At 37.5% G+C, this 986,803-nt stretch overlaps 217 protein-coding genes across 217 annotated transcripts; 99 read left to right on the top strand and 118 right to left on the bottom strand.

Moving 5' to 3' along the window:
- Positions 1 to 19,070: 19,070 nt before the first annotated feature.
- Positions 19,071 to 20,345, bottom strand: HO133_001923 (uncharacterized protein; the record flags this gene model as incomplete). The annotated part of the gene is made up of 1 exon (XM_037292851.1): positions 19,071 to 20,345. The coding sequence occupies one exon, from the start codon at positions 20,343 to 20,345 to the stop codon at positions 19,071 to 19,073; it is 1,275 nt and encodes a 424-aa protein (XP_037151390.1).
- Positions 20,346 to 21,702: 1,357 nt separating this feature from the next.
- HO133_001922 (uncharacterized protein) lies at positions 21,703 to 22,237 on the bottom strand (the record flags this gene model as incomplete). The annotated part of the gene is made up of 3 exons (XM_037292850.1): positions 21,703 to 21,705; positions 21,772 to 22,176; positions 22,235 to 22,237. The coding sequence occupies 3 exons, from the start codon at positions 22,235 to 22,237 to the stop codon at positions 21,703 to 21,705; spliced, it is 411 nt and encodes a 136-aa protein (XP_037151389.1).
- A 327-nt stretch (positions 22,238 to 22,564) lies between these two features.
- HO133_001921 (uncharacterized protein) lies at positions 22,565 to 24,302 on the top strand (the record flags this gene model as incomplete). The annotated part of the gene is made up of 3 exons (XM_037292849.1): positions 22,565 to 22,577; positions 22,648 to 23,864; positions 23,913 to 24,302. 3 exons carry the CDS (start codon positions 22,565 to 22,567, stop codon positions 24,300 to 24,302), a joined length of 1,620 nt encoding a protein of 539 aa, XP_037151388.1.
- An 894-nt stretch (positions 24,303 to 25,196) lies between these two features.
- HO133_001920 (uncharacterized protein) lies at positions 25,197 to 25,795 on the top strand (the record flags this gene model as incomplete). Its single annotated transcript, XM_037292848.1, has 3 exons — positions 25,197 to 25,276; positions 25,327 to 25,680; positions 25,771 to 25,795. 3 exons carry the CDS (start codon positions 25,197 to 25,199, stop codon positions 25,793 to 25,795), a joined length of 459 nt encoding a protein of 152 aa, XP_037151387.1.
- A 3,907-nt stretch (positions 25,796 to 29,702) lies between these two features.
- Positions 29,703 to 31,361, top strand: HO133_001919 (uncharacterized protein; the record flags this gene model as incomplete). Its single annotated transcript, XM_037292847.1, has 2 exons — positions 29,703 to 30,933; positions 31,039 to 31,361. 2 exons carry the CDS (start codon positions 29,703 to 29,705, stop codon positions 31,359 to 31,361), a joined length of 1,554 nt encoding a protein of 517 aa, XP_037151386.1.
- A 693-nt stretch (positions 31,362 to 32,054) lies between these two features.
- Positions 32,055 to 33,850, top strand: HO133_001918 (uncharacterized protein; the record flags this gene model as incomplete). The annotated part of the gene is made up of 3 exons (XM_037292846.1): positions 32,055 to 32,148; positions 32,211 to 33,152; positions 33,204 to 33,850. The coding sequence occupies 3 exons, from the start codon at positions 32,055 to 32,057 to the stop codon at positions 33,848 to 33,850; spliced, it is 1,683 nt and encodes a 560-aa protein (XP_037151385.1).
- Positions 33,851 to 34,000: 150 nt separating this feature from the next.
- Positions 34,001 to 34,962, bottom strand: HO133_001917 (uncharacterized protein; the record flags this gene model as incomplete). The annotated part of the gene is made up of 2 exons (XM_037292845.1): positions 34,001 to 34,426; positions 34,486 to 34,962. The coding sequence occupies 2 exons, from the start codon at positions 34,960 to 34,962 to the stop codon at positions 34,001 to 34,003; spliced, it is 903 nt and encodes a 300-aa protein (XP_037151384.1).
- A 293-nt stretch (positions 34,963 to 35,255) lies between these two features.
- HO133_001916 (uncharacterized protein) lies at positions 35,256 to 37,841 on the top strand (the record flags this gene model as incomplete). Its single annotated transcript, XM_037292844.1, has 1 exon — positions 35,256 to 37,841. The coding sequence occupies one exon, from the start codon at positions 35,256 to 35,258 to the stop codon at positions 37,839 to 37,841; it is 2,586 nt and encodes an 861-aa protein (XP_037151383.1).
- Positions 37,842 to 38,800: 959 nt separating this feature from the next.
- Positions 38,801 to 40,012, top strand: HO133_001915 (uncharacterized protein; the record flags this gene model as incomplete). Its single annotated transcript, XM_037292843.1, has 3 exons — positions 38,801 to 38,849; positions 38,926 to 39,851; positions 39,965 to 40,012. The coding sequence occupies 3 exons, from the start codon at positions 38,801 to 38,803 to the stop codon at positions 40,010 to 40,012; spliced, it is 1,023 nt and encodes a 340-aa protein (XP_037151382.1).
- Positions 40,013 to 41,083: 1,071 nt separating this feature from the next.
- HO133_001914 (uncharacterized protein) lies at positions 41,084 to 42,677 on the bottom strand (the record flags this gene model as incomplete). The annotated part of the gene is made up of 4 exons (XM_037292842.1): positions 41,084 to 41,464; positions 41,614 to 41,949; positions 42,037 to 42,270; positions 42,393 to 42,677. 4 exons carry the CDS (start codon positions 42,675 to 42,677, stop codon positions 41,084 to 41,086), a joined length of 1,236 nt encoding a protein of 411 aa, XP_037151381.1.
- A 2,347-nt stretch (positions 42,678 to 45,024) lies between these two features.
- HO133_001913 (uncharacterized protein) lies at positions 45,025 to 45,972 on the top strand (the record flags this gene model as incomplete). The annotated part of the gene is made up of 1 exon (XM_037292841.1): positions 45,025 to 45,972. One exon carries the CDS (start codon positions 45,025 to 45,027, stop codon positions 45,970 to 45,972), a length of 948 nt encoding a protein of 315 aa, XP_037151380.1.
- A 595-nt stretch (positions 45,973 to 46,567) lies between these two features.
- Positions 46,568 to 47,709, bottom strand: HO133_001912 (uncharacterized protein; the record flags this gene model as incomplete). Its single annotated transcript, XM_037292840.1, has 2 exons — positions 46,568 to 47,518; positions 47,548 to 47,709. 2 exons carry the CDS (start codon positions 47,707 to 47,709, stop codon positions 46,568 to 46,570), a joined length of 1,113 nt encoding a protein of 370 aa, XP_037151379.1.
- Positions 47,710 to 58,723: 11,014 nt separating this feature from the next.
- HO133_001911 (uncharacterized protein) lies at positions 58,724 to 62,734 on the top strand (the record flags this gene model as incomplete). The annotated part of the gene is made up of 1 exon (XM_037292839.1): positions 58,724 to 62,734. One exon carries the CDS (start codon positions 58,724 to 58,726, stop codon positions 62,732 to 62,734), a length of 4,011 nt encoding a protein of 1,336 aa, XP_037151378.1.
- A 1,867-nt stretch (positions 62,735 to 64,601) lies between these two features.
- On the bottom strand, positions 64,602 to 67,991 carry HO133_001910 (uncharacterized protein; the record flags this gene model as incomplete). Its single annotated transcript, XM_037292838.1, has 5 exons — positions 64,602 to 64,729; positions 64,787 to 65,502; positions 65,557 to 65,858; positions 65,910 to 66,615; positions 66,667 to 67,991. The coding sequence occupies 5 exons, from the start codon at positions 67,989 to 67,991 to the stop codon at positions 64,602 to 64,604; spliced, it is 3,177 nt and encodes a 1,058-aa protein (XP_037151377.1).
- A 1,244-nt stretch (positions 67,992 to 69,235) lies between these two features.
- On the bottom strand, positions 69,236 to 70,165 carry HO133_001909 (uncharacterized protein; the record flags this gene model as incomplete). Its single annotated transcript, XM_037292837.1, has 3 exons — positions 69,236 to 69,559; positions 69,659 to 70,016; positions 70,107 to 70,165. 3 exons carry the CDS (start codon positions 70,163 to 70,165, stop codon positions 69,236 to 69,238), a joined length of 741 nt encoding a protein of 246 aa, XP_037151376.1.
- A 1,313-nt stretch (positions 70,166 to 71,478) lies between these two features.
- On the bottom strand, positions 71,479 to 73,524 carry HO133_001908 (uncharacterized protein; the record flags this gene model as incomplete). Its single annotated transcript, XM_037292836.1, has 4 exons — positions 71,479 to 72,667; positions 72,722 to 73,052; positions 73,111 to 73,244; positions 73,292 to 73,524. The coding sequence occupies 4 exons, from the start codon at positions 73,522 to 73,524 to the stop codon at positions 71,479 to 71,481; spliced, it is 1,887 nt and encodes a 628-aa protein (XP_037151375.1).
- A 1,178-nt stretch (positions 73,525 to 74,702) lies between these two features.
- Positions 74,703 to 75,484, bottom strand: HO133_001907 (uncharacterized protein; the record flags this gene model as incomplete). The annotated part of the gene is made up of 2 exons (XM_037292835.1): positions 74,703 to 75,076; positions 75,349 to 75,484. 2 exons carry the CDS (start codon positions 75,482 to 75,484, stop codon positions 74,703 to 74,705), a joined length of 510 nt encoding a protein of 169 aa, XP_037151374.1.
- Positions 75,485 to 76,583: 1,099 nt separating this feature from the next.
- Positions 76,584 to 79,030, bottom strand: HO133_001906 (uncharacterized protein; the record flags this gene model as incomplete). The annotated part of the gene is made up of 4 exons (XM_037292834.1): positions 76,584 to 76,724; positions 77,042 to 77,417; positions 77,567 to 78,025; positions 78,270 to 79,030. 4 exons carry the CDS (start codon positions 79,028 to 79,030, stop codon positions 76,584 to 76,586), a joined length of 1,737 nt encoding a protein of 578 aa, XP_037151373.1.
- Positions 79,031 to 88,767: 9,737 nt separating this feature from the next.
- On the bottom strand, positions 88,768 to 89,979 carry HO133_001905 (uncharacterized protein; the record flags this gene model as incomplete). Its single annotated transcript, XM_037292833.1, has 3 exons — positions 88,768 to 88,826; positions 88,882 to 89,755; positions 89,824 to 89,979. The coding sequence occupies 3 exons, from the start codon at positions 89,977 to 89,979 to the stop codon at positions 88,768 to 88,770; spliced, it is 1,089 nt and encodes a 362-aa protein (XP_037151372.1).
- Positions 89,980 to 98,363: 8,384 nt separating this feature from the next.
- On the top strand, positions 98,364 to 99,442 carry HO133_001904 (uncharacterized protein; the record flags this gene model as incomplete). The annotated part of the gene is made up of 2 exons (XM_037292832.1): positions 98,364 to 98,490; positions 98,583 to 99,442. 2 exons carry the CDS (start codon positions 98,364 to 98,366, stop codon positions 99,440 to 99,442), a joined length of 987 nt encoding a protein of 328 aa, XP_037151371.1.
- A 552-nt stretch (positions 99,443 to 99,994) lies between these two features.
- Positions 99,995 to 102,017, top strand: HO133_001903 (uncharacterized protein; the record flags this gene model as incomplete). Its single annotated transcript, XM_037292831.1, has 2 exons — positions 99,995 to 100,991; positions 101,653 to 102,017. 2 exons carry the CDS (start codon positions 99,995 to 99,997, stop codon positions 102,015 to 102,017), a joined length of 1,362 nt encoding a protein of 453 aa, XP_037151370.1.
- Positions 102,018 to 102,026: 9 nt separating this feature from the next.
- HO133_001902 (uncharacterized protein) lies at positions 102,027 to 103,328 on the top strand (the record flags this gene model as incomplete). The annotated part of the gene is made up of 4 exons (XM_037292830.1): positions 102,027 to 102,197; positions 102,364 to 102,537; positions 102,654 to 102,974; positions 103,287 to 103,328. The coding sequence occupies 4 exons, from the start codon at positions 102,027 to 102,029 to the stop codon at positions 103,326 to 103,328; spliced, it is 708 nt and encodes a 235-aa protein (XP_037151369.1).
- A 1,065-nt stretch (positions 103,329 to 104,393) lies between these two features.
- Positions 104,394 to 105,490, top strand: HO133_001901 (uncharacterized protein; the record flags this gene model as incomplete). The annotated part of the gene is made up of 2 exons (XM_037292829.1): positions 104,394 to 104,501; positions 104,540 to 105,490. The coding sequence occupies 2 exons, from the start codon at positions 104,394 to 104,396 to the stop codon at positions 105,488 to 105,490; spliced, it is 1,059 nt and encodes a 352-aa protein (XP_037151368.1).
- Positions 105,491 to 107,085: 1,595 nt separating this feature from the next.
- HO133_001900 (uncharacterized protein) lies at positions 107,086 to 107,806 on the bottom strand (the record flags this gene model as incomplete). The annotated part of the gene is made up of 2 exons (XM_037292828.1): positions 107,086 to 107,537; positions 107,596 to 107,806. The coding sequence occupies 2 exons, from the start codon at positions 107,804 to 107,806 to the stop codon at positions 107,086 to 107,088; spliced, it is 663 nt and encodes a 220-aa protein (XP_037151367.1).
- Positions 107,807 to 140,166: 32,360 nt separating this feature from the next.
- On the top strand, positions 140,167 to 141,312 carry HO133_001899 (uncharacterized protein; the record flags this gene model as incomplete). Its single annotated transcript, XM_037292827.1, has 2 exons — positions 140,167 to 140,350; positions 140,864 to 141,312. 2 exons carry the CDS (start codon positions 140,167 to 140,169, stop codon positions 141,310 to 141,312), a joined length of 633 nt encoding a protein of 210 aa, XP_037151366.1.
- A 3,019-nt stretch (positions 141,313 to 144,331) lies between these two features.
- On the top strand, positions 144,332 to 146,146 carry HO133_001898 (uncharacterized protein; the record flags this gene model as incomplete). Its single annotated transcript, XM_037292826.1, has 1 exon — positions 144,332 to 146,146. One exon carries the CDS (start codon positions 144,332 to 144,334, stop codon positions 146,144 to 146,146), a length of 1,815 nt encoding a protein of 604 aa, XP_037151365.1.
- Positions 146,147 to 146,640: 494 nt separating this feature from the next.
- Positions 146,641 to 147,753, top strand: HO133_001897 (uncharacterized protein; the record flags this gene model as incomplete). Its single annotated transcript, XM_037292825.1, has 2 exons — positions 146,641 to 147,210; positions 147,400 to 147,753. 2 exons carry the CDS (start codon positions 146,641 to 146,643, stop codon positions 147,751 to 147,753), a joined length of 924 nt encoding a protein of 307 aa, XP_037151364.1.
- Positions 147,754 to 149,934: 2,181 nt separating this feature from the next.
- On the bottom strand, positions 149,935 to 151,457 carry HO133_001896 (uncharacterized protein; the record flags this gene model as incomplete). The annotated part of the gene is made up of 2 exons (XM_037292824.1): positions 149,935 to 150,565; positions 150,700 to 151,457. 2 exons carry the CDS (start codon positions 151,455 to 151,457, stop codon positions 149,935 to 149,937), a joined length of 1,389 nt encoding a protein of 462 aa, XP_037151363.1.
- Positions 151,458 to 153,318: 1,861 nt separating this feature from the next.
- Positions 153,319 to 155,984, bottom strand: HO133_001895 (uncharacterized protein; the record flags this gene model as incomplete). The annotated part of the gene is made up of 2 exons (XM_037292823.1): positions 153,319 to 154,364; positions 154,574 to 155,984. The coding sequence occupies 2 exons, from the start codon at positions 155,982 to 155,984 to the stop codon at positions 153,319 to 153,321; spliced, it is 2,457 nt and encodes an 818-aa protein (XP_037151362.1).
- Positions 155,985 to 157,486: 1,502 nt separating this feature from the next.
- HO133_001894 (uncharacterized protein) lies at positions 157,487 to 158,058 on the top strand (the record flags this gene model as incomplete). The annotated part of the gene is made up of 2 exons (XM_037292822.1): positions 157,487 to 157,592; positions 157,655 to 158,058. The coding sequence occupies 2 exons, from the start codon at positions 157,487 to 157,489 to the stop codon at positions 158,056 to 158,058; spliced, it is 510 nt and encodes a 169-aa protein (XP_037151361.1).
- A 99-nt stretch (positions 158,059 to 158,157) lies between these two features.
- On the bottom strand, positions 158,158 to 159,657 carry HO133_001893 (uncharacterized protein; the record flags this gene model as incomplete). The annotated part of the gene is made up of 3 exons (XM_037292821.1): positions 158,158 to 158,902; positions 158,954 to 159,269; positions 159,330 to 159,657. 3 exons carry the CDS (start codon positions 159,655 to 159,657, stop codon positions 158,158 to 158,160), a joined length of 1,389 nt encoding a protein of 462 aa, XP_037151360.1.
- A 2,646-nt stretch (positions 159,658 to 162,303) lies between these two features.
- HO133_001892 (uncharacterized protein) lies at positions 162,304 to 164,766 on the top strand (the record flags this gene model as incomplete). The annotated part of the gene is made up of 6 exons (XM_037292820.1): positions 162,304 to 162,673; positions 162,724 to 162,852; positions 162,904 to 163,365; positions 163,416 to 163,635; positions 163,701 to 163,960; positions 164,369 to 164,766. 6 exons carry the CDS (start codon positions 162,304 to 162,306, stop codon positions 164,764 to 164,766), a joined length of 1,839 nt encoding a protein of 612 aa, XP_037151359.1.
- Positions 164,767 to 165,586: 820 nt separating this feature from the next.
- On the bottom strand, positions 165,587 to 166,307 carry HO133_001891 (uncharacterized protein; the record flags this gene model as incomplete). Its single annotated transcript, XM_037292819.1, has 2 exons — positions 165,587 to 165,739; positions 165,789 to 166,307. 2 exons carry the CDS (start codon positions 166,305 to 166,307, stop codon positions 165,587 to 165,589), a joined length of 672 nt encoding a protein of 223 aa, XP_037151358.1.
- Positions 166,308 to 166,713: 406 nt separating this feature from the next.
- On the top strand, positions 166,714 to 167,041 carry HO133_001890 (uncharacterized protein; the record flags this gene model as incomplete). The annotated part of the gene is made up of 2 exons (XM_037292818.1): positions 166,714 to 166,737; positions 166,826 to 167,041. The coding sequence occupies 2 exons, from the start codon at positions 166,714 to 166,716 to the stop codon at positions 167,039 to 167,041; spliced, it is 240 nt and encodes a 79-aa protein (XP_037151357.1).
- Positions 167,042 to 167,088: 47 nt separating this feature from the next.
- Positions 167,089 to 167,729, top strand: HO133_001889 (uncharacterized protein; the record flags this gene model as incomplete). The annotated part of the gene is made up of 2 exons (XM_037292817.1): positions 167,089 to 167,114; positions 167,273 to 167,729. 2 exons carry the CDS (start codon positions 167,089 to 167,091, stop codon positions 167,727 to 167,729), a joined length of 483 nt encoding a protein of 160 aa, XP_037151356.1.
- Positions 167,730 to 174,712: 6,983 nt separating this feature from the next.
- HO133_001888 (uncharacterized protein) lies at positions 174,713 to 175,519 on the top strand (the record flags this gene model as incomplete). The annotated part of the gene is made up of 1 exon (XM_037292816.1): positions 174,713 to 175,519. One exon carries the CDS (start codon positions 174,713 to 174,715, stop codon positions 175,517 to 175,519), a length of 807 nt encoding a protein of 268 aa, XP_037151355.1.
- A 479-nt stretch (positions 175,520 to 175,998) lies between these two features.
- Positions 175,999 to 177,938, bottom strand: HO133_001887 (uncharacterized protein; the record flags this gene model as incomplete). The annotated part of the gene is made up of 6 exons (XM_037292815.1): positions 175,999 to 176,334; positions 176,388 to 176,537; positions 177,120 to 177,159; positions 177,213 to 177,325; positions 177,399 to 177,818; positions 177,906 to 177,938. The coding sequence occupies 6 exons, from the start codon at positions 177,936 to 177,938 to the stop codon at positions 175,999 to 176,001; spliced, it is 1,092 nt and encodes a 363-aa protein (XP_037151354.1).
- A 436-nt stretch (positions 177,939 to 178,374) lies between these two features.
- On the top strand, positions 178,375 to 178,866 carry HO133_001886 (uncharacterized protein; the record flags this gene model as incomplete). The annotated part of the gene is made up of 5 exons (XM_037292814.1): positions 178,375 to 178,388; positions 178,471 to 178,541; positions 178,599 to 178,693; positions 178,763 to 178,788; positions 178,842 to 178,866. The coding sequence occupies 5 exons, from the start codon at positions 178,375 to 178,377 to the stop codon at positions 178,864 to 178,866; spliced, it is 231 nt and encodes a 76-aa protein (XP_037151353.1).
- A 1,327-nt stretch (positions 178,867 to 180,193) lies between these two features.
- On the bottom strand, positions 180,194 to 181,523 carry HO133_001885 (uncharacterized protein; the record flags this gene model as incomplete). The annotated part of the gene is made up of 3 exons (XM_037292813.1): positions 180,194 to 180,389; positions 180,446 to 181,350; positions 181,461 to 181,523. The coding sequence occupies 3 exons, from the start codon at positions 181,521 to 181,523 to the stop codon at positions 180,194 to 180,196; spliced, it is 1,164 nt and encodes a 387-aa protein (XP_037151352.1).
- Positions 181,524 to 184,830: 3,307 nt separating this feature from the next.
- HO133_001884 (uncharacterized protein) lies at positions 184,831 to 185,210 on the top strand (the record flags this gene model as incomplete). Its single annotated transcript, XM_037292812.1, has 2 exons — positions 184,831 to 184,872; positions 184,923 to 185,210. 2 exons carry the CDS (start codon positions 184,831 to 184,833, stop codon positions 185,208 to 185,210), a joined length of 330 nt encoding a protein of 109 aa, XP_037151351.1.
- A 668-nt stretch (positions 185,211 to 185,878) lies between these two features.
- Positions 185,879 to 186,123, top strand: HO133_001883 (uncharacterized protein; the record flags this gene model as incomplete). The annotated part of the gene is made up of 2 exons (XM_037292811.1): positions 185,879 to 185,911; positions 185,962 to 186,123. The coding sequence occupies 2 exons, from the start codon at positions 185,879 to 185,881 to the stop codon at positions 186,121 to 186,123; spliced, it is 195 nt and encodes a 64-aa protein (XP_037151350.1).
- A 1,465-nt stretch (positions 186,124 to 187,588) lies between these two features.
- Positions 187,589 to 188,752, top strand: HO133_001882 (uncharacterized protein; the record flags this gene model as incomplete). Its single annotated transcript, XM_037292810.1, has 2 exons — positions 187,589 to 187,930; positions 188,471 to 188,752. The coding sequence occupies 2 exons, from the start codon at positions 187,589 to 187,591 to the stop codon at positions 188,750 to 188,752; spliced, it is 624 nt and encodes a 207-aa protein (XP_037151349.1).
- Positions 188,753 to 189,246: 494 nt separating this feature from the next.
- Positions 189,247 to 189,678, top strand: HO133_001881 (uncharacterized protein; the record flags this gene model as incomplete). Its single annotated transcript, XM_037292809.1, has 1 exon — positions 189,247 to 189,678. One exon carries the CDS (start codon positions 189,247 to 189,249, stop codon positions 189,676 to 189,678), a length of 432 nt encoding a protein of 143 aa, XP_037151348.1.
- Positions 189,679 to 190,449: 771 nt separating this feature from the next.
- HO133_001880 (uncharacterized protein) lies at positions 190,450 to 190,656 on the top strand (the record flags this gene model as incomplete). Its single annotated transcript, XM_037292808.1, has 1 exon — positions 190,450 to 190,656. The coding sequence occupies one exon, from the start codon at positions 190,450 to 190,452 to the stop codon at positions 190,654 to 190,656; it is 207 nt and encodes a 68-aa protein (XP_037151347.1).
- Positions 190,657 to 191,271: 615 nt separating this feature from the next.
- On the top strand, positions 191,272 to 191,868 carry HO133_001879 (uncharacterized protein; the record flags this gene model as incomplete). Its single annotated transcript, XM_037292807.1, has 2 exons — positions 191,272 to 191,662; positions 191,852 to 191,868. 2 exons carry the CDS (start codon positions 191,272 to 191,274, stop codon positions 191,866 to 191,868), a joined length of 408 nt encoding a protein of 135 aa, XP_037151346.1.
- A 51-nt stretch (positions 191,869 to 191,919) lies between these two features.
- Positions 191,920 to 192,663, top strand: HO133_001878 (uncharacterized protein; the record flags this gene model as incomplete). Its single annotated transcript, XM_037292806.1, has 1 exon — positions 191,920 to 192,663. One exon carries the CDS (start codon positions 191,920 to 191,922, stop codon positions 192,661 to 192,663), a length of 744 nt encoding a protein of 247 aa, XP_037151345.1.
- Positions 192,664 to 194,166: 1,503 nt separating this feature from the next.
- HO133_001877 (uncharacterized protein) lies at positions 194,167 to 194,679 on the bottom strand (the record flags this gene model as incomplete). The annotated part of the gene is made up of 3 exons (XM_037292805.1): positions 194,167 to 194,202; positions 194,239 to 194,592; positions 194,668 to 194,679. The coding sequence occupies 3 exons, from the start codon at positions 194,677 to 194,679 to the stop codon at positions 194,167 to 194,169; spliced, it is 402 nt and encodes a 133-aa protein (XP_037151344.1).
- A 2,302-nt stretch (positions 194,680 to 196,981) lies between these two features.
- On the bottom strand, positions 196,982 to 198,230 carry HO133_001876 (uncharacterized protein; the record flags this gene model as incomplete). The annotated part of the gene is made up of 4 exons (XM_037292804.1): positions 196,982 to 197,026; positions 197,278 to 197,441; positions 197,581 to 197,736; positions 197,897 to 198,230. 4 exons carry the CDS (start codon positions 198,228 to 198,230, stop codon positions 196,982 to 196,984), a joined length of 699 nt encoding a protein of 232 aa, XP_037151343.1.
- Positions 198,231 to 199,981: 1,751 nt separating this feature from the next.
- Positions 199,982 to 200,344, bottom strand: HO133_001875 (uncharacterized protein; the record flags this gene model as incomplete). Its single annotated transcript, XM_037292803.1, is given in 2 exon segments — positions 199,982 to 200,108; positions 200,127 to 200,344. The coding sequence occupies 2 exon segments, from the start codon at positions 200,342 to 200,344 to the stop codon at positions 199,982 to 199,984; spliced, it is 345 nt and encodes a 114-aa protein (XP_037151342.1).
- A 1,685-nt stretch (positions 200,345 to 202,029) lies between these two features.
- HO133_001874 (uncharacterized protein) lies at positions 202,030 to 204,113 on the bottom strand (the record flags this gene model as incomplete). The annotated part of the gene is made up of 2 exons (XM_037292802.1): positions 202,030 to 203,313; positions 203,409 to 204,113. The coding sequence occupies 2 exons, from the start codon at positions 204,111 to 204,113 to the stop codon at positions 202,030 to 202,032; spliced, it is 1,989 nt and encodes a 662-aa protein (XP_037151341.1).
- A 1,934-nt stretch (positions 204,114 to 206,047) lies between these two features.
- Positions 206,048 to 207,071, top strand: HO133_001873 (uncharacterized protein; the record flags this gene model as incomplete). The annotated part of the gene is made up of 2 exons (XM_037292801.1): positions 206,048 to 206,373; positions 206,546 to 207,071. The coding sequence occupies 2 exons, from the start codon at positions 206,048 to 206,050 to the stop codon at positions 207,069 to 207,071; spliced, it is 852 nt and encodes a 283-aa protein (XP_037151340.1).
- Positions 207,072 to 210,326: 3,255 nt separating this feature from the next.
- Positions 210,327 to 211,583, top strand: HO133_001872 (uncharacterized protein; the record flags this gene model as incomplete). Its single annotated transcript, XM_037292800.1, has 1 exon — positions 210,327 to 211,583. The coding sequence occupies one exon, from the start codon at positions 210,327 to 210,329 to the stop codon at positions 211,581 to 211,583; it is 1,257 nt and encodes a 418-aa protein (XP_037151339.1).
- Positions 211,584 to 213,482: 1,899 nt separating this feature from the next.
- HO133_001871 (uncharacterized protein) lies at positions 213,483 to 215,280 on the bottom strand (the record flags this gene model as incomplete). The annotated part of the gene is made up of 3 exons (XM_037292799.1): positions 213,483 to 214,002; positions 214,056 to 215,014; positions 215,062 to 215,280. 3 exons carry the CDS (start codon positions 215,278 to 215,280, stop codon positions 213,483 to 213,485), a joined length of 1,698 nt encoding a protein of 565 aa, XP_037151338.1.
- A 484-nt stretch (positions 215,281 to 215,764) lies between these two features.
- On the bottom strand, positions 215,765 to 217,759 carry HO133_001870 (uncharacterized protein; the record flags this gene model as incomplete). The annotated part of the gene is made up of 4 exons (XM_037292798.1): positions 215,765 to 217,095; positions 217,146 to 217,294; positions 217,347 to 217,584; positions 217,639 to 217,759. 4 exons carry the CDS (start codon positions 217,757 to 217,759, stop codon positions 215,765 to 215,767), a joined length of 1,839 nt encoding a protein of 612 aa, XP_037151337.1.
- A 2,372-nt stretch (positions 217,760 to 220,131) lies between these two features.
- On the bottom strand, positions 220,132 to 220,968 carry HO133_001869 (uncharacterized protein; the record flags this gene model as incomplete). The annotated part of the gene is made up of 1 exon (XM_037292797.1): positions 220,132 to 220,968. The coding sequence occupies one exon, from the start codon at positions 220,966 to 220,968 to the stop codon at positions 220,132 to 220,134; it is 837 nt and encodes a 278-aa protein (XP_037151336.1).
- Positions 220,969 to 221,495: 527 nt separating this feature from the next.
- HO133_001868 (uncharacterized protein) lies at positions 221,496 to 224,888 on the top strand (the record flags this gene model as incomplete). Its single annotated transcript, XM_037292796.1, has 3 exons — positions 221,496 to 222,155; positions 222,214 to 223,081; positions 223,132 to 224,888. The coding sequence occupies 3 exons, from the start codon at positions 221,496 to 221,498 to the stop codon at positions 224,886 to 224,888; spliced, it is 3,285 nt and encodes a 1,094-aa protein (XP_037151335.1).
- Positions 224,889 to 225,353: 465 nt separating this feature from the next.
- On the bottom strand, positions 225,354 to 227,129 carry HO133_001867 (uncharacterized protein; the record flags this gene model as incomplete). Its single annotated transcript, XM_037292795.1, has 2 exons — positions 225,354 to 226,586; positions 226,860 to 227,129. 2 exons carry the CDS (start codon positions 227,127 to 227,129, stop codon positions 225,354 to 225,356), a joined length of 1,503 nt encoding a protein of 500 aa, XP_037151334.1.
- Positions 227,130 to 227,820: 691 nt separating this feature from the next.
- On the bottom strand, positions 227,821 to 230,116 carry HO133_001866 (uncharacterized protein; the record flags this gene model as incomplete). The annotated part of the gene is made up of 5 exons (XM_037292794.1): positions 227,821 to 227,901; positions 228,060 to 228,706; positions 228,867 to 229,369; positions 229,429 to 229,506; positions 229,554 to 230,116. 5 exons carry the CDS (start codon positions 230,114 to 230,116, stop codon positions 227,821 to 227,823), a joined length of 1,872 nt encoding a protein of 623 aa, XP_037151333.1.
- A 421-nt stretch (positions 230,117 to 230,537) lies between these two features.
- Positions 230,538 to 231,390, bottom strand: HO133_001865 (uncharacterized protein; the record flags this gene model as incomplete). The annotated part of the gene is made up of 2 exons (XM_037292793.1): positions 230,538 to 231,290; positions 231,349 to 231,390. The coding sequence occupies 2 exons, from the start codon at positions 231,388 to 231,390 to the stop codon at positions 230,538 to 230,540; spliced, it is 795 nt and encodes a 264-aa protein (XP_037151332.1).
- A 6,050-nt stretch (positions 231,391 to 237,440) lies between these two features.
- On the top strand, positions 237,441 to 240,460 carry HO133_001864 (uncharacterized protein; the record flags this gene model as incomplete). Its single annotated transcript, XM_037292792.1, has 4 exons — positions 237,441 to 237,883; positions 237,931 to 238,265; positions 238,320 to 240,283; positions 240,335 to 240,460. 4 exons carry the CDS (start codon positions 237,441 to 237,443, stop codon positions 240,458 to 240,460), a joined length of 2,868 nt encoding a protein of 955 aa, XP_037151331.1.
- Positions 240,461 to 240,494: 34 nt separating this feature from the next.
- Positions 240,495 to 241,893, top strand: HO133_001863 (uncharacterized protein; the record flags this gene model as incomplete). The annotated part of the gene is made up of 5 exons (XM_037292791.1): positions 240,495 to 240,512; positions 240,566 to 240,589; positions 241,149 to 241,162; positions 241,220 to 241,355; positions 241,426 to 241,893. 5 exons carry the CDS (start codon positions 240,495 to 240,497, stop codon positions 241,891 to 241,893), a joined length of 660 nt encoding a protein of 219 aa, XP_037151330.1.
- Positions 241,894 to 244,806: 2,913 nt separating this feature from the next.
- HO133_001862 (uncharacterized protein) lies at positions 244,807 to 247,773 on the bottom strand (the record flags this gene model as incomplete). The annotated part of the gene is made up of 2 exons (XM_037292790.1): positions 244,807 to 247,228; positions 247,352 to 247,773. 2 exons carry the CDS (start codon positions 247,771 to 247,773, stop codon positions 244,807 to 244,809), a joined length of 2,844 nt encoding a protein of 947 aa, XP_037151329.1.
- Positions 247,774 to 248,980: 1,207 nt separating this feature from the next.
- On the bottom strand, positions 248,981 to 251,154 carry HO133_001861 (uncharacterized protein; the record flags this gene model as incomplete). Its single annotated transcript, XM_037292789.1, has 3 exons — positions 248,981 to 249,656; positions 249,709 to 250,471; positions 250,683 to 251,154. The coding sequence occupies 3 exons, from the start codon at positions 251,152 to 251,154 to the stop codon at positions 248,981 to 248,983; spliced, it is 1,911 nt and encodes a 636-aa protein (XP_037151328.1).
- A 3,562-nt stretch (positions 251,155 to 254,716) lies between these two features.
- Positions 254,717 to 255,635, bottom strand: HO133_001860 (uncharacterized protein; the record flags this gene model as incomplete). The annotated part of the gene is made up of 3 exons (XM_037292788.1): positions 254,717 to 255,315; positions 255,370 to 255,404; positions 255,544 to 255,635. 3 exons carry the CDS (start codon positions 255,633 to 255,635, stop codon positions 254,717 to 254,719), a joined length of 726 nt encoding a protein of 241 aa, XP_037151327.1.
- Positions 255,636 to 257,916: 2,281 nt separating this feature from the next.
- HO133_001859 (uncharacterized protein) lies at positions 257,917 to 259,140 on the bottom strand (the record flags this gene model as incomplete). The annotated part of the gene is made up of 3 exons (XM_037292787.1): positions 257,917 to 258,345; positions 258,407 to 258,772; positions 258,832 to 259,140. The coding sequence occupies 3 exons, from the start codon at positions 259,138 to 259,140 to the stop codon at positions 257,917 to 257,919; spliced, it is 1,104 nt and encodes a 367-aa protein (XP_037151326.1).
- A 326-nt stretch (positions 259,141 to 259,466) lies between these two features.
- HO133_001858 (uncharacterized protein) lies at positions 259,467 to 260,873 on the top strand (the record flags this gene model as incomplete). The annotated part of the gene is made up of 5 exons (XM_037292786.1): positions 259,467 to 259,763; positions 259,827 to 260,174; positions 260,443 to 260,551; positions 260,606 to 260,698; positions 260,779 to 260,873. The coding sequence occupies 5 exons, from the start codon at positions 259,467 to 259,469 to the stop codon at positions 260,871 to 260,873; spliced, it is 942 nt and encodes a 313-aa protein (XP_037151325.1).
- Positions 260,874 to 262,927: 2,054 nt separating this feature from the next.
- Positions 262,928 to 264,236, top strand: HO133_001857 (uncharacterized protein; the record flags this gene model as incomplete). Its single annotated transcript, XM_037292785.1, has 5 exons — positions 262,928 to 263,212; positions 263,270 to 263,617; positions 263,676 to 263,834; positions 263,891 to 263,969; positions 264,025 to 264,236. 5 exons carry the CDS (start codon positions 262,928 to 262,930, stop codon positions 264,234 to 264,236), a joined length of 1,083 nt encoding a protein of 360 aa, XP_037151324.1.
- A 1,156-nt stretch (positions 264,237 to 265,392) lies between these two features.
- On the bottom strand, positions 265,393 to 266,598 carry HO133_001856 (uncharacterized protein; the record flags this gene model as incomplete). Its single annotated transcript, XM_037292784.1, has 1 exon — positions 265,393 to 266,598. One exon carries the CDS (start codon positions 266,596 to 266,598, stop codon positions 265,393 to 265,395), a length of 1,206 nt encoding a protein of 401 aa, XP_037151323.1.
- A 2,244-nt stretch (positions 266,599 to 268,842) lies between these two features.
- Positions 268,843 to 270,995, bottom strand: HO133_001855 (uncharacterized protein; the record flags this gene model as incomplete). Its single annotated transcript, XM_037292783.1, has 4 exons — positions 268,843 to 270,080; positions 270,136 to 270,264; positions 270,313 to 270,432; positions 270,485 to 270,995. The coding sequence occupies 4 exons, from the start codon at positions 270,993 to 270,995 to the stop codon at positions 268,843 to 268,845; spliced, it is 1,998 nt and encodes a 665-aa protein (XP_037151322.1).
- A 587-nt stretch (positions 270,996 to 271,582) lies between these two features.
- HO133_001854 (uncharacterized protein) lies at positions 271,583 to 271,987 on the top strand (the record flags this gene model as incomplete). The annotated part of the gene is made up of 3 exons (XM_037292782.1): positions 271,583 to 271,630; positions 271,695 to 271,763; positions 271,826 to 271,987. The coding sequence occupies 3 exons, from the start codon at positions 271,583 to 271,585 to the stop codon at positions 271,985 to 271,987; spliced, it is 279 nt and encodes a 92-aa protein (XP_037151321.1).
- A 370-nt stretch (positions 271,988 to 272,357) lies between these two features.
- HO133_001853 (uncharacterized protein) lies at positions 272,358 to 273,104 on the bottom strand (the record flags this gene model as incomplete). Its single annotated transcript, XM_037292781.1, has 1 exon — positions 272,358 to 273,104. One exon carries the CDS (start codon positions 273,102 to 273,104, stop codon positions 272,358 to 272,360), a length of 747 nt encoding a protein of 248 aa, XP_037151320.1.
- Positions 273,105 to 273,304: 200 nt separating this feature from the next.
- HO133_001852 (uncharacterized protein) lies at positions 273,305 to 276,304 on the bottom strand (the record flags this gene model as incomplete). The annotated part of the gene is made up of 1 exon (XM_037292780.1): positions 273,305 to 276,304. The coding sequence occupies one exon, from the start codon at positions 276,302 to 276,304 to the stop codon at positions 273,305 to 273,307; it is 3,000 nt and encodes a 999-aa protein (XP_037151319.1).
- Positions 276,305 to 277,329: 1,025 nt separating this feature from the next.
- On the top strand, positions 277,330 to 279,164 carry HO133_001851 (uncharacterized protein; the record flags this gene model as incomplete). Its single annotated transcript, XM_037292779.1, has 5 exons — positions 277,330 to 277,441; positions 277,529 to 278,044; positions 278,156 to 278,343; positions 278,390 to 278,628; positions 278,747 to 279,164. The coding sequence occupies 5 exons, from the start codon at positions 277,330 to 277,332 to the stop codon at positions 279,162 to 279,164; spliced, it is 1,473 nt and encodes a 490-aa protein (XP_037151318.1).
- A 971-nt stretch (positions 279,165 to 280,135) lies between these two features.
- HO133_001850 (uncharacterized protein) lies at positions 280,136 to 281,647 on the top strand (the record flags this gene model as incomplete). Its single annotated transcript, XM_037292778.1, has 1 exon — positions 280,136 to 281,647. One exon carries the CDS (start codon positions 280,136 to 280,138, stop codon positions 281,645 to 281,647), a length of 1,512 nt encoding a protein of 503 aa, XP_037151317.1.
- Positions 281,648 to 282,127: 480 nt separating this feature from the next.
- On the top strand, positions 282,128 to 283,103 carry HO133_001849 (uncharacterized protein; the record flags this gene model as incomplete). The annotated part of the gene is made up of 5 exons (XM_037292777.1): positions 282,128 to 282,130; positions 282,230 to 282,263; positions 282,319 to 282,365; positions 282,446 to 282,604; positions 282,684 to 283,103. 5 exons carry the CDS (start codon positions 282,128 to 282,130, stop codon positions 283,101 to 283,103), a joined length of 663 nt encoding a protein of 220 aa, XP_037151316.1.
- Positions 283,104 to 287,113: 4,010 nt separating this feature from the next.
- Positions 287,114 to 287,466, bottom strand: HO133_001848 (uncharacterized protein; the record flags this gene model as incomplete). The annotated part of the gene is made up of 2 exons (XM_037292776.1): positions 287,114 to 287,150; positions 287,213 to 287,466. The coding sequence occupies 2 exons, from the start codon at positions 287,464 to 287,466 to the stop codon at positions 287,114 to 287,116; spliced, it is 291 nt and encodes a 96-aa protein (XP_037151315.1).
- A 4,671-nt stretch (positions 287,467 to 292,137) lies between these two features.
- On the bottom strand, positions 292,138 to 292,645 carry HO133_001847 (uncharacterized protein; the record flags this gene model as incomplete). The annotated part of the gene is made up of 3 exons (XM_037292775.1): positions 292,138 to 292,201; positions 292,266 to 292,429; positions 292,484 to 292,645. The coding sequence occupies 3 exons, from the start codon at positions 292,643 to 292,645 to the stop codon at positions 292,138 to 292,140; spliced, it is 390 nt and encodes a 129-aa protein (XP_037151314.1).
- Positions 292,646 to 293,955: 1,310 nt separating this feature from the next.
- HO133_001846 (uncharacterized protein) lies at positions 293,956 to 294,508 on the bottom strand (the record flags this gene model as incomplete). The annotated part of the gene is made up of 3 exons (XM_037292774.1): positions 293,956 to 293,996; positions 294,026 to 294,111; positions 294,177 to 294,508. The coding sequence occupies 3 exons, from the start codon at positions 294,506 to 294,508 to the stop codon at positions 293,956 to 293,958; spliced, it is 459 nt and encodes a 152-aa protein (XP_037151313.1).
- Positions 294,509 to 296,311: 1,803 nt separating this feature from the next.
- HO133_001845 (uncharacterized protein) lies at positions 296,312 to 299,528 on the bottom strand (the record flags this gene model as incomplete). The annotated part of the gene is made up of 3 exons (XM_037292773.1): positions 296,312 to 296,435; positions 296,507 to 296,907; positions 297,684 to 299,528. The coding sequence occupies 3 exons, from the start codon at positions 299,526 to 299,528 to the stop codon at positions 296,312 to 296,314; spliced, it is 2,370 nt and encodes a 789-aa protein (XP_037151312.1).
- Positions 299,529 to 299,986: 458 nt separating this feature from the next.
- Positions 299,987 to 301,003, top strand: HO133_001844 (uncharacterized protein; the record flags this gene model as incomplete). The annotated part of the gene is made up of 3 exons (XM_037292772.1): positions 299,987 to 300,365; positions 300,523 to 300,884; positions 300,938 to 301,003. 3 exons carry the CDS (start codon positions 299,987 to 299,989, stop codon positions 301,001 to 301,003), a joined length of 807 nt encoding a protein of 268 aa, XP_037151311.1.
- Positions 301,004 to 301,338: 335 nt separating this feature from the next.
- HO133_001843 (uncharacterized protein) lies at positions 301,339 to 302,424 on the bottom strand (the record flags this gene model as incomplete). The annotated part of the gene is made up of 1 exon (XM_037292771.1): positions 301,339 to 302,424. One exon carries the CDS (start codon positions 302,422 to 302,424, stop codon positions 301,339 to 301,341), a length of 1,086 nt encoding a protein of 361 aa, XP_037151310.1.
- Positions 302,425 to 302,689: 265 nt separating this feature from the next.
- HO133_001842 (uncharacterized protein) lies at positions 302,690 to 304,253 on the top strand (the record flags this gene model as incomplete). The annotated part of the gene is made up of 5 exons (XM_037292770.1): positions 302,690 to 303,001; positions 303,053 to 303,176; positions 303,231 to 303,939; positions 303,990 to 304,052; positions 304,109 to 304,253. The coding sequence occupies 5 exons, from the start codon at positions 302,690 to 302,692 to the stop codon at positions 304,251 to 304,253; spliced, it is 1,353 nt and encodes a 450-aa protein (XP_037151309.1).
- A 452-nt stretch (positions 304,254 to 304,705) lies between these two features.
- Positions 304,706 to 306,109, top strand: HO133_001841 (uncharacterized protein; the record flags this gene model as incomplete). The annotated part of the gene is made up of 2 exons (XM_037292769.1): positions 304,706 to 305,644; positions 305,711 to 306,109. 2 exons carry the CDS (start codon positions 304,706 to 304,708, stop codon positions 306,107 to 306,109), a joined length of 1,338 nt encoding a protein of 445 aa, XP_037151308.1.
- Positions 306,110 to 308,732: 2,623 nt separating this feature from the next.
- Positions 308,733 to 313,010, bottom strand: HO133_001840 (uncharacterized protein; the record flags this gene model as incomplete). Its single annotated transcript, XM_037292768.1, has 9 exons — positions 308,733 to 309,471; positions 309,524 to 309,688; positions 309,739 to 309,798; positions 309,849 to 309,995; positions 310,246 to 310,417; positions 310,964 to 310,973; positions 311,030 to 311,799; positions 311,858 to 312,694; positions 312,788 to 313,010. 9 exons carry the CDS (start codon positions 313,008 to 313,010, stop codon positions 308,733 to 308,735), a joined length of 3,123 nt encoding a protein of 1,040 aa, XP_037151307.1.
- A 684-nt stretch (positions 313,011 to 313,694) lies between these two features.
- Positions 313,695 to 314,457, bottom strand: HO133_001839 (uncharacterized protein; the record flags this gene model as incomplete). Its single annotated transcript, XM_037292767.1, has 3 exons — positions 313,695 to 313,890; positions 314,195 to 314,253; positions 314,320 to 314,457. 3 exons carry the CDS (start codon positions 314,455 to 314,457, stop codon positions 313,695 to 313,697), a joined length of 393 nt encoding a protein of 130 aa, XP_037151306.1.
- A 1,638-nt stretch (positions 314,458 to 316,095) lies between these two features.
- Positions 316,096 to 316,983, top strand: HO133_001838 (uncharacterized protein; the record flags this gene model as incomplete). The annotated part of the gene is made up of 2 exons (XM_037292766.1): positions 316,096 to 316,309; positions 316,469 to 316,983. 2 exons carry the CDS (start codon positions 316,096 to 316,098, stop codon positions 316,981 to 316,983), a joined length of 729 nt encoding a protein of 242 aa, XP_037151305.1.
- A 297-nt stretch (positions 316,984 to 317,280) lies between these two features.
- Positions 317,281 to 319,795, top strand: HO133_001837 (uncharacterized protein; the record flags this gene model as incomplete). The annotated part of the gene is made up of 5 exons (XM_037292765.1): positions 317,281 to 317,527; positions 317,592 to 317,803; positions 317,864 to 317,989; positions 318,058 to 318,719; positions 319,168 to 319,795. The coding sequence occupies 5 exons, from the start codon at positions 317,281 to 317,283 to the stop codon at positions 319,793 to 319,795; spliced, it is 1,875 nt and encodes a 624-aa protein (XP_037151304.1).
- A 639-nt stretch (positions 319,796 to 320,434) lies between these two features.
- On the bottom strand, positions 320,435 to 322,259 carry HO133_001836 (uncharacterized protein; the record flags this gene model as incomplete). Its single annotated transcript, XM_037292764.1, has 6 exons — positions 320,435 to 320,956; positions 321,019 to 321,093; positions 321,297 to 321,374; positions 321,432 to 321,557; positions 321,621 to 321,983; positions 322,053 to 322,259. 6 exons carry the CDS (start codon positions 322,257 to 322,259, stop codon positions 320,435 to 320,437), a joined length of 1,371 nt encoding a protein of 456 aa, XP_037151303.1.
- Positions 322,260 to 326,448: 4,189 nt separating this feature from the next.
- HO133_001835 (uncharacterized protein) lies at positions 326,449 to 327,680 on the bottom strand (the record flags this gene model as incomplete). The annotated part of the gene is made up of 3 exons (XM_037292763.1): positions 326,449 to 326,813; positions 326,867 to 327,032; positions 327,090 to 327,680. The coding sequence occupies 3 exons, from the start codon at positions 327,678 to 327,680 to the stop codon at positions 326,449 to 326,451; spliced, it is 1,122 nt and encodes a 373-aa protein (XP_037151302.1).
- Positions 327,681 to 334,879: 7,199 nt separating this feature from the next.
- HO133_001834 (uncharacterized protein) lies at positions 334,880 to 335,593 on the top strand (the record flags this gene model as incomplete). Its single annotated transcript, XM_037292762.1, has 4 exons — positions 334,880 to 335,053; positions 335,108 to 335,230; positions 335,296 to 335,415; positions 335,477 to 335,593. The coding sequence occupies 4 exons, from the start codon at positions 334,880 to 334,882 to the stop codon at positions 335,591 to 335,593; spliced, it is 534 nt and encodes a 177-aa protein (XP_037151301.1).
- Positions 335,594 to 336,593: 1,000 nt separating this feature from the next.
- Positions 336,594 to 337,609, top strand: HO133_001833 (uncharacterized protein; the record flags this gene model as incomplete). The annotated part of the gene is given in 2 exon segments (XM_037292761.1): positions 336,594 to 337,179; positions 337,191 to 337,609. 2 exon segments carry the CDS (start codon positions 336,594 to 336,596, stop codon positions 337,607 to 337,609), a joined length of 1,005 nt encoding a protein of 334 aa, XP_037151300.1.
- A 433-nt stretch (positions 337,610 to 338,042) lies between these two features.
- HO133_001832 (uncharacterized protein) lies at positions 338,043 to 339,520 on the top strand (the record flags this gene model as incomplete). Its single annotated transcript, XM_037292760.1, has 4 exons — positions 338,043 to 338,306; positions 338,347 to 338,724; positions 338,779 to 338,965; positions 339,018 to 339,520. The coding sequence occupies 4 exons, from the start codon at positions 338,043 to 338,045 to the stop codon at positions 339,518 to 339,520; spliced, it is 1,332 nt and encodes a 443-aa protein (XP_037151299.1).
- A 569-nt stretch (positions 339,521 to 340,089) lies between these two features.
- HO133_001831 (uncharacterized protein) lies at positions 340,090 to 340,705 on the bottom strand (the record flags this gene model as incomplete). The annotated part of the gene is made up of 2 exons (XM_037292759.1): positions 340,090 to 340,374; positions 340,511 to 340,705. The coding sequence occupies 2 exons, from the start codon at positions 340,703 to 340,705 to the stop codon at positions 340,090 to 340,092; spliced, it is 480 nt and encodes a 159-aa protein (XP_037151298.1).
- A 504-nt stretch (positions 340,706 to 341,209) lies between these two features.
- Positions 341,210 to 342,530, bottom strand: HO133_001830 (uncharacterized protein; the record flags this gene model as incomplete). Its single annotated transcript, XM_037292758.1, has 2 exons — positions 341,210 to 341,230; positions 341,376 to 342,530. The coding sequence occupies 2 exons, from the start codon at positions 342,528 to 342,530 to the stop codon at positions 341,210 to 341,212; spliced, it is 1,176 nt and encodes a 391-aa protein (XP_037151297.1).
- Positions 342,531 to 343,316: 786 nt separating this feature from the next.
- Positions 343,317 to 344,225, top strand: HO133_001829 (uncharacterized protein; the record flags this gene model as incomplete). The annotated part of the gene is made up of 1 exon (XM_037292757.1): positions 343,317 to 344,225. The coding sequence occupies one exon, from the start codon at positions 343,317 to 343,319 to the stop codon at positions 344,223 to 344,225; it is 909 nt and encodes a 302-aa protein (XP_037151296.1).
- A 3,975-nt stretch (positions 344,226 to 348,200) lies between these two features.
- HO133_001828 (uncharacterized protein) lies at positions 348,201 to 349,237 on the bottom strand (the record flags this gene model as incomplete). The annotated part of the gene is made up of 2 exons (XM_037292756.1): positions 348,201 to 349,032; positions 349,113 to 349,237. 2 exons carry the CDS (start codon positions 349,235 to 349,237, stop codon positions 348,201 to 348,203), a joined length of 957 nt encoding a protein of 318 aa, XP_037151295.1.
- Positions 349,238 to 349,599: 362 nt separating this feature from the next.
- On the bottom strand, positions 349,600 to 351,827 carry HO133_001827 (uncharacterized protein; the record flags this gene model as incomplete). Its single annotated transcript, XM_037292755.1, has 5 exons — positions 349,600 to 350,072; positions 350,123 to 350,394; positions 350,448 to 351,038; positions 351,088 to 351,724; positions 351,791 to 351,827. 5 exons carry the CDS (start codon positions 351,825 to 351,827, stop codon positions 349,600 to 349,602), a joined length of 2,010 nt encoding a protein of 669 aa, XP_037151294.1.
- Positions 351,828 to 351,909: 82 nt separating this feature from the next.
- HO133_001826 (uncharacterized protein) lies at positions 351,910 to 353,656 on the top strand (the record flags this gene model as incomplete). The annotated part of the gene is made up of 5 exons (XM_037292754.1): positions 351,910 to 351,974; positions 352,045 to 352,076; positions 352,140 to 352,204; positions 352,554 to 353,311; positions 353,380 to 353,656. The coding sequence occupies 5 exons, from the start codon at positions 351,910 to 351,912 to the stop codon at positions 353,654 to 353,656; spliced, it is 1,197 nt and encodes a 398-aa protein (XP_037151293.1).
- A 439-nt stretch (positions 353,657 to 354,095) lies between these two features.
- HO133_001825 (uncharacterized protein) lies at positions 354,096 to 356,249 on the top strand (the record flags this gene model as incomplete). The annotated part of the gene is made up of 4 exons (XM_037292753.1): positions 354,096 to 354,160; positions 354,835 to 354,979; positions 355,253 to 355,335; positions 355,382 to 356,249. The coding sequence occupies 4 exons, from the start codon at positions 354,096 to 354,098 to the stop codon at positions 356,247 to 356,249; spliced, it is 1,161 nt and encodes a 386-aa protein (XP_037151292.1).
- A 909-nt stretch (positions 356,250 to 357,158) lies between these two features.
- Positions 357,159 to 358,212, top strand: HO133_001824 (uncharacterized protein; the record flags this gene model as incomplete). Its single annotated transcript, XM_037292752.1, has 2 exons — positions 357,159 to 357,247; positions 357,297 to 358,212. The coding sequence occupies 2 exons, from the start codon at positions 357,159 to 357,161 to the stop codon at positions 358,210 to 358,212; spliced, it is 1,005 nt and encodes a 334-aa protein (XP_037151291.1).
- A 385-nt stretch (positions 358,213 to 358,597) lies between these two features.
- Positions 358,598 to 359,566, top strand: HO133_001823 (uncharacterized protein; the record flags this gene model as incomplete). The annotated part of the gene is made up of 1 exon (XM_037292751.1): positions 358,598 to 359,566. The coding sequence occupies one exon, from the start codon at positions 358,598 to 358,600 to the stop codon at positions 359,564 to 359,566; it is 969 nt and encodes a 322-aa protein (XP_037151290.1).
- Positions 359,567 to 359,763: 197 nt separating this feature from the next.
- HO133_001822 (uncharacterized protein) lies at positions 359,764 to 360,163 on the bottom strand (the record flags this gene model as incomplete). The annotated part of the gene is made up of 3 exons (XM_037292750.1): positions 359,764 to 359,830; positions 359,888 to 360,104; positions 360,160 to 360,163. The coding sequence occupies 3 exons, from the start codon at positions 360,161 to 360,163 to the stop codon at positions 359,764 to 359,766; spliced, it is 288 nt and encodes a 95-aa protein (XP_037151289.1).
- Positions 360,164 to 360,938: 775 nt separating this feature from the next.
- Positions 360,939 to 362,489, top strand: HO133_001821 (uncharacterized protein; the record flags this gene model as incomplete). Its single annotated transcript, XM_037292749.1, has 4 exons — positions 360,939 to 361,062; positions 361,113 to 361,200; positions 361,246 to 361,693; positions 361,761 to 362,489. The coding sequence occupies 4 exons, from the start codon at positions 360,939 to 360,941 to the stop codon at positions 362,487 to 362,489; spliced, it is 1,389 nt and encodes a 462-aa protein (XP_037151288.1).
- A 567-nt stretch (positions 362,490 to 363,056) lies between these two features.
- Positions 363,057 to 364,733, bottom strand: HO133_001820 (uncharacterized protein; the record flags this gene model as incomplete). Its single annotated transcript, XM_037292748.1, has 1 exon — positions 363,057 to 364,733. One exon carries the CDS (start codon positions 364,731 to 364,733, stop codon positions 363,057 to 363,059), a length of 1,677 nt encoding a protein of 558 aa, XP_037151287.1.
- A 172-nt stretch (positions 364,734 to 364,905) lies between these two features.
- On the top strand, positions 364,906 to 365,844 carry HO133_001819 (uncharacterized protein; the record flags this gene model as incomplete). Its single annotated transcript, XM_037292747.1, has 1 exon — positions 364,906 to 365,844. The coding sequence occupies one exon, from the start codon at positions 364,906 to 364,908 to the stop codon at positions 365,842 to 365,844; it is 939 nt and encodes a 312-aa protein (XP_037151286.1).
- A 408-nt stretch (positions 365,845 to 366,252) lies between these two features.
- HO133_001818 (uncharacterized protein) lies at positions 366,253 to 366,928 on the top strand (the record flags this gene model as incomplete). The annotated part of the gene is made up of 2 exons (XM_037292746.1): positions 366,253 to 366,865; positions 366,912 to 366,928. 2 exons carry the CDS (start codon positions 366,253 to 366,255, stop codon positions 366,926 to 366,928), a joined length of 630 nt encoding a protein of 209 aa, XP_037151285.1.
- A 212-nt stretch (positions 366,929 to 367,140) lies between these two features.
- On the bottom strand, positions 367,141 to 370,800 carry HO133_001817 (uncharacterized protein; the record flags this gene model as incomplete). The annotated part of the gene is made up of 2 exons (XM_037292745.1): positions 367,141 to 370,677; positions 370,726 to 370,800. 2 exons carry the CDS (start codon positions 370,798 to 370,800, stop codon positions 367,141 to 367,143), a joined length of 3,612 nt encoding a protein of 1,203 aa, XP_037151284.1.
- Positions 370,801 to 371,040: 240 nt separating this feature from the next.
- On the top strand, positions 371,041 to 374,425 carry HO133_001816 (uncharacterized protein; the record flags this gene model as incomplete). Its single annotated transcript, XM_037292744.1, has 8 exons — positions 371,041 to 371,178; positions 371,244 to 371,343; positions 371,399 to 372,096; positions 372,341 to 372,582; positions 372,666 to 373,096; positions 373,196 to 373,218; positions 373,274 to 374,165; positions 374,217 to 374,425. The coding sequence occupies 8 exons, from the start codon at positions 371,041 to 371,043 to the stop codon at positions 374,423 to 374,425; spliced, it is 2,733 nt and encodes a 910-aa protein (XP_037151283.1).
- A 1,460-nt stretch (positions 374,426 to 375,885) lies between these two features.
- Positions 375,886 to 376,729, bottom strand: HO133_001815 (uncharacterized protein; the record flags this gene model as incomplete). Its single annotated transcript, XM_037292743.1, has 2 exons — positions 375,886 to 376,591; positions 376,650 to 376,729. The coding sequence occupies 2 exons, from the start codon at positions 376,727 to 376,729 to the stop codon at positions 375,886 to 375,888; spliced, it is 786 nt and encodes a 261-aa protein (XP_037151282.1).
- A 12,452-nt stretch (positions 376,730 to 389,181) lies between these two features.
- HO133_001814 (uncharacterized protein) lies at positions 389,182 to 393,746 on the bottom strand (the record flags this gene model as incomplete). The annotated part of the gene is made up of 7 exons (XM_037292742.1): positions 389,182 to 389,624; positions 389,683 to 391,306; positions 391,359 to 392,013; positions 392,068 to 392,890; positions 392,938 to 393,318; positions 393,374 to 393,474; positions 393,523 to 393,746. 7 exons carry the CDS (start codon positions 393,744 to 393,746, stop codon positions 389,182 to 389,184), a joined length of 4,251 nt encoding a protein of 1,416 aa, XP_037151281.1.
- Positions 393,747 to 394,105: 359 nt separating this feature from the next.
- HO133_001813 (uncharacterized protein) lies at positions 394,106 to 396,280 on the top strand (the record flags this gene model as incomplete). The annotated part of the gene is made up of 6 exons (XM_037292741.1): positions 394,106 to 394,327; positions 394,377 to 394,455; positions 394,507 to 395,300; positions 395,354 to 395,503; positions 395,557 to 395,870; positions 395,920 to 396,280. The coding sequence occupies 6 exons, from the start codon at positions 394,106 to 394,108 to the stop codon at positions 396,278 to 396,280; spliced, it is 1,920 nt and encodes a 639-aa protein (XP_037151280.1).
- Positions 396,281 to 399,604: 3,324 nt separating this feature from the next.
- Positions 399,605 to 401,567, top strand: HO133_001812 (uncharacterized protein; the record flags this gene model as incomplete). The annotated part of the gene is made up of 3 exons (XM_037292740.1): positions 399,605 to 400,188; positions 400,240 to 400,377; positions 400,442 to 401,567. The coding sequence occupies 3 exons, from the start codon at positions 399,605 to 399,607 to the stop codon at positions 401,565 to 401,567; spliced, it is 1,848 nt and encodes a 615-aa protein (XP_037151279.1).
- Positions 401,568 to 406,710: 5,143 nt separating this feature from the next.
- Positions 406,711 to 407,392, top strand: HO133_001811 (uncharacterized protein; the record flags this gene model as incomplete). Its single annotated transcript, XM_037292739.1, has 2 exons — positions 406,711 to 406,974; positions 407,141 to 407,392. 2 exons carry the CDS (start codon positions 406,711 to 406,713, stop codon positions 407,390 to 407,392), a joined length of 516 nt encoding a protein of 171 aa, XP_037151278.1.
- A 1,107-nt stretch (positions 407,393 to 408,499) lies between these two features.
- Positions 408,500 to 410,629, bottom strand: HO133_001810 (uncharacterized protein; the record flags this gene model as incomplete). Its single annotated transcript, XM_037292738.1, has 6 exons — positions 408,500 to 409,640; positions 409,693 to 409,992; positions 410,045 to 410,104; positions 410,157 to 410,267; positions 410,331 to 410,386; positions 410,435 to 410,629. 6 exons carry the CDS (start codon positions 410,627 to 410,629, stop codon positions 408,500 to 408,502), a joined length of 1,863 nt encoding a protein of 620 aa, XP_037151277.1.
- A 1,250-nt stretch (positions 410,630 to 411,879) lies between these two features.
- On the bottom strand, positions 411,880 to 413,962 carry HO133_001809 (uncharacterized protein; the record flags this gene model as incomplete). Its single annotated transcript, XM_037292737.1, has 7 exons — positions 411,880 to 412,059; positions 412,407 to 412,554; positions 412,614 to 412,687; positions 412,794 to 412,875; positions 412,942 to 413,675; positions 413,733 to 413,807; positions 413,873 to 413,962. 7 exons carry the CDS (start codon positions 413,960 to 413,962, stop codon positions 411,880 to 411,882), a joined length of 1,383 nt encoding a protein of 460 aa, XP_037151276.1.
- A 3,158-nt stretch (positions 413,963 to 417,120) lies between these two features.
- On the bottom strand, positions 417,121 to 418,851 carry HO133_001808 (uncharacterized protein; the record flags this gene model as incomplete). Its single annotated transcript, XM_037292736.1, has 2 exons — positions 417,121 to 418,649; positions 418,698 to 418,851. 2 exons carry the CDS (start codon positions 418,849 to 418,851, stop codon positions 417,121 to 417,123), a joined length of 1,683 nt encoding a protein of 560 aa, XP_037151275.1.
- A 1,249-nt stretch (positions 418,852 to 420,100) lies between these two features.
- HO133_001807 (uncharacterized protein) lies at positions 420,101 to 421,841 on the bottom strand (the record flags this gene model as incomplete). Its single annotated transcript, XM_037292735.1, has 4 exons — positions 420,101 to 421,311; positions 421,361 to 421,547; positions 421,631 to 421,747; positions 421,812 to 421,841. 4 exons carry the CDS (start codon positions 421,839 to 421,841, stop codon positions 420,101 to 420,103), a joined length of 1,545 nt encoding a protein of 514 aa, XP_037151274.1.
- Positions 421,842 to 422,117: 276 nt separating this feature from the next.
- Positions 422,118 to 423,013, top strand: HO133_001806 (uncharacterized protein; the record flags this gene model as incomplete). Its single annotated transcript, XM_037292734.1, has 2 exons — positions 422,118 to 422,144; positions 422,198 to 423,013. The coding sequence occupies 2 exons, from the start codon at positions 422,118 to 422,120 to the stop codon at positions 423,011 to 423,013; spliced, it is 843 nt and encodes a 280-aa protein (XP_037151273.1).
- A 3,407-nt stretch (positions 423,014 to 426,420) lies between these two features.
- On the bottom strand, positions 426,421 to 428,085 carry HO133_001805 (uncharacterized protein; the record flags this gene model as incomplete). Its single annotated transcript, XM_037292733.1, has 4 exons — positions 426,421 to 426,616; positions 426,669 to 427,144; positions 427,644 to 427,864; positions 427,914 to 428,085. 4 exons carry the CDS (start codon positions 428,083 to 428,085, stop codon positions 426,421 to 426,423), a joined length of 1,065 nt encoding a protein of 354 aa, XP_037151272.1.
- A 468-nt stretch (positions 428,086 to 428,553) lies between these two features.
- HO133_001804 (uncharacterized protein) lies at positions 428,554 to 431,286 on the top strand (the record flags this gene model as incomplete). The annotated part of the gene is made up of 4 exons (XM_037292732.1): positions 428,554 to 429,183; positions 429,234 to 429,698; positions 429,773 to 430,756; positions 430,813 to 431,286. The coding sequence occupies 4 exons, from the start codon at positions 428,554 to 428,556 to the stop codon at positions 431,284 to 431,286; spliced, it is 2,553 nt and encodes an 850-aa protein (XP_037151271.1).
- A 945-nt stretch (positions 431,287 to 432,231) lies between these two features.
- Positions 432,232 to 434,598, top strand: HO133_001803 (uncharacterized protein; the record flags this gene model as incomplete). The annotated part of the gene is made up of 1 exon (XM_037292731.1): positions 432,232 to 434,598. One exon carries the CDS (start codon positions 432,232 to 432,234, stop codon positions 434,596 to 434,598), a length of 2,367 nt encoding a protein of 788 aa, XP_037151270.1.
- Positions 434,599 to 435,012: 414 nt separating this feature from the next.
- Positions 435,013 to 436,078, bottom strand: HO133_001802 (uncharacterized protein; the record flags this gene model as incomplete). Its single annotated transcript, XM_037292730.1, has 2 exons — positions 435,013 to 435,612; positions 435,749 to 436,078. 2 exons carry the CDS (start codon positions 436,076 to 436,078, stop codon positions 435,013 to 435,015), a joined length of 930 nt encoding a protein of 309 aa, XP_037151269.1.
- A 605-nt stretch (positions 436,079 to 436,683) lies between these two features.
- On the bottom strand, positions 436,684 to 438,621 carry HO133_001801 (uncharacterized protein; the record flags this gene model as incomplete). The annotated part of the gene is made up of 1 exon (XM_037292729.1): positions 436,684 to 438,621. One exon carries the CDS (start codon positions 438,619 to 438,621, stop codon positions 436,684 to 436,686), a length of 1,938 nt encoding a protein of 645 aa, XP_037151268.1.
- A 1,016-nt stretch (positions 438,622 to 439,637) lies between these two features.
- On the bottom strand, positions 439,638 to 441,032 carry HO133_001800 (uncharacterized protein; the record flags this gene model as incomplete). Its single annotated transcript, XM_037292728.1, has 2 exons — positions 439,638 to 440,395; positions 440,726 to 441,032. 2 exons carry the CDS (start codon positions 441,030 to 441,032, stop codon positions 439,638 to 439,640), a joined length of 1,065 nt encoding a protein of 354 aa, XP_037151267.1.
- A 922-nt stretch (positions 441,033 to 441,954) lies between these two features.
- Positions 441,955 to 442,556, top strand: HO133_001799 (uncharacterized protein; the record flags this gene model as incomplete). Its single annotated transcript, XM_037292727.1, has 2 exons — positions 441,955 to 442,382; positions 442,508 to 442,556. 2 exons carry the CDS (start codon positions 441,955 to 441,957, stop codon positions 442,554 to 442,556), a joined length of 477 nt encoding a protein of 158 aa, XP_037151266.1.
- Positions 442,557 to 445,626: 3,070 nt separating this feature from the next.
- On the top strand, positions 445,627 to 450,148 carry HO133_001798 (uncharacterized protein; the record flags this gene model as incomplete). Its single annotated transcript, XM_037292726.1, has 3 exons — positions 445,627 to 445,641; positions 445,702 to 446,337; positions 446,384 to 450,148. 3 exons carry the CDS (start codon positions 445,627 to 445,629, stop codon positions 450,146 to 450,148), a joined length of 4,416 nt encoding a protein of 1,471 aa, XP_037151265.1.
- A 295-nt stretch (positions 450,149 to 450,443) lies between these two features.
- Positions 450,444 to 452,613, bottom strand: HO133_001797 (uncharacterized protein; the record flags this gene model as incomplete). Its single annotated transcript, XM_037292725.1, has 3 exons — positions 450,444 to 450,630; positions 450,693 to 452,029; positions 452,086 to 452,613. 3 exons carry the CDS (start codon positions 452,611 to 452,613, stop codon positions 450,444 to 450,446), a joined length of 2,052 nt encoding a protein of 683 aa, XP_037151264.1.
- Positions 452,614 to 452,891: 278 nt separating this feature from the next.
- Positions 452,892 to 453,933, top strand: HO133_001796 (uncharacterized protein; the record flags this gene model as incomplete). The annotated part of the gene is made up of 3 exons (XM_037292724.1): positions 452,892 to 452,975; positions 453,025 to 453,626; positions 453,678 to 453,933. 3 exons carry the CDS (start codon positions 452,892 to 452,894, stop codon positions 453,931 to 453,933), a joined length of 942 nt encoding a protein of 313 aa, XP_037151263.1.
- A 1,550-nt stretch (positions 453,934 to 455,483) lies between these two features.
- Positions 455,484 to 457,392, bottom strand: HO133_001795 (uncharacterized protein; the record flags this gene model as incomplete). Its single annotated transcript, XM_037292723.1, has 7 exons — positions 455,484 to 455,855; positions 455,918 to 456,081; positions 456,134 to 456,181; positions 456,259 to 456,501; positions 456,553 to 456,682; positions 456,735 to 457,148; positions 457,198 to 457,392. The coding sequence occupies 7 exons, from the start codon at positions 457,390 to 457,392 to the stop codon at positions 455,484 to 455,486; spliced, it is 1,566 nt and encodes a 521-aa protein (XP_037151262.1).
- A 1,671-nt stretch (positions 457,393 to 459,063) lies between these two features.
- HO133_001794 (uncharacterized protein) lies at positions 459,064 to 460,130 on the bottom strand (the record flags this gene model as incomplete). The annotated part of the gene is made up of 2 exons (XM_037292722.1): positions 459,064 to 459,669; positions 459,723 to 460,130. The coding sequence occupies 2 exons, from the start codon at positions 460,128 to 460,130 to the stop codon at positions 459,064 to 459,066; spliced, it is 1,014 nt and encodes a 337-aa protein (XP_037151261.1).
- Positions 460,131 to 460,849: 719 nt separating this feature from the next.
- On the bottom strand, positions 460,850 to 461,835 carry HO133_001793 (uncharacterized protein; the record flags this gene model as incomplete). Its single annotated transcript, XM_037292721.1, has 2 exons — positions 460,850 to 461,736; positions 461,781 to 461,835. 2 exons carry the CDS (start codon positions 461,833 to 461,835, stop codon positions 460,850 to 460,852), a joined length of 942 nt encoding a protein of 313 aa, XP_037151260.1.
- A 672-nt stretch (positions 461,836 to 462,507) lies between these two features.
- Positions 462,508 to 463,952, bottom strand: HO133_001792 (uncharacterized protein; the record flags this gene model as incomplete). Its single annotated transcript, XM_037292720.1, has 3 exons — positions 462,508 to 463,264; positions 463,319 to 463,610; positions 463,664 to 463,952. The coding sequence occupies 3 exons, from the start codon at positions 463,950 to 463,952 to the stop codon at positions 462,508 to 462,510; spliced, it is 1,338 nt and encodes a 445-aa protein (XP_037151259.1).
- Positions 463,953 to 465,744: 1,792 nt separating this feature from the next.
- On the top strand, positions 465,745 to 466,361 carry HO133_001791 (uncharacterized protein; the record flags this gene model as incomplete). The annotated part of the gene is made up of 3 exons (XM_037292719.1): positions 465,745 to 466,150; positions 466,198 to 466,217; positions 466,278 to 466,361. 3 exons carry the CDS (start codon positions 465,745 to 465,747, stop codon positions 466,359 to 466,361), a joined length of 510 nt encoding a protein of 169 aa, XP_037151258.1.
- Positions 466,362 to 466,778: 417 nt separating this feature from the next.
- Positions 466,779 to 467,925, bottom strand: HO133_001790 (uncharacterized protein; the record flags this gene model as incomplete). Its single annotated transcript, XM_037292718.1, has 3 exons — positions 466,779 to 467,568; positions 467,625 to 467,774; positions 467,891 to 467,925. 3 exons carry the CDS (start codon positions 467,923 to 467,925, stop codon positions 466,779 to 466,781), a joined length of 975 nt encoding a protein of 324 aa, XP_037151257.1.
- Positions 467,926 to 469,338: 1,413 nt separating this feature from the next.
- HO133_001789 (uncharacterized protein) lies at positions 469,339 to 470,357 on the top strand (the record flags this gene model as incomplete). Its single annotated transcript, XM_037292717.1, has 2 exons — positions 469,339 to 469,404; positions 469,452 to 470,357. 2 exons carry the CDS (start codon positions 469,339 to 469,341, stop codon positions 470,355 to 470,357), a joined length of 972 nt encoding a protein of 323 aa, XP_037151256.1.
- A 2,778-nt stretch (positions 470,358 to 473,135) lies between these two features.
- HO133_001788 (uncharacterized protein) lies at positions 473,136 to 474,566 on the bottom strand (the record flags this gene model as incomplete). The annotated part of the gene is made up of 5 exons (XM_037292716.1): positions 473,136 to 473,549; positions 473,665 to 473,706; positions 473,761 to 473,928; positions 473,981 to 474,394; positions 474,459 to 474,566. The coding sequence occupies 5 exons, from the start codon at positions 474,564 to 474,566 to the stop codon at positions 473,136 to 473,138; spliced, it is 1,146 nt and encodes a 381-aa protein (XP_037151255.1).
- Positions 474,567 to 477,293: 2,727 nt separating this feature from the next.
- HO133_001787 (uncharacterized protein) lies at positions 477,294 to 481,043 on the bottom strand (the record flags this gene model as incomplete). Its single annotated transcript, XM_037292715.1, has 1 exon — positions 477,294 to 481,043. One exon carries the CDS (start codon positions 481,041 to 481,043, stop codon positions 477,294 to 477,296), a length of 3,750 nt encoding a protein of 1,249 aa, XP_037151254.1.
- A 3,343-nt stretch (positions 481,044 to 484,386) lies between these two features.
- HO133_001786 (uncharacterized protein) lies at positions 484,387 to 486,436 on the bottom strand (the record flags this gene model as incomplete). The annotated part of the gene is made up of 6 exons (XM_037292714.1): positions 484,387 to 484,879; positions 484,923 to 485,253; positions 485,443 to 485,669; positions 485,867 to 485,943; positions 485,998 to 486,225; positions 486,281 to 486,436. 6 exons carry the CDS (start codon positions 486,434 to 486,436, stop codon positions 484,387 to 484,389), a joined length of 1,512 nt encoding a protein of 503 aa, XP_037151253.1.
- Positions 486,437 to 487,381: 945 nt separating this feature from the next.
- Positions 487,382 to 488,755, top strand: HO133_001785 (uncharacterized protein; the record flags this gene model as incomplete). The annotated part of the gene is made up of 4 exons (XM_037292713.1): positions 487,382 to 487,430; positions 487,482 to 487,660; positions 487,720 to 488,133; positions 488,186 to 488,755. The coding sequence occupies 4 exons, from the start codon at positions 487,382 to 487,384 to the stop codon at positions 488,753 to 488,755; spliced, it is 1,212 nt and encodes a 403-aa protein (XP_037151252.1).
- Positions 488,756 to 490,659: 1,904 nt separating this feature from the next.
- On the bottom strand, positions 490,660 to 495,590 carry HO133_001784 (uncharacterized protein; the record flags this gene model as incomplete). The annotated part of the gene is made up of 5 exons (XM_037292712.1): positions 490,660 to 490,819; positions 490,875 to 491,290; positions 491,341 to 494,196; positions 494,362 to 494,829; positions 494,883 to 495,590. The coding sequence occupies 5 exons, from the start codon at positions 495,588 to 495,590 to the stop codon at positions 490,660 to 490,662; spliced, it is 4,608 nt and encodes a 1,535-aa protein (XP_037151251.1).
- Positions 495,591 to 496,882: 1,292 nt separating this feature from the next.
- HO133_001783 (uncharacterized protein) lies at positions 496,883 to 498,842 on the bottom strand (the record flags this gene model as incomplete). Its single annotated transcript, XM_037292711.1, has 2 exons — positions 496,883 to 498,023; positions 498,073 to 498,842. The coding sequence occupies 2 exons, from the start codon at positions 498,840 to 498,842 to the stop codon at positions 496,883 to 496,885; spliced, it is 1,911 nt and encodes a 636-aa protein (XP_037151250.1).
- A 1,349-nt stretch (positions 498,843 to 500,191) lies between these two features.
- Positions 500,192 to 504,798, top strand: HO133_001782 (uncharacterized protein; the record flags this gene model as incomplete). Its single annotated transcript, XM_037292710.1, has 5 exons — positions 500,192 to 500,471; positions 500,527 to 500,630; positions 500,681 to 502,948; positions 503,005 to 503,736; positions 503,800 to 504,798. The coding sequence occupies 5 exons, from the start codon at positions 500,192 to 500,194 to the stop codon at positions 504,796 to 504,798; spliced, it is 4,383 nt and encodes a 1,460-aa protein (XP_037151249.1).
- Positions 504,799 to 505,047: 249 nt separating this feature from the next.
- HO133_001781 (uncharacterized protein) lies at positions 505,048 to 506,634 on the bottom strand (the record flags this gene model as incomplete). Its single annotated transcript, XM_037292709.1, has 4 exons — positions 505,048 to 505,507; positions 505,576 to 505,742; positions 505,948 to 506,059; positions 506,600 to 506,634. The coding sequence occupies 4 exons, from the start codon at positions 506,632 to 506,634 to the stop codon at positions 505,048 to 505,050; spliced, it is 774 nt and encodes a 257-aa protein (XP_037151248.1).
- A 247-nt stretch (positions 506,635 to 506,881) lies between these two features.
- Positions 506,882 to 507,744, top strand: HO133_001780 (uncharacterized protein; the record flags this gene model as incomplete). The annotated part of the gene is made up of 2 exons (XM_037292708.1): positions 506,882 to 507,351; positions 507,432 to 507,744. 2 exons carry the CDS (start codon positions 506,882 to 506,884, stop codon positions 507,742 to 507,744), a joined length of 783 nt encoding a protein of 260 aa, XP_037151247.1.
- Positions 507,745 to 507,911: 167 nt separating this feature from the next.
- HO133_001779 (uncharacterized protein) lies at positions 507,912 to 510,599 on the bottom strand (the record flags this gene model as incomplete). Its single annotated transcript, XM_037292707.1, has 3 exons — positions 507,912 to 509,171; positions 509,224 to 510,200; positions 510,260 to 510,599. The coding sequence occupies 3 exons, from the start codon at positions 510,597 to 510,599 to the stop codon at positions 507,912 to 507,914; spliced, it is 2,577 nt and encodes an 858-aa protein (XP_037151246.1).
- Positions 510,600 to 510,860: 261 nt separating this feature from the next.
- HO133_001778 (uncharacterized protein) lies at positions 510,861 to 512,384 on the bottom strand (the record flags this gene model as incomplete). The annotated part of the gene is made up of 1 exon (XM_037292706.1): positions 510,861 to 512,384. The coding sequence occupies one exon, from the start codon at positions 512,382 to 512,384 to the stop codon at positions 510,861 to 510,863; it is 1,524 nt and encodes a 507-aa protein (XP_037151245.1).
- A 3,955-nt stretch (positions 512,385 to 516,339) lies between these two features.
- Positions 516,340 to 519,332, bottom strand: HO133_001777 (uncharacterized protein; the record flags this gene model as incomplete). Its single annotated transcript, XM_037292705.1, has 6 exons — positions 516,340 to 517,157; positions 517,204 to 517,942; positions 517,994 to 518,153; positions 518,211 to 518,410; positions 518,466 to 518,746; positions 518,819 to 519,332. The coding sequence occupies 6 exons, from the start codon at positions 519,330 to 519,332 to the stop codon at positions 516,340 to 516,342; spliced, it is 2,712 nt and encodes a 903-aa protein (XP_037151244.1).
- An 829-nt stretch (positions 519,333 to 520,161) lies between these two features.
- On the top strand, positions 520,162 to 523,878 carry HO133_001776 (uncharacterized protein; the record flags this gene model as incomplete). The annotated part of the gene is made up of 1 exon (XM_037292704.1): positions 520,162 to 523,878. One exon carries the CDS (start codon positions 520,162 to 520,164, stop codon positions 523,876 to 523,878), a length of 3,717 nt encoding a protein of 1,238 aa, XP_037151243.1.
- Positions 523,879 to 524,510: 632 nt separating this feature from the next.
- On the top strand, positions 524,511 to 525,526 carry HO133_001775 (uncharacterized protein; the record flags this gene model as incomplete). The annotated part of the gene is made up of 3 exons (XM_037292703.1): positions 524,511 to 524,649; positions 524,713 to 525,342; positions 525,402 to 525,526. 3 exons carry the CDS (start codon positions 524,511 to 524,513, stop codon positions 525,524 to 525,526), a joined length of 894 nt encoding a protein of 297 aa, XP_037151242.1.
- A 1,513-nt stretch (positions 525,527 to 527,039) lies between these two features.
- Positions 527,040 to 528,546, bottom strand: HO133_001774 (uncharacterized protein; the record flags this gene model as incomplete). The annotated part of the gene is made up of 2 exons (XM_037292702.1): positions 527,040 to 528,158; positions 528,214 to 528,546. The coding sequence occupies 2 exons, from the start codon at positions 528,544 to 528,546 to the stop codon at positions 527,040 to 527,042; spliced, it is 1,452 nt and encodes a 483-aa protein (XP_037151241.1).
- A 201-nt stretch (positions 528,547 to 528,747) lies between these two features.
- HO133_001773 (uncharacterized protein) lies at positions 528,748 to 530,240 on the top strand (the record flags this gene model as incomplete). Its single annotated transcript, XM_037292701.1, has 6 exons — positions 528,748 to 528,792; positions 528,855 to 529,183; positions 529,267 to 529,310; positions 529,465 to 529,592; positions 529,739 to 529,850; positions 529,996 to 530,240. 6 exons carry the CDS (start codon positions 528,748 to 528,750, stop codon positions 530,238 to 530,240), a joined length of 903 nt encoding a protein of 300 aa, XP_037151240.1.
- A 483-nt stretch (positions 530,241 to 530,723) lies between these two features.
- On the bottom strand, positions 530,724 to 533,838 carry HO133_001772 (uncharacterized protein; the record flags this gene model as incomplete). Its single annotated transcript, XM_037292700.1, has 11 exons — positions 530,724 to 531,187; positions 531,325 to 531,391; positions 531,448 to 531,993; positions 532,044 to 532,096; positions 532,186 to 532,207; positions 532,263 to 532,340; positions 532,808 to 532,820; positions 532,872 to 533,242; positions 533,306 to 533,398; positions 533,565 to 533,704; positions 533,802 to 533,838. The coding sequence occupies 11 exons, from the start codon at positions 533,836 to 533,838 to the stop codon at positions 530,724 to 530,726; spliced, it is 1,884 nt and encodes a 627-aa protein (XP_037151239.1).
- A 1,078-nt stretch (positions 533,839 to 534,916) lies between these two features.
- On the bottom strand, positions 534,917 to 536,717 carry HO133_001771 (uncharacterized protein; the record flags this gene model as incomplete). The annotated part of the gene is made up of 5 exons (XM_037292699.1): positions 534,917 to 535,192; positions 535,254 to 535,993; positions 536,043 to 536,154; positions 536,208 to 536,268; positions 536,635 to 536,717. 5 exons carry the CDS (start codon positions 536,715 to 536,717, stop codon positions 534,917 to 534,919), a joined length of 1,272 nt encoding a protein of 423 aa, XP_037151238.1.
- A 337-nt stretch (positions 536,718 to 537,054) lies between these two features.
- HO133_001770 (uncharacterized protein) lies at positions 537,055 to 537,832 on the top strand (the record flags this gene model as incomplete). Its single annotated transcript, XM_037292698.1, has 5 exons — positions 537,055 to 537,124; positions 537,178 to 537,234; positions 537,383 to 537,398; positions 537,463 to 537,623; positions 537,681 to 537,832. The coding sequence occupies 5 exons, from the start codon at positions 537,055 to 537,057 to the stop codon at positions 537,830 to 537,832; spliced, it is 456 nt and encodes a 151-aa protein (XP_037151237.1).
- A 154-nt stretch (positions 537,833 to 537,986) lies between these two features.
- Positions 537,987 to 539,489, bottom strand: HO133_001769 (uncharacterized protein; the record flags this gene model as incomplete). The annotated part of the gene is made up of 3 exons (XM_037292697.1): positions 537,987 to 538,552; positions 538,679 to 538,884; positions 539,089 to 539,489. 3 exons carry the CDS (start codon positions 539,487 to 539,489, stop codon positions 537,987 to 537,989), a joined length of 1,173 nt encoding a protein of 390 aa, XP_037151236.1.
- A 537-nt stretch (positions 539,490 to 540,026) lies between these two features.
- HO133_001768 (uncharacterized protein) lies at positions 540,027 to 540,931 on the bottom strand (the record flags this gene model as incomplete). Its single annotated transcript, XM_037292696.1, has 2 exons — positions 540,027 to 540,663; positions 540,822 to 540,931. The coding sequence occupies 2 exons, from the start codon at positions 540,929 to 540,931 to the stop codon at positions 540,027 to 540,029; spliced, it is 747 nt and encodes a 248-aa protein (XP_037151235.1).
- Positions 540,932 to 542,070: 1,139 nt separating this feature from the next.
- HO133_001767 (uncharacterized protein) lies at positions 542,071 to 542,679 on the bottom strand (the record flags this gene model as incomplete). Its single annotated transcript, XM_037292695.1, has 4 exons — positions 542,071 to 542,361; positions 542,424 to 542,495; positions 542,556 to 542,578; positions 542,634 to 542,679. The coding sequence occupies 4 exons, from the start codon at positions 542,677 to 542,679 to the stop codon at positions 542,071 to 542,073; spliced, it is 432 nt and encodes a 143-aa protein (XP_037151234.1).
- Positions 542,680 to 542,873: 194 nt separating this feature from the next.
- HO133_001766 (uncharacterized protein) lies at positions 542,874 to 543,941 on the top strand (the record flags this gene model as incomplete). Its single annotated transcript, XM_037292694.1, has 1 exon — positions 542,874 to 543,941. One exon carries the CDS (start codon positions 542,874 to 542,876, stop codon positions 543,939 to 543,941), a length of 1,068 nt encoding a protein of 355 aa, XP_037151233.1.
- Positions 543,942 to 544,426: 485 nt separating this feature from the next.
- On the bottom strand, positions 544,427 to 546,106 carry HO133_001765 (uncharacterized protein; the record flags this gene model as incomplete). Its single annotated transcript, XM_037292693.1, has 7 exons — positions 544,427 to 544,450; positions 544,501 to 544,617; positions 544,665 to 545,239; positions 545,300 to 545,515; positions 545,571 to 545,709; positions 545,761 to 545,922; positions 545,993 to 546,106. 7 exons carry the CDS (start codon positions 546,104 to 546,106, stop codon positions 544,427 to 544,429), a joined length of 1,347 nt encoding a protein of 448 aa, XP_037151232.1.
- A 182-nt stretch (positions 546,107 to 546,288) lies between these two features.
- HO133_001764 (uncharacterized protein) lies at positions 546,289 to 548,273 on the top strand (the record flags this gene model as incomplete). Its single annotated transcript, XM_037292692.1, has 7 exons — positions 546,289 to 546,425; positions 546,482 to 546,736; positions 546,789 to 546,904; positions 546,955 to 546,999; positions 547,053 to 547,197; positions 547,248 to 548,176; positions 548,236 to 548,273. The coding sequence occupies 7 exons, from the start codon at positions 546,289 to 546,291 to the stop codon at positions 548,271 to 548,273; spliced, it is 1,665 nt and encodes a 554-aa protein (XP_037151231.1).
- A 438-nt stretch (positions 548,274 to 548,711) lies between these two features.
- On the top strand, positions 548,712 to 549,940 carry HO133_001763 (uncharacterized protein; the record flags this gene model as incomplete). Its single annotated transcript, XM_037292691.1, has 3 exons — positions 548,712 to 548,764; positions 548,817 to 549,466; positions 549,690 to 549,940. 3 exons carry the CDS (start codon positions 548,712 to 548,714, stop codon positions 549,938 to 549,940), a joined length of 954 nt encoding a protein of 317 aa, XP_037151230.1.
- A 216-nt stretch (positions 549,941 to 550,156) lies between these two features.
- On the bottom strand, positions 550,157 to 552,049 carry HO133_001762 (uncharacterized protein; the record flags this gene model as incomplete). The annotated part of the gene is made up of 4 exons (XM_037292690.1): positions 550,157 to 551,383; positions 551,433 to 551,768; positions 551,826 to 551,975; positions 552,035 to 552,049. 4 exons carry the CDS (start codon positions 552,047 to 552,049, stop codon positions 550,157 to 550,159), a joined length of 1,728 nt encoding a protein of 575 aa, XP_037151229.1.
- Positions 552,050 to 554,348: 2,299 nt separating this feature from the next.
- HO133_001761 (uncharacterized protein) lies at positions 554,349 to 556,008 on the bottom strand (the record flags this gene model as incomplete). The annotated part of the gene is made up of 4 exons (XM_037292689.1): positions 554,349 to 554,860; positions 554,951 to 555,434; positions 555,494 to 555,843; positions 555,891 to 556,008. 4 exons carry the CDS (start codon positions 556,006 to 556,008, stop codon positions 554,349 to 554,351), a joined length of 1,464 nt encoding a protein of 487 aa, XP_037151228.1.
- Positions 556,009 to 556,320: 312 nt separating this feature from the next.
- Positions 556,321 to 557,063, top strand: HO133_001760 (uncharacterized protein; the record flags this gene model as incomplete). The annotated part of the gene is made up of 2 exons (XM_037292688.1): positions 556,321 to 556,683; positions 556,743 to 557,063. The coding sequence occupies 2 exons, from the start codon at positions 556,321 to 556,323 to the stop codon at positions 557,061 to 557,063; spliced, it is 684 nt and encodes a 227-aa protein (XP_037151227.1).
- An 876-nt stretch (positions 557,064 to 557,939) lies between these two features.
- HO133_001759 (uncharacterized protein) lies at positions 557,940 to 560,496 on the top strand (the record flags this gene model as incomplete). Its single annotated transcript, XM_037292687.1, has 7 exons — positions 557,940 to 558,082; positions 558,242 to 558,432; positions 558,481 to 559,449; positions 559,503 to 559,610; positions 560,060 to 560,188; positions 560,244 to 560,254; positions 560,311 to 560,496. 7 exons carry the CDS (start codon positions 557,940 to 557,942, stop codon positions 560,494 to 560,496), a joined length of 1,737 nt encoding a protein of 578 aa, XP_037151226.1.
- A 4,736-nt stretch (positions 560,497 to 565,232) lies between these two features.
- On the top strand, positions 565,233 to 566,356 carry HO133_001758 (uncharacterized protein; the record flags this gene model as incomplete). The annotated part of the gene is made up of 3 exons (XM_037292686.1): positions 565,233 to 565,556; positions 565,611 to 565,812; positions 566,025 to 566,356. The coding sequence occupies 3 exons, from the start codon at positions 565,233 to 565,235 to the stop codon at positions 566,354 to 566,356; spliced, it is 858 nt and encodes a 285-aa protein (XP_037151225.1).
- Positions 566,357 to 567,519: 1,163 nt separating this feature from the next.
- HO133_001757 (uncharacterized protein) lies at positions 567,520 to 570,148 on the top strand (the record flags this gene model as incomplete). Its single annotated transcript, XM_037292685.1, has 3 exons — positions 567,520 to 567,557; positions 567,890 to 568,292; positions 568,349 to 570,148. The coding sequence occupies 3 exons, from the start codon at positions 567,520 to 567,522 to the stop codon at positions 570,146 to 570,148; spliced, it is 2,241 nt and encodes a 746-aa protein (XP_037151224.1).
- Positions 570,149 to 572,220: 2,072 nt separating this feature from the next.
- Positions 572,221 to 575,078, bottom strand: HO133_001756 (uncharacterized protein; the record flags this gene model as incomplete). Its single annotated transcript, XM_037292684.1, has 3 exons — positions 572,221 to 572,325; positions 573,361 to 573,463; positions 573,544 to 575,078. 3 exons carry the CDS (start codon positions 575,076 to 575,078, stop codon positions 572,221 to 572,223), a joined length of 1,743 nt encoding a protein of 580 aa, XP_037151223.1.
- Positions 575,079 to 576,708: 1,630 nt separating this feature from the next.
- HO133_001755 (uncharacterized protein) lies at positions 576,709 to 580,806 on the bottom strand (the record flags this gene model as incomplete). The annotated part of the gene is made up of 4 exons (XM_037292683.1): positions 576,709 to 577,620; positions 577,667 to 577,745; positions 577,794 to 579,028; positions 579,082 to 580,806. The coding sequence occupies 4 exons, from the start codon at positions 580,804 to 580,806 to the stop codon at positions 576,709 to 576,711; spliced, it is 3,951 nt and encodes a 1,316-aa protein (XP_037151222.1).
- Positions 580,807 to 581,717: 911 nt separating this feature from the next.
- HO133_001754 (uncharacterized protein) lies at positions 581,718 to 582,705 on the top strand (the record flags this gene model as incomplete). The annotated part of the gene is made up of 3 exons (XM_037292682.1): positions 581,718 to 581,854; positions 581,903 to 582,549; positions 582,602 to 582,705. 3 exons carry the CDS (start codon positions 581,718 to 581,720, stop codon positions 582,703 to 582,705), a joined length of 888 nt encoding a protein of 295 aa, XP_037151221.1.
- Positions 582,706 to 582,895: 190 nt separating this feature from the next.
- Positions 582,896 to 583,517, bottom strand: HO133_001753 (uncharacterized protein; the record flags this gene model as incomplete). Its single annotated transcript, XM_037292681.1, has 3 exons — positions 582,896 to 583,008; positions 583,081 to 583,444; positions 583,497 to 583,517. The coding sequence occupies 3 exons, from the start codon at positions 583,515 to 583,517 to the stop codon at positions 582,896 to 582,898; spliced, it is 498 nt and encodes a 165-aa protein (XP_037151220.1).
- Positions 583,518 to 583,863: 346 nt separating this feature from the next.
- HO133_001752 (uncharacterized protein) lies at positions 583,864 to 584,703 on the top strand (the record flags this gene model as incomplete). The annotated part of the gene is made up of 1 exon (XM_037292680.1): positions 583,864 to 584,703. The coding sequence occupies one exon, from the start codon at positions 583,864 to 583,866 to the stop codon at positions 584,701 to 584,703; it is 840 nt and encodes a 279-aa protein (XP_037151219.1).
- Positions 584,704 to 585,124: 421 nt separating this feature from the next.
- On the bottom strand, positions 585,125 to 586,708 carry HO133_001751 (uncharacterized protein; the record flags this gene model as incomplete). Its single annotated transcript, XM_037292679.1, has 1 exon — positions 585,125 to 586,708. The coding sequence occupies one exon, from the start codon at positions 586,706 to 586,708 to the stop codon at positions 585,125 to 585,127; it is 1,584 nt and encodes a 527-aa protein (XP_037151218.1).
- A 1,027-nt stretch (positions 586,709 to 587,735) lies between these two features.
- Positions 587,736 to 589,426, bottom strand: HO133_001750 (uncharacterized protein; the record flags this gene model as incomplete). Its single annotated transcript, XM_037292678.1, has 2 exons — positions 587,736 to 589,043; positions 589,091 to 589,426. The coding sequence occupies 2 exons, from the start codon at positions 589,424 to 589,426 to the stop codon at positions 587,736 to 587,738; spliced, it is 1,644 nt and encodes a 547-aa protein (XP_037151217.1).
- Positions 589,427 to 590,350: 924 nt separating this feature from the next.
- On the bottom strand, positions 590,351 to 591,709 carry HO133_001749 (uncharacterized protein; the record flags this gene model as incomplete). The annotated part of the gene is made up of 3 exons (XM_037292677.1): positions 590,351 to 590,983; positions 591,042 to 591,295; positions 591,451 to 591,709. 3 exons carry the CDS (start codon positions 591,707 to 591,709, stop codon positions 590,351 to 590,353), a joined length of 1,146 nt encoding a protein of 381 aa, XP_037151216.1.
- Positions 591,710 to 593,297: 1,588 nt separating this feature from the next.
- Positions 593,298 to 594,177, bottom strand: HO133_001748 (uncharacterized protein; the record flags this gene model as incomplete). The annotated part of the gene is made up of 2 exons (XM_037292676.1): positions 593,298 to 593,329; positions 593,376 to 594,177. 2 exons carry the CDS (start codon positions 594,175 to 594,177, stop codon positions 593,298 to 593,300), a joined length of 834 nt encoding a protein of 277 aa, XP_037151215.1.
- A 2,581-nt stretch (positions 594,178 to 596,758) lies between these two features.
- On the bottom strand, positions 596,759 to 598,436 carry HO133_001747 (uncharacterized protein; the record flags this gene model as incomplete). Its single annotated transcript, XM_037292675.1, has 4 exons — positions 596,759 to 597,648; positions 597,706 to 597,907; positions 597,963 to 598,229; positions 598,281 to 598,436. 4 exons carry the CDS (start codon positions 598,434 to 598,436, stop codon positions 596,759 to 596,761), a joined length of 1,515 nt encoding a protein of 504 aa, XP_037151214.1.
- A 118-nt stretch (positions 598,437 to 598,554) lies between these two features.
- On the top strand, positions 598,555 to 600,065 carry HO133_001746 (uncharacterized protein; the record flags this gene model as incomplete). Its single annotated transcript, XM_037292674.1, has 3 exons — positions 598,555 to 599,105; positions 599,164 to 599,578; positions 599,628 to 600,065. 3 exons carry the CDS (start codon positions 598,555 to 598,557, stop codon positions 600,063 to 600,065), a joined length of 1,404 nt encoding a protein of 467 aa, XP_037151213.1.
- Positions 600,066 to 601,591: 1,526 nt separating this feature from the next.
- On the bottom strand, positions 601,592 to 604,528 carry HO133_001745 (uncharacterized protein; the record flags this gene model as incomplete). Its single annotated transcript, XM_037292673.1, has 4 exons — positions 601,592 to 602,328; positions 602,486 to 602,890; positions 603,268 to 604,067; positions 604,128 to 604,528. 4 exons carry the CDS (start codon positions 604,526 to 604,528, stop codon positions 601,592 to 601,594), a joined length of 2,343 nt encoding a protein of 780 aa, XP_037151212.1.
- Positions 604,529 to 604,959: 431 nt separating this feature from the next.
- HO133_001744 (uncharacterized protein) lies at positions 604,960 to 606,450 on the top strand (the record flags this gene model as incomplete). Its single annotated transcript, XM_037292672.1, has 1 exon — positions 604,960 to 606,450. One exon carries the CDS (start codon positions 604,960 to 604,962, stop codon positions 606,448 to 606,450), a length of 1,491 nt encoding a protein of 496 aa, XP_037151211.1.
- Positions 606,451 to 607,586: 1,136 nt separating this feature from the next.
- On the bottom strand, positions 607,587 to 608,079 carry HO133_001743 (uncharacterized protein; the record flags this gene model as incomplete). Its single annotated transcript, XM_037292671.1, has 3 exons — positions 607,587 to 607,756; positions 607,821 to 607,892; positions 608,064 to 608,079. 3 exons carry the CDS (start codon positions 608,077 to 608,079, stop codon positions 607,587 to 607,589), a joined length of 258 nt encoding a protein of 85 aa, XP_037151210.1.
- A 1,493-nt stretch (positions 608,080 to 609,572) lies between these two features.
- Positions 609,573 to 611,293, bottom strand: HO133_001742 (uncharacterized protein; the record flags this gene model as incomplete). The annotated part of the gene is made up of 5 exons (XM_037292670.1): positions 609,573 to 609,743; positions 610,135 to 610,301; positions 610,364 to 610,402; positions 610,548 to 611,201; positions 611,251 to 611,293. The coding sequence occupies 5 exons, from the start codon at positions 611,291 to 611,293 to the stop codon at positions 609,573 to 609,575; spliced, it is 1,074 nt and encodes a 357-aa protein (XP_037151209.1).
- Positions 611,294 to 612,208: 915 nt separating this feature from the next.
- On the bottom strand, positions 612,209 to 612,977 carry HO133_001741 (uncharacterized protein; the record flags this gene model as incomplete). Its single annotated transcript, XM_037292669.1, has 4 exons — positions 612,209 to 612,298; positions 612,374 to 612,726; positions 612,792 to 612,868; positions 612,961 to 612,977. The coding sequence occupies 4 exons, from the start codon at positions 612,975 to 612,977 to the stop codon at positions 612,209 to 612,211; spliced, it is 537 nt and encodes a 178-aa protein (XP_037151208.1).
- A 2,879-nt stretch (positions 612,978 to 615,856) lies between these two features.
- Positions 615,857 to 617,195, bottom strand: HO133_001740 (uncharacterized protein; the record flags this gene model as incomplete). Its single annotated transcript, XM_037292668.1, has 2 exons — positions 615,857 to 616,482; positions 616,535 to 617,195. The coding sequence occupies 2 exons, from the start codon at positions 617,193 to 617,195 to the stop codon at positions 615,857 to 615,859; spliced, it is 1,287 nt and encodes a 428-aa protein (XP_037151207.1).
- An 84-nt stretch (positions 617,196 to 617,279) lies between these two features.
- Positions 617,280 to 617,542, top strand: HO133_001739 (uncharacterized protein; the record flags this gene model as incomplete). Its single annotated transcript, XM_037292667.1, has 2 exons — positions 617,280 to 617,393; positions 617,450 to 617,542. 2 exons carry the CDS (start codon positions 617,280 to 617,282, stop codon positions 617,540 to 617,542), a joined length of 207 nt encoding a protein of 68 aa, XP_037151206.1.
- A 2,246-nt stretch (positions 617,543 to 619,788) lies between these two features.
- HO133_001738 (uncharacterized protein) lies at positions 619,789 to 621,062 on the bottom strand (the record flags this gene model as incomplete). The annotated part of the gene is made up of 4 exons (XM_037292666.1): positions 619,789 to 620,171; positions 620,258 to 620,470; positions 620,521 to 620,590; positions 620,652 to 621,062. 4 exons carry the CDS (start codon positions 621,060 to 621,062, stop codon positions 619,789 to 619,791), a joined length of 1,077 nt encoding a protein of 358 aa, XP_037151205.1.
- A 1,833-nt stretch (positions 621,063 to 622,895) lies between these two features.
- HO133_001737 (uncharacterized protein) lies at positions 622,896 to 624,172 on the top strand (the record flags this gene model as incomplete). Its single annotated transcript, XM_037292665.1, has 4 exons — positions 622,896 to 623,027; positions 623,087 to 623,222; positions 623,281 to 623,512; positions 623,578 to 624,172. The coding sequence occupies 4 exons, from the start codon at positions 622,896 to 622,898 to the stop codon at positions 624,170 to 624,172; spliced, it is 1,095 nt and encodes a 364-aa protein (XP_037151204.1).
- Positions 624,173 to 624,814: 642 nt separating this feature from the next.
- On the top strand, positions 624,815 to 626,998 carry HO133_001736 (uncharacterized protein; the record flags this gene model as incomplete). Its single annotated transcript, XM_037292664.1, has 3 exons — positions 624,815 to 625,228; positions 625,291 to 625,691; positions 625,747 to 626,998. The coding sequence occupies 3 exons, from the start codon at positions 624,815 to 624,817 to the stop codon at positions 626,996 to 626,998; spliced, it is 2,067 nt and encodes a 688-aa protein (XP_037151203.1).
- A 10,738-nt stretch (positions 626,999 to 637,736) lies between these two features.
- Positions 637,737 to 638,846, bottom strand: HO133_001735 (uncharacterized protein; the record flags this gene model as incomplete). Its single annotated transcript, XM_037292663.1, has 1 exon — positions 637,737 to 638,846. The coding sequence occupies one exon, from the start codon at positions 638,844 to 638,846 to the stop codon at positions 637,737 to 637,739; it is 1,110 nt and encodes a 369-aa protein (XP_037151202.1).
- A 1,531-nt stretch (positions 638,847 to 640,377) lies between these two features.
- On the top strand, positions 640,378 to 642,344 carry HO133_001734 (uncharacterized protein; the record flags this gene model as incomplete). Its single annotated transcript, XM_037292662.1, has 3 exons — positions 640,378 to 640,903; positions 641,039 to 642,034; positions 642,184 to 642,344. The coding sequence occupies 3 exons, from the start codon at positions 640,378 to 640,380 to the stop codon at positions 642,342 to 642,344; spliced, it is 1,683 nt and encodes a 560-aa protein (XP_037151201.1).
- Positions 642,345 to 643,106: 762 nt separating this feature from the next.
- Positions 643,107 to 645,323, bottom strand: HO133_001733 (uncharacterized protein; the record flags this gene model as incomplete). Its single annotated transcript, XM_037292661.1, has 2 exons — positions 643,107 to 645,069; positions 645,148 to 645,323. The coding sequence occupies 2 exons, from the start codon at positions 645,321 to 645,323 to the stop codon at positions 643,107 to 643,109; spliced, it is 2,139 nt and encodes a 712-aa protein (XP_037151200.1).
- A 13,679-nt stretch (positions 645,324 to 659,002) lies between these two features.
- Positions 659,003 to 660,229, top strand: HO133_001732 (uncharacterized protein; the record flags this gene model as incomplete). The annotated part of the gene is made up of 1 exon (XM_037292660.1): positions 659,003 to 660,229. One exon carries the CDS (start codon positions 659,003 to 659,005, stop codon positions 660,227 to 660,229), a length of 1,227 nt encoding a protein of 408 aa, XP_037151199.1.
- A 6,481-nt stretch (positions 660,230 to 666,710) lies between these two features.
- On the bottom strand, positions 666,711 to 667,794 carry HO133_001731 (uncharacterized protein; the record flags this gene model as incomplete). Its single annotated transcript, XM_037292659.1, has 4 exons — positions 666,711 to 666,760; positions 666,822 to 667,364; positions 667,430 to 667,567; positions 667,647 to 667,794. 4 exons carry the CDS (start codon positions 667,792 to 667,794, stop codon positions 666,711 to 666,713), a joined length of 879 nt encoding a protein of 292 aa, XP_037151198.1.
- A 254-nt stretch (positions 667,795 to 668,048) lies between these two features.
- HO133_001730 (uncharacterized protein) lies at positions 668,049 to 668,810 on the top strand (the record flags this gene model as incomplete). The annotated part of the gene is made up of 4 exons (XM_037292658.1): positions 668,049 to 668,114; positions 668,175 to 668,292; positions 668,360 to 668,662; positions 668,722 to 668,810. 4 exons carry the CDS (start codon positions 668,049 to 668,051, stop codon positions 668,808 to 668,810), a joined length of 576 nt encoding a protein of 191 aa, XP_037151197.1.
- Positions 668,811 to 669,510: 700 nt separating this feature from the next.
- On the bottom strand, positions 669,511 to 671,297 carry HO133_001729 (uncharacterized protein; the record flags this gene model as incomplete). The annotated part of the gene is made up of 4 exons (XM_037292657.1): positions 669,511 to 670,522; positions 670,571 to 670,830; positions 670,882 to 671,054; positions 671,213 to 671,297. 4 exons carry the CDS (start codon positions 671,295 to 671,297, stop codon positions 669,511 to 669,513), a joined length of 1,530 nt encoding a protein of 509 aa, XP_037151196.1.
- A 1,419-nt stretch (positions 671,298 to 672,716) lies between these two features.
- On the bottom strand, positions 672,717 to 674,393 carry HO133_001728 (uncharacterized protein; the record flags this gene model as incomplete). Its single annotated transcript, XM_037292656.1, has 1 exon — positions 672,717 to 674,393. The coding sequence occupies one exon, from the start codon at positions 674,391 to 674,393 to the stop codon at positions 672,717 to 672,719; it is 1,677 nt and encodes a 558-aa protein (XP_037151195.1).
- Positions 674,394 to 674,942: 549 nt separating this feature from the next.
- Positions 674,943 to 676,360, bottom strand: HO133_001727 (uncharacterized protein; the record flags this gene model as incomplete). The annotated part of the gene is made up of 2 exons (XM_037292655.1): positions 674,943 to 676,036; positions 676,096 to 676,360. 2 exons carry the CDS (start codon positions 676,358 to 676,360, stop codon positions 674,943 to 674,945), a joined length of 1,359 nt encoding a protein of 452 aa, XP_037151194.1.
- Positions 676,361 to 677,020: 660 nt separating this feature from the next.
- HO133_001726 (uncharacterized protein) lies at positions 677,021 to 679,425 on the bottom strand (the record flags this gene model as incomplete). The annotated part of the gene is made up of 4 exons (XM_037292654.1): positions 677,021 to 678,625; positions 678,675 to 679,092; positions 679,235 to 679,313; positions 679,383 to 679,425. The coding sequence occupies 4 exons, from the start codon at positions 679,423 to 679,425 to the stop codon at positions 677,021 to 677,023; spliced, it is 2,145 nt and encodes a 714-aa protein (XP_037151193.1).
- Positions 679,426 to 700,801: 21,376 nt separating this feature from the next.
- On the top strand, positions 700,802 to 701,572 carry HO133_001725 (uncharacterized protein; the record flags this gene model as incomplete). Its single annotated transcript, XM_037292653.1, has 5 exons — positions 700,802 to 700,876; positions 700,926 to 700,964; positions 701,023 to 701,106; positions 701,166 to 701,489; positions 701,549 to 701,572. 5 exons carry the CDS (start codon positions 700,802 to 700,804, stop codon positions 701,570 to 701,572), a joined length of 546 nt encoding a protein of 181 aa, XP_037151192.1.
- Positions 701,573 to 703,354: 1,782 nt separating this feature from the next.
- Positions 703,355 to 704,957, top strand: HO133_001724 (uncharacterized protein; the record flags this gene model as incomplete). Its single annotated transcript, XM_037292652.1, has 2 exons — positions 703,355 to 704,041; positions 704,106 to 704,957. The coding sequence occupies 2 exons, from the start codon at positions 703,355 to 703,357 to the stop codon at positions 704,955 to 704,957; spliced, it is 1,539 nt and encodes a 512-aa protein (XP_037151191.1).
- Positions 704,958 to 705,332: 375 nt separating this feature from the next.
- HO133_001723 (uncharacterized protein) lies at positions 705,333 to 706,759 on the bottom strand (the record flags this gene model as incomplete). The annotated part of the gene is made up of 4 exons (XM_037292651.1): positions 705,333 to 705,593; positions 705,656 to 706,578; positions 706,640 to 706,678; positions 706,735 to 706,759. The coding sequence occupies 4 exons, from the start codon at positions 706,757 to 706,759 to the stop codon at positions 705,333 to 705,335; spliced, it is 1,248 nt and encodes a 415-aa protein (XP_037151190.1).
- Positions 706,760 to 707,225: 466 nt separating this feature from the next.
- Positions 707,226 to 707,808, bottom strand: HO133_001722 (uncharacterized protein; the record flags this gene model as incomplete). The annotated part of the gene is made up of 2 exons (XM_037292650.1): positions 707,226 to 707,598; positions 707,654 to 707,808. The coding sequence occupies 2 exons, from the start codon at positions 707,806 to 707,808 to the stop codon at positions 707,226 to 707,228; spliced, it is 528 nt and encodes a 175-aa protein (XP_037151189.1).
- A 1,064-nt stretch (positions 707,809 to 708,872) lies between these two features.
- On the bottom strand, positions 708,873 to 709,625 carry HO133_001721 (uncharacterized protein; the record flags this gene model as incomplete). Its single annotated transcript, XM_037292649.1, has 4 exons — positions 708,873 to 709,200; positions 709,255 to 709,374; positions 709,428 to 709,440; positions 709,511 to 709,625. The coding sequence occupies 4 exons, from the start codon at positions 709,623 to 709,625 to the stop codon at positions 708,873 to 708,875; spliced, it is 576 nt and encodes a 191-aa protein (XP_037151188.1).
- A 190-nt stretch (positions 709,626 to 709,815) lies between these two features.
- On the top strand, positions 709,816 to 710,841 carry HO133_001720 (uncharacterized protein; the record flags this gene model as incomplete). Its single annotated transcript, XM_037292648.1, has 2 exons — positions 709,816 to 709,996; positions 710,060 to 710,841. The coding sequence occupies 2 exons, from the start codon at positions 709,816 to 709,818 to the stop codon at positions 710,839 to 710,841; spliced, it is 963 nt and encodes a 320-aa protein (XP_037151187.1).
- Positions 710,842 to 711,139: 298 nt separating this feature from the next.
- Positions 711,140 to 713,479, bottom strand: HO133_001719 (uncharacterized protein; the record flags this gene model as incomplete). The annotated part of the gene is made up of 4 exons (XM_037292647.1): positions 711,140 to 712,354; positions 712,407 to 713,139; positions 713,189 to 713,345; positions 713,404 to 713,479. The coding sequence occupies 4 exons, from the start codon at positions 713,477 to 713,479 to the stop codon at positions 711,140 to 711,142; spliced, it is 2,181 nt and encodes a 726-aa protein (XP_037151186.1).
- Positions 713,480 to 714,888: 1,409 nt separating this feature from the next.
- HO133_001718 (uncharacterized protein) lies at positions 714,889 to 717,161 on the bottom strand (the record flags this gene model as incomplete). Its single annotated transcript, XM_037292646.1, has 9 exons — positions 714,889 to 715,034; positions 715,201 to 715,241; positions 715,393 to 715,889; positions 716,046 to 716,290; positions 716,350 to 716,491; positions 716,539 to 716,755; positions 716,815 to 716,887; positions 716,943 to 717,010; positions 717,073 to 717,161. The coding sequence occupies 9 exons, from the start codon at positions 717,159 to 717,161 to the stop codon at positions 714,889 to 714,891; spliced, it is 1,518 nt and encodes a 505-aa protein (XP_037151185.1).
- An 885-nt stretch (positions 717,162 to 718,046) lies between these two features.
- On the top strand, positions 718,047 to 719,226 carry HO133_001717 (uncharacterized protein; the record flags this gene model as incomplete). The annotated part of the gene is made up of 4 exons (XM_037292645.1): positions 718,047 to 718,092; positions 718,154 to 718,288; positions 718,444 to 718,782; positions 718,922 to 719,226. 4 exons carry the CDS (start codon positions 718,047 to 718,049, stop codon positions 719,224 to 719,226), a joined length of 825 nt encoding a protein of 274 aa, XP_037151184.1.
- Positions 719,227 to 740,382: 21,156 nt separating this feature from the next.
- HO133_001716 (uncharacterized protein) lies at positions 740,383 to 742,100 on the top strand (the record flags this gene model as incomplete). Its single annotated transcript, XM_037292644.1, has 2 exons — positions 740,383 to 740,620; positions 740,671 to 742,100. The coding sequence occupies 2 exons, from the start codon at positions 740,383 to 740,385 to the stop codon at positions 742,098 to 742,100; spliced, it is 1,668 nt and encodes a 555-aa protein (XP_037151183.1).
- Positions 742,101 to 742,857: 757 nt separating this feature from the next.
- HO133_001715 (uncharacterized protein) lies at positions 742,858 to 743,707 on the bottom strand (the record flags this gene model as incomplete). The annotated part of the gene is made up of 5 exons (XM_037292643.1): positions 742,858 to 742,898; positions 742,964 to 743,296; positions 743,400 to 743,482; positions 743,544 to 743,626; positions 743,687 to 743,707. 5 exons carry the CDS (start codon positions 743,705 to 743,707, stop codon positions 742,858 to 742,860), a joined length of 561 nt encoding a protein of 186 aa, XP_037151182.1.
- A 367-nt stretch (positions 743,708 to 744,074) lies between these two features.
- On the top strand, positions 744,075 to 750,349 carry HO133_001714 (uncharacterized protein; the record flags this gene model as incomplete). Its single annotated transcript, XM_037292642.1, has 3 exons — positions 744,075 to 744,465; positions 744,518 to 749,191; positions 749,475 to 750,349. The coding sequence occupies 3 exons, from the start codon at positions 744,075 to 744,077 to the stop codon at positions 750,347 to 750,349; spliced, it is 5,940 nt and encodes a 1,979-aa protein (XP_037151181.1).
- Positions 750,350 to 750,656: 307 nt separating this feature from the next.
- HO133_001713 (uncharacterized protein) lies at positions 750,657 to 752,251 on the bottom strand (the record flags this gene model as incomplete). Its single annotated transcript, XM_037292641.1, has 2 exons — positions 750,657 to 751,361; positions 751,415 to 752,251. The coding sequence occupies 2 exons, from the start codon at positions 752,249 to 752,251 to the stop codon at positions 750,657 to 750,659; spliced, it is 1,542 nt and encodes a 513-aa protein (XP_037151180.1).
- A 1,136-nt stretch (positions 752,252 to 753,387) lies between these two features.
- Positions 753,388 to 754,082, top strand: HO133_001712 (uncharacterized protein; the record flags this gene model as incomplete). Its single annotated transcript, XM_037292640.1, has 5 exons — positions 753,388 to 753,400; positions 753,456 to 753,471; positions 753,530 to 753,614; positions 753,745 to 753,888; positions 753,948 to 754,082. 5 exons carry the CDS (start codon positions 753,388 to 753,390, stop codon positions 754,080 to 754,082), a joined length of 393 nt encoding a protein of 130 aa, XP_037151179.1.
- Positions 754,083 to 754,385: 303 nt separating this feature from the next.
- On the bottom strand, positions 754,386 to 755,066 carry HO133_001711 (uncharacterized protein; the record flags this gene model as incomplete). The annotated part of the gene is made up of 5 exons (XM_037292639.1): positions 754,386 to 754,682; positions 754,733 to 754,748; positions 754,802 to 754,850; positions 754,910 to 754,936; positions 755,036 to 755,066. The coding sequence occupies 5 exons, from the start codon at positions 755,064 to 755,066 to the stop codon at positions 754,386 to 754,388; spliced, it is 420 nt and encodes a 139-aa protein (XP_037151178.1).
- A 772-nt stretch (positions 755,067 to 755,838) lies between these two features.
- Positions 755,839 to 756,411, bottom strand: HO133_001710 (uncharacterized protein; the record flags this gene model as incomplete). The annotated part of the gene is made up of 2 exons (XM_037292638.1): positions 755,839 to 756,030; positions 756,097 to 756,411. 2 exons carry the CDS (start codon positions 756,409 to 756,411, stop codon positions 755,839 to 755,841), a joined length of 507 nt encoding a protein of 168 aa, XP_037151177.1.
- A 977-nt stretch (positions 756,412 to 757,388) lies between these two features.
- Positions 757,389 to 760,189, top strand: HO133_001709 (uncharacterized protein; the record flags this gene model as incomplete). Its single annotated transcript, XM_037292637.1, has 5 exons — positions 757,389 to 757,575; positions 757,630 to 757,950; positions 758,004 to 758,944; positions 759,007 to 759,786; positions 760,037 to 760,189. The coding sequence occupies 5 exons, from the start codon at positions 757,389 to 757,391 to the stop codon at positions 760,187 to 760,189; spliced, it is 2,382 nt and encodes a 793-aa protein (XP_037151176.1).
- Positions 760,190 to 760,273: 84 nt separating this feature from the next.
- Positions 760,274 to 761,285, bottom strand: HO133_001708 (uncharacterized protein; the record flags this gene model as incomplete). The annotated part of the gene is made up of 4 exons (XM_037292636.1): positions 760,274 to 760,714; positions 760,846 to 761,090; positions 761,162 to 761,180; positions 761,235 to 761,285. 4 exons carry the CDS (start codon positions 761,283 to 761,285, stop codon positions 760,274 to 760,276), a joined length of 756 nt encoding a protein of 251 aa, XP_037151175.1.
- Positions 761,286 to 837,352: 76,067 nt separating this feature from the next.
- Positions 837,353 to 841,070, bottom strand: HO133_001707 (uncharacterized protein; the record flags this gene model as incomplete). The annotated part of the gene is made up of 5 exons (XM_037292635.1): positions 837,353 to 837,574; positions 837,660 to 838,746; positions 838,902 to 839,050; positions 839,120 to 840,545; positions 840,826 to 841,070. 5 exons carry the CDS (start codon positions 841,068 to 841,070, stop codon positions 837,353 to 837,355), a joined length of 3,129 nt encoding a protein of 1,042 aa, XP_037151174.1.
- Between the last annotated feature and the right edge of the window lie 145,733 nt (positions 841,071 to 986,803).

Here is a 986,803-nt window from a genome sequence, read left to right as displayed (position 1 = left end):
ATTTAAAAAATTATTAGATAGAAAAGATTCTATCGTCTCCTATATTATCTTAATAATAAAACTTTATTATTAATATTTAATAGTATTTCTAAGTTTATCTCTTATAATTATTAAAATTTTTTAAATAAATTTTTAAAATAAAGCTTTTAAAATTAATAGCGTAGTTAATTTCTAAAAGTATTTAATTTCGCGAAAGACGATAGCTAATAGATTATAATTAGAAAGATAATTAAAAGTATATATAAAGCTAAACTTACTATTTAAATAAAATCTATATAATTTTTTTATTTTAAATATATAATTAGCGACGCTTTTTCTCTTATTTATATTTTTTTTATTTATAATAAATTTTTTAGAAGTCTTATTACTCGACTTTCTAGCTACTTTTATTATTAATAATATTTAAGATACTCTTTTATCTATTATAATCGTTATAAAAAGTATAGTAAATTTTCTCTTTCTAAGTTTCTTATTATATTTATTCTTTTTTAATAATTTACTTATAGATAGATATTCTTTAACTATTATAATTTTAATATTTTTACTATATATATTATTAAAATTTTTATTTTTATAAATAATATCTTAAGATTAAGAGTTAGTTTAATTTTAAAATAAAGTATTATTATTATTATTAGATATATCGTTATCGAATATATATATTAACTCTTTATTCTTATTAATATATTTCTAAGTTTATCTAATTTAAAAAATTAGATAATTAGAATAATAATTAGAAAAGAGAAGACTTTATTTAAACTCTTTTTTATTATAATAATTAGAATTATAAGAGTTATTTCTTCTTCTTCTAGTCGTATTAATTATTTATATATTAAAATTAATAAACTTATATAAATTTGTTATAAAATTTATCGCTAGATTATAATATTACTATTCTTATTATATATTAAAAATTTTTAATCTTAAACTTCTTTTATAGTAAAGTTTATCTCTTCTTTTTTTAATATAATTAAATTTATTAGCGAATTACTATCTAAATTTATTAATTAATTACTTTTAGAACTTTATAATTAATTACTTCTAGAATTTTCTAGCTAAGTATCTTTAGAACTTTCTAATTAATTACTTTAAAAAATTTTTAATTTATTACTTTTAGAACCTTCTAGCTAATTCGATATTTTTTTAGAATTAAAAAATTAATTAGCTAGTTAAAAGTTTATTAGTAAAGATTTTTAATTAAAAGTATTTATATTTATTATTATATTTTTTTAAATATAAGTATAAAATAAGTAGTATTCTAAAAGTAAGCGATTTAATTAATATTTTAATTATCTTTTTAATAATTCTTTAAAAGAGAAAATGCGTATAATAAATCGAAAGTGTAAAATAAAATCTTAAAAAAGATAAATTTATTTTATAAGATTTTTAGATCTAGATTCTTAGAAGCTTAAAATAGATATTTATTATTATATAAAAGCTATAAAAAGTTTATTATTAATAATAATTCTTAACTATTCTAGTTAGATTATTAAATTTAAAAAAATTTAATTAAAATTCGACTTTATAATATTAAAAATTAGTATTAAATATTTTTATAAATAAGATTTTAAAAAAACGCGAAAACGCGCTAGTAAACTAGCCTATTTTTTTATTAACGTATTCTTAAATTTTCTTATATTTTAATTTTTTCTAATACTTTTTCTAATTATATTATCTTCTATAATAATATAATTCTATTTAAATTTTTTTATTATTTCTATTATAATGCTAATATACTCTTTATAATATATTCTTTAATATCTTATAATAAGCTTCTTATATAAAAATTATTATTATAATTATTTTAAGTAAGAATTTAATTAAATAAGTAAATTTATATATTTTTTATTATTTTTTAATATTATAAAAGCTAATATTATTAATAAAGATAATAGCTCTAATTCGCTCTATTATATTATCTCTAAAAAAATAAGAATATTTTAAAAACTTAAATAATAGTAAGATGCGAAAAATAGTAAATAAATATTTTAAAAATAAGAATATAGTAAAGTCGCGCTAGTATTTAATAAGTTTAAATATATATAAATTATTAAGAGTAATTTTAAGAAAATAAAATAATATAAATATAATAGCGAAATTTATAATTAAGAAAAGACTTTTAGCTTTCTTTTAATATTAAATAATTATTTTTAAGAAAAAGAAGAAAATAAAAGAGAGGATTATTAAATATATTATATATAATTAATATATTTATTATAAATTCTAATTATTATTATAATTATTTTAATATCTTTCTAATATTATAATTAATATTTACGTATAATATTTTATATATTATATTAAAAATAATAAATTCTATAAATAATTAAATTCGTTAAATATAATTTTAATTCTAGATTTTATTAAGAATATTAATATAAAGCGCGATAAATAGCTCGATATAAAGAAAGAAGATAAAGATATAATTATTAATATATAATTAAATATTATTAATTAAAAGATTAAGCGATTCGAAAATTCTTAACTTCTTTTAAAAAATATAAATTTTTTAATAATATTAATAAAAAAGATATAAATATAAAAAGTTAAAATATTTATTAATATCTTCTTATTATAGTAATAAATATAATAAATTATAATTAAATCTATTAGAAAGAAGATTAAATATCTAGAAATTTTTAAAGATATAATAAACTTTTAAAAGAATATTTATTCTTATTATATGAAAGTTTTATATAACTTATAAAAATTTTCTTAAAAAAGAATTATTAAAATAATATTTATTAATATAAGTTTTTTTCTATATTAATTTTAATTTTAATATTTTAATCTATATTTAAATAGACTTATTATTTATATATAAATTTTATCTATATTAAACTTATTTATTAATTATCTTTAATTATAAAATCTAAAAAAGTTTATTATTTTTCTTTTTTATATATATTTTTTATTAGAATAAAATATATAGTTCTTAGAAATTATATAATATAGACGCTTAAGAATAAAAAAGAATAAATATCGCTATTAGAATCGATTAGATAATAATCTAAGAATTATAATATAATAAGATATAAATTTATACTTAATAAGACGAGTAAAGAGATATAAGAGGCTTTTAAACTTATTAGTATTAAATTAATATATAAAAATATTATTAATATATTTAAGCGATCTAAGTATTTTTATAAAGATATAGATTATTTAAATCTAAAATTTTAATAAGTTAATTATATAATTCTAATTCTAGATTAGAGATAAGAATATAAGTATTTTTCGCTATTATAATTATCTTTAAATAACGATAATTAGAAAGATAATTAGAATTCTCTATCGCTATAAAAATATATATCGCGATTTATAATTCTTTATATAATAAATTCTTTTCTTAATTAGATTATATTTAAAAGTCTTAAATAATAAGATATTATTTAATATATAATTAAATATTATAGTTAATAAATATTTAGATATAAATCTTCTAATATTTCTCGCTAAGCGTTTAACGCTTAAAAGAAGAATATTAATCTTTAATTATACTTATATAAATCTTTTAAAAAAAATAATATATTAATAGAAAGTCTTAATTTATATTAATTATAATTATAAAAATAAAAATAAAAATAATTTTAAATATAATTAAATATTTAAGTTATAAGATTTATTACTAGCTAGTAAATAAAAAATTTAATTCTATTAATTATTTTATTTAATATTTTATTTATTATAAGAATATAAAGTTATTTTTTAAAAGCGAATCTTTAAAGATAATAATTAAATAATATAATATATATATAATATAAAATCTTATAAATTACGTATTAAAAGAGAAATTTTAAAATTATAAGATTAATTAAAATTTAATAGTAATAAATCTCGTATAAAGCTTAAGCTATAACTCGCGTTAATTATATATAATAAGAATAATAATAATTAAAAAAATATACTATTTAATTTTTATTAATATTTTAATATTATTAAAGTAAAGGCGATATCTATTAAAGTAATAGCGATATTTATTAAAATAATAGCGATATTTATTAAAATAGCGATAATATTTAATAAACGCTTTACTATAACGCTTTTAAATAAATTATTATCTCGCGTAATTTAAAATAATATTAGCTTTTTCGAAGAGCTATTAATAATAAATTAAATATATATAAGTTAAGCTCTTTACGCGATCTATTTATATATTAATTTAAAATTATTAATAAATAAAAAATAAATATATAATTTAACGTTTATATTATACTTTAAATATCGCTATAATAATATTAAATTATTTAAATAGAAGTTTAATATATAAAGAAGATAGTCTTATAATAAGAAGAGTTAATATAAAAAAGAAAGTCTTAGAGAGAAGAGAAAGCTTAGATATCTATCGCGTATATTAAATATTTAGATTACTTTATATTATTTAACTTAATTTAAATATTAATAAATAACACGCTTTCTCTTTAATTTTGAAAATTTAAATTTAAGCGAATTATATTTATTAAATATTATTATCTAATATAATTTTATCTATTTTTATAATATTTATAATTATTATTATAACTCGTATAAATTAAAAGATAAAATATTTAAAAGAGCGAGTTAATAAATAATTATCTTTATCTAATTTAATTAAAATAAAATTATTATAACTTATTAAAATTTTCGCGTATTTCGTTTTTATTTTCTTTTTTTTATATAAATAATTATTCTTTTAACTTAAACTCTATAATTAAAATAGTATATAATATATATTCTTTTTATTTCTAACTTCGATACTTATTAAAATTAATATACTTTTTAATAAAATAAGTATTAATTAAAATTAAGTATAGTTTAATATTTATAGATATTTATATAAACTTTTTAATTTCTTTATATATATTTATTAACTTATCTTTTTATAATAATTAAAGTAAAAAATATTAAGTCTAATAATTTATTATAATAAATATTAAATATTAATAATAATAATAATATTAAAGAGTTTTAATATAAATTAATTAAATAACGATTAGACTCTTAACTAAAATAAAAAGCGAAGAATAAATTTAATAAAAATAAAAATATTAAGAGATCGCGATAGCGAATAAATACGTTTATATATAAGAAGAAATTAATTAAGAAAGTAAAAAAAGTTAATATTTTAATTATTAATTACGCTATAGCTTATAATAAGCGTAAAGTTAGATATATTAATATATCGCAATTAAAATAAAAGTAAGCTTTTAAGAAAATTAGATAAAATATAATAGATAAATAATAAATAATTTTTAATTCTAATTATTATTCTAGTAAATTTATATTTTAATAATATTATATAAAAAAAAATATAAGCGTAATTTAGAGAAAGTCTAGAATTTTACTTTTTATATAAATTATTATATATATAAATAAAGATAAGAGTTTAGATTATAAGAATATAGATAATATTAAAGCTAAATAAGATATAAAGTATTAAAAATAATTTTATTATATATATTAATAATTAAGTAGACTTTATCTTTTAAACTACTTAAAAGCGCGATATAGAATTTAATAATAAGCTTTATTATAGTTTAAATATAATAGTATTAACGCGTTAGCTAATAAATATTAAACTATTATAGAAATCTTAAGATATTAAATATAATTATATCTAAAAGATAAAATTATAAATCTTTATTAATATATAATTAATCTAATATATAATAATAAAAAGTTTATTATAAAAATTACGCTATTTAAATTAATACTTTAATCTTAGTTATTATTTTTACTATTATATAAGTAATATAAAGCTATCTTTTATTTAAATATATCTAATTTTTAATTCTAATTATTATTATAAATATTATTAATTTATTCTAAAATTATTAAATATACTTTTATATACTTTCTATATCTTATCTTTTTTTTAATTAGATAACGATTAAACTCTAAATTAAAATAAATACTTAGAAAAGAAAAGTTTATAAATACTTAATTATATAATTTTATTTCTTTTATACTTTTTATAATTATTAGAATAATTAATAATATATAATAATTAATTAATTTAATAACTAAATTATATAAAAATAAATATACTCTTATTTTTAATCTAAACGACTTAGTTAAGATAATTATAAGATTTAAATTCTTTTTTTATAATATAACTCGCTTTTTATATATTATATAAAGATAGATATTTATTTAAATAAGAATTATTAGAATTAATTATAAAGCGTAGTAATAAAAGACTTACTTTTAAATTAACGAATTAGAAAGATTTTTATTATCTTATATAATACTTTAAGAGTAAATCTTTAAATGCGATAGCGTTTTAATAGATTTTAATTAAATATAATTTAACGAATTAAGCGCTAAAAGAGAAGTTTCGAAATTATAAAATTAGTTAATTTTTAATAATAATAAATCTCGCGTAAAGTTTAAGCTATAGCTTATATTAGTTATATATAATAAATATAATAATAATTAAAAAAATATATTATCTAATTTTTATTAACGCTTTAATACTATTAAAGTAGAGGCGATATTCATTAAAATAGAGATAATATCTATTAAAGTAATAATAATAGCGATTAAAGTAATAATAATATCTAATAAAATCTTTATTTTAATACTATATTTAGCACTCTAAAATAGTATTAGCTTTTTCGAAGAGTTATTAATAATAGATTAAGTGTATATAAATTAAGCTCTTTACGTAATTTATCTATATATTAATTTAAAGTTATTAAAAGATAAAAAATAAATATATAATTTAACGACTACGTTATACTTTTAATATTACTATAATAATATTAAATTATTTAAATAGAAGTTTAATATATAAAGAAGATAGTCTAATAATAAGAAGAATTAATATAAAAAAAAAAGTTTTAGAGGGGAAGAAGAGGAGAAGAAAAGCTTAAATATCTATCGCGTATATTAAATTTTTAAATTACTTTATATTATCTAACTTAAATTAAATATTAATAAAGCGCTTTTTTTTTAATTTTAAAGATTTAAATTTAAGTAAATTACGCTTATTAAGCGTTATTATTTAATATAATCTTAGCTACTTCTATAATAATTATAATTATTATTATAATTTATATAAATTAAAAGATAAAAGATCTAAGAGAGTGAGCTAGTAAATAATTATTTTTATCTAATTTAATTAGCGCTAAATTATTATAACTTATTAAAATTTTCGTATATTTTATTCTTACTTTCTTATCTTTAAGTCTTATTATCTTTATAAAAATAATTATTCTTTAAGTCGAACTTTATAATAATATACTTAAAATAACGCGCGATATATACTCTTTTTATTTCTAATATTAATACTTATTAGAATTAATATACTTTTTAATAAAATAAATTTTAATTAAAATTAAGAATAGCTTAATATTTATAGATATTTATATAAGCCCTTTAATTCTTTTATATATATTTATTAATTTATCTTTTTATAATAATTAAAGTAGAAAAGATTAAATTTAATAATTTATTATAATAAATATTAAATATTAATAATAATAGCGATATTAAAGAGTTTTAATATAAGTTAATTAGATAATAATTAGACTTTTAATTAAAATAAAAAATAAAAAATAAGCTTAATTAAAATAAAAATATTAAGAGATTATAATAGCGAATAAATATATTTATATTTAAAAAGAAATTAATTAAGAAAGTAAAGAAAGTTAATATTTTAATTATTAATTATATTATAATTATTAAAAAATATAAAGTTAAGTATATTAATATATTATTATTATAATAAAAGTAAGCTTTTAAATAAATTAGATAAGATATAATAGATAAGTAATAAATAATTTCTAATTCTAATTATTATTCTAGTAGATTTATATTTTAATAATATTATATAAAAAAAGTACGCGAGCGTAATTACGAAGAAGTCTAAAGTTTCGCTTATTATATAAATTATTATATATATAAATAAAGATAAAAATTTAGATTAAAAGAAAATAGATAATATCGAAATTAAATAAAATATAAGTATTAAGAATAATTCTATTATATACGCTAATAATTAAATAAATCTTATCTTTTAAGCTATTTAAGAATATAATATAGAATTTAATAATAAGCGCTATCGTAGTTTAGATATAATAATATTAATACGCTAATTAATAAGTATCGAGTTATTATAGAAATCTTAAAATATTAAGCGCAATTATATCTAAAAGATAAAATTATAGATTTTTACTTATATATAATTAATCTAATATATAATAATAAAAAGTTTACTATAAAAGCTACGCTATTTAAGTCAATATTTTAATCTTAATTATTATTATTACTATTATATAAGTAGCGTAAAGCCATCTCTTATTTAAATATATCTAATTTTTAATTCTAATTATTATTATAGATATTATTAATTTATTCTAGAATTATTAAATATACTTTTATATACTTTCTATATTTAATCTTTTTTTTATATATCGCGAGAAAATAATTTAAAGAAATATAGCTTATTATATTAAGCTATAATACTTTTAAGAGAATATTAAGAAATATATTAACTTTTCTAAATTAGCGATTTAATAAAAAGACTATAATTATAATACGTATAATTTTATATTAGATAGCGATATCGAAAATATATAATAAGCGTATAAAATTATCGTTAATGATTTTAATTATAAAGTGTCGACGGATTTCGCGCGGTTAATATTAGAGAAAGATAAGCTTTTCTTATTATTAGTAAATATAGCTCGCTTTCTTTTATATATATAGAGTAATAAAATATAATTATATTTAATTTTATATCTTATTAATTTAGCGTAATTATTAATTAGAATAATAATTAGAATAGTTATTTCTAAATATAGAAATTTTAATCGAGATATCTTATATATATATTATTTTATAATATAATATTATAGATATATTATATTATAGAATATTCTATTAAGATTCTATACTATATTAGATATAAGATTATATAAATCTTAATAACTTATATTATATTAGAGTATAATATAATAGATTAATATCTTATATTATATTATATCTTTTCGACTAGTAAGTATATTTAATATATAGAAAAGATATTAAAAAAACTTCGATAAACTAGTCTTTATCTTAATATTAATAAATATAACTTTTATATTATTAGAGTTAAATATTTAGAATTAATTATTATAATAAAAGAAGTTAAAATAAATATAAAGAAAATTAAGATTATTACTTAATAGAAGAAATTTAAATATATTAAAAATATATAAGTATTTCTAAAATTCGCTAATTTCTATTAAAAATTTATTATAAAATACTCTAAAATCGTTATATCTTTAATAAATCTTACTTATACTTAATAGAAGAAAGACTTTATTTATTTATAAGCCTAAAAATATCTTAAATAACTTATTTTTAAAATGCTTAAGAAAGCTTTTACTACTATCTTTATACTTATTTACTTTAATTTAAATAAAAAGACTTAACTAGAAATAAACGTATTTAATTTTATAATTATTACTATTCTATTATAAGAAGATAAAAATAAAATATTTAAATTTATAATATTTTTTTTTAAAAAGATATCTTCTATAAAGTATAATTATAATATCTATAATAAGAAACTTATAACTATAATATAAATCTTTAAAAAATAATATTCTAAACTAGCTAATACCCTTATTAAAGATCTTATTAAAATTATTTTAAATTATAAAAACTTATAATACTTTATATTCTTTAAATAACTTAACTCTTATTAAATAAAATAAGCGAAGTTTCTTTTTAAATTTAATTTCTATATTATTTATCGCTTAAGAAAATAAAGTATTAAATCTAATAATCTTATTTAACGAGTAAGAGATCTATTTAAAAATAAGAATAATAATTATACTTATTATTAATATTATATAATTCTTAAAAATAATAATCTTAATAAAGATATTAAGAATATTATATATCTTATTATTATACTTCTAGATAATATAAGAAAAAGTATTATCGCTCTAGCTATAATATTATATAAACTTAATAAATAAAATAATATTAATAATAAAGAGTTTAATAAAGAATTATTATTAAAAATCTTAATAGAGACTTCTTAAGAGAAGTCTATAGAAGAATTAAGAGAAGTCTTTACTACTAATACTTCTAAATTATTATATTATATATTAAATACTTATAATTATAATAATATCGCTTAAAAAATTATTTAATTAAAAATATCTAAATAGAGAAAGTTATTATTTAAAATAATTAAAAATAATCTTAAGCTAAAATTAGATAATTATTATCTTTATAACGAGTTATTATATATTAATAATAGATTATATATATTAAATATTCTTAAATTATAAACTAAGATTATTAGAGATATTTACGATTTTTTACTTAAAGACTATATTAATAAATTATTAATTTATAATAAATTAAATAAATACTACTATTAATTAAGAATAACGGATTTTATTATTCGCTATATTAAGAGTTACTATATTTATAAGAGATCTAAAACTTATAAAAAGAATAAATAAGATCTTTTTAAATCTCTATCTATTTTCGAATAATATTAATAAAATATTTCTATTAACTTTATTATTTTATTATCTATCTATCTTAATGTTACAATTTTAACGATCTTACGATCTTATTTATATTATAGCTTAATTAAACTTAGCGTATTAAGATCTTTTAGTCTTTCTATCTTATTACAAAGCTTATATTTATAATAATCCTATATAGATAATATTCTCTTTATACTATAATATAGAGTTATTATATATACTATTAAGTTTTTAATATAATACTATCTATCTTTCTTTTAAAATAATAGCGATCTATTTATTAATTATATTAAATATATAATTAAGAAAAGAATATATTATTAAGAAGTTAGTAGTTATAGCTAAAGGAGCTTACTACTCGAAAGATTATTTAAAAGAAAATCTTCTATTTATATAAAGACTAATTTAATTAGATTAAATAAGAATTTAAAGAAAATAAATATCTTTAATATATTAAAAGAAATAAATTTTAAATTAAATCTTCTTTATATATTTACTAGTTTAATATTAGCTATATATCTCTTAATTTTAAATTTAAATAATACTTAAAGTTAAATTATTATAAATAAATTATAGATATATTATTATTTAAAAGAACTTAAGAACTTTAATAAGAAGATTCTAAATATTAGTAAAGCTAGATTATTTATATAATATAAGAAAAAGCATTTTATCTCTAAAAAATATATTATTAAATTTAATTTAAATTATATCGAAGTATAATTTATAAATATTATTAAAAAAGAGTTAATTATAATCTTTATATTTATCGTTAACTCGTAGAACTTTATAAAAAGCGCTATTAATATTTCTAATACTTAATATAATAAACTAAAGATTTTAATAAAGAGCTTTCGAACTATTAATCGCAATATTAAGATATTTTAATAATAAAATAAAGAACTTAACTAGAATATCGCTTATACTAAAATAAAGATATTAATAATTATTATCTAGCTAAATAATAGTAATAACTAATTATTTTATAAGCGAGAAATTAATAATAGACTTCGAGATTTATATAATAGATATTATATTAATACTATAAAACTTATTAAAGAAAATAAAAAATTTAAGTAAGACTTAAAGTGTAAAGAGTAATAGTTAAAGAAGTAATAATCTTATATATTAACTAATTTAAAAAATTTCAATAAGAAAGATATAGAGGTTATATCTCGTTAGCCGAGTATTTCTATTAATAGTATTTATCAAAATTTACGCTATATCTCTATTACGAATTATATAAAGAATATAGAATTAAATAAATGATACTTCGATATTCTAAATTTCTATAATATTAATAATCGAAATAAGTAAAATAACTAGCGTTAATATCTTAAAGCGAAATTTAGATAAAGCGTTATAATCTTTCTTATTAAACTTAAGAAAATCGATTATATATAAAACTATTATAAGTTTACTACGTATAACTTCATTAAAATAAGAGTAGATAAAGATATCTTAGACTTATACTAAATTATTTAAGAAATAATTAATAAATTAGATAATATATTTAAAATATATAATAAGATTACTAAATTAAATACTAAGATATTTAATTTTAAATTTAATATAAGAGTAATAGATAAGAAGGAATTATTCGAGAACTTCTACGTATAATTCTTTATAACTATTACTCTCTTAAGATTTATTAATATTTATAAGATATTTAATCTAAAACGATTAATCTTTATATATCTAAAATATTAGATTTTAAAATAATCTTTCGATACTTTTTAAAAATTAATTATTTTTCTATAAGTATTAAATATAGATTTTCGAGTTATTAATAATATATTAGATTTAAAGAGTAAGAAAGAAATTAATAAAACTAATAAAAACTCTATTCCCTTAAATAATTAGCGTAATACTTTCTTTATTAAAAGAAATAATAATATTATTATTAAAAATTCTCATATATGAGGATATAAGTATTTTAAATTATTAATAAATAGAATTTAAAAAGAAGATAGATATTTTAAGTATCTAAAGATTAAATATTATTTTAATAATAATAGTATTTTATATAAGAATATAGATTTATTAATAAAAGAATAAGTTAATATAATTCTAAAAGCTATCAATATTAAAAAGAACATTCTCGTCGAATTATTATAAAAATTAAAAAACTAAATATCTTTAGTTAAGTCGCTATTAAACATCTAAAAATCTTATATATAAGAATTAAAGAGTTAGAAATAGAAAGAATACTCGCTTTTATCTCTCTATCCGCGTATATTATTATTATTAAAGTTTCTTTATAGAATAAATATTAATTAGACTTTTATAGAAAGATTATTATATTAATAAAATAGATTAAGATTAATTATCTCTTAAATATCGAAGCTTTAATATTAAGCTTTATAAATATATCTTTTATTAAAATAAATAAGTTACTTAAAGTAGTATTAATATAATTCTATAGATTACGACTAGTCGATAATAAATCTATCTCTATCTTTAATATTATATATATAATCTTAATAAAACTTATCTTAAAAGATTATATAGAAGAACTTTAATATTTAATTATCTTATTAGAATAATTTAATATTATTTTAGAAATATTATAACTAGAATAGTATAATCCTTATATATTCTTTAAATCTAAAACTATTATATTTAATTTAGATTATTATATATTTAACTATTTATTATATAATAAATCTATTATTATTTAGAGTAATAATAAGTCTTTAAGAAAGAACTTAAATTATATAGTAAAGATTATATTTAAGAAAAAGAATATAGTAGAGATCTTCGCCTATATCTTTATTAAGATAATTAAAAAATTAGAGAATTAAGTTATTATTATATAGTCTTAAGACTTCGAATAATTTTTTAATTTTATTAATAAGAAAGCGAAGTTTATTATTAACGTCGCCGTTATTATAATAGAAGATTATAAGAAATTCTTTTATAAGCTAAGAAAGAAACCTTTAACTATAAAATAGCTATAAAAATAAGTTTTTATAATATATTATAAATAGCTAGATATTTAGAATCTTATTAAAATTAATAAACTTCTTATTTATCGCTTTATTAATTATAAAATATATTTTAAAAAAAAAGTTATTTTATTATTAAAAAGAGCTTATAGACTCTTTAGAGATTAGATATTAGTTATAAAGAAATATATTAATAAGATATTAAGAAAAGACTATATTAGATTAAATACTTCTCTCTATATAATATCTATTCTAATTATAAAGAAACTCGATAGAGAACTTAGATTATACGTAAACTATAGAGTTCTTAACGCACTTATTATTTCTAATTAAAATACTTCTTTATTAATTAAAGAGATTCTTACTAAATTATACGCGATAAGAATATATAGTAAATTCGATATTATAGCCGCTTTTAACGAAATTAGAGTAAAAAAGAATTATAAGAAAAAAATTATATTCTTTACTCGATATAGTCTATTCGAATATATAATAATATCTTTCGAATTATATAATACTCTTATTACTTTTTAGATATTTATTAATAATACCTTATATAAATATCTAAATATATTTTATATTACTTATCTAGACGATATTCTTATTTATAATAATATTAAAGATAAGTATATTTAATATATAGAAAAGATATTAAAAAAACTTCGATAAGCTAGCCTCTATCTTAATATTAATAAATATAATTTTTATATTATTAAAATTAAATATTTAGAATTAATTATTATAATAAAAGAAGTGAAAATAGATATAAAGAAAATTAAGATTATTACTTAATAAAAGAAATCTAGATATATTAAAGATATATAAGTATTTCTAAGATTTACTAATTTCTATTAAAAGTTTATTACGAAGTATTTTAAAATCGTTATATTTCTAATAAATTTTATTTATACTTAATAGAAGAAAGACTTTATCTATCTATAGATTTAAGAGTATTTTAAATAACTCGCTTTTAAAATACTTAAAAAAGCTTTTACTACTACCTCTATATTTATTTATTTTAATTTAAATAAAAAGACTTAGCTAGAAATAAACGTATTTAATTTTATAATTATTATTATTTTATTATAAGAAGATAAAGATAAAGTACTTAGATCTATAATATTTCTCTTTAAAAAGATATCTTCTATAGAGTATAATTATAATATTTATAATAAGAAACTTATAATTATAATATAAGTTTTTAAGAAATAATATTCTAAGCTAGCTAATATCTCTATTAAGAATTTTATTAAAGTTATTTTAAATTATAAAAATTTATAATACTTTATATTCTCTAAATAATTTAACTTTTACTAAGTAAGATAAACGAAGTTTCTTTTTAAATTTAACTTTCGTATTATTTATCGTTTAGAAAAATAAAGTATTAAATCTAATAGTCTTATTTAACGAGTAAGAGATTTATTTAAAAATAAGAATAATAATTATATTTATTATTAATATCGTATAATTTTTAAAAATAATAATCTTAACGAAGATATTAAGAACGCTATATATTTTATTATTATACTTTTAAATAATATAAAAAAAAGTATTATCTCTCTAATTATAATATTATATAAATAAAATAAATAAAATAATATTAATAATAAAAAGTTTAATAAAGAATTATTATTAAAGGCTTTAATAGAGATTTCTTAAGAGAAATTTATAGAAAAATCGAGAGAAGTCTTTACTACTAATATTTCTAAGTTATTATATTAAATAAAAAACGCTTATAATTATAATAATATCGCTTAAAAAATTATTTAATTAAAGATATCTAAATAGAGAAAGTTATTATTTAAAATAATTAAGAATAATCTTAAATTAAAATTAAGTAATTATTATCTTTATAATAGATTATTATATATTAATAATAGATTATATATATTAGATATTCTCGAATTATAAATTAAGATTATTAGAGATATTTATAATTTTTTACTCGAAGGCTATATTAATAGATTATTAATCTATAATAAATTAAGTAGATACTACTATTAGTTAAGAATAATAAATTTTATTACTCGCTATATTAAGAGCTATTATATTTATAAGAGATTTAAAACTTATAAAGAGAGTAAATAAGATCTTTTTAAATCTCTATTTATTCTCGAATAATATTAATAAGATATTTTTATTAACTTTATTATATTATTATCTATCTATCTTAGATATAGACGCTTTTATTAATATATTATAATAATTATAAATAGACTTAATAAAAAGAAGAAATTCGTTCTTTTAAACTTCTTAGAAGTAAAGATAGTAATTTAAATCTTTATCGAATTTATATAACGAGAGAAAGGATATTTATTTACTATTATCTCCGATCGAGATATTTAATTTATAATATATTTCTAAAGAAGACTATACGAAAGAATTAGAATTAAATTTAAACTTTCTATTATATTTTATCTTAAAACTAATAGATAGATAGAGAACGCTAACGCTATTTTAAAGTAATATCTTAGAGCTTATATTAATTATAATTAAGATAATTAGATAAATTTATTATTAATAGTAAAGTTCGAAATAGATTTTAATAAGAATATCTTATCGAGCGTATTATTATTTCTTCTTATTAAAGAATATATTCCTCGCTTAAGAATAGAATCTCTTATTCTTTAAAATTAATCTACTAATTAAAGAGCGAAGAGAGATATTAAATTAACTAATAAATTTATTAAAAAGATAGATATTATAAAAAATTATCTAAAAAGTTAACTCGAATAATTATAAGCTTTATAGAAAAAGTAAGCTAATTATTACCGACTTTTAATATTAAAATTTAAAGTCGAAGATATAGTTATACTTAATAGAAGAAATATTAAAATTATATACTCTAGCAAATTACTAAATTATAAGAATTTCAAATCGTTTAAAATTATTAAAACTTTAAATAATTTCGCTTATAAGTTAGAACTCCCTATTTTCATAAATAATATCTACTCTATCTTTTATTTATAGCTATTATATCTTAATAATAGCGATTTATTATTAAAATAAATTAAGTCTTCGTCGTCTTCTATTAATATTAATAAAGAAAATAAAATTTATAATATTAAAGAAATAGTTTAATCTAAATTAGATAAATAAAAAAATAATTCTTTAACTAGTAAGAGAGGATATCTAATATATAAAATTAAGTATAAAGATTCTAAAATTAAGAAAAATTTATTCTAATAATTATTTATAAATATAGTAGAATATTCAGATCTAATAGCAGATTTTTATTATTATTATCTCGAGGTTATTAATCCTCATTTATTATTTAAAAGATCTTTAAAATAGTTTTCTCTATTAGCGCTATTAATTTATAGTAGCTATATCGATTTATAAGAAGACTCTAAACTCGTTATAGAATACTAAATTAATATACTTAAGAATATTACTTCGTATACGTTTAGATATACTTTTTATAAGATCGGTATCTACTATATAGTAATTATCGCTGAAGTTTTAAATTGAAGGGGGGGGTAATATTACGATTTTAACGACCTTATAATCTTACTTATATTATAGCCTAATTAAACTTAATATATTAAGACCTTTTAATCTTTCTATCTTATTATAAAGCTTATATTTATAATAATTTTATATAAATAGTATTCTCTTTATATTATAATATAAAGTTATTATATATATTATTAAGTCTCTAATACTTAAATATAAATATTTTTATTAATATATTATAATAATTATAAATAGACTTAATAAGAAGAAGAAATTTATTTTTTTAGACTTTTTAGAAGTAAAGATAGTAGTTTAAATCTTTATCGAATTTATATAATAAGAGAAAGAATATCTATTTATTATTATCTTTAATTAAAATATTTAGTTTATAATATATTTCTAGAAAAAACTATATAAAAGAATTAGAATTAAATCTAAACTCTTTATTATATTTTATTTTAAAATTAATAAATAAATAGAGAACGCTAACGCTATCTTAAAGTAATATCTTAAAATTTATATTAATTATAACTAAGATAATTAAATAGATTTATTATTAATAATAAAGTTTAAAACTAACTTCGATAAGAACGCTTTATTAAATATATTATTATTTCTTTTTATTAAAAAATATATTTCTTATTTAAAAATAGAATTCTTTATTTCTTAAGATTAATTCGCTAATTAAAAAGTAAAAAGAGATATTAAGTTAATTAATAGATTTATTAAGAAGATAAATATTATAAGAAATTATCTAAGAAGTTAATTTAAATAATTACGAGTTTTATAGAAGAAATAAGCTAATTATTATTAACTTTTTATATTAAAATTTAGAGTTAAAGATATAATTATACTTAATAAAAGAAATATTAAAATTATATATCTTAATAAATTATTAAATTATAAAAATTTTAAATTATTTAGAATTATTAAAACTTTAAATAATTTCGCTTATAAATTAGAACTCTCGACTTTTATAAATAATATTTATTCTATTTTTTATTTATAGCTATTATATCTTAATAATAGCGATTTACTATTAAAATAGATTAAGTCTCTACTATCTTTTATCAATATTAATAAAAAAAGCGAAATTTATAATATTAAAGAAATAGTTTAATTTAAATTAAATAAATAAAAAAATAATTTCTTAACTAATAAGAGGAGATATTTAATATATAAAATTAGATATAAAGATCTTAAGATTAAGAAAAATTTATTCTAATAACTATTTATAAATATAGTAAAATATTTAGATCTAATAATAGATTTTTATTATTATTATCTTAAGATCGTTAATCTTTATTTATTATTTAAAAGATCTTTAAAATAATCTCTTTTATTAGCGCTATTAATTTATAGCAACTATATTAACTTATAAAAAAATCTCGAACTTATTATAATATATTAAATTAATATATTTAAGAATATTACTTTATATACGCCTAGATATACTTTTTATAAAATCGATATCTACTATATAATAGTTATCGCCGAAGCTTTAAATTAAAGAAGAAGATAATATCACGATTTTAATAATCTTACTAACCTTATTTATATTATAACTTAATTAGGCTTAGCGTGTTAAGGCCTTTCGGCCTTTCTATTTTGCTATGAAACTTATACTTGTAATAATCCTATATAGATAGTATTCTCTTCATACTACAATACAGAGTTACCACACACACCATTGAGTCCCTGACAGTGGGATAAGGCAATGGCACGGGTTCGCATGATGATATGAGAGAAGAATCATGTAGTAGAAAATCATGGCGGAGCTTTGGTTACAAAGATAAACTGCAACCGATAGAATTGCAGCCTTGAGCCGTGAAGTACAGTACCATCGTTGGCCGCAGCCTCCGATCTAGCGATCGGCATAGATAAGTTCTTCGATGCCAGATGCTCTTCGAGCCAAATAGCAGGAAATCCGTGCAGCCAGTGAGCGTCCATCAAGTGTCCGGCTCCTCTATCTCAATATTGGTAAAGGAAAAGACTAGGTGACATGCCCAGTCCGTTTAGAACGCTTGACTCCTGGAGGATTTGCAAGAGGCGTTCAAAACATGCATGAAACTTTCCGCTAGTCGAAGTCATTGATTGACATCCGACAGAATTGCTTAAGAGCGTCAATGAACGCCCATACTTCCTGCAAATGCCAATCGAGTCCTCCTGTGGTATCTCTCATGATCAAACATTAGATCAAGTCGGTGCAGCTTACATCCATGGACTCCCCCGGCGGAAGCTTTAAAGCAGAATGATCGGGCGAAGCCGCGGGAGTTGGCAAAGGTGCAAGTACTGTCGAAGCCAGGCCTGGCCTTTTGAAGTCTGGTGGAGGACTTGCCCAAGCAAAGTCCAGATACTCTCCAAGGACCTTTCGTATCCCAGTAGCCAATTCTTGAACCTGCTTCTGCCTCGACAGACTCCAAACCCGATCTCTGGAGCCTCGGCCAGACTCGACGGCAGTGTGTTCACCTCCTTCAAGGCCGTCAAGTATACTTCTCCAGACGCGCATCGTTTCGTTCAGCTCGTCCACGTTGCTGACACCCATGACACTTACTCCGAGCTTGGGAGCATTCGGCTTAACCTGCTCTCGTCGCCATGCTATTCCAGAGGCTGGATCGCCCTTCGAACCAACAGGCTCGCCTTCCCGCATCCAGACTTCTAATGCGAAGCGTATAGCGACTTTCTCGATCCGATTATCTTGCTGGTCACACCAATCGCTAGCTTTCTGTATCACGGTCCGCAACTCACTAGGAGACGGATGGAAGTCGCCCTGAGCGCCGATGGGTACACCTGTACGGCGCAGCAGCCCCATACCGAGAACGGAGGCATTTGGAACTACACTGACCCCTGCGGCCTTCAGCCTAGGAAGAGCGACTGAGCTGAGCCTTGTGTTTTGTAGGGTAAAATTGGCGTACGACATGACTGCGTCCAAAGGCTCGCCAGTCCGTTCAAGGATTATCTCTGCAAGTTCACAAAGTGTGGCCACTGGGTAGCCAGATATTCCCACGTACTTTATCCGGCCAGTCTCATCTCGTATCCTCCGGAGTTCTGTAATCGCTGTGAGGACCTCCTCTGGAGTGACGAACTCGACGTCGTGGCAGTAGACGACATCAAGGTACTTGGTATGTAGGTGATCAAGACTTCTCTGTACGCTACGTCGTACCCAAGGGGCTGAATAGTCGAATTCAGCGCCAGCGATGCGCCCGACTTTGGTGAGGAGGAAGTAGTCGCGGCGGGGGAAGTTCTCGTGGACAAATGGGGTGTTGAGCGCTTTTCCAAGCAATTCTTCAGCCGGGCCGTAATAGGGAGAGGTGTCGAAGGCGCGGACTCCCAAGGAGAGGGCGCGGTGGACTATGCCTGTGGTTGGCAGTGCATAAGGGTCTGGATTGTATTGATCATTGAAGGTAGCTGTTCCACAGATGAGTGGTGGAAGTAGGGTCGACAGGGGAGGCGAAGTTTGAGGCATGATTGGGCTAGTGCCTGGATTTATAGAGAAGGAATGCTTAAAGCTGCGAGAGTAGGGAAGAGGTAGAACTGGCACGAGTTAATGAGTAGAAGAAGGATGGAAGCAAGGAGATGAGTGGGTGCTTTTTGTAGCCCAGCCGGGGTTCAGAGAAGCTCTGACTCGACACTGATTGCAATTCACTTCTCGCGGGTGGCAGCGCGACGAAATGAATCGACGTGAAATGAAAATCCGAGGCCTAATGGCCAGGGTCCGAGGGGTCTTCGGGCGGATCGCGCCATACTTGGTCTATGACGCTTAGACTTGCTATTAGTAATGCTCAGTCCGCTTATCTGACTTTCGCAAAGGCAAAGCTCAGCGTGTCGGACAGACTGTACGGGCTGAGGCGTTGAATAGACAAAGGGGGATGCTTGACTGTTGAGAGGTTCAGGATGTTTGCGGGAGTCAACCTTACCTAGCTGGACTAACCGCGATGGCGATAAAGGACTCGCTAGCGCCATCAAAACCCTATCACTGCTACTATCTTACATACGCACGCTACGGTCCCTGCAGCGGATCGAAGGTTCGATATGATTCTGAAAGGGAATGATCGTCAAATCTCTATCTTGACCGTCGCGTTTCATGCGTCTTAACCATCGCTTACTCGTTGCTCAGCCCGGGTAGCGGTCAAGAAACGAGAGAAGTCGTGCCGGGTTGACTGGCTATGCTTGCTGCTCACAGTGTGAGAGACGGCATGATATCTATTGCGCCATTCCATCACCACGAGGCTGAGAGCAACATGTCCGAGGGGTCCTTCAATCAAGGGGCGTTTCCAGGCGAGGCTTAGCTGGGTTCGTGAGTCAGGTAAAGTAAATGATAGCGTGACCTGGAGCATGGAGATCTCAGCGTCGAGGACAAGAGCGTCAGCTTGAGCTTATATTCTTGAAAATGAAAAGGAAAAACCAAAAAGGAAAAAAAAAAGAAGAAATTAGAAAGACCAGTCTCGATGAGGATTCATTGTTTCATTCTTGATCATTTGCGTGCATTGGTGACACGATCTGAGCCAGACCACCTGCCTGCCTTTTAAATGTCAAGAGACCCTCCGGTGAGGAGTGGTTGGTTTTGAGTATGGATCTCAAATTCGACATGGTGGGGACATAGCTGTCACAAGCCATGATGAGAAAGAAGATGACCCGGAGCAAGGCCCTGAAACCGCAATTCACAACGCCAAAAGCAGCCGTTGAGTGCCCCAGTAGAGTAGAAATGCCACAAACACCTGGCTATGCATGACCACACGCATTGCCGCCGAATCAAAGCCGGCTTGATCCCGAGGACTGCCCTCAGCGACCCGTACGTAGGGATTGATGAGCAGATACTCGCTTCACTAGTATCCCATCTTTAACATTTGCATCTTGCCCAGAGAGAGTCGATGTCATCGGTCCTTCCATACCTTGGGCTTCCATCCCTCTCTCAGCTCCGCCTCCCTCTCCACAGCCTCTGTCGCTTCCCTAACCTCCAGCTCTATCCTTTCCCGCGCTCGCAATATCTTGCTTTGGAGATAGAAACTTCCCCCCTTAGTCGGCTCATTCCTATCAAACATAGTCCTGAATCTCTCCATCACATTGTTCATATCCGTTTTCCCGCCTTGTAGTGGCTTGACGTTGAGAATCTTGCATGCTTCATCGAGGGTGAGACCGGAGGAGGCGAAACTGTTGGCAGTACCGGGACCACTGGTATTGGCACCTGCTGCCCGAGAATGTTGGGAGGATGCTGCGGCTTGTCTGTAGGCTTCGGCGAAAGCGCGACCTAGGACTCTGGTGCCTGTGAAGATAATTTGGGTGATGATGCGGTGCGCCTTGTGATCATCAGCATCGCTTCGTGCTGGAGAGAGTACCCTCGCCGGCATAACAAACCATGAGTCGCAACTCAACCCCTTTGCAATTAGCACACAGTAAAGTCGTTAGATATTATGACATTCATGTTGAGGAGACGGGCAATAAGCGGCGAATAGAGGCAGTAACAGTTTTTAGAGGACCCCATCTGACCCCCTGCGAATACCATAATTGCTTGGCACACTAGCACATGACGATTGGCATGGCTTGGTTTCTCATGAACCATTGTTTCTCATCACACTTTACGTGGTTGGATTTACGTATATACTTTCGAGGGAAGGAGCGCTAGAGGATCCTGCAATATGATAACACATCTTCCAGATCCAATATCCCTAAGCTGTATGGGTTTGCATGGCTGCGTTTGGTATGTTGGTTCGGGCATCTGCGTGAACTCTCACCTTCTTTTTCGTTACGCCTTGACTGAAATGAATCAGAAACTCCTTGGATAGCGGAGATGAATTCATCACCAGCACGAGGGTCGGAGACTGGATCAGGAAAATCCAAGGACGACCTCAATCCTCCTACCACAGCTGCCTTCTCTCCAACATCGGGAATTTCCTCCCCAGCCACCAGACAGCGGTCTACTATTGTGGTACACCGAAAGTCGCCCTTGCTCATAGCGACACCGCCGACCATCACTCGAGCCCTTGCCTTCTCTCACCCATTCCTGCTGCCTCTGAATCAGATCGTGGGCCTAATTACATGGACGAGTGGAGACCCGTGGGAAAGCTTTCTCGTTATTGCAGGCTTCTGGGTCATTACAACCTATGGGGATATAATCATAAGATACGCAGGGCCCCTGATGGTCGTGGTATTTGTCATCTTGGGAATGTACTCGAGGAGATATTCTCCTCTGTCTTCGAGTGGGTGGACTGGGGAGAAGCGCAAAGATCCCAAAGAGAAGTCGGAGGGCAACATGAAACATCAAAAGAGTCTTGATGAGATCGTAGAGACTCTGACAGTATTTACTTCAAGGTGTAATATATTGCTTGAACCGTTCATGCAGCTTACAGACTTCCTCTCGACACAACGCACGGCAACATCAGCCACCACAAGACCTGCTCTTACTACCCTTTTCATACGCATTCTTTTCATCTCACCTCTGTGGATTGGTCTAACCCTACCACCGCTTTACATTCTCACTACCCGCCGAGTGATCCTTGTCGTCGGTACAGTCATGCTCAGCTGGCACTCGAGGCCTGCTCGGGTTACTCGCACACTTCTCTGGCGCTCACATTTCATGCGTCGTGTCGTCTCTGTAACTACAGGCTTGACTTTTGGTAATCAGCCTCAAGTACCAGTCACACCCCGCAAAGGGGCCCCTCCTCCACTACCACCGAGGCATAAGAGTCAACATGACGTTGCTAATTCTCTCGCTGCTCATGGTGTCCGTTTCACTTTTGTGGTCTTCGAAAACCAACGGCGTTGGTTGGGTCTTGGATGGACATATTCACTGTTGGCTTATGAGAGGACTGCTTGGACGGATGAGCATCTCAATCCGTCAGATCCCAAAGATAGCTTTCTGCTTCCACACATCGACAATGGCACTGCGAAATGGCATTGGGTTCCAGGCAGTGAGTGGCAAGTCGAAGGCGGTGGGAAGAACAGAGCAACTACTGGTGTCGACGGGTGGATTTACTATGACAACAAGGTCAGTCAAAGTAAAGGCACATGGCAGATAACATGCTAATGAAGATAGTGGAATGATGGCCGTCGTGGCCAAGACGGCTGGGGAAGATATACCCGACGTCGGAAGTGGTATCGAGATGCTGAGCTGGTAGAGACAAGCGGAGGTACTAGACTCGATGGATCCACGGATACCTTGGTTCCACCTGCTTCTGGCTCTGCTGCCCTGGAAGCCTCGCCTGACTATTCGCAAATTACGAAAGACAGCGATGCAAGTAGCAGCCAAGCTAGAAGACGTGGTTTCTTCAGGAAGAATAGCCGAACAAGCGCACATAGCAGCGGCGACTCCTCAGGATCGACCACTTTACGAGGTGATGAGCGTGAGACTCAGCAGCTACCGTTACATCAAGAACGGGATGGATATTGGGGCATCGTAGACGATGCAAAGATGGGCTTGGAGTGAATATGGCTGTACTTACGAAACTACCACGTAATTCTCGTCGCCATCTTTCTCGCACATGTACATACACCGGCCTCTATCGAGAACATACGCCCAGTTATCGCTGATATACCCCATTTCCATCGTGTACTGCGATATCCAACTTCATATAGCCCAAAACGACGAGCTTGTGCAACGAAGTGAGGTTTTCCTCACGAGAGCCTCTTCCTCAAACTGAAACATCTTTTCCCCACTCAATCTGACATCTCTGTCACGATACAGGTAGGTGCTACGAAATGCATCACCAAACCTCCTCCTTAATTCTAATTATCGACCAAGACTTATCTTTCTACATCACAAAATGTATTCACTCGGCTGCGAATCCAGGCCACACAACAAGGTTCACTGCGAGGCTTTGGGCCTACTCTACTGTCAACTTCAGGGGCCACATATCATATGTACAGACAAATTCCTGGTTTGCTTAATAGCTTCCTTAATCTTCTACAACTCACGACTTCATCCTTGCTCTACCTCAACGATAGTTTCTCTCTTCTGTCGTCCAGCCGCTGCTTAGTTGTCTATCCGGCTATCTTCAATTCTTGAGTGATATCATCGTGGACGACGCAATCACAGCTCACAATAATCTTGCATTTCTAATCAATGCTCAGATCGAGCCAACCGACGCTGACATCAGCCGTGAAACCCTCCTGCGGACTGAGTTCACACTCCAGCAGAGACTTACGTGCACCTCGTGCGATGAACATAATGCTGTGTCCTTCACTGCGCCATGCAAACACAGCTATTGCGACGACTGTCTAGCTTCGTACGTGAAGAGCGCTTCCGAGCCCGATGGAAATTTTCCATCACTGTGCTGCAGCCTTTCTATCACACTTCAGTCGTCGCGGACCCATCTCCATCATGATTTGGTCAAACGCTATGAAGAAAAACACGCGGAACAATAACATGATCGATCTAAACTTTGGTTGCAATCATATGACGTGAGTACAGCTCTCGTTTTGTATTTGCCATACGAAATTGAACGTCTCAGGTGCGTACGCAAAGCTGAATTTTGCTACGTGGGCGACAAGGTCTGGAAGAATTGCAATTGTCCACAATTCCACGATGACTACCACGAGGAGTTCCGCGACGACGCTGATGGGTTGGCTGATAGGGTGGCGGTTGGCTACTTACCAGGATATCGCCGTCGCACTGTTTTCAGAGCTGAACGGGCAGTCGAGCGGTATGCCAAACACCTGAGGCAGACCTGGGGGAGGCCAGATCCACGTTCACGGGAAGAGCAATTTCAAGAAGTGCGCGATGAGGTGGAGAACGGATGCGACAATGGCTATTGGCAGCTCATTCGAATGATAAAAGATGAGCCAGGGCACTGCAAGCTTTGCAGGTACGTTGGCCACACGTACGTCTGGCAATGCCTCTTTTGTCCGCTCACCTCGTGCTGGACATGCCACACCGACGCGCCTCCTGGATATAGACGGGAGGAGCCGCAGCAGGCGTGATAGGTTCGTTGGATGAGCAAACAGACAATGCCACAGCTAGCTTGTGGGGTCATCAAAGCCTGAAAGAAGGCATAAATAAGGATCTTGATGCGTGTAATGGCTGGGGAGTTATCATGGAAGCGGACAGACCAATGAGCACGCTAGGCAAGTGAGCTCGAACTCCTGATTGGGCTTATGGGCTTATGGGCTGATAATCCGAGAGCTTGAAAGGACGGGAAGCATCACTACAAGGATCACTAGCCTTCGAAGGGCGCGAAGGCATCACATAGATCAAGCGTGTGACACGGCATTCCACAGACTAGAAAGTAGCGACAGTACGACTCCACCAACACTTCCCAGCCATACGTGTCCCCAACAGCTGCGCACCGCTCTCAACCTTGCAGACGCCAACCCAAGCCCGCATCCTATCCCCCATGTCCCATCCTCTCTGTCCATCCCCGCATCCTCCACCTCGACGTCTCGGCACTGGGCTTAGTGCTGCGTCAGGTCAGCGTCGCTCTTGCAGCAGATGTTGAGCAGACACTTACGCCGCAGCTGCTGCATCCACAGCTCGTGCAGTCACCTTTGCAGGTGGCGCAGCTGGCGCAAGGACAGGGTGCCATTTTGGTAGGTAAGGGGTCGGTAATGTGGGTTGGGGTGGATGGTGTTTGCTATTGTGTGTGCGTGTGGGTTGGTGGATGGTGATTCTGTGGGAGGTGGTGAGGGAAAGAAAGAAAGAAAGGAGAGTGATTTCGGGGGACCGGATATGTCTTATAGGAGTGGTATTTGGGCCGTCATTCCAGTTTACGCACGATCCCCTCCAAGCACAAGTCGCGCACCCTGCGATCGCCGGGATCCATCTCCCACCGCGGACGTGATCGCTGGTTATTGGCCAATGGTAGGGACCAGAGGTAGCAACATTCGGACCTTTTCCTGCGCGGTTTGTCTCCGACGAAGCGGTACCTGCCTGATGGAGTATTTCGGTCTGGGGGGCATTGGTTCAGGAGGGTGGGGTTGTTGGAATCAGCCAATAGGAGGCCAGCATGGCTACACTACTAAGTTCCAAATAGGTGTTGTTACTACTCCTCATGGTGGCAATGACACAAGTGGCAAATAGCCTTAGCGTGGGCTTCACACCATACATAGGTAGTCCACCTCCATCCTTCTTACATACTGTATAGAACATGACAATAGAATAACTATTCTACATGCATATGAGACCACTGAACGCATACATTATCCAATAGGGGTGCATATGCGGAACCAGCACATTGGGACCCTACGAATCGTCCGAGGTCGCACTAGGGGCAAGGCACAGTGAAGCATGTGATGGCGTACTGCAGGATGGGCAGGGGCGTGTGGAATCACGCCTTTGTCTTCCTAGCCGCTAATGAATGTGACCGTCTCCCACTATCTACAGAGGTCTGCACCGAAAGTCCTGCACCCGCACTAGTGCAGCCCTAACCCTACTTTCGGAAAGCGGCCCTGTAGAGGGGAAGCCTAGAAATATCTTCTCACAGCGCATGGATGGGACTTTAGGTACTTCTCTTGGCTTGATAGGGGCATTAAGCCCCGAAACCTGACTAGGGCTAGGTGCGATTCCGAAGAACTCCAGGCGTATTGTCCAGGTAACCCTTTAGGTGGGGCGTTATCCGAAGTCTGAGCGCAAGAGTCTTGGCGGGTGCAGGACTTTCGGTGCAGACCTCTCTATGTGTGTCTCAATCCTCTACACGCGCGTCCGTGCCCATGATATTACATCCCATAACTCCCCCAACATGTTTCTCTCGTCCAGTCTCGCTACGTCTCCATATCCACATCCACATCCCACCCATGCCTCATCTCGATCTTCCCATTCCTACATCCCACACGCCCACCGTCAGCACCCCCCATGACCATGCGCTCGGACCGTGCAACACGCACCTTATTTCATTTGCAGGTGCATTGACCAGAAGGGCAGGCACACGAGGTGCCGCAGCTGCATGAACAACCTGGACCTATTCGCGAACGAGAACTCAGCTGGGAGACCGTGGGGAAAAGACACCGGCGGGATAAAAGGGTGGGGGTGGTTGAGCGTACCCATTTTTGATGGCCGAGGACTTTGAGGGTTTGATATGGTTATTGGTAATGGGTCGCAGATTGGTGCGTGCGCAGGATGAAGGTGTTGAAGTAGTGCTGGTGTGGCGATGGAGAGATGTGTGAATAGCTTTCAATAATGTAAGGTAGAGCTGTTTGAACAAAAGAGGTGGGGAGATGGTGGGGTATTTATGAATGCGGCCGTTCTAGCCGATAAGTTTGCCAAGCAAAGGGGACCCGCCCTAGAATCCTAAATCTGGAAAGGTCCTGAGTGGGCTTTTCCGCCAGAGAGCTTTACCACGTTGGCCGATCTCCATTGCTCCAAGACGCCTGCCTTTGGCCAAAATCTCCGCTGCCTTCACTTGTTATAAAGTACTGATGCAAAGACTGCGTCTAAAGAGCATGATCGGCATAATTCCGCTCTCAAGCGCGGGGATTGTGGGAGAAAGTTTGCTCGATAATGCAGTACGTCGGCGTGTAGCCACGTTCCTTCGAGGACCCCTAGCCTGTTGCTTGGCACGTTTGATCATTCCTTGTCTGATTGCTCCGCGGACCGTGCTCTCGCCTGCGATTGCTCTATTGGTGAGGATAAGGTACCCAATCGATAATAAGTCTGAAGGAATAAGCAAGCAAGTTCTAGCTGCGTCCTCGGCTCTAGGAGACATGAATGCGTTGAGATATCATCGCCGATAGAAACCGTGACTGCTAGATGATAAATATACATCTTTGCAGGAAATCTTTAGAAAATTCCACTAGTCCCATTTGAGGTTTTGGGCACACCGCGACCGTTGAATTACGCAAAACTTTAGGAAACCCACTAGTCCGATTCGAGGTTTTGGGCACACCGCGACCGTTGAATTACGCAAAACTTTAGGAAATCCACCAGTCCCATTCGAGGTTTTGGGCACACCGCAACCGTTGAATTACGCAAAACTTTAGGAAATCCACTAGTCCCATTTGAGGTTCTGGGCACACCGCAACCGTTGAATTACGCAAAACTTTAGGAAATCCACTAGTCCCATTTGAGGTTTTGGGCACACCGCAACTGTTGAATTACGCAAAACTTTAGGAAATCCACTAGTCCCATTCGAGATTTTGGGCACCTTCCATGCATGGTTTAACCTGAAGCTAGCATTCAGTTTCAGGACTCGGAGTTTGACGCGCGCCGACCCGCCAATTTCAACTTTCGCATCAGGTTCGATAATTAGCTGCACCTCTGATGTGAAGTGTTGGCAAAGCCATTAATGTAAGAGAGCATCCCTACGAGTAGATTCTTTGTTTTTGGAGGGAGAGTAAGATGACAACTCGTTGGGGGACACCGTGAGAACTAATCGTGCCACGCACTTAGCTCGTTCCTGGCCACTAGTCGTCAGCTCGTACTCTTGTCAAGCCCATCAATGTCCGACCGCCGTCATTGTCGAGTCTACAACTACACCTAGAGCATTGCACAATGAACCAGTCTATTATTGCACTATTCTCTTATGTCATACAACAAATTGCATAGAGTGTTGCTCTTCGAATGCCGTCTCGTTTCTCTTTCGTTCTTTGATATTTACTACTTATCTCCTATTCTAGTGGTGCGGAAATTTAATATTTACATGAGGAGCAAAGCTACAAATGTCTCCGAAATCCGCAAGTGTTTCTTCTGCCGTGGCCTGTGATGATGGGTCTCTCGTGTTAATGATAGGCCGAAAGTTACCGCGAAGTGCTACTGTGCTCCTGGAGCTGAGGTCCGTTATTCGTCTGTGCCATCAGGCACAATGCGCTGCGCCATGTCATCCTACGCGAAAGACACCTTTCGAGGTGCCCTCCTCAACCCATTTGATCTTTCTCACGATGAATTGATTGATCAAAGATGTTATCCGCTGCTGCTGCTGCGAGATCTCAACCTCTCGTCATAGCCAGCACAATCGCATTTCTAATCTTGTGCCTTCACTATTATCTACCAACCAACGTCCAGTCATGGGAATTGGAATCAACATCGCACAGCAAGGCACAATACTTTACAACGAGGGTTCCTTATCCTCTACCATCTTCATATCCAGAATTTCTCAGAAAATCTACGGGCAGAGACAGTCATGCCGTATCTTCATATCCTCCTCAACCGAAGCCTCCCAGCTACTATGAGGATCGTTTGGTGGCATTTGGCACCGAGGAATCTCACATTGAAAGTGAACTTGCCAAGTGGGATTTCTCAGGCCTAAACTACACAATCATAGTACCCACTTTTGTGCGTCTTCCTTCCCTAACGTTGCCGATGTCATCTGCCTTGGAAACCGAAAGACTAAAAATTGGGCAGGTGGGCCACTTTCGTGAAGCAATCGCCTTCCTTCAATCCCTGCGCTGTCTCTGCACCGACATCAACGACATCGAGATAGCCTTTGTCCTCTCAAGCACCACAGAAGTCTCTCAATTTGGCAACTTAGTTCAAAGTATGAAACCATGCGGCGACCACTACGGCATTTATCCTATGCCCGCCAACCAAACCTGGAACCCTCAAATCCATCTTATGAATCTCTATGATCTTCTTCCCTCATTTCTACAGAAAAAGGTGGAGCCCGACAACACCAACCACTTGCTCGAGCATTACGGCAAGTTCAAATATCAAGGTCTCAAGAAGCTACTGGCAGCCAGAGAGCTGCGCTATGATGCCGCTTTGTGGATCGACTCGGAGGCTATCGTAACACAGCCCTTTGAAATGCGTCCCCTTTTCAGCCAGCACCTACTTCATCCGATCGTGTGGAAGTCTCGACACGCGACCCATCCTCAACAGGTTGAACATATGCGCAGCGCCGCAAGGATACTTGGCCGCTCCCTAGACTCCTTTGGAACGCGATATCTAAGTGGAGTTGAAAACATGATGTGGTTTGTTGAAACGGGAATCATTGGAGACATGTTTGCATTCGTGGAAGCTGCACATGGGAAGCCATTCCTGAAGGTTTTCCTAGAAACTGAGGGCCAAGCATTTGAAGCAACCATCTATCACATGCACATCCAGACGCGGAAACTTGAGACGGGGCCGGATTCGATCTTTGCGAGGTACAAGGTGCTTGAGACGGAGCGGGAGTTGATTCGTTGGGGACTTGGTAAGCAAATTAGCACCCTAGCCTTTCCCCAATTCCTACTTCCAGAACCGAGATAGCTCTAGCATCGACCTTCGATAGCGAGAAGACGACACTAATAACTACCAGTACCCGGCTTCCATTATGAAGAAGAGAGCGTCTGCGGATGGGGCGAAGTCCTCTTCAAATTAATCAAGGAGCCTGGTATGCAACCACTCCTTTCGGCCTTTCTCAAGCGCTATGGATGGCACTTTCAACGTATCGATGACGACTTCTTACTACCCGGAGAAGGGGAATCTGGGAACCGCGAGATGATAAAGCGATGGATCTATGAATCACCGGTTTATATGTTTACGAATGGATGTCCGCCAAGTTTCCACGAGTGGTTAGCCCAAGGAACAGAGTTTGCCGAGAAGGAAGTGGGCGCCAACACGTGGAGACTCGATGGTTGATGAAATACCGGAAGCCAGGGCTCTAATAAGACTCCTCGAGTCAGGACTGAGCAGCCTCATTCTCGGATCCTACGACCCAAGCAGGAAACATAGCATAAGGGGTCGTCGTTGACAGAGGCTTTCTGCGGCAAGCAAATTGTTTCCGGAAACGTCTCGGATATGACACCGCACGCAGGCGCAGATAACGCAAGACCTCGAAAGTCAGAAGTCAATAACCGTGGCACCTGCCATGGTTTCGCAACTTGATAGCCGGATGAGGTACTTGTGAGTCATTGCCTTTCAGTGAAGCAGTTGGCCAGGACGTTCATAACATCGATCGGCCAGGCAGACTGGCAGTCAGGACATACGATATGGAAGACGTGAGGAAGATCAAGATAGACTGGACAGGAAGATGGGACGGGCCCAGTGACTGGAGTGAAGACGAGTGGTAATTACATAGGATGGGATGAACCTAATATAGTCAACACCCGAATCGAAGCGATGAATCTCAGCAGCCTGTGTTTCAAAGTGCCCTGTGATCCCACCAAGTCTACTCTCCCACCATGGCCATATACAAGGGGGATGCTGTACCTCGCAATTGCTGTGATGCTTTCACGCTAGTCCCAAGTTAGCCTCTAAATGCCAAGCCAGACACCTTTTCTAAAGCTTTCGTTCAATGCGCGTAGCCGCAGTCCTGTCTTTAAAATTCTCAAAATGAGAAGCCCATATTTCTTACTACTCTCTGGGACAGTAGCCAGAGCAATTGTAGCTGCAGAAGCCCCTCGGCCACGGGGCGTTGGCCCTGAATGTTCGACGCCTCTCCCCAAAGCTGTACCGCTCGCGTGACTTGCTTACTGACCGAATGGACAGTTGCCAAATACTATAAAGACTCGGAAACGTTCACATGCATATCTGCCCCCTCGATACACCTTTCCGTTGCTCGTCTAAACGACGATTTCTGCGACTGCCCTGACGGTTCCGACGAACCTGGCACCTCTGCCTGCGCACACCTTTCTCCCCTCTCTCCGGCCTTCCTTGGATCGACTCCCAGCGATGATTTAGATACTACAACTGCACTACCTGGCTTTTACTGCAAGAATAAAGGCCATCACCCAAGCTATGTCCCTTTTACAGTTGTTAATGATGGCGTCTGCGACTACGAGTTTTGCTGCGATGGGAGTGATGAATGGGCTAGGGTTGGCGGTGTGAAATGCGAGGACCGGTGCAAAGAGATTGGCAAGGAATGGAAGAAACAGGATGAGCAGAGGCAGAAATCGCTCTCCAATGCAGCGAAGAGGAGGAAGGAGATAGTGGCGGATGCTGAGAGACTGAGAAAGGAGGTCGAAGACCGATTACAGTCATTGCGAACAGAGATTCAGGGCGGAGAGATGAAGGTGAAGGCTCTTGAATCAGACCTGGCGGAGGCTGAAAGGCAGGAAAGGAGTAAGGTCGTCAGGAGTCCCAAAGAACTAAGTAAGATGGGCCTGTTGGCCCAGCTTGCGAAGGATAGGACAGAGGAGCTTCGGGAATCACTAGTGGAGGTGCGAGTTCAGAGAGATACGGGCAAAGAGAGGATTGCAGAGCTGGAAGGGATACTGTCAACGTTCAAGGAGGAGTACAACCCTAACTTCAACGACGAAGGTGTTAAGAGAGCTGTCAGGAGCTGGGAAGAATATGCTGCCCGGGACAAGCCTGCGCTTGGCGATGATGCCCATGACCGAGACCTCGACGAGATAGCGAAGCCCGATGGTGAGACTGGCGCTATCAAGTGGAGTGAATGGGAGGAGCCTGAGGAGAGTGATGTCGGCGTTCGTAAGTCTCCGCCTGTCAGTTCCACTTTGTCCACTTTTGACAATCTCAAAGTCTACAAATTTGCAGCCTACCTCCCCACCACCGTGAGAGACTGGCTTGACCAAAAGTTCCGCGACTTCCGGGTGATACTTGTGGACAACGGCATCCTCGCCGCCACTCACTCCCCTGATGGCGAATCCAAAGGACTCGCAGATGCCCGTAACGCTCTCAAAGCCGCCCAAGACAGCCTGAACGAGAACAACAAGCAACTCAATACCCATCAAGAAGACCTCGACAAAGATTACGGCGCCGACGATGTGTTCCGCGCTCTCAAAGGGCAGTGCGTCAGCAAGGATTCTGGTGAGTATACATACGAGCTATGCTGGCTGGACAAGACGAAGCAGAAATCGAAAAAAGGCGGCTCTCAGACTGTTATGGGAAATTTCGTGTCCGTCGACAGAATCATGGTTGATGATGAGGTCCCACCTGACGGAAAGGGGCTAGGCAGTGGGGAGAGAGTGGCGCTGAGATATGAGAATGGGCAACATTGCTGGAATGGACCGAATAGGAGTACGCTCGTTGTGCTGGCATGTGCAGAGAAGGACGAAGTATGGAAGGTAACAGAGGAAGAGAAGTGTGTGTATAGGATGGAGGTGGGGACGCCTGCTGTCTGTGGAGTGGGCGAGAAGAGGGAGGAGAGGCCTAAAGATGAGCTATAGGTGAAGATAGACGAGATATTTGTACAATAGACAATCTGCAAAGGGTATCACCGATAATATGTACACAACATTGATGGCACATTTCCAACCCAAATCGCCCTTCAGCTAGATTCTTATTCCCCAACGCCGTACTATGCTGCCACGGATATCTCATCGTTTCGCATTTGCAGGTATGGAAAATCCTCTCGTCATAAAATCCAAATGTTTCTCGTCCATCCCATTCTTATTCGAAAACAAGCTCTTCACATTGTCATTCGCTCCTAGCTTCCTCCGCTTGTTCCGCTCTTCCTGCTCCGCCAGCACCTTTGCCGTTAACGATGCCGTGTCCGCGTTCTTGAGGTTGCTTTCCGGCTTCTCGCTCTTCGTTTGTGTCGGGTTGATGGGTTCTTCGCCTACGGTAGCTTCTTCGACAGAGGCTGTCTTCTTCCTTTTCTTGCCGGCACCGGGGGCTTTCTTTAGTGAGTGTGTCAGGCCTTGTGCTTTCAGAGCTTCGATGCGCTGTTCGAGGCGGTCCTTGTCTGTTTCGGAGGTGGGAAGGATCGGTATCATATTCTCGGTGGTGTAGGGTTCGTTGCACTGCCCTTTGTCAGCATTTTCGTACTATAGGTCAATATTCCGTTAAAGATCGAGCATACCAGTAGGCAAACATCACCCGGCATCTCTTTGAAGACTGTCTCCCCAAACGCATGGCCGCACGGCACGAGATATACAGCCCTCGTTCCCGGTCCCAACTGTTTGCCCGTAACGGGACAAACCCATCTCTGACTCCCTCCCGCCCCTTCAGTATGGAACCGTACCTCAACTACATCCCTCAACCCCCTCAAGCGATCCTTAAATGCCTCCCCTCTCCTCTCCAACTCCGCCTTCTCCACCTCTCCACCCTCTTTCCCCACGTCTAGCAAATAATCAAGCACGGCATCTTTGTTGTATAAGGTGCCTAAAGCGTCTGAGACGACAGGACAGCGTAGAGGTTGGTGAGAGAGGGCGCAGGTAGACCAGTAGTGCTCTTGTTGCTCGGTTTGGATTTCCTTGACTTGGGTGGTCGAGAGGGCAGCGGCGGAGGACTTGACGAGTTCGCGGCGAGTAGGGATGGAGCCCCCGTCATTACCCATTGTAGACGCCGTCTATCTGATAGAAAGATATGAGTAATCGCAGAAGTGTCTTGTGTCAGCAGAGTAGCTGCCTGCCTGGAAGGTAGCAATCTGCAACTAGCGGGCAAAAAACAAAAAACCGTTGCGGGATGACATATGCGGGGCTAGCAAAGTTTCCCTTCTGACCGGAAGGCGAGTTGCATCTCTTCTTTCATGTTTGCTTACCCTCTTAAATTTCTCCCCAGAATGCGGCTGCCCTCTCGGAGTATCTACCGACTCTCATCAGCTGCCTCTGGGGACTCTCTCCGCCCGCAATGGCGCCTTCTCTTGCCCCACAGATGACCCTAAGTCCGGGTGCTACACCGAGCAAGCAGCCACGGCGGATGGTGCCGATTATTCCTGCTATACCGAGAAGTCTCGAGAAGCGGAAGCTCAAACAGGATGTGAAGGGTAATGAAGATGGGGGAGGAGTTGGCAGTCCAATTCGCCCAATTCCTGGCGAAGGAAAAGAAGGGTCACAAGAGACTGCTGTAGCAGTGCAGAACGAAGCTCTCAACGGCTTAGATACGAAAGATGATGTGCAAGGAAATGGTGTGCAAGAGGCTGTTGTTGAGGCTACAGAAAATGCAGGCTCGGAGAAAGAGGTTGCTACTGTTGGAGGTGACTCTACATTCCAAAGTACTCTCGTCCCGGGAACAAACGAACAAAAGTCAACAAACTCAGCAGCGGATGGCATCAATCTCTCCCCAGTCCATGCCGAAGACTTCGGAATAGAAAAGCACGGGTTTCGCCTGCCTCCGCCCTTCTATCCGAAGCGGTCTCCGCCACCAGCCATCTCGACCGATTTCTCTTCCGCGAATGAGAAAGGTACCGCTTCGGAAGAGACCTCGCAGTCCGTTGAGGAAGAGGATGGCAGCAACATGAGCCAGCAGTCTTCAGCTGAGAATCATGTAACCCTCAATGCTGCTGCGCCAACCTTCCATGCTCATCCAACCCCTCCCACCGATGTCACCACCTCTCCAACAGAGTCGTCTTACAAAGGGTATGATCTAGCCCAGTCGATCCATCTGCAACAAGAATCTACACTACCTACTGATGATACCCTGTCTCCTATACAACAACCCTATCAAGGCTATGATATTAGCCAGAACATCTCATTCTACGCACCACCTCAATCATCGGATGACCCGTCTTCTCCGGATCACTCCATTTATCAGGGGTATGCTTACGCACCTGCGTCTTATGAATATTCTCCGCAGTCTCATCCGTCTCAGCACCCCATTGACCTTCCACACGGTACCCAAGTCGGTGTTCCTTATGAACAAACCTATGAGCCACAACCGCCATACTACAGCAATCAGTCACCCCATCCTATCTTAGGAAGTCAACCACCGCTCACTCCTTCTAGGACACCACTGGATCCCTCAGCCCAGCCATGGAGCTGTTCCAACGGACCGCCGACGACGCCCTTCAGCTACGGTTACATGCCCTCATTTCATCCGCAACCAACGTCTGAATCATGTTTTCCCTCAACGTCTCATGAAATCTTGAAGTCGGATGAGTTTGCTCGGGAGGCTGATGTTGTCGACAACACGCCCAAGCCGGTCCAATTAAACGTCGTTGAAAAGAAAACAGCCCAACTGCTCAGAGATTCCTGGCGCAATCTAAACGATTGTATGTCGAGTCACGTGCCGCTGGTTGAACATCTACTACAACAATTCAACAATGAGGAGTACGCCGACTGCCAGTTGACTCTCGTACACGAGAATCTTCGGTTTGAGAAAATAACGTGGTCACTCAGTAGCCTATTGCTCGCCCAAAGCAACAAGTTACGGGATCTACTCAAGTCAGCCGGTCAGAGCGCAGAGGGGAAGAGACGCCTAGAGATAAGACTAACCGATCGCTTTGTAACGCCGTGGGCCATGAATTCAGCACTTCGAGTACTCTACGGCGAGCGCCCAGAGATGTTCACGCTCGCTATGATCCACAGCACTTTCGACGCAAATGCTGGAACGTGGGCTTTCCAAATGGATGCATGTCTGGCTTTTACTGCGGCTGGCCACGTCCTAGGTTTGGAGAACGTTGTCTTGAAAGGTCTGCAAATCGCACATTCCATACTTGATTGGGAGAACCTGGAGAACGCGCTCTCATTTGGTCTGGAAAGCGGACCCAATCGTGGAACCAGCGCCTCGGTTGAAGTGATTCCTCTCTCTTCCTATTCAACAATGTGGCCACGCGAAAGCGATCCTTCTTCTGCTCTCAACCTGACCCCACCATCGTCGAGCACAGAATCCCGGCCAGAACACTCTGATCAGCCCGGCGCTAGAGATGAAGGCATATCGTCTGTCAATTCTTACACAGCAGAGGTTCGCAGTGCATGGGATCTGCAAATGCGTTGCCTTCAATGGATGGCATCCAACCTTGACGACTTCTGGCATTTCGATCCGTCTGCCAGACCGTTGGCCGAAGTCGATCGGTTGCCTACGACCGCGGAGAGCCGTTCACCCTTGTTCAAGTCCCGTCTGAGCCGGATTCAATTCGGCGATCACCCTTCTGAGTTGCATGCCAAAGCAAGCAATCGCAATTTTCTTGTCTCTAGCATCGTGCTCTCTCTACCATTCGCGGCTTTGAAGTACCTGCTCGAAGTTGGGACTCAACCTATCTCGCGTCAATTACATGCAATAGTAAAAGAGCGAGAACGGAGACGCCAGATTGTGCTGCAGAGTAAGAGCGTGCCATGGAGTCAACGACTGACCGCTAGAGAGCATGAGTGGGCAGAGGTCGGATACACAGAACGGGTAGAAACGACTGGCGATGGACAAGTCTCTCTGGCGAGATGCTTCACCGGCATCGATCGACAGGCGTCTGAACCAAGCACGCCAGACAAGCAGAAGAGATAGCATTGGGCTTTCCGTGTTTTTGCAGGAGGTAGAGCTTTCAAAAGAGCTTCAAGTTAGCATTGCAAGCGATCGGTGTTTCGAAAACCAGTAGGCAAGAGTTAGGACATTAAAAATACAGGGCATTGGGTTGCATAAGATGCCGTCTTCTTCTTCTTCGTCTTCTTCTTCTTCGTCTTCTTCTTCTTTCATTGGCGACGCTTGGAGAGCTGCTGCTGTCATTCACTAGACAGAGACTGCACCTGAGGCCCAGATACGCCCAAGCTTTGGCAAATACATTATCAGAACATCGTGTTAGTGTCGAGATAAATCAGCAAAGGTCACGTTACGAATCCAGTCTAATGAGTTTATTCTTTCCGTTCTTTTCTGAACAGACTTGCGTCGCCTCTTCTAGAGCTTTGGGTCTCCAACACTCTCGTCCTGTGCGTAACGAAGGCATCCAAACCGCTCGACTAGAGAAGCCGGGAGTAGTCATGAGCCCAACAGAGCATCTACAAAATCGTGGTTTCCTCATTGTGCTCGTTTCTTTCTCAGCATTTGCGATACTAGGATCACTGCTAATCCTGGCACCTGTTCTGACATTTCGCCAGTCCCGCCTTCCTGTTTTACTTGGAATGAAAATGCTGCTCACTCTTTCCTCATTCATCTTTGACTAGCATCTCCCCCCTTTCTTCGACCAATCATCTTTCACTAGCACAGGGCCTACTCTATACCTACTCTTCATGCTCAAGCAATGCTAATGCTCCGTCTTTCCCTTTCCTAATGTTTCTCTCGCCTCTCTTATTTGCCCTTCGACGAACATTCATTATCCCAGCAGAAATATACAAGCAAACTGATACCCTGTCATGCACGCATCCCCCACAGCCGCCAGCGCCCAGCGCGGGGTTTATGCCCGTCGTACCCGATTGCGACGAGGAGCCCGTGGATCTGTTACTGCTGAAGGAACCAGAAGTAGTGGTGACATGGAGAGCAAGTCTGAGGAGAGAGAGGTCACGGCGGGGTTGTTGAGCAGTGAGTGCAGACTTTGACATTCTGATGCCATTATAGCTCTCAAGGATGGCGCGACTGACAATTGTGGTATTTCTAGATAACCGCTTCGCTGTTCTTCCTCCCAAAGAACCTGCACCTGGTATACAAGAAGAGCGGGCATTTACGATACCTTTGGACCCTAGCCCTCACCACGAGAGACCTATTACACTACCCCTTCAGACTGACATTCCTCCTACCGGCCAATCATCATCGAGCGAAAAGATCAAGGACAAATCCCTGGCACCAACCTCTCTTACTACTCCTCGCCCTAATAGACCGTCAATACCAAGGCTTGCTCCCCATACACCCGCAAAGTCAACACGTATAGAGCGGAACCAGCAGCCCTCAGCTCCCGCAGCCGCAAGCATCTCGCCCACCAAGCCACAAGCACAGCTCTCGCCGCTGGTTCTCCAAACCGAAGCCCAGTCCGGTCGATCTTCCAGACCACCCTCCGCCTCCGCCTCCGCCCGCATCTCACCTGACTTCGACACGGGAGATCCATATCTGTCGCTCCTAGCTCCACAACCTGCGCCGGCCCTTCCGTCACCCCCAATTCCGCAAGATCCGCTCCCAGATCCTAGTCTGGCCACTCTTCCCATACATCCATCTCTTGACTTCAGATTTTTTACCAGCCCCAAATCTTCCGGACCTAAACCCCCTCAACTCGCACCTCCGATACCGACCAGCATTGACATCTTTCGTAGCGATGATCCAATGCGCCGCATCGTCAGGACTAGGAGCGGCAAAATTTTCTGCATTGCGGCTGAGATTGCAGCGGCTAATAAGAAGAGTACCATGAGGCCTGTTGGCCACGTTCTAGTCCCAGGAACCACAAAGAAGGTTGACGAGGTAAAGGGAGGAATTGACAGAAAGAAGTCGGATTGTAGAAGCGGAGAGTACGTGGACTCACCGGAGGAGATGGAGGACGAGAGCGAGGAGGAGGGAGGAGAGGGAGAGGAGTGGCTAGGGAAGGAGGAGGGATTTGTAAGCACCCTTTCTGAGTTATTTTCTTCCCTTCATACCCTTGCCCGAATCTCAAGACATGTTTGTGGAGGTGGAGTCAAAACACACGTTTTGCTCCTTCAACACACCACTAGACCCAAGGATCCGTCCTACGAGAGAATGCTGACTCTGAAATGGTGTAGTGGAAGCAGCCATTTGAGAAGGGAAACGTTGTGAAGACGAGGATGCAGACTAGGGCAGAGGGACGCCAATAGCGGAAAGCAGGTTGAGGAGGGATTTTTATTGGACCCTTTCCGAGCAGTGAGACTGTATACTCACTAATACAAATGGCTACTGCACTTGAATCCATAGCATTCATCCAATGCAAAAACATACTTGAAGCCCGGGACTGCGGCGCTCCCTGTCCACTTTGTGATCCCACAAAATTCTCGCTTTTTTACTTTTCCTCATTACCGGGCTGCGGGAGTAGAGTGAACCTTGAGTCTCGATACCGTGAAGTTAATCTTCGCATCCTTCAATGCTCGACATCGTTCATGTAGTGCCCCAGAGCACGTTCGCAGATACGAAGATGAGGTTCCGGCAAGAGTAGCTCCGGATGGGCCGAGCACTCCAGAGCCTGGCAAAGATTGAGCGCGGTGGTTGTAGAGACTGCGACTGCGCCTTTTGGAGGGGGAAATCTGTCAGGCTGGGGAAGTGCGCCTTTTGATCGGGAGGGCAAAGGCAGAGGCTGTTCTACGGACATTTGTCCGAACTGCGTGGGAAGTTTCGGGATTGGTGTTTTTGGGGGGGAAGTTTGATTCGGAGATGGTGTTCGATTAGATGAATAAGGGTGGATTGTGGGTTGGTTCTTTCGGACTATCTGTAGATTACGATTGATTAAATGTGGGATATCGTCTTCGTCGCCAGCGTTCCATTCTCTGTCTCTCTCTCTCTCTCTCTCTCTCTTGCACGATGTTTGCCCCGGTGCCCGCTCCTCCCCCTCATTTCGGAGCTCTCCTGCCATGCATGCGAGGATATCAGCTGCAACCTGTCGCTGGTTGTGGTCAGGAACATGTTGTCCCCGTATAAATCAAGGGGGAAAACCTGGGACAACTGGTTTTGAGACAGATGGTGCTCTAATGAGCTAGGTATCGTGTCAGGGACGTGTACATCTCTTCGTGTTGAGATCTGCTGCAGCATCTGTGTTGTAGCTATCCCGCATGGTGGCAAATAGGGGTCTAAGTAGCCCACTCAGCACTCCCATAGATAATCAATCAATCCTTCATTGCCTTCTCTTGTTTCTTAGTGATCGGTGGAGATGTCTCCGTATCTGTACTGGCCACAGTGACTGTAGAGTCTTCAGACTCGTACTCTCCGTGAGTGGATTTCCATAGGTTCTTTGAACGAAGCTCGGCTCGAATATTGACAAACCATGAACCAAAATTCTCTCCGGTAAGGTGTTCGATTTGACGTATCGTTCCACTGTCTTCCGTGGACATTGTGACTGATGCTCTGTGATTTCGAGCTGACTTGGTATCCCACTGTCTTTCGTGGATATTTGCTCTGTGTTTTCGAGCTGATTTGTATGCTCTGTGTTTTCGAGCTGACTTGGATAATACCTCGGTGTCTTGGGTATTGTTTTGTGATCCCGGTCTCTTGGAATCTGTTAATTATAATGACGACAACTGCGTAGTAGATGATGGTTAGGGTCCTCATGACTGAGTGTAGCTTGCCTACAATATAGGCGTTCAGCCTCCAGAGTCTTATCACATTTGGTATGTGCAATAGCCCTCTGAGCCCACACTTTGGTGTCACTCCATTTGTCATTTAGGAGTACTTTCTGAGAAGGAATTGGAGTCTTTGGTCGCGAAGTGTAGGTTGCATCGGTACATGGATCAGGGTGTGGGTCAGGGCTATTTCGAGGTATTTCTTCAACGTCTTCTTCGTCGAATCCTTCTGCGCCCACATTATTGTCTCCCACATCTCCGGTGTCTCCGGTATCTCCACTGAAAAGTATGTTTCGAATTTTGTCCATATTGGGAAGGTCGATATCGCTACCGACGACGGCCTCAGGTGTATGCTGATGCACTGTAGAGTATGGTGCTGCATCATGGGGGTGTGTTGAGATCTGCTGCAGCACCTGTGTTGTAGCTATCCCGCATGGTGGCAAATAGAGTCTAAGTAGCCCACTCAGCACTCCCATAGATAATCAATCAATCCTTCATACATTTCCAACACTTCGACGTGGGGCTCCTGGAGTGAGCTGATCTTTCGCCATCGAGCCGTTGCATCTATTGGACTCCCATGTCTCTGCTGCGCATTGATCGCCTTTGCTGGAGTTTGCGATGAGGATGGGATCGAACGGATGAGTGATCGTGGCCGAGAGTTTCCATGGGTTTGTTTCCCTATGATGGCCCACGATCGACATCTTGATCTCGGCCGCGCTCCGGTGGCTGGTAGGCTGTGCGGTTGGGGATGGATCCGTTCGTTCGTTCGTTCGTTCGTTCGTTCGTTTGTTGAAGATGGATGATTCTCAATGCCTGGCCCGTGAGTTCGAAACACTTGCTACATTCGCGAAAGAACCTCGTTGTATTGATTGAAAGATATTGCGAACATCAGGTGGCTAATGGAGTCGTCTGGACAGCCCAAGAGTATGTCGCATAGCTCACGGTCGCTGCCTAGAAGATAGCCCAATTCGGGGTTCTTTGGCTCTCTGCTGAAGGTGATTTGCAGTGCTGGCTCCGACACCTTTGCTAGACAAGGATAATCAGGACCTGGGACAAGCTCTTGAGGACGATCTCGTATATATTTAAGGGTGGTGAATGGTAAGGCACAAGATTTGGAGATGGTATATATAGGCAAGGCCATGATGTGTCTTGGAATCTGTGTTGTAGAAAAAATGTGTGGAGTTGCTGTGTTGAGTAAAGTTACTAAGCTGTCTATCATCAGCGGAGATTCGCGGTAAATTGAACAAGCTCGGGTCTTGTAAGAAAGAATTAAGCAGCCTACAGCAGATAGAACATCCGGGTTCGTTCATCCTTCGAACTGTGACAAAAAACAGGAGGGAAAAGCGTGATTGGATGTGGCTTTAAGATTCTTACCGGTAAGGCTTCGATATAATCAAGGACAAGGGGGTTGCCGTTGGATGGTAAATTACGCTGGGGCTTGAAACCTTGACACACTGATAAGCAGGCTGATAGAGAGAGAAGCGCGGTTGAATACCAACTTTAGACTTCTTACCTCTCAATCCGTCTATACTTTCTCAACAAAGCCTTTGATAACGACCATCTTCCCAAGGATCCCACGTTCTAAAACAACAATTCCTGGCCATCCGCCTTGTTCAAGCACGTTTGAAAGACGTTTAATTTCTCGAAGCTCACTCAATACGTGGTTGTCATAAGCCGGACAATGACAAACAAGTCCGCCGTCGAGCCATCACGCGGTAGGTAATCAGAGAAACAGTCTCCAGGTAGGTGCAACTCAGGCAAACAGTCCGCTAAGATTGTCGATCACGCTACAAGTAAGCAGCCACTCGAATGGATGCATGATATACAAGTCGTAGTCCGAGCTCGGCACGGGAAGTGAGGAGATAGCGAGAGCACTCTTGACGGTTTAGGGGAGCCTTTGAGAGCCAAGAAAGAGTTGCATTTAGAGCGACGCTGAAATCTAGGTTGTTGTCTGATCGCTTTAGTACCGAAGAACAGATTTTGAGCCAAAGCTGCTATTTAATAAGCCCAGGTCTTGTGCCAAGTATTGAATACGGAGACAAAAGTTATTGATAATTCAGGGCATACCATGAGAGGATAGATCTTAGCTGAAATAGTCGATCTTAGGTGCGGATCTAAGGGTTTAGATGTGTTACAAAGATCAAAGGCATGGGAAAAGAATCACCGATGACTTGGTAACAAAGACACAGTGAATAATGTTTGTTGCTGTTGCGTGGAGGTCAAGCGGTTTTGCCAAAAGTGTGGGGATGCCTAGGAGGGAGTTGAGCCAATGAAAGGCTCAGGCGTTAGTGTCCATCTGACTCTATCAAGAGCTGCGAGTACACCACAAGCGCAACGGTGGTAGCTGAGTGAATGCAGAGTTCTTATGGAGTTTCGATAGAAGCGAAGCAAACTCAAAAGTCCCGTTGCTCGAAAGTAATGCGGGGTTTGGCAAAGGAAGTGCCGGGAGATTTCCTGCTCTTTCTCTGTTTCTTGCACTGAAAGTTAGTACACGGCCGTCGTGCTTTTTCCAATCGTTCAGACATTCCCAAGCCTTAAGCAATCTCTCCGGGATCTGTCAATCGGCTGACATGGAAACTCGGCTATGGACTGTTTACATCGGCCTTCGTTGTAGGATGTTGAAAGGTCAGCAAGCTGCCTGTTGTGCTCATCCGGTTTGCTCCCTGGGTCCATATTTTGAGCAATGAACATCCAAAGCTGAGGATGTGGTAGCTGTGTCAACACATCAACACATCAACACCGTCAAAAGTAAGCATCTTACTTTCTCGAAAGACATTTCTCAATGTTGAGGTATGTTATGAGTCAGATGTTTTTGAAGCGCTAAACCAAAACGAGGTTTTGGAATGGCGAACATTGAACTCCGTTCTGTTCGTTAACACATTTCAAAATGTGTTATCCACCACAGATTTCAAAGTCAGCCGGGTTCAAAACCTCAATCGAGATACTCTCGTACTTGACTCTGACCAATGAGAGCGGAGATGACCTGGATGACTAATTTCTGACTAGGGCACGCACGATAACATCTTTTGCCTCCTCTGCTCCATCACTTTCTCGGCCTTTCCAAAACATGCATAGAAGAAAGCATTGGATATTTTGCCACCAACGTCCAAGTCACTCCAGGCAATCATGAAAACGGCCCTTTTGGACCCTTCCCATGTGTGACTGGGTATCATGTCACTCTTTTCCCTGACGCGTCATTCCTGGAGCCTGATGTTTGTTTCCCCGCCGTAGGCCCATCCTAGGGAAACTCGTCCTTTCCACAAGCTTCTCCACGCTTCTCGACCCCTCCATTTGCGGATTTGTTGGCTGTGTGCATGCGTATGTTTACGTATGTCATCTCTGCCTGTGGCTTTCCAGCAAGCATATAATGTGGCTTGAGAGCTCTTCCTTTCTCTTCCTTTCCTACCATTCATCAGTATCCACTTTCATCTCTCTCACCTAAATCCCACACACTCCATCTACTTTCATACTCTATAATCATAGCAAACATGTCATCAGTCCGCTTCCTCAACGAACAGAACCCCTTCTGGGACTTCATCGCCGGCCTCGACGGCTCCAACGCCAACCACCCCTTCTCCAACGCCTACAACCCCGAGTCTCGACAACCTCGCGGTCCGCCTCCCGAGTACGGCTGGCCTGGTGCCTCAGACCACCATGATGGTCCACCGCCGCACCACGAGGGACCGCCACCACCCCATCACTCGGGACCACCTCCCCCAGAGCACGAAGATCCTCCTTCTCCTCCGCCACCGGGTCCCCATGACCACCCCTTCGGTCCCGGCTTCCCCTTTGGCGGACGCCGCGGCGGTCCTCATCACGGAGGACATCATGGACATCACGGTGGACCACACGGCCACGAACGTCGTGGCGGCTGGGGTGGACGCGGTCGTGGAGGCTGGGGTGGTCGCGGCGGACGCTGCGGTGGCGAACGTGGCTCTAACCCCTGGGCCGCCGGCGGCAACTTCGACATGAGCAAACTAGCAGATTTCATTTCGCAATTCGTGCCCGAGGACGTGCTCTCCAACATCGCCCCCAGAGACAATACCGCCACCACCAGCAAGGAAGCGGCAACCACCAACAACAAAGATTTTACCCCTCCCGCTGACATCTTCGACACCCCCGACGCCTACGTCGTGCACATCTCGCTCCCCGGCGCCAAGAAAGAAGACGTGGGCGTGAACTGGGACGCCGACAAGAGCGAACTCAACGTCGCCGGCGTCATCTACCGCCCTGGCGACGAAGAATTCCTCAAGACCTTGGCGCTGGATGAGCGAAAAGTGGGGGTCTTTGACCGAAAAGTGAAGCTGGGCAGTAAAGCCAACCCTGCGAACGTGGATGCGGATTCCATTTCCGCGAAGATGGAGGATGGGGTGTTGTTGGTTACGATCCCGAAGACGGAAGAGTTTGTGGATGTCAAGAAGGTCGATATCGAGTAGGAAGGAAAGGTCGTAAGGGGAGGGAAGGAGTCATGATGGCAGGGTTTTGGTGAAGAGGGATATGGAAGGGCTTTGGCAAGATAGGATAGGATATTGTAACACGGAGTAATGGAATACTTTGACCACGAATCGACTTATTTTTTCGTCTCAGCGGTAATGATTTGACGTCGCAAGTCTTTCCCCATCCCATCTTCTCTTATCCACCTCAAATCGTAATCTTGCCCTAACTCATCGCACCTCTGACCCTGTATGAACGCTGTCCCTGCCTTTCGAATATACAATCCAGGGTCTCTTCCCTACTTCAAGTGCTCTGGAAGCATACTACATCAAGAGCTCTATACATTTTCGATTCCAGGGAGCAGATTGAATTGTCGGGCATCAAGTTCTCGGTCTGACGCCCACGCCCTTATTTAAATTCCAATTCACGCTTCCGAGCGCGGTACGCACCTGTACACGGCATGTGCATCTTCCCAAGAAGAACTACGGAAAAAACGGACCTGACGGATGCCCAACAGCATGCCAATCTCCGCCGTCCATATTCGCCCACGGCGCGTCATTCCCACAGCTCGTGCAGCAGCTTCCCCCCCTGCCTTTCTCACACCCGTCCTTTGGTGATGGCCCCTCTCGCACAGACCGCGCCGTCAAGCCCCAGCTCGAAATTGACCTCGCGGAAGCCGCGGGGGTCCCGTAGCAGATAGAGCGGGATGTGCGTCAAGGTCCGGATGATGTACGCGTATGTCAGACCCGGTCCGAATGGGTACATGTGGAGCGACACGTCGCCGATGGGCGACCGGGTGTCGAACGACCGTATCGGCGCCGTCGTAGGTTGCTGGGCGCAGTATAAGAGTCCGGTGTAGCAGACCATGAAGCCTTCGTACTTGGTGAGAGGTTTGCCGTCGGCGAAGGAGTCGATGGACACGACGAACCGCGCGTCGAGGGAGTTGTTGGAGATGTTCGGATCGCCGATGGTTGCTCCGGGGTTCGTCGTACCGTTCTCGGTGGATGGTGTTGTGCCGAATCGCTGAACATTGCTGCTACCTGGAAGACTGAGGCGAGGTGTGGATGCCTGGATCTTGATGGTGCCAAGTATAGTCTGTTGCCACCTGAGTGTCCAGAGCGCATTACGGAATAGACTGTTGTTAATCATGTACTCCATCGCCAGCCACGCGCCCCAGATAAGGAATCGCGCGGTCATAGCAGTCCCGGTTACGATCTCGACTTCATCGTAGCCGGGAACTCTGTACGTCTTGGGTGGTTGTCGCTGGGTGAAGTCTCCATAGGCGATCTCACTCATAAAGTACAAGAAAGTCATAAGGCAAGGGTCGGTTGGGAGAAGCGGGACTTCAAATATGGGAGTTATGCTGAAGCGTGGATCTGGTACATCTGCGTTCAGAGAGACATTCCCGACAGCGAGACCAGGTTCGGTGAGATGGATAGAAGCCGGCAGCGGTATGAAACTAGCTGAAGTTGTCAAAGCTATGCTGAAGAAAAGCGGCGATACGGGGTTCAACATTGCGTTCCAAGATTGTCTTCGAGCTAATGTCCTCTGGTAGGATCTTTAGTGTCCGTTTCCACCAGAAGAGCAAGGTACTGAAGCTTGAACCCGCTTGACATAGTCAGAACAGCGTGAGAGATGAGATCTAAATGCTCCTCCCATCTGAATTCCTTGCTGACTGCATGTTCGACGCGGCATGCGTAGCCAGTGATTATCGTGCGCATGACCGTTTTAACACTCATGGATCCAGCTGTGAGCACTTGTATTGGTCATGGCTGCGACATGCGATATCCCCAGAGAGATCAACGTTAAGGCAGACCTGACAAATACAAAAGTCGTGTTCATCGCCTGGACGGAAGCAACGGCACGAACCCTCGATCCATCTCATGTTGCCCTTGAACAAGTCCAGGGACCCTTAAACAAGTCCAAGAACCCTTGAGTATGCGGAATATTTAAGAAGTGCGCCTATAGACCAGAGGCGTGGATAAGCGTGAATGGTTAGATCGTCATGATGCGAGAGTCAATTGCCTATACAAGCGCTTGATCAAGTGAGAACACGGTATGGTTCAATGGCGAAGCCCAGGATGTGTCGGTGGCAGTCTTTAATGTTTTGTAGATCGCGGAAGCTCAGCTAGAGTCAAGCGATAGTTTCTGGTCGCGCTCTCTTCGAGCTTGCGTTCGGCGGCTCTTCGATATTGCTTGCACTGTTGAAACTTGAGCGTGAAATTCCAGTAGCTTCTGTAGGGGTCACCCTGATCATAGTAATATAAGTAAAGGCCCATGAATTAAATTCATGGAGTTGAATTTTTCTAAGTCAAATGAAGTTGAATTTTTCTAAGTCAAATGGAATTTTAGCCCTAGCCCTAAGTTAAATCAAACTCTGATCGCTTACTATGCGTTTTTGACCTACTTCTACCACTACGAAATTAATAAAGGAGGTGAAAGCCCTAACCCTAAATCAAATCAAACTCTACTTGCTTTCTATATAGTAAATAGCTTACTTTTATCACTATAAATCGCTAATCAATCATATCTTTATCTAAGAAAAAAGTATTTATTTAATAACCTTATTCTTAATATATCTTATTAGCCGAGTAGATTACCTTCTTAATAGATTATTTAAAATTATAATTAATAGGCCGGCTTTATTAATAACTTAGTTTAGGGTTATATATAATTAGTTATAGATAAAGATTTTAAGATATAGATATAGACTAATCTATTATAATAATTAGTTCTAGAACTTATTAATCGTTATATTAAAGACTAATTAAATTAAGAATTAAATACGTTAAAAGAAAGTATATAAATCGTTTAAATTAGGCGAAGCTAGAGGGATATATAATATATAATATTATTTACCGTTATATTCGCTCTTAAGAATATGATAATCGAGTATCTTAGATCTAATATATTTAACTTATAGACGTATTTTATTATATAAACTTATACGCTACTTTAAATTTCTTAATAATATTATTATATAATTCTATTTTAACTCTAAGTAATAGAGTAAAAGCGAGATTAATTTAAAGATATTTATTATTTTAATAGATAGAAGAAAGCTATCTTTCTTATTAACGATTTAATCTCTATTATTATAAATAATCTTAGTTTTAAAAAACTTATTAAGAACTTAACTATTAAATCGAGTGATATTCTTATTAAGAATATAAAGAATTACTTTAGATATATAGAAATTAGCTATTTAATATAAGCTAAAATTATTATAAATAGTATTAATTAGCTAAGTAATAAAGTCGTTTAATAATTATCTAATAAATTAATTAATAGCTTCTTATTCTTCGAAGCTTATTAAGATATTATTACTTATATCTAATAATCTTTAAGCGAATTCCTTTATATTAGTTTATCCTTAATTAATTAGATTAAGATTTCGAAGTCTTATATTTTCTATTAGTCTAAGAATTTAAATATTATTTTAAAGATAGAACGCTCTTAATATAGTTTAAGCGATATAATCTAATTTAATACTCTTAATAATTAAAAGAATTTAATAAAAGTTATCGTAGAAATATATAACTATATTATTAAAAGAAGCGAGATTCTTTCGAATATCTTAAAGTATATAATCGACGGCCTCGATATCGTAGCGATTTTATATAGAGATCTTATTTTAAAAAATAAGCTCGATCGCCTTTAATAATTAAGCTAAATTAAACTCTATTAATATATCGTAATTAAACTAAATAATAGTATTAAAAGAGATCTTAAAGTAAGAATAAGTAATAACGCTATTTTAAAGAAGAATAAAGATAATATTAGATAAAGCTATAGTAATAACTATCTTAAAGTTATATTGTACTCTTCGTAATATAATATTCTAAAGTATAATCTTATTAATATCTTTATAGCCATCGAGAAAGAAGAGTTAGCTATTAGAATAAGAGATTATATTTTAAATAGCGTTAATTATAGCGATTTAATTATTATTAAAATTTATCTATATTTACTTCTAGATATTAATTTAATAGTTATATTCTTCGCGTAGAAGTTAATTTTAATTATTAATATAATATTATTTATAGTCTTACTAGATCGCGAATAGATTAAAGCTAATAATAAAACTAATATTCTTTATAGAGCTAGTATTACTTTTCTTTAAGCGAATTTAAATTAAATAAAAATAGAAGTCTTCGACGATAATCTACTTATATTACGTATTATTTAATAAAGAGAGAATATAATACTAAGTTTAAAGAATATAAATAAGATTATTAAATAATTTAAATAAAGAATAATATATATTAGTTAAGAAATATATGTAAAGTGCGAGAGAAGAATTAAATTATTTATAAGTAAAAAAAGAAAAAATATATTTAGCGCGAAAAGTTTTAATAGCTAAAAAAAGAATATTATATTAAAAAATATCGCGATATTTCAAAATCACCGTTAGCGCGGTAATCTTCTCTTTCTATAACTTAAAGTACTTTAACTTATTAAAGAAATTACTAAGAAAAAATATACCTAGCGCAAAAAGTTTTAATATATAAAAAAAGAAATATTATATTAAAAAAAGTTATAATATTTTAATATCGCCGTTAACGCGGTAAGCTATTTATACTATACTTAAAATATTTCTATCTAATAAAGAAGAAATTACCTATATATCTTAATTTATAATTATTTCATAGATTTAGAGAATTACCGAGCTTATATTATAGTAAAATCATTACGAAGAGATTTCATAAGGCGTATCCTTCTTATTAGGCCACTACTTTATTTAATACTTAATTTTATTCGACGTTATCGTAAAGTAAGCCTTTTACTATATAGGCATTATAATAGAAAGAAAGAATATTATTATTTATCGTATGTAAGTCTTCGAAGAATATAGGATTTAATATATTTAGGAGGAGGTATCGTAAATAGAAGAGCTCTCTAGCGTTTAGATTAATATAGTATATTCTTATAATAATATCTCTACGCCTCTAACGTAGACTTTATTTAAATATATCTCGCTTATTCTTTTTCTAGATATATTACTTCGATAGATCGATATAAAAGAGATCTTCTATTTATCTTCGCTATTAACGCTATTAATTTAATTAAAAAAAGATTATTAGCTTAATCTAGCGTTTATCTACTATATTAATCATCTAATTTAAATTATTATTATTATCAAATATTACGCCATATTAATTCGAGAGATAAATAGATAATTATTCGATAGAAGAATTATAATTATATAATTTAAAGCTAAAAATTCTTTAATAGACTTTTATAGAGTCTATTTATCATATATCTTAATACTCTTAAATCTCATTTATCTAGTCTAAGCCTATATTATTCTAATCTATATTATTCTTATACTCTATTCGAAGACTAACTTAGTCGCTACCCTTATAAATATATTTAAAAATATATTTATAGACTTTAATATTAACGTAAATCTCTATATTAATATAAGCGTTATACTTAATTAATAAATAGAGACTATAGAGTATTACTTAGTAATTCTATTTAGATTTATTATCTAATATCTTAATAAGCCTACGTTAATAATATATAGAGTATTTAAAGTCTAGTTTAAAGACGATATAATCGCTAAAGTCCTTCGGAAATCGCTTACTATATATATTTTTATCTAAGTCTTAATAAGGCGAAATAGTATCTATTCTACTAATAGTATATTAACTATAGTTTTTATAAAGTATATATCTAATAACGATTATATAGAGATTAAGAAATAGACTTTAATTAGAGATCTCAGCACTAATAACGACGTCTATCTTAGCGGCGCTAAAGAATTAATCTTTAGAATATAATATAATAAAAATATAAATATACGATAGACCTCGTTTTTAAAATTCTATAATATAAACATAGACGGGAACTCGACCTATTACTCGCAAAGTCAATTAGAGTTAAAGCTAATTAACATTTCAATCAATTATACTTCGCTCTTATAGAGATAAAAAAATAAATAAATGATATTATAGGGCTAACTAGTAGAAATTACGATATATAAAAAGCTAAACTATATTAGAAGCACTCTTAGGAACTATAATCTATATTAATCGTCTAACTGATGTATTACTCAAAAAACTACTCTATTAAATAGAAAGGGGGAGGGCTACTATACTATAATAGGGGGCAAAAAGAATAAAAGTATACCTAGCACCTTCCCCTTTAGAATATCATTTATAAAGATCTTTAGCTTTAGTCTAAATACTCTAGTAATTAAATTAAACTAATTAATAGCCTATTCGCCGAATAGAAGATTTTTAATAATCTTAATTTATTTTAGATTATAGATAAAAGTTATAAAGAGATTTAATTAGACGAACTTAATAAATAGAATAATAGTATTCTAATAGAGTTATTTTATAAATTATAGATCTTCTTAATAGAAGAAAGAAAGAATAATATATTATTTATTAGTTTAATTATCTATAATAGCTCTATCGATATAAATATTAACGATTACTTAATAGATATTAACTCGAATAATCTTCTAATTTATCTTTAATTAATAGAGTTTATTACTTTTAATAATTATATAGACATCGTAGATAAAATACTATAGCAGTCTATCGTAGTAAAGAAAGTAATTAAACTTATTAAAACGACTCTATATTATATATCTATAAGAAATTAGTAATAGATAGAATAGAAGAAATAAATAATATAGATCTATAATATAAGACAAGCGTTACTTATATAGAGTTACCTCGATCGATAATTCCTCTAACTCGTAGAACGACTTCGCTATTTCTACTTCGCTAGATAAAAAAACTCTCACTTAATATATTATCTATATAGAGTATATTATTATATTATAACTATTCGTTAAATAAGAAGATAAGAGAATAGCGTAAAGGTATATAGACTAAATATTAATATAAAATACTAAATCTCTTATTACTTTAAGCCTCTATTAATATATCTCTAGTCTTAGATATATCTAATAAATTATTAATATTACTCTCTTAGATAATAGTAACTTTATCTAAAGTAGAATAATTATAAATATATAAATTATAATATTATAGATTCTCATAGAGTAGCTTATAACTCCTTATATTTAAATTAATCTTTAGTCTTTCAGATATTAATTTAAGAGCATTAATATAAAGATTAATACTTTTAAGAATAGTAGTTATTTTATAATAAAACGTCTAATTAATATAATTATAGTAACTATATCTAGTAAAGTTAATATAAGAAATATAATTAGAAGAAAGTTATATTATATTATAAACTAATTTTAAATATTATTTATAATATAGATTTAATTAAAGATCGATTTTTCGCTCTCTAAAGGCGTTAAAATAGATATATAAATAATAATTACTTTCTAGATTTTATATATATAGAGGGCGACTAAATAATTAATAGTAATCTATTATAAGACTATAGAGATTATATTATTATATTAAACGCTATAACGATAGAATTCTTTATAATTATTAATAAAATTTAAGATCTCTAATATTAAAGAATAAAGGATTTAATTAATAATATACTCGCTAAAGTTAATTAAATTATTTATACTTATTTCGATATCTTTATAGCTCTATTCTATATTATTTACTTCTTAATCGATATCTATTTTAGATATATTAACTTTAGTCTTTTTACTATCGTAGTATTATTTAACTATCTTATCTTTTTATAATATTATATTATAGCTATCGTAAATCTAATTTATAGAATTTAAATTATATTATATAGGCTTTATAATATATAAATAATACGCGATATAGCTAATAAGTCTTATTAAAAATTAAATAGAATCTAAATAAGGGCTAAAAGATAAATTAGAAGAACGTAGACTATCGAAATTATTATTAAAGAAGTCTACTAATAGATCTCGTAATAGAGGATATTCGATAGCGTCTTTCTCTTATTTAGAAGTTTCTTCTTAATAATATTTAGAATCTAATACGCGTTAAGAGGCTTTAAAATAGAGTAATAAAGAATAAGTAAAGAAGAAAGACGCGTTTTAGAAGATAGCATCGCTGGATTAAAAGGCACTACCGCTGGCTTGGAAGGAGTATGTAGGGGAGGACATATCCGTTCGGGCTCTTTTTGGCCTTCCAACGCGTTTATAAGCAGTAGTAGATAGCTGTTGGGCTCGCTTGCGGCCTCGATTACCCGCAGTAGCGAATTCGCCGAGGGGTGGCCTAGGGGCGTTAGTAGGGGCTCTAAAAGGGGGGTAGAAGGGGTATACGTGTCTTATAGATCTGGCAATATGAGAGCGAGGGGTAGAGAGGGTGAATATATTTATATTAGTGGAATTAATAGAATTGGTAGAGTGGTAGAGGAATAATAATTACACAAACAGATGGAAGGATTATTATCCGATCCCGTCCCGGACGCATTTGGTGTGACTACGATATTTGAATGTCAGTTTAACCCACCAATAGTAGGCCAAACTTCATAATTTTTACAGCGTTAGAAAGCCCAAACTGAGCTCTACAATTTACGAAATTATGAAGTAACAGTATCCTTAGGGAGCTGGTTATTTCAGAGTATAAGACTTCTGCACATAGATTTTTGTAGATTTTTGATGGTTGCGGACGCTAATTTGTTTACCCGTGGTGTCTAGCCATAAAGCGTAGACCTGACGAATTTATGATTGGCTGCACATACAAATTCAAGGTTTTCTAGTTCAGCCCTACCTTATTCTTTTATATATACTGATAAGCTCTTCGACGGACTGTCGCAAAGCTGATAGCAGAAGCGTATGAAAGCTGTCTTCACAAGATCGGGAATCCGAATCTCTGAATCGGCCTCCATTGTGCCATAGTCAGTCAATGCACGGATCGCAGTGTGGTTCTTGTGAAGTGCCAACTGTTGGACTTTCTTGTGTGAAAGTCCGTAGATTAGGACAAAGAGATGGTCATCTTCTCGTTTTCCACTTGCGTATAGCTCCGCATCTGTCACGCAATCGCCGTGATGAGCACGTGCCTTTCTGGTTCGAATCCTGTGTCCAGTGTTGATGATCTGCTGAACGTCCCGTCGATAAACATCTAAGAATCTGCGGCGAATGTGGAGATGCACAAGTGAGGCGTCACTAAGTTGTCGGACTTGGGTACGCAGGTCTTCGATCTGCCGGGTCTGTCATTGCGAGTGTTTTTGTAAGTCTGCGATTTGGGTTGAATGTTACTCTAGGAGCTGGCTCTGTTGAAGTATATCGACTCCGCTTTGATTTCCGTAAATCTGACCTCTGCCTTCCACTGTGCGCTCTACTGCTTCTTCTAAGGCTTGTGCTATTGAAGAAATAGCTTCTTGAGCAATATCGTCGTCATCCTGAACGGCAGAGAGAACATGCAAGACAAACTCGAGGTGGCGTGTGGTTGCTAAGTCTAGCTTCTTCTGATCACTTTCTGCTTTGCTTTTGCCCTTCTTATCTTGCTTCTTCGGACATATATCTTGTAGGACGTTTGTTGTTTTACTAGAAGAATAATGGACCTGAGTGTCTAAAATTCAGAGACTTGGCTACAGGTATCTTAATGAATGACTCACACGAAAGGCTCCGCATCTCGGAGGAAAGTTGATCCGTCAAAGATCCTCAAGATCTCGACCCGGAGATGTCCCAGTCTCCTCTTCTAATCCGGCGCGCTTTTCGATTCTCTCCACTCGCACTTCTCTCTATATTCATGAAGCTCGTCCTTGTTGACTACCAGATGTTGTGGGCAATCAGTCGTTGAGGGTGGTATTGTAGCCCAATTAACAGACTATAGAGACGCATTCGAGCGCATCACACAGCCGTGGAATTCGGATGCTTTTCCCACACAAATATGACACACATATTTGGAACTCCTGGTCGAAATGGCAAGGTCAATGGCGTTGTTCATCATCATGGGGCGTTCGTCTTGCAGCACTCATAGGGATCATGTGGTCCTCTTTTCGAGCTGGGCACTGAGCACGACACGAACAAAGTCCCCGGATTTAGATGGATGGAGGGTCTGTCTCCGGAACCCTATCAATCTTGAGGCTACGATTTCGTTATTGCCTGGAAAGCAACACCGTGATTCGAGATCACATCGCTGCAAAAAGTGGTCGCCTGCCACCACCTGCCTCCACTACGAAAGGGGTCTTCGCTATGGAGCCCGATCCAGAATCAATTGGATCTGCTCTTTACCTCGTACACGGACCTTTGATGGAGGCTTTGGTTGACACATTACCCGCCCCATTTGGAATGCTGTGGGTGGATAAGATGAAGCTGGTGTTTGGGGTATTTTCTTTGTCTGTGTTCCTGGGGTTTCGGGATTGGCTATACCCTGCTTGTTTGTGGCTTCGGATGTGTTTTGGAGGTTTGTGGATACGCTATGTGTGGAATATGTGAGGTGGTTGGATCGGAAGTGTTGTGTTGAGCAAAGCCAAAAGACAAACGGATGGAGATGAGGTCTTCCTTCAGTCGCGCGGCGGTAAGAATCAGCGCGAATAAGCAGAGGAGGGGACAACGAAAAGATATTCCATCAGGAGAGAGACCAGTAGTTTGTCTCCAATGACATACAGGAGTCTTGGTCAACAGTCTTCCTGTTGGTCTGCCGGCCTTTAGGCTCAAAGCCAGTCCTGGCGGTGAGAGAGGATTCACAACATCTTCGTCAGGACGTTTGCGCAAGCATGTTCTGTGAGTCCGAGCGTCGCGTTGCGTGGCTAAATGCGGGGAAGGGCTGAGGGGCTCTTTGAGCGGTTGGGGGTGGATACCACGAGAATTAAAGGAAAAGTCGTGGGTGTTTCTAGGTATTGATTGTTGAAACTGTGGGTGGGAGTATGGATCTAATGCATGAACCCGCGGATGGCAGAGCGGAAGTGGCACTTGTAGTGCGGAACCTGTACGGTTAAATAGTGGAGCAGTTGGTAGGAAGAGATGGCGGATGTGGAAGAAAAAGGATCACCAATCCCAAATGTGTGAGATAGTCTTTCAAGAATGGAGGCCATTCAATGCTCAACGATGAAGATGTATCTCCAAATCTCCGTGTCTGTAAGTCTCCACATCTTCGCTAGCTGGTCAAGCAATTGCACAGTTCCCCCAATTTTCGTCGTGACGTGGGATTGTGGGATTGTGGGACTTGACTAGCCATTTGCGCGCATCGAATTGATGATCTACATGCAACCATGGATGTTCTGCATGAGAAAGCTGTTACATATGCAAGGTCGATTGTGACAGCTGACCACGAAGGTTCCCTTACTTTTTCTCTGACAGACTTTTTCTCGCAGGTATTTCCAGCAAGGGAAGCAGAGCACATGCAGCAAAGAGATGACAAGTCACGACGCTCAGACCCAAAGAATCATGCCGGACTCTGTCAGGGATTTCATTTTCCGTTCTTAGTGTTTACTCCAATTTCACATGAATCACTACTCGAGTGGAAGCAAAGCAAACATACCGTACACGGGATCGTGAGACTCGGAGCAAACTCCGCCTCGTGGCAAATGGTTTCTTGAATCCCCCTACAAACGATGAAGCCATAGATGATCTCCAAGTCTAGAGAAAAGCTTGATATGACCGAACACATGGATAGGCACGTGAAATACATGATGTTTAACGACTTTGGGCAGAGTTTCTATTGGTCATGGAAGACATCGATTTTGATCTAAAACAAACGCCGTCTCTCTTGGCGAGTTCGGGGCCGGGGGACGTCAGGGATTAGCGCTAACGTCTCAGGCACAGCAGGGTCCCCGGGGAAAAGAAGCCAATCGGATCGTCCCGTAAATTGATTCTGGGGGGTTCCCCTATTTTTTTTCTCTTTTTTTTCTTTTTTTTCTTTTCCAAAGATGAGATCATGGAGGTCTCGAATTGTGGCGAGGAAAGCGCGAGGCTAGAGGAAGTCTTAGAGAGGGTTTCTTCATGCCCCTGAGATTGGAATCTTTTGCGAGTGTACTTGTTTTGGGGAATGTTACATAAAGTAAACATGTTCGTGTTTTTAGAATTTGGAATTATTGGAATTTTTGCAGATTTTATTGCGCAGCTCCCACTCCTCTCATCCACGGCCAAGTATTCAGCCTTCACCCAGCCAACACCATCGTCGACCATTGGTCGTTGACCGTTGACCCGTGATATGATACTCTACCGAGTACCCTGACTGATGATTCATATGCGAGAAACGGCAAAGAAAACGAATCACAAAAATTTCGCCCCTTGAACACGTACCAGGTTGCTGGCACCACTGGGAGTTTGCGACGCGCTACAGCCACTACCAGAATCCGCCTCCCCCGGCCACTCTAAACCCATTTGCGACTCCTCAATTTTCCCAATCTCCACGACTTTCCCTGTATACTTCCCTACACGACGCTCGTTAATTTCCATCTCCATCGTCTCCGTCCATTCACCGTCGAGGACTGGCTCCTGGGCAAACACCAAACTCACAGGAAATTTCTTCCTCGAGGAATTTGCCAAAGTCGCGTCGAAGAAAACAGCCAGTCTCGCCGATCTTTTTCCAACACCCACGAGTCACATACACATTGGACAGCACCATTCACTGCATGAGTCATCAAGCTCACATCTCGATTGATATCACACGATATATCCTGCAGTCTGCGCATCTGGCCATACCCTGCAGTTTACCGCAGCATTGGATCCAGTTTGGTTACACGGGGAAGACGATAGGGGATATTCTACAAACAACAGAATTGGATGCTTGAAACAGGCCAGCGTCTAAAAGACATTATCACATGTATCATCTTCGGTCAGCTACCCATGCACAACACCCTCTGATAGTTTGACTATACCATTGGCGATCGGCAACAGAGTTGCAATAGACGACAAGCGCAGCAGTCACGATGAAACGCTTTCGATCAAGGAAGAATTCGCCCGAACGAGGTCAAGGGAGTCGAAGACCCTCGCTCGACTCCGACCCTCCAGCTCCACCATTACCATCCTTTGCGTCGATGAGATGGGGGGGAAAGAAAAAGGTCGCACCACAACCCAAGCCCGAAATAAACATATCAGCCGCGCTGCCGGCCTCAGAAGACTTCCGCACAAGTCTTCTCATGCCAAATCTGTCCGCCAGATTCAGTATGCTTCGAGAACAAGATGACCCATCGTCCAAGATAGGAAAAGCCAACGATGACAGCGTGCTCTTCCCGAAGCGAGCGTCGCGCCTGGAGTTGTTCAAGGGGCACGGCCTTTCTTATGTAACAGAGGTGGACTCCCTTCATGGGACCGTACGTCCCCCTTTCGCATCTATACGAACAGAGTCGTATGGCTCTGGTAGTTACGACACAGACGATGGCAGCGTCATGAGCAGGTCTAGGCCTGGGGAGGGCAACACTATGTTTGGAGGCCGGCAAAAGATATACAAGATACCTGTTGGAGGTGCAGGATCTGTGAAGCACTTCGGAGCCAAAGACGATGAGGAGCTGCCGTCAGGTGTGAACATGGGTGGAAAGGCGCTGTACGAAAGTGACATCGCTACGTCCGCCTTTCAGAGGCTTCGAGAGGAGGAGAGGCAAGAACGGGAGAGAGCGAGCTTGGAACAATTACGGTCGTCGAAAGAACAGGATCGTGACGGGTCGCCGCCACTTGCAAAATACAATCAAAACCGAGAAACCTCGTCCTCTACTAACTCCGGCCGATCCCAACCTCGAACATCCACAGCTGCGACTTCTGTTGCCTCTCAGAGATCCATTTATTACGAAAACATGAGTAGCTCTGCTCATGCCTTATCACCGTCCACGCAACCGAGCTCAGCTGGCTCAGACCGCCCTATCCCTAAGGCCACCAGGAGGTTGTATAGGCAGGATCTCGATCAGCACTTGCACGAACAACAGTCTTCCGCAATGCATAGACTTGAGTCCCTGAACAAACCGCGTTCAATCGCGGGTGGCCCCGCAATACGAAGTCTTCAGCAGTCGAGGAGCGCTACCGGTCTGAATGATCGCTATCAACGTGGAGGACCGCTGTACGCATCCAATGGGTTCCGCGCTGCTAGTCCACCTCCGTCTGGCACGCCATCTAGAATGGAAGAATTCGACTTGGGTCTCGTCCCTGATCAAGCTGTTAGCAATCTCGCGGACTCTGGATATGGCAGATCTCCTCCACTGAGCCCACCCATGAGCCCAAGCCATGATCCGAACAACCATGATACGACCTTTTTGGCCGCGCTGGAGCCTAATGACCTCGGCAAGGCTACTGCTTCTGGGGCTTTCAAAAAACCGAAATTGCAATACGACGATCGGCAGTACAAGGAAAGACAGATTCAGTTACTCGAAGGCCGGAATACGCCCAGTCCACAGCTCATACGGCCCTTTTCCCCACAGGCGCTCTCCATTGACGAGCAGACAACCGGCCGCAGCCGCAATAATTCCATCGGAAGCACCTTTTCAAGGACCGAGTCAGTCAAACAGCCATGGGAGCACCACAGAGAAGACCGTGTGCTGAGGGCTGTTCCAGAAAGAGGGAGCAGAGGCAGCTCACCTCCCGTCGACGAGCATCACACCAATACAACTATGGAGCAAAGCTTCCTGGCTGGAAGGAGCAGCAGCGATGTTGCTGAAAGCGAATCAGAGGCCGAATCAAATTTCCCGATACCATCATCTAAATCAAATCCCCAAAGCTTTTCACATCTTATGTCGCAGGCAAAGCCCGTCTCGCTTGATCAACAGCTCAACTTCGATCCTGAAGCTAATCATCTCACGCCGCCCGCCGAAGAAAGCGCCTTTGATAGTCGGAGTCACCTGAGTGAATCAACGATAACCCAGCCTAAGGAAAACAATGAACCGAATGGGATTGACGCTGACTCTCCGACATTGGGCCCAGTGCGTGTTGCGAATGGACTGAGTGGCCTCGTACACGCACATCTGCGTAATGACAGTGGCCAATCTTCTATATATCCTGAGGACTCTCCCAGACCAGACAGATTTCCCGTCGAGGTTCGCCAAAGCATATTTGGTCATGAATCGGCGCTTAACCATTCACGACAAGGATCAAAGGATGACAGTGGTGTAAATGGCGAATACTGGGTCAAGGAGAGAAGGGGGTCTGAGCAAAGTAGTATCGTGGCGCCACCACCGCTGTCTTTTGCCGCTCGACATATACTGCAACAGGCAACGGCGTTAAGGGATAATCAACAAAATCCGAAGGCGCAGCAAGTGCTTACCAACGACAAAGCGCAGCGGGTCTTGGGTGGTGAAGCTCCTCGGTCCAGCCATTCTCGAGATAACTCAACCTCCTGGCAAGACCAGCTGAAGGCTCACCACGCACGTGTTGGAAGCACCGAGACGCAACAAGAGCGTGAAGGTCTTGCCACTGAGATGGCGGCAAGGAGACGCAGAGTTCAAGACAATCTCAAGACTTATGTTGAGGATAACAGTAGATCTCCCAGCCCAGCGCCCGGTGTTCGGCCTCAAGAAGATGGCCTCGCAAGGCCAAGACATCAATTTGGAATATTGAAAAAGACCTCCAGAGGCTCTCTGGTTGGAAAGCAAGAGCGGCCATCAAAGGCCATGAAGATGCTGGGAATCAGACCAGGAGAGGCCGGCCATGATGCACCACAGCCTCCGCCAGATATGTTCATGGGACGCGGCCAATTCCATGACCGGGCCATGCCACGAGGCAAGAAAACTTCGCCACCACCAAGACGACCTCAAGATCTCCGTCAGCATTCAGATAATAGCCCGGGCTCCGGACAACGATTGCCCAACAGTGGCCGAAGTCAGGAGAATCTCGCTCAAAGGATATCGTCACCCTCATCGAAGTCAGGCTCTTCATACTCTGATAGCTCCGAGAAACGACTTGAGTCAGGGAAAGATAGCGACCCATTGCCGCGCGTGGATCGGAATCGTATCAATGGATCCCATCCAGTCACGGCTGCTACAGGATACGAGCCAAGAGAGGTGCAGAATGCCGCAAGACCCGCAGATGGAGTGGTGGATAGCATGCCCCGCAGTGGCTTGCCGCCAGCCGAAAGATCACAGTCAGCAATGTCTCGACACCATCCGATGTCGCCCACAGAGCGATCACAGTCTGCAATGGGAGGCCGTCTTCGAAGCAACAGCAAGCCTGTCACTCCATCATATTTCGAGCCACGTGCCGCGCCACCGGGCACTCCGTTCATGATCAACCCCAAGCAATCTTCTCGTGTGCCTCCGCCGGGCACTCCCTACATGATCAATCCTAAGACGCCCTCCCGTCTTCCAACAGTACATCCAAATCGGCCTCGCGCAGAATCTACAGCCACATCGAACGAGAGTCGGCCTTCTACCTCGTCCATGACCTCCTCTCCGTCAACATTGATCCCGTCTCAGAGCTCTCCCAGTTTCTCATACAACCGACCTGGGAATCCCCGCAAACGCTCTGTAAACAAGCAAGACATATCCGAACCCACCTTCGTCTCCTGCACCTCTTCCGTCGATACCGTCAATCTGCCACCAGGCGCCAGCCTTTCCAACGGTATGGATGCACCCAGCCCCACTCGCGGCCCACCACCTCCCATTCCCGTCCGCGACTCTCGCCGAAAGCGCACTCAAACATTCCTCCAAGCCCTGGGTCGGACCGAAAAGCCCCTCGAAACGACCTCCACGGAGGCAACGCCTAGTCATCGAGAAGATGACCCCTACGAGGAGTGCAGCACGTTCTCAGCAGACGATGAACCAACTGCATCAAGCAAGATGAGGCAAAGACTAAGGAAAACAAGTAGTGAGGGAGGCTTGAACGCGAAGGCTGCTAGGCAGGCAGCGCTGCAAGCGCCGAGTCCGGCTGTGCCCAATTTTGAGGTTCAGAGTCCCGGTTTGGAGCAGCATTTCCCTTATCAAGCGCAAAAGGATGTGCCCGCGAGCGCTGTGATGTTTTGAAAATGCACGAGACGTGGTGCTGAAAGCATTTCGTCGCCCTAGATTGGAGAGTTGCGTCATTTCCTCGGACATGTTTTGTGGATTTCTTGTTGGCAGGGATCTGAAGAGACGTTCGCTACGACTTTAATTGACTAGAAAGAATCTCGCAAGGGACGCAAGCTAGTGCAGCATTTTGACCGTGCGATTTCGATACCATCGTTGCGAGCATATTGGAGAAAGGCGATTCGGGCATTTGTTCGCGACGGATATACCTTATGTACGACCAAGCGTGTGTTTCTACCACCTCACTGTTTGAATGGTTGAGGGAAGGCTTCTCCTCGTGCTCGATCAGCTGGATTGATCTTGAGCTCACCCCCTGTTTGCACCTTTGGTGCTTTTTCTGTATATACCTACATTACTACTTCTCAGAGAGATACGATACGATAGCATGGATGGATGAGATGGTCTTGGCAACAATGGATCATGCATTTGAAAACACTCTATTCTTCTTCTTCCCCTTCTTCCCCTTCTCCTTCTCCTTCCCCTTCTTCTTCTTCTCCTTCTCCTTCTCCTTCTTCTTCTTCTTCTTCTTCTCCTTCTTCTTCTCCTCCTTCCCCTTCTCCTTCTTCTCCTTCTCCTTCTCCTTCTCCTTCTCCTTCTCCTTCTCCTTCTCCTTCTCCTTCTCCTTCTTCTCCTTCTCCTTCTCCTTCTCCTCCTCCTCCTTCTTCTCCTCCTTCTTCTCCTCCTTCTTCTCCTCTTTCTCCTCCTTCTCCTCCTTCTCCTTCTCCTTCTCCTTCTCCTCCTCCTCCTTCTCCTCCTCCCTCCTCCTCCTCCTCCCTCCTCCTTCTCCTTCTCCTTCTCCTTCTCCTCCTCCTCCTTCTCCTTCACATCATCCACACAAACGATAAATACATCGCTCGGCTTACGTTCAATCAATCCTTTCTCCCTCCCCAGGCTAAAGTCGTGCCTACTGAACCAGAATGATCAAATCAAGTGCTCGCCGAGCCGGCACAGGATGAATCTCACCATCAAAACATGGCTACTCAACTAGATCTAGATTGTGCGCGGTCATTCCATCTCCATTCCGGTATGAAATTCCAAGTCCCCATTGCTCGAGGTCCTATTCTCGCTTGTGAAGGTCGATTTCGCACCTTCACGATTGTCTACATACACACATACACACATCCATCCATCACACCGCTCCGTTCAATTTCAATTCTCTCCACAGGCCCGCATGAAGCGGGCCCTGCGATGAGAAAGAAGTCTCCAGTCGTCACTGCCGGTCTGTCTAATGCTAACGACCCGAAGGAAGTATTGAGATGCAAGAGGCCGACAGGCAGTGATGGCATGAAGACCAGAGGTCTTGACGACATCGCTGTCTCTTTCCTCGGTTGAGCCCCCAGTGTCCAAAAAGTGTCTAGAGGAGAAGGAGCGATCAGTAGTACTTTGCGCCATTCTAGCAGGTAATGGTCGCAGTCGAAGCAACGCAGTTCTTCATAACCTCAGACATGTAGTCACAATCAAGCGCGCAAGGCATAGTGGAAGAGAGTCTATCTATGCATGCTTTTAGCAATTCGAGCGCATCGTGCATCGCCATAGCAATGCCCATGGGCAAGCGAGGGAGCATTGGATTTGGAGCCATCTATGCAAACGGGGTATCGTCGCAAGCGCCGTACCTATGCGTCCTGTAAGCTTACGCCAGATATGATAACTTGCTCAACATGAGGGTAAAGAACGAAAAGTCTCTTCTGCTCGTCTTGTCGTGTCCAGCCTCTTCATAGTCATAATACACACCGCCACCATACACCATAGCCATTCCATCTTGATCGTATCCCATAACAATGCGACAAAGCGAGATCTTGTTTGTAGAGAATACAAGTGGGCTGATTCAGTCAATCATGACGGGGTCGTTATTGGAACCGGCTGCGAGGTTGCGGGCAACCTCTGCGCGTCTCTCCTCCGTCAATGGTGCCATTTTGTACGATGTCGGCCTCTGAGGCCTCGGGTCGAAGGTTGCTGACGAATCAGCAGGTGTTTCGTGAAGAGGAGTAATTTGGTATGTTGGGTTTGTACCTGAGGTCGAGGCAAGAGGCACAGGTCGTGTCGGCAGGTCGTTCAAACGAGGACCATTTCTTTTTGCTGTACCAGAAGATGTGGGCATCGTCGCTGCAGACGCCAATGCCGATGTTCTTGCACTGTACTGTGCGACCAATTTCCTTTTAGTTCCCTTGCCAATCTTAGGGGGAATTCCTTCCATATCAGGATATTGTTGCTTGAGTAGGGCGGCCCTGTTCCTCTGCTTTTCATCGTTCGTGGCCTTGATGCTCTTCGCAGCTTGGGTGGTAGGTACTGAACTCGCATCTTTGGGTCCTTCCTTGGTGGCTGAGTGATTGGTTGCACTCTGCGTGTGACGGAGAATGAGCTTCTTCCTCAGACCTGGAGTTATGCTGTTAGGTATATTCTGCATAGTTGGGAACTTCTTTCGCAAAGCAGTAGCTCTGGCCGCGCTGCTTTGTTCCTTTCTAAAATCCTTCACATCTGCTGGCGTCGAGGTAGAGACATTTGCAGCTTTCTTCGAGGTTGGAGTTGAACCTGTGTGTTTAGCCTTTTTTCTTGATTTTGCATTGGAGGGGTGATCGGAATGGGGAGGTTCGGCTACGACACTGCTTATCGACGTCGCATCTCCAGTATTGTGCATGTTTGCGGTTGCGGTGCCTTGCATCCCACTCGATGGCCAAACGTTGCCATACCATTGCACGTCTGCTCCGATATGATCATCGGACATGTCTCTAGTTTAGAGACATCTCAGACAACGTCACGAGCCAAGGAGGGAGAGTGCTTACACAACGTCTTTTTCTGGGGTTCCCCATCGCAGCCTATACAAGCGTCGCAGATGGTCTCGCTGCCACACAAAAGACTCGTAATCACCTCCAAGCGACCAATCGAGGAGACTTGGACGGTTAGGAGTTTTCATTGCTTCCAGTATTTCAAGGTGCGCCTGGGCGAAACGATGAAATATCTGCATTACATTCTTGGAGCCACCTGAGATGTCATTGTCAGGCTTGTTCGGGTCAATAATGGCAAGACGATCAGCTTTGTTTGCATGATACACAGAGCCTCGGAGGTTAGGACGCTGATAGGCGATCTGCACACGATATGTTAAAAGACATTGGATCGTACATATGATATCACATACCTTGTCGAAGTATCCAGGCGGATCCATTTTAATGCCCGTGCGCGTAGTATCAAGTTGGTTGCCATAGAAATCTAGGAACTCGATCAGGATCTCCCCCAGGTTTTGCTCGGGAATCAGCTCTCCGCTCTGTACGCGAGGCATGTTCTGCAGAAGGCTTGTCACCAAACACGTCACAGAAAAGCCACCGAGGCCACCGTGCTGCACTTCGTTCATACCTCGCATCATCAAAAATTGCTTGATGATCATAACAAGTAGTGGCATCGCTGGGAATTGCTTCTTCCAGAGGGCGAATGTATCATTGGCTATGACTCCGGTGTTATTCTCAAAGGACACATCTACCTTGATCATAGTAATCTGATCGACGAATTTGACCAATGGTACCTTGGCGCCAACGATGACTTCCACACTGCCTTGCTGAGCTATATCGGAAGACTTGATGAAATCACCGAAGCGAAACAATTGTTTTTTGGTCTGGCAAACAACCTTCTGTCCCGAGGATCGAAAGCTATTGGAAATCACGACAACATCCATGTCGGCATTAGGGAGGTATAAGCCAGCGGCAAAGGACCCGAAGGAGTGAACATTGCAATTGGGAATCTGGCTGCTGACGACATTTTGTAGGCGGGTCAATAATTCCTGGCGAACAATTTGCTCGAATTTTCGAGGCCGAACGAATTCGTAGAAGTCGCAGATTTCCTTGTGGAGCCTGTATACATTCGTTAGGCTTTTCTGTAAAATGACTCCTGCTAATACTGACCTGAAACCTGCATTTGCTGTTATTGTGTCCGATCGACGGAGCCAAGGAAGTGGATCCGTGTCTTGGCCTGGCACCCACTCGGAGAGAACGGACCCATTTGCTTGTCCGAAACCAGCCTTCTTACGAGGTCGAATCTTTTCACCCTTGATCTCGTCGTTATGGGTCCTCTTGCGATTCCCCAATGCACCGTCATCGTATGGGAGGGAGGCAGATGAATTGCCTCCCTTTGGATGTTCTAGCGATATGGTCCCGCGTGACAGCTGTGTATCAAGACTAATTTCCTCTGAGACGAGGGGGCCAGTCTCAAAAAAGGTAGGCGGCGGACCCAGGCTGCTGGCGGTCTCGGCTTTGCTATGGGTCCCGGGAGCATCTTCCGAGGCTTGGCCGTGAAGGTTTTCAAGATGACTGAACTGCTGACGAGGTCCTGATGGTGCTCCAGGCACACCAATGCCGTAATCATCTTGGTCAACAGGGCTTGGGCTCGGAGGCACCTCATCGCGAATCGAAATTTTATCATCTTCAAACCCGAAAGAGATGAAGTCGTCATTAGCAGCCACTTGATTATGTTGTGATGCCTTTGCACCGGTATGGAGGTCGGATTTGCGTATAAGCTTCACAACGTCTTTTCTTTTGCGCGCCTCTTCATCGACTGGAGGCAGAACGGTGTATGGATCTGGGTTTGACCACTTGGGCTCACTGTCTCCATCAGTGCCGTGACGCATGCCCGAGCCAACAGTTCTGCGCTTTTTTGGCGGTTCAACTGATCCGTCGCCGTTATGCTCTGCGTTGTCTGCGTCTGAGTCAGACTCGTCCATGGGCTCATCATCGCTGTCAGAGATATCCTCTGCAGGCATATATCTCCTGATGCTAGCTTGCTCCTCTGTCATGCCAAGTAATTCTTCCGAGCCTGTCTCATTGCGTTGTCGAAGCAATGGGCGATCAGATGGAGCGACGTAATTGCCGTAATTGCCACGTCCACGATGGAAGTTGTGACCTCCTCGAGGGCGGTTTAGATTCCTATTATCCCTATGTTGATCTCTCGGTCTCGGCCGCCTGTTTTCCTGCATTGCATATGGTCTGGGCCCATTGTTTCTGTTGTAGTCTGACTCCCGGGGATACTGGGGCGCACCATCATTGTTCCGAAACGTAAACCCCGTCTGTGGGTATGTGTTGAAGCCCTGAGGCCTCCAATCATTGTTGCGGTATGAGTCGTATGGCGGGGATGGGCGGGGGGGAAGAGGAGGCATGTCGCGTGGTGGAGGAGGTGGAGGGAGATTGTGGTACGAGGCCGGTTGGTGACCGTAGTTTGGGCGATAGGATGACATGGTCCACTTGGTCTTCAATTGAAGAAGGTAGAACGGATGTTGTGACAGTGATGACCTTCCTTGCTGTTAAAGTATGACTTAGTTGCACCAAAGGCTTTATTAGTGCGGCAATAGAGGATACTTCAATAGGCAGCGTCGGAGTCTCGAGGATGGATCTCGTATCCTGGAAGTCTTCAGAATCGAGGTTGAAGCTTCAGTGACTGGCTCACGAGTCTAGTCTAGCTGGCTCTTCAGTAGCGAGTGATGCAAGCCACCGACACTACTCAGTGAGAGTAAAGAAGAATGAGAAAGTCACGTACTCGCTCATGACCGTACGATGCGAGAGCGTGTTGTGTGAAGTTGCGGGGTGAAAGGTCGACTCGGTTGCAAAATCTTGCAGGGCGTCATTTGAAGATGCCATTAGTGGTCCCCGCTAACCGCTTTCCACCACCTTTCAGCCTTATCAATCTCTCGGTCTCGGCAAAGTGAAGGAAGGTGCCAATGAACATTCCCTGCCCCTTTCACGCGATGGATCAGAGCGAAGAAGATATTGAGAACAATGTCAGTAGACGGTCAAACACGAATACATCACTCAAAGTTGATATACGCCCAGGACTGAGTCAGCGTCTGTGCCGAGTTGGCTAATCTAATTAATCAGAGACGGAGCTGTTGTTGACTCTACTATCTGACAGGGACCCTTCAATAATTTGGTGCATGAAAGCTGATCTATTCATAGTCTTTTTTTTTCAGCATAATCGACCATGTCGTTAGGAAGATTGATCCCAAGCGACCCGTTCGAGGCATAACCCTGCCAATGCCGCAACAGTTCAACGGACAGCAGCAATACGGTTTTCATGTTTCCATGCCCTCGAAGCATATAAATCGATCGAGAGTTCCTTCTCCTTGACAAAGAACCCTCATAGCCGGCGGCTATCCCGAGAAAGACATCTCAAGGGAAGACGCGGCAACAGTCCCCTTCTTTCCTGCCGTCTTTAACCCTTCCTGGAAGCCACCAGTGTATACTACGTTTTGTCCAAGGCTTGCGAGATGAGATATCCGTCACAGCCAGTCGATCTCCTCCCGTAGCTTCGTAGATCCCATTTCTTGCCTTCACTTCATCCAGTAAATCCCCGATGCTTGCCGCAAGGATGAGACAACAGCATTGTGATATCGAGCGAAGATTTTTAACACTGATAGAACAGCCCAGAAACCCATAATTGGCAAGAAAAAGACTTTTATCTGGCACACACGGCACTCTACAACGCTTAACCAGGGTATGAGAGCCTGCTTCGCGGTGGAAAGGACAAGATGGAGTCGTGGCTGAGCACGCCTCTGCTCGAGGTCTCTGAGGCAGCAGGGAAGTCGCGCATGGTTGGAAAGAAGTTGTACTCTGGTGACGGAAACAGGCACGGCGAAGGGGCCGATGGTGTTAGGTTCATGTCGTTGGGAGAAACCGATGCAAGAGCGACGGTTCTCATCTCGCCAAAGACACTGCCCGGGGAGACGTATGCTGAATCGTTATGAGGATATTGCGAACGGCTATCGTTGGGAAAGGACCGAATAGGTTCGAAAGACGAGGTCAGGGAAGACTGCCGTTACATTAGGATGCTGCCAATATTATACCATCGTATGAGGCAGCAAAAATTCGTCACAGCCAAAGAATGGAGAGGGACCATGCTGTTGCTTACCTTCAAAGGGGAGATCTCAGCCAGGTCTCCGAAATCATACCAACGATTGATATTGTCAGCGAAAAGGCCACGACCCTCGGAGCTCGGCAGCGAGTAGGGGATATGAGCAGCACCTTCGAGCAGCGTGTCGATGGATATGTTGCCCATTGTTGCTGGCTGTTGGCCCGTGCTGTTGTCAAATGCTAGCGGCTGCGTTTGTGCCCTTGAGACCAGGCCTGGAGATGGCGTCGAGGCGGGCACCTGACTTTCGCGTTCATTCTTATGGGTTTTCCGCTCTCTTTCCGATTGTTGGCGGTTCATCCGGTCCGCAGTCCGCTTATTCTTTGTGCCCTTTGGCCGCCCGATCCGTTTGGAGACGCTGTAGATGCAGTCATGATCAGAACCCCGACATCCTTGACATGGCGTACCACCAGAGCACTTCATTTTAGCTTGGTGGCATATGTCGCACGCGGTCCGCAGCTTCTTTGACAGATGCTTGTTTGTCTCTTGATCCTGTGATGTCGACATACTGGCGTGTTTGAGGGAGGAAACCGTATCTGGGCGAACAGGAAATGATGACTCGACGACAAAACGATGTTCTCGATCTGGGCTACTCCAATCAAGAACATAGGACAAACGCCCAACTCCACGCAAGCAAGTTCAAATACTCTGCAGAACGGTTCTCGCTTTACTTGGTGTTTGATGTTGTATTCAATGTGGGTGAACGGTGATAAAACAAGATGGGAGGAAGCTTCTAGAGATTAGGCGGTACCTGCCGCTGGATAAGTGTGCATCGGGCGGACCGTTAAGAATGCAGGGTTTTGGCACAGACTATCTCGTGTCCTATCACTGATCATGCCGTCAGCTTAACGGGCGATTTTTTCGACATTCCATAAGGTTCCGGGAAACGTCTGATCGTTGAGAGATAGGAAGATAATGCCAGCGAGCCAGGTACGAGATGAGATACCTCCTTCGTTTTGCCTCATCTCGCGTCATTCTAGGCATCAAAACAGCATTCAGGACAAAAGTTGCCAAAGTCAAAGGATACCACTGTGCCAAGCGGCAAGCCCATGTCCCAGGGTGCACTTGGGGGAAGGCCCGTTCCTGCACGTTGCGCCCGCATGACGCTAGTGCACGCTTTAACGCTGATTGTTGATGTTTAACGAGAGTAATACCAATTGGTTCCCCATTGGGCCTATCATATCCTCAACGAGCTTAGCAGACCCGCTGCCAATATGCAGCAAGGTATGAGAAATTCGGTACTGTCAAGTCCAAGCGGTAAACAAGGAAGTGCAGTCGACTTCAACGAGGCGTTTGTGGCGAAATGAGCATCTGAAGAATCTTCAAAGCCGTGTGGTGATGATCACTTGCATGAAACTATATATGTTCAGCTTGATGTGAAATGCAGAAGACAAAAAGAGCAAAAGACCCGTTCGCTAAAGGAGCAAAACGAGAGAGTGTGATGTCACACCGGCTTGATATGGTATGTAAAAAAAACTGAATTGCAATGATTAGTCGTCATCGAGAGGATTCCGGAACCGGGATGTCTGTGGCTATCACAATTCTAGTGTTCCCAGGATCTTTTCCCCAAAAGTCAAAACTGATAATTGAAATAAATCAGGCAGCTCATTAACATACAGCGTGTCCGTGACCGTCATGGACTTGCTGTCGCAGCAATGGCAGCTGGGCTGTGGGCAAATGTTGAGCATTTGGAAGCTGAAATCAACATGTCGAAAGATGAAAGGGAAGCATTTTGTGAGTAGAAGAGAAGTGTATATTGACAAGAACATATATATCGTAGGACACAAAACTCCCATACCAACGCACCAAGATGCTCCACATCACCTCTCAAGCTCTATAAAGTGCTTCCAAACCAACTCTCCCAACCAACCACCAAGACCTCTCCTCTCCCTCTTCTGCGCCTCATCCTCCTTCCCCTGTCTCAGATCCTTCTCTTCCACCAACACAACACAAATCTGCCCCCCTTGCCCCTTTCCCCGCCATAACAACCCCACACAAAGCACCTGCAATCCGGCAAACGCTGCCAAAATCTTCATTTGCAAATCATACCCCTCTGCAAACTTCTCCAGGACCAACCTCTGCATATCCAGTGGGAATGACTTGATGGCCTCCGTACTCTGCAGCACTGCTGCCAAATGTTCGGAGCCGATTGAGTGGGAGAGATGCGAGGTGAGGTAGCTGTTCATGACCGCCGAAGCGAGCGCGAGGCCGAGGGCGCCGCCAAAGACGCGGAACTGGAGGAGCGCACCGCTGGAGATTGCCAAGTCGCGATGCTCGACGACGTGCGGTGGGATGACGAGGAGCATGCCCCACACCATGCCTATACCGAACCCGGAGAGGACTTCCCGGCCGTAGATGACGGATGGAGCAGGCGTCAAAATGTCATTCGAGGACAGCGTAGAGAAGAGCGAGAGACCGATGAGTTGAACGATTGAGCCTGCGAAGACGAGGTAGATGGGTGCTATGCGCGTGCGCATTGCGAAGACGTTGATCAGGATGCAGCCGAGTGCGATCATGAAGTTGAAAGGGACTAGACGGATGCCGGCGCCGAGGGGGGAGATGCCGTTGACGGTTTGAAGACGCTGGGGTATGTCGATTACGATGATGTTGTAGGGAATACCGGAGAGGAGGGAGAGGATCAAGGTACCGATCCACGCCCTGTTGAAGAGGAAGCGCCACGGGAAGATTGGCTCTGGGCGCCAACCGTCCCCGGTGACCATGCGCTCGTTCAGCAGGAATAGCAAGCCGAGCACCCCGGATAGCACAAAGAGCGCGATGGCCGTTTTAGAGTGCCATGAGAATTCGTTCGGTGCTTCGAGGAGGACTGTCACAAGGAGCAAGGTAGCTCCCAGAAGGAGAAATGCACCGGACAGATCTAGTCTGGCTAGTGACGCCTTTGAGATCTTCTGCCGGAACCCAGGAGTGACGTAGAATGGCTGGCCTTGATACGGGAAATTCGCGGGTACAGAGAGGTAGAGGAGTATAATGGTGACCAAGCCGGCGGGCACACTTCCCTCAATGTCAGTCCAAAGGCTTGAACAAGTGATGATGGAATATGCTCACTTCAATAAAAACACCCATCTCCAAGTCGCCTTCTCAGCGACACCACCGCCAATGACTGGTCCGGCCAAACTGCCCAGTGCGCTTGCTGTGGCCAGCTGAGCGGCAATGGAAGGATACTGGCTTTTAGGTACCATCTCGTAAGCGATCGTCAAAGCCATTGAGACGCAACCTGCGGCTCCGATACCTTGGAAAACACGGTTTACAATCAGTTGTGTCATCGTCTGTGATGCGCCGCAACCTGCGGAGAACATTATGAAGATGAGAGTAGTGGCCAGCGTTGCTTGTTTGCGGCCGAAGATGTCGCTGATTTTGCCCCAGATGATGATCATGCCTGTTCGGCTTAATTAGAAATCGGCCGTCATACACCCGTTAGCCATGCGTGATCTTACTAGTATATGTGATTAAATAGCCCGTTACAACCCATCCTCCCTGCTTAAAGCTATGCAAGTCGTCGGTGATCGATATCAGAGACGTCCCGACGATTGAGACTTCGATGTTGACAAGGAAGAACAAAAGGGCCACGCTGAAGGGTCGTTAGCGGAGCCACAACAAAGGTCCAAAGAACCTGACCTCAGAGACAAGAAGTGCAGCCGCCAACCTCTTAGGTAGGTCATGCTTTCTGCACCTAGTGCCTTTTCGACAAGTGACCCTTCGGACGTCTGGAGTGAGGTAGGTGTAGCGGTCCTCTCAGTAACGGTGACCTCTGCAGCGTCTAATTTCCCCCCGACTAATCGCTCGGACATGTGTAATGATGCCGGTGTAGCAGTGCCTTCGGTAACCTCCATGGCCTCTGACTTTCCCATCTCTGTCATCGTAACTCTTCAGCTGCTCCAGCCACAACCGCGTAGATAGGTTCTAAAATGGAGAGCCTGCGGTCATTTTCTGATATCAACAAACAATGATGACTATGGCCGGCCGAAAACAATGTCCAGTCAGGCCAAGACCGCGATTCGCAAGCAATAGAGCCCAGCTTTGACGAAGTTTGAGAGGAGAAACGGAGGTATGCGACGATTGAGCAAATATTAATGGTTCAAGGTCAGCTTGAAGTGGAGAGGGGATATGTTGATATTAGAACTGATAAGCGAATATGGGGCGGAGGCGGGCACAGCACAACTCTTCTCACGCAGGTCATACATAAGTACTGGGGAATTTATTATGGAATCGGTGAAAGGATCAACAGGCAAAAGTAAGCAACGGCGGCACATGTTACAAGAAGGTTGTATCATTATGCAAGATTACAGATTACCAAAAATCGACAAGAAGTAGGCGTAGTCGGACAGAGCCCAGATGCTGCGAACAGAGTTGGTCAGGCTTGCCGAGAGGGGCCCCTTCACACCTTTGCAGGACCTTTGCTTGATCATCACTGCAGTTTGAGATGCCGTTACCATTTTACCATGCAGTAGGAAGGAGAATGGACGAGGGCGAAGATCCATGCCTAGGACGACAAAGAGTCAAATAGTGTTGTATCTTGGTCGGCTTGGCGAGGTTGGAGAGGCGTATGAAACGCTAGGTAGTGTCATGTTCAAGATCTATAGGGCTGAGTCTCAAAGAGCAAAGTAAGCGATGTTCTATTATTAGCATTGCACACCAGGGTTGTAATAACCAATTCCCAAGATGGCCAGGCCTACATCTGTATTTGCTTTGGCTCTCAAAGCCTTTGTGGCGTGGCATTGACGTAAGGCTGAGGAAACAACAAATCGCATGACTTCTCACATGCAAAAGCCCAGGAATTAGTAGAATCCTAACCAGCTCCGCCCCCAAACGCAACTGCCGACATTGCTGCATGTATATCAGACCAACAATAGTATCGTGAAACCTATTTCTTACGCGTTCCAGAAAGTGGACTCTACAGTAGTAAAGTAACGTCATGTGGTTCGATTGGAATTCATCAATCGATCAGACTCCAATCGCACACAAGGATGGCACGACACCCTCTACATTCATGTTCCCCCTCATACCAGACAACATCCCTGACACCACCTCAAGCCAAGCTTTGAATCAACGAAGCAGCACTGGTGTGGTCCCTCTGCGTCGCAGTGATGCCGCTTGCATCATTTAGAAAGCAACTCCTACCCAGGTCTTGCGGATTCTCATGGTAGTCTAGATAGAAAGCCATCCCATAACAGGCTGCATTCGCGGTTTGGGTCCCATTGCTAGTCTGGTAGTAGTTGAAACTCGCACAAGTCTTCATGCAGTCCTCGAAAAAGGAGACAAAGACCCCAAGAAAGTCAGCACCGTCTAGGTCGGAGTTGCAGTAGACATTGAATTCGGTATGTGTGCCAATTGTGGAGACGTAGGTTTTGCTTAGATTATCGCAGTCGCTCGTCGGCAGGGTAGACTCGGTGGCGTTGGTAGCTGCAGATATGGAGTTGGTTGTGGGACATGAGGAGTTGTCGGAGCTTTGAGGGTAGGAAGTGATAGGTTAGGCCATGGTGCTGGCATTGCTGAACTTGGTCAGCTGAATATCCGATTAAGAGAGGTAGATGGTCACATACCAATGCCCTCACTTCGCGGCCAGCGAACCTCCTACACCCGCTGCGACAATAGCAAGCATCGCGACTACGGCAAAGCAGCGCTCAAGATAAAGGTGGTAGGTCGAAGGCCGCAAAAACGCTTGCTGGGCGGACCTGGCTCTGATGCCATTGGTATCTGCGACGTCTGTGCGCCACTTGGCTGACGGTAGTAGGCATACTTCTCACTCTCATCTGGCTTCTGGTAGGAAATAGGCGACTCGTTGCGTCTGTCAAGCTCGAGACCATTCATGTTTGTAGTGCTCGCCGTTCATGTTGCTATCGATAAGTGGCTGGCGAGAAGGCGACAAGAGAGGAAGGGGCGCCATCTTGTGGGGAACGGACCAGCATAGTTTATCGCTGTATGTTACGCTGAGGCGCTGGCGAAGGAGCGAAGGACTGAAGCTATCTTGAAGTTCGCCTCCGAATTGTTGATTGTATGGCGGCTGAGAGGGCTGCTGGTGGGAGGGAGGACTAGTTGTTAGTGCCTGGTCCACGCTCCTTCTTGGATTCTACCTACCCAAAGTTCATCTTCGCAACGTCCAGGGGGCTCTGGCTCGGGTGAATTGATATAGAAAATCAAGAGGACATGATATCATGAGGAGATCTGATTAGAGAAGAACATGAACGGGTGGAGCGAACTTTTGATGTCTTGGCAAGCTAATCCATTTTCTGTTAGCGCCTCGCTTTCGCACTGTTGATCGCTTTCCAATTGAACATCGACAATACATACCTACAGTCATGGAATAGCAACTAGCATGATGCGCAGAGTTGGTAGTCAGATAACACTGATAGTTGGGAGAGAATGAGGGATGTCTTACACATTTTTCGGTACATACCCAATACAGGCAATATTGACGCCGGTTCATAGCCCGAGAGAGGCTAACATCAGTGGGAAGAGTGTGTGAACATAAAGCATGGAGACGAAGTCACAGAGCGGTCGATGAGTTGTTTTCGTTCATTTTGTACCCTCAATCGTTCAAGGCAAGCGCTGTAACGCTGACAATTATGGACGGTTAAATTTTCCAAGTCACCATCAACAAGCACCTTCTGTCCGAAAGAACCTTGCATATCATAGTTCAAATTCTTACCAAGCAAGCGTGAATCTGGACAATGAAGGGCGATGCACTTTTTAACACGCTCTATCGTCTCAATCAAGCGAAAGATCGGTTCTGGTAAATGAATTAAGGACGGGTAGCAACCGATCAGATGTCGAGTTCGAAAGGCATCTAATTATTGTGTAGGGGGCGTAGGTAAAGTCTTCAAGCATTGAACGGATTATGCGAGGTTGATTAGTAGCATCCGAGGAAATGGGCGAAATTTTAATGGATCTGTAGCGAACCGCAGTATCTCTAATTCAGCACGAACTCAGGCCACTTTCGCAGATGAATCCTATAACATCTGGCCGTGAACGTCTCATTCAGTTCGGAAGACAGTCGGACGAAGACGTTCTGTCTGCTGTCTTTCAACGGACTGTATCCATCCTTCCGCTGCTGGCCTAGAAATAGGAGCGCAAGGAAACGGAGCACAGTGCCGGACCTGATGCAGCTGTGTTAAGAGTACGTTCAATGAGAGGGCTACAAATGAAAGAGATAAGCTTAAGGAGCTATATTCGATGGGCAGGCGGGGCTCTTGCTCCAGAGTTTCGGAAGTATTGTCGATCTTGCACAAAAGCGAGAAATCAAACGTAAACACTCGCCAATCAGAGCTGATGTAATGACAGTAAATGTCGCCTGAACCCATATTCAAATTTGAAGAATGATTCTTGATCAAGAATCGTTCTTCAACCTAGTGACCTGCCCCAGCAAACCAAAAGCTGCCCTTCTCTCGCCCTTCGATGATCCCAACGTATCTTCACATCACCATACTCCTTCACAAGCTCTCCATACCTGACTCTTTGTTTCAAGTATCTTTCTGATTTCCTTGCAGCCACTGTGTGGCCTTCATCGGCGAGGACTTGACCAAGCGCTATGTTTCGGGTGGCCGCGGCTATATCGCTGAAAGTACTTTCCATTGTGACTCCGTTCTGCTGGAGGGCGTATAGGCCTGCAGCGAGACAGCAGAGGGTTGCTAACAGCCCAAGGCCGTAGCTAAGCCAGAGGAACTCTGGGTTGTACTCGTAGAGGATCTCCGCCGTAGGTGAGCGGCATGTTGTGTTGCACGTGGGTGCATTTGCAGCAATAATACTAAGCGTGATGTTCGAGAGGAGTTCGGGTATTCCATTTATGAAATTATGGCTCACTGACCAATAGAAGGCACTAGAGTTCCCAAATTCGTTGTCGGATGAATTAGGATAGGCATTTGCTTAGATCCCATCTAGCACTGTCATGTTCACGAGATTGGAGAATCTAATCTGGGTGTCTGAGAGTTCTCCGAAGTCTCTCCGTAAATGCTGCCTGCGAGGCTGGAAAATAGTGCTGTTGCTGGGTCCAGATACTGCGCCTCTGTGGGTCCAGTGAGGTCAATAGGACCGACGATACCCATTGGAGCGGATGAAACTATCGTCGTATTGATAGATGGAATCCCGTTTTCGAAAACTACGTTCAGAGAGTACGTCGTGTTTTGAAAGGTGCACGCCAATGTCCGCCAGGCTTGGTTGACCTGCGCAGGTTCGAAACCAATCATCGATGAGACTGTGATTGGACTGACGCTTTCGTTGTTCAGGTATTGTATCCATATCCTTGAGAAAACTGAGGTATAGATATCATCCTCGGCAGCTGTGTAAATTGGACACGTTTGCTCAAGGGAATCAGGGCTACTAGGCGAGTTCCAGTTGCGCGGCAGTTCGTCCACCCTTGCAGAAGTGTTAAGTTGGAAAGTTAATTAAGAAGCATTGTATCGAGGCTGAGAAATAATCATGTAGTTCGGATACGGCTCACAGTCAATTCCAGGCCCGTAGAAAACATGCTGATAGGTATAGTCCGCAGGGCGATGTAAAGGGAGCTATGCCATTGGCAAGGAGGACATCCATAACAATGTTCCCCAGTTCGCTTTGTTGCCCGCCTTGACCGAATGTGGGGATCGTACATGGCAGTGACTGCTTGACACCATCTTGGTTTACCTCGACGGATAAAGTTCCAGGTACAACGACAGGCAGAGCTGGCGACAACCAGGTGATAGTCGCAAGCGCCATGGCGACTGGGACGCATCGAAAAAAATCGAAGAATAGGAATCCTAGAACATCGCTTCGTAGATTGAGCAGCTTGTCCATTGACTGAATCTTGATATGATGTCGCCGGAAACTGTACCACAAGGTATGTTGAAAGGCCAGACCGACCGCCAGAGTCCAACAAGTCTTGACAATCAACGCATCACCGTTTAATATGCGATTTACCCAGTTTTGAGAGTCTGATGAAACCTGCTTGCCGTCCAAGAAGTTGAACACCGAGTGATGACCCAATGCAAGCATAAACCCAAAGACCACTAGGCCGAATAGCAAAGAGGTCGATCTCCACATTGGGCTCTCTGGCGAAAGGTGGCTTTCGGTTTTAGTGTCTGCTTTGGCCCGTGTCCGCTCTTTCATTTGCATTATCGTCTGGAACTTGTTCAAGGATGGTCCACGGTGCCTCGGCAATGTATCTTCGATAACCATGGACCGTGTCTCTCCTGCTAGACAATCTACCGGTTCGGGTGGTGCCGAGGCCGGTGAGCAGTTCGCTGCCCTATCATAAGCCAACCATGCCTGGGATTCGTCTTGGCCATGGGACAGAGGCGGATAGGTGTCCCTCCCGACAGGAGACACAGATCCCGAGAGTGGAGGGACACCCTCGCTCTGTGGCTGTTGATCACAATTTGCCATAGTGCTGAATCAGGGTCATGCAACGGTTGAGTGCCAGTAGTGCACATCAATTCAGACGGTTGAACATGTGGGAATCGAGGCATTTGTATGAGTACGTAGAGTGAAGCTCAGCCTCGACTCTCTGCGCAACGCTGCATGACGCTAGACAATGATCTCAAACGACTCCCCTGTGCTTTGCACCTCCATTTCAGCTTGCCGGGCTTCTGCATAGTATTCAACATGGCTATCTCCGTGGGGGTCTCAGATAACCATGGGGTAGAGCCGACTTCCACAGTATAGTTAAGATGCTTAGACTGGTAGTAGCTTGGTGGACGTATCTGAATTTGGGCTGTAAACCTAGCAGCTCTGCATCAGACCGATGCCCGCTTCTGCAAGACAAGCTAGAATTGTAGCGAAGCAGTTGTCTGCTGTTTGCCGCTTGGTAGCTTCGAGCCCGACACTGTGCAGTGGACCATGCAGCTCGGACATCGCAATGATTGGATCGTTCAATTACGGTCATGGCAGTCAAGCCGGGGATCGTCATCATTGATGTGGTGTGGTTAAAGGACAGGGCGTCGTGATGGCCTAGAGATACGCCGGGGGCCGCTCCGACACTCCCTTATCGCTGCCGGCCCGTCGCAGCGGTGGGTCCTCAAGGCACAACAATTTCAACCGTCGATGACTCGAACGGAATGCCCAGGAAATGACAATATTACTCCGCTCGTGGGTAATGCGTAGGCCGCTGGCGTTGACCTTAGAAGGGAAGAGCCAATTACGATGCCGTTGAGCAAGGTCGTTGCTTCGACAGCCCATTCATGGTCGAAATCTTGTGTATGACGATACACGGTATGTACGATATAAAGAGATCTCGCGTCTACGAGAGTGGGTCTCCTGAGAAGCCCGCACCCAACGCTTGCACAGATTCTAGTTTCGAACTAGTTAGTCATTATCTTTCCCTCTCATTTTATTGAGCTCTGTATCCACCACAAGCATCTCGTCCGAAGCTCATACAAGCTTGAGCTCATACCGAATCTTATTTAGCCTCTGCTGCTCTTGCATGTACTTGAGCTTCTTCTTGAGACCCGAGAATAAAATCTTCCGGCTAGGGGTATCAGGGTCTGTCCTACAATCCAAAGTCTCTATGTGCTCGACCAGTTCACTGATCCTGAAAGATCTACTAGACAGGTTTAGCAATGTAATTTAAAAGAATGATTTAAAACGAAAAGGGTAATAATTTAATAGGCTAATCATATAGAGTAGTTATTAGCCTCGTCGATTATCTATAAATTAAATTACTATTTTATAATATAAAATAGTAATTTAATTATAAAGTTATCTTATACGGCGTTAACGTAACTACTTATTTAAATATAATAAAAATAAAGAAATAATCTATTTATCTATCTAGATATTATTATATATATCTCTTATTCTTATAGTATATAATAACTACGAGCCATTTAATTAATTACTTAGTTAGTACTATCTATCTCGCCAGCTTATTACTTTACTTAGCTAGTTACTTAGCTAGTTACTTACTTAATTACTTACTTAACTACTTAATCTAATATTCTATAAAAGAAGAAGTAATATAGTATAGAGAATATTATAGAGATAGTTAATAGCAGTAGTAATATAATAGATCTACTCTTTATAATCTTATATTAACTTAATACTTAATAAGAGAAGAAATTACTATAATAGATAAATGCGGAGAATACTATAGAGAAATTAAGCGATAATAAGGCCCTTAGTATTAAGAATATAAGCCTACTCTCTAAAATTTTACGTTATATACTCTCTACGATCTTATATTAAATCGCTATTTAATAAGCGAAGAATATTACTATAATTTAGTTTACTATCTCCGCGTATTTAGATAATATTATATTATAATATATCATTATAATAAGTATATAAGAGAAGAATCTACTACGTCGATTATAATTAATTAAATCTCTATAAATAAGAGTTATCTATCGAACGATATATATTTAAATAAATTAAGATTATTCGATATCTTATCTCAACAGCTATTTCAGCTATTTAAACTATCGCAGATATAAGGATATCTTAGTTATTTCAGCTACTTAAGCTACCGCAGCCGTAAGAATATCTTAGTAATTTCAGCTATTAAAGCTATCGCAGCCATAAGAATATCTCAACTATCGTAGATATGGGGATATTTTAACTATTTCATCTATAACTATCGTAGCTATAGAGAGGTCTTAACTATTCCACCTATTTAGACTATCGCAGCCATAGAGATCTCTTAATAATTTCATCTATTTGGGCTATCACAGCTATAAAGATCTCTCGATAATTTCAGCTGTTTAGGCTATCGTAATCATGTAAATATCTTAGCTATCGCAGCCATAAAGAGGTCTTAACTATTTTATCTATTTAGACTATCGCAGCTATAGAGATCTCTTAGTAATTTCACCTATTTAGGCTATTACAGTTATAGAGATCTCTCGATAATTTTAGCTATTTAGGCTATCGCAATTATATGAATATCTTAGCTATCGCAGCTATAAAGAGATCTTAACTATTCCACTTATTTGGGCTATCGTAGCTATAGAGATGTCTTAGTAATTCTAGCTATTTAGACTATCGTAGCTATAGAGATATCTTAGCTATATCACCTATTTAGACTATCGTAACTTTAGAGATATCTCGATTACTTTAGCTATCGAGGCTACCGCAGCCATAAAGATATCTTAGTTATTTTAGCTATTTAGACTATCGCAGTTATAGGGGGTTTTTCTTTTTAATTATTCTAGCTAATTAAGCTATCTCGTAATAGTAGAACTATAGATTAGTAGGTTTATTATAAGATTATAGCGTTAATAGCTATTTAATTAGTTATTCTATTAATATCCTTATTAGTACCCCTATTAATACCCTAATAAGGGGTTGAGAACAAATATCCAGTACGAGCTATATAGCCACCTATTTTATATCTGTTAACGGCTCTTTATTCGATGTCGTCTCTTTTAGAGTTATATCATTTTTCTTCTTCTTTTATAGTTGAGTCTATATAAATTAGCCTTTATTTAACTATTATAAGCACTATCCAACTATTATAAATATACTTTATACTCTTATATATTTCGTAATAGCCTCCGCCGCTATTATTAAGTCTAAAAAAGCGGCTAAATATATTACCCCCGCCTTTAAAATTATTAAAAAGATCTCTAACGTAGCTAATAAGATTAATAAAATCTTTAAGGCCAAAAAGGCTCTCAAGGCTACTAAGGTTAAAATACCTTCCCTCCGCGAGGATATTCTTATATACGATACGTTATCGGATATTATAAGCCCAAATTAGATAGATAAAACGCCCTTATCTACTATTAAAGTAGATCTTTAAGAATTAATAGCTTAACTATCTAAGATCTAAGAGAAGCGAAATAATCGCTATTTTTACGAGGGTAAAGTTTATAAATTATATCGCTACTACCGCCGCTATAGTCGTAATTATCGTTATCATTACTCGAATATATCGAATTCGAATTTATTTAACTCTAAATCGAATTAAGAAAAAAGAAGAGAGGTTCTCTTTCGTTATATAAAAGATAAGAAGCTCTTTCTTAATATTGCTAAAAGATTTCGAAGTATAAATATTAAGTACTTTAAATAAATCTTCTTCGAGATCTTTAAAACTAAAAATTTCGCTAAATTAGTCTATATATATACTATCTTAGCTAAGGAGAATAAGAATATTAATAATCATAATTATATAATATACTACTTTTATATATACTCGATAGTCGCTAGTCGCTTTATATATGTTAGCGTGAAGAAAGACTTAAATAAGGCTCTTTATGCGTATATTATTTATCTACTATAGTTATCTATTATCTATAAATTTAACTTTATCCTCGCTTATTATCTTATCTTTATTATTATATATATTTAGAATAATTAAGACGATTCTAAGGTCTAAAAAGCGAACGATTAGAGTTATAGAGATTTTCTTATATTTAAAGAGACTTATATAGGTAATAGTAAGCTAAATCCCGATACGTCTAGCCCTAGTAAGATTGCTATTAAAGAAATTAGAATTTATAAGAATTTTAATAGAGATAGCTATTTTCGCGAGCGCTATATTTATTTATATATCTATATAATTTATTAGTAAAATCATTCGATAGATAAGTACTTTAAGGCCTTAAATCTAGCTATAAGTAGTTTTAATTATTTACTATTAGATAATTATATTATTAAGATAAAATAACTTCTAGAATATTCGCAGATGCCCTAATCGCTATAGTATATATCTGAGAGGTTTTTATACGCGCTATATAACTTATTAAACTCGGATTTACTCTATTAAGAATTATTAATAGTTAATAATTGATTTAAATAGTTAAACGATTACTTGAATCTAATATTTATTAAGATTATTTCGGCTATTCTTCGAAAGGGCGCTAAGATAGATTTTTAAGGCTATATCTTAGCTTATCGCAGCTAAAATTATCTATTAGTATATTAAACACCTTAAATACTATCGATAGATCTTTAAAAATAGCTCTAGTAGTATCATCTAACCGAGGTTAATTCTTAGAATAAGCCCTATTATATCTATTCGCCACTCGATTTAATATCGAAATATAATAGAGATTAAAGACGAATTTATAACCTCTTATTCTTATATGACTACTTAGTTAATAACGATATTTAGACGAAGTAAGATATATTAGAATATATTATATACGATAATATAGTAGTAGTATTGCTATAGAAAGGCCTAAGGGCTTAATTCGTTAAAAGAGATCTTAAAGACGCCTTTAGATATATACTTATTACTATATCGAATTAATAACTACTTAATTTTAATTATAATAAACGCTATTAAAAAGAATAATATTTATTATTCGAATTACATATATTATTATTTCTATTTAATCTCTTCGTAAAGGCCCTTATTTAAATCTTAATCGCGATTCTTCTATAGAAAATAGTGCTTTACTATCTAGACGATTTCTTTATAATCCTTTTATTAGATAATAATATAACTATATACGTCTAATAGTTCGATTAACTATATAACAAATTAAGCTTTTAAATCAATTATATAAAGAATATTATGGGTTTTATAGTCGAGTTTCTAGAAATTAAATTCGATAGTATTCGTATATAGGCGAGACTTTTCTTAGATAAGCTAGCTAAGATAAAAATTACGACTAAAAACCTTCTAAAAAGAATAATTATCTTATATTAGAAGCTCGAGTTAATAGTTAACTTCCTCTCTTTCGCTATTAAAGTCGTAATTCCAGAAAAAGCATTCTTAAGGCGACTTTTCGATACCCTTCGAAGGCCTATAATAATTATATAGATTATAGGCGATATAAGAGTAGACTTATTATAGTGGAATACCTTTCTAAAATACTAGAATAGCATCGCCTTAATACGTCACATCGATAGTCGAGTTACGTAGTATATATGGATCGATACATCTAGAAAATTCGATATAGAAGACTATATTCTCGACTATCTCGATTATATTTAATCGATTTAGTTTAAAGACGTTTTTAGTATTAAAATAGTTATATATTACCGTTTTAAAGATATATAATTTAAAGAAATAAAGGCTATCTATTACGCGATAAAGCTATAGCTATATTAGTTATAAGAATCTCGCTTAATTCTCTACTACGATAACGACATATATATTAATAAATTATATAAATCCTCTATATACGAGCTAGCTATAGCCTTATTACGCGATATAGCTATACTAGCAACTACTTACGATATTATAGTAATATCTATTTAAATATCTACGAAGGCTAATCAGCTAATTAATAATCTATTATATTTTTAATATCGAAAAATTGCTAACGTATATCTATAGCTGAAAGGTCTTATATCTTCGCTAAAATAGGGCGAGATCTATTAGAATATTAATATAAATAAACTATACTATCTCGAGAGACTATATAACTTCTCTAATAAGAGCTTATTACTAAAACCAGGAAGATATATATAACTCTAGCAAGATCTTATATAATCTATTACGCACTAATAGAGATTTAATCTCTCTTTCTAATAACTATAAATACTCTTATAAGCTAAATTATTAATCTAAGTACTTATCGCGTTAAGTTAAAGTCTATAAAGATGTATCTTATCGATCTTAGATTAATCTATATAAATATAAGATTTAATAATCTCTTAATATTTTATTACTCTTAGTTATAACGTATTATTATAAATAATCAACGTCTTTATAATAAAGCTAATATGAAAGAAAGGTATCTAATTACTAAGAATCTATTGCTTTAAATTCTTTTTTATTTTAATAAGTTAATCTATATTAAAACGACTCTATATATCTTCTTTTACCTCGCCTTCGCGATATTCCTATATATAGAATATTAATCTTAGTAATAACGAGATTTAATTATTAAGTCGTTAGAAGTTAGATTTCTATCGCCTATATATAATTATTTACTTAATTTATATACTTAAAGTATTATTATAATATTAGCACCTTTTAGCTTGTTCGCGCTAGTACTATTAATTCCTATTACTTACTACGATAAATATCGTTAGAAGTTCTCCTCGAGACTTTCACTCTCTTTAAATAACATCTTAAGTTATTTAAGAGTTTTCTAGCGCTGAGGGGCCTTTTTTAAACTATTTATATATCTAAAAAGGTCTTAGCTGCCTTAGTGTTGGATATACTTAATTATCTATCTATATATCTACTTGTATATACGTTATTTTGTATATAGTCTTACTGTTTGCGAGCATTAATCGTAATAGTGGAACTATAGGTTAGTGGGTCCATTATGAGGCTATAGCGTTGGTGGCTGTTTGATTAGCCGTTCTGTTGATACCCTTGTTGATACCCCTATTGGTATCTCGGTAAGGGGTTGGGGATAGGTGTCTAGTACGAGCTATATAGCCACCTATTTTGCACCTGTTAACGGCTCTTTATTCGATTTCATCTCTTTCAGAGCTATATCATTTTTCTTTCACCCACCTATACCTGTATATAGCCTCATTTCACTCCAGGGTATATCGCTCAGACATGGGAGTTTTCTAGCGCTGGGGGGCCTTTTTTGGACTATTTGCATATCTAAAAAGGTCTTAGCTACCCCAGTGTTGAATATGCCCAATCATCTATCTACATATCTACTTGTGCATGCGTTGTTTTGTGTATGGCCTCACTGTTTGCGAGCACATCGCAGCCATTAGAATATCCCAGCTATTTCAGTCATTTGGGCTATCGCAGCCATAGAGATCTCTTAATAATTTAAGCTATTTAGGCTATCGCAGCTATAGGGATATCTTAGCTATCGTAGTTATTTAAACTATCGCAATTATAGAGATATCTCGACTATTATAGCTATAAAGATATCTTAGCTATTCTAACTAGTTAAGCTACCGCAGCTATAAGGATATTTTAATTATCTTAGCTATTTAAACTATCGCAGTTATAGAAATATCTTAGTTATTCTAATTATTTAAACTATTATAGTTATATTTAACTAATTAAACTCGATCTACTTATACTTTACTAGAAAAACATATTTATAACGTAGTATAGTAACGATTATAGCTTAATAATCTAATAATATAACTATAAAGATTATTATAACGAGAGCCTTATTATTAGAGAAGTTTATAATATATATATATAATAAAAGAAGAAGAATAAGTGAAATTTAAAGAGATTTATAACTCTTCGATAAAGGTTTCGTCGAAGTCTATAATATTACCTAATCGGGTTAGCGGTAGAAGGGTAGGGCTGTTCCCGCTTTGAATCATTCTTTTGAAATTCGTTGCTAAACCTGTCTAGTACTGGTGCTGCATTCAGGACAGCACAACACCAATGGATAGCCCTCAGGACACGTTCGAAGGTGTCTAGTAAGCCTGTCCTTGCTTTCAAATGGGGTTTCGCATTTTGGGCAGACAAACTCCCTCGTGCGTTCAGCATAATTCCCTACTCTTGCGAAATGGGGCGGAGCTCCAGCCAGCAGCCATGGAAGACGATGCTGAATGACATATCGTTGCGATTCATCGCATCCCAACGCCAGAGCTTTAATGTGCTCGATATTGCAGCCTGCATCGCACATTTCGTCTTCAACGTGTCCTGGCAGTCCTGGTATGGTGTCGAAGCGGTCGTGTCGACAACCCCAGCATAGGTGTTTGTTCAGCTTGGGTACCCTAGCACCCTTTTCATGTGTTGGTACTGTTTGAGCAGGTAGAAGGCCACTCGACTCTTTCACCTCGAAGGCCTTTTTGGTCGTCAAGGTAATGATCCTCAAAGCACTGTCGGCAATCGCGGTATGAGCTAACACCTGCCCTGCTATATGGATAGTAGTGTTGTTCAAGTTTCTGATTTCCTGGCGGATTTTGTGTGAAGCAGTTTCTTGCTAATCGGAACGTGAATCCGCCAAAAGGTGTGGCTTTTCGCCACGCCTGTGAACGGTAATACGAGTCATACTTATACCATGGCGGCATTGCAAATCTGATTTTGGTGTAAGAGCCATTGCCGACCTAAAGGGCCAAGGAGGGTCCTTTGGCACAGGGTGGCTCTTGCAGCATCTCCCTTGCGCCAATCAGATCACATGGGTTCGTGCAGATGAATTGTGTGCCGACGAGGTTCTAAAGTCCTAGCGGCTGAAGTATCTGGAACACCACTAGCAAGGTGGAATAGGCTAGGCAGTGTTTCTGCCTGGATATCCAACGAGAATCACCCGAAAATCGGTTTAAAGCCCACTGTACCGAATGAATGCTGTTTCTGTTCTCTAGCCGCAGGAGAAACAGGCGATCAAAGGAGGACTGCCGGCCCGCTCCCCCAGTCGCAAACGCAAGCCAGTTCTTTCCACTTCGAAAGGAACTTTCGCTTGGCGTTAAGGTACGTTAGTAGCCTTCCCCACAGATAGAACACAGGAAGACATTATCATATGGTTCATGGTCAGTCCTCTTTGGTATAAGTGGTGGAGCTCCCGCACGGAACCATGTTCCTCGCCCTGGAATGATGAATAGCGCTGGGCCATTGAACTCCTTACCAGCGCGTTGAGATGTTATATTGTCCAATCGTTGTGGCATTCATTTCTTTCGATGTGCTTCAGCATTTCTGAATAGGTGGGAAAGTGCTTCCACCCTTTGCAGCCCCAACAAAGGAATTGTTCTGGACTTGTTTGTTCCTTGGGCTTTCAATCTATCAGTGATACGATTGGTGAACAGAAAGCGGTGTACCATATTACTCAGATATTCCTGGGTTTAGTTGCCAAAAAAAATCCCCGAAAGAGGCGCATGGCGTCCTGGTGGGCATGCGGAAAAGGGAATGATTTACAGCATTGCTGACAGTGACGGGAATAGATTCCTTGACCTGGGTACTACTGAATAGATCCATATGCTCTGCTGGGCAAAGCATTAAGAGTTGGGAATTGGTCAGGACGGGACCGACATGTGAGGACTGTAGGGTAGCCTTCGGACCATTGTTCATGTTGGAGATGAATTTTAAAGATCATCCTTCAATATGCTGGACTACTGGAGATAAAGCGAACCTATACGCCTCATTTATTGCTGCAGTTGGCACCCTTGGCAGATGGGTGGAAAAAGATATTGTAGATTTTCTAAACAAATCATGCTCATTATATTTACTTCTCAGTCGTAATCGTAAGAAAAGGGATTACTATCGTAATCATCATTGCTGGCAAAACCATATCGCCGGCCAGAGACACCACCATTCCTTCCATTCTCACCTCGCAAAGTTTGCCGACAGCTCGCACAAGCTACCATTCTGCAGCCGGGACACTGGAACGCAAAGCGTCTTTGAACAGTGTGACAGTTGCTACACATCGGCGTTCCCTCTACCTTCGGCCAGAACCTATCATGTCGACAAGTACTCTTCGTAGCCGGTTCAGACCGATCGTTCCGTGTCTTCCTGGCCTTTCGAGCGGCCTCTTCTGCTTGCCGCAATGCTTGCGCTCGCTCTTCTGCTTCCCTACGGCGTCTCTCCGCCGCTTCCGCCATCCATGCACGATCTTGTGCCTCTTGTGTCTCTCGTGCCGCTTGAGCTTCGCGGGCTACTTTCGCGGCCCATTCGGCCCGTTCTTTCTGAGCTTTGGCCAATCTTTCGCGAACCTCATGCATTGCTTGATCCCTTGCTTCTTGCTCCAACCTCACTCTACGTGCTCTCGCCTCGTCTTCCACTTTTCTCTTCTCATCTTCCGCCTTCTTCTTCTCGGCCGCAATCTTGTCGTTCACATTCTGCAGCGCATCTTGCAGCCTTTGGAGTCTGGTCTCCTTCTCCTTCAACTCGCTTCCTTTGATGCTCTTACTGGCTAGTCTATGTAGACGTGTCTTTTCCCGTGCTTGTTTCTGCTCGTCTGTTTCTTTCACTTTGCCTAAGATAGGCGAAGCTAGGTATGCCCACCAACCATTTCGCTCCTTCTCCTTTCTTGAATCCTCAACGTCCTGGTCCTGAAGACGCTTCAAGTCTGCTACAAGCTTTCTGATCGCCCGAGATAATTCGAAGATCTCATCGTCGTATTTCCACCTGAATTGTTCCAAACGTCGAAGGCGTTCCTGCCGTGCAATATCTTTTTCCTGCTCTTTCGCCCTCGCTTCAGTTGCCCTCTTTTTTTCCGCCTGTGCGGCTTCAGCTTGGCGCCAATCTGACTCCTGCTTTGCCCGTAGACTATCTCTAATGCCTGACCATCTTAGATCGTATTCTCGTCGTTTCGTGGGGTCTCCTATTGTCTCATACGCGTTTTGGAGCTTCATCAACACGTATCAGTCGCTGCCTTCAATCGTAGCAGTCGATTTGGAAAAGGAATAAGACTTACAAGCTGGAACACAGCTGTCGAATCGTCGTTAAGGTTTTTATCTGGATGCCGAATCTTTGCCAGCTTTCGATAGCTCTTAGTCACATCTTCAATGGTAGCATCATTTGATACCGCGAGAACGGCGTAATAATCGACGTTGGGCTCAGCAGGGGCCATCACGCTTTCATTGTCGATATGGCAGCCTGATCGTGAATTAAGTAGGTTGAGGTCGGTACACAAGAATCATGATGACTAATATATGCAGGGAGATTTAGTCCACCAGTAAAGACGAGTGACTTCTGTTGAGCTGTGGTGAATTGGGTCTGCGTTCAGGAGAGATTTTGGCAACAAGCATAAAACATGGGAATTCTGAGGCTGAGATGAACGCAGGCTGAGAGAGCGGGAGGCCTGAGGCGAAAACCTTTGCCAAAAGCTCAAACACTTACCGACGGTTTGCCACATCAGTTTGCTGCCTCGTGCTATGATTCAAAGCTATGACAATGCCAAAAGATCTGGTCGCAGGGCATACTATTAGCTCGACTACTTGAAGTATGCTCAACACTGTTCTGCCAGTGCTGCTTACGGGCCAGGGAGCCAAGTTTGGCAATTTCTGAGAAGTAGACATGCTCAAACGCTGGCACTTGAAAGGAGATACTGCGAAGTAAAAGATCCCGTAACCCGAGTATCCCGATATGCATTGCCACACGAGCCATGAAGCACCCATCCCCCCGAGCGTCCGTAGACATGTGTTGTGACCCCAGACGCAAACAAAACCTCCTTGCACCAGTCTGGTGGAACCCTTGATGATACAACAAAAGACTGTTCATTGGTGCCATCAGTCCGGATGCTCACATCGAAAGCAAAACATATTTACCTCGAAGCCAGCGTCTTCAACAGTATTCAACACCCTGCGCCGAATTCTTTGGTTTTTTTCTCGGATAGCTCTTTCGTAAGTCCCATAACAGCACTTGCTGCTCTTAATTCCTCACCCCAAGGCCTCCCATAGGTGATGGAGGAGCTTGACGATGCTGTCCGTGCCATAGCTAACACCCTCTGTGCAGGCACTACTCTCAACATGTTGAAGAAGGCTGCTCAGATCTGCATACTGAGATCTGCAAGCTGGGCACTGATAAACCCACGGATCATGGCATGAGGATTGAATATGTCGCATCATGCTACTATACTGATCAAAAACCTTATCGCACCGAGAACACCCGAATCTTTTGGGATGCGACAGAAATAAAGGTCGGGCAAAATGCCTTTGGCGTTTTCCCCAACGTAGGTACCGCTCGCAGCCAGTTTTTGCGTAGTCGTTTTTTCGCATTGAATGGCGAATTGGTCAAGTTGAACACGCGTCTTTACGCAGGTGCCTGTCTCGAGATCCTGCAGCAACAACGCGTATTTGGTGAATTGCCTCGAACAGCCCCAGCAGTCGGTATTACGAGGAAGATGGCTCAAGAGATGCTAGACCCGTGTCAGCGCTTTTTTTAGGCCATCCATAGGGACTTTTGACTCTCGTCACTGAGTTGCTTTGGTGTATCACATTTTTTGCTGCACGAGGGGCACCAAAAAGGGCTGGGATCAGACTCGTAGTGCTGGTAAAGTTCTCTGCAAGTTGGGTAGTCGACCTCATGAGTCTCACATATCCAGTGGCTCCGTGAGTTCTGATAACGCTCCTCTCGTGCGGCGGCTGAAATGAAGTGACGGGCACAGCGGTCGCAAAAGTTGTGACTGTCGCGATAGTGCTCGATCAAAGCTCCTTTGGTAGAGAAATCAATGTTATGACTGTCGCATATCCAATGGCTCAGCAACTTTTACGAGTCCTCGTCCCGAGCAGCGGGAGAAACAAAAAACCTATTACACTTAGAGCGCCAGTTATAGCGCTTTTGAGTGGGTCTAGCGGCTCTCTAGAGTTTCTTGACTTGGAAAAATTTCGGCTGCATACTGTGCAGAAGTGATCTGACCTACTCAGAGTCAGTGAGTACAATTTTCAGGCCATAAGAAGACGAGCCGCCTCGCCTTGACGGCTTCCGGCAGTCGGTATCTGGTGCTTTCAACGACGTCAAATTTGAATATGCTGATCATCTTGCCGAAGGACGGATGTCGTGCTGGTTGATTGATATTAGGAAAGGGATGGCGGTCGGTGGATATTGCTTTCGCATGCTATGAATTGGTCCGGTAGGTATCTGAAGATTGGGAGGAGCTGAGAGACGCAATGATGGGGAGGATAACTACCAGTGATGGGATACCACGCGTTGTGGAATTCGGTCGCGCGTTCTTCGTCATAGGACAGTTGGCATGGTTAGTGAAAGGTGCTGGCTTCTGGGTTGTCTTGAACAAAGTCGGAATTCGGCGGACCGCTAGCTTTCATGCAATCGAGTGTATTCCAAGCTACCAGAATGTGCAGTCACTTCGTGCAATTGTATAATGAAACAACGGTCAAGTCTTGTGAGATCCACGTCCCTCTCTGCCTTTCATTGCCATCGTAGGAGCAAGTCCCCTACAAAAGTGCCTTAACCTAGCAAACGGCTCCTGAAGCTGCATTTCTCAGCCCGAATCAGCTCTTCGTGGATGGGCTTATATGAAGGTCATAATCATTCAATGCTCAGGAGTGACGCCCAAACAAAATCTTCACTGCCATGGCCGTTACCCCATCACACCATCCATCTATCGGTTGACATGATCAATCATTGATGCTTGGTATTTCGGTGCTCCTTGATTATGCAACCATGCCCGTTCAAGGCCGCCTTCGCAGAGGACACCATTTTTGCTAGTGAAGGACGACTCAGCACGCTCTATGCATCTTCAACTCAAAGCGCCAGATGCGTGGTGGTGATGCGAGCTATCAGCTCATATGCGTGCCACATATTATCAAAATTCTGTGGTCATCCAGTAGAAGATGCATTTAATGATGAAGGAAGCCTGAAGACGTTTGCCCGACCTAGTGTTGTCTCGCTAAACGTCCCACGAAAACTACACGCACAAATAAGTTCTAAATAATGATTAACTGGGTTTTAAGGCCTAATAATATATAGATAGCGATCTACTATATAGCTTAGCTCTAGAAAAACTTTCTTTATATAAGATAGAAGATCTAGAGTCTAAGTATAAAAAAATATTAAAAAAAAATAAGATGTTAATAAATAGAAAAAGTATAAAAATCTCTTTTTGCGATGAGAGAAATAAGAATAAGAAGTAAAAAATAGATAAGAATATTATTTATTTAAAGCTCTTTTAATATAGTAATCTTAATTATTCTATTATAAGTATATACTATATTCTTATTAATTTTTAATTAAATTATAATAACTAGTATTATCTTATTAAATATTCTATAAAAACTATATATATAAATAAGTTTTAAATAATAATTAATTAAATTTTAAGATCTAATAGTATATAGATAGCGATTTATTATATAATTTAATTTTAAAAAAACTTCTAAAATAAATAGTTTATATTTAATAAAAATCTATTAATTCTAAACTATATAAAAATGTTAGAGATAATATAATATAGTAAAAATATAAATTAGATATATCTTAATATATAAGTAATATAAGTTAGACTTTTAACGATTAAATAGTTAAATCTTATTATTAATTAAATCGATATCTCTTACGAAGATAATAATCTTTTTATAAAAAGAGTATCTTAAATAGTAGCTTAAATAATTAAGTATATATAGTATACTACGTAATATAATAATAATATATTATCTTATAAAGATCTTATTTAAATTAAATAGTAATAATAATTTATTAATAGAAAAGCGAGTAAATAAGTTTCGTAGTAAATAAATAAAGTAGATATTATTATTTATAGCGATAATAAATAGCGTAATTTCTCTTTTAAATAAGTTCGTCTTTAAGAATAATAATAATAGCTTTATATAATAACTATATAGCGTAATTAAATATCTTATAATATATTATTATTTAAAGTTATTATTCTCGAATTTAGCTTAAAATTATATAAATTCGTTTATATAAAGAAATATAATAAATATAAAATAAAAGAAAGTATATAAAATAGCTTTTTTAAGAGAAGTTTTATTAAATTAGATAAAGATATAAAGTAATAAATCTTATATAATTAAATAATATTTTTTAATATTAATCTTATTATATAGTCTATAAATATTAATAATTACTCGCTATAATAGTAAGTAATAAAAGATTTTAAGATTTTTAAATTTTAAATTTATATAAGCTAAATAAATATCTATAAGATAAATCTTAATAGATTTAATTTAAATATAATAATTAATTAAATATACTATTTAATTAATAAGTAATTAAATAATAATAAAAAATATAATAGTTTTTAATAGAGTATAAAACTCGATATAGAAGACCTTCGTCGTTTAATAGCTACTTTTATTCTTATTAATTAGATCTTATTAAAGATATCTTATAATATTATAATTTAGAGAAGTTTTCTTATATTGTAATTTAAATAAATCGCGATTTAATAATTTCTACGTAGATTAAAAGCGCTTAATTATAAATATAAATTAATAATTTTATTAAATTTAAAATAAGAAAGTAAGTTAATTAAAGTATTTTACTTAATAGAAATCTAAATTATATTATAAATAATATTATATTAAATAAATAATATAACTATTTATTTAAGCGATATTATAATTAATTTATATATAAAACTACTATTAATATTTTTAATAATAATATTATTATTATAATAAAGTGTAAAATATAATTAATATAAGTAAGATAGTTATCTATAAATAATTATAAAAATAATAAATATCTTTTTAAATTAAATATTCTTTTTATAATAGCGAGTAGCGAAGTATATATTAAATATATCGTCTAATTTAGAATAAATAGCGATATTCTTAAGAATATATTCTCTTATTCTATACTTATTAAAAGTGTTTATTTATATAAAATAGTAATAATATATAATTATATAATAAAGTAGTTATATCTTATTTTACTTAAATAAAAAGATATTCTATTAATGTAGATTCGCTATAATTATAATAATAATATAATAATATTCTTATTTTTTAAATAATGCGAAGTAAAGTCTTTTTAAAAAGATTTTATTAGAGATTATTACTTTAGCGAAGAAGAATAGTAAATTTATCGCTAACTTAAGCTCGTTATAAAGAATACTTCGCTTATTTAAAAGGGCTTTTATCGACTTTCTTATCTTTTTTTAATTTATTAAAAAAGAGTTTAATCTTTATCTTCTCGCTATCGAATTAAATTCTTAAAAATTTAATTAGAATATCTTTCTTATTCTTAATATAATTTATTTTTAAATTATAGTTATTATAGATAATATTAAAGTTATTACTAAATTAGATTATATCGTTATTAAGCGAAAGAATAACGAAGAAGTTATTTAAATAGTAAAAAATAATACTTTAGAATAAAATAATAATAAGTATTTAATAAAGAGTTTTAGCGAATAGATTAAAAATAAAAAGTACGATATATAAATTAAATAATAAGAATCTATTAATATAATAGAAGCTATTCTAAAAGAAATCTAGTAATTAAAAATTTAATTCGACTATAAAAATATATCTAAATATAGTAACGAGATCTTATTTAATTATAATTATACTCTTATTTTAAATAAGTAGAGTATTAATAGTATTATCTAATATAATATACTCGAGTATTTTATAAATCTTATAAATATAGTAATTACCGAATTATAATTATAGAAAGAAAAGATCGTAAATTCTTCTTTAGTCGTTATTATATTTTAAAATAAAGTTTAATAAAAATGAAATAAAGTATTTTAAGAGTTTTATATTTAATTATATTAGATAATTATTATTCTTTTACTTTTAAAGATCTTTAAATAGTATTTTAAATATTATAGTAGTATTAAGATAAGATTTACTTAATAGTAATTAATTAAAATCTTAATAATCTATTTTAATACCGCGAGTAATAATTATAAATAAGATATTAGTAAATATCTAATTAAGATAATTTTTAAGCTATTTCTTTTAGTTATCTTTTTTTAATAAATTATATCTTTTTAGTAGAAGCTTATTTAGCGAGATAAGTATATATAAAAATAACTTAATTATCGACTTAAGATCTCTTAATATTAATTATAATTAAGGGATAAGAGAGAGTCTTATACTTAACGAGATAGTATTAATAAAGATTTCGTTAATATAGCTAATAAAAGAATATAATTAATTATATATATTATATATATATAGATAGCGATAATCTTAAGAGTTATATAGTTTATTACGATTAAATTAATTATAATAAAATAATTAAGAATTCTAAATATTTTAATAAAAAGATATAAAAGTAATATTATAATATATCTGAGATAAAGTCTAACTTAGATATAAATTATATAATAAATAAACTTTTAATTAAATCGACGAAGATTACTATTTTAGAATTCAATTTTTTAAATAATTATTAAGTATTCGCTATATATAAGTATTATCTTAATAAAGCTAAATTTTATTATAAATAAAAATCTTATAGAAATAGTATATTAATTAAAAAATATAAATAGTTAATAGATTAGAAATATAATAGTAATAGTTTAATAGGATTTCTTAAAGAAGTAAGATAATTATTTTATAGATAAAGAAATATATAATTTAATTATAGACCTCGAAATATCGAAGTAATTTCTTAAGTTTCTTAATTTTTTTATTATCGCTAATGAGATAATTAATAAAGCTATTAAATAGCTTATTAAAATATTTAATATCGAACGTTTTATAATAGATTTATTTAATATATTTTAGATCTATCGCTTTGAAATAAAGAAGAAGAGAGATTATTATAAAGTTATTATCTTAATATAAAAAGAAATAACGCGATATTACTTTCGTCTTAGATGATATTAATATTTTTTATTATAATAGAATTAAAGTTAATTATATAATTTAAAGAGATATAAATAATAGTTAAGAAGATAAAGCGAATAGAAATAATTAATAGATTGATAATATAGAGATTTAGAGTATAGATTAATATATAATAAAGATAGCTAACTAGCGACGAATATAGATCTTATTAATCTTATTCTATATATAAGCGAGTTTATTATAATTCTAAAGCATATTATTTTCGTCGATCTATACTCGTTTAAGTTTTTAATAAATTAATTATAATTAAATAGTATAAGAATTATAGATTAGATCTAATAAAGTAAATAATTCTATTAAAGAATATAATTAGTAAATAAAAGATATAGCGAGAGTAGATAGAAGAAGAGGTCTATTAGAGAATTCTTTTATAAATGATTCTTATAAAGATAATAGTCTAGTGATAGTAGTCTGATATATAGCTATAGTCTTTATAATAGGCTTATAAGAATATTTAAGGGCTATTAATAGTGGCTGAATAGTAATAAATAAGAATAATATATTTTCTAAATGAAAATTGCTTTCGTCTAATGTTAGGAAAGAAAAAAGTGTAAAAACCTCTTCTTACGATGAGAGGAATAAGAATAAGGAGTAAAAAACAGGTGGGAACACCGCCTATTCAAGGCTCTTCCAACATGGCAATCTCGGCTATCCTGCCATAAGTATGTGCTGTGCCCTCACTAGCCCCCAGTCAAGCTGTGGCGAAAACCAGCGCTCTGCAAAGTTCAATCTTATACTCTGACAGGATCAGAGGCCGGCGACCGTGACAAATCGCTCCGAATACATTAGTATGACATAACGGGAGTATCTCGCATAGTCGGAAGGCAGCCAATCTACAGCGCTGACTTTACGCTCTCAATGACAAAATCACCATGCCCAAGGCCTCGACCAGCTTCTCCCACATGCCAGCTCCATCAAAGAAAGTGTCCTTTGGCGCGCACAATATGTATTCTGAGGTTCAAAAGATGGCTATGGAACATCTGGCTTGGTGCAATTGCGAAATGGCACCGCAGTTTGAGACCAGTAACGCTACTGCGGAGAGCAAGACGGACCTTTGGAAGGAAGGTTGGAAGGTACAGCGGCATCATGAGAGCTGGAATATCATCGAGACGATGTTGGGTGCGAAAGTGAATCGGTCTCGGAAGCATGGTGGCCAGCGTGCGAGCTGCCTGCAAATTTCGCAGTTTGTGACTTCAGCGCAGGCATATAGTGGAACACAACTTGGGCTTCAAGCCTAAGATGAGACACATATATGTTAAAAAGGACTGCAGCACAGCGTTTGGATTGTTTGAATCTCGCTATTAGTATCATGTTTCCCAAGATTTGCTACCTTGCCCTAAAGAGGTCTTGCATTATCTCAGTCTTTGGACTCTTCTGCTAGGCCTCCATCTCCCAATGCCTTACCGGAAACCTCATTTCCTACTTACTATAGTCCGCGTCAAACGCGGCTATCAAAGTGAATAAATGACGTGGAGTCACCAGCTTGTGTTTTGACGCATCCAGCAACAGTGTTTTCATTTACCGCCATACGCGTCTGTCTCCAGCCCACAAGATCCTCAATGTCACCGCCAGAGGGTCAAGGTGAGCTTTTAGAACCCAAGTGCGGTGATATGTTTTCATGCTTAGGATCGTACTAACCTGCTCACTTCCAGTCCAAACGGCAAGCACGATGGCCGTGAACCTCGACCAACAACACGCTGCTTTTGAACGACAAGAGCGATCAAAGATAGGCAGCATCGGTCATGACCATCAATGCACTGTTTATGAACAACAACAAGCTAGCTCTTCTGATTTCGGTATGCTCCAGCATCCCTCAGAATCTGGAATCTGAGACTAATGGCTTAATCGGTCAATATAGTCCCACATCGAGGACGAGAAGTCTGTACAGAAGTCTGCGGAGTCTTCGCTCCAGCGCTCCATAATCCACCGCTCCAACCTAGAGGAGAAAATCCTTTGGATAACCCTCAATACCACTGCCCTCGTTGCGACACTACCTACTCACGTTCCTTGGCAGTCAAGCAGCACTTTCCTCGATGTATCGAAACCAACGGCAACCCCGACTCTCTCAGATGGTTTGATCATGAGAGTAACAACCTTACCGTTACACGGAATCTGAACACCCTAAAAGCTGCTATCACTCCGAGCAAGCACAAGCGAAGTGCATTGTCCATTGCTTCTCTGCTGGCGGATGAGCCAGAGGCATTCGTGGTTATGAACAAAGTCGACAAATGGGCTGCCATGGCAGCGGAGAAGCAAGCAGCAACGGTTGCTTCGATGTCGAATAAGTCGAATGGGATAGGAACCTTGGCCACACACATTCCGACCCCCGTCACGGCGTCAATAATGGACACGTCAAGCCGTAAGGACACGTCAGTAGTCAAAAAGCCAGCTAAGTCGCCCACTACGGCACCCAAACAGGGAAGCACACTCGCGATCCCCGCAGCACGCGACCAGTTCGTCACCCTAGCGGGCAAGCAACCGGAACCAAGACCGCAAAAGCCGAGGAAGCGCAGGGCGCCTAACCATGGCAGGGACACAGCCCACCTGTTCAATAATGCGGGGGTGCTCATGCCATCGATTCCTGGGATAGATATCGTCACGGAACGCTTGTTTGACAAAGGGGAGATCATGTCCCTAGGACCATCGCGTTCACACGATAGCTACTACCCAGTTGGAGAACCACTTGGTGGCTCCTTCCTACTGGACCACTCGAGCGACAAGAAGCGCAAGAGGGATAACGAGAACTGATTGGGACATCAGAGAGAGACATCGGTCACGTCGCTGTCGAGATTCTACTAACCAGTTGATGTTACCCATAGGTTGGATGAAGCAATTGTTGGAAATCACAAAGCCGACCGGGCTGCAAAGAAACAGGGTATACTCAGCATCACCAATCTTTGGACCATTGCATCCACTTTCTGCGCAACCTTGTCAAGGCAGTAAAATGAAAGCTTTGTCACGATGTATTGGGTAGAAAGTATTAATCCAACTCCCTCTAGCACAAAGACCTTGTCACTCAGTGTCAAGAACTAGCCCAATGAACATCTTTCATCAAAGGAAATATAGTTCACAAAGATATGACATTGACTGACGAGCCAGGGTCTGATTGTGTTGCAGGTTCCATCCACATCGAGACCCTATTTACAATAATGCTCCTCCTTTCAACTTCCTTCTTCACACTCCCTCATCTTCATGACCGCACATCGCAACAACCCCCATATCCAAGCGGATCAAGTTTCAGCAAAACCAGGCCACCAAAAATCAAATCCCTAGACAAATCTCAACCCAAAATCGTCAGTCATGGCTTCCTTCGCCACGAGCGAAACGTCCCTCTTAGACACATCCTCATTCGAAAAAATGGTTCCGTCCAATGGCGGCAGCGCCTTTGTCGTGAATCAAGATCTGCCCGAGGGTTTGCGAGCTGGCTACAAAGAAATCAAGACCCTTTGCGAAAAGATGGATACGCGTTTGCACATCCACAGCTATGCAAGAGAACTCTTCGAGGCGGTCTATGAATCGGAAGAGTTTGTGTCTGAGCCTCAGAAGACAGTCGTCGCTGGCTGTTTGTTTATCGCTTACGAGGCCACCGAGGACGACCCGGTAACGAGAGAGGCAACGGGGGGGTACCGCATCTTGCAAGAGAGCAAGATCTCCTACCACGAGCGCTCTATCTTAGCGCCAGCCGCAGATCTGGACGTACTAAGGATTTTTGCAGCCCTCGAGGAATTCTTGCCCAAAGCATCCGTCGGGGATGCCGATGAGGTGATGGAACCAGCTGTTGTCAACGAAGCTAAGGGGTATAACGCCGCCGTAGTAGAGAACGAGAACCCAGATGACGCAGACTCCAGTGTTGGTGACTCAACCAAATTCTTTCGAGCGGCCTACAAAAGAATCGAGACCCTTTGCGAATGCCTACCTATACCCTCTCAAATCCTGTGCAATGTTACGGCTCGTATCAAGTCCCTTTACAAGAATGTCCACCTTTCAGGAGGGTTTGAGCAGGATGAACAAGCAGCAGTCGTGGCAGGATGTTTCTACCTCGCGTTCCGCCAGCTAGGAGTACCTCGCACCTTTCGGGAAGTCTGGATCGTAACCGGCGTTCCTATCGTGGAACTCGAGGCGGTGGTGAAGGATCTTGAGCAATTTCTTGCTGAAGAGGCTAGGCTCGAGATACAGTCGGAGGAAGAGGCGAGATATCTGCCTGGTGAGCCAGACACTGGCTCCTCTTCATATAGGGCCCACTCGAGTGACGATAGCGAGGCGGAGGGACCAGCTGATGAGGGTAGAGAGAGGCTGGGTCCGCGCTGGACCTAGAGGAGAGATAAGTTGTGGTAGTATTGCTCGCGTAGATCTGATCACCGCTGATGTAAGATAGATGGAGAAGGTTCTGATAGTTAATGGGCTAATGAAGCAAAGACAAACGCTGGGTATCCCTGAAGGCGGCTAGTCAATCGTTCTCGTCTACGTGTCCCGGATACTGTGTTATTACCATGTCGGACATTCCCACGAGTTGTGCAACAGTTTGGGCGCAGAAGGTGGAGATTTCAACGGCAATGTCTACTCATGTCCATAAAATTGAAAGTGCTAACCAATGCTTTACTCTCCTAGAGACCTAAGTGACAATTCCACCTTGCCTTTGCAGGGTGATCCATACGACTCATCTGGCCAGCATCTGACTGTGCTTTGTTTTCAGTCAAAGTCATCGCTGTCATTGTTCGCTGTTCCAAAACATGCAATTGTATGAAGGGATTGCCCTGCTTGATTTCTTACTCAGCAACGACACTGACAACAAGCCATCAGGCTCGAGAGTGCTCCGACACGTTGTGCTGTTTGACCCAAATCTCTCCCATTCCTAATTCCATCTTCTTCTTTCCTCTGGTACCTCATCCGAACACCCAAATTAAATCCACAGACAAGTCGTACGGCGAAAGTATCAGCCATGGCTACCAATAAGTTAGTTTACCTTCGTCAGAAATCCGCTCTTCCCTACCGTGTCCAATCAACTGCGATCGATACCCAGCTCTACAGGAATGAAGTACAGCTGATCAAAAATTATCATTTCGAAGCCAGGGTTCCATTTGGCACGAATCATCTACTCCAAGTCAAGAAATCCACGCGAGCTTGCTGGCTGGTTACCAAGAATTCAAGCGCCTCTACGAAGCCATGGGCTGCTATCCACCGCAATGCGAGAGAGCTCTACGAAAAGTCCTATGCATCGGGCCATTTTACTTGTTGGCCACAGAACACAGTCATTCTAAGATGCCTTTCCATTGCTTTCTCTGACACGAGGTCGACTCTATACATTCGACAACGCGATGCCTGAGCGCCAAGGATGAAAAAAGAAGAGGAATGTGTCGAAACCCTCAAGATATTCTTCACCCCGCCAATAGTCGACATCAACAGTGGCACGATGGATGAGGCTGCCGAAGCTAGTGACCTTTCCAGGCCGCTAATATCAGCTTATCACGAGATCCAGGTCTTCTGCGACTGCCTGTCCCTCCCAGTCAGAATCACATCCTACGCCAAATTTCTCTTCGACTTTGTTTATGAGCGCTGAGATCTCGACAAACGCGAAGTAGATGCTATTGTCGTGGGCTGCTTATACATCGCTTGTCGTCAGATGAAGATGTAAGAGCTACGCGGTGGCCCGTCGTCTGACCAACGTTCAGATCTTAGACATCGAAAATATTGTTAAGGACCTCGAGGAATCTGTCTCTGCTCATCATGAGGCAGGAAAACATGAGCAAGAGGAGGCTGGCAACCGACCATTGGGACCAGGATATATCTCTGCTTTCGACGTCGCCAACTCGCTCCAGACCTCGGGATACCAGGATCCTGGACGCGTACGTATTGTCTAGTTGTATACAATGTACAATCACGTGGTGCGCGACCCCTCCACAGCTCACTTAGCACGGTACTTTCCGACCATGCCGATAGAAGTACGTTAGAGATCTCGAAGCTGCCTACAAGTGTTGAAGACCGCTTTCTGCCTAACGAGATGTTCCACCAAGGTGGCGAGAAAGAGGACCAAAAGACCGGTACGGGCCCCGTCGCAGTGCCCGGCAGCAACATCACCTTGATCCTCGGTAGGAAGCTCAGAGATGGTAGAGTCATTGACTGCAGCCCACCAAGGGACAGACTCACTTTCACTGTCGGAGATGATTGCATGGACACCGATGCCTTCCACATCGGAATGAAGGGCATGTTGGTAGGAAGGATCGTCGCATCATCGTCCCAGAATGTTATGCGTTCACCCCTGAGGAGTGGGAGGCACTTTTCGGTGAGTCCGACATTGAATTGGATGTAGCCTTTGACTTGAAGCTGTTGAAGATTGAGTAGGGGCCGAGATTTGGCTGGAGGCCGGCATGGTGAGGTAAGAATGCGCGAAATTGCTTTGACCTAGTGACTGATGTAGGATGGATAGAGGTGGAGCTAATTGCAGATGAAGTAATGGAAGCGCAGGCATTGAGTGTTTCAAACGAGGCAGCAGATTGATGTTCCTGCGAATTTCAGAGAATGATCACAGTCAGAAACGCATTTTTCTATTGTGTAAATCTTGTTTTCAAGTCCATGACTCTTCTCATACTAACAGGTACTAAACAATTCGCCAATACCCAAGCCCCGAGTCGGCTGATTACCTCGCCGACGCGGATTCTAATTACAGAACTCTGTATTCAGTCCAATAAATATAGAATGCGTAGATACTTAGGTACATTGTTCTCCGCTTTCCTTGGGCGTTTTATCTTCCCCCAAATTGGACAAGCCACTACAGTCAAGCAATGACCATCCAACTCAGACAGGAGAAGACTCAAAATCCACTCTTCAACCTAGATCCAGGAATAAGCAGCGCTGCATCATCAGGAATTTTCCATCAGCAAGTCAGGCGGAGTAGCAATCCATAACGACCGAACCTTCTAGCGATAAACTTTGATCCAAACGACAATGATGTCAGAACTCTTTTTCGCTGCCTTCAAGCAACTCACAAGCAGTGCAAGTGGATGGAAATTCATTAAGGACGTCACATCCTTTGGAAAATAAGCTCTAACACCACGTCTACGACAATCCTAGATTCCTCAGCCAATTCGATGATAGGTCAGCTCTACTCGGAGATAACATCACCCACTAGAAGGGACGAGTTACTATGGAACTAACGATGCGTCTTTTTACGATGATTTGACTGTTCCATAAAAATGCGGCTCATTGATGAGTCTCCTTCACGTGGCTTGTTACAAATGTCTGGTTTCACGGATCTTGTTTCATGTGCCTTTTTCATGCGTCTTGAAACCTTGTGTTACCACCCGTTGGGTTTCTTGTGGCAATGGAAGCGTAAGACACCCTCGTAGGCCCTGAAAATTGGCAACGTAAACGAGGACATCATCAGCTCAAGAGGAAAGGCAAACTCACATTGCCTCTTGGTCTAGCTGCCTGGGGACCCACATAGTTTCATCGATTTGCAGCAAACGGCGCACAGAAACTTCCATTGTCCAGGTCGACAAGAACCAATCTCAACGGAAGGAGTTTGCTGAGGCACAAACAGCCGGTTTGGGTACGCCGTCCGACCGGCACCAGAAGAAGCTTCATGCATAATGTCGCTGGCCCAACTTAACACATTCACTGTTGCAAACCATTGTTGCCCTCTTTGCCATCAGCTGATCACTACGTCAGAACAAAGACGCAGTCGTCCATAAAGCTCTAAGACATGGCCCATAACACCACTCGTTACTCATCTGAGTCAGAAGTCTTCGGTCTCCCTCTTCTTTCGTCTTCCCCATACAATCTGGTTGTCGTCAACCTCGCACCTCGTAAAGTACTTAAGCCATAACATCTCATCTTTCATGAAATCAGTTCATCAAGGCCAAAGGCAACCAGGAAAACACGATCAAAACATCTACCATGTCCTCGCAAGACATCTCGCATTCTCAGAGGGAAATGTCTACGCAGAACAGCATTTCGGATCAAGACAACTTCACGCTAGCGGGAGAGATCGCCAATATCTCCACAGAAAACGCGGTTGTTGCTCCGTCTTTGACGGGCTCGGTCCACGAGCGGCATGTTATCAAACTCACAATCGCCTACAATGAAATGGACGTTCTTGTTAAGTCCTTGAGTGCTTCCCACGAAGTCGCTGGTTACGCAAAGTTACTGTACAGCGAAGTCTACAACTTCAGCGACTTTGAAGAACTCCAATTGCAACACAACGCCATTGTCGCTGCCTGCGTTCATATTGCCTGCGGCGAGAAGAATCAGCAACGAGCTATGCCAGAAGTCTTCAGATCATCCCACGCAACGACCCAGCAAATGCTCATCGTGTCCGGAAAATTGAAGGACTTCTTCGCTACCCCGCTGGTAAGGGAATCCCTGCTCTCCGAGGAGGACAAGCGTTTGCAATCCGCCTATGACGCCCTCGCTAGCATCTCGGACCCGATTAAAATCGCTCCGATTGTCGTGTATTACGCCAAACGTCTCTGCAAGAAGGTTTGCAATTCTGGCAGCTTCAAAGACGAAGAAGAAAGCCTTACCGTTCCCTGGTGCCTATTGATTGCCTCCCGTCAATTAAACGACCCACGATCCTTTGAGGAGATATTCACCATACTTCCAGGTGCTACCAAGGCCGACATGGGAAGAACAGGGGAGTCCCTCAAGGTGTTCTTTGCTGCAGAGGATAGGCAGGAGACTACGGAGGCGTCACAGACACAGGGAACTATCATGGGTGCCGGTGCAGATGCTCGCTCCACTGGCAAAGTTGTGCGTACACTGCAGGAATTGATCGTACAGCTAAATACGGAAGAAGATTGAGGAGGTGGTGGTGGTGCTGGGAACGAGTTGATGGAGTCGCAGAGTATTGCTAGTGTGTATGGCAAAAGAAAGGTGGAATGCTTGCAGATGTACATGTATGATAAGATAGGATCATGGACTTGTGCAGTGAAGCACAAACTATCACGCTAATTGCTATCCGAAAGCACAATTGACAGTCCTACTGATATCCTCCCACTGACTACTCGGACACGCCCGCCCCACAGTCTACATGTCTCAAAATTATTAAAAGAAAAATTCCTACCGGAAAGATTTGTCCTTTTTCCGACCCTTTTGCACGTGCGTACAGCGCGATGTGAACCAATCTGAACCCCCAAGTCTTCCACCCCATCACCACACCACCAGCCCCAGCGACTCAACACTGCACATCAGCCTTTAATCGGGACCGTACCATCTTCTCATTGCTAACGCCAGGCTGCCGGCACCCATCCGCCGGCGCTCCGGCCTACTGCGTACCCCATAGTACATGCCCGACTTATCATCCTCCTTCTAAGCCACAGCCTCAGCCACCAAAAAAAATCAACCCTCAATAGAACCGAGTAACGCAATCGCTTGGTATTGACACCATGTCCAAGAGAACCAAGGATCCGTAAATGCTTTTTCCGTAGCCCTTAGCCAGCATCTGAAAAGCAGACGCCGCTAGCAAGTGGCGCGGAACGGTCGCTGTGGTTGCTTGGTTGGGCATGGCTAGCTATTCTTTATCTAAGGATAACAGAATGCCGCTGCGGCGGATACAGAAATGTGATGGCTCCGTGGGTAGAACTTTTGTGTGGCTTCCTCTGCGATTCTGCCTCCTAGAAGTTAGCGGCGGCTTTGTGGAACACGACTTCCGGAACTTGTCTCGAATCTGACGTCGTTGGCGATGTTGGTGGAGTCAGATGGGGTATGGGAGGCGGGCGCTTTGTGTGTTTGGGTGGGATAGGTCGTTGTAAGATTGCCAGGGTGCGGATCGGGGGTTGCCGTTGGGAATGGATCGCGACACTGTGAACGAGAGAAAGATGGCCAAGAGCAGCCAAGGCCTGCGCGCAGGAAAGATGATGCTGTGTGCGATGGGCTAGAGGATGGAGAAGGGTTTTAGTGTTTCAACTTCGGCTTTTGAGCATAAAATCTAGCTAAAACGGCTGTCTACTATCGACTAGTGTTGAGCAACAAGCAACCGGCGGAGCAAATCCTTGCTCTATGATACAGTATGTGTTCGCCAAGATGTCGCTGCGATTTCCGCATTGAGCGTACAGTGTCTAGTCTCGCTCCGATCAAATTCGCTTCTCCATCTGGGAATTAGCTTGATACCGTGGAAGTCGATCGAAAGCTTGCGGATGCCTTCAATCAGCACTTTAGCGAGCACTTAGGACTTTTGGGTCGCAGCTTGCTCCTTCCTGAGAGGCCTGTCGATAGTCCGTACAAGAATACAATAGATCGGGGAACTCACTTTACATGTACATCCCTGACCATCAACGAAGAAGACACAATCTAGAGGTATCTAACCACTATGTGCAAGCATACCTCTGCAAATGTGCTGTTCCCGTTCAAGCATGCCCACAATCTCAATCCGCTTCGGATGCCGATAATTGTAGCCATTACCATCCAGGTACCCCAGCAGAGTATGGCCCATACGACAGCAACCGACCGGATACCGCCAGTTTGTGAAATCTAGGCGCCAGACCGTCGATACCTATACAAGCACTAATCTTCGAAGACCAAATATCGAATGTGAGCCCTTCCTTGTTCTTTTCATGCAAAAGGTCCCATCTCTCGGCGTTCGTCAGTTCCTCGAAAAGGGTCCTCCTAGAAGTGCCGTCGGGTCCGTCTTGCCGGTACTTGACGCACTGTAGAGTGTATGCGATGTTCTCTGTGATATCCTGCATATCGAAGGCAATATCGAGCCTCTTAACCTGGGGAAATGGCCGAGGAATGCACCACCAGCCGTCATCATCGATAGAGCCCAGAGGTACAAAAATTGTGTTCTTGGCGGAGTAGACTACGTCAGAAGCATCTCTCTGCGTTTGGCGGCTGACAGCGGAGAGCAAAGCTGGTGGTGCAAGGATCAACAAGACTCTGATTGGCATCTCTGTCAAGGACAGACTTACCCCACTCTGGTCGCTCGTGGTCCCAATACCGGAGCCGCTGTTTTACCGCTACATCTCGTCTCAGAGCGACCGTCCCGCGGGCGGGAAGGAATCCGAGGATGTTGTATCGGATTTCGATTGCGAGATCGAAGTAGCGGAATAGGTCTTCGCGTCTGGAATGAGGTGTGCTACGAACATAATCATCCAAATCATCGAAATGCTGAACTCTCATCGCTTTGGATCTCGAGCTACAAGTAGCTCTGATGGTACATGATTTATACGACGGTGACGGTAAGAGAGCACAGTGATAGAGAAAGCTATGACTGCTGAAGACGAAGGGAAGTGCTCAAACTTCACGACGCCAACGCACGTGACGCGTCGCGTTAGTGTACTTTTAGTAGTATAATTCTCTAGTCGGTTTTTTGGGTATAAGAACAGGCAGCACATATCTTGTCACCCAGAGAGTTTGACAAGATGGATTTTGCTTATAGACTAGTGCAATCCAATATATGAAACAGCTATGTCTGCGAGACGTTTTACTCAACCTCTTCTCGGGGAATCTCTATCATCAGTCAGTTGTTGCACTTCCAGGTCAAGGCGACTAGCGTGAAATGGGTTACTCTCTACGCCTGACTCGAGTTTTATGTTTATAGCACCTCATGTCTGGATCAATTGCGCTAGCCTTTGGGACCCCTAACAAATTCATTCCAGCGGAGCAAACGCCTTCCCTTACCTTGAGAGCCAAGGACACACATCCCCCCTGCTGTTATCGGACCTGTCAGATGAAGGACAAGTGGAACGGGAAGGTAGAGAAAGCCCCTGCCGTGAAGCCCGATGAAGCCATTGGACGACCTTCTCTTTCCCCGCAATCTCTTCACCAGAGACTTTCTGCACGATTTCTTGTACGAGAAAATTGCCTCAAAGCCAACAAGATGCAGGACGCAGACGCGGGGGGGAGAGGAGATGCGGACTTTGCCGGGTTGAGAACTCGTTTCGCAGCACCTTGACAGTCTGTGGTCCTCGATGTAACCATGAACACGAATGCGCGTGCGTTCGAGATACGCCCTCATCTGGAAAAGAATTCCCTCCGAACAACCGCACCACGCACACACAGCGCCATACACATATATTTATGATTCAACGACGTCTCCAAAATCACGCACTAGCGCACATCGTATGCAAATGACTGACACATCACTTTAGATAAAGGTTACCGCTTAGCGGATTTTTTCAGCTCCATAGTCGCCCATGTCTGGTCCTACCAGCTGTGAACAGTGCAGAGACTGCATTCCTCTTTACAGACAGAAGATAGCCTCATAAAGCACCGTTGGCCACACAGATATGCAGAACCGTCCCAACAGAGATATCACGGCTGATACGAAGCAAAGCGTCACACCCGATGCAGAGACTGTTGGCAATGAGGGGCTTTGGGGGAGGGTGGGCGCATAACTGCGGGTTTCAGCTGAAGGTACGAGTCTATCTGGTGGCGCCCCGCCAGGCGCGCACCGTCCGAGCGTTCCCAAACCGGTCCCTACATCTGCAGTCACCAAGATACGTATACTCAAGTATAAATACGAGGCTCTATACTTGGGTTTGGCCAAGTCACAACGAACAGAAGCTTAAACCAACGCTAGGTTCAGCGAGGGAAGCTTTACCCAAGAATGCCTTGCATCTGCACGGCTACTGAACCGTCAATGACAGAAGCTTAAACCAACGCCCGCATTATGTACGCGGCCGGGTCTTCCGGCCCCACGGGCCACAGGCTCACAGCCCCGCTCGATGAATGATGATCGACGCTGCGTCTCTAAGCCCCTACGAGCTGTCACTTATTATTGGAAATGGTATGCACTCAATGGTCTCAAACCATGTAGAATGGTTGTTTATTATCATGTTCTATGAAGAAGTATGTAGTAAGGATGGAGGTGATTATCTATCTATGGTGTGAAGTCACACTAAGACTATTTACCACCATAAGACGTAATCACAACATCTATTTATAACTTAGTAGTGTGTAGAAATGCTGGCCTTCTATTAGCTAATTTTAATACTCTCATATAATCTAAATAATAGCTAGAAATACTATTAGTTTTAATACTTCCATATAATCCGAATTTAAACTATTTCTTCTATTCGCTCTTCTTAAGTTTAATTTAATATATAAATATAGCGAATTTATTATTAGTAAGAGCTTTAATAAGTTTATCCGCAATTATATTATTAATAAATATCTATTTAAATATAACTACTTCTATTTTCACTTAATTTTATATAAAATATTATTAAATATTAATATATTTAATATATAAGTGAAAGCGAGAGTTTTTAGTTAATATAATAGCTCTCTAGTTATCTACTTTAATTAATATTAATTTATTAAATAATTCGAAGTTAATATTTAATTCGCTTAGAAGTCTAATTAATTAAATAGCTTTCTTTGTTGTCTAGATCTAAGCTATATATTTAATCTTATAAGATAATAATATAATAGACTATTATTATTTAGACGTTTAATTAATTATCTTATTATAAAATAAGAATATATAGATTTTAAAAGATCGATAAATTTCTAAGATTAAGATTTAATTAGTATTTATATAGCCTTTTAATATATTAGCTATTTTATATATAATATTATAAATTAATATTTTCTTTAAATAACGAATAACTTATTTAACGACTATAATATATTTCGAATTTAAATTATAATTATATTATAAAAGAATTATAACGATAAAATAGATATTCGAATAAGTCTAAATTATAGAGTATATTATCGATTTTATTATTAATTAATACTTCTAAATAACTTCTAATTTAATTTTATTAACTAATTTCTCTTATAGTTAAGTATTTATTATTATTAATATAAATATAGATATATAATTAATTATATTAAATCGTAATAATATTTTTCTTAAGTACGTTATTTAAATAATCTAAACGATTCTCTTTTTATAATTTCTCTAAATTTCTATATCTAAATAGTATAAGTATAATTTAAGATTAATTATAGCGAATCGTTTATAAAGATCTCATTTAAGTTTCGATATTATTTTAATTCTTTTAGACTATAAATCTAGATATTATCTATATATACGCTAATAATAAATTATATTTTCTTATTAATAAAGAGTGAGTAATTGAATTTAATAGATTTAAATTTTTTAAATATAAGAAAGTTTTATAGATTGAAGTATTATTTTTATAGCGATTATTTTAAATTATATAGTATTTTAAGTAATAGATATATCTTATTATCTTTCTTCTTATACCCTTTAAACTATTTTATATAAATAATTTCTTTTAATAATATATTAAGAAATATAATAATAATATTTATTTATTTATAATTTAAGTTATAATATATTATAATTATAAATAGTATTTTAAATAATATAGACTTAATAATTAAGGCGAAGGTTTAATCGTAATTAACGTTATAAATTTATTTAAAATCTCGAATTATTTAACGTATTTTATAGAGAATAAAGTTATTAAGTTTCTTCTTTATCTTATAGACTTATTTATTAATAAGAATTAATATATTTTTTATTCTTAAAATAAGCTTTTAAGTATTTATTATAATAAAGAAATTTATCTACTTATCTATAGTCTTCTTTTATTATTTAATATAGAGACTAGTTATTATCTAATTATAGATTAATAATTTAAAATTATTAATCTTCGCAGTAATCTAATAATATTTTATATTAGTTATTTACTAAATAGTAATAGTAAAATTAAAAATAAAATCGAAATTATAATAATCTAGATTCTTATAATTTAATATAACTTATCTATAATATAGATATTTTAATTTAAGAGTTTTATTATATTTAATATAGATAATAACTCTCTAAGTCTATATTTTAATATTATTTTATTTATTATTTAGAAGAACTTTCTAAAAAGATATAAAATTTCGTTTTAGTTAAGAATTATATATTATATTAAAATATAGATCTAGATAAGTAATAGAACTATCTCGAGATATCTCTTTAATATCTTTATTATTAGATTCTTCTAAGCCTATATTACTATCTTCTATATCTTCGACTTCTTTAATTTCTCTAGTATTTCTATTAAAAAGGATATTTCTAATTTTATCTATATTAATAGAGCCCATATCGATATCGATAACGATCTTAGATATATGTTAATATACTATAGAGTTACTTCTTATATTAAATATATCTATTATATCGTTACTAGTAACCTCGATTAGTTAATAATTAATATTTAAGATCGTAGTAATTATTATTTATAATTCGTCAAAATCGATATAAGAGAATCGTTCTACTTATCGAGTAGCTAAATTCTATATTTAAAAGATATTTATATCTTCGTAGCTAATTAGATAGTACTTCTTACTATATTTATCGAGCTTCTTATATTTTTTCTTAGATATATATATCTAGATAACGTAATCGATAATCTTTATATAGTCGAGGTATAATTATTTATCTATTTATATCTTATATAATATTATATCTTAAAAACGAGTAATAAGATTTCTATTTTTTTAATATACTTTAATATAAAGTAATTCTAATTATAAATAGTAGGATAACTTCGAGTTAAAAAGTATAGCTTTTATCTTATTTATAATAATTCGATTTTATATCTTACTAAGTTTATTTTACTTAGATATATAGAGTATAATAGACTCTCATATAATTTCGAAGTTCTTAAAGTATTCTTTAAACTTATTATTAATAAATTCGATATTATTATTTAAACGAACTATCTTAATCTTATAATCGAATTTGTTTTTTATCTAAGTTTTCTAGTTATGAAATAATTTAAAGATCTCGTTTTTATACTTATATATAAAGTATTAGATTTAAAATATTACTTAATCGATTAGAAGTATATAGTATTTAATCTTATTAATAAATAATATATTAAAAAGTTCTCCTAAGTCTATATAAATCTTATCGAATTTTTCGAGTACCTTATATTATACTCTTTTTAAAATCTTTTATATAGATTTAATCTTAAAATAAATCTTATATATTAATCTAATTCGAGATTTCTAAGTTAGTATAATATTTTTACTTATATTAATTAGTCTCTTAAAGTTTATCTTATTTAGATATCTTATTCGATAATATTATAGCTTAATAGCTTTTCTATTAAATATTAAGCTTATTATTAAAACTCTTATATTTTTCTAAATAAGTATTAAAATCTTAATTATAAATTATAAGATATTAAGAATATAGATATTATTTATCTTCGAAGCGCTATTAATAAGCTTACTATCTTAAAGAATATAATAATTATTATTAAGAAAGATAATTTTAAATTCTTTTTATATAATCTAACTAATCGAAAATAGTTCGTATATAAGATTTAAAATATATAAGACTTTACTAACTTTTATAATATTACTAGATCTATTCTATAATAGCTATTTTATTTCGACTATATCGCGACTCTATATTTAAATAATAGTTTTATTAATTATTATAATATCTATATAATATAGCTAATAATCGATAAACTTATTCTTATTAAAGAATATATAATTAATATAATCTAAGTTTATTATTTATTTATATATAATAGTAGATTAATTATTTATATATACTATATAGAAGAGAAAGTAAGTTAAGGATTTGTGTGATAATTCGTTAATTATTTCGTTCTCTAAAGAATTAAATAAAGAGTTAAAGATATTTTTAGCCTTCTAACTTATCTTATTACTTAATTTTAGGCTGACATTAAACTAAGATATTAACTAATTTCTTATATTCTTTTATAATTCTTACAATTTAGCTATAAGAGTAAAAGTACTCGAAGCGAACTAATAAGCTCGCTTACGTTACTTATTAGACTATAAGCTATATAGCTAAGACGAGTATTTAATATACTTAATAAAGTCTTAAATATTTATAAGTTTTTTTTTTCTTTTTTTTTAGTTATTAATTTATTTAATAATTAATTTATTTATTCTATTAATTATATATCTAAATTTTATAATTATATAGCTACTACGTAGTTTTATTAAAAGAGATCTTACTATCTTATAATTCTAATAACTTTATTTATATAAAATTATTTAATTTAGCTATAATAAGTAACTCGTAAATTAATTCTATTAACTTGCGAAGTAAAAATATCTTATTATAATTAATTAACGACGTTTTTAACTTAATAAGTAACTCTTATTAAAATACGCTTATTATATAACTAAGTAATTATAATACTAATTCTAATATTAATAAAAAATCTAATAATATTATTAATGAAAATAATAATCGTTAAAGCGTTATATTTAATAATTCTTTATTTATAAATAAAGATCTTTATCTTATAGACTTAATTTAAATTTAATACTATTAATTTTTAAAGTTTAATATTAAGAAGTAATTAATTATCGAAAAATTTAAATTAATTAAAATATAGAATATATAAGAATATCGTCGCGAGTATAGCGATAATTATTATTATAATTTAAGTTATAAGAAGATAAGCGTTATTAAGATATTTAATATATAGTATCTTAATAACTATAGCTCGATAGTTATATTTCTTTAAGATTATAATAATTTTATCGCCTCGATATTTTATATTAATTTTTATATAAATAAAGAAAAGACTTATTAATCTTTTACTCTTTTAATAAATATTAAAAAGTAAATCTAGAGAAATACTAGAGATATAATATTATATAATATTAAGAAATTTATCTAGAAGAAATATAAGAAGTAATATTTAAATTAAATTTATAATTTAATTATTAAGTTTTATAACGTAGGATATTAGTTAGTTAAAGCGATTATAAGAGATATATAATTAATAATTAGCTTTAATAATTATCTTATTATACTTTAATTATAGCGAGATTACTATATAATTAATTTAAAATATATAAAAACTTTATAAGATAAAGTAATAGAGAAAATTTCTCTAGAAGCTATAAAGGAGGCTATTTAATCTATATAAGAGCGTAGTTTACTGATGGTTAGCTAGCGGATATAGACTATAAAAGACGTAGAGTCGTTATAGAGTTTAATAGTATATTTGATAATAGAATTAATCTCTAAGAAATATTAAAACTTTAAGATATATAAAGTAGATCTATATTCGCTAAGTCTCTAGATATATAAGATATATTATTAAAATTAGACTCTAAAAGAGATTTTAATATAATATATATAATATTAAAGTCTTAATATAAGTAGCGTTAAGATCTATAATAGCATTAAATCTAATAATTATCTCTTCTTTTAAACTTTAATTCTTAGACGCTTAAGTAAAATAGAATATTTATTAAAAAACTTTTAAATTCTAATAGAAAAATAAGAGAAAAGAGTTAATTTATTATAATATCGTTTTAATAACGTAATAGAATTAACTATTACGCGCTATAGATATAATATTAATATATTATATAATAATATTAATATTACTCTCGAGAATAATATCGCTTTTATAATATTAATTAATAATAATTTATAATAAATTAACGCGCTTAATATTAGCGTTTTTATAGCGCTAGTTAATAATCTCTATAGCGAATAAATATTTAATTTAAAAATTTATAATAAAATCTTAAAACTCTAATAAATAAAAGAAGATAGAAGAGTTTCTCTATATATAATATTATTTCTATAATATATTACGCTAATAGCGAAGTAATATAATAATAATCTTTATTATAAATATTCGAAGAAAGTAATTAATAGAGCGACGCGTTTACGATAATATTTTTAATTATTAATTAATAATAATAATAGAATAATAATAATAATTAGATAACGCGATCTTATAGATAATAGCGAAATATTATCGCGTCGCTAATATCTATATTATTAAATATTATTCGCTAATATTAGCGCTATAATAGAGAATATAAAAACTCTCTTTAAATTATTTATTTTTATTCTTTATAACTTCTAACGCTTCTTTTATAAATATTTACTTTAACGTTATAATATTAATATTAATATTAATATAAATATAATATATCTTATTATATTAGTAATCTACTTCTCTTTATTATAAATACTTTATTATTATTAATTATATTAATATATAGACTAATAATTTTATAATACTCTTTTTTAATAATAATAATAACTTTAATAATAAATATATAGTTACTTCGTAGGCGCGATGATTAACCTCTAACTATTTCTACTATTATCGTTTTATATACGCAATTATTAATAAGTTCTAATATCTAATTTATTATATAGAATTTACTTTTATCGAGACGATAATTTATATATTTAAGATGAATCTCTTTTTTATAATAATTATAAGATCGAAAAGCGCGATATTAATCGCTATATTAAAATCTCTTTATATCTTTAGACGTAAATAAGAAAATTAATATAATATTATTATCGCGCTAGATAGTCTTAGCGAATATCTTATTAATAAATTAAGCTTAATAAGAAGATTACTTAATAATATAAATTATAGAAATATATAATAGCGATAGCTTTAATCGCCTCTATTATAATTATAAATTTTTAAGACTAGCTTATAGTAATAAATAAGCATATAACGAAGTTAAAGAAAATAAATAAGTTATTAGAGAAAAAGCTTAAGAGCCTTTATCGATATATAGCGAATATCGAAGAATATTAACTCGAAGATTATATTTTAACTAATTTCTTATTAGAGTAATAAGTTAATAAATTTAATTTAATATCTAATATTAAGATAGCGAAGAATATTTAAATAATAATCTTTTTTTTAATAATAACGCTAATATAAGATTTTTAGATAGTTCTTTAATAATTATTTTAAGTAAAAATATATTTATATTAATAATATATACTTTAATATAATATAATCTCTCTATAGTAGAGTTTAGTAAATAGTTAAATAATATAATTATTTAATTAATCTATATCTTAATAGTAATAAATTCAAAGAAATATGCGTATAGTATAAATATTATCTAGAAATATATCTAATCTAATTAATATTTATATTTTATTTTATTATATTTACTTACTCGCTATTAATTTATATAATTAAATAAACTCTTTAATAATAAGAGACTTATTATTATCTATTACTTAGTGCTTTTACTTACTACTTATCTACTTATAGATTTAAATTAACTTAATAATATTAATAAGTTTATTATCTAATAATTATTAATTATACTCTTTATCTTAATTAGTTTATTTAACTTTATATTAAATATCTTTCTTATATTTAATCTTATTAATAATTTCTTTAATCTTTTAAAGCTTATTATTATTAATAAGCTTAAGAGTTTATATAAAGATATTCGCTATATTATTATAATTGCGATTATAATAAAATTTAAATAACGATATATAAAAGATATTATAGATTTTATATATTAAGAATAAAAGTAGATAATATACTTACGTTTCTATCTTATTTAGAATCTAAAATAACTCTATAAATTTATAAAATAACTTTTTATTTAAGCGTTTTTACTTTAAATTCATAATCGCTAGTATTACTAAATTATCTATTTTATAACTTTAAAATTAATATATTTTATTATAATATTTAAACTAAATCGCAATAGCGCTATAAAGATACTTTATTATCTTATTTCTTAATGCTTATAATTTCTTTATTTTATTATTTATAGCGAATATTTTCTTCTCGATAAAGTCGTTCTTAATCTTTTAACGAATTTTAAGATAATATTTATATATTAGAAAGAACGATATCGTTTTAATAAAGAAATATTAATTATTTATATAAGTAAACTCTATTATTAATAATTATTTTATCTAAATATTTTATTTATTATTAGCGAATATATATAAGAAGTATTTTAATATCTAATTTTAACGCTTAATTTACTCGTCGATTTATAAGTAAAAGACGATATTTAGATATTACTTAATTTTAGAATAAAAGTAAATAACGAATTAAAAGCTATTAATAAATATAAAGCCTCTATTATTAATAATACTATTTAATATACTATAGCGATATATTATTTTAAAATAAAATACTTTCGCTAGCTAAGCGATATTAATCGTAATAAATATAGAAATATATCTTATTATTTTTATAAATCGATTTATTATAACTAGAATAGTATTATAAATAATATTCTTATACTTACTCGCTAATAAGTCGATAATAAAGTCTATAAAAAATTTCTTTTATAGCTTAATAATAATAAAAAGCGAACTTAATTCGCTATAGAGGCGATATCGCGAAGCCTTAGTTCGCTAATAAATATTATATATCTTAATATAATCGATAATTTATTTTAAGTTTTTATTCTAATAATATTTATAAGTAAGTAATTTATATATTTTTATAGCGTTAAAGTATTTAAATAACGAATTATTATAATATTTACTAATAAGCTCTTTTTTTAAGATCTTATCTCTAGAAATATAAAGATAATTATTATATCTTAATAGTTTCTCGAAATTTAAGATTTATATTTAATTATATACGCGACGCTTAATTATTAATTTATTAATATTAATTTAAAAAGAGCTTATCTAATTATTATAGATTTATAAATCTTAAATTAATATTTTTATTAGTCTTTAAAGTACGTTATAAATAATCTCTTATATAATCTTAGACTTTTTTTTAAAAATAATTATTTAAATATTAATAATATAAAATATAGACGCTATTATCGCTATAATCTCTTTATTTCTTTATAATTATTTATTACTAATTTAAAGTATAAATTTATTCTATAGTATTAATAATAGTTTAATATTTAATAACGAAATTCTCTTATAATTAAGACGCTATAATAGCGAATTAATAAGATTTAATTTATTTATTTAATAAAAAATCTTAAAGTTATAAATAGCTAACTTTAGCGCTTAACGGGCTTATTTAAAGTTTAATTCCTTCTACTTTATAAAGCTTTTAAAATTATTATAATCTATTAGAATCTTAATATAAAATATATTATCTTTTAGATAGTAATATTATTATTTTATAAATACTATAATAGTAAATAGCTCTTAATTATAAGTCTTATAATTTTACTTTATAGAAATTATTTTTTTAAATTAGAATATTATTAATTATTAATAGCTATTATTATTTAATTATAAAAATATAATCTTTATATTAAAATTAAAAGCGTCGATTTTAAGATATTATTTTAAATTTAAATTATAATAATATAGAAATAGTATAATTATAAAAGTACTTTAAAGCTATTAAAACGCTAGCTTAGTATTATTTATTTACTCTAATAATTTAAATTTTTTATTATTCTTATTTTCTTTAAGTAAGTTAATAAATAATATTATTATACTAAAATAGTTATAGATAAATTATTAATAGAAATTAATAAAGTTTAAAAAGACTTATATATTCTAATAACTTTTTAATTTTAATTATTTCTTAATAATAGCGATATATTTCTAATTTTATATAATATTTTTAATAAATATAATAAATTTTAGAAACTTAATTTATTTAATATAGAATTAATATTTTTTAAAATTAATATATAGTTAGAATTAATATAAATGCTTAAGTATTTATTTAATATATCGCTAATACTCTATTAAATTAATATTATAAATTAGAATATTATCTAAATATATTATATATATTATATTTACTAGATCTATAAAAGCTCTATTAATATATATTTAAAAAGTTATTAATATATTAGTAAGTTTAAAAGATATAATTAAATATTCGAAGTAATTATAGCGATTGCGAAACGTTATTTTTTACTTATCGTCTTCTTTAATTTAAATTTAATAATAAATATTCTTAAGATTTAGCTTTATAAAGATTTTAAACTTATATAAGCGATTTAGAGTCTTAATAATTAAGAGTAGCGAATATCGATTTTTAATAATTATTATATTTAGACCTCGATAATTAATATAAAGATGAAGCTTTCTATTTTTTTTAAAAATAAAAAGAATTAATACTTCGACTAAGAAAGTCGAGTAATAAATTTAATTTTTCTAAAGAGAATTCTTTAAATAGCGCTATAACTTCGTTAACTTTATTTAAGATAGATTATATAAGAGACTATATAGTGGCTTTTTATCGCTTTTAATCTTAATAATATAATCTCTCTATTTAAGTATAGATAAGATATCTATTTTTTTATTAAAAAAAACGTCGTTAAACTTTAATAACTTCTAAAAAAACTTTAAATTATATTTATTTTTTAATTTACTTTATATTATCGCGATATATATAATCGCGAATATATTTAACTTCTATTTAATAATTCGAATAAATTTAATAAATTTTTTAATCTATAATTTATTAACGTTAATTTTAAATTATTATTACTTCGTCGCTAGATCTAATAATACTTATAATTAATTTAATTTAAATATATTTAATATAATATTAAAGTCTTTTTAATTAATAATATAAAAGAATATATTATACTCTTTATCTTAACTCTAATTATCTATTAACTAATAATTTAGTTAATATACGCTATAATAATATATACTTTAATCGCTTAATACTTTCGATTATAATAAAATAATATTATAAGATTTTAAATTCTATTAAATTATAAACTTTTATAAAATTAAATTAATATATACTTTAGTATTAAGTAGAGTAATAAATTATCTCTATTCGCCTTAGAGCTTTATTTATCTCTTTATAAGAATAGAAGAAATTATCTCTATTAATGATTATTCTTATCTTACTTTTAAAATAATTATAAGATTTAATCTTTTTTTATTAATATAATATCGATATTAATAATAGATGATTTATCTAGATCTAGATATTTAGATATTTAATAATCTTATTTATTATAATAAAAATAATTATTTTTCTTATAATTAGAGTTAAAGAATTTAACTTTATATTTTATATTATTCTCTTAAATACGCGCTACTTTAGCGTTATTATTCGAAATTAATTTAGACTTTAAAATTCGCTTCTTTAAGAGCTTATTCTTAATAAATCTTTTTAAAAACTTTAAATAAAAACTATTATTAGAGTATATACGTTTTAAAATCTTTTTCTATATAATAATCTAGATAAGAATTTCTTCTTATTATCTCGATATATTATTAATATTTAGAATCTTATTTTTAAACTCTAGTCTAAGCTTAATTAAGAAGAAATTAATTTAATATTTTTTAGAAAATAGAGATAAATAGGTCTCTAGCTTCTTTAGATAGATTTTAAAAATAGATATCTTCTAATTAAAGCGATATTTAGTTTTCTTTTATTTTTTATAAGCGAGAAGATAGCGATTTATTAGATTTATAACTAAATTAAATAGAAACTACTTAAAGAATTTAAAGATTATATCTCTTAGATTATAAATTTAATAGTACTTATATTATTAAATATTAAGATTATCTTCTAAAAACTATATATAATAAATAATTCTAATTTAATTAGTAATAAAATATTTAAAACTTATAAAAAATTTAATTTCGACTTCGCGGAATTAGTATAAATACTTTCTCTTATTAATATTCTTATAAAGATATATTCTTTTAAAGTAAAGTATTTTCATTTTAATTAATATATTCGTTAAAGGCGTAATAATAATTAATATAAATAAGCTCTCGCTAATTATAAATGATAAGCTAGCGTTATAAAGCTCGCGATTGCGGGCCTTTAATATAATTAACTCTTATTCTTATTTTAGATAATAGTTTTCGACTTTAATAATCGTAAGATATTATTTTATAATAAGGTTTTTTATTAATAAGAAACTTTTAAATTAATTATCGACGTTATAGCGATTATTAATATTATTTTTATTATCTATTATATAATTTAGAGATAAATTTAATATTATAATAATAATAAGCTTTTTTTTTTAAAAGATAGAGAGATTAAAATTATAAGAGTATAATCTATTAGTAATTAGCTAGCGAATATAAGTTATAAAAGATATAAGATCGTTATAAAATTTAATAATATATTTAATAATAAAACTAATCTTTAAGAAATATTAAAACTTTAAGATATATAAAGTAAATCTATATTCGCTAAGTCTCTAGATATATAGAGTATATTATTAAAATTAAACTCTAAAAGAAATTCTAATATAATATATACGATGTCGACGTCTTAGCGTAAGTAGCGTTAAGGTCTATAATAGTATTAGATCTAATAATCTATTATCTATATTATATTATTATAATAATATTAAAGTATAAAGTAAAGACTATAAAAAACGAAAGAGCTCTTTACTTTAGATAAAACTCGCTTTAATAATAAGATAAATAATTAGAGAAGTAATAATTAATAATATATAAAATTTAAAGAGTAATATACGAAGGACTAATAAGATTAAAAGAAGAGTTTATTTCTATTAATACTATAAAATTAAAAGTTTAAGCGAATTAAATTTAAAGATAGCGACTTTTATATTAAATTTAAAATACTTCTTATTAAAATATAATATTATAATTATAAATAATTAGAATATTATAAGAATTCTTTTAAATATTTAAATTACGTTATAAATAATAAAGTATATAATTATAGATTAAATAGAGGAAAAGATAAAGTTTAATATTTATCGCTATAGTATTAAATATATTATTAATTAAATAATAATCTCGCTCTCTATTATTAAGAGACGAAATTATTATATTAAATAAGAAGTATAAAATAACTATTTTAATAGATATTAATAGCGAGAAAATCTTTATATTATAATCTTTTATTAAAAAGATATAAATTTTTAAATTTAAATACGCGTTAATAATAGTGCGTGTTATTAATAATTATTAAATATTCTTATATAAGAAGTATAATCTAGTTTTTAATTTTATAAATAATCGAGAAAGAAAGTAAGAGTAAATCTTAAAGATATATATCGTAAATATATAAGAATATAATCTTATTCTTAGTTTCTTTTAAATCTATAATATTAATTTAAATATTTATTAATATAAATAATTTTAGATCTATCGCGATTTTTTTATAAATAATAAGATATAAATAGATATTATAATAATAAATATAAAGTAATTTATATTATTAGTTAATATAATAATTATATATAATTTAAAATAAGCGTTTATTATATTTTTATATTAGATTTTATTTAAAAGTAATAAGAATAATTATAATAAAATTATATAATATAATATTATATAGCTAGATAACTCTAATATATTTAAATAATTTAAAAATTTATTAGAAGTCTTTTTAAAAGAGTTATCTAATAGTTTTAATATATATAATTAAATTAAATATTTTATTAATTTACTATCTAATAAGCTATTTAGAAATAATTCGATTTATAATATATTATATAATAAATTTATAGCGATAAGAAATTATTTAGATATTACGCTTAAGAGAAAATAAATTTAATTTTTAATTAATTAAATTAACTCGTTAATATTATTTATTAAAAAATTAGATAACTCGCTATAATTATATATTAATTATTAAAGATTTAATAAAATAATAATTAAGAATAATTACTTATTATTATTACTTTTAGAAATTTTAGAGAGATTCGTATATATAAAGTACTTTATTAAGATTAATATTTATAATATATATTATAAAATATAAATATAAAAGAGAGATAAGTAAAAAATTATTCTTTAAATTTATTATAACTAGTTTAAGTATTAAATAATATCTTTTAATCTTATAAATACTCTTATAATCTTTTAAGCTTATATAAATAAAGCACTTAAGTTATATATTAATATTTTCTATATAATATATTTAAATAATATATTAATCTATTTTAAAATAAAAGAGTTATATTAAGAGTATATATATAAAATATTACGCGTATTATTAGAATATCGACTCTATATAAAATTATTAAAATATACTTTTAATTATAATAAAATTATTTTTTTAGAATTCTTAATAAACTAGTATAATATCTAAATAAAGTTATTATATATTAAGACTATTACTAAGTAATTAAAATCGAAATCTATTAAAGATATTCTAGTTTTTCTAAAATTTATAAACTTTTATTAATAATTTATATAAGACTTTTTATAAATAACTACGTCTTTAATAAATCTAATTTAAGAAGCGAAGAAAGATAAAATTAAATTATTCTTTATATTTAATAAGAAAGTATATAAGACTTTTAAAATATTTAAGCGAGTATTTATTATCGTATTTATACTAGAATACTATAATTAAGAAATATTATTTATTATAAAGATTAATACTTTTAATATAGATATAGATAATATATTTAATTAATTAAGCGAGAATAAATAATAATATTTTATTATATTTTTTAATTATAAATTTAAAGGCGCTAAGTTTCGCTAAGATATATATAATAAAAAGCTTTATATAATTATATTAAACTTTAAGAATTAAAGATATTACTTATAAAATAATAAATATTCTATTTATATAATTTTAAATTATAATAATTTATATTATTTTATAATAATAAAAGAGTTTAATATAAAGTAGATTCGCTAGATTAAGAAATTAGCTATATTTAACTTTATAATTAAATATTATAAAAAAAAACTTAACTCTATAAATATATTATTAAAAAAATTTAATATTATTAAATTAAATAATAGCGAGAATAAAAAATTAATTTTCTTTTTATTTTATAAAATAAGCTTTATAAGTAGAAATATTAATATAATTTATAAAAATATAATAATATATCTATTATAATTAAATTTATAACGTTAATAAAGTAATTAAATAATATTATTATTATAAATATTTAAGTTATTAATTTAAATAAGAGAGTATTTAATAAATAAATATATATTCTAAATACTATAATATTATCTTAATTTCTAATTTATTAAATTTTAAAATTAAAGAGATTTTATTTAAAATTATAAAAATTAATAATAATATAATTATTTAAATTATAATATAAAAATACTTTTATTATAAATAAGAAGTAATATTAAAGATACGCTATTAAATAGAATAAGCTTTTAAAATAAAGAGTTAATAAAAATAAACTACTACGTTATAGTCTCGTAGTCTATATATCTAATAACTTTATTATAAAAAAAGAGATTTTTTATATAAATTATAATAATTTTAATATTAAATACTTTACTTATAAGCGTATTAAAGAGAATATTAGATTTAAGTATTATTAAATAGATATAATAAGTAATATAATAGAGTATATTTATACTTACTTCGATTATTAAAGAATATAAATTTATTATTATAAGTCGTATAGCGAGTTGACGTTAATTCTATTAAATAATATAAATTTATTTTATATTATAATAATAAACTTTATTATAGACTTATTATCTATAAGAAATTTATATATTAATAAAATTTATAATATTATCTTAATCTTAATAAATAAGTTAATTAAGTATATAATATATATTATAATTATAAAGAATCTAAAAATTAATAATCTTATTAATATTTTATAGCGAAAGTTTATATTATTATATAATATAATATATAATTTAATTTCGAATTAAGACTTTCTATTTATAAATAAGTTTTAAATAATACTATATTAATATTTAGATACGAAGTATAAACTTAATATTATATTTTATTTTTAAATTAATAATTAGATTAAGAGATAAAATTAGATATTAAAATATTATTTATAGATATATTATAATTATAAATAGAATAATTAATTTAAAATCTTATTAATAATTATATTTATATATAATAATAATATATATATAAATATTAATAAGATTTTATAAGAGCTATTAATAAGATATATAGTAGATTTAAAAAATACTTTTAAGAGTAAGATCTTAAAAGAGAAAGTATTATTTATTATAAAGCGAGTAGAATAATTATAAGAGATAAAATTATATTTAAAAGAATTATAGAAGCGAATATTAAAGTAGTAAATAAAGTATTATAATAATAATTATAAAATTATAATTTTTAAGAAAGAAAATAAAGTATTATTATAAAGTTTAAATATATATATTTTATAATTAAAGAAGAAACTTAATTATAAATAATTTAGATCTTTTAAAATATTAAAGAAAATAGATATATAAGTTTATAAGCTAGATTTCTTTATTAGATATAAAAGAATTTATTTTATATTTTATATATTATTATTAAAGTTATAATACTTATATAATAATAATTTGAAGTTATAAATAATTTTAATTAATAAAGAAGAAGAGTAGAAGATTAATAAGATATTAGATAAAAGAGTTTATAAAAGCGAGATTAAGTATCTTATTAATTGAAAAAACTTCTTATCTTATAAAGCTTTATAAGAATTAATAGAGTATCTTAAAAATATTAAAAATATAATTAAGAACTTTAAATAAGTAAAGAAATTATATAAATTAATATTTAAAATAAAATTAAATATATAATTATTAAGAGAAATTAAAAAGTAAGATAGATTAAGAAAATAGTAATACTAGAGAGTTTAAAGAGTAGATAAGTAAGTTATAATTAAAAGACTTAGCGAAAATAGCTAAAATATTCGTAGGTATATTCTAAAGCGTTAAAGCGTTATATATTATAAGAAAAGTAATTATTAAAGTTATATATATAATTATTACTATTTAATATTAATCTATCTATTCTCTTATATTAAAAAATAATTTTTTATTTAAAAAATTTATTAAATAGTAAAAAGATTTAATATAAAGAGTAGTAAAAGAAGTAGTTAAAGGGGGAGCGAAGATAATAATATTACGTCGAAGTTTCTTAACGCGATAAGCCGCTATATATATTAGCTATATACTCTAATATATATTAATTAAAATTTATATTATTTTATACTCGAAGAGTAATATAAATATTCTTATTAGAGTAAGTTATAGTAAAGATAATAGTTTAATAATAAAAGAATATTAGATTTACTCTATATATATAATCTTTATAAAAGTATCGTCTATATTTACACTAGCGTAAGCTAGTAGAAAACGCGATATAAATTATATAAGAATTATATGCGAGAGTACGTATATAATAGAAGTAAAAGAAGTCTTAGTATATAAATAGCGATAGGGGAAGCTATTAAGTCTTCTTAGTTAAGTATATCTTTAAAATAGATATAAATACTTATTAGCTATAGCGAGAAATATAAGAATAATAATAACTATAAGTACTTAATAGTCCGTAGAGCTCTAAAAGCGAAAATTTAATATTATTATTAATATATTAGTATACTTCTTATATTATCTAAAAAGTATCGTAAAGTATTCTTTAAGATATTTATTATATATAAAGTTAATTTAAATAACTTTAATCTCACTTAACTATTATCTTAATCGATATATATATTATACTATTACGATAATATATAACTCGCTATCGCGATATTATAATAAAAATGAATAAAGATAAAATAATAGATATAAAAAAGAATTAAATACTTACTTATAATAGCGTTAATATTAATATTATTACTAAAAAAAATAAAAGTTAAACTAAAAATAAGACTTTTATATTTATTAATATAACTTTTATAATTATAATAATAGAATTATTATAATTATTAAAATAATAATAATAATAATAGCGTATAATAATAGCGATAATAGTATATCGTAATAAGATAGTAATATACTTATATTTTATTAATTAAGATAATAATATATATAGCGATACTATCGCGATTTAATATATAAATATATTAATATATTTAAAAAGATCTTAAGATAAAAAGTTTAAATACGCTATTATAATATATTAATTTAAATTATATTTAAACTAATAATAAATAATATATAAGAGATTAATAAGTTTATAAGTATTTAATTATAAGATATAATAATAATAAGATTTAGAGGTTAAATTTTTTAAGAGAGAATATAATTATAAAAGTAAAAGTACTTAAAGCGAATTAATAGACTCGCTTATATCGCTTATTAGGCTATAAGCTATATAGCTAAAATAAATATTTAATATATTTAATAAAGTCTTAAATACTTACGAGTTCTCTTTTCTCTTCTTTTTTTTTTAGTCATTAATTTATCTAGTAACTAATCTATTTATTCTATTAACTATATATCTAAATCTCGTAATTATATAGCTACTACGCAGTTTTATTAAAAGAGACCTTACTATCTTATATTAGCTATTTCGATTAAAAGATAATCGAGAGACTTAATTTCAAGCTCTTTATTTATTATTTCTTTATTTAATTTAGATATTAAGCTATTAACTAGATAATCTTAATACTCTTTATCTTTTATAATATCTTTATTATTAATTATAATATAAATTATTATTAAAATATAAGTATAATTTTAATTTACGAAATCGTCTAGCTTATTAATAATATTAGTTATATTTATTTTAAACTTAGAGTTCGAATTATTATTACTATTATTATTATTATTATTATTATTTCGAAATTAATTAAATATCTTTTTATTATAAAGAATTTAATAGCTAAATAATTAATATCTCTTTTTACTCTTATTTAATAATAATAAATATTTTAGATATTTAAATATATTATCTAATCTCTTATAATAGATATTATTTAAATTATTTAATAAGAAATTAAAGTTATAGTTATTATTTCTATCGTTATTTTTACCTCAATCTTATTCTAAAGTATTACTCTTATATTCTAAATTATTATTATCTCTAAAGATCTTCTTATTCTTCTATTTCTTATAATATTTCTTTATAATAACGATTATAGCTTATTTCTTATTATCTTACTTAAGAAAACGATTTTTTTTATAAAGAAGTATAATAATTTTATTAAAGTTTAATATATTATTAAGTTATATAATAAGACGATATATGAAATTTTTATACTTTTTATCTAAATTATTTAATAATAGAGTAATAAAAATCTATCTATCGATTAAAGCTCTTATACGCTTAAGATTCTTAGATTTTATATATATATTAATAATATAAATCTTAATCGAGTTATTATTATTAATTATAATAATATTTTATAATTTCTATAATTTAATAAAGCGAAGAATAAATTCGAAGTTAATATAGTCGATTTAAAGTCTAATCTATCTTATTATAACTATCTTCTTATCTTCTATTATTTTAATTAATTTATTCTTATATATTAAGTAGATAAGTTTTAATACTTAATTATTATAAGATAGTAAGGTCTCTTTTAATAAAACTACGTAATAGCTATGTAATTACGAGGTTTAGATGCGTAGTTAATAGAATAGATAGATTAATTACTAGATAAACTAATAACTAAAAAAAGAAGAAGAGAAAAGAGAATTTATAAATATTTAAAACTTTATTAAATATATTAGATATTTATTTTAGCTATATAGCTTATAATCTAATAAATAATATAAGCGAGTTTATTAATTCGCTTTAAGTACTTTTATTTTTATAATTATATTCTCTCTTAGAAGATTTAATCTCTAAATCTTATTATTATTATATCTTATAATTAAATATTTACGAATTTATTAGTTTTTTATATATTACTTATTATTAATTTAAATATAATCTAAATTAATATATACTATAATAGCGTATTTAAACTTTTTACTTTAAGATCTCTTTAGATATATTAATATATTTATATACTAAATTACGATAATATCGCTATATATATTATTGTTTTAATTAATAGAATATAAATATATTATTACTCTATTACGATATATTATTATTATTATTATTATATACTATTATTATTATTATTACTTTAATAATTATAGTAATTCTATTATTATAATTATAAAAGTTACGCTAATAAATATAAAAGTCTTACTTTTAATCTAACTTTTATTTTTTTTAATAATAATATTAATATTAACGCTATTATAAATAAATATCTAATTCTTCTTTATATCTATTATTTTATTTTTATTTATTCTTATCGTAATATTATAATAGCGAGCTATATATTATTATAATAATATAATATATATATTAATTAAGATAATAGTTAAATAAGATTAAAGTTATTTAGATTAACTTTATATATAATAAATATCTTAAAAAATACTTTATAATACTTTTTAAATAGTATAAGAAGTATATTAATATATTAATAATAATATTAAATCTTCGCTCTTATAGCTTTATAAGTTATTAAATACTTATAACTATTATTATTTCTACGCTCTTTACTATAGCTAATAAATATTTATATTTATTTTAAAAATATACTTAGCTAAGAAGGCTTAATAGCTTTCTCTATCGCTATTTCTATTCTTATTTATAAATAAAAGAAATATTAGATAATTAAGAAGTTACGCTAATATATACTAGTTCTCTTTTATTATTATTATATATATACTTTTATATATAACTCTTATATAATTTATATTCTATTTTTTATTAATTTACGTTAGCGTAAATATAAGCGATATTTCTATAAGAGTTATATATATATTATAAATTCGATTTTTTATTACTAGAGAGATATTCTCGCTATAACTTATATTAGTAAAAATATTTATATTATTCTTTATCGCTAAATTAATATAAATTCTATTAATATATATTAGAGTATATAATTAATATATATAATAATTTATCGCGTTAAGAAACTTTAATATAATATTATTATCTTTATTTCTTCTTTAGCTATTTCTCTTACTATTCTTTATATTAAATCTTTTTATTATTTAATAAATCTTCTAAATAAATAATTATTTCTTAGTATAAAATAATAAATAAATTAATATTAAATAATAATAATCTTATATATAACTTTAATAATTTTTTTTTTATTATATATAATATCTCGACGCTTTAAGATTAATTTATAGATATTTTAGCTATTTTCGCTAAGCCTTTTAATTATAACTTATTTACTCTTTAAAACTTCTCTACTATTACTACTTTTATAATTTTTCTTATTTTTTAATTTCTTTTAATAATTATATTTTTAACTTTATCTTAGATATTAATTTATATAACTTTTTTACTTACTCGAAATTCTTAATTACGTCTTTAATATTTTTAAGATATTTTATTAATTTCTATAAAGCTTTATAAAATAAGAAGTCTTTTTAATTAATAAAATATTTAATTTTACTCTTATAAACTCTTTTATCTAATATCTTATTAATCTCTTACTCTTCTTCTTTATTAATTAAGATTACTTATAACTTTAAATTATTATTACGCGAGTACTATAATTTTAATAATAATATATAAAATATAGAATAGATTCTTTTATATCTAGTAGAAAGATCTAGCTTATAAATCTATATATCTATTTTTTTTAATATTTTAAAAGATTTAAATTATCTATAATTAAGTTTCTTCTTTAATTATAAAATATATATATTTAAACTTCGTAATAATACTTTATTTTCTTTTTTAAAAATTATAATTTTATAATTACTATTATAATACTTTACTTATTACTTTAATACTCGCTTTTATAATTCTTTTAAATATAATCTTATTTTTTATAACTATTCTACTTACTCTATAATAAATAATATTTCTCTTCTTAAGATCTTATTTTTAAAAGTATTTTCTAAATCTATTATATATCTTATTAATAGATCTTATAAGATCTTACTAGTACTTATATATATACTATTATTATATATAAATATAGCTATTAATAAGATTTTAGATTAGTTATTCTACTTATAATTATAGTATATCTATAGATAATATTTTAATATCTAGTTTTATCTCTTAATCTAATTATTAATTTAATAATAAAATATAGTATTTAATTTACGCTTCGTATTTAGATATTAATATAATATTATCTAGAACTTACTTATAAATAGAAAATCTTAATTTAAAATTAAGTTATATATTATATCGCGTAGTAATATAAACTTCTATTATAAGATATTAATAAGACTATTAGTCTTAAGATTCTTAATAATCGCTATATACGTTATATACTTAATTAGCTTATCTATTAAAATTAAAATAGTATTATAAATCTTATTAATATATAAATTTCTTATAAATAATAAATTTATAATGAAATCTAGTATTATAGTATAAAATAAATTTACGCTATTTAAGGAGATCGATATTAGCTCGCTATACGATTTATAATAATAAATTTATACTCTTTAATAATCGAGATAAATATAAATATACTCTATTATATCGCTTATTATATCTATCTAATAATACTTAGACTTAATATTCTTTTTAATATACTTATAAACGAAGTATCTAGTATTAAAATTATTATAATTTATATAAAGAATCTCTTTCTTTATAGTAGAATTATTAGAAATATAGACTATAAGACTATAACGTAGTAGTTTATTCTTATTAACTCTCTATTTCGAAAGCTTATTCTATTTAATAACGTATCTTTAATATTACTTCTTATTTATAATAAAAATATTTTTATATTATAATTTAAATAGCTATATTATTATTAATTCTTATAACTTTAAATAAAATCTTTTCGATTTTAAAATCTAATAAATTAGAAGTTAAGATAATATCGTAATATCTAGAATATATATTTATTTATTAAATACTCTCTTATTTAAATTAATAATTTAGATATTTATAATAATAATACTATTTAATTACTTTATTAACGCTATAAGTTTAATTATAATAGATATATTATTATATTTTTATAAATTAGATTAATATTTTTAATTATAAAGCTTATTTTATAAGATAGAAAGAAAATTATTATTATTATTCTCGCTATTATTTAATTTAATAATATTAAGCCTTTTTAATAATATATTTATAGAATTAAGTTTTTTCTTATAATATTTAATTATAAAATTAAATTTAATTAATTTCTTAATTTAGCGAATTTACTTTATATTAAGCTCTTTTATTATTATAAAATAATCTAAATTATTATAATCTAAAATTATATAAATAGAATACTTATTATTTTATAAATAATATCTTTAATTTTTAAAGTTTAATATAATCGTATAGAGCTTTTTATTATATATATTTTAGCGAGACTTAACGCCTTTAAATTTATAGCTAAAAAAAGTAATAAAATATTATTACTCGTTTTTACTTAATTAATTAAATATATTATTTATATCTATATTAAAAGTATTAATCTCTATAATAAGCGATACTTTTTAATTATAGTATTTTAATATAAATATAATAATAAATATTCGCTTAAGTATTTTAAAAGTCTTATATACTTCTTTATTAAATATAAAGAATAATCTAATCTCATCTTTCTTTATTTTTTAGATTAAATCTATTAAAAACGTAGTTATCTATAAAAAGCCTTATATAAATTATTAATAGAAATTTATAAACTTTAGAAAGATTAAGATATTCTTAATAGACTTTAATTTTAATTATTTAATAATAATCTTAATACGCGATAGCTTTATTTAAATATTATATTAATTTATTAAAAACTCTAGAAAGATAATCTTATTATAATTAAAAGTATATTTTAATAGCTTTATATAGAGTTAATACTTTAATAATATATATAATATTTTATATATATACTTCTAATATAACTCTTTTATTTTAAAATAGATTAATATATTATTTAAATATATTATATAAAAGATATTAATATATAGCTTAAATACTTTATTTATATAAATTTAAAAGATTATAAAAATATTTATAAAATTAAAAGATATTATTTAATACTTAAACTAGTTATAGCGAATTTAAAAGATAATTTTCTACTTATCTCTCTTTTATACTTATATTCTATAATATATATTATAAATATTAATCTTAATAAAGTACTTTATATATATAAATCTTTTTAATATTTTTAAAAGTAGTAATAACGAGTAATTATTTTTAATAATTATCTTATTAAGTTTTTAATAGTTAATATATAATTATAGCGAGTTATTTAATTTCTTAATAAATAGTATTAATAAGTTAATCTAACTAATTAAAAATTAAATTTATTTTCTCTTAAGCGTAATATCTAGATAATCTCTAATTATTATAAGTTTATTATATAATATATTATAAATTAAATTACTTCTAAATAGCTTTTTAAATAATAAATTAATTAAATATTTAATTTAATTATATATATTAAGACTATTAAATAGCTCTTCTAAGAAAATTTCTAATAAATTTTTAAGTTATTTAAATATATTAAAGTCGTCTAACTACGTAATATTATATTATATAACTTTATTATAATTATTCTTATTACTTTTAAATAAAATCTAATATAGAAAAACGATAAACGCTTATTTTAGATTATATATAATTACTATATTAATTAATAATATAAATTACTTTATATTTATTATTACGATATCTATTTATATTTTATTACTTATAGAAAAATTATAATAAATCTAGAATTACTTATATTAATAAATATTTAAATTAATATTATAAATTTAAGAGAAATTAAAAATAAGATTATATTCTTATATATTTTTAATATATATTTTTAAGATTTACTCTTACTTTCTTTCTTAACTATTCGCGAAATTAAAGACTAAATTATACTTCTTATATAAAAATATTTAATAATTATTAATAATACGTATTATTATTAGCGCGTATTTAGATTTAGAAATTTATATCTCTTTAATAAAAGATTATAATATAAAGATTTTCTTATTATCGATATCTATTAAGATAATTATCTTATACTTTTTATTTAATATAATAATTTTATCTCTTAATAATAGAGAGCGAGATTATTATTTAATTAATAATATATTTAATATTATAGCGATAAATATTAGACTTTATCTTTTCTCTTATTTAATCTATAATTATATACTTTATTATCTATAATATAATTTAAATATTTAAACGAATTTTTATAATATCTTAACTATTTATAATTATAGTATTATATTTTAATAAGAGATATCTTAAATTTAATCTATATAGACTTTTAATTTTATAATATTAAAGAGAATAAACTCTTCTTTTAATCTTATTAGTTCTTTATATACTATTTCTTAAACTTTATATACTATTAATTACTACTCTCTTAATTACTTATCTTATTATTAAAGCGAGTCTTATCTAGAGTAGAGAGCTCTTTCGTTTTTTATAATCTTTACTCTATATTTTAATATTATTATAATAATATAATATAGATAATAGATTAAATAGTCTTCTTTATAGCTTCTAGAGAAATTTTCTCTATTACTCTATCTTATAAAGCTTTTATATATTCTAGATCGATTATATAGCGATCTCGCTATAATTAAAGTATAATAAGATAATTATTAAAGCTAATTATCGATTATATATCTTTTATAACTACTTTAATTAATTAATATTTTATATTATAAAATTTAATAACTAGATTATAAACTTAGTTTAAATATTATTCTTAATATTTTATTTAGATAAATTTCTTAATATTATATAATATCGTATTTCTAATATTTCTCTAGATTTATTTCTTAATATTTATTAAGAGAATAGAAGATTAATAAGTCTTTTCTTTATTTATACGAAAATTAATATAAGATATTAAGGTGATAAAATTATTATAATCTTAAAGAAATATAACTATCGAGCTATAGTTATTAAGATATTATATATTAAATATCTTAATAACGCTTATCTTCTTATAACTTAAATTATAATAATAATTATCGCTATACTCGCGATAATATTCTTATATATTCTATATTTTAATTAGCTTAAATTTTTTAACGACTAGTTATTTCTTAATATTAAGCTCTAGAAATCGATAGCGTTAAATTTAAGTTAAGCTTATAAGATAAGAGTCTTTATTTTTAAATGAAGGGTTATTAGATATAACGCTTTAGCGATTATTATTTTTATTAATAATATTATTAGAATTCTTATTAATATTAGAATTAATATTATAATCGCTTAATTATATAATAAATATATTTTAATAAGAGTTATTTACTAAATTAAAAACGTCGCTAATTAATTATAATAAAACGTTTCTACTTTATAAGTTAATAAAATTAACTCGCGAGTTACTTATTATAGTTAAACTAAGTAATTTTATATAAATAGAGTTATTAGAACTATAAGATAGTAAGATCTCTTTTAATAAAACTACGTAATAGCTATATAATTACGAGATTTAGATATATAGTTAATAGAATAAATAGATTAATTATTAGATAAATTAAATAACTAAAGAAAGAAGAAGAAGAAAGGGGATTTATAAGTATTTAAGACTTTATTAAATATATTAGATACTTATCTTAGCTACGTAGTTTATAGCCTAGTAAGCGATATAAGCGAGTCTATTAATTCGCTTTAAGTACTTTTATTTTTATAACTATATTTCTTCTTAGAAAATTTAATTTTTAAATCTTATTATTATTATATCTTATAATTAAATACTTACGAACTTATTAGTTTCTTATATATTATCTATTATTAATTTAGATATAATCTAAATTAATATATACTATAATAGCGTATTTAAACTTTTTACTCTAAGATCTCTTTAAATATATTAATATATTTATATACTAAATCGCGATAGTATCGCTATATATATTATTACCTTAATTAATAGAATATAGATATATTACTATTTTATTATAATATACTATTATTATTATTATTATTATATACTATTATTATTATTACTTTAATAATTATAATAATTCTATTATTATAATTATAAAAGTCGCGTTAATAAATATAAAAGTCTTACTTCTAATTTAACTTTTATTCTTTTTAATAATAATATTAATATCGACGCTATTATAAGTAAATATCTAATTCTTCTTTATATCTACTATCTTATCTTTATTTATTCTTATTATAATATTATAATAGCGAGCTATATATTATTATAATAGTATAATATATATATTAATTAAGATAATAATTAAATAAGATTAAAGTTATTTAAATTAATTTTATATATAATAAATATTTTAAAGAATACTTTACGATACTTTTTAAATAGTATAAAAAGTATATTAATATATTAATAATAATATTAAATCTTCGCTCTCGTAATTCTATAAATTATTAAATACTTATAATTATTATTATTTTTACGCCCTCCGCTATAGCTAATAAATATTTATATTTATTTTAAAGATATATTTAATTAAGAAGGCTTAATAGCTTTCTCTATTATTATTTCTATCTCTATTTATAAATAAAAGAGATATTAAATAATTAAGAGATTACGCTAATATATATTAGTCTCCTTTTATTATTATTATTATATATATACTCTTATATATAACTCTTATATAATTTATATTATATTTTCTATTAGCTCGCGTTAATATAAGTATAGACGATACTTTTATAAAGATTATATATATATATTATAGATTTAATTCTCTATTACTAAGAAGATATCCTCGCTATAGCCTATATTAGCGAAAATATTTATATTACTCTTTATCGCTAGAATAATATAAATTTTAATTAATATATATTAGAGTGCGTAGCTAATATATATAATAATTTATTATATTAAAAAACTTCGATATAACGCTATTATCTTCGCCCCTCCTTCGACTATTTCTCTCGCTATCTTTTATATTAGATCTTCTTATTATTTAATAAGTTTTTTAAATAAGTAATTACTTCTTAATATAAGATAATAAATAAACTAATATTAGATAGTAGTAATTTTATATATAACTCTAATAGTTATTTTTCTTATTATATATAATATCTCGGCATTTTAGAATCGATTTATAGATATCTTAACTATTTTCGCTAAGTCTTTTAACTATAATTTATTCACTCTTTAGAACTTCTCTACTACTATTATTTTTATAATCTTTCTTACTTCTTAATCTTTCTTAATAATTATATTTTTAACTTTATCTTAAATACTAATTTATATAACTTCTTTACTTACTCGAAGTTCTTAATTACACCTTTAGTATTTTTAAGATACTTTATTAATTCCCACAAAGCTTCGTAAGGTAAGAAGTCTTTCCAATTAATAAGATACTTAATTTTACCCTTACAAACTCTTTGGCTTCTTCGTCAGACCGTAGGTACTGGAGAACTCGCTCCTTGTTTGCTTTGAGCGAACAGGAAGTCCGCGCCGAGCATGCTACGACATGGTACGCACGAGGAACTTGGCCCTTTTCCGGTCGCTCCGGAGGTACTTCAAGAACTATGCACGTGTTTCCTCCCTGCGCGAAGGTTAGCACGGCTATATAATTTTTCGTATATTGATTCTTGGGGGCCTACGGAAGCATCAAAGTTATTTAGCCGAAGCTTCCTCTTTCCATCACCCGTGCGGCGCGGTATGAACGATGTGTTTCCATCGGCCACTTTGATGTTCATCTTGTCCAAACGAGGAAACTTGGGATTGAGTTTGAACGGCCATCCCGGCTGCGGCGGGATGGAGTCTGGCTCTCGGAACATCATTGTGTCCTTGATCAGAGAGATGATTCCTGCGGCCTATACTCAGGCATCGTCAGCAACGCGAAGACCAGACCATACACCTTTCAAGGTGCACTAACAGCTTCGCCATGTCCAACATTGGCCTCCACCGACCCAGTAACAAGAGAAGTTTTTTTTGGTCCGCCATTCCGCGAATACTTCGGTGATCGACTCTACTTTCACGAGGTTCCCCCATTGTGTACCTGTGCCGTGCATCTCGACATAGCCGACATCAAGAGGATCCACATTAGCCTCTTGCAAGACTCGCCTATATAGCTTAGTCTGCGATTCAGCGTGTGGCTGGGTAATGGAGACAGCATCCGCAGAACAACTTTACGCAGAGCTATTGATGACTGATTGAATGTTGTCGTTGTCAGCAATTGGATCTTCAAGGCGTTTCAAGACTAGGACGCCAACTCCTTCACCCCGACAGGAGTACCCGTCTGCATCGTCCCGTAGCGTTTTACAGTTTCCAGTGGGAGACAAGAAACCTCCTCGGCTTAGACCTGCGCAAAGGCTGGGGACAGTCAAAAACGAACCACCACCTGCCAGTGCCGTGTCACCTTTCGTGGAGCGCAAGGCAGAGCAGGCTAGAGCGACAGAGGTAGTCCCTCCTGCACATGCTGCATCTATACTATGTGACGCGCCTTCCCATTTGAAGTGGTAATTCAGATTACCGATTACCAGGAGCGAATGCTCGCGCGATACCTGGAATGTAATAGATCAATGCCTTGGCACTCCCTTTATGGGTGATTAGCATCTCACGCAAGTCCGTAGCAACTGCCGTGTTCTGAAGCGGTTGCTGTCTATCTGGGGAGTTTCGACCAAATCGGAACTTGTGCTTGATGTCCGTCCTGGTTACGTCGACCGCAGTGGCTACTAGGCGAGGAAAGGCTTCGTACTCTGCACGGATCCGGGGAGTATGTAAGGTAGGCGAGCTGAGTGAGAGGGGAGGTTTCGGGATTGAGTATTACTTATACATTCATGTATCAGAACTCGGTTGTAATTATTTATCTCGTCAAAGGGGAAACACACTCTGAAATTCAAAAGCCTTTGACAACTCCACAAGGAGGGGGATTTCTCGGGAAAAAAAGTGCTTCATGATTTCAAGATATCGACGGTAGTAATACTTCTCGCCGCAAATATCAAGTCGTCAAGAGCATGTTGGTTGAACTACTCCAGCTACGAAGATGCAATTGGTGCAGATTCCCACGGCCACGCATACACAGCAAAATCAAGTCGAGCAAGGCTCTCTGATTGGCGGTCGGAAACATCTGCAAGCAGCGATATTTTGGTTGGTCTTGAAAAAGGGATAGAAGGATTTCTTTGGTGTGTATATGGCTATACCTTAGGCCTTTTTTCGGACCCGCGAGATGGGGTAGTAGCTTTGTTGCTTGCATCAAGCCGCCAATCACCTAGTCCCCAGTCCGACAAAGATGGTGTGTAGCGATCCAGTAGGACGTATTGTACGTGATTGTGGAGTGCTTCTTCAACTGACTATTATTGAGCCAAAGCGTGATGCATTCATTCCTCTGTGCAGGCACATAGCATAAAGGACGTGGATAGGTACGGTAGAACAAGTTGCAGCACCAAAAGGTGTCGCCATGGAGGAGGGAGATGAGAAGGTGTAGAATTTGGAAAATGTCGATCAGTGAAGGGTCGGTAGATTGAAATTTAGCGTCGGCCAGCCTCTGATTTGATGCATTTTGTACCTCATTTCTAATGTTAATGAGTATGCAAGGTGCTCAACCATATCCCTTACCGAATAAATCGACGGGTATCTATGCGTTGTACCTTCTCCACCGAGTCCCATCCCGCAGGCCTGGTTTTGCAGAATTAGACATCAAAGATTGCTACTTGATTCGAGCCTCGCGTTGAAGTTCTTGCGACATGCTCGCTGTTGCGGATTCAAGTATTACACAATGCCCTGTAAATGGGATGAGCTTCCTGCTACATTCAATTGGTAGGTATGTATATGTGGAGGGGTAAAGCAAAGTAGAGTAGCTTATGTACCTCGTACCTCCACTGTTCATGCGACGCTAATGCACGTCAAGCGGACGCTAAAACCGGAAGTTTGCCGGTCTGATGCAGGGGCTGAAATTGGCTAAAGTACCTTGTCAGCCCAGTACTGTTCCTGTCGCTATACCTTACTTTATGCGCTATAAATATGTGCAGTAGGTAGACCTTCATATAAGGAAATCACCACAACCGGAAAGAGCAACTACTCCAGCCAAGTACCCAATATGCGACTCACACAGCTGCATCACACATCCTTTTCGCCTCGTCAGGTATACCAAATCTTCTCACAGCCACAAGACCCAACCTCCCAAATTGACTTTATTGTACAGGAGCCCGTCCATACCTCCACCAACCACCCCACAGGTACACCCCCACGACCCACCCTATCGACCCGCAACCGCCGGACGTTGTGGCTTTCCAACCATGCATCTGGACGTGCCTTTTTTCACTGCGGGTTTGCTGACCCTGTTCGTCCTAGGCGCTATCGGCAACATGACCCTCTTCCAACTGGACAACCGATGTGGGCACAATCTCGTCATTTCCGCCCCTATTCGAATCCTGCATGGCCCGCATAAGCATAAGCGCTTGCGAGATGCGCACATTTTGGGTAACGCATGCCAGAGAACATTAGTGTAGCAATCGTCGCGGGTCTGCTTGTAGCGGTCGGAACTCTGGATGGCTCTGTGATCAATCCAAATTTTGCGCATAGGATTATCAGGGGATTGCATCCAAGGCATTGGGTGGTGGAGGCCGGTGAAACGGGGTTCCACCTCGCTCGATGCGCTGATTTTGATCAGTATCCTCTTGCTGATCGGTTCTCCAGTAGAGTCTTTCTACACGCTGATTCCAGGTGAAATACACAGTGCACGCGATGTTGGATTCTACGGATCATCCTACATAGCCACCGCAGCCGTGCTACCCATCATCCTGCTCCTCGCCGCCTTGACCAACTCCTAGGCTTTGCTTGTGGAGAACTTTGGCCGCCGCGGATCGGTGCGTTGGAAGATTCTCATCACGCTCTAGGGCGCCTCATTATCATCCCTAGGGCCGTGGTTCCGCGTCGGCACTAGCTACCTTCAGTAGTGACCCGCGGGCGATCCGGGGTGGCACCAGTCCAAAGCATGCTTCTACAACTTGAACTTCACCACCGAGGTCACGGTCATCTGGTCATATCTCTTCCTGCGGGTCGATCAGGGATTCTATGGGCCCGATGGGGCGAATGGGGATGGAGAGTACTCTGGCATGGTGGAAGTTGGTGGTTGGGCAAAGGGGAAAGAAGAACGTTCGGCATTAGGGGGAGGCAGTGGAAGTGAAGAGTACGTGCCGCACAGTTTACAAAGGGGCTCGAGGGAGGATGAATACAGTCGTGGGCATGTAGGAGGAAAGTGGGAGAAAGAGCACATCGTCTTGCTAAGAGCATGTGCGGCGAATGAGGGGCAGGAGACGACTGAGAGGCCTTGGAAGACTCAACTGGCGTCACACACTTTTGGTAGCATGTCAGACTTGTGGAGGAAAGAAAACAATCTCAAAGACGCTGCCATCGCAACATTCTTTGCGTATGATAGATAGAAACAAAGATTAAACCAAGGAGTGCAGTCCAACTAATTAGTAGGGAAACTCACTTCACTAAAAAAGGCGCAGGAAACAGTGAGTAGGTAGCTTCACTCCAGCCCACTATTTCCTAATCCGTCTTTTCTTTTGATTTGATATGTACGTAAGAGTTGCTGCGAGACCAAACGGTCTCCGTAACTGTCCCACAACCCAATCCCGATTTGTAGACAGGAGAATTACTTCCTGGAGATCTTGTCGTGGTAGAATACTGCGATGCGAAACGCACGTTCGGACGGAACGAGTATGATCGACAGTCCCGTACCTGCACCCTCATGCAGGCGATGTGCAATCTTAATGTTCTGTCCATCTCCTTTGACTCTGCCCTCGCAACGATTCACGCGAATCATTTATATCTCGCCCTTATCCACGCCTTGCCTGTATGCCCCTGCATATTCGACAGTTCCCAAATTTGTCGCGGGAGGCGTCCCCCTTGGGTCATCTCTTCTGTATCGGAAGATGCGGTCTTCCGAAAGCAACGAGATCGTCGTATACGACCTCTTTTCTAGGACGAGAGATATTACTGCGACTGACGCCGGTCGCTTTGCCTTTTTCCTGAGATCGCTCACGGCTATGTTTTATCAGGTGAGACGAGTTCAAGAAACCGCAGTGAAAAACCCACATAAAAGGATCGTTCCCGGCCAACTTTTCTACCCCGATATCAAGCTTCAAAACATCTCATCAATCGTCTCTCAACTGAATACCTTCTCGCCAACATGAAGTCTATCTTTCTCACCGCCCTGGTTGCCTTCAGCTTCGTCACACTCAACACCGCAATCGCACTTCCGTGAGTACATCCGAACCCCTTTACATTCTCCTCCTCCCCCAGCCTCAAAATCTATCTCAATCGCCCAAACCTCTCCTTCTTTCACAGCCCAGTCACCATCCTATACCTTCACTCCCAGCCTTAAAACCGATATTAATACCGAATAGTTCCCCAGTGACCACGACTAAGAGCTTTACTACCCCTCCCCCTATCACGTTTCCTCCGTTCACCATCCCTATCATCACAACCCTACCGATACCTGTAACGTAAGTAGCTCTACCCATTGATTTGTAACCCCTTTACGTGTCCATGTCGCGTTGACTGACAGACGTGAGATAATTAGACTGCTGTGAAGACAATGCAGCGAGCTGTTGAAACTGCACCGTTGCTCAACCGCATTCGTCCGGGCTAGAAGACTCGCGCAGTGAAGCCTGTGGGAGAGCGAAAGCGGGGTTGCAGATACTTGATGGATACTTTGGCATTTATTTGCGGGGCGCATTGTTAATTAAGAGGAAAAGCCATGGCACGCTGGTCGAGCTGGCTGTCGGAGTTCTTGTATGGGTATTGAGAGCCTTTTCTAGGCCGTCTAATCGATATTGGATATCAGGGCACTAGTCCATGGATGAAAAACAATCTTTCACCGCCTACGATACCCTCATCTTGTATAGTCAAAGCAGTGACCCCGTCCTATAATAGCATTGATTCGTATCGATATTCTTTCGAAGCATACCGCGTAGTAACTCTGGCGCAAATTTCTCGCTGCCCGTGCTGGTCTCGGAAACCGACACTCTTATACATCTCTCTCCTGTCCGGAACTCCTGGGTAGTGCCTAAATTTCTACGACCTTGTACAAATCCGGCCTTACTCTTGCCGTAATCCAACTCACTTTTACCGTCATCTTCTGGAATATCAGCGCGTCCACGAAACCTTCGCAATGACAAAAATGGCACCGCTCCCGTCGTCCGGCTCAACCGTCTTCTATCCAGCCTCGCTCGTATTCCGGCGCTTTACCTTCGAGCTCTACGAACCCGACGTTTCCGACGTCAGACTGGCGCATGATACGTTTCTGCCTGCGCCGAAGATGGATTCGAAGGGTGTCATGGTGGGCGTGATTTTGAATGAGCTCTCAGCTAGGTAAAGATGAGTAGTCGTACAGGAAATTGTCTTTCCCTCTCGCCAGCAAGGACAGACGGGCGGGTATGTTTACCTCTAGGCTGCACGGTAGCGGAAGAAAGGAGTGAAACAGCTAGATAGGAGAGTGATAAAGTTGCGTCAAGGCTCGTGAATCGATGACTTCCGCTGCTCTTCCGTATCTTCGTTTGTAGTCGTTCAAAACTAATCTGCATTTCTTCCGCCTGCTATCACAGAATTGAGACGATATCACGCTAAACCTTATGAGGGTTCCAGAGCACCTGCTCTAGTCGGCATCTTACTTCGGCCATACCATGAATGAACTGTAGTCCGATGATTCTTCTAGACATTCATAAAGAGACGGTCTATCTGCAAAGCAACGGACTATTTATGACTGTCCGACCGATTGTATATAGACCCATGCTGCCTTTATCAAATGCAGGTGGCTTAGAGTAGTTGTATGTCGCAACTCCATGTACTCCACGTCACCCGATAAACAAGCCTTGTCGTCGCCACTTAACCTCTCTATGTAGCCAAACCTCCCTGCACTTGGTCGTCGTCTCACTCCGAGTGGTGACTGCAGAGCTTATGGGATAGGAGGGAAAGACCCGGACGTATAAAACGTCGCTGTAGATTGCTCTGGTACCCTGTAGTCGTATCGCCGTCGCCATCGCTTCTACTACCGGATGCTATAATAGGATACGCTACTCGAATCCTTTCTTGATAGATTACCACCACTCAACGACGACCCAAGTCACGACCGGCCTTTCAGCGTCGACGATTATCGATTATCAGATGGGAAACTTCTTAATTTCCGCCTTTGCGAAGACCAGGATGTTTTTGCCAAGACAAGATCACACTACCGGTTAAACATGGGTAATTTAGCCGGAGTAATTCGCCACTCCACGCGTTTGCGCCACCAACAATAATACGCAGTCTCGTTTGGCTGGCTAGGCATCATTTCATCGATGGAGAGCATTCGAAGCATCCCCAGCTCTAAGGAAGATAACACGATCAGCACTTACCACGGTTGCCACGCGTCCTCGTCTCCTTCTAACAACCCAATTTGCAACCCGTCAAGCCATGAAACGCTCGCGAAAAGCGGACGGTGGACATACAGAAGCGGAATTGAAGAAGCCGCCCAAAAGGGCCCGGGGTAAGAAAGCTGAAAGTTTGGCGCCCTCAATTCCAGGAGAAGAAATTGTCAAATCCACTGACGCGACTTCGCCGGCTCATACTACAGCCTCGAAGCAGCTCAAGAAGCCTGTCAAAACAGCCAGAGCGCCAGTAGACGAAACATGCTGGTTCAGTGCAAAATCCAAGGGTATTGCCAAAGACTGTTACGAAGTCTATGTAGACGATGATGGCCTCAACTACGATGCCAGCTTGAACCTCAGCAGCATCGATGGCAACAATAACAAGTTCTACTACATCCAGCTGCTATGCCGTACGGACACTGACCAATCTAAATTTGCGGTCTGGACGCATTGGGGCCGGGTCGGTGAGGCTGGCCAAAATAATCTGAATGTAAACATGTCTCTGGAGACTGCCTTGGTTCTTTTCAAGTCAAAGTTCAAGGACAAGACCGGCCTGAAATGGGAGAACAGGAGTGAACAGCCAAAGGCCAAGAAGTACACCATGATCGAAAAGTCCTATGGCAATGAAACAGACGATGAAGCAGGGGATCAGGCTCAACAGTCCAATGAATCTCCTCAGAAAATCGCATTGCCGGATTGTACGCTCAACGAGGAGTTACAAGAGCTCGTGCGCTTTCTTTTCGACACGGGGAACATGAAGAAGTCCATGGCTTCCCAAAAATACAACTTTAATAAGTTGCCACTAGGCAAGCTGTCGAAAAGCACCATCGAAAAGGGGTACCTCGCACTCAGGGAGCTCGGCGATGTGATCTTGAACCCCAAGCTGGCCCAAGAAAAGCACGAAACATCTCTTGTGACCGCTTTCAACGACTTGAGTTCTCAGTACTACACTATCATCCCCCATGACTTCGGGCGGAACAGACCGACGCCAATCAACAGCTCAGCTCAGCTCAAAGCTGAGATGGACTTGGTGGAGACCCTAGGGAACATGCAGATCAGCAATGAAATTCTCAAAGACACCGAGTATCCAAAAGACCGGCAAGGAAATGCCATTCACCCTCTCGATGCACAAATGCGATCTCTGGGACTTCGAGAAGCGATTCCAGTTGACAGGAAATCAGTCGAATTTGGTCATTTGGAAAGCTACCTGAATCATGCGAAAGATGGCTACTGCCTTTCCTCCGACACCGCGATTCAGAATATCTACCGCATCTCTCGCTCTGAGGAAATAGACCGCTGGTTCGCTGGCGGCTATGACGCTGAAGCCATGAAGACGAAACTCGTTAAAGATCATCGGAGACTACTCTGGCATGGCTCGCGAGGCTGCAACTTCGGCGGCATCCTCAGTCAAGGTTTGCGCATCGCCCCTCCAGAAGCGCCTGCCAACGGAAAAGCCTTCGGAAAAGGCATCTACCTTGCAGACAGAGCCTGTAAATCTGCCGCTTATTGTGATCCGTGGACATCAGGGCAGACTGGACTACTTCTGCTATGCGAGACACAACTTGGAGACCCAGCATATGTTCGGAGGGACCATGAGTACAACGCCGCCGATAGTATGAGGAAGAAGGGGCTCATCTCCACCAAAATGGCGGAAAATCCTGCAAATGAGCCCTTGAAATGGATGGATGCTGGTGTCGCAAATTCGGAGCTAAATGGCACGCTCATGCCTGATCATGAAGTCAAGTTGCCATCAGCGCGTGGGAATCCGAATGAGTACATCGTGTATGATGTGGCTCAGATCAAGATTCGTTATGTATTCATGCTCAAGTGGAAAGACTCCAGGCAGTGGGGTATCTATTGAACATAGAAAATTCAGCATCGGGGAAACTGGCTGTGCCCTCGACGAAAGTGCTTGAAGCTATGTATATGCTCTGGTGGAACCGTAAAAGTGGCTGATTCATGAATGTATCGAGGCCATGTATAAATCAGCCTTACGGCTTGAGAGAAGGTCGATGAGAATGCCAGGACTTGCCTCGCAACAAATAAAACGCTCGCTACAATGACTTTGGAAAATACTTTTGATGTTGCCATTCGACATCCTCACGGGACTCATGCATGTCCCATGCACGATCAGTCCTCCATTGTAAGATTACCACTCGGTCAAGAAGAGGCCCAGAAATTTCAAAACATTACGCGCAATGCAAACAATGCCGCATATCAAATCCACGCTCTCCCAACTCGCTCTCATGTTTGTCAAACCAGCAGCCACGTATCAAACCCCGCAGTACCAGTACATAAAAACTAGTCGTTGATATCCCCGCACATGAATTTCCTCCAAGGAAGAAAAAAGAAGCCATGGCTCACCCATCCCACCCACACTCCCTTCACCGAGAGCCAACCAGCTCCCCACAGGGATCAGCGCATTCCACCGAGACAAGCTCGATGCACGAAGCCGATTCCCTCCCCCTCTTAGTTCAACACCGAACCGGTACCCTCCACTCTCCCACTACCGGCCACGCTTTCATCTACGTCCACCCATCGCCTCCCATCAGCCTCGCATTGCTTACCAAAAACGCGATCCAAGCGCTCAGAGAGACGCACAATTCTAACAACAGCCAAGTCATACCGGGGACCGCCATTGTCGAATGCTTGACCGTGCATTGGGGGGTTCCAGCCCAGAGACCCGGTGCGCTGGCTTTCCCAGCTACCACTCAGCTTTCCGAGGAGAACATGGAGATAGTCTTGAGTTACATGCGTCGTGGTAGAGGCTATGAATTTGTGGAAATTCGGTTCAAAGAGCCGGCCGCGGATCCACCGTTGGGATCTCTTCCAATCCGCTCTTCTCGGGAGGTCCCACCCGGTCAATCGATGAACAAAAGAAAGGATCAACCCGATCAGCCGAAGGGTGCTGAAGGAGGGTTTAAAGTACCGTCCGAGCTGAACTATCGTTCGTAGGGTCAGGAAAATGCCAAAGGAAGAAATGGTAGACTTGGTTGGGCACTCGAGCCATGCAGCTTGATTCTTCTAGAAGAACTGATGCGGAACTCGAAGGTAGGCACGTATGACTGGTAACAAGGAACTCCGAGCCTTATTCGCCACAAGGAAGCTTGAAAGACTTCACAACTGCGGGGACAAAATCCTGCCCTTGGCAAGAGGAGACAAATGCTCGCACCCGAACCTCAAAGCCATATTTTACACCCCCCGATAACCCACACCAATCCCCTCTACGTCACTTCTGCAACCTTCTTCGTAACCTATCCAGGATTACCGCCGGATGTGGAGCGCCCGCTCGTGAACCGGGGGAGTTTAGAGGCGAGACGGAGAAATCTCCTAACGGAGACACAAACTCGGTGCGGTGTTACGGTTCTCGAGAAGACCGGGGCATATGGTCCGACTGAGGTCTATCTTCTTGCAGTATGGATAGGAGGAAGCTCGCATAAGCGGACGGTTGTGGCCGAGGAGTCTTGAAAGTCGTTCTTTGAGCTCGGCACCACCAAACTAGCGCACTGCGTAAAGTGAACCCATGCTGCCAAACTCACAGCAAGCAATAAAATACGCCACCGGTCATCTCAATGGAAAGTGAAGAGTACTATGCCCGTCGAGAAAGATCCACGATGCAAAAGCGCGCTTGCATCTTGAGCACATATCTGCCAAAATGGCTATGAGACGCATCGTCCCCAAGTTCGCCCTTCCTTCTCCGATCCTGTCCATGATCCCTGCACCTGCGACCTCTATTCCCCCACCCTTGGCTGGCAACGAGATCCACCTGTACGTGGTGCCGGCTACGAACCCTCTGACAAAGATTCCTATGCCTTCGGGAGTCTGCTCTGTACCTGTTTAGCAGCTGCTACGCGTTAATTAGGTCCTAACTCGTCAGCTGCAGTAGGCGTAAACTTACGGTCCGGCACGTCAGAGGAGTTAAGAGATCTTAAGGGAGCGTACATTTACACATGGGTGTACGATCGGATTCTTCGATTACGACAACGGTCAACTACGTACGAGCGAAAATCGGACAACGAGACGCGTCAGATCGAGGGTTAACGCGTCCCCCTCGAAGAATTCGGTATTATCGACATGACGGCGAGCCCCACCCCTCTCGGTCGGATGATACCTCCCTCCCTCGCTGATCGGTAACTCTTCCCTAAATACTACAAGTACCCGACTCCGGCCACAGACGAGTCGGCTCGTTTACGAGAATTGTATGGAGGTTTTCTACAGGAAAGAGACCAGACAAGAGAGCTGAATCTAATGTGCTTGGAAAATACCCCCTTGACAGCGGAGTCAGCGAGTAACAAGTGATGGCCGTATACCTCCCAGCCAGCTATCGACGTGCGAATAGGCCTCGATTAGGTCTCGTATCCCTACGGGAATCGAAGGAGAGCTTAATTCGGGTATTCTCGACTTCGGTTTGACAAATGTCACTATTCTCTCTCTTACGTGACGATATACAATGAAATACTAGGTGTCTGAGGGTACATAGAACAGAGAGGCTAGAGCTCGGCCCGGAGAAACGAGGAAAAAGCTTTAAGGTACATTGCAGAGTGTAATGGTGTCTGATTATAATGGAGGCTTTGGAATTCCCAACATAATGTACATAGCCGTGGTTCTACGGGACCACGATTATCTGCCGTACCTCAAATGGGGTACGGATGCCGGACATGGCCGTAAGGCCGAGTGGGTAAAAACGGTTGCACTCTGGGCTACGCCTTTCAATGGGAAGGGGTACGAACAGAGGCACGGCCCTCCGATGTAGGAATTACACACACACACACCCCCCCCACCCTTGCACCAACCTTGCCGCAATCCCATTCCCTGACTCCATGCCCCAACATCGACGAAAACCATCAGGCCCCCTCCACCCCAATCTCAGCTACCCATCGACAAAGTCATCCCTCAAACACGGTCCCACCCCGCTCGCAAACTGCATGCCATCTTCTCCAGCAAAACCCCCAACCTCGACACCCCGCGCACCGCTCGTAATCCCACCGCATCACTAAATCCAGCCCAACCCTCCCTCCCGCAGTGGACCAGTTCCGGCTCATCGGCCTCATCGCCCGCATGCAATGCTCGCCCCCCTCCCCTCCCCGGCGCCAGCATGCCCCAACTCCCCTCAGCCGATGGGAGACGCAACTTTACCGCGACAGCCGTGTGCAGCGAGCGGAATTTGGCAGACTTTTGATTCGCATCGTAGATGCGCGCGCCCGCTGTTGGCGCAGACGTGGACGTAGACGTAGGCGTATATATTAATGGATGGAAGAAGATCCGATCCGATCCGATCCGATCCGATCCGATCAGGGACAAGCCTCCCAGCTAATCCGGGACAGTCCTTTGCCGATTGTGAGGCAAGCCAGGAGGGGGGCATCTCATCGCCTACTTATTTCCTTTCGCGCGGGTATATATTGCCCCCAGCTGCGCATGACGATCCCCATCCGTGAATGAACGCGGCACAGTCCGCTTCGGAGAGGGTAGGCGATTATCATTCGGCTCGTCGGGAGCGCGGATGTGGAATCTGAGCTGAGCTGAGCTAGGCTGATGACGATGATGAAAGGGGCGGCGAGGGATGTGTGTGTGTGTTTGTGCTGGAAGGGAGCCCTTGTTGTCGTCGTCGGTGCGGATATAGTGCCGGATGATGAAAGGCATCATCTCCGTTCACCGGCCGCGGTTCGGATGCCGAGTCAGGTGCGTCCTCCTGTCCTTTCTGTCCGTTGGGTCCGCGATATACTTCCGCGACTTCGTGTTCGTTGCGCCGAGATTCCCGCTCATCGCTGCTGCGGGCCATGCTGATGGGTGGCCGTGGGCTTCGCGATGAGGTCTCCGTGGTGGGGTTTCTTGGTCGAGTTGATGGGTTGATTGGGCTCCGGTTCTTGGGTATCTTTGTTGCCAGTGCTGTTTTGTTTTGTTTTGTATTGTATTGTTTTTGTTTTGTGGATTTCTCATTTTCAGGGTTGGTGGGTTCGCTGGATATGCCAGCTTGCGACTTGTACGTCTCTTCGCGTCTTCCATATCTTTCCAGAGATAGATTAATGTGTAGCGAGAGCGCGGTCGATTCTGCCGGCCTATCTCCCGAAGCAGACTCCGGCGCTTTCCGTGTTTATCCAAGGTTCCCCTTTCTGCGAGGTCGTCCGGCGGCGGCGTCATCGTGTAACCGCTGCCTTCCATCTCGACCATGGGCTGCTTCATGTTGACAATTCTCGGTATCAGCTCGATCGTAAACGCTACGCTTTTGATGAGTCGGTAGCACTGATGTGAAGCACTGGATCGATGCGTGCGCATACCGCAGCTGCAGACAGGGAGATTAGGATCTTGTTATCAGACAGTACCTAGTAACCGCAGTGGCCGAATCGAGATATGATAGAATGAACACATCTCTTCCTCCCTCCCACCCCACCTCTCTCACCCAAAACCAGCACTCACGGTGTCTCAAACCCAACCTCAACCCAATCATACCCCTTCACATCCCTCAAACACACCAACATAGTCTCCAAACTCTCATCTCTGAGTTCCGTCGTTGGGGGGAAATGATGATAAACCTGCTTGTCGACATCCCAATGAACGACAAGGCTTTCGATCCACCCGTTGAGAGCAAGCGCTTGCGGTGCGCTGCCTGTGCTGTCGTTCTGCATGCCTGCCCAGACAGCCTGTTTCAGTTCGTTGAGGCTGACAGACGAAGGGACCGACACGGTCGCGTGGTAGGGGTCGGAAGTCCCGGTCACGGGATTGGGGACGCGGTGTTGGATCGTCAGGGCGACTTTGTCGAAGGCGGCAGGGGGCGAGTCTTGGTTTGCAAAGGCAGCGTGCATGTTACCGATGGACGACGGGTGGTACAGACTCGAGTGTACGATCAGCGGGCTCTCCGTCATCGATGTGGGACCCATGACCGGGATCGTCGTTCTACTTCGTGGCCGAGTGGCGGTGGTGGATGGCAACATGTCGGCTGGAGGCTTCGCGGCCACTTTGATAGGGCTCCAGTCGATGTACGGCGAGTTTTTCGTGGCGTAGGTCGATGCTCCGGTAGATCCCGCCCCTCGAGTCTGTCCCATGCGTCTCGCGCGATCCCTTTCCCACTCCGCCTTCCGGAACGCACCTTCAATCGCGAGAGAGGTACCGTATTCCTTGGCCAGTAGGAGCCTTTGCGAAATGATGTTCTGCATAGCCGAGAGATTCTGCTGCATCTCCACCAGTGGAGATCCGGGACGTAGTGGTTTGAGAGGAGCCAGGAGGTCTAGTGGAGTCAACAGCGGAGTCTCCGCAGAGTGTACGGGCGGGAGAAAGATTGGAGTTTCGTTACTCTGCAAGCGGAAGTCGTCAATCAATTTGTGGCCGAGTTACTGGTTCTCAGACCCTCTTCTGGGCGGAGGCGGCGGGGCCATTGCTGTCATTCCAAGGCTAGTTGAAGGATGGAAAATGCCTTCCTGGTAGATGGACGTCATGTTGGCCATGTGCCTTTGCATAGTTGCTCGTGGAATCTGTATCCAGGCAGTGGACTCGGTTTGGCGGGCATAGAGCGCCCAAGAGCATATAAGTTACTCAGAAACTCCACACCGCGGAATGTATCCGGAAGATTACCAACCTCTGCCAATTCCGTGGTTTGAGATCGCTTGCTAATAGCGATAAACACTTGCTGCACGTGCCAATACACCATTATAACATCTAACGAAACTTTGTTTTGTCTTGTCTTTTTTGTCTTTTTTCCGTATTCTTTTCCAAATGAACGCACACAGGTGAAAATTGGCCAGCTGGGAAAGCAAGTACAAGGAAAGCAATCTCCGTAACGGATTCTGTACAACCCCTCACAGTATTCTTACTCGTCATTGCAATGGTAATCGCTAAGCTCGCTCACCTCGTTTCATGCTGAAAACAGCCGTCAGATACCATCCTCAGTCTGCCCCAGAGCCAAAGGACCTAGCTTCCGAACAACGGTTGGTTAGCAATTACACCAGCCACACGTAAATACCTAAAGTAGCAGGATCGTCAATGAAAGTGCCGTACATGGTACGTCTTCTGGCTTCCCGGTCTAGTACTACCGTGGCACAAATCTTCGTCGGCCTCGACCCTAGACTCAGCAACAAATCGCATCTCATCGCTATTACGCGCCGGCATCAAGGGTAAGCTTTCTGGGTAAAGGGTATTGGGCTCCGGGCGCCGACGAGGTCAGCTTGTCCGGTCGCTCTATAACTTTTGGTCTCGCACAGGCACATTTTCTGTTCCCGATTGGGCACACCTTGCGAAGGAACCTGTTAGCACCCTCCAATCTCAGCCACGCGTCCACTTTCAGCCCCCAAAACCGCTGCAGAACAAGCCAACTCGGCCGACAAGCGAGGCACGGAGCGCGAACCTAATTCAACATAAAGTAACTTGACGCTGTGGCAGTTTGAAACAATCATTTGAAAATCATCATGCAAGGATACCTTCACCTCCTCCTGGGCGCCCAATGGCATCTTCCGAGCTGTTTGTTCGACACGCGTCCTCCACCCCTAGTCTCTAACATTTGAGATCTTAGTGCAGGAGCACCTACCGCCGAGGCGATTCCATCAGCGGTGGGAGAAGGAGATCCCAGCTGGAAGGTCATTTGTGATATCTCACGGGCTGAATCGGGCATTACTGGTATGGCTGGGTATCTTGGCGGCCATCCCACATATCTCGCCTACCATAACGTTGTTTCTGATGACGCCTATTTGAGGCTCAGTCGGAAGGGAACAGCCGAAGGGCAACATAAGTACATCTGCTGTCAGGAGCATTCCTGCGGCTTGGGTTTGCTGTAATTATCCGCCCCCCAGATTGAAGTTATTTGAACAGCTGGGCCAGTGGGAAAATATGGGAGAAGCACCTGTTATAGATGGGTATAGATTAACGTAGATAGTCATAGATTGGGTATATGTGCGCTAAGAGCAAATATTCTCCAGAATGCCTTTTCGGAGCCCTATGCGGACCTTGCGTGACCGAAACACCGTCTCCACCAATGATAGACAATTCGAAATCCTGAAATGACGTACGGAATCCAGCAGACCTCATGTAATAGCCAAAAACTTGCATTCATCCCATTTGAGGATGCCACGTAGTTCTGATAACCCCCCTCTTCCGCACCATCATCCTACTGGTGTTCGCACTTGCTACTTCCTCCTGCCTCGCTGCGCCAGGTCCAAATGCCTTGATCGTCGCCACCTTCGGGCTACATCCCTCAATCTTGACGCCAATCATCGTAGCGCTCGAGTCCCTCTCTGCTTTCGACCACGCCGGGGCATCACTGCCACTCAAGATTAACTTCCTCTCGTCCTCACTCAGCATGATCGTTCTTTCCAAGAAAACAGCCTCGAACCATTTAGTGTCCGCGAAAACACGCTGTTTCATCTCCTTTGCGCGGACGTTAATTTTTTCCGCTTCTTCGAGGCGTATTTTTAGACAGACCATCGTGGAGTCAAAGGCCCTGAGGGATTGTTCACCGCGAGCCTTCCATTTGGCAATTTCGCGCGCCTGTTGCGACTTTAGGGTTGATCGCTCGAGCTCTTGGGCTGGCATAAGCTCTTGCAGGATGTCGGCTTTCATGATGTCCGCGTCCTGGTCCGGGTTGTCGACGGACATAGCCATCAGCTCGTCCTGGTCTTTGCGGTGACGGGTGATGGTATCCATCATTTCCGTTGCGAATCTGCGTCGCAAAGTCTTGATGGTGCCTTCAGTCATCGTGGCGATCTTCTCTCGTTCTGAAGCCACACAGCGTTCCCGCTCGACAGCGGCATCGGGCGATTCGAGCTTATCCTTCATCATGTCAATCTCACCCCACTCTCGATCGTGGCGCCGCTCGATGGCTTGCCGCTGTTGTAAGCGAATCCTGTCCAGCACTCCGCGCAAATACTCGAAATGATCGTTGATGTCCTGTAAGCGCTCAAATTCTCGTTTAGTCATTTCCCGTGCTTCGGCTTCTAGACATGCTTCTTCCGCTTCCCATTCCTTTCGCAGCTGGCGCTCTGCCTCTTCTACTGCAGCAATTGCTGCTCTTATCTCTTCCTCTTCGGCTCGTTGATCGACCTCAAACCGTGCGAGTCTCGCAGCTATTTCCCCTTCTCGCCGTGCTTGATCGGCCTCTGTACAAGCACAAGTTCTCCATCTAGCACCGCAAGTATAGCTGTGACAGGTGAGTATTGAATGCTTATAGAGTTTGGACGGCAGACTCACCAGAACTCGGCACGGCACTTGCAGGTAATGTGCCGACAACCTGACGTTAGCTCCACCAGGCCCCTACAACGGTAGCACCTCCGCCATCCAGCCCTTTCCGCTTGATCCAAAGTCGGACCAAGACCGTAGTCTTGTGGGCAATCCTCGTTAGAAGGATGTTGAGGCCCACGGCAGGTCGTGCACAGCTTGACCGCACAATGAGGGCACTCCAATATCCCATTCATTCGCCTGGCAATCCGAGTGTCAATCCATTTCGCGCATTTCGGAGATACACAGTAATAGCGATTGCCAATCGCAACCGCATATTCCAAAGCCTTTTCATCAAATTGAGCCAGGACTTTGGGAGGTAGACGCTCCCGCATGGTCTTTTTGGGGATCTCCTGCAGGCAGCACTTGGGTGGAAAGGTAGCCTCGTTGCTTGTGGCGGTGAGTATCAGTTGCGAAAAACATCGCGGACAGTACTTATGGTGACAAGGCACGTCCACGGCTTTGGTATCGGGCACCTCATCGAAGCAGCTTGTGCACTCATAGGAAGTTGGCTCTGGCATCTGAGGGTCCAATGAAAGTTCGCTCTTCCTTTTCCGGCCCGGTAGAAGCTTGAATAGTTTGTGACTCTTGTTCGTCCTTTCTTGACTTTCTTGAAGTCTTTTCTCTAAAGCCGCCATGCTAGGACTGATATTTGGGTTCAGCTTCGTCCTCAAGCTTTCTAGAGAAGAATTAGCCCGAGATCGGCTGAGTACCTTTGGTCGTCGCAGAAAGCCAGGATCCTCGGCCTCTGACTCTAGGCTTGTCGCAGAATCACGTGAAGTACTCAGGCTGCTGGTGGAACGGTTTGTAACATAGTCGCTGTCGGGTGTGGATCGAGCCGATATGATTGATGAACATTCTGGGACTTCGGGTCGGTCTTTTTTACGTGGTGTTCTTGATGATTCGATGGTAGTCCTTACCACGATAGCCTGGCTTTGCAGCCTGGACGCCCTCATCGCACGGTGTTCGTCCAAAGATTCTTGGATGATGTCTCGAATCCCCCTTGGTGTATCTCCTCTCACGAACTCCAGCTCCTGCGGTATCTCATAGTCCTCCCAAGATGTTTCCCCCATGACATTTGGTGTTTCTGATTTGGATGAGTGCTCTGCTGTGCTTGCAGCATTTAGAACAGAGTCCATGCTAGGCCTCGGAGAAGAAGCCGTGGCTCCAGCTAAATTCGCTAAGGAGCACCTCGGTGCACGGACTCCACTCTGCGTCCGTGAAGGCTTGCGAGCATCAGTCTTACGAGTGACATGTTGCGAGCTTCCGAAAAGCTGTACATCTGGTATGATTGTTGAATATTGGTCTTGCGGGTGCGGAGAGGGAAGAGGGGAGTTCTGCGACGTTGCCGATGTGTTCGATCTCGCAGAAACATTGGATTTCGACCTGGTTCGAGGAAAATAGTCTGAGGAGGCCCCAGTCCCGAGGCTACTTGGCGTAGTCGCCTTTGGAGAGAGCATCGGTCGAGCTGGCACCGCGAGACCCAGGCCGTCACCAGCCATGGGGGTCGACGTACCACCTAGCAAGTATTTCATCATCCTGCCGCTCATGGTTTCTCCCAACAGTATGCAGTCGGAGATATATCCTAGAGATCAATGTTTGAGGAATTGGGAGTACATGATTTGAGAGGTATAAGATCCGGCGGGGCAAGGGTTGTAAAAAAAGCCATGCCTCGGAGTAAAGTACAACACCAACGGTGGAAGGGACCGCTTGAGCATCAAATCTAATCTAATATACGTTTCATCTTGAAGTGCGCCACGGCTAGCAGGGCGCCATGGAGGTGCGGAAGAATAGACGCCTAAAAGCTAAGCATAATTCGCGAGGAGCAGTTGCGGTCTGAGTCTCACAGGGACCCCTTTGGGGGCCGCAGTCGTAATTCATATGATGCGATGCGAGGCTGAGATGCGAGGCTGAGATACGAGGCAGTAGAGTAGCCTCGTACCGTGGTTGAGTTGGGTGAGACAATGAAAGACTATTGGAGCTGCTGGTGCCTCGACCAACGCCTCGGTTTCAGAGCAGTCGGCTTCGCGAAATGGACGCGATGCAGCAAGATATTCCCCTCACCAGTGATTCCGCTAAACGGGATCATACTGTTGTAATGAAAGACAACAAAGGAGCTCGAAAAATTTATCGATCTACTTCGCTCGGATGCTGTGGTACCTGCAGCAGGTGCCAAACGGCAGATGGTACAACTGTCGAGGCCCGAGGGAGCAGGCGCCTGGCGAGGTTGAATTTGGTCGCAGGTTGGGGGGCCAACTAAGGTACCTACTTTAGCTTTCGGGGGACTAGCGGGTAAGACTAGCTTTGGGCTTAAAGTCAGGTCAGACAAACTTCAGAGGGCGCAGCCGCGTGCTAAACGGCCAACTTGACCCCTGTGTTGGTGAGTCTCATCTCCCCAATTATATCAATCGTGGCCTCAGGCTCACAGTTTGCCTCGCGTCGAAGAGTGTAGGTGCCTTTCGTCGTCAGCTTCTTGCCATTGCACTCTGCAGACAAAGAGCCAGCAACAGTCTGTCTAAGCCCGAGTAAGCAGCTTCCTGCAAAGTTCATGCAAGAATTTCCATCTGCAAATCCATGTGCCGGGACAATGCCAAGTCGGAAGAGCAAAGAAGAGTTTCGGCTTTCCAAACAGCGGTGCGATTTTGACTCGGTGTTTTATCATTTTATGAGCCCCTGCCGGAAAGTTAGAAAGCCGGCACTACCCTAGAACCGCTCACCAATTATCTTATCTTGAAGTGGGATGAAGGAACAACCCCGCACCGCACTGGCGACACGCATCCCGCAACGGCAGACGAGAGGAAAGCCACTCAACTCATGCTTGTGGGCATGGCTTTCATTGGCATCGTGAAGGTGTCATCGCACGTGATGTACGCTAGTCCTGACATCTGGCTTTCCCTGCAGCGATAGTCTCAAAAGTGATCGTGTATAAATAGTGCTGTTCGTAGACTCCAAGCCTCAAAGCCTGAAAGTATTAGGCTTTTACTCAAGAGGCACTACCATCCTGATGGCGACTCCAATCCAAGCAAACCTGAAGAACAAAAACGCTCGGTACGCGTCAAACTTCAAAGAAGGGCAGTTAGCACTGCCTCCTGCGAAGAAGTATGCCGTTGGTAAGTCTCATATGGTCTCAGAACCGTTTCGGAGCCCACCGCCTGACTTCTGACTCTTGCAGTCACCTGCATGGACGCCCGAATCGATCCGGCAGCAGCCTATGGCATAAACCTTGGCGACGCCCATGTGATCCGCAACGCTGGAGGCAATGCTCGCGACGCCCTGCGCTCTCTGGTCATCTCAGAGCAGCTGCTTGGCACGAATGAGATCCTGCTGATCAAGCACACCGGCTGTGGTATGTTGACGTTCAAAAATGAAGATGCCCACGCCGTGGTCGAGAAGAACCTAGGAGCAGCGGGGCAGCAGGAACTGTCAGGCTTGGACTTTCAGCCTTTTCCAGACCTTGAGAAGGCTGTGGAGGATGATGTAAAGTACCTGAAGGCTAGCAAAGCCATTCCAGATTCAATCATTATCAGTGGCTGGGTGTATGAGGTTGAGACTGGGAAAGTAAATCAAGTCTTGTAGGCATTGGATGGTTGGGATTTGGAATCACTGTGGAGTTGGGCTTTTGGGGCCATGTCTCTTATAACAGTTTGGCTGTTGCATTATAATCAAGCAGCACAATCAAACACTAATTCTTCTGTTCGGTCTCGGGGCCTTAAAACCGCCTTCGTCTTTGTCTTCTCCCTTTTGCGGCCAGAGGATCTGCTTCAACATGATAGCTCGGACCATCATTCCAACGACGAAGAACCAAGTAAGTATCAGAATCGCTGTCATGACACAGCCGATTATTTGAATCGCTCTAGAGTTAAAGGCTTTGCCAATGGCGAACGTCGATGTCACTAGTGCCGTATTTGGGAAGACATATGAATACCATGTCATGGTAAAGACCATTTTGTGGGGGCCAACGCAAGACCAGTGAGCGCCAGCGGATATGAAGAAAAACCAGAATGCGAGACCCCATATCCAAAGGCTCATCCATGCCGAAATGACCTTGAGTATCATTGCCGACATTGGGGTATTACCCATGAAGTCCGGGGGCAACGCTCGTTGAGCGCCCTCTGCCATCCCTATCACCCCTGCAACAGTGAACCCGCATGGTCCAACCGACACGAACATACCAGGTCTTGTGCTTGCTTGAGGTAGCCTCTGGGTCATGAGACGGTAGATGAATGCAGAGTAGATCATCAATGAGACCATGAATCCAATGCCTTGTAGGGTGAATCCACCAACAATGATGTCGAAGGCTCGCCTCTGCTCGAGAGTCTGGCTGAGTACAGCAGCATGAGGTCCAATTATGAGAAGCGGGTATGCTGGAAAGATCCAAATTGGTGTCATATTTTCTATTGTGAAGGATGCGGTCGACCACCTGCAGGTCGTCAAAGTCTGCGCCGGGTAAAGATACGCTGAAAGTCCTCACATGATCAAGTACACACCCATTGAAGCGGTAAGAGCCAAGCCTGCATCTACCCAAAACAAGACGACAACAACATCATTGAGCCAATCACCAGCGTGGCTTGGACCGTACTGAGATATGTTGAGTAGAATTGTACCGAACGAAACTACAGCCGCTGGTATGAAGAGTCTTTCTGTGGGATGCAGAAAAGAAGCTTTGAATGTTTCTGGGTGGAAGTAGAAGCGTAGAGATATCATCACAATGTTGAAAATAAAGAGGACGATGTTGAGAAGGAAGAAAATGATGCCGATAGCTTCGAGGCCGCGGAATCGGAACGGTACTATCCATTGACTGGGTCAGCTCTCTGAGAGACTTCTAGCACCTCATAGACTGAGCTTACCAGCATAAAGCACGTTCGATATCCCTCCTGTAGCCATGGTCATCGTAAAGAATGTCCATGTGTAATGCCTTATCCTCTCCCCCCAGTGTAGCTCGTCGAGGATGCTGCGAGCCAGACTGGTAGTGCTCAGGTTCACCTGATCGCGAATGTGAGGTAGCCGATGATGTAGGCTGTTAGGTGTGGAATGATCATTGGGAGGCGCGACCCCGTTAGGCGTTCGAGCACTATTGGGTGTTGTGGAGCCGCCGTTTTGGACATGATAATCTTCAACTGTAGGAGCTCGATAGCCATTCTGCCCAGGAGACAGCATGTGCGTCGGTATGTGCATGCCTTGATAGACTGTCGTGTCATCCTGGAGTGTTCTTTGAGGCTTTTCAGAAGAAGGTCTTATAGAGGAAGGGTCGATGGTGACGTGCTTCTTTTTCATCTTCCCGAGGAACCGGCTGGGGCGGCGCAGCAGGTCGAAGAGGGGAAACGGGCAGAATTGCTTGTGAGGGTATAAAAGCCATCACCGCCGAAGTCATCTGGAGACTGACTATGAAGATAAAAGACAAGTCACGCTGAGCCCCAGAGTAGCTTGGTATATTAGCTTGAGGTTTGTTGAAGCGTAGGGGGGTTGGTAACGTGGGGTCTTCTCGCAGGGCTGACACGCAATAGTTCTAATGGTAGACATCTGCACTGAAGAGGTCTCTTTCTTCGACTTCTTATGCTTAGGAAGATACTGGACTCTTGCGTGCAATGCGCAATGGGTGATGAATCTGCTCCTCAAATGAGGTAAGACCGATGAATGATTTTTGGTTGTTCACTAATTTATGGGTGTCTTGTACAAAGTCTTTTCGCTGCAAGCCTTACTTTACAGAGGTCTGCACCGAAAGTCCTACACATACGCTAAAACTCTTGGCATTCTTGGTATTCTCCGGTAATTTAACAAATTTCTTAAATAGCTTTATTTTTCTTGATAATTCTTTATATAACTACGTATATACTTATTAGCTCGCTTATTTAAATTATATAATCATATATCCTCTTTAAAACGATCTTTTTTATATTTATTATCACCTTTTAAATAAATAACTTCGATAATATATTTAGATATATATTCTATTTACTTTTAAATTCTCTTTTATAAAAATTTATATTTTTAATAATAAGTCTATTACTTTTTAATTTCTTTTTAAATTATTAATAAATCGTTTTAAGTAATATATTATTTTATTTAAAATTAATATAATTTAATATAATTTAAATCTAATAAGTTTTCATATTATAATAATCTAAGTATATCTATAGATATAAAGATTAATTTCTAAAACTTTAAAGTATAAGCTAGAGCCTTATCTTCTATAACTACTATATTAAATCTATTCTCTTTATATTTCTAGGTAAATTTTAGAAGTAATAAAAGAAGAATTTATATTTAATTAGCGAAAGAAGTTAAAGAATTTAGAGAAATATATATAAATAGATCTTCTTCTAATAGCGATATTAGTTAATTCTCTCTTTCTTTTCTATAATAATAACTTTTTTAATTTCTACTATAAATCTTTATTAAGACTTTACGCTAGAAAGATTATATAAATCTATATATCTTATATCGATTTAAAATTTTTATTATAATTTAATTTTAAATTTTTAAATTTTATTAATAATAGCTAATTCTTAAATATATTTCTTCTTTTTAATTATTATTTCAATCTTTTAAATATAATATAAACTCTTTTTATTATATAAGAAATACTCTTAAAATATAAACTTTATAATATTTATAAAATAATATTAAATAGCGAACTTAATATAGATCTTAGCGGGCTAATATTATTATTATATTCGTTTTTATTAAAAGTTTAAGACTATATTAGTCTTATCGATTTAGATTATATTCTTTTAATTCTTTATAATTTAATCTTTATATTATAAAATAAATTAATAATAAGCTTTTATTTAGACTATTAAAAGAGATAATTTTTTAATAATTTTAATTAATTAAAAATTATTATATTTAAATATTTATAGAACTATTATTAAAAAGATTTCTTACTTAGTAACTAGCATAAAAGAGATTTTTTCACAGCTATAGCGATTCTTTTATATAGTAGTTAAAATAATACTCTTAAGCTTAAGTATAATAATAAAAAATTATTTAGATCTAAAGATATCGAATATATATAATAATAATAGCTTTTTAGATATAATAGGGTTATATTCTTTATTACGAGCTTATTATTTTAAATAAATAACGATTTAATAAGAGACTTCTATAATAATCATAACGATCTTCGCTATAATACTATATTCGACTAAAATAAATACTTAAAGTTTAATTTTATTATTATAATTAATACTTTAAATATTAGATATATTAGAATTAGAGAGTAATAAGAAGATATCTACTTATTATATTAAATATATATTAAATATATACTAAAATTCTTTATATTCTCTCTCTATTCCTTTATCTCTCTATTAATATAAATATATATAATATTAATATCGCTACTATCGCTATAATATATATAGTAATATCGTAATTATATACTCGATATATATATAGTAACGTCGCTACTATATATTATATATATATATATTATATATAATAAGTATTAATATCGCTACTATATAAAGTATTAATATTTAAGATATTAAGAATATTTGCCAAGAATGTTAAGAATATTAAGAGTTTTAGCGTATGTGTAGAACTTTCGGTGTAGACCTCTATATCTATAAGAGCGTAAGCCGACGTGTGGGGGAAGATTGAGAATCAGCGAGATTCGGCAATTCTCTGCATGACAAGTGCAAAATCAACGGCGCCGTGTCTATTGCGTGATAGGTCGCTAGACATCAGGATGCAACTGCATCTTCTAGCCATGCCGTCAGCTCAAGAAGAAGCAATCCGTTGCTTCTATTGCTTCTACAGACCCCTGACGAGCCTCTTCCAATGACCTGAGCAGCCTCTCCCACCTACACTGAACCAGTCATGGCCGCCCCCGATCCTGGCTTTGCTGTCATGCCGTTGGCAGAAGACCCTCAAAAGGGCAGCATCGAAAATCCGTCCCAGGACCCCAGCGACGAGCTTCCTGTTGCGCCAGACCAATTCGACCCGCAGTATGAGACCACTCGCTGGGAAATCTGGGCATACTATTCGTACTACATTGGCAACAATGGGTTGACCCTGTTCAATTTCGCGCCAACCGCCTTCCAAAACCTGTTGTCGCAGGCAGCTGGAGATGCAGGCACTTTGCGGTTCGCAGGCGTGAATAGGACGATCAATAGTATTGTCCTGGTGGCCAATGGGATCAGCTTTGCTATTCAGATTGTGTTGTTCTTGGTTATCGGGAGTTATGCTGGTAATTGCGCTCAGCAGGTACAAATATTGAGCTGGACTGACAGTGGCAAGACTTCGGACGCTCGCGACCTAACATCCTCATCGTGCTCTCGATTGTCGCTTTCGGCATAGGCTTTGGCTGGATGGGCGTGCATACAGCGGACAAATGGCAGGTGGCAGCAGGGATGTACATTGTGGGACGTAGGTCCGGTTTCTGAGTCCCTCTTGCTTTCTGGGTCTGACATCTCCCAGTGATTGCATACCAAACCACCTTGACCTTCTGGACTGCAGCATTTCCAGGTCTCGCTCGAAACACGCCTCAGCTGCGGGTCAAAGCCGAGGAGTTTACAAACGGAACCATCAGTCGAGATGAGTATGACTACGCAGACACACTACAAAGGAGCCGACTATCCAATATGGCGTTCTACATACAATCCTGCGGGGAGTTTGTCATACTAGCTCTAATAGTTGGTGTCCTATACGGTGTGCACGTTACAGCGAGCGAAGCCAACAACAACTACGGGTTGAGTGTTCTCATTGCCTTCGCAACTGGTGTCTGGGTGCTGCTGGCTATACCGTGGTTCATCCTGGAAAAAAGAAGACCAGGCCAGCAGTTGCCGCCTAACATGAACATCGTGATGGTAGGATTTTGGCAACTCTACCGTGCCATCACTCAAATTTGGCGACTCAGACAAAGTCTCCTTTACCTCATTGGTGTGTAGCGCCACGGGTACCATCCATCTTCCATGACTGACACTGCACAGGCTACTTCCTTCTCGGCGACTCCCTCAATACTACCGTGACCGTCATCGCCACTCTCCAGAACGAGGTTGTTGAGTACGACACGCTGACATTGACCTACATCCTACTCGTCGGCATCGCGGCTCAAGCGGTAGGTATCTACAGCTTCTGGTGGATCCAGCAAAGATACCAACTCAGTACGAAGACCATGTTCAATGCGATTATTGTCGGAATAATTTTGCTGTAAGCTTTCCCACATCACCTTTCGGTGATTAGCGAGGCCGGATATTGACTATGAATTGGTACAGCGATGGTTGGGGCATGATAGGTATCTGGACTCAGAACTTCGGCTTCCACCACGTTTGGGAGTTTTGGGTCTATCAGACCTTCTATGGTCTCTTCGTTTGTCCCTGGTACTCCTACTCCCAGATTATGATCTCTGAAGTCACGCCCCGTGGCAAAGAGTTTCTATTCTTTTCCCTATTCTCTATCATTGGCAAGACGTCATCCTTCATCGGACCGCTGGTTTCAAGTGCGATCATCGATGCAAGTCCGCATGGAAACAACAGTACACCATTCTATTTTCTGTTTGGGTTGTCTTGTCTGAGTGCAGGGTTTCTGGTGATATTTTTAGATTTAAAGAAGAGTAGGGTGGAACAGGAGAGATTTTTGGCGGAAGAAGAGCTAGTAAGGGCGAAGCTGCAGGGTGATAGTGGGAGCCAGGGGAGCTGATAGATTTGGAGGACGTGGGGACAGATGAGTGCTATACCAATGACCTAGCGAATATTTATCCGAGCTATGACGATTTGATGATTAGTATACCCAATGTTGACGACATATTATCAGGCAGACGAGAATGAGATTTCAAACCCAATTCCATTTCGTGTCAATACACTGTTGCAACCATTGATCCAAAGAAACCAGACAGCACACCTTACATGTCGATCTCACGGTATCTGCTCCTCCAATATATAAGGCCACTCAATATCCTCTGCCTTCAACACATCGATTATATCCCAAAATCCTCCACGGGCCGAAGGTTCCATCCACAACGGAAACAGAAGGAAATACGCCACCGTCAATGAACGACTAATAGCAGATCCTCTAATGCTGGAAGCGGACCAGCGAGACACACGTCGAGCTGCTGTTGGTCGCTCGCCAGGAAGCGGTACCACTCGTGGAGATTACATAGAATTCGGAATGAGCAAGCCAAGTGTGGCAACGCACTACGCATTACCGTCTCAATCAAGCTGGCTGAGTGAAGGAAGAGCGCCTGATCCGTTCCTTAACGTGCCACCGGGGAGCGAAAATACGCTAGGGGACGATACCGAGTTGAGAGCAAGGGGTGTGCAGGCCGGACGCGCGGAAGTTTAAACCTCCTGTCGCGAGAACGCCGTTGACCTCGCCGGCTCTCTCGGCGACCCTTCACATCGACGAACGTCAATTCCGAACAAGCATCGCTCGCACGCGACACATCCTCCCTCCCTCCATGGGTGGGTGTTCGAGAGTTAAAGAGGCCATGCAGCTGACCCAATACATTTCCAATGCCGTCGCTTTGGCCCTTCTGGCCTCATAGCACGAGCGACGGACCCGGTTCCCATCACACGCGAGCAGTGACGTTGGCGAGGTGGTGGCAGATCGTACCTACATTGTCTTTCGTGTTTGCGACCTCTACGTTTGGGTGGAGATGAGGGATTGAGGGGAAAAGGTGGCGTTTGAAGGGGAGTGGCTTGAATACATGGTGCGAGGTTTTGTCGAATGAGGTTTTGTCTGGCGGGGGTGGCTGGGGTGGAGTACTGGCTTGCTGGGCGCAAGAGGTGGATGGATGGGTGGATGGGAATGGGGTTGGATGGTGTGGTCGGATGGAGCGTAGTGGGCGCTGGAGAGGGTGGAATGGGGGAGGTTTGAATGGGAGGAGATGTTGACGTTTGAAAACGGGATTGTCGCAGGTTGGTCTCGGTGCTGAAGCGTGCGGGTAGGCGATGGCAGCTTAAGAGGAGATATCATTGTTGAGGCATTGAGAATGCGAGGTTGGCTGTACTGGGATGGCTTCAAGAGACAGCAACTGCATGGATGGCTAAGCATGACAACTGATGGCCTTTTCCCTCGGCTTTGCTAAGGCAAACAGCGTGCAGGCAGCCAGAGGATTCTCATCGGCCCTTCTATCGCATTCCATTCCCTATCATGATCCATATCATAATGCCTTTTGCCTCGTGCCTTCACTCCTACCCATCTTCGTGCACTTGGACTTCTTCGTACGCCAGCTTTTGCGATTAGCCATCACCTTGTGCGGCATAGCCGCCAAGACAGGGTCGATTCTGCCGTCCAGACCGTGGTCGCAGCGTTTCTGGATGATGTCAGCTTCCTCAAAGAGATCATGTGGACGTGATACTGACGTGTCTTCGATGATCCGTGTTGCACGTTGTCCAACCCAGCGTCATGCCAGGGATGGTCTCGTGAAGTGGATGCCATGGAATTGGCAGTGGGTGAATTGGAGCTGGCGTTGCTGGCATTTGGGTTGGGTTTCCAACTTGCATGCTGGCAGGTTGGAATTGTGGGAGAGGTAGCTGTGCCGGTGCGTGGGTGCTGGGGCCTGAGGTGGGTGTTGGAGGAGTCGGTGAGATCAAGGGGGAATCGGCTGTCTGTGGGAGACGGCCTGATAGGTAGTTATAAGTATTAGCTTGATCATATTCAAGAACTGATGCAGCAGGGTGCATGCTTGGTGGATTTTGGTCATTACCTGCGGAAACGGTGATGGAATCAGCCTCCCCTTCAGCGAGATTGACCTTGTTTTCATCTTCACCAGTACTATGTGCATAAGCATCATAGTCAGTGTAGACTTTGAACTCTTCAGGCTGCGTAATGTCCCTGACAAAAGTAGTTGGGTGGGTCCCCCTCGCTGCCTCAAGAGGCATGCTTTGTCTGGGATCTCTTTGTATGTTGGGTATGTATGGAGTATTGGTGAGAAGGATGAAAAAAGAAGAGAAGCTGTTGCTGTGAGATTCTCTGTCTTATAATCATTTAAAATTGCTAGCTTGTGATCATCTGTGATTAGAATCCTTGTGTTATTGGGTACAGGAAGAACGAAATTGCATGCTCAAGCAAGACTCGTTTGCTAATATGCAAGATCCTCGAAACATAATTTCAAAGTCTCGGCAAGACAGATTTTTTGCACTGTGTCTGGTTTTTGACTGGAGTGTGACCAAAGCTAGCCGCCGTCCGGAGAGTGTCGACACTGGGCATGCTATACCTATTGGACATATGTAACTAGCATCCGTCCTAGAGTGATCACAGCTAAAAGACCAATTTCACCAGACAAACATGACTAGCCCCAGTCCTGAAAGTGTTCACACTTGTTAGACCATACTCATTTGGCAGGTGTGACTTACCCCGGTCCAAAGATTGTTCACAGCTAAAAGACCATATCTGCTAGACAGCTGTGACAGAGGGCATCACCACTCCACACACCAATATCGACGACATTGAAGACACAAATCTCGAGCAAAAGATCGCACACATACGAGCGAAGTACCCTCTACGAAGTACACGAGAGTGCGAGGAAGCCCTCCAGCTGGTCAACAACGATGTCGACAAAACCCTCGCCTTTCTAGCATACCTCGTGCCGCGAATCCCTGGCATTCAGACTTAGGATGCGAGTGTGACAGCAAACACACAGAATCGCTTATTGCGCATGGTATGGCTGGTGGAGACGTATATGCTGGGTAGATAGTTGTATTGGACTTGAGGTCAATGGAATGGACACTAAGCGGGGAGATAAAAAACAAGCCAGGCCCCGCAGTGGAGTGCGCGTGCAAAACAAATCCGTTACCAAACCATGAAGGAACGTTGCCGGGCATACGAGCAGTACTAACCGTGTTAGTGCCGCCTCTAGGAAGAAATTTTTGCGCCGACTTGAGGTCCTGCAGAGTGCCTCAATCGAAGGGAAAGGACCCCCACAGCTGAAGTCGTTCGAAGAGACCGATAGTGATCAGCAGCACAGGACTGAAGGAGAAATAGACCCATCGAACCATACTGCCGTGCTATCGAGTACCAAGATATTCATCCGAACAACAACGAAGAGAAGATGCGGAGAAGAGCATGGAACAATACAATTCCCATACCAACCTGATGCCTTCAGAGAACATCTGACTGCCGGCATAGAGGTCATTTGCAGTGAGCTATTGGATGATCGTCAACTGAAGCCTAGAAAAACTGGCATCGTTGATTCTGCTGCCCAAGGGACTCAGTTATACCCCATCACGTACGTTGCGCACGAAGAAATCGATCGTGCGGAGCCTCAACTTGGCAGTGACAACGACCCCCATAAGCAGGAATGAGTGATGATTCTTTCAGCGAGGCCGCAGGGTCCAAGGAATCTCTTGAACTCGCGTTAACCACATCTTGAGCACGTTTCCCCAAGGTGGATCTCGGCTGCTTGCTCGCCTTCTCGGTGGCAGAGCCGGGTTATTACGAGAACCCGGAGCCAGGCAAGATCATGGTGCAGTGTTCGATGCGTAGGCCAGAGTTTGACCCTCGCAAAGGTCAGCGAGCGCGCTCCTGAGCTTAGCATGAGGGGAGTGGCCTGGAGCAAAGTTTCGGCAGCGATTGGCATTACCGAGCACGATTATCAGACACTGGATCAAGACCTTAGCAACGTCATGACCAGAAGGATCGGGCCCTCAGGTATCTATTCAAAGAACAGCATCGGGACCAATCCAAGCGCTGTTCACCTTTCAAGTCTTGGGCCAAGCTGGTGGTGTCTCCCCAGGTCAATCCTAGGGACACTGACGTTGCTATGTTTAGCGATTTCATCGACGATGAGGCTACTCAGCATAATACTGCCGGTCTTCGAAGACATGAGGTTAGTAGAACAACTTCCTCAATGTGAGCCTATCCTTCTCTTTTACTAAGTTCGTATTCTCATGACTTGGGTTAACATATTGATAGCATGACCCTGCATAAGAGACTCATGCTACATTCATACTGGCCATATAAAGGCGTCTCGCGCAAGATCATGGTGCGCTGTTCGACGCGTGGGCCAGAGGGCTAGGCAATCGGGAGCTCTGGGACTCCCAAGGTCGGACCCTGAGGATACAAATGTTGCTATATATACCACTCCCGCTCACGATGAGGCTACCCGGCATATCGTTGCCGGCATGAGTAAACGTGACAACAATAGTTTAACCTCCTCAATGTGGGTCTTTTTTTTTATACTAGACCCGTATTCTCGCGGTTTGAGTTAATACATCGATAGCACGACCCTTTGTAGACGATCCATGTTACACACGTGTTGGCCATACAAAGACGCGGTATGCCCGCAGTCGATGGTAGGTTATGATTCCCGCCACTTGTGAAGGGATGCTGACCAGATAAGTAGGTGACCTCCATAAGCGTATCACCCTCTCGTATACTGCTGTAAGTTTGGCCAGTCACACTGTCCTGCCATAGCAAGCTGAGTAGTATATGATATAGCGCAACAAGACAAGGCGCGCACCTAGCAGCATCTCTCTACCCTCTCCATTTTGACGAGATCGTCAAAGACGGTTTCTCTTAAGACCGCTCGTTTGGTTCGACAATGGAAGAGCTGGATTTTAGATAAAAGATTGGGGTTACTGGTGAATAGAATGCTCTGAAACGTATTGCCTAGCGAGCGTTGCAGGAGATGGAACGCAAAAGATTATGGGAATTGAGATCGTGCATCGATCATTCGGAGCATGGACATATGGATAGTGCACAGATATCCATAACAGACCCCCTTTCATGCAAGAATCCCCGTGTTCTGTTTAATACGTGTTAATTCTCGTCGGTGCTAATCGTGGCGAAAGAAAAGGCAGTGCAGTGCATAGGAGCAAAACCTTTTGACCACTCAAAGTATACTCACTTACCTCCCTCTAATCAAGGTTTAACGAGAAGTCTGCTATCTGCCATGCCGCAAAAGGTCACGGTTTCGGAAGAATTGGGAACAGGAATCCTAGATTCTCCCCTGTCTAGGAGAGCTCCCCTGGAATCAGCGAAGCTTCAGGGAGGAGACTAGGAAGCCCAGATTTGGTGGACAATCCCCACCTGCGCTCTTCTCGTATGCACAATCCGAATTCAAGGTGTCTCTTCTACCAAGACAAACCACGGAGTGCAGACTTAGGCTTGCTTGAAGCTTGATACACTGGACATCTTTTTTGGGGGGAAAAGCGCGCTGGGCGGAACTCGGGTCCATCGAAGGACTCGGGGATAGTGAACCTATCCCAGAAGGGCGAAAGCGTCCTCGATCACCGTATTTACCACATCAATCGTATCACCCTTTGAGGCACCAGAATGTGGCAACAACTCCAACTCTGTTTCTTGGCCCCAATCATGGCGTTTTCACAATGCTTGCGAGACCCTAGATAGGCATCGCAAAGCTTGGCGCAAGACAGTACGAGAGATCAGTTCCATGAAAATCTCAATGGTATAGGCGGTCAATAAGGCGGTGATTCGGAATGCAAAACACAGGTTTCCAAGCGTTGATGAAGTCCAGCAAGAACTTTGGGCTTTGCAGATGAAAACCCAATACTAGTGGGATTCCTAGAGAACGACGCAGAGAAGCAGCGAGGGAAATATAAGTGATCTGTCCCCGAATGCAACCGCCGGTGCTCGAAGTCCTGGTTAGGCATTCAACGATGCAACTCCTCGTTGCAACCACTCTAAGCGATCTTCAGACTCAATTCCGCAGCCGTACCTTACACCTTGCCCAACCGCGACGCTCAAGGCGATGTGAGGAGAGCGACGGGATATGGGAGTCAACCCAACTTTAGTCGACCGATCAGACAGCCAGCAGTCCCTACGCTGGGAGGAAGTCGATCGTTCTGCGGTCTCGATGAGGCGGGGACACGGCATCCGCTTACTAACAGCCCAAACTCACGGAGATCGTCGCGCCTGAGTCTGCTTGCCTTCCCCAAGGCGTCAGGTCGGCCGGAGAGCGAAGTGACGTGGGACAGATCGATGTGTCGAGTACAAAACCCGAGATAGAGGCAAGACGAGGTCCCTGGATCTTGATACTGGCAAAGACAATCCAAAACAAGGCAGAGGATCGCCAATGGTTGGTACAGGTAGTGAGCGAAGTCTTGGGGAGGCGGAATACAGGTAATAGCTGCCGGAATTTGAGCAGCGTCTTGTTTGACGTGGACCGCCAATTGAGAAGCAACATGGGATTCTTCATCAAGTAGAGCTTCAATGGACAAGCGGAGGGGAACATATTGCTGTTGGCGAAAAGGTTTGGCCAAGATTAGAGATACGAGTATAGAGGTCTGCATCGAAAATCCTGCATATACGCTAAAACTCTTGATATTCTTAGTATTCTTGGTAAATATTCTTAATATCTTAAATATTAATACTTTATATAGTAGCGATATTAATACTTATTATATATAATATATATATATATAATATATAATAGCGATATTACTATATATATACGAAGTATATAATTATAATATTACTATATATATTATAGCGATAGTAATAATATTAATATTATATATACTTATATTAATAAGAAAATAGAAAAATAGAAGAAGAATATAAAGAATTTTAATATATATTTAATATATATTTAGTATAATAAGTGAATATCTTCTTATTACTTTTTAATTCTAATATATCTAATATTTAGAGTATTAATTATAATAATAAAATTAAATTTTAGATATTTATTTTAATTAAATATAATATTATAGCGAAGATTATTATAACTATTATAGAAGTCTCTTATTAAATTATTATTTATTTAAAATAATAAATTTATAATAAAGAATATAATTTTATTATATTTAAAAAGTTATTATTATTATATATATTCGATATTCTTAAATCTAAATAACTCTCTATTATTACGCTTAAGTTTAAAAGTATTATTTTAATCGCTATATAAAAGAATCGTTATAATTATAAAAAAATCTTTTTTATATTAATTACTAAATAAGAAATCTTTTTAATAATAATTTTATAAATATTTAAATATAATAATTTTTAGTTAATTAAAATTATTAAAAAACCGCCTCTTTCGATAATCTAAATAAAAGCTTATTATTAATTCGCTTTATAATATAAAAACTAAACTATAGAGAATTAAAAGAATATTATCTAGATTAATAAAATTAATATAATTTTAAACTCTTAATAAAAATAAATATAATAATAATATTAGCTCGATAAGATTTATATTAAATTTATTATTTAATATTATTTTATAAATATTATAGAGTTTATATTTTAAGAATATTTCTTATATAATAAAAAGAGTTTATATTATATTTAAAAGATCGAAATAATAATTAAAAAGAACGAATATATTTAGAAACTAGCTACTATTAATAAGATTTTAAAGCTTAAAATTAAATTATAGTAAGAACTTTAGATTAATATAAGATATATAAATTTACGTAATCTTTCTAACGTGAAGCCTTAATAAAGGTTTATAGTAGAAATTAAAAAAGTTATTATTATAGAAAAGAAAGAGAGAATTAACTAATATCGCTATTAGAAGAAGATCTATTTATATATATTTCTCTAAATTCTTTAACTTCTTTTATTAATTAGATATAAATTCTTCTTCTATTACTTTTAAAATTTATCTAGAAATATAAAGAGAATAGATTTAATATAGTAATTATAAAAGATAAAATCTTAACTTATATCTTAAAGTTTTAAAAACTAATCTTTATATTTATAGATATACTTAAACTACTATAATATAAAAACTCGTTAAATTTAAATTATATTAAATTATATTAATCTTAGATAAAATAATATATTACTCGAAATAATCTATTAAAAATTTAAAAAGAGATTAAAAAGCGATAGATTTATTATTAAAAATATAAGTTTTTATAAGAGAGAATTTAGAAGTAAATAGAATATATATCTAGATATATTATTAAAGTTATTTATTTAAAAGATAATAATAAGTATAAGAAAGGTCGATTTAAAGAGAATATATAGTTATATAATTTAAATAAGCGAGCTAATAAATATATACGTAGATATATAAAAAATTATTAAGAAAAATAAAACTATTTAAAAAATTTATTAAATTACCAGAGAATACTAAGAATGCCAAGAGTTTTAGCGTATGTGCAGGACTTTCGGTGTAGACCTCTATAAGGGACTTCTAATCTCCGGGCTTGGCATTGGCCGACCTGGGCGAATTAGAACCACTATTCATAGCCCTATCGGCTTAACATTCTACCGCCGCCGAGACCTGTTAGTAACAACTTTCATGGTGACGTTTCATTAATACCAACCACCCCAATGGCAAGGGTAGTTGCTGTTTTGGGGGACTTTGGGAGCACTTAAGATCTACTTGTTCAACTCCCATAGCCATCCGTGTAGACCGTCCAGGGCAGCAGCAAGAATTGGCATTTTACCGAATCATACCTCTGAGTTTCGTGTAGGGGTATGATTCGGTAAGGATTCCACAGTTTTGGGCATGAAACAGAAATTTGGCCCTGCATGTGCCGTTGAGGCTTTGCCTTCAGCCTGATCACTTGCGGCCCAGATGTTTCGACACATAGTACGTGATTTACCATTCTGTTCGATTCTTCTTCTGTCGTCACGTATCAATCTTAGTTCTCGGCCGCTTATCTTCTGCATTCAATATGTATTCTATCGAGTTCAGCATTTCCTTAAGCAGTAGCACCACATTTGGTATCCAGAGTGCGGGTGAAGCAAGTCAACGAAAGCCAAGGCTGTTCCACCGCCCGCCAAGATCCTTTTCAGATATCTTGGGATCCATACACGTTGCAGAACTGCAAGGTACTGTCGGCGCTTGCTCCAAATCCCGTCCTCCAAAGCTTAGGCGGCGCCAACCCGAGTGAGAGGTCTGTAGAGATTGCAGGCAGATTCGCGATCAACACCACGAACCCTGGCTTTCAAAGCCTAGCCAGCAATGTGACTCGGACAATACAAGTGTGGTTAGAGGAGGATTCGATTATGGTCGGACACCAGCCATGGTATCTCTATATAGTTGAGAATGTGAACCAAACTCCCGCCGTTCCGATTTAAAATCTTGAATGCAGACATTGGTGGCATTGGCGTAAGACATGGAGACGCTCCTCCACTGATAAAGAGCCCCTTTTAATGAATAGGTATATATACCCTACTGGATGCAGAGTGGTATTGCTCTCTCTATTTCCGTCCCACTGAAATTGTGTGAGAACCAATTCTACTGATGGTGTATCTTCTTCTATTACGCCTTTTAGCAATTCGGCTTCAAATGCCCTATTGGACCAAATAAGCTACATTAAGCGCAAAGCCTCTATCCTGCAGGCGCACTTGTGTGCGTATTCGCCTGCCATCAAGTCTGCAGTGGTTGAATTCCACAAAGCGCAATGCTTCTTCATACTTGCTATCGAAATCGCAGCCAACATTGTTGTAAGACAAGGAACCTTGAATGATGGCACGGCCACTCTGCAAGGGTTGTTCAACAATTACAGCCTCATCGGTAGTGTTTCGATCAGCCGCTTTGTTCCCGTGGCTTTCACACTTCTGGCTCTACACCTTGCGGGAATGCACTCTTGGTACGTGGTCATTCTCTCAGATATTGCCCTCGTCTTGTCTGTGTCGGCGATTTTGTAATTTCTCCAGCCGACGCGCAAAAGTCGGTCCAAAGCATTCTGATATCGTTCCGGCTTGAACCTGTTCCAGAGCACTTGTCTTGCGGTACTGGCGCTCGAGTCTCTGGTATGCTATGCAAGCATATGGTGAGGGAAGAGGAACTTGCATTCCCTTTCCAGATGCTTCTAAGATTCAATTGCTTCCTTGCAAATGGTGCTTCCACCACTTTCAGAACTCTTTATTCAACTGAATGTTTCCCGTGACGTAGTTAAGGTTGGAATTGAGTCAGTTGACACATTCCTCAAACCGGGTATTTAGCGTGTTGCGACGGCACGCCGTCTTCTATTGGGCAGAGTCTTGATAAATGGATAAGAACTAAAAGTCACAACAACGCTATACCAGTAAATACTGGTCAGTCGAGAAATGAGCAGTGTTCTCGGTATGCAGGAAATTTCAGCGGTAGAATGGATGGCTATGATTGGACAATGAAGCACCATAGTCCTGCAGGTAGTTCTAAAATTATGTTGTATCGCATCGCAAGGCTGTCAACATTATGAATCACCCCATCTTCCATGGCACCAACAACTGATGTTGCAAGCTGGGGCACTGTCCATAGTAGACAATGACGACTACCTGGAACTACCGTCTTACGGGATGCTGTACCTCGACCGTATCCCTCTTATTTTGGAGCGTGCTCTTGGCTTCGTTTCCTCAATCAGCATGCGCACCTACCATGTCCCCGTCAACTCAAAATGTCACGATCACGGTAGCACAAGGTACGAGCAACCACGGCAACCCGAAGCTACTTTGTAGTTTGTCTAAGTGGACGGACATTGCAACGTTCTTCCTCGCCAATTCCGTCGCCCATGCTGCCACTGTCAAATCGGTGCCTGGCGAACCGGCGCTGTCATCTTGTTTGGCCCTAGTATTTGTTCTTCTTTTCCCCGCGTCGGATATTCGGAGAGGTCTCAGTGCCATTTATCAAAGCGCAGTGCTCGCCAATACGCCCCTGAAGACTGCAGCGACGGCAAAGGCTTTGTGTATGGTTGTTAGGACTATCGACTGGAGACCTCAAACTGGAGATGTTGTCGAAGTCCTTGACTACATGGGTCCACGCGAAGTTGAAAAGTTCATCAAGCACAAGTCAGATTTTGTGTTTAAAACTACGAAAGGAAAGAAATTCGTTGATGGAGATGATTGGGACTGGACTCGAATCGATCATGTACCGGCACAGATTTTGAGTCGCAGTGAGAAGCTCCATTTTATGCTCTTCAAGTTTTATTCTTACCAAAAACCTCGACGGAAAGAAAAAGAGCAGGAGTCCTCCAACGTTCCCGCATTGGTTGCAAGAGGAGTGGGGGTTGGACCTGATTCCGTTACCAAAGGAGACTTTCGAAAACTGAGCGGGCTTCCAAGGTCTACCTTTGGAGCTAAGGACCGAAAAGTTCACGGCGTCTGGCAGCTACCTGAAGAATATGCCCTTTGCGTCGTTCCATCTGGAGCCGAGGGTGATGAACCCCCGTGCGGTGGAAAACAATAGACTCAATGCTGATGAAGGAAAAGAAAGCAAAGGAAGGATGTGCATCGGCGTCGATGCCCCCGCCTTAAAAGCCTACGACTGCATGTATGTGAATCTTCAGCCTTGCTGCATATGCTCACAAAGTTTGCCGGAATGAGTGAAGACGGGTGTTGACTGCTCTCTTCTAGGCTTCTTGTTGTTGAGTGCAAGGCTCCCCATATACGTCGATCGGCGCTCACCCTAGGCCTGGTAGTGGCCGAGGCTGGGGAGATTTTCTTATAATTTGGCACAAGTCATGCATTCGAAGGTCCCAGCGAAATATTTCAGAAAGGAGTCAGTTCGCTAGGTCTTTCAAAAAGGAGCTCACACCTCCATAGTGTATCTACACAGAAAGATAGACATCCACTCTTAAGCTGGCACGTTCCGGTCCAGCTACTTGTGTCCAAATACGAGCTCTAGCCACACACACTACCTCCCCTTTTGCTCCTCCGCCTAGCCCATCAAGAAGCAAGCCGACCCAAATCCAACCCCATACTCTGCAGATGTGCCGCCCAATTGACATTCTTGACCAATCCTCGACTCTCCCGTGGCACGCACAAATCAGCATATTTTTCAATGCGCTCATAGACCTCTTCCGTCAATGTCCCCGAACAGTTGCCGCAAGTGGTGGTCAAGTCTTTGCGACTGTAGTCGGGAGCGGAGGTCTCCAAGCACTGGGTGTGAGCGCGGCTGAAACAGCAGTGGACGATCTCGTCTGTGCGGTCTCGGGTCGTCGAGAATGAGAGCTTGCAGGTGACGCATTTGCCGGTGTCTGGGATGATGGTGCAGCTTCCGTGCTGGGAGCAGTCAGCCTAGGACCGGATCCACCGGGGGAGACGTCCTAGCCCACCTTCTCCATGGCATCCAGCCACTTTGTGCAAAGCGTGATTACGGTCTCAAATCTCGCAAGTGCTTCTGAGTCATGCTGGGGTTGGAACCTTGCTCGTAGGATCTTGCAACAGGTGATGTTCATTTCGAGAACGCGGGCGTGGGTCAACATCTGTACCAGCAGAGTCAGTAACGATGAGTCGTGGATTTCCGACCGAGAGTCGGAAGGGCGTTGGCTTGCCTTGGCTTGAATTGGCTCGAAGAATTGTGATTTCGATCGTGAGCTCGCTTTGAGGTGATAGCACTTTGGGGTGCTATTACCGAGGTAGAAGATCAGATCGGAGGTTGCTGATCAATAATGAGGTTGTTCTAGGTGTGGAAGGAAACCGTGATGGTGAGGTGGAAGCAAATCTGTGAGAAAGCGTTGTGGGTTTGAGAAGTGTTGACGCATGCATCCGTAAAGGAGCCCCACCCAACTTTGTCTTGAAGAAAATCTGAGCGAGTGACAGCTCTCAGTGTTAATGGCTGACAAGTGCGAGATTTTCGAGTCTGGGGGCTACGATAATTGGTGATGGTGAGAGCGAAGGTAGGAAATCAGATAACGAAGCCGACCTCGCTTTTAGCATTTTAGCACCTCACTTCCCAAATCTACTAACGAATAGGCCTAGGGACATTCGAAAATTCGAGAGCTTTCACACGTGATCCGGTCTGCAGCGCTAGTTTCATTTCGCGTGACTCATTAATGTTCTATTACTGGTTGAGAAGCAGCTAACTGATCGTGCTCGTCGATATCACTAGCGGACGTGTTAGCTCTCTTGGAAGAAAGAAAAAGAGCAAGGGGACATACGTAGCTTCCCAAGGATAGCATATCCAAACGTCTCCCACTGTATTGGCAGCCAGATACCTACCCTCATCCATCATTTGCTGCGGCAAATTCCCTTTCTTCGTCTTGTCCTTGTTCTGTGACCCGCAATTAGCCAGCCCTACCTCTCCGTCTCCGTCGTTCCCCGGCAGAGAAGGTCTGAGCACTTACATGTAGCACAAAAACACAAAACCGCGTCTTCTCCCCACTTCTCCCTAATTTCTCACTCGCAGCCTCCACATCCTTCTCCAATTCCCTAACCGCATATTCCAACGTCGTCCTCGTATCATCCACCTCATCCACAATCAACACGTTCTTCCCCACCAAATTGCTCATCTCCAAGCTCGACAGATCCAGCCATTGCGTCCTTGTAACTTTCGTACCGAGCTGCTCAACCGGATCTGAACTGGAGAGGGTTTCGTAGAGGGAGAGACCGATTGCTTGGATGGGGATGTTGGGGCTGCCGGGGCGTTTGAGGAAGGAGCGGAGGATTCGGGCGGGGACGTAGCCGCCGCCGCCGATGGCGATCATGAGGTTCGGTTGGAAGGAGGAGAGGATATGGGAGGCCGAGGCTTGACATAACTTGTGTACCTGTAAGAGCTTGTTAGCCTTGTCCATTGTTCGGGAGCGGAGCCGTTGAGCAGTCGATTGTAGGGCGTAGCCATTGGGAATTCTTACCTGGTTGTAGGTCACGTAGACCTTTTCTACCATGTTGAAAGCGATAGTATATACGACTTCTGGGGTTTTGGCGGGCTGCAGCAGGACCTGGTTTGTTCGAGTCACTGATTACCTTATGCTCCAATGTCCCAAAATCCCTTATGCAAGTAATGCATGTTGTGCAGCTGCTAGTGACTAAGCAACTTCATTCCTCCTTGCATGGAACGGTTACCGTCGGCTGCTGTACACCACACTTTACCATAGATGGTTAGGCTATGTTAAGACGTCATCAGGTGATCGAGGGGATGTTTCACCCATGACGTACCGGCTAGTGGTTTCTTTGGTATAAATACCCACGTCCTTTTTACCACCGCTGCCTTTTTGCTACACAATCATCACTCACATCTGCAATCCTCAGACCTCAGACATCAAAGCAAATCACACATCCACACAATCAGTCACACCTATCTCCAACAACCAAACATTCACAATGGACACAATCAAGTGAGCCCCGCCCGCTCCGCCTGCCCCTCAGCTCCCCTTGCCGGCTGCCTAAATCCTGTTTACTGATCTGCTTGGTTTCCAGGAACACTGTCAACCAGGCCTCCGAGTCTGTCCAGGGTGCCATGTCTGGAACTTCCAAGCAGGGTAACGAGGGTAAGCTTCAACCTCTTGCTTCTGTTTCCTCTACTCGTCGCTGACACGGTCCCCCAGAGGTCGCAAAGGGCCACACCGACGCGAACGCTACCACGCGTCTCACCGCCGCCAAAGACGCAGCCTCTGACAAGATCGACGAAAAGAAGCACGACGTACGTCCCGTTATTCTTTCTCTTACTCCCTTGATGGATCGTACTCCTGCTAACACGGCCTTTGTACAGACCAAGTCGGACGTCTACGCCAACAAGTAGGCATAGCCTCTTGCGAACACCTGCCTAATCTTTCTCACATGAGCCAAAGGGGTACTATCTTCGGCAAGAAATGATTGCAACGGCTGATGGATACTGGCATAGCGGGAATTAGCTTGCGTGGAAGCAACATTCCGGAAATGGAAAATGGCTTTGCTCTCGAGAGTCTAGTGAAGGCTTTTACGTAGGCTTAGTAGCTCCATTAACACAAGACTCATGAGCACAACGCTTTTCTCATAACAACATCAACTTATAGCTGATCGGTGAAATTGCACATTGTGTTCAAGTGCCCCTGTTTCAAGCTCGGCAACTTACCATTGCTTGTCCCAAGGAGTGGTTCCGTACGTGCCGTAGCGGCGAGGGCCCGCATCACCGCTTTTTTGCCCTGATCGACCTTGCCCACTTTACCCTGATCGACACAGGCATGAATAACATGCATGCTGCGAATTGCTGCATTCCTGTGACCGTGATCGACACAGGCCAATAGAGCGTGCACTGAGCAAGCATAGATTGAATACCTGCCAAGAGTATGTATATACAAACGCCCGACCTCAAAAGCTATATATCGAAACAGAATCACCTCATGTACAAGAAAGCAAAAATACATACACCATCTCCATCCCAACCATACATTCCTCGGTCCACTCCCGCACCGACCCTGCCAACATAACCCAACTAGTGCTGTCTCGCGTAACGTCCCATGAAAACTACACGCACAAATGAGTTCTAAATGATGATTGGCTGGGTCCTAAGGCCCAGCCGCACGCAGACAGCGGTCCACTATGCAGCTCAGCCCTAGGAAAACTCCCTCTACGTAAGGTAGAAGACCTGGAGTCTAAGTACAAGAAAACGCTAAAAAACAAGGCGCGGGTGGGTGGGAAAAGTCCAAAAAACCTCTTCTTGCGACGAGAGGAACAAGAATGAAGAGCAAGAAACGGGGGGACACCGCCTATTCAAGGCTCTTCCAACATGGCAATCTCGGCTATCCTGCCATAAGTGTGTGCTGTGCCTCTCCCTCACTAGCCCCCAGTCAAGCTGTGGCGAATATTCCAAAACGCCACGCTAAAATCGCTCAACTGCAACAACAAGACAGTATGTGCGTAATACTATACAAGACGAAACCAAGCCATTGGCCCGCAACAGCATTCCCATTCCCATTCTGATCCTCGATCCTCGTCAAGAGGATGATGATGATGTCAATTAAGACGATGAAACCTCATGCGCCGAATTCCGAAACGCGGCCAAAGTCGTGACAAAAGCGCCTGACCTGCAGGCGAGCGGTGACGGCACGGGCGAGTGCGGTCGAGGCAGCGGCCGTGGTTCCAGCACGGCAACTTCTCCGCGGTGCAGGAAACGGACGATCCCGAAGTCGGCGGCGGAAAACCCTGGGCGAAAGGGCTATGTTTAGATTTCCGCAACTGCTACGGTTCGGGGCGGAGATGTGGAGTCGGACTCACTCCCTCTGGTGGTGGGGTCTTGGGTTTCGTGGGCGATGGTTTGCTGGTTGGGAGTGTTGTCGATGGAGTGAGAGGGTGCGGAGGCTTGGGGGAGGTGCGTTTTTGAGTGGCAGGCGAGGGCGAAGAGGGTGAAGTGGAGGACGCTGCACATGGCACGTGTTGGCATTGGTAACCACTCATGAGGAACGGAAGGACTTACGCGACAGCACATGCAACGGAGTAAGTAGCAACCTGCAATTTCTTCAGGGTATTCAAATGCGGCATGCACACCCACGGCACCTTATCCCCATTCATAAGCGTCACGCTGCCCATATCGCAAGTGTTGCTGATCGCGACCAGATCCTTGAAACCAGACTCCCTCAACGTCAATGCTGGAATCGTACATGCCAACAGCCACACCAAACATATGACTTCGAAAGCGACATAATACCCCAAATGAAGCGCCTTGCTCGTCCAGGCCGGGCGGATAGTGATGAAGCTAGTCCACATGAAAGAGACCAGGACGGCAGCAAGGACAATTGGGTCCGTCCAGTCCGTATGCTTGCTTGGTTTGAGGGCCGTTGTGGGGTAGGAGGTGCTGGGGATCCATTTGTGGTAGAGACCGAGGGAGATAGAGAGGGCGACTAAGGTTACGAAGTCGAGGACGAGTATAACGATGCGGAAACCGAGAGCGAGGCCACGCCCGCGGGCCGGGACTTGGAGGTATGATGCCGATGTATTCATTGTGGTCATTGATTTCGTTACAGATGCTGGAGCTTTTGGAGACGGATTGATGAGTGGTAGAGATGTCTTCGTCCCCTTTATGTAGAGAGTACGATTCCCGGAGGCATTCTTACTCTGGCTGTGCGGATCACAGATCTCGCACAGCCAGAGAAGGAACTTGGTTTTTGTTTCAGATACAAATGCGAACACCGAGTGCGACGTGCGTATGGTGTATATGATGATGGTTCTCGGGTAAGCGCTCGGCTGTGCAAATACCGGAGGAGGAATTCTCAGAAGGCTGAAGGATTCGGGATCGCTGCGCACTATTTTCAGCGTGAGCCAGCCTCGCCGTCGCACGAGCAGTTCTTCGTTGACAGGATATATTGGGGTATAAGGATTGAACTATACGATACGAGCCTGAGTATGTGGCTTTTCCATCCATCTCCTGCGCCAAAGTAGAAATCTTCGCCTATTAGTTGCGATTACCCCCGAGACGGTTGATTCCTTTGTACATAGGCGTAGAGCTGGCTCATGAGCCAAAATCTGCCTCCCAGATGCTCTTCACCTGGTGTCATTGTCACGCTTTGTTGTAAGACAGTGTTGCAAAAGTCATGCGTAGAGAGTTAATTCCAATTTCCAGCACGAGAAAGCTCTCTTTCTTTTCATTTACGCATTTCTTTCGTCGGCTTCGATCTGAACAAATCGACTCTATCGATAAATGGCTATCAGATGTGACCAGGCTCATCCCTCCCAACACTGCGCCACACCTATAGAACTTCAACGATGAATTCCCTTACACGTCGACAAAAGGGGTAGGAAAAGTTCGTGAACGGGGTCATTTGTTTTTCTGGCACCGCGCCTGAACTGTGGGACTTCATTCGGAACACTCGCCCCTATGCATAACTTTTGCTAGGTTGTCTTACGGGCGGCCCCCCAGAAAGCGCAAAGGTTAAGGGACTACCTCCCACGGAGCCACAGAAACATTCTGTAGAATTGCGCCCGTGCTCAGTAAGTTACCTTAGTGTTAGAGGCTCTACGGGGAGGCATTGCGGAGGGTGTCTTGGCACGAAGGGTTTCTGCAAGTCATGAGAGGCATGCGAATGAGTGAAAATTCGAACGGTCAAGCTTTGTGAATGGCTATGGTATAAGAATTAAAGCCGCGATAAGGGCCACTCAGAATCCTCTAGAGACCCCAGCGCCCTGCCTTCCCAATCACCACCCCCTCCCTTTTCTATACATTTCTCCAGTGGAGATGTCAGACCAAACGCTTCCATTCTTGCTCCTCTCTACCATGAAACCCCCAAAAAACAACGCGTAGACCAGCTAACCCACTGCTTGCGATGGTCCCACCCCGCAAGCCGGGCTGTGGAAGAACGATCGTACCCTGTCAGATCGACTGAACGAGCAGGCGAGAATGGGGGGCTAGTGTTTAACATTAGAGTCGATATGACGGGTCAGCTGTGTTTGCCTATGACGCTTCTATGAGTACTTACCTAGTCCAGGGTCCAGAGTCTAACCCGTTGGAAATTAGAAGAGAAGTGTTAGGAGCTGTTGTTCCTGACACCACTTGTTGTGCGTGTCAGAAATTGTTTGGTTTTGAGTGGGTAGGGATGAGTGTCGGGATTGGAGGTTTCAAATAATAAATTTGTCGAAGAGAAGGTGAAAGCGCCCAGAGTTAGTGAGCAATCAGTGAAATCCTACGAGCCAGAACCTGGTCGAAAAACGGTCTTATGCACGTAAGCATATCCTCGTCATATATTTAGGTAGGTTGCAATGATTTAGTGCTGGATTTTCTGGAGAATCGCCGGTGTAGTTGCATAATTTGGCGCCAAGTTACCTTTCTAGGTCATGATCATCAGGGAGTGCGGGGAAGATATTAAAGTAGCAACTGTTTCCGAGACTGGTGGATTAACCTATAGGCTCTAAGGCTCTAAGATTCGGTCGAAATTTGATGCAGGGGCATGTCGAATTTGGCCCCCACGCTTCCCAGCCACCGTGTTTCCCAGCCACCTGATTTTGTACTGTACTTAGGACCTGGCCCCGGAGAGGTTTTGGAGAATCAATCCATCTGTTCTACACAACACATACCTGATATTCTAACAGATTCGTCAAAGACTTAGGCCAATCCCCAAGTCACTTGTCGGGTTTATCGGCTCCCGAATCCTGGTTAATCAAAGACTTGCGGCCAATGCTTGGATTCTTCACCAAAAACATTAACTTCTGAAGCTTGAAGGTCGTCAATTTGTTACAGGTCCATGGGGAAATCCTCATACAAAGTGCCAAATGGGGCTCTTAAACTCTCAATTTTCTAAGACTTTGTGGGGTACTCCCAATGGAAGATGCCAATTGACGGCCTTTCACGCTTTGGAGCGACTTAATTCAGAGGGTTTTTGCCGATTCGATTGATCAGACTGATGGCCTCCGAGACTTAAACACTTGGCGGGATCATGTAGAGTCAAGCCTGCCAAGTCAATGAATTGCCGGATTTTGCCCCAAAGGCACCTGCCATATTGATTACCTTGAGAGCCTAGAAGCCGTAACTCAGAGGTGACTTCCCCAAAGAACGACCTGCATGTAAGCCGCCTCCTGCGTAAATGGCGTATTTCTTCAGCCTAGTACCTACAATCTCGGCTCGACTACAGGCGTCAGCCTTAGACCGGTTTGGCTATTATCACCAGCACTAATGCAGCTGCAGCTGAGGCCTTAGTGCACATGCAGCCATCGAATCCAATGGTGATGAAGCGAAGGTTTGCACTCAGGGGGAGAAGCGCCAACGCCGCCAAAAACGCAGCGGTACGGCCGGGGCCGCCGATGGATAAGCGAGAAGCTTGTTTAAGGGAAGTAGTGGGCGACTCGCTTGCAAGTTAATTAGGTAAGTTCAGATCATGCTAACATCTACTCGTACAATGAGGCGCGATGGTAATTTTAGAGCTTACTCTTTCTTGTTTATACTGCTACCTTGAGAAGTTATCTAGTTCCAAGTCTGTGTTGACCGGTACTGGCTTTCATTGTAGCCGAAGGCCTGAGCAAATTGAATCGCAGATCCCTCATCAGCCTTTTGTGCAGTTCTAGTCGGAAAAGGAATGTGGTCCTGGAATCAACTCAGACCCAATTTTCCGCGACGTGCGTTGCTTCCTGAATGATCGGCAGTAAACATGTGCATAGTTCGACTGACTTCTTGCGAATACACGTGGCAGTACAAGAGAATCTTGAAATGCACGATGTTGGCTGGTTGATGAGCTGGATGCCGCAGCAATCGACTCTACTCTTCCTGCCTCTTCGAGTGTCCCTAGATACAAATTCGTGGTTAGCCCCGCTCCTTCTCCGAATCCCAGCATTGCCGTATAAACGCAAGATCAACACTGCCAAAGGAAGACCAATGATCTCGCTCAAGGAATACCGTCACATACAACAAGCAACGGCCGGATCAAAGTTATGTAAGTTTGCACTCATCCCAAATGGTCTGGACTCACAGACCTGGATTAGGTAAGCACACAGATGACCTTCCGAAAGACTTCATAGCTGACTTCTCATATCCTTTAGACCCTTTGGAGTGCATGCCTTCGGCAAATTTCATCATCTTCGCTCCTGGCAAGTGCACATGTCGGTACCCTGGTCCAGACTCTCGAGGCTGTAGGCTAATCCTTACTTCGGTGACCGTTATCACTTTAGGAACCATATTACTCCTATATTAATGATCTCGATCGAGCTTCACATGTACCTAAATATATCCTCTCTTTGTCATGTCCTCTTCATATTATCATCTGCCATAAATTGTCACCCTTGCATCCGCCAAACCCACGTTCCGGTCTACTAAACCTATGCCTGTCAACTCGTACTATAAATACTATCCTGTCAAAAAACCCGTCCTATAGTCCAAAAATGTCGGAACCCTTGAGCGATCTTTCAGAAACCTCAGAAATAGTATGATTACCCTTGGGTTCTGAATCTTTGCAGTGCTGACAGACCCATAGCCGCAACCTCTTTACGGCCGTGGTCAGATTGTCTTCATTGAAACCAATCTTTATTTCAGGGGCAAACCTACACGCAAGATGTACTGGATATGGGAGAGCAAGTATGATCCCTTATATGGGTGTATCTCGTACTCTCTGAGAGATGGACCTGGAGAGGAGGCGAAAGTCATGGGCTGGGCTAGCGAGGAGGATCTTGAGCGGGATCTCGAGCAGGATCTTGAGGACGATCTCGAGAAGGATCTCGGGGAAGACTTCGAAGACGATCTCGAGGAGAGTGTGGGCCAATAGATACCGGTGAAGGGGCTTGACTCACCCATATAATCTAGTTTCAGGAATAACATATCGTTACATACATCAACCAAGGTTTGAGATGCGGACTGGGGCTGGTCAGACATACACCAAGCCAGATTCAGACTTAGTGCTTATGAAGGCGAGGATCAAGCCAGAAGCTTTGCAAGAGATTTTGAAAGGATGGGGAAGAGATTTCAGGTATCATCAATCGTTATCCCAGCCAACTCACGTTTTACTGGCTGAGGTGCCAATCTCACGGTTCCGTCTTCTTCATTGGGCGCTAGCCTTCCGACGGTAGCATCAATCCGAAGGCAGTCGACCTCCATAACACTTATTGGCAGCCTTATAACCCCACATAACGTTGTTTCAGATATTTTTCATTGCCCAAGCCCTACGTTACGCTTAGTGTTCTCTCTTTTTTTAACCTGCAAATTGCTTCCCCTCTTCTTAACACTTCTCTTCATCTATTCCTTGCAATCTCTCCCCTTCCATAGTTTCTCCTCAACCATCTCTGCTCGAAGATCCATCGCCAAAGAATAGAAATCAATTTGCCAACAACAAGGAGCTTCCATCAAAGCGATCACCTGCCTACCAGCCATACTCGCTTAGCCACAGTCCCCCAGCACACGGCTCCGTCACCACGAAACGCAAAACCATCTCCAAACATGAGCAACGCCCCTGTGCCCATTGAGCCCGCGGTAAGAGTGCCGTGCCGCCCAAAAAAGCCCTTTCGCTAACAGACACACAGTTCGACCCGATGTACAACCGTGGCCACACCGTTTTCAGCACGCAAGACCGCGATTCCAACGGCCGTCCCACACGCAAGAAGCTTTGGGTATGGGAAAGCGAATACGTCAAGTCCCGAACCTGGGGGAGTGATGATGGTGTTTTTGAAAGATGGGCCCGGTGAGGATGCGAAAGATTTGGATCCGGTTCGCGAGGATTGTTTGGAGGAGTGGAGGGAGGAGATACCGTTGTTGATTGATATCTGATGGGTGGGAACCCAGATGTGATAACGTCGGCACTGCTGACGGGATGGCGAGAGGTCAGAGGAGGCTTTGGGCATGGCACCATGAGCAAGCTGTACAGCTATCTTCCGAAAAAGCAGCCAGGTCCTTACACACTGCGCCTGCTCCACGGGCTATACCCTCTCAACTTTCTCCCATATCTATAGCTGGTCCACATCGTACTGCTTTCGCCATCGGCACCACCAATGTTTATTTGATTCGCGTACCAGTTACTATTTTCCATATCACAGGAACATCTTAATTCCTTAGTGCAATCCCCAATCCCAGCACCGACGTTGCGATCGGAAACGCCGCCCCAATCTACCCATACTCCAATTCGACAACCTCTACGTTACCAGACCATCATTAACGACCAGGGTGCTTTCGTCACCTAAACTACATGCCAGATGCCGTGACAGACGAACAGGAGCCCCGAACCCCCACCCACCCAGCAAACCTTGAGTACGTATGCGAACCTCGAGCCCTTATGGCATGGGTCTTCGCGACCGCTGAGATACCCTTGAGACCTACGGTCGCGTGTTATATGAAGGACCGAGTGGGCGCGTACGAGTCGCATGAGCACAACTTGTACTCTACGTTATGCTTGATGAAGGCTAAGGTTGGATTGGATACGCTGTACAAACAATGGAAGCGAGAAGCGTTAGGATGAATGTATGGGAGGTGGGAAGGGAGGAGGAGTTGGGACTTTTGACTTTCGGTATGGATTCTGCAAGGCGCCATCTTCAAAGACCATAATCTTCTGTATTTATGCTTTCTTCTCGTTCCGATCTGGTTGCATGATTTTCAGACTCAGGATCTCGGTCGCTGTCCAAAATAATCACCCATTGACGCGCTTTGGGGATTTACTTCCATTTGTTCTTTCTCGAATCTTTGCACGTAGGTACTACTAGGTGACTCCGTTACAGCTAAAAACCCAGTTCTCATCGTAGTATCATTACGGCTGGATCTTTTCATGTTCACTTCTAAATTTAGAGATTGCGGTGAGGCGGCTGCACCTACATCGTTATTTTACGTCCTTCACACTAAGGCCCTATACCACTTACGTCCTTAACATTTACGCCCTTGACACTTACGCCCTTGACACTTAACCACTAACACTTCCACTACCCCTCTTCTGTAATTTCTTATCCCCCCGCTTCTCTCTTCCATCTTTCTTCCTTCTTCGCTATCACCCTTCCCATATTCTACACTCGTCAAAACCGCCACACCACGTTCCTAGTCTACTAAAATCTAATCGTTGCCCTCAAACCAACTATCAGAACACTATCATCAGTGACTTGCCATCAGCGGTGTCTGTGAACCAGTATCAACGACTCATTACAACAGAATACGCCATACCTTCCAAAGATGTCCTTCGTCTGGAGCGACCCTTTCAAACCTCAAGCAGAAGTACGATCACCCAAAGTACCAAGTATATCTACAGTGCTAAAAGACACAAAGGCACAGCCACAACCAATCTATTCCCGCGGTCTCATCGTCTATGACAAGAGCGACGTTGATTCCAGAGGAGAACCTACGCGTAAGAAGCTCTGGATATGGGAGATGAAGTATGATCCAACCTACGAGAGTGCGAGTTCGCACCGTGAGAGAAAGAAGGCGTTGTCGTACTCCGTGAAGGATGGGCCGGGAGAGAAGGCGAAAGATATGGGCTTGGTTTCCGAGGAGGACTTGAGGGAGACCGAGCCTGAAGTAGAGAACTTGATTGATTTTGACTGATCAATCCTTGCATGTTGCTGGCAGGCGGCCGCACCCTAGCTAGATTTTCATCATACGCCCGATAACACTTCCGCCCTACCTTAACACTTCTGCCACACAGGTCTCACTTCCCGTCTTCTCTAACCGCTTATTCCCCCTCTTCCTTCTTTCATTGTCTTCCATCACTCTTTCTTCTTCGCCATCACCATCCCCATATTTCACAGCTCTCATTGCTACCAAACCACACTCCCAACCTACGATCTCCATATTCTCCCATCCCCATTACCACCAAATCACGCGCCCACCTACCAAAATCTATTTATTGACGTTGACCAGTAGCAAGAAACGCTCATCAGCGACTGACCATCAGTAGTGTTTGTGAACCAGCATCAACAAGTCATTACAAAATAACACGCCGCACCTTCCAAAGATGCTGGACAAACTCCGGCACGGCACTCGCACCACTCCCATATCGTCGGAAACGGTAGGACCACCTAAAGATCCCAGCGACTTGCTGAGCTAATAGATACCAAGCCACCAACATTATTCGAACCCGGTGCAATCGTCTTCGACAAGCGCGATCGCGATTCAGAAAAGAAATCTACACACGAGAAGCTCTGGGTATGGGAGGTAACATACCATCCACCACCCTATCCGAGGGTCAAGTCGCACTTACTGAGAGATGGGCCTGGAGGGCAGGCGAAAGAAATGGGATCGGAGAATGGACACCGAGAAGGAGGAAAAGAATTTGATTGGCTTTCAATCAAGGGCGAGATCAATCCTCGCACGCATCAGCGAGAGGGTGGGGTGGACTGATCATGCGTACATTTGTTTGCCGGATTTGATGCCTTGTCGAGAGACAAGCTGCAAAGTGAACCATACTCATCATAGGAGTCTGAATTTTCAAAGAAACATTCCTAAACTACGACATTGATGCCCATCATCAACACAGTGATGTTCGTAGCTTCCCCTCGTGATCGATCGTGCCCTCAATTTCCGGCTTAGTCTCTTGGCATGATTGTTTACACATTGACCCTCTTGCCCGAAATCATCTTCTGAGCTCTTCACCTTTCGGCATCCCTTACCCTCCAGTCACTGATGCCATCAAATTATGCGAGGATAACATCCTCTCGATCATAATCATCCCCGTGGGCCAAGCGGTGCAGCGGGACAGATCGAAGCCGCCAGTGTAAAACAAAAGCGATCATTTCCGGCATCTTCCAACTTTCATCACATAACCATCAGTATCCCGCTCCACCCTCCAATCTCCCAGCGCCGCTCCCGATCCCTCCACACCGACCTCCCCGGCCATGGATACGATATTCGCCGAGATCGTGAGGGCCCGTGAGGTCATATCCCTCCTCAAACCCTTCCACACCATCAAAGCCTCCCTGGCCGCCTACGCCGTCACGCGGGCCATCATCAACGACGCCACCTACCTCCAACTCACCTTTCCGATCATGGTCGAGGTCATGCGCGGCGCCCACCTGGTCATCACGGAGCCCGTCGTCGTCTACGTCAGCGACTGGAACCTCGCGGACGATCTCGCCCGCATGTACATCCCGTGGGGGCCGATCCGGGATACGGAGGTGGTGTTCTGCGGCGGCAACGTCTTCCTCGAACGCGGACACTACCATCTCGGCCGGGACGCCACGAGCGTGCTGAGGCTGCTGAAGGCCAGGGGCGGGGTTGATAAAATTGTGGTGCACTTGGAGATGGCGCCGGGTGGCGTGGGAGGTTGAAAGGGAGGGGAGAGCAATCGGGCTGAGTGTGGAGGTTTCGGTTTCGGGAGCTGCTCACACACGGACTGCGGTCGGATTACTGTATATTTTTTGGCCCTTTGGCTAAGCGGAAGAGGCGGCAGGCTTATGTTGTAGTTTAGGAACGTTTTCAGAAGAGTCTGTTTGAAACTTGCATGACACCACTCTCTCGCCCTAGAGTTGCTCTTTTTATTTCCATGATGCGTTTCATTCATGCCCTGACTGCAACTTCGCTGTTCGGAGATACGTCTTTCGCAGCGAGAGGCCGAAGACATTGGCGACTACGTTTGATCGCCGTCCGTTCTCTATCACGTCGGCTATTTTATGTCCTTCCTACCCCTCTTCTCCGACCATTCCTTCTCTATCTCCCCTCTCTGTTCATCTTCTCCCCATCCTGCATTACCTTGCCACCCTTAGCGTTCTCGTCCGCAGCTAGCTACGTCTGCCATCGCTGCTTATCATCATCAACACTCAACTTCACCGCACGACCATCCTCTACAACCCAACCATCACACCAGCAACGCGTCTTCCTTCGCCACTCAAAGGAGATCTTCGATCCCGGTTCTCGGCTCGACGCTCCCAGGAAGCCCGACCACACCGCCCACGCTTCCCTAGGCCGCAAAGCCGTCACCGTGGAAGAGATCACGTACTATACACCGAGTATCCCACCTACACCTTTCCCATCCTCGTCGAATTCGAAGCCCCATCGCCGGACGGCACCAAAAGAACATCTACGCCGCTTTCCCCGTCGTCATGTGCATCGAGGAGGGAGGCTTTGCCGATCCTAAGGAAGAACTGGAGAGGCTGGTTGGAAAAAGGCATCATGAGGCGGCCACGCTCCGAGTCAGGTGTTCGGATGGGCGTTACTGCTTCGGGAACGATACCGGTGCGATGCTGAGGCTGTTGCAGGCGAAAGGAAGCGTGGATACGATCTCTGCGCAGTGGATCCTAGAGGACTGAGGGCAAGGGAGGCTGCTTCTCTGCAGGCGTCGGTGTGGTTGGAAGGGAGGTGATCAGAGCTGAGGTAGCAGATTTCGGGGTGTTGTCAGGGTGCGGATTGTGATAGCGATACGATGGATGTCAAAGCTTTTGCGCATGTGTTTATGGGTAGTGACAAGAAAAACTCGACTCTTCCTACTGGATTGATCTTGACTAGGATGGATTAGACGTATAAAAAGCAGTGCCCTTGCGGGAGAAATGAATTGTCTAATTCTCATGTTCGGACTCTCTAGACCTGATCCAGCACAAGACAACCTGGACAGAAATGGAGGTCCCAGACAGGACGCGGTAACGTACCTAGACGAACAAAGAAGGAGTATCTGCTTCCGAGTTATGTTTCGTAGCCGGGATTCATCTGCAGGCTCCTAGGTACTTCCGCCCGGGAGTCCGAAAACCCCCAAACCCTTCCAGACTTTGTTTGATATCACGTGATGATCTCATATCAGTCGGACCACCTCACCTTCCTCGATTTTTGACAGTCCACTCCACACCTCACCCAACAAGACAACCAAACCCCCAAACAAACAAACAAACAACGTAAGTCAACGCCCTCCAAATCCGACTCCCTTACAAACCATGGACCACCCGTCAAAACAGCGGCTCTTCTTCCCTTCCAAAAAGCCCACCGCCAAAGCCCAAGAGAACCACCACCTCCACACCTTCTTCTCCATCACGCTCGAGCTCAAGAACGCCCGAAAGGCCAGCAACATCTGCACGCCAATCATCGCCGCCGCCGCCAACGGTTCCATCAAGTACAGCATCCGGACGAACGCATTTTGCTCCATCGAGAGGGGGAAGGGAGGGGCAGCGGGATGCATTTCGCGACGTTCGAGAAGGTTGATGGAGGAGAATACGTTGCGGTTGCTGCAGCAGCAGTGGAGGTGGGTGTTTGCATCTTGTGGGTTGGTGGGTGATGGGAATGACGAGGATGCTGCTTTGGGTTGGGGTACTGGGAGCAAGGGTGAGGGTATGTCAGGTGATGCGAAAGCACTGTTCCATATCGTAGTGAATCCCGGGCGTCTTCGTCAACGGGTTTTGATTGCCTGCCAACGCATTGGGTGATTGGTCTCCTTTCTCTTGATCGTGACGTGTCTGTGTTTGACAGTTGAGAAAGCCTTAAGCTCATTGCCTACTTCGTCGTTTATATATGTTGTAGCAAAGAAGGATCCGTGAACTGCCAGTAGAGAACCACCGTTTGTCACACTCCCGACCAACACCGACAAAATGTCGCATTCAACATATCAACAACGAGACTTTGCCACTGTCAAGGCCAACTGGCTAGCCGAAGAACTTTCTGACGGCAGAATTAGTTGGACAGACTACCTCAGCCGAACTGTGCCTGTAATGGTAGGCGTTCAATCGCAAGGCAAGACGGTAGAGTGCCTTCCGGTGGTCATCGCCTTGTCAGAGTTCTTCGAAGTTCTTGCGCACGATCTCAGAAACATGTTTCTCAGCGACTCCAATGACACCAATGTACAGCACGAGCAGGCGATCCTAAAGGTAAAATGGGGCGGATCCGGATCTCAACAATTCGACGGCTACGACACAATGCTGCTGAGCAGCAAGAATTTAGAGCCGACGATACGTCTCTTGAAGCAGAGACAGGGGACCGACATGATCTTGTTGGAGCTAAACGGCTGGTATTCTGCTGGACAGGTCGATCCAATTGGCGGTCAGAAAGTTTTGAGACGTGAGGGTAGAAAGAAGCAAGGGGGGCGGATTGCCCCAGAAGGTGAGAGTGGAGAGAAGCGGAATAGTGGGAGTCACAGCGACGTGTCGATGGAAGGGACTTCACCACCTAAGGACGTTCCGATGATGGAAGGGAGGGCGGACATTCAACCGGACTCGGGGATTCAACAAAGTGCCGGTCGAAGCCGTGATTGGGTGAAGGAATCGAGCAGCCAAGCTGCGCGCGGTAAGGGTGGAGGACAGGGCGGGGGCGGGAAATCTGGAAAAAGTGCCCTCTGATACACATCAGGCGAGCCGTCAGGAGAACCTTCGGTTTTGGTGGTTGACATTTTCCCACGGTTAGGATTGGCTAGTAAAGGATTAGCAGAATAATTATTGAGAATCAGCACAGCTCAAACCGAGCTCTTGGACGAAGAAACGTAAACTCGTCGCTTTCCATGTTCTTGATCTTTTGCGAATTGTATTTACGCAACGGCCACCATTGCAGGGAGCGCGCCCGAGGATGGGAATGATCCGTGGATGAATGCACTAGTCCATTTTGGGCATAGACTAAGTAGGTAATCTTGGCAACTCCGGCCGAGTCTGAGATGTGAATGACATAAAATATCTCGAGAACCGTCGTCTCGTTGAAAACTATCCGCGGTGCATGTGTTGGAAATGATAGGTCCCACCAGGAGCCATATTCACTCTTCAGTACCTCATCATATGTTACTCCCCCAACAATAACCGCCATACTGGCATAGCTAGTGATTAGTGAACACGGATTTGCGACAGCCGATAAGGACGAAAATGTGATGACAAGAGTAGGTGCATTGTATCATGTTGGAATCGAGACAGACAAGCGCTGTTCCCAATCAAACACGATATATTGGATCTACCACACCAAGTTGCTATCAAGAGAAGTACCAATTATACGCAGACATCCAGGGTAAAGGCCGCCCCCCGGCACCAGTAGAGACACCAGGAGAAACGAGTCTCAGCCTTCTGACCAGACCACCTCTTGCCAGCTGAACAGATAGCACCATGCAAGCCTTATCTTAGATCTGATATTGTTACCGTCAAATGCAGTGTCTACCGATCGCGCTCCTCATCAGACAACTTTGCATCTGCAAACGTTTAGAGTAATGAACATACCTGGCTCCCAGCCTGACTATGCACATGAACTTGCCACCCCAGATCAGCAGGAAACATCCACGACTTGCCAGGATCCTTGACGGGCCGCGACCAGTCAACCGACTTGTTTGCTGGAGAACTCCAAGAGACTTTATAAAAAGCTATTTTGCCCATTTGCGTCAGCTCCAAAACCGAAACAAGAAATCATATCGCTCAAGGCAAGGGGAAGATTAGGAGGGCAGGTAATTACGGGCGTTGCCAGCACGGTTTTCTTGCAAGGGCACATGAATCATGACCGCGAACCAAACATTCCCATTCTGCCATCCCCATGTCGTATCGAAGGGCCCCAGTGCAATATGCTTCGCGCTGCATGCGATGGATAGGGTCGCGTGTCGTTGCGTGCCGAGCGTGTCTGCGGGCTGAAAAATAATGCGCTGGGGCCAGTGATCGGAGATGGAGACACGCGTGCTGCTGAATGTGGTGGTGAAGTCGGTTATATTGTTGGTAAATCCTATGCTGCGGTTTTATGTTACATTGAGTAGGACTTTGGTTTCCAGTGATGAGGGGGCAGACGAACCTGAAGTCGGGGGTATTGCTTGCGGCGGTGAGATTTCTCATTAAATGGCGTGCGGGTGCTCGCTCGGTCTCGTCGATGGCCGAGGTTGTGAGCTACGGTCCCATATATCCCATGAGCGCGTTGACCATCTACATGCATCAGGACCCTAGCACGCTTTCACTTACCGCGATCTCAGCAGCAGTCACGAAAACTATCCCCGCAAGTGCCTCCCCAGCAGCCCGCAACTCAGCATCCAGCGTACTCCCCTCCGCAGCACTCATTATTATAGAACTATCATACAACAACTTGACCGCCGTTCTGAAAAAGGTGTCATATAGCCGTGCGCCGGTGTCACCCTCTCTTTTGACGAAGATGAGATCTTGGTCGATGGCTTGGACGACGGAGCCCTTGCCGCAGAGCATAGCGTGCGAGAGCGCCCGCACCCCTTGGTACCCATGGAAATCGTAGCTAAGCACCCTGGGGTAGAGGATGACATACCATCTGTCGTATTGCCTGTCGATGAAGAGGCTGGGAGTGTCCTGGTGGATTGAGTCGGTTAGCTTCTGATGTGGAAGATTGGGGGTGTGGAAGTGATTCGTGGTGAATCAACATACCGGATAGGACATGATGCTTCACGAAATGGACTCGGTGTTCTCTGTGATCGTAGAACGTAGGCCGGGAGTTTTGAATTCTTAAGGGAGTGGAAATGACTTGAACATTCCTTGGAGCTGAAGCAAGGGGCCAGACGCATCGCTAGCATTCTTGGTACAGCGCACGAACCGAACCGGATAGATGACGCTCTGATCTCTAGGAAATTTGCTGCGACGAGAATCTGAAGGTCAGTCCCAACGATGAGGCAGACATGACTCTGGGCATCTGATATAAAACATATCTCCCCCACGTGTTGGCGTAAACGCCCTCAGTAAGTTAGTACCACTTGCTATTTTTGACCAGCAACAAGATTGACACATTTGATGTCCCAACGTCTTAAGTCGTAATTCAGACAAAGAAAGATCTGTTGTGACAGAATAGGCAGAGAGGGGGACAAGCTAATCGCCGACCACTGGTATTGACGCGTGCTGAGATTTCCGGCTTCAAAGTTTAGTTCATGATATTGTGAATGTATACCCGCAGTGACGTCTACGACTCCTGCAGCGAAAGGAAACCGTTGCGACCCTCTCACTCCATCGTCGTCTTTGATTTCTGCAGTCATTTAAGAAACAAGAATAAAAACCAAAAAGGGGACCTACCTCATGGGAAAAATTTCCGTCTAATCTCGCTATCAGAAAGCTGTATCAGCTTCATCATGCTGCGTGACTGGTGTGCTTGACCTTAACGAGGAGAGTATTAGCCGACTACTGCATTACGTGGAGCGCATATCGAGCTTACCCTGGAACACTTTTGGTATGCCGGAGCAGAGGATGCACTGGGGAAGTAGCCGAGGAGTGCGAAAGCTGACCTTGACGGATGATAACATAATCGCTGCATCGAAGAGGCCGGAGCAGAGACGCAGTATGGAAAGTATCCACCTGGTGCATTGAACTACCACAACGGGCTAATCGAGCAAACCTGCGGTATGAAATTGAGGTGGGTTCTGTAGCATGAAGAAAATGAGTATGCTTGATTGTTTAGTTCCTTTGTCCTCAAAAGCGCCCCTGTACACAAAAATCCACCGTGCCACGTACCTCCGTCTCGCTCATCACACCCTTCTCGTGAGCCATCACAAGAAACCATGAGTGGAAACTTAGGACCCCCAGTCGGCAACCCCCAGGACCTCATTTTCACTCCCCTCCCCGGACCGGAGCGACCGCCTCCGGATTACCATACATCCCGAGCCGTCCAGCTTGCGGCTGTCTTCTGGCCGGCGCCCTTCCCTCGACTGGAATACCTAGGCCTTACATTCCCCATCATGGTCTGTTTCAACAACACCTTCCATCCCGTCATAGTCAGCGTCGCGGAGGCCTCTGCCGTGACCTTCGATCCATGCTCAGGATCCAGGCCCAAGTTTTCTCACGTGTGTTCATTGAACGACCAGACGGTCGTTGGAACTCGTATTACCTGAACGGTTACAACACTCCATCGATGTTGAGGCTTGTAAGAACGAGAGCCGGGGTGGATACGTTGGTCGTTGAGGTTCTGTAATGCCATGAGATGGGAGGGGGTCAGTATGAGTGGGAATTGGGCTGGACTGCGGAGGCTTGTGAGGCACTGGGGCCAAGATATGATTCGGTCTGCAACGCATTCTAGCCTCCTTCTAGTCTTGAGATTTCCACGAGACAGCATAAAAATCTAGCTCTTGAAGGTCACCGACCGCGATGCCTAATTTGCAAATTCACAGTTTCCTTCAACTAACGGGTTTCCAAACGGGTGTTTTGTGACAAGTGAGACTCGAAACGCACACTCAAACAATTCACTCCTTCCACGTAGCAATACAATAGATACAGCCCTTTACTCAATGAAGTCTGCCATTGCAATCTCTCGAGATGTCATTTCCTTAGATACAATTAATCCCTACAGCCACGGAGAGATTTACATCCAGAACCTCAAGAATTTATAAGAGGCGGCGTCGTGTTGAACGTGGAGAGCCTTCTGAGCTCAGGATTTGACATGTTGAGGCTAGAAAGTTTGTCCGCGGGTGGATATGATCCTCGCCCAAGGAAGAAAACAACCAGACTGCCGTGGAAACCTGAAAGAGTGTAAAAGTTAGTTTAGATCGCGCTTGATGTTCCTCCACCAACTCGTTGTGCATTTTGGTGAAAGTCATCAATAACTACCGAGAGAGGCTGAGACCTCAGAAAGGCAAGATAGTGTCTGGTCGGAAGAAAATGGGGTTTTACTAGGACACTGCACTTACTTTGCGGCCTTCCATGGCCACTTTCCCCGTTCTTCACGCACATCTCATTGACAGCGACAGCCTCCGACCAGACGCTAGCCCAGGTCGCTATTTCCACTGGTGGCATTATTGACACCTTGCTGGCCACGAGTAGTTTACATTGTCTGTCCGCTAAAATGGCGGGTTAGATAAAAGTCCAGGACGAGCGAAAGGGGAAAAGGATTCAGGAGTCGGGATTGGCTGGGCTGAACCAAATACCTAACGTACCTGAGACGATAAAGTATGGCAATCGAATTTGGACCCCAGGCTGTTGGAAGGGTTTAATATTGACGGTCCCTTGCAATGTCCATTGTGGTATTCAACAGAGCGGAATCTCTGCAACAAGACGCACCTGCCACGGAAGGCCAAAATTGGTCAAGGTTTCTGACCACTGCATGGTGTCGAGTATATCTTTGCAGGAATCATAAGATGGCGGCGCTGATGTCATTTGGTCGCGACACTCGACATTCGGGTGGTAACGACTGATTTCGGCCGAGAGAGACCCGTACCTTATACCTGAACTCGTAACGATACAACATTAGTAGATGGAATGACGTAGTGCCATAAGGAGTGCCAGTTGAAGCCAATACCCAAGACTTTTGCTCAGGCAACAATTCCTAACATCTTATTGTAAGAAGCCATGTGCAAAACATACCTAACTTTTTCACAAGTCCACCCGTGCTGGGCTGTCGCATTTGGACACAATCGCGGAGCACTGCACTAGCAGCGTTGGTGATTTGAAGATAGTTGGATACATCTCGCTGTGCTCCGTTGAGATCGACTTTCACGTCGATGGCACATTGGCCATCGTCTATATTGGAGATAAGCTATCTTGACACCAAGGTTTTCAATCGCTCTTGGCTTTGTCAGCCTTACTAAGGCGTTTGTAGCAGTCTAGCATACTCCGTCCGCATAAAGTTGCGTAGGTAAACTATAGCCACTCAAACATGACGAGCTATGGGAAAACTTACCGCTGAGATATCGACGTGGTAGTACGACGTCCCAAGTTCCTGTACCTCTCTCTCCAAAAGTTATAGGTGTTGTGACCTGGGATATCTTCGCTAGAGCACTGTTACAGCTGGCTTGGTTCAGGTAGCGCCCGTATGAGATACTGCAATCAGGGCTATACGATGACACAGGACTCCCAAGGTCTTGCCAGCTCGTGTTGTTCGTATGCAGTGTTTCGAAGACAATTGGCAGGCTCAGAGAGCTGGAGATCATGTTTCGTGAAGACGGTAGAGCACTCGAAGAGACGGTGAAGGCCGGGAGAAGCGGGATGACGAGGGAAAGGGATATGGAGAACATTCCTAGAGTCTAGGAGGTTGAATTAGTAGGCGTAGAAGCATTGGGAAGATTGGTCCTTATACGTGATGACGGAGAGATTTGCGCTTGGATGAGGAGCTCAGGAAATGCGCAGATGCGCAGATGCGGTAATATCGTGTCAATCTGCCTCCCGCTCCCCCAGTCGCTTGTGGATCATGTTCCAGTATTATGTTCCCGTACTTGATTGGAAAGCATACCCTCCTGATATTATAGTGCATTTTTGACCAAGTAAAACTCCCGCCTACCCAGTCTGGCCCTGCGGCTAGTAGATATCACTATCAGGAACCATGCAATCATAGGAAAATGGCAGACAGCCGCTTGAGCAGTCCTGATGCGGGGATAGAGGGCTCTAGGAGATGTTCTCTGTCCATTCTTCTATTGCACATGGCCTTGTTTGTGACGGAAGTCGGAGCCATCCTCCTTTGTTGCCATGTAATTTGCATACGTACAGGGACTTAAGTACGTAAGGAACGCTCACTTATTGCCTGCAGGCAGTGTTGGCGATCTATGTAAGGTCAGCTAATCACTTACCTTATGCTACAATAATATTCGATTCCAAGCTCACGTATGACTGACCCATCTGCATCTTCTCAACGGACAACTGTACTAGTACCAGAAGTCTTTTGCGTCGCAATGTGATTTTTCCGACAGTCCAAATCGGTTCGTCTGCTATTTCATCTCTTCAAAAGTTGTCGCTGTGGAGATAGAGCAGGGAATAAAAGTTTCTATGAGTAAGTAAATAAGAGTAGCGCCTTGACATTCTCATTGATTGCATTTGCTACGAGTCTGCTCCACGGCCTTACACATTTTACCACTCAGATACTGAGGCTCCTTAGAACTCTTGTAATACGAGAGTCGCCAAGACCGCAGTCCCTATCACATTTCAACGTCTACGTCACTTTCCAAGCTATTGACATGTCGTCTGATGTTCGTCAAATTCAATTTATCGCTGGATTCTTTTGCTAATGCCCATTCTAGATGTTCAGAGGCGATTGAGATGTTGTACTCAGGAAATGTCTTTGGTTCTAATTTAACACACCGCGTCGAGTACCTCTCTCAAGGAATCTTGTCCCAGTATTTCCGCGCGATGCGATAGCTTCGTCTGAGCTGATGTCTCAAGAACCTCATGGGTAGATAACAGGACTGGAGCTAACACAGCATTGGGCCGGAAAAGGCAGAAGAATGAAACGGTGGATAACAAATTGGCAAAATCTAGTTCTGACGCAAGGGCTGGATTATCTTCCTATCGAGCTCATTGTTCCGTCCCAAAGGCCTGCAGAGTGGATCGAAGGTGAGACCACAGCATTCAGGCGTTTGGAGGCAAAGCCGCAAACACAAGATCCAAACGATTCGATCTGATACTGCCTTTTCGAGCAGGCTCTTCTCAACCAGCCTTGAACAGTTTACCAAGCCAGATCATGACGGAAAGTACCATGAGCCAAGCCACCGTAGGAGTAGGTGTCTAGGCTCGAATCTCGAATTAAGCCGTCACTGTCGGGTGAAACGTCTGAATTGTCTGAAGCCTTAATAAGACATGGGATGGCACGAAATAGGAATATAGCTTCGAGAGACGAAACTACTGAGTGAAAGAAACGAACCAAAACCTTGGAGAGGGTGGGTCATCATCATCCATGATGTTTTAACAATGACATGCCAAAATCTTACAACAGCGCTCTCTGAAACACCAAAGCAAGACTATCCTCCTCCTGCCAACTGCTCACCAGCGCCTGTGGTTACACCGGTTTCTTCACCTCATTAACAGCTCCCCTCCTCTGCACGTTAACCAAACAACCCTCCTCATCCTTCCCCAGGGCCACAAGCTCCGCCCGAGTCGCATCAAACGTCATCATCCTAGCCACTCTATTGAGAGCAAAATACCCTTGATGCGAAGAGATGACACAAGAGTCATCATCGAATTCCTGGAGGATCAAAACATCCGTGAGTCCAAATGTCTTCTGCAGGTGCCGGATTTCAAACCAGGCGAGGTCGGCACAGCGGTAGGTTTGCGCTGCTCTTCTTGAGAGGAAGCGGTGTCGTTGCTGCTGCAGGTCGGGGAGAAAGAGTGTACGGTCGCCAAATTGCATATTCTCGGCCATGGCTGTGGGGTTACTCTGAGGCATTGACAAAATTGGACTTTTGTATCGGCACCTTTGACGGACGGTAAGGTTATGCACTTGAGCAAGACCAATAAGGTCAAAAGCTCGAGGCTTAACAATTGAAACGAAAAACGCATTCTTTGCTCGTGAGTCATTTTGAGCTTGGCATTGCGTGTGCACCTGTTTATACTTGACGGGTTCATGAACAGGCACTCGCAAGCAGAAATGTTTCTTTCAGCCTTCCATCCCCTAGCGGAGCTTTTCATGAGAAAACGGGGGCAGCGAAAGCAACTTTCTGGGAAGTTATATACAGGCTCCGTGAACCGAGAATGAAAGGGGGAAAAGAGGGAAGTAGAAGAAGACGAAAAAACCCCTCAAAAAACCCCTGAACATATCGACCATCGTTCATCCTCGCCCCCCCAAAACAACAACCCCACCACTCTCACCAACAAACAACCCTCCCCTCCAACTCCCATGCAAGACCCGCCTCCCCTCCTCTCCACTCATCAAGCCCCCCTCTCCCACCCCAACAGAACCCCAACTCAATCATCCCCACATCCTTCCTCCCATCCACGCACCCATCCCGACCATACCGCCAAACCCCCACTCCACCGCCTCCCCAAGAGTAACAAAAAAAGACACCGTAGTAGCACTACAGTATCCCGCCCTGGCACCCCAGCTCAACCTTACGCAACTCCCGCCCCCGCCGTAGCTCACAATCCACGACCGGAGCCCAAACCGGCATGCCCAGATCCTGAAACGCGACTCCGACACCAACACCGCACGCAGACCGACCGACAGACTGGCAAGTCTGTCTTTCTTTGCGATAGCTCGGCCCTGCGTTTTTCATCCGGGGACCGACTAACCAAGCAACCGACCAACGCAACGACCAAGCAACCAACCAACCCACTGACCAAGCAACCAACCGACCAACTAAGCAAGGAACCCTCCGACAATCGACCGGCGTCAGCGAACAAAATAGATAAATAGAGTACCTCGACACCCAATAAATAAATAAATGAATGATCAATCCATCCCTCCATCCATCCATCCATCCATCCATCCACCCATCCACCCATCCATCCATCCATCCATCCATCCATCCCTCCCTCCATCCATCCATCCATCCATCCATCCATCCATCCATCCATCCATCCATCCATCCACCCATCCCTCCACCCATCCATCCATCCATCCATCCATCCATCCATCCATCCATCCATCCCTCCATCCATCCATCCATCCATCCATCCATCCATCCATCCATCCATCCATCCATCCATCCATCCATCCATCCATCCACATCCATCAATCCATCAACAAATCCTCGCCCAGCATCGATCGAGTAAGCCCAGAAAAACACACCTTACGAGCGTCCAACACAGCGTCCGGGTACAAGTACAACCAGCGTACAGATTCGCAGCCATACGGACGTATCGACCCTTTAGCGAGTGGGAAGACCGGGTGTCGGATGAGCTGGGAGGGGGGGGTGGGTAGGAGGTGGATGGGGGGAGTGAGGAATGGATGGAATGGGATGGGATGAGATTGATGAGAGTGAGGGGGGGGGAATGTTTTGGGGTAGGGATGATTATATATACTTGTACGTATTTACAGGGTGCACTCATTTATATCAAAAGAGAGGGAGACATACACATGTGTATATATATATATATACATTCCTTCTCTTACAACAAGCACCCAGCCCCCAAAACCACCACAGCCCCCGCGGCAATCTCCACGAAGCGGATGCCTCCCCTCTTGACCCCCTCGCTCGACACTTTGCTCTGACCCGCAGATCCCACGCCCCCGCTCCCCATCATCGTCCCGTTCGTAGCGCCACTGGTATCATTGCTCGGATAGACGCTCACGGAAGCATTAAACGTCCCCGTCGTCGAATTCAAAAAGTCGCCCTGCTGAAAGAAAAGGCAGCGATTATTGGCGTTCGGATCCGGGATCGGCTGAAACGGCAAGCCCGTGTTGTTCAAATCGAGGATAGTCCCGTTGCCGTAGATGGGAATACCCTCCGGGACGCCCGTTTCCGCAAAAGTGACAATCTGCCGCTGATGCGCGAGCGCGACGGTGACGTTGTAGGTGCCATAGGTGTCGTTTGTGCCGGGGCCGTTGTAGAAGGTGTATCTGTTGTCGTTGGCGTGGAAGGCGGGCGGGACGCTGAACTGGTAGCCGTAGGTTTGGTTGTCGAAGGCGCGGTCGAGGAAGTTGGTGGCGCAGGTGATGGCGTATTCGGCCACGAAGAGGATGGAGCGGCTGAGGTTGTCGGTGTAGGGGAGGCTGCCGTCGAAGGTTGGAGGGTAGAGCGTTGTCGTGATGTAAGAGACCGTGCTGGCGTTTGCGCTTGGCAGCCAGAGCTCAACAAGGCTGGTGAAGGCGTCGGAGGTGTTGGCGGTTGGGAGGGTGAATAGGACGCCTTCAGCCGCATTGTGGCCGTTCATCACTTTGATTGATTTGTCGAAGCGGCCTTGGAGGAGCAGTCGGCCAGGGGCGTCGGGGACGTACTCGCCGTCGACGACCGGGACGTAGGTAAATGCGCCATAATGGCCTGGGGTGTTGTAGGCGCCGAAGCCGACCGCGAGGCTGTTGGCCGTATTGAGAGAGCCAATAGGCGTTTTCTTGAGTTCCTCTAAGGTAGAGACGTTGGCCAGGGCTAGGAATTGGTTGAAGGCATTTTCTTGCTGCTGCGCCGGGATGTCGCTCACGAACCACGGACTCATGGGCAAACCCTGCTGGAATGGGGATGGGCCTGCGGTGCCGCCGTACGCAGTAATATGGAACACAATCGATGAACCCCCCGCGGATTCTCCGAAGATGGTAACGCGGTTTGGATCTCCGCCGAAGAGGTGGATGTACTTCTGCACCCAATCAAAAGCCAAGCGTTGATCATAGAGTCCATTGTTCGCAGTCCCGCCGCTCGCTTCGAAAGTAGGTCCCGCCAAGAAACCAAACGCTCCAAGCTACTACATGTTAGTTTACTGGTTGTAATCATCTCCTCGATGTTGGTGGGGGAAAATGCGCTATTGCAGGGACTCGAGGGAGGGCGCTTGCTTACCCGATAGTTCATCGCAACGTAAACGACACCTTCTCCATCGGCCTCAAGAGCATCTTTGATCAAGCCTGCGGGGTTGCCGACTTCTTCCTTGGAATTTGAGCCGAAGCCGCCACCGTGAATCCAGACGAGGACCGGCAAGCCGGCGCTTGAATTTTGGGGGACAGAGGGGGTTGTGCTGTTATTGAAAACCTGACGGGGCACCATGACGTCCAGTAAGAGACAGTCCTCGCTTACTCGTGGATCCTGCCGAGGGACCAGTTGCGCCGTGCTCTCCGCGTAAAGTGAGTCGTTGAGTTGGGCGAACGGGAATGTGGATGTATTATCGGCGATATAGTACTCGAGGAACTTAGTGTTGATTGCATTGATGAAGGGTTGGCCTTGCGGGCAGATGTGCTCGACGCTGCCGTTGTTGATGGTGGAGCTGTCTGTTTGTTTTGGAGGAATGGGTTTGGCGAAGCGCAAGGCGCCGATGGGAGGCTCTGCATAGGGGATGTTGGAGAAGTTGTAGTAGCCTCCGGATACCTTGGGGATCAACGTCAGCGAATGCGCATGATAATCATCGAATTGAGGAGTTTGATAGGTATGTACATTCAAGGCGATGGCTCGATGGACTTCATAGCCAAGATCTACCGTGGGAAGGGACTGTGAGATGGCACAAGCGACGAACAAGGCATTATTGATGATGGAGGTTTGAAGGACATGCATAATAATGCGCAAGAGTGAATGGAGGAGAGGTGGTGAAATCAATGAAGCTGGATGATTATTTATTATTGCATATGCAGGTACCATAAGGAAGCCGGGTAGCTGAGCCGCCACGCAGGGACATACCTCGCATGGTTACATTGCGTACCCGTCAAAGCCGTTGAAAGCATGATGGCATACTTTATACCGAATCTCTAGCGCGGCTCAAGCGCGGTTGCAAAGACAACAAGGAGGAGAGGGCACCAGGGCACCTAGAGTAGGGAATTAATTATTAAGGTGCGTAGAAAAGGCGTAAAAATGCGGTGCGACAGCGTCATTGGGTTTGTTGTTTCGCCCATGGTTGATGCATGTAACTTTGCTGAGATTGGAGATCTTTCCAAGCTTCCCTACGTGCCACGTGCGTCATGCCTGTTCCGAGTATCCGTAAAGTGCACTAAATGTGTTGGCCGTTATTTGTATCAGATCGTGGCTTGGGGCAACTTATCACTAAGGTAGGTAGGTACTTTACCTTAGGTACTCACCCCACCAAATAACAAGCCCCGCGTTTGTAGCTTAAGCTGGTCTCGGCTAGATAAGGTGCCCCAAATGCGCCCCCTGTGCAGCATCAAGTCTATCCCTGCACTCTGGCGGAACTGTCTAACCGACGTGGGGCATCTGGATCTACTGCACATCAGGGGCGGAATAATGTGAGGGGGTGCGGATCAATCATGGCGGACGCAGGGATGATAAATCGTGAGCCTGAACCCAATCAATGCAACCAACAGAGCAATCGAATTATATACATGCTGACCCATGGTGCCGGTTCCGTTGCTTCCCAGAATCTGGAGAAGAATTGTTTTCTCGACAGCAAGATTAAGTCGAGTTGACTTTTGGGGTTTTGGGAATGGTCAGTGCGAGGATTTTTCACTTTTGTAGAGAGTTTGGAATTTGACTGAGCGGCCCTCCGGCCCTCTGCTAATAAATGGTACTCGTATCTATCCATGACTGACACCCCCTTTACAGCCAATCACATGACGAGCCTCCTCGTTTGATATCGCCCTTCTACAAATGTCCTCTGCGACTTGTCCTCTTCAGTCGTATTCTCCTACTAGAGTATCATCTTCACCCGCAAAAACACTAAGTATGCTAGCTTGTCCCGAGAGTGAGGGCCCGCAAGCTGGCCGGCCCTCAGTTGCACTCCCCTGTACCCCGGGTCACTGAGTGGTACCTGTGTGGTGGCAGAAGGTTTATTACCTCTCCCTCCGCTCCTCGCCTTCATCGTGTCGAAATCCGCAAAGCCAGCAACTCTCGGCGCAGTCTGGTCAGTATTGCTTGCAGCCCTTCAATATCCGCTGTCGCCGTGCATTGTCGACGGGCTTATTTCAATGCCAATTCTGAGCCGATCAGAATCGCAAGACTACCGTATGCCCGATGGCTGCAGCACACAAATGGAATTCAATAAAATGCGCGCCGGGCGATACCTCTGCCCTTTGTGCCAACCAGCAACCTCAATTGCTGGGAGTCACATCTGCTCTCCTCGCTCTCTCCACCATGGTGGTCGTCCTGCGGCTGGTCTCAAGAGGACTCTCAGCTACGAGCTATTGGTTTGATGATGCCGCGATCGTTGTTGCTCTGGTAAGTTCCTTTTCGTATGGTCGAGAATCATGGTGAAGGTTACTGAAGTCGTTCCCCACCAGATCATTTCATGGGGCGATGCCATATGCATATACGTCCGTAAGCAGACCTTCCATTCCCATGCCACGTTGAGCTTCCATTGACCGAATGCAGTTGTCAAGGCTACTGGGGTGGGGCGGCACATCGAGGCGGTCCCCAATCATTCCCTTACGCAGTCCAAGGTATGCAATGCCGATTCCATTCATACACTCATACTAAGATCATGGATCTAGTCGAACTGGAGCTATGAAATACTCTACCCATTCACCATTGTCTCAATCAAGATGTCTATCCTCCTCTTCTACAATCGTCTCTTTGGTGTCCGAAACGCCTTTCGGTACTCAGTCTTCGCATTAATGGCCGCCACCTGGGCGTGGGGTATCGCCGTCTTCTTCGCCACCTTGTTCCAATGCAAACCCATTGCAGGCAATTGGGACAAGACCATTCCAGGGTCCCATTGTCTTCTTGATCACATACTCCTGAAGCTCAGTATACCAAATGCCGTACTGGACTGGTTCGTCCTATTTCTCCCCATTGTGGTGGTATGGAACCTTCAGATATCAATAGACCGAAAGGTCGCTCTGAGCGCCATCTTCCTAGTCGGTGCATTGTAAGTCTTCACTCTCCAAACCTTCCTCCATCCTTCCATTCACCTTCAAGCCCTTGGTCACCGTGGTCGTTATGATTATACCTCCTATTCGTCAAACAACGGCCGTACATTCTGCGGATTCCCACCGCGCCCCCCAAACCACCTCCGACTGACAAAACCTCCCAACAAATAGTGCCTGCGCCGCATCCATCCTCCGCTGCTGGGCCATTGCCAATATCGACCACGTCGACTCGACCTGGTCCTACACCCGCTACCTGCTCTGGACGCAAGTCGAACTCAGCGTCGGCATAATCTGCGCCTGCCTCCCCACCTTACAACCCGTCCTCAACGCCACCCTAGGTCCCTGCTTCGGCCGCGTCTTCGCAACCTTCCACTCTACCAAGAAAGCATCCGCTGCAACCGACGGCTCCGGCCCTTCGTCATCATCGAAATGGCACGCATCATCATCGAACAAAGGCAGTCGGAACCAGATGAGCGGTCGCGGGATCAGTACCGTGGCCAGTAACAACGGGGACTGGAATCGCCTCGCGGACGGAACGGCCGGGCTGGCGCCGACGAATAACACCGTTACGACCGCGTGGACGGTGGACGAGGGTGACGAGCAGAGCGATGATGCGATTCCGTTGAAGGGCATCAGGGTGCAGCAAGATCTGGAGCAGAATATGCAACGGGGGTTGCGGCCGGGCATGGCTCTGTAGAAAGGGTTTACCTGCTCTGGTTAGGACCGGTCGTATGTCAAAAGGTGGACCGATGACGCCGCGGTGATGAGAATGACTCCTAGAATGATGCGTACGATCTGGGTACCGTGTGAGTAGGCTACAATCTTGGGATACATGATTTTCTCGATAGCTTATACCGGAATCTTGGCCTTGCATTTTGAGCGACTGTGTACAGAAGCAAATGCATGCTATAACATATGCCAACCACTTTCATCATGCGTTGTATTCCCTCCGATTTCCTTCGGAAAAAAAGGTCGATACTGGTCTCCTTTCATACCTTCCATCAGTTTAACACCCTCCACTTATAACTCAGTGCCTCTGCAGCCTTTACACTCGGTCTACCATACTCACCTACCTAATACAGGTCTTCGAGCCCCCACCTTGAACTAAGGTACCACCCACCTAAGAAAAACCTTACAAACGCAATTCCTCTCTTCCAACCAGCCAACCAACCAACCGACAAACAGACGACCCTTTCAGGACCACTAATAATGCATAAGTAAGGTAAGGTAATTCAAACAAGCCACCATTCAATCGCGGCTCCTCGCTCCCGCGTCCGAATCAATCCGCAACAGACCCCACCCCCCTGGCCTTAGCATATCTTCTCGGCACCAAGAACTCCGCGCGACGCAACCATCATCGTCACAATTTACCGAAAAAGCATCGCCGTAGCGGCCTGGAATCGAGTCGGGAAGAAAAGAAGGAAAGAAGGAAAGAAGGAAAGAAGGAAAGAAGGAAAGAAGGAAAGAAGGAAAGAAGGAAAGAAGGAAAGAAGGAAAGAAGGAAAGAAGGAAAGAAGGAAAGAAGGAAAGAAGGAAAGAAGGAAAGAAGGAAAGAAGGAAAGAAGGAAAGAAGGAAAGAAGGAAAGAAGGAAAGAAGGAAAGAAGGAAAGAAGGAAAGAAAAAGAAAGAAAGAAAGAGCTACAACGGATGGAGGTGCGTACGTATTTATGGAATTAAAGCGGTGAAGTGTAAACAGTCCTCCCGTTGTAGATCTTCGAACCTCTCTCTCTCTCTCTCCGCCCTCCCAACCCCCCCAACCCCGCAAAGTCAACCGGATTGCGTTGCTGTTTGTACCGTTTCTGCGCCTCATCGGACATGATCATCATCGCGTCTGAGATCAGAAGCCATTGCAAGTAAAGTATCGAGTTCGATACCTCTGATGTAATGACCCAGGCGAGGTTCATTCATTCAGTATGTCTTTGAACAAAGTAAGGACCGGTCCGACCGAAAACCCATCTCGCGTCACTTGTCCTGGCGATGTACGATTGCTGAATGTTGTGTCGAGTCTAATCAAGCGTCTGTGGTCCTCCAAAAATGGGGTTGATAGACGAAACACACGTTTAGACGCTTGGGCGAACGTCTCGAGACCATCTGGCAGCACGCTCTTCAACACCGCAAGCACAAGCTCAGTTGGGGGATCGTTAAAACCTGCCATGTTTGCCGTACTATCTGCAGATGCTAAAAGCCATAAATACCGGGGTTGTTGATGTGTAAATGTAGGAAGTAAATGGGTTGAAGTAAAGACGCAAAGGCAGTGTTCACTTCCCACGCTGATCACTAGTGTGTTTTCACTAAATCCCATGTAGCACCCTCCCACAAGAAAAGTCCCCAGGTAAAGAAAATATGTATGATGAGCGTAGTTATGTAGCTCTGTAAAGTAAGGTCTGTCCTTGCCAATTTGCTACCGAGATGCATATGTCACTTTACATATGAAGCATAAATTCCGTCTGCCTGAATTAGATTCTAAGGCTCGATACTGTGTTCTAGGGCCATGATTACCTTAGGTCACTGCAGGAGTTCAATCCCTTTACACGGGGAACTGTACAGTACACCCTGCTCTGTTCTCGTACCCTCCTTTTTCTCTAGCCGTATACCCCATCTTTTCTACACATACACCTCCCAAATCCAACTCACGGGCTCCAAATACAGCTGCAGCTCTACACGGTCGCACTTGAAAGTTCTCTCGTACCATCTTGCTACCTACAAAATGCGTCGCTCGTGGATACAATCCTGCCTCCCTTCGAGGGTCGCCCCTACACACACCCTCTCCTGCAAGCATCTGATGCGCTGCACCTGAAACAGACCAATCCTCCGAGAGTAAATCAACGTCTCATATGCGGGTGTTGTAGTGCGACCACCTTTCGGCTAACAGAAGAAAGTGTACAGCGATTACTCCCCTTTTCAACCCCTTCTGGCGTCTCTCAAATGACATAGCACACTGAGATGAATACCCAGGGCAGGATTTCTCCTTGTACGTCTGCGGCATTGTGATGGTCGTCCAGACATGAAGACTCAAAGCCCCAGAACAACAAGACTGTAGCACCTAGAAGCGGACCCTCCATGGAGTTCTTTGGGATCACCGCCCAAATAATGTGGCGCCTATCACTACGGCAAAAACCCTCGGCATTGACATGCCAGCTACAAGAACGATATAGGAGAAGGTTCAGTATACCCCATACCAGACGAGATGGCACCGTTCAAACTCACTGACCAGGCCCCCATTACCATTCCGAGGTCTCCAAAGCAAGGAACCCAGTCACAAAAGTATGACCGTTCAGGACGCATTGGAAACCCTCGTAAGTTTCAAACCTTGCCAACATCAGGACAAAGGTGCAATAAGCGCCCGGCTTCTACATCGTCTCGATGTTTGCTATTTCTTTGTTCCTGGATTGCTTCCACTAGGCAGCTGTTGTTCACCAATGATAAAACATCTAGAATCCCAGACCAGTCCAATGTCGCTTCAGTTTGGCTTTCTTGCACCCTCTGGGGTCGGTACATATCTCACAATGACAGATCCTCTCTTCTTTGATCATAGACACAACAGTGTCTGTGTTCATAACACTTACATATATACATATATATATAACACAGCTTCAAGCCATGGTGCTAGTCTTCTTTGTTCGGTGTTGGAAGGACTGCACCAGCTTGTATCCCAGCTCCTACTGAGGGTTTGACACTGAGACGTTGTCTGGCTCCAACACGATGGGGGTATTGATGGTGCTTGACACTCTGCTTCGACACTCTGGAAGGCATTTATCTTCAGGGCTTCTTCCTCCAGATTTCTTATCTCTTCTTCATCCTCTACTCTCGAAGACAGCCACAAGTCTAACTCGCACATCCAAGACACATTCAACCCCATTATTCAAGCATCCAAGACCGAATCCAAAATCCAAACCTCAAAGTCCAACACTCAAACCTTCTCGAACATTCCCAGCATCCGGAGCACAGAGTAATGGCTCCATCACGAAAGGCATCTGTTCAAAAAGAGGGTCGAGTGACACGCACTCCACCAGAGACTCCTCGCAACGCAATGCAACCGAGGAACAGGTCGGCAAGCCCACCAAATCAGCCTACGCCAATTCGGATTCGTGATGAGCCACCGGCGCGATCAACCCGATCCTGGGTATCGGCTCCTCCAGTCTCAAACATCACTCCAACCGCCAGCCAGAGGATTCCCATCGGCTGCCCCATCATTGGCTGCCGGGCGTCAACGGTGCATCAGCACCTTCCACAAATGCAGTACTATCATCCGCATCCGGGCAGGGCGGTTCACTATCATGGCTATGGGAACTCCAGCCGCGATGCGTCTTCTCGGCCAAGCCTGGTCGTCAGCCCTGGAATAGCGAGGCAGGCCCAAAGCACAACCCGGCCTGGACCCGAGGTTGCTAAGGATGAGGTGGTAGCAGAGCAAAACGGCGAGGAGCAGGGCGCTGGTATGTCTGATGTTGAGTTTGCCGAAGAGCAAGCGGCCTCGAGAGAGGTGGATGATCTCCAAGACGCAACAACATTGGACGGTCCTGCCGTTGAGCCTTCGCTCCAAGACCACCAAAGGGCGATGCAACAAGAAGAGAATACTTTTCTCGACGGAGACGAACGAGAGATCTCCCCCAGCGCTAATGCCTTGCCAATATCGCTTTCACCATCTGTAGGATTGGACCTGGACGTTGATCGAGAATCTGTCCGGGATGTCGATGGGGTGCAGCACTTGCTTCCAGAGCAAACCCGAGATCTGACCCACGATGAGAGCACGACGAGTCTTCTCCAAGCTCCGATGACTCCGCCGCCGAGCTCCCCAGTGGCGGCCGACGAAGCCCCTTTCACTCAGGATTCCAACGGATCACCAGAACAGCAGGAACAGCGACAATCAGCGGCGTCGTCAGCACCACGAATGGGATTCGGCAACTCCCTGCCTGGTCAAGAGCCCGAGGAAAGCGTCCCTGACCATCCTACCCCCCACATCCACACCTACGACGAGCTGGTCCGACCTTTCATCGACCCGACCCTCCCGCCAGCTCCAGGCATGGCCGAAATCACCCGCATACTCCAGGAATACCAAAGCCTAACGGACCCCTCCTACCGCCCGGGTGCAGACGAGGAAGACCCAGATCTACCATCCCGGATGATGCGCTCGCCGGTCACGGAGTACATACGGCAATTCGAAGACGGGGCTGAAGAGGAAATCGACTGGGAGACGCACATGTGGCAGTGACAACGGACCGTGCGTATGCGACAATGTCTGAGAATTGGCGTTTGGTCGTCTGAGGAGGTTGGGCAACGGAGGTAGAGACTCAAGGACGGATTCGAGGCGATTGTGGATAGACTGTCTTTGATCGTTCACGCAGTATGTATAGAGGGCGTATTGAAATTCGCGCCTCGTTTGCTTGCTCTTTCCTCTTTTCTCATTTGACGTCGACTCTGCGTTGATCGACATGAGGATAGCATTACTGTGGGAAGAGTGGGCCAAAAGGGGAGAAGGGACGAAGAGTCGAAAATATTAACCCTTTTCTCATAACGCATGCTCATATGATGAAACTTGTAGAATCTGGATCGAATCTTGTCTCCGTTCATTCCCTTTTGAGCCAACAACAAAATGTGATATTCCCAATGTCGACATACTGCCGTGCAGAGCCAGTCAGTCACTGTTTAATTTTCGCCACTCCTTTGTGTATAATTAGTTCTCTCCAGTACCCCGTCACCAAATGGATATACAGTGTCCAAAACCTCAACCACCCCAACGACTCTCAAAATTCTTTCTCGAGAATTTGCCAAACTCTGAATACATACCGCAAACGCCAGCCTCTCCCGTACATTTTGCATTGTCTTCGTTCATGGCACTTATACATACAAACAAACAAACAAACAAACATAACCCGTGGCCTTCCTTCTTTACACAACATCGGAACGACGAAAGGAAGAGCTTATTTCTTAATCAGGGCGGACGTAATTCGATGCCAGATATTGCTTATCTTATGAGGAGGATGGTACTTAACACTCAACTTCGACACTTTCGCAGAGTTCCCATCCTCAGAGCTTCCTCCTCCTCCTCCTCCATCCCCATCCCCATCCCCATCCCCATCCCATCCCCATCCCAACCCCCAAACCCCAAACCCCAACCCCCTCACCTTCACCCTCCCGCCAAAACCAAACCAAACAAACCCCACAAACCAATCTCCCCACGAAACCAAGCATCCGTTCAGAAAATATTCCCCACCTTTCACTCCACTCTCCTCACCGCACCCCACCCCACCGCAAAAACAAAACAAAACAAACAAGCAAGAAAGAAAGAAAGAAAGAACAGCGAGCCCCGGAACGCCTATCCGGGACCATCGACACGATCACATCGTGCCCCGATGCCCGCCGGCTTTAGGGGACCGGTGGAAGTTGATCAATCACGGGCGCTGATTCGACGCAGGCGGCCGATTGTTGGTTGGAGGGCTAGTGGGTGGGATGTCAAAAAGGGGAGGGGGGTTTGGAGGAAATGGAAGAGAGAAAATGAAAGAGAGAAAAAGAAAAAAAAAAAAAAAAAGTGGCAGTGGAAGCAGGTGCAGATCGTGGAAAGATCAACGAGATCAAACATCGAAGGGTGTTGAGTGCGCGGACTTGGAGTGGATTTTTGGGATTTCGAGTGTGAACGAGAACGCTTCTGTGTATGGTACTAGTACTCTGACTCGGCGCGAGGGGCGAAAACAAAAGAGTCACAGCGCCATCTGGCGGCTTGCCTGCTACAAGTAGCCATCTCACGTGCCAAGTCCTCTTTCGCAACAGTGTGCCCAGCGCTCAGCCGTGAGTTGGAACTCAGGCCTAATGCACATCATGAGTCGAGATAGGGATGCTGGCGGAAGCCCGCTACAAGAGAAAATTTATGTGAGATGTCTATCCACTATGTGCAGCTTGAATATGATACAAAAAGGGTATCCACCGATCCTACCCAGGGGGGAGAGAGCTCCCAAAAGATACGCCACTCGTTTCCACCCTTGCATCAGGGTATCATCATCTTCACATCTTGTACGTGACCTCGTGAATTGTGATGTCGCTAAAAGATATGATCAACGACATGATCCTAGCACGTTCGAACCCCCTTAGGAAATTGTGAAGTGAAAAAGCCATGTCACCGTGGACTCGAAGCCAGTGCACCAGCGAATGGAGTTGCTTCAATGGGAACGGGTGCTTCATTAGTTGCTGCTGCTTCAGATGCACGTGCCTCTGCAGTAGCGGGGGTTTCCGCAGTGGTTGGGGCCTCTGCGGACGCGGCAGCAGCAGGAACTTGGGATGTGGGTCGGGAACCGTGTATACCCGAAGCAGGTCTCGATCCAAAAGCTCTGCTCAATCTCGCCCTCGCTCTGTTCATCGTCCGCTCTCCAACGATCCAGCCGCCTTGATCGGCATTGTCGTTCGTTGCCTGGTTCTCTTCCCTTAATCTCCTCAATGCATCTATGCGTTCGTCCGCTGTAGCGTGGCGCATACGGCCTACATTGAGAGTGCTCAGGATTCGAGAACGGCGGTTGCGGCGTGCAGATTCGGTAGGGGGGATGGAGCGATCACCAGAATCAGCCGGGATCACGTCGGTATCGGCTCCATCCGCTTCCGGCTCTTCATTGTCGGGTGAGGTGGGATGGAGGTCGACACGGCTATAAAGGGAGATTAGGAAGTGGATAGAGCATTGGGCGAATGGATTGCTTACCAAAGAGGGCAGGTCCCGGACACGTTCAGTAACCAGGGATCTATGCACTCCGGATGAAACTTATGCTTGCACGGTAGCACCCTAATATTTTGCCCCTTGATGAAGTCATCCGTACACACTGAACATGCCAGACCGTTGTCCGCACTATCGGCTGCGTCTGCTGCTGCACCCTCTTTCGGCTGCGTTGAGCCAGCGGCCGCTTCGGTCGTCACAACATCTGGTCCGCCTTCTGCCGGTGCATCCGTGTTCGATTTGCTAGCTCCATCTCCATGGTGTTCCGTGCCTGCCGCAGCTTCCTGGGGTACACCAGCCAGTTCGACATCTCTACCTTGCTCTGCAGGTTTATCATCCTCTTCTTTATCGCCGAACTTGACAATAGGTAGAGTCTCCAACATAGCCCTTGCCAACCCTTTGGCCCTGCCTTGCCTGACTCTTCCAATCACACGTCTTGGCCCGTATCTTTCTGGGTGTCGATGCGCTCTGATAGCTCCAACAATGATGATGATTAGGAATAAAGCAGTGATTATGCCAGTGATGCTGTAGAGAATAATCATTGCCACCGCTGTGGTCGGTGATTTCCCCAAGCCGCCGCTACCACTATCACTACTGCTCGTCCCATTCGCTGATTTTTGATCCACCGATATGCTCGTGGCCGGGTATGGTGGGTTGTTTTTCTGCAATCCATCCACGACCGCGACCGAGGAGCTGGCATTCTGCATGGTATACACGGACACGTATTGAAAGTCTCCCGAAGGACTGAAACTGCATGTAGCTGCATACTCACTGTACAGGACGATAGCATAGGGTTTGTTGTTCACGGCCAAATTCATGGTCCTCGCAGCATCGATGTCGCCTGAGTAGTCGCTGGGTTCGCAGCTGATGTATGCGATGTCTCCGGGTTGAAGGGATTCGACGGTTTTGGTGGTAGTCAGGACTAACGGACCTTGGGGATTGATTTGCTGCAGAAAGATTAGAGAAGCCGCGATGAGTGAGCAGAGTGACGGACCTCAAGCTGAGAGAGACTGCCAGACAATCCGGCACCATTTGTGAGGGGCAGAATTCTGGATTGGATGCTCATTTGGTTCAAGAAGGTAGACAGGACGAATTCGACAGTATCGTTCGTTGTGGCATTGCTCGGCGCCACGGATTGTGCTGATATTCGAGACACGGTGAGCAGTGAGAGACATATTGCCAGCAAACGGCGGGGGAGGGTTGCGGACAACATGGCGACTTGAAAGGAAGGTATGGCCGATGAGGTTCAGGTTGAATGAAGAAGAGATACAAAGCGCATTGTTTGCAGAAGATGGAGGTGAAGGAACATTGAATTCAACGTTGAGAATAGAAAGATATGTATGGACTTGGCAGGTTTACGTTTGATGACGCTGACAGTGCTGATTCTAGGGCATCTTTGGCGCGTCTTCGGCCGTCTCGGCTGGGCATAGCGTCATCCTTCCGGGGGGCTTAGTCCGGAAATGTCGGCGATTTCTTCACACTTGACCTATTCCGGATCAATGATGACAATCTCTTTGCTATGCTGATTGGCTCGCTAAGATCCGCTATCCCGAATACGACATGTTGACTATCGTCCTGCTAAGCACCAATGTCTACCTATCTAAGATAGTGTCTACAGTCCTAAGTCTCAGAACATAATTCACAATGCTCCATGTCCCTCAAAGACACCGCTTTTGACCAACAATGAGAGTGTACTTTCAGAGCAATGCCGTAGACGAAGTCTGTGGTCCTAGAGGCGATGCCGACACTGAAAGCACTGTAGCCCTCGACGCCAATTGTAACGATACGACGTCCGCATCCTCGTCCTCTTTCACAGCTTCGGTCCCATTTTCCATAGCTCCAGCCGCGTTGTCTGCCACCGTCCTATCTTCCGCAAGCGTGGCCCCATTCTGCACAGGCGTCATGCTTCCCAAAGGAGTCGGACCCCCGCCGGGCTGACGATGCCGCAGGTTCGCAAGAGGTGCGAGCTCAAGTGCACTAACGTTTCTAGAAAATGTCACGACATGTTCTGCTGTCCGGAAGGTCGATATATCCTCCCCACTGTCCTGGCTACCGTTTGAAGTTGCTGCTTTCCGAGCAGTCATGCTCTTGTTCATAAAGACCCAGACCGTGGGATGCGCTTCGAACATTCCGTCGATATCTTCAAGAGAGCGTCCTGCGGTTTCGGGGTAGAACAGGTAGATAATTGGCACCATTAGGCCGTTGAGGACGGTCCAAATGACGTAGAATTGTGATCCAAGACTTGCGATGCCTAACGGGGTAACGAAAACCACACCGAAGTTGATGAGCCAATTGGTGGCAACTCCATACGACATGCCGGAGATACGGTTCTGGGTGCTGTTGATCTCCGTAGGGTAAAGCCATGACACGCCTTGCCAGCTAGCGCCGAAAAAGAAGTTGAAGAGAAAGAAAAACAGCACAGCAGCGCTGCCGAGCTGCTGCTGGCGGGTAGAGCGGAGGCCCGCCGTGGATGCAGAGCCCAGGAGGAGCGTTATGGCGAGCCAGCAGCAGCATTGACCAAGTGCACCATACATCATTAGTCTTCTCCTACCCCAGCGTTCAACGAAAGCGAGGCCAACGAATGTGGAGCCAAGATACGTCATAGCGTTGACTGCGGCGAGCAGGCGGGCCCTAGATCCATCCAGGCCGACGGATTCGGTAAGAACATAAGGTAGATAGTAGCAGATTATGTTGATGCCAGTCAATTGCTGCATGGCTTGAACGGCGACGCCGAGAATAAGTCTGAACCATGGTTTAGTCTCACGCTTAACTACTAGAGATTGTTCGAGCGCGATGGAGGTCTTGATCTCTTCGAAGTCTCGCCTGGCGGTTGAGCCTTCGCTTGTCACCCTGCTTCCCTCCAAGGCAACCATGACCGCAAGAGCCTTGTCGTCCTGATGCTTCATAGCGAGCCATCGAGGCGATTCTGGCAGCCAGAAGGCGGTGAGAAAGATGACGAGTACGAAGCAGAGCTGGAAGGCAAGAGGAAAACGCCACGCAAGCTCGGACTTGACGAAGCTGAAAAGATCTAGATGAGTCGTTATTTCCTGCTCGAGGTGTCATCGAGCAGATGCTCACAAGTCATCCAGCATGATACTGCCAGGCCACCAATGTTGATAACCATCAATGTCATACCCGTCTTACCACGGTTGGCTGTCTTGCTAGTCTCTGAAGCCCATACTGGAGCTGTAGCAGTATTCATGCCATTCCCAATACCCGCGATGACACTGACAATGCTCAGTCATGAAGTAAGTCGCGGGCAAGGTGGTATTTGCTCACCGTCCTGCCGTCATGATCCCAAAATTGGGAGCAAGGAACTGCATGAACGCGCCGATCATCATGACAGTTGTTCCCAGCAAAATAGATCGCTTTCGACCAATCCAATTTCCGATTGGGCCCGTTGCCAGTGCCCCAACCAAGCAGCCTAGATCGTAAGACCCGACGATGACACCCTTGAGGGTCTCATTGTCCTCTAGCTGGAAGCGTGCTTCAAAGTCTTCAAGGGTAAGGATGCCACCTGAATTCGATCAGCAGGCGTTCATCTTCGAGGAATGCAGGAATTAGAGTATACCGAATACACCTTGATCGTATCCGAATAGCAGCATAGCCGTAGAATTCGTTACCATGAGCCATACATAAAGCCATTTTCCACTCACACCGAAGTGGTTGCTGATGGTGCAACTATGCGTCATCTTGATGTTTTGAGCTATGACCTTTGTCTAGATCCTTGCTGTACTTGGGACTTTTTGAGTCCATATACGGACAGAAACCTGAAGGTTGCTGTGGACGAGATGTATTCGCTTCTCCGATGTATCACGAAGAAGGCAAAGATCCTGCCTTAGAAAAGATTGTGGATAGATGAACAGTGTATATAGAAATGCGTGCGTCATAAGAAGAAGGGTGACCAGGAAGGTTCAGCCTTCAGTCAAGCTCACTATCGTAGGCCCCAGATTCACGACGAGGCGCAACTACAGTCAGGAGCTCACATGACCATAACCCTTCCATCATCGATTATGCTGTAGACATCCATACGCTCCTCATGCTCTCACTTTGTATCATGGGAACAGCAGAAATCGGCAACAAACTTTGATTGCGCTCCTAGCACAACCACATCGGTAGATGCTGAGCACATTAGCTCGTTTTTTTGGGTCATACAGTGCCACGGCCTTCGCTGCGGATAGAGATGTGAAGTAGTCTATACTTGGTACACAACAAGCTAGATCACTTGAGATGACTCCACCTGATCAGTGCCCCTCCCTCAAGGAGAATGTGGAGGATGATGAGCAAAGTCAATGATGGCGGAGAGGTACCTGAGCAGCGCCTCGATTGCTACACCGCTGTCTTCCATCTTACTACTTGTCTAGTCCAGCGACAGCATCCCTGTCGTTCTGGCTGATGGCGTCAATGGCCTGGATATTGGGGGCTCAAGCGCTTTCCCACGGCTCAGTTTGAGTCAATTTGCCAGATTATTGTGGCGACGGCGCTAGCACTACCTGTATCCTCTAGCGGGTTTTGTTAGCCACCCCCGTACGAGTACGGGACGGAAGGGTAGCGCTCTTCTGGAGCTTCAGTTCTTAACTCAGCTCTCTCCACAGTATACTACTTCATGATGCGCCGATGAGGAATCGAAAGCGACATTGATGGCTTTGCTGTTAGCTTGTCACCGCAAGGCAAATAAAAAGCCGCAAAAATTTCTCTTAAGAGGTGCCGTCTCCTCAGAAGGCGAAAAGGGTGTTGCGACGCTCGACAACTTTGCTCCAAGCAAAGCGCGTCTGTTGCACGAGGCAATATGCGCATTCAATTTGTGGAAAACTGCGCCTGTAATGCAGTGTGCATACACGAGGTGCTTCGTTCTCCTATCGCATAACCCGTCACTCCTTATCCTTTGCCCTCTCAACCTGATCGTAGACATGGGTTTGAGCCGACCATCCCGCACAAACAATGCTATTACTGTTCAGTGACAGGCGCTGATCCTCAATCCCTTCGCTGCACTCATCTGCGTACCTCAAATGTTTCCTCTCAAAGTCCCCAGATATCTTGCTTTGCTCCCACTACTGCTTCCCTTATGCGTGACAGCCACCAATGGATCTTGCCAACATTTGAGCAGCATCACAAACACCAACACCATGTGAGTAGGTCCTTCACCCGGATCCCTCCTTTCATAACTGTGACAATCACGGGATCGAACCTGACGCCCGCGAAAAGCCGCTACAATATCCCTTACTCCAACCCTCCAGCAGTGCTATCCTTCAATGGCCTGTGGAAGCCCCAGATGAACCCATCACTAGTGCTACTAGCAATGATCGAGAACATGCAGCCCGTCTGCCGCCAATTCGCGGATGCATTCCCACCAAGTAGAATCTTCGACTATGGCTTTGTCAGGATCACTATTCAAAATCTATACCTTTCTTGCGGACCTCTTACGTTCAATGATGCATGCACGGCTTTGAGAGGCTTGGCCGAGTTCATGGTGCTTCACAGTCAATTCTACCAGTGGACATTTCAGATATGGGTGAATGGATACGCCGTGGGAAGCGGTCAAATTGAGAATATACATCAGGTGCTGGAAGCAGCATCAGTGTCAGGCGTGGCCACTTCTTAAGCACCCTTGTGAGGAAGTTGGCCTCAAGGAAAGCTCTGATACTGCTCTCCTTTAGCTTGGAATTTTCGCCAGTGCTGGTGGCTTGCCATATGGAAAGTGCGCTAAAGGAGAGACTCCCGCTCAATGAAGACTTCTAACAAGGAATGCCCCATCAGAAGAGCTCGGAAGTACCATACAGCAGGCAAATTGTCAGGAATAAAAAATGTTGCATTCTGGGACTCTGGCTTTTGTTGGTGTTAGGTCAAGTATTGGTAACACCCCAAGAAAAGCTACTGATCTTGTATGATCGAAATTGCTTCAGTTGAGCGTTCAACAGCAAGATAAATCCTCGTTGGTGCTCGTCATGTCGAAATTTTAGAGATTCGTAGCGCTTCGACTGCCTGTTTTGTATTGGAGGGGGGGAAAGCTCGCCTGACAAAGGCAGTCATGGGTCAATATCATGAACCTCATCGCGATTTATGTTCATCCCTTCCCCTCCTCAACCGTCTCCTTAATCTTCGCATCCCCTTTGGCCGGTCTCTCCCCGAAAATCGTGCTCCCGACCCTGACTTCATTACTTCCACACCGAATCGCACTCTCAAAGTCTTCGCTCATGCCCATACTGAGCTCCAGATCCCCCTCCTGTAACCCCAATTCCTTCACGACTTGATCCCTAACCTCCCTCAGTCTTGAAAAATCTTCATTTTCCACCCCCTCCTTCGCCTCCTTGCTCCTCGCTATAGCCCCAATGGTCATCAACCCCTGCAACTTCAAATGTGGACACTGCTCCCTGACATGCCTACACAACTCCGCCGCCCCTTCAGGTTCCACCCCACTCTTCTCCTCTTCCCCGGACGTATTGGCCTGCACGAACACCCTCAATGGCACCCCTCCGTAATCTTTCTCTTTCTCACAGAGCGCCGCCCTCCCTTTCTCTAGCTGATCAGCCTTCTTCCCCGTATCCACACTCTCCACGCACCACAGATTCGGTATCTGTTCCGCCAACGGCTTGCACTTATTCGTCTGCAACGCGCCGATGAAATGCCAGCGGATTTCTCGGGGCAGAAGGAGAGATTTTTGGAGGAGTTCTTGCTGGTAGTTTTCGCCAAAATGGAGGTGGTTGTGGGGTGCGGAATGCAGGGCTAGAACGTCATTGGCGGGTTTGAGCTTGGAGACGGCGACGAGGCGGACTGGTGGGCCTGAAGAAGGTTTGGCGGACTCGATGCGAGAGAGTATGGAGGAGATGTTTGAGGAGAGGTGTTTTGCTCGTGCTGGATCAACTCGCATTTCTGCGGGTTCCTGGTCTTTTGTGTCGGTCATGATATCATTGGGTCGTTATCTTCTTGAGACGATTCGTGTCTCTTCGAGTTTCAAGGGCACAGGGATTCGTTAGATGGATACTCCTTGAGGGTCAATCAAATTTGCGACAGAGATGATACTCATCCTTTGCATCTAGCTAAGGAGCTAAGCAAGGGTACTGTCGAGACCCGGGGCCCCGGTGAAACTTGGCGGGCAACTTCTCATTCCTCCTGCATGTATCGCCCCTGAAACGGGCGTCTTGCCTGTGCCTTTTCTCTTCTTGCCCCGACTCTTACTGTTTTCCATTTCTGAGCCTCCTCAGCCATTTCACCACGGTCCTCACTGACCAGCTATACATTCCTTCGCCCCAAACCACTGTCGTTACAGCCCTGGAGGCAGCTTCCTCCTCTGCATTTTCATCACGAAACCCAACGTCACTCTCTTCAGGGGGAAGGCTCGTTCGCAATATACTCTCTCTTTAGCCACACATGGTCATCAAAAGTCATCGAGCATCGATTGTATCCAAGTCTACTCTCCCTCAGGAACCAATGCCTGGGTCTAAGCGTTCTTCTACCAATCGCTCCTCCAAGGGTTTCCAACACATACCGAACCAGAGCGATTCGTCTACGATGAGCAATCCTAACGACGCTACGATCACCATGCCCATGAGCAGTGTCAGCAATAGTAAGACTGGAGCCCGCAAGACAGATTCCTACACCCCTACCACTACTGGTGCCCCTGAGCAGCAGCTCAATGAGAAAGCCGGCTTTTACCAGCGTCATGTCGCTGGCCGACGGAGAACTGAAAAGAAGACTGGGAAGAAGAGCAGTGATGGGGAGGAAGAGATTGTCACGCAGATGGGCATAATATACAACAAGATCTTGAACTTTTCGGTCGTCACCCAATACTTCCTATATGTTCTACCTTTGGCTACTATCATCGCCATACCTATCATCATTGGAGCTACTGCAGCACAAAATGCAACTCTAGGCGGTGTCCGTATTGTCTGGATCTTTTCGTGGTTGGAATGTATATGGCTCAGTTTATGGGTATCGAAGCTCGCTGCGAAAACCCTTCCGTGGATCTTTGAATTCTTGTGCGGGATCGTGAGCTCAGGAACCAGGAAATATTCTTTGGTCATACAATCTTTGGAAATATACTTGTCTCTATGCGGATGGGCGTTGGCATCGTTGGCTACATTTGCACCGGTAGGCCTTGCACATATTGCTGGAAGAAGTACGTGCGAGCTAAGGTCTCTTATCATAGGTTATGACCCGTAATCCAAACCAGCGAAGGCAACAAGCGGACTTCACTAAGGCGCAGAGTCCTACGAATACCACCCAGAAACATGATCCACTTTTATCTGGCAACGGTACCGTACTCAAACATTGGGAAGCCGTCGTCCAAGAGATCCTTGCGTCATTCTTGGTAGCATCTTGGATTCTTCTATTTGAGAAATTACTCATACAGCTCATCTCCATCAGCTATCACCATACGCAATTCCATGCGAAGATCAAAGACTCGAAGCACAGAATCTACCTCTTGAGTTTACTCTACGACGCTTCTCGCCATTTGTTCCCCGCTTACTGCAACGAATTCGCCGAAGAAGACTACATTATCCACGACTCTATCGATATCCCAGGAAGTAAACATGGTCAAAAGCACTCGGGCTCCGCCACGCCTATGAAGCTTCTGATGAATGTTGGCCGATTCGGCGACAAGCTTACGTCCGCTTTCGGCAACATAGCTTCTGAGGTCACTGGAAAGCAGGTCTTCAACCCCGACTCCGCTCACTCAATCGTAGTAGAAGCTCTCGAGAAGAACAAATCCTCAGAAGCATTGGCTAAACGGTTATGGATGAGCTTTGTGGTTGAGGGCAAGGAAGCTCTGTTCATGGACGATGTTGTTGAGGTCCTTGGTCCTGATCATTACGCCGAAGCCGAGGAGGCTTTTGCGATTTTGGATCGAGACAGCAATGGAGACATCAGTCTCGACGAAATGATTTTGACGATTTGCGAATTTGGCAAGGAACGGCATTCGATTGCTAGCAGCTTGCACGATGTTGATCAGGCTATCAACGTGTTGGACAATCTGCTGTGCATTGTTGTCTTTATCGTCGTTGTGTTTGTATTCGGCAAGTTATTCCAATACTATAATTGTGTGCACCTTCTAACATTGCTATAGTGGCTTTCTTGAACACCTCCTTGACGACTACCCTGGCAACGACTGGTACCGCTTTGCTATCACTATCTTTCGTCTTTGCCACAACAGCCCAGGAAGTCCTTGGCTCTTGCATCTTCCTGTTCGTCAAGCATCCTTTCGACGTACTTGACCGAGTCGACATTGGTGATGACCAGCTAGTCGTTAAACACATCTCGCTCCTTTTTACAGTATTTAAGCACATCAATACCCACAAATTGACACAAGTACCAAACATTGTGCTCAATAGTATGTGGATCCAAAACGTCTCGAGGTCTGATGCTATGCGGGAACAGCTCTCTATTTATATCGATTTTGGTACCACCATCGAGGATGTCCAGCTTCTCAGGAATGAAATGCAGGCGTTCGTCACCGACAAGGAGAACTCGAGAGACTTCCAGCCGGACATCGATGTCGAGATCACCGGTATTGCAGCGATGGACAAGATGGAGCTGAAGGTTGAGATCAGACACAAGTCCAATTGGTCTAACGAAACTATCAGAGCTGCTCGTCGATCGAAGTTCATGTGTGCTTTAGTCCTAGCCCTGCGAAAAATTCCTATCAACGGTCCAGGTGGAGCAGGATCAGCTCTAGGCAGCGCCGACCAGCCCACCTACTCTGTCACTGTCTCCGACGCGCAAGCAGCCGCCAATCGTGAAGCGGCTGCCAAAGCTAAAGACGCAAAGAGACTCTTTCCAGCGGAGATACCAGACCTCCCTGCTAAGAGCGGACCTTCAGGCGTAACCTCCAGTGCTGAACCTAACATGCGTGACTCGGTCACACCTCCTCCACTTCGCTTACGCCATCCCGCTGCCTCTGAGAGTAATGCCCTCACCACTTTGAACTCTCGTCGCCCGGCTGCCGATACAGCTCATACTCCTGGCGATCTTATCGAGCCCACAACTCCCAAGTCAGTCGCCCATTCCGTCTCAACGATGGACATTCCCGAATTTGATCGCACCGTCTCTATCGAAGAGGTGCGAGGCCTACTACGGCGTCAATCCACACGAGGGAAGCGGAGAGCATCAAGCGGAGCGGCAAAGTTTCCTCGGCCTCCTGGATCTACGAGCAACTTTCCACAACCACCACCGTCTGTGGGCCTTGAGTACGACCCATACGCCTATATCTCACAGCAGGCATCAAGACTGGCACAACCATCAAAAACGCAGACGCCGCCGCAATCTCGCAATGGACCACCTCCATCGGCCCCGCCTAAGGATTCTCCAACTCAATGGCCACAACCACCCCAGTCCGCTTTGTCCCAGGTCCAAACCCAGACTCAACCCCAACCTGGCCAACTTCACAACCAACAACGACCCCCACCACCCGCACAATCTCAACCGCGTCAAGCACCACCAATAGCCCCGCCAGCCGTCTCTGTTCAATCATCCTCCCCTCAATCCCGCTCTCGCTCTGCATCTCAATCCCAACCACGTCCGCCCGCCAAACCCACGCCCATCAACACTAACAACCTCGTTCCTTCGCCAACAGATGAGCCCTCACGCACACGAACCACCTCTCCCGTCAGAAACCCTTTCCAGATCAATGCATTGAGGAGCCAAGCGCAAGGTGCGGCGCCACAACTTAGGAGACCAGTGCCCGGGAGTGGGACTGCGTCTCCGAGAGAAATGGCGCAGAGTCCTGGGACTGAGAATGGAGGTGGAGTAGTGAGGCCGCCCAGAGGCGACAGTTTGGCTGGGGGAACCGCAGGCGTGAGCGGTAGTAGTGGGCATGAGGAGTGATGCAAAGGTTCACAAGGAAACGATGTGTGCGATTTTTCATACTATCTATCATAACTTTCAGGTGCAGGCACTTGATCCTTTGGCCCTCCCTCATGGCTAATGTAGCTGTGTATCATTCCAGTATCCCGTGAAAGCTCTAGCGAATAATCCACATAGAAAACTAGACTTCCAGCATCTTTCAATATTAGAGCAATAGAAGAGGCTTATGAAAATGACCGCTATGCAACACTGTCGCGTTTCGCCGAGAAATCTTTCCCTTCTCAACGTACGTCCTTGTTTCCAAACCACCACATAACAAGAAGCCGCGCCGTCCCCTATGGATTCAAGATGAAAGAAGAAGAGACCATGATCAACCGCGAATCCAGCCGCAGTCACAAACATCCACCACACAACCCTCATCAAGGAAACTCATCATCATCCCCAGCCCCCCCCCGGGCCCAAAGGTAAGCAGGCCAGAAGTCCATCTCAAGCCTCCTCCCCCTTCCCCACAGAACCATCTCCCTCTACCCTCTCCTCCCCTCCGTCCTCCTTATCACCCGCCCCCCTCATCCCCTCCCACAGCGAATGCGCTCTCTTCCCCAGCACAAACGGCCTCGCACTGCCCCTCACCACCCGGATCTGCCCCTTGGACACCACCCGGGGCGCCAGCAGGGGCCGCGCGCTCCCCCGCACGACGGTGATGTCTTTCTTCTCCGCGGTCCCGGGCTCGGCGACACCGGTCCGGGGTCCGGCGAGGATGGCGTCGATCTGGGGGTCATCGTAGCCGAGAGCGCGGAGAGCGGATCCGAGTTGCGCGCGGTTGGCATCGGAGCGCTTGACGAAGTGGCCGAAGGTTACGTAGAGGATGGAGGCGGCGAGGAGGGGGAGGAAGAGGAAGACGGTGTTGCCGCGCTGGGATTGGTGGTCGTTGTCGTCGTCGAGGGGGTGGAGGAGAGGGATGCGGAGCTTGCTCGCTTGCGATCTGACGATCGTAGCGCCGGATGGGTTGAACCCTGCGCCGGAAGTTGAGGACGAAGCGGGGGGCGTTGCCGTGGTGGGACAGGGGGGATGCGAGTTAGCGTCTGGGTTGTAGCACAGTGCGGGTGGAGACGATGAGCGGGGTGGTATTGTGGATGAGCTCGCCGACGTGGACTGCGCGGTCGTAGACGATGCCGTAGACGTTGCGACTGCTGCCGAGAGCACCGTATTCGACGTCGACTCGACGGGTTGACCGCTCGTCCCGGCCGCGATAGGAGTTGCGGAACTCGCCGGCCAGTCCAGCACGTACGTCGTCTCGCCACCCTCTGAACCTGCGGCAGCGCTCTTGGTCGGAAAGTCGAGAGAAACACCCCCGTGCCCGTCCGAGACCACGGATATCGTCATGGTATGCGTAGAGATCGCGCTCGGAGACGTGCTCGCAGGAGGCGCAAAGATGTTCGAAGTGCCGGCCGCAGTCATGGTCGGTACGGTGGAAGTAGAGGACGCAGTCGTAGAGACGCCATAGCAGCCCCATCCGCGCGGCTTGAAGTCGCGACAGAAGGGGTTGTGGGCGGGGCAGCAATTCGGCGGTGGGGAGGCCCGGTTCGAGCAGTTTGACGAGGTGTGATCGTAGCAGATTGCACCGTCAGGAATGGCGCAGACCTCGCCTCTGGGGCAGCAGCCGGTGACGGAGGATTTGATGTTGCAAGTTGTAAGCTTTTCCGTGTCAGCGATGCTGGCCTTACAATTGAATAGGAAGGTGGATCGGGAGAAGATAGAAGATAGGAGTGGGAAAGAAGACTTACAGCGGGGCAGCAACCCTCCCCACAGCAAGTCTCGTCCGCCACGCAGAACGTATCGCCGCAGCACGTAGATCCAGTCGGCATGCAGAAGGGCGCCACGCTGGAGGAGGCGGCTATGCAGCATTGGTCTGTTCTTCACATCAGAGAACTCCTCTGCCTCACATTTTAAAGAGCACAACTCACCGTCAGGGTTAAAACACTCACAGCTTACTTGCCTCGCACCAAGGTCGTTCGCACTGCTAGGGAAGACCCATACGTCGCCGGGAGTAACATTACGGTAAATAGGCGCTGTGAGGGGCGCGAAGATGGTGGTGTTGGAAGCGAACGCGTGGGTGAGGATGGCGGAGGAGGAGGTGTTGGATGGGAAGGTTGGGGTAAGGACGTTGGAAGTGGTGATATTGATGCTATAAGCGGTAGCAACGAAAAGGCAGACGATGGTCGGTAGAAGCATAGTGATGATAGGAATTCGGATAACGGCCATGTGTTGATATTATGAGCTAGCTCTGATGGCTTTTTGACTGGATGCGATCCAGGTGATACAAGGATTTTGAGGCGGTGAGACAAGAGTAAGCTTCGTAGTCCAAGCTGAGCTGTGCGGTTGAGAGTTGTGTTTGCAGCGAGAGTAGCAAAGCAGTATTTCTGTCGGTAGATCTTCTTAAACAAGGAGTGTAAAGGTTTCAAGATTTTATTCTGAAGCGGCAAGAAAGTGAATGCCTTTGTTGACAATGGCTCCTTGACTACCGATGTTTAACACTTCCGCCGCGGTCCAATCACGCAGCTCTACACATAAATGGCAAGCTAGCGGCAAACAATGATGTTAACCAGTGTCTAACACCCTAGCTTCATTGCAGTTGATCGGGAGGGGCATCTATATTGAGTCTCAGGTTTGCGCACTCTCGATGAAGTTGAAGTTCAACGGCGCGTGTATGAATTTTCTTGCGGCGAGGAATTGCATGGGCATAACCACACACTTCAAGGGCAGCATGCGGTATTGAGCAGGCAAGAAGCACAGGCCAATTGGATTGTATACTTGTACCTCCCACATTCCGATAGGTCAAAAATCCCCATACTAGCCCCAGGCGAGTCTCTCAGGCCAAAGGAATATATACAAGCAAAGGGAAACAGCATAACAGACCATCCACAAACCCATGGCCAAAGTACTCTTGACCAGATCAAAAGGGCTTTCCCACCAGCACCGGCTCAACGAGATTGAATTGAGGTCCTGGGACCCCTGGCGTGTTGCCCGTGTTTTCCTTTATTCCACTACGTATTAATCAAGTCAGAATATCTTTCTAAGACTCGATTGGATTTTGACTCAGGTTCAAAAAGGGAGGACGCTCCCAAAGAACATCCAACTCAACTCACTTTCCCCCTGAAAATGAGGTGAAAACGGCTCGAAGGAGCTACTTACGTAGAAGAATTGCTCGTCAGTGGCGGGACTTGGATGAGTGAGCGGTGACTCTGGGCGGTCGAATACCGATGAAACGGGCGACTTTGGCTGTTCGAGCACCGGCCCATCCCCCGATTCCCGGTCAGCTTTCCTTTGATTATGGTGGTCGTGGTGGTGCTTGCGGTGCCTGTGGGGTGGTTGTTCATGGTATCTGTACTCATCATGTTCGTGATCAATGGGCGACTCCCCTCCAACATACTTCCAAAGGCGACTCAAGTCCTTTACGGTCTTGCCCCTCGCTTCCTCAGCCACAACCCTGTCACTAGCCGTCCTTTTAAAAGTCAAGCAATCATCACCATTGGCATCTTTACGATTGCCTAGCCCGTACGGATCCTTGACGACCTGCCCAGTGCCAAATTCAAGACCGGTCTCGCGCTTCACAAGGCCCGCAATTGCCGTGAAATCTCTTTGCATAGCCAACCTCTCGTCAGGGGTAACAATCCGGTCGAGAAAACGTTCATCGAACTTATCTTCGACTTTAGCTTCATTGTCACCAGCGATTTCCCCTCCAGACTTCCATTTTATGCCTCTTTTCTCTTTGGCTCCCAGCATTTGACATTTTGACAGGGGAAACATGGGATCGAGGTAGTGCTGGTTCAGCATATGACCTAATTAGATCTTGGGGTTAGCATACCCTTCACAATACACGAAGTCGACTAGTAGGTCACGTCTAAGGAGAAAAACCAGAGGACAAATAGCCCTTCTCCGCCTCCAGTACGCGTCTCAACGAATCGGCATAAGGTCTTTGAGGGGTATGACTCCACATACCTGAGCCTCCCATTCGGACAAATACCGAGCCAGCATAGCGGGTATGAAGTACATCCTGTACGGAATGAAGTACACCCCAGCGAGGGACCAGATCGTATTCGTTGGCATAATGCTCCATATGAGGAATAACATGTTGGCCCTGATTGGCATCGGCGGGGTCGGCTTTGGATTGAGATATCTGTAGTGATGTTTGATCACCGCGCTGATTGATAGAAGGATTGGACAAGAGCGCGAGGGATGGATTCGAAAAATGTGAAGCCGCGGAACCGAATGTATAGACCTCGAGTTTCGACATGGTTCTAGTGGGTAGCTGTGCAAGTAGGTCGTCGATCGCCAGGGAGACGATTATACCGCCTTGGGAGTGGCCAATGAGGACAACCTTCGTGACCGTGGGGTCGACGAGGATGGCTTTGAGATAAGCGTAGGTCAAGCGAACGCCCGAGTCGTGGTATGAAACAGCTCGTTGGATCAGACACATTCCAAGATCGGCAAGTATACCATAACTGCGTGAGGATGCTAGGTTAGGAGTCGCCGAAATGATTGAGAGAGAGGAGCCACATACCTTTTGTTGTGAATGCCGATAACGGCTCGTCCGAAGGTCTTCGAGAGGCGGTCAACCTCAAGCTGAGAGGTCGAGTGTCTATAAGTGTTCAGAGAAGGTCGATGCGTAGAGTAGGCATATCTTACCCGGTACATATGCCATTAACAAATACCCAGCGTTCGTTCTTGTGCTGCTCCGCCAGAGACTTTGTGCCATCGTCCATATTCGGGAGAATGCGTGGCGGTCCTTGCATGGGCAAGGTGATGAGGTAACAAGCCAAACAGCACAATACTGTGGCAGCAAGGAAGACGCCGCCAGGCAGCAACACGAAGGCGGGAAGGGCCATTACCAGAAACAGCACCTGGATCAGGGCGAGCAGTGTTTGCAAGAATCCGACCTTTGCATTCGCGAGACTCGGATAGAGTTCAGCATCCTTGTCTCTGGTCAAGAAAGGTGAGATGAGGTCCGGCACATAAGGAAGCAGCCTGAGTAAAACGCCTGCATCATCGATCATCAGCCGTATTGGGTCTTGACGAGCAGCTCTCGTCGACGCGCAGGCAAGCGGGTCCATCTGTGAAGGGATGTATTTGATGCTGTCACTCATATCGAGAGGAGGCAGGGGCTTAGGTGCTGCAGTATGCTGCCCTGTAAGGGCGGTCTTGTGACCGCCCGAGCCGCTATTCATCGTGCCATCAGGTAGGTACGGCATGACTGAAGACCTTCTAGAGGTGGTGCGGCGAAGAAATGAACGTAGCTATATTTCAGGTACAAGGGGATTGTTGTAGGGAAAAGCGTATTGTTTTAGGGCAGGTGACCGTACTTATAAGTAATAGAGGAAGGATAGTGCCGTTCTAGGACAGGTGTCTATTAGGAACTTGATCATCTGTCAGGCACAAGGAAGTGAGCCATGGTCGCTCTTTCCGTCGCATCAATGGTCTGATGTCCTTTCCCCATAGCGATTTCAAAGTCCGCTATTTCTTCGGCCGGCCCTAAGGCGTGAGGCTATGTGCCTCAAAAGGGGCGCACCGAATGCGCAATAAATGCAAAGCCGAGTAGTGCCGTCTTATTGCATCTGACTGTGCGTTTCACGTTTAAACAGTCAGCTCGAATACGGCGCTTTCAGCCTCAATCTACCAGTAATACTCCTCAACGACATTCCACTCGATGTCGCTTTTCCAATCAATATCAGTGGTGGATTTCAGCACGGCGTTCAGGCCAAATTTGCCATGGGTACGCGAGCATATATTTTTGCACGGTAAAGTGCCTTGGCCAATCTTGAATGTTCGGATCCAATCATTGCGAGTTCGTTCTTTCCCTCTGCTATTTTCAGTAGTGGCCAGGTCGCTGGCGCAATCTGTCGGCTTCCATTCCCACCTCTCTACAGTCAATTCATCTTTAACCTTCAGTATACCTTCACACCAGCTTCCGATTTTGATAACCATTCCCCTTATGTTCCTTTCCGGTTCGTCCGCTCTCATCACCAAGCTGCTGCGGTTGTGCTTTTTGCCGAAAGCCTCCACCTGTAGATCGTGCCAAAGTTCTTCATACTCGGTCTCTTCCCCCGTGACCGGATCACTATCCTTCCCCCTTTCCAGGATGTCTCCATTGGGCTGCACCCACATATCGCCCTCATCAGGATCAGGATTGTTGGTGCGCGAGTCTATCCAGTGGTCCCAGACCGTGTGTGAGAGCTGCATCGATGAATCCTTGGTCAGAGTGGTGTTTGATTTGCCGGCAAATGCCCATGCTAAACAGTTTTGTGTGTTAGCTTCCTGGCTCTTTTCTTCCTCGAGCTTCTCACAGAGGATGCGGACATCGACGAAGTAGGAGTCTTTTGAGGTTAGGACGATGGTGGAGGTAGGTTCTTCTGGCTCGCCCGGAATCTGTACAAGACGTTAGCTCTGACATATTAGAATACGTAGCACAATGGTACTGGCATACTAGGCGGTAGTGTTTGCGCTCACTGATGGTGGGGAGGCCCATGGCTTCTGAGCTCCAAAGGACACTTGTCCTTTGCTGTCACCTCAAGAGTCAGATGGGACAATGTGTCTGAGCTAGAATATTAGATCATCGTCACAATTAGAATCTGCATGACCGGATGGGCGGGGATGTAGTGAGATGAAATGGTCATTTGCGGAGTGCGCGCGGATGGCAGCATGATCGAGAGGGGTTTGGCGCTTACTTTTCTTGGCAAGCTCCAAGTCCGAAAAATACCTCGTACTTGTCCGAGTTCTTCCACCTCCTGCAAGACTTGACCACTAAATGCCATCAGATTTCAACGCCATGAGGTAAATCGATATACTTTGGGTCTGCTAGCAGGTCTACTTTCCCGTGCGCTGCATTCTTTCCAAAACCTCGTCGGTCTCGATCCCAGGCGTTTGGGAATGCAAGTATGCGCTTTGGTAAATAATCTTCTTACTTTTCTTTGCCACGTGCTCTGGGTCCTTCATCAACAGGTTCGCGATATTTGCCACCCTGATGTCAGTGAAGGTTGCAAAGGTCATGCATAGAGGGAATGTCAAATTCTCCCAGTTCCAACAGGAGAAAGATCCATTCCGCTCACCATTTTGTGGGTATCAATCAGTACGAACCGGCTTTTCCCGTCGGAAAACTCGTTTTAAAAGAAAGTTGACGCAAGAAAACATTTGTGCCATAAGAATTGCCTTGCAGATGAAATGGTGACTACTCAGGAAGTCTCTGTGATCAATATCACTTTTCCCTGGAAACGTGCTTCAATTCCATTCAGGGATTTCCGCCCTCTATGTATAACTTTTGCTATATTCTCTTACTTAAAGATGCTAATTATCGGCTTTGGGCCAACAGAGTCGGCCTGATCCTTCTTGCTCCGACTAAGTATTATCTCCTTCAAATATCTAAGATTATAAGGTACATGAAACAGACCCATTGCTTTTCTTTTAAAATCCTTCCGCCGGGTTTTCTACATTTGGTTTTTCATGGCGTATTACGTCTACAGTGGATTGTTGCATTCTCTTCAGCGCCGAAAAATCACGCCTCAGACACATTCCGTCCATTCAAATATCTGCTCAGGAATTTTGCTTCTTTTGAGCGTCTTCATTTCGCATCTCTGCTTGTGGCTACCCAAAATAAATGCCAGCGCGCGAGTTGTCTCAGTACCTGGAAGGGGGTGTGGTATCGATACGGAAAACGTGCGACAGCTCCTGTAATCTGCTTAAACAGTTCTTGGTAGCAGACCTGTAGATCATATCAGTTTCTACGACTTTGTAGCAGGAGGTTTCATACAAAACCAGTGATAATTGAGAGACTACTGTTGAAATTGTTATTTGTCTTGCTTAACATGCACAACAGCATCATCAGCAGAGCCTGGAAGGGTAGGTGCGAGTGACCTTTCACTGGATTGCTGTTGTGACAGAAATCATAGTGAATTTTCATATGACCTTAGGACTTTAGGATACCATGAGTCTGCTTCATGAGGTCGAGGGCCATTCCCTCTTCGCGATGAAATCTTCTCCTTGTATGAGAGCCTGATCGCTGGGTCAAAGGAGAATAGAACTACCCTCGTTTCTCCTCTCCATTACACTGTCTCTTGCCTTGCTCTACGCTCTCGACACTTTGATGTTTATTCTCTTTTCCATTTCCCTCGTCACTCATACAGCGGATAGCCCGCGCAGGTCATCTGCTCTCCGTCTCAGTAATAAGAAGTCAAATGAGCAAAATAGCTCGCGTCATGTTGTAGACTTTTGACTGTGAGCCTTTTGATAGGACGGAGGATCAGTGTGCCCGCATTATTGTTGATCGAGCCTGTTATATAACAGATTCAATTGATTCTCACCCTACGTGTGGCCGTCAAGCGCGTGATTTCTTGACCTTCCACACCTCAAATTGAAAGGAGCCTTCTTGACCTCGCGCAATGAGGAATCTTACAAATGGTGCGAGGAAGTTCAGAAAGGTGAGCTGTAGCAAAGCAGATGCTGTAGTTAATGCAGGTATTGACTTGGGAATGGATGCTGCTCTGAACCCGAGAAAGTAATTTGTAATTCGTTGATTGGTCGAGAAGGATTGACAATACGAAGCTTCTCATTCGTGGAAATAACAGGTGGGTGCCGCTTAGCGTCACAGTTCCGACCAATCAGAATTTGCATTTTACAGATCAGCCGTATCGATAGCGCGCTCTTCCATGCATGAACTTATTTAATTACCTTCTCTTTCCTCCAACATCAATTCACAACAATCCCAGAACCTCAAAAACACCTTCCAACACCACTCCAAACCACTAGAAACCAGACACTCGAACTATATTCACCATCAATCCTCCCCCCATCACCATGACCGTCCCAACCACCTGCTGCGGCCGCTCTGGCCAAGCCTGCGCCTGCGCTGCCCAAGCCAAATGCTCCTGCGGCAAGCAATCCGCACTCAGCTGCACCTGTGAGAAAGCCAAGACCGAGAACACCGTCACCGGTGCGCGATGCTCGTGCCGTACGTCTCCTCCCCTGCTCCAACCACGCCGTTGCGGAGAGCCCGCTCTCCCTACAACCCCAACGCTCTCGCCTCACTCTCTCAGCAGCATTTGCGGATGACCAATGATGCTGACCGAGTGCAATCTGGTAGGCGCCCGTCCAGCCGGCGCGTGCACCTGCGATCGTGCCGCTGCGGAGAACGCCAAGCCCGCCGGGTCAACCTGTGCCTGCGGTGCCCGTCCTGCCGGTAAGTCGACTGCCAGACCCTTCCACCGACGGCCTACTACTACACGTTCTAACGCCTGCCAGATGCTTGTAGCTGCGAGAAAGCCTCCGACGGCGGTATCCTTCCGACCGAGACCGATTTCACCACCAAGGCCGCTGGTGCTTAGGGGGGTCTCTGATCTAACCACTGGTGCTGCGAGATATGTGGCATTGCGAAGGCGAATGGTGATACCACTTGATGATATGGCGTATGGTTTGGCTTCTTGATACTGCTTGGAGGGGAATGGATGTGTTCTCTGCTGGGAGAGAAAAGCTGCTAGTAGGGATGGCGAAGTGCGGTTGTGGTTCTGCTTGCAAGTCTACATGTGACCTAGCTCTCTAGCTCAACAAGAACCCATGAGCATCTCAGCTGCGCACTTCGCAATATCCCGAGTCCCTTGTGGAGTCCAGGAAGTGTCCTTTTGCTTGGAATATACAACAACTTTGCTTTTCGTCCACAGACGCTGAGCCCTACGCGTATCATTGGCGGGCTAGCGGAGAGTGAGGGATCATTCGGAGTTGTGGATCCATTCGGTGGTGAGGTTTAAAATTTACTTTGTTGTTCTAGGTGAGTACCCTGCCATCGCAGTTGAATCAAATGCCATTGAAGAGTGCTTATCATACATCTATAAACGAGACGAACGACCGGAAGGAGCTCATACTAACAAACCTCACGCGTCCCATATCGAATTTTTGCTTGAGAACAATGAAAAGGAATCGTGGAAAGGCCGTGTTCCATAGGAGATCACCGGAGTGAAAAGACTCCAGTGAAGCATCGTAATGAGCAGTACTATCTATCCTCCTTACAACCTGTTGCCATCCATCCGTTGAGAATCCCAGTACCGATTCCATTCGTCCAATCCTTGCCCGAGCCCGAAACCTGCAAGCTGTCCTGATGAAAAGCCACTTTGGTCGCGTACTCCACAACCTGGCAAATTGGCAGTTAACCCTCCCTCAATTTTAGTGCTCAGCGCCCACTTCGTACAGAGTGTGTTGGCGACAATGCATCTGATCCTCTCAAAGCTGGACGATCTCATCCTCATGGAACAGCCTGGCAATATCGATTGCTGTATGGCCCCCGTTATTCCGGAGGTCCACATCGCAGCCCTTTTCCAGTAGAAGTTTGATAATGTCGACGCGCTTCAAAATTACTGCGTACAACAGCGCAGTATATCCTCCGCAGGGCCTCAATCTCTTGTGCCAAAGCAGCACAATCTTCGTATCGTACCACCCAAGTCCGTAGCCCTTGCAGTCCCTGGTCCCTGGCTCATCGTCTCGAACGTTCATAGCGTGTCTGAGCCCGAGGATATGTTATCTGGGTCCAACAAGTCTGGATTCGACGATCATGATTTGAATTATGAGATTAAATAGCTGTATCGGGAGAGGGTGAGTATAGCTCATGGAGGATACTAGGCAGGCACTGGTGGAAGAATGATGCATTACTTGCCGCTGTAAGCTGAACCTCAACGCGTCGAGAAAGTTAGTCGATTTGAACTGTTTGCATCTCCAATCTTCTCTTCAGCGTCTCAATGCACTCATCCACCTTTTAAGTTGACTTCCTCCAATTGAGGGTTGCCAATAATGCCATACCGTTGCGAATAGATAAAGATCTCGGCGAGGAACTCATTCAGGACCTTAGAAATGCGCTCCAGTCCCGCCAAAGACACAGCACAACCGCTCATTCTCTCAGACAACGATGCATGATCACCTTTAGCGATCCCAACAGAAGTACTTTTTAACCCATGATACCTCGTCCGATTCTCAACAGCTGCAATGCTCTTAACCTCGCGATCCAAATCACGGTCCAGCAAGTACCCAAGCATAATACTCACATGCAGCGCCAAGAACAACGGATGTTACGCCCATGCCTTCTGATGGCTCGTAATATCCTGTATCGCTTCAGAGATTCAATCATCACCCAACAAACAGCCTCGGTTCTCCCACTCCCAAAATCATGCGTTCAAGCAACAGCAAAAAGGTCCGGCATATATAACGAAAAAACAAGCGTATTGACATGCTCCGTCTGACGGGCTGGCATGATAACGAAACTGCTGGGGCTAGCAAAGCTATATCTGTAAGCTTCCTCGATCTTGAAACTTTCAAGAACGGCATCGAGACTGGAGTCTCGAATATCCAGTTGCCAAGGCCGTACATCTTTGTGCAGCCGAACCCACACCAAGCGCAGCAACGCAGAAGCCCCAGTCTCTTGCGGAAGATTCTTAGTTAATCAAGGCCCAACGTCGACGTCTGGTATCCGCCCTCTCTGGAACTCATGCGAGGGATGAAAAGGCCATATTTCGGAGACGTCGAGGTCGTTGGATTTTTCGTTGAAGCAGAAGGATGGATAGACAACAGCGCGATCAAGCAAAATGGTACAGAGACCCTCTATTGCAGACATTCAAAGGCTGAGAAGAATCTGGGTGTTGGAGTAAGAAATTATACGTATGACAGGCTATCGAGAGTTTAAGATGGAGAAAGGAAAGTCCCTTTGTTTTAGTATTCGCCGAAGCCTTTCAAGAGATGCCTTAGCAGTCTGCATGGGCCCTTGTCAGCAGGTTTAGCCAATTGAGAAGATGCGACAAGAGCTCAGCTTCCTTGGCTTGGACTCGTCGTGGGTAGCTAGCTCTGGTTTGTGGCCAGTCTGAGCTCTGATTGCCATCTTATCCACGGGGAAGGGCAACCCGTCTGCGGCTAGAGAAGTGATAGCAGGGTTGCGCTACCTCATCGTAGATTAGAGTTTGTAAATCTACCGATAATCGAGATTGTGTCAGAGCTGCCTTGCTGCCTGCACGTGTTTTTATCTTATCCTGTAAGGCTACACAGTCCATAATATGAACTTTGGTGCTTCCTGCTCTGGAGATTGAGATGGGCAACTTTTCTTGCCAAGCCCTGCATTGATCGACGGCGGGCACTAGAAATACTCTAGCCGCGGACCGGCATCAACCCCAAGCCGAAATTTGGCGGCGACCCCAATCGGGCCTTGATTTCCAATGCACCGTTACTTCAATCACTTCGCTCCTGTGACCTAGCCATTCATCCTGACCTCACTTCAAATCACCAGCTGCCTGCTTTCCCTCAAAACCTGCAGAGCTTCAGCTTCCTGCAGCTGCCAAGTCGGCCCCCACATCGCATACGACCGCACCACGCTCCTGTACTCAATACATCAATCTCGCAACTAGTGTTGTCATTCTGTGAGGTCGTCATCAGTGCATTCATCAATCGGCTGAAGCCCCCCACCACATCTCCCGTGAAGCTGGCGCATCCTTCAAACTGGCGAGCGCGGCGGCAGCCGGCTTCCTGGGCCGGTCCTCAGCAGGAAACAACAGCTCTATGCGAGGGCTCGTCCAGTTCATAGCCGACCTCAGAAATGCTAGAGCAAGAGAGTTGGAAGAGAAGAGGATCAATAAAGAGCTAGCAAATATCCGGCAAAAGTTCAAGGATGGAAATCTGAACGGGTATCACAAGAAGAAATATGTGTGCAAACTGCTGTACATATACATTCTAGGATGGAATGTCGACTTCGGACACCTCGAGGCTGTCAATTTGATCAGTGCGAACAAGTACAGCGAGAAGCAGATCGGATATTTGGCCGTTACGCTGTTTCTGCATGAACAGCATGAGTTGCTTCATCTGGTAGTGAACAGTATAAGGAAGGATTTGCTGGGGCACAATGAGCTGTTCAATTGTTTGGCGCTGCATGCCATTGCAAACGTCGGCGGGCGGGAGATGGGCGAGGCTTTGAGTGGGGACGTACATATGTTGCTGATATCACCGTACGTATGGGATGAGAGAACAAGGGGGCAACGGCTGACGGAAGTAGGACATCGAAATCGTTCGTCAAGAAGAAAGCGGCTCTAACACTACTACGGCTGTATCGGAAATACCCAGGCATCGTGCAGCAAGAATGGGCCGAGAGGATCATCTCGCTGATGGATGATGCGGATATGGGCGTGTGTCTCTCGGTCACCTCGCTTGTAATGGCGTTGGCTCAGGATCAGCCGGATCAGTATAAAGGTGGATACGTCAAGGCAGCACAACGTCTGAAAAAGACTGTGGTGGACAACGACATTGCGCCGGACTACCTATACTACAAAGTGCCTTGCCCGTGGATTCAGGTGAAGCTGCTACGGTTGATGCAGTATTATCCGCCCTCAGGTTCGCACCTTTGAACTCTTCAAGCATTGGTTGCCATTGCTAACACCAGAGTAGAGGATACTTACGTCCGAGGCCTGATACGAGAGTCGCTACAACAGATCCTACACGAAGCAATGCTCATGCCGAAAAACGTACAGCAAAACAATGCGCAAAATGCGGTCCTTTTCGAAGCCATCAACCTCGTCATACATCTAGACACAGAACACAATCTGATGGTGCAGATATCCTCAAGGCTAGGGAAGTTCATACAATCACGCGAAACCAACGTCAGGTATCTGGGACTTGACGCGATGACCCACTTTGCTGCTCGAGCTGAGACACTGGATCCAATTAAAAGGCATCAGAATATCATTATCGGGTCACTACGAGACAGAGACATTAGTGTCAGGCGGAAAGGTCTCGATCTGCTTTACAGCATGTGTGACCCTTCAAATTCTGAACCCATAGTCAACGAGCTTCTGAAGTATCTACAAAGCGCAGACTTTGCTATTCGAGAAGAGATGGTACTCAAGATAGCGATTCTGACCGAGAAATATGCCACAAACATCCAGTGGTATGTGGACATTTCGTTGCGGCTGATCGCAATGGCTGGTGATCATGTCAGCGACGAGGTATGGCAACGTGTGATCCAAATCGTCACCAATAACGAAGAGCTTCAAGTCTATGCGGCGCAAAACATTCTGAACTACGTCAAAGCGGAGCAATGTCACGAGACCCTGGTCAAGATTGGAGGTTATCTGTTAGGGGAATTCGGCCATCTGATCGCAGATACGAAGGGCTGCAGTCCTATCGAACAATTCTTAGCTCTCCAGACGAAGATGCAGGGTTGCTCCTCAAGCACAAGAGCTATCCTCCTCTCTTCCTTTATCAAGTTCGTTAATCTTTTCCCGGAAGTTAAAACGCAATTACTGGTCGTCTTCAGGGCTTACAGCCATACGCTAGACTCGGAGTTACAGCAAAGAGCTTGCGAGTACCTCACTCTTGCAACACTTCCCACGGACGACCTTTTACGAACAGTTTGCGATGAAATGCCGCCCTTCCCAGAACGTACATCGGCCCTCCTTTCACGACTTCATGGCAAGCACGCTGGCACAAGCGACAAGCGGACATGGATAGTAGGTGGCAAAGACGCAAACACCGACTCCAAAGAAATCCTTCTGACCCAATCCACTGGCCTCAAACGATCCTTCACGCCCACAGCGAATGGCGCTCTCTCCAACGGTACCCCGACCCCCACCACCAACGGCACGAACGGCAGCACCACCAATGGCAATACACACGGCCTTGAGGACCTCGACATGTCCTCAGCCCCCTCCCAACCTCCTCCCAACCTCGCTTCGGCGGCCCACCTCTCTCCCGGCTGGGAACCGGGCTACCGTCGTCTTCTCTTCATTGCCGAATCCATTCTCTATGAAGACGCTCAATTCCAGCTCGGTCTCCGCTCCGAATATCGTGGCGCTATGGGCTGTCTCATTCTCTACTTTACCAATCGCTCTCCTTCCGCCATTGGCTCATTTACAACTACCCTTGACAATCCTAACCCAGCAGATCAACTACGCATCGATACGAAAAGTGCACCGGATAATTCGATACAGCCGGAGGGCCAAGCACAACAAACAGTCATGTTTGAAGCTAAAGGCGTTTTCTCTCTCCCTCCAACAATACGCATATCTTACCTAGCCGGCGCCTTACAAGCCTTTACTCTGCAATTGCCTGTCGTAATGCACAAATATATGGACGCAGCCGACTTATCCGCCGATGATTTTTTCAAAAGATGGCGACAAATAGGCGGTGCGCCGCGTGAAGCTCAACGTGTCTTCGGTCTAAAGGATGGCGGTGGGCGAGGAAAGGCGATGGGTGACGCAGAGTGGACGAGAAAGATGGCGGAGGCGTTTGGATGGGGAATCCTGAAAGGAGTGGATCCAAACGAGAGAAATGTGGTCGGTGCGAGTGTCTTGCATACTGGGGTGGGAAAATTGGGGTGTCTGCTGAGGCTGGAACCGAATTGGGATACTCAGGTGAGTGACACTGTTTTCTCAAAAGTAGAGGAATAATGCTAATTGTAGTAGCTCTACCGCATCACGATACGAGCGACTGATGAGAGCGTCCCACCTGTGCTAATGAAATTCATGGAGGAGACGTATTCGATGGGAGTGGAAAGGGAAAAACAGGACCATCGTGTCACTCTCGACTAGGTGAAGCGACGCATTGAACGAAAGAAACTGACGCATGGACATTGTACGTATGGTAAGAAAGCATGGGCATTTACTGTCACTCGAGTAGCATTCACATTATCTTAGGGCATGTACATAGTGAACGGCATGGTTCGATACAGGCTTCACATGCCAACCACCATCCCTGCAACTTCGCAGTACATTAACCTAATTCGGTGTCGTCTCAGAGTCTTCACAAGAGCCTGACAACACTACTTCGAGAGTCTGTCAATCACTCGAACATAATGAAAACCCGCTTCATGCAACACATTTCTCAGGATTCATTGGGGTCACGCTTCATTCCCAATGAGTCACATGTGCATTGACATTCATTCTACCAGTCCGTGAATTTGTCTTAGGGATTAGGGAGTATTTAAACCCCCTACATTTCCCACCTCCGTTCTTCTTTCCTCTTTCACATACCATTCATCTATCGATGGCCTCTTATACTATTACTTTTCTCTATTATTTTTTTTTCATGTAGCAACATGTCCTTGCAGCATCTCCTCTACATCTATATATCAAATACATCGCACTTATAGGGATACGGAGCCTCAGATTCTGCCTCCGTCCCACCAAGAAGCCACGCGAAGGCTTCTTCCTTGGCTTTGGTTTGTTCGTGACACACCACCGTTGGCTTGCTCTGGTTGTAGTGCTGACAACTGTTGAGCACTTGGGCAACGGGTAAGAGACTTTCAGGCTGAACTGTCAAGCGTCTTTGCTTACTGCGAGCCGTGAAAGCGAACAAGCAAAGAACGGTATTCCCTCTAGTGCTACTTTGTCCAAGGGGGCCGAGCCCGCGCTGACACGACCAACAGAGGCTGATGCGTCAACCTTCATAAGCCAGAAACCCGTCCTATTATCTACTGAGACTGAAGTAGCTGTCACCGTCGGACGGCCCGAATGCAAATTCGTCGCGACCAACACGCAGTTTCAGACATTCTTAGGGATCGTCCACGGAATATCCATCGTCGATCTCCGAACAGGGCACCCAGTCCATCGAGGCTGCGACCGTCTTCACCACAGATGAAAGTGACAACTACCATATGCTGTGGACTCTGAAGCACTACCTCGGCTTCATCCTCCATGGCTGCAGGAGGCACAACGCCTGTGTGTTCAAGAGGCAGAGAGCAACGAAAAACCGGCCAGGGCGAGAGGAGAAGGCGCTCAAAGACCGGACCTTGGCCGCAGGGAGCACGGCTGAGCAGGCAATCTCCCAAAGACGACATGACATTGTCGGAGACCAGCTTGAGGGTGCGGTCGGAGAACTCCGACAAGTGAGACCAGAGAGGCGAGACGCCATCGGTGCTCGGGGGCTTTTGCGCACCGAACTCCAAGCCGAGAGGGCTGAAGCCGAAGAGCTCGAGGTTATTGTCACGGTTTCAACCACCTTACTTGTGTTATGGCCTAATTAGGCTTAGCGTGCCAAGGCATTTCGGCCTTTCTACCCCGCTGTGAAACCCACACTTGTAATTATTCTACATAGATAGTATTCTCTTCACACTACAATAAAGAGTTATCACACACACCATCGAGTCCCTGACAGTTATCGTCATAGGACCGTGTACATCTACAGCCTCGTCAGTTCTTTGAATCAGAACCGAGTACAAAGTCCCAGGCCAGCAGCGGTATGTGCGCTCGCTCCAGACACAGCGGATGATGGGAAGAGGAGGACGGGGAAGGGAAGGAGGTCGAAGTCAAATCTCATGATTCAAAAAGGTTTCTGCGCCGACTACGTTCGCGTAGCTCTCGCTATCAAAGATCCTTCGCAGCTTGAAAGCACTGCTCCGAGGCCCGCAGCATAAGCCTGGACAGCAAAAGCGAAAGAATGACTCGACTCGCTTTTGGGAGTCAAGCTGCAAGCTATCTCCAGCCAATAAGCGGCGATATCCGTACTGTATCGTGACGAAGCACAAAGACTTCGGTACCGTCATCGTGAAGCGACAGGGCGTACCAGAAGTGTAAGCCCGGCCAGAGGGGATGGGCGGGAAGAGGGAGGAGGGGAGAAGGGCCAGCTCATACGACCATCACAGACATGGCTGATTCGATGATTGCACAGCCAAGCTAGATCTCACATGTCCAGCCGTTCTTTGTGTTATCAGGTGATGAATGAATATGGCTATGTCTTGCTAGATATTGATTGTTTAATCATCTAGGGACCCAAAGTTGGCATTAAGATCTCATCAATCTGATAAGGTATCAGCGAATTAATGCAGCCTGCATTTTTCGATGGTAATCAAACTTTAACGTCAATACATTATCATATAGTATAGCCGCTTACTTCTAGAGAGAAACCCATTTTCATCGATGAAGCTACCTTCCTAACCCTCATCAAGCTTCCAGAGACAGGTTGGAATGTTACTCTATAGATCTAGACGACATCACCGGAGTACATCACGTCATTCGAAAGGCTTCTCACCAAACAACGTTGCCATTGATCAGTTTGTCAAACTCTAACTTCTGCATCATCAAGAGAGCGACCGTGGGGGTTATTTCAATGCAGCTGCAGTCGAGCTTCTGCGTGTCAACCAGCCATCCAAACTATGATTACTGAATCACCCTGCTACCCCCTTCACACCCAAGAATCTTTCTTCTCTGCCAGATGCAGATGATGATGACGATTCTGAGTACATTGAGAACAACCCAAAAACCACAACAGAAGAAGTAGTCCATGGAAACTCATCATTCACACCTTTAATAGGGCCCCTTCTGTTTACTTCGCAACCAAACCTTTCCCGAAATCAAATATATGAACATGGATGTCTTCCAAGATAGACAGCGCAAGGTATACGAGACTAATTCTCGGATACCCCGCTGTCACAGCTCGAAGTGATGACTAGCAACATGGCAGACCTCTTGCTCCTAGTCTTTTGCATTACTGTCATCCTCCTACAGTTCACCGCCTGCGACCGTATCTTGACATGACACAGTCGATACAGTCATTCGCTCCATGCAAGACGGCGGAATCCAGGTGCGCAGATGGCATCTAGATGGCCAGGAATCTCCAAGGAGAACTGGAACGAGGTAACCATCCTCCGAGACAATGCCCAGACCAAACTCACGCGAGAATTAGTCAGGGGATGACGGTGATGCGGCTCCCACGATGCAAGCGGCCAATGGTACGGCGAGAGATCCGACAAAGTGATCGTGGTCATCTACGTTGTCTGGAATTCCGCCTTCGAACTGATGAGCCGATACAGCCACGTTGTGCGGCCTACACCGAGGCGCTTGACGACTGACTGCAACATTAGAGTTCAGAGGGCCCCGGGTCGTCAGTGGATGGGAACGATGCCACTACGACACCCGCGACTTTAGCGCGACCTTGTGCGCAATCCAGACGGTGGTACCATCAGCCTGACCCCAAAATCATCACCATGAAGTGCAGCAAAGCCTTTGTCGAGACGCAGAAGCGCGGGTTATACGGGTTTGCAAAAGCTTTCTGTGGGGTGAACGACGAAGTTGGGTTCTCACCGAGGGTTGACTAGGGGGAGGTTGAAATGTACTTCAAGATAGAGATGGCGACTATGTATCCTTGCGGAAACGCCCTTGTCGCTGAAAAGATTCGTCAGGTTAGTCTCCACTGCTCGTCTTATTAGAGCGGTAACTAATACTTGACTTTTATCTAGTTTGAGTCTCCGACGATGTTGAGGTTTTGGGGGCAGCTGGACTTCCCAGCGACTTGGCAGGCTCGGAATGGTAATTCAGGGCACAATGGTTACTGCTGGAAAGGCGGCCCCACCGCTGCCCAACTTCAAAGGTAATTGCCAAGGCGTTGTCATCCTATCCAACGGCTAGCCAACAACACTAGTGGGCCTTGGCCATGATAGATATCTGGCCCTGCACCAGCCGTACATAGTCCAGTCATTCTTCTATGGGACGTACATCATTGTTTCCCACTATTTCTTATTCAAGATGTCGGTGTAGAGAGTAAGTGAGAGCTGAATCGACGAAATCTATGATCCTCTCGTCCTTGCATTTCCCTAGACACTGGAGTCGCTCGTATGAGTGGAAGTCATCGTCTTACACGATGATCATGTTGAGATCATGTGACACCGCAGGTGGAAACAAGCGTGGTCAGTGTTGGGTAACGTGGGACTTGGTATTTGGGTCCCGATAGCTTCGATGTTGTGCGTGAACGAATCCGGGGCAAGTTTGCATGAAATCCAGATATCAACGTCTTCATTTATTCCAACAGTCGATTACACCCATCCGACACACATTATTGGCTCAGTTGGCCGCCGAAGTACCCTGGAGAATGACACCCAGTCAGCCATGCCACGATTATACCCACCAACAGCAAACATGGCAGTGGTATTAACGACTCACACTTATCTCTTGAGACGCTGCATGAATGCAAGCAGGGATCGTCCCGACCACCACTGCAAGCTGGAAGGAATGGACTTTTGATTCTTTCGTGCTTTTTTAAGCACTTCTGAGGTTTTTTCCTCTCCCAACAGATCCAACAGTATCTTTTGAGCTGACTGGGCAACATCAACTTGAACATCCTGGCGTACGTGCAGATCAGCGGCTCTCCCTGTCATCTTCCTGGCCAGGGTCTTCTGTCCAGTCACGATACGCTGTTGTAGGTTGGCGCCGTGGGAAAGTAGGGATTCGATGACCGGTAGATTATCATCGTCGGTAGGACCGAACCGACCCTTGACGGAAGATTGGAGGAAGTTACCCCATACCGTAGAGTCCTTGTACTTATCGTTGGGTCTGGCGCCATGCTGGAGAAGAATATCTATCATCTTCAGATCGTAGCTTGCTGCGAAGTACTTCGTCGCCGGAGATTCTAGAACGGAACCTAGGAGGATGCTCTTGTCTGACTGCGTCAGTGTTATTCTAGTTGTCAATATTTCCGTGATATAGAGATGGAGCCTTCTCTGGGCTAAGAACTCCAAGAAGTCAAGTCCGCCTCTCTTCCACTTAAAGAGACCTGCCTGCTTTGAAACACATCGGCCTACCTCATCTAGTAGGTTGGACTGTGGAACATGACTCTCATACTCAAGCTTACTGGCGTAGTGTGTGAGGTCTTCTAGGAGGTCGTTTGGGAGCCAGTTGGTGTCTTTGAGTACGCTATAATCTAGCGCTTTCAGTTGAGCAAGCAATGCCTTGCAGAAACGCAACTTAGGCTCAAATCCGGCCTTGAGGTGCTCAACAAGCATGTTCTGCATGTCTTTCGTGTGCAGAAAGTCGCGGACTGTGCGGTGATGGAACTCCACCTTGGGTGCGTGGAACCGATAAGTGTATGTGCTGGGACCGAATAGGTTCACGACCTCGCTGCTAACCACTTCCAGTAGTCCTTTACAGCGACCGTTCAGCCGCCTGCGCATGTCATCTTGTCTGGATGAGATTTCTTCAGTTGTGAGAGGATTGAAGGGTGCAGCTGCAACAGCGTCAAGATCTTCCTCATCAAGGAATGAGTACATCATCAAAGAGAGTGGTCGTTCGGTTTCGAGGGCAAATTCAAATGCTTGGGCAGTCTGCTCTCGGTAAACAGGCTCGACCGAAGTAATCATGTGGCCAAAGTATTTCTCAAGCGTCTCTGGAAATTCCTGGAGCCTCTTCTGTAAATCGTAGATTCTATCGGCATTCCTGAGACCCGCGAGGAGTGATCTGACCACTAGTATAACCCAGAGGAACACGCCTCGAGCTTTTTCTACAATCTCATGGACCAGGTCCTGACTGCGGTCGTCTCTGGCCTTTAGCGCTCTGAAACGCAAATTCTCTTCCAGAGTATTCCGAACGTAGATTCTGATATCTTCGCGAGTGAGATCTTCGAGAGTTAACTGTGGATCGGAAGATCGACCGAAAGCGTCTATGAATTCGTTGTAGGGTCGACTTGAGATGCAGAGCTTGATATCTGGCCAGCTCCGAAGACTTTCTAGGACGCTTACGATATGATCAGGGTCGCCGTCATACTCGTCAAGACCATCAATAAAGAAGCAAAATTTAGCTCTCACCCCGCTTTGTTCTTTAAGCTGCTCTATTGCGTGCCAAAGTTCTTCCCGACTCCATGGCTCAACTTCTCTCACAAAAGGGCGAAATGTCTTTGCTTTGGAAGCGCAAACGGTGCGAGTCAGATCTGGACACTGACTCAGTATCTCATACAGTAGCGAACGAAACAAGCCTTCCTGTGACTTCTGCATACTAGATCCCGAGTTCCAGAAGAAGAAGCTCGCAGTGACGAGTTCTTTAGTCCCCGCCCATGATTTCAATGATTCTGCTGTCTTGGTATGGTTGAGCAGAAACTTCATCAATGTTGATTTACCTGAGCCAGCTTTGCCCATGATCCAGTATATTCCGGTCTGAGATCGTACCCAGTCGTCGAACTTTGTTGGCGAAGACGGGTCCAGCACCCATCTGAATGTCTCTTCATGGGCGGACTCGACAGTTGCCTGCCGATGCTTTATGTAGTCGAACCAAAGGCTGTTGAGAAGCATGTTATCAGATGCCGATGATCTGACCTCCTCGGCCAAGCTGAAAATGTCGTTCGACAGTCCTTTCATGTCCTCCCATGATGGTGATGATGGTGTCATTTCCGTGGCATCACCAGAGCTCAATCTTTGGACGGCCTTAGGCTCATCTCGTGCGGTTTCGTTACGACGTTTTGTCTCAGCTTGCAGTTGAGAGATCGCATCGTGGACGCCCTTTACTAGGCCCTCTAGCTGTTGCATTCCATCTAGCTTTAATCTTTTGTTCTCGGCGACAAGGCTTGCCAACATCATCTGTATTTCCGATTGTCCCTCGCTGTACATCGAGATTGTCAATGACTCTACGTATATATATAAAGACACATCGAAAAGTCTAAATAGAGGGCACTGGGTGCAAGGATTGTGTTCTTGGAAACGGATACGCAAAAAGCGACCTCACCTGAGCATTAATTGCAAGCCATATTGCGTTTCGTTTCGCAATTTCTCCATGCGCTTGACGAGTTCTTCAATCTGTTCTTTCTTCCACACGCTTCGCAAGGCTTGAACGAAGGTCTTCCATTTCCCGTGATCACCGTGGACTTTAATCTTGTTAAGAATTTCGAGAATTTCTTCAGCAACACCTTTACAGTTACTAGCCAGGCTTCTAATCGAATCTGGTATTGCTCCTGGCTCAGAAGGAGCAGCCAAGGCGTTATTGAGATTTATAAGATCGACGGAGATGGCTTCAATGACATCGTTCTCGGCGGATGCACCAGTGCGGGACCCATAGAGGCTTTTGGTGTCATGGAGGACTTTGCAAAAAAAGTCGATGAATTCCACGATATTCCCAGCGAGCCCAAGAGCAGTCACAGGGTCAATCATCTTGAGTAAGAATTCACGCTGAGAAGGGACGATTGTCCTCAGAGTTACCCGAACTCACGTTAGACAAGGCATCCACCGCTAGATCAATGGACGCACAGAGGAGCACTGGAAATGGAACTCTAGGACTCCGGCATGAACGAGTAGAAAGGCTGAGGTCGAGAGAAAATTTCCTGTTTGCCAGACACATAGGCAACGACAAGATTGTGAGTCTCAACAGCGCCAGTCAGTTGTAAGGGCGTGCTCGATGGCGCAACGAACCTCGGGAGAGCGCTTCGATGATACTCCACATTTCTCAATGGTTGATTCGACGTCGCTGTATAGAATGCATGATAGCTTCGAGTGCGACAGGCAACTTGCCACATTGCCATAGTCACCCACACCTGGCAAGCTCACTAAGCCTCTTCTGGCAAGCTAATTCCCTTCGGGTTAGCCTGCAGATCTCTACTACGGAGGTCGGCACAACAGTACCTATGTACCTTATATGCTTACTCAAAGTTGTTTATGGACTCACCAGGGGTGTCAGAAGTCTGAATACCGAGGTTTACCCGGCTACCTGTAGGCTTCCCACCAAAACTGGTGGGAATAACGTATTCAGACTTCTGACACCCCCTGGTGGACTGGTAGATACCTTACATACATGCTAGAGAAGCATTAAGCGAACACGTCATCCAGAAAAGACCTGGTCCTATTCTAGTCTCAGTGGCCCCGCGCAGTGGGCAGATCTGGTTAAATGTATACCTACCTTAGGTAGGCCGGTAGGTTGATCTTATGGCAAGGCCGTCCAGGGATTCAGGTGTATGCTACTGGAAACCGTGAGACTGCGAGACGGCATTCGACAAGACAGCAATTGATGATAGCGCAGCTAGGCTGTCAAGATACATGCTAATACCACCTAAGACACCAACCCCAAAAGCTGACCGAATCTTGTTCCTGGAGGTTTACCGTAAAAGTATCCTTATTCGGAGACTGCTTTCAGCAAATTCGAGGATGTGCTATTTCTCGACTTAATGAAGAATGTGATTCTCGCCAATTCATATAATACCTTCGATGCCGACATAAGAAACGAATTGTGACATGACATCATTGCGCGCGCCCGTCTTGTCGAGTGCTATGAATGTTATTCCTCACATACGGAGAATATGCGAGGTCAGAAAGTGTGGTCCAATGGTGTTCCGCAGTCGTCAAGAAAGCTTTTCCGACTCTGTCCCTATACCAAGGCTATCTCTCGGGGCTCGCAATCATTGAAGAATCCGAGCCATTGTTCTTCCATTCTCGCCACTCCCACGCGCTCGTATGTATCAGGCGTAGTTCCTGATCTATGCAGCAAGAGCATGGTAGGATGATCCCGATAATCCCAGTGTTTTTGGAGCATGCACTCCATTGCCCATACAGTGTTCCTGCCACCTTCACTGTTCACGTCAAATGCACCATTAGCAATATGTCTTCCCTCGAATCGTAGATGCCATGGATACCATGAGCTGTAAGCCTTTTCCACGACTTCACACAGACGTCGAACCTTTGCAAGCAAAGTGAGCTTTGCGGCAACGATCGCTCCCAGGTGGTCGTCCGCTTTTGGTTCAAAGCTTGCATTGACAAAAGTTGGGGTACTTTTGATGCCTAAACCTCCGGACGGGAAATGGACCTGCCCTTTGATTGAGGCCCATGACCACGTAGGCGCAATATACTGACTGTATCTGCTTGCCCGGCTGCTATCGTGCGAATTCCAAAGCAGACCTCTTAAAAGGTCATCCCGCCAAATTCCTGCAAGATAATCATTGTTATCAGTGCATTTCCCCATGTCATGAGCGCCTCTAAAAGCATGAGCGAGACCAGACAAGGCTGGCAGCACGTCTGTTTCACGGCTGAGATCACGAGCAGAGTACCTTGACGGCGTCATTATTTACCACGTATATGTAAAAATCAGTGCCAGCGTACCTGGAAACTATGCTGTACCACGCATCAAAGTGGGACTCGGAAGCTCCAGCGGTTTGCTCTAGCGAAAGACCAGACTCATCTTGGCCCTCGTGTTTCAACCACGAGGTCCGGTAACGTGGATCACGGGGTGGCTCATTTCCTTCCGAGGCGTCGGTCGCACGACATTCCCAAAACAACTTTCTTTCGGTAAAATGCAGCACGCGTTTTGATAGGAAGCGCTCCTGAAAGGTCCAGCCTCTGGTATTCCAGCGAGCTGTTTCTATGTTAGAAAACCAAGACCCTTGATCGCCACCCGTTCGCATGTAAGCTAGGAAGAGGAGGCCGGCAGGATCGGCGCGAACGTCCTTGTAGTAGGGTATACTGATGGTCGTCTCCTGCGACCGCTTTAGGAAACCATCAGTACTAGATATAGCGGAAGTTGCAGCTATAGTCAGATAGGCTGATCCATAGACATCGTTCATTCTCGCAGCTTCCCTTGCCCAGTCCGCTGGGTCATCTTGAATGATGCACAAAGCATCAATCCATAGAAAGCGCAACTGCAGCTTCCGAACAATGAGAACTGCATCCTGAAAGTTCTGGGGTAACATGTTCAGAGGTATCCCACCTAACATGTCTTTGAGGTTGATTTTCAATGTCCGAGCGTGCTGGCCCGAATCAAACGCGATTAACGATCCCCAGCAGTGACTGAGGGCCACATATTCTCCTGACTCCTTTGAAGTGACTATTAGACGCGGATGTTGTGAATTGTCTGCCGGACCAACGTCTATGACGCGTGTTGGTAATCTTGTATCACTCTTGTGGCGGCATTCAATATGTAGCGTCGAGCAAATGCTTAGCCATCTAGAGATCAATAATACATTGGCGTCGGATAGAGTCTCCATGTGGGGCTTTCTCCGCCTTATGTTCCCTTGTAGAGACGCTTCAGAATCTAGACACCATGAGCAAAGGCAACATCAAACCATTTTCCCACTTACCGGAATCCGCGTACACTGCGAACCATACCCAAGTAAGGTTGGATTCAGGGCTACTAACGTTGCGTCGTGGAGGATACGGCCAGACTCCAAGGGACAGAGTGTGAACACCACCGAGAGACTGGTCGGTTGCTTGACTCCGATCACGTTCAGTCCAGTCTTCTTCGGTTGAAAAGACTGCACGGTCGACTGTCACCAGGCCATTCCATCCGGATGTGGGCCACTTGGCGCGAATTTCTGGGTGAAAATCGCTCTCGGCTTCTGCTATCTTCTCGTCGCTGTACTTATCTTGTAGAGCATGCCTCAAGAGGCCACAAAAAGCACATCCTTTCCGAGCGGAAACCTCGAGTGCAGGAAAGTTCGGGTATTGATCGACGCGGTTATAAGGGATGCTGATCCTACCCCATTTGTTTTCTCCATTGTGAGGACTGATGAACTTGCAATGAGCGCAAGGCGCATTTGGTAGTATGTCCATAACGTGAGATGTCGGTTGCAACCTTAAGAGTTTCCTCCCATTCGAATAACTCGGAAGGCACGAGATATTCAAGCTCATAAACGCGGCAAGGGTCTGTGCTTATTTTGCTGGATCAGATTGTGGACTTCCTTGCCAGCAATGGCTCTTTAAGATTTGCTTCGCCAAGACGAACGGGGACTTAGCGTATTCAAAAACATCTGGAATGCTTGGCACCGGAGATCTTTCACACCACACACCCAGATTCGTACTGTAGCATAGAAATCTCTCCGCAAAACTATTCAATAACACTGCTATCGTTAGTATAGGTCCCAAATGAAAAGATGAAGCTATACTGAAGTCTTGGTATATTCCTCAGTGTTAGTAACTCAGCTAAAAAAGCCTGGTCCCGGGATTGAAAATGAGCCACTGATGTATACATATGTGAGCTTTGAGGACTGGCGCATTCCAGGGCTCTTGGCGCCAGCAACGATATTCCTTTGGCCTCATCCATTAGCATTCATGCTGTACCATGCCTCCTTACGCAACATTTCAACAGACATTGATCCTTTTCATCTGTCAACTCTATTCGTCGCTATAGAAGCAATGCATCCGTCATTGAGCATTGAGAAACTGTCTGCCCCTCGTGGTTGCTATTCTGAATCAATGCCTTCATAAGCATAGCTCTCTGCTGGCATCGCTTCTCTAAATGAAAGAACATGCGAAATCAGCAGGTAGCTGATAGTTTCAGGCTGCAGGGTATCGGAAGACTCTTCACACAGAGACGACAAGAATTCGTTGGCCTCCACAAGGCTACTATCAGCCCATACTTCAACAAAGAAGTTCATACATTTCTTTGGTATTCTCAACCTTTGGTTCTGTATGATGCGTATTCACTGGGATTCCTTCAATACAAAGTTGACTGCAATCCATCGTTGCCTGATCGCTGTCATCTCCACCGTAGACAGGAAGGGCCAAGGACGCCAAATGGAGAATTGGGAGGGCTGGGAAGCCTGGCAGTCATTGTTGGATCATCTCATCGCTTCGAGAGCATCCTTTGAGGCACTGAGTCGGCTGTAGCTTACTAGACATCGCAAGTCTCGCCTTATCGAAGAGGACATGGAGGACCTTTCGCTCCTTTCTCATTGACCCAGCTGCCAGCTTATGGTCTGACTCTGCCGAAAAAAGGTCACCCATATCCTATGAAGCTTTGTCCGAGATCTCCGTTGTGCCCATGGAAGCCTCACTCTAATCGTTTCTTGACACAAAATCCCGCTCGGGAGCCATATGAGCATCCAGAATCCAGCGTCCACAGCATCTTCCTCTCTGTCATACACTTCGATTGGAAGTCACTCGCAACTGAAATGGTCAAGTAAATCTCACGAGGTGTCTCAGATCCAACAAGTCAGATGCATATAGAAGCTAAAATACATGGGTGTTTCGTCCATGTCAGCCGTCATATAATAACTTTCTTTACTAGTGTCAATGATATTCCAGCCTGACCATTCTGCTCATCCACTGGGGGGATCGATCACATAAACAAAACAACTCATTTGCTTCGAGAATCTGATCTGAGAAGGCAAGTCCAGAAGGTTGATAGAGTATGAGAACAATGTCTCCTTAGTACAACAAGCACCGCGATAGATATGAAGACAATGATCATAGCGGCGCAACCGGAGATCATTTAATTAAGTAGAACGATTGATGTGTCAAGAACGACACAGCGCATAAGGGTTTGAATCAAACGGCAGGAACATATACAGAAGAAGGGAGGAGGAGGATTGATGAGCACATTTCCGATAGTACAACAAGGCTTCAATTAAGGCATGGGACGAAACACGATACTTCTCAAACGCGTAAAATTAAAGTGTGAAAATTCCACCGTAGCATCCGAATTAGCTTCTATGGATAGGACGAGAAGCCTAGCAAAATCTTGTCTAGACGACGTCTCCTTCTCCAACGTTCTTTACCCATCCAGCAGCAAGCATTTTGAAGTCTGCGGTTGTAACCAACTTCCCTTATAACGGCACCAAGGGACAGTGATGGATTCTGGGCGCCAAGCTTGCGTTTTCTTATGAATGGCGCCCTTGCACGGTTGCACAGTTCTCGCCTGCGTGGCTTTGTAGCCACATCGATCATTATCCAATACTCCACCAGGCTGAGCGTATCTCGGATTGTCTAACGCTTCGGAATATCTGGCTTTTAGTCTAACGGTCGTCACCTCCAAAGTCACTTTTTGTGGGCTTCGTAGTTGTCTGTATTTGCCTGAGATGGCCTGGCCCTTTTCCTCCACATGCTGCATCTTCACGGACAGGGGGACTCTTTGAATCCGCATCCTGAATTTTTTGTATCAATGTTGTTGGATGGAGTTGCCAGTATGGAGGTTTTGCCTGAAACTATAGGTGTGTCTCCTCGTTGAAGGCACGAAATGGTGTGACCCTTTAGCTCCTGAGCATCTGTATCAGTAGCTGGATATTCATAGGACGAGATCAAAACAGTTTTGCAAGAGTTGGGGATATTATACTATTAGTGCGTGCATACGACGCAGGGCGCATGGGAGTTGACTGGGTGGAATTGAAGTTATCAGTGCGGCTCGACTAAGCGCGCATCGCTGAGTGACCCGAGAAGCAAAAGAGCATAATTAACCTCTATTAGAAGGCCTTTGAACACAGCTATCGAGCAGCTTAAGACTCGCGGATTGCCGGGTCGAAGTTTTAGCTGGCCGGAGCTGCATTGCCCGAATGATCATCCGGACGCCATTCACTTGCTATATGAATGAATTAGCGTGATTTAAATTCAATCGCCTAGGTTCTTTGGTCCAGTCGTTTGAATTCCCGAAATATTTGATTCCCGTTGCGCTAACCAACTTTCAGTGTCGACTAAATTCACTATCTACAAACTATACTCGCTTTCACACCATATGTTCATCTTTGGAGACCATAGTAATGATGGTTCATTGCGGCCAATCACGCTAAAGGTCAAAAATGGTATAACACGTCTCCCACCAGTGGGAAGTCGACCTACCTTGGGTTTCAAGAGCGGTGTGGATGGACTCTGAATTATGGAATCCCACTTAGAGCGGAACCGACAAACCACGCCTTCCCTCCTTCCTACCTACCTACCCTCCTTCGTTCGCCCATCTTTTTTTTCCCATTTGCCTTTTGTTGTCTTTCAATCGTATCACTTTACCAGTGCTTCTTTATTCTGCTTCCCTTCCAATTTTGTTTCTGCCTGTTCCTTTTCTTGCGCTTATTGAAAGATTTCTCTACCTTCTCGTTTGTATTCTGACTTACGCTGCTGCCACGGTTCTACTAATAGGGTTCATTATCGCCATCGTTGACCAAGTGGAGACTTGTAGAGTACTGTTTTTGCTCATTGTAGCCTACCTTGAAAGTTGAGCGGTGCTACTGACTGTCCGACAAGTCAAAATCAGCTGGCAAATGGAGATGACTTAGGCTGATTTGAAGGCTCTTTAAATTCTATCATAGCGTACAGTCGAAGATTTAAAAACTAGGTTTGCCAAGAAGGTGCGTACATCCTCTCATGAATGCATGTCCTCATGTGGCAGCCTTTTCATTGTCGTGCCCTACTTGGTGTCCCCGTTGCCTCCATCCGCCTTTTCCATCGCTGTCTTCTTGCCCAGCAACTTCCCCGTCTCTTCCTTCTCCCTCATAACGGCTAGCTCCTGCTGCAGCTTCTCCACCTGTTCGTCTGCTCTTTTCAGTTGGAGTTCCAGCGCTCTGGACTTGTTCTCCGATTTTCTCTGGGCCAACAAAGCCTCCTTGACCTCCGCGCGGGCAGTTTCCGTGCGCTTGTCAGCGTCCGCGAGAGCGCGTACCAGTTTGTCTCGTGATTGCATGACTTTCTCTGTTGATTGCATGTAGATCTTCTCGCTGAAACGGACGTTCTCGAGATCGTTTTTGGTAAATGCGAGCTCCTTCTGGACTGCCGCAAGATCATGTTCTAGCTGCTCCTTGCGAGCCTTTCTCGCCAAATTTATCGCAGCTTCAGCGAGCTTTCTCATCGTATCCACTTCTTCTCTGTCAAACTCCTCCTCTTCAAATTCCTTTGAGGGTTCGGGAGACGGAGATCTTGCTGTACTGGGGGACCCAGGAGCGATAGGGAATGGTTCGGACCTGGTCTTCAGAATCGACTTGGGTTGTTGATACTCACCAAAGGAAACGGCTATTTCGCTGTCAGTGTATGCATCGAGAGGTCAAGGGCCGCCTTTTCACTGACCTTGGACGGTGTGCGCGAACTTGACGGTGTTTCCGCTGCGAAGATGTGGGAATCAGCCTCTCTTGTTCGAACCAGCAACACGAGTAGTGAGGTGGCTTCAGGGGCTTGCAAAGTGGATCTTGCGCTGTGAAACGCAGTATGGCATGGGAAGAACTTGCTCGGAAGTGTACATACCTCGTACGACGAGTCTTATTCTGACGCACCGGCGGCGTCTCATCACTAGATCCCTCCTCCGCCTCCTTGCGCTTGTTCGTGCCTCGTGGCATTGTGTTATCGGTAAGGAAGCTGGGATTGTGATAGCGAGGGGGCTGGAAGCTTGCAACAGTATTTATGTTTTTAGGGTGGTGTTTGAAGAATTTCAGGTAGTGTTGTTAAAGACACATGTGTGATTGAAAACTCTGCAACCGCTCGCTAGACCGGTCAGCGCGTGGCTTTTCATGTGTTCTCTGTGTTGAGACAATCCTTCAAGCTCACGGGACACACACCTCCACCCTTCCCACCTTTCAATTCTCTAGCCTACTATGGTCCACTCCAGTCGCTACGGCACTTTCGAGGATTACCACCACCCAACTCCGCCGTCAGGTCTACCAATGGCTCCTCAGCTTCTAGAACCAACGACCAAGATAAACACTAAGAATCTACTCGAGAAGTGCAACGACACGGGAATGGCCCTACCTATGAGCATGTCGCTCTGTCTTGGAAGAACCAGGTTAATCTGGAGTTTTGCAAAGGCCATCCCGTAGGCTAGATATTTCTCAGTCAGGTAAGCTTGGCTCATACCCTCGTCAATGCACCTGCAGAAGCTTCAAGAGACTGACCGTCGCTGTACAGGTCTCTGGGCCCACCGCGGGAAGTCGGAAGATCGCGCGGCGAATCGATGAAACGGCCCCCTCATCAGGTCACAATGGGAACGAATCACCAGATTCGGCAATGCACGGCTGCGCTCAGGATAGGAAACACGCAGCAACAGACTCGGCGTGATTGTCGCCAGAGAGAACCATTCAGGGACCGAGACCATTTTGGTCTCAGAAGTGCTTGTTCTACCCAGGAGCGGCTATGCTTGGTTGTATGGGACAAAACGGAAAGCATGGCTTTTGGTCGGGTGCTAGGGCAGCGTTTGATATCTGTGGGGACGGCAATCCAATGTTCTGTTCGAAAAAGCCAGCTTCAGGAAAGGATGGGCCCGCCTCGGAATCAGCTGTAACGCGTCCCCAAAACCACGCAGGAAAGGAAAAAATGTGAGTGTTGCTAGAAAGAAACATCGAGGGACCTGGGTTAGCGGATTCCTAGGACAGCACTGGTGAAGCTCGAACGTGTATAGCTCCAATATGCTACCAGGTACAACAGCTCGGCTCTCGTTAAGCAGGTGAAGAACATAACATCGGGTTCGGCTTTGGCTTAGCACATGAAGGCTAGAAGATTGAAGGACTCAAAGACGATGGCAAAGGTGTGTATCTTCAAAGAAAGGAAGAGATGTCGACCATGGTTTCCTATAGCCAACGCAAAGCGACAGGCCAGACCCCCCTTCTTGTACGGCGTGAGCGCTCAGACATTCGGAGAGCCAAAGTACAACCTTACAGCAACGCCGACTTACGATCTCACGTTCCTTCCTGCGATCCCATCCAACCTCCATACTCGCGCAGAGCACAACGAAGACGAGAACCAGATCAAAAGCCAGATGCCCGCGGCAGATGGTGACTACCGAGAAGGAACGAAAGAGCAGAATCATATTTGAGCAACGATGAGCAGAACGGAGGCATTCAGATTGTGACAAGTATCAAGCGCATCGTCATCGCATTCGGATGATGTCGGTATCGAAACTTCCCAGGCATGCGGCTGTAGCCATCGAAGATCGGTTGGCAGTCCTTTCTTATGGCAGCAGCTGAGGAAGACGTACCGCCAACAGAACCGCTCGTAATCGTGCGGAATTCCGTTGTTGGAAAGCAGACTAAGATGGGTATAGATGAAGCGGCTCGAACATCAAGATTCACTCGATCAGGCCCTGACGGCTATCGAGGATAAACCGAGATTGACAATGGTTTCTTTGCCCTCGTGGGGAGCGTCTTGAGAGGTGGCACGATGCGTATGCTACTCGATCGCAAGTCAGAGACTGGGTACCAGACAGTGGAACGAATCGTTGTGTTTGGAGAAGGAGATGCTGACTATCACGAAATACCAGAAAGCAAGATCATTCATGATCATGTGATCCGCCGGTCGGCAGCGACCTACTAAGATCGGAAGACCAGCCACCACCTACAGATGGCAGGTTGAAAGACGTGAGGTTGTCCGGAGGAAAAGTCTATGCGTACGTTGATGCGGAGCCTCTGCGGTAGTTGCTTTCTTACAGTCTCAGAATCCTGTAAATGGTCAGAACCTTGTGGGTAGTGGACAAAGTGTCATTGCAAGAGGCTTGCTGCCAATGCCACCGTCTCTGGTCCTGCATACAAGCTTGATATGGACAGTACAAGCTACCTCAACTACACCCCCTCCTTTTCCCGACACGTCCGGAGCTTTGTTTCAGAAAAACCTCATCGAAACATGCAGTGCCTACCCTTTGAAACGAAATGCCAGCCCTGTATCTGCGAAGTGGAAGGTGGCCGGTGCGCCTTGCTTTCCGCCAAAATCTTGCCAGGCAGCCTCGTCGAAACGAAAAGCGCCAACGTCCTCTTGCTCTGCCCGGAGATGCTGACCTGTAGTTTCTTTCTCTTTTCTAGTTGATTCAGCTTGGTCCCTGGTGTCTTGTGTCTTCTGCCGCTTCCCTGCACAACCATCATGGTTATGCTTCCCATGCTCTTCGTATCTCACCCAGTCTTCACCACTACCATTCCCATCTTCTTCGCTTGCAGCATCGTCGCGCTCTCGCTTTTTGTCTTCTCGCAGAATCTGTTTGGCCTCTACCCTCGCTTTCGCAACCTCATAAGCGCTTCGATAGTCCGCTGCCAACGCGCGGTACGCCGCTGGGGTGCACTCATTGGTCTGAAAACCACACATCATTCAGCGAAACCTCTCTAGAGATATGGCTCTTGCTCTTATTTACCTCCCCAATCTTCAACTCTTTGTCCAAATTGTCCTCAAAATGATAGACCTTCGTGACGACCGCCACCCAGAGCTCTTGCATCGTGAACCTTGAAATGTCCTTAAGTGGATTCGCTTGCAGAACGCTCTTTACGAAATCCATGTAGTTGACTTGCTGTAGCGCGAGAAGCGAGATCCTTGGGATCACGTATTCATTCCGTTCGTTGTCTTCTATAAGGATACAGCCAGGCCAGTACCGCTTCTGAGCCCGAGTCGGGTTTTGTCGAGCTTTGCTGAACGCATAGAGCTCAAATTGGTATTCTCGTTCGAAGAAGGCTTTCTTATCTGCACGCTTTTCCCAGTATCCGTTGTACAGCGGGCATTCGACCTTCAGAGTACGCATCAGTACTTGGATTATATTGGTGCATATCCCACTTGGATGATTACCTGAGCCAGAAGTTCATAACTTTTGGGGTCATCCGCCGGATAAAGTCTTTGTATCAAACGCGTCCATTGCTGATCGACTCTATCTCTCTCGAGCTCGCGCCCTCGCTCTGACTTGTTGTTCTTCTGCGCAGTGCGTGTAAATGCTAGAATGTTGTGGTTGAGCTCCTCGAAGTGGCGCCTAGTATAGCGTGGGGTAATTATTGGTTTGTCGACCTGATTCTTGAGCTTCTTCTTTTTACGCGATTGTTGTTGATGCAATCTGCTTCTCCGCGGAATGGCGTCAGAAGGTGTTTGAGGTTGACGAAACATTGTTCTAAGAAGGGGAACAAGTGGTTGTGTGTGGTCCAAGATGTACGTTGGAGGAAAGGTAAGGTAGTTCGAGAACGATAGATATCTCCGAGACGAAATGCGGGCAAAAATGCGGCACGTGACGTATGTACTGAAATGTGTTGAAGATGGCACCGGGCCGCGGTCTCCCATAGACCAGATTAGGTTGTCGGCATCGCGTCTCGACAGAGCTACTCCAGTAATTAACCCACCTCCCACACGTTCATTCTACCTGCTCCACAGATACCCACAAATTCCTCTCGACCCTTTCCATTACGGTCATACAAAACTTTGCCAGATTTGCCAGAATGCGTACTCGTGGCGGTGGTGCCCGAGCCACCCACAAAGCCCAAGATGAGCCAGCTCCTAGGGCTCCGGCCCCCTTGAAGCTCAAGATGGGCTGTCATCTTGCTCAAGTCAACTGGACCAAAACGCACTTCGAAACCCTGAAACACACTATTATGGAGTTTGCTAATGATTTCTTACTCGAAAACCACACCCGTGGTCTGTCTGTAACCCTCAAAAGTGTTTTGGGTTACTGGAACCAGCTCGTTTGGAACTTCTACGGCGAGAGAAACCCGACATGTAATAAGCTAGAATCTCAAGTAAGCTCCCCTCAAAGATAGGCTCAAATCGTACGCTTCGACTGACTTCGTGTCTTCCGACAGGCCGAATCCCCCCACTTTCATGAGTTTTGCATCAAAAGTGGATTGCTTGAAGATACCTGGGAGAGAGATGAGGCTGACCGCGGTTTCCGACCGAGTGGGCGTAAAGTCACTCCCAGCGAGAATAAGAGATGGCCTGGCGTACTCATTATGGAAACATGCCCTGATCTCACGACCGTGACCAACGATCATCGGGAGTTCTTGATCCCTCTCATCGGGCTCCGCGCATTGAAACATGTGCTATACAAGAACTTTGTGCGCTCGGTCCTGGAGGCAAACCTAGGTCTAGAAATCACATACTCTGATATGCAGCTCCTGTGGGATGCGATTGTCCACAAGAGTTATCATTTCGTGTGTGCTTGTGAGAGAGAGGCGAAGGTAATGGAAGTATGTACTTGCCGCTTGTAGAGACTCAACTGAGGTATAATCGAACTGATGTTCTTGATAGAGCATGGCCGTAGACGGTTATTCTGAGGAGCAGTATGAGCGGCTCGTTCGCGAAGTACGCAGTGTCCTCCAGCACACACTTGGAGCCAAACGTCCGCATCATGAAAGCAGCTCTGAGGTACCCATGATATACGCAAAGGATACGCGGCTACTTGTTGACTGGTTCTGATAGCACGATGCGGATGATTCGGAGCAATCGCCGAGTGAGCAGCGGAAGAAGCGGAGGCAAAGGAGTAAGAGGGCACATCTTTTGAGGCCCGGGCCCACATCTGGTCTATCAAGTCAGTCTCACAGTTTTAATTCCCCTAAAAGTGTATCTCCTGACTTTCGCACAGGCTACGCGATTGCCGCATCTCAATCTGGCCCCGCCCCAGACGAGTCACCATCTCAGAAACCAGCAGTGTTTACCAAGGCAGCTGTCCTACGTCGTACGTCGTTCTAATCTTGAGTTCCAAGAGCAGGCTACCGGGCCCGAACTGAAGACCGTGGGTTACTGAAATGATTCCAGGCTCGAGAATGATGCAGACGAAAAGGAGCGGTGAAGAAGGTCTGGGGGTACGAGGCGGATTGGCTGGACGAGGCGTCTTGAAGTCGGATCGATGATAGCGCGTCCGGAAAAAAGGTGTACGAAACTCGTACTTTAATTTTGCGATAGTAACGATACTTCCAGAGGGGTCTAAAAGTAGAGTTAATAAAAGGACGCATTGTGTGTTAGGATTTGTATCGCTTGAAGCGATGATTTGCAGTAATGAAAAATAATGCAAGGTTCCGGCTACAAGGTAACAGAGACGATCATCTTAGGGCCTGTAAAACAACTATGCTTTTTTACTGTCGATGGATCTAGAGCATGACAGCTCTGCAATGTTCATCGCTTGAGACTGTAGAGGCGAATGGGCTTTACTCTAGTATCGTGGTGATTGCCCAAGTTTGCACGCCCAGAAATTGAATGCATTATATATTAAAATAAGAACCAAATCTACAAGAAATCGGTAGCTTGGCCCCAGGGGCTGAGTGCAGGGGTCTAGAGATTGATCGAGCGCGTTGAACCGTTCTCATGTTAGTCACCTGCGATCGATTTCTTTTTGCACGGTTCGAATCCGTCAAGTTTCGATTTTGGGGTTTCCTTTTTTTTTCTGTTTTGTCAGTCAGAAGCACTTTTTACGTTTTATTCCTAATCATTACATGAACTCACGCATGGAATAATATTATTAGGCAGTTGTGGTGCTCTGGGTACTTGACTTCCCGAGAGTTTGGCTTCAGAGCTCGCTTAGCCGGGTTGCAAACTCTTATTTCCACCCGATTTGCTCGCTGAAGTGAGTGAATGAGTCGCATGCCTAGAAGGAGATTGTGGTCTGTGTAGTTGGCCCTCTTTGTGTCATTGCTTCTGTCACCCCATTGGCTCGAGAGTGAATCGAAGACTCTCTTGGCAAAGTGTACAACACTACACAGCTTGCCCAAAACTTGGGGCTCGATATTCCGTGATACTGATAGCAAAAAGCCTTCAAACTCACCACTCCATAGTATTGAAGGAAAGAAAGCAACAAAGCCTCGAGCAACAAGTTATGAGAGCTACTTATCCTAAAGCTAGTTCGAGTTTACTTTTTCGTATTGTTCTTTTTACCAACTCTCTATATAACGCCAGAAACTCCTTGTGGAATATGTATTGCTGAGATAGCGTTCCCTTATACCGTATAACTTCTGATGATGATACACGCGTGCTAGAGGATTTTGAAGACTCTACACCTTATGAAAAGATTTTTATATGCCCTACGACGGTACCCGCTTTCCGACGGCTCTTGCTCAGCCGCCGATGACGATTCGCCAAACGATTTGCCTGCTGGGACCATAAACGGCGGGATCGAGCTTGCTGTTTCACACATGCTATCAGAGCGCATCCAGGAGGTTGAGCATTTGAGGGCGAGTGGGAGATGGGTCCTTGTTGGTCAACATTGCTAGATCGCCATCAGAGCGAGGTGTCAGGAGGTAGAACAGAGTTGTGTTCTTTCGCAAAAAGTAGCTAACCTGGAGAAACTTAACTTGATGGTTAGATCCCAGCCGTGAATCGTTCTGTTGCTGTGCCTTCAGCGCTGCCATGACCGACTTTTGGGATTCATAGTGCAGAGCGCTCAACGCTTTCGCCGCCCTACTGTTTTGACTAGGGGTATGAACGGTTGTATATGGAGGAAGAAGAGATGCACACTGGGGACAATGTAGGATTGTTGGAGAACGATCGACTTTCCCGAAACGAGACACGTGAAGAACTCAGCATGTGACGTGCGCATTGAGAGGTGTTGAAGAAGGTGGCGGGGCTCAAGCTCAATATCGGGAAGCTAGTTGCTTTTTCACGGCGTCTGACAGTATCGTCACCATTTTGCCTCTTCTCAGGGTCATATCTTTGCATCTTGCTTGGCAGCCTTTGTCGCAATGATTCCACCCCGCAGCTGCGGATAAGGTTCAGGGTCGTGATAGCAAAGTGTTGAGCAATCTGGAAAATTGCCCCCTCTCCCGACGGTAGGAAGCTCTTGCCGCGTCCCAATCGGACATTTTCACACCACCATCAACAACACACACACTCACGGTGATTCAACCTCCTCAAACCTCAAAGGTTCCCCATTATACCCTCTCGCGATCTGCGTCTCGTCCCCCCAAGGCTCAATATGGGAAGAGACAAAGGCACGAAAGCTGCAGGAGCTACAGAGGATGGAGGAGCTCCAACCTTGCAAGACCAGAACTTCTACATTGATATGGCTCCACTCGAGTTCACCAGAGAGCAACTCGTAGGGCCCAAGAGCGGCATAACTCGGTTCGCAAGGATTCACATGAACAAACATGATCTCGCCGGTCTGGAACTTGGCCGAAGGGATGTGATTTCGATGTGGTGGCTCAACGCGGGAAAGGTTTTCCCTAGAGGTGATCCCAAGCGTGAGGAGATCATGGACCAGGTACGTGATTTGACCAACTCGAGTGAATTAGATGGCTGACTTGCGGTCCCTACGTAGGTAAACAGCCCTCTATTCCACGAATTCTGGGCTAGACACGCCCACGATCCGGAGTTCAAGGACGAGTCTCGAGCCTTTCGGAGGGTCGAGCGCGTCGTATCCCGCGAAGAAACTCAACGATATCCAGGCTATCTTATGATGGAGAGTGATAGTTTGCAAATCTTGGTGCCCAGAATTCTGAGTTCTGCCATTCAATACATCACCTTCAAGGAAATGGTCCGCTGGGTGCTGGAGGCGAACCTGCATCAGAAAATCGAGCGCTCTGACATGGTGAGCCTGTGGGATGCGATAATATACATCATATACCACTTCGAGTCCTCTGCAACCCAGGAAAAGAAGGTTCGTGAGGTATGTAGTTGCAGCCATAAAGGGTTGGAGTGAGAGGGGTGTGACTGACAAGCGATAGAGTGATGAGGTTAACAGCTTCACTCTGGAGGAGTATAAGCAAATTGTCAATGAGGTCCGAGAAATGGCGGAAGGCAATGGGGGTCTTGCCCAAGGCCACAAGCGCGTACACTCAACAACTCGCGATAGCGACAATGAAGATGAAGCCGAGCTTGACAATGTAAGTGATCAGCTCTTCGTGAAGCTAAAGAGGCGAAAGTCTTACTTGTGAGATAGGGAACCTCCTCAAGTAGGGGGCTCAGAAAGAGGAGATCACCCAGTCGTTCGGCTCCTAGTAAGGATTCTGTCTTACCGTGTCAGTATTAAGAGGCCTCATTCCCCGAAAATGTTCTATACTGACACCGAAGTAGCAATAGAATCTCCTTCTTCTCCGCCAGAATCTGCTGGTCTGCCTCGGAACCCACCTCCAAAAGTAGCCCCACTCACCAAGAAGTCGCGCGCAAAGTCTCCGCCCACCACGAAGCCCAAGGAGAAGTCGGCCGGACTGAAGGTCGAGAATCAGCTGGAGAAAGAGCAAATGGCAATCCAGGGTGCAAGGACGCCTGGTAACAATCCTTCTTGAGGAGGTGAAAAGGCAGCTGCTGATGTGAATCAAGGTACAAGAATAATGCAGACCAAGAGAGGGACCAGTAGAAGTCGGAGGGGGCGAGGTACCTACGTGTACGAGAAAACGGAGCTTTGACCCTTTCTTTGAGATGGATGTCGCATTACGGGCAGAAATAAAGTGATTTGATCGGAGGGCTGAAAGAAAGCTCAACCAGGCCGGCATTGAGTGAGGAGATACGTCGAGTTGGTAGCACAAAAGCTTAGTTGCAAGGCCTGTAAGAGACTTGTCATAAGAGTCGGGCTTAGGTAGCAACAGATCCAAGGTCCTATTTACTGTAATCAGCTTGGCGCTTGAAACCAAGATAAACTTAAACCCGATTATGAGCCTGCATGCCGAACGTGAGATATCGAGCTTGACTAACAGTAGCCAAAAGGCACCTGAACCACCCAAGAGAAGCGAATAAGCTCATACTGACTGCCCCGAAAGCGACTTTTGGATAACTCTTCACATGTTCGCAAGAATGATTCAGGGTTTTTGGCGTATCAATATTCAACAGCGAGAAAGGGTGACCCTGCATAGAACAGCAATAGGAAATCGAGCTTTAATGTCCCCAAATGACATCAATGACGACGCAAAGATATAGGTACTGAACGTTAGGAAGCAACCAAAACTCAAGTAAACGGATTATAAGAGCTCCCCATTCCGACGCCAATCCACGAGTACTACTTTATGCATTCTTTGAATGACCCACTTTGCCCATCAAGGATGCTCTATTGGTGCTGAAGTGATAGCCATTGCTGAGATCTTTTCTGTTTCTTCGCCCTAGGCTATCGGACAGAGAAGGGAAGGAACTTGCTGGAACGATTCATATGCATTGCGATTGCCGTCAACCTGCTTCAGCGTTACCGCCGAATCATGAACACGTGTCAAAACGATGAGAATTCTTGCCAGTCTATGAGCGAGAAGGGTAGGGGAAGGAGACGAGGTTGGGACGAAGTTTTTGTCCTCACCGAATGATTTCATTTGGATACGACCGCCTATCTTCTGGATCAACGAGCCAACGTATGGTCATAACCAAGCCCTGAAAAACGCATCTCATCTATCGCTAATTACGTCGTACATATTCCCTTAGCTACTACATAAATTTTATCCTATACGCCGACGATACCCCTCAAACTACATACTCCTCCTCTCCCCAAGGACAGATCTCCGCAGCCTTGACTCTCCATACCTCAAACCCCTTGGCGAAAAGCGGATGAGCATCCGGCCTCGCCTTCTTCACCTCCTCTAGATACTTCTGCCAAGGCTTCGCGAGCGCCGTATAGTGCATCACCTTCACATCTTTATAGATATCCTCCAGAGTCGCACTCAAGCGTTTCCCGCGCTCTTTCAATTCGTCTTTCCAGACTTGCTCTTTGTGCACCTCCTCCACTGCATCCCTGGCCGCTTGTATCATCATCTCGCGTCTTGCGGTGGCGTTGCGGTATTCGGAGAGGAGGACTTGATCAGCCTCGGAGAGATTGCGGGTACTATTCGTAGAAAGCGGGCCTTTGAGTGAGTGAGGAACCCCTATTGGTGGAGGATCCGGAGTTGGCGGCAATTTTCTCGAAGGTTTCCAAGAAGAGTCTCTTGGAGGTTCAGAGCCTTGCCACCATTTTGGGATGCTGTTCGTTTCCCATTCGCTGTTGAGAGTGCAGTAGTCACCTGGCAGTACCATGGTCGTTTCGCCAAACATTTTGTTCAGAAGATCCATGTCGAATGTGTCATGTTTGATGGTTTGGAGGGCAAGTTCCATGCGGCCCCAAAGTCTGTCGCTCAAACTAACGAGGAGGAATGCAGATGTGAAGCCAAATGAGCCTTGCCAGTAGGCACGAGGAGCTGCAAGGTCGACGGCTGGGAGGAGAAAGACGTGGTCGAGGGATTGTAAGATGATTTGGTCCGAGTCGAGGATGAGGACTCTTCTTAGTGAGGGTATATATTGATGGAGACGGAATCCCACGAGCTTCAGAAGAACGTCGGCGTAATAGGGGACATCGTCGTCGTATAGTGGTGGAGGTTCGTAGGGTATGACCGTCGCATTCTGTGCTGTGAAGCGAGTGAGGTATTCGGAGCTAATTATAGGCTTGACGAGAACTATGATTCGGTGGTTGGTGTGGAAGACATTGTTGAGCCGATCTATGTTGATGAGGACGGAGCAGGCATACTCAGCCTCGGTGGCGTAGAAGACATAAGCGTATGGACTAGGACCGAAGTCTGGCAGAGTCGTAATGTTGCCTTCAGGCGTGAGCCCCTGTACAGGCCCTACATTGGTGTCGTTGTGTGTTATTTGCGGTGTGATGTGGCCGGGACAGGAAAAGTCGTTATATTGATGTTGCATATTGGGTTGGCGTACTATCCAGAACCAGAGGAAGGAGAGAGTACAGGCCAGAGATACCAGAATCTTTCGTATAAAGTAATGAGCCACCATCATGACCTACTGACGACCACAGTGGTGGTTAAAAGATCGAGATAGAACATCCAGCAGCCATCAGCATTTTTGCTACAGGCTGCGCTTGGCAGAAGCTATCAAGTAGGTGCTATGGGTTGAGTCAAGTACCATAGTCACTCTTGCACCAAGTCCGTGGGTGCAACAAGCCCGTGTCCATACCAACCAGTGAGACATTTACAAGGAAAGCAATATGATAACGCGAAGAAGAGAGGGAGATAATCGCGGTAGGAAAGAAGAGGTCAACTTGTCAAGTAATCGTCGTGCCACGCACTAAGCTGATGCGTGGCATAATCATAAGGCGAAGGCGAGCATCATATCTTCCGCACCATATGTAGTACCGTTAAAATTAGAACTTTCTGTCCTGTAGAACAAGGCACATGAAACGTAGCGTGAAAGCTTGCTTCCAATGTCTCGAAGGGATTGTGCAAGGCTTACGCGCATAAGCGACCCGCCATATTTGTCTTGTCATAGCAGCCAAAACCTCCCGCACGACGTTGGAAGTTCATCAAGCCCATAATATCTAGTCGTAAGTTGCACAGTGGGCCTCAGGCGCCCTCGTTGACGGGATGTTATAGAGGGTTGCGCCAAAGGCGTATGTTGGTCGAGCAAATTCCGGGGGTTGTAGGGCTGAAAAGTCAGGCTGCGCATTGGGGCGGCCGCGAGAATTGTGAAACAACTAAGGTACCGTACTTACTCGTGGATGCCAGAAGTGAGTTACTTGATACAGCGAGGACACCAATAGATATTTTCACTTAGCGGCACGTCGCTTAATCTATTAACGTCCTCGCTCTATTAAGTAACTCACTTCTGAAATACACGAGTATAAGGGCCCCTTCGGCAACCACATAGAGTACTTTGAAATTTGACATTTGACTTTTCGTTAGTCAATTACCAGCCCTACGTCTTCAATACGTACATGGAAATATTATGCAAGCTTAACGCCAAGATCAAAATTTGACAATTGAGATTTCAGCCCTAAGGATTAAATATCTGAAAATAATATTCTAAACTATAGATTAATCTATAATTTAAATTCTATAAGAAAGACGACATCTAGATAAATAATCTATAAAGATTAAAGCTCTTAACGTAATAGCGATTTAAATTTTACGCTTTTCGTCTGAGTGAATAAGAAGACTTATTTTTATTAATTGTACTCTTTCGAATAGTATTAATCGGTGGTGATATTACTGTCATATTATGGGGTTTAGGATCTCTAAGAAAGTGTTACGGAATTAAGGTCGAAGCGATTACGGGGTGTAATCGTGTGTTCTCTTGGCACGGTATCATACCCTTGCTTAAAAACCAAAGTTGAACTTAGGGCCCCTTCGGTAACCACATATTTTCAAAATATGACATTTGACTTTTCGTTAGTCAATTACCAGCCCTACGTCTTCAATACGTGCATGGAAATATTATGCAAGCTTGGCGCCAAGATCAAAATTTGACAATTGAGATTTCAGCCCTAAGGGCCAAATATTTGAAAATATTCATTATTTAAGTTCTATAAGAAAAGATAACATCTAGATAAATAATCTATAAAGATTAGAGCTCTTAAAGTAATAGCGATTTAAATTTTATAATTTTTAAATAAGAAGACTTATTTTTATTAATTATGATCTTTTAAATAGTATTAATCGATAATGATATTACTATCATATTATGGGGTTTAGGGTCTCTAAGAAAGTGTTACGGAATGATCGTGTGTTCTCTTGGCACGGTATCATACCCTTGCTTAAAAACCAAAGTTGAAAATATGTGGTTACCGAAGGGACCCTTAGAGTCTTGAAACAAAGGATGATCAAGGCAGTATCATTTCTAATATTGCGAATGCCTGCAAAGCGTGCCTTTCTATGGTTTGGATCATACTTCTATCTAAATTGGAGATAGCATCATGTATTGCAACGTGTGGATGGAGGGTGTAATAAGATGTCCATGGAGCGCGAAGAGACCAGAGTATGATACGGCTCGAGGAGACCACTTCCATGCATCTCGAAATCTTGTGTCTGGGAATATCTCGTTCTGATAATTCCGAGCTCTACCTGGATTCCACCTCTGAGTAACAATTGCCGCTAGGCACAAGAGATCTAAGAACCTCGAGTCGAGCAGGCTTGTCAGCCTGGCATATTGTGGTCAGCGAGCGTCGTCGGGTGACCGTTTATGGCGGGGAAGAAGACCCACACTATACTTCAATAGCCTGTCAACGAGGATCCGGGCATTGTCCCGGTCCTTCGAATGCGCGTCTCCACAGGAGACCGCTGCTTTGAAGACTCCCTTGGTTGCATCTCCACACAATGCGTTGTAGACGGCTTCACCCCATTCCTCCGAGCTGGTCATTAAAGCCAAGCCGAACCATCCTTCTGTTACAAGTGACTGGTTCCCAGACTCTGCGATCATCGCTACCACGGGCTTGACAATTTCGTCAGGACGCAAATTCAGCTCGCGCACTGCTTTCTCCACGCGAAATACTCTAGAGCGGACTTCCTCGCTGTTACCACTGTTGGCTGTACGCCATACCTCTACAATGGTACGTGCAACCTCGATCTTGATAGCTGGATCGTTAGTGTTGCTATAGAGGTGAAGAAGACGGGAAGCGTAGCTATCATCCTTAGCTGAGGTGTTCGGTCTCAAAAACAGATAAACGTTATCAAAGCATCCTCTAACCAACTGTCTCACGAGGCTGGCAGCTGCGTAGTGTAAGGTCGGACTTTCGAACTTGGACCAAACTAATGTAACGCTTTCAAAACTTTCGAGTTCTTTTTTGTTTGCTGCAGGTACTGCTAGATTCTTCATGAGTCGAATTGATTCTTCCAGTACTTGGGGATTGCTAACGTCCTCCAGGAGGGATCTGAGCAACCAGTGAACCTTGAAATTCTTGACCATGTCGGTAGCATTTTGGTCAGAGCTCGCCACATTGCGAAGTATACTGCAAGCACAGACTTGCATCTGCGGTTCATCTATCGACAGCCACGAGATGAGTCTTTGAACAAGTTTCGATGCAGGCAGATACTTGATAGTAAATTCAGTCAGCGCAGTCATGTCCCACAACTTCGCGGACAAGGCGGAGCGCAAAGCCGTAAGTTGAGCTTCATCCTCCGGATCCTGCACCGGGTGGTGCAATGGAGGTTCGGACTCCGACGTGGAAAAATAATTCGTACTTGCAGCATCTTGAGTGTAAGAGAACACAAACAAATCAAGGATAATTGACAACTTGTAATCTTCTAGCAAAGCCTTCTGGATTTGCTCGTGCTTTAAAAGAGCAACAATAGCATTTGCTAAGGAAACTTGGGTTTCAATGTCTACACCCGGTATTGTGAGGGCTTGATGGATGATAGTAACCGCTTGAGTATCGGAATACAGCTCCGGATTGACTGTTCTCTTTTCGTCAGCGTTTCCACTCCAAAAGCGGCCTACACATGCACTCACAATCCTCAATGGCGACGTCTAAGAGGAGAGCAATTTGAGGGAGATAATCTTGTTTGTAACACCGGCGCTCGAGCAGTGTAATAAGGCTAGGAAATAGCCGGTTAGCCCTCAAAGCTACCTGCGCCAGTTCTCAGAGTCGTTAGCCTGGCTGTTTGGATGGGATGGAGGATAATGTACCATAGTCGAGACAAAGGTTACATAGCACACCGATGGCAATGCTTGCTTTCCCCTCTTCTTGCAACCGATCGAGCAAGGCTGGCAGCTTCAGCTTGGCAAGTGCACGCTCTCGATTGATGTCTTGAATCCCGATCAGTGGCTGTGAACGGGAGGAATTTGTCTCGATACGAACCCAGATCGGCACAAGTATTGCCGATTAAACGCAGAGCATCCGAAGTCCAATCATGCTCAATTTCATCTGCGGCAAGAAGATCAAGGTAGAAGTCCAACATCTTCTCATCTCCGAAAGGTAATCGCCACGGCTCTGGGCGCGTATCAGCCAGGAGCTCTCCTTCCTGCAACACCTCTGAAACAACCATCGCGAGCTTACCATACCGACTACCGTCAGCTAGGACCTTTGTCGCAGGTGCAATGATCGCAGGAGATTTCTCTCGCAGGTATTGAAGGATAGAGACCACAGTTCGCAAAGCTTTGCCAATTTCAAGACCTCCATCTGCACGCTCGAGAAATGCAGGCCATTCATCGAAGCCCGAGCCGGTGTGGTCTCGAGGCACGATAACCTCGAAGATATTGGACAAGAAACGGAACATTTGGGGTTTTGTCGACTCAAGCTGTGGTGTAACTTCTCCAGTAGAAGGGGACGGGGAGTCTTTCACGGTTATAATGGGCGGTCGGTCCTCCATGGTGTCTAGCATATATGAAGGATTTTGCACCATTCAAAAGGGCGACTTGTTACACCGTGCGGACCGCAGACAAGATGCTACTTTTTGGCCCCAATTCGTCAAACTGCTAAGCATGCATTCAATGTCTTTTACACAACACTTGAAGGATGCCACTGAGACTGGAATTCGCAAGTTGTACGCAGAAAGTCACGTCACTCGAACCTCAACAAAATGCCAGATTAAGCTAAGAAATGGATCATAAAGGCCAAGCGATGCCGAACAAGACGGTTTCTGCAACAAGCGATCATGCTGGCTGTAATTACCAAAAAGATTGACAGCTTTGCTAGTTGATACTTTGGGGTCTCAGGGTCTAAAGGCGCCGTCTTATTCTATTCAAGACGGTACTGGAGGTTGTGTGATACAGAGGGTGAGAAATGTTGAGATTCGGCAAAACGTTGCTCCGGGTCCCGACAACTTTTCGGAAAAGCTTCATTTCTACTACTCCGTACTTGTAGACTGGAAATTGGGCAGACCAAATCTGTCCCCCGCATCTAAACCTCATCGCGGTCGTTACAATTAGGGACATCTCGGCAGCCACAACTCCAGTCATGACGAGGGCACAACAGACCATCTCTCTGGCACTGCTGGCCTCTTCTGTGAGCTGCCTAGATCACTCAAGTCTGCCACCAATTGCACTTCACTAATGAATTGGCCTCCTAGCTCTACGTCGCCTGCTTCCTCCACGTAGTACCTTTCACCAAAACCGTTCAAGACGAGGTCATACCAGTCGTACGCTTCCCTCCCTCCCAGACTCCCATAGCTAGTGCAAAGCTGACGATACCTGCCAACAGTTCCCTCTATGGGCCCTTGTATCTTTCGGTTCCTACCTCCTCTTCAAGCTGGGATGGGGCGTCTTCACGTTCAATGATGTACCAGAAGCACACAAGGAACTGATGGGGGAGATTGATATGGCAAGGCAAGAGCTGAAAAGGAACGGGATCGATGTGGATTGATATGGTGCGATATATGAAAGGCGTCATAAAAGTTTCCGATGATTCTTGAGCCAAATCGCTCTTCTCAAGTCACGCTCTGGCTCCACAGTCTGTTGTCCGCCTTGCCCGACTGACCCATACCATCCAACCCTCTATTGGATCTAGGACCCCCTCTCTCCACTCGTCTTGCCAGAGGTGGCGCCGAGTAATCCACGCTCCCCTATCGACACATCGAAGTATCTTCATGTAACACTCAACCCACGTTTTGGGCCTCCATGCCCATTGGGTACGCCAGTCAGACCGCAGGCCCGGACACTAGGCTCGATCTTGCCCAATAGTCGAAGAGCCGCGACCAACCTTTGCACTGTAATCTTCCTCATCGCCAACGCTTTCAACCTGCATGCTCTGCGGCCCTTCTATCCCTCAACCTCTTCTCCGTATTCATAAACTCCCGAATCCCCACCGGCACCCCCTCAAACAACGCCCCTTCATCCTCCCCGTCCAGATCCAAGCCCCTGAACCCCCCAACCTCATCCGAATCCCCCACCCCTCCCTCATCCACACCATCACCCATCCCCATCCCTCTAAACCTCCCTTCCTCCCCACTCCCCACCCTCCTCTGCCCACTCGTAGCATGCCTCCGCTGTTCCCTATCCTTTCTCCTCCTCGCCGCAGCCCACTCTTCCACTTCTTCCCTATAGGCGTCCCAGACGCAATTCACACATCCGCTCATGCAGCAATTATCCGGCTCCGGCGGACGGGCCAGTCCCTTCTCTCCTCTGGCCAGCCCGCGCATCCTGGCACTCGGTCCCGCCAGCGGCGTGGAGAAGAAGACTCTGTTGTCGGGGCCCTTGTCGCTGCCTTGGATGGAAGCCGGTGTGGATTGCACGGTAGATGCGGCAGAGGGTGGGGGTGTGGCGGAGGAAGATGTGGGATTGGAAGATTTGGGTGCGCGGGCTGGGTTGATGGTCTTTTTGGCTGGGGTTGTGATAGGCTGGGAGAGGAGGAGGGAGTAGTAGTCGTCTTCGGGTGGTGCTTGGGAGGAGTGGGAGGGGGGTTCGCGGAGGCGTAGGCGGGCGGAGAGGTGGAAGAGTCGGTAGGGGCGGAGGTGGGGAGGACGAAGCTGTAGCAGTGGCATTATATATGTTGGGTTAATGGACGATTAAAGAAAATGGAGGAAAAGCACTCGATTGGTTCGAGGCACAGGATTATCTATCTAAAACAGCGATTTGGATCGCTTTTGCTTGTCTGAAGCGGCGCGTGCAAACACAGTTGACGTCACAATCTAGCAGGAAAAGCGTAGTCCATGATATGGAAGATTCTCAATTGTCAAATGCTCTAAAAGTTCTGCATAGTCTTTGTTTCAGCAAAATCCCGTATCTCTTCCTCCGGTATCCTGCCCTTCAGCCATGCCAGCACAGCCTCTGTTCCTTTGTCTATCACTTCCCTCCTGGGCACCCTGAATATATTGGCTCCAATAACCAGCGTTCTCAAGCCTTCCGCACTTAGCAGGCCTAATTTAGGATCTAGATGAGCAATGGCATTTCCACTGACATCTAACACCTGCAAGCCTTTCACAGACTCGACCCGCAGCTCCGATATACTGTTTTGCGAAGCATGGACAGACATCAATGCCGGAAAAGACTTTCGGAGGACAGGAAGAGAAGTGAGACGATTACGGGAAACGTTAATCTCCGATAGCTGAGGAGCGGAGAGGAGATCGAGGAGTGGAGACAACGACGTTATTGCGTTATTCGAGAGGTTTAGTGTTCTGAGATTAGGAAGCGAGAGATCCGTGACGATATAGCAGCTACTACCAGTGAGCTTATTGCGGGAGAGATCCAACATCCTTAGAGAACTGCTCATTAGCTCTATCGCTTGAGGAAGCTGTGTAAAGAGATTATGATGTAGGATAAGTGTCTTAACATCCTTCTTCTGAATGAAGGAGTCGAGATTTGAGGGTTCGATGGCTTCGAGATTTGCCGATGAGCGGTCAACAACACCGTAAGGGGTGATGTGCCATGCTTGAGAAATTGCGGTGTCCGTGCTGGAGGCTGGACCTGCGCCTTGGTGGAGTAAGTCGCCTCCCACAGTTTCAGAGGATTCTTCCGGCAGGATGCGGCTTCGCAGTTCGCGCTTCAGAGTATCAGTGTCCATAGTCAAGAACTTGCGCTCTCTCAGAGGATTATGAGCAATTCGTAGCACAGCCAGAGTATCCATTAGCCCAAGCCGCTCATCGAGCTTCTTAATATCGTTTCTGCTGAAGTCGACACTCTTCAGCTTTTTCAGAGATACGATGCTCTCGGGAAGTGAGGCCAGTCTGTTTCCCGCCGTCGTTAGAGTAAGAAGCTCCGTACAACGCAACATATTCGGCAATTGTCTTAGTCTGTTCTCTGAAACGTTGAGAGACTGGAGAGATGGAAGATCAATTGCTCCACTCTCTACTATCGAAGTCAAAGCATTGTTTGCGACGTCCAAAGTTTTCAAACCTGGTAACCCTGATACACAGGCGGGGAAAAGTGCTCCACCAAGTCGATTTCGAGCAGCATCTATCTCCACCATGGGTAAAGATACAAAGAGCTCGAAGGGCAAAGACGACAGCTTATTCCCAGCGACATTCAGGACGCGGAGCTTCGGTATCTCGTCAATGTTAGGCGGTAGAGTAGTAATGGCGTTATTGGAAACGTCAAGAGTTTCTAGCTTCGTTAGATTGCTAAGCTGCGGAGTGAGCATTCCATCGAGAGTATTGTTAGCGAGTCGTAGCTCCCGCAGAGACCCGATCTGAGTGATAACACTCAGACTCTCATTTCCAAGTTTGTTTTTCGAAAGGTTCAACATCGCCAGCTGCTCCAATCTCCGTAAACCTAAGGGGAGTAGCTGTAGATGGTTGCCGTGTAGATCAAGTGCCTCCAGGCCAGCGAACAGCATTCCTTGGAAGTCATCATCCATTGCACTGTCAGCTTCAGCTACGGTATCTGGAAAGACGTCCTCGCGGAGATGCTCAAACTCATTATCTGCGGCTACTAGCCTGACGAGGTCAACGCTTTCGTACCAAGCTCCATCACCAGTGTCGAAAAATTCTGCATTGTACATGTTCAGTACCTCGCTAGGCATGTCCTTCAATCCCATCGCAGCAATGTTGAGCCGTCCATCAGCCCGGGCGGAAGCCACACGCTTGCGCAAGAGGCCTTTATTGCTGCCTCCGATTTCAATTACCGGAAAGTCATCTGTCACCCGTGTAGATGGAACGAAATTATCTATGGTTTGCGACTGACCGAGTTTGTGGCGTGCTGCTTTAGCTTTCGCGATTGTCTCACGGAGTGCAGCTGATGATTTTTGCGCCTTCGAATTTGTAGATGTTGGCCCAGTAGATTCCGAGAAAGTCTGTGAGGACATCTTTGAAGTAAGAGGGAAAACAGGGCAGGGGTCAGTAGCTTCTGTCGATATGGTAGGTAATATCTCCCTCGTACCCAGAGCGGGTTTGCCTCCAGGCTTATCCCTCAGTTTCGGCAGTGGTTTAGCGAATGCACCATGGATTGACGGGCGTTGTTTAGAGGGTCTTGCAGCTAAGGTCTGACTGGCCCTGCCGGGTCTCATCGCGGGCTTATCGGTAAGAGTCTCATCTCTGTGCCGAGCCAAAGTTCCAATGCTCGGCATTGGCGGCTTCGACGGTGTCAGCTCGAGAGTGCGGTTCAGTGTATCTTTTGAAGGGGTTAAAGTTCGGGGAACATGAGAGCTGACCGCTCTTTTACTGGGCGTAATCTGTGACATCCGGTTTCCAGTCGTTGGCTCCACTTGGCGCTTGGTGGGCGACGGCGGCCTTGGAGTTGGAAAACCGGGCGGGTGAGGCGGCCGCTGACCATGGCTAGTACTGGGGCGAGACCTACTCAAGGATGACGTTGGCCGTGACGACGGGGGCACAGGACTCTCCGATGGGAAGAAGCTGGATCTACGTCTGCGTGGAGATGGCGAAGGCGGTATCTGGGAAAGGGTCTCTATGGTCCTGTCCGACAAAGAAGGCCTCGGTCGTCGAGGAACCGTACGTGGCTTGTCGGGAGGGTCTAGCCGGATATCATCTATATCGCTGGCTACTGATGCTTCAACCGTCTGGGATCTAGTAGCCGCTTGTTGCATTGAAGGACTAGCCCCACTGTCGATCTCGACAGGAATCGTCGTATTAATGACATTTTTGGCTGGCTTTTCGGGCACAGCTCGACCTTTGAGTGCATACTTGGTGGGCTCTGGCGGAGGCACCTTCACGGCAGCCCGCGGAAGAGGCAACCTGGAAAGTCTGGGGATACCAGATGCATGGAGATTCCTATGAGGTGGTGGATCCATATTGGCACTGAAAAGCAAACGTGAAGAAGAACAACGCGGCGTATTATATAGCTGTTATGACACCATCTACCCACGAAGCCTTCATCGTCCTTTGGTCTATAACATGCATATGGTAATACAGAATTTGATGTTGTATTGCTCCGAGTTTCCCTGCCAACGCGGATATTAGTTGTGCAGGCGAGAACGCGTCCGATACCAGATTATCTTGACGCTATTTTAGGCGGCATTTCCACTCGGTCTTTCCGCCCAAATGCATGGTACTGATAAATTTCAATACTTTACTACCTAGAATGCTGCAGCCTGTACTGGTATGTTTCACAAGGGTGGGGATAGTAGCGTTACTTTAGATCTGTGGAACTTACGTGATTTAGTATTGTATTTAATGTATGAAGAGCGACTTTCAACTCTTAGTACAAGTATTAGGAGTATTAGAAGATAAGGTACTACATATAAATTAGCTGAGTAAGGGACTCAGTGGGATAGGCAATCTTAGAGCTAGGGCTAAATCGATGTTTCTATTCCGTCTTTTCACCACAGGAAAATAAAACCCCAGAAAACTCTTTCTTTGGAACGAACAATGGGGTTTCTCGGGCATCAAGATAGATATCGATCGAACTATATAATTGTGTAATAGAATAAGCTCGAAGCATTATTGCCCTAACACTACATCTAAGATTCTTGGCCGGACTTATCGGACATTGTATCCCAGTAGATTGCATTTCCGGGTGGAACCGAGTACCGAAAATAGTTGAGTATCCGGATATAAGAAAAATCACTGATACTTCATGCTTTTACGTCGCAGTATCGAGCATGTACTCTTCGTGAGGATTTTCCTTCGCGAAAAGGACACCGGAAGATGTGTGGCATTGTCGCACAGATCCACGCAGACACTTCCTCAGACTCAGCAGCCAGTGGACCTCCATGATGCCCTCTACCTCCTTCAGCACCGCGGACAGGACGCATGTGGTATCGCGACCTGCGGGTCTGGCGGACGGATATATCAATGCAAGGGAAAGTTTTTAACGATGGAGAGCGGATTATGGACTTGCCAGGCTTTATGGGCGTCGGCCATCTACGATATCCTACAATGGGAACAGCCTCTCGGTCTGAAGCACAACCTCTGTTCGTCAACTCACCGTATGGAATTTGCGTAAGTCGTTTGTCTCTCCGAACTCAGAGACGCCTCTTCTATTCCTTCAGACATTCACCACCTACCTTTATTAGATTCAACCGACTCCAAAGCGCGAGCAGACAACGGAAATCTCTTAAACTCAGTTTCGCTCAAGAAATTTCTGGATCAAGAAGCACACCGTCACATCAATACAGATTCGGATTCGGAAATCCTTCCTAATTATTTTGCATCTGAGCTAAATGAGAGCGGGAAAGCTAGAGTCAACGCGGAAGATTGCTTTAAGAGTTTGGAGAGAACATACAAGAAATGCGAAGGTAGTTGGGCGTGTACAGCGATGATTGCAGGATTGGGGCTCATCGGCTTCCGGGATCCCTACGGCATCAGACCCATAGTCATTGGCTCGCGGACGGTTGAAGGCGGCACAGATTACATGATTGCTTCAGAAAGCGTAGCATTGCAGTTTTTGGGATGCCGTCTTGAAGACATTCGAGATCCCTTGCCCGGCGAGGCCGTGATTATCGTCAAAGGTTCGGAGCCAGTGTTTCGGCAAGTGCAACCTAAGGCGAATTACACTCCTGATATCTTTGAGGTAGGCCGCCTTTTCGCACGTTCGCCTTCAACGCTAACTGTAGCTTGAGTACTTGTACTTTGCACGACCCGACTCAATCATTGGTATGTTAATGCAGCACGTCCGCACATCGGTATTAATCCTCTAGCAGACGGTATCAGTGTGGAAAATGCTCGATTCAAGATGGGCGAGAAGCTAGCCGCAACCATCAAGAAGGAGCTGGGGCCTGAAAGACTCGCGCAGGTAGACGTTGTTATCCCAATACCGGAGACCTCAAATACGTCTGCTTGTGCCGTGGCGAAGCACTTGAAGAAAGAGCTTGCAAGTGGCTTCGTAAAGGCAAGTGAGCTATAGTATTTTCAATGTATATGACTGACCATAGTAGAACCGTTACATATTTAGGACATTCTTGATGAGCTCACAACGACTCCGCAGGTCAGGCGTGCGAAGAAAACTCCACGCGATGTCCGCCGAGTTCAAGGACAAAACCGTGCTCCTCGTCGACGATAGTATCGTTAGAGGTAATACCAGTCTCGAGATCTGCTTAATGGCGCGGGAAGCAGGCGCAAAGTCTATCATCTTCCCGTCTGCTTCGCCTCCGGTTCGGCATAGTCATATCTACGGGTCAGTGCCACTGTTTCGTACGAGAGTCTAATTGGAAGTTGCGATGGTGAAGTTTTACTCTGCCTAGCAGTACATCGTTTAGTCCATATAGAATCTCAAATAACTAACTCCTAGGCAGGGTCGATCTCGCATCTGCGGACGAGTTGATTGCATACTCCAAGACTCCGGCGGAGATTGCTGTAGCAATTGGCGCGGACACGGTTATCTACCAGACTCTCCCTGATCTTGAGGCTGCGTGCGCAGAACTCTCGCCACGAGGTATAGATTGCTATTTCGAATCTGGCGTTTTCTCGGGCTGCTACGTAACCGGCGTTCCCGAGGGTCACTTCGAGCACCTCGAGCGGGTTCGCGGTCGAAACAAAAAACCTAAGATTCTGGAGGCAGCGAGACGTACTATCGGCGATACAAGCACGGATGAAGACTTGAGCCAAGCCGTAGCAGGGGTAGAGCTGGGGTCGACGCAGTCTCCGATTGCTTCGTACAGCCAGGACATTAGCTTGCATGACTTTAACGACTACGCATTACCGGAATATTGAGGATCTGGTCTGCATTGGCGTTATGGTGGACGTGGACGTAAAGTAGAACATCGCTTCGCTTTCGCCCATTTCGCTTCTCAGATTTCGAGTCAGCCCGCCGTGCCGTTGTGCAGCATGGCCGGATCCGGTACAGATGAAGGCTTGACAGTCGACAGCCAGCTGGGCTTGATCAGTGAGCAGTCTAGAGAGAATTGCCATCCATCTGGAACGTCACCAAAGCCTCCTGCCCCGCAAACGTTGGCTTTTCTAAGGCTCACAGGCTTCTCGACTTTCCCATGTGACTAGTCCCTGCTCATGCGCGCTGGGTTATGTCCTCTCTTCCAAGACGAGTCACAGACGTCTTCGAGTGCTACTTGGGTCAAGGCTTGATACTTACCCTCCCTTAAGATAGATAACATCTTAGATAATAATATCGCCTCGCTCTATAAAAGCCTAGCTAAAATTTAATAAGAATAGATATATTGCAAAAACAACAAGAAGAGTAAGATACGAAGATATGTTTACAGGGAGAGAGTTTTGGTTGCTGTAAAGCACTTGGACACAGGCAGCAGGAAGCGGAGGGCGGCGAGGGGCAGCTAGCCGGATGCGGCACGCCTTGCCGGAAGACGCTATGAGTAGCGCGCATCATCGCGGGACCCAGCCATCGGGACCCAGCCATCCAGATGTGCTCCACCTTGCAGTGACCAGACGAACTCCCCTCGCACCTCCTCCTTCGAACACCGTTTGGTGTAAGGAGTAACTGTTTAGCAACTTCAGTTATCCTTACAGCTACCACAGACAAACTCTTTGAGCTTCTCTCGCTTCCAAATCACCATTCCCACACCGCTCTAAGTGAATTCAACCACCAGCAAATCATTCTGCATCGAAGCTATCTAAGGTGGGTTCATGCAGCAGTACTCGTCATTTGCATCGGGACGGGCTCTGACAATCGCTCTTAGAGACGTTTCTGCGCCAGAGCTGCACGACTCAACATGGCTGAAATCGCTACGCCGTGTACCCCCATACCCGAATCCGCAATGCGCCACGGCGATGCGACACCCCTATCGAGTCCTGGCGGTTCTAAAGAAGCCAACAACCTCACCAAACTCGGTTCTCCTGTCCGTGCGACCAGTACAATGACTCCTCCGCCTTCCACTCAATTGCCGAGGTCTGCCACCAAATCGGCGCAGGCTAAGTTTCTCAGCAGAAGAGAGCATTCGCTGGCTTCACCTCCTGCAACACTGAAAACTGGCCCACCTTTGACATCGCATGGCCTGTTTGGAGAGGTCCCCACTTTGGAAAATGTCGAGAAAATGGATGAAGCACAGTTGCGGACCCTTGTCTCTGAACTACTCCCGGCATTGGGCGAAGCTCGCGTGACTGCCGCTCACTCAAAGCTCCAACATAGCTTGCTAAGCATTGAGACCGAAGAGTCGGCTAAGCGTGCTGAAGTCGAGCATGAAGCTACACGAAGGGAGGTTCAAGTACTTCAAGAAGGAAGTCCAGTCCACCGTCACAGCTTCAGCCCTCGATCCCCGCAAGCCTCCATGCAACGTAGCCTCCATCTTGCTTTGGCGCACTGTCGTGAGCTGCAACAAGAAAACTCGATATTCGACAAACGTCTTAAAGCTTCGAAGAAGATGATCGCTCGGCTGGATGGACAAAACACCGATCTTAAAGAGCATATTCAGCTTCTACGCCAACGCATCAAAGATAATCGGGATCACTTGAATGAATTGCAATCCTCAGGCGCGATCTCGATCCACAGCACGCCGTTCAATGAGTACAGCACCCCATTGCCCAGGGGCACGCCCAGAACACCCGCCACCACTAGCAGAGCAGCTCGCGATGTAAACCAAGCTGTCAGTAGCCAAGATCCATTCGACGCATTGTTGTTTGCCGGGCAGGTTCTCAACGGCGAAGCCAGCAGCGTTCCGTCCACTCCGAACCAGCCCAGATCAAGGAAGATACATGCACAGCACATACGAGGTGCTCACTCCTTATCCTCCTTACCTACTACGCCAAATAGATCAAGACCGATGACTGCGGACAATGTCCTCGTCACATCAACCGAACGATCTGGCCCGAATCATCGCGTCAGCTTTTCTGCTCCTGGTGCTCAACTTGCCTACCAGGGAGAGACTCGTGCAAAAGAGGACCGTGATAGCACGATATCAGCTTCGGAAGACGAGGAGGTCGAAGAACTCCCGGGATCCCAAGCTAGCCAAGTAGCAGCCAACATGCTGCGCCGCTCCTTGGGATCGCAGAAGGATATGGTTGCAGCCGCTGCTCAGGCACCAGACTCAGGAAAGTCGACGCAGGGAAAATTGTTCGGTCAAGTCAAGAAGCCAGGTGTGGCAAGGATGGAAAGTTCCACGAAGCGCGGCAACGATGTGAACTCATACGATGAGATTGTACGGAGCAGCAAGAAGTCCAGAACGGCTGATTCCGCTTCAGATAGAGTGGGATTGGGTATCAACAGCTGGCCGGTTCCAGGTCAATAGCGATTTGAGCAATCAGCAACGCCAATCCACCGCTTCTCATTTGGTTCTATTACGCGAACGAGTTCATTGAACATTGCTCTTGAGCACTAATCATCATAGCATCGTCATAGCTCCGCAAAGAGCTGCGTCGCTGTCAACATTTTGTCACAAACACTGTACATATTTCAGAGAGGACGAAGTGGCAGCTTTGCTAGATAGAGGGGATAAGCTTGCGATTATCTTAGCTTCACAAACACGCTTCAACTTTTTCTAGAAGAATTTGAAGCATCGAAATCGTAGTTCAATTATATTCGAGACAACTGCGAGTAGAGGAAGACAACGTTCACACCCCCTGATTTGAGTGCCACCAGCGCCAAGCCTTTGACCTGGACGCTAGTCTTGTAGGGCTGGGTAAGCGAAAGTTCCCACAAGCGGATCTGAAAACCATCATCGAAGGTGTGCACAACGACAACGCCAAAATCTTGATCGCCAACAGTCACAATGGTGAGTAGCTTGCATCTGATGGCAGCCGGTACCTCTAGTCATCATGACCGGGAATGCTTGAGCTTGGACGACATTGACTGACTTAAACAACCATGACAGACGATCAAGCACAATCAGCAGATACAGCACAACCGTGAGCTCAACCTGGCTTCGCTTGGTCTCCAGGCTGGCATACTGATGACACCCAGATTTCCGCAAGGATTGGCAACGTCGTGTGCGAACTCACTTCGACCAGGTACGCGCTACGCCCTCCAAATCTCAAGCCGGTCCATTCAACTGCGGCGCTCAGAACAGCTTGCTAATGCCATCCCATAGCCTGGACGCAAATCACGTCGTCGAAATGCCCGTCTCGTGAAAGCCGCAGCTGTCGCGCCTCGCCCAGTTGACAAGCTCAAGCCTGTAGTGCGATGCCCTTCGATCAAGTACAACCGCCGCGTTAGAGCTGGACGTGGATTTTCGCTGGCTGAATTGAAGGTATGGATATTCTCACACTAGCAGAAGATGAGAAATATGTTGTCTCGAGGACACTCTGACAAGGTCTACTGTCTCGTAGGAAGCCGGCATCCCCCGCAAACTCGCCCCCACCATCGGCATCAGCGTCGACCCCCGTCGCGCCAACCTTTCCGTCGAATCCCTCACCGCCAACGTCGCCCGCCTGAAGGCCTACCGCGAACGCCTAATTCTTTTCCCCCGGCGCTCCGGCCAGCACAAGAAACTCGATAGCAGCAAAGAGGAAATCGAGGCCTACGCCAAGGGCGAGAAAGAGAGCGCTCATAAGGTGCACCATATTCTGCCAATCAAGAACATGGCCAAAGAGGACGCTATTGGTGAGGTCAGTACGAGCGATATGCCAGAGGGAGAGGAGGCCGCATATAGGAAATTGAGGGATGCAAGGAGCGAGGCTAGATTGGTGGGTGTGAGGGAGAAGAGGGCGAAGGCCAAGGCTGAGGAGTCAGCTGCTGCGAAGAAATAGATGGTGCGAATCAAGAGCGGATGTGAAATCAATGCCGATGAATGATAGGCTCTGAAAGGTTCACTGGTTGTTGTCAAAGCAAGCAGAAGGTGGATGCTTGCAAGCATTCTTCACCTGTGCTTTTCGATCACATTCTCTATGTTCTATGTTTCATTACCACTTGCTAGCCGTGATCATTCTCGCTTGACATCGACCACAAAGATCTTCTCAAATCTGCCATCCGTCTACTCAGGCCAGCGTCTATTGTCCACCACCCCAGATGCAGCGCAATCACAACGCCAGTGTCGATCTTACATCTGAGGCCCGTGATCTGAACAGCTGTCGATTACGTCGCTGCTGATTATTCGAATTCAAACATGGTCTCGATGGCACGCAAAGATCCTGAAAGTTTCCCCGTAGGGTTTTTTGAACTTGGCCTCAGCGTCTACGTTCTGGTTCAACATCACTCCCGGAACCTGGCATTGCTCCACGACGCAACGTCGAGCCCCCCTAACCCTTCCCAATGGTCTCGAGTGCACATCTCTTTGCCAGATCTGACTGACGCAGTATGGAAACCATTGCCTCTGGCTCAATTCCTCCCATGCGGACAAAGCCAGCGTTGGTCCTCCCAGATGGAACTCCGTCCGCGCCTAGAGCTTTACAAATCAAGGTTGAGTTCGTCGCTTCGCAACTCAGGTGGGTTTCTCCATGATACTTCAACAACAGGAGAACCTCGAATACAAACCCAACCACCCAGTGTCCCCTGCATATTCCCAACCATTCCGGTCCTGACGAGCATCCCTCTCCATCGCATCCGCAACACAGCAAGCTGCCTTTTCCCATCCCCTTAATCCTGTGGCATACTCGCAAACAACCATGTTCCACAAGATGCCCCAAAACCCTTCCGTCCGGCTAACAAACACATACTCACAAGGCCTCCATCCAACATTACCCAACAAGACGCCCAACTCCCCGCTCACATCCCGAAAGCGCGCACGAGAAAAATCAGCAGGACCCCACCAGCCAAGCTACCATTTTGAGTGAGAAAAGGGGAACAAGCACCAAACACCTCGCCCGCGACTCTCCAACTCCATCCTCCATGCACCGCCATGTTCCCATTCAACGTCACGAGCCACCCGTCCGCCGGCCGGGCATACGGCATCGCTTCGAAGGTTCCTGCCCTCTTGCCGACCGTCTATCTTGAAGTCCACGTTGCCTTTCTCATCCTGGTCTTCGTTTACATTCGCATTCTGCTGTCAATCAGTGTGAGAAGGCTGCGGAGACTGCCGGTCAGGGAGCTGGCAGTTCGGTGGGACTGGCTCCGGTGATGAGAGCGAAGGAGGGAGGTTCCAATACTTGGAAGGAAGGGTAGTTCGGGGGTGGCGGTGGTGATTTCTTGGTAGGTTTGGGCCGTGAGGCAGGCGGATGGGGGAGAAACAGGGATCCGGTTTCGGGAATGTGCTGCTTCTTGGGGTTGAGGTGTGGGCGGATGGGTAGGGTGATCGGCGCTTCGGAAAGTAGATGGTCGGTTAGGATAGAATCTTTGCCTTCAATTTTCCAGTCTGTTTCGTTGGAAGGTTTACTACGCCGGTAGAGATCGTGAGCTTTCAGCTTGCTCAACTAAGAATATCAACCGGAGTCCCTCAGCCAGATACGTGCCTTTTTACGTTTGTGAAAGGTTCGGCGTCAGTTTGGAAAAGTGATGCAATCGTCGTCAGCCATGGTCCCGGTTAGATGATTGAGATAGTAGCATGGTCAACCGGACCGTGACACCCTTCACCATCCCCACCACCCCTCGTGACATATAGCCCTCCATCTCCGCACCCATTGCACCCCCTCCAACCCCCATGCGATCCAAAAAAAACTGCCCCTGCCGCAACTGCTCCTCCCTCCCCATCGCAATCGTCGCCTCCCAGCACGAATCCAAACAGTACAGTATCCCTCACTACAATCCCTCACCGTGACATTCGCCGCAACGCCAACACTCTCGTCCGCCAGATACGTCTCCAGTTGCCCAAGCGCATCGACAAACCCGTTCACCGTCGGCACTCCCGTGGCCGAAGAATGCTCTATATTTTCGTCGAATCTGGGCGATGAGCTGGCGGTAAGTCCGGGGGAGGTCGTCTTGGTGCAGGTTGCCCATGCGGATGGCGGCGCGGAGGGAGGAGAGATCGGTGGTTGGTTCGGTCAGATCGTGCGCTACGCTGCAGCTGGGGTGGGAGTCGCAGGGTGCGATGCAATGGGGAGTTTGCACGTGTGGTCGCAGCGGAACGTGGTGACTTGGTATTGACACACGGCCTTTGAGGGTCGGGAGTTGTGATGGTTCGATAGGTGTGTGGATGTGTTTTGCAGCTTTGATCTCTTGGAATTGTGGTCTTGCGGGGATTCAGTGTGGGAAGAAGGAAGGTAGAATGATAAGTTCGGAGACGTGGAGGATTTGTGGCCCTGGACTGTAGTGTCATCGGTGTCATCGGTGTCATGGGTGTGTCACAAGGCCTCGGCCAAGAAGTGGCGACAGCATCAGCGGCTTTGGGGCATCGATTGGTTGTGGGTGTTAAGAACAGAGACCGCTATTTAGGATGTCATGGCGAGTTGAAACAAGAGACATGCGAGGCAATCATGGCATGACGGCCAAGTCTTCGGTCCTGACGGCAAGAAGTCCCGTTGGCGGTCCATCTTTGGCGGAACTATACAGAAAGAAAAGCGCGAGGCACACAAAGGCTGTCCGTGTCTTTATCCATTGCCGTAGTGAGGGCTGTACGGCAATACCACCTACACGAGATAAGCAATTCCAAGCCAAGCCTAAAACACTGGGGAACTAATCCTGGGGAATTTGCGCAAATTCTGGCTCCTCAGCAGTGTGAGCTACTGCATTCTGCTGTCGCTTTTGGCTTGTATCTTGAAAAGAAGACGTCTTGCAGCAGTCACTCGTGAAGTTTCTCTTGATCTTTAACGGTTGAAAGACTGCGGTATTGCCTCTAGTAGCATCGAGGTACAAGAACTTCTGCGTATGCTCTATCTTTCTTTGAGACTAGACTGCCGTAGGCTCTGAAAAGGTGGCCAGGGATGCTGGGTGTGAATATCATTTTGTGCTACTGTTAGACTGTTAGACATATTGTTTCTCTTCACTGTTGAGGAGATGTCTATCTATGGTGTAAGAGACAGTAGAGTTGAGTGCCAAATGTGGTCTTTACCATGCCCATTCACTGAGTTTACCTAAAAAATGGTGCTTTCGTGCTGAACAAGCGCTGGTTCTTTAGCTTTCAAGAGGCTGGAGAAAAATCAAAGTCTGAACATTGGGCTGCATGATGGAACTTTGATGAGAAGTCCGCGCTGGCTTGACTATGAAACGGCACAAGCATTGCCTTCAATTGTCTCTGCTCCACACGAGAACACACGAAAACCCTGCCAAAGTTGGAGCCTGAAACAAGGCCAGAAAGTGAGGCTCTTCGGTGCACAGCAACGGCTATGATCAGGCAGCTAGGTGTGAAGTTACATTCGCTGTCCCAAAATACAGTAACGAATCTCTCCAACGATTGGCTTATGCGGAAAGATTTTGATAGAGCCTGGTTCGGGAGGATCGGGATCTCGGGTCAGCCTTGTTTTCAAGCATGTACCCGATGGCCACTGCACCGGTACGAGGTTGATGTTTCCTAGAATAGCATGCGCATGAGGTGAGGGACTTTGGAGGTTGGGCTTCAAGTGTTTGGTGGACCCGGAAGTAGACGGCAGTTTCTAAGGAATATCTAAGTACTAACGGATCAGCATCATGCGACTCGAGATGGCCTGAACGATTACGGAATGGGTAGATTGAAACAACGGTAAAGTGCCAAGGTGGCATTTTTAGTGGCAGCTTTGAGGCTGATATGCTGACTGAAACCCTAGGCGATCGTTCCCGCGAGAGATGTAAGGGAAGTCACAGCATCTTCTAACGACGGGTCACTCAGAGCAGAAGGAAAAGGGAAAGAAGAGAACAAGTGAACGCTAGCATCTCGGTCATCAAGGACTCTCAGAATCCGTCTTCTCATCCATTAGTAATACCGCGCCAGTGTACCATTCCTCCGTAGCCTGATCAACAGTTATCAGCCATGACCTCATTGACAAGACGATGAGAAATGGAAAAGACGTACTGCCGCACAAGCTCAGAGTTCGCGTAGACCCAATCATCGAACATGTTATTTGCTCTGGCACTCCAAATCCCAGGATGGTTCTGGACTTCATTGTACCACCCATGGTGTGAAGGACTTGTTCTCAGGTTTCTCGCAAGACAATAAGCATCCAAAGGGGCGTCCGGACTCATGGCATTGCATGGGGTACCCCCGCGGCGCTCAGCGTCCCATATCAACCATCGTGCCTCTCTCAGTATTTCGTTAAGCATTTCCATTGTCGGTGGTTGGGAATGATCAGGACGGCCACGGTGGTGCCTCCTCGTTCGGACATATTCGTCGAGCGCGCAAGCGAGTTGGCACTCGACTTTGCTGAAGATGCTGCCTGTTTCGTTCCGGAAATGGGTGCGATTGTTCATAGTGAGTGAGATGCTATTCCAAAAGGTAGTCTGGCTGTGGCGTCCACTTTTGTAATCTTGTACCAGACAGAAGGTTTGTTGACAAAGTTTGAGCGTGAGGATAATGTCAGGTGGAAGAACTAAATGGAGAGCAGGTTCTGACAGTATATGTACCAGAGCTTTCCATGTGAAGCATCAGGCACCAAGTCTTCCAGCAAAATAACCAAACCTTCCGAGGGCATATGGGCCTTGCTGCGGGCGTGACAAAACACCCTACGCTGGGTTCGGAGTTCCATATTTCAACCTGTAAGGCGGACTCACAAATGGGTCGATCCGAAACTTACCACTTCGTAAATGACCCAGCGGAGTTGAAGCCTCACGGTATCGTAAAATAAGGCAGCAGCGTGATGTTCCGGAGTTTGCAGCAATATGATTGCATGTTTCTGATATCAATCAGCTTGTCGTAATTTGGCTGGTTGGGCAGACATACGAGAATCACCAAACCTCGGGACGGGGACTTTCACATCTTCCTTCCGAGCCGGGCCCAAGAAAGGAAAATCTAATAACATCCGCTTACCATTCCAAGACCATTGCATTCTCAGGCGGCCTATCAATACTGTGCATTCTACATGGAGAAGAAGGCGAGAAGATCAAACAGGGTTGGGAAGGCAACCAGTATTCTACCACTTTTCCGGAGAAGAAGGTGGAGGGATCAAAGCATATGAAAAGACAACAATGTGTAAAGGGGTGCAAGACCGAGAACTGGTCCTCGCCGTTGACTTCATGAAACCCTACTAGGTGTTCATCTCTGCGGGCAAATTACTCCGATCGTTTCCAGCATCAGCTTTCTGTCGAATATCAGTATTAGTCATGTCGGAACTCACAGCATACTCACAATACATTCTCGCGTGGAAGTAGGCAAATTGAAGGATTCGAAAGATCCGAAGCCTGGAGTTGAATTTCGTGACTGCCCGGCGCAAACCTTTTTCGTTAATTTGCCTAATCGGAGGTGTGTACGAGCACCAGGTGCGTAAATGTTTCTGGAGTAATTGACCGGTATATCATAGGGACAGGAGGCTATCGACTCCCACTGCAGCTGGGCTCAGATTCTCGGGTTCCCGGACGCATGTGCTGTAGCGAAACTAGGGCATCCTTATCATTCGAAGCATGCCTGGGGATATCTTACGGATATCTGCCGTAAGCTCCCAGTATTGCAAGGTCTCTAATGTGATCTAATGTCTTCCAATTCCTCAGTCTCACACAACACCAGAGACTAGACTCAACGGACTTTGGCTTTGAAGTTCACGTACCCTCCATCCTCCATACGCTACATGCCTTCCTTGATATCACGAGGCGAATTCAAGCCTAGTAAGGTCTCCTTCACGCGAAAACGTAAGGTAACCACCTGAAATCTCGATGACCATCATCAACTTCTCCCTCCTGCCGCGGTACCGTAGAAGCTCCGTCGGAGTTGCAGAGGAATTAATCTGCCATATTCGTCACCAGTCTTCTCTACACATTAAAGACATGAAAGCATACCGCATGGCTCAACCATACGAGACACAACAATATCGCCTCCCTCGTCCACCGCTGCCTCGAATGGTAGCGTTCCGTGCTCCGTAACAGCTCAGCCGAAAAGAGATCTGCGAACTTTCGGGATCAATCCGCTGCATGAACGTGGCTGGCTGCTCCATCACGAGTGAGGTCTTTCGACACGCTGAGCAGAAACTCAATGTTGACCATTCTGAAGGCGCTGTGAATGTTTTGATCCACTGACGTGTTGGTTTAGTCATTCAGGGCCTGACCGTCCGTGCTCGTTGATATCGCAGAGGAGACGGTCAACGACGTAGAGTTCAGTAATCTTGAGACTACGCTTTGTGGTGGATTGGTGATGAACTGTGGCATACTGAGGAATCGTGGATGGGCTCCAACACTTAGTAACGGCAGGAAGGCTTATGTATTTTGCCGTCGAGGGCTTTGCTAGTCTCAATTGTTTCCTCTTGACTTCGCTACTGATGGGGACTTGGGCGCTTGTCTTCGTACTGGGGAAAGTGTGTATTCGGAAGGCAGTTGGAACGGAGCGCTTGTAGGTGTTGTAGTTGTATTTGGCTCGCGGGTCGAAGCTTCGAGGTTGCAGTGTTCTGTGAGGGATGGTTTAAGCATTGATCAGAGTATTGGGCTTCGTCACTTGGGGGCAAGGGCAATTAGCGATGGCCATTGAAGATATGTGAATGCTTTGGTGTAGAACAGACATGCTGGACAAGTTGTTGCCCGGAGAGGGACAGAAATAGGTAAGACGTCCGAACATGTGTCTACTCAGAGTACCAGTGCTAGCACATCGAAGGTTCCTCATCAGTTGAACGCTACTGTTTGTATCCTCCTGAACTTCAGGAGAAAACTCATGCCATCCTGATGACGCGGCGAGAGACTCCCAACCTCTTCAATCCAGTTCAATAGGGTCGTAGCGGACGTTTCTGCGAGAATCAACTCATTGGCTTGCCTCGCAAGTAATATGAATCGCGTTGGGAGATCTGTCAGCAAGGCTGGAGGTGCTGTTCAGGTAGCCCATCATGACAGATGTCGGAGCAAACCAGACCATCGTCGCGAATATATTTTTCCGTTGTTGTATATCTTGGGTTTGCGTGCTGTGTGGAGTAAGCCAGGTGACTGCCCCACTCGATTGCCATACAGAAGAACATTCGAGAATTGGGCCGCGGGTTCACCACATTGTAAGGCAAAGCTATGGAATACGGTGGAATTCAGGGAAGTTTTCCTAAGCAATCTCGTGTATAACAACCGGAGCATGACCATCTTCATGCATTCTTCCCTTCATGATGTTAAGACTCAATCAATCCTTTCAACCCTATCGGCCCTACTGTCCTCTTTGTAATTCGAATTCCAGAAGCTAACCGTATCCGGGACGAGTGTACGGAGTAGTTGAGCTGTGGACATATCAGTACCCTATAATTACCTGAGACGGCAATGCAACAAGCAACGCCGTCGCACCTATGATCCCTAAGAGAAGTCAAATTCGAAAGTGAAGTCATCGACTTGAAAATGACTGAAACTTCATCAGCCATCACATTCGTGGTAAAATTACTATTGGTAGCAGAAGCTTTTCCTCGTTTATCCATGAAGGCGGACTCGATGTTCGAAGACTGCGGCTGAACTACCCCTGGGAAGGGGATTGCGTATCTACTTATGATCGTGGGAATAGAGAACGGAGAACGAAGGAGCTGCTGAGTGAACAGTAGTGCTTGGTAAGAGTAGACTGAGAATTACTCTTACTTGTACCCGATTGGGTGCTTCGTATAGCCTAACGCATTTGGCATCCCTCGTTTAATTTACGGATCCCGCACCTCAAGATCCCAACACGCGATGTCTCTTCTAGGAGGATGTCAAAAGGATTCCTCGAATATCACCCGAGAGTGTGGCCCACGTCCCAAAATCAATCGAACATCTTTCATTCTGGTAGATCCAGGAAATATAAGATATGGCTTTGGATCTCCCCTGACCAAATCCAAATCCACACGGGAATCCTAGTACTCGACCTCAGACTTCGTAACTCCCCCAGAAAGAGTTCTAAGAATAGTCACTCGCCCACCGCAAAGGTTGCCGCCGGCAGACGGACCAGCAACCCGACGGACCACCTCAATCCTCAAACAGCGTCTCCAAAAGGACCATACAGCTGAGGAGCGGATACCCATAGCCTAGCGCCTCCGTACATGTATTCCTTCCGCTAATCAGGCGTCCCTCGCTAACCAGGTATCTCCGCGCGCCGTTGTCGGTCGCTCACGTCAGCGCTTCATCATACGGGTCGCCTTACAAAAGGGGTGGAAGCGGGTAAAGTAAGACTCGAACGAAAGGATGGACGTCGAATACGAACGTTGACAGCTTTGCTGACCGCTGGACGGTGAGACGGCTTCTGGAATACTAGGATGAGCGCAGCCGAGCATCATCATCGCTCAAACGCTGCCCGGATCCTGGAAGAAGCAGTACGGCTCGTAGAATAACGACGATGAGCGCAGCGGCAGCTGAGCATCATCATCATCTCTCAAACGCTGCCCGGATCCTGCAAGAAGCGATACGGCTCATAGGCTCCAGGTGTACCTCTCTTGGTAGCATTTGACGAACTTTCGTGAGGCGATTACCGCTTCGAGGCAAGCGAAGGGGGCGCAGCAAACGCGATACTCGTATAGCGATGTCGCACAATCCTTTCTCCTTTCTCCTTCGTATTTCCCACTCCGCACTCAAAAATTGAAGCATCCAGAAGAGGGAAACGCAGAGAATATGTACACAGTAAGAGCTCTTAGTCAGACTTTTTCTACCCAGATTACGGACGAAACCAGGAAGGACTGCAGAATTGCAAAAAAATGGAAAAACTAACTAACTCAAAGTCGTGAGCTAAGATTGTACCGTTACACGTTCTCTCGCAATCCTTTACCCAAGCTCAGCTTTGTTTCCCATACCGCGCTATGCAAACCCTCTGAGTAAATCATTCCAACCCGCTATGCAGAAACAAATCCGACCATCATCATCATCACCATCACCTCAGCGAGTCCTCAGCGTACCGTCGGGGTTCAAGAACGGCCCCAGAGCTCCCTGAGCTCTAAGTCTAACCAATACACCCATCAGCCATCCGTTTCCCAGATTTTGAAAAAGGAATTCGCACAACATACCGTTGCACCAAGGCGTCATTCTGGGACATCCACGCGTTCCAAACATTGGTCGCTTCTTGCTGCCAGTACTGCCGGGCACAGTAAACCTGCAGATACAAAGTCCGATGGCTCTCGAGTCTGTGCGACTGCAGCGTCGAAACGACGTTGTAGATGGGAGCGGGAACCTGGTACTGTTAGTCTGGAGCGTCAGTGTATGCGGTTACAGGGGGGGGACTGACTCCATTCACCTGGCCCCGGAGAGAGTTGATGATGACGCCAACGGTCTCGTCGGTGGGAGTTGCGTTGTTGGAGTTGCGGATGTAGAGCTTGATCGCCATGGCGACTTGGCACTCGTAGCGAGAGAAGTTCCAGCCATTGAGGGAAACACAGGTGGGCTCCATGGGTGTCTTTTTGCAGTTGGTTTCGCAAATCGTTTTGCAGTTGGAAAGCTTAGGCATGGTTCGATGTTTTGCGGGAGGGTATGGGGCTTTTGTACGAGAACAATGGTGTGCTGGGGGAGCGTTTTCCCAAGAAAGGATCGAACAGGTGTTCTCAGACTCTCAGGCAGCTGTCGACGCATCCGAGGGATCCTGGCACGGTGATGATGACGGTGAGGGAAACGGGGGATTGATAATGAGTCACGCAGCTCAAACGTGGGAATGGCATCTCTGATATGCTGAAGAGATAAATAGATAGGCAGACGTTTTGGGACCCGGAGGAAAGGTGGTGGGGACCGATCCCCTTTCATCGGGCAGTGCTGTAGAAATTGGAGGTGCACTCCATGCTGAACCTACGGGGAAGGCACGCAGAACACTGTACGTTTGGATGAGGTCCAAGGGGTAAAGATTATGACACTGTGAAAGAGAGGTGTGACAATTTTCAAAGGCACGCAAAACGGTTTTGAATGGGATGAAGCCAGGGGAAAGGAAAGATTGTTGTCGCATGGCCACGGATACGGCCGACCTGACGATAATAGAAGTCAGAAGTCAAAAATGCCACAACGGTCGACAAGAAGCATTTTCCTTTTTTAGGCAGTGCAGTCTCCCTCATCATTTCCCTCAATGCCGTAGAGCGATACGACTCACCGTGTTGAATCACGGAGGAAGATATTTGTTACACGGATGAGACGCGTCTGAAGATGCGGTAAGGAGGCGGTCGGCCCCCAAACCTTTGGAACCTCGCCAACGCACAGGATTCGCCGTAGCCCCGAGCCAATGTGAGGTTTCGCAACGTCTTTCTAACGTGGCGGTAACTTTTCCGAGGGAAGGATAGCGCAGCAGGAACGGTGTGGTGTGTCACGTGGATGGAGATGACCCAAGACCGGGTTTGCGATGGTGGACGGGAGTAATTAGTTCCAGCCGCTTACTCATACTCGTACGGGTACAGAGGATCAGACAGGTACGCATCCTAAACGCGAATACGAGGCGTTTGAGGTTAAAAGCGGAAGGAAGAAGACTTGACCTCAAATGGTGAATGCTTGCACTGAGAGTGCTGACTCACGCACGAGAAAGCTATTTCAATGTGTCAATTCTGCCTCTGATCTCTCAATAAAAATCGGAATTTTTGCGGAAAACGACCAGCGTCTTCGAAGGTTCTACGAAAAAGAGCAGAAAGACAAGAGCGAGCGGACTGTCTCCGAAAAGGCAAGATGTGCAAAAAAAAAACATAACCCATTCGAACAATCTTCTGGAAAACGTCTCAATCCAGGTATCTAAACATCCTGCGAGTCACTAGCAAGCAGGCTTCCACGATCTATCATTTTGAAGTATTGGAAGAGGAACCCGGAGAGGAAGACGTGGGGGAAGCCTGAGTCTTCAGAGTGCCATCTGGGTTGAGGAATGGCGCGAGGGCACCTGTAGCTTTCAATCTAGAAACCCAAGTCAGTCTCCGAACCTCCATTCAAGTATCAGAAGTTACAACACGATTACGGACCTCTTCACAATATTGTCGTTCTGCTTCAACCACGCGTAGTATACCCGACTCGCTTCCCTGTTCCAATGCGATTTGTTGACGTACACACTCATATAGATCGACCGCACCCCCTCTTGGGAATGGCGCTGGATCTGGGGCATGATGTTCTGGCAGGGCATGGCTGTTCCATTCACCTTTCCGCGCAGAGAGTTGACAATGTAGCCGAGGGTTTCGTCGCTGGGAACGGCGCTGTTGGCGTTCTTGATCCAGAGCTTGATCGCACAGGCGACCTGGCATTCGTATCTGGAGAAGGTGGCTCCGTTGATGGTAATCTGGGCTGGTTCTGATGACATTGTGGAGCGGTGGATGTAGGTGAAGTTCCACAATGGGCTTTTCGATGCTGGGAGAAGGATGGCAGTGTTTGATAGGTGAGTGGATATGTGTGAGACCCTTCTGCTGTTGGTTTGGGGGCCATAGTGTGGGCACGAGGCCGTTTATATGCGAATTCTGGCTCGAGCAAACGGCTGATGATGGTTTTCGTTTAGAACATAATGACATCGTAGGATTTCCAGCGAAGCGACAAAGGACTACGCAGGAAGCTGAAGTCATACGGGTGAAGCGAAGGATAGGGGAACTGCCAATACGGTACATCTCATAGCAAACAATGGTCTGTTTAGTACAGGGGATTTCGCGTGATTTCGCGTGATTGCTTGAGAGGATGGTCGGGAAAGCGAGAAGGAAGACGCACACGTAAAACTTTATACGCCTTGATTGTATGATGAGCACGGCCTTGGAAGGAAAGACTTACGAATATGAGAAAGATCTTTACATCGTTCGATTATAAATGTATGAGTCGAACGATCCCAGAGGATAGTGGTGTGCTGCGCTCCCTCGCTTTGTGGACACGGCAAATGTTATACGCGAATACGGCAATGATGTGAGATCGGAGTCCGTTTCGGGAGGTTCATGGGATGCGGATAAGGCCGACATTGAAGTATGAATGGTCTTTGAGTCGGCTCAGGGTGACCGAAGAAGAAAGATGACCCCATCCGTAGAGTCGAGACGAAAGAACCGTGTATAGGAACAATGTGCACATTGTGCTTCTGTTTGGGAGGCTTAGCTGCAATGATTGGTGCTTTCTGTTCGCGTACATGTGCGGACTTTGCAAGTGTCGGTGAACGCATTTGGGGGTAATTTTGAACGTATGCATGCATCCCGAATCCTTTTCAATTGCGTAGGAATTGAAGAAGAATCTTCATAAGGCGGAAATTCGCTGGGTACGCAGCCGTATGCGGGTAGGGGAGTAATTCCACCAATCGTTTGTTGTCTTCGTGGGGATTCGGCTGCACAGCTCTCAGCCTTATGGCGTTTTTGATAGGAGAACACTCTGTCGTGCATCTTGTCAGGATCCTATCTCGGGTGGAATAGCCTGATTCTTCACGGACCGTACTGACCGTTGCTCAGGTACGCTGCCAATCCGCCCGGCCGGATCCATCGTTTCCCTACGCGCACCAGGCATTTCGGGACTAGCATTGTACCGTTGTACCATTATGAGATAACATACCGCCTGAGAAGCAGGCGGAATTCCTTATTTTGCTACATCCTAGGCGTGACTCGGGCTGAGAATACAACAGCTCCTGGGGAGCCGAATGAAAGATACAGAGTGTAATTGGACCGCGATCCGCTTCGAAGGACAAGAGGGAAGCTGCAGTCACGATCCCTATTTACGTCTCATCAAAGCAACATCGGATCTGGCATTTTGCGAGTGTTAATAGCTGCATCGAAAACCACATAAGGCCAAAAGGGGTTAGTGTGTGGATCCATAGGATCATGACCACTATGAGCCACCCTCTCGGGAAATCTGCAAATCGATTACAATACCACATAGGGGTCTGTGGCCAAAGTAAATGATTGTTTTGAATGTCTTGCAAGCAGATTGTGGTACATAACCCCGACTTCAAGAAAGAGATCACTGCAAGCCGTCATTCCAGATACCTCGCAAGCAAAGTAAATCAAAACACCCATCATAAGCCCAGCGCAAGCCATCATTTCAATCATGATGAAAGCAAATTCCAGCAGAAGCCTCCAGATTTCAACCCTAGTTGCATACTATTAGCATGGGACCCCACGTACTCTACAAAGGAGTCGGCATGCACCTATGCCATCCCTCCATGCCCACCTTGCCCATCGCTCCCACCGGACCCGGTAGGGCTTTCCTTCAAACACTGATCATAACCTGCAACAGCAGCGGTCCGAGCGATTTTGCCCTCCCTCACCAGCCTGCAACGACATACGTCAGTCCTCGAGATCACTAACCCCCAAAACCCACATCATCATCGCCGCAAACTCACCGCGCCACAAGTTCCGTCATCTTGTTCCTCCAAGTCCAGTACGCCGCTCCTGCTTTTCCCCTCCACTCAAGATCATTGTCTACAACATCTTGCCAAGCCTCCTGGTGTAGAGGGTTGGTGCTGTCTCGGAGGAACGTTTCGATGCCCTGACATGGCAGTGTACCGGAGATGTTGCGCATGTCGAGGATGACGGCGCCAATGAGTTCCGAGTCGGCGTACGTGCCATCGTCGTTCTTGCAGTAGATGTAGAGCGCGGCTGCGATTTGGAGCTCATTTTTTCGGAAGAAGGAGCCGTTGAGTGTACTGCCGTGGAACGGCATGTTGTTATGATTTTGGAAAGAGGGACCTTTGGGTTGATGCTGTAAGGATGCGGAGACGCTGAGGGTGTTTGTGGTGAATTTCTGCGGAAGAACGGGAGAATGGTAGATCAAAGTGGATGTGTTGCAGTGGGATGAGTTAAGAGTTGCACTGTAACGAGGTGTTATTCCAAGTGTTGTGACTCAGTGACTCTGTGAAGTGATGGTGTGACACAACTTGACTGAATTGACCTAAAGATATATTCTTAGCTGTGAAGACTGGAAAAGGTGGCGGCTACCCCGATTGGTTTGTCTAATAAGCCGTCGCTGTGGCAAGAACGGCAGCGGACCTTTGACACTTAAGGGTAGATGTGCAGCTATGATTTCGATTGGGGACGATGTGAAGAGTGAAAACAGCTGCAGTTGGTGCATGAGAACGCAATAGGGCCTGTATTGCTAAGGAAGAAAAGCCTCCATGGGCAGTTGAGAGATAGTCTATCTGGCCAATCTCCCTACTCCGAACAATGTCTGCTTCATGGCGCGGAGGATCATAACTACACAGCCAGACAGAGAACGTGACAAAGCGTTTTGAAATAGAGATTTTGGGTATAGAGATTTTGAGTTACAAAAGCTAATGAGGCTGTGACCCGTATGGAACGGCGGCTGAGCTCGTCATTGATTGAGGAACCCTGATGAGGTCAGTGCTGCGCAGACGACACAAAGTTTCAAGTCATGTCAGGGTATTTGTCCATCAAATTTCTTCCATTTGTGTTGCAAAGATCAATAAATTTGCCTCATGTAGGGAAGACTACCTTACAAATCATTCCGATCGCTTCAGGGATTCCTCTGTCCTCCACCAACATTATAAAAGCGTCGCCTACTTTTGTAAGCTCACTGTTTGCCTCTTGTTGCCAAGCAGCCGGAAATCTGGGATACGCAGAGCTGTGGCTCTCCACTTCGCCTTGGTCACTAAGCGAAATGCGCCAGGTCACTTTGAGCTGGACGTTGCTCCGAGCGAAGATAAGGTCCTGCACGCCGAGAAAGAAGAGTGGACTATTAGACTCGGGAGCATTTGTAACAAGGTCTCTAAAGTCCTGCTTGCAGCTGATCCAGCATTTACCTCGAAGTTTTGCAACCTCCCAGTAACGTCCAAATGCCCTTCCCAAAGCCGCCAGCTCCATTTTCTCACAAGGTTGTCGCAGCCACGAGCCTAGTTCTGGCTCAGCCCATGAGCTTAGCGCTTGAATATCTAAGTGTGAGATTTGCTGGGTGGTAATATTCGCAGTGAGTTGTAGATCGCATATCAGTAATTGCTGCGCCATTGACATGGTTATGTCTTGTCGCTGCAGGAGATCATTATCCACTGTGGGAGGGAGCAGTAACTTGTTGGAGGTGGTGATCGTAAAGGGTACAACCATGGGTTGCAGTATGTCCAAATCCAGAACCTGGTCCACGTCCGTACCTTTGGGGGAAGGAGGCCTCGGCTCTGGTGGACGATCTTTTGTTGAGAATGGGAGATACCTTGCAAGACGCTGTGTGAGGGAGGATGGCTTCGTAGAGGCTGCTTTCCGATCGATCCCTTCCGGTCTCGTCTGACTATGGTCAATACCCTGCGTAGCTTGAATCTGTAGAATCTCGTCCCGCAACTGGAAAATCTTTGTGCTTCGCCGTGTGACTTCCTCCTTTTGCTTCGCCATGTATTTCCCTTCCTTGATTTTTCCCGGCTGCCACGAGGATACCAGTAATTGCCGCAGTACCTTATCCTCGATGTTCTGGAGCTGCTTTTCCACTTCACTCAGCTTACTCTGCATTTCTACCAAACGGGCTTCTTCCAGCGGAAGAGGTGGCTTAGGAGTGTTCGCTATATAGCGTCGAGGTCCTAGGTTGGCAGTTGAGGACTTCTGTGTCTGAGTTGGTTGCTCTGGAGGAACATTGGGGGGTTTCAATGGTGAAGACTTTGCGCTGGATCGTCCTTTTCTCTTTGATCTCCTGCTCGGGCTACTGAAAAGCAGACCTTTTGGTCTCTCCCGAGGGGGCTCTAGACCTAACTGTGAAGGCGTTGACGGCAAACTGGGCTCTCCATCCTCTCCAATACCCATTCCAGAAGTCGGAACGTAACGCCCACGTTGAGTTGGAGTGGATGGGATTTGGGAATTCTGACTATCCGGAACGAATGTGATGCCAGTGCTTCCCACGTCTGCCATTCCTGCAACAGGCTCGTGCTGTACCCCGTTCGTACCATTAGCCGCCGGTCCTTCGACTCTTGCTTCCTCGGGTGGTGAGGCCCGAGGGTTTGGGTCCACCACAGACTGGCCCTGCTTTGCCGAAACGTTGCCCTCTCCGAGATTTGGTGACCTTTGCGCCGGTGTCACTAGAAGTCCATGTCTCTTCTCCATGCCATTCATCCCCGATTGCGACTCTTTCGAAGCTGTGCCTGCAACATGCCCTACTACTTGTTTCGTTCCACCTCCCACGACTGGATCTTGCTCGAAAGTGTCATGTATTTCCTTGCTGACAGGCCTAAGCGGCTCGACCGATTTAGCCCGAGGCAGAATATTTGGATGGAAGCGCGCGAGGCTTGCTTTTGTCGGCGACATGAAGGATGATCGTCTCCTGCTTGGGCTGGCGCCATTCCGAGGCAATGGTCCAAGATCTGTGTTCTCCACAGTCACTGCGATAGAGGTTGAGGGCGATGTTCTTCGTCGCTTCGATGGAGACGAATCCATGTTCTAGAGACGTGACACTGTGACTTCTGAGGAGCTAAGCCGGCCAGCATGTCTTTGGTATTAGCGAGCACCACGTCCAAAGCAAGGTCCTCAGAATTCCGTCAAATGAGCCCGTGCCTTTGTGCAGGTAGAAGAGCTGGAGACGCGCTTCCAACGCCCCGGCGCATTCCGTAGATCCTCGGGTAGATGTACTTAGCGGAGAAATCTCCGCAGTGCATGTCCTAGCGTCCTTAACTGTATATCATTCCTCGATGCTGATTCGTTCGAAATGCCAAATTTTCTTATGTAATTGAGCCCTACAAGCCTAACCCTAAGCTAACCATCTTCCTCGGAGGACGAAGGCCAGTGGTTAAGGTACCTAGGTATGCTCCTTCATGTCCCCCTTCTTCGATCTCTTGACGTCCACTTCCACTGGCTAAAATAACAAACTTAGCGCGCTGTACGAAAGGCTCCTGATCATGCCTCGCGAACCCAAAGACTGGGACAATCAGTCCCGTGAAAAGAAACCCTCCCCTCTCGGAACCTCCATCTTTGTCGGTCTCCGCGCAGCAGACACTGTCCTCCAATATAGCATCCTGCAGCGCGGATGGGGCTCCCAACTCATCCAATCCCTCGGCGGCAGCGTTGTTCCCTTCGCCACGCCCCGCGACCCTGCTCTCGCCTACTTTGGCTTGGGTCCGTATCCAGCAATACTCTCCGCATTGGCACTGGGGGCTAGCACGAAGCACGTAGCATGGGTTCTGGGTGTCTCAGAGCAGGAAATGCTGCCTGCAGGAGCATTGATGATTGGAGTTTTCAATTCGGTAGTCAATACGCTGAACACGATGTTCTCGCTCTGTACGTACATTTCCGAGTTATTTTCCCCAAATGTACATCAAAACTTGAGTCGCAACACATTGCTCGGGAGCAAATCCCTCCTTCTACTCTGGAGACCTGTTTTATAACCCAGGTTCTTTGCCTCGAAGGAGCAGTGCTGACTCCGAACTTTGCGTAGGGACTATCACAAGTGCAGCGCCGCAAATGGCGACGCAGTCGGCTTCGATCACGGACGTGATTACGTCGAGTCCTACATTGATGCTTGGACTCGGGCTGTACACCGTTGGCATCGTCACCGAGTTCGCGTCTGAGCTGGACAGGAAGAGATTCAAGGACAAGCCTGAGAACAAGGGAAAGCCGTATGGTGGTGGACTGTGGTCCTGGGCTACAAACATCAATTATGGTGGATATACGCTTTGGAGGGCTGGGTATGCGGTGTCCGCGGGCGGGCTGCCCTGGGGTGCTTTCGTTGGGGCCCTCTTCGCTTATGACTTCGCCTCCAGGGCTATACCATCGCTGGATAAGTACTGCACCGAAAAGGTATGTCTTTATGGCCATTTGTCTTGACGATCAAGTGCTAAAGGCGTGCATAGTATGGTGATCAGTGGACGGATATCAAGAAGCGTGTGCCTTACAGGCTCCTGCCCTTCATTTATTAGGCAGGATGCACGAGCCCAGGCTTTCGTGGCAATTGATTGGGTAAGATAGAGAAGTGGGTACACAGTGTAGAAGTAACCGGCGGCCCTCAGCTCTTGTATACACATGGACCATGCGTAGCAACTCAACTTTGGGCTTGATACTATTTTGATTACAGCTCCCGAAATCCTTTACCCAAAGCCCTGGCTGATGAACTTATGTTAGGCTTTCCGGTCATTCTCTACGTAATTGCATGATCGAGTATGTTTTTCAGTGTCAATGCTTACTTTCTGGGGTATCATAAAAGCTCACTGCCAACTTCATAGAACACCAAAGCTGGACTTACACAATTCCACCATCATCCCCTTCTTACCTCCTCTAACCGTGCCTTCCACTTCTCCGCCCACGCAGTAAATTCGTCCTCGTTCCCACCCCAGCCAATCCGTACTTCTTCCACACAAATCTTCGAGATTTCCGCAAGGTTCCCCAACCGATCCTCCACTTCCTCCTCATCACCAGCGTACAGAGCTCCAGCGATCTCGTCCGTTTCCTCCGTAAATTGCTTGGTGTGGTCGAGTAGTGCATCTAGACTTTGTATATGCGATGATGTGGGAAGGCTCTCCGACGTGGTAGAGTTGTTAATATTGGAAAATGTCAAAATCCGGCGTTTGATCAGCGCAGGGTAAAGCAAACGGATTATGCGGAGGATAACGAGGGTGCGTTTCCGGAGGGCAGCAACGGGTGAAAGAGTGAGGCCTTGGAGCGATTTCTCGAGAGAAGCATCGACCGGCCAAGCGGATGATGTGGTCCCCTTGTTGGAGGTCAGGGAGTCTGTATCTGATTCAGACTCCTCGTCTGGATCCCACTCCTCCAGCTCCGCGATGGCGTCCTTTAACAAGCCATGAAACTCTTCAATCCTCTCCGCTGCAAGCCTCGTAAGGCCACCCGAGCCAAGGGCAACCACCTTGTCGCATTCTGCCCATAGCACGCCAGTAGAAGCCAAAATATCTCTACTCCCAGTCTTTTCGATGCCGTGCTCATCCTGCGGTATCAATGCTAGCAGACTCTGCAATTCCATCATCATCCTCGACAGTGAAGTTTGTATATACTGGTGTAGAAGGTTGGTGTATTTTTCTGCAGGGCAGAGCTCGAGTGCGCTCATCATCGCTGGGAGGCAGCTGTTGGACAGAGAGTTCAAGATGAAAACTATGGCGGACGCCGTGAACGGCTTGTTGAGGATTAGGAGAGAAAGCTTCGTAGTTTGCGCTTTGAGGATCTGAGAAGCATCGGAGAGGAGCGCGAGAGGATTCGGAGAGTCTTCGATGGGTGGGTGGACAGGCGTTGGAGATTGGAGAGCGGTATGGAAGCGGTGAAGGAGGGTCTTGAGGTTCAGTATGGTAGTCTTTAAGGTTGCAAGGGCGTCTGATTGTTTGGAAGGGGCCATTTTTTGTGAAGATCATTACAGCGGTAAGGCCTAGAAAGCAGTTTGAAGCTGAGAACATTCATTCGAAAGTTTGACAAGTTGATGGATGAGGACTAGCGTTGGTGGGAGAAGATTACTAGTGCCTTTTGGCCGAGTGTGAATAAGGTATCTGTTCTTTTTATTTCATCTTGAATGCAGGATGATGAATGTGAAAAGTGTCTGGGATACTACTGGTTGAAATGAGACGGGTATATGGGTACGGCGCCGAGATTTCGTACTCAACATCATGGCTCCACGTCAAGCCAAGCCAGTAGAGCGTGTGCTGCCAACCCAGACATTGATCATCGACAATGGAGCCCATACCATGAAAGCTGGCTTCGCTACATCAACATTGAGGTTAGAGGATTGTCAGGCCATTCCAAATTGCCTCGCAAAAGACCGTGGGAAACATGTATGGATCGGAGCACAGTTAGAGAAATGCAATGACTTTGGCGAAATCGCCTTTCGTAGGCCGGTTGAAAAGGGCTTTCTCGTCAATTGGGAAGCCCAGAAAGCTATTTGGGATAATACGTTTTTTGAGAAGAACGCTAAATTGGCGGTAAGTGTTCGCTATCATCGTTGATGGTACATTGTGCTGAGTGGTCTAAAGTGTGACCCTCAAACCACAAATCTCATTCTCACAGAAGCGCCAAATACGCCAGTGTCTCTCCAAACCAACTGTGACCAGGTCATCTTCGAAGAGTATGAGTTCGCCTCGTATAGTAGATGCCTTGGTTCGTAGTACCAGCACCACTCCTATATTAAAGGTCGGACTAACGTTAAGGTAGGTCCATCTCTGAACGCCTATCAGGACATCCAAAGCCTTTTTGGGGCACCCCCTCGCGGACACGATCTTGCTGCTCTCCCTGCCGAGTGTTTGCTTGTCATTGACTCAGGCTACTCTCATTCAACCGTCACCCCTCTCTTCAATGGTCGGCCCATACAGCAAGCCGTCCGCCGTCTTGACATCGGTGGTAAGTTCATGACGAACTACTTGAAAGAACTCATCTCGATCCGTCATTATAATATGCTCGACGAAAGCTATGTAATGAACGAAATCAAGGAAGCAGTCTGCTACGTCAGCCAGGACTTCAAACGTGATCTTGAGCGGACTTGGAAGCGAACCTCTATAAGCCGGAAGAAAGCTATAGGTGACGAGCGGGACATCGTTGTTGACTATGTGCTTCCAGATTATAACGCTCACAAGCATGGCTTCATGCGTCCTCATGACCCTTCTCCGACTGCGAAGATGAGGAAGATGGGATCGATGGCCGGAGCAGGTGATGTCGTCGAAGACTATATGACCCTTGGAAACGAGAGGTTCATGGTGCCAGAGCTATTATTCAGTCCGGGAGATGTGGGCATGAAGCAGGAGGGGTTGCCAGCTATCGCCTTGCAGAGTCTATCTGGTTTACCGCCAGGACTGTGGCCGGCTATGTTGGCGAACATTCTTGTCGTGGGCGGCAACTCGAAGATTGAGGGATTCATGTCAAGGCTGTAGGTATCTCTGGGCTTCGTGCCTTTATCGTTGCTGATGTGGTGAATAGCGAGACGGAGATTCGGCAGCTTGCGCCTTCGGAGTGTGTAGTTCGTATTGCAAGAGCTTCTGAGTAAGTTGGTCCTGAGTTCTGGCGCGATTGCTCCTGCCATTACTGACAGTCTGTAGTCCAATCAAGTCAAATTGGCTCGGTGGTGCTTACCTCGCAGCGGACCCTGCCGCGTTGAAAGCAGTCCAAGTCACTAGAGAGGAGTACAACGAAAATGGAAGTGCCTGGCTCGGAAAGGTCTTCTCGGTAGCTGTGAGACGGTAGCAGAGACAGGGGCATGCTTGCATTGCAGATCGTCGTGGTGCTCTAGCCTTTCTCTTTTATCTCAATTGAGCCACGAACTACCATATCTGGAAGCTGCAATCTGTACATCATGGAGTCCCATTTGAGAAATCGATCCATGAGATTGTCTGTAAGCTGACTTCCCATGCCTTTGTCATGAGGACGGAGACCCGGTCTCGCGCCAAGACTTATCCAAACGGGAACTAGCGATCAACACCCAGCATCTTCCACACTTCTCTTTCTTTGATCCTCCTCGTCCTCCTCGTCCTCCACATCTCTCCTACTCCCTTCCAGCCTCTATTCAGCCAGACTCACTGTCGATCGACTCTCTCTTTCTCTCTCTTTGTCTCTCTCTCGTCGACGTGTCCCAAAAGCTAGTACGTCCACGAGCATCTCATCCTTCAACATACCAGATACGCAAGCGTTCATCCATCATGTGCTCTGAGTGCGGAGATGTACACGAACCTCTCTGCAGCTACTGTGGAGAGAGTTGCTATGGCGAATGCAATGACCCGGACGTCTGCCCAAGTTGCTGGGTCCCCGCCAATGATCCGGACGATTTTGACGAGGCTGAATTCATCGATGAGGCTTTTCGTGGTTGTGAGGATGAGAGATGCATCTGCCAGTGTCACGAGACCTTCTTCCGACATGAAGGATGGTGGGTTGAAGCCGGTGTACTCAAGATGGAAGACGTGGATGGCCTGCCATACCTGCCATACGTGCGCACAGGAGTGTTCCCGTTCCTCAAGCTACCGGGAGAGATCCGAGACAAGATCTATGGCTCTGCGTTCTTGCAAGATGGCAACCAACGCAAGTGTGCTAGTCATCGTGGCAACATCCATACTGCACTGCTCGGCACCTGCCGCCAGGTCTACAATGAAGCACGTCACCTGCCATTGACAACTAATAAGCTCTGCTTCAACTCTCCAATCTACGCCCATGACTTTCTGGGCTTTCTACTTGCTCCAACTCAGCACGATCTCGTGACAGGGATACACATCGAGTTCTACATCGGCGAATTCTCCAACTCAAGCTGGGCGCTTCTATTGAGAGAATTGACGAAGATGCCCATAACCCATATCGGTCTGACTGTGAAAGGCAAGTTTCCTAAGGAGGTAGTGTCTGAGCATGTCTGCTTTACCAATCGTTTCAGGGTGCTCAAGGGTCTCAAGACTTTCGACCTCATTCTTACCCCCAGCTGCATCTCGAAAGGTGACAAGAAGGACATCCAAGAAACCATGAGGGAGAACTTAATCAAAGACTACGTTCGTCCCAAGGAGCTCACAAAGTCCAAAGCTAAGCGGATGGTAAGTACCGAGAGCAATGAAGGCTCAAAGAAGCCGGCCAAGAAAGTCAAGAAAGGCAACAGTATGGTTAGCAGCTCTCCCAATATCTAACATTAATTAGCAAAAAGCTGATTCTACTTGATTAAGTACCAGACAAAGATTTTTGCTTCACCCAGGTCCAGTCGCCTCGGCCTCAAGTCCCAGAAGTCCAAGCGTGATGCCGCCAAAGCAGCCAAGGAACGGGCGAAGCAAAATCTGCTTGACCAGTACAACCAGCTGAGGCAATACGCAAAATCGCTCGACACCGATGCCACTCCAGTCAAGATCCGTCTCGAGCAAGCTCGCGAGGCGGCGGAAGCCATTGACGAGACAAAGTTCGAGAAGTTGGCCCACGGGATCTTCTTGACCCTCGAGGAGCGATACAACAAGATCGCCGCCGCTCGCACAAATGTGCCTGTCTTTCGCGCGCCAGTTCAATCGTCCGAACCCACGTCTTCACAAGAGTTGTGTCAATCTTTGGACAGCCAAAGTATATCGCAGTCATCCACATAGACGTCCCTGTCTCATTACCCCAATGTGCTGCGATCGAAGGGGATAGATCACTAAGATTAGAGAGCAGATTTGCCAAGAGAAGCAATAGCATTGTGAATCCTATGTTTCTCATGTTTGCTGCTCAAGTCATGTCTATCGAGAAGCTTCCGCTGTAACTCCGCTTCGTGTATGCTTAGCATTATAACAGCATAGAATTTGCGAGAGGGTGACTGTCTAAGTGATGCTTTGTGTCGTCGACGCTTGTATGCACTTGAGTGACACGGTATCTCGGCTGTAGCCTCTACATGTTTTACCATTTGAACCTTATTGCAGTCAAATCTCAGTCAGAGATCCTGTAACGTCGATTTTGTCAAGTCCGAATGCTACAGATACAATCTTCAGACTCTGCCGTTAGTGTGCAGACAATTAGGCTTGAACTCTTCTGGATTAACCTAAGAATCTTGAGCAGCTGACACTGTGCGAGATGATGAGAGACTGCGCTCAAGCTTTCCCACTAAGTCAATGCTCGAGAACAGACAGGATTGGTCGAGGATCTCTGGGTCCAGCCTGTACTCTTTGACTGCTTGAGGTTGCGAAGTATGGGTTGTCGGACTTCTTGGGCTTGTAGCCCATGCATCTCGCATTTCCAGCAAATTAAGCGCTGTGGTGAGACAATTTTTGCGTTCTTCACCGCCCTTGCATACCCCAACCATGGCACTTATAATTTCTTGCTCACATACTGCATCGAAGCCTAACATCTCTGACGCACTACCATGAACACCATGCTACGAGGTTCCATAAGTCGCTGCTTCGCGACCAAGCGACCCCGCGGGCCCAGGTTCCATGGGGCCGCTCCACGACTCTCACGCATAGCATATCGTGCGCCGATCAGTCGATTTTCTACTCTCAACTTTTCTTCAGCATGTGCAGCAAGGACCCGACGACTCCAGGCTTTCAAAGCCCCTACTGCCATCCGACCGTACTCGTTACCACCTCTCCCTCCTCGAATGAACAACACGATACCTGTTTATCGCAGGAGTGTCAAAGGCAAGATCTTCGACAGTATGATGGCGCATCCACTCGCTTGGTTACTCATTGTCCTCTGCGTGTGCGGGGGTATACAATGGTCTTGTCAGTTTTACAACAGAGTAAGGCCTGTCTATAACGCAATATCCTACGTCAGCAGCAAGTGGGAAGGTTGGAAAGCGAGACGCAGACACCGAAGGGCGGAGAAGCTGGCGAGACGCGAACAGGCGGCTTTGGAAAAGAGGGGACGGGGAGAGCGGGGGGGTAGATGGCGAGATTATTTCTGGGCGCCGAAGAAGAGGGGAGGTGATGGGGAGGATGGGGAGGGGTGAGAGGGTGGGGTGGGGATGTCGGAGACGAGGGGTGGAGAAAGGGGTCGATGGAGGGTTGATGTGTCCAGCCACCAGTCGCCGGTCAAGGCCCCGGGTTGAAATGATTGGGATCGGTCGTAGATTCTCTACTCTCCGCTGAGCTGTATCGGAATAGGAACACCGCTCTACGGAATGCCTGCTGTTGCTGCAACGTCTATTCGGCAACTGTTTGGTGCGCTTGACCGGTCTGAACCCCTCGATCCACGCAATACTTCATTCATTGCCTGTCAGGGACCTAAAGAGTAGGTAATCACCACTGTAAACTACAGCGGTTCTGATCGCCCGCTCAATTTGCTTCGTTTTCCTTCCCTCACGGTTCGACTCCTCCGCCTTCTTTCTCCAATCGACATCCTTTTCCCCTTCTCACCTTTCGAAAACCCACCCACACAGCCACAGCATCTCAAACATTTGCTGCAGCCCTTGCAATTCACGCATTCGAAATCATTGATACCGGTGGTCTCGAGAACGTATCTGAAGGCCTTTTCCCTCCCTGTCAGCTTCTACGCGCCCTAATTCTCTAACGGAGAGCGCGTAACGGTGGCATCATTACTATGCCATAACCATCGGACCTCGGAAAGGGGTTCGCAAGACCAAGTATATTGGCTTGCGAGTGCGTGGTGATGTACTAGTACTTAGATAGGGGGAACAGTGATAACGAATTCGTGAGCATGAGTACTAGAACGAAACGGCATTGCTGGGGCCACCAGGGAGCGTTCGACTTCTCTTTCCACGGCTGTTTGACGCTGCGATGAAGGGAACTTGCACCATATGCAAGGGGCGGTGGGGCAATTGAACTGCATTTCGGGAAGTGTGTTTGTGTAGGTCAGGAAACCCCATCGATGAATCAATCTCAGGGCTCAAAGGCGTCAATACTATCTCATTTCAGCATTCAAGGGGTTACGGTATGCTTTCGAGATCTCCCGAGAAATATATAAGTAGGATATTTTGGGGACCCGAGGACGTAGTTTGGAGCTCTCGAGGTTCGGACAACGTGCAAAGGAGCCTAAAGTAACACGACTGCCGGACGTAGGTCCTCAATGATTCGCCATTTTATAGCTTTCAAAGGTGAAACCGACAGCATCGTTGTGGTTGAATCGGAACAACTTGATGCGCTATCTAAGCTTAGCCACAACGCTCTAGAGAAGTATGCATCTCACTCATCCAGCTCTTCTTCAGCATCCTTGTGAGCCTCTACAATACCTTTCCGCGAGGCGTACAAATAGACTCTGGAGAAACCGGCTCTTCGTTCACATCATCATAGCCATTGACTCGTCCTGTACAACATTCGTCTCTTCATAATCCGACCATGGTTGAGAAGGTAAGGTGAGTTTAGGCCAAGAGTTGAAGAAGACTGCATGTTCTCGCGAATCTTCCATTCCAGCTGGAAGTGCTGATGGCGAGCACCACGGATGTGTTCTGGTATAGAAGTCTTCGGCGTTGGGCTTCCATGCGACTGCGGAACTCGCGAGGTTGGCAAGCTGATTCTTTGGCCGGAGCGCAGGATCAAGTCTCTCAACAAGCACCTTCAGCCTATTTAACCAGGCATCCTGATCATCTTGGTGATCGTGTACAAGCAGGAGCAACATAGTGTAATCCATCTCCTTCAGCAGCAAGTGTAGAGTCTCGTCGAACAACGCAGATCTCGGAACCTGCCACCTCTCCTCGCCCAGCTGTCTGAAAGTCTTGATGGCGCGGAGAGTGTGATCTTTGCTCGCAGTCCCAGACTGTCTGATCTCTTCAGGCCAGTAATTTTGCGGCCAGGAAGGTCTTTGGATTCCAGCAGACTTGTGAATTTGTTGCCAAGTATGGTGGAACCATGCGTGCTCGACTTTGGACTTGAAGGAGGTAAGATGGTAAAGGTCGTAGAGTTGGGCGAGAGGAGGGAGTTCTATGAAACCGACAATCTCGCCGCCTGGAAGGAGTTGACCGGGACGCAGGCTACTGTGTGAGAAGACGACGACGGTGGGACCGAGTTCTCGTTGCAGTCTGGCTCGTAGGTTAGCATCGTGCCCAAACTCACAGTAATGGTAAGGTTCACACTGGTGAAGGCGCGTCCACTGCTTTGGAATACATTCGCTTTGAACTTTCAACCATCTCCCCTTCTTCTAAATCCTCACCGTTGCCCCTCTTGCGCTTCGCATGGCCCGCTGCTGGCATCGCCTGATACCCGCTGTAACCTGGCGGCGTACCATACATTTTAGGCCTGAGCAGCATTTAGGTCACCGCATACAATGAGGAACATGCATGACTCACAACGAGGAACTGGATGCCTCATATCCGTTGTAACTTGGCGGCGTACCACGCGTTTCAGGCCTCAACATCATTTAGGTATCGCATACAAACAAAGGATTCGCCAGACTCACAATAACGAAGAATTGAAGACTTGTTGTTGGTTCAAGGCTCTGGTGGCTCCTGTCTGGCGCGCATGTTCTAGTTCGAAGCTGCTTCTGTCTTGTTTGACATCCGCCCAGTAACCAGTCGAATGCGGCGTCATACCGACGTCTGGTGGCCTAGATGCTCATCAGACCAAATTCCGAAAACAGAGGACGGCGAGACATACGACGGTGAGAACGGGTTCCCCCCAGACTTCTCCATAGCTCTTACGTATCCCTCATCCTCCTTACCCCCGGAGCGCCTACCCTCCTTGTTTCGCGCCCACAGTCTAGCGGGCAGTGGCACAACATCAACGCTCGGACTCGCAGGCCTAGGTACTCATTAGTCTCACCCGCCTTCACCCACCCAAACACCAGCTCAACTCACATTGCGGACGGTGGGGGCGCTCCACTCCTCACCCTCCTCCCCTCATGATCATCACCCTCTGCTTTGCGCTTGAGATCCTTCCTCAGCTTACCGATTGATAGTGAAGGTTGGGTGATATAATCCATTCGAGGATCACTGGCAATCTGGTCATGGTACTCCATTGGTGGACGCGCTACGTGAGCCAAAGCATCGGCTGGAGGTATCTGTGCAAGGGTTGAGTTCGGAGGTTAGGTCGATGCAGTGTTGTGGAAACAGTGGGCGGTGGACGGCATTGAGCGGCTTATTCGAGTTCGTTGTAGTAAGATGGAGAGATGCACGGTCAGGTGGATTTCGAGTTGTAATAGTGCTGATCTTAATACTTGAGAAAAGATAGAAGCACGCTGTCGTGCGATTGGTAATTTGGATTCAAATTGGTTGAAAAATGATGTTGTGTTAAATGTCAAGGCGCGATTCAGAAAAGTCAAGTGCGACCAGCGAAGCGCTAGAATTGGCGACGGACTTTTCCCAGGGAAGAAAGAGGAACTTAGGTCACAACAATTGTTTCTCGCGTAACGTTGTATTACTACTAAGACTGCTTGCTATTGCTAGTAGGTGGATAGCCAATCCAAGAAGCTGGAGGCCCAATGCAGAGTGCAAGCAGCCGTTCCAAAAGCTATCCCAGCGTATCCATCTTAAACTCGCTCCTTTGCGTTTGAGCTTAGAGCCAATGCCTTGACACTGGGGAAATGCTAGACAATAATGTATCAGCAAAGCCCTTTGGGATATTGGCTCTAGCAATGCTTACCGGTGTTCCAAACCCAGAAACAGCATCCCAACCGGCCAATGCTGGGAAGCCACTTCCTCCGCAACCAATAGCCGAGCCACTCGTAATGTCTGAGAACGAAGAATAGCCCGTCGAGTACAGCCATGGATTTAGGAACCCAAGAGCGGGCTTGCCAGCTGCGAGTAGGGCATCATTGACCAGAGCTAAGATGGCAGAGGCTGTAGGTGTAGAAGCACTCGTGCCATCAAGGATGGTGATAGTTCCATTCCAGATGGTAACAAACCGTTGACCCTGGGCAGCGATGTCTGGATAGCCTCGGCCAGCTTTATTGTAGAGACCATTGAACTCGCCGCCTAAACTCGAGATGTAATTCTTTACGACACTGTTGTCATTTTGGTATGTTGGACGAGCAAAGTAGTTGCTGAAACCGCCGCCGCTTGAAAAGCCATTTTCTGTGTCAAACGCCACGACTTCAGGATTGAAGTTCTTAGTGGCTCCGACACTGGTAACGTAGGGGCACCCGTCTGGGAAGGAGGGGAGGAAGGTAGCGGTATTGTTGCCATCGTTGGTGAAGCAGTCGGCAGTAGGTCCGACACCGTTGTCACCACTTGCAGTAAGGAAGGATGTGCCTTTGGCTCCCAGTTGAGCAAAGAGGTTGCAGACTTTTTTGGCGTAGGCTTCGGGAACAGTTTGCTCGTCGTCACCGTAGGAAGAGCTGATAATTTGAGGAAGGGTATCAATGTCCAATACTGCGTTGAGGAATTGCAAATAAGGCTCATTGGTGTCGGTGGCTACATACACCGTCAGTGACTGCTGGAAAGTGGCTCAGCTGGAATATGGTTGGCTTACGAGTGAGATCATCTGGATTAAATGGAGGCATTCCACCCGTCGTGAATGCAGTAAGCGGAGTCGGGTAATCAATGCCAATGATCGTCTCAGCGTCAAGATTCCCCTCCAGATCCTTCCCTGCAGCCAACTGTGCAGGAGTGTCAGGCGTCTGCTGGTTATCGCCTCCATTGATGACATCAACGCTAAAAGTCTCGGCCTCTGATGCTGCGCCCTTGCGAAACATCTCGAGGAATATCTGGACATCGGAACGGTTGTTTGCCTCCCCCAAAAAGTCCGTCAAGCCGATTTGGTTCTTGCCTGGCACTTGCGGTGTGTATCCTTTGGTCCCGTAGAAGGTTCGAAGACACAGTGGCGTCACGAAGGTTGTATTGCATACCTTGGCCACGGCAGCATTCGCAGAATCAGGCGTGGCAGCAACTTCGGTCTCAGCGGAGAAGTCCGGAGCAGGAGCGGCTTCAACTTCCTCGAATGGTTTGATCGTCTTAAGTGTCCTTCGACGGCCAGCAGGTCGAAAGAAAGAATTCGTGGGCTGGATCGTATCGATATGTTCGTGTAAGTGCTTTGGCAGCGACCATTTGGGAGCCCGAATGATGCGGTCGCCATCAAGGTGTTCATAGATCGAGTACTTGGTATCAAGAAGGCGTTCAATTTCACGGACAGGCAGCGAGACTTTAATGAAGTCTTTCGCTCTATTATAACTAAGCTGGGCTCGATCAATGCCACTGTCAAAGAGCCAGTCGTGAACAAGGCTCAGGGTATCATCGGCAGGCTTGACCAGCTCGTCAACCTCTTCATTGGTGAGGTGCTGACCATAGCGAGGGTGGGAGGGCGTCGAAACTGTACATACCACAACCAAACGTTAGCAGTGTTAGCCATTCTCGGGGGAGCTTCTCATGCGTGTTGGGGGGCTTGAGAACCGGCTCGACATACCTTCATAGAGATGTCTTTCAAGCTCGTCGAATTGGCTTTGCTTGAGACCAATGTGCAAGTGTAGCAGCTTATTTGCAGGCGCTGAACCGACCTCATGCCATTTTCTTGGTACCTTGTGGGTGTCCTTGACGGCGTATTCGGTGCGAGAGCGCAGAGGAGAGCTAAGGATACAGGTTGAGGCAGCCAGAAGGCCAAAAGAGACTGAACGAAGGTGCATCAGCATATTGGATACTTTGTATTGGGAACCTGCAGCTGCAGGAGAGAGAGAGGTACTTACTGCCCTTTATCTAGCACCTGGCAGAAGCAAATGAGGAAGGTCCGTCCGTCTGTCCAAAGCAGAGCTTCCCCCACGATGTGAGTCTTGCAACTGATATTACCTATTGCTGTAAGGGTCAGGAGAGAACATTCTCATTGGAAGAGTGCTGTGATCACCTTGCCGGGAGGAGCAGGAGGTTGCGTCGTAGCGGTCATAACGTACATGAAGCTATCTCGAGGTCTCCACGGTCTCTTGCCCAGCTTCCCGATCGAGAGTAGTTGTCATGCAGGCTAGCCGCAAGCAGCAGTTCAGCGACAGATACTGTGCAACGATAGGGGCGTTTCTAGCCGCTGGCAGAATCGCTCCATCTCGGTCCGACCGTTTGTTGGTTAGTCAATGGGTTGATTTGGTTGATTTTTGATCGATCTGGAGAGTGCAAGTGGCTACCTACCTTGCATGGGGAAGTTACGAGTAGGTCTTGGCAAAGTGCAAGGATGGCTGGCTAGCGCCAGAATCTCATCTCAGGGTCTTCGTCAATTTATTACTTTACAGTAGAAAGCAGAGGGTACCTAGAGTCAACGCGAAGGTCAATTACGATCGTTGTTTAAGGCCGAATACAACATGTGACTGTGTGTTCACATTTTGGTGAGATTATGCCTCTGCCTGTACGTTTTGCCATGCCTGAGTCGAGCCCTTCTTTGCCGACATGATCATTGTCCCAACTCTCTGTCTCTGTGCCAGTGCGCTTGCTGGCAATGTAATCGAAGCCTTCATCCGCTGCGCTGCGGCCGCGAGATGTGTGACTTTGCCGTTACATTCCTCGTCATCCGTCATGTCCTCGTCATCACTATGGAGGGGATGGAGAGGCAGGCTGAGGGGCGCGGCAAACATCAATTAATACTCTGTTGGCTCTCTTCCGGCACTCATCACTATACTGACGATGTTCACCTTCCCCGCAGAGCACCAGACTATGTCCATGACCACCGTCCCTAATGACTCGTTCGTCTTCGCGCTCGGACTGTTAACTTCCATTCTGGAGTTGCTTGTGAGCTAGAATGGAAGCCACATCAGCATGTTGCTCGCATACATGTCCTTTTGAGGCAGACGTCAAGCCATGGATTCCGAGTATTAGCGCCCGTGTGCTCATACACGTTTGGGCCTCTGGGGTTGCTTTCTCATACCATAACTCGGAGACCTCGAAGCAAGTGATCTGTCAACAAGCATTAGCGTTTCTAGAATTTTTCAAACACCCCGATCCGAGATGTCTTTTGCCTACCTGTTCTAGCAAGATTCTGCGCTTTGGGTCGGGTTTGCCGTAGGCTCGCCTGACCTGGACTTCAAAGTAGAAGTTGATATCGTCCCTGTCCAGCTCTTGATACCACCGAGTCGAAGGATCGAAATGGCGTTCGAACATTTGCTCAGTATACTCCAGAAATGCAACATTCAAGTTTTCGAAACGCCATTACAATAACTCTTTTGAGTAGATGACGGGCTATATATCACTCTCGATTGGGTCTTGGCAGCAGTGGTAAGACTTATTGTCAGACTTGAGTGAAGGTGTTTGAAGGGGAGCACTGGAACGTTGATCGGCCATGGTAACGGTTGCTGGAAAGGGGTTACTCGACCTTCACTGTCTTAATGTGGCAACTAGAGCTTTGTGTTGAAAGGATTCACGAGAGGTAGTGAATACTCCGCTTATGTCACTTGAATGGAATGATTCACCCACCCACAATACTAATTTCCAAGCTCATTTCTATGCGTCACTGTTTGAGTCAGCATTCATCTCCCAGATCGCTGTGAATTCTCTTGTCACTTGAGGGTATATAAACCCCCAAGTTCTGACCTCCACCCTCCCTTCTTTCCTTCCTCATACTCTGCAGCAGATCCATCGAGTATGATCTATAATAGTACTTCTGGTACAGATTCTGTTTGATATATATCATCGTTTTCTACCATTCTCTCCTATACAATATGACATGGCATGACACATAGACTCACACCCTGCCTCTTAAGATCTCTTACGCAGCGCCCTCCAATCGAAACCAATTCCCACCACTCCTTCGACACTTGCCTAACCCTAACCCCAAGGGTCTCGCGACGTCAAGAATCGCATCAATCGGCGCATTTCCAAGGAGTCCCCTCTAGGCAGGATGGTCCATGGCGGTAACTACAACAATAAGAAGACCGCATGCAAACACGAGGACGTTAACTACCTCGCTGCATACCAAGGCATGACCGACGAAGAGGTGAAGTCTCATATCATGCCACTGCTAGCACCCGGAGATGGAGCTTACGTCGACGTGCCCGTGCAAACGCAGACTCCTAGCGGACGCCATGGCAGCAGCTTCGCCGTCCGTGGTGCCCGTTTTTTTGCAACCTCCTCCGGCGAATTTTACAACATGCCACCTGCTGACCCCTTCGCCTGAGCTGGACGGATACTGGGCTGCATGCAGCCATTTGGCGGTGGGGAGGGTGTTGTGTGTTGGGTTGGTTCGGTGCTCTCTGCTGGCGGTCTCGTCTCTTTCGTGGTCCTCTTACCTCCGACCTACGACTACTGCACCGGCATCAACCCCATTTTTAAACCCCATTATTCCTCCGCCAGAAGCTTCAAAGCCTGAGGGTTTTCTTCTCGGGTGCCAGAATCTTTGTCGCTACATCGTCGAAGTCGAACGGAGACTTTCTGAGATGCATAATCTAGGCTCACCGCCTTCGCAAAAGAGGCTTCGAAAGAGATACAGAACATGACAGCAGGGGACACTGACCTGATGTGAAATGGCCATGCGACAGCACCAAACAGAATGGCTTCCAAATGGCTTCATACTTCATCGAAAATGCTTCGCTCTGTCACAAACGCCATAGACCTGCCCTACCAGCCACCGTGTCCCGGATATCTGACATTCGTTACTCCTGTTATTCACAATCCAATACATACATATATATTAGTCAAAACACACCCCTCCACAACACGAATCAGGCCCTTCCGCGCCATTCGAGACGTCGGATTTCAATGTAAGGAATTTGCCCGTGCAAACATGATGCTGCCAGTCGCGACATGGCTAACGAAAGGCACACCATGCAGGCCAGGAACCTCTATCGCGAAGACCGTGAGGTTTTTGCGAAGAACGAGGGCAAAGAGAAGCTGTACGTTGAAGAGGTCCTGAAGGATCGGAACTACAAGTTGCGGAAGGGTGTTGACGAAGGGGGTAAACGTGTTGGACGAGGTCTTCGCCGAGACAGATCTGAGAGACGAGGCGTGGGGTTAGAGGGTATGTACAGGCACTCCGTCATGAAACTTCGGATTTAACGCACACGAATAGTGATGACCCAACGCGCATCTTTCAGCTTGAGCAAGTATGTTACTGATCCCTAAAGGTACCCGAAAATGCTCTAAATGTCCGCACTTTAGGAGTTCATTGCCTTGTCAGGTACCCCAATGTCAAAATCACCAAAGGATATTGAGGGGGTACTAAGTGTCCTCTCCACTGGCTCTGAGGATTTGTGGAAAGAAGAAACACCCTGGAAATTCGGATTGAAGGATGAATTCGGTCATACTATAAGCGCATACACAGCAGAGCAGAAAGGGACCTGCGACAAGGAGAGATTTGAAAAGCACCAGAACCAGCTCACTCCGCTATGCGAAGTGACCATGCTGAGACGCACCGAGACATCCCAATTACGAACCAACCCAATGCTTCATCTACCGCCAATCGACCCCCGACATGTCCCCATTGACTTTCCTTCTCAATATGTTAACGACCTCGAAAACATTGAGAAAGGCATTGCCAAATGGGAAAAGGAAGCAACTACAGAAGGTCACAATGTGAGAAAAAGCGACTTCTGGCTAAACTCAACGAAAGCAAGAGCAACCGGATGCTATCCGGCTTTGGGTCCCATCGCACTGTCGGGTGTTGCTAAGTTGACTTGGGGAGATTATATATAAAAATGGGTGGATGAATCAGTGGAGAAAACCGTCCTCGATATCCGAGAACCCATACTATAAGGACTTTGCGGAGATCCTGAGGAACAGCCCTTGCCTTGACTTCATTGTAAGCATTGTGCAGGAGCTTGGAGATATGTGGTACAAAGGGGCAGCAGATCTTGCGAGACGGTTATGCCCTGCAGTCCAGCAATTCTGGGAGCAACGAGTGGATGAGAAGGCCTGGAAAGAGAAACGGGAGTCGACGAGCATACACTGTTGGAGATGGAAAAGTCCTGGTCTAATATCACGCTTACTGTGATGGATACAAGTCGCCCGCTCGAATGTCTTGCATATGCTTCCGAAAGATCTACCCGCTTTACCAAACGAGACCAGGACAAACACATTGTCTTTCTCGACGATGTGATCGCTGTTCAAAGCCAGCTCGAATACACCAGCTTAAACATTTCACATCTTATGGACCATTACCGACTTATTCGGCCACAATATCACGAGCACAACTCAAGTGCTGCGAGAGCTCTTGAGGTACTGGTGCAAGAAGCAAAGCGTATTCTACCGGTCGCACCGTAACCTTTCAGAGGCGGAGCACAAAACAAACAAATGGGCTGTAGTAATGACAACCGCCGTCACTGGAGACATTATTGTCCCAGATGTTCGCCTGCTACCTCTCCACCGAATCTCCTACCCTGAGACCGCGAGGAAGGTGCTAGCCGCAAACCCCAAAAAGAAGCTCCAGAAACACGAAATGGAGGACCTGTGGGACGGCATTATGTACCACGTCTTCGACTTTGAAGTTACGCTCTGGAAGCAAAAGAAAAACGAGGTAGTGTGTCTTGTTGGCGATAAACCATCACAAATCGCTGACCATTGGTTGTGACTACAGCTTCTGTCGGAGACCGAGTACCGCAAACTTCAAGCGGGGGCGAAGACCTCGAGAAAGCGTAAGCGTGGGGAGATCAGTGAGGCATCTGGAGATTCTGACGTCGAGGTCCAACCAGCGGCAACCAAGGTACCTACACCCTAACAAATCTCCTAGACACGCAGGGCTTGCGATGCTAACTATAATCTCGTACAAAGGCAGCTGCCCAGCCATTGCATCCACTATCTGGAGAGGTGACGAGTGCGACCAGCCAAGGCGCGGTGACCCACCATGACACTGTTGGACCACCTCCCGCCAGACCAGTTGCTCGACCCATCAATACACCTCAATCGAAGAGCTCGAGGCAGTGGGCGCCTGGTGCCATACCTAAAACTACACCGGCCTCAGGAGAAAGAGCCTTATTACAGGCGGACAACGAGCCATTGCTGGCGGGATCTGGGGTGGGCACACGCGTGGTTACTGAAAACACGGCAGCACCACCTCGTGTGCAACCTTTCTATCGGGCCCCAGCCAGAGCTCCTATGATAGGCTCGAACCAGATTTCACAACCTCCTGCGGTGCAAGTCAATCCGAGTCCAGCCAGAGGCAGAGGCCGTAAGAGAAGGGCAGGCAGCGGACACCGGCAGTCGGTAGTCGGGCAGAGGAGCCGTGTGGATAGTGAGGCTACGTTGATACCAATTCCAACGCGATTACCCAGACCGCCCACAGCTACGGCTTCTACGATAGGCGCGACGCGGAGAAGGTCCCCTCCTCCAGAAAGGATCCACAATCCTTCGGCAGAAACTTTGCAGCAGTGGAGGGCACAACGTATAGCGGACGTTGGACCAGCAAAATTCAACGAGGAGTACAATGCTGGGATGTACAGGACTTGGCGGGGGTACTCATACCGACATTGAGATGCTGTTTCAGCTTGGGATGGTCGGAAGCAGAGGTCGACAGTTCGAATCGGAACATTTTTCTTTTCTTTTTTGTTTCTTTTTTGCTTTTACTCGTGCCCACTGGTTTTTCAAGAGTCTGATGTAGACACGATATTATCACTATACGCGGGTTTACTATGACAGGGGATTAGCTTTGGCAGTTATACGCTGAAAAGCTTCCACTTATTTCCTTACAGTGAAATCATCTGCATGTCGCCTCCGACCGCACAACACGTCTCAAGAGCTTGTTCTAATCTTCCGATTTGCTTGATGTGCATCATCCTTTCCACAAAGTGAAACCCAGCGGCCCCGGCATTTCTCGCGCATTCTCAACACAACATAGACACATATCTTCGGGCAACCAACCTCTCCAAAACAACAAAATTACAGCTATATCCCTTCGCTCGATTCTTGCCCAGCTCCAGATAAGGCTACGAACATGGCTCTGAAGAACGCTCCGAAGCCGAAGGCAACATTCCTGATTGGTGTCCAATACACCCCTGACCATTTTGAGCGGATGGGCCACACGCTGCTCGACTTCACGAAGACAATGGTGGGAAAAAATGACAATAAGAACATCCCAGTTACCCGTCAAGAAGTCAATAGTCACTGGGACATGGAGGTGCACAATAACCTCCCTCGGGATCACCCGATGCGTGCTCGTTTACACGAGCAGAAGACATCACCAATGGTCGAGGAGTTCTGGGAGAGGCGGGCAGATGAGGGCGCGTTCATGGCAAAACACGATAAGCAAAGCCAGACAGGCTTTCATATTATCAAACCCGCGCGTACCTCCACGGAACGCAACGAACACAAATACGCAGTGATCATGACACACGAAGAGCACGTCTATGTTATTTTCCCCGACATCAAGGCTCTACCTCTCCGTAAGCTCTCTTACCTCGACCTAGTGCCCAAGATCTTGGCCGCAAATCTAACCAAGGATCTGACGACAAAGAGAGGCATATGGGCTGTTCTCCTGAATAGATGGCCAGTCACCATTAAGACTCCAGTATAAATATAGGGAAGGGACGATTGATGAGAGCCTGACATCCCCCAGTTGGCAGCCAGGTAACCCGCGCGTTTGGCACGGAAGGAAAGTCAGCGAAAGCACAGCTTTTGTATGCTGTGGGCAAAAAGGACGGAGATGTTAAAGTAGCGGAGTGGGTGGGATTTGCTGTGGAAGATTCTGAAGGAGAAGGGGAAGGGGAAGGACATCTTAGGGGAATCGCCAGAATATATAGACAGACACTTTGAAGGCAGGAGCCAGAGAGGTAGCTTTGTTAATCAAACATTCCACACTGCGATACTCAAATTTGGCATGAGAGCTGTTCAAAGATGGCTCAAACACTGACCACAAGCTTACACAATGTGAAGATCTAGCTAGGGAGGAAACATAGATCCTCAACTCGACAAGAGCGCGACACTTCGTATTCGCTGCTTAAACACTATTCTATTCCTTGTAGCCAATGAAGCCTCGCGTAGCAACGACCGTAAAGTCGTGAACAGGGAGAAAATGATGCAGCTGTCCTACATCCATTTCTGCCTATCAGGAAGGCGCCCTTCGAACAAGCGCAGCATACACCCAGATTTCTTGCGTAGACCGTGTCAAACTCTTCATCCCCAATCACGGGTCCCCTGGACCATCTTCAATTGCTCAACCGGGCATGTTCCTGTAACCGGTCGTAAACTTCTGTTTTGCGCCCGTTCTCGGATCGTACGGCCAAGGAGGTATCCCGTTCCTCTGCAGCCTATAATCGCGATCGCTCAACCCGTACTCGGCGGTACTTCCCGTCTTTTCGCCTGTTCTCGGATCATATGGCCAAGGAGAAATTCCCCTGCTGAGCAACCCCGCTTCATGACTGCTCAATTGGTACATGTCGGAGGCTTGAGGGGTGGTAGGAGGCCGGGCTGCATGACGGGAGGAGGACTGTGCGGAATCCGAGCCCGTCGTAGGAGCTCTTGCCGGCGCCGCATTCGCTGGTCGCGTAGGAGGCGGTATCGGGGTAGCTGAGTTACTCACTCGCGTGCTCGGTCCGAGTATCGACTGTAAGGGGACGGTGCTGGGTCTAGGAGCTGTGTCCCTGACGGGAGCCCGGTTGGCGGATGCCGCAAGCGCAATGCCAGCCGTTCTCCGACCTGATCCCTCGGCTTGGGAGACTATCGTTGGTATGAAGACCTGCGATTGTTGATAATTAGTTCTTTGCAATTTGGCGACCGTGAAAAGAGCGGGCAATTTACCTCTGTCGTCGAGGACGGCACATCCAGGCTACCTGAACCTTTACCAGCTTTGTAGGTCTTTGCTGGTTTCTTGGCCTGCAATCATTAGTCTTTGAATATACTTCTAGCCTCGTGACTTTCCAATAACATAGGTGACTTGCTTTTGTTGTTGTTGATGGCACATCTGAGTTACCTGAAGCCCCTGGAGCTTTGGAAGCCTTTGCATTTCCTTTAACCTACTGTTATCAGCCTCCGGACCTCTCTAGTATTGTTGACATGGCAAAGAACAGGTGGTTTACCTTTGTCGTCGATGATGTAGCATTTGAGCTGCCTGAAGTTTCTGGAGCTTTGGCAGCTTTTGCTGATGATTTGGCTTGCTAATATTGGGTTAGATCTTCGAATTGTATTTCCTCGGCATGCTGTAGGTATCATACCTTTGTCTTGGCCAATGGAGCGTCTGAATCATCTGAGTCTTCCTCGACCTGCGAATGCTTGCGCTTTTTCGATTGCGCAGTATCTGAAACAATGTCGATGTATTCATGGTAGCTCGCAGTCCTGCCCTGCAACAAGTGTGAGCATGTGGTTGGTAATTTTAGTCAGAGGACAGCTAGGTGAGAACCTACCTCATGCTTCTTGTCTTCTCGCCAATCATACTCGTAGTCGTATACTTTCGTGAGAATTGCATCCCACAGATCGTATAACACAAAAAGGTCAAGAGTCTTGGTGGGATTTGCGGCCAAGATCTTGCGCACTAGATGAAGAAATGAGACCCTGTGCAGGGGTCGAAGCACAATGTCAGGCACAATAACGTCCCCGTGGACGGCATGTGTCAGTATGACGGCGAACGGGTGCTCTTTGCGCTCATGATTCGTGAGGTTACGGTCGATATGATGAAATCCAGATTCCATCTGCTTCGCCCGCTTCAGCCTAAAGGCCTCCTCGTCTGCCCGCTTTTCCCAGAGTTTTTCGACCAGCGGACAGGACATCTACCGTACCATAGGCCATCAGAGTGCTACTTCCTTACATGAATGTCGTTCAGTGGATCATCAACATACCTGCTCGAGCAGAAAAATGCGCATAGGGTCATCACTACTAGGATAGGCTTGCATGACTCGCCCCGCCCAGTGAAAATTTACCTCTTGACGGGTTGGAGGTAGCCGTCGTGAGCTATTCGCGTTCAGTAAGTCAGACGTGAATCTGTAAATGTTGAAGCCAGGCTCGAGTTTTCCGCATTTGGGAATTACTATCTTGAGGTCGGACATGTTGTTAATGGAGCTTGAATTATTTGGAAATGATCTTGGAAGGATGCAGAGAGAGGTAAGAAACAGTGTGGGCAAGGTCTTGAGAAGGTTGTGAAATCGTGGTGTCAATGTTCTGTTGTGGCCGAAATTGTTTACCGCGCTCTACCCATCGCGAAGACACGAAGCCGTGCAAAGACGGTATTTGACGTCATCTACAACACCACCACCATTGATTTCCTCTAGATGCAGGGATACAAGCCGTAGATATTCTCCGATCAGGGTGTATCCTCCCTCGCAAATACCACAGTGGCAGCTTTTCCAGCTGGCGAAACGAACGAGCAATGACCATTACTGATCGCTTGTTTCGCCAATTGGGGCTTCGACCCAGCAACTTGACATGAACCAGCTCACTATATGATCCAACTTTGCCATTGCACTCAAATGTAAATTGTAAAATGTGGGCATTCCGAATTGCTCGAGCTGGGCGATCTTGTTCCACCCTGCACATTTCTAGTAATCCTCTGGAGTAGGGTCGAGTTGTTTCATTGCTAGACATTGGAGCTCTGCGAATTGAGCTAATCAAAACAATTATCCTTTTTCACTGTGGCTGTCAACTGTGGTTCTCTCCCATTGGAAGTCCTGCTCAATTCTGTCGTGCGCAAAAGGCCACGATGTCAGCATAGCGGAAATCGGACTCTGGGAAATTTCGTGGTCCTTTTGACTTTTGCTAGACACACTGAATTCTAATAGTAGCTTCTGCTGTCACTTGGGAGAAAAAGACAGAAGGGCAGAAAATGCTTTAAAAAAAAGGACAAAACAAACAAAGTCCTCCCAATGCTCGAACCATTGACCTCGCTCGGCTTGGCGGAAAAAAAGTGGCCGATCAGAGAGTAACCACAGTGAACCACTTCAGTGTTAACCTAAGCCGGCCTCAGCTGTCCGAACGGATCTGAGAAGTGAACCGCTTCGGAATTACCCTAAGCCTGTCTCAGTCTTCACAATATCATTGTTCGCTTAAACTTTCAATTATTTATCACTTAAGCTAAAACTCCCATGATCGGTGAGTGGTCCCCACTAAAATTATATATATATATAATAATGTCGTCATAACAAACCAATAATGCATCATAGAAATGGCAACAATTAGAAATAAAAAGCACCGCAACACCATTGTACCAGCGCCATTAGGAATCGAACCTAATACGAACTAAATACCTCCAACCACACAATTAGAACACGAACATTCCAACTTCTGTCAGTCATCAACTTACTCTTTTGAAGTCTTCCTTGGTTCACAGGCCATCTTCCAGTTAGATCTCGATCCCTGACGTTATGGCGGCTAAGGCTGAGTTGCACCGACTTTGTTGGATGGGCCAAGTCCCGTACAGCACACTCCACTTACAATAATCTCACCTTCAACGACTATTCAAGCAGGAACCACACCCTTGCTTCGTTTTGATCACAATCAAACCTGCTAGAACAGAACAATTTGCCGCACAGCTTCACCATGGCGGATCTCTTAGACACCACTAGGCGTGTTTCTCCACCGGACCCGCTCGACCCTGACGCCGTCTGAATCGAGATCGGCAAGCACAGCAAGTTTCTTGCGCCTGAACGCACCAAACATCTCATCGAAATTCTTCAGCTTAGACTTCTCGACATCAAGAAAGCCATCGTCAAGGCCAACGAACACAAAGGAACCAAGGAAGGAAGATATACTACATCGGCTGGCATTTTCAAATTCAAAATACCGAGGGTACGGGTCTTATGGATACAAAATACCTCTAGGAACACTCCCTGATTGACTAAGTGATTGTAGCTGCCACAAGAGAGATGGAGACATGCACATCGGCCGACATCTCCCCTCCCTAGGAAATCCGGCAGTCTGTAACTATTCGTATCAATGGGCAAGCACAAAGGAACGTAGGCTTATGTACCTGCATGCGGGTCGCTCGTGAGTACTATCTAAGCGTATTGAGAAAAGCTTGCCGCTCATTGATCTTTCCAGGGTAGAGTTGAAGCGCTGACACAATTGACCGAGCCTGCAGCTAGCAGCCGAAAGCTACTACGACGGATCAGAAACGAATCAGAAAGGATTTTCGGGCTGCAAAGCGTAGGGTACAATTATGAATCGGCTGTTAGAAGATGGGATCCCCAACGTCTGTTCACAGACGTCGTTGTAAAAAGCTTTTACTAAAGCGTCCTTCATTGAACGTCCTACACATAAGAAAATTCGGACGACATATCTGCGCTCAGCTTGCCTCTATCTAAGGGTCATCCAGCCAAGAATGTAGCAATCTGTCTCAACGTACAGGGATAGTCACAAGTTTAGTAACTGTCTATCCTATGCAAAAGGCAGAATCTCCAGCCCAAGCCCCTGCTATCCATCGAAATATTCGTTCTCAAATGTAAGGTGTAGATCCTTCTTTTCCAATCACGACAAAACAGCACCAGCTTGAGCCATCGGTGGCAGGAATCTACTGTGCCCCCATCCGCTGACCTGGCTCTCCATTGCTGTCGTGCATCTGATCGTCGTTGCTAAGATCTTGGGGGACAATGTGGAAGGTCAAAGAACATCGAGGAGGGGACCGGGAGGGCTAAGGAACCTCGTGTCAGCTATTATTCCGCCTAACTGCTTTTCAGAGTACTTACACTGTTCGGCTATGCTCATAGCTAGGAGTTGTTGCTGGCGCTAAAAGATCTTTCGGCGTTGCCTCGCCGGTCATCGGCTCATTCTTACTGGCCCACTCTTGGGCTCTGTAAAGTGGATCATGCTTCCTCGCCCATTCCTTGGTAAACTCCGAGAGTATGGCTCATTCTTCACCAACTCAAGAGGCCTCGTTCGTCGAAACCACGGCATCATTGATCATCTCTTCGCAGCCATAGCTTTAAAATCCCCTGGTCAGTAAATGACAAAACCATGGCGTTCAGTGCAGCTAGGCTTACCTGTTCCGTATTCAATTTTTACCAAGCAATCAGGTCAAGCTTTTCTGGCTGAATCTTCGACTTCGTCTCTGGGTTGACGCAGCTCCTCTTTGCGCTCGTCTTAGGCTCATACCCCTTAAAAGTCGATGAGATTGTGATGATCCGTCTATCCTACGGTAATTAGTCCTGCTAGACCGTCCTCCAAGGATTATCAGAGGTAGGCGTACCTGTTCCAGTTGTTTTTACGGCGTTCAAGTCCCTATTCAATTTCCTCAAGGGAACTCGTGTTTGACCTGAATGCGCCAACAAAGCTCGATCTCTTCGACTCCAAGATGACACATATTCTGATATACTTTTCGGTCATGTCCTTTGGTGCACGGTCGGAAGTCATTGCTTAAGTCTTCGGAGTGTTACGTTATATCGATAATTGGGATGATGTGACCAAGCAACTCCGAACGTGAAGAAAAACGGACAACATTGTTAGCAACCCAAGAGGGATGTATGTCGAGCTTGTTAAGAACGTCGGTCATGACGGTGAGTTGCTCTTCCGTTTCGCCGCCGTTCGGTAACCGAAACAAGAAGGCCATCGTGAGATTGATCATTTGAAGCTGATGGTGGTCTAGGAGAGCCATATTGTACCTGTGTTGAGAATTAGCGTTTTACCCGCGATTCCTCAGTGAAAAACTTTACTTGCTTGATATTTAAGATTAGCGGCTTTTGAATAACCAGCCCGTATGGTCTAGAAAATTCAGTTAAGTAAAACCCGCCCTTTTCTCACTGTTTTACTTCACTACCGAACTTTTAGATTACTCAGCAACTCAGCCCAGCACAAGGCCATCCCCGTATATTACACGGTTTTATTGGCAAATAGATCACGCTAAGGTCAAAAATGTACTCAAGGTTCATCGTACGAGTTGAAATGTGCTACCTTAGGTTAAACTTCGCTGTCAATAACTCCAATATGGGGGGCTCTGCCTTGTGCGCCACGACACTTCCACCACACCACTCCATTTGGTTTTTTTTTTTTTACCGTTATCGAAACTAAACACTATCTGCGAAATCTCACGCAAACCTCATGACCAACTTAGATTCCACACACTATGGAACAGGTTGGAGCGACTTTGCTTGTGCTCAAGGCTTACTGTCAAGCGATTGTCTCCGGAGATGAGAGAATTGCATCTGGCATCCAAGTCTGCATGCTTCATTACTCCTACGATCTTTATCATTCCGGACACAAACAAAATAGCAGTTGCAACATCAATCAAGCGTTTCCATTCCCCACACGTCACACACTCTCTGTAGACCGCTTTCGAAGCTGGGCAACAAGATCCTCTGACTTCTGGAGATCTTTTTCTAGCCATGCAATTTTTGTCTCCGCCCCTCTCCTCATACCCCTCTCGGACTGAAATCTGTGCTCAGCTTCATCCTTGGCCACCTCTAGCTCCGCAAGCTTCTTTTCTAATGCCTGGATTTTCTTTTGCGTCGGATCAACCCTCTTCTCTCCGCTCTCACCACCGTCATCTTTGGTCGAGGACCCGAGCGATGCACTGGCACTCGGACCCGCGGTGGCGCGTAGAGAAGTTTTGTAGGTGTGTTTTAAAATGGGCTTTAGGGTGGGGTCCAATGTGGACTCCTTGTCGAATCTGCGGACTTTGCACTCATTAGGAAAATGTGTCAACGCCATAGGAGACAGTGGCTCTTACTATGGACTTCTCCTAAGCTGACACGTCGCCTTTTCTGGGTGCCCACTGAGTAATCATCGCTGAAAGCGTCATCCTTTGAGCTGGGTGCTGTCTTGCGCTTCTTCGACGACGTCTCAAAGAACTCGTCGAAACCCGCTTCGGTTGTGGGAGGGTGCATAGAAAAGGCCTAAAGATCAAAGTCAACATAGTGCGTGCAGGGATCAATCAAAGGAATAAAATGTACCTCTTTGAGCTTTTCAATCTGTACCTCTTTGGGCACGAAGTCATACGCCTTCTTGACTAAGGTACCCCACAGCCGGAACAACATGGAGTCACTCAGATTGTCGCCAACATTGGCTGCCCGAACATTGTGCGCGAATGTGGTGAAGCAGATGTCACCGATGGCCATCAGGGACACATCTGGGACGATCCACCTCTCAGTGTCATTCCCCAGGATTAGGGCGCCTTCGAAGTGCTTGATCTCTTTTCTCTTAGGCTTGAGAAGCCAGAGTCCCTGCTGCTCGTGAAGGAGCTTCTTGGCTTGAAGGGCCGCCACCGCTGTCTTTCCTAACCAGTAAAGTTCGAACTTGGGGCATTTTGTCTGGCTGATAAGTCGATTGTGGGATGGGTCCACCGTGTCAAATTCGGCGCGAATATTTCCCTCCCAATACCATTCGATATCGCGACGGGTTATAACTTTTCCCTGCTTGCTATTTTCGGTGCAGAAATGCTTGCCGTAGTCGGTAATGTCGATATTGTGTTTTTCGAGGAAAGCCCTGTTGTAGAGAACTGGGATGATAGAGGGTTGAAGCTGGGGGCCCGCGTGTCCCGCCATAGCCTGAGCTGGTGGAAATGTTGTGATGTTTGGAGGCGGTAAGTGGAAGAAAGTTGATGGTGGGCTACAGAGGAATTTTCATTGTGTGTTGACGATCTGGCAGGGACTTTTGATCCGCGCTAAACCCTTTCTGGCGAGGTCATCGTGCAGGCTCGAGGGCGCAGAGACCCAATCTCATATCTTTGAATCGCCCTTAAACTTTCTACTCTGGCTTCGTCTCCTCAACTTCTTGAACATGGCATTGAGTAAAGGCCTAAACTCGCTGGAGCGGTCTACAACTCCGGGGCTCATAACAGTCACTGGGGAATTGTTGGGTAAAATTGGCTCACGTGCGTGTGCCACCTGCCTACATGATTTGTGAGGTGCATCTACTAACCCTTCTGTTAGCTTGAACGCCTTTCATACCTTAACAGCCTCAGCCAGACATGCAAGGAACTCCAGGCTGCCTTGCTACCTATTTTGTATGAAAACCTCTCCTTAGTGCTGGAGCGCGACTGGCATAGTCTTTTATTTTTGAAAACCCTCTTGGTTTCGCGAACAGAAGGACTGCAGTTCACCACTAGCATTTCGGTATCAATGAAAGCTGATGTTCTTGACATATCTGAGGAATTAGGCGGGTTCGGTGATGATGGCTTGGATCTGGGCCCTGGAGGCGAGTGTAATGGATTTCGCCAAAGGCGTGATCAACCAAGAGCTCTCAGTTCCCTCCTGTGGCTCGTTATCTACCAAATTCCGAAGGAGCGTCTCCAATATTTCCGGTACGTCTCTTTTAGGATATGCTATCAAATTTTTGGAAGGACTGACCATGGATCTTTCAGAAGGCATTACTCTACAACATGTTCGAAGCTGAGCATGAATCTAGTCGCGACCCGCCACGGCAAGAGTTTGAGGAACTTGCAACTCAACAACACCTGCGAAGGATGGGCTGAAGGTATTCATACATGCCACGCTCTGTCGACGCTCCACATTGCCGACCTTGACCAATTTACCTCACCTGATTGGGTCGTGCGCCTCGTGGCTCTGAATTCGCCGGTCGGAGCTTTCCTAAAGCCTGGTATCGAAAGCAGTCTCAACTGGTGGACTCGCAGAGCAGTCGATAGAATTCTAGGCGGACCCTGACTATGAACATGCCGCCTCGTGCGCACAATCAGAGAAGAAATTTTCACTACACAGCAAAAATCGCGGTAGTAATCACTTACAGCATTCTGGCGCCATCTTGACCCCCAAATCACTTCATCTCATCGGAATGGACTTCACCAACCACGCAGAACCCGGGCTGCCCCGTTTGTTCGACTTCAGTAGCCTTCACTCGCTGTGTTTAGGATCTTGCGAGGGCGCGGTGAGCCCAAATGTACCGTTCAATCTATTGACAGCTCCAGAAGGTCACGACAATTCATGCTGGACACCACGACTCCGAAGCTTCACAATAAGGCATGGTACCTCTGATGGAGCATTTCAGGAACACCTCAAGTCCGTCCTAGCTTCGTTCACCGGCCTGATCCATTTAGCTGTTCTACTCGAAGGCAACGGCCCTTGGCTGCATTTCAGTTGCTTCACCAAGAACCACGGGTAAATTCTACGGACTCTTCTTTGGCATCAAAGACCGTGATCACAGCAACACATATATGAAAAAGGGTAAATTTTCGAACAAGGGCGTGATAGCACGTGTATATTTGCAAAGTATGTTGCAGAGAAATGGCCCAATCTGAAAGAACTCGGATTATGCTTGGATCTATGGCATTTCCTACGTCAACATCCAGTAGGATCAGCTCCGTTTTACCTTATGATACTTAGCTTACACTCTTTAATATTTTCATCTGTCCACCATGCAGAATCTCGAGACTTTGAACATTCGCGACCTGCCTAAAACTTGTCGGAACGAGGACGGCCTCATCGGCGTGCCTGAGGCCCAAACTCACGAGCCCCTAGCAATGCTCATGACGAGGGAGGTCCCGAAGCACAGTAAGCGAATAAGAGTCATTGGAATTGGTTGCATAACCTACAGAGGTATCTGGATGGGAAGGTCGCGAGACTTCTGTTCAAATATACCAATCGACCAGATCCTTAGCCCTCACATATTCTACGCTGAATACCCTGTCAACGTCACTCGCATAGCGCAAGGAACCGCAGAGCTGGCGGGGGAATTCTCATCTCATTTGCGTATCTTCGATCCCTATTGGATAGATTGATGCGCGAGTCAAGGACACAAAGCGATTATGGGTTGGCCACAGCTAGCGAATAGGGATCAGGTCTTCATTCTCCTATTTCATCAACAGGAGCCGGATACATATGTACGCACACCACGCTGAGAATCTCTTGCTTGATATCGAGAATGGGCTGCATCAATGGGTGTTTTTCCGAAGCCAATCAATCAGCGAACAGAAATCACGGATTCTGCCGCTTATCGCAGTCGCGGGTCACCTCCGTGTTTGGCAGGTACGATCAGACTTCCACAGATGGTAAATCTGCGAGTTCTAAATACTGAATCCACTGCTCATATCTAATCTCGAAGCAACACAAAAAGCGATCGAGCAGCGGCTTTGCCATCGTATCTTTCTGCCTCTGGACCGGACATACATACCAAACAGCATGCTTTCATACCTTCTCTCTCTCTCCATGCACGCTGTCGAAACCCTTAGGCTCCAGCCATTCCGCCCACATTGTTTTCCCAGTCGCTCGATTTCAAAATTTTGGTATAATTGATCTTCCACACACCCTCGTACCCAACGTGAGCTAGTCGTCGATGTTGGATAGCTTCGCCGTTTGCGTTTGCTTGGCGGACTAAAAGAGAGCTTCCCTCAACATATGCTACGGAAAAACGAGCGCGTCACCGCGATCCAACTCCTCCGATTTGTATGCCATCTCTATAAAAAGATCCTGCGATCTTGGAGACACACCTCACACTTACTCCCCTGTTACTTCGATCCTTTATCGCTCTCTTATCCCACACCCAATGAAGCTGCTGTGAGCACAGTGAACGATGCCCTCTCCGGCGCTGCCGAACATGCTCGTCACCCAGACCCACGCTCAGGCCTACTGGAGAGCCACATCTTTCGTGTCGTCTGCACCGAGTACCATTTCGAAGACCTCAAGTTCGGCTGCTTTCAGTACACCAAGAATATGGTCGAAAAGCACCGTAAAATGGGAATAGTGTTGAAGAAAGAAGATATCTCCACCTACTGGGTGATCCAAATCCGTCGAGTGTACCTCGATGGACATCCTCTCCGGCGAATGATGATAATGCAGATGTATGATTCGCCAGTACCCAGATCTCGTTGTAACAACTGATAACTACGTAGTATATAGATCGCTATAATATATAGATCGAAGCGTAACGCTACAGATAAAAAAGCTTTATAAACATTAAACCAGAAAATTGAGGAGCCTAACAAGTAAGTGAAGCTACTTAATAAGGAACTGGCATATTTCACCAAGTGGCCCAGAATTTAGGCAAGGTAGCTCTATCTATCTTCTTCCTCCGTTCCAAGAGTATCACTTACCAGCGCAGGCGAACCATAGCGGTGATTCCACTGACGGGTCCGACAAGTTGCCAAAGGCGAATACTCGAGAGCCAGCATCGGAGCCAGGACCGAAAGAGAAAGACGAGTGGAAGCTTAGGTGGGCATAGAAGTGGGAATGGGCATCATCGGCCACTCTTCTTGAGAGAAGATGATCTTGGTACAGCCAGAACGAGTAGGTGCCTTGAAAGCGCCAGAGTCAGTGAACAGTGGACTGAAAGGCCCGCGGCAACATCTAGGCTACCACGCAAGCCGCCCTCCATCCTCTGGCCTCCCACTCCGTCCTCGTGATCCAACCAATGACGATCGGATGCGTGATAGCGAACGAAGCATGAGCATATGGATCCCGATCAGTGCATACTTGAACTGAGATTTAGATGTGCGGAGAGGAAGAAGCATATCCGAGATTCGCTTGGGGGAAAGACAAGGCGTGAATGAAGATTCAAAGCGCGAATGGAAAAAGCGGGTGGATGAAGAAGCCTTGATCATGCTTGTGTGAATCTTTCGTCTCGCTAATGAAGACTATTAAACACGGTCTCCTTTTAAGCTTCACATGTGCCTCTCCGCCATGATTTGCTCTTGGTGTAGTCTTCTTTGCACGAATAACTGCAAAGAATCACCTTCGCTAACAATTCACCTTCCTTCAACACTGCGACTCAATTCACTTGCAGAGTCCAGTAAATGAATCATTGACACTTCCAAGCATTCATACCCCAATCGTTCTCTCCTTTTTCTCCGTTTCTACCACCTTCCTCTTGTAAACACTCGTTATGTAGCAGTACTTCTACTGCAAACACGCCTTGGCCTCTGCTTTCTCAATTTTTGATGGCTCAATAAATGTACATATATACCGCTCTCCACCATTTGGTATCGGTGAGAAGCCCTTCGAGTCTACAGGACGCACGGCTTCTGAGTGACGAACATGCAAAGCCATCCCACCCAAGCCACGCCTCTTGAGGCACCAAGGGGAGACTCACCCAACTGATACCGTCGAGGCCACCACGCAGCCTCTAGATATCGCAATCTACACAGGCTAGGATGCTTATGCAGATAGTATCGGTGAAGATGAAAAGAGGATCAGTATCGGGGTATGGAAGGGAGAGGACGGCAGCGCAAACGCGGAGGAAGACAACAAGCAACGAACGGGCCTTCAGAGAGTGAGCAAGAAAAGTTCACGAAGCCTCCCAAACAAGATATCCTTGTCGCGTTCCACCAATGCAGTCAAGCGAAACTGCACGGCTGGGTGCTCCGTCCACCGTATGATAGATCTGGCAAGCGGTAAGGTGGCGGACCTCCTTTGTGAACACAAGCATTATGGCTTCAAACACGAAATGGCCTTTTTCCAACGAGAGAGGAGGATCCTGAGGGTTGCTGGGCGTGTGGAGTAAAGGGAGTCCCACGGTTATAGCAAGAATGGGAATAATCGCGGGCGAGACGTAGGGAAGGAGGGAGATTCGGAAGGAAGTGTAGGGGCAGCAGGATAGATGAAGAGGCGGGGAACCGTCATAGATCAGATTTAAGCTAGTATACTCAGCCGATTGTTATGGAGTATGGTCCTGTGGCATGCCATAACCTGGTATCTGCTCGATAGCACTGGGACCAGCTTCACCCCCACACCATACTCAAAATGTACCCCGTGCCATAATGATAGTAAAGCCTGCGATGATTACGACCTGGAGCATATCTTCGTAGATGTTCCACTAACTCTTATTTATGCTGTCAATCCAGGGGTGCGTGAAGAAGAGGAAAGTGTCGCTAGACGAAAGAAGCCTGGCAGAAAGCCAGTCTATGAGAGTTTTCAGTGAAAGGAGTCGCTTGCTTAGGGTAAATCGGCGCAACGGAGGCATTGGTTGGTGGAGATGTTTGAAGAGACCAAGCCGACGAAGTCTGCCAGTGTGGACAGGAGCAAGATCCATGGTCACATGTACGTGAAGTCGTTACTTGAAACACCGCTTCATCACATGCATCCCCCTTCTTTTCCGAGCTAAGGTGGCGTAGCATCTATCGCCCAACATCACCACGGACGCGCTTACAGCACTCCGTCCTCGGAAGATAGCGACGGTGATGGTAACGTGCTAGGGTTTGTTGACCACGGCTTCCTCCTCGCCTCTGCGGAGGATATCACAATGTATGTCAGTAAGGGGAGCAAGCCTGAAAGTCGTGTGCCTTGCTTAGGTACGCCTCTCGGTGGCTTCCGTTCTCTTCCACAGCTTCCATAATTCAATACAAATATCGCCGCCTTACCTGCCCCGCCACATATCGATATTGCAAGATGTTTTCCTTCGATTTCCCCATCGCCTGTCTGCAATTCTCGATTTGATTTATAAATTTTTTCCCCTTCTCTTTTGGGTCGCTCATTTCTTTACGGACGAATGATTGAATGAATAATATTAGAATGTCAAGGTCGATAATGCATGCGTAAAGCCAAGATATGGAGAAAAGGGGACTGCGGGGGTTTAAGGAATTAGAGTTAGGGTAATCAAACCTTAGCCAGAATGAAGCACAAACAGTCGTACTCATATCCATACCTTACTTGAGTCCAGTATCTTTCCTGCTTGCAGACGTTGAGGCCGGTTTGAGAGGGTTCGGAGGATATAGATACAGGCGCCAGCGGAAACCAGCTCAGGTACCCGGAGCTAGCTTTGCATTGGGGGCTACCTAAGGTAAGGTAGAGTGCTTTGCACCACTCCCCTCGGGAGTCATTATATGCAGGCACAAAGCTGACCCTAGAAAACAGATAACGCTCTTCTGTCAAACAAACCTGATGGAAGCCCCTCAGCTAACTTCCCCAAATTAGTGACTAGCCCTCTCTGGAGCAGGGCTGCCGAAAGCGGCACTTGCAGTTACCCTAACCCTTTCCAGAGATTCCGGGGTCCGCTTTAGGGAAAAGGGGCGGCGTGCTAGCTCCGGGTACATAGGATACTAAGTCGCGGGCCGAGAGGAGTGCATGAAGCCTTAGGTACAACATACATACTACTTGTATCTCTTTGCAAATTGAGCCCGCAGTTACGCGCCCCCCATCTCTTCACTCTCTATCACTTGATGCCAATCATTCTCTGCATCATGTGTGACACTTTTGCATCAGATTTGCACCTCGCATCTCTTTTCGCTTTGACCCCTTATTTGTGCAGCGAAATCTATCATCTGATGAGCTTCTCTTTTGTCTGGGAAAAAAAAAGGATCGGCGCTGGGTTTGACAGCTTCACAGGTGGGAGGACCAGGTCGTGGACCGATGTGGACTTCCTAACGCTGCAGGCGACTGAATCCGGTAGGTTACAACTTGCATCTATCATGTGATTCGCGCTGCGTCATCTCACCCTCTTCGACGACTGGCTAAACTCGTTGGAAATCCAATATGCGCGACTACCAAAGCCAAATGATATGAATACTGAAATGGACGAGGACGATATCGCGTCGAGGGAATGGATACCGAAAGGGACAGGACCGATTACACTGCGCCCAGTAAATTTCTGTCAGTGATGTCTGGTCCTGCCATTTCTTAAGCTCGCCGTGCTCCAACATAAAGAGACTATAAAGAAAGCCTGCTACCCCATACTTCTTGCAACCATCTTCTTCTCAAACGATCATTCATCAGTCTTTACCAAACCTGCTCGCTTTGCCAGCCAAGTGTCCCTGCTCCACTCGCAATCGTCACCTCTCGATATCTACACCATAGACACCATGTTCTCCAAAACATCTATCATCCTCAGCCTCTGCTTCTGGCTTGCCTTCGCCTCGGCCGCCGTCAACCTCGCCCAGATCGTCGCCAGCAATGAGAATCTCGAGGAGCAGGCTACCAACGCCGACACCGACGTCAATGATCTCACCGCTCTGAACGGACTGGACTATGCTCCCGTGAGACGTACTGTCCAACTTCACACGGACGGAGGACTGACCACGGTCGCTTAGAAAGCCACTCAAGACCTTGCAGGGATCAACTCAGCTCTTTCGGACCTCGTCACCAATGCCGGACAAGTGACGCCCACAGGGGACGGCGGCGATGAAAGTAGCGTGACCAGCTCCTTCGCCAGTGTGAGTATCACCATACCCTGACGCATAGCCTGACGCACTCACACATCCTCTCCGCGTGTTACCAGTTCTCCAACGCCTTGACCAAACTCATGAACGACTTGATCTCCAAAGAGGAGATGCTCGCCATGTTCGACCAAAAGACCATGGTGTATGGAAATCTGACCTTCCTCGAAGACAACTACAATGCACGTCTCCCCGCCTCCATGACTCGCCAAATCGCTCCATGGGCTAACCCAGACCGTCTAGAACTACTCCCTCGCTCTGCAGAACATCACAATGGACCAGGCGGACAAAGAAAGCGTTGACGACGCTACGGGTGGGGCGCTGGGGCAGATCGGAAGTGCCGTTAGCGCGTACGCTTGATCCTGTGCCATAGAAGCTGCGGCGGTGCATCGGCATCAGGGTCAGAAGGCGGCCGAAGAATGTGAAATAGAATATCTTCTGTCTTGTATGATTATCCTAGCAATTTTTTTTGCGGCTTCGCAGGGACACCGGCGCGGAATCCCCAAGACTGTGTAATCTATCCCCCATTGCTTCAATCCCATATAATTCCCGACCCCGCATCGATTCCGTCGTCGGTTCACTCGTCCCAAATCATGTCCATCCATGCTCCCTGCCCTCCTACCCCAGCTCAGCAGTAGACCTCCCTCGACCCCAAGCGTCTGACCCACGACACACAACCCCGCAGACACCCATCGTCTCAACGACCCAAATCGACCTCCCCACAACAACCACCATCATCCGCCACGGACCCAGCAGCGTTAAACAATCACCGCACCCTCCAAACACTAACACCCCTGATCCCGCACCAACAACCACTGACCAACATGACCAACGAAGTGACCGCAGCCCTCACGCACTATACCGACCGAGCAGCGTCCGAGGTGCCACACCCCGTCTCCGCGTACCACAACCCATCCCGCTCGCTCAAGGAGTCTTGTGAGAAATTGACAATGTCGAACGTCCCCACGGGCGCGGCGGTAGGGGGGGGTGGGTTTCCAAACGCGTGTGTGCGAACCGTCTCAACAGCGCGAACAAAACGCACCACCACCCTCGATCGCCCTCGACGCTCCACCGACGATGACTCAAGTAGCCACCTCACGTGGAAATGTAAACAGGGACCACGAGCATCAGGTGTGTGAAGTCGTACCCCCCCCCCAAACCTCACCATACGGCTCAAAAGCCCGATGCTCGTTCAGGAATGCGAAAGCGAGCGGATGTTCGGAGAAGTGGAATAACGCACCGCCGAACATGGTAGGCGTTCGAGGCCATGACTGACTGACATACGGATTTTCCAAGGTTGTCGTCGGGACGGAAGGAGCGGTTCGCGACATTTTGAAGAGTCCATCTGACAGACGCAAAAATGGCCTGGGATGGGATTCGAGGTTGGGGGCTGGACGATCGAAAAAGGGAACCTTTCTCACCAGCCTTCCGACGATCTATCAAACAGCTACTCCATCTGACAATACAACACGCCCGAATCCCCCCAACCCCACAAAGCCACAGCCTCAAAGCCGGCCACGGGACGGTTGCCGAACACTCACATCTGGGGCCCCAACGCCACCACCTCGCCCTTTCCCTCCACCGCCCGCACAATTTCCCTCCCAGCCAACACAACTCAAACCCACAACCCCGGCCAGCAACCCACCCGACACCATTCATCACCGCCCCATCCAACGCCGCCGCCGCCGCCGCCGAGCGCAAAGCCGCCGAATACCTCCAAACCCAGAAACGCTGCCAAACGCCAGCGGGACGACGACCGCAGCGCCGACGCCACTCTCAGCACCGCCAACCGGCCCCTCACAACCGAGAACCGAGCCCTGACAGCCGACCTCCAAAGACTGGAAAAAAGCACATGCCAAGAACTGCGCAAAAGGAAGCCAAGCGCACCAAAAGGCCCACGGGGACCACCCTCGTCAACGGCCCAAAAAGGGCCCGCTCGGAAAACGGTACGGCGCAGGAGCTGAAGGCGTGGAGGGGAAAGTACGGCGCGGTGGAGGGGCCGGCCGAAGAGCACGGCGCGGTTGGCGGAACGGCGGTCTCGAGCCCGGAAGGCGCAGAATGGGAGCGCGGCGTCGATGGGCCAGGGCGGGACGGAAGCTGAAGGAGAAACACCCGGGCGACATCAAAGCTGAGGGAGACCCGAGCGGCGCCGACGCCGAGGAAAACGTGAACCTGAGCAGCGCGGCCGAAGCCAGAGCCGCCAGGTACGGGGACGAGAGGGACACGCTGCATCGCATGCTGCGGGAGGAGGTGGCCGGGAGCGGCGAGCTGGCGGAAGTCGTTGGTGCTGCGGGATGCGAAACTGGCGGAGGCATTGGAGGGCTGGGGGGATGGATGATGGGGAGCTTCAGACTAGCAGACGATTTGGCTACCTAGTCCATGTGCCATGTGTAGTATCGAAAGGGATCCAAAGTTCGTGCTAGGTGGCGGAATCGGAGGGTATGGCGCTGTTGTTGATAGCTATTAGCTTAATATTATTGTACGATTGGATGTTCCTGTAAGAAAGGGAGGCTTGCTACATAGCGAACAGAAGACATCATCACAAACATGCAATATACGAATCCATCCGAGTGCCCTTGTAGGGTCAAAGCATAATCCGAACAGACTTTGTTCCTATTGCATGGTTCTACTGCAGCTGGATGAAGCGCGATGGCGCGGCTGTTTACGCGAAGAGAGTGTTGAAGAAAATTCCGCGTCCTCTTCGCCGCTACCTTTCCAGCTTCTCCGCGACATCACTGATACCAAGTCTTGCCATTCCTTGCCCACTCAGGTGAACTGTGCGAGTCGGTTGTATCCAATCGCCGTCATCATGTCGGATGTACCGATGTACGATACGGCCGGCTACCAATCATTCGTCCACCAACTCGACCCCCGCATCCGACCTCTGAGATGCACAAAGGAGCATCTGGAAGGGCGAAAACACACCATCATTCGTTTCACGACCCAGTTCTACAAGAACAATGAACAACTCGGTCAGTCAATCACCCGCAGCGTGGTGGAGTTCTTCTGGATCGACGAGATATGGAGGCTGTACCCAACGGACCACCCCGAGAAGCGCCGTCTGATTGGCCAGGTAATCGAACAACTCTAGGCCGTTCGATCACTCCTGATAGGATACTTATGCTCAGCAGGCGCATTCTCCAAAGTATGAGGTTTACTGGCAGAAACGACTCGATGCCGAGGCCTTCAAGGCCAAGAGGGCGCGCCAGAGCTCTGCAGAGTTCTGGTCCTTTCCTCGCCAACTCAGTAACGAGGAGCAGAAAGACAAGGGAGTCGTGCTTCTGGGTAACCATGATTGGGAGTATATCCTTCCAGAAGTCCAGCTCATGCCGCTTTACCACGTCTTCTTCTTGGAACTTGCGAAGAAAGTCAAAGCCGCCAATCCGGGGAAGTCTTTGACTATTGAGCTAATGAGACGTTTGTGGCGCCTTTTGATCAGAGAAGTCTACGACTTCGTCAATGAGGCGGAAATTACGGCAAAGACGGAAGAGGTACGTCCTTGCCTGCGAATGTTTTGGGAGGTACCTGACCGGGCTTATTTACAGGCCAAAGCTGTGACGGACGACGAGTTTGAGGAAGCAATGAGGGTTGTTCCAGAAACATTGTCAAAGAAGCGCGGGATCTCTGCAGAGAGTGACACCAAAGCCGATCCTAGCGAGAGCCAAAGTCAACAGTCGAAGAAGAAGAGGACCGTCAGGTTGGCGGAAACTGACGGCTCAGGTAGCCAGACCGGTGAGTGCCTGAAGGCTTCTTATCTCTTCGATTCGCCGTGCTGATAGTCCAGGAGCCAATAAATCGGAGCCCGAATCCTCTACAGGACCCAAATCATCAGCGGTAACAAACGGGCATCAGCCAGTCAACAACACCGAATCTCCGGTCCGAGACCCCAAGATCCTCGAGCTAACAAGGCGCAATACCGAATTAACAGCAGACCTGGCCACCGCAGAGCGACAAGTCGCAGAGCACTCGCGTGCAAAAGAGTCAGCGGACCGAAGATGGAGTAGCCAACACGGTCAGCTGCAGGCCGCAGAGCGAGACGCTCGCGAGTTGAGGAAGGCCAGGCCAGACTTGGCGTACCATATGAAAGCGAGGAAGGATGCGGAACAGCAGCTGAAGAGCCAGCACAGCGAGCTGAAAAAGGCCAAAGGGAAGGCCGCCGAGCTGGAACGCGAGCTGAGGACGGAGAAGGGCAGGGTTGCTCGGTTGGAAGCGTCGTTGGCGAAGGCTGGAGTTGGATCCGGAGGCGAGAAGATCACGGAGGCGGGGGGGATGGCCTTTTACGTATAGTGCAATGCATGTTGGGGATGCGTGATGGCGGTACTTGGGTTTGTTTTCCACACAAAACCATCAATGTAGAGGAGGTCGACGCAAGGACCAGAAAAGGCAGTCGTGGTTGGGAAAAGCAAGGCCAAGATCCTCTGAGCACGGAGAACCAGTCCTCCATTCAAGATCGTAGAAAGAGGACGACGATATCGGTGGTTCGCCGGGCTAGTTTTCTCTTCTACAACGGATAATCGAGCTTTACGGCGCTAAGGTATTGCTGGGTCCTGGCGAAGCTTTGTGGATGTCGGCGTTTCCACTGCACATTATTGCAGGACGGTATTTCACTTATGTGGCAAACGTAAGTGATCCATTCAAGGCAGATCGATTTCTATGAGTACCACATTAAAGCCAGGGAAAACAACCCCTCTCACGTCGGATAGATAGAATCTCCGGAGCGCAGGGATAGAATTGGTGTCGAACACAGGGCGATTTCCAGTACCCTATCCGGCCGACGTGGCAGGTATTCATACACGCACCCAGCACAACCCCACATCTACCTACCCTTCTCCCGCAAACACTCCTCCAATCATCCCCTAACCCCCCGCCACCTCCCGCATCTTCAACCCCGCGCTCACATACATTGTGAATATCAACGCCGAGCTGCCGACATAGACAACGGACCTGACATTCGCCACCGCCAGGGTCGTATTATTGATGTACACAAGATTGTACACGACCCTGCTGGCGATATACGCCATACTCAGCGCATTCAGGTAACCCGCGTCCAAGCCGGCGGCGTTGCCCGCGACGACGCCAGCGGCGAAGATGCCGAGGTTCTCGAACCCGTTCTGCTGGGCTCCTTCGGCGCGGATGATGGTCTGGGGGAGGGGGGGTGGAGTTAGCGTTGTTTTTTTGTACCATCCGGATTTACAACGTGCTCATGCTCATCTTGCTCCCTCGAGCACTCGCTGATTGAATGGAAAGGGGGGAGACATTGTGGAAATTCGGGCATACGTCCTTCGTTGCCTTCGACAGCGATTGATCAGAGGCAACAGTGTTAGTAAGGCTGCGCGGTTGCGTGTTATCGAATTTTCTCGAACTGGCTGCTTCGTAGGTTTTGACTGCAAAGACGTGGGGGACCAGGGAGAGGATCCAGGCGAGGGGGATAGAGTAGAAGGATAGACCTGGAGTGGTTGGGAGGAATGCCATGCTGGAGATGATTATTATCAAGACTGCTTTGCCGATGGCAGAAAATGACTCAACGGATTTGGGAGAAATATAGCAAATGAAGGCTTCTGGACGTAGTCTCAGTGAGTGATTCAAGAGGCCGAAATTTCGTCACCCTCCTATTTCAATGTCGTCACCTGGAATGCCAAGCCACCAGATTGACTTTCCTAGCGTTCTGACACTTTAACCGAGGGACTAAAGGAGAGATTGGTGTCGCTACTGTTGGCAGGACGTCGACGTGAAGTTGACTAGCTGGGCGTATAGAAAGGGTTTTTTCGGAAAACTGATAGAATTGAAGAATGCTTGGATTGAATGACTATCGTACGAAACAGGGTATAGGCAAACAGCGCGCAAAGACAGGCTCCAAATGGCTAGAAGATCGAAGGCCGCAACACTTTCACGCAATCGCGATAGACCCGTTTCCATTGACAACAATGCAACAACAGCAAGGGAGATATACGAGCTTGAAAATTTGTGCCAGCTGCATTAGGCAGTGCCCATGACAGTCTGCATAGGAATTTGGCAGTCAGCAGTGCCATCTTAAGAGGGGTTCCGAGCCTTCAAACGTCTCTGCAAAGTAATACTCCCCAGACACGTCTTCAGGCTCGAAGTTCCTTTCCAAAAAGAGGGTTCGGGCTGGGAAAATACGTACCTTCATAGCGTTCGGAAAGAACATAGTCTTTCCCTTCACCATCCTCACCACCGCACTAGGAATCCACCATCCAAATGCCGCCCCGACTCCATAATTTGGTCCTACCGGCACAAACTGCGTCTCCTTCGTTGTCAGAGGCTTGTATTCTTTTACTTTACCCTTCCCACCAAGTTCAGCGACGATATTGCCAACGGTAACAGGTACGGCGAAGTTAATGTACATGATGCCACCTGGAGAGTTCTGTGCCATATCACCCGTCACCCACACATTCTTGAGCGAAGGAACGCGCGTGTAGGCGTCGCACACTACCCGACCTTGATCGTCGAGCAGGGAGGAAGGAAGATATGAAGAGGCGGGCTTGCGGCCGGTAGCGACGAGAAGCATGTCGACGGTGCGGGTTGAGCCATCACTCAGAATGACTTTGGTGGTGCCATTGCCAAGATCGTTGCTATCTGTGAGTTGAAGGTTGTGCTCGACCTTGACACCCATCCCTTGGAGGAACTCTTGCGCACGCTGGCCGATGGAAGGCCGAAGGCCCTTGAGGAGACGTTCGTGGCCGGAGAGAATGGTAATGTCTTTGGGGGATGAGGTCTGTTTGCCGTGAAGGTGGCCGATTTCTCCAGCTGTCTCTGTGCCGGCTGTGCCACCGCCAACTATCATTATGCTTTTGACGGAGGAGAGGCGGGATTGGATGTCTTTGTAGGCGTCGAGCGTAGGTACGTGCGAACCCTGGTAGCTGTAGAGTGGGCTAGGACTTTTTGAACCTGTTGCAATAACAAGGCTGTCGAAGGAGATGTTGTTGGTAGTAGGTGCCACCTCTTCTTTCTCGTTCTTCAATTTGTAGAGCACCGTCTTCTTGTCCGTTTCCACGCCTGTGATCTCTGCATGTACGAAGTCGAAAAGCTCCGAGGAATATTGCTTGAAACCCTTTTCGATGGGAATGAAGGAGTCCATAATGTCTTTAGGGTAGGGCATGAACATGGCACGGGGGGCGCCGACCGAAAACCAGAAGTGGGTGCTATTGGTGATCATGGTGACTTTGTAGGATTTGCCTGTTTGTGTCTTGAGGCCCGGGAGAGCTTTGAGGAGGCCATGGGCAACGCCTAGTCCTGCGTATGAGCCTCCTAAAATGACAATATTGTGAGTGTCCGACATGTTGGCTGCTGCTGGAGATTGAGGGGCAGGCCGGGACGGTTGAGCTGCAGGTTATGATTATAAGAAGCTTCAATAGCGTTGAATGAATTATTCAGCGAACGCGAAATCTGCTTACATATTCTGGGATCTCATTTCTAATCCAAATGTAATAATAGTAGTACTAGTACCTGATGTACTATGGAGCGGGATCTCGACCTTAGGGGAACGCCATGCATCTGAAAGATTCATCTGGACTCGGAGCAAACGTGTCGGCTTTTAAGGCTTAGTTGCGGGGTTGAACCCTGGAAGTCATTCTTTGCATTTGGTGATTGGTCAATCATGCAAGGCAGTCTTTGCCGGCGTCGTCTTGGCATTTACCGTTCCAAACGGCTATCTTCGCTTTCGCAGGACGTAGTGGGTATTGACACTCAAATAGTCGATACACACCTCGATGAATTGCGAAACTGGTGCTCGTGGTCGCAGCGGATGGAGAAGGTACAGTAAGAAGCTGCAGAGAATCGTCATCTTGACCGCAATGCAACTTTGATCAGGCTACGCCACAGGCGCTCAGCGATGAGGGAACGAAGGTTGTAGGAAGGGATCTGTGTCGCTTTAGCCGATGAACAGTGTGATTGTTCAGCCATGACTGCCCAGCACAAGCATATTTATACATTAGGCAGGCAGCCGCTAAAGTTTTGCGGTTCCGTGGTCTTCCGTTGCCCCACCTAAGCGGGGTGGTAGCACGAGGTCCCCTATGCCACAATTTCTGTGGGTCTGGCAATCACGCTGTCACGTCGATGTGCAATCATGGTGCACCAACACAGCCTGGACCAAACTTTCATTCATAAAACCACGACTCACGAATATCACATTCGATGGACGCGCTTGGGCAAGACTACCTCACCAGCTCTCGTCTTTATACACGGCACACCATGGAGCAGCGCTGTGTGGCAGGATTTGGCGACAAGTCTTTCCACTCACTATAATATCTATCTTTATGACCATCCAGGTTTTGGCATTTCACCCCCATACCGCCGCTTGGTGGATGCAGCGGATCATGACAAAGTCGACCTAGATGCATCTCTCGTCCTTCGTGCCGAAGCGACCGCTGCTCTGTTCAAACACTGGGACATGGCGAGTCCACCTCACGTGGTGTCCCATGACAACGGCGGCCTGGTCTCCTTACGCCTGCTTCTGGATCATAGTATAACATTTGCGAGTTTGTGTCTCATTGACGTTGTGGCGATTGGTCCGTTTGGGTTGCCATTTTTCAAACTCGTCGCCGAGAACGAGGGTGTCTTCACGGCCATTCCGGCAAACCTCGTTGAGGGCCTTGTGCGAGCCTATGTGAAAAGTGCGACATGCAAGTCATTGCCCAAGGAAATTGAGGATATGCTAAGCGCCCCTTGGCTTGCGGGTGGAATGCAAGGATCCGACAAGTTCCTGCAAGAAATGGTACAGGCTCATTACCGGGACGCTGGTGTACTTGAGAACGAGTATGCTCGTGTCGGAGGTCTATCACCAACCAAGATTATTTGGGGGCTAGAGGATGCTTGGATACCAGTCGAAACAGCTCAAAGGTTGAAGAAGGCACTGAACGCGGAGCATCTGGTCATCATTGAAGAAGCAGGGCATTTGGTTCAGTATGATCAACCGGGCAAGCTTGCTCTCGAGGTAGGACTGTGGCTCAGCAAACACAGCAAGAATGAAATATAGCACAGCGTATACATGAGGCCGGCGCCGAAGCTGCAGATCAGGAAACAAACGACGTCGAGATGAAAGGACAGGCTTGAGGTATCAGACTATGTATGGAACCTGAGCATCTTGAAGTGTGCAATCCCATCTGCAAGAACTTCAGTTTGGATTGGAACAGTATAATCGTGCCGACAACGGGTTACAATCTAAAGGTACTCCCACCCTACTGCCGCGAATCGAATATATCGTACGATAGCTCTGTCGCCGCTCTAACGAAATCATTAAATGTCGTGGCAAGAGAATCTTTCAATCTTCTGAAGATACGTTATCTTCTTTCTAGCTAGGAATAGTGTCAGTGACAGTGCTGTTCAGTATACTGTAGACCTTGTTAAGTGACCCTGCTACTTGACACTAAGCTGTGATAACCTGATCCCTCCGTCGATGGCATTCATCACCTTTCTCATCGATGCTGGAATAACAAGCGTCACCGCAGTGGTACCGAGAAAATCAGGTCACCAACTTACGTGCCGTATAGCTCCCAGACGACTTCCACCCCACCCTTGCCAAAACGACCACCTGCGGCTACACATCCCAAAGCCTCATTCGCCTGGTCGAGAGTAAAAAAACTTTATCAACAATCGGGTGAATCCCCTTCTGCTGATAAAGCTCCACAGCTTCCTCCAAGCGATCTTTCGGCCCGTTCCCAATGCCCTCGGGTGTGACATCCCGTCGCAACGACGAGCACATTCGTGTCGATTCTACTATCAGCGTCATCCTGCTCTCCACTGAGATAACCGATGGCAGAAATCGTACCTCCCCGTTTGACGCAGGCCGAAGCTCTTCGCCAGTGTGTGCGGTCCAGCCTGCTCGAAAAAGGTATCCGCGCCTTTGGCTTCTGTGATTGAATCGGTTGCAAGGATGGATAGACTCTAGGCATGCTAATGAAATGACTTTGTTCGCCTATCTGAAACCGAGTCAGCCACGGGAAGAGTCTCATTGCTCGTCTATTCCATGTAAGATGCGGCCCCTCGGTTGTGGAAATTATGTTTCCATGTCAAGAGCAGATATGCTGCTGTTCTGACGAGGATTTTCCTCCATCTGCACGCCAAGACGGTCTGTGTTCAACACGCCCCATTCCGTCCCACCAGATCCCAAGTTGTCTTGCGCCGCCCGTATCTCCTTCGATATCTACTCCTTTGCCTCTTCCCTGAAGTAGAGCATTCTGAAGAAATTAAGAACACTCCTGCTTCCGCGTCACGGTCCACCCTGTTGAGTCCCTGCGGTCGAGCATCGTCCCAGCCAGGGACACTGCGCGGTTTCCGGATCTTTGAAGTGGTAGAAGCGTGCATCCGAGACGAACGATCGCTGCGGCCTTCAGAGTAATTTCTGCGAAGCAAAATACTCCTCAGCTTCCTGGTCGTACCTGCGAGAAGTGGCGAAGTGGAGCCGTTCCAAGTCGATCTGGATGCATTGCAAGCCTGTCAGCTTGCCGGAAAAATGTCCTACAATGCTTCACGGGTCGAAGGACCGTCACCATTGGTCCCCGCTACGGATACGAAGACGGAAACGTGACACCCGGCTTCGCTGTTTGTGACACCTTTGACCGAAAACGATCCAGTCGTCGAAAGAGAAGATGTGGGCGGCGTAGCAGAAGCGCCTTGCCCCGTCGTAGATCCGGCGGCACAGTGCGCAAGGAGGCGGGAATTCCAGCGTGTGCCTCGAAGAGATGCGCCCGGAGACGGCACGGAAGGACTTGGGCGAGATGGACGAAGGGGAACATGATCTGGGCGCTGGAGGTGGGCAGGGTCAAAGATGGGCCTACTGTTTGCTCTGGTCCCAGGCGACCACCAGAATGTAGAAGTACGGGTCAGCGCCGTGCTGGGTATGAGCGAGACTGGTGATAGGCTTGGTCACGGATAGTAATAAGTCGTCTCTCAAGTTGCGGTAAAAGGCCATGTATTAAGAGGATGCAGTCGTTGAGCAGGCTGTGAATGAAGGGGAGGAAGACCGTGCCAGTGATCAGCCTGCTCTGACCTACGATGATGCTTGTTGAACCGGCGAGGAGGTTGTAAACGATGATGGATCTGGTTGGCTATATGAATGGCAGTCGCAGACATATCTGTGTAGTCCGCTCCTTAGACTTGAGCAAATAAGCACGGGAACTTGATATGTCTTGATGAACAAAGCGATAGTACAAGCCAGCCGCAACTCCTCCTTCTCAGCTAACGGATCTGTGCTATAAGCCCTAGCAACTGTGGGATTTAATGTCAGACCATCTACATAACCATCGTTCGAACAGCACTTTTCCCAGCCAAGCACAAGTCAAGCACAAGCCTCCTGACCTCTCCCGGGGGTCAAGCACCCTTTTCAGTCACAGGTTCTTGCTCTTCTTGACGAAGCAAGCATCTTCTGATATGCCCCGCCCACTTCTGCTTTTGCGCCATCGTCCATCGGTACTCCCTCCCATCCTCGGCTGTCAAGTTCATCATACCTGAGTGCAAAATGTGATAATCAGAGATCGTCACCGTCACGGTCCTCAATCTTAAGTCTCTCAGTCTTCGTAGCCTCCCCAAGAATGAGCTTTCTGCCGGCTCTTGGAATTGCCACTCCTTGAGATATTCGATTGCAAAAGGCAATTGTTCTATATCAATATAGACTTGTTGCAGACATTTGAGATTCTTAGCAATTGCATCAAACGCCACGTTCCAACCTTTTTCCGCTGCCTTTCTGGAAATAGAAAGATCCAAATGCAAACGGCGAATAGCAAGCCTTTTCATGAATGATACTCGTGCGTCCATGCCGCAAAGGCAGAAAAATTGAAAGTCCCAGGGACATGTGAATGACCAGGTGTTGGCTGAGAAGGTAATTGAACGCGCCTCTCGGTAAGTCTGCCGGCAGCAGCGTAGGAGAGCAAGGCTAAGCACAGCATAAGGTTCAGCTGGGGGGTCAGAATGACCTGGACATCGAAAGCAGTCGTGCTGGAACATGCTGACATCGTAACAGGCGTGGTGTCTATCTCTAATATCTTCCGAGAACCACAGTCCCTTTGACGCGGCGAATGTTTCATAGGCTTCCTTCTCGGAAATCTTCGCTTGGCAAAGACGGTGAAAGAATTTATTCTCCTTTCGTTTTCTTTGCACGTGAATGAGCTGACCCCCCAAGACCAGTTCGTAAACTCGGTTTTTAAGTTCTTGCGGTAAACGAAGAAGGCAGGAACTAGCGTTCTTTGCAGTGCTGATGATAGAGGATGTCAGCCTAAGATCACAACTCATACATCTAGTCCAGAGTCCTGACTGACATTTCTTGAGTGAGCGGATTTATTTCAGCAGCGTCCACCGGGAGTTTCCACTCAAGAGACGTGTCCGAGTCGTCCGGCTCCATCCTAACCACTACGGCGTAAGTCTTGGAAGCTAGAGCTCATCGAAGACGTGCAGCGTCGAGGGCGGCAATGTAGACAGGTACGATCGTGGTGGGGCAACGATCCTGATCGGTCGTGTGGATGACCACGGCGTTGTCTATGAAGGGGTCAAGCCGATGAGGGAAGTCGTAGGTGAAGAGAAGTTCTCGCAGAGAACTTCGCTGACGATAGTAGTAAAGTCGACGAGTGTAGCAGGACGTTGCGGCGAGGAAGGTGCAGCCTGTTATCTAGATTGATCTTGTCTGTAGAAGATGGAAGACGGAAACCGAGAGGCGGATATTAGGTAATTTATTTTCGCGCGAGGTGGCTCTAGTACGATACTTCAACAATTGGACTTTACGGCTAGTCAAGAGCTTGAAAGCTCTTAGATTCTTGAACCAAGTCTGATAGTTGCGAACGAAATCTTCCGTTTCTATAGAATGCCTCATACTTCTTCTTAGTGACCTTCTTCTTAGTGACCTTCTTCTCTGTACCATGCTCTCTCCATAGTAACACAGCAGCAATCAAGATCAACGATCTTGAACCTATTTGATTCAACAACTCATTCAACTGGGTCCCTCGCTGTCACTCCCTCCCTTTCAACCGAAGAACTGCGTGTCTTGAATTGCCAGTTTCACCTCCTCGACCCACATTTTCTTCTCCTCCACAGTCCAGCGACACGAGATCCAAGCAGTGGAAGCCCCCGCGAGATTTGCATCTGACATTCTTGAAAGGTGACGGTCGCTCACAACGATCATCGTGGACTTAGCCGGCGTCTTCCCAAGAATCGCAAGGCAGTCCAACACCGGCCTCATTGCTGCTTCCTTCTGCTCAGCGTCGGCGCAAATAGACCAGTTGGGTCGCTGATCCACATTGATATAGACTTTCTCGAGTAGCGTCATGTGCTGCGTGACGGCGTTGAACGCTTGACCCCATCCGTGAAGATCGTGATTGATGTGAGCTATGTCGACGTGCAGGCTGCGAAACGCTGTATTGACGTTCACGCCGCATTGAACGAGCAGGTGTATAAAGGTTCGAAGATTGCGGGGCGTGTGGAAAGAGAACGTGTTGGTGGAGTAGGGCATGAACCGCGCTTCGTTGTAGATTTGGCGGCAGGCATGAAGCAGGTTGACGTCCATCCTGAGGGGAGTGTAAGCGCTGCCCTTGCGCTTGGAAGGACCGCAACCCGAGTGGCGCAGTTCGATGCCCTTGACGTATAAGCTGCTGCCATCTTCGGCATCGAAGCGATGCTGAGCGTCCTCCTCGGAAGTTTGCGAGCAGCAGATCTGATGGGTGAAGCGCCGCTCCTTGATATCTCCTTTGGTTGAGTGGACGACGTCGCGTTTGAATTTTATTAGGTCTCGCTTGATGTGCAGCAAGTTGCCGCCAAGAACGAGCCCATAGATGCGGTTTTTCATTTCCTGCGGAAGCCTGAGAAGTGGCGTCAGTGAATTGGCGGTGGTACTACTCTCGTCAGCGTGGTCTCCACAAGGTTCAGACCCAGTAAATACATGGCAGCGGTTGTCTCCAGATTGGGCCCTGCGTTCTTGATCTTTCTATGACTGCGTAGCTTCATCTTGCCTCTCGACTGGTTCCTGGATCTTGAGCGCGTTGAGGATTTCTTCTTCTTTGACATTGATGCAACCTTTGTCAAGCGACCTGCCGAACGTGTCGGCACCACTGCGACTGGTAGCGTGATTGGTTCGATGTGATGGGTCGGTGGGGCGATTATTGATTTATTGAAGTGTTATTGGGCCAAGGAAGTCGAAGTGGTCCTAACCTACTTTTTCGAAAAAAAGCCTCCAAGCCACAAAGCTGTTTCAAGAAGACCTTGCCTGCTGATGGCTTGTCCGAAGAAAAGCTGCGCGTTGAGTACAATGAAGCCGGCTGGGTATTTAGCATTAGATTCCAGGGCAGTCACGAAGGAGGTATCGGGTGAGAATAAAGCAGAACTTCACCAGGTTCACACGTATTCTACTGGATCTCCAGCCCCCAACATTAAACCTTACGCTTTACCAGCCCTTTGAAGAAGTCAAAGCTATTGCTGTCACTCTGCAACGTCCATATCTTCCCGGTAGCTCGATCCTCCCAGCCTAATTCTTCCGCAAGTAGCAACCCCCAGTCCCTCGTTATGCCCTTGATCCGAGCTCTGACACCTCCTTCGGCCTCAAGCGTCACGATCTGATCTGTGTGCAGCCAATGCTTGTAGTACATTTGCTCAAAAGACTTGTCGAAGCCGGTTTGAACAAATTTGCTGTACAGCCCCGAGAAGGTGGTGAGGATACGGGCAAGGAGCTTCTCGAGCGTGAAGGGCGAGGGAGGCTTGAGAGCGTTGAGTGAGGTGGTGGGGGCGGCGTTAGTGGTGTTGAGGCCGATACCTATGACTGAGAGAAACTCGGAGGAATCGTAGTGAGAATTGACCAAGATCCCGCCTATCTTGACAAGATTATTGGATAAGGGGTCAATGGCATCTAGTTCTATTAGTATGAGATGCTGGCCAGAGATGAAGACAAACACTCACAGATGTCATTAGGCCATTTCAATTTGACCTGCATGTCCTTGTAGCCAACATCATACGCCTTGATGCCCTCCACTATGGCCAATGCCGCAAGATATTGCAGAAAGACGACTGGGGCGTGGGAAGTCAAAGAGACTGGATGGCGAACGACGGTGGAGAACATGAGTGACCCAGCAGGCGAGACCCATACGTTGGAGCCACGACCTCGTCCAGCCACTTGGACGGTAGCGGTCGCAGTAAAGCCAGCTGGAAGTCGTCGAAGTATCTCAGTGTTTCTGTTTTTTTTTAGCTCCGAATTACGTTCATTGCAGCAGAGAGATTGTTGTACTTCTCAAGCATGGTGTTGGTGCTTGTGACCACTTCCCCATATAATATACTGTTCCCAAACCTATCCTTGGCTTCTTGGGTCTTGCTTTCATAGTGTTTCAAGTTTGCGTAGAAGGCATCGTGATTGAAGTATGGGGTCTCCTTGCTTGGTGGAGGCTCCTTTTCGTGCACGACTAGACGCTTGACGACGGTGTTATAGTCGATAATTCTATCCTCGTCATCATCACCATCGTCAGTCTTCTCACTCTTTTCACCAGTCAGAGCCTTGGCTAGGGAGCCGAGTGACCATGCAGAGGGCTTCTCCAAATGGAAGGTGTCATTCTCATCTTTGATGTACTCTTCGTCATCTACGATAGACACAATCTCTTGCAAACCAGCCATTATGTCTGAAGTCCCATTTGGAAGCACTGAAGACAAATGGAGTCGGGAAAGGGAAGGTACCGAGGTGGTCTCCTGGCTGACTTTCAGACCAAGCTTCAGCAAACAAGCTTTCAAGAAATCCGTCCTTTGTTTGTCATCTTCAGCCAACTCCTCCACGATCTTAGCGTAGCCACCTATGTCCGAATCGCGATCCAGGTTGACGGCAGCAAATCTTGTAAGAAGTAAGCATAAGGAATGTGCTTGCCACTTCCGTAGCTTACTCTGGATGAGGAGATGTAAGTACGGCAGCTCCATCGCCGACCTTACAGTACACTACAGCCGCAGTACCTTCGCCCGGATCAACCTTCAGTTCCTGGGTGTAGCTCGCTAGGACCTCGACGCCTTTTTCTAGGAATTTTGGAGCATCAACGAAGACACCACCTCCGTTGTAGTATGATCTGAAAACATCTGGCAAAGACCCTTTAGTCAGTCCAGTCTTCGATGCTTTGAGCTCAACGGCTCTAGCGCCCTCTTCGCTGTGGTAGACAAAGCCAGGAAATGCAAGTCCTCTACAGGTTCCTGGATAGAATGCAAGTTCACGGTCCCCCACGACTTCGAGTTTTTGGTTGCCTTCTTCGAATTCGCATCTTTTGCTCCCGTAGTAGGCACCAGCGCAAAACCCCATGTACGAGCCGCCTCTCTCGACGTACTGGCTAATCCTACGGTTGCCCTCTCCATTTAGAGTGCGACAGTAGCCTAGGTCTGCACCTCCAGGAAAGACAAGCAGAGCACATGAAGCTGTCCAGGGCTCCTTGATAATAGCATTTCCATCAACAGATATGACAGCATAGTTGGGTGAGAGAAGGCGCCGAAGACTGTAGACGCAATGTCGGACAGCTTCTAGAGTGCATCCATTACCTGAACGGACCTGTAAGCTTAATAACATGAGAACGATGGACGATGTTTAGCGGTTCAGCATCTTACCTGAATAGACAAGTACGTTCATCCGTTTGGTTGCCATATTTCGGATATCACTGAGCCAAGGTTTTCTCCCGATCGTGAAAGTCAAATCTTCAACCGCAGCACTGTACTTTGAAGATCCGATGTCAAGCTCCGAAAAGACCAAAGAGACGCAGGGATTAGAAGAAGATGACGAGCCAGATGAGTGGTAAATATTGAGAATCCAGAGATCCAAAGCTCCAAAGCTCCAAAGATCCAACACTGATTGTGGCGGTCAGGGACACGAGAATATTCAGCACAGGTTGCTCAGGTACAGCAGATGCAATCTGACTCTCCCTCGATGCCCGTTATCCTTGCGGCTGACTCGTTGAAGCTGAACAAGCGAAGATGAATGACTGCTACTTCGATAAAAAGGACTGGAGGACCTGCAGGAAGGAGGTAAGTTTCTGCTGCTCGAGTAGCCTTTCATCAAAGGATTCCAATCATCTAGCCAACGAAACCATTTAGGAGAAGCTTGCTGATCCGGTCTGTATACATATAGATGGAAATCTTCAGAGAATGCTGGAAGAGGCAGGGGAACGATCAGAGGACAGAGACGAAGGACGCTCAAGACTGACTTCGCAATTGCCGGCTTCGATATGATTAGATCGGCGGTATCTGGCGGAAACCACAGCCGCTGTACTTATAATAACAAAATCATTTCTTCCCAATCAATAGACCAGAACACTCGTTGGAGTATGGTGTCTGCCGGCGTTCAAGAGCGCATCATGTGATCAGATTTCTGTAGATTTCGCCACCCGTCCCAAAAACGCCTGGCGTGCGCCAAGACAGGGTTCAAGCTCGACTATCTCCAACCTCAAAATCCTGCCTCCGTCTCCAAACAGCCAATTCCATGGCTACCCTTACCCTCCAGAGGGCTTCCTGGTGTCTACAAATTTCAAGGACGTCGCGTACTTTTGCTGTTAGCTTCACGACAGCACTGCCGCGCAAAGGCAAACCTCGTCATCTCCCGCAAGACTTCTCCAGCCCCTTACGCGAAACCTCAAATCCTCTCCACTCTAGTAGAGAAGACGCTGCACGACGATCTACAAGACAGGCTGAAACTAAACGAGCTTTTACCTCAACGAGGGTCTACCGGGCCCAACAAGAAGCAGCTTCGCCAGCCTCAAGACCGACCTCTCTCGATGCCCAACAACCTCAGCCTCCAGAATCAATTTTGCCCGACACACGCGATCTGACTTCCGGCCTCAATGACCAAAACGTTTTTCTAGACGAAGGCGCTCGCCAAGTCGATTGGACGCGCTCGTTCCACGGTCTCTCCAGTGAAGCTTTCTCGCCTGAAGCCGCAAAGGCGCTGCTTGCGCCTATAGAGCCAGATGAGATCGAGGTCAAGCCGGATGGCATCATATACCTTCCAGAGATCAAATATAGAAGGATTTTGAATCAGGCTTTTGGGCCAGGAGGATGGGGCTTGGCGCCGAGAGGAGAGACCATCGTGACAGCGAAGGCTGTGACAAGGGAGTACGCTCTCGTTGCACTAGGAAGGTACAGTTCAAATGTCACACTCTTTTCCGATACTTGGCTTGATACTCTACTGATCATCTTCTCTACAGGCTCGTATCCGTCGCTCGCGGGGAGCAAGATTACTTCTCGCCGGAAGGCATTCCCACCGCAGTCGAAGGATGCAAGTCTACAGCTCTTAGACGCTGCTGCAAGGATCTCGGTGTGGCGAGCGAGCTATGGGATCCAAGATTCATTCGGAAGTTTATGGCGCAGCATGCGAAGGAAGTCTTTGTCGAGCACCAGGTCACAAAGAAGCGAAAGAAGATGTACTTGAGGAAGGATGATTCGATCAAATATCCTTTCAAAGAAATGAAGTATGGGTCTTGATAGTTGGGGAATCACCGTGGTGTATTCCAGAGGAGACAAAAGGTGGAAGGAGGGTTTGCCATTAGCATTGCACGGAGCAAGGAAACTCCAGGGGTCAGAGGTATACATGGGTCATTTACCCTATACATCTGGACAATCAGCACGTTCAACAGGCATACTTCGTTGGGTCAAGCCATCTACATGCTATTATTGCCATTCCCACCAACTGTCTGCTGATTATTTATATGCCGAAGCTCGCTATGTTCGATATCTCCATAAAGGATTTTTCGACACAGGTAAGCGCGAATCCCTTGCCTCAATGTTTCCCCTGGATCATATCTTTGGACAGTCCTTGGGGCACCTGAATACGGAGCACTCCTATGACCAGTGTAACCCCAGATCCCATATTCAACTTTCCCAGTGGTTGTACACGCGTTCATACAGCTGTTGGTGCATCATCATGAAGATTCGCAATGGAAAATTGTCAAAAGAGATTGAGTCTTTGAACTTGGCAACTCAAGAAATGTAAATGCTATCAAAAGGTGTCACTACCGCAACACGACTTAATACCAAGACAGCACTGAACATAATGCATCATCGCCGCTCATCCAGTCGTCTTCGGCAGTCAGAAACATGAGTTTTGGTTATATTATTGGTGGTCATTTCATTCACATCTACCGAGGCAAGCGTTCCAATGATACCATTCTATGCTCCGCACGAATATCTGAGACACAAAGCCCAGGAACACTTCTATGCAACACATCCGGAATCATTTGAGGAGCCCGATAAGACCCATGGTTTTCGTAGTAGATCGAGCCAAGATGGTAGTCGACATCACGAGTGCCAGGAGAGTTTTAGCCTTCCTATTCTACAAACTTGCCGCCAAATCTATCATGAAGTCAAGGACGTTCTCTATTTCTCGAATACATTTTTCTTCCGGAATCCACCTGCTCTTCCGCTTTTCGCGAGCTCGCTTCTCAAGTCCTCGGCCAACCCACGCTTTGCAACTCGCAGCCTTCATCTCAGCATCCAGCTCCGTCACGGCAGCGACCACGACGAATGGAACATAGCCATCAGACACATTCCAATCTACCTACGAACTGTCCAGAGCCTATGCATCAACCTGAACCTGGACATCGCTGACCCGGCCTACTTAGTTATTCAATATAGCGCGATTATGAGCTCAACATTCCATTTAGTCGGGAACCATACCAGCTACGCTTTTTGCCGTTGAAAACATTGGTGGTGATTGTGGCGGATGAGGACTGGGCAGTCACCCGACGCCGGGAAGAACGGTTCAGCACTCTTGAAGACGAATCTCCAGAAACAGGAACATACGAGAAGGTACACCATCTGTGCAGGGAGTAGGTCAGATAAAACTACACTTCCAGCAACATCTTTGTGTCTAGAATACTTCCATCCATATACTCGAAATATTTTGACATAACACTGACCTAACACTTCTTCTCGGGTATTTAGCGTCTGTAGCAACTCGCGCTTTCCTTTTCCTTCCTTACTTCTCGCCAATTCCGTCAACATCCAACCTCTCTGAAAACATCGTCTTCAGACCTCTTCTCTTCATTCATAAGCCCACAAGTATACTAACATCTCCCTCAGAACATGAAGCTGCGTAGTGGAGCCCAAGTTGTGCAAGTTGTCAACGGCGGCATCGCGCAGAATACCAAGGTATCTCAAGCGATGTAAGCTCACTTCTCACGCGTTCACGCAACTTGCTAACCTTTACAGCGCTGAGCACAACGCGTCCTCCCCTCTCCTGATGCTACCACAAGAGATCAAAAACCGCATTTACTACTTCGTCTGTGGAGGGCAAATGGTGCACATACTCCAAAATGACAATGACTACAACCACGCTCATGGCGATTGGTCCGTGAACCTCACCCACGCCATATGTATCGAGCCTACCTCCGAAGAGCAGATCCAGAAGGACTTTGACTCCGCAGATTCGGATGTAGCCTGGAACATTGCTTCAGTTGAAGATCGACATAGGGACTGTTACAAACCTCCACCAGAGCAGGAGAAAGGTCCCAAGCGCAACCAGCTCAGCTTGACTCTACTTCGCTCCTGCCGTCAAATTTACATGGAGGCCAGTAGGATCCACTATAGGAACAACACATTCGCTATCAACTGCCACGATATTCTTGAGCGCTTCGTGAGAGGCCGCTTCCAGAATAAGCAGAACCTCGCTATCCGAAGTCTTCACCTTGACGTCAGTGTCACCCATGTTAGCAGCGTAGATGCCTGGTCCGAAAAAATCAACAAGGCGGTACTTAAGCGTCTCAAATCTGTCCGGCATCTCTACCTCAGCTTGACACAGGTTTATTGTACATGCTCTGTCGATGTCTGCGCCTATGAGGGATCTGAGATGACGGAACGTCAGGGCAAGATGTTCAAGAAACTCAGCAAGCTGCCACTGAAGGAAGCGACTCTGGTCATCGATGATGGAATGTTCTTGAAGCCGCTGAACCCTCACTATGCGAACTTTTATGATCAGATGGAGCAGCAGTACCGCTGGACTTTGAGGCAAAAGCAGGAATTCTCGAAGGAAGTTAGGGACGCCTTGCTTGCGCGAGGAGATGTGAAGAAGAAAAATTAATGGGAAAACCAGCAGGACTGTGATGTTGAGATTCAAGATACCACACATGTGTATTTTATGGCGGTCAAGTGAAGGTTCGAAGCAACTACATCCAATTGAACTCACATACACCGAGTTGCTACACGGCTAAGATCTCTTGCTCAAGCTTACAGTAGACTATTCCAGTAATGTAGTGACTCAGTCCCCTCGTCAAGTTCCAAGCTCTGCGTATGTGAGATCAAGCAATGAAGAGTATAGGAGCTAAGAAGACGCCTTTTCGCTGGTGATTTTCTCCAGGCCTGACTGCTGAAGCAACCATTTACTTCATCCGCCTCCAGTAAATTTCGCCTACTACAACTACCGTGTGAAACCTAGTCTCAGAATCTTACGATCCAATTCATGTAGGCGTATACCTCACTAAGACTGCCACACTCTGGTATCGATGAGGTATATATCCCCTATCTGGGCCTGACCCTAGCATGACCACCCAAATAGTACGACTGAACGAGTACCCTTTCAAACCTCGTAGGAGTTACTAAAGCCACTGATTGTAAGCCATGCACGCAAACTGCAGAACGATCGTTTAGGTCAGGTTTTAAGTATGAGAGGTGTGCACCCTGGAATATGGGAGGTTCGCAGTACTATTCCCTAGAATTGCATACAGAGCCTGAGTCAACAGTAGTCCAAATACAGCTTCCTTTATCGATAATGCAAGAAAATATACGAGTAGATCGACTTCAAGTGTTGTCTACTATTCCGTTCTACTGCCAAGAAACTAGTCGTAGCAGTCAATATTTGGACTGTCGCGACACTGCTTCCTACCTATATACACTACAATTCAATGTGACCACAGTCACAAACTTCGACAATATGCGGTGCCTATACACAAAGGGCACTAGTCCATACACACTGCAACTCAATGTGACCAACATGACAAGGGCGGACAGTATGATGAAGTTGGGGAGCCGTACCCACGACGATGTGCAGCTAGCTTTGAATCCGAACGCTACCACGGCCATGTCAGACTTCCAAACTATCAAGACAGTCATGCGTGCTAACTTCAGATAGCGCTCAACATAACTCTTCGACCTCTCTGCTCAAACTACCGCCAGAGATCAAGAACAAAATTTACGAGCTCCTTTGTGGTGGCCAGCTCCTTCATCTCGACCAATGCTGGATTGGCGACACGCTCCAATTCACACATGAAATTTGTCAAGCAGGGTTATCAGAACAAGCTGCCGATGATCTGTTCAATGCCGACACCACAGCTCAGTGGTTTGTGGGCGCTGTTGAAACTCGCCACAGTGGATGCTTTACCAACTCAGAGCATATTGAAAAGATTAGTACAAGCTTTCTCGCAACGTGCCGTCAAGTTTATAACGAAGCACGGCACATTCCGTACTCTACAAACACGTTCGGTTTCAGCAAAACAAGCATTCTTGACCGGTTCAGCAACCATCTGAAAAACTTAGGATCTGGACAGCATTTGGAGATTCGCCGTGTATATCTTGATATCACAGCCCGCGCCTTCAACGAAGAGCGACTTTGGCAGGTGGCAATCACACAGTATCTAATTCCACGCCTCCCAGCTGTGCAGCGAATCTCTATCAACTTGAATCAGTGGTATCACGCGGGGGTTATCGGATGTCGGACACCAGCAGAGTTCGAGGCTCGTCACCGTTCGGGAAATTATCTCATGTCTGCTCTTCTAGAACTTCGGAAGCTACCGCTGAGCCGGGCAACTTTTGTGATCAGTGACGCGGAGATCCTTTGGGACCGGCGTGCGAAAATGAGCGCTGACCTGATACCCCAGTATCGCTGGACACTTGCAGAGAAAAAGGTCTGGGCGCGCTATATTAAGGATATTATCCTTCAAAAGGACAATCAGCACGCTACACCCTCAACCACGGCGGTCGAAAAGGACACGGTAGCTGGAAAGATGGTGCTTGGGTTAGAGTCTTCCGGCAAAGAGCAAGCCGATTGAAAGCTGGGATTCCGGAGGAAGAGGGTGCGACAGCTGTGACATGGGGGAAGGTGGCAGTTCTAGTTTGCTCAATGTGTACGACATGCGAGGGATTACACTGAGGGAATATGAACTGCTTTAGAGAGAGCACACAAATACAAAAGACTCACTTGTAAAAGACCCTCTAATTCTCTGAAGGAAGTAATCGCACTAAGGACTGCCCACAACATTATCCAGGCTCACTTTGTTAACACCAAATGACGTACCGCACTTCATTCAAACGCCCAATCAGTCGACACAACAACACTTGGCGGGCTGTGAACCGCAACCACTTAAACATCTCGCGTCTTCCTTTCCTACACCTCTGGTCGGCAAAGGTCTGAGTCCTGTGCACTGATTACCCAAGATGAAACTACGCAACGGCACTCACGTCGACCGTGTCGTCGATATCAATCCGATAGCCAAGTCAGCTATGTCAGTTATGGTTACATACTTGATGTACGGATCTGAAGCTGACCTTTCTAGTGCCCAGCACAACGCCTCATCGCCCCTCTTGAGGCTCCCGCTAGAGGTCAAAAACCTCATCTACAGATCCACGTTCGGCGACAATCTTGTTCACATCATCCAGAACTCCGATAAGGGAACGGCTACGTTCAAGAACACCATCTGTCGCGCCTCGATCTCGGAGGAAGAGGCCCAGGAGAACTTCGACGGTGAAAGTACCCACCAGTGGTACGCCCCAGCAAACGAGGGCCGCCATGACTGCTGTCGCTTTCAGAAGGGCGCGACCTTCCTTGATAGGGAAGAGGGACCAAAGGTTTTGAGCCTAAGTCTATTGCGATGCTGCCGCCAGATATACAATGAAGCTCATCATATCCCACATGCGACAAATACTTTCTCGTGTAACGACCCAGAGACGCTTCAAAAATTTGTTGTATCGCTGGCACAAGGCAGCAATGACAACCATCTGGCGGTCCGCAGCCTATTCCTTGAGATGGTTTATGAGACTACCTTTGAGAATTCGTGGGGAAGGGCAGTCTCGACTGGCGCAAAGCTGCTCAAGGGGCTTCAAAACATCAGCATTGACGTTGATTGGTGCGCCTGGCATTTCTGCCTAGGGCCCCGAAATCAGGCAGAATTGAGAAAAGAAGGAACAAGCTGGTCAAACAATGTCATCTCTCATGTCCTCGCGCTCAAGAAGCTGCCGCTGAAGACCGCGACGATGGTGATCAGTGACCAGGGAACCGAGGAACAGCACATTGGTACCACCTCACCGTACTGGAAAAATCACGAGGCAGAATACCGCTGGACTTTGGACGAGAAAAAGGAGTGGGCACGTTACGCCAGGGAAGCCCTTCTTGAACCAAAAATTTGAGACTTCATGCCCCACCAGCGGCTGAAGTTTCGAATGAGCGATAGCAACCGGGCCCATAACTGCCATTCAACCAAGAAAGGCACCGTGGGTCTTAGGCGCCTTTATGGAAGCTAGAAGGGGAAGGCACGTTTGCTACTACTGTACTCCGACACATCTCCAAGAATAGCTGGAATAAACAATCAAGACCGTTGTCTCAATCATCCTTTTCGGGGGGACAATTCTTCTACAATGTTGTTCTCATCCTTCCATGCCAGTGCCACATATCTACCCATTCACCAGCTCATTAGCATTCTTCCTCCGAACGCCGAAAGCATCACTCACTTCGTATGGCTTCCCTTCGCAACCAACTCATCTCTGCCGTTCAAGAACCTTATACTCGTGTACGCCAACGTCTTCCCAAATTTATCGCATGTGACTTCTGCACGTAGAGTATCCCCAACCTTGCCGCCAGAGTTTATGTACGTGACATTGAGGTCGGTGGAAACGCCAGTGGAGAAGAGCCCTTTGGAGGCAACGGCTAATGAGCCTCCAAGGTCGACTAGCACATGAAGCTGTTAGTGGAAGCCATGGGGAAGAAATTGGAGAGGGAGTACCCATGCTTGCAATTGCACCGCCATGGAGGATGCCGAGACGGTTCTGACGGGAGCTAGTGTTAGTGGGGGAGGTTTGGAAGAGTGAGGAAGGCAAGTGCTGGGAACAATCGTACAGTGTGCTCCTTCTGGATTTCGAGCTCGAAGTTAACGGTTCCTGGTCGGGCAGCTGTGACTCGGAGCTGGCAGGTAGTCAGACAGAATTCTACGCAGAACCATGAAGACAAGGAAGATAGTGCTCGACGGAGACCGCAGCAGAGAGGCAGATATGCCATTATTTTCGTTTTATGCCGATGGGAACAGAATTATCATAAAGCCGAGCAGGAAATTGGCACAACCTAGAACAACATACTCCGTCAAGCAGCCTTCCATAAGGGTCCTATCAGCATGAACCCCCGGGAGCTCTCCCAAGGCGGCGTTACCTGGGTTCTAAACCAGAGTTTTGCCTAAAGGCTTCCCACACCTTGCTCGTGTCAGCTCATTGCCCACGGTTAGAAGACCGCAGCAGGCTATTGCATACCGATCTTACGAATTTAAGAGCTGCCATCCCTCATAAATCGCACAGCTCAGTCCACGCTAATTCAAAGGGTAGAGATTGTAGTCAATCGTGGTGCGGAGTTTGGTCCGAGCGCAGGGTAGCAACGGGGAAAACCTTTGCGATTTGTGGTGACTCAAGCGCCCTTGCGAATCTTTCTCCGTTCTCACAATCCAAGGCTTCCGCCATGATAGACAGGTAACATCTGACGACATCGAAGAGACGACTCAAGTCTGCTATTGACACTATGTCGGCGTCCTCTCTTCGATCATTTGAGTACCTGGAGGGTCTTCCAGGTACTACATTTAACCGCCTATACAAGCAGCCCTCCACTGCGCTCGCCATCTTCAGGCGCATGCTGCCACATTTGGGTATGCTCTAAATTACATGAAGGCTTACTGGTTGGTGCTGATAAGCTTAGCCAAGAGCTTTGTAATGGCCCTGCTGTACATTAGCCACCCTATGCCAGTCACAGATCTGGAAGCATGGGTGCGCCCAGATGGGAGACGGTACGCAAGAATACTATTCTTTGCGACGAATCTGACTTCTTGAAGAGAACGAGATAACGCGGTCAATCTTCTTGAAAGACTCCACATTCTAGCAGCTGCAACGAACCCAGGGAAGCCGCGAGCATACGCTCTGACGAACCCGTTTGCGGCGTCTCTACGGCTTGCGTTGACAGGAGGTGGAAATCATCATTCATTTGGGGTACCATATAGCACGTCAGAGGAAGATACTATGTCGATAACAGACCTCGATGAGTTTGCTAGAAGACAGTGGGAAGGCGTTCTGGGATACATGGTCGGCAGCACGGGCATGAATATCGCAAGTGAAGGGGTCACGCTCAGTCAAGGAGTCAAGATACTATTGGCATCTGGCAGACTGGTTGAAGCCAGGGGCAAGACGGTGGATATTACAAAAGATGGCTTTGCCTTCATACTCCAAGAAGTCAATGCTCAGGTCTGGACGATGCTTATACTCTATTTGCAAAATGCGGAAAGCGTAGGTCCTGCTACATCCTCTGGACTCTTTTTCTCCACAAGCAATTGCGTTGACGTTTGCCCACTAGCTCAACATGGATGAAGTCGACGTCCTCGCTTTCCTTTTCATGCTCGGCTCCCTCGAACTTGGCCTTCCCTACAGTAAAGCCAATCTCACGCAGACTCAAGCCAATATGCTGGAGGATCTTGGTGATTTCGGCATCGTCTACCAAGCCTCTCCTGACTCCAGCTACTTCTACCCAACTCGTTTGGCCACTACCCTCACCTCCGACGCCGGTGGCTTACGGTCTTCTTCCTTCGCCTCCCCCGCAGACAACAATCGGGGCTTCATCGTAATCGAAACCAACTACCGTGTTTACGCCTACACCTCTTCCAATCTCCAAATCGCCATCCTCCAGCTTTTCGCCCGCCTCATAACTCGCTATCCCAACATGGTCGCTGGGAAAGTAACCCGCGAATCCATCCGCCGAGCTGTCAGCATGGGCATCACAAGCGACCAAATAATTAGCTACCTTACTACTCATGCGCATCCTCAGATGGCAAAGAATCAGCCCGTCCTCCCGCCTACGGTGGTCGATCAAATACGTCTATGGCAATTGGAAGGGGATAGAATGAAAGCGACGGTTGGGTTTCTGTTCAAAGACTTCAATAGCCAGGCGGAGTTCCAAGCACCTTGTCGGTATGCGGAGGAGATCGGTGTCTTGGTGTGGAAGCATGAGGGGCAGAGGAAGTTCTTCGTCACGAGGCATGAGCAGGTGGCTGCTTATTTGAGAAACAAGTCCGGGAAAGGAGGATGAGAGGGAAGAATCCATGCTGCAACGAAGAGAATTGTCATAGCATTTGGCGGGCAAAGATATGCCGTTGAAGGTTCGTAAGTGGGAAGGATCTACAAGTCTTCAGGCAAATCGGGCCGGACAGTGAGACAACTGCCTCGATGCAGGTCCATGGCGTAAGGCTACATGGACCGGGTCAAATATCGTGGCTGTCCACTGGAAGATCGACGCCGGAGATGCTGGCAAGAATGATGACTGCAGGGCTAGCAAAGCAGGAAGCCGCCGGCAGGAGCAGATCACAGGTATGCATGACAGCATATGAAGTGGTCGTCTCTCCGGGTTGAATGTATGACTTAAGAATGCACCAGTAAGTATGGAAGAAAGCTATCTCGTTGTGCGTTGCGGTTCGCGCCTTTCTCATTATGCATTGCGGTGACCTGCATGCTTCGTATCATGTATCATGCGTTGAAACCCCCTCGCTTACTATGCGCGAACATCGGCACGACACCGTCGAGTCGTAAGATGCGCTGAAACCTGTACTACCGCGAGGCTTATAACACTAATCCGTTTCCTTGTTACCATGCATGATCGTCACTTCTCCCCCTTTTTCTTCTTCCCCATCAACCCCTCCAACCACCCCTGCTTTTCCTTCACAGTTTTGCCTTGCGAACCCGCTGTTATCTTCTTCTCCCTCGCTTCCATGATCCCCTTGAATTCGTCCAAGCTGGCGCGCGCCTCCTCGGTCGTGCAGAGAGAGCGCAGGTGGATGTAGACGCGGCGGTTGCGGCGATCCGTGTCATGCATGGGGTGGTTTGCGTTGGAGCTGGAGGCTGAGGTAAGCCCAGTTTGAGAGGATTCGTTCATAGAGGAGAATTCGGTTTTAGAGGATTGGGGTCTGGAGGGCGAAGAGGGCGGGGAGGGAAGGGCACTGGTGCGGAAACGGTCTGAGAGGGCCGTGTAGCGGCCTAGCCACCACATGGGGGCCTGGGCTTCATGGATCTGGCGGTGGTGGTGCATTAGCTGGGAGGAACTAGGGGGAAGGGGTTTCAGAGGGGTCACAACGAGGAGAGGATGCAAGGGGATAAGAATGAGTGGAGTGGGGAAGATCCTTACCAAACGCGGGTTCGAAGATTCAGGAGATCCTGTACGTTCTGAATACTCCAGTGTACCTTGATCGCTGCGAGCCTTCATTTCATCGATATCGCGCTCCCCCTTGCTGCTATCCACCTCGCCGTCGACGTAGAGGTTGCTGAGATCTTCGCTGAGATTGTGGTTCTTGTTGTTGGACTTCAAGATGCCTCTCTTGGCGTCTTTGGCTTGAGGACCTCGGCGAATTTGATACATGTGGTCAGCCGATGCCTTGGGCTTACCGTTATCGCTCTCTTTGGTCATAACTATCTCATCAGCATGCTGATTAGTGACCTGAAAATTCGCTCCATCGCTGTAATCAGTTGAGTTAGTCTCTGATTCGGAAGCTGGCCCTGGCCCGTCTGTCATGCTGGGAGCAGATACGAGACTGTCGTTACGGGCGGGGAACGCGTCGGCTGGGACTTGACGTGCCTGTGTTGGGGTCTTGCTCGGAGTGCTGGAGCCTGTGATGGTACGTAGAGAAGAATTCCTCTGGCATTGCACTGCAATACTGCTACCCCCCGCCATGCTGCTAGGTGCTGCGGTATTACTGCGTCCCATTGTGCTGCTACGACGAGCGCTGCTGGTTGTCGGACGCATGAAGCCAGGCGTGTGAGGTGAGCTCTGTTGGCTTTGGCCGAGGTTACCGATCGTGTTGCTGCGAGGCAGCGGCGGATGAACTGGCTGCATTAGGCCTCGTTGCTCGATTTTGACGCTTGATTCGCGGTTATTTCTAGGTGTCAAGGCGCACTGTTGCTGATGCTGGTGACTGAAGAATGGAGTCTGAGCTAAACGTTCAGAGATCTTGCGAGAGCGTTTGGTGAGGGGTGGCTGTGGGCTTTCCTCGCTCGTAGATGTGGTGGACTTGGAAGCAAAGGTGTTAAGGGTGCTGAAGAATGAGGTGCTACGGTCGATGCCCGCTGGAGTTGGTATGCGAGAATGGTGGTTGATGGCAATTGAAGAAGTAGAGCTTGGGATGCCTGTATTTGTACGCCGTCTATTGAAGGTATTTGAGGTGAGTTTGGTGAGGGCTTCTGAGAAGGAGGATTTCCGCTGGCTTGTCTGTGGACGGTTTGGTATATGCTGTTCATTATGATGATCATTGACAGTGTAAGCCACGCCCTCTGGTTGACTAGCCATGCTGGAAAGCAATGTGGAGCAAGCTGGGCTGGTGAGAAAGATCGTAAGTCTGTGTGAAGGAGTGTGATATCAGCACTATGGGCGGTAAGCTCGCTTCGCTGCGGCGGCTAAGTGCTATAATTTTGTATGTGTTTACGGAGTTTCCGTTGAAGCACAATCACACTACTGAACGATGTCTCCCTTCAAGGCGCCTACTTGGAATGAGGCGGTCAAGCAGAGACTCAAGGAAAAGAAGGATGAGGAGGAATTGGCAGCAAAAATGAAGGAGCACGATTACTCGGAATGCTACTGTCATGCTCTGAAGAAACCTCCTTGGGGCGGTTACTCCATTGAGGAACAGATTTTATATGAGATCAAGCAGCGCAGAAGAAGGGGCGGCCAAGGGAAGCGTCAAGCTACTGGAACTTCTTCTTACAAGTATCTCAAGAAAGATCAAGCGGCCATTCTTGAAGAAGCAGCGGGCAAAGGAACCCTCCAGACTACGAAGTCAGTTCAAATGTTTCTGCTTCCAAACTCAGGACTAATATCTAGAAGCTCCGAGCAGGAGCTTTTCAGTGAGCTAATTGCCGCTCAGCTAGGACATGTCAGCATATCTAAAGTGGATAAAGCTCATACACCGTCAGTCGTTGCTATAACACATCACTCAGTACTAACGTCTTCCAGATCAACGCGCCTAGAAGATCTTCCCAACGAGGTTCTCTGCAAGATCATCAGCAATCTCGACCCCCCAGAGCTCGGCACCCTCTCGGAAGCTTCCAGATGCCTCACCATCGTGATCGGCCCCGTACCATGTGGCGATGCTTTCGTGTGGGCAAGACACCGCTGTCTCATCCACGGACACACGAGACATGCTTCCCTCTGTGGAGATTGCATTGCTGCTCTCATCGCAAGAAACAAGTATGATGTCCCCATGATTCTATGTAAAATCAAAGGCTTACTGCCCGTAGTCGCAGCATTTGCAAGCAGAGTCATGCGTCTTGGGTCAGTGCTTGGCACTCTTCGTAGGGAAATGGGCCAACGTTTGCTGAGATTTGATCAGGGCAATACCCGCCAGGTACGGGTTACGGTGGATGTGAGAGCTAGATATGGAGAGGTTGTGGTGCCTTACTAGGATATTGTCGTCGAGCTCGCATCGTGGTAAAGAATACAACAAATACCGAATCAATGCTCCTAGCCCACTCTCTTTGAGTTGACTTGGGTACGATGCCAGGATTGCAGCCCTTGATATAGCACCATCTCCAGAAGTTGAACATCGCTCCTCGACAAGCTTTCGCTGTCATCCTCCTTTGAATCTATCTTCTGTAACATCAACTCCCTGAAGCTACCACCTGCTCGTCTACGACATAACCCCTTGACCTTAGATCGAATCTAGGATAAGCCCATTCAATTCTTGACCGGGAATCTTATATACTTTTTATCCATCTAACGTCTTCCTCCCTTGTGTTCTCGACCCCACACTTCCTATTTAATCTTCATCGGCATTCACCGCTTTGGCTAACCAGCTATAGAGAGCTCCAAGATGGCTTCTTTGGAAATCCTCCCGCCTGAGATGTTTCAAGAGATCGGGAGCTATCTCTATTTCTTCGATGAGAAGTCGCTCGCTGTGACTTCGAAGCAGTGTCATGCTCTACTCGGCCTGGTCAGATGCCCAGACCGTCTTTCTTGGATTGTCTACGTCTGTCGCTCCTCACAAACGCAACCCTACTTCCAAAAGTTCCCACTCAATCCCTTCACCGTGCAGGCTGAGCTTAAAGCTCTCGACAAGCGGCTCCTCCAGTCCTACGGATACCGCAACTGGCATTATTGGAAATACGAATCGGACCAATTCCCGGAGTCAACTCATTCGAGTCTCGACGTCGACGAGTACCACTACGAACCGCTCCTCGATGACTACTTCCGTTTGGAAAACCACTATCCGAAATGGATGCTCCTTCACTTCTACCTCATCAACATCCGCAATCATGCGCTGCGACTCGACTATGATCTTGACGTGCCCTACTATCGCGATGGAAGTGTCAGCGCTATTGATTGGTTCTGTGCTTGGGCGGACATTGCCGACGGTTGTGAGCACAGGATCAAGAAGTTGAATTGCTCTCAAGGGGTGGGCGTCAAAAAGAACAGGAGATTGGTCGGTACTTGCGCCCAATAACTGGCTATCCGAGACGGACAATTTTGCAGGTGGAAGAATGAGTTGAAGAAGTGAAGGCAAAGTCGAAGGCGTCTGGAGGAGCAAACGAGGCGCTTATTTGTACAGGAGACCAGCCGCAGTATGTTCAAGTATCGTCCTCAGCTTGAATGGGAGTCAAGTTCTAAATTCTGTGTTGTACAGTTGCTATCTTGACACGAGTCCTATTCGAAAGGCCGAAGACCCTTCAGTATGCCCTGTCAACGTGAATAATAATCCATCTTATTCATCATCACTATCCTCCAGCACTGCAACCCGCCCCCTTCTCCTAGCTGTGGATATCCAGATGTCATCTTCCTCATCTTCCTCATTCTCTCCGTTCTCCTCCCTATCCCTTGCATCCACAGCCATTGCAGGAACCTTTGCGGCGCCCTCTTCAGAGGGGGAAGACTCGAGATGTGCTGGATCTCCGGCTCCGTTCGATGACAAGGATAGACCAACAAGCGGAGGCGAGGATAGCGGTGTGACTTTGTCTTCACTTTCTGCACTTGATATTGACTCGGCACGGCGAGCTGGTGAGGAAGAACCATTGTCCGTAGCCATGTTCTCGTCATTGTCACTTCCGTCATCGCTCGAGCCACTATCCTCCTTCCTCCTCTTCCTCCTGCTTTCTCCCCCACCACCAGCACTCTTCCTCTTCCTGCTCGCTTTCGTGCTTCTTGCTGCAGGTTTGACAGCCTCACCTTCGATATTCTTCTTCACCCTCCCCGCCGCAAAGGCCTCCCTAATTATCTCCCTCTGCCCCCCCCTTCGCATCTCCTCCCTTGCAAAGAATGCTCGATCACGCTCTTCATCGCTTTCATCATCGCTGTCCCTTATGAACTCAGCACTCTTGACTTTCCTCGCCTTCTCCAGGTCCGCTTTGTCCCTCGCTTTGCGTCTTGCTTCTAGAGTCTCGTCGTCGAGTTCGATAGGGTCAGAGTGACGGCGCTTTCGGCGCTTGGCTTTGAGTGCGTCGAGGGCCTTGTGATGAGCATTGGGTCTGTCGACGGGACCGCTGAAGGGGAAGAGGAACTCGTTCTCTGCGTCATTATCGCTGACTATACCGTCGCCCTCGGAGTCATCGTCGTACTCTGCTTTCTTAGCTCTCTCGGCAGGCTTACGGCGGAGCAGTTCTTCGGCTGACAAGGGGTCATCGTCACCGTATTCGAAGACGGGGTTCTTGCGGTGTTGCTCTATTGTTTCATGCGTATGGCGGAGTTCTGCAGAGGTGAGAGAAGAAGGGATAATCCAGGTAGCGTTGAGCTCGTCTTCGATGCCCAAACGTTCCATGCCAGAAAGGGTCATCAGGAGACGGAGTCTGGCTTCTTTGAAGATGGCGGTGCGAAGAGAGTCTGTGTCTGGTGTGACGATTATTGAGGGCGCTTTTGAGGTGGTCTCGGCCTGGTCTGCTGGTATTTCTGAGTCGGGCTCAGGGCGGGATTGGGATTGAGTTTGCCGAGCTAAGGCTTCAGATTCCCAGGATTGACGCTCCTCGGCTGCGGAGGAGAGCGTTCTGGACACCCAGTCGACCTGATCAAGTTTGTTGTCGTAAAGAACTGCTACTATGACGCCGATCTGCTCTTCGGTGGTCATCGACCCTCGCACTTCTAGGGCAGCTGGTGGTCTGGGTTTGGAGGAAGTGGTCTGCTTGTCATAGCCGTATTCGAGGTAGTAGGTCGTGGAATTGATCTTGCTGAAGAGCAGTTCAACTGCTAACTCTGGTCTCTGCTCGAGCTTCTTGATCATCTTCTTGACCAGTTGCCTTACCAGCTCATCCCATTCCCTGAACATTGGTCCAGCTGAGTCAAGACCCTCAGGTCCCTTAATCATCTTATTGAATAAAGCAATGATGTCGAGTCGGAAGAGCATGACGCTGAGATCCTGCTTGAAGGCAACGCGGTAGAAAAATCGATGAGCACGTTTCAACTGCTCGGTGTCCAAATCGGTATAGTATTTGGTGAAGGAGACGAAAGTATCTATGCAGGCTTGAGTCATGAATTTGGTGGAGAAGCGTGTGAAGTCGAACTTGCGTTCCCGAGACACTCGCTCCGCCTCGGCGACATCTTCCATCTCAGAGGCTTCATCTTCGTCATCTCCATCAGTCTGTTGACGCTGTTTTACAGTAGCTTTCTTTGATTTTCGCGCCCTCCGACGTGATCGCACTTGCAGGTCGACGTTCTCTCGAGAGTAGCGTTCAAGTATGCGTAGGAAGACGTGTGAGAGCTCGGTGCAGGAGTCTAGGTATCCGAAGCCTTGATCTTTGTAGCCTCGGAGGATAGCGATGATTCTGTCATGCGTTGTCTCTTCGTAGAAGATACGGTTTTGTATGTTCTCTGCAATTTCCTGGTCTTCCTCAAGCGGTGACTCCGCCATGTCTTGGACAATCAGGAGAATTTGGGTAAAGCATCGCATACCTGCTTGGACCTCTCGCCATGACTTCAAATCCAGACGATCTTGCATGAAACGGTTGAGAAGGATAAAAGATTCCTGATTCAGAACAGTGGCTATTAGTGCGAAGCTGTCGGCCTCGAAGGTCTCTTCCAGCTTCTTGTCCCTTCTTCTCTTCTTTGCTTCTTTCTTCCTCCTGCGCCGCACACGTTCAGCTTCGAGGAACCAGGAGACCAGGTAGAAGAACTGCTGCTGCTGGGCCTCAAGCACCCGCTCGGCTTCTCGTTCGATGGCCTTTCGAATATGGTTGAACAAAGGGTTGAAGCCGGAATCGAGAAATTCTTCCACAAAGGCACGGAGATGAGTACTCGCAGATTCCGTCAATGGCACTGGCATGTCAAAGCGGTCGTAAGCTGGCTCTTCGTTCTTGACTCGCTGCTTGGGCTTGTTCCATTTCTTTGTCTGGTCCATCTTTGACAGGGCTTGCTGACTGTCCTTCAATACGTCCTGGCCCGACACTGTGGAGACTTTCCCTGCATCGTCACGTTTGACCCAGATCATGGTTCCAAATCGGTTGTGTCTTGTGGGGGCGTTCTTTGCGTAGCTTCTATGCATGCCAGCTTCTTGTGCCAACAAGGACTTAAGGTCATCATCGTTCCTGGACTTGAATTGTTTCTTGTCCATGAATAGCTTCTCCACGTCCACGCCTTTAAGGAGATGGAAGAGCACCTCCATGATAACCGTATCTTGTGTATTGAAGTCTTCGCCCATGTTCGAAGAGATTGTGAGAAGTAAAGCAAGGACATCCTGGCGGTGGAAGGCCTCGACGGTAGCAGATCTTGAAACTTCGCCATCCTTACCTTCGTTTGGCAGGTTCTGCGGCGGAGAGATCATGGCAACGTTTCTGAAGAAGTACAAGAGGAGCTTGATGATTCCTTCATCACGAGAGCTTCGCTCACCCATTGGAAGAGCGATTGAGGGCAGACCAATGCGCACCGTTGTTCGCAGCACTGTCGCGGACTCATGTTCGAGTATTGCGCGCTTGTATGATGTCTGTGCTAGTTGAAGGTATGGTACATGGCGATGGTGGTTCACAGTCATCTGAATGTCGTTCTTCTCAATTGGCCATGTCAAGGGTACCAGCAGTTCCAGACATGCCAGCGCAACCTTTGATTTGATCTTGTCTTCCGTTGCTGCTTCTGGCCACGCTGACAGGATCTCCAGTAAATCTCCTTTGACCAGATTCGCTTCCGCAAGACACCTTGCCACATCCAATCGGTTTGCCTTCTCATCGTGTAGCTTCAACCACTTCTTGAGATCCTTGAGACATGCCAACGCGTCGTCTCCAAGCACATAGCGGCCGTCTTCGTCGGCCGCCGTCCCACCAAGCTGTTGTGTTGTTAGCTTTGAAAATCATTTTGGGAGATTTCAACTGACGGCGGAGACAAGACTGTAGACATACGCCCGGACTTCTGGGTCCACAGTACTTTGAGAAGCCTCTTCGAGCTCCATTGCGTTGCTGGTGTCTGGTTACATAGGAAAGGCAATGAATGTGGTGCCAAGGCCCAGCGCGATTCTGGAGACGCGACGGACGCGTTTGCCGAGGCATGAAGATCCCTGCTAAGCCGTCCCCCCAGCTTTCTCCACTGGCTTCAACCTCACGAAGACACCGAGAATTCTGCCTCAACTGAGCATTCAATCCTCACTGTTGTACTCGGGTGGCCATTAGGTAATCGCCTTTTATATTTTAAGATGTCTACATCCCTCCTCGCCGGTCGGCAATTGGCCAATCTAGCCAGCAATGTCAATCGACACTCCTTCAGTACGAGCTCAAGTCTTGCGGCAGCAGCGGAAGTCAAACGACTGGGAGTAGTCGGAGCTGGGCAAATGGTAGGCAGAAGCAAACGCACGCTGGGTTCTGAGATGGGCATTGGGGGCTGATTCTAGGAGATCAGGGGCTAGGCATCGCACTTGTGGCAGCACAGAAGGCGAGAGTGCCAGTGACTTTGGTAGATACCTCGCAAGCATCGCTGGACAAAGGGATGAAATTTGCAGGTACAAGATCATCAAAAGACGAGCATACTGGTGGTTCCGCTGACAGGAGCTGTAGAGAAGCTTTTGGAGAAGGGTGTGTTCAAAAACCGGATCTCCCAGTCAGACGCAGATTCCGCCCGCTCCCTTCTGTCGCCTACTACCAAAATGGAAGACCTCTCCAATGTCGACTTCGTAATCGAGGCTGTGCCTGAGATACCCTCATTAAAAACAGATATCTTCTCTCAGCTTGCCAAGATAGCGCCACCGCATGCCATCCTCGCGACCAATACATCCTCCATCTCCATCACCAAAATAGCCTCTGCAACCACAACACCGGACAATCCTACAGATCTCGCCGCCGCGTCTCGGGTAGTTAGCACACACTTTATGAACCCTGTGCCTATACTAAAAGGGGTTGAAATAATAAGTGGGCTGCAAACATCTCCTGAGACCCGGGAAACAGCCGTTGAATTCTGCAAACGCATGGGCAAGATCCCGTCACAATCTGCCGACTCACCGGGCTTCCTTGCTAATCGCATACTGATGCCCTACATCAACGAAGCAATTATTTGTCTCGAGACGGGCGTAGGAAGGAAAGAAGATATCGATAACATAATGAAGAATGGGACGAATGTGCCGATGGGACCCCTACAGTTGGCTGATTTTATCGGCGTTGATACATGTTTAGCGATAATGAAGGTGCTACATGAGGAGACAGGAGATGGGAAGTATAGGCCCGCAGTGTTGTTACGGAAGATGGTAGATGCAGGGTGGGTAGGCAAGAAGTGTGGAAAGGGGTTCTATGACTATTGATCAACAATGATATCGGTTGATGCTCAAAGCTTCTGGCATGGCTGTGATCTTGTGAAGTGGGAAATAGGGAAAGCTCCGCGAAGCATCCTTACACGAGAGCGATTCCTGATCGAAGGAGTATACTAGGGGTTCGCTATAAATCAAAATTTGAATCGCATCGCATCTAATGACGTGTTGCATTATGCGAGTGCTGCGCAGCAGATAGCTATTGGATGGTCCCACATCTTTGCGAGCGAGGTCTTCGCAAGCATCTCTGGCTTTGGGAAAGATCAACCTTGGCCCGACTATCCGAAATCCTACCACTTTATTCCTGTGTGTCACACCCGGATTCCTTGTCAGCAATCTCAATCCCATCGATGCGGCCTTCCTCAATGGTAGCTTTCTTTATGCGTGCCAGTATCAAGGTGAAGAATACAGCCACGACTTGATTTATGCTGTTGTCGCCAAGTGAGCAATAATAGTTGTCGTGGCTTTCTTCTAAGCAAAGAATTACAAGCGTTTTCGAGACCATCGCAATATTCGTTCATTAGGCTGACGATGCTGTCCAATTCCTCTTTGCAGCCTTGGTTCGACTACGGCACTGCTATAAGGAGTCCTGCTTCCGGCCACACTGACCCCTTTGCAGCATTACCGCCAATCCAACCTTGCTATGGCGGCAGCATAGGAGGCGAAGCTGTGAACTGTTCGGTGGTCTGCGATTATACATATCTCTTGTTCGATCCCCAACATCCTTCAAATCTTGTAACCTGTGGTCTGTGGGCTACGGTGACTGCTGGCCTTGATAGTACTGGTCAATCTCCTGTCACAACCCCATTCGAAGCTGTGGGCTTGAACCTATCTGCCACAGAGACTGTAAGGACTATAGACGGAGCGCTTGGCACCTACAATGCCCAACTCCAAAGCAATTTGGTCGCCTGCTTTGCCTCCTTCTACGCAGCAACTCACTCTTTTACCGATGACCGTAGGTCAACTCCAAACACTTGCAGTGCCACTGCTCTATTTCAATACCCATTGGAGGCAGAGCCATGCTTCGCGGACTTGTGCTCTCCCAGGACTTTAGATGCAGATCTTGGAGGAATTGGGGTGTGTTCTGGCAACATTTCCTCTACCGCAATCAGGCACTGACAAGGCACTTTAGGTCTTTGTATCCCTCATCGTTCAGTCCAGCCTTGCAATCGTGACTGCAATCGTGCTGTCTCTTCTAGTATCATGGACATTTGTGAACAGACACCGGCAAGAAAAGCACACCCAGGCAATGATGATGGCTACGGTAGACTTCCAGATAACCCAATGCTATTTCGCTGGAGCCGTCCAAATTGCCGCCCTGGTCTTTACGGCACGAGGACTTTTTTCTATCAAATGGGTTGCATCGCCTGAGCTGCTTGATGAGGGGCTTCTTTTTACCCTAGCAACTAACGGCTTTGTTCCGACTATACTCACTTTGGCCCTGATCACGCAGTACGGACGGCAATCATGGTACTTGATCTTATTGTCGTCCATTGTTTTCGTCTTGTCGACCGGGATGCTAGCCGCCTCATCCAACGCGTGGTATGCAACACCTTTCGATCCAGCCTACGGAGTCCTTCAAGACTGCGGAGATTTTGTCGCATCCAATTTGACAACAGCATGGTGTGGATCGAACAATCTATTCTCAAACTCTGGACACAATCCTACAGCTCTCAATAAGGTCATCTGGGTGATGTGGGCCCATAGCTTGCTGTGGTTGATATACTGTGTCTCGAAGAAACTCCGGACATCATCAGATCGCTTCCTGCCGGGGGCCACGAAACTTGCGTCGATCTGCCAGCCTCGATTCGCTTGGAGCGATCGCCTTCCCATGAGCGGGTTAGGCAACCGATTGAGCCAGGGACTGTTTGCTATTACCTGGTCACTGTCGCTAGGCTATCAACTTTGGCTGTACGCCGTGATTTTGCACGGATCGATCACTAATTTTACCTGGAGCTTTGGGCAGATTTTAGCGGTTTTGGTCTGGGCTCCTTGCCTCGTCGAGTTTATAAATCTAGAAATCAGTAAGCGTTCTCAGCCGCTTTCTAGTGGTCACGTAGTTAATCGATATACAGATGGTGTGTTCAAGGGCTCTAAATACCGGTTTCCGCCACCCCTTGCATTGGCCACCACTGACTCGTCTGGGACTCTACATCTTGGAAACGCTGACTCAACATCTCACATCATCCCGCTCGCAAACTTAGATACCAGAGGCACAGACACCGAGGATGATGACAGATCGGACACAGCTAGAAGAGAGCAGCATCCGGCAGAGAGAATCTGAGTCCATGACTCTAGTCCCCGGTCGGCAATAGATCAGCTCGTATCTTTGATGATCATGCCTTGTATTCAAGTGTAGGCATGAGAAGACGGGATACAACGCGTTCCGATAGGCACCTCTCGTTTGCGCTATTGGAGTACGAATGGTCGTACGCGAAAGATGTATATCATTCAATGGCAAAGCACACCATTTGACTACTAGCATTTGCGCCCCCGTGGGACTTGAATTAGTCTCTATTGTACAAGACAACGATAGTACACTGTATTCCCAATAAACCAACTGCCAAGCTAAAAGCCAATCCATGAAACATCAAAGGGGATCATCAAGCTGCGCGTAAGATTCAACGAACAGCTCGCAACAATGCCCACCGACCTATACCAACCACACGTGCCCACCTAAAAACTCACAAGCATATTGAATAAAGGACTCTTCACACCTCACCGCATCCGGTAGATATCACCGGATTAGGGGTCACTACGCTTAGTATTGTTCCCAGTGCCTATATAGAGGGGTTCCTACACCTCTTAGATAGAACTACATCTCATCCATCCTACAAAGCATCATTCCCGTGCTGCACCACGTCGTTGGAACAGCCCGAACCGAAGCTCGTTCCCGAGGGTAGCATCGGACGTTGTCCGCGCCTCCATTATCCTCCTCCTCACATGCAGAACCCCCGCCCCATTCATTTCCATAGAGTCCGCACCGGCGCCCCAGGTACGACAGCTCGACCTGAATATCATCTGACTGAGCTCTGCCGAACATGATTTGTCGCTGTTGATTGACGTACGTACGTGACTGTTTTGGTCCGCGAGCAGCCGGGCGCGTTTGAAAGTACCGATTACGCAGCAGCAGCCGTTGGGGATCTACGCGGTGTTTTCGGTGGACGGGAGACCGTCGCCGAGGGCTGTATTGGGGGGTATGTGATGGAGACGTCCGCGGGGCTGTCGTTGTTGGTGCTTTCCATTTCGTCGCCCTCGGTTGTTCGGAGGATGGGTCTGGTAGTGGCGGGGGTGAGGGTGAGGGAGGGAAGGCAAAAGGCTCTGGGGAGGGTGAAACGCGTGGTGGATGTGGAGAGATTTTCTGTCTGGAAGGCGGGGGGACTTTTTGGGGGGGAAAGGGAGCGGGATATTGATGAGTTGGTGGGTCAAGGTATGGAGGAGTGAGCGCTCGATCAGTGCTAGGCTATCATTACGCTGGTGCTCGAGGGGCCATAAGGGCTTGCATGTGAGGGGGTCGGAGGATGTGTTGTTGGAAGGTCGGGATGTGTTGTATCGTTCAAGTTTCACAGGGTGGAAGAGGAGTCATGAAGTCACTGCTTACACACTAGCTTCAGTCATCAGGTGTTTCCATGAAACCGGATTCTTCATGCTGTAAATGACATCGACCCCGGGACCCAGCCTATCTTATGAGAGCCCAGAACCCCAGCTCCTCCACTAAGTCGCCCTTTGCAAACCGCTTTATCTTCAACCGGAGCCCAGCATCTTGCTCTTCATGCTTTGCACCCATTCTTGCTTCCGAGCATTCGTCCATATGTATTTGTCCTCACGCGCCCTGCCGACCGGAATATCAGAACCTTCAAGTACAAGCTCGACTTTCTTCAACGGCAACTTTTTGAACTCCACTAGGTCCCGAAGGAACAGCCTTTTTGCGTAAGTAGGATTGTGTTGACGCGTCATAGGGGAAAAATATTCCCAGGGGCATACGTCTACATCGATGGATATGTATCGAAGATTCTTCAGATTCTGTGTCAAGAAGCGAAACGTATTGTCCCATTCGCGTTCATCATTTCTGACGTGGACGTAAACGTGAAGGCGAATACTCCGCACTGCGAGGCGGTCATAGCTGGTATCATTGAGGCGTCGTATGAACGAATCGACTAACCTAGGACTAGAGATGATGAAACTGTTGGCGGAGTATAACACGCTCCGTGCCTCATGGTACATTTGGCGGCATGTCACCAGAGAAGCGACGTGAAGCCCCTTTTCCTCTGCACAATCGTTGATATTGTGTTGCTTAGTAAACTTGCAAACAGCTAGGCGGATTCTTGAGTGGTCGGAATTGTAATCGTTCTCAACATGAATGTGCAGACCTCCGTACACGAAATGATAGATGCGATCTTTCAACTCTTGAGGTAGACGGAAAAGAGGGGAGGAGGCGTTGCTGACAGTGCTGGAGTGAAACAATGGTCAGCTTGACATATCGCAGTATTGTTTTGGCTTTGACATACATTGCATGAGTAGCGGGAAGCATGAAGGCAATGGGCGTCTCAGATGCAGCCACTGTGCGAGACTCGCTGCGGAGCTTCATGCTGGAGTTTTGTGAATGTGGAAAGGGTCGCAGGCCTCAATGAAACGACCAGAAGAGATGATGAAGCTTCGAAGATCCAAGACTTTGACAAAAATACAAAATCTTGAGGAAGGTCTGTCAGGAGGGAGTGAGCTTTTGTGAATGATGTTCGTGGTGGAGGCAGACAGGGCGTGGCTTTCTTGACGAGGTGTGTCATTCAGGGTGGGTGTTGATGCTGGCCGTTATTTCAACATCGAGAATCTTGACGAATGCGGCCTTCAACGGGGGCTCTAGTAACCGTCTAGGCGCGCCAAATAAAGATTTTAACCATCCCCTTCTTTTTTTTTTTTTTTTTTTTTTTTTTTTTTTTTTTTTTTTTTTTTTTTTTTTTTAATTTTTTTTTTTTTTTTTTTTTTTTTTTTTTTTTTTTTTTTTTTTTTTTTTTTTTTTTTTTTTTTTTTTTTTTTTTTTTTTTTTTTTTTTTTTTTTTTTTTTTTTTATTTTTTTTTTTTTTTTTTTTTTTTTTTTTTTTTTTTTTTTTTTTTTTTTTTTTTTTTTTAAAAAAATTTTAAATTTTTTTTTTTTTTTTTTTTTTTTTTTTTTTTTTAAATTTTTTTTTTTTAAATTTTTTTTTTTTTTTTAAATTTTTTTTTTTTTTTTTTATTTAAATTTTTTTTTTTTTTTTAAAATTTTTTAAATAATTTTTTTAATTTTTTTTTTTTTTTTTTTTTATATTTTTTTAAAAAATTTTTTTTTATAAAAAATTAAATAGCCTCTAAATTTTTTTTTTTTTTTTTTTAAAATTATCGTAGAGATATAAATAATAATTTCGAATAATAATTTTAAATAATAATTTCAAGTTAAAAAAGAATTTAAATTCTCTAGAAGTAGATATTAGTAACTATTCTATATATATTAAATATATATTAAATAATAATTCTTTTCTTTATTAATATACTTACTTATTTTTATTTATTTATTATTTTCTTATATTTTAATATATATAAAAAATATTATAAAATTAAATCTACTTTTCTATTTTTATTTTTATTTTTATTTTAAAGCTTTTTTTATTTTATTATATAAAATATTATAATCTATTATATAAAATATTATAGTTTTAAAAATATTTATAATTTATAGATATTATAAACGTTATTTTTTTAAATATATTTAATTATTTAATTATTTATTATATTTATATTATATATATATTTTTATAATTAATTTATTAATAATTCGAAAAATTCGAGATATTTCTATAAAAATTAGAAATTTTCGAAATTTATAAATATTATAAAATCTTCGTTATAACTCTATAATTATCTTAAAAAGTTTAAAATAATTCTATTACTATTAACTTATATTTTTTATAAAAATTCTATTATTAATTTAAAAATTTTAAGACTTTAAAAGATAATTCGAAATTTTCGAGATAATTATATTATTATTAATTTGAATTTTTCGTAATAACTCTATTATTAATTCAAAAATTTTAAGACTCTAAGAGATAATTCGAAGTTTTCGAGATAATTCTATTATTATTAACTACTAGTCGAAAAGATATAATATAATATAAGATATTAATCTATTATATTATACTCTAATATAATATAGAATATTAATATTTATATAATCTTATATCTAGTATAATATAGAATCTTAATAGAATATTCTACGATATAGTATATCTATAATATTATATTATGAAATAATATATATATGAAATATTTTATTAGAATTTCTATATTTAGAAGTATAAGTAGCTATTCTAGTTATTATTCTAGTTAACGACTAATCGTATCTATTTCTATTCGATATACTATTATAGCTATTACTATTATATCTACTACTACTATAACTACTACTATTATAACTATTACTATTATAACTATTACTTACTATTATAACTACTATTATTAGAATCGATATAGATGTAATATTAATATAGATATATTAAATAAGATAACTAAGATATCGAACTATATAGATGGGAAGAAGGTATAATATAATAGAGAATGTCTCCGCCAAGGCCCGCTAGCCATAGGGCTGAGGGGTATATTAAGAATACGCTTGTAACACTATCTCCCCCTTTCGTTAAATTATATCCTATAATTGGTGAGTGGAAAGATAGAAAAATAGATATATATACGCTTAACGTCTGAAAAATGATAAAAGTAGTAAAGAAATAATTGTATCCGGGAATTCTAGCATTATATCTTTCTTCGTTAGAGGTATTGGGAATAATAGTAGCTTTTTATATTTGCGCTGTAGCGACGTCGCTAGCCGGGGTGTATACGTATATAGAGGGCCTAGCCGGGAGCAAATCGGTGTGATATAGCGAAAATCATACTCATGGGCGTAGGGGTAAATAATAATGATTTTCGAATTCGTATTTAAGCGGATAGGATATCTGTGGAATAATGCGATGTAATTAATTAAGGGCTTTCGAATCGAATCGAGCCGTAAACGCTAAAAACTCTAATTTAATATTAAGTAACTTTGATATAGTCTTCTCTATAGTATATTATTTAGCTGATATCGATTATGTTTCGTAACAGCGATAACGTGGTTTATGTGTGTATTGGTATAGCTTCGAAAGATCTTTAGAGTTATATTAGCAACGGAGGCCTACGCGAAAGATTATATATAAGGTGATTTCTGATTAAAATGAGTCTAAGGGATCGATTCTCGGTTTTAGAAAAAATGAGGCTATTATAAAGATATCGGACGGTCTTAATTTGATTGAAAATGGGGTATTCGAGATAGTTTCGGCTCGGGGACGCTGCCGCTGTTAAAGGCCCCTCGTCTTGGTTTCTTTATAGGTGAGGCTCTTCGAAATATCGCTTATGGAAGTCGTTTATTAGATTTTAGTAATTTTCGAATTTATCGTTGTTTGTATTATACTAGTTAAGATTATTATTAAGACTTTCTTACTTAACTTTATACTTAAGACGATTATAGATTAATTTATAAATAAGTATTTCTTTAATAATTTATTTAATTCGATTATTGATAATAATATACTTCGGCGAAGAATTTATCTACTCTAATAAGAAGTTATTTATCGCGAGACTTAAGAGATTAAAGTGGAAGATATTATAAATTCTTATAATTGGCGGAAGTTTTAGATAATATAAGATTCTTATAAGGCCTATAATCTCGAATAAATTAAGTCTCTTATAATTTAGTTTGCGGGAAGAGCGATTGAAGGTAATATTCTTATTATTTAGAAAGATCTTATTACTTATTTAAAAAGTAATCTTTTATTAATACTTATTAACTTATATAATTATAGCCTTCTAAGCGCGATCTATATTACTTCGAATATACTTAAGAACTTATTTTATATAGTTCGTAATATTCTCTATCTAAGTAGTATTGAGACGCTTATATATGATCTTGTAGTCGATAGTATTTAGGCTAAAAGTTATTTAAGAATAGAACCTCTTATTTATAAGGAAAGATGGAATATTAGTAGTCGATAAGATAGTATTATTATCGACGAACTCGATAATAGATAGTTATTTTGCCTAATCGTTCTGTATATAATTATAGTATATTCGAAGATAACGCTCTATATTCTAATTCGCTTATTTAATTTATTTATCGATCTTAGAGTAAAAGGCTATTAATAGCTTAACTGTGATGTCTAATCTCTTATAAAAAGATTTTTATATAATAGCTATAAATTAAGGATCTTAATTTGATATTATTAAGATCGATAGATCGTATAGATAAAATACTTTCTTAAGTAGTAAGTTGATTATCTTTTTAGCGATAGTGCTTTTATTAATATCGAAATAGGCTATATAATAATATTTCTTAGTAAGTCGATTAATCGCTATTTAAATAGCGTTATAGTCGTTAGATATAGATAAGTCTATAACGAAGTTAATCGATATATCTTATTATCGTTTTTATAAGATTAATAAAGATTATAGTAAACTATACTTTTAATTATAAAACGCTTTAGTTCTTTAATAGATATAGTAATTCTTAATATAGATAGTTATAATAGCCCTTATATCTCGCTAGTAGTATTCTCTTTTAAGTAGTTTATAGATATATACTATCTTAAAATAATCGTAGAATAATTAATCGTATATCTCTCGGATAATATCGATATATATATTATCGAATATTTATAAACGGTTCTTATAATAAAGTACTTCGTCTTATATAAAGTATTTATTAAGAGTAATTTCTCGAAACTTATTCTTATCTTTAATAATAGTCTTATAGATTTTCATATAATATTTATCTTTTTTATTAGCCCCTACTACTTTATAATAGATAGAGTTATTAATTATATATATGTCGATATATTCGTTGTTTAATTTTAATTAATTAGAGGTAAGAATTATCTAATACTATTAATGTAATTATTTATTCTCGAGATCGGTTAATTTATACTTAGTTATTCGTATAAGTATATCAACCTTAACGTTCTAAGATTTAGATCGATAAATAATCTTTATATTAAATTCTAATAATATATTTAAATATCGAGTCTAGTGTCGACTAAGATTCCTTTTTTTAGTAAAATATATTAGTTCTTTATAATCGATAAAGATTCTAATAGAGACGTTTATATATTTTAATTTAGAGCGCTAGTATTCTAGATAGCGAATAATTATTAGTAGTTTCTTATCGTAGATCTAATAATTATACTTAGTCGGGGTTAGGTTTTTACTATAGAAGATTATCGAATAAAGTACTCTCTTATCGTTATATTAGAAAAGAATATCTTCATTAATATAGTCGAAAGAGTTAGTCTCTAGAACGATCTTCTTTATTTTATTAAAATAACGTAGAACTAAAGCTTTAATAATGGCGACTTTAAGAAAGTAAAAGATCTCTTAATATGCTAAGAATTAATTAAATATAATCTTCTTTATCGTAAGTTTTATTATAAGTTTAACTATTTTAGAGAAGTCTCTAATAAATTATTGATAAAAATTGTAAAATTCGATAAAGGCCTATATCTCTTTAAGATTAGTAGGTGTGATCTACTCGATAATAGTCTAAATCTTAATAGAGTTTATTTATAACCTGTCTATAGATATTAATAGATCTAGAAACTTAATTTTCTAAACGTGGAATTCGTATTTAAGAATATTTATCTGAAGGTCGACATTTTTTAATTTCTAAAGAATTTATCTAACGTGTTAAATGTATTTCTTTTTTATCTTATTATAAATAAGTATATTATCGAGATAGATCTAATAGAAGTTATTTAGATATTCGAATAGAATATTATTTATGTATTGTTAATATGTGATCAAGCTATTAATTAGATCGAAGGGGAGAATTCGATACTTATATACTTTAAGGGAGGTAATAAAAGTAGTAAAATCCTCGCTATTAGGGTATATATGTAGTTTATTAAACGCGGCTATAATATCTAATCGAGTAAGATATTTATATTCTTAAATTCTTATTAAAATCTTATCTATTAGTGAAATTGAATATTAGTTTCTTTTTATAATAGCGTTTAGCTTTCGATAGTTCATATAAAAATGTAATTCTTTATTTAACTTTTTCGCGAATAGAATAAGTAAGGCGAATAGTATATGGCTTAGTATTATGAATCTCTTTTTTAGATGTTCGTTTAGATACTACTTTATCTATTTTAATTTGTATTTTAATATTAAATAGATCCTATTTTTCGAAAGTTTCGTTTTATTGAAGTTATCGTTAAATTCGAGCTTATAATTATAAGAATAATATAAGGGAAGTATATTCGTCTTAGTCTTATCGAAAATATTAAGATAGTTATAATACTTTATAGATAGCTTATATTTTACCTCTTTAAAACTAATCTTATTAGCGCTATTAATCTAAATAAGATAGTTAGAACTATAATATCTCTTATATTTCTTTTTTAAGTCGTAGAAATACGATTTATTAATCGATATATGAGTTTCGCGAGGTATTTGGATAGAGGAAGGCGTATATAATATAGGCGACGTATTATAGATCTTATTTATTATTAATGTAAATAGCTTATTGTCTTTTTTACGAGCTAGTTAATAGTAAGCCGCTATATTAATCTTAGCGATATTAATAGACTTAGACTTCTTACTATTCTCGTTCTTATTTAATAAGAAGATATTTAAATTAATCTCGTTATCGTAGATAAGTAAGAAAGAGCTTTATTGTTTTAGTATAATAGATAGAGAGGTAGGTGATGTGGGTGGTTAAAGCTCCGGAGTTAATAGAAAGGAGAGGTCGTTTATTATTAATATTTAATTACTATTATAATTATATCGATCGAATAGAAAGAGTATCTTATCCCGTAATATGTTAAGAACTACCTCGTATTTGTTTATTTATAGTTTTTTAATTATTATATCGTATTTTAATAGTATAATTAATATTAAATATATTTCTTCTTAATAGTCTTTTACTATTATTATAGAAAGTAAATAGTATATAATTAATCGTTTTACGATCTAATCGTTATAATCTCTTAGTAATTTAGATCGTAATAGTGAGAGTGGTTTTAGATATAAGGCCTTATATATCGCTAAGATTAAGAACTTATTTATAACTATATAAGTATCGGTATATCTATTATCTATAAGAGAGTTCTAAAGTAAGTACTCTCTTTCTTATAAAGATAGCGTAACTTATATGCGGAAAGGATAACGTGCTAGAGCGTTATTGGGGGTGTCTACTAGATATACTTTATAAGTATCTCTTATCGTAACTTTGAAAGAGGCTATTCGTTTCCCGAATTTGAAGAAGAATTATCGCTACTCGTAGTATCGACGTTATCGATTTCGAATTCTTTATTTATTTTTATCGCGTGAAGTTATATCTCCTTAAAGGCCTTTTTATTAATCTCGATTTAAGTAGTTATTATATAGTTCTTTCGATAGTAATCTTTCTTATCGCAGTTATAGTATATTAGTTCTCTTAATTTCGAATTAATTATAATATTTAGAGGCGTAGTAGTTGTATTTGAATTAAACCCGGTAACGAATATAAGACGTATATTAGCCGCGGGTATTATTATCGATATTCGTATTGTAATTAACTTAATAGTAGTCTTTATAAACTTAAAATTCTTATAATTAGCACGTTATAAGTTATTTAGCTTTTGAAGGTATTCTTTTATAGCCTTTAAGATAGTAAAATCTTTTATAATCTACTATACCTTCTTTAATTTTTTTCTTAGTTTCTTAAGAAGGTAGTTCTCTAGTATAAGAGTTTTATTATAGTTAAGAATAGTGTTTAGTCGAATAAAGTCTAAATAAAAGTCGATAAAGAGTCGGGTTTTTTATTATAGAGTATATATATTATATAATATATTACTATATCGATCTAAGTTCTTATAAATATCGATTAATTTATTTATAATCTTAGTAGAAGACTAGTATAAATTAGTAAAGTTTCGAAGTTTTCTATATATTATATATTATATAGTCTTATCGTCAAGTTATAAAACTATATAAATTATTTTAAAGTTCTTAATAAAATAATAATCGCTATTAATCTTAAATTTCTATTCTATTCTAAAGGACTAGTCGTCTTAGATAGAGTTACTATCGTCGATAAATAGAGGTAAATCTAAGATCTTAACTAATTTCTCTTTTAAATGTCTAGATGTGCGTTTCTCCTCGATCGATAATAATTATAAGTCTTTTATTAACTATATCTTAAGGCTATTAACTTTTCGCTATAGAAAAATTATATTCTTCTAAAAGTCTCGAGCTAGTTAATTTACCTTCTTAGTTATTTTGTGAGTTTAATATAAATCGTTTATAACTAGATTCTTTTCTATTACGGCGACGTAATATCGAGTAATAACCTCTTAAAAATCGTCTCGCTCTTAACGAATTTTATTTAATATAGTTATGAATTCGTCGAGTTAGTACTTAATCTAATATTATAGTTATAGACTATTAGCAATATTCTAAGGCGTATCTATTAAGTTTATCTTATTAGAGGTATTATCTAATAGAACTAATATTTATCGAAACTTGATTTACTCTAATAGAGTCTTAATTTAATTTATTCTTTTAATGTTGAACTTCGCTATAGAAAAGAAGAAAGAAAGATTTAAAATAAAGTGAAGAGAAGTTTAAATACTTCGAAAGAATGGATATTAGGGATATTAGATATACTAGAGAATAATAAAGCCTCTTTAAGACGTATCGAAATTATTCGATATTGAGAATAAAAAATTTCACTATAAAGCTTAAGATAAGGTTGTTTCTTTGCGGGGGTTTAATATACTTATTTCTTAATTGTTTAAGGCGTTAAGAAGACTGTAAGTACTTTAAATAGTAGTCTTTCGAGTGTATTTACTCCGCTTAAAGAATCTCTTATCTTATAGAGAAGTTATATATAAAAAAGTTTCGGAGAATAATATCTTTAATTGACTATAACTCGGTCGTTTCTTATCTGATTAAGGCTTCGTTAAAACTCTAGACATTATAGTATATAAAGTTACAAGTAATACTATTAGTATATATTTTAAATATAAAAATGTGAGATGATATTAGCTATTTCTTTCGATTCGCTAGCTATACGAATAGTTCAATACCTTCTTTATCTCTTAACTACTATTTACCAAGGCCGTTTCGCTATCCCTTTTAAACTCTTTAAAATCGATTTATCTATCTAATAGGCTTATTTAGAGATATAATAGCTTAACTTAATTTCTTATTAAAGCCCTTACTAGCGCGTTTCTTTGAATTCATTCGCTAATATAAATAAAATAAGTGAGTTAATCTTAGTTATAGTATTAGAACCGATATAGATATAATATTAATATAGATATATTAAATAAGATAACTAAGGTATCGAACTATATAGGTGGAAAGGAGGTATAATATAATAGAGGATGCCTTCGCTAAGGCCCGCTAGTTATAGAGCTAAGGGGTATATTAAGAATACGCTCGTAATAATTACTATTATAGCTATTACTATTATAGTTATTACTATTATAACTATTACTATTATAACTATAACTTATTATTATAGCTACTATCGAAATATGGCTCTCGCGCATTTCAGCCACCGTATTCTTCAGTTATCTAATTTTATACTATATTTAGAACCTAGTCTCGAAGAGGTTTTAAAGAATTAATTCGTTCGTTCTATACATTATATATCTAATATTTTAACAGCTATTACTATTATAACTATTACTATTTATTATTTAAATAGTTTACTATTATATAATAGCTATAATAGTAGTAATTATAGTAGTAGTAGTTATAATAGAGATAATTATAATAGAAGTAATTATAATAGAGGTAATTATAATAGAGGCGGTTATGATAGAGGCGATTATGATAGAGGCGATTATAATTAAGATAGCTATGGTTGAGACAGCCATAGTTAACTAGAATAATGACTAGAATAGCTACTTATACTTCTAAATATAGAAATCTCAACGGGATATTCTATATATATACCATTTCATAATATAATATCATAGATATACTATATCGTAAAATATCCCGCTAAGATTTCGAATCCATATTAGAAAAATGAAATAGTATTCGACTCTATTTATACTATAGTCTTAGTAATTCAGACTTACGACTAGCCGAAATACCTATGGCCAGCTCTATACTCGTACCTCGCTTCGAGAGTCAATTATATCGCAAGCTCATTACGATATACCCCTTCCTTAGAGTCTAAGTAGAAAACCCCCGAATCGCTATATAGATCGTTAATTTGTATAGGCCTACCGCAATAATCACCCCGTTATCGAGAAATCGCGACTTTCTTTATTTTTTCAGTTATTATTATATTATCTTTTAATATTAATTAAGAGGGTAATAGGCCTTTCGAGGTTGCTAAATAAATATATAAACTTTTTATTATAATCGGATAGCTCGTTGTTATCGTATAAGCTTATTCGAATACGCGTTCTTTATTAACGATTATAATATTTATTTTTAGTTAATTATTCTTCGATAATTAAATTTTAGATGATAGCGTATTATATTTAATATTATTAAAAGATTATATAACGAGTCGAGTATAATAATTAAATTATAAGTTTAATCGTATTACTATTTAATAGAAATCGAGTATTAAAGCTATCCCCTCTATATATATATCTATTAACTCGAAGATATATTACTTAGAAGTTAAAGGGAGTATAAAATATATATCTTAAATAATTTTAACGCGCTTAACGTGTTTAAAACGAACTTAGGTGAATAAGGAAATTATAAGAGACGCTTAGATACGTAATTTTCTCTCCGACGACGATAGCGAGATATTTTCAAACTATATATACTAACCTCTTTATAGCTTATAAATATATCCTTCCTTCTAATAAATACGAAGTTTTAAGATATTTAGCGGACCAATTCTAGAGTAAAGAAAAAAAGTTATATATTTGGTTCCCGGATAATAGGGAGGAGAACACCACCAAGCGACATTCGATCAGCTCGTTTATAACGACGACGTAGACCTTCCTACATTCAAAGACGTCTTTTTCTACATTTCATATACCCATAAGAGACTCCGACGTCGTGCGAGATATTCTCATTCATCGATGTCGCCGCCACCAATATCTGACTTCACACCAAAAGGATGAATTATCTCCGCTTCGCTCTCCGCTCTGCTCTCCGCAAGTTCGGTAGCTATACAATTGCTTGCATGCATGCATACATGCTTGCTTGTTTGTTTGCACCCATCGCCGGCCGTCCAAAAAATGGGGGGAGACTGCGGCGTCTGACCGAAGTAATAAACTGACTGGTGAGGCCACGGCATTTTCCCCGACACGTCGTGCCGTCGGTCCGGCGAGTACCATAGCGGTTACCCCGAGGATTAATGTATTATAAGAGAATTTCTGTATGGTGCTGCGCGTCTGTTGAGACGTACGGCGTTCTTAAGTATTAGTACCGCTGCTATGGCTGAGTTAGCTGAGTTTTTTAGTGGAATGAAATTAAAAGCTTACTTCTTAATTACTGCATTATAGCTCCTAATTTGACGAGGGTCTATTTGACTATTTATTCGACTTTTTTTAAGAATTCCAAAAAAGGTCATATTACGTAGTTACGTATTTTTATTAAGAATCGTATGTACGCAGGGTGTGAATATTACATATCGGGCGATATACCAAAAAATTAAGTCTTGGCAGAGTTTTCTACTCAGACCCACCTTAAGGTCGATGGGGCCAAGCTGAGACTATTTATACTATATTCGAGTACGATATAATATTACTTAATATGAAATATTCTATAAAATATACTATATCTTTTCGATTAGTATTATTAACTCGAAATTTTCGTAATAATTCTATTATAATTAACTCGAAATATTTAAGACTTTAAAATATAATTCGAAATTTTCATAATAGTTCTATAATTAATTAAAAATAATCTTAAAAATACTTTAAAATTTTCGAGATCTATAAAGTATTATTAAATATTAAATATTTAATATTTATAAATTATTTAAATCTTACGCGAAAATTTCGTAATTATAATATAAGCGCGGTTACTAGACTTTTTCGAAGGCTAACTAAGCGAATATTCCTCGTCCCGCGCCTAAACGATTATCAACTTACGGGAATTACTTTAAGATCGATAGAGGGGTTTTACTAATTATACCTGAAGAGTCTTAGTAGAATTATAGACGGGGAATATTTCGACTCGCATTAATAAGGCTTAGGGTATAAGTAGCTATAGTATAAAATAATATCGTATTTTATAGAGATTCTAGAAGTATTTTTAAAAATTAGAAGAATTTTCGCTTAGAATATTTCTAAATTAGAAGATCTTCTTAGTTCTATTACTAATAACTAAGTCGTATTTTATACTTTAACGTAATACTACTTTATAGCCTATATCTTATCTTATTATACCTTATCCCATTACACTTCATCTTAGCACATTCTATTACTTCTTACTACCCCTATAAGACCTTAAGAATATTACCCCTACGAGAACTTTGACTAAATCGCTTAAATTTGATATTAGAAATTAAAAAGCGTAGATATAATTTACAGTAGCCAGATCCCGAAAACGAGGCTTAGTATTTATATTTACGGAAATAATTATAGAAGACTCACTTTCTCAGAAGACTCCCGGGAGGAATCTTAAACCACGATATTTGTCAGGACCAGCATAGGTGCGATACCAGTATGGGTGAGGTAGAACGAGGATAATAAGGCTACCGAACTATGTAGGTGGGAAGGAGGCATGATATAGTAGGAGATGCCTCCGCCAAGGCACTAGGCCATAGGGCTGAGTGGTGTGTCAAGGGTACGCTCGTAACAATATTATGAGATTGAAAAATAATTGATAGAAAAAGATTCTTCAAGAGGATTTCAGGTTAGATACGTTGAATCTTGTAATAAATCTTTATTTATAAATGATACTTATGGTATTCTTGTTACCTAACTAGCCTACATAGACCATTACGAAAAACCCCCTGCCGACCTTAATGTACCATTCAGTGGATCTTACTTGTACCTTAATTATGCGCTAGCGCTACCGCTCACGTGATCTCGTCCAGTTCCGACTCGTCTTCCTCCTCTTACCATTCTCACCATCCATCTCCTCGTCCGCCACAACTCCGACGCCAGCCTCCGGGGGTGGCAAGATATTCTCTCCCCTTTTCAACATTTCCACCTTTGCTTGGGTCATCTCGAACACATACTGCCCCAGATGCTCTACTCCCTCCATCTCTGTACCTTCCACCTCGTCCGTCAAGAATCTGCTTGCTGGGAAGATTTCACTAGTCGTGAGCATCAACTTCTCCGGGCGTTCCAGAGGTAGCTTGAAAGCTTGTGTTAGTTCGGGGGATGATTCGAAGATACTGCGGCGACCGAGTATGTAGAGGCCCAGTCGAGCGCGGGAGAGAGCGACAGTGAGGCGGCGAATGTCGCGGAGGTAGCCAGGACTGCGGGTACGAGTCAAAGAGAGGATGATATCTAGAAGATGTTAGTCATGCCTGCTCAAGCTAGAGAGTGAAACAAGGGGAACGCTTACAATCATTTTGCTCTCCTTGGTACTTATCCACAGTGGTCACGATCCTCGGCAAGCCAAATAGCCTGTTCCCCTTGCATCGGTGGGCCAGAACATCCCTTATCAAGGCCTTCTGCCCAGCATAGGTCGTCAGTATCGATACCTCGCTTGCTGCATATCCCAGCAAGCGCATATACTGATATATCGCCACCGCATACTCCGCCTCACCCAGGTTTTGGAAGAAATGTGGCGACGGTTGTGACTCGCCTGCGCCTTTGTAGTCGGGGACGTCAATGAACTGGTATTCATATTCGAAGCCAGCATTGGCGCGGAGGTATTCAGGTTCTATGAGGACGTTGGGGAGGTGGTCGAGAGATGGGTAGCGCCATTTGTAAAGCTTTGCTATGCTAGGTCTTGCACGACCTTGGTGATCAAGAGTGATGGTAGGAACGCCGAGACGTACGAGGCGAAGGAAGAGCGATTGCTCTAGGTTGGCAAACTGCCGGAATGCCATATTCTGGATGATTGGGGAGTTTTGAAGGTGATCGCCGCAGAGGACAATTCGTTGGAGAGGTAATTCGCCATCCTTGGAATTTTGAAGGGCTAGAGGGATGAAATTCTCGATCTCGGTGATTTGAGCTGCTTCTTCCATAACTATGTTGTCATAGTGGAAGCCTAAATCTGCTATTTCTTGTCGACGCATGGCGGCATGGGTGCTCGTCATTGCGATGATACGCGCTTCTTTTACCATGAGGTAATTGGTTTTGTCACGGTTATTGCGGAGTATCTCGAAAGGGCGTATGTCTTCGAGAGACGTGAAGACTTTAGAGACATGATGTTCACATCCACGGACTATCTCTACGACCTCATCCTTAGTGGCTTCAGAAGAGAACAGTGGCTGAGGAGCGTTTTGAAAGTAGTGATGGAAAGGGAAGGACGAGATGATATCTCCGGCGCTTGAGTCCGTATTCTTAGCTCTGTCCCAGAACTTCGCCCAAGCGGGCAGCACATAGACCAGGTTGAAGTAGCCGGCAGTTTCGCAGGTACTGCCATGAGCACCGGGAGCACCGAAATTGGCGGCAAGCCGATCGACTTCGTTAAGTAGCTGGGCTCTGTTGTCAAGGAAAGATTCTACTCGACCGTACTTGCTGAAGCTCTCTGCTGTCTCCAAGTCTCCTTCTCCCTGACCTAGCCGAAGCAAATGCCGTCCGTCGATGTCGAGCTTCACTATCTTCTGGAAAAGTTGATTCAGTGCCTGATTACTGTGTGCTATCAGTAGGGTTCGTTGTGAGGGAAAGTCGTGATAGATGTTGTTGATGATTTGAGTGGCCACGTCCGTTTTGCCCGTCCCCGGAGGGCCTACTATAACTGTCAGACCTGGTTGAGTGCCTGAGGTAATCGCCTCGACCTGGACCGGAGTGAAGCGGACACTGTTATGTCTCGGTGCATCGCTTGGATACGGTCCGCTGGCAAGTGGCCGATATGTGGATACCTTGACAGACTGTGAAGCCTGCTGCACAGGCTCGGCATCGTCACGTCGACGCTTTTTCGAGGATCTAGGTTGAACAGCAGTGGCTGAGATTGTAGAGTGTCGGAGGACGTATGGAGGCGAAAAGCTCTTAAGCTTCTTGTCTTCAGATTCAACAGTCTGCAGGATGCATTAGCGACTGAAACGGCCGACAGAATCGCAATAGCTTTACCTTGCCCGGAAAGCTATCCAAAAGGTGCTGCCAGTCAACAAAAGTGTCGCGGAAATCGATTGCCTCGAGCTGATTTGAAAGCCGAGCATAGGTTGCCGAGGCAGGATCGCCATATCCCAGGAACACTTCCTGCAGCCACGCAGGAACAGGCACATCAGATAGTGCAAGGCTTCGTATAGTCTCCAATATCTTCTTGAAATTATTCTCGCGCTGATTCCGTCGAACAATGACATTGAGAGACTCATAGACATCCGGTCTTCCTTTCTCTTTAAGCTCGAGATCCACCTTGAAAGCTGACGGGTCCAGGTTGACGATTAGCCTCCTAATGCGTGGTCTACTCCCATAGTCGTTCATTTGGTCAGGTCTTGGCTCTCTTATAGACCGGCCATTCTCATCGAGCAACTGCACAACCTCTGCGGTTCGAAGAGCGAGGAGTCCAGACGCTTCCTCACCACTTTGCTTTGAATGGCCGTTCGTCAAGTTGAGTGAAGCTTCGGTGGATTCGATTGTGAGTAAGTAGATAACGTCGCCTTGTCGCAAAGCGTCCCAGTCGTGTCGAACGGTATCGGCCAACTTGCTCACGTTGAGAGTTATTTCAGCTCTGACGTACGCTGGTTGGTCATGCCCAACCTTCGCTGGCGCAGCTTCCAATATCCTATTAGGCAATCAACACATGGTCAAAGGCGGAAACCTATATTGATGCACTTACGCAGGCTTTGTGATAGGAAGGGCCATTTTCGAAAAGCCGTCGAAGTGGACCCCGCCAGCTGAACCAGTCCCTCTTGGTTGTAGTCTTTTGATGGTATCCTCGAGATACTTCCTGATCTCGAAGAACTGCTCGCATCGATAGAGAATAAAAGAGCGCCACAGGAAGTCCCCAACACTGAGATACTGAAGATTTAATTTAGGTATCGCTAGAGCCCTTGATCCATTATAGGCTTCATTGCGTAGGAGTGAAGGCTCGTAAAGCTCTGTCTCTGTTGGCTGTGTACTCAGATCTCTCACCGTCTCTTGGAAAGTCTTTCTTCTCTCATGTGCGGATAGTACAATCTCCATCAGGAGCTCTCGATTCACTTGTACATCTGCTGCGGATGGGTATGCCGTCCGAAACCCTAATAGTAGGCACAGTTCTTCCAGCTCGGCATCCACCAACGGGGTTAAGAGCTCTTCCAACTCCTTTCTTTGATCGATAGCCCCATAATTCGAGAGAGCAAGTACTGTCAGCTTCTCCTTGAAGTGCCTGAGCGCAGTCCTTTGTAGCCGGGACAGGTTCTCACAGTGCCTCTCATATGACTGAGCTTCGGAGTGCTGTGAGCCTGTATTATCATCGACGGGGAAATCCGCAAAATGACGGAAGAGAGCGAACAAGTCACGCAGGAGACCGTTGTCTGGAGTGTTAAACATTGGGGATATTCTGATCAGAGCTAGGAGATTCAGATCTTTGACCAGAGTATTGACATATCTCCTCGTAGGCAACTGACTCTCGAGATCAGTCAAGAACTCGAGGAACCTCTCGCAGTATACCAGATCGCCTGGCAAGCTGTCAGCAAATGTATTAGGTGGCATCATATTAACACACCTTCGCTCGCTCCATACAAACGACCTACAAAGTCAAGCAGAAGAGTGTAGAGCCATGAGCGTTCAAACCGTAACCTTGCCTTTGCTCCTTCGTCTGCAGCTTCGTATTTTTTGGCAGCAGCCCTCCACGCTTTTCGAAGTTGGCCATGCTCCTCAAATTTCCGCTCTCGAGCTGCTTCTGAGGCAAGATTATGCCATATAGATATTGACACCAACGGCGCACATTCCTTGCGTAAGAGACCATTGTCTAGTGATTGAAAAGCGCTGAGGAGGTAGGAGAGTAAGTGGGTGCGAACGGGCGCCGACAGAGTTGGATCAAGGGTCATTGATAGAACACGGCGGAAGAAGGAGGAGAAGCGTTCAGCATCATCGGCGAAGGCATCTCGAAATCATTAGCCATTTCCTTTTCCATTCACCAACAAGACTGGGCTGCATACTCCATATGGGAAGATTCTCTCTGCTCTTCACGGTGACGAGGAGGGCAATCAGAAGCACGTGGTGATTTGTTGAGGCTTCAGTGTAGCCAGGCCATAGATAGCTAAGCAACAGTCAGTAATCACTGCTTATAGTTGGAAGGCTCGTGTACTTCTCCAGCAGCTGCAAATTTTCGAGCATGAGCAGACTCCGAAAATGGAAAGCCTCCTGTTCTAGTACATCCCAGATCTCTTTCTTGATTACTTCTGGTTTTAATTTCTTCGACTTGGCAGCTTTCGGCCAATGCTTCTTTGCGAGCTGAGCCCAATGATTGTCGCTCTCAAGATCTCCGACACTCGGCTGGTCTCCACCTCTCCACGCGCTCGCTTCCGTCATACCGCTGCTCGACTTCGCGGATTGGCTAAAGGTACACAGCCAAACGCAATTGACTGGAGCGTTCTAATTGGTGATGGAGTCTATGCATCTTTTGAAACATTGCGCCAGCCGAAGTCCTAGATGGTCGCGTTTTGTTCAGTATTGAAAAGCTACAATATTACACTCTTGTCGCGTGGGAATCTTGAACTTTTGCCATAGGGCTGAAAAGAGATTACGGTTAGCGGTTTCATAATCCTCCCGCAGAGCCTCGCTCAGGAACAATTGGTTGCTGCCAGTGCTCCCATCAACTTCACTTTGTTCACAAGAATGAGATTTTCATGACAACGTCTTCAGCCACGCACTCGCGTGAGCTGTCCAAAATGTCTAGTGCCGGAATCAGCTCCGTTCACAATTTTACCACTGCGATAAGGGGACTCCTGGCCAAAGCGCAGAAAGTCAAGCCTGACGGAGGTGTTGAGCCAGCATTAACGACTCAGGAACTCGAAGGTGGTGTTGACAAAATCGGCAAACACAAGGGAGCAACCAATAAGGATTATGCAGCCATAGAGACTGCATGTCGTAACATCTTCTACGCTTTACTGGTGAGGCTATAAAGAAATAGCAATTTAAGTCGATAGCTAAGAAATCAAGGCATCGACATCAATTGAGGGACCTCCGTTTGGTGAAGTGTGGAATCTTCTGGATATCATCTCCATCCTCTCCGATCTAGGTTGGTCTGATGAAGAAGATTATTCCGGACACAATGGCTAATGGTCCGCAGAGATCTGTGAACCCAGCTTGCTCTTCTGGCTCGTCGAAGAGCTGCTCGACACACAGACCATCGATGGTTGCAGGATCGTCTTCGACTACCTTGATTCTCGACGAGAACGAATCACTGCGAAACACTTCAAGGCGAAGAACCTCATCATACTACGCGCGTGCAACGAGCTATTACGTCGACTTTCACGAGCTGAGGACACGGTGTTCTGCGGAAGAGTGTTCATATTTCTTTTTCAAAGCTTCCCGCTAGGAGACAGGAGCTCGGTCAATCTGAGGGGAGAATACCACGTCGAGAATGTTACGGTTTTTGAAAATTTTCCGCCAAAGGCCGAGTCGAATCTTGACGATGGCATGGAGGTTGATCAGAACGAGGAAAGAACAGAAACGGAACAAATTGCAGGCAAGACTGAGGCTGCAATGGAGCAGGCTAAGGCTGCTCTAGAGCACCCAGCAAATTCATCGAAAGCCGTCAAATCCGATGCAGAGGACGAGGAAGCAAGAGAAAAGCCGGCGGACATGGACACGCTATACCCTATATTCTGGTCTTTGCAGGAGGATTTTTCAACTCCAACAAGACTGTTCGATGATATCAACCTTGAAAACTTTCGAAAGGGATTGTCAATCACGCTGGTCAAATTCAAAGAAGTGCAGCAGGATCTCCAGGCAAGAGGCATATCAAAGCTCCACGATGATGGCAAGCGGGGCGTGAAGAGAAAACGCAACGGCCAGGAAGACGAATTGTCAAGTAGCTTCAATCCTAAGTACTTGACCAGTCGAGACCTGTTCGACCTAGAGGTACAACTACGTGTTTAATTGCATCACGGTTCACATCCGCTGAATTTATACAGATCAGCGATCTTGCTTTCCGGCGCCATGTCCTTGTCCAGGCTTTGATTCTGATCGACTTCCTCCTTTCGCTTACCACAAAGGCCAAGAGGAAGCTCGAACACACATCCAACAAATCGGTACTCTATACGTACGCCTTGAGCGAAGATAACGTATGTGGCATCTTCAAACTACCAAAACTCCACACGCTAATCGTCGAACCCAGGCAAAATGGGCGACAGGCATGAGAAGCGAGATAGCTACCTATTTACAACAAGGCCCAGAAGGCAAATTTTACTATCGCATGGTGGATACTGTCTTGTCAAGAGACAAGAATTGGGTGCACTGGAAAGCGGAGGGTTGCCCGCCCATACAGCGTGATCCAGTTTCTGCTGAAGAGTTCTCGGAGGCGGAAAAAGGTACGCAGAAAGCATGTGCCAATAAGAGGCTCAGAGCGACTCCCATGGGATCACTAGACCTCAAGTTTCTTTTGGACGGAGGCGACACCGATGGCATGGAGAAGCTGAAGGACCCGGAAAGGTAAGAACATGGTCGCCGTATTCTGATGATCTCGCTCAATCAGTCGCAGGTACACATTACCCACAGCAGAGTCGTTCAGAGGGCCAATTGCGGAAGACGACTTTGACATCGAGATGGCGAAAACAGGTGAAGAGAAGCAGCAGGCAACAGATGCAAGGGCAAGCAAGCTGTGGAGGACGCTCCGCATCGCATCGAAGAGCAGACTCAACCTTTTCGACAGAATAGATGACGGTAATAATCTTCAAGCTCTTTTCCAGCCAGAAGAGGAAGAGAGCAAGGAGCAGACGGAGGTCGATGGGACAGAGCAGACTTCTGATCAGCCTACCAAGGAATCTATTTCGAATGGCACAGAGCAGAAGATGGTGGACGTGAATGGAGTGGAGGCGCTGTTGGAGATGACAGCCAAATAGAGGAATGTCCAAACAGATACCCAAAAGTCAGGCGGTTCGATACGAACGTACACGTTCTATAGGGACTGACGCGTGGCCCCTCATGTATTCGTAGTATTAGCGCTCTGACGGCAGATTGAGCTGCGATCGATATAAGAACATACTCGGTCTGCAATATGAGGCTGCTTGTTCATATACTCTCATCCTCTGCAATGTTTTTTGATTGCTTCACATCTTCTTTGCATCCGCCAAATTCGTTTTCTGTCGCATCGAGGAATCGAAAGGTCGTCGGTTCCCTACACCAATTTTGCACTTCCCCCTAGTGCCCTTTGCTCATCATTTGCTCACACGTACCCCGGCAAGTTTAGAGACGGCGGTGTTGAAACTCGAGTTTCACAGGTCATCGAGATGCAACTCAGGCTCACCATGTCCAGTCTGAAAATGCTGAAGTCATTCGTCCCAATCTCCAATTGCACCTGGTCGGTCATTGATTGCCTTGTATTATTCCCGACTGCTGTGAGACATAGCGCCCTTTTTGGTTTAGCGGAAAGAACCGACCTACTTCCCCCAATCCAATAACAGCAGTTGAGTCCGGTCCGCTGCAGCTCATGTCGGGTGACTTCATTATTCCATTCCACGATCTTTGTCAAGAGTATGAGTCTAATCTACGACCGTAAGACTTTACGGTCCGAAAAACTGCATCATGCAATGCCCAGGGGTTGCAGGGGTGCGAGAAGCCTGGGAGCAGGCCGCAAAAGCAGCCCCGAAACAATCTAACAGACCCTAAGTCGATGGCCTACCCAGCCGCACAGAAAGAAAGCATGCTGCATGCGAAGCTCGGATCGTTTTGCATTGCATTTGCCATTCTCTCATTGTCGAATCAAGATGATGGAAGCTTGTCTGGATCTAGAGCCTCGCATAAATGGTGCGTCAATTCCTCTTGACGTGCGGAGTAGCCTCCCACTTACTCGCACTCTAATTACGGCAGCTCCCTTGGCTGGGGGACGCCGGTTACGTGCTAACCGGCATGATGTGCAGTGCCACAGATTCATCAAGCACCGCTGCCACGCAATAGTGAATTCTCCACGTGTCAAGCGGTCAGAGCCTCAGGATGGATGCAATTACAGACTACAACCACCTCCAAGGCTCCAATTACGCCTAGCCACATCTCCCTGTCAGATGTCCTATCATCTTCGAACATACGCCTTGCCTGGGCCCCAGTCACATCACCTTGTACATTATTGCCTTTGCCTCTTACTCATGATGGTCGAACTTGTGAATGATCAATCCACGCTGAACGTGAGTCCGCAAATTGGGCGATCACACTTAGTCTCGGAATCATCGGTGAGCTGAACCCACTTGATTCATGCCGAAAGGTTGTGGAGGTTCATGACTTCAATATGGTCAACTAACGCTTGCACTGCCAGCTCGTCCAACACAATAATTCCCACCTGACGGGCCACAGGCGTGAAGAGGGGATGGAATTCTTCGAATTCTCATTCTGGCTAGCGAATACGACATCTGAGTCAAGCAATCCGTCGCAATACTTTTCCACTACCAGGATAAAAACGCAAGTGCCCGTTCGCCTCCTGGTCCATGCCGGAAAGGACCCGGAACTTGCTACCTTATGTTTCACGGAATTTGGGTCGGATCATTGACCCATTGACGAGATGAGACAGTCCTTGTCATTTGGGGACTAAAGAACCAAGAAAGCTTACTGCGAGCTTTGCCATGATCGAAATTTGATTCTTCAGTGTTTGGTGCAGTAGACAGAAGCCGCTCGAATCAACCCTGCTGTCTTCTTCCCTTCTGAGTGCCTCAACTAGAATGGAGTCGCGAGCTAAAACTTAGCAGATACCGCACGGCGATTGGCCCGAGATAATGTGCAAGGAACCGCCATCGTCAATTCTGTTACTCATCGAAAGCCTACGACGGGTAGAGGCTCCTTGGTTGTCCGTCAATCTTGTGTAAGAATGACTCTCTTGGTGAGACGCATGTTTCTGCCCTGCGCGTGTTTGGTCGCTTTTCACAGGGTTCTTGCTGCGAAATACTTTGCAACACACATTCGGCAAAATTACCTAATCATCTATCTAAGACGTCAAAGACGTCTTGAAAACTTTCTCTGAAAGATTCAATTTCTCTTCAACTTCGAGAGAGTAGGCGTGGTCCATGGAAAGAAGTGCGCGTGGGTGTTCTTAATTTTGCTGCCGTGTCCCGTGGCCGGCCTACACACCATCACTCTGTCGAGCGGTGAATTGGGTAACGGTCAGCCTGGCCGCAGCAAAATCTTCGACTTGCATTCGGATATAGTTATTGAGAGGAGCGTGGGCCCCGCGCGCCACTTGGGCGGCTACAGCGCAGTTGCGAAACTTGGGGCTCTTCTCCAACAGGGGTATAAACAAATCCAACACGCTGTACCACTCTCAGGTTCCTTGCATCGTTCAATCCTATGTTTAGTGTCCTACTTCAAGGCTCTCACAGCTTATAGCTACACCTGATTCAAGAACGCCTGCATAGCGCTCACGCTGTAGCTGGATGACGGAGATCGCCATAACCAGTTAAAATCAACTTGCAAGGACCCCCGCATCAATTGCAGGGCTTGACGGCGTTTCTCCACCAGTCTCAACTAATCATGACTTAAATCAAACTGTGGTACTTCAAAAGCAACTGCAGCCACCCATCTTCTGCTCGAAATCTCGTCCTATCATTCTTCTGTCAGCCTGACCTGCTCTGGAAGTCCCATGTTCCAATCGTGCTCTAAGAAGGAGCACATCAGATAACGCACCGCCGCTAGTGTTGAGGAATCGAGGCCCGGGCACCCAGGCACTCACGTGCATCTCTCCTTTGGAGACGGACGAGCCAATACTCTTTCTGCATTGTCGAGCCCGTCAATGTGACGCTTCGTATTCTTCTTTATTACAATCGAGCATATCATATCTCTTGAAAATCAAGCTGCCGCAGTACTTTCCCTCTATCCCGCTCTTGTCCGGCCGCCCACCAACACCAAAGGGTTCAGCTTGTGATTGTTGGCCACATCTCTCGGCCTCTTATGACAGTCCGTCAAATCCATAGTAACAAGGCCCCCATATGAGGAAGTCTTCGGATTATTGAGCTTAATTGAGAGTACGCCTTACGTTTGAACCAGTATCACGTCACAACCCTTTTCTACTCCCGTACCGATCTGCGGCTCCATTCATTAATCCTCCACTCGCGTGAAGCAGTAATACTGCGGTTGCTGGCTCCTCGTGTTCCTCGATGGTGGAAATCTGTGTTACTCATTTCGATCATATTTCCAGACGCTCTATAAGGGGCTGGGTGCAGACCACTGACCGTAGTCGAGCAAAAATGGACCTCCAAGCTAGTTTATTTGGCGGAAAATGTGCAAACGTTCTTCCATCTCCACCTGAATCACCGTCAATGTACGCGTATCCTGCACTTGGAGAACATGGCCGGTACACTACTAGACTGCCATCACGCCGTGTCTTACCCAGTCCCACTGGTGGTGCAACCTTCAGATCGGCAGAGGATAGACGACAAGCCTGCGACGAGAAAGGATCACCTTCGCAGTCCTACGAGAATCCACCACGCGATGAACGAACTCCACCTCACTCATCGAGTCTTCATCAAGTCACTACGGTCGAGGACAACAGCTCTGTGAGCTCCAACTTGAGAACTCCCGAACTCCCCTCACCTGATCAAGTGTCATGTCATTTGCGAAAGGAGGATACCCTGAAGCAAAGGCCTACGCGAGCGTCTAGCGCGGCTTCTCACCCAACACCGCAGCTAGTGTTGACAGAAGCGGAACATCAGTCTGAGGATGATGAGCTGTTTACAGGCTCAAAAGAGGAGGAAGACATTGCTGGTGGAAAGGAGGCTGTCAAATCGGGCACCGAGCGATTGGCGGAGAAACGCAAGATGAAGCGCTTTAGGTCAGCATGAACATCATTACACCGGGGAACGTTCACTAATGGTATATACAGGTTGACGCACGCTCAAACACGATATCTCATGAGCGAATTCTCCCGTCACGCTCATCCCGATGCAGCTCAGCGAGAGAGACTATCACGGGACATTCCCGGATTGAATCCTCGCCAAGTACAAGTATGGTTTCAAAACAGGTATATTCTTACGACATCCTTCACAGCATTTTGGCAAACTTGACTTGCTGATTTACGCTCGCAGGCGGGCGAAGCTCAGGCGCCTGACAACTGATGATCAAGAGCGGATGAGGAGGTCAAGAGCCCTTCCTGAGAATTTTGACTTCAGCCAAACGCTACAGCCTTCTTTCAGAGAACCTCGATTCTCGTACGCGTCTACTATGACCGAGCCTTTGATGCTCGGGGGTGGCATGAGTCAAAGACCTAGTCTGCGACTTGGGATCGGTCACTTGAGTACGGCGTCAAGCAGCATGAATTCAAACTTCACCACCCACGCTCCGTCGCCAGTTTCTGCAACAGGCTCCGCAGGTCCATCCCCAGTTTCTTCAATCAACGAAGGATCTGAACGTTCAGGTCCATATTTCTCTGCAACGCAGTCCCCCCTTGTCACCAGTCCTCAATTTACGAATCCATTCGGTCGCTCTCTCAGTCTGTCTGCAGGTTCCTCTGCCTTTCAGCGCCTAGATCGGCCTTCCAATCAGAACAGCATGATGGAAATAGGTGGCCAATCAATTACAACTACCTCACCCTCGAGTTCGTCCCTCGCCAGTACTACCTATGGTTATGAGAACTTGCCTCCCCTACAATTTAGCAGAAACCAGTTTCAAACACGAAACGGCCAGCGTTTCGGCAGAGTTCAGACTACTGACGGGCTCTCACATGAGAGTGGCATGGCGATGGACCAACGCTGCATCTCTCAACAATCATCGCCAAATACTCTGTCCTACGACCAATCCCATATGCTTTACCCTTCGGGCTCTGGATATCGGCCATCGTCCTACTACCAGAGTCCAGACACCAACTTCTGGCACGGGAGTCAGATGTGCGCTCAGGGGTATCCATACGGACAGCAATTACCGCCTCATCAGACAAGCGAGGAACGACCCGGGAGTCCGCCATCGCAGAGTTCGCTCTCCCAGGATGCTTCTGTCAATCGGTATGACCCACGCTCCTACAGCCATAGCGACCAGTACTACAATAAGTCGAGCTCATCGGCTCAAGAGATGAGCACGGAGTCCGATGCTCAAGCTCAGCCGAGAACCGTGGGAGAAGAAGAAGTCGCTACTGGTGCCAACAGGCAGCCAGCGTCAGACATTGCTCGGCCGAGAGCGAGGTCAGATACGTTTCCCACGTACTACAATGCTCAATGATGATTTACGAGCTACCGCGGGTGCTTGGGATTTGGAAGATTTGGAGTGTGGTTCATGATTGTTATAAAGTTCAAATTTAATTTCCGTACCCATGAGACAAGATTGCACCGAGTGTTTCAACTTGGCGCCATCCGCCGTCTGGTCGAGTGGGCTCAAACCTGCACAGCCCTCTTTATGTCTTTTGTCGGGAACAATTACCTACCTTACTTTACTCTACTTTACACTTTGGCTCGAAAAGCATCGCACCTGACCTAAAAGAATTAAGCTTCTCTTCAACCCTACCTACCTTATGCTTTGCATGTGTGCAAGTCCATCTTGGAAGAGAACCTCTTGAGGCAGTCTATTCGCTACCGTAGCACTCTGAGGATAAAGACGGGCAGCTTGTTTTATTCCCCTAGAATCATGCACTTCATTCCTTCATGGTACTTCATATCCAGCAAGAACTTGTCTTCTTTCATTCTCTACGCACTAAGTATGTTTCACCTTTTCTCATCTTAAATAAATAAAATCCTACCCTTATCCTCACCCAGCTCCGTCCACGACGAAGTCATAGTGTCATCTCTCACATCATATTTGGCATCTCCATGCGTGAGATGGGAATTACTTTCCATCAAGCGGCTCCAGCATGCCCTTGAACCATCGAGCCGTCCTGGCAGCAAGCATCCACTCTCTAAGCGGTGCTAGAAGTGATTGTTCTTCCTTCAAAGCGCTGGCATCTGGCATTGTAGGCTTCTCGTCTCTCTACACGACTTTTCCACGCTCTGTTTAGACTAAGCTATCCATGGAAACCGCTGGAAACAGCATTTCAAGACAACGCGAATTTGTAACAGCAAGCGTCAGACCTTCGAGAGGAGCAAAAGCAGTGCAGGCCTTCCAAGTTGGGGTTTGAAAAAGGTAAACGCCTTCTGGTACTGAAGATACACCGATGGTCCCATTTGCGGATAAAAAGTCCTGTTTGCTATGGAAAAGGAAGCCAGTATTTTGGAAATCAATGATCTGAAACTTCAACTCGAGGAATCCAGGCAGGAACTCAGGAACATGAGAATCCAGACACCAACAGATCTAGACACGAACACCACAGCGATAGCAATAAAAGACGGTATAACAGATTAGCTACATGGCTCGTTGCACGTTAACGAGCGAGAGCGGTATATTTCCAATGCTGAAATCGTTCCGTCAGGTCCTCGATCTGGTCACCAAGATTAAGGTTCAGAAGCCCATGGTGTTCAAGCTCGGTTTTCGTAGCGTCGAGAGAGAGATGCAGCTTATCCTATTCTCCTCCAAGTCAGCCACTTCTTTACTTGGAGTATCCTGTTCAGCGAACCAACGCTCAATGTCGCTATACGCATGACCCTCTCCACGCGAGAGTAAACTCTCAGTTCTTGTCCGCAAGGTTGAAGATGGTGATCAGATCGAATGTCACATCGTGAAAAAGATCAAGATTTCTCGCGATGACGGCGATACAACGCAGGCCCATCGTGAACAGGCAATGCTCTCCTTCAGGTATGCAAGTATTGATATGTCAGTCGCTTCCATAAGCTGTGCGGCCGAGATACGAGTATTGACGGGACCAGCTATCTTTCTTTCTTTCTTTTTGACTTGTCTGAATCACGGTAAGAACAGACTTGACGAGAGCATGCAAAGCCGAGGCGGAGTTGACTCTTTTTTCAACACCACCATCATAGTCGTTAACATGCCTACCTTTCCGCAGCACCCTCAAGCTCATTCCCGAAACGATCCCTTAATTCATCAAATCCTACGCCTAAACAGCCCTTTCATAGCTCCTATAGCTCTCATCAAAAGTAGAGACAAGCGCGCAAATCTTGAAAGGTCATCCAACCTACGTCCATAGTTCGACCTACATCGACAGTCCAATTTACGTCGACGGTTCTACGAAAACTGACCTCCTACCACCAGCACCGCCGGCAGCGCTCGGACAGCCTCTACTACCACCACAACCACCGGTTGGGTTTGCGTTGCAACTCGCAACATCAGTCACAACACTGACAGGCGTTGGCCTCCTGGCTTACTTCTATTCGGGTTAGGGGAAGTCCGTGCGCATCCCGTGCGCTCTGCCTCCCGGACAGCGCGGCGGTCGGGCGAGAATGCAGCTCGATCTGGACGACCCTTCCTTCACCCGTGGAAGGGAAACAATGGTAGCCGAAAGGCAAGGAAGCCGCGACGACGACCGACGATTCGAAGCCAAAGTGTCCTAAAGGCACATTGCGGCTATTGGTCTGTTCCCACCCGAAGGAATAGACATGTCAGATGCTGGGGTTTTCGCCGTGGCCCACTCGGACCTGACAGGACCGGAGTGACATAACCGATACCGGGACGTGTTTGCTTCGGAGTACCTGCGGAATACGAGAACAAAGGTAGAATTTCGAAGACCCTTTCGGCGACGGAAAATGTTTGGATCTACGATGCCGCGTTTGGCATCTATCAATTCATTGGTATTCGTCACCTTTGCAGGGTTTCAAGGAGAAGATACCGAGTACGAGTGATTGCTCGAGAATCTCCAGGAGGAGCCAAATCGTTCAAGCCTGACTCCCCGCTTACAGACTGAGACTCTCGCTCCCGCATCTCCTGAGAAAACAGGGCGCTGTCCCGAACGGAAGAGCACCATTTGCAAGTCGACGCAGCAAGAAATCAAGGATCCCAACAGTGAGAAGACCCTTTCGCAGCAAAGGACATATACAGTGGGAGAGATCTTGTTCCTATCGCGTCACTAGCATTCTTCCGGGTTGGTTTCATACTTCGGGACAAGAACTAGGCGCTGCGTCGTCGACCAATGCGTCGCAGTCAAGTACCCGGCTCCTCTGGCTAGGTACCAGGCGGCTCGGGAGAGACTTCGACCGCGACGAGTGGGTGATACCTTAAAGCACGGGGCCTCCATGGTTCTCAGTACTGGGGAGAAGTGGGAGGCGCCAATGAGCTTCTTCACTGGGACATCAAACCCTTTGTGTTTCTAGGATCTATTTAGATTATTCGAGTCGTTCGTTCGATCTACCAAAGTGTTTTCCGTTGGTGAGAAATAGCAGTGATGCGCATGAGACGCGACTGATCGAAGACTTGCAAAGACAGGTCCGAAACCTCCTAGCCAGAGATCTAAAAAGAAAACCCTATCCGCGATGGTCCCTTGAGTGAGACTCGTTGCAGATGAAAGTAATGTTGGGATGAAGTTTTTGGCCGACCCAGTAATCTACAAGTTATTCATAGCGGGAATCTCGCGAAGCGAAGGTCGCGAACGGAACAAGCGTTGGCTCATCGTGTTTCAATCAGGTGGTCACGTCATCATGGATCGAGTACCAAAAAGACTCGCAGCCAAGGTGGGCATGGACGGCGAGGTTAACAATGTTGTCTAGACACAGTCCTCATTTGCAAAGCGGGCAGGGGGCGATAAGTCACAGAAGATGGCACGCGTGGATCGTCAGTGACCATCGACGCGATTCATCGCTCTCTTCTGCGCCGCCATTGCTCTAGCCTGACGGAGCTCTTGATAGACAGCGCCAGGCAAGAAGACGGAAGCGTGGAAAGATGCCCGAAGGGAAGCTTTCGTATTCAGCGCCAACGAACCTGTAAGCTCATGCCACCTGTTGACGACAGACATGACGCTGTACACGCTCGAGCAGCCTAGCCAACCTTCAATACTTTCATAGGGCCGGCGGAATGCTTGCTCCTTGGGAACCCAGCTCGGTTCTCGTCTATCTCTGCATGGAGATGGTGCCGTGCGCATGACTTTTGTGGCAGCCATTGTGAACAAACCGATGAAAATGGAAGCGATGAGGCTCAGATATGCAGGATGGGTATAGACTCTCCTGGGAGATATGCATGGCGTCTGATCTCGTTTCTATATCTGCAGGATTATTCTGATCTGTACTAGTACCAGCATTTTTAGAACCAATTTCAAGTTCCTATGTATCATAAAGACGGACCGTGGTCCTTCCACGGCGCAAGTCGCACCGTAGATTTTACTGTCGATCCCGCACATTCCAACACTGAGACGCATGTCCTGGGTTTGCATGAGACGCTGCACTGAGGACGATGACAACACCCACGGTATGATAATTCCAACTTATCTATAAATCTCATGTAGCCATGCTAGCAACTCGGTTATAGCCTCAAGCTCTCCAGCCTCAGGCTAGCTGAGATCCTAGAGTGTCGCTAAGATCATGGGTTTGTTGATATGCGATCTGGGTCCTCCGTTCTGGAGACAACTCAGCTGACTTTTCGTATTCGGAGCCATCACCGCCAGCAAGCTAAGTTTTTAGGTAGTTCACAGAAATTTCTGACCATGATCAAGCTTCAGGAACGTCTTTTCTTCTGTTCTCACTTCTCATCTCATCACGGAGAATTAAAGTTTTAACTGCGTCTTTCGGTGACCGAGCGGTTAGGATTCTTGGCAGATTTGCCGTTACAAGCGCGTGAAAAACGGGGAATAAAATACCGGGTTATACTCTAAATAAGAGCCGAATACTCCACCACTCTGACATGGATTCTGAGGAGCTAATGGAGAAAACGCTGTATATTACAGTAGCATGTAATTCTTGGATACAGATGCTCAAAGTCTAAAATCGCTTCTTTTGCGCCACCATATCATCAACCCCCAGAATCGAACTACGCATTCCTTTGCGAAGCTACTGACTATTCACTGACCGAAGCGGGAACGAGCTTTCATCGGTTGGACGCTCACAGACATCATGACAAGCCGAAAAGACTGGAAGCAGGCATACTCTGCCCCGTCTTGCCCTAAAGCTGCCTCAAGCCAGCACCTGGATGTGGTCAAGCCTAGCTTCCCCAGACTTGAAGTCCCCATTGAGACTGTTCTAGACATGCAGCAATCCGACACTACGGAAGATTTTTGAGCCTAAGGCAGGCGGGCGTGCAAAGAAACCACGCGATCCAGGAGATCGCGTCGTTCGAGGTTACACAAAGACAGCCCATGCATCTTCAGGTAATTCGATGAGCTTCTTCCATTGCCGAGCAAGACAAGATTAGAAGCAAGGAAGAATCATAGAAAACCCAGCTCGCCCTCTGTCTCAACACTCAGATCTCCCAACTCTACTCCCCTTGCATCCAAAGCTCCCGCCCCAACACCTATCACATCCCAACCACCAACTCACCCACTCACCCACCAACCAAGATGTATGCCACAACCCTCCTTCCCCTCCTCGCCCTCGCCATCACCACCCTCACCGCACCCCTCGAGACGCGCCGCTGGGGTCCAGAGGAGTACTATTCCCTCGGCTGTCCCACAAACACCACCAAGCCCTACGCGTCTCAATACCAGCAAACCGAAGTCCTCAACACCTTCGCCAACGAGGTATTCGTGAACCAAGAAGTAGCTCTTGGCTACGACACTTATGCCGCCGTGGATTTTATCAATCATGCCCCCGAGGTCGCTGGTGTAAGCAGTAATCCTATTCCATCTCCATTTGTCAATCACAAGAGACATTCTCTCTGCACGAATCTCTCCGTTTCTGTTCCATACGCTCCTAGTCGCGGAATCGTCTCGTGGCTCTATTTCCTACCCGGAAGCGATCTGACAGCTGACACATACGCACACGACACAGAACGGCACCGCGATCGTAATCCCCTTTCAAAGCGCCGAGCTCAAAGGCGGCTCCGTCGTCCTCCAACGTGTCTTCGTCGGCACCAACCTAACCGGCACATCCTTCGGCACCATCCACTTCAGAGGCAACAGCGTTGCGTTCGGCGAGGGTGACATCGCCGGTATATGGAGGATGATCGGAACGTGTCTGGTGGAGTACTGGGATGTGGCTTCGGGGGTGGAGGCGAGTGAGAACCCCATTGCTTACTTTTAGGTGAAGTGAGGGCGAAAGAGGGGGGAAAGAAGAGGAAGGGAGATGTAATTGAGCAAGGGGACTGGGAGGCAAGGAAATGGTGTGGAGGTTTACGTGTATATCCCCACCAAATAAAAACTTTCCCCATCAACCCAAGAATCCGTCCATCTTCTCAATCTCCTCACTACTACCGCACTACAATATTCCACCTGGCACCCAACATCCCACACCCTTCCCTTTCATCCCCATCCCCATCCCCATCCCAAAAGCCCAATCCCACCCCCATCCCAAAACCCCCATCCCATCCCAAACCCACCAAACCCCAAAATCCCATCACCCCCACGCCCCATCCATCATGAAACCCCCCCCACCTTTTCCCCCCCACTCCCTCAGCCCCTAACACCAAGCCTCCCAAAAACAACCGCTGACTAATCCCCCCCCTCGCAAAACCCCCACCCCCACCCCCCCCCCACGACAAAAATGACCTAATCACCGATTCCGGCATCCAGCCAATCCTCTCGTTGACCGAACGCCGTCCAACGGGCTCGGGATGATGCGGGTGGGTGATTGGAAGGAGGAGGAGGAGGAGGAGGAGGAGGAGGAGGAGGAGGAGGAGGAGGAGGAGGAGGAGGGAGGAGGAGGAGGAGGAGGAGGAGGAGGAGGAGGGAGGAGGAGGAGGAGGAGGAGGAGGAGGAGGAGGAGGAGGAGTTAGGGCGGAAAAGCGGATGGATGGATGGATGGATGGATGGATGGATGGATGGATGGGTACTTTACAATCTGGTGTTGGAGATATCCCGGATGGAGGATGTGGGGTGAGGGGATGAAGGGAACGATGGTATCTTTTGTGTCGGTGGTGGTGGGGATTTTGATTTGATTTGATTTGCTTGGCATAGATGAGGTGGAGAGGCGAGTGAGGGGCCGGAAGCGGTGGTGGCTATGGAGTTTTGAAACGTGTCGATGGCGGTGATCGGATTGTATGGATTTTTTTTTTCCATCTCGGTGATTACCGTGGCGATTGTACGACTTTTGCGCTCGTGTTGGTATTAAGTATAGTCCAAGTATGAACCGTCTCTAATCGCAAATCTATCATCGCTCCGGCTCCCGCCCCGCTCTGATATCGAACCCGCCCTAATACCCACCGTTGCCGTTGAGATAGTCCTCAGGGATAGTCGGCCAAACGTCCACTCCGTCCATAATCGTCATCGCCATCCCGCCCGTCAAATGTGTCTGGATATGACAATGCAGGTAAAACGCGCCGGGATTGACAACCTGGTACCTGAATGCAATCCACGCAGGTCCCTGTAACACACTGGGGGTAGTGAAGCTGTCCCTCAACGAAGGCGTCTCCAGATTAAAGCTGCCCGGTATCACTTTCATTGCGTCGGCAACTGTGCTGTAGTTGAAAGTACCGGTGCCGGCGCCGATCAGGTAAGCTTTGTTGCTGTGCTTGTGGACCGGATGGGCGGGTTGAGCAGGAGCGGCAGCATTGAGTACGACTTGGAGGACGATGTCGACCCAGGTACCATTGATGGTACGAATGATCAGGGAAGGATCGTAGGCGTCAGGGTTGGACGTAGAGTTGGGGTGGAAAAGGAGGGGCGTTTGGTAGTTTGCCTGGGTGTCATACAGGTTGCTGCCACTGAGGGACCAGTTGTAGTTTGCGCCAAGGCGGCCGAGTTTGAGGATGTGGGTTGCGTCCGCGGTAGGCGCGGGCTTATTGGCGGGATAAGGAACCAGGAGAGTTTCGTCAAGGGGGACGACGGAAGCAGTGGTGTTTTCGCCACCATAGTTGATGTATGCGGTAGCATTTACTGTGCCATTGCTGGTGGTTGTCGCGTTGTAGCTTTGGTGACCTTTGTGCGGTGTGTGGTTTTGGTAGGAGAGCGTCGCATAGCCAGAGAGTATCTGATCGGCGCCCGAGTTTGCGACGCGGATGGTGTAATCTCCAGGAGTCTGGTCTAGCTTGATCATTGCGGAGAAACGCTCGCCGTTGTACAAGAACACTGTGTCGGCGAGTTGGGGTTCGATGTATATACCGTCCACGGCATAAATCCACATGGGGTGAGAGTCAATAGAGAAGACTGGGGTCTTGATACTCATTGCGCTGACGATTTGGAGGTTGAACCACCCATCCGCAGCATCAACATAGAATGTCTCCATGCTGCCATTCGTGGGCGTGCAGCCATCGAGCAAACCAGCTGGAACGAGGTCAATGTTGGACGTGAAATTCAATCCTTCATCCAAGGCGGCTTTGCTCGGTGGCGTGCACCTTTTGTGATGTCAACGATTGCACTACTAATCGCAAATTGGAAAAGACTCACCCTCTATCGCTCACAGTCGATCCATTTAGCAGATGTAACAAAGGCGGTGGGGTGAGCGCATTAAGCACTGCCTGGGGCTGGCAATTCACAGCTCCCTTGCCGTTGATCAGAAGACTGTCAACACAGAACAGATCAAGGCCTGAAGCCTCTTCAACAGCCCGATATTCTGAAGACGTCAAATGGTCCCAGTCGGAGAGCAGAGCGAATTGAGCTTTCTTCTCGGCGCTTTGCATTGCAGCGATGCTGGCGCTGGTGCTATTTGCAATGAGTCCGAAAGGTGAAGGCTGACTTGATGGTGACCTAGACCGTGATGTGTGAGCTGGGAATCATTTAGCTTGGGCTACCGTCTTACGTGATGAATATCGGTCCGTAAAGGCCATCTTGGATCTCTCCTTGTGCGTGACCGTGATACCTGAGGCCATGTCAGCTGATGCTCTACGATGATGGTTAGCCTGTCACCGTACCAGTAAGCACCATACTGAGTAGCGGTCCATTTGTAGGTGAAACTTCCGCCTTGGGGAATAGGTTTCTGGGAAACACCCGGTGTTCCATCAGACCATGGAGTATCCGTTTGCCTGGTATCGTGTCAGCCTTGCTGTTTCAGGCTTTTGTGTTTTCCTCAAGTCTTGCCAACATACTCAATACCATGGAAATGGACGGTCGAATCAAAGGGAAGATTGTTGTGAACGACAAACTGGGAAGAGTTAGCTCTATAAAGTTCTGGTCGGACTTAGTGACTAACCTCTACATCGTCTCCATAATTCATATTCAGCTGTGGGCCTGGAAATTGCCCATTGCTCAGAATGACATATCTAGGTTGGCCATCAGGGGCTCTGACTTCCCAAGTAAGATTGATCTCAAAGAAAACATGAGCGCAAAGAGAAAGTGGCGCATATGCCAAGAGGCATACAGCCGAGAACGGTCTATATAGAAACATTGTTGAACTATCCAAGAAAGCAGCCAAGAATCAGACAAATAGATCAGTAGAGAAGAATGACGGAAAACAATAGGATGAGCTGGAGGTGAAGAGCATTTTGAGATGATTCTCAGCAGCTTATACCGTGACAAATACCGAAAGGGATAGGCCGTCATAGACATGAGGGCCTGGGCACGAGGTGGTCTCACAGGTCTCATTGGGATGTGAATGTCGTGGCAAAGACCGAGAGGATGGGTGGTAATAGACGTTGGTCCCCGTGCAAAACGTAGTCTTACAGGCCTCTTTACTGTTCAGGGTCCTGGAAATTCCCCGAATTTTAAAAATAGGGTCAGAAGCCAAGGAATCTTGACGAATGGGAGGAAAATGAATCTGGACGCTGGCGGGCGGATGGACGGGTCGGTGTTGTGTTGAGTGCACATGTTGCACAGACAGCGTAAGGTTCGTTTACCGAATCGTGCATTGATCCAATGCATTGATCCGGTCTGTGGAAGCGGTAAGCAAGGTCCAATGAAGAGGGGCGTAGGATGGGTGCAAGGAATTGCTTGGACCCAGGGATCAGGATGCATATCTGACGCCTTTCGTACAATTGATCCATGAGCAAAACATCTCATCTCATCTCAGTTCTGCCTTTTGAGTTCCCTTACTAGTACGTACGAGTAAGCGCGGCAGTTGACGGAGGTAATTACCTTATCTCCGGACACCCACTCGCATGGTTGGGGGGGCGTCGCGGTTAGTCTCGGTTAGTCTCGGTCTCCGTCAAACGTCTACTTGACCTTAAAGTAGGTACCTTAGACTCGAGCCGTTAACTCCTGTCCGACCTACGCCACTAACTTAAAATGGGACTCTACGTAATAATAATGTACTTTAAGTCGGAAAGATTACAGGTCAGCGTGCGGCGTTTTGCTACCGGGTTTCCTACTTACATTTTTGGTGTGAAGGCGGGCTTCCGCAACGGATCTTTCAAGGGCCATTACCGTATTTAAAATAAAATAAACCGACGTCGCTATACTTGCATTATTACGAGATCTGGTACACCATCGATGACGTCTCAATATCTGACTCCGAGACCAAATAGAGTACATCTGGAGGCGCTTCGGTGAACATGCATTCATAGATTCGCATCTTTCAGTCTGTACATTTTGTGGGGCTGGAAGACCTGCAGTTGTACGACTGTTCGGGCTTGCCTGTTATGAGCTTACTTGCTCGGGACTGCTCAGCCTCGACGAGCACATCCTCAGCGTGTTTTGTCATCAACTCCCGGCAAATGGCGATGGCTTTGCGCTGATGCGCTCTGTGCCTTGTCCCTGAAACTCTAGCTCAACTGGTAAGTACTGGCCCATGTGATGCTGAATGCTCTCGCGATTCTCCGATTCCTGGGTGTCCAGATCGAGGATAAATTTTCCTCTTGAGACACTTCGTTTCTCATTCGCCTGGGTTGAGAGGGAAGCTGTCAACTTCTGTTCATCATGAGCACCTCTCGGGCTGTGATCAGCCTATGGTATACAATTTGTAATCTTTGCTACTTCCGAACGTGTAGGTCGACTTTCGGACTGTCTCGGACTGTCATCCAGATCACCCTTCTAGTGGCTTCATCTGTGAAACAGTGATGCAGGATCAGACCACTCGCGCATGGTAGACTCTTACATTCGTTGATGCCAATATATACGACTGCTAGATTGCCTCCGAGGGCCCCAAACACAATCTCTCGTGAACTTCATCTCAATCTCCAGAGTCTCGGCTATTTCCAGAAAGACTTGTAGGAAGATTCAATCCATACTTGCATCTGGTGCAACATTTGCATCTTCCCAACTTGCACATCTTCGTTTGTCTTTGGCGACTGTTCGAGGCCAAATAGCTCTTCGATCCATTTGAGAACGACAGGACCCACAGCTGGTTCCCCCATGTGCATTGCATTCGGAACAAACCTACAGCAGACGGCCAGAATGCTCAGTCACAGCACACTTTGGATAAGGAGAAGACATACCGCGCCTCTTTCACGCTCCCATGCTGCAGGGGTATCATCGAATCCTCTATGGGAAAGATCTCGTCATTCGTGCCCTATTCCGTTGGTTAGCCTCTTGCATCAAGCTCCCGGAGAGGCATGAAAGCCTACGTTGGCAAGCAACAATCTGGCGCAAGACTTGTCCAGAATGCTATTCTCTACTAGCGAGAACCGACTCTTCCCATCCTTCTTCAGCTCTTCGACATTTTCATATCCAAACTTTTCAGCCAGACACTCCGCCAGACTATGGCACAGCACACGTCAGCTCTTACGCTCTATCCTGAGGGAGAGACCACAAAGCTGTACTTACTCAAACGGATACTCTAGATGATTCACCTTATCCAACCACTCACGCTCAAACATCCTATGACACCCACCGCCGTGACTCACCGCCCCCGTCAATCTCTCTTTGTGCGTATGCGCAATTCTCATCGCATAATATCCTCCGGTGCTCAGCCCCCATGCAACTCTCATGTTCTTGTCAAGCTCCTCCCTCCCATCCATCCAGTCAAGTAACGAGGACCACAGCCGATCTGGAGACGAAGGATCGTGACGCAGAGCAGGACAATCGCCTGTCCCTGGGATCTCGACACCAATAGTTCCCCATCCACGAGCGAGGTGCTTGTTCGATGCATGCGTCATTTCGGTCCTGTATCCGTCCAAGCCAAAGATCTGAATGATACATGGGACAGGGTTCGTGGGTGAAGCATGCGTTGGAAGTCGCACGTAGACCGGGATGGTGGCACCCTCCCCTTCGATCCGGTGCGTGTGCGGTATTTGAACGTCGCTGAATTTCCCAGGAAGTAGCCCCGCGCCTTTCACGTATGCGGCTTTGTTGAGGCTCCATGCTTCCTTCTGCTTTGGAGAGCGCGGGATGGGGAAACGAGCGATGCGGTATAAAGCGGCCGCCCGGAGGTAGAGGGATGATGCGAGCGGGAGATCGTTCGATTTCTCGGCGGTTTGCGCGCGTTGATCGAGGGCTGAGGCGACGGGAAAGAAAGGGGCGGCGTAGGCGTCGAAGTCGTAGGGTGGGCGGAGTTTGGACTGTAGAGTTGAGTAACGATGCACCTGCCATTTTAGTTTCTAGAAGAGAAGACAGACTTCAATCAACTTGGCGAAGACAGGCTCAAAATCTTCCAATTTACCGTCGAAGAACGGGTAGATTCCTATCGAGCACTTGCAATTGGCACTCACTCTCAGCATGCTGCCATCCCCTTCTTCCGCAAGGCGGTACAACTTACCGGTTTCTTCCATTTCGTGTTCCACAATGCCTCGATAGAGTCATGATGTGGGGCTACCTTGTTGATGCGATCGCCTATCGAGTAAGCCATGCCAGATGCCAATGGTTGTCTGCCTTGCTGACACCGGTATGTGTTATTGAGGGTCTGAGGAGGGTTGACGCGTCTTATAAAGAGAATTCACGGCATTGATGGGAATAAAAATAGTCCTCGGCGTTGACCAAGGGAAGTCGTATATGCAGGATTCGGTGATCGCGCTTTCGTCCCATGGAACCCCAGCACGAAACCCTCTTGGCTATTATCAGAGAATCGGAGCTCATACTTGATGAAAGTGGAATCGAGAAGTCAAAGTTGAGGCGGTTTCATGTCGGAGGACAAATTGGATTGGCTTTACAAGAAGATTGATCGTCGAAGGACTTGAGCTAGGGAGTTTCAAGGTACTCTATTGTCTGGAGGTTTTCTTTTCCACAACCTTTGCACCTGGAAAAAGAGCCAACACGAGGCTGCGGATCATGCCTTGAAAAGTTTTTAAAATCTGAGAAATAAACACTTGGCATATATGTTGAGAGTCGGGATCGTACCTGCCTCATACGTTGGGTTTGGGCCGAGGGACAGTAGACCTTCACTCGATTTTGTCTTCTTCACGAACTTCAAAACACACAATATCTCCATTATACGTCCTCATTCCGTCCCGTTGCAGCCCAAGACTCTAGTCGCACTTGCATCTCTAAGTTTCAGGTGCTTGAGCCGGTGAATGGCAGCGATTCATGTTGCATACCCATTGAGGTTTTCAACTACACCGCTCGATCAATTTGGCCGTTATGTTGTGTATTTCGCTACCTGAGGACATCATCAGATGGGTTTTGAAGAAGATGAATGGAGACATACCTGTGAGCTAGCTTGCAAGAATGACTTGGCTATAAATCGACTTGGGACCTTTGAGGTCCAAAGCTCAGGCATCGTCTGCCATTGAAGTCCAATCACACTCTCCTGATGATGACCTCTGGGTTAAGCATTTCCAACAAAAGAGCGTCCGGGATGCCAGACTATCAGCTCTCCTCCCGCACCTTGAGTAGATTTCCAAAAGCGAGGTGCCTTCGGGGCGTAAGGGCTCAGCGCAACGCAAAGTGGCAAAGGACCACGAATTCAAAGACGGAATCGAACAGGGGTTTCGCACCGAGATTCTAAGCTCAAGCAATCACAGAGGTGACAGCTCCAAGATGATAAGGTTACGCTTTCTCAGAACTCAAGTCCAATCTGGACCTCAAGCCCAGAAACTCGAATATATGAGTGCAGTGCGGACTTGCGTGGATGGCACAGTACTGTGTCATGAATTCCTTCTTTTTTCTATCCATCAAGGCTCTATACACGTTCCACAACCGAGGAGAGAACCGAGTAGTAAGAGTTCCCTCTCGCACTTGCTGTGACCTTCAGATCACCAGCGGTATCTGCAACCCGCTCATCTCTTAATGTATACTTCACACTAGCCTTTCTATAATTATTCTTCCTTAGGCTTGGACCTTCCATAGTACCTGGCCTGGTGCAGTGTTGGGTCAGCAGTGGCTAGGTGCCAGCAATCACTCATTAGGTCACGACCGCCTTTGCATATCAATGTTACTGATGCCTTCCCAGAGCTTCTTTCTCGACAGAAAGGGTGTCGCAAACATAGTCTGTTTAGCGAGATGCTGTCGTCTTCTCCTGCCCTTGTTCCATGCATCTTCGGAGAGCCCGGCTCCTCTGCCTTCTATGCTCAACCCGTGGCTTGATCAGCCATTTGCATTCGCCTTTCGTTTTCCGTCTTGGCCTGTATCGTCTCAGGACCTGCCACAGTTAGCCGGATGCCACGTTACCTGCATGAATCCCCGCAGCCGCCCGGCATCCTTCGGGATCACTGTAAACAAATCGAGGGGAGTGACCAGAATATAAATACAGCAGACACGGCAGCTGCTACGCATAGAAACAACAAGACTCCCTTTACCCTCTCGCATTAGCTGATTCGCTACTGCGTCCTTGACCTTGAAGCGTCGCCGTCCACAATGGCAAAGCGCATTGATGTGCACCACCACTACATTCCTCCCGCCTATCTCAAAGGGCAAGTAATTTACGATCATGCAATTGGAGCCCTGCTAACCTTCCCTCGAGTCTTCGAGCTCGGAGGTCTCAAAGATCCGTCCGGGTGGCCAATGCCCAAATGGAACCCCAACCTGGACACATCTTTTTCGAAAGACCAGTCCGTTGAGACGAGCATCCTCTCCGTGACAGCTCCCGGACCTCAAGTCATCCAGGGCACGGCATTTAGGGTGTTTCTAGAAGATAGTTTCGCGTCGAGAATGCAGAACATATTGAATCCATATTTTTGGTGCATAGATCAACATTGCTTAATGAGCTTTCGCCAGGCTCTCCATACCTCACCTGACTGCAGACAACGTAGCAGTCTCAAATCGCTGTTGGGACACAGATTATGAGTATCGAGTCGAAAGAAGTCGCTGCCATTATTAGATAATTTCAGTTCAGACGGGCTTTGAAGTCAACGGGGAATTATTCCTCTTCGTCGTAAATTTCGGTGTTTTTGGGGCGGACCCGTACCGCAACAACCGGGACTTTTATCCAGCAGCACGCCGGACTGGGCTGAGACTGGAGGTGAGATTGCGGAGATTAGTGTCACGGGTGACGTTGACAGTGGGGAGGAGAATCTTGAGCGGATTTTGACAAGAGCTGTGGTTGTTGTTTGGCAGGGGGGAGGGATAAGCGCTGGGCAAGGAAGGGCTGGGTTACCGTGATGCTGCGAGCTGTTGTTGGGTTTGCAAGAGGCGATAGCGGCTTAAATTCGACCTCTGGTTTGGAGACACAATGCATGAGATCTGTCCTACTGTTGCGGTTCTGTAGCAGCCAGATCGGTTGAGTGTCACGTGGTTAAGGACATCAGTTTTCACTCAGCTGGAGAAAGGGCGTCGTCAAAGTCGAATTTTGCATACTATGTGTGACCGTCTATGTCTGCCGTAAAAAGTATGCACGCTTTGCTCAGAGCGAGTCTTCACACCTGTAATAGAAGTGTCTGTCCTGTGATGTCTAAATTGCCGTGGTAGTGGCCTCCCAAGCATGTGGGGATATCTTTTCGCAATTTAGGATGGCAATAGTTCTCTCTTCCACTATTAGCACGCACTGCACCTTTTGAATTCCGAAATGTCTCGAACGCCATTCGAAAGAGATCCAGGCTCCCTCAATCCACAAGTATGTTTGTTGCCGAGAGGTTAGTGTCGAGGTCGGTAGCTATCATAAGGGTTGTCTCCAGGTCGCAACTTCATATCCTGGTAGACCTTAGGTTGTGTAGGCGCACCCTTCTCTTCCTTCACAATCTTCGTCCCGTTGTCCAACCCTCTAATAGACATACCCTGATCTTGACCATGCTCCACGTCCCCAGGAGGTCGCCCATGCTTGCCCTTGTAACCCTGCCCGGGGTGATGAGGGTCATACTCATCGTCTGCGCCATCTAAACCCATGGGCGGAGCGTAAAACCCATTCTTGTAAGCCTTGTACTTGTAACTTGGGGGTGGTCTGGCCACTTCGCCCGTATGATGATGTGCGTGAAGACAATCGCGCTCGTCTTTCAGACAATATCCTTGGGTAGCCCAGTAGAAGCACGTGAGACTCTTGGCGGGCAGCGTGTTTGATCGCCAAAAACTCGGATCAGGAGAGCCACCTCTAACAGCAGGAGTGAGATGTGGATTAGGTGGGCTAGCCTGCTTTGGTGCTTCCTTTTTCACGCTTACTGAGGATGTGGCAGGTGATTGTTTGGAATACTGGGCCAGTAGAGCGTCCGTCATGTCACCAGACTTTCGTGATCGATCCTCGATCTGCGGGTTAAGCTTTGAGGCAGGAGGCATACTACCGGCCATCTTACCCGAAGCTTTATCAGTAGCACGCTGTAGTGCTTCGCGCTGCTTCTGTAATCTCAGATTTAACCGCTCCTCTTCTTCTCGCATCTCTTGCTTAGTAGGCTCGCGCATTCCGTTCTCCTCGCGAGGGCGGACACTCCGATCAGCAGCCTCAGCAACATGGTCTCGCGGGAACGTCTCTGAACGCTTTCGTTTTTCTCCTGTATGAGGAAGCTCACTGGCTACGCCACTACCAATCTTTGGGCTTTGTTTAACTGATTTGGTAGGAGTCTGCACCACCCCGGGTTTTGGTAGAACCGGATGTGCTAAAGCACTAGCAGGACTCAGGATTTGCTGATTTTGAGAAAGCCACTTCGCGGCTTCATCTTCGTCCAGATCCTTCGCAGGGGCGGTACCTTTGATTGTTAGACTTGGTAGCTTATTTGCTGGCTTTGGCGCAGATGTATGATTCTGTTTGGTGCCGTTGGTATTGGGCTTGGAGGCACCCTCAACAGCCTTTGCCGGCTCTTGAATAGACTTATCAAGCTTGAGGCAAACCCTCCGTCCCTTTTCCAAATCATCAGACTTCAGACATTCGCAGGGACTAAAGCCAGCCAAAGTAAAGAAAGTTGTAAGCCAGGCTGGATGCTCCAGCATAGTGATGATGCTGAGATGCTTGATATCACGGCCCATACAATACTTCTGGACATATCCGAGAAGAGTAGCGAGCATTCGAATATCAAGAACATGGTCTCCTGAATGTTGGTATAGCGGGTATAGCGTCTCGATCTTTGCATCTATGATCATACGACTAGAGTCCTTCTCCGTCTCCAAGGCAATTAATAGAGTGCAAGCACTCCTCAGCTCTGGATCTCCGTCACCAGAAGTACTTATATTAGGAGCTCCTAGCATGTATCAGTATCGACATCACAAAGAGAGCGGTCAGAAGCAACCTAGGGACTTTGCTAGTATCTCGATCTCGTGGATTGGGCCACTTGCTCCTTTACTCTCCTGAACCCTCGCGAATACAGAGGGTCCAACAGGTTCTAGAGCTCCACTCCGGGATGTGATGTTTGGCATCATGCACGCTTTAGCAACTTGCGGCATGTTTTTCGAACAGCTCACGCACCTGTGGCGCAACCAATGGTCTCAGTTGATGATACAGATATGTGTAACTCGCTCTGCGAGACTCTGAATCAACTCGACTTTGGCAAAAGATCTAGAAGATCCGGAGGCAAAAACGACTGTGGTATCGACCGGCCACTTAAGGTTAGTCCGGAATGTTTTGGAAGTGCTGGTAGCAAATAGTTACTGTTTGCCGAGCTGTGGATTGCTTGTAAGCCGTGATCTGAAAAGTTCCGGGTTGGGAGTGATGGTGAATAATGTCTGTCGAGTGAGGGGAGCTACCCTCCTTTGATGCAGCGACCTGAGGACTTCTATTTAGAGATTGCGGATAGATTGTATGCTGAGATTATTGTCTATCTGGTTAGAGGATGTCTTTTATGCAGGTGTCTGGAACTTTCTGGTCCGCCGGTACTGATAGATGTAAAGCGTCTTTCGAGCGGGGAAGCCGCTCTCCTTGGATGCAGCGACGTGCAGACTTCTGCTTAGGGAGTACCGGTAGACTGTATGTTGCGGAGATCGTTCGTCTGATGGTGGAGACTCCTTAAATATGGTGGTCTGGAAATTTCCAGCTACATCCTGCCTCACTGTGTGCGCTCATTCAGCGTTTTCGATTAATCAACATCTGTTCTTATTCACCCGGTGCGAAGTTTCACCATGCGCAATTATTCACTTCCTTTTAATCACTTCCACTATTCACTTGTCACACGGAATGGGGTTTGATTCAAACGAGAAAGATATCAAGTCGACGTGATGTGTGAAACGAGGAGCGCGGGGCAAGTTGGGCAGAGTCTAGCAGGAGCACTTCCGACGATCGACACTAGACCATGTTGGGCGAAGCCAGCTGTCATCACCAATCAGAGGCAGTCTCAGTCAGCCTCTCAGTTCCGCTTCTAGAGCTACCTGGTCCGGGCTAAGCAGAAGGTCCTAGCCCGAAGGGACTTAGAAAGCGGAAGCTAACCTGAGGGAGCTTAGCGAGCTAGGCAGGGGACTGAGGCACTGAGGCAAGCTTCTTCGCTAAAGTCTACTTTAGGTGCAGAAAGCTGGCGATAACAAGGTATGTTGTACCTTTCCGTTGACCAATTAAGACCGTAAATCACTGGTGAGCCTAAGGTAATCAAATAGTACTCCAAGCAGGTGTCGCTGGAGATGTTTTTGAAGCCAGCAACGATGGGTTGAAAACCCAGGTAGCATGAAAATTATGAGATATGCTATTATCATATGTACAATTCGATTATAGCATGTTGATTCCAATACCGAACTGCAGTCCCTTTCTGCCGTCTTCGCCTCTCCTAAGCACAAGAGGTAGCGAAAAGTTGAGCTCGAATCTTGCAACAGGATGTGCATACACCAAACCGAATCCAGCAGCCATACTAGGTAAACCATTGCCCAGCTCAGCGATAGTGGGTGCTAAGGTCTGCTTCACTTTCTCGCCGTCTGTACCCTCAATCTCGGATTCCTTCAGTGCAAGCAGTCGTCCACCGTTGGCAAAAAGTTGGAAACGGAACGGTTTGTCTTTGCCCACGCGCGGTATTGGGAAGAGTAGATTCGCACTCCCAGCGGCATAGACGTCCCCACCCAGAGAATCAATGCCGTCTCGGGGACCTAGACCAGACAGTCTAAAACCTCTGACGTCTGTTGGTCCTCCTAGCTGGAATCGATCATTGATGCGAGATGGCTTTGACTCAGCCTCGGTACCCAAAGGTAGTGGGAAAAGAAGTCCAGCTCGTAAGCCGGTAGTCAGGGACACTCCACTTTCGCCTTGAATCCCGGGTATAGGGACAGGTATAGCACCTTGCGCTTCAACCTCTGCCTTTCCAAAGGCAACATCACCTTGAAGTGGGCCCCATCCCGCCAGCTCCAGAGTTGATTTATTAAGGTATCCTCTCGTGGGAAGCTGTGGGTTGTCTCGTCGATCCTTCACCCATGTGTGCGTCAAACTACTCTTGACACTATCTCCTGCATCACGTCGAACAGTAGGCGATGCATTGCTGGCTAGACCTGTGATTTGTCTCCAAACCCCATTGTAGCCCAACTCATGCATTCCTCCACCCGGAGCCATCCATCTGAGCTTCGTCCAACCGCCTTTAAGAACTTCTTCGTGGCTTGACCATGGCTTTTGAGTCGAGCTAGCAAGCCCGCCAAATTCCCATCGAAGGTCGGGATTACTTAGTATTGGGGTTTCAAAGCTGGCTTGGTATGCTGATCGTGTCCGTGTTCCGAACGAAGCGTTGACGTTCAGGCTTTCTGCACCACCAAATATGTTGCGTGCAAGGCCATGGACGTAGGCAGATCCTTCTGCATTCCCAATATCGGTACCTGTTTTGAACTTGAATCGTGATTTCTCTACAACGGAGAGGTATATGTCAATGTCTGTAGGTGTCATCGACGGTTCGGTGTGAGAAGGTCGGTCGATGAAGAGGGAGATAGGTTCATGAAAGACATCTGCCAGAAATATAAGCTGTGGAACTTGATCGAAGCTGGTGGAGGATACCGAGTTTGTGAAGCTTGTCCGCCCCAATCGAGACTTCTCGGATAGCTTCAGCTAGTGTGTAAGGGCGATCTTGGTTGGCACTAATAATTGGATTGAAGATGCGGTCAAGGAATCCTTTCCGTGTGTTCGTTGCATTGAGAATGCGTATTGAGGATATGGTAGTGGGTAGCGTGGAATTGTCTTGAATCTGGGCGATATATTAGCACTGAAATCTACCAAGGTGCGGTTTGCGCTTTTGAGAATAAGGCAGAAGGAATGGAAGAGTATCACCAGCTCTCCCAGCCGCCGCTGAGCTTTCTCGACTTGTGCTAACTCCCTCTCATTTGCCAGTCTCGTCTTCTCCTCCTGCAGTTTTGGATCCACCCCTTTCTTGAGCCTATCGAAGATCTGAATCAGACAGAAGATTAGTAGCTAAGCGTGTGTTAGCGACGAGCTTGATGGTGACACTCACATCATCTCCGGAGTCCAATGGGTCTGCCATTGGAGCACAAGGAGTAAACTTGGAGCTCTCCAAAAGTTCAAAACACGATGGAGCTCTCCGCGTCGCGCTAACATCGGCGCTTGTAAATGCCGACATCCCGCGTTAATCATTTCAATGCTGGCAACTTCTCGATTCATTCATCATACTCTTCCAAATCAACTCACGGCATCTAATTTACACAATTCCAGAGACATCTCACGGTTACCACCATAAACAGCTCCTGTTATCTACGATAAGTCAACGTTTCCTCTCACGCGGCGACCCGACTCCCCAGCAATGGCAACCCGAGCAGCCAACAAGCGGGTTCGCACCCCATTCTCCAAACCTCTTAGAGCACCATACTGATCTACGTCAAGCTCACTCGCGAGTATGCCACCATCCAAGCCAACCCCCCTCCATATATAGTCGCCCACCCTTCCGAAAACAATATCCTAGAATGGCACTACATCCTTACCGGTCCCCCAAATACTCCCTACGTGAACGGCCAATACTGGGGCACCCTCCTCTTCCCACCCACCTATCCCTTTGCTCCACCGTCGATCCGTATGCACACGCCCTCCGGCCGCTTCCAGCCTTCAACTCGCCTCTGCCTTTCGATTTCCGACTTCCACCCAAAGTCTTTCAACCCCGCCTGGGAAGTCTCGACGATACTAATAGGCTTGATGTCTTTTATGACAAGCGATGAGATGACGACAGGTAGTCTGGGGGCTAGTGATGCAGAGAGAAAATGGCTTGCTGCGAGGAGTAGGTGGTGGAACAGCACTGGCGGGGGGAGTGTGAAAACACCCGTCAAGGGCAACACTGCAACAGTCAAAGGGGTGGGAGCAGTCAAAGCGGGAGACGGAGGTGTCAAGTTTAGGGCTGAATGGCCCGAGCTGGATGAGGAGAACTGGAATTGGATGAAAGAGCACAGGATCGATGCTGCGACAGGGAAGATCCTGGCCAATCCCGAGGGTGAAAATAACACAACCAGTGTAGCGTGCTCGCCTGAAGTGGCGGCATTAAAAAGAGGGCCTGGGGGCACGACTGGCCTGGGAGATGCGGGAAGGGCAGCGAGAGAGGCGGGTCAAAGCTGGGTAAGGAGAAATAAGCTCATGGTGGTGGGAATCGTGGTGATAGGCTATGTGCTGATGGCGAGACTGGTGGGCGAGGGAGGGGCGGCAAGTCCATAAGGAGGAGACCGATTTTTCGTGATAGAAAGCGAGGAGTTTGGATCAGAGGGAGTGTGCTCACGGCATTAGGGACGTCGGTTCAACAGGCATAGCGCGCATCGGCAAATCCTTCCGGCCTCAAGAAAAGGAATTTTGCAGTACCACCATACCACCATAACTTCGGATGCGCCTCTGAGCAGCTCTCGTCTAAGCGAGGCACTGCTGTTGAGCAAAATTATATTGTCCCAATTTAGCAAGCTTCGACGTGGTGAAATTATAAGTGACATGGTCACTGACCCAATGAACGGTTTCTGTAGCGGCTGCAAAAGCTGACAGTCGATGTTGACAATTCACCAGGATTGACGCTTTAAAAAATTTCATCAAGTCCATTCACGGACAATTCGGCCTATCGATTAACATCTTGAAGCAATTTCAAGCAAACATTCCGCCAGATGCATCACCCTTTGAACCATGGCAACACTACCTATTGATCTACAAAGCACCGCGCACATATCGCCCACTAATGTCTTCAAACACCGCCAGCACTCCTCCACCCAGCGCCGAATCTTCTCTTGTTGTTTCATACGACGATTCTAGAGAAAAGTGTACTTTAAGCACCCGCCACTAAAATCCACCAAAATATTCAGCAAAGCCAATCGCCTCGTGTCAGTCCCGATATCCTCACTGCCCTGGCCACTCAAGGTCTCATGTCGTAGCAGAGCGCTCCCATCTTCCAGATGTCGATACCCGGTGTGATTCAAGGATATCTCCATATTCGAGTACTCTCTACATGCCTCTCTGCCGTCAGAATCCAAGCAGAGATAGGCGAAATAGGATTCCCCTTGCCCCGCGATCTTCTCTCTGGTGGTGCGTATCCTATGCACTGTCTTTTCAAAGGTTTTCAGATGTTGCATTCCTAGACTAAGTGGTACCAATGTGTTGAAGCATCCCACGGTCCCTGACAGGTCGACTTCTTCCTCCCACGCGTCACGGCCGTGTTTCTCGCAATAGAGGGTTGGTGGAGCTCGATCCGGGAAAATTTGACCAAACGATTGTAGAGCGGAGGCGAGGAATACATTCACAAGCTCGGCATGCAGGACTTGGACACAATGTCGGAGGAGCAACACTGGTTGTTGAGAATTCAGCTTGAAATGCTACTCGAGCGCATCTCCCAAGTCATCCGATTGGCCGCGAAGCTCCCAGTAATCCATGTTAGCCGGAGGGATATCATCCGGAAGGACAGCTGGCGGTATTAGTTCATGGCACTTCTCCGCTTGTAGCTCGCCCCACTTCCAAAACGGAAAAGGGCTCTTGCCTAAGAGCTGTCGATCGCGCAGTGATAATTCGAAATCATGGAGAATTACGCGCCAAGACACCAAGTCTACAACCAAATCATGTACACTAGGAGGAGCAATATCTGTCCTTCCATTGCACCAATAGGAAATCCACCAATAGAAGAGAACGATTGGTTTAGCGGGATTTGATCCAGACTGAGATCCAATACTCGGGCTTTTATCCCTTGGACCTTGGATTCCGTTGGATGTATAGTCTAATCAGACTCTACACACTTTGAACGAAGAGCGTTATGGGCTGAGACCTCGCCTTTCAAGTTCGCGATCCACTCGGCCACTGCCGTCCTGTCAGCCTTAGCTGAAGCCAAAGTCGGAATGCCCTCCACACGCAGCCAGACTGTCTGTACCATATGTGTGGGGAGACGCTTAGACAGGTAGTCGTGGGCTTGATGAAATTGTGCGGTAATGGATCCTTGCTCGATAACCACAAGATGCAAACTATCTCTAGGGTTTTCATACGAATCATCGCGCATTACCACCACCGCTACCAGACCTTTGAAAGGACTCCAAATATCTGCTAGAAGCACCAAAGCCTTCTTGATCAAATGATGGCCTGGTCGACGTATAACAAATTGGTGCTTGCATCCCCCACCTCCACCTCGCGCAAGCTTGATTGCTTTGATTCTGCATCAGCCTCGTAGGTCCAGACCCTCGAGCTCAATTGTGGCCTCCAGCCATTGTCCTGGTCCAGACTGGGCTTCCGAGCGACTGGGAAAGAAGCACCTGTGACGGGGCTGTTTCACGATTTCCGGTTTGGATGAGAAGATAGGCCCTTCCAATGCGCCCGCAGTCATGCTTGTTTTTCAAAATATCGTCTCCGACCGCTTCAAGACCGGTAGCGGACGGCCGTTTCAAAATAATATGACCCAACAACCGGGGCGCTCTTGTGGATCTCTAAGCTTACACTGACAATCTTTCTTGGGCTGCAACCCTCTGTATCTGTAAATACTGTGGCACAGCAAATGTTCAATGCACCTGAAACATGTAGGTCGGGGCCGGCTCTCGTGGTGACGAAGAGTAGACGCGTGCCTCATTTTTAGGAGAGTGACGACGAAATCATGGTCGTTGAGGGTTCCTTCCAGCTGTGTCGCTCTGTAGGAAGATGTGATATTGTACCGAGTCAAGCGTGGAGAAACATTCGCATGGGAAAAAAGTCCGAAAACAAGGGTGAAAGTGGAACAAATTATTGCTATGAGAGGCTCATGCCATTTCACTGTAGTTACGGTGCGAAAGCTAATGTTATCGACGTCTCCAATATTCCCTTGGATTGCGACAATACCAACGCAGTTGAGCTGCTTTCGCACATCGATTGCCAATTCTTTCCGCTTGAGACCCGACCTTACTCTATGTTCAATTTAGATGAAGCCAACATCCAAGACTACCATACCTTCACACAACTAGCCTACCTTTTCCGGGTGGGCTACGGTCACCGAAGCCAGCTCAAGAAATCAAGAACCAGTTTCCTCTTTCTAGACGTTGTTCTCAAACGCTGGCGGGTATCCGGTTCGTCAGGAACATCGATAGGATACCAAAGGTTCTCGAAGGAGGAAAACGGCCTGATCTTCGTCTTGTATGTGTACTTGTAGCCTAAGTATACGCTGAAGAACAATCCCGGCTTGTTAATAAGTCAGCATATTTCGACGGTGATTTGGAGGTGAGGGATCTCAACTCCGAAATAGGCTGTGGCCAAGTCCACAATCGAATCCTCCTTAGTGACTCCCTCGGTCTTGGCGCAGAGGTCGTATATTGCAGTCCATCCAAAAGAAAGCATGAGAGTCGTACATAAGACCAATCCGATCACTGCCCACATTGGCTGCCAGTGCGCTCTATAGTGTTTGTCCTTGTAATACGATTTATTCCGATCGATTGTGTTTGGGAACAACTTCATGCTATGAGTTGTTAATACTGTTCGACGCGAAAGGTGGAGGCACCATCACCCTTGTCGAAATCGAAGAAAAGCCAGACACTCGCTGGCGTAGATACAGAGGACAGGTCCCGAGTAAAGGCGGTACAAAACGAAAATTGGCTGTCCGAATCATTGATATTAGTCAGGACTCTACGCGACCAATACCGGGTTCAAACCTCTTGGACATCCGTTTTGGCCGCCCCAATCGCGAGGAATGCCAACACTCCAGGCACGAAACTGATTACAATCGCCGCGAGTGGTGTATGGCCATTGTTAGTCCGCCCCACGGTCTCCTTGATGAACTTGAATGAGCTCTTTCGTGCAAGAAAGAAGACTGTCCGACTTGAAACATAAAGGGCAGAGTTACTAAGACCGGGTCAGCTTATGCCTATCAAAGGGCACTTCAGAAACAACTTACGCAGCAGTGAGTGCCGAGAACAGGAAGGCTGCATTGAGAAAGCCTGGAAGTCCTGAGATTCCAGCATTCTGAATCACTATGACGAAGGGACTTCTGGTACCGGTGGTGATGCCATCAAGACGAGATCCTGGTGAGTAGTACTCCACATGCGGATGCGGGAGTCTGGGATCCAAGTAATTGACGCAAAGTCCCACAAAGAAGATCACAACGAGGTACAAGCTCACAGGTAAGAGATACATGTATCGTGCTGCTGTGGGCAAGTCCCGGCGTGGGGACTCCGCCTCTGCTGCTGTTACTAATACTATCTCACCACCCATAAATTGGAACATTGCGATGGTTAGGCATGTCCTGGCGCTATCAGCGGATGGTGAACTCAGATTGTACGACATGCACCCACCAAACAGCCATGATTTGACCTCCAGTGCCAGGTATGGCAATCGTAGCACCGCCTTCGAAGAAGCCGGTGGAGTTATAGCCTGGGCTTATTTCAAAATCTATCATTCGTCAGAGGGAATTTTGCCGTGAATCTCGCGCCAGCTCACTACTATGGATTGGCTTTGGACCAGCTGTGAAGGTAAGCAAGTCTTCTTCTATGCTCATTCAAGGCTACCCACCCCCAGCTTTGATCGCAATCATGGAGAAACAGACGAGAAGAATCAGCAGGATCTTGATCCATTTGAAAGTCCATTCTAAGTTTCCATAGATCTGACATTGCTAAGCATACTTCTTTCCCCATCGTTAAGCGAAATTTTCTTACCCGCACACCACACGCGTTCATCAAGATGATAATTAGGAGCAACACGAATGTGGCTGGAGCAATGCCGAATCCTGGGCCCCAGTACTGTGTGAACATTGCCGCCGCTATGGTCAGAGTCACCAAGCTCATGCAGTTGGCCAGCCTGTTCTCTCCGGTAAGCAAGGACTAGGAGAGACATGCCAAGGCTGGGGCTCAAATCACCAGTACGTCACACCCACTGCGAACCCCAGAGCCTCGTCAACAAAGACGTCCGGATAGTCCATGATTGCTCCAGAAACCGGTCTGATACTAGCCATCTCCGCGAGCGATCGCATAACCGCGAAAATCGTCAGACCTGCGAATAGGTACGCTAGTAAAGCACCGACAGGACCAGATAACGCGATGATCTGTCCCGAAGTTTGGAATAGGCCAACACCAACAGCACCCGAGAATGCGATTCCTGCCCATTGTGAGTCAGCAGTCTGATAAGCAATCTAGTGGACATTTACCGGTGACATGGTGTCGTTTTAGTCTACGGTCCAAGCAATCGTACTTGAAGACTTCGTGACTGAGCCTGCCAAGCAGATCGTCCGAGCTTTTGCTCACTGGTGCACTCTGGTGATGCTCGCCCTGCTCTATGCTGAGCTCTTCGTGACGAATCTCGATACTACCTGGTGCCATCGTAGGCGGTAAGCCCTTAGCTAAGATTCAGATGAAAGTGATCAATCTTGCAAGAGGGCCAAGGAAAGGACTGCCTGGTCTTTCAAATGAAGAGGGTGGGCGGTGCAATGATTCTTAAGGTGGTGCGCCGAGGATCGGCCTGCTTACAGTATCTGCTTGCTCCTGTGGGAGTCTTTGCACGGCATTGCGCGCCAAGGAAGCTCGTGCATCTTCAGCCTTGTCTAAGACCTACAGCCTTGCCTCTACCACCAATCACCATCAACATGTCATTATTACAGGATCCTGATTCCTTATCAGGCTGCATAAGGCTACTGCAAGGATTAACCTCCGCTGCGTAATCTAGTGGGGCTTGTGCTCTGGCAGCCTCACCACTACGACCCGATGACGACGACGTTGCTAATCAATGAAACAACCACTGTACGAGACTGCCGTGCTCTTTCTCTTTGACATCATCCCCGGCGCCACGCCATGTCAACCTCCACTCAAGCTATGTTGGCCCAGGTTCCTGGTGGACTCCGACCGCTGCTTGGTAGCGAAGGCAGCTCCACTGCTGAAGCTGTGTCATCACATCCATCCCTACGTGAAACGTTGGCATCGTTCAGTCTGCCCACCAGCACGACGATACGGCGGCTTTACGATTTACTGCTAGAGCTCGACCATGAATGCCTGCGACACGCTACCGATGGAGCCTTGGATCCCGCGCAAGACTCGACATCAGAGGTAGAGTCCGTGGTGGGGTTATCGATGTTTCTATCTGGGTCTCTGAGCCAGTGCGGTTACCCGGGCACATCTATGTTCCAAGAAGTCCAACTCCGAGCTCTGATCTCTTCCCTTGCCCTACTCCAACACAATGGAGTTCATACCTTGGATCCAGAGCTTTACGATAAGCTTAGGCTCAAAAACATCTCCGCACGGTTTCAGAAGATCGCGTTCCAGCTACAGCGCAGCTCGACATTGGCAGATTCGATCCGTTATGCCCCAAATCCCTATCTTATACAGCTTGCTTCACAATACGTCTCGTTCATCAATCGAGGCGACTCCCCTTGGCCCTCAATATTCGGGCCGACCGTGGACATCTTCTTTTCAGCCTTATCACTGGTAGGAACGTAACTCCTTTATATACAACAATGACTTACCTCAAGCTCTAGGGTGGAGGTCAATACAACCACATAAGAGAAATCATCGGCGGTCTGAACCAATTCGTTGACATATGGCAGAAGCCGCGGACCAAGTACCAAGCACTTTGTGGTTTACAGGAGTATACCCGGCTAGCGACCAGTCTTTGCCAAGAATCTGCTATCGCCGACGAATCAGGTGAACTGCGGACAGCTGCCACCGCTATTGTATCAGCCTTAGTCGACAAAGTGGATGAGATCCTGGCCGTGGAGCACGGACAATTCCCACAAGAATTAGCAAGACGATGGCACAAGGCGCTTGCAGTGATTTCCCGTGGACCCCCAGATCTGGATCGGGGGTATTACTATTACGGACTATTGGATTGCGTTTCCCAAATTGCCGCTGTTTCGGATCCACAAATGTTGGGGAAAGGGTTGCTGAACCGAGTGAATGGTCTGATCTTCGACAGCGTTGTACCGGAGTTCCGATGGAAAGCTGTCAGTATCCATCCCCATAATAGTCCATCGTGACTAGAACAACACCAGTGGATGGCTGCTGATACTGTTCACAGATAGAGATATCTTTTTCCTGTCACAGTACTCGCTGGGACCAGTATCAGATGTTGAAAAGAGAGATTGAAACACGAAGTACTGTTGAGACCAAGTCAAAAATCCTCGAAGAAATGCGGTTAATTCGAGCTCATTTGGAAAGTGACGAAGAAGAGAGCTTGAGACTCCGCGTATCGCGACCCCTTACACATGTCTCCCGAAAACCCGTTGCTCGTGGTGGTGGCTTGAGTGGTGATTTTGGGATCACAACGATATCATCAAGCCTGACTCCCGGAGAATCTCCCGTTGGAGAAGTCAATGCGTCCCGCACGTTATGCCACGAAAGTGCTCTGACCAGATCAATGACTAAAAATTCTACAATTTATTCGCTGCGTTCCGTTCGCAAATTTAGCAGCTCTTACCACTCCGCCGGCCTATCAGACGACTGCAGCCACGCGCTCTTTTACAACGATAGCGAAGTTTCGGTCTATCGGTTAGGAGATATACGAACTAAGGACACGTCGCCAAGCTTCCCCAGGATCTTCAACCAGCAATACAAGCACGGGGAGTTCATTCGAAATGTCGCCCCATCCCGGGCATTCATTGTCATAGTTACCAATAAACGCCTACTTGTTTTCAAATTTGACGCAGATACACTGATTGGTACTGCTTCGCATGGGGACTGGGACCCCAGCGGACTTGCGTGTCACGAGAGCAAGACTCATCTGGTGGTTTTTCTTGGTCAATGTCAGAGAAACAAGACCCAGAAGTACGACGGCCAGATTAGAGTCTCCAGGTACAGAATAGACGGTCAAGCTACAAATATGCCCGTCTTTGCTCTGAACATGCCAGCGAACGACTGCCCCAAGAGAATCACCTTCGATACAGAATCGCAGATCCTTACTTGTATCACGAGGATCCAGAACAAGCTCTCTATATGGAAGTTGGATAATGAGTTCTTTTCATCAGTAGAGCCATTTGAGTTCCTGAAAAACAAATACACAGCGGTAAGCGCTCAAAGTCCATCCTCGCCTGCAGATAGATGCTGACATCAGATTCACAGGAGACGAGGGAAACGGGGGTAACTTCCGCTACGGTCTATCAGTCACCGTCGAAACGACTTTACGTCCTATGCACGACGGCACCATCAACAGAACGCTGGCACCATGAAGGTGAATGGTCGTTTATCCTGCTCATTCCTCCGAATACGTCCCGACCACATATACATCTCGACAGCAGAGTCCACACTTTCGAGCAGTTAAAAAGCCATCGCCCTTTGTTTGCAGGCCGTCCATCAAGTCAACACCACATCTTCGCGGTCCTGGAGGACTCAGGCAGACTATCTGTCCTCCGGCTCAACAGACATGACGACGGTGGCATTCATAGCCCGGATGGGGATGCTGAAATCTTGGCGCATTCTCTCTGCAAGCAGGACAGACCCTTGACTGATTGCCTACGCTTTGACCCATCTGGCTCATTTTTGTTCGCAGTGGATCCGAAGGGCAAGATTGTTGTCACGGAATTCGAGAAGGAATGATCTACCGGACATCAGGAAATCCCGCGAGAATTCCCTAGAAAGTCTCATACGAATAACTCACAGGCCCATTCAAATCTGGATTACTTATGTCGATGTGCCAGCGGAATCGGCATAAGTGGCTATGAATGTCGCTCACGATACGATTCGAACGACTATAACCATTCCTAACGACCGTGGCACACGTCCTTCTAGTGCATAGTGCCCTGAAATTGCGGCGCACCTGAAGCAGGCGGACAAGCGGACCTTGGGGAAAAGGCTCGTATCTACACCAGGGGATAGCCTCACATATAAAGTACCAGCCCAAGTGAAGGAAGCATTATATTGCAGGCTCACTACAGGCATCTGGACAGCAAGTAAAAGGGGTTCTTGACCCGGAGAGCCTGGTGTTTTCAATGAGATGAAGTGAAGGTTTGGATTGATGATTTGTCCAGGCTGCGACCCGTCAATGATACAATCTTATGGATTCATCGCCCAAAGAGGCTGGGGCCTCAATACTTCGTCCAATGAGGTCACTGCAACCTAAAGACTTCTTTAGATTGATTCTCGTAGACTCGTGAAAGCAACGAACTTTACAAATCTTTATGCTACGTGAAATCAGGTTTTAGGCTCCCAACATTGAAGAAGAGGTGAAGAAAACATACCATTGGGAAGAGCCCTGTGTTTATTTGGCTTTGGGGGCTTAACATGTTGTAAGCTAGTCAGCATTTTGAAGTAAGGCAACGGCATAAGCGACAATGAAGATATCTAGAGGCAAAATGAGAATTCATAGTCAGCCCTAGCCCTAAGTTTCTTAGATCATCACGTCGGCGACATGTTTTGCCTGATGACATACCCGTCGATGCTTCTAGAATGACACTTTCGAGGGAATACGTTGGACACTCCGGCTGCCTACACAATGCGGCATCAACCTGGTCGCGTGCTTGACTCCCTCCTCAATCATCCACCATGAGCTCAACGCCAGATCGGCCACCATTGAAGTGGTCAACTCAATTCGACGTCTTACCTCCAGAGGCAACTCCCCCTCTGCGAGGTGATAAGATCATTCTACCTCCCTCAGCACTTGAGCAACTTCTGTCCGCTGCGACCGTCACCGTTTCAAACATATCCCAGCCAGCGACAGCGAACTTCGATCCCTATAATCCTTACAGCTTTGCCGCTGAACGACACGCTCGAGAGCAAATGGTCGAGCAGCAACAGAACCTACCCCATCCTTTAACGTTCCGACTGGTCAACCCTGCAAATGGCAGGATTGTTTTCGCAGGTATCCGAGAGTTCTCGGCTGCAGAAAACGTGGTGGGACTGAGTTCGTTCTTGAGGCAATCCCTGGGCTTTGGTGGCGAGAAGGGTCCGGAAGAGGTGAGCGGAATAGACCATGACATGGAGGTCAACAGATCAGGAGTTCAAGAAGCCGATGGAACATTCCCCAGGCTCACCGTGCATGTACAAGAAATACCAAAAGGGACTTATGTCAAGCTGAGACCACTGGAGGCGGGCTACGACCCAGAAGATTGGAAGGCACTTCTGGAGCAGTATCTGCGTGACAACTACACCACGTTGACGAATGGTGAAGTTCTCGCAGTACCAGCTGGCAAAGAAGTGTTTCGGTTTCTAGTGGATGGACTGAAGCCGAATCAGGAGGCGATTTCTCTAGTGGATACAGATCTCGAAGTGGATATTGAGCCTTTGAACGAGGACCAAGCTAGAGAAAACTTGCAAAAACTCGTACAGAAATCTAAAAGAGCTCCAGGAACAAGCGAAGGTAGTTCTGCAGGTGGGACGGTCGACGCGAATACCAATGACACGGGTCAGGTTCGCCCTGGCGAGTACGTGGACTACAGCCTCGAACAATGGGACAAGGGCAGGGATTTAGAGTTCGAACTGACAGCTCTTGATAACGACAAGGACATTGATCTATTCGTCTCCCCGTTCGGAGCCAACCATCGCAGCAAACCAAGGGAGGAGGAATTCGTATTTGGCGACTTTTCAAGCAGAGCAACAAAAAGAGTCAAGATACGGCATACGAACGCAGACTTAGATAATGCAGAAGCCTTATGGATGTCTGTGAGAGGCTATGGGGAATCTGACCGAGACGCTCAGGGACAAGCTCCGTTACAATACAATTTTCGCGTCTCATCCATCGATGGGTTGTCCATCTCCAATCAAGACGACACCACCATGAACGATGACGAGCCCATTGGACCAGACGAGGAACGATGCACCAATTGCCACCAAGCCGTTCCTAAGCGCACAATGTTCCTACATCAAAATTTCTGCCTCCGAAATAACATCCTCTGCCCGCACTGTCACCTCGTCTATCAAAAATCTTCCTCAGAATGGCAAAATCACTGGCACTGCCCGCACGACTCCTTTCATGGTAACACGCTCTCTTCGCATACCAAGCACGATTCCCTCATGCACACTTCCCGGTCATGTCCGTCCTGCGACTATGAAGCTGCCAACACCCCTGATCTAGCACACCACCGAACCACGACCTGCCCCGGTAAATTGATTCTCTGTCAGTTCTGCCACCTACAAGTCCCACAGCAAGGCTCGGAAGATCCATCTTCCGACTCTGCAGAAGTAATACTCTCAGGTCTCACGCCCCACGAGCTCTCCGATGGCGCCAGGACCACGGAATGCCATATCTGTAGTAAGATCGTTCGCCTCCGCGATATGTCAACCCATCTGAAGCACCACGACCTGCAACGCCTCTCTCGCTCCAAGCCACGCCTTTGCGGAAATGTCAACTGCGGTCGCACGCTCGACGGGGTAAACAAAGGCGGCGAAGTCAAAGTCAAGGGACCAAGGAACGATTTAGGCGTGTGTGACGTCTGTTTCGGCCCTCTTTACGTAACAATGTACGACCCCGATGGCAAAGCCCTCCGACGTCGCGTGGAGCGCAAGTACCTGACGCAGCTGCTCACCGGATGCGGGCAAAGCTGGTGCAGAAACGGGTATTGCAAGACCGGCCGCAGAAATACAGGTACGGCGGCCGAGTCGCAAAGCACGTCGTCGAAAGAAGCCCTGGCCATGATCAAGCCAATTCTTGAGGGGCTCAAGGAGGGGAACGTGCCCATGCATTTTTGTACAGATGAAGCGAGTCAGAAAAGAAGGTGTTTGGCTGAGATGGTTGCCGCCGAGGGGGATCAGAGTAGGAAAGGGAAGGCCAAAGAGAGACAAAACATGACGGAGAATAGTGGGTACGAGCCGGAATGGTGTGTCGCTTCGTTGGAGGCGACGGGCGGTGATTTGGATAAAGCTAGGGGCTGGTTACGAGATTTTGCGCCTACTAGAGCGGAGGCTGCGAAATGATGGTGTATATTACTGGCTTGAATCCCGAATTTGATGTTCTTCTGTCTACAACACGAGCATGAATAGGGAATCCTACCCCCCTAAAATTAAATCATGCGGTCTGACAGGGTGTAAGATCGCAGGCATGTATGAGCAGAATATATGAAAAGCATCCTGATTCCCGTTCATCACATTTTCAATCACCTTTATGTCCAAGAAGGAGCCTCTCATGTGCAAAAGTATTGACAATCTGCTTGGGACTTGAAAGCATAAGACCCGAGATTGAACTTCGGAACGAACATAACTTTTCAGGTCAGTCTCCAGGCTTGATGCACTTAGAAAATACGTTATGTTTTTTCGATTGTTATTCCAGTGACATTCCTAGCATATCTGTACATTTCCACCGACCATCTACCCTGCAACCACAGCTTCGCCTCATCCGGTAGCAACCCTGCCCAACCCACCCGTTCCCTTACTCGAGAATATCCCCATGATCCCAAATCCAACATAAAACAGCCCCAAAGGGTACGCCACCAGCCCTCTCATACTCCGCATCCTCCCCACGGCGCAGAACATCTTACTGCTGCTATAAGTGCACCAGCAAATCGCCAGTGAACTAATCACATACCCGGCCGCCGTGTCCATCGGTAATACCACTCCCACGAAACTCGTAAGGACCAGTGGAAGCAGGCAATAGCCCAACACACTGGCACTCCGCGGGAACGTCAACGTACTCGACAATTGGCCACCGCCTCCCATACCGCCTGCCCCACTCATATGGTCGTGCGTGGGTTGGGCGTATGAGGGTGTGGATGTTGGAGAATTGCCTTCGGGGGGTGGGGACATGAGGGAGAAAATCGTGTGGAGGGAGAGGGAGCCGACGAGGGCGAGGCCGTATATATAACCGAAATGGACTTTTCCGGAAAAGAGGAGAAAGGTGCCGAAGAGGAGGAAGAAGAGGATGGGGCCGGCGAGGTCGGAGTCGTCCATTATATGTTGGGAGATGGGATGCAGAGGGTTGAGTACTGTGAGCGTCTAAAAACGTGCCACAGCATTAGCCCACGTTCTTCACAATCCGTGTCTGCTGTCCAGAACAGTCGAAAGACAACTGCACTCAGGTCCCTCTCGACTATCGCTTCAGCATGCACGTGCTGCAGCTCTTGTCACGTACCTTCCCCTTAATATGCCCAAAATTGACCCCCAGTTCCTCCAACAGTGGCGGCTCCCCATCGTATCCTTCCGTTCCAAACGCCGCGATCCAGCCTGTCCTCAATCCCCCTTGCTCTCCCATGCGCCCACTGACGCCTTGCCCGCCAAAACTGGGCGCCGCCCCAAATCCGCCAGAGCTCGGGTAGGGTTGTGGGGCCGATGGTTGGCCGTAGCCATAATGTGCTTGTGAGGGAGTGGAATGGCCGGAGACGGGGGCTGGGTAGGTGGACTGGTAGAATTGGAGGTTTTGGGGATTGTAGGGGGGTTGTTGTTGCGGGTAGTATTGGGCCATGGCGGCCAGTGATGGGAGGGGTGAGAATACAAGGCTAGTTGGTGCACTTTCCTGCGTTGAAGCCCGTGAGAAGGTAGTTGTAAGATGCTATGTTGGTATGTTTGAAATATACGTTTAGGCGGGACCCGTTCTGAGACAAATTTCTGGAGATGCATGTAGGGCTGAAAATGTCTTGGCGCGAACTGTTGGCTTTTCGGCCGAAGAATTTTATATAGATTTCGCTGGGATCACGGTTGGCATTATGAAGAGATAGGAAGCTACCATGACATGTCAAAAGACTAATTCCCCCTAATGGAAACACAAAATCGAGTTTTTTTGGCCACAAGTCAGAGCCTTGAACGCTGGAAATAACCGCAAGCAAGGTCCAGCCCTCTCTATATGCACCAATCGTAACCACATATTCCTCAGACCCGCTGGGTCCAGGTGTTCTCGAGCCAAAGGACCAAAGCATCCTCGCCCCAACTTGGGAGAGTCGTATGAGGATGCAAGCCAAGTGTGAGGGTAGAAACCAGGTATGCACGTATGGTTCCCTCGGCCTCTCTCCGAATGCTCATTCACAACAAGAAATAACCCCCATACTCCCATAGCGCTCCTCGCACTTGCCGTCATTGCGGCCAGGAACGCGACCGGCGATGCGTTCCTTGCGCAGAGAGAGATACAAGCAGTAAATTTCCCTGACATGACCCATCCTTCTTGGTCTCGGGATCTCTTCTAGCAATGACATCTTGCGGGCCCGACTGATTCGGGTGTGCTGAACCATTAATATTGGCTGAGAGATCCTCGCCAACCGCGTGGGCGTTTGAAGCCTGCTGATCGTGGTGATCTTTCGAAGTGGCCTTGAATTTGGGACTCTTGCTAGCAACAGTAGATGCTAGGTTCACATGGACTGCTATGGGCTCTTGGTACGGCTGCGTTGCTGATAAGATACTGACATCAGGGTCGATGGGTAAATCGCCATCGGTGCTTGGCCTAGGATGCTTGCATTCAACAATGGCAGAACTTGAGTCTGACTTGGCATCTTTTGCCTCTTGGTCAAGCTGGCTTGCAGAAGAAAACCGAGTATCCCGGCGATCTGATGGATCTCCCTTCCCGTCAGATTCAAGATTTCTAGGAGCCGTGACCGTCTGCTGATACTGGCCTTTGATCTTGCGCCAATGATTCTTACACGCGGCGTATGATTTACCCCGAATCTGCCTACAGATATACTTGAGACGCTTACCTTGAGTGCGTAACCTCATCAGAATTTCCTCTTCATCTTTGGACCAGGGTTTGTTTATCATTGGGGTTTTGGCCATCACAGATACAACCGAAGATTGCAGTCGTCGACTGGGCCCTTTGGCTCGACTCTCAACGGGACGTAGAGACTCGGTTCTCAAAATGTCCCAACGGCTCTTGGCTCCTTTCGTTGTTCTGCCAAGTATACGTTCGCCAATGTATGTCCAACTCTTGCCTTGGTTTCGTAGACTGAATAAGGTCTCATCTTCCTTCTCGGTCCATGGCTGGTACTGCCTTGAGAGCGGAGGCACTGCCGGCAGAATTGACAACTTTTTTCCCTGAGCGCAGGCTTTGATTCGGCGATTCACTTTGTAAGGCACGCTCCTGTTAGAGGCCTCCTCCTCGTCCTCTTCCTCGCCAAAATTTTGGTCAGAATCTTCGTCAGACTTCTCGACCCTGAATTTGACTCTCTTTCTTGGTCTTTCACCTTTGGCGCTTGCTGGTTGGGAAGGTGCCTTCTTCCGCTTTGGTGCAGTTGGCTCGCTGAGCTCCTTGAACAACTTCCACCTACTTCCTCGGATTCTGGCACTTGCTCTTCGAGGCGTCCCATACGAGGGTTGGGATCTCTGTTTAGCAGGACTCGAAGCATCAGAGGCAGTCTCGCTGTCATCCTCGTCGTCATCCTCGAGGTATCCCTCGTCATCGTCCGACCCTTCTATGTTGTCCGGCCCTCCAGAAGATTCTTCGTCTTTGCCGTCCATATTTAACGCAGAGGTCGGAGCCAAAAACCCGCCCTCAAAGAGCCCACCATTGTCAACATGCTTTTCGTTCTCCACAGGCTGTTTACGCTTGAGCTGTTCGGCAAGGCTGATATAAGGGAGTGCTGGTTGTGCTCGAGCGGTGGATTCCGATCTTCTTTTCTCTCTGCGTATCCCAGGCTGAGCCTGTGTGCCTTTGCGATCTTCATCAGTGCTAGCATCAAGGTCTACTGGTTTTTCTCTCGTGCCGGATTCTGGTCTTCCTTTCGCTCTGCCTTCCATGGATTTGGGGTCTTTGGGCGTCACACCAAGATGGGGGGGAAGATCTGTTGCATCTGCTCTTGTGATGACATGAGGGGTTCCCTTATTCTTGCGAACCGCTGGTTGTGTGCCCTTGAGCTCTTCAGCATGGCTTAATTGAGGGTGTGCTGGAGTGGCTCCCTTATTGTGATCTAGCCTTCCCTTCTTTAGGCGTGCCGAAGGCACAATCAAACTCCAGAATGCGTCAGGTCTTTTCGATGCGCCCGACAGTGGCTTCTTCCCGGAGTGGTGCTGTCGTTGAGTATCCATTTCTACGTTGAAGTCCTGTGCTAGGTACTAGGATGATGGGAATAGATTTGATCAAAGAGAAAAGGTCAGGAGTCGCCTGCCTTAGACGGTCGGGAAGGCATCGGAGCCGGTATTGCCACCAGCCAATCTCTTACCGCCGGTGTCATCTTTGAGCCGCGAATTGTCAGGTGACTTGGAAAGGGACCCTGCATCGTGGCCAAACCTAAGGAGATGAATTCATGATCCTACAATGTCTCATATACGGTCGAAACACACCTTTCTCGACCCCGGTGACGTGGTTGCAGCCGAGTAACCGTAAGATTCCTACGAGCAGTAATCTTATGTACGAGATACAATGTGTTAGCGTCGTTTTTGTACTATGCATATGTGATTTGAGAATGGGAAAGAGCCGACGATCCAGTAGCACGCGCATCACTCTCTACCCGGAAAGGTCCTCGCTCAACGGTTGTCCCCTGCCGCCCATACCCACCTTGAAGCAGGCGATTGTCAGATCATTCGTGTAGGGGCCCCAGATTATGGTCAGCGTCATGTCAAGTCGGAGAAGTTTGGTGGAGTAAGTGATGCCACAAGAAGGGTGGAAGCCGGTTGAGCGTATTCGTGTCACCAAGCTCTGTAACCGCGTTGCATCGAAGATGCCACGCTGATCATTGACAGCGTCGGGTAATAAAAGTACGCAGATTGTTCTTATGTCGGATTGCTGAGTTCACGAGCCATCTGATTGGTGGTAAGAGAGAGTAATGCCTAGAGGCAATCCTAAAGTTTCTGAGCCTCGAGAGGTGCGCTGCCAGAGAGATACGATAATCGGAAGAAAACGGACCATGAATTTTATCTATTAGAATGAATGGAAGCTTTGTTTCTTACATCGAATACTCTGTGTTTAGGGATTACTGAGATGGACAGCAGCCAATTCACTCTGATTGATATCCACAAACGTGTCCAAAAATGAAGATACCTAAGCTCTACAGTGCCCCTTTTCTTTTGATACTTTTCGCCTGCTTGTTCCCACCCTCTATGCATTACTTTCGCTTTTGCCAAACTCTCTTACACATCTCGGATTCTCTCCGCACCAGCGCCCGAAGTGGCCGCCGCTGCGACATCCACCAACACAGCCGTAAGACTCGCGAGCGCAATCCTGATCTTGTCCATTGAGATTTTTCAAAAAGTCCAGGTACGGATGAACTAGGTCCTCCGGTTTCCGCAGGCGCGGTAAACATCTTGAGTTGCCCGGACGGGGTGTGGTTTTTCCCGGGCCTTTGCACCGTACCGGCCGAGATCATAAGCAAGCCGGTTCTCGTCATCCCATGAAGATAGTATGGCTTGGATCTGTTGGTTGATGCCTGTTCTGGCATTGTTACTGCCATTTGCCATGGGAAGATGGGCGTTACCGAGTCCGGATCGTTTGGTGGAAAGGTTTTGATCGAGGTTTGCACGAGCAATTGCGCGGGACTTCCATCTCTCAGCGGCCCGGTCGATTTGCTAGTGTGGTAAGCCTTGAGATGTTTGACCTTGTCGAAAAACATGTACTTCATCAAGGATTCTTTTGGTGTTGTTTGAACATTGAGTGGGACTATGGTGACCCTTGAGAGACATAGGTGGGTCTCGTCGCGCAGACCGACGCAGGCGTGGTAGGGTACTTGTGATTGGTGCTCGATTGCTCTCGGATCGGAATTTTCCGTGGTCGCCCTGTTGTCGATCGACTCGAAATACGAGAATTGATTACGTAAAGCATGATTTTGATTGGAAGACATCTGGGCCGGTGTCTCATTGTCGAGAGCTTTGCCGAGGCAAGCAGAGTTGGCAAAAGTACGACAGGCTCTTTCGAAATGCCCTTCACATGACTTGATTCCATTGGCTCTGGTATCTTAAATTTTGCAATCTTGATGTGCTTCCAGAAATGCATTTCTGGTGACTCCGAATCCCACGTCCACTGAAGAGGTACTCTGCTGTGGCTATGCCAAAAACAATAAGGCGAGCAACGAAAAAGTACGATTGCTGCCACAGAGTATGACTCTTGTTCCACAGGCGAAGATGGAAGTTTCTGCAAGCTAGTCGCGAGCTTCGACTCATGGCTATTTGCCGTGATGCTTGGAATGATTATTCGAACCCTTTCTGGGGCTCGCTAGAGTAGCCTCGAATTCGGCCAAGAGCTGCTTCGTGGCCATGTCATTGAGCTGCATGTCCGACATCGAGTCAACTCGAAGCTTCGAAGCATTGATTGCAGTAATTCGTGCAGTGCTGGATGAAGTGCGGACACGGCTTGGAAAGCCTTTACTAGACCTATGGCGCATCGTTGGTTCATCGAAGGCAGCAGCCGCACTAGCACCCACTGCGGTATGGCGAGCAGCGACCGTGGCGGCATCTTTGACGCCTTTTTGGCTCCGAGTCTTTCTGGCTTTGCTTGGAAGTGCCATGCTGCAAGAGGTCAGAATGAAAATAGGGAAGCCAAAGTTTCAGACTTTTCCGGCAGGACTGCTAGAGACAACTACAGAAATGATGGAAATTCTCGTAGATTTTATGGAGGTAACGAGAAGATAAGGGAGACGAATGAAACAAGCAGGCTTTGTTCCGCTTGCGGCGATGTCTTTGAAAGCCATGAGAATTTTCCTTGTATTGTAGATGCTTCGGGCTCAGCGAAGCCTCTGTTGCTTCCGAGACCTGCATCAAGAGCTGATGTCTTTGACTGGACTCGAGCAAGATTCCAACCCTCACTGCCCAGCCCATTGGGCGGTTCTTTCTTCTCTTTAGCCCCTCATCGTTTACGATTCATTGCATGAATGTTTCTCTACCATCAATGTTCTGTGTTCATCCAGAGCTCGACAGGCTTCAGCCATGATTCAACGTTCGGTTGTGAAGGGTTCAATTCTCTTCAAGATCGTAACCGTCATGGTGGTCACCAGTCTCAGGCCACTAGCATGTGTCCGTTCTCTCACTATACACTGCCGGGAACAAGACAATAATGGACCAGTCTCTGCCTCCGCTTCCAAGTATAATGGTGTGGTGGGAGCATTTTTAGAGTTCACTCGATTCGTACGTGCCTTATCATCCAACCAACAAATGGAGATTATTTTGTGAGCGCGTGGCAGCACACTTTGCGCTAATCCTGACACGAACAGTCGGAATCTCGGACGCCCGATATCCCGTGGCCAAATCGCGACTAGTGCTCATATTAGCTCCGAGGTTATCAATGCCAGTCAGGGAGCACCTCCTTCCGGACAGAATACATAAAGGAAGGGAAGCATCCCTGAGACGAGATGGCATTGATCTACAAGTCCAGCTTGGCCCGCAACTCCTTTCGGCTCGCCTATACACCAGAATCGAAAGCAAACTCCCACCATGACCGTCTCTCGGCAAAGACAAACGGCCGAGGCAGTAGTGGCAGCATTCAACAACATGGACGTCGATAGCATCATAGCTCACCGCAGTCCAGACTGCCTCCGTCATTTCATACCCAAATCGTTAGGCTTTTCGCCGCAAAACAACGCCACATATGGCGACTCGTTACACCAGCTGTCCGGTATCTTCCACAACTTTTCATGCACCGTCAACGACCTGCTCGAAGACAAACAAGCCAACCGCATCTGCTTGTACCTGAGCGCCCGAGGCGATACGGTGGCCGGAGAGTATGTGAATGAGTACATGTGGCTGCTCGATTTCGATGAGAGTGGCGAGAAGATCACTTGCTCGAAGGAGTACTCGGATACAGTGTTAGCGCGAGATTTCTTCCCGAAGCTCAAGGCTGCCATGATTGAGCGGCGTGGGCGGTCGGCCGGTCAAGATGGCACGCTGAAAGAGTGAAGGTTCGATCCGTGAGTTCTTCTTAACATCTTGCCTTTCGTGGACGATCCGTTACCTTTGCCCGTATCACACTTCCTGACCGACACACCAGGGTAAAATTGGTCTCTGCTCAATATGCGGCCAGTTTTTGGGCAGTGTAGGTTTGTGGGACGCTTGGCATCAAGCTCAAAGAGGACAGGATTGAACAGACAATCTTGAATGCGCTGTGCCTTTATAATGATGGGAACGAGTTTAGCAGTAGTACAGGCGCGCTCTCCGATTTCTTGGCTGTTGCATCATCGTCCTTCGCCTTCATTTCGGTGGATGTGCGCAAACAATACATCCTGCATCCGAGAACATTCAACTCTCACGCGCCCATACTAGTCACATCTTTTCTTCTTCGTCATCTCCAAAAATCCAGCGGCAATATGCTTGCATCTTGTGACCCAGAGCAAGAGCAGCTATCTCATCACGGCTCGATACCTCGCTTAATCTAAACGTATTGTCCTCGAGCACGACAGCGCCATCTCGTTATGTACTCGATTCCCAAACCCTGTTCAACTACGCGCCCAGAAATAAGAAGATCCACCCTACGGTGGGTCTGGTCCCTAAGAACCTACCTCAAATAAACACGTGCTCCTTCGAGAAGTAAGAGCGACCTAATCACAGGCCGGATCCCAAAGACTTCGCTCATCTTGGTGCCCCCTGAGCAAACTGAGTTCAAAACACAAAGTCCATACTTATTCAGAATCCAGATATCATATGCAGCTGTTCCAGCGCGCATGGCTTTCCGATTGACTTGGTTCAGTCACACCTTCACATATCGAGAAGCAGCTTAGGATCGTGCGTAAGTTGGCAGGTCTGACAAGGCAAACGCGCGGTGGGTAAACGGGGTGGGATCATTGGGGATGTTCATAGTATGATCAGCGGGGGAATGGACCACGATTCACGGTAGGGACTGCGGGGCGGTTTATCTTCACTGGCCTGTTGGAGGAGCTACATGACGAATAATGAACCATTTATCAATAATCAGATGCATCAACAATTATAAGTTCTCGTTCGTACCCCAACCACTTATTCAATCCGGTGCTGCTGTTCAAGACACCTCGGTGGCATTCAAAGCCCAGGTCGACAATTGAAGCGTTCGGGTTGAGGACGCCTGAAGCCTGGCGCTTGCTTAAGACATCCTCGAATGCTCTGAGTGGGGAGTGACGGATATAATTGAGGTAAAGATGGCGGAGAGGGTGAAAGTACAAGCAGAGAAATGCATCCTGCACGAATATCAGTGATAGATGAGTTGCAATCCCAGCAGCTGTGCAGTGGGAACTTTATTGGTCTATACTATTTCTTCGTGCTGTTCTTTTTCAGTGTTTTTTTCTTCTCTCCTCTTTCCGTTCGTCACAGCTGAAAGCCTCCAGTCGATGTTGTGCAAGGGCTGTATGCCAACATCCATGACACCAATGGGGGATCCAGCGGATGGGCCCCAAGCATCATGCCAATTTGGAGAGGGGGCATCCTGCACCCATTTGTCCACGCAGAAAAGGGTGACGCGCGGGACCGGCCCGCCCGGCATCCCGCTCATCCGGCCGTAGAATAAGCACAGAATAGCCGAAATAATGTTCCCACTCAAATGGCACACGAATTTACGTTAGAGACTAAACCCTTTCATACTTAGCCAATTGTTTGTCCTTCTTATCTGTGGAACACGAGGAACACAGAACACATGTAGCCAACCACATGCCTATTTTTCCAAGGTATGATGCTTTTGTCCACACCGCTGTAGAAGACGGACAACTCCCGACGCTTGAAGGTATTGGCAGTCTCGCAGCAATCGGCAGTCATCGGCGGTGATGAACAGCTTGGCTACAAAGAGTATTTGATTTCCTTGGTAATCGAGAATAGGGACAAGGTACTCGTGCTATTATCTGAGTGCTGTAGCCGCTCTCTTTGGTCTGCGGAGGGAAAAAAGTGCGGCAAGATGACGAGACCTCCATTTCTGTATATGAAGAAGAAGAGCAGACCAAGCTTTCAATATATGAGGCGGTCAAGAGTCGGCCACTACCATCGAGAACACAAAATACAGAGAAGCAGAAAAGCGTGTGACAATCGGATATAGATAGGGAGTTTTAGTAATGCGACGGTTGATAGCATCAGCAAAGTCGGTCATTCATCGACGGCGAAGTCATCACTCAATGCATCAAGAACGTCAAAGACATACTTGCAAAGTCAGGCCTAATGGGTGAGCTGGCATCCTAAGGTTGGTCTTTCACCAGCATCGAAACAGTCTTTCAGTGCATCACACAAAGTATACAATTCCGAGTCGCGGGAAATATCATAGACGTACAAAAAGTACTTCTATAAGCGGTTGGGCTCCGCAAGTTCGTACGACCGCGATCCTTTCTCCTCGGGTCTAGAAGGAGAGATTTAGTCAAGTGGGAGGAAAGAATCTTAGGGAAGGTATTGGCGTTAGGGAACTTGAGTAAAATATTTGAGGTACTGGAGGTGGCTGGTGATGGCTGGTTTTGCGGAGCCATCGTATTTGAGTCGATCCAGGTATATCTCAGGTGTTGGCATAGCCATTCCACGTTATGAGTAATAATTACTCGGGGCGATGTGCGATACATGCTTAGCACTGCCGATCCTATCAAGTCCGAATGGAGTGCTAACACCGAAGAGATTGCTGATACGATCTGTCAATATCATAGTCGTCGGTGATTATTCTGGCCAAAGTTAGCTGCAAATGCATGCGGTAATCATGTATCAAGGCACGATGTGAAGAGTGACTGATCGGTTTTCGAACAGAGAAAATGTTTTGGCATACGCACAGGGAATTAACTCGATATGCAGACTGTCATTGGTGGTCTCGGACACTGACCATTGACATTGAAATCACGAGAATTTGCAGCTGATGGCTCGTACTTTCGTTTGAGTCGATCCCCTTTACACGGGTGTAGAAGCATGCCTTCGCTGATTTTGATACCGTAAGACGGAGCGGGAGCTCTTCCGGCAGCTAGTTTAGCCACCAAGCGCTAATGGGACTAGTGCAAGAAAAGATTCTTCGAGTTGGAGGCAAGCAATACAGAATTCGCGATTGAGGAGTGATTGGATACTCGAATCTTTATGCCTCGCAAATCTTTGGTGCATGCTCCTTGTCTCATCTCTACATATGTGCTGATCTGAGCATACCATCTTGTTCATCTCGAGCTGCTTGAAGACCGACACTTGGGAAAGATGATACGGACTTTGGTATGTTCCTGGTGACTTGACCTCCTAGCTTGGCAATTTTGGATTGACTTGTTCCTCTAGGTCCTCCGTACGCGTGTCATGCCGTCAGCTGTACCCTCTCGCAACGCTCTCAACATCCAACCATGGAGAGGTCCCAAGCAGAATCGCTACAGCTCCACCGGACAGGAGCTTAGGGCTGTACCAAATGACGAGAGAATGGAAGCAATACTACTCGGGAAAAAGAAAAATGGAGTGGCAAAGGAGGCTTCCAAGGAACCTTCGCCAGAATATGCAGCATCAAATCCTTCCTCTCATCAATCGGCAAACCCTTCTCATCACAACGCCCAGCCTTCCACACAGTCTAGACAGCCGCGCAACCGCCCCCAGAAGCGGGGACAGCCTGGTGTTGGGAGCAGAAAGAGGAAGGCCACAGCTTCCCTCAGCCAACCATCAGCTAGACGACAGCGCGGCAACGCTCCGGAGCTCAAAGATGAAGCCTACATCAGAAGCACCATGCATATGCCCACACCCCAGGAATATCCCGATGTACCGCGAGACGTCTTCAAGAACTCCAAAGGATCCATTCACAATCTAGCAGATGGGTTAGCAGAGTGCCGCTCAGAATTTACCACCCTAGCCCAGGATGCTCACCAGTGCACCGCCTACTACAATTCTGCGATGCACAACGAAGCAGTCATTGGGGAAGGTCGAACCAAGGCAAGCCGCTCAGTTTCATGAAGTAAGGTGTACTAATATTTCGTAGAAAGCCGCCGAAGACACCGCTTGGCTACACATGATGGCAAAATTTCACGAGCAAGGTATACTTGGGGAGATTCTCAACAGAAATTCTGGCACAAATCAGATTAATAAACAGTCTATGAGTAAATCAAAAGCCGAAGCAAAGGATGCACTAATGGACATATACAACTACGCAGCCCGATTTGACACGGTCCCCAAAATCAGTACTAATATTGCTACTCGCTTGGAACGTAAGAGACGGAAAAGGTTCGTCGAAATGATAGTGGAGCTTCCAGAGCAAGGCATTCGAGTCAAATCCCAAGGTGGAGAGATCCAGGTTGCTCAGCTTCGAGCTGCGAATATGTTCAAGGACGAGGCAGAGAGATACCAAAAGGAACATGGCAGTGAAACAATCGTCATAAAGGACTCCGGTGAATTGACAACGGATAATGCGTCAAAGTTCATGGAGTTCTATAGGATTATTCGACCCGGTGTCGATATACAGACCAAAGCCACACGACCGCTAGAAAAAACGGGCTTGCAAAGCGTGCCTACTCGCGTCCAGGTGATGATTAATGGCGAAGCGATCGGCGAGCCCGTGACTATGTTGTTGAAAAAGAAAGCCGAGGAAACTGCTTATCTCACCGCCGCTATCTCCTTGAAAAAACGAGAGCCGGAGCTATATCCCCGATTCCTTCGAGCTTTACGAAATGGCAATGGACAGATCATGAGGCCTGTCGCCCCTGTGGATATGCCAGTCGACGAAGACTGCTCCCTTGTCATGCGTGAGACACTACTCGGAGCTCGTAAGGCAGGGTTACCGGACGCAGTTCAAGATGTCGGATCCGGAGTGGACCTTTCCGAAAGCCGGAAAGGCGGCTATCGACGCCCACTGGAAGCTCATGAAGCTCAACAGCGAGACGAGAAATTGGTGCAAAAGTTGAACGAATTCTATCAAGATCCCAAGCTTGCAGATCTCCGGAACCAGAAAGCCGAGCTGCCAATGAATCAATACCGGGCTAAAATCTTGGACCTAGTCAACAACAATGTCTACAGTATCATTGTTGGGGCTACGGGAAGCGGTAAAACTACCCAGGTACCACAGATATTGTTGGAAGACGCCATTAGCAAGGGAAAAGGCGCTTCTTGCAACATTGTCTGTACTCAACCTCGCCGCATAGCTGCAATCTCTGTTGCTAAGCGAGTTGCAGTGGAGCGAGCAGAGACACTACAGGAAAGCGTTGGATATCATGTTCGCTTTGACCCAAAGCTACCCCAGTTTGGAGGCAGCGTCACGTATTGCACGACTGGTATTTTGCAACAGCAGCTGCAGCTTTATCCTGACGAAGTGATGGACAATGTATCGCATCTGGTCATTGACGAAGTGCACGAACGTGACATGCTGATAGACTTCCTTCTCATAGTACTGAAGAAGAACATCATGCGACGGCAAGCTCTCGGCAAGTCGAACCCACAAGTTGTGCTCATGAGCGCAACCATGGATACTGAATTGTTCGCTTCATACTTCAAAAGCCACATTGCCGGTAAGGGTACACTTGATTGCCCTTCCCTGAGCGTTCCCGGTCGCACATTCCCAGTCAGAGAAAGATATCTCGATGAGATATTGAAGGATATAAACGCCGCAAATTCTCCAGCGCAATTGAGAGTTATGCACGCCGATTCCGACACCAAGGGTTATCTTGATGTTGAAACTAGGTTTCGTAATGAGCACCCAACAACAGACAGTCAGGAGTCGGCAGATGGATCGAGGAAGGAGATATCTCTGATTGATTGGAAACGCGAGCGCAACTCCATCGCTAGTGAAGGGGCTGCAGATCCGGCAACCGAAAAAGAGAACGCCCTGATACCTTTCGGCCTTGTTGCATGTACCATTGCGCACATTGCGAAGACAAGCCACGAAGGAGCCATACTAGTCTTCCTGCCTGGTCTTGCAGAGATTGTAAAAGTCGAAGAGATCCTGAAGAGTCAGGGTTTCGGCATCAACTTTAGCGATGAGTCGAAGTTCAAGCTCTGTTTACTGCATTCTAGCCTACCAGCTGGTCAGAATACTGTTTTCGATCCCGTGCCAGAAGGCTGCAGAAAGATCATTCTCGGCACCAACATCGCTGAAACTTCGATCACTATTCCCGACGTACAGTATGTGGTTGACACTGGTAAGCTCAGAGAGAAGCAATATGATCAAACTCGTCGCATCTCCCAGCTTCTTTGCACATGGGTCAGTAAATCAAACTCAAAGCAACGTGCAGGCCGAGCTGGACGAGTCCAGAATGGAAATTACTACGCACTCTTCACTAAAGAACGCTACGAGAAGCTGCGTGCTATCGGCTTGCCGGAGCTTCTTCGCATCGACCTTCAAGAAATCTGTCTCAAAGTCAAGGCACAGGCTTTTCAGGCCCCAATCCGCGAGTTTTTAGCTGAGGCTATAGAGCCGCCCGATCCAAAAGCCGTGGACTCATCTATCGTCAAACTCGAAGCTCTGGATGCCCTTACAGACGATGGCGAGGCCATAACACCTCTCGGCCGTCTTCTGTCTTCCCTCCCCGTCCACCCAAGCCTCGGTAAGATGATAGTTCTTGGCATCATCTTCCGCTGCCTGGATCCCATGATCGTCCTTGGAGCCGCCTCGGCGGAGCGCTCCCTCTTCCTAAATCCTCTCGATGCCCGCAACGAAGCTGCCCAAGCTAAACTTTCCTTTGTCGAAGGCAGTGGCTCCGACCATATCGCCCTTTTAAACGCAGTTCGAGAACTCCGCCGCGTCCGCGACAGCAAAGGTGATTACGGGATGAAGGACTTCGCTCACCGCAACTTCCTCCATATCAATTCTTTCAAGACTATCGATGCTACCGCCCAGCAAATCGAAGACATCCTCGTTGAAGCCCGCCTTATCCCCAGAAGCTCGCGTTTGGGCCGCGTAAATTCTCAATTCGGCGACCCCTCCCTCAATGAAAACAGTCACAAGATTCCGCTCATCAAAGCCTTAGCTTTAGCAGGTTTCCACCCCAACCTCGCTGTCAACAACGGCGGTGTGAGCTTCCGAACCGTTGGCGAAAAAGCCAGCATCGTACATCCATCCTCAATCAACTCAGCGTTATTTAAAGGGAGGAGAGACGAGATCAAGCTCGCGAGGAATTCTTTGTACATGTACAGCTCCATGGCACGCTCCAACGATGGCCGTTCAATTTTCCTCCGTGATACCACAGAAGCAACACCCCTCATGGCTAGCCTCTTCGGGGGCAAATTGAAGCGAAACGAAGAGCGTGGCAACATCGTCGAGCTAGACGGCTGGCTCCCCTTTTACGTCACCTCTCCCGACCGGCGTACTGTAAAGACCATCATCGAATTCCGGAAAGGTCTCGAAAGGCTCTTGGTCATCGCATTTAAAGAACTAGGAACCCTCTCATCGGCACCGAGCAGGAAATTCGGCCAGGGAATTCTGGAGCAGAGAGAGCAAAGGACCTTTTTGGCCGATGAGAAAGCAAGGAAGCTGTTTGCAGAAGGCTTGGTGGAGGTGCTGGATCGGGATGTCAAGGTTGGTGAGAAGGTGGCGAGTAGGGGGTGGAATGAGGAGAGAGCGACGACGACCATGGGGAGATGGCAGGGTCAGGGTCAGGGTCAGGGTCAGGGCCAGGGCCAGGGCCAGGGCCAGGGCCAGGGCCAGGGCTATGGTCAAGGCAGGGGTGATAGGGCTCTGCAAGCACAGAGCAGGGGAAAGGGGATGGAGAGGAGTGGGAGGATGCCGGCGTTCTATGAAGATTTGATGAAGATATAATTAGAAGCGGATATTGCGTTTGCATGGAAGCAGCATCTGAAGGCGTTAAGGCTGTGGAGCAATAAGATAGACATTTGGTTCTACGCATGGCGTGGATATTCGGTTGGCTGTATGTACATTAGACGGAGATCCTCTTCTTTTGTATATTTGATAGACGCCGCTGACGGTCGGTCTTAGAAGACCTAGACTCCCTACTCCATGTACAAGCCTTAGAAAAAGACCAAGCCCGCCTTTCGAACGTTCCCTGCTTATGACTCCAACCGCCAAACGAAATGAGCAGAGACATGACGACTTTTCAAATATTCGGACTGAGTTGATCGTATTTGACGCACGATTCCACCTGGTCGGCGGAAGCTTGCAGGTACTTTCGTATCTCAAGACCGACCCATACTTTGAGCATGGATGTGTCGCCCTCGCGTACGCTTTTGAGGAGAGAAGTGCCGCCGCCTTGGGCGCCGAGTTGGCGGAGGATCGGGAGAGCGCTACGATGCGTGTGAGCACACAAAGGGAAGGATGGAACATGTGTGGAAAGTGCGGGGCTTACCTCTTGAACAGATCGAGGTTGGGATCGAGACTCCTCCCGATGCCCTCGAGAAGGAGAATGCTGATGACCACGTTCACGAAGTCGCCTTCCATGCGCACGTGGTGGCCTCGGACCATGCTCAAGACTTCGTTCAGGACGTCGCCGATCTTGATGTTGCCTAATGCAAAGGTCTTACTCTTCACGCCGAGCACCAAGTGCTGCATTTTCAGCGCGAACACCTCTTCGTCAATCACGGCGTCTGGTTGCCGACATCGCTCTACCATCAAGTGACCGGCTCGGTAGCCGTCGAATTCAGCAACGGCTTTGAAAAGATCAAGGAAGTTTTTGCGGTTTGTGGCATTTAAAGCTGTGACGAGACCTGTGTCGATGAAGATGAGCTGCGGACGATAGCCTTCTTTGTCGATTTTATTGAGCTCGGCATTCCATTCTTCGGGATGGTGGCGGTGAGGGCGCAGCTGTTGGAGGACTTCTTCCGTGACATCTGTAGAGTGTGCAGGGGAGTCTGATTGCTTATGGCGGCCTAGAGACAGGTCTATTCGTTCAGGCTTGTAGAAGCGCACCATAATGTTGCCTGGGTGGAGATCTGCATGGACGAAGTTGTCTATTAGCAGCATATGCAAGAACGCATCGAGACCTTCATCTGCTATTTCTTGTTGGAAGACACCACCGCCATCTTCGAGGAAGGCTGCAAGGGGTATTCCTTGGGCAAACTCTTCTACCAAAACTTGACGAGTTGAGTGCTCCGCGTAGGGGAAGGGAAACCATGCTGTAGTTCGATCCTTAAATTTCTTACGAAACATGATCAGATTTGCAGACTCGATGCGGAGATCGAGTTGCAAGCGCATCATTTCACCGAATTGTTCTACCTCGTCAGGCAGTGAGAGCCATTCCATTGTTGGAATTGCGTTCAGAACCGCAGCGAAGATACCCATGATTCGAAGATCTCGTCGCACCATTCTCTCAACTTTTGGGTGGAGCACTTTGATTGCAACGTAGGATGATGGCGTCCTTTGTGGTGTGGATTTTACCAACATGTCTACGTTCTTCCTCATCCGCTGACTGATGTTACGTTGCTGCGGTTCGAGATCGGTATCACCGGGAGTCGTAAGCTCTGGCTTCAGCTTCGCCTTGTAGACTTGTGCTATCGCTCCAACTCCGAGGGGCTTCTCTTCAAACTCGTCGAAGATTTCCTCGAATGGCCGGCCGTCGAAAGCTCTCATTATTGACTGCTTCGTATACTTCAGGGAATGCGCTGGAGCATTGGAATGGAGAGACGACATGGTGTTGCACATTTCTTGAGGGAATATGTCTGATCTTGAAGCTGCCCATTGACCAAGCTAGACGTACATAGATCAGCGCGGAAGCTTTGCTCTGCTTGAACTGGATGGGGTACCTTGATAAAAGCTGGACCCGCCCGCTCCATTGACCGGACCAGGAAGGAGTACCACCAAAGCGTGCCAGAGCGCTCACTGTCGCGGTTCTTCTGCCTCCTACCCAGCCAAATCAACGGCATAGTCCCTATTACTGGCACGAATATTATGACAAGGTGCAGGAACCGGAAAGTTGTCGCTATTGGCTCGACGATCAAAGTGTCCACGAATAGGTATATTGCTTTCCACACTCTTCGGAGACCATGCACATCCTCTGGAATTTCTTTTGCGATCTCTGCCCTCGAGGCCTCCAGCATGTGTTCTTCTGGTGTCTTGCCATCTCCAGTGTCCTCCTCACTCAATGCCACAAAAGCGGCCGGCGACAGCAAGCTCCAAATGAGTATCCTGCCTTTTGGCGGTTTTGGAGGTCTGCGGAATACGGGCCATGGTGTAAGAATCGAGTAATGCCTTTCATGGCGCGCAATGGATGCTATGAGACGGTTGGGCTTTTGGCGAAGGCATAGTCGGCCAAGCGCAAAAGCTGTTCTCATCGTAGAATACCAGAACGTCCTTCAGTGGTCACCGAGGTCTATCGTTCGTCGTAGGATCCATATTGTTCACGTCGTGGATGAGAAAGGAAGGGTAAATGCGTAAATGCGGACGTCATTTTGCCCGCAAATCCAGCGACGGTCTCGCCTCCGAGCTTCTTCCTTCATCCTCCACCACAACAGTTCTTACGCTACGACAATGCACGCTTTGCGTAGAGCTCTCCAAGGAACAGAATCATATCGTCACTAAGTATTGATTTTGCCTCAGGAGACGGGTCGACATGGGGTGGTTTTGGGCAGACACTGCAACGCCCCCGAGGTCGCTCGCACCTCAATCTCTACCCAGCTCAGATGCTGCACCTCCTGTAAGCTATACCTAGGTACGGCTTCAGAAAACGTAGCTGACAGCCCAAGCCTGGATGCCCCATGCACAAAGCCACCTCGACCTCTCCATTCCCTCCCCAAAACTCGTCACGGTCGCCAGCCGACGCATCCTCATGCCCTATCTCCTCTCCCAATGCGCCTCTCTCGCCTTCCACGGCTAAACCGTCGACTCTCTCCAAACTAAACCCTCTGAATTATATGCCATCAAATCTCTCTCAATCCCGTTCCACCAACCAGATCATTGCTCTCCCCACCTCCCGCACCACATCATCCATCCCCCGGGGCGACGCAGAAGCGAACTGGGAATACCCTTCTCCGCAACAAATGTATAATGCCATGCTACGGAAAGGTTACGATGACACGCCCGAAGATGCTGTGGAGAGTATGGTGGCGGTACACAATTTTCTAAATGAGGGGGCTTGGGCAGAAATTGAAGGATGGGAAGCAAGGTTTAGCAAAGGGTTGGGCTACGGATGGCAGGCTTGCAGCAGAGGCGAAGAGGGCTTTCTAGACATGCCTCAATGGAAAGGAGACAGGCCGAGATTGATGCGGTTTATGGGGAGGCCGGGGGATTTGACGCCCAAGGCCAGGATGATAGAAGTGCTAGGGCGGGTGTGGCCTTCGAAGTTTGCGTAAGTAAAGCCATCATCAGATTGTGGCTCTTGCTGACTAGGCCGGTGTAGGAGCGAGTTACCGTTTGATCGTCACGATTGGTATGTGCAAAGAACGACCCCGGGAGGGCAGACGAGGGAGGTGAGATATGTGATTGATTACTACTCTGGTCCGCCTGAGCCGACAGGAGAGCCGGTGTTCTACTTGGACGTGAGACCGGCGGTGGATGGACCCACCGCGGCGGCTGAGCGTATGCTGAGGTGGGGTGGGGATGTTTGGCATCGAGCGAGCGGTGCGAAGGCCAGGGAAATGCGTCATGAGGGTTGAGACTTCGGAAATTTGGTCTTCAGTCAATGGTTAGGCGCATTTGGGCTGGTCCAAGGTATTTGACATGCAACATCGATTGCGCGCTGTACATATAGTCTCGGTGCCTCTCTACTCTAATTCACCTTGGGCCTGCAATGGAATTGAATAAGATGAATGCCAAAAATCTTGTTTTCCTCCCTGTTCGATACTGGAAAGAGATCAATCCTCGCTCGCCTGCATGTCTCCGAGAAAGTGGAGCAAGCCCGCACAGGCCTGAACAGCAGCCCTAACCCTACCTCCCTTGCGGAAAAGCGTCCCAATGGCGGAGGGCCCTAGAACGAGCTCCTCCTGAGAGCGCATATAATATTATTGAACTCTACTTTAGGGACTCCTGTGACCCGTACTGGGCTTAGGTCAGGCGCAACTACCGAAGCACGGGGCGTCTAAGCGCAATATCTAGATACGTATCTACCATACCTACCTACCTTGCTTAGGTAGCCGTCCAGGGGAGCCGGGGCGTTAAGCATCCGAGATCTCAGCGCGGGCCTCCAGTTCACGCCCACAGAGGACCTACCAAGTCGAGGTCCCAAATCCACACAGGTAAAATGTTGCAAAAAAGGTGGCAATCCTGAAGCTCTCACCGTTTCTGTTTAATAACTGTCCATGTCAACTCACGAATAGGCTACTTGGGATCTTCACCGGGGCTAATTCCCTCCCTCTATGGATGTCTTTCCCTCGATCCACTAACCTCACATTCCTTCCTACCTTACCTGCCTCCAGGAATCAAAACAACTCCGCCTCTCAACCTCATTTTCGTAGCATACACGTGCGCTCCGAAACGTCGGCGGACTTCCTCGCCAGCCCAGACAACGTCTGATCTGCTTCTTCACACTCCAAGCTTGAGCTTCTGAAGGGTTTTCGAGGTTCCCTACAGATTGTTCTAATCTGTCATTCATGAAGACTTTCGGTCGCAAACGCTCTGGCCGATATCGGGGTATACTTTCGGGCCTGTTCCACAGTCAGACTCCGCGTTAGGATGAGACTGCAGAGTCGCGAAGTATACTGTGCCTGGTTTCTGATCAGGGGTCTGGGTTGGTTAATGTACAGTGAGTTATATGAGACTGGAGTCAAAGCATTGGTGAAATCCAGACGCGATATGGTGAAATGGATTGGAGCATCGTTTGTTTTCTGTGCTTTCCTTGCTTATGTGGAGCATCTTGGAACGTTGACATATGTGATCTATATATGATAGGACAATGAATGAACCATAACATAATGAATGCTTTTGTCCACAATTTTGTAACATGGAATCGCGCATTAAGAAGCCGACTCTGTAATGTTGTAAACAATCCCAAAGGATAGAGCTAGACGTACAACCCTTTTTACCACATGTACAACCCCCAACCCCCCCCCCACCCCCCTCCCCCTCCTCATAAACTCATTCAGCACAGGCAGCTCTTCCGGCTACTATTACAACAGAGACCTTCACAGCAGCGGTCTCTATCAGCAAATCGTCTTGCCCGTCCTGCCTGCACAGGGCACCATTATATCGCACTCTCCAAATCCCCGCCCTATACCTGCCCCTCCAGCGCCTCCTTCTTCTCGATAACCTGCCGACAAAGCTTACTCCTCCTCCTGAGCCCGCCTCCAAACTTCAGCAGCAGAAAGGGCACCACGGCCATCGCCAGCGTCACAAACCCCAGCAGGCTCGACGCCCAACCCACTCCCAGCGCGCCGTACATCGGCTGCGCGAGCAGCGGCAGAAGAGCGCCGAGTACGCTGCGCATGATGGCTGCAGAGGCGAGTGCGGAGGCGGTGAGAGTCCCGTAGCCATCGGACAGGTAGCTGGTTAGCGCCATGAAGATGATTTCAACGCCCATGCCGTAGGGGATGCCGGCGAGCATGGGGATGATCCAGTGGGTAGTGGGGCGGGCTGACCAGCCCTGTGGTTCGAAGGCGGAGATTAGCGTGTGAAAAATTAGAAGGTGGGAGCGACTTGACATACGAGCCAGAATAGTGAGAGCGCGCATAGAGGACCGCCAATGCATGCGAGAGGCATGCGCCGGTATTCCTCGTTGAAAGCCCAGGGGGCATTCCTCGCTTTCGCACGTTCGAGATAACGCTCCCACCACAAGACAATGATGATGTCGAGGCAGGCGCCGATTGGCACTTTCCAAAATCAGTACCACGCTCAGAAATAGACTACATCCCTGAAACTCACTGGGTATGAATGCAAGGGCGGAGACGCCGGTGCTCATTTGGTACACTCCTGGTCGAGATTTCAGCCATTGCAACTCAGACCAATGAGGTAGCTGGTGAGATCAGCCGGTAGATGAAGCGTCTCACCTCCAAAGATTATCGGGTATGCTTCGAAGAATAGATAGAAGATGGCATATACCATGGCCATGAGGAGGGATGTGGCCAGTACGATTGGCTCAGAAAACATGCGGAAAGGGCGAATGAAGGCCACCGATAGAGTCTTTGTCAAGCTTTGCTTGTTCGATACAAGAGGCGTTGGCTTGGCTGACTTACCAACCCAGGTCCTGGCGGCTCGAGCACGTCGAGCGTGTAGCACTGGTCCATATGTTTCTATTCGTCTCAGTGACGTGCTCCAAACCCGGAAGGGAGACTTGTACTTACCCGGAAGAAACAGTAGAGGAATAAAAGATACACCAGCTAACACTAGAGCGACCCAGTATTTCCGCCTCCAACTGACTGACGAGACAAAGCCAGCGATGATAGGTCCACTAGCAGGTCCAACATTAAGAACCTAGCACCGAGTCAGTCAAAGTGCGATGAGAATAAGAAGCTTTTGGACTCACTATCATAAGCACCATGATGGCTAGTCCCCGATGAGCAGCGTTCGAATAGAGGTCTGCACAGATGCCTCCTCCTAAAGTATAGGGCGCAGCAGCACAAAGTCCGACGAGGAAGCGAAATATGAGGAGCGCTGGCCACGTAGGCGCCATGGCGCAGCCAAACGTGAAAGCAGTATATCCAATAAAGGATATGATCATTATGATTCTTCGACCGTACATCTCGCTCAGAGGACTGAAAAGCAAAGGTCCGAATACGTAGCCGATCAAGAATACGGATATGGGAAGGCCGTATTGCTGTTCATCAGTGACGTGAAAGTAATCTGCGGTGTAGGAGACGGCTCCGCCAGGAAGCGAAGACGCAATGGCTGAATTGAGGACAATCAGGAAACATGTGCTGACGGCGAACAATTTCTTGGCCTTTGTAATAGGTCAGAAATGTGCACAGCTAGTGAAGGGATAGACCTACCGGCGACCAATCCTCCGCGCTTTCCGATACGCATTTATTGAAGTCGATGAGAGCCTTCTCATCTTCAGTAGTCCCTTGAGAGTAGACCGATGACCTTGTTGACCATGGCTCAAAGTCGAATTTGGGAAGGCGAAATTCGTCGACACTTGGGACGATGCTAGGTCTAGACATGGCTGGTGAGTATTCCGGGTTCATTCCAACGAGATAAAGTTGCAGTTGACGGGATCAGCCTAGGTACCTTTTCTCCTTATGTATAAATCCACGAACATCGTACGTGCCATGTTCCTGGTAACTTTAGCTTAGACGATTTCAATCTAGGTACTCAATTGCAGTTGCATTCAAGCGCTCTCGCGGTCCTCATCTCCTCACTGTGAGGCCAGTGTATTTTCACCATATGCAGATACATGCATTAAATTGTTTCTGTGACACGGGTGGCTTGCTTCCTAGCTGCGTCAAATTTGATGGATACGTTGCTTAATTGGCACAGAGGTTAGAGCCGCACCCGTTCCCGGTGGCCGTCAGTGGTGGTCAATGCAGGGAATTCATTGGCGCACGCCATGACTTCGCCAGAAGCGCGTATTAAGGACTTTGTCGGATAAAACCTTCACAGGGCCCTAAAGTACCTGATAATTGGGAGCTTCGATGTATTTGCTTTCCGTTCATTTCTCCAAAGTCTCGATGATGCACAGACGTTATTCACGTGAACACGGAAGATCAAAAGACTAAATAACCTGTAGCTTGTTGCACGGATTTGTGAGTGCAATTATAGAACTGCAGTCAAACTCAAAAGCTCAGTCTGGTGCCTGGCGAAAGCCCCAATTTCGAGATGGTGTAGAAGTAGCGACCATCGTCGATGCATTCGCAGAAATGTCTAAGGGCATATTTACCGCTTAGACTTGGTAGTAGCTTCAGCATCATCGTCGTGGAGCCACTCACTGGCTTAGCAGTAGATCTGATCTGGTTTGGTTTATGGCAATTTTTTGGGGCTCGGATGGATCTGACCACAAATGACGAATGATGAAGTCAAGAATCTAGAATCCAGTGTTTCCTAGGACATACGTCACATTGTTAGCGTGACATCGCAGAGAATCCTCGTATCCACGTACGCGTACAACAGATGATGAAGACATAGTCTTGAAGTGAACCAAACAAAGACGTGGACTCGAATCATACTTCAGAAGGGGCAAAAGATCAGGAAAGCAGGTCACTGTGGGAGGCGTTGCCTGAACAACGTTTGCAGAAGGTGGGACTCTCGTTCACGGTGAGGCAAGTGTCATCATAGTTCTGTTGTGGCCTTCGCGTAAGCCTTCAAGAAAGCGAATTTCGGGGGATCAGTCATGACATCTGAAAGGACAACGCTGGTGTGGGATCGATTGCACAATAGTGAGGCCGAGACGGAGAAACATCGATTTTTGATGCAAGCTCAACGACGCGTAGCCGTGCCATAAGGCGACCCTGCCTTGAAAGCAAAGTCCGCTGGCGACATGTCATTGGATGGCTGTCACACAGCGCAATCTTGAAGGAGTCGAACACAGGTGCAAAAAGACCGGTCGATGACGGCCAACACATTCTTCCGGGCTGATATCCAAATTTGAAGTGAAATTGAGAGGGTTCCAACTTCTCAGACTGGTACCTTTTTGGACAGCTTACGTGACACTTATCTCCCTCAGCGTCAGCAAATGTCTTACCCGGGTGGCGTTCAATGCTGTTTCTAGCCAGAACGACTGAGAAGGTGCCCATGCCCAAAGAGTCCCGCAAGTGTAAAAACTCAATGAGAGAGACACCGAGGGGCACAGCTTCAACATCTAAGCCCCAATTGATGGAAGCCTGGTAGGATGTTCGAGGTATGACGCTGGGTAATTCCCATCACTGTTCACCATACCCGCCCTTCTCGACTAGCTTCACCACTCCTCCTGCCACTTCGTCGAGTATACTCTTGGCCTGTAGACCATCAATCCATTCATTGGGGATCGCTTCAATGCCATACCACGCTCCAGATAGCCCACCGTAGACAGCACCAACGGTATCAGCGTCGTCACCTAAATTGACGACCTTCAGAGCTCCTTCTTGAAAAGTCAATGTCGAAAAGAAGGCCCAGAGCGCCGCCTCAAGCGTGTGCACCACGTATCCGGAGCTTTTGATCTGAAAGTCAGGCGTCTGGACGAAGTGTTCAAAATCGGTTGCAGACTGCTCTTCCCTTTTGTCCTTGTACCTGTCGAATGTTGTACGAAGGACCGTAGAGGTGAACGGAAACTCCTGGAGAGCAGTGAAAAGTTCAGCCTTAGTGATACCAGGTTTAGTCATAATAAGAGTGATTAGGTGGGTATAGACTTGGCACGCTTCTTGACAGGTAGGATGAGGGTGCGTGGGTGTAGAGGCCAGTGCGGCGGACTTTTGAGCGAGTACTGGAAAGTGGTGGTAGATGAGTGGTATGGGAGCGCAGCGCATGAGGGAGCCGTTGCCGCATGCTCTCTGTGGGGCGAACGTCAGCTGGTGAAGAGAAATGGATGTTCGGGTTGCCGAACCTCATGGGTCAATGCTCTATCGACCATGTTCTGGTAGTGTCGGAGCTCCAATGCACTGATGTTCCCAGCTTCCCTCCATATGTCCAGCGACTGCCTAGTAGCATTCCCAATATCAAAACACTTCCCCGTAGCACTCATATAGCCATCCTGGTACCACCTCACGTACTTTCTGATCTGATCATGGATTACAAACTTCCCATCTGTGTCCACTAGAGATTGTGCGAGGCACAACATTGTTGAAGTGTCATCAGTCCATGTCCCAGGTTTCAGACCAAAGGTCGCATTGAAGCGATACGACGTTACGGGAGCGAAGGTGCCTCGGCGGCGAAATTCGACGGGACCGCCAAGGGCATCGACGACGGCGGTACCGTAGAGAGAGCCGCGGATGCGTGAAGGTGTGGAGACCATATTCTTGGTACTATAGATACTATGAGGGACAGAGAGTGCTATATCCTTGCTTGCTGCCTGACTGGAGTGCTGGACTAGCCAGCGTCGAGGCTGCGGCCTAGCTGAAGCCGCATCTCAGCTCCGAACATTAGTAGTCTGGGGGCTGTTCACTTCACAGGAGTTTAGGCTATACGCACTGACAAGACGTCTAATTGGGACTAAGTGGACGTGGGCATGTACTTCAGGGAGTGGTCGGAGAAAATTGTGCAAACTGCATTAAATTATGCACACATTCACATTTTGCGCAGTTTGTAAAATAGCTGCACTTCATTGGGTTTCGTGAATACAGGATACGTGAAGCCACAGGAAATAACTGCCCAACATCGCTGCCTCAGTGAGTGGTATTTGCCAGGGATATGCCCCCGAAGACGACGGCATTGTCCTCTTGCTCCACCAAACAAAAGGCTTCGTCCCGCCAAAGGAGGCATGCTCGTATTAAAAAATTGTGTTGGCCATTTACCGCACGATTGGAATCGGACACCAGCCCGGCATTGATCGACGACTGTCCATCTCCTACCTTTCATGTCTGAGAGAGCAAAGGATTGGATCAGGGTTCCGATATAGGTTTCCACAAAAGTCCACACGGGACGACGTTGCTGTTATGCCCATTGCATAGTTCAGTCCTGGACCCTTGCGTATTAGTGTGATGAAGAGGGCTGGTAGCATGGTATCTTCTCAGCTTACTTTCCCTGCTCAACCGCGTTACTCAAATCCAAAGTCATTCTCTCATGCATACAAGGCGGCTCTTCCATCAAATCCTCCACTGTCAATTCTATACACCAGGACCTTATGTTGGACAACCTCTGTAAAGGGCTGAGAACACCACCGGCTAGTAAGATGTCGGCTACCTGGATGTCGCCTTTGTGCCATATCTTTCTCAGCCCAATCCAATGGGGCGTTTCAAGATCCTCAACAGGCGAGTCATACTCAACAGTTTGTTGATCTCTTTGCCAGCTGGCCACTACACCGAGATCTATATCCACATGGTCTACCCACGAACACCGGGCCAATAGCTCAACGAAGTCTTCGATCATGTTCGATGCACGCAGTGTATCAGTCAAGTCTTGCTGCGCTGCATAGTCGAGCTCCCCGTTTTCCTCATCGTACCTCCAGCCTATCGGACAACTTGGAATCATGAATTTAGCGATGAGCAGGACCTTTGTGAATCTGGCTAGCTTTTGAGGGCTCCTTGAGCCTTGCATCAGGGGAGGATCGTAAACAACGTCGAAGGTTTCATATTGATCGTAATCTCCGAAGTGATATGCCTGAAAGTCGCCCTCGAGGGGTTTATATCTCCAAGTCCCTTTATTTGGATCTACAGTTTCGAGGCCTGAATAGAAGACCGGAAAAGCCTCGAAATATACCTGGTGGTTCACCCTCAGGATCTCAGGATGTCGGCCCATACTGATGAGGTCTTGCATGTCGATGGAACGTTCGACCTTAGGCCGTTGGGTCTCTGGGCCTTCACGCCAGGGTCCGAAGCGAGGGCCGCTGAGAAAGCAGTCATCTCCTGGCTCCTTCTCGAAGAGGTAATGGTATATCCTTAGTCTGATTTCTGTTTGCTCGGCTTAGTATTTGTTTGAGGCCTAGGCTAGTTGGCTTGGTACTCACCAGGTGGGATACTCAAGAACGCGCGTGACTGGCTCGAAGGAGAGGCGGAGGCCATTTTGAGTGTGGCCAGTCAATCCTTCGACTTAGACAATGCCGGTTGAGAAGTCTCGAAAGCTAGTGAACCAAGACACGTACTCCCAGTACGGGTGCTGGATGCATGAGCATTAACATATAGAAAATTATGTGAAATGTTTGCGCGTTGCTAGCTACAATGACGTATGTCAACAACACCCTGGAACGGAGTGAAAGCAGCCCGGCAGTCACGGGACCGTGAAGTTCAGTAATTCCATTACCCCTTTCGCCATCCCCATATCGCCCTGGTCGATTATACAACATACCACAGTGGTCTGAACAGTGTCCCTAATTTTCATAATCCTTACAGATCAGTTTCAACATCATAATCTATCAAGAGCAAGAATTGGAATTCATTAAGAATGCCTTGTTTATGCCATATGGGAACTAGCGGATGCCAAACCATTGCGGAAGCTGCGGCTTTGTTTTACGCTGTCCTAGCCTAAAAAAGTGTGGCTCCTCGAGCTCTATGGTGGACCAACCCTGTCAACTCATGAGGAGATGAGGGTTGGTAGTGAGTAGCATGGTGTATGCTATATTGAAGTCGGCTAAGACTGACTTGCAAGCTTCCGAATGTCTTCACACGAAAGAACAAAGTATTTACAACGATCGGCTAGACGGACTTCCAATATCGTGAAGATTACAAAAACTCATATCAATAAGTCCCCGTGGACGAAAGCTTCGTGTATCCAGGATACTGAGCAAAGTCGTTAGCGAATTGGCCCTCGTTGATCGCACTCAACTGCGGGCAACCCAGCGCACCAGTCGCCTCGTTGATCGCTGTTCCCAATGCATCCAGCGCCGCATCATCGTCCGAATACAGCCCGGAAAGAATGTCAGGCGACTCCATTAGTGAAAGTTCGAGGCCATAGCATAGTGCATTGTTGCCCTGCAGAAGGTTCGAAGAAGTGTAGACGCCGCCAGTGAGATTTTGGGGATCTACGCCGGTGAAGGTGTTGGTTTTACCAGTGTTGCCGCCGAGGCTGAGGAATTCCGGATGCTGTTGAGTCATCGTGGCCGCGTCCATGGAGAGGTAGGGGATGGTGTAAAAATCGACCGGATTTCGCTTGTACCAGTTGTTTGGGAAGGACTCGTATCCGGGCGTGTATTGGAAGTTGGGGTAGTCGCCAGTAATGGAGTAGAAAGATTTGAAGACGTCGCCTGTGAGGAGACCTTCGGGGTATTCGGAGGACTTATTAGCCATGAATCGGTAGATGAAGGACCAAGCGGCGGGAGATGCTACAACGCCGCTAAAGGGTGCGTTGAAGAAGTACGGGTTGTTGCTGATGGATTGCTGGAAGCGGGTAGCGCGGTACTCGGTGAGTACTTGAAGGTCGATGCTGTCGCCGTTTTGTTGACCGAGTTCGTACAGTGCAGAAAATTGAGAGACCTGAACCAAGTAGTCGTTGCCGCTGTGAGTGTTTTAGCATTGGAGGATCTGGATGGAACACGTGCAAGCATCTTACTATTCAAAAAGGTCGCCACGAGTCGGAGACACGTCCCCCTCGTACTTGTTGTGGGAGCCTGAAAGACCTTGTGGCTCGCCTAATAGGCCAGCCACGGTGAGACCGGCAACTGGGCCGCCGATGGAGTAAGAAGTAAGATCGCCATCGAAGATAGAACCATAGACGGCAAGAAAGCTGGCTAGATCCGAGCCCATACCAAAAGCAGCCCCTGTCCCGTTTATAAATTCGTCTATGGTACCTACGCCGCTATGAGGGAGGTAGCCATGGTTGGCCATAGCATTCAAACCCGGGCCTACGAGAAGGTATGAGAAGACTTCACCTCGACCTTTATACGAGAAGACTTACACGGTCCGCGCTGGTCTGTCGGTCCCGGTGCAACGAAAACGTATTGGCCTTGATTACTGACATATTGCTCAGTAGCATTGAAAGGCGGCACAACTCCAGGAGCCTGGCGCCTGGCGATTTCATGTCCTTCTGCGACAGCGCGCTTGGCGAGCTCAACGATATGGGGGCAGGGTGAGTCGACCTGGGCTGGGTCTGCATTTCGTCGCTGGAGGAAAGCTTCAGAGAGGCGGGAGGGGAAAGCAGAGACTTGGTAGGCTGACAGAGCTAGCAGAGCCAAGGAAGCCAACATGGTGAAGACTCAGATATGCAACGATTCCACAAGAGAAGTGCTGCTGCAAGGGTAGTCAGGAACAGCAAGATGTCTCTTCTGGCTTTATAGCCGTCTCTTTCTCTTGCAGAAATGCACCTCGGCTTTCGAACTGCTCATGAAGGATCAGATCATCTCGCCACCTACTTCTTTCTCCGAGGATATCACATGGCGATGATGATCTCGGCTTCATCATCCCCAACCGCGCAAAACCATGGTTGCAACCCTTTCCTCCGCCGAACCTACCAAAACACGCATTAACCAATCAAGCACCATATTTCTTGTCACGACTCAAGGGCTCGTACAACATAGGAGGGTCATCTACAAGCCAGCCAGGAGTGTGGTTGATAACACCAATGAGATGCGCGCAAAACGTCCAGGATAGAGAGTACAAGGTGAGAAAAAGGTAGAGAAAGGGGCTTAATGACAACCCTTTCCACTGTCGGATAGATTTGCCGCGTGAATGTTTTGAGTATGGCTTGAAACTGCCGATTCCGGTCAACCGAATGACGAAATTTGGAACGCGCTTTTCCTAATGCTGACACCATCTATTCTCGAAAAGGAGATTCTCCGGCCATCATCGCGGCACGGAACCTCTCCCTCGGATGTATCGCTGCGGGATAGATACTAGAATCCGAGCTTCATGATTTCTGTAGGAGTGGGTATACCACACCTCCTCATTGTAAAATCCCAGAAGTGTGATAACAGCATCCTCGCTTTAGCATCATTCGACTCTTACCTCGGACCACTCCGGGCAGCAGGAACAGCAGCGAAATGACAAGGAGCAATGAATCCTCCTATCTTCGAATAGCTAAACCCCCTCCCCCTCCACTTTTTCTCCCCTTCTCGCACCATCGCGGATGGCAGGTGCGCTCTGGCAGCACCAAGCAGCCATCTCTTGCTAGTTTGGAAAGTTCCACAGACCTTCTGCCCAGCCTGGATGACGGAGTCACCACCATTGAACCCTGATCGACCGTGGATGTACCTCCAACAACTTCGTTGATCTGACTGGCTATCATACCGCTCGTTAAAAAGATTGACATGTTGAAAGATGGTCAAACGCAACACCCCGGGAATGACGCGAGCTATCGTCCGGACTGGGGAGCAATACAGCCTTCGAATTCGTCCCGGCCCACACTACCCGGAGACACCGAGCTTAGCGAAGTGACACGATCGAGCGAGACCCTGCGAAAATCGCATTCACGAAGGAAGAGTGGATCCGACCTCGGGCCCAGATCTAGACGGATTGCCTCAAGGCCAAGGCACGGTACGGCTTCATCATCACCGATAAAGAGCTTGTGGTTACACATGTAAAAGCAATGCCAACGAGTGCATCACATGGGGTGCAAAGTACGCAAATCCCATCCGATGACATACCAGCGGATCGAGCTGTCAAATCAGGCTTGCTCGAGTACAAATCTATTCCTGGGAACAACAACTACAATACGTAATTCAGCGACCCGAAAGCGATGATAGTGAACCTTAGCCTTTAGTGGCTGCATATCATGGCTAGGGAAAAACAATGTATCAAGGGAGTGGACACTGCTGTGCAGATCAAGAGGCTGTGTGCCGATTCCGTCAAAGGTCCACACCTCTAACCTGCCCTACCACGTAACAGCCCACTCCCTCGCTTCATCAATCGATCACCAGTCGCACCTGGTCTAATTCTACCATCTCACATCGCCCCGTCCATCTTCAATCATCACACCTCCGCGCGGACATCACGCTCCCCATCATCTCAAGCAATCATATTCTGCGCAACACCCTCCTTCACATGCGGCAGCAAAATCAACCCGATCGCAACCCTCGACCACAAAATCGACCCTTGCAGGTCATAGAGAGCCGCAGTGTCCAGCCCCGTGAGCCCCGCGCTGGTGAGGTCCACCATCCCCCGCAGGAAAGAATCAGCGGCACCCCACGGTACGGCTCGTTCGGCGGCGTGGAAAGCGAGGCGCAGACCGCCGTGGGTGAGCGAGAGGACCTTTGCGGGGGATATTCGGGACCGGTTGCGCATGAGGGTGTTGTGGACGGAGGCGTACATGTCCGAGATGGCCTCGGCGGTGCTGGAGAAGGGGGAAAAGGCTTCCCGGTCGTTGAAGATGATGTTCCGGCTACCGACGATACGGTTCCCGGGGGAGAGATCGTGGCGGGAGTGTCGTCGTATCTGAGCGTTCGTGGACGTGGGTCTGGATACTAGTCCGAACGCTATGATCGAAAGCGGTTGCAGATATGAGATCAGCGCTCTCGGTATGTCTGCTGTTGGAGCGGAGGGATGTGGGATTTGCAGTGGATGTACTGACGAGGAAGATTGCTGCAGAGGCTAACAGGGCCGACGGATACGATTTTTTCTTTCGGGAGAGCATGTTGCAACATATCCACGGTGCGGTCTAAGAAAGTCCATCGTCTCATGGAATATCTGGTCAATTCGCACCCATGAATGCATTTCGATCAATAGTAAAAAGCAGTCGCGATGTTTCTGCGGCTCAAGTTTGAGGGTTTTCGTCTTCGTGGTGCACGGTTCTTATCAGCACTCGAGGCGAACCGCACGTTCTGGCGCAGGCGTGACCGTAAGTTGGTTTGCTGCTGGCGTGCATTGGCGCAATTCCGGGGTAATATTTACGATAAGGGGTAGACATTCCAGGAAGTGCGCTTTTCAAGTGAGTAGCAGCCCAAGAATCGCTGGGCATAGGAAGGGACACATGGTAATCTCTAGTTGCGATATGAAAAATATATTGGACCTGACGGATGGAGCATTACCAATGCATACTTATCATTGCTCATGAGCAGGTAGTCATCGAACGTTTGCCATTAGGTACCAGCGTCGACGCCGCTGGTCTTGCCTTTGGTCACGTTTCCACTCTCGCCCTTTGCACCCCAGGCCCACGGCATCCACCCGCTCGCTTGCTGCTTCGCTCCCTCTCCCTTCAGGTCGTCCTTCCCAATCTCCTCAAACTCCGCTTCACTCCTACTCTTTCTCAGCCCCTCTCCCAGCTGCTCTCCCGTCAACCTTTTTTCCACATCCCTTTCAATGGCCGCCTCGGTGCCCAAGCCATCCGCCTCCTTGTCCAACGCTGACAACAGAACCCTCAGCCTATCCCTCTGCGTAGACAGGAACGTCATCTTCTCCGAGGCTGATGTCATACCCTGCGGAATCAATGTGCCAGATCGACTGAGGTCTTCCGCCTGCACTTCCCTGCTGCCTGTGCCGCCCGTAGCGCTTATCGTTCCCAGCGCCGCACTCAGCAGCCCGTAGAAATCACCTGCCGGGGCAGCCAAGCCCTCTCTTGCACTGGGCAAGTTGAATCTGGACAACAGACTCTGCGCATAGTTTCCTCCCTGGCTTGACGGTGTCTGCGGTGTCGCTTTTGGTTGGATCCCGAGTAGGTTCTCCTTCACAAACTCGATTGCGCGCTTGAGGTACGTGAGACCTGCGGACTTGGCACGATCGTGTGCGGAGATGATGAGATTGTCAATGTCGTGTTCGTGGCGGGCGAGGAACGGGTGGATGTGGGTTTGGTAGATGAACCTTGCGCCTTGGGTTTGAGGAAGGACGAGGTAGCAGAGGAGGAGGAGACGGAGGGAGGAGTAGAAGGGTAGCCTGGAGACTGTCAGCTTCATTCACTCGGGGTTCAACGAAAGGCTTTGACGACTTACCACGCGAGGATGAACCAAGTCCAGCTTTCAACCAGAGAGAAGCAGGAGAGGACGACCCAATACATCAGCCATGGTGTCAATTGAGCGGGGTCAGAGGTACGAAGGGCCTTGTAGGAGGCGAAGATTGGGAAGAGAATGGTGATGATGGAACTGCCGATCGGACCTTGTCAGCGCAGGTATCGCTTTGAGGTGCTACGGAAGCTTTGGGCACGCAGCAAACGGGCCGAGGTGGGGAAGGAGGGGCATTGGCTGATGATTTGACTTACGAAAGTAGATTCGGGACGATATCAAACAGGCCCATGATTGCATGTATACTCAGCTCAATTAAATAAGAAGCTGGATAGATGTCAATGGAGCGAAGAGAGAGGTAGATAGGTGATATCGGAGCAGATGACGGTGCCTTAGATGCCAGTGCTTATCGATAACGGTCAGATGACGTTCTGATAGGGCTGAGAGAAAGAAGGAGAGATGTTAGATCAGGGGTAAGGTACAACAACTTCTTACCTCGGCACATTCCGAGATGGTGAGGGGTCGTCATCATTCATTGCCGATACGCTAAGTCCTAGCTTTTGCTCAGTGAGTGGATCAAGCAAAAATCGTGCATACATATGAGGGCGAAGACCCCTGATGAGCTTGTAGAAGTCCTACAGTTGCCAGGAAATAACAATGATTTTCACAATTCTTCCCAAAACACCGTCACTTTACCTGCAGAAGAGAAATCGTAGAAGTCGTTCAATTCAGGCGCTGTACCAGAAAAGAATGACAATTCTCACCCAAAGATTCTTGGTATTAAAGGGGATTGGGGGGTTTCTTTTGTTTTTTCATTTAATGCTTTCCTGTTGCGAATCGGAATTCTCTCATGCTTGATTTACATCCTCTTACTTGACAGGTGTTGAAGGGACTCGTCTCAGTGATATGAGATTGCTATAAAAAACTACATGCAGACCACGTATTCACAGACTACTTGATCGATCGAGAAGTACCCGACTGCCATAATCAGCTACGTAAATACTTCGTAGGTACGAAGTGTCGATGTAGTATACAATCGGCACTCTGTCAATTCAAGCTTGCTGTCGATTGAGACTTGCAATATAGAAAATGTGTCGTTCACGACCAAGACTCTTACTTCTTCAGATGGCATCTTCCGTACTGGTGCTGGTGCAGGTGCAGATAGACGCTCGTTCTGGATTCAATAGTCCTCCGGGAATGGAAACATGTACAAGATTTATTGAAGCTTGAGTAGAAGTCAGGAGGCAGTTGTAAAGTATTCGCTCTACCTAAAGTAATCTGATTACGCTAAAGGCTAGCGTGGATGCAAGTACATCGACAAATATTCCGCCGTACCCGCTCTTGACGCCTGATTTGCCGCTCTTTCTCCGCAGACTCCATGTCATTCAAATGGAGGAACGATTGGAGATTGGCTCTTGTATCGATGAAGTAGCATCTCTTGGAGTTTGTCATCTTGGACCTTTCATCTTTGACTCATATATCCTCTCGACGACGTCAATCTGCTTGCTTGCTGCCCCTGTGAAGTCTCGAGCACCGTGTCCAACTCTCCTGCTGGGCCAGTAATCTTCCCGTAGCTGGTATTCGTCGCCTTTTCTAGTCCCTGCACCTCGCCAGCTTTTGACGTTGGCATACTCGGTTCGCTACCCCTCAACTGTAGCAGCGTTTGGTGCGTTCTGCACGGTGTGCTGGCACGACTGCTGCAAGGATGTGCATCGCCCTCTTTTCGACTGCTCATCCGGACTATGCTTTGATCTTGATCAACAACCGTGATGTATGCCGTGCGACGCCTTGTCTCTCCTTTAGCTGAGAGCACACCAGGAGTTCCTCGCCCGCCCAACAGCGCCGGCTAATTGGTGGGCTTCACCCAACGAGAATGTCCTCGGGGGTCGTGACCTCCAACGTAAGGAGCAAGGCACATGGCTTGGCATCACCAAACAAGGCCGCGTCGCAGTCTTGACCAACTTTCGAGAAGAAGGCGCCATCAAGCCAGAAGCCAGGAGCAGGGGTGCTATGGTCAATGCGTTCCTGACTCAACCTCAAAGTTTGGACGGCACTGAAAGGTTTATTCACGATCTCGTAGAGGATGAGGGCTTGAAGGGTGTCGGCGGCTTCAGCCTCGTATGTGGGAAGGTTGGAGAGCCTCTTGCGGTCATCTCAAATCGCACGCCCAACGTCGAGGACACGGTCTGGATTGCAAAAGACAAGGACGAAACGATCGGTCTCAGCAATGCAGCTTTTGGCAACAGGTCCTGGCCGAAAGTAGTCAGAGGAGAAGCGCTTTTGTTTTCTGCCATAAAGCAGAACCTCTCAGAGCAGAGATCTCAAGCCAGCTTCACCGAACATTTATTCCGTATCCTGGGTGAGGACATTTTGCCTAGGAAGCCTAAAGACTATCCATGGGATAGCTATGTGCAGGAGTTGCGCAAGAGCATTTTCATACCGGCGATCGGAGGTGAGGGCGCGGAGGAATCAAGAGCTGAGGATCTGGCTGCTGCGAAAAATGATCAGCATGTCAATGTTCAGAACGTGACGAAAGCAGCAGAGCAGGAACATGAATTTGATGGTGTGTACGGCACCCAGAAGCAGACCGTTGTGCTTGTGGATCGTCGAGGCCGAGTCAATTTTGTGGAGAGGACGTTGTATGATGCGACCGGCAAAGCAACGGTGGCGCCAGATCGCGATCGCGCCTTCCAATTTGATATCGAGGGCTGGAAGAACCAGTAGGGTACCAGCGGTTTTGACAAAGACTGAAGAGTCATGCGGAAGGTGCGGTGTTGTGGTTGTGGTTCTCAGAGGCGCGTTGTAGAAGGTAAGAGCCCTGGTGCTGAAGATGTCCCGTTGATGTTGACTGGGGATAGGCCAGCAAGATGTCGACAGGTACGGAGAAATGTCTGCGTGTGTGTACGTGGGTATAAGTTGTGATGCGGCGACAGCGACCACGATGTTGACGCATTGAGATGGTAAGGCCCTTTATCGGTGCTGGGTTGGGGGTCTCTTGATGATTTGAATATTTTTTGTTTATATATCCAAATAGGAGCCAAGTATCTTATCGGAGGATTTGTCCTCCACAGGAGTAGCCTTGGCCGGCAAATGTTTGGGGGAGTTCAGCACATGCTAGCGTCTTGTACTGCATATAGCGCTGCCGAGCTCCCTTCGCCGACCTGGTATGTAATGAAAACCAAGAAGAAGGCGAAAAATCTTTGGAACACATCTCTGCTTTACGCAAACCAATTTTATTTTTTTTGGTTTTCTGTTCTCGTCTCTTCCTTTCATGATGGGCGCTGGTGATCTGAGTGAGTGTCTTGCTCTCCAAACATACAACAGCCAGGCACCTCTTCCGCCGGACTTCGACGGACACTTTCTTGGCTCACCACCTTGCCACAATTCTCCCACCCGCGCGAAAAGATGGGGAACAGAAGTGGGCATACTCCTCCGTGTGTTGCCCATTTCTTCCTCCCCTCACCATGAGTTTTCCAGTGCTGTAGGACCCTCACCAACGTCGTGTTGATATAGAGTCCTGCCGGCTCGCTTGGCCATTTGCCATCCCCCTTTTCACCCAACACCACCATCTTGCATATACTCATCTTGATCTCGTGCGAGACATTCGATGCGTGATCATAAGGGTCGGGTACTCCTACAATGCTCCCCATAATCTCTGTGTTATTTTTTTCTTTCGATGCCTGCTAGAGCGCTTTGGGGCCAAAGATCACTGCCCTCGGGAAGCATCACGCACCTTTCCTCAAGCCGTGCGGAAACCAACAAGTTCAGCAAAGATCTACGTAGTCACGGATGATACAATCGATGTGCGGTGCGCGGACAGAAGCAAGGAAGAGCGCCTCGAGAGAGCAGCACGTGTTTTCCGGCAAGCTTTCTATAATACTAGCAGCCAAGGAAGCAGCTCATGCTGTTGACACACAGAGCAAGCCCATCGTGCCGTTCGACGTCCACTGTTTTCATCAAGCTGCAGCACTTTCTGCAGTCCGCTCTCCCACTCTCTCCAATCCCTCATTCTCCCACCTCTTCCCCTCGCTCAGAGGTCCAACTCGGATTCCGAGCGAGGATACAAGGCGCCAAGCATCATCTTTGCGATCTCTACCGGAAGAAACATCCCCGTAACCACCCCGACATGCCACCCAAGTACATCAAATCCAGTCGCCCACTCGAGACTCAACCAACTGTTGCACGGACCACAGAAGCTTCCGCGCAACTCCTTCACCGTCCGCTTCGAACGCCCATCCTTCGTCCACCACTCTCGACCCGAATGGCCCGGTGAACGGTCCGTCAAAACCAAAGCTCGATGAGCTCTGCTACCACGGACCCACATCTGCGCTCTGCTCGGTGCGCACTCTGATGGGAGCACGACCGTAGCGTTGAGCTTGCCGGTAGGCTTCTGCGTCGGCGGCCATGGCGTTGCGTGGTTTGCTCGATGGGTTCTGAGGGTCAGGCCATAGTCCAAGGCCTCGGGCGACGGATGATCAGGGTGATGGGTTTGGTGGTGTTTGGAGCTTGATGAGCCCGTGCAATGAGGTATGGTCGACGAGTCTGAGCTTGTGAATGTGGCGAATTGCTCAATGAGATGGATCGAAGCGTATAGCTTACTGGTGATGTTGTGAGAAAGTTGTAGTGAACGAGGGTGTGCGGGGGGGGGCGAAGGAGTGATAGGGTTACTACGGTAGTGAGATTGGACTATGAGACTGGAAGGTCTGGTGGGTGGATGGTCGAACGGAGGCGCACTGGTAGAAGTGTCTCGAAATATCATCGACCTTCATTGTGACTTCTTCTAGAGCGCAATTTCATCATGGAAGCAATGCAATCGAGAGCTACGGAGCCCATCGGCCACCAAGGTGTACATCGCGCGCACATTGAGGTGAAGGTGAAGATTCTGTTTAGCATTGAACCTCTTGTGAGCAATTGTGAGTAGATCTAATCTCAAGTCTTGAAAGATCTCATCAATGTTAGATGTTCCAGTCTGCAATGCACCACGGACGAAGGTATCAATTCCTTCGGGCGTTGCTCCCGAATTTGCCTGACCGCACCCAAGTGACGATAAAAGAAACAGCAAAGGATGGCGGCCTCGGATCAGCTCTCCGATGCTCACCCGAGTCTTGTTTTCGTGATTCGGACAAACTTCGATAACTTACGAGAAAATGTTGCCTGATTGTGCGCGTGAGCCCAGGTACTTAAGCTGCAAGGCTTGAGATGTTTGCCTTGTATCCGTCCAAACACCAGGAGATCAAAATGTTGGACAAGGCAATGTTTGGGTGAATCAAATCTATACATATTTAAGAGCATCACATCTGCCACAATCGCACTTCAGATATCTCACCAGTCTCCCCATAGAGCATGGAGTACAACAGGCGCCGCCCTCCACGAACAAATTCGAGCGATTCATCATCCCAGGACCCACAATGGAGCCCCAGTCGAACACCAACAAGCCCTAGCAGCTCGTGGAGACAAGACAACAGATGGCAATTCGTATGGCCGAACGACAAGCATCGAGGCTTATGGGGTAGATGGAAAGACATCCTCAGCAACAAAGGCCCCGACATCTTCATCGCAGAACAGAACACTCGTCAGCCTGAGCGACCTATTTGGAGTAATTGGAAGACGCGGGGACACCAGCATCCCAACAGCGATAACGTTCGCTGGGACAATCGTGGCAAACCTTTTCGGCAGGACGAAGAGTTCGTCGGTGTGTTTGATTTCCAACGCAGAGATCCTGACACCAAGTACGACTTCGCGACTCGAAGATACCGCAGGCCTCATGACCATGTCTGGAGCAATGTTGACTGGTCCAGGACCAAGCCCCATTGTCCAGTTCGGGTACGGAGCGCGAACGGAAGATGGGATCCTCCTGACCGCTGAGACTATGGGCACCCCATGATGGCGTGCCTGACGAGTAGGCTTAGTTGCATGCTGCGTGCAAGGCCAGCCACTGGCTTGCAAATCGGCCATCAGGTTGCTTGGTCCTTTTCCTTGATCTGATGATCGGGAACTGAGCATTGCGGTCGAGCAGCCGGGAACACTTCACGCAGGGTCTTGATTTGATGTCCAAGTATGAAGCCAGCATTTCCTTGAGCACCTGGTTAGCATGGCATAGATAAGTAGGCGCTAGCTTCAGACATACGAGGAGATCATTCAAATCGTTTGGTCTAGGACGCGTTCTGATTGCCTCAAGAATTGCTCTGTGAAGTTTTGATTTGTCTTTGCTGTCAACGCTGTAATTGTTAGGTCCTTCAGGGGTGGTATTGAGCTGAATCTGGAAATTGATTTGAGCTGGCAAGGGTAGATGGAGCTTGCACGATTTAGCAAAACTCATCTAAAATCAAACCACGCAGACAACTTACAGTCACCATCCTTGAATCCTCGATCAATGAAGCCTCGAGGCCCACGTGTGCGGAACGAAACTTGTCCAGCGCCTCATTCACGTCTTTCAAGCTGAGAGCGTCACCAGCCTCGGCGGTACCTTCTTCCTCTTTATCAACATCATCGTTGCCATCCTCCTGTTTTACATCGAGCCAATCCTCATGTTCTATGACCTTCCACCCTGTGATGCCTTCGCCGTTCTCCGTCCTACTCTCTTTGGCCCTTTCCATCACCTCTTTGGTCCCGCTGTCTTCCATTAGTTGTGTGAAATGCTTAATGGCTTGGGCGGCACCGTTGGCTGCTTGAGAGAAATTCGAGTGTAGCTGGTCTGGAGAGAGGGGGTCGACTAGGACGGAATCCATGACTTTGGGGATTGTTTCACGAAGGTTGCGAAGCTGTAGGGCATGCAATCAGCGAATTAGTGCGAAAAATTATCTATAGAGGTAGATAATGCCTTACGGAAATATGGACCTCTTGCAGGCGGGCAAGGGAGGACATGATGCTGGCTTCGTCCAGCTCCTTTTCAAGTGGTGGAACCTGATCGAGTGCTTGTTCATTCGTAGCCATTGTTGGTTCAAATTCCGTGACACACTGGATTAGAGGCTGTTGGTGTAAATGAGGTCCAGCAAATCAGATTGTAAGGTCACAGATGGTACATAGCCTATAGGCGAAGAGAAGCGCTTTGTTGTATTTATTATCTGGGGAAGTAAATCACAGTACTCTAAGCTAGTGATGTGATTTTGACTTTGCAGTAATTACACTTTACAGTAATTACACGTGTAATTACTGTAAGACACATGAGCCTGACGGTCACGCTAGTAGGGCGCTAGTAGGTACTTAATATTTGGCCTGAAAGCCTCCTATTGGGAGGTACCATTTCCGTGCCATTGACGGCAAGATTCGAATATTTGGTGCAAAATTTGCAGCTGGTAAGCATAGCCGAAGCCCCTGAAGGAGACTCGATGAAGGCATTCCAGACCGTCTGGTCTCTTGTATTGCTTGGTAGAAGGCGCAATGGTGAAAGGATGACTGTAAAAAGGTGGATTTGAATAGAGAAGGCAAAGTTTCTCCCGAGGCTCCGCAGAGAATTGCTAAGACCATGGATTTGACCAATCAGAAGGCTTACATAAGGATTACTAAGTGTTTTACATGATTTACACGCTGTCACGCAGTTTTTGCCTTACATTACTGTAATTACTGTAAGGCACATGGCCTTACATGTAAAATCACATCCCTACTCTAAGCTGAAATACACTTCGGGAACGGGAGCGGGATGCTATTAGCGTATGCACAAAGGTCCGGAATCCTTGGCGCTGAGAAAATCGCACACACCTCACCAAGAATAGTAGTAAATAGTAGCTTCATCTTCTCCAATATCATAATTCTATTGCTACCCTCATATCAAGTGAAGTTCTTATATACCTCGCTTACCCAATTTTTTAATATCTAATTCTAAGACTTCGGGTTTTGAATGGAGTAGGTAGGGCACGATTCTCGAGCGAATGAATGAGGGGAGGTCTGTAGGTATTGTGAGTGAAGAAAAAAATACTAAGATATCGCTAAGCGAGGTATACAGGAACTTCGCTTGCTATGGGTGATGGAAGGTCGGAAAGAAGAACATGAAGCTATTCACCACTATTCTTGGTGGGGTGTGTGCGATTTTCTCAGCGCCAAGGACACCGGACCTTTGTGCATACGCTAATAGGCGTAAGGGAAGCTCAAGAGCGACACTTACCTTATCTTACGAGTAAGGTAGTATGTCCCGTACCTAGGCGGGGTGAGCTCTAGTCACCAGGTGGCAGTCGGAAGCCTCCCAAAGTTACGGCCAATGGGTATCAAACCAAAAGAATGACTTGTTCCTGAAATATCCGTTCCGAAAAAGCGTTACCTACTCGTACGCTGCGTCACACTTCTGCTTATGAAGTTCAAGGTTTCATCAGATGAGATGGTACTCACACGCAAAAGCTCGTCCATGTCTACGATGATTGCCCATGGTGTACCGAGATTTTGCAACTCGCCGGCGTTGAGACACGGCGGTCCGGGGAACCACTTTTCAGCGCCGTACAAGTCATTCGAGATCGACTGTTTTCCCCACTCAATCGAGCTGTCGCGTTGCAGATAGGTAGACTGTACAACTACCACCCCACACTCCTTGAGCAGCCTCGACCGGAAAATTACGATCATGGCTACGAATCTTGGCCCGCGAAACGGGACCCCATCCTGCAGGAGCAGAACCGGAGGCAACGCTCTCTACGGAATAGCGAAACCCCTGTTCACGAGCCCTATCGGTGGTCTCCCAACTCGTGGGTTCCAATTCGAGCCGTTGGAAGCCCCAGATCGGCGGCCGACAACGCGAAGACGACCTGCTCGCCAAGATTGAGGCGACCGTCAAGGTGGGAGCTACCGTTGCGGGTTCTGCAGGAAACAGCGCTGATCCATCCGATGATGGAGACGAAAGGTCTGTGAATACAAGATACTCGGCGCTTCTGGTAGTGACCACTTTGCCATTATTGATTCGCACCGGTGCTGTATGTTGACTGGCAAAGCGGCGGGCCTTTTCGCCAGAGACAGACGTGTATACTGTGAGAGTGGATGCTCCATGCGCTGAGCGTACAAACAACTTATGGGAGAGGAAAAATGATAGTAAGTGAGATATACAGCCAAACTTGAGGTATCAACCCGAGCATTGCCACACACAATGGAAGATCTGGCAAGAAAGAGAGAGAGACGCAAGATTTGGAATTCGCATCGGAAACACGATGCCCTAAAACAGCAAATGACGTTCCTTACGAGTCCTTCGAGAAGTCGGTCGTTGGAGGTACTTCTTGCCAAATCAAAGCTTTGAAGAACCTTGATTAAGGAAGGGGAGGTATTGGGACTGCAGCATCACTTGAACACGAACACTCCCTTCTTGACCATGATTCCAGATACTAATAATTCGATATTTACCCCAAGTCCTCTGAAGCTATGCAGTGAAACACCACGCTACCCATCCCACGCCATGCTGTTCTATACCAGGGGCATCTATGCTGCTCGTTGCTATGGGACTCCTACTTCGTATTTCATGCGGTGCTAACCTCAAATAAACAAAACAAACCTATCATCGTGAGGCTGCCTTCTAATCATACAGTAGTAAAATTCATTTATCATACTCTCATAACTCATACCTCAGGAACAAAGACAAAGGGTCGTTCGGAGCACATATACTACCAGACTTGAGGATTCTGAGTGTATAGTATTGGAGCCAAGACCATTATTTGACGCATCCAATTTCCGTGCTTCATGAGTCTCAATTTAAGGTCGCCAGGGAGGTCTTCCTTCTTCGTGAGCTGAATTGTCCTCGGGAACATCATCCTCCCTAAGAGCCCCGCTCTTCAGCTTGCTAACGAGCCGACTGCATGCGCGATCCGACTTTCGTTCAAGCTCCCTTTGCACCGCAAGCTTCTTCTCTGCCTCCGGAGGCGGCTTGCCGTTCTTTTTCTGACCTCGAGCACGTGGAGCATCCTTGCCTGATTCACTGTCGTTGCCAATGGTCTCATTGTCGCGGGTAAAGTGTGCTGCCTTATCATCACAGTCCTGCTGAAGGCCTTCGCCCAGTTCGTGGCGGGAGTACACAGAGGGATTTGTCTGGAGGACGCTGTCTAATTCGTGACCGGCATACGAGGTGCCACCTGACTTTCGATTGGCATATAAGGGAGGAACATCACTCATTGAATCAAAATGCTTGATGCTGAATTCGGGCTCAAAGCGTGACGTCGAGCCCTTGACAGCATTTCCTGCATTCTCACTGCTTTCACCAGATGACACTTGACCTTTGGCTCGGAGGATCTTCATTCGTGGAGGGCTAGACGTAATGGGCAATGTTGCAGTTACTTGCCCCGTACCGCCAGGGCTCTTCTTGCTCCCCTTGGACTTTGAGCTGGGATCCAACCACCTGAAACTACCTCCAACTATCTCAGTAGACTCTTCAGGCGATGTTTGACCTCTGCCACGTGGATTCTTCCTGCCGATTTGGCAATTAGGGCTAGGCGTCTGAACACTGCCTCCTGCAATCCTAGCGCTTTCACCGAGTGACGTTTGCGTTTCACCGAAGGCGCTGTGCTTGTTGAGCTCATAGTTATAGGGGCTAAAGTCCGGCTCTAAAATGATGTTTCTGGTATGCCCTGTAAGGTCTGTCAATGGAACGGTTCCCATACCACTGGAGCTCTTCTTTTGTTTATGACGAGCTTTCCTGGACGCGCTAAGAGAAGGCGAGACAAAGCTCGGCAGTTTGGCCGCATTGAACGTCTCCTGCGGAGTGTTGCTGTTGCTTGGAGACTGTATGCTACTCGTCGTATCTGGCGATGGACTTTGAAGGTCATGCAGCTCTACCCCCGTCACCTGAGCATAGCTATTGGGCGATTTTGCACCCTCCGAGGTCTTAGGGGAGAAAAGCTTGGATATAGCCTCGTCGGTTTGGTCTCCAGGATCATCAAAAGGTGACGGTGGTGAAGGGTTGATACCAGCATTTGCGGGTCCGGCAATGCGTATTTGCTCATCACCATGTGCGGCTAATGCATCAATGGCACTTGGAATGCGACGTGCAGGCTCTGATCGGACATGGAGACTTGGGAATGGTGATGGAACACTGCACGATGGACTGTGCGTCGTGATCGCACAGTTATCGTCTGTATCATCGCTAAAAGCTGATACCGTCCTGCTGTGCCCGAAAGGAGTACCGTTTCGCGATCGTGGCTTTGGCAACGTAGATTCAGCCTCCAACTGCTCACGATAAGTGCACTGGCTGGTCTCTTTGTAGATCGGAGTGAAAGGGGAGGTGGCTTTGAGATCGCCTTCATAAGAATTGTCCATTGCGAACGTAGGCCTTGCCTGCACCACATCCGAAGGGCCTGTGGGCATAATATTACCATCAGCTCTGGGCCCAGCTTCGCAAGCATCTTCTCTCACCGGGCTTGTCTTCGAGGATCGTGACAAGTACGTCGGAGTGAAAAGACCCCCAGCTTTCAGGCCTGCTTCATAGGCATCTTCTGGTGCCATACGGAACTGTTGCTCGGGCGAGGAGTTTGCAGATACATCAGTAGACTCAGAAGAGAACTGACGAACGCGTTGCCCGTCAAGGTTGCCTGCTCCGAAAGTCAGAAGCTCTTCGTCTGTAAATGTCATAGTCGTCATCGTGAATTTAGGAGCTGCTGGGATTTCGACCGGGGAAGACTCTAGAGACGATGGGAGCATCACTCGCGAGGGAGACAAGTCTGTAGGTGGCGACGAAGGGGCCTCCATGCGCGATGGCGACAAATCCTGAGGGTCAGACACTTGTAAGGTTTCTTGCTCGTCGATTGTATCACTCAGACGTAACATGGGCCGTTGTTGGAACACCGTCTCTAGAGGATCGAATGTCGTAACGGATGGCCTTTCGATTGCCTCCACCGCATAGGCCAAATCGCCAACAGGGAAAGCCGGCCTTTCGATTGCCTCCACCGCATAGGCCAAATCACCAACAGGAAAAGTTGGCCTTTCGATAGCCTCAATAGCGTAGCGTAGAGCGCCGGTTGGATATCTTGGTACGGATTCAGACCCTCCAATGCTGACCGTATCCTGGACCAACTCCTCTGCGTAGTGCACTGGCTTCTTTGAGGGGGATCTCTTTAACTCTAATTCAGGTCCCAAATCCTCATCAGACTCGGTGTTTAGGGCCATGTCGATGATCTCCATATATCTTCTCTCGCGATCTGCTCGATGACGCTTCCACGCAGCTCGAGAGCCCATGCTCGACTCCAACGACTCAGCGTCAGCGTCATAGGCATCAGACTGCAGCCGCTTGTAGAGCAATCTCAATTCCGGCGTCATCGCATCCTCGTATGAAGGGAATAAAGCATTAAGACCGTCTTCGAAACCGGCACAGGGAGGGCTAGATGTCCAGCTTGGGGAGTGCGGCGATGCTGTCTGTTCGGCAGTGCCGTCTAAAGTCTCCAGCTTCGAAGGCTTCGACCCTAATAGCACTGAAGGAGACATCCGAGACGGGATGGTCCTCCGACATGAAGATGCAGACGACGCAACTTGGACGTGAGGCGCTGCAGGATCCTTATGGCAGCATGGTGAGCTGGTTCTAGCCTCTGGCGACCCCGGTATTACATATTTCAGACAGGCTGGGGCCAATCCATCAGACTCGGAAACATCGGCATTGCTTTCCACTTCTGAAAAGTACCCTTTGTCATCACTGGGGGGACGCTTGTTGGTTTCTGGAAGTGAAGACTCCCAGGCCGACTCGGATGCTGAGGTGATGAAGGAAAGACCGTGCTGAAGTCTATCTCCTTGTTCGACGTATGGATCATCGAAATTCGAGGGCACAGGATGCATACTTTCCTGTCCGTCATTACCCGAGGCTTGGTCAACGGTCAATCTTGTAGGGCCTGGCCACAGATGTTTTGGTCCTGCGGGTAGCTTTAAACCAGCAAGCCATTGTGATCCTCTGGATAATGAGGCACTCCCCAAGGACTCACAACTGAAAGAAGGGTTGGGAAACTCCACGTGAAGCGCCGGTGCCTTCTCCCGTGTCACTGGCACGGGTGATTGCGGTAGTTCTGGGGACTCGATGTTGGCATCTGGTGCTCGTGGAGTGAATCGTTGCTTCCGCCGTCGAACAGAAGACATGATGGAAGATCGGCGGCTCTCTTTCTTTGGTGTCTCACACTCAGCCCATTCACTTGAAGGAAGCTCGGGCTCGCCAGCGGTGGGATATATGTACGAGGTCGTAGAGCGGACGGTGTTAGAGAAGGCCTGCATTGCTCCTGAGAAAGTCGTTGAGATGGCTTTATGCAGCTTTCTTGGAGAACGTTCCGGAGAACTTTCGGCGCCCGAGGTTATGAAAGTGGTTCCTTGAATGATGCTGCCTTGACTTTGACGTTTGTGCTTAGCGATCATGCTGTGATAGCCGGAGTCAATAGAGCCTCTGTCCACGTCCATACTATTGGCTTTGCTTGTAGAGGGCGATCCTTTGCCATTCATGCCCAGCGCCATACTCAATTTCTTGCGAATAGAAGCCATGGCGTTGATTTTCAAGTACGCTGATGGAGCTTGAACAAGTGGAAAGACGGATTGAATGTGATGAGACCAAAAATCCAAGAAGAGAAGAAAGCGAAACACCGACCACCAACGAACAATGCAAAAGGAAGCCTATGAAAGCATTTGAAGAAGTTGAAATGGATGAGAGAATACGAAGTTCAGTTGAGGAAGTCAGGTACGACCGTACAGTATTGTAAACACGCGCTAAAATAGACGCGGATCCTTTGTGTGCACAGTGCAGGTGAGAAAGCGTCCAGTGCTGGACTGCTGCCTGAATGCCCAAATTTAAAGTTTCCATGTTTCAGAGCATTCGCTGAGTTAGCTACTTACCTTAGGCTCCGCTTGAGCTACCAGTCTCGTTCGGTTGGCCTAGAGTACTTCGACGCCGACGTGGTTACCGCTATAGCTTTCATATAGCGAGATACGGCCTCAAACACGTCGTAGTGACTTTTCCTGCTATCAGGAAATCGTGCCTACGCCCCTTACGATGTATCATCTTTCCATCGTGACTATAAAGTCGGAGCTATATGGGATTAGATTACGGTGTTCAAAGGAAGCAGGACATCCAAAATGCTATGGCCAGTCTAGATGATAACTTGAACGCGGTATGTGAATGGTTGAGGGTTCGAGTTTCTTTACATATCACCTTCTCCCCTCCTATCCAACATTCAAGAGTGTCTTAGGTCGTATCGTTGGAGTATAGAGTACTGCACGGAGAGCCAAGTTGATTCGTTAGGGGCTTGAGGCTCAACATAAGCTTCATTCGCTGAAAGTCCTTGCGAGCTAGATAAATCGTATTTAGAGCTACGTGCACGTTGTGTGTATATCATAAAATTTGCTTCTCAGGCGGTTCCACCGGTCGCTTTAGCCCCAAGATTTCGGTTACATTTATACTCTGATGTGTGTGATTCAGATGAATCAGATCTAGAGTAAATTCTGAGAAAATGCCGATGGACGATATGGGTATTGCTTTCATCGTAATCTAGGCTATCTAGAATCCAAGCCGTGAGAATTGAGCCCCCTGAGCTCGGGCCTCCCCATTCACGACAATCATGCTAGAGCACATCAGGCTATTCTCTCTCGCCTCCTCACCGACTACAATGTAGCCTTCTGGCGTCGTTTATGTTTCGCTTTTGGTCATCGACGAGTGCTGGAGGGCTGACGTGTAGCAAGTTGTCACATGGCTGGCCAGCTCACGAGCTGACTGGACAACAATTACATGATGAATTTGGACAGCATCGACAACGATGGGTTGAGCAGCCGACTGCCCTAGCTTCGACAACCTCGAACTTTTGGAGAGTTCTGCATGCCGCAAGGTATTCCAAGGCACACAAAGAGGAAGATTTAGACGACATTACAATTGCATTTGTTGCAAGGTATGATCTGTCACCTGCAAAGATCCATAACGCTCGAAACTTGGCAGCAAAGTCAACATCTGATGAAGAGAAACTCAAAAAGTATGACCATGAATACTTGTCTGAGTAGAGAATTCCGAAAGATAATGTTATCCACGCAGTTACCCTGGGTCTTGTCCATGGCAGAGGATTCAATCTAAAACCTTGCAGCCCGGCCAAGAGCTATTTCCCTAACCTCAGCGACCTTCATGGACAAAGCTTAGAGCGCACTGCAGTTTTGGCTCCCTTTGACAGAGGCTTTCAGTATGGCTTGGCTGCCTGCGACTTCAGGATCAGAGCCCCGATCAAAGAGCTTGCAAACAAATGTCCAGGTGGGCTGTAAAGGAAAGATATTCAGACTTAGACTGGACAGTTGTGGATAAGGGAATCGAGGGCCACTACCATGCGAGGGAGAGCTTCTTAGCTTACAGGCAGAGCAAGACGTCCTCGAAGATTGTTACATTCAAAACGTGGTGGGGGTGGGGCTGGGAAGGGAGCTGCATAATGATCAAGATAACATATCCCACTGGGATGCTCTTCTTTTTCAGCAAGATGAGCGCATTGAAGGTCACCGTCAAAGGATAGCAAAATTGACTGAGGAGATCTCTATTCGCATTGGATACTGATGTGCAGCGTGGTCGTCAGCGGCGCTGGAATTTCTGTCAATGCAGGCAGTGAGTTTTTCTTTTTGCTTCGGCTCCAGCGAGTCTGACGTTTTTCTAAAAGTTAATGATATTTCAAAACCTACAAAAGTCAACGCGGATTTCTTTTGATATATCCGTTTGCAACTCCCCGATCGACACGGACCGCTTTCATGCGATGGTCTGCGATATGTCCAGGCTCTCTCTGTCCAGGCGGAGCTGACCCTTTTTATCGTTTCTTGAGACGGACCCGCCCATAAAGGTTATCTCCTTCGAGATCACACGCAGAACATTGGCTGCATCGAGCATCGTCTTCCCAATCTCTTGGGAAAAACCGTGCAGCTCCACAAACGAATCGACAAGGCGATGTACCAATGTTACGGCTGGAATGGACATCTGGTGTCCAACTCGTTCTGTGGGTTTGATCTTCCGGACTGTACTCGGTGCCAAGAGATTTCGCTGGGGCGAGACAAGAAGGGGAAACGACGACTTGGTGTCGGCAGACTTCCTCCGAACGACGTTCACTATGGAGAAGAAAACCCGAGAGGCGATATGATTGGAGAAATGACGAAGAAAGACATGGGGATGGGCCCAGAAGTGGTCTTCGTGGTGGGAGCAGCTCTAAATGTGCCTGGATCGAGTATGTTGGTGACGGAGCTCTATCGCGCCGCAAAAGCTGAGGGATTCACCGTATGGATCAACAGGGACGCACCACCATCCGGTTTGAAAGTTCCTCTAGACCTCGCGTTTCGCGGGGATTGCGATGAAGTCGCATCGTTGCTTTCGTGCTGAATCTCTGCACAATCGTTTCAGTTGAAACCCAATCATTTCGAATATTGGATGTCAAAGACGGGTTGAAGTCGAACAAATTTAAGTATCGTAAGTCATGAACAGAGCTTCTTTTCTCTATCCCACAGGAGGTACAAGGCTATCAGCATATCGATATCGACAAAATGTCGGTGATGCGAACAGTAAACTGCAGCGGAGAAACGACCCTCCTTCCAGCACCCTTTCCCTCTCAATTAAAGGATCGCCACCAAGATCCGCGTAGCGTAATGTAAGTCAACAGTAAAAGCGACAACAAGCTACTCTCGGCCACTTTGAATAAACAGAAGAAAATCCATTCACAATCTAACATCCACCACGTATAGAAAAGAAGCATAACACGATTTCATATGTTATGTGAGAGTCAATGAGGCAAGTGGCCCACAATGACAGCCCGAACTCCGAGGTCAGATTTATGCATAGTGACTGCATGATTGGCGAAGTGGTCTAAATCATGGATGATCTTTATACGATTTGGTAGTGGATATGGAAACAGGCCGACCTTGTATTGAAAGTGTACTTGACGAGAGTGCCTTCGCAAACTATCGCTGCGTGTGAGACTCTGCGTCCGCCTACGGTTTGGGTTGCCGTAGTAAAAAAAAGACACGCCAGGGAAGTAGGTGGCTCCTTTGCTTTGGTGATCTTAGAAGATGTGACCGGTTTCATCGACTTGATTGGTTCAAGAACTTTAGTGAACATAGCTTCCTTGAGAGATTTGACGGTATGAATGTCCATAGCAGGTTCGATAGAGTCGGTGCTGTGCAGAGGTTCGTCGATCGCTGGTGGGGATTGTTGTGCGCAAGTAGATGGCTTGTTGGTCTTATCCACAACGTCCCCTTCGTGGTTGTTGCATCTCCGGTCTTTACCTTCGAAGAGTGAATAAAGGCGGGCTACGATGTCAACCATGTTGGCGAAGGAGGACTCGGTCGCCGATTGAAACAAATGGTGAGCGACCTGCCTGCGTTCTTCTAAGATATGTGGCATGGGAGCGAGAAGTGGACTCTTCTCCATTGAGCTGTGTCACCATGTGATCTAGGTCCGCGGCACTGTGCAATTCACGAAGGATCTGTGCGAAAACATCGCGTTCCACGCGGAGCTTCAGACCTCTTAATTTGCTTTGCACCCGTGTATGCTGAATGCCGTCAGGCGACTTCGAACCGTTCTTGATGGAGCCAGGGCCATCCTGGAGCCTTTGTGCTAGGGCGTCCTTTTGTTTCTTAGCGCGGACGACATCAGGGTGCTGATGAGCCTGCGTGCGCTGATCCTCTGTCAGCCGCTTTGGAAGGTTGGGGTCGCGGCGCAAGCAGAGCTTTCCGATCTCCTTGATCAAGTCTGACTTCGATGTAGTACCGAGAAAGGTGGCCTGAGCATCGATAACCACGTTCGATGAGATGTAATGTTTGAGAAACGTATCCGATCAGGCGTGGCCGAGGATTTGATTACGCTGCTGATCACTGACTCCGCGGTCTAAAATAACGTCATTGACGAGTATGTGCAAGACGCTTCAGCCTTCAAACTTACCCGTCAGTTCCGTTCCCACCTCATGCCGAAGAGCATAAGGCTGGAGAGGATGATCAAAGCCCGCTCTTTGGCCTGATCTCCTGATCCAGTACGAAATTGAATTGGCGGGGAGAGCCTTGAGAGGATCATCGTGTACACCCTCCATTGACAGTGTGGAGCGGCGGAAGATGGGGACCTCAAGGATGTCGTCCCTGAAGGCGAAGTCAATGGTAATGCGGTCGTCTGGGCTGGAGAAGTTGTGCAAGGTATATAAGGTCAGCCCGGTAGAGACAAGCCTGGGGAAAAGCGTTGTGGGCGAAGGCGATGGCCACAAAATGAAGGAAAGGACACATCGCAGGGCATGTATGGTACTCGTAAAGGGTGATGGTTTTCTTTCCAGCGCTTTCAGTAGTGAACACAAGCCTCGTTGCGCGGGGAGACTTACGACGCATTCCGCTTGGGTTTGCCCTTATCCAACATTATGGTGACCTCCAGGACCAGTAGCGACGCTTCGTCCGGCGGCTGTAAGAGCCTTGGCTTTGCATCTCTGTAGAGTCAAGCGGCATTCGTCCCAACAATCCCCTCGCAGCCACTCTCGAAGATAGCGCCAGATCGGGCGCTGGTGAAGGCCAGGAAAAGGAGCCTCGTGGCAAGTTGCACACGTTCCAGTTTAAGAGCAACTTTATCGGTATCAAATTTCCAATGGTAGTAAAGCGCGCCGTGGAGGCCGTTGTGACCGACGACATGCTTTTGTCTCATGCCCTTGATCAGGCCACGCTCACTGCAGAACTGCGCGTGGAGGTGCTGCGTACACGGTCAGATCAAGTCCGCCTGTTCGAGAGCACCTAAGACGACTTACATTGGTGATCTCTTTGCCAACAGCATCGGCCGCTACCTTGTGGAATACCTCGTAGTACAATTGACGCAAGGTCTTCCACACGCTTTCGTACGTATTCAAACTCTGGGCGCGAGGGTGTGTCTTGTGGTACCAGATGAGGTAGCCTTTAAAGGACATGATTGAACAGGACTTGAGCAATTTCAGGTGAACCTTGCGCGCAAAGTCGCAGTACCTATTGTAGAGGAAAAGCAGCTTGATTCAGCCTCAGCGGTCGATAGGCAAAGGCACAGCTGGGACAATGAATGATTCGAGACATACCATTTCCATCTCTGCCGGGTCATTTCTTGTGCAGCAACAATGGCATCTGCCAGGTCTCGCTGTGCCTTTTCCGGCCCCGATTTGGTCAGCTCCTGCTTCAGCTCCAGAAGTTCTGCGTCAAAGGCTTCTGAGTCGATGTCAAACTCGGCCTATTCGTCGTCGCTTTCGCCCACTGAGCAGTCACCTGTCTTAGGGTACGCGTGCTGGAATGCAAAGACGCCCATTGTGGTGTCGGAAGATGGACACTAAAAACGGGAGGAAGGTAGGGAAGAGAAGGATGCGAGGTGCGAGAGAAAGCCCAGGGTCGAATAGAGAGGCAGAGGGTAAAGAAGAAGGGAGGAGAGGGAGTGGAAAGGGCCAGGAGCCCTTCAACAGGCCAGGTGCCATCGTGGGCAATTGCACCGCCTCGCTTCCGTAGGAGCCTGGTCGAGGTCCGGTAAGCATGGAAACAGTGACCAGATTACCAGAAGAGCAGGAAACGAAGGTGTTTTCACACTGACGGGGAGGGAGCATCTAAGAGTCATGGACTTGTGAGGGCAACCTGAACCCGTGAGGAGGGCAGCAGAAAGTGTAAGGTAGGGCGGCGGCGGGCAGGTGAATTACTTCATCCGGTAAAGCGGTAAAGCGAGCCGCATCCGGCTAGCACACAGCCTTACTTACTTCCATTTCTGGAGCTCAAACTTCAGACATCTTTGCAATTACACACCATCTTCACAACGACAATTAGTCAGAACGTCTAAAGGGTCGCCTGATATGTGCGAGTCTCGCAACTAATCTACAGGCGAGTCTCGGTGTACAGCAGCCATGGCGGCAAACCAAGGCGTCGTCTCATTTGACCAAATTATTCAAGCTGGTAAGCACGGAGTATTCTGAGCTTCGATTGCTCGTGTTGACCTTATGCAAGGGCGTCAACGCAAAGAGAAAGAGAAACTCGCAAATGATATACTTGGGCAAGGACGACGAGAGAAACAGAGACTGGCGGAAGAAATATTTGGGCGAGGACGAAGCAAAAACGCTCCAAACAACGGCAGTCGCAAGTCTGGCGCTGGCCCCAGCCTTGCAAGTAGAGTCGGTATAGCAAAAGTATGTTGGACGACAAGACACTTGTATGCGATGGTACAGGGTGCTGATATGAAGCAAAGGCATCTCAGCGTTCATCATCCACTCCAAAGGCGAGCCCAAATATTGAGGGTACCTGGGGCCATGATAGAGCACCGCGCATCACTCGACCACCCAGAGGGAACCCTATGTTACGTCAGGCCAAAGATGATCTCCTCTTTAACACTGCTGTGACTCAAACACCACGCAATGGCGTGGCGTCCAGTGGCCTAGGTGAGGAGATTAGCATACGAGGAACAGCGGGTCCATACGTGGTCATTGGCAGCAACTTTGCTCCTGGAACTACAGCTGCCGACATCGAATCTGCTATGATACCTAGTGGAGGTGAGATGCAGAGTTGCAGGATCATTAGCTCTACACCAACAGTCATGGCTGAGATGGTCTTTGCCGAAAAGCATAATGCAGAGAGCGTCATTTCAACATTCAACAACAAGAAGGTATGGCAAAATGTGCAAAAACTTCCAAGATTCGAGCTAATGCGTGAATCAGGCGGACGGTCGTATCCTATACGTATACATGAAAGTAGGAGGACCCACGCCTTCCCCTGCCTTGGCACCTCTTCGCAAGACACCCATAGAGCCTAGAGGACCTCGTATCGACCTTACCCGTGATCCAGCGCCTTCTTACGATATTCAAAGAGAACAATCGGATCGCAACAGAAGACGGGCAGATCCCGAGTTCCAGGATGGCAGTTATGGCTTTGACGCGAGAGAGGACATAATGGACGTGGATATGGATGCCCCTCGCTCTGATGCTCCTGTGTCTGATGTTCCACATTCCGACGCCTCGCGCTCCGATGCTCCACGACTTGATGCTCCACGCTCTGACCGCCGAAACGATCGACGTGATGATCGCATAGACGGCCGCCGGGATGACCGACGAGATGATCGACGGGAGGACCCACGAGATGAAAGAGACGCTCGCTATGATGTTCCAAGTGACTACAGCAGAGGTAAGTCATACATCGACAGAGATCGAAACGGTGGTCGGCCCCGAAACGATCAACGGCTGTATAGCGACAACATGTATCCTCGCCCTCGTGGCCGTGGTTTCCGGTGATTAGAGCACATGAATCAGCGTTTATCAGGATCTTTAAGCATGATATCCCCAAAAGCTGTTTTTGAATCTATGCCTTGTCAGCTCAAAGGAAGCTGGACTCAACATTGGTTCGCAACTACGAAGCGTTGTCTTCTAAGGGTCAGCGCTGTTGCCGTTGCCTATGCAATTAGGTCTTTGGCTACGCCTGTGTATAGATAGCAACCATAGCATAACCAAGATCAAGTGGGTACATGTTAACTCACTCGCTGGGCGCTGATGTGAGACTCAGTGAGCCCTAGTCTCGTAGCCAACACTATTCAAGGTGACCTACATGCATCTACGATATCCCCTCGATTTGTACTTAGACCCAACAATGAAAGCCTACTGCCGGTCCTACCACCCCCGACTATTGCCAACATCATCCATCCACGACCTACCTCCGTACCAGGCAAGGTGTTAGGAAAAGTGGTCACTGAAGCGGTACAAATCCTCAAGGTTTTGACCAGAGCAGCATCAAGGAGTGAAAGGAAAGGAAAGTATCGGCTGTCTAATACTCTATCCAAAGCGAATCATGTAGTCCATTCACGGCGAATGATTCCGGGTCGATCGCCAGACTTGATACGAGAACAAGAGGGTTCAACGTTTCGTACTGCCACCCTGTTTCGACAGCTGGCCTGGTAAACCGCGACAACTTCCCCTTCCTCACTACCTCTTCCGAAAGGAAGAAAGACAATAAGAAAGCGACCACAGCCCGATCCCAAAATGCAAAAAGCTCAAGCTGGCCACTCACCGTTTGCGTCGCCTGAGGCGGTCATAACCATACCGTACGAAACCCCCAGCGAAGGGGGTTCCATATCACATCCCTGGGCTAATTATTACCCGGGGCGGCGATGAAATGACTATAAACCTGTTGAATATCCCTTTTGGAAGCTCATATCCAACTAGCGTAGATCGTGCTTCCGCAAAAGTCACCTGCACTCGTACAGTGTCGGAGGACAGGCTGTCACAAGGTACGGCTGTGCTAATCCCTTGGATCTGTCCTTCGCCGAGAAGACGGAAGGAGTACTCCCACATAATCTGTCACCATTACGAATACCAAGAAGCTCGGGACCATTGGAGCCACCAATGCAGTGAATGGTCCAGACCCTACGAAAAGTAGGTCCATCCCTATCTTGTTTTCTTTGCCTGCGCAACTCATTTCCGCCAGTCACAACTCGTCTCCTTAAGTGTGTCTACTCCAGTGTCAACAGATATGCTTCACTGATCATGGCATTGTTATTCTTCTAAATTGAACAAATATGTTTGCATTCTCTACTCAATGCCCGCAGGCACTATGACAAGCATGATTAAAAGGAGGTAGTCCTTGTATGTGTGGTAAGTAAAACATGCACGAACCATCACCAACCTGCAATGCAGCGGCTCTGCGGAAATCGATTGAATTGAATCGCTAATGCCCTTCAGCCCTCCCTGTCCACCCTGAGCTATGCGTGCCTTTTTTGTTGCGATGCTGTGTCAAGCAATCGCTATCATCCCCACGAGCAGGTGAGTGAGCAAGCTACGATTTTAGAGAGGGCGGGAATTGACGAGTGAGCTTGGTGATGCTCCCCAAGTCGAATTTTAGAAATAGCGGAATCAGAGCTCGAGGCTCTATCACTGAGCAGCAAGGAGCCACGAAGCTTGTGTACCGATATGCAAGATGCAGGATCCTTTCTTTTATTTGCCGAGCGCCTGTGAATCGATGTGCCCGACAGTGGATATGAAAGAAGGAACCTTTAAGACAATCTATCGAAGGTGTGCAAATGCTGGTATCATTGAGCACTCGGAATGTGGCACGAGGTAATGTAGCGAAGTAGATGTGGCGGCCGCTATGCCACTGTTGGAGATTTCGTGGAGATTTAGTGAAAATTTGAGAAGCAGAGGACCTCTCATGATGTTTCGGCATCCTTGCCGCCTTCCGCTGATTCTTGGTCCTTGGGGGACTTCGTTCGTTGGCGCTCAACTGGTTGAGCATTGGCGGTCGGTGGCGAGGTGGACGGGGGAGAGGTTGGGTCGGCGGCTTCTGAAGACTCCAATCCTGCAAGAGCACTGCAATGAGGTTAAAGGCTATTCAGTGAATAGCCGCAGAGCTGAAGAGACTTACCTGAATGTATTTGCGGATTTCGCGGCTTCCTTCTCTTCCTTTTCCCTCTTCTCCTTCTGAGCTGGCGGAGTACCTGTCCGACTTGACGCACCAGAGTCGTCTTTCTGAGCACCAGCCATTCCTGGTCTTCGAGTGTTCGATCCTCTTGGCCCACCGAACATGGAAGTAGGGCCAAACGTAGGTTGGCCTTGAGAGCTGACTTGTCGAGAACCGCCTTTGCTGCCCAGTCTTCGAAGATCGTCCATGCCAACCGTGTTCTTGTGGTAGTCTGGTGGTGGCATCATGCCATACTGAGCTCCACCTGAGAAATTTCGGGCGTCGCCGCGGCCTATGGGTGGGCGACCACCGCCACCTCCTCCCCTTCGCGAGTTGTCTTGCTGGCGTTGCATATCCTTCTCGCGTTCTGCTTGAACAGCCTAGAGGGGCATTAGTCAAGTCCCAAAGATACAATCGCCAAAAAACTTACTTGAACTCGCACTTCCTCGAGTGTTGTAGGGCCCTTGAGAACACCACCCTTGGATTGCCAGTTCTTCTTGCGGAGATCAACAATGTCCATAAGCATGAACCTTAATCGACTTGGTAGTCCCTCGATTACGATCATCTCATTGATCTTCGAGAAGTAGGCATCCATCATCTTAGGTCCATTAGTGGTGCTGTCCAGGGGCTGGCCAATAGTCCTCAACAAGTTGGTGAGCGACTCCACCTCAGCCTCGTCTGGCATTCCCTCGTAGTCGACAAGCTTTTTCACACACTCGTGCATGATGCGTTCTGTGAGCATGCCAAGTTTGTAGAGTTCACCAATGAAACGTACAAGTCCCAGACCACGTCGCTTGGCGGCAGCCTCTTTGTAGTACTCGTCAGACAGCATCTTTGCTTCTTCCGTCTCGCCTTCTGGCTTGTCACCAAGATCCAATTTCCAACCACGCTCGAACTCCTCTTGGCATCGGTTGAGCAGGTACTTTCGGAAGAGCGCACCACCATGGACGACGCCTTTCTTGTCAAGAATGTTCTCATCCTTGATCTCGGGACTCATAGACTGAAGCATACGCTTGCAGAACTGTGCGTACATCTCCGCCCAATGTGCTTCATCAGTTGCCTTCTCGAACGTGAGCTGGATGACCTGCCGTAAGGTTCTGCCATCAGACTCGTCTTTGGATTGAGAGCTGATGTCCAAGATTTGGACTGTAATCTTATCGAAATTGTTTGGAGTCATCTTATTGAGATTCGACTTGACCTTCCGCTGTACAACGTCCGGAGCAAGGTGGCCATTACCTCCTGGTGCTGGCCCAGCCATGCCGGTAGCGTTGCCACCGACAGAACGAGGCTTCCAGCCAGAAGCAGTAACCTCGATAGGCTTAAGATTAGCACCAGCAGTCAGTGGCATAGCTTTATTATCCTTAGGGTCTTCTCGTCGCGTGGCTGCCCTACTGCCACGTTGAGAGCCGCCACGTTGGCTAGCGTTGCGTGGCGAATTTGGGTGGTTTAGTGACGTGGAAGATGGTGTACGGTCCATCTTGGTGCTGGTAGCCGGCGCAGGGAACCCCCCACCAGGACCCCGTGAGACAAAACTCGCCAATGGGTTTTGCATGGTTGGCCGTGCTGGTTGTGCATTGCGATTGGCAGTAGCTGCTTCGAAGCGCTGCGACGATGTGGTATTGGGGGGAAGAGTCCTTCCACCTTGAGCAAAGGCACCCATTTGTAGCAATGGAGCTCTGTTGGAGGGCTGTCGTCCTGTCGTTATGGAACCAGGGCCGCCTCCACCTCGTGCAGGAGTACGAGCAGATGAAGGCTCTGATGTATCACCAACCGTCTCATTGACCCTCTCCGTCCAATTCTCAGATGGCTTTTCGACGAAGGCCCGTTGGAATTGCAACAAGAATTCCTTGTTGTATCGCAACTTGCCCGTTGGCGCTCCTGTGTTTAGCGCCGGATTTGGTGAACTGATGGGAGCAGGATAGGAGACATCGTTGATAGACATGAGTCGCCGAGCGGATCGCAGAGATAGGAGCTGGGCGCTAGGCTGGGCTGGCTCGACAGGCTTCGCCGTATCAATCTTCAGCGCAGTTGGCTTCTGCTTTCCACCAGTGGCTGCTGGTTTTGATGGAGCGGCAGGAGCCGGAGCATCTGATGCCGGCGTGGCAACACCACTGTCAACAGGTGTTTCTTCTGCAGTAGCTGGAGCATCACTGGTGGGAGTTGCGGAACCATAATTCTTGAGTTGTGCGAACATATCCTCTCGCTCTTTCTGTGAGTCGTCACCTTCAGACTTTTCAATCTCTTTCAACCGAGCTTCTTCGGCCTCTTCAGCCTCTCGCTCTGCTCTCTTCATTTCTTCGTCCGCCAACTTGAAAGCCTCAGCTTCTTTTCGTGCAGCTTCCTCCTTTTCGGCCTTTTTCTTCGCTGCATATCGCTCCTCGGCTTCTTTTTCCTTACGCTCCATCTCGGCGAATTCAGCCTCCATGCGAGCATATTCGTCTTCTTGCTCTTGTTTCTTGCGAGCCTTCTCAGCGGCTTCGTCGGCCTCTGCTTTAGCCTTAGCAGCAGCACTCTCAGCCTCCTCGGCCTCAGCTTTGTCTTTCTTCAGAGCCTCTTCGGCCTCCATTTGAGCCGTGGCTGCCTCTCGTTGCTTGGCATCAGCCTCCTCCTTTTCTTTGAGAATCTTGTCTTCGCTGTCCTTCTTCTCTTGAGCTGCCTTGGACTCTTCTTCATTCTTCTGGCGCTGCTCTTCCGCTCTGTCCGCTTCCATTTTCTTAGCAATAGTCTCTCTCATCTCTTTTCGTTTCTCATCGTCGGTTTTGACACTCTTGTTTTCGTTTCGAGGTTGCTGAGTATCAGAGTAACTTGGTACACGAGGGGGAGGAGTCGGCGTCGGAGCAACCGCAGGAGACTTGCTGGGCGGCGCAGGGGAAGCAGATGATTTTTCGAAGGTGACGACATCACCACTGTTGGGGTTCTTGATGATAATGCCTGCGCTCTTCTTCTTTGGAGGGATCTGGAAGTTGTTTGTGGTCTTGGGCGCTGGGCTGTTGGCATGACGGGTAGCTGCAGCTGCGCTGCTCACTGCGGGAGTTGAGCTTCCTTGTGGTCTGCCCATGCTTGAGCTGGGCCGATCACTGTGCGAAATTGCGGAGGACGTGCGTGACATGGGCGATGGTTGTTGCTGGTTGTTATATTGGCCCGGGTGGTATTGCGGCTGTTGAGGACCTGGAGTCATCTGATGTGGAGGTCGAGGAGAGCTTGGCGGCATTTGCTGTTGAGGCATGCCAGGCATTCCGTACACGTTGTAGTAAGCCATATAATTTGGATCATAACTATATTGACCCTGTTGTTGTCTCAATGTCAGAAATTGTTCAAATTGACCATTGGCAGGGGAAAGATCAAGGGGGATTGGAGCAGCATTCTTATCCGAGTGCCGGCGCTGATTCGGTCCTGAATGCTGCTGTGTAGGAAAATTGCGTTTTGTAGATGAAGAAGATTGAGGATTTACTTGTGGGGGTCCCATATTAGGGGGGTATCCACCATACTGACTGGGGTAGCCATATGCTTGTTGCCCACCCATCTGAGGGCTCGACATCGGAACTTGGCCAGGCTGTGGGTGAGCCGGCTGCGAATTTGCCAAAGCTGGACTTCGAGCGCTTTGAAGTGGCGAATTCGGAAAAGGTGCGAGTGATCGATTTTGACCCTGGTATGGAGTCATGTTTTGATTACCTCGAGGTTGGCTCGGGGGTGGTCTAGCGTTAGACCCAGGCATGTATCCCATGTTTTGCTGAGGATATTGACCTTGGAAGTTACCTCTTCCTCGGCCGCCTTGGGGAGGATACCCGCCTCTGCCGGCAGGAGACATTGCATGATTGCTCATGTCACTGTGTTGAGATTGCGACGATTCGCGACGAAGGTGACTAGGTTGTGCCCCAGGTGCGAGAGGACCTTGAGGTGCACCAGGCAGCCTCATTTGCTGTTGTGTCACGTTAATGAGCTGCGCTACAACGAGACGCAACAAAAACTCACACTTGCTTCAGTACCACCAAAGTTGCCAAAGCTGAGGCTAGTGCTGTTGCCATGCAGACTAGAGGGAGGTCGGCCACCGCCACTAGCAGGTGGCTGTGGGATTGGTGACGGTGATGTCTGGGGTGATGTCACGCGCGGATTCGATGGAGTGTTGACGGCCAAAGAATTCGTAGACTGGTTGGGATGTGGCGTTGCGTTTTGCGCGGCTGCTGAGGCATCTGCAGGATGAGACCCAAACTGTATGTTGCTCCCACCTATTGGCTTTCCTGCTACCGGACCTCCATTTGGCATGTATCCAGATGCGCCCGCAGCACTAATTGTGACTGAAGGCTTGCGGCTATGATCGCCTACCCCTGAGTTGGAGCTTGTGGGTGTGTTTCCATTGACTATTGTTGGTGCACCCACGGTTGGAACGGCAGGCGGAATAGCTACCCTGCCGTTCACTGGTGAGCTAGTGTCAGGTTTTCCATGTTGCGCAGGTATCTGGACTGCCGATGCTGTTGGAGCTGACGTGCCTGACGCAGACGACGGCGAAAAGGTCTTCTTGGTCGCGCTGGCGTAGCTGGTTTTGACAGTGGCAGAAGCCGTACCCGCGGCTTGAGGCGGTGCTCTACCGCTTGCCGAAGCCGATGGCGAATGCGCTGGCGCTACCTGTGATGCGTTGCTTGGGGCTTGCGGTGGGAGGACTGGCTGAGAAATGCTTGTCATCGAGAATTTGGTGAAGTTTCTGTAGTATTAAACGGTATCGTATCCAGATTTTCTGGCTCCAACACGAAATTCAAGAATCACTTCCGAATGTCAAATCCGGTGTCGAAGTAGATGAGAGTGGAGATTTGTGGGTGTGGGTGATTGAAGAAAGTGTCGAGTGGTCGGTTTTCTTCGCACAGGAAGCAGAGCCTGGTCAGGCGTGCTACCCTAGACCGGTATAAGGAGTGTGGACTCAGCAAGCGTGAGTGGTGGTATTAGAAGACGTTGTTAGTATCTTCAGGTATCCGCGTACATCCAAGAGGACTCGCAGGATATGGTAGAATGGGTGATGGGTGGTTGATTGTCGTGAAGGATGTGGTGAGAGAAAATATCTGAAATCTTTGTAAGGGAGATTGCTCGCAGGCGAGCCGCTACCCGGCTAGTGGCAAATGCGGTTTAGTGTCGTTAGCTTCTTGTACACGAAATTCGATGATAAAAAGCGTCGCACTCTACAACACAGTCATTGACTCATTCTATCTGTGTTACGAGTCATCTACGAAGAATGTGCTTTTTTGTTTTGGAGTATAAATTCAAAACATCTTCTACAATAACGGGGGCATCGCATACATGCCACGTTACTCCTGGCCGCCGACTGGGTCTCTCGGAGAGGCACGAGAAACGCCCTGATGACCGCGTACCCATTTCCACCCTGTAAGATTTCGCCTCCTTGTCCGTCTCCGAGGCTCAGACGGCAGTGAGCCATGTTTTTGTTTTCAGCCGAGCCCATCAGCCCATCGCGTCCCTCGGATGTGAGACTTCAGCTTCAACTTCGTATTGTCGCAGGCGCACTAGGCGGAGCAAAGGCAAACAATCTCACCCAATCGCGTGCGTGCAAGGGCATCAATAAGCCATGCTTGGATTTTCTTTCATGAAGTCTCCATTCTTTGAAACAATCCATTTTTCCATGAGAAGAAGAAATGCAAGAATAATATGGATGTGTCTGCTTTTTTGGAGAGGAAGACCTGAAAATGGTAGTGGGATATGCAAGTGACGTTCAGTTGCAGTACACCTGCATGGAAACGCATGAATTCATCTTTGTGATTTGTTACTCATATTTTCGGGATCTCCGATAAGATCTATTGTGTATCTTAGGGCTTGATTGACTCATCCTTAGGCTATTTTCAACGAAGGAATTCTTCAGGATGCGACATGCAAGACAAAACCAATAAATTCTTGAAATACAGCTTCTGAATACAAAGCTTTTGAAGAGTCTTACTGAACCAGAACATTGACGCGCAATCCCGTTCAGCCCTTCACGGGTCCTCGTATTTCATGATCCCCTCCTCCATCGCCTTGATCTGCAAAGCTAGCATGCGTGAGAAATATCTGCACAAAGCGAGGTTGCCACCGAAGAACCAAAATCCAGGATGGCCTGTTTTCCTCCACATGGTCCGCAGCTCACCCTCTTCGTCGAAGCCCCAGACATCTTTCACTTGATCAGCGATCTCGTCTCCAAAGATCTTTCTGGCGGTTCCACGCATGTTCTGATATCCAGTCGCAAAAACGATCTCATCAGCCTCCAACTCGGAGCCATCAGCGAACAGCAAGCCATGCGGCTTGACCTCCGCGATCTCTTGGCCTTGCTTGACTTTGACCTTGCCATCAATGATAAGTTGACTCGCTCCCACGTCGATGTAGTAGCCGCCTCCACGTTGGAAATACTTCATGAAGAAGCCTGCGTCGTCGGGTCCATTGTCAAGCTTGAAGCCCGCCTTTCGAAGCCCGGCAAGCAGGTCGGCGTCCCTCCGTGCGATCTCCTTAGTAGCATCAACGTGCATGCGTTTCAGCATGGCGTTTGGAATACTCATGAACAGTAGGTCTGCGTCTTCTGTATCAGGACCACCTTCTTCATAGAGCCCAGCAAGCAGCACATCGAGGCCTTCTTTCGATGACATGACATACGTAGATGATCGCTGAACAACAGTGACATCGTAGCCATGCTCGTAGAAATCTTGTGCGATGTCATGGCCTGAATTGCAGCAACCCACAACGATCGCTTTCTTGCCCTTAGAATCTGAGGTGGCACCTTTGAATTGACTGGAGTGGCAGAGACGGTCTCCCTTGAAGTCCTCCATGCCCTTGATTTGAGGAAAGGACATCTCGCCGCTGTGTCCGGTAGCTTGAATGACATGGCGAGGGTGGAGAGTGCGCTTTTCGGTGGTACCGTCCGCCTTTTTACGCTCAAGGTTTACGGTCCATTGCCGCTTGCTGCCATCCCAACTTGCTGACTCGAGGTTGGTTTGGGTCCATACGTTCAGTTCAAGCAACTTGGCGTAGGATTCGAACCACTCCGCAAGCTTGTCCTTGGGCGTAAAGATTGGCCAGTGTGAAGGGAAAGGGACGTAAGGTAGATGGTCATACCAAACAGGATCGTGAAGGACTAGTTGGTGATACCTGTTCAGGTGTCAGTGGAAATATGAAGAAGCTCTTGCGAGGAGCTTACCTGTTTCGCCAATTGTCTCCAACACGAGGGTTGCGGTCGATGATCAAGGTTGGAACGCCCAATTGGTGAAGACGTGCGGCAGACGTCAAGCCTCCTTGTCCGGCACCCAAGATTAGGACTGTAGGTTCCATGTCACCCTCGAAATTCTCCGTCGCCGTCCTCCTCTCCTGCCAGTTCTTTCGCCCCGGCTTCCCACCGTGAGTAACTCCATGTGGTCTGTTCCCACGCACGGTTTCCTCATGACCCTTCAACTCATGCATTGCCGTAAAGAGTGTGAAAGCCTTCCATTTCCCACCGTCTTGCTGATCTTGCAACAGTCTAACGATGCCGGGTCCCTTACCAACATCGGTCTCGATGTTCAGAAACGATCCCACACCGTTAATCTTGCCATTGAAGTCCGCGGCAGACACATGAGGCGAGTGCAGAGTACTACTATCGTCGATGCTTATGGACTTGATACGGCTGCCGTGAGGGGAGGATTCGAGGAACGAGATGATCTTCTCTGGTCCGTTGAAAGTGTGATAATCCCAGGAGAGGGCAAGCTGATCACGCCAGCACGAGCCTGGTAGAAACAGCTGCTTGAGGCTTTCGTAATCTCGGTTCGACAGAGCCTTATTCAACGATTCAGCCCATTCCGAAGCAATCTTGTGGACATCGGCTTTAGGCGGGGCATTAGAGTCGGCTTCACTTGGATATGCTGCCGGCTTCAATTGGTTTGAGCCCGACTCGATGCGATTGTGCGACGGTATTTGCACTGCTGCGGTAGCCATGGTGTGTCAATTGGATGGATGCTGCAGTGGTATATGTATGTGGTCTTGGATAGAAGATGGTAGAAGCAATGCGTTGTTTCTACATCGCAGGCCATGCCAGTACGGGGCCAAAGGGAAGGTGTGGAAGTGGGCATCTTGCGAGGCATGACACGACGATTGGCTTTTCCCCGCATACCTAAAGTAAGGGTAACGAGTAGAGGAGTGGATGCAATAAAAGGACCCCGCATCCACCAAAGTTTGGACCTCGGATGAACGGGAGCGGGATCTCAGATTGATTGGAGACCAGAAGCGACTAGCCCAATTCAGTTAAGGGTACTTGGCCTGGTGGAATATACAAAAACTATATCCTCGTCTACCCACATGAACGTACCATAATCTCTTATCACTCTGTTTACATTGATTAAAACAATTCACAAGAAGTATAGGAAAATTCTGTGACTAGTGTTTATATCGCCAAAAAGATGGACAACAGCGAACGGATTCAAATCAAGGCACAGTTTCCAACATGTCTGCCAGCTTCTATGTCTGTAAATCGTTGATATGGCAAAACCAAATGACTGAGGTGCAGACTATCTGCCGATACGTCTGCTTCTCAAGCCCCAGAAATACCACACTTTCCTTGCCTGTCTTCCAACGTATCTGTTCGATCACGTCATAGCTCTCGCAGGCTTTTCAAGCCTGCGGCCCTATGAACCTTTGCTGTGTGCGTCAAGTTGATGTTTTCTCAAGCTTCAAGTTTGCCAAAGACTCACGAGTCACTGAGCTAATCCCCAAATCATTTGTCAAGTTGATAGCCTCACATGAAGTCGAAAGACAAACATTCTGCAGTATTACATAGCGTCGAGCCTGCAAGAGCCTCAAAGCCCGATTGTGGGTGTGGTTAGAATTTGAGGTACGTCCCTTCCCAATCAGAATGCAATTGGGTTCAATTGAAAGTAGACAGCTCATTTCTTGCACCGATATCTACTATCCCTCTTTTATGCCAAGAGCCATGTTCCGTTGCCAGGCAAACCGTCAGAAACAGTTGCAGTCTGGGAGGCTGAATATCCCTTTTGCTACGTCAGATGTTGGTGGTATTCCGATAATAGCTATCTTTTCACGAACAAAACCGGTCCAGGTTAGACAGTTAACAGCAAGTTAACGATAAAGTATTTTAGGAAGAGCAAGCCCTAATCTTATCTTAGCTCCGTTAGTTCGCCAATAGTGATCCGCGTTGCGCGTGCTCGCGTTTTCGCGACCTGCACTTCGGGAAATCCAACTCTTTGACACAATTGTGCAATAACAATTTGTTCAATCATTCCCTCGATGGATTGACCGTTTGTACCTGTCATCTGGAGTCTCATTCACCTATGTCGCGCCACGCACGCCTCGCAGAATTGCGAGCGCTGCGAGCATCTGGCAAGACACGTCTCTCTACCTACAATGTAGAAGAAGAAGAGAATGTATATGAGGAGGTAGACGAAGAAGGCTACAAAAAGGTGGTCAGGGCTCGCCTTGATCAAGATGACTTCGTCATAGATGACAATGGCGAGGGGTACGCGGACGATGGGCGGGAAGAGTGGATGGGCGAGCGGAGGGACGACAGTGCCAGTGGAAGCGAGGAGGAATTGCCCTTGAAAGGCAAAGCTGGTCAGTCATCTCACAGGAGTCTTCCCTTCTGGGACTGGCTGAAGCATGACCGTAGCGAAGAGAAAGCGTGAAGAAGACAAGGAAAAGACGGAAAGAACCAACAACAGCATCAACAAGTACTTTAGTAATGGACCTGTTGCTGCGGCTCCAAAGCCAAAGGTCAGCTCCTCAACTCGACATTGCATCTACGATACTGATACTTTTCCCAGCCTGTCGCTACTGTCGAGGATGCTGTTTTCATGGCAGATCTGCTGGGTGAAGTGGACACGAACATACCAAGTCGTCTTCCATTGAAGACGGTCAAGACGGGATCTCGACGGAAGACTCGCGTGCTCTCGCCTCCAGTATCACTAGAAAGGAAAATCGCCCTTCCCAAGCAGAGAGAAGCAAACAAAGCTGCCCACTTGCTCAACACCCCGCCTCTAGAAACAAATTACAATGACGACGATGGCTTTATGGGAGGCATAGATGACGATGCCTTCCCCGCCAGCGACCCAATACCATCTTCGCCGACCAAGAATGCGGTGGATCGTAAGGGTCAGCAGTCAGTCAAGGTCGAGGAGGAGGATGAAGACATGATGGAGGTAGCTCAAGCCATTGGGGATAGTAAAGTCAAGGCTGCAAGTGTCAATATGTCTGGATCACGTCCTACCCCGAAGGTCGTGAAAGCTCCTGCGTATCCATCACCAGCAAGCTCCTCTCCTACCCGACCACCAACCGATGTTGTTGACGCATCTGCGTGGAACGACATCACTTCGAAGCTCAATGTTTTGAGCAGCCAAGAGCCAGCAACATCTAGCTTTGGAAAAGTCAGGATCGAAGACGCAACCGAGGATGACGGCAGTCTACGCTTCTTTTGGACAGACTATACTGAGGTCCATGGCAGCCTCTGTCTCTTTGGCAAGGTCAAAGACAAGAACTCAGACGCATATGTCAGTGCCTTTGTAAAGATTGATAATATTCTAAGGAAGCTCTACTTCCTACCCCGAACTTACCGCCAAAAACATGGGCGAGACACATCTACCGAAGTTGAGATGGGTGATGTCTATCAAGAAGTAGACGAGGTCATGACAAAACTTCGCGTGGACATGCACAAAATTAAACCATGTTCGAGGAAATACGCCTTTGAACTTCCAGATATACCAAAGGAAGCCGACTACTTGAAGCTGATGTACCCGTATGAGAAGCCTGCTTTGCCGGTAGGCATGAAGGGGGACACCTTCTCACACGTCTTTGGAACTACGACTGCGCTCTTTGAGCAGTTCGTTCTCTGGAAGAACATCATGGGTCCATGTTGGTTGAAGATCGACGGCGCTGAATTTGCACCCCTCAACAACGCCTCTTGGTGCAAATTTGAGGCTCAAGTTGCATCTCCCAAGGCCGTTACTGCGCTGAAAGAATCCGACAACATGGATGCGCCGCCTTTGACTTTCATGAGCATCGCACTCAGAACAAGTTTGAATGTGAAAGAGAACAAGCAAGAGATCCTCGTCGCCAGTGCGCGTATTTATGAGAACATTTCTCTTACTGATACGACTCGTCCGGAGGATCTGCCATGCAAGACTTACACCATCATGCGCCCTGCTGAGACCTCTTATCCAACCGGCTTTGATGCACTGAGCAAGAAGCAGCGTGGCACTATCATGCTTGGGAAGAACGAGAGTATGCTCCTTTCTATGTTCCTTGCAGTCTTAGAGAGGGCGGATCCAGATGTTCTCATGGGCCACCAATTGCAAGATGTTGACTACCCGATCTTGCTAAGTCGCTTCCGGGATAGGAAGACTCCAGGCTGGCACAAAATAGGGCGAATGAGGCGAAGCGAATGGCCCAAAAATATGGGAAAGGGTGGCGGAAGCTTCTTTGCAGAGAGGCAACTAGTTTCAGGACGCCTTCTCTGTGATGTTGCAAACGACATGGGCAAGTCATTAATGACCAAATGCCAGTCATGGAGCTTGACTGAGATGTGCGAGCTTTACCTTGGTGAAGGGAACCCACGGCGCGAAATAGACAACGAGGTTGCTCTCAAGACCTGGGCGACATCAAGAGAAGGTCTCCTAAATTACGTCAATCATTGCGAGGCTGATACATACTTCATCGCCGCCCTCGCCTTACGAGTGCAGATGCTACCACTGACGAAAGTCCTCACGAACCTGGCCGGAAACTCTTGGGCAAGGACGTTGAGTGGTACCAGAGCCGAGCGTAACGAGTACATCCTGCTACACGAATTCAACAAGAACAAGTACATCTGTCCTGACAAAGTATTTGGCAAGGGCAAAGCACACATCGAAGAAGAAACTCCTGAGGGCGAGGAGGGTGCTGATGTGAAGAAGAGAGACAAATTCAAAGGTGGACTTGTATTCGAGCCAGAAAAGGGGCTTTACCACAAATTTATCCTGGTCATGGATTTCAACAGTCTGTACCCAAGCATTATTCAAGAGTACAACATATGCTTTACTACAGTCGATCGATCAGATCAGGTACGTACTCTTTTTTTTCTCCCCAATGTTATTCAGATCAGGCTGACAATGAACAGTTGGAGAACGACGAGAAAGTTCCTGATGTCCCTGTGGACCAAAACCAAGGTATACTGCCGAAACTCATCGCTACCCTCGTCAGCCGTCGAAGGCAGGTCAAGGCTCTCATGAAAGACAAGAAGGCCACTGTTGACCAGCTTGCTACTTGGGACATCAAGCAACTTGCCTTGAAATTGACTGCCAATTCCATGTACGGTTGTCTTGGATATACGCAGTCAAGGTTCTACGCCCGGCCTTTGGCTATGCTCACAACATCCAAGGGCCGAGAGATCTTGCGGAGTACCAAAGACCTTGCGGAAAGCACGCAGTTGCGAGTCATCTATGGAGACACCGATTCTGTTATGATCAATACTAACGCTGATAATATCGAGGACGCGATGAAAGTTGGCATTGACTTCAAGCGTTCCGTCAATGAGAAGTACAAGCTCTTGGAGATCGACATTGACAACATCTTCCGAAGACTCTTGCTACATGCCAAGAAGAAGTACGCCGCGATCAACATGATGGAGGTTGACGGCAAGTATGTGGACAAGCTTGAAGTCAAAGGTCTTGATATGAAGCGAAGAGAATACTGTGCCTTGTCCAAGGAAGCGTCATCACGCTTGTTGAATTTAATCTTGTCTGGCGAAGAGCCCGAGGTGGTGGTCGGCAAAGTCCACGAGTACCTTCGCGAGCTGTCCGAGAGGATGAGAGAGGAGAAGGTCCCAGCTCAGAAATATATCATCTTCACAGTAAGTCCTCTTTATACCCTTGTCCTTTGCCCGTCTCACTCAATCGTCTTAACCTCATCCCAGAAACTCGGCAAAAACCCCAAAGACTACCCCAATTCCGACAGCATGCCCCAAGTCCAAGTCGCTCTCCGCGCCCTCGCCCAAGGCAAAAGTGTCCGCGTGAACGACGTGATCTCCTACATCATGACCGCGCATGCCGTGGGGACCACCACAGCCCATGAATCCACCGCCAAACGTGCCTACGCCCCTGCAGACGTAACATCGGCCTCCTCAACCTTAAAACCAGACATTGAATGGTACCTCTACAAGCAGATCTTCCCTCCCATCGAACGTCTATGTGCCCCCATGCCTGGCACCGATGCCGTTCACCTTGCCGAATGCCTCGGTCTTGATACGAGGAAATACAGCATTGCTTCTGCGGCGTCCTCGAACCAAACGCAGGAGATCAGTCCGCTAGAAAGTCAAGTACCGGATTCTATCCGGTTCAGAGACTGCGCTCGACTATCGCTCAAATGCCGTTTCTGCAAACACGCTTTTCTCTTCGAAGGTATAGCCACTTCCATTGCCAACGTCACCCCCGAAGGCATCGTCTGCCCGGCACCAGACTGCAAACGCCCCTTCTCCACATTAGGTGTAGTATCCCAACTCGAACATGCCATCCGTCTCCAAACATCAAAGTACTACGACGCCCACCTCATCTGCGACGACAGCAGCTGTGGAAACCGCACGCGGGAGATCAGCGTCTATGGACACCGCTGTCTTGGACCCAAAGGTCGTGCTGAAGGTTGTTTGGGCCGGATGAGGTATGAGTACTCTGAAAAGGATATGTATAATCAATTGTTGTATCTTCGAGGTTTGTGGGACGTGGAGAAGGTAGGCAATGGGGTGGTGAAGGGTGACGGTGACGGTGAGGGGGAGGAGAGGGAGAAAGTGAAGGCCGTGAAAGAGTGGAATAGGGAGAGGTTTGGGACGTGTAAGGGGGTTGTGGAGGGGTATTTGAAGAGGTGCGGGAGGGTATGGGTGCAGATGGATGGGTTGTTTGGGTTTGCTTTGCAGAAGTAGAAGAAGGGAGAAACTGTTGTTCATGGTGATTATTTTTTTGCTGTATGCATAGGGTTTATGCTTGGATAGCACGCACTCAAAGCACTAAGAAATCAGGCTCCAATAGCTCAGAAAAAGAGTTGAATGCAAGAAGCTTGATCTAGCAATAACCACAAGAGGCTACACCACAGCATTTACATGCTCTGAAGTCCCTCGATTGGCAACAGCCGACATTGCTTTTAATCACACCACATCTCGTCTACTAGCCGCCTAGTTCATCTGTTTGATCAGCGCATTGATCTTCTCCTCCCGATTCCCCAAATCACCACCCTCCACAAAGTGCTTGAATTTCCTCGTCCTAAACCCACCCGTCGGATTTGACAGCTTGAACGGCCACAGGAAGTTGCTCGCCTGCTTGAAGGTCGGCCCCACGGTCACAATCTCATGCACCAAATCCTCCATACAGATGATACCAAATTTCCCCAAATTCTCCTCAATGATCTGATTGTTGGTCAGAGGGATCCGCTGCTTGTTGATTTTTCCGTATCCGCGCTTGTAGATGAGGTCGCGGACTGTTGTGATGCTGGGGTAGCCGTAGGCAATGTAAGGTTCGACTATTTTGAGCATTTCGGAAGTGGCTTTGGTGAGTTTGACAAAGACGCCGTTGTTGATCTGAAGGAGACGCAGGAGTTGCATAATCTTGCGAGGTTTAGGGGCCATTTTGTTGATACTGGGGATGCATGTTAGAGAGGGGAATGGAGTGTGGACAAGGTAAAGGTGAGGGTAAGGGAGGCTTACCCCTTGATGCGGACAACGAAGACGAGCTTGGGCTCGCCGGGCACGTAGAAGTTGCCTTCTTGCTTCGCTAAGCGGGACAGGCGAATCTTCTCACGCTCTGAATCCCGGTATTCTTTGACGTAGGATTCTGCGCGCTTGAAGATGACTCCACGCTTCTCCTTCTGGGCCTGTATGCTGTTAGTAATGTCGTGCCATGAGGGTATGTAAAGGGCAACGCTTCTCGTGGACGATTCAGACCCGAAAGATGGTTAATGTAGAGCGACAGCATCGACCCGAAGGCCTAGTCGCGGTATTGGTATTTATCATCACGATCGTCCACGTCCACAGCTTCTTCAAACGGCAGAATATTATAGGAATGAAATCGTGACCGACCTTCTTTTTCTTTTCGAGCTCAGCGGAACGCTCCTCACGCGCCTTTTCCTGGCTCTTGCGCTTCTTCAACAGGGTCTCGGGGACGAGGATCTCATCCTCAGTTGGCACGGATCTGTAGACACCCAAATAACGACAAGGTCAGTATAGTCTGTCCGCAAGTCAAGTGTAGAAAAACGCCGAGTAAAGAAGTGCAGCTGTGTTGCGGCATTCTCGGACTGAGGTATGACTCGACGAAATGAATTTAATCGGTGAGAGGGACATTTCGGCTACTAAGCTAAGCCTCGTGGAGACGAGCTTTTCACGGTACTCAGACGCTTTCCTCAGACGACAAAACCCCGAGCAGAGCTCAGGATGATTGCACGCATGTGTTCGAGGCTTCCTAGACGAGCAGCGAGCATGGTACAAGCTGCAGGTCGAAGGTCGAATGCTGCACTGAATTTCAAGGAGAAGATGGTCTTCAACCTCAACACCCCATTGCCTTCTGCAGAGTATTCAATCTGGTAGACTGAAGTCATCAACAGTAGACTGCGGGACTGATCGAGCTGGTGCTGACGCAGGCGATTGCGAAAGCAAACCCAGCCAGGGAGCGGACAGCTATGGCACGACCACGAGCGACGAATTGGAGAAGAGGAGCGTCGGAGGGAGTGCGTACGTCTTGACCTGGGCTTGATGCTTCTTTGGCGCCATCTTGACGATTGTCTGGGGTCTGAGATGCGAGATGGTCGTCGAGATGCGGGCTGTAGGGAGCAAACAGAAAAGTCTTTGCCGACGTCAAAATTGTGTGCCAAGAAATTTTCGCTTGAATATGGCGCTAAGCTACTCCAAGTCTTAATGGATTCTCAGCCCTATCACAGAAACAGAACCTTACGAGGCATCCATTCCTACAAGATTCAATCTGCCAACGGTGGTTGTGATAAGGAGCATCGCTATTGCCATGTCCGCCCGCCGAGGCGTAGGTCTCTCTGCCTTCCAAAATCGTTCCTCCCTCTCGACCTCCTATGCGACCCACGGCGCCTCCCTTCGCAGCACGCACCTCTCCTCTCTCCAAACCCAACTCTCAGTCTTCCAGTCCCTCCTCCACAACTTTGCCCTCCAGCATGCCGACACCATCAAGTCAAATCCGAGCTTCCGCGCCGAATTTGCTCGCATGTGTAATGCTATTGGTGTCGATCCGCTTGCTGGAAGCAACGTGAAGGGCAAGGGCGCGGGAAAGGGAGCGATCGGGAGTCTATGGGCGAAAGTGCTGGGAGGGGATGTCAATGATTTCTATTTTGAGCTGGCAGTCAGAGTGGTGGAGGTCTGTAGGGGAAGCAGAGGGGGAAATGGAGGGTTGCTGGGGGTGGAGGAGTGTAAAGAACAGGTCAAAAAGGGAAGGGGAATTGGTGGGGGGATGGATGTTAGTGAGTATGTAGAAAGTTTCAGGGCCGTCCGCTCGTATTCTCCAATTCAAAGATTTGGTAGAGCTTACAGTCCTTGCTTTACAGTGATGATATACTGCGGGCTGTCAAATCTCTCAACCCGTTGGGATCTGGCTTCTCGATCGTAACCGTTGGAAGCAAGCAAATGATACGATCGATTCCCAAGGAACTAAATACGGATCAATCGCGGGTCCTGGAGGCTATTCAAGTACTGGGGTATGTCACGGCTTCCATGCTGGAAGACAACCTGGGATGGGAGCATGCAAGAGCGGAAACCGTTATCGAAGATTTATTGGCAGACTCATTGGTTTGGGTCGATCTCCAAGCTCCGGAGAAAGAATATTGGTCACCGACATCCATGAACGACTTTGAGGATTGAGAGCATGGAGTGTCAAGAGTCAATTTTTGGAGAGTCGATCTTTTTATTTGCATTCAATGATACCCCCTGCTTCATGCACAGCACAGCGCCAGTACTCATTTGAATGAATACATGTATGGACTCATTCCTCTGTTTCCGCAGCAAGATATGAAGGAATGCAAACCGTTTTAAGCTTTGATTGCACCACCAAGAGCACCACCACCGAATTGCTGTCCACCTCGAGCTCTGGAACCGCCACGGTCTCCTCTTTGGCCTCCACCTCTCCCTCTCCCACCACGTCCGCCCCTACCGCCTTGGCCACCTTGTCGCTCGAAAGCATTAGCTGTACCCTGTGTCCTTTGTTCTAAAGTCCGCTCGTTTGCTTCTATCAGACCACTAGCCTTGTCACTGAGCGTAAGAGCTAGGCTTTGCAGTCTCGACAGTTCAACGCCTTTTCGGAAAATGATGGCGCTATTGACTTGATCAAGAGCTGCTGCCAGCTCCTCATGCGAGATCATCTTGCTCACGACGGCAGCAACCTTTCTCTCTGAAAGCTCGAACATCGAGGCTAGTGTGCCAACTGCCAAGGTGTCGTAGAATGGAGCGTATGTGAAAAGATACGTCCTCAAGCCTTCTTCTTGTATTTGGGCTGACAGCATGTCCTTGATCTTTTCTGGCTCGGCCATCAATTCCCAGATCTTAATTGAGTTGATGAGCTCAGCAGACTTCTTCCACTCGCCAGCAGCTAGCGCTCTTGAGGCTTGCATGACGTGGTCTCGAGTGTTTTCAGGCGGTCCAGTAAAGATCTGGCGCTCGTGAAATTCTAAGAGACGGCGGTACGTCTTGCTGATGATTCGTTTCTTGACGTCTGGTGACGAACCGGTCTGCGCCAGCAGAGGGATCTCCAACAGCATCGAGCATGTCAGGTAGACACACTCAAGCAGCTCAAGATTGATATGCATGTGGAAGGGTAGTTGTCGTTGCCTCTCGAGTCGCTCTTGTTCTGGTGTTACTTGCGAGTATCTCTGGATCATGACGCCTTGGGCGAGAAGCTCTTTTTGGCGTCCGCTACCGCAAATTTCTTGAAGGGTATTTTGTGACTCGTAGACTAGGTCTGCCCTGAAAGCGCAGAGACCAACTTGCACCAAAGTACGGTTGAACAGAATTTGTGTATTGATGGGGAAGTTTGCGATCGTTTCTTGCAAGTGAGACATTAACAGCATATCTCGAGCCTTGTAATAGTGGTCGTGCAGCGCAAAGTAGTAGACCTGGCAAAGGTAGGCTCTTGCGCGAATGATATCCGCGCTGTGTTTGAAAAGATATGTGCTTAATGTCTGGACCAGGGAATCTATGTCTGCATCATTGGCACGAGGAGTGATAGATGAATCGAGTTGGGACGGTATTGCTTTCCAAGCATTTTCTTCGAGGATGTGCACGACTTGCGCAGGCTATTGATACATTTTCAGCACCTGTGATATCAAGTAGATAGATACAACGTACCTTAAAATATACGTGCTCCAACCGCCTCATCACGACCCTGTTCGCAGCATCGTCGGACTGTTCAAGCTTTTCATCCCGTTTCAGATTTTCGACGTAGAGCAAAGCCCGCAGGATATCGGTGTAGAGAGCTTGCTCATCTTGCAATCTTTCTATGTATTCAGCCGTATGAGGATCGATGTGCTGCAGTGACCGCGTGAGCTCGTCATCCAGACGCTCAACTACTGATACGACGCTTCCAGGAATCTTGAGCTTCTCTCCTGGTGCAGGGTGCGGTGGCTTCTCGTCATCATCCCACTCCTCGGCGTTCTCAACCACGACCAAGTTTCGATTCGCTTCTAGTGTTTCGAGAAGTTTGCCAAACTCATGCTCGGCGGATTTCCAGTTTTCTTGAGACATGAAAGTCGCCGTCGAGCCGGTAGTCAAATCGAAACGGGTTGCTATTACGGTGAGAAGGACTCGAATGGTGCGATACGGCGTGTCGGCGACCTCTAGCAGCTTCTCCATTATTCTGATCTGCTCTGTCCGGTCTGTATTCTTCTTCCCTCGAGACTCCACAATTGATCGAAGATGCTTCAAAATACTTTCGGGGGTATATTGTAGCGTTTTACCTCCTCGGCCTACGGTCGAGAAGCCCTCATCATCTCCAGCATCGATTCCCTCTGCGTATGACACCTTTGACTTTTTCGTCTTTTCGACAGGCACGACCTCCTCTTCTTCCTCTGACATCATGTAATCAAACTTGTCCTCCCGATACTTCTCGATTTCGGTAGTGTAGTCTTTGTTGTTTCTCTTGATCTTTTGCTTCATGACATTAAGCCCCCTAGCGTTTGTAGCGTTCATCTTCTTCGTCGAGACCTTTTGCTTTGCAATCGCTTCATTCATGAGATCTTCTAAATCGGATATAGTCTTGACGTAGACTTTTGGCGCTTTCTCCGAAGCCGTTATCTTCGTGACCTGCCTGTTGAGCTTGTCGAATTCTGTAGAGGACCAGTATTAGCAGCCTTCAAATTGTAGATCTAGCAATATGTGTGCTTACCAGTTGCTATTGTGCTCCAGTCACCAATCTTAGACGCATTGTCGATGACCTTTACCACGCCTTCCAGTTCCTCCAGTCTTTTATCTTTCGCACTCTTGACGACCGTCACTTTGTCCTCATCTTCGCTCTCATCACTCGAGGCCACATCTCGCAGAAATTTGGAGACCCCGGACTTCCCCCCTTCGTCCGAGGATGACGACGCCTCCTCCTCCGATGCTTCTTCTTCCTCACTTGATTCTTCTTCGGACTTTTGCGCGCCTTCTTCCTCGCTGTAGAGCTCCTCCTCGTCTGAGGAGCTGCTCTCGCTGGAGCTATCGCCTTGTGTGAAGAATCGAGACATCTTGGCAGATATGTAAATGGGCGAATATAGATTAGGTGGTAGAACTTTGCGGTACTTATCCAAAAGCTCAATTGTTGAGCTGTTGAAATTCGGTGCGCGACTGCCATTGATTAGTAAGCAAGAATTCTTCGGCTACGAGTCAGCCCTGGTGCCCTGAACTTCAGGCTCGAGTCAGCCCGCTATGCTACAGCGTTAGAGGCATTATTCTATGTCTATGTGCAAATTTTCCAACAGAGCAGAAGCGGATGATACTTTGGACAATTATCTTTTCAGTTGCTGGACCCCATTCCACCAGACATCACGAGTCAGCAGATAATCTCCACCAAAGGTTGCGTTGTAAAGACCATACAGCCCACCCAGCGGCCAGATACTCCAGAAAAAAGCCAGCAGGTAGACTACCCAAGAGTCCCTCATCCCCTTCTCCTCTCCTTCAACATCAACCTTGACTTTCTCATATATATTTGGTAAGTAAGCAGCTTGATACTTGGCCCGCAGAGCATCATAACTTTTGCGATCATACATTTCCCAAAATTCTTCTTCTGTATTGTATGTGTGGGCATAAAGCCACTTTCTACCCTCGAGTTCTTGGATTTTGTGTTCCAACTTCCTATTGGTCTCGACGAAGGCGCGCCGATTGCTGGGCCCGGGGCCCCAAACGCCAAAATTGAGGAGCATCTCTGGGTCATTAGGCTTAGGCTTTTCGGCAAGCGGTCCTTGTGGAGCCTGTTGTGACTGTCCCCTCTGATGGACAGGGCAAAGCCAGAGTGGGTAAAAGCCTAAAGTCTCGTCGACGTACTTGTAGAAATCGTGGGCAGTCACATACGGTACAACAACGTCTTGAATTATGTACTTTGTTGAGAGGCCGCTCTTGTGAAGCGCATGATACATTACTCGGGTGTGCATGAAATGATCCAGAACCCAGCGTCCGATGCGATTGAATGGAACGAGGAAATACTTGAAGGCGTAGAATCCCATCCAAAACGCGCCACGGTCGTAACGGAAGAGATAGTCGACCAAAGGAATCGATTCTACGGTCGGGTTAGATGACCGTTCGACGAGCTTTTGAGCATGGAGATAGAACCATGGATCACTTGGACGGGCGAAACCCTGGACGTTACCGCATGCTTCGCTGGTCAACCGCCCTGAGCATACTACACCGGCATTGGAGGCGAAGAGGATTCCGTCCACATAGTCTATCGCGGGGTCCCTGGCGATTTGTTTGAATTTCTCTAATGCTTCAGATCTGCTGTTGACTGGGAAATAGCTGAGCTCCACGTATGTCTTCGCCTCTTTCAGTTCAATCTTGAGCAGGGTTGTTATCCCCAAAGTACCAAAAGCGGCTGCAGCGCCATAGAGAAGATCCGATCTCAGGACAGTGGAGGCAGTCTCCACCTCACCGGTTGCGAGTACAATCTCGATCCAGCTAACGATCCTATCGAAGAAGCCATATCGGAAGGAGCTGCTTTCACCAGCGGTACCAGCAAAACCGCCACCAGCTGTTATACCGGGGAACTCCATGACCACTGGCGGCACTAGGCCATGACGGAGCGTTGCTTCTATCAGCACATCCATAGATACATTGGGTTCCACCAGAGCAAAGTTGGCCTGGGTGTCGACTTGGAGGACATGGTTCAGGCTGCTGATGTCAACCATCTGATCTCGCTGACGCCGAGACGTACGGGTGCAGTTCGTGGACCCATGATAAATGCGGAACGGTTCCTTTCGTGCGTTGAACGCTCGGACTTGAGCAGCAATGATTTTCACCGCATCATTGTGGCTTTCCATGAGTGCGCAGTGATGGCGTGAAGGCCAGCGACCGATAGGCTCTGCTCGTTGAAAATGACTGGAATATATAATTAAACTCTTCGGAATCACAGAGCTATGGATTACAAAAGTGTAGACATATAGAAAAACAGTGTCGATAGGGTCGGATGCTAGGCAGGATAAGATGACCGAACCACTGACAAGCACATCAATGAAGGCACAACGCCTTTAAACGGAGCATTATATACATGGGTATAGTGGATTGGCATTCAATAGCGGGAGCAGCATGACATCTAGCAAGCTCGAGATTTAAGAGGAGAATATCAGTGTCGGGGCTAGAGGACCTCAAATCCTGTCGAGACAACAAGCCTCCGAGATCAATCACCTTTTTTATCATTGGAGAACTTTGGGGAGCAATATTAAATATGCAGGGGATCAGTGCGCGCGTATGTTCGGCTCCTCGCTCCTGTTGGTCTTCCCGCTCCGTAGATTTAAATTGAGCTTGGCCAATCCCGTCCATGTGCCGCCCTACACCAGCAGCTATCTCTCTTTGATGGCGCATGAAGGATGAAGCCATGAAGACCACCCTTCAGGTCTCTCTGCAAAACCTGGTTGGGCGTCTGCGCAGAAGTACGGCCAGCTCTATCGCTCAGTCTTCGCTCTGCCTCAGAGTAATTGTTCAATTGAGCATGCTGCGATGGACATGGGATGGAATTTCTCGAGCATGCCTGGCCCGAAGATGGAGGCTGTAGCTATCCGTTTGAACGAAATATGAAGCGGCATAATATTCCGTACCAGACGTGCTCGGGTCATTCATGCAGCGTGCGCTAAAGAAACCTGTTGTGGAGTCCATCCGGCGTCATGCATCTTTACTGATTCCTTCCAAGCTTCTGGACTCGCTTATGTGTGACAGTGTTCTTCTTTATGCTGCTAGATCAGGCCATAGAAATCTACTTTTTGCCCTTTACTTGTGTATGGACCATCCATACATCATCCCCACTCTACCGCATGGTCTGCTAGACCACATTGTGTACTCCTAAATTCAACTCACCATCTACCTCTGCAAGGCTGGACCTCTTCACCAAGTGGCCGAGGAACGTACGAGATCTTGGTCAGCAGTTGCGTGACACTTGTCCTCTGCAGCCGGACAACCCTATGTCTCAATGTCTTCCCAGCATCTTTCGGCAGATAGAAGCCTAGTTACCGCAAATCTCTTATGGCCTGCTTAACCTTTCTAGGACCTCAATTCACCTTCCAGATTGCCATATGGCAATGGTGCTCCGCGCGTGGCTCGGTTGACAAATTCAAGCATTATGGGTATCCACTATCTCGTTGTCAATAAGTACGTGCCCTACTTAGATGTGGGTATCGAGCAGGATCTCATCAAGGAAAGAAACAAAGTCGATACTCTCGTTCGTCTTATAACAGTACTTCGAATATCTTGGTAATTGCAGCCGTCGGCAGGGCGTTTCAGCACCTTGCAATCACAAGTTTAGAGCTGGCAACTATTGGCTTCATCATATGTACCCTGGGAACATACTACTTCTGGTACTACAAGCCAGTCGACATTGGAAGGGCCGTTGTCATCAAACCTAATGCCACCATTCGACAAATTCTCCTCGATGCTGGTGACCGAGCAAAAGCGCCGTACAGGAGAACTCCTCTGGATGTTGTTTGGCGTGAGGACTGGTCATGGACTCTATACTGGTCATACTGAATGGGCGTTCTCAGGTAGTTCTTTAATATCACCTTTGCTTCCACGCAGCGGCCTATCGAAAGATTCCCAGACGGTTACTACCCTCCTCTTCCCAATACCACCATGTGTATACTCTTCCTATCCCGAAACGGCTATGCTGCAGTCCATATCAGTGGATGGAACTTCAGGTTTCCAACCCATACTGAGAAGCTACTGTGGCATATCACAACTCCAGGTATCATATGCGCTATTCTGACCTACTGAATCATGCATATTTACGCCTGGGAGATACCGGCAGTCATTCGAACAAGGAGCGCCGGTCATCATCCAGAGGAGTACACGAAGCTTCATTGCGACGCCAGAACGATGGGCCCAAGCACGTTTCTGCTTGACTTGCCGCATTGAGAAGTTCCTTGGCCCGCTGAAGAACAAGCCATACCCACACGACGTTGTGCAAGATATTACATTGAAGGCCATCCTACCTATACTGGGTTGCTGCATAGTGGATTGCCTCTCCAGAGATCATGTCATCGTCGAGGATTTCATTAACCTTCGGGCTTTGCCGCCAAGTGCGTACGAGTCTGTCAGCTGGACTGCATTTCTGCCGCACTTCTGATCGCATCCTCCTGTACATGAGTAATGAGATCTAAGCACCATGTGGAAGTTGAAGACATCTGGCGCAGAGATTCCATCGCATCAATGTGCGATCTACCTGACTCACAGTAGGTAGTATCTCCGTTGGACTTCACTCTAATTCTCAGTCCTCGCAAGCCTGGGTTTGGTTTACATCAACTTGGAGTGAAGTCATTTAGATCAGTGAAGAGATGTCCTCGTTTTCTGCCATCAACGGTCTATTTCACTGTTAGCTTCCGTCTCATACGCCTCTTGTGGTTGGAGAGCTTTGCATGGCCGCTATTTGGTACGTTTTCTTACTACTGCCCAATAGAAGTCTCGCCAGCGGAGGAACAGTTTTGGGCATTTGCTATAGAGTACAACCAGTTCATCACCTCCAATTGAGGCCCAGGTGACATCAGGATGAAGCGTGAGATCCCCGCCTTTGAGTGGACGAACCTTCGCATATAATTCCATACTACGATGGACCAGATCTCCCCTCTGCGTATGAACAAATTGCTCAGAAAGAAGAGACTATGGGTAATAGCTTGAGACTTCTTTTCGATGGCGCCCGTGAGCGGCTCTTATTTCTTGTGTGAGGGGTCTTTGCACTCTTCTCAGAGAGTTAGGACTACGTTCAAATACATATGAATCACTACGTCGGCTCGCCAGCCATGAAGATGTCCTTGAAGATGTACCTGGGCTAGCCTTGATATGAGAGACCGAACGAGGACTAGCGCTGATGTGAGCGCTAGCTATCATCTTGTTTCTTCTGTCCTCTGCATACGCATCTTACAGTCATATTCATATCTTCACTCCTTAATATCCGTGAGGGTCAGGAGGCCATTCGACCCTACGTATGCTTATTCACTAATGGGGATGCAGGTAACATACAGTATTCGGATGATTCAGAAGATGAGAACAGGGAACATGAAGACGAGGCCATGGATGATTGGTAGGTTCTCCAAGCCAATGGACTTTTTCGATACTGAGACAGCAGAATTGAGTCAATCAGGGGTTCCACACCCTCAGGCAGTGTCAACCTGAGCTCCCTTGACAAGAAAGACAACTGATTGGGTCCTGCGTTGGTAGTTAAGGGCATTGAACTGTGGTAAAGAGCCGGTTCGTCCCCACTGTTCTGGATTGTCTTAGAGATAAATCACCCACCTCCCTCGGTAGGAACTAAATCTAATTCATTCTCAGGCCTGCTGCCCTAATTCGTACATACATCCATAGGATCGTCACGCCTATCGCCCAGAGAATGCTGAAAGCCCAAAGCGAGAGGTTCAACGTCTCGTGTCTCCATTGCTCAGCAGTCCCTTTCCCAGCCAAGACAAGGGATGTTGTAACGTACGGCGTGTATTGTATCGCATCTGTAGGACGCGATCGGTAGTGCTGTAGTGAAGCAGCCATTCTGGTGCTTGTCGAATTTTTTCAAAGGCAGGGAGCGTATCGGCTGCGGCCATCGATTGCCAGAGCGTCTTAAAGGTAGCTTGCATCATTGAGCAGTGGTGCTATTAGCGAGTTGCCCTCGTCCAGATTGTGGCCTTATGATTGCCACGAACCCTCTAATCGCACCCGATTATCCCATGTCCATTTGTATGGCGGAATGGCCGTAAATCTCTCTGTCTAAATACAACATCAGTATAGTAGATGTTATGTCCCCATTCAGTGCCATTGTGACTGGTTAACAAATCCCTCCTCCATGGTCCGATCTTCTAAAGTCTGTATGAAATTTCTGTTCCGGCCGCTCGCTGCACGGCTCCCCCTCCTCCTGGCATTCGCGGCATTTGGATCGACATATCCATCTGGCGGTGGAGGATAATACGCGGGACTTGGCTGCAACCTGATTGGCGCGTTCGGATCAAGGTGGCTCGCCACCCTTTGGATCGATTGTGGTATTCCGCCTTGCTGTTGGTCCATGGTGGAGGCGCGTTGCCGACCTGCTCTGGTTGCAGCTTGCGCATACAGGTTCTGTTGAGGAGTGTATTGCGCTGGGGCGATCTGGCTGGGTGTTTGTTGCATCATGCCCATCTGCTGACCAAAGGTAGCTGAGGCCGCAGTGTAAGCTGGAGGTGCTCCTTGTTGAGGTGTGTACATGTTGTTGTACGCTGGAGGTGCTTGACCAAGCGGACTTTGCGTGTACTGGCTCATCTGCATGTTGGCCACGTACGCGTTCTGGGCTGCCGACTGCGCTTGTGCTTGGGCCTGTGCTTGGGCCTGTGCCTGTGCCTGAGCTTGTGCCTGAGCCGCTTGAGCTCGCTGTTTGCTAACAGCTTCGGCCTGCTGCTGTTGCTGCACTCCAGGAGCCGGTGATTTCGTAATAGAAGAGGACTTCAAATTCATTGGCGGAACAAAGGGTCCGGTGAACTTTTGCTGCGTAATGAATGGATGCAGCTTCGCTTGCTGGGGAGACCACCGTTCGAGCGGGTTTATGTTGAGTAAGCCGCGCACGAAGTCGATGAAAGCATGGCGATTAGTCATTTCTAGGCAAAGTCAGTTTTGCAGACTATCATATCAGTAAGCACGTACCTCGTTCAATCTCTGCAGGCTTCATATTTTTCCTTGGCATCGCATAGCTCCGTATGATCTCTGGCAAGGTCGTCGCTTGGAAATACTTCTTGCTTGGCTGCTCCTTCGAACCGTGCTCTCGAGAATACTGCTCCATTGGCTTGAGCCGGTACGTACGTCTCCCAAAATCATCATGAGTCTTTTCGAAGAATTCTCCCGATTGCTTCCCCATCTCCAGCATCCATGTTGGGGCGAGACCAAGCATCTCCGTTATCCGAGATACCTGATTGTACTCAGACGAACCTGGGAACAAGGGAAGGCCCAGGAAAAGCTCCACCACAATACAGCCCAGCGACCACATGTCGATCGCTGAGGAGTACGGTAGTCCTAGGAGGACTTCTGGTGACCGGTAGAATCGTGACTGGATGTAAGTGTAAACTGTCTGTCTCTCATCGCAAGCTGAGCCGAAATCGATGATCTTGATGACCGGACTTTCCAGGTTCTTAAGAAGGATATTTTCCGGCTTGAGGTCACAATGTATGAGCCTTGCTTTGTTGAGCAGACCCAATCCATTCAAGAGCTGCTGTGCAAACACCCTCACTAGTGTTGTGCTCAATCCGCGGAATTGGTTCTGTTTGATCAACTCGTAAAGATTCACGCTGAGCAGCTCAAAGACTAAACACAGATGCTGCCGATGAATAAAGGTGTCCTTCAGTCGTAGGAGGTGATGGTCGTCATTCTTATCCAACTTGCCGTTGAGCTGCGTAACCAATCAGTCGTCTATTTAAATTGAACGTTTGTATGGATTTACCAAGTCCAGCACTGAGACCTCCATCATGCTTTGATTGAAGTATGCTGTTCTATTCTTAACAACCTTCACCGCAACTACTTCCTGGGTTTTCAGGTTCTGGCATTTCACCACCTGTCCAAAGGTACCTTGGCCAAGAACATCAAGTATGAGATACCTATTCCTAGAGCAGCGCATCACTAACAAGACCCGACGCGCACTTTTGGATTACAGAACTTACCTGTGCCCGTTCTCTTCATTGCCAAGTATATCATTGACAAACAAGATATAGTCACTGTCTTCGTTGTCGTACCCGTCGTTCTTGACGCCTTTGCTCGGCTTAGTAAGGACTCTTCGTGGGTTTCTGGATGACTCGTATTTGAAAGCTGGGTTGCATATCCGATATGTCGAGGGCAAATGAGTGGTCAATGCTTGCAAAGGCTAAGGCCAGAACTGTCAGTGATAGTAGATAATTCTATCGATCAAGCAAGCTTACGCTAATGAAACCGCCCTCTGGATTTGCTCGCCGAAAAGCAGGCTGCGGATTGACCCTAGGCTGAAGGTCCTGCACAGACTCTAACTTATTAAATCTCGGCACTGGTCCTCGTGGCATGTCTGCCGTGCCAGGGTGGACTGGCCGCATTTGCCGCGGTGACTTTGTCTCCCGGCCGAAAACAGCATTCAATTGCGCTGTTGCAGAGTTCGGATAGAATTGGTCAGTGGTGTCAGAATTTGGGTGGATGGGAGGAAGCTGTAAGGGTGGTTGCCTAGAAGATGCTAGAGCACGATTAGCATCATGGCAAAAAAATTGACGGGGAGAGGGGTGGCTTGGCATGCTTAGTGACTCACTGGGTGTCGAATAGTACGATTGAGATGGAGTAGAGTAGTGGTTCGAGCGCGTTGGGGATTGTCGCGCCGAAGTGCTTTGTGATGGATAGTGTCCATATGGGCTTTGACTCGATTGCTGGGAGCTCGGAGCGTAAGGTGAAGAAGGTGAGAGTGCCTTCATTGGTGAATACCTCCTTGCGGCGGAAGAATCCTCTTGTCCCAAGTACTGTGAAGAGGGGCGTTGCGAATGAGTAGGCCTTGAAGGGTACTTCATCCTATTGTAGGGATCCGCATCTTCCATTGCAACATCTCCGTCTCCAGAATAGGCACGCGTACGAGGAGTCCCGATAGGCGACACAGCCATTGACTGTGGTTGAGAAGGTACCGAAGGAGTTTGATAAGCTTCATAGCTATATCCAGACTGCGGCTGATGCTGCGCCGAACCATTCGCTGGTTGCTGTCCTGTTGTTTGTGGGTATCGTCCCTGTCGGCTCGCTGCTGCCACATCCGTGTAAGGCTGCCAGTTCTGATCCATCGTAGCGCCTGCTGAAAGGTCGTGAGACACCCCGGCGAGTATCGTACTTCGTGTATCGTTGAGCAGCAATTGGCCTTCCTTCTTGGGCGAGAAGCTGGCCTGTCCTGTGACGCTAGAAGGCAACGATGACGGCGACCAAAAAGCAAAGCAGGTCCCAGACGTCTTCAAGAGCGTTTACTTGCTCGGGGTTTCAATGTGGGGGGTCGAAGCATGAGCGCCTGAGGCCTGCTGCTTTTCGAAGTGCCCCTGCCCGACGTTGGATAGTGGCTTAGGCTAGAGCTATGCAAGCAGCCCTTGGCGATCGGCCTGCCTGACTCCCTGGTGGATATTCAGAACCCTAAGTACATCCACGAACAGGCAAAAGTGACACGATCCCATACATAGAGAGGGAGTTGTTACGCTGAAGCGTGAGCTAAGGTAAGTGATCTGAACACTGGACGATGGTCGCGGCAGGGCTTTCCCTTGGGCGCGGAACTTCCCGTTGCGACGGCATTCACTACGTAAGAGTATTATTGTTTGAATTTGTCCTGCGAAGCAACGAGTTCCTAAATGATATCATTCACTTCTAGGCTATCGTGCTTCTAGTCTATTGAGCATCAGAATGTTGATACGCTCACCGCCGTACAGTTGGTGCTACACTCCCTTTCATTTTGAAGGCACAATCTATGCAGGTGTGAGACGAGGAAGTGAACTAGGAAAACTATAGCAAAGAGGTCAACGAATGGGCCCGTTCAGCCATCCTTGACTTCCGCAAAGCTTCACCAATCCGCTAGCATGCCAGCAATTTACAACCGTGAATGTAAGCTTTGATCCTCGGATCTGATCAAATATGGACCCATCCAAGCAGCCTACAAACGGCGACGACAGGAAGGATGTGCAGGATAGTAGTCACCCAGCTGAAGGAAGCTTTGAAACATCTCAGCCAAGCCTCGTACGGGGGGACACTTTGGGCGAAGACGAAGCTAGTCGTTTGAAAGAGCTTGCCACAGAAGTGAGGGATCAAGATGACCTCGAGCGGGATATCGGTCGTCAAGCAGACCAGTTGCTCACCGAGCAAGCGGATGAGAGGGACAAGAAGCGTCTGGAGAAGACTCGGGGAGACAAGGAAAAGCTAGAAAGTCAAGTTCGGAGACTTCGCGAACGTAGAGGGCGTCCTACGGGGTCGGCTACGGCTACACGTCTCAATGCGGAGATCTCACATCTTGAAGCTAGTATCAGGGCTTTCACGAGTGATCTCGAGCAAATACAGGCACGCATTGATGAGAGACACGCAGATGAAGTCCATGATGACGTTCACCCTGACGAGGAAGCAGGGAATCGAAGAATGCCGAATGAAAGCCAGCGAGATTTTCTCATCCGAACAGGAAAAATAACTCCATTCTCTAAATTGCCCGGGAAGACACTCAGCCGTGATGATTCTACCCTTCAAGGTGTACTCTTGGGTGCTGAGGAAGAGGAAGCTGAAACTAAAATTGGCGATGATACGCCCCAGACCACGGAGAAACTGTCCCACCGCAACCTACTTCAACCTGGCTTCAGGGAAGATGAGGAGGATGAGTCTCCTCTTGAGGTGCCAGAAGACTTAGATAGGCCAAGGAAGCGGCGACGTTTGCACACGAAGAAGTCGCCCGCTGAAGGACACACCAATGGTTTACAGCAGACCTCTACAGCGAAGGTGAAAGCGGAAAGGGGGGCATCCTCTGAAGATGAAGGGGATAATTATATCCCAGAGTTGGACGATCGCGAGATGGCAGCTCTGGGTGAGGCGGAACTCGAGTCTGATGAGGAGTCGGAAGACGCCACATTCCTGGACACGACGCCTCCACGGAGAGCTGGAGGCAAGCGGAAAAAGAAGCCTCCGGTTGAGATTGAAAAAGAGGACTTGAATGGCCTCGATGATGGGAATGAACGCTTATACCAGAATCGCTTGCGCAGCTGGGTCAGCAGGAGGAGCGCGACACGAGCGAAAGCCACAGCCAGAGCAGCCGAGAGTTCAGTAGCGGAGTCCGATACTCCGATGGACGATGTTCCGGCGATCCCAGAGACACAAAATGGCCACGACTCAGAAGAGGAATGGCACCAGCCACACCCTGTCACACCAGATACTGAGTTCGAGGGTGGTTATCGCATCCCAGGAGACATATATCCTTCCCTTTTCGATTACCAGAAGACCGGTGTTCAATGGTTGTGGGAGCTTTATTCGCAACAAGTGGGTGGTATTGTAGGTGATGAGATGGGCCTGGGAAAGACGATACAGATAATTGCATTCTTGGCCGGGCTGCACTATAGTAAGAAGATTACGAAACCCATCATTGTTGTGGCGCCAGCTACAGTGATGAAGCAATGGGTCAATGAATTCCACACTTGGTGGCCGCCCTTCCGTGTATCAATCCTCCATACTTCTGGGAGTGGCATGGTTGACCTGGGTCGAGAGTCTCGGGAAGAACATGAGCTGATGTCGGCACCTCCAAGATCGATAGGAAGCAAGCCTTTGACCAAAGCTCAGATATCGGCAAAGAAAATCGTGGATCGTGTAGTTCAAGAAGGACATATCCTAGTCACGACTTATTCTGGACTCCAGAGTTACGCGGAGCTTCTGATCCCAACAGACTGGGAGTACGCCGTGCTTGACGAAGGGCATAAGATTCGCAACCCAAATACCGCTATCACTATATATTGCAAGGAATTAAGAACGGCAAACCGTATTATCTTATCAGGCACGCCTATGCAGAATAACCTCGTGGAACTGTGGTCTCTTTTTGATTTTGTCTTTCCAATGCGACTTGGTACCCTGGTTAATTTTCGCCAACAGTTCGAGTTCCCTATACGGCAAGGTGGGTACGCCAATGCTTCAAATCTTCAAGTCCAGACCGCCATGCAATGTGCCGAGACATTGAAAGAGACGATATCCCCATACCTCCTGCAAAGATTCAAAGCTGATGTTGCCTCTGATTTGCCTAAGAAGAGCGAGCAGGTGCTTTTCTGCAAGCTGACAAAGTTCCAGCGTGACACATACGAGAACTTCCTTGCGTCCGATGATCTGAAAGCCGTTATGAATGGCAAACGTCAGATCTTGTACGGTGTTGATATCCTTCGGAAGATTTGCAACCATCCAGACCTGCAAGATCACAAGATTCTTTCCGTCAAGCCTGGCTATAACTACGGTAGTGGCGCCAAGTCGGGCAAGATGCAAGTTGTGAAAGCATTGCTGGAGCTCTGGAAAGAGCAGGGGAATAAGACTTTGCTCTTTGCTCAGCATCGGATCATGCTCGATATCCTTGAGAAGTTCATTGGGTCTCTAGGAGGCTTCAACTATCGCCGCATGGACGGCACTACCCCTATTCACACTCGGCAGGGCTTAGTGGATGAATTCAACAACAATCCCGCCGCTCACGTCTTCCTTCTCACCACAAAAGTGGGGGGCCTTGGTATCAATCTTACTGGAGCCAATCGAGTCATCATCTACGACCCGGACTGGAACCCATCAACCGACGTCCAGGCGCGTGAAAGAGCTTGGCGTTTAGGTCAGAAACGAGAGGTCATGATCTATCGACTAATGACCGCGGGGACAATCGAAGAGAAGATATACCACCGCCAGCTTTTCAAGCAATTCCTCATCAACAAAATATTGAGGGATCCGAAGCAACGACAGACATTCCAGATGAAGGATCTACACGACTTATTCACGCTTGGTGGAGCTGACGAGCCTGCTACCGAGACCAGTACGCTCTTCAAGGGTACTGAGGTACGATTTGACAACGAAGAGCCACCTGCTGAGCCGGTTATAAGCAGTGACACCAGTGGCGCGACACCAGCCAGTACTGTCCAAGGAGGTGACAACGCCTTCACCGTCCGCAATTTGAACGGAGTAGCTTCAATGGAGCGCTTCTACGGTGAAGAGGAAGAGGAACGCAAGGCTGCTGCCTCTAACGGAGCTGCGAACTCAGAAGCCCGTGTCATGGAAGGCATCTTCGCTAAGTCTGGGGTACAATCTGCCTTGGAGCACGATCAGATCGTCAATGGCAAGAAGGTTATTACGGCTGACCCGAAGATGATCGAAAAAGAGGCCAAGAGGGTTGCAGCTGAGGCTGCGAAAGAATTGAAGAAAGCAGGTGAAGCGGCAAGAGATGTACCAGTAGGTACTCCGACGTGGACTGGCCAATTTGGAACAGCTGGAAGACCAGAGCAGCAACAGCGAGGACTTGGTCGAGGAAGGGGCGGACCAGCTTCTTCAAGCATTTTAGCAGGTTTGCAGAACAGGCAAGCGGCAATCGGCGTCGCCGCTGGTTCAAGAGGGAGTACGTCAAACAGCAATGCTTCGGGACCAGGGGGTACCGATTTTATCAAGATGATACGAGACTATCTCGTCGTTCAAGGAGGGCAAGTGCATACGCAGATGTTGATCGATCATTTCAACCGATACTGCAACACACCAGAGAAGACGGCGGAGTTCAAGGCGATGCTCACAGAGATCGCGAAACTGGAGCGAGGTACCAGAGGGAGAGGGCGTTGGGTCTTGAAAGATGAATACAAATCAAAAGCATGAGCACCTGAGATACCCATATGTTTTAGGTCGATTTAACGGGAGTCGCATCTGCACCAGGCGCTCTTTTAACGAGGGACAACTGCATGGACATAGATTACCTAGATACCGAATGCTCAAGCTCAATAAAGCACCTATGCATTTTATTTCCATGATTGTGCGAGGCCAATGCCGATGCCGATACTCCCTTGAACTCGTAATCTTGGCGGGAAGGATGTCGAGGATGTCGAGTGGTGGCAACCAGTCAACCAAAAATAGATTCCTTCCCGAGCGTAGGCTTCTATCCAAAACATTCAACTTCACCCTCCTCTTCTTCATCAACAACAGCAACAACAGCAATATCTGCCCGTACAGATATCATCCACTCCAGGCAAACACTCGTTCACTGCCTAAACATTCGCTTTGCTAATTCGGCGTTTCTCTGTCAATATCCGTCTTCTCTTTTCTTTTCCCCGGAGTCCCCAGGGGCATCAGGGATTGGCGACGATAAACACCCCACACTTCGGTCGACTACCGTCCTGACCCTTGGAGACGTTTGATCAGAAAGAAGACGTTGTTGAAGAATTTGATTCTGGGCCCTCGGTGTTGGCGTCTGTCAATTTGTTCAAGTTCATTCGTTCAGCTCGTCGCCCATCATGATCCAACGACTTCGACTCAGCCATGTCCTCTTGACGCTTTTCCTCCTCGCCTCCATCACCTCAGCTTGGCCATGGCCGCCATCATACAAAGATATAGAAGGCTTGATCCTACGGAGGCAAGACGATTCAAAGAGTGGTAAGAGCTCTGGTGGTCCCGTCTAGCTGGGGTACTAGGATTGGTAGTTGACCTGACATGCAGATACGTCCTCATCATCTTCGAGTGCATCTCCTACGCAAACATCCGATGCAGCATCCAAGACGACCAAATCAGAGTCCAAGTCAGAGTCCAAGTCAGAGTCCAAGTCAGAGTCCAAGTCAGCCAGCGGAACAGCAGCCTCCAAGACAGCCAAAGCCAGCGATACAGCGGCCGCAACGTCTGGAGCAGCAGCCAGCGCCAGTGGGACTCAGAAGGCCGCTGCGACAACTCAGAGCGTCAATCCCGTCCTACCTGCTGGCGGTGTCAATATGATTACCCCCTCCGCGCTAGCTCAAACAACATACTACAAGATAGGCGACTATGTTTCGTTTGCCTGGAACTACACCTCCCTCTCGATTACGCCCTCAAAGGTCGATGTTTTGATCTCTTGCAGCGCCAATAGCGCGACATACACATTGCAAAGCAACGCGAGCTTTGAAAAGACTGGAAGTGTTGTTTGGGATACTTCGCCGGATATCACGGGCACAGCGCCGCTGCTGACGGAAACGTATACGCTGGTTATCTATGATGCTCAAGAGGCTATTACAGAGGTTGCATCGGCAGGCAAGCTTGGTGTATCGGATGACTTCACTTTCGGCATGTACATCCCGCAGAAGTATACGCCGTTATCTGGTAAGTGCTTTTCGAGAGCACACGCCCGCACGGTTGCGTACTGACTCATGGCTTTATAGATTGGACCTGTGCGGTGTGCAGCGCTGCGCTATCGGACACGGAGCGGCAGGCTCTGAAGTTCATGTTTGGCATGTGCATCGTCACTGTACTGTCCTTTACCTGGTTCGTTGGCGGCATTTTCTAGGTTGTTCAACCCCAAAGCTTTGCAACCGCCCTCATACCGGCGACAATGATTCTGCATTTACTCAGGGGTGCATATTGGAAAAATTGGGCTGGATTAGCGCTTGGCATGGCTGGCAGGTGGATGCATCGGGTACTGGTGTTCTCAATCCGGATAATGCTTGATCCTTGACGAAGGAATCAGATATGCAAGATAGGAAAAAGTGGAATATTGAAGCACTTCGAATTTCGAGTCGTGTGGCCCAGATGGATCCCGTCACCTTGAAACAACGGCCACAACCTGAAGGCCTTGATTTGCCATTTGCCTTTTTGTCCAAGCCATTAGACCCGCATCCCAATCGGTGCCTTGTCCCTCCTTCATTCTCTATACAATCTAATGAGGCACCCTTTCCGGAGACTGAAGCCGTTGAGTGTGAGGCAAAATATCTATTGGAGCCTCGTTGCCTACTTTTCCAGGTCTGCTTACAGCTTGGCAAAAGAAAGAGACAACACGCCTTTACGCCCTCTCCATGCTTCGAATTTTCCCGTGACAGCTCAACAATATAAGTATACTTGAGAGCCTGCATCTCATTTTACGTTGCTTCAATAGCATCACTCACGATCATTAACACTATCCGAAGCGCACACCCACCATTCCACTTCACTTACGACTACGATCATAATCCACTTTAATTTGGGGCATCCACCGGGCACAATCATCTCAGGCCAGCACAATCAACAACCTCGAGATTGCCCAACCAACCTTCCATCCTCCAACACTCTCACCGACCTGCTCCTCACCAGCAATGCCTTCCCCATCCCGCTCCACCACCACCAAAACCACCACACGCACCCAAAAGCCCACCGGCTGGAACACCACCATGACAGCCTTCATTCTGCAGTCGCTCGACAATGGCGAGGAAGCGAAGAGTGCCATCATTCTTCTAGAAACCGAGTTTCCGCAGATGACGGACAGGGTTAGCACGGCGTAAGTGCACTTTCCACTCCATGGCATGGGAGGGTCCCCAAGATATGTCTCGGGAGCAAATACTCATGAGGCTTCCCCGATCTTGTTTCGCAACCTGCAGGTTCTGCTTCGAAGAGGTCATACTGACTCCGGAATGTGCAGGTGGATTGAGGAGGTGAGGAGGGGCTCGGGGGGGTGTTAGGTGGTGTAGGTGGGAGGTGGAAGGGGAATGGCAAGGGGATACGGATAGGAAGGTAGCAAGAAAAGGGTTGCAGTGGCGAGGCTGTGTCAAGATGGCAAAGTGCCCAGCATCTGGGATTTTAGTGAGGAGGTTGTTCGAGGGTGGCTCGTGTAGTGGCTCTTGTGTTATTTGATAGAATAGTTTCGTATGTTTGAATAATCTGTTGGGAGGCCATGTCTTTGCGGATAGCTTCCAGCTCGGTAATGCCTTCATAGGCATGCTTAGTGGATCAAGGCCTTGATCAGCAATCCTGCGTTTCCCTTTCTCGCAGCGTGCTTATATTAGCAACACCTCCTTTCCATTCATGACTTGATAACCCCCTCCACCACCCTAATACGTCCTCGCCAAATTCCTCAAATACCAATCTACCAACCTCCTTCCCACCTTCGCCTCGCTGATATGAATCAGATCGTCCTGCATCGCGTAATCCAAATCACTGCCATTCACTACTTCTCCGTCCAACAGCGCCCCTTCGCTCCATCTCACCTGCCTGCTCCTCTGCTTATTCACAAGTAGCCAACTCCTCAATTTTTCAGGCTCGACATCCAGGAAGCCAGCTAATTTCTTGAGGTCCATCGTGGTGTAGAGCTTCAGGTATGACTTGACGGTGGGTGACCACATTGTGTTCTTCACTTCTTCCATGAATATTTTACAATGGTGGTCTACGGGATCGACGTTCAGGTCTGGGGTGTCGAAGTCGGGGGGTGTGGGGGAGATAAATTTCGGGCATGCGCTTCGGAATAAATCTTCAAAGAGCGGCAAAGCCTCAGGTCCACCTCTCTGCAATCTGACAAGCTGGTCACCATACTTTTCCCTCAGTGCTGTATGGATCGTATCATCCAGCTTCGTAGGATTGAACGCCACGCATATGGCAATGAGACCGTACATCTGATCGTTCTTCTTCGAGACGGAGTCGTACTGCGCGTTCTTCTGGAAGTTCTTGGTCCGCGAGACGTAGACGAGGATATGCGAGAACATGCGAATGGCATCGGCGTAGCGGCGCATCATCATGTAGCTGAACCCCACATAGTAATATGTCGTGAAATGCGCCGCCATCACTCGTGCGAACATGGCTTTTTTATTCAACTCAATGTCATCCAGCGTCTTCAGTGCCAACGAAAAATCTCCCAGTAAGCAATGGACCCGCAGTAATCCTATGATCGAGAAATAGCCCAACATTCGGTAGAGAGGCCTATTGCCGTATTCGCCAGCGACTTGGTTGGGATCTTCGTTTCGCTTCATGGCATCGAGTTGCTCGTTGATTTGGCTGCGCTGGATGAGAGAGTAGAGTACATTGAGGACGGAGTAGCAGCCCCAGGTATTAGGGTTATCACGCAGGAGTTGGGCTTCTTCGCTGGTGGATTCAGTGCGGGCGATGCGGTTGCGGTAGCGGCAGAAGGATTCGAATTGGTAGATGAATTCGTCGATTACGTCCCATGCCCAGTAGTACTACAACCGCCATCAGTCGCGGCTCAGATGTAGAAGCAGGAGGAACGAGGCTTACTGTAGGCACTTCAAGGTCCACAGGCCCCTCTGAGTTGAGGATATAGTGGAAAAGATTGCAGTAATTGTCATAGCTCGCGAACTTCGTATCCAGCGCTGCTCCATACTCCAGAGGCGTAGCGGCTGCAGCAAGCTGAGCTTGCATATCCTGTGGTCCACCTCCGGCTGCGGCACCTCCAAACGAAGCAGTACGGTCCAGCTCGCTCATCCCGTCGTCGAAGTGCACCTGCTCTTTGTAGTCTTCCACCAGCGCTTCTTCCTCCCGGTCTGACTCATCTTCGACCAGGTCTTGACGGTTGGCCGTCTCATAAGGTGCTCGTTGGTAGAGTGCCATGGTGACTGCTGCGTGTTTTGTGTTGCGTGCTGGTGGTGGGAGGTTTTGGCGTTTGACGGCTTTTTCGCTTGTACATACTCTAACCCTAACCCTAACCCTATCTGTGCAGGGAATCTACGGAGCTCATCAACTTCCCCGCCCACTCCACCACGTTAGAAAGCTTCAGTCCTTTCCAAACAGCCAATGTGATACTCCCTCACCATGGCACCGCGCTACAAGATTGCTGTCATCCAGCTCCACCCTAAGGTCCTCCACATCCATCCAATGAATACAATCTTCACACCCATCAACTGATACTCTCGCCCTAGCCCCTCAACCCCTCCTACAACTTCTCCAAGGCCACCGACTTCATACGAGCCGCCGCTTCAAAAGGCGCCCACCTCGCTGTTCTCCCCGAATATCATCTCACAAACTGGGTGCCCGAAGACCCTCAATTTTTTCCCCTTTGCAAGCAATGGAACGATTATCTGCACAGATATCAAGAGCTGGCAAAAGAGCTCAAAATATGCATAGTGCCGGGCACGATAGTGGAAGCACATAAGGACGAAGAGACTGGGGAGGATCAGTTGCATAATGTTGCTTATTTCATTGATGATAAGGGCGAAATATTGGGACGGTATCAGAAAAAGAACCTCTGGTATTACTGTGCTCTCATTCAACATCCTAGACTGTCCTTCTGCCGCATAAACTCTTGGACTGACCATTGTTGTGTCATTGAAGGCATCCCGAGCGCCCACATCTGACCTCTTCAACCCACGCCCCACGTACGTACATTTTGGAGCTGATTCTTCCTGTTTGGTAATGAAATTGAGTCGCAAGACATGCTTTGGGAGCAAGAAGACCTTTCTACCCCCAGACCTGTCTTGCAACTCCATTTCCTACCTCGAATAGACAATGCTGACTCCGAAATCTGCGTAGACGAGATGCTCCAGACGCCCCTTGGCCCCGTTGGGATTCTCATCTGCTGGGATCTAGCCTTCCCAGAAGCATTTCGAGAGTTGATAGCCAAAGGCGCGAAAACAATAATCATTCCCACATTTTGGACGGTACGTACGTTTCGGAGCTCATCCTTCCTGTATGGTATTGGAATTGAGTCGCAAGGCATGTTTCTGGAGCAAGACGACCTGAGACCTGTCTCCAACTCCCCGGACCTAACTCGAATAAGCAATGCTGACTCCAAGGTCTGCGTCAGCACGCCGACTGCTCTGCCTACGGTCTTTCCAAGAATTCTATGTCCGAAAAGCTTTTTCTCGAATCAACAATTACCGCGCGAACTTTTGAGAATACGTGTGCAGTAGTCTTCGGTACGTATTTTCGGCGATCATTTTTTTTCTTCTGGGCCATATTCTGGGGCTTGAGACCTGTTTAGGGAGCGATGATTCTGTAGAGAAGTTTCAAGGCTCGCAATTTATCTTGAATTGGCAATGCTGACTCCGAAATAATCATCAGTCAATGCCGGCGCTCCGCCCGAAAATGAGAAATCAATGTATGCAGGATTGAGTAGAGTGGCGATGCCATTCGTTGGGGGTTTAGGGGACGAGACGAAAGATACCAATAAAGAAGGGATGAGTGTCGTGGATGTGGATATGGAGTTGGTAGAGGAAGCCGAGAAAAATTATAAGGTCAGGGCAGACATCGAGGGTGAAGGATGGCACTATACTTATCGGCATCAAGGAGGTGGGAAGGTGGAGTAGGAAGCTGGCTCCCTGAGGTAAGTTGGAGAAGATGCCGATCTTTTTGCATATGTTCGATACTGGATGAGGACCAATTCTGCATATATTTTTGATGTTAGTATACACTTGCAATTCGGGCATCTCGCAAATGCGTGTTGTGTATATATTCATTGAGCCTATAAGTTATTCACAAACCGAACGACGAAAGGTACAGGCACATTGCGAGCCGGGGTATCTCTGCTAAAGCATGCTAAAAGCTAATATAAAACGTTGACGAATTTGAGTAGTCCGTAGAGTGTACTGCGGGCTGCTTGACGCCATACAAGACCTCCGCCTGTTGCCCACCGCTAATGAGCTCCATGCCTACAGTATGTCCGAGCGAAGGTGACCCCAATTACGGACGCGAGAAAAAAGCCTTAAGCTAAGACTGCATGTTGCGAAAGGATGCGCAGAGACAGCAGACTTTGAGGAAACCTATTAGTAATGCTCCGAGCAATCAAAGGTTCAAGCGGCAACCGTTTGAGAGTTCCATGGCGATCGATGGCTGTTGATGTTCATAGACGAGAGATCCGAAAGCACTGTGGGCTCCTCATCTGTCTCCTCCGAGTCAACCTCGGTCCCATCATTATCCATGTTGAGCATCTGGAAACGGTTCATGGCAGAAGTGAAATTCTTAGGCTGTGGTTGTGCTAGATTATCTGTCTTCGGAGCGTACTGCATTTTCGGCAGAGGTTGAGAGCACTCATCAGGATACCATTCAATCCTCATGCCCTTGTATGTCGCTCGAGACATCATACATGTCCGACTAAAGAGCGAGTTATTGATAGAGTTAAGAGAGATGTAGGCGTCACCGTCCTTGAAAGAAACACTGATAACCACGATGTTGTGGATATGGTCCAAATGATCCCTAATAAGCTCCTCGGTGATATTTCCGTGGATGCCACGTATGACGACGTTTCGAGTGGCTCCTGAACAAAAGTCGAAAGTCAGCATCCCATTTACAGAAGGCAACACGCCTGCCCAGTAGATACTTCGAGACATGACTCAAGACACATGACTCAACGTTTGGTGGAAAGAGCAGAACTTCGAGTCTAAACCAACGCACCAATGCCTATCTTGTTTGCAACATGTGGGGGAAGCTTATATTGACGTTCGCTCCACGAGAATGCGAGCTGAAGTCATTTGTCAGAAGTTCTCCTCGTGTTTAGAATATGAGGGGGAGACATACCCTCTTCCCATGTACATATATGTCGTTGCGCTTGACATAATTCATAAATTCCTGGGCTGCGGATCCTTCGACGAATGAGATGCTAGCGGTGCGCTCGTGGGAGCGTAAGTATATATCCAGAATAAGCCCTCCTCGTACGAGATTGGCGATATCCTTGTGCGTTGCACGGACCGAGAGATTCTTAGCAAATATTGTGCGCTGTTCCATCTTGGCGAATCGCTTTCTCTCCGGCTGCGGTGCGGCAAGATATGGATCATCCTTCTCGAAATCGGGTGTGAAAGCACTTTCAACCTCCAGCGCAGAGCTATTGTGATGATTGTAGAAGCCTCCTTTCCCTTTCAGATTAACCCTAGAGCCGCCAGCCGAGTTCTTTGGAGGCCATTCAGGCGCAGAATCAGCCCATGAGTGGCCAGAGGGTTGGCTCATGGTAATCCGAGTCCTTTGGAGGCGATCGTAAGGGTCCGCGCATCCAGACGCTGGTTGGTCGTCATCGTCGATGAGGGTGTCAAATTGAGATATTGGGACAGTTTCGCCACGGATGAGAACCTATATGACTTGAGCGAGTGTGAAGCTGCTTCTGATGAAGTCGATCGAACCTCGAGAGTTTCCGGTTCAATACCTCCCTTGCACAGTGCATCTTTAAGACTTGCTGCATAGAGTCAGTCCGGGTTGGCCTCGCAACATTTGAGGAGTCGTCGTAGCATCTGGTCTGGTCGGTGCTTTAGGGAAGAGACACACTGTATTCTTGTACCATACGAAGCTTCAAGCAATGCCATGTTAGCTATTGACGCCGTCGAGTAACGGACAGGACTGACTAATTTGTCATGGTCGACTTTGGGTATGCTGACTATTGGGATGCCGACGGGAGCGGTCAGATCTCTATCATATGTATGCTATAGAGATGAATAAGCTTCTTTCGAGCAGCCAATCAGGCTTGCAGAGAGGTGACCGACTAATTCTGCTCTACCACTGGTTAGCCCACGGTTGACGGTACGGAGAAAGATGTACATACCGCCGAAGCAGAGTCTCGAAATACACTTTGTCAACAGTTACAGTATCCGCCATATTGCCTCCAGATGTCGAAGCTGATCGACAATGCTGAAGATTTTGGATTGATATATTTGCCAGGCGATTGAGGAAGTTCCGATCATTTTGGCTTGGCATTTGCCTTGAACGGACTTTGGAATTAAGGGTTCAAGGATGCACAAGCACGAAGCATTACGAGATACCTTACTCTACGCTTCTCATAACAGTCGAACTAGGGTATTCGCAAAATTTGTATCAAGAATAATGAACATTAACACTATCAATTTGGCAATGGGAAAGCTCAATCCATAAGTTGTACTCCAAGCTACCTTACGTACTTCATCAAGCTGCCAATGTTAGCGTGTGCGAATCAAGCAGCTCTGTATCCTTCTTTGTACCGATCGGGACTGGGACTGGACCCGGCATCACTGTGACCCAATGCGTTCTCTCCTGTTTCGCCAGATGTGCCCCTCGATCTCAAGTGTCCCCAAACAGCAACAGCCATCCAGATGAGCCACATCACACCAGCAATAACTCCGTAGGCAATCTCACCCTTGACCGTGTTCCCACTCAACATCAAGCCCAAGCCACCATTAATGATTCCCAAAGTCAAGATGATCCGACCCCACCAGACATGCGTGATTGCCCATATGGTACGTCGATGATACTTCTTATACATATAATGATGAATGAGGCCTCCGATTGGTTGAAAGACGAGAGCTCCGACAACGATGATGCCAATGATGGGATGACCATTACTAGCGGTGAGCTGAACACGAGATTTGTCAGCTGTCGAAGGTAACTGAGGATCCCACGGTTGTAGGAGACAAACCTGCGATTCGGGGTAGATGGCGATGTAAACTCCCAAACCAAGACCAGCCAATGCCAGTAGATAGGCGAATGCCTGGATTCCAGCATGTATCCACTGTCACAATCCCGAGTCAGCATTCCCATCCGTAGACAAAGACTGGAGTAATAAGACGTGTTTGGGGAATTAAAAAGGGCGGCAAGATGAGTTTGCTTCTGCAGCATGTCTTGCGCCTCGCAAAGCAGCCCCGAACAGGAAGAAAGAACTTCGAAGAGCGCCTTACCACTAGTCCACGGAACGATGCCGTACGGATGAGGATTGCTCCAAGTGGGAAGAGGACAGCGAATGCAAAGCCCATGATGGTGCCATGGGCGGTCACTGCGTTATGGCGGTCGGGATTGACGTGCGCCCATGCCGGGTTTGCTGGCCATGGCCAAGCCATTAGTATTGCAATAGGACAGAAATTTACGGATTGAAGAAACGGCTTCACGCAGGAGAGCCGCTTCTATAGCAGACTTACCAAGTCCGAGGGTTAGCACAAGGGCCAAGAGTGCCATGTTGATAGACATGAATACTAATCACTGCTGTAAAAAGAGACCGAGCTAGTCAGTACCGGTGAACGAAACTCGCAATGGCTGAGGATCAATAAGCGATTGCGCAAAGCCGATTGGCTGCAAGCCGCGCTAGTGGAACGAAACGAGGAGTAATATATTAAGCGTCGGTATCAGATAGCTGATGCGATTGAATAACTGAGAGCACGCCCACACATCTCTGTCGATAGAGTAGAGCCGAAAGAAAGAGATGGCATGGAAGGCGAAGATGTGTCTGTATGGGAAACAAGAGAGGGAATCGATGACACGTTGATTCTAAAATGACGAAGATGACATGGCGTAGTTTGACAAGGTTCAATAAACGAATAGAATAATCATATAATGGCATGCATGATGCGAGTGAGAGTGTGACAAAATTACGCGTCCGCTGTTTGGACGCTAGGGCTTGGTTTAGAATGAAACAGTGCCAAGTGTTGATGTCATATGTCATTCAAACTCACCACTTATACTTGTTGACTTTGTTTCATGCGCGATCCGGTCTCTGCTAGCAATTCAATATAACAAAGAGATCTGGAGCAGGGATTGCTTTCGCCGCTTTTCTTCACAAAAATCCACCGATTGGAGTAGCGATGATACCCACATGCTGCAAGTACGGTGTCCTAAATCTTGAGCAGGAGCTTCTCGCTGCCACGAGGCTTCCCCCGCGCTTTCACTCGTCCGAGGGTCTCCGTCTTTCACTGTAATTGTACTCTAACTTTCGGGAGAGATCTGATGCCAAGAATGCTTAATTTCGTCGATAAGAAATAGGGTATCCACAAGAGGGTCTCAATCCACGTAAATGTGGATGTGAATGGCGGTGGCGTGACCGGAGTTTATCGGAACAGTAACAAGTGCATTCCAGATGAGCTGTCAGATGGCCACGATGGTTTCACATCAAGTAAGGGCAAGAACCCGGGCTGCTCGTGAGCATCAATAGTGTTAATTGTTACAGTGCCACTTTAGCTCCTTGTTGCTCGGGTAAACAATAGGCTTCACCCACTGACTGCGTCTCGTGAAGCCTTTTCATCAGTACAATTAGACTGCATCAAGTCTTCTCTAAGATGACACTGGTCATCTCATTACCTATGCGAGTTGCTTCCGGAAATCGAGGCTCAAAGTATTTCGAGATGCGTTCGAAGCGGTCCTGATAAGATGCAAAATCGCCAAAGGAGACACAGTCCGACCATCCGCGAGCGGCAAACGTAAACTCTAGATCGTCCGAACGAAAAGTATTGTCATCAATAGCGGTGCTGATGACTTCTTCGAGGAGCTGAGGCTTGCGGAAGAGGTACTCGGTGACTCCGAGCCAGAGTCGGAAAGGCTGAACGGATCAACATTAGAAATGAGGTTGGCCGTATGGAACAATGGTAACTGTTACTCACAGGTGTAGAGCAGATCATGTGATCGTAGGGTACAATGCCTAATTTCCACCAGCAGTCGACCATGGCTAAAAGACTTAAATGATTGTTTGGTGTCCTCTCCTTTGGCACCTTCCCAAGCGAGAAACGATCCAGAACCTCGTCTCTCAAGAGTAGATCTTTCTGACCGGAGCCGAACACAGCAGCACCAGCAGTCTTGATGCGTTTTTCAAGCTCTTCTCGGTGGCCGCCGAGCATCAACTTGAAGAGCTCAGTCACGGATTCGGCATATTGCCGGATTTGCTTTTTGGCCTCAGCGTTCAGAATCGCAAGACCGGCGTAGACATGCCATTTGTTTGAGTAGATACGAAGCATGATATTGCATTTGATGTTCTCAATACCACCGACATAGCGACTGATCTCCCAAGGGAACTGATTATTGGAGCACCATGCGGTGCCCATACTCAGAAATGCGGCATGAGTGACAGCCTGTGTGTCTGCTGTGATTTGGTCATGCTGCTGGGCCGTAAGATAGACAACGTTAGAATTTAAGCAAGAGAGGATTTTTTCGACTAAAGCAAGACTTTGTTGTGATGCGCGATGCTTAATCAATGCGAGAGGCTGACCCTTGGGATCGACCTTAGGTCCATGCAAGGAATGGCAGGAGATGATCTGGACGTCTTCAGGCAAGTAAGCTTCGAAGGCAGCTATCTCGATTTCTTTACAAGAAGTCTGGCCGCCGACAATGGCGCCTTGCTTAGTCGCTGCGTCAATGTTAGTGTGAGGATTGCAGGGTCACATCATGAAGCATACAAGGTCCATATTGGCTCACGATACGACCAATGGCCTCTGCTTCAACGCTGTACAGGATGACATCGCTTGACCGTGAAACGAGACGGCCGTCATGGAATATTCGCACATTGCTCTACGCCGGCTTCAGCTGTGTTCGCACATTGAGCGTCGCAGAAGAATATTTACGCTGTCAGCAAACTCATCATTCAAGGAATCGTATTTCTCGGGCTTGTCGCAGGCATTTACTCTGCGCAGACAATGGATCAGCTAGTGTCGAAAGCTCTTGTAGCGCAACGCAAGAGCAGTGGTCGACTGTGCCACCTGCAAAGGGTACTTGTCAGCTCAAGCCCAAGAACACTATTCAAAGTAGACGAAGGTTTCAAGATACAATTTTCAGACAAATATATTTTAGGTAGCTGAGATTTTACATCAGTGACAGCTTGCTTCCAGACTTAGGAGCCAGAATGACCCTAAGACCTGTACACAAGCCATACTCGAGCCAAATGCACTCAAGTCATCATTGCATCGTGTGGAGACTGAAAAGGAAGCGAGCATACTCACAATTCTGGGGCCCGCAGTAACACAAGCTCCTGAGGGAAGAGCTATTAATTACCTCCAGCCAGCAGCACCAATCCTCCGAGCATACATCTTCCCCATGTCACCCATCCCAATGATACCAACCGTTATACTCTCCATCGTGGGAAGTGATCAGTGTGCCTCAGGGATTCTGGTCAAGGCCAGCATGTCAAGAAAGGCAGCAAACCACAGTCCTGTATGGAATAAAATCAGCTAGAGAATCGTTATGCATGCCTCAACCCGTTAGATAGGCGTATGCTTCTTATTGAGGAGGATTGAATGAGTCGAGCTGAAGCGAAAACGAAAAATGTTCGGTCTTACGGTAGGGCTGAACTCGCTTGAAAAGCGAAACGCTGCCGCGGCACAATACGCTAAATTTTACAACTCCACCGAATTGCTTTTGCTCCATACTAACGTCTGTCACCTCCGCAATCAATCGATTCGAAATTCTTTTAACATGCCTCCCAAGAAGAAGGTAGAGCGTGCTGCCACCGAGAACATTTCTCTTGGTCCCCAAGTCCGCGAAGGTGAGCCCTTTACCTACCCAACCTTTCAGAATGCTAACGAGCCCTTTCCATAGGCGAACTTGTCTTCGGTGTCGCCCGTATCTTCGCATCCTTCAACGATACGTTCGTCCGTAAGCACCCTTTCTGGGCCATCTCTTCCTTTTCATATGCTTTTCCGAGTCTCAGGACATCTCTGAGGAGGTGTCATTGCTCCTCAAATCTGTCTTCGGACTTAACAACTCGTCTTGAAAGAGAAATGCTGACTCCGAAATGGTTCAGATGTCACCGATCTCAGGTTCGTGCCAAAAATATGACTACATCGCTGTGGAGGCAAAGGCTTACATTCTGGGTGATTCCAGTGGCCGTGAAACAATTAGCAGAGTCACAGGCGGGATGAAGGTGAAAGCTGATCGTGACGAGTCTTCGCCCTACGCTGCCATGTTGGCTGCGCAGGATGTAGCTACCAGGTGCAAAGAATTGGGCATCAATGCGTTGCATATCAAGATTAGGGCCACTGGAGGTAGTACAACCTTCGTCACTATAACTCGCTGCAGAGGATGCTGATGACCAAGTTCAGGCAACGGAACCAAAACCCCCGGCCCAGGTGCTCAGTCTGCTCTTCGTGCACTTGCTCGTTCAGGAATGAAGATTGGAAGGATTGAGGATGTGACGCCAACGCCTTCGGACTCTACACGTCGTAAGGGCGGTAGGAGAGGTCGTCGTCTATGAGCAGGATGTACTGCTGGTGGCGGAGGTCTGTGTAGCGAGGTCATAGTCAAAAAAACGAGAAGAACGGCTCTTGCCTGGTCTTCGTGCAAATCAAGCTTGCTTCAAACGCTCATAGCCCGGGCAAGCTAGAGTCGAACCCAGTCCCCAACACTTGTCAGGGATCGGCTAGATCAACTACAACGGGAGCATATTCGCCCCTCTCATCCTCTCCATCCATCTCCTCCATCTCCATCTCGACCTGCTCCCCATCCTCCAATTCCAACATGCCTCTCCTAACAAACTCATCCCCTAGTTCCCACCCATACTCGCTCTTCATAAAAGTCTCTAGCTCCTCCATTTCCTTCCTTACTTGCTCTCCCTCTGCGTCTTCAAACACCTTTCCCAGCGTCATCTTAAACCCTTTCAGAAGACTCTTCAGATACGCTCCTCCTTCGTCCCTCAAATCAAACAAGCCTCCCTCAACATCCTCGCACCTCTCCATCTGCCTCCTCAACAGCACCAAAAACGTTCCAAACCACTCCTCCTTTTCCCTTACGGCCCGTTTGCACGTCAAGACCAGCCCGACGCAGCGCTTCCACTCTTCCAGGCAGGAGTAATTTGCTACCGTCAGCACCATCAGGAAGCAGGCTTCCATCTGCCCAAGCACTACACTGCCCCACTCCCCCTTGTCTTTCTGGTCCCGGGGTTGCCATCGCTCCACAACATCATTTAATGCCCAGCCTTGATGATTCCGGAGTTAGCATTACTATTTCGGGAGGCATTCTGAGTCGCGAGAGATGTCTTAGGAGCGGAACACTCTCTAGATATGTCTGACGACTCATAGGACAGCATGAATGGGAGGAGTACTTGAATCTAGAGCGGCCTCTGTCCTTTCTCTTCCTATTGCGCCCTTCCTCCACGTCCGTTTGAGATCAATACCCAACATACCCAACTCCCTCTCTTCGTCTCCGAAATCTTCAGCATTGAGGCCAGGTATCTCATCCCTGTCTTCCTTCGCACAGCTGGCCGTCGTGATCTTCCAGTCTTCATTTTGCGTAAGATGTCCTAGCAACCTACGCAAGTTTCGGAATTAGTGTTGTTCACTTGGGTAGTAAACCGAGAAACGAGACACATTTGAAGAGCAGAAAGAACTTTACGCTGCCGATCCGCGGCATTGCACCTAAGGAGCGGGAAACTTCTAGGGGAGTGAAGGAGCTTCCTGCTCCCGAAACCTGGATTCTAGCCCCAATGTACTACCTACTCCGAAATGTACGTACCTCGGGCTCACATGCTCCGTCAAACTCGCCCAGTCCCCCGTTTCAGCCTTCGTTTCTTTGTCAGCGGACTGTCGATAAGGCGAAAGGTTCTTCTCCCATAGAAGAGGCAGGCGGACACGGAAACTATCAGGGTCTGAGGGAAGTAGCGAGCCGCCGGGAGTGTCCCATTTGCGGATGATCAGAGGGATGGAACCTGTGACTGTAGTAGGGACATGGAACCAGAAACCATCCCGGACGGAGAGAGATGTTGTTTCGCTAGTGAAGACAAAATGCCATCCTAGGGGCAAATCTTTTAAGCCTCGAAACTGGGCGGTGGTGGTGAAGGAGAGGAGGTCGATACCGCAAAGGATTCCCGGCGGAAGTCCGAGGAGGAGGACGGCTGCTGTCAAAGTGGTGTCCATGATCGATGCAAAGAATGGAAAGTTTCAAGTAAGCAAGTATGATCATATCAAAATCGGCCAGACCTGTGATGAAAGACCTGCAAGTGGTGGCCTCGGAATGGGAACAGTGATTTACCCATGGTGCTCACTTGTATCTCAACCTATCTTTGGCGGTATGTAGGGTTTGAAGCCGTCGGAGGAAGGGATGGGTGCGGTGATGGGCTCATAATCCATGGCTGGCTCTCCACCACTTCGTACGTGCTTGGCATTTCGGGCTAGTGGGGCAGAAAGTGCTTCTTGAAGACGATGTCCGACCAGCCTTGGCATTGAATCGTGAAGTGAGTTTTTGAGCCATCGAGCCAGACAAATACCGATCCAGACTCATTCCCTCAGAGAAAGGTGAAAGTGCACTTTATCTGTGTACGAGCGTGCTACATGTATCTATACGTAGACTCCTCATGAAGATCGTCTCTCCTACAGTATTTCCACCAATGATCTTCAAACTCGACTTCTGTAATTCTCCCCGCAGCACAAAATTCGCCATGACTAACCCAGCTCTTAGGAAGCAGCTCCACCGACAGTCTTCAGCCCTGATTTCTGAACCACAAAGCTGGCCTCAGTGTCCGCGTCCAGACAATGATCCAAGTGCGGAACCAGAATCCAATCTCCGTGTAGACAGATATCGTCACCTATATGGCAATCTGTAGAAATATTGCTCGCAGACACCTTGCCAAACGCCTCACCGTCATCAGGGTCACCGAAAAGCACAACCGAGTTGATGAAGCTCGTCTGAGCCGGGGAGATCAATTTCGCAGCATTGTGAGCAATCTGAGCTCCCTGGCTGTACCCTGACACACACAACTTCGTTCCCGGACACTGCGTCACTGTCTGAGCAATCAACGCGGCCATGTCATGACTTCCAGTGACGCTTCCCCCAGCGAGAAAGTCCTGGACGTCGGCGGGATAATTATTGACCCCCTGGACGGCTACTTGAGCTTCGCCGAGCATGCTAACGAGAGCATGGACAAAAGGAGGGCCGACGATATCGCCAATGTTGCCTTTTTCGGTGGTGCCGCGAGCGAAAACGAGGGTCAGGTTCTTGCAGACGCCGTTGATCAAGTCGTTGTCTGTAGTGCCGTTGGTGATTCCGAGGCAGGAAGGTGGAGCCACCGAAGTGTGGAGGCCGGTGAAGCCGCTGTGGGGAGTTTCAGTACTGATATAATTGAAGATCGAGACCAGTGGCTTGAGCAAGGAAGAACATGGCAGCCAATAAAAGACTAAATCTGTGAGGAAAACCTCAATTTGAAGCCGGCAACAGGCAACATCTGTAACGAGCTCACGGGGCCTGCTTACCTGGTAAGGGTATAAGTTAGTGAAGCAGCCCGGACTTGGACAGGATCAGGGGCTGGGGAAGCCAGAGTCCTGGGGGCGAAGGCAAAGGACAGTAGCGTACTGTATCTCATTGTGGTTCGTAGCAACTGTGATGAAGAAGCAATTTCTGGTGGTTCTTCTTAAGACGTATATACACTGTTCTCTTGACCACAAAGGTGTTCCACCCCGCTCGAAGACCTTTCCACCTCAGCTTTCAGCCATGGTTCTAGTACTCGAATGCATGGTGTTTAGTGCAAGAGGAAGAAATCCTTGAAATGATCTAAGTGCAATTCGTGACTTGAGAGTCCGAGCGGAGCTTGTTGTGAGCTCCGCGAGTGAAGACATATTCCGGGTCGTGTTGAAGTACCGGCATTGCGTCCGTGCGAGACTGCGTATTTGTTTAGGACAGGGACACGCATTGTGCCAAGGTCTTTGATAGGTCGTCAAAGTAGAATCTGGGGTAAAGACACCTGTAATCGGGGCAATGCTTGATGTGTGAATTGACCTTGTGGCTTGTCCAATTTGGATCAAAAGATATCTCCGAATACCAAAAGACGTTGACATATGCCGGCAGTTGAGTGCTATTGTTCAGTATTAAAGATCTCCATGCTTCAACGTGCGGTGGAATAGCTATGAGAAGTCGGTAATTGTGTTAGCCCCGCACTGCTATACGATCCACTAGAGAAAGGACCCTGGTCACCAATGCCCAGCCCAAATCATGCCGAGATTAAAGAGTTCTGCTACAAAAGGAACGCACCAACAGCAAAAGCTGAAGCGGACTGTATGAATGTGCAAAGCAAAAGCCAGGTTGAGCACAAAATAATTGGAGTTCACAACTGCGGTTTAGAGTCTAGGAAAGACTATAAGATGACCCGTAGAACGGTGCAAGGATGGTCAGGGATCAGGACCTGCTCGCAGGAGATCAATATGGTTGTTATGACTTAGAACGCAGGAGACTGAACGTGGAAGAGCACTCCCCAATAAGCAGCTCACGTCCGAAGCAGTCACGAGGGCCCAACTTGCCGAATATCGAGTCGCAAGTTTCAGAAGGACGTTTGGTATGCCTGTTCATCACCTGCTATAGACATAGCTTGTCAATGCCGACAAGAAGCGGCTATGACCCGAGCCTCATAGGCCTGAAAGCTGGACTATCTTGAGAACTTCGTCGAAAGTCTCCACATTATCGAGCTAAGCAGCACCTCATCCAGTCCATCGTACCTCAATGACCACCCTAACGATAGGATTTCTGGTACCTCGCTCTTGCTCCTGGTCCTCCAAACTTCTTTGGCTCACACCGCCTGTTATCTGCCACCAACAGCGTCCGGTCGTACGTCACCAAAGCCTGCTTCAACTGGTTCTTCGCATATTCGTCCACATATTTCTGGTAGTAGGCCACAATTGACTTCGCGATGGCTTGGCGGATAGCGTAAATCTGAGATGTATGACCACCGCCTGAGACACGGACGCGAATGTCGACGTTGGCGAACTTGTCGAGGCCGACAATGAGGAGCGGTTCGTAGACCTGTGGTAGTAGTCGTTGTTAGAGGAGGGTAAAATTATAGGTAGAGATGAGAGAAACAATACCTTGAAACGAAGGATTTCCGGTTGAGTGAGGGCGAGAGGTTTGCCGTTTACTTTGACGAGACCTTTTCCAGCCTGGAGCAATGGTTATCAGCTGGTTTGAGCGCGCTTTGCTACTAGGCGAGTGAAGGCTACCTTGCAATGTGCGACAGCGGTTGCTGAGAGCATCGTATTAGCAATTTCACCACGGCAAAATGGACAATCCTGGCATACCAGTCTTCTTCTTGCCGAAGCACTGCACACTCTGTGTCGTAGCCATGATGGTGGAATGTTGAGAATGTTATAGATGGGGCTGGAGATGAACGAGTTGTCGCAATTTTTTAGCGTGGTGTGGGACGCTAGCACTCCGCTAAGCGAGTACAGGGCTGAATGCCGGGAATGCCAAGCCATCGATTCAAGCTGAGATCACTGAACAGTTCTTCCTCGTCCAAAACCCTTTAAGAACTTCTCAGAATGGTTTTGTATGGTTTCGGGTCTAATGGCTCGGGGCAACTGGGCATTGGAAACACGGTCGATCAATCTACGCCTCAAAGATGTTGGCTCAATTCAGAGCTGCCAGGATCACCAATGACGATCGCAGCAGGAGGAAACCATACTTTGGTGCTATATGATGAGGGGACCGTGTATTCCGCGGGTTCATCTCGGGACGCAAAGTTCCATTCACGCTCGTCAATGAGCTCAATGCCCATCTTCCAGACGACATACGTATCAGTCTTGGGCAACAAAGTGAAGTTATGCTCAGCCTTGTGGGATGGTTCAATCTTCGTGAACTCGGAGAATGAAGTGTATACAGCCGCTTTAGGCTCAAAAGGTGAACAGGGTACAGGTGGGATATCAGCTTCCATGGCACTGCAAATCCTTCCAAACTTCCCTCCAGTCCATCAGTGGTCAAAGATAGTGGATGTTGCTTGTGGCGTTGACCACGCAGTGGTTGTCTTGAATGACGGTATAGTCTATGGCTGGGGAAATGGCCGCAAAGGCCAACTGAGTTATCCAGAGGAGATTGTTTGCACACCACGAAGACTTGCAGATGTGGGCTTTAGGGTTGTTCGCGCTGTCTGCGGAAGAGACTTCACTTACCTAGTGGGAGAGCAATCAAGTGGGCAACATACGGTTCTGGGCTCGAGCAAATGGGAAATCCAATCTCAAGCACCGGCTTTGGTTCCTGATTGGAAAGACATAGGGGCCAGCTGGGGTAGTATTTTCGTCTTGGAAGGATCTGGGAAGATCAGATCTTGGGGCCGCAATGACCACGGCCAGCTCGCCCCGCCTGGCCTACCGCATATCGAGAAGATCGCCGTGGGGAGTGAGCATGTGATCGCGTTGACGAAGGAGGGGAAGGTCATCAGCTGGGGTTGGGGCGAGCACGGCAATTGCGGTTCCGGCACAGATGAAAGTGGGGATGTTAAGGGAAAGTGGAACGAGATCCTAGACACTAATTCGGATCATTCCATGAGAGTGATTGGGGTTGGAGCTGGGTGTGCCACAAGTTTTTTCTGGGCAGAAGATCCCGAGTCTTGAATGAAAGAATCCATCACCAACAAGATCGATTCAGAATTACTACACTGAAAAAAACACTTCGGAGCGTGACCGAAGTTTCGGGTATCGAGCCTCTCTCTTGAGGGTACCACCGGCATGCAAGTCGACAGGATTGTCGGTGGCGAAGCCCTTATTTTGTGGCCATTCTCGCTCTGTAGGTATGAGCAGCACATACATTGATAGGAGAGATGGCATCAGGCTTTCATTTTGTGCGTTTTCCGGGCAATCAGAGAGCCCATCGTCGAGTCGAAACTCTTCAATGTCTCAGGATCGGTTAACGGCGCTTTGTTCCGTCCGAAAACGCTCTAGGATCCACGTTGCCTTCTACAAGGTCAGGTCAGCCTCGGCTGTCCTAAGATCTGGCAGTCCACTGACAGATTACTCTTAGATGATCAAGCCTGAATCGTGCAACTCGGTCTGATAACGAACGCGAACTCTCGCAGCAACAGTCCGACGGGCAAAACATCTCAGTCGCCAAACAAGCCTCGGATCTGGGGTGGTATTAGCTGGTAAACAGAGCCAGATTGAGGGTTTGACATGCCTCGGCTATCTTTTGCGTGGGCGCTATGCGGCTATTTGGGTCTTCCTGCCAGGCCGGATATGGTGGCAATCTCGAAGAGCTTTCCTGGTCACTTCTTCGACCGCCCAAAATTGGATCCTAACCTCCTGTGAGTTGACGGCATGAACGATGACAGAAGGGTTTACATTGTTGGCGCTCGCGTCCCAGCCAAGCGTGTCCTGTTCGTTATCGTAGATCCTCTCTCCCCATATGCGATCATCGTCTTCATCAGCTGGTAGGAACAAGCTCTGGGGGTCTAAGCTGGCCTTTGGAGGTGGAGGTGAAGGTCTCTGCGTTCTTTGACTTTGCGGCTCTCTGGTAAAGCTGCGTGATAGTGATTGGCTCGGTGGCGGCATGGTCGTTGTCTTCGGCTGCACGGCAGTCTGGACAGTAGATTGGCGTGATGTAGCTCTCTCAGCTGGCGCAGCTGACCCTTGCCGTACCGCAGCAGGTGCTGGCGTGACGGAATTTCCTCGATAATCTCCAATGGTCATGAGGGTGAATTCGCATTGCATGCCATGCTCGTGGTAACTTAGTTGCATCGGTCGAGTAGGGAAGGAGTACAAGGCCGTGATGCTGGCCTTGAGTGTTTCGGCGTGCGTGACGATGGCTTTGAAGTCTTTGACGCTTATGCCGATATGCAGCTGGTCCTCTACCTTGAAGTCTTCGAAGTCCAAACTGTCTACAGTAATCGATGTCTGCAGAGGCTGCTTCAGTACGTCTACATCATCATCAGTCATCGGAGCTTATGTCCTTCTTCAGATTGAATAATAGTGCGAACCTCGCCCATTCATGATTTTCTCTGTATAGCTGGTGAATGTTGCCCGTCCGCCTTCTGAAGAGATATCCAATTGCTCGGTTTTGGTCCCAAAATACTCAGCGAACGACCTCAAAGTGCTGGCTCCGATGGTCCACGTGTTCTTTGCTGCGCTCTTATTGAACAAAGCGTGCATCACCTCGACTGACTCGTAGGTAAGCTTGTAGGTCTTTGTGACACCTTTCAGTGGCCACAGGCATTAGCATCTCAACATCGACTAAGAACGTCTACACACCATGTCTGCAGAGCATCTTCACGATAAGGCGGCACTCAGTCTTATCAGGCTGATCTTGAATATTACACTCGCAGCGTTCAACGGCCGTGTCTTTGTCTCGTACATCGCCTAATCGGCCTTTGAAGACAGAGAGAAGCGCCTAGAAGAAGTCAGATGACATGAGAGTAATAAGAAGACATAACCTTTATACTTTGTTATACAATTGACATGTAAAGCGTGCTCCGGTATCTTCGGTAGACTGTTGACTTTTGGCCTGTGAGGCATTGAAATTGTACTTTTCGAAGAAGACAGTCTTATCCAAGGAGAAAGACGCGTAAGCAGACTTAGAGGAATTCAAGGCAGTAAGGATGAGCTGGGTTGGCAATGCTGATTAGCATGAATTTCTACGTACATAAGACAAGTTAGGATGGAGTTTCTCGCACTTTATCCTTGCGAGCTTCCAATGACACCACTTCGCTGAACTTTGCAAGACACAAGACTCCGTCGTGGATACGGACTACACCCTCAAGCGTCAGTGAGAAGCTTAGTGTATGCATCCTCATCGAAAGTTGCTACTTTGTCTACAAAAAGTCTGAGGTCTCCCAAGTGGATCTTTGAGAGACGCGCTTGGCTTCGCGTCATCGCGTTTCGACCCATTTCCTACAATAATCTTGAACCCATTGTAATTCGGCCGATTGATCTCCACCACTACAGCCAGAACTTCCAATTGCCAGCGACCATGGCAGCGCTTCTCCCAGATGATCTTCTACACATGATCTGCCACCAACTATGGGAACAGAGGGATTTCGACACACTCTACCATTGCGCTCGTGCCGGAAAGCAGCTCGCTGTTCCCGCTCTAGCTAGCATCTACCGGTATTCCAGGGCTTTCTCTCACACATGAATCAGACTTCGATGCTAACATATCGCAGTATGCACGATACGGCCCCCGTTACCAGCGCCTACAATGATGAAATCGAGATGGCCCCACAAGAAAGAACTAGCCGAGCTGCTTACGAGAAAGGACGAGAGCAGCTTATTGGGAAATGGGCCAGTATGTGGAGGTCACTTATACTCTCCAGCTTGGGCAAGACCTTGTTTCCTTATTCAAAATACGTGCGCACTTTGAGTCTTCAGGATCTTGAGTATCTGCTCCAGGATGCTAGATTCTTGGGCAAAACCAGTGGGTGAGCTTGAGTAACATTGGGACATCCTTCGCAAAGCGCTGATTTTGATCAGCATGTTCTTCAAGGATGGACTGGAGAAGTTCGAAGTCAATCGAAATGTTCAAATCTCCAACAAAAAGAGTGGTCTTCGAATCGATGCTGAGACAACAGCTAATCGACTCTTGGAAGGTATAGTACTCTTCTCCTCTCAATGGGACAGTCGGTGATTCTGTGCCAAGTGATCGCAAGGCAGACCCCAATGCTGGAAGAGTTATCTGGCCCCAGTATGTCTCTGCCTCTTTCGTCTGTCAGTGCGATATGTTGATTATCCATTTAGTCCTCAAAGGGGTACTGTCTCAGTGCATACCAAAGCTGCCAAATCTACAGCGTCTAAATGTGTACCGAGGAGAAGCTCTAGAGGGTGCAGGGAATCTCATTCGATCGCATTGCCCCTTGTTCAAGGCTCTGCAATTCTATGGCTGGTACGATCATACTTCGAGAACTTTGGACTCCTACCCTAATCCATTTTCAGGCAAAAGGATGATGCAGACCAACACTTCGCTGCTTTCCTAAATGACATACGCCCCCAATCTTTGGAATCCTTTGAGATCTTCAGCGTCTCTCAAATCGGAGCCGAAAGCTTTCTAGCGCTGAACTGTCATCGGGAGACTCTGACCGAGCTGAAACTCAACGGCATCAAAGCTGAATCGATACCTGCGCTGTCAATGTTGAAAGGGTGTACCAATTTGAGCTCGTTGCTGCTTTCAGAGAACGGCGTCGCGACCCAAGATCTCGAGAAGAGACATAACGACACTTTCCTCGATGTAGTTGCTTGGCTTTGCCAGTGCAAAGGGCTGCGGATAGTCTCGCTGTACAATCTACTCAGTGCACCAGCTCTTTTAACGCCTGTGCTGCTCGAAAGCAGCATTCATCTTACTAAGTTAGCACTCGAGGGGTATTTGATGTCAGAGAGCCGGGACTTTCATCGGGCACTTTCGCAACAGACGAGTCTACAAGATCTATGGCTGAAAGGCGAGAGCAGTGATAACCCCGAAGACGTGGACTTTCTTGTGGGGTCATTGAGCAAGCTTGAGAACCTCACGGACATGCGACTTCAGGAAGTCTCGGACTACTTTCTGGACAAGCACTTCTGCACTTTGGCGAATAGCATGCAAAGACTTGAAGTGTGGGAGTCAAGTGGGTATGCTATTACTGACGCCATATGGAGCGACATGGCTTCTATGAAATGCTTGCGCAGACTGGAATTCAATGCTCAGACCCGCTTCACCTCAAATGGGATCATGGACTTCATCCTGAACCTTGGCCCGGGCAATGATGGGCTGCTTCTCAACATAGCGATGCAGGATGTGGATTTCAATTTGACCGACGAAGAGCAATCCATGATTAGAGAGACTATTACCTCAGAGGTAGATGGACGGTTCGACTTCATGCTATTTAGAGGTATAAAGGGCCCCGAAGTACCATTCCATTGTCATTCTGCATGCTAAGAGTATCATCAGATCCGGAGGTTTCTGAATTCGAAGGGGATTCTGACTGATTGATTTAACACCGAATACGCAAATGCCCGGAAGTTTCACGGTTTTCATTCTTGTAAAGGGGCAGGCAAGTTGTCCAAAAGAAAGTGGTAGTCCTTGGTGTTGGCCTGTTTCGAATTTTATCCAGTCATGGACAAAGAATTGAACCATCGATGGGTAGAACGAGTTCCAGCAGAGAGTCCTATGACAATCCAAGCTTTGTCTCTTGTACTGATGGTGATTCGCTTCACGGGACTTGCATTGCTAGAATTGCCAAACTTTCTGGCAGCAATTCGACGGATTGTTCCTGCTGAAAGTTGATTCGGCCAATGACGTACTTGTACGTTTCGCTTTCTTTCCTTCCGAGAACACCAGTACACCCAACGCGACGCGTGTCACCACATTCAACCCACCGCACCAAAGATACTATGTAGTGATCCAATAAAAGGAATCTGATAGACATGGACAGAAGACGAATACTTGTCATTGCTGGCTCAGACAGCTCTGGAGGAGCGTCAGTATTGAGCTTCTGTGCAATGTGCTCTTCATAGCTAACGCAAGTTCAGCGGACTGGAAGCTGACCAGAAAGTGATTGCTGCTCATGGCTGCTACGCCATGACCGCAACCACCGCTCTGACGGCTCAAAATACTCAGGGTGTCTCTGACATTCACTTTGTGCCCTCCGACTTTGTCATCAAGCAAATAGACGCCTGCATGACTGACATTGGTGTGGATGTTATCAAGATTGGCATGCTAGCTTCCGCAAGGACTGTTGATGCAGTGGCAAATGCTCTGAAAAAGCATGGGGAACCTATCACTGTCGTTGACCCTGTCATGGTCGCAACAAGTGGAGCTCAGCTGCTTCCAAACGAAGCCGTCCACAATCTCCGAACTAACATCCTGCCGCTGACCACTATTCTGACACCAAACATCCCCGAAGCTCGATTATTGCTCCAGAATGCCGGGTTGGGAGCCCCTGAAACCAATTCATTGGACGACATAGTCAATATCGCCAGGGTCGTTCAGAGTCTCGGACCCCGCTATGTTTTGGTGAAAGGCGGGCATTTACCCCTCACGAAGGACGGTCACATTTCCAAAGAAGAGGCTGATAGGCACGTTATCGTGGACGTCCTCTATGATGGGCGTGAGGTAGCGATCTACCAAACGGATTACCTGCCCAGCAGGAACACGCATGGCACGGGCTGCTCCCTTGCATGTAAGCTTTCCCAGAGGTCCGTCCCCTGGTGCATTGGCAAGCACTCGCGCTCGCCCCAACATTTGTAAATCCAGCAGTGCGCGCTCCCTTACCTTTCATATTGACATGGGCAAGTATTCCCGCCTTTGCCATATTTACTTGCTCTTGCCAGGTGGCTTTGGGCGTTCAAACAACAACTTACGCCGCGTCTTGGTTGCAAATGACGGGCTAATCCCGGTTATAGCAGCAATCGCCTCCGGCATCGCCCTCTCCAAATCTCCTGATCGGACCAATGACATACCAGACGCGGTGGAAATGGCTGTCCGTTACGTCGAAGCAGGTATACAGACGAGTTTCGATCTGGGGTATGGGAATGGGCCCATCAATCATTTTCATTCGCTGAGCATGAGGCTGCCACCACCCTTTCCGTCGACATTGAAAAGGAGCGTATATGGAAAGGCCCAAGATGGAGGAGGAGCGGCGAAAGAGTCTTGACAGAGGGATGCTTCGAGACCATGGAGGTTGGCGTGCTGCTACTACTAAGGTTGTGGAAGATGCCCCAATGACTTGAGTATTCTGGTTGTTGTGGTATATATGCTGGACGGAATATGCTAGAGAGAAGAGAATGCCTAGACACAGGAAGATGCTCATGGCTACCCGCAAGTGCCTCGCCATGCCAACCATTATTATGTCCATTAGACTTCTCTCCCACTATGCAACGTCGATAACCCACACCTCCATCTTCCCCATCTCCACCCCTTCCGCCCTCGCTTCCTTCCTCACACTCGACATGGCCATGTCCCAATCATCTCCATCCCCCATAGTGATCAAGTCGCCCTCATCTTGTATCTTGCACTTGAACCCACCCTTCAGGTGAAGCTTCTCCCTCACTTTGTCCACGAAGGCGGCAAACGCCACATCAGGCGTCAGCATTATAAACCTCGCATCATCCCCGCAGTGGACTTTCACTCTTACGTCCTTCAATCGGTAGACATATGGACCTGAGTGGGAGGTGCCCCTTCTGCTGCTGGATTGGCCGCGAGGGCGAGAAAGCCCACCACCGGCGTTATGTAGGATTTCGTACTCGTCGAGCGAGGACGTCGTAGATGCCGTGCCGGGATCTTCAGATGGCTCTTCGTCTATACTGTAATGCTCTCTCCTCTGCCTGCTTTTCGAGCGGCCGCTCCTCCGCTGCCGTTGGCTACCGGTATCAGAGGAGTAATGGTGCGAAGAGCGAGGCTTTTGAGGGGAGCTGTGCTGGCGGGTGGTGCGCGGGTCCATTGAATAGAGCTCCTCGGGATACTCGTCGAGGTCCGCTTCATCGCCGTTAGAATGCGGGCGGTGAGGGGTGGTTTCCCCAAACAAACGAGGCCGCCCGGAGTGGTCGCGCTCGCGGTGGATATGTAGGCGGCGAGAGGAGGGGCCGCGAGGCTCGGAGGCGGTGCGGGTGGTGCCTATGCGGGGCTTTTCTTGGGTGATTGCTTCGAGGTTGAGAGGTTCGGGGCGGACGGGCTTGGAGGGCGGGGTATTGGTGAGAGTGGATGCTCGAGATTGAGAAAGTGGGTTGCCAGGTGGAGATGTTGAGGCTACCATGAAAGCGGGACGGATTTGGTCGTTTTCTGGTGGTGGTGTGGGTGGAAACATGTTGCGATGGACTGGTGGTTCAGATTGCTGTCTTGATCTGCTGTATAGGTTTGGCTTCACCATGTGGGAGGCGCCGTAAGATATGGTGTTTGGGGGACGGTCGTCCACGCTTCTGTTTATTGCAGCTGCTTGTGCTTTTGTGTCGGCACTCGCTGACCCAGCGAAAGTGTTGCCCTGCTCAGACGCGGCTATTAATCTTGCCTTCCCCAGATAGTCTTTAGTCTTCAGATTTTTCACTTTGGCAGCGTTTGGCCGGTATATTACCCCGACGGGAATGGAGAAGACAGTGTAGCCCTTTCAAGTATGAGCCAATGCTAAACATATCAATTGGCTGAATAGTCACCTCAGCTTCCTCCGCAATAGCTTCGTCAATAACATCATGATCCGGTTTCTCCTTTTCTTTGGCTGCAATGTGCAAATCTTCCATTCCAGCCTCTTTCTCTTGTATGTATATAGAGCATAGTCCCCTGTTGAACAGTACCTCGCACGAGTACAGTCTAAACTTCAGGCCCAATTGCTCATAGTTGATGAATCTGTTTCCTCTCAAGAAGCGGAGCGCGTCGTTGAAGTTGGCCATTGCCTCCTCGAAATCACCAATCAGGAAATTCGAAACGCCTTGTTGGAAGTACGCAATTGCAAGGTAATTGTCCCGATGGATCGCCCGTTGATAGTATTGGACCTATCACCACATCAGATCTCATGCCAACTCATACACACAGCCTCTTGAGATACCGACCGCTTTCTTGTGTTCGCCCAGCGTAGCATGTATGACCCCACAGTTGAAGAGTATCTTTGCTGTATCCGGGATGTTGCCGAAGGTCCTCAGCGCTGAGTCAAAGTCGTTGTTGTCGTAGAAAGCAATTGCCTCGACCCAAGTCTCGATTTCCTGTATTGATGATATGATGTGAGATTTGAGGTGCGATTCAACGGATTGTTTAGTCTGACCTGCTTCAGTGACATTGCTGCCGACACGATCTCCGATCTCAGCTCTTCGTTGAGAGCTGCTGTAAGTGATTGATTCCTCCGAGACTTGTTGTGTAAGCGTCTTCGGCGAGGACCTCTGTCCCTTCGCCCGGAGGATATAAGCACCCGGAGGCTATAAGCACGGATGGATCAAGATGAAGTCGAAGATGGATTATTATGTACTTTGGCACGTAGGATCGGCAATTTGCATGGAAGGAAGTCCGGAGGATCAATTTGAAATACGAGCGCTTCGGCAACGAAAAGTGGCCGCACCAAAGTAAATGCAGCTAAGATGACGAATCTCAAGCGAGATGTTAGACATGCAAGGACCCAGGAGAAAGGAAACCTAGAAGATTATTGCAAGAAGAAGAGGCTGGAATCAAGGTCATTAACAGGAACGGGTGGGGGTGGGGGGAGGAGGAGGAGGAGGAGGAGGAGGAGGAGGAGGGTGGAGAATTCTTCTTAGAGTCAACAGTTACCTCGTACCAAGAGGGTCAGCGCGTAGAGATCAAACAGGATTCGGTGTCTGGACTCTGGAGACTGGAGTACATTTTGAGGCTACTCATGCAGATTCTAAGAGCTCGCATTGAATCAGGGCGCTCGCCATTGTGATTGGAAGAAGTCAGATTCAAAACCCGGTTAGCTTCAAAACAGGGCGCTTCCAGAACGACGCTCGGGACCTCGGAACAGCTTGTAGGTACCTGTATGTATAGAAGAAAGAAAGGAAGAAGAGAAGACCGGCATGTTAATATTGGCTAATCTATGCTTTGCATCAACAGGGATGCCACTTTGATCCTTGACAGCTGTACTCGTAACTACATTTCTATCCCCATGTCGCGAATTCACCCTCCTGCTTCTGATCAACGCCGACAAGCAAGCCCGCTGCTCAGGGCGGTACAAACGCTCTACCATTCATTCTTCAAGTGTTTAAGCTACGTCGACGAAGCGAGAGTACAAAGAAAAGAAAAGCCTCTCCCCCAATAATAGCGAAGACGTTGACGAGCAAAGATGTAAGGCAGAATAAGGCAGAAAAAGGTTGGGAGGGAAGAGGGGCGCCGGTTGGTGTAGTCTAGCCCTTCTCCAAATGCCAAGAATCACGTGATAGCGCGCTTCTGCGAATTATCATCCCTGTCTCGCCCCGTCTCTCACCCAGCGAACATCTGCCGCCAACAACAACAGCAATCCTTTTCAAAGCTGTCCTGGGTACGGATACCGAAATCACCCGTGTTCCTGCCAATACGCCACCACGCACATATCTGTGTCCACAATCCACGCGAAACCAATTCTATCATCGCACCATCAGTTGCAACTACGAGACCTCCCATCCTGGGGAACTTCCTCTTGCTTTAGCTTTTGACGATTGATACTTTTCAGCTCGACTGCGGAATCTCGCAGTCTCCTACTAGCAAAACGGATACTCGATGCTCTCAGTCTAGAGCGAAACCGTCCACCATCAAGGCTCACACATTCACATCGCACTACTCCACCATAGATAACCACCAGTTTTTGCTCTGCTGTCCCAAGAAGCCTGGCCAAAAGCGGTATGGTTCCATCGTTCCCTCCGTCCAAGGAGATTCCAGGGTAGAAACCCGAACAATAAGACCATTCCGGAATAGAGCCCCAATGTTGAAACAGCTCGGAGGGACATTATCAGCCTTCACCCCCATTCTCTCGCGAGTTTTTCGAGGTAGAACCCATACAGTGAGACACCTCGAAGGGCGACTATGAACCTTCAGCTCCAGGAACGGGTGTTGCAACTCGAAAAGTGGTCCCAAATTAGAAAAGCTTGCTCCGAAAATGAATAGAAAATTTCCGAGTCCTTGGTGGAGTCATGCTGATTGCCTCGTGTCGTCCTCGACCCACAACTCCAGCGCTCTTAGCTTGAGGGATGGGCCAGCACAACGGGACCAAGCCTTCAGCATAGGACACGACATCAAGCAGGTATACAGTTCCTATTGTTTGTGACAATGATGTACAAATATATTCCAATATACAGCGATAAGCTGTGGTCGAAGAATGTAATACTCATCGCTTATGACTCGCTCTTTCTTGACTGTCGACAAGCAACAAACCAGTCAAGCCAGCAAGAGTTGCAGTCTCATTTGTTGATAGGTCCTCTTCCATGCACGTGCAGAGTTTTCACCCCAAGCGATTTGGCACTTCTTGTTGAGTGACGATCTTTGCAAAGTGTTCGAAAAAGTACGAACTTTGGTCCATCCTTGTAATCTCTGCTTGCTTTGGCGTTTTGGACCGTAGCAACTGTCACTCTTGGTGCACATTCGCTTCGAGACCCTGTCTATTTGATTTCGGCCCAACCCGTCTGGTCTCGCCCTTTTAAAGCTGCAGCTTCTTGACTGCCATGGACCGTACCCGCTTGTGCCTCTGAACAAGCCGATGTGAAGATGGTGACAAAGTCCCATACTTCATTGAAGGTGTTGAAGAGCGGCGCTGGGGCAACGCGGATCACATCCGGCCTACGTTCGTCCACGATGACGCCAGCATCCTCTAGAAACCTCATGACACCCTCAAGTAGCCCTGGCTCTAGACGGACGCTTAGTTGAGCGCCTCGCTCTTCTTGATTCGAGGGCGTAATGATTTGGTAAGGCAAGTGTTTCTTGTAGTGGCTGTTGGCCGAAGGCGGGTGTAGTAAGAGGTCTTCGAGGTACGCAGTCATGGCCTTCGATTTAGCCCGGATGGTGGCCATGTCGGTAAGGGCGAATATTTCAAGCGAAGCAATTACAGCTGTGAGAGCAAGAGCCGAGGGATTACCGACCTGCCACCCAGCGGCGCCAGGAATCGGAATGAAATCTGAGAGACGAGCACATCAGTGACCTTGCAGAACATAGCTATCTGAGAGACTGGCGGCCGAGAAGCCGGGGAAAAAAAGGGATAACCTACCGTTACCCATGGCAAATCGCATTGCCTTGTCTCCCCCCCACCATCCGCACAATCTGTCTCGAAAGCCATCCGCGCCGTTTTTCGTTGCAGAGACATCTACCTGTCCATGTCTAGAATTTACAAATAGTCCACCAATAGCCCCAGGACCTGAATTGACGTATTTGTAGTTGCACCAAGCTGCGAAATCAACATCCCACTCTGTCAGCCGCAAATCTACATTTCCCACTGCATGAGCAAGATCCCAACCTATGATTATACCGTGTTTGTGGGCGTGGGCAGTGATTGCCTTGATGTCGAGGTACTGGCCAGTATAGTATTGAATGCCAGGTAGAAGAATTAGAGCTGTGGTGGAAGCATGCTTGTCGATGACGGAAAGAACATGGGTGGTGGATATAGTTGCCGCTGTAGGATCTTCCGGTTCAATGAGTACCATGGCTTGCTTTGGGTCAAAGTTGTGATGCCGGATTTGGGACTCCACAGCATACTGAAGTCATGTCAGAGATAGCCGACAAATGCTTCAAGAGCAGGCCCAACGTTTCATACATGATCACTCGGGAATGCTTTTCCTTCAATGATGATTTTGTATTTCTCTTGATTTGGCCGGTAAAAGCTTGCCATCAGAAGGTGTAGATTGGCCGTCAGCGTCTCCATGACAGCGACTTCGCTGGTATTCGCACCCACAAGAGGAGCCATAAGCTTTGCAGCTGCATCGTCGATATGTAGGAAGGGGGGGAGGTCAGAGTCTTCATGTTCTGTGAAGTGACCGAGCACCCCTTTCGTTGCCCACGCCGAGAGGTGGGAGGCTATGCGTTTGGAAGTCCGTTTGGGCTGAGGTCCTAACGAATTCCCGCAAAAATAAATGCAAGGTCTGTTGCCATCGTCACTGTTTGAAGCTGTCAATGAGTATATTGAGCTGGCTCCAAAAGAGGGAGACTCATACCAGATTCGAATTTGGTTGGAATTAAAAACTCTCCCCTAAAGCTTTTCAGAGGATCTTTGGCATCAAGCTGGACTGCATGTTCTCGTCCGTTTAGTTTTGCTGGTTGAGTAGCAGACATTGCTGTAGCCACAAGTGGGCGAGGTGGGGTGAAGCTTCAGGCGCGCTATCAGCAAGAAGTGGCAATTGCAGTGGTAGAGCCTTCTCGAACGTTGACAATATGAGCACGAAATACTGTTGTACGAGGTCTATGTTTCACATATGACTTCTTTGAACCGTCTCTGCACTTCGATTGCCGTACTTTTTGTTTGGCTTGTTACCTCCGCTGGCGTCGGCAGAATCGCTAGCCCCGCAGTGGCCAATAATCAATACGTCCCTACGTTGACCCAAACATTTCTTTTCAGCATAATCTTCTGCTGCTGCACCTACAATAATGGAAATTCGAACGCTCTTGCGGCCGCTTGTTTGGGTAGCAAAGCACGAGCTTGCATTTGCTAGAACAGCAAGCACATCTAACGCAAATACTCAACGACATTCATCAGCCAGTCAACATTCTTACGCATCCATACCCGATTTCCTCCTACCATCTTCTGTCACGAAAAAGCATCATGCTTCCACCATATCACATCGTCGCAGACCTCTCCTTCAATCCGCCCCAGCGAGCCCGGGCCATCCATTACAGCGGCGCATGTTCTCCGCTTCGACCGCTGCCAAAGCAGCAGTAGTCACTGCAAATCCTCGAAAAGATGAATACGGTAATGAAATGCTCATAGATATCACGGCACGTGCTGCAAACGTATGTTCATTTCATTATTCGTTACCCCATCACACTACAATTACTAATAACGGTTCCAGCGTCTTAAAGAAATCATGTCCAAGGACTCCAATCCTAATCTTGCTTTACGAGTCACAGTCGAGTCCGGCGGGTGCCACGGCTTTCAATATCTTATGTCTCTTACCAACACATCTGCAATATCTCCCGAAGATGATACAATATTCGAGTCGAGCGATTTTTCGGGGGCAAAGGTGGTTATGGACGAGCCAAGTCTGGAGCTGCTGAAGGGGAGTCAGGTTGACTTCACTATGGAGCTGATTGGAAGCCAATTCAAGATAGTGGGCAATCCAGCCGCTACAAGCAGCTGTGGCTGTGGAACAAGTTTCGATATAAAGCCTTGACAAACGAGTTGGGCCTCAACCTAAGACACTCCAAATACTTGAAGAATTTAGAAATGGTGCTGGAGGTGCATCACGCTAGATTCCAGATAGACACAAGAGAAAGTTTACTCCAAGAATCGAAGCATCATCGAGGCTTTCCTGGAGGAGCTGAGGCTGATCATGTATTCACATGGACAGTAAAGGAGGGAAGTGCCTGTGGGAAAGTGGTTTACGGAGTGGTGGAGTATTAGTTCGTGACGTCCGGCGCCCCTCCTCATACAGGTATGGAGAGATGCTGAAAGTTTGGAACTTCCTTAGGTCGGGCAATGCTTGGGGGTAAATGCTACATGACCGTGGACACAGAGGTTGTTCTTAGGTAGAGAATGGCCAAGGAGCTTTCTACTATCTTGGGAAAGGAAAGGACCCCAGACGCAACTCCTAGACTAGCCGTAGAGAGATGACATTTTGCTTCGCACATAGATCTTTGACAGCGCATGCAGCTTTCGATGACTAGTCAAACAAGCTAGCTTTTATTTACAACAACAATGGATTGTGAACGTGGAACACGTCTCTCAAGTCTCTTACCTGCAGCCTGCCCAAACTGACAATTTATTTCGTCACACGTACTCGAGTAGATGATTCTTTGTCTTGGCACGAAGTAAGGTACCTAAGGTACCTTAGTGAGATTGCTTAGGTAACAGAAGGGCGCTAAAGAATTTTGAATCGTGCCCTGGCTTCAACTTCATCGGTAACGAAATTTTCATCCTTGTCACCACATCTCGTCCTCACCCTCACCATCAACAAATCCCCTATCCTGGTTTCGGTATTCTCTCTTTCTATCCCTGTTCTCTTACAGACACGAGACTGGCGTATCTGGATCAATAAACAACCGACAACATGTCGTACGGTGGTGGCTATGGCGGTAGCCGTGGTGGTGGTGGAGGAGGGGGAGGATACTCAAATGGGTACGATGACTACCCAGGCCACAATTCTGGTGGAACTTCAGGAGGTCGAGACTATTCTACAGCCTATTCCAGCGGGTATGATTATCCAAGGTCTAGAAGTTGCAGTCTAAGTTGTCCCTGCATGACATGTCGTTGCACTCTCTCTCGGCACTTGCTGTTCCTTTCCTCATCACTTACTGTCCCGCGTCATCGTGGCTAGGTGTTGACATTCACTGACATGATTTCGAGGTACAGTGGAACCAACGGTTACTCTGGAGGTGGCAGCAACGGCTACTCAAACGGCTTCTCAAACGGAGGCGGTTACGGTGGATCGACCAACGGTTACAGCGGAGGAGGAGGCTACGGAGGAGGAGGAGCAAGCTTTGGAGGTGCAGGTGGCGACAAGATGTCGAATCTAGGCGCCAATCTGAAGATTCAGTCATTCGGTATGATTACTACCTGTTTCGGTAGCACTATGTCTGACAAAGGCATAGATCTATCCACAATGCCAAAGTTCGAAAAGTCTTTTTACAAGGAGGATTCCGAGGTTTCTGCTCGCTCTGAACGCGAAGTCGCAGACTTCCGCAAGCTCAAGGAGATCACTATCCAAGGCAACAATGTACCCCGACCTGTCCACACTTTCGACGAGGCTGGTTTCCCCAAATATGTCATGGATGAGGTAAAAGCTCAAGGTTTTGCTGCACCCACAGCCATCCAGTCTCAAGGCTGGCCTATGGCGCTCTCTGGACGTGATGTGGTTGGAATCGCAGAGACTGGATCAGGGAAGACTCTGACATACTGCCTGCCTGGAATAGTTCACATCAATGCTCAGCCTCTCCTCGCTCCCGGTGATGGACCCATCGTACTGGTTTTGGCACCTACCCGTGAGCTAGCTGTGCAGATCCAACAGGAGATGACCAAATTCGGCAAATCCTCCCGTATCCGCAACACCTGTGTCTATGGCGGTGTCCCCAAAGGTGGCCAAATTCGGGACCTCGCCAAAGGCGTCGAAGTCTGCATAGCTACACCCGGTCGTCTTATCGACATGCTGGAATCTGGAAAGACTAATCTTCGTCGTGTCACTTATCTTGTCCTGGATGAAGCTGACCGCATGTTAGACATGGGTTTCGAGCCACAGATCCGGAAAATCATCGGCCAGATTCGTCCGGACCGTCAGACATGCATGTGGTCTGCAACATGGCCTAAGGACGTCCGTCAACTGGCCTCGGACTACCTCCAAGATTACATTCAGGTCAATATTGGATCCATGGATCTTTCAGCTAATCATCGTATCACCCAAATCGTTGAAATTGTTTCTGAATTCGACAAACGTGACAAGATGACCAAGCATCTTGAGCGTATCATGGAAGACCGAGATTCCAAGATCCTGCTTTTTACAGGTACTAAGCGTGTAGCAGACGAGATAACTAGGTTTCTGCGACAAGACGGATGGCCAGCGCTGTGTAAGTTGATCGAGCTCGCCCTTCCAGCCTATCCATAGCTGACGTTGGTCTAGCAATCCACGGCGACAAGCAGCAGAACGAGCGCGACTGGGTCCTGAATGAGTTCAAGACGGGGAAGAGCCCCATCATGGTTGCCACTGATGTGGCTTCACGTGGTATTGGTATGATTGACCGCCGATCTGCACCTCCCCCTTCCTTTCCCATTTCCTCAATTGACGTCGTGTGGCTCTGTTTCTGTGAAGCTTTGCTCTCTGCAGACGTACGCGCTGCAGCTGCTACTTTCTGGTCCAGGCTCATCATGATTTCTTTTGGCTATCCAGCCAGAAGCTCTTGGATATCCGTTGCAGTGTGGCTTGCTACATCTTTCATTCCGTCTCGTTATGTACCATCAGGGTACCGAGGCGGATTGGATTTTTCTTGACTTGTTCAAGCTGCATTCCCCAGGATTATCCAGGACCATGATACTTGCCACGCTTTGGACCAGGTTGTTATGAGATGTTGTCTCCATGCAGAGAGCTATGCAGAGAGTCTTGCAGATGCATACTGCCTCACGACTAACATTGACATCATTTTTCGTCATGACTTTTGTTGAATGCTAACCCCATTGAAGATGTCAAGAACATTACTCATGTCTTCAACTACGACTACCCCAACAACTCGGAAGATTACGTTCACCGTATTGGGCGTACTGGTCGCGCTGGATCGAAGGGTACTGCCATTACATTATTCACAACTGAGAGTATGTATCTCCTGCTTTATCTCAAAGGCAGCAAATGCTGACCAATATGTTACAGACTCCAAGCAGGTGCGCGCTCAATGTTCCTGCCCCGCATCCTAAATTGTACTGATAGGTTCGACTAGGCACGCGATCTAGTAGCTGTTCTCACAGAATCCAAGCAGCAAATTGATCCTCGTCTCCACGAGATGGCTCGCTACGGTGGTGGCGGAGGGGGTGGTCGTTATGGTCGTGGTGGAGGTCGCGGAGGTGGACGTGGAGGTTTCACGAGCTCGAACGCTGCACCTATGGGTGGAGGTCGACGCTGGTAATTGCCTCACTTATCGACGACGGCTCCGGCAGGTGCTTCTTTGTCATAACACATCTCACCGAATTTCTGGTGCTTGCCGACTATCATCAACTCAGACCGACTTACAGTACTTCAACCTTTCAAATCGTCACCTCAGGGTGACTCATGCCCGTTCCTCCTCCGACTGGCGTTCGACTGGCATCTCCTCATTAGATTTCATTTGTATTTTCCGGCATCACTACAGCAGCTAAGGCAGGCGTCCGTGGATTAGTTGGAGGAGAATTGCACAAAATGAAAGCTCAAAGCTTTATGGCGGTAGTGGTGATGTGAGTCATTGCAGACTCAAAAGCCAACATCATAGAGTGCTATCATAGACATCCCTAACTTAGAAAACGACAACATGGTTTAGTAGATTGATCATCAGGTGTAGTGAACAGTTTTTAGATCGTCTATGCTATTGCAACTTGGCCTTGATCGAGGTGCCGGCTTTTGTACTTTTCTTCCTGTGGATTTGACGAGCTAAGGTAGTGCGGTGTTCAACATAGCCTAAGGTAAGCGGACGCGCACCAAAATCCACCGTCCTAGTACAGTTTTGCATTCGTCGCTTTTCTCCAGCTTTTCCTCAGCTTTTCTTTTCAAAACCCTGATGCTTATGCCCGTCGACAGGTCGGCTTAGGCTGCGTTGCTTGCCAAACACTCCCTCTCTGTAGGTCCAGTCCTTTCGGCGGCGTGTTAGCGAACTCGAATGCCACCCACGGTTCAACGTCTTTCAGGTCATTGTCGTTATATCAGCGATCCAAGCTGCCAGAAGGAACGGACCTTGTGACAGCCTGGGCTCCTGCGCCCCTGTCTCCTTGCCTAACAAAGGACCAATGCTTGGAATGTTCTCCAGCCTCCACCTATTGGCGACGATAACATTTATCGTTGTTCGTATTCGACATCGCATCTTCCATCCTCTTTCAGACAAGGCTCGGCCCCCAATGGCCGTAGCATCAGATAATCAATGGAACTTCCTGCTACAGATATGATACGCGAGACACGTAAGCCTAGATCTAAAAGTTATTGCGAAAAGCCTCGCTGCTCTTCATATGCAGGAGTCGATGACGGTTTGAATTCAGTCTTGTGTGGTTTCATGCAGGCGTTTTGATCCAACCACTCACTGTTCGGCGGGAATTGCCCAGGCTTCGCAAAATGGCAAGGATGCACACAGTCTTGTATCTCCGCTTCCTTATCAATTACGTAAAGCAATCAAGGACCCCTCGACCCTCTCATGTTCAGCAGGCCGAAATTATTTGCCGTCCCAGAAAAGGATGTGTGTATTATTTTGTCGATGTTGTAGGAACCTTTTGCGTTGAAGTAGAACACGCCGGTAACAATTCAAGAAGAGGCTCAGATATAGCGTCCATGCATAGCCTCAAGCTTTACTCTTCGAGGCCAAGGATCTTAGATGGTCGGTGACTCGGTCGTGTGCCTTAGGAGAACCCCAGGAAAACGGTCATCCGAAATGCTGGGTTCCGCTAGTATTGTAGCTGCCGCAGTCGACAACGTGCTACAAATGGCGATATAAAATCCAAATCCCACGACACTTCTTCCATGATCCTTCGCATCTCTCTGTTATGGCCGTAAAAGCTTTCTCGTTGCCGCTTCTAATCTCGTCGTCGTCATGTGCCTTGATATACTTTCCAATATATTGTTTTTTCCTTCAGATACGGTTACTTCCGACCAAGACCCCACGTTCAACGGCTTCCAGATCCGACCTCGCCAAGGCTTCCCGATCTCTCTGCCCTTGACGGTGGCGTGGATTAAGACGCCCCGCCCCACATGTGGAAGAGCAAATGATGATGTTGCATTGCAGCATGCGTCGAGCACGAGGTCTCCCCTCCTTCGGAAGGCAGATAGAAGCCTGCAATTACCCTTGTCTAAATTCGGCCGTTGCGGCCAAAGATCTTCAGCCCTTAGTTCCGTAGGCTGGGAAGACCAGATAGCCAGCCGATGAGGCTGCCGCGTGAATGGTGGGCTTACAGTGACAAGTCCTCCTGGGTTGCATGAAAAGGCATCTTGAACAATAATGATCCTGCAGTCCAGACGCTGAGTATGGCCATGATTTGTCGACCATCGGTCAGAATTGCTAGTCTATGCGCTGGAGCAGACCAATCATAACTTGTCCTCTGAAGCGCTTTCCAACAGACGGCATCGAGAGCCGAAGCAGACCACAGGATTTCCTGCCCCGCCTTTGCCATTATTTTGTTTTTGTTTTTTTTCTTTCTTTTCTTTTTTCTGTTTTTTTTCTTTTTGTTTTTTATACTTTCGGTGCTTTCCTGAGCCTTTCCTCTGCCTTGCCATTCTTTCACTTTGTCCCAATCATCATTATGCAGTTGGCCATAAATGAAATGAGTGTTATTGCCCACCGCCTCTTTCACACTTCCCCAATGAAAAAGGTGCACAGAATGCATCGGAGTTGCGGGCCTGAAAGAGAAGGTGGAAGAGGATGCGCTGTCACCCCATTTGCTAGCCATCCCTCAAATGAATAACGCCACTTTCACCTTCGCCCACTGACAACTCATCCCTCGACCTCATTACGCGCCAGTCCCACAAAGTATTAGTCAGACGAGTATTTCGTCAATCACCATTCACCAAGCATAACCCCCCTATGACTGGCCGTGATCCCACCTGGAGCGAGCGGTTGTCGCTATAAAGCCTTGCATACTTCCTAAGACTCTAGCCGCATCTCTTCGTAGTTGGATTCTCATTTAGCCTCGATACTACACACACAATTCACACATTATTCATTATTTACACACCACCACACATGCTGAAACCCTTTGCCCTTTGCCTTTGCATTTGCCTTTGCCTTCATCATCCCATCAATTCAATTCCTCCATTATCTTAGCCACCTGTTCACAACAAAAACTCGGTAAGACGCCGAAGAGTGGCCGGGTTGTCTTGGCAGGGATAACCCCCCCCCCTTCCCTTCCCCCTTCCCCTTCCCGAGACAAATTTCACACGTCGAAATTTGAGATCGACCTAAGTGGCCTTAGCGTGCGACCGTAATTTCGACCTTCGACTAAAAATTCTCATCCCAACCTAACAACACCAACCATCCACGCTAGCTTACCTGATAGCCTCATCAGTAGCGTCTGCCACTGCAGTCGTCCAGCCTATACCAAATCGAGCATCACCAGATTTGATCTCTTGTTTACAGACAAGGGAAAGATCCCGTTGAGTGTGAGTTTGAAAGAGGCAGAGCAAAGCAAAAACGCGTCCTCAGCAAGACAAAGTCAAAACGCGCACATCATCATCATCATCATCATCAATCATCATCATCAATCATCAGAAAGGAAAGCACGATCGCGACCTACTATCCATCCACAATCCGAAACACTGCAACGCTGGGGTTGAAACCTCGTAAGAAGCCACATATTATAACGCTTCACTACCTCCTCTCTAATCGGAATACAGGTGTCGTTGGCGTGACAGATTTCTCTCCCATTCTGCCCGCCGGCCAGCTCCCATCCAACTCGTATCGAACACCTTCAAGGTCGTTGTCAATTGATAATTTGCGGGGAAATCACGCACTTGAGCAAGTCTGAAAAGTGTGAGAAAGTGAAAAGTCAGCGGAGTAGCCGGAGTATCCTGCCTCTCTGCGGTAAAGTCAAGTGCGCCTTACCCTCAAGTGCTGAGCGAACTGTTTGCACCATTCGGTACACGGTGACGATCCTGCCGATCGCCGACCTAGTACTACTATCTTCCAGATTCGAGCCTTCACCTCAAAGGCCTCGATTCACGAGTACCACCAAATCGAAAGTCAAAGTCGGCAAGAAAGCGCCAACCTCATAATTTGCCCCACGAATAAAACCCCCCCTTAGCTTAACAACTCGCGTGGCGGCCATAGCATAGCACTTGCCTGCTTCACCACGGTCAACACTTCCTCGCCAGTCTCGCTTCCTTCACACACCAGTACTTGGAATCCCCGTACCACTCTAAACCACTTCACTTTGTACAAGTGTGAAGACTACGGCTTGTGAAATCTGGGGCTCTTGATAACTCCCGTACTTGGCCTCAACGCTATCAATAACCGCCTCACTAGCCAAGGCCTCTAAAATTAGTTCTGAAGCTACACGGTCGTTCATTTACGCCATATCCCTTGCAACAGCGAGGCCCCGTTCAATCTGAGCCGAGCACGAGGTTTGAGCGGAAACCTTCGTGCCGTCCGACAAAGCTCGACACTTTCTTACTCCAGGCTTGGCTCCGTACTTCAACACCACACCGTCGTCGCGTGGTCTTAGTGTCCTGTCTTGATTTTTGACATCTCACCAAGACACCGACTACTTCTAGTTGGAGGCTATTCACAACAAGCTCACCGGCGTTCCACTATTGCGATTCTGTAAGTCGATTCGCTTCTCCACAGGCGGTGACCTTGTTTTCACTCAGCACTCAGGCTGATGCATCGTTGGCGACAGTCGCAGTTGATGGACAGAGGTGCATCCGACCAATACTCGCAGTCAGGTTTGCCCACACGTCCGCTTTGAGCTTTGGCCACCGAGAACCCGATCCTAAGACACTGCCCCAGATTCAGCATCTACCGCGCAGTACCCACCGCAACAAGAAGGGCGACCCTCGACCTATCCACCTTCTCAGCCATCAACGTCTGAGTATTCTGTGAATCCATCTTCGGCGCGTCCAGCAAAGTTGAATCCAGAATACGTCGCGCGTCAACACTACGCTCAACAACAGCTCAGTCACGCCAATACAGGAAGTATGGCTCAAGCAACAAGTCCGTCCATGTCCTTGCAAGATGGAAACTCGAATGACCATCATCATCCTCCACACATTAAGTCTAACGCGGATGTACCTGTAGATCCAAACATTGCTGCATCAAGTCCTACCTACCCACCGTATTCGCCATACGCGCCCCACGACATGAGTCATTACCAAGGTCACCCACCGCCTGGATACCCTCAACACTGGCCGCAGCAATACGCTGGCCATCCACATGGAATGCCTGGGGGACCATACAGCTCGCCTGGGACAGGCGCTTCAGCCCAAGGAACCCCATCCAGTGCCGGACCACGTTCGGGTCAGGTGAGTAGTGCGCATTCCTCTTACACCGTCCTTTTGACTTAGACCTTGGAACAGAATCCTCACCCGCTTTCTCAGGTCTACTCTTTTGTTCCAATTCCAGGTGCTCAACAACACAAGCGCCCTCGTCGCCGCTACGAAGAGATTGAACGCATGTACAAATGTGGGTGGCAAGGATGCGAGAAGGCATACGGTACACTGAACCACTTGAACGCGCATGTTACGATGCAGTCGCATGGCCAAAAGCGTACACCGGAAGGTTAGTCTACGTGATTTTTTGTTTTGATTGTCGCAAAGTCGCGTTTCTGGTTAGATCGCGAAAATTCCCCATGATTTGGTTCTGGATTTACTAGTCAAGTTACACAACCTAAGCCTTATACTACGTTGCATGTAGCCTTATGCTTTTTCATCGAATTTCTGTGGTTCCGCTTAACTAGCATGAGCTTAGCGTCTACTAACACACTACTATAGAATTCAAAGAAATCCGAAAGGAGTGGAAGCAACGTAAAAAGGAAGAAGACAATCAGCGCAAGGTTGAAGAAGAGAGAGCGCGCGCTGCAAACGGAGGCAGTGAACCATCGGCCGACCCCAACCAACCTCCAGGAGGGCAGAACTACCCACCTGGACCAGGCCGGCCTCAGCTACCTCCGATTGGATACGCGCCAGCCAGTGGTCAAGTTCCATCCGGCGGTTACCCAAGTGGAGTTGACCAAATGTACCAGGCTCAGGGGAACGGCCAGGTCTACCAACAGTACCCGCACTCGCCCTACGGCCAAGGGCAACAAATGTACGAAGAACCTTGATCAACAAGGGCAGGAAGTCGATGCTGACATGCAGCGCAGAAATTAATACCCTCCATCACTATGCTCCTATGGGGATTGGCTTGCTATGCTCAAAGTTATCCTTTTCCTCGATAATTCGCGTACGATATCGGAAGCGTCTGGTCAAAAGCATATAGGTGGGAGTGGAGGAGAGGAATACCTGATGGGTGGCGGCTATCTGCAGTCATAGCTTACGGAGTCATCATGCATTGGGCAGGGTGGCTGTGATGGTGTTGTCTTCTTCATGAGTCGAGTTGCGCAGCACGAGATGACGACTGTTCTTTCATTTCCTTGCTGGTACGATTTCTGCTGTGCGTTTTTCTCATCGGCGGCAAGCATGCAGGAATGCAAGCTCCCGAGGCCGATGGAATCAGGGTGGACCAGCCAGATGAATTAATCTTGTTTCCTCAGCACGCATGCACATACACGGAAGGTGGAGGCTCTTATCTTTTCCCGAGTCGCTCGTTGTTTCCCGGAGAGCGCCGATAGATGGGATGCAGACCAAATGCACGCGACTGGGCGGCGATGCTTTCGTTGACGGCGGCTTGAAGCGATTCCAATTTTCACGGCATGCTACTGTATGTAGAATGGTAGCAGCGAGGCCACTAGCAGATTGAATGTTTAATGTTGCTACTTGCTATCATGCATCTGAATTTGCCGTCCAGATTCTTGGAGTTTTTTGGTTTTTCGAGATCAGTGCGGTGAGCAAAACAAGGGGACTGGAGTGTTTTATATACTTTTGGGTGTTCAGTAATCCACCTCTGCCCTACAGAGAGGTGACTATGCTCCAAGGGCGATGGTTCAATCGAGGCAAAGCCACTGCTAATCCAGTAGTTTGGGCAAGTTCTGAATTGAAGACCCGAGGAAGTGGTAACGATGATACTTCTCAGCCTTATAAAGTAGTGGTGGTGGTGGTGGTAGTGGCGGTAGTAATAGTAATAGTAAGGTAGTAATGCGAGATACATCGACGGAAGCTTTAGCCATGCCATGCCCATGCCAATGCCATGAGCCTACCTACCTACCTTACCTTACCTAGTTACCTTACTTATGTACGTGTACGCCGTGCGCGTCAAAGCAGCTCGCGCAACCATGGGAACTAAAGGGAGGTCTACGTTAGAGGCCGTCTAGAGCATCTCCTAGACAATATGCCTACAAGCTTACCAACTACTCGGGAACCACTACGGTGTACTTGCAGCTTTAACGGCTAAAGGTTTGAAGGCTCAAGAGGCTGAAGAGGCTGACGGCTGAAGGCTGAGCGAGGTTCAGGTACCTTATCTTACCTTACCTTACCTTACCATAGCACCAGTAGTGAAGTTTTGCCTTCGTCTGCTTGCCCTTTCCTCATCTGTCAATAGCTCCATTCGAGACGAAAAAAATTACCCTCCCCAACCAACCAACCAACCAACTCAAACCCACATCTGCAGGACCTCCTGAGTCTTGGTAATCCTCTTCAATGCTCCATTGCAGCGCTTGTATACGAACCTGTATACGCACCGTCTTCTCCCGCCTCTGCAGTACCCAGCTCATATTGACATCATCCCCTCCTCATCTCCTGGCCAGTCAAGCAACTCGATGTTCAATATGGCTTCGACGAGGCTACGCTACAGAGGCTTACTTGACTCGACATGTGCCAGGCAGCGAGCCGGCACCTTTTCCTCATGATCGAACTCATATCAGTGATGCCAAATTCGAACAAGATAAAAAGTCAAAACTGGCACTCGAAGTACGCTGGCTGAAGGATCCTGTGAAGCTGGCAGACCACACGGTCAAATTGCTGCGAGAAGACCAATTCGAGAAAGCACTGGACATTGTCAGACTGGCCAGCAGAGATGTGGTGTCTACCGTTAGCTGGAATCATCTCATTGACTATGAGATGAGTAAAGCGAGGGTTCCCAACGCTGTCAAGCTGTATAATGAGGTAAGCTCTTCTCTTGTCCACCATTTCCGTGTTTTGAAGCCTGACGCGTGCCGAAGATGAAGAAGCGTGCGCAGCTGCCTGATGCCTATACCTTCACTATACTCTTCCGCGGCTTCTCCTGGTGTCCTCCAAATCCGCAGATCTGTTCCCGTGCTCTCTCAATATACCAGTCCATGTTCGCCGAGAACAGCCCTGTCAGGCCGTCGATCATTCATACCAACGCGGTCCTGAAAGTCTGTGCTCTGGCACACGACGTTGATGCCCTCCTAGGCATTGCGGCCGAGTTACCTACTCGTGGCAGTGGTGCTCCCAACAACCTCACTTTCACAACCATATTGAACGGTATACAGAGTAAGGCAGTTGAAGAGACCAATGGGCAAAAAGCAACTTCCAGGGGGGAAGGTACGGGAAGAAACAAAATAAGAGCGCTAGCAGTTCACCAAGGACGAAGGATCTGGGTGGATGTCAGACAACGCTGGATGAGCGGAGATCTATACCTGGATGAGAAACTCGTCTGTGCCATGGGAAGATTGTTGTCGCTTGGCGGTGAGCCTCAAGATCTTGACGACATCCTTTCGCTACTCGAGCAGACAATGGGTTTACCACGACAAGTAGCCAGGCTAGCCGATCCAGCTCTCGGAAGAGCTGGAGAAGCCTCTGGACCTAATGACGACCTGGAGCTCCTACCCCGTTCACCAGCCAACGTGGAGCTCGAGGCTGTGCTGTCGTCATCAAGAGAGGAAGACGACTTCCCCGAATTGCCCAGCGATCCATTAGCTCCTCTTCCCAAAGCCGCTGGGGCAACTCAGTCAGCCGTACGTCCCGGCCGCAACACCCTCTCCCTTGTAGTAGACGCATGTATTCGCCTCAAATATGCCCGTGCTGCGCAGAACTACTGGGGCCTCCTCACCTCACCTGATAGCTACAACAGCATCATTCCCGATAGCGAAAATTATCACACGTATCTACGTCTACTCCGTCTCCGACGATCCGCAAAGCTCGCCGTTGAGCTTGTCGACGAGTTGACATCTGGCGATTTGACAGGCAAGGCAGGTGTGGAGACGAAGACATTCAGAATCGCTCTGAGTTGTTGCGTCAGGGATAATAAGAATAGAAACTCGATATTTCATGCGGAAAAGCTGGTCAAGATAATGACGGAGACCCTATCTTATCCGGACGCTAAGGCTCTGGGCATGTACCTTCAAGTTGCGCTCCTCCAGAAGCCTCGAGATTGGCGCGTTATCATGAGCGCTATTCGTGGCTGCGAGCTTGGAGTGAGGAATCTACGCAGTCTAATAGCTTATGAGCCCGCTGGGCCCCGGAAGCAGAACGAAGAGGATATCTTAGAGCTAGTGAGGGGACTGATTAGTGCGATTGATGTAGTGCTCGATCTTGGTAATGAGGAGATTGATGGTAAAGAGAAGAAGAGGTGCAGAGAGCGGAGGCATATGCTGGCGGCATACGTTACGAGAACGCACCATCGCCGTGTGGCGGAGGGGAAAAGTCATGAAGTTAAAAAGGGGGAGGATGAGGGTACGGGCGGGAAGGTTTTATCTCCCAAGAGAAGCAGAAGTGGAAGGAGGAGTGATGACCACCCAAATTTGGATGGGGAGGGTGAGAATGACGGCTTTGAGGGTGAAAGGAATGAGGCTGTGGCTCGAAGGCCGGCAGAGGAGGTCAGTGATGGGATTCTCGGGCCTGGGAGGGGCGGATGGAAGAGGGAATGGGAACCGAGAAGGAGGGTGCAGGGATGGGAGAAGAAGGATAGGGAGACGATGGATAGGGAAAGTGTGGATAGGGGGTGGGCGTGGAAATTTCAGAAGGGACGGAATGACGAACGGGCAGAAAGGTATTAGGCATCGTAACGGCTGCTTGGATTCGTGGCCGCTGTACATATACCAAAGCCGCTATCGAACTGCATACCATGGTCTATCATGTCAATACTGCTTTATACCGGTATAAGCATACCGTCCGTAGGTTTGACTGTCTGCTGCTGGAAATCACAAAGCCTTGGCGAGAGTTGAAACTCCTGAAAAGTGCCAGAACAGAACCATGGATCACTTGCAGACGAGACTCACATACAAAGGACGGTGGATTCGAGTCGCCCGAGGTCCGCGAACAAGATTTTCGACTCTGTCAGAACGGCCCCCCCTCGGCCAAGACTCGGCCTCATGTCTCTCTCCTGCGAGCTCTCGTCGACGCGCAGAAGAACGCTCGGTTCTCCGCACCTCACCGGCTTGGACGGAGAAACGGTTGAACCCCTCTGAACTTCGCCATCGCAGCTGCTACTATCGGCATTCGATTTCTTTCTGCGTTCAACATCTGAGGAGGTTGTCGTTCATGACTGAAATTTTTCAGGGAAGACATTGAATGGCGCAATCATTCCTCGTTGATTTTTTATGTTGATCAGAAGTCTGACGGCTTGTAACCGCTCTCCGTTTGGACTTTCACACTTTCTCTGACACTACGCCTCGCGGGCACGATGTTGAGAATCCGAAACGAAGCCGATACCATTGGCATCTTAGCGCTCATGGTGGCCATCGCAGTGGTCTTTCAGGGAGTGTTACCCGCGGGGTCCGGAAGATTCAAGGCGTCAGGACGAGCCATCGGGCCCGTATGCTGCGAACAGGCTGTAAGAAACTTCAATTCTTTGGAACTTCGGTACAGGAATATTGGATGACTGCCGTTCATAGATGGTGTTCAACGGAAATCTCGTTACGACATTCATGCAATGATTGTCGCACCAGAGCATAGAGGATATGTTGTCACACACGAGCACAAGGCATATATTTCATATGCTGCTACATGGCTTACGCTGCTTTGAACGTGCGAGCGAGTTTTGAACGCGCGTTGGCCCTCCCTGATCGTCTCGAGGTCGAACATGGTCTTTCGCCTGGTGCAGACAAGCGTCTAGGTCTTGTTCTGATGACTTGGGATTTTCCCGACAGGTGTACAGGTCTGTCGTTCCTAGGCTATGCATTCGAGTGGCAATAATGGCATTGGTCGAACCGACAAACTTCTGGCGAAGCTTTCGAGATCGGAAATTAATAAATAGCCTATTCCAGTTGCTGTCATTTCGGACATTCCTCCTTGCGTTCGAAAAATATGGGGGGCTTAGTAAAGCATTTTCCCGAGACTATCAGGATTCCCTAGATCCACATAGACCCCATTTTGGATGGAGTTGGTCAGCAGAAAGTGGATTCTCGGGGCACAAGGGAACAGAGATGCGTTGGCGGGAAATTCGTTGGCTGGGATCGTGATACTAGACATGTCAGTACGCGTATGTGAGCTTCACGTAGGCACAGTGATAGTAGACAATAGCTTCACAGCTGCACCTCGCGCAAGAACTTGCCCTTGCTCCTGACTCTCCCAGCTTCTCACCAACATGATATGCGGGTCATGCAATTTCACTGCCATTCTCCTCGTCCTCACCGCCCACCCCAAACCATTTTGCGGGGCTCACCGCCCCAGTATCACCCAGTACGCTCTCAATCTCTTCCAAAAGCGTCTTCAAATCCTTCCTCTTCCACTCTGGATCTGCATGGAAATGTAGTTCGGATGTGCGGAAAGCCGTGATATTCTCATCAAGACTAGATCCAAATTCTTAGCCCATATGGGGAATCGGTCTTGCTCTTGCTCATCCAAACGGGCCTCAGCGCCATCCCTCCGCTGAGGCCCGGAAATCATATCAATCTCGTCCGCGAGGTCTCAATCGCGAAAAATCACAATCGACTGTTTTCAGCCTTCCAGATTGCACAGCGCGCGGCGCCAGCGAGTAGATCTTGGCATTTTGCAGTGGACGTCCGTGGGAGAAGAGAGGCATCGCCAAGGGCTCAGGGGCTGGAGGCGGAGCGTGTGATCCAGTCTTTGATACAGATTGCCAGAATGCTGGATTTCTACCCTTCCTCTCAAAATACAAATCCCTTTCCTACCCTAAGTCGATGAACGAGCCGAAGTCGGCAGGATGGAGGTAGTAAATCTTCAACTTCTTCAAGGCGGCAACCCGTAAGGATTGGAGGAATCCGAGGGATGGCTGTCGAGGGACGTATTTCGCACCGACTGAATCAGGAGAAGCGGTATCGCGCGGGTTTTGTGGTAGAGATGGCGGTCCGTGAGAAGGAGAGAGAAGTCAAGGTTTGCTCGTGGGCAGACGGATCGTCGAGGAGGGCGAGGTGGAATATTCTGTTGCGGAGTCTAGAGGGTGAGGGAAACGGGCGAGCCATCACCCGTGGGCCATGGTATTCGATTGCGACTTTGCACGGCAATGTAAAGCTATCATGGAGAGAGTGAGCTAGGTAGAGCAGTAAGATAGTCACTCTACTTAAGATACATGGTAGGGAGATGGGTAGTCTTTCCGTAAATTATTTTTCATCGTCCATGAATAGTTACCAAGCCAAAAACAAATTCCCCAGGTCAATCGATGTAAAGAGCAGTTCAAACAAAAGTGTTTGACAGGAAATGAGCTATATCCTACGTGCTGGTACTGTCAGGATTCACGGTACATCATCCCTACAGCTGCCATGTTTTTTGGCAGCGCTCCTAATTCATTTGTTTGTAGCTATAACGATGATTGCCCGGATAATTCTGAAGCGAACGCAATTGAACGTTGCCTTCCTTCACATGGCACGGCTAAGCCCGTCGTTGATGTGGTAAAATCTATCTCTCTGCCTTTTTGAAGCTGTGTATCGAGATATCTACAAAGCTGTCGCCTCCCACCCCCAGTCCCCGCTATGCAAGGAGACATATGCTTTGCTTCGCTATGTGGCAAAAAGCTGGCATTGCCGCTCACGATAGACGCCGTGTGCACTGTTTCATTGCTGAGGGCATGCCTTTCCCAACCCTTCCCACGCTCTGTTCTCTCGATCTATCCCCAATTCCCAAACGCCATGCGCTTTGAAGATGCTACCAATGATCACATAAGGTTGGTTGTTTTCTATCTTCACGATCGCTGTGAATATGGTGCGAAGTGATATGCCATGAATGCCAATGCAATGCTTGCAAATAGTCATAAGACAGTACATGATGTACTAGAGGCCCTGTTTGAAGGCATATGCGTTAGTACTTATACTTGGACGTCATCAGTCGTCTGCGTAACAGAATCGTCGTCCGAGGCAGAGACGCCTCCTTCATCGTCAGAGTCCGATGACTCGGTGTCATCCCTTGATGTTGAACTTGGTCATAGAGTGAGCAAACCCTGGTCGAACACGAGCGACAAGGGTGGGAGGCAAGTGGAGACCGAGGATTTTCTTACCATCTTTGAGCTTCTATACGCCGCACCCAACGTGCTGTAACCTTCAACCTCTCCCTCACGCTTGTCGTAGGTATTAATCTGTATTTCTCTTCCTCCCCGATCGGTATGATACTGGCGAACCAGTAGGGGAAAAGGGCAGGATCATCTGGTGGAGGACCGTAGGATGCAAGGACACCCTCGTGAAGCCAAGGAGCAGACGCAGCCCGCATCCTCGTGATGAAGTCAGTGCCGATTTTCAGCAGCTCCTGGGTCGACATGTGGTCGATCTGGCTTATCAGGTCGTGTTGTGCTGGAACGGGGTTGGTGGTTTCAGTCACTTCCACCTGCTCTTCTTCTGCCAGTGAGATATCGTCGAGACGCTCGATGTTGCCCACAATGTAACCGTCGAGCATGTCCCAGTCCTTGACCCGAAACCTGGAAATCCCTCGGGTTTCAATCAGACTTCGGCCATCTGGCATAATTTCGATGCTATTGATGTGGACCAGAGTTCCAAACTGCAGGAATTGAACAGAGCCCAAGTTGCCTTGTGGAGCGGCCCTCCGATTGTACATCAGCATTCCAAATTTGCCATCCCCATTTTCGATAGCGCGTCTGATCATGAGGCGATACCGGGGTTCGAAAATGTGAAGGAAAGTGGGCATTGACGGGTACGCAAGCGTGCAAATGAAAAGTGGAACGTTCTCTTCCCCAAGCATAAGAACCTCCTCCTGTGCAGCAGCTTCAGCCCTGGCAGCGACTAAGTCCGGGCAAAGGCCAGTAAGGAGCTCCGACAGCCTCTTGTTTCCGGGCACATTTCGAACACCGGGTGGCATTGGAAGATCCCTTCGGCATATTGGGCACATGGTAGAATGGTCTAGTACACGAGCCACACATTTCCGGCAGAATGTGTGTCCGCAAGTTGTTGTCAAAGGGTCCAACATTAGAGCATAGCAGACTTGGCAATCGAGCTCGGCCTTTGTAGCTTCCTTGAGGTGGGCTAGCATGGTAAAATCCAGATCTTCATAACTGTCTCCTGTGGGTGACATTGTCTGGTAGGCAACCTCGGAATCATACTTGAGTTCCCCGATCTCCGCCATCGTATATGTAGCGACCAAGCGTCCCCCGTTGAGAATTCTTGATGCCGGATGCTTAGGCTCTTTTGAGCTATCGACCACGTTCCTCCAACGGGGCCTTTCGTCCAGCAGTGTCGGTGTGTGGCTTGTCAAAGGCCTGGAATGGGCGACCTCGATGCTCACTCGATCCATGACCTTGGCCAAAGTAACATCTTGACTACAATCACCCAACGAATGGTCCCTCCCGCATTCTTTAAATGGGCACGTGAAGCCTTCTTGCCGGTTGGCCGTCATGGGGTATGTAACTCCTGTCCTGATGTGAAGTTCTGGCAGGCAGATCCGACACAGTGAGTTGCCGCATGGCAGCGTGAGAGGCGTTCGAAGTGGGAGGGAGCATTGGGAGCATTGGACCAGGCGGACGATGGCACGGGCGTCACGGTGTGGGTCCACAGTGCTGGTATTTTGCTTGGGGGCGGCATCCATGGAAGCGATGATAGCAGTGGTGGTAGAGGGAGTAGATCTATCCTGTGGAATATTCGCGGCGGGTGCACTTGGGGCCCCTTGTCTTTGGAGAAGACTCATCTATACCGTTCAGTTTCCTCCATGTGATGGGCCGGTGAATTGCGCGAAGGGCAGTGGAGGCCGGCCTGGGCAGACTTCGGTGAGCCTACTGACGATGGATAGGCCAGGGAAGAATATGGAGTCAAGTGGGTATCTGCGTATGCAGATGGTACTTTAGGTGATAGAATGCAACTTCAGTAGGGTGAAGGCTGACACGGTGAGGATTCGATCTCGGTTTGGCGGGTCGGTGTGGGATGATTTTTACTGTCCAATGGGAAGAGGATGCGGAGATGGTAGGACAAAGCAGAGCTTATCAGAGGCAAGTAGAGGCAGGAAGAGGCAGGAAGGATTTTGTGAAGAAGAGAAAAATGTAAGAGACCGAGGGAATGGGATGTCAAGTATTATGCACCAATGGAGAGTGGGGTGGTTTGAGTCGTTGCTACGACATACTCGGATCACGGCCGCCGCCTTTCTTTCTTTCTTTCTTTCTATTTTCCCTTCTTCCTCTTATTCTATCTCCCCTCTAGCCCGGATGGGCGGAGGATATGTCGATAGGGTATGTAGATATGAAGGGATGATGGTGAAGTCGTGCTGCTGCCTCATCCGGTGGGGCCGCAAAGAATCCATGTAGATCATATCATTTCATACGGTTCATACATATGCAGCCGTTGTTGTTCGTTTTGCCTTATTATGGTGCACGAATGGCAGAGGAATCCACCGAATCATCGCTCAACAAATAACAATCGATAACCGGGGACTCTCTATGACGCGGATCAATTCATGACCCCTCGGACCATAAAGTATACTCGTAACTAGTATCATTTTCAATACTTTAATAATACAGAGTACTTACCTTCCAAGACACACTAAACCGAGGCTGAACTAACTTCTCTCCCCCGTTCTCTGCCCCCACTTCCCCCCTCTGATTGGCTGGCGAAGACGATCAAGTCCAGCTCAGATACCTTTAAAGCTTAGCTAAACCCTAGCTCACACGCGATGAGGGAGGTGTAGTATCATGAATTCGTCACGTATTCGTACTGTACCTTGATGCATTATTGGTGAAATCGACTACGAAATTATCTGGCTAGCATCTGGCCATGTTTAGAGTACATGCATTATTACCTTACCTACCTAAGCCATCTTACCCCAAAAAACATACCTACTTTACCTAAGGTACCTTAGCCCTTTTGAAAAACGGTAATTACGCCCAAAAGCCATATGCGTGTGATGCCAAAAAAGATCTTCGATGGCCAATTGGCATCCCACTAACTTACTTTCCATCGTGCATAACCTGGCCAAAGTACCCCTCCAGCCCTTCGTGCCCTTCAACAACTGACCGCTCCCCATATGCAATTTCTATGCTTGCTCATTTGCCTATCCATTCTTTGCCACGTATCACCAACCGTACCTTGAACATAAATGACATGGGTATAAGTTCCGCCAAGTAACACCGTCGCTATGTGAATGAAGAGATATGCATCCTTCCCCACCTCGCCTGCCGTGACGAGCCGCCGTCCCACCAAGTCCAACGCAGACCGCGTCAACGGTGCTGCTAGCCTACCAAGTCACTCCTTGCATCCGAAGGCTCATGATCATTCCCGTACTCTTCTTCAAGCACTATCCGCCTCATGATTGTCTTGTCAAATAAATCAATCACAAAACGACGCACGGGAAGGCGGAAATTATGCTTCTCGAGGATGAGCATGATTTTTCGAAAGAGGGCTACCGAAGTGAATAGCTCAGGTGCCTTGGTTTTGATGCCGAAGAGATCGCTCGCCGCTCTCTTGGTAAGCACTGTGTTGCCAAGGTCGCCGGCGAGGCTGAGAATGCGAGCCTGGATGGGGTCTTCATCGGGATCGGTCATCTGCTTTCGCCTCAATGATGGTGGCTTTTGATCGGGTGGGCTGGATACTTTTTGAGACTCCATCGAGAAGAGATCCTGGAGGTACGGTGGCAAGCAATATCCGAGTGAACGGCCGAGATGGTCAGTTGCTGCAGTCCAACCATGCTCTGTGAGGATTTCCATCCCGTGTAGACTGCGCGAAATCAAGCCCAAGGCAAAGAAAGCTGTGCCCCTTATCGTCATGACCTCGGAAGACGTTGCAATTTTCACAATCCACCCCACAACGTCCGTCTCTTCTAGAAAAGATGCTCCAAGTTCCATAGATCCAACGTTGCCGACAGCCCACAGTGAGCCTTTAAGCTTGAGCATTGTCTCCGAATCCTCATGCTCACCCCATTTATCCCGGATATTCGCGACGAAAGCATCGAAATGTCCCGAGTCTCGCAAGAGCTGACACCCTTCGATCGTCCTCGTAAGCTCTCTGTAGAAATGCGGAGGAACAGTCCCGTATTCTTGACTTCTGAGTTGCTCGTCAGTGCTAGACTTAGGTTGCTCTGGGAGCACCATCAGTGCACGAGACAGTGAGGCTTCTACCAAGGTAACATAGGCATCATTTCGGCCCTATCTAAATGTCAGCGTTTGTAGTCACGGAGTGGGACCGACTCACAAGAAACCAATCGTCCATTTCTTGGGTGATATAATCGAGGCCGTGAAGGTACTGATACCCCAGTGACGTAGATAAAAAGCTGATAATTTAGTTGTGAGATCTTTGGTAGGAAGGTTGTGCGACTTACCGTAGAAGTAAAGGAGCGCCGATGGCGCCAAGATGATCCAAAGCGGGACGGCACCTGACGACGTATTCGAGCTGTGCTCTTTGGTTGCAGACTTCTTCCAGGATTTGTACAGCAATTTCACACACCTGCACTTCCGGATCGTAAAGCTGCGTGACCAAAAGACAGATGGCCCATTCGCAACCTCCCTGACTCATACCCTGACCAGCTCCTTGCGTCGAGGACGTTGCGTACTTCCGCAAAAGTCTCGTGGAATAGATGCGAACGCTCTTCGGGCAAGAGGTCAACGCTTTGGACAACATGACTCGGAGATGACTGTCCAAGGAGAAGTCCATGTTGCTGAGAAGAATGCGTATGAGATCCTCCCGTCCGTCTAGCTCCATGATATGATAAAACATGTTGATCATGCGCCAACGTTCAATCATCTGAAGTCCCTTGGGATCGCTACTCAAAGCACCCAAGAGTGCAAAGTACCCTCCGGCCAATGTTTCCGAGACTCGATAGGGAGAGAAAAGCGGTTGTGTGGCTGTCAGGCCACTTGTCCTATCCAGCTGGGCAAGGCATTCAGCCAATTGCCGCAGCAGTTTGCTCTCTGTCAGATAAGCGATTCCTTCTTGGTTCCGTAGAAGTGTTTTCATTAGGGCACATCCAGTGCGGACGTAACGCTGGTTTGGCTTTGTATTACGCGCATCAGAGAATTTGTACTTGAATGGTCGGAAGAATCCAATCAGTCGCTTCATGAATTTGCTCGCCTTGATCGACTCTTCAAGACGTTTGGAATTGAGCAGCGGTCCTTCAATGAGATCATTAATGAGGTCCCATTTCCATTTCAGATAGTTGGCTGTGGTGAGGACCTGCGTTTCCAATAGGAGAGATCGAAATTGAAGCTCATCTATGTCTACGGACAATTTGCTCTTCACAGGCTCGGGAGGCCGGGAGGAGCTGTTCAAATCCACATGCCTAGCAGCGGTGGCCGACTGCTGTGCTTTGGATGCTAGACCGGAGCGCTGCAAAGTACGGTTGACACTGTCGATTTGGTAAATCATCCCGCTAGGTATCGAACCTTCCTGTTCTCCTTCTCGAACCGACTCTTCGAGTAGTCCCGGTAGCGGCTGTAGGTTAGCGCTGACAGCAGTTGGCAAGCAATGGTCCGCAAGCTTCAAGACCTCACTCAGAAGCAAGGTAGCCTTTCTCCTTAACATGGAATCATCGGTATCCTCAATGAGCTCAGAAAGAGACTAGACAAAATGTCAGTCACGGAAGCCATTACAGGGTAAATATTAATCATTACCGCTACTAGATCACATTGCATGAAAACAGCAAGAAGCAAAGCCGTAAAGTGGTCCATAAGGCTGAAGCTGCTTCCTTCCTCAATGTCGGCTTTGAAGGGTAATTCTGTGGTGTCTGCTTTCAAATTGGCAACACGACCGTAGGTGGTCAATCGGCGGCCTGCCAGAAAAGATGAAGTCCAGGAAGGAGGTTGTATGTGTAAGACGTCGAAGAGGAGATCTAGAATCAGATCTCTGGCTATTGGCACGGGGTACTGCAAGGATTGGAGCAAAGACCGAATTGCTGAGAAATTTTTACTGACGGCTGTGAAGAGGCCTGGCCATGTTTTCAAAATGGCGGCAAGCAATTTTGCGCTCGACTTCAGCTTTTCCTCATGACCATGGACTGTAAGAGGATCGGTAAAAGGCGTGAACGCTGATTCCAGCTCGTGACCGGATGGCAGATAGACCCTTTGCTGTGGCTTGTCTAGCAAATGTAGAAAACTCATAGCCAAGCTTTCCGATCCATGATACGATCCTTCCACGAGAGCATCAGCGAGTGGGGCTATTCCTCCAGCGGTTACGATGGTTGCCGGATCTCGAACAAGGATCTCGGATATTGTCAAAAGGCTTATGTTTCGAAGACGATCTTCGTGGTGCTCCGCAATGGAAACAACAGTACGGATAACTGCTTTCGAGAGTTCCTTGATACCCTCTTTGACGTCCAGAAATGCTCGGACAAATTTGAGGGCCTGTTCCCTTTCAATGCTCGCTTTGCTTTCCTTAATTAGCGATAAGATCACGAGACTGTCGGTGTTCAGGCTACGAATTGTCTTTAGAGATTCCCGATCTGCAATCGCGTGTCTCGTAACTCGGTAGCCTGCGGCGACGACCTCTCGACTTTCACTGAGAAGCATAGTCTGCACTCTTAGCCCAAAGATAGGCCAGGCAAGATCGTACTTCAGAGTCGGGTATCTCTTGAACAGCTCGACAAGGCTGTTGGCTCGATCAACGTAGTAGTCAGGCTGCATGCCCTCTGATTCCAAGGCTTGAAGAATCTCGGCGAGAATGAATGTTGGGGACTCTGATTCTTGTTCCAGCAAAGAAAATTGGTCTTGTGATAGTCTCTCATCCCTAATGGGCGATTTGAGAGGACTTCCTTGAAAGAGGCCAGAAAGGCGGTCTCTACCGGGCGTCGCTGGACGTTTAGAACGCTCGATCTCATTCTCCAGCTGAAGGTTAAGCTCTTGGAGCTTCCGATTAGATGATGTGAGCTCAGATTCCACTTTCTGCCTTTGGTCCTTTGTCTGTTTGGCATTCTTCGAAATCAAGGCCTCCAACAAGTTCTCTGAGCCGATCTTGATTTTTGTTTCCTTGTTGATCTTGTCTCGTAACTCATGTTGCCGCTGTTCAGAAGACGTGGCTCCATCCATTCCAAAGTAGTCACCGCCGGTAGAACCACCCAGCTCTGCTCTCGGAGTCCCAGCTCGAGGTGTTGATACGGTCTTCAAGTCGGAGCTAAAGCTACCGGGCGGCTGCCCTGAAGGCGCAAGCGAGGTACCCCGGGGCCCAAAGACAAGCGCATTGGCAAACGATCGAGCTTCTTGTCCTTCTCTGGAAGGGACATGTATTCCTTCTCTTGCACCGTTTGTCTCACCAGGACCCTGATGGGAAAGCGAGCGGCCATGTCTGAAGATGTTGTTTTGTGTTGGCGTCACCGAGGAGGCCGGTCCATTGAATTGGCTCATTACATCTCATTTACGGCGACTCTGTTGCAATCATACTCCGACAGACCAATGTACTCCCCCCATGAGGCAATTCCATTAGGTCCCCTGGCGGTGCAAGTAGAGTTAGACAAACTCAATGAGTGAAGAGAGTTATGAATAAACGAAAGACGCTTGGCGGACGTGGACTTCGGTTGTGAACCTAGCACTCAAAAGAATGAATGGCGGTGCTCTTTGAGCAAAGTGGATGTCATTTCTCAGTGTTCGGCTCGTTCTTGGCCCTTGGTACATCAAGTAAATCCAGCGCTGGATTGAGGTGGGTTTGTGTGGGGGGGGGGGGGGGGAGGATGGCTCTGGGATATCAAAAAGTGCACAAGCTAGAAGTACCCTCGTACCGTTAATTAGCCTTTTATTCGACATCACCAGCCGCAAAAGACTATCCCCAGAGATCAGAGATAGAGGAGGGGCTAAGCCCAATTCAATGTTAGCACCGAGGTACCAGCCTTAAGGTACCTTAGTAATCGAATTCACAAGCATAAGGCTGAGTATAAGTACATGCCAAGGAGCCTTCGATGAGGTTGCCTACTCGAGTACGAGTATCCTGCGAACAGCTCCTCTACCAATTTATTTGTCGGCACTTCTCGTCATATTTCGTCACATTCTGCTAGTGCTGTCTGCAGCCAAATCAACTTGATAAGTTGATATCGTAGGACCAATAGCTGCTGCAATTCCGACTTCGGAGGTCGCCGTGCTGCAACCTTTCGCCCCGGCCAGCTCCATAGATCGAGCTCAACAGCTTCTGATACATATATTCAGCAACTTCCCCATCCTCAACCTAGATAGATAAAGAATCAAGGTGAAAAAAAGCATCTTCCAGCATCTCCCCATACACCAAAACTTTAGTACCTTCCTTATCTCTCTTATCCCAGGGAATCATGCCTCAAGTTTCCGCAGCCCAGTATGGCAAAGACAACATTCGGGTCTACAAAGTTCATAAGGATGCAAAGACGGGGACCCAGACAGTGGTAGAGATGACAGTATGCGTGCTCCTCAAAGGAGATATCGAGACTTCGTGAGTATCTGGACATGTCGTAGTTGACTCCCAGCTGAGAGGGAATAGATACACAAAAGCAGACAACAGCGTTGTCGTAGCAACAGACACCATGAAGAACACCGTCTACATCATGGCCAAGCAGCATCCTGTCACGCCGCCCGAGCTTTTCGGAGCAATCGTTGCTTCCCATTTCGTTGAGAAGTACAAGCACATCCATTCCGCCTGGGTCAAGGTTGTCACCCACCGATGGACTCGATTGACCGTAGGAGGCGAGCCTCACCCGCACTCTTTCTTCCGTGATGGCTCGGAGACCAGGAATGTCGAGGCGACTGCGGACGAAGGCAAGGGTATCAGTATTCGTTCTGCCATTGCGGGGCTTTTGGTGCTCAAAAGTACCGGGTCAGCATTCCACAGCTTTTACAAGGATGAGTATACGACCCTACCGGACGTTTACAACCGAATCTTGAGCACCGAAGTCGACTGCGGATGGACCTGGAGCACATTCGGCAGTGTCGCGGAGGTGCAATCTGCAGTTCCCAAATTTGACAAGGCGTGGGAGTCCGCTCGAACCATCACCCTCGAAACCTTCGCAAAGGAAAGTAGTCCGAGCGTTCAGAACACCTTGTATAAGATGTGTGAGCAGATTCTGGAAGCCGTGTCCGAAGTCAAAGCCGTGGACTACTCCCTTCCGAACAAGCACTACTTCGAAATAGGTCAGTCGTCGTTCCATCTGCTTTCAACGATTGCTTGCTGACTCTTCACAAGACCTGAGTTGGCACAAGGGGCTGAAGAATACCGGCAAAGATGCCGAAGTATACGCACCTCAATCTGACCCCAACGGCCTGATCCAGTGTACCGTCACGCGGTAGAAAGTTTCAGGAACCTCATATCAGGGCCAGGTATCGTAGGGCGTCATTGGATTGCAGACGGAGAGCTGTAGCATAGTTGGCGAAATGGGGGGGGTATTAGCATACATTTTGGTAAACTGTATGTACAGATAGCTCCAATTCCAGCAACGCCTAACAATGTTCTCGAAATAAAACCCCTGTTCTGGATCTGCTATATTGACTTTTTCTTCAATATCTCCCTCTTCACTTCTGGCTCTTCTCTTCGTAGTCGCCCATCAAATTTGATGAGGTTTTCTTTGTATGGATGTGTCGCTCCTTCAAAAACTAAGAAAGCAGCCACGTGTCAGCATGTCGTTACCCATCCCATATACTAAGCAAGTCTCAAATCGAACTCACCCTTCAGCCTCTCCAACCTCGGCTTCCTCAGCTTGTTCTTCGGCAACATCCCACTGACCGCCCTCTTCAGAATCTCCCCTCCTCCCCACTTCCTCATCATACCCTCCATGTTCAACGACTTCAGCGCTCCGGGCCTCGTGGTCTGCTTGTAGTACAGCTTCTGTTGCATCTTCCTCCCAGTAGCGTACACGTCAGTACAACCGGTAGCCACCACGTAGTCTCCGCAGTCTGTCGACGGGTCCCAGATCGGTTTGTGCTTGCCCATGAGAATGATGGCGATTTGAGAGGCGAGGCGGCCTAGGGGAGGTGTGTCGGGGGTGGAGAGGGAGACGTGGTGCCATGCTCGGGAGTAGGCTAGGCGCGTCTGATGCGAGAGATGGTCAGCGCAGCATAGAAGGAGGAAAGGATGCACATACTTTGCCTATAGTCTGCGACATGTTGGACTGAAGGTCACCGGTGCATCGAGGAGGGTGGTTGCCAGGTCTCGGGCGCGCAGAGTAAAGGGTCAAGGTCAATCGGATCAAAAGGAAAACTCGTCAGTGCTTTCACGAGAAATTGATCCTATGTTTAGGAGCGAACCGGCTTGGCAACGGTGAAGATTGTGTATTTGGCCGTAAGGTCGTGATGCTGAATGAGTCCAAAGGCTCCCTCGGCTCGATTCCGATTTCAAATCTTTTTCTCCGCTCAGCTCCGCTCCGCACCACCGTCGCCATGAAGCTCCAAATCCCCTTCCATCCAGTTCGGCTCTCTTGTCTTTTCCATCCACCTTAAGCTTTAGGTGTGATGAGCAACTTGCTCCTGAAACGAAGTATCTACACAATCGTCGCCTGCCTGTCAACCGGAAGCCTTTACTACTACACCCTCTCCCCCTCGCCCTTCACCAAGAGAGAAAAGATGCTGCCCGCCTACCAGGCTACTTTCTCTGTCCCCATGCACTGCGATGCCTGCATCAAAGATATATCAGGCGCCTTGTCTAAACTTCCGGGCGTCCAGGAAACAGACTTTTCCCTCCCGAAACAACTTCTAACCACAACATCCACTACGCCCCCCTCAGCTATAATATCCACAATCCAAGACACTGGTCGAGCGGCCATCCTCCGTGGTTCTGGCAAGGCGAACAGCGCTGCGGTGTGCATTCTCGAAACCCCACCTCCGCCAACTCCGCCATCAGTGCCTGAAGCCTCGCCAGTCCGGGGTCTTGCGCGCTTAATCGAACTGTCAGATCGGATAACGCTGCTGGATATGACGCTCACAAGCCTGCCGAAAGGAAGCTATAAGGCGAGCATACGGCAGAGCGGTGATATCTCAAATGTTCCTGGGAGCATGGGCGGTGTATTTACAGGCCTGGAAGGAGACAAGACGGGCGACTTAGGAAAGCTGGAAGTGGATGAGACTGGGAGAGGGTCGCTAGTCGGAGAGGTAGACTGGAGGATCTGGGAGATGGTGGGAAGGGGAGTCGTGGTCGAAAGGTTGGGAGTGGAGAAGCAAAGAGGAAATGATTTGGTTGTCGGTGTGGTGGCTCGGAGTGCTGGAGTATGGGAGAACGAGAAGGTGGTCTGTGGATGTAGTGGGAAGACGGTGTGGGAAGAGAGGGAAGAGATGGTTGGGAAGGGAATGTTGTAGTCGTAGTAGCTGAAGCAGGAAGGCCAAGTTTGGAGATTGAATGCTCCATGTATTTTTCTTTGCAAAACCAAGAGTTCAATTCATGGGGGTAAACAAGCTGTGAGGGGAAAAGCTGGCAGTCCGAGGAGCTGGAAATCTCTTTGTTTATTCACCGATTAAGGGCGACTACCCGGAACAGATTGTCGCTCAATTTGGCTTCAAGAAGAGCGGTAAAGAAGGCAAAAGTTTCTTGTTTACTGTTGGTCTTGTCTTCGTTGGGATGTTTCGACTTCCAGTTTTTGGGGGGCCTTGCCTTCAGGTTAAGTACTTGCGTCGCTCCATCAATGCAATATTCTAATACCACCATAAAAAATCCCTCACATTGCTGGGGCTATCATCCAGACAGATTCAGCTGGTCCTTTATGCCGTACAATCATAAATACTATCGTGACCTCTTTCCTCCCTCCAATTCAACCCCGTTATCGTATTCATCCTCTTCCCAATCATCACTTCCCACAACTCTCCTACCCACCCATATCCCTACCACTGTGAGAATAACTCCAGCAAGAAACCATCTCTCAAACCAACCATCGACCCACGCCACACCATCTTTTCCCCCTAGAGCACCTAAACCCTCGCCAATCACGGCTCCTGGCATCATTCCTCTCAGCATCAACGCCGCACTGATCACGTACGTAGCGGACACCTGCGCAACTACCAATGCAAGATTGGCCTGAATGGTTTTCAGCAAGCTCGGGAAAAAGCGGGCGAAGAGATGAAAGGTCTGCATGACTGAAGACAAAGAGCCGAAAAGGATGAGACCGGAGAGGAGGAAGGATATCTGCCGGGCCCAAGCGGCCTGGTCTAAGTGAGGATCGTAATGCTTGGCTAGCAAGGCGAGTATGTTGTCCACAGGGTCTGAGGATCTGAAGTCTTGCGAGGAGTAGTGATGTGCGCTTAGGGCACGACGGATGGCAGTTAACGTAGTGGTGAGAATGCGGTAAAGGCAGAAGACAGAGAATACGTAAGAAGCTGTAAGAAGGAGGCGACCTGTAGCCGTCCGCGAACGGTTTTGTTGCTGAAGGCGAGACTGAAGGTTAGAATGAGAGGTGGCAAGGGAAACGGCCATTGTTTCTAGGCCAGATATCTCAAGGAGTAGAGCCTGTCTCTCTGTAGAGTCGGGGTTGCGACGAATAGACCCAATGGCTTTCTGAAAGAAGCTTTCTGTAGGTGCGTCGGACATCTTGCGTTCGAGAGCGCGCAAACGAGAGCGTTTGGTAGATAGCATATCCTGGGTGGCCTCCAGGCCTGCTGCTTTGCGGGTAATGGTGGCTTCAGTGACAAGCTTGGGTCGCGAGAAAAAATTCTGCCACGGGGAGCTGACTGAGGCGAAGCCAGAGAGAAGAGACATGACTGAGATTCCAATGACACCAATGCGCTCGAGAGAAGCCTCACTGAGGCTTTGAGAGCTCTCAGTCCCTGAACTCTGGCCAAGCCGACGCAGTAGCCATTCTCCACTCCACCAGAACCCCCCGAGCCATGCCGCGAAGCCAGCCAGTTGTAACACCCATGCCAGCCTGAGCCTTCCCTTGCCTTTTCCTGAGAACTCATAACCTGAGGCAGAGATGATCGAGTGGATCTCGAGGAACGGTATGGCGATTATGAGGAGGAAAAGAAGCAGCAATATCGTCACTCGGAATGCCAGTCCACGGGCTGCCTCGTTGATAGTGTTGGATATTTCGCACAGTATCAATTCTGTCAGTACTGCGGCCAATGCAACAGTGGAAGCAAAGGTTAAAGCCGACAAGCGTTTGATGATCGGTCGAGACTGGCTGGCATTGGAAGAGAATGATCGAGCATACGCGCTGGTCTTCAAAGACTGGGCTTCACCAGATAGAAGAGGAAAGAGCTTCTGGAGCACCAATGTCGAGACCAAAAGGAATGTGACAGCGAAAGGAAGAGAAGAGAAGACTATTGTTGAAGCCGGCATGGTGCCCGGCTTGCATTCATCGCAGACAGGGAGCATGAGTGATTGCTGCGAGGACCGGAAACACACTTTTTAGGCGCTTCATCAGGTCCTAGGTCGGTGGAAGTTGTTGAGTTTCAACGTACGTCCAACTTCAATTAATAGGTCATCCATGTTCGGTCCGTCATCTGTATACGAGCATCAAGAGCTGATTTGGCGTGTGCAAAAAGGTAGTTAGCGCTCGGCATTGCGGCTTCGTCCCTAACCCCCTTAGTTTACATCAACTTTGATGGTACTCTATCAATCTAATACATTTGTAATATAGATCGATAGTGTACCTTTTGTTCTATAAAAATAAATAAATATAAATAGATATCAAAAATTATGAAGTACTATGATATTGCGATTGTAGAATTAATAAAGGTGGGAAGAGAACGAGTAACATTAAAAGATCTGTTCAGAAGTTCATCTACCACCGTCCACTCCCCACCCCTAACCGTACTATTCCTGTGTAACACAAATAACCAAGCTCAAGCAAGGATGCCGGCATAGGTACCAAGACTATGAGATTGCAATATTGAGAATGGGCCCACCACACATCTCAGAGATGGAAGCCGGAAATTAGACTGCGGAAATTCTCTAGAAGAAGCTGCTCGACTACCTTTTCAGGGCTCTTAGTTTCGAAAGCATCTATCACGTGGGTTTTGGTCAAGGCTTTCGAGATTGCATGTGTGCTGAAAGTTGAAGTCTTAAAACAAGCACGATTTGCGGGCTCTGCGGCTTCCAAGACCAGACCAAAAAAACTCGTACATGTTCTTTCTTCTTTCTTCTCTCATCCGTTCCACCGTCTGCCATCTGCCTTGTAAGCTGAGTCGCCCTATAGTCCTTCTTTATACCGGCATCACGCCCGTCTCGACACTTTCTCCACTTCCTCCCTCGCTCCCTTCTCTTTTTCTGTATCGAAAAGCCTCATCACCTCCCTAAAATTATCTCGCATATCTGGTCGTCCCTTTTCAACCCCTTCCACGATCTTAGACAATCGAAAAAGCTCCGCACTGGACAAAGACCTCGCTCCGTTCAGCAACAGCTAAGAAACGAGTTGTTCGTTGCAGTTCACAGCAGCCAGGAACAGCGGACACTCGCCGTGATAGTTCGTAGCATTGACGTCGATGCTCTGGTCCAAGAGCGTCAAAATTAATCCCTCGTCGTTCGCATTGTTCCTGAAGTCGAGGTTCACCGAGGACCGGCTCATGCATAGATAATGCAGAACCTGATTACCTTCATCATCCTTCGACTTCAAATCCGCGCCATGCTCCAGTAGTAACTCAAGCATCGCCTGATCGAGCGCAGTCTTCCTGCGCGCGTCACCGAAATGCTTGGCTAATAGGCTAAGAGGCGTCATGCCGGGTCTTCCTAGACGAACGCTTTGCGTAGCGAACAAGCTCTTCGATTTGGATTTGGACGCATAATTTGCATCAGCGCCACGCTTCAAAAGTGCCTGTACGATCCTTACATGACGTTGGCGGATCGCGATACCCAGTGGCTCGTCGAGAAGGCTTCGCCCCATGTCGATTATGGTGCCGAGGTCAAGGAGAGCGCACACCTTTGCCAGTTGGCCTGTAAGGCACGCGAGTTGGAGTGGGGACGTCTGCCACGACGGTGCGAGAGGGTTTAGTGCTTCTACATTTGCGCCTGCGCTGACGAGTAGCGCAATTTGAGCAGATCTCTCTACGTACGTCGATGCGAGATGGATTGGTTGGAATCCGTAGCCATCGGTTGAGTCAATAGCAGCGCCGGCAGTAAGCAACATAGAAGTGATCTCCAAGCTTCCTCTATGTGAAGCAATGTGGATGGGTGGGGTGGTGCCGCTGCCCGAGGGAGACACATCGGCCCCGGCTTCCAAGAGTATATTTGCCGTTGCTACATCGCCTCTGTGAGCGGCAAATTGAAGAGGAACCCAGCCGTAGGCCCCCGGTAATGAGTTGTTAAGGGGAATGTCAAGGCTTAGGAGCCTCCTCACAACGTCATGATATCCGACTACAATCGCATCTTTCAAGCCTTCCAGCAGAAGGCGCTTTCGAGCATAATTTTGCTCGTCATAGCTCCTTTGATTCTTCAAATAAGATTCAACAAGCTTTGCATCACCACTACGGCAAGCCTCGAGAAGAGCTTTGTCCTTGTCACTCTTACTCAAGCTTTCGAGGGCAGCGACGTAGCTCTGTTTGGCTTGCTCATTGGCAAATTCCTTTTGACCATGGACCTGCAGGCTCTCATGAGTATTTGGAGTTATGGCTCTTTCGTCAAGACTCGGGGCTGTGGATTTGATCCGGGTTGCTGACAACGAATTAGGCTTTAGCGGCCGTGATCGTCTCGAAGTGAAGAGATGTTCTGTAGGCTGTCGCCGTGAACAGATCATTTTCGAAGCTTAGCCGCCGATAATACATTTTCTGCACTCGTAACGCTTGTACCTCCAGTGGAATTTCGATAGTTTGACTTTGACACGCGTGAGGACATTCGTGAGGGCACAATACTGGTGATACTATATGCACTCTCGTCGGATCTGCGGAGCATAGGCTCCGCCTCGTCCATCAGTCGGGTTCTAGCCAGTGAGGACTTGAGCTGTATAGCCTGCAGCAAGCAAGTCATAGCCAGCGCCTGGTGGCTGATCCGATCTTGGTGGCCGCGGAGAGTGTTTTCGTTCCAGATGGCTTTTGAGCGCTGCATAAAGCTCAGTTTATTGCTTTGGTAGGGTTTTAGATCTCCCTCCAGAGCATCCATTATGATTATGCCGTTCTCTAGAGACCGCTGCAGCCTTTGTAGGAGGACTTCGCCGTCTCCGGCCGTTTCGGGTATATATTTCTGAGACCAGTCACCAATCTGGCTCCATGCCAACTAAATGGTATCCAAACCCTGGACCATGCTGAGAATTGTAAGCTTAGCATACTTGTATTTCGCAGCAATGTCGCTTAGCGTTTTGTGGCTTGGCCGCATTGCAATGCCAAACTCAGCGATCCCTCGACGAGTCGAATGATTGTTGCTGGATCCATGTCCTGGAAGCGAACGAGAATGGATGTTTTTCAAGTAGTTTTGGATGAGGTAGGCTGGGATGGAAGCTTTGACGTTTCGAAGTTTTGCAAAAGTGGAGGTTTCTTGATCAGGCTGAATGTTGCTCCAGATGTTTGCGGTCGGAGCCGGGTTCAAAGTATTGCAATGACATTGCGATGAGCGCGCTCCTCATGACATTTGATCTGATTTGAAGAATATAGACACTATTTTTTTTTTACTTCCCGTCATAAGAACTAGATGCATCCTCAGCTATTGACATAAGGGTGAAGTTGAGAGGTGATGAAACTCAAGGGGTTGAAATAAAGGGGGATCTAAGATAGGGTTGGATCATGCAGGTCATAACGTTCCCTGCCAATTGTTCTTGTCTGCTATAAATGGCGAGGTACATCTGCAGCGTTTGGATTGTCAGCTTTGATTTTGCCATCAGTCGGTCTTCGTAATGAAAGCTTCAGACCCGATAGTGTTCGTGCTGCGTGCCAAAAGGCTACGATGTTGATCTCCCTTCCATTGTATCTACCTTCCTCCTGTAGGCAATCCTAGGGACTGCACCACCCGGATGATCTATGATGATAGATGCCCATGGTAACAGTATCACCGCTAGACTCGTTTCCAGTCTCAAACTTCGTTTTCGTTGCCTTAACAAGCCTCGGCTTCCTCAGGCCCACTGAATGTAGAGTCATTGATAGGATCCACTTCCTTAAATGTCTTGCTCTCTGCGCCTTCTTCATCGTCGGCCTCTTCCCGTTTCTGACCGGCATCGCTCAACAGTGACATTTCCGAGTCATCTATCTCGGGCACGTCCTCCAGAGCTTCATCCAGTACCAATGGGCCAGTCGGGCTAGGGCTCTCTGCTTCGCTGGTAGCATCACTCCTTCCGCTCACGGTCTTGATAAGCGGCGATCCATCTCCATCGTCCTTCTTAAACCCCTTCCAAGCCCCAGAGCCTTCGTTCAGCCCGATTGCTTTCGCCACCGCGGCTGCCTCATTTTCGCTCGCCTCACCTCCAGACTGTCGAGCCAGACTTTCGAACGCTCCGCTGCCACTAGCAATTGTCTGGTCTAAGATGGAAGAGTAGTTTTGGCGGCTGGGGTCGGCAAGACGTTTCTTTTTCTTCTTCTCCCGTTTTTCCTCAGGGCGTACCACCACTACGGGAACGGGCGAGTTCTGAAGACAGTACTTGCTCACGGAGCCAGGCAGCAGGCCTTGAATGCCACCCAGAGACTTGCCGCGTGTTCCAACAATTAGGCAGGCTGGAGCGTAGATCTTGATCTGAAACAAGTGTATAAATATCGAGAGCGACGGGATGGGAGGAGACGAAGAGACGGACCATGCGTTGAATCGTCTCCGGGACCTTGCCCACAGCGAATTCTAAAACTAAGCTGATCGCTTTGTCTTCTTCATTCTTTTCCTGTATATGCTCGAGAAGCTTGCGAGCTTCAGTTTTGTAGAAACCTTGCTCCACGCTGAAATTGCTGCTAATCTTGCTATCTTTGTCGACAACTCGAAGACAGACGATCTCGTCGCCGTCTTCCACTAGCTCCTCAACGAGCCATTCGAGAGCAAATTCCGAGTAGTCGTTTTCTACGCAGATTTCGGAGTCAGTATTGTTTATTCGAGGTGGGAAATGAAGTTGCAAGACAGGTCTGGGGAGTATAAAGGTCTTCTTGCTCCCGAAACATGTCTTGCGACTCAAATTCACTACCCAATAGGAAGAACCAGCTCCGAAATGTACGTACGATCGGTTCCACAGAGGAAAGTGCGAGACCGACGAGAATAGGCGTAGTCTTTATGCTTGGAGACTAAAGTGAAAGAAAGGTCTGTAGCGTCTTTGTTGTCGAAGGTGTCGAAGGAGACGCGGGACTCATAAGTACTGCCATCAAGGAAACAATTCAGCATCATGTTCTCAAGATAATCTGATGCAGATGGGTGCTCAGGATGGAACTTGAATATGTGCTGCACTGTGCTATTGTTGATAGTGATTGCTTCTTGTGACATATTGTGCTATTTGAATCAACTTTCTTGACTTTTCAAGATGAGAATTGACGGCTACCATCGATGGACCAGTCTTTACAATGGGATACGGGAAGAGGTTTCTAGGATCCACAGTATCCGGTGCTACTAAGCGAATATCATGCATGCTGCAAGGGAGAAAGGATAACAAAGCCATTTCATATCGACGTTTGAAATTCAACGACAGATCAGATGCTACAACTTACGAGGGCGGTGGAGGCGATGATAGCCGCCGCTGCGGCTTCAAAGCAATCGGCCTTGAATTTGCAGTACGCGTAGCTGTACCGGTGCCCGAGGCGAATTGAATCGAGGCACGTCGTACGTCTTGAAGCGAGGCGCTAGCTGCAGGCCCTGCAAAGGAAAGTCTCTGTCTGGCTACCGTGTCTGGTCCGTTTGCATCCTTTGTATCCTCTGATGCTGCCTGTACTGAGACGGACAATCCTCCAAGTGTTGGGGCGGGTGATTGAGGGCAAGGGGAGAAGGTTGGAAATGGTGACGGTGATTGAGGCATGCCTTGGTTGACAGCCAGCCAGCTATCCTGGAATATTCGAAAGCAGCTTCAATAGCGATCGGTAAGTCGCGGCCTATGGATTGACAGAAGGGAGTGGAATCAAGCGTACATGTATGTGCGAAGTCTTGTGGAAGCGAGTACAGTTTAGGCGGGGGGTCCGGAAGTTGCGAGCTTTGACAAGAGAAGCGTTAGTCGGGCCATTTCATGAAGCAGAGAGCCATGGACGGAGGCGAAAGGCTTGATGTGTTGCTACGGGGATGTTATCCGAGTAGGCAGACATGATCCAGGTTGTGAGGTGTGATGTGGTGTGGTGTGGTGTGGGATCTGTCTAGTGGTGTAGCTTCAGCTGCTTGGCAACACCAACAAGGCAGCAGCTTGGCTTTTGCTATGAGCGCTGTCTACCTTGTCATGCACCCTGAGTTGAACTTGACAATCCGACTCGTCTTGGCAGCAGAAACAGCAAGCTCCAGTTAGCAGCAGAAAAAGAAAAAGGCAACATCCGAAGCGATCTATCGATCTTGGCAATCGGACTTTTGCTCTTGCTTCCTTCCGAGCGCGACCCTAGAGGCTAGCCGGGACTCCAGCACGACTGACTCATGTTCTCGGCTCGGAGTTTGGGGTTATGCAATGATGATCAACAGGTCCCCGCAGGGATGGGTAGATAATGATAATGATTGCATGTGTGAATCATCATGCTTGTCCCAAGTTACGATTACGAGCGGGACATCCTTTATTCTTCTCGACGCAACAATGTGTCGACCGGGAAATGAATCGAGCATTGTTGGTGCGAAGTGCGCAGGATGAAATTACGAGTACGATTACTCTGGAGGTCAATGCGTGGGAAATGGAAGACAATCATGCGATGGGACACTGGCGCTCCTGAAACTTTTCTTGGGGTAGTTGATTATCTTCTATACAACTTCTCAACCTCTTACTGAGGGAGATGTACGAGTAGCTAGGCATTCAATATTCCTTCCCTAAAGACTCCACCTTGAATCCTGCTGTAGCCATGGTCATCGGAGTAGGGTTTTGTCCATCCAAAACATCGTAGAAAAAGATCGCTCAACGCTCGCTTGGGTATTCTTGCTGAATCGCTGTCATAAAACCAGTTGGATCGTCATCAATAGCCCTGTGCCTAACAGGCTGCAATGGCTGTCTGTTGCCGTTGAGGGAGGTAGAACCCCTCATCGAAGAAGGATTGATCCGACTCCGGCAGTGAGGCTGGCGAGTCTGACTTGACTGGTAGTGACTGGTAGTATGATGTGGTTGCAATTGCTTGTCTTTGTTTCTCGGAAAATGCATCGAGAGGCATCTCAGGTGAGGGAGGCATGGAGTCGTCTTCTGACTCCGAGTCTGAATCCTCGTGGAGGAGCTCTGGTGGGTGTGCCGATGATGTGCGAGTAAGAGCGAGATCGTTCTCATAGTCTTCGTCCTCCATGTCCTCATCTTCATATTCAATGGTGGTGATGGTAGCTGGCGCTTGTGGTACATTGCGGAGGGCAATTGGCTCTGCGCTCTGCATCTCCTCATCATCGTCCGAATCGCTGTCGCTATCTGAGCTCTCGGCGTAGAATTCCTCCTCCACTGCCTCTTCCAGCTCTTCTGGAATTGTGTCTGCCCATTGAATGTGCTTGGGCTCTTCGGATGCCTTGGAGGCTCTCTTGACGGTCTGATTAAACCAGCTCTCTTGCTCTTGCTCGGCGTTGGCAAGGTCGAGCATCAGACCATCAAGGAGGTTGGCGTGGCCGACCAAAAGGCGGAGGTCGTGGTCTCCCCGCGCAGCTTCCTTGGAGAGCTTACCACGGGCGGTGTGGGCGAGGTAGTAGGTTTGAGTGAGAGACATCTTCTGCTTCTTTAGCGGTGGTGATGCAGTGACTGTTCTGGTTGTTGATGATGCTGGTGTTGTGGATGAAGAGATGTGGTATCTGAGATTGGAAGGCATGTTTGTATGTTTGGGACAATGAGTCAATGTCTGATATGGTGAGATGGGGCAGGATGATTTGCAATTGGTTAATGAGTCAGGGTGGCTTGTGCGAAAGTATGGGAAGATGTTGTTGTAAGAAGGGATTGGGTGTAGGAGAAGTTTGATTGTTGGTTTGCTGGTCTTTGTTTGAGATGGTCATGATTGCCTGAGGGATCTGGGCTGTCTTTATGCTTCTTCAATCTGTTGTGAACCGGTGTAGTAATCTCCATGCTCCGACGGACTTTGTTCCTGCAAATACCGCGCGCTAGGGCCTCGGATTTCTAAGAAGTCAAGCTAAGGTAGCGATGCTACTTTAGTCCATTTCAAGGCAGCGGAGAGTAATCACGCCGGTATATCTCACCAATCACAATCTTCCTTCGCCTTTCCGACCACGTTGTTTGATATTCCAAAGCAGGGCTGAGTCACACAACGCAACTCATCACCTCACCGCCCGATTTGCTGTTTAGGCAGTCAATTCGCAGTCGCACAATTAGGTATTCCCTTTTCCACTACTTTCCAGGCAGCGAGCTTTACGAATTGGCTTTGCTGGCTTTTTTTATTTTCTTCTTCTAACTTCTAACTTCTAACTTCTAACTTGTAGGTACTCAAACAAAGCATTGGGATTCTTGCGCATCAAGGTACGGATCTACTTCTGTTCCGGCGGGATTTGAAATCATCCTTGTCCATGGATATCATAATCAAAATGGACTGACTCCTACAGTCTCACTTTCAATGCAAAGAGTCAAATTGCACCATCCTTGATGTGTCAATGGCCAAATAAGTAGTGTCGCTAATATGGATGAACAAATGCGGCTTACGTTGACCGGGTCTTCCAACACTTTCCAAGCTGGATGAAAAGCCGTACAACCCCTTCGTAGGAAGCCTGTAGACGTGCCAAGGCAAGCCCGCATACGGCAGTGAGGGAAGACTTGGGGGAATCTTTCATGTACCACCATGTCCATAAGTCAATTACGAGTTACGAGTCACGACTGCGGAATACGGAGTACGAATACTGAGCCGAAGGTCCGACAGGTCCGAGGCTAAAGTAGGTACTTAAGGTAGCTGGTAGGGTTTCCAATCGCCAAGGCTCGCGGAATGAGCGGGGGGTGCGAGGTGAGTGGTCCGCCAGGCCGCAGCCTCGCGAAAGAAAAAAACCTACTTTACTTTATCAATTCAGGACCAGAAGTGAACCGAGGACCGAGACATGAATTTCTTTCACCATTTCGATGATGCAGATACCTAGTCAAGCCCCATCATTGAAAGAAATCCTCGACCGCTTTTTGACTTCTCTTCAACATTCTGCATACTGGATTATTCGGCTTACAAACCCAAGAAAATCTATCGGTGGGGGGTTAGACATCTACTTACCCCATCTCAAAAGAAGCGACCGACAAGGGGAAGTAACTGGCCCCAATCCCATCCGTTTCTGCCAGCGCTTGCTTTTAAATCAATCACCGTCCCCTCCCCCGAATGTCGGTCAGGTTTCGAAATTGGCTTCAAAATATGCATCACAAATCCAGGGAGAGCCTTCGGCCTCTCCAGCTTATCATCCGAAAGTACAGTCAGCTCCACGTGTGAATGGCTTCTGCAATGTTCCCTTTGAGTCTCGGCACTGCACTTGCTCAGCCCTTAATATGCAAGACTTGCCTCTAAGAGGCAGTCCCACTCGAGATTGGTCGATATCTTACGCTGCACTTCCCCTGGGGTTCAAATCAAGTGTTGAGTGTGAGCCCCTGCCTTTCCGCAAGGCGTCTCATGCTCTGCTGCCTTTTCCGCTTTTATGTGAGCTAACCTGAGTTGGGGGGCTTCTGCAAGACATTCAACACTTTGCCAATTTCAGTCGCGACTCTACCTACGGAGTAGGTATAAGTGTTTTACTCGGAGTCCACCGACAGAGAAGAGTGACTCAAACTGCTCTCGCTCTCAGTCCCGTGTGCGTGGAATTTGTCTCGGCAAAGCCTCCACATTGCATTGCATATGCGTGAAACGAACCTCCGAAGCCCACCTCATGAGCCAGAATGGCGGTCAAGAGACCCTCCACATTTTGCGTTTAGTATTCGAGTCACGGATGAGAGAGAACATGTAGTTTGGCAGATTGACCCTATCCTGCCTTCAAATTTTCTCCGAAGTGCTTTCAACGGAGAAGCAAACGGTCTTAAAACAAGAGACGGGACACATTACTTGACACTCTGACCCTTTGATGGCCCCAGATGTTATTGTGCCTGGGTTTCGACTGAAGGATACGAGAGTTCTTGGCCTCCTAGACCGGCATCTCAGGGGATGCGGCGGTACTTGAGGACATGACTTGGCACACCTAAAGACCAGAAGCCTATACTATTGTGCGATACCAGACTTTTCAAAAAGAATTCCGGATGTTTCGCGCCACAGGGTTACTCGCTAGAATCGGGGAGCCCAATGACTCCCCTAGCGATGTTCTACCTTGGCTAGAATGCACACACTTCTTGATGGTAATCAAAGCCAAAGAGCAGATATCTGCCGACCAAAGAATTGTGGCACCTTGTTCGGTTGGCTTTTTTGCAAACTCTCACACTGCTCCTACTCACTCCACACCTCCACCAAATCCAACAGGCCTCCTTCCATCCCTTTCCGGGACTATCGCCAAGACTTTATAGAGCTTCCCCATCGCGCCACCACCTCTCTCCACCAATCGCTGGATAGCTCCCCTTACCCTTTTCTTTCCTCCCTCGTCTTCCCCCAGACCCTTGCAAATGATGTCTGCTCTCTCTCGAATCCCCATACTTTGTAGCCATCCTCCCTGCTCCACGGGACCATGCACCTCGACTGCCGGACTAGCTGCTAGTGCCGTCTCGGCTAAGGCCATGAAATCGACATCAGCAGAGATGTCGACGAGGCCGGGATCGGTAAGAGGGGAGACATGCTGATGTGAGCGAATGCCGCGCAGTGTATTGGTGGGGATCGTGTCTGCGGGACCGTAATCGAGAATTAAGGCTGCGCCGGACGGACGGTTTTTGACCATTGTACTGGATGTGCAATTTGAGCTGGCCTTAGCGGAAGAGCCACCGATACGGCGAGCAAAATCTGCGGCATAAGAATGCGATTCCGGTGATATCTCAACGACAGAACCTGGGGTTGGCAGAAGCGCTTTGTAACGCTGGGAAAGGGTGGGAAACAGGAGTGACGGTGGGGTCGAGGCTTTTGCGAGGGAGAGCTGAAAGTCGGGTTGAGATTTGGGAGTGGAAGGCGAGGTGGTAGTGGTTATGTTCGAGGCAGATGGTGTGGGCGTGACTACCAATTCTCGCCATTGGGGCGTCTTGGACTGGGAAGCTGGTTTGGTAAGGGGAAGGGGCCCTGTAGGAGTTGTGAGAAATTGAGACGTTTCGGTCGAGTTTGGAGCCACGGATTGGAAGGCGTGGATCGGAAGCGCGTCAAAAAATTCGTGGGCGAAGATGAAGGGGGTCTTGCTTGAATCTATAGGTAGGTCAGTTGAGCTTGGACTTTTCTGCAGGCTGATAAGACAGAATCTACCGTTGGGTACAAATCGAATGTCTTCACACCATGTCACCGGGACTCTTGAGTACTTGCTCGTACTCCTGAAACCAATATCAATTTCCTCGAGGGGAACATCTCCGCAGAGCAATTGCCTTTGGGTATCACGCAATGCTGGACTGGCTTCCACAAGATAGACCGATTCGATGCTAGCTGCTAGCGGCTTGAAATTGCTGAGAGTCTGCTCCGCGATTAGATTGGTGTCTCGTAACTCTGAATTGAGCATCGTACCATACCCGTAGCATATCATCCATCAGCGTTCCTCTTCCTGGACCAACCTCAATGACCTCCACGCCATGGCTGACCCTGCCTTGGGACATCCATTCTGTTACAAGCCATATGCCCAGTAATTCGCCAAAGATTTGAGAGATCTCTGGCGAGGTAATGAAGTCTCCTTTCTGTCCGAATTGATCTTTGCCCTGCGTTTGTGAAGTGTAGTAGCCACCATCAGGGGATGTGAGGCATTGGCGCATATAAGCTGCTATAGAAATTGGACCTGTAGTCTGGCCTCATGATCAGAGTGTGTGCATAAGCGAATGTTGAAGTGAGCTTACAGCAATAGCTTCAGCAATGGTTTTGGCCAGAGGTGTCGACCATTGCCGAGCTGGCGATGATGCCCATCGAATTCTCTTGTCAACTTTCAACCCTGAACAGCCTCTCGCCAGTGGCCTCGAGCTCGCAATGATCTTTACCCCAGGTCTAATGATCATGTCCAGAATGCGATGATCATAGGAATTGCTCGGGAGTAAAGTTATGGATGCTGCGACGGTCACACCCTAAGATTTGATCTCCACCAACCGTCGGTGACGCGCTACTTTCGTCTCGATCATGGCGAGCCACTCCAAGTCGCGATGGGCCGATGATGAGGAAGATGCAGCATTGGAAGCTCAGCGGAAGCGTGAGAAAGAATTGAAGAGAAAGGTGAAAGCAGAGAAACAGCGGAAGCTTGAGGAGCAAGAGAGTCTACGGAGACAAAATCCAGTGGACGCCACTGAGGATGCTACGCACGACCATGAAGCTATCAATGGAGCCGCTGAACGGCCGTTCAAGAGAAGAAAACTTTCCCCAGAGCCTGATACGCCTCTAAAAGAGCTACCACCAGCAAAGCTCTTGCGCTTCCCTGCGCCAGAATGGGGCCCCTGCAGGCATGTCGACAATTTCGAGAAGCTGAACCATATCGAAGAAGGCTCCTATGGCTGGGTATCGCGGGCCAAAGAGACAGCTACTGGGGGGATTGTTGCTTTGAAAAAGCTCAAGATGGACAATTCCAATGACGGTTTTCCGGTCACCGGCCTACGAGAGATACAGACACTGATGGCATCACGGCATACGAACATCGTTGCTTTACGGGAGGTCGTTATGGGCGACAAATTGGACGAGTAAGTGGCTATGTCGAAAGCATTGATGTTGTCTCCGAAAGCTGATCTTCAAGACCAGTGTTTTCCTGGTCATGGATTTCCTCGAGCACGACCTCAAGACGCTGCAAGAAGACATGCTCGATGCTTTCTCGCCCTCGGAGATCAAGACATTACTTCTACAACTCACTTCGGCCGTTGACTACCTGCACAGCAATTGGATCTTACATCGGGACTTGAAGACCTCGAATCTACTCATGAACAACAGAGGTCAGCTGAAGGTCGCAGACTTTGGCATGGCAAGATACTATGGTGATCCACCACCGAAGCTCACGCAGCTCGTAGTGACATTGTGGTACCGCGCTCCAGAGCTACTGTTAGGCGCAGAGAAGTATGGAGCAGAGATCGATTTATGGAGCGTTGGTTGCATATTCGGCGAGCTTTTGACAAAGGATCCCTTGCTGCAAGGGAAGAACGAAGTTGATCAGCTTTCAAAGGTGGGCTTCGTCTCAGATTTTGACCGTTTTGTGCTTACCCGCTCCCCAGATTTTCGAACTCTGTGGCATTCCGACCGAAGCCACCTGGCCTGGCTTCAAACGTCTGCCCAACGCCCGCTCACTCCGGCTTCCAAGCATCTCCCAAACGACTGGGAACGTTCTCCGAGCCAAGTTCCCCCTTCTGACTACTGCCGGGTCTGCCCTGCTCACGTCCCTCCTCAGCCCAAACCCTGCACAACGACCCACGGCAAGCGAAGTTCTCGCTCATCCTTATTTTAGAGAAGATCCAAAGCCCAAAAGCACAGCGATGTTTCCCACATTTCCCTCAAAGGCGGGCCAAGAAAAGAGGAGGAGACTAGCGAGTCCAAGTGCGCCGAAGAGAGGGGATGCGCCGAGGATCGCGGGAGAAGCGGCGGATTTCAGTGGCATTTTTGCGAATAGAGACACCGAAGAGGTTGGGGGTGGATTCGCGTTGAAGCTGATATAGACCTGGGGTACTAAGTCATACAGTACATACAAGCAACAGCATGCACGTGTTCCCTCAAAAAGTCCAGCTATCGGCAGGTCTCCCACATCCCCGTCTATGTTCAACGGCGAAACAGCTATCCTGGTCCCTCTTCTGCGTCTCGGACACCTACAGAACTCAGGCACTTCTCTGAGCAAGTGTATCTCTCTCCGCACACATCAATCTTGCCAGTATCGAAATTTCCTCGCGAGGGTCTCGAACTTTCGATCAACAGCTGGATCTTGCGAGAGCCTTCAGTCCACGAAAGAAAGACAGCCGCGGAGCTCGGAAAGTCTTCTGTTCTCCAGCATCTCCTTTAGAGCTGAGAAAAAAGCCGGAAGAGGCGCAGTGTCCTTCCCGAGCTCGTCCATATCTCATCGGCGATTATGGATATTGGGTTGATGAAAAGGAGTTCAAGCCGCTATCAGTCATCAAAATCATCCTCGACGTAAGAAAATGTACTCAAAGTCATGCATGGAGAGAAGCTCAAGCTTCCAAATCCGCAAGGCAAATTGCTAGGAAAAGTGGCAACCCTAAGGGCTCCCATCTTTTCGTTTTTGCGTCATTCTGTGAGTACCAGCCGGAAAAGATTGACTGTTCATAATAATTCAATGGAACTTGGGTACTTCCCGGGTAATGGCCCCCTCTATGCATGACTTTTGCCCGACCCTCTTACGTATCATCAGGGCACTAGGATAACTTCAACCCGATGCTGCCCATATCGTCCCTAGGACGATGGGTTCATCCTCATCGGTAGACATAAACTCCACCAAGCCTTTTCCTGGGCGAGTGGAGCTTTTTCTCTGAAGATTGAGTAGTTCGCCCTAACAAGGCCGGAATACAGACTGGGAGTATAGCGATGACTAAACAAATCCTTGTTTCTGACCTCGGAAGGGAGGATCTAGAAAAGAGAGCGTTTGAGGTGATGTATAGTACGCGCTGCTTGGTTCCTGGTGAAGCGCACGGTGTCTGGCAAATTGTTCTGAACCATTGTGCGAAGAGCGTGAAGGCACAAGTGGATCAGGTAATATCGAGTCGTAGCTGCAAAGACGATAGCTGCTAGTAACCAAGATGACAACGACTGCTGATAAACGAAAGCAGGGTTACGAAATTGGAAAGTCTGGGTGTGGTATACTGCCATGAGCAGCAATGTATGAGACACGAGGAGTTCACTTGAAGTTCACTAAAGCCATCACGACCATCGATCGACATGGCTTGCCTTTGGAAGTCGTGACAGAAACGGCAAAAGGCCAAATTGTTTGTTCAGTCCACAGTTTATTTGGACCAATAGCAGGATAAGTATGACTTTGGCTACAATCCCTTAAAATATGTGGCGGACTGTAAAAGTCGTTTGGACGCTGCAAGTGGCATCCCGAACTAAGAGTTGATAAGGTCTCGCAAACCGCAATGGATAGGAATCCATTAGCCTCGCAAAAAGGGTATCTCGAAATAACACTCGGCTCCTTCTAGCAAGCATCTTTTACCCCAAACTCCATCCTCACGGCTAATCAGAACACCCCCATAGTCTTCAAGGCGCCAGCTAGACGTTTATAATCATTCAATAGCTCGCCCACCTCACCAATCTTAAGGTCTTCCGCACTTGCGACATCCATGTATCGTTGGATCGGTGGTAAAGCTTTCATAGACGAGGTTTGAGCATCCATCCCGTCTATTTTGGTAGTGGAAGCCTGCTGGACCTCTTGGCTCGGTTTCCCAGCGTTAGCGAGTGTTGGAGTGGGTGTACCAGAAGAAGTACTCCGTCCAAATCCTCGCATGACACTCATACCCCCAAACCCCTTAAGAGGGTTGAGCGTATTACCGAGACTCCGCATCGACTCAACCGCCACATTGCCAGCGTGCAGCGGCTCGTTCGACGCAGCCGGCGCAGAGGTAGGTGATCCAGCTTTAGTCAACGAGTCGTTGCTCTCGGCCGCAAAAGCTACTCTTTTCCCACTGCCTGAGCTTTGAACACTATCGACGCTTCTGTCACGAGACTGCTTGCGGCCTACGATTGCATTGAGTAAGCTGTCAGTCGATTTATTATAACTGTTATTTCCAGCCTGCTCGTCGGTTTGAGTAGCTAGGAGGCTGGCTGAAGGAAGGCTAGTGTCCTCATCATCATCCTCTTCTTTGGGCGGTTCGACCAGTCTCCGAGCGTCATCGAGGGTTCTTGGAACGATAATCGTGCCTTCTGCACCGACACCGTCGTTGGCCACCTTGTGTTCTTTAAGACGGCCGAATAGGACTACAGCATTTCGGAGTCAGCAATTCTCTTTTGAAACGAAGTATTAAGTCTGAAAACATCTTTGAGGAGCAGGGGCTAGGGACTTGCTCCTCAGACATGTTCTTAGACTCAAGAAAGGATATGAAAGGAAGGGCGCTAAATCAGAAAGGGTACTTACGCTTGAAGCTATTGTCGAGAGTATTACCAATCGTCTTGAACCCTTGATCAGCAGTCGTACGTACAACATCACCCGCGGCTCCGAATGCGCTAGCGGGCGGCTGGAACAAGTTACTCAATTTCCGTTGATGAGTTGGAGTTGTGGGGTGCGTAGGCTTGCTCGGCGACTCCAGAGGGTGAGGAGAAACTGGCTGATCTGATATTGCGGAGGTGGCGGCAGATGTCGAAGACATTGGAGGTGTAATTGATGTGTGGGAGGTCCATTGAGGTCGAGATTCCATTCGAGGTGTCGTTGGTCGGCTTTCTGATTTCGGAGGCCCTGATAGTGGTTCATCAGAACGCAGACTCGCAAGATCAACTGTCTCAAGAAATGTGATTGCTGCTTCCAGATTTACCAAGCAGTAAGCTAAGAGATTTCGGAGTCAGCATTGCTTGTACGAGGTAGGTGATGGAGTAGCGAGACAGTTCTCGGGAGTAGGAAAGTCCTCTTGCTCCCGAAACATGTCTTGCAACTCAACTTCAGTACCAAATGGGAAGGATCGGCTCCGAAATGTACGTACCTACGTAGATTTCGGAGTCAGCATGCATGGCTTTCTCAGGGTAATAGACCGAGAAACGAGACACATTTGAAGAGCTGATATATCCTTTCACTGCCGAAACATGGCATTCCACCTAAGTAACAAGATAATTCTAGAGGAGTGAAGGAGCTCTCTGCTCCCGAAATCTGGACTATGGCCCCAATTTGCTACTAAACAGGAGAGCTTTAGTCCGAAAAGTACGTACCTGCTTCCCCATCGACTTTGCTAGCTGCTCGGAACCTCTGTACGAAATGTAGATTACTGATTACATTGATTCCTTCCGGTGGAGTCGTAATGAGAGTGTAGATAAGCGTTGGCAGAATCTCATCTGCCGAAGAAGAGGACTGATGTAAAGTTGTGAGTAAATCAACGATATTTTTGTGTGCAGCAGCCAGCTGCTGCAATTTGCCCAGAGGATACTTCGCGTCATTCATCCTTAATAGACCATCTCTGGCCTTCGAGATCCACTCCTCAATCTGGATATTGTCCGTCTCCGACGGTTGCTGGTCAAAGTTGATGCCTAAATCTCGTAATCCTATGCCAACGAGTGCCAACGCTGCAGTTCTAGATCGAAGTTTCTCATCTCTGACCTCATCCAAGGTTGCCCGATGGCGCCATATGCGGTTGTAAACACGTTGGCAAACTCTCCTCTCAACGGCTTCCTCTAACGCTGTTCCTTTTCGATCCAACAAGCGCCTTGCTTTCCTGCGATCCGAAATCTCTTGTGGTGTAAGCATCTGCTGTTCAGGACCTCCACCATTCAGTGAGCTCAATTGGTCTCCAGAGGACGACGCCCGCAGCCTTCTGCCGTTTTTGGCCACGTAAGATGCATTAGAAGATATTGATGGATTGGGAGAAGCTCTCCGACTTTGTCTGGTTGACAGGGTACTTATATGTATGGCAATGTGGGATTCCGCTTTCGCGTAGAACTCTTGGAATATTTCGGACAATTTTTCAATTGATGGAGGTGTGCTATGTACCTTCGCACTCAACGATTCGATGAATCTAGCGTAGAAAAGATTAGTATGCAGAGCAATTTTCCTAATAGGGTTTGATATTCGTCACCTATCTATCAAGCTGACAAGCTCAATTGGAAGCTCATCAAAGCCCTCAGGGACATCTTGTGGAGATTCCATCTCACTGACATCTTTGACAGTCCCCTCTACGCCGCTTATGAGGCTGCTTTTCTCGAAAATGTCTTCCTGCTTTTCCCTACTGTTCTCATCCAACGACGAGGTGGTCATCTCCGAGCCCAGGTTGCCGGTAACAGCCGCAGTCTGAAGGGTGCTCGCCCGGCTTCGAGCAAGAGGACTGGGTGGAGAAGAGACGAGTCGGGAGAAGGAATGTGACGTGTGAGAAGTCTGCGGCCGGCTTGAGCCGTTGGCCCCTATCACCGGAGTGTAAGACATCGAAGGGAAGTTGCCTAAGAAAGAGTCAGCAGGAAGGTTGTTATATTTCAAAGCCATGTTCAGCAATGGGCGACATGCTGACCATTACGAGACCTACCTTGAGACACTTGTACTGCTTACGTATTAAAATAATGGAGCATTCTCCCAAAAGATATTGATCACATGAGAATATCAGGTTTCAGTCCTTCATGTTCGGATTGTATATCGTAAAACCGCCCAAGAGTATTCGCTGTCTGAGATGTTCGCAAAACCCCTCGAAAAGAGAACGAATGGTAAGGTAGATCTTGCACTCGAACGAAAGAATGCCATGCACGAGGACGCCAAGCCGGCGTCGGCGGTATTATTCACCGCGCCGCTCCATTCTCGATGCCCGCAGCTGATCGTCGCCGTTCACCAACTGCGACTGTTGCCTAACCCTCATATAAGAGAGATTCACAGCTCTTGCTAACCTGTCACACGATTGTGTATATGGAGACCGATGGCCCACCATGGATAGATGTCATTCAGCTGGTCGAGTAACAGTGAAGCTCTTGTTCTTATGGCTAGCCGCCTCCTCGACTATCCCAGCAACAGCAGCAGCGTCATGGGCGGACGGTTGGCTCAATGGGGCAAACCAGTTCCCTATTGTTTCCTTACCTCCGGAGACCGCTCACGACCCTCAGGCGCCTCTAGATTCTTCCAACGGAGAGCAAGACTTCACGCTGAGGCATCTGTTCGTGCATGGATTATATGAATATCAACATGTACACCAGCGCTTGGACATCAAGCCTGGGGATGTCGTCTGGGCTACGGGAGATGGGACGGGCGAAAAGTCTCGGCTAGAGACCTTACACGCGAAGTCTGAACAAATCACCATACAGAGACTCTCCGATCGCAGAGTACTAACAATGCAGTCGCTGTACCAGGAGGCAAGACTTACGGGTTCATCTCCCATAGTCGCTGCCTCCGCATGGACTATGGATAAAGTTTATGGGCCCAACACCACGGATAAGGAAACAGTCGTGAGCCTGGCGAAGATGTCATGGAACGCCTACAATACCAAGCCTGGGACTGGCGAATGGCAAGATGAGACTGGTAGATTTAACCGTACGCAGGGCTTTGGATGGGAAGGAGATAGTCTACGGGGTCACATTTTCGCGAACAAGGACAATTCCACCATTGTGATAGCATTGAAAGGCACCTCTCCAGCAGTCTTTGATGGAGCCGAGACAACCACAAACGATAAAACGAATGACAACCTCTTCTTCGGCTGTTGTTGCGGTCAGGGTGGTCAATATCTTTGGCATCCTGTCTGCGAGTGTATGACGGCGGCTTATACATGCAACCAAACGTGCCTTGTCAAGGCTTTGAGAGCGGAGAATCGCTACTACGCAGCCTCGATTGAACTCTATGGTAATGTCACAGAGCTGTACCCAAATTCGAACATATGGCTTGCAGGTCATTCGTTAGGAGGTTCAACAAGTGCCTTACTGGGGTTGACGTTTGGACTGCCAACTACAACCTTTGAGGCTCCAGGTGAAGCTCTTGCCGCCGCAAGGCTAGGGCTCACGTCGCCACCAGGCGCTCATTCAAGTGCTCCCCAGACAAGAAAGCATACGGGAGCAGTTCATTTCGGCCATACTGCGGATCCTATCTTCATGGGTAGCTGCAATGCAGCGACCTCTGCATGTACTCTGGGGGGTTACTCGATGCAGACCGAATGTCATACAGGCTGTGTTTCCCGTTACGACACCGTTGGGGATAAGGGATGGCGTGTTGGGATCGGATATCACAAGATTCGCAGCGTAATCCACGACGTGCTTGAAGTATACGATGAGGTGCCGCCTTGTATCCCAGACGAGGAGTGCGTCGACTGCTTCAATTGGAAGTATTTTAAAAGCAATGGGTCCGACAAGACCACTTCGTCGAGCAGTAGCTCCTCAACGGCAATTTCAACACGAACTACAACCTGCCAGACACCTGGATGGTGGGGTACGTAATGGTTCTCTGTTGCTTTTGAGACGAGCAGCTAATGTTCTTAGGATGCCTTGATGAAACCACAACCTCGAGCTCGACGAGTACTTCAAGCTCAACCGCAACAACAGAGCTGCCGACGACATCCTGTGTGAGATATGGATGGTTTGGAGGATGTCTCGAAACGACGACATTGTCACCAACAGCCACGCCAACGCAGGCCACACCTGTAACGACATCCTGTGTTGAGTACGGATGGTTTGGACGTTGTCACGAGGCTACTACTATGCCTCTAATCGCCAAACCAAAGTGTGCCACCCATGTGCGAGTTCCTACTATAACGACCACAAGGCCGTTGACAGAAGTCAATCCCATCACTCCAATGACGGCGGCGGGAACACCGACTTGAGCTAGTGGCAGAGGCTTAAATACTGTCTATTACCAGTCCCTTTCTACGAACACGAGCCTTGCATCTCTCTGGCTCCATAGCTGCAAAAAACCCCGTCGTTCTTGACGAGCTTTACGTCCTCATTCTTGCGTTTTTGACTGTTTGAAGCATAGCGTTTTTGGCATAGTCGACTGCATTGGGGTCTGTGTAGCAATGGGAGCGTGGACAAATTCAGATCGGCGCAGGCGTTGAAGGTCGAGGATGGTATTTCGATACCGGTGGACGAAGGTTCCGAGATCTGTATGATATAGTAACAGCAGACCTGTAAATGGCATCTTGCCCAATCTACCTTGACACCCAAAGGCGAGCGAAACATAATTTGATAATGATTCCCGGGACGCAGCCTGCAGTTCATGTTCATCCGTGTTTGTGTGTCTTTGACCTGGAGAGAAAGAAAATTTTACAAACTCATTATGCCTTTACATCCCGAGTGGAGCGATGCATAGCTTAACATATGTTCCCAGAACCAGAGCGCATTGCTTTCATTGTCATGCGTATTTACGAATTATCGACGAGGAAGGAGAGAACAGGTAATAAGACGTAGGCGGTGACTGCCTGCATGACAATCTTCAAGACAAGGCGAAGCTCAGACCTCGCTGTGTAATATGCATTCAATGAACGAACGTCACAATATTTGTACCTCATCTTTCTAATTAATTATGGTAAACGCACGCTTCCTCCTGAAGTCCCTCACGACCGTTTCGATCGGGCGATCTAGCTGAGACCCAATGGGTTCTGCGCATCCTGCTTGCCCCCTGCACCCGTAGAATCCTTAACACCGGAGGTGGTGTCGGAGACGGTGCTTCCTGCGCCCTTGGTTGTGTCGCCAACTGTGTCTGTGAGGCCTTTGGTGGTGTCGCCGAGGGTGTTACCTACTCCACCGACTGTGATGGATCAGTAGCTGACATAAAGGGAAAGTAAGCTGGAATGAAGGGAGATATGGCTTACCAGCATTGCCCGCTGTTTCGGTGGCTCCGCCTACGGTCTTGCCTGCTGTATCGGTCACGCCCCCGAGAACGCCTTGTTCGATAGAATCAGTATGGGTAAGGTGTCTGCGAGGACAGTCTGAAAAAGCGAACTACTGGCTGGCGACGCCGCCAGAATGCACATGTAAAGAGTACATGTTTGCGAGAGAAAAGCAAGAGGTGGTGTGAAAGGTCTCGAGCAAGTCTACGGACAGGGGGCGCCCACCTCCTACTTTGTCCATTTTGGAAGAGTGGGGTATAACTGGTGACGGTGTTAGCTGGCGAGGTGAGAAAGCCTTCCGAGAAGTGAACGTACAGGATTTGGTGTTTCCTAATAGATGTCTTTATTTGTGATTTGGAGGCTTTGGGAATTTGGAGATATAAACAGTGAGAAACTGGTATGATATAGTAGCAGTGGAGAAAAGTAGGACAATACAGGGACGATATAAACAATGGTCGGTGTAGAGGGGTGCTCGGGTCGACACCCTTTGACGTCAACAAAAAACCCCACCAGCCCACCAAACAAAGTTAAACCAGCTGAGCCTGCGCCTCGGATTGAGGGGTTCCCTCGGCCATGGCCCATGGCATGGCAAGGCATGATTGATTGATGGCGATCGATCGAGACTCTTCTCCGTGTCGTGTATCAAAACCGGTTTTCAGGCGTCAAAATCAGTTTCACATCGTTTGGAAAGTCTCGAGACAAAGGTTAATTTAAATAAGCTGCCTCCTGCATACCTATCATACGCAAGCCATACCTCAGCCTTCTTCCCTCCCTCTGCACTCTGCTCTGCCAGACATAGTGCACCGTGCTTAGAGTACCTTACCTGCGCTTGGGAAAGGCAGAGGGTAGGTGATAGAACCAACCAATAATGAAAAGGTGGCATTCGTATACAAGACAGATTATCGAAGAGCTGGACCAGTAGTACATTCGTATTAGACAGTCCACTGCACACACATGTCCACCTGTGGAGCTGTACAGGCTCTCGGATCTTACCTCAAGCCACGGCTCCGTGGCTTGGAATATTCTTTCTACCAGGTTCACTTCCAACCCCAACAGAGCATCGGGTGCGACTTTACTTTCTCGACTTCTTTCACCCATCTCAATTTGACCGGTCTTTTCTACCCTACAACAGTAGCGTTCGGAATGAGGAACACATCTCCTAGCGCATGGGATACCGAGCGATGAGTAAATGTTCATGGTCCTGCCGAGCGATGAGTACATGTTCATGGTCCTGCTCGTCTATTCTGTCATTGCGTTGCCAGGTGTGAGCGTTGTTCGTTTTGTGAGTGCTTTCCTCGACCGACTTGATCCGGGTGGAATGTCAAACTCTGTTGTAATGTCCCAGTTTAGTGGCTGTCCAGGAAAATCCAGAAAGCATCGTCCACAAGTACTCAGTGTGCCTAGGCCGCAAATCTGGTCAAGTCCGGAACAAGCTTCCCTTCGAGTGACTGTCTGAGGTCATAGTGAAAGGTTTCCCATTGAGAGCCAGCGCTCAGTGGTCCCTACATTGGCTTCTATGATTCCTTGCACTGTTGATAGTTTTGTGTGCAGCCTTGTACCTGACCCATGGTGTCTACCGTTTCAGCTCTGGCGACTTGCTCTTCACCTTACCAAGCATAGCGCTGCTCTATCTACCCTCGGGTCCGACCTAGAAAATAGGAAACACCGCAACACCATTGTACCAGCGCCAATAGGAATCGAACCTATTACGAATTAAATACCTCTAACATCACCTTACAACCGTTTCGTTTTTATCAATTCTGTGAGTATTGTCCTCGCTGGTACTGCTATAGCTTTTGGGGTAGTCCTGGCGAATGCGATGGATCTAAGGGTCAGGTTCTTCTTGCGTGAGCCGATGTTGATCTGCTTGGCATGATGAGCTTCGTATGCAGTCCCAAGGTGGCGCTGACCATATCTTTGAGGCAGTGAAGGATCTACAAGACAAGAGAACATAGGCTGAACGCCTCCGCAAGTGTTGTTTGAGGTTCAACGCAAGCCACAGCTTGGCAGATACAAGCTTGAAGATGCTCCCTGGTCCAAGAACCAGTCTCAGCATATGAAGGGTTGGACAAGTGGTGGTGGGCCCATGTTCTGGCAGCTTCGAAGACCTGAGTAGCACTCGTATGAGCGGATATTCCAGGATTTATCTCCGCGACCTTAAGAGTGTGAAGCTCGAATAGCTTGTCACATGGCACAAACCTCGGAGTAACAAACCCCTCACTTCATGAATCAACAGACATTCAAATTCCGGATTAGCAGACATTCGATCGTCATATGCTTAGGCTCTAACTCATACTACCAATCTGATCTTCAACTTGTCCTCTTTGATAATCTCATCCTTCTTTGCCATAAGTTCAGGCATATCCCAAGTGCAGTTGATGTACCTCCCAGCTAGCCAGTCGCGCTTCTCTTGTGTCAAGTAGACGATAGTATCCGCAGGAAGCTCGGTGGTCTCGGTGAAAACTTCGTAGCATCAGCACAGGTCTCATCTCATACCAAAGGATGCTCTATGGCAGATGACATACTATGCTTTAGGGAATCTGGTACGCCACCAGGACCCAAGACTAGATGATATCGAAGTCAGCATTACTCTTTTAGAGGAAATCTGAATCGCGAGACGTGTCTTAGGAGCAGAACCTCTTGGGATACGTCTGACGACTCATAAAACAGCATAAATCGGGAAGGATTGCCTCGGAAATTATAACGTACTGTCCGTGCCTGGTATATTTCCAGGATGAATACAAAATGCCAGAACACCATTCTCACCATATTCGGAAACGATGAATTCTGTAAAACGAATGAGGGCGAGTTTTGATGCTTGGTAGGAACTCAATCCTTGTCCAGTGAGAAAAGCTCCAACGCTGCTGACATTAACGATCTGCTTGTCGCCCCCTTTGAGCATCAAGGGTAGAAAAGCGCGAGTCACCAGGTAGGGTCCTCGCACGTTCACGTCCCAGGTCTTCCACCAATCTTCTGGATCGCTATCGACGATTGGGCTTGGAGTGCCAACTATGCCAGCATTGTGAACGAGAACATCGAGGCGCCCGAACTGATTCTCAATATTCGCTGCTGCGCGCTCGATACTCTTTTGATCCGTTACGTCGAGCTTTATTTGCAGTAATTTTGGAGGGCTCTTCTTTGCTCCCGCAGCAGCGTCCTTGATCTCTTTCTCAAGTAATGCCTGTTCGGAGCGGGCACCTATGGCAATGCAGGAAGCGCCCGCTTTGGCGAAGGAGAGGGTAATGGATCTGCCAATTCCTTTAGAGGCACCGCATATGAAGACGTTTTTGCCATGGAGGTTGGCTTTGCTACTGTCGATTGCCTCATAAGTATCGCTGTGCAGGGTCTTGGTATAGTCGTCTCCTGTGATCAAGGTCAGTCCTAAGTAAGTGTGACGGCAGTAATGTCCTACCAGGTCCAGCCAACGGGTTATGAACACCCTTTGGTGGAGGCATTTTGCCGGTTCATGCACATGTAATCGCTGAGGACTAACAATGAGCGAGAGGTGTCTCGTCTTCTATGGCCCGTCAAGATCCGTGCGCTCGTACGGATCATACTCGTATTCACTAGGATTTGCAATCTACTAGGATTTGCAATCTCTAAAACTTAATGTTTATAATTTAAGAATCCTTAAAATTGAGGTAATAATTATTGATTTATATAATAGCGTAATAAACGTCGACGGTTATATCTGAATACACTATTATATAACTTTATCAATTCAAACCCGACTATAAAAATCTAAAAAATTCTCATAACTATATTCTACGCTCTTTTAATTTTTTTCCTAGTTTTTAATTATATTATTGTGAAACGAGTACCCGCAGGCGCAATTGTAAAGTAATTCGCGGTGATAGGTGATAAGAAGTTGAGGGGATTCAGCCCTACGAAATATGTTCTAGTGGCAAGTCAAGCAAAAGAGGCTTGCAGCGGTACGAGGTCAATACGATGGCCGAACTTTACTGTCATGAATCCCATCCGAACCGCTTCTAGACACAGAATGCTACATTTTCGTGGAACAAGTATACCTATAGGAGGTGAAATCTAGAATAGTCTTGTGAAAGCGATAGCTTAAGCTTGCCTCGTAGATCTGAACTCTCATTGAAGCTGCCTTAACGGTTAGTTGATGACTTTCTGGTCTCAATCTTGCAAGAAAATGAGGGTTCATTTCGTTGTCTCGATGTCCGAACTTGCAATGTCCTATTTGATGCTGTTTGTACATGACGGCCTCTTGCTGCATGCGAAATATCATACATTCCTCAAATGAATCCAACCGAAATAATAATACAGGCGAGATGCTGAGCGGAAACCAGGCCAGTGTGATTGCCTTACGCACCGCGTGTTTGTCGTCCAGCTTTGCAGTGTAGAACTCAAGCCTTCTTGGCAGGTGCCTTCGCTGGCGCTTTTGGTGCTGCAGGGGCTTTGGCAGGAGGTGCCTGGGGTTTCGCGGGCGCCTTGTTCTGCGCAGGTTTAGCTTGAGAAACCTTGAGGGATTCGGCTTTGGGCTGTGGGGCCTTTGGCTGGGGAGCTTTTGCCTGCTGTGTCTTATTCACGCCGTTTTTGGACGCTCCCAGCTTAGGCGGCGGGGGTCTCTTCGCCCTCGCCGTCTTCTTTCGTTCCAACTCAGCCTTCTGTGCTTGCAGCAACTGCTTCCTCTTCCATTGCAGCTCCTTCATTTGCTTCTCACTGATCTGCCATACCACGGGGTCTCGAAGGATCTTTGCTCTGCGGGCTTGAGCTGCCTGGGGTGTTGGTGCTGCTTGGATGTATTGGATTTGTGGCTGAGTGAACTGTTGCTGTGGGATGGGAGCCTGCGAAACGAACTTTTGTGCTTCGGCGGTGTCGGCGAATTGCTCGAGAGCTTTCTGTTTGTCGGCGAGTGAGAGGACTGAGCAAAGTTGAGCGATGAGCCAATCGTATACATGTGTGCTCAGGAGCTCAGAATTATCTTACCTGCGCTGTTCAAGGTAGATGCCAAACCCTGTAACGTGGCCTTGTTAGGCTCCACGCCCAGAGTAAGCGAGAAGAGCCTTGATTGTTTTCAAGGTCAGCATATCGTGTTGAAACTGAGAGTTGGTTGTTCAAGATGGAGAGGCAGGAGCGGAGTCAAGAGTCGGCTCACTTGTTGGCGATATCCATGGTGGTGCTGAGGCCTGAGTAACGTTGAGAGTAATATTGCTATTGAGTGAGGGTGGTAGGGTAGAAAGTAGAGCGATGTGTTTTGCAGTAGTTGTGCTTGACGTCAAAAAGACAAGATCAAGGAAATTGTAGTCGCGTGAGCGGCGGCAAGGAAGTAAGGGTCCAACGCCAAGCCAAAATCAAGAGGCTATTGGCGACGACTCGTAGGGCTGAGAAATGTCAGGGAGTCTGGGAAAATGGAGTGCGTAGAACGGTCTTGCTATCTCAATAACGAGACAACGATGACATTGACGGTTAACAGGTGAAACAAGTCGACTGGTGAAGCATCAAATCTGAACATAAGCAGATGAAAACCGTAACTTGATTTCTTGGTCCTGGTTTTTCTCTTCCGTTTGTATGGTTGGGATTCCTTTCTGGTGCTGGGACCGTTGAGCGCAACAACAAAGCTAATCTCTACATATGATTGCTGAAGCAGAACACACATGGAATCATATCTGCAGCCCGAAAACGATCTCAGGATTTCACACTGAGGCTCAATTCTCGAATGACAAGTGGACAAGGACAAGAACAGTCGAGCTAATCAGAAACGAGACTTCACTTAGAGCGCCAGTCCAGTCCAGTCCAGTCCAGTCCAGTCCCAGTCCAGTCCAGTCGAACGGACTCGATCGGCTTTGGCACATCAGTGATGATCAGTCCAACCAAAACTCTGGTCGTGGAGCCCCTCGAGCCTTTTTGCCTTTGTCATTTTTTTGTACTCCCCCTTCCTTTGCTGATCCCTTTAATGCAGCATTTTACTGCCTCGACTGCACATCCTTCTGCTCGGATTTCCTTCCTGTGCGCTCTTTTTGGCCTATTGTTCTATTATTCTATTATTCTCCCACTTTTGTTGCTGGATGGTCCACTATAATGAAGATGCCCAGGAACCATAATGCCCGTCGTTCTTGAGAAAATCCGAGTCAGGCTATTATAAGGACAAAAAAAAGAAAAATACTACTTTCGAAAGACTCCATCTTCAATATCCGGTGAAAAGGCCAACCGAGGTCCGCTGTTCGCTCTGACTGATTCTATTGGCTGTCTACACCTCGGAACAATTTAGGCAGGCAAACAATTACATGCGTGCAGGCTGAGCTATTCCCTTTATAGTTATCTAACATCACAAATCATGTATGCTGTCCATATAGGTTATGTAGTATGATACTTACCTTTTTCTTTGTCCTATAGCTCTTGTGCATTGCGAATTCTTAGTCACTTCTCGCTCTCAAGCGTCCTCGCTCCAAGACTGTAACGCTTTGGGTTTGAGGATCTCTTTGCGTCGAGTCCGTGGCTCCACGGTTTCCTCAGACACAGTTTCCGAGCGGCCTCTTCCTCGAACATGTAACTATCCCCTCGCAATGCCATCTGTTTCCGCAACGTTACACAAGAATCCGAGACATTGCAGAAGCATTGGAGGGTCGGGATCCTTTCCTACGACAAACACAGTCACGTGCGGCCTCCATCTCGCATTTGGTTAGTGGGAACCTAAGCAGTACTCGTGTTTCTGTATTGCCGCTTGGAGAATGATTTGGTGCACAGCCACTGCTGTCCTCCATGCAACATGTCATGTCCTCGTGGTCCGTTGCATATGCGGATCGGATGCCTACTGCAGTTCGGCAGACAGCATACGCTTGCATGGCTGACGAACCTCGTGGATCATGGCATTGAAGGCTGCCATGTGCACTCAAGCGCTGAGTTTCGATCGGCAACGACCTAAGTTTGCGGGGTCCGGTACGGTGCATTGCATCGTGGAGATGTATCGTCGACTTCTGCATCAGTCTACAATCTCACAGTCCTTCAGACGTCTGACTCAGGGCCCATCCGCATAACGGGTGTTTACATATTGATGACGCATGAAAGATGCGCCGAAGTTTAATTCGACCCCTCAGGAGGCATAATGTCATGCTCATTGGACAGACTGACACGCTGACATCAACTCATATAACACATGAGCCTGTTTGTTTTCGACGCGATCTTGACCCTTCTGCTGATCGGTCACCCAGCACAGACTCACAGTCGCGTTTGCCCTTCGAGTCTCCCAGAATCAGATGCTCATGGCATGTGAGCATTGACCACTCTGCTCAACGTGTCGCCTCAAATCTGGACGGCGCTTGCTTTCTGGCATGGACGTCAGCAAAGGCTACGATGTCTCACCTATTGTAGCGCAAAGCTTTAAGCGCCCTCTATTTCACCAAATACTCTTGGCCCTGCTCTGCCTGGCATTGCTCGCGTCTACGGTAGTCTTGAAAAGAATCCCAGTCTCGGTCTCTGCTGGTAAGCTTCTGCACTCAGCTTTTGAACATGACCAGACACGGACCCTTCCTATTCGGCTTCTCCTCAATGTCAACCTGACCCTGGGACTAACGACTTAGGTCTTCTTGGAATGCCTCGATGGCCTTGCCGGACAACAGAGTCTACCGTCTCTAAATACTGTCGACAAGACGGAACGGTTGGCCGGTCAAATCGAGCTTCATCACGATAACGTTCGGTCTGCTATCTACATGTTGTGTGCGTAGGAGGGTTGCAGCCCGCTAGCATCATCATTGTGTAAAGTCCTCGTGACTGGTATAATATTACAAGAGCGGCCAGTTATGATTGTCACGGTCACAAGGGTGACTTCAGGAAGATCACCATTTAGCAGAATCACGAATCCCTCTAGGCCTCATTATATCAACGACTCGGCTCACGTCTGATTTGGTACACGAATTTCACTGACGCTCATAAAGTGGTGGCCAGATGTTTGTCAAACTTTCGACTTATTTATAGAAAAAATCAGAGTACCGTAACTCACCACAGAAGGAAGACCTCACTACAAGAGTGTCATCAATATACTAGTACAGCGGATCTCAAACAAGGACGGCGGCCTTCTCCTCTTCCTCCAACACACTAACTTTGCAGCTAATCCCATCTCTTGGTCTCAAAACCAACCGCCACATCTTCCACAGCTCAGGATTGTCCACAGTGATATCACGCTCAAAGCGGTACATACTCAGAAGACAGATGACGAGACACTTCATCTCCGTCTCCGCAAATTTACGACCAATGCAACCTCTCGGACCTTGCAGGAACGTCATGAATGCGTTGGACGTGTGGTCAGCAGGAAGATGATCCCACCGATCGGGGTCAAAGGTATTAGCGTTGTCACCCCAGAAAGAAGGCAGGCGATGTATAGCGTTGGCGTGGATGTATACCGTTGTGCCAGCGGGAATATCGAAGCCACCAAGCTGGTCCTCGACGATGGATTGGCGCACTGTCATGGGGATAGGCGGAATGTACCGCAGGGATTCGCGGCATACGTTGTCCAAGTAATGGAGATTGTCAGCGTCAAGCTTTGAAAGACGCTCGACGTCACTGCGGGTCGTGGGATCGAAGAGGAAGGGGTAGTGTTGCTTGATCTCTGCTCTGACACGCTGCTGAATTTCGGGATGCGTTGAGAGCAGATGAATGGTCCAAGCAACACCGGTTGCCGTTGCTAGATGATGACTTTAGCAGCTGCACATATCTTGGAAGCGAGCCTATCTTACTATCGTGGCCGGCGCCAAGGAAAGTCATCACCTGGTCGCGCATGGTATCGAAGGATAGAGAAGCCTCGCCCGCGGCTTCCATCTTCATGTTATCCTTAACGATGAGTGCAATGATGTCTTTATCTTTGGCATGCGTCTTTTGGTGCTTCTGGCGTATAATGTCGTTCGCCTTACTGATGATGATGTTGCGGCTTTGAAGTACATCACGGTTCATCTTCGCGGGCAGATACTTCGTCTGCGGAATGAAGGCGGCGAGCCCGTGGAACAGACGGGAACTTATGTCGAAAGCAAAGACAAGGCGGTAGGCTTCACGGATCGGGGTTTCGGGGTGCTCGAGGGAGTCGAGGTCAGTGCCGAAGCCAGCTTCTCCGATGATGTCCAGAGTGGTCCTGTTGAGCCATTCTAGGATTTCAATTTTTTTGGTGCGCGTCTTTTCGACGAGCATGTCTCGCTCCCAGAGCTTAGACAAGAGCAGGGATTTTCGCCAGAAGATAGGTGTCAAAGCCTTGATGGATTGAGTTGAGAAGCCTGGAGATAGGGCTTTGCGCTGTTGCTTGTGTGGATTACCCTCGGCGAGTAAGACACCCTCCCCCAAGATTCGGACCATCCATTGCTTGGCTCTATCAGGCTTCGGAAAGTTGTATGGGTTCTTGATGCACATGTGGTTCAGAGCATCGTCGTCGGCGATGGAGAGCCGCTCCGCACCAAAAGGAAAGAAATAGCGAATGATTGGGCCGTGCTTCAGATGCCATTCTCTTTGCGGCACGCCGATTTCAGATTTGATGATGGTGAAGAATTGGCCCCAGAGTGGAAATCCGGGAACAGTTGGAACCTTGCGAAGAGGAGAGACGTGGAAAGGGTAGATATATGTCCAGTATACCAGATAGACCAGAATGCTGACACTAAAAATGCCAGCAAAAACAGGCCCAGCTGGATACTCAGCGAATATCTGAGCCACTACGGCTGCTCCAACTGATAGTAGCAGCAGCGGCAACATCTCCAATTTGATTGCCATGTTGGTGGATCTGATGCTATAGAGGAGGAGTGCTAGGTGAGAGATGGCAGTGGAAAGACAGGACGGCAGAATTTTGCTTAAAATCTTGCAATGTACGGGACAAGCTGAAGGGGGACACGCCTTGCTCGCAGCTCTCCCTGCACAAACGCCACTGATTGCGAAGAAGCAGATGGAAGAGCTAGAGATCCAGAGATTCATGCCTGGATCACGAAGAAATCGCCGAGAGAGCAGAAGAAGCAAGACAGGGTCATCGCCCACATGGTAGCAAGGCGCAGAGCCGAGGCAGAGGCGGCATGAAATGCAGCGTGTTTTACATGAATCCTTGCGAAGGACCGTTTTAGGCGCGTGGCAGTCGATCCTCCACAATCAAGACTCCTTCAGGCAATCACTGCGTAATGATACAGGAGCATATGAAGGCGGACACGGAGGACGACTTCCCCTTCGAGCGAGGACATGAAGGATTGGGAGCGCATCAGCTACTAAGCAGGCCGGCAGTCGCGCTGTAGATTGAGAGCAAGTTTCGATGTGGCCGAAGCCAGCCACCATATGCGGGGTGAATAGCTGAGACATGAGATGGTTGGGGTGATGTGAGGTGTCTATCATTATCAGAATAGAGTTTTGTTCCTTTTCTTTATTTTTTTTATTTCTATTTTTCTTCCTCTGGCACATTTTTTTTTCATTGAGAGAGTTAGCGCCGCGATGCAAAACGACTTTACTGCGCGAGATGATAGAGAAACGTGCTCAGAAGGTTCTAAGAAGGTATCGGCAAGGTGCTAAGAAATAGAGTTGGCGCTAAAAGCTGCATAACATCAACCGCTAGACCCGAATGAACGGTGGAGGCGTCAGGGTCTACGAACTACCTTGTTGAAGGTCAACAGGCGTTATTTTAGATCTCCCTTGGACCCTTGAAAGAAGAAAAGTAAAAAATTTGACTTTTGCAAATGACTTGCCCTTGATCAAAATCATCAAAATCATCAACATCATCAAAGTCAACAAACCCACTCCGTTAGACAAAGGCAAAGGCAACCACAAAGCCAAAGCCAAAGCCACATTTTCATCAGAGGAAATGCTTTGGGTGTACTGCTTCCGTCACGGTCAATTCCTAGCGAGTTCCGCGTCAAAATCAAAGCGTCGAGACCCATGTGCATTGAATGCCTCGGTGGAAGGAATGCCTCGACCGCTTACACAAGACCCTTGTCTCGTGCTCTTTGCAGAAGGGAGCGGCATTTGCGTGCACATGGTGATCAGACTAACGTGGGGTAAGAGGAGCAATGAGCAATGAGCATGAGGGTGTGCCACACTCCCATTAGCCTGTGCCATAAGCGGGCCGCCAAAAACCCGCCAACACACCCCCATTCGGATGGATAAGCGAGACACGGTCACTCCGTAGTCCCGTACTCCGTACTTGTGCTGGCCAGCCCTTTTCATGTCGAAAATGAACCGGAGACATTCTGTGGGGTCGGAAGGGCCGGGTAGTCCCAACGTCCTTGCATATGTGGCGTCAACGAGTCAAGCGAAAGGGGGAAAAGAAGCTGACCCTCCCCTGCCCTTGGCGCACGCGCTCGGATCGTCCATGTCAGCTGCTGCCAAAGACTGCGGCATGCCTACCTTTTCCTTTGTATCCTGCTCTAAGTAGTCTTTTCACGAGCTGGTACCGCAAAAAAAGACAGCAGATTCGGCTAGGAAGAATGAGATGGACTGTGTGCTGGAGAGAATGATGGGGAGTTAAGATAAAGTTGAATTTGATGACATGTCTAGTTCTCTACCGGTGTCACGGCTATAGAAACAGCCATGGACCGGGGCCACGGGCCGAAAAGATATACCTACCTTAAGGTAAAGCCATGAGGAGAGTGGTGGGATGCCCAGAGGGAACCCAGCCACAAGCGAATCCTTAGCTTATCCCTTAGCTTATCCCTTAGCTCATCCCTTAGCTCGACTTTAGCCTTAGCCAATAAAATATACTTTAGTTTCTTCTCATCACTCTACCCTAGGCATAGCCTACCCATCCACATATCAACCTCACCTTGATTGGATATAATCAACCTCATCTCTTTCTTTATCTCACATGTCATTTTATACTATTCTTTCTACATTGCAACCCACACTTCCTACGCGCCCCTCCCTAAAAAAGGGATCAGAAGTCAATCCTATTCTAAGGAAACCCCCCCACCCCCCGCCATATGCACGCCGCCAGACAGTGAAACTTCGTCTCATAAGCGACCCCAATCATTGCCAATCACTACTTCCCTCCTCCCATTAGGTGGAGATCATGCGTCGTTGAGACGATGCTCGTTCCTGCGGCTTTCATCAATCCCTCGGCGCAGTGCAGTGCATCAACCGCCGTTTCCGAAGTTTCCATCATCGTCGGCATCTTCTTCCTCTCCAGCTCGTGCACGGCGTCCGAAGGGATGCTCGTACTCATCGCTAATGTCGATCGTTTGTCTTTCGTGCTAGCCTTCTTGTATGTAGCAGCGTAGAAAGAGATGAAGAGAACAAGGTAGGAGCTCAAGGTCGCGCAACCAGTGAAGGCGGCGAACTCCTCACCTCCGCACGTCCCCACATGGGGGAGTGAGGGAATGTACTTGTTAATATAGTAATTGTACGTAGCGTAGTACACGAAGCCTGGTTCCAGCATCAGCGTCGGTGAAGGACGGGAGGAAGGGGGAAGGCCAGAGTTAGAGTAGAACAGCTGGGAGAGGGGGGCATACCAAGGTCGATGACAAACTGTGCGATTTGGAGTCTGGTGATCCATTCTTTCCACCAGATACGAATGCCTCGCGCAGCTTGAAAGTAGTACCAGTACATGACCACATGTACGGTCAAATTCAACGTGATAGGTACCCATGAAACCGGGGTACGCCCGATAAGCTGGGTGTAACAAAGGAACGCTGTCGCTCCATGATGATAGCAGTGGAGGAAAGCTGTCAACGTCAGCTCTCGTCCAAGTAATGACATGGCACATGGGACGCACTCAGTGGCTTCTTCTTCAAGACGAGGAAGACCGTGTCCAAAAGCTCAAGATATTTGGTCAAGTAGTTGAGCTATCAAGTGTCAGTCCTCGCCAGCTTGAAACACCGTTGCAAAGATCGCTGTTGGACCCACGTAGTACAAAGTGACCAGTGGCCCTGTCCAGCCACCATCTCCACAGATGGCGAAGAATACACCGTGCTTCCAGATGGTAGGCCCGAGTTGCTCCACGAAAAGTACCAGCAAGGCGCCAGAAATGACCGTCAAGTAAAAATTGTGGATGAGGAATAGATCGTTAAGTTTGAAAGCAGGACGGGATCTCATCAACTCTCGACCCCCAAGAACGATGGTATAATAGGAGACTAGCATCATGGCAGTCGATTTGAGGGTCAACATGGGCGTTGCCCCTGGAGTGATGTCGAGTTGATCGGCGGGGTATCCCATGCCAGCCGTCCATACTCTGTCAAAAATTCGCCATGGCGAAAGATCGCTCATTTGCACGGCTTTGGCATCGAAGGGGCTCTGGGGTCCGCGACTGTAAGACATGATGGTTTGAACGGCAGTATACAGCTGTCTTCCAAGGCTGGCGTGAAATTGGTGAGTCAAAGATGATGTCTCGGACAGAATGGAAAACAGGCAGTTCTTAAGGGAGGGAAGTCGGAATGCTGGGGTTCTGCACGAACGTTGGTAGCGCGTTGCTAAAATGGTAGAGGGAGAGGAACATGTGAGCTATCAAAGACTTCTGTGCCGATATTGGAATCACGATGCATATGGCTTGCTTCGATAGAGACGATCGGGGCACGCTCCTGTGGATCGCTCCCACAGGACCGCGGTGGGCGCAGCAGCCTTTGCTCGCGTCTCTCGAAGCAGAGACTCGATCACGCAGATCATTCGGGCGTGGGGCACTTCACTCATTCCAGCCCACAAGGTCCTTGGGAATCAAATCCAGGACAGTCCACCGAAAATTTGATCTCCATCCAAATCAGGAGACACATCCGACGTCCAACGAGACCGATTGATCGACCCAGGCGTCTGAAGGCTCTGATGCAATACTGAATAGACTTGCTAGCCTGAGAATGAGGAGCGAGGGCCGTCATGGGAATCACTAGTATCATCCTAATTGACAGGCCTAACAGAAGAAGCCAGTGACGTGTTGGCGTGTTACAACGAGTGGTCAGCATGGCAGCACATCGCTACGACGAGTATCAAGGATCAAACTTGGTAGCGAGAGGGAGGAGACTTAGTAACGTCCTGCATGAGATAAATGCAGGCAATGAAGGGATCTATATCCGTGACCAGGGTTCCGTTCGCTATGTGGGCCAGATGATTGGCTCTCCTGTTTTACGCACAGCCTGGTACAAGTACCTCTGGGAAAAGGTCTACCATCGAAATCCTTGACTGTTCAAACGCTTCCTGTCTTCGGACCATATTTCAGAGTCCTCTTGATGAGCAAAGTCGGTCAAGCACGTCGGAGCATGAGCGACACACCAAAGCACATTTGGAAGATTTTCCGGTTGCGTGGTGTCCTCGAGCTTCGCCTCCAGCGGTGTTGCAGGAGGCGTCGGGTTTCGGTCTTCACAGTATTCATGTCAAGATCGTTGGGATCATGCGGGTGTGCGGCTCCGCTAAGGTGTTTTTTCACAAGCTGAGCTTATCTTGTGCCTGTCTCAAAGTCATCCCAGATAGTACTAGCCTGGACATGGGTGGTAAATGGATTACCGCCAGATCGACGCATGAAGAGAATGCCACGGCCAGTTCAGGCGCCTTTCCCATTGGCAGCACATTTGTCCCGCATTGCATTGCGTTGGCGCCAATGCAGCTTATTGATATGGAGTACCGGTTTAATGGTACCACAGTTCTGGAACCATACCGACACTTGTCTTACGCGGCTTGCTTTCTCCTGGTCGCAAATCCTCTGCATCGTTGCCCTTGCCTTGGAAGAAAAAGCCACCGACGACAAATAAATCAATAGTAGTAATAGTGGCAGCGGTCGGAACAGCCGGTCTCGCTTGCCTCGTCCAATAATTGAAGCCTCGGTACTGCCGCAATGGACCTTGATTCTCTGACCTCGTCGATCTGCCTGACTTCTACCAATCCTTTATCCCCGAAAAGGGAGATCTGTGTTCGGCTGTACGATTTCACGGTCGACCGGCGTTCTTGACTCTCCAAAAACGGCCCTCTCTATGTTGATAAAATACCAATCTTAGTGTAGAATACATGGTCTGAACGATACTGACCATTGATGTGGATTGAGGGTGTGGAACGCCTGCTCCAAACCACAAATGAACGTCTCCCACCAAAGCGCACCCAACTGAAAACCTTCATCCAACAAACCTTCAACAGGGATTCCGCTGAAGCTGTATATCGCACCAAACAGCAATGCCGCTCTCACTGGAGACTCTTCCTGGAAAAGAGGTACTTTCAGACACCTTGGTCTCTTCTTCAATTTGGAAGCTTCTTTGTATTTTTCTTATCCTCGTGAACATCAAAACCTTACCGCTGGTCTGGCATGTGAGCGCTTGTTCTTTGATTTCCCTCTTTGCTGCTCCCGCCTAACACGTCGACTCTAGGTTCGGTTGCTCAATGCTTTTCGCTTCGTACTTCGATCCGAGCGATCTAGGACGGCTATTAAGCCCGCGCAACTCTTTCAACCTCTCATCACTGAATCGCACGGCGCCCTTATGGAGCTTGACTACAATATCCATAGTAAGTGTGTGATCTTGCGGTGCGTTCCGGATCCAAGCTCTGACCACTTGACATGCAGAATCAAACAGCACGTACTTTCAGGATGTCGATATTGCCCGAACCCATCTCATTTGTACTTTGTTCTCGGCTGGAATCGAGCAGGCGAGAAGAAGTAAAGGACAAGGCATATTAGGTGGTGGTAACAAAACGTTCGGAGCGGCGCTGGGCGCTGTCTGCTGTTCGTTCAGAAAGGAGATCAACCCATTCGAAAGGTACGAGATGTGGACACGTGTGCTCTCCTGGGATCGCAAGTGAGTTGTGCTTTTCAGAATGAAGCCTTCCCTGTTGGTCAGGAATGTTGACTCGGAAGTCTCAGGTGGATATACATGGTCACCCATTTCGTGCGCAAAGACGCGATCAAGCCTAAATCGTTTTCGATGTACCCCAGACAGAAGAATAAGAACGCTGGCACAAGGAATGTGGACAAAAAAGAGGACGCAATTATTGCCTCGGCGCTAAGCAAGATTGTATTTAAGAAGGGCCGCCTCACGATTCCTCCCGAGGTGATGCTACAAGCCTCGGGCCTGCTGCCACCTCGGCCAGCGGACCTCGCACTTCTACAGACAGAAATATATCCTGTCCCAACCAAGCGAGCTATGGCTCAACGAGTCTTTGACGTGGGATTTCGCTTTTTCGAGAATTTTGATCTAGTGTGGGAAGCGACGCGGAATATGCTTATGCCGGAGCCAGAAGAAGCTCGGTATCAGTGGAGAGATGGATCGCCAGATGATATAGCAACAAAGAAGAATGACCAATGGACGTGGGATATGGTAGAGCGAGAGAGACAGCGCGGTTTGGAGATGGCCAGTAAACTTGGTGCACTGGAGGGGTTAGCAGGAGAGTTTACGGCAGAGGCGGATGCTTTGGGCAAGCACAGCGATCTCTGGTGGTTCCTGGGACTAACATATTAGGAATTCGAAGGAGAATGGAGAGACGGATTTGAAAGACATCGATCGGCAGCAGTGACTCTGTCTGTTGTTGAGGCTGTAATATAGCAGGGACCTTGTGAGCTGAGTCAGGAGTTCAGGACTCTAGGAAGATGCGTCGTAGGAATTACTCTAATTAAAATACACGTAGATATTAAACTAAGGTAGCGTGGTATCGTTATTTACGAAGCTTGTTCTCTCCAAATCACTAGTGTCAGGGTTTTCAGTATCAGCGTATTAGGGTTCTTTGAAATCTTTGATGTGCAAGGACAGGCTTGTTGAACTGCCACTCTACCTTAGTGATCGTCAATGTAAGCTGCTCTCATATCCACTTAAACCTGTTACCCGTACTGCATTGCTTGTAAGCCTGATAGCTGTAACATGTCCACCGTGTCCACAATGTTCATTTTACCATTCTCTGCCAATCTCTCAACTTCTCCTACTATTACTACTACTACTGCTACTACTATTACTACTCTCACTCTTCTCTCCTTGTCTATAAGCCTAGGGTTTCAAGCTCACAATCTTCTCCATTTGTTCTTTGACCTTCCTCGATCTCCCACACCAATTCCCTGCAATTGGGACTTGGGGCCCAGGCCACATTTGCTCTCGGAGTGACGGGGCACCATGATGAAGTCCGACGATATCTCGACGAGTGAAATCACTCTCACATCCGGGATCGACGGGGTCTCAGACTATCAGCAGTATCTGGAGAAGACCAGTCGAAGGAATAGCCGAGGAGATCCTTCTCTTGCCCAATCTTCACCCACCGGAAACGGCGAGATCCAGAGACACAACTCCTTGGTGGGTACACCCACTCCTACGCTCGATAAAGAGGTTCAGCTCGCTGTTCCCGGTATTCCAATGCTTGAGGGGAGAAGACCTGCCCATGCGCGCAAGGAGCGGAAAATGCGCCCACACAGAGTCGACGCTGCCGAGGATCCCCACGAATATCCTGGACCTCTTGCCCTCTCCCTCCTCACAGTTGGCATATGTCTGTCTGTTTTCCTTGTCTCGCTCGACAGGACGATTGTCGCTACGGTAAGAGCATATCTAGGGAATCTAGGTACCAGATCGTCTAAACTAATTCCCTTTCCTCGAAGGCCATACCGCGCATCACCGACGATTTCCACTCCTCTGACGATGTTGGCTGGTACGGCAGCGCATACCTGGTCACAGCTGGCGCTCTCCAGCCTATCTATGGGCGTATATTCATCATGTTCAACATAAAGTGGTCTTTTCTTTGTGCCTTGGGCATCTTCGAGCTTGGAAGTCTCATCTGTGGAGTTGCACCCGATTCTGTCACACTCATCGTTGGTAGAGCCATTGCTGGATGGGGGAGTGCCGGCATCTTAACAGGGTCATTCGTTGTGGTTGCGCATGCTGTACCGTTGCAGAGAAGACCGTTGTTCTCGGCGGCTGTTGGGGTAATGTTTGGACTGGGAGCTATAGTTGGTCCCTTGTTAGGTGGTGCGTTCACTGATTTTGTCACATGGCGTTGGTGGTGAGTCAAGATTACCGTCCGAGAAGTGCTGATCAATATGTGATAATTTGAATAGTTTTTACTTCAACCTTCCTGTTTGTGGTGCCACTGTGGTCTCCATGATCCTTCTTTTTGGGCCACACAAGGATGTCCAACAGAGCGACAAGCCGTTGCTGGAGAAGATACTCGCCCTTGACCTCATCGGCAATTTTCTTCTGATCGTGGCAGCCGTTATGCTGTTCCTGGCCTTACAATTCAATGAGCAATATTGGGCTTGGGGTAGTCCCCGAATTATCGGTCTGTTGGTTGGCTCTGGGGTTACCGCAATCATCTTTATCCTTTGGCAATGGCGACAGGATGACAGGGCGCTTCTTCCACCGAGCATCGTTCTCCAACGTAGCGTGGCGGCCAGCTGCTTGGGCGCCTTCTTTATCTACGGGACCTTCCTCATCCATGCTTATTATCTTCCCATCTGGTTTCAAGCCGTCAAAAACGATACTGCGATCATGTCTGGAGTCTCTGTGATAGCGTACGTGATAAGCAACGCACTCTTTTCAGTCATCGCTGGTATCTCCGTCAGCAAAGTTGGCTACTTTGCTCCTCCGGCCATCATCGGCGCGGCCATCGGAACTGTGGGATGTGGCTTGCTCTCCACACTTCAAGTAGATAGTGGCCCAGGGCAATGGGTGGGCTACCAAGTCGTTACGTCAGCTGGACTCGGCATGGCTGTCCAACAGGGTGTCATTGCCGTCCAAACCGTCCTCACTTTGGAACAAATCCCAATTGGCATCGCTGCTATTATTAGCATGCAGAGTTTAGGCGGAGCTATTTTCGTCTCGGTGGGAAACAATATACTGCAGAATATCTTGGACGAAGCGTCCGCAGCGAATAACCTGCCAGGCATAGATGTCAAAGCCGTCATTGCCGCTGGAGCAACACAATTCCGCTCCATCGTGCCTGCAGAATCTCTGCCTGCTTTGCTGATCGCCTACAATTTCGCTCTTCAAAGAGTCTTTATCGCTGCGATCCCTCTTTCCGGTCTCGCCTTCATTGTCGCACTGGGGCTTGAATGGAGGAGCGTCAGGGTCAAGAAACCTACGCTCGAGGCTGCCGTGGGACCGGCGACCGAGTACAGCGTCACTGGAGAAAACCTAGAAGCTTCGCAGTCACGACGGCGAAGTGCGGAGAGCACCACGACAACGAAGAGTCGAGAAAAGACTAGTTTCGAGACAGCGAGAACATCGCTGCAGTGCGAGTTGCCGGATCTGCCTGAGGCGGCGCATCCTAGGCAGAGTAAGATTTCTATTCCGGGTTCGTGGTGCGATTAAGGCTTATTCTATTCGGTTCCTGTTTTTTCTTACGCCCTAGAATTATTCCACGCCAATTACGGCCGTTCGTTGGTTGCGAAAATACTTAGAAATCGTATGTAGCCTATTGATCAAGGAATCGCAACTAGAACTCGTTCAGTCGTCGCATTTCATTTCATTTCATGGAGGTCGGTCGCGAAGTCCTGGACAGCACTAGTAGCAGGAAATGCGAAATTTTTAAATCCGATAAATCCGACTTAGATGGCTACTACTATTATGGCTACCACTATCACTTATTTAAATGATCTACTACTATAGTCTACTATAATAGCCAATACTACGGTATTATAGTCGCCGCCTATAGGCCTAATATAGTAGATATCCCTACTCTAGACTCAGATATAGCCTATTTTTATTCTAGCGATATATATATCTTATTAGAAACTTAATAATATATATAATAACTCTATATTATAGTATGAAGAGAATACTATCTATATAGAATTATTATAAGTATAGACTTTATAGTAAGATAGAAAAATTGAAAGGCCTTAGTACGCTAAGTCTAATTATATTATAATATAAATAAAGTTATAAAGTCGTTAAAATTATAATATTATTCTTCTCTTTAATTTAAAGCTTCGATGATAACTATTATATAATAGATATTAATCTTATAAAAAGTATATCTAAACGTATATAAAGTAATATTCTTAAATATATTAACTTAGTATTTTATAACGAGTTTAAGATTTTTTTATAAATTAATATAGCTACTATAGATTAGTAGCGCTAATAAAGAAGATTATTTCGAAGATCTTTTAAATAATAAATAAAGGCTAACGACCTCGAGATAGTAATAATAGAAGTCTACTATTAGATCTAAATATTCTACTATATTTATAAATAGTTATTAAAATAAGTTTTCCTCAATCTTAGAGTCTTTATATTTAATTTTATATATTAGATATTCTCTCTTATTAGTTAAGAGATTATTTTTTTATTCATTTAATTTAAATTAAACTATTTCTTTAATATTATAAATTTTATCTTCTTTATTAATATTAATAAAAGATAATAAAAACTCGATTTATTCTAGTAGTAAGTCGTTATTATCGAGATATAATAGTTATAGATAAAAGATAGAGTAAATATTATTTATAAAAATAGAGAGTTCTAATTTATAAGCGAAATTGTTTAAAGCTTTAATAATTTTAAACGATTCGAAATTCTTATAATTTAGTAATTTATTAAGATATATAATTTTAATATTTCTTCTATTAAGTATAATTATATCTTCGACTTTAAATTTTAATATTAAGAGTTAATAATAGTTAGTTTACTTCTTCTATAAAGCTCGTAATTATTTAAGCTAACTTCTTAAATAATTTCTTATAATATCTATTTTCTCGATAAATATATTAGCTAATTTAATATCTCTTTTCGCTCTTTAATTAGCGAATTAATTCTAAAAGATAAGAGATTCTATTTTTAAATAAGAAATATATTCTTTAATAAGAAGAAATAATAATACGTTTAATAAGATATTCTTATTAAAGTTAGTTTCGAACTTTACTATTAATAATAAATCTATCTAATTATCTTAATTATAATTAATATAAATTCTAAAATATTACTTTAAGATAGCATTAGCGTTCTCTATTTATTTATTAATTTCGAGATAGAACGTAGTAAAAAGTTTAAATTTAATCTTAATTCTTTCATATAATCTTCTTTAGAAATATATAATAAATTAAATATCTCGATTTAAGATAATAATAAATAAGTATTCTTTCTCTCGCTATATAAATTTAATAAAGATCTAAATTATTACTTTTACTTCTAAGAAGTCTAAGAAAATAAATTTCTTCTTCTTATTAAGCTTATTTATAATTATTATAATATATTAATAAAAGCATTTATATTTAAGATAGATAGATAATAATATAATAAAGTTAATAGAAATATTTTATTAATACTATTCGAGAATAAGTAGAGATTTAAGAAGATTTTATTTACTCTCTTTATAAGTTTTAAATCTCTTATAAATATAATAGCTCTTAATATAGTAGATAATAAAATTCATTATTTTTAATTAATAGTAATATCTACTTAATCTATTATAGATTAATAATCTATTAATATAGCCTTTAAATAGAAAGTTGTAAATATCTTTAATAATCTTAATTCGTAATTCGAAAATATCTAATATATATAATCTATTATTAATATATAATAATCTATTATAAAGATAATAATTATCTAATTTTAGTTTAAGATTATTCTTAATTATTTTAAATAATAGCTTTTTCTATTTAAATATCTTTAATTAAATAATTCTTTAAACGATATTATCGTGATTATAAGTATTTCTTATTTAATATAATAACTTAGAAATATTAATAATAAAGACTTCTCTCGATTCTTCTATAAACTCCTCTTAAGAAGTCTTTATTAAGACTTCTAATAATAATTCTTTATTAAACTTCTTATTATTAATATTATTTTATTTACTAAGTTTATATAATATTATAGCTAGAGAGATAATATTTTTTCTTATATTATTTAAAAGTATAATAATAAAATATATAACGTTCTTAATATCTTTATTAAAATTATTATTTTTAAAAATTATATAATATCGATAACGAGTATAATTATTATCTTCGTTTTTAGATAAATCTCTTACTCGTTAAATAAAGCTATTAAATTTAATATTTTATTTCTCTAGATAATAGATAATATAAAAGTTAATTCGAAAAGAAACTTTATCTATCTTATTTAATAAAAGTTAAATTATTTAGAAAATATAAAGTATTATAAATTCTTATAATTTAAAATAACTTTAATAAAGTCTTTAATAAGAGTATTAACTAGCTTAAGATATTATTTCTCGAAGGTCTATATTATAATTATAAGTTCCTTATTATAGATATTATAATTATACTCTATAAAAGATATCTTTTTAAAGAGAAATATTATAGATCTAAATACTTTATCTTTATCTTTTTATAATAGAATAATAGTAATTATAAAATTAGATATATTTATTTCTAGCTAAGTCTTTTTATCTAGATTAAAGTAAATAAATATAGAAATAGTAATAAAAGCTTTCTTAAGTATTTTAAAAGCGAATTATTTAAAGTATCTTTAAATCTATAAATAGATAAAAAATTTCTTTTATTAAATATAAGTAAGATTTATTAGAAATATAACGATTTTAGAGTATCTTATAATAAACTTTTAATAGAAATTAGCGAATTCTAGAAATATTTATATATCTTTAATATATCTAGATTTCTTTTATTAAGTAATAATCTTAATTTTTTTAATATTTATTTCTACTTCTTTTATTATAATAATTAATTCTAGATATTTAACTCTAATAATATAAAAGTTATATTTATTAATATTAAGATAGAAACTAGCTTATTAAAGTTTCTTTAATATCTTTTTTATATATTAAATATATTTATTTTTAATATTATTATAGATAAGAATATTATCTAAATAGATAATATAGAATATATCTAGATATTCGTATAAAGTATTATTAATAAATATTTAAAAAGTAATAAAGGTATTATATAACTTAAAAGATATTATTATATATTCGAATAGACTATATCGAGTAAGAAATACAATTTTTTTTTATAACTCTTTTTTATTCTAATTTCGTTAAAAGCGACTATAATATCGAATTTATTATATATTCTCACTATATATAGTTTAGCGAGAATCTCTTTAATTAATAAGAGAGTATTTTAATTAGAGATAATAAGTACGTTAAGAACTTTATAATCTATATATAATTTAAATCCTCTATCGAGTTTCTTTATAATTAGAATAAATATTATATAGAGAGAAGTACTTAATCTAATATAGTCTTTTTCTAATATTTTATTAATATATTTCTTTATAACTAATATCTAATCTCTAAAGAGCTTATAAGTTCTTTTCGATAGTAAAATAGTTTCTTTTTTAAGATATATTTTATAATTAATAAAGCGATAAGAGAAAAGTTTATTAGTTTTAATAGGATTTTAAATATCTAGCTATTTATAATATATTATAAAAACTTATTTTTATAGCTATTCTATAATTAAAGATTTCTTTTTTAACTTATAAAAGAATTTCTTATAATCTTTTATTGTAATAATAATAATATTAATAATAAATTTCGCTTTCTTATCGATAGAGTTAAAAAGTTATTTAAAATTTTTAGATTATATAGTAATAACTTAATTCTCTAATTTTTTAGCTATTTTAATAAAGATATAGATAAAAATCTTTATTATATTTTTTTTTTAAATATAATCTTTACTATATAATTTAAGTTCTTTTTTAAAAATTTATTATTACTCTAAATAGTAATAGATTTATTATATAATAAATAATTAAATATATAATAATCTAAATTAAATATAATAATTTCAAATCTAAAGAATATATAAGAGTTATATTATTTTAATTATAATATTTCTAGAATAATATTAAATTATCTTAATAAGATAATTAAGTATTAAAGTTCTTCTATATAATCTTTTAAAATAAGTTTTATTAAGATTATATATATAATATTAAAGATAAAAATAGATTTATTATTGATTAATTATAATTTATAAAGTTATATTAGTATTATTTTAAATAGCTTATTTATTTTAATAAAAGATATATTTATAAAGTTTAATATTAAAATTTCGATATTTAAGAAATAATTAATCTTAATCTATTTTATTAATATAATAGTTTTTTTATAAAAGTTTAATTAGCGTTTATTTTATAAAGAGGCTTTAATAGTAATAATATATACGAATAGAGAGATAAAAGCGAGTATTCTTTTTATTTCTAACTCTTTAATTCTTATATATAAAGCTTTTAAATTTTTAGCGATAATTTAATTAGAAATATTTAGTTTTTTAATTCTTATAATAATTCGATAAAGACGTTCTTTTTAACGTTGATAACTTTTAGAATTATATTAACTTATTCTTTTATTAATAAGTCTATATTTTTATATAAAATATTATTATCGCTAAAATAATATCTAGTTTTTAGATATTTAAAATATCTATCTTCTTTTTAGATTCTATTTATTAATAATTTAAGATATTTATATTTTTATATATAGAAATTTTCGATAGTAATATTATTATTTCTTTTAATAAAGAAAGTATTACGCTAATTATTTAAGGGGATAGAGTTTTTATTAGTTTTATTAATTTCTTTCTTACTTTTTAAATCTAATATATTATTAATAACTTAAAGATTTATATTTAATACTTATAGAAAAATAGTTAATTCTTAAAAAGTATTAAAAGATTATTTTAAAATTCGATATTTTAGATATATAAAGATTAATCGTTTTAAGTTAAATATCTTATAGATATTAGTGAATCTTAAGAAAGTAATAGCTATAGAGAATCGTATATAGAAGTTCTTAAACGATTTCTTCTTATCTATTACTCTTATATTAAATTTAAAATTAAATATCTTAATATTCGATTTAATAATCTTATTATATATTCTAAATATATTATCTAATTTATTAATTATTTTTTAGATAATTTAATATAGATTTAAGATATCTTCGTTTATTTTTATTTTAATAATATTATACGTAGTAAACTTATAATAGTCTTATATATAATCGATTTTTTTAAATTTAGTAGAGAAGATTATAGCGCTTTATTTAAATTTCGCTTTAAGATATTAATACTAGCTATTCTACTTATTTCGATTATTAATATTATAAAAATTCGAGATATCGAGATATCGTTTATTTAATTCTATACTTTTTATACGATTTATAATAGGGGTATAGCGTAAATTTCGATAAATATTATTAATAGAAATACTCGACTAACGAGATATAACCTCTATATTTTTCTTATCGAAGTTTTTCGAATTAACTAATATATGAGATTATTACTTTTTTAACTATTACTCTTTACACTTTAAGTCTTACTTAAATTTTTTATTTTTTTTAATAAATTTCGTAGTGTTAATACGATATCTATTATATAAACTTTAAAGTTTATTATTAATTTCTCGTTTATAGAATAATTAGTTATTATTATTACTTAGCTAAGTAGTAATTATTAATATCTTTATCTTAATATAAGCGATATTCTAATTAAATTCTTTATTTTATTATTAAAATATCTTAATATTATAATTAATAATTTGAAAGTTCTCTATTAAAGTTTTTAATCTATTATACTAAGTATTAGAAGTATTAATAGCGCTTTTTATAAAGTTCTATAAATTAATAATAAATATAAAGATTATAATTAACTCCTCTTTAATAATATCTATAAATTACACTCTAATATAATCTAAACTAGATTTAATAATATATCTTCTAGAGATAGAACGCTTTCTCTTACATTATGCGGATAATATAATAATATTTAAGACCTTCTTATTAAAGTTCTCAAGTTCTTCTAGATAATAACGTATCTATAACTTATCTATAACGATTTAACTTTATATATTATCTAAATTTAAGATTAATAGATTTATAGTTAATATTAAGCTAATAAGAGTATAAAGGAGATTTAGTTTAGAGTTTATTTCTTTTAATATATTAAAGATATCTATTTTCTTTAAATTCTTATTTAATTTAATTAAATTAGTCTTTATATAAATAAAAGACTTTCTTTTAAATAATTTTTCGAGTAGTAAGCTTCTTTAGCTGTGACTATTAATTTCTTAATAATATACTTTCTTCTTAGCTATATATTTAATATAATTAATAAATAAATTACTATTACTTTAAAAGAAAGATAGATAGTATTATATTAGAAACTTAATAATATATATAATAACTCTATATTATAGTATAAAGAGAATACTATCTATATAAGATTATTATAAGTATAAGCTTTATAATAAAATAGAAAGATCGAAAGGCCTTAATACGCTAAGCTTAATTAAGCTATAATATAGGTAAGATTATAAGATCGTTAAAATCGTAATATATCTAAATAGTATATAATATTTCATTTAGGTTATATAATATAGTAGAATATCTATTAAAAATATTATAAATTATCTAACTAGTAACTAGCTTCTTAATATATAACTATAAATTTAAATTTATTAAATGCCTTAATAATTTCGAAAAAAAATAATAATAACTTAATATTTAATTTCTTATAATTGTAAGAGAGTTTATATTATAAGTATATAGTTTATTCTAATTTATAGCTAAAATTTACTTATATATATTTAGAATTTATTAGACCTCTATTAACTTACTCTTAATTAGACTTTTAAACTTTTTTTTAATACTCTAAAACGCTATATAGAATAAAGATTACGATATATCTTATATAATAATCTTAATATCTAATATTATAATATTATAGAACTTTAATTTTAAAGAGATTTAATAAAGAAATAAAGAAATAATAATTATAGACGTATTTTATTATAGAGTAATTATTTAATATTATATTTTTAAATAAAGAAGAAATCGTAGAATAATACGCTCTAATTAATTTAAGTACTCTTAAATTAAATCGAGTTATAATCTTTAATTCTTAAATTAATATTAAATAAGTTTCTTCTTAAAATGCTATATTTATAGAATTATTATAAAATATTAAATAATAATAATAAGATCGAATAATAACGTAATATAGCTTTAAAAATTCTTTACGAATAAAATAATAAGAATAATATACTCGATAGACTTTATATAAAATAATTATTAAATAGTAAGAATCTAAGTAATCGATTTTTAAATATAAAAAAATAAGACTTTAGAGAGCTTTCTAAAGACTTTAAATAAATTTAAATTATTTAAAAATATAATATTCGAGCTATTAATAGTCTATTAATATTATAAACTAAGTATCTTCTATTATTTAAAATAGATATATATAAGTCTTCTATAAGTCTTTCTATAAGCTTTTCTATAAGTCTTTCTATAAATCTTTCTATAAGTCTTTCTATAAGTCTTCTTATAAATTTTTTTAATCTAAAATAGATATATAGATATAAGCCTCTCTATACTAATTAGTTTATTAAATAGATAATTTAGAAGACTAAAAAAAGGATTTATTAATTTATAATTCTATATAGCGAGTAAATTATATTTCTTCTTATTATAACTTCTTTAAAGACTTTAAAGAAATTATTTAAAGAGATATATCTAAATCTCGTAATTAATAAGTATAATTAAGCTTTTATAATTTATAAATTTAGCGAAGAGTCTTATAAAAAGAAGCTTATTATTTTATTAATTATATTATATTATAATCTTATTAATTTTACTCTTAATCGATATATTAATAAAAAGATTTATTTTTATTAAGAAGTATATAAGAATAAGTAGCGATTAAGTTCTATAGAGAAATAAGCTTTAAATTTATAAATTCTATAAATAGTAGAGTAAGATTAATTTTTAAAAGTTATCTCTATTTAATATATAGCTAGAGAAATATTAATAGTAAAGAAAGATTATAAAAAGCTAGATATAAATTAAATAATTAACTTTTTAAAATATTATTTAGAGTTATAAAGTTAATATAATTAGTTATTAAATAAAAAATAATCTATAATTTATAATCTAATAAAATTATTATAATAGTTTTAACTTATAAAGTTAATAATTTAGAAATATAATATTTAGAAGAAAGATATATATAATATAAATAAGAAAGAAACTATTCTTAATTCTATTATTAGAATAAAAGTTATTATCTTTAAATATAATATATAAATATATAAAATTTAGAATAGAAGTAGAGAATAGATAATTCTTATTAAATATATATTAATTAATAGAAGACTTCTTATATTAATTATTATTTTTAAAAATAAGCGTTATATAAAAACTTAATATAATATTATAAAGAATATAATTATATAAATTAAAATAAGTAAAATTAGTTAGATAAATAATATATTAAATCTAAATTAAATTATTAAGTAAGTTATTCTCTTATATAAATTTAGTAAAAGAAGTATTTCTTAAAAAAGTATTTAATTTACTTCTTATAAAAGCTTTAAATTATAAATTTAATAGATAATTAGAGAATAATATCGCCTTCTTATATATAACGAATATATATTATATATTAATATTAAAGTTATAGAGTTTTATACTAGTAATAATATTATTCTCTTATATCTATCTATCTATATTATATATATTTTTTAACTATTTAATATCGAATTTTTCTTATCTTTAATAATTATATATTATAAATATCTAGAGAAAAATATAAAATATAAAGATAACTACTTAATAAATAAAGTGGATTTTATTTAAATAATTTAAATAGTAAAAAAGAATATTATAATAAAATAGAATATTAAATATATATAGTAAAAGAGTAATCTATTTTTAATTTAACTTTAACTTATTTTTAATAAATATAAATTTAAAATATTAGAATTATTATCGAGTTTATTATTAAATATATTTATAAATATTATATTTAATAATAACTTAGTTTTTATATTTTATATATTAATAAATATAAAGTAAGTTAATTAGCTACTTTAATAAATAAAAATTAAAAATTATAATATTATAATATTAGAAAAGCTTAATAAAGTAGCTAGCTTAGCTCTCGCTATTAATATCTTATTTAAAATTATTAATAATAATTTTATTAAGATAAATAAATAGAAAAAGAATAAAATTAAGTATAAATAAGTATACTAAAATAAAATATAAATTATAAATTTTAATATTATCTAATAGTAAAAGAATAACTTCGCTATAAAGTAATTTAAATAAGAATTTTAAAAATATTATTATATTAAACTAGCTATTTTTAAAGATATAAAGAGAGATAGAAGTTTAATTAAAAAAAAAACTACTACACCTCCCACGCTAGGCCTATTAAGACTACTATTCTTCGCTATACCGAAGGCTCTCTCGCAGGCTCCCCCATAAACTCCCCCGCAGACTTCCCCGCAGGCTTTCCTATAGACTTCACCGTAGTAATAATAGCAAGGTGAAAAAGATAAAAGCGGTAATAGAGATGAAAGCGATAAATAAGATAGATAAGATAAACGAGATAAATAAGATAGAAGAGATAAGATAGTAGAAGAAGAGGTAGTAGAAGAAGAGATAGGAGAAGAAGAGATACAATTTTCACGAAGTGGTAGATCGATAAGGCCTAAAAAATAATAAATTAGTTCTTCAATATAGAAGCCTTGATAGCAAGGAAGAACCAGAATTTTTCATCTTTATTATACGGTGTTGCTATACAATTTTGGTGAGAAGTAGGCATTTGAGTGTTGGACCGGATTTATCGGTTTTAAAAATTTCGCATTTCCTAGTATTTCGCGTTTCCTCATGAAACTAACTAACCCTACTACGGCAACGTTTGGGAGGCTGCCCTGTAGTGGGGAAGGTGGAAGCCTAGCACTATGTCCTGGAAGCGCATAGATTGAACTTTAAGGACCCGTATCAAGCCTGATATTAATGGGCACCAGACTGAGCTCACTTAAGTGCATTGTCCAGGCAACCCTTCAAGCCGGGCGTTATCTGAGGTCTTGGCATATGGGCCCGGTGTACAGGACTTTACGTGCATACATCAAATTGGGTGCATCTCGAACCTACAAGTCCATAAACCACCTCACAACATATATATTTCGAGCTCTTAACCCTATGGAAACACGGGCTCAGCTCCAGCGATTACCTTTCTGGTACAAGCCTCGTAATCTGTCTCGAACCTTCAAGAGACTTTTCTTTACAATGCCATTCACCCCAAAGCAAAATCTCTAATTACGCTCACATGATCCCACTATTGACCTCCACCGGTTGCTCAGTAATGATCAACGGTCCTGCCTTGACGGAATCGATCGTTGGTGCACCAGGCTTGTCTGAAATGACTGCAAGAAACAAGCCCCTAGCTTCGAATTCAGGGGGTATAATTGACGCGTTGGTCTTTGTGTCAAATGGCTCCGTAATACTAAGCAGCCCATGGAAATAGACGGCGTAGTAAGTCTTGCCGGCTTCGAAAGATGGCTGATTGGTTGGATCAGAAAAGGCAAACGTGAGCGGAGACCCGGGCAGCAGCGTCGTCGATTTCTCTTTATAGCTCAACGATGGTAGCTTCTGGCTTGGGACCGGGTAATCTGGGTTGCCCGCTGGGCAGGAGCCTGGCACGATGAACACTTTGGTTGTGTCGAGGATTTCATTGGCGTAAGGGAAGACTGTGTCGGCGGGGCCAGCGAAGGGAGACTGCTGCCAGATGTCGATGAGGCCCCAGGCTTCGTGTCGTGATTCTGTCTCGGCAATAGCGACCAAGGCTGCCTTGGACGAGTTTAGCTGTGCTTGGAGAATGAGGCCTGTCAGGAAGGACATGCTCGAAATCTCAACGACGGTGTGGGCAGCAAGATAGGCGACAGGGCTGGTGATTCCATATTGATATTTGCAGGGTGCGGGCTTAGTGGAGGCATTGGAGATTTGCTCCTCAAAGATACGGGCATGGCCCGCTTCATTGTCGCGAATTTCGATAATTCTCTGATAGGTATGTGGCGGGTAGCCGGCTTCTTCGAAAACGGATTGATTGAAGGTCTCTACACCGAATTGATAAAAGGAATAGATGGCCCATTCTGCACCGAGGAGATTCTGAAAGAGAAGGTCATCGACCCCTGCAGTACCATTGCTTGTGGGGAAGACTGGCTGCGAGTAATTGCCAGGAAAGGGACGTGAGGTGCTATTGTTACTGGTGTAATATGATGATTTGGCGGGGATTGGACCAAAAGTGGGATCGTCCAGGATTTGGCTAGAACCTGAGGTAGAGGGGGATGGTAAGGCCATTGGCGCAGGTGCGGCGTGCAACTCGACGGCAAGCATCAAGACGGCGGCGAGAAGGCTGGCGGAAGCTGAACGCATTTCGACGACAATGTATGCTGATGATTGTTTGCAAAATTAAGATGAAGTGTCAAGGATTGTTTAAGAGAAGTGGAAAAGGTTGGCAGTATTCAGCAGTTATACTCAATCCTATGGTCTCCTGGCCAAGAATACGTACCGAAAATCATTGGTACCAGGGAAGCCAGGATGGAAACATACCAGGGTAGTATCTTTCGGAAGCGTCATATAAAAGAGTGTCAGAATTATGTGCATGATCTCGGGCCGGGATGCTATCGATGATGACGTCCCCTATCGGGGCTGTAGTCTCCAATCGGGATGAAAAGCGGCGTGGAAAGAGATGTGCACGGTCGGGACCATGGTCTTGGAAGGAACAGGGTAGAGTATCCGTCGTACACGAGGGCGAGGTGGGGGTCCTCCGAGCGGCCAAAAGGGGGGCGCGCGAAGGGCGGTGTCACGAAGTGGGAGTATTAGTTGCGTCGAGGTAAGGCAGGGAAGGGGCGGGGCGAAGGGCAAGCATGCATGTACATTGTACATACATACACCGACGGCGTGGATCGACTGAGAAGGGAATCATGGCGGGTCAGCTAACCTGTGTTGTCTTGCGCTCCCAACAAATTTCTTCAGCTAAAGTAGGTACATGTAATTATCTTGTTTGCGTGCAGTGAGGTAGTTTGATTAGTGAAGAGACCAAAGATGAAAATGGGTTGGCGCGCAATCCTCCCATGCATTCACTCGTACTCTTGCAGTTGGTTAAGGTAAGGTAATTACCGGAAATGAGATGGGCTTGCATTAGCGATGGCCTGTAGCTTGGGGTACAGAAGCAAGATGACGACGGCAAATGATGATGATTGATGAATGATGAATGATTCATAATCATATTATTTACATGTACAATAAATAACAAATAACATGGCCCTAGAGGTACCTAAGTACCTAAGTACCGATACTTACCTTAGTGTAAGCCAAGAAATAATGGAATGCAGGGAATATTGTAATGGCTAATGGAGCTAAGGTAATTGATTTCAGCCGAGCTGCCGATGCCGAGTTGTATGCTAGTTCCTGCAAGGCATCGGTCTGCCACGAACCTGCATCTGACTCCCAAGGGCGGCACGCCAGTTTGCGTGGTGGGAAAGGTTAAATCCAAACTTGTGCATTCTCTTCGTTTTGCCCACCCTTTTACCCCGCGGCTAACTCCAAGGGTCCGAAGCACGAACTTGATCGCGCTAGCAAAATGTCACCGAGAGTCTAGAAACAATGACCAACACTGGGAAGATGTGCATTGTGCATTGTGCATTGTGCAATACAACGCTGTTCAAATGAGCGCACAACTAGTCAGATGGAACATGAAGACCATTCGTCAAGACTGCCGATCCTTGTGGGAAAAGTGCCAGGAAAGTGCTGGCTCCCGCTTGGGATATTCCTTGCTCAGTGGAAAGGGTCTAGTGGATTGCGAGCTCCAAAATCAAAAATGCTGGTTGATCCATCTGCTCCTTTGGGAAGACTGCATGCTGATATGCACCCGCATCGAGCGTGGCCAGGCCTCCTCTGAGAGATGTTCCTGAGCCTGGAGACACGCATCTCGCGTGGCTATCGTGTCCATTTGGAGCAGTCAGTCCCAACAATATCCTTCCTTGCTACCACTGTGAATTCCAATATGCCTGTCTTCTCGCTTTTGACTTCCCTTCTGGGTGTCGTTGCTCTCATTCTTTACAAACTTCTCTCCTCCATACGTGAGAAAAGACGACAACATGCGGAAAGTGTACGTCGGGGTTGTGGGCCTTGTCCCATGCTTCCGAAGAAAGACATACTCGGCATCACGAGATTTCGAGAGAGTATTCGAGCAACTCGCGCTGAGCGTGGCCCCAAATACATCGTCGAGTCACTGGACGCAAAGGGAAAGCATGTCCACACAGCCCAGGTCCGTGTTTTGGATTATGACTTAAATGTGACCCGCGACCCAGAAAATGCCAAGGCCTGCTTCTCCTCGCAATCCCATGATTTCGATATTGGCCTTCACAGGACTCAAAGCTGGAAACCGCTGCTCGGTACAGGCATCTTCACATCGCAGGGCGAGGCTTGTACGTCTATTGCCTAGTGATTCTCCAATTGCAGGTCATGTTATTTCAGCACCAGCCGCTTTCCACTGAAAAATCTGCCTCATAATTCAAGTTTCTGTTTTGCATATAGTAGTGCTGACGACGAAATGTGCGTAGGGAAACACTCTCGAGCTCTGGTGCGGCCACAGTTCTCCAAGGAGCAGACATCCGATTTGGATCTCGCGGGGAGGCATACGCAAGAACTTCTGGACAAAGTCGTGCCCGGAGTCGACGGTTGGACGGATAGTATTGACCTTCAGCCTCTCTTCTACAACTTCGCACTCGACACCGTCACAGAGTTTCTTTATGGATACTCCGTACACGCCCAAAACCACGATGCCCATGCGACACTTCCCACTATCTCTGGAATGGACGAACCCAATCTTCTAGAACTTGGTGCAAATTTTGATCAAGGGAAGCGCTGGATCGAGGAAAGAGGGGCCTTCTACAAATGGTATTGGCTCATGTTTAGCAAGGACTTCGATCACCGTTGTCGCGAAATCCACAAGTTGGTCGACTGGTTTGTGCAAACACGCCTGCAAGGCGGAGAAAAAGGAAGAGATTCCGAAGTGGAGGACGGTAAAAAGAGATTTATCCTTCTCAATGAACTGGCCAAAGAGACACAAAACCCCCTTGAACTCCGCAATGAAAGCCTCTCTCTGCTCTTTGCGGGTCGTGACACTGCTGGCGCATTGCTCGGCTGGGTCTTCTACTTCCTTGCCCGCCACGAGCGCGTCTTTAGAAAACTTCGCTCGATCGTCCTCGATACCTTTGGTTCTTCAATTACCGGCGAGATCAACTTTGCTCAACTCAAAGCGTGTCAGTACATGCTCCACATGATCAATGAGTGCTTCCGCGTCGCTGCAGTGATTCCTCTCAATGAGCGAGTCGCTGTGCGCGATACAACTTTGCCGCGAGGAGGGGGCCCTGATGGCTCTCAACCTATCTTCATTCCCAAAGGCAGACAAATCCTCATTGCCACATATGCTATGCAGCATCGTGCTGACATCTGGGGTGAAGATGTGGAAGAATTCAAGCCTGAAAGGTGGGAGCGTAGGAAGGTGGGGTGGGAATTCATTCCATTTGGTGCAGGCCCGCGGAGTTGTCTCGGCCGTGAGTTCATTTCTCCTAACCCCAAGCACCGAAATAGTTGAATTGCGTGTCTCCTAGAGACTCGTAAATCTCTATCCCTTTCATGCAACAATTTCTTTGCAGTTTATGTTGACCTCGCTCAATGGCTGACGTCTAACGGGCGGTCATAGAACAATTCTCATTGACTGAGACGAGTTATGTTGTGGTGAGATTCTTGCAGAGGTTTGATCGCATCGAGAACATGGAGGAACCCGGGCCAATTCGTTTGCATCACGCTATCGAGAACAGGAGCGGGTCTGGTGTGCAAGTCAGACTCCATGCTGCGAATTAATAAGCCGGCTCCAGAAGATGAGCTTGGAGGAGCAATTGGGGTTGGCGAGTTGGCAACATGAACAGTGTCTGTAATAGTAGATTACTCTAGCTATTATTGTCTTTCCAAGCTTAACAGACGTTGCCCTCATCGAGACTGCACTTTGACCTCACCAATCTGACAGTGTAATTGACCTTCCGAAAACGAGATAAAAGGCCCATACATCGTACATTGTAATTTAGGCAGCCGAGTTTCAAAACACGAACGTGGACCGTGGAGCATACATCGTCTCTAACGGCTACGCATACCTAATCCTAGGACTGTAGGCCTGACACTGGCTAAAGGGAAATTCGTGGGACACCTTATACGCTGATAGTGCTAGTGTGTACCTCATTGAAAGTCGTACTTTCGGGCTAAGTGTTTAGATAAAACAACGTTGGAACAATATGTCCAGCACCTGGTATGAAACGAAAGGGTGATGGTGGATGTGCATGAAGCCGCAATCTGTCCGAGAACCATCATGTCCGACGTCCTCCAGACTCTGCCGTCGAGGTTTTCGGGTTGGACCAGGGACAAGGCACGATGCCTTGCCAAAATGGTATACATCTTGCAAAACATTTATGCTACACCGTCTAGTTGTGAGGCTGCCACAGATCCGCCATTGATCCGATTCATTCGATGCTTGGCGATTCCTACGGTAGAGTCTCTCGGAAGTTGGGCGCTGATTTCGCTGAACAGCCTCGAAGTTGCTTTAGCCTCGATCGTGATGTTCGTCCTCATCTTTCAACATGTCGCAGCTGCTGCTTGCAATCGACGTATCTTTCGTTTGGGTTCCTGCTTTCCTTGTCTGAGTTCCAACTTCTTGTGAGCACGGCGAATTGCAGCACTTTCCACGTTCTTTCCTTCCGATGCGGCAGATTCTGGACCTGCCGCAGATCCTAATTCGGATTTTTGAGGTGCAGACGATGCTTGCTGCTTCACGTCCGAGGATTTGGATGCAGAGCCTGCCGAAGAACTCGTCGTTGGAGGCTTTTGCTCAATCCTTTGAGGCGCAAGGTCCTCATTGGGCTTGATGTCTGTCCTTTTTGGCGTTGCCTTTGTCGGCTGCCTCGCCTTTGCCGTACCAGGCGTTGCTTTAGATACAGGATTAGCCTTCAGTCTTTTGAGGGGGATCTTATTCCGTGGCTGCAGCTTCTTGTTTGGAGCGCCGTTGGCCGAGAAATTTTGAAGAGCAGGACCTTTCGCTTGAGTCTTCTGAGGAACGGCCAAAGCTGTTGTAGTGGTGTCAGTATTTGACTTGGAGTTTTCCGTCGTAATCAATTCTACGCTGGCCGCTTGGTCAAGACCTTTGGCAGGAAAATCCTCCAACGGGACTCCATTTAGTGTGACAGGTTTAGGAGCGGATGCCGTTTTCGGTGACGCTTTAGTCTTAACACCAGGCTTCTTCGCCTTTGCCGCCTTTGTACCAGCTGTTTTACCAATGCCTTGAGTGGGAAAGTCTTTCTGGGGAACTCCATTCAAAGTTACCACGCCGTGAGCCAAGGCTGCATTCCTGAGCTTACTGCCCTTGCCGTTGTCCTGATCTTGCAATGCTTTTGCTGCTGCGGCTTTCAATTGCCTCTGATCAGGGATTTTGATCTGACCCTTTTGATAGGCATCTATCTGCTTAATCACAGTCTTTTGATCGATGGACTTTATCTTGTTCAAGATCTCTGTAGGAAGAGCACCATAGAACATGTACAAGACAAGAGCAAATAAGCCAATCGGTGCGAAAACCTGCAGAAACTCGTACCAATACTTTGGCTTGATCTCCGCTTCGATGTGACCAGCACCACGAATGGTCTCCCCTTTTGAGTTCTTACTGGTACCTTGGTCGGCTGGGAATCGTCCGGTGCGAAGGTAGTCTTCGATGAACTTGTCCTTCTCAATCCAGCGACTTCTGAGCCATAGCTCGAATGTCTTGGGGTCGTCGAGGGGTATGGACGAAACTCGGAAGCGACGCCAGTACATATTGACCGAATTTGGGGGGCGGCCGCCGAAATACGAGGCTCCCACAGTGAAGATGTCTTGAGCGAATTCTCCTCGAGGTACCCCCTCATAGGCGATCGTGCAATCGTAGACGTAGTCCACAGTCTTCCTGAGCTCTTGTAGTATGAATTGTAGTCCAGTACTCCGCGGCAATAGCATGTGCCGCATATCGTCTATACCATTCTTCACTGCCCATTTCTTGCTAGCTTCTCTGGTGCTATCAGCCAGGTTGGTGCCTTCCGGGAACATCATTAGCCACATTGGATCTTTGGGATTGTTGAACTTCTGCAGATGAGCAGCCATGCGAGGCTTATCCTGCTCCCACTTTCGCTTGAGGAAGATGAATTGGGCGAACTGCATTCCCCAGCCAATAACAGGTATGCGTTTTAGGGACTCTTTGAGGACAACGTAGATTCGACCGTGCATGCCGGCTGCATAGCCAATCCACCACAGATATAACCAGTCGGTATATATCTGATGATTTGCAATGAGAATCATTCGTTGCGGAAAATCGCACAACAGAGACCCATCTACACTCTGTAATAATTGTCCCCGCATGGTACTGTCCCCACTCACCCTCACCACTGTAGGCGCCCACCACTGGGTCATCGTCATTGTCAAAAGGCCCCACGACTGTTTTGTAAATGCTATCCACGCATTATACCAATCTTCATTGACGAGATACAAGGGAGCGCCAAGGAATTGTGATGCATTAATTCTACAGGATGATCAGCGAACCGTAATGCGGGAAGAATCAAGATTAGTTGAGCAAAGAGGATTCTAGCAGGAGACTCACGCCATGCACCCCGAGACGAAATACCCAGCGAGAGTTAATGCTCTGGAAGCCTGCGATTGCTTGAGCTCGCCATTAGGGGGTTGTGGCGGCTTGGACGACTTGGTCGATATACCATAACCGAAATCTTGCTTAATGTTGATACCAGCGAAAGATCTGAAGTCGTTTGGGGCGCTCATCGTTCCTGTTTATTTACTTGAGTGAAAAGGTGGAGGGAAATAGGCAAGATCTCAATGACCAAGGTTGTGCAAGTTGGTTTTGATTTTAACTTAGTCGCGTGCCGGATTTAAGACGTCATTGACGCTATTTCCACGAGGCCTACGCGTTACGGCGAACGAAGGCTAACAGTACGAAACCAAACTATCAATTATTTTTGTTTCTTTCGCTCTTTACAATTTCTAGTTTTCATAGCTTCTAATCTTCATACGAATTGTTCATATTTTAAAGTCCTCGCTAGAATTTATTATAGAATATTCTTCTTAAGATGTTTGATTAAGGTATTCTCTTCGACGTACTCGTTTTCATCTTTATTACACGTTACCTCTATTTGCACGCTCTTAAATTCGATAAATTCGATATAGATAGTTACTACTACTATAGCTATTACTATTACTTATTTAAATAAACTACTATTATATTTTACTATAAAAGCTATTATAATATAATAGAAATAACTAAGAAATTTATACTTTAAACTTAATTTTTTATTAAATAATATATATTATCGATTTATATTATTATATAAATTAAAGATAATATAATCTATAAATAAATAAAATAATAGTTATTAAGATTTAGAAATAATATAAAGTTTATTTTTATAAATAATATAAAATTATATTAAAATTAATTAAAAATCGTTATATTAATTCTATTTAAAGCTAAAATATTACTATTACGAAATTAATATTATTTAATATTATTTAAATATATAATATAATTATATATACTCTTAATCTTATTAAATTAAGATTAATTTAAGAGTATTAATTTAATATTATTATAAAAGCTAAAAAAAGTATAAAATTTAATAAAATTTAATAAGCTATTAATTTAGATTATTAATAATAATCTTAATAAGAGAAAGTAATAAAAAAAAGATAATTTAATATAGATAAGTATATTAAGATAAAAGATAAATATTATATCTAAATCTATTTAAAGATAATTAGATATTATAAAAAGAATTAAAAGTCTTAATAAAATAGATATTTATATTTTCTATATTAAATTATTAAAAGTATTACTTATAATTATAATTATAATAGCGAGATAGCTTAAAGTATACTTAAATATAATAAGATAAAGAGATAGAAAAAAGATAGAAAAGATTAAAGTAATAAAAGAAATAAGAGAGTTAAAAGAAATAATAGAAGATAAAAATAGAAATAAGAATAGATAATTTAAATCTAGAAAATAGTAATTTGAATATTTTCTTATAGAGTCTTAATAGAAATAAAAGATTACTATTATTATATTAACTTATTATATAGAGTTAGTAAATAATAGACATTTTAATATTACGTTAAATTTATCGAATCTTAGAGCGTGCAAATAAGAGTAATATGCAAATAAGAGCGGAAACGAGTACTCTTTTACGTATTCTTCAAAGCACTCTTTTAGATACTTTTCGAAGCACTCTTTAAGGTTATTCTCCGAGATAGTCTTCGAGGTACTCTTTAAGAAATACTCTTTAAAGTACTCTCCGAGGTACTCTTCGAGATACTCTTTAAGAGATATTCTTCGAGAAATACTTTTTAAGAGATATTTATTAGAGTACTTTATAGAGTATTTTAGATGAAAAGTTTAATTAGAAGTATTATAAAGAATATTATAAAGAATATTACGAAGAGTATCGCGAAGAATATCGCGAAGACTATCGCGAGAAGTATTATAAGAAGAGTATTCTAAAGTATATCGCGAGAAATAATATAAGAAGAGTATCTTAAAGATTAAAGAGAGTCTCTTAAAGAGAGTCTTTTTAAGATTATCTCTTAATAATTATAAAAAGATCTATTTATTTAATAAGAATAATTTAATTATTTAGAAATTATAATAAGATCGCTATTACGCGTATAGTTTTTATTTAATAAACGTATAACTCTAATTTAATAAACGTATAGTCTTCTATTTATTAGATATATAACTTCTTTAATTAAATTAATAATCGCGTATAAGCTAGTAAATATTAATTAAAAGAAGTAAAAAAATTATAAATAGTTAAAGTAAAGTTAAATATCTCTATAATAAATTAAAAAGAATATAATAGTAGAATCGACTTTTATTCTATTATAAATCTTATATTTCTTATTTAATTCTAATAGCTTTAGATCTATCTCTTAATAATTAAATAAATATCTTATTTAATATATTTATTCTACGTATATAATAGTATATAGAATTTTAGAGCTATACTATTATTAAGAGATATATAATTATTTTTAAAAAGAATAAACTTATAAAAAAGATATAGCTACGATATAATTATAATAAAAAATTAAAAAAGAATAATAAGAGTATAGTATTACGAGCGTAATCTTAATATATTACTTAAATTACTTAATTCTATAGTCTAATATCTTAACGAAGATATCTATTAAAATCGATATAGATATAATATTAATATAGATATATTAAATAAGATAATTAAGATATCGAACTATATAGATAAAAAGAAGATATAATATAATAGAGAATACCTTCGCTAAGGCTCGCTAGCTATAGAATTAAGAAGTATATTAAGAATACGCTTATAATACTACTTCTCTTCTTTATTAAATTATATTCTATAATTAGTGAGTAAAAAGATAGAAAAATAGGTATATATATACGCTTAACGCCTGAAAAATAATAAAAGCAATAAAGAAATAATTGTATCTGGGATTTTCTAGTATAATATTTTTTTTAAAAGCGATATTAGTAATGATAATAGCTCTTCTTAGTTGTACTATAGCGATATTATTAGTTATAGTTTAAATATATATAGAGAGCTTAGTCGAAAGAAAATCGATATAATATAGCGAAAATAAAGTTTATAAATATAGAGATAAATAATAGTAATTTTCGAGTTTATATCTAAGTAAAATGAATATCGATAAAATAATACGACGTAATTAATTAAGGATTCTCGAATCGAACTAAGTTATAGACGTTAAGAATCCTAATTTAATATTAAGTAAGTTTCTTCGTAGGGTATTATATAATTGATATTAATAGAGGCTATCGATAGCGATAATAAGACTTATAAATAACGTATTATAGCTTTGAAAGATGCTTAGATATTAATTAGTAAGGGGACTCTACGCGAAAGGCTATATATAATGTAATTTTCGATTAATATAGATCTGAGAGATCGATTCTCGATCTAGAAAAAATGAGGCTATTGCGAAGATATCGAATAATTTCAATTTAATTAAAAACGGGGTATTTGAGATAGTTTCGAAATTTTATTAGTTAATTCTTTATAGATAAGACTCTTCGAGATATCACTTATAGAAGTTATCTATTAAATCTTAGCAATTATTAAACTTATTATCGTTTATATTATATTAAATAAGATTATTATCGAGATTTTCTTACTTAACTTTATATTTAAGATAGCTATAAATTAATTTAAAGATAAATATTTCTTTAATAATTTATTTAATTTAATTATTAATAGTAATATACTTTAATAAAGAATTTATCTACTCTAATAAGAGATTATTTATTATAAGACTTAAGAGATTAGAATAAAAGACGTCGTAGATTCTTATACTTAATAAAAGTTCTAGATAATATAAAATTTTTATAAAATCTATAATCTTAAATTGATCGAGTCTCTTATAATTTAGTTTACGAGAAGAATAATTAAAAGTAATATTCTTATTACTTAGAAAGATTTTATCGTCTATTTAAAAAATAATCTTTTATTAATACTTATTAACTTATATAACTATAGTCTTCTAAGCGCGATTTATATTACTTCGAATATACTTAAAAATTTATTTTATATAATTTATAATATTCTTTATCTAAGTAGTATGAAGATATTTAGATATAATCTTATAGTCGATAATATTCGAGCTAAAAGTTATTTAAAAATAAAATCTCTTATTTATAAGAAAAGATAGAATATTAATAATTAATAAGATAGTATTATTATTAATAAACTCGATAATAAATAGCTATCTTATCTAATCGTTCTATATATAATTATAATATATTTAAAGATAATATTTTATATTCTAATTCGCTTATTTGATTTATTTATTAATTTTAGAATAAAAGACTATTAATAGCTTAATTATAATATTTAATTTTTTATAAAAAGACTTTTATATAATAGCTATAAATTAAAAGTCTCGATTTGATATTATTAAGGTCGATAGATTATATAAATAAAATATTTTCTTAAGTGGTAAGTTAACTATCTTTTTAGCGATAATATCTTTATTAATATTAAAATAGGCTATATAGTAATATTTCTTAATAAATTAATTAATTACTATTTAAATAGCGTTATAATTATCGAATATAGATAAGTCTATAACGAAGTCGATTAATATATCTTATTATTATTTCTATAAGATTAATAGAGATTATAATAAACTATATTTTCGATCGCGAGGTGTTTTAACTCTCTAATAAATATAGTAATTCTTAATATAAATGGCTATGATAATTCTTATATCTCGCTAATAGTATTTTCTCTTAAGTAATTTATAGATATATATTACTTTAAGATGGTTATAGAATAATTAATCGTATATCTCTCGAATAATATCAATATATATATTATTGAATATTTATAAATAATCTTTATAATAAAGTACTCCGTTTTATACGAAGTATTTATTAAGAGTAATTCCTTAAAACTTATTCTTATCTTCGATGATAGTCTTACGAATTTTTATATATATTTATCTTTCTTATTAGCCTTTATTACTTTATAATAAATAAAGTTATTAATTATATATATATTAATATATTCGCTATTTAATTCTAATTAATTAGAGATAAGAATTATTTAATACTATTAGCGTAATTATTCGTTTTTAAAATTAATTAATTTATACTTAGTTATTTATATAAGTATATTAATCTTAATATTTTAAGATCTAAATCGATAAATAACCTTTATATTAAATTTTAATAATATATCTAAATATTAGACCTAGCGTTAGCTAAGGTTTCTTTTCTTAATAAAATATATTAATTCTTTATAATCGATAAAGATTCTAATAAAGATATTTATATATTTTAATTTAAAGTACTAATATTCTAGATAGCGAATAATTACTAATAATTTCTTATTATAGATCTAGTAATTATACTCGATTAAGATTAGATTTTTATTATAGAAGACTATCGAATAAAGCACTTTCTTATTATTATATTAAAAAAAAATATCTTTATTAACGTAGTCGAAAGAGTTAATCTTTAAAATAATCTTTTTTACTTTATTAAAATAATGTAAGACTAAAGCTTTAGTAATGGCGACTTTAAGAAAGTAAAAAACCTCTTAATATACTAAGGACTAATTAAATATAATCTTCTTTATTATAAGTTTTACTATAAATTTAATTATTTTAAAAAAGTCTTTAATAAATTATTAATAAAAATTATAAAATCTAATAAAGGTTTATATCTTTTTAAGATTAGTAGATATAGTTTACTCGATAATAATCTAGATTTTAATAAGATCTATTTATAACCTATCTATAGATATTAATAAATCTAGAAATTTAATTTTCTAGATATAAAATTCGCATTTAAGAATATTTACTTAAAGATCGATATCTCTTAATTTCTAAAGGATTTATCTAACGTATTAAATATATTTCTTTTTTATCTTATTATAAATAAATATATTATCGAGATAGATCTAGTAAAAGTTATTTAGATATTCGAATAGAATATTATTTATATATTATTAATATATAATCGAGTTATTAATTAGATCGAAGAGAAGAATTCGATATTTATATACTTTAAGGGAGGTAATAAAAGTAATAAAAATTTTACTATCGAGATATATACGTAGTTTATTAAACGCGGCTATAATATCTAATCGAGTAAGATATTTATATCTCTAGATTCTTATTAAAATCTTATCTATTAGTAAAATTAAGTATTAATTTCTTTTAATAATAGCGTTTAACTTTTAATAGTTTATATAAAAACGTAATTCTTTATTTAACTTTTCTACGAATAGAATAAGTAAGGCGAATAGTATATAGCTTAGTATTATAAATTTCTTCTTTAGATATTAATTTAGATACTTCTTTATTTATTTTAGTTTATATTCTAATATTAAATAGATTCTACTTTTTAAAAGTTTTATTTTATTAAAGCTATCGTTAAATTCTAGCTTATAATTATAAGAAAAATATAGGAGAAGTATATTTATTTTAATTCTATTAAAAATATTTAGATAATCGTAATACTTCGAAGATAACTTATATCTTATCTTTTTAGAATTAATCTTATTAATACTATTAATCTAAATAAGATAGTTAGAATTATAATATCTTTTATATTTCTTTTCTAAATTATAAGAATAAAGTTTATTAATTAATATACGAGGTTTATAAGTTATCTATATAGTGAAAGATATATATAATATTAATAAGTTATTATAGATCTTATTTATTATTAATATAAATAGTTTATTATTATTTTTATAGGCTAATTAATAGTAGATCGCTATATTAATCTTAGCGATATTAATAGACTTAAGCTTCTTATTATTCTTATTTTTATTTAATAAGAAGATATCTAAATTAATCTTATTATCGTAGATAGATAGAGAAAAGCTTTATTATTTTAGTATAATAGATAAGAAAGTAGATAATATAAATAGTTAAAGCTTCGAAGTTAATAGAAAGAAGAGATCGTTTATTATTAATATTTAATTATTATTATAATTATATCGATTAAGTAGAAAGAGTATCTTATTTTATAATATATTAAGAATTATCTTATATTTATTTATTTAAGATTTTCTAATTATTATATTATATTTTAATAATATAATTCATATTAGATATATTTCTTCTTAATAATCTTTCATTATTATTATAGAAAGTAAATAATATATAATTAATCGTTTTATAATTTAATTATTATAACTTCTTAGTAATTTAAATTATAATAATAAGAGTAATTCTAGATATAAAACTTTATATATTATTAAGACTAAAAACTCGTTTATAACTATATAAGTATCGATATATTCGCTATCTATAAGGGAGTTTTAAAATAAATACTCTCTCTCTTATAAAGATAGCGTAATTTCTATACGGAAAGAACGATATACTAAGGCGTTATTAAGAGTATCTATTAGATATACTTTATAAGTATCTCTTATTATAACTTTGAAAGAGGCTATTTATTTTTCGAATTTAAAAAAGAACTATTATTACTCGTAGTATCGATATTATTAATTTCGAATTCTTCGTTTATTTTTATCGCGTAAAGTCGTACTTTCTCGAAGGTCTTTTTACCGATCTCGATTTAAGTAATTATTATATAGTTCTTTCGATAGTAATCTTTTTTATCGCAGTTATAGTATATTAATTCCCTCGACTTTAAATTAATTATAATATTTAGAGATATAGTAATTATATTTAAATTAGACTTAATAATAAGTATAAGATATATATTAACCGCGAGTATTATTATTAATATTTATATTATAATTAACTTAATAGTAATCTTTATAGATTTAAAATTCTTATATTTAACACATTATAAATTATTTAGCTTTCGAAAATATTCTTTTATAGTTTTTAAGATAGTAAAATCTTCTACGATCTATTATAACTCTCTTAATTTCTTTTTTAATTTCTTAAGAAAGTAATTTTTTAATATAAGAGTTTTATTAATATTAAGAATAATATCTAATTAAATAAGATTTAAATAGAAATCGATAAAGAATTAGATTTTTTATTATAGAGTATATATATTATATAATATATTATTACGTCGATTTAAGTTCTTATAAATATTAACTAATTTATTTATAATCTTAATAAAAGATTAATATAAATTAATAAAGTTTCGAAGTCTTCTATATATTATATATTATATAATCTTATTATCGAGTTATAAGACTATATAAATTATTTTAAAGTTTTTAATAAAATAATAATCGCTATTAATTTTAAATTTCTATTTTATTTTAAAAGATTAGTCGTTTTAGATAGAGTTAATATCGTCGATAAATAGAGATAAATTTAAAATCTTAATTAATTTTTCTTTTAATTATCTAGGCGTGCGTTTTTTCTCAATTAAGAATAATTATAAATCTTTTATAGACTATAGATTAAGATTATTAACTTTTCGCTATAAAAAAGTTATATTCTTCTAAAAGTATTACGATTTCAACGACCTTATAATCTTACTTATATTATAGCCTAATTGAGCTTAGCGTGCTAAGGCCTTTCGGCCTTTCTATCTTACTATAAAGTCTATATTTATAATAATTCTATATAGATAGTATTCTCTTTATACTATAATATAAAGTTATTATATATATTATTAAATTCTTAATATAATACTATCTATCTTTCTTCTAAAGCGATAGCGATTTATTTATTAGTTATACTAAATATATAGTTAAGAAGAAAGTATATTATTAAGAAGTTAGTAGCTATAGCTAAAGGAGCTTACTACTTAAAAGATTATTTAAAAAAAATCTTTTATTTATATAAAGACTAATCTAATTAGATTAAATAAGAATCTAAAGAAAATAAATATCTTTAATATATTAAAAGAAATAGACCTTAGACTAAATCTTCTTTATATACTTACTAATTTAATATTAGCTATATATCTCTTAACTTTAAATCTAGATAATACTTAAAGTTAAATCGTTATAAGTAAGTTATAAATACGTTATTATTTAGAAAAACTTAAGAACTTCGATAAGAAGGTTTTAAATATTAGTAAAGCTAGATTATTTCTACGATATAAGAGAAAGTATTCTATCTCTAGAAGATATATTATTAAACTTAGTTTAGATTATATCGAAGTATAACTTACGAATATTATCGAAGAAGAGTTAATTATAATCTTTATATTTATTACTAACTCGTAGAACTTTATAAAAAGTATTATTAATATTTCTAATATTTAATATAATAAATTAAAGACTTTAATAGAGAGCTTTCGAACTACTAATTATAATATTAAGATACTTTAATAATAAAATAAAGAACTTAACTAGAATATTGCTTATACTAAAATAAAGATATTAATAATTACTACTTAGTTAAATAATAATAATAATTAATTATTTTATAAATAAGAAATTAATAATAGACTTCGAGATTTATATAATAGATATCGTATTAATATTATAAAATTTATTAAAGAAAATAAGAAATTTAAGTAAGATTTAAAGTATAAAGAGTAATAATTAAAGGAGTAATAATCTTATATATTAGTTAATTTAAAAAACTTTAATAAGAAAAATATAAAGATTATATCTTATTAGTCAAGTATTCTTATTAATAGTATTTATCGAAATTTATACTATATCTTTATTACGAATCGCGTAGAGAATATAGAATTAAATAAACGATATCTTAATATCTCGAATTTTTATAATATTAATAATTAAAATAAGTAAAATAGTTAATATTAATATCTTAAAGCGAAATTTAGATAAAGCGCTATAATCTTTTTTACTAAATTTAAAAAAATCGATTATATATGAGATTATTATAAATTTACTATATATAATATTATTAAAATAAGAGTAAATAAAGATATCTTAGATCTATATTAAATTGTTTAAAAAATAATTAATAAATTAGATAATATATTCGAAATATATAATAAGATTATTAAATTAAATATTAAGATATTTAATTCTAAATTTAATATAAGAGTAATAGATAAGAAGAAATTATTTAAAAATTTCTATATATAACTCTCTATAGTTATTACTCTCTTAAGATTTATTAATATCTATAAGATATTTAACTTAAAACGATTAATCTTTATATATCTAAAATATCGAATTTTAAGATAATCTTTTAATATTTTTTAAGAATTAATTATTTTTCTATAAGTATTAGATATAAATCTTCGAGTTATTAATAATATATTAAATCTAAAGAATAAGAAAGAAATTAATAAAATTAATAAAAAATTTATTTCCTTAAATAATTAGCGTAATACTTTCTTTACTAGAAGAAATAATAATATTACTATTAAAAATTTCTATATATAAAAATATAAATATTCTAAATTATTAATAGATAGAATTTAAAAAGAAGATAGATATTTTAAGTATTTAAAGATTAAATATTATTTTAGCGATAATAGTATTTTATATAAAAATATAGATTTATTAATAAAAGAATAAATTAATATAATTCTAAAAGCCGTTAATATTAAAAAGAATATTCTTATCGAATTATTATAAAAATTAAAAAATTAAATATTTTTAGCTAAATCGTCGTTAGAGATTTAAAAGTTTTATATATAAAAATTAAAGAGTTAGAAATAAAAATAATACTCGCTTTTATCTCTTTATCCGCGTATATTATTATTATCGAAGCCTCTTTATAAAATAAACGCTAATTAGACTTTTATAAAAAGATTATTATATTAATAAAATAGATTAAGATTAATTATCTTTTAAATATCGAAGCTTTAATATTAAGCTTTATAAATATATCTTTTATTAAAATAAATAAGCTATTTAAAGTAATATTAATATAATTCTATAAATTATAACTAGTTAATAATAAATTTATTTTTATTTCTAATATTATATATATAGTCTTAATAAAATTTATTTTAGAAGATTATATAGAAGAGCTTTAATACTTAATTATCTTATTAAAATAATTTAATATTATTTTAGAAATATTATAGCTAGAATAGTATAATTCTTATATATTTTTTAGATTTAAAACTATTATATTTAATTTAGATTATTATATATTTAACTATTTATTATATAGCAAATTTATTATTATTCAAAATAATAATAAGTTTTTAAGAAAGAATTTAAATTATATAGTAAAGACTATATTTAAGAAAAAGAATATAATAGAGATCTTTATCTATATCTTTATTAAGATAACTAAAAAATTAAAGAATTAAGTTATTATTATATAGTCTAAAGATTTCAAATAACTTTTTAATTTTATTAATAAGAAAGCGAAGTTTATTATTAATATCGTCGCTATTACGATAGAAGATTATAAAAAGTTCTTTTATAAGTTAAGAAAGAAATCTTTAACTATAAAATAGCTATAGAAATAAATTTCTATAGTATATTATAAATAGTTAAATATTTAAAATTTTATTAAAATTAATAAACTTCTTCTTTATCGCTTTATTAACTGCGAAATATATCTTAAAAAAGAAGTTATTCTATTATCGAAAAGAGTTTATAGACTCTTTAAAGACTAGATATTAATTATAAAAAAATATATTAATAAGATATTAGAGAAAGACTATATTAGATTAAGTACTTCTCTTTATATAATACTCGTTCTAATTATAAAAAAACTTAATAAAGAATTTAGATTATATATAAATTATAAAGCTCTTAATACACTTATTATTTCTAATTGAAATACTTCTCTATTAATTAAAGAAACTCTTATTAAACTATATATAGCGAAAATATATAGTAAATTCGATATTATAGTCGTTTTTAATGAAATTAGAGTAAAAAAGGATTATAAGAAAAAAATCATATTTCTTACTTAATATAATTTATTTAAATATATAATAATATCTTTTAAATTATATAATACCTTTATTACTTTTTAGATATTTATTAATAATATCTTACGCGAATATCTAGATATATTCTATATTATCTATTTAGACGATATTTTTATCTATAATAATATTAAAGATAAATATATTTAGTATATAGAAAAGATATTAAAGAAACTTCGATAAGTTAATCTCTATTTTAATATTAATAAATACGACTTTTATATTATTAAAGTTAAATATCTAAAGTTAATTATTATAATAAAAGAAATAAAAATAGATATAAAGAAAATTGAGGTTATTACTTAATAGAAAAAATCTAGATATATTAAAGATATATAAATATTTCTAGAATTCGCTAATTTCTACTAAAAGTTTATTATAAGATATTTTAAAATCGCTATATTTCTAACGAATTTTACTTATACTTAATAGAAGAAAGACTTTATCTATTTATAGACTTAAAAATATTTTAAATAACTCGCTTTTAAAATACTTAAGAAAGCTTTTACTACTATCTTTATACTTACTTACTTTAATTTAAATAAAAAGACTTAATTAGAAATAAACGCGTTTAATTTTATAGTTATTATTATTTTATTATAAAAAGATAAAGATAAAGTATTTAGATCTATAATATTTCTCTTTAAAAAGATATCTTCTATAGAGTATAATTATAATATTTATAATAAGAAACTTATAATTATAATATAAGTCTTCGAGAAATAGTATTCTAAACTAGTTAATATCTTTATTAAAAACTTTATTAAAATTATTTTAGACTATAAGAATTTATAATATTTTATATTTTTTAAATAACTTAACTTCTATTAAGTAAGATAGACGAAGTTTTTTTTTAAATTTAACTTCTATATTATCTATCGTTCGAGAAAATAAAGTATTAAATTTAATAGCCTTACTCGATAAGTAAAAGATTTATCTAAAAATAAAAATAACGATTATACTTATTATTAATACTATATAATTTTTAAAAATAATAATCTTAATAAAGATATTAAGAATATTATATATCTTACTATTATACTTTTAGATAATATAAGAAAAAATATTATCTCTCTAATTATAATATTATATAAATTTAATAAATAAGATAATATTAATAATAAAGAGTTTAATAAAGAATTATTATTAAGAACCTCGATAGAGACTTCTTAAGAGAAGTTTATAGAAGAATCGAGAGAAGTCTTTATTATTAATACTTCTAAGTTATTATATTAGATAAAAAACGCTTATAATTATAATAATATTATTTAAAGAATTATTTAATTAAAGATATCTAGATAGAGAAAGTTATTACTTAAAATAATTAAGAATAATCTTAAGCTAAAATTAGATAATTATTATCTTTATAACGAGTTATTATATATTAATAATAGATTATATATGTTACGAGCGTACCCTTGACACACCACTCAGCCCTATGGCTAGCGGGCCTTGGCGGAGGCATCCCCTACCATATCATGCCTCCTTCCCACATACATAGTTCGGTAGCCTTATTATCCTAGTTCTACCTCACCCATACTGGTATCATACCTATGCTGGTCCTGACATTATAATAAGGCTCCTTCGTACACCCCCCGGCGAAGAGAATTAACGGGTTTTTCACTTTCTGCTCGGAGCAAGCGACCGAGCCTGATAAAGAAAACGCTGGGTATTTCTACCATACAGAAGCCCCACCACACATACAAATCACAAACCACCTACATCATTCGAAAGAACCTACATCAGACAACCTACATTATCAACGGTAGCCCAATCCATCAAAAACCGAGTCCCCTACATCGAATACAAGAAATCCTTCTCCGCTCCGTTCCCCGCAAAAAGTTTATCACCAACCAACAGACCCCCGGCGGACTTCCTACCATTCGAAAGGACACTATTCAGAGTACTCATAGTCTTTACGGCGACTTGATCGGTCAAGAAACGAGTGTTACAGCCAAAATTCAACACTCAACACAGAGATCTACCACCTTTCTCGACTCGCGCACGCCTTCACAGTACCGGAGTTCCAGAGATCTCTCCATAACACTTGACGGGGAAGCCCAGCCAAAATCGCCATTTTTACGCCTATCTTCTCCGCTCCGTTCTTACCTACATTCAACACATCATGACTTCCTCAAATTCTCACTCAATCCCACCTACATCAACACCAAAATATCGCCCACCACATCGTCGTCATGAGAACGCTTCCTCTTCCTCTAGGCCACGATCTCCTACATACCGTGGCCAGCCCTACCTTACGTACGACGACCTACATAGAAGATATTCACCTCCCAACTCGCCGTCACTCCACATGCCACGGGTGCAGCGTTCTCTATCTGCTGAGGACCTTTACCAGCGATATCGTGAGACATCAAGTCAGCCAGGGGAGACGCCACCGTCCCCATCCCACACCAATCAAGAGGAGATACCAGGACAGCAAGAGGAGACGCAGGGCCAAAACTCGGCTGGCATCTCTGCCTTTCCACCCCCGTCCCCACCACCACCCATACCACGAGATTTCGAGACACTCAGAGCAAATCGACATCGACCAATCTCGCCACAGTCAGTCCGACAGCAAATCAGACAGCCACTCAGCCCAAGGCTACCAGATCCACCTGTCTTCACAGGCACTAATTCAATACCATTTGATGACTGGAAAATGAGAATCCGAGACAAGCTTACCCACAATGGTGATCATTTCCCCACCGATGCTTTCAAAATTGCCTACGTTGTAGCGAGACTTGGAGGGGAAGCCAGTCAGCACGTGTCTACCAGACGACGATATCGCTCATACTCTACAGTCGATGATCTTCTAGACCATTTAAGCAACGTGTATGAGGTACCCTTATCCGTTCTTAAGACAACCTATCAACATGCTTACGACAAAATAAGCCAAGGAAGTCAACCATTTCTCAAATTCTACGGTGATCTCATCAAATATGCCGAACATGATTTCAGGAATGACAGTCTGATAAACGATATACGAAAGAAATCGGAACTCCGTTTGTGTGACTCAATTAATCTATTGGCAAGGGATTGGACTATGTCTGAATTAAAGGAACGTATTATGAGAATGCAGCTTCAATATCAACAATCTGCTGAGGAATTCGCCGAAAAGAAGGCCCAAAGATTCGCGGAGCAATACGCAAAAGCAAAGGCCGAGGCTGACGCAAAGAAGGGTAAATACTCGATCATGACTCGCCCTACTTTCAATACAGAGGGTTTAAGTCTTGCTGAGGCAGAGGACCTTGCGGATGAGAACTGGGCTTATGCACAAAAGCATGGCAAATACTTCGAACCCGGTATGGATGTCGACGAAGCATACGAGCTTAGTTGCCAGGGCTTCCTATGAGCGACCCGGCAATACTTCGGACATCGTGTTTTTGGACGAATTGAAACCATCCGATGTCAGAATGGCCTCCTTTTTTCACATTGGGAAACCGATTCCCCAGGCCCATGTTGCTCACCAATAGCCTCATGTCAGGCCCACCAAGCAGGCTCCCCTTGTTGTCATATGCCTGAAGGGCTTCCGAAGCCATAGTGCGTCACCTATGGACCTCACTGTCGCCGTCGGTAGCCTCCATCGGTATCGGTTATACGGCATCCCATGGAGAAACTCACTTGATATTGGATTAGAGTTTTAGCGCCTGCGGCTCGGTTCGGTTCGGGAGGCCTCAACCAATCAAATTGCATCATTTCATCGGTTTCTTCTCCATCATAAATATGGAATCAGGTGGCCACCGCATGGCAAATCATTTTTCGGTCATTATCCATTCAATTCTTCATGGATCCTCGTCAAATTGGAAGCCCCTTGACGCTACAATAAAGTGCAAGACGACGCGCTAGCGGAATCTCCGGGACGCGATATTGCTGTCGCCGCCGCCGCCGGAGAAAGGTACTAATTTGGCCTGGCATACTAACACCAAAAGTTCTTTGTTTTTATGGATTTTCAGCGAGCACAAAACATATGCATGCGATAGAATTATTCACTTCTTTCGAAGGCCTACGGCAGGCAGGCTGGACGGGAGAAGAACTTGGAGAATCTTGCCGATACAAGATGTGGCTACATCTCCGGGATCTCAATCATCTCCAGCCAAGGCCTACACCGACTATGGATGTTTGGAGATACAAGGCAAGCAATGGGCCTGCATCTCCGGTCTACCAGCCATGGGGGCCATGGCTATTTGAGAGGGGGGGGTAGTGTTACGAGCGTACCCTTGACACACCACTCAGCCCTATGGCTAGCGGGCCTTGGCGGAGGCATCCCCTACCATATCATGCCTCCTTCCCACATACATAGTTCGGTAGCCTTATTATCCTAGTTCTACCTCACCCATACTGGTATCGCACCTATGCTGGTCCTGACAATATATATTAGATATTCTTAAATTATAAATTAAGATTATTAAAGATATTTATAACTCTTTACTCGAAGGCTACGCTAATAAATTATTAATCTATAATAAATTAAGTAGATATTACTATTAACTAAGAATAACAAATTTTATTATCCGCTATATTAAGAGTTATTATATTTATAAGAGATTTAAAACTTATAGAAAGAGTAAATAAGATATTCTTAAATCTCTATTTATTTCTAAATAATATTAATAAGATATTTTTATTAACTTTATTATATTATTATCTATCTACTTTAAATATAAACGCTTCTATTAATATATTATAATAATTATAAATAAACTTAATAAGAAGAAGAAATTTATTCTCTTAAACTTCTTAAAAGTAAAAATAATAGTTTAAATCTTTATCGAATTTATATAGCGAGAGAAAGAATATTTATTTATTATTATTTTAAATCGAGATATTTAATTTATAATATATTTCTAAAGAAGACTATATAAAAGGATTAAGATTAAATTTAAACTTTCTATTATATTTTATCTCGAAATTAATAAATAAATAAAGAATATTAATGTTACTCTAAAGTAATATTTTAAAGTTTATATTAATTATAATTAAGATAACTAGATAAATCTATTATTAATAGTAAAGTTCGAAATTAACTTTAATAAGAACGCCTTATCGAGTATATTATTATTTCTTCTTATTAAAGAATATATTTCTCGCTTAAAAATAGAATTCTTTATTTCTTAAGATTAATTTACTAATTAAAGAGTAAAGAGAGATATTAAATTAGTTAATAGATTTATCGAGAAGATAAATATTATAAGAAATTATTTAAGAAGTTAATTCGAATAATTATAAGCTTTATAGAAAAAGTAAGCTAATTATTATTAACTCTCGATATTAAAATTTAATTTTAAAAATATAATTATACTTAATAGAAGAAATATTAAAATTATATACTCTAATAAATTACTAAATTATAAGAATTTCGAATTATTTAAAATTATTAAAGCTTTAAATAATTTCGTTTACGAGTTAGAACTTTCTACTTTTATAAATAATATTTACTCTATCTTTTATTTATAACTACTATATCTTAATAATAATAATCTATTATTAAAATAAATTAAGTTTTTAATATCTTCTATTAATATTAATAAAGAAGATAAAATTTATAATATTAAAAAAATAGTTTAATTTAAATTAGATAAATAAAAAAATAATTTCTTAATTAATAAGAGGGGATATCTAATATATAAAATTAGATATAGAGACTCTAAGATCGAGAAAAATTTATTTTAATAACTATTCATAAATATAGTAGAATATCCGAATCTAATAATAGACTTTTACTATTATCACTTCGAGGCCGTTAACTCTTATTTATTATTCAAAAAACCTTCGAAATAATCTTCTCTATTAGCGCTACTAATTTATAATAACTATATTAACTTATAAGAAGATCTTAAATTTATTATAAAATATTAAATTAATATATCTAAGAATATTATTTTATATATATCTAGATATACTTTTTATAAGATTAATATCTACTATATAGTAGTTATTATCGAAACTTTAAATTAAAGAGAGAGGTAATATTATAATTCTAACGATCTTACGATTTTACTTATATTATAGCTTAATTAAACTTAGCATATTAAGGTCTTTCGACCTTTCTATCTTACTATAAAGCTTATATTTATAATAATTCTATATAGATAGTATTCTCTTTATACTATAATATAGAGTTATTATATACATTATTAAGTTTCTAATAAAAAGTCTTAAGCTAGTTAATTTATCTTCTCGATTATTTTATAAATCTAAAATAAATTATTTATAACTAAATTCTTTTTTATTATAACGATATAATATTAAATAATAATCTTTCGAAAATTATTTCGCTTTTAACGAATCTTATTTAGTATAATTATAAATTTATTAAATTAATACTTAATCTAATATTGTAATTATAGAGTATTAGCGATATCTTAAGATATATTTATCGAGTTTATCTCGTTAGAGATATTATCTAATAGAATTAATATCTATTAAAACTTAATTTACTCTAATAAAGTCTTAATTTAATTTATTCTTTCGATATTAAACTTTACTATAGAAAAGAAGAAAGAAAGATTTAAAATAAAGTAAAGAGAAGTTTAAATATTTTAAAAGAATAAGTGTTGAGAATATTAGATATATTAGAGAATAATAAAGCCTCTTTAAGACGTATCGAAATTATTCGATATTAAGAAAAAAAAATTTTTACTATAAAGTTTAAAATAAGGTTATTTTTTTACGAAGGTTTAATATATTTATTTCTTAATTATTTAAAATGTTAAGAAGATTATAAATACTTTAAATAGTAATTTTTCGAGTATATTTACTTCGCTTAGAGAGTTTCTTATCTTATAGAGAAGTTATATATAAGAAAATTTTGAAGAATAATATCTTTAATTAACTATAGCTCGATCGTTTTTTATCTAATTAAGATTTTATTAAAACTCTAGATATTATAGTATATAAAGTTATAAGTAATACTACTAATATATATTTTAAATATAAAAATATAAGATAATATTGACTATTTCTTTTAATTCGCTAGTTATATAAATAATTTAATATCTTCTTTATTCCTCGACTATTATTTATCGAAATTATTTCGCTATCTCTTTTAAGCTCTTTAAAATTAATTTATCTATCTAATAGATTTATTTAGAAATATAATAACTTAACTTAATTTCTTATTAAAGCTCTTACTAGCGCGTTTTTTTAAATTTATTCGCTAATATAAATAAAATAAGTAAGTTAATCTTAGTTATAGTATTAGAATTAATATAGATATAATATAAATATAAATATATTAAATAAAATAACTAAGATATCGAATTATATAGATAAAAAGAAGGTATAATATAATAGAAAATATCTCCGCCAAGACTCGCTAGTTATAGGGCTGAGAGGTGTATTAAGAGTACGCTCGTAATAATATCTTCTACTATATTATATTTTCTTTTTATTTATATAACTTAATAGTCTTATTATTCTATTCTATCTTACTTATATTAATATTATATCTATATTAATTCTAATATATAAATAAGCGTATTATATTTAATCGATTAAATAGTTATTTATTCTAGATTATTATATAATATATTAATATTAGAGAAAGTTAAAGCTTTTATTAAATAAGATTAAAAACTAAGACTCAATTCTTGATAAGAAAATACTTGCTTATTAAGTAGATTCTATCGAAATTTAATTCGTACGTATCTTAGTTATCGTATTTCTTAGTTATCTAATTTTATACTATACTTAAAATCTAATCTCGAAGAGATTTTAAAGAAGTAATTTATCTATTCTATATATTATATATCTAATATTTTAATAGATTCTTTATTAATATAATTAATTAAGTTATATTATATTAATTAAACTATTACTTCTAATAAATAATAATAATATTAAAATTATCTTATTAATATTATCTTCTTACTTATAAAGATTAAATATTAATTACTATATATCTCTAAAATTAAAAAATAGTTAAAAGACTTACTTTCTTAATATTTAAGACTTAAATATCTAGATAGATTTTACGCTAGAAGATTAAAGACTAATTATATTATTAAATTCTACGATTTTTAATTTAAAATATATCTTATTTCTTTATCTTTAAATTATATATAAGTATATTTTAAAGAGAAAATATTATAAAATTAGCGTTAAATATTAAGTTGTTTATTAATATATTTTATCTAATTCTTATAATATTATATAATAGACGAGTAGATCTATAAATTAAATTTATAGTCTATTTTTTTAAATTAGAACTATTAAGTAAATTTAATAAGCGATCTTTAATAAGCGATCTTTAATAAGCGATATTTAAACTCCTTACCTTTAAAGAATTATAAGATTAAGTTTTAAGCTTTTTTATCCTCGAAAAGCGTAAATTATAATCTATAATAATAATAAAATTATTAAATTTTAATAGAAGATAGTAAAGTTATTAAACGATTAAAAGTAGAGAAAGAGATTTTAATAATTACGAATGCTAATTTATTTACTCGTAATGTCTAATTAAAAAGCGTAGCGAACTCTAATTTATAATTAACTATATATATAAATTTAAGATTTTTTAACTTAGCTTTATCTTATCTTATTATATATATTAATAATAATAAAATAAGTTTATAAAGTTATAGATTTAATTATATACTTTTAAATAATATAATATAAGAGAAATTTAATTATAATTATATAAATATATATTAAAAACTAAGATTTTTATTTAAATTATCGAGTTTATAAGAAAAGTCTTTTCGAGAAAAGTTCTTAAAAAGCTTTTAAAGAGTCTTTAAAGAATTAAAAGAATTTTAGAGAATTTCCTTCTTAATATATTATAACTTCTCTCTTAATTCTTAAAATTAAATCTTTTAAAATCTCTTAAATCTTTTAAAGCTCTTTAAAAGCCTTTAAAAATTTATATCTAAAAGAATTCTAAAGTAAGCTTAAAATTAATTAAATATTTTTATAATAATTAAATTTTAAGCTTACTTTAATAGTCTCTTCGATATAAACCTTCGAAAAGTCTTTAAAGAGTCTTCGAAGAGCCCAAGGAGTTTTAGAGAGTCTCTCTAAGAATTAAATATAGTTAAAAACCAGTACTCGGCAAGCTTTTCACTACTGGGAAGCCCGCGCCCTAGCACATATTTTTATGATTTGGTTTTGTCGTAGTGTCAGCCTTCGTCCGCCGTACGCGTGCCAAAGTCCTGTCAAGTGTGCACATGAGTTTCATCAGAGGCTTCAAAAAGCTCGCAATCCCAAGACTCCTGAGGAAGCTCAGTCTATTCGACACTACGTTTCGAAAGGTTCAAGAGTCTTCAATTTATGACTACAATCTCACATTCGTGATCTCATTGTCCCTTACAGAACAAGAGTGCTGCTGTTGACCCATGAAACTTACCTCGAACAAGACTCGCCAGGGGGCACCCTGTGTGGCTTCGTTGGCTTGAGGTTACACTTCCCCAACGTTCGAGATTCTGGAGGGAATTGGTCTCAAAGTCTCATCTCTGCACAAGGGAAGACTTTTGAGTATTTGATGTATTTCGGACTCGCTGTGCCCCCAGTCGAGCCACCTCAGAACCAGCAATTTACGTTGCTTTGTGGTGACAAGTGACTGGCTTGGGCCCATGAAGATTGCATGATAAATGAGACATTAACCCTGGTCTCTTCTGATAGAAGAGAAACCAATCCAGGACGATGGTGAAGGACATTTAGTTCGCTGTTTTTGTTCAACTTCACTACGGCCTCCAACATAGCGTAGGACGACGGCATGACAATTCAGGAAACCTCAAGGATTCGATATACATTTGCGGGACCATTTTGTGAGCTTTGGTTTTACGCCGTGTCACTTAAGCAGCAGTTTGAAAGCCGTTCGAGTTATCTTTACATTGTCATTCGTTTGACCAACCCGGTTTCTTCTTTTCTATGAAAGCGGACATCCCTACGTGGCGAGATCAGTATATGAAATGCATGAAAAAAGCTTTCCAATGACAATACCTCACCTATCTTTTGATCCTGGCTTCCAAACAAGCCATGAAACACCTTTCTCTCGTAGTCGAGACCCTCTCTCAAGCTCGTGTCTTGACTTTTGTTGACCACCTCCTTCGCCGCCCGTACCGATATTTTTGACATTCCCGCTATTTTGCCTGCTGTCTCCAGCGCTCCTTGCACGCAGTCCTCCGCGCTGTCAAACACCCGGGCCGCGACACCCCACTGCCCTGCTTCTATACCACTAAAGTTCTTTCCCGTGAGGATCAATTCCATAGCGCGACTCTTCCCAATCAATGCTGTAAGCCTCTGACTACCGCCAGCGCCAGGGATGATCCCCAGCTTGATCTCCGGCTGGCCGAACGTCGCTGAGGAGGAGCAGTAAAGTATGTCGGCCATCAACGCAAGCTCACAGCCGCCCCCGAGAGCGTGACCATTGACCGCAGCAATGATTGGTTTGCGGATATTGGGAATCGTAGAGGACCAGGAGGCAATGAAATTTGTGTTGTAGGCTTTGCTGAACGAGAGATCCTTCATTTCTTTGATGTCGGCACCAGCTATGTTGATTAGGCGAGTCAGCAAGTGCATCTCCGGCATTTTATAATCGTTGGAATTGTTATACCAGCAAAAGCTTTCTCGCTGCCTGTAAGTACAATGGCATTGGTGCTGTCGTCATTGTCGAAGTTCTGTAGTGCATCGTTCAATTCGACGAATAACGCCGTCGACAGGGCATTGAGGGCTCTTGGACGATTAAGGGTGACTAATAGACCACTGATACGTCAGCAAGAAGCTTGATCAGTTAAAACGAGTAAAAGGCATGGGCATAAGCATAGGCATACTCAGACCCACGCCCGGCTTGGGTAGTTCGACCAGTATGTTTTCATATTTCTTGGTCACAGGTTGAGAATAAGGCCGAACGACTCGGGGCAAGGAAGAGGTAATGTATTTGAAGGCACACAGGGGCCTTACCAAATATCTGGAAGCCATGAAGTACTCGTAGAGAGCCTCGAGAGATATGAAATAGATTGATTTACCCCAATTAGGCCTAGGCGATCATCAATTCCGATCTATCGATCTGGCTGTCCTCTAGTTTCGCCAAGGCGAAACGTTGCTCGCTCTTTTCTATCGCAACCACAACAATTGTTCGTCACGGCACATTCAAAGGTGGATAGGAACATACCAAAACACATTGAACGAACCCCGAACCTCAACCCGGCGCTGGCGCCACAAAGGAGCCAAACATGGATTCAGAGCCTAACGAGACTCCTTTCGCTGCAGTCAGCGCGCAAACTTCAAAACTAGGAAGAGTATGCCAGGTTACATGTCGCTTCATGATCTAAAGATGCTGATTGTGCGCGCTCCACCAGATCTACCAATCCTATCTCGATAAATGTACGCCCTACACCGCTTATAGATGGATTGGAACTGGTGTTCTTCTTGCTCTTTTCTTCGTCCGTATCCTCATGGCCCAAGGCTGGTACATTGGTAAGTTTCCTTGGAGCCACACTGACACGCCTATTTTTTGGCTCCCATGCTAAGTCCTTTCCCTCAGTCTGCTACTCGCTGGGCATCTACCTCCTAAACCTCTTCCTCGCCTTTCTCCAACCCAAATTCGACCCGTCCCTGACACAAGACGAAGGCCTCGAAGACGGAGACGCCTCTCAACCCACCCTACCCACAAAACAAGACGAAGAGTTCCGCCCCTTCATAAGGCGGCTGCCAGAATTCAAATTTTGGCACAGCAGCACAAGGGCGATTGCGATTGCATTCTTCTGCACTTGGTGGGGCGTGTTCAATGTGCCGGTCTTTTGGCCCGTCCTTGTGGTTTACTTCATTATTCTATTTAGCTTGACGAGTAAGTGCTGCCGCCATTCTCCATGTGTTTGGGCAAGGCTAAAGCTCGATTGCCTGTAGTGCGGAGGCAAATCCAGCATATGATCAAATACCGCTACGTCCCCTTCACTTTCGGCAAGGCCAAATACAACCAACGAACTGGGCATTGACTCAAATTTGCGTGACTGACAAAGATGGTACATTTGCGTTAATATCGAGATATAAAGGTCATCGTCGAGGCTCGGACGGCAAGATGGAAAAGCGCTCACGGATGGAGGGACGAATGTGTGGTAGGCAGAACAGAAGATGATGTATCTACATGCCCAAGCCCATTCAGTGGACGCTGGAAATTGGTGAGATAAAATGGAGCCTAATGATGGATTTATGCGATTCATATCGGCGTTGCGACACGTCTACCGCGATCGAAAGTGTCAATGAAACGCTTTCTGAACGTTGCACTTTCGCCAAATTGTTTCACGCTGATGTAGGAATGCAGTAAACAGAGGTGGTCAAGGTTGGCACCGTAACGCTCTGGAAAGGTAGGGAAATGACTCGTATCCCTTTACTCTCAGCCCGTACCAACTTCATTCCACATCCGGAATCGCGAGGTTAAATCCACAAGTCCTTTGACATAAGCCAGAGGAACGAGCAACATATCGAGCGCTGGTCGGCTTTGATGCCACATAACTTACCAAGCATTCGGTACATTCACTCTTCCGATGCTCGTGCGTGATCAAAATCCAAGCACCAAGTTCATTGACAGACACAAACCAAAAGGGAATAGAGAAAGACAGTCTCATGGTTCGAAAATAACTTGCCAATCTTCTGGGCAACACCCATACCCAAGCAAATGGGATGCCATCCTCACATCTACAGTCTCGCTTGGGCATTGCCAGCAGCCTGGCTCTGTGGATGCCGTGATAATGGGTCAGTAGCTTCCTCGATCCTTTTGCCGAGGACCTTGTTTATTTTGGTGAACATTTCATAAGTCCTTTGCCGGACGGCTGGCTTCGCCGCGCTTAGATGCCCGGCAACATTGCCAATGAAGTTGTCTTGCTGGCCTTCTTGTTTCCCAAGCACCTCCCAAAGCATTGCTGGCTGCACAAAGTCCTCTTCAGTGACCGGGAGCTGTTGGGCTACTGCCGCACCCGCCCACTTCTCGTGCTCTTGGCTAGGCTTCACCGGTTTGTATGTCATGTTTCGGTAGGTGGATGGGTAATTGGGGTTAGCGCCGTAGTTGCCGTTGACTGCCATTATGCCGTCACGCTGATAGGGATTGAATGCACGGAGAGGTTGGTTGACGGGGATTTGCTGATAGTTCACGCCGAGGCGATGGCGGTGGGTGTCTGGATATGAGAAAAGGCGCGATTGTAGGACGGGGTCTGCAGAAGGTTCGACGCCAGGAACCATATGGCTAGGGGAAAATGCCACCTGCTCGATCTCCGCGAAGTAATTCTCTGGATTTCTGTTGAGGGTGAATCGACCAAAGGGCCTTAGTGGAACATCTTTTTGCGGCCAAACCTTGGTCAAATCGAAGATGTTCCACCGGAAATTCTCCGCTTGTTCAGGGCTGAGGACCTGGAGATAGCAGGTCCAGCTTGGGTAATCGCTGTCTTGGATGGAGTTAAAGAGGTCTTGTGTGTGCCAATCAGGATTTTCCGCAGCCATGTTGCCCGCTTCAGCATTGGTAAAGGTCTTGCTGCCAAGGTCGGTCTTGCAGTGAATTTGGACGTAGTTGAATGTGCCGTCAGGCTTGGTTAGTTTGTAGGTGTGACCTGAATAACCGTTCATGTGGCGGTATGAGTATGGAGTGCCACGGTCGGAGAAGAGATGCATGACCTGGTGGGCGGACTCTTGGTGAGTGGAGAGGTAGTCCCAGAACCTGAAGAGTATGAATACGTGGACGATCTCAGAAGTATATTCCACTCACATTGTTGCATCTTTCAGATTCGTCTGTGGATTTCGCTTTTGGGTATGGATGAAAATGGGAAATTTCGAGGGATCACGTAGGAAGAAAATGGGGGTATTGTTGAAAACCCAGTCCCAGTTACCCTCCTCGGTATAGAACTTGACAGAGAAGCCCCGAGGATCTCGTGCCGAATCAGGCGAACCCTTTTCTCCACCAACGGTCGAAAAGCGAGCGACGCATTTGGTCTTTTTTCCGACGTCATTGAGCATGTCCAGTGAAGTCTAGCAAATATTTCAGCATTGAAGTTTGCCTTGTCCTTCGCACATGCTTACTAGATCACTGATATCATGGGTTACTTCGAACTCACCATAAGCACCTGCGCCCTTTGCATGAACGACACGCTCTGGTATACGTTCGCGGTCGAAATGGGCCAGCAGGTCAATCAAATGGAAGTCTTGCAGCAAAAGAGGGCCATTTTGCCCAACTCTCTGGGAACTCTCAGGATCTGCGCAGATTGGAGGTTTCAGCATTGCTTCTTAAGGGCCAGAAACCGTTGATGAAGGCCAGATCCAGGGAAGCAAAAAGGCCTTCTATCCTCGATAAAGGTCCAGCAAATCAGACGTTGGTAGGGACGAGTGAAGAACCACTTGGAAATGTACGAACCGTTAACAGGGCAGCCGTTGGAGGTTGTATAGACAGGCTTTTCCTCATATCGGAGGGTACCTGCGGGCTTGTCGTTGGCAACCATACCGACAGAAGTGGTGGTGGTTGATGATGCTTGAAGGCGGTTGGCAAAAGTTGGTGAAGTGGCGGTGTCGTGATACCTTACAGAGCACTGGATTCATATGGCAGTCGGGCTATTCGTAGCTTTTTGCTCACTCACAGATGCCGATGCCGTGTGTGGTCTTCTACCGTTCTACCAGTTAGCATATGGCGTGCGGCATGCTTGAGTCGAAAGTCGAGGGGTACGTTACCTATCTCTCGGCTTGGCATGGCTAATTGATGTATATGTAACTACTGTTCGAGGTAAATATAAAATATGCGAGAATTTCCAATTTTCACCACCAAAGTGACATCAGATATCTGACTGTCGTGATTGCCTTGCTATGTATCTTTTCATTTCCAATATGCAAGCGATTCTTCTACACCTTGTCACCCACGCCTAGACTCCCATGTGATCACCGTGACTCTCTACTCATTAGATGGAGCAGCAGCAGCAGGTCGCTTACTTTGAGGAGAACTCAGGCAAGACCAGCCGAGCGAGCGTTACTGTTAATGTCATCTACCCTGTGGAATCCTCCGGAAAAAAAGATCCATCAACAAATCAAAATAAATCCAAACAATTGCTTACGCAACGATTGAACCAAATTGCATCGTTTACTGTTTATTACTGCATGATATAAAATATAAGCACAACTGTCTAAAAGAGTGAGGGTCACAGCAATCTCACTATGCATATCCTAACTTATGTTGTTTCGTTGACGAACGAGCTGCAACGGAAACTGAGTATACCAACCTTGGATGTGTATATTGAAAAGACGGATGGCGATGCTTTAACTCGAAGAGACCATTCCGCATAGATCAGTGACAGAGAAGTTTACTGCCTGTGGTGTTCAACAGTGGAGCCGGTTCAGCTTTCAGGGGCAATAGCAACCCTCTTCTACTCGACGCAGCCAACACAGATGGGGGAAAATCGTACTGTTAACCCAAATGCAAAGGGATGGTAGATCTAGTAATTTCATGAAGAATGAGTTGATATCTCAGCCCCATGATAATTGGTCCCAGGCCGGAGGTTGAGACCGCCAATGTTTCCATCTTTTGAAGATTTAGCAAGACCTATGAATCTGATAATACATGGTGCAGACAAACAGAAGGGCTGCAACAGCAAAGAGCCCCGTAAGTTTCCGAGCGCAGCATGGTCTTCGTCGAGCATGGTTCAAAGAAGCTATTGCTTTTCCACCGACATGCCCTGATACTGCTCCTTTTTGACGAGGGTACTGAGGCCGCATGTCTATGCCGTGTTTTGGGACAAATCCATGGACTAGCCAATTGGTGTCTGAGGCTATTGATCACAGTCCAGCGGTGCCATACTTAGCGCCCGCTTGATGGCTGAGATCCTGCTTCCCAACTGCCAATTACGAGAATTCCTTATAGGTCATGCAAGCATTCAACAGCGTGGTCGACCGCACATCACCACATCAACGCCCAACGGTTGCCATCTGACGTCTTCGAATCTGACGGCCGGCTGAGGTCTACCTGTTGGATCGTGCCTTGGCGCAGGACTGACCCCCACACCTCCCCGTCCAAGGTACGTCGGTGCGATCGTGGTGACAACCGAACTGATGAAATGTGAGTTCTCCAACTGGAGTAGGTCATTGATAACCATGCTTCCCCCTTCGATCATCACGCTCTTAATACCCTCAGCTGCCAATGCCTTGAGTATGGCCTCCCATCGTAATCTCCATTTCTTATCGAATTCAGTAAGTCCCAGATACTTGCCACCATAGTACTTGAGCAATTCGAGCCGCATTGGGTCCATCGCAAACCCAGGCGCCATGATAACCCAAGGTCCTCTTCCTTTGCCGCTTTGGACAGCCTGCAGCACCTTTGACTGCGGCGTTATCATCCATCTCGCTCCAGGGTCAATGATGACTGGTCGAGGTTGTCCTTCCCATCCAAGCCCACCAAATCCACCGACGCCCTCCAATCTGCAATTCAGAGCCGGGTCGTCAACAGTGGCTGTGCCGACCCCGATCACAATGGCGTCGTGCTTCGAACGGAGGTAATGCGTCATGGCCTTGGACTCTGGACCGGAGATCAATGTCTGCATCCCGGGAGCAAGAGCCAAAGATGAATCCATAGATGTAGCGTAGGTCAAAGTAACGTGAGGAAGGCCACTTGCGTTGATAGTCGGCTCCTTTGGTGGTAGGTATGGCTCGAGAAACGCACGGGATGCACTTGGGAATCGAAGCGTGCCGGGCGGCAAAGGTGTGATATCGCTGAGGGCAGGGTCGACCATCTGTGAATCCCCATTGATTTTGGCAGTGGAGCTCACGCCATCGTGTCGAACGATGCCATTGCCATGGTCGTATTTATAGCCTTCATGCACACGGAGTTCTTCTCTATGTATTTGCCGCCAATGCTGTGATGCATTGCGAACATCATTGCGGTTCAAATATCGCCCTCCAGCTGCTGTAAGCTTTTCCGTGTCCTCATTCATGACCGTGAACACAGATGCTGGCATGTAACCTTTCATGACCTCAGATCTGGCGACCTCCATCAAGACGCTCGTCCTTTTGATCTTGTCAATGTGATCGAGATCGTGCGTGTGCTGAGTCTCATCGCCAACTTTAAGGATGGTGTAACCAGAGTAGCCTCCCTCGTATCGTATGGTTTTGAGCCGCATTTGACATGTCCCGCCTTCTCTGATTTGCTTTTTGCGAGTTGGCTGACCCTCTCGTCTGGGCGTGTCCACGGCTTTTGGGGTGTAGGTCGGCCTCTGCAATCGGCATGCGTAGTAATCGGTAAAGACTCTGCCCGTTTTGTCCGTACCGGCCTTGTGTTGCCTGACCCACACATTATCGACGTATGGCCAATAGCGCTCGAACTCATCAACTTGAAGCTCGATCTTGTCTTTAACTTCGAATAGGCGCTCCCGCATCAAGGCCAAGTCACGTGGCGGATGGAGCAGATCATTGAGCGATCTCGTTGGCAAGAGTATCTGATCTTGGCCTTCTGGGATCGGGTTCTGATTTGGGGTATTGGGGTGATTGAATAGATTCGGGTCCAGCTGTTGTCCGCTGTTGGGACTTCCGTCATGAGGAGAGAGTTCATCATCGGCCATTGCTAGCCTCATACGAAAATGTTAGGTTGCAAGACCTTGGTGAGTGATCGCGCATAGAAGTAGTCTGCGAAGGTAGAGCACGCTGGTGACACTAGAGGTCTAGACGTGTTTGAGCTAGGTTTTGGGCAGCCGAGGCGCTCAGAAGAACACGCCCTATGATGTGCCATGTTAGGCGACTTCATCGAATCGCAACAGTCTTCACGAGCGACGACTCACCTTGAAAAACAAAGGAGTGGATGTTGCTGAGGATGGGTGAAATGTGGCAGCTTAGGATTTAGCGAGTCTGCGGTCTACAAGGCTCGAGTACTCCTAACCAAACACTTCGAGGAAAGCCGGCCAAACCGCATACTGCCAGAAAATTGTGCATGTGACATTTGCATCGTCTCCAATTCTAGGTAAGCTCTATGTTGTAATTTTCTCACGAACACAATTCAATTTGCTATTTGGGTATTGACTGACTCCGTGGACAATGCAATCTTCAAGGGTGCTTGCGGGAATGATATGACAAAAGGAGGAGAAGTTTCGATCATTACACCCCGTTGCAGTCAGTCAAGGATCTCCATCTAGGTCACTCTCATCATCTGGTTCCACATGTTCGCGATGTGTTGCACGCTTAGCCCTCTCACCCTCGTCTGGCTCTCTCACGGTCAAACGTATTCCGTCAAACTTCTGGACTTCGTCGTCCGTTGCCTGACTTGCCAATCCGAGTTGAACTAAGTTTTTGTTGCGACGAGGCTTTAGCTGCATCTTACTGAGGATAGGATAATAGTATGCTCCTTTATCAAGTCGGTGGATGCCGTTGCCGCGCGCTGTAAATTCCGTGCCTGCTGTCTGTCGATCGAGCTCTGGGTCATGGAGGGCCAGTGCAACTTCTCGGTATTGCTGATATCCCCGAGTAGATCCACGTCCAGGCTCGTAAGTACGCAGGAAATCAAATTTGAACACGCCGGAACCATCAGGAGCTTTGTCGGTGTACAATCCCGGATCATCGCAGGCATCGTCGTTAACATCAACCTTCCTCATAACATTTTTAGTTGCAACTTCATTGTCAGGTATGAAAAATTCGTAATTGTATGTTTCTGGAGCCAGCTCCCGCGGGTACAATATCCCGACGTCCATACGGATGTCGCGAGCTTCAGTGACTGGAGTAGGATTTCCAGCAAATTTGGTTATCATGTAAGACCCTGAGTCTGTGACAGCGTCGGGATCGGGCTTTAGTGGGTACGCATCGAGTAGCTTGACATCCGGCTTTGAAGGATGCTTTGGACGCTTCCACGCATCTATTTCTGCAGGTGTTGGCACAGCACCACGAATATTGATGATTGTGTCAGGACCAGTATATGCGTCTTCAGGATTGGCGAGGTCGAAACCTTTAACGGTAGAACGCAGAATGTTCACGGGATCTTCCTTTGACGCGTCTATGGGCTTTCGAATCTTCGAGGCAGGAGGCTGCTTGCCAGTATTTTTGACCGCGTTCGCGTTGGCTTCAGCTCGTGCCTTTGCATCAGATGAGATATATTCAGTCCTACGCAAGAAGCTGTATCCAGCTGGGTTAAACGCGGGCTTGCCGAGCTCGGCCAAAGGACGCAATAAGTTTTTATCTCTTGGATGAACAGGAGGCGTCGCCAGAGGAGCTTGTATAGCTGCGTACAACAGGTCAACCCTGGTCAACGAACAAGTAGCTTTATGAGATCCGACTTACAGCTCTCATCGCCATCGAATATACCCGGCATCCCCACGAGATCGATTGGCATACCAAGCTCAGCATCTGACTCGATGTTCAAAGGCTGCTGTCTTGCCAAGCGGGACGAAAAGGCGGCAGAAGTGTAGTATTTCAAACCTTCCGCAGGAATGTTCAAGAGCTTTGGAGCTCCTGGAGGCGGAGGAAGAGCATTCTCGTAACGGATGCGCGCGATGTAATCCTGATGGTAGCCGCGCTCAGAAGGTCGTGCCTGGGGAGTTGACATTTCGATTTCGACTTCTTAGAGACAATCACGGGCGAACTCAGGGCTCAAATTCGAATTGTCAAAGAAATCAATGCTAGCTTAAGCTTGAGCTCTTTTCTTCTTTATCTCGGCTGAAAGACGCTATATCAACAGCAGTAACTGATTCCACTGGATCAATGATTCCTCTCTAGGTCCTCGATTTCGCGGTCGACAGAAGTGTTGCCAATGTCCTGGGTGGAGACGTAACTTTCTTGGGCTTTACTTTAACTGCTCAGCTTTCTGGTACTTGTACGGCTCTGGAATAACCAATTTGCGGTCATGCCTGATCTGCCACAGACAAAGTCTTCAAAGAATTGGGATCTGTTGGCAAGCAAACACTCAGCAACACTATTCCTGAAGTTCCCCAGAAGAGTTCGGATAATCATTTAACCCTTTCCGGTCTTGGCACACCTCAGTCCCTCGGTCTCCCTGGGCTTTCTATGAGAGTTTGATTGGAGGTGAGAGAAATTTTGCTAATAATCACCATATGTGACACTGATATGAGGCCTCTGTTACAGCCGTAGTGATCGTAAAAGCTACTTGGCGTATTGTTGGAGAAGATGCAACACTCTTGAGGTCTGGCGAGGGGTCTAACCTCTACATTATTCCTATCACGTCGTACTCGTGATCTACCAGGCCCATCTACCAGGCCCACATACACTTGTAAACCAGCAGCCTGGCACCCAAACGGTCGTACTCCGTCTTACCTATCCAGCTGTCATTTGTCCCCCTTAGCTTCCCAAACACGCTTCCGCCTTTCCAAATCACACCTTGTGGATCCAGCTCCCTAGGTGGTGTTCCGATCACGATGTCCTTCGCAAATCCTGGCCTCAGTTCTTTCAACCTCTCCTCCAAGAACATGTAGAAGCCTGGGATCTGAGCTCCTCCGCCAACGACCATGACACTACTGAGGAAATCCCTAGTCTTGCGCTCATCGAGTCGTGCTCCGTGGCCGATGGAAGTCAGTATAGCGGTATCGAGAGCAATCACCGGAAGCACATCGTCTCGAACTGAGGTTGCAAGGATCTCCGTTCCAGTGTTGGTCTCACCAATTGGTACTGGGGTATCGTCGTCATCCGGCGCAGGAGATCCTACTGTTGAGGCTGGGGTGCGCTCGGTCTCGTTGATCTTCTGAAACAGGTTTGATGAAGGTTTTATTGGACCTAGGGCTACCTGCCCATTGCTCGTCTCGCCATTCGTTTGGCCGTTGACTGACACGATTGGACTTATAAGTGACAATACAGCAGACTGCGCAGAAGACACGGGATCATTAGGCCCACCCTCATAGAGGTCGTAAGATCGGTCAATGAGCTTCCGTCGACCCTTGAGCTTCTGAGAATTGTCAAAGATCGTTGGTTGATAGTAGCCCTGAGGCGCCAGTAATACCTCATCGTATGTCTTGAAGGTGTACTTCCTAGTGTCTTGCCCAGATGCTCTCAGGTGGAAGTCGAAAAGCTGGGGGCTTATTTCTCCTTCATTCATGGTACAAAACTTATATTTGAGTTCTTCTGCAAGCAGAAAATCATACCGGCGCTTCAAGTTGATGTCCGCATACGGGAAGTGATCATACAGCATCATTCTGATGAAGGTCTCCGTGACATCTGCACCACCACATTTCAAATTGATTCGAGAATTCTCAATGCACATCCCCTCTTCGACACAGCATATGGAAGTCTTCTGAGCTCCTACATCCATAACGCAGGCAGTCGTATAGCCTGCACCACAAGTTGCAGCCAGACTTTCCTGAATGAAGCAGACCTTACCGAAGCCCAGGTCTCTCATCAGCATCTCTAGCGTCTGAGAAACGTAGTGTCTTTCATACAGGTCAGGAACAACGAAGACACATCCATACTGCACCCAGTCTCTTTTGCGCCGGAGATTCAACTGCGTCTTGATCGCCTCTTCAATAATTGTCGCAATGTCGTTGTACAGATCTTTCTTCTCACGATACTCCGACTCGTTGTACCAGCCATACCGCAGTGGCCAAAAGAGCTTGTAACGTGGAATTGACTTATCTGGGATCCTAAGTGCCTCTTTCCCAGTAAGAAATCCTGGGGCTTCTTTCGGGTCGGCAGGAATCTCAGTCCAGTCTACTCTAAAAGGATCGTTGTGCTCTGATATGGTCTCCGGAGGTGTCCGTTTGTTATAATTGACAATCAATTCCTTCGAATTGGGTAAGACCCTACGCTTGTTACTGCGCATGTGGATCTTTAGATCAGCGCACATCTTGTTATATTGGCCTGCAAACTACGCTCGAGTCAGTGGAAGAATTCTCGTAGCGGATTCGCGCACTTGCCTCTTCGCCAAACGTTTTTTCTGGCTCCATTTGAGAGCCGTCGTCCGTCCTCCTGCGTTTTGGACTTGGCTCACCACCATCTTCCTCGGACTCGCTCATCTCCCATCTCCTTGCGATGACCATGGGCACCGTTTTGGGCAAAGCGTCGCTTGCCAAGCCGATGCGCAGATTCTGGCTCCCGGGGTGAATCACGATTACTTTCGATCCCAGAGCATCTTGGCCTGTCAGCGGCTCTCCAGCATCCTCCATGCCGGCATCGTCGTCCATGTCCAGATCCGCGCCGCTAGGTAGTGCATCATTCGGATTAGCTTGAGCAAGCTCTCGGTCTCTGTCTCTGGCTTTGGCGGTCATTCTATTTCGGCGCTCTTCCTGTAGAAGGCGTAGAGGAAGAATCTGATCATCTCGTTTGAGGTAGTCACTGGAAGTGGGACAATCAGTGCTGTAATGAAGCCAGAACACCACTCTTCCCAGAATGCCTGATAATCGAGATATATAGTCCTTAAAGACATTGTGAACAGCGTCTCAGACCTTATACTTCTGCCATTAGAGTCAAAACGTACGTGTAGTAGTTCTTCTGATTGATTGGGTTGATTTGGGGCCATGTAGTCAGATCCATATTGTTGTCAGTCCTCTCAAGGCCTACCAGGAAGCGTAACGTCAGCTCTCATGCAAAGTCTAGGTGTACAAGATTGTGAGGGTGACACTTGCCTTCCTCCCGAAGGAGTGCCTTTCCAGACCTCTTTCCAACCATCCTGCGGACCTAGCGTATTTGATTCCACTAATTCGCACGTTGCCCTCAGCTCTCATATATTCGGAGTCTCAACGAATATTTTACATGAGGCAAGGTTTGGAGCTCTATGCGGGTAGGGCAAGACATGCTTCGCGGGCCCGTTTAGAATCCTTCAGATTTCTTGGCGTTGAGACCTGTCGCGCAACATGATTGATTCAAATTGTCAATTTTACGCCTATAGGTCAGATCACCAGGATTGTATAGGTTTCTGGCTGTAAATTATGCGTCTTATTGCTGCGATCCCAACGCTGCTAAGTATCAAAAACCTATACGAAAACGAGTAATTTTATGGAGTCACGAACTTGTAGCTAAAAGCTTCGGATTTTAAGCTAGGCGGGCCAAATAGTAACTCAAAAATAAGTGTTTCGTATATAAGATTTCTATCAGATATTCTCACGGTTCTAATGTCGCTGGAATCATTTCAATTCGATCTATAGTTGTGAAGTTATAATTGAAAAGTTTATTTTTTATTACTTAAAATTAAAATTATAAAATATTCGATGATTATAAATTTAAGATTAATTAATTAGATTCTAGCTTTCGCTATTTAAACGCTAAAACTTATTTAAATTCTTTCTTTCTTTTATAAAATATAGATATAGACGAATATATTCTAAAGAGAAAGTTTAAAAAAACTTTATAAATTATAAATCTATCTTCTTTAATTTCTTTTATACTATCTATAATATAATAATAAAATAAATTTATAAAGTTATAAAGATAACTATACGCTTTAAAATAATATAATATAGATGAAATTTAATAAAGTATTTATTAAGATTTATTATAAAATAAGATTTATATAAACTATCGAGTTTACGAGAAGAGCTCCTTTAATAAAAGCTTTCGAAAAGCTTTCGAAGAGTTTACGAAGAAAGAGAAGTTTAAAGAGTCTCTCTTTAAGAATTACTTAAATATTTTCAATTACTTTAATTATTTAAAGACTTTCTAAAAGCTTTTTAGAGATTATTATTAGATAGATTATTAAAATAAACTTAAAGCTTTTATTTATAATACTTCGAGCTTACTTTTATAATTTAGTAAGTAATAATTCTTAGAAAGCTTTTAAAGAATATTTAAATCTTCGAAGAATTAAAGTAATTTAGTAATATATATAATATAATATTATATTATAAGTTATCTTTCTACGATATTTATAAACTTTCTACTATTAAAAAGCTTACGCTCTAGTATTTATTTAAAAAGCTTACTTTCTTAATACTTAAAATTTAAAAATAAGAATAAGTATTACGTTAAAAGACTAGTAACTAATTAAATTATCGAATTTTACGATTTCTAATCTAAAATATATCTTAACTCTTTATTTTTAATTTAAACGTAGATATATTTAAAAGAGAAAGTTAAAAAAGAACTTTAAAATCTTAAAATCTATCTTTTTTAATTTATTCTTTATTAAAGAATAAAGATATAATAATAAAGTAAGTTTATAGAGTTATAGAATTAATTATACGCTTTTAAATAGTATAATATAGATAAAATATAATAAAGTATTCGTAAAGATATATTAAAAACTAAGATTTTTAGTTAAATTATCGAGTCTATAAGAAGAGCTTCTTCGATAAAAGTCTTCGAAGAGTTCTCGAAGAGCTCTTAAAGGATTAGAGAATTTTTAGAGAATCTTTCTCTAGTTATTCGAGAACTCTTAGAGAGCTCTTTAAGAATTATTATCGAATAGATTATCGAAGTAAACTCGAAGCTCTTATTTATACTTCGAGCTTACTTCGATAGTTCGTTTAATAGTAATTCTTAAAGAGCTCTCTAAGAGTCTTTAAAGAATTAGAGTAATTTAGTAATAAATTATATAGAAGAATAAGTACTTTAGTCTTCTTACGATATCGATAAGCTTTTTACTATCTCTAATTATATAATTATTAAGAATTAAAAAAAAATGTAATTCTAATATATCTTAAAATTAAAAATTAAAATCTTAATTATTCTTATATAGATTTATAATTATAATTAATTATAATCTAGAAATTATAAAATATATACTTTATATATCTAAGTACGCTGCGCAACGGGGCGGGGGACCCCGACGGGGTTCCGAAGGGGTCGAGGTCGGGGTGGGGTTTCGAGGAAGCTCGAAACCCCGACCTCGCCTCGACCCGGAGCCGAGATTTCGAGATATACCCCGTTGACTCGATAGACCCTAAATACCCCTAAGCGATCTCTCTAAATTTTGATATTATAATATGTGCTGGGGCGCGGGCTTCCCAGTAGTGAAAAGCTTGCCAAGTACTGGTTTTTAACTATTTTTGATTCTCAGGGAGATCCCCTAAAACCCCTCGGACCCTTCGGGGGCTCTTTAAGGGCTCTCCGAGAGCTTCTGTCGTGGGGCTGTCAAAGCAAGCTCAAAATTTGATTATTTTAGTGATATTTGATTGATTTCAAGCTTGCTTTGACAGCCCCTCGACAGAAGCTCTCGGAGAGCCCTTAAAGAGCTTCGAAGAGTTTAAGGAATTTTAGAGGATCTAACCCTGAGAATCGAGAGAGACGTTGTAATTTATTTGATATACTCAGGGGGAGACTCCCTGAAACCCCCCTTACCCTCCGGGGGCTCTCCGAGGGCTCTCCGACTCGCAAGCTCGATAATTTGAATAAAAATCTTAGTTTTTAGTATATCTTTACGAATACTTTATCAAATTTCGTCTTCGCTACTTTATTTGAAAGCGTATAATTAACTCTATAACTCTATAAATTTACTTTATTATCATTTATTACATAACGTTAAAGGAATTAAATAGAATAAATTAATAAAGTTAATATTCGAGGTTCAGCCTTATAATACTTTCTCTTTTGAACGTACCCGTGTGTACCCGCTTTTAGCTTAGAAATGAAGAAATAAGATGAGTTTTAGCTTTAAAAGTACGGAATCTGAAGATCTAATTGATTAACTTTAAATTTATAGTTATCGAATATTTTATAATTTTAGTCTTAAGTAATAAGAAAGCAAGCTTTTTAATAATAGAAATAGAATAAAATAGAGTATAAAATATAATATCGTAGTTTAAATTAGAGTATAAGATATAAATACTTAAAAAGATACTTAGAATATATATAAGATTATATTTATAAGATATTAAAGAAATATTATAAAGACGTTATAGAGATAATAATCTCGAGTTAATTTAATTAATAGACTTAGCGAGATAGAAGATACTCTTATTATTTCGATAGAAAAATCTTATCTTAATCTTATCTTATCTCGTTAAAATCTCGACTCGAAGCGAGATAATATTAAATATTCAAAATCTTATTCTATCTCGTTTTATTACGTAGCGTATATCTAACTATTTATTATTAAAGTATTTAAAAATTTTAATTTATATAACGTAAGTAAAATATTAAAATATTAATTTAATATTATATTAAAAAATTATCTAAATAAATATTAATTTTTTTTTACCTCGACTATTCTAAAGCTATTAAGAGTACTTTATAAAATTCGCTATTATTCTATTTTATAATATAACGAATAATTTAAATCTTTTAAGAATTTTATACTCTAATTTATATTATATTTATTAAATTTTAATAATTTTCTAAATTATATTTAATTATAATTATAAATCTATATAGAAAAATTAAAAATTAAATTTTTTTAATTTTAGAATATATTAGAGCTATAGAATTTTTTTTTTATTCTTAAGAATTATACGATTAGAGATACTCGTATTTACTAGAATTTATAATCTATTAGAATTTATAATCTCTAAAACTTAATCTTTATAATTTATTATTCTATAATATTATAATAAAAAATTCGAAAAAAATTCTTAAAGAATATGAAATACGATTTTAATAGCTTTAAGAATTTTTAAAATTAAGATAATAATAATTAACTTATATAATAGCGTTATAAACTTCGATAATTATATCTTAATATTAATATATATAAAAGAATAAGATAGAGCTAAGCTTAAAAATCTTAAATTTATATATATAGTTAATTATAAATTCGAGTTTATTACGTCTTTTAAGTAGATCGACTAAGTTATCGCGAGTAAATAAATTAGTATTCGTAATTACTAAAATCTCTTACTTTACTTTTAATCCTTTATATGAGATAGTAAGGTCTCTTTTAATAAAACTACGTAGTAGCTATATAATTACGAGGTCTAGATATATAATTAATAGAATAAATAGATTAATTACTAGATAAACTAATAACTAAAGAAAAAAGAAGAAAAAAGAAAATTTGTAAATATTTAAAACTTTATTAAGTATATTAAATACTTATTTTAGTTATATAGCTTATAGCCTAATAAGTAATATAAGCGAGTCTATTAATTTACTTCGAGTACTTTTACTCTTATAACTATATCTTCTCTTAGAAGATTTAATTTCTAAATCTTATTATTATTATATCTTATAATTAAATACTTATAAACTTATTAATCTCTTATATATTACTTATTATTAGTTTAAATATAATCTAAACTAATATATATTATAATAGTATATTTAAACTTCTTACTCTAAGATCTCTTTAAATATATTAATATATTTATATACTAAATCGCGATAATATCGCTATATATATTATTATCTTAATTAATAGAATATAAATATATTACTATTCTATTATAATATACTATTATTATTATTATTATTATACGCTATTATTATAATTATTACTTTAATAATTATAATAATTCTATTATTATAATTATAAAAGTCGCGCTAGTAAATATAAAAGTCTTACTTTTAATCTAACTTTTATTCTTTTTAATAACAATACTAAGATTAATACTATTATAAGTAAATATCTAATTCTTCTTTATATCTACTATCTTATCTTTATTTATTTCTATTATAATATTATAATAATAAATTATATATTATTATAATAATATAATATATATATTAATTAAGATAATAATTAAATAAGATTAAAATTATTTAAATTAACTTTATATATAATAAGTATCTTAAAGAATACTTTATAATACTTTTTAAATAGTATAAAAAGTATGTTAATATATTAATAGTAGTATTAAATCTTCGCTTTTATAGTCTCGCGAATTATTAAATATTTATAATTATTATTATTTCTACGCTCTTCGCTATAGCTAGTAAATATTTATATTTATTTTAAAGATATACTTAATTAAAAAGACTTAATAGTTTCTTTTATTACTATTTCTATTCTTATTTATAAATAAAAAAAATATTAGATAATTAAGAGATTACGCTAATATATATTAAGGCCTCTTTTACTCTTATTATATATATACTCTTATATATAACTCTTATATAATTTATATTATACTTTTTACTAGTTTATATTAGCGTAAATATAAGTAATACTTTTATAGAGATTATATATATAAAGTAAACTCGACGCTCTTTTATTATTAGATTACTATCTTTACTATAACTTACTCTAATAAAGATATTTATTTTATTTTTTAAATATAAAATAATATAAATTTTAATTAATATATATTAGAGTATATAGTTAATATATATAATAGTTTATTATATTAAGAAACTTTAATATAACGCTATTATCTTCGCTTTCTCTTTAATTACTTCTTTTACTATCTCTTATATTAAATCTTCTTATTATCTAATAAATTTTTTAAATAAAAAATTACTTTCTAATATAAGAAAATAAATAAATTAATATTAAATAATAATAATTATATATATAACTCTAATAATTACTTTTTTTATAATACGCGATATTTTAACGCTTTAGAATATATCTATAGATATTTTAACTATTTTCGCTAAGTCTTTTAATTATAATTTATTTATCTTATAAAGTTTCTCTACTACTATTACTTTCTTAATTTATTTTATTTTTTAATTCTTTTTAATAATTATATTTTTAGCTTTATTTTAAATATTAATTTATATAATTTCTTTATTTACTTAAAGTTCTTAATTATATTTTTAATATTTTTAAGATACTTTATTAATTTTTATAAAGCTTTATAAGATAGAGAGTTTTTTTAATTAATAAGATACTTAATCTTACTCTTATAAACTCTTTTATCTAATATCTTATTAATCTTCTACTCTTCTTTTTTATTAATTAAAATTATTTATAACTTTAAATTATTATTATATAAATATTATAATTTTAATAATAATATATAAAATATAAAATAAATTCTTTTATATCTAATAGAAAGGTTTAGCTTATAAATCTATATATCTATTTTCTCTAATACTTTAAAAAACTTAAACTATCTATAATTAAATTTCTTCTTTAATTATAAGATATATATATTTAAATTTTATAATAATATTTTATCTTTTTTTTTAAAGATTATAATTTTATAATTACTATTATAATACTTTATTTATTACTTTAATACTTACTCTTATAATTCTTTTAGATATAATCTTATTTCTTATAATTATTCTATTCGCTCTATAATAAGTAATACTTTTTCTTTTAAAATTTTATCTTTAAAAGTATTTTCTAAATCTATTATATATTCTATTAATAGCTCTTATAAAATCTTATTAATATTGATATATATATTATTATTATATATAAATATAGCTATTAATAAGATTTTAAATTAATTATCTTATTTATAATTATAATATATTTATAAGTAATATTTAAAAACTTAATTTTATCTCTTAATTTAATTATTAATTTAAGAATAGAATATAATATTAAGTCTATATTTTATATTTAAATATTAATATAATATTATTTAAAACTTACTTATAAATAGAGAGTCTTAATTTGAAATTAAATTATATATTATATTATATAATAATATAAACTCTCGCTATAAGATATTAATAAAATTATTAATCTTTAGATTTTTTATAATTATAATATATATTATATACTTAATTAGCTTATCTATTAAGATTAAGATAATATTATATATCTTATTAATATATAAATTTCTTATAAATAATAAATTTATAATAAAATCTATTATTATAATATAAAATAAATTTATATTATTTAATAAGATCGATATTAACTTATTATATAACTTATAATAATAAACTTATACTCTTTAATAATCGAGATAAATATAAATATACTCTATTATATCGCTTATTATTTCTATTTAATAATACTTAAATCTAATATTCTCTTTAATACGCTTATAAGTAAAGTATTTAATATTAAAGTTATTATAATTTATATAAAAAATCTCTTTCTTTATAATAGAATCGTTAGATATATAGACTACAAGACTATAATATAATAATTTATTCTTATTAACTTTCTATTTTAAAAGCTTATTCTATTTAATAGTATATCTTTAATATTACTTTTTATTTATAACGAAAATATTCTTATATTATAATTTAAGTAATTATATTATTATTAATTCTTATAACTTTAAATAAAATCTCTTTAACTTTAAAATCTAATAAATTAGAAATTAAGATAATATCGTAATATCTAGAATACGTATTTATCTATTAAATACTCTCTTATTTAAATTAATAATTTAAATATCTATAACGATAATATTATCTAATTACTTTATTAACGCTATAAATTTAATTATAGTAAATATACTATTATATTTTTATAGATTAAATTAATATTCTTAATTATAAAGCTTATTTTATAAAATAGAGAGAAAATTATTATTATTATTCTCGCTATTATTCGATTTAATAATATATTCATAGAATTAAATTTTCTTTTATAATATTTAATTATAAAGTTAAATATAATTAATTTCTTAATCTAGCGAATCTACTTTATATTAAGCTCTTTTATTATTATAAAATAATATAAATTATTATAATCTAAGATTATATAAATAAAATACTTACTATCTTATAAGTAATATCTTTAATTCTTAAAATCTAATATAATTATATAGAGCTTTTTATTATATATATCTTAGTAAGACTTAATATCTTTAAATTTATAGCTAAAAAATATAATAAGATATTATTATCTATTTTCGCTTAATTAATTAAATATATTATCTATATCTATATTAAAAATATTAATCTTTATAATAAATAATATTTTTTAATTATAGTATTTTAATATAGATATAATAGTAAATACTCGCTTAAATATTTTGAAAGTCTTATATACTTTCTTATTAAATACGAAGAGTAATTTAATCTCGTCTTTTTTTACTTCTCAGATTAAATTTATTAAAAGCGTAGTTATCTATAAAAAGTCTCGTATAAACTACTAATAAAAGTCTATAAATTTTAGAAAAATTAGAATATTTTTAATAGACTTCGATTCTAACTATTTAGTGATAGCTTTAATACGCGATAGCTTTATTTAGATATTACGCTAATTTATTAAAAACTCTAGAAAGATAATCTTATTATAATTAAAAATATATTTTAATAGTTTCGTATAGAGGCGATACTTTAATAATACGCGTAGTACTTTACATATATACTCTTAATATAACTCTTTTATTTTTAAATAAGTAAAGGCCTATGAATTAAATTCATAGAGTTGAATTTTTCTAAGTTAAATGAAGTTGAATTTTTTTAAGTTAAATGGAATTTTAGCCCTAGCCCTAAGTTAAATCGAACTCTAATTATTTACTATACGTTTTTAATCTACTTCTATTACTACGAAATTAATAAAGAAGATAAAAGTCTTAACTCTAAGTTAAATTAGACTTTACTTACTTTCTATATAATAAATAGCTTACTTCTATTACTATAAATTATTAATTAATTATATTTTTACTTAAAAAAGAAGTATCTACTTAATAATCTTATTTTTAATATATCTTATTAATTAAATAGATTATCTTCTTAATAGATTATCTAAAACTATAATTAATAGACTAATTTTATTAATAACTCGACTTAGAGCTATATATAATTAGCTATAAATAAAGACCTCGAAATATAAATATAAGTCGATTTATTATAATAATTAACTTTAAGACTTATTAATTATTATATTAAAAATTAATTAAATTAAGAATTAAATACGTTAAAAGAAAGTATATAAATTATTCGAATTAGGCGAAGCTAGAGAAATATATAATATATAATATTATTTATTATTATATTCGCTTTTAAGAATATAATAATTAAGTATTTTAAATTTAATATACTTAATTTATAGATATATTTTTTATATAAATCTATATATTACTTTAAATTTCTTAATAGTATTATTATATAATTCTATTTTAACTTTAAATAATAAGATAAAAGTAAGATTAATTTAAAAATATTTATTATTTTAGTAGATAGAAGAAAGCTATCTTTCTTATTAATAACTTAATCTTTATTATTATAAATAATCTTAGCTCTAGAGAACTTATTAAAAACTTAATTATTAAACTAAGTAATATTCTTATTAAGAATATAAAGAATTATTCTAGATATATAGAAATTAGCTATTCGATATAAGTTAAGATTATTATAAATAGTATTAATTAGCTAAATAATAGAGTCGTTTAATAATTATTTAATAGATTAATTAATAACTTTTTATTCTTCGAAACTTATTAAAATATTATTACTTATATCTAATAATTTTGAGATAAATTTCTCTATATTAATCTAATCTTAATTAATTAAATTTAGATTTTAAAGTCTTATATTTTTTATTAGTTTAAGAATTTAAATATAATTTTAAAGATAGAATACTTTTAACGTAGTTTAAGCGATATAATTTAATTTAATATCTTTAATAATTAGAAGAATTTAATAAAAGTTATTATAGAAATATATAACTATATTATTAAAAGAAGTAAGATTTTTTTAAATATTTTAAAGTATATAATTAACGATCTCGATATTATAGCGATTTTATATAAAGATCTTATCTTAGAAAATAAGCTTAATCGTTTTTAATAATTAAGTTAAATTAGATTTTATTAATATATTATAATTAGACTAAGTAGTAATATTAAGAGAGATCTTAAAGCGAGAATAAGTAATAAGATTATCTTAAAGAAGAATAAAGACGATATTAGATAAAGTTATAATAATAACTATTTTAGAGTTATTTCGTATTTTTTATAATATAATATTCTTAAATATAGTTTTATCGATATTTTTATAACTATTAAAAAAGAAGAGTTAGCTATTAAAATAAGGGATTATATTTTAAATAGTATTAGCTATAATAATTTAATTATTATTAAAATTTATCTATATCTAATTCTAAATATTAGTTTAATAGCTATATATTTCGCGTAGAAGTTAGTTTTAATTATTAATATAATACTATTTATAATCTCGCTAAATCGCGAATAGATTAAAGTTAATAATAAGATTAATATTCTTTATAAAAATAATATTATTATTTTTTAAGCGAATTTAAATTAAATAAAGATAGAAGTCTTCGACGATAGTTTATTTATATTATATATTATCTAATAAAGAGAGAGTATAATATTAAGTTTAAAGAATATAAATAAAATTATTAGATAATTTAAATAAAGAAAAATATATATTAATTAAGAAATATACGTAAAGTATAAGAGAAGAATTAAATTATTTATAGGTAAAAAAAGGAAAAATATATCTAACGCGAAAAGTTTTAATAGCTAAAAAGAGAATATTATATTAAAAAAAATTACGATATTTTAAAATTATCATTAACGCGAAAATCTTCTTATTCTATAATTTAAAATATTTTAATTTATAAAAAAAATTATTAAGAAAAAATATATCTAGCGCGAAAAGTTTTAATATATAAAAAAAGAAATACTATATTAAAAAAAGTTATAATATTTTAATATTATTACTAACGCGATAAACTATTTATATTATATTTAAAAGTTTTCTATCTAATAAAAAAGAAATTATTTATATATCTTATTTTAGAATTATTTTATAGATTTAAAGAGTTATTAAATTTATATTATAGTAGAATTATTATAAAGAGATTTTATAAATAATACTTTCTCTACTAGATTACTACTTTATTTAATATTTAATTTTTTTTAATATTATTATAAAGTAAGTCTCTTACTATATAAATAATATAGTAAAAAAAAAAGATATTATTATTTATCGTATATAAATCTTCGAAAAATATAAGATTTAATATATTTAGAAGAAGATATCGTAGATAGAAGAGCTCTTTAATATTTGAATTAATATAGTATATTCTTATAATAAGATCTCTACGCCTTTAATATAGATTTTATTTAAATATATTTTACTTTTTTTTTTTTTTAATATATTACTTTAATAGATCGATATAGAAAAGATCTTTTATTTATCTTTATTATTAATATTATTAATTTAGCTAAAAGAAGACTATTAGCTTAATCTAGTATTTATATACTATATTAATAATCTAATTTAAATTATTATTATTATTAAATATTACGTTATATTAATTTAGAAGATAAATAAATAATTATTTAATAGAAGAATTATAATTATATAATTTAAAGTTAAAAATCCTTTAATAGACTTTCGTAGAGTCTATTTATTATATATCTTAATACTCTTAAATCTTATTTATCTAATTTAAGCCTATATTATTCTAATCTATATTATCTTTATACTCTATTTAAAAATTAATTTAATTACTATTTTTATAAATATATTTAAAGATATATTTATAAATTTTAATATTAATATAAATCTCTATATTAATATAAGCGTTATATTTAATTAATAAATAGAGATTATAGAATATTATCTAATAATTCTATTTAGATTTATTATCTAGTATCTTAGTAAATCTATATTAATAATATATAAAATATTTAAAATCTAGTTTAAAGACGATATAATCGCTAAAGTCCTTCGAAAATTACTTATTATATATATTTTTATTTAAATCTTAATAAGATAAAATAATATCTATTTTATTAATAGTATATTAGTTATAATTTTTATAAAGTATATATCTAGTAATAGTCGTATAGAGATTTAAAAATAGATTTTAATTAGAGATCTTAGTATTAATAGCGATATCTATTTTAGCGATATTAAAGAATCGATCTTTAGAGTATAATATAATAAGAATATAGATATATAATAAACCTCGTTTTTAAAATTCTATAGTATAGATATAGGCGGGAACTCGATTTATTACTTATAAAGTTAGTTAGAATTAAAACTAATCGATATTTTAATTAGCCGTGCTTCGCCTTTATAGAAGTAAAAAAAAAAATAGATGATATCGCAGGGCTAATCGATAGAAATTACGACGTGTAAGGGGCTAAATCGTATTAGAAGTATCTTTAGAGATTATAATCTATATTAATCGTCTAATTAATATATCGCCTAAAAGGCTATTCTATTAGATAAAAAGGAGAAAGATTATTATATTATAATAGAGAATAAAAAGAATAAGAGTATATCTAGTATCTTCTCCTTTAGAATATTATTTATAAGAATCTTTAGCTTTAGTCTAAATATCTTAATAATTAAATTAAGTCGATTAGTAGTCTATTCGTTAAATAAGAAATTTTTAATAATCTCGATTTATTTTAGATTATAGATGAAAGTTGTAAAGAGATCTAACTAATCGAACTTAATAAATAGAATAATAATATTCTAATAAAGTTATTTTATAAATTATAAGCCTCTTTAATAGAAGAAAAAAAGAACGATATATTATTTACTAATCTAATCGTCTATAATAGCTTTATTAATATAAATATCGATAATTACTTAATAGATATTAATTTAAATAATCTTCTAATTTATCTTTAGTTAATAGAGTTTATTACTTTTAATAATTATATAAATATTATAGATAAAATATTATAATAGTCTATTATAATAGAGAAGGCGATTAAATTTATTAAGATAATTTTATATTATATATCTATAAGAAGTTAGTAATTAGTAGAATAGAAGAAATAAATAGTATAGATCTATAATATAAGATAAGTATTACTTATATAAAGTTATCTTAATTAATAGTTTCTCTAATTTATAGAATAACTTTATTATTTCTACTTCGCTAGATAAGAAAACTCTTATTTAATATATTATCTATATAAAATATATTATTATATTATAATTATTTATTAAATAGAAAGATAAGAGAATAGTATAGAAGTATATAGACTAAATATTAATATAGAATACTAAATCTCTTATTACTTTAAGCTTCTATTAATATATCTTTAATCTTAGATATATCTAATAAGTTATTAATATTACTCTTTTAAATAATAGCGATCTTATTTAAAGTAGAATAATTATAAGTATATAAATTATAATATCGTAAATTCTTATAAAGTAGCTTATAGTCTCTTATATTTAAATTAATCTTTAGTCTTTTAGATATTAATTTAAGAATATTAATATAGAAATTAATATTTCTAAAAATTATAGCTATTTTACGATAAAGTACTTTAATTAATATAATTATAATAGCTATATCTAGTAAAGTTAATATAAAAAACGCGATTAAAGAAAAGTTATATTATATTATAGATTAATCTTAAGTATTATTTATAATATAGATTTTGTTAGAACTAGTATAGAGGTACGTTATATAGGTGAGGTAGAATAGAATAAGAAGGCTACCGAACTATGTATGTGGGAAGGAGGCATGATATGGTAGGGGATGCCTCCGCCAAGGCCCGCTAGTTATAGGGCTGAGTGGTGTGTTAAGGGTACGCTCGTAACAGTACTCCCCTCTCTCAAATAGCCATGGCCCCCATAGCTGGTAGACCGGAGAAGCAGGCCCATTGCTTGCCTTATATCTCCAAACATGTATAGTTCCTGCAGGCCTTAACTGGAGAAGATTTGCCAGAGATCCTGGAGATGTAGGCCATATCTTGCCTGCGTGTCAGTAAGAATCTCTAAGCCCTTCTCCAGCTTTCTTGCTACGGTTTTTTCGAAAGAACTACATATATGTTATAACCTAGTTACTTACTAAAATCACAACCCAGTTTCTCGCTAAAAACTAAAAAAAAAAAAAAAAAAACTTCTAGTGTGCTATGCCAGGTCAAATTAGTATCTTTCTCCGACGACGGCGACGGCGGCGATAGCAATAGAAGATTCCGCTAGCGTATCGTCGATAGCACTCTATTAAAGTATCAAGGGCCCTCGATTTGACGAAGATCCATGAAGAATTAAATAAATAGTAATTAAAAACGCAGTCTGATATCGAATAGTTATTTGATACTCACTTTTATAATAGTAAGGAAATTCATAAAATAATAAGATCTAATTGGTTAGTTACTCTCGAGCCGAATCGAGTCGCAGACGTTAAAACTTTAAATTCAATATCAAGTGAATTTAGTGTAAGCCTCTTCATGAAATTTCATATAGCCGATCTCGATCGAGGCTATTAACGGCGATAGTGAGGTCTATAGACGACGTACTATAGCTTCGAAAGACGTTTATGTATATAATAATAAGAGAAGCCTAATTAATAGGCCTAATATAAGGTAATTATTTAGCAATATAAGCTTAAGAAATCGATTTTCGAATGTAAAAAATAGGGCTATTCTGAAGATATCGAACGGTTTTAATTCGTTTAAAAACGCGATATTCGAGAATTTGCCGATGTCTATACTAATTTCGACTATATTTATAGAACTACTACGTTCTTAATTATATCTACTATATTCTTATAACTATATCGTTCGTAGATCTAATACGTCTATATGATTTATCGTTTATAGACTTAATACGTTCGGCCTATCGCCTATATTTCTCTAGATTAAGACGAGAAATAATAGTATATTTACTACGCGGTTTACTTACATCTTCGAGTCTTATCTTAATATACTATTTAATAAATACCTTTACTTTCTTATTTATTAGCTATTCGATATATATTTAATTACGATATTCTAATATAATAAGATATTTCTTTAGATCTAGTAATATTCACTTTCTTTCATATATAGTATATTCGTCTTAAAGACGAAGATTTATCTTATTTCTTAAGTCGATTATAAGATCTAGCTAAATAATATTAATTTAATATTCTTTATTATTATACTTCTATATATACGCGATATATTTTATAAACTCTATATAATACTCGAAAAATAACTAACTATTATATTTTCTAAAGATCGAATAGTTATAAATATTTCTTTATCGAATAATATCTATTAAAATCTCATAAAGATTACTTAATTAATTTAGAAGATCGTCGACTAAGAGATAAGGATTTTCTATAATCTTTCGACGTCTAGATATTATATACTCGATAGCGTTTCCTCTAAGACGCGATATTACGTAGTTTATTTAAAAAGCGTTAATAGAATAGTAATTCTTATTAAGGCTGAGTTTATCCATAATTCTCATTTTTCAATTCTTGAATTTAGATCTATTAATGCTATTAAATATAGGTGAATTCGATAGTCTTAGACTAAGTAACTATCTAACTAGCTATAGCGAGATCGATCGATTTACCCTTAATACTTAAAAATCTCGTAGTTTAGATAGAGATGGGGACGGGGGTGGAAGGATAGAAATATCAACCGAGTTTTAGCCCTACGTCTCCTCTTTATTAGTATAAAATCGCTGATAAAGATTCTCAGCAGATAGAGAGCGCTATATACGTGACATATAGAGTCGTAGCGAATTTAGAGGCGAATATCTCATATGTAAATCTTCGTATATAAGAAAAGGCTAGTTACGATAGATAGAAGATCGTAATTTAATAAAGAAGAAAGTATTCTCATAACGACGGTGTAAAGAACGATATCTTAATATTAATATAGATAGATTTAAGAAATTTATAATATGTTAAATATAGATAAAAACGAAGCGGAGAAGATAGGCGTAAAAATGGCGATTTTGGCTGGGCTTCCCCGATAGTGTTATCTCTTTACGAGAGTCTAGTATACTTATTTCTTAACTAATTAAATCGCCGTGTAGACCCGAAATACTTTAAATATAACTCTATCGAATAGTATTAATCCGCTTAGAGGGTTAATTAAGATTTAAGAGAGTTATAGTAATTTCAATATTTATAATATAAAGCAAAGAAGAATTTCTTATATTCGATATAGAGAACTCGTTTTTTAATAAATTAGACTATCGTTAATAATATAGATTATTTAATATAGATTCTTTCGAATAATATAGATAGTTTATAATTTATATATGTAATAGAGCTTCTATATAATAGAAATATCTAGCGTTTTCTTTATTAAGCTCGATCGCTTACTTCGAGTAGAAAGTGAAAAAACTCGTTAATTCTCTTCGCCGGGCTAAGGGGGGTATAAAGAAGCCTTCTTATAATATTAGAACTAGTATAGAGATACGTTATATAGATGAGATAGAATAGAATAAGAAGGCTATCGAACTATATATGTGGGAAGAAGATATAATATAGTAGAGGATGCCTCCGCTAAGGCCCGCTAGCTATAGGGCTAAGTAATGTATTAAGAGTACGCTCGTAACAGATTTAATTAAAGATCGATTTTTCGTTCTTTAAAGACGCTAAGATAGATATATAAATAGTAATTACTTTCTAAATTTTATATATATAAGAGATAATTAAATAATTAATAATAATTTATTATAAGATTATAGAGATTATATTATTATACTAAACGCTATAATAATAGAATTCTTTATAATTATTAATAAAATTTAAGATCTCTAGTATTAAAGAATAAAGAATTTAATTAATAATATACTCGTTAGAATTAATTAGATTATTTATACTTATTTTAATATTCTTATAATTCTATTCTATATCGTCTACTTTTTAATTAATATCTATTTTAGATATATTAACTTTAGTCTTTTCGCTATCGTAATACTATTCGATAATCTTATCTTTCTATAATATTACGTTATAGCTATCGTAAATCTAGTCTATAGAACTTAAATTATATTATATAGACTCTATAATATATGAATAACGCGTAATATAGCTAGCGAGCCTTATTAGAGACTAAGTAGAAGCTAAATAAGAGCTAAAAGATAAGCTAAAAAGACGTAGACTATTGAAATCGTTATTAAAGAAATCTACTAATAAGTCTTATAATAGAGAATCTTCTATATTATCTTTCTCTTATTTAGAAGTTTCTTCTTAATAATATTTAAAATATAATATATATTAAAAGGCTTTAAAATAGAGTAATAAAGAATAGATTAAGAAGAAAGACGCGTTTTAAGAGATAGTATTATTAGATTAAAAGATATTATTACTAGCTTAAGAGAAGTATATAAAAGAGAATATATTTATTTAAGCTCTTTTTAGAAGTCTTTTAATACGTTTATAAGTAGTAGTAAATAGCTATTAAGCTCGCTTACGATCTCGATTATTAATAATAGCGAATTCGTTAAGAAGTAGTTTAGAGATATTAGTAGGGGCTCTAAGAGGCGGATAAAAGAAGTATATATATCTAAAGCGTTTAATAACGTTTCCGCGAGGGGTATTAAGAATAATTATATTTATATTAATAGAATTAATAGAATTAGTAGAGAGATAGAAGAATAATAATTATATAAATAGATGAAAGGATTATTCGATTTCGAACGCGTTTTATATAACTATATTTAAATATTACTTCGCTTTATTAATAGTAGATTAAACTTTATAATTTTTATAGCGTTAGAAAGCATAAAGCGAGCTCTATAATTTAAGAAATTATAAAGTAATTATATATATTATAAGCTAAGTACTTTAAAGTATAAAATTTCTATATATAAATTTTTAATAAGAGAGCTTGAAAAGGCTAGCGAGTTAATTTAGTCGATTTAATTAAAGAATATAGTAATTCTAAATTTATAATTAGCTATATATATAAATTTAAGATTTTCTAGCTTAGCTCTATCTTATTCTTTTATATATATTAATAGATTAATATATTATCTAAATATATTATATAGAAGATATCGATATATAACTTAAATACTTTATTTATATAAGCTTAAAATATTATAAAGATATTTATAAAATTAAAAGATATTATTTAGTACTCGAACTAATTATAGCGAGTTTAAAAGATAATTTTTTACTTATCTCTCTTTTATATTTATATTTTATAATATATATTATAAATATTAATTTTAATAAAGTACTTCGTATATATAAATCTCTTTAAGATTTCTAAAAGTAGCGATAATAAGTAATTATTCTTAATTATTATCTCGTTAAGCTTTTAATAGTTAATATATAATTATAGCGAGCTATCTAATTTCTTAATAAATAGTACTAATAAGCTAATCTAACTAGTTAAAAGTTAAATTTACTTTCTCTTAAGCGTAATATCTAGATAATTTCTAATCGCTATAAATTTATTATATAATATATTATAAATTAAATTACTTCTAGATAGCTTATTAGATAGTAAATTAATAAAATATTCGATTTAATTATACGTGTTAAGACTATTAGATAGCTCTTCTAAAAAAACTTCTAATAGATTCTTAAATTATTTAAGTACGTTAAAATTATTTAACTACGTAATATTATATTATATAGCTTTATTATAATTATTCTTATTATTTTTAAATAGAATTTAATATAAAAATATAATAAATACTTATTCTAGACTATATATAACTACTATATTAACTAATAACGTAAACTATTTTATATTTATTATTACGATATTTATTTACTTCTTATAATCTTATCGCTTATAGAAAAATTACGATAAATTTAGAATTACTCGCGTTAATAAATATTTAGATTAATATTATAGATTTAAGAGAAATTAAGAATAAGATTATATTTTTATATATTTACGATATACGCCTTTAAGATTTACTCTTACTTTCTTTTTTAACTATTCGCGAAATTAAAAATTAGATTATACTTTTTATATAAAAATATTTAATAATTATTAATAATATATATTATTATTAATGCGTATTTAAATTTAAAAATCTATATCTCTTTAATAAAAGATTATAATATAAAGATTTCCTCGCTATCGATATCTATTAGAATAGTTATCTTACACTTTTCATTTAATATAATAATTTTATCTCTTAATAATAGAAAGTAAAATTATTACTTAATTAATAGCGTATTTAATACTATAGCGATAAGTATTAAACTTTATTTTTTCTCTTACTCGATTTATAATTATATACTTCGTTACTTATAACGTAGTTTAAATATTTAAAAGAATTCTTATAATATCTTAATTACTCGTAATTATAGTATTATATTTTAATAAGAGATATCTTAGATTTAATATAAGAGTTATTATCTTTAAATTTAATTTATATAGACTTTCGATCTTATAATATTAAAGAAAATAAACTCTTCTTTTAATCTTATTAGTTCTTTATATACTATTTCTTAAACTTTATATATTATTAATTACTACTTTTTTAATTACTTATCTTATTATTAAAGTAAATCTTATCTAGAGTAAGAAGCTCTTTCGTTTTTTATAATCTTTACTCTATATCTTAATATTATTATAGTAATATAATATAAATAGTAGATTAAATAGCCTCCTTTATAGTTTTTAAAGAAATTTTCTCTATTACTCTATCTTATAAAGCTTTTATATATTTTAAATTAATTATATAGCGATTTCGCTATAATTAAAGTATAATAAGATAATTATTAAAGCTAGTTATCGATTACGCGTTTTTTATAACTACTTTAATTAATTAATATTTTATATTATAAGATTTAATAGCTAAATTATAAACTTAATTTAAGTATTACTCTTTATATTTCTTTTAAATAGATTTCTCGATATCGCGTAATATTATATTTCTAGTATTTCTTTAAATTTACTTCTTAATATTTATTAATAAAATAGAAGACTAGCGAATCTTTTCTTTATTTATATAAAAATCGATATAAGATATTAAGATAATAAAATCGTTATAATTTTAAAGAAATATAACTATTAAGCTATAGTTATTAAGATATTACATATTAGATATCTTAATAATACTTATCTTTTTATAGCTTAAATTATAATAGTATTTATTACTATACTTATAGCGATATTCTTATATATTCTATATTTCGATTAACTTAAATTTTTCGATAACTAGTTACTTCTTAATATTAAGCTCTAGAAGTCAATAGTATTAAATTTAAATTAAGTCTATAAAATAAAAATCTTTATTTATAAATAGAGAATTATTAGATATAACGCTTTAACGATTATTATTTCTATCGATAATATTATTAAAATTTTTATCGATATTAGAATTAGTATTATAATCGCTTAATTATATAATAGATATATTTTAATAAGAGTTATTTACTAAATTAAAAACGTCGCTAGTTAATTATAATAAGATATTTTTACTTTATAAATTAATAGAATTAACTCGCGAGTTACTTACTATAATTAAATTAAATAGCTTTATATAAATAAAGTTATTAGAATTATAAAATAGTAAGATCTCTTTTAATAAAACTATATAGTAGTTATATAATTATAAAATCTAGATATATAATTAATAGAATAGATAGATTAATTACTAAATAAATTAATAACTAAAGAAAAGAAAAAGAAAAGAAGACTTATAAGTATTTAAGACTTTATTAAGTATATTAAATACTTATCTTAGCTACGTAGCTTATAGTCTAGTAAGCGACGTAAGCGAGCCTATTAATTCGCTTTAAGTACTTTCACTCTTATACTTTAATAACTTTATTATTTTCTATTAAAATTTTATAATTATTTTTTTAAATTATAGAACGAAATATAAGCTTTTAAATAAAAAAATAATTTTTAAATTTAGTTTTATAATTATTTAAGCGTAAGAAATTTAAATATCGCTTATTAAAGTTCGCTCGATAGTCGAATAGCTCTAATTAAAAAAATAAATATATATTATTTAATTTTAGAATAAATTTTTTATTTTTTATTAAAATTTTAAGATTTTTCTTTTAAATTATAGAATAAAATATAGGCTTTTAGAGAAAATAATTTTTTTTAAATTTAGTCTTATATTTATTAAAGCGTAAGGAATTTAGATATTACTTATTAAAGTTCGCTTATTAAAGATCGCTCACCTATTTACTCGATAGCTCTAATTAAAAAAAAATATATAAATTTAATTTATAGACCTTTACTCGTATTACTATATAACTTTATTAATTTAAGCTTAATTATAAAAAATTAAAAAAATTATAATAATTATATTTTATATTCTTTTAACTTTTTTTTATAGTTTTAAATTATATTGTTGTGAAGTAGTAAATTATAAGAATTAGATTTTAAAGATTGCAAATTCTAGTAGATTGCAAATCCTAGTAGATTGCAAATCTTAGTAGATTGCAAATCCTAGTGAATACGAGTAGATGCCTAATAGAAATCCAAGTCTTACACACTCTTAATCAACAACGGAACCCAAGTTGGAGAAACCGACCGACCCTCGGGAATTTTATCATCAGTGGTGTCGTCCAAGGTGGTCTCTTTTTCGTCCTTCTGGTGTGAGCAAGGGGCCCCACGCCTAGTGTGGAGACAACAAACAGAGGCTCAAGATGGGAGGTTCTGTGTCACGGATTCTCTCACTACTATGGTCAAAAAAAGAGATTAGGATTTTGATCTTGGGACTTGTATGGCCCACGATCTCTATTCCCGCGCTGTCTGACTTACGTCTCACAGGACAATGCTGGGAAGACAACGCTTCTGTATAGATTAAAGGTGCAGTGTTTCCGCCTTGGGAGCTGTAAATGGGACCAATCGTAATCCGTCCTCCCAGATCGGCGAAGTTGTTACGACTATACCTACCATTGGCTTCAACGTGGAGTCAGTAGTCTATAAAAATCTCAACTTTAACGTCTGGGTAAACTCGCCACACTTCTGCACACCAGTGTTTGGCTACATGCTGAATCAGCCCATTAGGATTTGGGTGGCCAAACATCAATACGACCGTACTGGCGCTGTTACTACGCAAACACCGCGGCTGTTGTCTTCGTGATCGATTCCACAGACATTGAGAGATTGAATACCGCGGCGGAAGAGCTCGCAGCAATGCTTAATGAAGACGAGCTACGCGATGCCGGACTACTCGTATTTGCAAATAAACAAGATCAGCCTGGAGCAAAAGGGGCCGGAGAGATTTCAGAAGCTTTGCGATTAGGTGAGCTGCGCGATAGAAATTGGAGCATAGTGGCGTGTTCAGCGATTGATGGAAGCGGAATTGCGGAAGGCATGGATTGGATGGTGGTAAGCACTCCACTCCACCAAACATTGAAGAGCAGTAGTTTGCTAATTCTGATTGTTAGCAAACCGTCAATTCAGAATCATAACATATCACACGTAGCGACAGTGCATTCAGATACCCAATGTTACACTTTGGCACGTCGATCGCCCTGAGATTTGAGGACGCAAGCATCTAGCGCAACACGACTGGGGCAACATCAAGCCCGACAAATGAATCCGAAATGCTCATAGAAGGGGAAATGCCAAATGCCAAGGGCACATGAATATTGAATGGGTTTCGAATATTGACATCGAGCCCAAAAGATGAGTTATTTTGGGTATTGAAGTGAAGGATCTATTCTACACGAAACGCGCAGTTGTCGCGATCGGCTCTCTGAGACCGCAAACAGTTTCGAGATCAGAGGTTCAAGAGTGATTGTGTGAGAAGCACTTCGAATCACAAACCGAATGGCAGTATACCACAAATGTCCAAACAATGGTATTAGTGTTCGGCTGACTTCTTGCGGCCCGAAGACACCGCGCTCATACACTCTCAAATAATAGCCGGTATCTTCGGTCGACTACTCCATCAGCGACGTCTGGAAAAACGGCTAAAAGATGTCTGCCTTGCAACTCAACCAGGCACATTGCAGACTTCGTTTGACACGAAGCACGACGATCGTTTGGCCCATTTGCAGTGCTCGGAAGGTGTCTCAAGATCGAAGAGATCTACTATTGAAATCTCCAGCCAGAAAATAGAAACTTATGGAGGTGCTACTCTCTTTGGGTCACTGCGTCTGCTGATTTCCAGCCAAACAAGGTTCGAAATTAGTATTAATATTAGGGCACGAACATCGTTTCAATCTCAAGACAAGTCTGAGTAGGTTTTGCAACTCAACCTGGCTCGAAATTACACGAGTAAAAACCTACAGCGGAGTAACATAGCCTAACTTCTTTAATACATAAGTATGGGAAACTTCGTGGGGCAGACCGAGCCTTTTGCTCGCGAAACATCTCTTGATTCAACAGTAGTAACTTTTGAGTAAGATTGGTCCCAAAATGCAAACTTGCTCCAGCACTCCCTCGCTCTGGTCCACACCTGATAGGGTTGGGAGCACACGTAAATTCGTGCTTGTTCTTTTGATACCTTGTTGAAAGCGGCGATGAATCCAGTCCGGAGCAGCAGGATGTCTCCAAACTTGAGCTCCGTCCTTTAGGCTTTAGCAACGGCCTTGAGCACGGTGCTAGACGAGGTGACAGTCGAAGCGGTGCAGATTCCTAAAATATCGACCAGAACTCCTCCAAAGAGTGTGCTGTTTCAGAAACATATTATCTTCCAGGTCGATGCCCAAGTTGAGGTGAAATGAGGAAAGGAAGCTTTCCGCTTCTCAGATTAACATTCTATCTGGCAGCTTGCCCAGCCTCTGTACGCCTGAATGACCGAGTCTACCTTACCTCGCGGGTGACAAAAAAAACGGAACGCCAAGCTAGACTACTGCGCGGAGACACACATATAAATTACTATGTATCTCTCTGTTCTAGTATCCTGTCATTGCTCCTTTACCGTCTATGACTGCTTATAATCTATTTAACATACTATCCACTTTCTCGTTAATAAAGATCTGGAAATATTAGTCCACCTCTCGTCAATTAGTGCCTTAGTCGTACTGTTGTCAGTGGCTTGGCGTTCCGTTTTTTTTGTCACCCGCAGAGCCTACTTGTATTCTCGGAATTTGCAGGGATGCTGCCTCAGAATCTCCGCGGTCTACGAGTAGTGCATGAAGCCGCCGCTTGCAGGGATACGCGAACTTTTATAAATCTTTCTGACATCTACAACATTTTCAAACACTTAATCTACCACAATTCCCCTTTTCCATACTACCACAGCAATGAAGAAAGCTCCAGATACGAAACAAGAGCCCGCCAAGACTACCAAGTCCAGGGGTTCAGTGCCCACGAAAGCTCCCGTCAAAGCTCCCGTCAAAGCTCCCGTCAAAGCTCCCTCTAATCCGAGGAAGCGCAAGAACGATGAGAATGAAAAAACACCTCCGCCACCTGTGAAAAAGGTTCGGGTTGTAAAGCAACCTGCTACAAAGCCAAAGTCAAAAGTTGCGATCAATCAACGCCCCAGTCAACATCTAGACGTTTACGTCTTTGGCGAGGGCTCGTCGTCTGAGCTGGGACTGGGAACTGCCAAAACTGCTATAGATGTCAAACGGCCTCGCCTCAACCCTTTACTTTCGGTTAATCAAGTTGGTATTGTCCATGTAGCTTGCGGAGGGATGCATGTGGCAGCCCTGACTCATGACAACAAGATTTTGACATGGGGGGTCAACGACCAGGGAGCGCTGGGACGTGATACTACGTGGGAGGGTGGTTTGAAGGACATGGATGACAATGATAGCGACGATAGTGACAAGAGTGACAGCGGGTTGAACCCAGCTGAGAGTAGCCCGACCGCCGTTCCAGCCTCGAGCTTTCCAGGAGACACGCAATTTGTCAAGCTGGCTGCTGGTGACAGCCACACACTTGCTCTCACCGATGATGGTCATGTCTATGGATGGGGAACCTTCAGGGTAAGCACTTTCCTCCAACACCTCGACGTATCTTTATAGTAGGACTAACGATCACATATAACAGAAAAATGACGGCGTCCTCGGTTTCTTCCCTAACACGGATGTTGAAATTCAACACACACCAATTCTCTACCCCGACCTCAAGAACATTGTCGACATCAGCAGCGGTGCCAACCATGCAATGGCTATGGACAGCAAAGGTGCGGTCTTTATTTGGGGTTCTGGCGAGCAAAATCAGCTTGGATACCATATCATCGAGCGTACTGGTACTAAAGGTGTCAAAACTACCCTCAAGCCTCAGCCTCTTCGCACGAGAATCAAAAAATACAAGGCTATCTACACCGGCTCAGACCACTCGTTTGCCATTGATAAGGACGATCATGTCTGGTCTTGGGGCGTAAACAGCTTTGGTGGCACTGGTATTCGCAAGGGCGCTGGTGATGACAATGCAGTGGTCTATAATCCAACCATGGTGGAGACTCTGGACCTAGACGATGACACCATAACCCATATGGAGGGCGGCCAACACCATTCAATCGCAATCACACAGAAAGGCAAGGCACTGATTTGGGGTCGCATTGACGGATATCAGACCGGTCTCGACATGGCAACTGTCCCACTCACGTCCACCATTCAGGACAGCAACGGCAGGCCACGGATCGTAATCGTGCCTACAGCTATTCCTAATGTCGGCAAGGCCACCTATGCCTCAGCTGGCACGGATCATACGATTCTCCTGAATGACTTGGGCCATGCATACGCTTGGGGTCTAAGTGCTACATATCAGACTGGGCTTGGTACTACGGACGATGTCCAGTATCCTACACGCATCGACAATACTGCAATCCGGGGGAAGATGCTGAATTTTTCAGACTGTGGGGGGCAATATTCGATTTTAACTTCAGCTGCTGCGTGACCATCAGAGGCACACATTTCTTCGTTTCAAGGAGTTGAAAGGCATGATACCTATAGAAAAGGGAGAGGAGTCTTGACCTAGTTTAAGTCGTTTCGGTCTTGGCGTATCGACATCTAGAGTGCACTCACTTTGTGTCTAAACATGTCCTAAAAGCGCCAAACCTCACACCATCTCTCTCTTGCATAGCGGTGTTGAGACTAAGACCTGCAGTCGTTTGGCGGTTGCACGGCCAGATTCGTTTCCTAGCATTGATCTTACGATAGAGCAAAAAGCAAGCGTCTGACGGCGTGAGAATTCTATCATCATGCCCTTTATCCTTTAAACAAGATACAAAGACTTGATCAACCTCATAGAAGCGTCAGAAAAATCTATCCTTCACCTGTATCCGAGCCTCTTCGTAGGCGATTGCCCTTCCAGCCCATACCCTCCCTTGTCCGTGCCCTGCATGCCTATGTGATTTTGGTAAGGTATGTAAAAACGTTCGTTCCCGGGCGGAAAGCCGATCTGCTGTTGGGGTGAATGATGCATGTAAGCTGGATGCTGAGGCGGCGGAGGATGATGGGTTTTAGCCCTCCACAGCCCGAACGTCAGGTTATTGACTGTGAAGCAGCCTACTATGACGGAGACGCTAACGATCTACATGAAGTGGTTAGACATGTCAAGACTGCAAAGGGGAGAGTTGAAGAGAAGGAACGTACTATTGCCTTCAGTGATATTGGCTCAATGAAGCTGTTGACAATCTCCGCGAACATGCCAGCACTGAGCCTTGATCTTCCCACTTTGTACGGATCCCGTTGCATACACTTCTCCCAACTATTACACACCGTCTCCATGGCTGGCACCCTACTGTCCCTTTCACATTTGTTTTCCTGAAATTCTCGTGCACAAACGGCCATCTCTGCAAGTATTTCTGACGATTCCATCATGGCCCTTTCAGTAATATCGTTGCTTATTGTTGAGAAGATTCCGTAGAGCACGTACATGACGCAGAACGCGAGGAAGAAGTTTAGCAGGAATTGGACGTAGTAGGAGAGCGTATTGGGTAGGCCCGGGTGTGCATCAATGAAGGTAAGAACCGAGGGTATGAATCCCATTTGCTGTGCGGTCTTAAGATTCTGTTGGGTTCCTTCACCACTGCCTGGTGGCTCTTCGAAGTCTGAATCGTTGTTTGAGCGTCGTGACGCTGAGCGGACGTCTGGGCCACCATCTCGTCTGCGACGCTTTTGAACTTTGCCCTTGCTGCGAGTCACAGCAAGATGGGATCTACGACCCACCTCGCCACGCCCCAGACTCGAGAACTTGCTCAAAAGACCTGGTGATGACGGTTTCTTTTTGGATTCCTTGCCCTCGAATTGCATCATGGCGCCCTTAGTCATGGACAACACCCTTCGAGCTGATGGTTCTGGGGTATCGTCGGTATCCACATTCACAGGAGACGACATTTCAGCGCCGGAGGAAAAGTCTGTCTCTATTGATTTCTGCGGGGTGGTGAAGGGAAAGTTGCGAAAAGAGAAGGGAGGCTTCGTCGAGGGCGTTGATGGAGGAAGGAAGATCTGTGACCCGGATGGGCCAATGGACGGTACAGGAGTCTTCGAGGGGGAATCGAGGAAACTCGCTGAACCTGAATGTACTGCGCGTCAACTTATTTTCACTTTGCTGCACCTAGGATGTTATACACTTACGCTTTTGACCCGTAAAGCCTCCTCTGTTCTGACTGCTATCTGCGGCGCCCTTTAGAAATGGTGAATCTGTATCTGTTGGGCCATGACCTTCTTGCCATTGCCAGTCCATAGGACTTTCATGCGATCGCACATCTGTGTTCAGGCGGGCCATTTTATTCGTAAGCGGACTGATGGTGAAGACTGTGGCAACTCAAAATCTGCGAGGGAAGCAAGGTAAACAAAACTATTCAACTAGCGTTGTTGTGAGCGCCGGGTAGGTTACGTGAAGTATTACAATCGTTGTACGGTTACTCTTATCTTACCATGGTGCACCGAGAACAAAGCGTTGATTTGGATTTTATGACCTTGATTGTCTATTGACTTTATGGACAAAAGCTTATCATACTGGTAATCCAATTTCGACTAAGCAAGAATAGAAAACGAGAGCACATATCGTGACACAGGTCACAACCTTCCGTTGCTGGCTCATTCTTTCCAACACCATAACCTTCTGAGGACTCCAGGGTCTGGAAGACCGCAACACCATGAGAATCCACATGCAATTGCTTAAGGAATGTGAAAGGGACGCGACTGCGGAACTCAGCCCTTACACAAGCTCAAAGTCATCATCGTCAGCGGCATATCCCGCATGCGTATCCTCCTTCTCATTGCCAACAACCTCGTACTCCTCTTTGACCAGCTTCTCCATTGCCTTGGTCTCGAACTTCTCCACCGCCTTTGCTAGGGCAATACCAAGAATTTGGCTGCCTTTGCCAGGGCCTCGCGGTGCATCGTAAGAGTAGGTGTAGCCAGCGTCAAGCTCTGGCGCAGCTGATGCTTCTTTGACATCTTCCTCGGTCGAAGAGTCGGAGGTGCAGGTATCGTGGTCAAAGCGAGATTCGTGTTTGCGAGAGATCTTAGCGACTTGGGCAGCTTTGTTCTGCTGGAATTCAACCTCGCGTCGGACCGCCCTGCTGTAGCTAAGCAGCAACATTTTTAGAGCCATCACGTCTCCGGGCATGGATGTTTGCTTACCTTGTGGGGTATGGCTTTGCAGGGCGTCTGCTAGGGTGTCCCCGGGTTGGGAGCCCTTCTCCGAGGGCCCACTTATGCTTCTGGTCCAATTCGCGTTTGTGATCTTGCTCGAGCTTGTGCTCCTTGGCCAGATCGTTGAGACCGATGTTAGACATAAGTGCTTGATACCCGGGGCTGAGTGTAGAGCGTAAAGAGATTCGTTCAATGAGAGGCGGATTGAATATAGACTCCAACTGTGCCGCTGGAAGTTTGTTGGATGTTCACAATGAGGCAGAAGGAAAAGATGTAGGGGAGGGTGGTGAAACGGATGTATGGCGTGATATGAGGGGGGTATGAAGAAGATAGACAGGTGAGGCGGATGAATGATATATGAGTATTGTCAGTAGTGGTGACTACTTGCAGACGCGTCTGAGTCACCGGCAAACAAAGGCAGGTGCAAGGGAACAAAGCAGAAGAGAGACTTTGACTTGTGAGGGAAGAAGGACGGGTGACTCGATGAAAGCAGATAGACAGATAGACAGATAGACAGATTCAAGCTTTGAAGGCAGCTTCTCAAAGGCCCCAACAGGTTTAGGAGCTCGGGGTACCAAGCCTGGCCATCGTGACGATACGGAAGGCGGGGGGCGATAAGGCGGACGCGCACATGTTCACTCCAGCTCCATCACTGGCCCGTCAGCTTGCTCAGCCACTACCGATTCACCAGTCACAGCACCAACGCTGGCAGGAATGGAGGAATTATTGTACTACCCGATGCATCTATTTGTTTCATTGTGGGTTTGGAGCTTCTCCTACTGCCCCTTGTGCGCATGTTCTATTATTGGACCCCAACGAGAAAAGCGTTCAAGTAAATTCGGTACTACGGTGGTCGAACAGGGCTATTCTATATTCCGAATACTTTATGACATGACCTCGTACTCCTCCAAAATGACTTCGGCTATCATGTGATCAATGAGTTTGAAACAGCGTCAAAGGAAACCCTGTTTTCTCTTTCCATAATGAGTACTCGGCTTCCGAAATAACCCCCATTCCTCAATCACGATGATTAAAAGGGCTCACGTATCTGCTATAAGAATAACACACCACGCATAATGAACCTCAACGTTGTGGTAGCTTCCGTCTCAGTGTATCCCCCATTCTTCTGACCAAAGACAACTTGGAATGATCTTTTCTGGAGCTCACGAACGATGAAATGAATAACTGGAGTTTCGATTTTCGTAAATCAGCCACTGCCCTCTTCTTCTTCTGACTCACTAGCCTCAGCCCCGTCGCTCGTTAGGAACTGAGGAAACCACCCATATGCGCCCAGATCTACCGTTAGTTCTCCTAGATCGCCAGTTCCAACAGTGACTCCTTCTGCGCACACTTCAGAGTCAGCGTTGCTTTTCAAAGGCCTCACAAGACATGTCTTGGGAGTGGAAAGGGTCTTCTGCTCCGGAAATATGTCTTGCAACTCAGCATTCGGCACCGAAAAGGAGGGAATTAGGTACTCCGAAATGTACGAACCTCGCCCTAGGAACGCCGCTTGTCTCGTAGCACCGCCTGGACCTCTGTGACTCTTATCAAAATTGACGATTTAGCTCCATTGAGTTCTGACTGCCGACCTTGGTGATATGATACCTTTGGCGTTGATGACTCGTTGCCATGGAACATTAGCATCGTGGAAATGATGATTTGTGTTTGCTGAGGAAGACGGTAGATGCTTTAGACAGACGCCGACCTGTCTACAGTTCGATAAGCTCTCAATCCGTCGACGTGCTTTCCGGAGACTGCTGACCGAGGACGTTCGGCTAAATCAAAATGGCACATCAGGCGTGTTTCACAGCAGATGAATAGTGGCCGGAACGGAATTTTACTTACACCTTCCTAGCAAACGAGCAATATGACCGTAGCTTGTAACACGTCCCCTAGGGACTTGCTGGACTGCTGCGTAAACGGCATTGAACCACCACTCCGCTTCATCACTACGGGCCATTTTATTTGCCCAGCTAAGTTTGATTTGACGTGTAAAGGTGGTAGAGGAGCAAGTCTTGATTGATACTGAAACGCGCTTCGCGTTTGCCTACAAGTATATACCAGGTAATAAAAGATAGCCGCGGCTGCCAAGCTTTTCCCCAGAATTCGAGATCTTGCTCAAAATTCAATCAAGCTCCAGATTATCAAGTATGTCCCTCGCGGACTACCTTGCGAAAAACTACCTGACAGCGGACTCGAAGCCGCAGAAAAAGTCAAAGAAGCGCAAGCGGAAGGACGGTGCAGCCTCGGGTCTCATAATAGCAGACGATGATGCCTTAGGCTGGGACCGTGACAGCACGGGCAACGCTGACGACGATGCACCGCTGGAAGGTGAGAAATATTTGTCCTCCTGCCTTCAACCGATTGTCCCACTCTTTGACCCTAAGTTATCAGTGAACGCAAACAGCGCCGAATTTCGCAAAGCGAAAAAAACAACATGGCAGACCATCGGCACTCCAACACCTTCCTCCAATGAACAAGCCGCAGCCGACGCTATTCTTACATTTTCAGCTGCTGAATCTCGGGCTCGTGCTCTCGCGGATGATGATGCCCCTACTATGGAAGATTCGGCCATGAAAATGGAATCGGGCGCCCATGCGGGGCTACAGACGGCGGATCAAGTCACTGCACAGCTGAAGCGTAAGGAAGCCGAAGAACGGCGAAGGTTCCTGGAAGACGGAGACGACCATAGCGGCAAAGGGAAGGAAACCATATATAGAGATGCCAGTGGCCGCATCATCAATGTGCAGATGAAGCGGGCGGAAGCCCGTAAAAAAGCCGAAGAAGAAGCGGCCAAAGCAGCGGCGGAACTCGAAGGTCAAAAGGGAGACTTCCAGCGAGCCGAGAAGGAGAAGCGCAGAGAGCAGCTGAGTGAGGCGAAGTTTATGCCTGTAGCGAGGTACGCGGATGATGTGGAGCTGAACGAGGATTTGATGGAGAGGGAAAGATGGAACGATCCAGCAGCCGGGTTCCTTGAGAGGAAAAAGGAGGGCAAAAGTGTCAGCGGGAAACCGTTGTACAAGGGACCTGCAACGCCGAATCGATATGGGATTAGGCCGGGTCACAGATGGGACGGGGTTGATAGAGGAACAGGATTTGAAAAAGAGTATTTTGCCGCTAGGAATCGCACGGCAAATTTGAAGAATCTTGATTACGCTTGGCAAATGGATGAATGAGAATGCTGGTTTCGCAATCGGCTTGCTTGCATATGGACAATATGCATAGCGGCGAGGCGTGAGTGGGGGAACATCATATGGGTTTCGCTGCCAAGGCTGTTGGTCAAATGCATGCACACGACCCAAATCGTAGCTCAATATAGGAACTACAGTGGCATTATGAAATATGCGATTTGGGCAGGACGCCTCAGGGTGAGTATGGGCGTATGCAAGAAATGCCCAAGGATACAAATGATAAGGCAGGACGGCATTATGAACGCTAGTCAACGCTTCAGGCATCCATGAAAACCCGTTGCTTTCATTGTTGCTTCCTACTTTCTGCTGGTGCCATCTTCTCAATGAGACCCATGCCGATCGAAGATGATTCTTCCCAGCTTCGCTGCCTCAACCAGAACTGATCCTGGGGAGTAGAGCTCCTCATACTGCCTTGTCGAGCTTCTTCCTCCAGCGATGACCGCGTGATCTTTTCTCTGTCCATTGGTGGCGGCAGCTCCATTGCATCTTCCCCGAAGGATTCTTCGAAATAGCGTTTACGAACCATGAACCGTTCTGCATGCTCCTTTTGCATTCCTGGCGAGTCCATTTTGGAGATCGCTAAACGTACTGCAAGGCGAACCAAGAGATATATATGCTCGGAGAAGAAGACGGTCAGGAGAAAAGCCCATCCTTTGATGTCTGCTGGCGTGCCGTCTGGGCCTAAGCCATCATTGCTGAAGAGATATACGAGGGCGGCAGTAGAAATGCTGCCTAACCATGTAAGAAATCCCAAGCTATCCAGCCATGGTCCAATGCTGTCGACTCGGTGCGGAGTTGGGCGTTGCATCTCAACGCAGATCTTGACAGCGTCCGAGCGAAGTTCCACCCAGTTGTTGATGAGGAATGACACAGCCGTCACTGGCCATACCACCGAAAAAAGGGTCAGATAGCCAAATTGGACAACCATCTCTCTCAGATCCGTAGACACATCGTAGACATCGAGCTCGGCCTCGCCGCGGACTCTTGCAAGAAACTCGGCTTCTTCAGGCAGATCGTTCGCAGCTGCGTTTGGAGCAGCACCTCCCTTCCTGGCGGCTCTCTCGGTCTTAAGCTCTTGATACTTGTGAAAACCTCTGCGCTTGACGTAAGGGACGATGGTCTCCATCGCGAAGTTGACTATTTGCGCTGTGACAGCGAAGTAGATAACCTGCTTCCGGAGCCTTGCTGGATTGATGGCAAACCCCGCTTTTGGAGTCGCAAGCTGCTTCTCATTTTCCGCAAAGGGACGCGCAGTCAGCTGGAAGATATCCAGATAAGGCACGATTAAGCTGCCAAACGGCACGTAGACGAACGCTGTTAGGAAGACTGGAAGGTATGAAGTGATGAAGTTGAGAATGAAGATTTTCTGGGTCATGGCAGAATCATAAGCGTCGGTGGTTTCCCAGTTTTCGTAGTTGTTAAGTCGCGTCGCAATCTCGGTCAGTATCGTTGTGATTGTAGGGACCAAAGCTGTGAGAAGTAGCGTAGGGAGGAAGACCTACATGGGAATCAGTGTCTTGAACAACATCGCTGAGGACCACTGGCTTTACCAGAATACTCTTGAATGGTCCATTGTAGACCTCGGATAGGAAGATCTCAATGCCAAAACAGGTGGCTATAATTAGTCCAAGTGCCAAAGATGCCAGGACAGCAAACGGTAGCTGGAGAAGCTGTCTATACAACCTCTTCGTTGCTGGGAAGACCTGTACAGCCTCACCAGTGATCGGATCTTGGATTTCCTTTTCGTGCTGAAACTCTCTTCGCTTCTCCTGAATGGCTGAAACACCTTTCACGCCCCAGCGGATACCGAGATCTACCTCTTGCCGTTTCCAGTATTCGATAAAAACCACGCTCCACAGACAGTTGACAACTGCGTAGATGGACGAGAAATGGCCTAACAAGACCCACGACGAGAAACCGAAGGCCGCAGGGAAAATTAAAAAGGCAAAGTAGGATTGTGTGAAGGCGAAGTAGTATGCGACTTTCTCGCCGAATCGATTTCTGATCTCGTCCAAGTCCTCCACTTTGAGAAACGTCACGGTCGCCCATTTCTTGATCCATTCCTTGTTGAAGGTATGATCGTGGAGTGGGAAGATAGACTCTACGTTCTTCCATTGACCATGAGTGGGAACGATCCCAGCATTTCCTTCTTCCTTTGGACCTGTGATCAGCTGGTGGACTATACGATACCGTTCAGCTTCTGTCAGCGGCTGGCTTGTCAACGAGTTCTGCGTTTCCCGATCCGGCTGGGCGGGCCTTATGCCGTAAAGCCAGTCCTTTACTCTACAGCTTCTGTTAGATGACTTATAACATTTATGATTATGGTGCGCACCTGGAGCGATAGATGGCGTTGTTGAGACGCTCATCGGAAGCCACTTTGACGAAGATCAGAAGGGAGCAATTCCCTCCGTTCCGGACCTCAATCGCGAGGCCTACCCTAGCCAGTGCCTGCAGAAGGTCCTGAAAGCTTCTTGAAGCCTCCGTCTTAGCTGTAAGGGTTGGTCTTGTCAGACAGATGCTTTCCACGGGAGGGATTACGCGACTTACTGGAATCCGCGAATCTGTAAATAATGACATAGTCAACTTTCAAGTTGTCATGCGGTATATTATGGTGTGGAGGCATGTTTGCGCTCTAGAGTCAGTCTTCTAGATTCGAAAGTCTCGAGGTCTGACTTGACTTCCTCTGACTTGACTTCCTCTTGCAAGCCAGGAACCAAACTTGGAGACTCAGACAGCGGAGCTTGGAAAGTTGGAGGAGGCTAGACGTCATCGCGCTTCGCGACAAACAAGGGTAAAGTAGTCTACTCGGAAGGGTTGGTACTTGGTCGTGATCGGAAAACCCTTTTCTCCGGGCCGAAATTCCTCCTGCAGAACCACTGCGTCTGGGTATTAGAGAGGCTACAGTCGGTACTTGATCTATAGCCTACAGCCTCTTTCCCATGGCCTCTCTACTCATACCTCCACCCTCCCCCTTCGAGCCGCCTTCTATCCCATATCGCCTGCTTAGCTCACCGCTGAGATTCTTGACTCAGACACTCTACAACCTTATTCTATTTCTGCGGGGCCCGTCTACCTCCAAGCCTCCATCTTCAAGTCAAATCCGTATTGTCTGCATTTCCGACACCCATACACACAAACCTACTTTCCTACCTCAGGGAGACGTCCTAGTGCATGCGGGTGACCTTACCAGTGACGGCACAGTTGCCGAGATTCAAGATCAGATTGATTGGATATCTTCTCTACCTTATGAGCACAAGGTCGTCATTGCTGGTAATCACGACAGTTGGTTTGATCCACGAGCAAGGCGGAAAACCGATGCTGGCAAAGCGCCACGGTGGGGTGATGTGCACTATCTCCAGCACTCCAGCGTTCAGCTCACCTTTCCCAGTCAAGCGCACCGCCAGTTGCGCTTTTATGGCGCACCACAAGTCCCCCAATGCGGTGGGGAGGATTTTGCCTTCCAGTATCATCGAAGCGACGATGCGTGGTCGTACACCATTCCACCAGATGTCGATGTCTTAATCACCCATACGCCACCAAGGCATCATCTGGATCTGCCGGCCGGATTAGGATGCGATTACTTGTCAAAGGAGGTCTGGAGAGTGAGACCCAAGGTACACATCTTTGGGCATATACACGCAAGCCACGGTCGTGTACAGGTGTTCTGGGATGATACACAGATACTGTATGAAAAGTTGTGTTCGAGGGAAGTCAAGGGCGTGGTTAGGGATATGGTGGCCATCCTAGCTTGGCTGGATATGATGAAGTTGGCAATGTACGGCGTTCTGAGTATACTATGGTATAGAGTCTGGGGTGGAGATGGAAGGGGGACGGTAATGATTAACGCGGCATTGATGTATAGAAGTACAGGACGACTTGGGAATCCTGCGCAGACTGTAAACATATAAGAACAGTGTAAGCCTAAGTATGTTTCGCGACTTCTTTCGTATTCTATTTACATAAGCATATATATGGGCATGCGTAAAAGAAGTTTCACTGCAAAACACCGCAAGATATTAGAGACTGACATGCTCATAGCTTCGCCTTCTCCTGTGGGTTCACGAGCGGATCATAGATGGTCATACCCAAGGTATCTGCTGGCACTGAAGTCGAATGCATGCTCAGGCCTCTAGTGTCCAGGAGCGTGGGGTTGAGTTGATCAACCTTGGAGCAGCCAACTAGCACAATTCCTGAATCAGCATTCTCATTCGTTGATGAAGATTTGAGAAACAGGATATCGTTGAGGAATAGAAAGGGTGGATTGGGTAACTTGTTCCTCCAGCATGTCTCAGGACTCAAAAAGCAATCTCGAACAGGAAGAGACAACTCCGAAAAGTGCCTTACTGAGTCTCATGTTCATCTCCATTTCATCTTTCAGCAATTGCCTATAGAGGTTTCGGGGTCAGCATCTCTTCTTCGAGGCAAGTCTCCAATCAGACAGCTTCAGGGGAGTAAAAGACCCTTTCTTCGCGAAAGATGTCTTGTGACTCGGAATGTGGTACTGAACAGGAAGAATAGGCTCCGAAATGTACATACATGGCTCGGTCCACGCCAGGCAGTCCGTAAGCACTCATAGCATATAGAAACGGTCTGCCAATCCCCACCCCTCTTGCGCCCAAGCACAACGCCTTGATTATGTCAGTAGAACGTCGAATACCGCCATCAATATATATCTCGATCCTATCCTGCCAATTCCGTTCACGCAAGACGGGCATAACTTCAGCAAGAACTTCAATTCCTGACCTTGCAAAGTCGAGCTGGCGGCCACCATGGTTGGAAAGTACAACACCTTGGACGCCAACCTCGATAGCTCGGATGACATCTTCAACCCTTTGTACACCCTTAAGAAGGATTGGCATACTCGTCACGCCGAGGAACCAGGGAATATCTTTCCAGCTGAGTGATGGGTCGATGAAGGAAGAGATAGCACGTGCAGCGCCTTGGGATCTATCCACGTTGTCGCCGCCGGTGTTTTGCACATTCGATCCCACATCAGAAAATTTGCTGCGCATATCCTTCTCCCGGCGGCCGAGCTACGCACATTTCGGAGTCAGCGTTGCTTTCCAAAGGCAAAACTCAGGCTCGGAAGACAAGTCTCGGGAGTAGAAAGAGTCTTCTGCCCCGGAACTATGTCTTGCAACCCAGAATTCGGCACAAAGAAGGAAGTGATTACTCCGAAACGTACGAACCTGAGGTGCATCGACAGTAATGAAGAGACCTCTACACCCACGATTCTCGGCATGTTTGATTATACGTTCCGTAATTGCGCGGTCTTTGTTTACGTAGAGCTGGAGCCATTGTGCCTGGTCACCCTGCCTGGCATCGACAATCTCGTCAAAAGAACAGCTAGCGAGTGTGGGAATCATCTGGATGACATTATGTTTCTTCGCACCACGTGTGAGTATTACTTCGCCTTCGGAATTGCCAAGTTTACCTACAATCACATTAGAAATGCAGGTTCTCCGATGGAAGTGCCAGGATAGCGCTACTGACCCAGTGCTGTCGCAGTGACATAGAATGGAATGTCTACTTTAGTTCCAAGCATTTGGGTGGAGAGATCTATATTTTCAACATCGTGAAGGATTCTTGGTCGAAACCATATCTTATGGAAGGCTGAATGGTTTTCTCGCATCGTCTCGTACACTGTCAGTATTTTGCAAGAATGGTACATCATTGGCTCACAATCTCATCATCTGATCCGCTGGAGTAGTAAGCCCATGCGGTCTTCTTCATTACCCGTCGCGCCACAGCCTCAAAGTCCATTAGGTTGTAGCATTGTTCCAAAATCGGCATGCGTTTGATTCTCTCTTGCCGTTCTTCTTCATCGGGGTCGAATTCTTTTTCTTGTTCCACTGTATCCATGTTCACTTCTCCCAAGTGCTTCGATTTATCAAGAAACCTGGTCGTTTTCAGCTCTTTACTCACCTTCAGTCCTAGAAGTCTGAAATGGTTTCTAACTTATCAAGGGTGTCCGGGGGGTGTATAGGATTGTACGTCTCGGTGGCATCTTTGCCAGCCCACTTGAGAATGACTGTATCCAATGCTTCAGTGTACGAGTCTGTTTCTCCTTGGCGTAGTGGACTCACTGGATTTACCTCCTGGGTGCTCTTCTTTGAACTCGGTGACATCGTAGACTCTACCGTGGATAATGACCCTGCCGAATCGATGGTTCAGTGGAACAGAATAACGGCAGCGGGGAGGTTGGGGGAAACCAACCAGCAGTCTTTGTCATTATTATGTTTGGCCACTTCTTCGCCACGCAGCTTTTGCTCCTTTGGCTGCTGATCATTCGACTCGTGGTTCATATTGAGCGAGGTCTTGATTTCGAGAGATGCTTAATGCTAGAGAGACAAACCAAGAGACAGAAACAATGATGGCAAAAAGAGCTTGTAAAGTAAAACCCTGGCGGTAGACGGGTTTTGAGAAACGAAAGGGAGAACAGTAGTTAACAATATGATGCAGCGCTTGCTGGGATGCTTGCAACTCCGAAACGAACATTGCCATTATTTGCCGGATGGGCGATGAAGCTTCGGGCAATGGGCGGCGCTGAGCAGGCCTGGGGTAGAGCATTGTCGATCGTTTTGCGGGGACTAAGCGCCGGAGATAAACAAGGTGGGGTTGGTGAAGGAAGTGAGGGATTGGATTGAGAGACTCTAATCTTACTCTATCTGACCTCTTGCAATAATAGTGGATGCGAACAAGTCAGACTTTCGTTGCGTGATTAGATACTCCTTTGAATTCTCACAAAGCTGAATCATGTTCGCTTGGAGAAGATGGGCAGGGGAAAAGGCAGCCAGTCACCAATAAAGCCTGCACACCCCAAAATCTGCAAATCTACCACAACTTGTCAACGAGTGGTCATAACAAAAGGCTTCCGCTTCATATGTTAAAGATCACATCAGAAATAATAAGTCTCGCCGCAAAACATATTTTGTAAAGACAATATAAATACCTAGAATGATTTCAAAGAGTAAAATAAGGGGATTTCTTGGCGTGTGCAGGCTTTTTTGACCCCGCGTGCCAGTCTGCCAGATGAGAATTGCGGCTAGGGCTGACGGAAGATCGTTAAATCCGGAAGGAGTGGGCGCGAGTTTCCAATCACCGCCATCAGAAGACGTCGACAAGATAGATTCTTTTGTCGACTAAAACAGCCATAGAGCCAACGCAAAATTCATCATGGATGATAAATAATGTCCAATAGCCTCGAGGCTAAAATTTGCGTCCTAGGTGCGCAAGGTTCGTTACCACACAACAAACATGGCATTTTCTGCTCAGGTAGCTAGCTGATCGCGCGTAGGTGTCGGTAAGTCAAGCTTATTAGACCGATATATCAAAGGATCTTTTAGCCCATCCAGCGTCACATCAACTATCGGGGCGTCTTTCCTCACTAAGAGGGTGGTTGATGTTGACACCGGAACTACGGTACGCCTCCGTACGTACATTTCAGAGCTGATCCTTCCTATTTGGTATTGAAGTTGAGTCGCAGGACATGTTTCGGGAGCAAGAAGGCCTTTCTACTCCCGGGACCTGTCTTGCAACTCCATTTCCGATCTCGAATAAACAATGCTGACTCCTGAATCTGCGTAGAGCTATGGGACACAGCAGGTCAAGAGAGATTCAGATCCATCACAAAACTGTACTACAGAGGAGCAAGTGCAGTACTCCTTGTCTACAGTATCATAGATGAAAGCAGCTTCGAAGAGATGGGACGCTGGTTGACGGAGATGAGGGAGAATCTTGGGAATGATATCGTCATACACGTCGTAGGAACGAAAAGCGATGTGGTCGCGCAAGAGCCCAGTCTAAGACAGATTCCATTCGAAAGATGTATAGCATATGTTGCAGAGAACCTCTATCCGCAAAAGGTCTCAACCCCTACCTTCCCTGGAAGCGCTCGCAGCAGCGGTTTCTGGGGCCAAGAAATTGGTACGTCACTTCGGAGCAACATCCCTCTAATTCGTACCCCGGTTTGATTTCCGGGACATGCTCCGAGAGTACTCACGACCCTGTCTTGTGACTCCCTCTCCATCTCAAAGAAGAAATACTGACTCCGACAACGTGAAAGGCTGGGACTGTTGCCATGAGATCAGTGCATCAAATGGTGAAGGTATTGAAGAGGTGTTCCGTGTTATCACGAGAAAGCTTGTGGAACAGAAGAACAAGAAGGAGCAGGAACAGTTGCGAGACGAACGCAACAACACGCCGGGTCAGAAAAGGGGTCAAGGTGGCTATTTTGAAGGCCTTTCGGATGTCCAAGGTAGCTTCAAACTGAGCAACAAGCGCCAAAGTTGGCTGGGCATCGCAACTGGCGAAGAGGCAAATGACGGCGCTCAAAGTCTTGCCATAAACAGGAAAGGAAAGTGCTGTTGAACATAGTCATTGCCTGTAGGCACGTTTCTACCAACTTGGATGGGTAGATTCTCTTGATAGCGTCTGATGTGACGTGGTCGTTACCAATGCTATATCAAAGTCTTTGTAAAAAGCTGAACTGAGAGCGAAGAGACCTAGCACTTATCCACGCGAGCCCGGCCAAGATGTGAAAGGTCAAACAGCCATTGCACTTGTGGAAATTTGCTCTAGCAGTCCATTACCAACGACCAAGAATTTCCAATTTGGCGGCAATGGCCACACACTTCTCCCCAGAGGCCGACGGTTTAAGCGAGGATCGTCGGTATACGAACTTAATATAGTTAGCGTAATTAGCGTATAACTCTAAATAAGAACTTACTTATATCGCTTATTTCTTCGTTCTTATTATAATATTTTTATTATTCTATATATTTATATCTATATCTATATTAAATTATCTCTATTATTCTATATATCTATTAAAATATCAGTATATATAAAAGAATAAGGTAGGGCTGAGCTTGAAAACCTTGAATTTGTATGTGCAGCCAATCATAAATTCAGGGTCACTACGCTCTTTGGTTAGACCAGCTGAGTCATCGCGGGTAAATAAATTAGCGTCCGCAACCATCAAAAAAATATCGCTCACCAAAGTAGCCGGACAGTCCTAATCAAAAAACAGGTACACATTATTTGATTTTAGAATAACTTTTTTGTTTTCTATTAAAATTTTGAGATTTTTTTTTTAAATTATAGAACGAAATGTGGGCTTTTAGATAAAGAAAGAATTATAAATTTAGTCTTATAATCATTAAAGCGTAAGGAATTCAAATATCGCTCACCAAAGTTCGCTCGACAGCCGGACAGCCCTGATCAAAAAACAGGTACACATTATTTGATTTTAGAATAACTTTTTTGTTTTCTATTCAAATTTTGAGATTTTTTTTTTTTAAATTATAGAACGAAATGTGGGCTTTTAGATAAATAAGAGTTCTTAAATTTAGTCTTATAATTATTAAAGTGTAAGGAATTCAAATATCGCTTATTAAAGATCGCTCTATCGCTTACCTATTTACTCGATAGCCCTAATCAAAAAAAAAATTATGAATTTAATTTATAGGCCTTTACTCGTCTTATTATATATATATAGCGCTCTCGATTACTAATAGTAGCTAAGAATAATAAATTAAGCGCTAAGATAAAGAGTTTAAAAAGATATATAAGTGAGATTCTCTTTTTTCTAATTATTTATTCTATTTTTTTAAATAAAAAATCTAATATTATATTTTTTTTAAAGAAAGTGTCGTTATATTAGATATTAAGATCGTTAAAATAATAATTTAAAATTTATAAGTAAGAATCTAAGTGAGAAGGAGAAGCTATAATATTATCGTAATCTTTTCTTTTTTATTTATTTTTTCTAAATAATTCTTAAGGCGAAGTTTTTTCGAAAGATCGAGTATAATTTAAAGTATTATATATATAATAAAGAATATAAGATATATTTCTTTATAAATTTCGAATAATTATTAATATTTTTTATAATTAATAAATAATAGTTATATCTAATTAGAGATAAACTTTTAATTAATTTAAATAATCTTAATTTATTATTATATAGATATAAGTATAAGATAAAGATTTCTTCTTTTTTTCTAAAGCTATTTTCTAATTATTTATTTTTAATAATTAATTTAATAAGTAATATTAGAACTTTAACTCTAATTACGCGCTAATAATTCTTATATTCTAATTTAAAAAAAAATATATATATTTATTTAATTTTTATAAGATTATTTTCTAATATTACGATATTTTTAAAGGATAAAGACTTAAATTCTATAATATTTAGTTAATATCATATTACTATAATATATACTTTCGAAATATTCTTTAGCGATATATATTCTTCTATTTTATTAAAATTATTTTTTTAATCTATATTTTTAATATAAACTTTTTAGAAAATAGCGAATTTATAATTATATATAGATATAGTTTATAAGATTATAAAAGCGAAAGAAAGTAAGAAATTCTTTATTTTTTTTAAAGGATCTTTCTAATATTATATTTAAATAGTAATTATAAATAAGTTTAATAAGTCGAAGAAAAAAGATATAAAGAGTAATAATATAGTATAGATATTTAATAAAATCGAGTAAGTAGTTACATAGTTTAATAATATCGAACTATTCTTTTAAGATTTATTCTCTTTATTAATAATAATAATAATAATAATAATAATAATAATAATAATAATAATAATAATAATAATAATAATAATAATAATAATAATAATAATAATAATAATAATAATAATAATAATAATAATAATAATAATAATAATAATAATAATAATAATAATAATAGTTTTTTAATAATAGTAATCTTTTAATAATAATAATAATAATAATAATAATAATAATAATAATAATAATTTAAATATAAATTTAATAATAATTTAAATATAAATTTAATAATATTAATAATTTTTTAATAATAGTAATCTTTTAATAATAATTATCTTTTAATTATAATTATCTTTTAATAATAATAATTATTTAATAATAATAATCTTTTATTAATAATTATCATTTAATAATAATTATCTTTTAATAATAATTATCTTTTAATAATAATAATCTTTTAATAATAGTAATCTTTTAATAATAATAATCTTTTAATAATAATAATTTTTTAATAATAATAATCTTTTAATAATAGTAATCTTTTAATAATAGTAATCTTTTAATAATAATAATCTCTTATTAATAATAATTATTATTATCTTTTATTAATAATAATCTTTTATTAATAATAATTTTTTAATAATAATAATCTTTTAATAATAATAATCTTTTAATAATAGTAATTTTTTAATAATAATAATTTTTTATTAATAGTAATTATTATTATCTTTTAATAATAATAATTTTTTAATAATAGTAATCTTTTAATAATAGTAATCTTTTAATAATAATAATTTTTTAATAATAATAATCTTTTAATAATAGTAATCTTTTAATAATAATAATTTTTTAATAATAATAATTTTTTAATAATAATAATTTTTTAATAATAATAATTTTTTAATAATAGTAATCTTTTAATAATAATAATCTTTTATTAATAGTAATTATTATTATCTTTTATTAATAGTAATCTTTTATTAATAATAAGTAAAGATTTATAAATTAAATTTATAATTATTTTTTTAATTAGAATTATTAAGTAAGTAGATAAATAATTTTTAATAAGCGAACTTTAATAAATAATATTTAAATTTCTTATACTTTAATAATTATAGTATTAAATTTAATAATTCTTTTTTTTTCTAAAAGTTTATATTTTATTTTATAATTTAAAAAAAAAATCTTAAAATTTTAATAGAAAATAAAAAAGTTATTTTAAAATTAAATAATATATATCTAATTAGAGCTATTCGGCTATCGAGCGAACTTTAATAAGCGATATTTAAATTTCTTACGCTTTAATAACTATAAAATTAAATTTAGAAATTCTTTTTTTATCTAAAAGTCTATATTTTATTCTATAATTTAAAAAAAAAATCTTAAAATTTTAATAGAAAATAAAAAATTATTCTAAAATTAAATAATATATATCTATTTTTTAATTAAAGCTATTCGAAACTTTAATAAGCGATATTTTTTTAATAATTATAAATATTAATGTTACATTCTCGATATAGCGTGAGAAACCTTACTAGCGTAACTTGGCATGTCGCTTTCTTTCCTTTCTTCGAGAACGTTTATAGCTGAGACTTAATTAATTATTTAATTATAATTAAAATTAAGAAATATCTTTCGCTTCTTCGTGAAACTTCTTTTTAGAAGTATATATATGCTTCTTATATAGTATTTCTAATAATTAATAGCAATATAGACTTTCCTATATTCTTTAAATATTATTCTTATTATTTTCCGTATTAGAGATATTATTCTTATATTAAGAAGTTTTTTCTTCTATTACTTTCTTGAAGAAAGGATCTTTTTTTAAAAGAAAGGATCGCTATGAGAGCTATTTAATTCCTCTCACCTTTTTAAGTAACTTTTCTTCTCTTAAAGAAAACTTATCTCTTATCCTTAATACTTCCCTTTCTTCTTAATAAATCTTTCTTTTTATTTTCTCTCTATATCTTTTTATAATAGAGTACGATTATTTATAATTAACGAAGTTAGAAAATCTATTCTATTAGACTTAACGATTTTACTCGCCTTTTAATTTTAAGCTTTTTTAATAAAAAATCCTAAACTTTATAAGTAGGTTCTTAACGAGAACTATTATTAGATTATTAAATTGATTATATAGATTTATAATCTATCTATCGATATTCTATATAATTAAGATTTATATATTTAACGAGATCGATCTTAGAGTGTTAATTTGATCTCTTCTTCGAAGATTACTCGATCGAAGAAACCTCTTATCTACCCTCTTTTCTAAAATCACGGTTTTGAATTTATAAGTACTCTAATAAGAGCAGTTACCACCTTTATATAAGAAGTTCGTTATTATATAAATATTAATTATTTTCTTATCTAGTAAATTAGAATAACTCGTCTTAAATTTAAGAATATCTCTATTTTCGAGAATTTAAGTCTCGACTTAAGAGGTTATATAGATGTCTTTTTAGAGTTATTATCTTCTCCTTTTTTTAAGATAACTCGATCTTCTCGCTTTAATAATAGAATTTTTTTTTTAAGCTCGATAAAGATAAAGAAAGAAGATTTATTAGTCTTTTCTTATTATTATCTATAATATTTACGCGAAAAACTCGATCTCTTTATTAATCTTAGTTTTTATCTTTCTTTTTATTACTTTCGAATTTTATATTAGAAGTAAATCTTACTTTAAAAAAACTAAGTATATTAAATTCCTAGAATCTCTATATAGCTACGGATTTAATAAATAAGATTCTCTTTTTATTAGGTTAAGCTATATTTAATAAGATATCGAGAAATAGTAATAAAGAATATTAAAACTTTATAAGTATAGGATTTTCTAATAATAAATTTAATAGATTAGCTTTTAATTAGCTAGAAGCTTTTAATTTAAAAAATATTATTTTAAAATTTAATTCTAGTAAAAACTAGCTTCTATAAGATTAAGAAAGTCTTTAATAAATATCGCCTTCGTTTATAGAAGTAAATTTAATAATATAATAGACTATACTATAAGCTATATAAGTAATTATAAGGAATTTATAATTTATATTTAATATTATAAGTTTAATAAGTTTATAAAGTCTTTTAGAATCTTCTAGATAAGTTACTTCGAAGGGATCTAATAATAATATTTATATCTTCAATCTAGGATTTTTTTATTTAAATTTTAAAGAATTATATAATATTAATAATATTATTTTTAGTAGTAAAGAAATCATATATTAAGAAGTATATTCTTTCTATTAACGTATAGAAGATTATATCGTAATTAAAGAAGAGGATATTATATATATAAATCTTTTAATTTATTTTTAAGAAGCTATCTTATTTTAATAGCTAAATACTCTATTTTAAGATAAAAAAAACGCGATAATATAATTTTAAATAGAATTAAAAAGAATACTTACTCGACTATAAGATCGTTTTAAGATATCTATATTCTTAGCCCTAGATTAATTTATAAGATAAGTTTATACTTTTAATAATACTAATAATAAATATAATCTTATAAGCTATATATAGAGCGTCTTTAAGTATATTATATAAATAGAAATCTTTAAAAAGTACGCTTAAGCTATTTAGACGTAAAATTATTTAAAAGTCGAGTTATAAGTTATTATATCTTCTTTAACTTCTTAAATTACGCTTTATAAATTTATAAAGAAGCTTAATAATAGAAAGAAGCTATAATATCGTTTTAATTAGTAAAAGAAATTATAGTATAAAAATATATAAAAGAAAGTTTAAGATTGAGATTAAGAGAGAGATTGGGATTAAGATCGTGAATAACGATTTAATAAAGATTAATCTTTATTTAGAGAATAATAAGATGGGTTTTAGAAAGCTTAGAAGCGATTATTTCTTTCTTCTCGCTCTTTTATAATAGATTTATAGATGTATAATACTTATTCTTATTAGCTAAGATCGTTATACTTAAATTATAAATATTAGTAATAGTCGAATTTCTCTATATATCTTTCTTATACTTTTTAAGTTTATACGCTTTATTAGTAGAATTAAGGTGATTAAGTATTTTCTTATATATAGTTATTCGAATAGCAATTTCTATAGGCTTTACTCTAGGTTTAGACTTAAATTTAGGCTCTAATTACGATTTCGAGAAATTAAGCTTTAAGAAACGCTTTATTAGCTTTTAAATAGCTATTTATAATTATAGTCGAAAACGCCTAGTTAAATTAGTTATAGTATTTAAATTAAATAAACTATTAGAATTATAATAAATGTTTATTTTATCTAGTTAGATAATATAGTAATAATTAAGAATATAATAGTTAAGAATTTATAGAAATATCTATATCTTAACCTTTATAGGAGATATACTTTTATAATCTTAGAAATAAGAGCTTTATTTTTAAGAGCTATTATAGAGACTATAATTCTATATATTTATAGGATTTTTCGGTATATTATATAAGTAATAATAATTATTTTTATAATACGTATAAGAATAAGGCTTTAAAAGATAAGAAATTTGATTATAAGAATGAGGAAGTTAACGTCGAGTTCGTTTTAATTACTTATTATATTACTATAAGTAAAATAAGAGATTTACTAATTTATCGAAAATATTAAAAGAAGTTTTCGTCTAATAATTAGTTATATGTTTATTTTAAGAAGAAATCTTATTATTAAATAATTTCTTTAAAGAATACTAAGAAGATTTCTAGAAAGAAGAATTTTATGCTTGACTTATTACTAAAGAAGTTAATATAAATCTTTAAGAAAATACTATTAGAAAAGGCGTTTATTTCTAAGAAACTTAAGTTAATCGAGTTCGTAGTACTCGCGAATCCGAATAATGGAATGATCTTTTGATTATAGTATTATCTTATTAGGCTATTTAATCTTTCTTTAAAAGCTTTATCGAAATTAGAATATTTGAATATCGAATATTTAATAAGTATAGGGGATCGAGTTTTCTTAAAGAGATTAGTGCTTTCTTTCTCTACTAAGAAGTATATAGTTTTAATTATCTTACGTGGAATTAGCTTAAATTAATATTTTATTAATAAATAAATTATTCTTTCTTTTTTTATAAAAGATAAAACTTCGGAAGAAAAGTCTATTATAATTAAGTTTATTTAAGATATATATATCGTGAATAATCTTAAAGTAAATCTCTTAATAGAGATAAATATACTCGATCTAGAAGGAGTAATAATTAATCTTCTATAGAAGAAAGTAATTCTTATTAAATATAGAAATATCGCTATATCGATATAAGCTACTATTAGAGATAATATAAAAATTCGATAAATTATAAGATCGAAATAATATTAAGTTATTTCTTTAAAATCTACTAGATCTATTACTATATCTTTATAAGATAAGAACTTACTTTCTAATTAAGACTTTCTTTTCGAATTAGAGATAAATAGAATTTATATATATCTTATAGACGTAAATTTTAATTTTATTTCTATTTGAAATAATAACGTTATTTTACTTATAATATCTTATTATTATAGAATTAACTTCGTAATTAAGTATAAAGCTAAAGAAGATTACTCGATTTAAGTAGAGAATTACTCTTTAATAATTAAGATATTCGAAGATAAGAGATCTATACTCGAGAAATTTATTAATCTTATTATATTAAAATTAGCTATCGAAAAGATAACTATAGATCTCGCTTTAGAAATGCGATTATTTAATAAAATTACTATCTATAGAAAATAGAAATATATTAATATAATACGGAGTATTTTAGAAGAAAACTTTTATATCTAGAAAGACTCTAATAATACTATTAATCTTTTTAAAGCGAAGTAACTATAGATATTAATTACTACGAACTAATAATCTTTTTTAACGAAGTTAAAGAATAAAATTTATTCTCTAATTTTAAAAGGTTATAAGCTTATTAATGAAAAGTTTAATAAGATATATAGATAAGATAAAATAAGCTAGTCTAAAAAGTCGACTTTTTTCGCTTTTTCTTATTTTTATAATTTATAAGATAGTCTATATTAAGTCTAAGAAAATATCTAAGCGAAAGAAAAGAATTATTATTAATATTAGAGGTCTTAATAAGATTATAATTTTTAATAATTATTCTCTTTCTCTATAGAATAATATAATTATAATAGTTTAAGAATATATTTTTATTAGTATAATTAATTATAATAAATAATTTTATTTTTTTTTAATAAAAAAAGATTATCGATAATAATTTATTATAATATCTTATTAAGAATTAGAGTACTTTAATATAATAGTAATAAGTTTTAAAAATTTAATATCTTATATTTAGAGGAAAATAAATAACTTTCTTTATTTATATTATTACTTTATTAGATACTATATAGACGATATTATTATCTTTTTTAAAAATATAGAAGATTATTTTAAGTATTTAAGAATGATCTTTCGTCTCTTCGCGAAATTTAAAATTACTTTTAAGTTTAAGAAATTCTATCTTGAATATTCGTTAGTTACACTTTTAGAATAGAAGGTAAATAGATTTAATTTTATTATTATTAAGAAAAGAATTATAGCGATTAAGGAAATATAGTTCTTCGTTATTTTAGAGATACTCGAAATCTATATAAAAATAGCGAACTGGTTATAAAGAAACGTTAAATATTTTATTTAGATTTCTAAGCTATTATAATACTTAAAGATAAAATTCTTAAAGCGATCTTTAGCTTTAAATAATTATCTTTATAGAAATTTCTTAAAGACTATAAAGATTACTTTTATTAAAAAAGAAGTAAAAGCTTTTTATATTCTATAATAAGTATTAATTATAAAAACTTATCTATATTATTATAATATTAATTATCAACTTTATATTAATCTCGATAAATCTAAGAAGTATAATTTCGAAGTTATAATATATTATATAATAAACGATTTTTAAGAAAGTTCTTTCTTTAAGATAAATATCTAATTTATTATATTTCTATTTAAGCTTTTAAACGCCGTAGAGTTATATTACTAGTTAACGAAATTAAAAGTAATTATCTTAATTTGAATTTTAAAGAAAATTCTTTATATACTAAATTAAAGAATAGAAAAGAAGGTTATTATTTTTACTAATTACTCTACTATTATCGATATTACTCGTTAGATTACACTTTCTTCTTTATCCTCTAATTAAATAAATTTATAACTTATATATACTTTATAATATATCTCTTAATTTAATCTAAATATTCGATAGAGACTTAATAAGTAAAATATAATCCTCGATATTTTATTTAGATTGCTTCGTAAGTAGAAAGAAAAATTCGACGTTTAAAATCTAGAAACTCTTAATAAGGTTCTCGTATATAACTTAATACTTATAAAAATATCTAAGAAATTTCGTATTAAATTTATATTTAATTATTAAGAGAATAAGAAATAGTTAAAGATTCTTGATACTCTTATTACTCGAAAGGTATAGTTTCTCAAGAAATAAGAATCTATAAAATGCGTTAAACTCTCGAATATATAATTTCTACTTTAAGATAAAATTATCTACTATTAAGATAAGTTTAATAAGTAAAAATAGTTTTATATTTTAAAGAAGGCGGAGTAGAAGATTTTTAAGTTTACTTATAATAATTATAGCTATATTAATTTCTATAGATTATATAAGAGAATCGTAGAGACCTATTATATAAGATATTTAATTTAACGCTTAAAGCGCTATATTATTTATTGTTCGAAGTATTAGTTAAATTAAATTATAAGATACGCTTTATATAGAAGTTTTAAACTTATTATAATTTCTTCTTTAATTTTTTATATAATTACTATCGATTTTATTCTAGTATTATTATTTTTAGAAAATAGATTTAATATAATAATAATTATTACTAATAAGTTTTTTAAAAGAAATATATCTATATTAAGAAAAGATATATAAAATATTATCGAATGGGTGAAAGTCTTACTTCTTACTCTCGCTAATTAGAGAATTTCTAAAGCTATTATTTTAAATAGAGATCTAAAGTTTCTATTAAACCTTTAGAAAGCTATTTTTAAAACCTTAAGAATAAAGCTTCTTATCTCTATTACTTATTACTTATAAATTAATAATTAATTTAAGCGAATTAATTAGACGATAGAGATTACTTTAAGATTTTATATTTCTTATATTCTCGATAATTCTTAGAATAAATTCTTTATATATCTAAAGAATAGTCTTAATAACTCTATAAATATATTAACGAGAAAGGCTTTTAATAAGATTATTTATAATATAAAACTTAACGATAGATCTAATATAACGAATATCTTAGTTAAAGATTAAATAGATATTATAAATAACTATACTCGATATTAATAGAAAGCTTTAGATATTTTAACTTTCGCGGTAATTAATGCGAAATTTAGATATAACTTAAAGTATAAAGTTTTAGTTATAAAGAAAGGGGATAAAGCTTTCGTTAAGCTTTATAAAGAATATCGTCTTTCTAGACTTAAGAATACGAAATTTTCGAATTAAAGAGCTAGACTTTTTACTATTCTTAAGCGAGTCGAAAACTTAATCTATAGACTTAATCTTCTAGCTATTTAAAAGATTTATTTTATTATTTTAATTATAATACTTAAGTCTACGCTTAAGAAGAAAGATCTTTATTATCGATCTTATAAGAAAGAATAAATTTCTATATTCGATTATAAGAAGCTAGTAATTAAGGATTATTATAAGATTTAGAGATTAATAGATCGATATATTAGTTGATCTTCGGGTCGAGAAAGTAAAGATAAGAAGGATATTATAGAGTATCTGGTGAAATAAAAAGATTAAGAAAAGGTTTATAATATATAATATAAGATGGAAGATTTGGAGAATATAAAGGATTTAATCTACGATTATGATTTAAAGTATAAGAAACGCTCGCAAAGGAAGTATCGAAAGAGGAAATCTTAGAATTCTACGTAAGCTTATAGCGTAAAAATTATTTTTTATGTTGCTAATATATTATTAAGCTAGATATTAAATAAAGTATAGTTCTTAGACTTTATTAAATCGCTAAATTATAAATATAATTTACTTTATTAACTTATATTTTCTAATATATTATTATATAGAAGCTCGAATTCGAAAATCTCGAGAATCTCGGAAATCTTAGAAATTTTGAAAGACTTCGTAATTTGTAATCGTGAAGTGAAGTAACTTAATTAGCTTCTTATTTCTTTTCTTTATCTTATTATATTTTCTTCTAATACTTTATAATCGAATATAACTTTACTTTTTAAGAAAAGACTTTTTATAATTTTAACGATTTAAAAGTTATCGCTAAAAAAGTAAAGCGCTAATAATTTTATTCGAGATTTGAAAAAGTAGAAATAGCGAATTTTAAGATCTTAATGCTAATTCTCTAAGATTAAATTAAATATATTTCTAAATAATTTAAATTCTTTTAATCGAGTCTTATAGATCTCGATAAAATAATCGATTATATTCGACTTAAAATAAAAGAAGATTTACTCTCGAAATAGTAAGATTATAAAAGTCTACTATAGTATATCCTTAATTATTCTTTCTAAATTCATCTAAATTACTTTTATAAACTTAGAAATCCTTAAATGAATACGCTTTATAATTAGGATCCTTATTATCTCTATTTATAGCGAGATTTTTTCATATATTTATCGAATCTTTATTACGAAAATTTAAATAACTTTCTCGATTTCGTAGCTTATTACTTAAGGATATCTCTTATCTCGAGATTTAAGTTAATCTTATATTAAACGAAGGGTTTATTTAAGAATAAAGGCTATTATTAAGATAAGACTATTTCTATTAAGAAAGTAACTAAAGATATTAATACTTCTTTTTACTATATAAATCTTTCGGATATTTAGATCGCTAAGATAGTGAAAATACGAAGCTTTATTAAATTTTAGCGATATTAATATTAGTCTTAGATATTCGCGAGTAAATATCTATATTAGAATTATATTATAAAAGGTTAATTAGTAAAGATAAATATAAAAGACGATAATAAAACTAAGTGATATTATAAGGTTATATTCGAGATTTAATAGTTATATAGAGATAAAGAGAAAGAACGCGATTACTCTCGAGATATTAGTATTTATATTAACGCCGCGAAGTATAATAATTATAATCTCTATTAAAATTATCTTTATTTTATTTAGAATTTTAAATATAACTTCGAGAAGATAAAGAAAGCCGCTATAAAGAAGGTAGATTTCTTAAAAAAGTCTAAAAATATCTTATTAAAGATTAAGAAATAAATAATATTATTGTTAAACGCTAATATGAAATAATTTAAGAAGAATGAGATTATTTATAAGACTAGATCTATAACGAGAAATATTATAATTAAAGTTAAATTCTTAAGAAAGATTATCGAGAAGCTAGACTTTAATAAGTCGAAATTTAAGAACTTAAGTAATAAGATAATAATTAAGAAGGAATTAATTTATTAGCTATTTGTCTTTAAGGATTCGAATTTAGAGTTAAAAGTTAAAGAAGTAGATATTTATAATAATTACGTATATATAAAGAAGGAGATTAATTTATTAAAGAATACTCTTTTAAGAATATAAGAAAAGCTAATAGCACTTTTAACGACGATAGAAAGGATTTATGAAATAATTACTTTACTTTTAGTATAGTATAAAAGTATAATAAAACTTATTAAAGGCGCTATAAAACTTTTATCTTTTCTAGATTAAGATTATAAGTAAGTTAAAGATAGAAAGATCGATATTAAGAGTATTAAGGAATATTAGAGTATTAATAAGCTATTATTAAATAAGATTCTCGATATCTTAAATAAAGCGTAAGAGACCTTCGCTGAGAAATATCTAGATTTAATAATCTTGATATTCGTTTATAATGACGATAAAAAGTCTTTCGCAGAGTTCGAAGAGTAGAAGAAAGAATTTTTCGTTTTTAATTCTTTAATTAAAGAAAGCGCTTAATTGAAGAAAAAGATTATATATCTTTACGTCTAAATCTTTACGAGATGAGAAACGCGGATCTTATCGAGATATCTTTACGTTAAACTTATCGCGATGCTTTTATATCTCTTAAGAAAAGTATATATTTTTCTTTCTCTATTTTAGATCTAGCACTTTTTATACTCGATAACGATAAAAAGTCTTTTATAGAGTTTGAAGAATAAAAGAAAGGATCTTAGATCCGGCTAGGTCTTATCGCGATACTTTTATATCTTTTAAAAAAAGTATATATCTTTTTTTAGAACCCGTATATCTTTTTTCTATATCTTTATGTCTAAAACTTTATAAGATTTCTCTTATATACTTTATGTCTAAATCTTTATAAGATAAGAAAAAGCCTAAGGATAATATAGCTTTTTATGAGGGAGGGTAATTGTTATATTCTCGATATAGCGTGAGAAATCTTATTAGTGTAACTTCTTACTAGCGTAACTTAATATATCACTTTTTTTTTCTTTCTTCGAGAACGTTTATAGTTAAGACTTATTTAATTATTTAATTATAATTAGAACTAAGAAATACCTTTCGCTTCTTTATGAAACTCCTTTTCAGAAGTATATATATGCTTCTTATATAGTATCTCTAATAATTAATTTATTTATTTATAATAATTTAGTCGATTTAATTAAAAAATATAATAATTCTAAATGAATAATTAGCTATATATATAAATTTAAGATTTTTAAACTTAATTCTATTTTATTTTATTATATATATTAATAATAAAAATAATAGATTAAGTTATAATAATATTTTTTATTTATTAAATAATTAATTAAATAATATATAAAGAAAAATAATAATTATAAATTTTTTTAAATTTTTTTTAAAAGTTTTTTAATATATTTATAAATAGTAATAAATAATTATTAAACTCGCTTATAATCTTAATTATTAATAATAATAAATTTATTAAAAAATAATTTAAAGATGATAATAGAGATTTTAAAAGGCGAATAAAAAAAATATATATTTAAAATATTTAATAATATTTTTATAAGAAATATTAAAAATAATTATATTTATTTTAATAGAATTAATAGAATTAATAGAGTAATAAAAAAATAATAATTATATAAATAAATAAAAGAATTATTATTTAAATATATTTAATATAATTATAATATTTAAATATTTATTTAATTTATTAATAATAGATTAAATTTTAAAATTTTTATATTATTAAAAAATATAAATTAAATTTTATAATTTATAAAATTATAAAATAATAATATTTATAAAAAGCTAATTATTTTAAAATATAAAACTTTTATATATAAATTTTTAATAAAAAAATTTAAAAGAGTTAATAGATTAATTTAATTAATTTAATTAAAGAGTATAATAATTTTAAATTTATAATTAACTATATATATAAATTTAAGATTTTATTATTTTATTTTATTTTATTTTATTATATATATTAATATAGAATTATAAAGAGTATATAATATAAAATCTTAAAAAATTAAATTATATTCTTAATAATAATAATTTTATTATTATTTAATTTCTTTATAATATTCTTTATAATATTCTTTATAATATTTTTTATAATCATTTATTATAAAAAAAATTTTTATATAAAATATTAAATTAAGTAATTAGTTAAATAACTAATTAAGTAATTAATTAAATAATTAATTAAATAATTAATTAAATAATTAATTAATAATCTAAATTATCTAATTAAATAAATTATTAAATTAATAAAATAAACAATTTTAATTAAATAATTTTTAAACTCTTTTTAAGTTTTTAATATATTTATAAATAGTAATAAATAATTATTAAGCTTTTTTATAATTTTAATTATTAATAATAATAAATTTATTAAAAAATAATTTAAAAGTATTAATAAAGATTTTAAAAAATAAATAAAAAAGATATATATATTTAAAATATTTAATAATATTTTTTATAATTTTTTTTTTATATAAAATATTAAATTAAGTAATTAGTTAAATAACTAATTAAGTAATTAATTAAATAATTAATTAAATAATTAGTTAATAATCTAAATTATCTAATTAAATAAATTATTAAATTAATAAAATAAATAATTTTAATTAAATAATTTTTAAACTCTTTTTAAGTTTTTAATATATTTATAAATAGTAATAAATAATTATTAAGCTTTTTTATAATTTTAATTATTAATAATAATAAATTTATTAAAAAATGATTTAAAAGTATTAATAAAGATTTTAAAAAATAAATAAAAAAGATATATATATTTAAAATATTTAATAATATTTTTATAAGAGATATTAAAAATAATTATATTTATATTAATAGAATTAATAAAATTAATAAAAAAATAAAAAAATAAAAAAATAATAATAATATAAATAAATAAAAAAATTATTTAATTTTAAACGCGTTTTATATAATTATATTTAAATATTATTTTACTTTATTAATAATAAATTAAACTTTATAATTTTTATAATATTAAAAAATATAAAATAATTATATATATTATAAATTAAATATTTTAAAATATAAAATTTTTATATATAAATTTTTAATAAGAGAGTTTAAAAAAGTTAGCGAGCTAATTTAATCGATTTAATTAAAAAATATAATAATTTTAAATTTATAATTAATTATATATATAAATTTGAAATTTTTAAACTTAATTTTATTTTATTTTATTATATATATTAATTATTATTTTTTAATAATAATTATCTTTTAATAATAATAATCTTTTATTAATAATAATTATTATTATCTTTTAATAATAATAATCTTTTAATAATAATTATCTTTTAATAATAATAATTTTTTATTAATAGTAATTTTTTAATAATAATAATTATTTAATAATAATTTTTTAATAATAATAATTTTTTATTAATGACTATCTTTTAATAATAATAATTTTTTAATAATTATTATTTAATAAAAGTAATATAGTTATTATTAATTATTAAGTTAAATTATTATTATATTATTTTTTAAAAAGTTTAATAAAGATTAAGATATTTCGTAATAATTAAGATCTTTCTCGATTATATTTTATTCTTTAAAAACGAATAAAAATTCTATTATTTCTGTAAAATAGAATCTCTTATATATAATTATATATATAACTATATACTCTATATAATATCTCTATCTAAGCGTTAAAATTTATAAAATTCTCTCGCGTATTTATTAAATTATTATTTTAACTTTATAAATAATAAATAATTGTGAAGTTATTATAAGTTAAATTTCACTCTCTTTAATTATATAATTTTTAAATACTCTAATAATATTAATAAGATAAATACTATATACTTCTTCTACGAAAAGAATATATATCGTAAAATAAAGAATTTATTTTAATATTTAATAGATTATTCTTTAAATTCTCTATTATAATACTAGAGATTTAAAAAGAATACGTTATTAATAAATTAAAAAAAGTTCTTTTAATAAAAACGAGTATTTATAATAGATTTATTTACGTTTAATAGCTAATTATAGATATTAAATACTTAAAAAATAAATTTTTCTTTAATATCGAAAATATGAATTTAATATAATAAAAGATAAATAGCGTTTAAATATAAATAATTACTATTAATATAAAGAATAAATAGCTTAATCTCTAGAAAAAAAATTAGTTATTAAAATTGAAATATTAATAAATAATTTTAATAAATACGTATTTTTAGTTTAATACGTTTTTCGAAATAAAAGAGTTAATTTTATAAAATCTCTATAAATATCTAAAATTCTAATATAATAATATTAAATATATATTACTTTATCGAAACGAAGTAAATATAAAAACGTAATCTTATATATATATTATATTATTAATCTTTAACGATAATTAGTCTAAAATTAATAATTTTAATAATTTTTTATAATAGCTTATAAGATAAGATCTTTTAAAAAATAATAATTAAAGTTCTTAAATCGCTCTAAAATCGAGATATTTATCGATTTTATACTCTATTAAATATAATTAGCTTAAATCTTTTATAAATTAATAAATTATTTTAATAAAAATATAGATATAGAAAAACTATTTATAAAAAAAGAATAAAAGAGATTTTATCTTAAAAAATTATAATCTATCTTTCGTCGTTAAAGAGCTTTTATAAATTATAAAATAGTATAAAATAGCGATAGATTTCTACTTTATATTCTATCTCTTTCTTATTAAAATATTATATTTTCTAGTTAAAGATTATTAGCGTAGTAATTACTATACGCAGCCCGTATTTTTTTTATATAAAATATATTTTATTTTTAATATTTCTTAATATCGTAAATTTTAATATAGAATTTAAGATATTATAGATTAAATAAATTTAAAAGATAATATATTTTAGCGTTTTTTTCGAGAGAATAATTAGCTTAACTAATTTTATTTTAAATTCTCTTTTCGCGAAGACCTTAAAAAGCTTTTATTAATTACGAATTTTATATTAGTAAAAAATCTTAAATATAATTTTATTAAGAGAATATTAACTCTTTATAATCTCTTTAAGTATTTTTTATTAGAGCGCCTTATAAAGTCTCTATTATAGTTTTTTAAATTTCGAAAAAGTCGAAGATAATAATAATAGTATATATATTATTAAGATCTTTTTTAAAATCTTAATTTATAAATTTCGTAGAAAGTCTATTAATTTCTATATTAAATTCGACTTTTTTAGTATTAAAGAGACTTAAAATTATAAGTTTTAATATTATAAATATTTAATAATAAATAAAAAAAAGAATAATAAATATATTAAGTATAAGTTATTTTTAATTTAAATTTTCTTAATTATTATTTAAAAAAAATTAAACTCTATATTTTTTCTCTTTTCGTTTTTTTTATACTCTTTTATTTTCTTTATAATTTTTTTATAATCTTATATTTATTATATCGCGAGAAGTTAAAAACTAATAATCTAATAAAGTAAACTTTCGTTATACTACGTTATATATATAAATAAATTAAAAATCTTCGAGAAATTAGAAGTATTATATATCTTAAGATCTTCGATTTTTAGATAAAAAAAATATATTAAATTAATAAGCGTATTATTATATTATAATTAAGTATAAATATATATCGAGATAGTAAGAGAGAGATATTGCGAAAAAAGCGAAGGAAAATAAAAAGTACTCGTTTAATTTATAATTATTTTCTATAATTTCTTTTTTAATGAATATTATTAATCTCTTCGTAGATTAATTTAATCTTCTTATACTTTTTCTCTCTTTATTATTTTATTATATAACTTTTTTTAAAATTTTAAAAATATCGAAATCTTATTATAATTAATAGATTTAATTTTATATATTATTTATAATTTTTAGATTATAAGCTTTAAGATATTAATATCTAGACTTATATATATTAATAATATTTCTTATTAAATTAAGATATATTATATTCTTTAGAATATATTAGAATTTACTTATCTTTTTAAGATTATATTACGTAATATTTATAGTAACATTTAATATAATAATCTCGATACTCTATAATTCTAAAAGATTTAGAAATAGATAATAAATATATTAAAATTAAAACTTTTATATTTAATCTTTAATAATCTTATTATATCTTATTATATAAATAATATACTTAAGAATTCTTCGATAATATCGTATATAAATATTAAAGAGTTAATTAAGAATTAAAAAGTTTTCTAGTATCTCTTTTTAAATAAATACGCTATTTTTATACGCTATTAACGTTAACTATATTATAAAAATTTATTAATTATTTAATATATTTTTAAAAAATCGTAAAAAGAATAAAAGGTTCGTTTTAATTAAGTATTATTATTTTTTTTATAAAAAAATCGAGCTTATACTAACTCTTCTTATTTAAATAAACTATTATCTATAAATTTTAAGAGTTTAAAGAATTTAAAGATTTTTAAAATACTTTTAATATTTTAAATAAGGGAAAGAAAATAGATAATAATATAAGAATTATATCTTATCGTCAACTCTACTATAAGAAGTTACTCTTTAAAATTCGAAGAAAATATAAGAAGATTAATAAGGAGAATACGAAGAAGACGTAATAAGAGTATTCTTTATAGAATTTTTAGAAGGCGTTTAAATATATAAAGAATAAATATACTTCTATAATAAAGAGAACTGCGAATATTACTTATACTTTTTATTATTTATAATATTATTTAACTTACTTTAATAATAATTATAAAAATAAAATAGAATAATACGTAATTATTATAATTTATAATTTTTTTTTATAAGTCTTTCGATTTAATAGATCGTCTCTAATAGTATAAATATCTTATTAGATTATTTATAAAGAATTATTTATACTTTAGAAATTATTATTAAACTTAAATTAAGCGTAGAGTATTATAATAAAAATTTTAATATTCTATTTTATCGTAAATATCTATAATAATAATATTTTTCTAGAATAACTCTTTTTAAATATTATTAGAGACGATCTATTAAGTCGAAAAATCTTTAAAAAAAATTTATAATAGAGAAAAAGAATATTTATCTTTATCGCAATATTTAATCTAAATTATAATTTTTCTAAATATATTTTTTAAAAAAAATCTTAAAAAATCTATAAGTCTTAAAACCGTCGATCTATAATTAAGAAGATTCTTTATATATTTTTATATCTAAATTTATTAAATAAGAATAGTTTTTTTTTAGATCTAAGTAACTAATCTTAATAGAATAATTTTTATTTTCTACTTAAAGCGTAAAAAGCGAATTTCTTTAATAGATAAAAAAGATTTATTTTTTTCGCGCTACGCGGGTAACTCTAATAACTCTTTTCTCTATATTATATTCTAAATTTTTATTAATATAAAAGATAAAGTTAATTATTAATAATATTATTTAATTTATTTTAATAGAATTCTCTTTTATTTTATATAGATATTCTATTTTTTTATAATACTTATTAATAATAAAATAAATTTATTATAACTTAACTATATCGCGACTGTGTCGCGCGATATATATATGCGACGCGATACTCGATATAATCTAATTTCTTTAGTATGAAAGTATGATTATACGAGATCGTCGGTCTAAGGGGAAAAAGTTTTACTTCTATGGATGAATTGTAAAATGTACTCGTATATATCCGAAAGTGCCTGATATCTGATAATGCACGATCTAAAATCCACTTCAGTAATTCATCCTTTCACAACAGTAATATAAAAACCTTGAAAAATCAAATGATAGAATGTAAAACAAGGTTTCTAGAGCTTCAAGAATCTTGTAAATCGCAGTTGTCTTGATAACGTTGTATAAAATCTACTTGAATTCTGTGAGCCCTACGCCGCGTAACGGGGCGTGGGTAAGCCCGGGGTGGGGGTGAGTTTTCGGGATGGTATCCCCCCAAAACTCACCCCCGGATGTGTCGGATTTAAGACCGTGCATTACCAGGCACGCGGGTCCCAGAATTCGTCGCACACCCTAGTCCAAATCAGGCGCTAGGGTGTGCGACGAATTCTGGAACCCGCGTGCCAGGTAGCGGGGAGTATCTCATAGGCTTGCGTTGAGTGATTAGAGTCAGTTATAAGGACCCCGCAACGATGTATTCTGCTACGATCAGCCTCAGTTCTCCAGGCGGCAGAGTGGGCAGAATAGTTAGCTTCACAGAGACGAAGGTTTTAGCTATAGCACAGTCTCAAGTCATTGATAATTGGTGACACTTCCTCATCTGAAACACTGGCCACTTGCCTTTTGCAAAGCGTAATAGAGATGTAGGCGTCAGGATATAGAATTGCCGTTTCGCAAGTATAGAGAGATGGATATCCTCTCCATATACAATTACTTCGGTAGTTGGACCGAGAGTCCTTTCACTTGGGGATTCAGTCCAGACCCTTAGCTCGATCTTTCGACTTTCATCAGCGGGACCTGCCCTTCCTCTGTGAACAATGAAGATCGATCCTCCTCTTGTGATCCTGTTCCTGCGTTGAGAGCTGTCTGCTCATTTACGGTCGCGTGCCTGGTTTTGTTTCGCCAATCCCTTCCTCAATCGCGCGCGGGACGATCTGCATTTGCGCCGACCAATAATCTCCTCGCTATGTCGCAAGACTCTGTCTCTGCATGTGTCGCTTCTCTCTCTTCCGTCTACCATGATGGCGCCGAGCTCGTTCAACAAATCATAGCTAAAAAAAGATCTCGCAATACATTTCAAGATGCATCGATCGACGCAACAGCCCAAGAGCTGGAATCATCGCTGAACCGTGGGGAAAGCGCCGTGAGGAATCAGTATGAACGCACCTATAAACGTTGTGGTGACGCCTTCGCACAAGGCGATCGTACGTTCATATATCACAAACATTAAGGACAATCGCTGAATGTCATGCAGAGTTAGCCAGGGATGCCCTGCAAGACATCATCACTCACCACCAGGGACAGGTCTTTGCAAATCTAAAAGCGCAATGGGAGCAAGACACATTCGTCGACTTCATCGCCCTCCAGGACATCTGCGACTCGAGCCAAGATCGAGCCATTCTAGTCCTTATGCAGCTTCAACAGCGTACCATCTCCTTGGGTCCAATTGAGACCTTACCTTTGAATCCCCTCAGTAAAATTGGTCGGCTCTCTTCTCCTCCACAAAACGCGGCCCAGCCGTCGCGGCAGAACACCAGTTCCATCACCGTCTCTTCCTCTCCGAACACCTCTAGCGCTAACGGCAATATTCTCCATGTTCGAAAGATGTCCTTATCACCTTCCATTAGACCAATCACGCCTCCAAGCACACCCAATGCCTCTCAATACTCCCCACGCTCAGATTCAGCGCGAGGGTCCAGAGAACGGACGAGCACCGACAGAAGGGATGCTGCTCAATACAAGCCAATGGCTACTACGGTCACCACAACAGGATTGTTCGGCATCGGCAAGAGGACGAAAGTCGAGCCTGTAGTCAGTCCTCCAGAAAACCCTCTCGTTGACGAATACCTGGCTGTGGCAATAGAAGATGCAAATAATGGACTGTCTAGCAACGCTTCGATCAGGTCTAGAACCAATTCCATAAGCACAGCAGTAAGCTCAATATACGAGCCTGACCACCCAGCCTTCAATTCATGGCAAGACTATCAGGCTACAAGCCCAGCTCTTTCACAAAAGCCTACCGACTCTATCCTATCCTTCGACACAGTGCGTCATGCTCCATCGCACAGATTTTCTGGCTCCATCAAATCTTTCGATTCCCAGCGTCGTGCTTCCGCGGCCACTGTTGAAACCCTCTCATCTAATAAGTCGATCTGTTCAATCAACCCGAAAGATCTGCTGCCAAGCGAAATGAACAAGTACGCCGGCTTTTGCAAAGGCGCTTGGAGACAGCAAATCGGCGATAGAAAAAGAGCCTTGGAAGAGAGAGTGCGACCTGGAGGCATGTATAACGCAGCCAAATACTACCAATGCAAACAATGCAAGTTTGAAGGCCGCTTGATACCAATTGACAAGAAAAAAAGTGGATTTGATATGCGAGTCTTCAAGCTTGTGCAAGGAATACAATTTCGCTGGGAGTTTATGTTCAAGAGTCATATCCAGGTCAAGGAGGCCTGCTCAGACCCCACAAAAGCCACCTTTGGATGCATTTTCTGCTGCGCTGAGGGTAGGGGCACGCCAATGTTCGGTGGAATCCAGACTTTCATGAACCATCTGGTAGAGCACAGGGAACATTTTCCCACTGGAGAGGTGCTGTACCGAATGAATTGCCTTGTGGGAAGGCAAGCGGCGATTGACGAGGATTTTGATATCAATATCATCAGCATCGAGGGAGGAAAGATATAGTGTTTGAAGGACAGGCTCAGTGTTGGTTGCCACGCGCAGTTAAGCGTCTCATATCTCGAATAGGACGAGACATCACTAATAACATACGATTCTGCGCTTTTCGGCGCTACCGATCATGCCACAATCTGATACTTGCTTTTGCCAAGACTACACTGGACAGCATTTGACATGTCCGAGTCAATGAGCCGCAAAAAGACGCCACATAAGGTTCGCGAAGCCAGATGTGTTCACGACCCGCTCCCAAAGTCTCTAGGTCACAGAAAGAGCAATTCAAACAACTTTAGAAGATCCATCAGGCCCGGACTTCCGATGTGCGCTCAAGGGGCGTGAGTGTCAAAGAGTGACATGGTGGGTCGTATTGCGCTTTGACGGGGCCCGGGGTGTGGTGTGCCATTGGGAACCTACATGCTGAGAAGTTGTATTCGTTTTGGCGGATTGAAGGGATTTGTAGTATATAGAGGTGAATAATACCAATGACACGCTGAAGCTGACGTGGGAAAAGGGTTTCATACTTCGTTTAAGATGAAATGGATGTCGTATTGCAGGAAATGATGAGACCAAGCGCCCAATACACATGTATTTATGCTACAATATTACACATGAAGAAAGGCGCCTCGTCATCATGTAGAGCCATGAACGGGGCGGGCTGCATTTAGACGGCATCTCTTTTCACTACCCAACGAAAATGCAGCAATACTCCGATAGCATACTGACTGGAGGGATGCCTTTTCCACAATGCTGTGAGCTGTATAGAGTATTACATGATTACACAACAAGAATTTTGCTGTTTTGCCTGTTCTACAAAAAGCGATGTCAGTACAGTGTTGCATCATCGCACCTAGTCAAATAAATGAAATGCTCACTATAAAACATCTTTGACTGAGCACTGAGTCCGTCACTCTTCTCAACCAAGCTATCAATCTTTTCGCCTCTCTCCAACACGCTCTCAATCGTCTTATGCAGCACGATCTTCGTCTCGTCCAGTTCTTTCTGAATCTTCATTATGCTGTCCGCTTGTTGCGGATCCTGGTATTTCTCGAGGTATTCTTTGAGCTGTGGAAAGGGTAGGTTGGGGTTGGAATTGGCGAAGGTGGAGCGAGGATAGCGGGCGAGGAACTCGTCGACAACTTTGGAAAGCAATTGATGTGCGACAAGGGCAGGATAGTCGGGATCGCTGATTATGATTCCGGCGACGCCTTCTGTGCGACCATAGGCATGGAATGTGTAGGATGGAATGGCATGTCAGCTGAAATTCAGATTGGCGGGGAGATGATTACGGGAGCGGTGGTGGGGGAGTACATTTCTCTTCAACATCTTGCCTCTGACCAGGCTTTGTTCGTTCTGCGACAGTCTTGCTGAACAGAGACATGAATTGGCCATAGCTGAGACGCAAACGAGCGATCAGCGCGGAATGATATCCCAGAGTATAATCGGGTATCATACTTGTCCCTTGTGAACCTTGAGTAGCTACTGAGATCTTTCTCAACGCATAGCTCGTGTGCTGGTTTGTTCTCATTCTTGAGAATCTGGTATGCAGGCATCAGCATCAGTGCTGTTCTACGGCCCAGGTAGCAGGCGCTACTCACGCCAATGTAGAAGATTTTCATTTTGTATGAGAGTTAGTACGAAGCCAAAGATTTTGTGGTCTGTAGGTTACAGGAGAAACTAGGTGGAGGCTGACGGTGGTATGTGCATACGGTAACAGTAGGGGTTCTGAGCCACAACTTCGACCATTTTCGTTACTGTCGAGAAAACAAGCTTTTCGGGAAGTGCCGCGACTAAGTATCAGCCACTCGCCAGGGTGTATAATACTGTTAGCATCATCATTTACGCCAACATGGTTTGACATCTATAACTTTAGTCATCGGCAGCAATACCACCAGCTTTGAGTGCGTGTAGGTGGGCAGTACTTGCCCAGGCAGATACTCGTGCTGAATCTCAACCTTCACCTCCAAACCTCACCAAGACCTCATCATGTCATCCTCACTCGAAAATGCTGAGTCGGAATGGGTAGCCCAGTATGCAGCGCTGCGACAAACGTTAAATGAATTGAGAATAGAGCAGCCGAATGGTGAAAGCAGAGGATATGGACACGACATTATGCTTGACGATGAGGATCTCACAGGCAGCAGTGGCTCGGATGACTTGTGGAACGTGTTCAGTGATGATGAACAGGATCGAGAGTACAGCAGTGACATGTCAGGTGGTGTTACAGAGTCCCCGAGCGGCAAATCCAAGTCAGCCTATTCATACGGTCAGGAGTGGCTCAGGAGCAAATGCCTCGCTTTTGCGAGCAGCAAATCAGGCATGGACGCAGAAGAGCTACAGCAACAGTTGTCCGCTATGTTGGCGTCAGATATGAGAGGTCTGCATAGTAGTAGGTCTCTATTGTTGCCAGAGACTGACTAATCCTACAGATGACGACCTTCAGATGTCTCTTGCTGACATATTGGGCTTTGATGACCTCGACTCTGTCATACAGCTAATAGCTCATCGCAGTCAAATCCTGTCAAGCGAGTTCCATGATCCGAGCTCGGCAAACGGTGTACTTGGTCATCTCCAAAGCAAAAGGCAAAGGGAGCAAGCCCTACAACATCAGGATCATGAACACAAAGCAGCAAGCCTTGACCCAGCGCAGAATCATAACGGCCCTCGGTATCCGCACGTGTACAAAGTCCACAGCGCGGCGAACACTTTGGCTGCAGGAGGCCGCAAGTATGGGTTACCTGTCGGTAGCAAGAGAACAGAACATGAAAAGTATGAAGAATACTTGATTCCCGCAGCTAAGGTGGGTACGTTGGGTGTCGGTAGAAAGCTCGTTGAGATTTCCGAGATGGACGGGTTGTGCAGAAGAACTTTCAAGGGCTACAAAGCCTTAAATCGCATGCAAAGCCTGGTGTATCCAGTCGCGTATAAGACAAATGAGAACATGTTAATATGTGCTCCCACCGGTGCTGGCAAAACAGATGCTGCTATGCTTGCGATTCTGAATGCAATCGGCCACAACCTCACCCCCAGTCCCGTGGATGCGCCCGATGCCTCGGAATTTCTAGTCAATTCTGAAGATTTCAAAGTCATTTACGTGGCCCCAATGAAAGCATTGGCGGCTGAGATCACCGAAAAGCTTGGGAGACGTCTTGCGTGGCTGGGCATTCAGGTGCGTGAGTTTACTGGAGACATGCATTTGACAAAGAAAGAAATCGTCCAGACTCAGATCATCGTGACTACGCCCGAGAAATGGGACGTTATCACCCGCAAGAGTACTGGCGATACCGAGCTTGTACAGAAAGTCCGACTGCTCATCATAGATGAAGTGCACATGCTTCATGACGAACGGGGCGCCGTAATTGAGTCTCTCGTTGCTCGAACAGAGAGGCAGGTCGAAAGCACTCAATCTCTCATTAGGGTTGTTGGCCTTTCTGCAACGTTGCCAAATTACGTTGATGTTGCAGATTTCCTCAAGGTAAATCGCATGGCAGGACTATTCTACTTTGATGCCTCGTTCCGGCCAGTGCCTCTCGAGCAACATTTCATTGGTGTAAAAGGAAAAACAGGAACCAAATCATCCCGTGACAACATTGACCAGACAGCTTTCGATAAACTCAAAGACATGCTGGAGTGTGGACATCAGATCATGGTCTTCGTACATTCTAGGAAAGACACCGTCAACTCCGCGAGGACATTCATGCAGATGGCTCAAGATCAGCAATGTCTAGACCTATTTGATTGTCAAGCGGTGGAGGGATTTGCAACAGCAATGAAAGATCTGAAGAACACCAAGGGAAGGGAGCTCAGAGAAATCGTCCCCAAGGGCTTCGGTACTCACCATGCTGGGATGCCAAGATCTGATCGAAATCGAGTCGAACAGCTTTTCGCGCAAGGGCACATCAACGTGCTCTGCTGTACAGCGACACTCGCATGGGGTGTCAATCTACCAGCTGCTGCGGTCATCATCAAAGGGACCCAGATGTATAGCTCCCAAGAGGGCAGATTCGTCGATCTTGGCATCTTGGATGTGTTGCAAATATTTGGGCGTGCTGGTCGACCGCAATTCCAAGCTACTGGCATTGGCTTCATCTGTACCACTCATGACAAGCTAGACCACTATCTTTCTGCGGTGACTCAACAGCAGCCAATCGAGTCAAAGCTCTCTCGAAAACTGGTGGACAATCTGAACGCAGAAATTGCTTTGGGGACTGTGACTTCTATCCCCGAAGCTGTTCAATGGCTCGGTTACTCCTACCTCTTCGTGCGAATGCAGCGCAATCCACTGACATACGGCATCGACTGGGCCGAGATTCGTGATGATCCCCATCTTGTCCAAAGAAGGCGAAAGTTGGCGGTTGATGCAGCGCGTGTGCTGCAGCAGAGCCAGATGATTATCTTCAACGAAACGACCGAGGAGCTTCGGGCCAAGGACGTTGGTAGGATTGCAAGCCAGTATTATGTCTTGCAAACAAGCATTGAGATCTTCAATACCATGATGGGAGCGAGAGCCACTGAAATAGATGTTCTCAAAATGATCAGCATGAGCGGCGAGTTCGACAATATTCAATCCCGCGACAACGAGTCAAAGGAACTTACAAGGCTCAGAGAGGAATCAACTCATTACGAGGTGGTGGGGGGCAACGACATCGCATCAGCAAAGACAAACATTCTGCTCCAATCCTACATCTCTCGGGCTCGTATCGATGACTTCGCTCTTGTCTCTGATTGCGCATACGTAGCACAGAACGCTGCAAGAATATGCAGGGCACTGTTCATGATAGCTCTTAACAGAAGATGGGGTCATCAGTGTCTCGTCATACTCTCTCTATGCAAGTCGATTGAGAAGCAAATATGGCCCTTTCAGCATCCGTTTCACCAATTCGACCTTCCTCAGCCTATATTGAGAAATCTTGACGAGAAGTCGAATGTCTCTTCCATTGAGTCATTACGCGACATGGAGTCTGCAGAGATCGGCCAGGTGGTTCATAACAACCGAATGGGAAATACAATCTCGAAGCTCCTGGACAACTTCCCAACGTTGACCGTTGAAGCTGAGATTGCTCCTCTGAACCGCGATGTTCTTCGAATCAATCTACACCTTACTGCCGATTTTCGCTGGAACGATAGACACAATGGAACGTCAGAATCATATTGGATTTGGGTCGAAAACTCGGAAAACTCGGAAATTTACCACCACGAGTATTTTATCTTGACGCGCAAGAAGCTTTACGACGACCACGAGCTAAATTTCACCATTCCTCTGTCGGACCCTCTGCCAACACAGATATACGTGCGGGTTGTCTCAGACCGATGGCTGGGTGCAGAAACCGTGACTCCAGTGTCCTTCCAGCACCTCATCAGGCCAGACACGGAAAGCGTGTATACAGATCTTTTAGATCTTCAACCGCTTGCGGTTGCTGCGCTAAAAAATACCTTGCTCGAAGAAATATATGGGCAACGATTCTCATTCTTCAATCCAATGCAAACCCAGATCTTCCACACTCTTTATCACACTTCGGCCAACGTGCTGCTCGGTTCTCCAACTGGTAGTGGAAAGACAGTCGCCGCAGAGCTAGCTATGTGGTGGGCTTTCCGCGAGAAGCCTGGATCTAAAGTCGTCTATATTGCGCCGATGAAAGCACTGGTGCGAGAGCGAGTGCAAGACTGGCGCAAGCGCTTAGTCCGCCAAATGGGCCTTAAGCTTGTCGAGCTGACCGGTGATAATACGCCTAATACTCGAACCATTCGAGATGCTGATATCATCATCACTACGCCTGAAAAGTGGGATGGTATAAGTCGTAGCTGGCAAACTAGAGCTTACGTCCGCCAAGTGAGCTTGGTGATCATTGACGAAGTTCATCTTCTTGGAGGTGATCGAGGGCCGATCTTAGAGATCATCGTTTCCCGTATGAATTACATTGCTTCTCAATCCAAAGGTTCTGTGCGACTGGTGGGAATGTCGACTGCTTGTGCCAATGCCATGGATTTGGGAAATTGGCTAGGTGTCAAAGAAGGACTCTTCAATTTTCGACATTCAGTCAGGCCGGTGCCGCTCCAGATATTTATAGATGGGTTTCCAGAACAACGAGGCTTTTGCCCTCTCATGCAATCGATGAACCGTCCGACGTTCCTAGCAATCAAGACCCATTCGCCCGAGAAACCGGTCATTGTCTTTGTTGCTTCCCGAAGGCAAACGCGCTTAACAGCAAAGGACTTGATCAACCTCTGTGGCATGGAGGACAACCCCCGACGCTTTATACGCATGTCAGAAGATGACCTACAGCTCAACCTGTCCAGAGTTAAAGACGAGGCTCTGCGAGAGGCCCTGAGCTTCGGCATCGGTCTGCATCATGCTGGATTGGTAGAAGCTGATAGGCAGTTAGCCGAAGAGTTATTCGCCAACAACAAGATCCAAATACTCGTGGCAACGTCTACGCTTGCTTGGGGTGTCAACTTGCCAGCCCATTTGGTCGTAGTCAAGGGTACTCAATATTTCGATGCTAAAATCGAAGGGTATAAAGACATGAATCTGACCGATGTATTACAAATGCTAGGCCGCGCTGGACGGCCACAATTCGATACTTCGGGAATTGCCCGCATTTTCACCCAAGAGGCTAAAAAGGCATTTTACAAACATTTTCTACACACAGGTTTTCCTGTGGAGTCCTCCCTTCACAACGTTCTCGAAAACCATCTAGGCGCCGAGGCTTCTGCGGGCACGATCAGTACCAAGCAAGATGCGCTGGATTATCTTACTTGGACTTTCTTCTTTCGCCGACTGCACAAAAATCCTTCTTACTACGGCCTTGAGATATCGTCCGAAGAGCACAACACGATCGCAGCGCAGCAACTAGCCAATGAATTCATGGTTGAACTTGTCGACAAGTCTCTGGATGAATTAGCGGAATCGGGTTGTATTGCACAGCACTCCAGCGGCGACGTCGATTCGACTCCACTTGGTAAGATCATGAGTTATTACTACTTATCTCACAACACCATCCGACATCTAGTGAAGCATGCTAAAAGAGACGCGAACTTCGAGGACGTACTGGCTTGGATGTGCGGTGCAAACGAATTCGATGAGCTTCCTGTACGGCACAATGGTAAGGACTTTCATCCTCCATCCTTTTCTTACATTTCTTCCGGATTTTGTCTGCAAATCAAAGCTAGAAGTGCTGGAGGAGATCATTACAAAGGACATATGGCCAAAGTAAAGAGTCATTTTGAGAGGGGAAGACCCGAATGAGGCACATTTTCACAGGCAAAGGCCCGGGGTGGAAATTGGTCAGGGGGGACAAGGCTCCAATGGAGCAGGCATAAGAGGATCTCGTTGCGCACACTTTAGCCTTGACGAAGCGATGCTGACCCGTGAAATTCCACTTCTAGAGGATCTTATCAACGCGGAATTGTCAAAGAACCTACCATTGAAAGCCGAAGCCCTCAGCCTTCCGATGTGGGACCCTCACGTCAAAGCGTTCCTGCTTCTCCAGGCCTATTTTTCCCGCATCGACTTGCCAATATCCGACTACGTTGGCGACCAAAACTCAGTCCTAGACCAGAGCATACGTATTGTCCAAGCTTCCATCGATGTGTTGACAGAGATGGGCTACCTGTCGAGCTGCATCATGATGATTACTTTGCTGCAGTGCATCAAGTCAGCTCGCTGGCCATTGGACGGTCCCTTGTCTATCTTTCCTGGCGTGAATACGGACAAAGAGCGGGCAAGAGCAAAAGATGGAGGGTCACAACCCCCCTCACTAGCCCAGATCCACAATGTTGCCAAACCCGTACTTTCCAAGGTACTTAATAGTCTTGACGTGCCTCACGAACTGGAGTCTCAAGTCGAAAAAGCAATTGGCACACTCCCAAACCTCAATGTCAATGTCATGGACGTCAATGCCCTTGGCCTCACTGTAGGCGCTGCTCGTCTCAACCCCGCAACGCAGCCTGATTATCGCATTTATGCCCCCAAGTTTCCCAAACCACAATCCGAAGGCTTCTTCCTTGTCGTTGCTGATCCAGCCAAAGACGAGGTTTTGGCGTTGAAAAGGATAAATTGGCCTTCAGTGCAAAAGGTACGTGGTGGTGGAAACAAGCCAACGTCGAGATCCATACTGAAGTTGAAGCCTGAGAGTGTGGAGAGAAAAGTCGATGTCCTCGTGGCCAGCGATGCGTATGTAAATATGATGTGGAAGATCAAGGGCATAGAGATGCCGGCAGCGCCAGTTGTTGAGGATGTCAATGGAAAGAAGAGCTCATGAAATCAGGAATGGTTATAACGAACCTACTTCTAGCCATTCAATATAGCGTATGGGGAAGGCCCTGGTGTCATTCAATAGAGAAGGTAAAAACAGAGCACGGAAAGCATTCCTCGTAGCGTTTTTTCTTCCAGTTGCGAATCTCAAGGCAAAAAATATCTACAAGAATCGAATGTCTCCTCATGATATACATCCACACATTTATGGCCTGACCCTGCCATAAACGCGAAGCATTTGTAATGGAAGGGCTCCTTATGCTGCCTGTACGAACAGAAACCCCTGTTTCTTGCCAGAAGAAACAACGATGTATTCAAGCATTCTCCAAAGTCAGATGGTGCGATTTCCTCGACTCCTCCGTGGTGCTCTGCTCATTGATTCTGGGCTGCATGGGCTGACGGGCAGTCTTTGGGACGATCGGGACAAGAAGTTGCTGTTGTCGACGTGAAATGGAAATTTGCCTAGCCACGGAGACTTCAGCAGGAGGGCCGGTTGGGTCTTCCCTTTGATTTCTATACCGTGGTTCCGGTGAAGCTAGCTTTTTCATGCTTGATTTCCGCGCTGGGAATGCACGTTTCAGAAAATCCTGTGGTGCACCATTCGTATGTGTGGGAGGGTGCGTTTCGGTGGTGGGGTACGAGTACCCAGGGTACTCTGCGCACTCGAAAGAGCTAGCTGTAGTCGAGTTGGCGGAGCGCTGAGAATGATTGGAACTAGGTTGACGACCGTGAAACGTTGGGGTCCCTGGGATAGCTTCCGAGTTGTGCACTACGACAAGCACATGATCTTGTTCCTGGGATTTGCTTTTCTTGATCGCGGGCCTGGGCGGAAAAACGTGGTGAGTGGGGGCAGTCATCGAACGACTCAAAGGACTAGGCTTCGGAAGCAGCTTGTTCACAGGAGTGCGGGCTGAAAGAGGAGGAGTCGAGGGGAAGAGCGAGAAAGATGAAGACTTGGAGGACTTGGATGATACTGAGTCAGCTCGCATACCGAGTTTTGGCAAGTCAAGCTCAAAAGACTGTTAGACATCTGTGAGCTAGTAATTTTGTTTTCAACAGCAGAAGAACGTACCTTGCTGCTCGAGTCAGTGACGGTATGTGGCTCCTCCAAGTGGGCCTGCCTTCGAGCCAACAGTGAAGGCTGCCGCTGAATTTGCCGTACCTGAGGCTCCAGGACGTCGCCAAACATTACGCTATAACGCTCCAATTCCACGCACGGGATCTCAACTTGTAGTAATGATGGCCCAGGCATCCGCGACCCCTGCCGCTCTCCATGAGGATCCAAATCCCCTGCTATGGCGTGTGCTGTATACTTGGCAGGAATTCGCTGCATTTCAGGCTGAGGCTCTCCGATTTCTTTTCCAGGCGTACCCGTGAATGAATCTACTTGATGCGCTTTGTTACCATGATTCGAGTCTGCCCGCTTGCGACGAAGAGCGTTGGTCTCCAAGTAGTCTTGGGCGATGATCTGCCTGGCTGGTTCCGGTTGCTGTTTTTGATCCAGCTGGTAGAATGGCGAAGCGGACCGAACTTGACTTCTCCCAAAAAAGCTACCTATCGACTTCCACTTGCTGCCCTTCCGTTTGATGCCTTTACTCCCGTTACCAATCTCACAGACATTCCCAAGCGTGCTTGCGGGTTTTTCTGGCGAGCTGCAAGCGCAAGAAACATCAACATCGCGGTAATCTGGCGGAAGGGCCGATAATGGATTCTGCCTCGGGCTACCTAAGGCGAGTCCAATGACTATCTCATCAGAATGAAGTCTGCGCCCAAACCCTCCATGCGGCTGAGGGGATTGAACATTGGAGAGCGCCTGCACGGCATTCGCATGAGTGTTGTTGCCTGCTGGTGGTTCTGCTGGTCTAACCCGTTTAGACACTGACCTTGTCAAAGGTCCAGCCTTTGGCATCTTTCGAAATAGTTTCTTTGCGGGATACAGCCTGATGGCACCTGGCCAACTGACAACAGAGAAAGACAAGCTATATACAAAAGAGTTGGATATAGAAGGAAAGGTGTAAGAAGGAGATACGGTGACGGAAGGGGATAGGAAAAAAACGGGATGAACAACAGGGAGGGACGATGATGATACGTAGGGAAGGAGGAGGATGAGGTCTCGGGGGTCAAGATTCTGTCTCCCCACTCACCCGCCACGCACAATCTTGGGCACATTGAGCTTTCATTTCCTGAAAAAGGTTTTGTTCAATATCATTGGTCCTCAAGGATGGGAGCCCTATCGCTAAGATGAGAAAGCGGAACGCTGCGAATGAGATGATGTGCTTCATTTTTTTCACCAAGGTGAAACAACGCCTGTGTTAGCCGAGCTAGGATTTGGGCTTACGCTCGGCGGTACTCTAAAATTACAAAGCAACATCAAGATTCACAGTAGACAAGCCTCGTAAGAAGGGCGGAGAATGTTGCGTGGGAAACCCTGCTCGTGGGAAAACGAATAATAATAATGATGATACAAGGAAGGACCAGTGCGAAACCGCGGAACAAGTTTCAGCGCACAAACATCAATCTTCCTACCTACCGTCTCACCGTCTTACGCAGCCTGATACGGAACACAGTAGCGAAGGCGAGCCGCCAAAGGAGTTAACCTTGATATACTTATTCCGTTCCGCTCGGCGATAAGCAAGTGCTTCATTCTAATCTACTGCACTCCTACTCCGTTCAGTTGTTTGTAGAAATCCAAGGTAGTCCCAAATACGTGTCTGCAGACCACGACCTTGAGGCACAGAGGTAGTCGGGTCTAGTCGCAAGGTAGCAGCTCAGTCCTCGGTATCAAAGATTGGAGAAAGGAGAACGGAGAAAGGTGGAAGGCAAAAGGTGAAAAAGGATGAAACAGAGGATGTGCGTTCTTGGCGGGGTCACTTGGCCATTGTTTTTTAGGAACCCCACTGGGCTCCATCACATCATACTACTTACTACCTCTTCTTTCCGCCAAAATACCATCCCACCGAACCATTCCGACCATTGTAACCCTCCTTGACTCCTCTCAATTATCGCTAGCATCTGCCGCATTCGAAGCTCCGCTATTGATCAAGCATGTCGTGGCAAGGTCAGTCGGTCTACCTGTCTCGTTCCACGGTCTCGCTGACTCACTGCCATCAAAGCATATGTTGATACCAGGTACCTTCACATATGACAACATCTTCCGCTCTTCCGGATACTGATGGAGATTTGGTAGTTTGGTGGGAACTGGGAATCTCGACAGGGCTGCCATTTTCAACACACAAGGGACTAGCGTCTGGGCCTCGTCCCACGGCTTTACAGTACGTCGACAATCTCTTCTCCGTCCGCCCACATACTCTATACATCCGTTCAAAGCCCCGGGTTTAACTCGGGAAGGTAGCATGTGGAAGGAACCCTGGGGCTGAACTCGAAGATTGACGATGCCCTCAGGTTTCGCCGACGGAAATAAAAGAGGTCATTGCTTCGTACTCGGACACATCAGACGTCAAGAAGATCCAAAGTGGTGGCTTTCGCATCGCAGGTGAGAAATACATGACGATAAAGGCGGATGAAAAGAGTGTGTATGGCAAGAAGGTGCATTACAAATTTACATGGGAGGTCATGGTTGCAAATTGGAGCTGACTGCCACATAGGGAAAGGAGGGGATAGTGATTGTTAAGACGCATCAAGCGATCCTTGTCACCCATTACCCAGAGACAGTACAACCAGGACAAGCAACGAACACAGTGGAGCAGCTTGGCGATTATCTAATGGGGGTTGGCTACTAAGCATTCACACATCGTCTCCCTTAATGCCATTATGAAGCTGTACTTTACTTGCATTCCTCTCTGAGGACAGGGTTCGACAGATGAATGGAACGGGGCCTCTGCTTCACCATATCACAAGCTCTTCATTGCGTCCGATCGTGTCGTCGTCGTCCGTGCAACCGACGCGTTGTCAGCTCCTCATATTTCAATCTGGGAGTTGGATAGCTCTCCCCACTCACAAGCCCGTGACCGCTCCGTTCTAATGGGCAGCGCCTTCCATGTCGAAGTTTTGCTGGGTCCCAAGGTTTGCCACGTCCTGCGAATTCATACAGGCAATTCTGCATTCCTCCGCCCTCCTCCAGCTCTGACTAGCGCCTGCTGTATGTACGGTCCCACCACGGGGATGTTTCCGGCAAATCCACCGATTGTTGAGAAAAAGTCACCAAAGAGCACAAATATCCCATACAATTCAATTAGGAAGCCCACTAGGGGCCATCGTAGAACTATGAGTATGATTCCTGCCGCGAACGCAGCCGTTCCCTTCAATTTTTGACGCCGAGCGAAGAAGACTGCTGTCTTTTGTAGGCCGATTATAAGGGTAAGACCAAGGAGAAAGAGGATCTGTTCGCGGATGATTAATTAGGTCTTGTCTGGAAGTTGCCGCCTCGTACATTGCCCATGGCCAGCCTGCCTGACATGAGCTTTTTTTCTGTTGAGTTCGGGAAATGCTGAAGACGCACATGGCTCTATCGAAAAACATGATCACTCCCCCAACTAGAAAGAATCCCCCTAAACCTATTATCAGACCACTAGCGCGAGAAACTGGCAAACTCAGTGACCCTACCTACCACCTGAGCAGAAGGCGACTCCGACTTCTGTGTGCAAACGGAAACATCAGCGCTGATTGTGCGAAGTTTGGGGTCGAGATACTGGTAGCTCTTGGGAAGCTTTGGAAATCTGTCGTGTAGACTAACTTTGTGAATCTGAGAGCCACATGGTAGGCATCTCGCAGGTATGTGGTGACGAGGTCTCAAGTATTCGATCGAATCTAAATCATCGAACATTGACAACTTAATAGCTCTCAATGCGGTCAAATCTTCAAAGACACGTTGTCAAACCCTGCATTCGGTTTTCGAAACAGGTAGGAGGCTAGTATTAGTCCTATACAGGTACTAGCTCATTTACAGTACGTACATTTCAGCTTTTTCCCCCGCGGCGCCATATCACAAATTTTCTGCCATCCCCACCTCGATATGTAGGCAAGAAATCGTAGAGATTTTTACGAAAATCCGAGCATCAAGCCAACTTTCATGCAGACCATCGGAAATTTGCAATGACATGTCAAGGAATTCGCATGGTGCTGCTCCAATGCACCGATCATGGTCCTCACTTTTAAGCTATCGTCGACTTGTTTCAACTAACTTTACAAACCCTTGCCCACTGAGGCCCATTCATAATGCAGCAATGCTACAGTAGCAAATCAACTATACCATGCGATGTTTTTTTGTCACCCAACGCTTTGACAACAGCAATCTTTGGATTCTGTAACTGATACCCTGTTCTCCTCCATGGGATCATCGGTAGACCGTCAAGCTGGCGAATACAAATTGGTCACGATTAAGCCGGAGCGTATTCTTGAGTCTTGCACCGAGAGGGGCAAGATGGGTGGAATAGGCTTGACTTTGTTGGCCGAACAACTCACTTATCCGGGCATTGGTGGTTGCTGTTCCTCTGGGCAGGACGTCTGTATACGAGCAGAGAAATGTCTTCAGCTAGATCATTTGAGTACGACGTGGGCTCCTCGCGCTTCCAAGTATCTCTCCGCCGCCCCCTGAGGTAGGTGTCGGACAACATCGAACACCTCCTTGTTGTGATAACGAAGTCTGGACTTCGGATCCGTATAAGGGGCCGGCAAGCCAGTGATGTCGCAGTAGTGTTTCTGGTGCGCTGGATGCAGTGACGGAGCAGACTCGATGTTCGTGTAAGTAGCTACTGGCCCAGAGGAAAGAGAGGCTTGCAGATTCCTTTCGAGTACCATTGTAGACAGATTTTGAGCTGCTTGTGATATGTTGGAGTGTGTGAACGTGCCGTATAAAGGTACCGGCGTTGCTGCTCCGGTGTCTATGGCAGAGCTTTGCAGATTTGGGGTAGAAGAGCCGCTGTTGTCGTGTGTGGCCATGACTGATGCCTCTTTGCGAGCAGCCTCGGCCACTATTTGCTTGATATTCTTGTTACGGCGCTGCGAAGGCTTCCATTGAGAATTGCGAAAGGGTCGCGGCTTAAGTGTCAAGTCAAGCTGATCCAGAAGCTGCTGATGCGAGTCGTCTGTAGACGGTGTTGTTGGAGCCATAGATAGATTGTGGTACAAAGGCAGTAAGGGAAGTTGGGAGGTAAGCTGAAGGTCAATCCAGGTCTTTTATTAGATACATCATACTTTACACAAGAGAAGCTCGGCGCTAGATAAGTTACAAATGGTGGGATCCACGAAACGCGTTCATTCAAACACTCGTAGTCGAGCGAGCTATCAGCCAGCCATCCCGACACGCAGCAATGAGATAGGAGCGTATGGGACTTAGAGCTATGGTACGTGTCTTGAACGCAATGTCGTTTAATACCTGATCGCCTCGCTGATCAATAGTAGGAAAGCCCCCACGAGCATCAGCAGAGCCTGCTTCTCACGCGCATCATCACCAACGTCGTAAGTAACAGTGAGAACTTTGTCTCTCGATGGTATATACTCATGAATTATCCTAGGAGAAACTCAACGAAGCCGTAATGGTCCTGAACAAAAACCTTCAGGTATGATACTCGGTCTCGCTGCCAGCTTGCCTCGTCGAATCTTGCACTAATGCAGGTACCATTTTAACCCAGGAGATCAACATCCTAAACATGAATGTCGAACTTGTTGCTCAGATGTTTAAAAACTATCGATCCAATGTGCTCTTTCACCTTGAAGGTAAGAAGGCATGTCACTTGTCGGGCTGCCTGATATAAAGCATTGATCTCGGTTTCGCCTACAGCCACGGACAGCCTCCAAGACCCATCATAGCGTACAACCGTACTGTAGTAATGAAAATTGAAGTCAAGACTGACACTGAAACCACTGATGATGATGATAATAATAATGATTGACGTGGAAGCCGACTGCGCCTGTAGATTATACTACCCGAGCCAACCTAAGCAGTCGGATTTCCACTTCACGTACACATTTACCGAATGATATTGCGCAACCTCGTTTACGCAGACATATTTCATACTCAACGACGAAAAATGGTTTGTCTGCGTCCATACAAAGGCTCCTGAGACAAGGCAAATTCACACTCCATCATGACCATCACCTCTAGTCGCTACGTGGAGCCGGTCCTTACAACCGAGGTTACCAATGGCCAAAAGTCTTCCAAACCGCCTCCACGTACATGGTACGCTATCGAACCGCCCTTCAAAGGCTACCAACCAACTCCCTCCGAAGCCTATGCTCAAAGCGTTGCCGAGACAGCGATAGTCATTGACAATGGTAAGCATCCAAAGCATACAACTGTTTGGGGACTTTGTGCTGATTTCCCTCGAGGCTCCAGTCTTGTACGTGCTGGTTGGTCTTTCGATACAATCCCTCGAATATCATTTCCGGCAGATGTTGCTCGATATCGAGACCGAAAATACAACAGGACCGTCTCATACGTGGGTTACAATGCGTATGCAGACGCTACCACCAGGGGTCAGATACGGAACGCTTTCGAACCTGGGACCAGTATTGTGGGCAATTGGGACGTCATGGAAGGTGTGCTGGATAACATATTTGTGAATCTAGGAGTTGAGGGAGAGAACGGAGGCATCGGAAGACCTGTTCTCATGACGGAACCCGTTGCCAATCTGGGCTATTCAAGGAAGAGTACGTGCCAACCGTTGAGCTCACTTGTACAGATGAACACTGACTTTATGCAGCTATGAATGAGCTTTTATTCGAATGCTACCACGCGCCCTCGCTGGTTTACGGCATCGATTCGCTCTTCTCGTATAAGTTCAATAAAGGAAACAGCGGACTTATCATATCATCCTCGCACTCCTCGACACACGTAATCCCTGTCTTGAACTCGAAGCCTATTATGTCCAGCGTGTCGCGGCTGAATTGGGGAGGATCTCAAGGCGCTGAGTATTTGCTGAAACTGTTGAGATTGAAGTATCCGAGCTTCCCCAGTAAAGTCACCGACTATCAGGCGCAACATGTGGTTCGTGAGCATTGCTATGTCTCTCAAAGTTTCGACAAGGAGATGAGGGGCTTCCTGGACTGGACCGGTTTGGAGAGCCGAGACCATATCATACAGTACCCTTTCACTGAGCACGTTGTTGTGGAGAAGAGTGAGGAAGAACTTGCACGAATCGCCGAACGGAAAAGGGAGGGCGGAAAGAGACTACAAGAGCAAGCGGCAAAAATGAGACTGGAAAAGCTTGTGCAGAAAGAACAGGAATTGGAGTACTACAAAGATCTTCAGCAGCGCCTGGTGGGTCAAACGAAAAAGGAGACGAAACGCTTGCTCGATGAGGATGAGTTCAGAGATGAAGCCCAACTAGACAAGATAATCAAAGACATGGAGAAATCTGTACGAAAAGCCAGGAACAAGGACCTCGGTGTTCCAGACGTCGTTGAGGAGGAGGAAGGAGTTAACTTTCCACTGCTTGACATAGCGGACGAAGAGCTGGATGAGGCAGGGTTGAGACAAAAGAGACATCAACGATTGTTAAAGTCAGGCGTGGAAGCTCGTGCAAGGGCAAAGGTCGAAAAGGAGCAAGAAAGAGCCCGTGTAGCAGAGGAAGAGAGACTCGATGACGAGCGCCGCATCAAAGACCTTGACGGGTGGTTAGAGGATCGGAGAGTCGCGAGAACGGTGAGACACGTTACAGACCGGAGAACGCTAGGAATTCTTGTGTGCTGATAATTCACTTGCAGGCTCTACTCCAAAAGATCAAAGATAGAGACAGACAAAAGGCAGATCTCGGCAACCGTAAATCACTTGCCAGCCAGATGCGTATGAAAACACTCGCAAACCTGGCCTCAGATGCGCCCGGCAGAAAGCGTCGGCGAGGTGGCGACGATGACAATTTCGGCGCAAATGATGAAGATTGGGGGGTCTATCGCACTGTTGCGATGGGTGAGCAAAGTGAGGATGAGGAGGAAGAAGACCTTGATGCGGAAATGAAGAACGTGGAAGCACAGCTGCTAAAGTATGATCCTGGATTCAACGAGCGCAATACTATGGCTGCTCAGATGGACTGGACAACAAGTCTCATGCATGCTTTTCGACGTGGTCCATGGCCTTTTGACCCGGAAAGCCAGCAGGAAATTCATCAGTTGCATCTCAACGTGGAAAGGATTCGCGTGCCCGAGGTGGTCTTCCAACCTGCTATAGCAGGTCTTGATCAGGCAGGCATCATCGACATCGCTGCCGACATGGTCAACCACGGGATGGGCAAACCACAAGATCGCAACAACATTCTCAGGGATGTTTTCCTCACGGGAGGTAACACGCTTTTCGCGGGATTTGATGACAGACTCAACGAGGAGTTGCGCGCTGTCCTACCTATAGATGCCGCAATGCATCTCCGCCAGGCGAACGACCCGTTGCTTGACGCCTGGAGAGGCGCAGCTCAATGGTCTAGGGAGCCGACCTTTAGGCAAGCTCTCGTGACTCGTCAAGATTACGATGAGAAGGGTTCTGACTATATGAAAGTAAGGCCGCACAACATCCACGAACCTTCGCCCGACCACAACATCTGCCTAGTCTGACGTGATTACTGACTTTCATATTGCAGGAACACAATCTTGGTAACAGCACTACTTTTTAACCAGTCAATGCGAAATAGGAATAATTTGCAGCCTATCTGGTGGGGCCGCTTCAATCGATGATAGCGCGGTTAAAAGGATGATAGCTCGTTTGATCTATACCGACAAGTGGCAGATAGTCACTAGATTCTGCTAGCTAGCTGCTATCGGGGCAAGGGAGCACATGGCCAGTATGGGCGCCGATTGGCACGCTCCCATAACGTCGAGAACCACATTGCAAGACGTCCCAGCCAAGAAGCTTCACCAATCCGCCAATGCAATCTTCCGAAGCGTCATCATTAAACTGTAACATAACGCTGATTGGGTATCAGGCATACGTGCAGGGGCCATATGTGATTACCGCAGGATCCTTCGCAAGGTCTCGGACAGCAGATCACCTGTTATCAGCATGCGGAGGCTGAGGCGCAGAGCGCATCTCTGCATCCTCGCCAACTCGAGTCCTTTTGTTCGGGTTGTTTCCTCTGTTATAAGGAGATTCGTCCTGTTGGTTTCTGCCTCCACTCATGTCTGCGACAGCTTGAGCAGCAGAAGCTTGAAGCTGACTTGCGGCCGATGATCCCATTGGAGCTGTGGGTGCTGGAATCTGCTGAGTAGGGGGACCCGAAGTCCGAGGATGAGGGATGTCGATGTTCGACGGTGGTTGTGGATATTCGCCTTGGGACTCGAGGAGGCGAGATTGGAGGCTGATGATGTAGTCACGCAGCTGATAGTTCTCTGATTGTAGAGCTTTAAAATTTTCACTGAGGCTGTTGAATTCCCTCACTTGCGTCTCCAGAGTTTTGATGTGCCCTTCTTTTCGTTGTCTGAACGCGCGCTGTAGTAATCTTTTAGTAAGCTGTCTTTGTCACCCAAAAAACTTTCGCGCAGAAAGTCTCTTTGAACCCAGGAGCAAAGTAAGTCTCATAAGTCTCATGAACTGACAACGATTATGGAAAGCCCACCTACCTGAGCTGCTCTATTTTGCGCCGCACGTTTTGACGTCGATAATTCACGCTTGCCACTTTTCCTACCATCGCTGGCGCCGTCATCGCCTCCGCTGTCACCAGCACCTTGGTTCATGACGCCAGTTCCCGCAATCGCAGGATCAATATTGTGGTGGTGGGGACTCGCAGTATTTGACAGCTGATGCTCTGGTCTATGATGAGGAAGATGATGGTTTTGCACCTGGGCGAGCAGCTGCTCTCGGAGAGCTGATCACATCGATGTGTTAGCAATTCCACAGTGGAACAATGAACCCAAAATCTATCGCCTGATTACTCACTCTGGTCCGAGACATTGTCCTGCCACCTGAAGTCAGTCACTGCGTCTACGAATGAAGTGGTGTTATCGCTTACCTGCCCTGATAATCGCATGGGGTGCGGTGCTGGTGCAAGTGTTGGCTGCATCCTTGGAGGTTGAATGACTAAACAATCTGGTCAGATCTCGAGCTGATGTAATCGTGGAGTCCTCAAATGTGTTCGCTCCGGTCTGAGAGTGTGGAACTGCTGTTTAGAGTGCTGGGCTTACACTGTAAGGGAGGTCTTACAACGTCAATTCTGCAGGAGACCCGCCGAATCTTGCCCCAGATTCTGCCTCGCCTGTTCAACACAGCCTCGAGAGATGTGTGAACACTTGTAGTTCTTGACCTTGGGATGTATGAGCTGAATATCGATTGATTATATGATGACTGAGCTATTATTCAGCGGAAGATGACAAGCATCCTTAGCTCGTCGGCAGCTCGGCTCCTTGGATACCGAACGACCCTATCCCTTACCTACCTTAGCGAGTAGCAGCGGCCTTCTTTTACTGTATATATACGGTAAATATACGATTGTTTTATTGAGACGTGTTAGTAGGCCACCTCCGCCTTTAGACGATGAAGAATAAAAAACGAACTAAATAATTAACGGTTATATATCTTAGTACGTATTAATAAAAAATCGTATCGAGTTAAAATAACTATAATATTTTTAATACGTTTTATAGATTAAAACCGTTACGGCACCGTTACGATATCGTTACGATATCGTTACGATATCGTTACGATATCGTTATAACATCGTTATGAAATCGAGAAACCGTTATAAAATTAAAAACTATTTCGAAAAGAATAAAAAATTAAGAATTCTTTAATAATAGTTAAGATCTATTAAAAATAAGATATTTATAAAATTAATTAATTTTAAATAAGAGATATATTCGTTAATTTAAACTACGAAACTATCTTACTCTATAAATTTGTATTACTCGACGAGTATAGGCCTATAAATTAAATTCATAATCTATTTTTTTAATTAGAACTATCGAGTAAATTTAATAAGCGAACTTTAATAAGAAATCTTTAAATTCTTTATCTTTAAATAATTATAAGACTAAATTTTCGAATTCTTAAATAATTAAAATACCTAAGTTACGCTTCATAATTTGAAAAAGAAATTAAAATATTTTAATAGAAAATAAAAAAGTTATTCTAAAATTAAATAATATGCACCTGTTTTTTAATTAGGGCTGTCGAGCGAACTTTAATAAGCGATAATTAGATTCCTTGCTTATTAAAACTATAGGACCAAATTTCAGAATTCTTAAAAATTTGGAAAGCGCAAAAAACGCTTCATAATTTTAAAAAAAAATCTCAAAATTTCAATAGAAAATAAAGAAGTTATTCTATTCGTGAATAACGTATATCTATTTTATAATAAGGGAGACGCGGGAGGGCGAGATTTTGATGGTTGCGGACGCTAATTTATTTACTCGCGATGACTCAGCCGGTCTAATTAAAGAGCGTAGTGACCCTAAATTTATAATTAGCTGTATATACAAATTCAAGATTTTTTAACTTAGTTCTATCTTATTCTTTTATATATATTAATTAAATTTACTTAAGTTAAAGAAGAGTTTATTTAATTATATAAGATAATTTATATAAATCTATTATTACTAAGATATTTATATAAATATTATTATTCTATTAATTTATAATTGTAAAGTTATAAGATAAGATACTTAGTTATTAACTATAAAGTTACTATAAAGATACTATAAAGAAAAGAGCGACTAGATACGAATACGCTAAGGCGTATTACGTAACTATATTACGAGACCGCCAAGACGCTAAGAGTTATATGATCTGAATTTTAATATTTTCCTTCGCACGTATTCTCTTATAGGCGAAATCTAATAGATACGAAGTTTAATACTAATAATATTAAAATCGAGTAAATAAGATAAAATAACTTAATCGATTTTTCTCGGGTTATTAAAGTGAGTTAGCGCCGGATAATTAAAGTGAAATTCGAGTTAAATAGCTAAGGTGAGTTAGTATCGGGTAACTAGCGTAAAGATATACTTTCTATACCCCCTATACTCCCTATATTCCTACCCCCTTTATACGAATGAAATTAAAAAATACGAGATTTAAAGTTCGCGACGTTTAAAATAGAGTAAGTAAAGTGAAAAGTCGAAATCTAAAAATAACTATATTAAATTATGGCCCCCACTTAGATATAACCTAAATTTCACTTTTTATTAAAAAGCGGTTTTTTAGAATTTTTATTTTTAGACTATCTAGTATATATTAAAAATCGATCAATTTAAAATCGAAGAATATATATAGAAATAACTAAATAAAATAATTAGAAGAAATTCTTCTAGCTATATATCGCCAGCTATAAGACTTCTATAAAGATTATTTTAAATTATTAATTCTTAATAATAGTAGTTATAATAGCGATAATTTAAAGATATAATAGTCGAGATATTAATAATAAATAGATATAGATTTTTTAAAAGAGTTTTAGAAATTTTAGTAATAATAGCGATAATAGCGTTAAAGAAATAACTATTTTGATATAAAATAGTAAGTTTACTAAGTACTAAATCTAATATAGCGACTCGATAAATTATTTAAGTAAATTATTTATAATATGAAGATTAATAAAATAGTTTTTTCAAAGTAATCGATAGTAGATAGCTTCTTTAAATTTAGATATAAATATAATAAAATAGCTTTTTTATTAGATATTAATAAATTAAAATTATATTAAAGTAGTAATAAGATTAATAACTATCGAGAAAATAAGTAGATATAGCTTTTATTTTAAAAGTATTTTAAAAAATAATAAATTTATTTAAGTAAAAAGTCTTAATAAGCTTATTAGCTATCTATTTATTAATAAAAATATATTATATATTTATAGTATTATTATTAATCTTTTCTTATATAAAATAATAAGTAATATTAATATACTTAATATAAGTATAAAATTAAATATTCTTTATAAGAGTAATTATATTTTAATTATTATCGAAAATAATAATAATTTTAAGATTTATATTATCGAGATAAAGAAATTAATTAAATAGATTCTTTAATTAGATTACTTCTTTAATAATCTATATTTAATTAATATACTTTATCTTATAAATAAATAATATTAATAATTTAATATTTAGATAATTAACTAATTATATTATTTTCTATATTAAAAAGATAGTTAGATATAAATCTTTAAATCGTATTATTAACTTAATTAAAATTAATATAATTAATAAATTTTTAAAGAAAGTCTTTATATATAAATTTATAATATACTATACCTCTTAAATACTAAAAGATTTAAATAATTATATTTTAATATATTAAAGTCGAATTAATTAAGTAGTGATTTATTAATAATATTATATAAATAATATTAAAATAAATATCGAGTATAGTATATATAAGAGATCTTACCGCGAATTAATAATTCTTTTATAATTTTCTTAAGACGATATAATCTTCTTTAATGAGAGCTAATTTATAATTAATTTTAAAAGATATTAATATTAAAATAAAGTTCTAATAGTTAAAATAATTTAAGAATTAAGTAATATAAATCTCTTATCTTAAACGAAAAATATTATTATAATAATCTCTTTTAATAATTATATCTAAATAATAAATATATAACTTTAAATTTAATATATAAAACTTCGTGTTAAGTTTCTTCTTAATTCGCTAAATTCTAGCTTTATTTAGATTAATAATTAAGATATTATTAATATAAAGCGCTATAATAATACTCTTCTTAAAATTTATAAATACGCTATTATTTAATTCAATAGAAAGAAAATTTAACTTCTTTATATACTTCGAGAAATATTAATATTAGATTTAAAAGAATTACTTTAAATTATAAAGTATCTTATTTAATTTATAAATCTTAATATCGTTTTTATTAAAGCTATCGAATTAATATATATAAATCTCTTTCTTTATATTATTATATAAAAAGATAATTTTAATATTTATTTATTTTAAATTTTAATCTAAAATAATTATAAGTATTAAAATCGTTTTATAATTTATAGACTTTATTATTAATACGAAAGTATTATAATAATTATAATTCTCTTATTATTCGAATTCTTAAATAATCTAATGTACCTTATAGCGAGTAATTTCTCTATTAAAATTTTATTTTAAGATATAGATTTATTTATTTTTTAAAATATAAGTCTTAAAAAGTGTCTAAATAAAGTATTAAGTATTATTATCTATAAAAGATTTATACTTATTTTTTATAGAAAATTTTTAATTTATTTAAAATAGCTAGTTAGATATAGTCTATTTAGAAATAATAAGTTTAAAGATATTTAACTTATTAATATAATTTATAAATAAAATAAATATTATAAAGATTTTCGAAAGAGAATTAGAGAATAAATTCTATAGATTTAAAATTATAAAATTTAAATAATTATATAATACTCTTTAAATAGCGCTTAATTTATAATCTTCGCGAATAATTTATATAACTTTAATAATAATAAATAATAAATCTAAATTTAAAAAAAAAAATTATATAAATAATATAGATTAAATTATTAATATAAATATAAATATAATATTTAATTAAGTAATTTATATTAAAGGCGTTTAAATTAAAAGCTCTTATATAGATCTTCGCGAAAGCGCTAATTTATTAGCTAATTAGAAAAAATTTAATTTTAATCTTATAAATATTAAAGATCTTGAAATTATTAAAAATTTAATAGCTATTTTAATTATAAATATAATATCTTCTAATATTTCTTTAAATTTAATATCTTTCGAAATATTAATAATACGCTATTTATTTAATATCTCCTCTATAGCGAATACTAGTATTATTAAATATTATTATTTATTCGCAAATTTATAAATCTTAATTTCTTCTTTTAAATCTATAATTAAAGATTATTTTTCTATAAAATAGATATTATTAATATAAATAATTATTTTTTTAATAAGATTATATAGTTAAAAGATATACTTCTTTTTATACTCTAATAAAATATACTTTTTACTTTAATTTATAAGCTTTTTTTAGACTTATTTTATTATATAAATAATAAAATTAATTATATATAAATAAAAAAGAATAGACTTTTATTAATAGAAGATTTTAAAAGAAATTATAATAGTCTTAATATTAAGCGATTATATTATTAGATAATTAGCGATAATAATAATTTTAAATTAAAAAGATTTATTAAGATTAAAGTTTAAAAGAATAAAATATATTTTATATAATAAAATTTACTTAAAATACTTAATTATATTATTTATCTAAGAATTATTAAATATAATAAATTTTTATTTAATACTCGATAAAGTGAGATAATTAAGAAAAACTTTAGATATATACTCGCCTCTATTATTAAGATAAATATAAAAGATTTTATAATTATATAATTTAAGATAAATCTTAAATTATAAAAATATAGTAAAAATTTTATTTTTATAGCGAATATAGTAGACTTTAAAATAGAAGATAAAATTATTTTTAAATATTATAAAATATTTATAATTATTAAAATTAATAGAGAATAAAGACTTTATAAGATTATTATAAATAAATTTATTTAATTATATATTAAATATAATAAGATTAATATAGAGAATAGCTTTTTAATATCTTATAATATAATATTTATAAGTATATTTATTCGCGATATTCTTAATAAAATCTATATCTATCGCTATAGTAAAGAGTTTATTTAAATTTTATTAATCTAAATAGTCTATATAAATATATTAAAATTAATAAATTAAGTTTAAAGAAATATTATATATCGCTAAAATACTATTTAAATTATTTTAAAGATTAAAAAAAAAATAGATTTTAATTATAAGTATTTATAAGCTTTAGATTATCTTTAATTAAAGTATAATTAATCTTATAAAAACTAATTATAATATTAATATCTAAAAGTTTATTAATAATAAAAAAATTAATATCTATATTAAATATATATAAAATATTAAATAGAATAATACTTATATATTTATTTTAAATAAAATAATTTAAATTAATAATATTATAATTAAAAAATTAAATTTAATTATTTTTAATATTATAAATAAGATAAAAACAATTTTTTTTATAGATAATAAATATTAAATAATTAATAAAAGAATAATAAGAGTAATTAGAGTTTATTATTATATAAGAATATAAATTAATAAAATTAGTAGTTATTAAGTTATACTTTAGACTAAAATCGATAATTATTAAATTAATAACTTTTTTATTATTAATTATATCGAGAATATTAAAATTATTAAAATTAAGATCTATATAATATATAATTAAATTTAATTCTTTTAGAAAGATATAGTTAATATTAAGATATTTATTCTCCTCTAAAATAAAGATATTAGAGAATATTTTTTTAATATATTTACGTTTAATATTAAAACTCTTCTTTATATTATTAAAATTAATTATAATAATTTAAATCTTCTTCTTCTTTTTCTTATTTAATATAAACTTTTTAAATTTTAAATAAAAAAACTTAATCTAATATTTAATAGAGGAATATCTAAATTTATATTTAGCGATCTTATATAAGAAGTAAATTTCGCGATTAATTTTTAAATTATTAATTTTATAATATCTAGCGAATTATTTATTTTTATTTTTATCGCTATTATTATAAATAGCGTATATAATAATACTATTATCTTTAGATAATAATAGATAAATTTATTTATTTATTATAATATAAATAATTTTATTAAATTTAATAATCTTATTATTATATAGCTTATAAATTTAAATATAAATTATTATAAAGATATTAAAAGAGTTCTCGAGTTCTATAAAAAAAAGTTAAATTAAAAAAGATTTTAATAAAGCGAGCGATTTATATAGATTAGCGATTTTAATAATAATCTTATAAAAATTCTTTTTATATTAATAATTTTTTTTTTAAAAGTAAGAGTAATATTAAGTAATTAATAAATTAGCTTTATATAGAGTTTAAAGCTCTTAGATTTATAATATTTAGCGATAATATTTAATATTATTTAAGAATTCTTATTATTATAATTAGTTTTAATAAATTAATAATTATTATATCTAAAATGTTAAAAAATAATTATATAAATTTTAAAATTAATAATTTTAATAAAGAATAAAAGATTATTAAATATTAATTAGTTTTTAATATTTTATTTTTATTTAATATATTTTATACTAAATTTTAGAATAGCGATAGAGATTAAAGGGAAACTACTTTTATTAAATTAAAATTAATTAAGAGTATTAATTATAAAGCGTTATAACTAATTATTTAGATTTATTATTATTAAAAGATAATTTAAATAATAATATATAGAATATTAATAGAGAGAGCGATAATGGCGAGAATAATAGTAATTTAATTATTATTTTAGATAAGATAGTAGAGTTAGAGAAAGATTTTAAGAGTAACTTTAAAGTAAATAAAATAGGCTTTTTAGTATAAAGATTAAATAGCTTAATATCGCTTATAAAGTTAAGAATATCTTCGCTAGCTTTAAATTTAAAATTAATAAAATTATTATTTAATAAAATAGCGAGAGTAGAATAAATATTTTAATTATTATTAAAGTCTTTAAAAGTCTTATTAATATTAATTAACTATCGTCTTTAAATTTTAAATTCTTATATAAAAAATAGAAAGTATTTATATATAGAGTTATAATAGATATAGATGATTTAATTAAAATAAAAGATATTTAATAATAAAAATAATTTATAAATATAGACTAATTTCTAATAAAATTATATAAAATATAATTATTATAAATATATAAACCTTCTTCTTAGAGAGAAATTAATATTCTTTTTATATTATTTATTTAAAGATTTAAATTTAGAATATTTATATCGCTAATTATTATTATAAGATTTCGAAAATTATTCTAACTTTATAGTTATAATAATAGAATATAAATAATTACGAAAAAAGAATTCGATAATAAAGTCTTAATTCTCTTTTTTAAAAAGCTTTTAAAGGCTTAAAAGCTAATATTAATAAAATATTCTTATTATTTTAATTTTAATAGATTTATAAATATATTAAGAGATAATAATATTAATTTTAAAATACTCTAAATTATAATTAGATTATTAATATTAATATCTAATTACTTTTAATTAATAGTTATTAATCTAATAATTAATATATAATTTAAAAATTAATATTAATATAAAATAATTTTACTTTTAATAAAATTAGATATTCTAATTTAATAAAAGTTAGTAAGATTTAAAGAGTTTAAGCGATATAATTTAATCGTATAATAATATAATTATATATTTAATATATTTAGCGAATTCGATATTTCGATTAGAGATAGTATATTTTAACTCGCTTAGAGTAAAAGTAAAAGCGACTTTTAGCCTCTTATATTATTAATAAATTATACTTATTTAAACTTATAATTATTTTAAAAAAAGAAAATACTCTTATTAAGAAGGTTAAAAGAATATCTCTATAGCTACTATTATCTTTATATAATAAACTTTAAATATTAGAAGATAAATATTAAAAGTTTAAGAATAATTATAATTATAGAGGTGAATAATATTTATAATATAATAATTATTAAGTAAAGTCTAGACTTATAATCTATAGAAATATAAAATAAGATACTTAGTTATTAATTATAAAGTTACTATAAAGAAAAGAGCGACTAAATATAAATACGCTAAGGCGTGTTATATAACCATATCACGAGACCGCTAAGACGCCAAGAGTCACGTGATCCGAATTTCAACAATAATTACTATTATAATATATTAGATTTCTAAATTTATCGTATTAAAAATTAATACGCTTTTTTAGAGAAATCTATTATGGATTAAGTTATAATATAAAAAGAAGATATATTCTTATTATCTAGAAATCTACTTTAGTAGAGAATATTTAGAGACGCTAATATATATTTAATCTAGACTCTTTAAGCCTCTTAGCCCTAGTAGAAACGACTCTACTAGAGACTTCTATAGAAGACTTCCACAATGCTATATCAAAATCGATCTACTATTATTCTATAAAAAGTACTATTAAAAATATATAACGTATTTATAGTATTACGATTATATAACTAAGTAATCGCTAAAAGACGATAATTTTTACTAATTTAATATAGATACGATTATCGTAACTTATAGCTCTTCGCTAAGATATTATTACTAGAAAATATAGTTTACTAGAAAATATAGTTTTTTAAATTCGATAAATTCGACGTAATATTAAAATATCTACTTTCTATTAAAATATAATCTAACTTATATTAACGTATTAAAATCTATATTTTAAAGAGTATAAACTATAGAATATTAGTATATATAAAAGAATAAGATAAGACTAAGCTTAAAAATCTTAAATTTATATATATAGTTAATTATAAATTTGTATTCGCTACGCTCTTTAATTAGATCGACTAATTTATTACGAATAAATAAATTAGCATTTATAACTATTAAAAAAAAATTAATATATAAAATAACTTTTTTATTTTCTATTAAATTTTTAAGATTTATTTTTTAAATTATAGAATAAAATATAAGCTTTCAGATAAGAAAAGAATTTCTAAATTTAGTTTTATAATTATTAAAGCGCAAGGAATTCAGATATCGCTCATCAAAGTTCGTCCGCAATTATTAAAAAAATAGGTGTACATTATTAACATATAGAATAACTTTTTTATTTTCTATTAAATTTTTAAGATTTATTTTTTAAATTATAGAATAAAATATAGGCTTTTAGATAAAAAAAGAATTTCTAAATTTAGTTTAATAATTATTAAAGCGCAAGGAATTCAAATACCGCTCATCAAAGTTCGCTTAACAGTCGGATAGCCCTGATTAAAAATATTAGATATACGTTATTAACACATAGAATAACTTTTTTTTTTCTACTAGAATTTTAAGATTTCTTTTTTAAATTGTAGAACGAAATAAGGGCTTTCAGATGAAAAAAGAATTTTTAAATTTAGTCTTACAATTATTAAAGCGTAAGGAATTCAAATATCGCTTATTAAAGATCGCTCACCTATTTACTCGATAGCCCTAATTAAAAAAATAATTATGAATTTAATTCATAGATCTTTACTCGTATTTTATAATATAATTTAGAATTTAAATAATATGAATTTACTTATTATCAGCTAAGTAATAATTAATAAAATAATTTAAAACTATTTATTTTAATTATAGTCTATTCTCTAACTAGTAATAATAACTTTATAATAATTATAAAAGCTTTATATTTATAGATATCGTAGTTAATATATATTACTATCTATTATTTAAGTTTAAAACTAAATAATCTTAAATAAAGAGTAATAGATTAGCTAAAGACGTATTAAGAAATTATTATAATTTAACTTATATATATATAATATAAAAGATTTATTCGTAATAAGTACTTATAAAAAATAAGAATAATTATATTCTTATGATAAGAAATATCGAAATATTAAAAAGAATTAAAGATACTAGACTAATTACTCGTTTTTATCTCTATTTACATATTATCTTTATTTATATACTCTTAAATTCGATAAATTTAACGTAATATTAAAACGTTTATTATTCATTAACTCTATATAATAACTTAATATAATTATAATATCTTAGAGAAAGTATATACTTTGGAAATTTTCGACTAATCTTTCACACTTATATAGTTAATAAATATACCTTATTAATTTAACTCTTACTTTTTAGATTTCTATTAATATATTATATATACTACGTTCTTATTAAAGATATATCTAATTTAGAATATTATTAATAACTTAATTTTTAGAATAGATAGCTATAAGAAATCTAAAGTATCTTATAGAATTATTTTATTAACTATAAATTATTAAATTATTAATAATGAAAAATAATATTTATTAAAATAGTATATTTATAATTATAATATCGATAGATATAGATGGCGAAAAGTATAAATTAATATTATATAATATATATATAATATAGTTAACTTAGATATTCGCTATTATAAATAGCGTTTAAATTAAAAAGTAATTTAAACGATAATAATAAGATATTATAATTTTTTTAGATCTTAAATAAGATTAGAAAATATAAATATATTAATAATATAGAATTTATAGATATAAGAATAAAATTCTATTAATAGAATATTTATTTATTAAATTTAGCGATAAAGATATATTAATTATTCTCTATATATTAAATCTTCTTTAATTCTTCTTTATATTTAAAGATATTAGAGAATAAATTTATTAAAGATATTTTTACGCTATCTTCTTATTAAATAACTATATTAACTATTATAATTATTATTTAATTTCTTATTATAATTAATATAGAGTATCTATTTTATAATTCTAATAGTATTATCTTATTTTAAAAAGATTATATAAACGATATAATTTAGCTTTAGAGATATCTTTAAAATTTAATTAAAAGTCTCGCTTATAATATAATTAGCTCTATTTCTAATATACTTAAAATATTAATATTAATTAATTTATAATTTATCTAAATTTTATTATACTTATTCTCTATTAAAGTCTATTACTCTACTCTCTCTCTTTTTAATTTTATAATCTTATTTTCTAATATTAATATCTATATCTTCTTCTCGCGTAGAATAAATTTAATCTTATATACTCTATTTTAAATAATATTATTAAACTTTATATTATTTTAAGTAAGAATTAAGATATAAAGCGAAGAGATAATATTCCTTAAAAAATTCAAGTTATTATTATATCGTAAATTAATTATTTAATTTTATAATTTCGAAAAGCTAGAAATAATAAATAGATAAATAAATATATTATTAATAAATATATTAATTATTATAATATTTGTATTTCTAAAAAAATACTTTATAATATAATTAATTAATTTATTAAATAAATAATAAAGCTTATTAATATTAGCGCTAAAATCTAAAATAAAAGATATTATTTTAAATTAATATATATAATATCTAATATATTATATTATTTATTATTTAATAAATATAAAAATATTATAAGATTTATAGAGTTTAAATAATCTATATAATATAGAGTTAAAATTAAAATTAATTAAAAAATTATAAGACTTTAAATTTTATTTTATTAATTTAGATTTTTATATAGTAGAGTAGAATTTAAAGAAAATTATAATAGTATATAATAAAATAAAGTAAATAAATAACTTATCTTATCGCTATTATCTTATATAAAATCTATATATTTTTATTTTTATTTAATATTATTTAATAATTATTCTCTAAGATTTAAAATTAATCTTATTAATATTTTATAATAAATTTTAATTTTATTTATTCTATAACGAAGATATAGCTAAAATATTAAAATAATTATATATATAAAAAGTACTATAACTCTTTAAGAAAGTTTAAAAAAATACTCTTTTTTTATTATTTTATTATTATAAATTATTTAATATATATATATTAAATAAATATTTTAAAAGTATAAAAGTTATTCTAATATTATACTATACTTAAATTATAAAATATAATTTATTTATTATATTTTAAGATATTATTATTATAAAAATAAATATTAATTCTAATTTTCTATTTATTATAAACTCTTAAATAACTTAATAAATTATATTTTTTTAAAGATATAATATATATAAAGTAGAGATAGATAATAAATTATAAATTTAAATAAATAAATATATATAAAGATAATAAAATATAGATTTTAAATAATAATAGATATTTAATATATAATTTATTTTACTTTAATAAAGATTTTATTAATCTTTTTAATATATTAAAAAGATAATAATAATATTTTCTTAAAATAATAATCTAGACTATTATTCGAGAAATCTAATTTATTTTTTACTTTATTATTATATTATTACTTACTCTTTAATATAATAAGATTCTTATTTTAATAATTATTATATTTCAATAAAGAGTTTATCTTATTTATTTAAAGAAGTAAATTATAATAAGAATAAAAAGATTTAATATATCTATCTTTACTTTAAAGTTAATCTATATATAATTTAACTCTAATATTAAAAATTAATTAAATATAAATGTTTAAATTTAATCTACTTTTAAAGTAGAAGTATTACTTTTTCTTTATTTTATCTAATTTAAATATATTAATAATATTATTAAAAAAGTTAAAAACCTAGATAAAAGAATTAAATAAGTATTTATTTACGAATTATAGCCTTAAATTCTATAATAGTAATTGAAAAGTTTATAATCTTAATTTATGTATAAAAATTAATTAATAAATAAATTATAAAGATAATATTAAGATAAATTATATTTATAATTATATTCGAAATAGATTAAATTTTTTAATTTATATTATTTTAATTAAGATAATATCTACTTTTAATTTATTTCTAATTATATTATTTAATATTATCTTCTTAGATAGATTTAATAATATATATAATTTTATTTAAATTAAAATATATAAAATATATAACTCGATAGTTATATAAAAGCTTATTAAATTTAATTTAAATATTATTAATAAAGCGCGATAAGCTATTAATCTTAGATATAAATAATATATTATCTTATTTAGACTTCGACTTAGATATTTTAAATATCTATTTAATACTCTTTTTAAGAATCTCTTTTTAATATATAATATTATTAAGCTCTTTATCTACTTTATTCTCTTCTAGAGTATTATTACTCTAAATATTATATATTAAAAATATTAGTATTTTAGAAAAAGAAAACTTACTTTTTATCTATTCTTTATAGATTTTAATTTATTAAAGTCTTTATCTCTATTCTTACTTTCTTCTATATCGCTTAATATAATAATTTTTTAATAATTTAACTTTATCTTAAAGAATTTATATATTTTAAACTTTTTTATATTAGCGAGTTAAAAAATTATCTTTCTTTTTTTTAAAGTTTTCTCTAATATAAATTTAAATAAAGAGCTTATAGAAATAAATTAAAATTATATATTTATTCTCTTAATTTATTTTAAATTAGATATCTTAAAAAATTTATTATATATTATAATAAATAAAAAAATAACTATTATTATTATTAGAATAAATGAAAAGAATAAGAAAAATAGAAAATTATAAAGAATAATAAATAATGTGAATAGACTAATTCTCGAGTTATAGATTTTCTATAATAATAATTATTAAAAAAGCGAACTTAATAATTTTAGTATTTCGAAAAAATTAAAAAATTAATTACTTTTTCTTCATTAATAATATTATCTTATACTTTATATAAATTAAATATTACTATATTTTAATTTAAAACGTTTTATAAAATTATCTAATATTTTAAAAATTAAATCTAAATATTTATTCTTTCTATAAGAAGCTCTCTATAGCGCGAGAGTAAGATTTTAAATTTAATCTCTAAGTTTTAAAGCTAATTATTTTTATAATAATAAAATATTTATATAATTAAAAAAGATTTAAAAAGATTTATTAATAAATATTAGAATAAATTAATTAAGATATTTAAGCTATTTAGAAAATTTAATTATATAATATTTAAAGCTAGATAATAATTTAGAAAATTAATAAATACGTTTATATAATATAGCGAAGTATTAATAATAATAATATTATTTTATAAATAATAGAATTAAGTCTTATAAAAAGAAATAATTAATATTAAATAGATAAATAATTTTTTTATTTCTCTTAATAATAGTATTAGCGAGAATTTAATCAATTAAATAATAATAATATTTTTTAAAAAAAAGCTATTATTTAATTAGATAATAAGTTTAAATATCTATTATAATATAATTAATTATCTTTAAAATATTTTTATATCTATTTATTTTCTTAAGACTTTTTTTTATTTTTTTATCTTTTTATAAAAATAGCGTATTATTAATTATCTTTTTAAATTTATAGCTATTATTTATTTCTAATATCTATTTATTCTATAATTCTTAATCTACTAAAATCTTAATTTATTAAATTAATCTATTTTAAATATTTTAATATAACTCGCGATATTATATAATATATATTTCTTATAATTAATAAATATATAGTAAGATAATAATATATAAGTATTAGATCTCTAATATTTTAATTTTAAATTTATTATCGTTTAAAATAATTATATTAGATAATAATAGAAAATAATAATAAAAGAAAGGATTTAAATAAAGTAGAAGAATTTAAATAAAATTATATCTTTAAAATATTTTAAGAAAAATAATATTAATAAATATTCTAAAGCGCTAAAAAACGTTATAAATAGCGAAATCAATATAAATATATAAAATTATATTTTAATTTATTAATTAACTTTAAATATTTATTAATTTTAAAAAAATATTATTATTATAATAAATAATCTCTATTAAATTATTAAGAATACTATATTAAATAATAATTTAAATATTATATTAGATTAAAAAAACGAATCTAATAATAGAGAAGATTTTTTATTAGTTATTACTTTTATTAAACTTATCTTTAATTTTTACTTCTTTAAAAATACTAATATAAAACTTTAAGAATAATTTTAAAAATAGTTTTAACGAGTTAGTATTTAAGAATAATTTATATAAATAGATTATAAGTATATTATAATTATTTAAAGCACTCTTTTATAATTAATCTTTCTAAGAAAATTATTTATAAGAGAATCTTTATAAAATTAAAAATCTTTATAACAGCTTTTAAATTATAATATTAAGTAATTAAACTAAGTAGATAAAACTATTAGAGCTTATTAAAGATATTTAATCTATTAAAAAATTTAAAAACTTTAAAAAATCTATTGAAATTCGGATCACGTGACTCTTGGCGTCTTAGCGGTCACGTGACACGCCTTAGCGCGCCTATATTAAGTCGCTCTTTTCTTTTATAGAACTTTATAATTAATATAACTAAGTATTCTATCTTTATATTTTAATAGATTATAAATTTAAGCTATACTTAATAATTATTTTAATAATAATATAATCTATCGCTATAATTACGATTATTTTTAAATATTTATATCTATTATAATAAAGATAACTATAATTATAGAGAGCTTTATTAATCTTCTTAATATAAGAAATTTTTATTTTAAAATAATTATTCTAAGTCTAAATAGTTATAATTCGCTTATAATTTAAGAGCTAAAAACTATTATTTAAACGCTTTTACTTTTTATTTAAAATAATATAAAGCGAGTTAAAATATATCGTATTTAGTTAAAACTATCGAAGTTATTATATAACTAATTAAATTATATTATCGCTAAAATTTCTAAAATAATATTAACTTCTTTATATGAAATACGCTAAATAAAGAAGTAATACGCTTTTATTTATATATTATAAATATTAAAGAATTAAATAATAAGTATTTAGACTTTATATTTATTTAATTATAAAATATTTATAATAAAGATTAAATATTAGTTATTTTAATTATCGCTAAAAGAAGTTAAGAGAAAATAATTCTAATCTTAATATTAATTATGTAATTTTTAGCTATTATTAATAGAGGTATATTAATTAAAAGAGTAAAAACTTTAATCTCGAAAGTAAAAGAGAAAAGAAATTTCTATTATTATAAAGAAGTCTTAATATAAATATTTATTTTAGAGATAAAATATCTTAATAGTAAGTAAATAATCTTATAATTAATCTCGATCTTAATCTTAAACTCTAATTAAATTAATTTTAAAGAAGATAATTAAAGTTTTTAATTATTAAGATAATTAATATAACTTTAATAATATAATATTATATCTATATATAAGAGATAAGTTCTTATTATTACGATATTTTTAGATTATTTTAATATCTCTAAAATTTATTAATTACTTAATTTTCTAATAGAATACTATTCGCTATTTCAAATATTAATAAATAATAAATCTTCGTAAATAAAGATTTAAGCTATATCGAGCTAATTTTAAAACTTAATAAGATTTTTCTTATATACTTAAATTTTTAATATATTATAAAAGATATTTTAATAATAAGAGTAAGTATATATTAAGCTTTTTTATCGATTTTAATTTAATATTAAAATAATTAATTCTTAAATCTTTATTAAAATTAATTTTTAATAAAGATTTCTTTAATTTTTAAACGCGCTTAATTTTATCGATATTATTTATTTTAATTACTTCTTTAAATTTTATTAATATATAAATTTTATTTTTAAATTTAGACTCTAATAAAGTGAGTTTATTTAATTTATTCTCTAATGAAGAGAGCTTATTAAATCTCTAAATATTATATCTTTTAAGAAATTTAAAATCTTAATCTCTCTAAGTCGTCTTGATAATATTAATAAATTTAAAAATATTTTTAATTATTAAATTTAGAAGTAATAGTTTAAAAATAAATTAAAGCTATTTAAATTATAACGCTATATTAAAAAAAATTATATAAAGCTAATTATTAATATTATTATTATTAAAATCTAGATTAATAGCTAGCTATAAATATAAGATTAAATCTATATTATATTAAAATTATATTATAAAAAAAATTTATATTCTAAAATTAAGAATAAGATTAATATTAAAAAAGTTTAAAAGATTTTAAATAAGTTTAAACTCTAAAATTTAAGTATTCTTAATTTTATATTTAGAAAGATAAATAATATTATTTTTATAAATTATAATAATAATCTTTAATTCTATATTAATAGATTTATAAAGATTCTAAACGAGTTTAATAACTTATTTTTAAAGTTAAAATTTAATAAAAATTAGAAAATCTATCACTTTTATTTAAGCTTAAATTTTTTATATAATTTATACTATAAATAATATAATTAAAATTATAATATTTTTAAAAATAATAATATTATAAAATTCGATTTAAATTATATAATTACTCGATTTATTAATATTATAATTAATCTTATTAACTCGATTAATATTAAGATTTATATATTAATTACGCTAGTTAATAAGTCTTTTATATATAATTTATAAAGCGTTATTATATTAATTATCGTTAATAAAATTATTAAGTATAGAATTTAATAAGAGATCTATATTAATAACTTTTATATTTATACTTAAATTTATAAATATTATAATTATTATAAAAAGAACTAGTATAATAATATCGAATATATTATTCTATATTTTAAATTTAAAAAATAAAATAATAATAATAATAGAGAAAATCGCGATAATTATAAAGATTATAATAATTATAATAATAAAGATAATAATAATAATAATAATAATAATAATTTTTTTAACTTAAATAATAAAAATAAAGATAAAAATATTTAAAATAATAAATTTATTATTAATCGTTAATTTAATAATATTAAGATTATTATAATATATACTTAATTAGCGATAGTATATAATTTTATAATATATATTAACTCTAATCTAAAAAATATTATATATCTTATTATTAATTCTTAATTCTTATAAAATTAAGTCTATTATTTCTTTATTAAAAAAGACTTAAAAATTATAATTTAAACTTCTTCGATATTTATAATTATTATATTATTATATCTATAATTTATTAATAATATTTATATTTAATATATTATTTATAACTTCTTAACTTTTTAAATCTTTATTTTATTTAAATTATATTATTTAATTAATAGAGTTAATAATTTAATTATAGCTATAAACTTTAAATATATTAAACTTAAATATAAAGATTTTAAAAATAAATAAACTTTATATATAAAAGATATCTAATATATCTTTAATAGTAATTTTAATCTAATTTTTTAAAGATAACTTAAAAATTAAAATTATTTATTTTAATTTATATTTAAAAATATTAAAGTAGAAGAGTATAGTATTATTTTTAGATATTAGCGTAATTATCTTTATACGCTAGATATATAAATAAAGACTCTTATATACTTAATAATTATTAATAAAAATATTCTTATCTATAATAAATTTATTATATTTATATCTATATCTAAATCTAAATCTAAATTTTTATTCTTATTTATTAATACTCTAAATTCTTAAATTAATAAGAAAATCTTATATATATAATACGCTTATTATAATTATTTAAAATTTTAAAATCTTAAGAAATTAGCTAAAATATATATTAAAATAAATTTATCTATTTTATTTTTTAGAGATATATATAAATTATATAATACTAGATCGCTAGAAAAATAATCTAATTTATAATAATCTCTAAAAATCTTTCTTTATTTCTTATAATAATTATAAATAAATAATAATTTTTCTAAATAATAAAACGCTTTATTTCGCTATATTCTTATTCTCTAATAAAAATAATTCTATAATTTTTATAATATTTAAATTTTTTCTAAATTAAATTAAATTAAATATAGAAATTATATTTATATTAGATTTTATAATAATTATAATTTCGAGTATAATAATTATAATATATATATTTTTTAATTTATTAAAGAGATTATTTAGAAAGATATTATATCTAATAACTTTTAAATAAATAATAAATTTAAATATCTTAATTAAATAATATAATATAAGATTAGTACTATATTTAAAGAGAGTAGATTATTATAAAAATATTAATTAAAATTTACGCGGATTTTTAATTATTTATATAATTTATAATTAATATTAAAAAGAGATATTATTTCTTATAAGGTCTTTATAAACTATTTATCTAATATTTTATATCTTTAAATTATTAAGTAAATTAATTTTTATTAAATATATTTATTAAATATTAATTAAATTAAATATAAGAATTATATTTATAAAAAACGCTTGATTAATTATAAAGCTAATCGATTTTATTATATATTAATATTAAATAATAAAATTTAAATCTATTTAAATATAATTTAAATTAATAATATTTTTTTTAAATCTATTTTATTTAAGTTTAATCTCGCTAAAAAAAAAGATTAATAATTAAAATCTATTTAAAAAATAGAAATAAGTGTTATATAGATACGCTATAAAAGATTATATATAAGTTATTAATTATCTCTTTAATATTAATTCTAGAGAAGAGAGCCTTAAAAAAAATAAAAAAAAAATATTTATTAAAATAATAATTATCTTAATTAAAGTTATTAGAAAAGAATTTATTATTATTATATAGATTTTTATTAGAAAAGTATCTTTATAGATATCTTCGCTATAGATATTATTATAAATATTATTATAAATATATCTAAAAAAAATAGAGTCGAAATTATTTAAAATCTTAAGTGAAAATATATTTATAGAATTTATTTTAATAGTATTAACGTTTTTAATATAAGCTTTAATAAAATTTATAATTAGATTTAAAACTAATTAATAATCTCTTTTAAAGTAATCTAGATAATATAAAATCCTTAAAATTTATCGCGATCTTTTATTAAATTTATTTATTCTTTTAATTAAAATTAATACTTCTAAATTATTTAAATTCTAAATCTATTAAGAGATAATAGTAGATAAATATTAGAAAATAAAATAAGAATTTATTATATAAAAAGAAGTTAACTTTTTTATAGCTAATAATACTTAAATCTTAATAGATCTACTTTTAAATATATATATTTTAAATAATAAATAAATTTATAAATTTAAGTAAGGCTTTATAGAGAAGATTATATAATATAAAGTTTAATAAATAATTTATAATTTTAAATAATGCGAAGATATAAATTTTAATAAGACTTTTATCTTTATAGTTAAATTTATAAATTATAAAATAATCTATATTTTAGTAATAATTCTTAATTAAAAATTAAAGTAAATAAATATTAAAATTATTTTTCTCTATAATAATATAAAGAAAATTATCTATATAATATAGTTTATAAATTTTAAAATTAATAATAAATATAAAATATATAAGTTAAAGAAAGCGCTATATAATTTAAAGTAATCCTTAAAAATCTAATATAATATTTTCTTTATATATTTAAAAAAATTAGACTTTAAATTTATTATAATTAATTTTTTAATCTTTATTAATAATATTATAATTATTATAATTTATATAAATAATATTCTTTTAATTAATCTCGATAAAGTAGAAATTTAAAATATTAAAGATAAATTTAATAATTATTTTAAAATAATTAATTTAAAATTATATATCTATTATCTAGATATGCTTATTATTAAAAATTATACTAATTATATTATTTAACTTAATTAAATAAAGTATATTAAAAAATTTCTTATTAAATATAATATATAGAAATTTAAAAATATATCTACTTTTATAAATATTAAAAGATATTAAATATTTAAAAAGAATTTTTAAATCTTTAAAGTTTTCTATATTAAGTATTAATCGATAATAAAATTATTAATATATATAATATTTAATATAAGATTAGATATTATATTCGCGATTTTAATAATATTTTAATATAGCTTAAATTTTAATAAAGTCTATTAAAAAGCGATTAAGTAAATCTTTCGCTATTTTAAATAAATTATTAATTATTAATTTATCTTTAAAGAAGATTTAAAATCTCTAAGCGATTATACTAATATTAATTAAGTTAATAATTAAGATACTTATCGCTTTATATTTAAATATATATTTAATATTAATAGCGAGATTATTAATTAGTTATTAAAGCGATAATCTATTATAATACTCTTAATTTATAAAATTAAATATATTAATTAAATATAAATTACTAAGAAAATAATTTAATTACGTAATTTATTAAATTAGCTTAATTTTAATAATAAATAAATATAAATAATAGTTATTTTTTATAATAATTAAGACGCTATAATATTAGCTAAAAACTTTTAATTTTATATTTATATTAAATATATTAATATTTAGTATTACTATATATAAAAATAAATTATTATTAAAAATATCGCTTTAGATTATATCTTTATCGATTAATAAATAATTAATAATCTTATTAAGACTCTCTATAAAAAATAAGTTTAAAAGTTTTTATTAATTTATTAAATTAAAATATTATTTATAATTATAATTTAATAATCTTAATATAAAGAAATTACTTACTCTAGAGAAATTATTTTATTAATTTTTATATTATAAATAATTATTTTGAGTTATCTATCGAGTCGCTATATTAGACTTAATACTATATAAACTTATTATTCTATATTAAAATAGCTATTTCTTTAGCGCTATTATCGCTATTATTATTAAAAATTTCTAAAACTCTTTTAAAAAATTTATATCTATTTATTATTAATATCTCGAATATTATATCTCTAAATTATCGCTATTATAGCTACTATTATTAAGAATTAATTATCTAGAATAACTCTTATAGAGATCTTATAGCCGGCGATATATAGTTAGAAAGATTTCTTTTAATTATTTTATTTAGTTATTCTTATATATATCTTTCAATCTCGAATTAATTAATTTTTAATATATATTAGATAATCTAAAAATAAAATTTTCGAAAAATCGCTTTTTAATAAAAAGTGGAATTTAAATTATATTTAAATAAGGGCTATAGTTTAATATAATCGTTTTTAGATTTCGACTTTTCACTTTATCTACCCTGTTTTGGACATCGCGAACTTTAAATCTCGTGTTTTTTAATTTCGTCTGTATAGAGGGGGTAGGGGTATGAGGGGGTAAGGGGGGTGTGTTTTCACGCTAGCTACTCGGCACTAACTCACCTTAACTATCTAATATTAATTTCACTTTCACTACTCGGCGCTAAACTCACTTTAATAATCCGACGAAAATCGACTAAGTTATTTTATCTTATTTATCTAGTTTTAATATCGTTAATATTGAACTTCGTATTTACTGGGTTTCGCTTATAAAAGGATACGTACGAAGGGGAGTGTTGAAATTCGGATCACGTGACTCTTGGCGTCTTGGCGGTCACGTGACACGCCTTAGCGCGCCTGTGTTAAGTCGCTCTTTCCTTCTATAGAACTCCATAGTCAATACAACTAAGTGTCCTATCTTCATATTTTGATAAAATCTATTAAAATCTATTTTTATTATTAAGAAATATATTAAAGTATAATTATTATTTATTAAATTATAATATTAAGAGATAGTTATAATACTTTAGAAACTATCTATTTAGAATTTTAAGAGTATTTCTTATACTAGTTAAGAAGATATATATTTCTTTAACTCTTTATATCTCTTTAAAATTATTTTATTATTTACTAATTTTTATATAAAGATATATATTAAAATAATTTATTTTATAAATAAATTAATAGAATTTTATTATTCTATAATATAGATAATATTAATAAAAGTATATTCTAGAGATTATATTAAAAACGAGTAAAGGCCTATGAATTAAATTCATAACCGTTTTTTTTGATCAGGGCTGTCGAGTAAATTTGGTGAGCGGTCTTTGGTGAGCGATATTTGAATTCCTTGCTTTTAAATATCTATAAGATTAAATTTAGAAATTCTTTTTTTATCTAAAAGCCCACATTACGTTCTATAATTTAAACAAAAAATCTTAAGATTTTAATAGAAAATAAAAAAGTTATTCTAAAATCAAATAATGTGCACCTGTTTTTTGATTAGGGCTGTCGAGCGAACTTTGGTGAGCGATATTTGAATTCCTTGCGCTTTAACAATTATAAAACTAAATTTAAAGAATCCTTTTTTATCTAAAAGTCCATATTTCGTTCTATAATTTAAAAAAAAAATCTCAAAATTTTAATAGAAAACAAAAAAGTTATTCTATGTGTCAATAATGTACACCTATTTTTTTGATGAGGGAGGCGCGCACGCGCGGAAGGGCGAGATTTTGATGGTTGCGGACGCTAATTTATTTACCCGCGATGACTCAGCCGGTCTAACCAAAAAGCGTACAGGACCCGAATTTATGATTGGCTGCACATACAAATTCAAGGTTTTCAAGCTCAGCCCTATCTTATTCTTTTATATATACTAATTATAATAACTCTTTTATAATTCTCTTATTTTATTTAATTTATTATTATTATAAAAAGTTAAATTACTATTATTTAGCTATAATAAATATTAAATTTTATCTTAATAGAGTTCTCGAAGTTAAGAAAAATTTTATTAAAATAATAATCTCTTTAGAAATAATAAAGCTTATTATTAATTCTCTTTATTTCTTATCTCGTTTTAAATTAAATTAATTAAATTATTTAATTTCTTTATAATATATAATTATAGAACTATTTCTTTTAAAAAATTAATTTTATTATATTATTTATAATTAAATTAATTTTCTAAAAATAAAAATATATTATAATTATCGCTATAAGAATTTAAATATAGAATTAAATAAAAAGCTAGTTATCTATAAAACTCGCTTTATTATATAAAGTATTTATAATATTTAAATTAAGTTAATAAACGCTTTATAACTTTACTCTCTTTATTATAATAAATTAAAACTTCTAATTTATAATTAATATTATCTTCTTAATTTTTTTAAATCTTCTTATATTAATATATATTAAAATATATATAAATTAATTTTTAATATATATATTATTATTATAAAGTTAAATTAGCGCGAAAAAAAGAGAAGAGTTAATATCTTATTATTTATTCTAGAATCTTATAAAAATAAATTTATAAATATTATTAAAGTTATTAAATTTAGAATAATAAAATTAAATAATTTTTTTTTAATAAAGATTAATAAAGTAAAGTATATAATATATATTTATATAATAGTATTTATTAAAAATATAAAATAATAGATATAGAATATAGAATTTAGCTTTTCGCTAATAAATCGAGATTATATAAAATATCTAATTTCTAAGAAGTATAAGTCGAATTTAATATTTAATATTAGATTTAATAAACGCTTTTATTAAAGAATTTTATATAAGAGATTAAAAGCGAAGTCGTTATCTAATTTTATTAACTATTTAAAAATATTAGAAATAAATTTAAAATAGACTTCTCTTATTAAAATCTTATTTTCTCTAAATTTTATTTAAAGTAATTTAATTAATATAGTATATTTAAAATTCGTTAATATAATAAAGTTAGCTTAATAAGTTTTAATTAAGACTATTTTTATAATAAAAAATATTAAAATCTATATAATTAAATTTCGCTATTTTTTTTTTCTATTAGATTAAAATAAATTATAATCTTTTACTTATTATTTATAAAGCTATTAAATATAAAAATATATAAAAATCTCTATTATTATATTATTACTTTTAAAAATATAATTATATTTAAAATAAATAATATCGCTTTTTTTAAAGATTATAGAGAGTATTATTTCTTTAAATTTAGAATATAATATTATAAATTTTATTATATAATATTATACTTATATAATAAAGAGTAATATTATTATTTTAATTTATAATATAATTAGCGAAAATAGAAATAATATAATTACTTTATTATATTAATTAAAAAAGATTTTTTAAAGATTATTTTAATATATTACTCTCGCTATATCGTTAAAATTTAAATATAAAAAAAATCTATTTTATCTAGAGATATAATATTAATAAAATATTAATAAAAAATTAATAACGAGTTAGCTATTTTTAATATATTTAAAAATTATAAAATATAAAAAATAAGATACTTAAAGTATAAGAATTTTATAAAATCTTTTATTATAGAAAAGATATTATTAAAAAAAAATAGTATTTCGAACTTTTATAAATAAATTAAATATTTATATTAAATTATATTTTATTAAAGTAGTATAAAAGTATATAACTTTAAATAATTTAATAATCTTCTCTAAAGAAGATAAGTATTAATAAGAGATTATTTTAATAACTATTATTATACTCCGCTAACTCGAATATTTAAAAGCTTTAAAATATCTATTTTATATATAAATTATTATAATATTATTAAGATATTACTATTTAAAGAAAATATCTATTAAATATTTTACTTTATATTTATTAATTTAATATAATATTTCGAGTTAAGATTAATAATAGAGTTATAAAGAATTTACACTTAATATCTAATATTATTTAAATAATTATTATTATTATTTAAGAGAGAGTAGAAGAATATAAAAAGCGAATTAAGATTAATTATTTTAAAGAACGAATTATATAAGAAATTTATTATCTTAAATTATTTTGATAAGAAATTTATTAAAGAGCTAGATTAATTACTTTAATTTATTAATCTTAAATATAATAATTTATTTATTTTAATATTATAATAGATATATTAAATTAAATATAATTTTTCTTTATAATATTAGATTATAATAATATTAAAAGTTAAGCTTTATAAATAAATATATTTTATTTCTTTTTAAATTTATTATATTAAAATATTAATTATATTAAAGATAAGTTTAGAATAAAATTAGAATATCAATTATTAAGATATAGAAAATTTAAATATTAAATTATATTTAAAGTTAATAATTTTATTATTAATAGAGTAAAAGAGCTTATTTATTTAAATAAAGTATTTCTATATTAGTTTTTATATAAGTAAATTAAAATATTTACGCGTATTATTATAATAAAGAACTTTTATATTTTTTAAATTAATTCTATTTTAAATATTTTTTATTTTAAATTATTTATAATTATAGCTATTATAAAAAAAATTAATATTAAAAATAAGAAGTATTATATTATATATATTAAATATATAAAGTAATTTAATAAAACTTAATAATTAATTTATAAAGAAGTTATCTTATTTTTAAGCTAGAATTATAATATTTAATTTATATAAAATAAAGATAATTTATTTTAAAGAATTTTATCTTAATAATAAAGAATATATTTATCTAAGTTATAAAATAATAAAACTTATAGATATTTATTAAATAAGCGCTCTTTATAGAAAATTTCGCTATATTTTTTATACTTTAAAATTATTTATTTTAATATTAAATTATTAAATATAGAATATAAAATATATAATATATAAAATATAATATTTAAATATAGATATTAAGGTTTAAAGTATAAGTTATTAAATTTTTAATTTAAAAATTATTAGAATTTTTTTAGAATTCGGATTTAGTGGAAATTTGAGAAATGCTTAATATTTAATTTAGAAAAATTTTAAAAAAATAGATATAATTTATTTATTAATAATATTACTCTAAACTTTACTATATATTTATACGTCTATATTTTAATTTAAATAATTTTATAAAATAGTTTAAAAAGTAGAAAGTTAATTTTAATATAAAGTTTATAATATTAATAAATATATTTAAGCGATAAATATATTTTTAAAATATTTAATAATAAAGCTCTCTTTTAATTAAGATATTTAATTTAAAGTTATATATCATAAGTATTTATATTATTAAAGAATATTAAAAAGTAAAATTTATAGATAAATAGATTTAGTTAACTAAAAGTTAGAAAGTAATATAAATACTTATCTCTTAAATATTATAATTTAAATTATAATCTTTTTAAAAAATAGAAATCTAGCGAGTATAATTTACGTATATAGAAAGATATTAAATATAATTATAAAATTCTTCTTTAATAGTAAGATATATAAAAAAAGCGATTAATAAATTAATATTTTTTTAATAGGAAAATTATATAAATAGATAATATCTCTAAATATTCTAGAATAAGTAATAATATATATTTTCTTATTAGTATAATATAGAAATCTCGTAGTAAAATTATTAACGATTTATATATTAGCGTAATATTTTTATATATTAAATATCTCTATTTATATTTAAAGATATCTTTAACTTTTTTTATTTTTTTTAGATTTCTTCAACTTTCTTATTAACTAGATATATTTTATTTATATTTTATTTTTATAAATTTTATCTATAATAATAATAACTTAATCTTTAATTTTAGATTAATTAGAATTTTAATTTTAAATTTTTAAGTTAATATAGTAATAGTAATAATAAGATATAAAATATATATTTATTTTCTTATAATTAGCTAGAGTAGATAAATAGAATAAATAAACTAGATAAATAAATAATTATTATATATCTTATTATTAATTTAAAAGAAATATTATAATATAATATTAATAGCGATATAGATAGAGAAAAGACGATTTAATTTAAAATAAAAAAGAGATTTATATCTAATAAAATATTAGAATAATATAATAATATAAAATTAGTAATAGTAGAGAAGAAAGTAGAATAATATAATTAATATAAATATTATAAATATACATTTCGAAATATTAGATTTATTTTTATTTTTAAATATATAACTATATTATATTCTAATAGTTATTCTAGATTAAATAAAGTAATTTTAAATAAAATATTTATATTAAAAAACTTTCGAGAAATATACTTTTAATATTATTTCTATTTCTTCGTTAGTATTAAGTTATATAATACTTTATTATTTAATCTAAATCTTTATATTAAGTATAAGAATAAGAAGTTAATATATATCAATAGTAGCGTATAAGCTATTAAAGTATTCTTAAATCTACTTAATTAAATAGCGAAAATATATAAAGAAATTTACTTAATAGATTATAATTATATTAAATAATAAAGTATTATAATAAGTTATTTAACGATTTTATATTTTATTTAAATATTTTATTATACTATTATACTTCTATACTACTATATAATATATTATTAAATATATAAATATTATAAGAAGCTTTTAATCTTAGTAGGAGTTTATTTAAAAAAAAAAGTAGCGTTGGAATCAATACTATAAATTAATTATCTCGAGCGTATATCTATTAAATATAATATTATTTTTCCTTTAGATAAGTTAGTTATATTTATTTATATTATATAATACTTATTTAATATATAGATAAATATATAATTAAAGTTTAGAGAAGAGTTAATATCGCGTAATAATATTATATAGATTAATAGCGTAGCGTAATATTTATTTTAATTATTTAAATAATAGATATAATAGCTATTAAGTAAACTAAGTAGATATTTATTATTTAGATATATTAGTATAAATATATAATTAAAGATATTAAATATAGTTTATATAGAATTACTTATAGTATACTAAGATATAATAAGCCTCTAATATAAAATTAATATTATATTACTCTATTATTAATTGTTTATTAACGTATAAGTTTAAAAAAATAATAAATTGTATTAAGCTCATTATGAGTAAGAACGATAGATATATCGTATTAACATATTATGAAGAATATAAATTATTTGAAATAGGCTATTTTATCTAATCCGGTGTGTAGTCCTTATTATATAGTTTATATTATTCGTCAAAACAGCCGATCTATGTAGAGTAGACCTAAAATTCCCGTCACTACTAGAGCTCGTAAGATAATCTTTTATTTCTATTAAGACTCTATAAGAAAATATTTAAATTATTATTTTCTAGATTTAATTTATCTATTAAATATTTAATAAATCTATTTTTATCTCTATTTTTATCTTCTATTATTTCTTTTAACTCTTTTATTTCTTCTATTACTTTAATCTTTTCTATCTTTTTTTCTATCTTTTATCTTATTATATTTAAGTATATTTTAAATTATCTCGCTATTATTATTATTATTATTATTACTATTACTATTATTATTATTATTATTATTATTATTATTATTATTATTATTATTATTATTATTATTATTATTATTATTATTATTATTATTATTATTATTATTATTATTATTATTATTATTATTATTATTATTATTATTATTATTATTATTATTATTATTATTATTATTATTATTATTATTATTAAAATACTTTTAATAATTTAATATAAGAAGTATAAATATCTCTCTTATTAAAACTTTTAATTCTTTATAATATTTAATAATATTTAAATTAACTAAATCTAATATTTATCTTTTATTTTAATATATCTATAAGAGTAAAAGTACTTCGAGTCTATTAATAGGCCTCGCTTATATCATTTATTAGATTATAAGTTATATAGTTAAGACGAGTATCTAATATATTTAATAGAAGTCTTAAATACTTATAAGTCTTTTTTTTTCAGTTATTAATTTATTTAGTTATTTATTTATTTATTTTTATAACTATATATCTAAATATTATAATTATATAACTATTATATAATTTTATTAAAAGAGATTTTATAATTTTTTAATTCTAATAACTTCGTTTATATAAAGCTATCTAATTTAATTATAATAGATAACTCGCGAATAAATTCTATTAATTTATAAAATAAAAGTATCTTATTATAATTTATTAGCGACGTTTTTAATTTAATAAATAACTCTTATTAAAATATATTTATTATATAATTAAATAATTTTAATACTAATTTTAATATCGATAGGAATTTTAATAATACTATTAATAGAAATAATAATTACTAACGTATTATATTTAATACCTCTCTATTTATAAATAAAGACTCTTATCTTATTACTATTAACTTCTAAAGCTTAATATTAAAAAAGAACTAGTTATTAAAAAAACTAAATTAATTAAAATATAGAATATATAAAAATATTATTATAAGTATAGCGATAATTAATATCGCGATTTAAGTTATAAAAAAATAAATATTATTAAAATATTTAATATTTAATATCTTAATAACTATAGCTTAATAATTATATATTTTTTAAATTATAACGATTTTATTATTTTAGCGCTTTGTATTAATTTTTATATAAATAAATAAAAGATTTATTAGTTTTTAACTCTTTTAATTAATATTAAAAAGTAAATTTAAAAGAATATTAGAGATATAATATTACGCGAAATTAAGAAATTTATCTAAATAAAATATTAAGAGTAATATTTAAATTAAATTTATAATTTAATTATTTAATTTTATAAAATAAATCGTTAATTAATTAAAGTAATTATAAGAGATATATAGTTAATAACTAGCTTTAATAACTATCTTATTATACTTTAATTATAATAAAATTATTATATAATTAATTTAGAATATATAAAAGCTTTATAAAATAGAGTAGTAGAAAAAAAAATTAAAAGTAATAAAGAAAATTATTTAATCTATTATCTATATTATATTATTATAATAATATTAAAAAATAAAATAAAGATTATAAAAAATAAAAGAGCTTTTTATTTTAGATAAAACTCGCTTTAATAATAAAATAAGTAATTAAAAAAATAATAATTAATAGTATATAAAGTTTAAAAGATAGTATATAAAGAGTTGATAAAATGAAAAGAAGAGTTTATTCTCTTTAATGTTATAAGATTAAAAATCTATATAAATCAAATTTAAAGATAATAACTCTTATATTAAATTTCAAATATTTTTTATTAAAATATAATATTATAATTATAAATAATTAGAATATTATAGAAATTCTTTTAAATATTTAAATTATGTTATATATAATAAAATATATAATTTTAATTTTAATAAAAGAAAAAATAAAGTTTAATATTTATTATTATAATATTAAATACGCTATTAATTAAATAATAATCTTACTCTTTATTATTAAGAGATAAAATTACTATATTAAATAAAAAGTGTAAAATAATTATTCTAATAAATATTAATAATAATAAAATCTTTATATTATAATCTTTTATTAAAAAAATACAAATTCGTAAATTTAAATATATATTAATAATAATATATATTAATAATTATTAATTAAATACTTTTATATAGGAAGTATAATTTATTCTTTAATTTTATAGATAATTAAAAAAGAAACTAAGAGTAAATCTTAAAAGCGTATATTATAAATATATAAATATATAATCTTATTCTTAATTTTTCTTAAATCTATAATATTAATTTAAATATTTATTAATACGAGTAATTTTAAACTTATTATAATTTTTTCTATAAATAATAAAAAGTAAGTAGATATCGTAATAATAAATATAAAGTAATTTATATTATTAACTAATATAGTAATTATATATAATTTAAAATAAATATTTATTATACTTCTATATTAGATTATATTTAAAAATAATAAAAATAATTATAATAAAATTATAAAATATAGTATTATGTAACTAGATAATCTTAATATATTTAAATGATTTAAGAATTTATTAAAATATAAGATAGAACACTTACCTTAGTTATATTAACTAGAGAGTTCTATAAAAGAAAAAAGCGACTAGATATAGATATACTAAGACGTATTACGTAATTATATTATATAATTATTAAGATACTAAGAATTATATAATTTAAATTCTAATATTCTTCTTTATATATATTCTTTTATAAATAAAATTTAATAAATACGAAGTTTAATATTAATAGTATTAAAATTAAGTAGATAAGATAAAAATAACTTAGTTAATTTTTATTAAGTTATTAAAATAAGTTTAATATTAAGTAATTAAAGTAAAATTTAAATTAAGTAGTTAAAGTAAGTTTAGCGTTAAGTAATTAAAGTAAAGTTTAAGTTAGATAGTTAAAGTAAGTTTAATATTAAATAATTAAAGTAAAATTTAAGCTAAATAATTAAAGTAAGTTTAATATTAAATAATTAAAGTAAAGTTTGAATTAGATAATTAAAATAAATTAGCGTTAGATAGTAAAAGTAAAAAGTTAAAATCTAAAAACGACTATATTAAATCGAGTCCTTATTATTAAATTTTACTTTTTATTAAAAAACGATTTTTTGAAAATTTTATTTCTAGATTATCTAGTATATATTAAAAAATAATTAATTTAAAATTAAAGAAAATTTATAAAAATAATTAAAATAATTAAAAGAAATTCTTTATTTTATATTAGTATATATAAAAGAATAAGATAGAGCTAAGCTTGAAAATCTTTGAATTTATATATATAGCCAATTATAAATTTAGAGTTACTACGCTCTTTGATTAGATCGACTGAGTCATCGCGGGTAAATAAATTAGCGTCCGTAATCATCAAAAAATTATGTGTACGTTATTAACACATAGAATAACTTTTTTGTTTTCTATTAAATTTTTGAGATTTTTTTTTTAATTATAGAACGAAATCTGGGCTTTCAGATAAAAGAAGAATTTCTAAATTTAGTCTTATTATTATTAAAGCGCAAGGAATTCAAATATCGCTCACCAAAGATCGCTCACCAAAGATCGCTTATCAAAGATCGCTTATCAAATTTACTCGATAGCTTTAATTAAAAAAATGATTATGAATTTAATTCATATGCCTTTACTCGTATATATATATATAGCTAGATATATTATAATCGATTATAAAAATTTTATAAAAATTATTTTAAGTATTTAATTTTTAATAATAATAACTAATAATAGTAATATAAGTAAGAATATTTTAAAAGGGTCTTAAAGATTTAATAGCGATAGCAATAATAGCGTTAAAGAAATAGCTATTTTAATATAGATAGTAAGTTTATAAAGTATTCTTAATATAGCGATTTAGCGAGTAGCTTAAGTAGATTATTTAAATTATAAAGATTAATAAAATAGCTTTTCTAAAATTAGAGTTAGCTTCTCTAAATAAATAATATTATAAATAATATTTTAATCTAATTAGTATATAAAACTTCTTAAATTTATTCTTAAATAATATCTTAATAAGTCTATTAATTATTTATTATTTAATAATAATATATTTAAAAATAATGTTATTAATAATAACTTTTTTATATATATAATAATATTAAATATTAATATATATAATATATATATAAAATTAAATTTTTTAATAAGAGTTATAATATTTTAATTATTATAATAAATAATAATAATTTATATATATTTAGCGTTAAAATAAAATTAATTAAAAAATTTATATAGTTAAACTTTTTTTAATAAACTATATCTAATTAATATATTTAATTTTATAAAAAAATAGCGCTATTATTAATTTTTAAGTTTAATAATTAATTAATAATAATATTATTTATATTAAAAATATAATTAGAGATTAAATATTAAGTATTTTAATTAATTAATTAATTTATATTTATATAATTAATAAATAATTTTAAATCTTCTCTAAATATTAATTATTAATTTTTAATATTATTTAAATATTAAAAGATATACTTAATAGTCTTTTATTAAGATTTATTAAGATTTAAAATATAGTTAAAAATTATTAAAATAGCGAATATAATATTAAATTAAATATTTAATATTATATATATAAATAATTTTATAATTAATTAATAAATATAGTAAGATTAATTAATAGAAATAAAATTATTTTTAATAATATAAAATTTACTATTATTAATAAAAATAGATAATAGCGTAGAGTTTAATATATTATATTTCTTTTAAATTTTTTTAAATATAATCTTTTTAATTAAGATATAAAATTCGATTAATATAATTTTTAATAATTATTATATTAAAATAATAGATATAAAATTTTAAATTAATTATTTCGAATTTCTTATTAAGTTTATTCTTAATATTTTATATTTTAATTTTATTAAAACTTATAAGTAAAATACTATTTATATAAATAATAATAATAATATTATTATTAATAAATATAGAGAGATTAATAATAATAAATTTAAAATCTAATTTTTTAAAATAGATTATAAGAGTATTATATTAAATTTTAGAAAATTATTTTAAATTATAAATTATTTTAATAAGTTTATATATCTTATTTTTTTAACTTTTAATTTTAAAGCTAATAAATTAAATAATATAAATTATCTTTTTAATATTATTATATAAAAAAAAATTTAATATTTATCTATTTAAGTTTTTAATTTAAGATAATTATTAATATAAAAATTACTTTATAATTTATAAATTTAATAATAAAAATAAAGATTTTATTAAAGTCGATTTTTTATTATTATTTAAAATTATAAATAATTTAATAAGCTTTATATCGTATAATTTTCTTTATAAAATTATACTTAAATTTATAAATTTATAAATTTTATAAAATATATATATTTAATAAAAAAATTATTAGAGTTTAAATCTTATTAATAATAAATAGATTAATTTTTTTTTCTATAATAATTTTTTAATATATCTTATAATAAGAGTTTAATATAATTTTCTTATAGATTTAAGATTTATAAGATTTAAAAGAGAAGGCTTTTATAAATAGCGTTAAGAAATTTAAAAAGAGTTTTTTATATATTCTTAAGATATTAAATAAGTAATTTATCGCTAAAATTAAATTATAATTATTTATAAAGCGAGTAATAAATTTAAAAAATATCGTTATAGAGGCTATAGAGAGAGTTTTATTATTAAATATATTAAATAATTACTCTTCTAAAGACTTTAAATTAATTAAGATTATTAATTAAATCTTTTTAAAAATTTAAATAAAATTAAATAAATTATTAGCTTTATCTTTAATAAAAAATATATATTTTTTTTTTTAAATTATAGATAAAGAGAGAAGATAATCTTTAAGATAATTAATAATTTTAATAAATCGATAATTATTACGATAGATTATTATTTTAATATTATTATATATATTTTTTTCTAAAATAAAAAGTATAAATTTAGAAGAAATATTATTAAATTATTTTTTATTTTTTAATTATATAATTTTAATACTTTTTTTAACTAACAACTTTAAATATAATTTAATAAAAATTTATTTATTTAATAATATATAAATAAAAAATATTAAGAGAGAAATTAATATAAATTTTAAAAGAAGTAATATCTTATCTAGTTATAAATAAGAATAAATTTATTAAATTTATTTAATAAAAGATAAATGTTAAAATATAAAATAAAATTATTTAAAAAAAATTATAAATATATAGTTATTATAGAAAATATTAAATAATCTTTAGAGATCGATATAAATTAAATTATTTTTTCATCTCTTAAAAATAATATAGTATTTATAAAACTTTATTTTAAAATTAATTATAAAATATAATTTATAAATATTATTAAAAGAAGATTTAGAAAGATTTATTTTAATATATATTTTAGCTATCTTTTTAATATTTTAAATATTTAAATAATTTATATAGATATATTTGTTAAAAAGGTGACATACTCGAAAGAGCTTAATCGAGATGATATTCATATTTCAACACGACCCTTGAATAGAGTCGCGAAGAAGCGAAAGTGAGTGCGCAGTCAGATCAGCGCATCGCAACTCTGCTACTCAAAATTGGTGCGAGTTCTGCGACAGCCGGAATCGAACTGGCGACCCTGCTTCTTGGCAAGGCGGAATTGTTCCGGATCTTTTCGAAATCTTTCCCACTCAGCTAACCGGGCTCATAACCTGTTAAAAAGGTGACATACTCGAAAGAGCTTAATCGAGATGATATTCATATTTCAACAATATTATATATATAAAGTATTCTTATTAATTTAAAACTTTTACTTATTAGAGAGCTAAATTTAATAAAAAATTTATTATAAATAAAAATTTCTTTATTAATAATAATTAAGACTAAAGAAATATTCTTTTAAGTATTAAATATATAAAAATAACTTTAAATACGTTTAAAGAAAAATTATTATTTTTTTATAAAAAGATTATTAAGAATAAAAGAAAATAAGTATTTTTTGTTTCTTTAATTAATTTTTAAAAATTAGATTAAAATTATATCTAGATATATATTAGATATTATTAAAAATTTAAATATACTTAATATTCTTTACTTTATATTTAAAATTAATATTATTAAAATTAATAATTATATAATTATTATTAATAAATTTATTAATAAAATAAGGTTTTTAAAATTTAAAGAAGATTTTAAAAATTAAGAAATTATAAGTAATATATTAAATATATATATAATTATAAAATTAAAGAGAGAATATTATTATTATAATAAAAAGTATAATAATAATAAATTTATTTAAAAATTTATTTTTAAAAAATTTATAAATCTTATTATTTAAGATTTAGAAATTAGTAATAAATATAATAATAATATAAATAATAAAATAGCGCGTTATTATAAATTAGATAATTATAATAATTATCTTAATATTAAAAAATTAATCTTTTTTCTTTTTAAACCTTATAAATTTAAATTCGATATTAATATTATTATTATTTTAATTATCTTTTTTATCTTAATTATTATAACTATCGCGATCTCTATTTTTAAAAACTTAAGATTCTTTATAAATATATTTACGCTTTAACTATTTAAGATACTTCTTAATAAAATAAAAATTCTTATTATAAATAATATAAAATTTATAGATTTATATTTAGATATAAGAGTTAATAAAATTAATATTATTTTAAATATAATATTTAATCAATATCGACGCTATAGAAATAAAAGTAAAGATATCTATTTCGATATAGATAGCTATTATATAAATATTAAAGAATTTAATAAAAATAATAGAATTAGAAATAATATTAAATTATTATATTTTAACGTAAATTAGTATAAATTTAGAAGATCTATCTATTGAAAGGAGTAGGTGAAATACTTAATTAATTAGATCTAACTGCAGAGAGTATTACGAATATATGTGTCGCTAAGCCTTAATAAACCTTCCTTATTTCGATAAATCTTTTAACTTAGTTAGGTGATATATTTTAATACTTTTATATACTCGAAATGTAGCTCGAATTAAATAAGTATAAAAAATGAAAATACTTCTTTTCTACTCCCTTTATTCGAGTAAATATTATATTCGAACGTCGGGTAATAAAGGTGAAGAGGATATATGTATGGAAAATATTTTATTTATCTTATATAAAAATTCCATTTTTTATTAAAAAGCGGGTTTTTGAAAATTTTATTTTCAGTATACTTGGTGTATATTAAAAATCGATTAATTAAAGGTCGAAATTAATAATATTTATAATAGGATAGATAAAGTGAAAAGTCGAAATCTAAAAACGATTATGTTAGATTATATCACTATTATTAAAATTCCACTTTTATTAAAAAGCGATTTTTTAAAAAATTTATTTTTAGACTATCTAGTGTATATCAAAAATCGATCGATTTAAGGTTGGAGGATATTCGTAGGGATAGAATAAATTCGATTAGAAGAAATTATTCGTCTTATATATACGCGTCTAGCTATAAGATTCCTACGAGGTTTATTTTAGATATCTAATTTTTAGCGATAGTAATTAATAGTAATATACGTATAAAATAAGATATAGATAAGAGTGTTTTAAAAGAGCTTTTAAGATTTAATAGCGATAATAATAATAGTATTAAAGAAATAGCTATTTTAATATAGAATAATAAATTTATAGAGTATTAAACTTAATATAGCGACTTAGCGAGTGATTTAGATAGATTATTTAAGATATAAGAATTAATTAGAAATAGATTCTTATATAAATAATAAGATTAAAAGACTTAGTTTATTTAAAATTTATCTACTTTTTAAAATACTAAAGTTAACTCTTAATAATAATTTATTTATCTTAAAAAATACTAAAGTTAACTCTTTCTTAATAATAATCTATTTATCTTTTAAGATATTAGAGTTAATTCTTTCTTAATAATAAGCGTATCGCTAAAATATGAATTTATTTATCTTTTAAGATACTATAATTAATTCTTTTTTAATAATAAGCGTATCGCTAGAATATAAAAAATAATTATTCTATAGATAAGGTTTAAGATTAATAAATTCTTAAAAGAGCTTAAATTTATCTTTATATAGAGTCTTAATAAGCTTATTAACTATCTATTTATTAGTAAAAATATATTTAAGATTTATATTATTATTAATAATTTAATTATATATTTAATAGTATTAAATATTAATATATTTAATATAATTATAATATTAAGAGTTCTTTATTAAGATAATTATATCTTAATTATTATCGAAGATAATAATTATTTAAAGCGATTTATTAAGATAAATTTAATTAAGTAATTTTTAAAGCTAAATAATTTTCTTTATAATTTAAATTTAATTAATATATTTAATTTTATAGATAGATAATATAATAATAACTTATCACTTAAAAGATTAATTAATTATTTTACTTTTTAAATTATAAATATAATTTAAAATTAATTTATGAGTATTATAATTATTAGTTTAATTGAAATTAATATAATTAATTAGATTTTAAAGCGAATTTTTATAAATAAGATATTAATAAATAGTTATTTTAAAATATTTTAAAATACGTTTAATAATCGCGTAATAAGTTTTAATAAAGTTTAAAGAATATAATAAGATTATTAATATAGTGAATATAATATTTAATCTTATATCTAATATAGCGTATATAAGTAATTTAATAGCTAATTAATAAATTTTTAATAATTTAATAAATATTATATAATTATTCTTGGGGAAAAGCGATTATATATTTATCTTTATAAAAATAGACTATAGTTTAAACTTTTATATTTTATAATATCTAAAAAATTATTTAATATAAATTAATTAATCTAAATATAATATTTAATTAATATAATTATAAATTATAGTTATATTTAAATAATAATTATAGAGACTTAAATTACTTATTTTAAACTTAATATTAAATATATTTTTAATTTATTAAATATTAGATTAAAAAGAGCTAATAATAAGAATATTATTTATATAAAAAATAATAATAATATCGATATCGAGATTAGTAAATATATTATAATTAATATTAATAAAAATAAGATCGATTTCTTATATATAGTTAATAAAGATATTATATTATATATATATAAGAATTACTTTAGATTATAGAGTATCTTATTAAACTTATAGATTTATTAAAGATATTTCTTTAAGATAAAACTAGTAAACTATTTTATATAAATTTCCTCTTTAACGTCTTTATAGAGAAAAGTGATTTTAATATTAATTTATTTTAGATTTTAATTTTTAATAGCGATTAAGATAAAGATAGTCTTATAAAATATAAGCTTAATTACTAAGATAAAGATTTTATTATACTTTAAATCTTTATATTATTTAATAAGTCTTATAGCGAGTAATTTTATTATTAAATCTATATTTTAAGATATAGATTTATTTATTATAAAGTATAGTATATTTATAAGATAGATTAATAAGAGTTTAGATATTATTCTCTTTTAGTAACTCGAATTCTTTAATTATATTATCTTTCTATTATTTATAAAAAAAATTATTTATTATAATCTCTTTATAGATCTTTAACTTATATAATTTTATATTTATAATTTAAGTAATTATAGTATAAAGTATAAGTAAAGGCCTATGAATTAAATTTATAAAGTTGAATTTTTCTAAGTTAAATCGAATTTTAGCCCTAGCCCTAAGTTAAATCAAACTCTAATCGCTTACTATACGTTTTTAACCTACTTCTATTACTATAAAATTAATTTAATCTATATAATATATAGATATATATATGCGAAGAGAGGCGCGTTAAAGTCTAATTAGAAAGGTATATTAAGTATAAAGAATTGATTTATAATAATTACCTATAAAAAATAGAGAAAGACTATATTCTTATAGTAAGAAGTATCGAAATATCGGAAAGAAATAAAGATAACGTATTAATTAGTGGTATAAATCCTATAATATCTTCTATCGTAGTAAAATCTTTCGAATAATAAAATAGCTGTAGATATCGAATAATTTTAATTTATTTAAATATGTATTATTCGATATTTCTTTTATAGAGGCTTAATTAATTATAATAGTAGATTCTTCTCTTATAACGTTATTATAGTAATATATTATATTAATATAATAAGAATAATAAATCAAGTTATAGTAGTATTCTTCGCTTACTAAGTAATGATTTAATATAAAATCGTAGAGAGTATATAACGTGAGATCTTAAAGAGCTAAGCCGTGTTCTTAATGATAGTAATCTTATTACCGCTTAGTTTCTCCGCAGTATTCTTTATAGTATTCTTTATAGTATTCTCTATATTTATCTATTATAATTTCTTCTCTTACTCTTTAATATAGTAGGAATAATAGACTAAGTTATAGTGGTATTCTTCGCTTACTAAGTAATAATTTAATATAAAATCATAAACAGTATATAACGTAAGATCTTAAAGAGCTGAGCCGTATTCTTAATGCTGGGGGCCTTATTGCCACTTAGCTTCTTCGTAATATTCTCCGCATTTACCTATTATAGTTCCTTCTTTTAATTCTTTTTTTATAGAGTATTAGACTAAGTAGCTAGCTAAGTAATCAATTAAATAGATAACTAAATAATTAGCTAACGATCTAACTAAGTAGATTACTAAATTAATAAAATAAATAGTATTAATTAAGCGACTAATCGAGTATCGCTAGTTTAGAAAGAGTATATAGAGGAGAATAATAGCTATGAATTCGTTTAGACTTTTTTTAAGAGTCTTTTAATATGTTTATAAGTAGATAATATATAGATAACGCGTAATATAACTAACGAGCTTTATTAAAGATTAAATAAAACTTAAATAAGAGTTAGAAGATAAATTAAAAGGATGTAAATTATTGAAAGAGTTATTATTAAAGAAGTCTAGTAATAAGTCTTATAATAGAGAGTTTTCTATATTATTTTCCTCTTATTTAAAAACTTCTTCTTAACGATATTTAAAATCTAATATATATTAAGAGACTTTAAAATAGAATAATAAAAAATGGATTAAAAAGAAAGATGCGTCTTAAGAGATAATATCGTCTAGAGATATTAATAGAGACTTTAAGAGGCGAGTAAAGGAATATATATATCTTAGACGTTAAGTAATCTTTAGGTGAGAAATATCGAAGATAATTATATTTATATTAATGAAATTAATAGAATTAATAGAATAATAAAAGAAGAATAATTATATAAATAGATAAAAGAATTATTATTCGATCTTAAACGCGTCTAATATAACTACTATAACTATTATATTTAAATATTTATTTAATTCACTAATAGTAAATTAAACTTTATAATTTTTATAGCGTTAGAAAGCGTAAAGCGAGTTTTATAATTAAAGAAATTATAAAGTAACTATATATATTGTAAGCTGAGTACTTTAAAGTATAAAACTTCTATATATAAATTTTTAATAAGAAAAACGCGAAAGGATTATTAGGCTAATTTAGCCGGTTTAATTAAAGAGCGTAATAAACCTAAATTAATAATTAGCTATATATATAAATTCAAGGTTTTCTAGTTTAGCTCTATCTTATTCTTTTATATATACTAATAAGAGGATTTAAAGAGAGATTTCGCGAGATTAAATAAGAATAATTAAAATATAAAAATATATTATTTTATACTATAAAGGTAGATTAAGATATAATAATAAAAGTATTTATATTAAAGTTAAAAGAAGTTATTATAAACTTCGAAGATTTTAAAATAAATCTAAATAACTAAATAAATTTATTTATATCTATTATATTTATAAAAAGAAAATTTCTAATTAAAGAAGACGCTATAGATCTAGATATATTTTTCTTTATAATTAAATTATTTAGCGATTAAAAAAGTATTAAATCGAGTAAGAATTCGTTTTTTTCTTTATTTTATATAACTTTAGATAAGTATATAATATTATTATCTAATAGTAATATTTAATAAATATAATCGCTATTATAGTCTATAAGAATACCTTCTTAGATATAATATTATTCTTTCTTTTATTTAATAATTAATTTTCTTATTATAATTAAGTTCTTAGTTTTAATATATTTAATATATATTAAATAAGATTTATATTTAGTATAAGTCTTATATAAAATAAATTTATAATTTATAATAAGATTATAATTATAAAAATAGTTTATTACTATTATAAGCTTTAGTTAAAATTTTTAATTAATATTAATATTCTTTTTAATAATATTAATAATATTAAAAAGAGTTTAATTAAATTATTTAGCGATTTTATTTTATTTAAAATTTTTTAATTAAATTAGCTTTTAAGTAATATTATAATTAATATAATAAATTTTTAATATTATAATTTTTATACTCGCCTCTATAATCGCTTTATAGATATTTAATAATATAATTATTATATTTATTATAAAGTTAAAAGCGCTTAAAAGTAATAAAGATATCACTCTTTTATTTAATAATTTTAATCTTAAAATATTTATTATAATTATTTAAAAAGATAATAAAATATTAATTTTTATTAAAGCCGCGTAAAGTAATAGAGCTATAAATATCGATATAAATTAAATTATTTAATCGTTTTCTAAGACGAATATAAGATTTATATAACGTATTCTTCGCTTTTTTATTAGTATATAAAGTGTAAAACTTTATTCTTATAACTTTTTTAATAAGATTTATATTTTTAAATAATTTAGTAAATTTTCGAATATTTTAATATTTTAAATAATTTATATAAGTATATTAAAGATTAAAAGTTTTTTTATTAATTTTATAAGATATTTTATTAAAATTAAAATTGAAATTAGAGTTAGAGATATTAGACTTAATAAAAATAAAAATATTTTTATTTATCGAATTAATCTTTTTTTTATATTTCGAAATAATTTAAAGTATAATGAATTTTATATTATACTATTTAAGTATTAATATAAATATTAATTTAGCTTTAAATAATATTAATATAAATTTTAACTTTTATATATAAAAGATATATAAAAGATTTTTTTATAGCTAAGTAATAATATTATAATAACTAATTTTAATATTATTTAAAACGAATTTTATAAATAAACTATTATATATTAATTATTTTTAAGAAATTAAATTAAAAGATAATTTAAGAAGATAAAGAATATTAAGAAGAATTAATTTCTTCTTCTTATTATTAATAATAATATTAAAATATATTTTATTAATATTAATAGAAATAAGAAAGTCTATAATATTCTTAATTTAATAAATATTATTAATTTTAAAGTTAAGAGAATAATATTTAATAAAGATATTTTAATAAGAAGTAAAGTATTATAAATAGATATAATTTAGAGTTTATTATATAGACGAGTTATCGAATTTAGCTATATATATAATATATATTTCTCTTTTAATATTAATAAATTATAATAACGCTTTTTATTAGACTTATAATCTCTATTTTTATTCTTTTTATTATTAAATTTAAAGTTATTATCTTAAATATTACCTCTATTATTATTACTATTAATATTAATTTTTTTAATTTTTTTATTAAATTAATTGTATTTTATTTTAATATAATAATATTTTTTATAGTAAATATAATATTTAACTTATTTTTAAATTATATAATTATTAAAATTAGATATAATTTTCTTCTATAATTTAATAGTAATAATAGAATTTAAGTTATTTAAGATAGAATAATAAAAGTGTTAAATAGTAAAGATATAGTTAAATTTAATACGCTTAAAAGACGAGTTAATAATTATCTAAATAAATTAAATAGTAATATATTTTAACGAGAAGGTAGACTCTATATTTATCTTATTTATTAATTTATAATTTTAAATATAATAGATAAAATAGATATTATAGATCTTATTTAATCTAATATAGAAGAGAAAATTAAGAAAATTAATTTTTAATTTTAATTTTAATAATATATTAATAATATTAATATAGATATTTTTAAAATAAGTTATAAAATCTAATATATCTTTATATTAATTAAGATCTAGTTTAAATAACTAATAATAGAGATTATTAAGAGTATTAAAATTTTTAAGCTTATTATTAATAATAATAATCTTCTATAAAAGATAGATATTAATTTTACTTTTTAAATTTAATAATAAATTATTATTAAAATAACTCTAAATAATATTAATAGTTAATTTATATCTTAGCTTTTATTTAGCGATTTTATTTTTAATAATATTAATTAATTTTATAATTTTAATATTAAGCGTATCTTTAACTAAGATAAAAATAATAAAATGCTACGTTATAAGATATTAATATATATCTTATTATTATATTTAAAGATCTTTAAACTCTTTAAATTTAGTAATACAAAAAATAGCTCGCTAAACTTTATATTTAAGCTAGTTTTTTCTAATATAATTTAAATTTTAATATATTATTTAAAGCGCGAAGAAAGTAAAAGTTTATAAAGAGATTAAATTTTATAGATTATATAATAATATTAAAGAGATTCTCGCTATTAATTACTTTAAAAGATAATTCGCGAATTAAATTATTAAGAGTTATAAAGCTATTAGAGAAATAGATAGATATATAATTATTTTCTTAACTTTTTAAATACTTTTTAAATTAATATTAAACTTTATTTAATATCTAATTATATCGAGAGAAATTATATTTAAAGATATATTTATTTACGCGTACTTTATTATATAATATATAAAATTATTTTTAAAAAATATCTAAAGATATAATAGATGTATATAATCTATAATAATTTTTAAGCTTATTTTAAATTATAAGAAATATTAATAAATAACTATATTTAAGATATTTAATATTATTTTAATTAAAAGAAAATATTAATATATAATTATATTTAAGATATATAATATTATCTTAATTAATATAATTAAGTAAAGAGTTTTTTTAAAATATAATTAAATTTAAAGATAATTAAGTAGATATAGAGTCTATATTAAATAAAAAATCTAAAAACTTTTTATATTCTTTATCTTACGTGATAATTATATTCTTTATTAATTAGATATCTAATTATTAATCTAATAATCTATTAATTAAGCGATTAATAGTATTAATAGAATAATATTTTATTATAATCTATTTAATTAATATAATTATTGTTAAGGAATACGTGCTTTATCGCAGACCGTTGCGCCAAAAGAGCGTGGACCCCTGCCTGAACAGCAAGAATCCTCTAAAGCACACTATATCCGTAACAATTGCACACTTCGAAAAATGGCGCATGTCCTCATGCGCTGGCCTACACGCATGAGTATCGTATATAGGAACCCCCCGGGTGTGACCCCGTAAGCTACTTGCGGCCTGGTGCGTACAGCTTCAGAAAGGCACGGAAGTTATGAGCCTCCACCAAATCCGAGTGCAGCCAAGTAACCTATTCAGACTGTCCGGGTCACACCCGGAATCGAACCGGTGTTGCTACCATTGTTAAGGAATACGTGCTTTATCGCAGACCGTTGCGCCAAAAGAGCGTGGACCCCTGCCTGAACAGCAAGAATTCTCTAAAGCACACTATATCCGTAACAATTATATTTTAATTAAGAAATAAAGATATTTCTTTATATACTATCTCTTTTATAATTATATTATTTTTATTTATAAATTTAATATTTTATAGATAAAATTAATATCATTTAAAGCGCTTAATTAATTAATAAATTTAATAAATTTTTTAGCTAATTTAATATTTAAACTTTTTATTTTAGCTTCTTATTTTTTAATATAGTAATTAAAAATAGTAATAGCGAGATTTCTATAAGGGTTATAATTATTATATAATAAATATAATTTATTATTTAAAAATCGATAAAGCTTAGAGAGTATTATTAAGTTATCTTGAAATAAATTAATTAGATATTTAATATTATAATAATATTATTAAGCGATATAATATTATAATAAAGCTTTTCTCTATTTTTTAAATATTTAATTAATAAACTAGCTAGCTTATAAATAATATATTAAATAAATACTTTATAATTTAGATTTATAATCTATTAAAAGAAGTAAGTAAAATATTTAGTTAATTAGATTTAATTATAGAGAGTATTATAAATATATATATCGCTAAGTTTTAATAAATCTTCCTTATCTCGATAAATCTTTTAACTTAGTCAGATAATATATTTTAATACTATCTTTATTATAAGAATTATAATTCTAATTATAAATCTTATAATATTAAGTATATTAGTTATTTAAACTTTTATAAAAATAATAAATCTTCTAATTCTTATTAATAGTAAAGAAATATTTTTTAAATAAGTTATTAATTTTATATAATAGACTAATAAATTAATTAATATAGATTTATAACTTATTTTTATAAATAATAAAAATAAGAGATTTTAGTTTTTAAATAATAAAGCTAAGAATATCTAATTCGCGAAATTTATATTTTTTTAAATTCTTTTAAATAATTATAATATTAATATAACTTTTAATAAAATTATATAAATTATTTTTATAGCGAGTTTTTATTATAATATAAAGTTTATAATACGCTTTAATTTATATTATAATATTTAAATTAATAATAATCTTAAAAATATTTTTTATAAATTACTATTTAATTATAATTTTTATAATAATTATTAAATAAAAGATTAATTAAATTATATTAATTTTAATATAATATTAGAGATCTAATAATATAAAGAAATCTTATATATCTCGCTTTTATTTATAATAATTAAAAGCGTTTTTAAATATAAAAATTTAATAAAGTTAATTTAAATTAATTAAAAGTTTAATATTAATATATTTAGATATAATATTATTAATAAAAAATTAATTTAATTTTTAAAGCTTAATAAAATAAAAATTTAATAAGAATTTAAATTTAAGAATAAAGTTTATAATATAATAGAGTTTAATATAATAGAGTTTAATAAAATAGATAAAGTAGATAATATTAATAAAATTAACTTTACTCTAAATTCGAAGAGCTCTTTATTTAAAATTAATTTTAATAATAATTTAAAAATAGATTAACTCGATATAATAATAAAATTAATATAAAAAATTAGAGTATACTCGCTATCGATATCATTTATATTTAAAATATTTATAATTATTTAAAGTATATAAAGAAAATCTCTCTAAACTCTAAAATTAATTTATCATTATTTAAAAAAAGATTTAAAAAAAGATTTTATATTATAATTTGTAATATAATTAATAATATTTTAAAAAGATAAATTTTAATTTATAAATATTAAGAGAAAATATAATATAAGTATATAATAATTTAATAAAAAATTATTTCTCTTTATATTTAAGAGGGAATTTAATTAAATTTTATCTTTTATATTATTATCGCGATTATCTTAATTACTTTCTATTATATTTATAATATAATATTCTCTATTAATTAACTCTTCTATTAAAGAAATTAATTAAAATTAAATATAAGATTACTTATAATTTCTCTTTACTTACTTATTAAATCTAATTAAAACTTTTTTATAAAATTATCTTATTTTTATAAATATAAAGAATAATTATTCTTTAATCGCTATAATAGAGAATTTTTTTTTTATATATTAATATATTAGATATATGAGATATAGATTATTTTCTCTTTTAACATCATATCGTTATTTTAAACTAAATTTTAATCTTTATTATAAAAATTATATAATAGAATATTAGAGTTTAATTATTTATTATTAATTTTTAATATAATAAAATATAAAAATAAGAATATATTATCTTTTATCTTTAGTATATTTTATTTAATATAAAGAAATTAATAATATTTTAATAATTATAATAATTATATAATAAAAAGATATAGATATATAATATTTTATTATAATATATAATAAATTTAATATTATATAATTAAGTATAATATATTTTAACTCGCTTAAAATTATTTTATATTAAAAATAATATAAAAGTTTATATAATAAATTATTAATATAATATATTAATATATTAATAATTTTAATATAGCTCTTCTTATTTATAACTTTTATTTTTTTTATTAAAAGCGTATTTAATATATATCGTCTAATTAGAATAATTATTTTAAAATAAAAAATATTTATATTATAAAGATTAATAAAAAAAGTTCTTCGCGATTATAATTATTACTATTTAATAAATATTAATATAATAAATATATTAAAAGTAATTATAATTATAGTAAATAATAGATAAATTATAAAATAATTAAAATAGTTATTAGATAGAGTTTAAGCTTATAATTTATTAAAATATAAAATAAAATACTTAATTATATTAATTAGAGAGTTCTATAAAAAAAAGAGTAATTAGATATAAATATATTAAGATATATTATATAATTATATTACGTAATTGCTAAGACGCTAAGAGTTATATAATTCGAATTTTAATAATAGTAACTATTAAAATATATAAGAAATAGCTTATAGATATATATAATTAATTCTATTTCTATAATATTATAATTAAATATCTTGTTAGTATATATAATAGAATAAGATAGAGCTAAGCTTGAAAACCTTGAATTTGTATATATAGTTAATTATAAATTTAAGTTCGCTACGCTCTTTAATTAGATCGACTAAATTAGCTTAATAATTCTCCCGCGCTTTCTTATTAAAAATTTATATATAGAAGTTTTATACTTTAAAGTACTCAGCTTGCGATATATATAGTTACTTTATAATTTCGTAAATTATAGAGCTTAGTTTACGCTTTCTAACGATGTAAAAATTATAAAGTTTATTCTACTATTAATGGGTTAAATGGATATTTAAATATAATAGTTATATTAGACGCGTCCGAAATCGGATAATACTTAGTTTCATAAGGAAACGCATAATACTAGGAAATGCGGAATTTCTAAATTCGATAAATTCGATATAGCTGGCTATTACTATTATAGCTATTACTATCACTTATTTTAATAGCTACCATATCTTCTACGTTAAGCCTATTAAGATTACTATCATTCGCTTTACTAAGGACTTCGTCGTAGTCTTTACTATAGTATCTTCGCAGTAATATATCTAGTAAGATAGAAGAGATACGATTTTTACGCGTTGATAGATCGATAAGGTCTACTTAAGCCGGTTTTTAATATTAGGCCATCTAACTTAATTAAGTAAAGTCGCCTATAAACTCCCACTTCACAACTCGATAACAAGAATCAATTCGAAGACATTTTCTATTATAAAGATATAGAGGGTAGCTAGCAGAGTATCTTTCATATCACTTTTATTTTCATATGATTGTTCGTTGACAAGTTGTTTGGAATGCAAAAAGAATCGCTTTTTCTAGATAGGTTAAGTGGCCCAATATTAAAAACCGGCTTGAGTAAAAAATAATGATTTAGATTTCTCTATATAGAAGCCTTGATAGTAAGCAAGAATTAAAGTTATTAATTCTTATTATACGAAATTATTATAGAATTTTGATAAGAATTAGATATTTAAGTGTTAGATCGGACTTATCGGATTTAAAAATTCCGCATTTCCTAGTATTATACGTTTCCTTATGAAACTAAGTAATCCTTCCACCTGTTTATGTAACTATTCTTCTTTCACTACTACTAATTTACCAATATGAATAAATTCGTCCTCGATACCCCTCGCGGAAACGTTACTAAACGCTTCAGGCACGTATACCCCTTTTACCCGCCTCTTAGAGCCTCTACTAACCCCCTTAGGCCACCCCTCGACGAATTCGCTACTCGATCAACCGCTCAGTTAATACTACCTACCCTATTAGCTTAGCAATTCACTTAGTTAGATCGTTAGCTAGTTACTTAGTCATTCACTTAATTAGTTACTTAGCTAGTTACTTAGTTTAATACTCTATAAGAGAAGAAGTAAGAGAAGGAACTATAATAGGTAAATGCGGAGAATACTATAGAGAAACTAAGCGAAAATAAGGTTACTATTATTAAGAATACGGTTTAACTCTTTAAGATCTCACGTTATATGCTCTTTACGATTTCATATTAAATTATTACTTAGTAAGCGGAGAATATTACTATAACTTGACCTGTTATTCTTATTATATTAATATGATATATTACTATAATAACGTTATAAGAGAAGAATCTACTACGACGATTATAGCTAATTAGATCTTTATAGAAGAAATATCGAATAATATATATTTAAACGAATTAAAATCGTTCGATGTCTATAGCTATTTTATTATTCGAAAGATTTTACTGCGGTAGAAGATATTATGAAATTTACATTATTAATTACTACGTTATCTTTATTTCTTTTCGATATTTCGATACTTCTTATTATGAGAATATATTGAAATTCGAGTTACGTAACTCTTAGCGATTACGTAATATAATTATATAATATACCTTAGCGTATTTATATCTAGTCGCTTTTTTCTTTATAGTAACTCTATAGTTAATAATTAAATATCTTATTTTATATTTTTATAGATTATAAGTTTAAGCTTTATTCGATAACTATTATATTATAAATACTATTTATCTCTATAATTATAATTACTTTTAAATTTTTAATATCTATCTTTTAATATTTAAAGTTTAATATTTAAAGATAGTAATAGCTATAAAGATATTCTTTTAATCTTTTTAATAAGAATATTTCTCTCTCTTAAAATAGTTATAAATTTAAATAAATATAATTTACTAATAATATAAGAAGCTAAAAGCTACTTTCGCCTTTACTCTAAGCGAGTTAAAATATATTTTTAATCGAAATATTAAATTTGCTAAATTTGCTAAATATATAATTAAATTATATCGCTAAGATTCTCTAAATCTTATTAACTTTTATTAAATTAGAATATCTAATTTTATTAAAAATAAAATTATTTTATATTAATATCGACTTTTAAATTATATATTAATTATTAAATTAATTATTATTAATTAAAAGTAATTAGATATTAATATTAATAGTTTAATTATAATTTAAAATATTCTAAAACTAATATTATTATCTCTTAATATATTTATAAATTTATTAAAATTAAAATAATAAGAATATCTTATTAATATTAGCTTCTAAATCTTTAAAAACTCTTTAAAAAAGAGAACTAAGGTTTTACTATCGAATTCTTTCTTAATTATTTATATTTTATTACTATAATTATAGAGTTAAAATAATCTTTAAAGTCTTATAATAATAATTAATAATATAAATATTTTAAATTTAAATTTTTAAATAAGTAATATAAGAAGAGTATTAATTTCTTTTTAAGAAGAAGGTTTATATATTTATAATAATTTTATTTTATATAATTTTATTAGAAATTAGTCTATATTTATAAATTATTTTTATTATTAAATATCTTTTATTTTAATTAGATTATTTATATCTATTATAGCTCTATATATAAATACTTTTTATTTTTTATATAATAAATTAAAACTTAAAAATAATAGTTAATTAGTATTAATAAGATTTTTAAAAACTCTAATAATAATTAGAATATTTATTCTATTTTCGCTATTTTATTAAATAATAATTTTATTAATTTTAAATTTAAAGTTAATAAAGATATATTTAGCTTTATAAGCGATATTAAATTATTTAATTTTTATATTAAAAAATCTATTTTATTTATTTTAAAATTATTTTTAAAATTTTTCTCTAACTCTACTATTTTATTTAAAATAATAATTAAATTATTATTATTATTATTATTATCGCTTTCTCTATTAATATTCTATATATTATTATTTAAATTATCTTTTAATAATAATTAATTTAAATAATTAATTATAATATTTTATAACTAATATTCTTAATTAATCTTAATCTAATAAATTTTTTTTTAAATTTTTATCGCTATTCTAGAATTTAATATAAAATATATTAAATAAAAATAAGATATTAAGAGCTAATTAATACTTAATAATCTTTTATTTTTTATTAAAATTATTAAATTTAAAGCTTATATAGCTATTTTCTAATATTTTAAATATAATAATTATTAATTTATTAAGATTAATTATAATAATAAAGATTTTTAGATAATATTAGATATTATTATTAAATATTATAAATTTAAAAGCTTTAAGCTCTATATAGAGCTAATTTATTAATTATTTAATATTATTTTTATTTCTAAAAAAAGTATTTATTAATATAAAAAGGATTTTTAAAAAATTACTATTAAAATCGCTAATTTATATAAATTATTTATTCTATTAAAGCTCTTTCTAATTTAACTCTTTTTTATAAAATTTAAAAACTCTTTTAATATCTTTATAATAATATATATTTAAATCTATAAATTATATAATAATAAAATTATTAAATTTAATAAGATTATTTATATCGCGATAAATAAATAAATTTATTTATTATTATTTAAAGATAATAATATTATTATATATACTATTTATAATAATAATAATAAAAATAAAAATAAATAATTTATTAGATATTATAAAGCTAATAGCTTAGAAATTAATCGCGAAACTTATTTTCTATATAAATTTATCGAATATAAATTTAGATATTCTCTTATTAAATATTAAATTAAATTTTTTTATTTAAAATTAAAAAAATTTATATCGAATAAAAAAAAGAAAAAGAAGATTTAAATTGTTATAATTAATTTTAATAATATAAAAAAAGATTTTAATATTAAATATAAGCGTATTAAAAAGATACTTTTTAATATCTCTCTATTTTAGAGAAAAATAAATATTTTAATATTAATTATATCTTTTTAAAAGAATTAGATTTAATTATATATTATATAGATTTTAATTTTAATAATTTTAATATTCTTAATATAATTAATAATAAGAAAATTATTAATTTAATAATTATCGATTTTAGTCTAAAGTATAACTTAATAATTAATAATTTTATTAATTTATATTTTTATATAATAATAAACTTTAGTTACTCTTATTATTTTTTTATTAATTATTTAATATTTATTATTTATAAAAAGATCTACTTTTCTTTTATTCGCGAAATTAAAAATAATTAAATTTAATTTCTTAATCGCGATATTATTAATTTAAATTATTTTATTTAAGATAAATATATAAATATTATTTTATTTAATATTTTATATATATTTAATATAGATATTAATCTTCTTTCTATTAATAAACTTTTAAATATTAATATTATAATTAATTTCTATAAGATTAATTACGCTCTAATTAAAAATAATCTAAAACTTATAAATTTTTATAATTAATTTTTTTTTTAATCTTTAGAATAGTTTAAATAGTATTTTAATAATATATAATATTTCTTTAAACTCGATTTATTAACTTTAATATATTTATATAAATTATTTAAATTAGTAAAATTTAAATAGATTTCTTACTATAGTAATAGATATAGATTTTATTAAAAATATCGTGAATAAATATATTTATAAATATTATATTATAGAGTGTTAGAAGATTATTCTCTATATTAATTCTATTACGCTCGATATATAATTAAATAAATTTATTTATAATAATCTTATAAAGCCTCTATTCTCTATTAGTTTTAATAATTATAAATATTTTATAATATTTAAAAATAATTTTATCTCTTATTTTAAAGTTTACTATATTTATTATAAGAGTAAATTTTTTATTATATTTTTATAATTTAAGATCTATCTTAAATTATATAATTATAATTTTTTTAATATTTATTTTAATAATAAAAGCGAGTATATTTTTAAAGTCTTTTTTAATTATCTCGCTTTATTAAATATTAAATAAAAATCTATTATCTTTAATAATTTTTAAATAAATAATATAACTAAGCGTTTTAAATAGACTCTATTATATAAAATATATTTTATTTTATTACATTTTAATTTTAATAAATCTTTTAATCTAAAATTATTATTATTGCTAATTATTTAATAATATAATTATTTAATATTAAAATTATTATAATCTTTTTCGAGATCTTCTATTAATAAAAATCTATTCTTTTCTATTTATATATAATTAATTCTATTATTTATATAATAAAAAAATTTTAAAAAAATTTATAAATTAAAGTAAAAAGTATATTTTATTAGAGTATAAGAGAAAAAATATCTTTTAATTATATAATTTTATTAAAAAGATAGTTATTTACGCTAATAGCGTATACTTTATAAAAAAATAATCTTTAATTATAAATTCGAAAAAAGAAATTAAGATTTATAAATTTTTAAATAAATAATAATATTTAATAATATTAATATTCGCTATAAAGAAGATATTAAATAAATAATATATTATTAATATTTTAAAAAATATTAAATTTAAAGAAGTATTAGAAGATATTATATCTATAATTAAAATAATTACTAAATCTTTAATAATTTTAAAATCTTTAATATTTATAAGATTAAAGTTAAATTTTTTCTAATTAAGTAATAAATTAATATCTTTATAAAGATTTATATAAGAGTTTTTAATATAATATATTTAATTAATTATATAAAAACTCTTAATTTAAATATTTTTAATATAAATTATTTAATTAAATATTATATTTATATTTGAATTAATAATTCGATCTATATTATTTATATAAAAAAAATTCTTAGATTTAAATTTATTATTTATTATTATTAAAGTTATATAAACTATTCGCGAAGATTATAAATTAAATATTATTTAAAAAATATTATATAATTACTTTAATTTTATAATTTCGAATCTATAAGATTTATTCTTTAATTCTCTTTTAAAGATCTTTATAATATTCGCTCTATTTATAAATTATATTAATAAATCAAATATATTTAAATTTATTATTTACGGGTAAATTATATTTAATTAATTATTTTAAATAAATTAAAAACTTTTTATAAAAAAGAAATATAAATCTTTTATAGATAATAATATTTAATATCTTATCTAGATATCTTTTAAAGTTTATATTCTAAAAAATAAATGAATCTATATTTTAAAATAAAATCTTAATAAAAAAATTATTTATTATAAGATATATTAAGTTATTTAAAAATTTAAATAATAAAAGAATTATAATTATTATAATATTTTTATATTAATAATAAAGTCTATAAATTATAAAGCGATTTTTATATTTATAATTACTCTAAATTAAAATCTAAAATAAATAAATATTAAAATTATTTTTTTATATAATAATATAAAAAAAGAGATTTATATATATTAATTTAATAGCTTTAATAAAAATAATACTAAAATTTATAAGTTAAATAAAATATTTTATATTTTAAAATAATTTCTTTAAATTTAATATTAATATTTCTCGAAGTATATAAAGAAATTAAATCTTCTCTCTATTAAATTAAATAATAATATATTTATAAACTCTAAAGAGAATACTATTATAGCGCTTTATATTAATAATATTTTAATTATTAATCTTAATAAAATCGAGATTTAGCGAATTAAAAAGAATCTTAATATAAAGTTTTATATATTAAATTTAAAATTATATATCTATTATTTAAATATAATTATTAAAAGAAATTACTATAATAATATCTTTTATCTAAAATAAAAAACTTATATTATTTAATTTTTAAACTATTTTAATTATTAAAATCTTATTTTAATATTAATATTTCTCGAAATTAATTATAAATTAACTTTTATTAAAGAGAGCTATATTATTTTAAAAAAATTATAAAAAAACTATTAATTCGCGATAGAATCTTTTATATATATTATATTTAATATCTATTTTAATATTATTTATATAATATTATTAATAAATTATTATTTAATTAATTTAACTCTAGCGTATTAAAATATAATTATTTAAATCTTTTAATATTTAAAAGATATAATATATTATAAACTCGTATATAAAGACTTTTTTTAAGAACTTATTAATTATATTAATTCTAATTAAATTAATAATATAATTTAAAGATTTATATTTAATTATTTTTTTAATATAAAAAATAATATAATTAATTAATTATCTAAGTATTAAACTATTATAATATTATTTATTTATAAAATAAAGTATATTAATTAAATATAGATTATTAAAAAAGTAATATAATTAAAAAATCTATTTAATTAACTTCTTTATCTTAATAATATAAACTTTAAAGCTATTATTATTTTTAATAATAATTAAAATATAATTATCTTTATAAAGAATATTTAATTCTATATTTATATTAAATATATTAATATTATCTACTATTTTATATAGAAAAAGATTAATAATAATATTATAAATATATAATATATTCTTATTAATAAATAGATAACTAATAAGCTTATTAAGATTCTTGACTTAAATAAATTTATTACTTTTTAAAATATTCTTAGAGTAAAAACTGTAGTTACTTATTTCTTTAATAATTATTAATCTTATTATTATTTTAATATAGTTTTAATTTAATAATATTTAATAGAAAAGCTATTCTATTATATCTATATCTAGATCTAAAAAAGTTATTTATTATTAATTATTTTAGAAAAATTATTTTATTAGTTTTTATATTATAAGTAATTTATTTAAGTCGCTTATTAAGTTATTATATTAGATTTAGTATTTAATAGATTTATTATTTTATATCGAAATAGCTATTTCTTTAGCGCTATTACTACTATCGCTATTAAATTTCTAAAGCTCTTTTAAGAAATCTATATCTATTTATTATTAATATCTCGAGTATTATATTTTTAAAATTATTGCTATTATAGCTATTATTATTAAAAATTAATTATCTAAAATAACTCGCGTAGAGGTTTTATAGCCGGTGATATATAGCTAAAAGGATTTCTTTTAATTATTTTATTTAGTTATTTTTATAAATATCCTTTAATCTTAAATCGATCGATTTTTAGTATATATTAGATAATCTAAAAATAAAATTTCTAAAAAAATCGCTTTTTAATAAAAAGTGGAATTTAGATTATATTTAAATAGGGGCTATAGTTTAATATAGTCGTTTTTAGATTTCGACTTTTTACTTTATCTATTCTATTTTAAACGTTACGAACTTTAAATCTTATATTTTTTAAATTCGTTTATATAAAGGAATAGGGAAGAATAGGGGTGTGAAGGGTATAGGGGGGTATATTTTCACGCTAGCTATTTGACACTAACTTACTTCGGTTACTTAGCTCGGATTTCACTTTAATTATTCGGCGCTAGTCTTACTTTAGTAACTCGGCGAAAATCGACTAAGTTATTTCACCTTACTTATTTAATTTTGAAGCTTATTAATATCGAACTTCGTATTTATTAAATTTCGCTTATAAAAGGATACGTATAAAGGGAAGTATTGAAATTCGGGTTATATGACTTTTGGCGGTTATGTAATATAGTCACGTAATACACCTTAGCGTGTCCGTATCTAGTCGCTCTTTCCTTCATAGTAACTCTATAGTTAACAACTAAGTATCTTACCTCATATTTTCATAGAATATAACTTTTCTCTATTTTTTATAGGTAATTATTATGGATTAATTCTTTACACTCGAGATACCTTCCTAATTAGACCTTAGCGCGCCTCTCTTCACATATATATATCTATAGACCACATAGATTAATGAAATAACTTTACATTATATTAATATTATATAATATTAAGAACTATTCCTTAATAATAGTTCTAATTAAAAAAATAGATTATGAATTTAATTTATAGGCCTAAACTTGTTCTTAATAAAAAGCTAATAAGATAATTTTTTATAAAAGCTAGATATATAAATTATGGCTTTATTAAGACTTTAAAAAATAATTAAAAAGAGATATATGTAAATTTAAAAGATATTCTTAGAATAATAATAGATTATTATTAAAATCTTTATAATATAAAATCTTTAAATAAGAGAGCTTAAGACGAAATCTTATAATATATAATAGATTAAATAAATTTAATAGATATTATTAAAATAAAAAATCTTATTAAAGCTTAAAAGATATAAATTACTATTTATTAAGTATTTTTAAAAATCTTATTAAATTAAAATAATCTTTTAAGCGAGTTTTATAATATTATTATAAGATATAAGAAAAAGAAGAAAAAGAAAATCTCGATTATTATCGCTTAATTAATTTTCTTTTATTATTAGATATAGCGAGAATAAAAACTTTTAGAGTATTAAATAAATAGGTTTTTTACTATTCTTTTTAAAAATAAAGAGAAATAAATCAATATTAAGAATTATTATTCTCTATTTATTATAAATATAAATTATAAGATTTTTATAAATATTCTAATATAATATTTAATAAAATTTTTAAATAAGATAATTAGCGAATAGTAGTTAGTTTTTTTATTAAAGAGACTTATTAATAATAATATTAAAATTATTTAATATTTAATATTTAATAATTAAATATAAATCTATTAAGAAGTTATTATAGAAATAAAGAAAAATTACTATTCTCTTTTTTAATTAGAAAAAAATATATAATTAAATTAATTATAAATTTCTTTTAGCGATTTTAAAAGAATTAAATATATCTAAAAAAAATTATTATTTAAATATAATAAAAATATGAAAAAAAATTATATTAATAGCTATACTTAAAAAAAATTATAAAATAAAATAATATAAAATAATATAAAATAATATAAAATAATAAAAAATAATAAAAATCTCTAAAAAATCTCTTATTTATAATTATAATTAAAAACCTTATTTAATATATTATTTATAATTCTTAAATTTTAAAGATATAAATAAAAAATAAAGTATTAAAGATAATAATATTGTAAGGTAGTAAGGCCTCTTTTAATAAAACTGCGTAGTAGCTATATAAATATAAGATCTATATATATAGTTAATAGAATAGATAGATTAATTACTAGATAAACTAATAACTAAAGAAAAAAAAAGAGAAAAAGGGACTTATAAATATTTAAGACTTTATTAAATATATTAAATACTCGCTCTAGCTACGTAGCTTATAGTCTAATAAGCGATATAAGCGAGCTTATTAATTCGTTTTAAGTACTTTTACTCTTATAATTATATTCCTCCTTAAAAAATTTAATTCTTAAATCTTATTATTATTACGTCTTATAATTAAATATATATAAATTTATTAGTATTATCTATACTACTTATTATTAGTTTAAATATAATTTAAACTAATATATACTATAATAGCGTATTTATATTATATATTCTAAGATCTTCTTAAATATATTATTATATTTATATACTAAATCGCGATAGTATCGCTATATATATTATTATCTTAATTAATAAAATATAAGTATATTATTACTCTATTGCGATATACTATTATCGCTATTATTATATACTATTATTATTATTATTACTTTAATAATTATAATAATCCTATTATTATAATTATAAAAGTCGTATTAATAAATATAAAAGTCTTATTTTTAATTTAATTTTTATTCTTTTTAATAATAATATTAATATTAACGTTATTATAAATAAATATCTAATTCTTCTTTATATCTACTATTTTATCTTTATTTATTCTTATTATAATATTATAATAGCGAGTTATATATTATTATAATAATATAATATATATATCGATTAAGATAATAATTAAGTAAGATTAAAGTTATTTAAATTAATTTTATATATAATAAGTATTTTAAAGAATACTTTATAATACTTTTTAGATAGTATAAAAAGTATATTAATATATTAATAATAATATTAAATCTTCGCTTTTATAGCTCTACGGGTTATTAAGTACTTATAACTATTATTATTTCTACGCCCCTCGCTATAGCTAATAAATATTTATCTCTACTTTAAAGATATACTTAATTAAAAAGACTATTAACCCTCTTTATCGCTATTCTAAACGCTATTTATAAGTAAAAGAGATATTAAATAATTAAGAGATTACGTTAATATATATTAATCCCCTTTTATTACTATTATATATATATTCTTATATATAATTCTTATATAATTTATATTATATTTTCTATTAATTTACGATAGCGTAAGTATAAATAATACTTTTATAGAGATTATATATATATCGTAAATTTAATTCTTATTTACTAGATTAATATTCTTATTATAATTTATATTAGCGAGAATATTTATATTATCCTTTATTATTAAAATAATATAAATTCTAATTAATATATATTAGAATATATAGCTAATATATATAGCGACTCGTCGTATTAAGAAACTTCGATATAATGTTATTATCTTCGCTCCCCCTTCAATTACTTCTTTCGCTATCTCTTATACTAAATCTTTTTATTATCTAATAAATCTTCTAAATAAAAAATTATTTTTTAATATAAGAGGATAAATAGATTAATATTAGATAGTAATAGTTATATATATAACTCTAATAATTACTTTCTTTATAATACGCGACACTTTAACGCTTTAGAATATATCTATAAATATCTTAGCTATTTTCGCTAAGCCTTTTAACTATAATTTATTTACTCTATAAAATTTCTCTACTATTACTATTTTCTTAATTTATCTTATTTTTTAATTTCTTTTAATAATTATATCTTTAACTTTATCTTAAATACTAATTTATATAATTTTTTTATTTACTCGAAGTTCTTAATTATATCTTTAGTATTTTTAAGATACTCTATTAATTTTTATAAAGCTTTATAAGATAAAGAGTCTTTTTAATTAATAAGATACTTAATCTCGCTCTTATAAACTCTTTTATCTAGTATCTTATTAATCTTTTACTCTTCTTCTTTATTAATTAAAATTATTTATAACTCTAAATTATTATTACGCGAGTATTATAATTCTAATAATAATATATAAAATATAGAATAAATTTTTTTATATCTAATAGAGAGATCTAGCTTATAAATCTATATATTTATTTTCTCTAATACTTTAAAAGGCCTAAGCTATCTATAATTAAGTTTCTTTTTTAATTATAAAATATATATATTTAAGCTTTATAATAATACTTTATTATCTTTTTTAAAGAATATAATTTTATAATTACTATTATAATACTTTACTTACTATTTTAATACTCGCTCTTATAATTCTTTTAGATATAATCTTATCTCTTATAATTATTCTACTCGCTCTATAATAAGTAATACTTTTCTTCTTAAGATCTTATCTTTAAAAGTATTTTTTAAATCTACTATATATTCTATTAATAGATCTTATAAGATCTTGTTAATATTTATATATACGCTATTATTATATATAAATGTAGTTATTAATAAGATTTTAGACTAATTATTCTATTTATAATTATAATATACTCGTAGATAATATTTTAATATCTAATTTTATCTCTTAATTTAATTATTAATTTAAGAATAAAATATAATACTTAGTTTATACTTTATATCTAGATATTAATATAATATTATTTAAAATTTATTTATAAATAGAGAGTCTCGATTTGAAATTAAGTTATATATTATATTATATAATAATATAAACTTTTATTATAAGATATTAATAAGATTATTAATCTTTAAGTTCTTAACAATTATTATATATATTATATACTTAATTAGTTTATCTATTAAGATTAAAATAATATTATAAATTTTATTAATATACGAATCTCTTATAAATAATAGATCTATAATAAAATTTAATATTATAATATAAAATAAATATACGCTATCTAGGAGAACTAACGCTAGCTCGCTATATAATTTATAATAATAAATTTATACTCTTTAATAATTAGAATAAATATAAATATACTCTACTATATCGCTTATTATATTTATTTAATAATATTTAAATCTAATATTTTTCTTAATATACTTATAAGCGAAATATTTAATATTAAAATTATTATAATTTATATAAAGAATCTCTTTCTTTATAATAGAATTATTAAAAATATAGATTACGAGGTTACGACGTAGTAGTTTATTCTTATTAACTTCTTATTTCGAAAGCTTATTCTATTTAATAGCGTATCTTTAACGCTATTTCTTATTTATAATATAAGTATTTTTATATTATAATTTAAGTAGTTATATTATTATTAATTTTTATAATTTTAAATAGAATCTCTTTAACTCTAAAATCTAATAAATTAAAAGTTAAAATAATATCGTAGTATTTAGAATATATATTTATCTATTAAGTACTCTCTTATCTAAATTAATAACTTAGATATCTATAATAATAATATTATTTAATTATTTTATTAACGCTATAAGTTTAATTATAATAAATATACTATTATATTTTTATAGATTAGATTAATATTTTTAATTACGAAGTTTATTTTATAAGATAAAAAGAAAATTATTATTATTATTCTTACTATTATTTAATTTAATAATATTAGATCTTCTTAATAATATATTTATAAAATTAAATTTTCTTTTATAATATTTAATTATAAAGTTAAATATAGCTAATTTTTTAGTCTAATAAATCTACTTTATATTAAACTCTTTTATTATTATAAAATAATATAAATTATTATAATCTAAAATTATATAAATAAAGTACTTACTATTTTATAAGTAATATCTTTAATTTTTAAAGTCTAATATAATTATATAGAGCTTCTTATTATATATATTCTAGCGAGACTTAGCGTCTTTAAATTTATAATTAGAAAATATAATAAAATACTATTATTTATTCTCGCTTAATTAATTAAATATACTATCTATATCTATATTAGAAGTATTAATCTTTATAATAAATAATACTTTTTAATTATAATATTTTAGTATAAATATAATAATAAATACTCGCTTAAATATCTTAAAAGTTTTATATACTTTTTTATTAAATATGAAGAGTAATTTAATCTTATTTTTTTTTACTTTTTAAATTAAGTTTATTAAAGATATAGCTATTTACGAAAAGCCTTATATAAATTATTAATAAAAATTTATAAATTTTAGAAAGATTAAGATATTCTTAGTAGACTCTAATTCTAACTATTTAATAATAATCTTAATACGCGATAGTTTTATTTAGATATTACGCTAATTTATTAAAAACTCTAAAAAAATAATCTTATTATAATTAAAAGTATATTTTAATAACTTTATATAAAGTCGATACTTTAATAATACGCGTAATACTTTATATATATACTCTTAATATAACTCTTTTATTTTAAAATAGATTAATATATTATTTAAGTATATTATATAGAAGATATTGATATATAGCTTAAGTACTTTATTTATATAAGTTTAAAAGATTATAAAAATATTTATAAGATTAAAAGATATTACTTAATACTTAAACTAGCTATAACGAGTTCGAAAGATAATTTTCTATTTATCTTTCTTTCGTACTTATATTCTATAATATATATTATAAATATCTATCTTAATAAAGTACTTTATATATATAAATTTTTCTAATATCTCTAAGAGTAGTAATAATAAGTAATTATTTTTAATAGTTATTTTATTAAGTTTTTAATAATTAATATAAAGTTATAGCGAGCTATCTAATTTTTTAATAAATAGTATTAGCGAGCTAATCTAACTAATTAAGAGTTAAATTTACTTTCTCTTAAGCGTAATATCTAAATAATTTCTAATTACTATAAGTTCGTTATATAATATATTATAAATTAAATCGCTTCTAAATAGTTTTCTAGATAGTAGATTAATAGAGTACTTAATCTAATTATACGTATTAAAACTATTAAATAATTCTTCTAAAAAGACTTCTAATAAATTTCTAAATTATTTAAATATATTAAAGTTATCTAGCTATATAATATTATATCATATAGCTTTATTATAATTATTTTTATTACTTTTAAATAGAATCTAATATAAGAGTATAATAAACGCTTATCTTAGATTATATATAATTACTATATTAATTAATAACGTAAATTACTTTATATTTACTATTACGATATCTATTTACTTTTTATTATTTATAAAAAAATCGCAATAGGTTTAAAACTACTTACGCTAATAAATATTTAAATCGATATTATAGATTTAAAGGAAATTAAGAATAAGATTATATCCTTATATATTTATAGTATACGCCTTTAAGATTTACTCTTACTTTTTTCCTTAACTATTCGCGAGATTAAAGATTAGATTATACTTCTTATATAAGAATATTTAATAATCATCGATAATATATATTATTATTAACGCGTATTTAGATTTAGAAATCTACGTCTCTTTAATAAAAGATTATAATATAAAGATTTTCTCGTTATCGATATCTATTAGAGTAGTTACTTTACGCTTTTTATTTAATATAATAATTTCGCCTCTTAATAATAGAGAGCGAGATTATTACTTAATTAATAGTATATTTAATACTATAGCGATAAGTATTAGACTTTATCTTTTCTCTTACTTAATTTATAATTATATACTTTATTATTTATAACGTAGTTTAAATATTTAAGCGAATTCTTATAATATTTTAATTATTTATAATTATAATATTATATTTTAATAAAAGGCGTCTTAGACTTAATATAAGAGTCGTTATTTTTAAATTTAATTCGTTTAAGCTTTTAATCTTATAACGTTAATAAAAATAAACTCTTCTTTTAATCTTATTAACTCTTTATATACTATCTCTTAAACTTAATATATTATTAATTACTATTTTTTTAATTACTTATTTTATTATTAAAGCGAGTTTTATCTAGAGTAGAGAGCTCTTTTATTTTTTATAATCTTTATTCTATATTTTAATATTATTATAATAATATAATATAGATAGTAGATTAAATAACCTCCTTTATAGCTTTTAGAGAAATTTTCTTTATTACTTTATTTTATAAATCTTTTATATATTCTAGATCGATTATATAGTAATCTTATTATAATTAAAATATAATAAGATAATTATTAAAGCTAACTATTAATTATATATCTCTTATAACCGCTTTAATTAATTAGCGTCTTATATTATAAGACTTAATAATTAAATTATAAACTTAATTTAAATATTATCCCTTTTATTTCTTTTAGATAAATTTCTTAATATTATATAGTATTATATCTCTAATATTTCTTTAGATCTATTTCTTAATATTTATTAAAAGAGTAGAAGTCTAATAAGTCTTTTTTTTATCTATATAAAAATCGATATAAAATATCGAGGTGATAAAATTATTATAGTCTTAAAGAAATATAACTATCGAGCTATAGTTATTAAGATATTATATATTAAGTATCTTAATAACGCTTATTTTCTTATAACTTAAATTATAATATTAATTATTACTATATTTATAGTAATATCCTTATATATTTTATATTTCGATTAATTTAATTTTTTTAATAACTAGTTATTTCTTAGTATTAAACTCTAAAAGTCGATAGTATTAAATTTAAATTAAGTTTATAAGATAAGAATCTTTATCTATAGATAGAGGGTTATTAGATATAACGCTTCGGCGATTATTATTTCCGCTAATAGTATTATTAGAATTTCTATCGATATTAAGATTAATATTATAATCGCTTAATTGCGTAGTAAGCGTATTCTAATAAGAGTCGCTTATTAAGTTTAAAACGTTATTAATTAATTATAATAAGATATTTCTATTTTATAAGTTAATAAAATTAACTCGCGAGTTACTTATTATAACTAAATTAGATAACTTCGTATAAATAAAGTTATTAAAACTATAAAATAGTAGTCTCTTTTAATAAAACTACGTAGTAGCTATATAAATATAAGATTTATATACATAGTTAATAGAATAGATAGATTAATTATTAGATAAATTAATAATTAAAGAAAGAAGAAGAGGAAAAAAGATTTATAAGTATTTAAGACTTTATTAAGTATATTAAATATTCGCCTTAACTATATAGCTTATAGCCTAATAAGCGACGTAAGCGAGCCTATTAGTTCGCTTCGAGTACTTCCACCCTTATAAATATATATTAATAATATTATAATTATAATATAATTTTAAAAAGAGATAAATATTATAATAATAATTTTAAAAGTCTATTACGCTATAATTAATATAAGAATTAATTAAAATAAATTATATATACTATATATAGAAAATATCGCTTATATCTATATTATTAATATAAAAGAGATTTTAGTAATTCTATAAATATCTAAAGATATTAATTAAAATAGATATTAATTATTAATTAAATAATTTTTAGATTAAAATTTGATAGAAGATTAAATAATTAATATAAAATTAATTATAACTTTATTTATCTCTTAAGAGTAAAGTAATAAATAAAAATACCCCCTTATAATATTTCTTTCTAAATTTACTTTATAATTTCTAAAAATATTTTTAATAATATATAATAAGTTAGAAAAGAAATATTATAAATTAACATAAGGTAATAAAGTTTAAGATATTATTCGCGATTTATATATTTATTATTAGATAAAAAAGAGTAAAATTAAAATAATTAATTTATAAACTATTATTAATAAAAATATTATAATTATAATTAATAAACTAGTTAACTCTTTTAAATTAATATAAACTATTTTAATTAAAGATATTTTAATATTATATATTCGAAGTTCTTTATATATTTTAATATTTATTAATTTATAAATATCTTAATTCTTTAATTAGTTTAAATATATTTTAAAATTAGTATAAACTATTTAATAATAATAAAAAAATAATCTATATAAATTCTTTAAATTAAGTTTTTTTAAATTACTATAAAACTATTAGTAATATTAATATTCTATTATTTATTATTAAAAAAGTTTAATTTAAAGAATATAAAAAAGTTTAATTTCGAGATTTAATAAGTTTTATAAAATAAGAATATTAGAGTTTTAGAAGATATATAAAATTCAATATATATAATCTTTATAATTTTAGCTAGAATAGTATATAATAAATATTCTTTTCAGATTAATTATATTATTTATAAATTAATCTCTAACGCTATTTTATTAAATTAATATTTACGAGTAAAGGCCTATGAATTAAATTTATAACCATTTTTTTTTTGGTTAGGGCTATCGAGTAAATTTGATGAGCGGTCTTTGATAAGCGAACTTTGGTGAGCGATATTTGAATCCCTTACACTTTAATAATTATAAGACTAAATTTAGAAACTCTTTTTTCTTTCTGAAAGCCCATATTTCGTTCTACAATTTAAAAAAAAAAAAATTAATTTTAATAGAAAATAAAGAAGTTATTCTATATGTTAATAACGTATATCTATTTTTTTAATAAAGGAGCTCGGGAGAGCTATCGGGCTAACTTAGCCGGTCTAATCAAAGAGTATAGCGAACTCGAATTTATAATTAACTATATATATAAATTTAAGATTTTTTAGATTAGCTCTATTATATTCTTTTATATATACTAATTACTTTTAGATCTAAATATATAAAGATTAAATATATATTAATAGAAATACTTTATAAAAATTAATAATTATTTTATTTCTTTATTAAAGATTAGCTTTTAATAAATCTATTTTATAATTTTAGATAAAAGATTAAAAACTATTAATTTTAGCGATAGAATTAAAAACTCTATTTTTATTTATTAATATTATTATAAATTAAGAATCTTAATAAATAAAATTATAATTATAATTTATAATAAGTTTAAAATATCGTATATAGAGAATATTCTCTAATAATTATTCTATAAAAAGATTTAATTAGAAATTAATTTTATTTAGATATCGATATAATAATAGTTATATCTTATTTATAATATTAATTAATTCTTATTTTATATATAAATCGAGTATATAGTTTTTAAAAGTAATATAAAAAGAATTTTTTATTATTTTAAATCAATTAATTTCTAACTCGATATTTAAAATAAAAATTATTAATAAAATATTCGCTTTTATAGTATTTAATCTTAATTTAAAAGATATTAATAAAAAATAATAGAATATTCTCTATTAGATTTTTATTCAAACTTTGTAAAAATATTATCTCTTATATAATTTTAACGATTTAATTATATACTAATTTCTAAATATTATTTAAAAATATTATTAAATCTTAATTTAAAAGTAAATTCTTATAAATTAGATTTTATATCTTTATAAAAAATATTAAATTAAAAAATATAATATATAGATATTTAAGAATTTTTAAGGCGAGTTTTTTAGTTAAATAAAGATTTATAACGACTTTATTTATTTAATATCTAACTTTTTTATAATAATAAATTAAATTAAATATAAAGTAATAGAGATAATTAAGAAATTAAATAATATTATAAAAAAATAGAATATAAATATTAGCGATATTAGTAATTAAAATAAATTAATAAACTTAAATCTATTATTTAAATAATTTTTTTATTTATTCTTTTATCTTCGATTTATCTAATTTAGTATTAATTTAATAAAATTACTTAATATAATCTCTCTTTATAAAGGTCTTTATATAATATTTTATATATACTTAAATAAGAGTAATCTACGAGTTCGAGTTCTTATAGATTTCTAGATAAAGTATTTTTATTAAGGCGGCTTTCTTAGCTAAATAGCCGAATAAAATAAATAACTTTTAAATTAATTGATTTAAGATTACTTTATATATTAAATAAGAAATTAAATTACTTATATATCTCTAAAAAATCAATTTATAGAGTTTTAAAGTATAATTATAATTAGTATATTTATGAAAGTATATATCGAATATATAATTAACTTTATAGCTCGATTTATTTTTTAAAGAGATGAAAGATAATTTAAGAATATATTAATAGTTATCTAGTATATTAATTGTTAGAACTCTTTTAATAATTATTATATAAATAGTTTTAACTAGTAAAAAATCTCTAATAGTTATTAAAAGAATTATTTATAAACTTTATAATTAGATTATTTTAATCTTTAATAAGTATAAATATATTTTAATAGTTATTAATAAATTCTCTAAATTCGTTTAATTAATATTAGAAAATAAAAAAGATATAATAGAAATTTAGATGACTCGATATTTCGATTAGATCTATAGATCTTAAAAAGTTCTCCATTAATTAATCTTTAATTAAGATTTTAAATTTGTTAATATATTCTAAAGAATATTATTTTTAATACATACCTTAAGATAATATTTAGGATAATAATAATTTATTATCTTTTAGCGAATAAGTAAATAGAATATATAAATTAAACGATAAAGATAGCTTTATAATATCTACTCGTTAATAAATATAAAAAAAATTAAAATATTCTATTAATAAAAGTTAAATAATTTTTAAATATTATAAAGAACGCTTTAATTTTTATTATTTCTTTTAAAGTACTCTATAAAGTTAAATCTAGAAATTTTTTAAAAAATATAATTCTAGATAAAGATTTAAAATTTATAAAATTTGTTAAAATTTAAGAGATAATTTAAAATAATATTTTTAATAATATTAAATTAATATAGATTAAGATAATTATTAGATATAATATATAATATAAAATCTTTAATTTAATTAATAATATATATTTTAAATTAATTAGAATTAAAGAAGTAGATTATTATATTTCTAAAAATTTCGCATTATCTATTAAAAAAGTTAGTTTAAATAGAATTTTAAAAAAACCTAGCGCTTTAGTCTATAAGTTAAAACTTCTATTTAATATATTTAGAGTTTATCTAAAGTAGACTAAGTTAAACTCTTTTAATAGAGAAATATTTTCTTTTATATTTATAGTTATTAAGAAATAAAAAAAGTATATAATAGAGAAAATTATTATTAAAAGTAGGATATTAGATATATTAGAAATAGAATAATTGTAACTAAAAGACTAATTATTAATTTATAGAATATATGAATATTTATATATATAAAATAGATAATTAATAATAACTAGTAATTACTAGCTTTAATAATATGCGATATATATATAATAGTTAAAGAAGCTAGTATTATAATACTTCTCGATAGTCTTAGAAGCTAATTTCCTAAACTCTAATATATTATATTCTATATATATTAGTTTTTAAATCTACACTTTATATTCGAAATTAATTATTTACTCGACCTCGTTAAATCTATAAAAAACCTCGATAGGGAAAATAGGAAGAATACCGGGGCTTTTGAATACCCGTTTCGGGACCTCGGAATGATATGAGGGTTTTTGATGTTTTGCTCGTATTGTTTCGGAATCTCGAAATGATCTGAGGGTTTTGATGGTTTGCCCGTATTGTTTCGGGATCTCGGAATGATCTGAGGGTTTTTGATGGTTTGCCTATATTATTTCGAGACCTCGGAATAATCTAAGGGTTTTTAATGGTTTGCCCGTATTGTTTCGGGACCTCGAATGAAATAAGGATTTTAGTTCGATATTTTTTGTGTAGGGATTAAATGGCGATAATCCTCTCGTCGATGAATATAAGCTAAAAAAATTGGCTATCGCTATGAGGTATATCTATTTATAGATAATTATTAAAGACTTAGTTTAATATCTCTTAGAAAATATAAGAATGTTTTAATACTATTTTACCCGCTTTCGAGCTTATAATCTATTAAAAGTAGAATATTAGATATATTAGAAATAGAATAGTTATAATTAAAAGACTAATTATTAATTTATAGAATATATGAGTATTTATATATATAAAATAGGTGGCTAATAATAGCTAATAATTACTAGCCTTAATAATACGCGATATATATGCGATAGCCGAAGGGGCTAATATTGTAACAATTATATGTCGAGAAAAATAAGAAAAGAAAAATTAGTATTAAGTATAATAAAAAGGATACTTCGAAAGTATTTAAGAGTTTACGAGTATACTTTAAGAGGATATATTAAAAATAATTAAGAAATTTAAAAAGTTAAGAACTTGAAAGTAAGATTTTAAATTCGCGTTCGAAAATAAGATTTTAAATTCTTACTATTTAAGTGATTTAATCTATATTTATTAAGTAAGAGTAAATTAAAGTAAATTTAAATCTTTTAAATTTAAATTTATTTAATTATTATTATACTTTTACTCTTTTTATATATTAATATATTTATAAACTTTATTATTTTTTTTTATCTATATTATTTTTATTTAGCTTATCTTATACTTTATTTAATATATAAATTTTTTAAAAATAGATATTATTATTAAAGTAGCGGTATTTTCGCGATTTTTCGATAAAATTATTTATTAAAAACTAAAATATAGATATAACGATATTTCTAAATAAAAGATTAATTTTTATTTAATAAATTGATCTCGAATTAAAGTAGATAGTAATTACATTTAGCGTTTCTTTATTATAGATTATTATTATCTAAAACTTACCTAGTAAGAAATTTAAAAATATCTTTTTAATATTTTTATACTCTCTAATACTTAAAAAAAATATTATAATTACTATTTTTTATATAAATAATTTTAAAGATTATTTAATATTAATTTTATAATATAGTAATATAATATTTCTCGATTATATCGCTAAATCTAAATTTAAAAATTCTTTTAAACTTTATAATAGAATCTTTATAGTACTAAATAATCGATATCTCTATTTTTTAATTTAAAATATTCTATAATTATTAATTTAAGAAATACTTTATTATATTATAAATAAAGTTTCTTAGCTAATTATCGATAACGTTATTAAATTTTTAAATTTTAATAAAAATCTATATTAAGTAAAGAAAGATATTAGTCGCTTTTTTTTTTATCTCTTTACTTATTTATACTTTTAATCATAATAATTATTCTTTATTTAATACTTTTCGATTAATTTAAATTAAGATTTACGCGAAAATATTAAAATCTTAAATTTTTTTAGAAGCTTTTTATGTTTATTATTTATAAAATTATAAAAGGAGTTTTAGCCTATAAGATAAAGATAAAAATTTCTTATTTTTAAATTTAAATAATTATTTAAAGATTTAATATAAAGTATTATTAGTTATAATTTCTAAAATAGATTAGAATTTAAGCTATTTTAGATAAGTATTTAAGATTACTTTAAAAATCGCTTTTAACTATATTAATCTTTAGAGTTTTTAATAAATTATTTATAAAAATATAAATAAAGTATTCTAATACGTCTATTATAATTTAGAGAAATTATTAAATATTAATTAAAGTTAAAAGTAAAGTAACTTTAAATTATATTTTTTATTAATTTTTTATTTTATAGTATTAACGTTATAAGTATTATATTATTTATTAATCTCTAATTTTCTAGAATTAATATTAAGTTATTTATTAATCTCTATCTCTAATTTATTAATATTAATATTAAATTATTTATTAACTTTTAATCCGCTAATCTTAATATTATAAATTTTAAATTATTTATCTAATATAATTTTCGTTATTTTTAAGAGATTTAAAATTCTAATAGTCGATATAAAGAATAAAGATATTTTTATTATTTATTAAGATTTTAATAGATTAATAAATCGCTAGATTTTTAATAGTTTAAATAATAGAGAGAAGTTTAAAAATATTATATTATAGTTTTAAATTAATTATATTAAAAAGTTAAAGTAACTTATTATTAATAGATTTTATATTTAGATTATTATTAATATTACTAATAACGTTATTAAAAAGAAATTTCTTTTTTATTATAAAATCTTTATAATTTTATTAAAAGTTTTATATTATAAATTTATATATTAAAAATAGATTTAAACTTTAAAAGTTTAATTTTAATTTAAAAGAATAGCTAGCTGAAAACTTTATATTTTAAAAAATATTAATTATATAAAAAGATAAGAATAATATTAGATACTTTATTATATAAAATATATATTAATTATATAGAAATCTTAAAGAATACATAGAACTTATATAAAAGATCGCTATTATTATTTAAAAGAGTATATAAAATAGATTATACTCTAATAAATTAATTAAGAATATTAAAAAAAAATCTATTATCTAGAAAATGTTTATTTAAATAATTATAGAATCTTAAAAGATTAAGATATTCTAGATAATCTTTTTTTAAATAAAAGATAAAGACTTAAGAAGTTATAGTCTCTCTTAATACTATCTAAACTAGCTTTATATTTTATTAATATATTAATTAAGATCTTAATACTAAGTTCTTTTAAATAAGCTTTATTAATTACTATCTTATTTCTTATTATATAGCTATTAATATTATTAATAGACTCTTTAAGAGTTAGATATCTTAAGAATAAAATATTAATAGAGTTAAGAAGTATAGAGACTAGATTATTTAAATAAGTCGCTAAGCTATCTACTATTATTATCAATTTATTATTTATTAGAGACTTTATTAATTATAAAATTTAAGTCTTAATAATTTTTAATTTATATTAAAATAACGTTATAGTAGTTTTAAAGAATAAATTCTCGAAATTAAAGATAATAATAATTATAAAAGATAAGAATTAGATTAAATAGAATATTAACGTCGTTTTTTTTAGAAAAGCGACGACGTTATTAGAACTCTCGCGGCGAAATTTTTAAGTCTAGAATCGTGAATCTTTTAATATAAGAAGTAGAATTTTAATATTATATCTATACTCGAAGAATAAATAAGTCTAAGAGATTATATCTAAGCGAATAAATTTTTTAATATTATTATTAAATTACGCTAATATATAAATTCTTTAATAATTTTTATAGACTTTTCTCTAGCGCTCGAGATATAAATTCTTTAATAGTTTTTATAAACTTTTCTCTAACGCTCGAAACGAGCTTTCTTTCGAGAGGGGAAGATATTATAGTCTATCTAAGGTGAAGATCTTTATCTATTTAAGATATTAAGACTTAGCGAGCTTAATACACGATATCTTTTAGTCGTAGATTTTCTTAGAAGAATTAATTAACTTTATAACTAAAATATGATATCTATACTTATAATATAATATCATATACTTAATATATTAATATATATAAAAGAATTATTCAGCGATTAAAGGATAATAACTCTCTATATTTATAAAAATAAGATAATTTTATAAAGAAGTTTTAATTAGATTTAATAAGCGAGCGAAGCGAAATTATAAATAATCTTATATTTAATCTTAATTAATATTTTTAATAGAAGATATTATATTATAAATATAATAGAGAATAATTAAGATAATCGCGATAAGTATATAAAAGATAAAATTTAATTAAACTCTCTCTTAAGTATAAAGAGAGATAATTTTTTATTAAAATATTATATATTTACAAGTTTAGGCCTATGAATTAAATTTATAAAAAGTAATTTATTTTTATATCTAATTTCGAGATTAAATTCGACTCTCGATGAGTGAAAATACTTTAATTTAAGATTTACTTAGAACTATAAGATTAAAATTTATAAATCTTAAATTATTAGAAAGTATAAAATAAGTTCTATAATTAATTAAAATAATAGTAAAATATTAATAGAAAAAAGAGAAATTATATTAATAATAAGTCTTTAAAGAGTTAATTTTAATATCTAATATAGTATTTTTAAATTAATTATTAATATTATAATTTTTACGATTATTACGATTTTATAATTATTAGAATTTTAGAATTTTGAAATTTTGAAATTTATTTAGCGAGGGAGATTAATGGATTTAAATCGAGAACGGAGTAGAATAGTTTTAAATTTTATTAAAATTATTACTATTCGACTATTTAAGCTTATATTAAAGAGTATTTTAAATAAAGTAAATAAGTTTTTAATAAACGATATTAAAATTTCTTATCTTTAAATATTTATAAGACTAAATTTTAATAATTCTTTTCTTATTTAAAAGCGTAAACTATAATTTATAATTTAAAAAGAAAATTAAAAAAATTTAATAGAAAAAAGAAAAGTTATATTAATAATAAGTTTCTAAGAGATTAATTAATTTAAAATTATTTTAGATTTAATTAATAAGAAGTAAACTTTAATATCTATTATTATAAGAGTAATATAAAAATATAGATATAATAAGTAGTATATAGTAAAGATAATTATTCTTCTACTTAGAAGTAACTACTTATAATATCAAGCTAAGATTCTTATTAAGATATCTTCTAATTAAGATATCTTCTTAATAGATATAAACGTAGATAATTTATATATATATATAATTATAGAAGCTTACTATAATAATATAAGTACTCTAGTTAAGTAGTTAAATAAATAGCTTATTAAGCTAGCGAGATAGATATTAACTAAGTAATTAATTAAGTAATAGATTAAGTAGATAACTAAGATCTTAATTTAACTTTAGCTATTCTAATATTTATTCTTTCTTTTATAATAGTTATATTATTAGCTATAATATTAGTTATATTAAGAATAATACGCTATATTATTACTTCTAGCTCTAATATATATTATTACTTTTAATCTATTATAGTAATAGATATAATAAGATCGATAAATCTATTAAAAGAATTAATTTAGATATAAGTTTTTATTAAAAGATACTCGATAACGCGAGTATATTAAAGAATTAACTTAAAGCGTTATATTATTAAATATTAATATAAACTTTATATAAACGTCTAATAACGTCTAAATATTCTATAAAGTAAAATTAGAAATTACTATTATTTATTAAGAAATTATTATAATTTAACTTATATATATATATAATATAAAAGATATTAATTATCTATATATTCGTAGAATAGATATATATAAAAAGAGACGCGCTAAGATTTAACTAGAAAGATATATCGAGTATAAAGAATTAATTCGTAACATTTAAGAAGTTTTTTAAATTCTTTTAAGTTTTTTAAGTTCTTTTAAGCGATTTTTTTAAGCGATAAATATAAGCGATAAATATAAATATAAATATAATATCTATCTATTTTTCTAGATATTAATTATAGAAATATAATTTTATACGAGAGAGAGAATAGTATTATAAGCTTATCTTAATAAAGATATTTATCTATTACTTAATATCTCCCTTCTACCCATATGATTTAATACTTTAGTTATCTTATCCAATCCACCTACATTGATATTGCATCTGTACCGGTCCTGACAGTTTTAGGTTGACCTTGAAAACCGACCAAGGGATAGATGATTAGGCTCAGTCATAGGACCGAAGGGCGTGAAGACCGTATCTGTATTCATCCCCAAGCAATGAATCATCCTCAACCTCCACTCTCCGCAAGATCACCCAGTCCTGCTTCCATCATTTCGGCCGTTGTCGACCCCTGCGCAGAAACCCGGCCATTCTTGAGCACGATATAGTGATCCGCATTCTTCACCGCCTCCAACCGATGTGCAATGGTAATGACCGTGCTTTCTCTTAATTCTTCACGAAGTACATGCTGTATGTGGATTGCAGTTTCCACATCGATCGACGCCGTTGCCTAACGCCTATAGTGAGCTTCCATTCTTCCCCGGGCTACGTAGTTACCGAGCAAGGAACGCGCAGCGGCAAGGCACATCACGCACCTCATCAAGCATGACAATCGAGCTCCTCCTTAGCACAGCACGGGCCAACCCGATTAGCTGCCTCTGTCCTTGGCTTAGATTTTGACCGCCAGCCTCAATCTCGGTGTCCAACCTCCATTGATGGGTGCCGCATATACGATCAAGGACGGCTTCGCAGGCGTCGTTAGAGTAATCATTTAGAGGATCAAGATTATGTCGCATGGAGCCTGGGAAGAGAATTGGGTCTTGTGCTAAGAACGTTACGCGGCTTCGCAAAGCCTGCTTGTCAACTTTCGAGATGTCGATCCCATCTATGAGAATGCGGCCAGATTCGGGCAGAATCGTGGCTAACAGCGCAAGTGATAGGGTACTTTTGCCAGATCCTGTCCGTCCAAGAAGCGCCGTAGTAGATCCCCCTGGAATGCAGAAAGATATGGAAGATAGGGATGGAGAAAGATGTGGAGCGTAGCGGATTGTAACATCTTCAAAAACAATGTCGCCCGCGTATGAGGGCCACCAAGCTGGCGGATCGACTGTTCCTGCGGGTTCCTGCTCTAAATGTAACAGCTCAACAACCCTTTCCACGGAGACAAAGTCCATCTGAAGCTGTCCGTATTGCCTACATAGCGCGTGTGTGCTCATGACAAACTGAGAGGCTGCAATTAAGACGAATGCCGTGAGACCAGCCGAGACACCGGTGTAAATAGCGAGTAAGGTTAAAAGCAGCGTTGCACATGCCGACAAAGCATCAAAGCGATACATCAACCATGCTTGCAAACTCCAATAGAAATGGTCCATCTTCTGGAATGTATCCGTTACAGCAATCACTCTGGTTTGGAAAACACTTTGAGCACAAAAGGCACGGACAGTTGTCAAACCGTCCAGTAACGCGCCAAAGTTCGACATCAATGGACTCAAAGATACCATCTCGAGTCGTCGTAGGCTCTGAGACGTGGGTAGAAAACGTAGGAATATCAGTATAAACGCGAGGGATAGAAGAAGAGATAATACGAGGAACATGGGCGTAACACCCGCAATGATGATGACGGAAGAGACCCATGTGATGGAAAGGAATGCCACGTTCTGGAATTGTTGACTGATGTTCCCACTGTGAGACTCGGAATCAGCAGGGTTTCCGTGTGATGTGTAAGACAGAGCAGGAGGGAAGAATGACCGAGGGGACCTTTGTACGTCTTGCGACTTACATCGGAGAAGCAATTAGGGGGAAGCATGTAGGCAGGAATCAGATACATGAATACTCACTCGACGGTTCCAACATCTGAGGTAAGGCGATTCATCAAGCGGCCCACAGGAGTGACGTCGTAGAATCGAAACGTTGCATTGGAGACTCTCTGCATAATTTCTCTAAACATCTGACGTCCAGCCGAATAGATGATGACCAGCATGAAGCTCTGAGAGATCAGAAACAAGCACGATCGAATGGCAGCGATCATGAAGAATCCAATGAGCCAAGGTCTTACATTAGTCTCCGGTGAGGGCTGTGTTGGAAAGGGGCTGGACCTGGCTCGGCTTTCACTTCCACTCCTCTCGAAGGCCTCACCCCACATTTTGAGGAACCAAGTTTCTCCAACAGTGACGAGGCGATAAAGCGCTAGGATGGAGATCAAGACAGCCCACCACTTGATTTTGCCCGCTTTGAGGTATTCCCAATAGACAGCGGCTTTGACCCCTCCATGAGCCCTGTGTTCTTCCTCGATGAATTTATTAGGCACCATACCAGCTTCTTGCGCCGTATTATATTTTCCTTCCCTGCTGTTGGCCGACTCAGAAGATCCAATTCTGCTCAGCATGCTTGGGCCCGTAAAGTCGATCTCGTCGAGAACATGTGCTCTGCCTTCCGACATCTCAACGAGCTGCCGTGCTATCCCATGACATAACTCTGTGCGATGCGTGACCAGAATGACGGTCCTGCCTTCCAGCAACGGGCCCCCAAAGCATTTTCGCACAACCATTTGAGCTGTAAAATAGTCTAGAGCCGAGAACGGATCATCGAGCAGGAGTAAATTTGCCCGACTATACACCGCCCTTGCCAACGCTACTCGAGCTTTTTGCCCCCCAGATAGTCCAATGCCGTTTTCTCCAATGTTTGAACGGTCACCATCCTTGAAGGACGCAAGATCTGGATTCAACGCGCAAGCTTCCAGAACTTGCTTGTAGCGAACTTCCTCTTGCAAAGAGGAAAAGAGTATATTCTCTCTAATATTCATGCTCTGGAGCCAAGGTGTTTGGGCGCAGTATCCTATTGTCCCTTTGGACTGGACGACCGAGCCAGCTAAATTGTCGAGCTCGCCCATCAATGCCTGTAGTAAGGCTGTTTTACCTGCACCGACCTTACCAGTGATAACGGTCAGACCAACAGGGAACGCAATGCTTATGTCATGGAGCACAGGACGACCGGTGCCGGGCCAAGCAAATGAAGCACTTTCCAACTTGGGCTCCGGCTTGGCTTCTTGCGTAATTGGGTGGTCTTTGTTGGGCTCTTCCATGAAATCTTCTATACGGCCGACCGCAATTCTGGCGTTCAAAAGGACTGTTATTAGTCCTGGGATCTCGCGGAGGCTGCCTTCCAGCATACCGAACAATTGCAAAGCGGGAAAAGCGATGTCTATACGCAGTGGTTGGCCGGCCAGGACTGTATAGGCGTAGAAAGCAGCAACAGGGAACATGCCACTCCCTAGATTATTCGTAAAACTGATCAGGACTCCCCAGAGACTAGTGATGACACGGAGGTTTAATTCCTGCTGCCTTGCTTGCATGATCTGGTCTTGCCAAATATCTTGCCACCCATACCATCGTAGGTGACGAATCGCGCTAACATACTCGGTGACTTTCTGAAGTTTACTATCCGTAGCTGTTCTCCTTGTTCTCTCCCGTTGCAGTAAGATTCTGGTGATCAGTATGTTAATGGCTTGGGCTAGGACGATGGTCAATACACCAAAAAGGCATGGCCATCCGATCAGCCTCCATATCAACACAATGGACAGCACCAAACCGAGGGGTTTAGTAACAAGGGATTGGAACTCCCAGAATCTGGATATATATACGTCAATTGCAAGGTAAATTAAGAACGGAACCGCAGGCAGTACCTCTGAGCTACTTCGTAGACGTCGTTGCTGAACGCAATGTTAGTTGCGATGCGAAAAGGAGGACTGCAAGAGAAGCATACCGCATCATGTTTAGAATCTTCCCCATTGACGCCGGCTTTCTTGACTCATTTGGACGCTCATGTTTTGTACTGAACAACCTTTTTATTGGCCTATACAGACCTTCCCAAATAGACTCCAATTGAGATATGGGTCGCTTTGTCTCCATTGGGGGGCCGCCGTCATTCGTCCCGTTGGGACTTCCTACTTCTCGCGGCTGCGTGAGACTACCGATAACCTTCCTGGATAACGTTTTCTCGTACAGCATCGTGATCATCTCGCCCCTTGACCTTTCATAGCAGCGTCTACTGAACCAGAGGTTGAACACAGAGGACTGGCTTGCAATAAGTCGGACAAGCAGTGAAAGTACCGCATAGGTAATGGCAGCACTATGACGGGTACCAGAGCTTTCCATAGATCGAAGAAGCTGCTGTAACAGCACAGGCGCGCAAAGGTCTAAGCTAGAGGTTAGTCACCGACGTCACGGGGTTGGGTAATGAATGCCCTCCATACTTGCCAGCGACTCTAACACTGCTAGAGAAGAGATGATCACCAGATCAAGTCCATTAGCCACGATAAGCCGTCTCACCACGGAGCCTTTCAGCTCCCGGAAGCTGTCATGCAGAACACTATGTTGGAATTCAAAGGCAAGACTCCAAACGTCTTCGTCATTCAACTGCCTGGCTGAGCCTAATGAGATGAGAGGCGTCATCCAAGAGACTGTCATGAATTGCCATAGAGTCAGGTTGTCCTCAGGACTGCGAAGTTCACTCGTCGGATGGCCGAATGGTGGGCTAATTTGATCCTTTGAAAGATTTGGGTGTCGTAACGGCATGCAAAGAATGACAATCACGGCCGAGAGCCCAGTAAGTAACTCAAGACTTGCGGGTATATCCTGAGCATGCAGTACAGAGCGAGCGTCAACAAATAAAGTCAGCTCTGTTGCCACAAGGCCGAGCACGATTGCGAGTACCCCAAAAGGAGTAGTTTTTGGCCGATCTATCGCAACCAGAATGACGAGTAGGGCCTGATGTTTGTGTCAAAAATATTCTTGATCTTCGGAAGGTAGATTACCCAAGATATCGCTGGAGCCACCGCCATGGAATTGGGATGAGGGTAAAACACTGTCAGAAGGTGTAACACGAGTCCAACAAGGAAAATTACAAGCAAGGTGGTCGCGCCACGTGCCGAGTGCCTTTTTAGGTCTGGGCTAATCATGCCCCCTGGCTGGCTGATTTCTTTTACGAAAGCAGTAGCCCATGTGGGCCGATTTAGAAGAATAGGCTGAAGGCCGCGACCAACGACAATGCAGACTGCCATGACAGCGGGAAGAGAAGATAGAATTGGAAAAAAACACGGATGAAAACGAGCCTTTCGAGAGTCCTGTCAAAGGTGTGAATAGATACTCCTGGCAGGGTCTCAGAGTTTCATACCCAGATGCCGTGGCAAAAAGATGCTTTTTGTTGTTGGCCATTGTACAATTGCTGGCCGGTCTGAAGCAGCAACCGGTGAATGTCCTGAGCCATACTTAAAGAGAGCAGAAGGATAGAGACGGGAGGATAGGTATCTGTATCACTCGGGCTGAAGCATGTATGGAGACATCAGCAGGCTGAACGGACCCTGATACAATTCAAACACATTTCTGTATTCCACACTCCGACATGCAAGGGATGAGAATGACGAGGTGCGTTCTCGTTGCCGTTACGGAGTACTCTCCCTCCAGGTAATAGGGTATCCAATTCGTAATAGGTTCGATTTCTATTGGCGCTGGTACAATGGTGTAGTGGTTTTCTGTTTTCTGGCAGCGCCAATACTACAGTATTGCCGTTGTATCTTCCCCGAAGGTCGTAGAGTTAAATTCTAGTTGTATCTAGTCTGGCTTAAATGCAGTAGTAGAAGTGTTGTCCTTGTCGTCCGGGGGTACGCACCTATAGTTGCGATCGAGGTTAGAGGATATTTAATTCGTAATAAGTTCGATTCCTATTGGCGCTAATATCATGGTGTAGTGGTTTTTTATTTTCTCCACGACTCAGGATTCTTTGATATTCGGACACTTATCTGTTATCACTAGGAAATACAGTTTACTAGGATATGCAGTTTTTTAAAATCCGATAAATCCGGCGTAATATTAAATTGTCTACTTCTTATTAAAATATAATCTAATTTATATTAAGATATTAAAATCTATATTTTAAAGAGTATAAAATATAAAATATATTCTATAATATATCTAGTTAAAAGTTTTAATTAATATATGTTAATCTATTATTAACTAAGTAATAGTTAATTAAAAAAATTAAAGTTATTTATTTTAGCTATAAATTTATTATAGTAAGCTATCGCGATTATCTAAATATATACTTTTAGCTATATTTTATACTTATTAAGAAAGTATCTTAGTAAAATTCTTAGCTTATATTATAAGTAGTAACTTTTAAATGAAAGAAGAATTATCTTTACTATATACTACTTATTATATTTATATTTTTATATTACTCTTATAATATAATAGTAATATTATTATTTAATATTAATTAACTATCGAATAATTTAAAAGTTTCTCTATTATTATTTATTTATCTAATAATCCTTTATTTACTTAATTCTTTATAATTATTCTACTATTAAAATCTTTTATTAACGCTCTTTTATTTATTAATTAAAGTCTTTATTATCTTATTAATCTAATAAGTAATTTTAATCTAATAAAATATCTTTTTAATATCGATATTATTTATATTTATATTAATTAAAAAATAATTATATTAGTTATTTAAATTAACGACTTCATTAATATAATATATTTCTATTTTAATCTATTAAAGTCTTTAATAATATTTATATTTTATTATTTTATTATTTATACTCTTAAGTCTCTAAAGCTATTAAAACTTTTATTTATATTATAAAATAACAAGTAAAGGTCTATAAATTAATTTTATAAAAAGTAAATAATTTTTAAATCTAATTTCGAGATTAAATTCGACTCTCGAAGAGTGAAAATATTTTAATTTAAGATTTACTTAGAAATATAAGATCGAATTTCATAATTCTTAGATTATTTAAAAGTATAAATTATATTCTATTATTTTAAAAAAAGAATTAAAGAATTTTAATAGAAATAAAAGAAGTTATATTAATAATAAGTTTATAAAGAGTTAATTAACTTTAAATTAATTTAAATTAAATTAATAAGAAGTTAATTTTAATATCTATTATAGTTTATACTTATAATTTTCTTTTATTTTAATTTTTACAATTTTTTAATTTTTATTAATTTTATAAATTTTACGAATTTACGAATTTACGAATTTTACGATTATACGAATTTTATAATTTTTATAATTTTTAGATTGTTTAGTGAGAGAGATTTACGAATTCGAATCGAGAACGAAGCGAGATAGTTTCGAAATTTATTAAATTTATTATTATTTAATTATCTGAGTTTATATTAAAAGATATTCTTAATAAAGTACCTTAGAGGAAATATACGATTAGGGTATGTCACGTGACTATATTATTAACTCGATATCTCTTATAACTTTCAATTAACTTTCAATTAACTTTTCATTGATATTAAATTTTCTATAATAGTAAATTATCCGATATTCGAAATAAATAGATGATTATTTAGTGATTCCCTTATTATATATTAAGGTTTAAACTAGTTCGGGTATCTCGCTTCGCTTATAATAGCCGATTCATCAACGTCACGTGATTTATTTTTCGATTTTTCGATTTTTCTCGAAATTTAATATATAAGTAAGATATATAGCTCTATAGGGCTGTGGGACTTAAAGAAATTTTCGAATTTTTTTATATATTACCGCTACTCATTAATTCTCTACTAGTAATATATTAATGTATTACTTTATAGCGTAGTATTGAAATAATAATAAATCGATATCTCTTTCGTATTTCATTAACTGTCTATTAACTATCCATTAATAATAAATTTGACTGAATCCTCTATAGATAGAAAGTTTTATATAACTCTATTCGATATACGTTATATAGAACGTAAAATCTGAATATATCCGGTGTGTAGTCCTTATTATATAAATCGTATTATTATCGCTAATAACTTATCTATTTTCTATTAATAGTAAATTCTCATATATAGTAGCTCCCGTAAGGTAGATAAGTTTTTAATAAGTAATGTTCAAATTCTTTATCTTAAAATATTTATAAGATTAAATCTTATAATTCTCTTTTTTCTAAAAGCCTATATTATATTCTATAATTTAAAAAAAGAATTAAATTTTTCTAATAGAAAATTAAATAGTATTCTAAAATTAAATAATATATATATATATTTTAATTAAAGCTATCGAGCGAACTTTAAAAAGCGATATTTAAATTCTTTATCTTTGAATATTTATAAGACTAATCTTTTTTAAAAGCCTATATTATATTCTATAATTGAAAAAAGAATTAAAATTTTTAATAGAAAATAAAAATGTTATTTTAAAATTAAATAATATATATATATTTTTAATTAAGACTACCGAGCGAACTTTAATAAGCGATATTCAAATTTTATATCTTTGAAAAATTATAAAACTAAATTATTTTATTTTTTTAATATTAAAAATTGTAAGTTATAAGCTATAATTTAAAAAAAAAATCTAAAAATTTAAATAGAAAATAGTAAAGTTATTAAGAGATTAAAAGTAAGATAAAAGATTTTTTAATAATTATAAATATTAATTTATTTACTCGCGGTAATTTAGTCGATCTAATTAAAGAGTATAGATCTAATAAATTTATAATTAATTATATATATAAATTTAAGATTTTATAGCTTAGCTCTATCTTATTATTTTATATATACTAATAAAGTAAAAATTAAATTTAATTCTCTAGAACTTAAATTATGAATATTATAATTACTAAATTAAACTATTAATAAATCTTTCTTTTATAAAATAATTAAAGATTTTAATAATTTTACTATATAGCTAATAGAGCTATTAAAGTTTTCTTTAATTAATATTAATCTACTAATCGAAAAGATCTATTTAAATATACTATTCGAATTTAATATTAAGATTATCTATCGTCTAGAATTTTAAAATATTAAGATTAATATATTTATATATATATTCGATTTTAAATTAAATAGTTTTAAGAATAAACGTTTAAAGTAATAATATTAAATAATTTTTATCTAATTATTTAGAGTTTAATAATAAAAATATTAGAATATATATTATTAATAACTTTATCTTCTATGGAATAGCTTAAAAAAATAAAATTAATAAGTTTTATAACGAAATTTATAAAGTAATTACGAAAGATAAGAATAAACTTCGCGAAGTTATACTTAATAAATGCTTTATAGAGAATAGAATACTCTATTATAAAAATCGCTTATAGATATTAAAAGATCTATATATCGATATTATTCGCGAAATATATAATTAATTCTTATATAAATATCTTAATATAATTTATATCTATAAGCTATTTAAGTAGAAATACTATTAATAAGATATAAGAACTATAGTTATTATCTATATCTAAAATTACTATATTTACTATAGATTTAAAGTCTCTTATAATTAAAAATATAAATTCTATAAATTTCTATTAATTTCTTAAAATTAATAGTAGAATATAAATATCTCGATAGACTTTATAATAGATTTATTTATATTTAATAGATATAACGCTATCTAAATAGCGATAGATTAATTTATTAAGAAATAATATTACGTTACATATTCTAATATAGATAAAAAAAACTATAATTAAAAAAATAATTAATATACTATTTAAAAAGATTTTTCGCTTATATAATTTATTAGTATTAACGAGTAGGCCTATGAATTAAATTCATAACCTATTTTTTTTAATTAGGGCTGTCGAGTAAATTTGATAAGCGATCTTTGGTGAGCGATCTTTGGTGAGCGATCTTTAATAAGCGATCTTTAATAAGCGATATTTGAATTCCTTATCTTCGAAGAATTATAAGATCAAACTTTATAATTCTTATATATTAAAAAAACGCAAATTTCGATCTATAACTTGAAAAAAAAATTATTAAATTTTAATAGAAGATAGTAAAGTTATTAAATGGTTAAAAGTAAGAGAAGAGATTTTGATAATTGCGGACGCTAATTTATTTACTCGCGATGTCTAATCAAAAAGCGTAGTGAACCCGAATTTATAATTGACTATATATATAAATTCAAGGTTTTTTAGCTTAGCCCTATCTTATTCTATTATATATACTAATAGTTTTAAATAAAAGCTCTTAATTTATATTTATATTATAAAAAGCTTTTTATATATAATTTAAAATTAAGATTATATTATTAATAGTCTTTTATTTAAAATTAATTAATAGGTTAAACGAGCTAATTAGAATATAAAATAGTATTTTTAAATTTATTATAACTATATATAAAACGATTAATCTAGATAATTATTTATTATCGAGTTTATTAATAATAATATTACTTTTATAATTATAAGTATTCTATTATTCTTTATAGATAAAGACTCTTACTTTTAAATAAGTTTTAATTTAGATATTATTAACTATAATATTACTTATAAATATCTTAATATTATTTAAATAAAGAATATTATCGAGTATATATAGTAGAGTTTTAATTATATTCGAAATAATATAAATCGCGTTTAAAAAACTATAATAATCTAGATTAATAAATAATATTAAAAGATTACTTCTAAAGTATATAATATAATTTTCTTTAATAATAAGAATATTATATTAAATTAATTATCTTAAAAATTAAATAATAAGAGATATAATCTATTTAAAATAATAGATCTTATAAGAGTTTTATATCGCTTAAACCTTTTAATAAGTACGAGTAAAGGTCTATAAATTAAATTTATAACTATTATTTTTTAATTAGGGCTATCGAGTAAATTTAATAAGCGATCTTTAATAAGCGATCTTCGGTGAGCGATATTTGAATTCTATACTTTCGAAAAATTTTAAGATTAAATTTTGAGATTTATTTATTTATAAAAAGCGTAAGCTGCGAGCTATAATTAAAAAAAAACCCCAATAAAATTTAATAGAAAATTATAAAGTTATTAAACAATTAAAAGTAGCGAAAGAATATCTTAATAGTTACGAATATTAATTTATTTACCCGCGGTATCTAACTAAAAAGCGTAGATCTATCGAATTTATAATTAACTCTATATATAAATTTAAGATTTTCTAACTTAGCTCTACCTTATTCTTTTATATATAAGTTTAAATTCATAAATTAAATTTATAAAAAGTAATTAATTTTTAAATCTAATTTCGAGATTGAATTTAACTCTTAAAGAGTGAAAATATTTTAATTTAAGATTTACTTAGAACTATAAAATTGAATTTTTTAAATTTTAAACGCTTAAAAATAATTAAATAAGTTCTATAATTAACTAAAATAATAATAATATTTTAATAAAAAAAAGAGAAGTTATATTAATAATAAGTTTCTAAATAACTAATTAATTTTAAATTAATTTAAATTTAATTAATAAGAAGATAATTTTAATATCTATTATAATATTTTTAGAATAATAATAATAATTATAATTTTTATCAGTATATATAAAAGAATAAGGTAGGGCTGAGCTTGAAAACCTTGAATTTGTATGTGCAGCCAATCATCAATTCGGGTTCGCTACGCTCTTTGGTTAGACCGGCTAAGTCATCGCGGGTAAATAAATTAGCGTCCGCAACCATCAAAATCTCGCCCTCCCGCGCCTCCCTCATCAAAAAAATAGGTGTACATTATTGACACATAGAATAACTTTTTTGTTTTCTATTAAAATTTTGATATTTTTTTTTTAAATTATAGAACGAAATGTGTGCTTTTAGATGAAAAAAGAAATTTTAAATTTAGTCTTATAATTATTAAAGCGCAAGGAATTCAAATATCGCTCTGATCAAAAAAATGATTATGAATTTAATTCATAGGCCTTTACTCGTAATTTATAAATTTATTATTATTTTTATAATTTTTATAATATTAGAATTATTAGAATTTTTGAATTTTTGAATTTTTTAACGAGAGAGATTAATAGATTTAAATCGATTCGAATTTTATTAAAATTATTACTATTTGATTATTTAAGTTTATATTAACGAGTATTTCAAATAGAGTAAATAAGTTCTTAATAAGCGATATTAAAATTCCTTATCTTTAAATACTTATAAAATTAAATTTAATAATTCTTTTTTTATTTAAAAGCTTAAACTACATTATATAATTAAAAAAGAAAATTTAAGAAATTTAATAGAAAAAAGAGAAGTTATATTAATAATAAATTTATAAAAGTTAATTAACTTTAAATTAATTTAGATTTAGTTAATAAGAAATTAAATTTTAATATCTCTTCTAGATTTTTAATATTAATAATAATTATTTTTATTTTTATAATTTATAGAATTTTTACTAGTTTCACGATTTTTATAATTGTATAATTTTACGATTTTTTAGAGAGGGAGATTTATAGATTCGAACCGAGGACGAAGCGAAATACTTTCGAATTTTATTAAAATTATTATTACTCGACTATCTAAACTTATATTAAAGACTATTTTTAATAAAATATATAAATATTAATAAGTGCTATTTAAATCTATTAATTCAAAATATTTATAAAATTAAAATTAAATATTCTTTTTTTATCTAAAAGCATATATTATATTCTATAATTTAAAAAAATTAAAATAAAAATTTTAATAGAGAATAAAAAAGTTATTTTAAAATTAAATAATATATACTTATTTTTTAATTAGAGCTACGGGCTATCGACTATCGAGTAAATTTAATAAGTAAACTTTTAATAGATAAAATATTTAAATTCCTTACCTCTAGATATCTATAAAATTAAATTTTATAGTTTTCTTATTATTACAAAGCTTAAATCGCGGGTTATAATTTAAAAAAAAATCTAAAAGGTTTAATAGAAAATAATAAAGTTATTGAAGGGTTAAAAGTAGAGTAAAAGATTTTAATAATTATAGATATTAATTTATCTACCTACTTATAATATCTAATTAAAAAATATAGATCTATTAAATTTATAATTGACTATATATATAAATTTAAGATTTTCTAGCTTAGCTCTATCTTATTCTTTTATATATACTAATACTAATAAAAATCTATAATATCTTTTATCTTAATCTCTTAAATCTTATATTAATAAACTCTTTATTTAAATAGATTAATTCTCTATTAAAGTATATTACTATCGAGAACTAGATCGAATAGATAATAAAGAAGATTCTTATCTTTAAATTTATTAATAGCTATTTTAAATATAGAGTAAAATAAAAGAGTTTTAATAATAATCTTAAAATAATATAACTCGAATAATAGTAAATTTGAAAATTAATAAGATATAATTAATAATTTTTATAAATAATTTCTATAAATAGTCTATTAGCGTTATTAATCGCTGTTTATAAAAGAAAATCTATTTATCTTTCTTTCTTCTTTATTATATAGATATTATTACTAATAAATAATAGATCTAATATAATTTTTAACTTATAAGAAGATTTCTTAAGACTTTTAATAGTAATAATATTTTTAACTCGATAATATCTAGAATATCGTATTTTTAAATAAATTAAAACTATTCGATAATTTATAATAACTTTAATTTTTTATATTCGTAAATTGAATTTTTAGATCTATATTACTCTATAATAGTCTTATATTAAATTTATTAAGTCGACTTCTCATATTATTATAACTCTTAACGTATTTTAAAGCTATATTAGATTATACGCGAATCTTACTATTATTATCACTAATTATAATTAATATTAATTAAATAAATTATTATAAAGAGATATATATTAATATAATTTAATATTAAATTAAAGTTTAACGTCTACGACTTAATTCGATTTAAGATCTCTCGATTAGTTAGATTAAATTATTTTATTAATATTCTTTATACTTAAATATTAACTCGAGAATTACTATTATTTATTAAAATATATATAATTATTACTCGTCTATTACTTTATTAATTTCTTTTAAATTAAAATCTTTATACTCGCTATATCTTTAATTAATAATAATATTAACGTAAAGATTAAAATATAAGCTCTCGCTATTTACATTATCGCTAAAAAATATTATAATATTAAAGATCTTAAATATTAGAATTTCTTTATTATTTTATTATTTTTCGAGTAAGTATATATATATACTATTTCTATTACTCTTTTACTTATTAATTATAAAGATATAATTCTATAAGAGAAGAGAAGTAGTATTATAAGCGTATTTTATATCTTTCTTAATATATTATCTAGCTTTATTATCTATTAGATTCTAGCGTATCTTAAAAGAGATATCTACTATTATTCAATATCTTCTATCTATATAGTTATTCCATATCTAATTATCTTATTTAATATATCTATATTAATATTATATCTATATCGATTCTAATACTTTTCTTAAATAATTTATCTTAATAAGCTTCTTATACTTTATTATACTCTTAAAAAATATTAGATTAATTATTATATATAAAAGAATAAGATAGGACTAAGCTATAAAATCTCGAATTTGTATATATAGCCAATTATAAATTCGGGTTCGCTACGCTCTTTGATTAGATCGGCTGAGTCATCGCGGGTAAATAAATTAGCGTCCGCAACTATTAAAATCTCTTAACCCACTTTTAACCCTTTAATAACTCTACTATTTTCTATTGAAATATTTATATTCTTCTTTTAAATTATGGCCCGCAACTTATGCTTTTTAACGCTTTAAGAATTCTAAAATTCGGTCTTATAATTATTAAAAAGCAAGGCACTCAAATATCGCTCACCAAAGATCGCTTACTAAAGATCGCTCACCAAATTTACTCGATAGCCCTGATTAAAAAAATGATTATGAATTTAATTCATAGGCCTTTACTCGTTCTTATTAATATGATTAGCTTAATTGTAAATTATTTAATTATTATAATTAGCTTAATAAGTAACGATTTAGCTATAATAAATATCTTATAGCTATTATAATTACTTACTTCTATTACTTAGATTATTATAATTATCTTATTTTAAAAATCTCGTATCTTGAAAAGAGTTTAATTATTTAAATTAATTTAAGAATATCGAATTTAACTACTGGCCGGAAAGGTATGATATTTGATATGGGATTTGGGCAATTTTCGAGATACCATCCCAAAAGGTATGAGATATTTCTGATCCCACTCGGTATTTTATACATAAATTACCGTATTTTAAAATTGTCCCGTATAGAACAGACTAACCTCGTTATAAGGTTTTAAGAATTATAAGATTCTATAAATAGATTATAAAGATATAAATTTTCAAAGAAAAGAAGTAAAAGTTGAAAAATTCTAAGTCCAAAAAATCCCATACCTTTCCGGCCACTAAATTTAACGTACTTAGAGAATTAAGAATTTAAAGATATAATAATATAATAAGCTAATAATTATCTTATAAAGCGTATTATAGATTTAGTTAATAATTATATTATTAATTATTATAAGCGTATTATTTTTTATTATAAGATTAATTTTAATAGTTAAAAGATTATCGCGAATAAAATTAAGACTAAAAAAAGTTAAATAATTAATTCTTATAATTCTATTAATCTTAATAATTAATATTTAATTAATCTTATTAAAGATCTTATAAAGATATTTAATTATTACGTTATTATAATAATAATTAATTTTATTAAAATCTTTAATAAAATAATCTAGATAGTTTAAATTAGTATATATAAAAGAATAAGATAGAGCTAAGCTTAAAAACCTTGAATTTATATATATAGCCAATTATAAATTTAGAATTACTACGCTCTTTAATTAGATCGACTAACTTATCGCGAGGTAATTGAGAAGCCGAATGATATTATAGAGGATTAGGATATGGGTATTAGTAATACCAGCGATTGAAATGAGTTGACGAGCCTAAACCTATTATTTAGATAGTTTCTTTATTTTATTTACTCTTTTTATCTCTGATTTATTTAATTTAGCGTTGATTTGGTGGAGTTACTCGATATAGCCTTTCTTTATAAAGGTCTTCGCGTGATACTCTGTATATACTCGGGCGAGAGTGGTTTACGGGTTCGAGTTTCTGTAGATTTCTAGGTGGGGCACCTTCGTTAAGGCGGCTATCTCAGCTAAACAGCCGAATAAAAAAAAAAACTTTCAAATCAACAACTTATCGCGGGTAAATAAATTAGCGTCCGCAACTATTAAAAGAATAGATGTACGTTATTAACATATAGAATAACTTTTTTGTTTTCTATTAAAATTTTAAGATTTCTTTTTTAAATTGTAGAGAAAAATATGGGCTTTTAGATAGAAAAAGAATTTCTAAATTTAGTCTTATAATTATTAAAAAGTAAGATACTCAAATATCGCTTATCAAAGATCGCTCATCAAAGATCGCTTATCAAATTTACTCGATAGCCCTAATCAAAAAAACTATTATAAATTTAATTCATAGGCCTTTACTCGTTATATATCTTTTTTAAATCTAAATATTTAAATAAATAAAGAAATTAATATCGTGGTAGATAATAAGTTTATAAAAATATATAAGTCTATTATAATATCTTAATAGATAAATATTAATTAATTTTTAATATTATCTATATTTATAAACTTAGTATAATAAATAACTATATATATATAGCTCGAGGACTCTCTTTTATTATATATATTTACTAGAATATACTTTTTTAATAATAAAATAAGTAAGTACTATCTTAATCGATTCTTTAAATTAATAGATATAAAAGAATAAGATAGGGTTGATCTAAAAAACCTTGAATTTGTATGTGCAGTTAGTTATAAATTTAGGTTCGCTACGCTCTTTGATTAGATCGGCTAAATCAGCCCGCTAGCTCTCCCGAGGCCCCTTATTAAAAAAATAGATATACGTTATTTACACATACAATAACTTTTTTATTTTCTATTAAAATTTTTAGTTTTTTTTTTAAATTATAGAACGTAACTTGCGCTTTCAGATAAAAAAAGAATTTTTAAATTTAGTCTTATAATTATTAAACCGCCAGGAATTCAAATATCGCTTATCAAATATCGCTTATTAAAGTTCGCTCGACAGCCCTAATTAAAAAATAGATATATATTATTTAATTTTAGAATAACTTTTTTATTTTCTTTTAAAATTTTAAAATTTTTCTTTTAAATTATAGAACGTAATATGGGCTTTCAGATAAAAAAAGAATTATTAAATTTAGTCTAATAAATATTCAAAGATAAGGAGTTCAAATATCGCTTATCAAAGATCGCTTATTAAATTGGTTATGAATTTAATTTATAGGCCTTTACTCGTTATCTTAATAATATCTTATATTATTTTTTAATATTATTATCTACTTATAAGCTAAGTTTTTTAAAATTTAATAACTTAATAATATATTATAATAACGCTATAACTTTTAATATTATATTCAAATTAGCTTTAATTATAAAGAAATCTTTTATAATAGCTATATCTTATAATCGTATTATAAAAATAATTATATTACGAAAGTAGATATCTTTATCGATTATAATAATCTTATTTTCGTTATAGAATATATCGAGATAGAGATTAAAGTAGCTAAGATTCGATAGATTATATTAATTAAAAGTATTTAATAAGATAAATAGCTTTCTAAAAAAAATCTTATAACTTTAATTATTTTATATAGTTTATAAAGCTAGAGAGTATTTATAGATTTTATAATACTTAGATTATAGCTCTTTAAATAATATTATTAATATCTTATTAAAATTATTAATAATTAAAAGATTAATTAAAAGCTATAGTATTATTATAGACGAGTTTAGATCTATAAGTTAAATTTATAATCTATTTTTTTAATTAGAGCTATCGAGTAAATTTGATAAGCGAACTTTAATAAGCGATATTTAAATTCTTTATTTTTAAATAATAATAAAACTAAATTCTATAACTTTTAAATTATTAGAATACGAAGCTTACGCTCTATAATATAAAAAAAAAATTGGAAATTTTCAATAGAAAATAAAAAAGTTATTTAGAAGATAAATAATATACACTTTTTTTTTTAATTAGAGCTATCGAGCGAACTTTAATAAGAGATACTTAAACTCCTTATTTATAAATAATTATAAGATCAAATTTCGCAATTTTTTCGTTATTGAAAGGCGTAAATTACCTTCTATAACTGGTATAGAAAAACTTAAAATCTAAATAGAAAATAATAAAATTATTAAATGATTAAAAGTAGAATTAGAGATTTTAATAATTACGAACGCTAATTTATTTACTCGCGATATCTAATTAAAAGGCGTAATAACTCTAAATTAATAATTAGCTATATATATAAATTTAAGATTTTTTAACTTAGCTCTATCTTATTCTATTATATATACTAATTATAATCTCTATAAAGATCTTAAATATAGAAAAAGAATATTTATTAGATAAACTTATTAATATAAAGGTTCTTAATAAAATTAAGTTTAATAATTCTTATATAATTAATAAGAAAGAGCTTAATAAAAGCGAATTTAATAAAATAATATTAATTAAAGAAGATTTTAATAGCTCTATTAGCTATATAATTAGATTATTAAAATCTTTAATTATTTTATAAAATAAAAATTTATTAATAGTTTAATTTAATAGCTATAATATTAATAATTTAAATTCTAAAGAATTAAATCTAGTTTCTATTCTATTATTTTATAATATAAATAAAAATCTTAATAGCTCTATTAAAATATAAAGGTAGAATACTTAGTTATATTAAGTTATTAACTATAGAGTTCTATGAAAGAAAAGAGCGACTAGATATAAATATACTAAGGCGTATTATATAATTATATTATATAATTATTAAGACGCTAAAAACTATATAATTCGAATTTTAATACTCTCCTTTATATATATTTTTTTATAAGCGAAATCTAGTAAATATAAAGTTTAATATTAATGATATTAAAATCGAGTAGATAAGATAAAATAATTTAATCGATTTTTATCGAGTTATTAAAGTAAGATTAACGTTAAATAATTAAAGTAAAATCTAAGTCGAATAGTTAAAGTAAATTAGCGTCGAATAATAAGAGTAAATTAATATCGAGTAGCTAAGATAAATTAGTGTCGAATAATTAACGTAAAAATATATCTCTTCTTACCCCCACCTCTCTATATAAATAAAATTTAAAAATTTAAAAATTAAAGTTCGCGATATTTAAAATAGAGTAGATAAGGTGAAAAGTCGAAATTTAAAAATAATTATATTAAACTATAGCCTTTATCTAAATATGACTTGAATTTCACTTTTTATTAAAAAGCGATTTTTCGAAAATTTTATTTCTAGATTATTTAATATATATTAAAAATTCATTAATTCGAGATCGAAGAATATTTATAAGAGTGATTAAAATAATTAGAAGAAATTCTTTTAGCTATATATTATCGATTATAAAACTCTTATAAGAGCTATTCTAAATAATTAGTTTCTAATAATAATAGTTATAATAGCGATAATTTAGAGATATAATATTTAAAATATTAATAATAAATAGATATAAATTTCTTAAAAGAGTTTTAGAAGTTTTAATAATAATAGCGATAATAGCGTTAAAGAAATAGCTATTTTAATATAAAATAATAAATTTATAGAGTATTAAGCTTAATATAATAGCTCGATAAGCGATTTATATTAATTATTTATAATGCGAGAATTTTTTTATATTAAGATTATTAAATTATAGTTATAAGCGATATTCTAACTTAATAAATTGATAAAAACTCTTAAATTTATTTTTATAAAGAGTTTTAATAAGATTATCGATTATTTATTAATCGATAAAAATATAATTTAAAGCGATATTTTTAATAATAACTTATTTCTATATATAGTAATATTAAATATTAATGTATTTAATATAAATATAAAATTAGAGATTTTTAGCTAATATTATAACGCCTTAATTATTATAAAAAATAATTATTATTTATACTTATTTATTATTAAAATTGATTTAATTTAATAAATTACTTAATTAAATTACTTTTTTAATAATTTATATTTAATTAATATATTTAGCTTTATAAGTTAAGAGTATTGTAATAAATTATTACTTTAATAACTAATTAATAATCTCGCTATTAATATTAAATATATATTTAAAAGTAAAATAATAAGTATTTTAATTATTAACTTAGTCGATATTAATATAATTATTTAGAAGTTTTAAATTTTCTTTAAAAATAAGTCAATAATTAACGATTTATTTAAGATAGCGAAAGATTTATTTAATCGATTTTTAATAAGTTTTATTAGAATTTAGACTATATTAGAATATTATTAAAACTATAAATATAATATTTAGTTTTATATTAAATATTATATATATTATTAACTCTATTATTAATTAATACTCAATATAAAAAATTTCGAAGATTTAAAAATTCTCTTTAAATATCTAATATCTTTCGATATCTATAAAAATAAATATATCTTTAAATTTTTATATATTATATTTAATAAAAAACCTTTTAATATATTTTATTTAATTAAGTTAAATAATATAATTGATATAATCTCTAATAATAATTATATTTAAATAATAAATATATAATTTTTAATTAGTTATTTTAAAGTAATTACTAAATTTATTTTTAATACTCTAAATTTCTATTTTATTAAGATTAATTTAAAAAATATTATTTATATAAATTATAATAATTATAATATTATTAATAAAGATTAAAAATTTAATTATAATAAATTTAAAATTTAATTTCTTTAAATATATAAAAAAGATATTATATTAGACTTTTAAAGATTACTTTAAATTATATAACGCCTTCTTTAACTTATATATCTTATATTTATTATTAATTTTAAAATTTATAAACTATATTATATAAATAATTTTCTCTATATTATTATAAAGAAAAGCGATTTTAATATTTATTTATTTTAATTTTTAATTAAAAGCTATTATTAAAATAAAAATTACTTTATAATTTATAAACTTAATTATAAAAACGAAAATCTTATTAAAATTTACGCCTTCGCGCTATTTAAAATTACGAATTACTTATTAAGCTTTATATTATATAATCTTCTCTATAAAATCTCACTTAAATTTATAAATTTATAAATTATTTAAAATATATATATTTAAAAATAAATTCATTAAGATTTAAGTATTATTAGCTATAGAAAAATTAACTTCTTTTTATATAAAAAATTATAATAGATTTTAAGAATTTTATATTATCTAAATTATTTTAGAAAAGATTATTAATTAATTATAGATCTAATTAAAAACTTTATTAAAACTTTATTAAAACTTTATTAAAACTTATATTAAAAATGTTAAGATTATTAAGATAGATTTTATAAGTATATTTTTACTTAGAATTTTAAATAATTTTAACTCTATCCTCTTTAAATATATCTATAAAGATATTTATAGCGATATCTCTCTAATAAAGATTTATATAATAGTAATAAATTCTCTTTTAATAACTTTAGCTAGAGTAATAGCTAAGATAGTTACTACTTTAATAAATATTTCTTATCTTATTTTTTTTAAGACTTTTTTCCCTAAAATTAATATTAAAGAAATAATTAATAATTTATATATAATCTTTTATAGCGTATCTATATAACACTTATTTCTATTTTAAATAAATTTTAATTATTAATCTTTCTTTTTTTAGCGAGATTAAGCTTAAATAAATTAAATTAAAAAGAATATTATTAATTTAAATTATATTTAAATAGATTTAAATTTTATTATTTAATATTAATATATAATAAAATTAATTAATTAAATACCTTTTATAAGTATAGTTTTTATATTTAATCTAATTAATATTTAATATATATATTTAATAGAAATTAATTTATTTAATAATTTAAAGATATAAAATATTAAATAAATAGTCTATAACGATTTTGTTGAAATTCGAATTATGTAACTCTTGGCGTCTTGGCGATCACGTGATATAGTCACATAATACGCCTTAGTATATTCGTATCTAGTCGCTCTTTTCTTTTATAGAACTCTATAGTTAATATAACTAAGTGTTTTATCTTATATTTTAATAGATTATAAGTCTAAACTCTATTTAATAATTATTTTAATTATTTTATAATTTATTTATTATCTATTATAATTATAACTACTTTTAATATATTAATTATATTAATATTTATTAAATAATAGTAGTTATAACCGCGAAGAATCTCTTTTATTAATCTTTATAATACAAATATTTTCTACTTTAAGATAATTATTCTAATTAAATAATATATATTAAATATATTTTTAATAAAAAGAGTAAGAGTCGCGAGTAAGAGAGATTATATTTAAATTATTAATATATTAATATATTATATTAATAATTTATTATATAGACTCTTATATCGCCTTTAATATAAGATAATTTTAAATAAATTAAAATGTATTATATTTAATTATATAATATTAAAATTATTATATATTATAATAAAGTATTATATATCTATATCTTTTCATTATATAATTACTATAACTATTAAAATATTATTAATTTTTTTATATTAAATAAAATACGCTAAAGATAAAAGACGATATATTCTTATTTTTATACTTCGCTATATTTAAAACTAATAATAAATAATTAAACTCTAATATTTTATTATATAATTTCTATAATATGTGGAAATATGAGGTAAGACACTTAGTTGTTTAACTATGGAGTTACTATGGAGGAAAGAGCGACTAGATACGGACACGCTAAGGCGTGTCACGTGACTATGTCACGTGACCGCCAAGACGCTAAGAGTCACGTGATCCGAATTTCAATACTTCTCTTCGCACGTATCCTCTTATAGGCGAAATCGAATAAATACGAAGTTTAATGCTAACGATGTCAAAATCGGGTAGATAAGATAAAATAACTTAGTCGATTTTCGCCGGATTATTAAAGTGAGTTAGCGTCGGGTAATTAAGGTGAAATTTAAGCTGGATAATTAAGGTGAGTTAGTATCGAATAGCTAGCGTAAAAATATACCCTTTATATCTCTTATATCCCTACCCTCCTCTATATAAACGAAATTAAAAAATATAAGATTTAAAGTTTATAATATTTAAAACGGGGTAGGTAAAGTGAAAAGTTGAAATCTAAAAACGACTATATCAGACTAGTCCCCTATTAAAATTCGATCTAAATTCCACTTTTTATTAAAAAGCGGTTTTTTGGAAATTTTATTTTCAGGTCATCTGGTGCACACCAAAAATCGACCAATTCGAGGCCGGAGAATATATGTGAGAGTGGCTAAATAAAATAATTAGAAGAAATCCTAGGCCGTTTCAGGTAATTAATCCTTAGTAATAGTGGCTAACAACGATAAATTCGAGGTGTAATACTCGAGGCATTAATAACGAATAGATATAGATTCTTTAAAAGAGCCCTAGAAGTTTGATAGCGATAGTAGCAATAGCGTTAAAGAAATAGCTATTTCGATATAAAATAGCGAGTTCGCTAAATACTAAGTTTAATATAGCGGCTTAACAAATAACTTAAGTAAATTACTTATAGTGCGGGGATTAATAAAATAGCTTTTCTAAAATAGTCAGTAATAGACGACTTTCCTAAATCTAGGTATAGGTGTAATAAAATAGCTTCTCTACTAGGCATTATTAAACTAAGACTATACTGAGATAGTAGTAAAATTATTAGCTATCGAGGGGGTGAGTAGATATAGCTTTTACTCTAAGGGTATCTTGAAAAGTAATAAATTTATTTAAGTAAAGGGCCTTAATAAGCTTATTAGCTATCTATTTATTAGTAAGAATATATTATATATCTATAGTGCTATTATTAATCTTTTCTCACACGAAATAGTGGGTAATATTAATATACTTAATGCGAGTATAGAACTAAGTATTCTTTGCGAGAGTAATTACGCTCTAATTATTATCGAAAATAATAATAGCTTTAAGATTTATATTATCGAGGCGAAGAAGTTAATTAAGTAGGTTCTTTAGCTAGATCGCTTCTTTAATAGTCTATATCTAATCGATATACTCTATCTTATAAGTAGATAATACTATAATAATTTAACGCTTAGATAACTAACTAATCGCGTCGCTTCTTATATTAAAGAGATAGTTAGATATAGATCTTCGAGTTATATCGCTAATCTAATTAGAATCGATATAATCGATAAGTTTTTAAAAAGAGTCTTTATATACGAGTTCGTAGTGTACTATACTTCTTAGGTATCGAAAGATTTAAATAATCGTATTTTAATACGCTAAAGTTAAGTTAGCTAAATAGCGACTTATTAATAATATCGCGTAGACGATATCGAGATAGATATTAAATATAGTATATATAAGAGATTCTATCGCGGATTAATAGTTCTCTTATAATTTTCTTAAGACGATATAGTTCTCTTTAACGAAAGCTAGTTTACGGCTGATTTCGAGGGGTATTAATATCGAGATAAGGTTTTAATAATTAAAATAATTTAAGAATTGAGTAATATAAACCTCTTATCTCAGACGAAGAATATCGCTACAGCGATTTCTCTTAACGATTATATTTAAATAATAGATATATAGTTCTAAGTTCGATATATAAAACTTCATATTAAATTTCTTCTTAATTCGCTAAATTCCGACTTTACTTAGATCGGTAATTAAGATATCGTCGATATAGAGCGCTATAATAATATTCTTCTTAGGGTCTATAAATACGCTATTATTCGATTCGATAGAGAGAAAGCTTAGTTTCTTTATATTCTTCGAGAAATGCTAATATTAAACTCGAGGGGATTACTTTAAACTATAAAGTATTTTATTTAGCTTATAGACCTTAATATTATCTTTATTAAAGTTATCGAGTTAGCGTATATAAATCTCTTTTTTTATATTATCGTATAGAAAGATAATTTTAATATTTATTTACTTTAGATTCTAATTTAAAGCGATTATAAATACGAAGATCGTCTTATAGCTTATAAGCTTTATTATCAACGCGAAAGTATTATAGTAATTATAGCTCTTCTACTATTCGAATTCTTAAATAACTTAATATATCTTATAACGAGTGATTTCTTTATTAAGATCTCGTTTTAAGATATAGATCTATCTATCTCTTAGAATATAAGCTTCGAAAGACGCCTAAATAAGGTATTAAGTGTTATTATTTATAAGAGATTTATACTTATTCTTCATAGAAAGTTTCTAATTTATTCGAAATAGTTAATTAAATATAGTCTACTTATAAGTAATAGACTTAAAGATATTTAACTTATTAGTATAGTTCGTAAGTAGAGCGAATATCGTAAAGGCTCTCGAAAGAGGATTAGAGAATAGATCTTATAGATTCGAAATTATAAGATCTAAGTAATTATATAGTATCTTTTAAATAGCGCTTAATTTATAATCTTCGCGAATAGCTTATATAACTTTAATAATAATAAATAGTGAATTTAAATTTAAGGAAATTTCCCGTATAGATAGCGTAGGTCGAATTATCGATAATAATATAGATATAGTATTTGATCGAATAGCCCGTATTAGAGGCGCTTGAGCTAAGGGCTTTCGCGTAGTTAATTAAATATATCGTATTAGAGGCTCTTACGTAGGTCTTCGCGAAGGCGCTAACTTATTAATTAACTAGGGGAAATTTAATCTTAATCTTATAGATACTAAAGGTCTCGAAGTCGCTAAAGATTTAATAGCTATTTTAATTATAGATATAACGTCTTCTAATACTTCTTTAGATTTAATGTCTTTCGAAATATTAGTAATACGCTATCTATTTAGTGTCTTCTCTATAGCAAATACTAATACTATTAGATATTATCATTTATTCAAAAACTTATAGACCTCGATTTCTTCTTTTAAGTCTATAATTAAGAATCATTTTTTTATAAAGTACGCGCTATTAGCGTGAATAATTATCTTTTTAATAAGATTATATAGTCAAAAGATATACTCTCTTTTATACTCTAGTAATATACACTTTTCGCTTCAATCTATAAATTTCTTCTAGATTCGTTTTATCGCGTAAGCAATAAAATTAATTATACGTAAATAGAAAAAAATAGACTTTCATTAATAGAAGGCCTCGAAAGAAATTATAATGATTCTAATATTAGATAATCGCATCGTTAGATAATTAGCGATAATAACGATTTTAGGCTAAAAAGATTTATTAAGATTAAAGCTTAAAAGAATAGAATGTATCTTATATAGTAAAGTCTATCTAAAACACTCGACCATATTATTTATCTAGAGATTATTAGATATAATAAATTTCTACTTAATATTCGATAAAGCGAGATAATTAAGAAAGACTTTAAATATATACTCGCCCCTATTATCGAGGCGAATATAAGAGATTTTATAGTTATACAATTTAAGATAGACCTTAAATCGTAAGAATATAGTAAAGATCTTACTTTTATAGCGAATACAGTAGACTTTAAAGTAGAAGATAAAATTATTCTTAAATATTATAAAGTATTTATAATTATTAAAATCTATAGAGAATAGAGACCCTATAAGATCGCTATAAATGAATTTACTTAATTATATATCGAGCGTAGTAGAACTAGTATAGAGAATAGCCTTTTAGCGCCCTATAATATAGCACTTATAAGTATACTTATTCGCGATATCTTTAATAAAATCTATATCTATCGCTATAGCGAAGAGTCTATTTAGATTCTACTAATCTAAATAATCTATATAAATATATTAGAGTTAATAAATTAGATTTAAAGAAATACTATATATCGTTAAAGCACTATTTAAATTATTCTAAAGATCGAGAAAAAATAGATCTTAATTACGAGTGCTTATAAGCTTTAGATCGTCTTTAATTAGAGCGTAGCTAATCTTATAGAAATCGACTATAATATCGATATTTAAGAGTTTATCGATAAAAAGAAGATTAACGTCTATATTAGATATATATAAGATATTAAGTAAAGTAATATTTATACACTTATCTTAAATAGAGTAGTTTAAATTAATAATATTATAGTCGAGAGATTAAACTTAATTACTCTTAATACCGCGAATAGAGCAAGAGTAAATCTTTTTATAGATAATAAATATCGAATAATCGACAAAGAAATAGCGAGAGTAATTAGAGTCTATTATTATATAAGAGTATAGATCGACGAAGTTAGCTACTATTAAGTTATACTCTAAATTAAAATTAATAACTATTAAGTTAATAACTTTCTTATTATTAATTATATCGAGAATATTAAAATCGTTAAAGCTGAGATCTATATGATATATAATTGAATCTAGTTTTTTTAGAAAGGTATAGTTAATATTAAGATACTTATCCTCCCCTAAAGTAGAAGCGTTAAAAAGCACCTCTTCGATACGCTTACGCTTAATGCTGGGGCTTTCCCTTATATTATTAAAGTTAATCACGACGATTTAAGCCTTCTTTTTCTTTTTCTTATTCGATATAAACTTTTCAAACTTTAGATAAAAGAACTTAATCTAATATTTAATCGGAGGATACTTAAATTTACATTCGGCGGCCTTATATAGAGAATAAGTTTCGCGATTAATTTCTAAGTCGCTAGCTTTATAGTATCTAGCGGATTACTTACTTTTACCCTTATTACTATCGTTATAGATAGCGTATATAGCAATATTATCGTCTTTAAATAATAGTAAATAAGTCTCTTTATTTATCGCGGTATAGATAATCTTATTAAATTTAATAGCCTTATCGTTATATAGCTCATAAATCTAAATATAAGTTGTTATAAAGATATTAAAAGAGTTCTCGAGTCTTATAAGAAAGAGCTAAATTAGAAAGGGCTTTAATAGAATAAGCGACTTATATAGATTAGCGATTTCGATAATAATCTTATAAAAGTTCTTTTTATATTAGCGAATATCTCTCTTAAAAGTGAGAGTAATATCAAATAGTTAGCGAATTAGCTTTATATAGAATTTAAAGCTTTTAGACTTATAATATTTAGCGATAGTATTTAATATTATTTAAAAATTCTTATTATCGTAATTAATCTCAATAAGCTAGCGATTATTATACTTAAGACATTAAAAAATAGTTATATAAGTTTTAAGCTTAGTAATTTTAATAAAGAGTAAAAGATTATTAAGTATTAACTAGCCCTTAATATCTTATCTCTATTTAATATATTTCACGCTAGATTCTAGAATAGCGATAAAGATTAGAGGAAAATTATCTTTATTAAATTAAGATTAATTAGAGGTATTAACCGTAACGCGCTATAACTAATTATTCGAATTTATCATCGCTAAAGAATAGTCTAAACGATAATATATAGAATATTAATAGAGAGGGCGATAGCGGCGATAATAATAATAATTTAATTACTATTTTAGGCGAGATAGTAGAGTTAGAGAAAGACTCTAAAAGTAACTTCGGAGCGAATAAAATAGGCTTTTTAGTACAAAGACTGAATAGCTTAATATCGCTTATAGAGCTAAGAGTATCTTTATTAACTTTAAATTCGAGATTAATAAGATTATTATTCGATAAAGTAGCGAAAGTAGAATAGATACTCTAATCGTTATTAAAGTTTTTGAAGATCTTATTAATACTAGTTAACTATCGTCTTTAAGCTTTAAGTTCTTATATAAAAAATAAGAAGTGCTTATATGTAGAGCTGCGATAGATATAGATAATTTAATTAAAATGAAAGATACTTAGTGATAAAGATAATTTATAAATATAGGCTAGTTTTTAATAGAACTATATAGAATATAGTTATTATAGACGTATAAATCTTCTTCTTAAAGAGAGATTAATATTCTTCTTATATTGCTTATTTAGAAATTTAGACTTAGGATATTTACATCGCTAATTACTATTATAAGACTTCGAAGATCGTTCTAGCTTTATAATTATAATAATAAGATATAAATAATCGCGGAAAAAGAATTCGATGATAAGGCCTTAGCTCTTTTCTTTAAGGAGCTTCTAAAGGCCTAGAAGCTAATATTAATAAGATATTCTTATTATTTTAGTCTTAGTAGATTTATAAGCGTACTAAGAGATAGTAGTATTAGCTTTAAAATACTCTAGATTACAATTAGACTATTAATGCTAATATCTAGCTACTTTCAATTAATAATTATTAGTTCGATAATTAATATATAATTTTAAACTTAATATTAATATAAAATAACTTTACTTTTAATAGAATTAAGTATTTTAACTTAGCGAAAGCTAATAAGATTTAGAGATCTTAGCGATATAACTCGATTATATAACGATATAATCATATACTTAGTATATTTAGCGAGTTCGATACTTCGGCTAGAGGTAGTATATCTCGGCTCGCTTAAAATAGAGGCGAAAGCGACTTTCAGCCTCTTATATTATTGACGAATTATATTCACTTAGGCTTACAATTATTTTAAGAGAAGAAAATATTCTTATCAAGAAGGTTAAAAGAATATCTCTATAGCTATTACTATCTTTATATAATAGGCTTTAGATATCGTAAGATAGATATTAAAAGTCTGAGGGTAGCTGTAGTTATAGAGGCAAATAGTAATTATAATATAATAGTTATCAAGTAGAGCTCGGGCTTATAATCTATAGAAATATAAGATAAGATACTTAGTTATTTAACTATAGAGTTATTATAAAGGAAAGAGCGACTAGATATAAATACGCTAAGACGTATTACGTGATTATGTTACGTGATCGCTAAGACGCTAAGAGTTACGTGATTCGAATTTTAATATAATAAGAGTTGAAACTTAATCTAAAATAACGATATAACGCTAAAAAAAAATTATATCTTATATATTTAGTATATTAATATATAAAGAAAAATTATTCTCTATTATAGCGATTAAAAAGTAATTATTCTTTATATTTATAAAAATAAGATAATCTTATAAAAAAGCTTTAATTAGGTTTAATAAGCGAGCGAAATAAAATTATAAGTAATCTTATACTTAATTTTAATTAATTTTTTAATAGAAAAGTTAATTAATAGAAGATATTATATTATAAATACGATAAAAAGTAATTAAGATAATCGCGATAATAATATAAAAGATAAAATTTAATGAAACTTTCTCTTAAGTATAAAGAGAGATAATTTTTTATTAAGTTATTATATATTTACGAGTAAAGGCCTATGAATTAAATTTATAATCATTTTTTTATTTAGGGCTATCGAGTAAATAGGTAAGCGATCTTTAATAAGCGATATTTGAATTACTTGCGCTTTAATAATTATAAGACTTAATTTAAAAAAAAAATCTCAAAATTTTAATAGAAAACAAAAAAGTTATTCTAAAATCAAATAATGTATACCTGTTTTTTAATCAGGGCTGTGACGGGCCGGCTATCCGGCTGTCGAGCGAACTTTGATGAGCGATATTTGAATTCCTTGCGCTTTAATAATTAGAAGACTAAATTTAAATATTCTTTTTTTATTTAAAAGCCTATATTTCGTTCAATAATTTAAAAAAAAAATCTTAAAATTTTGATAAAATAAAAAAGTTATTCTATATATTAATAATATATATCTATTTTTTAATAATTACGAACGCTAACTTATTTATTTACGATAATTTAGTCGATCTAATTAAAGAGCGTAATAACTCTAAATTTATAATTAGCTATATATATAAATTTAAGATTTTTAAGTTTAACTTTATCTTATTCTTTTATATATACTAATATTATATTTCTCTTTAATATCTATAAATTAAAATTTATTTTTTTAAAATATTATTAATTATATTATAGATTATAATATAATTTTTTTTAAATAATACTTTAAATTATATTAAGCTAATTTTAAAGCTTAGCGAGATTTTCTCTATACGCTTTATTTAATTATAAATATTTTAGATATAAATAATATTAATAGCGAGTATACTTTAATTTCTTATATTAATTTTATTATTATATTAAGATAATTTATTTTTAAATTATTATTAAAGCTAATTTTAAATAAAGCGCTCTTTAAATTTAGAGTAAAGTTAATTTTATTAATATTATTTATTTTATTTACTTTATTAAACTCTAATATATTATAAATCTTATTTTTAAATTTAAACTCTTATTAAAGCTTTATTTTATTAAATTTTAAAAATTAAATTAATTCTTTATAAATAATATTATATTTAAATATATTAATATTAAGCTTTTAATTAATATAAATTAATTTTATTAAATTTCTATATTTAAAAATATTTTTAATTATTAAAAATAAAAGTAAGATATATAAGATTTCTTTATATTATTAAATCTTTAATATTATATTAAAATTAATATAATTTAATTAATCTCTTATTTAGTAATTATTATAAAAATTATAATTAAATAATAATTTATAAAAAATATTTTTAAAAATATTATTAATATAAATATTATAATATAAATTAAAGCGTATTATAAACTTTATATTATAATAAAAACTCGTTATAAAAATAATTTATATAATTTTATTAAGAGCTATATTAACGCTATAGTTATTTAAAAAAAATTAAAAAAAATTAAATTTTATAAATTAGATATTTTTAGCTCTATTATTTAAAGATTAAAATTTATTATTTTTATTATTTATAAAAATAAGTTATAAATTTATATTAATTAATTTATTAATTTATTATATAAAATTAATAATTTATTTAAAAAAATTCTCTTTATTATTAATAAGAATTAAAAGATTTATTATTTTTATAAAAATTTAAATAGCTAATATATTTAATATTATAATATTTATAATTAAAATTATAATTTTTATAATAAAGATAAATTTTTTAAATTTATATTAATTTATATTAAAATATAATAATTTAATATTATTTCTAATTTTATTATTTTTATTAAATTTTTTAATATTTATATAGAAACTATTTATATTAAAATAGATATTTTTATTTTTATTTCTATAATATCTATATTAATTAAATATTATATTTAAAATAATATTAATTTTATTAATTTTTATATTTAGATATAAATCTATAAATTCTATATTATTTATAATAAAAATTTTTATTTTATTAAAAAATATTTTAAATAAGTGAAGTATAAATATATTTATAAAAAATTTTAAATTTTTAAAAATAAAGATTATAATAATTATAGTAATTAAAATAAAAAAGATAATTAAAATAATAATAATATTAATATTAAATCTAAATTTAAAAAGTTTAAAAAAAAGAATTAATTTTTTAATATTAAAATAATTATTATAATTATTTAATTTATAATAGCGCGCTACTTTATTATTTATATTACTATTATATTTATTATTAACTTCTTAATTTTAAATAATAAGATTTATAAATTATTTAAAATTAAATTTTTAAATAAAGTTTTTATTATTATACTTTCTATTATAGTAATAATATTCTCTTTCTAATTTTATAATTATATATATATTTAATATATTATTTATAATTTCTTAATTTTTAAAATCTTTTTTAAATTTTAAAAATTTTATTTTATTAATAATTTATTAATAATAATTATATAGCTATTAATTTTAATAATATTAATTTTAAATATAAAATAAAGAGTATTAAATATATTTAGACTCTTAGTAATATTTAATATATATTTAATTTTAATTTTAATTTAATTTTTAAAAGATAATTAAAAAAGTAATAATACTCGCTTTCTTTTATTTTTAATAATCTTTTTATAAAAAAATAATAATTTTTCTTTAAATATATTTAAAATAATTTTTATATATTTAATATTTAAAAGAATACTCTTCTAGCCTTAATCGTTATTAATAAAAAAATTCTCGCTTATAATAAATTCTCTATTAAATCTATAAAGCTCTCTAATAAATAAAAAATTAAAATTAAAAAAAATACTTTATATATATAATATATTTATATAAATTATGTAGATACTTAGATTATTAAGAAGATAATAAAATATATATTAAAATAAATCTTTTTAAATCTTCTCTTAATAATATTTATAAATAATATTTTATAATTAATTTTAAGATAAAGTTTTATAAATATTATATTATCTTTAAAAAATAAAAGAATAACTTAATTTATATTAATCTTTAAAAATTATTTAATACTTTTTATAATAACTATATATTTATAATTATCTTTTTAAATAATTTTACTCTATACTTTAATATCTATCTTCTATTAAATAAATCTAATAAATTTATTCTTATTATATTTAAATATTTTCTTAATAATATAAAATATAGCGATTATTATTATACTCGTTTTCGCTTTAATTATAATATAAAATATTAAAATTATAAAATAAAAATCTTTTATTTATTTAAAAGAATTATTTAAAAAGATATTATATTAGAGAATTTCTAAATAAATAATAAATTTAAATAATTAAATATTATTATTTAATATAAAGCTAGCGCGATATTTAAAAAAAGCGATCTATTATAAAAATATTAAATCGAATTTATTTATATTAAAAATTATTTATATAATTATTAACTTATAATTAAGCGAGATATTTTTTTTTAAAATTTTTATTAATTTTTCTTTTAATTTTTCTTATTTATATATTATTAAATAAATAGATTTTTATTAAATTATATTTAAAGTTATTAATTAAAAAAAATATTAAAATTATATAATTAAAAAATAATTTATAATTTATTAAGATTATTTTTATTATATATTTTTAAATAGTAATAAAATTATTATTATTTCGAATATTAAGTAATTTAATAATATCTTTTTTAAGCTTATAATCTTTATTTTAGAGAAGAATATATATAATAATATTAAAATAATAATCTATTATAATAATTATCGACTTATTAAAATTATTAATTATTTTAAAAATTATTTTCTCTTTTTATTTATAATTCTAAAGAAGAATCGCTAAAAGAAATAAGTAATAATTGTTAAAAATAAAGTTAATAATTTATTTAATTTTATTTAAATTTTTAAAAGAGCTTAATTAATAATTCTAATTAATTTAAAAATTTTAAAAAAATAATTATTTAATATATTTAATAATAAAACTCTATTTATAACTTCTATAATAGCGTCTTTTAAGTTTATTACTCGCTTTATAAATAATTATAATTTAATTTTAATAATAAATTATTTATTCGATATTTTAAAGATATATAAAGAATTTTCTTTAAATTCTCTAGTGTTATTAATAAAACTCTTTTCTTTTAAATTCTATAAAATTTAAATCTATAAAAAAATTATATTAAACTCTTATTATAAGATATATTAAGAAATTATTATAAAAAAAAAATTTATTTATTTATTATTAATAAGATTTAAATTCTAATAAATCTTTTATTAAATATATATAGTTTAAAAGATTAATAGATTTATAAATTTAAGTATAATCTTATAAAGAAGATTATATAATATAAAGCTCGCTAGATTATTTATAATTTTAAATAATAAAAAGAGATTCATTTTAATAAAATTTTTATCTTTATTATTAAATTTATAAGTTATAAAATAATTTTTATTTTAATAACTATTTTAAATTAAAAGTTTAAATAAATAAATATTAAAATCGCTTTTTTATATAATAATATTAAGAAAATAATTTATATTATTTAATCTATTAACTTTAAAATTAAAGATTAAAAAAATAAGATATATAAGCTTATTAAGATATTTTATAATTTAAAATATTTCTTTAAAATTTAATATAATACTTTTATAATCTATTTTAAAAAATTAGATTTTAAATTTATGTTTATTAATCTCTCTATATTTATTAATAATATTATTATTATTACTATTTATATAAATAATATTCTATTTATAAATTTTAATAAAATTAAAATATAAAATATTAAGAATAAATTTAATAAGAAATTTAAAATAATTAATTTAAGATCTTATATCTATTATTTTAATATAATAATTATTAAAGATTATATTAATCGAATTTTATATCTTAATTAAAAAAATTATATTAAAAAATTTCTAAAGAAATATAATATATTAAACTCTATATTATTATTTACTCTTATTAATAATAATAATTTTTATATTATTAAAAATAATTTTATCTCTATTAATTAATTTTATTATATTTATTAATTAATTATAGAATTACTTGTATATATATAATATTAGATATTTAATATTATATTATATTTATTATTTTAATAATTTTTAGATATATTTTAAATCTTAATAAATCTTATTAAAAGATTATTAAGTATATCTTTCGATATTTAAATAATATTAAAAATTAATAATTAATATTTAAAATAGATTTAAAATTACTTATTAATTATATAAATATAAATTAAATAAATAATTAGAATATTTAATATTCTATCTCTAATTATATCTTTAATATAAATAATAATATTATTAATTAATTATTAAAATAATAATTTATTATAATATTATTCTTTTATAAAATTAAATATATTAATTAAATATAGATTATTAAGAAGATAGTTTAATTATATAAATTTTTTAATTAATTTAATTTTAATATTAAATATATATAGACTATTATTATTTATTATAATAATTAAAATATTATAATTTTTATTAAAAAATTTTAATTTTATATATATATTAAGTATATTAATATTTAATATTATTATATATAAGAATAAATTATTACTGATAATATTACTTTTAAATATATCTTTATTAAATAATAAATAATTAATAAATTTATTAAGATATTATCTAAGAATAAATTTAAGACGTTTTATATATTAATTAAGTTAAAATATTATTTATAATATTATTTATTTAGAGAAGCTAACTTCGACTTTAGAGGAGCTATTTTATTAATTCCCGTAGTTCGAGTAATTTATTTAAGTTACCCGCCGAGCCTTAGGCTTAATACGAACTCGCTATTTTATATCGAAATAGATTTCTTTAGCGCTATTGCCGCTATCGCTATTAAATCTTTAAGACTCTTTCGAAATACTCTTATCTATATTATTATTACTATTAGTTATTATTACTAGAAATTAGATATCTAAAATAGCCTTATAAAAGCTTTATAGTCGATCGCAATATATAAGACGAAGAATTTCTTTTAATTATTTTATTTAGTTACCCTTATAAATATCCTTCGATCTCGAATTAATCGATTTTTGATGGGCATTAGATGGCCTAAAAATAAAATTTTCGAAAACCCGTTTTTTGATAAAAAGTGGAATTTGTTGAAATTCGGATCACGTGACTTTTAGCGTCTTGGCGGTTATATAACTATATCACGTAATATACCTTAGCGCGTCTATATTAAGTCGCTTTTTTCTTTTATAGAACTCTATAATTAATATAACTAAGTATTTTATCTTTATATTTTAATAGATTATAAACTTAAATTATATTTAATAATTATTTTAATAATAATATAATTTATCGCTATAATTATAATTATTTTAAAATATTTATATCTATTATAATAAAGATAATTATAATTATAAAAGACTTTATTAACTTTTTTAATATAAAAAATTTATAATTTAAAATAATTATTCTAAATTTAAATAGTCATAATTTATTTATAATTTAAAAATTAAAGGTTATTATTTAGATACTTTCGCTTTTTATTTAAAATAATATAAAATAAAATAAAATATATTATATTTAGCTAAAATTATTAAAGTCGCTATATAATTAATTAAATTATATTATTATTAAAATCTTTAGAATATTATTAGCTTTTTTATATAAGATACGCTAAATAAAGAAATAATATATCTTTATTTATATATTAATAATATTAAAGAATTAGATAGTAAGTATTTAGACTTTATATTTATTTAATTATAAAATATTTATAATAAAGATTAAAAATTAATTATTTCAATTATTGTTAGAAAAAATATAATTTAAAAAAAAATTAGCTTTAATACTAATTACGTAGTTTTTAACTATTATTAATAAAGATATATTAATTAAAAAAATAAAAATCTTAATCTTAAAAGTAAAAGAGAAAAGAAATTTTTATTATTATAAAGAAATTTTAATATAAATATTTATTTTAGAGATAAAATATTTTAATAGTAAGTAAATAATTTTATAATTAATCTCGATCTTAAACTCTAATTAAATTAATTTTAGAGAAAATAATTAAAACTTTTAATTATTAAGATAATTAATATAACTTTAATAATATAATATTATATATATATATAAGAGATAAATCTTTATTATTATAATATTTTTAGATTATTTTAATATTTTTAATATTTATTAATTATTTAATTTCTTAATAGAATATTATTCGTTATTTCGAGTATTAATAAATAATAAATTTTTATAAATTAAGATTTAAACTATATTAAGTTAATTTTAAAATTTAATAAAACTTTTTTTATACGCTTAAATCTTTAATATATTATAAAGAATATTTTAATAGCGAGAGTAAATATATATTAAGCTCTCTTATTAATTTTAATTCGATATTAAAATAATTAATCTCTAAATCTCTATTAGAGTTAATTTTTAATAAAAACTTTTTTAGTTTTTAAACGCGTTTAATTTTATTAATATTATCTACTTTAATTATTTTTTTAAATCTTATTAATATATAAACTTTATTTTTAAATTTAAATTTTAATAAAATAAATTTATTTAACTTATTCTCTAATAAAAAGAGCTTATTAAATTTTTAAATATTATATCTTTTAAAAAATCTAAAATCTTAATTTTTTTAAATTTTTTTAATAATATTAATAAATTTAAAAATATCTTTAACTATTAAATTTAAGAATAATAATTTAAAAATAAATTAAAATTATTTAAATTATAATATTATATTAAAAAAGATTATATAAAGCTAATCGTTAATATTATTATTATTAAAACTTAAATTAATAATTAATTATAAATATAAAATTAAATCTATATTATATTAAAATCGCGCTATAAAAAAAATATATTTTAAAATTAAGAATAAGATTAATATTAAAGAAATTTAAAAGATTTTAAATAAGTTTAAATCTCGAGATTTAAATATTCTTAATTTTATATTTAAAAAAATAAATAATATTACTCTTATAAAATATAATAATAATTTTATATTTTATATTAATAAGTTTATAGAGATTCTAGACGAGTTTAATAATTTATTTTTAAAATTAAAATTTAATAAAAATTAAAAGATTTATTACTTTTATTAAGATCTAAATTTTTTATATAATTTATATTATAAATAATATAATTAAAATTATAATATTTTTAAAAATAATAATATTATAAAATTTAATCTAGATTATATAATTATTTAATTTATTAATATTATAATTAATTTAATTAATTTAATTAATATTAAAATCTATATACTAGTTATATTAATTAATAGATTCTTTATATATAATTTATAAAGTATTATTATATTAATTATTATCGATAAAACTATTAAATATAAAATTTAATAAAAAATCTATATTAATAACTTTTATATTTATATTTAAATTTATAAGTATTATAATTATTATAAAAAGAATTAATATAATAATATTAAATATATTACTCTATATTTTAAATTTAAAAAATAGAATAATAATAATAATAAAGAAGATTATAATAATTATAAAAGTTATAATAATTATAATAATAATAATAATAATAAAAATAATAATAATAATAAATTCTCTAGCTCGAATAATAAAGATAAAAATAAAAATATTTAACATAATAAATTTATTATTAATTATTAATTTAATAGTATTAAGATTATTATAATATATATTTAATTAGTAATAATATATAGTTTTATAATATATATTAACTCTAATTTAAAGAATATTATATATCTTATTATTAATTCTTAATTCTTATAAAACTAAATTTATTATTTCTTTATTAAAAAAAGTCTAAAGATTATAATTTAAATTTCTTTAATATCTATAATCGCTATATTATTATATCTATAATTTATTAATAATATTTATACTTAGTATATTACTTATAATTTCTTAATCTTTTAAATTTTTATTTTATTTAAATTATATTATTTAATTAATAGAGTTAATAATTTAGCTATAATTATAAACTTTAAATATATTAAATTTAAATATAAGAATTTTAAACATAAATAAATCTTATATATAAAAGATATCTAATATATTTCTAATAGTAATTTTAATCTAATTTCTTAAGAGTAATTTAAAAATTAAAATTATTCTTTTTAATTTATATTTAAGAGTATTAAAATAAAGAAGTATAATATTATTTTTAGATATTAATATAATTATCTTTATACGCTAAATATATAAATAAAGATTTTTATATATTTAATAATTATTAATAGAGATATCTCTATTTATAATAAATTTACTATATCTATATCTATATCTAGATTTAAATCTAATTTTTTATTCTTATTTATTAATATTCTAGATTTTTAAATTAATAAGAAAATTTTATATATATAATACGCTTATTATAATTATTTAGAGTTCTAAAATCTTAAAAAATTAATTAAAATATATATCAAAATAAATAAATTTATTTTATTTTTTAGAGATATATATAAATTATATAGTATTATTAATATAAGAATTAAAGCATATAAGTATTATATAACGCTAGATCGCTAAAAGAATAATCTAATTTATATTAATCTTTAAAAACTTTTTTTTATTTCTTATAATAATTATAAATAAATAATAATCTTTCTAGATAATAAAACGCTTTATTTTATTATATTCTTATTTTCTAATAAGAATAATTTTATAATTCTCGCGATATTTAATTTTTTTCTAAATTAAATTAAATATAAAGATTATATTTATATTAGATTTTATAATAATTATAATATATATACTTTTTAATTTATTAAAGAAATTATCTAAAAAGATATTATATTTAATAATCTCTAAATAAATAATAAATTTAAATATTTTAATTAAACGATATAATGTAAGACTAATACTATATTTAAAGAGAGTAAACTATTATAAAAATATTAATTAGAATTTATATAGATTTCTAATTATCTACCCAATTTATAATCGATATTAAAAAGAAATATTATCTCTTATAAAGTCTTTATAAATTATTTATCTAATATTTTATATTTTTAAATTATTAGATAAATTAATTTTTATTAAATATATTTATTAAATATTAATTAAATTAAATATAAGAATTATATTTATAAGAGGCGCTTAATTAATTATAAAGCTAATTAATTTTATTATATATTAATATTAAATAATAAAATTTAAATATAATTAAATATAATTTAAATTAATAATATTTTTTTTAAGTTTACTCTATTTAAGCTTAACTCTATTAAAGAAAGAGAGATTAATAATTAAAACTTATTTAAAAATAGAAATAAGCGTTATATAGATATATTATAAAAAATCATATATAAATTATTAATTACTTTTTTAATATTAATTTTAGAGAAGAGAGTTTTAAAAAAAATAAAATAAGAAATATTTATTGAAGTAATAATTATCTTAGCTAAAGTCGTTAGAAGAGAATTTATTATTATTATATAAATCTCTATTAAAGAAATATCTTTATAGATATTTTCGCTATAAATATCGCTATAAATATTATTATAGATATCTCTAGAGAAAATAGAATTAGAATTATTTAAAACTTTAAATAAAAATATATTTATAAAATTTATCTCGATAGTATTAATATCTTTAATATAAGTTTTAATAAGATTTATAATTAAATCTAAAATTAATTAATAGTCTTTTTTAGAGTAATCTAAGCGATATAAAGTTCTTAAAACTTATCGCGATCTTTTATTAAACTTACTTATTCTTTTAATTAAAATTAATATTTCTAAATTATTTAAATCTTAAATCTATTAAGAGATAATAGCGAATAAATATTAAAAAATAAAATAAAAATTTATTATATAAAAAGAAGTTAACTCTCTTATAGCTAACGATACTTAGATCTTAATAAATCTACTCTTAAATATATATACTCTAAATAATAAATAAGTTTATAAATTTAAGCGAGATCTTATAGAGAAGATTATACGATATAAAGTTTAATAAATAATTTATAATTTTAAATAGCGCGAAAGTGTAGATTTTAATAAGATTTTCGCTTTTATAATTAAGTCTACAAATTATAAAGCGATCTTTATTTTAGTAATAACTCTTAATTAAAAATTGAAATAAATGAATATTAAAATTACTTTTTTCTATAATAATATAAAGAAAATTATCTATATAATATAGTTTATAGACTTTAAAATTAATAGTAAGTATAAAATATATAAACTAAAGAAGGCGCTATACGATTTAAAGTAATCTCTAAAAATCTAATATAATACTTGTTAAAATTCGGATCACGTGACTCTTGGCGTCTTGGCTGTCACGTGACATGATCACGTGATACACCTTAGCGTATTTATATCTAGTCGCTCTTTCGTTTATAGTAACTCTATAATTAATAATTAAGTATCTTATCTTATATTTCTATAGATTATAAGCTCGAGCTTTACTTAATAACTATTATATTATAACTACTATTTATCTCTATAATCATAATTATTTTTAGAATTTTAATATTTATCTTATAATATTTAAATCTATTATATAAAGATAGTAATAGCTATAAAAATATTTTTTAATCTTTTTAATAGAAATATTTCTTTTTTTTAAAATAGTTATAAGTCTAAATAAGTATAATTTGTTAATAATATAAAGGATTAAAAGTTACTTTCGCTCTTACTTTAAGCGAGTTAAGATATATTATTTTTAATCGAAATATTAAACTCGCTAAATATATTAAATATATAATTATATTATTATATAATTAAATTATATTATTAAGATTCTCTAAATTTTATTAATTTTCATTAAATTAAAATATTTAATTTTATTAAAAATAAAGTTATTTTATATTAATTTTAATTTTAAAATTATATATTAATTATTAGATTAATAATTATTAATTAAAAGTAATTAAATATTAGTATTAATAATTTAATTATAATTTAAAGTATTTTAGAGCTAATATTACCATCTTCTAATATATTTATAAATCTATTAAAATTAAAAGAATAAGAATATCTTATTAATATTAATTTCTAGATTTTTAGAAGCCTCTTAAAGAAGGAGGTTAAGATTCTATTATCGAATTCTTTTTTATAATTATTTATATTCTATTATTATAATTATAAAGTTAAAATAATTTTCGAAATTTTATAATAATAGCTAGCGATATAGATATTCTAAATTTAAATTTCTAAATAAGTAATATAAAAAGAATATTAATTCTCCTTTAAAAAGAAGATTTATATATTTATAATAATTATACTTTATATAATTCTATTAGAAATTAATCTTTATTTATAAATTATTTTTATTATTAAATATCTTTTATTTTAATTATATTACTTATATCTATTATAGCTCTATATATAAATACTTTTTATTTTTTATATAAAAATTTAAAGTTTAAAAATAATAATTAGCTTATATTAATAAGATCTTTAAAAATTTTAATAATAATTAAAATATTTATTCTACTCTTATTATTTTATTAAATAATAGTTTTATTAATTTTAAATTTAAAATTAATAAAAATACTCTTAACTCTATAAGCGATATTAAGTTATTTAATCTTTATATTAAAAAGTCTATTTTATTTACTCTAAAATTACTCTTAAAATCTTTCTCTAATTTTACTATTTTATTTAAAATAATAATTAAATTATTATTATTATTATTACTATCACTCTCTTTATTAATATTCTATATATTATTATTTAAATTATTTTTTAATAATAATAAATCTAAATAATTAATTATAGCGCTTTATAATTAATATTTTTAATTAATCTTAATTTAATAAGAGTAATTTTTCTCTAATTTTTATTATTATTTTAGAATTTAGTATAAAATATATTAGATAAAAATAAGATATTAAAAACTAATTAATACTTAATAATCTTTTACTCTTTATTAAAATAATTAAATTTAATATTTATATAATTTTTTTTTAATATTTTTAATATAGTAGTTATTAGCTTATTAAGATTAATTATAATAATAAAAATCTTTAAATAATATTAAATATTATTATTAAATATTATAAATTTAAAAACTTTAAGCTCTATATAAAGCTAATTTACTAATTATTTAATATTATTCTTATTTTTAAAAGAGATATTCGCTAATATAAAAGGAATTTTTATAAAATTATTATTAAAATCGCTAGTTTATATAAATTATTTATTTTATTAAAACTCTTTCTAATTTAGCTTTTTTTTATAAAACTTAAGAACTCTTTAAATATCTTTATAATAATTTATATCTAAATTTATAAATTATATAATAATAAAATTATTAAATTTAATAAAATTATTTATATCGCGATAAATAAAGAAATTTATTTATTATTATTTAAAAATAATAATATTATTATATATATTATTTATAATAATAATAATAAGAATAAAAATAAATAATTTATTAAATATTATAAAGCTAGCGATTTAGAAATTAATTATAAAATTTATTTTTTATATAAAGTTATTAAATATAAATTTAGATATCTTCTTATTAAATATTAAACTAAATTCTTTTATTTAAAATTTAAAAAATCTAAATTAAATAGAAAAAAGAAGAAGAAGTCTTAAATTATTATAATTAATTTTAATAATATAAGAAAAGATTTTAGTATTAAATATAAGTATATTAAAGAGATACTTAATATCTCTACTTTAAAAGAGAATAAGTATTTTAATATTAATTATATCTTTTTAAAAGAATTAGATTTAATTATATATTATATAGATTTTAGCTTTAATAATTTTAATATTCTTAATATGATTAATAATAATAAAGTTATTAATTTAATAATTATCGATTTTAATTTAAAGTATAACTTAATAATTATAAATTTTATAAATTTATATTCTTATATAATAATAAACTTTAATTACTCTTATTATTTCTTTATTAATTATTTAATATTCATTATTTATAAAAAGATTTATTTTTATTTAATTCGCGATATTATTAGTTTAAATTACTTTATTTAAAATAAATATATAAATATTACTTTATTTAATATCTTATATATACTTAATATAAAAATTAATCTTCTTTTTATTAATAAACTTTTAAATATTAATATTATAATCGATTTTTATAAAATTAGCTATACTTTAATTAAAGATATTTTAAAATTTATAAATACTTATAATTAAGATTTATTCTTTCTTAATCTTTAAAATAGTTTAAATAATATTTTAATAATATATAATATTTCTTTAAATTCGATTTATTAACTTTAATATATTTATATAAATTATTTAAATTAATAAAATTTAAATAAGCTCTTTATTATAGCGATAGATATAGATTTTATTAAGAATATCGCGAATAAATATATTTATAAATATTATATTATAAAATATTAGAAGATTATTTTTTATATTAATCTTACTACGCTTTATATATAATTAAATAAATTTATTTATAATAATTTTATAGAGTCTTTATTCTTTATTAATTTTAATAATTATAAATATTTTATAATATTTAAAAATAATTTTATCTTCTACTCTAAAGTCTATTATATTTATTATAAAAATAAAATTTTCGCTATATTTTTATAATTTAAGATTTATCTTAAATTATATAATTATAAATTTTTTTATATTTATCTTAATAATAAAGATAAATATATTTTTAAAGTTTTTTTTAATTATCTTACTTTATTAAGTATTAAATAAAAATCTATTATTTTTAATAATTTTTAGATAAATAATATAATTAAGTATTTTAGATAAACTTTATTATATAAGATATATTTTATTCTATTAAACTCTTAATTTAATAAATCTTTTTAATTTAAAATTATTATTATTACTAATTATTTAATAATATAATTATTTAATATTAAAATTATCGTAATCTCTTTTAAAATCTTTTATTATTAAAAGTTTATTCTTTTTTACTTATATATAATAAATTCTATTATTTATATAATAAAATAAATTGAAAAAAAGTTTATAAATTAAAGTGAAAAATATATATTATTAGAATATAAGAGAGAGTATATCTTTTAATTATATAATCTTATTAAAAAAAATTATTTACGCTAATAATATATACTTTATAAAATAATAATCTCTAATTATAAATTTAAAAGAAGAAATTAAGATTTATAAATTTTTAAATAAATAATAATATTTAATAATATTAATATTCGTTATAAAGAAGATATTAAATAAATAGGGTATTATTAATATTTTAAAAAATATTAAATTTAAAGAAGTATTAGAAGATATTATATCTATAATTAAAATAGTTATTAAATTTTTAATAATTTTAAAATCTTTAATATTTATAAAATTAAGATTAAATTTCTTTAATTAGCTAATAAATTAATATCTTCGCGAAGATTTATATAAAAGTTTTTAATATAGTAAATTTAATTAATTACGCGAGAGTTTTTAATTTAAATATTCTTAATATAAGTTATTTAATTAAATATTATATTTATATTTATATTAATAATTTAATTTACGCTATCTATATAAGAAATTTTTTTAAATTTAAATTTATTATTTATTATTATTAAAGTTATTTAAGATATTTATAAAAATTATAAATTAAATATTATTTAAAGAGTATTATATAATTATCTAAATCTTATAATTTTAAATCTATAAAATCTATTTTCTAATTCTCTTTTAAAAGTCTTTATAATATTCGTTTTACTTATAAACTATATTAATAAATTAAATATTTTTAAATTTATTATTTATAAATAAGCTATATCTAATTAATTATCTTAAATAAATTAAAAACTTTTTATAAAGAATAAATATAAATCTTTTATAGATAATAATATTTAATATCTTATCTAGATATCTTTTAAGACTTATATTTTAAAAAATAAATAAATCTATATTTTAAAATAAAGTTTTAATAAAGAAATTATTTATTATAAGATATATTAAATTATCAGAATTTAAATAATAGAAAAGTTATAATTATTATAATACTTTTATATTAATAATAAAGTCTATAAATTATAAGATAATTTTCGCGCTTATAATTATTCTAAATTAAAATCTAAAGTAAATAAATATTAAAATTATTTTTCTATATAATAATATAAAGAAAGAGATTTATATATACTAATTTAATAGCTTTAATAAAAATAATATTAAGATTTATAAATTAAATAAAATACTTTATAGTCTAAAATAATTCTTTTAAATTTAATATTAATATTTTTTAAAATATATAAAGAAGCTAAATCTTCTCTCTATCGAATTAAATAATAATATATTTATAAATTTTAAAAAGAATATTATTATAACGCTTTATATCGATAATATTTTAATTATTAATTTTAATAAAATCGAGATTTAATAAATTAAAAAGAAACTTAATATAAAGTTTTATATATTAAATTTAGAATTATATATCTACTATTTAAATATAATTATTAAAAGAAATTATTATAATAATATTCTTTATTTAGAATAAGAGACTTATATTATTTAATTTTTAAATTATTAAAATTATTAAAATCTTATCTTTATATCGATAATTTTTAAAATTAATTATAAACTAGCTTTTATTAAAGAAAGCTATATTATTTTAAAAAAATTATAAAAAAAATATTAATTTATAATAAGATCTCTTATATATATTATACTTAGTATTTATTTTAATATTATTTATATAATATTATTAATAAATCGCTATTTATTTAATTTAATTTTAATATATTAAAATATAATTATTTAAATCTTTCGATATTTAAAAAATATAATATATTATAAACTCGTATATAAAGATTTTTTTTAAGAGTTTATTAATTATATTATTTTTAATTAAGCTAATAATATAATTTAAAAATCTATATTTAATTATTTTTTTAATATAAAAAGTAATATAATTAATTATTTATTTAAGCGTTAAATTATTATAATATTATTTATTTATAAAATAGAGTATATTAATTAGATATAGATTATTAAAAAATAATTTAATTAAAAAATCTACTTAATTAACTTCTTCGTCTTAATAATATAGATTTTAAAATTATTATTATTTTTAATAATAATTAAAGCGTAATTACTCTTATAAAGAATATTTAATTTTATATTTATATTAAATATATTAATATTATTTATTATTTTATATAAGAAAATATTAATAATAATATTATAAATATATAATATATTTTTATTAATAAATAGATAACTAATAAACTTATTAAAACTCTTTACTTAAATAAATTTATTATTTTTTAAAATATTCTTAGAGTAAAAGTTATATCTATTTATTTTATAAATAATCGCTAATTTTATTATTATTTTAATATAATCTTAATTTAATAATACTTAGTAGAGAAGTTATTTTATTATATTTAAATTTAAATTTAAAAAAACCGCCTACTACTATCTACTCTAGAAAAATTATTTTATTAATTCTTATATTACGAGTAATCTATTTAAGCTATTTATTAAATTATTATATTAAACTTAATATTTAATAAACTCGCTATTTTATATTAAAATAGCTATTTCTTTAGCGCTATTACTACTATCGCTATTAAACTTTTAAAATTCTTTTAAAAAATCTATATCTATTTATTATTAATATCTTAAATATTATATTTTTAAATTACCGCTATTATAGTTATTATTATTAAAAATTAGATATTTAAAATAATCTTTATAAAGATTTTATAGTTAATAATATATAGCTAGAAGAATTTCTTTTAATTATTTTATTTAGTTATTTCTATATATATTCTTTAATCTTAAATTAATTAATTTTTAATATATATTAGATAATCTAAAAATAAATTTTTTAAAAAACCGCTTTTTAATAAAAAGTAGAATTTAGATCAAATTTTGATAGAGACCTAGTCTGATATAGTCGTTTTTAGATTTCAACTTTTCACTTTATCTACTCTATTTTAAATATCGCGAACTTTAAATCTCGTATTTTTCAATTTCGTTTATATAGAGAGGAGATAGAGATATAGAGAGTATAGGAGATATACTTTCACGCTAGCTACTCGGCACTAACTTATCTTAACTACTTAACTCGAACTTTATCTTAATTACCCGAAGCTAACTTACTTTGATAACCCGATAAAAATCGACTAAATTATTTTATCTTATTTATTTAGTTTTAATATTATTAATATTAAACTTCGTATTTATTAGATTTCGTCTATAAGAGAATATATACGAAGGAGAGTATTAAAATTCGGATTACGTAATTCTTAACGTCTTAGCAATTATGTGATATAGTTATATAATACGTCTTAGCGTATCTATATCTAATCGCTCTTTTCTTTATAGTAACTTCATAGTTAATAACTAAGTATCTTACCTCATATTTCCATAATACTCTCTTTATATATCTAAAGAAATTAAACTTTAAGCTTATTATAATTAATTTCTCAATTTTTATTAACGATATTATAATTATTATAATTTATATAAATAATATTCTTTTAATTAATCTCGATAAGATAGAAATTTAAGATATTAAAAATAAGCTTAATAGTTATTTTAAAATTATTTATTTAAGATTATACATCTATTATCTAAATATAACTATTATTAAAAATTATATTAATTATATTATTCGACTTAATTAGATAAGATATATTAAAAAAATTCTTATTAAATATAATATATAGAAATTTAAAGATATACTTAATCTTATAAATATCGAAAGATATTAAATATTCGAAAAAGACTTTTAAATCTTTAAAGTCTCTTATATTAAATATTAATTAGTAGTAAAATTATTAATATATATAATATTTAATATAAGACTAGATATTATATTCGCGATTTTAATAATATCTCGATATAGTTTAAACTCTAACGAAGTCTATTAAAAAGCGATTAAATAAATCTTTTATTATCTTAGATAAACTATTAACTATTAACTTATCTTTAAAAAAAATCTAAAATCCCTAAATAATTATATTAATATCGATTAAATTAATAATTAAAATACTTATTATTTTACTTCTAGATATATATTTAATATTAATAATAAAATTATTAATTAATTATTAAAGCGATAACTTATTATAGTACTCTTAATTTATAAAACTAAATATATTAATTAAATATAAATTATTAAAAAAGTAATTTAACTAGACGATCTATTAAACTAATTTAATTTTAATAATAAATAAATATAAGTAATAGTTATTTTTTATAATAATTAAGGCGTTATAGTATTAGCTAAAAACTTTTAATTTTATATCTATATTAAATATATTAATATTTAATATTACTATATATAGAAATAAGTTATTACTAAGAATATCGCTTTAAATTATATTTTTATTAATTAATAAATAATTAATAATCTTATTAAAGCCCTCTATAAAAATAAATTTAAAAGTTTTTATTAATTTATTAAATTAGAATATCGCTTATAATTATAATCTAATAATCTTAATAAAGAGAAATTATTTATTTTAGAGAAGCTATTTTATTAATTCTCGTATTATAAATAATTATCTTAAATCGCTTATTAAGCCGCTATATTAAGCTTAATACTTTATAAATTTACTATTTTATATCGAAATAGCTATTTCTTTAACGCTATTATCGCTATTATTACTAAAACTTTTAAAACTCTTTTAAAAAATCTATATTTATTTATTACTAATATTTTAAATATTATATTTTTAAATTATTACTATTATAGTTATTATTATTAAAAACTAATTATCTAAAATAATCTTTATAGAGATCTTATAGCCGACGATATATAATTAGAAGAATTTCTTTTAATTATTTTATTTAGCTATCTTTATATATATTCTCTAATCTTAAATTAATTAATTTTTAATATATATTAGATAATCTAAAAATAAAATTTTCGAAAAACCGTTTTTTAATAAAAAGTGAAATTTGAGTTATATTTAGATAAGGGCCATAGTTTAATATAATCGTTTTTAGATTTCGATTTTTTACTTTATCTACTCTATTTTAAACGTCGCGAACTTTAAATCTTATATTTTTTAATTTTATTCTTATAGAAGGGTAGGGATATAAGGGGTAAGAGAGATATATTTTCACGCTAGCTACTCGATACTAACTCACCTTAACTACTTAATATTAATTTCACTTTTATTACCCGGCGCTAAACTTACTTTAGCTATCTAACTCGAACTTTAATTTAATTATTCGACGCTAAACTCACCTTAATAACCCAACGAAAATCGACTAAGTTATTTTACCTTATCTATTTAATTTTAATATTATTAATATTAAACTTTATATTTACTAGATTTCGCTTATAAAAAGATATATATAAAGAAAAGTATTAAAATTTAAATTATATAACTCTTAACGTCTTAGCGATTATATAACTACGTTATATAATACGCCTTAACGCGCTTATATTAAGTCGCTCTTTTTTTCTATAAAACTCTATAGTTAATATAATTAAGTATTCTACCTTTATATTTTAATAGAATTTAAGAATTTAATATAGTCGTTTTTAAATTTCGACTTTTTCACTTTAATTACTCGACGCTAAACTTACTTTAACTACTTAACTCGAACTTTACTTTAATTACTTAACGCTAAACTTACTTTAGTTACTTAGCTTAAACTTTACTTTAACTATTTAACTTAGACTTTACTTTAACTATTTAGCACTAAACTCTAATAGAAATCGATTAAGTTATTTTTTATTTTACTTACTCGATTTTAACACTATTAGCGTTAAATTTCGTATTTATCAAATTTCGTATATAAAAGAATATATGCGAAGAGGAGTATTGAAATTTAGATTACGTAACTCTTAGCGTCTTAATAATCACGTAATATAGTTATATAATACGTCTTAGTATATTTATATCTAAGGTAGTCGCTCTTTTCTTTTATAGAACTCTATAGTTAATATAACTAAGTGTTCTACCTTATATTTTAATAGATTTTATAAAAAATAATATCTCTTTTTAATATTAATTATAGATTATATAAATAATTAGAAATCTATATAAATTTCGATTTATATTTTTATAATAATTTATTTTCTTTAAATATAATGCTGGTTTTATATTATATTATTTAATTAAAATATTTAAATTTATTATTTATTTAAAAATTATTAAATATAATATTTTTCTAAATAATTCTTTTAATAAATTAAAAAGTATATATATTATAATTATTATACTTAAAATTATAATTATTATAAAATCTAATATAAATATAAATTTTCTATTTAATTTAATTTAGAAAAGATTTAAACGCTATAAGAATTATAGAATTATTTTTATTAGAAAATAAGAATATAGCGAAATAAAGCGTTTTATTATCTAGAAAGATTATTATTTAATTATAATTATTATAAAAAATAGAAAAAGACTTTTAGAGATTATTATAAATTAAATTTTTTTTTTAATAATCTAATATTATATAACGCTTATACAATTTAATTTTTATATTAATAATATTATATAATTCGTACACGTTCTTAAAGAATAAAATTAATTCATTTCTTTTAATATATATTTCAATTAATTACTTAAGATTTTAAAATTCTAAATAATTATAATAAGTATATTATATATATAAGATTTTTTTATTAATTTAAGAATCTACGATATTAATAAATAAGAATAAGAATTTAAATTTAGATTTAGATATAGATATAGATATAATAAACTTATTATAAATAAAGATATTTTTATTAATAATTACTAAATATATAAAGATCTCTATTTATATATTTTATATATAAAAATAAATACGCTAATATTTAAAAATAATATTATACTTTTTTATTTTAATATTTTTAAATATAAATTAAAAAGAATAGTTTTAATCTTAAAATTACTATTAGAAATATATTAGATATCTTCTATATATAGAATTTATCTACTTTTAAAACTCTTATATTTAAATTTAATATATCTAAAATTTATAATTATAATTAAATTATTAACTTTATTAATAAGATAATATAATTTAAATAAAATAAAGATTTAAAAAATTAAGAAGTTATAAATAATATAACGATTATAAATATTAAAGAAATTTGAATTATAATCTTTAAGCTCTTTTTAATAAAGAAATAATAGATTTAATTTTATAAAAATTAATAATTAATAATAATATATATAATATTCTTTGGATTAAAGTTAATATATATTATAAAACTATATACTATTGCTAATTAGATATACGCTATAAAAAAATTAATATTACTAAATTAATAATTAATAATAGACTTATCATTTTAAATATTTATATCTTTATCTTTATTATTCGAGTTAGAGAAATTATTATTATTATTATCTTTATTATTATAATTATTATAATTATTATAATCTCTATAAATATTATAATCTCTATAATTATTATAATCTCTTCTATTATTATTACTATCTTATTTTTTAAATTCGAGATATAAAATAATATATTTAATATTATTATATTAATTCTTTTTATAATAATTATAATATTTATAAATTTAAATATAAGTATAAAAGTTATTAATATAAGTTTTTTATTAGATTCTATATTTAATAATTTTATTAATAATAATTAATATAATAACACTTTATAAATTATATATAAAGAATTTATTAATTAATAGAATTAATATATAAGCTTTAATATTAATCGAGTTAATAAAATTAATTATAATATTAATAAATCGAGTAATTATATAATTTAAATTAAATTTTATAATATTATTATTTTTAAAAATATTATAATTTTAATTATATTATTTATAATATAAATTATATAGAAAATTTAAATTTAAATAAAAGTAATAAATATTTTAATTCTTATTAAATTTTAACTTTAAAAATAAATTATTAAACTTATTTAGAATCTTTATAAATCTATTAATATAAAATTAAAAATTATTATTATATTTTATAAAAGTAATATTATCTATTTTTCTAAATATAAAATTAAAAATATTTAAATTTCGAGATTTAAACTTATTTAAAATCTCTTAAACCTTTTTAATATTAACTTTATTCTTAATTTTAAAATATAATTTTTTTTATAACGCGATTTTAATATAATATAAATTTAATTTTATATTTATAATTAATTATTAATTTAGATTTTAATAATAATATTATTAATAATTAGCTTTATATAATCTTTTTTAATATAATACTATAATCTAAATAACTTTAATTTATTCTTAATTTATTATTTTTAAGTTTAATAATTAAAAATATTTTTAAATTTATTAATATTATTAAGATAATTTAAAAAAATCGAGATATTAAATTTTTAAAAGATATAATATTTAAAGATTTAATAAACTCTTTTTATTAAAAAATAAGCTAAATAAACTTACTTTATTAAAATCTAAATTTAAAAATAAAATTTATATATTAATAAGATTTAGAAAAATAATTAAAATAAATAATATTAATAAAATTAAACGTATTTAAAAATTAAAGAGATCTTTATTAGAAATTAATTTTAATAAAAATTTAAAGATTAATTATTCTAATATTAAATTAGAATTAATAAAAAAGCTTAATATATATTTACTCTTACTATTAAAATATCTTCTATAATATATTAAAGATTTAAATATATAAATTTTTTTTTATTAAATTTTAAAATTAATTTAATATAATTTAAATCTTTATTTATAAAGATTTATTATTTATTAATACTCGAAATAGCGAATAATATTCTATTAAAAAGTTAAATAATTAATAAATATTAAAAATATTATAATAATTTAAGAATATTATAATAATAAAAATCTATTTTTTATATATAGATATAATATTATATTATTAAAGTTATATTAATTATCTTAATAACTAAAAGCTTTAATTATTTTCTTTAAAATTAATTTAATTAAAATTTGAGATCAAGATTAATTATAAGATTATTTATTTATTATTAAGATATTTTATTTTTAAAATAAATATTTATATTAAAACTTCTTTATAATAATAAAGATTTCTTTTCTCTTTTACTTTTAAAAAAAAAAATTTATTTAATTAATATATCTCTATTAGTAATAATAAAAAATTATATAATTAATATTAGAATTAAGTTTTTTTAAATTATACTTTTTCTAGCGATAATTAAAATAATTAATAACTAATTTTTATTATAAATATTTTATAATTAAATAAATACGAAGTCTAGATACTCGCTATCTAATTCTTTAATATTTATAATATATAAATAAAGATATATTATTTCTTTATTTAGCGTATTTTATATAAAGAAGTTAATAATATTTTAAAGATTTTAATAATAATATAATTTAATTAATTATATAGCGATTTCGATAATCTTAACTAAATATAATATATTTTAACTTACTTTATATTATTTTAAATAAAAAATAAAAGCGCTTAAGCGATAACTCTTAACTTTTAAATTATAAATAAATTATAACTATTTAAATCTAAAATAATTATTTTAAAATAAGAATTTTTTATATTAAGAAGATTAATAAAGTTTTTTATAATTATAATTATCTTTATTATAATAGATATAAATATTTAAAAATAATTATAACTATAATAATAAGTTATACTATTATTAAAATAACTATTAAAAATAATTTAAATTTATAATCTATTAAAATATAAAGATAAAATATTTAATTATATTAAATTATAAAGTTTTATAGAAGAAAAGAGCGACTAGATATAAATATACTAAGACGTATTACGTAATTATATTACGTAATCGTTAAGACGCTAAAAATTACGTAATTCGAATTTTAATAAGCTCTAGCGACTTAAGAGTATAAGTAATAAAATATTAAATTATAGATATTATTAAAGACTTTAATAGATTAATATATAAATATATTATATTAATAAAGTCATCGATTTAAAAAACTAGTATAATTATTTTTTAATTAATATTAATATAAACGATATCGATATTATAAAGGGTGTTCAAGGAGTTGGGATATGGCTGACAGAGAGACAATAGTAAGGAGAAGATGCACATTAATGTGGTCGGCATCATAACGCGACGTCGACAGCGGAAAATCCGCTACCACCGGTGAGTCGCCTAAACATCCCCTCACTCATTCCTCACTTATTCCTACTTGATTTACAAGTGCGGAGGAATCGACAAGCGTACCATCGAGTTGAGCCTTGCATTTTCTTGATATTCCCTAGCATTGAGCCCTTGGTCTTTCTGTCAATTCAGGATGCCATATACTCAGACATAGTGCTCGGATTTGCGCTTCTCTGGTTACTCTTTCGCAATTTCTACATACGGTGGCCACCATGGAAGGAATCGAAAAGCAGCAGACGCCTCAGAACAAACAGTCCTTCGGCCCGCAACTCCAACCCTGTCCCACCCACTCGCCCGCACCCGATCGCTAACGCAGGTACCTCTAGTTCGGGCTCTGGTCGCTCATTACAGGATTCAGCGTCTACTCCCACAGCATCATTCTTCAACTTCGCGTGTGGCATGATGCAAAGACTGAGGCATGCTCCTAAGTACCTCATCATCACTCCAAAGGTAGAGTCCTCCCCGCTACCTTATACACCTCAACTCCTGCACAACTATTATGATGAAGTTTCCAACGAGAAATTATCGCGGCTTATGACACTCTTTAATAGGTGGTTGATTAGCAATTACAAATACGCAAATTCTGATCTATATTGTCATTCTATCCTAGCACTAGAACATTTCAACGCGCTTGCTCATAGCTAACGTTCAATCAGATGCGGACAAATCTAGCTAAACTGGCCGACTACCATAGTCTATAGCACGACTCTCCGCCGCATCAGCTCTACATCAGCTCTTCCTCCATGTCTAACATCCTTATCCCCCGCCAGATATAATCCAGCGCACAATGCAGAAATGATCCAGCATGCATCAGTGCTGCGTGATATCCACCCAAGAAGAACACCCGCGTGATAATGCACCCAGGGTGCTATAAGAGCAGCGTTTCATACTTGTGAAGTGCTTACACCCAGGAAAATATTCACATGACTGCATGGAGATTCATATGCTTGCAGCTTGGAAAAACATGCCACCGCAGATTGAGACTGATGGAGCTAAGAGCATCATCAGACTCGCTGTATAAGCAGGCGCTGGAGAGAAACAATCTCATGCTGCCACATTATATTGGAGCATAAGTAAGACGTTGCACACTGTGTCATACCGAAGCTTCCTCACGTACTATAGATAAACCAGTCCTGGAGTAAGTGGCACATAACTCTTCTTTGCTCTTCAAGTATTTGAGCAGCGAGATTCATTGGGTTTAAGGCAAGCATGTTGCCACTACTAGTAACATATATCACAAGTCGTTCGTCCACTCAAATCGCCTGTCCACCCGAAAGCTATATATAGCTTTAAAGCTTCAAAATGTCAACGAATTTACATACAATTACCCTTAGATCACTTCTAAATATTGCCTGAACGCTGTCTACATATACGTGCAGTATATTCGTACGATCTACATACGCTACACCGTGGTGGAGCTTTAGATTTTAATCGGGAAAAGGATTGCTCCACTGTCAAAATATGAGGTAGAACACTTAGTTGTATTGGCTAGAGAGTTCTATAAAAGGAAAGAGCGACTAGATATAGATACACTAAGGCGTATCACGTAATTATATTATATAACCGCCAAGACGCTAAGAGTTATATAATTCGAATTTTAATACTCCTTTTCACATATATTCTTTTATACGCGAAATTCGATAGATATAAAATTTAATACTAATAATATTAAAATTAAGTAGATAAAATAAAAATAATTTAATCGATTTTCGTTAGAGTTTTAGCGTTAAATAATTAAAGTAAATTTAATATTAAGTAATTAAAGTAAAATTCGAGCTAGATAACTAAAATAAATTTAATATTTAATAATTAAAATAAAGTTTAAATTAAATAATTAAAGTAAGCTTAATATTAAGTAATTAAAGTAAAGTTTAAATTAAGTAATTAAAGTAAGTTTTAATATCGAATAAATAAAGTAAAAAAATCGAAATCTAAAAACGATTATATTAAACTCTCAAATTTCACTTTTTATTAAAAGACGATTTTGTTATAATATTAGCCTCTTCGGCTATCGTATATATATCGCGTATTACTAAGACTAATAATTACTAGTTACTATTAGCCATCTATTTTATATATATAAATATTTATATATTCTATAAATTAATAATTAGTCTTTTAATTATAATTATTTTATTTCTAATATATTTAATATCTTATTTTTAATAGATTATAAGCTCGAAAGCGAGTAAGATAGTATTAAATATTCTTATACTTTCTAATATAGATATTAAATTAAATCTTTAATAATTATTTATATATAGATATATCTTATAGCGATAGTTTATTTTTTTAATTTATATCTATTAACGAGAGAACTATCGCTATTTAATCTCTATATAAAAATTATTAAATTAAAATTCTTATTTTATCTAAGATGTCGAAAAAATATAGATAAAAAAACTCTTATATTATATAAGAATCTAAATTAATTAAAAACTCTTATATTATTTTAAAGTCTTATAATAATATAAATAAAATAATTAAAAACTCTTATATTTTAAGATTTTAAAATAATATAAATAAAATATTAAAATTCTTATTTTATTTAAAGTCTCGAAACGAGTATTTAAAGTCTCGATACTCTTTCTATTTTTTTTATTAAGATTTTTTATAAATTTAATAAAATTAAATAAATAATTAATCTCGAATATAAAGCGTAGATTTAAAAATTAATATATATAAGATATAATATATTAGAGTTTAAGAAATCTAGCTTTTAAAGTTATTAAAGAGTATTATAATATTAATCTCTTCGACTATTATATATATATTATATATTATTAAAATTAATAGTTATTAGTTATTATTAGCTATCTATTTTATATATATAAATTATTAAAAATAGTAGATAAAATACTTGGTTGATTTAATTTAATTGCAGAGAGTATTATAAATATATATATTGTTAAATCTCGATAAATTTTTCTTATCTTAATAAACCTTTTAACTTAGTTAGATAATATATTTTAATACTCTTATATACTCGAAATATAGCTTGAATTAAATAAGTATAAAAAATGAAAATATTTTCTCTATCCTCTCTATTCGAGTAAATACTATATTTGAACGCTGGGTAGTAAAGGTAAAGAGGATATATATATAGAAAAAAATTTATTTACTCTATATTGAAATTCCATTTTTTATTAAAAAGCGATTTTTTAAAAATTTTATTTTTAGTATACTTAATATATATTAAAAATTAATCGATTAAAGGTTGAAATTAATAATATTTATAATAGGGTAGATAAAGTGAAAAGTCGAAATCTAAAAACGACTATATCAGATTATACCCCTATTATTAAAATTCCACTTTTATTAAAAAGCGGTTTTTTGAAATTTTTATTTTTAGACTATCTGGTATATACTAAAAATCAATCGATTTAAGACTGGAGGATATTTGTGGAGATAGAATAAATCTAATTAGAAGAAATTATTTATTTTATATATACGCGCCTAGCTATAAGGCCTTTACGGAAATTATTTTAGATATCTAATTCTTAGCGATAGTAGTTAATAGTAATATATATCTTATATATAATACGCTAATAGAATAAGATATAGATAAAGATATTTTAAAAAAGCTTTAAAGATTTAATAGCGATAATAGTAATAGCGTTGAAGAAATAGTTATTTTAATATAAAATAATAAATTTATAGAGTATTAAGCTTAATATAGTAGTTTAATAGATAATTTAAATAGATTATTTAAGATGTAAGGATTAATTAAAAATAGGCTCTTATATAAGTAATAAGATCGAAAGACTTAATTTACTTAAAGTTTATTTATCTTTTAAGATACTAAAGTTAACTCTTAATAATAATCTATTTATCTTTTAAGATATTAAAGTTAACTCTTGTTTAATAATAAGCGTATTGCTAGAATATAAATCTATCTATCCCTTAAGATATTAAAGTTAATTCTTTCTTAATAATAAGTATATCGCTAAAATATAAAAAATAGTTATTTTATAGACGAGATTTTAAATTAATAAATTCTTGAAAGAGTTTATATTTATGTTTATATAAGACTTTAATAAATCTATTAACTATCTATTTATTAATAAAAATTTATTTAAAATTTATATTATTATTAGTAATTTAATTATATATTTAATAGTATTAAATATTAATATATTTAATATAATTATAATATTAAGAGTTCTTTATTAGAATAATTATATTTTAATTATTATTAAAAATAATAATTATTTAAAATAATTCGTTAAGATAAATTTAATTAAGTAATTTTTAAAGCTAAATAACTTTCTTTATAGTCTAAATTTAATTAATATATTTAATTTTATAAATAGATAATATAATAATAGTTTATCGCTTAGAAAATTAGCTAATTATTTTATTTTCTAAATTATAAATATAATTTAAAATTAATTTATAAATATTATAATTATTAATCTAATTGAAGTTAATATAACTAATTAAATCTTAAAGCGAACTTTTATAAATAAAATATTAATAAATAATTATATTAAGATATTAAAAAATATATTTAATAGTCGTATAATAGACTTTAATAGAATTTAAAGAATATTATAAAATTATTAATATAGTAAATATAATATCTAATTTTATATCTAATATAATATATATAAGAAATTTAATAACTAATTAATAAGTTTTTAGTAATTTAGCGAATATTATATAATTATTTTTAATAAAAAGTAATTACGCGCTAGTTTTAATAAAAGTAAACTATAGCTTAAACTCTTATATTTTATAATATTTAAAAAATTATTTAATATAGATTAATTAATTTAAATATAATATTTAATTAATATAATTATAAATTATAATTATATTTAAATAATAATTATAGAAATCTAAATCGCTTATTTTAAATTTAATATTAAATATATTTTTAATTTATTAAATATTAAAGTAAAAAGAGCTAGTAATAAGAATATTATTTATATAAAGAGTAATAATAATATTAATATCGAGATTAATAAATATATTATAATTAATATTAATAGAGATAAGATTAATTTCTTATATATAATTAATAAAGATATTATATTATATATATAAGAATTATTTTAAATTATAGAGTATTTTATTAAGCTTATAAACTTATTAAGAATACTTCTTCGAGATAAAACTAATAAATTATTTTATATAAATTTTCTCTTCAACGTCTTTATAGAGAAAAGCGATTTTAATATTTATTTATTTTAATTTTTAATTTTTGATAGCGATTAAAATAAAGATAATCTTATAGAATATAAATTTAATTATTAAAATAAAGATTTTATTATAATTTAAGTCTTTATATTATTTAAAATTATATATTATTTAGCAAGCCTTATAGCGAATAACTTTATTATTAAATTTATATTTTAAAATATAAATCTATCTACTATAAAGTATAGTACGCTTATAAAATAAATCGATAAAAGTCTAGATATTATTCTCTTTTAGCGACTTAAATTCTTTAATTATATCATCTTTCTATTATTTATAAAAATAATTATTTATTATAATCTCTTTATAAATCTTTAATTTATATAACTTTATATTTATAGTTTAAATAATTATAATATAAAATATAAAAGAGTTTAAAAAGAGATTTTAAGGAATTAAGTTAGAATAGTTAGAATATAAAAATATATTATCTTATATTATTAAGGTAGATTAAGACGTAATAATAGAAGTATTAAAGTTAAAAAAAGTTATTATAAACTTTAAAGGTCTTAAAATAAATCTAAATAATTAAATAAGTTTATTTATATCTATTATATCTATAGAAAGGAAATTTCTAACTAAAGAAAGCGTTATAAATCTAAATATATTCCCCTTTATAACTAGATTATTTAATAATTAAGAAAATATTAAATTAAATAAAAGTTCGTTCTTTTCTTTATTCTATATAACTTTTAATAAGTATATAATACTATTATCTAATAGTAGTATTTAATAAATATAATTATTATTATAATCTATAAGAATATCTTCTTAGACGTAATATTATTCTTTCTTTTATTTAATAATTAATTTTTTTATTATAATAAAGTTTTTAATTTATCTAATATATATTAGATAAGATTTATATTTAGTATAAATCTTATATAAAATATATTTATAATTTATAATAGAGCTATAATTATAAAGATAGTTTATTACTATTATAAACTTTAATTAAAACTTTTAATTAATATTAATATTTTTTATAATAATATTAATAATACTAAAGAGAGTTTAATTAAATTATTTAATTATTTTATTTTATTTAAATTCTTTTAATTAAATTAGTTTTTAAGTAATATTATAATTAATATAATAGATATTAAAATTATAATCTTTATACTTATCTTTATAATTACTTTATAAATATCTAATAGTATAATCGCTATATTTATTATAAAGCTAAAAACACTTAAAAGCGATAAAGATATTACTCTTTTATTTAATAATCTTAATTTTAAAATATTTATTATAATTATTTAGAAAGATAATACAAAAAAAATTTTTATTAAAATCGCGTAAAGTAATAGAGCTATAGATATTAATATAAATTAAATTATTTAATCTTTTCTTAAAGTGAATATAGGATTTATATAGCGTATTCTTTATCTTTTTAATAGTATATAAAATATAAAACTTCATTTTTATAATCTTTTTAATAAGATTTATATTTTTAAATAATTTAGCGAGCTTTCGAATATTTTAATATCTTAAATAATTTATATAGATATATTAAAAATTAAGAGTTTCTTCGTTAATTTTATAAGGCGTTTTATCGAAATCGAAATTAAAATTAGAGTTAGAGATATTAGACTTAGCGAAAATAAAAATATCTTTATTTATTAAATTAGTTTTCTTTTTATATTTTAAAGTAATTTAAAATATAGCGAACTTTATATTTTATTATTTAAGTATTAATATAAATATCGATTTAGTTTTAAACGATATTAATATAGATTTTAACTCTTATATATAAAAGATATATAAATTATTTTTCTATAGTTAAGCGATAATACCGCGATAACTAATTTTAATATTATTAAAAACGAATTTTATAAATAGACTATTATATATTAATTACTCTTAAAAGATTAAATTAAAAAATAATTTAAAAAGATAAAGAATATTAATAAGAATTAACTTCTTTTTTTTATTATTAATAATAATATTAAGATATACTTTATTAATATTAATAGAGATAAAAAAGTTCTTAATATCCTTAATTAGATAAATATTATTAATTATAGAATTAAGATATCTTGATAAAGAGTAAAGTACTATAAATAGATATAATCTAAAGCTTATTATATAGATAAGCTATCGAATTTAACTATATATATAATATATATTTCTCTTTTAATATCGATAAAATTATAATAACGCTTTTTATTAAACTTATAATTCTTATTTTTATTCTTTTTATTATCGAATTTAAAATTATTATTATAAATATTACTCTCATTATTATTATCGCTATTATTATTTTTATTCTAACTTTTTTTAATAAATTAATCGCACTTAATTTTAATATAGTAATACTTTTTATAGTAAATATAATATTTAACTCGCTTTTAAATTATACGATTATCGAGATTAGATATAATTTTTTTCTATAATTTAATAATAATAATAAAACTTAAATTATTTAGAATAAAATAATAAGAGCGCTAAGTAATAAAGATATAGCTAGATTTAATACGCTTAGAAGATAAATTAATAATTATCTAAATAAATCGAGTAATAGCGTATTTTAGCGAGAAGATAAACTCTATATTTACTTTATTTATCGACTTATAATTTTAAATATAATAAATAAAATAAATATTATAGATCTTATTTAACTCGATATAAAAAAAAATAAGAAAGTTAATTTTTAATTTTAATTTAGATAATATATTAATAATATTAATATAAATATCTTTAAGACAAATCGCGAAATCTAATATATCTTTATATTAATTAAGATTTAATTTAAATAATTAATAATAGAGATTATTAAGAGTATTAAAATCTTTAGACTTATTATTAATAATAATAGTCTTTTATAAAAAATAGATATTAATTTCACTTTTTAGATTTAATAGTAAATTATTATTAAGATAACTCTAAATAATATTAATAGCTAGTTTATACTCTAACTCTTATTTAATAACTTTATCTTTAATAATATTAATAAATTTTATAACTTTAATATTAGATATATCTTTAACTAAGATAGAAATAATAAGATAATCTTTTTATTTAACTCTAATAAATTTAATAAGATATTATATTATAAGATATTAACGTATATCTTACTATTATATTTAAAGATTTTTAAACTCTTTAAATTTAATAATATAAAGAGATAATCTATTAAACTTTATATCTAAATTAATTTCTTTTAATATAATTTTAATTTCGATATATTATTTAAAGCGCGAAGGATTTAAGAGTTTATAAGAGAATTAAATTTAATGAATTATATAATAATATTGAAAAGATTCTCGCTATTAGTTAATTTAAGAGATAATTTATAAATTAAATTATTAAGAGTTATAGAGTTATTAGAGAGATAGATAAATATATAATTATATTTTTAACTTTTTAAATATTTTTTAGATTAATATTAGATTTTATTTAATATCTAATTATATTAAGAAAAATCGTATTTAAAGATATATCTATCCGCGTATACTTTATTGTATAATATATAAAATTATTTTTAAAAGATATCTAGAGATATAATAAGTATATATAATCTATAATAACTTTTAAATTTATTTTAAACTACGAAAGATATCGATAGATAATTATATTTAAGACGTTTAATATTATCTTAATTAAGAGAAAATATTAATATATAATTATATTTAAAGTGTATAATATTATCTTAATTAGTATAATTAAATAATTTTTTTTAAAGATATAATTAAATTTAAAGATAATTAGATAGATATAGAGTCTATATTAGATAGAAAATTTAAAAACTTTTTATATTCTTTATCTTATACGATAATTATATTTTTTATTAATTAGATATTTAATTATTAACTTAATAACTTATTAATTAAGCGATTAATAATATTAATATAATAATATTTCGCTGTAATCTATTTAATTAATATAATTATATTTTAATTAGAAAATAAAGATACTTCTTTATATACTACCCCTTTTATAATTATATTATTTTTATTTATAAACCTAATATTTTATAAATAAAATTAATGTTATTTAAAGTATTTAGCTAATTAGTTAATTTAACGAAATTTTTAGCTAATTTAACACTTAAACTCTTTATTTTAACTTCTTACTTTTTAATATAGCGATTAAAAATAATAATAGCGAGGTTTTTATAAGGATTACGACTATTATATAATAAGTATAATTTATTATTTAAAAATCGATAAAGTTTAAAAAGTATTATCGAATTATCTTAAAGTAAATTAATTAGATATTTAATATTACGATAGTATTATTAAGCGATATAACATTATAATAAAGTTTTCTCTTATTCTTTAAATATTTAGTTAATAAGTTAGCTAGCTTATAAGTAATATATTAAATAAATATTCTATAATCTAGACTTATAATCTATTAAAAATAGTAAATAAAATATTTAGTTAATTTAATTTAATTATAGAGAGTATTATAAATATATATATCGTTAAGCCTCGATAAATCTTCTTTATCTTGATAAACCTTTTAACTTAGTTAGATGATATATTTTAATATAAATATCTATATATTCTATAAATTAATAATTAGTCTTTTAGTTATAATTATTCTATTTCTAATATATCTAATATTCTACTTTTAATAGATTTTTTTCCAAAATTTTATTTCTAGATTATCTAATATATATTAAAAAATAATTAATTTAAAATTAAAGAATATTTATAGAAATAACTAAATAAAATAATTAAAAGAAATTCTCTATTTTATATATTATAATTAACTATAAAAGTTTTATAAAATTATTTTAAATATCTAATTTTTAATAATAATAGTTAATAATAATAATAATATAAGTAAAAAATATTTTAAAAGAGTTTTAAAGACTAATAATAATTGCGATAATAGCGTTAAAGAAATAGCTATTTTAATATAGAATAGCGAGTTTATAGAATATAAGTTTAAGACTTAATAGATAATTTAAATAGATTACTTAAATTACGAAGATTAGTAAAATAACTTCTCTAAAGTTAAAATTAATTTCTCTAAATAAATAATACTATAAATAATATTTTAGTTTAATTAATATATAAAACTTCTTAAATTTATTTTTAAATAATACTTTAATAAATTTATTAATTATTTATTATTTAATAAAAATATATTTAAAAATATTATTATTAATAATAATTTATTTTTATATATAATAATATTAAATATTAATATATTTAATATATATATAAAATTAAATTTTTTTTAATAAAAGCTATAATACTATAATTTTTATAATAAATAATAATAATTTATATATATTTAATATTAAAATTAAATTAATTAAAAAGTTTATATAATTAAATTATCTTTTTAATAATTTATATTTTATTAATATATTTAATTTTATAAAAGAATAAAATTATAATAAATTATTATTTTAATAATTAATTAACAATAATATTATTTATATTAAAAATAAAATTAAAAATAAAATATCGAATATTTTAATTAATTATTTAATTTATATTTATATAATTAATAAATAATTTTAAATTTTCTCTAAATATTAATTATTAATTTTTAATATTATTTAAATATTAAAAAATATATTTAATAGTCTTTTAATAGAATTTATTAAAATTTAAAATATATTTAGAGATTATAAAAATATTAAATTAAATATTAAATTAAATATTTAATATTATATATATAAATAATTTTATAATTAATTAATAAATATAATAAAATTAATTAATAAAGATAAAATTATTTTTAATAATATAAAATTTATTATTATTAATAAAAGTAGATAATAGCGTAAAGTTTAATATATTATATTCCTTTAGAATTTTTTTAATTAAAATTTAAAATTTAATTAATATAATCTTTAATAATTATTATATTAAAATAATAAATATAAAAATTTAAATTAATTATTTTAAACTTCTTATTAAATTTATTCTTAATATTTTATATTTTAATTTTATTAAAATTTATAAATAAAATATTATTTATATAAATAGTAATAATAATAATATTATTAATAAATATAAAAAGATTAATAATAATAAATTTGAAATCTAATTTTTTAAAATAAATTATAAAAATATTAGATTAAACTTTAGAGAATTATTTTAAATTATAAAATATTTTAATAAGTTTATATATTTTATTTTTTTAATTTTTAATTTTAAAATTAATAAATTAAATAATATAAATTATCTTTTTAATATTATTATATAAAAAGAGAATTTTAATATTTATTTATTTAAGTTTTTAATTTAAAATAATTATTAATATAAAAATTATTTTATAATTTATAAACTTAATAATAAAAATAAAGATTTTATTAAAATTAATTTTTATTATTATTTAAAATTATAAAAAATCTAGCGAGCTTTATATTATATAATCTTCTTTATAAAATTATATTTAAATTTATAAATCTATTAATCTTTTAAAATATATATATTCAATAAAAAATTTATTAAAATCTAAATTTTATTAATAATAAATAAATAAATAATTTTTTTTTTATAATAATTTTCTAATATATTTTATAATAAGAGTTTAATATAATTTTTTTATAGATTTAAAATTTATAAAATTTAGAAAAGAAGACTTTTATTAATAGCGCTAGAGAATTTAAAAAGAATTTTTTATATATTTTTAAAATATTAAATAAATAATTTATCGCTAAAATTAAATTATAATTATTTATAAAATAAATAATAGATTTAAAAAATATCGTTATAAAGATTATAAAGAGAGTTTTATTATTAAATATATTAATTTTTTTTTAAAGATTCTAAATTAGCTAGAGCTATTAATTAAACTCTTTTAAAAATTTAAATAAAATTAAATAAGTTATTAACTTTATCTTTAATAAAAATTATTTATTTCTTTTAATAATTTTTTTTTAAAATTATAAATAAATAAAAAGATAATTTTCGAAATAATTAATAGTTTTAATAAATCGATAATTATTATAATAAATTATTATTTTAATATTATTATATATATTCTTCTCTAAAATAATTATTATAGATTTAAAAGAAATATTATTAAATTATTTAATATTTAAAATGATAGCGATTTTATTACTATTTAGAAATATATAATAAAAATAATTTTAATAATTTATAAATAATTTTTTAATTATATAATTTTAATACTTTTTTTAATTAATAATTTTAAATATAATTTAATAAAAGTTTATTTATTTAATAATATATAAATAAGAAATATTAAAAGAGAAATTAATATAAGTTTTAAAAGAAGTAATATTTTATTTAATTATAGATTAATAATTATATAAATAATTTTTAATATAAATAAATTTAATTTAATACTTCTATAATAATTTTTTTTTTAAATATTATATTAATTTTATATTAAATAATAATATCTAATTATTTAAATTTATTATTTATTTAATAATTTTCTAATATAATATTTTTTTAAATAATTTCTTTAAATAAATAAAAAACTTTTATTTTATAATATTAATATTTTATAATATAATTAAAGCGAAAATAAATATAATAATTATTATTATATTTTATATTATTAAGAAAAAACTTAAATATAATAAAAATATATTTATTAGATTTATTTAATAAAAGATAAATATTAAAATATAGAGTAAAATCTTTTAAGAAGATAATTATAAATATATAATTATCATAAAAAATATTAAATAATTTTTAAAGATTAATATAAACTAAGTTATTTTTTTATTTTTTAAAAAAAATATAATATTTATAAAGTTTTTATTTAAAATTAAGTATAAAGTATTATTTATAAATATTATTAAAAGAAGATTTAAAAAAAATTATTTTAATATATATTTTAGCTATCTTCTTAATACTCTAAATATTTAAATAATTTATATAAATATATTATATATATAGAGTATTTTTATTAATTTAAAATTCTTATTTATTAAAAAGCTTTATAAATTTAATAAAGAATTTATTATAAATAAGAATTTCTTTATTAATAATAATTAAGATTAAAAAGATATTCTTTTAAATATTGAATATATAAAAATAATTTTAAATATATTTAAAGAAAAATTATTATTTTTTTATAAAAAGATTATTAAAAATAAAAGAAAGCGAGTATTATTATTTCTTTAATTATTTTTTAAAAATTAAATTAAAATTATATCTAAATATAAATTAAATATTATTAAAAATTTAAATATATTTAATATTCTTTATTTTATATTTAAAATTAATATTATTAAAATTAATAATTATATAATTATTATTAATAAGTTTATTAATAAAATAAAATTTAAAAAATTTAAAAAAAGTTTTAAAAATTAAGAAATTATAAATAATATATTAAATATATATATAATTATAGAATTTAAGAGAGAATATTATTATTATAATAAAAAGTATAATAATAAAAACTTTATTTAAAAATTTAATTATAAAAAATTTATAAATTTTATTATTTAAGATTTAAAAATTAATAATAAATATAATAGCGATATAAGTAATAAAATAATATATTATTATAAATTAAATAATTATAATAGCTATTCTAATATTAAAAAATTAATTCTTTTTCTTTTTAAATTTTTTAAATTTAATATTAATATTAATATTAATATTTTTTTAATTAATATTTTTGTTTTTATTATTATAATTATTATAATCTCTATTTTTAAAAATTTAAAATTTTTTATAAACGCGTTTATATTTTAACTATTCGAGATATCTTTTAATAAAATAAAAAATTTTATTATAAATAATATAAAATTTATAAATTTATATTTAGATATAAAAATTAATAAAATTAATATTATTTTAAATATAATATTTAATTAATATAGATATTATAAGAATAAAAATAAAAATATTTATTTTAATATAAATAGTTATTATATAACTATTAAAGAATTTAATAAAAATAATAAAATTAGAGATAATATTAAATTATTATATTTTAATATAAATTAATATAAATTTAAAAGATTTATTTTTATTATAAGAGTTATAATTTTAATTATAAATTTTATAATATTTAATATATTAATTATTTAAATTTTTATAAAATAATAAATCTTCTAATTCTTATTAATAATAAAGAGAAATTTTTTAAATAAATTATTAATTTTATATAATAAATTAATAAATTAATTAATATAGATTTATAATTTATTTTTATAAATAATAAATATAAAAGATTTTAATCTCTAAATAATAAAATTAAAAATATTTAATTTATAAGATTTATATTTTTTTAAATCTTTTTAAATAATTATAATATTAATATAACTTTTAATAAAATTATATAAATTATTTTTATAATAAATTTTTATTATAATATAGAATTTATAATATATTTTAATCTATATTATAATATCTATATTAATAATAATTTTAAAAATAATTTTTATAAATTATTATTTAATTATAATTTTTATAATAATTATTAAATAAGAGATTAATTAAATTATATTAATTTTAATATAATATTAAAGATTTAATAAAACGAAGAAATCTTATATATCTTACTTTTATTTATAATAATTAAAAATATTTTTAAATATAAAAAATTAATAAAATTAATTTAAATTAATTAAAAGTTTAATATTAATATATTTAAATATAATATTATTTATAAAAAATTAATTTAATTTTTAAAATTTAATAAAATAAAGTTTTAATAAAAGTTTAAATTTAAAAATAAGATTTATAATATAATAGAGTTTAATAAAATAAATAAAATAAGTTTTACTCTAAATAAAAAAAGCTCTTTATCTAAAATTAATTTTAGTAATAATTTAAAAATAAATTAATTTAATATAATAATAGAATTAATATAAAAGATTAGAGTATACTTATTATTAATATTATTTATATTTAAAATATTTATAATTATTTAAAATATATAAAAATTTTTTTATTAAACTCTAAAATTAATTTAATATAATTTAAAATATTATTTAAAAAAAAATTTATATTATAATTTATAATATAATTAATAATATTTTAAAAAGATAGATTTTAATTTATAAATATTAAAGAGAAATATAATATTAATATATATAATAGAATAAAATAAAGTTAAGCTTAAAAATCTTAAATTTATATATATAGCTAATTATTAATTTAGAGTTATTATACTTTTTAATTAGATCGACTAAATTACCGCGAATAAATAAATTAGCGTTCGCAACTATTAAAAAAATAGATATACGTTATTCATAATAGAATTAACCTCTTTATTTTCTATTAAAATTTTGAGTTTTTTTTTAAATTATAAAGCGTTATTTGCGGTTTCCAGTTTTTTAAGAATTTTAAAATTTAGTCTTATAATTATTAAAGCGCAAGGAATTCAAATATCGCTCACCAAAGATCGCTTACCAAAAACCGCTTACCAAATTTACTCGACAGCCCTAATCAAAAAAAACGGTTATGAATTTAATTCATAGGCCTTTACAGAGGTCTACACCGAAAGTTCTATACATACGCTAAAACTCTTAATACTATTCTATCATTCTATGAAGTTCTAGCACTAATATATAATTATTATATAATTTATCTTCGACTAATTATATACTAATAGTATAACGATTATATAATGATAATATAACGATGATATAACGATTGCATAACGATTATATAACGATTATATAATGATTATATAATCGTTATAAACTATAGATTACTTCCCTTAGAATCTATAATAATAATTATTATAATCTAATTATTCGCTAATAATAATTTAATATCTATTATAAAATCATTATATAACGATTATATAATCGATTTAATTATTATCTTATAACTCTCTTATAACTTAATTACTCTTATATTATATTCTTTTATAATCTTATATATTATATATATTTATATAAGAATCTCTAAAAAGATAAATAAAGTATTTATTTATATAAAGTCTTACGTAGTTATTTATATAAATATATTAGATTTATAAATATAATACTTCTTAAATATACTTTAATATATAAAAGTTTTAATTCTTATCTTAAATTAACTTTATTAACATATTTATTATATATAGACCTTAATACTCTAATCTAAAAAATCTAAATATTTATTATCTAGTCTAATAAAAATAAATTAATAATATTAATATTAAATTAAGTATATCTTTATTCTTATTCTATAATTATTTTAATTTATAAATAATTAAAAAATTATATTTTCTTTATTAATAGATATATATAAAATACTATATTAATCGCTTTTTAATATTTATAATATTAAAATAATTATTAATATTATAAATATAATAGTAATTAATTCTATTAAAAACTTTATTAACTATTTATAAATTAAGTACTTAAAAAATAAGATAGCGTTATCTATAGATTAATATAGACTATTCTTTAATATTACTTTAATAATTTTAAATTAAAATTTATTATTTAAATATCGTAATTTTATTAATATATCGCTATTAGATATTAGATAAAATTATATTATAAAGAAAGTCTTATTAAGTTTATTATAGCTATTATCTAAAATGTATTTAAAATAAACTTAATTAAAAAGAGCTCTCTAATCTTATACTAATTATCTATAAAAATATTATAATAACTTTTAATAATATTATTTATTCTCTATTTATTAATCGATAAAAAGCTTTTTATAAAGATTAAATATTATATATTTAAAAGAATTAAGATATTTATTAATTTTAAATATTTATAATTTTATATACTCGCTAATCTTAATTATAGAGATTATTATATTATATTTTTAGTGAAAAAATAAATTATTAAATTTAGAGATACTACGATATTAGCTATATCTTTAAAAATTCTAAAATAATAATTAATTATAATAATTTAAGCTCTATAAAATATATTTATACTTTAATTCATTTATTAGAACGTTTAAATTTATTATTATTATATATTTAATTATATTATTAATTAGATATAAGTTGATATATATATTAAAAAGCTTAAAAAGCTTCTTAAATTTAATATTCTCTTTTTTTTTTTTTTTTTTAATTAATTAATTTTTCTTTAGCTTTATATTCTAATAGTATTTAAAAAATAACTTCGAAATTAAAATAATTCTTATTTAATATTATCTTCTTTAATATCTTATTTAATAATTCTCTATTATAATTAAAATCTAAATTTAATTTATTAAAGTTTATTATAATAGAAATCTTATAAATAATAAGATCTTAATAGATTTTATACACTTTTAATATATATTAATAAAAAAATTTAATTTAATTTAATACTAAGTATTAATTAATATATTAAAATAAATAATTATATTAAATATCTTTATTACTACTTAAAGCGAAGAAAACTTAATAATTATAATACTTATTATTATTTATAAAAATAAGAGATAGAATTAATTTACTTTTATTTAACTTCGAAATATTAATAGCGTTAAAATTATAATCTTATATCTATTTTAGAAAATAACTATAATTAAATATAGATTATTAAACTTTAAATTCACTTTTATTCTAAAGAGAATTAAAAATTTTAAAAGATTTTTAAATATATTAATATATCGCGCTTATTAAAAATTAAAATTATAAAAAAATCTTATAGAATTTTATTTAAATCTCTTTATTTAGAGTGAGATATATTATAAAAATATAATTATATAAAATTAAAAGTTAAAGTAAATTTTATAATTAATAAAATCTTTAATCGAATATTTATATTGTGAATAAATATCTTAAAATTTATATTATTTAAGCTATTCGCGTACTCTTTTTATTAAATAATCTCTTAATAATATCTTTTATTATTTATAATATTAAAAATTAAATTTTCTCTCTCTTTCTTTAAATAGAAATAATTTTAATAATTTATTTTTACACTATATCTTATAAAGTTTATATTATTAATCTATTATAATATATCTTTTAAAAATATAATAGCGAATATTTAAATAGTAATTATCTCTTTATTAATATCTAATTATATTCTCTAATTTAATTTCTAAATAAATCTATTAAAAACTTCTATTATATTTTTTATTTTTATATTATAAAAATTTAATAATAGTATAAATATATTTATAAGCTTTCTTCGCTTATTATATTTTAAATAAATAAAAATTAAATAAAAAGCTTTTAAAATATAATATATATTTTTATATATGCTAAAATTATTAATAAATAAAAAATATAATAAAGATTTATATAGATTAATAATAAGTAATTCGAGTTTTTAACGATTAAAATAAGCTATTTTAAGTTCGCTATAAATTTAATAAAGCTAATAAAAAAATTATACGCTTAAAAATTTAAAATTAAAAACTCTTCTAATATATTTTTATTTATTAAAAAAAATTATTTCTTTTTTATTATCTTTATTATATTCTTAATTAAGATATATAAATAGATATTTATTAATTATATTCGAAGATTACTTAATAAAAAGATCTTTTAATAAAAAAAGTTTAGTTTTAATATCTAAATCTAATTTAAATATTTTTAAAATAAATTATTATTTTATAATAATTTATAATATAATTATAATTTTATTTAGTATAATTATATTTATATAATAATCTTAATTTATAAAGATTATATAATCTATCTTATAGAGTAATACTATCTTAATATAAATAATATTATTAAAAATAATTAAATTACTAATTTAAGTATAATAGATATTTTTTAATATTATTTATATAGAAAATTTCTAAATCTAAGATTTTTATAGCTTTATAAATTTATTTATATAATATATTATTTTAAAAAATATCTTCTCTTATAACGTTATAGTTAAAAGAATAATTTAAATTAAATTAAATAGATTATATTAATACTATTATACTATATACTTAATTATCTACTATTAAACTCTCTTTTAATATTATAAAAATAATTATTATTTCTTAATTATAATTAATAAAGATTTTTATATTAATTATAATAATAATATTTATTAATATATTTATTATTTTAATATATTAAGCTTAAATAAGAGTATTTATATAGAGTTTAAAGAATTATTCTTATTATTATTATTTATAAAAGATTATAATAATTAAAGAATTTCTCTTAATCTAATATACTTCGTCTTTATATCTTTTAATTTCTTAAATTATAATTTAAATATTAAATATAAAAAAGAAGAAAATACTTCTTTATTTATTAATTAATAAATAATTTTATAAGAAAGAGTAAATAATAGCGGAGAGATTTTAAATAAAGGGATATAAGATAAAGAGTATCTTAATAGAGATAGAGATAGCGATAAAGATAAAGATAGAGAAAGATATTACTTATTTTTAATCTTACTCTTATTATTAAATTTAAGATCTTTAAAATATTAAAAAAATATAAAAGATTATAAGTTTTAAGATATATAAAATATCTTATTAAGTAATTACTATATAATTAGAATTAATAATATATATAATAGAGATATATTATAAATAAGTTCTTATTATTATTATTATTATCGCTTTATTTATACTCTTTATTATATTCTTTATTATTCTTATTTAAATCTATATTATTTTTTACTTCTCTAAAATAATATAACTCGCTTCTCTTTATATTATTTATAAATATATTCTTATTAAAATTTTTAACTAACTTTATATTTATTTTTAAAAATAAAAAATTAATAATAATATTTTTATTAATACTATTATCTTAGAATTATAAAGATTTTAAAATTAATTTAGATAAAATAATATTTAAAATAAAAGTAGAATTTAATAGAATAAGATTTAAATTAAAATCTTTATTATAATTAAAATCTTAGATAAAAATATATAATTTATCTATTCTTAATTAAAAAGTTATTATAAAAGAAAATAATTAATTATAAATATTAAATTAATATTTATATAAGTTTAAAAAGATTACTTATTTTAATTAGAAGATATATTTTATAATAATATTAATAAAAGTTAGTAAATCGAAAAGCTCTCTAAATTTATTATTAAATATTTAAAAAGTTAAAATTTATAATTATATCTATATTAAGAGTATTAATTATTATAAAATATTATTAAATATTATTAAATATTTATTAAAAAGTAGACTATAGTAGTCTTAGATATTTATATTTAATAATTAATAGATTAATAATTAATATATTTTATAGCTTTTAAAAAAGATTAATTATTATATAGATATCTTTATAATATATTATATATTAAATAATAATATTAAAAGAAAATTATAAGAGATTATAAAAGATTATAATTAATTTTATTTATAATAATATCTTAAAATACTTTCTATAAAATAAGATAATCTTTTTATTAAAGATTATATATATAAAATAGCTTTTTATAAATATCTTTTTTAGCGCTATATATAGTAATATTAAATTATATAACTATATTATTAAAGATATTATTAAAAATATTTATTTATAAAGAGTAAGAATATTATAATATAATAAAAATAAGGCTACGAAGAAGATTATAAAGAAAATTATTATTTAGATTATTAATTAGATTAAAAGCTTTTTATAATAAAATATATATACTTACAACTTAATCTTCTCTTTTTTTATTATTATTAAAATATAATATAATAGTTTATATACTATTAGAGATTTTATAATCTTATTATTCTTATTAATATTAATATTTAAATCTTTTAATTTTATTAATTCTTTATTTTTAATTATTTAATCTTTAATATTAAATTCTTCTTTACTATTATTATTTTTATAAAAAATTTAAAAATTAAAATAAGCTATAATCTTCGAAATTATCTTTTTAATATTTTTTTATATTATATAATTATTAAAAATATTCTCTATAAAGTATTTATATAAATAAATAATATTAAAAAGATTTTTAAATTAACGAGTATAATTAAGAGCTTATTATAAAATATTAAAATTATATATAAATTTAATTATATAAATTTAATAATAACGCTTTTATATATTTAATTTAATAAATTTAATAATATAAATTATAATATAGATTATAATCTTTTTATTATAGTTATTAAATGTATTAATAATATAATCTCTCTTATCTTTTTTTTAAAATATTATTATAATAATAATTTTAATTTAAAATATTTTAAAAATAATATAGAGTAGAATAATTATTATGAATAATTAATACTATATTAAAGTTTTTTCTTAATCTTCTATTATCTATACGATAAAAGTAGTTAATATTCGCTTAAAATTATATATATAATTTACTTCTATAATAGATTTTTATAATAAATTATTTTATATAAAAGAAGTTTTTTATAGAAGATTATAAGAATATATAGAGATAAAGTAAGTATTAATATTTATTTAATTACGAATATTTTATAATAAAGCTTTAATCTTTAATATTCTTTTTAATAATTATTAGAGATAAAGAGTTAAATTTAATAGATCTATATTTATACTATTAAATTAATTTATAAAGAAAAATCTATTTTTAAATATTAATTTAAGATTTATAATTTTTAAATTAACTTTATTATTTAAATCTAAAAGCTTTAATTATATAATTAATATTATAAACTTATAATATATAATTAAAAATTATTAAAACTTTTTCTATTTATTTTAATTAGATTTTATAATAATATTAATTTTAATAATTTTATCTTTTATTATTCTATAGCGCTTAATCTTATTATTATTATAGCTATAATTAATTATAATAACTTTAACTCTTAATAAATATTTTTTAATATAAAAGTCTTTATTAAAAGAAATATAATTTAAATAAATTCGTTAAAAAAAAATACGCTTTTAAATTTAAATAAGATATCTCTCTTTAATTATTAAATTTATATCTACTTATTAAATTTAATCTTTATAAACTTATTATATTAGATATAATTTTATAATTAAATAATTATCTAAAATATTAAATAAATTTAAATTTATAGTATAATATATATTATATAGAGAATTCTCTTTTTATTAATTATTTATATTAAAATATTTAATAAATATTATATAGTTAATTTAATTAATAATCTTATTTAATATTAATATTATTAATATTATAATATATATTTATACTCTTAATTATTATAATATAAGAGTACTTTAAATAATTAAGGATTTTAATAATTACGCTTTATTTATAATAATAGTCTTAAAATATTTCTTAAAACTATATATCTAATTAAATTATAATACTATATTAATCTTATTAATTTATCTTTTAATTATTTTAAAATTATTCTTTAATTAAGTTCGCTATTTTTTCGAGCTATATTTATTTAATTATATATTTAAAATAATTATTATAATAATATTAAGATTAACTTTTAAATCTTAAAAGATTAAATATTACTTTCTAAATTATTCTTTAAAATTTATATTATATATAATAAGTATATAGCGATAATAGTTTTTATAATATTTATATATTTTAAAGAATTTAAATATAATAAGATAGAATATACGTATTTATTAATTTAAAAGATATATAAATATTATAATTAAAAAAGACTTTATATATTAGCAATTATTTGAGTTTATATTTTTAAATATATATATAATTTAATATAATTAGTAAGAGGCTTTATAAAAGACTTTAATAGTAAAATTTAAATAGTTTAATAAGATAAATATAGAATAGAAAATAAAGATCTTTATTAAATAATAAATTATTATCTAGATTTTATCTAAATCTATAATATTTATTAAAATATATTTTTAAATATATTTATCTAGATAAAAGTTAACTAGCGCTTTTATATTAATAAATTATTAAAATATAAATTTAGAGAATAAGAATATTTTTAATATACGAAGAATAATATTATCTTTATTTTAAGAGATATTAAATATATTATAAAAGACTTTAAAGTTTTCTCTCTAATAATTAATTTTATTAAAATATTATTATTTTAAATTGAAGGCTTTAATAATTTTATTTATAAAAAACTAATAAATAATTATATCTTTCTTAAAATTATTCGCGATCTATATTATTTATATTTAAGATTTTATATTTATTTAATAATTAAGATTAATTATATAATTTATAGTCTTTTATAATATTATAATATTACTATTATTCTTACTTAATTAATTAATTAATTAGATTTATTAAAAATACTCGCTAAGATTAAATATTATTAAACTATTCTTCTTTACTATATATTTAATATTAATAAATATCTTTATTAAATTAAAATAGAAGTTAATATCTTTGTTTTTAAAATTAATTATAAATAATCTATTAGCTTCGTTATTTAAATCTTTATCGAATTTAACTTTAATATTATAAAATTAAACTATTTCACTTTTATTAGAATTATTAAATAAATTATTAAATAAATTATTAGATAAGTTATTAGATAAATTATTGGATAAATAATTCTTTAAATTAATAATATTATTAGATTAAGGAATTATCTAAATTATTAAAGTAATTATCGATAGAGTAATTATTAATAGAATAATTATTAATTAATTAACTTAAATAATCTATTTAGATTAAATATTCTATTTAATTTATTTTTAGTCAGCTTATTTTTAATTAGCTTAATTTAATTAATAATAATAAAAATCTTTTATAAAATAGATATTTATAAGAATTCTTCTTTTTAGAAAGTATCTAATTATACTTAATATATTATATTAAAATCTAAAAATAATTATATATCTAATTCTTATCTAAATCTTTATTATAAAAGATTCTCTAAATATTATTATAATTACTCTTTTAGAGATTATATATTATATACGCGTAATAATTAATATTATTTTATTTAGCTTTATTAGAAATTAGATAAAAAAAACTTATTATTATTAAATTACTTCTTTTAAAATAAATATTATTTAACTATTTATAAATTAAAGCCTCTTATTTATAAATTATTACTTCTAAAAGTCTAGGCTTATTAAAAATAAATATATATTTCTATATACTAATTAAAGTAAGACTTAAAAAATTAACTATTAATAAAGTTTTTTAACTTTACTATTTTAATAAAGTTAAAATTATTTTATAATTTATTATTAACTTATAATTATATAATTTTAGAGTTTATATTTATTATAGATATTATAATAAATAATTAATAATTTATATAAGATTTTAAATATATAAAAAGTAGAAATATTATTATAATAGTCTTTAATAGATAAACGCTTTTGATTAATACTTTATATAAAGATTTAAATATATAAAATAAAGTAATAATCTAATTATAAAAGTCTTTAATAGATAAATAATAATAGAATTTAATATATATAGATAATTAAGATAGTAAAAATGAAAGTAAAATAAATAATATAATAAAGAGAGTAAAGTAAATACTTTAAAAGAGAGTGAATAAAGTTATTATTAAAATTTATTTATCTTCTTTATAATCTAAATTTTTTTTATAGATAATTATAATATAGAAGATTTATATATTTTTATATAGATTAAAATAAATATTAAGATATCTTAATAATCTTTAAAATAGCTTCTTTTTAAATATATTTAATTAAAATAAAAAAGCTAATATTATTTACTTTAATCTTTAAATTATATCTTTATAATTTCTATATTCTCTAATTTATATTAATATTAATTATTTAGACTTATATATAATAACTAAATAATCTTTATAATAAATCTTTTAATAGACTTTAATAATTAATAATAAATTTAAAGTCTAAAAAATTAGATAAATTATTTTAGATAGAAAGTCTATATAAAATAAAAATAGTTTTTAAGATAAATTAATAAAAATTATTTTATTTTATAATATATAATAATATAAAAGACTATTAGATAAAGATTTTAAAAATAAAAATAATTAATCTATAACTCTTAATAGTTTATATAAAATTAATATTTTTATATTTTCTTTAAATTTAATTTATTCGATATAAATTATAATTAAATCTAAGTTTTTAAAAAAGTTTATTATTAATAATATAAAGATAGTAACTTCGTAACTCTCTACTTTAAAGTTTTTCTTAAAATCTATTATAAAATAAATCTCGAGATTTATCTTATAATCTATCTTATAACCTATTTTAAGATCTATTTTATAAACTATTTCTATAAAACGTATTCTTAATATAACGCGTATATTAAATCTTTTATTTATAAAAATTATAATTTTCTATATATTAGAGAATATATTAAAAGCTTTAATAGATAATATAAAAAATAATATTAATAATAATAAAAAGATTAATATAAAGAAGAGAAGTTATAATAATTTTATTATTATTTTAATATCGAATAATAACGAAGTTAATTAATTTTATAATAAAAATTAATTATAAATATCGAAGTTAAAGAAGATTAGCTTTAATAAAAAAAAGCTAAAAAAAAAAAAAAAAAAAAAAAAGAGTATAGTGATAGTAGAATTAAATATACTCTATAAACGATACTTTTTAATCTATCTATTTAATATATATATAAATAAACTTATTTAAATAGTATTTTTAGATATAAAAATCGATTATTTAGTATATAAGAATATTAAATAATATATATAAAGTTTATATAAAATTTAATAGAAATAGATTTTAATAATAGCGCTTAAATAGATATAATAATAAATTAATTTAATAAAAAATATATAACTAATATATCTATCGAACTTATCTATATTCGCGAATATTAAAAAAAAGATTTATATTAATTTTAATAATTTATAACTTAAAACTATTTTTAAATTTAATATTAATATTATAAATTTCGAGGAGATTAATCTAATAAAACTACGTTTTCTAAAATATAAGAAATAAATTTATTATTATCTATTAAAGGCTTTTATATATATTAATATAATATTTATCTAAACGCTTTTCTCTAATTTATTATCTATTAATATTTAATTTATTTTTATTATTAAGATATATATAACAATATCTTTTAGATATCTTTAATATTTTATATTAATATATAGAATTTAAAGATTAAAATATAGATAGCTATTTTAAAAAGCTTATATCTTATTTAATATAAATTTTTTTTTTTAAAAAATCGATATTAATAAAGACTTAAATATCTTTATATTAAAGATGAAATCGATAGAAAAGATAGATAAAGTATTAAATAATATAGAAAATAAGATAACTAATAAGTAATAAGAGACTTTAGAAAATATTTTTATATAGAGAGTAGATATAATATAAAGCTATATATATTATATTCTATAAATAAATTTTTATCTATTTATATTTACTTTATAATATTTTATATTATAATTAATATTAAATTATATAGCTATATATAAAAGACTTTAATGAATTATAAATATCGATATTTATAGTAATATATACTTTTAAGATATTTTATATAGTATTAAAGATAGATTACTCTATTAATAGTTTTCTTCTTTTCTTTAATTATATAAATACTTCTAATTTATAATAAGAGAGTTAATATATAATAACTATATAATTATAATATAATTTAGATTAAATTAATATAATTAATATATAACTATTATATAGCGATTTTATAATGATTATATAGCTATTTTCGTTATATAATCGTTATAGAACGAGTGTAGAATGATTATATATCTTCGTAGATGGCCAGAATAGTATTCTTAGTAAATATTCTTAATATCTTAAATATTAATACTTTATATAATAGCGATATTAATGCTTACTATATATAATATATATATATATAATATATAGTAGCGATATTATTATATATATATGAGATATATAATTATAATATTACTATATATATTATAGCGATAGCAGCGATATTAATACGCTATATACTTACGCTAACAGGGGAATAAGGGAATAGGGAAAGAATATGAAGAATTTTAGTATATATTTAGTATATATCTAGTATAGTAAGTGAGTATCTTCTTACTACTCTTTAATTCTAATATATCTAATATTTAGAGTATTAATTATAATAATAAAATTAGATTTTAAGTATTTATTTTAGCTAAATATAGTATTATAGAGAAAATTATTATAGCTATTATAGAAGTCTTTTATTAAACTATTAATCGTCTAAAATAATAAGCTTATAATAGAGAATATAATTCTATTATATTTAAAAAGCTATTATTATTATATATATCTAATATCTCTAGATCTAGACGATTCTCTATTATTACGCCTAAGCTTAAGAGTGCTATTTTAATTATTATATAAAAGAATCGCTATAGTTATAAAAAAATCTCTTTTATACTAGCTACTAAGTAAGAAATCTTCTTAATAATAATTCTATAAGTACTTAAATATAATAACTTTTAATTAATTAAAACTATTAAAAAATCGCCTCTTTCGATAATTTAAATAAAAGTTTATTATTAATTCGCTTTACGATATAAAGATTAGATTATAAAGAATTAAAAGAATATAATCTAGATTGATAAGATTAGTATAATTTTAAACTCTCGATGAGAACGAATACGATAATAATGTTAACTCGATAAGATCTATATTAAGTCTGCTATTCGACGTTATTTTATAAACGCTATAGAGTTTATATTTTAAGAGTATTTCTTATATGATAAGAAGGATCTATATTATATTTAGAAGATTGAAATAATAGTTGAAAAGAAGAAATATACTTAGGAACTAGCTACTATTAATAAGATCTTAAAGTCTAAGATTAAATTATAATAGAAACTTTAGATTGATATAAGACGTATAGACTTATATAATCTTTCTAGCGTAAAGCTTTAATAAAGATTTATAGTAGAAATTAAGAAAGTTATTATTATAGAGAAGAAAGAGAGAATTAACTAATATCGCTATTAGAAGAAGGTTTATTTATATATATTTCTTTAAATTCTTTAACTTCTTTCGCTAATTAGATATAGATTCTCCTTTTATTATTTCTAAAATTTACTTAAAAATATAAAGAGGATAAATTTAATATAGTAGTTATAAAAGATAAAGCTCTAGCCTATATCTTAAAGTTTTAGAAATTAATCTTTATATCTATAAATATACTTAGATTATTATAATATAGAAACTCGTCGAATCTACACTATATTAAGTTATATTGATCTTAAATAAAGTGATATACTACTTAAAACGATTTATTAATAACTCGAAAAGAGGCTAAAAAGCGATAAATTTATTATTAGAAATATAAGCTTTTATAAGAGAGGATTTAAAAGTAAATAAAATATATACCTAGATATATTGTTAAAGTTATTTATTTAAAAGGCGGTAATAAGTATAAAAAAGGCTATTTTAAAGAGAATATATGATTATATAATTTAAATGAGCGAGCTAATAAATATATACGTAGTTATATAAAGAATTATTAAGAAAAATGAAGCTATTTAAGAAATTTGTTAAATTGCCGGAGAATATTAAGAATACTTAGAGTTTTAGCGTATGTGTAGGACTTTCGATGTAGACCTCTATACTCGTAAGTATATAATAACTTAATAGAAAATTATCTCTTTTTATACTTAAAAAGAAATTTAATTTAATTAAATTTTTTATATTATTATCGCGATTATTTTAATTATCTTTTATTATATTTATAATATAATATCTTCTATTAATCAACTCTTTTATTAAAGAAATTAATTAAAATTAAATATAAAATTATTTATAATTTCGCTTCGCTCGCTTATTAAATCTAACTAAAGCTTTTTTATAAAATTATTTTATTTTTATAAATATAAAGAGTAATTATTTTTTAATCGCTATAATAAAGAGTAATTTCCTTTTATATATTAATATATTAAAAATATAAGATATAGATTATTTTTCTTTTTAGCGTTATATCGTTATTTTAAATTAAGTTTTTATTTTTATTATAGAAATTATATAATAGAATATTAAAGTTTAATTATTTATTATTAATTTTTAATATAGCGAAATATAAAAATAAAAATATATTATTTTTTATTTTTAATATATTCTATTTAGTATAAAGAAATTAATAATATTTTAATAATTATAATAATTATATAATAAAAAGATATAGATATATAATATTTTATTATAATATATAATAACTTCGATATTATATAATTAAATATAATATACTTTAATTTATTTAAAATTATCTTATATTAGAGATAATATAAAAGTTTACATAATAAATTATTAGTATAATATATTAATATATTAATAATTTTAATATAATCTCTCTTATTTATAACTTTTATTCTTTTTATTAAAAGCGTATTTAATATATATTATTTAATTAAAATAATTATTTTAAAGTAGAAAATATCTATATTATAAAGATTAATAAAAAAAATTCTTCGTAATTATAATTATTATTATTTAATAAATATTAATATAATAAATATATTAAAAGTAATTATAGTTATAATAAATAATAAATAAATTATAAAATAATTAAAATAATTAATAAATAGAGTTTAGATTTATAATTTATTAAAATATAAAATAAAATACTTAGTTATATTAATTAAAGAGTTTTATAATAAAAAAAGAGTAATTAAATATAAATATACTAAGATATATTATATAGTTATATTATATAGTTATATTATATAACTATTAAGACGCTAAAAGTCACGTAATCTAAATTCTAACATTTATCACGATCGAATTAATATTTTAAAAGCCCCTTCGCTAATCATATATTTTCAAAATATGCCCACATATTTTCAACTTTGGTTTTCAAACAGGGGTAAGATATTATATCAAGAGTACATCTTGTAATCGCTCGTAACACTTTCCTCGAGAATCTCTTTAAGAATTATTAAACTCTATAATATAATAGTAACATTATCATCGATTAATACTATTCGAAAGAGTATAATTAATAGAAATAAGTTTTCTTATTTACTTAGACGAAAAGTATAAAATTTAAATCGCTATTATATTAAGATTTCTAATTTTTATAGATTATTTATTTAGACTTCGTCTTTTCTTATTAAACTTAAATTATAAATTATAAATTAATTTATAATTTAAATATTCTTAAATATTTAACTCTTAGAATTAAAATCTTAATTATTAAATTTTAATTTTAATATTAAGCTTATATAATATTTTTATATATATTCGAGTAAAGGCCTATTAATTAAATTCATAATCATTTTTTTGATCAGGGCTATCGAGTAAATAGGTGAGCGATCTTTGGTGAGCGAACTTTGGTGAGCGATATTTGAATTCCTTGCGCTTTAATGTCTATAAGACTAAATTTAAAAACTATTCTTTTATCTAAAAGCCCACATTTTGTTCTATAATTTAAAAAAGGAAATCTAAAATTTTAATAGAAAACAAAAGAGTTATTCTAAAATCAAATAATGTGTACCTGTGAGCGAACTTTGGTAAGCGATATTTGAATTCCTTGCGCTTCAATATTTATAAGACTAAATTTAAGAATTCTCATTTTATATAAAAGCCCATATTTCGTTCTATAATTTAAAAAAGAACTTGAATCTCAAAATTTTAATAGAAAATAAAAAAGTTATTCTAAAATCAAATAATGTGTACCTGTTTTTTAATTAGGGCTGTTCGGCTATATTTTTTTAATGGTTACGAACGTTAATTTATTTACCCGCGATGACTCAGCCGATCTAACTAAAGAGCGTAGCGAATTCGAATTTATAATTGGCTACACATATAAATTCAAGATTTTCAAGCTTAGTTCTATTTTATTCTTTTATATATACTAATTAATAAATATTATAATATTAATATAAAGTATTATAATTAAAGCTTTATAAATATAAATAATATATTTTTAATATAAATTATATTAAGAATTAATAATATTAATAATAATATCATAATTATTAATATATATTTTAATTTAAATAATATTAAATATAGTTTTCTTAAGATTTATAATATTCTTCTTTAATAATATATAAATTTTTAAATTATTAATAAATAAAATTAATTATTAAATATAATAGAGAATTTTACTATTATCTATTTTATTAATAAAAATATATATTAAAAATAGAATATATTTATTAATATTATATATAATTAAATTTAAGCTTTTAATATAAAAAGATAAAAAAAAGTTTAATTTTTTTTAAAAAATAATAATATTAATAGTTATAATTTATTTATTAAAATAATTTTATAATTAATATTAGTATAAATCTTTTTATTAATAATTTTAAAATATAAAGATATAAAGATATAAAGATATTTTTATTTTTGAAAGATAAATCTTATATCTAAATTAAACTTTTTAATAAAATTAAAATTAATAATTTTAATAAAATAAAATAAAAATTTTAATAATAAAAGATTTCTAATAAATAAATAAAAGACTTTTATTTAATTATAAAAAACTCTTATAAATAGCTCTTTTATAAATATTTATAGAATTTTATTTTAAATATAAATAATATATTATAATTATAATTAATTATGTAAATATTAATAAAATTAATATAAATCTCTTTATATAATTATCTTTTATAATTATTAATAAAGTTTTTCTTAAATAATTGGCTTTAATAAGCTTTTTATAGTTTATTATACTTTTAAAAAATATTACAATAATTCTTTTTAATATAATTAGTTTAATTATAAGTTATTTAATTATTATAATTAATTTAATAAATAATAATTTAATTATTATAATTAATTTAATAAATAAGAATAGGATTATAATAAATATTTTATAACTATTATAATTATTTATCTTTATTATTTAAATAATCGTAATTATCTTATTTTAAAAATCTTTTATTTTAAAATTAATTTAATTATTTAAATTAATTTAAAAATATTAAATTTAATCTATTTAAATAATTAATAATTTAAAAATATAATAATATAATAAATAAATAAATATTTTATAAAGTATATTATTAATTATTATAAATATATAATTTTTTATTATAAATTTTTTTTTAATAATTAGAAGATTATTATAAAAAAAATTAAATTTAAAAAAAATTAAAAAATTAATTTTTATAATTTATTAATCTTAATAATTAATATTTAATTATTCTTATTAAAAATTTAATTAAAAGATTTAATTATTATATTATTATTATAATAATTAACTTTATTAAAACTTTTAATAAAATATTTTAAATATTTTAAATTATATATATTTTTTTAATTTAAATATTTAAATAAATAATAAAATTAATATTATAATAAATAATAGATTTATAAAAATATATAAATCTATTATAATATCTTAATAGATAAATATTAATTAATTTTTAATATTATTTATATTAATAAATTTAATATAATAAATAATTATTTATATATAGTTTAAAAACTTTCTTCTATTATATATATTTATTAAAATATATTTTTTAATAATAAAATAAGCGAATATCATTTTAATTAATTTCTTAAATTATTTTAATAATATCTTAAATTATTTTTTAATATTATTATTTATTTATAAATTAAACTTTTTAAAATTTAGAAAATTAAATAATATATTATAATTTTTAATTTTTTTAATATTATATTAAAATTAAAATTAAAATTAATTTTTTTTTATAATTATTACTTTTCATAACTCTTTTATAAAAAGAATAATATTATAAAAATAGATATTTCTATTAATTATAATAATCTTACTTTTTTTTATAAAATTTATTAAAATAAAAATTAAAGTAATTAAGATTTAATAAATTCTATTAATTAAAAATATTTAATAGAATAAATAATTTTTTATATAGATTTTATTATTTTAATTATTTTATTAGATTTATAGAATTAAATAATATTTATAAATTTTATAATATTTAAATTATAACTCTTTAGATAATATTATTAATAATTAAAAGAAAAATTAAAAGCTTTAATATTATTATAAGTTATAATCTTTATAAAGATTTTAAATAAAAAATAAAAAAATTTATTAGATAAATTTATTAATATAAAAATTTTTATTTAAATAAAATTTAATAATTTTTCTATAATTAATAAAAAGAATATTAATAAAATTAAATTAAATTAAATAATATTAATTAAAAAAGAATATAATAATTCTATTAACTATATAATAAGATTAATAAAAAAAATTATTTTTTTATAAAATAAAAATCTATTAATAATTTAATTTAATTTTTATAATATTAATAATTTAATTTTAAAAAATTTAATTTAATTTTTACTCTATTATTTTATAATACAAATAAAAATCTTAATAATTTTAAAGATTTAAAAGTATAAATAATAAGATATTAAATTATAAATATTATTAAAGATTTTAATAAATTAAAATTAATATCTATAAAAAGATAAGATATAGTTAAGTTTAAAAATCTTAAATTTATATATATAATTAATTCTAAATTTAGAATTATTACGCTCTTTAATTAAATTAATTAAGTTATTATAAATAAATAAATAAATATTTATAATTATTAAAAAAATAGATATATATCATTAATATATAGAATAACCTTTTTATTTTCTATTAAAATTTTAAGATTTTTTTTTAAATTATAAAAAGAAATATAAATTTTTAAAGAATTTTTTTTTAAATTTAGTCTTATAATTATTAAAGCGTAAGAAATTTAAATATTATATATTAAAATTTATTTATTAAAATTTATTTATTAAAAATTATTTATCTATTTATTTAATAAGTCTAATTAAAAAAAAATTATAAATTTAATTTATAGATCTTTATTTATATAAGTTTATTATATTAATAAAATTATCGATTTAAAAGATTAATATATTTTTTTTTAAATTAATATAAATATAAATAGTATTAATTTAAAAAAGATAATTTATTAGATTAGAATTACTTATTAGATTAATAAGATAATAAAGATTTTAATTAATAAATAGAAGAGCGTTAGCGAAAGACTTTAATAGTAAAATAATTATAAAATATAAGTAAATAAAGTATCAGTATATATAAAAGAATAAGATAGGGCTGAGCTTGAAAACCTTGAATTTATATGTGCAGCTACTTATAAATTCGGGTTCGCTACGCTCTTTACTTAGACCGGCTAAATTATCGCGAGTAAATAAATTAGCGTCCGCAACCATCAATCTCGCCCTCCCGCGCCTCCCTCATCAAAAAAATAGGTGTACATTATTGACACATAGAATAACTTTTTTGTTCTCTATTAAAATTTTGTGATCTTTTCTTCAAATTGTAGAAGGAAATGTGGGCTTTCAGATAAAAAAAGAATTCTTAATTTTAATCTTATAATTATTAAAGCGCAAGGAATTCAAATATCGCTTATCAAATATCGCTCACCAAACTTCGCTCGACAGCCGGATAGCCTTAATCAAAAAACAGGTATACATTATTTAATTTTAGAATAACTTTTTTGTTTTCTATTAAAATTTTGAGATTTTTTTTTAAATTATAGAATAAAATGTGGGCTTTTAGATAAAAGAATAACTCTTAGATTTAGTCTTATAATTATTAAAGCGTAAGAAATTCAAATATCGCTCACTAAAGTTCGCTTATCCAAGATCGCTCACCTATTTACTCGATAGCCCTAATCAAAAAAATGATTATGAATTTAATTCATAGGCCTTTACTCGTTATTAAATAAATAAATAATAATAGAGAAGTTTCTAGATTATTCGATAGTTAATTAATATTAAATAATATTATTATTACTATATTATAAGAGTAATATAGAAATATAAGTGTAATATATAATATATAATAAAGATTATTATTCTTCTATTTAAAAGTAACTACTTATAATATTAAGCTAAGAGTTTTATTAAGATATCTTCTTAGTAGATATAAGAATAGATAAAATTATATACTTATATAATTAGAATAGCTTACTATAATAGATAACTTAATTAAAAAAATTTAATTTTTCGATTTTTATAATAATTTAATAAGAATATTCTTTTTTATATCGATAGCTTTTAAAATTATATTAATTTATTTTCATTTTTTATAAATTATTTTTTTATTTTTTTATTTTTTATTAATAGTTTAAATTTTTTAAATTTTTATATATAATAATTTTCTATAATTTTCTTTAAATATAGAATATATTATATTATTTATCTAAGAGATTAAAGTTTTATTAGTTATTATTAATTTTATTAGTTATTTTTTTAGTTTTTTAAATTTAATATCTTATTAATAACTTAAAGATTTATATTTAATACTTATAAGAAAATAAATAATTCTTAAAAAATATTAAAAGATTATTTTAAAATATTAAAATTTAGATATATAGAGATTAATTATTTTAAATTAGATATTTTATAAATTTTAATAAATTTTAAAGAAGTAATAGCTATAGAGAATTATAAATAGAAATTATTAATAAACTTCTTCTTATCTATTACTTTTATATTAAATTTAAATTTAAATATCTTAATATTTAATTTAATAATTTTATTATATAATTTAAATATATTATCTAATTTATTAATTATTTTATTAAATAAGTTAATATAAATTTAATAAATTTTTATTTACTTTTTATAATAATATTATATATAATAAATTTATATATAGTAAGTTTTTCTAGCTTAGTAAAAAAGATTATAATATTTTATTTAAATTTTACTTTCAAATATTAATATTAGCTATTTTATTTATTTTATTTATTAATATTATAAAAATCTATAGTATTAAAATATTATTTAATTAAATTTATATTATTTATATAACTTAGAAATAAAAATATAATAAAAGTTATTTAATAGATATTATTAAGAGAAATATTACGTAAATAAAATACTAGTAACTTCTTAATTTTTCTTATTAATTTTTCTAAATTAATTAATATATAAGATTATTATTTCTTATATTTTAAATCTTATTTAAATCTTTTATTTTTTCTAATATATCTTATTATATTATAAATCTTAAAGTTTTTTATTAATTTCTAATTTATGAAATAAGTAGATATTAATATTATTTAAATAAATAATAATTATTAATATTTAAATCTTAACTTAAATAATATTCTACTTAAATTCTTTATTTTATTATTTTATTATTTTGTTATTAAAATCTTTTTATATTCTAATTAGCGATTTTAAAGCTTTCTATTAAAGTCTTTAATATAAAATATAAAATATTAAAACTATTATTAACGCTTTTTTTAAAATTCTATAAATTAATAATAAAGTATTACGTTTTTAATTACGTTTCTAGCGTAACTTAATATATAACTTTCTTTAGCTTTTTCTTTCATAGCGTTTAAGAATTAATTAACTTATATCTTAAATATCTTTCTTTATACTTTATTATTACTTTTACTAATTTAAGAATAAACTTTCTTTCTTTTTATTATATCTTTAATATAAGGATAAAAATTATAATTAACTTCTTTTTAATAATATTTATAAATTATTCTTTATATAAATTAAATTAAATTAAATAATATATCTTCTATTATAATTAACTTTTTTTATATAATCTAGCTTCTTTAATATTTAAAATCTTTTTATTAAAATTCTTAAATTTTTCTAAATAATACTTTTTTTATAATTTATTTATAATAATTTAATTTTAAATATTAATTTAATTTAAAGTTAAGAAATTTATAGTAATATTAAATTAATAAAAGTATAAAGAAGGTTTAATCTAAGGTTTAATTCTTTTAATATATTAAAGTTTTTTTTTAGTTTTTTAATCTAAATAAATTAATCTTTATATAAGTAAAAGATTTTCTCTTAGATAATATTTTAAATAATAAGCTTCTTTAACTATAGCTATTAACTTTTTAATAATATATTTCTATCTTAATTATATATTTATTATAATAAATAAATAAATAATTACTACTTTAAAAGAAAGAAAGAAAATATTTATAAGAAATTTCATAATATATATAAATTATAATATAAAGAAAATAATATTTATATAGAATAATTATAAATATAGAATTTATAATAGAGTAAAAAGATTAAAAGATCTTAATACGCTAAGTTTAATTAAATTATAATATAAGTAAGAGAGTAAAAAATATAATATTTAATACTAGTAAATAATATCTTATTTTATATTATTAATAAAAATCTTATTAAAAAAAATTAAAAAGTATATATTAAAATAAGAAGTAACTTATAACTCTTAATCTTATTTAATAGTAATTTAATAATTTAATTAATAAAAAAATTAAAAAGTAATTTTAAAGTATATATTATTTTAAATTAGCTATTTTTACAGATGTAAAAAAAGATAGAAGTTTAATTAAGAAAAAGACTATTATCTCTTTAATACTATAATTATTAATATTATCTTTACTATAATAATAAACTTTATCAAATACTTCACTATAGACTTTATTATAGACTTTATAAATTTATCTTAATAATAATGATAGAAAAAATAAGAGAGATAAAAGAGATAAAAGAGATAAAAGAGATAAAAGAGATAAAAGAGATAAAAGAGATAAAAGAGATAAAAGAGATAAAAGAGATAAAAGAGATAAAAGAGATAAAAGAGATAAAAGAGATAAAAGAGATAAAAGAGATAAAAGAGATAAAAGAGATAAAAGAGAGAAAAGAGATAAAAGAGATAATAAAATAATAAAATAATAAAATAATAAAAGAAGAAATAATAATAATATTTTTAAGATATAGTAAGCTAATAAAATCTAAATAATAATAATTTAAGCTCTTTAATTAATTAATTATTTATACGCGCTTCTAATCGAATTATAAAGAGTAATTATAGACTACTATATAGATAATATATACATTTATAAGAGAAATCTTATCTAACCTTTTAAGATTAAAATAAAAAATCTTATTTCTCTTTCTTTTATTATATTTATAATATTTTTTTATTTTTTTATTATATTTATATCTTAATCTTTTAAATTTCTCTCTTAAGCTCTTAATTTTATAATCTCTCTTATTTATTTTTTAAGAATTAATTTATATAATTATATATTAGCGATTAAATATTAGTTTAAAAAATTTATTTAAAAAAATTATCTAGCGATTATTTTTACTTCTTTTAAAAATATTAATATAATTAATATATTATCAATTTTAATCTCTCTTATTAAAATTTAGCTTTTTTTTTATTTATTTTAAATAGAGTATTAGAATATATCTAATATTTTACTTTTTTTAATTATAAATATAATTATTTAAAATAATATTTAATATTTAATTTATATAGAGAAAATATATAAACTTAATCTTTCTTATATATATTTAAATAAAAATAATTTTTTTAAATTTAATTAAACTTCGATAAAGAAATTTTGAATTTAATTTGAATTTTTTTTATTATATTAATATTTTTAATTATTTAAAAAACTTTAATTAATAATAATCTTAATATAATATTTATTAAAAGTAGAATATTAGATATATCAGAAATTGATTAAAAGACTAATTATTAATTTATGAAATATATGAATATTTATATATATAAAATAGATAGCTAATAATAACTAATAATTACTAGCTTTAATAATATGTGATATATATGTAATAGTCGAAGGAGCTAATATTATAATACTTTCTAATAGCCTTAAAAGCTAGATTTCCTAAATCCTAATATATTATATTCTATATATATTAGTTTCTAAATCTACGCTTTATATCCGAGATTAATTATTTACCCGACCTTATTAAATCTATAAAAAACCTCGATAGGAAAAATAGAAAGAGTACCCGTTTCAAGACCTCGAAATAATATAAGGGTTTTTTGCCCGTATTATTTCGGGACCTCGGAATAATATAAGGGTTTTTGATGTTTTGCTTGTATTGTTTCGGGACCTCGGAATAATTTACCCGTATTATTTCGAGACCTCAGAATAATCTAAGGGTTTTTAATGGTTTACTCATATTATTTCAGGATCTCGGATAAAATAAGGATTTTAGTTCGATATTTTTTATATAAGAATTAAATAGCGATAGCCCTCTCGTCGATAGATATAAGCTAAAAAAAATAGGCTGTCGCTATAAGGTATATCTATTTATAAACGATTATCGAAGATTTAATTTAATATCTATATTAGAAAGTATAAGAATATTTAATACTATCTTACTCGCTTTCGAGCTTATAATCTATTAAAAGTAAGATATTAGATATATTAGAAATTAATTAAAAGATTAATTATTAATTTATAAGATATATGAATATTTATATATATAATGTTATGAACCAAGTTATAATGTGAAAAGAAGATAAATTCTTATTATCTAGAAATCTACTTTAGTAGAGAATACTCGGAGACGCTAATATATATTTAATCTAGGCTCTTTAAGCCTCTTAGATCTAATAGAAATAGCTCTATTAGAGACTTTTATAAAAGGCTTTTATAATATTATATTAGATGCTAATAAAAAAAAAAGTTAACGTTCTTATTAAAATAATAGTAAAAATAGATATTTATTAGTATAGTAAATATATAAATTAGATATATAGTAAGTAATAAAAGTCTTTCGCCTTAGACTTTAAGAGTTTTCTTTATTAATCCAAAAAATAATTTAACGTAGGTTATTATCTAATCAGTAAAGTCTTACGCGGTTTTTCTCTTTCTCTCTTAGACGTAGGCTGTAATACTTACGTAGACTGTTGTAATACTTATGTAAACGGCTGTGATATTTACGTAGGCGGCTATAGTACTTACGTAATTCTAGTACTCTTACCTATCTTTTATCTAGTAGATAAAATAAATATTAGCTTACATTCGTAGTTATTTATTAGCTTCATTACATTAGATAAATTCTTAATTATATATTATATATTATATTTATAATTCTAATTTTTTTAATATAATAAATATTTAGACTTTTTATATATAATTTATTTATTTATAATTATTTTAATTTTAAAGTCGTTTTCTTTATTATAAATAGATAGCGATTTTATATTAATCCTTCTCTTATATAGATTTAAAGCTTTAATTATAATAGTAATAATTAGCTTTAATTAAATAATTAATATTATTAAATAAATCTATATAACTAATAATAGCTTTAATCGATATATTAAATAATTAATCTTTATTAGAATCTTAAAAAAATCGATATATTATTATAAAAGTTTCTTATTTAAAAGATCTAGAATTAAATATTTATAATATAATCTAAAAAAGATATTATTCTCTTTTTTAAGATTTAACACTAAATACTTTATATTATACTTTACTTTTATAATAATAAATAAAAATACTATAATATTATCTATCTGTTCTTTTTTAATTAAATAAAACTTATAAAAGACTTTTATAGATATTAAAGAATTTATAAATAATATATCTATAATATTATTAATTTTAAAACTATAATATAATTTATTAGATATTAAGTTTATAATATTACTTAAAAAATTATTAAGAATAATCTAAATATATAGTAAGATTTTATTTTATTTATTATTAAGATTTATAATAAGATAAAAATATAAGACTATCTCTACTATTTAATTAATTAATTTAAATTAATTATTTATTTATAAGTAATAAACTATAGATATTAGAAACTTAATATATAGTTTATTAAAGATCTTTTTCTAGAAAGCGAATATAAAATATAAATCGCGATTATTAATAATATATCTTAGTATATTTTAATTATATTATAATAATATATAGAGTATTACCTCGACCTATTAAGTAGTAATTTAAGTCTTCTTTTTTAATATTAGAAGATTTCTTTTAGTAGTCTTATATATAATAATAAATAGATAATTATATTTTACTTTAATAAGAGATAAGATAATAATAAAGTTTATAGCTATAATATAAAAAAAAAATTAAAATAAAAGATTTATATAGCTTATATCTTTTAATTTAATTAAATTAATATTTAAAATAATATATTATATAGATTTATAAGCGCTTAGATAGATATTTAATAAATATTATATAAGATAATTAATTATAATATTTAAAATAATCTTTATAATTAGATAAATTATAAGTTTATTTAAATATCTCTTACTCTATAAAAGATAAAATATTGAGATATTATCTATCCTCGTCGTTAATATAGTAGATAAAGCCTTTTCTTAGTATAAATAAAATTCTAGAAATACGCTTTATAGACTCTACTTAAATAATATTTATAGCTATTAGAGTAATAATAATATCCTCTACTAAAGACTTTAATATCTATAATAATCTTTCTTAATAAGAATCCTTAATATAATCTTACTTTAATCGCTATTTAAAATTATCTAATATTTTTATAAAGATAATATAGTAAATTATTATTAGTTTAATAGATATAATACTTAAAGGCTTCGGCTAGTATTTTATACTCTTATATAATATATTAATTTTTTTTTTAAATTATATAAATTATATAATAAAAACTTATAATAAATATAATAATATATTAGATATAATATTAAATTTATTTATCTTATAATAAAGCTTAAAATTAAATATTAAAAGATATTAGAATATATAAATTAGATAAAAATTAAATTTATCAATATTAGTAATATTAAATATAATTCATTTAGAAATAAGAATTATAATTAAATAATTAATATAAACTATTATAAATAACTTTAAACTAAATTCGATTATATATTAAATCTTTTTTATAATCTATATTATATTAATAATTTCTAATTTTATAAATTAATAATTATACTTAACTATATTTAAATATTAATTTAAAAATATAATTAATTAAATATTTATATACGCTATTTTATTTAAGCTTTTAAATATTTTATTTTATTTATAATAATATATTATAATAATAAATCTAAAGCTTTTAAAGATATTTAGATCTATAAATAAAGATTTTATAAAGTTATAATATATTAGAAAAAAGAGATTAATAAAGACTTATTAAAATTTATAAAAGACTTTTACTTCTACTTCGATAAAGATATAAAATAATATTTCAATAATAGATCATTTATATAATAAACTTTTAATATTAACTTCTAAACCTTTAATAAGAATAGTTTTTTATTCTTATAGCGAATTAATAAGCTATATATAATAAGGAATCGAAAAATAAAGCTATTTCATAAATTTAAGAAAGATTTTAAGATCGCGTAATATTTCTAAAAATCGTAAATTAGTAATTATATAAATTTTCTTCTAAAATATAGATATACTTAATCTATTAACTCGTTAATTTAATAGAGTAATTAATAGATAGCTAATAAATAATTTAGTAAATAATAAACTTACTCGCTTACTACGAAAGAGCTTAAAGATTTAATAAAAATAATTAAGATACTCTTGTAACGTATATAAAAAGATAATAATATTATTTATAAATACTTTTATAAAAGCTTTAAATTATTATAATATAATATTCGTTTACCTTTAAATATATAGCGAAAAATCTTTATATCTTATTAAGATAATAGTAGATTCTTTCTATTCTCTATAATTAATTATTATAAACTTATAACGATTATTACGCGCTATAAGAAATTAATAAAACTAATTTATAGCGTTTATAATTAATAAATATATATATTTTAATAATGATATTATAATTTCTAATTATAGCGATAATAAATAAGAATTAATTTCTATTATCTTATTAAGCTCGCGTATATCTATTATAATATATTCCTTATAGTTATTAAAAGTATTTTTTTAAATTATTAAAATTAGATAGCTATATAATATAGATTATCTAGATTATATTATTTTTCTTTAATTATATAGCTTATTAAACGTAATATTAATAACTTTCTTATTCTTTTATTCTATTAAATATATCTTAATAAATTTAAATATTATATTAAATTTTAAGAAAATAGATATTTTTTTTTCTCTAATATATTTATCGTTTAATCTTAATTAATAAAAAGATTTTAATATTTATTAAGTAAATATATTAAAAATTTCGCTATTTTAAACTTTCTATAGATTATTACTTCGTTTAATATAATATATTTTAAGAATAGATTAATAGTAATAACTATACTATTAAATAAGATATTCATAATAAATTCTTATAAATTAGTTTAAAGATTAAGTACTATTATTATTATTATAATAGTTATTATTATAGTATATTAATTAAATTTTCTAATTCTTTTATTCGATAATAGCGAGATTAGTATAATATACTTCGATAGAGAAATATCTATTTTATTTATATTCGCCTAATATACTTAATCATACTTTATAGAGAATAATAATAGATAAATTAATATTATTTCTTACTTAGACTATTTAAAAAGATATATTTATTATATAGATATAAACTTCTTTAATATAATCTAGCGATATTAAATATTATAATTTAAAAAGTAAATCTTTATTTATTAATAGCTCGCTAATATAAATTATTAATACTTATATTATAATATAAGAAAATAGAATTATATAAGATAATAACTTTATAATTCGCTTAATAAATTTAAAGCGAGTATATAAATTTATAAGTATAATTATATCTCGATAATTATTTATCTTAATAAATTAAATAATAAAGTTAATAACTATTTATTTTAATATAAGAATATTAGCTTTAATCAATATATTAATTTTAAAATTATTAATAATATAAATCTTTTAAGTAATCTAAATAAAAATACGCGTACTATTTAAAAGTACATTTTTTATATAAAAAATAAAGATTATATACTTATTAAAATAATAAATCTTAAATTTTAAATCTCAAATTAAAATCTTAATAATTATCTTCTTAACTTTAATAGAAATAAAAATAAAAATTTAATTAACTATAATTATAGTATAACTAGTATTAATATAAAACTTCTTTTTTTTATTTATTAGCTTTTAATTAATATAGATAATAGCGTAATAATAATTTTAGAAGATATATTTAATTTTTAATATAAATTTAAATATTAAGAGAATAATAAGAGACTCTATAGTAGACTTTTTAGACTCGAAGATTAAGATATCTATAATAAGATTCTTACTAATACTTATAAAAGAAGTAATACTTATAAAAAACTTTTTCTAATACTCTTCTCGAAGATAATTAAAAAGTTTATTATAAGAGATAATTTTATATTAATAATATTTATATTAATAATTTATAATAAATATTATTTTTAAAAAATAGTCTTTAATAAAATTATTATAATTATTATAAGCGAAGTTATTATATACTTTATAATTATAATAATCTTTAAAATCTTCTATTAATATTACTTTAAATATTTTAAATTAATATAAAATATAATTAATATAAATATCTTAGTTAATTTTATAATCTTATAATAAATCTAACTTATTCTTATTATCTTTCTTAATTACTATTTAATATACTTATTATAAATATAATTAAAATCTATTTCGATTTTGATTCTAATAATTACCGCTATTTAGATAAAGCGGTTAATAATTAAACAGTCTTAAATCTAACGCGTTTTTTTCTATTATTAAAAGTATTATAATTTATAATCTTATTAATAGCGCTAATAATAAGATATAAACATTTTTTTAAACATTTTAATATATTTATAGATATTACTAATTACTTTAATAGTCTTAATAAATTAAAAGATATTAATTATTTTAATAGATATTCTTATATATAAAATGCTTTTATAAATATAAGTATTACTAATTATTCTAATAAACTTAAAATTAAGATTAATATTAAGATTAAGATTATCGAGATAAATATCTATAAAAATCTATCTTTTTTTACTATTACTATTAAGAATATAAAGTCTACTATAAATAGTGATTAATATACTCTTATTATTAATACTTTCGCTTATTAAGTAATTTTAAAAATTAATTATAATTAGTAATAATATCTAACTCTAAAATATCTCGCTAGAATTTTATATTAAGTTTATTTTAGATAAGTAATATATAATTCTTTATAATATCTATATTCGCGTTTTAAGCTACTCTTATAATTATTTAAATACACTTTTATAATTTTCGATAATAGACGATATTTTATATCGAATACTTTTTTTATAGTAAAATTATTATATCTTAAGAATATAGTAGCTTTTAATATACTAGTAATAGACGGTATTATTTATTTATATTATAAGTAATTAAGCGTTTATTATTTTTAATTAGTTTAATAGTGAATTAAGTAAGTATAATTTCTTTTAGATAGATTTAAAGATTCTATTATAATAATATATTATTTTTAATTTATATTATATTCTTAACTTAATTAATAAAAATATATATATTTTAAAAGAAGATACTCTTATTAATATATTTTATTATTAAAATAATATTAATAAACTTATTCTTATAGAATAGATTAAAAAAGTTAATATTATCTAAATTAAATCGATTAACTTTATTATTACTATTATCGCTATTTTTAATTAATTCTAATTTATTTAATAATTTTAAATCTTTTAAAGATTTAGATAAATTTAATATAGTATAAAATTTTATTATTATAACTTATAACTTAGCGAGTTATACTTTTATAAACTCTTATATTATAATAATAGATAATTAGAGTCTAATTAGTTAATTATAAATAGCTTTATTTATTAATATAATAGCGAATCTTATTTATATAATTAGTTTAATAAATAGAGAGATAGATTATAATAATATAGATATATTATTTATTAAGAGAGATTTATAATATTTAAAAAAGTATTAAATAGCTAGTATAGCTTTAAAATTTATTATATAATTATTAAAGACTTTAATAAAATATTAAAATAATAAAAGATTAATATTTTAATATATAGAAAAGAGCTCTTCTAATACTTATTTAAATTTTATAATTATTAATTTTAAATATATATAAATAGTCGTAATATAATAAGTAGTAATTATTATCTTATAAGAAATCTTTTAAACTTAATTAATATCTTCTATAAATACTTAAATTTAATATATAATATATATATAATTATTAATAGAATAAAGAGTAATTAAGATACTTTTAAAAGCTAAAGTAATAATAATTATAATATTTAAAGAGGCGATAAAAGCTAGCTTAATATAGCTATTAATAATAATATAATTTAGATTAATCTAAAGAAGATGTTATTTAGAGAAAAAGATTTAAGTTAATATTAGTATTAATAAGATACTAGATCTACTTATAAATATAGGCTATTAATACTTATAAGTAATATATATATTACTATTATATTATTATAGACTAAGTCATAATATGAAAAGAAGATGAATTCTTACTATTTAGAAATCTACTTTAGTAGAGAATGCTCGGAGACGCTAATATATATTTGGCCTAGGCTCTCCAAACCTCTCAGACCTAGTAGGAACGGCTCTGTCAGAGGCTTCTGCAAAAGGCTTCCGCAATATCATATCATATAAAATAGATGGCTGATAGTGGCTAGTAATTACTAGTTCTGATAATACGCGATATATATACGATAGCCGAAGGGGCTAATATTGTAATAATATTTATTCTTTACTTCTTTATTCTTTTATTAATTTTTATACTTTTTAAATATATTAAATTAAATTTAAATTTATTATTATATTTTAATTAGCGAGCTTTATTTTTTTTAGAATTTAGAATTTCTTTTCTCTTATTAGAATTTCTTTTCTTTTATTAGAATTTCTTTTATTTTATATTTTTCTTTTTTCTTTTCTCTTATATTTTTTTTAATATAAAAATTATTTTATTTAAAATAATTTATATTAGAGAAATCTCTATTTTTATCTCTAAAATATATATATTAATTACTTTATATATTTTTATAACTCTTTTAAAATAATTATTCTAAATTATTTTTAAATATCTTATATATATTTTTTAATTTTTTTTTAATTTATTTAATATATATTATATTGCTATTATATAGATTATTATTAATCTTATTATAACGCTATATATTTATTTTATTTTATTAAATATAATAATTATAGATAATACTTTATATTATAAAATTATCTTTACTTTAACTTTTTTAATATATAATCTTTATTTAAATTTTTTATTAATATAAAAATTTAAAATTTAAATACTATCTAGGCCTCTCGCGTAGATCTAAATCTATTAATTAATAGTTATCTAACGATTTAATAACTATTTAAAATATATAATTATTAATTAACGATTAATTAGCGATTAATTAATAATTAAAAAATAAGTATAAAGTTTTATAATTTCTTAATTATAATCTATTAATTATTTAATAATTAATTATTAAATTTAATATTAAAGTTAATAAAGTACTTTTTAAAGTTATTTATAATTATAAAAAGCTTAATATAATATCTATAAATAATATAATTTATTAAAATCTTTAATATATATAATTATACTCTATATAGACTAAAGTTATAATATTTTTTATATATAATATCTTATTATATTCTTCTATAAAGTTTTAAATTAATATTAAAATATATAATATTATATTAGAAAATAAATATATATTAATTAAAGTTATAGATAAAGTAATAAATAGTGAAGTAATAAATAGTAAAGTTATAGATAATAAAGCTATATATAGATAATAATTCTCGCAAATTATATTATTAAAGTCTTTAATACACTATTATTAATTGCTATTATTATTTTCTCTATTATTAGAGATTATTTTTTTATCGCTATCGATATCTAATATCTAATTCTTATCTATATTAATATTAAATTCTTTTATAATTATATTTAAATCTTAATTAATATTAATCTTTAAATATTTTTTATATCATACGCTATAAAATATTATATATTTAGAATAAAAATCGAATAATTAATATTTAAATTTACTTTTTTAATAAAAAGCGTTAAATAGATCTAGAAGATACTTATATATATACTTTATTAATAATAAATTAATTAAATTTTTAAGATATAATTTTATTAAATAGAAATATATAATAAATTATAGAAAGATATTTAGATAGTAGAATAATTAGTTATTATATTTATAATAAATTTCGATAAATCTATAAATAGATATAATAGAGAATTTATATTTAAAAAATCTTAGCTTATCTTTAATAATTATTTCGAAATTTATTACTTTAATTCTAAATCTAAATATACTCTTTAATTATTTAAAATTATATTTCTTATAAACCTCTATCTTAATATTTATAAATATTAATAATTTTAAATATAGCGCTTAACGCTTTAGATTTATAGTACTTTTAATTTATCGCTATATTTATTATAGTACTTATTTAAAAACTTTATCTTTTTATATCTTATATAAATATTAAATATAATATTTAGCCTCTTTATATACTTAATAATTACTTTTTATATTTAAAAAGATAATTTAAATAGATTTATCTATATAAATATTTAATAGAAAGATAAAAAAATAGTATTTAATTAATAAATTTAATTAAGAGAAAACCTCTACTTTAAACTTTAATAAGTATATAAAAATTTTAATTCTTTTTTTATAGTGCTAAATTAACTTATAATAGTATTATATTTATTTATCTAACTCTATAAATTACTTTTAGATATTAACGTTATTATTAAATTACTTTAACTTCTCTTCTCCCTATTAAGAGTCTTATCGTCTCTTATATTTATAATATATTATATATTTCTTATTAAAACCTTTAAAATCATATTTATAAACTTAATAATAGAAGGCTTAATAATAGCCGTAGTAGACTTTGTATATAAGAGTTTAGAAGTCTTTAGTATAAGCTGCGTAATAGCTATAGAAGGCTTTATATATAAATACTTAAAAGTCTATAATATAGTCTAAGTATTAGACTTTTTAATCTAGAAAAATTATTAATTTAAAAAGTTATAAAAGTATTAGATAATATATTACTTTAATAGAGCTACTATATAAAGATATATTATTAATCTCTTTTATATTTAATTTATTAAGAGATCGTTTATATTAATATCTATTATATTAAGATATTATTCTTATTAATTTATTTCTTAACTCGCTATTCTAGATAAAAGATCTCTTAAATATAATATTATATATTTTAAATCTAAGCTTAAATTACTAAAATAATTTAATACGATTATTTAAAAAGTTTAATATCTATAATTCACGCTAGATAATTAATTTATTTATTATTATAAAAATAATTAATAAAATATTTTTATAGTTATAATAATTAAAAAAGAAAGAAATTTAAACGAATTATATATTAAAATAAAATACGTTATAAAAGAAGTTATTTAAAATATTTTTAGATTAAGTTCGCGATAGATTTTAACGCTAAAACTTATCTAATCTCTATCTCTCTTGTAAAATAAATATATTTTTATATCTTCTTCAATTCTTATAGTTTTAATTATAATTTAAGAAAAATAAGTAGATTAATAAATAATAATATATTTAAAAATATAGGTTTTATTATAGAAAATTACTATAGAGTAATCTATTAATTAGATTAAATATTATTATAAAATTATAAAAGTATAATTATAAACCTCTCTCTATATATATAAGATAAGAGTTATTACTTATTTATATATTACTTAATTTCTATATCTATTTTAATTATAAATTTACTCTTTATAAAAAAGATGTAAAATAGATTTTATTAATTCTTAAAATTTTTATTTTATAAGTTCTTAATTATCTTATTTTAATATTATTATTATAACTTATTCTATATAAAATTATAATTTAGTTTATTTAAAATTTTATATAGATAAATAAATACTCTATAAGTTAATTTATTTATTCTATTATTCTATTATTAAAATCTTCTATAATTATAATAATATTTTTATTAATTAAAGTTTATAAAAAAGAGCTAGTTTTTTATAAATACGAAGATCTTTATATAGAATTAGAATTTATAAATATAAATAAAATAAAACGCTTTATTTAAAGTAATCGATTTAAACTATATTTTGATATCTATATTTATATCTAAATACTATCTTAATAAAAAGCTATAAAATATATAAATATATCTTATAAATAAGAGCTATAATTTATTATAGTTAAGAAGTATATACTTATTAAAAAGCGATTAAAATCTAATAAATTTTTAAATTTATACTCTAATAAATCTAATTAAAATTAAATAAATTATTATATTTATATAATATACGATATTTATCACACTAATACTAAAAATACTTCGAGATTATTTTTTAATAAAGAACTTTCGCTAATATAAATTAATCTAAGAGTTTAATTATTTATTAAATATAAAAAGTATAATTAAATCCTCTCTAGACGCCGCTTATTAAAAGATATAAAAGATCTTTTTATAGAGAGTAAGTTAGAGCGTTTAATAAATACTTAGCTATTATAATCTTTAACGAGTATTTATTTATATATAAACTTTTAATTAATTTATAATAGACTAATAAAATATTATAGTTTTCAAATTTATTAGATTATTCGATAGATACTTAGTTATAGCAATAATCTTTAAAAAATACTCTTTTATAGATATACTAACCTCGAGTAAAGTAGTATATTATTATAGCCTTTTATAATTCCTCCCCGACTTACTTCTCTATCGCCTTCGTTTTCTAAATCTTCTAAAAATAAATAACTCGCTCGAATTAGATTTATTATTAACTTTTTATTAAATACTATTTATAATTAAAAGATATTATAATTTGATAAGTAAATAAAAGTTATATAGTTAAATAATTAGAAATTTAAATTTAATTATAATATTAATAAAAAGAATAAAGATAATATTAAGATTAAGATTTTAATAAATATTTAAATAATAATAATTAAGATTAGAGCTAGAAAGTTTAATATTAAGAAATAATTTTAAAAAGTATAATTTATTAATAAATTAATTCGAAAGAGTAATAATATAAGAATTTTTAAGAAAAGTCTTAAACTAGCTAAATAAATTATTACTTATATTATAAATTATAATTAGAAAATCTAATTTAATAAAGTTATATATAATTAGAGAATAAATATTATTTAATATTAGTTATAAAATAATATAATAGTAATAAACTTTAATATATAATAACTATACTTCGATAATAAAGACTACTAGCGAGAAAATCTTAAGAACTTATATTATTTATTTTATATATCTTAATATAATAATAAGACTATCTTCTATATATCTAATATAAATCTATTTTAATAGCTTAAATTTTAATAATTAATAGCGATAAAAACAATTATTAAATTTTATTTATAATTTTACTTATAGGCCTACTTTCTAATAGACTATATCGATTTAAAAAAAATATAAATTATTATTAGCTATCTCTTATAAATAAGCCTCTTTCTTTTAATATATATATTCTATTATAGACTTTCTATTATAAGCTTTCTATTATAAACTTTCTACTATAAGTTTTTATAATAAGCTTTCATAATAGACTTTTATAGTAGACTTTCGCTAATTATTAATCTAGCTCTAGAAATTTTATAAGAATATTTTTATTAAAAATTAATTTTTTATGAAATTAATTTTTATTCTAATATCTAAAGCTCTTATATTATAATAAATTAAAGCTATTAATTTTATTATTTTAAATATCTTTAAAATATATAAATATTATAGAGATTCTCGATATTCGAAGTTTATTATAAATAAGCGCGCGGTTATAAAAACTCTTTATTATATATATAAGCTATTCGATAAAAAAAAGTAACGTTCTAAAGTTATAATTATAAATAACTATATAATATTTATAATTTATTATAATCTCGCAATTATTTAAAAATATTAAATTAATAAATTAACTATATTAAAGATAAAGATTAATAAAATTTACTTTAAAGTAAACGCTTTTTAAAAAGAAAGCTTAAAAAATTATTTTAACTTAATAATTAATAACGAATATTATCTATTAAAATCTCTCTCTATTAATATCTTTAATTCGATATTATAATTAAATACTTTACGCTATATTATAATTAATATTACTTTTATCTCTAATAATATTAATAACTAATTAGACTATATACTCTTTATTTAATTATTTAATACTAATAAATAATAATTAAAGAAATTATTTATAAAAATATACTTTAGAGATAATAAAGATTTATTTTTCATTTTTTATAAATATTTAGTAGCTAAATTATAGCTTATAATTCGCACTATAAAAAATTAAATTCTTACTTATTAAATAGATTCTATTTAATAAAATTTTTAAATAATTAAAATATAAAAAAAGCTAATAATTCGCTATATTCTATAAAGTTAAATTTCTTTTTAAATAGATTATAAAATTACTAATTCTCTACCGCGTATTAAAATTATTATTATTAATTATTTATTTAATAAAAAAGAGTAAGAGTAATATATTAAATTCGAGAAGAAATTTATTAGTTAGCTTCTTATTTTTAGAGAAGAGAAAAAATTAATAAAGTAATCGCTAGCGATATAATATAAATTATTATTATTAATAATATAAATTAATTTTCTTAATTTAGATAAGATCTAAAATCTAAAAATTATTAATATAAAGAAAACTTTTAATAAAAAATTTTTTTTTAAGTAATTTATAACTTATATAAAATTAAATATAAAAAATTTAAATCTATTACTCTAGAAATTATTTAAAAATACGTTAAAGCTATATATTCTACTTCGTAATATTTATAATTAAATATATATATACTTTAATCTCTATTTCTATAGATATATAATAAACTTTCTATAATAGACTTTATATTATAAACTTTATATTATAAACTTTTATAATAATTTTTTATATATATTAATTTCGTTATAAATTATAAGAGATTAGAAAAAGATCTTAATCTTCTATTAATTACTAGCTATTATAATACTTCTTATTATAATCTTTCGACTTCTTATAACTAATTATATAATTCTTAATATTTATTAATAAATAGAAGAGCGTAATATGATTATTACGATATTTATTAAATATATTAATTAAACTTAAATTCTAATTATAATATATACGATAAGATTAATTAATTTAAATCTATAATAGATATATTAAAAAGTTTATATAGTCGAATATATATATAATTTAGATATTTAGATTTAAGCCTTTAAATATATAATATATATAAAAAACTCGAGCGTAATAATATAATTATATAAATATTATATTATTAATAATTTTAATAGTTAAGTAATCTAGAGAAATATTAAAAAGATTATATTATAAATAATAATTAAGTTAAATTAATAAATCTTTAATAGTGAAGATAATATAAAAAATTTTATTATTAATCTTGAAGAATAGATATTTAAAAAGAGAGAGATAATAAAATATAATTAAATTAAATAAAATAAGTAAAATAGATCTTATATCTTATTACTATATAAGATATTTTAATATATTCTATTATAATAAAAAGATAAGAAAATCCTTCTTTAAATATATTAAACTTTACTATTAAAAGCTTTTATTCTATTAATTTCTTTATTTATAAATAATATATAAAAGCTTATAATATAAAGTCTATAATAGAAAATATACTATAATAATATCTTTAATTAAAAATATAATAATTATTTAATTATAATATATCTTTAAAGCTTCTAATAGAGAGATTCTTTTTTTTTTATAATCTATATTATAATAATTATAACTTATATATTCTAATAATAATTATAACTTATATATTCTAATAATAATTAAAAATTATTATAATAATCTTTAAAGAAAGAGTTAATAACTTTAATATAAATTATATTAAATTTTTATTATATATATATATAGTAATTATAAAAATATAAGTTTAATTAAAACTTTTTATACTTATAAATCTATTAATTAAATTTAAGAAATCTATATTGAAAATATAATATATATTATTTAATATTATATCTAAGAAGCTTAATAATTTATATAATTTATCTAAATTAATAATTAATATTTTTATTATAATTAAATATCTAATTAAAAATTAAAAATTTAAATTATATATTATTATTAAAAATTTATTAAGATACGCTAAGACTTATTTATAGAGTTTATATAACTCTTTAATAAGATTATAGCTCTTCGATAAGATTACGCCTTTTAATTTTATAGTCTCTCTCTTATTTAAAATCTTTTAATAAATTTATATTTATTTAAAATTATCTATTAAGAATTATTCTATTAATTCTTTATTAAAAAATAATATCTTAATTTTATAAGATAAATTAATTATAAATATTTAATTAAAATATTAATAATAATAATTAGTCTTTATTATCTTTAAGTTTAAATCTTATTTATTATATTCGCGATAATATAATCGATAATAAGATATCTATTAGCTTTTTTAATAATCTTTTCTTTATTAATAATCTTTCTTTTATTAATAACTTTACTTTTTTAAATAACTTTTTTATTAGATATTTTTAAAATAATTATGATTTCTTTAGATAATCTAATAAAGACTTTTATAATAAAATACTTTTATTTATAATCTTTAGCGATTTCTTTAGATAGTCTAATAAAGACTTTTATAATAAGATATTTTTATTTATAATCTTTAATAATAATAAAAGTAATAAATAGATAAGTAATAATATAAATATTAATTTATTATTTTACGATTTCGATAGAGAGATATATAAGTAAAGATAAATATATATAGTTATAAATAGTAATAGAGATTTAGATAATAAAGATAATAAAAATCTATTTATTATATTTAATTTCTTAAAATATAATATCGTTATATTAATTATTATATAATCTATCGAAGAAGTTAATAAAGTATCTTAAGAATGTTAATTATTTATCTTTTTTAAATTATTTAAAAACTTTAATATTTTTAGCGATAAGAATAAATAATTAGCTTCTTTATTATTAAATTTAAAATTATAAAATCTAAAGCGAATACTTTTATTAATTCTTTCTTATTAAGCTTAATCATTAACTTTCTCTCTAACTTCGTTATTTAAAATAATTATTTAATAAGATAAAAAAGATATTCTATCTTTATTATTATATTTAATATTAAATTTATAATTTAAAAAATCGAATAAATTATAAATAAACTATATAAAATTATAAGAGGTTTTTTAATTATTAAAGTCTTTAATAGTAAAAAGCTTTATAATTAAAAAAGAGAATAAAGACTTAAAATTAGATATATATATTCTTTTATTAAAGCTAGATATATTAAAGCGATAAATCTATTAATATATTTCTTTATTATAATTATTATAAAAGTTTTTTATAATTATAATTAAGAAATAGCTATTACTATTATAATAAGAGAAGAATATATAATAATAAAATATTAAATATTAAATATAATAATATTAATATAAACTCTTAAATCTTATATATATTATACTATTAGCGATATATTTACGCGAAAAAATATTTTTTAAAATAATATAATATATAAATAAGTTAATAGAGCTTTAGTAATTATATATATAAAAATTTTTTATTTAATTAATATTAAAGAAAGTTTATTATATCTAGAAAAGAATATTTATTATTTCTAAAAATCTAATATAAATTTATTTATTTTTATATTATATCGAATATATAATATTTATTAATCGCGATTATTAATAAAATATAATAGAATATATTATTATAATATTATAAATAGTTATAAATTATAAAATATTTATTCTTAATAACTTCGATTTAAATTTAAATAATAAATATAAACTCTTTTTTATAGAGGATATTTTATTAAAGTAGACTTCGTAATCTATTATTTAATATCTTAATATCTATTATAATTATAACTTTAGAGAAGATAAAGAAAAGATTATCTATCTAGATAATCGTTATTTTATTTAAAGAATTCTTAATTTTAATTTATCTATTATATAATTTTTATATTAATTATATTTAATCTATAGCGAGCTTAAAATAATATATTTTAATTATAATTATCTCGAAGTCGTTATTATAAAATCTTTTATTAATTTTTTCTATCTTCTCTTTATTAATAATTTTAATATTTATAAAAATATATATTATATACTTAAAGTATTTTATTTTATTTTAATATATCTAAACTATGCAAAGCGTAGAAAATTTATAAATATATTTATTTTATTTTTAAGATTTTATAATATTAATATTAAAAATATAGTAAAAGCTTTTTATAAATTTATATAAGATTTAAATTATAAGATAAAGCTTAAAATTAATAGTATTATAAATATATTTTAGATTTTTATTTTAATCTTTTTTAGAGATATACTCTAATAAATAGATAATAATAATTTTATAAGATATATCGCTATTATAGATTATCGTATTTATTATTACTTAAAAGATAAGAGAATAAATTTAGATTTTAATATTATAGAGAATAATAGATATTATTAAAAGATTATTTAATAATATAAATTTACTTAAAATCTCGATAATATTAAATTTAAGAAGTTTATTTAGAATATTAATATATAATTTAATACCCCCTTAATCGCGAAGCTAGCGTTATTCTTAAATCTTATTTAATTTAAAGTCTATAACGCTTTTTACTCGAAGTAAAAAGATTTAAAAAAAATTCTCTAGGAATTCTTAATAATTATAATTCTTATTAAGCATAAATCTATTATCTATCTTAAGATATTTTAGAAATTTTATTTTTTTTCTAAATAAAAGCGTATTTAAAGCTTAATATTCTATATTTAATTATAATTACTTTTAAAGATAAATAAAGCTACTTTACTAGCGCTATTAATTCTATATAATAAAATAATAATTAAATAAATCTATTTCTTATTTTTATAAATTATAAAAAAAGTTATAATCTTTAAAATAACGCTACTCTAAACTATTATATAAATATTTAAACTTATTATTTAATCTAATATTATTATTAATAATTAAAAATATATTAAATTAATTATATTATATTAATAGATTTTAAATACGCGTAAAATTTATTAGAAGCTAATTATATATATAACGCCCGCTATAAAAAACTTTAATAACTCTAATAAAAATAAAGATAATTTTGAAGATAAAATTGTTTTAAAAAAAGTCCTTTTAAACGTAGTATATAATAATTTAGAAATAGAAGTATTATAGTATATATCGAAGTTTAAATTAATTAAAATTAAGAAAAAGAAAAAGAGAAAGAGTAAGAAATAAAGGAAATCTCGTAATAATAAATTCGAGAAGCTTCTTAAACTTTCGAATATTTATATAAATCTTTATCTTATAAATAATATTAGAGAGTATATAATAATTATAAATTTAAATATTTTAGCGAGAGAATTAAAGTATAAATTATTTATATTATTTTTTTTATAATTATAATTATTAATAATTACTTTTAAGATCTTTAAAAATATAATAAATATTATAATATTATTAAACTTAATAAATTATCTATTTATAAAGAATATAATATAATAATTATTATAATTAGACTTAGTAGATATTTAAAATTATAATTATTTAGATATAATAAAAATATTTAGATTATTTAATAATTAATATATAATATTAATATAAAGCTTTCTTTTAATCGATAAATAAGATTTAAATAAGAGTTATATGAAATTTTTTTATAGCGTTATAGAAGATAGCGAGTATTATTTTACATAGATCTCGCTTAAAGAATTTATATTTAATAAATTCTTTTATATTAAGATAATAATTAATCTAATAAGATTTAATTTATAATATAGCTTTATTTAGTATTTTATAGTTATTTATAAAAATGAGTATAGTTTTAATATATTAAACTTTAATATAGTTACTTTAAAATAATATTATAGAATTATTTATATAAATTTATAAGTATAGCGTAGCGTATATTTCTTAAATAAGCTAATAAAGTCTTTTTTAGAGTTAATTAAAGATATATATATAGTATTAATAATTATATATAGATTAATATTAGAAAAAGTTAACTACTATAATATTTTATATATATCTATTATTAAAAGAAATATATTTTTTTTATTATATATATTATAATAAAGCTATATTAAAATAATTTAGAAAATATTAAAAATAATTTAATATTAGATATAATACTAGATCTTCTAATATATAAATAATAGATAAATTAATATATATATAAATTATTAGCTTTATATTATAATATTATTTATATAATTAATATTTTTAATAAATTAGATTAGTTAGATAAATCGTATTATTTAGAATATATATAAAGAGTAATATACTTATAAAAGCTCGATAAATAAACTTATTTATATTATTAAAGACTTTAATAAAGTATTATATACTTATATATATATAAAAGTAAATAAGTTATTAATTATCTATAGTAAGAGAGATTATAAAAGATTATAATATTAATATATAATAAAGATATTATAATAAACTACGTAATTATAATTAGTTATATAAAAATAGAGATAATTATTTATCTATTAAATAATCGTCTTTATTTATTTTTTAATAAATGAATAATTAAAAATATTATTAAGATTATTTAATTGTTAATAATTTTAAAAGAAGTGATATAAATTTCTTAACGATTAAATTATGATTAAAAGTTATTAAGAAGTAATTATTAAACTAGCTATTATATAGCTATCTAACCACTATTTAGTCGCTATTAAACTTATTATTTATTATTTAACTATTATATAATCGTTAATTAACTAATATTTAATTATTACTCAACCGCTATTTAGTTAGACCTTTAACTACTAATTACTTAAAATAAAACTCTATAGATAGACTAAATAGTAGTCTTTTTAGATTTATAATTATAATTTCTAAATTAATAATAATTTTTATATTAAACTTTTTTAAGTTATAAATAAAATATATTAATTCATATCTTTTAAAAATAAAAGTTATTTTACATATTTTTATCTATTTAAAATAAATTTTATAAGTTTATTTAAAAACTTTATAATTTTTTTTAATCGATTTTCTATATATTAATAAATAAATATTATTTATAAATATTTAATCTATAATTAAAATTTAATTTTAAAGTATTTTTTTTAATAAATAATATATTAAAAAATAAAAATAAGATTAATAACATTAGAGATTTTTATAAAATATTAATTTTCGCGAATTTTAATATATTAATTTTTTTTAATATAATAAATATAGCTTTATCTTTTAAAAAGCTCTTAATTTATCTTATTAATAGATTTAAAATTTCTTTTTTTTCTAAGATTATAAAATAATTTTTAACAAGAAATATTATTAAAAGCTTTTATAATATCGAGAAATAAAAGATTAATAATATTATCTTTATTATAGTCTTAAATTATATATATTATTTTAATTATTATTTTTAATACTATTTTTACAAATCTCTTTTTTTTATCTTTATTTATTTTAAAGAGAGAAAATTATTATTTTCTACGTAATCGCTTAAATATTTCATTATTATTATTCTAAATATCTTCTTTAATATATTTATTAATTTATATAATTTAGATTTTATATAATTATCTTTTTTTAACTTTTTTAATATTATTATATTAACTTTCTTAAATTTTTAAAAGTAATATTTTCTTTTTAGATAGATTTAAAAAAAAATTATAATAATAATTTTCTTATTACTATTCATAGAAATCGATTTAATATTCTATTAATTTTTAAAATTTTATCGAATTTTAGCTAAAAGATAATTTATAATATCTCTTTTTATATAAAAATATTATCTATTTACTTTAGAGAAAAATATATTATTTTAATAATATTAATTAATTTTATTTAAAATAATTAAAAAAGGAATATTATTTATAATATTAATATTTTATTTTTAAATATAATTACTAGATTCTTATCTAGCTTTTTAAAAAAAAAAAAAAAGATCTTAATTTTATATTATTATTTTTTATTTATTCTATTAAACTTTATATTTTTTTTAATAATTATAAAACTTTATAGATTTTATCCTTAAAATTAATAATCTTCGCTCTTTATAAAATTTTATTTTTATCTTTTTTTATTTTACTCTATCTTCTTTTATTATTAATATTATAATTTATTTAATATTTATTTATTAATATTTTTATCTTTCTAATAATAACGAGTAAAGGCCTATGAATTAAACTCATAACCATTTTTTTGATTAGGGCTGTCGAGTAAATTTGGTAAGCGATCTTTGGTGAGCGATATTTGAATTCCTTACCTTTGAAGAACTATAAGATTAAATTTTTTGATTTTTTCGTATGTGAAAAGCGTAAACTACGCTCAATAATTTTAAAAAAATAATTATTAAATTTTAATAGAAAAAAGAAAAGTTATTAAAAGGTTAAAAGTAGAAAAAGAGATTTTGATAGTTACGGACGCTAATCTATTTACCCGCTGTGTCTAACCAAAAAGCGTAGATCTATCGAATTTATAATTGGATGCACATACAAATTCAAGGTTTTTTAGCTCAGCCCTACCTTATTCTCTTATATATACTAATATTATATTCCAAAATTTAAAAAGAGTTAATTTTTATTAATAGTTTAATTTATAATATTATAGTCTTCATTATTTTTTATAACTCTTCTAATATTCTTTTTAGATATTTATTAATTCATTCTAAATTCTTAATTAGCGAAAAAAAGAGAGTCTATTTTAATTTTAAAATCTTTTATTTTATTTTCTTTAATTTCGCTATTTTCTAAATCTTTCTAAATATTATTAAAAAATTCTTTATATATAATTTTATTTTCATTATTATTAATAGATAATTAGAATTATATTATAAATTTAAAAAGACTTAATATTTTTATATTACATTTATTATTCTTAATATAATAAAAATAAAATTAATAATACTTTTATATTTTTATTTATTTTTTGTATTAATAAATAATTTAATAATAAAATATTTATATCTCTAATTATAATTATAATTATTAGATTATTTATTTTTTTATAATATATTTTTTTTATAGAAATATAAGATAAGATATTTAGTTATTAATTATAAAGTTACTATAAAGAAAAGAGCGACTAGATATAAATACGCTAAGGCGTATTATATAACTATATTATATAATTACTAAGAGTTATATAACTCGAATTTTAATACTCCTCTTTATATATATTCTCTTATAAGTGAAATCTAGTAAATATGAAGTTTAACATTAACTATATTAAAATCGAATAGATAAAATAAAATAAAATAATTGATTTTTATTAAATTATTAAAGTAAGACTAGCGTTAAGTAATTAAAATAAAATTTAAGTTAAATAGTTAAAGTAAGTTAGCGTTAGATAGTAAAAGTAAAATTAATATTAAATAGTTAAGATGAGTTAGTATCGGGTAACTAGCGTGAAAATATATTCTTTATATTTTTTATATCTCTACTTTTTTATACGAATAAAATTAAAAGAATATAAGATTTAAAGTTAATAATATTTAAAATAGAATAGATAAAGTAAAAAGTTAAAATCTAAAAATAATTATATTAAATTAATTATCTATTAAAATTTAATCTAAAGTGCACTTTTTATTAAAAAGCGATCTTTTAGAAATTTTATTTTTAGACTATTTAATATATATTAAAAATTAATTAATTTAAAATTAAAGAATATATATAAAAGTAGTTAAATAAAGTAATTAAAAGGAATTCTTCTAGCTATATATTACTAGCTATAAAATCTTTATAAGATTATTTTAGATAATTAATTTTTAATAATAATAGTTAGCGATAGTAAATTAGAGATATAATATTTAAAATATTAATAATAAATATCTTAGATATAAATTTTTTAAAAGAGCTTTAGAAATTTAATAGTAATAATAGTAATAGTATTAAAGAAATAGCTATTTTAATATAAAATAGCGAGTTTATAAAGTATTAAATTTAATATAGCGACTCGATAAATAATTTAAGTAGATTATTAGTATATATAAAAGAATAAGATAGGGCTAAGCTTGAAAACCTTAAATTTGTATATACAGCCAATCATAAATTCAGGGTTACTACGCTCTTTGATTAGACCGGCTAAGTCATCGCGGATAAATAAATTATCGTCCATAACCATCAAACGTCCGCAACTATCAAAAAAAAGGTGTCCGTTATTAACATATAGAATCACTTTTTTATTTTCTATTAAAATTTTAATTTTTTTTTTTCAATTATAGAACGAGATATAGGCTTTCAGATAAGAGAAGAATTTTTAAATTTAGTCTTAGAACTATTAAAGCGCAAGGAATTCAAATATCGCTCACCAAAGTTCGCTTATTAAAGATCGCTCGACAGCGGGACAGCTTTAATAAAAAAACAGATATACATTATTTAATTTTAGAATAACTTTTTTATTTTCTATTAAAATTTTAGGATTATTTTTTTGAATTATAGAACGAAATATAGGCTTTCAGATAAAAAAAGAATTTTTAAATTTAGTCTTATAACTATTAAAGCGCAAGGAACTCAAATATCGCTCACCAAAGTTCGCTCACCAAAGATCGCTCCTCGACAGCCCTGATTAAAAAAATGATTATGAATTTAATTCATAGGCCTTTACTCGTCTATAATATAAAAATTAATAAAATAACTTTTCTAGAGTAGATAATAATAGATAATTTTTTTAAATTTAGATATAAATATAGTAAAATAACTTCTCTATTAGATATTATTAAATTAAAACTATATTAAAATAGTAATAAAATTAATAATTATTAAGAAAATAAATAGATATAGCTTTTATTTTAAAGATATTTTAAAAAATAATAAATTTATTTAAGTAAAAAGCTTTAATAAGTCTATTAGCTATTTATTTATTAATAAAAATATATTATATATTTATAGTATTATTATTAATTTTTTTTATATAAAATAATAGATAATATTAATATATTTAATATAAGTATAAAATTAAATATTCTTTATAAAAGTAATGATATTTTAATTATTGTTAAAAATAATAATAGCTTTAAAGTTTATATTATTAAAATAAAGAAATTAATTAAATAGATTTTTTAGCTAGATCGCTTTTTTAATAATCTATATTTAATTAATACACTTTATTTTATAAATAAATAATATTATAATAGTTTAACGCTTAGATAATTAATTAATTATATTATTTTTTATATTAAAAAAATAATTAGATATAAATCTTTAAATTATATTATTAATTTAATTAGAATTAATATAACTAGTAAACTTTTAAAAAAAGTATTTATATAGAAATTTATAATATATTATATTTTTTAGATATTATATTTTTTAGATATTAAAAAATTTAAATAATTATATTTTAATATATTAGAGTTAGATTAGCTAAATAGCGATTTATTAATAATATTATATAAGCGATATTAGAATAAATATCGAATATAATATATATAAAAGATCTTATTATAAATTTATTATTTTTTTATATTTTTTTAAGATAATATAGTTTCTTTTAATGAAAATTAGTTTATAATTAATTTTAAGAGATATTAATATTAAGATAAGATTTTAATAATTAAAATAATTAAAAAATTAAATAATATAAGTTTTTTATTTTAGATAAAGAATATCGTTATAGCGATTTTTTTTAATAATTATATTTAAATAATAAATATATAATTCTAAATTCGATATATCAAACTTCGTATTAAGTTTCTTTTTAATTTATTAAATTCTAATTTTATTAAAGCTAGTAATTAAAATATTATTAATATAAAATATTATAATAATATTTTTTTAAAGTTTATAAATATATTATTATTTAATTTAATAGGGAGAAGATTTAGCTTCTTTATATATTTTAAAAAAATATTAATATTAAATTTAAGAAGATTACTTTAAATTATAAAGTATCTTATTAAATTTATATTATCTTTATTAAAGTTACTAAATTAATATATATAAATCTTTTTTTTTATATTATTATATAGAAAGATAATTTTAATATTTATTTATTTTAAATTTTAATTTAAAATAATTATAAATACGAAGATAGCTTCATAATTTATAGACTTTATTATTAATATAAAAATATTATAATAATTATAATATTTTTATTATTTAAATTTTTAGATAATTTAGCGTATTTTATAGCGAGCAATTTTTTTATTAAAATCTTATTTTAAAATATAAATTTATTTATTTTTTAGAATATACCTTACGGGAGCTACTACATATGGGAATTTACTATTAATAGAAAATTATTAAATTATTAACGATAATTATACGATTCGTATAATAAGAACTATACACCGGATACATTTAGATTTTACGTTTCATGTAAGATATGTCGTATAGAGTTATATAAAATTTTCTATCTATAGTAGATTCAGCTAAATTTATTATTAATGGATATTTAACGAATAGTTAATGAAATATGAAAGAGATATCGATTTATTATTATTTTAATACTACGCTATAAAGTAATACATTAATATATTACTAGTAGAGAATTAATGGCTAGCGGTAATATATGAAATTTTTCGAAGATTCCTTTAAGTCCCACAGCCCTATAGGGCTATATATCTTACTTATATATTAAATTTCGAGAAAAATTCAAAAATCGAAAAATAAATCATATAACGTTGATGAATAGGCTATTATAAGCGAAGCGAGATACTCGAACTAGTTTAAACCTTAATATATAAAAAGGGAATTACGAAATAATTATCTATTTATTTCGAATATCGAATAATTTAATGTTATCGAAATTCTAATATTAATGAAACGTTAATTAAAAGTTAATTAAAAGTTATAACAAATATCGAGTTAATAGTATAGTCACGTAACATACCCTAATCGTATATTTCCTCTAAGGTAAATTCTAAAAGGCGCTTAAATAAGATATTAAGTATTATTATTTATAAGAGATTTATATTTATCTTTTGTAGAAAGTTTTTAATTTATTAAAATAATTAGTTAGATATAATTTATTTATAAATAATAAATTTAAAGATATTTAACTTATTAGTATAATTTATAAATAGAATAAATATTATAAAGATTCTCGAAATAAGATTTAGATAATTATATAATATTTTTTAAATGATATTTAATTTATAATCTTCGCGAATTTTATAAATAACTTTAATAATAATAAATAATAAATTTAAATTTAAGAATTTATTTATATAGATTATATAGATTAAATTATTAATATAAATATAGATATAATATTTAATTAAATAGATTAAATAGTTTATATTAAAAATATTTAGATTAAAAGCTTTCGCGTAATTAGTTAAATATATTATATTAAAAGCTTTTATATAGATCTTTAGAAAAAAGCTAGCTTATCAGATAATTAAAGAAATTTTAATTTTAATTTTATAAATATTAAAGATTTTAAAATTATTAAAAATTTAATAGCTAGATATTTTAATTATAAATATAATATCTTCTAATATTTCTTTAAATTTAATATCTTTTAAAATATTAATAATATATTATTTATTTAATACTTTTTCTATAGCGAATATTAATATTATTAAATATTACTATTTATTTAAAAATTTATAAATCTTAATTTCTTTTTTCGAATTTATAATTAGAGATTATTTCTTTATAAAGTATACGCTATTAATATAAATAATTATCTTTTTAATAAGATTATATAATTAGAAGATATACTCTCTCTTATATTTTAATAATATATACTTTTTACTTTAATTTATAAAAAATTTCTAAAAAAATTTATCGCGTAAGCGATAAAATTAATTATATATAAAAAAAATTAATAATAGAAGATTTTAAAAGAAATTATAATAATTCTAATATTAGATAATTATATTATTAAATAATTAGTAATAATAATAGTCTTAAATTAAAAAGATTTATTAAGATTAAAATTTAATAAAATAAAATATATTTTATATAATAAGATTTATTTAAAACGCTTAATTATATTATTTATTTAGAGATTATTAAAGATAATAAATCTTTATTTAATACTCGATAGAGTGAGATAATTAAGAAAAGCTTTAGAAATATACTTACTCTTATTATTAAGATAAGTATAAAAAAATTTATAATTATATAATTTAAAATAAATCTTAAATTATAAAAATATAGCGAAGATTTTATTTTTATAAGAAATATAATAAACTTTAATATAGAAGATAAAATTATTTTTAAATATTATAAAATATTTATAGCTATTAAAACTAATAGAGAATAGAGATTCTATAAAATTATTATAAATAAATTTATTTAAATATATATATTAAGCGTAATAAAATTAATATAAAAAATAATCTTTTAGCGCTCTATAACGTAGTATTTATAAATAAATTTATTCGCGATATTCTTAATAAAATTTATATCTATTACTATAGCGAAAAGTTTATTTACATTTTATTAATTTAAATAACTTATATAAATATATTAAAGTTAATAAATTAAATTTAAAAAAATATTATATATTATCTTATTAAAATACTATTTAAATTATTTTAGAGATTAAAAAAAAAAATTATAAGTATTTATAAGTTTTAGATTATTTTTAATTAAAGCGTAGCTAGTCTTATAGAAAATAATTATAATATTAATATTTAAAAGTTTATTAATAAAAAGAAAATTAACGCTTATATTAAGTATATATAAGATATTAAATAAAATAATATCTATATATTTATCTTAAATAAAGTAATTTAAATTAATAATATCGCGATTAAAAAATTAAATTTAATTATTTTTAATATCGCGAATTAAATAAAAGTAAATCTTTTTATAAATAATAAATATTAAATTGGTATATATAAAAGAATAAGATAAGACTAAACTAGAAAACCTTAAATTTGTATGTATAGTTAATTATAAATTCGGGCCCTCTACACTTTTTAACTAGACCGACTAAGTTATCGCGGGTACATAAATTAGCGTCTGTAACTATTAAAATCTCGCCCTCCCACGCCTCCTTATTAAAAATTAGATGTACATTATTAATATATAAAATAACTTTTTTATTTTCTATTAAAATTTTATAATTTTTTTTTAAATTATAAAACGAAATATAGGCTTTTAGATAAAAAAAGAATTTCTAAATATAGTCTTATAATCATTAAAGCGCAAGGAATTCAAATATCGCTTATTAGAGTTCGCTCGATAGCGGGACAGCCTTAATCAAAAAACAGGTACACATTATTTAATTTTGGAATAACTTTTTTATTTTCTATTATAATTTTGGATTTTTTTTCAAATTGTAGAACAAAATTTGGGCTTTCAGATAAAAAAAGAATTACTAAATTTAGTCTTATAGATATTTAAAGGCAAGTAATTCAGATATCGCTCACCAAAGATCGCTCACCAAAATTTACTCGACAACCCTAATTAAAAAAACGGTTATGAATTTAATTCATAGGCCTTTACTCTTAACTAATAAAAGAATAGTAAAAGTAATTAAAATCTATTATTATATAAGAGTATAGATCGATAAGGTTAATAATTATTAAGTTATATTTTAAACTTAAATTAATAGCTATTAAGTTAATATTTTTTTTATTATTAATTATATTAATTATATTAAAATTATTAAAATTATTAAAATTAAGCTTTATATAATATATAATTAAATTTAATTCTTCTAAAAAAATATAGTTAATATTAAAATACTTATTCTCTTCTAAAATAAAGATATTAAAGAGTATTTCTTTACTACGCTTATATTTAAAGCTAAAAAAAAATTCTATATTATTATTAAAATTAATTATAATAATTTAAATCTTTTTCTTCTTTTTTCTTATTTAATATAAAAATTTTAAATTTTAAATAAAAGAATTTAATCTAATATTTAATAAGAGAATATTTAAATTTATATTTAACGATTTTATATAAAAAATAAATTTTATATAAAAAATAAATTTTATAATAAATTTTTAAATCGCTAACTTTATAGTATCTAGATAGCGAATTACTTATTTTTATTTTTATTATTTTTATTATAAATAATATATATAATAATATTACTATCTTTAAATAATAATAAATAAATAAAATTATTTATCGCGATATAGATAATTTTATTAAATTTAATAATTTTATTATTATATAGCTTATAAATTTAGATATAAATTATTATAAAGATATTAAAAAAGTTTTTAAATCTTATAAGAAAGAGCTAAATTAAAAGAAATTTTAATAAAATAAATATTTTATATAGATTAATAATTTCGATAATAATTTTATAAAAATCTTCTTTATATTAATAAATATCTTTTTTAAAAATAAGAATAAAATTAAGTAATTAGTAAATTAATTTTATATAAAGTTTAAAGTCTATTAAAATATGAGGTAGAATACTTAGTTGTATTGACTAAAGAGTTCTATAAAAGGAAAGAGCGACTAGATATGAACACACTAAGGCGTGTTATGTAATCATATTACGTGATTACCAAGACGCTAAGAGTTATATAATCTAAATTCTAACACTCCCCTTCGTATATATTCTTTTATACGCGAAATTTAATAGATACGAAGTTTAATATTAATAATATTAAAATCGAGTAAATAAGATGAAAAATAATTTAATCGATTTTCGCTAGAGTTTAACGCCGGGTAATTAAAGTAAAATCTAAATTAAATAGTTAAAGTAAAGTTCGAGTTAAGTAATTAAAATAAGTTTAGTATTAAATAATTAAAGTAAAGTTTAAACTAAATAGTTAAAATAAGTTTAATATTAAATAATTAAAGTAAAGTTAAAGTTAAATAATTAAAGTAAGTTTAGCGTTAAATAATTAAGATAAAGTTTAAATTAAGTAGCTAAAGTAAGTTTAGCGTTAAATAATTAAGATAAAGTTAAAACTAGATAGTTAAAGTAAATTTAGCGTCGAGTAGCTAAAGTTAAAAGTCGAAATCTAAAAATAACTATATTAAAATAACATCGCTACCAAATTCCACTTTTTATTAAAAACCGGTTTTTCAAGAATTTTATTTTTAGGCTATCTAGTATATATCAAAAATTGATTAATTTAAGATTGGAGAATATTCGCAAGAATAACTAAATAAAATAATTGAAAGAAATTCTTCGTCTTATATATTATAATCGACTATAAGACTTCTATAGAGCTATTCTAGATATTTAAATTTTAGTAATAATAATTAATAATAATAGTAATATAAATAAGAATATTTTAAAAAAGTCTTAAAGATTTAATAGCGATAGTAATAATAGCGTTAAAGAAATAGCTATTTTAATATAGAATAGCGAATTTATAGAGTATTAAATTTAAGGCTTAACGAATAACTTAGATAAATTATTTAAACTATAGAAATTAATAAAATAGCTTCTTTAAATTTAAAATCGACTTCTCTAAATAGATAATATTATAAATAATATTTTAATCTAATTAATATATAAAACTTCTTAAACTTATTCTTAAATAATATCTTAATAAATTTATCGATTATTTATTATTTAATAAAAATATACTTAAAAGTAATAATATTAATAATAATTTATTCTCGTATATAATAATACTAAATATTAATATATTTAATATATATATAAAATTAAGAATTTTTAATAAGAGCTATAATATCTTAATTATTATAATAAATAATAATAGTCTATATATACTTAGCGCTAAAATTAAATTAATTAAAAAGTTTATATAATTAAATTATCTTTTTAATAATCTATATTTAATTAATATATTTAATTTTATAAGAGAATAGTATTATAATAAATTATTATTTTAATAATTAATTAATAATAGTATTATTTATATTAAAGATATAATTAGAGATAGAATATTAAGTATTTTAATTATTTACTTAATTTATATTTATATAATTAATAAATAATTTTAGATTTTCTTTAAATATTAATTACTAGTTCTTAATATTATTTAGATATTAAAAAATATATTTAATAGTCTTTTAATAGAATTTATCGAAGTTTAAAATATATCTAGAGATTATTAAAATAGTAAATATAATATTAAATTAAATATTAAATATTATATATATAAATAATCTTATAATTAATTAATAAATATAACGAGATTAATTAATAGAGATAAAATTATCTTTAGCGATATAAAATTTATTATTATTAATAAAAATAAATAATAGCGTAAAGTTTAATATATTATATTTCTCTAGAAATTTTTTAATATAATCTTTTTAATTAAGATGTAGAATTTAATTAATATAATTTTTAATAATCGTTATATTAAGATAATAGATATAAAATTCTAAATTAATTATCTTAAACTTTTTATTAAATTTATTTTTAATATTCTATATTTTAATTTTATTAGAATTTATAAATAGAATATTATTTATATAAATAGTAATATTATTAATAAATATCAAGAAATTAATAATAATAGATTTAAAATTTAATTTTTTTAAATAGATTATAAAAGTATTATATTAAATTTTAGAGAATTATTTTAAATCGTAAAGTGCCTTAATAAGCTTATATATCTTATTTTTTTAATCTTTAATTTTAAAACTAATAAGTTAAATAATATAAATTATCTTCTTAATATTATTATATAAAAAAATAATTTTAATATTTATTTATTTAAGCTTTTAATTTAAAATAATTATTAATATAAAGATTATTTTATAATTTATAGATTTAATAATAAAGACGAAGATTTTATTAAAATTAATTTTTTCTTATTATTTAAAATTATAAATAATTTAGCGAACTTTATATTATATAATCTTCTTTATAAAATTATACTTAAATTTATAAATCTATTAATCTTCTAAAATATATATATTTAATAAGAAATTTATTAGATTTTAAATTTTATTAATAATAAATAAGTTAACTTCTTTTTCTATAGTAATTTCTTAATATATTTTATAATAAGAGTTTAATATAACTTTTTTATAAATTTAGATTTATAGAATTTAAAAAAAGAGACTTTTATTAATAGCGCTAGAGAATCTAGAGAGAATTCTTTATATATTTTTAAAATATTAAATAGATAATTTATTATTAAAATTAGATTATAAATATTTATAAAGCGAATAATAAATTTAAAAGATATCGTTATAGAAGTTATAGAGAGAGTTTTATTATTAAATATATTAGATAATTACTCTTCTAAAGATTTTAAATTAATTAAGACTATTAATTAAGCTTTTTTAGAAATTTAAATAAAATTAAATAAATTATTAGCTTTATTTTTAATAAAAGTTATTTATCTTTTTTAATAATTCTTTTTTAAAATTATAGATAAAGAAAAAAGATAATTTTTAAAATAATTAATAGTTTTAATAAACTAGCGATTATTATAATAAGCTATTATTTTAATATTATTATATATATTTTTTTTTAAAATAAAGAATATAAGCTTAGAAAAGATATTATTAAATTACTTAATATTCGAGATAATAGCGATTTTATTATTATTTAAGAGTATATAATAGAAATAATCTTAATAATTTATAAGTTATCTCTTAATTATATAATCTTAATATTTTTTTTAATTAATAACTTTAAATATAATCTAATAAAAGCTTATTTATTTAATAATATATAAATAAGAAATATTAAAAGAGAAATTAATATAAATCTTAAAAGAAATAATATTTTATCTAATTATAAATTAGCGACTATATAAATAATTTTTAATATAAATAAATTTAATTTAATACTTCTATAATAGATCGCTCTTTTTAAGTATTACGCTAATTTTATATTAAATAATAACGCTTAATTATTTAGACTTATTATTTATTTAGAGATTTTTTAATATAATATTTTTTTAGATAATTTCTCTAAATAGATAAAAGGCTTTTATTTTATAATTCTAATATTTTATATTATAATTAGAGCGAAGGCGAGTATAATAATAATAATTATATTTTATATTATTAAGAAAAAGTTTAAAAATAATAAAAATAAATTTATTAAACTTATTTAATAAAAGATAGATATTAAAATATAGAGTAAAATTATTTAAAAAAATAATTATAAATATATAGTCATTATAAAAAACGTTAAACGATTTCTAGAGATCGATATAAATTAAATTATTCTTTTATCTCTCGAGAATAATATAGCGTTTATGAATTTTTATTTTAAGATTAACTATAAAGTATAATTTATAAATATTATTAAAAGAAGATTTAAAAAGATTTATTTTAATATATATTTTAATTATCTTCTTAATATTCTAAGTATCTAAATAATTTATATAAATATATTATATATATAAAGTATTCTTATTAATTTAAGACTCTTATTTATTAAAGAGCTTTATAAACTTAATAAAGAACTTATTATAAATAATTTTTTTTATTAATAATAATTAAGATTAGAGAAATATTTCTCTAAGTATTAAACGTATAAAGATAACTTTAAATATATTTAAAAAAAAATTACTACTTTTTTATAAAAAGATTATTAAAAATAAAAAAAAGCGAGTACTATTACTTCTTTAATTATCTTTTAAAAATTAAATTAAAATTATATTTAGATATATATTAGATATTATTAAAAGTCTAAATACACTTAATACTCTTTATTTTATATTTAAAATTAATATTATTAAAGTCGATAGCTATATAATTATTATTAATAAATTTATTAATAAAATAAAATTCTTAAAATTTAAAGAAGATTTTAAAGCTTAAGAAATTATAAATAATATATTAAGTATATATATAATTACGAAGTTAGAGAGAGAATATTATTATTATAATAAAAAGTGTAATAATAAAAATTTTATTTAAAAATTTTATTTTAGAAGATTTATAAATTTTATTACTTAATATTTAGAAGTTAATAATAAGTATAATAGCGATATAAGTAATAAAGTAATATATTATTATAGATTAAATAATTATAATAGCTATTTTAATATTAAAAAATTAATTCTTTTTCTTTTTAAACTTTTTAAATTTAAATTTAATATTAATATTATTATTTTTTTAATTTTTTTTTTATCTTAATTATTATAACTATCGCGATCTCTATTTTTAAAGACTTAAGATTTTTTATAAATACATTTACACTTTAATTATTCGAAATACTTTTTAATAAAATAAAAATTCTTATTATAAATAATATAGAATTTATAGATTTATATTTAGATATAAAAATTAATAGAATTAGTATTATTTTAAATATAATATTTAATTAATATAAATATTATAGAAATAAAAATAAAAATATCTATTTCGATATAAATAGTTATTATATAAATATTAAAGAACTTAATAAAGATAGTAAGATTAAAAATAATATTAAATTATTATATTCTAACGTAAATTAATATAAATTTAAAAGATTTATTTTTATTATAAAAGTTATAATTTTAATTATAGATTTTATAATATTAAGTATATTAGTTATCTAAACTCTTATAAAAATAATAAATCTTTTAATTTTTATTAATAATAAAAGAAAATTTCTTAAGTAAGCTATTAATCTTATATAATAAACTAATAAACTAATTAATATAAATCTATAGCTTATTTTTATAAATAATAAAAATAAGAGATTTTAATTTCTAAATAATAAAGCTAAAAATATCTAATTTATAAAATTTATATTCTTTTAAATTCTTTTAAATAATTATAATATTAATATAATTCTTAATAAAATCGCGCGAATTATTTTTATAGTGAGTTTTTATTATAGTATAGAGTTTATAATATACTCTAATTTATATTATAATATTTATATTAATAATAATCTTAAGAGTATTTTTTATAAATTATTAATTAATTATAATTTTTATAATAATTATTAAATAAGAGATTAATTAAATTATATTAATTTTAATATAATATTAAAGATCTAATAGAATAAAGAAATCTTATATATTCTATTTTTATTTATAATAATTAAAAGCGTTTTTAAATATAAAAATTTAATAGAATTAGCTTAAATTAGTTAAAAGTTTAATATTAATATATTTAGATATAATATTATTTATAAAAAATTAATTTAATTTTTAAAGCTTAATAAAATAAAGCTTCAATAAAAATTTAAATTTAAAAATAAGATTTATAATATAGTAGAGTTTAATAAAATAAATAAAATAGATAATATTAATAAAACTAGCTTTATTCTAAATTCGAAAAGCTCTTTATTTGAAATTAACTCTAATAATAATTTAAAAATAGATTAATTTAATATAATAATAAAATTAATATAAAAAATTAGAGTATACTCGCTATCGATATTATTTATATCTAGAATATCTATATTTATTTAAAACGTATAAAGAAAGTTTTATTAAGTTTTAAAATTAGCTTAATATAATTTAAAGCGTTATTTAAAAAAAGATCTTATATTATAATCTATAATATAATTAATAATATTTTAAAAAGATAGATTTTAATTTATAAATATTAAGGGGAAATATAATATAAGTATATAATAATTTAATAAAATATTATCTTTCTTTATACTTAAAAGAGAGTTTAATTAAATTTTATTTTTTATACTATTATTATAATTATCTTAATTACTCTCTATTATATTTATAATATAATATCTTCTATTAATTAGCTCTTCTATTAAAAAAATTAATTAAGATTAAATATAAGATTACTTATAATTTCACTTCGCTTACTTATTAAATTTAATTAAAGCTTCTTTACGAGATCGCTTTATCTTTATAAATATAAAGAGTAATTATCTTTTAATCGCTATAATAAGAGATAATTTCTCTTTATATATTAATATACTAAATACGCGAGATATAGATTTTTTTTATTTTAGCGTTATATCGTTATTTTAGACTAGATTTTAACTCTTATTATAAAAATTATATAATAAAATATTAAAGTCTAATTACTTATTATTAATTTTTAATATAATAAAATATAAGAATAAGAATATATTATTTTTTATCTTTAACGTATTCTATTTAATATAGAGAAATTAATAATATTCTAGCGATTATAGCGATTATATAATAAAAAGATATAGATATATAATACTTTATTACGATATATAATAACTTCGATATTATATAATTAAATACGATATACTTTAATTTACTTGAAATTATCTTATATTAAAAACGATATAAAAGTCTATATAATAAATTATTAATATAATATATTAATATATTAATAATTTTAATATAACTTCCCTTACTCGCGATTCTTATCTTTTCTATTAAAAATATATTTAATATATATTATCTATTTAGAATAGTTATCTTAAAATAAGAAATATCTATATTATAAAAATTAATAAAAGAGATTCTCTACGATTATAATTATTATTATTTAATAAATATTAATATAATAGATATATTAAAAATAGTTATAATTATAATAGATAATAGATAAATTATAAAATAATTAAAATAATTATCGAGTAAAGCTTAGGCTTATAATCTATTAAAATATAAAATAAAATACTTAGTTATATTAATTAAAGAGTTCTATAAAAGAAAAGAGCGACTAAATATAAACACACTAAGGTATATTATATAATTATATTACGTAATCGCCAAGACGCTAAGAGTTACGTGATTCGAATTTTAATAATAACTATAAATTATATAAACTATAATTCTTATTTAATAAATATATTAAATATTATAATAAAAGTTAGTTAATTAAATATCTAATATAATAGAAAGAATATAACTCTAAATATAATTAATAATATAATATTAAGTATTTAGATAATACTTTAAAATTAGTAAGAAATTATAAAATCGCTATATCGAAAGACTATAAGATCGATATATCTCTATCCCTACTATTACCTTCGCTATTAAAGCTACTATCTCCGCTACTATTACTATCTCCGCTACTAATAATATTATAAAAACCTTTCGCTACTATATTTTTACTATCTTTATTATTATTATAGAAGCCTTTTATAATTAAATCTTCGAAGTTTATTATAATTATTACGATTATAATATTTAGAAGAAAGAAACTAATTATATAAGAGCCTTACTATTTATATTTACTTACTTTATAATAATTTATATAATACTCTTTACTTATATATATATCGAGGTCGTTATACTTTTTATTAATAATATATTATTATAATAAGCTATTATAATTATATAAGTATATAATTTTATCTACCTTTATATTTATTAAGAAGATATCTTAATAAGAACCTTAGCTTAGTATTATAAGTAGTTACTTCTTAATAGAAGAATAATCATCTTTACTATATACTACTCATTATGCTTACATTTTCATATTACTCTTATATAAGATCTATAATTCGCTATTAAAGAAGTTATCTTCTTAAAAGAAATTACGTAATTCTCGTATATTAATTAATAAGTTATATTCTTATGATTTAGAAAAGAAGTATAAGAGATATTATAGATTAAATTACTTTATTTAAATTAGCGCTATTAAAATCGTTAGCCTTAAGAATATTAAATAAAAACTCTTTATCGAATATTATAACTATTTGAATATCTTTAATAGAGGAAAAGCGAATAAATTATTATTATATCGTTCTTATAATTATAAATTGAAATTATAAATATTAATATTATCGGATTATTAAAGAGTTAAATCTATTCTATATTAGAATATAATTTTAAATAAATTAAAAAGTATTTAAATAAGTATTTAAAAAAGGGCTTTATAATATCTAGTTATATTTCGTTTATATTCTCTATTTTATTTATCGAGAAATTAAATAAAAGCTTACGCTTTTATATAAATTATTAAAAACTAAATATTATTATTAAGAGGAATCGATATTTAATTTTATTAATAGATAAGATTCTCGCGAAAATTTAAGATTATAAATATCTTACTCGATTAGATATTATAGCTATATTTAATAAATTATATATATATTTTAATAGTAAAAATTTTACTATATTTGTTATCTTTCTTAATATATATAAATATTAAGTATTTCTTTTCGATCTAATTAATAACTTAGTTATCTATTAGTAATATATAAATAATATTTTATTTAAATATCTAAATAACTTCTACTAAGTCTATCTTAATAATATTTTTATTTATAATTAATTAAAAAAGGAATATATATTATATATTTGAAAGATTCTTTAAAAGTTATAGAAGGTCGAATTATAGATAGATATTCTGATATGTAAATTTTATATTTAAGAGATAAAGCTTTTAAGCTTTCTTATTTTAATTAACGGCCTTTATATAGATCTTATTAAAATTTAAGCTATTATTAAATAATCTATCTCTATTAAAATAAAAAAGATATAGATCTTTATTAATTTATATAACTTCTATTATTAATTTATAAGAGATTTCTCGAAGATTATAAAATTAATAGTAAAACTTATAGCTAAGAAAGTAATATTTAATTAATTATTAATTTATTAGAAAGCCTTTTATTTACTAAAAATAATTGTTATAAAAACTTTAGTTCTACGTTATTTTGATAGATCGAAAAATATTATACTTAAAATAGACTTTTTAGATTATATTAATAATAATATTATATCTTAATATAATAATAAAGAAATTTTATATTCGATAGCTTTTTATAATAAGAATCTTACTTTAACTAAATATAATTATTAGATCTATAATAGAAAATTATTAATTATTATTCGCTATCTAGAATACTAATGTCTTAAATTAAAATATATTAATATCTCTATTAAAATCTTTATAAATTATAAGAAGTTAATATACTTTATTAAAGAAAAAGATCTAAGTTATTATTAAGCCCGCTATTTAAATATATTATTTAAATTTAATATTAAAATTATTTATTATCTAAAGTCTTAGAATATTAAGATTAACGTATTTAGATATATAATTAATTTTAAACTAAATAGCTTTAAAAATAAATGCTTAAAGTAATAGTATTAGACGATATTTATATTTAATTATTTAAAACTTAATAATAAAGACGTTAGAATATATACTATTAATAACTCTATCTTTTATAAAATAGTCTAAAAAAATTAAATTAAAAATTTTTATAATAAAATTTATATGATAATTACGAAAGATAAGAATAAACTCCGCGAAGTTATATTTAATAGATACTCTATAGAAAACGAGATATTCTATTATAAAAACGGCTTATAGATATTAGAGAGTTTATTTATTAATATTATTCGCGAAGTATACGATTAATCTTTATATAGATATTCTAATATAGCTTATATTTATAAGTTATTTAAGCGAGAATACTATTAGCGAGATATAAGAGCTATTATTATTATTTATATTCGAAACTATTATATCTATTATAGATTTAAGATTTCTTATAATTAAAAATATAGTCTATTATAATCTTTACTAATTTCTTAAAAGCGATAATAGAATATCTCGATAGATTTTATAACGAGTTTATTTATATTTAATAGATATAACGCTATTTAGATAATAATAGATTAATTTATTAAGAAATATTATTATATTATATACTCTAATACAAATAAAGAAACTATAATCGAAAAGACGATTAATATACTATTTAAAGAGGTTTTTCGCTTATATAATTTATCGATATTAATAATTTCAAATAGAAATCTCTAATTTATATTAATAATATAAAAAGCTTTTTATAAATAACTCGAAATTAAGACTAAATTATTAATAGTCTTTTATCTTAAAATTAATAAATAGATTAAATAGAATATAAAATTCTATCTTTAAACGTATTATAATTGTATATAAAATGATTAATCTAGATAATTATCTATTATCGAGTTTACTAATAATAATACTACTTTTATAATTACGAGTATCTTATTATTCTTTATAAATAAAAGCTTTTATTCTTAAATAAGTTTTAATTTAAATATTATTTATAAGCGTTTTAACGCAATCTAAATAAAGAATATTATTAAATATATATAATAAATTTTTAATTATATTTAGAGTAATATAAATCGCGTTTAAAAGGTTATAATAATTTAAATTAATAAATAATATTAGAAGATTACTTTTAAAGTAAGTAATATAATCTTTTTTAGTAGTAAAAATATTATTTTAAATTAATTATTATAAAAGCTAGATAATAAAAGATATAGCTTATTTAAAGTAATAGATCTTATAAAAATCTCTTATTACTTAAAGCTCTTAGTAAGTATAAAAATTTATAATATCATTTATTTTAATCTCTTAAGTCTTATATTAATAACCTTCTTATTTAAATAGATTAATTCTTTATTAAAGTATATTACTATTAAGAGCCGGATTAAATAGATAATAAAGAAGATTATCGCTTTTAAATTTATTAATAATCGTTTTAAGTATAGAGTAAAATAGAAGAATTTTAATAAGAATCTTAAATAGTATAACTTGAATAATAATAAATTCGAAAATTATTAAGATATAATCGATAATTTCTATAAATAATATTTGTAAGTAGTTTATTAGCATTAAATATCTCGAATATCGCATTTTTAAATAAATTAAAATCGTTCGATATTTTATAATAGCTTTATTTTTTATATTTATAAATCGATTTCTTAAGCTTATATTAGTATATATAAAAGAATAAGTAGGGCTAAGCTTGAAAACCTTGAATTTGTATATGCAGCCAATCATCAATTCGAGTTCGCTACGCTCTTTGGTTAGACCGGCTGAGTCATCGCGGGTAAATAAATTAGCGTCCGCAACCATCAAAATCTCGCCCTCCCACGCCTCCCTTATCAAAAAAATAGGTGTATATTATTAGCACATAGAATTACTTTTTTGTTTTCTATTAAAATTTTAAGATTTTTTTTTTAAATTCTGAAACGCTGTTTGTGCTTTTTGAATTTTTAAGAATTTTGAAATTTAGTCTTATAATTATTAAAGCGCAAGGAATTCAAATATCGCTCACCAAAGTTCGCTCACCAAAGATCGCTCACCAAAGATCGCTCACCAAAGATCGCTCACCTACTTACTCGATAGCCCTAATTAAAAAAATGATTATGAATTTAATTCATAGGCCTTTACTCGTTATATTATAATAGCTTTATATTAGACTTATTAAATTAACTTCTCTACTTAATATAACTCTTAATATATTTTAAGACTATATTAGATTATATATAAATCTTACTATTACTATCGCTAAGTATAATTAATATTAATTAAATAGCTTATTATAAAGAGATTTACGTTAATATAATTTAATATTAAATTAAAATTTAGCACTTACAATTTAATTCGATTTAGAACTTCTTAATTAATTAGATCGTATTATTTTATTAATATTTTTTACGCTAAAATATCGACTTAGAAATTATTATTACTTATTAAAGTACTTATAATTATTACTTATCTATTATTCAATTAATTTCTTTTAAATTAGAACTTTTATACTCGCTATATTTTTAATTAATAATAACGCTAACTTAAAGATTAAGATAGAAGCTCTCGCTATTTATACTATTATTAAAAAATATCGTAATATTAAAGATCTCGAATATTAAAAATTCTTTACTATTTTATTAATTTTCAAGCGAGCGTATATATATACTATTTCTATTACTCTTCTACTTATTAATTATAAGAGTATAATTCTATAAAAGAGAGAGAGTAGTATTATAAGCGTACTCTATATCTCTCTTAATATATTATTTGATCTTATAGTTTATTAGAGCCTAGCGTTATTATAGTAAACTATCGTTACTATATAGATATATAGTTTTATCTATCTTTATATCTATTAAGAAGATATCTTAATAAGAATTTTAGCTTAATATTATAAGTAATTACTTCTTAATAAAAGAATAATTATCTTTACTATATATTATTCTTATATTTATATTTTTATATTACTTTTATAATATAATAATAATATTATTATTCGATATTAATTAATTATTAAATAATCTAGAAGTTTTTTTTTTATTATTGATTTATTTAATAATATTTTATTTATTTTATTTTCTATAATTATTTATTATTAAAAGTCTTTCGCTAACGCTCTTTTATTTATTAAATTAAAATCTTTATTATCTTATTAATTTAATAAGTAATTTTAATCTAATAGAATATCTTCTTAATATTAATATTATTTATATTTATATTAATTAAAAGATAATTATATTAGTTTTTTAAATTAATAATTTTATTAAAATAATATATCTATATTCTAATCTATTAAAGTCTTCGATAATATTTATAATTTAAAATTTTATTATTTATATTTTTAAACTCTTAGAGTTATTAAGATTTTTATTTATATTATAAAATAACGAGTAAAGGCCTATGAATTAAATTCATAATCATTTTTTTTAATCAGGGCTGTCGAGTAAATTTGGTGAGCGAACTTTTGATAGGCGATATTTAAATTCGTTACCTTTAAACATTTATAAGACTAAATTTAGTAATTCTTGTTTTAATTAAAAGCCCACATTTCGTTCTATAATTTTAAAAAAAAAATCTCAAAATTTTAATAGAAAACAAAAAAGTTATTCTAAAATCAAATAATGTGTACCTGTTTTTTGATCAGGGCTGTCCGGCTGTCCGCGATCTTTGATAAGCGAACTTTGGTGAGCGATATTTGAATTCCTTGCGCTTTAGTAATTATAAGACTATATTTTATAATTCTTAGAAACTCGAAAAGCACAAATAGCGCTTCAAAATTTAAAAAAAAAATCTCAAAATTTTAATAGAAAACAAAAAAGTTATTCTATGTGTTAATAATGTACACCTAATTTTTTGATGAGGGAGGCGCGGAGGGCGAGATTTTGATGGTTGCGGACGCTAATTTATTTACCCGCGGTGTCTAACCAAAAAGCGTAGACCTGACGAATTGATGATTGGCTGCACATATAAATTCAAGGTTTTCTAGTTCAGCCCTACCTTATTCTTTTATATATACTGATAGAATAAAAATTTAATTTAATTCTTTAGAATTTAAATTATTAATATTATAATTATTAGATTAAATTATTAATAAGTCTTTTTTTTATAAGATAGTTAAAGATTTTAATAATCTTATTATATAGTTAATAGAGCTATTAAGATCTTTTTTAATCGATATTATTTTATTAAATTCGCTTTTATTAAGCTCTCTCTCGCTAATTATATAAAAATCTTTAAATTTTATTTAAATAAAAAGTTTTATATTAATAAATTTATCTAGTAAATAATTTTTTTCTATATTTAAAATTTTTATAAAGATTATAATTTATAATAATATTATAGCTTCTAACTCTTCTTTTAATTATTAATAATTTTAATAAAATATTAATAATATTATTTAAAGAGCTATAATTTAAGTATTATAGAATTTATAAATATTATTTAACTCTATAGACTTTATAGAATAATTAAAATTATAAAATTTCTATATCTAAAAAGTTATTTATCTTATTAAATACTTTTAATTAATAAAATCTATCAAATTTTAATTACTTTTATTTTTATTTTAATAAATTTTATAAAAAAAGCGAAATTATTATAATTAATAAAGATATCTACTTTTATAATATTATTTTTATTATTAAATAATTATAAAATATAGTTATTATAAAATACTTTTTTATAATTAAAATTAATTTTAATATAATATTAAGAGATATAACGTCATTATAATATATTATTAAATTATTAAATTTTAAAAAGTTTAATTTATAAATAGATAATAATATTAAGAAATAGTATAAGATATTATTAAGATAATTTAAGAAATTGATTAGAATAATATTTATTTATTTTATTATTAAGAAGTATATTCTAATAAATATATATAATAAAAGAAAATTTTCGAGCTATATATAAATAGTTATTTATTATATTAAATTTATTAATATAAATAATATTAAAAATTAATTAATATTTATCTATTAAGATATTATAGTAGATTTATATATTTTTATAAATCTATTATCTATTATAATATTAATTTCTTTATTTATTTAAATATTTAAATTAAAGAAAAATATATAATTTAAAATATTTAAATTATTTTATTAAAGATTTTAATAAAATTAATTATTATAATAATAATATAATAATTAAATCTTTTAATAAGATCTTTAATAAGATTAATTAAATATTAATTATTAATATTAATAGAATTATAGAAATTAATTATTTAAGTTTTTTTAATTTTAATCTTATTTATAATAGTCTTCTAGCTATTAAAATAAATCTTATAATAAAAAATAATATACTTATAATAATTAATAATACGCTTTATAAAGTAATTATTCGCTTATTATATTATTATATCTTTAAATTATTAATTTTTTAAATATATTAAATTTAATATTCTCGAATTAATTTAAATAATTAAACTCTTTTTAAGATAAAAGATTTTTAAGATAAAATAATTATTATTAAAGTAATAGAGATAAGTAATTATAGTAGCTATAAGATATTTATTATAATTAAATTATTATTTATTAAGCTAATTATAATAATTAAATAATTTATAATTAAATTAATTATATTAATAAGAATTAATTTAATAATTCTTAAAAATATAATAAGATATAAAAAGTTTATTAAAATAAATTATCTAAGAAAAGCTTTATTAACAATTATAAAGAATAATTATATAAAGAGATTTATATTAACTTTATTAATATTTATATAATTTATTAAAATTATAATATATTATTTATATTAGAAATAAAACTTTATAAATATTTATAAGAGAATTATCTATAAGAGCTTTTTATAATTAAATAGAAGCTTTTTATTTATTAATTAAAAATCTTTTATTATTAAAATTTTAATTTTATTAAAAAGTTTAATTTAGATATAAGAATTACTTTTTAAAAATAGAATTATATTTATATTCTTATATATCTATAGCTTAATATTATTAATAAAAAGATTTATATTAATATTAATTATAGAGTTATTCTAGTAGATAAATTATAATTATTATAATTATTATTTTTTATAAAAATTTAAAGAATAGCTTTATTTCTTTATATTAAGAATTTAGATTTAAATATATATAATATTAATAAATATATTTTAATCTTAATATATATCTCTATTAGTAAGATTTTTTCTTATATTTAAAATAAGATTTATTTTATTAATAATTTAAAAGTTTATATATTATTAAAGAATAATATTATAAATCTTAAGAAGATTATATTTAATATTATTTAAGATAAAGTATATATTAATAATTATATTATTATTATTAATATTATTAATTAATAATATAATCTATATTAGAAATATATTATTTATATCTATAAGATCTTAATTATAGCGTTTTATATTAATATTATAATATTTATTAACTCTTTTAAAAGATTATTTAAGAAAGATTATATTTTTAAATTAATAGTATAACGAAATTTAACTCTATATATTTATCTTATAAATTTATATATTATCGAAATTTTAATTAAAAATAAAATTAATTAGATTATTTAAATTTTTAAGAAGTTTTATTTAGATATATTATATAGATTTAATTATAAAAATAATTATAAAAATATCTTCTTTATAGAGTCTTCGTTAAAGTTTTTTATAAATAAGTCTATTATAAGTAATTAAATTAAGAAAATAATTATTTTTATTATAATAGTATTAAGAAGTATAGTTAATAATCTTTTATAGCTTATTTATAACGCTATTATATCTTAATTAAATCTTATTAAAAAGATTAAACTATTAAATAATATTATAATTTATAATAATAGATATAATATTTAGATTTTAATAGATCTAATTAATAAATTTTTTATCTTATAAAGAGATAAAGATTTTATTAAAGTATTTAAAGATAATTAGATAAAAATTATACTATATAATAATTAATAAAATAAATTATTAAAATTTAATTATATAAAGATTTATTCTTTAGATATTAATAATAGAGAAGTAATTAATAATATATTTAATAATTTATAATAATAAGATAAATTTAAATATATTATTAAATATATTTTATTTAACTATCTTATAAATATAATTTAAAAAACGCTATTAAATAATAAGTAAAAAAAAGAGCTATAATAAATATTAGAGATCTTAATAATCTTATTATTTTAAATATATATCTTATATTATTATAATTAGATATTATAGTAAGATTATTAAAATATATCTATTTATCTATACTCGATATTATATCTTTTTTTTATTAATAATTTTTTTATTATAATAATTACTATATACTTATTATAATTTCTTATTAAAATTAAAAAACTTTTAATATATTAATTATAAGATATATAAATTTTATAATTTATATATAATAATAGATTAATAAAATTCTTTAATTTATTAAAGTCTTTATTTAAGTATATATCGATAATATTATATTAAACTTTAAAATCTTAAAAAAAAAAATTATAAAAATTATTTTAAATCTTAATTAAGTATAATATTATTATTATATCTAGACTATTATTACGCGTATAGCCTCTATTTACTAGACGTATAGTCTCTACTTAGTAGACGTATAGTCTCTATTTACTAGACGTATAGTCCCCTTAATCGAGTTAGCAGCTACGTGAAAACTAACGAATACTAATCGTAAATAATAAAGAATCTATATCTAGTCTCTTCGAGATTCTTACGGAGATACTTAATAATAGTAGAGTAAGTCTCTCTATATCTCTCTCTATAGATTTATAATATCGAACGATTTTAATTCGTTAATTAGTGAGGTCTTTAAATAATTTCTCTATAACGATAGCTGATTAATTAATTACCCTCTCTACTTACTATTAAAAATACGCCTATTATACTTAAATATTTACTATCTATTAATTAGCTAATCTTTCTATATCTAAAACGTATTAAATATAGTCTTATTACTCTATATGTAGACCTATATAATATTATCTCGCTATCCTCGTATAATATTATCTCGCTATCCTCGTATAATATTACCTCGCTATTCTCGTATAGTATTACCTCGCTATTCTTCTCTTATAGCCTATCTAGTCTATCTACCTTGTTACTCTTCTTATATAATACCTAGTTATCGGGGTAACTACTATAGCGGTCGTAAACCCCTTCGCTGTAACGCTTATAATGTAGAGGTAGATATAGAGATAGATATAGATATACGCTCTAATCCTTATCTATAATAGCCTTCAGTATCAAAGAACGCGTCTGCCTTATTCTCCTCCTCTTACTATTTCATCTAACTCGTTATTATTATTAGCTATCGTATTAAGTAAAGTATTCGTCTAGTTATCGAAAGGTAGATTTAAAGTTATTACTATTAAGCGAGGGATATAGATAGATAATAGAGTAGAAGTTAGTTCTACTATTATATTCTACTATAAAGATATTCAGCTCGAAGAGACTAGATACGAATTCTTTATTATTTACGATTAGTATTCGTTAGCTTTCGCGCGGTCGCTAACTCGATTAGAGAGGCTATACGCCTAGTAGATAGAGGCTATACGCTTATTAAGTAGAGGCTATACGCGTAGTAATAGCCTATATCTATAAAAATCTTCTTAAAATATTTTAATATTAATCTATTAGATTATTAAGTTAATTTTTTTAATATAGTAATAATTAAGAATAAGCTAAAGGCTATTAATAAGATTATTTACTCTAATATACTTAATAATTTTAAATACTATTTTAAATTAATAGACTATTTAAAAAGTTTAATTTATTATTATATATAGCTTATTAATTCTCTATAAGTATTAAAGATTAACTTATTTAAAGAGATATTTATTAAGAATAATTTATATTATATTTATTTCTTTAGATTTCATCTATTAAAGGCTTTTTTATAAAAAAATTAAAGTTTTAAAAGTCTATAAAGAGCTTTAAATAGGCCTTTATTACTTATATACTTTAATTTAAATAAAAATCTATAAATAAATCTTAATATCTTTAAAGAATAAGATTTTAATATATAAATATTTTATATTAAAAAGAAATATATTATTATAGCTAGTATTAAGTAATTATCTATAATTACTATAGAGTTAATTATATACTTATTAAGAATATTAATATATATTAAAAAGAATTATTAGTCTATAAAACTCGAGATAGTAGAATTTATATAAATTATTAAAAAGATTCGATATCTTATAAAATCTTCTAAGCGATTTATTATTGTTTAAATTAATTATTTAGTTATTCTCGATATTATAAAGTAATCTTTTATTATTTTTATAACGTTTATAATAAGACTAAATATACGTCTAATATATACTTCTTAATTTTTTTATTAATTTTATCTCGATATAAGATATAAGTCTAATAAAAAATATATTATATTAAACGCTTTTTTATATCTTATTAATATTAATAAATTAATATTATTTAAAAATTATTTAAAGTTTAATATTTTATATATTTATATTATATAAGTAATAGATTATAATAATATTTATAATTATTTTATTATTATAGTAGAGATAAATAAAGTCTTTTATAATAAGCTTTTTATTAAATACGAGTAAAGGTCTATGAATTAAATTCATAACCATTTTTTTTTAATTAGGGCTGTCGAGTAAATTTTAATAAGCGATCTTTAATGAGCGATATCTGAATTCCTTACCTTTAAATATCTATAAGACTAAATTTAACAATTATTTTTTTTATCTAAAAGCCCACATTACGTTCTATAATTTAAAAGAAAAATCTTAAAATTTTAATAGAAAATAAAAAAGTTATTCTAACATTAAATAATAGGTACCTATTTTTTGATCAGGGCTGTCGAGCGAACTTTGGTGAGCGAACTTTAATAAGCGATATTTGAATTCCTTACGCTTTAATAATTATAAGATTAAATTTAATAATTCTTTTTTTATCTGAAAGCCCACATTTCGGTCTATAATTTAAAAAAAGAATCTCAAAATTTTGATAGAAAACAAAAAAGTTATTCTATGTGTTAATAACGTACACCTAGTTTTTTAATAGTTGCGGACGCTAATTTATTTACCTGCGGTGAGTCAGCCGGTCTAGTCAAAAAGCGTAGAGGACTCGAATTTATGATTGGCTGCACATACAAATTCAAGGTTTTCAAGCTCAGCTCTATCTTATTCTATTATATATACTAATAATATAGATTTATATTAAATAAGAATTATTAATATTATAGATATTAATATAAAGTTAATAGCTAAAAATAAGAACGCTAAGTTTTCTTTTATTTATAGTATTATAAACTTTAATCTTATTTTTTATAAAAATAAATTTATTAATTTTAAATAATTATATATACTTTAATCGCTAATTAAAGATATTTTTAAAATTACTTATAAAAATAGTTATCTAGATTTTAAAAGATCTTTTAATATAATTTTTAAATTATAATATATATAGAGATTATCTAAGTATCTTTATAGCTATATTAAATATTATTCTAAATATTTAATATTATAAACTCGCTATTATAAGTCTTATAATTATCTATAATTTATAAAGAGTTTTACTTTACTTTTTTATACTTTAATACTTAATTTTATTCTTATTATATTATTATTTAATGAAAAAGCTATTCTATATATTAATAACGTATATCTATTTTTTAATAAGAGAGGTAGAGAGGCGTGGGAGGGCGAGATTTTGATGGTTGCGAACGCTAATTTATTTATTCGCGATAACTTAGTCGGTCTAACTAAAGAGCGTAGCGAACTCGAATTTATAATTAACTGCACATATAAATTCAAGATTTTTAAGCTTAGCTCTATCTTATTCTTTTATATATACTAATAAAAGATTTAATTATATAATAATCGTTATAGATATATTTATATAATAATCGTTATAGATATATTTATAAAGCGAATTATTTATATCTCTAAAAAGCTTATTTAGAGTATTAAAAAGTAAGTTATTATTTTATTAGATTATTTTAATATAAATAATTATAAAATATTAAAGATTTTACTATTTAATAGAAATTTTAAAATTTTATTAGAGTTATAGAAAGCTATATTCGATAAATTAAAAGTTAAATTATTATACTTTATAACTTATTATTTTTAGATAAATAATAATAATAAACGTATTAATTAGATAACTAAAATCGCTTTATATTTTTATTTATATACTCTAGAGAAATCTTTAATATAATTTATTATTTTTTAATATATATAAGTATTTTTTAATAATATATAGTTAATTATTATAATTAAATTATTAAATAAATTATTCTATAAATTCTCTTTTAATAAAACTCTTAATCTTATTATATTATTTAAATTATTATAGTAGATATATACTATTATTAGAGTTAAAGCTATCGATATAATAAGTTTTATTTAAATATTTTAGAAATTTTATTATAATTATAAATATTAGTCTATATATTTTAGAAAGAAAGATAAAATATTTCTATATCTATATAAAAATTACTCTATCTTATAATCTATTAATATTATTAAGATAAATAAAATTAACTAGCGCTATATTAATTCTTTTAAAATTATTATTAAAGTAGATAAATAAGTATATTATCTCAATATATTTAATTATTAAAAAGTTTATCTTATATTTTTAATAGTATAATTAAAATTATAGCTCGCTAACATTAGTTCTTTTTATAAACTATTATCTAAAAAGTTTAATTCTATCTATATAAAAAATAATATTAATAACTATAAATTATATAAATTATAGTTTTTATTTAATAAATATATTAGATATTATAATAAGAATTAGTTAATTAAATATCTAATATATTAAAAAGAATATAGTTTTAAGTATAATTAATAGTAAAATATTAAGTATCTAGATAGTACTTCGAAATTAGTAAAAAACTATAAGAGTACTATATTAAGAGATTAAGAGATTATTATAGAACTTTCTCCGCTACTAATAATATATTTATAGAAGTCTTCTATAATTAATTACGTTATTACGCTATTAGAATTACTATTAACTCTATTAGAGTTACTATCTTCGCTATTAGAACTATTATCTTTTTTTATTAATAATATATTTATAGAAGTCTTTTATAATTGAATTTTCGAAGCTTATTATAAAGTAAGCTATTATAATTATAATATTTAAAAGAAAAGAGTTAATTATATAAAAGTCTTATTATTTATATTTACTTACTTTATAATAATTTCTTTACTTATATACTTTTTATATATATTAAGATTACTATAAACTTTTTTTATCGACGATATATTATTATAGTAAGCTATTGTAATTATATAGATATATAATTTTATCTATCTTTATATCTATTAAGAAGATATCTTAGTAAGAATTTTAGCTTAATATTATAAGTAGTTACTTCTTAGTAGATGAATAACTATCTTTACTATATATTACTCTTATATCTATATTTTCATATTACTCTTATAAGCGTATCTTAGTAGAGATATCTACTACTATTTAATATCTTCTATCTATATAGTTATTCGATATCTAGTAATCTTATTTAATATATCTATATTAATATTACATCTATATCGATTTTAATAAATTTAATTTATAGATCTTTACTCGTTATATAATAATATAATAATATAATAATATAATAATATAATAATAAATTTAATAAATTTAATATTTCGATTAAAGATAATATATTTTAACTCGCTTAAAGTAAAGATAAAAGTAACTTTTAATCTCTTATATTATTAATAAATTATATTTATTTAAATTTATAATTATTTTTAAAAAAAGAAATATTTTTATTAAGAAGATTAAAAGAATATCTTTATAATTATTATTAGTTCTATATAATAAACTTTAAATATTATAAAATTAATATTAAAAATCTAAAAGTAATTATAATTATAGAGATAAATAATATTTATAATATAATAGTTATTAAATAGAGCTTAGATTTATAATCTATAGAAATATAAGATAAGATACTTAATTATTAATTATAAAATTATTATAAAGAAAAAAGCGACTAGATATAAATACGTTAAGACGTATTACGTAATTATATTATATAATCGTTAAGAATTATATATCTCGAATTTTAATTTTTTTTAAATTATTTTAATTAGAATAAAATAAATTAAAATTATTAAATAATAATTTTTTATTATTATTTAATAATTATTTAATTATAATTAAATTAAAAAAGTTATTTTTATTAATTAATATTAAATTTAAATTATATATATTATAAATTTAAATTAATTTTAATTAATTTTAATTGTTATTCTTTTTTAATTATATTCTTAATATATATACATTTTTTAATAAATATTTAATCTCTTATTAATTCTAATTAAACTTTTTATTAATATACGAGTAAAGGTCTATAAATTAAATTCATAATCGTTTTCTTTAATTAGGGCTGTCGAGTAAATTTGATAAGCGGTCTTTAATAAGCGATCTTTGATGAGCGATATTTGAATTCCTTGCCTTTAAATATCTATAAGACTAAATTTAGTAATTTTTATTTATTTAAAAGCCCATATTACGTTCTATAATTTAAAAAAAAATCTTAAAATTTTAATAGAAAATAAAAAAGTTATTCTAAAATTAAATAATGTGCGTCTATTTTTTAATTAGAGCTGTCGAGCGAACTTTAATAAGCAATATTTGAATTCCTTGCGCTTTAATAATTGTAAGACTAAATTTAAGAATTTTTTTCTTCTAAAAGCCTATATTTCATTTTATAATTTAAAAAAAAATCTTAAAATTTTAATAGAAAATAAAAAAGTTATTTTATATGTTAATAATATATATCTATTTTTTTAATAAGAGAGGCGTAGAAGGGCGAGATTTTGATAATTACGAATATTAATTTATTTACTCGCGATAACTTAGTTAGTTTAATTAAAAAGCGTAGAGAACTTAAATTTATAATTAACTGTATATATAAATTTAAGATTTTTAAGCTTAGCTCTATCTTATTCTATTATATATACTAATAAAAATAGATTTTTATATTCTTTTTAAATTAATATATTAGATAAAAAACGCTAATATTAAAATTATATAAATATTTATTATATTTTATAAAGTATAATTTCTAAATAATTAGAATATTAATTTTTTAAATTACTTAATTTATAAATAAAGCTATCATCATTCTTAAAATATTTTCTAATATTATATTATAGAAATTTTATTTATTAATATTCTAATATAAGATTTTTAATTATAAAATTTATATTATAATATTCTTCTTAATTAAAATCTTAATTAAATTTTTAAATTTTTAAATTTAAATTTATTCGATTATTATAATTATAATTATTTTTATTATTAAAATTTTAATATTTTTAGCGAGCTTTATATTTATAAAAGTCTTTTAATTTTTCTTTTAATAAAAAGTTATAAACAATTTTAATTTTTTAATTTTAATTTTTAATTATAATATTTTATCTATTATAAAATTTAATTTTTTATATAAATTAATTATATCGATTAATATCTTCTATTTCTTTTTAAATATTATTAATATAAATCTTATTTTAATTTTAGCGAGATTTATTAATAAAGCTTTTAGATATCTATAAAATAAGATTTTATTAACTATTTTTTATATAATTTTTTATCTCTCTCTAATCTTTAATAAATAACTCTTATTTAAAATTATATATTCTTTTTTTATATATAAAATATAAATTTTTAAAATTATAAATACTAGCTTTTTATAATTTTAAATATTATATATTTAATTATATCTTATATATTAGACTTTATTATTATATAATATAAATATATATTTATACTTCTAATATTTAAAATATTAAATTAATAAAATTATTTAATCATATCTTCTAACTCTTTTTATTTTATTATTCTCTATTATATTATTTATAATTAACTTATTTATTATTTTTAGATTAATAATATTAATAATGAATAAAAAATAACGCTTTTATTTTTTCCCTATTATTATTATTATTATTATTTAAAAATTATTTATTTAATATATTTTAGTAATTATTAATTTTAAATAAAGATTTCTATTATTATCTTTAATCTTCTTTGTAATCGCTATTTAATTCTTTATATTAAATATTATAATATATATTTTATATATTATTATTAAAAATAATTTTCTAATAATCTTAATTAATTAATATATCTTTTTTATTTATATAATATTATATTTTAATATCTCTCTAATCTTCTTTATTATTACTTTTATTATTAACTTTCTACTCTTTATTCTATTTATAATTATATTTTATTTTATATATATATATTATTTATCTTTAAATATTATTAATAAATACTTACTAATTATTTCTTATATAAATTTTCTCTTTTTTTTACTCTCTAATCTTATTATTAGCTATCTTATTTTTTCTAGATTTTCTATTATAATTATATTAAATATTAATTAAATCGCTATTAGATTTTTTTATTAGATTTCTAAATATCTTATTAAACGAGTTATTTCTACTTTAGTTATTTATAAAGAAAATTTCTCTTATTAATATCTATAAACTTTCTAATTTATTTTTTACTTTATAATTTTTTTAATAATATTCTCTTTTTTATATAAACGCTATTATTTAATTTATATTTTCTTTAAAAATCTTTTAAATAAATATATTTAAATCTTAAAATAATATATTTCTAATAATTTCTAAAGATATAATTATTATCTTAATTTAAATTAATATATTTTCTCTTATAATTTCTATATTAAAGTTTATTTATAATATATTTAATTATAATATTACTTCTTTTATTATATTTCTTCTCTTTATTATATATATTTTCTCTTTCTCTTATACTCTATAATAATAATAAGGATCTATAGTTGTAGTGTGTAATAAGCTTGATTATTTCTATCTAGAAATCTACTATTTATAATAGCAAGCTAGTAAGCTTAGCGAGGTATCTACTTAATAAATCTATTTGCTTAATAAAGCAAGTACCTTCTTAAGACTGCTTATATTTTTATAATAGTATTTTTATAGATAAGAAGAAAGTATAGCAATCTCGCTAAAATAAATTCGAGAAAAACTTATTCTCGAAGAATACTTATTCTTGAAGAAATCTTATATAGAAAACCCTAAAACCTTATAATCTCAATTATCGACTATTCTTCTACTTCTTCGTAGAGGTACTATAACGTTATAATTTAAAGCGCCTAGATTTTGAGGAATAACGTTACTTCGGCGAGATTCTTAGCGAAGGGTTCCTAATCTTTCCTAAGAAATAACGTTACTTCGGCGAGTTTTCTAACGCGGAGTTTCCTAACGCGGAGTTTTCTAAGGCGGAGTTTACTAACGAATACGTTATTATTCTTTTTTATATTCTTCAATTAGATCGAGAGCGTTATCGAGATTCTTAATATTATATTATCTATCAAACTTAAAGCTATATTCCTTCTAGCGTATTAGAAATTTTATAATAAATCCTTTTCTCTTTTTAATAATCCGCTTATTAAAAAATTATTTAATTTCGTAATTTATAATATTATTCTTATTAATAGAGATTAGCGAAATATATTAAAAGCGAGATTTATAAAAGAAATTATTTTATAGATTAGAAGCTAACTCTAGCTAAGCTATTATAAAGATTAAATAAATTTATTAATCTTTAGAAATAATAAGTTTATATATTAGCTTATTAATTCTTTTAAGAATTTTAAAATTTTTTATATATTATTAGATAAGTTTCTTAGTAATTTTTAAAGTTAAGAGAATCTTATAGCTCTTATAAAGACGAAGTAATATTTAATCTCTAATCTTAAGAAATATTAGTTAATATCGATAATTATAGTAGAATTTATTCGATATTTAAATAAAATCGATAGCGTTTTTAGTTATAATATATATTATAATATAATTAATTTTTAATAAAAGACTTAATAGATCTAGAGGCTTATTTAATATAAATTTATAAACTACTTTATTAAAAATAACTTTAATACTTATTAAATTATTTAAGATTATCTAAATATAATAAAGAGTTTTAAATTATATCGATAGATTATTAAGCGTATAAATAAAGTATCTTAAAACTATTTTAGCTATTTAGTTTATATATTTATTAATATTATTAGTCTAAAAATAATAAATTATTAAGTAAAGTAATTTTACGCTAAGTATTTTAAAAAAAATCGCTTATAATTCTAATAAGAACTTCGAATTACGATCTAAGATTAGAATTTTAGAAATATCTTAATTAACGATATTAAAGCGCTTAAGTAAAGCTTTAATTTATTTAATTACTATTTAAATAGACTTATTAAATACTAATTAAATTTCTTTTATATATTTATAAATTATCGATATAATAATATCTAAAGAGTTTCGCGATATTAATAATATTAGAATAAAATTTAGTATTAAGATATAGAATAATATTAGAAATAATAAAATAGATTAAAAATTATCGTATAAAGTATATCGATAAGTCTATAAGATTAGATATTTTAGATAATAATAAATAAAATCGCGGAGTTCTTTAACGAGGCTATAAATATATTAGAAAAATAAAACTATCTTATAATATCGCTAGAATTCTAAATAATCGAAATTATAGATAATAATTAAGATTTTTTAATTAGATTCGAAGATATATATAGACGCTAGCGTTCTAAGGCTTTATTAATATAAAAGATTAAGTTATTAATTTATAAAGTAGATTTTTAAGCGTTTATCGAGTTTTTTAAGAATTCTTTCGACGAAGTTACTTCTTGAAAATTCGAGGAATAAGATTTTAAAGTTTTTTAAGAATCCGATAGAGTGAAA

The sequence above is a fragment of the Letharia lupina genome (assembly GCF_014066315.1).
Source record: "Letharia lupina isolate WasteWater1 chromosome Unknown contig_13, whole genome shotgun sequence".
Lineage (NCBI taxonomy): Eukaryota > Fungi > Ascomycota > Lecanoromycetes > Lecanorales > Parmeliaceae > Letharia > Letharia lupina.
The sequence above is the reverse complement of the archived record's forward strand: the minus strand, read 5'-3'. Positions and strand labels throughout refer to the sequence as shown.